The sequence below is a fragment of the Dasypus novemcinctus genome, chromosome 9 (assembly GCF_030445035.2).
Source record: "Dasypus novemcinctus isolate mDasNov1 chromosome 9, mDasNov1.1.hap2, whole genome shotgun sequence".
In the NCBI taxonomy this organism is placed as follows: domain Eukaryota; kingdom Metazoa; phylum Chordata; class Mammalia; order Cingulata; family Dasypodidae; genus Dasypus; species Dasypus novemcinctus.
This window is the reverse complement of record NC_080681.1, coordinates 9,380,174-10,491,347: the sequence shown is the minus strand read 5'-3', so window position 1 is coordinate 10,491,347 and position 1,111,174 is coordinate 9,380,174. Positions and strand designations below refer to the sequence as shown.

The 1,111,174-nt window shown below is 41.4% G+C and overlaps 10 protein-coding genes, 1 long non-coding RNA gene, 2 other non-coding genes and 4 pseudogenes across 28 annotated transcripts; 6 read left to right on the top strand and 11 right to left on the bottom strand.

Moving 5' to 3' along the window:
• Positions 1 to 51,254: 51,254 nt before the first annotated feature.
• LOC111760031 (U6 spliceosomal RNA) lies at positions 51,255 to 51,361 on the bottom strand. Its single transcript, XR_002793834.1, has one exon. It is a non-coding gene; the product is annotated as a U6 spliceosomal RNA (small nuclear RNA).
• A 46,850-nt stretch (positions 51,362 to 98,211) lies between these two features.
• LRIG2 (leucine rich repeats and immunoglobulin like domains 2) lies at positions 98,212 to 149,478 on the top strand. Of its 5 annotated transcripts, none has more exons than XM_071217193.1 (19): positions 98,241 to 98,696; positions 99,737 to 99,815; positions 120,685 to 120,750; positions 122,609 to 122,683; positions 122,847 to 122,981; positions 124,056 to 124,199; positions 124,324 to 124,467; positions 125,403 to 125,546; positions 125,752 to 125,895; positions 128,592 to 128,672; positions 129,392 to 129,463; positions 129,595 to 129,663; positions 134,334 to 134,497; positions 136,119 to 136,439; positions 140,828 to 141,109; positions 142,082 to 142,531; positions 143,134 to 143,283; positions 146,141 to 146,431; positions 147,866 to 149,478. In XM_071217193.1, the coding sequence occupies exons 4-19, from the start codon at positions 122,613 to 122,615 to the stop codon at positions 148,087 to 148,089; spliced, it is 2,886 nt and encodes a 961-aa protein (XP_071073294.1). In that variant the 5' UTR covers positions 98,241 to 98,696; positions 99,737 to 99,815; positions 120,685 to 120,750; positions 122,609 to 122,612; the 3' UTR covers positions 148,090 to 149,478. The 5 variants fall into 5 exon arrangements, with proteins under 5 accessions (XP_058159001.1, XP_058159002.1, XP_071073294.1 ...); XM_071217194.1 differs by lacking the exon at positions 98,241 to 98,696 and adding an exon at positions 99,336 to 99,520; XM_058303018.2 differs by lacking the exon at positions 99,737 to 99,815 and having other exon boundaries at positions 98,212 to 98,696.
• Positions 149,479 to 252,086: 102,608 nt separating this feature from the next.
• LOC131279896 (uncharacterized) lies at positions 252,087 to 262,197 on the bottom strand. The gene is made up of 2 exons (XR_009187393.1): positions 262,032 to 262,197; positions 252,087 to 253,718 (listed from the first exon to the last, which is right to left on the bottom strand). It is a non-coding gene; the product is annotated as an uncharacterized lncRNA (long non-coding RNA).
• A 146,227-nt stretch (positions 262,198 to 408,424) lies between these two features.
• Positions 408,425 to 714,654, top strand: MAGI3 (membrane associated guanylate kinase, WW and PDZ domain containing 3). Of its 3 annotated transcripts, XM_071217190.1 has the most exons (22): positions 408,425 to 408,794; positions 601,269 to 601,385; positions 624,420 to 624,539; positions 630,207 to 630,416; positions 648,259 to 648,433; positions 651,771 to 651,850; positions 670,303 to 670,360; positions 676,602 to 676,696; positions 678,426 to 678,614; positions 680,858 to 681,466; positions 682,687 to 682,718; positions 684,619 to 684,775; positions 686,721 to 686,812; positions 688,510 to 688,702; positions 691,319 to 691,507; positions 697,101 to 697,286; positions 703,181 to 703,283; positions 704,019 to 704,145; positions 704,682 to 704,825; positions 710,182 to 710,320; positions 711,165 to 711,255; positions 711,680 to 714,654. In XM_071217190.1, the coding sequence occupies exons 1-21, from the start codon at positions 408,479 to 408,481 to the stop codon at positions 711,212 to 711,214; spliced, it is 3,381 nt and encodes a 1,126-aa protein (XP_071073291.1). In that variant the 5' UTR covers positions 408,425 to 408,478; the 3' UTR covers positions 711,215 to 711,255; positions 711,680 to 714,654. The 3 variants fall into 3 exon arrangements, with proteins under 3 accessions (XP_071073291.1, XP_058158997.1, XP_058158998.1); XM_058303014.2 differs by lacking the exon at positions 711,165 to 711,255 and having other exon boundaries at positions 408,430 to 408,794; XM_058303015.2 differs by lacking the exons at positions 697,101 to 697,286; positions 711,165 to 711,255 and having other exon boundaries at positions 408,430 to 408,794.
• LOC101431101 (pyruvate dehydrogenase E1 component subunit beta, mitochondrial-like) lies at positions 456,267 to 457,932 on the bottom strand (annotated as a pseudogene).
• On the bottom strand, positions 558,009 to 559,323 carry LOC139439540 (coiled-coil domain-containing protein 71-like; annotated as a pseudogene).
• LOC139439539 (CYFIP-related Rac1 interactor B pseudogene) lies at positions 657,674 to 658,678 on the top strand (annotated as a pseudogene).
• Positions 714,655 to 722,019: 7,365 nt separating the features above from the next.
• Positions 722,020 to 818,687, bottom strand: PHTF1 (putative homeodomain transcription factor 1). Of its 5 annotated transcripts, XM_071217191.1 has the most exons (20): positions 818,154 to 818,680; positions 817,782 to 817,857; positions 817,249 to 817,293; positions 816,951 to 817,007; positions 766,908 to 766,977; positions 766,298 to 766,456; positions 759,106 to 759,262; positions 757,410 to 757,547; positions 754,725 to 754,884; positions 753,539 to 753,709; positions 753,338 to 753,427; positions 752,107 to 752,328; positions 743,755 to 743,883; positions 743,094 to 743,366; positions 741,508 to 741,639; positions 740,912 to 740,998; positions 724,594 to 724,749; positions 723,422 to 723,517; positions 722,940 to 723,065; positions 722,020 to 722,450 (listed from the first exon to the last, which is right to left on the bottom strand). In XM_071217191.1, exons 5-20 carry the CDS (start codon positions 766,951 to 766,953, stop codon positions 722,430 to 722,432), a joined length of 2,163 nt encoding a protein of 720 aa, XP_071073292.1. In that variant the 5' UTR covers positions 766,954 to 766,977; positions 816,951 to 817,007; positions 817,249 to 817,293; positions 817,782 to 817,857; positions 818,154 to 818,680; the 3' UTR covers positions 722,020 to 722,429. The 5 variants fall into 5 exon arrangements, with proteins under 5 accessions (XP_071073292.1, XP_004463040.1, XP_071073293.1 ...); XM_004462983.5 differs by lacking the exon at positions 817,249 to 817,293 and having other exon boundaries at positions 818,154 to 818,687; XM_071217192.1 differs by lacking the exon at positions 753,338 to 753,427 and having other exon boundaries at positions 818,154 to 818,668.
• Positions 767,485 to 767,626, bottom strand: LOC111765266 (small nucleolar RNA SNORA8). Its single transcript, XR_002797658.1, has one exon. It is a non-coding gene; the product is annotated as a small nucleolar RNA SNORA8 (small nucleolar RNA).
• Positions 773,094 to 778,251, bottom strand: LOC139439538 (CYFIP-related Rac1 interactor B pseudogene; annotated as a pseudogene).
• Positions 818,688 to 821,075: 2,388 nt separating the features above from the next.
• RSBN1 (round spermatid basic protein 1) lies at positions 821,076 to 856,822 on the bottom strand. Its single transcript, XM_004462980.4, has 7 exons — positions 856,117 to 856,822; positions 845,729 to 846,402; positions 835,551 to 835,688; positions 835,079 to 835,221; positions 827,003 to 827,170; positions 826,276 to 826,384; positions 821,076 to 825,666 (listed from the first exon to the last, which is right to left on the bottom strand). Exons 1-7 carry the CDS (start codon positions 856,820 to 856,822, stop codon positions 825,193 to 825,195), a joined length of 2,412 nt encoding a protein of 803 aa, XP_004463037.1. The 3' UTR covers positions 821,076 to 825,192.
• Positions 856,823 to 858,487: 1,665 nt separating this feature from the next.
• Positions 858,488 to 917,206, bottom strand: PTPN22 (protein tyrosine phosphatase non-receptor type 22). The gene is made up of 21 exons (XM_004462975.4): positions 917,028 to 917,206; positions 904,556 to 904,664; positions 904,212 to 904,288; positions 903,990 to 904,085; positions 903,514 to 903,552; positions 901,876 to 901,947; positions 901,716 to 901,775; positions 901,025 to 901,167; positions 900,473 to 900,539; positions 899,516 to 899,593; positions 896,458 to 896,544; positions 879,510 to 879,586; positions 878,535 to 879,361; positions 875,993 to 876,076; positions 875,714 to 875,844; positions 874,666 to 874,693; positions 871,177 to 871,260; positions 870,807 to 870,922; positions 866,809 to 866,839; positions 860,541 to 860,618; positions 858,488 to 858,941 (listed from the first exon to the last, which is right to left on the bottom strand). Exons 1-21 carry the CDS (start codon positions 917,112 to 917,114, stop codon positions 858,877 to 858,879), a joined length of 2,436 nt encoding a protein of 811 aa, XP_004463032.1. The 5' UTR covers positions 917,115 to 917,206; the 3' UTR covers positions 858,488 to 858,876.
• Positions 917,207 to 922,660: 5,454 nt separating this feature from the next.
• BCL2L15 (BCL2 like 15) lies at positions 922,661 to 932,421 on the bottom strand. The gene is made up of 4 exons (XM_004462974.3): positions 931,344 to 932,421; positions 930,910 to 931,031; positions 927,096 to 927,320; positions 922,661 to 926,423 (listed from the first exon to the last, which is right to left on the bottom strand). The coding sequence occupies exons 1-4, from the start codon at positions 931,471 to 931,473 to the stop codon at positions 926,406 to 926,408; spliced, it is 495 nt and encodes a 164-aa protein (XP_004463031.1). The 5' UTR covers positions 931,474 to 932,421; the 3' UTR covers positions 922,661 to 926,405.
• A 110-nt stretch (positions 932,422 to 932,531) lies between these two features.
• Positions 932,532 to 943,751, bottom strand: AP4B1 (adaptor related protein complex 4 subunit beta 1). Of its 3 annotated transcripts, XM_023590100.2 has the most exons (11): positions 943,565 to 943,677; positions 941,920 to 942,144; positions 941,353 to 941,483; positions 940,830 to 940,977; positions 940,315 to 940,445; positions 939,949 to 940,092; positions 938,076 to 938,159; positions 936,913 to 937,016; positions 935,879 to 936,086; positions 935,384 to 935,665; positions 932,532 to 935,120 (listed from the first exon to the last, which is right to left on the bottom strand). In XM_023590100.2, the coding sequence occupies exons 1-11, from the start codon at positions 943,675 to 943,677 to the stop codon at positions 934,654 to 934,656; spliced, it is 2,037 nt and encodes a 678-aa protein (XP_023445868.1). In that variant the 3' UTR covers positions 932,532 to 934,653. The 3 variants fall into 3 exon arrangements, with proteins under 3 accessions (XP_023445868.1, XP_012382409.1, XP_004463027.1); XM_012526955.3 differs by having other exon boundaries at positions 939,949 to 940,445; positions 943,565 to 943,751; XM_004462970.5 differs by lacking the exon at positions 943,565 to 943,677 and adding an exon at positions 942,694 to 942,773 and having other exon boundaries at positions 939,949 to 940,445.
• A 410-nt stretch (positions 943,752 to 944,161) lies between these two features.
• Positions 944,162 to 951,904, top strand: DCLRE1B (DNA cross-link repair 1B). The gene is made up of 4 exons (XM_004462965.4): positions 944,162 to 944,707; positions 945,351 to 945,516; positions 945,867 to 946,049; positions 948,712 to 951,904. Exons 1-4 carry the CDS (start codon positions 944,519 to 944,521, stop codon positions 949,815 to 949,817), a joined length of 1,644 nt encoding a protein of 547 aa, XP_004463022.1. The 5' UTR covers positions 944,162 to 944,518; the 3' UTR covers positions 949,818 to 951,904.
• Positions 951,905 to 994,952: 43,048 nt separating this feature from the next.
• On the top strand, positions 994,953 to 1,051,084 carry HIPK1 (homeodomain interacting protein kinase 1). Of its 4 annotated transcripts, XM_004462963.4 has the most exons (17): positions 1,000,676 to 1,000,707; positions 1,000,929 to 1,000,963; positions 1,015,061 to 1,016,138; positions 1,023,482 to 1,023,605; positions 1,028,012 to 1,028,131; positions 1,028,936 to 1,029,022; positions 1,029,649 to 1,029,833; positions 1,030,187 to 1,030,349; positions 1,031,543 to 1,031,768; positions 1,035,884 to 1,036,005; positions 1,036,921 to 1,037,055; positions 1,039,745 to 1,039,887; positions 1,040,293 to 1,040,475; positions 1,040,969 to 1,041,175; positions 1,042,645 to 1,042,886; positions 1,044,720 to 1,044,850; positions 1,046,342 to 1,051,084. In XM_004462963.4, the coding sequence occupies exons 3-17, from the start codon at positions 1,015,063 to 1,015,065 to the stop codon at positions 1,046,828 to 1,046,830; spliced, it is 3,633 nt and encodes a 1,210-aa protein (XP_004463020.1). In that variant the 5' UTR covers positions 1,000,676 to 1,000,707; positions 1,000,929 to 1,000,963; positions 1,015,061 to 1,015,062; the 3' UTR covers positions 1,046,831 to 1,051,084. The 4 variants fall into 4 exon arrangements, with proteins under 4 accessions (XP_004463018.1, XP_058158995.1, XP_004463020.1 ...); XM_004462961.4 differs by lacking the exons at positions 1,000,676 to 1,000,707; positions 1,000,929 to 1,000,963 and adding an exon at positions 994,953 to 1,000,556; XM_058303012.2 differs by lacking the exons at positions 1,000,676 to 1,000,707; positions 1,000,929 to 1,000,963; positions 1,046,342 to 1,051,084 and adding exons at positions 994,953 to 1,000,556; positions 1,045,554 to 1,045,811.
• Positions 1,051,085 to 1,052,506: 1,422 nt separating this feature from the next.
• OLFML3 (olfactomedin like 3) lies at positions 1,052,507 to 1,055,500 on the top strand. The gene is made up of 3 exons (XM_004462960.5): positions 1,052,507 to 1,052,945; positions 1,053,626 to 1,053,911; positions 1,054,205 to 1,055,500. The coding sequence occupies exons 1-3, from the start codon at positions 1,052,832 to 1,052,834 to the stop codon at positions 1,055,023 to 1,055,025; spliced, it is 1,221 nt and encodes a 406-aa protein (XP_004463017.1). The 5' UTR covers positions 1,052,507 to 1,052,831; the 3' UTR covers positions 1,055,026 to 1,055,500.
• The last annotated feature ends 55,674 nt before the right edge of the window (positions 1,055,501 to 1,111,174 follow it).

Sequence of the window (1,111,174 nt, the reverse complement as noted above, 5' to 3'; positions counted from 1 at the left end):
GGCGCGCTCGGGGGCCCTGACTCCGAGTGGTGGGGGGCGATGTTGAGCGGAGTCGCCGGGAAAGAGCCCAGAAGAGGAAGGAGTTGGCTTGGGCTCGGATGCCGCTCGGACCCGGGGCAAGGCGGAGGGGCCTGCGGTTAAGAGCGAGGGTGGTGGACTCGGAAGTGTGAGACTGCCCGTCCCGACCTTGCCATCTCATTTTAGTGACCTCGGGGAAGTTGCTCAAACCCTTCAGGCTGTTTCCTCATCTCTGAAATGGCAACAGGAATGGAAGCGACCTCCTAGGTAGTTTTTGATGAGTTTCAGGAACTAACTTACCACAGAGCCTGGGATGCATTACTGAGTCAGAAGGCGGGAAAGAGGAACAGGTAAGAGCGGGGTGAGACTGGCTCGATGGCGTCGAGCGTGTCTGTGGGAAACGAAGAAATAAGAATGCAGAAAGGCCAAACGTTTATAGACGTTGAATGTTTGGCCCAAGATATATTTGTAACTAACAGTTTGGGGATTGACTATATGGTAAACATTTCACCAGAATAAAGTTTCTATAACCCTCACAACCCTATGGAGTAGGAAGTAATAACATTTTACAAATAAGGAACCTGAGGCTCAGAGAGGTTGAGTAACTTTGCTGACGCCCCATTGGCCAGCATTTGAAATCAGTCTCCAGAGCCTGGGTATGTCGTAAAAGCCAGGCTTTCACTTATCTCACCCGCCTGTCCTACCTCCTCGTCCCTACAGTTTGACATCCTAATCAGTTGATTCTCTGGCTGTCTGTTGGCAGGAGATGATTTGGTAAAAAACGGGTAGAAGACAAATTGGTGGCAAAAAATATTTGCTCACCATGACAAGTAGGTAAAAAATTAGCTTTTCCAACTGCTGTTTTTTCTGTGTATTTGGTAATTTTGGTGACCGAGGATTTGCCTTACTTCTTTAGGTCTGTGGAAAACTTTTTGTGCACGTATGTATAAATACATGTTTTTCAAGGAATTACACCATACTGTAAACGTACTGTTTACTACATATTTTTTATATTTGCAATAGCTTGATAGTATGGCTCTACAGTAATTCATTAAACAAGCTCCCTAGTGTGGGACATTTACATTATTTCTTGATAATTGTCTGAAAATTGATTTAAAAAGCACAACAGGAAAAAATTTTTTAAATTTGGTAAACTGACAGTAATGCTTAAAAAATTGAACGGTGGCAAAAAAAAAATCCATATGGAATACATGTGGTAGCTGGAAATATCCTTTTTTGACTTATTTATTCTCTAATTTGATTTGTTTTCAACCAGATCACCTGAGGCGGTCTTTATCTGTGGCAGTTCATTTCCCACACCCTAACTCTGTCCAGTGGTCTGATATAACCTGTCTCTTGTTCCGTGGCTCTGCAAGGACCATTTTTGGCCTGTGCTCTTTTTAACCTATATCACTGTTTAGAATCTTCCCTAGCAAGCATTCCTTCCAGACTTGGTCCACCATATTTACCAGACTTCTCTTTCTTCTTGGCACGTTCATTCATTTTTATCTTTAATAGGAGTGCTCCAGGCAGTCGGAGGGACCGGGATCAGTAATAACAGTAATAATGGCAACTTGATGATACTAAGATTTACCGAGTGTTTATATGCCGTGCATTGTTTTAAGCACTTATGGTAACTCATTTTTCAATCCTTACAAAAATGCTGATCTAAGTACTATGATTATTCCCATTTTACAGGTGGGATACCTGAGATAGAAATTAAGGAACTTGCTCAAGGTCACATAGTCAGAGTTGTCTAGGGTCACCAAGAAGTAGTCGTCATTTAGTTCTCAACAGAAATACATGAGTAGAAATTGTCATTCGTAACTATTAATACCATAGGAAACTAAGCCATAGGGTTTGGAGGCCGTTTTCATTTAGGAAGATCCTGTACTATGCCTTCTTCCCTTGACAGAGCTAAACAACCGTGGAAGCTGTTGGCCATGGAATCAGAATCTGCCTTTGAAACCAAAAGCTGCATGCACTACTCCCCAACCCCCTCTACTCCTCTTGCTTCTCTGGATTTTGGGTAGCTTTGAGTCTCTAGGAAGCTTAATCAGGTGGAGATGCACAAGGAGTCGGCCTTGTTTTTTCAGCTGCTTGATTTTTTTTTTAACACTAATTTTTATCAGAGCAGTTATAGGTTTACAGAAAAATCATGCAGTAATTACAGAGTTCCCATATACCACTCCCCACACACAGTTTTCCCTATTACTGTTTTGTATTAGTTGCATGAGTGTGGTGCCTTTGTTATAATTGATGAAACAATATTACTATAATTATGTTATTCACTGAAGTCCATAGTTTATATTAGGTTTCACTGTTGTACACTTCTATAGACTTAAAAAATTTTTATTCTAAACGTATATGCGTATAAACGTATAAACGTAAATGCATCATTTGACCACTTTCACATGTACCATTCAGTGAGGTTTTTTTTAATGTATTTTTTATTTTTAAAACATACTTAGATTACACAAAAATGTCACACACAAAAAAATTCAGTGGTGTTAAATACATTTGTAATGTGCTATGGTCACTACCATCCATTACCAAAATCTCCATCACTCCAAAAGAAACTTTGTACCAATCAAGCATTAACTCCCTGTTCCCCCTCCCACTCCTACCTGGGCAACCTGTATTCTAATTTCTGACAGTGATTTGTATATTCTAGTTATTTCATGTAAGTAACATCATGTGATATTTGTCCCTTTGTGTCTGACCCATTTCATGCAACATGTTGTCCTCATGGTTCATCCACGTAGTTGCATATATCAGAACTTCATTCTTTTTATGAGTAATGGTCCATTGCATGTATATGCCAGATTTTGTATATCCATTCAGCTCAACAGCTTGATACTAAGATCATATATATTCCAGTAAGTTCTGGGTGTCCTGGCACTTATATTCCTGAACTTTCAGTATGAGAACTTGGACCTTATGGCCCTCACTCAAATGCAGCAGCTAACAGTCAGAGCTCTTGAAGACTGCGTGGCCGGCCTGGTGTGAGTTGGGGGAGGGCTGCATGCATAAAGGAGGCTTCTTAAGAGCATCATGACTTGCTTTCTGTGTCCTCCTCCCTGGGGAGCCAGGCTTGGCTCTTCTACCTGGACCTTGATACTGCGGCACCGGTGAACAAGAACCCAATCTGAGGTGACTCTTGAGAGAGCCTTGGATCTGACTCTGCCAAGATGCCCCACCCACATGGCACCATACCTGCAAAATCTGTTCCCACATGAGGTAAGAGGTTTCTGAATCCACTTCTGAGCTACAAATAGATTGAGGCCTTCTCCCTTACCTTTTATACAAATCACAAGTTCAGATGCTATGCCTATTGTAGTATACTCTGCTACGGTTGTCTTTTTTTTTTTTTAAGATTTTTATTTATTTCTTACGCCCCTCCTTGCTTGCGCTTGCTGTCTGCTTTCTGTGTCCATTTGTTGTGTGCTCTCTGCGTCTGTTCATCTTCTCTTTAGGAGACACCAGGAACTGAACCCATATGGGAGAGAAGCGCTCAATCATTTGAGCCACCTCTGCTCCCTGCCGTGTTTCATTGTGTTTCCTTTTTGTGACTCCCCATTGCGTCATCTTGTTGTGTCATCTTGTTGAGCCATGTTGTCGGTCTTCTCTAGAAGAAACCAGGAAATGAACCCAGGGCCTCCTGTGTGGTAGGCAGGCGCCAAATGCTTGAGCCACATCTCCTTCCCATGGTTGTATTTTTGAGGTCATAGATTGAGGCCAAACCCCTCTGTGTAGGGTGTAAAGGCTTCCCTAAAGAAGGTGGCTATTCTCACTGTAGTTATTCAAAGAAGAGAATCTTTACCAGGAAAACTTGGAACATGGAACAGGTGGACGGTGGTGCCCTCTCTGTTAACCCTTTTAGGATCTGGACTTAGAGAGAAGTTAAGAACTGTCGAGGGCTTCCCTTATGATACAGGGAAAATGGCTTGTGCCATGGTGCTGCCTGTTAGGAGCCAGGCACAGAGTCTTTCCTAGAGACCCAAAAATGAAAGTAATTCTTCATGTCTTCTGAGGCAATCTCTGGATCACTCTGTTTCATTTTCTCTACTTATCCCTGAGCTCCAGTTTAATCTAAACCAAGGCTTCAGACTTAAATGCTTTCAAGGACTAGAAAAAGTAATTCGGCTTAGAATAAGTTAATGAGGAGAGGGGAGCAGATGTGACTCACGTGGTTAAGAGTGCTGCTTTCCACATGCGAGGTCCTAGGTTCAGTCCCCTTTCCTCCTTAAAACAACCAAAAAAAACAAGCAAACAAATGAAAAAGCAAACTTAGTGGTTGAGCGCCAGCTTCCCACATAATGAGGTTCAGGGTTCGATCCCTGGCCCCAGTACCTAAAAAAAAATGAGTGGAGGGCACTGCAGTGAAGCAGAGTCCAAATTCAAATATAAAAGTACTGCATGAAGCACATCCTCATATAGCACTAACTACAGTACACATTTGTTTGCCTTTCTAAATAATACATTACTCAATAATTCGAAGGAAAATAGTATTCTTAAAACTTGCAGCATTTTTTTTTTCAACACAAAGGGAACGACAACAATGACAGAAATTTGTGGGGTGGGGTGCTCAGAAAATGAGGAATGGGTGGGCATATAGGGTTAGCTGGACTAACAAAACATTACAGCAGGCTGGTCTGTTCCAGCCTGGTCTCTGCTGCCCTATTTAATCAGTAAGCAGAAAGCGAGGTCCTTCCCCCTTGAGTCCTAGTGGAAATGTGAAAGATCCTCAAGGAAAAGCTTCATCTCAGAACAGGGAATAAGATCAAAATTTGGCAGCCCCCTTCCCTCTTCAGAGATTCGCTTTCTGTTGTCACTTTTGGCAGATCAGGATTCAAATTTTAGAGACCCAGTGGATTTCCCTATAACTTCTTCACAATTTTTTCCCGTTCCAGAGCCGTGGTTCCATTTTGGTCACCATGGCCACAGTGACTGAAATGGCCTACTCATCCTCTCCACGGTACAGCCCTCAGCCCCAGACGCCACAGCCAATTGCTTGTGGACAGTTCTTTTGTCTTCAAATTTCATCATCTCAGACTCAGAGTTTTAATTTTAGGCTGTTCTGGGAAAGCCCTTTTAAAGAGGTTTTAAGTGTACATATACCTCTCACTGTCCACCACCTCTAATCTAGTAGCGGGAGAAACTAGAAAATCCTGTAGCAGAGAAACACCCTTTGTTCCATTCCATCTACCACCAGAACAACTGGTCTCTTAGTGTCCTAAAGCCAAAAGAAAAGTAATACTCAGAATATGCAGTTCTACTGTAGACATTGTTTTCACCAACCCTCATTTCCCCCATGCATACCCACTTTGTTACTTTGTCTCCTGTACACCTGCCATAACCACATCAGCAGGAACCAGAATCTAGAGAAGCTACATACCACACAAGAGGGCAGTGAGAGGCACAAAACCTTAGTTGAAAACAGGCAGCACACATAAGGGTGGCCATCCAAGTAGAGAACTAGGCCTAGCCTTCATCTCATGCTCCATTAGGCCCAGACCCGCGAGGATAACATGCTGCTGTAACCAGTGATCAGATTAGTCAGTCTGGGAGCGTTCTCCTTCCATCATGTGCATCCCCTTGTTTCACTAGTCACTCTTCTGACCAGCCCAGGTGAGACCACATCACACATGCAACAGCCCAGATCTGCCTCAGCCATAACTAAAACTACCCTGGCCACCAAGACCTCTTACAGATCCAGTGGTATCAGAGAAATACAGACTCTTACTGGGGAACTCCCAGTGCCTGCAGCCATGCTCTTAAACAAAGGCCTTCCATCACGAACCAAGTGAAATCTCATTCCAAGCCCCCACACTTACAAGCCCATCACTAACTTATGCTTAGTCATAAATTGGGCTCTTTTTAGCTTATAAGTATTGCAAAGCCGAGATTTAAATGTAGATCTGCTAAACTCATGCTGTGCTCCTAAATGCTAGGCTATTTTCATTATTTCCTTCAAAGTCCTGATGTCATAGGGAAGGCTGGGGGTGAGGAAGATGACAAGAAGCAGGAAAATGCAGAGCTGTTTCATCCTGAGCCTTTAGCCTCTGTACCGTACCCGTTTCTTCTTCATTAAAAGCATGTCTCCCTTCTGCCTGGTGAGCTGTGAACAGAATAATGTGGGGCTGGAAGAGACAGGCAGGTAGGCTAACAAGGGAGCAGTTTTAAGTAATCCTATTACATTATTCAAACCTCGTCATAATTCAGTTTGGCTTTCCTGCTAATTAATGTGAATTAGGTTTCATATTTACCAATCAGATCCTTTCCACGTAATTATTTATTTACCCTCTAGATAAATTGCTTATCTGACGGCCACCTCCAAATCGAAATTATATGTAATATGTTTCATTTCCTCCTCTTCCTGGGGTGGGTGATTATTTTGGGGAAAAAAAAACATTGGCTTGAAAATTAAATTGCATATCTTGCCCTATGTCCTTTGGAAGATCCAGATCTCTTTTTTTCTTCACATTACATATTCATAAACCCTGCCAATCCATAGGAAAGACTTCTCTAGGCCATTAGTGGGTCTGCTGAGGTATTAAAGACTTCAAGTAAAAATAAATGCTGTCTTCGTACTTTAAAATTCAGGCATTCCAAACTCCTAATGTGTTATCTGCTATTAAGAATGCAAAAGAATTCAGAAGTTGTCTTTAAAATATTGGATAGTCATGTAAATATTTTATGATCTAATTTGTGCATTCCCCACATAGAAAACTTTTCCTCAGGGTTAGCAAAGCAAATTAAATTTCTTCTCTCTCCTCATGAGGAGAGAAAGCTAGGGAGAGGGAGGGAAACAGTATATTTTCTGGTCGAGAATAAAAACCAAATGCCCCAAGGATAGACTTTCTATCTTCATGTTAGAGCTAAGTCTAAATTATGTGTTAGTGTTTGTTACGAAACTCCCTGCCTACCTGGAAGGTTGTTCTTTCTAGGGCAATCTCTACTAGAAATTGGGGCTTGCTTTTCAGAAGTTTTTCTTTTGTCTTTTCAAAGAGGTTGAGAAACTATTTAAACTCACTGAAAGGGGTGGGTGTGGATGTAGTTCATTGGTTGAGCGCCTACTTCCCATATCCGAGGTCCCAGGTTCAATCTCCCGTACCTCCTTAAAGAAATCAAACACATACAAAGAAACTCACTGAAGGACATTCCACTTCTTGATTATCCAGTACAACTGTAAGTACAGTTTCCTTTCAACCCTCTACCCTTTGTTTTTGCAGACTGGAAGGTGTCTTCAAATGGAGGCACTCACAGATGAAGGCTGAGGACATTGCCATGAAGTCAGGTCTTTTGGTTATTCAGTCTTCATCCTGGCCTCTCTTTCTTGGCATTCATTCCTCAACAGGAAAAAATTAAAAAGAGGTTACTTTGTAGGCCTCCCCCACTCAGTTCCTGACTTCCCTAATGAATTTGATTCTTAAACTGTATGTGACGTTTGGTTCAGTTAAAATTTTATGACACCAGAATTATCAAAAGGAAACTATTTATTATTGTGTAATGTTTTTCTGTTTTTTATCTTAAATATTAGTGATCTCCGTTTTCAGACTCAAGTTTGGAAAAAAAATAGGCTATGAACTTTTCTCAGCCTTTGATTCAGTTACAGCTGAATTAGCAAAGGACATTCCCTCAAAGAAACTAAATATTTTTTCCTTTCACAATTTATCTTTTCCTCTTCAAAATGTATCAGTAAATTCCTGTAAACAGGGACTATTCTCTTGGTATCATGTAGCAGATTTCTTGTATAGACACACATATATGCTTAATATACATTTGTTGATTATTTCAGGGTGTTAGGTGTCAGTATGAAAATGATGACAAAAGCAGCTCACACTTATATATCATGTTCTCTGTGCCAGGCACTGTCTTAAGTATTTTACATAGAATTGCTCAATGTAAAACCACTTTTATCTGATTATCTTTACTTTTCTGGTAATATCTTAAGAATTTGAGCTGCAAGAAATTCCACAACTCAACCTTTACCTCCCCAGCAAGAATAACTAGAATTCCAATGTTTTCTCTTTACTGTTTTGTCTCCAGGAAGCTGTCACTTTTTAGATACATGCTTGGCCCCACAGCTCGACCTTAATACTCAACAGGTAGCTACTTTGCTTATCTTAGGACATAAAGCAGCAAATAAAGCCTAAGGCACCTTTAAGGTTACTTTGCATTTAGTGTAAATCCTTGATTTTAGCCTCACTGAAGTAAGAGATGCAATTGAAATGTTGCTTTGAAGTCTGCTCTACCTTTTGCCATGGTTCAGAAAAATATTCGTCAGGGCCAGCTTCTTCAGCATATATCTGTATATATATGTGTGTGTGTGTGTGTGTGTGTGTGTGTTTCCTTATCCCCTTTTAATGTTATAAGGAGTAATGGATTGGCTCAATTTGAAAACCAAGATACATCAGATTCTTCCCCCTACTTCAGACTATTTCTGTCCTTAAAAAGGCTTTTAGTCTTAGGCAGTTATGAAATTTCACTATTTAGCAGTGAAAGGAAAGTTGATAAAACCTGCTATTAGACTTCTTAATAATAAATAGAATTGGTATATTTCCTTTTGGACCACAAGAGATGTTTTTGCCAATGAGTAGCAATTCTCCCACAGACTTAGGGGATGGAAGATGATCTGGCTTTGTTTTCTTAGGAATTTTTAAAGCATTAGCAGAGACCAAAGCTGTTTGCTTCGTTTTACCACACTTTGGCTGTTTCTGAAGACATTTACAGATATTCACCATTTACAGCCTTTGAGTTTGCTTCAGTTTTGGCATATCCATTTTAACAACACCACTGCTATATATTATGGAACCTACAAGGCTTTAACGATCGAAGCGTAAATTTAAGATGTTTATTCACTCGCTTCTTTTCACTCATTCATTCATTTCATGATTCCATGTTTATTGAATACCTACAATGTGCAGTGCAGATACACCAACCTTATCCAGAATTGGCTACTAGTGAGTAAGATTTTTACAGTAGAATTCTGTTTTTAATTGTTAATTCCTATACATGGAACAAAATTCAAAAGATATCAAGGAATGTACATTGAAAAGGAAGTCTTGCACTCCAGTTCCCAACCATTCACCTCCCTTCTCTAAAGTCAGTGATAGTATATACATGTATTCTTTGTTGTATATAAATAGTGGCATGCTGTATATATGCACTTCTTTCATCACTTAACAGTATCTAAGAGTAAAGATTTGCTATTTTAGTACTTTAGGTTACTTTCAATATTATAACCACATATTTCAGTATTAAAATCCTGAAGTGATTTCCCAAAAGTTTATAAGGAATGTTTGTTATAGAATCAAAAAATTATCACGAATTTTTACCTTTTCTCAAAACAGAAGTCTAAAAAGTTATACGCATAAAACAAACATTTTATATATATACACATACGTGCACACACACAATTAAAAGAAAGCTATAATAGATTCAGGCTAGAAGAATAATAGATATAGGCTCAGAAAAAGGTGAAGGAGCAATAGTATGAAGTGTGCATATACTTTATAATTCCATATATGGCCAGCATATTACAAGCTGTGCTTTTGAATGATCAATTAATAATAACCTGCTCAGCCAATAAGTCTGCCTTGTAGAACCTTTTATGAGCACTATATTTGTCAGGGCCATTGATTTTTGTTTTGTTTTTTAAAAATATCTAAAAGGCAGCCTTTTGCAAGATGTTTACTTTTTCTTTACCTAACTCGTCTACCCACAATCTGATGAGTCAAATTTTAGGAGCACATCACTGAATATAAATCTTTTGCCACCATAATTTTGACCTATATATTCTAATAGATTTTACATTTAAAGATTGAATACCTGCAATGTGTTAATGTTTTTCCAATTTATCCAATATTGTCCTACTAATGTTTAAGATTTATTGATGTTTCAATACGTAAAATTAGCAAGTTTTAATATTTTATTAAATATTTCACTATTAAAATATTGATTGAATAGATGCTTGAGAATAGAACTCTGAAATAATTCACTGGTAGGTTTTGGCTTTAAAAAACAAAACAAAATCATAAAATGATTTGTGGATAGTCCAGGAGAAAACTGTAGAAGAAAGGGCATTAATTGAAATTTTGATCTGGGACCATAATTGTGGTGATTTTGATCTTCAAAAACAACTTTGAATCTCCCTAAATTGACAGGGCATTTTGTAAATTGCACTGCATCAAAAAATAATGCCACATTTAAGGTGTCTCAAAAAGTGGTGAACAAATGGAAAAACAGGTAAAGAAAAGGAATAGATATTTAATGAGAGAGAAGAAATGCAAAAAAAAATTTTTTTAAGAAAAATGTCCAATAATAAACATGTATATTTGTAAAGATTTCTCTAAATTATAAAACCCAGTCCCCTAAGGATTTTTCACATGGAATGTTGGCAAAGATTTCTTTAAATTATAAAGCCCAGTGCCTCAAGGGTGTCTGGAAATGCACTTTCCTGCATTCCTAATAGGAGTAATTCTTGTTCTGGGAATTCATCCTTAGGAAATAATCCAATATCCTTGTACAAGGTTGCTCACTGCAGTGTTTTTAAATAATAACATACAACTATAAATAACCTAGATAGCTAACAAGAGTGTATGGGTTAAATTGTAGTACATTGGTGTTTCCAAATGATGAATTAGAAATGCTGCGATGAAAAAAAAAATCATACTTTAAAAGAATAGAGGGAAATGTTCATGATATATTGTTATGTGAAGAATGCAGGTTTCAAAATGCTAAGTATAGAGTAATCACAATTTCCCTTCAAATGTGCATAAAAATGTAATATTTATAATATTAAGAGTATACCTCAAAATATTAAAATGTTTATTGCTGAGTGGTGAGATTACAGAGTGATATTTTATTTATTTTTATCTTTATTTGGATATTTTAAAATAATTTTTAAGTGGTGCCCCAACTACCTGGGGGAAAAAGGCAGACATTCTATATAGACAGAACTGTTTTATTGTAAGCATTTTGGTAAGTAATTTTTTTAAACTGGAGAAGATTTGGGCGTTCCGCACATGACAAGGATGACAAAGGGGAGAGTTTGCTTGTCATATGAAATCATAGAATGTTCATCCTGAATGATGGGTTAAAGATAATTGAATCTAGCCCCCTTTATTTTACAGATGAAAAAATAAAGTCCAAACTTGCAAGGCCACAGTGTTAAGAACGCAAAAAAATGGATTTTCTAATTCCTAGGATCTTTTATCTCATAATCTTTCCTTTGTACCTATGTATAATTCAGTATTAGTAACTAACAACTATGTTATTTTGACTGAAAAAAAACTTAGTGTTGAAAAAAGTTTTACAATAAAGAGAAAAGCTATATCTTAAGTAACATGGGGGAGACGGATTTGGCCCAACGGATAGGGCGTCCAGTTACCACGTGGGAGGTCCAAGGTTCAAACCCCGGGCCTCCTAACCCGTGTGATGAGCTGGCCCATGCGCAGTGCTGATGCGCGCAAGGAATGCCGTGCCACGCAGGGGTGTCTCCCGCGTAGGGGAACCCCATGAGCAAGGAGAGTGCCCCATAAGGAGAGCCGCCCAGTGCGAAAGAAGTGCAGCCTGCCCAGGAATGTTGCCGCACACAGAACTGACGCAGCTAGATGATACAACAAAAAAGAGACAGATTCCTGGTGCAGCTGACAAGAATAGAAGCAGACACAGAAGAACACACAGTGAATGGACACAGAGCAGACAACTGGGTGGGGGGGGAGCGGGGAAGGGGAGAGAAATTAAGTAAGTGAGTAACATGGTAACATGGCTTTTCTTCCTATTTTTGAATTGGGATTTGCCAAAAAGAAAAATTGCAGGTAGCAAATGTGCTCAAGCAGTTGAGTGCCTGCTTCACACTTGGGAGGTCCTGGGTTTGGTCCCCAGTGCCTACTAAAAACAAAAATAAACAAGCAAACAAACGAAACAACCACTGCAGGGGAGCCAATGTGGCTCAGTGGTTAAGTACCTGCTTCCCACTTACGAGGTCCTAGGTTCAATCTCCCTGGCCCCAGTACCTTAAAAAAAAAAAATCACACTTCATTCTAAGTTATCCTTAGAACAGTCCATCTGAAATAAAGACTACATACAATTTCATGGTGCCAATTTGACTCTCTCTTACAACCTCCTTCCCCGCCCCTCCCCCTCCCCACAGCCATCCGGTGTTACTAGCTTCCTGCAAGGCAGCAGATTGATTGCAAAAAGTAAAAATTAAAGTTAACTCTCGCAGTGGACCCTGCTAGAGTATGAATTACTGATGGCTGATGTTAGAATTGTTAGATGTAATTTTGACTGACAAAACGTGATTGTCAAAAGAGTGTGAAAAGAGCAAATACTGTATGATTGCGTTACTATGAACGAAATATATTGCAAAACATAGTGTATGATTCCAAAAAAATTTATGTATCCAGTACATTTAATTGAGAAGTGTATGTTTTTATTTTTATTTTCTTTTTACTTTTAAATTATTTATATTTTCAATTATTAAATGTACAAAATAAAGCTTAAAAAGTGTGATACACATTTATTTTAGAAAGGTAACACCATTTACATGCTTTTTCATACATAGGTATTCAACATTGAGCTTCTACCATGAGACAGACTGTGCTATTCCTGGCTATAAAGTGGCAGTTGAAACAAACCCAAACTCTGACCTTGGAGCTCACAGTCTAGTGTATATTAATCTCTGCTAAATTACATATTATAAAACAGGAATTATGTCTTATTCATTGATGCAATGACTATAGTAGGGTTTTTGGATATTTGTAGATGAATATATTCTCAGAGTTTGGTTAGTTATCATTCTCAGACGGACTCTTTAGAGCCCAGTTAATGAGCAGGCACCATGCCACTGGAAGAGATACGTGAGCTTGGATCTTGAAGCTGAAATCATAAACCAGAACATCTGATGTGTGTCTCGTACACAATGAGAGAGGGAGGGCTGCTGACGGAAATGTCACACGCAGCTGCTTTTAGCGCTTGGCTCTCGCCGAAGCTTCCCCTTCTGCCACTACACCCCACCCTCTTCCTGCTTGAAAGCCATTTAAGGCTCTAGTTCTCATCCTGCACACTGTGAAACAGGCTGTAAACTGGTATCTGCTACATCAGCCTAGTTCCACGTCTGGTTGATGTACCTGATGGGTTATCAGTGTGGCTGGCTCGGCCTCTCTTTTGATCCGGAAACAGTCTACCTTAAGAAGAGAATTGTGTGGCCTGCCCTGAAAGGCCAGGCATCTGGCCTGTGGTTCTCATTAAACTTGAACTAGTCATTTAGTTCTTCTACAACTTCTGACTTCACAGTGGGGTTGTGAAAACAGGTTATTCTGTCCATCTGGAATTCTCTTCCCCTCACTTTTCCATGGCCAAATCCTCTTTATCCTTTGGATTTAAGTTAAAAACATCACAATCTTGAGATCTTCCCTAATCTGCCCTTCCTACTGCTCAAAACCAGTAGTCTCCCAGCCCGTCATTCCTAGCACTTGGCACTTTGCTTTTAGTAGTCTACATCACCCTTATTATAATAATTGTTCAATGCCTCTCTTCCATTTTAGACTAAGTTCCACTAGCATAGGAATAATACCTATCTTTCACACTCCAAGTCTCCCGCACCAAGCATTGTGCTTGGCACATATTTGATGCTTGATAAACATTTAATGAATGATGAATTACTTCTTAAAACCACTTAGAGATTCCTTTGTGGAAAACCCAATACTGAACTCTCTTGCCTGCCTAATCATGGAGGTTATATTAAGAATAGGTGTTACGCACAAGGAGTGCGCCCCGTAAAGAGAGCCGCCCAGGGTGAAAGAAAGTGCAGCCTGCCCAGGAATGGGGCCGCACACACGGAGAGCTGACACAGCAAGATGACGCAACAAAAAGAAACACAGATACCCGTGCCGCTGACAACAGAAGCGGACAAAGAACACGCAGCAAATAGACACAGAGAACAGACAACTGGGGGAGGGCGGAGGGGAGAGAAATAAATAAATCTTAAAAAAAAAAAAAGAAAGAATAGGTGTTGAGTTAGAGCCAAAAGGACTGCAACTTTCTGAATAGTTCCCTGTGTCTCACTACTGCTTGCCTTTTCATGTCACCATAATCTAAATTCTTTCCACCATTTCTAGGAAGCCTGCAGTTTGTACTCATTTTTAAATGGAACCAAGAATCCAGGCTGGCTTTTAGAGTTGGATTTCCTCATAATTTAACCAACTTTAAAAATCATTAAAAGCCCTCCATAGGAAAAAAACTCATGTATTATGTAACTACATTTGAAAATGAGTTTACCAACTACAAATAAATTCTTACCAAAATACCTTCTTCTTGCTAACTCTAGCTGTTTCTGGAATATTAACCTCAACTTGAGTATCTAATTCTGTCTAGAAACTTCTCCGTGGATTCTGAATTGAAATGAGGAAAATCCGCTTCAGATGCCAGTTATTGATCCATTGATTCAACAATTAATGAACACCATATGCCAGGCACTTTTCTTGATGCCTGGCACTGGAATAAATAAAACAGACCCTTGAACTCAAGGAAGTAACTGTAAGACTACTGCGGCATTGACAGTGCGTGCCAGATATTCTTTTGCTCCCCTGCTCTTACCATCCTTTGCAGTTTGTTTAGGGTCATGTAGTAACTGCTGGCTAATGGCCTGTGAGGAAAGTGACGTGGATCCTTTTCGAGGTGAGGAAGTTAGAAGCTGTTGTACTTCCCCAAACCCTTTCTTCTGTCCCAGCATCCTCAGAGATCACGTGTTCCACATGGCACAGCTACAAGATAGTGGAGCCTGAGTCATCTTGGTTGCTGTGTGAAGGTGTGGATGAGAGTAACACTCAACCCTCATCTTCTGCCAACCTTTGCTAGATACATGACGAGTGAAATTTTTATTTTTGTTGGTTAAGCTACTGAGAATTCAGGGTTTGCCTACTGTGACAGCCAGCATTATTTACCTTAAGTAATAAAGCTCCTGTTATTTACTGAATCCCTTTTACATGCCAGGCATAGTACTAGACTGTAACGGTGATTTATTGTTGCTAAAGCCTTGAAAATTCACTTCCTTTGCCGTAAGGGGGGGAGGGCATGTTCAATATTCCTCCTGAACTGCTCTATTCAGTGTCACCAGATCTGATCCCCCCCCTTTTTTTTTTAAACAGCTCTCAGATTAATACAAATCTTCAAGTCCAAGATGAATCTAAGATTCAGGCTATTGATCTAAATAGGTATTAGATAATCTACACAGATTCAGGTGTGCAGAAAGTTGGCATCCAAAACACGTGGCCATGGAACCAGAGGCCAAAGTGAGAAGGAGACAGTTTCAGGGGCTATGACACTATCAATCAGAGAAGTTACCAGGAGGAAATCTAGTACGAGGAACAGAAGTGGAAGGCAGGCATTCTCTCCCAAAGCCTGATTGACCCTTGAGACGGACTCTTGGAACCTGGTTTCCTTATGTCCTTCTAGCCAGAATAGGGCTGGTCCTAAATGGGGGTGAAGCTTAATCTGTAGAGTTAGATCCATATTCACAGCCTGGAGGGATATGAGGTTCAGAGCTAAGCAGGTTACTACACCAGGCATATGAAATGCTATCCTGAAATCCGTGTGAGGCTAGGGGGGAGTGGAGGGATGGATTTAAAACCGCTTTAAGTTTCAAGTGTCCATAGGATAGAGGATTTTATGAAACTCCAGTGGAGCAAAGACCCATAAAAATTTGAAGACCCCCAAGACCCATCTCCAGGCCTCTTTCTTTCTGACGTCTTCTCCAACAGTAAAATGTTTACTTTGTAACTCAATGAACGCTCACGTCATTCTCTTATTAGTTTATGTACACACACATTGATGTGCCGATAAGATGTTGTTTGATGAAGGAATGGCATCTTTTTTAATAGCCTGCATGTACAGGACCTAGCATATTGCTATGTAGTGCTCAGAAAATGTATTAATGTCACTTCTTCCTATTTCAATCTGAGTACACTGGCAGAGCTTGCAACTTGTAAAATCTCTACAAAGTTGAGAACCCAGATTACTGATTGTCATTCAGCACATGTTTTTCCAAGAACCCAGCCACTCCACTATCTTATTTGCAGAACTGTTGCAAAATCTGATGCTCCTTTCACTTCACTGGAATGCCCTTGTAATTGCCAAATATTGCTTGGCCTCGTGAGAATTCTTGGCCAGACCTATGGATCTCCAGCCCTTGCAGCTGTTGGCCTTTGAAGTCCAGTTCTCCCACAACATCAAATCAAGAGGCATTTTTTCGTGATCTCATAAGAGCAGGAACTGAGATAGTTGCATCGAGGTATGAAGACATGATTGCTGCCCTCAAGGAATTCGTAGGTTATATAAAAAAAAACATAAAAATGTAGGTAGCAGTTATGTATAGTATAAGATCACAAAGGCAATGACAAAGAAAAAAAAACGAGTTCTTTGGAGGAATACACCACTTCTACCCCTTCTGTCTACAGAACCACGAGCCCATTGGAGGAGCTCCCCAGTCCTGTTTTCCTTCTTGCCACCTTTCGAAGTGCAGTTATGGAAAAGATAGGGGTATGAAGTCCCTGTCCGTCCAAATTTTGCATGTACCTAGGTTTTACGTCTCGCACCTCTTGACCTGAGGTCATTCAATGGCACCCATTGAGTTCCTGCCTTGGGAAAGGTCTACCTCATCTCTTTACTGCTAATTCTGTATGTATGTTTGAGCCTATATCCTTGTTGATTTTTTTTTTTTAATTAACTTTTCTAGATCCACGAACCATGCACGTAGCAGGCTAAAAGGATACTATTCATGTTGTCACAGAGTTCTTGGGTTTTGGCCAGGATATGCATGATTTCTCCTCATCCTCATCTTTATGCCTGGAATATGAACTTCCTGGAACAGCCCTTTCTTCTGGATGAAGAGTCCTTGTCAAAACCAGTGCAATAGCTGCTGCCTCGGGAAACGGACTTTGGCCCAGTGGTTAGGGCGTCCGTCTACCATATGGGAGGTCCGCAGTTCAAACCCCGGGCCTCCTTGACCCGTGTGGAACTGGCCATGCGCAGTGCTGATGCGCGCAAGGAGTGCCTTGCCACGCAAGGGTGTCCCCCGCGCCCCACGCGCAAGGAGTGCGCCCGTGAGGAAAGCCGCCCAGCGTGTAAAGAAAGTGCAGCCTGCCCAGGAATGGCGCCGCCCACACTTCCTGTACCGCTGACGACAACAGAAGCGGACAAAGAAACAAGACACAGTAAATAGACACCAAGAACAGACAACCAGGGGAGGGGGGGGAATTAAATAAATAAATAAATCTTTTTTTTAAAAAAATAGCTGCTGCCTCCTGTTCCTCCCCTCATCTTCCCTCTTCTCTCCCTACCCTATCTCCCTTGGTGACTTCATCTGTTTCCCTCTGAGAATGAAAGTCATCCCATTCCAAGTCTTCAATCAATGTGTTCTAAAAGGAGAGAAAGCCTAAGAGCATGAGTCAACTTTATTCCTGGTACTGAACCCTGTTTGCTCATTTGTTAGTTGCCCTGAGGAACAGGGAAGGGAAGGGCAGAGCAACTCCTGTTTCTCTTGCTATGAAAGAGAGGCGATGGCTGTCAACCCAGTTCCTTCATTTTAAAGATCCATAAAAAAAAATTTTTTTTTAAAGCTCTTGTTATATATGCACAGGGTATATGTGGCTTTGTAATTACTTTGTTGGTACTTAGAGGATTACCATTTCCTTTATTCTCCTTGGTATTGGCTTCTTATATGAAAACTTAATCCTACCCCAGATGCCTGGTGGTCTATTAGGAGAAAATGCTCTTCCTCAAATTTCCAAGTATGGAGAGAGTGTAAGAGTGACCTGCCTGCCTCTGTCCCCACCTTGTATTACTGTGACTTACCTGTGCACCCTATTTCTCCCTTAGCTTACTTTAGGGGAAGACCTGGTCTTTATTCATCGTTTTTCCCCAACACATCATCGAGTGGTATTTTACACATGTCAATGTTCAACTAATATCTTTGAACCAACCAACCAGTCAGGCCTTGCTAAAGTGGTGACCCATTTTTGTAGTTGCCTGGCTCTGTGGAAGTCTTTCAATTCTGGGTCCCAGCTCATGAAGTCTTAAAAATAACAACAACAACAACGATAATAGTGGTTCCATGTGACAACCAGGAAAGGCTCTCCTGAGCGCTCACGACAGCAAGAGAAAGGGTAAGGAGCCTTGTTGCGCTGCTAGTGGTCCAGATCCCTGCTCAGGCAGATCCAGGGGAGGTCTCAGGAACGACATCCAGGACAGACCTCTGGAGGACACACAGTCAGCGGCAGCGTCTGGCTCTCTGCCCTCAGCGGACAGCCTCCGAGAGACCTTGGTCCGTGTCTCGCCCTGTCCTCGTGCAGTCAGTGAGGAAGGGGAGACTCTGGCCCCAGCCTCTAACCCTGAGAGGTTCTGTGACACGAGGACTGCTGAGAGACTGAACAGATGCAAAAGGAATGCCTGTGCTCGGCCCTGACTGCCTATTTTGGCCATCTCCCTGCTTCAGCAGTAGCGGGATCAGAAGCTTCAGCCAAACCAAAGATACAGGAGAAAGCTCTGGAGTCTGCCTCCAAGGGTATGGCCAATTAAGACAAGAGGGGAGTGCACGGAAGGGAATGTTCGGAAAACAATCCTCTTGCAAGAATCTGGATCATAAAGCAAAGGGGCCAAGCCTTCCTGCTCAGTTCACCCCTGAACACTGGCGAGAGCTGCTGTAATGTGGGAGTGTTGTGGGGGAAGTGGGGTATGGTAAGAAACCATGAGCTCGTGAAAGAGTGGCCTTGACAGTCTAGGTCCCTCTTGGCCTTCTGTGAAGAGAACCAATAGCTGTGGCTTCACTTCCACCATCAGCCCCGCTCCTCTCTCCAGCGTTATCCAGGTTTCTCCAGGGAGAGTCTGTGAGTATAATGGGGTCTACCCAGTCCTCTGTGTCCACATGCTGGGAGCTTTGTCACTCCCTAAGGTTCTTTCCAGCCACAGAAAGGAGTTGGGAAGAACAGGCCTGGAAGAGCAGGACTGCAGTTCTCATTGTGCCTTCCCAAAATGGTAGCCCCAAAATGCTAGAAAATTCTGCACCCCAGGACTCCCCTCTTCCCTGTACCTTGAAGATGGTACACCTTCACCTGCAGAGGGAGAGACGTTTGTCCACACTAATCTTGCCCTGCGATCTCCTGTGCATGCATATTATGTAGCACACATGGACATTTAAGCTCTGCAATTACCTTAGCCCTAAAGCTTCTGGGGCCAACTGTCCTCCTTTAAGTTTTGGCTGCTCTATCTGGTAGGACTTCCGAAGCTCTGTTTCCCTAGTTCCAAGCATTCCATGCTATCGGTAGGAAAAGCCTAGGCTCTGCTTGGGAGTAGGAGCTGCTGTTGCTGTATCTGCCTGGATTGACAGCACAGGGCCAGGAAAAATTGCTTTACCCCATATACACTGACTCTCTCAGAGCTGACATAGCCAGGGTGTCTGCAGAGCCACATAAATCTTCCTTCAAGCAGTCTGTCTCCGGTAACTACTGAAACCGTGTTTATCATCTTCTGGTTTTCAACAGATGGGTGGACGTCTGATGGCCACCGTCTCTGGAGCTGGAGAGCCACCAGCCACAGCCTGAGGAAGGAGAAGGCAGTTTCCATCAAAGGGGTCCTGCCTCCCGCTGCTCTCAGTCCTTTGGAGCCTCAGTGAGAGGACCCCCACCAAGAACTGGGAACTGAGGCTGCCCTTGCAGATTTCAAACTGAAGACCAGTGCGTAACAGATCAGAGTATAGCTCTTCAGAGTTACTGCACAGAGGAAAAATAGCTCTCTGGCCAGCAAGGTTATGCTGTACTGCAAAAAAATTAACCTAAAGAAAGAACATATGCATCACAAGAAGCAGGACTGGTCAGCCTTGAAAGCATAGGAAGAAGGAGGGTCTCAGAGGCAAATGCTGGTGTTTATCCAAATGTTTCTAGGTCAGGTACGTTGCTGCTTTGGTGTTGGGTGTGTTGGATTCTATCCTGGCCTATAATCATTCATAACGTAAAACAGTCCCTCGTTTCTGACTCCACTCTTTGCAGGCAACCTTCTCTAACCACCTGACTCTGCAAGTGCCGGTCACAGGACATGAAATGAATAATTTGGCCCTTGGCCAGTATAGTTACTTCTATTTCTATTCATAATTCTCATCAGGAATAAACAGTTATTCGGTTTTTGAATACCAGCCTCTGGGAGCTTGAGGCTGCCCTGGGAGGTAGAGCCATCTTCCAAGTCTGTAGGACTGAGGACAGAACGTAACCCTACTGAACCTCCGAGGTAAGACCAGGCCGTGGGGGCCTCTGGGGCCCCTGGAAAGTCCCTGATGTAGCTGGTGGTCTGCATCCTTCCTACTCGGTAAAGCTATCAGGCCTAGCAAGTGTCCAGTCTGCATCTGTGGACTGGCAGGATTTTAGAGCCTGGTGTGGAGTCAGACAGACTTAGTGTTTATCCTTTCTTTCATTTTTTCCTGGAGAAAATTGCCTAATCTTTATGTGCCTGGGCTTACTCATCTGTAAATTGGGGATAACAAAAGTACTTACACCATAAAATTGTTAGGGGAAAAAAAAGAAAACAAAGCATGTTAAGCGCTTCATGTAGTGTTTAACATGAACAGGTGCTCAATAAATGTTACTAGTCTTTTTAGAGCTATCACTAGATGCCAGGCAAGTGCAGATACTTGCCCAGAGTCAAACAGCTGGCAAGTGATGGAACCTGGAATTGAACCAGGTTTCCAGCCAAAGCTGACGTGTTTGACTACATTGTCTTTGATGGTTTAACAAACACAGCAAAACTTGCACCTCCAAAGAAGTGTTGTCCTCTTTAAAGAAATATGTTTGGAAGATCATGTACCTAGTCCTAAGCTTACTTAAAACTCCTCTTTTGGACTTATCTGGGAAATCTGCAGTATATTTTTGAACATCTTAACAAGGAGGTAAATCTTTTTTCTTTGAGAAGATTTGCTTTTCCTTAATAGCTAAAACTCACTCGGAGTCAAGCCCCGTAGTAAGGTAGAGAGTCACAATGGGCAACACCATCTTTGGTTAGAAAATATGTGGCCCAGAAAGTAATTCCATTGTTTTACTAAATTAGCAAATCCTTCATCATCACAAGGCAATTTCTATTGTTGCTGAATTTACTTTCCTATCATGGTAGCCTTATATTGGATGAAGTAAATAAATATGGATAGTTAAAAGTAAATTATGGGGGGCAGACTTGGCCCAGTGGTTAGGGCGTCTGTCTACCACATGGGAGGTCCGCGGTTCAAACCCCGGGCCTCCTTGACCCGTGTGCAGCTGGCTCATGTACAGTGCTGATGTGTGCAAGGAGTGCCGTGCCACGCAGGGGTGTCCCCGCGTAGGGGAGCCCCACGTGCAAGGAGTGCGCCCCATAAGGAGAGCCGCCCAGCGCGAAAGAAAGTGCAGCCTGCCCAGGAATGGTGCCACCCACACGGAGAGCTGACACAACAAGATGATACAACAAAAAGAAACACAGATTCCCGTGCCGCTGACAACAACAGAAGTGGACAAAGAAGACACAGCAAATAGACACAGAGAACAGACAACCGGGGGGAGAGAAATAAATCTTGTTTTTTTTAAAGTAAATTATGTTGTTAACTAGAAACTGGTTAAGTTATTGTAACTAAAGACTAATTAGTAGATTAATGTAAACATAAAAAAAGATTACCAATGAAGGCCTTGTCCTTTTAACCATTCTATCATTGACCAAAATGAAGACCTACAAAGTATGCTCATCAAACCTGTGAATCAATGTTGGGATTTTTTAAAAATTATTTTTTATTTATTTTTATTTAGGAGGTATCTAGGATTGAACCCAGGACCTTGTACATGGGAAGCAGGCACTCAACCAATGAGCTACATCTACTCCCTAATGAGAATTGGTTTTTTCATTTGTTTGTTTTTAGGAGATACCAGGGATTGAACCTGGGACCTCAGACATGGGAAACAGGCACTCAACCACTTGAGCTACATCTACTCCCCAGTATTGGGATTTAAAAAAAAAGAATTGAAAACTAAGTTTAGCAGAGGCAAATGTAAGGTTTCCAGGAACTTTGAGCTAGAAAAATAACTGCGCAAGTACAGTCTAGCAGAAGAATCACGTAAGAAAAATACTTGGAAGTTTTCATTGTTAGGAACTTAATCTAAGTCAATGGTGGCCATGAAGATTTCTAATACATTAGGCTGAATTAAAGTAAGCGTAGATTCCTGACCAAGGTAGTGATACACCCACTCCACTTAGGGCTACCTAGATTTCTAGGAGCTACAGTTTAAGAGGGATAGGGTCAAACTGAAAAGTATTCAGAAGAGAGTAATCATGATAGTGAAGGAAGAAGAGAAAGGTTGAGTAGTTAGGAGATGTGTTGTTTGAAGATGAAAATATTGGGAGGAACATGATATCTGTAAATATTCATATTGCATAGGGAAAAGATTCAGTTCATTCCATATGGTATGGTAGCAAGGGATAGAAAAGATAAGAAAAGCAAGTGCATGCTTCATTGAGATAGATTTTAGTTCAGAATACAAAAGAACTGTGTACTGGTGCCAGAAAACTAAAAATGAAATGCATTTTCAGGAAAAAGAGTTTCCCCATCACTTGAGGTGCTCCAGCAGAAACAGAAACGGAGCAACTTCTGTCTTCCACTCCAAGAGCAGATTCAAGCATATCACCTCCTCTTTATGTAATTTATAATCATCACCATCATCCAAAAACACTTGTATGTTCTGTGAAACTAGGGTGACCAATCATCCAGATTTGCCCAGGAATGAGGGGTTTCCTGGGATATGGGAATTCTAGTGCTGAACGGGGAATGTCAAAACAAACTGGGGTAAATTAATCACCTTGTAAAACTGGGGAGTTTTAAATAAAATGGACCCTTTGAAGCATAACTGGGACAAACATAAAAGATATGCCGGCAATCATCCCCTTCCTTGACCCAACACATGAAAAAACGAAGGTGCTGTCTTTTCACTTCCATATAAAGGGAATTTCTACATATTTGAAGCTTACTCTTTAATACTAATAAATTTATACATATTAGATTTAAAGTATCCTAAAACATATTACATAGTTACCTATTTTCTTTATCAGACAACATGGAATATAGGTTTATCTTTTCTGATAGTATATCAGGAAACAGTTAAAATTGGACTATGGGACAATAAAGCAAAATAGTTAAGGCAGGTGTTTTGAAGTCTGACGGAGGTGGGTTTAACTCAGGTTCTCCAAATTACTGCATGTGTGACCTTTGGCAAGTTACTTGATCTTTCTGTGCCTCCATTTTCTCAACTGTAAATTGGGGTTAATGTTTGTACCTACTATACAGCATAGCACCCAGTAGATCAAAGTGAGCCTTCAGGAAATGGTAGTATTTTATCGTTGTTGCTAATAACCTCCAGAGTTACTGTCTAGGCTAAACGGCTCCAGCGTGTTGCACTGTCTTCTAGATCATCTGAACAGACTACTGTCACGATCGTTTCTGTGCTACCAGCATGTCGGGTCTCTATACCTGATCCCTTGAATTACACACAGTTGTCTAAATGGCTGTGTGAGGGCTCGTAAGGAGCAAAGTGCACGTGCTTTATGAGAGCTATTTACTCATTTATACCCAGATCCTGGACTGTGTTCCAAATACCTGGGATTTCTGGAAACATTATCTGCATCTAAGTGAGTCATTACAAAAATCAATTCAATTTTACCATCACTTTGAAGCTAAACTTGTCATTTTCAAATGTAATTTTAAAAGACTCTTCTTTTTGTCCTACCATCCATTTCATCCAAATTTTTTTATTCTTTGCTTATAGTCCCCAAATACTGAAGGACTATTTGGGCAAAATATAGTTTTATTTGTTTTCCCAGGGAAGCCCAGGAGAGGAGCATTCCTAAAGCACAAGAATGAGACTTTTAAATCGTAATTGTTTTTTCTTTAATGTCCTTTCCCTAGAGCCGATGCTGAAAAGGCAGCAGATAAACACGCATGTGAGATCACAGAAGAGGGTTCCATGTGGATAAAGGGACACGCGAGCATGTTTACAGCGCTGTGCCCATGTCACCCTCTCTCTCCTCCTCCGACCTGCACACCTGACCACGCCAGCCCAGCTCTGTCTCTCACCATCCAGGCAACAACTTTCCTCCCTCCAGTGCTGGCCCAAGACTTCCTCTTCCAGTCGTTCTAATCCCATAGTATTGTCCCGAGATGATCCCTGGGAGAGAGGAAAGACTTCCAGAGAGCAGATAAAGTCAAGCATGCAGGCTCCACTCCCATGTCCACTTGAAAGTTGTGTTTTTCTAAAAATCTCTTCAGTCCAAAGTTAACCTTTATTGAATCTGACCACTGAGAGTTGGCCTCCTGTCTAAAGGTAAGTAAACAATCTGAAAAAAAATAAAAGACCTTGTTTTTGATCAGACTGTTCAAAAGAAGGTGTTTTGTGGGTAAAAGTTCACTATGCTAAACAATAGAAACATTCAAGAGTGTAATATGGGCTCCCCTCTTAAAGAGAAGGTCCTCATTCACTTTTGCTAGCCTCCTTCAGGTGAGGGAACACGGATGCAACTTGGTTTACTACTCAGAATATTGTACATATTGATATTTGATAGCAGGAAAGTCAATTAGAAGCTAATATGCTCGGCAATTGGGTATTTATCTAGGTCTCAGAAAAGTTGGGAACAAATTTCAGGAGGGTTGCTCTTCAGTTGGCAAATAACCTCCTGAATCATCTTTAATGATTAAAAAGAAAAAGAGTGGCAGGAACTTTTCCCACCCCAGCGGCTTTGTATTATTAGTCAGGGTTCTCTAGGGCAAAGGAACAGACAGGAGATACATGTAAATAGTATGAGATTTTAAAAAATTATTTCATATGACTGTGGAGACACACAAGTCCACATTCCGTAGGGCAGGGTGCAAACCAGGGTCTCCAATGAAGGCCCTTGAATGAGTTTCCAGGAGATGCTGGCTGTCTGAGGTAGAGATGGGAATTCTCTCTCTGAAGGCTGAAGTCACTTCTCCCTTTAAGGCCTTCAGCTGATTGGATGGGACCTCACTCGTTGCTGACGGCAATCTCCTCAGTTGATTGTAGACGTAACCCGCCATCTATGCAGTAAACTCACCGATGATTAAAGTCCATGGAATGCCCTTGTGTTACAGTTAGCCCAGTGCTTCCTTGGCCAGGTAGCTGGGAACCATTACCTGGCCGAGTTGACACATGAGCCTAACCATCACACCATCCTCCTATCGATTACTATAAAAACCACCCAGGGGCTGCTTGAGCACCTGCTCCCCACATGGGAAGGTCCTAGGTATTCAGTCAAAAAGAAACAAACAATAAAACACAAAAACCTCACACCACTCCCACAGACCGGCCATGGTGGCCTTTGGTGCTCCAGCCCCACGGTATGGTCCAGGTGCCCTCCACGTGCCATCCTGGTTAGGTCTCCTTGCCCCTGTGAGTCGCAAGGATACCTCTTCATTCTTTTTTTTTTAATTTTTAAAATGTATTTCTCTCCCCTCCCCCCCTCCCCAGCTGTCTGCTCTCTGTGTCCATTCACTGTGTGTTCTTCTGTGACCGGTTCTATCCTTATCAGCGGCACCGGGAATCTGTGTTTCTCTTTGTTGCGTCATCTTGCTCTGTCAGCTCTCCGTGTGTGCAGTGCCATTCCTGGGCAGGCTGCACTTTCTTTCACGCTGGGTGGCTCTCCTTATGGGGCGCACTCCTTGTGCATGGGGCTCCCCTACGCGGGGACACCCCTGCGTGGCACGTCACTCCTTGCACGCATCAGCACTGCGCATGGGCCAGCTCCACACGGAACAAGGAGGCCCTGGGTTTGAATCGCGGACCTCCCATGTGGTAGACGGACGCCCTATCCACTGGGCCAAGTCCACTTCCCACCTCTTCATTCTTAAAATTATTCCACCAATAACCGTTGAACACACTGACACAGATGCACACACACATAGATGCCTTTCAAGGGCAAACATCAATTCATAGAAACGATACAAAATCTAAATTCGGGGTTCTCAGACTGGCTGCCTATGAAGTGACTTCAGCTCACAGACATGCTTGTTTGACCAGCATGGTGTTTTCTTGTAGCTGTTTTTAATGTGCTTGAACATCTTTTGTACTTTATTTTATTTATTTCCCCCCTTCCCCTCTTCCCACCCTGCTGTTTTTGCTGTCTGTGTTGTCTTCTCTTCTCATTTTCTCTCCTCAAAGATTCACCGGGATTGATCCTGGGGACCTCTGATGGGGAGAGAGGTTCCCTGTCACTTGCACCACCTCAGTTCCTGGTCTCTGCTGTGCTTCACTTTAACTCTCCCCTTGCCTCTCTTTTGATGCGTCATCATCTTGCTGCGTGACTCACTTGTGTGGGGCACTGGCTCACCACGTGGGCACTCACCCAGGCACTGGCTTACCATGCAGGCACTTGCTTGCCATGTGGGCACGCTTTCTCTTCTTTTTCACCAGGAGGCCCCAGGGTTCGAACCCGCGTCCTCCCACATGGTAGGTGGAAGCTCTATCACTTGAGCCACATCTGCTTCCCTGCTTGAACATCTTTAGAAAGGTCTCCATTCTCCCTATTGTTACATCCAGCTTCTTCACCCATGTATAGTACTGGCCTGCTCACTAAAAGCATTTGAGTCTGAGATTTCTGAACCTGAGCCCATAAGGAGGAAATAAACATTTTCCTAATTTTCCTATAATATGTGAACATGTTTCCTTTTTTCCCTTCAGCTTTTAAATTGTGCCCCTTAAGTATTCAAGTTATAGGCAGTGGACTTGGCCCAGTGGTTAGGGCATCCGTCTACCACATGGGAGGTCCGCGGTTCAAACCTCGGGCCTCCTTGACCCGTGTGGAGCTGGCCCACGTGCAGTGCTGATGCGCGCAAGGAGTGCCCTGCCACACAGGGGTGTCCCCATGTAGGGGAGCCCCATACGCAAGGAGTGCGCCCTGTAAGGAGAGCCGCCCAGCGCGAAAGAAAGTGCAGCCTGCCCAGGAATGGTGCCGCACACACGGGGATCTGACGCAACAAGATGACGCAACAAAAAGAAACACAGATTCCCATGCCGCTGACAACAACAGAAGCGGACAAAGAAGATGCAGCAAAATGGACACAGAGAACAGACAACCAGGGTGGGAGGGGGAGGAGAGAGAAATAAATAAATAACTGTTTTAAAAAAAAAAGTATTCAAGTTACATTAAATAGGCTACTCCCTTAGCTACACCCAAACTACATGGAGCTTTAAAATGTACATTTAAGGATCTAGGTAAATTCTCAGCAAGACTTATCCTTTTCCTTGGCTTTTGAACTACTGGAGACAGGTGGGGTGGTATGATTCTTTGGACCACGTTTTAGTCGTGATCAATTCCAAGTTCTTCCTAAGTGGTCTCACTCCCCAATACTGTTTAGAATATTGTTTGCAAGGCAATAATTCCTTCAGGCTCTGATTCAGTGATTTTAATTTCTTCCTATATGTCACAAAACATTTTAATTTATTTACCAAATAGTTAGTGAGCATCTACTCTGTGTCAGGCATATGTTCTATATACTGAGAATAGAAAAAGAACAAAACAAAGCCCCTTAACCTTATGAAGCACACACTCTAGTAAAGGAAAGAATTTCAGTACCCACAGTAGAGAACCTGTTATTAATGCTTATAATGCTGAATATTCAATGTACTCTGGCTTTAATTCAGAATAATCTGATATCTTGATATTTATCATGTAATTACATATTACTAAATATGCATTTAGTAATAAACTGTTCAAATGTAACTAGTCTGGGACTAGTTAGCTCTAAGGTATATGGAAGGGTGTTAATGACATCAAGATCATTAACTCAGGCTTATTCCATGTAAAAGTTAGTTAGTACCCTTCAGTCGCGTAGCCACAGACTACTTTGTCAGCTCTGGCCAGTCCTCCTTCAGATGCATGCAGTTGGAAACAAGAGAAGGCATCTATTAGCACTATTGAAAAAAACAACTTGAAATCCACATCCTGCTGATGGTGTTTAAGAGGCATCCCAAAGAATAGTGGCATTGTGGTCAGATGTGGTTCAGGGCACTCTTTAAACTGAAAGCTTTCCAGGCCCCCTTCTGTCACCACCAGCCGGGAGGATCAGAAGGGAGTTCTTTTCCTTGGAACAGGTCCTTTGGATAGGATTGCAGTTGTTATTTCTGTGCTTCTTCAGTGTAGAATCCTCTGTTTTCAGTTTCTGATTTAAATTATTAATATTGATAATTTAAGAGAATAATAAGTGTGATAGGAGTGTTTTGAGAATTCAAGCTGAAACACCCTGGAACCCTGACTTATCTGGAGGAACTGCCTGCCAAGTTTCCATGTATAAGACGAGTTAAGACAGAATTCAGCCTAAGGGAAGAGACAACCCTGAGTCAGCCTTAGAAGAGAGGAATGCTTCTAGGCATAGGCCAGATTTATGCCTGAATCCTAAAGAAAGGGAGCTAAAATAAAGAGAAGGTAAAAACTAAAAGAATAGTTTTCCGAACATCTCTATGAGACATCAAGATCTTAAAACAGCCCTTCCACATTGCCTATATCACTGCATGGAGCAATGTTAGTGAGAAAGGACGCTTTTGCCAGCTGGAATTTCAACTGAAGGCCTAACAAGCTGAAACAGCCAACATCAGGGCCCCAAAGGAAGCAGGGCAGCACCACACCTCAGTGAGTATTGGTGATATAGCACAGACATTAGTGGCCTCGGGGGATTTTGGCCCTGGCATCAATGTGTGTATAAAGGTTAACTGCAAGGTGACAGGAGACTGAGCAAAGTGAATCAGACAGGGTAGAAGGTGTATGTAGATGTGGTTACATGTAGTAGCTAAGAGTATGGTTCCATAGATTTCTCACTGTTAGAAAAGGGAGCTACAAATATGGAAAGGGGGAGGCTGCAATGATTTCTGCAGTGCTGGATTGGAATTGGAAATATCAATATTAGCTCCTGGTTTTATAAGAGAGAGAATGTGTGTGTGTGTATCATATTGATACATAGCCTATCCTCTGAGAAGGCCTATAAGCTTGGCATATCAGCACAAATTAGCATACCTAGAACCTAGATCTTGGTTTCTAAATCCCATTCTTCACTAAAGGAACCAGAGCTTCTTAAAGAAATTACTGATTCCAGGATTTTTGCCAGGAAAATACAAGATAAGCCTGGGTTTTCTTATTGTGCCATAAAGTTAGGAAGTCCACAGAATTTGAGAGGAAGACGTGTCAAAAGGACAATTTGCAATGGCTCCTATTATTCAAATCATGGACAACTTGAGGTATCATAATCAATAATGGCAATAACAGATTATGACCCATTAAATAAAACAGGAATCTATAAATCCATACTGATATAAATAAGTAGTCAAACAAATCTGGGAGAAGAGAAAGTTTTTCCTTATAGAAGAATGCCAACTAAAAATTGTAAAAGGAAAGATGGAATTATAAATTCACCATTTGGCAGCCATCATAGTAATAATTGGCTCAGGTAAGAATCTTTAATGGATACTAAAACTTGTGGGTAAAGGTTTGATGGGGAGAAGAATATTTACGTAGTTTCAAAGTATCTCCCCACAAGATACTCCAACTATAAAGGGGGAAATAGTAGCTTTAAAGACACTATTTTTAAGGCAGACACCTCCTTAATCGAGTGATCAAAGTTAACATCAATAATAAAGGAAAAAATGGATGTCATTTGCCTCCTGGTGATATACTGAGATCACAACTTCAGTTCTGTGATTTCCTGCTAAGAAAACATATTCTGGGTCTAATCATGAAGAAACAGACCACCCAAATTGAGGATCACCTACAAAAGAACTGGCCTGGAATAGAGAGGGAAGATGGAGGATTAAAGAGACAGATGGCTCACTTTTCTTCCAGAAAAATAGCTAGAAGACAGGTAGAAACTGTCTAGAAAACTCTTCTAGGGCTTATGACACCAGGGGAAGGCCAGTGACCACCCAGAAGAGAGAGGGACAAAGGAAAGGGTCTCAGATGGCTGGAAAAATCCCATGAGTAGAGCTATAGCAAAAGTTGCCCACCCCCCTCCACCTTTGAAGCAAACAGCACTGGGTCCTCTGGTTCCTGGCAGGTGGCTATAGACAGAGGGTTTTGCAGGGATCCTCTTTCCCAAGAAAGGGAAGAGGGAGGGACTCAGCCTTTGGAAAATTCATATTTTGGCCAGTAAACTTGGTCTGCTGCATTGGAGGGGTCTCACATTTCCAGGTTGGGTGGGGCTGTGACATTTTTTTGCCCTTAGTGCCAGCAAGGAACTAAAAATAATTTGCCTTCTCAAATACCCTCCCTACTTCTCTGGGCTGGTTGCTGAGGAGGCAGAGGGAGGGAGGCTGGGCCTGGCCAAGGGAGGAGAGCAGCTTCTGAGAAAGTCTGTTTGTGAGGCTGGGCCAGCCACCAGGACAATGCTCCTGCACCACCCACTGCAAAATTACAGGAATGCATTCCCCCCAGCACCTGGGGTCTGAGCTGAGAGGTCTGCCAAAGTGCTCCATCTGCTGGCAGACCAGAAAAGTGCATGAAAATGGAAAAATAAAAATAAATAAATAAGGGGGACACAGATGTGGCTCAAGTATTTGGACTCCCAACTACCACATGGGAGGTCCAGGGTTCAGTTCCTGGGACCTCATGATGAAGGCAAGCTGGAGGAGAATAGGCCCATATGGAGTGCTGGCCTGTGTGATGAGCTGGCCTGAGAAGATCGCGGGCCCACGTAGGAGTGCTGGCCTGTGCAGCAAGCTGGCCTGAGAAGAGAGCTGGTGCACAGCAAGATGGCACAACAAAAATAGACACAGCAGACCAGGGAGCTGAGGTGGAGCAAGAGAATGAGCACCTCTCTCCTACTCTGGAAGGTCCCAGGATTGGTTCCTGGTGCCATCTAAAGAGAAGACTAGCAGAAGCAGACACAGAATAATGCACAGTGAATGGACACAGAAAGCAGACAATGGGGGGGGGAGGGGTGTAGAGACATAAATAAATAAATAAAAAGGCAATCAGTTGCCTTTACTGCCCTGCTCTCCAAGCTCATAGAAACTGGCCTGCACTACATTACTGGGCCCTTTCCCCTGGTTTGAGCAGTTAAACAGCGGAAATCCTAAATATCTAGAACAAATTGAACCAAGGGTCAAAAAATAGTAGAAGCACACAGCTACTTAACAGTAAATCCCTAGGCAAGAGAAAAAAACTCATCAGAATAAATTCAGCATCATAGTCAGATACCTAGATATCCGCAAAAAAATTACAAGTCATACTAAGTAAAAGGAAAATATGACTCAGGCAAAAGACAAAGCTCCAGATGAGACAGAGGACTTCAAATAACTAATCAATGATATTCATACAAATGTCCTAAATCAAATCATAGAATTGAAGGATAACATGGCTAAAGAAATTAAAGACATTGGGAAGACACTGGGAGAGCACAAAGAAAAATTTCAAATCATGAATAGAAAAATAACAGAGCTTACAGAAATGAAAGACACAGTAAGTGAGATTTAAAATATGATAGAGATATACAACAGAAGATTTGAAATCATGGAAGAAAGAATCAGTGACATAGAGGACAGAATATCTGAAACTGGAAAGAGAGAGGAAAGAATGGAAAAAATTGAGCAGGGGCTTAGGGAGTTATATGACAGCATGAAGCACAATGACATACATGGTACCAGAGTTTAAGAAGGAGTAGACACTGGAAAGGGGGCAGAAAGATACTTGAGAAAATAATGGCTGAAAGTTTTTCACCTCTCATGCAAGGCATGAATATACATGTTCAACAAACACAGTGTACTCCAATTAGAATTAATTCAAACAGACCTACCCCAAGACACATAATATTCAGAATGCCATACGCCAAAGATAAAGAGAAAATTTTGAAGGCAGCAAGGGAGAAGTGAAACATTACATACAGGGATGTCCAGTAACACAGTGCAGACTTCTCTTCAGAAACTGTACAGGTGAGAAGGCAGTGGTCTGATATAATTAAGGTACTGAAAGAGAAAAATTGTCAGCCAAGAATTTTTATCTGGCAAAACTGTCTTTCAAATATTATGGTGAATTTAAAATATTCTATTATAAGCAGAAACTAAGAGAGCTCATAAACAAGAATCCAGCTCTGCAAGAAACACTGAAGGGAGTTCTGCAGCCAGAAAAAGAAAAGAGAGAGAAAGGCTTGGAGGGGAGTGTGGAAGGGAAGAGTACTGGAAAGGATAACCAAAAGGGTTAAAAGTCAGACAAAATTAAGATATGATGTATGAAAGTCAAAGGATGAAATAGTTGAAGTAACTAATAACTTTATAGTGATATCATTGAAAGTTAATGGATTAAACTCCCCAACTGAAACACATAGGGTGACAGAATGGATAAGAAAACATGAGCCATCCATATGCTGTCTGCAGGAGTCATCTTAGATCCAAGGATGCAAATAGATTGAAAGTGAAAAGTTGGGAAAAGATATTTCATGCAAACAGTAACCAAAATAGAACAGGGATAGCTATACTGGTGTCAGACAAAATAGACAGTAAATGCAAAAAAGTGATAAGAGATGCAGAAGGCCATTACATATTAATAAAAGGGACAATCCACCAGGAAGGAGTAACAGTCATAAATATCTATATGCCTAAGCAGGGTGCCCCAAAATACATGAGGCAAACTGACAAAACTAAAAGGGGAAATACATGTCTCTACAATAGCAGTTGGAGACTTCAACATGCCACTCACATCAATAGATAGAAAAACTAGACAGCAGAGCAACAAGGAAACAGAGAACTTGACCAATATGATAAATGAACTGGACCTGACAAACATATACAGAACACTGCAACTCAAGTCAGTAGGTTATGTGTTCTTCTCAAGTGCTGATGGATCTTCCTTCAAGATGGACCACATGATGGACCACAAAACAGCTTTCAATAAATTTAAGACAACTGAAATTACACAGTGCACCTTCTATGATCATAATGGAATGAAGCTGGAAATCAATAATAGGTGGGAGGGAAGCAGACATGGCTCAACTGATAGCACATTCACCTACCATATGGAGGATCTAGGGTTCTATACCCAGGGCCTCCTGACCCATGTGGTGACCTGGCCCATGCACAGTGCTATCACGTGCAGGAGTGCTGTGCCACGCAGGGGTGCCCCCGTGTAGGGGAGCCCCATGCGCAAGGAGAGCACCCCACAAGGAGAGCTGCCCCAGGTGAAAAAAGCACAGCCCACCCAGGAGTGGCGCCGTACACAAGGAGAGCTGATGCAGCAAGATGATGCAACAAAAAGATGCAGTTTCCCAGTGCCGCCTGATAATATAAGAGGTCACAGAAGAACACAAAGCAAATGGATGCAGAGAGCAGACAATGAGGGGGAAGAGAAGAGAAATAAATAAAGATAAATCTTTAAAAAATAATAATAATAGGTGGGAAAGAGAAAAATTCACAAATATGTGGAGGCTAAACAACATACTCCTAAACAATCAGTGGGTCAAAAAGGAAATTGCAAGTAAAATTAGTAAATATCTCAAAATGAATGAAAGCAGGAACACAACTTATAAAAATTTATAGGACACAGAAAAGGCAGTGTTGAGAGGGAAATTGATAGCCCTAAATGTATGTATTAAAAAAGAAGAAAGAGCTAAAATCAAAGATCTAAATGAACACCTGGGGAAACTAGAAATAGAACAGCCAACCATTCCTGAAAAAAGAAGGAAAGAAATAACAAAGATTAGAACATAAATAAATGAAATTGAGAACAAAAAAAGCAGTAGAGAAAATCAACAAAACCAAAACCTGGTTCTTTGAGAAGATGAAAGAAATTGATAACCCCCTAGCTACACTAACAAAGAAAAAAAAGATAGAAGATGCAAATATATGAAATCATAAATGAAAGGAGGGACATTATGACTGACCCCACAGAAATAAAAAGGATTATAAGAGGATATTATGAGAGGGAAATGTATGTGGCTCAACCAATTGGGCTCCCATCTACCATATCCTAGGCCCAGGGTTTAATGCCCAGGGCCTCCTGGGGAGGGCAAGCTGGCCCACACAGCGAGTGCCCACCCACACGGGAATGCGGCGCCAAGAGTGCCGCTCTGTGTGGGAATGCCGCCCAGCGTGGGAAAGCTGCCCCTCGCAGAAGTGCTGGCCGACAGGAAGAGCTGGCGCAGCAAGATGATGCAACAAGAGACACAGTGGAGGGAAAATAAGAAGACGTAGCAGAACAGGGAGTTGAGGTGGCATGAGAGTAATTGCCTCTCTCCCACGCCACAAGGTCCCAGGATCATTTCTCATTGCCACCTAATGAAAATACAAGCAGACACAGAAGAACACACAGCAAATGGACACAGCAGACAACGGGGCACACGGGGTGGGGAGTGGGGGATAAATTTTTAAAAAATAAATCTTTAAAAAAAAGGATTATGAGAAACCATATGCCAACAAATTAAACAACCTAGATGGAATGGTCAAATTCCTAGAAATGCATAAACAACCTACATTAACTCTACAAGAAACACAAGAACTCAAAAAACCAATCACAAGTGAAGAGATTAATCAGTCATCAAAAAATCTTCCAACAAAGAAAAGCCAAGGACCAGATGGCTTCACTGGTGAATTATACCAAACATTTCAAGAAGAGTTAATACCAATCCTGTTTAAACTCAAAAAATTGAAGAGGAAGGAAAATTACACAACACATTTTGTTAAACCAACATCACCCTAATACCAAGTCAGATAAAGATACTGTAAGAAAATTACAGACCAATCTCTCCAATGAACATAGATGAAAAAAGTTCTCAACAAAATACTTGCAAATCTAATCCAACAGCATTTTAAAAGAATTATACACTGCGATCAAGTGGATTTTATTCCTGATATGCAAGGATGGTTCAACATAAGAAAATCAATTAACATAACACTACATTACCAAAGCGAAGGAAAAGAACACACAATCATCTCAATTGATGCAGAAAAGGCATTTGAAAAACTCCAGCGTATTTTCTTGATAAAAATACTTCATAAGATAGGTATAGAAGGAAAGTTCTGAACATAATAAAGGGCAATGAAAATCCCATAGCCAATACTGTATTCAATGGGGAGACACTGAAAGCTTTCCTTATAAGATCAGGAACAAAACAAGGATGCCCACTGTCACCACTGTTATTCAACATTGTGCTAGAAGTTTTAGCTAGAGCAATTAGACACACAAAAAAAGTCATTCAAATTGGAAAAGAGGAAGTAAAACCCTCACTATTTTCAGATGACATGATCCTATATTTAGAGAATTCCAAAATATCTACAATAAAGTGATTAGAGCTAATAAATTAGTTCGGCAAAGTGCAGGGTACAAAATCAACTCGCAAAAAAAAAAAAACCCAGTAGTGTTCTATATGCTTGTAATGAGCAAGCGGAGGAGGAAATCAGGGGAAAAAATTCCATTTACAATAGCAACAAAAAGACTCAAATATCTAGGAATTATTAACCAGGAACGTGAAGGATCTGTTTTCAGAAAACTACAAACCACTGCGAAAAGGAATCTTTGAACATCTCAGCAGATGGAAGGACATTCTGTGTTCATGGACTGGAAGACTAAACATGGTGAGATGTCAGTTCTACCCAAACTGATTTATAAATTCAATGCAGTCCCAACCAAATTCCAACAGCCTACTTTACAGAAAAAGAAAAGTCAATTACCAAATTTATTTGGAAGGGAAAGGGATCCCAAAGAGTCAAAAACATCCTAAAAAAAGAAAAGGAATATTGGAGGACTCACACTTCCTGACCTGGAAGTGTATTATAATGCTACAGTGGCCAAACAGCATGGTATTAGCATAAGGATAGATACATTGATCAATGGAATTTATTTTTTAAAGATTTATTTATTTATTTCTCTTCACTCCCCCCCCACCCCGGTTTCTGTTCTCTGTGTCTATTTGCTGCGTGTACTTCTTTGTCCGCTTCTATTGTTGTCAGCAGCACAGGATCTGTGTCTCTTTTTGTTGTGTCATCTTGCTGTGTCAGCTCTCCGTGCGTGTGGTGCCATTCTTGGGCAGGCTGCACTTTCTTTTGCACTGGGTGGCTCTCCTTACAGGGGGCACTCCTTGTGTGTGGGGCTCCCCTATGCGGGGGACACCCCTGTGTGGCACGGCACTCCTTGCGCGCATCAGCACTGCGCATGGGCCAGCTGCACACGGGTCAAGGAGGCCCAGGGTTTGAACCCTGGACCTCCCATGTGATAGGCGGACGCCCTAACCACTGGGCCAAGTCCACTTCCCTGATCAATGGAATTTAATTGAGAGTTCTGAAATAGTCCTTTACCTCTATGGTCAATTGAATTTTAATAAGCCTACCAGTCCACTTTGGTGGGACAGACAATCTTTTCAACAAATGGTGGTGGGATAACTGGATATCCATAACCAAAAGAATGAAGGAGGACCCCTATCTCATTCTCTGTGCAAGAATCAACTCAAAGTGGATCAAACCCTTAACATAAAATCCTCGACCATAAAACTCCTAGAAGTTAATGTAGGGAAACATCTACAAACCTGGTAGTAGGTGGGGACTTTTAAACCTTATACCCAAAACATGAGCAATGAAAGAAAAAATAGATAAACAGGACCTCCTCAAAATTAAACTCTTCTGCACCTTGAAAGGTCTTTGTGAAGAGAATAAAAAGGCAGCCTACTTAATGGGAGAAAATATTTGGAAACCACACATCCAAGAAGGGTCTAATATCTATGATATATAAAGAGATCCTGCAAATCAACAAGACAAATGATCTGATTTTTAAAATGGGCAGAAGACTTGGACAGATGTTTTCCTAAAGTAAAAATACCAATGGCGAAAGCACACACAAAAAAATGTTCAATATCACTAGCTATTATGGAAATGCAAATCAACACTTCAATGAAATATCATTTCACACCTACTAGAATGGCCACTATTAAAAAGAAGGAAAACTACAAGTGTTGGTGAGGATGTGGACAGAGAGAAATGCTTATTCACTGTTGGTGGGAGTGTAGAATGTTATAGCCACTGTGGAAGTCTGTTTGGCTGTTCCTTTGGAAGTTGGACATAGATCTGCCATATGACCCAGCAATACCCCTACCAGGCATATACCCAGTTCTTCTGAGAGCAGGTACACGAACAGACATATGCACACTGAAGTCATAGAAATATTGTTCACAGTTGCCAAAAATGGAAACAACCCAAGTGTCCATCAACTGATGAATGGATGAACAAACTGTGGTATATACACATGATGGAATGTTATTCAGCTATAAGAAGAAATGAAGTCGAGAAGTATATGACAACATGGATGAACCTGGAGGACATTATGTTGAGCGAAGCAATACAGGTACAAAAAGACAAATATTTTATGATTTCGCTAATATGAACTAAATATAATGGGCAAACTCTTGGAGTTAGTAGCTAGAATACGTCACCAGGGAATGGAATGTGGTTAGAAAATGGAAAGCTGAGGTTTAATCTGTGCAGAATTGGTTTTTTTAAAAAAGGTGTTTGTAAATGTTAGAAATGGATAGAAGTGAAAGCACATCATAGGATTTGTAATTAGTAGCAGTAACTTATGGGTTTGATGGTTTATTTTGCGTTTTTTGGTGTAATGAAAATGCTCTAAAATTGATTGAAGTAATGAATGCACAACTCTGTGATTATACCAAATGCCATTGATTGTACACTTTAGATAAATTGTTTGGTTTATGAACAAAAAATTAAAGGATTGTTGAGGGAAAAATACACCAAATGTATGATATGGACTTTAGTTAATAGTAATACTTTGACGTCGCTCTTTCACAATTTGTAACAAATGTTTCACAACAATGCAAGGAATTGGTGGTGGGGAAATATATGGAAGCCCTGTATGATGTTATACGTGTTTGTTTTGTAAGTTCACAACTTTTACTATACACTTATTGTTTATGTATATATGAATGATACACTTTAATATAATTTTTTAAATGAAAAAAAATTGGCCTGTAACTCTTCAAATATGTCAAGATCATGAAAGACAAAATGTGAGGAACTATTCCAAATTAATGGAGACTAAACTACTTGACAACGAATACAATGCATTATCTGGAAATTTTCTTTTACCAATAAGGACATTATTGAGACAATTGAGCAAAATTTGAGTAGGATCTATAGATTAGATAATATTATTGAATCAATATTGAGTTCTTAATTTTGATCATTGTACTATGGTTATGAAAGAAGATATCTTTGTTTTTAGGAAATACACACTAAAAGTATTACGAGAAATGGGCATCATATCTACAACTTACTCTCAAACCAAAAAAAAAAAAGTGTGAGAAAAAATTGTAACTAAAGATACACTCATATACCAGTGAATTATGTCATATGGCTGAGATACGTACAGCACACTTCTCTAACCCAAAGTCAACTCAACTTATCTTAACTTCCATTCCAGGAAATCTTCTACCAAAAGTTATTTGATTTTTAAACTTTTATCTTCTCATTGTAGTTACAAATTGCACAACTCTACTGCTTGAACAGTAGCATAATCCATTTCCCGATGAACAGATTTCATCCAACTCAATTTCAAATACTTATCTAATATAGGGATAAAACACTTTGGACTCCAAATGCAAGCTGATTAAGATTCAGCCATGGGCCACAGACTGAACCACCACCAACCTCTCTTAGCTCTATTATTTATTTGCTCTCCCTGCTCTGTTATTCGTATATGACTTGCAGGATGTAGCCATACTGAAATACAAATTTTACTTTTTTCTTTTTTAAAAAGAAAACAAATAGATGGTTTAGTCTAAGAATGTACGGGAATTTATATTCTAAAATCCATAAATACGTATTCCAGGGGCTCTTATCACCTCCCAACCCTAGTACAGCTTCTCTTTAATCTTTTTAAACATCCTGTTACCTAAATTACAGCCGCATCTATAGCAGGAAGAAAAATAAGATAATTAGTCAAACTTCAAAAGCACTTGAAGACCTTTACTCCTCTCTCCCACAGACACCATATTCTTAGATTTTTTTCCCCCAGCCACATTAATGTATTTTCTGTTTGTTTGTTTTTTCTTTTTCCTTTCCCCTGAGTAATTACTCTGAATTTTTGCCAGGTCAGGAATTTTTCCCAGGAAGAGACCTCATGTAATAAAAAACCAGACAAACAGTACCTGAGGCTAAGATGTAAACTGTCTCCAGGACTGCCCCTTCCTTTGATTGCTTTTTCCATATTAACTGGGAACACTTGGTGAAACTGCACGTCTCTGTTCTGTGTGAGGGAAAGTTCCCCTACCTGACAAATGCTGGGAATTTCCTACAAACCTTCAGAGGATGAATCTGGAACCATTCTCACCACCTCGTATTTACTAAGAACCTGCAAGCTGTCTTACATGAGCCATGAATCTCATATACGTATACACCCAGCAAGGAGCTCTTGATCATAGAATTTTAGAATAAGGGGAGTTTTAGAGGTTATTCAGCTTGACCTTTCTTCTACTGCAAGAGTTTCTTCCATGAATCTTCTGACAAATGGTTGCCAGCCAAACCCAGTGACTTGCTTTGAGGAGGAGACCCCCACGGTGTTGGGCAGCTCACCCTGCTGTTCTTGGGATCCCCCGAGTGTCCTTTCCCCCTTCGCATAGCAACTCTTCACACATTTGGGGGCTGCTAACTGGCCCAGCTAAGCTCTTGCCAGGTCTCACCATGATCTTTCAGATCACATTAAGTAAAGGCAGAAATACTCAAAAGTTAGCAGTTAATGCTGGATGGTGGGGTTATGATTATGTGTTAATTTTCTTGCTTATATGTCAGTTCTAACTTTCACAATAAATATTTGTTTGTTTGTTTATTTACTCTCTGAAATACCAGGGCCGGGGAGTAAACCCTGGGACCTTGTAGGTGGGAAGCCAGGGCTTCCCCAAGTTGATTTTTTCATTTGTTTTGCTTGTTGTTCGTTTTTGTTTTTTCAGGAGGCACAGGGAACCGAACCCCAGACCTCCCCCGTGGGAGGCAGGAGCTCAACCACTTGAGCTACATTCACTCCCTAAATGTACGTTTTAATAACCATGACAACAATTATTATTTCAATTGAACTTCCTCTTGATGTCAGCTCCAAGCACTTCTACCTAATTTATCCTACAATAACCTGAAGACTAGGAACTATAATTATCCCCATTATACCGATGAAGAAACCAATGCATAGAAGAGTAAGTAAATTGCCCAAGGTCATACAGCTAAGTCAGTGGGTGAGAAGAAATTGGAATCCCGGTTTGCCATTCCTCTTATAATAAGAAAGTCCTTTTTTTTCCTTTGGGGAGGAGCATTTTTTCTGTTTTGTTTTTAGTGTGATGTCCAGAAATTGACACTATATTCCGGATTCAATCTGAATAGCATAAAGTATACTGGAATTATTACCTCCTTTGATTTGGAAACAGTACAATCTATTTATGCCCTTAAAACTGTATTTGCTTTTTTTTACCTGCCATGATATTATTGACTAACATAGAGCTTTAAAAAAATCCTTTGGGTCTTATTTAATTTTTCTTTCATCCCTTGACTTCACCCTCCCTTCCTCCTCCTCTGTCACTCCATCAGCTCTCTTCCCTAGTAACCACTTTAACAACCGAGCTGTTAACATTTTTTCATATTCATATAATCACATGTAGTCAATCATAAAAGCACACATATTCAGATTTTTTTGTCTTTTAAAAAAGGGCTAATTTTCTACCCTTCAGTAGAAACAACTTCTCATGGAAAAATCCCTCTAAGTCAACTCGTAAAATGCAAATTCTTTTCCTTCAATGGGTATTCCAAAATGTGACTGTACCATGATTTTTGAACCCATTTCCCTATTGATGGGTATGCACAGTATTTACAATTTGTGGATGTGTTGCCACTTAAAACATTGTTGCAATAATATACTTGTATATATATCCTATGGTGTTTTTACTTCAATAATTGTATTGAAACTAGTGGTTTTATTTCAATAGGATAGATCCCCACACAGAGATTACTGGGTCAAGGAGTGTATGCATTTTTAAAATAATAGTTATTACCAGATTGCTTTCCAAAATAACTAACTCTTTATAGTTCAAGAGCAACACAAGAAAACACCCTTTACCTCATATGCCTGCAGCCTATTCAGTAGCAATGCCTAATAAAGATTCTGTGAAACAAGAATCACAGGTAACTCCCTGTATGTAGGGAGAACAGGAAGCACAGAGGCTCTGAGGAGGAGATGAGCTTCAAGGAATATGAAGGCTGAGAGCCGATGTGGCTCAAGCAGTCGAGCACCTGCTTCCCACACAAGAGGTCCCGGGTTCGGTTCCCAGTGCATCCTAAAAGCGAACAAATGAGAAGAGCCATCTCAGGAGAGCCGATGTGGCTCAGTGGTTGAGCACCGGCTTCCCACTTATGAGGTCCTGGGTTCAATCTCTGCCCCCAGTGCCCCCTCCCCCAAAAGGCTAATGTACCTAGAGCAAAATGCGGGGGCAAATGGAAGCAAAGGCAGGCAGCAGCCAGCTCATTTCGGGTCTTGAAGCGATTTTATTGTAAAGGAAAGGAAATGCACCACCAAGGTCCCTCTTGAAGGAGGTACCTGCTGCCCCAGCCTGAGGAGGAACGGCATCTTTCAGAGGTCTCACCTGCAAACCCTCCCCGTGCGCCTGAAAGCACGCCCTTCCTGGGGCACACTGCATCTGCTGACTGAGGGGACAACCACTTTCATCTGACTGGTTCCGTTGTGAGGGATGAAACTCCTTTCAGAGCTTCCCGACGGGTGGGGCCGAGGTTTGGCAGGACTGGCCAGGCTGTGGAGCTGCCCCAGCTGCTGCAGCCTGCTTCCTCCGTCTTCCTTTCCGGGTAGAGCTCTAAGGAACACCTTGCCTCCCAATCTCAATCCTGAGACTAATGGGAAGCCGTGAAGGATTCTAAACAAATAATTCAAACCGACTTTGGGTTTGACTTTAGACGAGCACTCTAGCTGCTTATAGAGAAGAGATGGTGGGCAGTACAAGACCAGTCACGGTGGCCATGGGGAGAAATGGTGGCGGCTTGATCTCGGGGGGCCGAGGAGCTCAAGAGAAGTGGGGGTACTTAGGGCAGGACTGGGTAGTAGAAATCCCCCTGATGAACTGCGCAGTCTATCCCAAGCGTCTTGGTCAACTGTCCTCTGAAAACAAATTTCGTCCATCTGTTGTATTATTTTTAATCTACCAGTCTAGTAATCATTGAGGAAAAAGGAAAAAAGAAGACAGACAGCATTTGTAGTCCTCTATCTCCTGGGCACATCCCTGCGCTTTCCCTCCTGTTTACTAGCTCACCTGCCTCAGCGTTTTCTCGGCTGCTCTTGCCTGTCAAGCTTTTTCACCTGCGTCTTTATTTTTATTTTTAAAGAAGCTTTAGATTACACAGATGTTACATGGAAAATATAGGGGATTCCCATATACCCTACTCCCCTCCACACACACACACACACTTTTCCCCATTAACAACTCCTTTCATTGGCATGATGTATTTTGTTACAATTGATGAACACATATTGAAGCATTGCTACTGACCATGGTCTATAGTCTACACTTTGCATTGCACATTTTTATAGGCTTTGACGAAATGTATAATGGCCTGTATCTGCCATGGCAATGTCATGTAGAACAATTCCAATGTCCCCAAAATGCCCCGTGTTACGCCTTTTCTTCCCTCTCCCTCCCTCAGAACCGCTGGTAGCCACTGCCTTTATAGCAGTGATCCAAGTTATTCTATTACTGGAATAATCATAAGTCTACTTTAGTCCCTAGTTGCTTTCCCCTCTTAGGTTGGTTCATTCCTCAGTCTTGAGGATTTGGGGATTCACCTGGGGTTTTCAGATTCCTCGCGCTAGCACTCCCTACACTTGGCTTACCTAAATCCTAGTCATCCTTCAGGGCTCAGCTTAAACAGAGCTTCGGAACAAAGGTTTCCTCTAACTGCCTCCTCTCCCAGCCGGGCTAGTTCCTCCGGTTATGTGCTCACGTAGAGTCCTGTGTTTTCTTTCATGACACTTATCACAAACTGTAATTATGCTGTAATTTTAAAAATTTGCCCTCCTCACTAGTTTCACGAGGGGCAGGAACATGCCTGTTCCCTCTTTTATTTTCTGCTTCATTCCTGATGCCTTGCACAACAACTAGAGCCCGATAAATACTTGTTGAATGAATAAACTTGTCCTTAGTGGACTCATGCTATTTCCTAGGGGCAATTCTTCTCTTTCCAAGGGCTTATTACCATCTTTTAATAGTCCATGACAAAATAGTCCAGGGATCATTGAAGATTTTTCAGAGTACAGTTTTTAGGATCTCATTTTTTCCACATGAAAATATTTTTTTTTGCAAAAGTGTAATAACTGTACTATATGGGTGTAATTTTAAAGTAATACCAAATAGTTAAAATGAAAAATAAATAACCCTGCTCTACTCTCCAGTCTTGGTTCCTAGATAGACAACTACTTCAAATAGATTTGGCCAATTCTCTCTCTCTTAACAAGCAAGACATTTCACCTGTGACCTTTTCCCCATTGTCCGTAATCTTTATAATATTTTCATTTCTGGTTTGCAATCACATTGACAATTTCTTTCATTATCTTTCAGTATTCGAGACTAGAAATTTTAGTCTGCTAAAAGCAGCAGAATTTCCCTTAATGGTGTCTCAAATTTCCTGTTTGCTCTTCCTCTTCTAATATGAAAATATTTTCCCTGAGACATAATTCACATACCCTAAAAGTCACCCTTTAAAAATTTAACTTCTTTTGTGTGATCTCTTTATCTTTTTTTAGAAAAGACAATTTAAAAATTTGCTAAAAAAAAAAATTGTCTTCCTTGTGAAAAAGACGGAGAGAAAAATGGGCCCTCCATGGCTTCCCCGCAGACATGGTCCTGCTTTCTAGAAGCAGCAGTCTCCCGCCCTTCTTGAAGGAGGGCTTCAGTTCCAGAGCCAAGGTAAGGAGGGAGAGCAATACTGAGAGAAGAGTCAGAGGCGGGAAAATGCAAGGGGTAGAGTGCGTTTAATCAGAAAGTTGTGAATTCCTTTGAACAATTTCTTCTCATGACTAGTTTATTATTATTTGTCCACATCATATGGATTTTATCAAGTATCACAGTCAGAATTAGATGCAATTTTACTTTTTATGTAGTCTGGAGTTTGTGCTACACAGGTCCACAGAAGAGCCTCTTGTGCGCAAGGCACTTGCAAACCCTTGGGAAATCCTTTGTAATATCATGTGCACATATTAAAATATAACCAGATCTGAAATCAAATACCCATTTTTGCTGTAAAATTTTGACAGAATTTGGTATGATTTTTCTTTTGAAAATTATTATTTGAACTATGCGTAAGTAATGTCTGATTTATTTCTCAAAAATTATCATACCATCTTGAGAATTTGTGTTGAGAAACAAAATCCAGCCTTCAAATACTTTTAAAACATAATACAGGGAGCTGATGTGGCTCAGTGGTTGAGCATCAGCTTCCCATATATGAGGTCCAGCGTTCAATCCTGGGCCCAGTACCTCAAAAAAATCAAAATTAAAATTTGAAAAATGTAACACAGGTAAATTTCTTTAGAATATTAGTTTCATGACTAATAAGCTTCAGATACTACACATGCAGTCATTTAAGTTTTATTTGTTTAAAAAAAGCAATTGTGGGGAACTGAACTTGGCCCAGTGGTTAGGGCGTCCATCTACCACATAGGAGGTGCGCAGTTCAAACCTCGGTCCTCCTTGACCCGTGTGGAGCTAGCCCATGCGCAGTGCTGATACGCGCAAGGAGTGCCGTGCCATGCAGTGGTGTCCGCCACGTAGGGGAGCCCCACGTGCAAGGAGTGCGCCCCATAAGGAGAGCCACCCAGCGTGAAAGAGTTCAGCCTGCCTAAGAATGGTGCTGCCCATATGGAGAGCTAACACAACAAGATGACAGAACAAAAAGAAACACAGATTCCCATGCCACTGACAACAACAGAAGCGGACAAAGAAGACACAGCAAACAGACAAAGAGAACAGACAACTGGGGTGGGGGGAAGGGGAGAGAAATAAATAAATAAAATAAACCTTAAAACAAAAAACAAAACAAAAAAAATGGTGTCTTGTGTATCCTTCCAGAAAATTTGCATACATATATCCCAGCATGATATATATCTATAAAAGTACACAAATGGTATTGCTTTATGTATCTTGCTACTTTTACTTTCTACTTTATCATGGGAAATTTTACTCATACCTATAGATTCATCTTATTGTTTTCAAGTGTTGTATAACATTCCACTGGATGAGCTGCAATGTGTTTAACTAGTGCCCTTTAAAAATAACATTTTAAAAATGTTTAGTAGTAGATGTAGCTCATGTGGTTGAGCGCCTGCTTCCCATGCATGAGGTCTTAGATTCAATTCCTGGTACCTCCTAAAAAGTAGTTTATCTTTTTTGAGGATAGTAGCACTGTGGGTAAACTTTTTAAAGAGAGATATTAATGTTGCTGTTCTGTTCATGTTATTAATGTATTTTTTAATAATAATTTTTAAAAGAATACTCCCCCCCTCCCCCCCAGAGTGATTTACAGCAACAAATTTAATAAGGAAGTCTGGGAGTCAAAAGTCTGAGAAGGGATATTTGAATCTGGCCATTCAGGAATGGATAATGGCCCCTAATCACATTTCCAATAAAGACCAAAACCAAATTATTGGAAGTTAAGAGATGAAAATAACTGTGAGTGCAGAAAATTTGTTAGAGACTTTTGCCAAAGAGGAGGTAGAAATAGAGCAGGGTCTTTAGAAAGCAGCAAAAGTGGGCATGAGGTTTGTTCAGGGTATGAAATACCCAGACAAAACAGGTATTAAGTTCTATCTCCTTGACTAGTTCCATTGTAAACCTAAGGAAGACCTAACAGTGGAGAGCTGGTAGCATCCTAAGACAGCCTGGGTGGAAGGGGAGGGTACGGGTCCCCAGAAAAATACTACTGAGGGGTCAGCGACTGGACATTGGGAAGGAGAGGAAGCCACTTGATTATAAGGCCTTCCACGGGCCACCCTTAAGCAATACCAGTTTGTCTCATGCTGGCTCTTCTGGAAACTGTGGCGCTTATGACAAAAATACTTCAGATCAGTCTTAATGAGGGTCCCTTTGGAACTTCCCAGGTGGATGGATGTTTTAGGAAAGAGAGAGGAGAGAATAAAAATGACCAGAGAAAATAATCATCAGGTTGATGAACTGAAATACTATTAGGTAAAATTACTGAGTTTGATGATTATGCTTTTTCTGAGTATATATGGAAGTAATGTCCCCATCATTATTTAGCCTTAAGAATTACCCTTCACTGGGGGAATTTCCTGCTAGGAAGAAGGAAAGGGTGGTCCCGGGCCAGTGGAGATATATTTTGGACAAAGCATTGGGTCTTTCCACATTTCTCAAATCATACCATGTAAAAAGCTGCCTCTTCTCATCCCTAGAACCTTCTCTGTTAAGCTGAATCAAAATACCTGGAAGTACTCTACAGTGCTCAAGGTGGCAAGGGGTCAGAGAAGATGGAGAGAGAAACTTTTCCTGGTATATCTTTCACACCTTTTGGGATTTTTGTATTATGAACATGTATCATCTAGTACAAAAAATAAGTAGTTTTAATGTAATATTTTTACAAAATCAATTAAAAAAAAAAAAAGTAGTTTTAAAGACTGAATTAAAGCCAAGAGTAGAAATTTAAGATTTTTAGTTCCCTGGTCAAAATGACCTTGGAGCAGTTTGATGTTATTTATGAATTTCAAAAAGAAATATAGATTATGTCCATAAACTGGTCTGTTCCTCTGGTGTGAGAACCCTTTGATTGTATTAGATTCAGTCTGGTTAAATTATGTTAAGATTAGGGCTCTGATCCAACCACTTCATTAGAGCGGGACTCAGCGTTGAGTCCCAGCACGCTTGGGGGTAAAACGGACTCTAACAGGGAAGTAAACACATGGAGAAGGAGAGCACAGACGCAGAGAAGCAGGGAGAGAGAGTGCTCCATAGACACAGCTCCAGGGAGAGAGACGAGCCAGATCCTGGACAGCTGACCTTGTGAAGGGAACTGAGCAGCAGAGCCAGGAAAGAAACGAGCCCTGGGGAGAGAGACGAGCTCTGTACCAGCCAACGGCTGAGATGGAAGAAGCTGGGTCCATGGAGACCAAAGAGGGAGAAGGAAGGCTGAAGCCTGGGTCAGCCGCCATCTTGCTCCAGACTTTGATGAGGGAAGTAACTTACACTTTGTGGACTGGCAATTGTAAGCTTCTACCCTAAATACTAGATTTCTGGCATTTTGCATCAGCACTCCTTTGGCTGATGAATGCAGACCTCCTGGATTTTTTCATACCCAACTTTGCGATTTCATGCTGAGAAGTTTTAGTTTAAGGACCTCTCCCCGCAAATTGCTCCCCCCCCCAATACAAGTTATCTAACCCAGTCTAAACAGGTGAGTTTATGTGAGGCATCTCATTTTATTCCATTCCACTTTTTGCTTCCCACCAACAAACAAAACATCTTGTTAAACAGAGACTATCCACCTGAAGCTTCAGATCAGAATACAGTCTTGTTATTTTCTGGACACATGACCCTCTGTGGGGCATGTAAACACTTTGGGATTTAGTTTCCTAGTTGAGATTGTGAAAGGTGTATACACTCATGAGAACAGGGGTCAAAGCATGGGTGTTGAACTTTGAGCTCTCCCACTTTGTTGCTGGATGATCTTGGACATACTGCTTAGCTGATGAGCTTCGGTTTCTATAAAACGGGAATAATACTTCCAGGGAGGTTGTGAAAGGGAGATAAGAGAAGTAGAAAGTCTAATATTTAGGACATGTAGGTGCCCAAGCTACATTAATGTCCTGACCTTCCTCTTCACCTTCTTTCCATTTTTCACCTTGGGAAATGGCAACAGAGAACTTCACAAAACCTGCCTGTTACTGGGATCCCATCCCTTTCACGGTGCTTTATAAAAGGTAAAGTAGAACGCGAAATGTACAGTTGTTTTGGCACCAGGCGGACACAAGGCCCCAAGCGATGAATTTCTGTGGCCTCTTTAAATTGTGCTTGCATTCCAGGAGAGGGCTCTGTTTTTCTAGGTGGGACCTCAACGAGCTTTTCCTGAAGCTTGGCCCAGGCAGCAGGCTGGGGGGAGAGGAGGAGTTTCCTTCTGAAAGACCTTCTCCTTCCTGGCTTCAGTTACACCAGAGGGGCTCGACATCGACATCGCCGGGCCATCCAGGGACCAAGCCTGCATCTGGCTTTTCAGAGCCCCCTGGATGCTGGCTGACGCCCTCGGGCCAGAGCAGCTGCTCGGGTCTTCTAAACACCTTGAAAACCCACTCGCTTACGCGGAAGCCAAGCCCGAGGAGGCGATGCTGACGACCACAGCAATAAACCACACCTGCCACCACGACTGCGCTCCGGGAAGGGTCACGTGCTTCAGCCAGGCACTTGCTTAATTCTGAAAGCTTTTATTGCCTTTCTGTCTCCTCTGAAGTTTTGCTGTGCATATCTTGGTGTAAAGGGATAGTTCTTAACTAGCCACAGTAAGAGAAGGGAAGAGAGGAGACACCAACCTGAAAATCAGTAAACTTTGTCATTGTGATTACTTTAGAAAGGAACCAGAGGTCCACGTGGACGTGCAGAAGAGTTCATCAGGCCACTCAACTCCGCCACTTAGGGGATTTGTGAACCTTAGGGGACAAATACCCTCCCTGGGCCTCAGTTTCCCTGTCTTAAGATGAAACTTGGTGAGATAATACCTAACATACTTTCTAGTTCTAACCTGTCTGGACCAGATGCTGGCTAATTGAAATTCCACTGTGTCACCCTATTCCCTCTCTTGGCAAGGGGGAGGAGGGAAAAGGTCCTAATTTTTATAAAGCGACTAGCTTGTATCAGGCGTGTGCAAGAAACTTATATACGTTAATGTGTACATTAAGTCCTAGCAGAGCATTACTCTGCTCATTTGACTAGCAATTGTCAAAGGGGAGAGGGGTGTACATATACCCCAGGGGTACCATCACAAGGTTCTCTTATTTCTATTTTATCAAGAAAATAAGAAGTAATTGATAGAAATAGAAGAATATATGGTATAATTATATTGTAATTAGATTTCTAAGTGTTTATACACATATCAGTCACATATTTATGCATGATGCACAATTTTGAAGATATATATGGGGTGGATAATTTAAAAAAAAAAGAGTTGAAGCGGTTTACCTACCAAACTCTTAGAGGGTGCCATGGCAGGGCTCGTCATTGACCAAACGGAAGGAGAAAAAATGGACAAAGGCCAAGTGAAGCTCCAGTGATGGGAATGAGCAAAAAGAACCAAGAGGAGACGTGGTGTGGCACGGACAGGTGACCCTAACCCAGGTGGCAAACGGGAAAGGATCCTGAAGGAAGCATCCAAACCCAAGAGAGTGGAGGCTTTAGCAGACACCTAGATACGCTACCGAGCATAGGACGTTGGAAGTCAGCTGGACACAGCAGCCGCCCAGCCCTGGGTGTGAAGCAGCGTCAAGGAGGAGCAGAGGACAAAGATGGGGTTAAGTTCCATCCCTGCGGCACCGTTCAGAAACATTCTTTTATACACACCCTCTCCCATTTTCTGCTGAGACAGTGCTTTTCAAAGCCGTACATCCTCATTCCAGAACCTAATAAAAGGAAGACTGTCCTTTCACTCCGTTTTGGTTTCTCAGTAGCACAGAGAAGATACAACTTTGTAGTTTTTACTGGAAACTTTTGAAAGTTTATCCAGAGGTTAAGGTTATTTCTGTGTAAGTACCATTTAAAACTCCCCCCTTCTTGATGCCCCCTTTTTCTCCCTCAATTTGCATTAACCCTCTGAGGACAGCTGGCCAGCTCATTTGGCCTGGATAAAACTGATTCCAGAGGATAAGGAGCTAATAACTGCGTGACTTGCATGCAACGTGCAGACCCCTGCAGCTCCCTCGTGAACTGGGACCCTTGAAGGTCCCTTCAGCGTGGGGCTTACGCCGTTCTAGGGGTCTAGGGAAGCCGCTCCGAGCTCCGTGGCCTGCAGACCTCCGCAGCCATCTTGCCAGCGAGACAGCAGCAGCCTGGGAAGCAGAGAACCCAAGGTCAGGGTGGGACGTAGGGTCCTGCCCCTCTCTGAGTCTGTGGCTGGCAGGCAGCCCCTCCTCCAGCCAGATGCTGCTAATGGGTGTTATAGCACCCGTGACAGTCATTGCTAATCAATCTTGGAGCTCTTTGCCACGGAACCCAGGCTCGGCCTGACGCACGATCCTCAGCCCAGGGCTCCCAACAGCCCTTGGTGTTTGTTCAGACCTGGCACGTGGCGTGGAGCCTGGCCGGCATTCCTGGCCCGAGGACACCTCCTTCGGGTGACGGGACTGGGCAGATCCCCAGCACAGGCAGACTCGGGCAGAGTCAGAGGGGAGGACCCAGGGCCAGGTGCTGGGGCGCCCGAGGGCCTCTGTTTACTGGATGAGGATTAAACTGTGTACACTGCTGGGGAGAAGAGGCGCCGTTGACATCGATACTGAAGAGTAACAAAGTGAGAGGAGAAGAGCCAAGGGTCGGGCTCGGGGCTGACTGCAGAATAAAGCAAAAACCAATAATTTCTTTTAAAAAGGAGGGTCGTTGAGACACTGTACTAGATTGCGGAAATGAGCTAATCCCATTAGTCTTCCAAACAGATATTTTACTCGGGGGTAATTGAGGGTATAAAACATGTTTAAATCCAGTTTTATGTATAAATCATGGGTCAACTGTTTCTCAGTTTGTTATGTTTTCCCGCATTCCTTCCTTCCATCATTCCTTCTTTCCCTACTTAAAAAAAAAATTACAGATGTAATTCTTAAATTGTTTTCAATGTGAAAATGTCAAACAATGCAGAGCAAAATCTCCTTCAGTCATTCTTCACTCTGCCCTCTTCCTAGTTGCCCCCACATCTTGCTCAGGTCCCTCACCGGAGCTAACCGTAATTTGTGTGTGTGTGTGACTGTGAATGAAATCTTCTCCCAAGTCATAAAAATATGGAACGCTTCACAAATTTTTTTAAAAAGATTTATTTATTTATTTCTCTCCCCTTCCCCCCCGCCCCGGTTGTTTGTTCTCTGTGTCTATTTGCTGCGTCTTCTTTGTCCGCTTCTGCTGTCAGCGGCACAGGAATCTGTGTTTCTTTTTGTTGCGTCATCTTGTTGTGTCAGCTCGCTTCACAAATTTGCATGTCATCCTTGGGCAGGGGCCATGCTAATCGTCTCTGTATAGTTCCAATTCTAGTATATGTGTTGTCAGAGCAAGTACCTACACTTATTCCAGGCTATTTTCAAATTAAAGTTTCATCATTGCTATCCTTAAGTTGTTGCCTTAAGAGTAAAGTTTCATCCTTGCTATCCTTAAGTTATTGCCTTAAGGAAAGAATGGCTCTTGGCAAGATTTAGGGGAAAGCGAGATTGAGGAACCTACAAAACATTTTAAAGCCAGGGCACTTGTCACAGTACAGCGGGCAGCCCTGAACATTCCCAGCGCGGGGCCTCTGGTCACCTCCACCACAGTAAATGTTGTTGATTGACGGGCTCTGGCCCTGCTCTGCCAGAAACAGCCAAGCATGGGAAACCTGCTGAATTACTAGCATCCTTCGCGTCTCCGTTTTTATTCTTGAGAATCTTCAGTAACCCTGTGCCCTGAGCCTGGCAAGGCATAGGTGTTTCTCTTATATGCAGTCACAGGGACCCACCTTCTCTCCTTGTCTTTCCTTTTTAAAGTATAATATCAAGGACATGGCCAGGCCAGGTCAGAGAATGTTGCATCAGAGATACTGCTGCTATATTTACCAGCCACTTGCCTTTCAAGAGGAGCAATTTATAAGACGAAAAGCAGCCGAGACAAACTGTCCTCGGTCTCATCCGCGAAGAAAAGCTGTGCATTTAAAAATTGTACACGATTTTACCTTGCAGGAAGTTTCTCCGGGGGGCAAGATTTCTGGTTTGTCTTTCTTTTCCATTTTTTAAAATTCTCTCTGGGGGGACAGTGAAGAGACCTGTGGGGGCCATTCAGGGTGATCTGTTCCGGGCTGTCACCGTCGTCTTCCAGAGGGCAGAAATGAAACAGACGCAGGCATGACGAGCAGAGTATCTATCGCTCTGGTGTGGAGCAGTCTGTGGCCAGGAAAGCTTCCACACCGCCTCCTTCTGACTCTCCAGACCTCGGTTTCCTGCCCAATAAACCAGGAAGAATCAATTCTATTTCGCCTGGAGGGATATTGTTAGGAAAACAATGAGATAAATGTTGAATCAGGACTTTGGGGGGGAAAAACTTTATTCAGCTCCGATTCAATGCAGTCACCAGCAAGCACGCCTTGGGGACATTTTAAATGCGGGCAGAGGGTGTCATCCAGAGGGATAGCTTGTCCCTGAACTTGAGGTAAAAGACAAATTCGAGCCAAGAACAAGTTGTCACCCCAGGCAACAAATGTCAAGAAGCTGGAGAGTCAGAGGAGGGAGCACTGAGGAATTAGGGGAGATAGAGATTCCTTCAAAGGAAGGGGTGGCATTTGAGATGGAAGAGGGCGGGAGGGCATTCCAGGCCAGGAGAATAAAGAAAGGCCTGGAGGAGCAAAAGCTCAGGGTGTGTTTAGGGGGCAATTGAGTACAGCAACCTGACAAATGGCACGGAGCAATGGGAGGTAAATTGGGTTTACATCGGGGAGACTGAAAAATCTGAGCTTGGCAGCGGACTTGGCCCCGTGGTTAGGGCGTCCGCCTATCACATGGGAGGTCCACGGTTCAAACCCTGGGCCTCCTTGACCCGTGTGGAGCTGGCCCATGCGCAGTGCTGATGCACGCAAGGAGTGCTGTGCCACGCAGGGGTGTCCCCGCGTAGGGGAGCCCCACGTGCAAGGAGTGCGCCCCGTAAGGAGAGCCGCCCAGCGCGAAAGAAAGTGCAGCCTGCCCAGGAATGGCGCTGCACACATGGAGAGCTGACACAGCAAGATGACGCAACAAAAAGAAACACAGATTCCCATGCCACTGACAACAACAGAAGCAGACAAAGAAGATGACGCAGCAAATAGACACAGAGAACAGACAACCGGGGTGGGGGGGGGGAGGGGAGAGAAATTTAAAAAAAAATTTTTTTTAAATCTGAGCTTACCCACAGGCAATGGAGTGTCATGGATGTTTTAGTGGAGAAGTGACATGATCAGACTTAGTATGTGTGTGCTTCAAGGTGACGGCAGAGCATCACAGAGTCTTCTTCAGCCAGTTTCACCCACAAGAAACCTCTGTATCAAAGGTAGAACTTCCCTCCTTAGCACTTACATAGTCAAGATTTTTACTTACCCAAATACGTTTTGGGTTGCTCTCTGTTCTTTTCCAAGCATTACTCCTGGCGGGCTCCTTATTAGAGGGCAAGCTTCCTGAGAACAGGGACTTTATTTGTTCTCCTCCTCTTCCTTGAACCCTCTGTGCCAGCTGCCCTAATGCCCCACACCGTGCCCAGCTGGCAGGGGCTCTCAGGGTGGACACATTGGCACATACCATGTGTTGAGTACTTGGACGCAGTCTGCATTTTCCCTCTAAAGATCATCTAAAGCATGCAATTAATTTACAGGGTGAAAAAAGCAATTAGGCAGGTAGGGGAGGAGGAGATGTGCCTGTCGATAGTGAAAGACAAATTTCCATTATGGACCTATTTTTAAAAAGCTTTTGTGAAGCAGTTACTATATGCCACGCACCTTGCCCTTGAAATGCATTATCATGCTGCATCCAGTTGGCAATCTCAGGAGATAGTAACTATGAAACTGAGACGCGGAGAAGTTCAGTAATTTGCTCAGGAGCCATAACAAGTGACAGAGGCAGGATGTGAGCTGTGTCTCTCTACTGTCAGAGTCTATTATCTTAACTGCATTCTACTAATTCTGCATTAGAGGCCAAGGGTCAGGTATCTCCAACCCTTTGATCATGCCCTACACCTGCAGCACAGTGAACTCTGTTGCCTGCACGTTTGCCGAAGAGGTTTCTGTCTTTCATTTAAGACTTTGTTCCCAGAAAGAAAAATGCAAATCCCTAAACTTTTCACTACTAAGAAGTTCTCAGGGGCCTATGTCAATATTTCAAATGATTTTAGCCTGCCAGACAAATATCCTTTGTTAATTAACAGTTCATTTACCCATAAGACAATCAGTACTGCCACACTGAAGTCATGGGACTCCACCCAAAAGCAAAGAAATCTGACATCACAATTCGTTTGGGCAGGTAGCCTAAAAGTAACTGACCATTTCCATTAGGCTCTTTTGCTCTCTGACTTTCATTTGCACCCCCATGGGGCCTCCAGGGCAGTGGGGCGGAGGGTAGGGATGGCCCAGGACTCCCACTGGAAATCCCTGCTTTAACATTTTATGATTTTTTATTAGAAGGCTCCAGTGTCTATGTGAACCAGAGTCCTCTAGGTTCTTGGCTATGTTACATGAAAGAATTTAAGAACATGCCGGTTTAGTTAGGCCAGTAGTTTATTTAGAAAAATAGGAGAAGGGAACAGAAAGGGGAGAAAATAACAGACTACACATCCCCAGGCGTAGGTGCCGGCTGCTCCAGTCAGAGAGAGATTTGGCTTGCGTGGTTACCTTTTAAGATAGTAATTATTCCGCCCCTTGCTAATGTTGGGGAGGGGCCCCAGCTGTTCGGGTGCTGATTGATTACCTCACCCGTCAGTTCCCCAGGGGGCCCAATGATGGGGCCCCGTGAGGATACCCAGGGCTTTTCCTTGACCCCCATGAGCTCTCATTCCCAACGGGGCTCTAGCAGGGTCCTTCCGTGGCCCTCTTTCCCTCAGGGGTCTCGGGGCGGGGGTCCAGGGCGTTCCTGCCAGGTCCTAGACTCCGGGTCCCTGAGCTAGCCTGCCTCACGTGGGGGTCTCGAGAGCTGGATTTGATGGGAAGGAAGCGAGAAAGGAAAGGAGCAGGACACCAAGAGAGGACAGGCAGGCAGAGAGAAGGAAGCAGAGAGGGTGGGGAGAGCCTCGCTGGGCTTCTCTGCCCTCATCTGGATCAGGTTTAGACTGGGAAGCAACTGGCTTCAACGTGAAGATCACCAGGGATGCCCGCAGTGGCACCAGTCCAAGCTGGACGTCATCTGTGTTAGTTTCTCTCTTAGGAACCCTCATTCCAACAGCTGCTGAGCTGAGTGCCTTCCATTTCAGGGGTCCGGCTTTTCCCATCCATGCTCACACCTGACTTCCTTATTTTGTTTCATATTCTTGCTTGAGGCCATATTCTGAACCCCAGCACCGGCGTCCCTATCTCCCTAGGGATATGGGGGATGCGGGGGTGATCAGGAAGAAAATGGACTGTCATTGCTTTAAGTGCCTGGGGTGCTCGTTTTGTTTCCCGCCAAGCACTCGACAGCACTTGCATGTTCTGTGGGTATTCTTGCTGGTGCCTGAGTTCCTGAGGTCCTTAATTTCAAAGAGTGGAAAAAAATAGAGGGAGCCCATGTGGCTCAAGCCGTTGAGTGCCTGCCTCCCACACACGAGGTCCTGGGTTCTGGTTCCCGTGCCTCCTAAAAACAAACAAATGAGAAAAATCAACTCAGGGACGCTGATGTGGCTCAGTGGTTGAGCACCAGCTTCCCATCTACGAGGTCCTGGGTCCAATTCCCGGCCCTGGTAACTCAAAACATTTTTGAAAAATGAAAATAAAAATAAACAAACAGAGGGACTGTCGAGAATTGAAGAGAGAGAGAAATTAGAATAGCACGAGACAGGAAGAGGACTGCAAACCCGGAAGAACTGTGAGAGCGGCTTCCAGAGGGTGGGAAATAGAAATGGCTTGTTTGGCCCAGCCCTACCTTCCTGGCCTTAAATCGCTGACCTGTCCTTCGCCTTATTTCTCTCTTAGTTGCTAAGAACATTTGCCTGTTTCTGGAGCTGCTCCCTTTAGCTCCCCCCCCCCCCCCTTCTACTCGTCAGGCTATGTCTAGTCTTTGGGCTCTTCCCTTCCCTTTGCAACTCCTCTCAGTCCACCAGCACCCACGCATGCCTGCGGGCACTGCACCCTTGGGTGTCTGGCCTCTGTCTCTTTCTGGGTAATCTTTGGTGGCCTGGATTACCCAGACTCTTGCCAAGAACTGTGTCCAGAGTGTGGGGTCTCTAGGCAGTGGGACGGCGGGGGGAAAGCAGACTGCAGACGTCTGGCTTGACCGCTCTGTTTCTCATCTTGCTTTTTCTTGTTACCTGGATATTCAGGAGCACAGTCATGGCTTCCCCTGCCAGGCACGTCTTAAGGCCATTTAGAGCAATTGAAAAGCAGTAGGCTCTCTCTGCCTGGAGGAGCCTGCACCAAATCTCGGTGTGTATTTCCATCTTTTCTTCCATCTCTCAGCGAGTTCTGTTCCTTCCCGCCATTTCCCAATTTTTTTTTTAAGATTTATTTTTTATTTATTTCTCTCCCCTTCCCCCCCTCCCCCGTTGTCTGTTCTCTGTGTCCATTTGCTGTGTGTTCTTCTGTGTCCGCTTGTATTCTTGTCAGTGGCACGGGAATCTGTGTTTCTTTTTGTTGTGTCATCTTGTTGTGTCAGCTCTCCGTGTGTTCGGCGCCATTCCTGGGCAGGCTGCACTTTCTTTCGCGCTGGGTGGCTCTCCTTACAGGGCACACTCTTTGCGCGTGGGGCTCCCCTACGCGGGGGACACCCCTGCGTGGCACGGCACTCCTTGCACGCGTCAGCGCTGCGCATGGGCCAGCTCCACACGTGTCAAGGAGGCCCGGGGTTTGAACCATGGACCTCCCTTGTGGTAGGTGGATGCTCTATCCATTGAGCCAAATCTGCTTCCCCCAGTAAATTCTTTTGACTGGCTTACCTAAAAAAATTTTTAAAAAGGAGTAGAGAAAAGAAAGTAGTAGATTTTATTACCATTTTATAAGTTAGAAAACCGAGGCACGGACAAGTTAAGTGCCTTGTCCCCAGGTGCCCAGGTGTCTGTACGTGTCTGAGTCAGACGCTCACCTTAAGCTGTGTACGTGAGTAAGCTGTGCGGGTGGGGGCGAGCAGGGTGCAAAGTGGCTGGAGAGAAAGCCCGAGGCGGGCCTGGTCCTGCCCTGGGAGAGCTGTGGCATGATGTTGAGAGGGAAAGGCACGTCTTTGCCCTTTTTTTGGGTCCTGGTTTCCACCTCAGGGAATGCGGGTGTTGACCTACAGCCACAGTCTTCAAATGTTTTTCGCTCCAGTATCTTCTAAAAGGGTTTTAAAAAACCGTGTACCTCCTTGCACATTTTAAAGTTGGCCTCTAACGTTTTTCATTATAAGATTAAAGCACTGTAAAATATAAATATCGGCCTCTTGTAGATATGAATATATTAAAATTATTTAATCACCCTTTTAAATGAATCCAATGGGATAGAATACCACAGTAATTTGATATCGCCACCGTCCATTTAGAAAATCCACGACCAACCTCTTTAAGCTGAAAGTTTTCCATTGCTCCTTTTCCCCTTGGAAATCATATTTCCATGTAATTTTGTCTTAACATAATTTTTGTGTGGAAGTATTTTATTGCTCACCCTGTTACGTATACAAACTTCTCTGTAACAAAACATAAACTGAAATTCATTATCTAAAAATTTCCCATGACCCTAAGGCTGTAAGGGTTTAAAACACATTGCTTTTAGTAGTAGTTATTGAAAGAACAGACGTCACACATTTTTATAACTAGTAAATATTAAGAAGTGAAATTTTACTGGAAATTTGTTTCTTAACGTGATGGAAGAGGGAGGTAGTGTGCAGGGCTCCCTGATTAAAAGAATTGTCCCTGTGTGGTGCCCCAGAGGTTTTCCCTCCAGGACAATGGGGAAGGGCGAAAGGCAACGTTTTTTTATGTAAAGTGGGAAGAGGGAAACTGTGAAGATGAGGTGGGAAAGAAGAAAAGGGTACCAGACACCTTCTGAGGCACATCTTTAGGGAAGAACACATACGGAAATTGAGCCTCTGGAAATTGGCTTTTTCAAAACTATCCATGGCCCTCTACCCCTGAGAAGTTCTGGGTCCTTCCAGGGGGCGGCCCTGGAATCTCCAGGGGCCATGCAGCCCTGACCGCCCCACGCTGCCTGCTTCCGCGGCCTACCAGCCCAGGGGGAGAAACGGGGTCATGGCAACAGTAACCCCGCAGTGTGCTTTGTTCCTCACCCCACGGTGTTTGCACAACCTCCAGCCCCTTCTCGGAGTCACTCCAGAGACCCTGGGGGCAGTGTTCTCCTGCTCACAAACCGCGCTCTTCGGCTAGGTTTCTTTGGTAGCAAATAGTGCCCAGAGCCAAGTAGTCCATTTCAATTGAGGAAACTCAGCGTCAGACCCTCGGGGGCCTTCTGGCTCAAAAAGTAACCCTCCAGGAGGAAAACGCCCCTCATCCCAGGCTATTGTTTCTGGGGATAAGGATTTAGCAGGGGAAGCACCCCCTGCTGGCACTTCTTACAGGGGTTTGTGAAACAAATCTTGCCACTTGGTCTCCCTTTTCTTTAAATGGCGAGAAAATGCTGAAGTGGGCTTAAGTACCAAGTATTGGAAAGGAGCCCCTAATCCCAGGCTGCATTTTCTCGTCCAGCCTTACCCCAGTGTCCTCTACCCCGGGGGTTCTTAGCCTTTTTTGTTCCATGAGCCCCTGTGCCAGTCAGGTGCAAACCACGACCCCTTCTCAAAGCGTAGCAGCAGATAGTTTTAAGACACTCAATGTGGGCATGTCTTTAAATTAAAATTTAGGATTACTCAGAATTGTATTTGACAAGTTTCCCATAATTTCAATACCCGATAACCTAACACAGTTCAACATCTGTTCAAACAGTCATTTTCGGCAAACATTTAAAAATTCGAGTTTTCCCACGGCGTCCTAAAACCATCTCTGCCATCCTTACCAACATTTCTGCAGGCAGTTATCCACTGCTCTCAGCACGCTACATCAAAATAAAAATCATACAAAGTCCACACTCCACTGTGTGTTAGTTAATAAATGCATCACACCTGCACCAGCACTTCCCCCCAAGAATAATGTTTTTTAAATTTTTCAATTGAAGCTCGTGACCCCCTGAAATCCTGGGGGGGTCTGTGGACCCTGGGTGAGAACCTCTGCTTTCCACCAGCACGAGACTCAAAGGACTCTCTCTTTCGGGCTTGCCCTTTTAGCTCCTTGGTAAAGGCACATTTCACCAGGTAAATCTCTGTTCAATCCCTTCCAGGGTGCCTTCCCAGCTCCCTAAGGACCACAGCCGTTTCTGCTTTCCTTGCTCGGACTATATTTTGGAATTTCTTTATTGGTTTTTCTCTCCGATTAGACTAGGGGCTCCTTGAGGGGTAGGACTCATCACAGACTATACACCCCCGGTGCCCGCACAGAGCAGGTGCTCGAATGCTGTGGGTTGAATTGAATGTCACGCTGATGGCAGAGGCAGAGCCAAATGACAATACAATTGTCCCGCTGATTCTGGTTTAGGTCAGCAGAGGGCTGAAGGGAGGATCAAAAGGGTCCATTGACACCCTTCCCTGTCACGTTATCATTTGGCACAGAAGCAGAAGAAAGTGGCTCTTCTCTCATGCAGACAAGCAGCTCGTTCTGTCCTCCGGCGTCTGCGACTCTGGAGTTCTGGGATCTGGGGTGATGGGCAGGGACAGAGGCCTCTGGGCACAGCCTGCTGAACCCAGCTGGGGTCAGGAAGAACATTTTGTTTTTGCATAGGTGGCGTCTTCGCTCCTGTCCAGAGAGGGAGGAGGGGTCTACTGTGCTTCTGCGGCCAGTGGCAGGAAAGAAGCAGTCAAGGGAGAACCAGCCCATTATCTGAGCTGGGCCTCCCAGAGACAACGCTCTGGTTGATACATTCTCTGCTCCCTTTCCAAGGGGAGGCAACGGCCCGGCAGCAGGCGGATCTAAGAAGCCCGTCTTCAGGCCGGGAACTGGAGAGGTCTGGACTGCCTGCCCTGGGGAAGGCCACCTCGGCAGGATTCTATCCAAGCAAGCCCGGGACCCAGAACTATCCAAGGCAGCTGCTCAAAACGTCACCTGGGGGCTGGAAGCTTTAGTCACTTGGGAGTGTTGGAAATGCAAATTCCCGGCCCCCACCTCAGACCTATTAAATCAGAATTCCTGGGCGAGGCTAAGGAAGCTGTGTTTTAACTAGCTCCCCAGGTGTTTTATTGTTTGTTTTTCTCTTTTAGGAGTTAGTGGAGATCAAACCCAGGCTCTCCAGCGTGGGAAGCAGGCACCCAACCCCTTGAGCTCCATCTGCTACCCCTCAGTGGTTTTAATGCATGCTAAAGTTTGAAAAGCACTGCTATATAGGATACACAATCAAATTCATCCTCTCAATCTCTCTCTCTCTCCCCAACCCCCCCCCCCCCCCACACACACACACCCGGTTGCCTCCAACTCCTGCAGCTGCTAATGCCACCGGCCGTTTCCCTGTGGTTTCCCGCAGCAGGGCGCTGGGATTTGTTTTCCTCCACCGTGGACCTTGCTCATTTCCTGCTGCTTCGAAGAGGTTGGGAGAGGAAAGAGAGCAGGAACAGAGGCAGGAGGGAGGGGGAAGGGGTTAGCTAAGGCAGGGCAGCTTTCAAGGATGAAAAGCAAAGTGCTTAGTGACAATGTTCCTTTGTGAGGAGTTCAGCTTTCTGTGGATGGGGCCGCAAGTCCTTGGCAAGCCCGGCTCACGGCGGGAGTTGACCGGGTCGTTTGTCAGGGTCAGATCGCCCTCTGCTGCTGACTGATAAATAACACATTAGACCCTGGAACTGCCCAGGAAAAGAGAGGAAGAGTCTCTGGGGTCGGGGTGGGAGAGAGGACACGACTTAAGGCCAAGAGGTCACCAAGTCACCACTTCATGGCCGTGGAAGAAATTAAGATCTTGTTTTCAGGGAAGGAAGAAGCAGCCAATTCAGTGGGTGTTTCCAGGACTCATACAACAAACAGTGGGGTCCTGCCAAGACCGCCACGGGCTCCCATGATTCCAAGCTTCCAGCTGGATTTGGCTCTGCGGCCACTCTCTTCCCCACCCCCCTTTCTGTTCTTCCTGATCCCACCTTGTAAAAAAGGAAAAGAGATTTTTTTTTTTGAAAAAATGATGGAAATTTTGGTGTGGTGGTGTTTAGGGGCAATTAGTCAAGGCTCAGATTTTTTTAAAAAAAAATCTCTTTTCCTGAAGAGTCTCTTTGTGCCTTTTGTCTCCATGAGAGCACTCTGTCTGGCTTTCTTCTCCTGCCAGGAGACTCTTACCCCATAGCTGTGGAGTCAGCCTTCTGTTCCAACTTTATTGCCCCACTTTATAGCAGTTGGGAATGACAGTTCACGTGGGTCACTGGTGGAGAGAGCAAAGATTTGTTCCCAGAATAAAAGCTCACGCACAGCAATTGCTCCTGCCAACCACAGGCAGTGGCCCATTTCCTCCCATTTCCCACCTTTGCCCCTTCCCTGCTCTGATTCGAGCTGGCCCAGGACCCCTCCACCCCTCAGCTTTTGGATTTATGCGGAGTGCAAGCCTCTTGCTGGGGAGATACCTTTGGGGTCAGCTCTGGAAAACTCCTTGAACCGTCATAAAGGGACTGGGGCGGATGGGGGATATGTGGGTGCACGTGAGGAAAAGATGTCAGCAGCAGCCAAAGGCTTTAAAATGGAGCACCCTGCTCTCGTTCCCCCAAATCCTCACGCAAAGGTGCATAGAGCAACGTGAAGCCAAGCCCCTTGACCAAAACAGACATCTTTAGATAAAAATTTGTTTGCTTGGTTTCTTGTTTTACATGTGATAAAATATCTAGATCTCTAGGCAATCACAACTGGATAATTTTGACTATATGCTGGTCGTCTATTTGTATTAAAATCAGAGCATATGATGCAGTGCCTTCTGGTTTGGATACTTGAAGGACAATTTCATCTCTCATAAGTTACTTCCTGGGTTGTCTTCGTGGTGAGCCTGGTTGCATTTCTGGGACAATTTTGTGCCTGGAGTTGAACCAAAACGCCAAGTAGAGGGCCATGGTTCAGTGGGCACTTCGGTTGGCAAGAAGCGGACTGTTCTCTGCAAACAAAAGCGGGTATACGTGGCTAAAGAGAAGAATGTTTGGTAGAGGGCATGAACGGAAACATAACTGGTGGGGTCCAGTGCAAACACAAAAATATGGAGCCCTCTTGTTCAAAAGGCAAGGATCTCAAGAAGGTGACGGCAGACGTTTAGGTAAGCACAGGGCCCTTCTAAGTGTGGGGAGCTGTGCACAGTCGCAGGCCATGGTGCCCCTGGGTAGAAGGTCCCCTCGGGAGGGGCTGGGGCAGGCCAGTGGCCTTAGGAAGCAGTGACTCCTCCCCTCCAGTTTGTCACTCCCTTTGGCCATCCTCACGGCTTTGGCCCGGCTCTTTTGGACACCCACTTGCTGGGGTTAGCTGATCTTTGGGGAGCCGGTGCCCAGGCTGGGGTGACACCCCTGGGGGAGAGCGGCAGCAGGCTCAGGGAGGAGCCAGGACCCAATGGCATCAGGGGTCGGAAGAGCGGGGCGCAGCAGCAAGCGTGGCAGATGGACTTCGGGAGGAAACCTGTGTTTGCTTTCTTCCAGGATTCCCACTATAACCAAAAAACAAGCAAACAAGAAAGAATGCTTCTCATACTCCAAAAGTAGAGGTCTTAGAGTCACTGAAATGTGTGTATGAAAGAAAAGCTGACCTGATTGGGTAATCTTGGGCAAATCAAGTCTTGGGACACTTTTCGTTACATAATCAGGTATAACTGGTAGGAAATGCTTCATAGCTTGGGTTATAAATAGAGTTTCATTTCTTATTTTTCTATTAATCACTGGAGCCCCTAATGCCCTTAGTGGCAGGAAGTCCAATACCTCCCTGGACACCTTCCCACCGCCCCCACCCAACAGGGGACATCTGTGTGTCTGGCCGGGTCACTGGGAGGATAAGCAGCAGCAAGGGTGGCTAGAGAGTGGAGTAGATTTCCTAGTATGAATTGAGGTGAAAAAGCAGCACCACTTAAGTTCTATTTTACTTCCTTCCCTTTCAAGGTTGAATCAGTGCCATATTTATAGGTGAATGAGCCAACTACATCCTTTCCAACTTCTTTCTCAGAATTAGGAAACCCTGATTTGTATTCACAACCTCACTTTTCAGAGGCATCCATCATTAAAATATCAAAACCTACGCTACACACTGTTGGGTAAAATAAAACGGCTGCCTGCATTGGGCGTTGCCGTGGCCGGGAGAGACACCCTTTCTGAGAAAGGATTTTCCAGAAGACAAAAAATGACCTGCAGGGACTTTCAAAGAAAATGGAACAGTGGAAGGTAACCTACAGAACTGCAGAGAAGCAGCACATGAGGATAAACCTACTGCAGCCCAGGAGAGCCAGCTGATTAGCATGGACAAGCCTGCCGCACTAATCACTGACATCTGCGCCCCACTTTGTAAGACCCTCCTCTGGAAACTGGGAACTTAACATCAGCCAATCCAAACATTTCCTGGCTTGCTTCCACTTTTGCCCTGAATAAGCTTTCCCTTTTCACCCCCTCCACTCTCAGAGCTCCTTTTCCCATGCAGTTTGGAGGCTGCCAGATTCATGAATTGTAAACTGCTCAAGTAAGGCCCCATAAATAATATCTTGTCTAATATTTTTAATAACACTGATGAAATATTAAGGAAGATAAGAAACTACATTTAAGTATGTTTAAAATATATTTTAACATGTTTATTTATGTCACAATAATTAGAATTGCCTTTTTTTTTTTTTGAGGTCCCGGGGCTGGGGATTGAATCCGGCATCTCGTATGTGAGAAGCCAGTGCTCAACCACTGAGCCACGTTGGCTTCCCTGAGTTGTTGTTTTCATTAGTTTGCTTGTCTGTTTTTGTTTGTTTGTTTGTTTTTAGGAGGCACCGGGAACCGAACCTGAAACCTCCCATGTGGGAAGCAGGCGCTCAACCACTGAAGCCACATCCTCTCCTCCGAATTGTCATTTAAGACAAGAATTGGTTGTCACTGCTCTTCCTTCTAAGGGAGGTAGGAAAATATTCCTTTTGGTGGGGACATAAGACTTTGCCTTGGTCTTTCTCCTCCTATACGTGAGCCGGGGAGGGGAAAGTAAAAGACGGATTTCACAGTCTCCTTCCTGAGAGGCTGAACCTGGGGAAAGGGCTGAGGTTAGCAGAGCACACACACAAGTTGTCTTCAGCCTTACAAGGAAGCTCTGGGGCTGTGTGCGGGGTGGAGCGATCCGTTGTTTGGCTTAGGCAAAACAGAAGGAGAGGGATCGAGCTTCTGGGGGCCCAGAGAAGAGGGTCTGGAAATTGGATAAGCAAGGAGGCTTTGAGGAGAGAGTATGACAGTCAAGTAACAAGTAAAATGGCTATAAGTTTTCTTTTTTAAAAAAAATTTTTTAGGAGGTACCAGGGATCGACCCAGGACCTCGTATGTGGGAAGCAGGCGCTCAACCACTTGAGCTACATCTGCTTCCCCGCTGTAAGTTTTTCTAAAGGACATAGATGTCTAAAATACCCTTTCCCCAAATCTTTATTAAATTCTGTTGCACACAAAAATGTTTGGACCAATAATTAATAAAGCAAACACTTATACAGTAATTGCTGTGCGTCACCCACTCTTCTAAGTACTTTACATACATGAATTTATCTAATCCTCATAATAATCAAAAAGGGTTGAATCTATTATTCTGTTTCTAGGGATGAAGAAACAGAGGCACAGAGAGGCTATGCCACTTGCCTAAGGTCACATATGGTTAATATATTTTTTGAAAGCTCACTAGCTATTAGGATGCTATTATTTATTTAAATGCCAATATTCCAGTAGGTTTTAAAATTTGTACATCAAATACCCAACACACGAATTTTAAATAATTAAAGTTAGAGTTAATGGAGAGCAATAGCAAGGAGGAATGTGGACCAGGACGGCTTTTTTTTTTAAGATTTATTTTATTTATTTCTGCCCACCCCTCGTTGTCTGCACTTGCTGTGTCTGTTCATTTTCCTTGGCACTGGGAACTGAACCCAGGACCTCTGATATGGGAGGGAGACACCTAATTGCTTGAGCCACCTCTGTTCCCTTCTTTTGTTGTGGCTTTCATTGTGTTTTTTCCTTCTTTTTTTGAAAAAAAAATATTTATTTATTTCCCCCACTTCCCCTCCTCCCGCCCTGCTGGGTTTTTTTTGTTTTTGTTTTTGTTTTTGCCACCAGTGTTGTCTTCTCCTCTCATTTTCTCTCCTCTAGGATTCACCAGGATTTGATCCTGGAGACCCCTGATGTGGAGAGAGGTTCCCTGTCACTTGTGCCACCTCAGTTCCTGGTTTCTGCTGTACTTCACCTTGACTCTCCCCTTGTCTCTCTTTTGATCGTCTTGCTGCATGACTCACTTGTGCAGGCACTGGCTCACCACACGGGCACTCACGCAAGCACTGGCTCACTACATAAGCATTTGCGCTCACCACGTGGACACTCACTTACCACATGGGCACTTGCACAGGCAACTGGCTCGCCACGTGGACCTGCTTTCTCTTCTTCTTTTTCACCAGGAGGCCCCAGGGATTGAACCTGTATCCTCCCATATGGTAGGTGGAAGCTCCATCACTTGAACCACATCTGCTTCCCTGGTTTTTCTTCTTGCGTTTTTTATTGCATCATCTTATTGTGTCAGCTTGCAGCACTTGCCTATCACATCAGCTTGTTATCTTGCTCATCCTCTTTTAGGAGGCACTGGGAACCTCTGCTCCCTGCTTTGTTGTGTCTCTCATTATATTTTTTCTTCTTGTGTCTCTTTTTGCATCAGCTTGCTGTGCCTACCTGTCATGCCAGCTCACTCTCTTCTTTAGGAGGCACCAAACCAGGGACCTCCCATGTGGTAAGCAGGTGCTCAATCATTTGAGCCACATCCACTTCCCCCAAGATGACTTTTTGTTTATTTGTTTTTGGTCCACCACCTCCCTCACCCCACAAACTAATGGAGCACTGAGGTCCAAACTCTTGACACTGCAGACACTGCCAGGTAGAAAGTGACCAGCAGGCAGAGGGCAGAACAAGTGTGAAGACACAAAAAGCAATGCTGAGAAGAAACTGAAGTCTGATAGTAAGGAGAAGGTAAATGAACTGGTTTTTTTTAAGACTTATTTATTCCACACACACACCCCCATGCTGCTTGCACTCACTGTCTGCTCTTTGTGTCCATTTGCTGTGTTCTTCCGTGTCTGCTTGTCTCCCTTTGTTGCATCATCTTGCTGTGCCAGCTCTTCGTGGCACAGACCGTCAGTCCTCTGCAGCGCGGGCCAGCTTTCTTTCACAGGAGGCCCCAGGAATCGAACCCTGTACTTCCCATATGGTAGTGGTTTGAGCCACATCCGCTTCCCAGTAAATCAGCATTTAAAAAGTTCTTGGGGAAGTGGATGTGGCTGAGGCAGTTGCGTGCCCACCTCCCACACGGGAGGTCCCAATTCGGTTCCTTGCGCCTCCTAAAGAAGACAAACAAACAAGCAGACAATGAGCAAAAACAACAAGCAGAAAATGAGCAAACGCAATGAGCAAACAGATGAGGGAGTCATCTCAGGAGGGAAAAAAAGTTCTCATTGAAATCTCTGGGTGCAGAGAGTTATATTCCACAGTAGTGAAATAATTTGTAGATGGGCTCATGGAATTATCAGCCATTATCTTGGAGCACAAAAGTATACATTATCTTAACTGAAAAAGTCCTTGAGAAATTGTGGGGAAAGGGAAGGGTGCAAGAAGACTGGAGACACGAAAATGTTAGAAATATCGTAAATGAGAAAAGGGTGGATTCCAGAATCTCACCTAATGATGAGACTCTGACAACTAACGAACGGTAAGAATGCCTGGCAGTAGGGTGCTGATCTCAGGAAAATCCCAGAACAGTGTACGGAATAGCAGTTTTGTGAGCACTTTACAAAGAAAGTTTCTGACGATGACTATGAGTTTTCCAGGAAGGTTTCATGTTAAAGTAACTAACTATATTTTATTTCATAATGAAGTTACTAGATGTGTAAATTAGGACAGTGAAATAGTTATGCTGTATCTTGATTTTAGTAAGACATTAACAAACTCTTGATATCTACGGAAATGATTTTTAAAAGGTAGCAGGATTCTAATATGGTTAGCTGTGTTGTTTGTGTTAAAGGATTTGTCACTGTGATCTGATTCAGGGCGCGCTCTTTGATCCTATCCTGCTCGGTGCTTTTTATCAGGGACTGTAGAAAGCATTTTTATTCATTTGTAGATGACAAAGTTGGGAGCAGTACTTAATGAAATAGATAAAAATCAAAATTCCAAAGCATCTTGTTGTTTCAGAATAATTACCACAAATCATTAAGAATATTGTCCTAATACAGTGTATTGCAATTATTAAGTGTAGAAACCGATGGCCCAAGCCTGTGGAGGAGCAGTTCAACAGAAATCCTTATGAATTTCTGAGGGAGGAGGGTATTCTTAGTTGTTTTTCATAAAATTGCTCAAAGCAAACAAGCAATGAAAAAATAAAAAGCAAGAAATCTTCCCTGGGTGAGCCACATCAGGAGGGTTTGCTGTGTCCTACTTTAGAATGAACCTTAAAAAACCAGAGGCTATTTCAATGATAACACCATACAAGGGGCTTTAGATACATTTTCTTATTTAATTCTTAAAACATTCTTGTTTCTTTTTTCTTTTTTTTTTTTTGTCCATTCCTTTTTCTTCTTTTTTTAAAACATTCTTGCACAGTGGCTATTACTATCCTAATTTCACAAAGGAAGAATCTGGGGCATAACAAGATTAAATATTTGCTCCAAATCATATAGCTATGGTCAGGGTTTGAACCCAGACGTGGCAGACTTTCCTACCAAAATGCTCAGTCGCTCCATGCACATCTTTCAGAAGAAAGAAGACCAGGCCACCAAGCGCCCTAAGTTAAACTGGGCTTTTACGCCTGCCCGGGAATGGTGCCGCCACATGGAGAGCTGGCACAAGAAGATGACGCAACGAAAAGAGACACAGATTCCCGTGCCATGACAACAACAGAAGCGGACAAAGAAGACGCAGCAAATAGACAGAGGACAGACAACGGGGGAGGGGGGGAGGGGAGAGAAAGAAACAAATAAATCCTTAAAAATAAATAAATAAATAAACTGGGCTTTAAGACAAATGTTGAAGAGCCTAGTCTGTTCAATTCAGAGACACAAAAGAGTTGCAACTATTTTCAAATAGTTTAAAAGTTTCATGTGACAAATGTGGCTCGAGAGGGCATAATTGGGACAAAAAGGTGAATCAATATCTGCTCAATATAAGAAAGACTTTATAGCCCTTAGAACTATCCAAAAATGGGACGAGCTGCTTAGAAAAAAATATTTTGGTCTTTGGGCATACCACCAATCCAGGCGCATAGCTGCTGGGATACCACAGCAAGCAAAGTTCCTACCCTCAGAAAGCTTTTTTTTTAAAGATTTTTAAAAATTTTCTTTCTCTCTCCTTCCCCGCTGTTCTCTGCTCTTTGTGTCTATTCGCTGTGTGTTCTTCTGTGTCCCGCTTGCATTCTTGACTTGCGGCACTGGAAACTGTGTCGCTTTTTTGTTGTGTTATCTCGCTGCGTCAACTTTCCATGTGTGTGGCACCACTTCTGGGCAGGCTGCGGTTTTCTTCGCATGGGGTGACTCTCCTTGTGGGGTGCACTCCTTGCGCATGGGGCTCCCCTACACGGGGGACACCCCTGCGTGGCATGGCACTCCTTATGCGAGGCAGCACTGCACATGGGCCAGCTCACCACACGCGTCAGGAGGCCTAGGTTTGAACCCTGGACCCTCCATATAGTAGGCAGATGCTCTATCAATTGATCCACAGCCGCTTCCCCTCAGGAAGCTTTTTGTCAGTGTTTCCAAGGTGTCCAAGGAAAAGATGGCCGGTGACCTTCTGTGCATTCCTCCATAGAAGGTTCCTCCCTTCTGTGGAAACTTCAAGTTGGGCCTCTACTAGGGGGGAGCTTGAACTAGGGATATCTACGCTTGTAATTAATGCAATGATTCCTGTTTGTAAGTATCTGGATAATTAGATGTTTAAGATTTTATACACGTTAGTTACACATACACTGAAAAAGAAACAGCCACATGCCGCCACCGTTACTCGACCCACATCCCCTTCTCATTCACTCACAGCTGCTGCTCTTGTTTTGCCAGTTATTCAGTGTGGGCTGCTTGGACCCCAACAGCATGATATATGCACCGACATGGATGAATCTCAAAATAATTATGTTGAGTGGAAGAAGCCAGACCGAAAAAGAAAGGTACATACTGTGTTACTTCGTTTGTCTAACATTCTGGACTATGTAAACTGTAGTGATAGAAAGCAGATCAGTGGTTGCCAGCAGACAGGACGGGGGTGGGTGACGGTGGGATGGATTATAAAGGAGCATGAGGGGCTTGTGGGGTGACAGTTCATTATTTTGATTGTGGTTATGGTTTCACAGGTGTGTACATTTACCCAAATTCACCAAATTGTACACTTTAAATATAGGCAGTTTAATGTACAGCGATTCAATCTCAATAGAGCTGAAATTTTACAGAAAGAAAATGCGTGAAAGAAATATAGGAAAATGTAAGCAGTAATTACTTCAAATGATTTAATTTTCCCTTTTTGTGTTTGAAGTTTTACCAAAAAAAATTATAATAAGGAAGTAAAAAGAAACATTTAAAAAATAAAACTGTTTACACAGGGGGAAAATATCAGGCTGCTCTGAGCCTGGAAAGGAATGGAGTTGGGAAACTTTTTCAAAATGGTTGTATGGACAACAAAAAAGGCTGTCCTAGGGAGGAATGTTCAGAGGCGGCCTAATTACCGAGAACTGCAGAGGCTGAGCTGTAAGCTCTCTCAGAGGTCTCCTCTCGTTCCCCTTTCCTTGGGGTCAAAGTCTTTTGGACTCAGCAGTAATCAGAGAATAGCAATCGGCCTCTCTGGGATCAAAATAGAGGTTCTTAGAACTCTTGCTGACGTAAAGGCCGTGGGCACCAGAGGTTCTGAGAGATGGGAGAGGGAAGAATAGGTGTAACATGGGGACATTTTCAGGACATTGGAGTTGTCCTGCATGACACTGCAGTGACAGATACAGGCCATTGTATATTTTGTTTTAACTTACAAAATTGTGGGAGACAGAGTGTAAACTGTAATGTGAAATGTAAACTGCAGTCCATGGTTAGTAGCAATGCTTCAATATGGGTTCATCAATTGTAACCAATGTACACACTATTGAAGTTTGTTCTTAATGTGGGAAAGTGTGGCAAGGGGAGGGAGTGGGGCATAGAGGAATCCCTTATATTTTTTATGTAGTATTTATGTAATCTACAGCTTTTTTAAAGATAAAAATAAAATTAGTTAAAAAAATAGTGGTCCTTAGGTTAAGAGATCTGGTCACAAATTTCTGTAATGGATGTAGTGATGATAGTACAACATTGTGAATTTAATTAAGAACATTGAATTGTATATATTTGAAAGTGGTTAAAATGGGAAACTTGACGTTGTATATTTGCTACTACACATACATACAAACAAACAAAAACCTCCATAGAACTATACAAAACAAAGAGAGAAACCTAAAAGAAACTATGGGTGAAATAATAGTGAAAACTCTGTGTGTGGTGGGGGGAGGGTTATATGAGAACTCTGTGCTTTATGCATATTTTTTCTGCAAAGCTGCAAATGCTCTAAAAATTTTTAAAAAAATAAAAAAAAATAGCCGTTCACTGTTCATTGTTACTTGAAGTGTACTTACAAATTAGAACATGCAGGAAGCAGACTTGGCCCAACGGATAGGGCATCCGCCTACCGTGTGGAGCTGGCCCATGCGCAGTGCTGATGCGCGCAGAGTGCTGTGCCATGCAGGGGTGTCCCCTGCGTAGGGGAGCCCCACGCTCAAAGAGTGCGCCATGTAAGGAGAGCCACCCAGTGCAAAAGAAAGAGCAGCCTTCCCAGGAATGGCGCCACACACACGAAGAGCTGACACAAGATGACGCAACAAAAAGAAACACAGATTCCCGTGCCACTGATAAGGATAGAAGCAGTCACAGAAGAACACACAGCGAATGGACACAGAGAGCAGCAGACAACTGGGGGGTGGGGCGGGAAATAAATTTTCAAAAAATCTTTAAAAAAAAAGAAAAAAATTAGAACATGCAAGATGGTAGGATGAGCACTAATGATCCTCATTTTCATCATCATTGTCATTGACAATGTCATTGTCATCAATGTTGATGTCATCATCACCATCCTCATAGCTGCTTTGGGCAGAGCACTGGGCTAGAGAACTAGGATGCATTATTTTATTTAATCCCAACAGTGATCTATGATATAGGTATTTTAAAAACACGATTAGGATTTTATTTTACAAAAACTTTTTTTTTTCCAGAATACAGCAGAAACTAATTGGCCTAACTCTCCAACGTCAGATGGAAAACAGCAGATGGGTCTCAGTTACAAATAAAGATACCATGGATGGTAAAGCTTGAGAAGCTTTTGGGGTCAGATCTCTGGAACAACATGTGGCAAACCTGACATTTTTAGAAAGCAAATTCTTTATATTTTCAGAAATCCAATAATTTTATATAGAAAACAATACTGAAATCTTGCTTTATTTTCTGATCATGAAACTGATTGTGAAGCTTCTTGACACTAATAAGTACCACAATAGGTAAGAGAATTTCAGTTGCAGTGTGATTTTAAGAAGGAACAATGCCATTGATAAGGACTATAAAAGTCAAACCAAATATCCTGTCTCAATGACAGTTTAATCTAAGGAAGCTTTTTTGACTATGTGCTCGCCTTTGGCCTACTTGATCTTAGTGTTTTCTATCTTTATTTAAGCTTATCATCTAGAAGGCTAATTTTCAGCAAGAGATATGCGGTAGTCTGGGGGAATGCTGAATTTTCCTTAAACCTGCAGTCTCTTCCTCAATTTTCTGTTAGCCAAGTGTGATGTGGGCTCCTCTGCTGTCCCTTGTCACAGATCACACATGGCAGTGGTCACCTTGTGCTCTAGCAAGTGTTTTACATGTTACAGGTTATGTTTTGTGCTGCTTGTGTCCTTCCCCCATTCCCAAAAGCTGGGTGAAGGAGCTCACTCCACGGAAGCCTGCAAGAACTCGTTAGCAGTTGGCTTTTAGATCTAGGTCTAGCATGGCTGGCCTGAATGTTAGCTGGAATCTGAGACTTATCTTACTAGTGTAAGAAATATTTTGAGCTTCCCCTCAGTGGTGACTGATAGAATCAAAGATCTAAAAGACTGAGAACCATGGAACCAAGTAGCTGTTTAGAATAAACTCTGAATAATCACACATTTTATATGTTGCTTTGCCTTGTTCGTTATAAAACAAACATCTTTTTTTTTTTTTTTTTTTTTTTTAAAGATTTATTTATTTATTTATTCCCCCCCCCCCCCTCCCCTGGTTGTCTGTTCTTGGTGTCTATTTGCTGCGTCTTGTTTCTTTGTCCGCTTCTGTTGTCGTCAGCGGCTCAGCGGCACGGGAAGTGTGGGCGGCGCCATTCCTGGGCAGGCTGCTCTTTCTTTTCACGCTGGGCGGCTCTCCTTACGGGGCGCACTCCTTGCGCGTGGGGCTCCCTTACGCGGGGGACACCCTTGCGTGGCACGGCACTCCTTGCGCGCATCAGCGCTGCACATGGCCAGCTCCACACGGGTCAAGGAGGCCCGGGGTTTGAACCGCGGACCTCCCATATGGTAGACGGACGCCCTAACCACTGGGCCAAAGTCCGTTTCCCTAAAACAAACATCTTTATCTCTAGTCCTTATAATTTAAGGGTTTACTGTTTTTCTTGTTATGGTGGGGTGGAGTTTTGATGATAGATGATATAGTAGGGTTAACTGTTTTGGACTCCAGTTTCATCGAACTTATATCCCAGTGCTCTGAAATTCTTTTTGAAATCTAATGGGACACATCAGTTGCCAAATGGTAGTAGTTATGAAACTCGTCTAATGATCTGTATCTGGGTCAGCCATCACAATCCGTACAAAAGATCCTCAAGAACCACAGTTCTGCCAACTAGCCAGCCAATATTTATCGAAGAAAACTTGAAGTGAAAATTACACTTTTATTAGATTTCTTTTCAGTTTGAACCCGTGAAAAAGTGCCTCCAGCTGGTTCTTCTAGCTAGTGAACACACCCGAACGGCTAGGAAGTCCTGCTTAACCCCTAATTCCCTGGGCTCAGTGACATGATTACCTCTGCAAATGCAAATCTTGAAACTGATAGGCAGTTAACTTACTGCAGGCCTCCAGGAGAAAATGGGAGGCACCCAGTTTGGTTAATGACCTTCAGACTATATTTCTTTAAACAGTCAAAATCATCAAGCATGAGTTTTATTTCCTGAAACCAAAATATTCTTTTAAAATATAATAGAAACAATGGAGGAGTCATATGAGGTAATGTTATATGTAAAATGAAATATATATTAATAATTCTTTTAGCATCTTTGGTACCTTTGTTTTATGAATGATCTTCAAGAAACATTTGTGCTACTTGCAGTGAGGAACTGCTGGTCTGTGCTTACATTTTCAGTCTAGGATGCCATCTTTGGAGGGATTTTTAATGACTGCCTGTATCCTGTCTGATAACACTCAAGTTCCCAGAAGTTTTTCTTGTGGATCACAGTTTTTGGTTTTATTCACAAAATATTTTTCCTCCTATCTGAAAAGTGAATATTCTCTTACCTAAAATGTAAGTGGGGGGTGAGGGAGAGAGAATTTAAAAAGAAGAATTTGCACGTCAAGTGATTTCTTCTCTATGAAAGAATTGCGTTTTATTTAAAAAGAGATATTTAAATGTATGCATGTGTTGCAGCCCTTAAGGAAAAATGGCTTTTCAAGTCCTTTTTTCTTTGAAATTCAACACAAATAAGTATCTGAGCTTGAACCGTTAAATGTGTATATTTTAAAGTTGAAATGACGTGAAAGCCTTTGCTCAGTTGAGCGCGATCTGTGCTTTTGACTTATATGTTCTCCAATAACTTCTTTGCTGTTTACCCAGTCACTAGAGCGTGAGCCGGAACGCGTGCCCATGACCAGAGCCAGCTTACCACTGCGTTATAATGCTTCTTGACGTTGGAAAGGTCCCTGGGACTTGGCAAAGCCTTTTTATGTGTCCCTCGTTTAAGGCGTCACAGCATTACAGGGCTTTGTTTCAGCAAGGAAGGGAGCACCAGCGGCGCGGGGGCGACCTCTGCTCCCGGCCTCTTCTGCAGTCAGAAGGGAGAGGAGCTGAGTGGGCGGAAGGCACAGTCCTTGGTGGGTGGAACCGCAAGTTGTGGTAGTGCGACACTGAAGAAGGCTGGGGATGGAAGGAAGAACGCCCAGTAGTTTTTATTTTGTTTTTATCTTCAAACTGATGGAAAAAAAGTGATGCAAAAACAATAACCATGCCATCACGGTCAAACAGAAATATGTCAAGATATGTCTTGACTTCTGGGATACAGCATGATGGGTAAATCATTTTTATTTTACCACTTAAAACTTTTCAGTGTTTTCCAATTTTTCCTCAAAGTACTTTTTTAAAAAGTCAGAAAAACATCCCTTGCCTGTCAGAAGCAAGAGAGGAACGGAGTATATGGGCAGGGCAGATCTGGGAGGGAGAAGGCCAGAGGGGACCCAGGCTTGTTACACAAGACACAAAGTGGGGCAGGCGCGGGCTCGGGCCTCCCTGCGGATGCCCGTGTGACGCATGCGCGACATCAACGGCTCTTCCCTCGTGCAGACTGTCGAGGCCAGGTACGGAGAAGATCCCGCGTGGCGCTTTCCGCTCCAGCTCCGTCCTCACAGCTGTTGTGTCACTGATGCGTTTCACCACGACTTCTTCATATCGCTTTTGTTTCAATGACCCTTCTCTTAGGCTGTTACTTTCTTCAAATTTGGGTAGCCCAACAGCAACGTGGCCTTCCCTGGGTGGCTTCTCTTGAAGAACAGCTAGCTTAGGGAGACTTCCATCACTTCCATCAACCGTCCTCTAACACAGCGAGACGCCGCGCACTCTCCTCCATCCGAGCACTGAACCTGACACAGAGGAGCAAGTTCCGCGAGACACCTTGCCCCGAGGTGGTACTGATCTGACAGGAAGTGCTCTGAATTGCTTTTGCACTCTGAAGAACTGGATGAGATCCTGCCAGTGTGATGGCGCTCGTCCCGTAGGTCAGAACACAAGGCTCCTCACAGGGTTTTCCTTTGTCATCTGCCTTGAACCCGCGAATAAAATAACGATCCGCGAGCTGCCGCCCTGCAGTCGCCGTAGCCCGGGCGACCCTTAGCGGGAGGGGGGCCTACCCGGGTCCCCGGAACCCAAAAGCTTCGTTCCTGCGGTTCCCGGCGGGGTGAGGTGCCTTCCAGCATACGCATGCGCACTGCCTAGGTTGTGGTTTTTTTTTTTTGATCCCCACTTTAGAGATGGGGAAATTGATGCAAAGGTGTATGTTATCCAAAGTTACGGAACTAGTAAGTGGTGGAGCTGGGATTTTCAACTGGGCAACCTTCCTCCAGAACCAGTTTGCTTAACCACTTTACTACCCCTCAAGGGATAGTAATATTTTTTAAAAAGATACTAGGGAATGTGTAACATAGTGATTTCCGTGGTGGATGAAGATTGTGGTTGGTAGTATAAATGTAAGAATGCTCTTTTACAAAGTGCCAAGTGACGGGACTAGGCCCCATCCCTAGCCCCCCTAACAGCCACAACCTGCAGAAGCCTCAAGTTTGTTATTAAACTTACCCCACTGTGAAAGGGCGACCAGCCACTACTCAGAAGAAGCTGCATCTCGTGACATAGAACAGCCCCCATCCTGGGCCGACATGTCCAGGTACAGTTCATTTCCTCACAAGAACAGAGGAAGAAGCCGCACCACACCACCAAGCCCTCCCGGCACCCCTAGAATTCACTGGCCCTAGCCCACCGCCCCCTAGCCATCCCTGTAGGCCCTCGGGTCTTACCCAAGCCCCGACCCACTCCCACTACCTAGGCATGTTCCCACTTGTAGTTGTACTGTATACATTCATGACTGCTGCTGCCAGGAGTGGCTGGAGTTTCTCTTCAGACGCCTGCCTTGCTGGTGGGGGAGGCTGAAGTTTATTCTTCAGACCCCCTCTGTTGGGAGAGCTTCCCCATAAATCCTTGCCTGTGATCGCTGGTCTCCATGTCCCAATGGTCTCACCCCGACGTCTAGCACTAAGAATATGATGATACACAGGAAAATTACAACTAACATAATTTATGGGCAATAACTAACCATCATATTGCAATATTTTGAAGCAATGGCAAGAAGATATTATTTCGGTACTAAAGGACAACAATAGGAGGATATAAGGGGTATGGGATTTTTCCTTTTGGAGTAATGAAAGCATTCTAAAATTGACCGAGGTCAGGACAGCAAAACTCTGTGATGAAGAAATGAGAGTCTGTGAGTGTACATTTTGCATGGATAGTACAAGGCATGGGACTGTAACACACAGAGAATCCAGGGATGGACGATGGGCTGTGATTAACAAGACAAATGTGAGAATGTTCTCTCTTGAACTATAATATATATTTAATACTAACACATGGTATTAATAATTGGGTGAGTTGGGGGGAAGACGCCAAGTATAAGATATGGGCTGTAGTTGAAGATGCTCTTTCATCGTTTGTAACAAATGTTTCACAACAATGCAAGGTGTTGTTGGTGGGGAGATGTATGGGAGTCTTCTCTGATGATGTGCATGTTTGTTTTGTAAATTCACAGATTTTAATATACATGTATTGTTTATATATGTTCATGTATGAATGATATTCTTCAATAAAATTTTTTCTAAAAAAGATAGAGGACCTGCCCTTGAGATGCTCAGGGTCTAATGGGAGAGACAGGCACATAAACACATTGACAGTAACGTGATAAGCACTAAAGTGAAAATATGTACAAAGTGCCATGGAAGACCAAGGAAGGTCCCCAGCCCTGCCTGGGGAAAATGGGGAAAGTGGTATTTGAGTTGGACCTTGAAGGAGAGGTGGAATTTGCCAAATAGAGAAGGGGGAAGGGTATTCCCGGTAAAGGGGGCTGCATGTGCAGAAGGCACTGAAGAATGAAACATGAGGGTATGTGCGGTTTGGGAAAGAACAAATATTTGAAGAGAAAATGGAGTGGTGCAGTGAGAGATGAGACGAGCTGAATTGTGAGAGGCTCTGATAGGTGTGGGGGAGCCATAGAAGGTTTGTGAGCAGAGGAGGGACAGGGTCAGAGCTGCAGAGGTGATCCCGGAGTGACTGCACTGCAACAGCTTAGCAAGGTGAACCTAAAGTTTTGTTTGTTTGCTTGCTTTTTAAAAACAAATTACCTGTAGGGTTTTATTTTAGTATCTTGTGAGAACCTAAGACATTTGCCATAAGTTTGTAGAGACCTTTAGTCAAATTGATTATGATTTTGAAAGAGGAGGACTGCTTTAGGTTTATGGTTGTAATATTTTGTTTGTTTATTTGTTTTTGTTTAGGGAAGTCCACTGTGGGCTTTTGGTTCTAGAAGGGGAAGGAAAAGTTTCTAGCAAAATATTGAGTATTCTCTAGCAAAATAGAAATAAACACCAGGCATGATTTGCTGTCCATTGTTCTTGCTATCTACATAGGAGATGTTATTCTGTTGAGATGCTTTCAGTTACAAAATAGGCTCAAATAAGGAATTCATTAGCTCCTGATGCTGGAGAGTCCAGAGGCAGCTAGCTTTAGATAATGCTTGACCCAGTAGGCTTTCTTCATACTAAAGCTAACTCCCCTTGGGTTTACAAGATGGCTAAAAATAGTTCCCAGGGTGACCTGGTTTCTCATGCAAGCTCGGCTGGAAAGACAGCACTTTGTGCTAGTAACCCCCACCCTGATTGCAACAGCTTTAGGACTCTAAATCAATCATAGCGAGAGGGGATAAAATGTAATGTTTACCAAGCCTTCAGGTGTCTCCTCTTTGACTTTCCCAGGACGACTTGCATCTCTAAATGTAAAACAGGACTATTCTAAAAGTGAAAGGGAGTCAACCAACAACCATCTTCCAGGGGCATATATCAGAGATTCAGAGAATTTGTTCAACTGAAGTCTTGATTTTCACATAACTTCCTTCTTTGATCCTTAGCAGCTCTCAAAACTTCGCGTTAATGGTAACCTTTCTTTAACCCAGTGATTCTCAACACCTCCAGAGATTCTGATTTCATCAGCCCAGACATCAGTAGTTTTCTTTTTGTTTTTTATTTTATTCCCCACTCCCCCCTTACTGCCTGCGCTCGCTGTCTGCTCTCTGTGTCCATTCGTGAACATTCTTCTGTGTCTGCTTGTCTTCTCATCTCTTTAGGAGGCACTGGGATCCCATCCTGGGACGTCCAACGTGGGAGGGAGGCACTCAGTCGCTTGAGCCACCTCAGTTCTCTGGTTTGTTGTGTCTCTCATTGTCTTTCCTCTGTGTCTCTTTTTTGTTGCATCATCTTGTTGCGTCAGCTTGTGACACAGACCGGCTCTCCGCAGTGTGGGCCAGCTTGCCTTCACCAGGAAGCTGGGATTCCCCATATGGTAGATGGGAGCCCAATCACCTGAGCCACATCTGCTTCCCAGTATTTTGTTTTCATCTCATCAGCTGATTCTAATGGGTAGTCTGTGTTGAGAACCACTGCTTTACTCCTTCAGGCGCATGCTTAGTATTATGTACAGGTAAACTATGTTGAATCTAAATTAATAAGGATATAATGTAATACTATAAAAACTATAATTAACACTTATTGAGACTTACTTTGTTCCAGGCATATCGCAGGGTGTTTCATATGCATTATCTCATTTCATCAACTTGACGTCTTATAAGATGGAGTGTATTATTATCTCTGTTTTACAGATGAGATGACCAAGGCACAGAGAACTCAGCTTGATTGTCCAAGGTCTAGTGTAAGAATCTAGTACATTGCTGAGACAGGATTTGGACCCAGGTGTATTTGAGTCCAAAGCTCCATGCTCTTAACCTCTATAACATATTGTCCCACAACCATAAGTTATATAATTCAACATATAATGTAATTCAATGTTAAGTTAAATGTCATTCAGCATTTCCTAATCCTTTTCAGTCCTTGACACACCTGTGCATTTGTTAGGAACTTCTAGGTCACAATCAGGTGAGGTTTGGTTTTATAAACCACTTTAGTCCCTCCTGCACAATCTACTGCAATTTATTTGTGTTTTGGATTACACCTATAGAGGTTACACCTATTTGATAGCTGTATGCACAAAATGGGTGTGTCATAAATATGTGTTTGTAAATTACACATCGTATACCTAGAGACTGTATATATGTATCCACACCTTTATTTTACACACTTATAAAAGCTGTAGGTGTGATGTGGGGGAGGAAATGCTGACTTAGCCTTTTTTCTTTTAAGAATAAAACTTTTTAAAAATTTTTACATTTTTCAATCTATGATATTCTTCCTGGCCAATCATAATGATTTCTCAGGTCTTTCCTATTTAATATCTTCCTCTTTCACTGGTCCCCTGTTTTTCAAGCAGGCTCCTTTTGTGTTTTTTTAAATTTGTTTGTTTACCATGGTAAAAAATATATATAACATAAAATTTGCCATTTTAATTGTTTTTAAGTGTACATTTCAGTAGCATTAATTATGTTGACAAAGTTGCGCTACTTTCATCACCAGATACTACCAAAACTTTTTCATCATCCAAGACAGAAACTCTGTACCCATTAAATAATAATGCCCCATTCCTCCTCTCCCCAACCCCTGAGAACCTCTCACCTACTTTCTGACTCTGAATTTGCTTATTTTAGATATTTCATATAAGTGGAGTTATACAACATTTGCCTTTTTGTATCTGGCTTATTTCACTTAGCATAACGTCATCAAGTTTCATCCATGTTGTAGCATAAATCAGAGCATCGTTGTAATCTTAGGCAAATCATTGAAATTTGCTGAATCTCCATTTTATCATACACAAAATGGGAGACAATGCTTGCTTTTTTCTAACTGCACTGTATTGTCTGAGGATCAAATGAGAGCCCATACCTAACAAGAGATGTTGCCCACTGTTGGAGAAAAAGTGGCGCTCACTGGGACACGGAGACTGATGATTGCAGGCAGAAACTCTCCCAACAGAGGGGGTCTGAAGGTTAGACTTCGGCCTGCCCCTGGAAGGGGGAATATGAATTTATACAGTACCTTCCTAGGCAGGGAATGATAGCAGAGGAGGTCAAGGATCTGAGTGAGGTGCAGGGGCCAATAGGAAGCCCTAGAGGCAAACATGTTCTCTTGTATGGCGAGAGCGTAGTGGGTTAGGGAGTTAGGTTTTCTTGGAATGCTGGAGGAGGAGGTGGTGCTTTGATCTGGAGGGGGTGAAAGTCTCTATCTCAGTTTACTCCCGTTTCCACGTGGTTTCTTTGTTCAACCTTTAGGGGAAGCGGTCTGCTTCCAGACACACAGGCAATGGTTGGGGGGACTTGTCTTTCCTCAATGCATGTCAGGGGAACTGAGTCACAGTTTGTTAATGATGGCAAACTAGTGAGGGGGGGGGACCTCTAACACCCACACATTTTTTTTTTTTACTGGCCAGCAAGTGGTACAGATTAACTCTAGTAAACATATATCATATACTGGCCTCATCTTTTACCGAGTCATGTTGTATCTCTGTTGATGAGCCATAAACTTCTCCTACCCTGTTTTTCTTCTTGTTATCCACTGACCACCTTCTGGAATTCTGGGTAATGTGCATGAGTCAGAGGTTACAAACTTAATGGAAAGCAGGGGAAAGGGCAGATAGAAAGGGAAAGAATGGGAGAGGCATTTTATCATGTACATGCTAGAATAGTTTTACTATAAAACAATTCTCTGTTGGCTAAGGTGAGAGGAAATGGACACTTCCATATATTGGTGGGAGTGTAAGTTGGTACAGAATCTTGGAAAGCCACTTATCAAGTTATCAACATATCCCATTTTGTATTAGAGAATAAAATCTAAAAAAAAATTTTACCACCATTTACACAGAAAAAGATATGAAAAGATAGATAATAAACAGTTAATAGTAATTATCCCAGGGGAATGAGAGCACCTGGGAGGGGGATTTCACTTTTTACTTTCTATTCTTCTTGTATGGCCTGAATTTGCCTATACTCATCCATTATTATTATTTTTGTTACAAAAACGAAATACCCCCAGGGCAAAGGATACTAGATATGCACACATCAGCTCACTCCCGAGTCCGTGATGTGCAGCTCCTCTCCGCAAGACTGGCCTCGACTCCCAACTCGGAGGCCGCTGACCCTGCCTGCCGGCTGTCCTCGGGCTGTTTTGGAGCCCATTACCAGCTGCTTAAGCAGCAGGTTCCCAGTGGCTGCTCAGCTGGAACCGCCTCAGGAGGACAAACAGGAAAGACACAGCTGCCCGCACAGATGAGCCCAGTAGCCTCATTAAGAGGAAAAAGTCCTCGAACCTTAAAATAGTGAGGAGAACGCCATGCTAATAGGAATGCCCTCATGCCTCGGTTTCTGGAGATCCCTAAAGGGGTGGTTCAGTTCCCGTGTTTTACGCCTCCAGCCCCTCGTCTGGTGCCTCCCCCCCCCCCCCCCGCCCCCTTGCCACTCCCCCACTGCCCCCCCACTTGGTTAGGGCCACAATTCCACAGGCTAAACCATGGCGATTCTTACCCCCTACTGTCAAATTTGAGCTCCCTCCACTGAAAAGTAAAATGTCCCCTGCAGCTAGCCTTCTCTAAAGCAAGACCTTTCTAGGACTCAGAACAAAGAGATCCCTGATAAGAGGAGAAATGAACGAGGGTAGGAAGAACCTCGGAGTCAGGTAGATTTTTATCAGATCCCAACTCTGACACTTCCTAGTGTGGCCTTAGCCAAATTATCTCACCTCTGTGAGCCTCAGTTTCCTTTTCCGGAAAATGGGCAAATAAACATTCCAGCCTTATAGTGGGGTTAAATGTACCGCTATCTTTAAGTAAAGAGACTTCTGCCCGATAAAGCGGTTAATAAATGCTACATTTATCCTTTGAGCCACATTTCCTATTCCCCTCAAAGGCTAAGAGTTTGGCGTTGGGAGTCAAATGGTCTCAGATACCGGCTCTGTTATTTATTACCCGTGTTATTTATTACTTCTTTGGGCCTCGGTTTTCTCATCAGCAAAACGAATGTAAGGAAAGTTCAACGTAGAATTACCACATGACTCAGCAATCCCACTTCTTGTTACATACCCAAAAGAATTGAAAGCAGGGACTCCAAAAGATATTTGTACACCAATGTTCATAGTCAAAAGATAGAAACAATCCAAGTGCCCATCAACAGATGAATGGATAAACAAAGTGTTGTATAGGAACACAATGGAATGTTGTTCAGCCATAAAAAGGAATGACGTTCTGACACCTGCTAGGACAGGCATGAACCTTGAAGATACCATGTTCAGTGAAATAAGCAAGGCACAAAAAGACAAATATTGTACGATCTCATTTCTACTAGAATAAGCAAATTCGTAGAGACAGAACGCTTACAGGATTCAAGGTGTGGGGCTGGGAATAGAGAATGGGGAATTAAAACTTAACGGGTACACAGAGTTTCTGTTTGGGGTGATGGGAAAATTTGGGTACTGGATGGTGGTGATGGTAGCACAACATTGCGAATGTAATTAATGTCAATGAACTGTATACTTGAAAGTGGTTAAAATGGGAAATTCTGAGATTTAATAAAAAGTTTTATAATGGATATGGGGGGAGTAGATGTAGCTCAAGTGGTTGAATACCTGCTTCCCATGTACGAGGTCCTGAGTTCAGTCCCCAGTACCTCCTATAAAAATAAAAAAGAATAAAGGGATTCCCATATCATATGGATGTTGTGAAGATTAACAGAGATAATGTACATAAAACAATAAAAGTGCCCTGAACACAGGCATTCAAGAAATGGGGCCGTTATAATTTGCTGATGAAAGATTTAGCCTCTTTCCTCGGCAGAAGAGAAGCTTTGTAACACCATCTCCCAGGCACCTCGCCGCTGGCTCCCCAGATGCTGAAGAAGTGAACCACTGGTTCCAATCTGAAATCCAGTGCTGCGTTCCTGTGCTGTAGGACGTTCCTGCCTTCGCCCCTTTCCTTCTCATCCTTCCAACTTCTCTTTCTCTCCCTGCCTAGGCCTCTCATTAGTCCAATTAATAAACTGCTGCGGTCGTTGCAGTTCAGTTCCAGAAGCAGGGTCCCTTGGGGATAGAAGTCGTGCTGGGGAAGGGAGGGTGGTGAGGGAGCTCCGGGGTCCTGCTCATTTCCCAGGGAAATGAGCATGGAAACGGGGCTGGCAGCAGACGGAGCTGCCGGGCCCTGTCTCCAGGGCGCATTGTCAGGAGAATCAGTGAGACCCTCATTATGCAGGGGAAGAGTCTGGTTCTTTGGCAGAGCACCAAGGACCCATTCAGGCACAGAGAGGTTCTGGCTGGGAGATAATGGCCAACCTGCAGCCTGTGGCCCTCTCCCGCCCACTGCCTTTCTGCCCGCCCCTGGGCAGGCGCGCACGTGCAGGCACGCACGCAAGCTCTCAGGGCTTGCCCTCAGCTGCAGGGTGTGCGGGTACATTCCTGGCCTTGAGGGCTGGCGAACAGGGAGAGGCCAGAGTGCCCAGAAATGTACGACCTCACTGCCCAGTCGCTGAGAATAACAAGTGCCCGAGGTTCCCAAGAGCCTGTTTAACAATCACAGGTTCTTCATCCAGAAGCAGCAGGCCTGGGAGGGGGGACTCCTAGCCGGCTGCAAACAAGAAAAGGGAACAATTCTAGCAGCTCAGAAGCTCAAGTAGCTGAGGGGTACAGGATGGAGGCCAGCATTTGCAACTCCCTCCTCCCCACAGCATCAAAGGGTGAAAGTGGGGGGGGGGGGGAAGGAGGGGAAGGGAGGTGGGGGCTGGGTTTGGTAGAGAGTAAGCCTGTTATTTCCTCCACCAGTTCCACTGCCCAGATCTTTTTGGGCATATGTTCAGAGGAAAGGGGGCCCATACCACCCTAGTTCCGCTGCCCCTGGCTCTTCCCTGCTGCACTGTCTGCATTCTTACTCCCCATCTGGAATAATGAGCTGCCAGGCTGGTGGCCGCTGCCCCTGGAGAATACCCGCACGTTATCTTTCTTTTTTTTTTAAAGGTTTATTATTTATTTATTTCTCTCCCCTTTTCTCCCCCCGCCTGTTATCTGCTCTCTGTGTCCATTCACTGTGTGTTCTTCTGTGTCCGCTTGTGTCAGTGGCACTGGGAATCTGTGTCTCTTTTCGCTGAGTCATCTTGCTGTGTCAGCTCTCTGTGTGTGCGGTGCCACTCCTGGGTGGGCTGCGGTTTCTTCACACAGGGTGGCTCCCCTTACGGGGTGCACTCCTTGCGCGTGGGGCTCCCCTACGCGGGGGACACCCCTGCGTGGCGCGGCACTCCTTGCCCGCATCAGCACTGCACGTGGGCCAGCTCCACACGGGTCAGGAGGCCCTGGGTTTGAACCTTGGACCTCCCATGTGGTAGGCGGACGCTCTATCTGTTGAGCCACATCAGCTTCCCTGCATATTTTCTTTCACTCCTCGGTCCCTCAATTTCCCCCTTAACTACAGAAATACATAGGTTTTGTATATAATAGGCTTTGTTGTAGGTCTCAAAGTGTGGTTTTCAAAGCATGACCCATGGATCTGCTGGTGATGCTGCATTAGCATTACCTGGGAACTTGTTAGAAATGCAAATTCTCAAGTCCTACCCCAGACTTGCTGAATCAGAAGCTCTGGACACCAGCCCAACAGTGTATATTAACAAAGTCTCTCAGAGATGCTGATACTTGCTCAAGTTTAAGGACTGCTTGTATGTGTGTGTGTAGTATCGTTACTATTAGATAATCTGTGTGTTTGCAGAACAATCACGCATAAAATACACAATTCCCATATACCACCCTATTATTAACATCTTGCATTGGTGTGACGTTACAGTTGATAAATGCACATTTTTATAATTGTACTATTAACTATAGTCCTTGGTTTAATTTAGGGCTTACTCTGTGGTATGCAGTTCCATGGATTTTTTAAAAAAATGTTTATTCCCGTACTATATTTACAACATAACATTTTCCTTTTTAACTACATTCAAATATATAATTCAGTGTTTTTTTTAAAAGATTTATTCATTTATTTATTTCTCTCCCCTTCCCCGCCCCCGTCACCCCGGTTGTCTGTTCTCTGTTCTCTGTGTCTATTTGCTGTATCTTCTCTGTCCGCTTCTGTTGTTGTCAGCGGCATGGGAATCTGTGTCTCTTTTTGTTGTGTCAGCTCTCCGTGTGTGCGGCGCCATTCCTGGGCAGGCTGCTCTTTCTTTCGCGCTGGGTGGCTCTCCTTACGGGGTACACTCCTTGCGCGTGGGGCTCCCCTACGCGGGGACACCCCTCATGGCACGGCACTCCTTGCGCGCATCAGCGCTGCGCGTGGCCAGCTCCACTCAGTGTTGTTAATCATATTCACAATGTCGTGCTACCATCCCCACCATCTATTACCAAAACTGTTCCATCGTCTCAGATAGATACTGTACGTTTTAAGCCTTAACTCCCTACTCCCTAGCCCACCCTGTCCTGGTAACCCATATTCTAGTTTCTAATTCTCCTTATAGACTTAAAGAAAATGCCACCAGTAGAGGTTGATTTATTCCCTTGCCAAGACAACCCAAAACATGCACACATTTATGAGCCCATTCCTTCCCTTCTCCCCACAGAGATCAACACATTCTTAAATTTGTTGTTTATCATGCCAATGCACATTTTAATGATTTTTGTAATCAGAGCAGTTGTAGGTTTACAGAAAAATCATGCAGAAGCTTCAGAATTCCCACATACCCACCCCACACACAATTTTCTATTAGTGTAGTGCAATTGTTACAACTGATGAAACAATTTTAGCATAATTAGATTATTAACTATAGTCAACACATTAGTTTACATTAGGGTTCATTCTTTCTGTTGAACAGTTCTATTCTGGTAACATATCTACAACCTAAAATTAATCATCTTGGCCACTTTCAGGAATATGATTTAGTGGTGTTAAATACATTCACCAAGTTGTGCTGCCCTCACCATCACCCTTACCAGACCTTCCCATCACACCAGACTAATTCCCAATGTCCCACCCTGCCCCTGGCCCTGGCCACCTGTGTTTTAATTTCTGATTTTCAATAATTAACTTGCACACTCTATTTCTTATAAGCAAGATCGTACAGTATTTGTCGTTTCGTGTCTGACTGAGTTCATCAACATGAGGTTTTCAAGGTTCATCCATGTTGTAACATGTATCAGAATTTCATTTCCTTTCGTGGTTAAATAGCCTTCCATTGTATGTACATACCACATCTTTATCCACTCATCTGTTGATGGACACTTGGGTTGTTTCTACCTTTTGGCTACTGTAAGTAATGCTGCTACGAACAATGGTGTGTGAATATTAGTTCAAGTCCCTGCTTTCAATTCTTTCGGGTATCTTCATAGAAGTGGGATTGCAGGGTCATCTCATGATTCTATATTCAACTTTCTGAGAAACTGTCAAACTGTTTTCGATAGTGGCTGTACCATTTTACATTCTCACCAACAATGTATGAGGGTTTGCACTTCTCCACAGTCTTGTCAGCCATTCTAGGGGGTGTGAAATGGTGTCTCATTGTGAGGTTTTTTTGTTGTTGTTGTTGTTTTTTGAGGTACCAAGTAGGGGATTGAACCCCGGACCTTGTATGTAGGAAGCTGGTTCTCAACCACTGAGCCACACAGGCTTCCCTGAGTTGGTTTTCTCATTTATTTGCCTGTTTGTTTTGTTTTTGTTTTTAGGAGGTACCAGAGTTTGAAGCCAGGACCTTGTTTGTGGGAAGCAGATGCTCAACCACTTGAGCTACATCTGCTTCCCTCGTTATGGTTTGGATTTGACTTTCCCTAATGGTTAATGATGTTGAGCATCATCTTTTCATGTGCTTATTGGCCATTTGTATATCTTCTTTGGAGAAATGTCTATTTAAGTCCTTTGCCTATGTTTTAGTTGGATGATTTGTCTTTTTGGGAGTTCTTTATATATTCTTGATATTAAGTCCTTATCAGATATACAATTTCCAAATATTTTCTCCCATTGCGAAGATTGTCTTTTTACTTTCTTAACAATGTCCTTTGATACACAAACATTTTTAATTTTGATGAAATCCCATTTATCTATTTTTTTCATTGGTGTTCCCCCCATACATATTTTTGGGTTGTTGGTTTTTTGTTTTTTTCTTCAAACCTCCGACTTTCATTCTTGATTAAGGAAAATGTTCTTGGCAAATGTTTTCGTTCTGGTCTGTCTTGCGCAGGTCCAAGAATTTCACCTCTAGCGGCGCAACACGAATGCCCCCCGCTGTCCCTCTTAATCATGGCCTCAGTTCTGAAAATCAACAAAATAGAACCGCGCTCCTGTTCCATGATTCTGAGCTGCGGTAGCCAGGCGACTCGCGCCTGCTTTGAACACTCTAATTTTTTCAAAGTAAACGCTTCGGGCCCCGCAGGACCCTCAGCTAAAAGAATCGAGGGGGCGCCGAGAGGCTAGGGGCGGGGATGGGCGGTGACTCGCCTGGCATTGCCCGCTCCCAAGATCCAACCACGAATTTTTTAACCGCAGCAACTTTAATATACGCTATTGGAGCTGGAATTACCCCAGCTGCTGGCACCAGACTTGCCGTCCAATGGATCCTTGTTAAAGGATTTAAAGTGGACTCATTCCAGTTACAGGGCTTCGAGAGAGTCCTGTGTTGTTATTTTTCGTCACTCCCTCCCCGGGTCTAGGGTGGGTACATGGTGCACCTGCTGCCTTCCTGGGATGTGGTAGCTGTTTCTCAGTCTCCCTCTCCGGCCATTTACAGTGTGACCTTGGGAAAGTTACTTAACCTTTCTCAGTCTCAGAATCCTTGCCTGCAAAGTCAGGATACTACTAGTCCTCTTGAAAGGTTGTTTTAAGAATAAGAAATAATGGGAAGCGGACTTGGCCCAGTGGTTAGAGCGTCCGCCTACCACATGGGAGGTCTGGTTTCAAACCCTGGGCCTCCTTGACCCGTGTGGAGCTGGCCCACGCTCAGTGCTGATGCGCGCAAGGAGTGCCCTGCCATGCAGGGGTGTCCCCTGCGTAGGGGAGCCCCATGCACAAGGAGTGTGCCCCATAGGGAGAGCTGCACAATGCAAAAGAAAGTGCAGCCTGCCCAGGAATGGCACTGCACACATAGACAGCTGACACAGCAAGATGATGTAACAAGAAGAAACAGATTCCCGGTGCCTCTTCAGGATAGAAGTGGTCACAGAGGAACATAACAGCGAATGGACACAGAGAGCAGACAACTGGGTGGGGGGAGGGAGAGAAATAAAAAACAAATCTTTAAAAAAAAATTTTGTCTTATTATATTTACTGATTTCACTTGCAATTTCTTATTTGACCCACTGATTATTTAGGAGTGTGTTATTTTAGCCTCCACACATTTGCAAATTTACCTCTTTCCTGTCTATTATTGTATTCCAGTTTCCTTCCATTATGATCATAGAAAGTGCTTTGTATAATTTCAATAATTTTATATTTATTAAGAGCTGCATTGTGCCCTACCATGTTAGGTACATGTTAGAGAAAGATCCACGGGCACTTGAAAAGAATGTATAACCCACTGATTTTGGATGCAACGTTGTGTATATGTCTATTAGGTTTAACTTGTTTAATTTATTGTTCAAGTTCCTGTTCCTTTGTTGATCTTTCTGGTTGTGCTATCTAATGATGTGAGTGGTGTGTTAAATTCTCCAATGGTTATTGTAGAGATGTCTATTTCTCCCTTAAGTTTTGCCAGAGTTTGCCTCATATATTTTGGGGCACCCTGGTTAGGTACATAAATATTTATGACTGTTATTTCTTCCTGGTGAATTGTCCCTTTTATTAATATGTAATGGCATTCTGTATCTCTTATGATTTTTTTTGCATTTAAAGTCTGTTTCATCCCATATTAGTATAGTTACCCCTGCTCTTTTTTGGTTACTATTTGCGTGGAGTATCTTTTTCCAAACTTTCACTTTCAGCTGGTTTGTATCCCTGGATCTAAAGTGAATCTCTTGTAAGCAGAATATGGATGACTCATGTTGTTTTGTTTTCTTAATATATTTTTAATTTATTTTTAAAAGATACTTAGATTACATAAAATATTATATAAAGTAATATAAGGAATTCCCATATGCCCCACTCCCCACACCTCTCACCTTCCCCACTTCAACAACTTCTTTCATTAGTGTGGTACATTCACTACAATTGATGAACACATTTTGGAACATTGCCACCAATCATGGATTATAGTTTATGTTGCAGTTTACACTCTCTCCCACTCAATTCTGTAGGTTATGGCTGTATATATAAAGACCTGTATCTGTCATTGCAATGTCACTCAGGACAATTCTGAGTCCTGAACTTGCCCCCGTATTATACCTCTTTGTCCCTCTCCCTGACTTCAGCACCTTCAGTGGCCACTGTCTCCACATCAATGATACAATTTCCTCCATTGCTAGAATCATAATAAGTCTCCAGTAGAATACCAGTAAGTCCATTCTAGTCCATATTTTATTCCCCAGTCCTGAGGATTCTGGAATGTTGATGTACACTTCATCTCCAATTGAGGGGAGAATTCAGTCCCATATGGCTGATGGATGGGAGTCTCCTGCTTGCAGTTGTAGACTCTCGGTTCTTGGTGTGGTGGTTGTCCAGCCTCACCTCCTTGTTAGTTGTTCTGGGTGAGTCCAGTGAACTGGAGAGTAGGTGTTGCAACTCTGCTGTGGCTCAGGGTCCCACTGGCACTTGGACTACCCAGATATTCATGTTTTTTTATCCATTCTGTCAGCCTTTGTCTTTTTTTTTTTCTATCTGGTTGCATCATTGCCTTTTTGGTGCATCGCTTTGTAGTGCAGGAGCTTGTGCTTCCTACACAGGTCTGGGATGTATTTTTTCTTTTTTTTTTACCAGGATGTCCCAGGGATTACCATATGGGTCCTCCATATGGTAAATGGGAGCTCAATTGCTTGAGCCACAGTTGCTTCCCAAGCCAATATCTTCTAATTGGTCAGTCTAATCCATTCACAATCAATAATATTGTTGTAAATGTATTATTTACTTCCACCATTTTGTTCTTCAGTTTTCATTTGTCCTATCATATTTTCGTCTGTCTTTTTACTCTTTTGGTTATCCTTTCTGCTATTCTTTCTTCTATACTCTCCTTCAAGCTTCTCTCTCCTGTCTTTTTCATTCAGGCTCTAAGGCTTCCTTTAATATTTCCTGCAACAGTGGATTCTTTTATATGTACTCTTAGTTTCTGTTTGTTTGTGACTATTTCATACTCACCTTCATATTTGAAGGACAGTTTTGATGGATAAAGAATTCTCACTGGCAGTTTTTCTGTCAGTATCCTAATTGTACCATACCATTGTCTTCTCACCTCCATGGTTTCTGATGCGAAATCCATGCCAAGTCTTACTGAGCATCCCTTTTTTGTGAAAGCTTCTCCTTTCCTTCTCTGAGAATTTTCTCTTTATTTTTGACATTAGACATTCTGAGTAGAATGTGTCTTGGAGTAGGTCTATTTGTATTTATTCTGATTGGGGTATGGCATGTTTCTTGGACATATAACTTCATTTCTTTCATGTGAGTTGGGAAATTTTCAGCTATTATTTCTTCAAATACTCTTTCTGCCCCGTTCCCTTCTCTTCTCTTTCTGGAACTCCGTGACACTTATGTTGCTGCGTTTCATGTTGTCATTTAACTCCTTGAGCCCCTACTCAATTTTTTCCATTCTTTTCTTTCTCTCTTCAGTTTCAGCTGTTCTGTCATTGATTGGTATCACTTATTCTTTCTTCTATCATTTTGAGTCTGCTGTTGCGTGCCTCTAATTTTTTTTAAAATTTTAAACACTTTTTTAAGGGTTTATTTTATTTATTTCTCTCCCCTTCCCTCCCATTGTCTGCTCTCTGTGTCCATTTGCTCTGTGTTCTTCTGTGTTCACTTGCATTCTCGTCATGCAGCACCAGGAAACTGTGTCGCTTTTTTTGTTGCGTCATCTTGCTGCATCAGCTCTCCACGTGTGCAGCACCACTTGTGGGTGGGGCTGCACTTTTTTCACGTGTGGCAGCTCTTCTTGCAGTGTGCACACCTTGTGCATGGGGCACCCCTATGCAGGGGACACCCTTGCATGGCACGGCACTCCTTGTGTGTGGCAAACATGGGTTAGAAGGTCCTGGGTATCAAACCCTGGACCCTCCATATGGTAGGCAGATGCTCTATCAGTTGAACCACAACCGCTTGCCTTCTCTAATGTGTTTTTGATCTCACCTATTGTGTCTTTCATTCCCATGAGCTCTGTTACTTTTCTATTCAGGATTTCAAATTCTTCTTTGTGCTTGCCCACTATCTTCTTTTTCTTTTTTTAATAAATGCATTTTTAAAAATGTTTTTCTTCCCCTCCTCCTCCCCCACTCTGCTCTTTTTGCTGTCTGTATCCATTTGCTGTGCAATCTTCTGTATCTATTTCTCTTTTTTGTCTTCCCTTCTCATCTTTCCTTTCTAAGATTCACCAGAATTTGATACTGAGGACCTCTGATGTGGAGAGAGGTTCCCTGTCAGTTGCACTACCTCAGTTCCTGGTCTCTGCTGTGCTTCACCTTGACTCTCCCCTTTGTCTCTCTTTTTGTTGAGTCATCATCTTGCTGCGAGACTCACTTGTGCAGGCACTGGCTCACCATGTGGGCACTTGCTTGCTGCGCAGCCACTCAGCTCGCCATGCGGGCACTGGCTCACCACACGGGCATGGGCTCACCACACAGGCACTCAGCTTGCCATGCGGGCACTGGCTCACCACACGGGCATGGGCTCACCATGCAGGCACTCAGCTTGCCATGCGGGCACTGGCTCACCACACGGGCATGGGCTCACCACACAGGCACTCAGCTCGCCATGCGGGCACTGGCTCACCACACGGGCATGGGCTCACCACACAGGCACTCAGCTTGCCATGTGGGTACTGGCTCCCCACACGGGCATGGGCTCACCATGCAGGCACTCAGCTTGCCATGTGGGTACTGGCTCACCACACGGGCATGGGCTCACCATGCAGGCACTCACACAGGCACTTGGCTTGCCTCATGGGCACTTGGCTCACCATGCACATACTCAGCTCACTGCGCGGGCACTCGACTTGCCACACAGGCACTGGCTCGCCACACAGGCATGCTTTCTCTTCTTCTTTTTCACCAGGAGGGCTCAGGGATCAAGCCCAGTTCCCCCCCTATGGTAGGTGGAGGTCTCATCATTTTAGCCACATCTGCTTCCCTCACTATTTTCATGATGCCTTGTATCTCTTTAGACATATTGTCTTTCAACTCATTAATTTGATTTTGAAAATTTGCATGCATGTTGATAATTAGTTCTCTCAATCCTGCATCTTTTCTGGGCTTTGATATATTCCTTTTCTTGGACCATATATGCCATATTCTTAGTATGGCTTGTAACTTTTTGCTGATGTCTTGGCAGCTGATTAGGATGGTTCTTTACTCAAATGCTCAATTTCTTTTGTATGGATTTAGCAGCAGGAGGCTGTATGTTACTGCTGCTCTTTGATTCTTGTTTTGACCTGGATTGTTAGGAGTGCCCCTGTTAGTTGCTGAAAACTGGGTTCTGAACCCAGTAATGGGTTGCAGACCTGTTTCCTAGGGCCTTGGGAAGGGAGGCTGTAAAGGCCAGAAAAAGCTTCTTACTTAGTTTGAATTTTCTCACATGCACTTCCTTGGTCTGCCAGCAGATGGTGCTCTTTGGCAGCCCTCTCAGTTCAATGTCTAGTCAGAGTGTGTTTGCAGCAACACAGACTGGATCATTGTGATTGAGGGTCTTGCCTGTTGCCTGGAAGCTAAGAGCCTTGTAATTCAAACTTTCTCAGAGACAGTTCTCCAGCATTCTTTCACAGCCCACTCCCTCTTCCCAGGTAGTAAATAGTTCTATTCCTCCCTTCATCCTCAACAATCAGTCCTGGTTAATAAAGGAGGAGATTGGGAGGGTCAGATCTCTTTAGTCTGGGATCTCTTTTTTTTTTTTTTTTTTTTTTAAAGATTTATTTATTTATTTAATTTCCCCCCCTCCCCTGGTTGTCTGTTCTTGGTGTCTATTTGCTGCGTCTTGTTTCTTTGTCCGCTTCTGTTGTCGTCAGCGGCACGGGAAGTGTGGGCGGCGCCATTCCTGGGCAGGCTGCTCTTTCTTTTCACGCTGGGCGGCTCTCCTTAGGGGGCGCACTCCTTGCGCGTGGGGCTCCCCCACGCGGGGGACACCCTTGCGTGGCAGGGCACTCCTTGCGCGCATCAGCACTGCGCATGGCCAGCTCCACACGGGTCAAGGAGGCCCGGGGTTTGAACCGCGGACCTCCCATATGGTAGACGGACGCCCTAACCACTGGGCCTAAGTCCGTTTTCCTAGTCTGGGATCTCTTTAGTCCCTTGCTGGCTCCCAAGGCAGACAAGGGCGCAATCCCACCCTTCCTGGGAGGGCTCATGGGACACTGCAGGCCAGATTTGTGGGCCAAAAGCTGAGTCAGCCTTAGGCTATTTCCCCATTCTGGGATGGTAGATCCCTGGAGCTCCCTTTGTCTGTAGCAGCTCAGAGGCCTGAGAATTCTCCTGTCTTTAGTGTGGGGAGGGTGCTGGCAGGAACTGCCGCTGGTTTCAATTCATAGTTTTGCCAGTGGATTCCCCTCCTTTCTTTCTCTCTCTTCTGTGCGGTGCCCAGCCTTCGCCTGGTGTCCTAAACCCCAGAAGATCTTTTTCCAGGTAGTTTCAGCCTGTCCCCTAGCTATTTTTATGGAGAGAAGAGAGTCCCATGTCCTTCTGGTCTGCCATCTTCCTGGGCTTTGTCATTAGGTTTTTGAGATTTGTCTTTGCTGCTACTACATCTATTTTCTTGTGATAGAAATTTGGGTTGATTCCAATTTTCAGCTATTATAAGTAATGCTACAATTAACACTCTTGTATATGCCCCTTTGCCCCAACAAATGTGAATTTCTCTAGGATATACACCTAGGAATGGAATTGCTGGGTCTTAGGTAATGTGCCTCTTCAACTTCACTGGACATTACCAAATTATTCTTCATAGTGGTTGTTTTGATTTAAACCCCACAAAAACAGGTACACGAGTTCTCATTGTTCATTGCCAACATTTGGTAGTGTTAGACTTTCTTTTTTTTTTTTTAGATTTATTTGATTTATTTCTGTCCCTCCTCCTTGTTTTGAGCTCACTTTCTGCTCATCTTTTTTTAGGAGGCACCAGGAACCAAACCCAGGGCTTCCAATGTGGGAGAGAGGCACCTAATCACTTGAGCCACCTCCGCACCCTGCTTGTTGTGTCTCTCATTGTGTTTCCTGGCTGTGTCTCTTGGTTGTGTCATCTTGCTGCATCATCTTGTTGCATCATCTCATTGAGCCAGCCCGTTGCGTCAGCTCGCTGTCTTCTTTTTTTTTTTTTTAAAGATTTATTTATTTATTTAATTCCCCCCCCCTCCCCTGGTTGTCTGTTTTCTGTGTCTTTTTGCTGCGTCTTGTTTCTTTGTCCGCTTCTGTTGTTGTCAGCAGCACGGGAAGTGTGGGCGGCGCCATTCCTGGGCAGGCTGCACTTTCTTTCGCGCTGGGCGGCTCTCCTCACGGGCGCACTCCTTGTGCGTGGGGCTCCCCCATGCGGGGGACACCCTTGCGTGGCAGGGCACTCCTTGCGCGCATCAGCACTGCGCATGGGCCAGCTCCACACGGGTCAAGGAGCCCCAGGGTTTGAACCGCGGACCTCCCATATGGTAGACGGATGCCCTAACCACTGGGCCAAAGTCCGTTTCCTGCTGTCTTCTTTATGAGGCACTGGGAGCTGAAGCTGGGAACTCCCGTGTGGTAGGTGGGCACTCAACTGTTTGAGCTACATCCACTTCCCATGTTAGATTTTAACATTTTGTTAATTTTTCCAGTTTTTGGATGTGAATGGCATTTTACTGGGGTTTTAATTTGCATTTCTCAGATTACTAAATTTGAACATTTTTCAAATGTTTATTTGCCATTCTGGTTTCTTTTTCTGTTGTTTCTATTTATTTCTTTTGCCTATTTTTCTATTGGGTTGCTTATCCTTTTCCATTGATTTGAGGATATATATATGCATATATATATATATACACACACTCTGGATGTGCATTTTAAATATCTTTCAGTCTGTGGCTTGCATTTTCACATTATTTATGGTACAAATATTTTTCATTTTAATATAGTCAAACTTTTCAACGTTTTCCTCTGGAGTTTTTGCTCTTCGAAACATGGTTACAAAATATTTTTGTGTTAGTGAAGACTGAGGTGATATAACAGAGAGACTCTCAAAACATAGTGATTTAAAGAACAGAAGACATTTATCTCTCACAATAATTCTGAAATAAGGAGTCTAGGTTCCTAAGGTGGCTTTGCTCTATATCGATAGTCAGAGACCCAGGTTCATCCCATCTTTTGGTTCTGCCATCCTCTTGGGCATACCTTCATGCACATTCAAAGTTGGGTCACTGCTATATTCAGATTCCAACCAGCAGGAAAGGGAAAGAAGATGGAGAAGGCACATTTAATGTCTTAAGTCCCAGAGCTGGAAATGACACACATCGATTCTGCTCACATCCCATTGAGAACTTAATTACATTGCCACACCCATCTGCCACAGAGGCTGAGAAATATGATCATTCTGCCGTAATAAAGATTATTATGGCAGAATGGGGGAATGAATTTGGTGGACAAAAAATAATCTCTGTCACACCTTCCCTATCCTGAGGGCTTAACAAAATTTTCTATATTTTTCATTTTTTAGAAGAACTTTTGGAAAAACTTTTAGTTTTGTTCTTCACATTTAGGTCTTTAATCTATCAGAGTTTTATTTTTATTATCGTGTGAGGTTGGGGTTTAATTTTATTTTTTTTCTTACGAATAACCAGTTGTTTCAGCATATTTGCTGATTAAGCCAGCCTTTTCTTATTGCTCCATAATGCTATCTTTGTCTTTTAGAGTCTCCTTGTGTTTCTGGACTGTCCTTTTCTGTTTGACTATTTTTCGAGTCCTATGTCTTTTTCCCACTTTCTTAATTACTAGAGCTTTATTATAAGTCCTATTATCTGGAAGCATTAAGTCCCTTGACTTAGTTCTTTTTTTTTTTTTAATTTAATAGTCTTGGCTCTTCTTGGCCAGGGATTGGAGCCTAAACATGTCTTTTGTGGGGACACAAAAGGTCTTGAACAAGGGATTCAAAGTGAGGTGTTTCTTTAGGAGTCTGGACCTGGGATATTCTCTGCCTATGGGTTACACTAAACTCTGAAAACTCTCCGCAGATTCTCTGGTACCCAGAGACTTACCAATTTCATTACAATGAATATTAAAAGTCTTTATTCCATTGTTAATGAGAAATGAATCACTAAAGTCTTTTAAAATTATGTATTTCCAATTGAATTAGGTGTCTTGAAGGCTTATATCATTCTCTTTACTGCTTAGTAGAAAATTTTCATAATAAAAAGGTTTAAAGAGGAAAATATTTAGGTAATTTTATTAATTAGGGAGTAAGAGAATCTCATTACTTATTCATCAAACATTTATTGAGTGCGTTATGTGCCAGGTATTGTGCTAGCCAATATGGGGAATAAAAGGTACATTAGATGCATATGAGTGCTACCAGAGTGGTAGAAATAATGAACAGAAGGAATTAAGAGTTGAGAGAGACTGAGGTGATCAGCATTCCTCATTGGAGAAGGACAAGAGGTCCCATATAGCATAGTTTGATTGGGAGCTCTGAAATTGTAATGCAGAGAGGTACTAAGATGCCTGTTTTGTGGGGTTCCTGCCAATGTTTGGTTTCTTACTAGAGACGATTACACGTGCTATCTTGACTTTAAAAGTTTGGTTTGGTTTGGAGCATTGGATATGGCCTTGATTCCAAGTATTATTTCAATATTAAAAAACGGAAAAATGTGTTTAAAAGCACAATCGTGACTCCAAATCTTCCATGGGAAAGACTGATTTCAGTAGGACAACTCTGTGACCTAGGCAATAGCCTTTTTAAAACCTACACAGGGTTTTATTCTTGGAAGAGTCAGAAAACCCGAGTACCAATGCCAGGCCTGCCTCTGCCCCCCGGGGTAGCTTGGTTTAACCTCTCTGGGTCAGTTTTCTCATCAGCAATAAATGTCTTGCCAATCTTGCAGTCATTAAGGGACTAAACAAGGTAACAATCGCAAACACTCTTTGAAAAGCTTAAAAGCGCCACCTATGGAGAAACATCACTATTACTCTCAAAGCCTTATTCAGAATCTGAAATATACATAACTGAGTGAGTGTAAGGTGGCTGAACATCACTGTTTCCAGGAAGTTTTCTGAAGCCTCTGCTTCAGGATAAATACGTTTCCTCACATCAGGCCTTCACGTTGTTGACTGTTCACACGCTCTTTATCTACGTGCCCCACTTGCTTTTCCAAGAATATGCATGTAGGGCAGTGTCCTCCAAAGCCGAGTAAGTAAGGAAGCGTGTTTTCCTGAGAGACATGCCTGCAATTTCGGTCCCATCACCTGAACTCCAAGGTAAACTGAGGCTGGAGTTGCACCGAATAAACAGGGCCCCGGCCTTCAGGACCCCACAGGCTCATCAGCGGCTGAAGGGAGTTGTGGCAGCAGAGCGCGAGTGGCCGCCCACTTGCAGAACCGCACCACCAGCGGCAGGGGGCACAGGCGGCCGGCCAGCCAGGGCCAGGACGGACGCTCCCGCTCCCCATTCGCGTCTGAGGCTTGCCATTCTCCGTTCCTGGAGCCCAGAGAAGACAAAAAGCTCCTTTCCTGCTACTATAGGAGATACATAAACCCGCCGTCCCGACCTCGGGCTCACAGCGCTGGGCCCCCTGCTCTCTCTCAGAGCCACTGCGCCCTCCAGCGGACACACGGCCTAGAGGCCCCAAAGCAGAAAGCTCACGACACCTTACGGTCTGCCTCTTTAAGGAGCTCGGCAGTCCTCCGGCCCCGCCCCCTCACGGAACCCCGCCCCCAACGCAATTTCGTTCTGCGGCACGGATTGGCTGGCTCCTGTGCGTGAGGACGTTGCGTCGCGGGGCGGGTCTTGCCCGGTGTCCGTAGGGCTTCTGAGCCCTGTGTCCCTGGCCGCCGCCCGCGACGCCTCTCGGCAAACCCCGGCCCCTACCTTTAGCGGGTGCGGGCGACAGCCGGGGCTTTGGGTGGCCGCGCAGCCGCCAAACGTCCCCGACGAGCCGCCTCGAGTAGCTGGTGGCTGTTCTCGACAGGGTCCAGGTCGGGGGCGGAAAATGGCGCCTGCGCCCCAAGGCGTCCGGGAGGACCCGCTGCGGGGATCTGGGTCCTGTCTAGTTCCCCGGCTCCTCTTCCTCGCCCAGGCTGTCCTGCTGCTGTTGCCGGTCTCCCGCGCAGGCCCCTGCCCCGTGCCCTGCTCCTGCGACCCCCCTCTGCTGGACTGCAGCCGCAGGAAGCTGCCCGCGCGCAGCTGGAAGGTGTTGTCGGGCCCGCTGCCCCCCGACACCCACAGCCTGTGAGTAGAGGGGCGGGGCGGGGCAGCCAAAGCACAGGGGAGCTGCCCCTCCGAAGGGGACAGGAGGGAGGCAGGCCCTGGTCGGAGGGGCGGTGGAGCCCAGCCTCTGAAGGAAACTGCCATTACGATGTTGTGAACTTTGTTTTGGGTGGTGGGAACTTGAAAAGGCCGATGTCAAGGTTTCCGAGACTTGCGTGAAGAACTGGGTTAGGTTTATTGGGGTCAAGAGTCTTTGATCTCAGGCCTGGGGAGGGACTGGGGCGGGGATATTGCTAAGGGTTCGCAGGTCCTGGGCACCGGGATTGACTGAGGTTGCTTGTGGGTCAGGGCGAACGTGGGGCGGAGCTCCTCCCCAACTCTGGGCTGCCTCTTTTGCTGTGTACTTCAGTTTGAGTGGTCCCCAGGCACGCGATTTTATAACCACAGTCGCCAAAGACAAAACTGTGTTTTGTCTCTAGTTCACATGATGTGCTGCAGTTTTGATACTTACCAGCGCTGAAAACACCATGTGTCAGAAGGCCCAGTACTACTCAAAACCAATATTTTTATAAGTAGCATTCTTGATCTAATTTACGATTCTCTGTAAAGGAGGGAGGGAGTATTCTCTCCAAAACCATGTGAGGCTTTAATTGTTTTCAGTGCGTCTTCTGGTAGCAAAGAACCTAGATATCGGACCTCTTTGTTTATGCATGAGAAGCAAGCACAAGAGTTGGATGAATTCTTCTGGAGTCTCTGCTGCTGAATGCTCATCGTGATAGGACTGTCTTAGATGGTGGCACCTCAAGAGATTATTAGCCTGAGTCAACTTAGTGGCATTAGGAACAGTAGGTATTAAATGCTGAAATTATGGGCTCCTTAACTCAACCACTAACATACAGTTATTTCTCTGCCACTAACTGAGCAATATGTTTATTAATTGACAGACTTCTAATAGAGTTGTCTTACACCAAAAGAAGAGCCTGAGGTGCAATTAAAATATGAGGGGCTGCTGGATTTTGATTAGAAATAAATTACTTCTAAAAGGCTTTTCTGTGTTTCAGAGGTTAAGAAGTGTTTATACATCCATAACAAGGTTATTGGGAAAGAAAGCTACCTTATGTATTGATTGAGGAAATTAAGGTAATTTATATAACCAAATGTTGCATAAGTAAACATAGAACTAATAAGATGTTTTCTGTTGTTTTATGATAGTAACACTTGTAGGTAATTCTGGTTCTGTTGAGTCAAATTAAATTGAAAAATTCATATCACTGTGCACATAGTCTGAATTACACCTAGTGCAACATCTTTGTTATGCAGTGTCTTTTTCTAAGAAATTATTGGAGCAGCTGCCTGATGATGGCAGATGATATCTAGCAAAAGTTTAGAAAAACCATGACCTCATTTAGCTGTAATTGAAATAAAGATGACCTATTTTAAAGACCCTCCATTGGTATGTATACAGTAATTAGAAATAGTTTTTATAGACTGTGTCAGGAAAGTAAAAAGGCAGCCTACTCATTGGGAGAAAATCTTTGGAAACCACATATCCGATTGGGTTTTGATATCCATGTTATATAAAGAGATCGTGCAACTCAACAATAAGAAGATAAACAACCCAATTTTAAAAATGGGCAAAAAGACTTGAATAGACCATTCTACAAAGAGGAACTATAGATGACCAAAAAGCACATGAAAAAATGCTGAACATCACTAGCTATTAGGGAAATGCTGATCAAAACTAAATGAGAGGGAAGCAGACTTGGCCCAGTGGATAGGGTATCTGCCTACCACATGGGAGGTCTGCGGTTCAAACCCCGGGCCTCCTTGACCCGTGTGGAGCTGGCTCATGAGCAGTGCTGATGCGGGCAAGGAGTGCCCTGCCACGCAGGGGTGCCCGCGTAGGGGAGTCCCACGTGCAAGGAGTGCACCCCGTAGGGAGAGCCGCCCAGCCCAGAAGAAAGTGCAGCCTGCCCAAGAATGGCTCCACATACACGGAGAGCTGACACAAGATGACGCAACAAAAAGAAACACAGATTCCCGGTGCCGCTGATAAGGACAGAAGCAGTTACAGAGGAACACACAGCGAATGGAGACAGAAAGCAGACAACTAGGGGGTAGGGGTGGGGGGGAAGGGGAGAGAAATAAAAAATAAATCTTTAAAAAAAAAACTAGATGAGAGGGAGTGGATGTGGCTCAAGCAGTTGAATGCCTCCCTCCCTAATGGGAGGTTCTGGGTCTAGTTCCTGGTGCCTCCTGAAAAAAACAAACAAAATAACAAGCAAAAGAAACGAAGAAACCAACTCAGGGGAGCCAGTGTGGTTCGGTGGTTGAGTGCTGGCTTCTCACATATGAAGTCCCAGGTTCAATCCCTGGCCCCTGGTACTTCAAAACAACAACAACAACAACAAAAAAAAAAACTTCAATGAGATATCATTTCACACCTTAATAATGGCTATTATTTGAAACAGGAAAAAAAACTACAAGTGCTGGAAAGGATGTGGAGAAACAGGAACACTCTTTCACTGTTGCTGGGAGTATAGAATGGTGCCGCCTTTATGGAAAACAGTATGGCAATACCTCAGGAATATAGAACTGCTGTATGATCCATGAATCCTGTTACTAGTAATATATTCAGAAGAACTGAAAGCAAGGACGTGAACTGACATTACACCAATGTAAATAGCATTATTCACAATTGCTAAAATACGGGACCAGCCCAAGTGTCCATCAACTGATGAATGGATAAACAAAATATGGTATATACATATAATGGAATACTATTCAACTGTAAACAGAAATGAAATTGGGATGCATATGGCAATGCCAGTGATCCTAGAGGATTTATGTTGAGTGAAATAAGCCAGACACAGAAGGACAAATATTGTATGGTCTCACTAATACGAACTAAATACGATGAGTAAACTCACTGAGGTAAACTCTAGACCAGGGGTTCTTAACCTTTTTTGTTCCACGGACCCCTTTGCCAGTCAGGTGAAAACCACAGATCCTTTAAGTCCACAATATACTGTATATTTAGTAAATATGTCACACCCACACCAATACGTCCCCACAAGAATAATGTTTTTTTTTTTTTTTTAATTTCAATTCAATTCAATCTCATGGGCCACTGGTTAAGAACCCCTGCTTTAGAGTATAGATTACTAGGAAATTAGAATGTGGGTTGAGAATGGGAGCTAATGCTTAATCTATACAGCATTATTAGTAAGGTTTATTGTAAAAGTGGAAATGAATAGAGTTGTTAGTAACGCCTTATAGTGAGTTTAACTAACACTGATAATTTATAAATGTGATTGTGACTGAAAGGAGTAGTCTGGAAGTAAATGTTAATTGAAAGGAAACTAGAGAATAAGCTAGGGAATGTATAGTGATTTTGGTGGTGCATGAAGATTGTGGTTAATAGGGAAACGGACTTTGGCCCAGTGGTTGGGGCGTCCGTCTACCATATGGGAGGTCCGCGGTTCAAACCCCGGGCCTCCTCGACCCGTGTGGAGCTGGCCATGCGCAGCGCTGATGCGCGCAAGGAGAGCCCTGCCACGCAAGGGTGTCCCCCGCGTGGGGGAGCCCCACGCGCAAGGAGTGCGCCCGTGAGGAAAGCCGCCCAGCGTGAAAAGAAAGAGCAGCCTGCCCAGGAATGGTGCTGCCCACACTTCCCGTGCCGCTGATGACAACAGAAGCGGACAAAGAAACAAGACGCAGCAAATGGACACCAAGAACAGACAACCAGGGGAGGGGGGGGAATTAAATAAATAAATAAATCTTAAAAAAAAAAAAAAGATTGTGGTTAATAGTATAAATTTAAGAATGTTCTTTTACAAAGTGCTAAAAATGTGATGATACATGGGAAATTTGCAACTAATGTAACTTATAGACAATAGTTAGCTGTATTATAATATTTTTCAGCAGTGGCAAGATGTTATTTCACTTCTAAGGGACAATAATAGAGGGCTATAAGGAGGAATGGGTCTTTTCCTTTTGGAGTAATGAAAATGTTCTCAAGTTGACTAAGTTGATGACAACACAACTCTGATGAAAATGAGAGCAACTGAGTGTACACTTTGAATGTATTGTGCAAAGCATGAGACTGTCCATCACAGGGAATCCAGTTGGTGGAAGATGGACTGTGGTAAACAGGACAAATGTGAGAACGTTCTCTCATGAATGATAACAGATATATTGTGGTAGTTTGATACTATTGATGAATTCCAAAAAGAAATATTGGATTATGTTTGTAAACTGGTCTTTTCCTCTGGGCATATTAGATTATATTGGATTCATAGGTTTACTTGACGAGGTAATTATGTAAACCTCTTGTGCCAGTAGGGTGTTGAGTCCCTACCCTTTGGTGGGTGGGGACTCACAGATAAAAGGCACGGCAAGGGACAGAGTTAGGGGTTTTTGATGTTGGAGTTTGATGCTGAAGCCTAGCCCCAGGAAGAGAAGAACCCTGAACCCAGAGAGAAGGAAGACCCTGGAAGGGAGGAACCCATGAAGCCTGAGTTCCAACACGTGAAAATAGACTTCGGTGAGGGAAATAACTTAGGCTTTATAGCCCAGTATCTGTAAGCTCTTACCCCAAATAAATACCCTTTATAAAAGCCAACCAATTTCTGGTATTTTGTATCAGCACCCCTTTGGCTGACTAATAAATATATAATACTAATACAGGATGTTAATAATCTGGTGGGTTGGTGGAAAATATATCAAATGTAAGATATGGGCTATAGTTAGTAATGTTTTGAAGATGCTCTTTCATAGTTTGTAACAAATGCTTCACAACAGTGCAAGGTGTTAGTCGTGGTATATGAGAACCTTTGATGATATGCATATTTGTTTTGTAATTTCACAACTTTTACTATACACTTAAAGTTTATGTTCATGTATGAATGATAGACTTCAGTCAAATTTTATTTAAAATAGTTTTTTATGTAAGATTTATTTTGTGTCTATGTTTGATTTTTGTTTAATCAAGACAAATTGCCTAAGCCAAATAATTACATTCCCAATTTAAAATATCCTGTAGTGAAACTGACATTTTCAATTTCACCCACAGAATTTCAGGGCCAGGTATTTTAGTCAACTTGTTTTGCCAAGTATAAGGGCATTAGAACCCTTCTCTCCTGATCATTTATCATGATATTTCATAACAGCACCAACAAATTAAGGGATACATAATTTTAGAATTAAAGACTAGCTTTATGAAAAAGTAGTAACCTTGTTCTTAACTATTTTTACTTCATCATGGATCAGTATTTGAGACTACCACTGCTGTGCTAGATTAATTTTATTGAATTACACATGTATTAAGTTATCTATAGTACTTAGTCCCTTCTGTTCTCATTAGATAGAATAACTTTAAGGGAAGTGGATGTGGTTCAAGTGATAGGGATTCTGCCTACCATATGGGAAGATCTGGGTTCGATCCCTGGGGCCTCCTGGTGAAAAGGAAGAGAAAGCGTGCCTGTGCGGTGAGTCAGCGTCTGGGCAAGTGAGTCACGCAGTAAGACAATGACGCAACAAAAGAGAGACGAGGGGGAGAGTCATGGTGAAGTGCAGTAGATACAAGGACTGAGGTGGTGCGGCTGACAGGGAACCTCTCTCCATGTCAGAGGTCCCCAGGACCAAATCCAGGTGAATCCTAGAGGAAAAAGTGAAAAAGAGAAGACAAAAAGAAATAGGTAGAGAAGATCACACAGTGAATGGACACAGCAAAAACAGCAGGGAAGGGGAGAGAGGAAATAAATCTATTTAAAAAAAGAATAACTTTAGTATTTGTTTACATTTATTCCTTTAGAATAGTTGTGAACAAGTCAGTTCTTTGATATACAAAAAGGACATAAGCTTATGTTGAGTAAATCTAGGGAAGTCTTTCTAGATTTATAATCACTGGTAACTTGAGCTTCAACCTCTAGCTGTTGCTCTGTGTAAGTGACGTTGGTGAAGTGTTTCCACTGTTAGCAGATGTAGGCAAATCTTCAAAGGTCCTGATCCTTAATATCAGTGAGTTGTGTGATAATCAAGCAAAAACTGTGTAACTTTTTATCTGTATTTTACATTTCCTTCTTAAAGAGGCAGATAATTTGTAGTATCCTTCCCTCTGTATTTGTAAGTTTACTGTGAGGATTGAGATACTCTTTGGGAAACATTCTTAGGTTTTAGAAGGGTGATATGGCTCGAGAGTTGATTTGAGGACTGTGTGTGTGTGTGTGTGTAGGTACCACCAGGGATTGAACCTGGGACCTATTAAATGCAAAGCAGGCGTTCAACCACTGAGCTACACCCACTCCCCTGAGGACCTTTTAAATTCATTCAGTTCTTTTTCTTCCTGAAAATGAACTCTTTCTATTGCATATAGAGGCTAAAGATTGTGAGAACTCTGAGGAGAAACATTTTTGAAATAACAATACTTTGCAGTCAGATAATCCAACTGGAATATGAAACGGAGAATTCACTTGAAAATGAGTCTTTTTTATATAAAGAAAAAAAAAAAGATAACCGATTAGGTTTCCCTTCTACTAAGTTTCCTCATTGACCTAATCTTTTCTACCTTTCTTTTCCACTTCCTCCTACCATTTTGTACCTTTGATATTTTCATATGCTTCTCACAGAGAGGTGAGATTGACTATAGAGGTGAGCATGTGGTAGGTTTAGAAAACTGGTTTACTCTTTGTGATCAAGTCAAGGTAGGATATCCCCTTTCCTGAGCTCTAGACCTTTATAGGCCAGAATCAAGAAGAAACTTCTTGCTCTGGATATCTCACCCCTTTCCAGGCTCACACTCCCAAGTAGAGAAGAGCTGTTCTTGTTCCTGGAAAGATTGACCACTCTTTCCTTCCCCTAAATGCTCACAACCTCACCACCAATGAATACATGCCTTGAAATCATCAGGACCAATCTTATTATGCCCTTTATTTATTATTTTTAAAACAATTTATTGAAATATTCATATATGAACATACATAAAAACACAGTAGGTGTATAGTGTAAGTTGTGAACTTACAAAACAAACATGCATAACATCATACAGGGCCCCCATACATCACCCTACCACAAATACCTTTGCTGTTATGAGACATTTGTAACAAATTATGAAAGAGCATTGTCAAAGTATTATTACTAACTATAGCTCCTGTCTTACATTTGGTGTATTTTCCACCCAACCCACGCTATTATTTTTCTTTGTACACCATATGATTTATGTAAAGTGTACAATCATTGGCATTTGGTATTGTCACAGATATGGGCATTCATCACTTCAGTCAATTTTAGAGCATTCTCATTACTCCAAAAAAAACCCCACAAAATGAACCACTCTCATACCCATATGCTAGTGCTACTAATATAAATCCTATGAAGTGTTTTTATCATTTTTATTTATTTACAAACATGTACAAGCAACTTTTTACCAGTTCTGCACAGATTAAACCTCAGCTTTCCATTCTCAAACAACCTTTACTCTGGTGATTTATATTCTAGCTATTAACTTCACGAGTTTGCTCATTATATTTAGTTCATAAGAGCAGTATTATTTAATGTTTGTCCTTTTGTGCCTGGTTTGCTTCACTCAACATGTCCTCCTGGTTCATCATCATTGTCTGTCATATGCTTCATGACTTTGTTTCTTCTTATAGTCTATTTGACAATTGATGGACATCTGGGTTTCCATTTCTTTTACAATTGTGAATAATGCCACTATGATCATTGGTGTGCAGAAGTCTGTTCGTGTCACTGCTCTAAATTCTTCTGGATATATATCCAGTAGTGGTGTTGCTGGGTCACATGGTAGATCTATATATAACTTCCTTAGAAACCACCAAACAGACTTCCACAATGACTGTACCATTCTGCCTTCCCACCAACAGTGAATAAGTGTTCCAATCTCTCCACATCCTTCCTAACACTTGTAGTTTTCTGTTTTTTAAAAAATAGTAACTGTTTTAGTAGGTGTGAAATTATATCATTGTAGTTTTGACTTACATTTCCCTAATAGCCAGTGATGTTGAACGTTTTTCCACGTGTTTTTTCACCATTTATTTCTTCTTTAGAAAAATGGCCTCAGATCTTTTGCCTGTTTTTATAATGTCATTTATCTTTTTATTGTTGAGTTTAGGATCTTTTTATATATCATGGATTTATTTATTTATTTTTTAATTATTTATTTATTTTTTTAATTACATTATGAAAAATATGAGGTCCCATTCAACCCCACCGCCCCCGCCCCCCACTCCCCCCACAGCAACACTCTCTCCCATCATCATGACACATCCATTGCACCTGGTAAGTTCATCTCTGAGCATCACTGCACCCCATAGTCAATGGTCCACATCATAGCCCAGACTCTCTCACATTCCATCCAGTGGGCCCTGGGGGGATCTATAATGTCCCATAATTGTCCGTGAAGCACTATCCAGGACAACTCCACGTCCCGAAAACGCCTCCACATCTCATCTCTTCCTCCCGTTCCCCACACCCAGCAGCCACCATGGCTACCGTTCCCATACCCATTCCACATTTTCTCTGTGGACATTGGATTGGTTGTGTCCATTGCACATCTATGTCAAGTGAGGGCTTAGATTCCATATGGGTACTGGATGCACTCCTCCCACTTCCAGTTGTAGACACTCTAGGCTCCATGTTGTGGTGGTTGACCTTCTTCAACTCCATGTTAGCTGAGTGGAGTAAGTCCAATAAATCAAAGTGTAGGAGCTGAAGTCTGTTGAGGCTCTGGGCCTGGGTGTCATATTATCAGTCCAGAGATTCAAATCCCCTACATATATCTTAAACCCAGCACCGACTACAATTCCAATAAAGTAGCATGCAAGTCTTGTGAAAAGAGATCCCCTCTGAGTCCAATTCCATCACGCAGAAACACCAGGTCCAAAGAAGGGCTATCTGTCATGGCAGTGAACCCCTTCTGCCATGACCATAGAACCCGTGGGTCTCTTTATCCCTCAAAAGAACCAATACCTGGGGTTGTATCTACCTTACCTGTCTCTTAGACTCTGTTCAGTTGTACATAGGGGTATTCCTTCTGACAACCTCCAGACTCTTTTTTAGAGACTCACAGCCTTATAATCTCATTTCTCCTTTCCATTTCCCCCTTACATTAGGTCAAACAGCTTCCCGAAGTCATGTTATTATATGTAGACAGGTATATTCTGCTGTTCCGCATTGAATCTTTAATTCAAGGTCATTTTCTAGTTGCTTCTTCAGCTGGTATGTGGTAGTGATCCCTCGGTGCCAGGGAGGCTCATCCCCGGGTGTCAATATATCATGGATTTAGACCCTTGCTGGACATGTCATTTCCAAGTATTTTCTCCCTTACAGTAGCCTGCCTTTTTACCCTCTTCACAAAGTTCTTTGAGGTGCAGAAGTATTTAATTTTCAGGAGGTCCCATTTATCTGTTTTTTCTTTTGTTGCTCATGTTTTAAGTTTAAGGGACCCCATCTACTACAAGGTCGTATAGATGTTTCCCTATATAATCTTCTAGGACTTTTTATGGCCCTGGCTTTTATATTTAGGTCTTTGATCCATTTTAGTTGATTCTTTTTTTTTTTTTTAAAGATTTATTTATTTATTTAACTTCCCCCCCTCCCCTGGTTGTCTGTTCTTGGTGTCTATTTGCTGCGTCTTGTTTCTTTGTCCGCTTCTGTTGTCGTCAGCGGCACAGGAAGTGTGGGTGGCGCCATTCCTGGGCAGGCTGCTCTTTCTTTTCACGCTGGGTGGCTTTCCTCACAGGCGCACTCCTTGAGCGTGGGGCTCCCCCATGCGGGGGACACCCTTGCGTGGCATGGCACTCCTTGCGCGCATCAGCGCTGCACATGGCCGGCTCCACACGGGTCAAGGAGGCCCGGGGTTTGAACCGTGGACCTCCCATATGGTAGACGGACGCCCTAACCACTGGGCCAAAGTCCGTTTCCCTGTTTTAGTTGATTCTTGTATATCAAGTAAGATAGGAGTCCTCTTTCATTCTTTCGGTTATGAATATCCAGTTATCCCAGCACCATTTGTTGAAGAGACTGTTATGTCCCAGAATGGTGGACATGGTAGGCATGTCAAAAATCAGTTGAGGGAGTGGATGTGGCTCAAGCGGTTGAGCACCTGCTTCCCATATGGGAGGTCCCGGGTTCAGTTCCTGGTGCCTCCTAAAAAGGAAAAAACAAACAACAAGCAAACAAATGCAAAAAACCAACTCAGGGGAGCCAATGGGGCACAGCAATTGAATGCCAGGTTTCCACATATGAGGTCCTGGGTTCAATCCCCAGTCCCAGTCCCTCAAAAAAAGTTACCATAGAGGTGAGAGTCTATTTCTGCACTCTCAGTTTGATTCCATTGATTACTGTGTCTTTCCTTATGCCAGCACCATGCTATTTTGACCTCTGTAGCTGTATAATACACTTCCAGGTTAGGAAGTATGAGTCTTCTGAGTTCCCCCTTCTTTCTTAAGATAAAGTTTTTGGCTCTTTGGGACCCCTTTTCCTTCCAAATAAATGTGGTAATTGACTTTTCTATTCAGTAAGCTCTTGGAATTTTGATTGGGATTACATTGAATCTAAAAATCAGTTTGGTTAGAACTGACATCTTTATGTCTTCCAATCCATAAACAGAATGTCCTTCCATTTGTTTGGGTCTTCTTTGATTTCTTTTAGTAGTGCTTTGTAATTTTCTGAATACAGATCCTGTACATTCCTGGTTAAATTAATTCCTAGATATAAGAGTCTTTTTGTTGCTATTGTACATGAATTTTTTCCCCTTGATTTCCTCCTCAGCTTGCTCATACTAGTATATAGACACCATACTGGTTTTTGGGTGTCAACTCATTTTATTAGCTCTAATAGCTTTTTTGTAGATATTTCAGAAGTTTCTAAATATAGGATCATGTTATCTACAAATAGTGAGAGTTTTTCTTCCTCTTTTCCAATTTGAATTCTTTTATTTCTTTTTCTTGTTTAATTGTTCTAGATAGAACTTCTAGCACAGTGTTGAATAACAGTGGTGACAGTGGACATCCTTGTTTTATTCTTTATCTTAGAGGGAAAGCTTTCAACCTTTCCCCATTGAGTATAACATTGGCTGTGGGATTTTCATATATGCCCTTTATTATGTTGAGGAAATTTCCTTCTATACCTATCTTTGAAGTGTTTTTATCAAGAAACAGTGCTGGATTTTGTCAAATTCCTTTTCTGCATTAATCAAGATGATCATTTGTTTATTTTTTTATGTTGAATCACCCTTGCATACCAGGAATAAAACCCACTTAATTTTGGTGTATAATTCTTTTAATATGCTGTTGCATTTTATTTGTAAGTATTTTGTTGGGAATTTTTTCATCTATGTTCATTAGAGAGACTGGTCTGTAATTTTCTTAGAGCATTTTAGTATCTTTATTCTTTTTTTTTTTTTTTAATTGTTACTGGGTTTTGAGCCCAGGACCTCAAACATGGGAAGCAGACACTCAACCACTGAGCTTCTTCTGCTCCCCAGTGAGAGTTGTTTTTTGTTTGTTTGTTTGTTTTTAGGAGGTAATGGAGATGGAACCTGGGATCTCATACATGGAAAGCAGGTGCTCAACAACTTGAGCTACCCTCTTGTATCTTTATCTGGCTTTGGTATTAGGGAGATACTGGCTTCACAAAATGTTGGGTAATTTTCCCTCCTTTTCAGTTTTTTGGAAGAGTTTTACAAGATTGATATTAATTCTTCTTAAACACTTGATAGAATTCACCTGTGAGGCCACCTGGTCCTGGACTTTTCTTTGTTGGGAGATTTTTGATGATTGATTCAGTCTTTTTACTTGTGATTGATTTGTTGAGTTCCTGTATTTCTTGTAGAGTCAATGTAGGTTGTTTGTGCATTTCTAGGAATTTGTTCATTTCATCTAAGTTGTGTAATTTGCTGGCATACAGTTTCTCATAATATTCTATTATGATCTTTTTTATTTCTGTGGGGTCACTTGTAAGCCCCCCCCTTCATTCCTGGTTTTATTTGCATCTTTTCTCTTTTTTTTTTTCTTTGTTAGTCTTGCTATGGGTTTGTTGATTTTATTGGTTTTCTGAAAGAACCACTTTTGGGGTTCTTGATTTTTTCCCCCTCAATTTCATTTATTTCTGCTCTAATCTTTCTTTCTGCTTGCTTTGAGATTGGTTTGCTGTTCTTTTTCTAGTTTCTCCAGTTGTTCAATTAAGTCTTGATTTTAGCTCTTTTTTTTTAATGTAGGCATTTAGGGCTTTCATTTTCCCTCTCACATTGCCTTCTGGGTATAAATAAGTTTTGTTAAGTTGTGTTCTCATTTTCATTTATCTTGAGCTATCTATTAATTTCTCTTGCAGTTTCTTCTTTTACCCGTTGATTGTTTAGGATTGTTTTGTTTAGCCTCACATTTGCACATTTTACCCTTTCCCACCTATTGGTAATTTCCAACTTCATTTTATTATAATCAGAGAGGGTGCTTTGTTTAATTTTAGTCTTCTTAAATTTGAGGGCTGTGGCCCAATATGTGGTCTATCCTAGAGAATGATCCTTGAGCACTTGAGAAGAATGTTTAACCTGATGATTTGCAGTATAATGTTTTGTATACGTCTGTCAGGTGCAGGTCATTTATCATATTGTTCAAGTCTCTCTTTCCTTGTTGATCTTCTTTCTAGTTTTATCTATTGACGTGAGTGGTGTGTTGAAGTCTCTATTATTGTAAAGATGTCTACTTCTTTCAGTTTTGCTAGAATTTGCCGCATATTTTGGGATACCCTGGTTGATTATATATTTATAACTGTCACTCCTTCCTGGTGAGTGTCCCTTTTTTTATTACGTAGTGGCCGTGTGCATCTCTTATCCCTTTTTTGTATTTAAGTCTGTTTTGTCTAACACCATTATAGTTTCCCTGTTCTCTTATGGTTACTATTTGCATGAAATATCTTTTTCTACCCTTTCACTGTCAGCCTATTTGCTTCCTTGGATCTAAGGTGAGTCTCCTGCAGGTAGCACATGGATGGCTCTTGTTTTCTTATCCATTCTGTCAGCCTATGTCTTTTGATTGGGGAGTTTAATCCTTTAACATTCACCGTTATTACTGTAAAGGCATTACTTCAGCTGTTTTATCCTTTGGCTTTCATAGGTTATATCTCAGTTTTGTCCATCTTTTTATCCTTTTGGTTACCCTTTCTAGTAGTCTTCAATTCTATACTCTTTTCCAACCCTCTCTCTCTTCTCTTTCCTGGCTTCAGAATTTCCTTTGTTGTTTCCTGCAGAGCATGATTCTTGTTTATGAACTGTCTTGGTTTCTGTTTTTCTGTATTTTCAACTCACCATCGTATTTGATGGACAGTTTTGCTGAATAAAGAATTCTTGACTGGCAGTTTTTCTCTTTCAGTACCTTAATTATATCATACCACTGCCTTCTTCCCTCCATGATTTCTGAAGAGAAAATCTCATTAAATCTTATTGGGCATCCTTTGTATGTGACATTTCACATTTCCCTTGTTGCTTTCAGAATTTTCTCTTTATTGTGTTAGCATTTGGAAATCTGGATATTATGTGTCTTGAGGTAGGTCTATTTGGATTTATTCTAATTGGAATGAATATGCTGTACTTCTCGGACATGTATATTCATCTCTTTAGTGAGACTGGGAAATTTTGGGCCATTTTTTCCTCAGTCTTTCTGCCCCCTTTCCCTTTTCTTCTCCTTTTGTAACTCCCATAACACACATGTTGGTGCATTTCGTGCTGTCAGTCAGCTCCCTGAGCCCCTGCTCAGTTTATTTTTCATTTTTTTCTCTATTCTCTTTTCATTTTCAGCTCTTCTGACTTATACATGGCTGATTATTTCTTCCATGAAGTCCACCTCTATTGTATTTTTAATCTTATTATTTCATTCCCATAAGCTCTGTTATTTTCTATGTAAGATTTCAAATTTTAATTTGTGCTCACCTAGTGTCTTCTTAATGTATTTTCTTTTTTTAGGTACCAAGAGCCCAAGATTGAAGCTGGGAGCTTGTACGTGGGAATTGGCATTTGATCACTGAGCCACATTGACTTCCCTGAGTTGATTTTTTTTTTTTGTTTGCTTTGCTTGTTGTTCATTTTTGTTTCTTTCAGGAGGCACTGGAAATGGAACCCAGGACCTCCCCTGTGGGAGGCAGGAGCTCAACTGCTTGAGCCACATCCACTCCTGTCTTTTATTTATTTAGCCATGTTGCCCTTCAACTCCATGATTTGATTTAGGGCATTTTTTTGAACCTCATTAATTAGTTATTTAAAGTCCTGTGTCTCGTCTGGAACTTTGATTTCTTCCTTTGCCTGAGTCATATCTTCCTTTTTTTTATTACTGCTTGTAATTTTTACTGATGTCTAGGCATCTATTTTAATGCTGAGTTTACTCTGATGGTCAGTATCTCTTGCCTAGGGATTTACTGTTAAGTAGCTGTGTGCTACCACAGCGGGCCTGGAAGTGTGGGACCCCTCCAGTGCAGCAGACCAAGTTTACTGGCTGAACTCTGAATTTGCTATAGGCCCTTTCCCTTCCTCTACCCTTTCTTGGGGAAGAGGACCCTTGCCACTCCTTCAGTCCGCAGCCCCTGCAGTCCTTAGACTGCTGTTTGTTCCAAGGGTGGGGAGATGGGTACCAGCTGAGCTGCTGTAGCTTTACTCATGGGATTTTTCCAGCCACCTGAGACTCCTTTCCTTCACCCTTGGGGTTGTATCTCACCCATCCCCTGGTGTCCTGAGCCTCTGAGCAGCCCTCTAGACAGTCTCCTCCTGTCCTCTAGCTATTATTCCTGGGGAAAAAGTGATCCCTCTGCCTCTCCCATCCTCTCTTTTCCTGGAACTTTCTGCCTTTTATTCTTGCTTACATCAGTCTCCACAAGAGGCACCAGAATTTGAGCTGATCTCTCCTTCCCCAGAGGCAAACCTCCCCTCCACCCAGCATGCACCCCCCTTCTTGGCTTTATTTTTGTCTGTAGCAGGTATCATCATCTGACATGCTCCATATTTTATTTTGTCTTCCTTATAATGCCATGAGGGCAGGGATTTTTGACTATTTTGTCCACTGTTGTAGATGAACAGTTGACCAGCAGTATGTATTAAAAATATTTATTGAATGAATACAGTGAATAATTGAATTAAAGAAAGTTAACTATTGGTTATGCTTTTTGAGGGAGATCATTAGAAACTCTCAAAGGAATTAAGGTAGTCCTTTTTCATTTGTTTTTCTAGAGCAGAGGTTCTTAACCTTTTTTGTTGCATGGACCCCTTTGCCAATCAGATGAAAACCACGGACCCCTTACTAAGTCCACACTATACTGTGTATTATTTAATAAATATATCATATTTGTACCAACGTGTCCCACAAGAATAAGGTTTTTTTTGAATTTCAATTCAAGCTCACAGATTCCTTATAAAGAACTCCTGTTCTAGTGTCTTAAATATCTTACTAGTTTCTTTTCAAGGTACCTCATTCTCCATAATAAACATTGTGACTGAATCAGGGGCTTATTTTAGCTAATTGTATTTCAAGGTCATCTTTTAAAAAAAAGACAAATTTGAAATAGAGACACATTTAGTTGTAACTAACTCTAGCTTCCCATCTCTTTCAGTGTCTGGGATGTTTTGTCTCATTGCACCAAAATTGAGAAACACTTTCCTATGCCCAAATAATCTTTTGTTTATTCTGATCATCTTTGTTTTTATAGGGCTTACAGCATCTATTAGGTATTTACTAAGTAATCAGTTGCAGGCAAAGTGTCATTAGGGCTTTCAGCTATAGTTTAAAGAGTTCTTAATAGTATGCATTTCCCTTATTCTAACCTGTACATCTCTAAGGTTGAGTTTTTCAAGGGCTTTGTGGATTTCTTTCACATAGCCATCTTTTTCAGCACTAGCACGAGTACCAGTTTGTTCTCTAAAAGAAAACAGACCTACTGGTAAATCCCTGTATCATATTTTGGAGGAGGTAGGGTGGGCTATAAACGGCTGTAGTGTTCCCAGTATCCAGTATAGATTGTCATTGGCTTGCACAGTGTTCGAATGAACTGTTCACTGTCAGTCATCATTTAAAAGCATATATAGGAAAGGGAATGTAGCTCAAGTGACAGGGCTTCTGCTTACCATATGGGAGGACCTGGGTTCAATCCCTGGGCCTCCTGGTGAAAAAGAAGAGAAAGTGTGCCTGTGCGGCGAGCTGAGTGCTCGTGGGCAAGCCAGTACCTGCACAAGTGAATCACACAGCAAGATGATGATGCAACAGAAGAGGGACAAAGGGGAGAGTCAAGGTGGAGCACAGGAGAAACCAGGAACTGAAGTGGCGCAGCTGACAGGGATCCTCTCCCCACTTCAGAGGTTCTGGATCAAATCCTGATGGAATCCTAGAAAAGAAAAAGTGAAAAAGGGAAGAAAAAAGAAATAGATATAGGAGATCACACAGCCAGTGAACACAGATAGCAAAAAGAGCAGGGTGGGGGGTGAGGGTGCGGAAGGGGAAAAATAAATAATTTTTTTTTTTTAAAGATTTATTTACTTATTTCTCTCCCCTCCCCCCCCACCCCGGTTGTCTGTTCTCTGTGTCTATTTGCTGCGTGTTCTTCTTTGTCCACTTCCGTTGTTGTCAGCAGCACGGGAATCTATGTTTCTTTTTGTCGTGTCATCTTGTTGTGTCAGCTCTCCGTGTGGGCGGCACCATTCCTGGGCAGGCTGAACTTTCTTTCATCCTGGGCGGCTCTCCTTACGGGATGCACTCCCTGCGCGTGGGGCTCCCCTACGTGGGGGACACCCCTGCGTGGCACGGCACTCCTTGCGCGCATCAGCACTGCGCATGGGCCAGCTCCACACGGGTCAAGGAGGCCCGGGGTTTGAACCGTGGACCTCCCATGTGGTAGACGGACGCCCTAACCACTGGGCCAAGTCCGCAGCCAATAATTTTTTTAAAAACATATAAAGTATGCTTTCTTCCACTGTATTAAAATTTTTAACATTTTATTTATCATAGTCTGTCTGGGGAAGTGGCAAGCAGAAGCTGCGAGCCAATGAAACCTCTTACCATCTTCAAGGCATTTTTATTCTGAATATTCTTGAACTAAAAAACCTCCAATGAGAGCTTCAGATTTGATAAAGATCTGATATACATCACTTAGGGTTGGTTGTTATTCAAATTCACCTTGTATTACCTTCATATTGTAGATCAAGCCCTGTATGATACACCAATTGAAATTCCTGTCAGAAGTGTGAGAGTGTCATTTTATCACACTTTCCCTAATACTGAGTATCATTACGTCTTAAAATTTTTTCTTAATTTGGTAGGGAAAAAAGTCTATCATTGTCATAAATGCTTTTCTTTCTACAGACCATCTATTTGATTATCTTAAGATTGCCACTGCTTCCCTAGCCCTAAATGGCACCTAACTTCAGGTGTCAGAACTACCTTGGACATTTTTTAAAAGTCATTACTTATTACAATAAAATTGGTTTAATGTAAAGATATGAAACAAGTTGATACCCAGAAAATACTAATAATGATGGAACGAGGAAGAAAAAAGAAAAAGAAAAAATAGAAAATGCCTTAGCTTTCTGTATATTTTCTTGTACAATCAGCAGTCTTTGTTTCATTATTGCTGAACTATTACTTTAGTCTTAAGTGGGAAAAAAAGATGGATATTAAATACATGGGAGTAATATTCCATGGGTTTTGTACTACTTGATAAGAATTCAACTCTTTTAAATGGCTTGAATTTTAACAACCAGATACTGAGTTCTAAAATGGAATTTACTATTTTATAAATCAGCCTAAAAATGAAGTGTGTTTTATAGATTTAGTATGTTTGGATGTTTCATTGTCTTTCTGTGGTATATTGCATGTTAGGAAAATAAGAGGACTTCTAGTTATTAGCTTTTTCTTTTTCCTTTTCCAGTGTTATAATTAATCTGGTTTGCTTTTTTAGGTCAGTTTATGGATTTATTCTGAAAATATTCCATAAGAAGAATTTTAATCCCTTTGAAAAGTAACAGCATTAAAATCTTCTTTCCTAGTCACATTTTGAGTTAAAGATAGTTGTTTTTATGTGAGTATGTTTTTATTTTAAATAGATTAGTACTTCACCATAGTAAACTATTAAACAGTACAGAAGACTATAGAAGTGGAAAAGTAACAATAACAAGTTCCTTTGTTCCATTTAAGGATTTCTTGGGTAGGTTCTAGAAGTTTTACACCCATCTTTGTTTTTCATTTTCTTTAAAACACACACACATATACACACACCAGAGAAGGAAAAAAAATAAAATGTAAAAAAAAAACCCAAAAAAACAGTGAAGTGTCATGTATACTGAGTGTAAATATTTGTTTCATTTACAGGCTGCAGAGAATTCCATTGTATGGAAGTATCAAGTTTTTTAACTGATCCCATTTTGATAGGAAACTTAGTTTTCTTTTTTTCTTCTGTGATTTTACTATTAAAGTAACTTCCTGGTAGATATCTTTCCATAATTATGGGAGTATATATGCAGAGTAGATTCTTACAGTGGTATTACTTGGTTATTCTAAAATATCAAATCTTCTGCTAAGGTTTATGTACCCCAGTAATTTGACCAGATCTTTGGTGGCTATCTTGTTATCAGCATTTTTTTTCATGAAATTGGAATTCAGATTACTACTTTAATAAGTTAATGTAAGGGAGTAGTTACAATTAATTAAAGTTTTACTCTGGAAAGTAAATTATACCTGCATGTCCAATAGATAAAATACAAAGAAAAGAAGATGGTGCTGAACCATTATCCTATTTTAAATCTAGTTTATATAACCTACTATTTACACACTGACATGTCTGCTAAGCATTTTATTTTTATTCTTTTAATTGTCCCAACGTTCAGTCAGGTTGATACTAGTGTTAGAGAAAAGGTGCTCACTGGGACACAGAGACTTATGATTGTAGGCAGAAAGTTTATTGGGAAGCTCTCCCAGTGGAGGGGGTCTGAAGAATAGACTTCAGCCTGCCCCTGAAAGGGGGAATTTGAATTTATACAGTACCTTCCTAGGCAGGTTGGTGGGTGGGGGTCGAGGGTCCAAATGAGGTACGGGGCCAATAGGAAGCCCTAGATGCAAAAATTTTCCCTTGTATGGCTAGAGGGTAATGGGTTAGGGAGTTATGTTTTCTTGAAATGCTGGAGGAGCAGGTAGTGGTTTGATCAGAGTGGGTAAAGGTCTCTATCTCACTTTACTCCCATCTCCACATGGTTTCTTTGTTCAGCCTTTAAGGGAAGTGCCCTGGTTTTAGGCATGTAGGCCTATTGGGGGGGGGAGGGGTGTCTTTCGTCAATGCATGTCAGGAGGAACTGAATCACAGCTTGTTAATTATTGCAAACCTACTGAGAGGGAGCCTCTAACAACTGCTATTCTCATTTTACCTTGGAGGAGACCAGGGTTTAGAGAGATTAAATAAATTGCCCAAGGTCCCAAAACTGGGCATACAAAGACTATATTGTTAAATGTATCTGTACAATTCATATTTCCTGGTTTGTTTTATTCCCCAGTGAAACACTATTTTCAATCAAGAACCCAGGGGAAGATAATGGAAGAAAATAAAACAAGTCTGTATTCTTGGAATGAATTTTCCCATCTTCCTCCCACTTCCAACTTTTTGGGTTCATATAAAAAGTGTTGTAGAAATCAATAGTTCAAATGCAGATGCAGAAGGATAGAAAGTTTAATTTGGAATAAATAGCATCCTCATGCTATAATAAACCTTCTTTATCCTAAAGATGCTTACCAGTATCACCCCTCCTCCCATCCCCAGTTCAACCAAAAAGCAAAAATGCTTCCAGTCATAGAGGTGCCTCTTAAGACTCTCACTCAGATCTTATTTAATCTTATTTCAGACAGGTCTAACAGGCATTGGGGTTTCCTAGCCTGTGACAGTGTGTTGGAAGCAACCAATTAGAAAAATGTAAGTAGCAGTGTTATGGAAAGCTGACAGTTCTAAGAAGTGACAGCTTTTAGTGTAAAACTTTTAGTGGTTAAAGGAAAAGCAAATCTATAAAAGCAGACAGAATACTAAGAGTTGTCTTGGAATTCTTGTGTTTAATTCATTAATACCTCAGGAATAGTAAAGATCATCAGCATGTGAAATTGTAGGCACTGTGCCTGATCATAATGGTAACCTTAAGTACTACATTTTAAAGTAGATTCTTTTAGATACACTGTAATTGACAAGACAGGGATTTCTGTTACAAAAGAAATGGCAAAATATGCTGGATAAGTGAATCATTGTCCTATTATATCCAAAATACTGGACATCATGCTCTTACCCTTTAACTTTTGCAAGGGGCCCCTTTATTATAGGTTGCTGAAGTTCACAGTTTGGTCTGTTAATGCTGCAGAATACTCAGAAACAGAAAAGGTTGACTGTGACTCAGAAGTGTACATATTTGACTGTGCAGGAGAAAATCCCTGCATCTCTACTGCTGCATGACTTTTTTGCAGTTAGCTTTGAGAACTTGATTCTCCTCCTCAAACTGTTGTGATTGTTCGGTACACTCTATAAATTATTTACACCCTGATGGTACTAACTGACTACATTAATGGCACCTCTGGCTCCACATGATATCAAGAATTTTAATAATTCATCATTTATTACAGCTACATCCCTGTAGATTAGCATGAGTGGAAGCTAAGTTTACAACACTGCGATAAGGCCCTTCTGAGACTTTACTCTTGTCACCATATCCATAAATCTTCCAAAATCAGGGATGTTAGAAGATAAAGGAGAGATTATTGACTATTGCAAAACTAGACTCTAGGTTATGTTTTATTAAGTGTTAGACTAATTCAAGTTCTTCAGTACATTTTAGGGATATTTCAAGGAGAAAAACGGAAAGTTCTCTGTTTCAGGGTTCTTGCTTTTAAAAAAAATTTTTTTTAAGTGCGTAGAAGAGCTCCTGGTACCTTAATGTTATCCACTACCACTGTCATCATTAAACATAACTTAGGGGTGACTTGAATTTCCCTCTCCTTGAAGGTAGATTGCACTTCTTAGGAAGGCCATGACCCTGTCAAGGATGTGGTCAGCCCCAACTCTAATAAAGAAGCTCACTGTCTTCACTTGTAAAATCTATCTTTAGATTTATCTACAGCTAAACTATAATATAGTATTAGTCACTAAAGGGGACAAAGAAACTATGTACACTGCTATGCAAAATCATAAAAGATGTATTGTGAAAAAAGCAAGGGGCAAAACTGTATAAATTCTGTGTACAAAAGGTTGTTGGTATATGCATAAAATACATTTTCATTTTCTTTTAAAGATTTATTTTTTCTCCCCCCGCCCCCAGTTGTCTGCTCACTGTGCCCATTCGCTGTATGTTCTTCCGTGACTGCTTTTATCCTTATCAGCGGCACCGGGAATCTGTGTTTCTTTTTGTTGCGGCATCTTGTGTCAGCTCTCCATGTGGGTGGCGCCATTCCTGGGCAGGCTGCACTTTCTTTCACGCTGGGCGGCTCTCCTTACGGGGCACACTCCTTGCGCGTGGGGCTCCCCTACGCGGTGACACCCCTGCGTGGCCGGGCACTCCTTGCGCGCATCAGCACTGTGCATGGGCCAGCTCCACACGGGTCAAGGAGGCGCAGGACTTGAACCACGGACCTCCCATGGGGTAGACGGACGCCCTAACCACTGGGCCAAGTCCACTTCCCTTCATTTGTGCTATTGAGGAGGAAAATTAGGCGACCAGAGAATTGGTTGGGAGACTTTTTCCTGTATTCCTTTTTAAGTATTTTTTGATGTATGAATCATGCAAATGTATTCCCTATTTAATTTAAAAAAAAAAAGCAAACAACTAAAATAACTATTTTGAAATCTAGAGAAGTTTTTATTCCTTTCCAAGTATTTCTTCTTTTTGTCTATATACTCAAATGCACATTGACTGGACTTTCAGTATTTGTATTTCAGTTTATTTTTTCTTTAAGTCTATTTTCTAACACCAAACTAAGAATGGTATTTTGTCTTTCAGGGATTTGAGTCATAATCGGTTGTCCAACTGGAACATCAGCTTGCAGTGGCAAACATTACAGGAAGTGTAAGTTATTTTTATTGTATTTAAAGTTATGTTAAAGTTCTTGAGGTGATTTAATGACTTGTAAATTTGGGGCTATTCATTCCAGAAATGATGTAAAAAATATTGAAGGAAAAAATTGTTTAAAAACCTAAACAGTTGTCTTTGGCTTTGCCTTTTTCACAGACACTCTTGGGCACTGTACCATCAGGTTGGTGATTGAATTTGCAAGCTGTGTAGGAATATTACTGTACTTCCTTGGCCCAAAGTGGGCTTTTCCCCCTCTTCAGGTTAAATATATTTTGGTTGTTTGCTAAGGTTTCAGCCAGTGAAATGCTCTCTGTTGTGTGTACTTTTTTTGTGTTGTGACATGTCTAAGATGGAAGCATCACGTCTAAAGCAGGTTATATGAAATCCAGTATTTTTATCATCATTTGGCAGTGTGGTAGCTGATAGCTGTAATTTCATTTTCCAATTAATTGAAGTTTATCCTTTGATACTGAGATGTATTATGTATATTTGGAGGGAATTTTCTAAACAGATGTTATTTGTTATTGCATTGTGATACTCCCAGGGACACAACTATTGAAGTATACAGGATTGACTGCCTGTGTGCGAAACACCCATAGAACCCCTAGATTTATTTTTCTTTTTATTCCTTGCTGAGAGGATCCAAGAACTTTGTACTCACATGGTCCCTGCATTCTCTCCTCCTATGACAAACTTAATGCTTCTAATCTGCTTTGGACTGAATACACAATTGGCAAGTTTATTAGCTTAAAGAATAGGCACTGAGAAAGGGTGTGAAAATGCTTCAGTGGGAAGTGCATAAGCTTTATTGCATGGACTTTGTAACTTCCGGTTGGTTTCTAGGAGACCTTTCACTTGGGAAGGTTCTTTATTGTATTGTAGATCCTAGAGGTTGTTCAGTGACCAGGTTAGAGAGATGTGATAGTATTACATTTGCTGCTAAAACATTTGAGATAATCTTTTCAGGATCAGATGGTAACCTGTCATGTTACTTGTAAAATTTGCCATTGGTTACCTCTGGGTGGTCAAATTAATTTCATCTGTGGCTCAAGTCACACTCACTAACTTTGAATAGTTATATATATTAGACAATATAGATAGGTTATTTATTCCATTTTTGTTTAAGAAGGACCTATATTAGCTATCATAAATGTAACTATTCAAAGAACTTTGCTGGGATTAAATATTTAACATGCAAAATATTTCCTAGTTGATATATAGATGGATAGATAGAAGATATAGCAAATATGGTAAAATGTTAAAATTGGTGCATCCTGGGGAATTGGGGTGTGTTGGGGTTTTCTGTATGGGGTTTATATTCTTTTTGCAACTGTCCTGTAAGTGTGAAATCTTATCAAAATAAAAAAGTTAAAAAAAACAAAAAACTTTCCCTATCCTAAGTTTGATATCAACCGCAGATCTACAGCATGAAAAAATATTTATTAAAATCTCATTTCCTGTATATTTTAATCTTAGTCTAATCATTCTTTTTTTAAAAATTTAGTATAAAAGTATATTTTATTTAAGCCAGTATATCCAAGATATTATCATATTAACCTGTGATTCTTTTTTCATAGCAACTTATTGAGATATATACCAAACAATCCACCCAAAGTATACATTCAGTCGGTTTTGTTGTAATCAGTTATGCCTTCATCACCACAATCAGTGGAGTAATTTTCATTATTACTCCAAAAAGAAAAATCCCCACCTCTTAGCAGTTCAGCTTAGTTATAAGCTTTTTAAAATTTGGCACCCATCCTAAAAAAATACATATTAGCCAGAAATCAGAACTCAAGAGGTAAACATTTCTTTCACTAAACCTTAAAATCTGTTTTTTCCCTGTGCCTAGGAAAATGAATTACAATGAGCTAACAGAAATCCCATATTTTGGAGATACAGCCTCTAATATTACTCTACTCTCATTGTAAGTAAATAAGATTTCAGATCTTTTATTTAAATTATGAATAGTATACAATTAAAAAAATTTTTTTTTCAAGTACCCATGCTCTTGACCCTAATTATTTAATATCCTTAACTCCTGGGGTGAATCACTGACAATAAGTGTCAATATAATCTTTATTTTGTAGAGTACATAATATAATTCCAGAAATAAGTGCAGAGGTGCTTCAGTTTTACCCTGCTCTTGAGAGTTTAGATCTCAGCTCAAATGTAATATCAGAAATCAAGACCTCATCATTCCCTCGAATGCAGCTTAAATACCTGTAAGTAAAGTAGAATTTAAACTAGATTTACTTTAAAGTGCATGCCTATTACTCATTGAGATCTATCTTTCAGAAATTTTTGTAATTTATTGTGGCTTTGAAATGCATATATCAGTAAAGCCCAGGGTCATTTTTCTTTCGGGGGGAACGGGAAGGGGGCTTTGCTTTATTTTTCTTTCGGGGGGGAACGGGAAGGGGGCTTTGCTTTATTTTTCTTTTGGGGGGAACGGGAAGGGGGCTTTGCTTTATTTTTCTTTCGGGGGGAACGGGAAGGGGGCTTTGCTTTATTTTTCTTTTGGGGGGAACGGGAAGGGGGCTTTGCTTTATTTTTCTTTCGGGGGGAACGGGAAGGGGGCTTTGCTTTATTTTTCTTTTGGGGGGAACGGGAAGGGGGCTTTGCTTTATTTTTCTTTCGGGGGGAACGGGAAGGGGGCTTTGCTTTATTTTTCTTTCGGGGGGAACGGGAAGGGGGCTTTGCTTTATTTTTCTTTTGGGGGGAACGGGAAGGGGGCTTTGCTTTATTTTTCTTTCGGGGGGAATGGGAAGGGGGCTTTGCTTTATTTTTCTTTTGGGGGGAACGGGAAGGGGGCTTTGCTTTATTTTTCTTTTGGGGGGAACGGGAAGGGGGCTTTGCTTTATTTTTCTTTCGGGGGGAACGGGAAGGGGGCTTTGCTTTATTTTGCTTTCCACTCAAATAAAGAAGGCACTATTGAAAGAAAGTATTGGCAGGGATCCAGGGTAATTTTTGGGATTTAATTCTGGATTGTTTTTACTAACAGTTTTGTAAAAGGCAAATAGGAGTGGCTTACCTTATATAATGGTGATAATTAGTCCCTGTGCCAGTGTTTTAGATTTTACAAAGCATATTCTTACATACTGTTTCATAACAGCCTAAATGAAGTTGACATCCTTACTTTGTAGATGAAAATACAAAGTGATTAAATGATTTATAATGTTGTTTATAGTTGGTAAGTGTGAGAGCTGGAGCTCAGTCCTAGACTTTGGGCAGCTTTTCAGTGGTAGAATTTTAAATTTTACTAAGTATTTTTTGTTGTTGTTTCTTACTTATTTTAGGAATTTGAGTAATAATAGGATAACTACCTTGGAAGCTGGCTGCTTTGAAAATTTATCAAGTTCCTTATTAGTGGTAAAGTTAAACCGTAATAGAATTAGCATGATTCCACCCAAGATCTTCAAGCTCCCTCACCTCCAGTTCTTGTGAGTAATTAAATAGAAGGATTATACGAAGATAGTTTCTTCTTATAGTGCCATATTCTTTTTAATTATTGTTAAAGCAAATCAGGAAACCATTTTTCTGACTGTGCAACTATTTTTGTTAAAGGGAACTTAAAAGAAATAGGATTAAAACTGTGGAAGGTCTAACATTCCAAGGACTTGACTCCTTGAGATCTTTGAAAATGCAGCGGAATGGAATTAGCAAACTTAAGGATGGAGCATTTTTTGGCTTGGATAACATGGAAGAACTGTAAGTACCAGGATCTAGAGTAGAGGATTATTAGGGAAGGAGTTTGACTTGGACTTTTCAGTGCCAAACAACAGGGTACTTGTTAGTTGTACAAAGGAACATTAGTTTATTCTCCATTCTTTGATGTGAATTAAGTGTACAAAACCTTTTATATTATGTTAAGTGGTATTTTGTCATCATTCTTACAAATATCTCATCTGAAAAATCTCCATTCCCTCAGTGTTTTGGCAGATAAAAATGATCAGAATGCCAGAACCAGGTACACTATACCTCCTGGAATGTTTTATTTTGTAGCTCTGATATTTTAGACAGTCTTAACTACTTTATAGCACTTAATCTGAGTAAGGTATAAGTACTTATTGGATGGAATTTGTCAGCTCATTTGGGTTGAATGAAGCTATATACCTTTCTGAGCAAGATTTAATGAAGACCTAAGACTGTGCATCTAGGGAAGCGGACTTGGCCCACTGGATAGGGTGTCTCCCTACCACATGGGAGGTCGGCGGTTCAATCCCCGGGCCTCCTTGACCCATGTGGAGCTGGCCCATGCGCAGTGCTGATGCGCACAAGGAGTGCCCTGCCATGCAGGGGTGTCCCCTGCGTAGGGGAGCCCCACATGCAAGAAGTGCTCCCCGTAAGGAGAGCCACCCAGCGCGAAGGAAAGTGCAGCCTGCCCAAGAATGGAGCTGCACATATGGAGAGCTGACACAGCAAGATGATGCAACAAAAAGAAAAACAGATTCCCAGTGCTGCTGCTAAGGATAGAAGTGGTCACAGAAGAACACACAGCGAGTGGACACAGAGAGCAGATAACTGGGGGTGGGGAGTGTGGGGGGAGAGAAATAAATAAAAAAATAAATCTTTAAAAAAGAAAAGACTGTGCGTCTCATTGAAATGCCTTTGAAACATATTTTCTCCTTACTGTAATTCTGCAGAGAACTGGAGCACAATAACCTTACAGAAGTGAACAAGGGGTGGTTGTATGGCTTGCGAATGTTACAACAACTCTATGTGAGCCAGAATGCTATTGAAAGAATCAGCCCTGATGCATGGGAATTCTGCCAAAGACTGTCCGAACTGTAAGTCTTGGGTGGCATATCATGGAGCCTGTGAGACTAGAGTGGGATGGAATAAATCCTTCTCATGGCCAGGAGTGACCTCTTAATATCCCTGTTTACCAGAAGTTTGTTGAAAGCTCTAAATTTAGCATGTAAATAGAATAAGAATTTGGATGCTGAACCAAAATATAATGAATTCCTTACCTTCCATGTTTCCTATTTTCAGTGATTTGTCCTATAACCAGTTGACCCGCCTGGATGAATCTGCCTTTGTGGGCCTCAGTTTACTGGAGAGATTGAATTTAGGGGACAACAGAGTCACTCATATTGCTGATGGAGTATTCAGGTTTCTTTCCAATCTTCAGACACTGTAAGTACATCCCTCATTTATTTGTTCCCCCTGCTAATTTTCTTTTTTTTTTTAAGTAGTAAAGCAATCAGGTTAACCAGCTAATCAATCTGCAAGTTTATGTATACTAAGTATTTTGTGATTCTTTTGTGCTGAGCCTTGGGTTAAGACAATCTTACTTGTTTCTATCTCTATAAATAAATTATATTTATCTCTAGTCCATTGTGTAGGCAGTTCAGTTTTTACTTCAATTCAGAGTTAAGCAGCTAAACAACAAAGCATTTTTTATTGTGCTGGAGCTGTAGAGCAGTCATTTTCTTGTTTGTCTGACTTTGACAGTGTACCAGAACTACTAATTCTCATTCCAAAGGACCCAGGATGTGAAATAGGAGCAGCACTGGTAGCAGATGGTCTCACTTGTTACTGGTTTGCTGGACTTTGGGCAGAAGAAGAAACTAACATTGATTAGTTATCTGATATGTGCCACGTGCTTTCAGATATTTTAATGTTAGGATTTTATCACTCTTTTCCATATTAGGAGGCTGAGTTCAGAGAATTAAAATGATTTGGTCAAGTTCACGTAGTTTATAAATGGTTGTTGGGATTAGAACCCAGATTTGTTTGATACAAAAGCTCATGTCCTTTTTACTAAACTACCAGATGAACAAAACTGCTTAATTTTTCTTGGGCATCATTTTCTTTGCCTCTGTCAAGTGAAGGAAGAACATAGGATTAGATATTTGCAAAAGGCTATCCAAATCTAGTATTTTGTGGTTCTGTAGGTTGAATGTTTTACGTTGACCATGGGATACATTTTATTGAGTGTTAAGGTATTTTAATGAAATATAGTAATCCCAAACATAGAGCAGAATAAGAGAGAAAAAAGAGTAATTAGTAAAACTTGTAGATTCTTAAGAGTCCCGCATAGGGGACTCTGTGGTCTCAGGTTCAGAGTTGATAAATGCTCTCAGAAAAGAGGCAGATTCTCAACTTTGAGACTTTTCCATCAACAGAAAAGAAAGCGTGATAATATTGTGAAGGTGTATGCATACATGCACAAGTGTGTGTTTGATTTTCTTTTTTTCACTTAACAAGGTAGTCCTTCAGGATTGGGCTTTGTCTTTGTTTCCCAGCTTCTATGACAAATACCACACAGTAGATTGGCTTAACAACAGGAATTTACTGTCTCATGGTTTCAGAGGCTGGAAGGCTTGCTCCCTCCTGGGGTGTTGGCATTCTAGCAGGTTGGCAGTCTTTGGGGTTTCTTGGCTTTCCCATTAGATTGTAATGTCCTCCTCTTTCCCTTCTGGATCCCCTTGTCTTCCAGCGTCTCTTCCTTGTGGCTCTCTTCATAAAGCCGCCTGCAGTAGGATTAAAGCCCACCTTCATTCATTTGGGCCACACCTTAACAAAAATTAACATTCTCAAAATGTCCTCTTAACACCCATTCACACCCATAGGAATGGCTTAAAACTAAGAACATGGGGCACATAATCAACCTACCACAGCCTTGAAAAATTAAAAGTGATTTTTCTGTCTTTTTTACATTATCAGAGGTAAAACTAGATCAGTGCAAAATCAGGAATTTGTATCAGATGCAGCTGCAGCCTTTTGACAATTCAAGGAATGGCAAACAGGGGACACTAGGTATTAATAAAGTTAACCAGGTTCTTTTCAGTATATCATTGATTACCATCTTTAGTATTAAAATTTAGGAAAATAATTACAGAAGCAAATAATTGTCTAATGCTGCAGAGATAGCTAAGGCAGAATTAGATCACATCTTGGAAATTCTGGCTTTAGTTCTTGCCAGATTTATCTCTTACTTGGTTTGTTGAATACTATTTATGCTGTATTTGGTAGAGGGGGAGAAGTCCTGAAGAGTTGTTTCAATGTTCATTTCTTAGTAAAATAAAATTAGCTTAGTTAGCTTTTCACTTCAGATAAAGGTAGCTTAAGTGAGAAGAATAATGTCCTTTATTCTTATTGTTAATCACATAACTGTACATATACCTTATAAAACAAGGAGCTTTGTGCTTTAGTATCACAAGGTTTAAGGAGGCAGAATGGCTTATGCCATTTCTTCCATAAGCACATGGTGTGGTACAACTGCATTTCTTCTGAGAATGAAACAGTGGATTTTAAAAGAAATCTATACTTTTCCTTTTAAAGAAAACATAGCAGTCACTCTAACGCAAGCATGTATCATTCTTGCTTCCCAGGGGTCGTGTTTAATTGCTCTGGAGCTATGAAGCTCTGTATTGATATTACTCTTTGTCAGCCATTTTAAGTTTAAGGGCCCAGGGGAAGGCTTGGGTCACCCAGAACTCCATTAGTCTGAAATCAGATTTGTAAGCCATAACCCTTGCATCTTGAAATCCTCCTGCTTTTGCAGGACGCTGTCTGTAATCTGTTAATATACTGAGACAGTTAGGGGCTGTGAGCTAGGAGATTAATATTCTTAGCCGATTGCTTAATTTATTTATCAAGGCAAGCTTAATCCTGGACTCTTTTAGCTTATGTGAATCAGTTCTTACATGTTTATCTTTTATGTGGTCACAGATATTCCTTAAAAAGAAGAATTTATGATACATAAATAACTGTTAAAGATAAAAATTAGCATGTGCTTCTTAACATGGCTCTGCCAGGATGCTGTCTGTTGGTGTGATGGCCAGGTCGACTAACATGACCTTGTTTTTTCCCTGACATTCTTGCAGAGACTTAAGAAACAATGAAATTTCATGGGCCATTGAAGATGCTAGTGAAGCCTTTGCTGGACTCAGGAGTCTCACTAAATTGTATGTATTTGTAGTATTTATGTGAGTCTGCAAAGGTGTATTTCAAGAACCAATTATAAATGGGATTGGTTTATATCTATTTGATATGGCCAGAAAGTCTGAGCCTTATGTCTTGTCCACTAAAGGAAGAAACTTTGTTGTTTATCAAGTTGGGTTTTTGGGGGGTGGCGTGGGGGTTGGGGGAGAGGCTTTCTCTTGAAAAAGCATTCCTATGGACACATAGAGAAATTATTTATGGAACTAGAACTTCTACTCAAGTAAAAGAAGTGTACTGAGAAACCAAAGTTGAACTGGTAATTTGCTTAATCATATGCAATTGATTGGTAATTCATCTAGCAGAAGGAAAGGATTCTCTCAAAGATGACTTTAGATCATCTCCCATGAAAGAGTGTCTCCAAGGGTCCACACTTGGCTTGAATTTCTTTGACCAGATGATCTTTTGCTAAGAAGGGAGAAACTGGGAATATAAACCAGTTTAGCATATGAAAATTACCAGTGTATCAGTGGTCAGGTTGGTTGTTCAGAGCTAACTCATTTAGCCCCAGTGTCTTAATAGAAGCCTTCATTCTGTGCTTTGCATGTATTAATAATAATGGTTTAATGCTTTCTTAAAAATGCATATTAAGCTTATTTTTACCTTTTATAGGTAAATGTCTAGAGTAATTGATTTAATTTTGTTTAATGGATAGCTTTATTAGAAAGGTTTGTTTCTATTTCAGAATATTGCAAGGAAACCAGATTAAGTCAATTACAAAGAAAGCATTCATTGGTCTTGAATCCCTTGAGCATCTGTAAGTATTTTGCATACATTTTCTTCACTATATAAATAATCTGCACTATTAGCAGAGGTTTTCATGACCATTTAAAGTGTTCATATAACTTAACTGTGGAAATGGTAATGTTTCATTTCTCTTCATTTCAGAGATTTGAACAACAATGCTATCATGTCTATACAAGAAAATGCTTTTTCTCAGACTCGCTTGAAAGAACTGTAAGTAACAAGTCTTTTTTGTTAACAGTTAGCTCACACATGTTTTGTTGTGCTCAAAGTGTGATGAGTATGACCCAAATGTTTTCAGAAGCACACAATTCAGGCAGGAAAAAAAGAAAATATTAGTATTTTAATGACTGGATATAACTTAAAAACAGCTCAACACTGAAAAGCCCAGAGTATGTAGCCTTAGGACCTTCTGTTTTGCCTGTGCAGCTGATCCTTATATTTAGGAGACCGTAGCATGGCTCCTTGTACTTTGTATATACCTTGCTGTTTCTTTTTTTTTCCCTCTCCCCTTTTTGGACTTCTAATTCTTATCCTTAAAATTAAGATACATGATTTTATTCCTCAGTTTCTGAAATAATCTAGCACTTTCAGTTTAATGATCAGAGAGGATATCTAATTTGTAGTTCAAACTAAAATGTTTAAAAACTGTTAAATAGTTGCAAGAGAAGGATATAAGAGGCAGATGTGGCTTAGGGCCTGGGCTCCCATCTACCACATAGGGGGCCCTGGGTTTGATTCCTGGGGCATCCTGTTGAAGTCAAGCTGGCCTGCGCCACCACAGAGAGCTGACAGCCTGTGCCGCCATGGAGAGCTGATGGCAGACAGCGAGCACAAACAAGGGGGCAGGGGAGAATAAATATGTGAAATAAAATAAATAAGTCTTTTTTAAAAAAAAAAAAGGAAAGAAAGAAGTATATCATTTTATACCCTTTATCCATTCATGAGTTTTTAAAATTACGCTTATTGGCTTAGAGATTTCTCTGGAGGAATAGAGGTTAGTTGGGCATTGATAGTTTTCTTTAAACTCTGGTGAGTCTCGTAAACAGCCAGGGTAAGTACCACTGGACCTTAACAGTTTATCGTACCTTGCCTGGAAGCTACTCAAGGGATGGTCTGGACCATAATGAGATAAGGAGGGATATTGAGAGTAAGCATTTAGAAACTTTTAGAACAATTTGACATTACTGTGACACTTTTATGGTAGTTTATAAAAGCATTGGTCTTCCATACATTGGAAATTATATTACTGGTTCTTTACCACAAATAATTTCCATAGAAGCACTTGGGAGAGTGTGATTCAAACTGCCTGGGTTCAAATCCTTGCTCCATTCCTTAAAAATATATAATATCGGACAGATTGTTTAACCTCATTATCAATTTCCCTTCTCAAAATGGGGGTAAAACTCCAGCACCACCTACCTCAGGGTTATGTGAGGATAAAACAATTCATTTACTTTGCAAATATTTATTGACCATCTGTTGTCTAAAGGTACTACTATTCTAGATGCTGGAAACACAACAGTGAAAAAGACAAAGTCCCCATCCTCATAGACTGTTACAATAAATTTTAGTATAGAAGATAAATAATAAGTAGATGTATAATATCTCCTCATGTAATAAATGCTCTGAAGAAAAATAAAGCTGGGTTAAAGGTACAGAGAGTGATGGGGGTTGCCATTTTAGATATGGTAGTCAAGAGAGATTTTTCTGAAGATACAGCCTTTGAACCAGGACTTTAAAGAAATGAGAGTGCAAACCATGGGAATATTGAGTGAGGGGCACTGCACACAGCGAGAAGAGCAAATGAGAAGGCCCTGAGGCAGGAGCTGGCCTGTAGGAGCTTGCCTCTTGTGCTTGAGAAGGAGAGCAGAGATACTGGTGGGAGCCAGGGAAAGAGTGGCAGGAGGTAAGGCCAAAGGAGCAAGAGCCAGGTCACGTAGGGCCTACTAGGCCATGAGGAGTTAGAATTTTTTTCCCCCTAAATGCACTAGGAAACCTTGGAGGATTTTGAGAAGTGCTCAGCACAGAACCTGGCATGTAGTAAAAGTGGATTTATTTTCTGCCATATTTTTTAAGTGGCTTCTTTTTTTTCTTTTGGTCTGTTGAGATATTTCTCCTAGGCTTAGTTAACTTGTAAAAGCACAGTTTACTGCAAATCAGTATTACTTTTGTGTGTGTATGTGTGTGTGTCACTTGATAATCTGAGGGCCAGCAAGAAGATATTTTAACCTTTGTAATGAGAATCCAATTTAAACTATTCTTTAAAAGTAAGTGAAAGCAGGTAATTAGATTCATTCTTCAGAGAGTTAGTAATTTTGTAGTTCATTTGAACAAACTGAATGCAGGAACACGAACACAACTTTTTTACTGAAAAATTTTTATATACTTTAATCTGTCATATTTACAAACCTTTTTACACCAACGTTTGTTAAAATCTCCCTTATACTTTTTGGTGTCCCGCATAGTGCTTTGCATAAATTTTGGCAGTAAGTGTGGGTGAGTTGCTTAAAATTTTAAAAATATTTTACATTGAGAATTACACATCATGGTAGAAAAAAACAAGGGCAGGGGTAGGAAGACTCCAAATCCTCACTACTCAGTGACAGCCACTGTTAATATTTTGGTTTAAATCTCTTCTCACACTTGTTGAAAGAATGCAGTGTAATTTGTTAGGCACTTGTGAGTGGGGATGATTAGTGTGTGAAGGATACAAAGGAAATTGAAGTGAAGGTAACTAATATGAAATAAGTGATGTCTACGACCAGGCACTGTGCTAAATGCTTTATTTAAGATTTTTTTTGAGGTAGGCATTCTCAATCCCATTTTCCAGCAGTGGAAACTGAGATTTTTGGAGACATTCATTATCTAGAGTAAGGTAAGTTATGGAGTTAGGATATGAATCCAGGTCTCTTCCCTTAAGGAGACTGTTAGACTAAGAAAATATAAATAAGATTGTGTCACTTCTCTCTTCTTAACCTTCCAATGGCTTCTCATTACATTTAGGAAATAAAAAGAAAAAACAACCCAAGTCCTTTGCTTTTAATTTTTTTTTTTAAACTGTCTTATTATTTTTTTAGATTTTTAAAATTTTTAATTCCCCCCTCTGCCGCAGCTTGCTTGCTGTCTGCTTTCTGTATCCATTCACTGCACATTCTTCTGTGTCTGCTTGTCTCCCTTTGCTGTGTCATCTTGCTGCACCAGCCCTCCGCGGGTATGGGCCATCAGCTCTCCGTGGGTGTGGGCCAACCTGCCTTCACAAGGAGGCCGTGGGATAGGAACCCAGGACCGCCCGTATGGTAGACGGGAGCCCAGTCAGTTGAGCCATAGCTGCTTCCCTCCTTCGCTTAGTTTTAAGGCACTGCTTGGTCCTCCCTGCCCAGCTCCCTGACTTCATTCCTGTCACTGTCCCCTCTCTCACTGTGCTCTAGCCCCACTGGTGTCCTTGTTTGTCCTCTAGCACACTCAGCCTGTCTGTCTCAAGGCGTTTTATACTGCAGTTTCCTCTGCCTGGGGCACTCTTATCTCAGGTCTTCATATGATTTGCTGTTATTCTTTCAGGACTCTTCAAAGAGGAGACCTTCCCTTACCACCTTTTCTAAACCAGCAGCTGCTATCTCTCTCCACGTCTTTGCCAAGTTTTATTCTCTTCAAAGCACTTAACCACTTTCTGACATTATATTTTGTATTTATTTGTGTGCTTGGTTCTAAATATTTAAGTTCCATGAGTGCTATAGCCCCACAGCATAAAACAGTGTCTAACATACAGTAGGCTCTCAAATATTTCTTTATAAATGAATGAAAATAACATAAGAATTCTCAAATGCAAATGGTAACTTTTGGCTTGCTTAATAACTAAGATTAAACTTGATAAAATATGACTTTTGAGAAACCTCATTAAGACTGACACTGTCTTTATACTAAACTTTAAATCTTGAGGATTTTGATCATGTGCACAAAACAAACTATAGGGTTCTCAAAATCAAGTGAATGGGACAGTTAAGGAGTTATTAAGAGAAAATACAGATTTCTTTTCAGATATATTTCACAGGCCTATTACAGACCACACATATTTTTTCAATGTCTCCTAGTTTAAGCTGCAGTCCATATTTCCACAGGGCTGAAGAGTTTCAGTCTTGGTAAAATATTTTGAAAATAGTTATATACCCTTTCTTTAACAGAAGTCTTAGTGTGCCAGTCTAGATAGTAAGCTTTTCCACAAACTTTCTGGGAAAATTGTTAAACTTGAAAAGAAGGTTCAGAGAACACCCATATACTCTCTACCTGTATTCACCAATTTTTAACATTTTGCCAAATGTATGTTTCTCTCCCTCCCTCTCCATGTATCCATATCCATATGTGTGTGTATATATGTATATATGCCTACTGTTTGTTGCTGAGCTATTGGAAAGCAGGTTGTAGACATCATGACACTTCACCTGTAAATATCAGCATGTATTTACTTAGAACAACATTTTCCTATATAACCATGGCACCATTGTCCCACTCAAGGAATTAAGATTGATAAAATATTATCTGATATGCAGTCTGTACTCAAATTCCCCCACTGTCAAAAAATGTCCTCCATGGCTGTTGTTCCCCACACTCCCCCCACCCCCCATCTGGCATCCAGGCAGGGATCACGCATTGCATTTGGTTTAGTCTAATTTAATCTAAAACAGGTTCCTTACCCTTGCCCTTAAAAAAAAAATCTTTTATAGCATTGACATATTTGTAAAAATTGAGCCTGACAGTCTTAACTTGTTTTGCCAAGATTAGATTCATTTTAAACATTGTTGGCAAGAACATAGTAAGCTTTTAATGTTGAAGAAATATACATTTAAAAGTAAAATAGGCACTTCTTTTTCTCTTCATTTCTACAGGATTCTGAACACGAGCAGTTTGCTCTGTGACTGCCATTTGAAGTGGTTACTGCAGTCGCTGGTTGATAATAACTTTCAACATTCTGTGAATGTAATCTGCGCACACCCTGAATGGCTAGCAGGGCAAAGCATTCTGAATGTGGATCTGAAAGACTTTGTCTGTGGTTTGTATTTTTGTTTGTTTTAAAATTGTGTATATTACACACTTTTAACAACAGAATTTAAAAAATTAAGCCAAAATGCTTTCCTGTGGAATATCTGTTTCCTTTTTTCTGTGTTCTCCAGTCCATGATTTATTGCATTATCATTTTCCTATAGTTGTAATCATAGTTTTAATTCTATATTCTGCTCTTTGACTTTAAACCTTCTTTTTCTCTGTGTTCTTAAATTATCATTTTTAATGGCAGTATAATAGCATTTTTATAAATGCAGGACTTTCTCTTTTATTGAGATTGTTAGCCTTAGAATAAATAGGCAGTAGTGAGATTGACTTTCAGAAAATGCAGATGAACTTTTTTTTTTTACATAACGTTTTTAGACCTTGAAAGTGCTTCCATGTATTTTCCGAAAAAGATAGCACCAGTTTGTGTTGTCACCATGTACTGATGTCATGTGACTTGCATTTTTGATGCAGTTTTTTAAGGCTAAAGTGACAGTTTTGGTTTTTTGGAGGGGAGGAAGATATCACACAAGTTTGTCTTGATTCCAGAGCTTACTTACTGATTTAAGTATACATTCAAGTATACGTTCTTTCTCAACATGGAAAAGTTTCCTGTACACTTAATTTCTTTTAAAGGAATAACTTAGCTATATTTAGTTTTACTGCATATCACTAGTATCTCTCTGATCACTTGGGTACCATCTAGTGCCAGATCTGTTTCCCCAGTCTACTTAAAGATGCTAGGGACACTTGAAAGTTCACGCTCACAAAATACTTGTTATGTTGTCTTTACAAATTTTAAAGAAGAAAGCCAAGAATCTAATAAAAGATTAAATTTTGTTTACATTGCCACAAGTACCCTTCTGACTAATTAGTTAAAAAAGTAAACATGCTACATATTTTTCCCTCTTTTTTCACTTACCACTTTTATGGTACAGCGAAATATCCAGTGAAGATATGGGTAAGGTAAGAATTCATATACCTGTTTCTTTGAATCAGTCCAATAACAATTTATCATTACTCATGAATCTATAGTTTATTAGCCAGTCATAAAAAAATCTTCATTTGGACATATGACATGTTTGGAATTTTTCACTATTTTAGGTGAAAGTTATGTACATACAAGGTACTTCAAATCATTTATTTTATTAATAGGTATTTCCTATGAAAATATAGCAAGACCATAATCCTCATTTTCTATATTGGCACAAAAAGCATAGTAGTTATCATATACATGTTTATATATGTATTGTATTTGTACATAGAAGGTGTAATTGGATTAGAATTTATTGGCTTTTTCCTCAGTAACTGGTGATGGTTAAGAAGTATACTCTAAGCACTCAAATGACAGTAAGGAGTAGTGGAAAGAATGCTGGCCTCTGAAGCCAGAAACCTGGGTTCCAGTCCAGGCTCTGCCACTGACTTGTATGTCTTTGAGCAAAATGCCTGGACCTCATTTCCTCATCTTTATACAAGGAAACTGGACTCTAGCTCTGTAGTTTCTTTTGGTCTCATTATACCACTTTGTAAACAGAATACACAGATTTATATTTTTAAAAATCGAATCTACAGAAGCAGAAAATAAATAACTGACTTGGTTATTGTTGCATTTTTTTCCCCCTTAGATGATTTTCTTAAGCCGCAGATAAGGATACATCCTGAAACCACAGTTGCTTTAAGAGGCATGAATGTGACTCTGACATGCACTGCAGTGAGCAGCAGTGATTCACCCATGTCTACTCTGTGGCGCAAAGACAGTGAAATCCTGTATGATGTGGATATTGAGAATTTTGTTCGTTATCAGCAGCAAGCTGGTGAAGCTCTGGAATATATTAGTGTCTTACATCTTTTCAATGTGAATTTTACAGATGAAGGGAAATATCAGTGTATTGCTACTAATCACTTCGGTTCCAATTATTCTCATAAAGCCAAATTGACTGTAAACGGTAAGGAATTATGTTCCCCATACTTTTGTATTTAGAACGATTTTTCATGTTCAATTCTTGACCAAGAAAGTTAGGCTAAACCTGACATTTTTAGGAGGGACCTTACTGTTTATGTCTTTAGGCTTGTTCAGTAAAATAAAATGGCTGCCTGTGTTGGCCTTTCCGAATATGGCAAGGACTTTCCACTGATTAAAAATTGACTACAAGGATGGGACTTACTGAGAAAGCAGAACATTCCAAATAAAGTTGGAATTTGAACAACATTTAGTGTTAAGCAAGTCTTGGTCCAATAGGGGTAGCCTTTTAGAAATGGATAAGTAGACCATGTTAACCAGTTTTTATCTGCTCCCTGCTTTGTAAGATCTTCTTACATAAGGAAGAACTTAACTGTTAACCAGTCATTATAACTTCCCACTTGGAAGTCCCCTAAATGCCCTTATAAACCCTGTGACCAGGTGGCTATTGAGACTTTCACTCAGCTTTTGATTTGATATCTCTCTGCTCACGAACAGTAACTCTCTCTCAATAAACCCCATTAATTTGTACTGTACATTGTTTTTTTCCTTTAACAGTTTTTGGTGTCAGAAGTGGGATCCGGGGAAGATCCCCCCACCCCTCCAACCCCCCACCCGTTCCCGCGGCTGGTGAGCGATCAGGTGCTGATACCCACAGGACCCATTGTGTCCAGTGCTCTCTCATTGTGTCCACTGCTCTCTCGCCGCCCGCGGAGCACTGGGGGTAAGTTTCCCCGGATCTGAGCTCCGCTCTCTTTGCGTTTGAGCTCTTTGGGTTTATTGTTAGTTTAAAACTTTCCCTCGGACAATTCTAGTTCCCATCTTGGTGAATACGATTCTTGCCTATCTGAGGGAGATACATTAATTCTTGTACCCAAAGGCATCTGATTTTTGGGACCTCTGATAGTTAATTGCATCACTGTAATCTTCTAAGTGAGCATGGACTCCTCTCAATCTCAGTCTCTCTCTCTCTCCTGCCAAATCTCTGTTGCTTGTTCTCACTACAGGCCCAGTTCATGCCTGTTTTTGAACCCATAGGTAAATCTTAACAAAAATGATTTTTTGAGTCTGCAGTGGCCACTTTGGGGAACATTTGATTTAGATAAAATCATACATCTGAGATGTGCCTTAGTAAAGAAAGGATCCAAAACCTCACCAAAACAATGGAACACATTCTTTGTTATTCAGAAGCTTCTAAAAGATAAAATGATTCTAAAATGCCTCTTTAAAGGATTCTTTGAAGCATGCTGAGGAAAAAAAAGTGAAAGTCCTTTTATCAGTTCTTCTGCTCCTCTACATACCCACGCTATACCTTGTTACCTCAAACCTAAATCTGGTAGGCCTTCTGATCCTTTTTATCCTCTCCTATTATTTTCCTGATTCATCACCACTTGTGATCAATTGTCTTTAAAAATAAGACCATCCATTAAACCTAAAACTCCAGTAACAGCCAAATTTAAACCCTGGACTAACCCTGCCATCACGGTGAAGAAAATCTTCAAGATATCCTACAAATTTGGTAGGGCAGCTTTTGCTCCCCATATTAAGCAAGTAACCTCCTCAACTCGTCTCATCTGCCAGGAATACAAACAGCCCTGATTTTAAAAAAAGAAAGAAAACAGGGCCAAGACAAAAGCCAGCTCTTTTATATAAACTAGTGTGTCTCTTGTGTCTATGATGTGTATATGTTATTTATGTCATTTTCTGACCATTAGATGGTATTGCCAAATTGACTTCTGAAATCCCTTGCAGGAACTCTGTTCTTATTTGCTTAAAAATAAACTCATATTAGTTAAATACTCCCCAAATCCCACTGTTAAAAAAAAAGTATTTATAAAAACCCCCAAATATTTTAAAAATTCAGTTTCACATAATTTAGGTAAATCTTTGGCAAGTGAAACTATATTGTCCATTTAATAAAAGCACCGATGTCTTCTGAGTACTCAGTATTAGGTACACTACAAGCACACCTTTTTATTCTACTTGGGTGTTTTCTTCCTAAACTTATGGGCTTACTCATCATATAAGCTAGTATTATATCTACTAGCTGCATAGGATAATAACAAATATAAATTCATATTAACCAAATTGAGTCATTATTCTGACAAAGTTCATTTTAACAGTGATTGTGTTTTGTAGGATGTCAGTTTGAGGGTAGATTGCAAGATCTTTTGATAGCTTAAAGCTTTTGGTTTATCCTAAGTCATCTATGTAAGGTGTACAGGATGTATTTTTGTTAAGAAAAAAGATAGTAGTATTGTCTGAAAGTAAAATGAAAAGTTGTTGCAGAATAAAAGGGAAATACAGGACAAAACCTGAATGGATATAGAAAATTGTAGAAGGCTTGTGGAAAAAGAAATTTTATTTCTCATGGTCTAAACTGGATAAGATTTGCTAGGTTTTTCTAGAAAGATTTTTAAGAGTTTAGTACCAAATAGTATATTGATGCAAAACTAAAATTTTGTTTTCTCTCTGTTATAATGATGCAGTTTTCTTGGGTTATTGACCTACTCTTAGAAAGAAGTTGTATTGTTTTTTGTTTTTTTGTGTGTTTTTTAACCTTCAAATGATTGATGTAAAAGGTATTTTTCAGAATAATTTCCTATACTTTATGTTTACTTTATTATGTCCTTGATTGTTTAAGGGAATCAAGTCTTCTCACTTTTAAAAGAACTAAGGTTTTTTTTTAACAATCAAGTTACCTCCTATAATTACTTTTAAAATCTTTTATTGTCATTTCGGTTAGAGATCCAACTATTATTTCGCAAAGACTTCTGATACTATTTAACCAGTGTTCTAACTGTGACAATTTTTAATATTATTGCCTTCTCAAAATCAAACCTTGAATGATATTTTTAAAATTTCAAACTGTATTTGGGATTTTCCAGAGGGCCTTTGGAAAGTCACAAAAGATTTGTTCTTTCACCTTGTAAAAGAGAGATGCTAGAAATAATTAGGTTTATTTGATATGAGTTATATGAAAAATATTGTCAAATTGAAAGAGATGCCTAACTTGCCCTAGGAAAAATTTAAGTGGATAAAATGTAACTAATACAAATATTTCAGAAATTGTATAAAGTTCCTAGTTACGTGTCAGTGTCCTCGCTGTTCATGATATGTCCTAATACTGCTTTCCTAGATATCAGACAACAATAATATATTGGTTTTGGTTATAATTTCAGTTATTCTTAAAAATATTACATGCCACAAAAACAACCATATTTTCTTGTTGGTTACCCTGATTTACTCTGATGCTTCCCTGAGAGTACTTGTTATCAGTTATAGGTCAGGGCTTTGTCTTCAGCAAAAAAGGGACTTTGAATGAGAAGGAAAGCAAATTCATAGATGATGTTCCACCTGCCAATTACTAACTCTGATAAAACTTTAAAGGTGGGACAGGATCAAATAACTCAACTGACAGGGCCCCTTAAACATCTCCAACTAGACTTTATACCTCTACCCCTTCCTGTGGGATAAGAATGTGTCCTTGTTGTTATGTTTCTAGAGGCTTTTCCTTTCCACAGGTCTACTGCCCTCTGTAGTTAAAAAAAAAAACAATTAAACTTTGTTTTCCCCACCCGAGGAGTTTCTGCTAATCCTCTCAAGTGACAGAGGCACCCATTTTACTAGCTTATGATAATGTATAGAGTGAGTTGTTTGGATTAGTCTGCCCACTTTCTATCCCTATTTGCTCTTTGGCTGAGGGATAAAGGGGATTTCCATGGCCCTGGAGATGGGCTACTTTTATTGCTCTTTCTACTTTGGAAAAAAAAATCTTTTGAAAGTCTCCATTTTCTTTTCAAAATCATAAATCTGTTTTGAAAACTATGAAATTCATTCCCAGCCCTGTTTACAGGGCCTTCCAGTAATGGATTTTTCAGGACAATTCTCGGATAAGTGATGATTATTTTCTAACTATAGTCTTTAGAATCACTTTTGGAAGTAATGTTCTTCACTGCGGCTGAAAAAAAGACTTCTTCAAAACAGCTCATCTCCAAATTTTCTACCCAATAAGTAAAGCTTTGTGCAGCCAAGAGATATACTTGTATTAGTATGGAAAGCATGTTTGGCCTCTTAAGTGAAGGAGTTGTAGTAAATACAGGGCTCTGAAATAGTTCAGTAAGATTTCTGGCCTTCTTTTTTCCCCACTCCCATCAGGGAAATCTGGTAAATCAAGCATTCTAGAAGATGCTGTTGTCACTGTGTTCCAAATACGCTGAGGTTCTGGGAGAAAAGATGGCCAGGAAAGCTGTATTCACTAAAAATCCAGAAAGTGTGTTTTCACAAGAAAATGGAGCATTAGGACTGTTGATATTTTGCTTGCTAAAATATATATAGGTTTTTCCCCCTTTTTCTTGTGCTCTTTCTGTACAGAGATGCCATCTTTTCTGAAAACCCCAATGGATCTAACTATTCGCACTGGTGCCATGGCCAGATTAGAATGTGCTGCAGAAGGACACCCCGTACCACAGATTTCCTGGCAGAAAGATGGTGGTACTGACTTTCCTGCCGCTCGGGAAAGACGCATGCATGTCATGCCTGAGGACGACGTCTTCTTCATTGCAAATGTGAAAATAGAAGACATGGGAATCTACAGCTGCATGGCACAGAATATAGCAGGAGGCCTTTCAGCAAATGCCTCACTGACAGTGCTAGGTAAGTTTACTGCTTCGTGGGGCCCTATTGGTTTTGGGAGCCTTTTTATTTGGAATCCTCTTGGGTTTCTACTTCTTATAAATGCTCTGTCTGCTATTCAGTGAGTTTGCACTAAAAGTTCCACTATTTTTCTTCCAAGTATCTAAGCATTTTGATACTATTTCACAGAGAACCATAGATATTATAACTGTTACCCCCTTTTACCTAGTTTCATTTTTTTAAAAATTTAATTTAAAAAATGACTTGTCTTCCTGGTTTTATTTCCTATTTTCTCTCCAGTGTGATTCTCTTAATCCTATGCCCTAGTACAGTGTCTTTTCCCAAAAAAATTTTCCCTGATAACACTCTTTTTGCTTAGGGGAAACTTTTCCTCATGGACCTCGAAGTCAAGGCCAAATGTACTTTCTATTTTCCTGTTCTCCTCGGTGAGGGGTTTGTTTTTTTGTGTTTTTTTTAATAATCAAAGAAAAAATGAGGTTATTGTTTTAAAGACTTAAGCTTTTGAGAAATTTAGAAAAATAGGGAAAGTCATTCAAACACCGTTTAAGACTTTGGCATATTTTAGGCTTTTTCTTTACTCATTTTTATGTAGATTATGTATATCTACTCTTTTCCACTTAATATTGCATCACAAGGGTTACTCTGGCATTAGAAAGTCTTCACAAAACCTGTGGCTATTCTATACATAATCATTTTTCCTGTTAGGTTTTTATATTTTAAAATTAGAACTAATTTTTTAATAAACATTTTTGTGTATAAATATTTGAATTCTTTGTTTATAAAAGATTGCCCAAGGCAGAATTTATATTGAGACAAGATTTAGGATTTTTTAGACTTTTTGTTTTTGAAACATCCTTCAATGCCCCCCTTAGAATATGAAAACGTTCATTTCATCATATCCTCGTTAGCTTAATTCTGTAGGTTTTAGGAAGTAAAATTGCCTGACTTGATTTTTTTTGACATCCTATTTAGAGACGCCCTCATTTATTAGACCCCTGGAGGACAAGACAGTAACCCGCGGTGAAACTGCGGTATTACAGTGCATAGCAGGAGGGAGTCCTGCCCCTCGCCTCAACTGGACCAAAGATGATGGACCCTTGCTGGTGACAGAACGGCACTTCTTTGCTGCAGCCAATCAGCTTCTCATCATTGTGGATGCTGGGCTAGAAGATGCTGGGAAATACACTTGTATTATGTCTAACACGCTTGGGACGGAACGTGGTCACATTTACCTAAATGTCATTTCATCCCCCAATTGTGATTCTTCCCAAAGTAGCTTTGGGCATGAAGATGATGGCTGGACCACAGTTGGCATCGTCATCATTGTTGTAGTCTGCTGTGTTGTGGGTACCTCTTTGATTTGGGTCATTGTTATTTACCACATGCGAAGGAAAAATGAAGACTATAGTATCACAAACACAGGTAAGTGGTACCCACATGACACCTCTGCATTGTAGTTCAGTCAGGAATGCAGTATAGAATTTATCGTAAAATTTTAAAAATCTAAAGAGCTTTGATACTTTACCTGATCTGTGGTGGACTGAAGAGTTTTTCTGATATCTCAGAATCTCTCTGATGAGTAATTTTAAGAATTTGTAAACACTCCCCCCAAATTTTGCTCTTGCAGCCATATTACAGGTATACCTACTTTTTTAATACCTAAGTCATCTCCATGATAAATTTCCCTGCAGGCAAAAGTGGAGCCATCATGACGCTGATCAGTCTTGTACCTCCCACCCTGAAATCCTGGGAGAAAAGAGTTGACCAGAGAGATTGTGAAATTGTGGCTTTGCATAAGATTTCAGCCTTTTGGCTTTTTTCTTTTGGTAATATTTTTTAAATGAAGCTTTGAGAAGAATTCTAGTGAGAAGTAATTTTAAGAGACATACTAAGATCTGCCTCGGTCCTCGGTAGATACCATTTTTTCTGGCCTATTGTATGAAAGTTTAATTACCTATTTGCAGAAAGTAGAGTTTTATACACTGCCTAACTTTATGTGAGAGTTACAGATCTCTCTTTTACAGAGGAGCTTAACCTGCCTGCAGACATTCCCAGCTACTTGTCTTCCCAAGGAACACTGTCTGAGCCTCAGGAAGGCTACAGCAACTCGGAGGCAGGCAGTCACCAGCAGCTTATGCCGCCTGCCAATGGGTACATCCACAAAGGCGTAGATGGTAATGACTGTTCATGGTTATAATTTCACCCTGTACTGTTGAGTTTTATTTCTCAGTATATTGTTTTCCCTAGTAACATAAAGCAGTAGTTTAAAGTAGGTACTCAAGAAAAACATTTGGCCCATTCAAAATAGGATGAAAAATTGGCTGAAGTCTTAACAGAGAAGAAAATCATCTGATAGAAAGGAACATCCTTTAATCAAGGAACTGGAGTCACAGCAGAGGCTCCCAGATATTATTATTATTATTATTATATTATTATAGTAGGAGATGCTTTTTTCAGGTGACTCTAATTCTTTTTGGGCATCCTTCATACTTTATGCAAGGGAAGTTTGTTTCTCCTGCTGACAGGATAGTTACTGACAAAAATTTGAGGGACAATAATGATTCTAAGCATATACTGGAGAACATCAGAGACGTCCCTTCCCATCTGTCATAGTGACATATATAGGGAGTGGAATTAAGAGATTGGGTTTGATTCCTAGTTCTTCCTCTTTCCATCTCTGTAACAATGAACAAGTAACTCAAGATCTGAGCCTTAGTTTCCTCATTTTTAAATTAAGAAACAATACTTCATAAAGCAATTTCACCAAGATTCTTGGAGATCCTACCAACAAATTTGTGTGACTGTCAAGTACCATACAAATGAAAGGTTTATTTCATTTCTTCAGAGATTTTTAGATTATCACCAAAACTTCTCTGATAAATTGGCTTTTATTTGGCTCTTCACGGCAAAGGGCATATTTCTAATTTAAATTTTTAAATTTTTAAATATTTATTTTTATTTTTTTATTTTTTTAAAGATTTATTTATTTATTTAATTCCCCCCCTCCCCTGGTTGTCTGTTCTTGGTGTCTATTTGCTGCGTCTTGTTTCTTTGTCCACTTCTGTTGTCGTCAGCAGCACGGGAAGTGTGGGCGACGCCATTCCTGGGCAGGCTGCTCTTTTCTTTTCACGCTGGGCGGCTTTCCTCACGGGCGCACTCCTTGCGCGTGGGGCTCTCACGCGGGGGACACCCTTGCGTGGCACGGCACTCCTTGCGCGAATCAGCACTGCGCATGGCCAGCTCCACATGGGTCAAGGAGGCCCAGGGTTTGAACCGCGGACCTCCCATATGGTAGACGGACGCCCTAACCACTGGGCCAAAGTCCGTTTCCCTAATTTTTATTTTTTAAAAAGATTTATTTTTACTTATTTCTCTCCCCTTCCCCCCCTCTCCCATTGGCTCCTCTCTCTGTCAACTCACTGTGTGTTCTTCTGTGCCTGCTTGCACCCTCGGTCGTACTGGGAAACTGCATCTCTTTTTTGTTGTGTCATCTTGCTGTGTCAGCTCTCCATGTATGCAGCGCCACTCCTCGGTGGGCTGCGCTTTTTTCACGCAAGGTGGCTCTCCTGGGGTGCACTCCTTGCGCGTTGGACACCCCCACGTGGGGGCGCCCCTGCATGGCAGGGCACTCCTTGTGCACAGCAGCACTGCACGTGGGCCAGCTTACCGCACAGGTCAGGAGGCCCTGGGGATTGAGCCCTGGACCCTCCATGTGGTAGGCAGATGCTCTATCAGCTGAGCCATGTCCGCTTCCCATATTTCTAACTTTTAAAAGAATAATTATATGCTTCTACATGCTGAAATTTGTGACTAGTAATAATGCTTTCTGGATTTAACTGAATTACTTCTAACATTTTCTTGCCTAATCATAAATAGGTAATATGTTCTCTATTTCTTACTCTTTTCCCTTTCCTTCATCATTCAGTTTCAAAGCACCTAATAGTCCAGGGAGCTCATTATTAAATCTTTACTTCTGACAAACACACATTTTGTCAGACAGGAGTTGACTGTCGGAGGTTTTTTCCTAGGAGTACTTTTTTTTTCTTTTTTAAAAAATTAATATTTTCATAGAATTTTTATTTTCAAAGATTCCTATTCTATTCTATTCTATTCTATTCTATTCTATTCTATTCTATTCTATTCTATTCTATTCTATTCTATTCTATTCATTTTTCTCTTCCCTTCCCTGCCCTCCCCCCAGTTGTCTGCTCTCTGTGTCCATTTGCTGTGTCTTTCTGTATCCACTTGTATTCTTGTCAGTGGTACCAGGAATCTGTGTTTCTTCTTGTTGCGTCATCTTGCCACGTCAGCTTTCTTTGTGTGTGGCCCCACTCCTGGGCAGGCTGTATTTTTTTCGCTCTGGGTGGCTCTCCTAACGGGGCGCACTCCTTGCGCATGGGGCTCCCCTGCATGGGGGACACCCCTGCGTGGCACGTCACTCCTTGCGCACATCAGCACTGCGTGTGGGCCAGCTTACACACGGGTCAGGGGGCCCTGGGTTTGAACCCTGGACCTCCCATGTGGTAGGTGGATGCTCTATCCATTGAGCGAAATCTGCTTTTGACCCATGTAAGTAAATTAAGTCATCATAACTACTTGTTCTCTGCTTTAGTTTGCATAAACCAAATATGTACCTTGTAATGTGCCTGCCTGATGTGGCTCCCTTGATTTGGGCATGACCTTATGCAGGCAGGACAGAGATAGTAGAAAGAACAGAGGCTCTGGAGCTGGAGGGCCTAGGTTCAAATTTTAGCTTCCCACTCTTGCAGTGTGACTTCTGGCAAGTTACTTAACTTCTCTGTGTTATTACCCTATCTATAAAATGGGGATAATAACAGTACCTACCTATTAGGGATATTGTGAGGATGAGATGCGTTAATTTACAGAAAAACCTTGAAACTTTACCTGGTTTTTAAGTAGATGTTCAGTAAATGCTACTTAGGATGATGACAACTGTTGAAGAAAACTGATGATGGCAAAGCTAATTCCTTAACTGAAGGGTATTTGGGTTCTTCCCATTGCTGTCATTAGGTGGCACTGGTACCCGGGTGATCTGCTCGGATTGTTATGACAATGCCAACATCTACTCCAGGACCCGAGAGTACTGTCCATACGCCTATATCACTGAGGAGGATGTTCTGGATCAGACACTGTCCAGTCTCATAGTCCAGATGCCAAAAGAGACCTATTTGGCACATCGTCCCCAAGATGCTGTTGCTGTGGAGAGCCTGATATCATCAGCAGACAGAGAAATGTCTGCCTTTCCCACCAACCATGAAAGGATAAATGAGAAGAAAGTTTCTTCTTCGCAAATGAGCAGTGGTAAGGGGTGTAATGTTTTTTGTTTGTTTTGTTATTACTTTCACTTAATTCGTTCTTTCCCTCTGTCGTAAAGATAGCACTCTCATTTGGCAGGAAGCAATACAAGTTGATCTAATGGAGAAATTGGCCAGTTTTAACTTGTGAAAACTAGAGCCAGAGATTTTTAGATATTAGAGTTGCAAAGAAGTCTGCATTTGTAGAATGAAAATAGTTTTTGTGGGAGTAACAGGATCACACTACTGAAAATTCAGAGGTCATACAGAAAAAGCTTTCTAAAAGTTTCACATAGGTATTAATAATTTTTCTCCTATCTTTGATTAAATAATAGAGATTTGAAATGCTAAGCATATAATGTGTACATAATTTGGTGAAGTACTGTCCTGAAGAGATTTTTTAAATGTTTGGCTTGGTTGCAGTTCTAGTAAATATTGAATGGTCAGTATCACTTGGCAGGTGTTTGCTTTTTCCTGTGAGGAGAAATGAGGGTCATCAGTGGAAAAACAATATTGGGATAGTATCTCTGTCCCACATGGCTCAGGAAAAGAAATACACAGATTAGACATTTGATAGCAACTGGATCAGCAAAACAAAACAAAACTCTTTCCAGGCCTCGAAGCCACCACTGAGCGTGTCTTCCCATCCCTCTGGGCTTTCCATCACTGTCACCCTCCTGTCAGCCTGAAACGAAGAGCCCTGGAAGGGGGGGGCGGTAGAACTACAGTTTTATAGAAGCAGGCAAAGGGAAAAGTGGTGCTTCCAGGGATGGTTTTGACAGGAGTAAATGATCTAACATGGGACTTAATGTATATTCTGCTGCTCTTAATTTAAGAGTCTAACTCTAAAGATTTCCTACGTGAATACAGGTCAGAAAAGTACCATTGTTGAAGTTAGTCTCTTGTCTTTACATTCAGTGTCTGTGAAAGAAGTACCCCAACACTTAATCCATTTTCCCATATCCTAGAATAGTTAGACAAATAAAAAGCCTTAAGTGGAATAAAAAATGTATTGCCTCTTTTTCGCATCTCGGGGATGTCTTACTTTTTAATCCGGTCTGTAGGTAAAGAAACCACAAGTGTGAGTTCTTTGGCACAATGCTCATCCCTCAACCTAAGGTTTTATTTTAAAAATTCTGCATCACAGAGCCACTAAAATAATAAGCGAAAGTACATGGCATATAGCATGATGTCAGTAAATAATTGGGTGTTTGTTGAATAGAACAATTTGAAAGGCCATGGTTCCAAATTTATCTTGTTTTTTTGTTTTGTTTTAATTGTGGGTAAGAAGAAGGGAAGTATACAGTTGACACCAATGTCCTTATTCAGGAAAGTAGAAGGAACATCTATTGCTTAGAAGATTTGGTTTAAAAAATTTAAGTCATAGAAAGTTAATTTTGAACTTTCTGTGCCACTGATAATTCTTGTCTTTCTTTCTCAGAAACATTGCGGCAGCCTCTGTGGAACATAAATAAAGAATTAGGCCTCCCTCATCCTCCCTTTTCCCAGCAGCCAGTCCATGAGTCACCCCAAATCCAAAATGAGGACCTGGCAGAGAGTGATCCAGACTGTTCCTCTTCCCCCATGCCCTGTCACAGGCTACACGGCCACACTTTTGATTTTAGGAGGACTCGGAACATTCAAGAGGATAGTGAGGGCACATGAAACTCACTCCAGGATGAAATCTGGGCAGAGACTCAAACCAGTTAATTTTGTATTCACTACCTCAGAGTTCAGAAGAAACCCCAAAGTTAGCATTTGCGTTACTTTTTGTTTACAATTACATCTGACCACACCACGGTGGCCAGGCATTTGTTTGGGTTTGTATCTCACGAAGAAAGGATAACAGCTGATAGAAATGGGTATATCTAACTGAAAACGTGTGGCACTACAGAGGAAGATACTGGCAGACACGCCTCCTGATGGCTCCACAGGGATGTATCCAGGTATGCATTGCCCATCAGGAAGAACCTTAATCATGGCTGCTTAACATGCTGGATTGTCTCAGTTCTCGAAATGATGCCAAGAGAACATCACTGTTCTACTTTGCCTTCCAAATAATAAACATAACTGGAGCCCTCTGGGAAGTTACCTGGGATTCTTTAGTGGTTTTAAGCGTGTATTTGAGACTGGGGCTTTGATATTCAAGGTCTTTGGCAAGAATCCCAGGCTTGACCAACTGGTACCAGGTCAAGGGGTTTTGTATTCTTGTGATTCCTTTTTTTTCCCCCTATTGCCCAGGGATCTCATTGTAAATATAATTGTGTTTATAAATAATTTTTGTATTCATTAACTTATGTGTTGGCTGCAATGTAAATGTTTTTTTGATATGCCAAAATTAAATATAATATATCCAGTTATAACATTTGACAGCAGCTTCTCAGATCACAGACAGATTTTGTACGACTTGGTTTAGTGAGATCTGAAGACTTTCATTAAAAAGTACATGTGTAGAGGCAGGGTACCTGATCATTGCAGACACACAAACACATTCTTGGTGTAATTAACAACTTCCTTCATTCTTAAGGGTTCAGATACCAATCCTTTGCCATCTGCTTAAAAGTGCCAGCCGATCCAACTTTTCCATGTAAAAAAGGCTGGCTCTTTTAAAAAGACTGGCAGTCCTGTCAACCGCCATAGGCACACAGGTATGGGAAAAATTCTTTTGGGAAAATCTTCTTTCAACCAAGTACTTAGTTGACAAGGAAATCAAAGATGGCTTCTTTTTTGTGTTTTATTTTTAATGTCTCTTTTATGAGTGCACAGTTCATCTTAAGAAGGGAGGTACAGAAATCCTATATTACAAAGTTTTGCAGGTGGTTCTTGTTTTGTACAAGTGATTATGTAAACCAAAAAAGTTTTCTTGGATTTCTGGTTGCAAAAGTTTTTACGTAAGCAAAGGACTGAACACTCTAGGGAAATGCAATGGACTAACGTTCTTTCTTTGTGCTTTCAGATTCCCCTACACAGGCTGTCAGATTCAGTCCTGTAAATCTCATAAGTTATTAAATAACTCGAATCACTGAAATAAAAATTTATATTTGAGTCACTGCACTTTGTGTTGTAAACACGTAATTTCTTAGCTTTCTGCCAGATTGTTTAACTAAATTTCATACTAATTTTCAACCTAAATTTCTCTAGTAGGCAGCAGCATTTTTTTTAGCTATTTACTACCGCCGTACCTTTTTCTTCTTTCTTTTTAAACTGCCAGCCCGTTAATTTGCACTTTGAATTTCTTGACTATCACGTCCAGTGTCTCTTTTCCTCTCCCTTCAAACTGTGGTCCCTCTTCTTACTTACTGGTTAATAATATAATCTGTACTGGATTTGCTTGGAATCAGGAGACATGGTTAAGTTTCTGACTTTGCTACATCCTCGTTTTGTAGTGAAGGGCAAATCCCTGTCCTCTAGGCCTCAGTTTTATTCTTTATGAAAGAGGGCATTTTACTGTATGCTCTAAAGCCCTGTCCAGCTGTCATGGTCTCTGAATCTGTGATAACATCCAGGAACCAAGGAGATTTGCGCCCACTGTAATAATAGCTGCCTTCATGAAGTCTTAGAGTAGGACAAGAGTGATGCTGCTGGCTCTGACCAGAGTCACGTTTCTTTCCTTTACAGTGGGAGTAATGGTGCAGGAGGAGAGAAAAATATTCTGCTTCTAAACAACATCAGGAAGCATAAAAAATCTTGACTCAGTGGAAAGCTCCCCATTGCTCTCCAGAATAGCAAATCTGAATGCCAACTTTGCTTGACCGTTGTGACTCATACACCTTTCTCTAATGTATTTAAGATTATCTCTGTGATTACAGTACTCTTATTCAAATTCTGATAGACTTTCTTGAGCGAAAGAGGTGGAGCTAGGGCTAGGCTGCCAAAAATTTTGTAAGTGATCATCAGCTGTCACTGTGTGAGAAGGCAGAAAGACTATGAGCAGTGCTCTAGAAAATTTATATAATAGACAAGTGTTGCCTCTGCTTTAGCGTAATCCTTCTGCTAGAGAGAGCCTGGTCTTTTGAAGGACCAGCTGTTTCCATCCTGTCAATTCAAATGGTTGACACATCTTCCCAGATAGTCCTCATCAGTTACTTGTTTAAATTTTTCACCTTAAAAAAAAAAAAAAAATTTAATTGTAAACCCAGAAGAAATTCCCGAAACTTTTCCTTGTTGCATATGTTTTTGACCAAGCAGTGATTTAACCCTCTAATAAAAACAGGATTAGTATTTTTTCCTAGCAGTGTAATGTCTTTTTAATGTCAGTTTAAGTCAGGGATTGTTGCAAAGCAAGGTAAATTGAAGTGCTGAGAGAAATAAATGCTGAGAGAAATACCTCCTGCCCCTTACCCAATTACTACTTCATTTAAGTAGGGATACATAAATTCTCTTAATTTGTTTGTACCTCTCTTAGACTGATCCTCCAAGTCTACCTGAAAGAAGAAATAGCATTTCCTTTGAACTCCAAATAAGACTTACTGACACAGGGTCTATACCCATTCCTTTGACTTTCTGTCACTCAGCATTTCCTAAGTGCTTTCCCTAGTATGCAAGCTACTCTCTAGTGTGAGACATAACAGAAACCCAGCCCAATATGCAGTTGTCCCTAGAGTGCCACCTCAGAATGCTTTAAATGTGTATTTTTCTGTAAGATGACGTTCATGCTTAAAAGTAGTTGGCTTCACATTGCCCATTGGCAGGTTGTAAAAGGACCATTAAGACGTCAAGTATTTTAGACTCCATTATCTGTTTGCCTAAGAAAAGGAAGATGATAAAAGTTTTTCCTTAAAAGGTTGGGCTATGAAATAAGGATTAGATAGACTTTTTTTTTTCCAGAGGACAGGGCTCAAATCGGTGAGGTAAAAGCTTCAGGGACGCACAGTATACCCTTTCTAATAATTTTCAATAGAAGTTAACTCTACCAGATTTGTCTGACAGTTGAAAATAATGTGCCTTAAAAAGGAATGAGCTCCCTATCACAGGAAAAGGTACATGTAGAAGCAAGTAACCATCTGTTAACAGCACTGAAGAAATTTCTGCATTGAGACAATATGGGCAAAATGACTTTTAAGATCTCTTTCCGTTTTTCCATTGGATATCTGCAGAAACAATCTGATAGTCTTAAGACTTTGTCAATCCAAATCCTTTTATTCAGTTTAGAGCATTTAAAAAAAAAAAGATTCACAAAAGGAGCCTGATCTCCTGTGTTAACTGCTGGAACGTGAAACTCTGGGCATAATCCTTCTGGAGAAATTTATAACTAGCTACTAATACAAATGGCATTATTGTTAAGTATTTTTTAAAGTCTCTCATGTATTATAACACTCTTCTTTTACTCTTTGATTAGTTTTTATTACTATTTTTACTAGCAGGACCCCAATTGGAGAGAGGTGGGAATTGTGGTATTCAGTTTTATACCTAGATTTTTCCACAAGTGTTGTGGCTTTTCCTAATTTATTTAATATCCACAGAAATGCTAAAGGGCAATGGAGCAACAGAGGTAGATTTGCTGTCATTTTATGCTACATCCCCCATTTCTTATTTTGCTTCTTGATGCAACGTATAGAGGTTAATTATGAAGCAGTTGGACCTTAGAAGGTTGGGCTAAGATTTTTTGGCAACTTGCAAATAATGTTTCTGTTAACATGGTCTCTTTCGTAGTTCAGTTTGGCAGATGTTCCCCACACACACACACACACACACACACTTTTTCTACCTTTTTGGATAGCTGCCTGGTTTGCTGACAAAAATAAGTTCTGAGTTAAGATACAAGCTGCTCTTATCAAACCATCTGAAAACACATGAAGTCTCTGAAGGCTTTGTGGGTAGTAAAGTGTGTGTGTGTGTTTGTGTGTGTGTGTGCACGTGTTAAGAGGAAGATTTGGACCTGCTTCCTCAAGGTTGTGTGTTGAGTATTTCTTAGCAGTCCTAATAATCCCCACCAAGGGATGGCAGTCAACAAACAGCCTGACTTGTGCCCGTTTTCAGATGGCAAGAGTGAAGTAACCTTTTACCAACTTTAACTGTCTTGAAAGAGATTTGTCATCAGGTGGTGAAATGCTCTTGGATTATCTCTTGGCTATGTAATGTGGCCTCTTGATCCATAAGGAGACTTATTTCTTCTACCTTCTATTTCTCTCCTGTTTTCCTTTTTTCCCCAAAGGATGTCAGTCTGAGCAACCTTGGTGCTAGCTGCACCTGAAGAGAGGTATAAGCCAAGTGGTTGGTCCGTGTGTTCAGATACTCTCCTAGTATCTTACTTATATTTTCTCACAGATAAGAATGTATATTTTATAGGCATGTGTTTGTCTACTTGATTGTCTATTGTGATATGTTGTCAATAAAGCTAAAATCCATTATGATTTTCTGGTTTTCTCTTGCCTAATGTACAAGATTGAAATAGTACATTTTAAAGTTTCTGGTCCTGACAAGGTAGTCTCCAAAAAGCTGGACAGGGTGAAACGGGGAAGAATTGCTCTTCATGTCTTGTTTGAGTCAATACACCTTAAGCCTGCCGCAGGGTCGACCCTGCAACTGTGAACTTACCAAGGCAGAGAGGTCTGCTCCCTGCTTCCTCCCTTGCCGTGTCCTGCACGTGTGGCTGCAGAAGGCCAGCACACTTAATGGTTCATTAGAAAGTGAGTGTGCACTCGCACAGGGAAGCTTTTGAAGAGAATATTTTCTGATTTGGTAAATCTTCAATTAATAGACTATTTGAAGACTATTTAGTAGTTTAGTCACTACCATCTTAGGGACCATTTCCTTTGAGACTGTCAACTCCTTGAAGGCTGGGCTCATAATACTAGTCCTGTTGCACACTTAAGCTGCTCTTTATTCTTCATGGGGCACTTGACACATCTCTTATTTGAATCTCACAACACAGGTAATTTTATTATCTTTTTTGTGTGTGTGTTAAGGAAACTGGCTGGGTGAGACCGGTGCCAAAAAGCTTTTTTGAATTTGAATCCAGATTTTCCTACTCGAGATTTGGAGATTTTTCTGTCCTCTTCCTAAACATTTGAGTAAAGCTCTCTGGGCACTAATCCCTGTCGAATGTGGTGAAAGTTTGGACTGACATGTTCCATGGAAGCAGATTTTTATTAAATTTTGGATAGGAAAACTTTTTTTTTCATAAGGTGGGATGCAGAAAAATGCTACATTTTATTCTGATTGGTTGGTGATTTACTGTATTTTTGTTTGTTTTGGAGTGGGACTTGGTAGGGCCTACGTAGCAGCATTCTGCTGAGTTGTGAGAGACACTTGTTCACACTCAGGATTAAGTTTATAACCCAGTGCTTCAGTTCTCTGTGTTGCAGCTTAGTTGCCACAGACAATACTGCTATAAAATACAATAATGAATTTCTAAAAAAATGAGAAATAGACAACATACAAGTGCACAATTTTCATAGATTGAACAGACATAAAATTATTCTATCAAACTGCTACTAAATTTCTAAATTCTCTCAATTTCTGTACTTACTTGGCATCAACCAATAGCAAATGGTTTGTGGCCTGGCACAGGTCTGTAGCACACTTGGAGTCGTGCTGCTGTTATGTCATGACAGACTGAGGTTTTACTCATTTCTGGGAGTTCCTTTTAATCTTCCTGGTAAGGAATAAATAGCTCAAATTTAGGACCAGGGTTCTGTCCAGAGGCTTCCCTGACTGAAGCAACAATCGACACACCTTTTAGCTTGCCACCTCCCCTGCCCTGCAGCGCCTCACTGCCAGGTAGAGTCCTTTGTAGCCTGCCTTTGTTTTCCAGGCCTGCTGTCTTCTGGGATGGGCTGCCTGGGGTTTTTGTTAAAAGAGAACTACTATGGGGAGATTTCATGGCTGAGGGAAGAGGGAGCCCTGCCTTGTCATGCTGGGAGGGAAATGGTCTGCTGCCGGGTCTGATGTAGATGTGTGGGTAATTGCTATAGCTGGGCATCTTTGAGCTGGTTCAACTGCTACCCCTGCTGCTGCCTGTTCAGCCCATCGAGAGCTGTTTCACAGGGAGCCGGTGTAGCTCAGTGGTTGAACGCCTGCTTCCCAAGGCAAGGTCCTGGGTTTGATCCCTGGTACCTCCTAAAAACAAAACATGAAGAACCCAACTCTCACTGGGGTGTGAATACAGCTCTGGTTGAACACCTGCTTCCCATGCAGGAGGCCCTGGGTTCAATCCTTGACCTTGAGCCAGGTTAGTATAGAGAAAGAGAGAACTGGTTGGGACCCAGCAGAGACCATGGCTCTGAGACCCCACCTGGAAACCCCCTGTGACCAAAAAAGTCGGAAAGACCTCACCTAGACCTGAGCACGTGGTCCCATTTGGAGCTCTTTCTGGAGTCCGGGGGAAACCCTGGGTACCTCCAAACAAAAGGCCTCATCATTGGTTCCCTAAGAGCCAGCAGTGGGACAACCAGTCATACCAGCAAACAGTTGGGGCCCCTCCCCGATATTAAGAGGGGAAGATCTTAAAAGGCCTAACCCGGGGCCCCACCTGTGCTTCCCACCCTGTAGTATGGTCTGCAACCCATGTCTTGGATTGTGTACTTCTTTTCTTGTTTCTTAGTAAACTCTTTCCTCACTTGCCTACCCTATGGCGTGTCCTTAAATTCCTTTCTGTGATATAAGCCTAGAACCTAGAAGCCCAGAACCCAGAGTGCTGTGCGATCAGTATCTCCTAAAAAAAAAAAAAAAAAAAAAAAAGTTTCTTGAAATCTCTAGGCTACAGTCACTTTGTTCATTTAGTTTCCAGGCCGTCTCTAGTTGCCAAAGCACTTGGACAAAAATAAAAAGGTAAAGAGAAAGTATTAATCAAAATTATCCTGGGAAGAAATATTGCAGTAATAGGAAATCTATATTGCCTGTCCCCTTCCAGATACTGTTAAGCTCTTCACATACCTAGCATTTTATCCTCATGAGGGAGATAGTCTTATCTCCATTTTATAGATGATGAAACAGGTCAAGTAATTTGCCCAAATTCACATATTTGGCAAGCAATTGAACCCGGAATTGAATTATGCCTTGATAGTTTCAGAGCACAAGTTCTTTCTCTATGCCACAGAAAGGAAAAATTTGAACTTTCATCAAGCCTCTCATTTGTCGTTTGTTCTTCCAACCACCCAGCCAGGTGGGTAGAATTTTCTTCTAACTTTGCAAATAAGGAAATGGACTCGGGTTATGTGACTTGCCTGAAGTCTCAGGCTCCTAAGCCCTTGCCCTTTCTACTGAACCGTACTGTTCTCTGGCCCCACTTGGTTCTTTATTTGCTGAAAAGCACTGTGGAGACATGCTTTTCTTTTACACACCCTGAAGAGCAATTGGGAATGGAACTGACGACCACACTGGCTGGCATGGTTGCATTTCGGACACACGCGCACCCCCAGCCGCACAGACGCTCCAAGCGAAGGCATCCGCAGCCCTGAAAGATGCTTGCCGGAAAGCAAGAAACTGACGTGTCTTTACGACATAAGTGATCGTAAAGTGAGTGTGCCTGGGGACCGGGAAGCAAGTTATCTGGAATATTCTGCAGAAGCGCTTTGAAGTTCTTATTTTATTCTTCCCTCCCAAGGAGAAGCCAGATATTTAAATCAACATGTAGAATCCCGTATGTGGAATGACTGGCTGCTCTTGAGTTATATGCAAGATCAAGTGGTTTAATTTTGTCTCCTTTTTATATGCTCCATCAAAGCCAATGTAAATTTCTCTGGCTGGAAAACAATAGGTATGTAGTCAAGGTCAGCAGTGAGAGAAGCTAGCTTGAATTATTTATAGTTCGGGGCAAGCTCCAGAGACAAGTGCTGATACATGTTCCATGCCAGAAACAGCTTGCACAAAGAATATAATTGTCGTCAAACAGTGAATTACTGCTGTATCCAGGGTCTTGTTCTTTAGATATGTAACCCAGAGGTGGCTCAGGGAATATACAGATAAGCTCTCACTAAAAAAAGAATTTAAGGTTAGGATTTCAATGTGTGATGCTGAGAACTTTTGACTTTCAGAGAAACACAAAATTATAATAAATTGCACATTTGGGGAAAAAGCAATACATCATGTTGACAGGAAGTCTGCCTCCTGGCCCTGCTCCACCACAAGTACCAGCTCTCACACACACTTTCAGCCCTAGGTCACTTGTCTTGCATCATTTCCCGAAGTTACCTTGAATGCAAAAGACTGTTAATACCCAGGGAGGTAAGAAGTTTAAAAACTACCTCCATGATATCCTCTGTTGAAAGTCCCAATATGCTTACCTTTGGGCAGCCTTAGTTTAGAAAGGCCCTATAGTAGCTGGCTCTGCCCATCACTCTTTCTTGGAATCCAGGCACGGGGTTTTGTAAGGAGAAAACCCAATTTACAGAGGTAACGGATTCATTTACCCTGGAAATCCTTACTTGGGTTTAATTTAACTTCTATCTGATGCACAGCTTGTTAGTGAAATGGTTACCAAGGGTGTAACCAGATTTTGTCCAAGTTCTTGAGTAAGCTACAAGAAATGAATTTCAAGAACAAGCCACACTGATTAAGCCAGTAATTTACTAAGGAAGGGAGGGTAAGAGAAATGGGGAAAAAAATAACAGAGCATGGGTCCCAGACAGAGGAAGAGGCTGCAGAGTGATAAAGTGGGCTGATTTACGGATTTCAGTTCCCCATTATAGGTGATAAAGTCTCAGGTTTTACTTGCATGGCCATCATGGCAGGGGAAAAACAGCGAGAGCAGGGTGCAGAGGGCAGGAACGGGCACAGGGACAGGCACCAGGACAGGGGGAAGGCAAGAGAGAGCAAAAGGTCTTTGCACTTACTTTTTAAGCCTATTAATTATTCCGCCCCTGTGCTAATGGCGGGGGAAGAGTTCCAGGTGTTTGCTGTTCTGATTGATTACCCCACTGCTCGGTCCCCCGGGAGGGCCCAATAATAAGGCCCCTGGAGAACAGCCGGGGCTTCTCCTGGCTTCTGGAGGAAATCCAGTTCTGAACGAGATGGGGAGGGTCTTCCAGCAACCATCTCGGGGGTTCTGAGGAACATGTGTTTAATGGCATCGGTTTTTCTACCAGGTTCCAGATCCGTCTGTTGATTCCCTATCGAGCCTGCTTCAAGGGTGGTGGAAGAGTTTAAGAACAGCAAAGAATTTCTTCAGTGCTGTTGAAGGCAGTTTGGCTTTTAGAATACCTTTGGTTAAGAAAACAAACCTCTGTTCTTTTGTCTCTGCACTGAGCCTCCATTCCTGCATGCTTCCTTTCTCATTCTTACAATAAGAGAGTTTGGGCAGAAGAAGCAAGAGGGAAGCAGATGTGGCTCCAGCAGTTGGGCTCCAGGGTTTGATTCCTGGGGCCTCCTGGTAAAGGCGAGCTGGCCCATGTGGAGTGCTGGCCCCACGTGGTGAGCTGGTCCAGGCAGAAAGCTGGCACAGCAAGATGACACAACAAAAAGCTACACAGAGGAGAGACAGTAAGAGACCAGGAGCTGAGGTGGCGCAAGAGATGAGGGCCTCTCTCCTTCGCCGGAAGTCCCAGGATCGGTTCTCAGAGTCCCCTAAAGAGAAGACAAGCAGACACAGAAGAACACATGAGAATGGACACAGAGAGCAGACAATGGAGGGGGAAGGGGGAATAAATAAATCTTAAAAAAAAAAAAAAAGAAAAAAGCAAGAAACTAAGCTCCCAAGTTTCTAATTTGCCATCCACGATGGGCCTCCCCCTTCTGGCTAGGCAGGGGCTGCTGTTTCCTGCAGGGACCCCTGACTGGGTATGTGAGGCTTCCCCATGGCCACTGTCAGATTGGGTTTGCCTGAACCCTGCCTTTACCACATGGTTTTAAAAAGTCAAGCGGCTCAGAGCACAGCCATTGTCCTCCCTGCACCTCTTACCAGTTGTGGGATCGTAAGCAAGTTCCTTAGGTGCTCTGTGTCTCATTTTCCTTACCAGTGAAATGGAAATCATCGTGCTCCTGGATACGAGTCTTGAGAGAATTAGATGAGCCAGTGCATGTAAAGTACTAAGCACAGTACTCAGCCCGGCGCTCCCTAAATATTGACGGTCTTTGGCTACTGTTACGTGCACTCCGAAAGGAGCTCTCCCTTTTCCTCCCCTATCCCAAACAGCACATGGTGGGAAACCGGGAATGTCAGAGCTTCCCACGAGTCGTTTCAGGGGCGCCCTGGAGATTTGGCTTCCTAACTGGATTTTTTTTTTTTTTTTAAGATTTCGTTTTTATTTATGTTTCTCCCCTTCTTCCCGCCCAGTTGTCTGCTCTCTGTGTCCATTCACTGTGTGTTCTGTGTCCGCTTTCATTCTTGTCATGTGGCATCAGAAACACACAGCAAATGGACATAGAGACAACGGGGATGGGGCAGGGGGGCGGGGGGGAAGGGAAGAGAAATAAATAAAACATCTTAAAAAAAAAAGTGCATTCATTCTATTGGACTGAGATTTCCACCAGCTCTGCCACTCACTGACTTGTGATCTTGGGGATCACTTGACTGCTGGGGCTGGGTGTGGTGAAATTGGAATGATAAATGATTTTACTAGCCATCGGTTTGCTTGAGCCTCCATTTTATCCAGGGAAATGGAAAGAAGAAACAAAGGCTAACTGGAGCAGGCTGACATACCAATAATCCTTTGCGGTGCTGATGAAACCCCTTACCCCAGCCTGGGAGGAAGAACTGTAACAAAGAGTTCAAGCCGACACCAGCAAGGTCTGCTGATCGTCACCCGATGGCCACAATCTTACATCAACATCCTGCTTGCTAACTAACAGCCTGTGCCTCAAGGGCTCCTGCCCAACAGCCCCTGTAGCCCCTGTAGTAAACGTTAACCGTGTCCCCTCTAGCCCTCCCGCCCCCCCTTCCCTTTGATCCAAGCAGCCGTATAAACTCACCCCTTTGAGCAGAAACCTCCTTGGGTGCAGCTCCTGCATTACTGTAACTTTAGCTCAATAAACTTGCGGTGCACTCCCTTTTATAAAAAGTATTTTATTTTCAGCACAACAGTGTCATCTGCTGAGGGAGTATTTGGACCATCATCAGATGCTCCTGGAGACCCTTTTCAGCTCTGAAATACTGTGCTTCTTCGCGGCACAGTGGGCCGTCTCGCCTCTCGGATCCACTGTGTCTTTTTTTTCTGGTCCATTTGTTTTAAAGTGGTTCTTCTCAGCTCTCCCAGGAGGGGACTCTGTCAGGGGACCAGTGATTACAAACACTTGTAAGGGATTTTATAGGGGACAAAGAGCCCGTCTGGTTTTACTGAAAGGAGTGAAGAAAATTAGTAGAAACGCTTTTTATTTAGTTAAGAAACGTTGGGCTTCCCGGAAAGCATATTGAGTGAACTGACCTCCAAAGAGCCTTATTCTCGAACGAGAGTCCTCCGTGGCCCACAGATTCCACCTTAGAGTGGAGTCTCAGTGATTGTGTAAGAATCCAGGCAACAATCTCTGGCAGACGGAACTGTTTCTCTGAATATTCCCTTCCGTACTTAACCTTTTGGCTTCATGCTAAGAGGAACTGTGGCCCTGGGGAAACTAAGGACTCTGGAGCCAGAACACTTAAGTTCAAACCTTGGCTGTGCCACTTACTTCATTACTTTTAGCCTCTGTTTCCACTGATGAAAACACTCATCTCACCCAGTCGGATCATTTTTTGTATGAACACTTCATGCAAACCGATTTTCGGGGTGGGTACAAGGAATGACAGCCTTGCTTGGCCTGGGCCCTTTGGCCAGCCGGTGAACCACACTTGACCCCCAGCGGACAGCTCTGGCTTTTGCCGAAATTGTTTTTTTAATAGATTCAGACATCACTCTAGTTTTCCCACGTCTCCTAAGGGTTGGTTCTAAAGAGAGTCCCTTACTTGAATTGTTGGTCCTTAGAGGGACAAGTGGCTGCTCTCCAGCAGAGAGGTCTTTTGCCCTCGGTGGGCATTCCCTGGACAGGGCGGTGCACACAGCTGCTGCCCCAAGGTCTGTGAACGGATGGGATGCTTGGACCGTCAGTGAGAGTGTGAATATTTTATTTTCCAGTTTAAGTAAAAATTCAGTACTGCCGACAGTAGGAAGCTAAATTGCTGGCCTGGCAGGAAATAAACAGAGAAATCTAAAGAAAAGAGGAATAAATGTTTGGTGGTTGTTGATACTCTGCTACCCCCTGGCTTGGATTTTCTGCAGGCTAAAGTAAGTTAAGGCCGATTTCCAACTACTGGCTCGTCTGTGATGCCTTTGTAGACTCACGCAGCTACTTCTGAGTCCATGAGCCAGGATGAATGTGTGTTCATGCCCAGGCTAGGGCGGCTGATCCAGGAATGTAAGCAGACCCAGCGAGCTCCCAAGGAGGCGGAACCACTGCGCAAACCCTTTCCCGAGCTGGAGAAGGTCCGATATCTGGGGGAGGAGAGAAGCAGCAGAGGGTGGCAGTGCGAGTTGCAGGACAAACTGGAGGGTCGCCTTGGCAGGTTTGCTCTTTGAAGGGAGAATTCAGAATGCATAAGAAACAGGGACATTCTCACAGTGGCCTCAAGCCATGGAGAAAACCGGTCCCAGGGACAATAAGAAGCATCGACCTGGAGAGGCTGCGACCTTTCCGCCTTGGAAAATCTCATCAGCAAACCACAGAGGGATGGGGAAGGGACCCGTGGTGTCCTCTTAGGGGTCTTTTGTTATTTTCTTGCCTTTATGTCCTTTGAGCATCTCTTTTCCTTTTGTTTCCCTGTTCCACGACACATTTTAAAACTCTCTTTAAAAAAAATCTTTCTCCTTAATCTAAGTATCTTTAAAAAAAAAAATTTTTTTTAAAGTATATTAAAAAAAAAAGCTCGCGCTAGAGCTGGCCTCTAGGTGGTGCCCCAGCACGGAGAACGGCCGCTGCCGCGCCACTCGGGCCCTGTCTCGGGGACACCTTTCTCTACGGCGAGTCAGGAGAGAGCGGGGCGCTCGGCTGCCCGGCAATGGAGAGGAGGACTCGGTCTGTCCCAGCTGGTCCTCAGGAGGTCCGGGGCAGGGCGCGGGCCCGAAACCGCCACGTTCCCAGCAGCGGGATGCGCCGCGGGCAGCCCCGCGCGGCTCCGCCGAGGCCGCACGACCCGCGCTGGGCCCGCGGGCAGAGGGCAGGACCGCGGCCGTGCGCCCCGGCTCCAGGCCCCGGCTCGCGCTGCACCCGCGGCCCAGCCCTGCCCGCGCTGCCAAGGTCCCCGGGCGGCGCCCCCTCCCCTTCCCCCCACCCCCTCCTCGCGCGGCTAGTGACAAAGCGGGGTCCCTGCGATCCCACAGCCCCCAGGGAGGAGGGGCGGGGGGGGGCCTGAGCCCCCCCCCCGGGGAGGAGGGACGGGGTGGGGCCTGAGCCGCCCCCCGGGGAGGAGGGACAGGGGTGGGTCTGAGCCCCCCCCCCCGGGAGGAGGGACGGGGTGGGGCCTGAGCCGCCCCCCGGGGAGGAGGGACGGGGTGGGGCCTGAGCCCCCCCCCCGGGGAGGAGGGGCGGGGTGGGGCCTGAGCCCCCCCCCCGGGGAGGAGGGACGGGGGTGGGGCCTGAGCCCCCCCCCGGGGAGGAGGGACGGGGTGGGGCCTGAGCCGCCCCCCGGGGAGGAGGGACGGGGTGGGGCCTGAGCCGCCCCCCGGGGAGGAGGGACGGGGTGGGGTCTGAGCCGCCCCCGGGGAGGAGGGACGGGGGTGGGGCCTGAGCCCCCCCCCGGGGAGGAGGGGCGGGGTGGGGCCTGAGCCCCCCCCCCGGCGAGGAGGGACGGGGTGGGGCCTGAGCCGCCCCCGGGGAGGAGGGACGGGGTGGGGCCTGAGCCCCCCCCCAGGGAGGAGGGACGGGGGTGGGTCTGAGCCCCCCCCGGGGAGGAGGGACGGGGGTGGGGCCTGAGCCGCCCCCCAGGGAGGAGGGACGGGGTGGGGTCTGAGCCGCCCCCCCGGGGAGGAGGGACGGGGTGGGGCCTGAGCCGCCCCCCAGGGAGGAGGGACGGGGTGGGGTCTGAGCCGCCCCCCAGGAGGGACGGGGTGGGGCCTGAGCCGCCCCCCGGGGAGGAGGGACGGGGTGGGGTCTGAGCCGCCCCCCGGGGAGGAGGGACGGGGTGGGGCCTGAGCCGCCCCCCAGGGAGGAGGGACGGGGGTGGGTCTGAGCCCCCCCCCGGGAGGAGGGACGGGGTGGGGCCTGAGGCCCCCCCCAGAGGAGGGACGGGGTGGGGTCTGAGCCGCCCCCCGGGGAGGAGGGACGGGGTGGGGTCTGAGCCGCCCCCCGGGGAGGAGGGACGGGGTGGGCCTGGGCCCCCCCCCCAGGGGACACCGAGCTCCCCCGCGGCACAACGACCCCTGCAGGGTCTGTCTCTACTGCCAGTGGGTTCCTTGGGGGCGAGGGTGTGGTATTCAGTTTGGTGACTTGGGCGCTGGGCACTGAGGAGCTCCTCAAAATTCCATCCTTGAAAAGCTGTTTACGGATGGAAAAGAAACGGAGTCGAAGGTCAGGAGGAGGTGGAGGTCCTCTAGAATGGCGGCCTCGGGCCTGCGCGGGGCCTCCCTGGGAGGTGCTGATGACGCCGTGGATTCCAGGCCCGAGTGCCGCCTGCGCCCTGAGGGGCCCCGCCGAGGCCTCCACTTCCCGCGGGAAGCTGCGCAGCGGGTGGCGCAGGGGGCCACCAGCGCGGCGTCCCGGGGGGCCCTAGGCAGTGAGGGCGGCCTGGAGGAGTGACCGGCCTGACGCTGCCAGCCTTTAAAGAGGGAGGGGGCAGCGCATGTAGCCGAGCGGTTGAGCACCTGCGTCCCACACAGGAGGTCCCGGGTTCAATCCCCGGCCCCGGAATCTAAAAAAGAAAAAAAAAAAAAAGCGTGAGGGGTGGGGGTCCTAGACCCTCGGAGCTTGTCATCTCTCAAAACCCTTCTATGGGTAACTCTTGGGGTAACAACCTCCAGGCAGTTACCCACGCCCCCTCACTCCCATTCCGGAATCAGCACTATCTTTGTGGTGGCGGTGGCGGTTGGTTTGTTTACATGTACGCCTTTCAGGCAGTTCAGGACTCTGGAAGAAACCACACGGGTTCGAATCCCACCATCACCAATCCTTAGCATTTGCATCCTTGGGCAGATGATTAACCTCTTTGCACCTCTGTGTCTCAGCTTCTAAAGGAGGTTGCTGAGAGTGTTTTGGTGATGATGTCGAGAGTATTTCACTCATAGAATTGTTGTGGGATTTAGTGAGTTAACATATGTAAAACAGGTCAATGGCTGGCGCCAGGAAAGGCTAGCTAAAGGCTGCCTCCTCTCTGTGGAGTAAGTATCCCGGATCGGGAAACTGGTCTGTGGTCACTGTCCCGGGTCCTTCATGATTTTGTAGACCTCGTTGTAAACTTCTCTGGAATTCTCTCGCTTGAGCTGCCAGGCTCTTGACTTTCTCCCACTTAGTTGCAAGCTCCCTTCAGCTCCAAAGACGAGAGGAAGCAGCGTGCAATGCATTTTTCTGCTAATGGGGGTGGTGGCATTATCTTTGTTTCATATACAGGCCTCCTGGTGCTCAGACAGAGTTCAAGGGCCTTTTCTCTACAATAGTGCTTACCACACAGTACACAGTAGGTGTTTAATAAATCCTCATGCAGGAAAGGGGAAGGAAGATACTGTGCAGAGGATAAGATTAGTATGGAGTAGTTTGTCTGGACACGGTCCCTCTGGAACACACACTTGTCCCCTAAGATCTCCTTACTAAGCATGAAAATCAAGGAAATGTGATCAGCCTGGAGGAGGAGGAGGGGGAGGAGGAGAGAGAAGAAACTGGAAAGGCCTGTTATCTGACCAGAGATAGTCTTCCCATTGCACATGGTTCCATCAGCTCAGGCCAAGTCTAAAATCTTGCCACTGCTTGGGGACATCTACCGCATCTCTAGTTGCCGTTTGCCCCAGAGATTCGCCCTGCTAGGGATAGTTTGTCGTTTGTTTTGAAGCCTCTCAATTGCTCTCCTGTTATCACCAGAGACCAGCCAGCTCCCTCCCCAGACACATCTGCGGGTTTTGGCAAGAGAAAGAGATGCTGCAGGACAGTTCTTAAGAGGAGCTTTTCTGACTTTGGCAGTCTTCTTCCAATTCTCATGCCAAATTAGATTTCTAATAGGTCCTCACCCATAACCCAGATCCTTTTAGCTGGAAGGCTTGGAGTAGGCCGCATGTAACGAGAGACTTCTGTAGTTTCAGTTTCCATAGGCGGTTGAAACTGAACCCACAGAGCTTTTCTGGTAAACACATTAGTTATTTAATCAGGTGGGTCATGGATGGTAAACAGGACTGTCTCAACTGACATGCCAACCCTGATTGATTGATAATACCTGCCCAGGAAATTGTGCTGAGAAGGATTCTGAGTCTGTATTGTCACATCTGGGGCTTAGCAGGTAGCGCTGTGATAGTCAACAATGTCTGTCCCAGGCCTAGGAATGGGGGGTGTCCCCACGAGAGGTAGCTACTTGCCTGCTTGAGTTGCCAAGGAGAAGAGCAGTTTGTTTATTCGATGGTTGTGAGAACAAAGATGGCTGAGTGGGTAACTGTGCTCGTTGTGTTAAAGCAGTATGGGCCTGGAGCAATTCAACTCTCACGAAAAACGTGGTTCCAGCTCAGGAAGGAAGGCAAAGGAAGGTAAAAGGGTGGGGACAGAAGAGTGTTCTGGTTCCATTTCTCTGTTGATCTTTGTCAGTATTTAAGAACAGTTAGACTGAGGTACAGCAGATGGTTGTTCTGAGTCGGAGTTCAATACTGGGCAGATCCTAGGACGTAGTCAAGCCATGGAACTAGATAAAAGAAGACAGAGCGTAATGCAAGCGTGAGGCCCGTGAATTACTAGTATCCATGAAATGCTACAGGCGTTTTTCCCATGAAAAAGAGGTAGTGAGGTAGGAAGAGGTGTTCTTCAATCATTCAAGTTTGGGGAATCTTCAGTTAAAATAAATATTCAACAAAGTTAACTGTAGCCCAAGGTGGCTACTTGGCCAGAGGGAGTCGGGGAAGAGAAACGTAGTAGGCTACAAAACAAAAATGTAGGTTGGATCAGGCTCCAAAAGGTCTTGAAAGACAGGCTGGGGAGTTGGGATTTGATTGAGGCTTCAAGAATTTGTGGGAGGGGAAGCCTTTTGGGAGATCACAGCTAGGGTTAGGGAAATAACTGCTGATGCCATGAAGAAAAGATTGAAGAGCGACCTGAGGTCAGCAGGTGAGTTAAGGAAGATGTGACCCGAAAGGAGCCATTACCAGCCTAAACGAGGGCAGTTGCCATGGGACTGGGAAGAAAGGGCCAAAGTCGAGCGACAGCTCACAGGGACACACTGAGGACACACTCGAGGACACGAGGGGTTGGGCTGAGGAGGTGCCAACCAGCCCTTCTCCACGACGCTGCGAATAAAGGCAGCAGAATGGGAGCCCATTTCAGAGGTGGAGCTCGTGATGAGGTAGGAAGTGCGACTTCCCAACTCTAGCGAGAGCTAAACGCTGGAAGAGATACCCAGGCCGCTGGCACTGCGCCTGCCACGGAGTCCTCCCCCAGACGACCGACCATCTGCCCTGGTCCGCTAAGGTCCAGGGCTCTCAAGGCCCCTTGCTGCAATGGGTGGGTGATTAAGTTTATCCTGGAACTGGAATATTGGAGAGGGCCTTAGAGATCATCTAGTAAGTGGTTTTCAAACCAGGTGGAACCAGCTCCTCTGAGGAGCTCATTAGAATGCACATTCTCGGGTCCCATTTCTAGAAACTTGGAGTCAATTGGCAGAGCCTGGGAACCTGCAATTTATAACGTCCTCAAGGGATTCTGATGTGTGGTCCAGCTTAGGAATCATTTACTGCCATCACTTCATCTTATAGGTAAGTAAACTGAGGCCCAGAGAGGAGCAGGAACTTGCCCAAGGTCCCGGTGACAAGGGCAGTTTGTGTCAGCGCTGAGACTAGGGCCCCGTGCTTAGGACTCCTTCAGTATACCTGGAAGCAATGCTTGACTCCTCTCGTCTCTAGGCTGTGGCTTTCTTAGGGATTAAAATGCTCAGAAGACCTTTTCCCTTCACCCCTGCACTGTGAGCTCCTCAAGGCGATGTATTATTTGAGTATAGAATATTCACAGAAGGGAAGCGGATGTGGCTCAAGCGATTGAGCTCCCACCTCCACACAGGAGGTCTCGGGTTCGGTTCCTGTTGCTTCCTGGAGAAGACGAGCAAGACAGCTGGTGTGACGGGCTGGCGCAGTAAGCTGATGCAACAAGATGATGCAACCAGGAGACACAAAGAGGAAGCACAATGAGAGACACAACAAAGCAGGGAGCAGAGGTGGCTCAAGCGATTAAGCGCCTCTCTCCCACACGGGAGGTCCTGGGTTCGGTTCCCAGTGCCTCCTAAAGAGAGCGAGCACAGTGAATGGACACAGAGAGCAGACAGCAAGCACAAACAATGGGAGAGGGGGGAATAAATAAATAAAATAAGTGTTAAAAATAAAAGAATATGCACAGAAGAGTGCTGAGGGCGAAAGTAAAAATAACAGCTAATATTTCCTGTGCCCTGGGCATGCTCTAAGCACGTTACAGGTATAATCTCTTTTAATCCTCACAAGAGCCCCATGTTACAGAAGAGGAAGCCGAGGCACAGTGAGGTTAAAAGGGAAAGCAGCTGCTGCTTTTTCCATGGGTCGTGTTGTGGTAGCTGCTTTTCTTTGCCTCAGGTGCTCTCCGATAGCTCCATCCATCTGCCCCATGGGACCTCAGTTAGAAACGAGTGGGCATCACCGTCCCAAAATCTTCAAGACTGGGGAATGAACTGTGGGCTAAAGTAGACTTGTTATTTTTCTATTATAGACATTATTATCCTAGCAGTGGAAGAACTTTTATCACTGACATAAAGGCCGTGGCTGCCAGAGGTTCTGAGGGGAGGGAGAGGGGAGAAGAGGAGCACCATGGGGCATTTCTGAGTCTCTGTTCTCTAACCACTTGCAAGAGCTGGGACCCCTTCTCTCTTCCTCTAACCCATGCCCTGAGAGCGGGCCCCCTGCCCTCTCTCTTTCCCTGCAGAGCAGAGCTGAGGGGGAGGGTGGCTCCGGAGTCTCCCCAGTGCCAAGCCCCTTGGGGGTCTTCCTTTAACCAGCCAGAGAGGGCAGCCATCAGGACAAGGTGGCCAGATGGCAGCATGTGCTGGTGACCCGCTCTGCCCAGTAAGCTGGAGCGGGGCCTGCAGGCCAGGAGGGACAGCGGGCGGGGGGCTGCTGCTCCTGCCAGCCCCATCCTGCTGCCGGCAGGGCAGGCCTGTTCAGGGATTTCATACTTCAGTAACAGTGAGGCCGCCCCTTCAAGGCTCGTTCTTGGCCAGAGCAGAGGTGCTTTAAATCAGCTTTTACTGCAGGCGGATGTAGGTTAGAGCCATGCTACAGCATCTCCAGAACCACGGGGGAAACATTGTCCATTCTGTTCCTCGGGGCTCTTATATTAGGACTCACTTGAAAATTCCTCTTGGATTCAGTGTCAGGGAAAATAGTTGCCCTCTCTTGGCAGTTTTGGTGGTGCGTTCTCTTGGCTGTGTTTTTATTTTTGCAGTGGCTCCTAGGAAGCTCAGGGCTCTATTTGGTGCTTAAGTGAATATGTCACCCTATTTGGAGTTCTTCATAAAATTAACTACCTCTCTCCATTTTTTCCCCCTAAATGGCTATTCATCTGAATCAATTTAAAATTGTCCGATGTTATGTATGCTTTCATTTTAAGTTACCTCAAAGAAGCAGAGCAGAAAACAAATTAATTAAATTTCCTCGTTTTTTTTTTAGTACTACAATAAGTATTTATGGATTAGTCTTTTTTATTTTTAAAGATCTATTTCTTTCTCCCCACCCCCTCACTGTTTGCATTTGCTGTGTCTGTTTGTTATGTGCTGGTCTTCTTTTTAGGAGGCACTGGGAACCAAATCTGGGGTCTCCGATATGGGAGGGAGGCACCTAATCGGTTGCCACCTCCACTCCCTGCTTTGTTGTGTCTCTCACTATGTTTTCCTCGTGTCTCTTGTTGCGTCAGCTCTCTGCACCATCCTACTGCATCAGCTTACAAGACTGTCTTGCTCGTCTTCTTCAGGAGGCACCAGGAGCCGGCCCGAGACCTCCCATGTGGTAGGCGGGAGTCAATCACCTGAGCCGTATCCGCTTCCCTGGAGCAGTCTTTCTGATCATCTGCTCCTTCTGCATTTGATTTCCTTCCCAGCACCCCAGGCTGTCCCCCTCCGGTGAGCTCGCTGCACTAGGAGGCATGTTGACAAAAGCGAGTTGATTTTTTGATAGCAGCTTTCTTGAGATATAATTCATGTCTTAAAATCCACCCTTTTAAACTGTACAGTTCAGTGGGCTTTTAGTGTATTCACAGGGTTGTACAGTCATAATTACAGCCAATCTGTATCATCCCCAGAGAAACCCCATACCCATTAGCAGTCGTCCCCCACCCCTTGCCAACCCCTGGCAGCAGCTCACCTCCTTTCGGCCTCTATAGACTATTCTGGACATTTCACATAAATGGAATCATACGCTATGTGGTCTTTAGCGACTGACCTCCTTCATTTACCATAATGTTTCTAAGGCTCATCCATGTGGCAGCATGTAGCAGTACCCCAGGCCTTTTATGGCTGAACTCTAGCCCACTGTGTGCAAACACCACGTATTATTTATCCACTTACCAGTTGATGGACATTGGGTTGTTTCTACCTTTTGGCCCAAAGGGCAATTTCCCACCAAGGCACTAAAGGAAGTTGGAGTTGGAAGAAAAGCTGGACACCCGAAAAAGGGACAGATCTGCTACAGCAGGGTGCAGGCCTGGTGGAGCAGCAGAACCGAGCAAAGCTGGGCAGGACGGGCAGACTGAATGAGGTGCGGGGGTGGGAGGCGGTAGGGAGAGCAGACGGGAGCGGCTCAGCTGAGGACAGCGATCGGTTGGGTCCCCGCCTTGTTTGGAAGGAAGGCAAGGGTGTCCGGCCTCTCCGCCTCTCCCCGTCTCTACCTTTCTTTCCATTTTCCTTCTGCTGCGCCTTGGTTTGGACAGCTTTAAAATGCGGTGTGGGGGCGATTCACCTCTCAGGGCCTTTGCAAGACGCAGCGCCTCTCAAAGCCCTTGCAGCCTTGCCCTTGGCCAAGAGAGTGAGATTTTGAGCAAAACTTTTCAGCAAAAATTATCCATCACAACACACAACTCAAATTCTTAGCCTAATATGAAAGCAAGGAAATTAAAATGAGTGTGTAGAAGAGTTACCATAGGTTTTTTTTTGCTTAGAACGAAAGGATGCATCATAGTAGCAAAGAGTTTAGGCTTTGGAGTTCCATAGACTTGGGTTGGAATGGCAGCGTATTGATTCTGTTGTCTTGTTACTGAAGTGTCTGAGTCTCTTTCACGTCCGTGCAATGGGGATAACACGCCCTTGTGGTGTGTGAGGGTGAAAGGAAGCCAAGCACGGGAAGGGCTGAGCCGCGGAGCCTCTCACCCAGCAGGGCTTGGCAGACACTGCCGCTGCCTGAGGCACCCGTGCTCCCTCTCTCCTGGGATGCCAGCCTTTATGCAGGCTTCCCACATGCCCCCGAATGGTTTCTGGGAAGCTGACCCCACCCTGAACTTCAGAGACGGCCTGTCTTGGTTTGCGGGTGAGCCTACCTTTCTCACCGCCCTCACTGGCCCGGAGCTCAGATCCCCACGGGTCAGCAGAAGGCGTGCCGCGCCGCAGCGGGGCCGAGCGGAGGAGTGAACCATCAGGGCTCTAACTGCAATGACAGCCGCTGAGGCTGCGTGACTCAGCGCTTCAGAAGTTTATGAAGAGGACAGTGAGCGGCTCCCAAGATCACTGGGAGGACTGGAGAGCCAGGCTCCAGGCCAGGCCGGCCCAGCCCTGCCCTGCCACGCCTCATGAGAAAGCCCTGGCCGCTGCTGGGCCCTGGCCGCAGGTGCCCTGGATGTTGCTGAACCAGGAGCTTGGCTTCGCTGCAATCACTTGCGCCTCCACCGTGGGGCACAAATACATACCTTCACGCATCTATGTATATGCCCGCACATATGCTACATACATCTATGCCTACACGTATAGACACGTATGCCTGTATGTGTAGATACAGAGAGAAAGGGAGAGGGAGAGAGGGAGCAAGGAGGAGAAGAAGGAAGGGAGAGAGAGCATGAGGAGGAGGAGAAACCAGAGCAACATGCTCGGAGGTTTTCTTCTTGCATTCCCAACTCTTTTTTTTTCTAAGGTTTATTTTATGTATTCCTGCCCCGTGTCCCCCATTGTCTGCTCTCTGTGTCCATTCACTGTGTGTTCTTCTGTGTCTGCTTGGTTCTCATTAGGCGGCTCTGGGAACTGATCCTGGGACCTTCTGGAGTGGGAGAGAGGCAGTTACTGTCTTGTGCCACCTCAGCTCCCGGTTCTGCTACGTCTTTGTATTTTCTCTCCTCTGTGTCTCTTGTTGCATCATCTTGCTGCCCCAGCCCTCCACGTTGGCCAGCACCCCTGTGCGGGGCAGCTTTCCCGTGCTGGGGAGCATTCCCATGCAGGGCGGCTCTCCTGCACGGGGCCACATTGCTGCATGGGCGGCCACTCTGCCTTGGCTGGCACTCCACATGGGCCGGCTTGCCCTGACCAGGAGGCCCTGAGCATCGAACCCTGGACCTCCTACATGGTAGCCGGTAGCCCAGTTGGGTGAGCCACATCTGTTTCCCTTGCATCTCCAACTCTCGAGCACAAATCCATGTCCATGTTTTGGCTGCAAGGGAAGCTGGGAATGAAATGACATCTACCTTGGGGAGGTAAGACTTGTCCCAACAAAGGAAGAATGTCCACATGAGCCAGGGTGGCCACGAGCCTGACAGCTATCTACCGCAAGACTGATTCCAGTTTGAGAAAATGAGGCATGTGGGGGGGGATTTGCCGGGACTTTTTATAAAGAATCTTCCTTATTCATGAGAGAGTCACAGGACGTAGTGTGTGTCGAGGTGGCACTTAGAAGTGCTCTAAATCATTTTGCTGGCATGAAGGAAGCCAGCCTGAGAATGAGGCCAATGCACACAGGAGGGAAAAAGCACAGGAGAAGCAGGGAAAGAAAGCAGGGCCTCTGCCTTGAGCCAGCTGGGGAGCTGCCCCACCACTGGGTTTCCTGTCGAAGGAACCAGTGTGACTTGGATTTTCTGTTGCTTGCAGCCACAACATCCCAACTGATGCAATAGCAATTACACATAAAACCCAGCTAGAGGAAGCGGACTTGGCCCAGTGGCTAGGGCGTCCGTCTACCACATGGGAGGTCCACGGTTCAAACCCCGGGCCTCCTTGACCTGTGTGGAGCTGGCCCATGCACAGTGCTGACGCGCACAAGGAGTGCCCTGCCACGCAGGGGTGTCCCCGCCTAGGGGATCCCCACGCGCAAGGAGTGCGCCCCGGAAGGAGAGCCGCCCAGCGTGAAAGAAAGTGCAGCCTGCCCAGGAATGGCGCTGCCCACACGGAGAGCTGACACAGCAAGATGATGCAACAAAAAGAAACACAGATTCCCGTGCCGCTGACAACAACAGAAGTGGACAAAAAGAAGAACATGCAGCAAATGGACACAGAGAACAGACAACTGGGGGAAGGGGAGAGGGGAAAAGAACAACCCAGCTAGAGACAGTGAACAGTCGGAAAACAAGTAAAAGACCTGGATTCTAATTCCATTTCTTCACGTGGCCCCCCATCAGTGCATTTAATCTCTGCACCACCATTTTCTTTCTTTTCGCAGAGTTGTGGAATGAAATGAAGGATGTGAGAGCCCTGAGCCTAAAATGGAAAAGATTATTGTTCTTCCCCACAGACTCTTGTAATCGAATGAGACAGTAGCAAAAACTGAGTAATAAAGGAACCAACAGCTGTTTTCTCCAAGGCTCCAGCCTTCCAGGCCTCATTCGGCAGTGTTTTCGTGTATTCTATATACCTGGCAGCTGGGTGGGAGAGAGCGGGAAGGAGGAAGAGAAGCAATGCTTTCAGGTAGAATTAGGTCAAAGCTGGTCATTAAACAGCATATAGGGGCATTATTTGGGGAGCTGCTGCTCCTTCTCTCTGCATTCCTAGAGAAGCACTGGGGAAACTGTGGCCTCTTAGTCGGGAGGTGAAAGACAGAGGTGAGGCTGGAGGCTTTTCCTTCATTCTCTTGCTTTATCCTTGCAACAACCCTTGGAGGCAGGGAAGCTTGACTCCATTTTTTCTGATGAGGAAACAGTTCAGACAGGTAAAGTCACCTGCTTCATTTGAACACCTGCCTGTCAGATTCCAGGCTCTTTTGAGGACACCTTACCAGTTCTCAGGAAAAGGTTAAAATACATTCCAGGGAGCAAATGTGGCTCAAGCAGTGGAGTGCCTGCTTCCCACATGGGAGGTCCCAGGTTCCGTCCCCAGTACCTTCTAAGAACAAAACAAGCAAACAAATGAAAAAACCAGCTTAGGCGAGCCGATGTGGCTCAGTGGTTGAGCGCCAGCTTCCCACACACGAGGTCCAGGGTTCAATTCTGGGCCCTCATATCTCAAGCAAAACAAAACTAAACAACTGAGCTAAACTAAACTAAACTAAAACAGAAAACAAAACCCATATTCCACTTGGTCTTTGAGCTCCAAAGGTTTAAACTGAGCTTAGAGAACGGTGAGGGGAGCTATGGTTCACCTGGGGTGAACCTCGTCCTTTTCCCCGAGGGAGGCCACTGTGGCATAGCCTAGAGGACGTGGCTGTGTTTATAAATACCAAGAATGTTTTTGAAGGACACTCAAGAAACCTGTCATCGTGGGTGACTTAAGAGTGGCTTGAGGGTGGCTGGGACAGGAACTGGGTCATTTGGGGACAGGGAAGAAAGCAAAACTTCCTTTTCACTGCTGGCCTTTTCCTGTTTAAATGCTGTGCTAGGTGCATTTTGAATTATATATTCAAAAAATTAAAAACTAAATGGTTTTTTAAAAAGACTTATTTTATTTATTGATTTCTCCCCATCCCCTCATTGCTTGCACTTGCTGTGTCGGTTCATCTTCCTTGTTTCTTTAGGATGTACCGGAAACTGAATCTGGGACCTCCTATGTGGGAAGGAGGTTCCTAGTCACTTGAGCCACTTTCCTGCTTTGTTGTGTCTCTCCTTATGTTTTTCCTTTTTGTGTCTCTTGTTGTGTCATCTTGTTATGTCTGCCTGCCCATTGCATCAGCTTGCCATCCTGCTTGTCCTCTTTAGTAGGCACCAGGAACCTCTGCTCCCTGCTTTGTTGTGTCTCTCATTATGTTTTTCTTCTTTGTTTCATTGCATTATCTTGCCATGCCTGCTTGTCATGCCAGCTCTCTTTCTGTTTTGGGAGACACCGGAACTGAACCACTGATCTCCATGTGATAGGCAGGAGCTCAATCACTTGAGGCACAACTGCTTCCCCTAAATGTTTTTTTAAATTAAAAATTTATTGAAATAGGGCGGCAGGCTTGGCCCAGTGGTTAGGGCGTCCATCTACCACATGGGAGGCCTGCGGTTCAAACCCTGGGCCTCCTTGACCCATGTGGAGCTGGTCCATGCGCAGTGCTGATGCGTGCAAGGAGTGCGGTGCCACGCAGGGGTGTCCCTGCGTAGGGGAGCCCCGCGTGCAAGGAGTGCGCCCCGTAAGGAGAGCCGCCCAGCGCGAAAGAAAGTGCAGCCTGCCCAGGAATGGCACCGCACACAAGGAGAGCTGACACAACAAGATGACGCAACAAAAAGAAACACAGATTCCTGTGCCACTGACAACAACAGAAGAGGACAAAGAAGACACAGCAAAATAGACACAGAGAACAGACAACTGGGTGGGGGGGGAAGGGGAGAGAAATAAATAAATAAATCTTAAAAAAAAATTTATTGAAATATATCACCCACACACAAACATACACAAACAATAAATATATAGTAATAGTTGTGAACTTAGAGAACAAACATATATAACATCATACAGGACTCTCATAACTCACCCTACCACCAACACCTTACATTGTTGATAAACCTTTTAAACTAATGATTAAAGAGCATTGTCAAAATATTACTGCCAACCAAAGTATTTTCCCCTAATCCTCCCTATTATTATCTTTATATCATTTATATATGAACATACATAAACAATTAAGTGTATAGTAAAAGTTGTAAACTTACAAAGAAAACATGCGTAACATCATACAGGGCTCTCCCATACATCAACTCTCCAGCAACACCTTGCATTGCCATGAGACGTTTGTTACAAATTATGAAAGAATATTGTCAAAATCTTACTACTAAATATAGTCCATATATTTGGTGTGTTTTTCCCCCAACCCACCCTATTACTATTTTTTAAACGTATTTTTTATGACAGAAGTTGTAAAGTTATAAAACAATCATGCACATGTACAGAATTCCCAGACAACACCTCTCTATCAACACATCACACTGTGGTGGAATATTTGTTACAGACAAGATAATATCATCTGATTGTTATCACACCCATAGTATACATTTGGCTCACGTTTTCCATACTGTCCCATTATCAGCACAGTACATCTTTCACATAGATGCAAGAATATTATATTATTACTGTTAACTACAGTCCAAAGGCCATTCAAGTTGTATTTTCCCATGTATTCCCAACACCCTGCAGTAGTGATATACATTTGCTCTAGCTCACAAAGGACACTCTTGCATCTGTACCATCAACCATAGTTCTCGTCTACCTCTGGGTTTACTGTGCTATTCAGTTCCTAGATTATTCTCTAGTATTCTGTCAATTGGCATTTACTTACCTAGACTAGCATTTTCAGCCACATCCCCATTTATAAACTACCCATTACTATTCGTTACAATCCATTCTATACATTTCCACACTTTTGCAGTAAAGCTAATTAAGACTTCTACATGGGAAGCGGACTTGGCCCAGTGGATAGAGCTTCCGCCTACCACACGGGAGGTCCGTGATTCAAACCCCAGGCCTCCTTGACCCGTGTGGAGCTGACCCATGCGCAGTGCTGATGTGCGCAAGGAGTGCCCTGCCACGCAGGGGTGTCCCCTGCGTAGGGGAGCCCCACGCACAAGGAGTGCGCCCTATAAGGAGAGCCACCCAGCGTGAAAGAAAGTGCAGCCTGCCCGGGAATGGTGCCACGCACACAGAGAGATGACGCAGCAAGATGATGCAACAAAAAGAAACACAGATTCCTGTGCCGCTGACGACAACAGAAACAGACAAAGAAGAACACGCAGCAAATAGACACAGAGAACAGACAACTGGGGGGGGGAGGGCAGAGAAAGAAATAAAATAAATCTTAAAAAAAAAAAAGACTTCTACATACTTTAGACATCAGTAGTCCATCTCAGTCCTCCTCGTATCTCCTTTAAGAATCCACCACCTACCACCAGGTCTTGAAGATATTTTCCTAAAATTTCTTCTAGAAGCTTTATGGTTCTTGCCTTTATTTTTAGGTTTTTTATCCAATTTGAGTTAATTTTTGGATAAGGTGTGAGATAGGGGTCCTCTTTCCTTCTTTCAGCTATGGATATCCAGTTCTTTCAGCACCATTTTGCTGAATGGACTGTTCTGCCTGAGCTGTGTGGGTTTGACAGGCTAGTCATGTGAGGATCTGTTTCTGAACCATCAGTTTGGTTCCATAGGTCTATGAGTCTGTCTTTATGCCAGTACCATGCTGTTTTTACCACTGTAGCTAGGAAATATGATTTAAAGTCCGGAGATGAGGGTTCACTTTTCCTTTTTATGATATTTCTGGCTATTCAGGACCCCTTACCCTTCCAAATAAATTTGACGATTATGTTTTCAAAAATTTTTTTAAATGCTGGTGGAATTTTTATCAGGGTTACATTCAATCTGTATATCAAATTGAGTAGAATTGACATCTTAATGATATTTAGTCTTCCAATCCATGAGCATGGAATGTTCTTCCAGTTATTTAGGCCTTTTAAAATTTCTTTTAACATTGGGTTACAGTTTTCTGACTATAAGTGCTTTACATTGTTGGTTAAGTTTATTCCTGTCTATTTGAATTTTATCTGTCATATTTTATTTTCACCACTCTTTTGACAATTTTAGTTACTTTTATTGATATAATCTTCATTTCTAGACTCTCTTCCAGGCCCCTCTCTCCTGTGTTTCCTTTTCAGGCTCTAGCACACCCTTTAGTATTTTCTGAAAATATGGTCTATTGCTTAGAAATTCTCTCAGTTTCTGTTTATCTGTGAATATTCTAATCTCACCCTCATTTTTGAAAGAGAGTCTTGCTGGATATAAAATTCTTGGTTGGAGGTTTTTGTCTTGTAGTATCTTAAATATATCAGACCACTGCCTTCTTGCCTCCATGGTTTCTGGCAAGAAATCAGCACTTAATCTTATTGGGTATCCCTTATATGTTATGCATTGCTTTTCTCTTGCTGTTCTCAGAATTCTCAGAGAATTCTGAGAATTCATCTTTGGCATTTGACACTCTTTTTTTTTTTTTTAAAGATTTATTTTATTTATTATTTCACTCCCCCCACCCCTTGCCCCAGGTGTCTGTTCTCTGTGTCCATTTGCTGCATGTTCTTCTTTGTCCACTGCTGTTGTTGTCAGCAGCCCGGGAATCTGTGTTTCTTTTTGTTGCGTCATCTTGTGTCAGCTCTCCGTGTGGGCAGCGCCACTCCTGGACAGGCTGCACTTTCTTTCGCGCTGGGCGGCTCTCCTTACGGGGCGCACTCCTTGCGCGTGGGGCTCCCCTACGCGGGGGATACCTCCGCGTGGCATGGCACTCCTTGTGCGCATCAGCGCTGCACGTGGGCCAGCTCCACACGGGTCAAGGAGGCCCGGGGTTTGAACCGCGGACCTCCCATGTGGTAGGCGGACGCCCTAACCACTGGGCCAAGTCTGCTTCCCTGACATTCTGATTAGTGTGTGTCTCAGAGTTCATCTATTCAAATTTTTTCTGGGAGTACACTGTGCTTCTTGGACATGGATATCTATATTGTTCAATAGGGTTGGGGCATTTTCTACCATTATTTCTTCAAATATTCCTTCTGACTCTTTCCCTTCTCCTTCTGGGACACCCATGACATGCATGTTTGCATGTCTTTTGCTGTCATTTATTTCCCTGAGACTATGTTCAATTTTTTTCCAATCTTTTCTTCATCTGTTCTTTTGTATGTTCACTGTCAGAGGCCATTTCTTCAAGCTCACCAGTCCTTTCTTCTGCTTCCTCAAATCTGCTATTACACGATTCCAATGTTTTTTAAATTTTATTTATTGTACCTTTCAATTCCATAAGATCTGCTATTTTTCTGTGTATGCTTTCAGATTCTTCTTTGCGCTCATCTAATGTCTTCTTAATATCCTTAATCTCTTTAGCCATCTCACTGAATTTATTAAGGAGATTTGTTTGAACATCTATGATTAGTTGTGCTAACTGCTTTATGTCATCTGGAGGTTTATCTTATTCCTTTAACTGGGTCATAGCTTCCTGTTTCTAGATTGTAATTTTTTTGTTGGTGTCTTGGCATCTGGCTTACTAGAGTATTTATTCTGGGTGCAGTTTTTCTCTTCAGTTTGGGGCTTCCTGCCCTTTCTCCCTTGCTGGTTGTGCAGTAGGAGCCAAGGTTGTAATTGGTGCTCCAAGCTGTGGAGGATCAAGCTGCCCTCATTATCCCAGGGACTGATGAAGCTTCTCCCAACTTTCTCCTTTGCCAGAGTTAGGGACAGAGTCACAGCTGTGTGGAATAATCCAAGTCGTGCAGGTCTAGACTGCCATTGCCCAGAGAGACTGATGAAGCTTCACACCCCTTTCTCCCCTGCCTGGGGCAGGGATGGAGCTGCAGGTGTGGGCAGCAATCTACGCAGTGTGGGTCCACGATGACCACAGTTGCCCCAGTAGGCTTCTGATTATTCAGTCTGTGCCAGCCAAAGGTACCTGCAGTTACTGGATAGGCTGGTGCAGGGCCCGCCCGCCTCCTCCCTGCCATAGGCAGAGCTGAAGCCTACGCTAGGGCTGCAGGCTGATCTGGGTGAAGGAAACCGCTTCCTACCGTCACTGTGATTTTCGGTTCTGGCTTCCCCTCAGGCTGGGGACGGAGTCAAAATGGTGGCCACTGGCCTCTTTCTGACTTGGACATGTTCACACCCCAGCTGTTCCTAGGATTATTCCTTAGCCATCTAGTCTACCAACCAGTAACTGAAATCAGCAGCCAACTGCCTCCTCCTCCCCTGTTTCTGGGAAATGGAGCTTCCAATTCCAGCCACAGCATAGCTCCTGGGGCGGCTCATGCCGCCAGAATAGGACAATCACCAGCCTCCATGGCTTGGCCAGTAATTTCCTATAAAGGCTGGTGCAGGTCCCCATAGCTTCCTCCCTGCTGGAGGTGGCACTGGGGGCTAGGCTAGAGCTGCAATCTGACCTGGATGGGAAGAAGCCGGTCCCCACCAGCACTGGGATTTTCAGTCCACCCCACTTCTGCTCGTGCCAGGCGTGGCATTAAGATGGAGGCTCCCAGCCTCTTTCTGAGTTTGACAGGCTCAAACTTTAGCTGTTCTCAGCATTATACTTTAGCCCGCTGAATTCATTCATCAGTAGCTGAAGGTGGTGCCCAACCATCTCCTCCTCCCCCATTTTGGAAGTGGAGCTTCCAATTCCAGCCACAGAACAGCTCCCGAGGTGACTTGTGCCTCCAGTGGAGGATGGACACTGGCCTCAGGGGCGTGGAGCGCTGTACTTAAAAATCTTCTCTGCAGACGGGCAGGCTCCTCCTTCCATTCCCTCAAGGATGTTGCAGGATGCTCTTCTGGTCTTCTGGAGCCCCCAGACAGGAGCTTCAGCTAGCTCAGATAGCCTGGGTGTTTACTAACTGCCCTGTAGCAGGAGTGACTCTAGGAGTGCCTTACTCCACCATCATCTTGCTGGTTCTCCCTAAATGCTTTTTGATGTTAACTGTTTCCTCATCAGTAAAATGGGGATGGCAATGCCTACCTCTAAGGCCTGCTGTGTAGATTAAATCACATAATACACATGAAAGAGATTGATACTTAGCTCAAGAAATAAAGCTCTTTCTCCAAACTGCAGAGTGCTGGCCATATGAAAACTACAATTAACAAGCCATTATAGCCAGTCCCCTGGGAATTTATACAAATCATTCTAGAATGCTTTAATTTTCAACCTGTGCTACTTCCTGGATCTGTAATTAAGTTTGGTAGGTACACCATGAGAATAAGCCATGTGTTAGAGGAAAGAACATAGGTGGGAAGTTGGATCTGACCTCAAATGCTAAGGTAACGCAACCCTGAGCTTCAAGCATTCTTTTCCCTGAGGATCCCCAAGGGCAGTCTCTGTTCCTCACAGATGCCCACATCCCAAATGGATCCAAGTCCATAACATATTAACTAGAAAGACTTCTTTCGGGGGAGAAAAGGAAGATACACATCATACACCACACAGTAGAAACTAAATCAAACTGGCCATCAGCACTTCTCTACCTCTTCCCCAAAATCCTTCCTTGCCAACCATCTCTTCTCTCCCCATCTTCTCTCCTCTACAACTTCTTAAAACTCCCTCTCTTGTCCAGAGTAGATCATCTCCACGTTCAGTAACAGACCAAGCAGAAACCGCCTTCCTGGCTCCTTGAGTGTGTCTCCTTGGAAGGGCACAGAGGGTGGCCCCGGTCCATCTTGCCTCATAAACTGGGGATAATAATTCTTCCCTTGCAAGGCTGGAATTCAGGTCCAGGTTTTCTGACCTCAAGTTCAACGTCCCTTCCAATATCAATATACTACAGCTACCTCAGGATGGCAAATTATTATAGAATCTTGATTACTAGGACCTCACCTAGCTTGAATCCTCAGTTGAGCTGTACTTTTTGTTACACTCAACTTTCAGAAGAAAGAGACAAAGGATTAGTCAGAACTGTGGCCAAAAAAATTTCAATTTCCGGGGTTTGCACTGGGGTCAGTACAAAATCATCCCAACATCTTTTTCTATGTCTTTGATGCCAGCCAACCAGACCTGAATTTAGAGTGATGACCCCTGAGGCAGAGCAACATTCTCCAGCATCAAACAGGGATCTTATTATGTTCTCTGACCCATGCTTAGGCAAGAATGGGGAATGAGATGTTCCAGAAAATCATCTGAAAGACTTGAGATGTGCTGAGGTCTTCCTTTTAGGCTGACTTCCCACTTGCTAAGCCTTCTAGCGAGTGGGCGTGGCAAGTTTGATGTTATCTATGAATTATTGATTATGTTTGTAAACTGGTCTGTTCCTCTGGGCATGATAACCCTTTGATTGTATTAGATTCAGCTGGGACATCTGATTAAATTATGTTAAGATTAGGGCTTTGATTCAAGCATGTCATTAGGGAACCCCTTGGGGGCTGATAAAACAGACTCTCACATGGAAGTCGATACACAGAGAAGAAGAACACAGAGGAAGAGAGAGAGCCCATTGAACATGGCAGAGGCCTTGGGAAGAGCGATGGGCCTGATAGTTTACAGCTGACCTTGTGAAGAGACCAGAGCAGCTGAGCCTGGAAAGCAATGAGCCCTCCAGCCTACAGCGGAGATTGGAAGAGGCTGGGCCCACGGAGCCTTACGAGGAAGAAGGCTGAACCCTCGCCGACGTCGCCCGCCATCTTGCTTCAACGTGTGGCAACAGAATTTGGTGAGGAAGTAACCTTGAGTTGGACTCCTTAGGGCCTTGTAACTGTGAGCTTTGACCCCAAATAAAAACCCTTTATAAAAGCCAAAAGATCCCTGGTACTTGGCATCAGCAGCGCTTCGGCTGACTAAGACATTGGGATTTCACCGTAAATGATTTGCTGGGATGGGAAGGGAGTCAGGATGACTGAGCGACCGACCACCAGGGCTGGCGAGGCGGCGAGCTGGGGAGACGGTGGGCAGCAGGGCCGGGATTAGCGTGCCCTTCCTGCCTCCAAGCTTGTCAGTAGAAGGCAGCCATTGAAACGATTCGACAGCTCAGACGCGGCTGACTGACTGAAGGGAAGAGGGTGGGCAGGCGAACTTGTGGGTAGCAGCTCCCAAATTTTGAAAATGCCAACCCCATCCTTAAACTACCCCCTGCCCCTCGTCCCTGCACAGGCAGATTTTCAAAACTATCGGAAGTGCAAGATAATTCACTGGTTTTAACCTAACCCATAACTTAGAAATTACTGCTGGCCAATGGGCCCCATGCGTTGTTTATCAGGTGCAGTTTCACACCATGGCTAACGTCCCCTTCCAAGATAGCTGTGTGTGTAAAACATCCCTGTATTTAAGAGAGAGCTCAGAATTGTCAAACAAGGGCAGCAAACGTTGCATCGGATGCTGATTCAGGCTTGGCAGGAGGACTTGCCACAGGCCCTGAGCTCTGGCATCGACCTGTGACTTAGCAGCGTGAGACCCTCAGGGCTGGAATCCCACGAGCTTGATTGCCCTCTTAGATTAATATTTCATAGGATGACCACTTCCACCCAGCCTTCCAGCCCGGATCAGTGCCACAAGCCAAGGCTCGGCCTTGCTGTGCTCAGGGGCTGCAAGGAAGACTTGGCAAAATTTTAATTAACTGAAGACAAACATGCATGGGGAGCGTGAGTCCATTAGCTGGCACCACCACCCGGAGAGAAAAGGCCTTGCTAATCACACGCCACAGCAGGTGAAATGACCTGCAGACCGGCAGTGTCCATTTGCCTTCAAATTAGAAAACATATTTTCAAAATAAATATGTGTGGAGTCCCCGTTTGTCACGTTGTTTCCCTTGGAGAGCAGGAAAGCCAGGATGTTAATGAGCAACTGTTTTCAATATTTCAGCTCAGGAAAACACAAGTGCAGCAAAACAAGGCTGAGGAAATTCTTTAGGAGGCCAAGCAAAGGCAATCGGAAATCAAGGGCCTGTCCCCGAGGAGGGATACAGGGATGCAACCGGGCTGGAGCAGCTCAGCCTAGAAGGAGGTGTGAAGTCAGGTGTGCAGAGGAGTGATGTTTGCTCCAGTCGAGGAGTCAGCAAGGTTAGATCTTAGACTAGGTCTGCAAGCCAGCCCACGGCATTTGGTTGCAAGACAGCCATGGGCTACAAGCCGGGACTCGATCAACAAAATCCTGGAAGGGAAACTTTATGCTGTTTTGGAACCTGGTCAGAAAGCAGGTACTTAGTTCACTCATTAAAATATATTTTCGGCACTTAAAAGTCTCTGTTCTCCTGAAATTTGCTTTCTAGCCAGGGGAGATGGACAAGAAACAGGCAAGAAAATAGCAGGTGGTGATTTTTAAGTGCAGAGACCTGAATGATGAGAAAGAGCTGGCGCGCAAAGATCCGGGGAGAGCTTTCCAAGCAGAGCGAGTGGCACGTGCTAAGGCCCTGAGGGAGGCAAGCAGTTGGCCTGTTGGAGGAATGGAGAAAAGACCAGTGTGGTTGGTGCTCAGTGAGAAAGGAGATGAGTAATAGGAGAAGAAAATCGGCAGGGGCAAGGTTAAGAAGTGCAGTTATGTGTAGTTATGTACACGAAATCTGTCTTTCCCATTAGATTCTGAGCTTCAAAGGTCTTGCTCACTCCAGGTCTAGTTTGCATTCCAAGGCCACGTCCTGGCTGTCTTTTCTTTATTATTAGTTATTATTAGTAGTAGTATTTATCATCCTCTTAGTATTATGGATACTAAGTTTTCTCCTCAACTACGTGGTAAAGGACTTGGTGGCTCAAGCCTGGTCCTCTTCTGAATCTTCTAGAGCATGAGGGGCCAGCCTCCAGCATGACCTCCAGTGAGCCTTGCCTCCTTGTGTTGCTTTCTTTTACACAGAACCTGGGCTGACCCTATGTGACCAGTAGGATGAGGTTGGAGTGGCAGTGTGTGACCTTCGCCCAGGTCTTAAGGCCACTGCAGTATCCAGCTTGGGCTCTTAGGTCTCCTACTCTGGGGAAGCCAGCTGCTGTGCCGTGAGGACGCTCAGCAGCAGGGAGAGGACCACGTGGGAAGGAACGGAGGCCCAGCCAACTCCAGCAACCAACCTGCTGGTCCTGTGACTGCTACCTCCGTGGGTGAGACGCCTGCCCCAGTCGAGCCTTCAGACGACTGTAGCTGCGTCCCCGTGAGGGATCCTGGGCTGGAACTGCATAGCCAAGCCCTTCTCAAATTCTTGACCAACAGAAAGTTTGAGAAGTAGTAAACGATTGCTGTTTTAAGCCGTTAAGTTTTGGGTGACTTGTTCTGCAGCATTGACTAGCCAGAACCCATAAGATAAGGCCATGAACACAGTAGTCGAGTGAATACGTAGCCACAAGGAAGGCCCCAAAGGGGCTCTTTTCAAGTGGGACAGTGGGTCAAGGGGGCTCTGTGGTTGTGCCTTGAGGGCATGCGAAGTAAGGTCCCAAAGAAGAGAGCCCGGCGGAGGCTCACCTTTAAGGGAACACGTGTGGAATGCAGAATGGCACAGCCCCCGTGGAGGACGTGTGGCCGTTCCTAGGAAGCTGAATATAGACTTGCCAGGTGACCCAGCAATACCGCTGCTGGGAATATACCCAGCAGAATGAGAGCAGGGACACGAGCAGACATCTGCACCGATGTTCATAGTGGCGTTATTCATGATTGCCACAAGTTGGAAACAACCCTGATGTCCATCAGTCGATGAATGGATAAACAAACTCTGGTGTATTCACCTGGTGGAATGTTATGCAGCTGTAAGAAGAAATGAAATCGTGAAGCATGTGACAACACGATGAACCTGGAGGACATTGTGTTGAGTGGAGCAAAAGGACAAAAACTGTACGACTGCGTTACTGTGAACCAAATATATTGTGTAACCTATTGTACGATTCCATTAATATAAAATGTAAACCTAGATCAATTTATAAAGATGAAAAAAAAGAATAAATGTGGGAGAGCGGGTGTAGCTCCGTGGTTGAGCGCCTGCTTCCCATGCATGAGATCCTGGGTTCAATCCCTGGTACCTCCTTCAAAAAAAGAAACTGTGGAGGGCAGAACTTCCTTCAATAGCCAGGAGATTCCACCAAAATACGTTTGCAGGACTCTGGGACCTGGGGAACGTTCCCAAGTTTGTTGTTTGTATCACCTCCGTGTAGCTCTCCAGAGTGAAAAGTGCTTGGATGTTTGTTCGGGGCGACAAGGGGAGACAGGGACGGGGGAAGGAAGCTACTTGGGGGTTTTCAGACTCCAGGAGGTAGTGACGGGGGGGGGGGGGGGGCGGGAGAGGGGTTGGAAAGACGCTGAGGCCCTGGGACCTGCTGAAGGACCCGAGGGGAGGACAGGGCTGGGCTGGACGCAGTGACCGTCCCCAACGTGCCTTGACCAAAGTGAGAACACATGGGTCATGTTTCCCGTTTCCCGGGGCAGACGCACAGCTGCCTGCGAATCGCAGCCTGCGTGAGGCTCTTCCCGGCCCGTCTGAGCCGGGGCCTCGAGGCTGGAAACGCCGAGTCGTTTCCATTCACTGTGTGAGAAGGAGGCCCGGGGAACTCCCCATCCTCAAACAGCCCCCGCCTGGCCCATTCGTCTGGCTCCTTCTACCTGTAATTAACTGATATTGTGCAACTGAGGCCTGTTGAGCTCTGGTTTCAAAACAATTTTCGATCTGGCATTCCCATATATTAAACCACTAAAAGCAGGGCCGTCCAGTGCAGGTGGACCTGGGGGAGGGACACTGAGTCCAGCTCCCTTCGGCGTCCCCTTCCGCCCCACGTCCCTGGGGCTGGGAGAAAAACGAGTCGCCGATTTATGGTATTCCGGCGTCTGATACATAGTTTTATAATAGTCTGCCATTTGTGCCGCTATCTTCCTCCACGACGGCAAATAAATGGGTGGGCCTCGCTCAGAATTGGCTCTTCTCTGCTGAACCTCCGATGGGGCCCTGCTGCCCAGGAGGGAGAGCCAGAGCTGCTTCTCTCGGCCTTGTCTCTGCTCTCCAGCCACTAGGCGCCCTCTCCCCTCACTGGCCCCGGCCGGGACCCCCTCCAGGCCCTGCACCTGCGTCTCCTGCACGTGGAGTAGATTTCCCCCTCCGTCCTCTGGACCCCCAAATGTTCTCCAGGGAGCTGCCTGGACCCCACTCCCCGGGAGGGGACTTTGCCCGCAGCCGCGGGGACGTCTCCTCACAGCCCCGTTGCCGTTCACTCTCTGCACCAGGCAGTGGACCCTTGAAATTACCAGGGACCAAGAGCCACGGAAACGGGAGGGCAGGAGAGGGAGGGGTGGTGTAGCTCAAGCCCCGGTTTCACAGACGAGGAGACCGAAGCCTGAGAAGACTTGCTCAAGGCCACACAGCTCATGAGCGCTCAAGTCAAGATTAGAGCCCAGTTCTCCAGGCTGAGCTGGCTACTCTGTGAGCTTCTTGTTTTCTTAAAAATATGAGCATATTTTTTTTATCCCCTCCCACCCCGTGCCCCCCACTGTCAGCTCTCTGTGGCCATTCGCTGTGTGTTCTTTTGTGTCTGCTTGTGTTCCCATTAGGGGGCTCCGGGAACCGAACCTGGGACCTTCCAGAGTGGAAAGTGATTACTTTTAAAAGAGAGGTGATTACTCTCTTGTGCCACATCAACTCCCTGTTCTGCTACTTCTTCTTATTTCCTCTCCTCTGTGTCTCCTGTTGCATCATTTTGCTGCACCAGCTCTCCGCGCCGGCCCGCACTCCTGCGCAGGGCAGCTTTCCCGGGCTGCGTGGTAATTCCCACACAGGGCGGCACTCCTGGGCAGGGCAGCATTCCCACGTGGGCCGGCACTCTGCGTGGGCCAGCTCGCCCTCACCAGGAGGCCCTGGGCATCGAACCCTGGACCTTCTAGATGGTAGACGGGAGCCCATTTGGTTGAGCCACATCCATTTCCCAACTCTGTGAGCTTCTTGGAAGCAGAGACTTGGTTTCTACATTTCCTTGAATTCTCTGCACATACAAGGTGTACAGTTAATATCTGCTGAGCTGATGACTGGGTGGCTGAGAACCAGCCATACATTCCCCTTCACTTTTTTTTTTTTTAACAAATCCATTTTATTGATACTATTAATAAGCATAAATCCATCCAAAGTGTACAATCAATGGTATTTGGTATAATTACATAGTTGTGCATTCATCACTTCAATCATTTTTAAGCATTTTCATATTCCAGTAATAATAATAATACTAAAACCAAAAACAAACCAAACAAACAAAACTCATCACCTCTCAGTCTCTCTATGCTTCCCCTGCTGTCCATAGCTGCTATTCTGTTTCCTTCTCTCTAGTGTATTTGTATTTACATTTTGTAAAAACAGTCTTATATATGCAATATCACTCACATTTGTATTTTACATGAGGTTTCACTGTTATACAACACCATGTTACATTTTTTAGCTTTCCTTCTAGTAATAGAAATGTCCTTAGGCTTTCCCATTTATCCCCTTCACTTTTTTTTTTTTTTTTTAAGGCAGCCCTGGGAACTGAACTTGGGACCTCCCATGTGAGAGGGAGGCACCAAAGTTTGAGCCACCTCAGCTCCCTGCTTTTTGTGTCTCTTATTGTGTTTCCTCGTTGTGTCTCCTCATTGGGTCAATCTCCTTGGATCATCTTGTTGCGTCAGCTCGCCACTCCAGCCCATTGCATCAGCTTGCTGTCTTGCTCATCTTCTTTAGGAGGCACTGGGAACCGAACCTGGGACCTCCCATGTGGTAGGCGCGTGCCCAACTGCTTGGGTCACATCAGGTCCCCGCCCTTTACTTTTTAAAAAAATTTTTTAAATTAATAGATCGCAAGGATTGTTACATTAAAAACCATAAAAAACAAAAAACGTAAGAGGTTACCATATAACCCACTCCCCACTTCCCACCACATCATTTTTGTAAATTGTATTTTTTTGAAGATATATTGCCCTTCACTTTTGAGGCTGATCAAAAGCCAGTACTGAGAATGAAGGCTGAGAGGCAGACATCGTGGAGGAAAGTGCTTGTCCCCAAATTACAAGTACCAGTATCAGTGCCAGAGCCTGCCTCTGCAGGGCGCGCAAAAAAGGAGGACCAAGAAGCGTCCTCAAGGTGTGTTTCTGAGAGCCAGTATGTAAAAGAGTCTTTTACTTTTTTTGGTAAAAGAGTCTTTGGAATCAGGCAGGTCTAGCTTTGGGGTTTACAGCTGTGTAACCCTGAGTAAGTCACTTAGCCTCTCTGAATGTTAAAAATTATGATCTGTAAAATCAGAAAAATATGAGGATTGGGCAAGTGTTTGTTAAGCACCTGGTACATTCTAGACACCCAATAAATGATGGCTATTTTTAAAAAATCACATCATTTTATCTTATTTTTTCCATTTTATCATGACAAATTTTAAACACACAACAAAATAGAAAGAAATTTTACAGGGAACAGCTGTATACTAATCATCTGGATTCTACCATTAACGTTTTAGGAAAGCTGCTTTTTCACACCTCTATCCATCTCATCTCTTTGTCTTTCTACCCATGAATCTCTCTTACTCTAGTGATGCAAAATTACTTTAGGGAAGTAAATTTCAGACTTGAGTATATTTTCCCCTAAATGCTTCAGCCTATTGTCAACTAGGGTTCAGTATTTGTTTACAATTTTTTTCATTTGATATAAAATGTAGATGTAATGAAATGCACAAATGTTAAGTGTATATTTGCTGAGTTTTGACAAATGCGAACACCTGTGTAATCCAAATCTGCATCGAGATATATAGGGTGAGTAGGTGTAGCTCCGTGGTTTGAGCACCTTTGATCCCCAGTACCTCCAAAAAAGGAAAAGAAAAGGAAAAGAAAAGATATATAGAACATTCCATCACAGCAGAAAGTTCCCTCCTGCCCTTTCCCAGTCCCTCCCTGCCTCCAGCCCAGACAGCAAACACCGTTGGGATTTTTTCCCCCACTGTAGAGCACCTATTACAGCACGCTTCATAGATGGAATCCTCCACTATGTACTCTTTTATATAAGGCTCCCTTCGTTCCGCATTGTGCTTTTGAAACTCCTCCATGCTGCTGCATGATCAGAGGTCCATTCTTTTTATTGCTGAGTAGTAGTCCATTATATATTTATTGACTATATTTAAATAATACATTTACTTAGAAAAATAGATATATGGGTTGACTACACATTTATTTATGTAAATATATATTTATTCCATTATATGAATATATAACTGTTTGCTATCCTGCTATTAATTTTCTTTTTAGGAGGTACTGGAGACTGAACCCAGGACCTCATACATGGGAAGCAGGTGCTCAGTCACTGAGCTACATCCACACCTCAATGAGTGTTGGTTTTTTCATTTGTTTGTTTGTTTTTTAGGAGATATCAGGGATTGAACCCAGGACCCTGTACACGGGAAGCAGGCACTCAACCGCTGAGCTACATCTACCCCATCACTGTTAATTTTTTTAAAAGATTTTTATTTATTTATTTATCTCTCCCCCCCCCTCCACCCCATTGTCTGCTCTCTGCGTTCATTCGCTGTGTGTTCTTCTGTGTCCGCTCGCATTCTTGTCCGCTGCACCAGGAATCTCTGTCTTTTTGTTGTGTCCTCTTCCTGTATCAGCTCTCCGTGTGTGTGGCACCACTCCTGGGCAGGCTGCACTTTTTTTGCATGGGGCGGCTCTCCTTACGGGGAGCACTCCTTGCACGTGGGGCTCCCCTATGCGGGTGACACCCCCGCATCGCATGGCACTCCTTGCGCGCATCAGCACTGTGTGTGGGCCAGCTCCACACGGGTCAGGAGGCCCTGGGTTTGAACCCTGGACCTCCCATATGGTAGGCAGATGCTCTATCAGTTGAGTCAAATACACTTCCCGCTATTAATTTTTTTTAACAAGTCAATATTATTGATACATATAATAAAGCATACAGTTCATCTAAAGTGTACAATCAGTGGTATTTGGTATAATCACATAGTCATGCCTTCATCAATTTTTAAAGTTTTTTATTTTATTATTTTTTATATTTTTAATTGAAGTATATCATTCATACATGAACTTACATAAATAATAAGTGTATAGTAAAAGTTGTGAACTTAGAAAATAAACATGCATAATATCTGTAGCAGTTTGGCATTGTTTATGAATTCCAAAATGGATATTGAATTATGTTTGTAAAACTGGTCTGTTCCTCTGAGTGTGATCAAATTATGATTAGGGCTTTGATTGGACCACGTCAGAAGTAGAAAAGGACAGGGCAGAGCAGAAAGCTGGGATGTTTTGATATGGGAGCCCCCGGCGAGTATACACACAGAGAAGCAGATGCATGAGAAAGGAGAGAGGCCCTGGAAAGAGAGACGAGCCATTGAATTGAAAGTCTATAGCTGGCTCTGTGGAGCGAGCAGAGCAGCTGAGCCTGGAGAGAAACCAGCCCTGGGAGAGAGATGAGACTTGTCCCAGCCTACACTGACACTGGAGGAAGCTGGGACCACGGAGCCTTGAGGAGAAGCCTGTTCCCTGGCAGCCGTCCTGCTCCAACACATGGCAACAGACTTTGGTGAGGGAAGAAACTTATGCTTTATGCCCTGGTAAGTGTAAGCCTCTACCCCAGAGAAACACCTTTTATAAAAGCCAACAGATTTCTGGTATTTTGCACCAGCACCCCTTTGGCTGATCAATACAACATCATACCAGGCTCTTCCCGTACTTCACCCCTCCACCAGCATCTTGCATTGTTGTGAGACATCGTTACAAACTATGCAAGAGTGTCGTCAAAATATTACTGCTAACTATAGTCCATATCTTACATTTGATGTATTTTCCCCCAACCCACCCTTTTTTTTAAACAAATCAATTTTACTGATACATATTCATAAAGCATACAATGTATCCAAAGTGTGCCATCGATGGTATTCGGTATAATCACGTAGTTGTACATTCGTCATTTCAATTATTATTAAAGCTTTTTCATTATTTCAATAATAATAAAAAACAGACAATGAAATTCCTCCCCTCTCAATCTCTCTGTTCCTCTGCTGTTTAAATAATAATTTTTAATAATATATTTTCGTTCCCTCCCTCCTTTCCTGATGGTGGATTATCATCAATAACATCAAACCCAGCTAGAAGGGACTGGAATCTCTGAGATGGAAAAAGCCCTGGGCTAGCGGAGAGGGTGCTCCTCGCAGCGGGTCTTGAGCAGTCCCGCGGGGCACAGCTGGCCTCGCAGCCACTCCTTTCCTGGCTTACGTCAGTGCGTGGAGGTAGCATCGTTTTGATAGAAGATTAGATTTTAATTTCCTCCGGGGAGATCCTTCACCCGCTCTTATTCTTATTCAGTGCACTTTCCTCAGCTCCCTTCACCATGAAATGACTTGCAGCCAATTACGAGCCTTCTGCTTCCTCATCAGCAATATTTATGACTATGGAAATATTTATGAGGCATGGAGAAGCTGGGGTCGGGGAGGAGACCGAGCTTTCACTGTCCTTGTCAACGGGGTTTGTCTCCTGCTCGTTTTTGCCAGGGTCATAAAAAGCAAGCGTGCACACCTGTGGTTTAGGGTGGCTTTTTCCCCCTCTTTGTCTAACCCTTGCATCCAAGCTGTGGATTAATGGTGATAGGTGGTTTTTTACTGTCGACGTCTGGGCTGGGAGTGAAGGGGGCATTTGGGTTTTCTGGACCCTTCTGTAGCGTCGCCTCCCTCCTCTGAGCCTGGCTTCCAATGACCCGTCCAGGCTAGCGCCGTCACGAGCCGGGGGATGGCATTTTTAATCTAATGACAAGAAATTTCTGCATTCTGTAAGAGGCTCAAGAGCTGCTGGCATCCACCGACGTGTCTCTGCATAAATAAGGAAGCATCAGAGTCATTTAATATCTTTGGTAAAATTGCCCTGGGAAGTAATCCTTTTGCCTCAAAAGACCTGTTTTTCTTTACCCTGCCCTCGGCCCTCGTGCCTCCATTCCCATCTCTGAGGAATGGCCTTCTTCCTTAACAAGTCTACCGCTTCACCTGGACTTTTTTTTTTAATACCATATAAAATACAAAAAAAATTTTTAATTAAAAATTTAAAAAAATTAAATTAAAAACTTTTTACGATAATATGTCTTTCATTGCTGTAACATCAGTTGACTTGTATGTACAATGAGATTTTCTTCCATCTCTTCCCCCAATGTCTTTTTTTTCCCCCATCTTATTATCTTCAGAGAAGCTTTAGGTTTCAGAAAAGTCATGGAGATAATAGAGGGGATTCCCATACACCCAACGCCTGCTCCCGTCCCTGCCTGCCCAGCCCTGGCTCGGTCTCCACCTTCAAATGCTCTATTGCCAGTGCTTCTCCCCCTCTGCCCACAAGCAATGCTTAGATTCCTCTTATAATTGTCAATCATATAATGTACCTACATAAACACTTGTTTTATCCATATGTAACTATTTATTAAACATATTAAATGATGTATATACATCAAATATATTTTAAAAATATATTGACATAAGTAAATGTATTTATTGAGTATATTTAAATAATACATTTATTTGTAAAAATAGATATATGGGTTGACCTCATATGGAAATGGATATATTTATGGGATGCCCCTGTGAGCCAAGCTGCTTTTTTCCTTTGACTGCCCCCTCTTTTGTTCAATTTTTAAAAAAATAATTTTATATAGTTCCCAAACCTTATCGTTTACACATTTTAAGTGTACAATTCAATGTTTTCTAGTATTTTTTTGCTTGTTGTCGGTCTGTTGTTGTTTGACTCATTGTTGGTTTGCTTTTTTCTTTAGGAGACACCGGAAACGGAACTGGGGACCTCCCGTGTGGGAGGCAGGCGCTCAACCGCTCGAGCCACATTCCCTCCCTGCCTTCACTTTTGAGGTTCTTTTTTTTTTTTTTAAAGATTTATTTATTTAATTTCCCCCCCTCCCCTGGTTGTCTGTTCTTGGTGTCTATTTGCTGCGTCTTGTTTCTTGGTCCGCTTCTGTTGTCGTCAGCGGCAGGGAAGTGTGGGCGGCGCCATTCCTGGGCAGGCTGCTCTTTCTTTTCGCGCTGGGCGGCTTTCCTCACGGGCGCACTCCTTGCGCGTGGGGCTCCCCCACGCGGGGGACAGCCTTGCGTGGCACGGCACTCCTTGCGCGCATCAGCGCTGCGCATGGCCAGCTCCACACGGGTCAAGGAGGCCCTGGGTTTGAACCGCGGACCTCCCATATGGTAGACGGACGCCCTAACCACTGGGCCAAAGTCCGTTTCCCGACTTTTGAGGTTCTTAAACACTTCACTCCCTGCCTTTGTTTCCTCGCAGCAGCGTGGCCCACCCGTACCACTGTACTGTGAGGGTCCTGACGCCCCGCCTCCTCCTGCCCTTCCAGGAAGTGCCCACCACCAGCCCCTCCCTGTCGACATCTGTGACTCAGTGGTGTTCCCAGCGCCTCCCATCACCCTAGCATTCTGCTTTTTCCTTGGCCGGATCCACCTTCTCCTCTCACATCCTCAAAGCCGGGCGCTTGGGCCAGCGGCACCCCTTCCTCTCCAGTTTCCGCCACCCGTGCGGGCACCTGCCTGCCGGGGCTTGCGTCTGGCCCTGATCCTCAGACCCGCCCTTCGGGGGCTTCCCTGGGCCCCTCCTGGGTGACGGGCAGGCATCGCAAGCTCACAGCGACCACCAGCCATGCCTCTCCCCAGGCACCGAGGCGCCAAACCTGGCTTTCTACCCTCCAGGAGCTTTTAACTGGGTCAGAAACACACGCCGATTTTGAGATGTTAGAGAACCAATCTGAGTGTTGGCATTGAAGATGATATAATGACAGTCATGCCACTTGGCAAAATGTCACACAAGTGATACCGTGGCTTGCTCAGAGGGAGGAGAAGCTGTGGGCTCTAGTGACCAGAGACGCCCTTGGGGAACCCAGGGAGGAAGTTGGGGCGGGGGCATGATGGAGAGTGGCGTCTAGTCCGGATGCCCGGAATGGGGTAGATCAGACCATTGGAGGAACCTCCTTTCCCCACACAGGCTGTGACCCTTCTTAGCCTGAGGTAGTGCTGCTTCCCTGGGGAGATTTTGGGAGTATTTATTTCCGGTTGTCACAATGACTGCCCTGGAGCGTTGTTAGTTAGCATTTAGCACCTGGAAATTAGAGAGGATAAATGTCTTGCAGCGAGTGGGATAGTCCATACAAAGAACTGTCCTGCCAGTAGCACCCAGGTTGAAAAACACGCAGAGGCAGTAGGACACTGGCTCCTTCTTGCCAGATCCAATTCCCCCCAAGAGCTTGAAAAAAAAATTATCCTCAAGCCCTCCCAAGTCTTGTCAAGTCAGACCTTATACCCACACGAAATGAATGGAATGACCCTTGTGTCAAGGTAACTAGTGCCCAGCAGGCAGGGCAAGCCCTAGCTCGGGGCACCGGCAAATAGGGGCCCAGGCACACGTGCCAACCGGGAGACGGAAAGGACGGGTTCAGCCGCGGTGAGCTTAGTCACCATTTTGCAGATGGAAAGTCTAGAAAGTTGCTTTTTAAAATCTCCGCGTAAATTTCAACTTACTGTGAGATCAAAACATAAATTTTTATTTTTAACTTCGTGCGTAGTGTGCATAAAGCCATCGCGTGCTTAGGGCCAGTCACGCCTCGAGTGAGGGAGCAGGTGTGGCTCAGTGACTTGAGCACCTGCTTCCCATGGACGAGCTCCGGGGTTCCATCTCCTGTACCTCCTTAAAAAAGACATTGGTAGGATCCTGGGTGTATCCCAAACGATTCCTGCACACGTGGAACTGAAGAGTGGCTGGAAACAGTCCTGACGCCAAGAGCCTGGTCTCCGGGAAGAGGGTGGTAATGAGATCGGAGCTCTCATCAGGGCTGCCACATCTTGTCTGAAGCAGGCGGTGGGAGTCTGTTGGTCAACAAATACTCACCAGCAAGCACTGGTCCGGGGCGCTGCGCTGGGCCTGGGATACGGCCATGGACAAGGCCACGTGGCTGGCCCTGCAGTGTTTGCGTTTGGGGGAGGCTGGGGAAACCGACAAAAGGCAGTAACTGGCACAAAGCACAGAGCCACCTGATGACCTCAGACCTGAAGAGGCAATCACGGGGGGGGGGGGGGGGGGGGGCAGGGATGAGTCCGGGGACAGCGGCCTGGCAGGGTCATCCCTCTCCGCCAAGCGAGGCCCGATGACTGGTCCCCGCGCCTCCCGGGGAGGTGCAAAGCCGCTCGCGCCCTGCACCTGCCCGGGCCTGCCCGGCCTCAGCCGAGGCGCCGGGGCCTGCGCGGGATCCGGGGTCAGCTCCGGGGAGTCGAGCAACTGCAAGTTCCAGCGAGACAGGAACAGCCCTTGAACGGGGAGAGGGGGCGCCGGGAGGGCCGGGCTGCCCCCGGGAACAGGGCTTCGGGGCGGGGGCCTGGTTTACGGGCTCCGGGTCAGAGCGATTCGTTTTTCCAGTAGTAACTGGGCCTGGTGTCCGAAGAGGGCGTGTATCGGTCAGGGTCGCGACAGGAAACAGGAGACACGCTCAAGAACATCACCGGAGGGGGAGCGCGTGCAGCTGGAGGGGTTGAGCGCCTGCTTCCCACCAACGAGGTCCGGGGTTCAATCCCCGCCCCCGGTACCTAAGAAAAAATTTAAAAAATCACTGGAGGAAGAACTTACGGGTGTGTGGGTGCGGTGGGGGGAACCCTAAGGGATGGGGGCGGTGATTCTGCGCCTGGGCAGGAGTCCCTGTGGGGTGGGGGGAGGCGGGGGCTACAGGGCCAGGAAGGAGAAAAGTCCGGGAGAGAAGAGGGTCAGGGTCTCCAGGGAGGCTGAGGGGCGCGGCCGGCCTGAGGAAGGGGGAAGCAATGCGACTTTGACGCCCTGTCCTCGGGCGAGGCCGCTTTGGCCAAACGCGGTGAGAAGGCGCAGGACGGGCGCGGGTGGAGACCAGCCCTGGAGGGGTGAAGGCGCACCGGCGTGGCCGGTGGCGCAGGGCGCAGCGACCCTGTCCCCGGAGGGGGCCTCCCCCGTGGTGAGCCGGGACCCCGGTGTCGCTGGAGCCGAGGGCCGAGGGGCAGCGCCCCCCGCGTGCCCGCCCCAGCGCAGCAGGGACCCAGCCCGCGCCGCCCGGCCCCCGCGGTCCCCGGCCACTGCCAGCGCCCCTCCTGCTGCGTTTCCTTACAGCTCCGGGCTGGTGTCCCCGCCTGGCCTCCCGGCCCGGCCTCTCTTGACCCTGGACAGGCTTTTCCAGGGTGTGTTCAACGCGCAGTTGGAATATCTTAGCACAGCTCGGGATGCGCTCCCCAGGGGCCCCCCGTTTCCATTCCCAGACTCAGCTCCTGCCGGGTGCGCCCGACACTCGCTCCCTGCGCGCCTCGGCCTCCCCTCTGGCTGCCTTGGGAGGGGTGGGTGCGGCTCCCAGAGGCTCCAGAGCTCCCGGTTCCTGCCCAAACCATTCTACTTACGTTTCATTCACTCATCAGCAGGCACTGAGTGCCGTCAGGCACCAGCCCTTGCCCCTCCAGCCCTTCCACTGCTGTCCCCTCTGGAAGGTTCTCCCGCACTCTTCATCTGGCTAACTCTCACCTACCTTCAGCTCTCAGCCGAAACAGTGCTCCTTTGACGTTTCCTGCCTTTTCCTCTCCCACAGCGTCCTGTAAATCTACAAGCATGGTTTGGTTTGTTGGGTGTCTTCCTTCCATTCAGGCGGGAAGCCGCCGGGTCTGTTTCACTCACCGCCGTATGCAGTGGGCACTTCACACACCAGCGGAGAGGGGAGGGAGGACGTGGTCAGAGCAGGACAAGGCGCAGAGGACCGTCTGTTCGGGGGTGAAACCAGGCTTTGTGGGGCCAGACGCGTAGATGGTTTGCAGGGCGCTCTTGAAGAAAAATACAAAGTTACAGAAATGAAATTAGGTCTGAAAAGGAACGTTTGTTTAGATTCAGAAAAGAAATGATGACAAATTATAAAACCTTTAAAGTAGAAAATTCCACAAATATTGTAAAATACAGAAAAATAACAATGTTTGTATTAATTTACACGGCCATCGTACTTCTCTTCGCTACGTTTTTTGGGGGCTGCATGCTCTTTTATTGTCTCTTCATGTGACAAAAAGGATGTAATATTTTCTATACAGAGAAAGGGAAGTCTTCCCTCTGGCCTGATACAGATTATGTTTATTATTGATAGCTGGGATTCATGAAACATGTGACTTCTCAACAGACATAGTTGCTATTTGTAGAACTGCCACAGGTTTGTACCCTACAAACACAGGGCTTCTGATAAATCCTATTTAACGTAATGCCCACCAAAAGAAAAAAGAAAAAAAGTAGTATAATACAATGTTGTATTGCTGCATAAATGAATATATTCCTGGTAGACATTGGTAAGAATAGAATCCTGTGCTTACAGCTTTTCGCACCTGCTGATTGGAAGACTTGTCCACAGACTAGTTTTTTTTTTTTAATCCTCCCCGTCCCCAGATGGCTCCCTTGTCTGTTTGCTCGTTGTTTTTGCCCATTGTCTGCTCGTTGTCTGTTTTTTTTTTTTTTTTCTTTAGGAGGCACTGGGAACCAAACCCGGGACCTCCCATGTGGGAGGCGGGCGCCCAACAGCTTGAGCCACACCTGCTCCCCACAGACTATTTTTTTAACTCTATATAATTCAGATCTTGTTTCTCCTCCACACCTACATGTTTCCAGCGTGGGGTTGCCCAGGACACTCTCAAATCTGATATGAGCTTTGCCCCTGGACCTTGGTGCCACAATGCCAGGTGAGGTGGCACCAGGGGTAGTACAAGCATTCTTGGGAGCCCTTTCTGCACTGAGGTAGCTAGCAAAAACCTTAACTCTACACAAAAGTGACTGCAAACCGCGTAAATACATCCTAAAACATCCAAACCTAAATATGTTTCCAACTGAACTTCCTCTTAGCCAGATTCCCAAAATGCCTGTGACCACTTCACTGCCACTCAACATGGGGGAAAGTATGCCAGAGGGAAAGTCTGAGCGGAAAGAGAGAACAGTCTCAACCGAGCATGGCTGAAATATCTTCCTTTTGCAAAATTTCCCAAAACATGTGACCACATGAATATATTGTCAGGGCCCCTCTCAGAACTTGTGCTAACAAGAGGCCCTAAAGCTTAAGCTTCCTTAGCTGCGTGGCAAACTTGCCCCCTGCCTGTATCTTATTCATTAGTATGTGATGCCTCTGGCACATAGTAGGTGCTTAATAAAGATATACGGATGAGGGAAAGTGTTGCTTAGCCTCATTACCCGGGAGATACTCTTTCCCGTGCGGATCTCATTGCTGTGAGTGAGAGCAGGTGCTCACAGAATAGTGAGCAGAGCGGTTTGGGGCCACGGGAGGGGGAAGGAGGACTGCCGGCTGGGCAGGCTCTCCCAGCCCCTCGTCGCTGGGCAAATGTACTGGCGCCGACCCGCCAGCTGCCCTCATTAGCCCCAGAGCTGTCCTGGCCTCCCTCTCCGGGTAATTTTAATTGGCTGCAATCAGGGAGCGCCATGTCTGGGCTTTATTAACAGTGACAGCAGCTCCGCTGTTAGAAGAACAGGTAGCAAGGTCACGTCGGAAGCACCCTTTCCAAGCACAGAATAATTACAGACAGAACTCGCTCTGCCTGCTCGGCCGGCTGAGGGGGCCGTATTGATCCAGCCAGGCCTGTTGCCGGCGGCCTTGCGGTTTCCCGCAGCCGTTCTCTTCCTGCTGGGAGGGCCGGTGGCCCTGCGGATGGTGGGAGGGGGCCACACACACTTTTCGTCATTGCCTGGGGCCCAGCAGGCAGAAAACGCCTGGATTCCTGCGGGGCTATAGGCACCTCCAGTGCTGAGAGGAGCTGGCTGCATTTTAGACAAGGAGGGGTCATTGGAGGCCAGTGGTTCACACGTACTGGGGAGTGAGAACCAAGGACACTTCAGATTTTCTTACAACCACTTAGCATGTCCAGCGCAGCGGTGCGCTCTCGGGGAACCCTTCCCTGACCCTCCGGCGGTGAGTCACTCCTCTCTTTGGGAGCCGCAGCTTTTGGCTGGTGTCTATGACAGGCCTATTGCACTGTATTTTATTTATTTGCTTAGCCATCTGCCTTCCAAGAGGCACTGTCATCTCCTCGAGGGCATTGGCCAAGTCTTATTCATATTTATAGTCTTGGTTTACTTCCTTGCACAGAACCTGGCGCTTAATAGATATTTATTGACTGACTTTCCAGATGAAGGGGGTGGGAGATATTGGTAATAAGATGAACCAACGGGGGCATTGAGTTTTACAGGAGAAACAGCATGCCAAGGGGTTAAGGCTGGCCTCCGAAATCAAACTGGTTCAAATTCCAGCTCCACCACTGTGTTAATTAAGATTAGGTTTGGCTGTAAATGATAGAAAATCCAAAGCAATACTGGTTTAAACAAGTTAGCTGTTTATTTTTCTTTCACATAAAAATCTAAAGGTAGGGGAGCAGATGTGGCTCCAGCTGTTGGGAGCCTACCTCCCACATGGGAGGTCCTGGGTTCGTTCCTGGGGCCTCCTAAAGAAGACAAGCAGACAATGAGCAGACGCAATGAGCAGACGCAATGAGCAGACATATGAGGGAGCCATTTTGGGGAGTGGGGGGAATTGAAAGGTAGTCACCCCAGAACTGTTGTGTTGGCTCCGCTCCACGGGGTCCCTGGGGACCCAGGCTCCTTGCACCTGATGGCTCTGTTATTTGCCCTCAAAATAGCACCCCTGCAGCTAGTATATCCACATTCCGTCAGCAGGAAGGAGGAAAGGAGACAAGGCCAGTTTTTGCTTACATCCTATCCCCCACAATTTCGTCACACCTAGCTTCAACAAAAGCTAAAGGAGCAGGGCTGGCGCAGTAACCGGGTGGCAATAAATTAACTTGGCCTACGTTGGTACCCTTGCATTTTGATTCCTTCACAAATGCAGCTGCCCCTAAGTGCCACGGGAACACCGGCTGCCTTCCCGCTTGTTTTCCTTTCCCGCAGCTGTCAGCAGTTTTCATCCACAGGGTGCTTTTCCCAAAGGAGCCCGGCAAGAGGCTGCAGGACAAGGAGTCCCAAGAGCCAGAAGAAATCCCCGGCCCCGCCAGGAGCTGGGGGTGCTGTGCCCAGGCTGGGACTGCCTGTCCCTTCGGGCAGCCAGACTGCGGCAGGATGGAACGAGCCAGACGCGCCAGTTCTCCTCTGCTTGGGGCCCCAGGGGTTGGCGGTGCGGGCCCCAGAGCAGAACATCCCGGAATTTATTCTCAGGAGTCGGGGGCTCTTGTCGCCGCTTTGCTTTTTGTAGGAGCCCAATTGGGTCCCCCTGCCGCTGGCCCTCGGGGGGTCACTGGCCGCGTCCCCTTTCCGCAGGAGCCGAGCAGCTGCCCGGGGCCCCTGAGAGGCCGAAAGCCCGGGTGGAAACGCATGGGGACCCCCTGGACTGAGGCCCCTCCCAGGCGTAGCTCGTCCCAGGGGGCCACCCCCGTCCATCCCGCCGCGCTGACTCCTCCGTCGTTACCAGCCTGCGGGGTGAGTCCCGCACCCCACTGTATACGGAGCCGCTGTCTGGTACCAGAAAACTCCCAGCGAAATCAAGAATCTGCTGCTTTTCAGCATCTGCAAGAATGTATCACCTGGAGTGAAAAATTGGAGACCACCTACATGACCAAGGAAAGAGGCACGGGCGTTGCCGCTGCGTGAAGGGATCTTCTGCAGCCCGTTAAAAATGAGAGCCGAGAAGGTTATGTGGCGCCCTGGAAAAAATGCTTATTCTCTGATGTTAAGTGAAAATAGAAGATCTCGCCTTCGCCACAAGTATGACAGTAAAAATTATATGTGAATCTGGCAGGAAAGGAACGCCCAAAAATAGGGTGGTACGATTGTGGATACAAATTGCCCCTTCTTTGATTTATTCTGATACCTCTCCCTGCCATTGTGGACTAAGTAAGAGAAACCTTTTAAAATCCTGTTCACTACCCTGCCATCCACCCCCAAAAGGGAAGAGCCCACACGGCTGGGATGCAATAGGCAGGTTTCTTTGTTTATTTTGATATCAACATTTCAATCGCTGTTCTCAGGAAAGACCAGACCATTTTAAGTTGAAAGCAAACCCCAGATGAACTCGGTGGCCTGGCCAATTCTCCTCCCAGTAGGTGGTGACTGATGCAAGCAGTTCCTTAAGGGCCAAAGCAATCCCGCTCCCACAACACAGGACTGTAAACAACACCGAACCCTCCAGGTGCTCAGGTCTTGGTTCTGGGAACGCCTACAGCAGGCTCACCTGAGGCAGGCTCACCTGAGGCAGTAGGCGGAGGGCCAAGTCCCCACCCGAACCCGGAACAAAGCACCTGAGAGCTCTGGCCTCTGGGTTTGGCTGAGTGAATGGGAGAAATTAGAAAATCGTCACTTAACGGTGACCCAGAATTTCAGGGGCCATTTGAATACCATTCCTGCCACCAACTCATCGTGTCAGCCAGAGCGCATCACTCAGCCGCTCTTCAGAGTAAGGCACCTGCCTCTAAACGCCTGCTGGGCGTGAAAAACGTGGGAACAGGAGAGCTGAGCCCTTTGCAACTAGGAAGCAGGGTCTAGTGGAAGGAGCCTGAGATCTGGAACCAGAGAGTCTGGATTCAAGACTTTAAGGCCAATAGCTTTTTTTTTTCTTTTTCTTTTGCAGTACCGGGGCTAGGGATTGAAACTGGGACCTTGGATGTGGGAAGCCGGCATTCAACCACTGAGCCACATGGGCTCCCTTGAGTTGGTGTTTTTCTTTTGTTTGCTTTTTTGTTTTTAAGTGGCACTCGGAACCGATCACGGGACCTCCGATGTGGGAAGCAGGTGCTCAACTGCTTGAGCCACATCTGCTCCCTAAGCCAATAGCTTCTTAGTCTCGGTTTTCTTTATTGAAATCAGAACTAGACTACCTGTCAGCTGGATTTTTGTGTGAGTTAAATGAGCTCAGATAGGGGAACAAACTTTGTAAACTGTAAGGCATGAGATAAATATTTTTCTGGACTTGTCCAGGACTGCCTGTGATGGGCATTTAGAATCTGGCAGGAAGCAGCCGGGCTTCTTCCATCACCACCGTGGCAGGAGATACCTGCCAACACGCCGAGCTTAGGCCCTGCTGCTGCAGGGCAGGGATCTGCTGAGGCTGTGCTTCCATTTGCCGTGGCTCCAGTGCTGGCTCAGCAAATGATCCAACTGTTTCCCTCTGATTTCGGAATGATTTCGGGGGGTGTGTCTCTGTGTGTCTCTGGTCACAGGTGGGAATGCCTTCTCGAACGCCTCCTCCAGGTCCTATGGAGAGCTCTCACCAGCTGTAGGGCGAAGCTCCCAAAGAGGCCAGTTCATTTTCCTCCAAGCTCTTCCCAAAGCATTCACTTTCACCTGCTTGGGAAAGGATGGCCACAAACCTTCATCAAGGACCTCCCCGGATGCCTGGAGTGGTGCCAAGACCTGGGAGGAATGTAGCTTGTCACCGGTCCTGTTTAGTAAACACAGGCACTGCCTGATAAACGAGGAAAAGAAAAGCCTACGGTGTCTCAGGACCTGGGAATGCCCGTGGGTGGATTCTGCAGGCGGAGGAGAGGGATGCACACCTGCCGGGTCAGCCTGCCTGGCGTGCTCTTTGTAAGGGAAGAAACATGCGTCACCTGGGTGACGCAGAAGTCCATCCCATCAACACTGCAGTACCTGGGCGCCTACGTGGTGGGGATGGTGAGGTCTCAGAAGTCTCCAAGGAAACCTGGGTTACTATTTGAGGCCAAAAGTTTGCCCTCTTTCCGAATACCCAGAATTCACAATGGATTTGGCTGTATCCATTTGCCCTCCTCCAAACAGAAGAGCTCCCGTTGGCCAGTTTACCTCCCTGCTTCTCCTGGAATGAAAACCCCACTTTACGGGGCTCGGAGGGGCTGCCTTCACTTTCCCCAGCACGGGTGGGCACTGTCCTTAGGCTGACCAACGAGAGAGCCCTGTAGGCGTTGGTAAAATGATGGAACACAGTTGGGCAGATGACTCGAGCACAGCCATTCAGAGTCTGCTTCAGGCATGGACAGGGAAGCCAGAGGAGAGGAGCTCTGCCTTCGTCTGGGACAGTGAGCTTTAAGGGTGATTTTGGCACAGTTGCGGCCATCTTCCTCGGTGCTGCAGAGGCAGGAAAGAGCCACGTCATCTCGCAGAAATGAAGCCAATGTGCAAAGAGAAGCAGAGCTGGGAGATGGACAGCTGATAGGAGCCTTAACGTTAGAGCCCTGCATCCGTCTCTTCGGGGGAGCCAAGATGTTCCTCTGTGCTCAAGTTCCTTTGAGCTGGGTTTCTGTCACTTGCAGCACGAAGGATCTTTGTTTCTGCAGGGCTTGCACCAAGAGAGCGTTAGCCTTCCTTAGCCCACCGTGTTTACCCTCGGCTGGAGCCGTGATTCCTGGAAAACTAATTCCGGGCAGAGTCCGGGGACTAAATCCCCTCGGGGATCAGAGCACAAGGCCTTGCAGCTTCGTGGAGAAATTCATGCTCAGAACCACTTCCCTTGGAGTAAACTCTAGACATGAGGGTCACTGAGCTCTCGAACGCTCCCCTCTACACCTTTAAACTCTGATTTCTCTTCCTTGCTTTCTAAGTATGTATTTTCAAATCACCCCTTGGAGCCTGAAGAGGCTTCTGGGCGCCGTCCCAAAGGCGGGGAGCCAATTTTGGCTCAAAGCCGTCTGCCGTGCCTCCTAGGGCTCCCATGATTCTTTGAGCTGCAGAGAAGTACTGCACTGCTCTCCTGGCGGCGGCTGTGAGGGGAGGTGGAGCGGGGGTCTCTGGCTGCAGGGCAGCATCACCTGTCTCCATCACTGGCAATCTGGGTTCCCCTCCTCGACTTACTGTCCGCCTGGCCCCATCCCTCCTAGGTACACCGTGGTCTGCTGGCCGTGTCACACGCATGCCATTCCAGCCTCCGAAACACAAAAGCTCCCTTTCTCTACTGTCTCCATGCTGCATGGATCTAAATCCCGGGGAGCCTATTGGGTTATCTTGCCAGTGACAATGACATTTGTCATTTGGGTTTGGTTGGGGACTCAAGATCCGCAGAGGAGAATGACTTCTCCTCCAATTTTCACTTGTGTTTAGGCTTGCAAACTGGGAGCTGGTTCTGACTCCAAGGCTGTAATGAAGCTTTTCTAACTCAATTTTCAGAGGTAATGACAAAGTCGCCCCCCCCGAACGTTCGAGCTGCAGGATCCTCGATTTCCTTCCACACGAGGCGGTGCCGTTGTTTCACCTCCGCTCCGGCCGCCCGCCGGCTCCGGCTGCCCTCCCTGCTCTGTGACACAGCACGAGCGGTTTGGACAGGTGCCGATTCTGCTTTCCTTAATGTTTTTGTTTGCGTTGCTGTCAAATCGCATCTTCTCACAGGCTGCTTTCTGTCCTTTCTTAGGGGCAGGTTTAAAAACAAAAACGGTTGTCCACGATCGTTGCCCTGTCTGTAGAAAACGCTTTTTATTATTGATGAGGATATACTATTCCAGGACGCTCCCCTGCTTATCCAGGTCAAGAGCTGGGAACCTTTCTCCAGACTGTGCTCAGCCTCGAGCCGCACCGTGACGTGAATACAAAGTAGCCCTCATGGCAGGTGCAAGCACACAGGCCAGGACCCCAGCTGGCGGGTGGCATTTAGCGGGAGCCCCCCTGCCTGCCTGCTGGGCCTCTGGCTAACTCGGGAGGGAGAGGCCCTCGACTAGGAACCCCTGTATTATGCCCTTTTGTTTTTCCTAAGATTAATAACGATTGTAATTTATCGAGGGTTTATTAATGTAAGTGCTTGACTACGTTATCTAAACCTCAGTAGAATCTTCCAGAATAGGGAGTAGTTCCATTTTACAAACGAATCAGCTCAGGGCTGTTGAGAGAATGCCTGAGGGACGGGCTCAAGGTGACACCTGGCTCTTGAGAACTGGCAGGTGGCTGGTGCAGAGGTGGGAGCTTCTGGGTGGCACACAGACCCCCAAACAGAGCTCCTCCGGGTTCCAGAAAGGCGGCCCGTGGGGACCCAGCCCTCCAGAGGGGCAGCTCACCCCCAAAACCAGGCACATGCCCGGTGGCGGGAGCTAAGGGTGTATCGATTTCCTCAAACAGCTGCGGAATCAACGCTAGACCGTGTCATTTTCGTTTATTACGTCTGGTGATATAATTTTATGCCCACGGTATTTAGGAGATGCGGGTCTGAGGTAAAACTAGCAATCGGTTCCTTGTAATAGTTATTCCCCCGCATTACACCTACTAAACAAAGCAAAATATTTATGAAGTTCTTTCTCTGAGCCCTTTGGGCCAGTAAACAGCGATTCCAATCCTTCCTCAGCCCGGTGGGTGAGGTAAATCCTTGAGTCACTCTGAGTTATCAACATATCAATAAAATGTCAGTCGGTGGGGGCTGAGGGGCGCTGCAGTGTTGACTCTCAGCGCCTAAGGCGAAAGCCCTTTTTAATTGTTTTAGCGAGTACAGAGCAGCCGGGAAGCAGGGCCGGGGTGGGAGGGCTGGGGCCCCAGTCTGCTCTTTATTTTTCAGCTTTGAGAGTCTGGTGGCATTACAGAATCCAATTCCCATTCTCTCCACCCACCTTGCTACAGAATCCACGGCAGAGTCAGAAGCAGGAACGTGCAAAGGGAAAAATCCAAGAACGCACAGTCGTTCCAGGGCTCACCTGGGAGGCTCGCTGGGAGCTGGCGCCGGTGCCCAGGCCTGAGCACTGCCAGTGTAAACGCACTTGAGCGACCCAGCGATGGCGTTTACAGACGGGAGGAGGCCTTGGCTTTACCCGGTGAGACCTCACAGGTGCAGCGTGGCCCCAGGCCAGGGGCAGGCAGAGAGCAGAAGAGTCATCTGTTCACCCCGTGTGGCGTATGCTCTCGAAAATGCTTCTTGTCTCTCCCCGTGGAGCAGCAATGCTTCCAGCCAACAGGCGTGTTTTAGACAGACAAGCTCTTTTTTCCTGGGGTACACACTAGGGCGAGGATTTGAATATGAGTCTGGGGGCTTTTACATCCTAATGATGTTACTGTCCCTTGTCCTCGGCCTTGTTTCTCTCTTTAGTCTTTCATGATACTTTTTTTTTTTTGGAACTGGGGCCAGGAATTGAACCCTGGACCTTGTATGTGGGAAGCGGCCATTCAGCCTCTGAGTCATATCAGCTTCCTTGAGTTGTTTTTTGTTTCCGTTTGTTTGCTTGTTGTTGTTTTTTTTTGGGTTTTTTTTTAGGAGGCACTGGGCGCTGAACCCGGGACCTTCCGTGTGGGAAGCAGGTGCTCAACAGCTCGAGCCACATCCACTCCCTTTCATTATGTTTTAATTCTCACCCTGGGCTGTTGTTGGTCCAAACTGGAAAAATGAAAGCCCCTTTGGACAGGTGTAGCCTGGGCCGGGTTCCATGGCTTGGTGAGCGGATCTTGGCGCATCTTTGCCCTGAGCGTGGTGGCCCTGCCAATCCTTGCTGTTTTCTTCCACGGTACGCGCCTTTGGAAGCTGCAGAAACCCCTTCTGGAGCAAGGTGTGGTGTAAAGGTAATGAATGGCTGTGGCCTCGTCTTCCAGCTCCCCGTGCTGAGTGGAAAGGAATGTGTGGTCCTGGTAGGAGACTGTGCCCTCCATGTGGGGGCGAGGGGTGGGCAAACCTGGCGGGGGCTGCTCTCGAAGCGCACGTCCGCTGAGCAGGGGTAGGCTGAACTGCGGGCCAGGCCCCCTGGAGGGGGACAGGCCCCGGGCAGGAATTGAGCACGGATTCTGAGAGGCCTGGGAGGCGACGGTTTTGGAGGAGGCACAGGGATGTGACTTGATGCTGCCAAAGGGCAGCTGAAATAGACAGCAAAGGCTGTGCTTAGGAAGGGCAGGGGAGAGGTGAGGAGAGGAGAAGAGGAGAGGAGGAGAGCTGGAGGAAGGTAAGGAGAGGAGAGGAAGAAGGAGAGGAGGGGGAAAAGAAGGATAAAAAAGAAGAGAAGAGGGAAGTGGACTTGGCCCAGTGGTTAGGGCGTCCGTCTACCACATGGGAGGTCCGTGGTTCAAACCCCGGGCCTCCTTGACCCGTGTGGAGCTGGCCCATGCGCAGTGCTGATGCGTGCAAGGAGTGCCCTGCCACGCAGGGGTGTCCCGGCATAGGGGAGCCCCACGCGCAAGGAGTGCACCCCGTAAGGAGAGCCGCCCAGTGCGAAAGAAAGTGCAGCCTGCCTAGGAACGGTGCTGCACGCATGGAGAGCTGACACAACAAGATGATGCAACGAAGAGAAACACAGATTCCCGTGCCGCTGACAACAACAGAAGCGGACAAAGAAGAAGATGCAGCAAATAGACACAGAGAACAGACAACCGGGGTGGGGGGGGAAGGGGAGTGAAATAAATAAATCTTAAAAAAAAAAAAGAGAGAAGAGGAGGAGGGGGAAGGAGAGAGAGAAGGATGGCTTCCCAAGGGCTGAGGGCTTCAGTTTCATCCTGGCTCACTGTATTCCTGTTGTCTCCTCCTTCATTCAGTAAACATGGATTGGGCGTCTTCCCCGTGCCCTGTGCTCAGGCACGGAGGTAAGCACCCTGGCTGGGGGACCACAGACACTCAAAGGAACGACGACCGCGTTCAGTCCAACAGGGGCTTGGGCAGCACAGCCTGCCTCTGGCGAGAGCAGCGGGGAAAGGTGAGGGCTGGCATCGTGTTTCTGTTTAAAGCTAGTGCACGGATAAGAGTGTTTCGTGGCTAAGACATGGAACACCAGTGCCACACACTGAGGTAAGGAAGAGACCAGAAGCGAGTCCCGCCAATGTGAGAACAGGAGTTCAGCATTCAATGCATCACCTTGGAGGTGGGACACCAAGTGCCTGGCAGCAGGTGCCTCTAGAAGGCGAGTTTCAGGAGGACAGAGGTTTCCGTCTGCTTTGCCCACTCTGCACCCCCAGAACGTCCAAGAGCACCTGGCACATACGAAGCCCTCGGCGAGCATTTGTGGAACGGGTGTGCCACTCAGAGGTGGGGTGCCCCATGGGACACTTTGGCCATTGCCACACATCCGCCGTGACACTCTACTTAGTACCATCCTGGACCTCCCAGAAGTAGAGCCTTTTCCATAGCAAGTGCTCCATCAATATTAATGATAAACATATCTTTTGCCAGGGATCTCAAGGGGAGTCAGGAAATAATAAAGCCTTTGCCCACCCAATAGCAGAAACCTAAATAAATATTGCTTCCCTCCTGCCGGCCACTTCGTCTCTCCTCTTTCTCTTTTCCCACCTGACCTCTAAACTCTCCCCGTTAACAGAGCTGCTCGTCTTTGGCTCTCAGCCTGCGTAACCCACCGAGCAGGACCAAAGCCTGGGAGTTGGCCCAGCAGTGGCGCTCTTTTAACTGGTCGTCGAGCCTTCTCTTCTTCTGAGGGGCTCAGTTCATCCTGCCATAAATGGCTCTGAAACTCAGGCAGGATCTGGGCAAGACACATAGATTTGGGAGGATGGGAGCACATGAGGAGGTACAGAGAGGAAGAGGCTGAGGGGGAGACCCTGGGAAAGGCTGAGGAGGATGGAGAAGAGAAGGAGGACTCGCTGAAGAGGACAGAGAGCTGCTGGCTCAGCTTATGCTGGCTCGCCTTTCCTGCCGCGCGGGCTGTGGGAGTCTGCTCGCACATCTATTCAAGAACTACTTTTTGAACACTACTCTCACCAAAATGGACCCTTGGCTCTAGTAATTCCAAAATAATTTCAGTTCCCGGAACATGCCATGCACTTCTTTATTTTCATCCGCCGTCCTCCCTCCCATTGATTCACTCAACAATATACAGTAAGCAGCGTTTCTACTCCAAGTCCTGGCCAAGGTCTCTGGGACGACGTAACAGAGAACAAAAACAGAGCGTTCCTGCCCTCGTGGGGCGTATGGACTCGTGGGGGAAGTCCTGGCAAATGCTTCTCAGCCTCTCAGCCTCGGCTCTTTTTGCCTTGAATGTCCTTTCCTTCCGTGGCCTCTGGGTGACTGACTATTCATCTGTCAAGAGTAGCTCAGCTGGTGCATCTTTCTGAAAGCTTTCCCAGCCCCTCAGAGCTGAACCAAGCGCTGCTTTCTCAGTGCTCCCATAGCCCCTCATTCATTCTCCACGAAACCACCTATCGCACTGTGGCAATCACTTGTTTGCATAGCTATAGTGTGCCTTGTATCAGTCAGTCAGTTATTGCTGTGTTACAAAATACCCCAAAACTTATCCACTTAAAAGGGCAAGCATTTGCAACATCATTATCCACTAAAAGAATGCGAATCAAAACCACAACGAGATACCATTTCACACTCAATAGAATGGCTACTATTAAATTAAAAAAACAAAACAAACAGAAAATAAGTGTTGGAGAGGATGTGGGGATATAGGAACACTCCTTTATTGTTGGTAGGAAAGTAAAATAGTACAGCTACTGTGGAAATCAGTTTTCCTCAGAAAGTTAAGTGAGGAGCTACCATATTATCCGGCAACCCCACTTCTAGGTATATACCCAAAAGAATGAAAAGCAGGGACTCCAACAGATATTTTCTCACTAATGTTCATAGAGGCATTATCACAATTGCCCAAAGATGGAAGCAACCCAAGTTTCCATCAACTGATAAGAAACAAAATGTGGTATATACAGACAATGGAATATTATTCAGTCATAAAAAGGAATGAAGTCCTGATACATGTAACAACATGGATGAACCTTAAAGACATCGTATTGAGTGAAATAAGCCAGACTCAAAAGGACAGATACTATATGATCGCACTGATATGAAATAATTGGAATAAGCAAATTCATAGAGTCAGAAACTAAAATACAGGTTACCAGGGGCCACGGTGGGGGTTGAAAATGAGGAGCTAATGCTTAATTGGTATGGATTTTCTGTTTGAGGTGGTGAAAAAGTTTTGTTAATGGATGGCAGTGATGGTCGCACAATATTGTGAATGAAATTAACATCACTGATTTATATATGTAAATGTGGTTAAAAGGAGAAATTTTAGATTGTATGTTACTAGAATAAAAATTTAAAACAACAACAACAACATAGGACTTCACAATATAAACAGTGAACCCTAATGTAAAGCATGGACTATAGTTAATAGTGTAATTATGATAACATTCTTTCATTAACTGTAACAAAAGTACCATACTAATGCAAAGTGTTAGTAATAGGGATAACTCCCTGTGTGCTGGGGGGGTAATATGGGAACTTTTTTTTCGCCTGATTTTTCTGTAAACGTACAACTTCTCGAATTAATAAAAATTTTAAAAGAGCAAGCATTTATTATCTCTCATTTTCTGACGGTCAGGAATCTCATGAGAGTTCAATCAAGATACCCCCTGGCCTGCAGACAGCTGAAGGCTTGGCTGGGGCTGCAGGATCCAGGCTGAAGGTGGCCTCGTCTACATGGCTGAGGTCTGGAGGCTCAGTTCCTTGCTCCTGTCAGCAGGAGGGCCCGGTTCCTCGCTCTGTGGCCTTCTCCTAGGGCTCCCTGCGGAGCCTCACAGCATGGCAGCTCTCTTCACCCAGAACTAGTGATGATTCAAGAGAGAGAAAGAGGACGCCGCATGCCTTTTATGAACTCGTCTTGGGAGTCACGCTCCATTACTTCTGTCATATTGTACTCAATAGAAGCAAGCCACTAAGTCCTGCTGACACTCAAGGGGAGAGGAATTAAGCTCCATCTCTTGGAGGGAGGAGTACCAAAGAATTTGTGGACACCTTTTAAAAACCACCATAGTCTGCCCTCTGGCCACAAATTGTTGACATTCTTCTCACATGTAAAATGCAGGCATGCCCTCTCAAGGATCCCTCCCCCAGCACCAATCTCGTTCCTTTACAGCATCTGGCGCAGGGGGGGCTCCTAGGGGGTAGTTCCTTCAGTACAGCTCCTTGAGTTCACTTCCTCTCAATCTGAAGAGCTGTAAACTAAAGAGACAAGTTATAGTTCCCCAAGCCCAACATACTGCTATAGACAATCCTGTTCAAAAAAGAGGGAAATGGGGGTCCGTGGTCCCGAGCAGCTCTGAAATCCAGCTGGGTAAATGTGGAAGTTCCTTGATTGGTCTCAGTCTTGCCACATGCCAAGGAGCCATTCTCTGCAGCTTTTCACTCTGCCCTGTGGGTCTTGGTCCCTCCCTGTGAGTTGTCCTCCTCTTCACAAAAGGTAGTCTATGTTCGCAGCCGTCTAGGTTTTCAGCCGGCTTCCTGCCAGTAGAATTGTGCGAGTCTGAGGTGCTCTTTTCATTCTGTATGGTCTCTGTTTCATTCAGTTTGCAGCTGGCCGTGTTTCTGCCAATGTAATTCTTTTAAAACCTTGTGGGTTTCCTGTGAATCTGATGGGGGATACATGCCATAGATAAACGCCACATCCACAATATCTTTAAGATAAGCCCTTCCTGCTATCTCCCTCAAACTTTTTTTTTTTTTTAAGATTTATTTATTTATTTCTCTCCCTCCCCCCGCCCCAGTTGTCTGTTCTGTGTGTCTATTTGCTGCGTCTTCTTTGTTGTCAGCGGCACGGGAATCTCTGTTTCTTTTTGTTGCGTCATCTTGCTGTGTCAGCTCTCCGTGTGTGCGGCACCACTCCTGGGCAGGCTGCGCTTTCTTTCGCACTGGGCGGCCCTCCTTACGGGGTGCACTCCTTGCGCGTGGGGCTCCCCCATGCGGGGGACACCCCTACGTGGGGGACACCCCTGCGTGGCAGGGCACTCCTCGCGTGCATCAGCACTGCGCATGGGCCAGCTCCACACGGGTCAAGGAGGCCCGGGGTTTGAACCTTGGACCTCCCATGTGGTAGACGGACGCCCTAACCACTCGGCCAAGTCCGCCGCCTCCCTCAAACGTCTTAATAGCTCTATTGTTTCACTGAACAGTTCTCTGAAGTATTGCCTTGGCTCTAAATTCCTAATAAAGGGTTTTAGTGACACATCTTCAGCTTCATCTTTTTTTTTCCTCTTAGTTAGTGGGGCTGGGGATTGAACCAGGGACCTCCCATGTTGGAAGCAGGCGCTCAACTGCTTGAGCCACATCTGCTCCCCAGCTTCATCTTTATATCATGCTTTCCTGAGAGTGCCCTGCATGTGATCTGTGCCCAGAAACCATTTCTTAAGTTTGGCATCATTTTCCATCTTAAAGGTCTACAAATTCTCAAAAACAGTAAGTCCTGGCTCCTTTTTAAGCAACCCTTCCTTTAGCTAATCTCTCTCGTCTTGCTGTTTTATATAAGCAGCTAGGAGAAACCATGTAGCACTTCAACACTCTGCCTGAATTCTCCTTAGCTCATTAGGTACATTTTATATTTCCTTCTTTACTGTAGGTGATACTGTTGCTAAATTTTCTGCCACTGCATAGCAAGAATCGCCTGTCCTTTAGTTTCCAATAAGATTTTCCTCACTTTCCTGTAAGCTCTCATACGCAGCCTCCTCAAAGGCCATCTTGCTTCTAAAAAAAGCTTCTTCAGGCTCTTCATACTTTGACTAACACACTCTGTCCTTGAAGTCCTCCTCTGAAAATAGCCCACTCTCCAGTTGCCATGCCACTCCCACATTTTAGGTTTTTCTTATGGCAGCACCCCACTCCCAGGAACCAAAATTAAGAGGCCACATTTTAAAGTCGACACACAGCCCCTACCAGACTCTAAGCTCCTTGAGAACAGGGACTGAGTTTTATTCACTTTTGTAGCCTTCATGCCCGTCAATGCACTTGGCATTTACAGACACTAGTAAATGTGTGTTGAATGAATGCGTGAAAGAAAGGGATGCACGAATGGGCCAGAAAAGCCCGGGTGGCTAAAGGGCGAGACCCTACCCCTCCCTTCTTCCAGACAGTCATCCCAGGAAGTAGGCTCCGGGAAACACTGTTGCTTCTATTTATCCCTAGTCCCTAAAATGTTGTCGTGGCGGTCCCGGGCCACCATCTTAGCAGGCATTTGTAAAAACCACCACCACCACCAAAAACTAAGCTTTGAAGACAGAGGCATGATGGAGAACACAATGCACGGCACGAGCTTTTGTGTGAGGCTGAGCTTGGATCCCTGGCCAGACAGGAAAACCATAGCGGTGGCACCAGGGCACATGAGATAGACTCCCCTTCTCTGCCAAAGAGAGACAGAACACAGAATCAAATGCTCACCGTTTATTGCTTCCCCCTCCCTCAGCTCTCGTCGACATTCCTGGAGCAGCACTGAAGGAAGAGCACCGTGCTCCAACTCCCTCCACTGTGCCACGCTCCTCCTTGTCGCTTGAAGGTGGCTGAAAGGATCACGCGGCCCAAGTGGCTTCCTGAGCTCAGCCCTGGCAGAGACCGTGCTTTCCAAAAATGGCATCAGGAGTGTCTCCCACCTCATGTTTCTCTTACAATGGGACGTGACACCCAACCAAGAGGTGGGACCTATCTGCTCGCCTTGAAATTGGACAGGCTTTTGTGACTCTTTCCACTACGAGGGTATACGGAAGACGTGATTTTAGTTTTTGATTTCCAAGGCTAGCTTCTGAAAGGTGATGAAGTTTCGGCTTTGTTTCCTGGAATACTCACTCTTGGAGTCGTCGGCTGCCCTGAGGCCACAAGGCTGTGAGGCAGCACAGAGAAGCCACGGGGAGTGACCGCAGTGGAGTGACCCGGGGACAAGGTGACCAGCTGAAGGCAACCCCATGGGGGACCTGAGCCACAGTGATCCAGCAGAGCCCACCCCGATTCTCGATGCACAGAAACAGCGAGAAATAATAGAATGTTTTATTATCTATCTATCTATCCATCCATCCATCCATCCATCCATCCATCCATTTTTGAGGTACCAGGACCAGGAATTGAACCCAGGACCTTATGTGTGGGAAGCCGGCTCTCAACCACGAAGCCATATCGGCTCCCCTGTATTGTTTTTTTTTTCTCCCCCCTCATCTGTTTGCTTGTTGTTTGCTTTTAGGAGGCACCAGGGAGCAAACTTGTGGCCTCCCATATGGGAAGCAGGCTCTCAACCACTTAAGCCACATCCACTCCCATAGTATATATATATATATTTATAATTATATTCCTTTTTTAAAAATTAATTCCACCCCCCCAGTTGTCTGCTCTCTGTGTCCATTCACTGTGTATTCTTCTATGACTGCCTCTATCCTTATCAGTGGCACCAGGAATCTGTGTTTCTTTTCGTTGCGTCCTCTTGTGTCAGCTCTCCATGTGGGCAGCGCCATTCCCAGGCAGGCTGTACTTTCTTTCATGCTGGGTGGCTCTCCTTACGGGGCGCACTCCTTGCGCGTGGGGCTCCCCTACGTGGGGGACACCCCTGCATGGCAGGGCACTCCTTGCACACATCAGCACTGCGCATGGGCCAGCTCCACATGGGTCGAGGAGGCCCGGGGTTTGAACTGCGGACCTTCCATGTGGTAGGCGGCGCCCTAACCACTGGGCCAAGTCCGCTTCCCCTGTAGTATATTTTTAAAAACTAAGTTTTGGGATGATTTGTTATACAGCAATAGATAATTGGAACAGATATTGGAAACATTCCCTAGACCTGTAGAACCGCAGCCTTCTCAGATGCACCTGGCCATGCAGTCCTGTGTATTTATTTTCTACTCTCTTAGTTTCCCAGCTGCTAAAACAAATACCATGCAATGGGCCGACTTAAACAATGGGAATTTATTGGCTCGCTGTTTTGAGGCTAAAAGAAGTCCAAAAGCAAGGTGTCGGCGAGGAGATGCTTCTCCCCAGGGCCTGCGGCGTTCCGAGGCTGGCTGCGGGCCACCTCTGGTCTTTGGCTTTTCCGTCACACGCCAGTACCCGGGCAAGGTCTTCTCCTCTCGCATCCGGGACTCTGCTGGCTTCCAGGTTCCGGCTGCCCACGGCTTCTTCTCCACTGTCCGCTTTCCTCTGCGTGTACGGACTTCAGCCGTTTCGGATTAATGTTGGTGAGCACTGTGAGTGAGAACATCTTCAAAGGTCCCATTTACAAAAGGGCTCAGACCCACAGGACCAGGGGTTGGGACTGAACATGCCTTTTGCCAGGGACATGATTCAGTCCCCAGCACTCGGTTGCTGGGAGCAGGTGTAGCTCAAGTGGTTGAGCGCCTGCTTCCCAAGTACGAGGTCCCAGGTCCGATCCCCGGTACCTCCTAAAAACAAACAAATGAAAAGACCAAGTCTCATCAAGGAGCAGGTGTGGCTCCGTGGTTGAGCGCCTGCTTCCCATGTATGAGGTCCTGGGTTCAATCCCTGGTACCTCCTAGAAAAATAAAAAAAAATGATTTAAATATTACTCAGTTGCTGTTTCCGGCCTCCCTGTTTCCCTCACTTGATTTTCAGCCTTGGTTCTGAGCCGTGGGGCCTGACCACTACCCAGTTCTTGCCAGCCGCCTTCCTCGGGGGCCAGTCCCTGACACCCATATGCCCAGGGTGCTCCCTGACCCAGGAGAAGTCTCCCGCCCTGCCCCCCGTTGTGGCAAACAGATGGGCTATGTCCACAGCCAGGAGAGTCCAAGGACTGTGTCCTACCCGCCAGACCAGGTGGCTGTGGTGAAGCCACCGTCCACCCCCTCCCACGCCGACCCTGGGGACGTCAGTGGCCCAGCCTAGGGGGCCGGTGTCCCTGGTCCTGCCCCCCCGCCCCCTTGGCCTGAAGGTCCCAGCTTGTAACTACAGCGGATCCTTCCTGGGACGCCACCTTTACAGGCCCGGGGCGGCTCATCGGGGGCCCCCTTTTTCCTGGTCTCGTGATACGTCTGTGGACAATTTAACGGCCAAGTCAGCTGCTAGAGAAGAGCCACCCCTGAATAGGAGGTGAGGATCAGAAACAAAGAGGAAACAATGGCTTCACACAAACCCTGCAGGGAACTGAGAAGGACTCAGGGAAGAGCTCCAGGGAGGACAGAACTGAGGCCCAGGGTCCCCATCTGCACACAGCCTCTTTGCAGGGCTCATTTCACTGTTGGCAACTGTCCACCAAAATGTAGTTTTAGGGGCTTCCACATTCCCCTACTTCCACACCTTCCCTCATATTACCTAGCCCATGCCCTCCAAAGGAGTTCCACAATTAGAAATGCATCCCTTATGGGAAGTGGATTTGGCTCAACTGATAGAGCATCTGCCTACCATATGGGAGGGTCCAGGATTCAAACCCAGGGCCTCCTGACCCGTGCGGTGAGCTGACCCACGTGCAGTGCTGATGCACGCAAGGAGTGCCGTGCCACGCAGGGGTGGCCCCTGTACAAGGAGTGCGCCCCGTAAGGAGAGCCACCCTTGCAAAGAAAGCGCAGCCTGCCCAGGAATGGTGCCGCACACACGGAGAGCTGACACAACAAGACGACACAACAAAAAGAGACAGAAGTTGCTGGTGCCGCTGACAAGAATCCAAGCAGATACAGAAGAACACACAGCAAATGGACACAGAGAGCAGACAACTGGGGGGGGGGGGTGAGGGGAAGGGGAGAGAAATAAATAAAAATAAATCTTAAAAAAAAAAAAGAAATTCATTCCTTAGGCTTAAAACTTGTTTGGCTTCATGAAAAATAAGTATCTCCAGGAGGGGTACACTCTAAGTCTTAACAGAATCAAGAAGAAATTAGTCTATGAAGTTTACTGCTAGGGGTAGGTTGACATTAGGGGGTTTAATAAAAGGAGGAGGTCCAGAGGGGAAGGTAGAAAAGAAGGTGCTAGAAGAGAACAGCCCCAAGGAGCAGACCTCCTGGAATCTGGGGGTTTCAGAGCAGCAGATGTCCTGTCCTTCAGATTCTGTGGGGTGCTAGCTGAGCGCTGCCACCTGCCCGGGAGCCTCCTGACACTTACTTTGCCTCTTGATGGGTTTGCTGTCAGCGAAGCAGTGGGGTCTTTCACCCACTCCTCAAATCAAGGCTAGGTAGTGCCCAAGGGCACACAGACACAGATGAAAGCCAACGCTTGTCACTGCAGACCCAGGTCAACTTTGAAGTTGCCCTCCTGACAGCTGGGAAAGTGCACAGACTTTAGAGTGGGACAAAGCTGAGTTCAAACCTGGCCTTGGTTCTCCCTAGCTGTGTGACCTTGGGCAAGTTTATTGCCCTCTCTGAATCATAGCATCCCCATTTGCAAAGGGAGGCTCCTCATACTTAATCCAGAGGGTGGTTAGGAGAATAGATGAGAGCAGGGTGGCAGGGCTGGGCGGCTGGGCTCCTCTCCCTGCCATCGCAGTCAGATCCCTGTGGTTTCCCTAGAACAACCCTGCCAGCCAGTCATTCATGACCGAAAACCCTTAAGGAGGGGTGAAAATGTGTATAATGAGGAATTTCTAAGGCCATAAAAGTCTTACCGTTTTTGTATGCTCATGTGTGACAATCAATCAGGTTTAGTGAAAAGCCGGCTTTCTTCTGCTTCTCCAGACTGAATTTATTTTATTAAAAGCAGAACAGGGAGCCTAATTTTCCTCCATGGATAGGAAAGGAGACAAATTAGCCAAAAGGAAATTCCGCTGAAACTGTATTTAGCTGAAACTGTATTTAGTAACAGAGCTCGCGGGCCCTAAGAGGGAGCTCCCGGGCGACCTTGAGGAGCTGCGCGGTGACCTTGAGGAGCTCCCGGGTGACCTTGAGGAGCTGCGCGGCGACCTTGAGGAGCTCCCGGGTGACCTTGAGGAGCTGCGCGGTGACCTTGAGGAGCTGCGCGGTGACCTTGAGGAGCTCCCGGGTGACCTTGAGGAGTTGCGCGGTGACCTTGAGGAGCTGCGCGGTGACCTTGAGGAGCTCCCGGGTGACCTTGAGGAGCTGCGCGGCGACCTTGAGGAGCTCCCGGGTGACCTTGAGGAGCTGCGCGGCGACCTTGAGGAGCTCCCGGGTGACCTTGAGGAGCTGCGCGGCGACCTTGAGGAGCTCCCGGGTGACCTTGAGGAGCTGCGCGGTGACCTTGAGGAGCTGCGCGGTGACCTTGAGGAGCTCCCGGGTGACCTTGAGGAGCTGCACGGCGACCTTGAGGAGCTGCGCGGTGACCTTGAGGAGCTGCGCGGTGACCTTGAGGAGCTCCCGGGTGACCTTGAGGAGCTGCGCGGCGACCTTGAGGAGCTCCCGGGTGACCTTGAGGAGCTGCGCGGCGACCTTGAGGAGCGGTGCACGCGCTGGCAGGGGGGTCGCAGCCCGACGTGATGGCGGCGGCGCGGGCAGCCCAGGAGCCCAAGGCCGGCCCGGGGCTGGTCGCCAGGGCAGCAGGGCAGCACGTGTGAAATGAGAGCGACCCTGGGCCAGGACCCTGGCCCGCTCCTCGCTGAGCAGTCCGGCGCCGCCGCGGGCCACGCTGCCACGACGGTCGTGAGGGCTGTGACGCCCAGGGGCAGACGCTGAGCGCTGCCGTCGTGGGGGGCAGCGAGCGCGTGGGGACGGCGGGCTCCACCCTCCAGGAGCGCGGGCCTCAGCCGGGCAGGGGTTCAGAACCTCGCTGGTGCCTTCAGAAATCGGGGGCAGGGGGGGGCCTCTTCTCAGAATAAGGTTTTCCAAGCTGTGCCGGCCGGGCCCTGAGCCTCAGCGGAGTTGCAGCTCCTGCTCTCCAGATGGTTGGAATTACCAGGTCAGCTAGCAGGGAGGTGAGGATGGGCAACCACTAACCACACCAGGGAACGAGAGCGTCTATAACTCCAAGCAGGAGAATCGCATCCATCAGCCCTGTGGGACCTAAGCCCCCTCTCGATATAGAGGGGGAGTGGACATCACCAGCCCAGGGCCCACAGGCTGGAGGAATAGAGTGTGGATTAGAGTGGACTTACTGGTGTTCTACTACAAAACTATTGTGCTTAGTAATGGAAGAAATTGTGTCATTGATGTGGAGAAAGTGGCCACGGGAGTTGCTGAAGGCAGGGAGAGGGAAGAAGAGGTGTGATATGGGGGCATTTTTGGGACTTGGAGTTGTCCTGAATGATATTGCAGGGACAGATGCTGGACATTATATACCCTGCCATAACCCACTGGGTGGACTGGGGGAGAGTGTAAACTACAATGTAAACCATTATCCATGTGGTGCCGCAGTGCTCCAAAATGTATTCACCAAATGCAATGAATGTGCCACAATGATGAAAGAGGTGGCTGATGTGGGAGGAGTGGGGTGGGGTGGAGTGTGGGGTGTAAGGGGAACATCTTATATATATTTTAAATAATTAATTTATTTTTTATTCATTTTTAAAAAAATATTACATTAAAAAAATACGAAGTCCCATTCAACCCCACCGCCCCCACCCCCCACTTCTTATATTTTTTAATGTAACACTTCTTGTATCTTTTTTTAAAAAGACAAATAAAAATTTTAAAACTTTTAAAAAAAGCTGTACAATGAAATAAGATCATGGAAACCAATTAGACCAGGGTTCTGAGCCTTTTCTGTTCCACGGACCCCTCTGCCAGTCAGGTGGAAGCCACAGACTCCTTACTACGCCCACACTGTACTGTGCATTATTCAATAAATATGTCACACCCGCACCAACGCAGCCCCACGAGAGGAGGGTTTTTTTGACTTGCAATTCAGGCTCAGGGACCCCTGGTTGAGAACTCCCGGATTAGACTGAACTCCACGGGGTCTCACGCACATACGGGGTAAGGTACTGCTGCAAGAGAGGTACATGGACGTCCGGGATGGCGGTGGGAAGCTGGGTAGGGACGTCCAGGCAGCGATGGGGGCCCGGCACCAGCGAAGGCCTGGAAGCAAGGGGTGCAGGCGTGCTCCAGACACGGGGTCATCACTTGGCCTGGGTCCTCTCTCCGTCCCCTGAGCTCGCCGTGGAGGACGTGGGCTGAGTTTCCAGGGCCTGGCACCTCGCCGTCTCACCGAGGCCACCGGCAGTGGGAGAGTGAGCCCTGCTGCCTGAGCAGCCCCCGCTAAGGAAGTTCAGAAAGGCAGACGGCGGGGGGCCGGCCAGGAGACCCCTGGGAGGAGGGTGCCTCCGGCTGCCCATGTCCCCCAGGACGGCCGTGCCGCCCGGCACGTGGCCCCCACCAGCCAGCCGCTCTACTGCTCCGTGGGCACACGTTTCGGGCAGGACTGGCTTGGAGGGGAGAGTGTACCTCCACACGGATTCCATGCACGCCAGCCCTGGGCGATCGTGGGCTCTCGGGAGACACAGCCCACCACCGCACGAGGCTCGTGCCTCAGTCGGGGTGACCCTAGAATCGGGGCGCGTCTGGGAGGACTTCCGGGCTGCGGGGAGGGCGGGCAAGGCTGATGGAGCTGCCCGTGGGAAAACACACCCCAAGGCAGAGGAGTCCGGCCCTCGAGTTCCGCTGAGACACGCGGCCTCACCAGCGGGAGGGTGGGCTGTGAGGTCTGCCACGCGTGGGCCTCTCAGGCCAGGCCGAGGGGCTGCGTAAGAGGCGTGGGTGGCAGCTCACATTTACGAAACACTTACCGAGCCCCACGCACTGGGCTAAGCCCTTGTCGCGCATGCTCTCCCTGAATTCATGACACTGTCAGGTATGCGCTATTAATACCCCCCCTCCCTTTTTTTAGCACATCAATCTTATTGATACATGTTAATAAAGCATAAATACACCCAAAGTGAACAATCAATGGTTCTTGGTGTAATCACATATTTGTGCATTCATCACTTCAATCATTCTTAGAGCACTTCCATTATTCCAATAATAATAATACTAAACAAAACACAAACAAAACTCATCCCCTCTCAGTTTCTCTGTGCCTCACCTGGCATACATAGCGGCTGTTCTGTTTCCTTCTCTCTAGTATATTGGTATTTACATGTCGTAGAAACAGCCATACATGCAATATCACCCATATTCGTGCTCCACGTGTTACCATGTTACCGTTTTCAGCTTTCCTTCTAGCGATATACATGCCCTTAGACGTTCCCTTTCAACCCGTCATGCCCATACAATAGCTCTGCTAGTCACAAACACCAGGATGTGCTTTCACCATTTCTCTTCATTTCCAACGATACACAAACAACCTTTTTACCAATTCTGCACCGATTAACCCTTAGCTTTCCATTCTCCACCCTCCTATTTTCTGGTAACTCCCTTTTTTAGATGAGGAAACAGGCTGAGTTGGAAGCCGGCTTAAGTGGCGTGTGCAAGAGCCCACAGCTAGAAACCCGCAAGCCAGACCAGCGCTTGGGCCCCACGCCAGAGGCCTCCTCCGGGCATTAGACACAAGGACTGGAAAACCCCACGTGAAGAACCAAAATACAAAACACGAGTGCCACTGAAGCCAGCGGGGGCTGCCAGGGCTCCAGGGGCCTTGACCAAGGCAGAAGGCCACTCTGGACACAGCATCAGCGGCTGTGACCCGAGACCTCCCCATAGTGGGCCTGAGCTCAGGACGGGACGGCCGTGGCTGGGAGGAAGTGTCTGCAATCAGGGGACCCCCTTGAGACAACCAAAGGATTCCCAGGGCTGGGTAGGGAGCTTACGCTCTAGAAAGATGATCATCTTTCCTCTCTCTCTCTTATATAATAGAAGATATCTATCTATCTATCTATCTATCTATCTATCTATCTATCTATCTATCTATCTATCTATCTATCTATCTGTTGGAGAAAGATTGTGGATGTAGCAGAAAGGTCCTGAATGGGAGCCTGAACCAGCACATCATTTGATCTCTGAGCCTGTTCTCCTCTAAAATGAGGATAATGCTGACCTCACCTGTTGGTTATGAGGATTAAACGAGATGCCATAAATAAAACAGCCCAATACAGTGCTTGGCCAGCATAGGCATTCCATAAATATACATTTTTTTTTCTCCCTTCTTCTCCTTCAGAAGTTTTCAGAGGCTGCGTAGATTTTCGGAAGCTTTATGTAAATTTATGTGAGGTGACATTCAATGAAATCACTCATCTGTATGATTCCTTTAATTCTACCTGCAGCTTCAGTAAAATTGAAATTTAAATCATACATTTTATTTAATGGTACAACTTAGATGTCAGGGAAAAAAAGGAGAGAGGAAAAAAAAGCCTGTATTAGAAAGAAAAGATCTTGACACTAAAAATAACTATTTGAGGGGTAAGAGCTTTGGTTAAATGGACTCTTATCCTTTTAAAAAGGCCAAATTATAATCCAAAGCTTTAACTTCAGATCAGGTTTTGAAGGAACAAATGACCTCAATATGGGTTCTGCCATTCCATAGGAAAATTCTTTCTGCCTTAGGATCTTTTCCCACTATTTCTCGTGCATTTTATTTTTCTTTTCAGTTGGTCTTTTGCTTCCTATAAGAAAGCACTGCACAATGATAAATATTATAAAGCAGAACCATTGGACAATCCTGGAAAAATTCATTTGGGCTTTAGATCTAAGTACTAAAAGAAAAAGACAGCCATCTACATTTTTTTTAAAAAAAGGTTTATCAATTGTTTTTCAAACAATGGATTTGATATATTAAAAATATTTTCTGTAAAAAAATAAAAAATTCAGAAAGCTATAAGAGGAAAGTAAAAATTACCCCACATCTCACACCCCAATGATTAACCAAGTTTCATTGCTTTTTAAAAGTTTCCTGTGTATGAATGACAGTAACCTTGGGAAGCAGATGTGGCTAAGGCAACTAAGCTCTGCCACGGCAGGTCCAAGGTTTGGTTCTTGGTGCCTCCTAAAAAAGACAGTCAGCTGGAGAGACAGGCAGACATGGCAAGCTGACTCAACAGATGATGGAACAAGTGACACAAAAAAGAAAACATAATGAGAGACACAACTAACCAGGGAGCAGAGGTTCCTGGTGCCTCCTGAAGAAAATAAGCAAGACAGCAAGCTGAGGCAACAAGATGACAGATACACAAGAAGAAAAAACATAATGAGAGATGTAATTAAGCAGGGGACGGAGGTGGCTCAAGTGATTAGGCACCTCCCTCTGACATCAACAACACAGCAAGTGCAAACAGTGGGGGGGGGGGCGAGGAGAAATAAATAAATAAAACAAATCTTAAAATAAAAGATATTAACATTATGCAGGTCACATGTTTTCACAATTTAACCTTTAAAGGGGAAGGTTTCTTTTTAGTGAGAAGCTTTTAATTTTTATATTGCCAAATTGACCAATACTCTCCATCCTGAAATTTTCAATGTTATACTTAATTGGGTCTCTCCATCCCCAAATCATGAAAAATTTCACCTATATTTTCTATATGTGTGGTCTCATTTTTATATTAACTTTTTATTATATTTCTGGATTTTATTTTGATATACAAAATGAGGTTTGATTCAGGCTTATTTTTTTCCAAATAGCTAGCCGGTGTTTTTCACCACCATTTATTGAATAATCCATCTTTTCTCTATTGATTTGAAATGCTACTTTAATAACGTCCTCAATTCCCATATGTATTGGAACTATATATTGGTTTTATAGTCTTTTCCATGATCTATCTGTCTAATCTCATTGTTTCAATGACTAGAATTTTTTAAGACACTTTAGTATCTCAAAGTCAGCTTTGCATACTACTTTTAAAAAACACATAGAATCAGTGTCTTCTATGTACAAACCACTTTACAAAATAATATTTCAAAAATGCTATATATAAGGAAGAAAATAAGGAAGAAGGAAGAGGATGAAGAGAGGAATGAGGGAAGAGAGAAGAAAAAGAGTAGGAAAAGGGAAAATTTTTTATATTCAAAGCAATTTGGGTTGAAAGGGCTGCCTTTAGCTATTCTATATTAGAATTACCAATTGAAACGGCTTGAAGCAAAAGCAAAACAGAAATAAAGACAAACGTTCTTTAAGTTAAACATACGACGTTGAGGAATTGGCACAAGTCCGCTGAAAACGAAGGATCTAAGTTCCGTGTACGAGTGGGGGGAAAAAATAAAACCAAACAAAGAAAAACCCACACAAAATTTCGCCCCGAAAGAGGGCCTCCCCGCGCCCGCGCGGTGGGGCCGAGCCCGGGGGCGCCCCCGGCTGCGGGCAGGGCCCCGGGCCGCAGGTTGGAGCTCTCTCCAGGGCAGCCTCGCAAGTCACGCCCTGAACACCGCTGCGTCTGCGGACAGAACGAAAGACCGTCTTTTCTCTCTACCTCATTTAACTCAAAAATGTCACATGTCGAACTCCGCATTTTCTGCCCTCAGCGGGAAGCGGCAGCGCTTCCCGGGGGAGGTTCGCGCCGGGGAAGCCCTGGGTGGGGACACGGCCGCGAACCCCTGGCGCTCGGGCTTGGCTCCCGGGGCCTGGACTTGGGACGCAGCTCGCGGGCTCACGGCCGTGACCATGGACTAGTCACGTGCGGGTTCCCAGCGGTCTCCTCGTCGCGCACGCGCCGTAGACCCCTTCTGCCTGCTTCACGAGGTCGGGCTGAGAATCATTCATTCAGCAGTTTTTTCAGTGCCCACTGTGTGCCAGGGCAGGACTGAGGGGTAGAGTTAGGAAGGACAGGTCCAGGGCCTCATGGAGCTTACACTCCGGCAGGGCAGACAAACGTATGATCAGTAACTAGGGCTAAATGGAAAAGTACTATGGAAGCAGAGCATGCTGCAAGGCTCACCGATTTACAGAAATCGAAAGTGTGCACATAGTAAAACATTCTAGAAGAATATAAATCCAACTGTTAACAATGACCTTCGGGTGAGATAACAAAAGACTTTAACTTTGTAAGTTATATATTTGTGTAATATTTGAATGTTTTACAAACTAGCTATTTTACTCTCCTACTTACAGAACAATAAACACTTTAAAATCAAACTGGTAAAAGAGAAAAGTACTTAAAATGTTCTCAAGGTGGTGAAAGTATTTGCTTTTGGATCTGGGCTTTTACGACATAATTTATTTTTTCTGTGGTATTTTGGGGAAGATAAGAGTGAAGCATGCCAGCACATACCGGCAAAGGGCAGCTCTTGGCTTACCGTCTGCTGGTCTACACCAGCAAACCTGAGCGGTCCCGGGGTAACCCTGTGGATTGAGCTGCTCTCTGGAAACCTCAGGCCACCTTTCCACGACAGTCCTGAACCAAGCCAGGTGGGGTCTAACACAACAGAAAGAACAATCTGGTAAATGGAACTGGTAAGGGGGTGGCCATGAGGAGGCTGGTGGCAGACCACAGATCAAGTGGGCATTTTCCATGGAGCTGCCATGGACACAGAGGGGCTAGCCTGGAACCTTCTCCCCTGTTCTTTAAGCTTCTTTCCTTCATTGCGGAGAAGCCTGCAAGGTCACCTTGCCGCTCCTCAGGCCCCGTGCTCCCGGTCAGCGCTGGCTGGCTCTTGTGGTCTGCCTCTGTCACAGGCGTGGTTAGCAAGCCACAGCTCTTTGTTTTAAAATGACTAAGCCAGGGTTTTCCCCCTCCCTCGTTGTCTTTTTCTGGCTCTGAATAGGTCTGTGCATACGCAGCAGATGGCTTTCTGACGAGGCCCAAATTCACCCAGTCTTTAGGGAAAAAAACTACAGCAAGAAGGACTGTTATTCCGATCTGATAAGACTTTCTATTTTCAGCTAGAAAAATGAGTGTCTGTAAGTAGAAAAGGGGGGGAAAAACCGTAATAGGAAAGTGAAAGGGCTGAAAGTAGTCAATACTTCACCAGGGAGATGGATCTGGGGCGTTTTCATTTTTCTGTAGCTGGTCTCCGCCTCCAGGCACGGTGCTCGCCCCTGGCTGAGCGCAAGTAACAACTTCAGGGCGCGTTACTGCTGAGGACGGTGGGAAGGGAACAGAACCGGGAAGGACTAAAAAGAGGGCTTCAACTGTTTCTGCAACTAAATTTTTCCTTTAAACAGATTTTTTTTTTTCTTGAAAAAAAATGAGTGTGGGTAGTGGATACTTAGGTGTTGCTACATTTTGAATAGCTGTTAAGAACTAGGACTGCAAGAACCAGAAGGCTGGGGTTCGGAGCCCAGCTCCGCTGCTTGCAAGCTGTGTGGCCCTAACGTGTTCCCAGCTGCTCTGCACCTCAGTTTCATCGTTAAAAGAGCAACAATAATCTTGGGTCTCTTACAGCGTTGTGGTAAAGATTAAACGAGTTTGTTTATTTAACAAATATATTTTGAGGGCCTCCTGTGTGCCAGGTGCTGGTCTAGGTGCTGGCGATAAAGCATTGATCAAAGCACGCACAAATCTGTGGCTATGGGAGCCGGTGTAGCTCAGTGGTTGAGCACCGGCTTCCCACACGCAAGGTCCAAGGTTCAATCCCTGGCCCTGGTACCTCAAAAAAAAAAAAGTAGTGAGATAAATAATGAAAGATGTAGTATGTTAGATTGGGATACGCACTAAGGAGAAAATGAAGCAAAAGAAGAAGGAAGGGGTCAAGGGGTTGGCATTTTAGATAGAGAAGCCAGGGAAGGCCTCAGCAAGAAAGGGCACTGGAGTGAGGCTCAGAGGATGTGATTATCTGTGAAATTCTTGGACGAGTGCCTGGTTCTCCAAAAGTGTTAGCTATTTTTTTTTAATTATCTATATTTAAAATATATCTTGTTTTTTATGCTAATAAACATTTTTAAATGACGGGGGAAGATGGGTATATGAATGTATCGAAATGACTGAAATAAAGAGCAGAATCGCTGTAGCATTTGGAAACTTTAGCCAAGGAATGCTCAGTTAGATCAAGAAACCTTGGAAACGGACTTTGCGGACTTTGGCCCAGTGGTTAGGGGCGTCCGTCTACCATATGGGAGGTCTGCGGTTCAAACCCCGGGCCTCCTTGACCCGTGTGGAGCTGGCCATGCGCAGTGCTGATGCGCGCAAGGAGTGCCGTGCCACGCAAGGGTGTCCCCCCGCGTGGGGGAGCCCCACGCGCAAGGAGTGTGCCCGTGAGGAAAGCCACCCAGCGTGAAAAGAAAGAGCAGCCTGCCCAGGAATGGCGCCACCCCACACTTCCCGTGCCGCTGACGACAACAGAAGCGGACAAAGAAACAAGACGCAGCAAATAGACACCAAGAAAAGACAACCAGGGGAGGGGGGGAAATTAAATAAATAAAATAAATCTTTAAAAAAAAAAAAGAAACCTTGCCACTAGGAATACTGATCTGCAGGAGGAAAAAATTTACCGAGACAAATAATTCAAAAGTAATTTATGTTTTAAAGAGAAAGACAGATAAAAAGACTTCACTCCATCTTCCTTTAAAACTAGGAACAGAAACCTATTCAATGCACAGAAACTGGAGTGTACAACTATCCAATATACAGAGCAGAAAAGTAAATCACAGAAGAATTCTATAATGTAGCCTGTTTAAAAAAAAAAAGAGGGAAATAAGGGCAAAATGAGAGAGAAACGAAATAGATATGCAGAGTGAACAATAGAAATAGACAAGCTGACACATCCCAAAATAGGTAGACAAAGAAAATATGGAAAGACAGAAACACAAAAAGACACAGCAAGAAAAAGGCAGAGGGAGAATTTCATGGAGTCTAATCCCCATCTTTTGGCTTTTTTTTAATGTTATCATTAAAAACTGAAAAACGGGGCTGTGTTTTTGTGACTTCAGGCCTCAGCGGGTGCAGTCTAGTGGTGCTTTCTTTATTGGAAGAATCAATGGAGGGAAAGGCCAAAGGGCCCCTGGCCCTGTGGGGAAACTCTTGTGCCCTTATTTGGGGTCATGAGTGGATTAGAAATGCCCTCAGGGATTCTCATGGTTTCTGGAACCAGGAAGGGGCAAGCCTCACCTGGCCTGGGAATGCCCGGGGACCTCTTCCCCAGCCCCCCAAACACACGCGAGCCAATGCACTGAGACAGTGAAAAACTTGAGAATTTTACCCTGCAAATTTCTAGTGAGAAAGAATACATCTATAAACAGAATTTGTCTAGTTTCTAAGCAAGTTCCCTCTTGCCTGAGAATAGATCAACAAAATAAAAAACAGATTTAGTCCGTAATTGCCTAAGACAAAGGTCCTTAGCCTTTTTTGTTCCACGGACCCCTTTGCCAGTCAGGTGAAAACCACGGACCCCTTTCGAAGTCCACACTGTACTGTGTATTGGTTAATAAATATGTCATACCTGTACCAACACGTCCCCACAAGAATAATGTGTTTCGTTTTGTTTTTTAATTTCAGTGCAAGCTCAAAGACCCCTGGTTAAGAACGCCTGGCCTAAGAGATTCTGAGATGCAAACCAGTGGGACTAAGGCAGGAAGATTCATTCCAAACAGATGAACAGAGAAAACACCACAGCGTAAGCTGCAGAGCTAACACGGCTGAAATGCAAAATCCCGATGAAGCATCCTATACAGAGGAGCCAAAATGGAAATTCAGCCCAAACGCAGTGCAAAATGCAAAACGCCGTTGGAAGGGAGCCCTGAAGAGCTTTTCCGGAGTACGTTCTGCTCCTGGTTAGGTGAGCTCAGAACAAGAAGCCGTTTCCCCGAGGGCCTGGCGAGCCGTGTTGGGAACAGCAGTCAAGCAGAGGTGAAATCAAACAGAACTGAGGACCACTCTCCAAGGCGAGAGGATCTAAGAGAGCGTGGAGCGGCAGGGAGGCGGCCGGCTGGCGCTGGAATATAAAACAGATGACCTTTCAGAGTGTGCAAGTACCTGAAGGATCTTTAAATTGGTCATATTCTTAGGTCCAGCAAGTCCACATTTAGCATTTTTACCTTAAGGAAAGAAAAGAGCATAGGCAAAAAGCTACCGTCAAGGTTAAATAAACGATGACACATCTATATGCTAAAGTTATTATGCAGGCATTAAAATATGTTAAATATTTAAAGCAGTATGTGGGCACTTCTAGTTAAAGATGGCAAGTCCAATGCCTATGTTCATCTCTACTCCCGTGGAAAAAACCTATAAAATGACATTCCAAAGCTCAAAAAGGCAAACTCAATACAGTGTAGGAGAGGGGAGAACAGCAGATTTGGTATGTCAATAAACCTTAGAAACTTGAAAGCAAACACATAAGCATTAAGTGACTTGACAAACCAAAGAAGATGACTAAGTGTCGGGGTAGGGGGCTGGGGGGAAACTAAGAAGCAAGCCAGTTTGCTCCTCAGAACCCCAGAAAATCTCCAGAAGGTTGGGGCAGGTGCGGGTGAGGCTGGAAATCAGTGGATTGGGTAGGAAGTTATAAACCTGGTCTAGAACCCAAGATACCGTTCCCCAGCCAGGATCCATTCCTCCCCCTCACTGGAGGGGCTGCGTGGAACCTACAAAGTTGACAGCGGCTCACCAGGCACAGCAAAGGACAGGAATAACTGTTGAGTTTTCCCTTTCTGTTTTTCTCTATTTGACATATTATCTACAATAAACACACACAGTTTGTAATCTGAGAAAACATTTTTTTTTCCAATTATAAAAGCAACATATGCTTATGTTGAAACAAAATTTTAGCAGAACTGAAGGGAGCACATTTTGGGGAGTGGATGCAGCTCAGTGGTTGAGCACCTGCTTCCCATATATGAAGTCATGGGTTCAATCCCTGGTACCTCCTAAAAAAAAGAACAGTAAAACAAACAAAAAACTGTACTATGAAGGGAGCAAATTTTAAAAGTCCCCCTCTTGCCTCCCCCAACTTCCACATTCCAGAGAGGACCACTGCATGATCACTATATGAATTCCTACAGGAAAAAATCTACTTTGAGTAAATAAGACGAAAGCAAACCGGAAAAAGAAGGGTGACCAGAAGATATCAGTTTTAGTACAACTCAGAAAAAGGAGTGGAGATTAACCCTTTCCTGGAGAGTCCAAGAAGGTTCCTGAGCATGTAGGAAGAGCAGGAAGGGAAGGAGAAAGGAAGTGAAGTCTGCCTTAAAGATGTTGGTTAAGGTTAGGAGGTCTAATGTCTCTTGAACTAGCAACATTGTCCCTTCATTAAAGCGACAACCTCTGACCACAAAAAATAAAATTAAAGAAATAACCAAGAGCTCATCTCTTCCCTGTGATTCATACGTTGCCCCCTTTATAAGGCTCTGATTTCTGGGATTTTAAATAAAAAACTCTGAATGTTTCTGCAGAATCATTTTTTTCTCATTAACAATTTTTCTATGCAAGCAGCTAAATGCCACAGCAAAAAGAAAAGGAGAGAGAGAGAGAAATCCTAGTACACAGACCCTTTACAAATTTTTAACTTATGATGAAAAGATTTGCTCTGTCTCTACCTCTAATAATTCGATGTTGGATTTGTACCCAGACCTTGTTCAGCCTCCACCGTAAAATCACAGCTCTTCTTGCCTTTTGCAGATATATAGATTTGCTTTCAACTGTCACTGCTGGATATCTTGCGAAGGTGAATAATTATGATTAAATGAAGAATTTCCAAGGTCATTTATGCAATTAAGAAAATGTACCAGATACAGAGAGGAGGGCTGATATGTCTTCTACATTGGCTACAAAGTCTATTTCTTAAATCAAATTAGCAAATTCAAAATATTTCAATGTGCCACGGGATTCCCAGGTATTTCCATACTCTGAATCATGACATTTTATTAAGAGAAATTATGGGATGTGCATAGGGAAAAAATCCTATGATACAGTAAGCTGTACTTTAGAAGATGATTTTTCTTGTAATGTTCCTGGGAAGTCTTTTCATGTACTCAAATACCTTGAGAGATTCTAGAAGATAGAGAATGTCAGACTTACCTAAAATATTGTTAATGACTTTGTTCTCGAATGTAAAACAAAGCCAGCCGAGGGAGTTGGGGGCCCGTTAAACAGGTTTTTCTTTTATCAGAAGGTGGCAGGCAGATCGACTCGCAGAAAATCTGCAATGGAAAACCACTGGGATTGCTCTGTGATTTCTTTGGTGGGGTTTGCCTCAGAGTTTCTGAGCCTTCAAGGCTTATTACCCCCTAGCATGCTGAATTTCAAAGCTCTTTTCTGTAGGATTTGTTGCACATCCACATTGCTTCTTAGATTCCACACACACCTACATGGCTTTAAGGAGCGAGCAAGCAACCTCAAGGTGAAACTGGGCATCAGTGGAGGCAGCTCTTCACCAGCTCCCCTGGGCCCCAAAGGGGGCGCTCTGCAGAGTCGTGGTTTAGTCTGAGCCTGGGGAGCTCTGCAGAGCCCACCCCTGTTGCATATGCGAGAGGCTCTTGCCTCCTCCCATCCCCCTAAATGTCTTTTTCACTCCCCTTGACCCACCGAGTGAAGGGCTGAAGTTCCTCTCCCCTTTTCATAAAATAATCCAAGTCTGGGAAGGAGATAAGAGGTGAGAAAATCAGAATGAAGCTAAATTTAGCAATGAGGACAGTCTTCTGGTCTTTTAGATACTTCATTCTGAGACGGAATCTCTACCAGGGCCTCTCCCTGCCCTCTTCCAGCTTTGGGATCTGAGGCACCATTGCATCCCTCTCCCCATAGAGCTGCAGGATTAAAACTTGCTGAAGATGACAAATAACCTGTGCGGAAGCCTGGACACAAGAAGAGGCAGCGCTTCCAGAGAGGGCGGGCGAGGGTGACAAAGGGTTAAGCACGCCCGAGGAGCTTGGCGAGGGCAGTGAGAGAGGGAGGGGCCAGGAGGACTTTGGCAGGAGGTGGGGTGGTCTCCGTGAATGAAAGGGCCCTGTACGCTGCCTGCCAAGAGGTTGGGATTAGGGACCTGCTCTCCAACACAAGACCAGGGTTGAAATGAAGATAAACAAGCCACTCTCCCACCCTCCTTACTGTCCTGAAAATACTGTCTGCTGGAGAGGAGTACAATCCTGATTCTATATTCCCCGGGATACCACAAGTGTACTCAAGCATTTAAAAGTAGGACCTTTTTCCTTTCTTTTTTTTTTTCCTGGACAGTAGCATCCACCCACCCTGCCTTTTTCCACAAAGGATATAATGATGGGATAGCACAAGTAATACAAGTTACAGCTGCCAGTTTTCTAGCATCGAAACTAGAAAACACAGATAAAAAGAAAAAAATAAGCAGTATTTCTGAAATCAAATCGCCTTATAAAAACCACCATTGAAGACATTGGTATGTAGACTATCATATTTTCCTATGTAAATGGATACAGAATCCACCCAGAGAGCAGCAAGTCCAGATTGGAGCTGCAGGGCAGAGTATTCCAGGAGGGATGTCATCAAGAGAAAGTAGAACTAATAGGTTTCTTAATGTTTTTGACCATACTGAGGGGGCTTTTATAGTACTGATAGAGTTTGGGGTGAAATTAGTACTATGTGAATAACAAAGTCTAGTAAATGAAATAGTCAATTTTCAAATGTAGGGGGAAATTTTCACAAAGGAAGGGAAGGAAAGTATAGTACACTACATGGCCCAGTTATGAACTACGTTTAGGACTTTATAATGTAAACACTATTTTTTAAAAAATGGTTTTATTTTCCAATAACTATAGATTCATAAAAAGTTATAATACAGAGAGGGCCTGTGTACCATTACCCGTTCCCCACCAATGGTTATATCATAGAAAAATACAGTACAATATCCACCAGGGAACTGACCTTGGTACAACGTGTGTGTATAGTTCTACGCCTGTGTACCATACACAGAGATACAGAACTATTCTGTCGCCACAGAGCTGGATCCTGTACCACCCCTTCATAGCCATGTCCATCCCTCCCACCACACCTAACCCCTGGCAACCACTAATTCATTCTCCATCTCTGTAATTTTGCCACTTAGAAAATGTTATATAAATGGTGTCATAGAGTATGTGGTCTAAGATTGGCTTTTTTTCACACAGCATAATGCCCTTGAGGTCCATGCAAGAGTTGGTACCTTTTTATTGCTAAGTAATACTATTCCAACTAAATATCGTTTTAATTAAGAACTGTGATGTGGTATGGGTCTGACTCAAGCCAAGTGAGCACCCGCCTCCCACACGGGAGGTCCCAGGTTCAGTTCCCAGTGCTTCCTAAAGAAAAAACAAAACAGACAAGGAGCAGATAGCCAGCAAAAACAACCCGCAAACAGACAAGGGAGCCATTGGTCGAGAGAGGGACAAAAAAAAAAACAGCTGTGACGTACCACCTCGCCAGAAGGACCAGCATCTGGTAGTAACACTAGTAATGATAATAGCTAACAGTTTTTGAGTCCTTAAATTTTGCCAGGCCCTGTGCTCAGTGCTTTACCTGCATGACCTCATTGCATTTAGCAGAAAAGGAACAGGCGACTCAGAGAGGGAAAGTAGCTTTCTGAGAGTTAAGTCAGGTACTTGTCAGTGTCTAGTCTGACCCAGAGTCCCAGCTTTTAACATGGGCATCTACTAAGGAAGCTGCAGCGTTTTGTTCCTAGACCTCCAAGGGAGAAAAGCCACAGGCTATGCCCCTTGGGAATGCTGTCTCTCTAGAGTTCACACTGACTTCCCCAGTCCTTTCCTGAAAAAAGGCTGCAGAGCACAGACTCTTTCTAAAAACTCAGAAACCCGACTGAAAGATGTACCTTACAACAGAAATAGATTAACTTACCAACAGCTTCTTATTTTTATAACTTCTACCAAAGCCTCCAGGATCCTCAGCCAAGTGGAGACCCTTAAAAGGATGCAAATGGCAATATAAATATTTAATATTCATGGAAATAATGGAAATCAAACTCAGAGCCAATTTTGAGGCAAATGCCTTTGGGCCTTAAATATGCCTGAGCTGTTTTTCACCAAACCTTGTAAAATTCTTATCATTGCAAATGAGCCATCGGCTGTTCTGATCGTAGGGTTAAGTTAATTTATTGACTTGCCAAAACCAGAGGAAGAGTAAATCTATTTCTAATAGGAGTCTCCAAAGAAAGGGCATTTGGGACTAGAGAGATTGCTTTTCCATTTCATCCCTTCTGCCTCCTAGAGCTCTTCCTGGGAGACACAGGGCTGCCCAGGCCCCTGCCCTTGCTCTGAGTCCCATCCCTGAGGCCATGGGTCTCCCGAGGGCTGTGGCAGACTGAATTACGGGCCCCCGCACAGACGTCTTCTCTGCATTCCTGTGGTGTGGACCTACTGTAAATAAGACCTTGTGAAGAAGCTACTTTTCATGAAGGTATGGCCTAACTGAGTAACTGTGGATCTTAATCTGATTAGTGGAGACTTTATCAAGAGAACCTGGAAGTCACAGAAGCCAAAGATGAGGCCATCACCACATGACGGTGAAGCCAAGGAGCCCAAGAACTGCCAGCAGCCAGCACCGGAACACTACGTCTTTGGGGAGAAAGCAAGCTTAGCCGAGATCTTGATCTGGATCTCCTCTTAGCCTCAAAACCTGGAGCCAGGGAAGCGGACTTGGCCCAGTGGTTAGGGCGTCCGTCTACCACATGGGAGGTCCACGGTTCAAACCCCGGGCCTCCTTGACCCGTGTGGAGCTGGCCCATGTGCAGTGCTGATGCGCACAAGGAGTGCCGTGCCACGCAGGGGTGTCCCCCGCATAGGGGACCCCCACGCGCAAGGAGTGCACCCCGTAAGGAGAGCCACCCTGTGCAAAGAAAGTGCAGCCTGCCCAGGTGTGGCGCCGCACGCATGGAGAGCTGACACAGCAAGATGACGCAACAAAAAGAGACACAGGTTCCTGGTGCCACTGACAAGAATCCAAGTGGACACAGAATACACAGCGAATGGACACAGAGAGCAGACAACGGGGTGAGGGGAGAGAAATAAATTTTTAAAAAAATCTTTAAAACAGACAAACAAAAAACCTTGAGCCAATAAATTCCTGTTGTGAAGCCAGCCCACTGTGTGGTATTTGTCACAGCAGCCTGGCAAACTAAGACAGGGGCCTCTTGGCACAGCAGACTGTCGATTGCTGTGATAAGCATCAGAAAGATCACTATGCAGTGGGCTGGCTCTTCTCTCTGGGAACACCTCTCTACTGATGGCTGTGATAAGTCTGTAGTAATGACAAGTGATAAACAGCCAAACCCCATTCAGAACCCTTGTGATGTGATTTCTTGTATTGGTTACAATAACTGTCTAACAAAAAATAAGGATAGTAGTTTGCATATATAAAATGCTACCAGTCAGGAATTTTACATGTATAATTTCCTTCAATCTTTACAACTATTCTGTGAGTGAGGTATCTTTGCATTCCCATTTTGTAGATGGGATAACAAGTTTAGAAAGATTCAATGACTTGCCCATGGTTGTGCTTTGGTAGGGTGAATCAGGCAGGCTGACTTTCTTATGTGAACTGTACCAGAGAGCTGATGAAAGAAGTTTCCCCTTGTGAAAGTGTTACAACTAGTAAATGAAAGAGGAATGGTAGAATTAGAATATCACTGTTTGTCTCTCTCTACTGATCTAACAGAATTAATCATTGGGCAATGATCATCAATGGTTATGAAAAGACTCAACCACACATTACGTACTTCCAACACCACCTAAAAAGTCTGGCCAAAAAGTGGAACCTTTGATCTGATCAAGCATCTGATCAAGCATCCAGATCAAATGACCAATTTACAGCAAAGACAAGGGACAGAGTAACATGCTAAAGAAATATAGGATTTAATTAACAAAACCCAGACTGTGGGAAATTCTATAGAATACACTTTCTGGTTTCTCCAACAGAAAGATTGCAAGAAAAAGAAAAAAGACTTGGAGGGAGGATCTATAAAGACATATTAGGCAACAGCAATATAAGAACCTTGTTTAAATCCAAGTCAAACAAACCATTAAAGAAGAATATTGACAATTGGGGAAATGTGAACAGTGACTAGGTTTTTGGTGCTATTAAGGTGTTGTTGTTTGATGCTACTAAGGAGTTATTTTTTTAAAGAGAGTGATGGATGGAATTGGGGTGATTATTTTTTTAAAAAAACATCAGAGATGCGCATTGAAATATAGTGCTTATCAAGTGACTGGGATTGACTTCAAAATACTCTTGTGGGGAGCAGGTAAGTGGTGAGGGGCCAGGGCAAACAAGACAGACCACACATTGGTCACTGTTGAAGCGTGATGACAGGCTCATCTGAAGCAGCCTCTCCACTTTTACACATGTTTGAAATATTTCATTGAAAAGAAAAAAAGAGAAGACTCTCAGAAAGAGCAGCCAGGGGTAAAGGAAGAGGGTCAGAGTTCCGGCTCCAGAACACGAGATGCTTCAAGGAGGGAGCAGATCAGATGCTGCTGAGTCAGGTAGCCGAGGACTGAGGCTCGTGCTACTGCCCTTGGAAAGGAGCCCACACCCCTCTGTCCCCTCCCACTTTGGGGTGCTTTCCCTGTCACCCAGGACAGTGTCCGAGGGGCAGGGGTTTCCTTATTCCAGACCTCGTCCTGCTTTACCCGGAGCACTTAGCAGAGCGCCTGCAGCCTCCGAGTCCCCGAGGCAGGTATGTCGGTTCCACTGCCTCCCTGTCCAGTCTGGCCAGGCCAAGGGTTTAGTTTTTAAATATCTGTTGGTACAGGGTTCAGTGGGGAATGAGTGACGCCACCATGAGCCATGCAAATTTACTTCCCAGAATCTAGGCCAAGGGTTGCTGACTTGTGAATTCTGATCTTATGAACCCCTTATTTGTTTCATGAGGATTGCCTCGCTCGTTTTCTAGATTTTGGTAGTGATGTTTTTTTTTTCTGGTACCGGGGGCTGGATTGAACCCAGGACCTCATACATGGGAAGCTGGCGCTCAACCACTGAGCCATGTTGGCTTCCCCGAGTCGGCTTCTTCTTTTGTTTTGCTTGTTGTTTTCTTTTCTCAGGAGGCACCAAGAACCAAACCCAGGACCTCCCATGTGGGAGGTGGGCACTCAACTGCTTCAGCCACATCTGCTTCGTGATTTTGTTTTGTTACTAGAAACAATTTAGTCAGCCAAAAGGGGTGTTGAAGCAAAGTACGAGAATCTAGTGGCTTTTATAAAGGGTATTTATTTGGGGTAGAAGCTTACAGTTGCAAGGCCCTAAAGAGTCCAACTCAAGGTCACTTAAGAGGTACTTTCTCACCCAAAGTCATTTTCCACATGTTGACACAAGATGGCGGGTAATGTCTGGGAGGACTCAGCCTTCCTCTTTCCTCTTAAGGCTCCGTGGTCCCAGCTTCTTCTGATCTCAGCTGTAGGCTAGCAGAAGTCTTCTCTCTTTCCAGCGTGCATTTCTCTCCAGGTCCAGCTGCTCTGTTCTCTTCCCAAGGCCAGTTATAAACTGCCAGGCAAACGGCTCAGCTCTCTTCCCGGGGCTCCAGTGTCCAAAACTAAACCCTCTGTGTTCTCTTTGAGTATTTACTTCCCTGTCTTTAATTTAGCTTCTGTTTATACAGCCCACAAATGGGGGGATGGGGGGGGGGGGTGGGCAGAGTCTCAGACTGAGTGGCCCTAATGATGTGGAGAAATAAAAGCCCTAATCTTGATTTTTTTTAAAGACTTATTTTTTATTTATTTCTCTCCCCTCCCCCACCCCCACCATTGTCTGCCCTGTGTCCATTCGCTGTGTGTTCTTCTGTGTCTGCTTGTATTCTTGTCACTGGCACCAGGAATCTGTGTTTCTTTTTGTTGCATCATCTTGCTGTGTCTGCTCTCCTTGTGTGCAGCGCCACCCCTGGGCAGGCTGTGCTTTTTTCACACAGGGTGACTCTCCTTGCAGGGCACACTCCTTGCCCATGGGGCTCCCCTGTGCAGGGGACACCCCTGCGTGGCAGGGCACTCCTTGCGTGCATCAGCGCTGCACATGGGCCAGCTCCACACAGGTCAGTAGGCCCAGGGTTTGAACCCTGGACCTCCCATGTGGTAGGTGGACACTGTATCAGTTGAGCCAAATCTGCTTCCCCCTAATCTTGATTTAATCAAGTAAAGAGGTTTCACCTCTGAATCTAATACAGTCTGCTATGCCCAGAGCAACAGACCAGTTTACAAACACAATCCAATATCTATTTTTGGAATTCATAAACAATACCAAACTGCCACAGAAGGGAATTTTCTAGGAAGATATTTCCTGCTTGGGCCACATTGTGCCAACTCTGATTGCACTTTCTTACATGGTCCCTCTTTCCCTTTCTCTCCCTGCCTCTCCCCATCTTTGTTTCCCCCTCCCCTTCTCTTTTTCCTTTGCCTTTTTTCTCTCTCCCCTAAAAACCCACTGAAGGCAGACCCTGGTGTCTGGAAGGTGCTGGTTTTCAGCCCGTCCCCACGCCCGCTCCCTCGGGTGAGCAAAGGAAGCAGCCTCCCTGCATCGCCTCTCTGTTTTTCAGGTACGGACCGAATAATTCTGCCCTGGATACCTGGCCCTTTAGCGTCTGGTTCTCACCTCTCCTAGCCTTCGGTCTTGCTCTCCATTTTCGCTCATCATCTTCCCCAGCTCTTCTGATCTGATCCGTTCTCTTTGGTGACCGTGGCTTCCCGGCAGCCTGGCCTCTGCTTCCACGTTCTAGTAATACATCCAGGGTCACTGGCCGTCACCTGGGTGGATGGACAGCAGCCCCACTGGCCTCTCCCAGCGTGTGCTTGAGGCCAGGATGATTGCTGAGAACTCCTAGAGGGCAGGGATCACGAGTGATGCACGATGCACAGGGAAGATGTGTGACTACCTTTTCTGACCGTAGGTCGACTCCCTAATGGGCTAAGAACAGGGTTCACAGCACCTCCAGTGGGCCGTGTAACTAAGCATCAGATGTGCCGCCTTCTCCAAGAACGGGTGAGGGGGGTCTCGGCCTCTTGTTTGGCTCATTTCTGTGGCTTTCTGCTTCCAGTCTGCTTTCTCCTGGGGGGGGCTTCCATGGGAGCAACTGCCTGACTATGCCCCTTTACACAGTCTTTTGTCAGACCTGCTGGGAGTAGTTACATCGCTCTCCTACTCCAGCATGATGCTCCCCTTACACACACACACCGACACACCCACACTCGCATACGCAAGTAACCAGTGGTTGTGTGCAGGTTGTAATTGCTTAATTACAAAAGTACTGCAGCATGACTCAAGGGCTTCCCTCTAAATTTTTTTCACATTTTCATTGTGTAGATTCTTTTTTTTTAAAAGATTTATTTCTCTCCTTCCCCACCCCAGTTGTCTGTTCTCTGTGTCTATTTGCTGCATCTTCTTTGTCCGCTTCTGTTGTTGTCAGCGGCATGGGAATCTGTGTTTCTTTTTGTTGCATCATCTTGTTGTGTCAGTTCTCCTTGTGTGTGCGGCACCATTCCTGGGCAGGTTGCACTTTCTTTGATGCTGGGCGGCTCTCCTTATGGGGCGCACTCCTTGAGTGTGGGGCTCCCCCACACAGGGAACACCCCTGCGTGGCAGGGCACTCCTTGCGCGCATCAGCACTGCGCATGGGCCAGCTCCACACGGGTCAAGGAGGCCCGGGGTTTGAACCGTGGACCTCCCATGTGGCAGACGGACGCCCTAACCACTGGGCCAAGTCCGCCGCCTCATTGCGTAGATTCTTAATCTTTGTTTCATGTTGATGGATTGATTTGTCAAGATGTAAGAGGACGCTGGTTCTATGTTTTGGCATAACTGTTAGCCATTGTCTTTTTCTTCATACACACTTTTTTGTGTTAATTCTGACTTTGTCTCCATTTCAAAATCTGTTATTTCTCTCATATAGTCAAGTTACATCTGGTTTTTTATGTTTGCACAGGGTCCAGAAAAATAGAAGTTACTCAAACAACTCAGCTCTTGAGAAATTCATTTTTTAAAAGATTTATTTATTTATTTATCCATTCCCCCCCCCCATTGTCTGTTCTCTATTTGCTGCGTCTTCTTTGTCCACTTCTGTTGTTGTCCGCAGCATGGGAATCTGTGTTTCTTTTTGTTGCGTTATCTTGTGTCAGCTCTCCGTGTGTGCGGCGCCATTCCTGGGCAGGCTGCAGTTTCTTTCACACTGGGTGGCTCTCCTTATGGGGCGCACTCCTTGTGCGTGGGGCTCCCCTACATGGGGGGCACCCCTGTGTGGCAGGGCACTCCTTGCGTGCATCAGCACTGTGCATGGGCCAGCTCCACACGGGTCAAGGAGGCCCGGGGTTTGAACTGTGGACCTCCCATGTGGTAGATGGATGCCCTAATCACTGGGCCAAGTCTGCTTCCCAAGAAATTCATTTTTATAGCTGGCTTCTTTTGGGTGGGAGGCACAGAGACCCACTCAAGCTGCCTCAGGAAAGTTGGTGTTTGGACTAAAGATACAATTGGATAGAATCTCGCCTTTCCCTTGCTCCCAGCCTGCAGAGCGTCTCTGCCCCTCTCTATGCATTGGTTTCCTTCTTGTCTTTCTTCCAATGGACTTTCTTCGTGATTCTGCTACTTCATCACTTAAGATGGGCCATGATACGTGGTGGCTTCGTGGGCTATGATTCTACCCCGTGAGCTTTCCCTTTCAAATCTTACCTCTAACCAACTTGCCTCAATGTGTTTTTCCCAATTTACATTCCCCAGAGTTAGAGCAGGCTAAGCTCAGTTTACCCTTTTTTCGGAGGGGCAGGGGGATTGAACCCAAGACCTCATGCACATGGGGCAGGCACTCAACCACTGAGCTACACCCACTCCTCCGTTTATCGTTTTATCCCGGTCACTGGTCAGTCTGTGGTTTGTTACCCTGGGGTCAGATACTCCACTTATCCAACCCCCTGTAGTGTGTGTGATGTGGGGGATCGTGATCAAACAGGGCAAAATGTGGCTCCTAAAAAGCAGGGCTGAGGGTGGGGGGGACAGTTTCCCTTCAAGGGGGATGTGGGCAGGTAGGTACCAGTAGATGTTGCTAGTGCATTGGCTAACTATTGACCCAGAAAATCAGGAAATGGAAGTAGATGGTGTAAATCCATTCAGTAAAATTCATGGTCCCTGCTGACAAGAAAGCCCCTCAGCCATTCAAAGAGCATTTACTGTTGTTTCAGGCAAAATGTGCCCACATATCTGTATTTCATACGCACCACAGGTTAGAGCAGCCAACTAAGAGGATGAAGAACTAATAGAGATGATTCTAATAGCATTGAAAGTCAGTAACCAAGAGCCTGGCAGTACGGCATAAAATCTATGAAAAGCAGACGTAGGAACTCGAGTAGCACAGTAGTCTGGGGCTGCTTAAATGTAGGTTAAAAACAGCCCAGTGTACTTCAACAGTCCCTGAGGGCACTGCTGTTTCACAGCCTAGTTAACTGTGGCCAATGTTCACGCTGGTGAACCTTGAGCACGTAAGGAAAGGCTAAAGGCTAAAATATGTTTAGAAAATCCAGCTTGAGGAGGCAAGAAGTCACATTATACACTTAAAAATTCCCATGCACACTTAAAAATGGATGTTTCAACAATGAACCGTGCCGCTATCTAAAGCAAGTCATTTACTAAGGGTGCCAGAAAAGCCAGAGTCATGAACATGCGCCGTTTCTATTGTTGGATGCCAGAAACAGAATGGTAAGATGCCTGTGTTTGTCAGCCAAAGGGGTGCTGATGCAAAATACCAGAAATGGGTTGGTTTCTATAAAGGGTATTTATTTGGGGTAGGAGCTTACAGATACCAGGTCATAAAGCGTAAGTTACTTCCCTCACCAAAGTCTGTTTGGAGCAAGACGGCTGATGACATCTGTGAGGGTTCAGGCTTCCTGGGTTCCTATGTTCCTGGGCTTGCTTTTCTCTGGCTTCAAGGTTCCTCCCTTCCTGGGGCTGGTTTCTCTTTCCTCTGTGAGCTTACGTCTCGGGGCTCCTGCTTAAGGCTTCAGCATGAAACTCCAACAGCAAAACTCCAACATCAAAACCCTTCAACTCTGTCCTTTGCCACGCCTTTTATCTGAGAAGCCCCACCCACCAAGGGGCGGGGACTCAATGCCCTACTGACACAAGACGTTTCCTTGATTAAGGAATCAAGTAAACCTCTGAATCCAATACAATCTCATATGCCCGGAGGAAAAGATCAGTTTACAAACATAATCCAATATTTCTTTTCTGGACTTCATCAATGATATCAAACTGCTACAACGCCCTTGTTCCTTCAAGCCGCCCAGCAAACGTCGTCCTATTTAGTCCCCTAAAGCCCAGGCACACAACAGGAGGCCGTGAGGCATGGCGGGTGAGAGCGAGCACTTTGCAGTCAAGTCGGTCTGGGTTTGAAACCTGGGACCTTGAGCAGTATCGTGACATTTCTAAGCCTCTGTTTCCACATGAGGAAAATGAACACAATTGCTTCAATCTTACGGGGTTCTGGTGGGAATTTAGTGTCTACAGACACTTTGTTTTTAACCTTGTTTGGAATTAGAGATTTTTTTACATAGTCTTCTAAATAAATACAACAACGAAATCTGTTTGCTTTTCATTTATATAGTTCTCATATATGTTTCTTCCATGCAGTGATGGCTCTTAATAGGAAAACGCTACAATGACTCTTCAGACTGTGGCCATTGATAGATTAGCCAAGGAGTCATAGTCTCTCAGAAGTGGGAAGCCTTAAAATGGACTTGGGAGGAAAGGATGTCTCCAGGACCCAAGTGCAAGCATGAAGACCCAGCGTTTTTTGTTTATTTGTTAGTTTTTCTTGGTGGTGGTCCTTTTTTCTGATGGGGAAACAGGTAGTGGGACAGTGAAGACTGTCTGAGAGAGAGAAGGTGATGGGAGGGCAGACAAGAGAGGTGCAGAGGACAGTTTTTTTTAGCTCAAAAAATTCCTAGGGCTATTGCCTTAGCTAAATTGTGATATTTCAAATGTCCTCAGAAGAACAATTAGAGTTTTTCTTACCCCCCAACCCCTTCTACAGGTGGCTTTTGAGTCAAAATTCAAAAGCCACCATGAAAGATAACAGTGGTGTCTCCAGCATCCTTGAAATCTTGGCTTAAAAAGCACCTCAGGTTGTTGATGAGGGGGGGGTGGGGTGGATGGGGTAGGGGGTATTTGGGGACCTCCTACTTTTTAATGTAACATTTAAAAGAAAACAAAGAATTAAAAAGAAGCCATTAAGAAAAAAAGAAAGTACCTCAGTCACTTGGTCTGCCCTCCTGCCCAAGAATTCAATCGCCTCTGTCATTTTCTCCAAATAACCATGATTACATTCCTTAAAATAAAGTAAACAACTTCAGGCTTCTCAGAATCCCTGATAGATGAGAGAGAGAAATTTAGCTGTCAGCCATAAGGTGAAGACATCAAACTCGGAAGCAGAAAATTGAAAGAGATAGGGCATATTCACCTCATGCTTTTCCCTGTTATAATAATGTGCATTGAACAAACATCAAAATAATATAGGTACCAAGGGTTCTCTTCACCAAATGCTTGCCTCCTCAAACAAAAATCAAAGATCCCCCTCTGAACTATCCCACAAAGCTGGCCATCTCCCATCACTGACTAGACTTGCGGGGCCATCGCATGATATTAGTCTTTTTTCATTTTGAGGGGAATTCTTTCACTGATGGCTTTTTTTCCCTAAGGGGTTAAACATTTTTCTGAGGTACCAGGTATTTGGGTTTGTTTGCTTTTAATAAATGTGGCTTTCGACATTAATAGATCGTCATTGTTGTTTTACGGCCAAATTCTCAACACTCATAATAAAAAAGGATGCCTGCCATTTTTATCAGCTAAGCCAATATAGCAGGTATTTTGCAAGCAGACACTGAAAAGTCACACATCCTTTTGTGTTCACCTGACTAAACACTAGTTAAGTCCTTCTGCCTCAGGATAAACTAGCAGAAAGCCTGAACGCTTAAGGAGAAACTGGGGGTAGCAAAGAGCCTTCCAATTATGTGCTGGCTCAGATCCAGTTGTTGATACGCTTTGTTAAGAAGGATTTTAAGGCTGGATTCCTGCGCATTACAAGAGTTCTGCTCGTAACATTGATCTACAGATAGTAGTTGCCAGGGGTTTCAAAGAGAGGGGGCGGGCTGAACAGGTGGAATGCAGGGCATAATTAGGGCAGTGGAATTGTTCTGCATGAGACTGCAGTGATGAACACACGACCTTATACTCTTGTCAAACCCTATCAAACTGTACAGCACAAAGTGTAAGTCATAGTGTAAATTCTACCCTTTGATTAGTCACAATGCTTCAATATTGCCTCATCAATTGTAACATACGTACCACACTAGTGTAAGATGGTAATAATAGGGGAAACTGTGTGTGGGCATGTGTGTGTGTGTGGTGGTGGGGGGGGAGTGTTACATGAGAATTTCCTGTACTTTAGGTGTAATTTTTCTATAATTCTAAAATTTCTCTAAAAATAAAGTTTATTATTAAAAAAAGAGTAACCTACCATTTTACTCTTTCATTATAAATATATTTCTGACCACTTCATGTTTCTTATTTTTATTTTTTTAGGAGGTTACCAGGGATTGAACCCAGGACCTCATACATGGGAAGCAGGCGCTCAGCCACTGAGCTACATCCACTCCCCCTTATTGTTTTATAAATGAATCTTTTCTTGTACTATTTCTTCTAAATGACTGTTTCTCCTAAATGTGCTATTTATCTCAGCATATGATTATCTAGTCACGACCATAGTAAATTTTCTCACTATTTTGAATAATATTTCAGGCGATTCAGTAGATTTCCAGGTAGATAATCGTAGTTTCTGAACTATTTGTGCTTCTGATATAATAAAAGGGAAGTTTTCAACCTACTCTCTGTAGTACTCTATTACTCTTCATTCTATTCTGTATCTTAGAAAAGTTCTGTCCATTTTTGTTTGTTTCGGAATATCTTTATTTTGACTTCTTTTTACAGAATATTTTTTGCCACATAGAATTTTAATTTAACAAGTTTTGCTTTTCTTAATCCCTTCTAACATTTTGGATATATCTTGTCATAGTCTTGATATTATGGCTTTTCTTCTGGATTCTTTTAAGATTAAAAAATAATTATCCTTAGTTTTTCTTCAGTTTATTCTAATACTCTGAGTTATAATTAAAAAAAAAAATTATTTCAGCAAAATGTGGGATAAACGCAATGGAGGCAGTTTTTTTTACCTGAAAATGTACAATAAAGAACATAACACACACACACAAAAGAGTTCTTTTTTTTTTTTAATTAATTAATTATTTATTTTTAAATTTACATTAAAAAAAATATGAGGTCCCATTCAACCCCACGCCCCCGCCCCCCACAAAAGAGTTCTGATTAATTAGTGATGTCTGTCTTGGCACAGGATAGGAGAATAATAGTATGTTTGCAAATTATTTGCCATTTTGTCAGGTCTTTACATTTGAAATTTTAGGATTTGTGATTTTGACTGCTTATCAGCTTTCCCAACAGTGCATGATGTATAACAGTTTGTATGGATCATATATATATTTGAGGGAGAGTCACTGTTCCACCTATATCTTACTGCGTAATAAATTACTACAACAATTTTATTACGCTTATGAATTCTGTGCATCAGGATATCAAAAAGTGCACAATGGAGACAGCTTGTCACTGTTCCACAAATTCTAAGCTTTAGCTGGGAAGACTCAAATACTGAGAGCGGCTCAGTGGCTGAAGGCAGAATGCATCTAAAGGCGTTCTCCACGCCTGCTGATTCCCGCTAGCGGTCGGCTGGGACTGTTAGCCAGAACACCCCAGAGCCTCTCAGGTGGCTCTTGTGCTTCCTCACAGCGTGGCGGCCGGGTTCCCAGAGAACCAAGAGGGAACGCAATTGCCTGGTAGGACCAAGCCCCAGAAGTTACAGTGTCATCAGCCTTCCCAGATTCAGCAAGAGGGAACATAGGCCCCACCTTTCAATGGGAGAAGTGCCAAAGCCACGCTGTAAGAAGAGCACGTGGGATGGGAGATACCGTGGCAAGCACTTTGGAAAAATACAATCTGCCATAGTCATCTCGGCGAATGAACAAGCCACCTCATCTCCATACGTTTTGGAGTTCTTGTCCCACAATAATTGCTTGATTACAAATAATTACGTGATAATAAATCGCCTGCTTTGTTTGTGATAAATGGTCAACAGTGATAGATGAAACTTTAGGTAAAAAAAAAATTCTTAAGGGAAGCATATTTGGCTCAACTGACAGAGTGTCCACTTACCACATGGGAGGTCCAGGATTCTAACCCAGGGCCTCCTGACCCATGTGGAGCTGACCCACACACAGTGCTGATGCGCGCAAGGAGTGCCCTGCCACGTAGGGGTGTCCCCGCATAGGGAAGCCCCACACGCAAGAAGTGCACCCTGCAAGGAGAGTTGCCCCGCGCAAAAAAAGTGCAGCCTACCCAGGAGTGGCACTGCCCACATGGAGAGTTGAACGCAGCAAGATGATGCGACAAAAAGAGACACAGATTCCCGGTGCTGCTGACAAGAATGCAAGCAGACACAGAAGAACACACAGCAAATGGACACAGAGAGCAGACAATGGGGGGAGGAGGGGAGAGAAATAAATAAAAAAAATAAAATAAATCTAAAAAAAGTTCTTGAATCTTCATATGAAAACTTATCCAGTAAATCGGTGATTGGGTAAGGAAATAAAACTCAGAAGAAAGTCAGTTGCCCTTGTATACATTTTAGTCTTTGCAAATAGGAGGTTTTCTAATGGGCCCGGATGTTTCCCTAGAGAACGTCAAGGGTCAACTCCATACTCATGACGGTGACAGGTCACATATATCCATCTACCTGGGGCTTCCTCAGCCTCCACACTATCGACATTTGGGCCAGATAATTCTTTGCTGTGAGGGTATGTGCAGGCGGGAGGGACTGCCCTGTGCGCAGCAGGCTGCTTAGTGCCATTTCTGTCCTTTACCCATGAGAGACCAGGGAAGCCACCTCCCCAGTCATGACAGTAAGTGTCTCCAAACATTGCCACATTTCCCCTGAGGATGCAAAATCTTCCCTGGCTGAGCTCTAACTCTAATAAACACGGCTGCAAAAGATTCTCCAAAGATCCTTTTCTCAGTCAACTCTTAAAAGGTTTGCATAACCCGGTGCTGTAGGAACCGCCACAGCTGGCACATTCAGTTCATTCAAAATATTAAGTCTCTGGGCGGATGTGGCTCAAGCAGTTGCGCACCCCCCTCCCACATGGAAGGTCCTGGGTTCAGTTCCCAGCGTCTCCTACAGGAAAAGAACAACAACAACGCACAGACAATGAGCAAAAAACAATGAGCAGACAACAAGCACAGAGAGGAGGGAGCCATGGGGGGGAGGGGCAGGGCTATTTAGTCTCAGTCAACTGAGTCTTTTCCCTGTAAACATTTACTCCGAAGGGCTGAAACCTGGCATCTACCACTAAAAGCAGGGGGTTAACTCAGGTGGAGTGATTCCAGGGAAAGGAAGAGGCTCTGAATGTGTCGACTCACCTGACTTGAGAATGAATGGGTGCGGGGCAGGGTGCTCTGCGCACAGCTGCTCACTCGTGCCCGTCCCACTCTTTACCACCTCCCCCTCCTACTTTCCAGGAGAGGGTGTGAGTGGAAAAGGAGTCTCTCCCAAGAAGTGTGTGGTGATTATGCTTGCATCCACAATTTACTGGGAGCTAAGAGCGTTCTTTGAGAAGGTGTGACAACGGAACGGTTTCTGCCCCTAAGGTGTTACGGCACCTGAGCTGCAAGGCGCAGGATCGAGCACAGAAGCACCGCGTGGACCCTGGGTGACGGGAGATGCTGGAAAAGGTGGAACCTGAGCCCTTTCCCATTTCCTCGGCAGGGTGGGGGCACATTTGAATTGAGATGGGCGGCAGTGGGGGTCTCGACCATGGCACAGGCATTTCTCGATTTACAAATAAGTTCATTCAGAAGTGGAGGATTTGAAGTGGAGGAATCCCGTAGGAAAATCCTGTTATACATGCTGGGTAAATGAGCCCCCCATCAGTTGACAAAAACCTGCTGAACCCCTTCGGTGCTGTACTAAAGAGGGCAATCACCATGCTTAAGGTGCTGTGAGGGGAAAGCTGTGCTCCCAAATCCAGCGCAGGGCAGGCCGGCAGCCTGCTCTCCCCGCTCCCCTTCCCAGCTTTCCCTGGTTACCCACTATTTCCGGGCAGCATGCAGGTGCCGGGGTTCAAAGATAAAGGGGTCCCTGCTTTTAAAGAGCTTACCTCCCGGTCTGCACATTTCCAACCTAGGGTACCCACCCTGTGCACGCCTGGAAAGCAAAGACACCGTTCCCACCTGCAGGAGATCTCCACCGTGGCCTCCCGTGGGGGCTCCGGTAGGAGGAATGGGGGACGGCTCTGGGGACTTGTGCTTGTCATTTCTGTCGCCCTCAGAGCCAACTACTGCAGAACAGGAGATGGTTTCAGTTTCTCCCCAGGCCTCTAGTCTCTGAAAAACACCGTCAAATATTTATGGGAAGGGGAGCTGATGTGGCTCAAGCGGTTGGGTGCCTGCTTCCCACACAGGAGGTCCTGAGTTCAGTCCCCCGTGCCTCCTAAACACAAAAACAAACAACAAGTAAACCAATGGAAAAAGCAGCTCAGATGCGGCTCAGTGGCTGAGCACCAGCTTCCACGGATGTGATTCCGGGTTCGATCTCCAGCCCCAGTACCTCAAAAACAATTGAATGGAAAGCTGCTTTAAGTAAAAGAGAGCAAGCTGTCAACCTAGTGAGGAGGTAAAGGGGCCGTGTCCCCCGTTGCCTCCATTCCCATTCCCGCTGCCTGCAGAGAAGAGCAGTGCGATGTGGCCTAAGTCACAGAAGAGCGTCCTGGCAACCCTGCGGCTAGGTTTTTGGGCACTGTGATGTAGGTGCAATGGTGCCCTCCACGTTCATGGCCAGGTAAGCTATCTTAGTCACAGAAAGGGAGGCTCACAGACCAGATGAAGATGCTCCAGCAACACACTTTATTAAATCCATTTAAAACATACAGAGAGGGAAGCGGACTTGGCCCAGTGGTTAGGGCATCCGTCTACCACATGGGAGGTCCGCGGTTCAAACCCCAGGCCTCCTTGACCCGTGTGGAGCTGGCCCACGCACAGTGCTGATGTGCGCAAGGAGTGCCCTGCCACGCAGGGTATCCCTGCATAGGGGAGCCCCATGTGCAAGAAGTGTGCCCCGTAAGGAGAGCCGCCCAGGGCGAAAGAAAGTGCAGCCTGCCCAGGAATGGCGTCGCCCACACGGAGAGCTGACACAGCAAGATGACGCAACAAAAAGAAACACAGATTCCCGGTGCTGATGATAAAGATAGAAGTGGACAAAGAAGAATATGCAGCAAATAGACACAAAGAACAGACAACTGCAGGCAGGAAGGAGAGAGAAATAAATAAATCTTAAAAAAAACCCACAAAAACGTACAGCGAGAAGCAAGGGGAAAGAAACGAGGTAGGGTAGCACACAGGCTGGGGTGCAAGGAGGCTGAAGGACCATGCTAGTCTTCTCTTGAATTGTACAAAGCTCCTCTGTTTCGTCTCATTCTCTGCTGCATCGGGCCTGCCTGCTGCTGAGGAGGCTGTGAGAACCCGAGAGGAGGCTGACATGGGGGTGCGGCAGATGGAGGTGTCTGGGGACAACAGCAGACGCAGGGCAAGGACACTGCCCAACAGCTGAGGCTCGCCCATTAGCCTGCTGTATGGCTGTGGGTTTTCTCTGCGTTTCTAGGGCCGAGCACACATGAGGCCCAAGTGGGACCAACCCAGCGTCTTCAAACTGGCTGATGTGGGGGTGATGGAGCTGTGAGCCTGGAGGTGGCAGGATTCGTCCCTCCTGCCCCGTCCTTCCATTCCCTTCTTCCCTCGTTCCGGGTCTAACAGGTTGCTAACCTGTCTGCTCTGAGCACATCTGATGAGCTTTGCTCATAACGCGCAGGCTATTTGCTTCCTAGCTCTACTTAAGACTTCTTGTGAAATTCATCCATCCCACTTGTTTTTCTTATCTTCTATAGCAGATTTAAATATTATCACACCATCCCGCAGGGTGTATTTTGTCTCCTGTAGGCTCAGAGGCGCAGAGAAGCCAGGCTGGGGGGTGAGGGCAGCACGTGGGATGGACGCTGCTCCGCGGAGAACTGCTGCGTCCACTGGGGGCAGGGTCTGGGCGGATTGTGCTGCGTTTAGAGCAATGATTGCCCCTTTGATATGGATCTGAGCCATTTCTGAAAAATACATCAGACTTAAGGGGAAGTATGGCAAGGCACTACAGTGTCCATCTGGGGAGCGGAGGAGGTAAATCCAACCCTGTAGGTAGGGACAGGGGCTCCCCAAAGGGGGAAGGCTGCAGATTTTGCTAACAGGACAAGGGAGAAACCGAGGAGAGCAAGAGAAGAAAGTCATGAGCCCCCGTGGGGCTTCCCTAGGCAGGGACAAACTTCTTGGATGATGTGGCAGTTTGACATTGTTTATGAATTCCAAAAACAGACATTGGATTGTGTTTGCAAATTGCTCTGTTCCTCTGGGCGTACTAGATCGTATTAGATTCAGAGGCTTCACTTTTACTTCATTAGATCATCATTAGGGCGACTACGATTTGAGTCTCCGCCCCTTGTGGGCTCTAGAAACGGATGCTCAAAGGCAGGGAAGGAAATACCTGGAGAAGGAGAACACAGAGAGGTGAGTTTTGGTGCTGGAGCCCCGGGGAGAGAGAACCGAGCCCTGTGGAGCGAGCAGAGCAGCCGAGCCCAGAAAGACACAAGCCCCAGCAGAAGAGAGGAGCCTTATGCCAGGCCCCAGCTGAGAACGGAAGGCGCTGGGACCCCGGGGCCCTAAGAAGAAGAGGAAGGCGAACCCTCGCTGGGACCCGCAGCCCGCTGGCTCCGGCATGTGGCAACAGACTTTGGTGAGGGAAGTAACTTCCGCTTTAGGGCCTGGTGACTCTAAGCTTCTACCTCAAATAAATAGCCTGCATAAAGGCCAACAGAGTTCTGGTTCTTTGCATTAGCAGCCCTTGGGCTGACTACTACAGGTGGCTTGGATCAGAAGGGGACGCGTCTGCAACAGTCGGTTCAAATTTGTTCTCTCTGAGGTTGCAGTCCCTGCTGCCTCCCTGCCTCCCAGGTACGTCTGACAGGTGGAGGGCAGGTGGTACGGTCATGGTCACAGCCACGGGTGGGGTGTGAAGGCCCCGGGCAGCGCAGGGCAGGCACCTGCCTCGTGGCCCCGCCTACGCTGTCCTCGGGGCATCCTACCAAAGGGGCCTCTTGCCTGGGAGATCCAGAAACAGGTGCCGGCATCTGCCAGGAGGACGGTGGGGGCGAAGGGGGGCACAGGTCTTCATTTTCAAACACAGGGTAAGTTCATCACACTAGCAATGCTTCTCAGTTTCTCCTCAGGCCAGTTCCTTTTTCCCTCTGCAGTGGTTTGGAGCTGTAGGTTTCCTCCCCAGAAAAACAGGTTCTTACACGTAATCCATTCCCGTGGGTGTGAACCCATGGTAAGTTGGACTTTCTGATGAGGGTATTTCAGCTAAGGTGTAGCTCACCTCAATCAGGATGAGTCTTTTCTATTTTTTTTAAAGATTTATTTATTTATTTCTCCCTCCCCCCTCCTCGTTGTCTGCTCTCTGTGGCCCTTCACTGTGTGATCTTCTGTGTCTGCTTGTGTTCTCATAAGGCGGCACCAGGAACCCATCCTGGGACCTTCCGGAGTGGGAGAGAGGCGCTCAGTCTCTTGCGCCACCTCAGCCCCCTGGCCTGCTGCATCTCACTGTCTCTCCTCTGTGTCTCTTTTTCGTTGTGTCACCTGACTGCTCCAGCTCTCTGCGTGGGTCAGCACTCCTGCGCACGCCAGCACACCAGCACGCCGCACAGGCCAGCACCCTGCTCGGGCCAGCTCACCTTTGCCAGGAGGCCCCGGAATCGAACCCTGGACCTCCCAAATGGTAGGCGGGAGCCCAGCCACTTGAGCCACGTGCGCTTCCCCAGGATGTATCTTCCTCCTGCCACTGGAGTCCTTTATAAGAGAAGGAAATTCAGCCAGAGAGAGAGCCACAGAGGGAGCAGCCAGAAGCTGAACATCAGAATCCAGGCGAGAAGGGAGCGGCCCGGAGACGCTGCCACGGGACAAGGCAAGGACGCAGGGCCACCGGCAGCCAGCGGGACACACCAGTCTTCAGGAAGAAAGCACCGCCTTGGTGACGCCTTGGCGTGGACGTAGCCTCAAAGCCGTGACAAGTAAACTCCCATTGTTTAAGCCACCCCTTGGCAGGGTATGTGCTGGAGCAGCTCGGGACACGAAGGCACCCTCCGCCCCTAGGACTCCGAGCACGCCCCAGAGCCAACAGCGGTTGACGTTAGACGGCAGCGAGGCCAAGGGAGGCTCACCCACGTGGCGAGAGGTCAGGCTCGGGAGCTGCCGCCCCCGGGCCCCACCTCGGAGGCCCTTTCCCCCGCCCCGCTGTCCTCACCCCACGCAGTCCCCTCGTCGCCCGCTGCAACTGCAGGTCTCCGTCTGGCTCCCCCACCTTGTTCCTGAGGTCCACGAGCAGCACCTGACCCCTAGCACGGCAGCCGGCCCTCAGAAAACAGGTATCGAGCTAAGGAATAAACGGGTCTGCCCTGGAACGAGGGGAGGAGCAGGGCTCGGCCTGGGAGCCCCAGGCAGGCAGGATCCGCTGTGGGCCAGGGAGCAAAGGGCGGCAGGGCCCCGGCGGGGGAGGCTGAGACCCCGCCCTGAGCCTCGGGAACAGAACGGCATACAGATGGAGTAGGAGGCGACCTCTATTAGAAAATATAAATTCCCAACTCGTGTGCAGAGGCTGGCAATCTTATTCCACAGCCCAATGTCAGATCTTCGATATTTATGCTTTACCTCGCCCTGGAACATGTTTTTCCAGTAGGAAAACCGGTGAAACTCCATTCTGCCCTGCACACTGTGGCCATTCCTGAAACCTGCCCGAGAGCCTCTGACATAGTATCTGTTTACTCTTTTGTGGTCACATTTTTGAGACACTCATGAAAGCAGGGATTGTCCCAGAAAAACACACCAAAATTGGCATACAATCATTGAGGGATGACGGTTGCAGCCCAGCCCCCTTTAAAAAATTTTTTTAAGGGTGGCAGACTTGGCCCAGTGGTTAGGGCGTCCGTCTACCATATGGGAGGTCCGCGGTTCAAACCCCGGGCCTCCTTGACCCGTGTGGAGCTGGCCCATGTGCAGCGCTGATGCGCGCAAGGAGTGCCCTGCCACGCAGGGTGTCCCCCGCGTAGGGGAGCCCCACGTGCAAGGAGTGCACCCTGTAAGGAGAGCCGCGCAGCGTGAAAGGAAGTGCGGCCTGCCCAGGAATGGCGCCGCCCACATGGAAGGCTGACACAGCAAGATGACGCAACAAAAAGAAACACAGATTCCCGTGCCGCAGACGACAACAACAGTGGACAAAGAAGACACAGCAAATAGACACAGAGAACAGACAACCGGGGTGAGAGGGGGAAGGGGAGAGAAATAAATGAATAAATAAATCTTTAAAAAAGATTTTTTTAATAATTTAATTTTTTTCATTTTGTAACACATCAATTTTATTGATACCTATTAATAAAGCATACAATTCATCCAAAGTGTATAATCAATGGTATTTGGTACAGTCACATAGTTGCACATTTATCACCTCGATTATCATTACAGCATTCCCATTATTTCAATAATAATAATAATAAACAAACTAACAAGAAAATTCTTCACCCCTCAGTCTCTCTTTACTTCCCCTGCTGTACATAGCTGCTATTTCTGGCTATTCGTGCACAATTACTTTTTTTATTGATTAAGCAGCTTTGTGGAGATATATTCATATACCACACAAGTACAATCGCAATGTTGTGCGTTCATCACACACAAAAATTTTAGAACAATCTCATTACTCCCCCAAAAGACGGCCCCCCTTGGTGGTCTCCCACTGTGTTGATAAAATCCACCCGAGCTGGGCTCCCACCCCCTGCCCCTCTGCCCCTCGCGCGCCTTCACTTCCTCTCCAGCGCAGCTCAGCTCCAGTCGCCCTGCCCTCTCTCCCACGCCCCAGGCACACCGTGTACTTTCTCCCCTTTGAACCTGGAGTCCGAGGTCCTGACGTTCCTTGAAGGTGCCTGGGGACCCCCACGGCCACGCACTGCCCCGCGCGCAGGCCGGCCCACGTGGGCGCGCTGCCTCCCGCTGCTGGGCTCGGCTGACTCAGCTCTGTCCCTGGACCCGCCTGTCCTGCTGCTCCGACCCCCGTGGCTCTGACTCTGCGAGAGGGCTCCTCTTTTTCCCCCTACTTATTCATTTCATTTGAAAGTAATGATCCGGGGATCCGCTGAGGCCCCCGCGGGTTAAGCTCCACCTTCCCACGTGGAAATCCCGGGTTGAGTTCTGGTGCCTCCTAAAAACAGACCAACAAACAACAGACAACAAGCAAACAAACGATGAAACCAACCCAGGGAGCCGATGTGGCCCGGTGGCCGAGCGCCCGCTTCCCACACACGGGGCCCCAGCTTCCATCCCAGCCCCGGCAACGCTCCTCTGGCACCAGGCGCTTTGTGCCTGTGTGCTAGACCCAGTTCCGGCTTCCGGGGGCGCAGTCTTAGGGGGTGCCAGGCAACTGCCCGTGGAAATGCCTCTGCTTGGGAAATCAAGGGCGCGCTTGGAGCCACTGAGCAAGAGCCAGCCCGGCGGCGGCGGAGGAGCTGACCCCGAGGCTGACACCTGGAGGACGAGGCGCGGCAGGTGCGCTAAGGGGAGAAGCATCTGCGCAACACAGCCTCGGCCAGGAGCGAGAGAGGACAGGGTGAGGGCCGATGGCCAGGGAAGGGCGGGTGGCGCAGGAGGCCTGGACCCTGGACTCCGCAGGGCGTGGCAGGAAACGAGGCTGCAGAGATAAGGGGGTCAGGGCCGGGCAGGGGCGCAGCCAGTCGGGCTCCAGCCCAGGGCGGGGAGGCGCCCCCCAAGGCCGGAGCAGGGCGGGATGAAATGCGCCCCGCCCGCGCCCAGGCGCCCGCAGCTCGCCTTTCCCTCGCGCAGTTGTCCTTGTCCTGTTCCAGGCCGCCACCTCCCATTTCTCCTGTGGGCTTCTGGCTCCGTGGCACCGACAGGATCAGACAGTCCTCCCACCTCCTTGCTGCTCCTGAAGACAAACACGCAAGCTTTTAGGGTTTAAAGGGTTGGTGTTTATTTTGTTTTAACTGCTATCCCCTAAAAGGGGTTAGAAGAAGGTTAATAAAATAACCTGAGGTATGGGTGGAGTTACAAAGTTTCCTGCACCTTCCACACACAGTCCCTGCTCTTATTCTTTTGTTTCTCTTAAACCTTTATTTTGAAATAAATTTCAAACTTACAGGATAGTTACAAAAATAATACAAAACCCATACGGTGAACTCCAGCATACCTGTCACCGCCCCCCAAAACCAGATCCACCAGTTTAAACATTTTGCCACATTTGTCCTTCCTTCCTTCCTTCCTTCCTTCCTTCCTTCCTTCCTTCCTTCCTTCCTTCCTTCCTTCCTTCCTTCCTTCCTTCCTTCCTTCCTTCCTTCCTTCCTTCCTTCCTTCCTTCCTTCCTTCCTTCCTTCCTTCCTTCCTTCCTTCCTTCCTTCCTTCCTTCCTTCCTTCCTTCCTTCCTTCCTTCCCTTTCTCCTCTTTATATCTATTTCACCTGTCTATATCTATTTTCTAAATATTTGAGAGTAGGTTGTATACATCATACTCCTTGAACACTTAATATTGCCATGCACATTTCCTAAGAATAAGAGTATTCACTTATACAACCACCTTAAATGCAGTTATCAAGTTCAAGAAATTTAACATTGGCGTAAAGTTTACAGTTGCTATTCCAATTTTTTCATATATCCTAATAATATCCTTTTTAGCCTTTTCTCCTCACTTTTTAGATCTTGTCTGAGATCACTGCATTCCCCTCCCCCCGCCCTGAGATGACTCCCTCATCTGTCTGCTCATTGTCTCTGCTTGTTGTGTCTGCTTGTTCATCACCTGGTTGTGTCAGCTCTTTGCATCTGCCTATCTTCTTTAGGAGGTACTGGAAACCAAATCCAGGACCTCCCATGTGGGAGGCAGGCACCCAACTGCTTGAGCAACATCTGCTCCCACATACTGCATTTAATTGTCTTTTTAAAAATTTTTTGAAAGATATTTAGATTAATAAATGTTACATTAAAAATATAGGGGATTCTCATATGCCCTGCTCACCACACTGCCCACATTTACCCACATTAACAACATCCTTCTTTAGTGAGGTACATTCATTGCAATTGATGAACACATTTTGGAGCATTGCCAGTAGCATGGATTATAGTTTACATTGTAGTTTACACTCTCTCCCACACAATTCTGTAGGTTATGGCAAGATATATAATGGCCTGTATCTATCACCAGGCCATTATATATCTTGCCATTCAGGGCAATTCCAAAGTCCCAAAAATGCTCCTATATTACAACTGTTTTTCCTCTCCCTGACCTCAGAACCTCCAGTGGCCACTGCCTCCACATCAATGATGTAATTTCCTCCATTGCTATAATCACAGTAAGTCTATAGTAGAATACCAGTAAGTCCACTCTAGTCCATAGTTCATTCCCCAATCCTGAGGATTCTGGGATGGCAATGCCCACTCTGCCTCTAATTGAGAGGGGGCTTCAGTCCCATACAGCTGATGGATGATACTCTCTTGTTTGTAGTGGTAGACTCTCTCAGTTCCTTGGTATGGTGGTAGTCCATCATCACCTCTTTATTAGTTGTCCTGGGTGAGTCCAATGAACTGGAGAAAAGGTGTTGCAACTCCACTGAGGCTCAGGGCCCAGCTGGCACATGGACAGCCCAAAGATTCAAGTCTCTTGGATGTACACTTACCAACTCCAGCACCAACTATAGGTTCAACCTGAAGGGACAGAAGAACCATGTAGGGAAAACACAACTGAGCCCAATTCTGTCACACAGGGGAGCATAAACCCCAAAGTAGGGCCCACTGGTAAAGCACCAAACTCATGAGCTATCTACTCTGACCATAGTGCCTGAATGTCTCCAGAGCCCTCAGGAGCCACACTGTTTGGGGGTAGTGTCTAATTTGGCAGTCAGTGAGAGCCTGGACTTGCATAAGCATAACCTCTAGAATGACCTCCTGACTCACTTTGAAGTCTTAGCTATATAAATTCATTTGTCTTTACCTTTTCCACCTTTTGGTCGAGGTCTTTTTCCAGTTGCATTGCTAGTTGGTGCTTGGTAGTAATCCCTTGGTGCCAGGGAGGCTCATCCCTGGGAGTTATATCCCACACTGGGGGGACGTTATTGCATTTCTATGCTGAGATTGGCTTAGAGAGAAGTCACATTTGAGCAACAAGGAGGTTCTCGGGAGGTAATGCTTAGGAACCCTATAATACTAGCCTAAGTTTCAATTTCAAGAGTAAAGGTTCATAAGTACAGTCATCAATATTAAGGGCCCAACAAACAACTATCCTTTTTCACTAGCTATTGCCTCTGTACTTGGGGGATTCTTGTTGTTCCATTAGAGAATGTAGCAGAGCTCCCCAAGATTCTTTCAGCTATTGTGTGAATCTCTACTTACCGTGACAATATGCCCCATGAACATTTGAACACATTTATATGCCTTATATGCATGCCCAGGTGAACCTCCTCCCATATATACCCCATCCTGACAGCCCACACTAATGATCCTCCCCTGCCCCAGTTGTAACCCTCCTGTGATCCAAAAGTTCTTTGAAAATGAAGCCAATAAAATAGTCAAATACAATTAATAAGAAAATGAAATAATAATGACAGTTTTAAAAATAATAAATGAAATACAAAAAATTTAAGAATTAAAAAAATTTAAATTTGGGATAATAAAAAATAATGAAAAAAATTATTTTTTACATTTTGCCTTTCATCACTGTAAGATCTTTTGTCCTGTATGTACAGTGACATTTTCTTCCACTTATTTCCTCAATGTCTTACTTTTTTCATTTTGTCTTCAAAGAAGTTTTAAGTCACTGCAAAGTCACGTACAGAATACATGGGACTCCCATATAACCAACATTCTCCACCTTTTCCCCCTTTTCCTATTAATAACACTTTATTTGTCTATAGTATATTTGTTACAACTGGTGTACAAATATTGAACCATAGCTACCATCCCTTGTCAATGGTTTACATTATGGTTTACATTTTGGTCCATACACTTTTATAAATTTTGATGAAACTTAACATGGCCTGTATCCATCTTTGCAGGACCATAAGAACGCTTCCATTGCCCTTAAAATGCTGCCTGTTTCATCTATTCTATTCCTCTCTAGAACCACTAGACTTCACCTTTTGCAGGACCAGATTCATAGTTATTTGCAACAACACTGAGGGCTTGACACACTGGTCTGTCCTCCCCTATTGGGCACTGCCCATGCTCTCGAGAGACCCTCACCCCTCTATTTGAGAACATAGCAGGTCTCCCCAGGATGGGATTCCAACACCTTCCTGTTCATTATGTAGGTTTCCACCCACTGATATAACACACTATGTCAAGATGAACACTCACACACTCCCTAGAAGCCTGCCCCAGGTACACCCTGTGCTGAATGCCCCTTACATCCAACCAATGCCCTAAACCAGTAACCCTATCTTGCCCTGTTGCCTAAAGAGCATTCCCAACGTGGTAGCTTCAACCACATACCCACCAGTCCCCAGTGATCACCTGCTCCCTCCCCCAACCCTCTCCCCAATTCCATGGACAGTCCAGCTCCCCACACACACATGCTCCTTCCTGACATACCTGCACTGCCTAACCCAATAGTATCATTGTATCACTGTCATGCCCCTCCACTGCACAACTGCACAATTCCACCTTATCATAGATTTTGCCCGTATGGGCATTGGCTCACAATCTTGTTCTCCCTTTCTATTTCCTGTAAACCTATCTTCCAGACTCTAGCTCTGTGAGTCTGCTCAATTTGCTTAATTTATATCAGGGAGGTCATGTAATATTTGTCCTTCAGTGCCTGGCTTGCTTCACTCAATATAAAGTCCTTAAGGTTCATCCATGTTATCCCGTGTATTAGTACTGTATTCCTTCTTACAGATGAATAATATTCTATTGTATGTATATACCCCAATTTGTTTATCCATTCTTCTGTTGAAGGGGATTTGAGTTGATTCCAACTTTGGCAATAATGAATAATGCCACTATGAACATTGGTGTGCATATATCATAATTGGTGTACACCAATTCTTCTGGGTATATACCCAGCTGGATCATATGGCATTTCTATAGTTAGCTTTCTGAGAATCTCCACAATGGCTGCACCATTCTACATTCCCACCAGCAGGGCATGAGGGTTCCCATTCCTCCACATCTTCTCCAACACTTGTAGTTCTCTGTTTTTTTAATAGCCACCAGTCTAATGGGTGTAAGGTGATATCTCACTACAGTTTTGATGTGTATTCCCTAATAGCTAGCGATGTTGAGCATCTTTTCATGTGTTTTTTAGCCATTTTTATTTTTCCTTTGGAGAAGTGTCTATTCAAATCACTTGCCCATTATATAAGTGGGTTGTTTGTCTTTTTATTTTCAAGGTGTGTAAGATTTCTTAATATGTGCCGGCTATTAGGTCCTTATCAGATATATGGTTACCAAATATTGCATTTAATTGTCATTGTCTCTTTAGTTGCTCTTTTTAAAAAAATTATGGAAGCACATACACAAAATAAACTCTCCCATCTCAGTCATTCCCAAGCATACAATTCCACGGGACTAATCACATTCACAATGTTGTACTACCCTCACCACCATCCATTCCCGGAATTTCCCCATCATCCCTGACAGAAACCCTCCACCCATTGTGCATTGACTCCCCATTCCCCTTCTCCCCACCTCTGGTTACCTGTGCTCCACTCTCCGTCTCTATGTGTTTGCATGTCCTAGCTATTTCATCTCAATGGAATCTTACAAATCTACTTCTTTGTGTCTGGCTTATTTCACTCAACATGATGTCTTCAAGGTTCATCCATGTTGTCACATGTACCAGGACTTTATTTCTTTTGAAGGCTAACTTTCTGTTGTGTGTATTGACCACATTTTCTTTATCCATTCATCTGCTCATGGACAATGGGTTGCTCCCACCTGCTGGCTTTTGTAAATAATGCTGCTGTGAACGTTGTTGTCTGTCTGTGTGTGTCTCTGCTTTCAGTTCTTTTAGGTGTATGTCTAGAAGTGGTATGGCTGGATCATGAGGTAGTTGTATGTTTTTCTTTCTGAGGAACTGCCGCGTCATTCTCCACAGCAGCTGCATCATTTTACTTTCCCACCAACCCTATACTGATTACTGACTCCCTTGGTCGAGAAGCTCTCCCTTCTCTTTGGTTCGTTGGGGAAGGCTTAATGAACGCTCTTACTCCCCAGCTTCATTCTCCACACACTTAAAGCTCGTGGCTCACACACTTTCTTGACCACTCACCATAGAATGAAACACGTTTTAGAGCATGACCAAGTAGACACACCACACACACACATGCACACAAGCAAAACATTTCCCAAAACAGTGCTACTACCCTTTCTACCCTGATATTTTCTATTCTAGTCCAGTCGATAGGTCTTTTTTTGTGCTAACCAGAAGCCATTTAATTGATTTCAATATCCACTCCTTGGTTGCAATCTGCGGTTTGAAAAGCATTGCTTAGTGGAATAACTTGCTGAGGTCTTCTCTAAGAGTATTTCTTACTTACTAAGGCGATCCCCACAGAGCCAGAAGTACCCCCTGGCTTAAAGGATTATTTTGAGTTTTGAAGACCCCAGATCTGAGCTTCTTGGGCCTCAGCCAGCTTAAAAATGCTCCCCCTTGGTCATTGCCTCAAATAAAATGGGATCCTAGAAAGACGTTGGGTCTGATGTCATTCCACCCACACTCTGCTGGTGAGTGAGAATGGCACAGGAAAAAGGAGCAGGTGGTATCATTTATGCATAATACAAGCATAATAATGCCAACGTCTACTGAGGTTGACCAGACACTCCCCTTGCTGGGATTTAAGTACTTTGTCTCACTCAGTCCTCACCACAACCTGTGAGTTCGACATTATCCCCATTGTACAGAGAGTAAAAGGGAGGCACAGAGGACCTGTTGAGAAGACAGTGCTGGTAAGTGGCCAAGCCTGGATTAGCCCATGCCTGGGTCCTGACAAACTTGAGTGTTCTGGTTAGGCCCACTCATTTAAAGGGGCTGAGGAGACCGATTGCCTCCAATTGCATGTAGCAGGTGGTATATTCCATGTTGCCATGTCCCCGGGATTGGGGTCCGTGTTTGGTTCTTGGAGTTCACGAGGTCTTGAACTGGTGGACCTGAACTTCAAATGTGTGCTTTTCCTGCTAACTTCTCAAAGGTGCCCTTGGCCCACTGGCACATCTGGCTGAGCTAAAGGATCTGAATGTAAATGTATTTACTTGGCCACAATCAATTCAAATGTGTGTTTAGAGCAATAAGAGAGATTGTTTGTAGATCCCTGCACGACAGGAAGTTCACGTGAGAAGAAAACACAGGCAACTAAAGTGAGTGGGAGATGGGCAAGAGCCTGCTCTGAGAAGGGGGCAGTGGGTGGGTAGAACAGCTTCTGGGTGTTTCAGTGAGGGATTCTTCTAGATCTGGATGCCACCGAGCCCTGCAGAGTTCTGCTCTTCTCTCACCCTGTCTTTTGTTATTTTAAGATTTATCCCACCCCACCCCCACCCCACCAGCCGTTGTCTGCTCTCTGTGTGCATTTGCTGTGTGTTCTTCTGTGTCTCCTTGTCTTCTCATTAGGTGGCTCTGGGAGCAGATCCTGGGACCTTCCAGAGTAGGAGAGAGATGCTTAAACTCTTGCACCACCTCAGGTCCCTGGTCTGCTGCGTCCCTTCTTATCTCTCCTCTGTGTCTCTTTTTGTTGCATCATCTTGCTGCACCAACTCTCCGCGTGGGCCAGCCCTCCTGCGCAGGTTAGCACTTTGTGTGGGCCAGCACTCTGCATGGGCCACCTCTCCGCGTGGGCCAGCTCACCACCCTGGCCAGCTTGCCTTCCCCAGGAGGCGCCGGGTACTGAACCCAGGAGCTCCTTTATGGAGCCTGACTGCTTGAGCCACATACACTTCCCCCACCCTTACATCTATTCCCTCCTTTTGTTTGGGAAGAGGGGAGGACACCAGACAAATTCCAATTGAGGGTCATATCTGACTGTACTGCTAAAAACTGTTGAGAAACAAGGGAAATCTTAAAAACTGTCACAGTCTAGAGGAGCCTAAGTAGACATGATGACCAGATGTAATGTGGTGTCCTGGTGGGATCCTGGGACAGAAAAAGGACAGTAGGTAAAAATGATGGAAATGTGAATGAAGTAATGACTTTGGTAATAATATATCGATATAGGTCCATTCATTGTGACAAACGTACCTCACTGATATAAGATGCTAATAATAGGGAAACTGGGCATGGGGTCTTTGGAAACTCTGTATTCTCTTTCTCACTTTTATGTAAATCGATCCTAAAATTAGAAGTTTATTCTAAAGAGGGAGGAGGGATATTGCTGAGGAGTTGATCTCTAAGAGCCTTCCCAGCTCTATTATTTCTTGAGCAGTTTGTGAAACCGGCCTGGGCTGGGCGCCCCGGGGGAGGCGGGGATCTCCAGAGGTTCTGAGCAGGGAATCCAGGAGTGGGAGCAGCACCTGAGCACCAAGGAGCTGCAGTGGGATATGATTTCAACTTGAACTTGGGGGCCCGCCGTTGGTGTCTAACCAGAAAGGAGGGTACTCTCAGTAGCAGAGGCTGGGCATTAAGGAATCCTAGATGTCATACGCACGGACTTAGCTTCCCAGTCACTCTGACAATACCGCACAGTCGGTGGACTTGACAACAGGAATCGATTGGCTCACAGTCTGGGAGAACAGAAGTGCAAAATCAAGGCATCGTTCCGGCCATGCTTTCTCCCCGAAGTCGGTGGCATCGTGGCACTGACTTGCCACCATCCTCAGGGGTCCTTGGTTGCCTATCTGCTTCCCATCACATCCTTCACTGGTGTCAGCTCTTGCAGTTTCCTCTGATTTCCAGCCTCTGCCTGTGGCCTGCTCTGGCTTCCTGTGTCCATTTTTTCCCTGTTTATAAAGGACTCCAGGAAGACAAATTATGGCTCACCGCGTTCACCTGGGCCACACCTAAGTAGGATCATAGAAGATCCTCTTCACAAAGGAACCCACACCTTAACTGATACCACATCTTCCAACCCTACTACTCACAATGGGTTCACGCCCACAGGAATGTGTGTTAAGTGCATACCTTTGGTTGTTAAGTGCCAAATTCAATCTATCACACACTTCCCACTCTTTCCTTTCTCTTGCCACTGAACATCAGCAGCACCTCAAAAAACAACTTGTCCAAAACAGGGCTCAGGTGTCTCCCCCACTTCCCTCCCCGCCCCACCTACCTGCCACTCTCTCCGTGTCCTCATAATGGCACTGCCCTTCTCCAGTACCTGTGTGGTGACCAGGAAATGACCCTGGACGCCTTCCTCTTCCTCACCGCCCACATCTCATCAGTGGTTACAGCCCCTGATGCCCCCTGCCCCCAGCATCTCTGGAATCCTCTTGCCCGCTCTGTCCTCACTGCTACTGTCTTAGCTCAGTCCCTCCCCCCTGGGCTGTTGCAATAATTCCCAGTCAGTCAATAATTCCCTTCTAATCCACTCTTTGAAAAACAAAATTATGATGAAATAGTCCAGGCAAACAAAAAGAAGAGCCATTCAGGCAACAAACCCACCACGAATCTCAGAAACAAAACCCTGCCGATAGAAGTAGAGCCTCTGTGCACCTCTGCTAGCTCATGCCCTACCTCCAACCTCTTCTTTCCTCTTCTCAAACTTCGTGTCCTTTTTTCTTTTCACAGGGCCTATTCTTTTTTATTTATTTATTTTATTTTATTATTTATTTATTTCTCTCCCCTTCCCCCCAGTAGTCTGTTCTCTGTGTCTATTTGCTGCGTCTTCTTTGTTCACTTCTGTTGTTGTCAGCAGCACGGGAATCTGTGTTTCTTTTTGTTGTGTCATCTTGCTGTGTCAGCTCTCCGTGCGTGCAGCGCCATTCCTGGGCAGGCTGCACTTTCTTTCGTGCTGGGTGGCTCTCCTTACGGGGCGCACTCCTTGCACGTGGGGCTCCCCAACGCGGGGGACACCCCTGCATGGCAGGGCAGTCCTTGCGCGCATCAGCACTGCGCACGGGCCAGCTGCACACGGGTCAAGGAGGCCCGAGGTTTGAACCGTGGACCTCCCATGTGGTAGGCGGACAGCCTAACCACTGGGGCAAGTCTGCTTCCCACGGAGGCCTATTCTGACAACCCAATACAGCACCGCCACCTACTACCCCTCCCCTGCAGTATTCCTGATCTCTTTTACTTCTGCTCTCTTTTTTTTCCACAATGCTTTATAGCTTTTTAAACATACTAAGCAATTCATTCATTCATTCACTTGTTCATTCATTCTATCTTTTTCTCTTCTGCCTTTCTCCCCTAGAGTGTATGCCCAATGTTGCTTTTGTCTGTTTTGTTCACTGACAAATATCAAAAGCCTGGCACCTACTAGGTACTCAAGATACATTTTTTGAATTGCATTTTTGCATTGGCCAGGACCTCCAAGGCAATGCTTACTGGAAGTTATCTCTGACTTCAGTGGAAATGGTTTTAAAGTTTCACCATGAAGTATCATGTTTGCTTTAGTATTTCAAAAGACATGTCTTTTATCAGGTTAAAGAAGTTCTCTCCTCTTAGTCTGCCAAGAGTTTTGTTGTGGAAAAAAAATGAATTTTATTGAATGTTTTCTCTGCATCAACTGAGATGATCAAGTAGTTTTCTTCCCGTAATCCGTTTTACAGAACTAGATATCCTTGCATTCCTGGGATAACATTGCAGGGTTTTAATCAGGCGATTAACATGATCTACTTTACATTTCGAAAAGTGCACTCTGGCTGTCGTGTTTTCCTTGCAAAAAGCAGAGAGACCAGCCAGGAGGTTATTACAGTAATCTGGATGAGAGATGATAGTAAAAATGGAAATGGAGGTAAGTGGGAGGGCAATGCATACAGTTTGCAGATAGACCCGAGAGAACTCACTGCTAGATTGGCTGTAGGGAGGAGGGGAAGGCGAGAATCAAGAACGACCGTGAGGTTTTCGGCTTGCACAACTAGGGGGTCCCATTTTACTTAATGGAGAACATGGGGAGAATCAAATCAGGGAGGGCGGGAATCAAGAGTTCTGCTTTAAATATGTTAGGATTTGGACGCCTGTTAGATTCCCAAGTGGAGAAACCAAGGAGGAATTGGATATTTGAATGTGGAGTGCAGAGGTGAGCCCGAGCTGAAGACATCATTAGGACATTATCAGCATCCAGGTGGGACGTAAAGCCCTGGCCAAGGAAGATGTCGCCAAGGGGAAGAGAGTGATGGAGAAGAGGAGGGCCGCGGGCCACGCGGGGGGCATGTCAGCGTTGTTGGCTGTGCAAAGAGGAGGGCTGGGAGGCGGGAGGAGCCCCAAGACAGAGGAGTTGAGCGGAAATGACCAGGTGTGCAGATGCTGCTGAGAGAGGTAGAGTAAGATGAGGGCAGGTGAGGTCCAGTGGCAACCAACAGGCCTAATTAAATAAACACATTTGCAAATGTTATTTTGTGCACAAAGTTAAATGAGGGAAGCACCATCCCGAGTTGACCTCTATATGACTTTCTGGGGTTGGGAAGATGATTTTTTTCACCCCCCTAAATATCTCCTCCTCAAAGGAAGGTCTTCTGGGTTGGTCTCTAGGTCAGTGGTTTACTACGCTTTATAGCTGTGACCCTTCACGTTGAGGCTGATTTTGCTGTCGCCTGGGCTTGACTCACCGAGCTATAAATACAGCAGTTTCCACACACACTGAACTCATCCTACGTGGAAAGCTCGGTGAAGGGCTGTGGTTCACAGAGAGGAGCAGTACCCAACCCCTGCTCTGAAGGTTCATTTAGAAAATTACACTGAATTTAAATTCCCTTCCCTCGGGCAGTTTCCTGACACCCGCTCTGAGATAACATTTACAAATAGCGTTGGGAATCCTTGCTGAGTCAAAACACTGGCTGGCAGGGGTTCAAGGCCGGCAGGCAGGCCCCCAGCGTTGGACAGCCAGCCTTGCCTGGGGCTGGGTGGCGCTCAACCTTCACGTTTCTGCCCTTGGGGTTTATGTTTGGCGGAGAAGGAAGTAAGGGCCCCCTCTCAGCCATGTTCAGTTAGTGTTCCCATTTCAACAAGCCCTCCCGTTCTTAAACAACCAAGATGATTTTCAACAAAGGTAATTTTCTGCTTCTCTGGTTCAATTCAATTCATCTTTTTAAGAGCAATTAGTATCCCTTTAGAGTTCTTTTATGCCCGACTAATTGTACCTTGGTTCAGGAGTTAAAGCTTCCCTCTATCCATTTAGGCAACTACAGTAATATCTAATTAAAGTCCAGGCCAGACAAAAATAAGGCCTTTGGCTAACATAGTCCCTGTAGCTGCCTAAGTATTTACATTTTCGCCAGGGAAAGAGAGGGGGAGAATCCACTTTTATTTTAAAGCATTACAGAGAGGGGTGCATTTCCCACTTAACTGAGCATCAGAAGAATATTGGAAGCTAGCAAAGCTAGAAGACTCCCTTGAAACTAGTTGGCCAGGACATAAGTATCAGAAACACCGTGGAGTTTCTATTTTTCCTTTGTAAACCAACCCTACTTGTTTATTTACTTTTTTTTTTTTTTTTTTTTTTACATGGTTGAGGGCTTTAGGTATTAGGGAAAAACAGCTGGCCCTGGCGTGCTCTTTGTTTCCAGGAGGACGACCAGTTGAGAGAACCATAGAGTTTTAGAGCTCAGGTCATCTTAGAACAGAGTCACCATGAGCTACAAACCAACAAACCCATTCATTGCAAAGATAGGATTTGAAAAGTCAGTAATTTCATTGCCAGCCCATAGGTCCTTCCACAGCACAGTGGTTTGTGGCTTTGGGGCACATTGGCATGACCTGGGAAGTTAAAAACAAAACAAAATAACTCCCTCAGGGATACAAATTTTCAAACCATTCCTCTTTCCCTCTCCTGGTGGTGGAGGGAGGGAAAAGCAACTCAGTTGCCAGGCACATACTACTTATTTTCACGGTATTTACTTTAATCCATTTGACCTCACCTATCCCTGGGATGAATTTCTAACTTAAAAGGGACTCTTGTTGCAACTCTACTCCCAGACTTCCTCCTTGATGTACAACATATAGCATTTCTTTTCTTCCTTCTGTCGAGAGGACCAGGAACAGATTTCTCCTTGGCTCCTGGACTGGTGTATTCATTTGGTAAACAGAGAAGGGCCTTGCAGAAATGGCCATGTTGTGGCAGCCAAAGAATAAGCTCATCTCCTCGGAAACAATTGGACCCCGGAACGGCAAAACTCCCGTTAAAACAAGTTACGCAGCCCTCCGAAGAGGCACACTGGACTTCTCAGAGTTAGCCGGAACTTTCCACCGGAGAGGTAAGGGAGGTGGGCTCTGGGCCTTTTGGTAGGAAGTTGGGCAGCAGTTAGAAGCTGAGCAATGCAGAGAACAGCTGGGGTGACCACCAGAACCCAACAGCATGATGCGACCTGCTGCAGGCCGACACAAACACAGGCACGATGATGTCTTGCTTTTGGCCATGGTTCCCCATTGCTTTTTATGACAGAAGCAAGCCAAGTTGAAAAACAATTGGTGGCCTAGTTCTAAAGCTGAACTGAAAGCTGGTGGCACCAGCCAGCCTCTTGCTCAATCCTGTCCCTTTGCTTCTGTCTGGGGTGGGGGGAGTGGGGGGTGGATCTAGCTCCTAGGCAAATGATGGCAGAACCAGAAAAACTAAGCCCTGGCTTCCTAACTTTTTTCAACATTTCCAAGTAAACCCTTTGCCTCATGAAGTTGAGAGTTTCCTCTGTTCAACAGAGTGGTGAGAAATAAAAAGAAACTCCCTCAACCCGCCCAACTGGTTCTAAGACTTGAATCTTGTCCAGCACCTTTATATAATATATAACCTGGGACGCGAGTCCCAGCCCCACTTGGCTCTTTGTTCACAGCAACACCCCAAACCTCACAAAACACATCATCTCCCTGGGTAGACTCGCCTCTCTTAATCAAATCCTAAAGATTTTTAGTGTAGCACATTTGCCTTCAGGAACCGTCAGGAAGCAAATATTTTTAAGAGAAGCATTTTGTAGTAGCAAAGAATAGGAAAGAGCGCCTAAGTGAATGGCAATCATAGCAACAGACAATTAACTGGTAAATCCCTGTTGTCTGCAAACTGCACCAGCAAAGAGGAAGGGAGGAGGGGAAGCAGCTGCAGCCCAATTAAACTCAGTCGCGCCGGTGCCCCAGGAGGATTCTCACTTCTGGTTTACCTAAACAGAAATGTTTTCTTGGAGATATTGGGGGACTTCTGTACAGAAGCAGGGACTCTGAAGATTTCCTGCTTTATTACAGTTGGCAGCTGAGCTAAAATATGCATAGATGCAAACTGAGAGGTTGCAGGGGCCACAAGGGCTTTTCTTGGCATCTGGTAAGAAGAGAGGAGACCGCCTGACCCTGCAACAAATCAGACTAAAGAAACTACGCACATGCAGAGGCTGGCAGCTGGAAGAAAGAGAATTACAGCCTGGCACCCACTTAGGAAGGCTTTGAGAACCCAAAGGATCCTTCGATTAATGAGTTCAGAGAATCCAGAAGACCTGCTAAGAAGGGAGCTCTGACAGAAATGATAATATGCAACCCCAGGAGCTGGGCGTTCTGGTCAGACCCGTAAAATATGTCTTTGTCTGTTCTGACCATACTTGATCTTTCCCATATTTTTTCCATGTGGAAAGAATTTGCCAACTTCAATTCCTGATTGAAATATAGTCTGTTTTAAGTCAGTAAATACCTAGTAAGGGCCTGCTTTCTACCTAGAAAGCAGATGGACTATCTGAGTCAGAATCACCAGGGCTGCTTATTTAAAAGGCTCTTTCACCCTCATCCCCAATCTAAAACCCAAATCCCCCTGGTGCCCAGAAAGCTTTTTTTTTTTCCTTCTATTTACATGAACATATATAAACATACATAACACTAGTGAGACTATTGTAATACATCTCCATGTACCTATCATTCAGCCTCAGTAACTATCAAAATGTTTCCCTTGTTTCAATTCTCCCCTTCTATTACCTACCCCTATCTATCTATTTTGTTGTTGGCTAGAATATTTGATAAGTGAATCCCAGACATCTTATCCTTTCACTTATCAATTCCTCAGTATGTTTCTCTAACATATAAGGATTGTAAACATAACCATAATGCCATCATCACATTCAACAACCTTAACAATAGTTTCTTAATACTATCGACTTTCCAGTCCACATTCAGCTTTTCATGGTAGTGTCACTTTGCATTTGGTTTGTTCCAATCAGGATCCAAAAAGATTCTCACATTGTTCTTAGTTGGTATATCTCTTTTAATTTATAACTGTCTCCCTCTAATATTTTAATGCCACTTTTGTTTGAGGAAACTGTTTCATTAGTCTTACAGAAATTCCCATTTTCTGGATTTGATGATTGTATTCTCATGGTGCTATTTAATGGTTTTGGTAGCCAATCGTGGTCATTGTCCAGGATCTATTCTTTCATTAGGGGTTACAGAATGGCAATTTTCAAGTTCTATCTTTCTTCCTATATTTAATGGCTGTGATTCTTCTGTATGGAAGAAATTTTCTTCATAACTAGACGTTTACCAAGAAGTATGGTCTGAATAGGAAAGGAAAGATAAAGTCTATTCTTTACCTGTATTTTATCATTTTTTAAATTTACCAGAATGACCGATACCTTAATATCCCCTAAAGGTGACCAAAGAAGATTTCTTTTATGGGGGTGAAAGAGAAATTATGGGTTCATGGATTTCTATATATCTGCAGTATTTTAATCCATTGCAGTTGTCACTTTTTCACACTAAAATGGTCCTCTCTTTGCCAATGGATCTCCTTCAAGGTGGCTCCTGTGTCCTTTAGACATGACCTCAGTAGTCTCAATATCATTTCCATGGTTTCAGTTATGACAAGATGGTCCAAGCTCATTTACCCCAAACCTGTAATTAGACATTTCTCCAAGGAGCCTTGGTTCCTTTTATAGGAAATGGTAATTAGAGATTAAAATCTGGACTCTAGAGGTGCTCATTACTACCAGGTATCATCAGTCCTGAATATTTTCAGTGGCCAGAACTAAGAAATATGTGCTTTTCAGAAAGAGAAAGGGTGAATTATGAGTTTATACTGATATTTCAATTCAAATGGAAGATTACAGGTTTTAACTTAATCTCTTTGATTTTATATTTGTATCTCTTTCATGCTGAAAAGCTTGATTCCTGATAACATTAACATAATCAGGTATTTATTCTTTCCCTCTTAATAAATAAATAAACAAACATATATATATACACACACACACACAACACCAAATTATAGCTAGCAATAATACCATTGACAACAATTTAAGATTTCTTTGTACACGTATGGTTGTCCTCAGGAAATGTGTTTTAAAGTCACTTGAAATAATTCCTCTTTATATGTTTATAGAATAAACTTGATGTGCAGTTTTTGGTTGGTATGTTTTAGCATTTTAAAAATAAACTTTCAATTTTAGAATAGTGTTAGTGTGGCAGTTTGATAATGTTTATGAATTTAAAAAATAGATATTGGATTACATTTGTAAACTTTCCTCTGGGCATATTACTGGATTTAGAGGTTTCATTCTTACTTGATTAAATTATGATTAAGGCTTTGATTGGGCCACAAGGGGTTAGGACTCACAGAGAAAATGGTAAGGCAGAGAGGTTAGTGGGAGTTTTAATGCTGGAGCCTCAGGAAGTAAATACATGGAGAAGCAGACAGGTGAGGAAAGAGAGAAGGCTCCATTAGACACAGCAGAGGCCCCGGGAAGAGAGACGAGCCATTCACCTGATAGTTTACAGGTGGACTTGTGGAGAGAGCAGAGCAGTTCAGCCTAGAGAGAAACGAGCCTTGGGAGAGAGACAAGCCTTGTGCTAACCTACAGCTGATATTTGAAGAAGCTGGGACCATGGCGCCTTAAGAGGAAGAGGAAGGCAGGACCCTTGCAGACATCAGCAGTCATCTTGCTCTAATGCATGGCAACAGACTTTAGTGAGGAAAGTAAGCCACACTTTATGACCTGGTAACTGTAAGCTTTTACCCCAAATAAATACCCTTTCTAAAGCCAACAGATTTCTGGTTTTTTGCATCAGCACCCCTTTGGCTGACTAATAGTGTTAGATTTATAGAAAACATGTAAAGATAGTACAAAGAATTCCCATAGACTCTGTGCCCAGTATCCCCTATTATTAACAACTTACATTAGCATGATACATTTGTTACAATTAATGAACCCATATTGTTATATTATTATGAACTAAAGCCCAACTAAAGCTTTATTCATATTTCCTTAGTTCTTGCTTACCGTCCATTTTCTGTTCCAGGATCCCATTCAGGATACTACATTTCATTGAGATATCATGTCTCCCTAGACTCCTCTTGGCTGTGACAGTTTCTCAGACCTCCCTAGTTTTTTATGGCCTTAATTTTGAGAAGGACTGGTAGATATTTTGTAGAATGTCCATCAATTGGGATTTGTCTGATGTTTTTCCTTTTCTCATGATTAGACCAGGGTTATGTTTTTGGGGATGAAAACCACAGAGATAAAATGCCATTTTCATCACATATCAAGGATAATACTATCAACATGACTCATCATTGTGGATCACTTGATTACTTGACTGAGGTCATGTTTGTCAGGTTTCTCTACTGTAATGCTATTCTTTTTTTCTCCCTTCCTATGTTGTACTTCTTGGAAAGAAGTCACTGTGTGCAGCCCATAATTAAAGAGTAGGAAATTATGCTCCTTCTCCTTGAGAGTGAAGAAGCCATATAAATTATCTGGAATTATGTTGCAGGGGAGATCTGTCTGTCCTCCCCATTTATTATTTAATAATTTATTTATTTATTACCAGTATGGATTGATGGAAGTTTATTTTATACTTTGGTTTATAATCCAATTCTATTTATTTTATTGCTCAAATTGTTCTAGCTTTGGCCATTGGGAAGTCTTCAGTTGGTTCCTTGTCCCTTTGATATCCATCCCCTCTTTTGGGAGCACTTTCTAACTTTCTGAGCTCCAGATTTATCTTGTATATTTCTTGCCCCAGTCCCACAATCAGACATTTCTCCAAGGACCTCTGGTTCTTTTGGTTGGAGAATGGTATTAGACGCCAATTTCTGTGTGCTAGGTGTTCCCATTGCTATGGGAGTCTCATTGCTTCTAGGCCCTCTCAGCTGACAGAGCAAGAAAATATATATGTATACATTAAACCATACGCGTACACATATCTATAAATATTTCTATGTGTAACCATCTGCATCCATATTAAGCTAAACATGACTTTATACTGATGGCTACAACTTTAATCAATTACTATGTGACTCATTCCAGCCTCCTCCCCTTGTTTATTTGTAACCTCCCTCTCCAACAGTGAAAAACCTTTTGTTTTTTGAGTTTTTTGTTTGTTTTTACATTTTTTAAATTAGAGAAACTATTGGTTTATATAAAAGCCATGCAGAAAATACAGAGTGAGAGATATTTTAGTTGTTCAGTTCCAATACACATGTATAACTGTTTTAGTTTGCTTTTTTTTAATATAAACTTTATTTTTAGAGAAGTTTTAGATTGCAGAAAAGTTCCATCAAAACGTTATAGGAGATTCCCACATAAACTCTCCCTCCCTCCCATATTTCCCCTCTATTACATTACATTACATTCCCTCCTCTTACATTAGTGTGGCCCATTTGTTACAATTGATGAGCCAATATTGAAGCATTGCTACTAGCCAGGGTCTATATCATGGTTTAAACTTTGCACTGTACAGTTTTATAAATTTTGACAAAACGTATAATGGCCTGTATCCATCACTGCAATATCATGCAGAAAAAATTCTAATGCCCTAAAAATGCTCTGTGTTCCACTTGTTCATCCCTCCCTCTCCATTCTGAACGTCTGATAACCACTATCTTTATATCAATGTTACAAGGTCTTCTGTTACTAGAACAGAAATAAGCCTACTTTGGCCCATGGTTGCATTCCGCCTTATGTTTATTCATTCCTCAGTTTTGAGGCTTTTGGAATGATGTTGCCTGCTCTGCTTCAGACTGGAAGGGGGCTTAGATCTTACGCAGAAGATGAAAGGAACTGTTTTGCCTGCAGTTGTAGATACTCTTTGTTTTTGGGGGAGGATGGGAGTTAGCCATCATCATCATTTTGTTAGTTGTCCTGGGCAAGTCCAATGTACTGGAGAGTAGGAATTGACTCCAAGTCTGCTGAGATTTAGGGTTCAACCAGCATTTGAGCAGACTGAAGATTTAAGTCTCTGGGACATATATTTAACAGGTATAGTGCTAATTATAAATTCAAACAAAAGGGCTAGAAGGATCGTGAGTTGGGGAGTTATAAATGAGTCTAATTGTTATATTACAGAGACAGATTATTGTATATTCCAAGATAAGTCCCACAGATGGGGTGCTGATTTCATGAGGCTGTGTGCCTTGCCTGTTGTGTCTGGGCATTTCTAGAGCCCTCAGGAGCATCTGCATTTGAGACTTTATTTACTGTGGTAGTAAGTTCTGCCTGAGACATGCATAAGCGTAACCTCTGGAATGACTTCCTGACTCACTTTGAAATCTCTTAGCCATAAAAACCCTTTTGTATTTAATATTTCCCCTTTTTTGGTCAAGGTCCTTTTCCAAATGCGTTTTTGGTTAGCACTTGGTAGTAATCACACAGTGCCAGGGAGGCTAATCCCTGGGAGTCATGTCCTATACCTGGGGGAAGGTAGTGAGTTTATTTGCTGAGTTTGGCTTAGAGAAAAGCTACATATGAGTCACAAGGAGGTTTTCATGAGGTAACTCTTAGGTATTAGTTGTTATTAGGCTAAGTTTCATTTTTACAAGAAGAATAAGTTCTTAAGCATAAACATTAATATCAAAGGATTAGTGTACTGGTCTGTTTTCTTTTATTAGGCACAGCCTATATACTCCAGAGATTTTTGCCTTTCTATTTGAGAAAGTAGCATGATTCACCAGGATTAGTTTGCTTTTAATGTTTTCTTTTTGTTTAATTTTGTTTTGAATTGTATATAATACATGGTTCCAAAGTTAAAACTATAAAGCAAAACATTCAGGGAGGTCTATTTTTATCTCAGTTTCCTCCCCATTGTTTTTCCCCTTCCCTTATAGATAATGATTTTTATTAATTTATTCTTCCATTGTTTTCTTTTGAAAACCTAAACAAATATGTATAAATAGTTATTATTCCACTCCCCTTTCTTGCGTAAATGGTAGCATCCCATGAACATTCTTCTGCACCTTGCTTTGTCCATTTAGTAATAGATCCTGGAGATCATCCAAAGAAGTCTGTAGTGATCTTTCCTCATTCCTGCACAGTACTCTTTTATATGGATATTCTGTAATTATTCAACGAGACCTCTATTGATTGATATTGGGTTTTCCCCCTAATCTTTTGCTTTTACAGATAGTGCTACAAAGAATAGCTTTGAACAATAAGCATTTTGGATTTTTGCCAGTGTATCTTTGGGATAGATTCCTAGAAGTGGGATTACTAGGTCAAAAGGAATGTACATGCAATGTTCCTAGACACTGCCAAATTCCCTTCTCTAAGGGGTTGTATCATTTTGCGTTCCCAGCAGCAAAGACTGAGAGGTCTCTTTCCCCACAGACTTATCATCAGAATGTTGTCAAACTTTTGAATTTTTTCCTATCTGACAGGTGATGTAATTTTACTTCATATTTCTTTTCTTGGAGTGAGGCCCAACATTTTTTTTATATGTTTAAATATCATTTACATTTCTTATTCTGTGAACTTTTTTTTTTTTAATCGTTTACTGCTAATGTTTGAGAGCCACTGCCCTGGAGAAAACAAGAAGAGCATGGAACACAGGCCCTTGTCCACGAAGGAGCTTGGGAGTCCTTACCCAAATGGCATGCCCAAAATGATAGGAGAGAAACAAACAGTGTGAGTTTAAGTTTTAAAATTCTTGACATGGATGAAATGCTTTGGGAGTTCAAAGAACAGAGATACTGCAAAGTAATTAAGGAAAGCTTCACAGAGCAGGGGGAGCTTGAGTGGGATTTGAGGGATTTCTGGAATGACATAAACAGATGAGAGGAGGACAGGGGATATGCCGAAAGTAGGCGAATGCAAAGAAGATGTAGTATAGTGGGGGAGGACACTTAGATACTAGGATTGTGGGCCCTGGAGTCAGGCTGTCTGACAGTCACAGTGTCACCATTTATTACCTGGTTTCAGATTCCTCTTCTGTAAAACAGGAGTAATAATAATACCTAACTCAAAAGGTTATTGTGAGGATTGATATAATTGCCTGTAGCAGTTTGATATTATCAATGAATTCCAAAAAGAAATATCGGATTATGTTTGTGAACTGGTCTTTTCCTCTGGGCATCTGAGATTGTATTGGATTCAGAGGTTTACTCGATTAAGTAATCAGTAGGACACTGAGTCCCCGCCCCTTGGTGGGTGGGGACTCACAGATAAAAGGCATGGCAAAGGACAGAGTTGAGGGTTTTTGGTGTTGGAGTTTTGATATTGGAGTCTGATGCTGAAGCCTTAAGCTGGAGCCCCAGGAAGTAAACACACAGAGGAAAGAGAAGCAAGCCCCAAGAAGGGAGGAACCCAGGAAGTCTGAACCCTTGCAGACATTGGCAGCCATCTTGCTCCAACACGTGAAAATAGACTTTGGTGAGGGAAGTAACTTATGCTTTATGGCCTAGTGTCTGTAAGCTCCTACCCCAAATAAACACCCTTTATAAAACCAACCAGTTTTTGGTATTTTGCATCAGCACCCCTTTGGCTGACTAATACAATGCCCAATAAATATTAGCCACTATTATAAAGCACAGAGGACCACCTGACAAGTCAAATGATCTATTTGGAATTGTGGGAGGTCCTGTTTAAAAATATAGAAAGACCAAGAAGAGAAGATATCCAAGCATGAACTCAGGAGTTTGGGTCAAATCTAACAGGCAAGAGAGAGGCATTGAAAGGAGCTCTTTAAAAAAAAAAAAAAAAAGATTTATTTTTATTTATTTCTTTCCCTTTCCGCCTGTTGTCTGCTCTCTGTGTCCATTTGCTGTGTTCTTCTGTGTCCACTTGCATTCTTGTCATGCGGTACCAGGAAACTGTGTTGCTTTTTTGTTGTTGTTGCAATGTCTTGCTGCGTCAGCTCTCCATGTGTGTGGTGCCACTCCTGGGCAGGCTGCACTTTTTTTGCACGGGGTGGCTCTTCTTGCGGGGTGCACTCCTTGCACATGGGGCATCCCTACACAGGGGACACCCCTTACATGGCACGGCACTCCTTGCATGCAGCAGCACTGCATGTGGGCCAGCTCACCACACGGGTCAGGAGGCACTGGGTATCGAACCCTGGACCTCCATATGGTAGGCGGACATTCTATCAGTTGAGCCACAACCGCTCCCCTGAAAGGAGCTCTCCAAGCAAGAACATGACAAAGTGAACATTTCTTTCATCTGCGTACAACCAGAATGTTGAACAAACAGGACTCATGGGATGTAATCAGAGAGGGACTTTATTTTGGTCTTCTACATTTTTAGTTTCCTAGCTGCTAAAACAAATACCATGCAGTGGGTTGGCTTAAACAGTGGGAATTTATTGGTCATGGTTCTGAGCTGAAAAAAGCCTAAAACTGAGCATCAGCACAGTCTTTCTCCCTGAAGCCTGGCGTTCTGAGGCTGGCTGCTGTCGACCCGGGTTCTTGGCTTTTCCGTCACATGGCAATACCCACGGCAAGGTCTTCTCCTTTCTCTCCCAGGTTCCATTGACTTCCAGGTTCTGGCTCCCCATGGCTTCTTCTCCTGTGTCCAATTTCCTCCGTGTTGAATTAAGGTCCACCCTCATTCATTCTGCATACACCTAACTAAAACATCTTCAAAGTCTCATTTACAAATGGGTTCTCACCCACAGGACCAGGGGTTGGGACCTGACCATGCCTTTGTTGGGGGGCATGATTTAATCCCCAGTATCCACTATCCCTTTAAAGGGGGGCAAGTTCTTCTCCTGCTCATTCCTAGTATTCCTTTCTTCTTATAACTTTTTTAAAAATTTATTTTATTTTTATTTATCCCCCCCACCACCACCACCGCTTGCCACCTGTGCTTGCTGTCTGCTCTCTGTGTCCATCTGCTATGCATTCTTCTCTGTCTCCTTGTCTTCTCTTCTTGTCTTCTCTTTAGGAGGCACCAGGAACTGATCCTGGGATCTCTAACATGGGAGAGGCACCCAATCTCTTAAGTCACTTCAGCTCCCTGTCTGCTGCATCTCTCACTGTCTCTCCCCTGTGTCTCCCTTTGTTACATCTCTTGCTGCATCAGCTCTCTGTGGCACAGACCCCATATTCTTTGCTCCCACAAACTCTGTGTGCCCGAAGCAGCCACTGCTCCCTCACTCTGTCCATCAGAACAACTGGCTAGTCCATCTATTATTTTTTTTTAGATTTTCTCCTATTGACCAAGTCAAAATCTTGGAATCATCCTTGAAACCGTCTTTTCCTTTATCCCCATATCCAATCCATCAACAAATCCTATCGTTTCTACCTCCAAAACGGCTTTGAACGTATGCCTGTCCATTCGTCACCTTCCATACAGCCCTCGCCCCGCCCAGGCCACCATCATCTCTCAGGTAGAGGACCGTAGCACCTCCTAATTGCTCTCCCTGCACCTACTCTTGCACCTCTCCATCTATTCTCCATATACTAGCCAGGGATCTTATAAAAATGCAAAACAAGTCACATCACTTCCCTGAAGGGGTTTCCTGCCTGAAAAATCAAGGAGTTTATTCTCCTTGACCTTCTAATAAAGTTCAAACTCTTCCTCTAGCCTAAAAAGCCCCATATGATCTGGCCACGACTGTTTCTCCAAACTCATTTTTTTGTGGTTCTCCTCAGGTCGCTGTACTCCAGCCACACCAGCGTTTTTTGTTTCACAAGCCAGCCAGGTTCATTGCCGTGTAAGGGTCTTTGCACCAGCTGTCCCCTTTCTGGATTGTCCCTGAGATTAGCGTGGCTCCCCGTCTTCAAGTTTGACTGGAAATGTCCCGTTCTCTGAAAGCTGTTCTCTAACCACTCAGTTTAAAGAACTCCATCCTACCCCCACGCCATCACTTTCTACTATACTATTGTGTTTTGTTTTCTTCCTACCACCACCTGAAATAATTTCCTCATGTATTATCTACCCGGCTAGACTAGGCACTTTGTGAGAGCGGGGACTTTGCCTTCCTTGTCCAGCATGATATTCCCAGTATACGTAACAGGTGCTGAGTAAGTGTTTGTTGAATTAATGAATGATTGAATGATTCAGTCTCAGGTGGAAGATGAGGTTAGACCTCCGAGATCACTTCAAAGTCTGAGACTTGGGTGGATGAGTCAATAGGAATAAAGAAGGCATCTTAGACATGCTTAGGGCAAAATTAATGAGACACATAGTATGTGGAGGATGAGGGCAGCGGACAGTGAAAACCAGCTCCGCAGCTGGGAGCCTGATGACCTCAAGGACGGCAGTTAAGGCGACCCTGCAATACCACTACTGAGTATACCCAGAAGAACCGAGAGCAGGGACACGAGCAGACATCTGCACACCGGTGTTCATAGCAGTGCTATCCACTATTGCAAAAGGGTGGAAACAGCCCACATGCTCATCAACTGAAGAGAGGGTAAACAAATTGTGGTTTACTCACACGATGGAGTATTACGCAGCTGAAGAAGAAATGAAGTAGTGAAGCATCTGACAACATGGATGAACCTGGAGGACATTATGCTGAGTGAAGCAAGCCAGTCACAAAAGGACAAGTACTGTGTGATTGCATTACTATGAACCAAATATATATATATTTTTTAAAGATTTATTTATTTATTTCTCTCCCCTCCCCCCCCCCCCGGTTGTCTGTTCTCTGTGTCTTCTTTGTCCGCTTCTGTTGTTGTCAGAAGCACGGGAATCTGTGTTTCTTTTGGTTGCGTCATCTTGTTCTGTCAGCTCTGTGTGTGTGCGGTGCCATTTTTAGGCAGGCTGCACTTTCTTTTGTGCTGGGCGGCTCTCCTTACAGGGCGCACTCCTTGTGCGTGGGGCTCCCCTATGCGGGGGACACCCCTGCATGGCAGGGCACTCCTTGTGCGCATCAGCACTGCGCATGGGCCAGCTCCACACGGGTCAAGGAGGCCTGGGGTTTGAACCGCGGACCTCCCATGTGGTAGACAGACGCCCTAACCACTGGGCCAAGTCCGCTTCCCTGAACCAAATATACTGTGTAACATATTGTATGATTCCATTTATATAAAATGTAAATATAAATAAATTTATAAAGGTGAAAATTGCTTTGTGGTTATGTAGGGCTTAGGGAAGACATGCTAATGGGGTGTGGAGTTTTCCTTTTTGGAGTAAAGAAACAATTTTTAAAAATTTTGTGATGATGAATGCACAACATTGTGATTATACTGTCAAATAAAAGCCATTGATTATATACCTTAGATCGTAAGGTATGTGAATATATCTCAATAAAGCTGCCTAATAAATAAATAATTGTGCAAGAATGGCCAGAAATAGCAGCTATGTACAGCAGGGGAAACAGAGAGAGACTGAGAGGTGAGGACTTTTCTTATTTATCTGTTTTTTGTTTATTATAATTATTGAAATCATAAAAATGGTCTAATAATAATGAAGTGATGAATACACAAGTATGTGATTATACCAAATACCGTTGATTGTATACTTTGGATGAATTGTGTGCTTTATTCATAGGTATCAATAAAATAGATTTGTTAGGGGGAAAAAAGAATGGCAATTACTGTTAGAAGTTGGGGAGTTGAAAAGGGATTTTTGCAGGAAAATCTTTGAGCTTATTTCTGAGCATGTTGATTTTAGGTTGGAAACACCGCGAGACTCTGGGAGAGAGGTTTGGGCTGCATGTGTGATGTGTGACTCCTCAACAGAGAGTTGGTTATTAGGCTGGAGACCACAGTAATTTGTGGCAGGAAAGTAGAGAAGCTCCCAGAAAGTGACTATTGAACCTGTCAGCACCCACGACGGGGAACCAGGGGAAGTAGAAAGAGCTGCAGACGAAGACAACGATTACAGTGACCAGCGAGGGAGGAAGAGAATCACGGGCAAATTAAGAACAAGAGTTTCAGATACGAGGTGGAGGCAAAATAAGAAAGAGGCGTTTACGGGCTAGGCACACACCCTCCCAAGCTGAAACAACAAGCACGGGGCAGGAATCACGGGTGACCCTGAAGGGAAACTTCAGTCACACGGTGGAATGAAACCGTATGGCGAGCAAGTCAGGAGGGAAGGCATGGTGGGAATTGGGAGCCGCTAAGGAAGGCAGGTGCACGCATTTACATATCGAGAAGGGACCTGGGGCGACCGGCGGGTGGCTGCCTCCCGGGCGGTTTGGGCGGTGTGTGCCTTAAGAATCCCTGATCTATGCATTTTTAAGGCGAGCAGGCAGGAGAGGGGGTCTTGGCGAGGGAGATCCTCCAGGCAGTGGCAGAGGATGAGGTCCAGGACTTAGGTGAGGCCGGTGCTTTCAGAAAGGGGGAGCAGGGCTGCCCCCCAGAACCCAGCCGTCCAGCCTGCAAATCCCTTCCCTGTTCTTGTCCCAAAGCAGCCGTGGTCCCTGCTCCCCCGAAAGGGGCTCCAGCCCGGCCCTCTCCTCAGATACCCTTCCCCGGCCACCTCTCACAGGTGGCAGGCGGCTTGGCGTCTTTGTCCCCTATGTCCCAGAGGGCAGCAGGGGCCCTGGGCCTTGACCCCCCGGGTCGCCCCCCCCCCCCGGGTCGCCCCTCCCACCCTCAGCTCCCAGCTCTCCCGCCTCCCCCCTTTCTCGGTACCCGGTGTCCACGCCTCTGTCGCTGCCTTCCTGCGGGGCCACCTAGCCTTTGGCAACAAGATGGACTAGGAATGCGTGAGTGCATTAATAAAATAGAAATAAGATAGATCTCACCACCTCCAAAAAAAAAAAAAAGAAAAGCCTTAAAAGTAGAAATCCGCTCCGTCCCGCCGCATCCGTCGAGGCTGGGAGCTGGCCTCCTCCTCACGCCCCGGGAAGCCTGCTGGAGCGGGGCCCCGGCTCGGGGTGCAGCCTCGCCCCCCACCTGCTCCGGCCCCACCTGCTCCGGCCCCAGCAGCCGTCCTGCTGTCCCTCCAACACGTCCAGCTCGTTGCAGCCCGGGGGCCTGGGCGCTTAGAGTGTCCTCTGCTCCGCGCGCACCCCACCTTCCCTCTAACCGGGGCTCTGCGCCAACGCCCCCTCCCCCGAGGGGCAGGGCCCGCAGGACGCATAGGGCACAGTGCAAAATGAAGACGGCAGGGCCTCTCACTGTTCTTAAAAAGGGCGTTTTCCTTTCTTCCGTGGTCCCTCTCGGCCTGGCACGCAGCTTTTGTGTGTCGTTTAATGGACACTCTTGGGGCGAGGGCAGATCACCGTGGGGCCCCCCTCTCCGTGCTCCCGCTCAGGCCCCGCAGGGACGGGGGTGGGGGGCAGCAGTGGTGGAGCGGGGCGGGGGGGGGGGGCGCTGGGCGGACAGCCAAGACCCCATCCAGGGAGGCGACGGGAGTCGGGACCACACAGGCGCTCAGGGGCCAAGCCCCAGGCCTGTGCTCAGGTGTCCCCGGGAACGTCACAAAACGCACATTCAAAGGTGACGTTAAACATTTAAGGGTGACCGCGGCCCTCGTCCCTGCCCTGGTAGAGCGCCCGGGAAGCCTGCCCGCCAGCGGGGCTCTCTCGACCGCTGTCACCAAACAGCCTCTCTAGACGCTCAGGCCTGTCTCTCTCCAGGGCTTACTCGTCCTTATTATAACAATGATGACTCCCTGCACTTGTGAGTTTATTATCTCTCTCTTCCGCGAAAAGGCAAGCTGCGTGAGGACAAGGACCTTGTCTGCTCTCAGCCCGACATGTAGGAGATGCTCAGTAAATATTTGCAGACCAGAGATGTACTCACCAAATGCAATGGATGTGTCATGCTGATGGGAGAGAGTGTTGCTGTGGGGGGAGTAGGGGGTGGGGGCGGTGGGGGTGAATGGGACTTCATATTTTTTGAATATAATATTAAAAAAAAGAATAAATAAATAAATAAATAAATATTTGCAGAATGCCTGAATGAAGAGTTCGCAGACCCGATCTGCGCATTTGACCTGCTTTCAGTCACACGTCATGTCACCTCTTAAAAGCAGCGTGCGTTTTTCCTGACATTCTCCATGCCGTATTTTGCCGCACTGGAGCTAAAGGAGGAGCATATTTAAACTTCCAGATCTAAAAATTGCGTCTTTGCCAAGTCCTCGTTTTCATCTTTCAAAAGACAGATGAAAACTGAAAATACCTGTGAGGAAAGAATAGCGAGGGCCTGCATGTTATTTCATGTGTGCCTCGGCAGGCCTTCAACAGACAAGCCAAGGAGAACAATTCTCCTGCTTGTTCTTGTCCCACGGTGTCACTTTGCAGTTTTGCTCGTTCCCACACTGTGCCCCAGAGTTCAGGGTCAGCTCGGGAAGGCTCGTGTGCTGGAGGCCCCCGTAACCCCAGAGCCCACTGGTCCTCCGCCGTGGCTCTTACCAGCCTATTTGGGCTCAGGGCTCCTTGTTCATGTTTCTGGTTCCCAGATCGTAGCAGTTTGATATTACTTAGGAATTCCACACACCCCCCAAAAAGAGAAAGATTATGTTTGTAAACTGGTTTGTTCCTCTGGGTATGACACCCTTTGATTGATTTAAATTCAAAGGTTTAAAGCTTACTTAAGGAAATCAATTTAGGCCTTGTGATTCAACTATGTCAGGAGGGCATGACTCTGGTTGAGTCCCTGCCCACTTGGAGGGCCTAAATAAACCGACACTTGCTCAAGAAGACACACGGGAAGAGAGCGAGCTCTACAGATGCCGGAGGAGAGAAGGTTCAAATGGCTAAAGCCAGCGGGGGGGGGGGGGAGCTGAACCATTTGGCTGATAGTTTGCAGCTGAGCATCTGAGAAAGCCTGGCAAGAAAAGAGCCCTACGCCAGACTGATACAAGCCCTAGGCCAGCCTACAGCTGAGATTGGAAGAAGTTGGGCCCACGGACCCTTACGAGGCAGGAGGAAGGAGTGGCCAGGCAGGGATCGCCTGCCATCTTGCTTCAGCACATGGCAGCTGACCTTGGTGAGAACGCAAACTGGAGTTGGACTCTTTAGGGCTTTGGGACTATAAGTTTCTACCCCAAATCTATACCCTTTATAAAAGCCAACAGATTTCTGGTACTTGGATCAGCACTCCTTTGGCTGACGGATGCACAGGTCTATTGTGAACTTCTGGAGAGAGAAGCATCACCACCTCCCACCCCCAGCCCCCGCCCCCCACCACTCCCCCACTTAGCTAATGACTATTTATCCTTTGGTTTGGGGCTTCGCCATCACTTCCTTGGGGAAGCCTTTCCCAAGTGTCCGGACCAGACCCCTCTCATACGTTCTCACAGCACCTGTACGTCTCCACCATTGCCACAATTTCAACGAATTACTTAATTGTGGGATAATTTGCTTAATGCAAATGATAATTTGCTAGATCTCCCCCACTGGACTGTGAGCACTATGAGGGGGAGAGTTTGGCGCTTGCTGTATCCCCAGCACCTAGCCCACTCCTGACAAAGAGCGAGTGCTCATAAATACTTGATGAATGGACACGTATCCCCCAGGGCCTAGTGGGGGTGTTCGTCAGATTATTCCACCAATTACATGTTGGTTTTCCTTGTTATAAAAATGAAAGACAGCTTTGGATAATTGAGCCACTTCCCCCAAAGACTGGTCTTTCCCAACTGGAAGGCCAGGCTGCTAAACCATCTGGAGGTAATAAGCGAGCAACTCCTTGGAAACACAGAAACCCCAAGGGCTGGCTAGTGAGGACATTTCGCCTTCTCTTACTAGTCCCGCCGCAGGCCCTGTTTTCTCTGTTTCCTGGCACAGCTAATTGTGTACTGTATTCAAACCTATTATCTAAGGCCAAGATTTGAATCCCATAAGATCACTCTGTACTGTCTGTAGGAGCCATTTGATACTCAAAGTAATTCTAGGTAGACTTCCAAGACAAAACTCTCATTCCTTTATGGCTTCTCCTATCAGAATAAAGACCCCAGACGTGAGGATTCAAATGACACTTGCAGATTGGCTTGGGAGGGAGGATAAATCATTCTTTGTCACAGTAGAGCCTTTCCTCTTTCCCAGGCAAAAATCAATCGTGACACACGGCGAGGCAGGAAACAAACGCTTTGCTCCAGTGGCCAGGCGTTGCGGTTAAGTTCTAGTGGAAGATTTACCTTGATTTGGTGATTGTTATTTCTGCAGGGTCTTCTAGGTGTTAATCAATTGACTTGCCACTTAGCAATAATGCAACTGGCACTGATAAATAATGCATATCAGCAGCCCCATCGACGATGCAGGGTAACGCTCTCCTGCGGGAGCAGGTGGTTTTACAAAATCAGCTACGCAGGTGTCGTCCACCAGTCGTGAAGTCTGGGGGTCCTGGCTACGCAGGCAAGGACTGCGAGAGCCGCCACCCCCTGCCCTGTATGCCACACCCCTCCCTTCTTTGTCTTTACCTCCACTGCGCCTTCCCTGATGTGACATTAATCACTGCACGCCTGGCCACGTGGCTTTGTGGAGAAACCTCACGCTGAAATGTAATGCACAGCCTTAATACTGTCCGCGATGTGGCAACCTCGTGATTGACGAGGTGGCCGTCATAATGCAATTAAATATATATATATATATTTAAGCCTAAGACAGCTTATTCTCATTTGACTTCCCGTTTTATGGAGGTAAAATGAATCCCCACCCTCATCAAACGCAATCATGCCCTAGGTCTTTCTTCTAAAAGGTCGATTGAAGGGTTTTCCTCTGACTCAGGATCTGGAGAATGGAGCCGAGGCAGAAGGGTTCAAGGAGCTTGGAGGGGTGGTTGGCAGGAGATCGTCCTGGAGCCGGGATCGTCCTGTTAGGAGAAGGACCAGGCTTCGGTAAGCGTCGCTCGCGGGGTTTCGGCTGCTCCCTGCAGAGTGGGTTGATGGGTTGACCATGAGAATGGGCGCCAGCTGGGGCTGGACCGGGATCCTCAGTGGAGAGCACCGGTGTTGAGCGCCGCGCGGCCGGGTCCCTGCAGGAATCCCGCTCGGGGGTGAGGCACCCTCCTCCCCGCTGCACCAGGCGCGCTGCAGCGCGTCCCTGGAGACCCGGCCCAGCCCCCGTTTCAGGGGGCTTCTAGTGTTTACAGCCTTTATTAGCACTTACTGCCCAGCGCTGCACGGACTTGCTTTTACAGTCTCTGCTCCCAACAGGCTGGGAGCTCTGGGAAGACAGCCTCTGCGTGGCCGGGTCCTGAAGTGCTAACAAAGCACCCAGGCACACACGGCACACGTCGGGGACCAGCTGATGGGGACCCCGGAAAGGCGTCCTTGGAGACGGCGCCCCTTCCATTTTATTTTGTCCTCCTTCTTAAAAAACGCCTTACGGAGAATTTTGAAAACACACAAAAAGAGAATATTATAATGAACATCAATTTACATCTCTACCCATGGCAACGCCTGACCAGCCCATCCCTCACTCCTTCCTCTATTGTTTTGAAAGAATACAAATTCCCTGTGACTTCGACTTTAAGTATTTGCTTTGAGTCTTTAAAAAGATAAGGACCCATTTTTAAAAATAGAACCACAATAACTATTAAGATATCTTAAAAAAAATAATTCCTTGGTCCAGTGTTCATATACCTAATATCTTACAAATGTCACTTTTTAAAATAGGTTGAATTATGATCCAAATAAGAGGAACATGTTCGTGATTAGTGGATGAGTCTTCAGTCTCCTTTAATCTACAGGTTCCTGTGGATTTCTTTCTCTTAATTTTGAATTTTTTATTTTGAAATAATTGTAGGTTCACATGCAGTTGTAAAAAAAATAATGCCCTTTCCTCAGTTTTTCCCAATGGTAACATTTTCCCAATAGTAACAACTATAGTACAATGTCACAACCAGATAACTGACACTGATACAATCCACCAACTTCATTCACTTGTCACCAGTTGTACATGCACTCGTGTGTGTGTTTGTGTGTTAATTTAGTTCTATGGATTTCTTTCACATGTATAGATTCATGTGATCATAATAACAGTCAAAATACAGAAAAGATTCATCACAAAGCTTCCTGGTGACTCTTTTACAGACAGCCACCTCCCTCTCTCCTCCCTTCCCTAACCTGTGGCAACCACTAATCTCTTCTCCATAGCTGTAATTTTGTCATTTAAAGAATGTTACATAAATGGAATCATAAAGTATGTGACCTTTTGAAATTGGCTTTTCTTTTCTTTTTCTTTTTTTAATTGATTTTGTAAAAATATTACATTAAAAAAATATATATGAGTACCCTTCAACCCCACCACCCCCACCCCACCACTCCCCCCCCCCCCCCAGCAATACCCACTCCCATCATCATGACACATCCATTGCTTTTGGTAAGTACGTCTCTGGGCACCTCTGTACCTCATGGTCAATGGTCCACATCATGGCCCATACTCTCCCCCATTCCATCCAGTGGGCCCTGTGAGGATTTACAATGTCCGGTGATTGCCCCTGAAGCACCATCCAGGGCAGCTCCAAGTCCCTAAGACGCCTCCACATCTCGTCTCTTCCTGCCATTCCCCATACCCATTAGCCACCTGTCCACTTTTCCCACTCCAATGCCACCTTTTCTCTGTGGACATTGGATTGGTTGTGCCCATTGCACCTCTATGTCAAGAGGAGGCTTGGATTCCACATGGATACTGGATGCAGTCCTCCCGCTTTCAGTTGTAGGCACTCTAGGCTCCATGGTGTGGCGGTTGTCCTTCTTCAACTCCATCTTAGCTGAGTGTGGTAAGTCCAATAAATCAGATTGTAGGTGCTGGAGTCTGTTGAGGCTCAGGGCCTGGCTATCACATTGTCAGTCCAGAGATTCAGATACGCTAAATATATCTTAAACCCCAACACCAACTACAACTCCAGCACAGTAGCATGAAAGTCTTATGAAGAGAGATCCCATCTGAGTCCAGATTCATCACGCATAAACACCAGCTCCAAAGAAGGGTCATCTGCCCTGGTAGTTAACCCCATCTGCCATGACCATAGCACCCATCGGCCTCTTTAGCCCTCAAAGGAACCAATACCTGGGGGTTGTATCTACTTTATCTGTCTCTTAGACTCTGCTCAGGTGTGCATAAGGGCAATCCTTCTGACAAACTCCAGACTCTTTTTTAGAGACTCGTAGCCATATAAACTCATTTCTCCTTTCCATTTCCCCCTTACATTAGGTCACACAGCATTTTAAAGTCATGTTATTTTATGTAGACAGGGATATTCTGGTGATCCGCATTGAACCTCTTTTCTTTTTTTTAAAGATTTATTTTTTATTTATTTCTCTCCCCTTCCCCTTCCCACTGTTGTCTGCTCTCTCTGTTCATTCACTGTGTGTTCTTCTGTGTCCACTTGTATTCTTGTCAGTGGCACCAGGAATCTGTGTCTCTTTTTGTTGCATCATCTTGCTGCGTCAGCTCTGCGTGTGTGCGGCACCATTCCTGGGCAGGCTGTACTTTTTTTCATGTGGGGCGGCTCTCCCTGTGGGGCACACTCCTTGCGAGTGGGGCTCCCCTACGCGGGGGACACCCCTGCGTGGCACTGCACTCCTTGCGTGCATCAGCACTGCGCCTGGGCCAGCTCACCACATGGGTCAGGAGGCCCTAGGTTTGAACCCTGGACCTCCCATGTGGTAGGCGGACACCCTATCAGTTGAGCCAAACCCACTTCCCTGGCTTTTCTTGCTTAACAAAATTCCCTTGAAATCAGTCCAAGTTGTTGCATACATCAATAGTTTGTTCCTTTTTATTGCTAAATAGTATGCCAGGAAATGTATCACAGTTTATTTTACCATTCATCTACTGAAAGACATCTGGGTTGTTTCCAGTTTGAGGCTATTATGAATAAAACTGACGTGGTCATTGGTGCACAGGTCTTTGCTTAAATGTAAGTATCATTTCTTCGTGGAGTAAATGCCCAGGAGTACACTAGCCGGGTCATATGATAAATACGTGTTTTGTAAGAAACTGCCACGCTCTTTTCAGAATGGTTGTACCATTTTACATTCCCACAAGGAGTATATGAGCGATCTAGTTCTCTGCATCCTTGCCATAATTTGATACTCTCACTTAAAAAAAAAAAGTTTTTTACCTATTTTGTTAGGCTTGTAGTGATATAGTTTTTAAAAAAGTTTTCATGTTAGTTGGAAGACAGCTGGAGGATACTATTGGGAATGTGTAACAATGATTTTGGAAGTGGATGAGGATTGTGGTTAATAATGTAAATACAGGAATGTTCTTCTACCACAGGGTGTTAAGAATGTGGTAATAAATGGGGGAAATGTAACTAACGTAATTTATGGACTACAGTTAACAACAACATTGTAATGTTTTTGTAGCAAAGTTGGTACCATATTAACTCTGGACTGACAATATGATAGCCAGGCCCTGAGCCTCAACAGACTTCAGCTCCTACACTCTGGTTTATTGGACTTACCCCACTCAGCTAACATGGAGTTGAAGAATGTCTACCACCACACCATGGAGCCTAGAGTGCCTACAACTGAAAGCAGGAGGATTGCATCCAGTATCCATGTGGAATCTAAGCCCCCTCTTGACATAGATGTGGAATGGACACAACCAAGCCAAGGTCCACAGGAAGGAGGAATACAGTAAGGATTAGAGTGGACTTAATGATATTCTATTCATGAGCTATTGTGGTTAATAATCGAGAAAATGTGGCATTGGTGTGGAAAAAGTGGCCATGGTGGCTGCTGGGTGTGGGGAATGGGAGGAAGAGATGAGATTTGGGGGCGTTTTCAGGACTTGGAGTTGTCCTAAGTGGTGCTGCAGGGACAATTGCTGGACATTGTATGTCCTCCCATGGCCCACTGGATGGAATGTGGGAGAGTGTGGGCTATGGTGTGGACAACAGGCCATGGGGTGCAGCGATGCCCAGAGATGTACTCACCAGGTGCAATGGAGGTGTCATGATGATGGAGGAGAGTGTTACTGTGGGGGGAGTGGTGGGGTGGGGGCAGTGGAGGTGAATGGGGACCTCATATTTTTTGAATGTAATATTTTTAAAAAAATGAATAAATAAAAAAAGTTAAAAAAGAGAGGTTTGGTTTTGTGAGATGTGAATATGATTAAGCATTTTTTCTCTTCACTTTTTAATTAATAAGGAGAACTTGGCTATGTCATTTAACTAATCTGTGTTCATCTGTGTATCTTTCTGAACACGAGAGGAACAACCTGGTTAGCAGTTAGACTTAGAGGAGTTAAAGGAATTTTTAGGAGTAAGATTTCCATAATTTGTTGAGCCAACTTTTTTTTTTCTTTTTTTCTTTTTGTGAATTTGAAATAAGTTTCTTTTTTTAAAAAAGTTTTAATCCTAATATAAAAACTCAGTTTTTGTCTTAGTATAGAAAACCATGGAAAACATAGACAATTATAAAACTATAAAAAGGAAAAGAAAAATCACCCATAATCTCTCCACTCAGATATAACCACCATTATCATGTTGGTATATCTCCTTCCAGTCTTTTATCATCATACATATCTGTCTATATACCTATATTTTATGAAATTGGAAATATATATATATATATGACTGATACAATTTGGCATTCTACTCTTTTCTTCTAAAACTATATTAGAAATATTTTTCTATGTATTATGAAATAGTCTTTGAAAACATGTTAATAATGGCGATATGATATTCCATTATTGGGCACTAATTTTTTACTCTTATTTTTGGACACATGCTATTTTCAAATTTTTTTTTTTATTAGAAACACTTGGATGTCAACCTTACACATAGATTTTTATAACAGACTCCTAGAACCTGGATTACTAGGGCAAGGCATATAAAGACTTCTGGTACTTACATACATGTATCCAAAGTGATTATATTCTTATACTCACCAGAGTGCCTATTTCACCAGACCCTCAACAAGACTGTACATTATGTTTTATCTTTGCCAAAATGACAGAGAAAACGTTATCTCATTGTTTTAATCTGCAACCCTTCAGTAATAAGTCAGGTTGAAATATGTTCTCAAGTTTTATTAGCTATTTGTATTCTTCTTTAATTAATTGTCAATGTTTGTCCTTCGTTTGCCCTCCTATTGGCATATCATGTTTTTTTATTAATTTGAAAATATCTTGATATATTATGGAGAGTAATCATTTCTTATATTTGCTGAAAATATTTTTTTCTCAATTTCTTGGTTCCTTTTTAATTTTGGCTATGGAATTTTTCATTCATTTCTTCATTCTGTAAACATGGGATATATTTTGTAATCTAGAGAGTGTGCCAGTAGTGGAAAGGTTTTTTAAAAACTGAATATCAAAGTCCATGTCCTCAGGGAATTCAGACTTTAGGGAGAAATGCACACACGTAAACATTTGTACTCTGCCAGTATGATAAGGATATAGTAAAGGTGTGTGTACTAGACTCCATAAGACACAAAAAGGAAATATTAACTGAGAAGGCTTGAGAGGAGGTGATATTTGACTTGGAGCAGAAAAGGATGAGTAGGAGCTGGCAAGGTGCAGAGGTGGGGAGGGGATCTCAGGCAGGGCGTGCATATACATAAAGGCACAGAATCTTGCAGGTGCATTGTGTTTGCAGCATGGCATGGTGGGACAATGTCATTGGAGCACAAATGGGAAGTGACATGATGAAAAACTCACCTCGTTTCTGAAAATACAGAAGCTAAAGAAACTGAGGCAACACAGTAAGTAATTCCAAATCAAGATATAGTTGGGGGGAGTGGATGTAGCTCAGTGGTTGAGCACCTGCTCCCATGTACGAGGTCCTGGAGTCAACTCCCAATACCTCCTAAAAAACAAAAACAAAAGATAGGGTCTGTGTTTTTCATCTGCGGTGTAACAAGTCCAAGGGAGACATCATGTGAGAATAAAACTCCTGCCCTTACCCCTTCACTTCACCATGGCCAAGGAGGATTGCAAGCTGACAGGTCCCAGGAGAGCATGCTGAAATCACAGCACCAGTCTCTGCTGCATAGCTTTTGGCTTCTCTTACATGGTTGAGGGATTTGGGGCCGACTGGAAGATGAATAACTGGAAGGTAAAATGGAATCTGGCTATTCTCTGATGCCCCCCCCCCTTTTTTTATAACATCCTTCATTAGTGTGGTACATTTGTTACAATTGATGACCACATATTGAAGCACTGCTACTAATCGTGGTCTAGAGTGTACATTATGGTTTACACTTAGTACAATACAATTTTATAGGTTTTGACAAAATGTGTAATGACCTGTATCTGTCATTGCAATGTCACGCAGAGCAATTCCAATGCCCTATGTTCACCTATTCTTCCCTCTCCCCCCTCAGAACTTCTGGTGGCCACTGCCTTTATATCAGTGGTACAAGTTCTTCCATTAAGAGAATAAGAAGATGTCTACATTGGTCTATGGTTGCATCCCCCTCTTAGTTTGTTCATTCCTCAATCTTGAGGATTTGGGGATGGTGATGCCCACTCTGCTTCTGATTGAGAGGGGCTTAGGTCCCATGGGGCAGAAGGACAGAATTGTCTTGCTTGCAATAGAGAAAAAACAAAACAGAGAGCTGTTTTTTGGGATGGGCGTTGTCCACCATATTCATTTTATTAGGTGTCCTGGGTGCTTCTGATGAACTGGAAAGTAGGTGTTGGCTGCAGCTCTACTGAGAATCAGGGCTCAACCAGCATGTGAACAGCCAGAAGATTTAAGTCTCTGGGACACATATTTAACAGGTATAGTGCTAACAGGTATTGTGCTAACAGGTATAGTGCTACTTATAGACGCAAATAAAAGAGGCAGAAAACCCATGGGTAGGGAAAGTGTAAATGAGTCTAATTCTGTTGCACTGGGGGACAGGTTACCATATATGCCGAGGGAAGGCCCACCGACGGGGTGCCGACTTGCCGGGGTCGTCGGCCCTGCCTGTGGTGCCCAGATGTCTCTAGAGCCTTTGGGAGCAGCCCCTGCTTAGGCTGATGCCCCTCCTCTTGGCCACCCACCTGCATTTAAGTCAGGCTGAAGAACCCAAGCGGCTACTGATCTTCGCAGACGCAATGACTGGCAGGCATCCGCTTGCCCTGGGGTCAGGGAGCAGGTGACAAGGAGCTGAGCTGTCTCGATCCTCTTCCACGGAGAAGCCTTCTGGAGAAGGGAAGGGCATCTGAAGTGGTGGCTTTGTAGCACCTCCCCGGCTTGCTTGTCTCTCTCCTGCTGGAGCCCTGTAGCTCACATAGGTGGCCTGGTATTAAGGATAACGGCTTTCCCTCTGCCCTCTAAAATCAATTTCTTTACAAGTCACAGTGTAGCAGATTCACAATGGTTTTGTTGTTGTTTTTTTAAAGTCCTCGACTTTGTTATTCTTTATGACAAACACTCAGGGTATGTTTAAAGTATAAAATGTGTATAGCATTTGTCTCCTCATCTCATATCTTTGTGCTCTGTACTCAAAGATGCCATTGCTGATGGCATGAGCCCTGATACAGATTAAGAGAGCCGGGACGGGGAGGGGAGCCCAGCAGCTCCACACCGAGCCCTCGGGAGCGAGTCTCAGCACGCAGGTCCCGCAGCTACGATCCTTCCCTGGCATACCTTCTTCCCGCCCGTCCTTCTAAAACCTCCAGGATTCACCCAAGTCAGTCTCCCCAGTTTGAAGTTTACCTTTGGAAGTTATTCCTCGTGTGGCTTTGTATACACCCTGGTGGATGTAACTGCAGATCCTGAGGGTGTTTTCCTACAGCTGTGGCTGCTCAGGAGTGGGTGGAGAGGAGAGCACTGCGGACCTGCCCGGTGGGTGATGCTGGCGTTTTGTACATAGATCTCCTGGGAGCCTGACACTCAGAGCCCCCCCCCCCCCCCCGTGAAGTGGGGGCTGCGGGCGGAGGAGAACCGCTTCACCACTTCTAGGCCCCCCACCCCATCCCAGCTCTCATCATCCTAGGAATCAGTGACTCTCAGTGACAGCCCCCTGCCCCCACCCCGGGGATGCCTATTGGGGGTCTTTCCTTCAATGGGGCAGAGAACGACGCCGTCATTTTGATAATGGACACATATAAAAGCTCACTCCTGGCAGTCCCAGGATTTCTTCCTTGGCAGCGGGTTATGTTTTCAGAGAGCTTTCGTTCTCAGGAATTTAATATCAGAATATCAGTCGCAAGACAGTGGAATAGGAAGGCAGCTGCTTTCAAATCTGGGATTTGAAAAAGAATCTGCGGTCTTTATGTTTGTGACGCGCGTTTTCCCCTGAAGCAACCTAGGCTGAAAACAGGGCCTTCTCCCTTGGAAAGCCATATGGTTTCCCAGTGAAAATGGGGGAAATAGATGGGACAACTCCAGCAGCTCTGTACTGAAAATGAGAATCCATTGCGTTGGTATTTCAGAAGCTTCTGAGAAAGAAAATCTGGGCTGGAAGAAGAAGAAAAAGGGAATGGAAATACTTATAAAAAGGGAGGAGTCTAAATGTCAGGCACTTCACGGCCATTTTTTCAGTTTCTCATGGCAAGCCAGGAGACGGGGATTATCCCCATTTCACAGAGGAAGAAACCGAGGTTCCAGGAGGTTAAAAAAAAGCTTGTCAGCGGCACACAGCTGGAAAGTGTTGAGGTAAGATTGGAACTGGGTCAGACTACCACCAGAGCCTCCTTCCGTTGCTCTCCACAATCTGCTTAACTCCACCACGCACAAAACTGATTAGCAAAGGTGGGGGTACACATGGCTGGAAAGGGCCGGCTCCCCTCTCTAGCCTCACTTTGATTTCGTAGCCAAATTGTCCCGCAGGGTGTGTGGGCAGGGGAAGGGTGTTTCTGTGAATACTTGAATCTGTGTTTATTATTCTTTAGATTTCCTGATTTTCTTATCCCAGTGGAGACACAGTATTTCCTCTCTGTTCCTTGCAACAATATCCCTAAAAAGCTCAAGAAGAGGGCCCCATCACTCTTCCCCCAGCTGCAACATTTGAGTCATGTGAGGTAAAGTTATCTGTCAAAGGGAAGCCACCTTCATTTGTCCCAAGGGATTTTGGGAACAATGTGATTTGTTAAGTCTTTTTTTTAAGGATTTATTTTATTTATTTCTCACCACACGCCCCGCCCCCCCTTGTTGTTTGTGCTCACTGTCTTTGTCTTCTTTTTAGGAGGCTCCAGGAACCAAACCTGGCAACTCCCATGTAGGAGGGAGGTGCCCAATCACTTGAGCCACCTCCACTCCCTGCTTGTTGTGTCACTCATTGTGGTTCCTTGTTGCATCATCTCTTTTGCGTCAGCTCACTGCACAAGCCCATCACGTCAGCTCGCTATCTTGTTAGTCTTCTTTAGGAGGCACTGGGAACCAAACCGGGACCTCCCATGTGGTAGGCGAATGCTCAACTACTTGAGCCATATCCACTTCCTTGTTAAATCTTAAACCCGTATTTCTTGCAAAAGGACTTAACTACATATACCTAAAATCTTCTTTTCCTCTTCAAAGCACTTTGCAGTATTAACTAATTAAACTCCAGCAACACCTTGATTAACTCCCTTTGTTAGATGTGGGAAAAGAGGCGTGGAAATAATTTTTTAAAAATTCCCTAGGCCATGATGGAATCAGCATTCCAAGGTAGGATTCGAATTCAAAATTTCCTGTCTCTACCTTTTATTATAAAACCAACAGACCCATCTCCTACCTTGAGGTCTTGGAGGAGGGTATGATCTGTGCATCTCATTTCTTACCTTCTTTCAATAGTAGAGCTTTCTCATCAGTGCCTACAATCTCTCCCGTGCTCTTTAGTATTCCTTCTGCATGACATTGCCATAAATTTATTCTGTTCTTAAATCAAAGGAGTTATCGGAAAAAGTGAACAAAACGTTCAGTTCTCATGGTTGCCCTCACTCTCTTGTATCTCCCCTTAGAATCTATTCTTAGACATACCATGCGTTCAGGAATCCAAGGTAAGCCAGCTTTATCTGGCATCGTCCCCAAAGAGTCTCCTTTCCATCTGTCCAGACAGAAATCTAAGCAGTAATTCAGAGACAGAAAGGGGTCAGCAATAACCATTTCCACAGCTGCCAGGCAGAAACTCATTGTCAATTTCATCCTCAATACAATTTTCCCATCTTTTTAATGTTGGAGGAATCACTTGAAATGGGAGATTTATGGGCAGCTGTTGCAGCCGGGTGAGAGTCTTGCTGACAGGTACCAGACCGTTCTTAGCATCTGGTATTCTAAATTGAAGAAGACCTGTCTCTGAACGTGGACCTGGCCTCGGGAGGCTGGCGACGCTGGGGGGTGGGCTGGAGGGAGAGGTGTACGTTGGAGGGCTCAGGCTGAACTGACACTTGGCAGAGGCTTGATAACCTTTAAGGACCCCCTTCTCTAAGAGTTCATAGTTCTTTGGGGACTTGACAGCGTTGGGATATTTCAAGTAGGAGTTGGTGGTGCTCCGAGATTGTATTTCTGACCCCCTGCCTGTACCTGCAATCGAATCCTCTGCCTCCAACCATCTTCTGAACCCAGAGTCAGCAGTTTGGTAGAATAGCAGAGGACTTGGCGTAGAAAATATGGATTTGAGTCGGGGCTCTGTTACCCAGTGGTCATGTGATCAATTAACATTGCTGAGAGTGTGGTTCGAAAACGGGATGATAATCATTATACTTGCTTTTCATAATTATTGGGAGGATAAAATGAAAATATTTTCTGCCCTCTGAAGAGCCACACCAATTTTAGTTGTCGAGCCCTTACTATTGCTAAATGCTATAAATGTGTTCATGCAAAGGGCTTGCTTTGATGTATTCTCACTAACCTCCCAACAGCCCTATGGGGTAAGCATCCCTCCTAGAGATAAGGAAACTGAGGCCTAAAGTCATTCAGCAGTAACTGGTGCAACCGGGATCCAAGCCCGCTGGCCTTGACCAACCCGCGCCATATTGTCTTTAATCTCCAATTGCCCACCGGACATCTCCTTTCAGATACCCTGCAACATCTCAAAAGCAAAATTCATGACCTCCCCTCAGATTACAGTCTTTCCATTAATTTTCCTAGTTTTCCTCCCTGGCTTGGAATCTCTGGATCACCTACAACTTTTCCTTTCCGGCTGAGGAGTCACCCTGGCCTTTCAGTGCTGTCCTCGAGAGAGCTCTGCACCCTTTCCCTCCAAGCCTTTGTCACCACCGTGGACAAAGGCCGCCTCCCCTCAAACCTGGATGACGCAGGAGCTTCCTAACTGGGTTTTCTAACTTCAGTCCATCCTTCATACCCCCTCCTGGTTAATCCTGAACTAAACCTTTCAGCGGTCTTCACTGCCGATGGGCCAAGGTCCAAGCTCTGGTGCCTGGATTCTCAGCGGTCCTCAGTCTGGCCTGCTCCTCTCCAGCCTTCTCTCTTTCCTAGCCCTGAACCTGTGCCTTCTCACCTTTGCACTTTAGCTCGAGGTGTTTCTCTTTCCCTTTCCGTCCTTCCTCCTTCCCCTTATCTCGCCCTATCTACTGAACTATAACTCTCCAAGACTTGAATCAAATCCTTCCTTGACTTCTCCAGCCCCAAACCATATTTTCCTTCCCTCAAGTCAGTAAGACTAAACTCAGTGGCCTCTGTTTACTACCACACACTGCTCATTTCTTTTCACAAATAACATGCGTATCTTTTTTTTTTTTTTATAGATGACGTCTTTTTTATTTTTTCAGCTCATATAATTTCAAAATTTGTATCATGAGCATGTATTTTATTGTTTTTTTTAATTTTTTAATTTTTTATTTTTTTTTATTGACTTTGTAGTAATATTACATTAAAAATATATATGTGAGGTCCCATTCAACCCCACCCCCCCACCCCCCCTCTCCCCCCCCCCAACAACACTCGTTCCCATCATCATGACACATCCATTGGATTTGGTAAGTACATCTTTGGGCACCTCTGCACCTCATAGACAATGGTTCACATCATGGCCTATACTCTCCTCCATTCCATCCAGTGGGCCCTGTGAGGATTTACAATGTCCGGTGATTACCTCTGAAGCACCATCCAGGGCAGCTCCATGTCCCAAAGACGCCTCCACCTCTCATCTCTTCCTGCCTTTCCCCATACCCATCGTCCACCATAACATGCGTATCTTATCTCACCTTTTTGACCAGAGATGGGGGGCAGGCTGGGTAGGTGAAGACATTTGCCTCTCTCACTACACCCCCATACCTCCAGTAAGCCCTGCCCCGTGTGGCACACTGGGAATACTGAGACGAGCAGGATAGTTAGAGAGCTCATGGAGGGGAGCTGATGTGGCTCAAGCGGATGAGCGCCTGCTTCCCACTCGCGAGGTCCTGGGTTCAGTCCCTAGTGCCTTCTAAAAACAAAAACAAACACAGGGAAGCGGACTTGGCCCAGTGGCTAGGGCGTCCGTCTACCACATGGGAGGTCCAAGGTTCAAACCCCGGGCCTCCTTGACCCATGTGGAGCTGGCCCATGCGCAGTGCTGATGCGCGCAAGGAGTGCCGTGCCACGCAGGGGTGTCCCCCGCGTAGGGGAGCCCCATGCGTAAGGATTGCACCCATAAGGAGAGCCGCCCAGCTCGAAAGAAAGTGCAGCCTGCCCAGGAATGGTGCTGCACACACGGAGAGCTGACACAGCACGATGACGCAACAAAATGAGACACAGATTCCCGTGCCGCTGATAAGGATAGAAGCGGTCACAGAAGAACACTCAGCAAATGGACACAGAGAGCAGACAACTGGGGGGGAGGTGGGGGGAAGGGGAGAGAAATTTTTAAAAAACCACACAAACAACAAGCAAACAAAGCGAACAAACCAACACAGGGTAGCCAATGTGGCTCAGTGGTTGAGTACCAGCTTCCCACATCTGAGGTCTGGGGATCAAACCCTGGCTCCAATACCTTAAAAAAAAGAAAAAAAGAAAAGAAAAAAAAGCGCCCATGGCTAGTGGTGGAGATCAACCTGTAAGCAAATCATCACAGTCTGGTATGAAGAGAGCTGGTGTCAGCTATGCCCCAAGGATTCTGGGAGTCCTGGGAAGAAGACTAATAAGTACCTGGAGAAATCAGGGAAGGCCTTATCAAGGAAGCACCTGTGAGTAGCCTCTTGAAGGATGAAATAGAAACTCTCCAAGGTAGAGAACGGAGAGAAGGGCCTTTGAGGAACAGAGAAAAACATGTTCAAAGGCCTAGAGGCGCACACGCTATGTGTGAGGCAGGGTGAGATAAGAGCACAAAATAGGTGTGGGAACAAACACCAGGCGAGGAGGCTGGAGAAGCAGGCAGTGTTCAGGTTAGAAGGTCACGCGAAGAGGAGTTAATCTAGAAGGTAGTGGGGGTCCGTGGAGGTTTGTAAGGGTAGGCGGGGACCCAGGGACGTTTGCAAGTGGGGAAGCGACATGGTCAGATTTGTATTTTAGAAAATTAACTGTCACAGTGGCATGTGAATAAATGGTAGCCACTGTCTCTCTCCCTCCAATGGAGACGCTGGAGGGAGAGACACCAAGAGATTTGTAAGGGAGCTGAGGCGGCTCAAGTGACTGAGTGCCTCTCTCCCACGTGGGAGGTCCCGGGTTTGATTCCTACTTCCTCCCAAAGAGAAGACGAGCAGACACAGAGAGCACACAGCAAATGGACACAGAGAGCAAGACAACAAGTGCAAACAATGGGCGGCAGGGGGATAAATAAATAAAATAAAAACCTTTAAAAAAGAGATTCTGAGGGCCTGAACGAAGGCTAGGATAAAGGGCAGGGGGCAGAGGGAACGAGGCCTGTTAATTGAGGTATGTTGAGGAGGAAAATAAATAGCCCTTGGTAGACCACCGGCCGCGGTGAGTGAGGGAGAAGCGTGAGGGGCTGAGGGTGACTGCGGGGCTTGCCTCGAGGGAGAAGAGTGACGGGGCCCCATTTACCACGGCAGAGAACACAGGGGAAAAGGAAGTTGTTTTGGGCACCGCTGCTGCTGTCTGGATGGGGCAGGTGGTGCCTGGCAGCAGACGTGTTAAGGTAAATGTGCCCGGGGGCCACCGCTGGGAGCTTGTGTAGCAGGTCGGTATTTCCAGCACTTACCCCAGTGCCCGGCACAGGGTGGGTACTTCACAAATGTCTGTGGAGAACTAAAACAAGCACCACAAAGAGTGGGCACGGGTTAAATCCCTTGTCCTTATTTCCACCAACGAGGAAGCCAACGTGTGCTGTTGCTTCTAGCGGTGTGTCATAGCCAAAAAGACACGCGGTGGAGCGCGGTGCCCGGCTGGAGCCGACACCCCTCCTCTGACGGGCATCACCTTGGTGCAGCACGAACGGGGGTTCCAGAGCAGTTCCCCCATATGACCCTGAGGTACAACCCGCACAGACATTGCGCGTGGTTTGCGCAGTTACCCCCAAAGCCACTGAACACCGGGATGTCAAGGCCCGTAACTGTTGACTTCACGTGACTATTTTAAATGACACAGATAGTTCATTTGGTTCTTTCACCTAGAAATATGACATACATCATGACAAGTCATCAGCTGTTGCATATGTATAACCTTTTTCTGATCTCCTATATTAACCTTCTCAATTAATCCCAGGAAGCTGGGGGGGAGGGTAGGGGGAAGGAATGGGGGGGGGGGGAGAAAAGTGAAAGAGAGAGAGAAAACCCCAACAGAGAGAGACTTGAGACCTGGCCTGATCCACCCACCAGCTCAAGGCCTTTCCGCTGGCGTCAGCAGGTAGGAGTGACGCTCTGGGACGGGGAATTTTAAATATTGGAGGACACATTTCAGTGGCACAGAGCAAAGCCATTAATTTCTTGGCATTTTCCGCACTTCATTGCTGCTAAGCATTCCCAGTATGTTCAAGTTAGTAGAAAATTTGCAAGCCAAGGATATTTTCTGCCTGCATAACCCTAGTTAAAAACACAATATGAGGCAATGTTTATAAAGAGTCTAGACTGTTCACACAGGTACCACAGGCCATTTAAAAGACTTTTCTCGCTTTGATTGGTGTTTTTTTCCTCCTACTGGATTCTAATCACTGTAGCAATATCATGTTCAAGGGCACTTTTCTATCCCTGGTATAAATGGCATTCAAAGTGATTATAGACATTTTCCTTCCATGGTGACACAGAAAGGAAGAAATAACCCGTGCTTAAAGCACTGTGGGCACTCAGCACACCTTGTTCAAGTGATTATAAGCCTGGAAGGCCGTTTATCTGGAAATACCTGCTTTGCTACAGAATATCACGAGGCTCCTCCTCCCCTAGTCTTCTTTTAGAGTCAGAATTACAGAGGGCAGATAGATGTTACTTCTCTACCAGCAGAACTCCCTCATTGTATCCGTGAGGTATCCGATTAGGGATACAGAGTCAGTACTGTCTCGGTAGCAAGTGACAGAAAACCCAACACAAATCAGCTTAACTAAAAATGGATTGTATTGGATGTATGGGCCGATGTAGCTGAGACGTCCAGGGGGGACACGGCTGGATTAAGAGCTCCATAATGTTTCACCATGACTTCCTGCCTCTCTCCCTCCTTCCCTCTCCTTGTTTTTCTGTGTAGTTCCCTTCCATTCCCCTTTGTTACCTTCAGCATACACTCAAATCCCCACAGCCTCTTCTCCTTCAGACCAAAGCATTTAGCAGGTCTTTCTTTCGGGTTCCTGAGGATGTTCAATGGAATCTCCGCTGCCCCAACCATTTTAATTTACATCTCCACTCGCCCACCCCTAGTCCTCACATGTTCGTGTCCCTTCAATCGCAGGAACACAAACCTCTTTCTGTGCTGGCATTTTTGGTGTGTGTGTGGTGGAGGGGTAGCTTGGGGTGTGGGAGGCGGCTCTGAAAGTATTGACGGTTGTTTATTTTTTGACCTGTAAGTTGGGCCAGAACAAGATGGAAGTCAGATGCTTTAGCACGGTCTCTCGGCTCCGAGCACACTCACTGCTTTTGTTTCTCCTCATTATTTTGAGTGCTCCAGACTCTTTCAGAGGAATTCCCCATTCACCTCGTCATAAATATAGATTAGGCAGCCATACTCTTCAACTGTGTCCCCCAGATTTTACTTGACCACTTGGCTGCCTCCACTTGCCAGATGAAGATCTATGCTCTTCAAAATCTGCTGAAAGTGCCTGTGTAGTCGTGCATGCTAACTGTCCAGAGGAAGAAATGTGCTGCAACACAGTGTGATGTCAGGGACTCATTCCCAGGAGTCCACTATGTCCTTGCTGCCAGCAAATCTTGACTGCCATTCATAAAGTCTCAGCATGTGACGGTGAAGGTTCTAGTTGCCACACTTTCTGAAAAACACGCAGACCCCACTTCTATCTGTAATCATCTGAAGTAACTAATATGAATACATGGACCTTCTGGATTTGCCACAAATGATCCACTCTCTCTTTTCATGCAGTAAAATGCATTATTTTTTCTTGGCCCTGCTAGGAACCCAGAGAAGAGGGCAAAAATATCTGCCACTCTACCTGTACATTTTAATTATCAGTTACCTATTGCAGTCACAAACCACCTGCGCACGTAGTGGTTTAAAACAACCACCGTTTTATTTGTCCATTATTCATGGGTCGGCAGTTAGGGATGAGCTCAGCTGGTCTCTGTTGGGTTTGCTCCTGGGACTGGTTTCACTTGGGGCCACTCATGTGACTGAAATCATCTGGCAACTCAGGTGGGGTCAGATGGCCTCATTTACCTGTAGGGGAGGGTGCTGGCTCTTGGCTAGTCCACTGCTTACAGCAGGCTGGCTAGAGCTTCTTCCTATAAAGGCAAAGTGTTCCAGCAGAAAAGCGCTCAGGCCCCACTGTGCAATCATGCCTCAAGCCTCCCCTCATGCCAAATTTACTGAGGTCCCTTTGGCCAAAGAAAGTCACTTGGTGAGGGTCAATGTGGGAGGGCACCCATAAAGCAGGGGGTGCAGGCAGGTGGGATACATAGAGCCAATACTGTAAAGGGCTAGCGCATAAGTTAAACGTCTACAACCTTTTCTTTTTCTTTCCGTCTTTCTTTATCTCTCTTTTTTACTTTTTTTTAAACTTTATTTTCAAAGCAGTTTTAGACTATGGAAAAGTTACACTGAAATATATCATTTCTTTACCTGGAAAATGGCATTTACCTGGGAAAGTGTCAGGGCAAACCCATTACCAGGAAGAATGTCTATCAGAGATTTATAGATTCAGAGCAGAGATATAAACCATTTGTAGATCTTTTTGGTGCCAAAGGAGCACAAAGGTCTAGGCATTGAGGCGTTATCTCAAATATAAAACCAAACCCACTTCAAAAATGGGAGTCTAGATCCTGTACATGGACCCTGCCTAGATATTCAATATTAACTGCTTTTAAGGCCCTTTCAAAGGGGCTCAAGCATTGGGGGAGAGGAGGCATTTATTGGGTTAGATAAAAAAAAAACTGGCCATCTCAGCCCTGGTAAGTAGAGAAGAAGACAGATCTGGGAGTTAACAGTAACTGGCATTTCTTGAGCACTTATTCTTGGGTACTGTGCATGGTTTATTTTCTTTCAGCCGTGCACAGATCCATGAGGTGGGTAGTAATCTGAGCTCCATTTTACAAATGAGGTTTTTGAAAGGTTACCTTACCCAAACTCATGCCTCCAACACAGAGGAGCTGGGACTGGGAGGCTGCCTGCCCCTCCAGCCTCTGTGCATACCCACTAAGTCGCACTATGGAGTGGGTCACGTGGGACAAATGGGTGGACAGTGGTTTCTCCCAGGCGCAACAGGCCAAAGGTGCAGGCCTGTGGCATGCCGTTCCTGCGGGGAGGATCCCGACTTCAAAGCCATCGGCAGGGGTTTGGGGAGGGCCCGGGGAAGGGAGATGCCTTCCATAGTTGGTACAGCATGAGAATTGCCGTGATGGGCTTGATTCCTTCCTAACTGAGCTCTGGGATCCTTTCCCTGTTAAATTACTCCTGCAGGGCACGTGCGGATTGCTGCAACTGTTGTGTGAGAGAAGCCAACCCTTTTTCTCTCTATCCAGCTCTAAGGCAAGTCTCTCTCTTTTCTCGGCAAGGTAGCTGCCGAGCCCAGCATACGTGGGCTTAAGGGTATAAATAATCCTCTGTTTATGCCAGCACCTTTCCGTCAGGCAGGGTAATTGAAGCTCAGGGATTTAGAATGACTTCCTTCGACTGCATCTTAATAATCGAGTTATTCCAATCAAACCAGTAGGTGCAGAGGATGATGAGAATGACAGGAGAAGTGAGCAATGCTGTTCGGGAATTAAATCAATTTCTTCCATAAACATTAATGTTTTTTTTAAAAAGTCAGAGCAATATAAATAAATCTAGTCCCTGTACGTCTGTGTTTTATTCCCAGGCCCCCTGCCTCCAGAAAACTTGGGCTCTGTTCTTTGTTTTCTTCCACATGCCTTGATGTTGATTAGGTTTTTATGAAATGAGACCTCAAAGATTTTTTGCATTGTCCAATCATACACTTATTTTTTTCCCCAAAGAGTTACTAATAAGCAGGAACACATGTCAGACAACTGTTCTTATCTCTACCTTTGTAGGAGAATTGATTTAGCAGAAAAGAAGGCAATGGTCAGCTGATTCTGAAGAAAAATAAACGAATTAGATCGGACCCAGTGGAACATGAGTTGTATAGCATGTAAACTATATAGAACTGAAATGCAGAAAACTCAGAGCTTTCCAGTGATGAATGGGTCAGATTTATAGCTATTGCTAGGGAATAAAACATTCTGAAACAATAGCTGGAAGGTTTACCGTTCATCTGATAATTAGTAGAAAGCACAAAAGAGGGTCTTTTTATTAAAAAAAAAAAAAAAGTAATCCTCTTGACTAATAAACTGTGACTTAAAACATATAATGCATTATTTTCCCCCTAAATTCTGCACCAAAGATGTACACATATCCTCTGCCTCAATTTCTGAGTTCATATTTATGTATTTATAAACTTTGCTGTTCTCCAATGTGGAAGTCATCCTAGAAAAATTAATTATTAAATGAGTTTCAATATTCAGATTTGTGGTTGTTCACTTAGAAACAGGATATAAATTTGGAGGCACGTTTATAATTTAACCATAAGCTTGATGCAAACTAATGTTCACATGGGCAGTAGGCAGTCAGATTTTTTTTTAAAAGGATGAAAGCAATGTCTGAAAAGAAGACAAGACAGAAGATCGTTTCATCATGAAGCTCGTTGTTTTGAATCGTGACATAATGAAGGTACACAGCAGGAAGATGGCCTAGATTTTAACCCCAAATCCAGTCTTTGAAGTGCTCCTCCAAAGAAGAAGTGGGGAAGAGGGTGTCAGGAATTCCATTCAACTAGAATTTGCAGGGCATCAACCATGTACAAGACACTCAGAATATGTAGAGTGTATGTTTTGGTTATTTGTTAGAAAAGTTGTGAGCTTACAAAATAATCACAAATAGCGAGCATAATTCCCGTACATCACCCCTCTGCCAACCCTTACCTTACACTGTTGTGGAACATTCGTTACAGATTATAAAAGAACATGATCAGACTATTACCAACTATGGTCCACAGTGTACACTTGGTATATTTTTTCCATACATGCCCTATTATTAACGCCATGTATTAGTATTGTATCTTTGTTAGAGTGCACGAGAGAACACTCATATTTGTACCGTTAACCCCAGTCCATCTTCCGCCACATGGTTCTCTGTGTTATACAGTCCTGTGCCTAGTAGATTCTAGAGCGTATGTTTTGTTGCAAGAGCAAAGTTGGTACTATATTAATGCTAAATGTCAAAAACAAAACAAAAAGAATATGCGATTTGATAAGATTTGAATATGATTAAGCGTTTTTCCCTGGCCTGGGAAACTGATCTATGTGGATTCCTTGCCCTCTGGTTTCCAGTTGGGTTTGACTAAGGGAAGTGCCAGCAGTGGATGGAAGGGCAGAAAGAGAGGGAGGTAAGATTATTTATCTCCTGGGCTCCCTTCCTGCCAGGTGACCACAGTTCATCTGTGTTCTTCTTCCAAATGGCCATAGCTTCTGCCAGGTAGCCCTCTCCAATGCAGCGCTTCTCTCTGGGTTCTGGAACGTTCTCCCTCACCTTGTACTTCATGCCCCGTTACAGTCCCCAGTGTCACCACTTCTGAGGTACTATACTATCTCTTGTTGTTTCCCAGTCCCTGTCCACACTCTTGCAAATAATCCCATGTTTACGTTTTCCTTAGTGATACAGTTTGAATATGTCATTTGCAGAAGCCCTGACTGACGTCAGGAGGAATTCCTTTCTCCTGTGTTCACCTTTTCCTGTGGAAGGGGCAGACAAACTATGACCTGCAGACAAAATCCAGCCCACAACTTGTTTTTGAACAGCAGAGGAGCTAAGAATAATTTTAACGTTTTTTTAAATAGCTGAAAGTAAATCAAAAAAAGACTTTATGATGCATGAAAATTCAAATTTCAGGGTCCATAAATAAAGTTTTATGTATTGCCAGCGACTGCTCTTAAACTACAAGAGCAGAACATAGCAGCTGCAACAGAGACCGAATGGCCCACAAAGTCTAAACTAATCGCCCACAAAGTCTAAACTATTTGCTCTCTGGCCCATTACAGAAAGAGTTTGTGACCCCTGCAGTAGAGAACATTCCTGGCATTCCTGTCCACCCTTCACTCTCTCCTGGTGATAGGTGAATTTCCTGACCCGTACATCTTGACTGGATGGAGCCAAACTATTGAAGACTGTAAGCACTGGTTTTCATCCCCTTCCCTTCCTTCTCTGTCCTACAGCAGTGATCCTGGGTGACCATATCTACTCTGCAGACCCCAGCTTGCCCTCAAAGGGGTTGTCCCAAGGTTTAGACTGGGGAAGGGGGAGGAGAAGGGTACAGAGAGTTTGAGAAAGTTCATCTAAAAGCAGATTTAAAGCCACACTACATGATTAGCTCTCACTGTTTAATCCATGTGTCCATCCCGCAGCTGGTTCTGAACGGAGGCGAGAAGAGGATATGATCTGTGGACTCCCTTGAATTCCAGCAATCCCTCCCTCCCCAATCTGAGTCCCTTCAAGTGAGCCCTGATCACCTCTCGGTGGGATCACTAGCCACCCCTCCCTGACCACCCTGCTCCAGCGTCACCTCCCTCCAATCCAGAGTGGCCTTGTTTCTTCTCTACAGTGCAGACTGATTGCATTCATGGCCCAGGCTTTTTATACAGCTCTGTACCCACATCCCTGATTAGTGACTTCTCATACTGACTCTGGGCTTGGGTCTGTGCCTTGCTTTTGGCCAATGTGATAATCGCAAACTTGACACAGGCAGAGACCTGAAAAAGCACTTGCATGCTTCCTCCTCTCTTGGACCCCCTGCTCGCACCATGAGAACATGCCCAGGCTGGCCTGCGGGAGGGTCACGAGGGACGTGTGGGAAATAGCCATGCTGTCGCAGTCAAGGCCATCCTGGATGAGCAAACCCAGCCAACCCACCAGCTGCCTACAAATGAATGAGCTCAGCCAGATCAGCCTAGCCAACCAACGGACTTGTGAGAAATAATAAAGGGTTGTGGTTTTTTTGTTTTGTATTTTTAAGATTTTATTTATTTATCCATGCCTCCCCCCGCCATTGTTGTTTTAAGTCACTAAGATTTGGTGCTTTTTTGTTAAGCAGCAATAGCTAACTGATATGCCCCCTTAAAACTCTTGGCTCCCAGTTGCCTCTGCAACAAAACTCAAACCCCTGAACTTAATAAAAGATAAGGTCCTTCACTGTTTTTCTGTTTCTGGGCTCTGTAACTTTAGTCTTCTCAGGTCACGCTCTTGCAATGTGCAGCTATGAATAAAACAGGTTTCCCAAACCCTGACCTTTTCACCAACTATATGCTGAACTTTGTGCCTTGCTCTCTTTTCTCTGATCAGTTCCTGATTTCCTTTCCTCTTCATTATGGTCTTTCAAACTGAGTTGACCCTAGCTTCCCTCTTTGGTTATAATTTAGGTTCACCTTTTAAATCAGTACCTTCTAAACCTATGACTCCTTGATCAGGAAATAAGTTTACATAGTCATGACTAGCATTTTTAATGAAATAGAAAAAAAATAGAACAGAATAAAAGAGAAACTATCAGGGCGAATTGTGTGTAGTAGAGTAAGTTTTCAATTGTGTGTGTACCAGTTTGCTATGTAAAATATATATATTTTTTGTCCTGTGAGACATCAAAAAATGGTTGAAGGGGAGTAGATGTGGCTCAAGCAGTTGAGCACCTGCTTCCCACATGGGAGGTCCCAGGTTCAGTTCCCAGTGCCTCCTAAAAACAAAAAAACAAACGACAAGCAAAACGAACTGAAAAACCAACTCTGGGAGCTGATGTGGCTCAGTGGTTGAGCACCAGCTTCTCACATACAAGGTCCTGGGTTCAATCTCTGGGTCCTGGTACCTGAAAAAAAAAAGGTTGAAAACACATTGCTTTTCAGCACATATCTTCTCTGACTGATCTAATACTGTACCAAATTCACCTGGTCCTCACACCGTACCCCAGAAAGGGTCCTCAGAGGCAGCTTTTCCCCAGAATTTACCCCATTCTCTGCCTGACCTTACCCACCCACATTGCTCTCCACTCCCAACATGTCTGTCACCCTGAAGTCCCAGCCTCACTGAATAGTAAGTGCTCTTTCAGGCCTCCATTCTTTGCAATTTGGCTTTTCCTCCGTCTCTGCCTCCCTCATTTGTCCAGAAAATTCCTATTTCTTAGGGGTGCTGTAAGTGCATCCATTCTTCAATCTTCAAGACTTAGCTCAAGCAGCACATTCTCTGGAAATCCTCCCCTCCTCCTCCTTGCCCCAAAGTCCATCTCCACTTACATAGTTTACGATACGTCAAGGCTTAAGAGCATTCCTTTTAAAACTTAATTTCTATTTCCCATGCTTTCACTAGAGAATCATCTACATTTCTACCCGTTCCTATACTGCATGTGCATGTACTGTCATAACCCTTAGCAAGTCCTGAAGGGTAATTAGTTGGATTTGTGTGCCTATTTTCCAGGCCAGGCTGGGAGCTCCTGGAGGGTAATGACTAGGTCCTGTTTATCTTTGTATCACCAGCACCTAGATCAGTACATGCGTTTCACATTGAGGGGAAGCTGTCACCTTCTATCTTTTGGAAAGCACAGATGACCTACAGAGATAGGTACAGGGCCACTTGGCCTCAGTGGAAGACAATTGCCCGAGGAGGACAGATTGAAGGGGGCAAGCTCCAGCGCAGGGCCTCCTTCAGCAGAGAAAGACGAGATGGCGGCAGAGGTCCAGGGCGCCTCCTCAGTCATTCAACCAGGCCTGTTCCTGAGCACTTGAAAAACAGAGGGAAGCGAAAAAGCCCAGACCCACACAATGTAAAGAAGCAGGCAAACACTACACAGCCTCTTTTAGAGGGCTTTTGTGCTGCGACACAGCAGATGAATAAAGGAGCTCACGTGGTAACCAGAAAGGCACACAACCAGAAGGCTGGCGACCACTGACGGACCGTGAAGAGGGAGAGAGAAGGGAAGAGCGGAAGCTGGACTGACATGAAGGCCCGTGGAAGGAGGCCTGACAAATCAGAACAAAAACACTTCTCACGGATTATATAAAGGAACCAGAAGTGAACAGGGAAATAAAGAGAGCTCCGGAGAGGCCAGCGGGAATAATTTAGTTACACAAAAAAGTACACTCTGTGGAAAACTCAAATGAATTCTCTCCACGCTGCTCTCACACAGCTACTGTTGTGAGAGTTTTCCATGCACCGCTTGTCCCAGATACCAGGTTTCCAATAAAGGGCTCTGCTGTGGCCATCATTAATTAATTACAGGTACAATTAATTAATGGTTGCTGAGTAAAAGCTTGAGAAAGTTAGTTCAGGAGGCTTTAAAGGTTTCGCCCTATGTTATTCAAGTCATAAAAGGGGACTTAATTTACCCTTGGCGTTTCTGAACAATCCTGGTACCTTAGCACAGTGCCTGGTCCTCGTAAGACACAACAGCCGAAGAGGAGCCCGGGAATCATTTCCTAGTTCTGTTACCCTGGCTAAGTCACCAAACCAGTTTGCTTTGAAAGAAGAGTCATTCCTAAAAGCACCAGAATGTCTTTAGAAGGCTCTACTTAAATCCGATAATAAGGAGCAGAAGGTGGAGAATGGGGAGGGAGAGGAAGGGAGAGAAGCAGCAAAATGTCGTCTCTCTTTCAGGCCTTACTGGCCAAGTTCAAGGAGAAAGTTTCCCAAATGAAGGTATAATACAACCAGCTCACTTGCTCAGAGTGCAAGGAAAAGAAAGGAGGCAGGTGAAACCCACAGCCAGGAAGAGAGGAAGGGATTTGAGACTTAAGTCTAAAAGAACGTGAAATCACTGTCAGTTTCTTGTAGCAGAGTCAAATTCCTGCTATTGTTCTTTTTTAATGTGTTGTACCATCAACTTGGGAAATGCAAGGATTTGAACCAGATGATGAATCCATTCCCTCGATAGGATAAGATGCCTTAAGGCCACCAATGCAGGGACAATCAAAAAGATGCTCTCAGGTATCTTCCACAAAGTAGGTGGGGCAAACCCCATACACTGTTCTTCAAAACAGGGTCCAGAGCAACTATTTCTGCCCCCCAGAGCAGTCTGCCCAGCAGGTCGCAATGCAGGTCATAGGGCAGATGCCCCGCTGCCCTCAGGAGTAAACGAAGCAGCTAAAAATAAGAGATAGTGGGAAGAAAAGTAAAAGGGAAGGGAGTCACTTGCGTAAGCAGGGATTAGACAAAGCAACCTAGGACTTAAAAGGAGGAAGGAACGGAACTACTAAGAAGACATTTGAGTGTAGAGAATAGAGGCTTTCTTCTAGATGGAGAGCTGAGGAAAAAAAATCTTCATCTTATGTGAGTCATTGGTTGACTGTTGTCTTCAAAAGTGGTGCATAGTTTCTCCAGTCAGCCCCTAGAAATAAAAGTCTCAAGTGAATCACCCTTCTGGAATAAAAAGCACAAATACTGTAGGACAACAATAAGAAAGCACCAACACGGAGAGATCTTTAGATTCTGATTCAGAATATTTGTACCTTTAACACATCTTGATGTATAAAAATAACTTACTAAAAGTATATAAATATATAAATATATATATATACACACACACACGGATTCATTACTTACTATATCTATATCTATATCTATATCTATATCTATATCTATATCTATATCTATATTCCATGTGGTATATACAAGGCACTCTGCAGGCCCTGTCCTGGATCCTAACTGCTGCCCAGATCTACCCAGAAAGAGCTAGACCATTTAGATCCCTAACTACAAGTAAGCACTCACTCTCATTGCTATGACCAGTCCTGACCTCAGACACGAAGGATTTTAGGAGCCACAACCCAGCCTTCTGGAGCTAATCACCAGGTCACCCAACAATAAGTCCAGCCCAGGCCTCATGCCTCCCCTCGATAACTAGTTTTTTATATCATTTACTACAGTCTGTCTTCTCCTTGTTCCCCAGGATGGCTGATAGTTTTCTACCCCAGGGACCCTCTACCTGAGAGCTGGTTTGGATAACCTACCAACTACTCCAACTTTTCTAGGACTTAGACCTAACAAGCTCCATTCACCCCATTTTATCCAAACTCCAAACAGGCATGGAGAGCAGCACATCATGGTCCTCTGCAACAAGAACAGAACCAATAGGAAGGAAGGGCCAAGAAACAACTGCCAGGCGCTCCCTTCCCACAGTGAGCAGGGGCTGGGTGAGGAAACTGGGGTAAGTCTGTGGAGGGAATCAGAGTATATCAGGCCCCATTCCAGAAGTCACAGGGGAAAGTAAAAAGACAACTTTAAACCACATCAGATAAGGCCTTAATAACCAGAAGTGGCCACAGTAGTTGCTGAGGGCAGGGAGACGGAAGAAGCAATATGATGTGGGGGCATTTTTAGAACTTGGAGTTGTCCTAAATGATATTGCAGGGAGATGCTGGACATTATATATCCTGCCGTAATCCACTGAATGGACTGAGGGAGAGTGTAAACTACAATGTAGACTACAATTCATGCAGTGCAGTAGTGCTCCAAAATGTATCCATCAAATGCAATGAATGTGCCACACTGATGAAAGAGGTTGCTGATGTGGGAGGAGTGGGGTGAGGCAGTAGGGGGTATATGGGAACCTCTTATATTTTTTGAATATAACATTTTTGTGATCTATGTATCCTCAAAAAAATACAATAAAAAAAATAAAACCTATTTAAAGGAAAAAATTAATGAATCTATTTAATGGAATAAAGACAATAAAAAATTTTTAAAAAGCTTTACAATGCAACAACAACAACAGAAAGACCAAAAAAAAGGACTTCAATGGACATTTCTCCAAAGATATAAAAATGACCAATACCCATGAAAAGATGTTCAACATTATTAGCCACTAGGGAAATACAAATCAAATCCACAATGAGATACTACTTCATACTCCCAAGGACGGCTATTATTTAAAAGATAAAAACATCAAATTTTGGAGAGGATGCACAGAAAATGAAACTCTAATGCATTGTTAGTGGGAATGTAAAATGGCATAAGTGTGTAGAAAGCAATATGGTAATTCCTCAAAAAGTTAAATACATAATTACACAACAACTGAGGGAATGCTGAGTTCCTAGTTGGGAGAGCTCAGTCACATTCCCCAGTGGAACAGCAACAATTCCCCAAGTGCAAGGGCAAAGACCAGTGAAGAAGGATGGTCCAATGATAGGCCCTTGATACTGATGGCTATGAAGCCTGTGAGCTTGAAATTTCAACTAGGCGTAGAGCTGCAGGGTGCCTAAGAGTTACCTCCTGAGAGCCTCCATGGTGCTCAAATGTGTCCACTCTCTAAGCCAAACTCAGCATGTAAATGCATTTCCTTCCCCCCAGCGTGGGATGACTCCTGGAGATGAGCCTCTGTGGTGCCGAGGGATTACTACCAATAACCAGCTGGTGATGAGAGGAGAAAAAGACCTTGAATAAAAGGGGGAAATGGAAAAGACAAATGAGTCTATATGGCTAAGAGACTTCAAAATGAGTCGGGAGGTCATCAGAGGGGTTGTGCTTATGCACATCTCAGCAGGATCCCAGAGACAGCCAAAGTAGATACGACCCCAGGTACTGGTGCTCCTGAGGGCTATGGAGGCACACAGGTTCTACGGTCATGACAGATGGCTCTGGAGCTCAGTGCCTCGCCAGTGGGCCCTACTTGGGAATTTGTGCTCCTGAGTGTGATGGAGTTGGACTCAGATGTGATCTTTCTACACATGCCTCTTCTGTCACTTTTCTTTCTTTTTTTTTTTTTTAAGATTTATTTATTTATTTTTCTCCCCTCCTCCCCACACCCTGGTTGTCCGTTCTCTGTGTCTATTTGCTGCGTCTTCTTTGTCCGCTTCTGTTGTCATCAGCAGCACGGGAATCTGTGTTTCTTTTCGTTGCGTCATCTTGCTGTGTCAGTTCTCTGTGTGTGCGGCACCATTCCTGGGCAGGCTGCACTTTCTTTCGCGCTGGGCGGCTCTCCTTACAGGGCACACTCCTTGCGCGTGGCGCTCCCCTAAGCGGGGGAAACCCCTCGTGGCACGGCACTCCTTGCATGCAGCAGCACTGCGCATGGGCCAGCTCCACACAGGTCAAGGAGGCCTGGGGTTTGAACCTCGGACCTCCCATGTGGTAGACGGATGCCCTAACCACTGGGCCAAGTCCGCCACCTTCTGTCACTTTTCTGAACCTGTGGTTGGTGCTGGAGTTGGTGTGTACTCAGAAGACTTGAATCTCTGGACTGTCCATGTGCCAGCTGGGCCCTGAGCCTCAGCAGAGTCACAATACTTACTCTCCAGTTCGTTGGACTTACCCAGGTCAGCTAAAAGGGAGGTAAAGATGGTCAACCACCACACCAGGGAACTGAGAGTGTCTACAACTGCAAGCAGGAGAATCACATCCATCAGCCACATGGGATCTAAACTCCCTCTCGATTTAGAGGTGGAGTGGACATCACCATCCCAGGGACCACAGGATGGAGGAATAAAATATGGATTACAGTGGACTTGCTGGTATTCTACTATAGAACTATTGTGACTCTAGCAGTGGAAGAAATTGTATCATTGAGGTGGAGACAGTAGCCATAGGAGTTGCTGAGGGCAGGGAGAGGGAAGAAGAGATGTAATGAGGGGGCATTGTTGGGACTTGGAGTTGTCCTAAATAATATTGCAGGGAAGCGGACTTGGCCCAGTGGTTAGGGCGTCTGTCTACCACATTGGAGGTCCGTGGTTCAAACCCTGGGCCTCCTTGACCCGTGTGCAGCTGGCCCATGCGCAGTGCTGATGCGCGCAAGGAGTGCCCTGCCATGCAGGGGTGTCCCCCACATAGGGGAGCCCCACGCGCAAGGAGTGCACCCCGTAAGGAGAGCCGCCCAGCACGAAAGAAAGTGCAGCCTGCCTAAGAAAGGCGCCGCCCACGCAGCAAGATGACGCAACAAAAAGAAACACAGATTCCTGTGCCGCTGACAACAACAGAAGTAGACAAAGAAGACAACGCAGCAAATGGACACAGAGAACAGAAGACCGGGGCGGCAGGTTGGGGGAGAAGGGGAGAGAAATAAATAAATAAATCTTTTAAAAAAATGATATTGCAGGGTCAGATGCTGGACATCATATATCCTGCCATAACCCACTGAATGTACTGGGGGAGAGTGTAAACTACAGGGTAAACTATTATCCACGTGGTGCAGCAGTGCTCCAAAATGTGTTTGCCAAGTACAATGAGTGTGCCACAATGATGGGGGAGGTTGTTGGTGTGGGAGAAGTGGGGGGGAAGGGTATAAGGGAACCTCTTATATTTTTTAATGTAACATTTTTTGTGATCTATGTATCATTTTTAAAAAAGACAATTAAATAAAAATTTTTAAAGAATGGTATTCAGTCACTCACCTAGAATTCAGCATAGAATGATAAACAGATTGAAACTATAAAATGTCAGTTAGGAGCCAGGGAAAATAGATCAAATAGAAATTCCTGAAAAAGAGAAGAGAGAATGGCAGATAAAACATATTTGTAGAGATGATGGCTGAGAATTTCCTGGACTTAAAGTCAGATAAAAGTGAATAATGAGTGCTGAAGAGGATAAAATTTTTTAAGTTCTACATGTCTTGTCTCCTTACTACTTCCCTAAATTCATCTCTTATTGATTTCTTACGCATTCATTTAGCTTAATTTTTGCTAATACTTGAAGAAAATAAGCCCACTCCTACCTCAGGGCCTGTGTACTTGCTCTTCCTCTGTTTAAAATGATTGTCCCCAAGATAATTTGTTTGACTCCCTATCACACTCTTTAGATTTCTCCTCAAATACTCCCTTATCAGTGAAACTCTCCCTGGCCGCCCATTGTAGTAAGAAACAGTAGGCGCCCAGCACTCCCTAAGAGAGAGACTACTAACTGGCCCCCAGCATTCATTTCCCCTTCTTTCTTTCATACTCTGTTCCACTCCACCCTCAAAATCTAGTTGAGCATGCTACCCAGTTACATTTTCCAGCCTGCCCTGAAGATAAGTATAGTCATGTGACTAAGTTAGGGATGTGAGCGGAAGCATCCTGTGTGTGCAACATGTCCTTAGAGATATCTATCCTGCATTCTCTTTATCCTGCTTCTCTCTGGCTGGTAAATGACAAAAACTTCAGCAGTCACCTTGGTGTCGGAGATAAATGCCTTACATTGAAGTATGCAGAAGCAACCCATCAGCCTAAGGCCCTGGATGACTTTGTGGAGCAGAGTTGTCTGCCCATCTAGACTGCATGTCTGCCTTGGACTATTATGTTGCTAGAGAAGCTTCCTTAAGCCCTAATATACTCTCTACCTCCCCTTCCTGCTACGTTTATATTTATACATTTTACTAGTTTGTTTATTGTAAGCTCTCTATGAGTCAGAGTTTTGTCTGTTCTGCTGCTGCTATATCCTCAACACCTAAATCAGTGCCTGATACATTGTAGGCTAAAAAATATTTGTTGAATGAATGAATAATGAATACACATCTAGACACATTGTAGTGAAATTGTAGACTAGCAGGGATAAAGAAATCACTTTTAAAAGTCAGGTATTGTAATTATAATTGTACTGAGCAAACTTAGATGATAAAATACTATTTAAAAGTGTGGAGGAAAAAGCAACTGTCAATTTAGTATTCTATATTTAGTTAAATCTATTCAAGTTTGAGGGTGAAATAAAGATATTTTATGACAAAGAGTAATAGAATTTACTACTCATAGACTCTTTTTGAAAGAACAATTACACTAAAGGATGAATTTGGCAAGAAGAAAAGCAGGGAAGTGGCTGTGGCTCAATTAGATGAGCTCCCATCTACCACATGGGAGGTTTGTACCCGGGCCTCCTTGTGAAGGCGGGCTCGCCTGCAAGCACTGCGGAGCGCCGCCTGGCCCGTAGATGCCATGAGAGCTGACTCAGCAAAAGGCGACGCAACAAAAGAAAGGGAGACAAGCAAGAATACAGAAGAGCCGACAGCGAATGAACACAGAGAGCAGACAGCAAGCAAGCCTCAAGGGGGGAGTAGAAAATAAATACAGGTGCAGAAGAGCATACAGTGAAAGGGGCACAGAAAAAGTCACAAGGGGGGGAGGTATTAAAAAAATAATAAAAATAAAAAAGAAGAAGAAAAATAAACCCAGAGGGAAGAAGTAGGATATAAGGAACAACAGTAAGTATAGACACTTTTAAAAATACGTTAGTAAAGTGATAAACTATTGAATGTGAAAAAAAAACTAATTTTATGTTAAAAAGGAGAACTAAATTTCTACCCCAAATAATAACAAAAGTCAGTTGGTTTTTCAATGAGTAATTAAAGCATACTAAGTTTATTGTCTTGTTCAAGAAAAAGATAAATATATTGAAAATGTTTATACTATGTTAATTTTATAATTTAGTGTATATATTGTTCAGGATAGTGACTGAAAGAATAAAAATTAAATTTCTAATTTTCAAATGAACAGAAAATTAAAAAGGAAATAATGAAAATTCAAAAGACGTAGAAAGGGAAGCAACCGTGGCTCAAGTGATAGGGCTTCTGCCTACCATAAGCGAGGACACAGGTTCGATCCCTGGGGCCTCCTGGTGAAAAAGATGAGAAAGCGTGCCTGTGCGGTGAGTCAGTGCCTGCATGGAGAGGCAAATGCCTGTGCAGCAAGCTGAGTGCCTGTGTGGCAAGCCAAGTGCCTGCGCGAGTGCCTGTGTGGTGAGCCAGTGCCTGCGCAGCAAAGCTGAGTACCCACATGGTGAGCCAGTGCCTGCGCAAGTGAGTCATGCAGTAAGATGATGATGCAAAAAAAGAGAGACGAAGGGGAGAGTCAAGGTGAAGCATGGCAGAGACCAGGAACTGAGGTGGTGCAATTAATGGGGAACATCTCTCCACATCAGAGATCTCCAGGATCCAATCCCAGTGAATCCTAGAGGAGAAAGACAAGAAGAGAAGACAAAAGAGAAATAGATACAGAAGATCACAGAACAACTGGACACAAACAGCAAAAACAGCAGGGAGGAGGGAGAAAAAAAAGACATAGGAGAAAAAACCAAATGAAAAATAAATAGAAAATGCAAAATATGGTCAAAGTAAGTCCAAATATGTCATTAAAAACAAATACAAAATAATTAAATTTGTTCATTAAAAAGTAGAGAATATCAGTTCTTAGGTATATATAAGTACATATATACACACACACATTCAGGCAGAAAAGCTGCTTATAAGAGACATACCTAAGACAAAATGAAATACCACTAAATTTAAAAATTAAAGGGATGGGGAAGCAGATATGGCTCAACCAACTGGGCTTCCATCTACCATATAGGAGGTCCAGGGTTTGATGCCCAGGGCCTCCTGGTGAGGGCAAGCTGGCCCACGCAGAGTGCCAGCCCACGCGGAAATGCCGCCCGACTGCAGGAGTACCAGTCAACACTGAGAGCTGGTGCAGCAAGATGATGCAACAAGAGACACAGAGGAGAGAAAATAAGAAGATGTAGCCGAACAGGGAGATGAGGTGGCACAAGAGAGTAATTGCCTCTCTCCCACTCCGAAAGTTCCCAGGATCAGTTCCCGGAGCTGCCTAATGAGAATAGAAACAGACACAGAAGAACATACAGTGAATGGACCCAGAGAGCAGACAACAGGGGCCATGGGGAGGGGGCGCAATAAATGAAAAAATAAATTTAAAAAAAATTAAAGGGAAGAAGAGAAAAAAGAAAACCAAGCAAATAACCAAGCAAAAGAAAGTTAATGTAGTTGTATTTGAAGCAAAGAAAATAGAATATAATTTAAAAGTTTTGGGGATAAAGAAGATAGTTTGTAATGATAAATGCAACAACTGGCCAAGAAGATATAACATATGACCTCAACCAATATGCTTAACAAAACTGGCAGACTTACAAAGGAGACATGAACAAATATGTAAGTGGAAATGTGAAAGTCTTTCCATTAGAAACTAATAGATTAGGGGAAAAAGAAATAGACTGATCAAACAAAATTCAGTCAGAATAAAGATTTGAACAGCACTAATCAATAAGTTTGATCTAATGGATATAAATCAAATTCTTAACCTCACAAATAGAGAATATAATTCTTTTCAAGCACACACACATAAATGTAAAAATTGACCCTAGATCACCAAGAAGTCTCAAAAATTGCAACCTGCCCCCCCAAAAATCTTAAATCATAGACCTTGTTCTAGACCACAAAATGGTCAAATTAAAAATCGACAACAGGAAGTAGACTTGGCCCAGTGGTTAGGGCATCTGTCTACCACATGGGAGGTCCATGGTTCAAACCCCAGGCCTCCTTGACCCATGGAGTTGGCCCACGCGCAGTGCTGATGTGCGCAAGGAGTGCCCTGCCACGCAGGGGTGTCCCCCGCATAGGGGAGCCCCACGCGCAAGAAGTGCGTCCCGTGAGGAGAGTCACCCAGCGCAAAAGAAAGTGCAGCCTGCCCAGAAATGGCACCGCATACGTGCAGAACTGACGCAGCAAGATGACGCAACAACAACAAAAAAGAAATGCAGATTCTCGGTGCCACTGACAACAACAGAAGCGGACATAAAGAAGAACATGCAGCAAACGGACACAGAGGACAGACAACTGGAGCAGGCAGGAGAGAGAAGGGGAAAGAAAGAAAAAAAAATAAATCTAAAAAGTAAAAAATAAAAATTATTAAAAAAAAAATCGACAACAAAAAATGATAGCCAATTTCCCCCACCAAATATTCTTTAATAATTCCAACTACCAGGATCTTTTCCCTATTGGTCTATCTACACTACACACTGTATGCCTGTAAAGGTACTTTATTTAAATTGATTTAGCACTCTACCATTTGCTCCATTAGTTGTTTTATTATTTGTTACCGATGTGAACAAGCATCACCTCCCAAATGTGAATGCCTTGAGGGTGCTTCCAAGTACCTTTTACCATAAGACTCCTAATATTGCACTGTAATTGGTCTAATCATCTGTTTGTCCCACTAGAATAGCAGTAACTAACAACTGTTTCACACCTTTATGCTCCCAACATTGTTCAAAGCATGTATGGAGGAGTCACTGAGAAGTTGTCACTTACCCAAGGTCACACAGCTAGTAAGTGGGAACGCTGGGTCCACACCCAAGTAGTCTGGATTCAGAGCCTGTGCTCTGAAGCACCACACTTCCTTTCGTGGGGATCAGGTGAGGTGTCTCTGCGAAATGAAACTCCATACATGTTGGCTTAGGAAATGAATGCCTGAATGGGTGGCTGACTCACCACCTTTCCCATCTGAATATACAGGGTACCTAAAATAGTATTGGGCACGTGGATAAATGTCCAATTGAGTTAGATAATTTCCACAAAAAACCCTGTGTAGGCTAAAAGCTACCAACATTATGTGTGCATTCGAATTAATATTTGTTGGCAGAAGTGTTCAATCTATTTTCCCTAAAAGTTTATTACTCTTTATAATAGAATAATTAAATCATGAATTGTAAAGTTAAAAAGGGCCTTAGAGCTCATTTGATTCAACGCCCACATTTTTTTGAAATGCAAATCTTTTTATTAATAGTTGCTATGATTTCACAGTTTGCTCAATATATATATTTTTTAAATTAAGCAATATTTTAATTTTGAAAGAATTATAGATTTGCCTGCAGTGGTAAGAAATAACATTAGAGAGATCCTATGCACCCTTTGCCCATTTTCTCTGAATGGTAACATCTTGTAAAACTATAATGCAAAGATAAATACATAAAAATTTTAAAGACACGAAACTATAATGCAATATCACATCCAGATTATTGATATTCATATGGTCAGATACAGAATGTCCCCAATCCCACCAGAATCCCTCCTGTTGTTCTTTTATATCCACTCCAGCTCCCTCAGCAGACACCCTCCCCAACCTGCTTAGCTTCAGGCAATCACCGATTTGTCCTCCAGTTTCCACTGTTTCATCATTTCCCGAAGGTTCTATAAGTGGAATACTACAGTATTGGGATTGGCTTTTTATACTCAGTATAATTCCCTGGAGATTCATCAATGTATTTGTGTCTACCAACAGTGTGTTCCTCTTTATTGCTGAATAGTTCTCCTTGGATGTACCACAGTCCATCCAACCAGTCCATGCCCTGAAAGACATATGGTCAACCCCCACATTTTACATGTGAAAAAGCTGAAGCTGAGAGAGGTAGACACACAGCCAGGGAGTTTAGCAGATCCAGAACTAGAAATCCGTGTCTCGACTCTGAGTACAGTGTTCTCTTTACCATACTACCTGTCTTCTTTATCCTATCTGAGCTCAGAGGGAAATTAGATCATAAATAATTCTCTTCCCCCAGTGACTATCTTCTTAACCTCTGTATACACATGTGTTGTTTCTGGGTAACAATAGATCACCCCTACTTGCTTTGTAGAAATTGAGGCTTCCAGGTGCCACTTCATTAAAAATGGAATTTTAACGTGTTTTTATTTCTACAGCTTCTTGTCATTAAGAGCCTATAATTAAAATAATTAGGAGAAGAGTCTTGCCTGTTAATCAGTCTACATTTCAATACAACATTTTAAAATTCACAGTCCAAAGCTGTTACCTTATTATTTAAGCATGAGTTCTATTATATAAATTGTCACCACAGTACTGCCAACCGTTATTTATAGAAAAAAATCTGTTAGCTTTTCCTTGGTAAACCAATGCCACTCAGGCTGAAGTTATTGAAGAAATTACAGGGAGAAGAAAGATGGGTGGGTTTACATCCACCTAATGTAACTGGACTCTGGAAGGCTGCCAAAGACTCTTTTGGATGCAGTGTACGTCAAGAAGCTTGAGAAGGAACACAAGTTGGCAGCAGCAGTGAGAATTCATGGTGCTAAATTTTGGGTGTCATACATACATATATATATATATATACACACACAGGCATATGTATGTGGTAATAGTGTTGAAAAGATTTTTTAAGCTGCTATAATTCAGGCAGGCTACATTCCAATGATACAATGGGGTTTGAGACACTAAAAAGCAAGGAAAATTGTAACCTCTGTAACCAATTATTCACTGTAAGTAGGCTTCTCTTCTGCTATAAGCCTATACCTTCAGTCCACCAAAAAAAATCCTTGTACCAGAGTATCTCTGTAGGACTTCCTGGTTTGCATTTCTCACAGAGGTAACCTCTGAGTGATCCAGAGCCTCTGGGCTGGAAGCCTGCTAGAGCTCATTCACAGGGTTATAACAATGCTATATATTTATTCACGATCTTGCTAACCCCTCTAAATGCACACTTCCCTTGGGTGCTATAAGCAGCGAGCTTATTTCCAGAGACAAGGTGATGATACAACTAACAAGCTCAACTCTTAAGAAACAAGAAATTATAATATATATTTTTAAAAACTAGTATGAGATGACCATCCCAGTTGGGATTTAAAACAACAACAATCACAAAATTAGAAGCCTTTCTCTAGTCTTGGAAAATGAACTTTATGACAAATTTATGAAGTTGGTAGAAATCTAAAAGAAAAAATGGACCATATGGCATAATTTCTTGTGAGAAACAGATTCTAAGACGGTCCCCCAATTATCACACCTCTGATTACCACATCCTCGTGACCTATGACTTGCTTCTAAAGGATAGTTTACATCAAAGGTGATGGAATGTCACTATCGTGATGACGCTAAATAAGATTGTAGCCTTTGTCGTACTAGCAGACTCTCTGCGGAGCCTGTCTCTTGCTGGCTTTGATGAAGTAAGCCGCCATATGGAGAGGCCCACATAGCAAGGAACTGAGGGAGGCTTCCGGTTGACAGTCAGCAGGGAGCTGAGGTTCTCAGTCCAACAACCCACAAGGAATGGAACACTGCCAACCACCATGTGAACTTGGAAGTGGATTCCTCCTCAGTCGAGCCTCAGATGAGACACAGCAGCGGCTGACACCTTGACGGCAACCCCGTGAGAGATCCTGAAGCATCCCAGGCAGCTAAGGAGTGCCGGGATTCTTGACCCACAGAAACATGGGGTAATAAACATGTGTTGTTCTAAACTGCTAAGTTCCTGGTAACTTGTTGTGTAGCCACAGACAGCTAATAGACGCCTCAATGATAAAAGTGGAGCCATGTTCCAAACAAAGAAGGAGAGGCTGTAGAAAATTGAAAAGAGGATGGGCTTAGAGAACAGAGTGCCTCACTGTACCATGCAGTGTCAGTGTGACTTGGGGCTGGGTCTGTATCCTCTTCAAACCTGTTTCCTTATATCTCATATGAAGATCATATTTTCTACCCTATGGTGCTGTTTGGAAGAATAAGTGAGATGCAGTGTTTAGCTGTGTGTGTGGCAGATAGGAAGCATCTAATAAATGGTACTCATTGTTATTATATTGTGTAGGCTTCACCTGCTGGAGCAACTCTAACTCTCTGGCTCAGGGGCGCTATAGCATGATACAGCTAGCCAGGCTGAATTCACCAGCTTTTTTATTTCCTCCAGTCAGGGTGTTATGTTTCAGGGAGACAGACTGACCTTCCATTCAGTCCTGAAAGGTTTTACTCTCATGGGTATTATAAATGTTCTTTCCCTGGTGTGTGACAAGATTATCTATCTCTTTTTGTTAGAAGCAAAACTGGGGAAATACGGGAGTGATGACACTAAAACTTCCTTTTCCAATAAGGAAACAGATGCAATTCCCTCAGTGACATGAATCTATGGCCTCAGCCTTGGTACCAGAGATGGCCCTGCATGCAGGAGACCTCATGCTCTGGCTGAGGAGAACCCAGAGCTGTCAGTCACAAATTTCTAAAAAAGAGAGTCTTTTGCTTTCTTCGTTAGAAATTGTGAGATTTTTATCCTCCACTCAGATGGTATGAGTAAAGGCAATAGTAGAACACTTCAGTCAGTAAGGCAAAGGTGTCTTAGACTACAGTCAGGCCACACCTATCGTTGTTGCTGTTTTTTTTTTAATCTATAATTTTGTTTTTATTCAAAAGCAGGAGGAGCATTATATTTAAAAGCAGTCAAGGGAGTGGATGTAGCTTAGTGGTTGAGAGCTTGCTTCCCATGGATAAGGTCCCAGGTTCAAGCTCCAGTACCTCCTAAAAATACAAACAAACTCTCATTGGGGAGCAGATGTAACTCAGTGGCTAAGCACCAGCTTCCCATATAAGAGGTCCTGGATTCAATCCCTGGGATCTCCTTAAGAAAAAAAAAAGTAGTCAACCTTGAGAACGCAGGGAAATGGGTATCTGTTTTGCAGTTGTGTGATGGCTATCTGGATGATAGGTGGGCTAGGTTGACCCTTTCTCAAAGGAGAACCCAGCCTTTCCTTCATCAAGAATTATAGGAAGGCATTCTTCTCCATTTCTTCTCTCCTCTCCCCCAAACTCACCTTTCCATTTCTTACAAAAACAAAGTCATAATCCTGCCATAACTTTGGTGGCCGAAAGACCTGGGTTCAATTTTGGCTCTGCCGCTTAGTGCTCTTTGGCAAATCATTTCTCCTCTCGAGGTCTGTTTCCTCATCTCAGATGATGAGAATGATAACAGCCTCAAAGGGTGGACATTGAGATGCAATTAGATATGAGAACAGACCCAACTCAATAATCTTTTCCCCACACATATATTAGGGTACAGAACAAATTTCAGGAGAAAAGAAGTTTAATCCTTCTGTTTTTCTATATATGCTAAAATTTCTCATGTCTGAGCAATAAACTAACTACTCCCCTTTTCAGAGATGTCTATTCTATCTTAAAGTATGTTTTGAATCAAACGATTTGCTCGTGGTTCTTCTCAATGGAGAAATCTATCATTTTTTTCAGCACTTACGTATTCATTCAATCCTCACAGTAACCCCGTGCATACACTGAGGCATACAGAGGTTCATTAGTTTGCGAAGGGCTATGCAGCTTGATGGAGTTGGGAATCGAACCCAGTTCTTTGAACTTACAGCCCGTACCACAGCTGCCCTTGCAACATCACCGTGCCCCTTCTGCAAGTGTTCCTCTCTTGGGCACTAAACCTTTAAACCAGCGGAACCAAGGAAACAGGAAGCAAAAATTTTGTAAGTGGGTCATTAGACATAACTGCAGACGGTGCTGCCAACACTTCCAGAGACAAGTATGTGACTTTGGGAGACAGAGCCCTGTGCAAGGTCCCTGGTAGACACACAGCCAAATGGCACTTGCAGTAAACATAATGCTGAGCTCTTTGATTTTGCAGACTAACTGAAACCTTCGAAGATGAGTGGGTTGTTAGTAGAAAGTGATAACTTCAACTCCTGCTTATTATAAATATATTCTTATAAGAAATGTAATTACTGGTTATCAAAGAAACTGTTTAAATGGCATTGCCACTGAATAGTTTTACCTCCACCAGCTACTGACAAATTATGTAACCCATTTGAGCGGCATTATAAATAAGCAGCTTTATATAGTTTTATTTTCTTATTTTTCCTTTAGGATCGCTGTGATCCATGAGCCTTCCAAAGCCTAGCCTATCCAAAGCATTGGTAATAAATCATAAATATTTATAGCATTTAATCATGAGGCAGCCAAAGAACTAAAGAAGTGTTATATTATTCAGCAACTCATTAAGCACACAGCATGTTTATAATCCAAGGGTGAGGCCCGTGAATGGTGTTTCCTGTCACGAGTTGTCTTCCCCTTAGTCTATAGGGAAAAAGAACGCGTTGATGTTCGCATATGCTTATGCTGTAGCAGGTGTGGACCAAAATCAATTAGACAACACCATCCCTGAAGTCCTAGAAATGCATAATTTAATAGAGCAACAAAATGTATCCTCCTTTGCCATCCCATTAGAGAGGAAAGAAGGATGGAGGTGGTGGGGGCATAGAGGAGACAATTACTGAGCCCCCTTCTCAGCCAAGCAATAAGAGCTGGGACGTCCCGTTTGCATGATTAATGGCTGTATTTCATTTCCATTCCAGGATTCCCTTTGTCTTATTATTTCTGAAAGGAAAATATCAGGCCTGTTACTTAGTATGAGGAAGACTGACAGTAAGAACCCCCCAAACATGGAATGGGGGTCCCCTTAAGAGGTAAGGGTCTTATCACTGGCAGTGCCCAAGCAGAGGTGAGAAGCCCCTCTTTACAATCACCAATTGGAAAAGAAAGCCAGGACCACTTTAGCAAAGACACAAACCTCCTCATCCTTCTCTAATTAGAGGTGTAAAGGCGGGGTACCCATCTTCCCAGAGGCAGTTGCAGGAAGGCATTGTCGGGTGACCTAGTTCTGGCCAATGAGATTTTTTTTTTAAAAGATTTATTTTATTTATTTCTCTCCCTTTCCCTCCCCCCCCCCCCCACCCCAGTTGTCTGCTGTCTGTGTCCATTCACTGTGTGTTCTTCTGTGTCCACTTGCATTCTTGTCAGGCGGCACCGGGAATCTGTGTCTCTGTGTCTCTTTTTTGTTGCCTCATCTTGCTGCGTCAGCTCTCCGCGTGTGTGGCGCCACTCCTGGGTGGGCTGCACTTTCTTCATGCGAGGTGGCTCTCCTTGTGGGGCACGCTCCTTGCGTGTGGGGCTCCCCGACGCGGGGGACACCCCTGCAAGGCACAGCACTCCTTGCGCACAGCAGCACTGCACGTGGGCCAGCTCCACACGGGTCAGGAGGCCCTGGTTATCGAACCCTGGACCCTCTATATGGTAGGCAGACACTCTATCAGTTGAGCCACATCCAATTAGCAGAAGGCTGGGGAGGTACTATTTTAAAAGAAACAGATTCGTTGGCCCCTCATGTACTGCTGGTGGGAACGTGAAATGGTGCAGAGCTTTGGAAACAGTTTGGCAGTTCTTCATAAAGTTAAAAATTAGAGCTCCCATATGGCCCAGCAATTCCACCCTAGGTATATGCTGAACTGAAAGCTCGTCCATGAGTGTCCAGAGCAGCACTGTTCATAATGACCCCGAAGGGGAAACATCCCGAAAGTCCTTCACTGATGAGGAGCTGAAAAAATATGGTATGTCCATACAATTGAATATCACTCAGCCACAAAAAGAAGCAAAGTCCTGGTAAGGCCACAACATGGAGGGCCCTGGACAACAGTGTGCTAACTGAAAGAAGCCAGATCAAAAGGCCACATCTTGTGTGATTCTGTTTCTATGAAATGTTCAGAACAGGCAAATCCATAGTTTTATAAAGTGATTTGGGGGTTGCTAGGGACTGGAGCAGGGAGAATGAGGAGTGACAGCTGTTGGGCACATGTTTTCATATAGGGGTGATGAAAATATACTGGAATTAGATAGCAGTGATGGTTGCCCCACTCTGAATATGCTAAAATCCACTGAATAGTATGCCTTATATACCTTTATATATAAGTGTATATATATATATGTAAAGTATATATATATAGTATACCTTTAAAGGGTAGATTTTATGAGCTGTGAATTACATGTCATTTAAACAAACAAACAAAAAGACAGACTCAGCTGGCCTGCCATTAAGGTTTCTTGCCCCTCACCCTTTGCCTCTTTCTTCTCTGGCTTCCTTCCATGCAGATGGGACATCTGAAACGCAGCAGTTATGTTGTGGTCATGAAGACAAAGATCATTTGCTAAGGAGGAAGAACAGAAATCACTAGGGCTTGATAAGCCTCTCAGCTTGTTGAAGGGGCTGCTTGTCAAGTTTCTGCAGCTCACAGATGGATGCAATCCTGACAAACATACCTCCCTACTTTCAGATTTTAGGAAAAGCCAGTTACTGTTGAAATGGAAAAGAATGAGTTATGAAATGTGATACCCACAAAAGTGTAGGAAAATAGTTCTTCAAAAAGCACAATTTAAAGAGGATTTCTCATTTTATAGAGATATTTAGTAGTTGTGCTGTAAAAAGAAGTGATTGGATGTTTAAGTTTATGATGCATTGTGCTGCATTATGACACAGAGTAATGAAATGGGAAATAGGTATTTTAAGGCATCTTTAAGGAAAATACAATAAATATGAATAATTACCATTGTAACAATTCCATCAAGACATGGAATTTCTACATGCTATGCAGTAAAAAAGGAAGTCTATTTCAGATTGTCTCCAAAATGCCTGAAAGGAAACCTGGTAATGGTAGCTCCTCATAACATTGCTAAATAAGAGCTGAAGGTATTCAAAAAACTACAATTGGTTAAGTAATAACTAGCCGTAATTTGAATATAAAGGGAGCCATTGTAAGTGAAGACAGTATGAAATACACTGACATTTATAGTCTTCTCTGAGATATTCACGTTTCAGTGTCATTTTTATCCAAACTTTCTGAAATCTATATTCATAAATTCTCCATCTAGTTTCACATGTTTGCATTTAAAGGGCAGATATTTTAACATCCTCTCATTACTAATTTTCTGCCTATGACAATGTTACAAAATTCTCAGATTTTGAATTTTAAAATTGTTGGCCAAATGAATGTATGGTAGTTAGTTACTTAAGTTGGCTCTAGCAAGTCAAAATTTGATTCTTATGCATCATTCTCAGAAATAATTCATGTGAAAGGAAGGGTGTTCCCAATATCTTTCACTCATCAGACATATTAAACTATCAAAGCTTTTGTTCAAAGACTGAAAAATCAAATTAACCACATATTTGTCTGAGCAGATGTGAATAAATGATTATTATATGATGAATTCAAAGAACACAGATGAATTCAAAACATAAATTCAAATAACACAGACCAAGACATCCTTTTTTTTTCCTTAAAAGTTTTATCAAGAGACAGAATTTGATAATCTGGTTAATTTTCCCCAAATCTCTTCATTTATCTTCAGAAGACCTGACTTTATTGTCTTTACAGTAGTGTAGGAGTCTAACAATTTGTAGAGCTGGATTGTCCTCCACAGGTTCTCATGCTCTCCAACTATGCTCATTTTTTTTGTTTGTTCGTTTTTTAAAGATTTTATTTATTTCTCCCCACCCCCTCATTATTTGCACTTGCTGTTATCTGCTTGTCTTTCTAGTTTCTTTAGGAGGCACTCAAAACTGAACCCAGGACTTCCAATATGGGAGGTGCCTAATCGCTTAAGCCACCTCTGTTCCCTGCTTTATTGTATCTCATTAAGTTTTTCTTCTTGTGTTTCTTGTTGCGTCATCTTATTGCATCAGCTTGCTGTGCCTGTCCATGTCAGCTCACTGTCTTGCTCATCTTCTTTAGGAGGCACTGGGAATCTCTTCTACCTGCTTTGTTATTCTCTCATTTTTTTTCTTCTCCTGTCTCTTGTTGTGTCAGCCAGCTATCTTCTTTAGGAGGCACCAGGAACTGAACCAGGGACCTCCCATGTGGTAGGCAGGGACTCAGTCACTTGAGTCACATCCACTTCCCTGTCCAATTGGTTTTGAATTCAATTGGTGTATACCCATATCTCCACAAGAAGCCAACAAGAATGTGTGTGTGTGAAAGCCCTTTGAAAAGCATTGGGATTATAGGAATTTAAGGTGTTATTATTATTATTATTGTTATAATTGCTATTTTATATCTAATTATTCTGTTAATCTTTCATTCTTCCTCCATGGTGGTTGTGTGAGTGCCAACAATCACTCCCTTCTGCAACTTCCTTTGGACAAATGCTTAGTAAATGGCCACATTTGATATAAAACCATGAAACTATAGACATTAATTTTTTTTTTTTTTTTTTTTTTTTTTAGGTACGGGGTCCAGGACCTCATATATGAGAAGCTGGCACTCAACCACTAAGCTACATTGGCTCCCTGAGTTGGTTTTTCCATCTGTTTTTGTCTGTTGTTTGTTTTTTTCAGGAGGCCTTGGGAACCAAACCTGGGACCTCCCATGTGGGAGGTGGGTGCTCAACTGCTTAAGCCACATCACTTCCCAACTTAAATTTTTCAGGAGCTAAAGACGTATATGTATTTTTTAAACCTGAAATTTCTACACTCACCACTTCCTCCTATTGAAACGATGCATCAGCTCATTACATTAAATTCGTGCTTATTGGCCACAGGCTGTTATGCTGTCCAATGACTTGGAGGGCGGGTGAGGATATTGTCAATTCAGGTGCCGACCGTTTTCCTTAAGCTCCAGCTGGCTTTCTAGGGCAGATAGGGAGAAGAAAGGTAGTTCACTACTTGTGGAAACGTATGAGTGCACGTTTCCTAAGTGTAGGAATTACTGCAAGGCCTGAAATACTTTCCAGGGAGGAAAAGAGAAAATAAACATGTTTAGCTCCAAAGGAGCCTCTGCTGATGAAAATAATCACAATAATTAGTCATTGCATAAAAAAATGTATTGTTGAGAGTTGCTCAGCTGAAACAATTACTATTCTCCACCCCACTGACCTTTTAAGAAACTGCCATCTTGTAGCTAAATTCCACGTGCATCCCCCACGCCGTACCCTCAGCTACTTTCAAGGGATCCGCGGTGACGCCTGTTTCTAGGCTGAGAGAAGTTTATAAATACACAGAGGTGGTAACAGGGAAGTCATTAGGTTCGCACCCACAGGCTGCAGTTGCCTTAAAATAGCAGCGCCCTTCGATCGCCTCCTCATGGATGAGCGTGACGTGTTTTTATTGATTTGTGTGTCTTTGGGGCACGGTTTGGTCTTCGCTTTTCTAAGGAGCCCTGACGTCATGGAGAACGCTGCTGCAGGCACGCAGGGCCGCGTCAGCGTCAGGAACGCCAGGAACGCCCAGGCCGCAGCAGGAGCCCGGATGTGGTGCCCGGATGAGACCGCGGACCACGGTGGGACCTTCTTGTCCTCAGGCCTCACACGACCACCTCCCCGCGTCAACCTGCATGATCCCCAAAAGGAAGTAAACCCCGAATTGCTCCTCCTGAGGATTTCATGTTCTTCGGTCCAAAAGGTCGCTAAAGTAATATCAAGAAAATCAAAGATGGCGATGGCTGCTTTAATGACGAGTGGAATTTTAATATTTTGAAGAACTTGCCCTAATATTAAGATGATTACGTTGTAGCCGCACCTTCCGGGTACAGAGCTGTTAGGAACTTCTGAAGGGACCTGAATCTTTAGAAGAAAAGAGCACCTTTGGAAAATGCCACATAACTTCCCGGTTCTTTTTCCATTGCTTTTGGGATATTATTATTCATGAAAAAAAATATATATATATATATTTTCCTCCTCCTTGTTAAATGCTAAAGAATAGCTCTTCCACCCTCACAGAGCTGTTAGGAAACTTCTAAAGCCTACAGTGGTGTGACTGGGAAAGTGATTTTCTAATAGTCTTACTTCAAAGGAACTTTGAAATCTCAGATCCAGCCCAGTGTTAATCCAGCAAAGCTCTACTTAGTGGCCTGCCTGGTTTTGTTTTGATGGGCCGTTAATAAGCAGTTAGGCTGTGCTATCCCTCTCATCGTCCTCCCTGTAAAGTCGTCATGTTTTATAGCACCAGCAGCCCACTGAGCCTACTGTTTTCATCCAGACCCGCCAGCATGTTTTCGTTCACTTTTCTGCTACCTGAAGATCACCGCACGGTGGTGACGAGCTTTCCTGCAGGCCAAGAAGTACTTGCGCCACAAGGCAGGCTGGGACGATGTGAGCACCTTTCCCCCCTACCTTTTAAAATTCTTCCTGTCTCCTGATGGAGGAAAGATGGAAAGACAGGCAGAAAAATGAAAGAGCAGCTGCAACTCCCGCTTTTCAACATGGAGGCTGCTGGGCCCGGAAGAACGGTGGTGCCAGCTTCCATGGGAGCTCCCCTCTTCTCACTCCAGAGCCGCAGTAATGACGCCTTGTGGTTTCCCCTCCGGCCATGCCTGGGGGGGCACGGACCCTTAGGAGGGGTGTGTGCCTGGATGAGTACAAGGATACCTGCTTGAGTGTGTCCATGAGAGAGAACAAGATTCTCTTTCCAGTTCTGCCTGGAAGGGCCTTTCTCTACTAGCTCAGCTCTCATACAGAGGTGAAATGTCCTAACTGGAAAATATCATCCGTTAGATGGCTCAAGGAAGGTCCTTTATACAAAGACTTCTGTGACAAATTATATTTAGATCTCAGCGTCAGGAAAGGTTTATCTCTCCTGAATAATTGTCCTGCTTACTTCTATTGGAAAAAAATATTGACGTACTTCATCATATTTTCATTTTTGCCTTGGTTACTAGGAAGCTAGACTTGCATGCAAAAACTGTAACTTTCTTCCTCCAGGTTTAGCTAAAATATAATTTTCACCTCTCTGCTAGCCTCTTTTACTAAATCTAATATACCTAGATATTATACAAAACCAAAATTTACAAAGTTTAAGACAAATCTACTAAGAATAACATTAACCATTCACATGGCATGTTGTGTAACATTTAATCTGTAATGGTTTGCAGTAGAAACTTCCTCATAATTCCTGCACTATCCTCTTCCCACCTCCCACTCAGCCCTCTTTTTTAAACTACAACCACTCAGTGGGGAAGCAATGTCTTCACCGGATCACGGGATTCAGAAGTGTTACCTGGGAGGAAATTCTGAAAGACCCACTTGATGATAAAGTTGTGTTTGTTTTTCTCCCCCTTCTTCTCATTTTAACTTACTAGATAGCGTGTACATTTGCCTCATTAAAATTTGTATTTTCTCACTAATAACCAAGTTGCAGATCTTTTTTCTATGTTTGAAGTTGGAATCTACTTCTTCAAACCAGGCATTTGTGGCCCATCATAAGTATTGTGTCCATAAATCCTTGATTCTCTTGGACTTTATAAATTGCAAATATTCTGATTCTTACCCATGGACAAAATGTGGCAGAAATTCTGTTAAGTGGGTGCATGCAATACATCTCACAAACCCGCTCTTACACTCGGTCACAGGACAAAACCCCCAAGTCAAATTGTATGTCCTGGTTTGGGGTTTAGAAAATGTGGCCACCAGAACCTCAACCCTGCTGCAGGGTCTTCTATATTAGTAATAGAATCTTGGTATTCGTAATTATTCCCAATATTTTCTTACCAAGATCATTACTGAGTAATAGCACATTTTGCCCTAGACATAGAATTGTTCTAAAGAAATTTGCGACCCAATATAAGGTAAGGTATTCTATAAGGACAGTAATCCTCTTTGTCCTTTCCATTCATAATCAATCAATTCGCAATCAAGATCTCAAAAGAACTTGGCCTAGTAGCCATCACACACATGCACAGACACACACCAGCTTCAGAGGGAGTACATCTTTAATCATGATGTTGAAGGGCCATGAATAATGATGGCATTATGGTAGAATTGCTTTGGAAAATGGACTATGTCCATCTTGTAGATGGAGTAATGGAAGCTGAGACATGTCCAGGGCCCTGACCCAGATCCTGTGGTGAAGTTCTACCACTCGTTTCGCCGGCACTCTGCCTCTCACTTACTGTGCAGCCTGTGAAGGTTAGATGGATTAATCTGCTTTAAGTGATTCAGAAGCACTGAGTAAACACGGGTGTGTATACATAAATGAATAGTCACATACCAAAGAGCTATTAGCCTAGAGATGTTTGAAGAAGGGTACTCTTGGAAGAATTTTAAAAGCTAGGTTCCAGAAGTCAAGGTTTTTATGTTACAACTGTGCTAATATTCTACCAAACTATTGAAAATTGATTAGGGCCCTGTAACATATCTCTGAAAATACAGAGGAATTCTGTAGTGGATTATTACTGCCCTACTGCTAAACAGGGAACTCTGTTTTAGAATTTCCTTGTATTCACTAATACATCTACACAAAGAACAGAAAATATAGAGGAAATAAAGTCTTCAGCAGATATGAGCTGTATTGATGATTAGGGGAAATAAAGACCTTCATAAATCACAAGTTTGGGGACTTTTTCTTATTTGAATTGTCTGAAGAATTGTCTCTGAGTTACTTTAGTGTATGTCTACAAGATAGACAGAAAGTTGAAAAAATGATTTAGAGAATTTGAATTTCTTAAAAGATCCATTCCTCATAATTGGTCCTAATAATAGCATTTTTCAAAATAGAAGTCCATCTGATGTTTTTGTTAGTAGAGGCAAAGGAGAGGGAAAAATGCACTTTCTGGTAAGCCGGCAACGTTGGCATGAGCTCCCCATAAATATCAGTGACATGTACGTGCCCACTCCTAGCCCCTATTCCTCTGCTCTCTCTCACCATTTTCAGGATCTTGAGCCTATTTTAAGTACCCCCTCCACACCCCCCATTTTGGTTTCCTAGCTACCAAAACTATCTGCCATGCAGTGGGTTGGCCTCGACAATGGGAACGGATTGGCTCACGGTTTTGAGGCTAGAAGTCCCAGTCAAGGCACCGTCAAGGTGACGCTTTCTCCCGGAAGACTGTGGCGTGCTGGAGCTGCTGCCAGTAGTCCTTGGTCCTTGCTTTTCTGTCCCATGGCCATGCACATGGCGGCCTTTCCTGGCCCCTTCTCTTCTCGTTCCACTGACTTTCAGCTTCCCGCTGCTCCCTCTGGCTACTTTTTCTCTCTCTCCGTCTGACTTTCACTCTGCTTTAAAGGACTCCAGTAATCTGGGTTAGAGCCCAGCCCGATTCACTTGGGCCGCACCTTAACAGAAGTAACATCTTGAGGAGATGTGATTTACAGTGGGGCATACCCACGGGAGTGAAGGAAAGTGTAAGAACGTGTTTTTCTCGGGATCAGAGCTCCAAGCCATCACACCCCTGTTTTAGTTTCCTAGGCTGCTCCAGCAAGTACCATGCGATGGGCGGGCTTAAACAACGGGAATTCAACGGCTTCTGGTTTCGAGGTTAGGAAAAAGTTCAGATCCAGGCATTATCAAGGCAATGTGCTCTTCCTGAAGGCTGCGGCATTCTGGACTGGCTGCTGGCGATCCCTGGTCCCCAGATTGTCCCGTGGCAGCATCTCCTGGCCTCTCCCTTGTCTTGCAGGTTCTGATGATATTCAGCTTCTGGCTGCTCCCTCGGTGGCTTATCTCACTCTATCAAAATTTCCTTCTGCTTGTAACGGACTCCAGTAATAGGATTAAGGGCCATCCTGATTGGGCTGGGCCACCCCTTACCTGAAGTACCTCATCCAAAGCTCCTCTTTACCATGGGTTCACACCCATAGGAATGGGTTAGCTTTAAGGACATGTTTTTCTGGGGTGCAGAGCTCCAAGCCACTCGCACCCCCTTTCTTGGGGTTCCTGTGAAGAATGTCTGTTTTTGCTCAGCCCCTTTTGTTCTTCTGATGTATTATTCCTCATGTGAGAAAATAAGGATTGTTTGTATTTTAGAGATGAAGCTCTGGCTGCCTTTTTCTGGATAAGTAATGTTGTCTTCGATCTTGTACAAACATTCTTCTTTTTCATTACAAGAAATGTAATTGGCTGTTTAGGCAGAGAATTTCTTCAGCTCTTAAATGTATGACCTGTTTGCATCTCTGGAAGATGCCAGAGAGCTGGAGCCACCTCTTAGCTGATGGTTGCTGGCTTCCACTGCCCTTGGCCTAGGTATATTGTCAGTACCAAGCTCTTCATCTTTAGACGTCAAGCATTTGAACCTTAATCCTACTTCTAAAAATTATCAAAACACCTTTAGTAAGCAACTACTGAGCTATTGTCAATGGCATAGACTTTATCAAGAGGAAAGGGTTAATAGACTTGGGTCTTAGAACAACTCTTTTTTTAATTTTTTTTAATTTTTTTAATTCATTTTTTAAAAATATTACATTCAAAAAATATGAGGTCCCATTCAACCCCACTGCCCCCACCCTCCACTCCCCCCACAGCAACACTCTCTCCCATCATCATAACACATCCATTGCATTTTGTAAGTATATCTCTGGGCATCGCTGCACCTCATGGTCAATGGTCCACATCATAGCCCACACTCTCCCACGTTCCGTCCAGTGGGCCCTGGGAGGATCTACAATGTCCGGTAATTGTCCCTGAAGCACCACCCAGGACAACTCCAAGTCCCGAAAACGCCTCCGCATCTCATCTCTTCCTCCCATTCCCCACACCCAGCAGCCACCATGGCCACTTTTCCCACACCAATGCCACATTTTCTCTGTGGATCTTGGATTGGTTGTGTCCATTGCACATCTATATCAAGAGGAGGCTTGGATTCCACATTGATACTGGATGCAATCCTCCTGCTTTCAGTTGTAGGCACTCTAGGCTCCATGGTGTGGTGGTTGACATTCTTCACCTCCATGTTAGTTGAGTGGGGTAAGTCCAATAAATCAGAGTGTAGGAGTTGAAGTCTGTTGAGGCTCAGGGCCTGGCTATCATATTGTCAGTCCAGAGATTCAAATCCCCTAGATATATCTTAAACCCCAGCCCCAACTACAATTCCAGTAAAGTAGCATGAAAGGCTTGTGAAAAGAGATCCCATCTGTGTCCAGCTTCATCACACAGAAACACCAGCTCCAAAGAAGGGCCAACTGACATGGCAGTGAACCCCATCTGCCATGACCATAGAGCCTGTGGGTCTCTTTAGCCCTCAAAAGAACCATTACCTGGGGTTGTATCTACTTTATCTGTCTCTGAGACTCTGTTCAGGTGTGCATAAGGGCAATCCTTCTGACAACCTCCAGACTCTTTTTTAGAGACTCATAGCCATATAAACTCATTTCTCCTTTCCATTTCCCCCTTACATTAGGTCAAACAGCATTTTAAACTCCTGTTATTATATGTAGACAGGGATATTCTGCTGATCCACGTTGAACCTTTAATTCAAGGTCATTTTCTAGTTGCATCATCAGCTGGTACTTGGTAGTGGTCCCTCGGTGCCAGGGAGGCTCATCCCCGGATGTCATGTCCCATGCTGGGGGGAATGCATTGCATTTACATGCTGAGTTTGGCTTCGAGACTGGTCACATTTGAGTAACATGAAGGCTGTCAGGAGGAAACTCCTAGGCACAGTGCTGCTCTAGGCCTTGTTCTTATTTCAGGCGTATAGGCTCACAAGCATAGTCATTAGTATCAGGAGCTTACTGTTGGACCCTCATTCCTTCCTGGTCCTTACCGTTGCACCTGGGGGACTGCCGCTGCTCCCCTAGGGACCACGACAGAGCACCCCCGGCCAGGAAGAACAACTCTTTTTGTATTCACCAAGTGAGAATGGCCTCTATATACTTGACCTCCCAAAGAAGAGCATGTTTTAAGGAAACTGCCGAGTATTTATAATCAGGCACCAGGAAAAGATATTTGAGAGGAAGAAGACAAGTTTCACACCCATAAGGAATTTATTAACTGGAAGAGACAAACACAACATCAAAATGTCAAATGAACAATTTCAAAGAGACACATGGAATCATAGAAACTGTAAGGTAGGAAGGAACTGAGGAGTCCTTTAGACCAGGGCTCGGCAAACTTTTTTTGTTAAAGGTCAACAATAAATATTTTAGGCTTTGCAAGTCATATGTTCTTTGTTGCAACTACTCAACTCTGGCTTTGGAGAATGAGAGCAGTCACAGACAAATCGTAAACAAATGAGCATGACTGTGTTCCAATAAAACTTTATTTATAAAAGGAGGCAAAGAGTCAGATTTGGCCTGTGGGCCATAGTTTCCAGACCCTGCTCTAAACCAAACTCCCTCCTAATGCTTCTTTGCAGGCTTCTGAGCCTTTTGTCACTCTAGCCTAGCACCAATACCAGAGCATGGAGGATGGGAAAGCTTTCCTGAAGCACTCTGACCATTCCATGTGTGCACACCTACAATGCCTGGGGACTTTCTTTATAAGAAGTCATGCTCTCTCTCTGAAACTCCTGCACCTGCTGCTACCACCGTCTCCAACCTGGACCATCCTAAACAGACTCTGTGGCTCTATCCTTGCCCTCCCTACCATCTATTTTCCACACAGCTGCCAGTTGAATAATTCTTATAAGATGTAAAACCAGTCACTTCACTCTCCAGCTCAAGGCTCTCTGATAATTTCCAATAACATTTAGAACAAATCAAAATGCTTTACCATGACTTACAAAGGCCCTGATGATCTAATTCATGACTGCATCTCCAGCCTCACTCCCTGCTGCTCACTGATGACTACAGTGGCATCTCGGTATTCTCGGAATATATTGCCTGCACTCCCATCTCAAGGCCTATATACTTGCTTTCACTTCTGCCTGGAATTTCTTCTCCCAGCTTTCTGCAGGGCTCATGTCCCCTCTTCACTCAGGTCTTTGCTCAAACATCACCATCTCAGACAGGTCTTCTCTGCACCTAAACACTAGCTAACATTACCTTACAAACACGTGTTTGTAATTGTTTTTATCATTCATCTCCCCCACCACAGGTACCACGTTCATAGGAATTTGCGTGCCTTGTTCACTGTTGTATTTCCAGTGTATAGCACGATGACTAGTACATATCAGATACTCAATGAATATTTGTTGAATGAAGGAGGAATGATCCTACTTTTGCCCTCTGCAGCTTCCAACAAAACATATGCTCACTCTTCTATATGGCAGCCCTTCTATAGGAGAAGGCAAGCTCCACGTTCCTCCCAGATCCTCCTAAATCTCCTGGTGTCCAAGGATACATAGTTTCCACACCCTTGACATTTTGCTTTATTCCCTTAGACCCAATGACCACTCTTGCTCCCTGTGATTTTACCATGGCTCCCCCACCACTAGCCCATCAAATGGCATTGACCCCTGGCCACTCTAGATGCCCGCTTGCCCGAGTCCAGGCTGGCTTCAGGGCCTTTATTTCCTCAAGTTGCCTGGGCACTTGGGAGAGGGAGTCAAACACACAGTATGTGGCCATTTTTCATTCCTTTGGTTGCTCAGCATCTGAACCCCCTTCTTGTGCTTAAGGAATCCCTCATCTCCTGAGCACAGCCCGCCATTCATCACAGATTTCATAGTCATCCTGACAAAAAGAATGCAGTCACATGATCTGGGCTCCACCAAGCAGGTGCTCTGGTCCCAAACTTTGTACCAGAAATCTGTGAGGTTAAGAAACAGCAACTCTCCCCATCCATTCAGTGGGTTATGGCAGAATGTGTAATGTCCTGCATCTGTTCCTGCAATATCACTGAGGACCGAATGGACTGGGAGAGAGTGTGAACTACAACATAAACTATAATCCATGCGGTGCAGCAGTGCTCCAAGATGTACTCATTAAATGCAATGAATGTGCCACAATGATGAAAGAGGTTGTTGATGTGGGAGGATTAAGGGGTGTGGGGAGTGGGGCATATGGGGACCCCTTATATTTTTTATGTAATCTTTTGTGTGATCTATGTATCTTTAAAAAAAAAAAAAAAGATAAAATTAAAGAAAGAAAAAAAAGAAACAACAACTGCCCAAAATCCATTCTGGTGACACTTGTGAAAAGGGCAGCGGTGGCATCTAGGTTTAGAGGCAGCAGAGGCAAAGGTTCTAATGTACCCCTGTACTAACCTTCTTCAGACTTAGAAGGTGATGTAGTATATTTATTATTTATTGTGCTAGAATATTGGCTCCACAAGGACAGGGGTCTTTGTTTTGTTCATTTGTGTGCCCCAAGCATCTAGACCAGGGCCTGGCACACAATAGGAATTTAATAAACACTTATGAATGAATGTTTATTTAATGCCATTTTAAAACATCTATCAGACTGACCAAAAGTAAGAAATCTGGTAAATTCAACATTGATGAAGGTGTGGGGAAATAAGCATTTATATGTTGTTGATGAGATTGTAAATTGCCATGGATAGTTTTATATCCAAAATTTAATATAATCCCACAGGTAGGGATTATATTTTTAAAAGTACACCAAAATATTAACAGAATATTTCGATAGCAAAATATTGAAAAGAACTCTAATGTCAATCAATGGGGAACTGGTTTAATGCATAATGATCTATTCATGGAGTAGAGCTAAATGCATTGACATGGAAAAGATTGCAAAACCCAGGATAGTCTGATATAAATAGTACCTAGTGCTGGTTTGCAAAGACTTTACTAAAAATAAATTCAGGAGGGTATACATGAGAAAAATTTTACAAAGGTTGCTGTGGGGAATGAGAGCTTTTGGGTTTGGTAGAAGGAGGGAGACTTTTACATTTTTATTTTATGTTTTTCTATACTGCTTGACTTTTTCCCATATGCAAGTATCATTAATATTTTTAAAATAAAAAATTAAATGAGATGACATTTTCACCAATCAAGTTAGCAAAGAAGTGGTTTTGTTTTGCTTGTTTTTAATGACATTTTATGCAGAAAAGGATGTTCAGTAAAGGATACCCCTTCATTCCCAGTGGCACTGTCAATTGTTACCATCTTTTTGGAAAATAACTTGATAATTTGTAACAAGATTCTTAAAGTATTTATATCTTTTGACACTGTGACAAGTTAGTCAGTCTTCTGTCTTCAGGGAATCTGGCCCATACATGGAAAATTCTTTATATATGAATGCTGTAAAAAAATTATTTAAAATTTCCCAAAATTGAAAGTAACTTTAATATCCAACAATATAATCATTAAAGCACATCAGCAGAAAGGTACTATTATCTAACTATTTAAAGTGGTATTTACAAATATTTTGTTATAAAACAAATATGTTTAGGATATAATGTTAAAAGAAAAAAATAGCATATACAACTAGACATAGTAGATAAAATGATCACAACCATGTTAAAAGATATTTCTAGAAAGAGTACTGACAATAAAATGTCATTAACAGGATAAAACGGAAAATCACCAGCAACAAAAAGGAATGTACTACTGATACATAACACACAGATGAATCTCAAAAACATTTCTCTGAAAGAAGCCAGAAACAAGAATACTGATGACATCCTATTGCATAATTCTGTTTTTAATGAAATTCTAAGAAAGACAAATCAAATTTACGGTGGTAGAAAGCAGATCAGAATCAAGATGGAGGACAGAGATGTTCCCAGTCTCTCTCTACAGACTCTTTAAACAGCTAGCAAAAACTGGGAGAAACATCTTTCTCAAAGCTCCAAAAATCAGTTAAAGAATGTCAGTAACAGGGTGACTCATGAATCAAGAAAAACTCATCTTAAAAGCAGCAGGAGCTCATGGTGCCCCAACCGACCCATTCTCTATCCCTCACCAGCTCTCCATGGAGACAACTCAAGCTCCCAGTGCAGATCTTTGGTCCTAGTTCTGGAGGGGACAGAGTAACCCTCATGTACATACTGGAAGCATGTGTATCTGGTCCATTCTGGTGGTGGCCTGAGGCATTTGCCATACCGGAACTCACCTGTGTGTAGAATGCAGCTCAGAGACCTCTCCCAAGAATGCTGAGAGAGCAATCAAGTCAAGTCATGCTGTCTGCAACAAGAGGTGGTTGGATGTAGGATATACAGTGCAGGGCCTGGGACCATGGAGACTCTGTTTTCTGGGGAAGAAGTGGCATCCATATCTGTGTAAATAGCAGAATTCCTAGGACCAAATACACATGCCCACGACAAGACACAGGTGCAGAAAGGACCAGGGAGGCCCCTATACTCTAACCTAGAGCTATTTATTGTATGAATAAGCCCTGAGGGAGAGCACTTACACAGGTAAATCTACAGAGACTGGGAAAAGAATTTTCTTTCTTTCCTTCTTTATTTATTTTTATGTTAGTTCCTGGCATTCAAGGAAAACACTGTCATAACATTAGCTGGATGCAAACTTAAGGAACAGATGCCTCAGAGTCTAAATTTCAATGATAACCCATTAAAATATCAAAATGTCTGGGTTTTAACAAAAGGTTACAAAACATACAAAGAAACATGAAGTGATGAAGCAGGCAAAGGAGAAGGTTAAAGCATTAGAAGCCATCAGTGAGGACCAGACCTGGGATACACCAGGGAAAGACTTAAAAAAAAAAAAAAGGTCCTGAACATGCTCAAATAGTTAAAGGAAAGCACAGATAAAGAATGAAAGGAAGTCAGGAAAATAATAGATGAACACAAACAGAATAGCAATAAAAAGATGGAAATTATGAGAAGGAGCCAAACAGAGCAGAAGACCACAGCAATAGAAATTCAAAGTGTTCAGCAGATTGGAGCTGGCAGAAGAACCAGAGAACTTGAAGATAAGACCATTGAAATCATCCAGTCTGAGGAGTCATAAGGAGAAAGAATGAAGAAAAGTGAAAAGAGCCTGAGGAACCTGTTGGACAACATCAAATGTACCAATATATGCATTGTGAGAGTCCCAGAAGATGAGGAAAGAGAGAAAGGGGCAGAGAGACCATTCAAAGAAATAATGGCTTAAAATTTCCCAAATTTAATGAAAGACATGAATTTCATTATATATCCAAGATGCTCAATGAACAACAAACAGGATAAACACAAATAGAGCCACACTACAGAATACTATAATCAAACCGTCAAATGCCAAAGGTAGAGAATTCTGAAAGTTGCAAGAGAGAAGCAGCATGTCATGTACAAGGGATGCTTAATAAGATTAAGTGCTGAGTTCTCATCAGAGAGCATGGAGGCAAGAAGCAGGGGGGAACAAATTGAAAGTATTGAAAGCAAAGAAATTGCCACCCAAGAATTCTGTATCTGGCAAAACTGTTTTTCAAAAATAAGTAAAACACTCCCAAATAAACTAAAGCTGAACAAGCTCATCACCACTAGACCAGGCCTATAAGACCTGCTAAAGAAAGTTCTGCAGGCTGAAAGGAAAGGACAACAGACAATAGATTGAAGCTGCATGAAGAAATGAAGATTTTCAGAGAGAGTGATGACGTGAGTAAATATAATTGCCAGTACTATTGCATTTTTAGTTCACAACTCTACTTTTTACTTCCTACAGGACTAAAGGAAAATGCTTTTATAAAATGTAATGATAAATCAGTGGTTTTGAACTTATATGTACAAATACGTAATTTGTGACAAGAACTACATAAAGGTGGGGAATATAGTTTTATATATAAAATAGGTTTATATATAAAATAGTGTATACTATTTTTTTTAACATATGGTCAAAAAACTTATATTTAGAATTAGCCAGCTGGATTCAGTTTTGGGGATCCCAATTTTGTTGGCAATATCCAAAGCATCCTAGCCAGGTGCCAGTTGAACATATGCCTTCTTCTCTCCATCAGGTCTGATCAAGATGTTGACCTTGGCCACGTCAATGTCATAGATCTTCTTCACAGCCTGACTGATCTGTGCTTGTTGACCTTGACAGCCAGTCTTCAGTCTTCTTCATGGCTGACTTGGGAGAACATGATGATGGCATAGTGGTCAGGCTTGTTTCTCCTGGGGGTGCTTTCCCAAGGATATTTGGGCTGTCTCCTAAGACACAGCATCTCAGGCCACTGGAAGGGGGTGATGTACGGATCTTCTTTTTCATGTGTGGCTTTGGATGCCTTTTAGTACTTGCTTTCTTGGCTTTCAAAGCCTTTACTTTAGCTTTGGTTTTGGGAGAGGATGGGGCTTCCTTCTTCGCTTTCAGTGCCATCTTCATGAAAAGGTGTGTATACTATTGAAGTTAAGTTGAAATAAAAACAAATGTGATTGCTACAGATTTTGGATTTTAAATGTAAGCCCCATGGTAACTACAAAGAAAATATCAGAGAATATGCAAGCTCATAGAAGCAGAAATCAGAGTTCAGATTGCCAGGAGTTTGGGGCAGCAGAAATGTGGAGTTAATGCATAGTGGGTGTAGGGTTTTGGTTTGGGGAAGCAGAAAGTTTTAGTAATAGGAGGTAGTGAGAGTAGCACAATATTGTGAATGTGATTCATCCCATTCATCCCATCCAAGTGTTATGCTTGCAAATTGTTGAAATGGGAAAATTTATGTTGTATATATAGTCCCACAGTTTAAAAGAGAGAGAGAGAGAACTAAAGAGACAGTGATAATAAAATAAAATACATGATCCTGGATGGAATCTAGCAAGGGAGAAGAAAAGATTCAAAGGGACATTATCAGGACATATGAAAAACTTGGAATACAGACTGTAAGTTTTATATCAATGTCAAATTGCTTGAACTTGACAGCTGTGCTTAAGGTGATCATGTAAGTGAATATGTGTGTTCTAAGGAAATGTATATGGTGGTATTAAGTGTTTAAGGGGCATGATGTATACAACGAATACTTGATTGTTCAGAAAGTGGATTGATAGATAAGCAGATAGACAGATAGATAGATGGACAGAAGGATAGAAAGAATGATATGGCATAAGTGGGAAAAAGTTAAAATTGGTGGATCCGGGTATCTGTTGGGGTAGGAGTATGTTGGAGTTCTCTGTATGGGGCTTGTACTATTTTTGTAACTGTCCTGTAAGTTTGAACATATTTCAAGAGGAAAAGTTAGGTAAAAAAAGAAAACAATCGTAAAAATTTCTTAGCAGATAGCAGAACTTCTTCCTACTCTACCTTTCTATATTTTCCAAATTTTTGATAACATGCAATTGTCATTTAATAGTGGAAATAACTATTCTGTAAAGAAGGGAATGAGGCACATGGCTTGTTCACAGTCAACCTATTCCCACTCTGAATTAATCTGCCACTTCAGTGTCTAATGCTCACTTACCATTACAGATAATTGGCTACAGCATTTTGCCAAGGATCAATCATCAAATTTGTCAGCTCTCTTTATCAAATGACACTGATTACTGTCATTACCAAGTGCCTCCAGTTTTGCCTTCTAAATATTTATTGACACCACCCCCTCCTTTCTGCCCTCAGTACTGACCCTGATAAAGGCCGTCGTCTTGCGCACACTCTCAGCTTCCATTCTTGTTTCCCTCCATTTCATCTTTTTGCACTGATGTACCACATTGCTCGTTTATGTATGCCTAACAGGCCCTCATGAGCTGACCCCTGTCTGCATCTCCAGCTGGGTCTCACCCCATCTCACTTTCAGCTTTAGAACACAGAAGGGCTCCTAGTTCTCTGAGCTTACCCTACTGTTTCTCACCTCCTTGACTTGGCTCACACATTCCTTCAGCCAGGAACCTTCTTTATCTGCTCACTCTGCTTCCTCAAGCAGTAGCTCTGGAGTCAGCTCCTCTCACGAGACTTCTCTGACTCACCAGTTGGGGCGGGCTCCTCCGGATACAAACACTTCACTAGACAGTTTCAAATTGCTTCCCCCAAAGCAAACAAATCAGTGCTACTTGTCACATTTTCAAAGTGCGTTCACATAAAATAGCACATCTGCCCCTGTGAATAATCCTGTAAATCAATGAGAAAGACCTACTTCCCACTGTGTGGACAAAGGATGCATGGTTACAGCTCACAGTCCATCCTAGTAGAGGAGGTGCTGGCCCCCAGTTGTTCTGATCACAAGGAAATGCTGTTTCCTCTTCCATACTTGCTTCCTGAGAGCTGAAACTGGAAAAGCTGGTGATCTGGCAGGTAGAAAGGGAGTCTAGCTGATGGGGAATCTTGAGAACTAGTCTACGGAGGTGTTTTGGCCACTTAAGCACCAATTATTGCGTTCCCACTATATTCCAGTTTGGTGCTAGACACTTGACACCAATTGCCTTGCCAGACTCTAACGCCAGATGCCTGCTTTGAAGCCCAGCTCTGCTATTCAATGCGTGCCTTCTGGCAACCCCTCCGTGCTACAGTTTCTCGTCTATAAAATGGGGCTAGGATGGCACCTCCCTCATAAGGTTCTGGTTAATACTCACACAGCCCAGAATAGTGTCTGGCATCTGGCACAAGTTCAGTCCATGTTAGTTATTTTTATTATTCTTACACCACTTAAGCCTCACAACTTTCACGTTTTACCTGTGAAAAAAAACTGAGGTCCATAGAGATTAAGTTTGCCCAAGTCCACGTTAACTAGTAAGTGAAAGAGTTGAAGGCTGAGCCCGCCTGAGGCTGGAGCCTTTCCAGATTCAGCTCTCAGGAAGCAAGTGTGGAAGAGGAAACAGCATTGCCTTCTGGTCAGCACACCTGGGTACCAGAGTAAGGCTTTCTACTCTGCAAAAGAGCCTCATGGCACAAGGGGAGGTGGGGCTCTGGCAACACAAAGTCATTGCTCAACACTTTGGTGGTGAGATCTTGAGCAAGTGGCTTCACCTTCTCAGTCATGGTTTCTGCATTCAAAATGGTAGAACCAACCACCTCTTACCGCTGTTGCGCAGGTAAAGAGGCACTATACCCGACACATCGCAAGTGACCACACATGGTGATTACTTTTACTAGGTCACTGACTTGCTGAGACTTTGAAGGATGTAAGGAAAAGGACGTGTGTGGAAGCTTTTCTTGGCAGTTGTGTAGAAGGTGGCTTGGGGGGGGAGGCAGGGAAGAGGCCGTTACAGTGTGCAAATATTGCAAATCCCACATAGAGAACTTCAACATACCCCTACTTCCCCTGCCCCCACCCCCTCCATATCTGGCCTGGGATGCTGGCTACAGCAGGAGTGCAGGGAGAGAAAGGAAACAGCGAATTTACAGGAGTTCAAGTAGAAATGATGGATGTGGCTATTAGAAGCTTCAGAGTTATATATAACACATGCTGTATATTATACAGTATAATATGTTCTATCAATTATATGTCTTTAGAGTTATATATGTATTTCATCAAACATTTTAACATTGCATTTTAAAAATGTAATTCTATAAGTGTCAATAATGACAACAATCTTTACTCACTTTGTTTCATGTTCCAGGCCTTTAACTTTTAATGCACATTACTACTGAAATCAATGAGTGATGGATACTGCCTAGCTTGATTGGAGAAGACTTTCAAACTCATCAGATACCATTATAAAAGCCATCAAAAATCCATGTTGTGTCAAGTGGAATGATGGCACAACCAGAACTCTGTTGGGTGTAACAGTCTTTGTCTAAAAAGACCCAAGCATGGGAAAAATGATACCCAGTTATTTGTTAAGAATTGATGGCTAAAAGCATTGTATCCCAAACATCCCATGGTCTCTACCATCTTTCCTCCTTGAAAGTCAGGGATCATTTCATGGAAGTTTAGATGCTAGTGCAGCTTAGCTATTTGAAGAAAAAAGAAGGGTACATATTGTTTTCACTGAAGGAGAACAAAAGAACTGTTAAAGGCTTGGCTTAAATCAAGTTGTTTTCTTCTCCTGACATGCAGACTCTCAAAATGAATGGGCTAATAATAAAAGGGCTCTTCGGTAAGACTACGTAAGCTGAACATTTTATCTCATACGTTTCGTATGAAAATTGATGTCTATTTAGATTGGGAGGGAAGACAACATGTTGTGTAGGGATTATTCGAAATAGGGAATTTACTGTAATCAAATAAACAAAGTCCTGTTATTTCGGATATCTTGAGAACGTGAAATATTGACAAGTAGTACCAACATAAAACCCTCTCCTTTTACTATCCGGCACAACTGTGGATTACATAAACAAAGCTACAGTCTTGTGTCCAAGTGACTATTCTCAGAGAGCCCAGCAGGTACAGGGAGGGTGTAAGCAAGGAATGTAGAATTTGGATAAAAGTAGCCATGTGGAAAGAGGTATCAAATATATGATTCCTCTTTTTCCCTTGAGACCAAGGCACATATGCATTATTTGTCATGAAAAGGGACATTAAGGTTGAAATGTTTCCCATAACTCACCCTTCCTCCGCCTCTTCTGGTTCCTGGTATTGCGTTTTTTTCCTTAGCCAGCTTGGTACAAGCCTTTTGCTTAGGGCAAAGCAAGCATGTTTTTCTTCATAATCTTCACTAGGCAGTGGGGTTGGCTGCATAAGTGGTGGGGACCAGTGCAAATGAAAATGCAGAGTCTTTTGTTGTAATAAAAAAAGTATGGAGACTTTGTAGACAATGACAACAAAGCATTGCACACACCGTGGCGCCTCCTGAGCCCCAGGTGCTGGGTGACCAACAGGTTCATATCCCTGAAACCAGTGTGCTGGATCAAAGGACAAATGCACTGCAGGAGACAGCTGTCCACTTTCTCCTTTTTCTTTGGACTTTGCTAAGGAAAGGGTCTCCCCCCCGCAAATGTCTTCTTTTCCATAAAAATAAAATAAGAGAGAAGTGGAATTTTTTCTGGAACTTTCTTCCCCAGGTAAGCCCATGTTTGTGTTTGGGGGGGAGGAAAGACTCTGCCTCTCCACCCTCTCTGGTCTCACCAATGCTCTTGACCAACTGACCATACCTGGCCATACCTGGATGCTAACACTAAGCACCTGGGGCCCTCAAATGGGCTTTCCCAGGAAGCTAGAAGTCTACTTCGAAACAAGGCTAATGTGTTTTTGGAAAGAACAGAAATCTGTCAGTGATAGATGAAAATTAAATACTAGAAGTTTTGTAAACTGGGTTAAACGAATCATTAGATAGTCTGTTATTTGCTAAAAATAATAACAACACACACTGAATACCAAGTGTCCATGAATATTTAACTGCCACAGATTCCTTTATATATACAATATATTGCAACTGTTATAATGTACAACAAAGAAGGAACAGTGGGAAAGCAATGCAGGCGAAAAGGGATTCTTTTTCTCTTCTTATTGTAAAAAGTCAGCTATTTTTAAAATTAGAATAAATGACCCTATGTTGTCCCATGGCTTCAAAATACCAACCCTCAGCAAGATAATATCTGCAAACATTAAGAGACCCAAAAAACCCATTATTCATTCTCTTTTGGAAAGTTGTTGGCATAAAAATTTAGGGTGGATAATATAGAAGACGTCAAATGTTTTTAGAACAGGGAAGCGGACTTGACCTGGTGGTTAGGGCATCCGTCTATCACATGGGAGGTCCTCGGTTCAAACCCCGGGCCTCCTTGACCCGTGTGGAGCTGGCCCATGCGCAGTGCTGATGCGCGCGAGGAGTGCCGTGCCACGCAGGGGTGTCCCCCGCGTAGGGGAGCCCCACGTGCAAGGAGTGCACCCCGTCAGGAGAGCCGCCCAGCGCGAAAGAAAGTGCAGCCTGCCCAGGAATGGTGCCGCCCACACGGAGAGCTGACACAGCAAGATGACGCAAGAAAAAGAAACCAACAACAGAAGTGGACAAAGAAGTTGATGCAGCAGCAAATAGACACAGAGAACAGACAACTGGGGCAGGGGGGATGGGGCGAGAAAGAAAGAAATAAATCCTTTAAAAAAATGTTTTTAGGACAGGATTTATACGTAGGACTATATTCCATAATACTAAAATGAAAATTATATAACATAAAACCTGGGCATCCTTGAACTCCAACGTGACTTTTTTAGCATCACAGACCTTGGGATTCATGAGCCTTGTGAACTTCTAAAGAAGTTAGAACATTTTAGTACTTATTTTATCTTTGTTTTGGATCTCAGACACCTAGAGGCTGACACACCAAGACCCAGTCACCAGGTCTGGCTGTGTCTTCCTCAGTCACATGCACAGCTGTTGCCCTGGTGGCCAGCTGCTGGGACCATTCAACCCAGTGTGCCTGCCACTCATCACCTAGTTCCTTTTATCTCTCTCTCTCTCTCTCTCTCTCTCTCTATCTATCTATTTATTTAAAAATTTTTAAGAGGTATAAGGAGTTGAAACCAGGACCTCGTACATGGGAAGCAGGCACGCAACCACTTAGCTACATCTGCTCCCCAATGAGAGTTGGTTTTTACATTTGCTTGTTTGTTTTTAGGAGGTACTGGGGATCAAACCGAGGACCTTGTATACAGGAAGCAGGTGCTCAACCACTGAGCTACATCCACTCCCCCAATTCCTTTTTTTTTTTTTTAAAGATTTATTTATTTAATTCCCCACCCCCCTCAGTTGTCTGTTCTCTGTGTCTACTTGCTGCATCTTGTTTCTTTGTCCGCTTCTGTTGTCGTCAGCGGCACGGGAAGTGTGGGCGGTGCCATTCCTGGGCAGGCTGCACTTTCTTTCACGCTGGGCGGCTCTCCTGACGGGGTGCACTCCTTGCACGTGGGGCTCCCCTACGCGGGGGACACCCCTGCGTGGCACGGCACTCCTCGCGCGCATCAGCACTGTGCATGGGCCAGCTCCACACGGGTCAAGGAGGCCCGGGGTTTGAACCGCGGACCTCCCATGTGGTAAACGGACGCCCTAACCACCGGGCCAAGTCCGTTTCCCCCTAATTCCTTTTAATTTCCTTCCCCTTTCGCTCAACCCTCATGCCTTAGATATATTTATTACCAAAACCCATTCACTGAATAGGTTCTTAAAATGGGCAACTGTGTTACTTCCATCAGACTTTATGAATTCCTTAAAATAATCATAGATTTTCTTCATAATGATGATAATGTTATGATTTATGGGCCAGGCACTGTTTTTTTCTTTCTTTCTCCCCCTTCCCTCCATTGTCTGCTCTCTGGTGTCCATTTGTTGTGTGGTCTTCTGTGTCTGCTTGTTTTCTCATTAGGTGGCTCTGGGAACTGATCCCTGGACCTCCCGGAGCGGGAGAGGGGCAACTATTCTCTCCCTGGTCTGTTGTGTCTCTTATTGTCTCTGCATCTCTTTTTGTTGCCTCATCTTGCTGCACCAATTCTCCGCATGGGCCAGCACTCCTGCGTGGGGCAGCACTCCTTGTGTGGGGCAGCACTCCGTGTATGCCAACTCAACACATGCGCCAGCTTGCCTTCACCAAGAGGCTCTGGGTATCGAACCTCAGACCTGCTATATAGTAAACAGGAGCCCAATTGCTTGCGCCACATCCCTTTCCCCAGGCACTATTTTAATTATATTGTATCTATCACCTTTTCTTAGACCTCATAACAGTCTGTGAACCCCATGTTTGTAGATGAGGAAGCTGTGCCTTAGAGGGGCTGAGTCACCTGCTCAAAGTCACACAGCTCTGACCCCATCTGATCATGCCTAAGCTAGCTGGCACCAAGCCAGGAGTAGAACACCATCTGGATCCTGGTACTGTGATGTTTCCAGTCCAAATATTTGTCAAGTATAACTACATGCAAGGTGTTGTGCTGGATTCCAAGGGGAACACAAAGCGCTATAAAGGCCTTCCTTAAAACGATTTCCAAAACGATCTTCGCTCATCCTTCTAATCCATCCTGCAAACTGACACACCATGAAAATAATCTTCTTAAAGTATTTTTGGCTTAAAGTATTTTCAGTTGTTCTTCGTTTTGTACAGAACCAAGTTCAAGTGCTTCTACAAAGCATTTAATGGAGTGTGGTCTAGTGGAAACAGCCAGAATGTACAGACAGATTGGCCCCGTCACCAACTAGCCTTATGATCTTGGACAAATTCCGTAACTTCTCCGAGCCTTAGTTTCTCATCTGTAAAGCTGGGAAGCTATAGGGTTGTTGTAAAGATTCGATAGGATAAATAAAGGACCTGGCAGTCAGTGCATGCCAAGAAACGTCAGCTGCCTTCAGCGTCCCTTCCCACCCCCAAATCTAGTTCCAACCTAATTTTTCATGACATAGACCCTCTCCTTCTGCCAGGTGGTCTACTTACCTACCATCTCCTGAACACTGGTTTTGCAATCCTGCCTTTTCTTAAATGTGCTCCTCAGTCTACAGTGCCCTTCCTGTCCCTCTGCATCTGACTAATTCCTGCTCTTCCTTGAGGACCCAACTCAAACCTTCACTGCGTCTACACAGCCCTCCCAAGACCCCTTGCCTTCCAGAGGCACTGCTGGGGTCTCACGGCTTTGGTACTCCACACTCTTATTAAACTTTTCATGCTTGTCTTAACTCCCCAAAGGTGCTGGAAGCTGCTCGGGGGCACAGATGGGAACTTCCTTTCCTTCATATTTTCCAGAGATGATCCCAGTATGACACTCACAAAAAGTGCTTAAAAATCACATGCCGAATGAATGAAAGAGGGCTGCATCGTGTTGCATTTTGTTAAAATATACATGTTGACTGGGGGCTCAAATGTGAGAAGATGACACTGCTATTTCTCCTCCCTCTGATGCAGATTGCTTTTAAAATATTATCTGTCCTAACTTTTTTTTTTGCACATGTTATTTCTTCTCCAATATTTCAGCGCACCATTTACAATCTGACCTGATAAGAAAGCCAAAGAATGTGTTTCAAATGGAGAAAAAGAAAAAAAAAAGCTCGCTATGAATAACGTCTTCAATTTACAGTATATCCAATTTGGAGAAGAACATGCTTTTTCATAAGGTTGTGTAACTGCTAACAAAAACATTTTCTGCCACAGGATCTGTTTCGGAGGTATTAGCCCTTCATTAGACTAGGAAAAATGTAAAATGAAAGGCACAGATTTCCTTGATATACATCTTACCCAACACAGAGAATGCACTCAAATATTTATTAACTTGGATGTTCTCTCCTCATAGAAAGTATGATGGTGAGCAGAAAGCAGATTGGTATATTTGCAATAAAAATGGTTCATTCTGATTCTAGATGCTGTGTCTTTGTGGCACTATGTAGGTATTGCCAACTATTGGGTATCAGCATCAACAGTGATTAAAGGGAATTCGTGAGAGATGACGTGTATTTCTACATTTACCTGTTCTGGATTAAGTAATCAGAGAGGACTATATATTACCCGTTTCCTGACACTTGTTACAATGCTTCAGAGATGGAATAATGGTGAATAAAATCTTCCAAACAAACCATGAATACTGTCATTCCAGTTAACTTCTTTTGACCGCAGGCTGGCCAGGAGGGAAGTCTCCAAACTGAACAACAGGTTACACTGAGGAATATGGGGAGTCCACTCTGTCTTTTCTATTTCCCAGTATGAGAGAGTAAATCCGGACCAGAGCCAAGATGCTGTATGAGTCTGACTCAGCCGTGAACTGTCTTGGAGAAATCGCTGATTCTAGGACTGGAGCATAAAATACAAAAGATGGGCCTGGAGCATCGTAGCGTGACATAAACTAAGGAAGTGCCAAAAAAACCAAAAATCTGAAAAGCTACGCAAAAATGGGAATATGTCAAAGGGATACACAGGGGCCGCCTGAAATTGCTCCCAATGGTCAAAGCTGCAACAATTTGACCAATGAATAAATAATGGAGTATTGGATTATAACCCAAAATATATAATAAATATCCATGAGCCCCTACTATTATAAATAAATGACAGAATACCTAAATAAATGGGGAAAGGGAAAAATCTCCTGTGCAGATGAATTCCAAATAATTTATGTAGGTATCTCAAGTAGTGGGCGTGTAACCCCCTCCTTCTTAAGTATTAGCTGCACAGTTACAGTCTTTCAACAAAAAAATATGAACTGAGCATAATCTCTTTAAAATATACAAAAAGTCAAGAACTATAAACTATCACTAGTCCAAAAGAAACAATTATTTTAGCTGTTCAACAATTCAAATTTTTAAGTGTGAGAAAAAATTTAAAAGCAACGTCTGACTCTATTGTTTCTGTCAAGATAAAAGAAGAGATTTTAGATTATAAATGCATATTTTGTTCCTTAATTTGAGGATTTGTTTTGCAGCTGAAGTAGAAGATGTGTGGATTAAGTTCTATATAACAGAGTTTTGAATCAATCCTCAGAAGCAAAAAAATTGTTTTCAAAGACATAAATGAATTCTGACATTTTAAATACAAGCTCAGTGGAAAGTCTGATAGTAGAATGTGAGCTCTGAAAATTATTATTATATTGATTATGAATAAATTACTAAAAAGAAATCGGTTTTGAGTGGTAACGGTAAATTACAAAGAAAAACTTACAGAACTACTATTTCCTGATATATCAATAGTATTCATCATAATTTATTTGATTAAAGAATTTCAAATAATGGAGAAAGACACATGGAATTTGTAATGGTATTATATAAATATAAGCCCGTTTTTCCTTAGCAGTTCAGAAGGTGTTCATCATAACACCATTTGCAAGGTCAAAAACTAGACGCAGCTTAAATACTCAACAGTATGTGAATGAACCAGTAAATTATAGTACTTTCAATTGGTGGATTACACAATTACTAAAAATTATAAAGAATCATAAATATAAAAATTATATCATAAATTGAAAAATGTAAATGAAGTAAAGTTTTAAATTTTACATATGCAAACATTGTGTATGCTATAGCAACAACCATATAAACATATGCGAAGAGAAAATAATGGAACAGAATGTACAAAAATGATTATAGAATTTATATTTGTGTGGTAGGAGTATGATTTTTTTCCAAAGCTCATGTAATGTTTTAAATTCTATCTATGATTTTAAAAAATTAATGCCTATTTTTAAAGACCTATCATTTTCTGGGATATATTCATTAGTTTCAACCATATGAAATTGTCAATTTTCAATTCTTTCTTTCTTTCTTTCTTTCTTTATTTAAATTTCTCTCCCCTTCCCCACCCCCCCATGATCTGCTCTGTGTCCATTCACTGTGTGTTCTTCTGTGTCCACTTGGATTTTTCTTAGCGGCACTGGGAATCTGTGTCTCTTTTTGTTGTGTCACCTTGCTGCATCAGCTCTCTGTGTGTGTGTGGCTCCACTCCTGGGCAGGCTGCATTTTTTCACGTGGGGTGGCTCTCCTTGTGGGGTGCACTCCTTGAGCATGGGACTCCCCTAGTACAGCACTCCTTGCGCACATCAGCACTGCACATGCGCCAGCTTACCACATGGGTCTAGAGACCCTGGGTTTGAACCCTGGATCTCCCATGTGGTAGGCAGACGCTCTATTAGTTGAGCCAAATCCACTTCCCAATTTTCAATTATTTTTGACCTACAAAAATTGCTGTATGATTCAACCTAATACTCTATTGTAATTGTCCACATAACCAAATGAATCCATTTTCTGGAATAAAAACAGTGAACTCCTATTCTAAAATGTTCCTTAAGCTTAAAAATAGAGTTTAACGTTTTAAAAATTATTAGTGAAATAACTTACTTGAAAATCATATTTGAAAACTGTGACTTGAAATAATTAAGACCCAATAGTGGCTTTTGATTTTTGAGAAAATGAATTTAGTTTAGACTATTACTGAGTTGATGCAGAGCTACGGACAGTCCGTCTTTATTTTTCATTTTTGAAATTATCATGTTCATTTCAATTATTAATAACCAGTATAAAGTACAACATTTATAATTTAATGAGTAAATTTGCTTCTAACCTGTGCTATGGATGACATTTGAATTGCATTTTACTCTGTGATTACTCAGGGATAATTAGTCCTCTAAATATTGCTGTAATGAAAACCATGAGTTTAATGAATCACACAAAGGCAAACCAAGCAAAGTCTTTACTGGATATTTAAGTTCAGCACAAAAATTGTTTAACAGTTGGTTAGAACTTGAAAAAAAATTGTATAGGACAAGTCAGGCCATAAAACTATGAAATGAAATGAAATTTATTCATAGGAATTTTGTAATAGCAGGCCTAAAGAAAAGAAGCTGATCAGACCAGGTTTGAAGCCAAAATAGACTTCACCTTTGCTATATACAATTGCTCTTGTAATTGTCTGACATTAAAGAAAAGTGTTTCTGGATTTCAGTGGAGACTTTTAAAGTTTTTTCTGATATATTTGTTTAATAAAAAAATACAGACTTCTTAAAGAAATGGTAGGGTGGTGTGTATGTGTGTGTGTGTGTGTGCATGCTCATCTGTGTATCACCACACCAAGCACCAAGCACAGGGTCTGACACATAGTAGATATCCAATAAAGACAAATGAGTTTATACGGCTAAGAGACTTCAAAATGAGTCAGGAGGTCATCCCAGAGGTAACGTTTATGCACGTCTCAGCTGGATCTCATAGACGGCCAAAATGGACACTACCCTCCTGAGGGCTCTGGAGACACCCAGGTCCTACAGTCATGGCAGATAGCTCTGGAGTTTGGTGCCTCGCCTGTGGGCCCTACTTTGGAGTTTGTGCTCCTGAGAGCAACAGAGTTGGACTCTGTTATGGCTTCCCTACACATGCCTCACCTGTCCCTTCTATTTAAACCTATACTTGGTGCTGGAGTTTGTGGGTACATGTCTAGGAGACTGGAATCTTTGGTCTGTCCATGTGCCAGCTGGGCCCTGAGCCTCAGTGGAGGTGCAACACCTACTCTCCAGTTCATTGGACTCACCCAGGACACCTAACAAGGAGGTAAGAATGGATGACCACCACACCAAGGAAATGAGAGAACTACAACTGCAAGCAAGAGCTTCCCATCCATTGACTGCATGGTATCAAAGCCCCCTCTCAATTAGAGGTGGAGAGGACATTACCATCCCAGAATCCTCAGGATTGGGGAATGAACTGTGGACTGAAGTGGACTTACAGGTGTTCTTCTATAGACTTATTGGGATTCTTTCGAAGGAAGAAATTACAACATTGATGTGGAGGCAGGGGCCACTGGAGGTTCTGGGGGCAGGGAGAGGGAAAAGCAGGTGTAAAAACAAAGCAGGTGTAAGTCTTTCAGGACTTGGGAATCATCCTGAATGACATTGCAACAACAGATATAGGCCATTTTATACCTTCCTATAACATGCAGGATTGTGTGGGAGAGAGTGTAAACTACAATGTGAACTACGGTCCATGCTCAGCGGCAATGCCCCAGGATGTGTTCATCAATTGCAATGAATGTGCCACACTAACGAAGGATGTTGTTTATGTGGGAGGGTGTGGGAGGTGTGGGGAGTGGGGCATATGGGAATCCCTATATTTTCTGTGTAACTTTTATGTAGCTGTATTAGTCAGGGTTCTCTAGGGAAACAGTCAACAAGGGATATCTGTCAATAGTATGCAATTATGTAAGAGTCTCTCATGCAGCCGTGGGGATGCACAAGTCCATGTTCCGCAGGTAGGCAATGAAAGTCCAATGAAGGTTCTTGATGAGTTCTGGGAGATGTTGGCTGTCCAAAGATGAGCTGGGAAATTGTCTCTCAACACTGGAATCACTTCCCCTTTCAAGGGATTCAATTGATTGGGTTAAGCCTTATGCTGATGGCAATCTCCCTGATTGATGTAATTGTAATCAGCTATCTATGATTTACCACTGCAGTAAAGTCAATGGTGATGAAGTCCATAAATGCCCTTGGATTACAGTTAGCCCAGTGCTTGCTTGACCAAACAACTGGGCACAATTACCTGGCCAAGTTGACACAAGAGCCCAACCATCACAGCCCACGCCTTGTCAACTCGGTAACCATACACACATTACCTTAAACCATACTTAGTCTCTAAGTAAAAACAATAACAGACATATATATATATATATTTTTCCACCATATATATATATTTCCACAGACATATATATATATATATATATATTTCCGCCTAACAATGTTCAACTCTCCTGTGTACAACTGGAAATGCATTAATTCCATACAGGATAGTGTACAAGTTCTTGAGTAATATTCACTCTCATACTTGACATCCTCAAATATTATGACATGAAATGGATACAACTTGTTATATGATAAGGGGAAAGTTTGGGGAAGAAGACAAAGAAATCCGTTTTGTGTACAATCATCATCATAATGACATAAGGAAGAAAGATTCATGACCATTATAGTCCTCGTTTCTGTAACCGGTCAGGTCATGTGGTCAAAGTTCATCTTTATCACTACCTTCTTCCACTACCCATTCCATGTTTCCATCACCTTCAGCAAGCACCTCAGCTGGCCATGGTTCTTTGCCTGGTGGGGTGACCCAAATTTTCATTCCTGAAGATTCAGGGCCATTGTAAGCTAAGTATCATTTAAAAAATAAAAAACATATATATATATATTTTAATTTAATGAAAAAATACTGGGTTGGTTGATAATGGATTAAAAAGAAAAGGACTGATAAAGGACTTGAAAAGCAGTCATTGTAGACTTCCACCATGGCTGAGTCTTGTTTCCAGTGATTGGATAGAGATATACAAGACATAGTTAACTGATGTTTCAAGTAACACAAAGTTTGATGGGACTAGTCAATGACATTAAGATACTAAATCATCTTAAACTTGAAATGAGTTGAACCCTGTATGATGAAATTTTACAGCAATAAACACAAAGTCCTTCATGTAAGTTTGTTTAAAAAATCAGTTCCACTGGTACAAGATGGCAGAGACTGGAGTTGGTTGTAATGTGTCCTAAAGAAGAAAATAATACAGTGGCTTATTGGGTTTTTAAAAAAAGATTTATTTATTTATTTATTTCTCTCCCCTTCCCCCCCAGTTGTCTGCTCTCTATGTCCATTTGCTGTGTGTTCTGTGTCTGCTTGTACTATTGTCAGTGGCACTGGGAATCTGCGTCTCTTTTTTGTTGCATCATCTTACTGCGTCAGCCCTCCATGTGTGTGACACCATTCCTGGGCAGGCTGCACTTTTTCCGTGCTGGGTGGCTCTCCTTACGGGGCACACTCCTTGCGCATGGGGCTCCCCTATGCAGGGGACACCCCTGCGTGGCACGGCACTCCTTGCACACATCAGCACTGCGCATGGGCCAGCTCCACAGGGTCAGGAGGCCTGGAGTTTGAACCCTGGACCTTCCATGTGGTAGGTGAATGCTCTATCAGTTGAACCAAATCCACATCCCATAACTGCTTGCTTATTTACCAAATCAGACAGTATTTAAGATTTTAGAGAAAATCCAAAATGAGAAATGCCACTTCTTTTTCCTCTGGGGCCTTTTTAAACAGTAAACCAAAACTCTAAGTGATGTTTTTCTGTATGTAATTATCTGGAGAACAAACCAGAGCAGCAGCAGCTGGTATTTTATCAAACTTCTTAACGCTGTGGGAAATCTAACTTGATCGTGTCCTATTAGGAATTGGGAAGCTTGAATGGTAGCTCAAAGTCGGAGTTGTTTTTATCCACCCCCATGTACCCTGCTTTGCACCAACTGTTAATGGCAAGTGATTTTCCGGGGGTTATGCTCAACAACATATGCTGAAGGATCCTCTATGGTGACTTCTCTAGCTGAATGGAAATCCTTCTATAAAAGTTGGAGGTTCTATGCACCTAAAGAGAAGACAATGGTCTCTCTAAATGCCTCTAAGTTTCTGCTTGAATTTCAAGTTCCTACTGGGGAGAGGAAAGAGCATTGAAATAACTCAAAGGTTTCTTTCAATGGCAACTTAAAAGGTAAAGTATTTTATTTTAAAACTTCCAAAATTTTAAAACAAGATGTCCTAGGTTAAATAATATAGTTTTCCAAAGCTAAATGTGCTTATTCGGAGCTCAGGTTTTCTGCTTAAAATAGAAATACAACTTCCTAAATCTCCTAGGTAGGAACGCTACTGTTTTGATAACCTGTGCATAGATTTACTGATCAATCTCAGTCATTAGCATCCCTTCCCCCTTGGTAAAGGTTTTAAAAATTAAGAATAGGTGCATTTTGCTAGCCTTACACTGACTATTTCATTTCAAATGTCTCTTGAGAGGCATAAACTAAATACAGGAATCCATTTTCATACTTCTTAGTTTTGTAATCTTCAGAAAATGATTTGGAAACATTCACCATTATGTCTTGATTCACCAATAAGAAGAAGCCTTGATTAGCATTCAGCTGTGCCTTCTAATTATTTTTAATATATTTTTATTGAAGTATATCATTCATACGTGAACATACATAAACAATAAGTGTATAGTAAAGGTTGTGAACTTACAAAACAAATACGCAGAACATCATACAGGGGTCCCATACATCATCCCTCCACCAACACCTTGCATTGTTGTGATGCATTTGTCACAAACCATGCAAGAGCATCGTCAAAATATTATTACTAACTATAGACCATATCTGACATTTGGTGTATTTTCCCCCCAACCCACCCTATTTTTTTAAAAAATATTTTTATTACAGAGTGAACTTACAAAATAATCATGCACATGTGCAGAATTCCCATACAACATTTGGAATATGGTGGAATATTTGTTTCAGATTATGAAATAATATCATTAGACTATTACCACAAACCATGGTCCATAGTGTACATTTGGCACACTTTTTCCATACCTCCCCCCCAATATCAACACAATGCATCTGTGTTGTGGTGGAATATTTGTTACAGATTATGAAATAATATCATTAAACCATTACCACCAACCATGGTCCATAGTGTACATTTGGCACACTTTTTCCATACCCCGCCCCCAATATCAACACAGCACATCTTTGGCACTAATGTAAGAATATTATAGTATTGTTAACCACAGTCCATAGGTCACTTCAGTTGCAGTTTTCCAATGCTTCTCCACATTTCCACCACACTGCAATAGTCACATACATCCACTTTAGTTCACAGAAGGACACTCTTGCATCTGTACCATCAACCACAATTCTCATCCACCTCTGGGTTCACTGTGTTATTCAGTCTCTAGATTTTTCTGTAGCTTTCTTTCAATTGACATTTACTTCCCCAGACTACCCTTTATAGCCACAATCTCATATGTAAACCAGCTATTATTCACTATAATGTGTTACCATCAACTCATCCACTTCCACCCATTTATAGTCAAGTTAATTAAAACTTCTACATACATTAAGCATCAGTAGTTCTTCTCAACCCTCATCTTATTTCCTAATAACCTATACTCTAGGTTTTAACTCCATGCATTTATTCTTCGTATTTAGTTCATATTAATGAGACCATGCAATATTTGTCCTTTGTGTCTGCTTACTTCATTTAGCATAATGTCTTCAAGATTCATCCATATTATCATATGTGTCCTAATTTCATTTCTTCTTACTGCAGTATAGTATTCCACCATATGTATATACCACATTTTGTTTATCCATTCATTGGTTGATGGACACTTGGGTTGTTTAAATCTTTTGGCAATTGTGAACAATGCTGCTATGAACATTGGTGTGCAGATATCTGTTTCTGTCATAGTTTTTAGTTCTTCTGGATATATTCCTAGTAGAGGAATAGCTGCATCTAATGGCAGTTCTATATTTAACTTTCTGAGGAACCACCAAACTGTCTTCCAGAGGTTGCACCATTTTACAATCCCACCAACAGTGAAGGAGTGGTCCTATTTCTCCACATCCATTCCAGTACTTAACTGTTTTCCCTTTTTTTAATAATGGCCATTCTATGCAGTGTTAAATGATTTTCTCATTGTCATTTTGATTTGCATTTCCCTAATAGCTAGTGATATGGAACATTTTTTTCATGTACTTTTTGGCCATTTGTATTTCCTCTTTGGAGACATTTCTATTTAAATCTCTTGCCCATTTTTAAATTGGATTGCTTGCTCTTTTAGTGTTGAGTTGTATGATCTCTTTATATAGAATGGAAACCAAACCCTTATTGGATATGTGGTTTCCAAATATTTTCTCTCATTGGGTGGGCTGCCTTTTCACCTTCTTGATGAAATCCTTTGAGTCACAGAAATGTTTAAGTTTGAGGAGGTCCCATTTATCCATGTTTTCTTTCATTGCTTTTCTAATTATTTTGATTAGTTCTCTTAGGTGGACATGATCAGGTACAAGGAATTTGGGTTTATCCAGTACATGAAGTGGCTTCTGACCCTTGTATCTGTCTATTATCACTGGGATTTTGGTAGGGTGCTGCTCTCAGATGAGTTGGACATCTTCTACTTTTTGTTTGATGCTGTGGTACTTATTGAAGTTCTTCTCCAATGGCGTGGCAAGGCAAGGGGCAGCCAGGGAGGGGAGGCTGAGGGGTATGGCTCTTCAGACAGTTGCTGCAAAAGCTCTGACTGGTGACAGTGACTTCCCTGCCTCCTCATCCCCGAAGCTGGGTCAGGTGACTGGTGCATGTCCCAGAGCGATGGGGCTAATGGCCAACCAAAAATACTGCCATGGTGGCTGTGATTAACTGCCATGGTGGCTGGGGCCAAACTTCTGTTGGAATTTTGATTGGGATTAGCATCGAAACTGTAAATTGTTTGGGGTAGTACTGACATCTTAACAATTTTAAGTCTTCCCATCCATGAACATAGGATAACTTTTCATTTATTCGTTATTAGTTTATTTCAGCAATGAAGTGTAGTTTTCCATGTACAAGTCCTTTACATCCTTGGCTAAATTTAGTCTTAGATTTTTGATTCTTTTAGTTGCTATTGTAAACAGAATTGCTTTCTTGAGTTCCTTTTTGAATTGTTCATTGTGGGTGTTTAGAAACACCAGTGGTTTATGTGTGCTGATATTGTACTCTGCCAGTTTGCTGAATTCATTTATTAGTTCTAGTAGCTTTCTTATAAATTCTTTAAGATTTTCTAATAAATAGGATCATTCATCTGCACAGAGATAGTTTTACTTCTTTCTTTCTAATTTGGATGCTTTTTTTCTTGCCTAATTGCTCTGGCCAGAACTTCCAGTATAATGTTGAATAGCAGTAGGGAAAGCAGGCATCCTTACCTTGTGCATGTTCTTAGGGGGAATGCTTTCAGTCTTTCACCATTAAGTCTGATATTAGCTGTTGTTTCTTTTTAACGCCCTTTACCATATTGAACAAGTTCCCTTCTATTCCTAGTTTTCTTAGTTTTTTTAATCAAGAAAGGGTGATGGATTTTATCAAATGCCTTTTTGGCATTTGATAAATGGTTGATCATGTGCGGGTTTTTTTCCCTTCATTCTATTAATGCAGCATATTACATTGATTGATTTCCTTATGCTGAACCACCCTTGCATTCTTAGGATGAATTCTACTTAGTAATGTTGTATAATCCTTTTAATGTGTTGTTGGTTTCAGTTTGCTAATATACTGTTGAGGATTTTTTAATGTATATTTGTAATAGATACTGGTCTGTAATTTTTTTTCTTGTGATATCTTTATCTGGCTGTGGTTTTCCAGTGATCTGTTCCCATAGAATGAGTTAGAAAGTGTTTTGTAGAAGAATTTGAGAATGATTGGTGCTAATTCCCCTTTAAATATTTGATAAAATTCACCATTTAAGTCATCAGGTTCTGGATTTTTCATTTTGGGGAGGTGATTGTTATTGATTGAAAGTCTGTCTTTGTTATTGGTCTGTTCAGAGCTTCTATTTCTTCTTGAGTCAGTTTAGGTTATGTGTTTCTAGGAATTTGACCATTTCCTCTAGATTATCTAATTTGTTGGCATGCAATTGCTCATAGTACCATCCTTTGGATTTCTATAAGGTCAGTAGTAATGTTCCCCATTTCATTTCAATTTTTATGATTGTCATTCTCTTTCTTTTTTTCTTTTGTTGGTCTAGCTAAAGGTTTATCAATTTTACTGATCTTTTCAAAGAAGCAACTTTTGTTTTGTTGTTATTCTTGTTGTTTTCATATTCTCTATTTCTTTTATCTTCACTCCAATATTTCCTTTCTTCTGCTCACTTTGGGTTTAGTTTGGTCTTTATTTTCTAGTTTCTTCAGGTCTGAAGTTAGATTTTTTAATGTAAAAATTCAGTTACAAATTTCCCTATGAGCACTACCTTTGCTGCATCCCAAAATTTTTGGTATTTTGTGTTTTAATTTTCATTTGTTTCAAGATATTTCCTAATTTCCCTTGTGATTTCTTCTTTGACATATTGGTTATTTGAGTGTATTGCTTAATTTTTACATATTTGTAAATTTTCCACTTCTCTATTATTGATTTCTAACTTCATTCCCTTGTGGTCAAAGAAGATACTTTGCAAGGTCCAATCTTTTAAAATTTATTGAGACTTGTTTTTTGATATTTAGAATATGGTCTATCCTAAAGAATTATCCATGTGCACTTGAGATGAATGTGTATTCTGCTGTTGTTGGATGAAGTGTCCTGTATATGTCTATTAGACCTACTTGGTTTATAGTATTGTTCAAGTCCTCTATTTTCTTATTGATCTTCTGCCTAGATGTCACCCAAAGCCTTTCATGCAAATCCCAAAGGCAGCATTATTGACAATAGTAAAAAAAATAGAAATACTATGTCCATCAACTGGTGAATGGATTTTTAAAAATGTGATATATCCATACAATGGAATACTTTTTGCCAACAAAAAGAAACAAAGTAGTGATATGTGCTCCAATGTGGATGAAACTTACAACATGAATAAATCTCAAAGGCATCATGTTCAATGAAAGAAATCAGACATAAATGAACATACATCGTAGGATTCCATTTATATGACATAGTCCAGTAAAGAAAATCTATAGAAACAGAAAGTAGGTTAGTGGGTGCCTCGGGCTGGGGGTGTGAATGGGAAGTGACTGAAAATGGGTAGGAGATTTCTTTTTGGGGTGATGGACATGTTCTAAAATTAGGCTATGTGATGGTTGTACAACTTTGAACACTGACTAAAAGTCATTTAATTGTAAATTTAAAATGGGTGAATTTTATGGTACATAAATTATACCTCAATAAATCTGTTAATAAGAATAATAATTTTAAAAAGCTGGTTGGAAATGGAAAGGACCTACAGAACACCTACTCTAACACCCTCATTTTATAATGAAGTAAATGAGGTGAAAATAGGTTCAGTGCTGCACCTACAGTCATAAGTCAGCTCTTGGCCTAGCAGGATCTAGAACGCAGGCCTTTGGGCATTAGCACAGTCAACAATTCTCTTTCTTGGGTATGTACTTCTCAACCACTCGAACCTAGCAAGGTCTCCTTTTAAGATGTTCTCAAAGCACTGGATACATTTCCTCTGGGGCCCTTAATATAGATTCTCATTGTCCTTTGTCTCTGACTAGACAGCTGACTCTAAGAGAGGGGACTCCTTGTCTGGTTTTGCTCACCAGTGTATCCCTAGTATCTGGTTCACAGTGCAGGAGCAACGTGGGCTGTCAACATTTGATGGATGAATAAATGAGTGTACAGATGGACCGAAGACCCAGTGTTCCCAAGAGTCATTGTTCTGGGGTTTGTTTTTTTTTTTTTAGATTTTTATTTTTACTTATTGCTCTCCTCTTCCCCCCCCTACCCCCGGCCCCCGTTGTCTGCTACTGTGTCCATTAGCTGTGTGTTCTTCTGCATCTGCTTGCATTATCAGGCGGCACTGGGAAACCGTGTCTCTTTTTTGTTGTGTCATCTTGCTGTGTCAGCTCTCCGTGTGTGCGGCGCCACTCCTGGGTGGGCTGTGCTTTTTTTTCACACGGGGCGGCTCTCCTCACAGGGTGCACTCCTTGTGCAGCGTGCCCCTGCATGGCACAGCACTCCTTGCATGTGTCAGCACTGCACGTGGGCCAGCTCACCACCTGGGCCAGGAGGCCCTGCGTTTGAACCCTGGACCTCCATATGGTAGGCGGACTCTGTATCAGTTGAGCCACGTCTCCTTCCCAAGAGTTGCTGTTAAGAAATGTCCGAAGTGGAATCTTCCCCTGACTAAGACTGGGTGGAAGCGTTTGTGGCAAGGCAAGCTGAGTACTTCATTGGATTCATAAGAAGGAACAGCATCTTTAGACTGGAAAGAAGCCTTATCACAGAGGAAAAGGCCCACTTGCCTTTGGCCAACTCTAGGGAAAGAAGAAGAGAATTTCTAGTGAGGCTATCCCCTAAGGAAAAGAAAGTCCGTCAAAAGCTACAGAGCAGGGGCAGCTACCTTAGGGGCTTCACAGGCCTTGCAAACACCCAGAGTTGGCTACTCTTGTTACCTTCTGAACGTGGGCGTGGTGGGGAACGTGAGAGCACGGAGGAGGGCTGAGGATGCAGGGCTGGGGTTGGGCAGTTTCCCAAGAGTCAAGCACTTTTAAATGGTTTTTTAATTGCCCCAACAATTTTAAGTAGCGTGCAGATAACCTAAAAAATGCCTGAACATGGAACTTCCTATTACAAGTATAAGATCATGACTGATTTCTGTTCCTGACAAAATACCTTGTTGGTCACTGCGTTGGCAACGTGATGCTGGAGTGGCACCACACCTGTTCCCAGGAGCATATCGGAGGAAGGACAAGTGAACTGTCGATTACTGTGCAGAGTGACTAGTGCCGAATCCGGGTGCAACAGCAGATGCTCATCTGCTGTCTCAGGCCAAAAAAAAAAAGTGGAAGGCTACGAGGCTGCTCCAAAAACCAGAGGAAAAGATGAAGAACCAGGCCCGCAAAAACACAGGAACTTGAGTAGCTCCGAGGATTTAGAGAACAGAAAGCCATAAAGGCCTTTTCGAGGATCCACAGTTGGACTAGATCAGTTCCATCATTTCTCAGCATTGTGTTACTCACTCTCACGCAATTCAAATTCCCAGGAGACTCTGCCTGGCCAAGGTGGGTCACATGCCCACCCCTTGGCCAAGTAGTGCAAGAATGCTTCACTGATGGTGGGAGCACGTAGTGAGAGGGGACCATTCCCCAGGGAAAAAGTCAATTGCTATTGTCAGAATAAGGGCAGGCAAAGGCTATAGGCAACCCCACAAGACTATCACCTAGAGACTCAGGCCTGCTCTGAACAAGTGGTAGAGAATTTAAGTTTCTAGAACAGGGAAGCGAATGTGGCTCCAGCAGTTGGGTGCCCACCTACCATATGGGAGTACCTGGGTTCAGTTCCCAGTGCCTCCTAAAGAAAATGAGCAATACAGAGAACTGACCTAACTGGCTGGCATGGCAAGATGACGCAACGAGGAGACACAACGAGGAGATGCAATGAGAGATACAACACCGCAGGGAGCAGAGGTGGCTGCAGGGGGTGGAGGTGGCTCAAGCAGTTGAGAGCCTCCCTCCCACATTGGAGGTCCCAGGTTCGGTTCCTGGTGCCTCCTAAATAAAAAAGAAGAGGAGCAGACACAGAGAGCACATAGAGAGCAGAAAGCGAGTGCAAACAACAAGGGACAGGGGAGAAATAAATAAATAAAATAAATCTTTTTTAAAAAAGTTTCCAGAGCAAACCACATTTAAATGGAGTCATTCTGGGAGAGATTTCTGCAAAATCCTTCCTATCTCCTCTAGAGACAAAAATAATTAGATCTATCAACTTCTGAAAGTTCAACTTTTGTTCTCTTAAATAAATTCTAAATCTTGGAGTGGTCAGGAGAGGCAACAGTTGTTAAATAAATTGGCACTTGATAATAATAACAATAACCAGCCACATTTTATTATGTGCTCATTTTGTACCAGACACCCGTGCTTACAGTATTTCGTTTAAACCTGACAGGAATGGTGAGATCACACTAGGGACCTATCACGGAGAAGCTCCAGTTTCTTTCTTACAAATGAGAAAGTACAGGCTTGGAGTGGTCAGGAAACTTGCTAAAATGCCCAATGTAAGTGATGAAGTCAGGATTCAGTTCAGGCCTGTCTTAATCCAAAGGCCATATTTGTAATAAATATGCACTAAAACCTCAATATCTTTGCACTAAAACCTCAACATCTCTGCGCTAAAACGTCAATGACATGTTCTTTTGTTAGCTTGATTGGTGGTGGTCTAAAGTTCAAATTAGTTTAAGTTGGCTTATTTCTATTTGAATGGTAATATTGTAAAGGCAATGAAAAGATCAAGTAAAAAATTTCTAGACTTAAAAATTAATCTTGGTGGAGTGGAGGTAGCTCAGCGGTTGAGCACCTGCTTCTCACATACAAGGTCTGGGGTTCAATCCCCAGTACCTCCTAAAAAGAAAAATTAATCAGACCATTTTATTTTCCAAGAAGCACACATCTTCAAATGTTAATTATCAAAGAAGCCAAAGCATCATTACAGATTACTCCCTTGGCATTGTCTCAAGGTGAAATGAGTAACAGAAATAAAAGTCATATGATGTGTGAAACTTAAAGCTTTGGGAGACTCATATACCAGGCTGAAAAAGACCTTATGAAAAACTGTTATGCATAGTCAGAAGCATATTAGTGAAGAGAAAAAACCAGAATGGTCAAAATATAACTTTATCAAAATGTATCTAAATACACATAGCAATTTTCTTTCCTTTTTAAGTACAGGTAGAACTTTAAAAGGTCAAATAATCAGTCTCTTTAGTCTCAATTGAAAGTTCAGAGATTTTTTTTTCTCTCTGCATTCTTAAAGAATACCATTTTAGATATTAGGGTGATCTTATTTTTAAGAAGTTTAGAACCTCACATAGTTTGAAAGAACTTCTTCAATATTTGGTAACTTCAGCTCAGCATTTGAATCATTTGCAGCTTTCTTTACCTCCTCACTTTAATTGCGAACACCTTCAACAGTGATAGCAAACTAATTAGCAATTCCTTTTCCTTAAAAAATACTCCTAATCAAGGAAGATAATAATTTTTGATTAAACAACAACCAGAGTTATCAAATGTAAATTTGCAATTGATTACAGAAAAAATATAGTGTGTGCTTTCCTTCTTAATAACAGTAGGCATATTTATTTCCTACTCAGTTATATTTAGTTTCTTAGCTTCATTTAAGCTGATCCATCTTTTTGATGATGTATTCACTAGGAATGCCTATATTATCTCTCAGAATAATCTTTGTGCAAATGAAATATCAAGATGCAAAGTATGCATATGATAAACAAATTCTGGCAGTTGCCCAAATGTTTTCATAATTTGGGTACTTTTAAACTACTGTAATTCAGTCTTTCTAATCCTTCAAGGAATAACAAAGTCATGGGAAATAATATTTAGACCTAAAATACATAAAGCTGACTGTCTAGAAAGAGCGTCTCATCTTAGAAAAGAGTTCATTTTTTTCATCCATTTATTCATTCAGCTAGTAAAAATGTAATAAGCATTTACTGTGTTCCAAATACCATCCAAGTTCATGGGAATCCAACAAAGGACAAGACACAGTCCACGTCCTGCCCACAGGGAGTTTACAGGCTGACTGGGAAGACAGGTAAGTTAACAAGCAATTGAAATCAGTAAGAGGTGTGCTACCAATAGTAAATATGCAGCACAGACATAAAAGGGGCTCCTGACATTGTCTAGGGGAGCTGGCAAGCCAAGAAGGAGGTGCCAACTGAGCGTAGTCCTGAAGGACCGGTAGGGGTGAGGGAGGTAAAGGAAACAAGGATCAGCAGGTACACAGTTTCCACGTGGAGAAAGAGATGTCTTTGGGAAAAATCCTAAGAAGTTCAGTACGTCTGGATTAGAAATAAGATGGAGAAATAATGAGAAAAGAGGCTGGAGTGGTAAAGAAGGGCCATTTTATGAAGAACCCATATGTACCATCTAAAGAGATTTGAATGCTCTTTTGAAAACAGTGGAAAGCTACTGAGAGGTCTTTTCTAGTAGATTTCTTATCAGACATACAGATTAAGTTTGTCCTTTCCTTCTTATATTCTCTGGATTGAATTGCAAAGCAGATCCATCTCCACGCCAGAGCAAGGAGGGGACATTCAGTTAAATATTGTTCTTCATCCTCTAAGTTACATTTAACTTCACTTTTATGAATAGGAGATACAAGAGTGATGTCATCAAGGTAATCCCCAAACTAGAAGTTGCTTTCTCGAAGATGTAATAGAAAAAGCTGACAAAAAAGATCTGCTGTTTGTCTTAACCTTTAACAGGAATAGAACCTAACACAGTTAAAGGAAATTCCCCTTTGACAAATGATAGGACATCTCCTATATGTAAAAAACTAAACAAGAAAAAGAACAAAGAGCCTCCATCTTAAAATACCACTGGGGAACTAAGTTGTTTTGGGAAAACACAAATTCTAGTTTCAGTGGACAGAGCTTACTTATTGTTTTAGTTGAACAAAAATTTCGTTTGTACAGAGCATGCACTTTTCAACATCATTGGCCATTAAGGAAATGCAAATCAAAACCAAAATGAGATATGATGTCATACCCACTAGAATAGCTACTACTCAAAAAACTGGAAGATAACAAGCGTTGGAAAGGATGTGGAGAATAGGAAGCTTGCATATTGATGGTGAGGTGATGGTGCAAAATGGTGCAGCTGCCGTGGAAACTGTTTGGTGGTCGCTCATAAAGTATAGAATTACCATATGACCTAGTAATCCCACTTCTAGGCATATACCCAGGAGAACGGAAAGCTGAGACTCAAACAAATATTTGCACATCAGTGTTTATTGTGGTCTTCTTCACAATTGCCAAAAGGTGGAAGCAACCCAGTTCTTAATGGATGAATGAATAAACAAAATGTGGTATATGCACACAATACCTTCTTAGTCTTAGAAAGGAATGAAATCCTGATACATGCCACTGCTTAGATGAACCTTGAAGACATCGTGTTGAGTGGCATAAGTCAGACACAAAGGGACAGATATTGCATGATTCCACTTAAATGAAATAGTTAGAATTACAAATGCATAGACGCAGAAAGTAGAATACAGGTTACTAGGTGGAGGGTGAATGGTGAGTTAATCATAATGACTGTAGGGATTCCATTTGGACAATGGGAAAGGGCTGGTAATGGATGGTGATGAGCATAACACAACATCCTGAATGTGATTAATCCCACTGAACAGCACATTTGAGAGTTGTTGAGATGGGAAAGTTTATGTTGTATATATGTTTACACTATTTAAAAAAAGAAGAGCAACTAAAGAGAATGACAAAGACCATGCATGATCCTGGACTGGCTCTAATAATGGAGGAGAAAAGACTCAAAAGTACATTATCGAGACATATGAAAAAACTGGAAAAGAGGCTAAGCTTTACATCAATGTTAGAGTTATTGAACTTGATGACTGTACTTTAGGTGGTTACGTAAGTGAATACCCTTGTCCTTAGGAAATGTACATGGGAGCATTATGCGTTTGAGGAGTATGATGTATACAACGTACACCCAAAATGCTTAGAAAATGGATAGATTAATAGAGAATAGATGGGTGGATAGATAGAACGACACAGCAAATGTGGCCAAATGTTAAAATTCATGGATCTGAGTATGGGAGGGTATTTTAAAGATCATGGCATGAGTTTATATTCAAGGTGGAAATTATTTCAAAATAAAAGTTTTCAGGAAAAAAAAAAAACATTCTTGGGCGAAACAAAACAAAACAAAACCAGAATGCCATTGTGGCTACAGTATTCTGAGAAAGATGGGACTGGCAGATTCCTTCACAAAAATAGCCAGTGTATAGATGGACGATAGATAGGTAAGGCAGGTAATAGGCAGGCACTGAGTCTGTGCAATAATCATGTAATAAATGGCTACTGTGTTCAAAAGGCATGTAAATGGCAACAAGTAACAAATGGTATGTAATTGAGGACTATAGCCTGTCCTCAATTGCCATTTGAAAAGGCAAAGTATCTACAGGGCTTCAGGATAAGGTAGAAAATTTTGTAGCACAAGAGAGGTTCAATCCAGGTCCTTTGAGGGGTGATCACATTTAGTCAGAAGGAGGAAAATGGTTTCAGGAAGGATGGTGCATTTGAAATGGTTCATGGAGGATGCCGAGGGTTTTGATCGATCAAGAGTAGTACATTTAAAAAGAAAGAAGTAGCAATTGATCTTACCTGAAATCATGCAGTATGGAGTGATAAGCCATCTTGAAATCTATTCCTGTACCAGGATCTTATCAATATATAAGAAATCTTGAGAGATTAGGTGCTAAAATACCCAGCACAATGCTTGTATATTTTTAGTATTGTACAGAACTTAAAATCCCAGGAACTAGGAACATTCTAGCCCTTATATGGTTTACTCCTGCAGTCATTTCAAACATTGGAAGTAAGGCCTATGGGGTTATTTGTTCATTTTATGTTTACATCTCCCACATTCATACCAGTATACATTAGGTTTGCGCAGCCACTCAATTTTATTAGAATTTTTACTGTGTTTTACGGTGATTATTTGATGTCTACAAAATCTCATTTCGTGGCTTTGGAGAAAACCTCCAATTTGAAAATCTGCATTATACAGAAGCACACACGTCTTTGATGTCTCCAGACAAAAAAAAAAAAAAAGCCTTACAGTTAATTTAATATTTGCTCTTTGGGGTACAATTTACACGGGGGCCTGACAAATGAATGGGAGGGGCCATTAAATATTTTTAGTAAAATGTTGCTTTTGTCTTGTGTAGAACGTGTAGAATATGCTCTTTAGTAAAAAAATTTTTTTAAGGTAGAGATGCTTTGTTAAGGTAGCTACAATAATTTCTAATCATTAAATTTTGTAAATTCTTAGAATTTTTTCCATATCTATTGAAAGTTGTTTACCAGCTATTTTGTTTGAAGTGTGATTTTTTCCCCCTTCTCTTCCCAACCTCTTGCAAAAAAAAGAAGTGGGTTTCTGCTAATGAATTCAGAAGATGTCTAATATTTTATTTGCCTTTTGAGCTGTGGAACTTAATATTTGGATACTTGATAATTTCTTTCATTATGTAATTGATAAAATGGCGATGTATATTACTGTTAGTTCAACCGTATATTTATACTGTCTGGGAATGTGTGGTTATAGTTCTGCGGGAGAAATAATTTGTCAGTGCTCACCAGCTTGTAAAAATCTAGTTAGTGAGAGAGCTTAAACATCCAAATAAATAATGAAATAAAAAAAAAGAAAAAGGAAAGAGCACAGGCTTTGGAGAGGCAGACCTAGGTTCAACTCTGGGGCTGCCGCTCTCTTAGCTATGTGATCTTGGGAAATCCCTACAAAATTTTTCATCTGTTGAAGTGGGAGAATAGTTCCTACATTGCAGTATTGTTGAGTGATTCAAAGTAAAGTGCTTAATGCAGTGCCTGGGACAAAGTGCTCAATAAAATGCAACTATTACCCTCATTACTGAAAGAAGAAAAGCCCACAGGGCAAGCGGAGTACGTAGTCTGGGCTGGTTGGAGGGGAGGACACTGAACGATATGGCTGGGAGTGAAAGGCTGAGGACCACATTATGAGGAACCTGAGGGCCTTTCTGAGGGGTTTGGGTTGAATTTAATAAGCAAAGGCATCTTTGAAGATTTATGTTTGCTAGACCAGTATTTTTAAGTAGGCAGCATGCAGGGTGGACAACAGGTTCAAGATAGGGGAAGGAGAGACAGGCCTCAGGCCGACTGGTTGGAAAGCCATACAAAGAGTTTGGAGGAAGGGAGAGGGTTTTTGAGTGTTTGTGGCGGCAGTGGGAAGGGACTAAGAAGGTAGATATGAGATTTAGATGGATAATCCGTAGCCTGATGTAGACTAGGAGTTGTTTGCAAACCCTTGAAATACTGAGCATCGTATTGGAGGCACAAGTTGGAGAAGGAATGGTCTAGAAAAGGACGTGGAGAGTAGAGGACACTGATGCTCTCTTAGCCCAGTGAGTCAACCGGAGTTGGAAAAGGAGGGAATCCACCAAAGAGAATTTGCGGGAGAGGCACTGTAATATCAAACCAAGTCGATTTTTCCACAAAATAATGTGGGTCATAAATAAAACATAAAGCAGTGAAAAGCGATGGGGTGGGAGTGGGTGGAGGGGTGAGGGGTCCTGAGGAAGGACAGGGCTGAACTGGAACTGGATGATGGGAGGGAGGTAACAGTGGGGAGGGGTATTCTCCAAAAGCATAAACAGCAACGTTGAAGAGATGTGTTAGAAACGGGGCAAGGACACAGGCAACACAGAGGAATTTGGTTATTAGAGACATTTGTGACTGACCAGTCTTAAGTTCCAAGGTTTTATCTACAAAGTTCCTTCCTCTGGAGATGGGTGGTAGACACGACCTAATGGTTGGTACACGATTTAGGCTAGTTGGAGTCCTACCTTTGCTGAATTGCTCTGCTAGTCTCTACCGGCCTCTTTCTTTTGGCTCTCTAAACCCTGCTATAGGTTTTCTAAGTTGTTCTGCTTCTGTAAAGGAGGTCAGAAATAGAAGCAACTAAACACCTCAACAACATGAGAAGTTAGAAAAGAAGTAGCTCCCAGAAAAATGGGTCAGTGGATAACAGACACCGAGAAGTAATAGATATTTGCTGTAGAATCAGGTCATTTGCGAGAACCCATGTCAAGTCAACAGAAAAGAAACTCAGTAAGTTTCCTCACAGAACCCCAGAAACGTACTAATAATGCAATACCACTGGCACCCCAGAGTTGTCCAAAATGTGAACCCTGCATTTCAGGGCATAATGTAGTGAAACACATCAGTAAAAAGAAAAGGATAAGAAAGTCATTTTCTGTATTTCTGTACAGTTTAACAGGGAATGAAACCAGGATTTTATATGCCAAGCCCTGTGCTAGCCTCCGGAGATACAAATACTAGTAAGTAGACATTGTCCCCATTCTTAGTACCTCCCATTCTGGTGGGCTTTCTTGGCAAATGCTTATTCAGGGCAGAAAAGAGCAGCAAAATCAAGCATATGCAGAGTTACCTATAAAAGCCTCAGATAGAAGATTACTGAAAGATACTGAACCCTTAAACACCCAGGCCTTGCATCAAGTACAGATCAAGCAATACTCAGTTCAGAGTGAAGCAAAGCTGCCTTCTTAGAGGCAGATAGGTTTTTAATATAAGGAAAATTATCCATATGGAAAGCTGCTTTTTAAGTGACACAAGGATCTTTAAACGTAAGGAAAATCAGCACATTTTGTTGGAGCCAGCAGCTATTTGGCATTTCAAAAACGGAACATTAGGGAAACGGACTTTGGCCCAGTGGTTAGGGCGTCCGTCTACCACATGGGAGGTCCGCGGTTCAAACCCTGGGCCTCTTTGACCCGTGTGGAGCTGGCCCATGCGCAGTGCTGATGCGCGCAAGGAGTGCCGCCCCACGCAGGCGTGTCCCCACGTAGGGGAGCCCCATGTGCAAGGAGTGCACCCCGTAAGGAGAGCCGCCCAGCGCGAAGGGGGGAGCAGCCTGCCCAGGATCAGGAATGGCGCCGCCCACACTTCCCGTGCCGCTGACGACAACAGAGGCGGACAAAAGAAAACAAGACGCAGCAAAAAGACACAGAAAACAGACAACCAGGGGAGGGGAGGGGAATTTAATAAATAAATAAAAATAAATCTTTTAAAAAAAATAAAAATTAAAAAAAAAGGAACATTAGAACATATGAAGGTATTTCCTTGTACACTGTAACAATGCAAATATTGCAGTTCCCTGTGTTAAACACAGCAGGTGTTCTCGAACCAGTCCCAAGGAGCAAGCAGAAGGAGCACATTTCTTAGAGGGTAACCTTCTGAAGCAGGCTTGGCGTTTTGTCCAGGTGACAGGTACAGGAGAGAGGAAAGAGAAGGACGAGCCACAGTTCCCTCGACCTGTTCTTCAGAAACGGTCCCTTCCTCCCGCCGAGGTCTCATTTCGCTTGTGGGCCCAGGAGGCTGTCTGGCAGAAAGCCCGGAGAAGGCAAACCCAGCCCGTCTCCCGTACCATCCCCTCACCGAGGTTCAGGCCCCGTCAGAGCCTGGCTTCGTGACGTTCTGTGCTCCCTTCTCATTATTGCTGATGAGCCAAGGACTGATTTCGCTGCTTCGTTCTGGCTCAGCATTTAATCATGGAGCATTTGCTCCAGGAACCCACAGGAAAATAAGGTTTGAGAGGCAACATTTTACCTACTGGCAAACGCTGCTACGACACAGTGTTCAAATGACACAGCGATGAGGGAATCTTTCAAAAACAGATTTGATACAAGGAAATTCATCCATAGGCACCTGCAGAAAACGGAGCAGTTGTTGAGATGTTTCCTTTGGAAGGAAAGTCTCAGTTAACGATTGATGGTGGTGTTTGCCCTCTATGACAAGAATTAAAATATATTAAAGGTTGTGGTCAAAAGGAAGCTGCTGATAATGAGCAAAAACTGCTCATAGAATTCAGCATAATCAAGAAGAAATTTTACAGGGAATATGAGCTAGCCTTCCAAAGACAGGAATAAAACCGTATTATTGTAAATATTCAAGAGTTGCTGGGCATGGTCATGGAGAATATTCAGCAGGGGCAATCTGCTACTGAGGAGACTGCTGTGACCTGTTCCCTTATCTTCAGTTTTAGGTTCATATTAATTTTTTAAAATGGCATCTCCCTTTGTTCATATTTAAAAGGAGTCAAAAGCCAAATTCTCCTTTTTCAAAAAAAAAAGGACTTGGAATGCTCAGATATTCTCACAGAGGGTGTACAGAGACCGCAACCTCATTACACACAATCCAACAAAACATAGCTCTCCCCAGAGGGGAAGAGGCGCTGAGAACTCTACGCTGGGATAACAGGACAGCATCTTTCCTGAGAAAAGCGTGAAAATAAAGTTACTTGCATTTGAGTGGAATCAACATGCACTGGAAGTGATTTTCTATTTCCTTGGTTCTTTTATGGCTGTCTATAAAAAGTGAGATACATTCTGAGAAAAAATTATATGACACTCTGTCTTCAAAGCTTTTGATTTTCTTTAAGCTTTCCCATGTTGTCTCTTTAAACTGCTTTCTCCTTTACATGTTCTGGCCCATTCCACCAAACACCATTGTAACCAAGCGCCCATGGAATGGCAAAATAGCTTCAGATGGCAATGGCATACAGTGTGTATGTCAGAGGCAGAAAAATGAATGTCTTTCCCTTTTTTTTTAGGAGATACCAGGGATTGAACCCAGGACCTCATACGTGGGAAGCAGGCGCTCCACCACTTGAGTTACAACCACTCCCCAAGGTATTTCCTTCTTAAATAAAGTTTCATTTTGGAATGATTTTAGATTTACAGAAACGTTGCAAAGATACTACAGAGAGTTCCCATATCTCTCATCCGCTTTCTCTTATTGTGAATATCTCACATTACTTTGCTACATTTGTTCAAACTGAGAACCCAACCTGGGCACATGGCTATTAACCCAACTCCAGACTGCATCTGGATTTCACCAATTTTTCCAAAAATGTCCTCTTTCTGACTCAGGATCCCATCCAGGACGCTCCACTGCCTTGAGTTATCAGGTCGCCTTTGTCTCTTCTGTTTGGGGACAGTTTCTCAGACTTTACTTGTTCTTCATAACCTTGACAGTTTCGAGGAGTACTGGTCAGATATTTTGTAGAATGCCCCTCCAGTCTGGGTTTGTCAGAATTTTTTCTCACGATCGAACTGGGTTTTTGGAAAGAGCGCCGCAGAGGTGAAGTGCCCCTCTCAGCACATCCTATCGGGATGCTCCCGGCAGCCCCACGACATCACAGGCAGTGCTGATCGTCATCACTTGGTTGGCATGGTGACCGCCAGGTTTCTCCACAGTCCAGGTGCTATTTTTCCCATTCCATACTCTATTCTTTGGAAGTGAGTCACTGAGTCTAGTGTTCATTGAAAGGGAGGAGGAGCGTGGTTTGGCTTTAAAATACTTTCTATAGGAAAAAACGGAGTGTACTGGATAATAAAAAGCTCCTATTTTTTAATTCAAACTCAATTCAATAAACTTTTAGGATACCGTGAAGAGAAATATTGTGGAGATTTATCCAGCAACAGCTGTAATCCCTAGAAGTAGCGATGGGTATTACCATTGTATGGAAAAACACAAACCTTAATCCTTGTAATGATTATAGGAAGTAAGAGATGGTTATCTTTACTTTACCTGGGTTGTTACTAAAACGGTTGCTTATTTTCCTAAACTCTTTTTAAAGTCTGATGAAATCCCTGGATGATTTTCTCCTGAGTCTCCATGTGCTACAATGCAAATTGCACAGGAGCTAAAAATTCATCTTCATGTAGTTGTACTCCAGGGTCACACAACATTTAAGTGCACATTGCCAAGAATGCTGTTTGTCTGCAGAACCATAAATGAACGAATGAATTACTCTTTCAATGGTCACATAATTATAAATTTTTTCAAGGCCATCCAACTTACTAAATAACTTGATTTGTTACATTTAAGGACATTCCAGTCTGTCATATTCATTAGAATCTCTAGTGTCATGGTATCTCTTAATGTTTTTATTTTCAATTACTGTGGGGTTTTTTTCCTTCTCATTCTATAGGCTTTGTGATTTTATTTATTTATTTCTCTAACCCCGCCGCCCCGTTGTTTGTGCTTGCTGTGTCTATTCATAGCGTGCTTGTCTTCTTTTTGGAGGTACCAGAACCAAACCCGGGACCTCCCATGTGGGAGGGAGGCGCCTAATCGCTTGAGCCACCTCTGCTCCCTGCTTTGTTGTGTCTCTCATTGTGTTTTCCTCCTTGTATCTCTTTGTTGCATCATCTTGTTTGCATCAGCCCGTCACACCACCTCTCTGTCTTGCTCATTTTCTGTAGGAGGCACTGGGAACTGAATCCAGGACCTGCCATGTAGTAGGCAGGAGCTCAATTGCTTGAGCTACATCTGCTTCTCTCTACTGGCTTTCCTTAACTTTTTAGTGATTCTTTAGTTGGCACAACTTACATAGCAGTAGGCAAATGAAAATGTGTTCTTGTCAATTTAAAGAAATTATGTGACTATCTTAGAAATCTATAATTAAGTTCTTGAATAAGTTACATTTGCCTAATTTGGTGATTTTTATCTCTCTGTCATGATCAAATCGTGTCATCATAAAAATAGAAATACTTAGAAATTCATATCAACAAGGACAGTGTTTTCTTCTAAGGTTTCTGATGTGTTATGCGTTATCTGTTCACATAGTTATTTAATTTCAACATGTATTGATGCCTTAAGACAATGTGCTGGATGATGTTGGAGAAAAAGTGCAAGTAGCTTACTTTCTAGTAGAGAAGCTCGAACATATACAAAATATGTACTACAAAGTTCAAATTTTTACAAAATTCATCGTACTAATATAGCAAACATTAAATGACATAAGAGATAAAAATGAAATTTACAACATGTCTGGAGGTGTACTTTAGAGAGCTTTATTCAGTAGCACTGTAGTGGATAAATTACGGTAGTAGAAAAGAAAGGAAAGAGGACGGAGAAGGGAGAGACTAGGGGATGGAAAGGAATAGGAAACTATTAATATCAAAGAGTTCACCTAGTGCAAGCCAGGGTGTTGTCTGCAGAATAGTAAAAGATTTGGATTCAAGATATACTGCCCAGGTGAAACTGGTGGGTCATGGCTACAACTGAACATGTGGAATGAGGGACCAAATAAAACCTTGATTTTTCAAGAAAGGAATATAATAAAAATAAAATGTGGGAGGATTGCATTTAATTTTTGTTTATTTCTATTTCCTGGCAACATTTTTTTACAATGTATTCTGTTTGCACTGAAAGGTAGCCCACCACATTACATTTCCTTATGTTTCTGTTATGATTCACTCATTGTGGCATCGACTATTCCTTTCTTGAATAAGTTTCAGTATAAATAAATAAATATGCATTCATTAGGCTTGATTATATAATTGTACTTTCATCCGAGCAAATGTCTCAAGATAGTGATGTATTGGCTTCTGTTCATAACTAAAATTCTAGGGACTTTTTTTAAAGGGATATTTTTTAGTTATATTGTGTGTTTATATGTTTTATAACATTTGCAATATTTGCTAAAAATATGAAAAGCTTCTATAGAAAGGAGCTTTCTCATTTCAATTTTTGGGAAGGTAAATTAATAACTCTTCCAGTTTCCCTCAAGGCATCAATGACATTTTCAGCAACCGAATTGTTAATACCTTTCTCTTTAGATTCAAATTGCTTCCTGTTTCTGTGTAAACATTATAAGAACTTTTCAATAATAACTATAATAACAAAACAACCACAACTAAAACTTATTGAGCCTTTATTGTGTTCAAAGCATGGAACCAAGTACTCTAGTGTTGGGGATTGAATTTTGTCCCCCATAAAAGACATATTCAAGTCCCAACCCCTGTTCTTCTGGTGTGAACCTATTGAAAATAAGATCTCTTCAAGATGTTACTGCAGTTAAGGTGTGGTGCAACTAAATCAAGTTGGGCTTTGGTCTGGATTATCAGAGTTCTTTTATTTTTTAAAGATTTATTTATTTATTACACACACACACAAACACACACCTGTCGTCTGCTCTGTGTCCATTTGCTGTGTGATCTTCTGTGTCTGCTTGTCTTCTCTTTAGGTGGCACCAGGAACCGATCCTGGGACCTTCTGGTGTAGGAGAGAGGTGCTCAATCTCCTGCGCCACCTGAGATCCCTGGTTTGCTGCGTCTCTTATCGTCTCTCCTCTGTGTCTCTTTTTGTTGTGTCATCTTGCTCTGCCAGCTCTCTGTGTGGGCCAGCGCTCCACACGGGCCAGCACGCCATGCAGGCCAGCTTTCCACGTGGTCCAGCTCGCTGCGCAGGCCAGTTTGCCTTCACCAGGAGGCTCCAGGAATCAAACCCTGGACCTCCTATATGGTAGACAGGAGCCTAATCGCTTGAGCCACATCCGCTTCCCTGGAATTCTTTATAAGCAGAGTGAAAGTCAGCCAGAGAGAGAAGCCATGGGGAGCAGCCAGGAGCTAGAAGTGAAGGGAACTTGGAAGAGAAAGGAGAAGACATTACCATGTGTAGAAAAGGCAAGGAACTCTTGAGATTGCCAGCCAGCCAGAAGATACAGATCCTGGGAAAGCAAGCCTCCTGAAAGAACGAGCCAATGAATTCCTGTTGTTAAGCCAACCTGATGTATGATATTCATTTCAACAGCTAGGAAACTAAAACACCTACATATAATCCTCAGAATAACCCTTTGAAGTAGGTATTTTTCAAATCCCATTTTACAAATGAGACACAGAAAGGTTAATTAATTTGCAGAAGGTCCCATAGCTAGTAACTGCAGGAACTGGCTTTGAACCCAGTAGACTGTTCCCAGAACCCTTGTACTTGACAGCTGTGCCCTCAACCACTTCCTCCATGGTGTAAAGTAGTCAAATTAGTCTAGTCTTAAACTTAGTATGGTACATCTTTCTATCACATACTGTATCTTTAAATTTTCCTGAGGTTGGGTCTATTTTAATAGAGAAGAGAAAAAAAAAAAAACCCTGCAATGCCCATTTTCATTCTCAGAAGATTTAATCATACAGAGTCTGCAAAAACATGATTCTTTACACATCAAGGCATTTGATTTGGTAATTTAAAAATACTCATTTCCCATGGATAACTGTAGGAAAGAAGGGTTCTTTATTTGTTTTTAAACTGAAAGTATTTAAGAGAGAGGGAAAATAAATGAAGTTGAGTTGATTTTCAGTCAATAAAGCATGTTCAAGAATTAGAAAGGCAAAGCATAGTCTGAGTTCGACTACAACAGTGAAGTGGAATTCAGGAATGATAGGAGGGCATCTCTTGGAATGAGGAACTAGAGGGCTAAAAAAGAGACTTTGTGGATGACTCTGATCCTTGTTTTTCAAGATGAAATGTTGACAGCGCTCCTCATGGACTCCTATAAGGAACATAAATCCTTATGTTAATTCAAAAATATGAAAGGGCAGAATTATTTCAGAAGATACTGGTCTGGAAGTACATTTTGTCAGGAACTCATTCACCAAATGCCTTTATGGAAATTATCTTCAAAGATCATATATGCAGAAAAGATTTCCAAACGTATCTCAAAAATTCATCAAGTGAATGGGCATTCAAATAATGCTATTGGTGGCGGACTTGGCCCAGTGGTTAGGGCGTCCGCCTACCACATGGGAGGTCCACAGTTCAAACCCCGGGCCTCCTTGACCCATGTGGAGCTGGCCCATGCGCAGTGCTGATGTGCGCAAGGAGTGCCCTGCCACGCAGGGGTGTCCCCACATAGGGGAGCCCCACGCACAAGGAGTGCGCCCCATAAGGAGAGCAGCCCAGTGCAAAAGAAAGTGCAGCCTGCCTAAGAATGGCGCCACCCACACGGAGAGCTGACACAACAAGATGATGCAACAAAAAGAGACACAGATTCCTGTGCTGCTGACAACAACAAAAGCAGACAAAGAAGACACAGCAAATAGACACAGAGAACAGACAACTGGGGTGGGGGGGAGGGGAGAGAAATAAATAAATAAATAAATCTAAAAAGATAATGCTATTGCTTACTTTGTGAGTTTTACTGAGTTTGGACAGTGAAATCAAGCAAGCTCAACATGTGTGCACGTGCATGTACACAGACACAAATACATGCACATTGCTGAGTTCATCTTTTTGTATCTTGGGCAGTCTTAGGGAACCTAAACACTAGATGATTTTTCCAAAGGAACAGTATCAGATTAAGAATTTTTAATCCCATTTTAAATTTCAATTTAACCTATCCCTCCAAAAATAAATGGGATATATCTGATACTTTGTCCTCCAAGCTTCCCCAAATTGAAAGCACAATGGCTAACATATTAAACAACTTTACTGAAATTATATTTAATTGGATACATTCATATATAACATATATATATATACCTTGTTGAATAAAAATGAATTGCCCAGAGGAAGCAGCTGTGGCTCAATTGACTGGGCTCCCGTCTACCATATGGGAGGCCCTGAGTCGCGTTCCAGGGCCTCTTTGTGAAAGCAAGCTGTCCCGCACCTGTGGAAAGCTGATGGCCTGTGCCAGGGAGAGCTGGCACAGCAAGATGATGCAACAAAGGGAAACACACAGACACAGAAGAATGCTCAGCAAATGGACACAGAGAGCAGACAGCAAGCAAGCTGCGGGGAGCGGGGGGGTGGATTAAAAAAAATGAATTGCCCACAACATTTCACAAATGTTGTCACAATTTATTTTGGGAGGAATTAAGTGCATCCAGCATGACTCCACTGGGAGAGGAAATTTGGAAACGTGTACCTGGTTTCCCCAGATTTTGCCCACTGTATCTTTTCCCTTTGCTGACTACTTTGTATCCTTTCACTGTAATAATCATAGCCATGAGTATAACTATTTTAAAAAAAAAGAACTGACCCACTGTTTAAATCTTAAAACAAGACAGGCAAAAAATTGGAAACATTGCTTTTGCTGTATCTCATGTACGATCATTACTATTTGAATACTTCTAATATTTTGGAGTTTCATGCAAAAATTGCATTATGCTGAAAGTAAGAGATCCTCCAACTAAAGCTGCTGAAGTCATGGAAGGATTTTACCTCAAGATGAATTTTCTCTAGGACCCCGAATCTGCTATTTTCAGCAACTCCCAAAGAGTTTTAGGCATATGACAGAGTGGAGGCATGTATATTTGGGAAATTGCTTCAAAAGTGGTGGAATCAAGGAGAATTAAGTTAAATAACCAGCCAAGTCTTTCAGAGTCTTGTCCTAAGACAATCAGTGTGTTGCAAAAGCTGATTCCTGCGCCACCAGGGAACTTGTTAGAAATGAAAATTCTCAGGCCTCAGCCCAGACCTGGGGTGGAGCTCAACAGTTTGTAGCTTATCAAATGCTCTGTGTGATTCTGATGCATGCTTAAGGTTTAGAACTACTGGACTAGAATCCCCCATACTAGAATCACTGGGGGTGCTTGTTAAAATATTCAGATAAATGGGACCTATCCCACACCAAAATCTCTAAGGTGAGACCCAGAAATCTACTATTTCAATAGGGTAAGCAGGTGAGTCCTTTCTGGGTTTTTTTGTTTTTTGTTTTTTTAAGCAGTTTTATTGAGATATATTCATACATGTACAATCTATCCAAAGTGACTAATCAATGGCTTTTAGTATAATCACAGTGTTGTATATTCATCACCACAAAAAATTTTAGAACAATTTCATTATTCCAAAAAGAAAAACTCCACACCCCTTAGCAGTCACCTCTCAGTCCCTCTATCCTTCCCCAGCCCTACATGACCACTACTCTAATTCCGTCTTCATAAATTGATTTATATTTACATTTTATATAAATGGCATGATATCATATGTAGTGCTTTGGGTCTAGTTTCTTTCAATTAACATAATGTATTTTTTTTTACCTGAGAGTAACATCTTGTAACATTAACATACATTTGTTCAGCTTCAAAGAAAGAATCTTACATATGCAATCTTACCCATATTCATATTTCACATGAGTTTTGCTATATTATACATTTCCATGTGAAATTTTTTAGCTTTCCTTCTAGTAATAGACATGTTATTAGACTATCCCTTTCAACCACTGTCATACCCATAAAATAACTATGCTAGTTACAGACACCAGGTTGTGCTTTCACCTTTTCTATTCATTTCCAAGATTAACACACAGATCCTTTTTTTTTTTTTAACCAATTTTGCACAGGTTAACCCTCAGCTTTCCATTCTCTAACTTCTTTCTATTTTCTGGTGACCCATACTCTTGTTATTAACTCCATGATTTTACATAATATATTTATTTCCTAACAGCACGATCATACAGTATTTGTCCTTTTGTGTCTGGCTTCCTTCACTCAACGTAATGCCCTCCACGTTCACCCATTTTGTCACATACTTCACGACTTCATTTCTTCTTCTTACAGGTGCATAATATTCCATCATATGAATACACCACAGTTTGTTTATGCATTCAGCATTTGATGGACACCTGGGTTGTTTCCAGCTTTTGGCAACTGTGAATAATGCCGCTATGAACATTGGTGTGCAGGTGTCTGTTAGTGTCACTGCTCTCAGTTCTTCTGGATATATTGTAGGGTCATTGTAGGCAAGTCTATATTCCACTTCTTTAGAAACTGCCAAACAGTCCTCCAGAGTAGCTCAACCATTCTGCAATCCCACCAACCCTTGTAGTTTCTGACTTTTTAAAAATGGCCATTCTAATAGGTGTGAAATGATATCTCACTGTAGCTTTGATTTGCATTTCCCTAATCACTAGTGAGTGATGTTGAATATTTTTTCATGTGTTTTTTGCCATTTGTATTTCTTCTTTGGACAAGAGTGTATTTAAGTCTTTGGCCCATTTTTTAATCAGGTAGTTTGTCTTTTTATTGTTGAGTTGTAGCATCTCTTTGTATATTATGGACATTAAACCCTTATCGGATATGTCATTTCCAAATATTTTCTCCCATTGAGTTGGTTGCCTTTTCACCCTTTGACAAAGTCCTTTGAGGTGCCAAAGTGTTTAATTTTGAGGTGGTCCCACTTATCTATTTCTTTCTTTTGTTGCTCATGCTTTGAGTATAAGATCCAAGAAACTACCACCGACTGCAAGGTCTTGAAGATGGTTCCCTACTTTTTCTGCTGGTGGTTTTATGGTCCTGGATTTTATATTTAGGTCTTTGACCCATTTTGAGTTGATTCTTGTATGGGAAGTGAGATAGGGGTCCTCTTCCATTCTTTTGGTTATGGATATCCAGTTCTCCCAGCACAGTTTGTTGAAGAAACTGTTTTGTCCTGGTAATACAGTCTTGGTAGCTTTGTAAACAAAAACCAGTTGGTCAAAAACCCTCAGCAGCACCAGGAAACTGCATCTCTTTTTCGTTGCTTCATCTTGCTGTGTCAGCTCTCCGTCTGTGCGAGGTCACTCCTGGGCAGGCTGCGCTTTTTTTCGCGCTGGGCAGCTCTCCTCACAGGGTACATTCCTTGTGTATGGGGTACCCTCGCATGGCGGTGTCCCTGCGTGGCACAGCAGTCCTTTTGTGTGGCAGCTCTGCGCCTGGGCCAGCTCACCACATGGGTCAGAAGGACCTGGGTCTTGAACCCTGGGCCTTCCATATGGTAGGCAGATGCTCTATCAGTTTAGCCACATCCACTTCCCAGTCTTCCAATTCTTGAACATGGAATGTCTTTCCATTTGTTTAAGTGTTCTTTTAGCATTGTTTTGTAGTTTTCTACATATTGGTCCTGTACTTTCTTGGTTAAATTGATTTCTACATATTTGAGTCTTTTTGTTGCTATTGTAAATGGAATTTTTCCTGATTTCCTCTGCAGATGGTTCAGTACTAATGTGCAGGAACATTACTAATTTTTGCCTGTTGGTCTTCTAGCCTGTCACTTTGCAGAATTCATTTATCAGCGCAGTAGCTTTGTCATAGACATTGGGAATTTTCTAAATATAGGATCATGTCATCTGAGAATAGTAAGAGTTTTATACTACTACTTCTTTTCCTATTTAGAGGCCTTTTCTTTTTATTTTTTCTTGTATAAATGCTCTAGCTAGAATTTCTAGCACAATATTGAATAACAGTAGTGACAGTGGGCATTCTTGTCTTGTTCCCAATCTTAGAGGGAAAGCTTTTAACCTTTTCCCACTAAGTAAGATGTTGCCTGGGATTTTTCATATATGCCCCTTATCATATTGAGGAATTTTTCTCCTATTTCTATTTTTTGAAGCGTTTTCATCAAGGAAGGATGCTGGATTTGTCTAATGTCTTTTCTAATTGACCAAAATGATCACATTCCCCCCCCCCCCCTTCAATTTGTTAATGTGGTGTTTTATGTTAATTGATTTTCTTATGTTGACCTCCCTTGCATACCAGGAATAAATCCCACTTGATCATAGTGTATGTCTTTGGATATGCTGTTGGATTCTATTTGCAAGTATTTTGCTGAGAATTTTTGCATCTATGTTAATCAGAGAGATTGGTCTGTAATTTTCTTTTCTTGTGTCTTTATCTGCCATTGGTATTAAAGTGATGAGGGCTTTATAAAAGGGTTGGGTAATTTTCCCTCCTTTCCAGTTTTTTCAAAGAGTTTAAACAGGATTGATGTTAATTCTTCTCAAAGTGCTTGGTAGAATTCACCTATGAAGCCATCTGGTCCTGAACGTTTCTTTGTTGGGAGATTTTTCAGTGACGGATTCAATCACTTTAAATGTGATTTGTTTGTTATGTTCTTGTATGTTCTTGAAGCATCAGTGTAGGTTGTTTGTGTGCTTCTAGGAATTTGTCCACTTCATCTAGGTTGTCTAGTTTGTTGGCATACAGTTTCTCATAATATGCTGTTATTATCCATTTCATTTCTGTGGGGTCAGTCATAATTTCCCCTCTTTATTTTATTTATTTGCATCTTCTCTCTTTTTTTCTTTGTTAGTCTAGCTAAGGGTTTGTCAATTTTATTGATCTTCTCAAAGAACCAGCTTTTGGTTTTGTTGATTTTCCTCTCTCTTTTTTTTTTTTTTTTTGTTCTCAATTTCATTTATTTCTGCTCTAATCTTTACTATTTCTTTCCTTCGGCTTGCTTTGGAATTGGTTTGCTATTCTTTTTCTAGTTCCTCCAGTTGTTCAGTTCAAGCTTTGATTTTAGCTCTTTGGCATTTAGGGCTACAAATCTCAGTACTACCTTCACTGTATCCCATTAGTTTTGATAATTTGTGTTCTCATTTTCATTTGTCTCAATATATTACTAATTTTACTTACAATTTCTTCTTTGACCCACTGATGGTTTAGGATTATGTTGTTTAGTCTCCACACATTTGTGAATTTCTCCCTTTCTCATCAATTATTGATTTCCACTTTCATTCCATTATGATCTGAGAAGGGGCTTTGCATAAGTTTAATCTTTTTATATTTATTGAAAACTGCCTTATGACCTAACATGTTATATCCTGGAGAAAGATCAGGAGCACTTGAGAAGAATCTATAGACAGCTGATTTGGGATGCAAAGTTCTGTATATGTCTCTTAGGTCTAGCTTGTTTATAACATTGTTCAATTTCTCTCTTGTTGATCTTCTGTCTAGTTGTTCTACCTAATGATGCGATTAGTGTGTTGAAGTTTCCAACCATTACTGTAGAGATGTCTATTTCTCCTTTCAGTTTTGTCAGAGTTGCCTCATATATTTTTGGGCACCCTGGTTCAGTGCTTAGATATTTATGACCATTATTTCTTCCTGGTGGATTATCCCTTTTATTCATGTATAATGGCCTTCTGTATCTCTTATAACTTTTTTGCATTTAAAGTCTGTTTTGTCTGATATTAGTATAGCTATTCATGCTCTTTTTTGGTTACTATTTACATGGAGTATCTTTTTCCAACCTTCCACTTTCAGCTGGTTTGCATCCCTGAGTCTAAAGTGAGTCTCTTGTAGGCAGCATATGGATGGCTCTTTTTTTTAAATCCATTCTTTCAGCCTATCTCTTTATTTGGGGAGGGGTTCCCAAGTTTTATTCAATAACTCATACAAAATATTCCAGGATAAGTGACTTTTAATCCTCCTCTTCCTCTTCTTCTCATCCTGCTTAATCCGGAAGTAATGTAGTTTTCTTTGCTGTTAGCAATTATGTGCAACAATCATGTAGATTATTATTCTTCAAATATTTTTTGGTGAGGTGTTTCAAATACCTTTTGGAAAAGAGCACCTCTGAGGTTATAGTAATCCTGCTCTTGCTCCTTTCAACGGTTACGACACTTCCACTGAGATTACCAGCTTTTCCATTAACTTTGATTCTTTCTTGTAGAAACTGCTCCAAATTGGCGGCACCCATGATTCTATCTTCTACAGGGTGGGTGCAGTCAAGAGTAAACTTCAGCACCTGCTTCTTTTTTTTTGGCCCCCTTCACCACAAACTTTTTCATGTGTACCATGGCAGCAGCAAAGGAGAAAAAGCCAGCCTGTCTCTTTGATTGGGGAGTTTAATCCACTCATATTCAATGATATTACTGTAAATGCATTATTTATTTCCAGCATTTGTTCTTTGGTTTTCATGTATCATATCTTATTTTTGTCTGTCTTTTTACTCTTTTGGTTATCCTTTCTCCTATTCTTGCCTTCAATATTCTCCTCCAAGCCTTCCTCTCCTGTCTTTTTCTTTTGGACTGTAAGGCTTCTTTAAATACTTCCTGCAAAGGTGGATTCTTTTTAATGAACTTTCTTAGTTTCTGTTGTTTGTGAATATTTTAAACTTACCTTTGCATTTGAAGGACAATTTTACCAGATAAAGAATTCTCAGGGAAGTGGACTTGGCCCAATGGATGGGGCATCCACCTACCACATAGAAGGTCTGCAGTTCAAATCCCGGGCCTCCTTGACCCGTGTGGAGCTGGCCCATGCACAGTGTTGATGCGCGCAAGGAGTGCCGTCCCACGCAGGAGTGTCCCCTGTGTAGGGGAGCCCCACGTGCAAGGAGTGCACCCCGTAAGGAGAGCTGCCCAGCATGAAAGAAAGTGCAGCCTGCCCAGGAATGGTGCCACCCACACGGAGAGCTGACACAGCAAGATGACGCAACAAAAAGAAACACAGATTCCCGGTGCCGCTGATAAGGATAGAAGCAGTCACAGAAGAATACCCAGCGAATGGACACAGAGAGCAGACAACTGGGGGCGGGGGCGGGGGGCGGGGGGGAGGAAGGGGAGGGAGAGAAATTTTTAAAAATCTTAAAAAAAAAAAGAATTCTCAGTTGGTAATTTTTCTTTTTCAGTACCCTAATTATATGATACTACTGTCTTCTTGCTTCCATGGTTTCTGAAGAGAAATCTGTGCTAAGTCTTACTGGGCATCCCTCTTAGTGATGGTTTGTTTCTCCCTTGCTGCGCTCAGAATTTTCTCTTTATCTTTGGTGTTTGACATTCTGAGTAGTATGTGTCTTGGAACAGGTCTATTAAGATTTATTCTGATTGGGGAACACTGTGATTCTTGGACATGTTAATTCATTTCTTTCAAGAGAGTTGGGAAATTTTCAGCCATTAATTCCTCAAATACTCTTTTTGCCCCTTTTCCCTTCTCTTCTCCTTCTGGAACTCCCATGACATGTATGTTGTTGCATTTTGTGTTGTCATTCAACTTCTTGAGCCCCTGCTCAATTTTTTCCATTCTTTCTTTTCTCTCTTTAATTTCAGCTGTTCTGTCTTCTGTATCACTTATTCCTTCTTCCATTATTTCAAATCTCCTGTTGTATGACTCTAATGTGTTTTTTTGGTCTCACCCATTGTGTCTTTCATTCCCATGAGCTCTGTTACTTTTCTATTTAGGATTTCAAATTCTTCTTTGTGCTTGCCCAGTGTCTTCATGATGTCCTTTTTCTCTTTAGCCATATTGTCTTTCAACTCATTGATTTGATTTTTGAAATTTGTATGAAATCCTGTGTCTCAAATCCTGTGTCTCATCTGGGGCTTTGATATATTCCTTTGCTTGGGTCATCTCTTCCATTTTCTTGGTATGGCTTGTAAATTTTTCTGATGTGCAGGGATCTGATTAAGATGGCGTGTTTACTCTGCTGCTCAATTTCTCTCTCTTGCATAGGGATTTAGTGGCAGGAGGCTGTGTTACCACCTTTCTTTGATGCTTGGTTCAACCCTTTCTAGGTCTTTAGGATTGTTCCAGTCAGTTGCTCAAACCTGGGCCCTGGACCCAATAATGGGTTGTAGACCCACTTCCAAGGACCTCTGGAGAGAAGCTGGAAAGGCTGGAAAAATCCAATCTCGCTTATTTACTTTTTAAAAATAGATATATTTTTATTATAGTAGTTGTGAACCTACAAAACAATCATGCACATGTGTAGAATTCCCATACAACAATCCCTCACCAACACACCACACCGTTGTGGAACATTTGTTACAGATTATGAGATAATATCATCAAGCTAGTACCACTAACTATGGTCCATAGCTTATTTGCTTTTAATTTCCTCACATGCTCTTCCTTTGCCTACCAGCAGATGACACTTTTTGGCTGTCCTCTCAGTTCAAAGTCTGGTCGGAGTGTGTTCCCTGCAACACTGACCACAACAATGTGACAGAGGATCCTGACTGGAGTTTATTCAGAGCCTCTCAATTCAAACTTTCTCAGAGGCAGTTCTCCAACCTTTGCTGGCAGCCCCCTGCCTTTTGATTGGAAATAATTCTACCTGGGAATAGTTTCAGTAGGTGCAGATGAAGGTGGGCTTTTATAGTTGATAACAGGAAGTTGAGGCAGCTCCATTCTGAAGCCTCACTTTTCTCTACGAAGAGGAAGACAAGAACCTTCTCTGAAAGGAAGTACATGGTAATGTGGCACTGGATGTTTGTGGAGAGTGAGGAAAGTCTGAGAACTTTAGACACCTGTGGTTGGTAGGCAGCACTCATCAAAGCTCCTCTATGGTCTGGTTAAATAAACAATGGTACCTCCCCTCCATGGACTTCTACGCAGTTAGTTTAAAACATGAGGAGGGAAGCAGATTTGGCCCAATGGATAGGGCATCCGCCTACCACATGGGAGGTCCACGGTTCAAACCCAGGACTCCTGACCCATGTGATGAGCTGGCCCACATGCAGTGTTGATGCGTGTAAGGAGTGCCGTGCCATGCAGGGGTGTCCCCGCGTAGGGGAGCCTCACACACAAGGAGTGCACCCCATAAGGAGAGCCGCCCAGTGCGAAAAAAGTGCAGCCTGCCCAGGAATGGCGCCACACACACGGAGAGCTGACACAACAAGATGACGTAACTAAAAGAGACACAGATTCCAGGTGCCACTGACAAGAATACAAGTGGACACAGAAGAACACACAGCGAATGGACACAGAGAACAGACAACTGGGGGGGGGGGGTGGGGGGGGAGGGGAGAGGAAAAAAATCTTTAAAAAAAATGAGGAAACACTTTGGATAAGATGATGGCATAATCTCTAGGGTATACTGTCAAGTGAAAAGAAAACAACAAGGTACAGTATATCTAGTATAATACTTTTTGTGCAGAAAAGGGTTAACACAGAAGGTCTGGGTTGCTCAAACCTTGCATATTCCCAAGAGAGGTCTGTCTTCATAACTGGTCCTTGGCTGACCCCTGGGTGAGGAGCTCTCAGCCCATGAAATATTCTGACTGATTAGATTATTTTTGTATTACCGAAGCTTAGACCACAAGATACCAGTTTGATCAGACAGTTCCTACTAATGAGGTGATTTATGGTGAATGCCTGGTTTTTCCCCACTGTAGGCTTTAGAATGAGTAACTAAGATCAGTCATGTGATTGCTTCATGCCATCTTGACTGACCCCCAGTAGAAACCCTGGACCCCAAGGCTCAGGTGAAATCTCTGATTAAACACATTTGCATGTATTGTTACACATTATTGCTGCAAGAATTTATGTCTGTGCAACTCCACTGGGAGAGGACATTTGGAAGCTTGTACCTGTTTTCTCCTGGATGTCACCCCATGAGCCGTTTCCCTTTGCTAATTTTAGTTTGCATCCTTTTGCTGTAATAAACCTCAGCATAAGTATAAGAGCTTCTTTAAGGTCTGAGTCCTTCCTGTGATTTATTGAGCCTGGATGTGGTCTTGGGGACCCAGACACATCTTTTGTGTAATAATGAGGGAAAATAAAATATATAGTCATATTAATTTCTATTTGCATAAAGAAACAAGGTTAAGTATATATAGGCAACTAATAAAAGTGATATTGTAGAAAGCAGGCACAGGTACAAGGTGAGTGGAGAGAGAGGTGGGAGAGAGACTTTCAATGTATACCTTTCAAATATTTTAAAAATTTTAAGCCATTTGAATGTATTCCCTATTTAAAAATAAAATTATAAAATTTGAAAGGAAAAGCTATTATGCCAACAGGTATGCACTGTGAGCTCAGAATCCTTTTCTAAGCCAAGTCCAAGGTGTCAGGCACCTTGATGATGGCTTAAAATTACTCCCTCGTGAGTAGGATTGTTACATTTCCACATCTTACTGGAAGGATGTTGCTTAAAAAGCATCAGAGTCACAAGAAAAGAGAGACCCTGCAATTATTGTTACTTTCACTCTCCAAGTGGTGTTATCCTTCTCTCACTGCCGGCGGTACACTGAAGTCCCTGGCCCTGATGCTCTTTCTTCACCTACATTCTCTCTGTCAACAATCCGACAAAGTGGCATCGGTAATCTATCATCTACAAGGCCAACTCTAATCTCTCTTCCAGGTTCTAGACCAGAAATGCCAAGGGATAGACCAACATGGTGTATCCCTCGGGATCTCAAGAGGAGACTGGCAGCACATTTAAATTAGGGCAATTCCAGGAGGGTCTGTTTAAAAAGAGACCACTTACAAAGGTTTGGGTGTAGGGGAACCAGTACCCGGGGTTAGTGGGAGGTGGGCTCTTCCTGCCCCTAAACCCAAAGGGATGAGGGGAGCGGGAGGTTACCTGAAGCGAGGAGAGTTGCGGGGCGCAGGCTCCTCGAGCGAGCCCTGGTCCTCCCCGAAGGAACGGCCAGCCTGGGAGGAAGCCAAGGACATAGACACCCAGGCCCTCCCCTCTGCCCTCCTTCCTGTCCACTGCTGGGATCCCCAAGGACCAAACCCGAACGGAAGCAGAGGACACAGGAGTTTGTGGGTGTGGTCGCTCTGCTCAGTGACCCCGGAGCAGGGCAGAGAGGAGAGGAGGAACAGCAGATCTGGAGGGGCAAGCTGAAGACACGTGGCGAGAAGGACCCCTGGATGGCCCGCGGGCACCCCACCATTTCTCAAGCCAGCCACGTCATCTTTCCTTCGTCCACACCCTGGGTTCCCCGGTGCCCTGGCTAATGGCGCCAGCGTCCTGCAGGTGTCCTCCAGGTCTACCTCCCCTGACCTGCTTGTGAACGTGGGGATGAGTTCCTTCTCTTCCCCTGGATTGTGAGCTCCTGGAGCTAGTTTGTTTGTGGGCTTACTGTAGAGAAGACAATGACCAGATCAGAGAATAAATATTCAGAACCAGTGGGCCAAGAGGGAGGAGGACGGGAGGGAGGGGACCTAGGTTTTGGAAAGCCTTGACATTGACGGAGCGATTGTGCCTTCCCATAGAAGAAGGTGAAAGTGGTGTTCTGGGGAGATTAATTTACCTCTTACAAAATATGTAGGATGGATGGAGAGCAGAGGATCGTGTGCTGCAAGAGGCACCAGCTGGAAAGCTGTTTTGATCAATGAATCAGGAAAGGCAGAACTAGAGGGAGGTCACGAAAATAAGGAATTCACACTGGTACAAGAAATATTTCAAAGAAAAAAAAAGTCCACAGCACTCAGGGACTGATTTCTATGGTTATGAAGGAGGCTTGGGCTCCAGTTTTCAGCCTTGCCAGTGATCTTGTCATTGACCGGGAATCTGGAATTACACAGGAGAGAAAAGAGAAGATGAGGTCAATTTCAGACCTACTGAGTTTGATATGAGAGCCAATTAACCTGTTAGTCACTCCCAATTTTGCCCATGTAGGAATCTAGTCTTACTATACGAAAACAGGCAAGAGGTGCGGGTCACATATTAACCTTTTATTCTGGTTGTTATCGTTTTCCAGATTTCTATTTGATAAGGACTTTTTTCCTTAGCTTTCTGCCTTTTCCATTTTTCTCTCTATTAATTTTCAGTACCCATCCAGCCTCCATCCCCATCCAGCCCTGCTGTGGTGTGTGTGCCGGGGCGGGGAGCGCGGTAGAGTTTTGGGTATCATAACACACCAGGGTACTGAAGCCCTGTGATTCAGCACCAACATACTGCGGCTCTAATTGATAATATTTTCTGCTTCACAGTGGCTGAGCTGAATTGCACAGACTTGGAGGAGTAAATGAAACAAGTGTTTTATGGAACAACAGGCAAACCATTTAAATCTATAACTACTATGCTCATGTTTCCTGCTTCCTTGTCTACAATGGAATATAAGTGGAGTCTGTGAGCCACACACAGTCAATTCCTTTTACGTTTGCAAATAACACTGCAAATGACATTCTATCCTTGATCGAGCTCATAGGGAACTTAAGAGGCCGAGTTGGCAAAACAGAAAAGCTAAATCATTTATGAGGATGTAAACAACCAGATTTTTACCACCACCACTCTCCCCCCACCCCACCCCACCCCCACCACCCCTAATGCTAAAATATGAAAGGAGTTCATAGAAATAATAAATGCCGATTTTCTGGTCACAGAGACAAAGACTGAAAGATTAAACGGCTTTTTAAAAAAATTTACTAGAAAAACGACCGACATTTCTGAATTGCCTACAAGGTTTTACCACCCCTAAAATAAATAGATTATCCCAAAGTTTGAGAAAACCTTAAAAACTGGAACTATGTATGAAAATGCCCCTGGAGTTTTACTATGAAAAGAACACATGTTGTTATTATGAAATATAAGATGTATTGCATAGTATTTCTAATCTTTAAAAAACTTCCAACTGAGAAAAAAGTCTAAATGTTTAGGCAGATATCTGCAGACATTTACATTGTTCAGAATAGAACAACAGCAGCATAAATAAGGGCCTTCAAAGATGGTAGGAAACGTTTCACTAATGGGTCATAAAAATAGGTAAAGAGGCAGTTGCTGCAGGTCTGACAAATTTATATGTATGAAATAACATTTATTCCCCTTAAAATCCAGTACAGTAACACCTTCATAAATTACCTTGCCTTGGGACTCAGTTGTTTTTGGTTAGTTGAGATTTAGGCCACAAAACTACTTAAACAAAAAGTTTGTTGTTTTGGAGTAGTTAGTAATTTCACTTTAAAAAATGTCCTAATTTGGACAAAATATGGTCACTTGTACATAGGTGTCATGTCATGGTGCAATATGCTTTTCTTTTTTTTAACCTAGAGCTCTTTTTCAACTTTAATTCATTCCAAAATTACTCATTTTATATAATATCTACCCCCTATGTGCCAGGAATGGATTGAGATACAAAGATGAAGATACTGTTCCTGCCCATAGGATGGTTACACAAGGCAATGTGGTAAGTGCTCCATAATGATGGGAAAGAGGCAATAAAGACAGTAAAAAAATTTCTTTTCACAAGTAATAACTATCCAGTTGTCATCTGAACAGTTATTCTTGGGTTAGCCAGAACAATAAAATGGTCATAGTGGGCACCTTGTTTTCTTGCTTTTTTAAAAGGAAGGACTCTGTTATTTCACTATTAAACAGAGTCATTTCTCCCCAGCTGTGGTTTTGAGACTTGGGGGTGTATTAGTCAGCCAAAGGGGTGCTGATGCAAAATACCAGAAATCTGTTGGCTTTTATAAAGGGTATTTATTGGGGGTTGAAGCTTACAGTTACCAGCCACAAAGGGTAAATTACTTCCCTTACCAAAGTCTGTTGCCATGTGTTGGAGCAAGATGCCTGCCAACATCTGCCAGGGTTCAGGCTTCCTTTTCCTCTTAAGGCTCCGTGGTCCCAGCTTCTTGCAATATCAGCTGTAGGCTGGGGTAAGTTTCGTCTCTCTCCCAGGGCTTGTTTCTCTCCGGGCTCGGCTGCTCAGTTCTCTCCACAAGGCCAGCTATAGACTATAGGCTAACGGCTCATCTCTCTTCCCAGGGCCTCCGCCGTGTTTACTGGAGCCTTCTCTCTTTCCTCACAGATCTACTTCTCTCTGTTTACTTCCCAGGGCTCCAACATTAAAACTGCAGCATCAAGACTCCAGCCAACCCCTCTGTGCTCTTCTCCTGTGTGTCTTCTCTGTGAATCCCCATCCACCAAGGGGGCGGGGGCTCAGTGTCCCACAGATGTCCCAATCAAAGCCTTAATCATTATTTTAATCAAGTAAAAGTGGAACCTCTTAAGTTAATACAATCTAATATGCCCAGAGGAACAGACCAGTTTATGAACATAATCGGTATCTATTTTTGGAATTCATAAAACCATACCAAACTGCTACAGGGGGGTTTCTGTTTTTTTTAGGGGTACTGGGTGTGGGTGGAACCCTGAGTGGGTCTGTTGCCAGATTGCCTGGATTCAAACTCTGGTTCCATCACAGCACAGCTGCATGGTTTGGGGCGTGTCTTCCCCTGTATTCCTTGGTTTCTTTATCCGTAAAAATGAAGGTAATCAGTGTCTATTTCATAGGGCTGTTGGCAGGGTTAAGAGAGTTAGTGCCTGCAAAGAATTGAAAATTGTGCCTGTCACATAGGAAACGTTCCTCAGCTATTGCTATTTAAATTCATACATTTTAACCTGTGATTAGTTCAGGTCACTTAAACTGCTGTTTCTTAACTGAGAGAACTGGCTATACCCTGTCTTCCCCTCCCACCAGTGTGAGACTGTGGGACGGACTTTTCAAGCTGTGGACACCTCCTACCTCGTTTGGATTGCTTCCCAAATGGGCGTGTACCAGTCCTGCCCTCCCCGCCCTGACAATCCCCTCGCTGAAAATCCCTGTACCTGTTAGGCTTCTATACTCCTCACTTGTGGTGGGGAGAAAAAAGCTATCAACTGCCTTAAAGATTTAAAGAAACATTGCTTCCTAGGTGGTGCTGGAGCAAGGGGGTGCTATCTGCTTAGGCTACAAAAGAGGATCAAAACTGCGTTATGGCAGTTAAGGCAGTACTTAGCATTTTGCTAAGATTCAGGAAAATGAAAAGAGGACGCTAATATAAAAGATGCTAAATTCTATCCAGTTAAGAGTTGGCTTGAAAACTTTATTTAAGAGATCACAAAGACCCTGGGATGGGGATGTCCACTCCAAGTCTAAATCAACAGGGGGCTTAGATCCCACATGGCTGATGGATGGGATTCTCCTGCTTGCAGGTGTAGACTCTCTCTGTTCTCTGGTGTGGTGGTTATCCATCCTTACTTCCCTTTTAGCTGACCTGGGTAAGTCCAACGTGTCTTCAGGATGGAGGAATAAAATATGGATTAGGGTGGACTTACTGGTATTCTACTACAGAAATGTTTGACTCTAGCAATGTAAGAAATTATATCATTGATGTGGAGACAGTGGCCATGGGAGTTGCTGAGGGCAGGGAGAGGGAAAAAGATGTGATATGGGGGCATTTTTGGGACTTGGAGTTGTCCTCAATGATATTGCAGGGCACTATATATCCTGCCATAACCCAATGAGTGGACTGGGAGAGAGTGTAAACCACAACATAAACTATAATCCATGCTGTGTAGCAGTGCTCCAAAATGTATTCATCAAATGAAATGAATGTACCGCAGTAATGAAAGAAGTTGTTGATCTGGGAGGAGTGAGGGGTGTGAGGAGTGGGATATATGGGAACCTCTTATATATTTTAATATAACATTTTGTGTGATCCATGTATCTTTTTTAAAAAGATAATAAAAAATGAGGAAAAAAGATCACAAAGAAATGGAATAGTTCTTTAAGTGAAGAAGGCAACTCAGGAGAAGGGTAACCTACTGGAACTAATTTTTAATATTGACATATCTGTTTTGTTTTGAAAGCAGATTCATTTTATAACATTTACTTGTTCATCTAATGCTATTTTTCTTATTTTTCTTATTTTTTCCATAACTCTCATCTGGCTGGTAATACCCACAGTTGTCCAGGGATCACTATGTCTAAAACTGGCTATTAGTTTATGACTTTGTTTCATGAAACAATTTTTAGCCCATTAAAAGGAAACAGAGCACCTTGAAAGAATGGCTGATAGCAGGCCTGGGTAGGAAATTAAGAGGAGTCTGGGACATCTTGCTGTGCTGGGCAGCAAGGACGCTGTTAAGAAATTATCAAGGTCATGTCAGAAGGACACAGGAGCCAACACGAAGGGCAAGGAATTGGTAAAAGAATGAAAAGAAAGGGAGAATAAAAGAAGAAATGGAGAAAATATGGCAAAATCTTGAGAACTGCTTAATCTGGGTGATGGATATAGGGAGATTCATTTCACTCTTCTCTCTACTTTCGTATTTGCTTGCCTTTTTCATTACAAAATAAATATCGGCATAATTTAGGTGTTCTTATTGCAAAGCAACACGTATGCCTTCTCAATAAAATGAGACAACGGAGATGAGTAAAATAAAAAGCACTGATAATCCTACCACTCAGGTAATTACGGAACTACTTTTAACTCGTACTGCTTTCCTGGCATTCTTCACTGTACACGCAAAGTTTTAAAAATGAACTTTTTCAATTTCTCACATCTTCCATGGCCTAAAAGCACACTTTTAATAATGTTATTACCCAGTTTTAAGGTCCACCAGGGCTCACCATATACACTCTGGGCTCGCTGACCTTTGAGGTCGTCTACCATTCTTTCCAGAAGGTTCTCCATTGCCTTCTGTTCTCTATCTTCCAGTTCCCTATCTTCTGTTCCCTATCTTCCAGTCACACCGGATATGCTATGATTCAATCCAGATGGGTTTCTGTATATATGTCAATTTACAACCTGAATGAACATTTAAGACCTTTAAAATTATACGTTGGAGGGAAGCGGATGTGGCTCAACTGATAGAGCGTCTGTCTACCTAGAGGGTCCAGGGTCCATCCCCAGGGCCTCCTGGCCTGTGTGGTGAGCTGGCCCACACGCAAGGAGTGCTGTGCCACGCAGGGCCGCCCCTGCGTAGAGCTGCCCCACGCGCAAGGGGTGTGCCCCGTGTGAAAAAAGTGCAGCCTGCCCAGGAGTGGTGCCACACACACGGAGAGCTGATGCAGCAAGATGATGCAACAAAAAGAGACACAGTTTCCCAGTGCCGCCGGATAATGCAAGCAGACGCAGAAGAACACACTGTAAATGGACACAGAGAGCAGACAATGGGAGGAAGGGAGAGAAATAAATAAAATAAATATTTAAAAAAAAAAATAAATAAAAAAAGTTGTATGTTTGAGGATTTCAGAGTTTAGGGTTCTTAATAGCACTAACAACTCATCCCAGCACAGAGCCCAACTTCTATGAAAAGATGATGCTGTGACGTAAGCATTTTGCTGCCATCCGTGGAACGAAGTCAAGAGAATGTATTTTGGCCTGTAAGGGACAGCTTGAAAACCAGAAACCACATGTCACGTTGCTGCTGCAATATTGTTTCTGCTGTCGTAAAGGAGGCAGCACTATCATGCTTCTCGTTTTGCTGAGTTCAGGGAACGCAAGGTTCCCCAAAGTTTCTAGGCATCACATCCTTCCAGGATTGGGAAGAGCAGTTCATCTTCCGGCCCCTTGAATACGTTTGTCCCTTGTTCAACTATGATGGATTCATGGCATTCTATTTCTGCAACTATGAAAGATTATAATTTTGGTTATAAAACATGTATTTCCATTGTTTTGAAACTTCAGCAACTTTATATGTCAATCATTTTGATAATGAGATAGCAAAAAAGGAATCTTATTCATCATAGATGAGTTTTGTTTTGATTTTCACCAAATCTCTAAAATTTGCCCATTTGACACTAATACATTTAGAACTGAATTTGTGAGAATTTACCAAGTTTTACTGCCTATTTCCTTTGACTCTTGCTTTATTAATAGTCGGTAAAACTTCGTTTAAATTGATTTTTTAAAAAATATTTTGTATTTTTTTTAAAAAGATACTTAGATTAGGGAAGCAGCTGTGGCTCAATCCATTGAGCTCCCATCTACCATATAGGAGGCCCTGGGTTCACATCCCAGGGCCTCCTTGTGGAGGCAAGCTGGCTGGAGCCTGCAGAGAGCTGACAGCCTGCACCCACAGAGAGCTGACGCAGCAAGATGACGCAACAAAGGGAGACAAGCAGACACAGAAGAATGCGCAGTGAATGGACACAGAGAGCAGACAGCAAGGGGGGGAAATAAATAATAAATCTTGAAAAAAAAGATTCTTAGATTACACAAAATGTTACACACAAAAATATAAGGGATTCCCATATGCCCCACTCCCCACACCTCCCACCCTTTCCTCTTGCACAAGATGCAGGGGCTGGTAGAGTAGATTTGGGAGTTTTATGCTGAATATTATCTGTAAGATCCTGGGCTAGGCAATGTGGGGCTTGCAGAAGTACAGGTCATAATTATTTTTCTTTCTCCTTCTTGAACATAGTGTTGTTGCTTTTTTAAGATTTATTTTACTTAGTTATTCTGCCCCCTTTGTTGTTGGTGCTTACTGTCTGCTCTCTGTGTCCATTTACCATGTGCTTGTCTTCTCTTTAGGAGGCATCGGCAACCAAACCTGGGACTTCCCACGTGGGAGGGAGGTGCCGAATTGCTTGAGCCACTTCTGTTCCCTGCTTTGTTGTGTCTCTGTCTTTCCTCTTTGTGTCTCCTTGTTGCATCAGCTCGCCATGCTTGCCTATAGCACCAGCTCGCTTTCTTATTGGTCTTCTCCAGGAGGCACCAGGAACCAAACCTGTGACTCCCCATGTGGTTGGCGGGAGCTTAATCGCTTGAGCCACATCCACTTTCCCTGAACACAGTGTTTTAATTTTTATCTGTATTTTAAATTAATTAATGTACTTGGTAAAAAATAATTCACAATGCAAAAGGGTTATGTAGTGAAGAACATTTCTCTCTTCAAGTCTCCCAGTCACATTGCCCAGAGACAACCACAACCGTCTGTTTCTAGTATATCTTTCTAGAGGTATACAAGCATGTCCGTATGCATATATCCATCATCCCCGCTTTTTAAAATCCAAATAGGAGCAAGCAGTTCTGTACTTTTCAAAATTTATCTTAGGGATCTCTCTACTTCATTTTGTATGGTATTCTATTGAATGTATATATCATAATTCATCCAACTAGTCTCTATTCTAGACATTTTCCATTACATGCGATGCTGCAATGTACTTGCTAGTACATAAGTCTTTGCAGTGGAACTGCATTAAAAAATTTAAAAGTGTGATACTGGCATATTGCCTGCCAAAGAAGTATACCAATTTATAGTCCCACAAAAGTATATCAATTTATACTGCAACCTCATCAACACAAGATATTGTCAAATTCTTTTATCCTTGCAATCTGTTAGGTGAAAAATGAAATTTTATTGTTGGAAAATGTTCTTACTATGAGTGAAATTGACATCTCTTCGTACGTCTAAAATATCTTTTACCGTCTTTTCTTCTAGTATTCTATGGGTTATAATAAATCATCTGAAATTTCTTTTCATGTAAGGAATGTGGTTGGGACAAAAATTTTTTTTTTTTGATAAAAATTTATTTACTTTTTAGACGGGCAGTCAGTCGCTCTGCAACCATCATTTTCTCATTGATAAAAAATAAAATTTTATTTATTATATAACATATACAGTAACATGCATTAATCTTAATTGTAGAGCTAGATTACTTTTTTACATAAGCCAGCATCCCAAAGGCTGCTGAGTCCCCTTCACTGAATACCCTCTCGACGGAAATCATTATTCTGAGCATATCACCATATATTAGTTTTGTCTGTTCTTGAAATTCTTATTGATGGATTTATATAGTATGTACTTGTTTGTCTGGCTTCTTTTGTTTAATATTATGGCTATGAGATTCATCTATTTTGTGTGTGCAGGTTAGCTTATTTCCGTTTTTCATTGCTATGAGGTATTCTATTTTAAGAATATACCAAGATGTATTTTACCTTTCTTAACTTAATGGGCTTTGGGTTGTTTTCACTTTTTGGCTATTCTGAATAATTATTGCATAGATCTTTTGGAGGACATTAGCACCCATTTGTGTTGTGTGTAAACCCAGAAGTAGAATTGATGGCTCTTAGGGTACATGTTACCTTTAATAGACACTGCCAACAGTTTACCAAAGTGGTTGAACCAAATTACATTCCTATTAGCAGTGCATGAGAGTTCCCGTATTCCATATTTTTAAAATAACACTTAATAGGGTCAGTTCTAATTTTAACCATTCTGATGTGTTGTCTTGGAGACTATTTTGTAATCCGAGTATTTTAACATTTTCTTCCATTGTAAATACGTCTTCAGATGACCATTACGGCATAGCAAAGGAGGCTAGACTTGCAATAAAAAGATCCGAGTTCAAGTTTAACCCACGCGTAAGGTCGAGCAGCCTATGGGTGACTGTTATAACCTTTCTAACTCACTTAACAAGAAGGAATAATGATGACAGCTACCTCAAAGGATTTTTAGAAAGATTAAATTAATTTTAAACTATTATGAAGATTAAATTACCTAATAGAGTTAATGTGTTTAGAAGAACTTTGAAGGGAAGGCAGTTGGACAAACAAGTTGAGAGCCTACTACGAGCTGGGCACTGTTCTAGGTACCTGGGATAAATCAGTGAACAAACACAATTCCTGCCCTCCTGGGACTTACAAATGAAAAGTAATAGACATAGTAAGTAAGTAAATTGTATAGTGTGTTAGAGAGTGATAAATGCTGTGGAGAAACAAAAGAAAAGGCAGAGCAGGGTAAGGGGGGGTAGCAGTTGTGGGGGCATGACACGTTTTTAAATAGGATGGTCAGAGAAGTGACATTTGAGCAAACACAGTGATCGAGGGAATGAGCCGTGCAGATCTCTGGGGAAAAGCACTCCAGGGAGAAGGGAGGGCTTAGGCAGGCACTGGCCTGGAGTGTTGAAAGAATTGCAAAGAGGCTAATATCGCTGGCGTGGAGTGTAGTGGGTGGGAGAGACAAATGACGTCAGGGGTGAGCGCTGGCGGGCGGAGGTGAGAACCGTCCATGTCACATGGGGCTGCTGGCCATGATAGGACAAGGGCTATCCCTCTGAGTGAAAGAGGGAGACAAGGAAGGGCGCTGAGCAAAGCATGCTCTCGCTGATTTTTTAAAAGGATCGCTCTGTTTGCAACTGGAAATGCTCAGTCTCCTGAACAGCCTCAAACGCATACCAAGGCTGACAAGATAAACCTGAAAATGTGAAACCTGAACAGGCATGGTTTGCATGCATGATGCTGAAGGCTTGCTGTTGATATCATCAGTTGCTCTCTTTGTCCTTTGTGCCTATCAAGCTGTGTTATTATATATTTAAATGTGCCAAGATTAATTTAAGTTTCTCAGGACAGAAGTACCTCATCAGAACCCAGATTACATAGAAGGCTGTCCTGCCTCTGGGTTGAATTCAGCTCCTTCCCTCCCTCGCTCCCCATCCAAAAAGATCAATATCTATATGGGAAGGAACGTAAATAGAGACTTTGCTTTGATAACTTTGAAGGCATAAAAAGGGCCATCATACCCATTTTTGAATGGGGTGCTCATTTAGTTAAACGCATGTGCTGTGTTTCCCATCTTTTTTTATTTATTTATCTATTTATCTATCTATTTATTTATTTATTTAATTCCCCTCCCCTCCCCCAGTTGTCTGTTTTCTGTGTCTTTTTGCTGCGTCTTGTTTCTTTGTCCGCTTCTGTGGTCGTCAGCGGCAAGGGAAGTGTGGGCGGCGCCATTCCTCGGCAGGCTGCTCCCTCCTTCGCGCTGGGCGGCTCTCCTTATGGGTGCACTCCTTGCTCGTGGGGCTCCCCTACGCGGGGGACACCCCTGTGTGGCACGGCACTCCTTGCGCGCATCAGCACTGCGCATGGCCAGCTCCACACGGGTCAAGGAGGCCCGGGGCTTGAACCGCCGGCCTCCCATGTGGTAGACGGACGCCCTAACCACTGGGCCAAAGTCCGTTTCCCTCCCATCTTTTTGACTGTGAAATTTGGGAGGATGTGTTTGGAAACACTTGACCTAACCTCACCCAGGTAAATAAGAATTTTCCTCCTGTTGAAGAAAGAGAGTTTCATATTGTGTTTTACATTGGAATCCCTGCTAAAGGCACTGCTTACTTCCAATCTGCAGCGAGAAAACAAGACTCAAGGGTCTGGCTACCTAGCCTAAAAGGTTTTATACAGTGGTAGAGCTATTTTAAAAGAAGGCTTGTGAGTTTCTTTATAATTTAAGAAACAAATCCCACTTCTTAAAACAACACATTCTGTAGATTAAAAGAATAGAGGGAAATGGATGCAGCTCAATCAACTGGGCTCCCGTCTACCATCTAGGAGGTCCAGGGTTCCATGCTCTGGGCCTCCTGGTGAGGGCAAGCTGGCCCACGTGGAGTGCTGGCCCATGCAGTGAATGTCGCCTTGTGCAGGAGTGCGGGCTGACGCAGAGAGCTGGTGCAGCAAGAAGACGCAATCAAGAGACACAGAGGAGAGAAAATAAGAAGACACAGCAGAGCAGGGAGCAGAGGTGGTGCAAGAGAGTAATCATCTCCCTCCCACTCCAGAAGGTCCCAGGATGGGTTCCTGGAGCAGCCTAATGAGAAGACAAGCAGACACAGAAGATCATACAGCAAATGGACACAGAGAGCAGACAATGGGGTAAGGGTGGGGGGAAATAAATAAAAAATAAATCTTTAAAAAACAACAATATATGTTGTCTCACAAGCTTTAAGTTCTCTATATGCTTTGATAGTGGATGTTATTTTCCTGAGATTACACAAAAACCTTGAAATTAACATTACATATCTTTGGAAGCTCCTTTCTCAAAAAACATAATAAAAGAAGGAAGCTGTTTAAATTGAAACTTAATTAAGAACTTTCCCCAGCTTTTTGTTTTCTAACTTCCCCTTCCTTATCTTACTGTGAAGGGACATTTCAACAAAGCAATTGCATTCCACAAAGTTTCTTATTAAATACAGTTGTAATTTATATTTCTATAAAGATGATCAGTCCAGGAAATTAAAGCTATAATTTCTGATTTCCACACTGCATTCGACAAATTTTCATCCCCATTGTTTCTCCTGTGGTCCATGCCCCTGTTATCTCCCTGGATTCCTCCACTAGGTTTTTATCTGGCTTCCCTGCTCCTTTCCACTGTGGTCTACTCTGCTCAACGGGGCAATCAGAAAGGGCAGTCTACAATGGATTCAGAGTACGCCTCCCTGCCGGGTAAAGCTCTCACTGCGCTCTGAATTTTTCCAGATCCTCTACTGCGGTCTCAGAGGCCCTGGTGATCTGGGTTCCTGCCCAGCTCTGACTTGCTTCCCAGCACCTTCTCCTCCCTAGCCACGCTCCAGCCCCCTCAGCAGTCCCTTCCGTTCCTGGGATTCTCAGCGACACCCGCCTGCCTGAGACCCCCGCGCCGCCCGGACTGGCCTTGGGTCCTCACGTCGCTGCTCGTCCTTGTCGGTCAGGTCTCAGCTCCCACGTCACCTTCTCCACGAGGCCTTCCCCACGCCTTGAGCTCACGGAGCCCGTTTCCTGCTGGCCACCCCCTCACTTCCTTCGGTCTCACCTGGTACTTTATTTTAGCCCTTATTACTATGGAAACTATCCTGACCATTTACTTGTTTCTGGTTCACTGTCTTCTACGAAAGGCGGCGTTGGGGCTGTTGATGGCTGTAAAGCCTCTTCGGAACAGGTACTCTCTCTCGGTCTGGTGACTGGAATGAAGGAATGAATGACTGCTTAACCGTACCGAAGATGCAGGGCCCAGCCCTGCGGTGATACACAGACGAATCAGAAACGAGATCCTGCCCTCAGCCAGGACGAGGTCTACTGGAAGAGATAAAACACACGGAGACAACCTGCCCTTGATGTTCAGAAGGAAGAGACGGCATCCAGCTGTAGGAAATCAAGGCTGGCCCTGAGGAGGACTTTGCAATTAAGCTGAAAGCTGAAAGATGGGGCTTTTGGTGTTTTCTGTTTCCTTCAATGTTTTCTTTGTCCTGCTTTGTTAGATAAACTTGACATCTGACTGCTTGACTAACCCCCCCTTTTCAAAGAATGTAGGCACTGTAGTTGGTTTTGAATGTTCCTATTATTCTGTGAATTTCAGTTGGATTCATTTGGTCATTTGCAGGTTAAGTCCACGTATGGGTAAAAAATGTACGTTTAGGCATGAAACATAGCGATAAAGATTTTGGACAAAAAATCAGTTTGTTTGACTGAAATAAAATTTTCCATGTTACTGCTTTTGTAATTGAGCATATTTTAGCATTAGCATACAAATTAGCCCACAGGCCTAGACAAATAAAAATGCTAATAAAATGTAAAGTTACAATAAAACATTAATATTGTTTCTGTGAATCAGATTTTAAAAATTCAAGACAATTTTATAATAATCTGTGAAAATAAAAATAAAAAGGGGATAGGGAAGTGGACTTGGCCCAGTGGATAGGGCATCCGTCTACCACATGGGAGGTCCGCGGTTCAAACCCCGGGCCTCCTTGACCCGTGTGGAGCTGGCCCATGCGCAGTGCTGATGCGCGCAAGGAGTGCCGTGCCACGCAGGGGTGTCCCCCGCGTAGGGGAGCCTCACGCACAAGAAGTGCGCCCCATAAGGAGAGCCGCCCAGCGCAAAAGAAAGTGCAGCTTGCCCAGGAATGGTGCCACACACACGGAGAGCTGACACAAGATGATGCAACAAAAAGAAACACAGATTCCCGTGCCACCGATAAGGATAGAAACGGTCACAGAAGAACACACAGCAAATGGACACAGAGCAGACAACTGGGGATTGGGGGAGGAGAGAAATAAATAAAAAATAAATCTTTAACAAAAAATAAAAAAAATGAAAAGGGGAAAAAATTTCTTGTACTCTATGTAGTATTCAAATATTTGTCCTACCCAGCCCCCTCCAACTAATGCTTGAGAATGACTTCCTCTAGTAAGGACGGTCTGGTTTACTGTTACTAGAGATTCAGGTTTCCATGAAAAAAACCAGTGAGAATATAAAAATCGGTGAAATCGAGCAGCCCTCCTCCCCCACCGCCAGGTTTTGGCACAGAGCTACCTTTTACCCCACATGCAGGTTGTACACTGCCCAGCTCCACAGCACCACTCACGGAGTCCAATGTGCGCGATGCCCTCAGAGTTGCGCAGTGCACAAACTGCACTACCACACAGGGCACCCCTGATTGTACAAGGTACAAGGAGTGGCAGCATGGGATACCTCAGAAAAATTGGAAATTTATACTTTCCATTCTTTAGTTTCTACTTAGAGGGGTGGGTTTACTTACCTCTCGTTAGGAACACTTCGCAAAATATTGTAAAAATAAAACAAATTCCCACCTTGCGCCCCCCCCAATAGAAGCAAATCAATACAGTGTATTTGTGGCAGACACTGTTGTTTTGCCAAAAGCCAACCTGTCTTCTTCTCATTTACTAAGCTATCCCCAGTTTTGCTCAGCTACTGAGTCCTTGAAGTGAATCAGAATTAGCAGTTGTGGTACTTAATTATCCGTAGCAAAGACTGGTTTAAGAAAGAGCATTTGGACAATGATGGCCAATGAGTTGGAGGGGCAGTTTTACTGGGAGCCCATGGGGAAAGATTTCCTAGATCTACAAGAAAAGGAGGAAAGGAGACATTTTCTTCTCTCTCCTCAGTCTATTGACATATTTGTGTGAGGATGTGATACTTGGAGCCACAGAAGCCATCTTGGGACCTAACTTATGTGATAATCATATTGGAACATTTCTATCTCCATCGCCATAGATTAAGCTCGACTGTCTCATTTACTTTTTTTTTTAAAAGACTGATTTATTTCTCTCCCCTCCCCCCCCCAGTTGTCTGGTCTCTGTGTCCATTTGCTGTGTGCTCTTCTTGGTCTGCTTCTGTTGTCAGCGTCACCAGGAATCTGTGTCTCTTTTGTTGCGTCACCTTGCTGTGTCAGCTCTCCGTGTGTGTGTGGCACCATTCGTAGGCAGGCTGCACTTTCTTTCGCGCTGGGAGACTCTCCTTACGGGGCGCACTCCTTGTGCGTGGGGCTCCCCTACGCGGGGGACACCCCTGCGTGGCAGGGCACTCCCTGCGCGCAACAGCGCTGCACATTGGCCAGCTCCACACGGGTCAAGGAGGCCCGGGATTTGAACCGCAGACCTCCCATGTGGTAGGCGGATGCGCTAACCACTGGGCCAAATCTGCGTCCCTCATTTACTTTTGTTAAACCAGGTTCTATGGTGTTGGATTTATTAATAATCCCCAATGGACACCAAACCTATTTAGTCAATTATTGGGTTTGGAAAGCAGTGATAAACATGGATACAATTTGATTATTTGATTAGGTACCATTTTAGAGACAGAAGCTTATAATGTTCCCCTTCTAACCAAGCAGCAATTTCCTGAATAGTATCCTCCCAGAACCAGCCCACTAGGGTGAGCAGCTTGCTTCCAAAATACATATTTTTTAACTGAACGTAAGCTCACTAAGTTTGGTAAATTTAGTTTACATAGAATTGTAAAGGTAATTGGCAGTGCCTTTAGCCTTGTCACAAATATGACTATTTCATTAGCACAAAGTAATTAAAATAATAATTTACCAAGTGTTTGTTGTGTGCCAGACCCTATGCTAAGTGCTTGATTCAAAACCACTCCAGCCATTTCTCACAGCCCGGTTAGGAAAGCACTGTGATCAGGGCTACCATTTTGTGGATGAGGAAACCGAGGTTAGGTGAGGTTCAATAGCTTGCCCAAAGTCACAGAGCTAATAAGTAGAATAGCTGGGATTTGGTGTCTAACTCCAGAGCTCAAGCTCTTAATCACTATCATTTTCTGCCCAAGAGTCAAGCTAACTTATAATTCTTGGTGGAAGCATGGGGAAGTTGGAAGTCTACTCAACAACTTCTTCCTTTCAAACAGAACCTCAATTTTGGTTGGGAGTGGTTCATGTTCTATATAATAATTGGAGGCAATCCCATTTCCTTTTGCCAGTGACTGGTCTTTGATGAGCACGTGAACATTTTCAGGCCAATAAGAAAGATTCTACTGGGGGGGGGAGGGCACAGTTATGCGAAAGATTCTTCTTTATAAAATGGGAGCAGCAACACTTTTCTTCCTTTCCTTCCTCTGTTGGACCATGACCTCTGAGGATGTGATGTCTGGTGCTGGGGCAGTGACATTGCAGCCAAGAGGTGAAAAACCTGGAGACAAAAGCCAATGTGCAGGTGATAGCAGAGAGAAAACACAAAAAGAGCTGGGGTCCTTCATGTCATGATTGTGCTGCTGAACTAACCCTGGGACTACCTATATCTGAACTTCATGTTAAAGATGTAATCAGTGCTCTAAGCTACTGTTCGAATATTCTATTCCTTGTCGCCAAGGGCATTTTAATGGTACACTCTAGGCAGGGAAAGACGTTTTCCCAGAGTTGCAGCAAAAACAGACTATGTACAGGTTATGGAGATTTCATCCAGGAATCTGCGTCTGTAGATAGTAGTTTAGAAAAAAAAATACTCCAACTCTGTCTCAGATCTGGGTAGCTCTGGACAATCCACATGATGTCTGTGCTGGGTATTTCCCCCTTTTCTCCAGATGCACTGTCTTTTCATCTCCATGAGACTGACTGATAAGGTCTACATCAAAGGGCTCTCTGGCTTTTGCTTGGACTTGGTCATTAAAAGACATTGAAGAAGGGAGGTGAGTAAACTTTAAATCCCCCAGATTCCCCTTGGATGGTTATTGAGGCTGATTGCATCTCCTGCCTGAAGGTCACAGGCTTGGGTCAGGCAGTCCTCCCTGAATTTTGGTGACTGTTCCTTCCCCTTACCTCTACAGGTCCAGGACCTTATAGCCCCAAGGTTCCACATTTCCCTTGTGGTTTCCCACATCCGCCCACATCTCTGTAAAGTGCCTTTTGCTTCCTGCTATTACCCTGACTGATAACAATGTTGTGAACGAAATCACTGCAGCTGCTCAAGTGTGGTCCAGCCTGAGATACCGTGAAGTTCTGTGACGTTATTCATTGTTTAATATACGCTTTTCCCTACTATTAAAAGGAGTCAGGAAACTACATAAATAAGAGGCATGCTGCAACGTGAAACAAAGTATTATAGCTCAGAGAAAACACTTTCCACTTGAGGACCAAAACTCAGAGGCTTTGGTATTTGAGCTGAGGATGGATAGGATTTTTAGAAGTGGTGGTGAATTGTATGCTTTATTAGTATGTATCAATAGAATTGATTTGTTAAAAAAAAAAGAGGTTTATGTGTGTGTGTGTATGTGCATTATTCTAGAACCAAGGAAACGTTTGAATCAAGTCGAGAGGAAAGTTCAAGTGGAGTTTCTGAAAAATTAATGCTGGAAGGGGCGTTCTTTATTTTTTATTCAACGTTAGTCTACCCTGACTCCACCTCAGGCGGTCTGCTTGTCTGTGTCTTCCTCTAGATTGCAACCTCCCTTGAGAAAAGGGCCACTGGTTTGCTCATCCTCGTACCCCAGGACCTAGCACAATTTCTGATACAAAGTCATCGTCATCATACTTTAGCTACCAAATATAAGAAGCATCCACCTTCCGCCAGGCACTCTGCAGATTTTTTTTTTTTTTTTACATGTGTCTCATGTAATCTTCACAACAACTTGGAGGAGAAAGTATCATCATCTCCACTTTTCGGCCGACGAGGCTTCGGCTCAGAGAAGTTGCCTAACTTGCCCGGGATCACAAAGCAGTCAAGTGCAGGACTGTACTTTACCTTCCATTGACCAGACTCCGAGTCCACGCCTCCACGGGCGCACAATAACACTTGCCGAACGAATGTACAAACGGGAAACGTCGACTCGGGGTGAGCGATCGGCCGCGCCAGGCCGGCCCGGAGGCCTCGCCCCCTCTCCCGGCTCCGCACGTCCGCTGCCCACCGCAAGCCCTCGAGGCGCCCTGGCGCCCGAGGCAGGCTCCGAGGCTCCGCCCCAGCCTCGTCGGGCTCCGGCCACGCCTCCACCTCGGGGAGCTCGGTCGCCGTCGGAACCGACTTCTCCCTCGGCCGCAGCCCGCGCGCGCAGGCCCTCTCCCGGCCCGGCGACCTGGAGCCGGCCCCACTGCCCTCGCCCCTCCCCCGCGCCCTCCCTCACTCCCCAAACTTCTTTTTTTCCGCCCCCCCTCTCTAAACTTCAGTCATTCTAGTGCCCGCCCCCTCCACTCCCCCCGACCAATCGGCGGCCCTCGCTTTCACTGGGGGCCCGCCCCCTGCCCCCCGGGGGCCAATCCCCGGCGCGAAAGTCGAGAGCCGGGGCCTGCCCCCCAGCGCCGGCCGGTGACGGCAGCGCGCCGGGCGCCGCGCGGCGGGAGGGGGCGGGGCCGCGGCGGAGGGCCGGGCGAGGGCGGGGGAGGGGACGGGGGGAGGGGGCTGCGGCGGGCTGGAAAGCGGCAGTTTCCTGGCAGCGCGGGCAGGCGCTGGGCTCCGCGCTCCGGCTCCGCGGCCGCCGCCACCGACCGGGCGGCGGGCGTCGGCGCGCTCCTGCGCGCCCCCGACGGATCGCTCTCGTTCCGGCTCTTCCCCTCTCGCCTCCCCGCCCCCCCCCCCTCCGCCTCAGCCTTTCCCGCCGCTCGGGCGCCGAGCCCGGGGGCCAGCCGTCGGCAGTGACCCCGCCCGAAACCCCTTCTGGAGCCGCGCGGGGACACTTCCCGGCTCCTTTCTTCAGCCTCGTCCCGGGCGGCCCTCGCCGAGCCCGGCGGGCCCAGGGGAGCGCCGCCGGGAGGGGCGTCCGAGGGGCGTCTCGGGGCTGAGCGGCCCGGCCCCCGGCGGGCTGCGGCCGGGGGTGGCCGGCGCGGCGAGGCCCCCCTCGCGGGGCCGCGCGGGCCGCCGGGGCCGCGGGCTGAGAGGGGGCCGGCGCGGCGCCCCCGCCGCCCGCGCGGGGTCTCCCTCATGGTGCAGCGGGGTCCGCGATGTCGAAGACGCTGAAGAAGAAGAAGCACTGGCTCAGCAAGGTGCAGGAGTGCGCCGTGTCCTGGGCCGGGCCCCCGGGCGACTCGGGCGCCGAGATCCGGGGCGGCGCGGAGCGCGGCGAGTTCCCCTACCTGGGGCGGCTCCGCGACGAGCCCGGCGGGGGCACCTGCTGCGTGGTCTCGGGCAAGGCGCCCGGCCCGGGGGACGTGCTGCTGGAGGTGAACGGGACGCCGGTCAGCGGGCTCACCCACCGGGACACCCTGGCTGTCATCCGCCACTTCCGCGAGCCGGTGCGCCTCAAGACGGTGAAGCCAGGTACGCCCGCCGCGCCCTGCCGCCGCGGGGAGGGGCGCGGCCCGGGGCGGGGGGGGGGGGAGCGGCCGGGCCAGGGGAGGGCGCCACCCGCGACCCCGCGGCGGTGCCCGCGTCCCTGCGAGGGCCGGGGGCGGCGCCCTGGGCCCATTCTGCCGGCGGAAAGAGCGAGCCCGGGCTCGCCGGGGCTGCCCTCGAGCGGCCCCAGAATTGCGCCCCGGAGCCGGGGTTCCCGAGTTGGCGGCGCCCGGCTCCCACCTCAGAGTTTGTGACCGGAGAAAGCCAGCCCTTTCCTGCTCTCCTTTGTGGACAGGGTCCTCCTGGTCGGAGCGTTTTCTTCGGACCAGTCTTAAGCATCTCCTAACAGGGAGCGGGGTGGGGGGCTTGCTCTTGAGGCTCTGGGGGCCCAGGGGACCACCTCGAGGACCTGGGCAGGCTCAGTGCCGGGTGGTGGCCGCGCACCGGCGGCCCCGCGGAGCCCACCCAGCCCGGGTGGTTCAGGTGCCGAGGTCCCGATGGGCCGTGCGCCTACAGGCAGCTCTCGAGAGTCTGGGTTCTGAAGGAAGACCTAGATGCCTCGCTGGGCGGAAGCTGTTGAGCTCACAGAATTTTGCTGAAAGGGTGGGTCAGAAAGCGCCCCTGATGCCCCGCTGTCTTCTGTGCTCGTAAAATCTGCTGCAAAGCACGTTGCGTTGCTGGCATCCTGGCCAGTTCCCGAGCATTGATCCCACTGCGTCCCGCGGTGCCTGGTCGCTCTGGAGTAGGGCTCTGCGTTCTGTTGTCCACCACACTGTGGGTCGTTTCGGCCTTCAGCACTCGTGGGTTGTAATTCTGTTTTGAGATGTTTGTAGGAGAGAGAAGAGTGATTACAACGTGATTACGAATCGAAGTCTTTTGCTGAATGTGCTCTGCTGAGTATGCTGTGCATCCAAACCTAAGGGGCTGCTTAACGGTGACGTGCTGGTCAACCCATCCCTTGACCCCCAAATGCCAGAACAATTTAGTATCTCCGTCCTTCCCCCCCCCTCGTTCTCAGCAGCTCACTGTGGAAGTGCTTCTTCAGTAGTCCTTAGGCTTAATTGGAACTGATCGTTTGTGGTGCAATAATACATGTGTGTGTGCATTGTGGGTATATATCTACACACACTCACAGAGCCCTACAACCTCAAGTTAAGGCTTTCCTAATACAGTCTATTCCACCATCTTCATTTTAAGTTTATAGTAGGTTTATGTGAGATTTTTAAAAATTGTTTTAATTTTTAAAACTTTGGCGGACTTGAGCATCCTTTTCTGTATAGTTTTGTGAATTCCAAAATTCTTTCTTAACTCAGACTTGCAGAGCTTTTGTGAAGGATAGAGGAAAGGCTTTAGGCGCTATAATTTAACCAGTCAGGCACTGTCTGTAAAATGCAAAATATAGATCTCTTACAATCTAGGTGCCATGTAATTCAAATCCCATGAGTAAGGAAATGATGAGAGTATTTGCATCACTGCTTTGTGTTTTGTTGTGATTAATTGGGGGCATTGATTAGGGTATAATTAATTTAAAAAATAGTCTTAAAGTTGATACATTGATGAGGTACCTGATGTATTCTCATACTATTGTGATTCCTTTAGAAGCCTGGGAGATGCATCTTTAACATTAGTCTGGTCTGCATGTTAAACATTTTTCCAACCTTTATATCAAATTTAAGAAAGTAATTCAGGGTTTAGAGTGTGCTGAGTAATTTCAATTAACTGTGTTGAATAAACATCTGGTGCCCTAGAATATAATAGATATTTTTATAGTAATGCAGTTTTGCTCTCTTGATAACCACAGACACTATTTTAAATGTTTCACCGAAATAAAGGAGTAGTTTATATTAATCGGTAATCATTAATAATAAAAGTTCTGAATACTGCACTTATTTTTTAAAGATGCATTCTGCTTCAGTAATTTCAAAAGGATTCCACTATGTCTGTGTTGTCTGAGATTAATACTCTTATTTCTAGGCAAGTTGTAATTTAAAGATTTTATCTCTTTTTTAAAAAGTCTTCTTAGTTTTTTAATAGCTTCATGTTAGTCATTACTTTAAATGGCTTGCTTAATGGCTTTGCTTAGAAGCAACATTTATTATAGAATAGGAAAGTTTTTGCATATTAAGCATGAGACTTTGTAGAACTTTGGGAGTGATTGAAAGCAGCATAAATATTATCTCTACGGGAGACAAAGATTCCATACTGTTATGATTAATTTTGAAAAGAATGAGAAGACAGAGTAAGGAATTTAAAAGGGAACTTGCCCTGCACCGTGTTGTTTTCTTTTTGTCTATAATTTGTGAGATAAATGGATTTTTTTCAATTTAATGAAGTATCGTGAAGTGTATTAAGCACTGTTTGAGTAGTAACTCTATTAAACTATATTTACAACATATAATTTAAAGACTAGCACAGTGCAAGAGTAAAATTTAACCATTTCTGTAAGACGTTAATGCTGGCGGGATAGGATCTCGTATTGTTTTCTGACAAGTCCATGGTGGGAGGATGAGCTGGACTGTAGGATGTGGCTGCTGCGGCACCGATTCCTCCCAGGTTTGTCCTTTTCAACCAGTGGATGCTAAGAGGAGCCCTGCCAAAGCCACCAGCACCGTCGGCTAGATGACCTGATCAATGTTCTTTCTGATGCTGTCTGTCTTTAGCTTAATTGAAGCTAATTCCTTAAAGTTTCTGATCCTGGGCTTTTCCTGAAAGAGTTAAGGACTATCTTATTGCTTTCATTATTAAGGTAACACTTAGCAGTCTGTACTTTTCCTACTTCTGGGAGAATCTTAGGTTCTACCTATTACTTGGCCCAGCTAGCCAGCTGCTTCTTAATTACCACCCTGTCATTTCTTTTTTTTTTTTTTTTTTTTTGCGCAGAGAAGAATCGTCCTTGAATTTGAACTTTGTATTTTCCCAGGAATAAAGGAAGTTGAATTTCAGACCTCTGGTGGAATTGTTTCATGATATAGTCCTCTGACCAGGATTAGTTTCTTTGATTTTACTTCAAAGTATAATCTTAAAAAATTTCTGTTCTGATTAATGATACAAGTAGTTAATTTTGTTCTAAATTCTCCAAACTATGAATGTGTAGAGTTTTATGGGGTATATAAATATTTGCTTCTTCATATACCTTTAAACACATGTTTCAGTGGTGGTCAATCATGTGGATTTTATTTCAGAGATTGTTAAATACTGAAAAAGTATATGTGAAACCATTGTCTACTGCATTATTACACACACATTGCATTTAACTTCCCTAGGTCTAGGGATTAAAATAACAAGGAAAACAGTGTCACAGTTTGCGTAAACAAAAAATAACTTGAAATAGATTTCGTGTAATTAATTAAATGTAGGAAAACGTCTTCATCACTGACTCCTTGGGACATCAGTTCGTGGGGGAATTTTATTAAAATGAGCACATTCCTAGAAATACATTCCATGTTGGTAATGAAATGTTGCTGGATGCTTTTAAGTAAGGAGTAAGGAGTGTTTGTTATGCAAGTAACAAATAACTGCACCTTTTCTTAACTCTTAGATTTTTTTTGTTATTTCTTTTGGTTTAGTGGGTAATTTGGAACTTTTCAGTAAGTTCGTTTAGGTGGTTGTAATATTTGAAGAAGGGAAAGATGAGGGAAGTTATAATTAATTGCTAGCCTCCTAGGTTTATAAGGCCATAAATACCTCTTTATCTTTTTTTAAATAGTAGAAACTAGGGTTTTGGTGAGGAAGCCCTCTTGTTAAGGATAGTGGCATCAAATTTCGATAAACCTTAAATTGGAAACTTTTCTGCTCTTTCAAATTTTGGTAGCTTTTTCTGTTTGTTGTTTATAAAGTTGGTCTTAATTCACTTCCTGCTCTCTACTCATTAACACCTTCATCTCATAGGAGTAATGAACTTATACCTCTAATTTGCTTAGATTTGATGACTCTTACTATGTCATTAACATCATTGTGGGTTTTTAAAAAAAATTTCCATCCATCATTTTACAGAAGTAATGTATCCAAACAACTCAGATAATATATTTAATTTTATTCATTTTTCTAGTATACTGGTTGCTTTCTTGATCCTGCCCTTATCCCCCAGACTTCTTAGAATGTATAATTCTGTAAAATTTTATTTCCTAGGTTTAGGTTTTTTGTTTTCTCTATTCTTTAATTGCTTGTTATCTTAGTGGTTAAAACAAACACAACATTTTAACCTTAACATTTGCTCCTTTCAATTTTCAGATTATCTTTCATTTTATTCATTTTATTGCCAGAGCTGATTTTCATGGAACGTACGCTATGTTTCTGAGCAATATAAATTGTTTTTCCTCTGGGATCTTGGGGTGGGATGTGCTTTATAAAACCTCTTATGAGAGTCAAATTACAGGGTGGCTGTTTTTTTTTTTTTTTTGTCTCTAATTTATCTAACTTGATGGTTAAAAAAAAAAAACTCCTAAATTTGTTCACGTATCTGATTAATCAAATCAGAGCATACTCTTTTCAGGTGATTTGTTTTGTATAGCTTCTTTGCTATGTAACTGCTAAGGACTTTGTACGTTTTGTGGACACATAGTGTTTGGGAGTGTATGGTAGGAGAATTAACATCTTCATGAACCACTTCAATCTTATGTACCAATTTCATACTCCACCAGTTTTAGGTTAATTTTTTTTAAGATATATTTTTATCGCCCCCATTGTTTTGCACTTGCTGTCTGCTCGTCTTCTTTTTTTAAAAAAAAGATTTTTTATGTATTTTTCCTTGCACCCTCTCACCCTCTTGTTGTTTTACCCTTGCTTTCTGCTCTCTCGCTCTCTGTTTGTTGCGTCCTGGTCTTCTTTTTAGGAGACACCAGGATCCAAACCCGAGACCTCCCGTGTGGGAGGGAGACCCCCAATGGCTTGAGCTACCTCCGCTCCCTTGTCTTCTTTTTAGGAGGCAGTGGAACCAAACCTGGGACCTCCTATGTGGGAAAGAGGTGCTCATTCACTTGAGCCACCTCCGCTTCCTGTTTGTTGCTCTCTCATTGTGTTTCCTCATTGTGTCTCCTAGTTGGGCCATCATCTTGTTGGTTTGTCACTTATTGCGTCTTCATCTCATTGTGTCAGCTTGTCTTGCTAGTCTTCTTTAGGAGGCACTGGGAATGAACCTGGGGCCTCCCATGTGGTAGGCGGGTGCTGAACTGCTTGAGCCACATCCACTTTGCTTAAGTCAAGTTTTGGTTGCGATTTGACAAAGATCAAGCGTTTCGTTGTGGAGGATAAACTGTGTCATTTTAATTAATTAATTATTTTTGTTTCTTTCTTTGAAATTTTGAGAAATAAATTGATTGAAATACCACATTTTGGTAGAGGGAATGAATGCCCTTAAAATTAACTTTTGCTAAAGGTGAGGGTAAGATTTTCAGTACCTTGGAGGTTGGTGTTATGAGAGACTTATTTGTGGGTAAAGAGAAAAATTGGTTGCTCTTTTTTTTGGAGAGCAAACATTTTTGAGAATGTTTTCCAAGGAAAAGTACTTATTTTACTGTATAAAGAGAAACTAGAAAGTTCCGTTACTTATGCACAGTTATTGCCTCAACCAATATTTAGGGTTGCACCCGCCTTTGCCAGCCATGAGCTAGCACTGGGAATGCAAAAATGAGTCAGAAATGGTCTTTGCCTTCAAGGAGTTCCCAGTTTAGTGGGAACTTAGTGATTCCTTGGTAAGGAATACCTGGAATAAGGGTTTACAATTTTCACTTTTCTCCATGTATCTAAAACTGTTTGGTAAGTTGGAGTATGGATTTTGTTGAAAACGAATTGACTGCATAAAAAGTGGTTGTGGAGTTGCATCTTAGGAAGGATTTAGGCTCTCAGGTCATTACAAAAAGGGGAAAATCAAATATAAACAAAACTGTATTTTAAAAGCCCTTAAATTGTCCATAAAATACACTATTGTACCATTTTTAAGATGAGTCCTATATGCCACTTTTTCATCCTGTTTGGAAATTGCTGTTCATTTGGTTGAACCTCAGATGAAGTAGTTTGCTTGCTTTAAAAGAGTATATTTTCCAAAAAAAGACATATCTTTTAACTCTAAGAAATAATCTTCATTTGGGTGTGCATATTGAATTGGCGTAAGTTGAATGTGTGCAGTGTAAGAAAAGTTTTCGTTCTTTTTTTGTCTTAGTAGGTCTCTTGCCATTTCCCCTTATTTTCAGATGTGGTTAATTGGGGAGGGAAATGTGAAGAATTTTGAATTTTAGCCTGGCTTTGAAAGATGGACAGGTTTTGGTTGACTGGAATTAGGATCATTTCAGTAGTAGGCAAGAAACAGAAGAGGAGAAAAACAAAGGACAAGAATGTTCAATACAGAAAGGTCTTAGGGTATAGTTCAGCTTGATGTTTTTTGTTTGTAAAAATAGTTTATTTTGTATAAAAGCAAGAAATCCACAGTACTATGAATAATTGGAAAAGAGAGGGAAAGTCATAGTAATTGTTTAAATGTTTGGGTAGTTCCATTATAAATTGTTTCCTTTTTTTTTTCCAGTTGGAGCTGTTAAGGTGGCTTAGATGCTATTTCTGCCTTCAGCTTTATTAAATAAAGCTCATAATTTAATACCATGAGTATTTTTATTAAATCATAATGTAGCTAAAATATTATCATTAATACTATGCTTTATAGGCTTTCTTTAGTTACTTGGAAGCCCACCCAATTTTATGGGAAAATGCAATTTGCTAGCTTAGTAAAAAGGTAACTGAAAATGTATTTTCATCTCAACTCTGATTCTTTTGGTATAGTCACAGCTGATTGGCTTCCAGTGAAAAGGGATGGGATGACACCATTTTATCTCCATTTTTCCTGTAACCCCAGCACTTTCGTCTTGATGCATCACGGTGGTTCTGAGGAACAGTTGCACCCCTCTGTTTCAGTTATCTCAACATGACTGGGGCTCATGGGCTTTGAAGATCATAATTTGATCCGTGACACATCTAAATGTTTTCTAAGAGAGCACAAACTGTGCTTATAGATTCTTGGGTACTTTCATTAACACTTAAACTGGAGATATTGTATTAGAGACTTAATAGATGTCAAGGGATATAAACTTTCAGCCATAATTTATTTGAGTTTAGTTTTTTTATATTATGGGTGAGAATTGGAAAGAAATTTTGCTTCAAATTTATTAAAAAATACGATCTTTTCTATTTAGAGATGTCCCTTATCATCTTGGATATGCGATATGCACAGTAAATGACTACTTATTTAATGCTCTTTGACATCTTAGCCTCTCTTCTATTTCTTGCAGAGAATTTTAAACATCTATAACTATTTTATTTGAGGCTACCTTATATCTCACTGTTGTTCTGGTTGGGAATTACACATGACTGTGAAAACAGGATTTTTCTATGTTTGATGACATTGAACTGAAGCAGTTTTCTAAAATGAAAATACCGAAAAGGCAAAAAACAATCAAATAGAATTAAACTAAATTGGCTTCTTCCCCCTTCCCCAAATACCTTAAAAAACCCACTCTAGTGAAATAGTGCTGGAGAAATATTACGCCTCGAATATAGTTACCCAGTTTGCAACAGGTAACTTAGATCTCAGCAGGAAAAAAATATTCTAATTCACATGTCAGTTGCTTCATTTATAAGGATACTTTCTGTAGCAAGTGACCGATACTCTACTGAGGTTGATTTTGGCTAAGAAGAAATTCATTGGTTTTTTATAAGCATGAAAATCCAGGCATGGATCAGCTAATTCACTTTCTTAAGTGATGGTCATCTTGCCCTGGGTTGGCTTCCTTCTCAGCTCGGCTCGCTCAGTGTAGCAGGAAAGGTGGCCCCAGAGTCCTCCTCACCCCGCCCCCGGTCATAGAGTCCTTAAGGCTTCTCATCTATTTCCTAGAGTCCAGTAACAAATTCCATGCCAGGACTTTGGCCCTCTGCCCATCTCTTGGACCAATGACTGTAGGGAGAAGGCAGTGGGGGTACCAGGATGGGCCAGGCCTGGATGAAATGTCAACTGGTGTGATTAATAACTGTGCCCAAAGTGTGAGAGCCCAGGAGGCAAGGGGGGGATAGCTCCGCAGAGGAGAGCATGCTGGGCCAGCAGCACGCAGGGAATGGTCTCTTCTGAAACATTTACTCTCTTCCACTTTGAAGTCCAAAGCAATACACCGTTGTCATAAAACTGTCTCTTTTTTTTTTAACTAGAATTTTTTTTAACTGTAGACCAAAACTGAGTAAATTTTCTCCAATTTTATTTAAAATGTTTATATCAAATATAATGATTTGAATCAATGCTGCTTGTTCTCAGGTAGATGGAATGCTTTGTAGGATCATTTAATTATCTTTGTCATTGAGAAAATGATTATTACCCTAGTTAAACAATGCACTTTTTAAAGCTTCATATTACTCTACCATTCTGAAAATGAAATTCTAGGCTACTTGTTTTCCAAGGTCTGTTTTTAAATCATTGGTCCTTAAACATAAATTGAGTTGGTGTTGTTATTGTATTATTTCTAAGGACTCTCTAATAATACCTTTTAACCAATGGTCTCTTAGAATTTATGCATAAAGGATTTATTTAACCGACTCTTAACTTTGAAACACTACTTGAATGTGTAATGAGGTATCCTTTTAATCACCAAAACAGTTATTTGGCAGACAGTGTAGAATAAAATTTGACCACCTTTGTTGGGTTTTTCCTGCGCCTAGTGGGAGAACAGAGAGGTGCTTACAGTGGAGGTGGGCAGGTGAAAGAGAGGGCCGTGCTTTGAACATCATTTCACACTAGTTTTATGTTCTTGTCATTGTATTGATGTCTTAACTTTGTTGCCATAAAAATAATTTTAATATCAAACTTCAGTTTATGTATGATATGCACAGTAGGAGTTTCACAGTTTTGTCAAATGTGGTCTGGTAGTTGGACCTTTAGTGAATATTAAATGTTGGTAGGCTGTTGGTAAATGTACTTACTGCACATAAAGATGAACATCCATGAAATTGGGTGTGATCTGCCAATAAGAATCATACCAAGGACTTTATATTTTTTGGATTGGTTTATGTCCCCTTGGGAGATCTTTAGACTGTATTTGGAAATTCGCTGCTTCTAGAAGCCTGGAATTCTCCAATATTAATTCCATATATTGAATAACTAAGTCATTAACTATTAAAAATAATATAGTCATCCTTACCTCTGCTCACAAACCTATATCTTAACCAATGTAGGTAGCTTTTGGCAGAAGAACACTTTGTCAAAATATTATTGATTTTAGCTAAGGATTCTATTCACTAATTTCAGTGTTTAAGTTGGAATGCACATGCTAATGAAAAATTTTAATTTCCTTTAAATAGTATTAGATTTGCTAGCTAGAGCTCTGTCACAATGAAACATCAATGTGAAATGATGTGAAACTTCAGCCACCCTTTGGTGGCAATCCTAAATTCAGACAGCCTTGCTCTAAGTCTAATGGGAATATTTCTGGTTTGGGGACTTGTCATGATAACACTAGCTGGCATTTACTGAATAACAGCCATGTGCCATGGCATTGTATACCTGTCTCATTTTGGTTTATAAGGACGTGTGCCTCTAGGTTGGCATAAATATCTTCCTATAAAAAAGTTTACATATTGTTACTCTCCTTTATTCAGATATTATCTTTCTTTTACACATGAGAAAACTAGGTCCAGGGAGAATAACATGCTGAAGGTCATACAGACTCACAGGACTAAGCACTGAACCGACTTTTCATCCTTCTTCACTGTCTAGATAGAACATTATTTCATTACAGCTAAAATTTATCAGTCTTAATTCTCTATTGAAGGGAAAAACCTCACAATTTTGAATTGTGTGAGTGGGTGTTAAATGCAATGAAACATTGGGCAAATACTTAAAATAAAAGCTTCATTGCTTGCTTCTGTTTCTAAACAAAGATTGTGACGGTACAGTTAAGAATTACTAATCAAATGGAAAGTTAGCTTTAATTCCTGTATCATTTGTAAGGTAATATTTTCAGCAGTTAAATGTAAGAACCTAGGTACTTTTAGGATAAATATACTTGTGAAAACTGTATGCTTGATACTAGAAATACCTTGTTCTCATGTATTCTAGAAATATCTTGTTCTTACTCTACAATTTACTCACCAAGAAGGTGTTTGTAATCTTTATTAGCATAATTATCTTAAGGTAGGTAACTGAGAAAATTTTCTGTTGAAAACAGTAGTGGATAGATTTTGGAATTAAGGGTCTTTTTGTAAGTATGCGGAATTTTTTCAAAATATACTTCGTTTGAATAAAATGTAACCAGGCTACAGAGAAGAAAACACTGGTTGTCTTTAAGTAGGCCTCTTTTCTCCAGGCCCTTTGCAGAGGCAGTTAAAGCAAGTTGTAGAATATTGGTGCCACTTATTTATCCTTTCAGTGGTTTTGCTGTTGTGTTTTCTGTTTGGGCTTAGAGTCAGTTACTTAACTGATTGGGACTATAGCAGTCCAACCACTCTCTTAGTCTACAGATCAGTTGAGGCTTTGCAAGAGCAGGTGATTATGCTCAGGAGTCATAACATGAACGTGGCAAGCTGGGACTGCAACCTAGTCATCTAGTTCCTTTCACTGTTTTGATTTCTGACATGAAAATTTATGTAGAAAAGTAGTGAAAAAAAGAACCTGTTAAATGTATTCTGTCTCTTTATGAAATATGCTTTCTTTTAGAATTAAGGATAATATGCTAGATTCAGTTTGTTAAGCCGTCAGTTAGAGGTAGACTAGTAATCCAGAAGTTGGAGTGCAAGAATGTTGATTTATATTATATGCCACAGATTTTCAGGACACTTTTAGCCTTACCAAATGGTGGAGCCTATGGTTAGGATTTAAATAGTCATAAAAGCACTAGCTGGTTTAACATTCGGATATTTAAATATCTGTTCTTACTAGTTGTTTGGCCTTGAAAAATTCTTTTTCTTATTAAAAAAGATTCTTTTCGATTTTTCCCCTGGTAAAATGCTTCTGAAGAGTTGCTGCTGTGTGGTAGACTGCTATTGCTGTTCTTTATCCCTCTCTGTGGGTGATGCTACAGGGCCGAATTAGAGCCAGCTATGCTTTTATTATTTTTTCCCCCCTCACTGACTAGGGGATGCAATGCGGCAAGATGATATTTAGGACTAGGGAGGCTCAGAGGTGCGGTAGATGAACTGTCAAGGGCACTTTTGGTTTGGGGTCTCTGAGCTTGTCTGGTTGAAATGAGGATCAATAAAACTGACATACTGAAAGGAGGGGCTGTGCTCTTGCCATGTGCAGTTCAGGTAGGTGTCTCCGGCAGAGGCTGCGGAGAGCTGGCTACAACAGAGAAGGAGCTCCCTGCATGAGGCAAGACTGAAGAAAGGGGCTGGAGGGGCGTTTCCAGGGGAGGTGGTAATTTGTCAGGTAAGACTAAAGGTATGGTGGGCGCCTTGCTTGGGTTCTTTTTAAGTCTCTGAGAGAAAGGCATGACGGTAGACCTGAGAAATCTTTCTATGATCCATCTACCTTGTACTCCTTTGCTGTATCAGCCAGGGTTCAGTGCAAGAAACAGGACAGGGACTAACTCAGGAATTCGTTGCTTAGGGAATCTTTGACAGGGCTGGAGGATAGGCTTTTGGTTGGGTTCTAGACTGAGCCTCTGAGAATGACTTCCAGAATACCTTGGAACAACCTGCCACCTCGACCAGGCAGAAAGTGGTAATCAGAAGGTTGCCACTGAAACCATGGAGTTCAAGTTCAAGATAGTTGTGACCACGGGCATCGAGGGGATCCCAACAGCCGCTGCTGTTGCTGCTGTAACTGCTTGCAATCTCGGATGCAGCATCCAGCCACTACTGGGACAGCTTCCCTTAATGCTAGTGACTAGCTGATGGCATGCTGAATCTGGCCACTGCTGCTTCTGCCGCTGTGTCTCAACACCCTCAGAGCTGGAGACTGGACACTGACACATCCATGACCTTGTTTGCTAGCTGAACACAGATAAAAGCTGTAGGCCGACAGGACTCTGCTTTACTTTTGCATTCCAGATTTTGTGCCCTTTGTCTCAACAGTGGAATCAAAGTTGAATCTAAAATACTAGCTGTAAGGGACTCTTGAAAGTAAAGTTGTGTTTTTTTTCCCCCTAATTTCTGCATTTCAGGAAGGCATACTACAAGGAGGTAGAAGCTGACCCTTTCTACATACACATCTTCTTGAACATAGTATTCTAAATACAGTTTAGCCCATTCTTTAGCTGTCATTAGGGTGAGCATCTCTTTTTGAAAAGGCCTGTAGTTGGAATAATCATAGGGCTGATCAGTTTTTAACATCTGCAGTGACTTTTTGTAGTAGGTTAGCTTGGGTCCCTCCTGACTACCGCTTCTGCTGCTTTTTATCACTTGATGTCCCCCGCCCCGTCGCCCACAAGCCACAGGCATCCAGGGCAGGGAGCGCACCTCAACCAAAGGAACCCCTTCACAGGCTCGCCAGCAACCTGGGATTTCTGTGGCTTAAAAAGATGAGTGGGGCCAAAAGAATCTTTACTGGGGATTTGAATTAAGAAAAAAGGAAAGAATCTCCATTAGGGGTGAAAGCTTCAGCTGAGAGGATTTGCAGTGATGCACTATAGATGTACTTATTTGCAAGACAGACTGTTAAATTTTCAGGATTTTTGCAAACCAGTGGTTAAATGCAGCCGTTATTAAAAACTAAGTTGTGCAGAGCAGGTATAGCTTGGCGTGTATGAGGTCCAGGTTCAGTCCCCGGTACCTCCTAAAAAATAAAACAAAGCAAAACAAACCACTAAGTTGTATACAATTACGATTAAGTTATATTAAAAGCAAAAGATAGTCAAAATTAATCATTTCTTAATTCATTTTCTACATTTTATTACTGTCTGTGCTCCTGAGTTTCTTTATGTTTAGTCTTTATGTATGGTGTAAAAACCGTATAATGGTGTGTTGCTGTACATCTCTTCCCAGGATATCAGTGTTAGCAGGGTCAGCTCTGGTGGGAGTTGTTAGCATTTACCAAATACACCACTGGCTGTGGGGGTGGGGAGGGAGGTCAAGGTAGAAGCCATTGTAAACCATGTGCAAACTAAAATTACAGGAGAGGAGACTATGAGTAAGTAGGAAAAACTTAACACACGATGTCGGCTGAGTGGTGTAAGTAGAGCACTAGAAGGAAGGTCACAAACTCTTCTTCCGAGATCCAGGAGAATGCTCTTGAATCATCCTGTAATCATTCTACGGTTCTAGTCTCCAAGAGGTTCAGTGCTATTTTATTCCCTATTTTTGGAATTATGTGAAATTGTGAGGGTCTGTGTGTTATCAGCCTTAATACAGCACTCTGACATTTCCTCCCTCCCTCCCTTCCTCCCTCCCATCCACCCTTCTTCCCTCCTTCCACGTCCTTCCTTCTGATGAAGAGAAGGTAGTATGTTCACATGTTCAGGGGGTGAACATTTGGGTTCAAATTCTGTGGGATAGAGATGGCATTCCCCATGGGATAGAGAAGGCAAAGAAGGGAGGGAAGAGTGTGATATTTGAAAATTTCTGTAGGAGGGGTTTGCAGTTTGTATTTTATAGTCCACATTCCCTTTCTCCAATACACTTTACACTAGAACATGATTCAAATCTCTGTTGAAGGATGCCTCTTATAAATATTGTAAAAATTCTGTGGTATTCTTCATGTATGAACATTGCATAAACCATTATAGTTGATTGTACGTAAGGTACGTACGGTAGCTTGCTACTGTACAAATGCCCTAAGCCTTAAGGGCTTGAATACTGGTAGCTCAGAGCCTCAGCCTCTTCTGCTGCCTTTGAGCAGATGCTCTCTCTCTGCTCATCTCTCCAGTTTTGTTTTCTCTTTATTCTGATTGCTTCTCCCACGCTTCTCTGCTTTCCAAAGAAAAAATCCGACCTTGAATAGATCCTGCCGGCCAATTGCAGTGCTCCTCGATATCTCCATTGTGGATTGTTCAATCTCTGGGGTTCTGGCATAATCTTAGGGCTATATTATTCTCTTTTCATTTATGTTTGTCCTTGCATAGATACTCAGATCCTGTCTGTTACCCCCCAGAACATGTGTGTATATGTTTTTTCTACTTTTTGTATTTGGAAATATTCCAGAACCCTGGTCTCAAGATATATAATGTTTTACTGTTTATTAGATAACTTTGTTTTAGAGGGTCAAACTGGATTGCTTTTATTTAACCAAACCCCATCTTTTAAAAAGTCATATTAAAAATAAATCATGATTGGAAATGGATCAACAGATAATCTCTTAGGATAATTTCTAACTAAAGGAAAGAATTAAAATTTTTTCATATATATGTGCATTTATGGCATATTAATCCACTGTAAAAAGTGTTAAAATTTCATCAGCACTTTTAATGTATTAAGTAACTCCTTATTTTAAGTAAGCAAAATAGAAATATTTTATCATTATAAAAAACGCTAAATGGGAATGGGTATAATTTGTCTTATTATCTCCAATTTGCAAACTTTTCACCTTCTAAGATACTGTTTTTCACTATTACTAGCAGTGGTGGTGATTAAAGAAGGCTCTATGCAAACTATATTAAGAGCTCACAGTTTTCTGTGGTCATTTTCCAACTCTAGGGACCTGACTAGGTGAAGGGAAATAATCTGAATTTCTTTGTGTTTGTGTGGAGTAGTTTCTCTTTAAGGATTGGTACAATCTCACTGAGCTATTTGTAAGTTTAACTGCTGAAACTATAATTCCTGAAAAGGCCATTTGTACTAGAGTACTATAGTGTTCACATACTGCTTGGCCAAGTCCTTTGTTGCCCAGAATCTTTGCACTGGGGAGGAGGAAGGAGAGGTAGGGCACCTGTTATTATTTTTGTTTTTATTTAAATAATGTAACTTGATAGTAACACAGGATTTTATACATGTTATTTTACCTTATATATCATATTTTAGGACTAATTCTCTTTATGTTAGTAGAATTGAAATGATCACTGCCAACCCACTTTTTTTTTTAACCTTTATCTTTAAAGAAGTTTTAGATTATAGGAAAGTTACATAAAAAATATAGGGGATTCCCATAAACCCCATCTCCTCCCCTCCAACACATCTTTGGCCACAGAAAAGTAGGTTTTGTTTGGTAAAGTTTAGTGGAATTTTACCTAAAGATGACATAGCTATATGACTTAAAATGTGGGCTTTGGAATCAGACCAATTTGTGGTGTAATCTCACTTCTGCCACTTATTGGCCATATGACCTTGGACAAATTGCTTAATCTTGCTAAACCTCATATTCTGCATCTATGGAGTAAGTATAATATTGCATATTTCATAGGGCTGCTAAAATAAATTTTGTCAGATGTAGTTAGGTGGAGTGTTTTCCCCCACTGCTTTAAAATGTGTCTAAGAAATCATCATTATTTATTGCGTGAAATTTGTTTATAACAGGTTTAGAATATTTACTATTTTAGATGACTGAACTGATTGTTTTCATAATTAAAATCTGTTAATTCACCCATAGAGATTACCACAGTCCTAGAGAACTGAGACTCAAAATGAACAAAACCTCCTTATTAAGTATCACTTTAGAAGAGTATCTTAAAGATAAAAAGAATTTTGAGGGGTTGAAAAGTTTATATAACTTCAGGTAATAATGCAGTGTATACCTAGGTTATATATTTTACAATAATAAGTATGTACTTGTAGTTTACTTATTTAAGAAACACCTCAGAACATTTAAAATTATCACTTTATAAAATATTAAACTGTGGATTAATATTCTACAGATAATTACATTTTTTTATTCTTTTAACAGTTAATATGATAGATGACAAAAGCATATTACTGAATAAGTTAATTTTTTTTATTCTTTCAAAAGTTAATATGATAGATGACAAAAGCATATTATTATATAAATTCTCCAAGCCTTAAGGGACAGTGTTCATAGAGTTCCCTTCCCCCACCCCATAATTCTAATTTAACTTGTAACTTTAGGTGAAGGGTATTGTGTGATTTGTCATTCCCTAGACCAGCCCTCTTAAATAATTTCTTCTAATTCTCACTAAGTAGTCTAGGAAAGATATGTGATGTATACATGATACTTTTAGTAGGAAATTTGTCAGAGCTAAACCCATTTATTAATGCTTTAACTAAGGTAGAAAAGGAACAGAGATAGATTTATTTTGTTTTGGACCCTACTTTATTATTATCTTTTAAAATCATTTTCAGTTATTTTTTCAAATGAGGAAGGATTTTTAAAAATTGTGAATTTAGAAAATAATATAACCTTAAGATGTATTTATATTGATTCCATGCTTTATTTCTTCTAAATAATTTTTGATGCTTAAGAAAGAAGACTACATTGTAAGTCAATCTACTGAGGACAAAAGGAATAGTACCAGGGAGCGGATGTGACTCAATCAGTTGGGTACCTGCCTCCCACATGTGAGGTCCTGGGTTCAGTTCCTGGTGCCTCCTAAAGAAGACAAGCAAGACAGTGAGCTGATGGGACTGGCTGGTATGGCAAAGTGATGCAACGAGGGGACACAATGAGAGACACACCCAAGCAGGGAGCTGATGTGGCTCAAGTGATTGGGCACTTCCCTCCCACATGGGAGGTCCCAGGTTCGATTCACAGTGCCTCCTAAAAGAATAGTAGCAGACACAGAGTGCACAGAAGGAATAGACACAGAGAACAGACAATGAGGGGAGGGGAAGAAATAGACAAATCTTGAAAAAATAAAAAAGAAAGCAAAACTATTAAAAAAAAGGGTAGTGCCACAATCAAATGCAAGAACATAATTTTCTCATTCATCATATATTTATAGATCATCTACTAAGTGCCTGACATTATTCTAGACATTGTAGATATAGCAATAAACAAGGCAGACAAGATCTCTGCTTTAATGGAATTAACCTTCTAGTTGGGAAAACGGGTAATAAACAAAATATCAGCTGCCATAATAATAATAGCAAAGACTTAAATAGTCCTTATTATGTGCCAGACATTGCTCCTAAGTGCTTTACTTCCTATTAGCTTAATTCAGTCTCACAACAACTCTGTGAAGTAGACACTGATATTGTTTCCATTTTACATGTGAGAGAACCTAGGCACAGAGAGACTAAGTAACTTTCCCAAAGTTACACAGTAGCAGAGAGCAGGCCCCTGAATCCATGGGCAGGGTGGCTTCAGAGTCTGTACTCATACCACTACTATGGTGCTCTGAAAACGTAGACCAAAGGGATGTAACAGGAGAGTGTTGGTGGGGCTTGTCTAGGTTGCGTGGTCAGGAGTGCCTTCCTGAGGAGGAGGTATGTTGAATGACTAGAAGGAAGGAGCCTGCCATGTGGAAATTTGGGGAAAAACATTCTAGTCAGAGGAAATTGTAAAATACAAGGTCCTTAAAGCAAGAATCTGGTATGTCGTAGGAAAAGAACGGCCAGTGTCGCTGGTGCATAGCCAGTGAGGGGGACGAACTGATAAGGATGAGATGGAAGAAGTAGACAGGGGCCAGGGGGCTCTGTAAGCCGTGGTGAGGGGTTGGGGTTCTCTTTATTCCAAGTGCCACTACAGAGTGTAAAGTTGGGGAATGATTGTCTGATACACATTTCAAAAAGTCATTGTGGTTTGGGAGGGGGACAGGAGTGGAAGAAGGGAGACCCTTTAGTCCACGTGAAAGTTAATGATGGCTTGGGTTAGTATAGGAGTAGTGGTGCTGAAATGAAGTGGACACATTTAATGTATGTTTTGAAAGAAGTACTAATAGGACTTGCTGATTGATTGTGGGTGAACAACACAGAGGAATCCAGGAAAACTTCTGGGGTGGGGTGCTATAATAATTAGGTTCTCCAGAGAAACAGAACCAACAGGATATAAAAGTATATGTAAATATCAAGAGATTTATTATAGGAATTGGCTCATGTGACCGTAGGGATTGGCAAGGTAGAATTCTGTAGGGCAGGCTGCAGGTTGAGAACTCAGACGAAGGTTTCGGTGAATTCCCCAGGAGAAGCTGAGTAACTGAAGTAGAGATGGAAGTTCTTTCTGACTGCTGAAGCCATCAGTGCTCCCTTTAAGGCCTTGTACTGACTGGGTGAGAGTGCTGTCATTGCTGAAGGCAGTCTCCTTTGTTGATTGTGGATGGATTCAGCCATAGATGCAATCAACTGACTAATGATTTAAATCCACTAAATACCTTCACAGTAACAATCAGGACAGTGCTTGCTTGATCAGGCAGCTGGACACTATGCTTGCTAAGTTGACACATAAACTGAATCATCATGGTCCATTCTCTGTCATGTGGCACCCATACGCATCTCCTTAAACCATACTCAATCTCTAAATAAAAAGAATAACAGACATACTTTATGTAGACTAACATAATTCCACTGTCCTAAGGACAACTGCAAACACACTAACCCTTTTTCTGGAAGAAGATGCAAATCCTTGGGTAATATATATATATATATTTATTTTTTTGTCTTTATTTTTGTAATGTTACATTAAAAAAATATGAGGTCCCCATATACCTCCCACCCTCCTCCCCCCACTCCTCCCATAACAACAACCTCCTCCATCATCATGGAACGGTCATTGCACTTGGTGAATACATCTCTGAGCACCGCTGCACCTCGTGGTCAGTGGTCCACACCATAGCCCACACTCTCCCCCAGTCCACCCAGTGGGCCATGGGAGGACATACAATGTTCGGTAACTGTCCCTGCAGCGCCACCCAGGACAACTTCATGTCCTGAAAATGCCCCCACATCACATCTCTTCTTCCCACTCCTTACCCTCAGCAGCTACCATGGCCATTTTCTTCACATCAATGCTACGTTTCTTTGATTACTAATCACAATAGTTTATGAATAGAATGTTGTAAGTCTACTCTAATTCATACTCTATTCCTCCATCCTGTGGACCCTGGAATGGTTGCATCCACTCCACATCTATATCAAGAGGGGGCTTAGATTCCACATGGATGCTGGATGCAATTCTCCTGCTTTCAGTTTTAGGCACTCTTGGCTCCCTGGTGTGGTGGTTGACCTTCTTCACCTCCATGTTAGCTGAGTGGAGTAAGTCCAATAAACCAGAGTGTAGGAGTTGCAAGTCTGTTGAGGCTCAGGGACTGGCTGTCACATGGACAGTCCAGAGATTCAGGTCCCCTGGGTATACACTAAACCCCAGTACCAACCGCAGGTCCGGTAAAAGTAACAGGAGAGGCTTGTGAACAAAGATCACATCTAAATCCAACTCCATCACACTCAGGAACACAAAACTCCAAAGTAGGGCCAACTGACATGGCACTGAACTCCATCTGCATGACCATAGAACCTGTGGGTCTCTGTAGCTCTCAGGAGAACCAATACCTGGGGTTGTATCTACTTTACCTGTCTCTGGAACTCTGCTGAGGTGTGCGTAAGGGCGACCCCTCTGATGACCTCCCAGCTCTTTTTGGAGACTCATAGCCATATAAACTCATTTGTCCTTTCCATTTCCCCCTTTTATTCAAATCATTGGGTAATATTCACCCTTAAATTTGATATCCTATAACTTAAATACTATGACATGAAGTTAATACAACTTATGTATTGATCAGGGGATAAGAGAGGGAAGAAAACAAAGATATTTGGTTTACGTATATATACAAACATCATAGCAAAACAAAATATTCATAACCTTGTTTCTGTAACTAGCCATGTGTTCGTAACTCATATTTAAATCACCCTTTTCCACTACTCATTCCATAGTCCATTTACCCTCAGTAAGTACCTCAGCCGGTCATACTTCTTTACTTGGTGGGGTGACCCAAACCTTCATTACTGAAGGTTCTGGGTCATTAGTCACCGTTTCCCCTGGATAATCAGAATCAATCACCTTAGCTAATGTAACTTCCTCCTTTGCCTGTTGATTCAGAGGCACGAGGAGCCCAGCGTGGCTGAGAGGCAGCCTTAACTTCCGGTTCAGTGGGATCATTGCTGTGTTCCATGGTGGAAGCACTCCTCCTTTTGGAACTAAGACCTGTAGACCAGCAGAGCTTATGTTTGCAGGACCGGAAGCAAAAATCTTTGTACTGAATCACTAGGGGTAATAGTGGTGCCACTCCAGTTTCACCCCTTGATTCCTGGACCCATGAATCCTGGCTGTAGGAGGAATGACACTATACAGTGGACGCTGATTTACAGCATATAAAGCCTCCTGGAGATCACTGCCCCTGCCCAGCAAGGTATCGCTACGCAGTTGATGCTGTGATTATCTTCCAAAGGCCGTTCCCCTGTCAGTCCAGCTGTTTCAGAATGGTGGGGAACACGGTAAGACCAGTGAAATCCACGTGCCCATTCCCACCCTTCACTTGCTTTGAAGTGGGTTCCTTTATCAGACGGCAGTGCTGTATGCAGTACCGTGATGGTGGATAAGGCATTCTGTAAGCCAGGGACTGTAGTTTTGGAAGAAGCATGGCGTACAGAGAAGGCAAATCTGTAACTGGAGTATGTGTATAATCGAGTAAGTATAAAATGCTGCCCCTTTCATGATGAAAGTAGCCCAGTGTAATCAACCTGTCACCAAGTAGCAGGCTGATCATCTTGGAGAGTGGTGCCATATCAGAGACTGGTGTTAGTTTCTGCTGCTTGTAGAGTGGGCCCTCAGTGGTGCTGTAGCCCGGTCAGCCCTGATGAGGGGAAGTCCATGTTGCTGTTTCCATGCATAACCTCTATCCCTAACACCACGGCCACTTTGTTCGTGAGCGCATTGACAGTGACAGGAGTGCCTGGGGAAAGAGGCTGACTAGTATCTATAGAACAGGCTATCCTATTCACTTGATTATTAATCTTCCTCTGCTAAAGTCCCTCTCTGATGAGCATTCACATGGGACACATAGTTTCATGTTTTTTGCCCATTTTGAAAGGTCTGTCCACATACTGTCCTACCTCCTTGTCACAGTTTTCCAGTCATGTTCCTTCCAAGTCCCTGACCCTCCAGCCAAATCATTGGCCACAGCCCATGAGTCAGTAGACAGACATGCCTCTGGCCATTTCTGTTTCCAAGCAAAATGAACAACTAGCTCAAGCTGCACTGCTCAGAGGTCTGCCCACTAGGAGGATTTCCTTTTCCCCTGTCCTTTAGGGACATCCCAGAAAGAGGCTGTAGTGCTGTACCTGTCTACTTTTGGGTGATAACCTATATATCATGCAGAACTGTTTGTGAACCAGGCCTGAACTTTCTCTTCTTCAGTCAGTCGATCATAAGAAACTTCACGAGAGGCCATAGTTGTGGGCTGGGAAAGAGAAAGAAACGTGGCAGAGTGGGGACCACGGGCATTTGGGCCACTTTCACGTGTAACTTATTTGAGCCCTCAGGACCTGCTTAGGCCTTATCCTGTATATACCACCTCCATTTGATGATGGAGTGCTGCCGTGCATGCCCAACTGTATGGCTTGGTAGGTCAGACAACACCCAGTTCACGATGGGCAACTCTGGCCAGGAGCAGCACGTGGTTGTTGTTTTTTTTTAAGATTTATTTATTTATTTATTTCTCTCCCCTTCCTGCCCTCCCCCCCCCCGCCCCAGTTCTCTGTTCTCTGTGTCCATTTGCTGCGTGTTCTTTGTCCACTTCTGTTGTTGTCAGCGGCACGAAAATCTGTGTTTCTTTTTGTTGTGTCATCTTGTGTCAGCTCTCTGTGTGTGCGGCGCCATTCCTGGGCAGGCTGCACTTTCTTTCGCGCTGAGAGGCTCTCCTAACTGGGCGCACTCCTTGCGTGTGGGGCTCCCCTATGCTGGGGACACCCCTGTGTGGCACGGCACTCCTTGAGCGTGGAGCTCCCCTGCGTGGGGACACCCCTGCGTGGCATGGCAGTCCCTGGGCACATCAGCACTGTGCATAGGCCAGCTCCACACGGGCAAGGAGGCCCAGACCGCGGACCTCCTATGTGGTAGACAGACGCCCTAACCACTGGACCAAGTACGCTTCCCCAGCATGTGTGTTATAGTTAGTCTGGGTCTTGAATTTGAATATATTTTAATTTATGAGAATAAAAGTGAATTTTGGAAACTGTATATGTTTTGCTAGTAACTGGTTCATGTGCTAAAATTTGGACCCAGATTTCAAAGACAAAAATGCAAAGGATGTAGTACCACTGTTGGATTTGATTAGATTGCAGAGTCCACATGGTGCGTGGGATTTGTTATTGCAGAGTACAATATCATGTTGTAGAATTGAGAACATTTTCAGGTGTTTGATCTAGGAATGTAGCTTGGTATTCTTCTAAGTATTAATCTCTTTAATTTGTTGGCGAGTCCTTTGATTTGATCAGCCAGTGTTCCTTGTATGGCTACTATGCACTAAGCCTCATCGTGGCCCAGAGATACAAAGGGGAATGTTCATATTCCATGTGTTCAAGGAGTTCAGCCTTTGACTTGTTTCAATTTTTAAAAATTTCTTCATCTTTAGCTGTATGTTTAAGAATAAAATAAACCTGAAGTTCAAAAATATAGAAAAGCTTATTCAAACTAGGCAAAACTTCAGCCTCTGTAGCAAAATTGATCATATAGATAAAACGTGAGTAGGCATAAACATAGAGAGAACATAAATATGGTTTTAGAAAAGGTGAAGTAAGATTTAAAAAATTGAATTAGTTATCTTTACAAATATTTTTTGAAGATAGTAATAATGAAGCAAGCATTTGAAGTAACAATTTAATCAAGATGAATTAGATGAAATTTTATGTGGTAAATTTGAGAGAGTAGGAAGAACTATACGATGACTCTTAAAGCTTCTGTTCTATTGAGCCATTGGCAGCTTTACTCACTTTTCACTGAATAAAGCAAGCCACATGGCCATGAATTCCATATTGAGCAAATGGTAGTGATAAAGTATATGTCTTCTATATGGAGGTATTGTAGCTCACTTGAAAACGGGAATGGATGCCTTTATAGACAATTTAAGGCCATTGTACGGTCACTCAGAGCTGCAGAATTAAATTGATCTCTACCACCAGCATAAAGAGAAAATCGATTTCACATTTGCTTGGGGTGAATATTTTCTAAGGAGTGAAAATAATGCCATTTTGGTTTCTCTCTGTTGGAATTAACTAGCTAGGTTGTAGGTTAAGTCAGGATCAAACCTGGACATTAATGATGATTTAGATTGGTATAGAAATATTCTTTAAAAGTCAATCTAGGAGTGTATGTGGCTCAAGCAGTTGAGTGCCTGCTTCTCACATGGAAGGTCCCAGGTTCAGTTCCTGGTACCTCCTAAAAAAACAAAAACGAATAATAAGCAAATCAAATTAAAAAAACAGTTCAGGGGAGCCAATGTGGCTTAGTGATTGAGTGCCGTCTTCCCACATACAAGGTCCAGGGTTCAATCCCTGGCCTCTGGTGCCTCAAAAAAAAAAAAAAAAAGTCAATCTAGTTGTTTTATATTAATGTTATTTTTGTATTTTCTTATAAAATAGAAGTTTTCACTATTGACTTCTGATAATTTGGACTTAAAGACACTCTATACTTTTGACTGAAGAAGAGCCTCATCTTGGTGGAATATTCAAGAGGAAGATGTGTGGATGAAAAAAAGGGCTCAGCTTCTTTTTTTTTTTTTCCAGTTCTCTCTCCCTCATTTAATGAGGAAAAAGAAATTAGTGGAATTTAGTTCCTTGTGAGTAAGAATTGAAAAAGTCTGGAGAGAGATGAGGCTAAAATGATATATATATTTTAACTAGGAATTGATTATTTTGAAACTATTTTATTAGAGAAATTGTAGGTTTACAGAAAAGTCATGCAAAAAATACGTTAAGAGTTCCCATATACCGTCCTATATTAATACTGCATTATTGTGATATATTTGTTACAGTTCATGAAAGAACATTTTTATAATTGTACTGTTAACTATAGTCCATCATTTACAAGAGGGTTCATTGTTTGTATTGTACAGTCCTATTTTTAAAAATTTTTTATTCTAGTAACATATGTATATCCTAAAATTTCCCAATTTAATCACATTCACATATATAATTCAGTACTGTTAATTACATTCACATTGTTGTACTACCATCCCTCCCCTCTATTACCAAACTTTTTCATCAACTGCAATAGAAATCTATACAACTTAAGCATTAACTCCTCATTCTCTATACCCAACCTGGCCCCTGGTAACCTGTACTCCAGATTCTGACTCTATTGGTTTGTTTATTCTAATTATTTTTTATCCTTGAAATCATACAATATTTGTCCTTTTGTGTCTGGCTTATTTCACTAAATATGATATCTTCAAGGTTCATCCATGTTGTTGTGTGTATCAGAACTTTATTCCTTTTTACGTCTGAATGATATTCCATTGTGTATAAATACTACTTTCTGTGTATCTATTCATCAGTTGATGGATACTTGGGTTGCTTCCATCTTTAGGCAATTGTTAATAAATGCCACTGTGAACACTGGTGTGCAAATATCTGTTTGAGTCCCTCCTTTCACTTCTTTTGGTGTATCTCTAAAAGAGGGATTGCTGGGTCGTATGGTGTTCTAGTGTAACTTTCTGAGGAACTGCTTGACTGTCTTCTACAGTGCTGCACCATTTTATATTCCCACCAGCAGTGAATGAATGTTTCTCCTTCTATTTCTCCAAATCCTTTCCAACATTTGTAATTTTTTGTTATTTATTTATTTATATTATTGTTTTTTTAAAGATTTATTTTATTTCTCTCCCCTTGTCCCCCCATCCCGTTGTCTGCTATCTGTGTCCATTCTCAATGTGTTCTTCTACTTCTGCTAGCATTATCTGGAGGCACTGGGAAACTGCGTCTCTTTTTTGTTCTGTCATCTTGCTGTACCAGCTTCCATGTGTGTAGTGCCACTCCTGGGCAGGCTGTGCTTTTTTCACATGGGGCGGCTCTTCTTGTGGGCACACTCCTTGTGCATGGGGCTCCCCTATGTGGGGCACCGCTGCATGGCACGGCACTCCTTGTGCGCGGCAGCACTGTGCGTGGGCCAGCTCACCACACAGGTCAGGAGGCCCTGGGATCCAAACCCTGGACCCTCCATATGGTAGGTGAACACTCATCTTTTGAGCCACATCCACTTCCTATTATTTTTTAATAGTAACCATCCTAGTGGGTGTGAAATGGTATCCCATTGTGGTTATGATTTGCATTTTCTCTATTAGCTCAATGATGATGAGCATCTTTTCATGTGCTTTTTGGCTATTCGTATATCCTCTTTGGAGAAATGTCCATTCAAGCCTTTTGCCCATTTTTTAATTGGCAAAATACATATTTCTTTAGCTATCTGGGTATTAAGCCCTGATTGGATAGGTGGTTTTCCAAATATTTTCTCCATTGAGTAGGTTGTCATTAGTTTCAAGAAAAATTCCTTTTATGTGGAAAAATTTTTAATTTCGATGAGGTCCCATTTATTTATGTTTTCTTTTTTCTTTTGTTGCTTGTACTTTGGGTGTAAAGTCTAAGAAATGATTGCATAACATATCATCCTGAAGATGCTTCCATATGCTTTCTTCTAGTTTTCAGTCCAAATTCTTAAATTTCTGCCATTGAACCTTTTTGAGTTAATTTTTGTATATGGTATGAGGTAGGAGCTCCTCTTTACTCTCTTGCATATGGATATCTAGTCCTCCCAGCACCATTTGTTGAAGAGACTATTTGTTTCCAATTGAGTAGACTTGTCAGCCCTGTCAAAAATCAGTTGGAGTGGGAAGCGGGTGTGGCTCAAGTGATTGGGCTTTTGTCTACCATATGGGAGGACCTGGGTTCGATCCCTGGGGCCTCCTGGCAAAGGTGAGCCAGTGTGTTGAGCCAGGCCCGCACAGCCAGCCAGTGCCCAAGCCAGTGCTGTGCAGCATGCAGCAAGATGATGATGCAACAAAAAGAGAGGTGAAGGGGAGCGTCAAGGCGAGATGCGACAGAAACCAGGAACTGAAGGTGGTGCAAGTGACAGGGAACCTCTGTCCACATTGGAGGCCCCCAGGACCAAATCCCAGTGAATCCTAGAGGAGAAAATGAGAAGAGAAGACAAAAAAAAAAAAAAAAAAAAATCAGTTGGAGGGAGTGGACATAGCTCAAGTGGTTGAGTGCCTGTGTGGCAGTTTGTTATTGTTTATGACTTCTAAAAATCGATACAGGATTGTATTTGTAAACTGGTCTGTTCCTCTGGGCATATTAAATTGTATTAGATTTGGAGGTTTTACTTTTATTTTATTAAATCAAGATTAGGGCTTTTATTTGGCCACATCATTAAGGTGACTCGGTTTGAATCCCTGCCTCCCTGCCACCCCCTTTGTGGGCTATATAAACAGATGCTCAGTCAAAGACAGGGAAGTAAATACACAGAGAAGGAGAACACAGAGAGTTTAGCTTTGGATGCTGGAGCACTGAGGAGAGAGCTGAGCCATTCACTTGGTAGTTTGCAGCTGAAGAGACCAAAGCCCTGTACAGCTGTGAAAGCCCATAAAGAAACGAGCCCTGGGGGGAGAAATGAGCCTGTGCCAGCCTACAGCTGAGATTGGAAGAAGCTGGGACCACAGAACCTTAGGAGGAAGAGGAAGGCTGAACCCTAGCAGAGACCTGCAGCCATCTTGCTCCAACACATGGCAACAGACTTTGGTGAGGGAAGTAACTTACTCTTTTTGCCTTGTGACTGTAAACTTCTACCTCAAATAAATACTTCTTATGAAAGCCAACAGAGTTCTGGTATTTTGCATCATACCCCTTTGGCTGACTAATATAGGCTGCTTCCCATCTATGAGGTCCTGGGTTCAATACCTGGTACCTCCTAAGAAAAAAATCAGTTGGGGACTTCTAGGAAGATGGAGGATTAGAGAGGCAGAGGGCTCACTTCTCTCCTAGAAAAATAGCTAGAAGACAGGTAGAAACTGTCTGGAAAACTGTTAAAGAGCTTGGGACACCAGAGGAAACCTAAATACCCAGAAGAGAGGTGAAGGAAAGGAGACTGAACTGGATGGAAAGATCCTGTGAGTAAAGCTGCAGCAGCAGCTGTTGGTGCCCATCCCTCCACGCGTGGAGCATAGAGCAGTGGGTCCTCTGGGCCGTGGCTGGTGGCCATGGACTGGGGGTATCTCAGGGATCCCCGCAGGAAAGGGGAGAGGGAGGGAAGTACCCTATGGTAAATTTAGATGTTGGCCAGCAGAGTTGGTCCGCTGTGTCCCAGGGGGTCATACTCTTCATGGCGGGGTGGGGTCCTGACATTGTTTGCCCCAAGAGCCAGCAGGGAGCTCAAGATAACCTGCTTCTCAAACACCTTCCTACTGACCTGGACTGATTGCTGAGGGCCCAGAGGGAGGGTGGGTGTGGCCAGCCAAGGGAGGAGAGCAGCTTCTGAGAAAGTTTGATTTGGGAAGCTTGGCTCTGAATAACCTACCTGAGGGACATTGCTTCTGCATCACCCATCTGGTGGGGTTACAGTGAATGCATTCTCCCCTAGCCTCTGGAGTCTGGGTGGAGAAGTCTGCCAAGAAAGCCATCTGCTGACAGAACAGGAAAGTGCACACATAGAAGGGAGGATAATAAATAAAAGAGGCAGTCTGGCCCCTTTACTGTCCACCTCTCTAAGGCCCTTGGAAACTGGTCTGCATTCCATTACTGGGTCCATAGCACTGGTTTGAGCAGTTAAACAGGGGCAGTCTTAAATACCTAGAATAAGTTGACCAAGAACCAAAGAACGATGGTAGCACGCAGCTACTTAACAGTAAATCCCTAGGCAAGAGAGAGAAACTGACCATCAGAATAAACTCATCATCAGATGTCTAGACATTAGCAAGATGTCTTTTATAGGCCATACAAGAAAAAAGAAGATATGGCTCAGGCAAAGGAACAAATTAAAGCTCCAGATGAGACACAGGACTTGAAACAACTAATCAGTAATGATCAAACAAAATAAAAAATCCTAAATAAATCCTAAAAAAATCCTAAATAAATCATGTAGTTGAAGGATAACATGGCTAAAGAAATAAAAGACATTATAACACTGGGTGAATACAAAGAATTTGAAAACTTGAATAGAAAAATAACAGCTTATGGGAATGAAAGACACATTAGGTGAGATAAAAAATACAGTAGAGGCATAGAACGGCAGATTTGAAATCATGGAAGAATCAGTGACGTAGAGGACAGATTGCTGTAATGGTGTTTTAACCATTGTAGCTTGTGATAAATTTTAAAGTCATAAAGTGTGAGTCCTCTGACTTGTTTCTCTTTTTCAAGATACTTTTGGCTATTTGGAACCCCTTACCCTTCCAAATAAATTTGATGATAGGTTTTTCCATTTCTGCAAAGAAGGCTAATCAAATTTTGATTGGGATTGCATTGAATCTATGAATCATTTTGGGTAGAAATGACATCTTAACAATATTTAGTTTTTCTAATCTATAAGCATGGAATGTTCTTCCATTTATGATCTTCTTTGATTTCTTTTAGGAAAGTAAAAACCTTATCTTTTTAAAAAACATAACACAAACATAAAATGACTTTACTTAGTTAAAATAAGTAAAGTTATTTGTACTTTTTAAAACTTTTTTGAAACAAAGTTCAGGAAGGGAGAGAAAAGTGACATTGTTATCTATACAGTTCCCCATATGCTGACAGTTATGTAGTTTTCTTTTTTTTTTTTTTAATATTTATTTATTATTATTATTTTAAATTACATTAAAAAAAATATATGAGGTCCCATTCAACCCCACCGCCCCCGCCCCCCACTCCCCCCACAGCAACACTCTCTCCCATCATCGTGATACATCCATTGCACCTGGTAAGTTCATCTCTGAGCATCACTGCACCCCATAGTCAATGGTCCACATCATAGCCCAGACTCTCTCACGTTCCATCCAGTGGGCCCTGGGGGGATCTACAGTGTCCCGTAATTGTCCGTGAAGCACTATCCAGGACAACTCCACGTCCCGAAAACGCCTCCACATCTCATCTCTTCCTCCCGTTCCCCACACCCAGCAGCCCCCATGGCTACCGTTCCCACACCCATTCCACATTTTCTCTGTGGACATTGGATTGGTTGTGTCCATTGCACACCTATGTCAAGTGAGGGCTTAGATTGCACATGGGTACTGGATGCACTCTTCCCGCTTCTAGTTGTAGACACTCTAGGCTCCATGTTGTGGTGGTTGACCTTCTTCAACTCCATGTTAGCTGAGTGGAGTAAGTCCAATAAGTCAAAGTGTAGGAGCTGAAGTCTGTTGAGGCTCTGGGCCTGGGTGTCATATTATCAGTCCAGAGATTCAAATCCCCTACATATATCTTAAACCCAGCACCAACTACAATTCCAATAAAGTAGCATGCAAGTCTTGTGAAAAGAGATCCCCTCTGAGTCCATTTCCATCACGCAGAAACACCAGCTCCAAAGAAGGGCCATCTGTCATGGCAGTGAACCCCTTCTGCCATGACCATAGAACCCGTGGGTCTCTTTATCCCTCAAAAGAACCAATACCTGGGGTTGTATCTACCTTATCTGTCTCTTAGACTCTGTTCAGTTGTACATAGGGGTATTCCTTCTGACAACCTCCAGACTCTTTTTTAGAGACTCACAGCCTTATAATCTCATTTCTCCTTTCCATTTCCCCCTTACATTAGGTCAAACCGCTTCCTGAAGTCATGTTATTATATGTAGACAGGTATATTCTGCTGTTCCGCATTGAATCTTTAATTCAAGGTCATTTTCTAGTTGCTTCTTCAGCTGGTATGTGGTAGTGATCCCTCGGTGCCAGGGAGGCTCATCCCCGGGTGTCGTGTCCCACGCTGGGGGGAATGCATCACATCTACACGCTGAGTTTGGCTGTGAGAGTGGCCACATTTGAGTAACATGAAGGCTGTCAGGAGGAAACCCCCAGGCACAATGCTACTCTAGGCCTTGTTCTTATTGCAGGTGCATAGGCTCAAAAGTGTAGCCATTAGTATCAAGAGCCCACTGTTGGGCCCTCCTTCCCTCCTGGTTCTTGCCATTGCACCTGGAGGATTGCCGCTGCTCTCCCAGGGCCCACAACAGTGACCCCCCAGCCAGGAGCCCAGTACCCCCCCAGCTGTTGTTTTTAATTGTTTCCACTATGAGTATATATAGACATTACCATATACCCTGGGCATATGCCCTGTATAACTCCCTGTCAACCATATATATCCTGTCAATAACATCCCATATCAGTATTCCTCCGCTGCCATTGTTGAACCACTCTGTGATCCAAAACTTCCCGTAAAGTGAATCCCAACATAATGTCAGCTTCAGAAGAGTCTTAGATCACCAAAATTCATATATACAATATACAGTATTTCCCCAGATCCACCATAAAACCTTTTCCCTTCCACAGCAATAATCTTTTAACTTATTCATATCATATTTCCTGAAACTGATGTACAGATTCCGAAACTATAGTTTTCAAACAAGGTAACATTTGTGCTTACTATGTGGTCCATACTTTAGGTTGTACAGTTTTCTAAATTTTTTAGTTATCCTATGTTTTGTCTTATGGTTTTCATTATTAGTCTGTCGTCCCCTATATGTTTTTGGTGTAATATTAGCTGTTTTATATTCATCCTCGTGTACTCTCACATAACTCCTCTTTTGCCCCCTTATTTACCTTTGTTCCATCCATCGCACGTCCATTTTCCCCTCCCCTTAGGGCCCACAACGCCTGCCAATCTAATGCCCTGGGAGCCGTCCTTTCTCACGAGAGATACAGTTCTCTCTATTCGACGGCATTAGTCTTCCCCAGGATATGGGTCCACCCCACCCAATGGTAGAACCCACCTTGGCAAAATGAGCCTTCAGCTATTCCCTCCGGAGTCCATCCCGCATCAGACCATACCCCCTGAGCGTCCTAACCAGGTAACCCTCCTACTTATACTTTGATACGTTTTACTCAACATTTAGTTCTCAATGAACTTCTGGCACTCTCCCATGTTTGTATGTTACCCCTCCCTCCCACCTATTTCTTGGACCATATTACCCCTCTTCCCATCCCCGGCCCCCCTCAAACCCAGAAAACCCCACCCGAAGGTAACCCCTTGCCCCCATTTTGTCCCTTCTTTGTGCTCATACTTACCCCCAGCTCATCACAGATTCCACCCCTACAGACATTAACTCACAGCCTTCCTCCACCCCCCGATTTCCAGTAGGCCACTTTTCCAGACTCTAGCTCTCTGAGGCAGTTAACTTATTTCATATCATTGAGGTCATATAGTATTTGTCCTTCAATGCCTGGGTTGCTTCACTCAACATAAGATTCTCAAGGTTCATCCATGTTATCATGTGCGATTGTAGTGTATTCGTTCTTACAGCTGAGTAGTATTCCATTGTGTGTATATACCACATTTTATTGATCCACTCATCTGTTGATGGACTTTTGGATTGATTCCAACTTTTGGCGATGGTGAACAATGCTGCTATGAACATTGGTGTACATATATCGGTTTGTGTCCTTGTTTTCAGATCTGATGGGTATATACCCAGCAGTGGTATTGCTGGGTCATATGGCAAATCTATGGATAATTTTTTGAGAAACTGCCAAACTGTCCTCCAGAATGGTTGGATCCTTCTGCATTCCCACCAGCAATGGATGAGTGTTCGCCTTTCTTCACATCCTCTCCAGCATTTGTATTCTACTGTTTTTTTCATGGCTGCCAATCTTATGGGAGTAAGATGGTATCTCATTGTAGTTTTGATTTGCATTTCCCTGATAGCTAGGGATTTGGAGCATTTTTTCATGTGCTTTTTAGCCATTTGTATTTCTTCTTTGGAGAAGTGTCTGTTTAAATCTTTTTCCCATTTTTTAAATGGGTTGTTTATCTTTTTGTTTTCGAGATCTATGAGTTCTTTATATATGCAAGTTATAAGTCTCTTATCAGATATATGGTTGCCAAATATTTTCTCCCATTGTGTGGGTTCCCTTTTTACTTTCTTGACAAACTCCTTTGAGGTGCAGAAGGCTTTAATTTTGAGGTAGTCCCATTTATCTATTTGTTCTTTTGCTGCTCGTGCTTTTGGTGTGATATTCATGAAGCCATTTCCTATTACAAGGTCCTGTAGATGTTTCCCTACACTGCTTTCTAAGGTCTTTATGGTCTTGGCTCTTATATTTAGGTCTTTGATCCATCTTGAGTTGATCTTTGTATAAGGTGTGAGATGGTAATCCTCTTTCATTCTTCTACATATAGCTATCCAGTTCTCCAGGCACCATTTGTTGAATAGGCCATTCTCTCCCAGTTGTGAGGGTTTGGTGGCTTTATCGAATATTATATGGCTATATACATGAGGTTCTATATCTGAACTTTCAATTCGATTCCATTGGTCTGTGTGTCTCTCCTTATGCCAGTACCATGCTGTTTTCACTACTGTAGCTTTGTAGTATGTTTTGAAGTCAGGAAGTGTGATTCCTCCTATTTCGTTTTTCTTTTTCAATATGTCTTTGGCTATTCGGGGCCTCTTTTTATTCCAAATAAATTTCATAGTTAGTTTTTCTAGCTCCTTAAAGAAGGCTGTGTTGATTTTTATTGGAATTGCATTGAATGTGTAGATCAGTTTTGGTAGGATAGACATCTTAATAATATTCAGTCTTCCTATCCATGAACAGGGAATATTCTTCCATTTATTTAGGTCTTCTTTGATTTCCTTGAACAATCTTGTATAGTTCTCGATGTATAAGTTTTTTACCTCTTTAGTTAAATTTATTCCTAAGTATTTGATTTTTTTATTTACTATTGTGAATGGTATTTGTTTCTTGATTTCCTCCTGATCTTGCTCATTATTGGTGTATAGAAATGCTACTGATTTTTGCGCATTGATCTCATAACCTGCGACTTTGCTAAACTCATTTATGAGTTCTAGGAGCTTTGTTGTAGATCTCTCAGGGTTTTCTATATATAGGATCATGTCATCTGCAAATAATGAAATTTTGACTTCTTCCCTTCCAATTTGAATGCCTTTTATATCTGGTTCTTGTCTCAGTGCTCGAGCCAGTACTTCCAAGACAATGTTAAATAGGAGCGGAGACAATGGGCATCCTTGTCTTGTTCCTGATTTTAGAGGGAAGGATTTCAGGATTTCGCCATTGTAAACAATGTTGGCTTTAGGTTTTTCATATATACTCTTTATCATGTTCAAAAAGTTTCCTTGTATTCCGATCTTTTGGAGTGTTTTTATCAGGAAGGGGTGCTGTATTTTGTCAAATGCCTTTTCTGCATCTATAGATATAATCATGTGGTTTTTTTCTGTCAATCTGTTTATATGGTGTATTACATTGATTGATTTTCTTATGTTGAACCATCCTTGCATACCTGGAATAAATCCCACTTGGTCATGGTGTATAATTCGTTTAATGTGTTGTTGAATACGATTAGCAAGTATTTTGTTAAGTATTTTTGCGTCTAGGTTCATTAGAGAAATTGGTCTGTAATTTTCCTTTCTTGTGGTGTCTTTGTTTGGCTTTGGTACTAGGGTAATGTTGGCATCATAGAAGGAATTAGGCAGTGTTCCTTCTGTTTCGATTTTTTGGAATAGTTTCAACAGGATTGGTGTTAGTTCTTTCCGGAATGTTTTGTAGAATTCACCTGTGAAGCCGTCTGGCCCTGGGCTCTTCTTAGTTGGGAGATTTTTAATGACTGATTCTATCTCTTTGCTTGTGATTGGTTTGTTAAGATCATCAATTTCTTCTTTCGTCAGTATGGGCTGCTTATGTATTTCTAGGAATTTGTCCATTTCCTCTAAATTGTCATTTTTGTTGGAATATAGTTTTTCAAAGTATCCTCTTATGATAGTCTTTATTTCTGTGGGGTCAGTGGTGATATCACCTTTCTCATTTCTTATTTTGTGTATTTGCATCTTTTCTCTTTTTTTCTTTGTTAGTCTCGCTAAAGGTTTGTCAATTTTGTTGATCTTCTCAAAAAACCAGCTCTTGGTCTTGTTTATTTTTTCAAGTGCTTTCTTATTTTCTATTTCATTTAGTTCTGCTCTTATCTTTGTTATTTCCTTCCTTCTTCTTCCTGTTGGGTTACTTTGTTGTTGTTTTTCTAATTCCTTCAAATGTGCAGTTAATTCTTCAATTTCTGCTCTTTCTTCTTTTTTGATATATGAATTTATGGCTATAAATTTCCCTCTCAGTACCGCTTTTGCTGCATCCCATAAATTTTGGTATGTTGTGTTATCATTATCATTTGTTTCAAGGTAGTCATTGATTTCTTTTGAGATTTCCTCTTTGACCCACTGTTTTTCTAAGAGTGTGCTGTTTAATTTCCAAATTGTCGTGTGAAGTCTGGGTCTCTGTCCCTTGCAAATTTTCAGCTTGACTCCACTGTGGTCAGAGATATTGTTTTGTATGATTTCGATCTTTCTGAATTCATTAAGCCTTTCTTTGTGGCCTAGCATATGGTCAATCTTGGAGAATGTTCCATGTGCGCTTGAGAAAAATGTATATCCTGCTGTGTTTGGGTGTAATGATCTATATATGTCTATTAGATCCAGCTCTTCTAATATACTGTTCAAATGTTTTGTTTCTTTAGTGATTCTCTTTTGAGATGTTCTGTCCAGAGTTGATAGTGGTGTATTAAAATCACCCACTATAATTGTAGATGCATCTATTCTTTCACTTAGTTTTTCCAGCGTTTGCCTCACATATTTAGAGGCGCCCTTGTTAGGAGCATAAATATTTATGATTGTTCGATCTTCTTGACAAATTGTCCCTTTCACTAAAATATAGTATCCTTCTTTGTCTCTCACAATGGTTTCGCATTTAAAGTCTATTTTGTCTGATATTAATATAGCTACTCCTGCCTTTTTTTGGTTGTTGTTTGCTTGTATGATTGTTTTCCAGCCATTCACTTTCAACCTCCATGAGTCTCTGGGTCTAAGATGTGTCTCTTGTAGGCAGCATATAGATGGGTCGTATTTCCTTATCCAGTGTCCCAGTCTGAATCTTTTGATAGGTGAGTTTAATCCATTGACATTCAGTGTTATTACGTTTAGAGAGTTATTTATGGTAGCCATATTTTGGTTGGATTTGTGTTTGTTATATTTTGTTTGTATTATTTTATTTTCCCCTTCTATTTTTGTCTTTCTTGTTGCTTTTACACTCTCCTCCATCTCTGACTGTCCTGTTTTTTCCTTTCTTCCTGCAGAATTCCCTTAAGAATTTCTTGAAGGGGAGGTTTCTTGTTGATATACTCTTTCAGTTTCTGTTTATCTGTGAATATTTTGAACTCTCCATCATTTTTGAATGCTAGTTTAGCTGGATAGAGTATTCTTGGTTGGAAATTTTTTCCCTTTAGTACCTTGACTATATCATACCACTGCCTTCTTGCCTCCATCGTTTCAGATGAGAAATCAGCACTTAATCTTATGGAGTTTCCCTTGTATGTGATGGTTTTCTTTTTTCTTGCTGCTTTTAGAATTTTTTCTTTGTCTTGAGCATTGGATAATTTGACAAGTATATGTCTTGGGGTGGGCCTGTTGGGGTTTATGACCAGTGGAGTGCGCTGTGCTTCTTGGATATGTACATCTGTCTCTTTCAGTAGATTTGGGAAGTTTTCATTCATTATTTCCTGCAACACTCCTTCTGACCCCTTTCCCTTCTCTTCTCCTTCTGGAATGCCTATAATACGTATGTTTGAGTGTTTTGCGTTATCATTCAGGTCCCTAAGTCCTATCTGGATTTTTTCTACCTTTTTATTGACCACTTCTACTATCTGTTTGATTTCCAATGCACTGTCTTCCACATCACTAATTCTCTGCTCTGCCTCTTCTAGTCTGCTGATATTTGCTGCAAGTGTATTTTTGATTTCTTGAATTGTGGTGTTCATTTCCATCATATCTGTTATTTTTTTGCGCATGTCTGCAATTTCCCCTCCAAGTGTTGTCTTCACGCTGTTAACCTCTTTCATTACTTCATCAAATTTGTCGGTGATAAATGTTCTGAGATCTTTCATTGCTTGTGCGAAGTCCTGCCCCCTTCCTGATTTTCAGTTTGTTGATTGGATTCAGCCATGTTTTCCTGATTACTGGTTTGGTTTGTAGATTTTTGTTGCTGTCTTGTCAACATTTTTTCTTGACGGGTTTAATCAGTTCCTTAGCTTCTTTGTCTAGTCTTGGAGATTAATTAGCTGTTGTTTTTGCGTGTTATATCTTCTCTTTGTCACTTTGTTCTTCTTATTCCAATTTCTTATTGCTAGTTAAGCTCACTTTAAAGGAAAGTATTAGTGCTGGGGAAAGTCAATTGTGTAAGGAAGGAAAAAGTGTGAAGTAGTATTGGTGATATATGTTTACAAAGCAACAATATGAGTTCTGGGAGGATGGAGGTTAGATCATGTAAATTGTGTAGAGTTATAGTAGTAGGAAAGTACCTATAATGAGGTAGACGACTGAATATGGGAGGAATGTGGTACGTACTAAGAGGCTATTGTTTTCGTGAGAGAGGGAAAGAGAAAAGAAAGGTAATAGTTTCAGGGACGAATACCAGATGGAAAACTAAACAAAGGTATTAGAAATTAAGAGTTAGACATTTTGTGGATCAAAGAAAGGGAGATGGAATATAGGAGAGATAGCAGATGGTGGAGGATATCAAGTTGTAGGGGGAAGGGGATAGTGTAGATAGGCTAAATCTATTCACAGAGAAATGAGGCAGTGGAGGGTGAGGAAACCCAGCAAATGTGAGGTATTTCCTGTAGGACCTATTGTATTGTTAAGGTAAAATAGTATAAGAAGAATATTGGGGACAAGAAAGAGAGGATTGAAAAAAAAAAAAAAAGAACAACAAGAACAACAACAACAAAAATTAAAAAAAAAAAAAAAAAACCCAAAGAACAGAAACCCCGCCGCCAGGCTCGGCTGGGCTCAGCTGGGCTCCGGTCCCCTGCCCGCCGCCCGCCGCGGCTCGGCTGGGCTCGGCTGGGCTCGGCTGGGCTTGGCTTTCCCGCCCGCCGCCCGGCGCGGCGCCGCGCGGCTCGGCTCTCCCGCTCGCCGCCCGGCGCGGCGCGGCCGGGCTCGGCCGAGTTCAGCCGGGCTCGGCCGGACTCGGCTACCCTGGCCGCCGCCCGCCGGGGCTCCGCGGTGCTAGCTGCCTCGGCTCCACCTACCCAAGGAGGGAATCCTCCACACGTAGCTGGGATCTCCGTATATATTTCACCTATGTAGTTTTCTAGAGCATAAAATCATCATACATGAGTTTTTCTTTGACATTCCCAACATCTGTGTGAATAGCCCTGAAATTTTTACACTTAACCCAGAGAGGCTGGCTTGTTTGGTCAGAATCAGTACCATTTTGGTTGGTATCAAGTTGGATGTCTGGGATAAGACTTAGATGAAAGCATCATTGATATTGGAAAGGGTTAGGGGTTAGGGCTTAGGCATAGGTGCAGTTGTAAAATGCAATTAGTATTTGATACCTCTCTGCTTTCTTTTCTCCTATCCCGTCCTTGTTTTGACTTCTTGGTGTTATTTTCCAGTGTCTCAACACTGTCCCCTGTCTAGTCCCAGTACTCTCACCCTCATTAACACTCCCCAGCACTTGGTGTTTCCCATTATATGATAGGGGGCTGTTGGGAAAGGGATCTGATGATCCTATTCTGTACCAAGGGTATAATAATAAGCTGATGTGAAAAATACACCGCTAATAAGTCTACTTGGGATATTTTCCTCTTGACCTCCTATATGACTCAAAGTGACAGAATTTTAAGCAATGCTTTAAGAACTTTTCCTCAAATAACACTATTAAATTTATTCTGCCTATTATACATAACAAACTGGAAGGTGTAAGAACGGTATATTTGTTTCCGAGTCCCTCTTTTATCATTGCTTTTCATCAGGCAGTTCTACTTCTTTTGCTTGAGGGTTACCTTTCTCTGTCTGTCTTCCTAGTGGATTCCTTTCTTTAACAGTATTTTGTTGTTCAGAATTAATTGAGGGAGGGTCTTGTATTTTGAGATTTTTTGTAAGGACTGAAATATAAGTCATTGTTATCTTTCTTGAGTAATAATTTTTTGGGGTGGGGTGGGGTGAATCCTATTCTTGTAAGGAGGTCTAGTGCCTGGATTTTTGTTACTCATCTTGAATCTGAATCCTGGCCCTGCCACAATTCTTCATTCATTCATTCATTTGGTTTTTTTTTTTTTTACACTTTTTAAAATTAAAATTAATAGATCACAAAGAATGTTACATTAAAAAACATGAAAAAAAACATAAAAAACATGAGGTTCCCATATACCCTGCTCCCTCCCACCACATCATTTTTGTAAATTGTATTTTTTTGAAGATATATATATATCACACACAAAAATGTTACATTAAAAATATAAGAGGTTCCCATATACCCCCCACCTCCCCACCCCACTCCTCCCACACCAACAACCTCCCCCATCATTGTAGCACACTCATTGCACTCATTGAACAGATCCTGGAGCACTGCTGCACCACATAGATAAGAGTTTACCCTGTAGTTCACACTCTCCCCCAGTACATTCAGTAGGTTAAGGTAGGATATATAAAGTCCATAATCTGACCCTGCAATATCATTTAGGACAACTCGAAGTCCCCAAAATGCCCTCACATCACATCTTTTCTTCCCTTTCCCTGCCCTCAGGAACTACTGTGGTCACTTTCTCTTCCTCAGTGCTACAGTTTCTCCTACTACTAGTCATAATAGTTTTATAGTAGAATATCAGTAAGTCCACTCTAATCCATATTTTATTCCTCCATTCTGTGGACTCTGGCATGGTGATGTCCACTTCATCTCTAGATCAAGAGGGGGCTTAGATTACACATGGATGATGGATGCAATTCATCGGCTTGCAGTTGTTGGCACTCTTGATTCCCTGGTGTGGTGGTTGACCATCTTCACCTCCCTGTTAGCTGACCTGGGTAAGTCCAATGAACCAGAGAGTAGGAGTCGCAACTCTGCTGAGGCTCAGGGCCTAGCCGACACATGGGCAGTCCAGAGATTCAAGTCCCCTGAGTATGCACCATCCCTAGCACCAACCACAGGTTCAGTAAAAGTGACAAGAGGCATGTGTGGGAAGGTCACATCTGAGTCCAGCTCCAACACACTCAGGAGTACAATTCCAAAGTAGGGCCCTCTAACATGGCACAGAACTCCAAATCCATCTGCCGTGACCAGATACCCTGTGGATCTCCATAGCCTTCAGGAGAACCAGCACCTAGGGTTGTATCTACTTTGTTTCTCTCTGGGGTCCTGCTGAGGTGTGCGTAAGCATGACCCCTCTGATGACCTCCCAACTCCTTTTGGAAGACTCTTAGCCATATAAACTCATTTGTCTTTGCCATTTACCCCTTAATATTCAAGATCAAGAAGCAGTTTTTAACACTTGATCCAACATGTAGGTTGAGATATTCTTCTGGTCTGAGTTGAGCCTTTTATTCAAGGTCTCTTTCTAGTTGCATCACCAGTTAGTGATTGGTAGTAATCCCTCAGCGCTAGGAAGGCTCATCCCCAGGAGTCATGCCCCATGCTGGGAGGAAGGTAATTCATTTACATGCTGAGTTTAGCTTAGAGAATGGCCACATTGGAGCAACATGGAGCCCCTCAGAAGGTAACTCTTAGGCACCCTGCAGCTCTATGCCTAGTTCACATTTCAGGCACACAGGCTCATAAGCATAGTCATGAGTATCAAGGGCTCATTATTGGACCTTCCTTCCCTGTTGGTCTTTGCCATTGCGCTTGGGGGATTATTGTTGTTCTGTTGGGAAACGTGACAGAACTCCCCTGGGTAGGAACTCAGCACTCCCTCAGTTGACGTTTGTAACTGTAACTACTGTAAAAATACCCGACATATATCAGAACATTTTTTGTTCCCTATATACATGCCTTGGAGAACTTCCCCCCACTCATGTACCCCCATCAATAACACCCCACACCAGTGTTCCTCCCCTGCCATAGTTGAACCTCTCTGTGGTCCAAAACTTCTTCATCAGTGAAGCCTAATATATTGCCATATTCAATTAATAAGAAATTGAAATATAGTGATGGATTTAAAGTTTAGAGATAGAATACATAATAATTTAGAAATACTAAAATAAAGTAAAATTAATTGGTGTAGTAATAAAATGAAAAATATTATAAAGCTTTGTTTCAAACATTTGCCTTTCATCACTGTAATAGGTGTTGCTCTGTATGTACAGTGGCAAGTCACTTTCTTTCATTTCTTCCTCAGTGTCTACATCGTTTTTTTTTTTTTTTTAATTTTTAATTTTGTCTTCAAAAATTTTTAGATCACAGTAATTCATACACAGTATAGGGGACTTTCATATCTACAACAACAAATCCTTTTCCCCTTTCCCCAGCAATGATCTTTTTACATGTTCATGTTACATTTGCTGCAGCTGATGTACAGATTTTGAAACATAGCTATCAAACATGGTTCCATTTTGGTTTACATTATGGTTTATGTTTTAGACTGTACAAATTTCTAAATTTTTAGCTTCCTTATGTTTTACATTATGGTTTACATTTTAGCTTATAGACTTCTATGCACTTTTGGTGTAAGGTAACATGTCCTATATCCATCATTGCACGATCTTGTGGAGCACTTCCGTTGCCCCCCAGTTGCCCTGCTTCCATCTATTCTATACCTCTCTCCCCCTCCCCTCAGGGCCCACAGTGACAATCAATCTTCACTACCTGAGGGCCCAGATTTACAGATATTGCAACAATGCTGAGGACTTGACTTACTAGACTGCCCTAACTAATTGGAAGCCACCGATGTTCTCGAGAGACACAATTCCCTCTATTTGGGAACATCAGGTCACCCCAGGACATTGGTACACCTTCACACTGATTTTATGGGTCTTCACCCAATGATATAACACACTATGACAAAATGAACATTCACACACTCTCTGGAAGCTCACCTCTGAACTAGATGCCCCGTCCCCCTTAAGCACCTTAAACATGTAATCCTTCCTTATTATATTTTCTAAAGAGTTTTCTCAACATAATACCTTCAAGCATATACTTGACATTTTCTCATATTCATAACTCTTTCTCCCAGCCCTTCCCCCAATTCCTTAGGCCATCTGACCCATCCTTCCAGCCCTAGCCCCTGTCAAGTCCACAAAGCCCTATCCAAAGGTATTCCTATGCCCCCATCTTACCCTCTCTGTTTACAAATACTTACGTCCAGCTTATCATAGACTTCACCCATGTAGGCATCAGCTTGTAACATTCCTCTATCCCCCAAATTCCTTTAAACCTATCTTCCAGTCTCTGGCTCTCTGAGACAGCTCGGTTTGCTTGTTTCGTATCAGAAAGGTCATGTAGTATTTGTCCTTCAATATGACACTGGCTTACTTCACTTAACATAAGGTCCTTAAGATTCATCCATGTTGGGGAAACGGACTTGGCCCAGTGGTTAGGGTGTCTGTCTACCACATGGGAGGTCCGCGGTTCAAACCCCGGGCCTCCTTGACCCGTGTGGAGCTGGCCCATGTGCAGTGCTGATGCGCGCAAGGAGTGCCCTGCCACGCAGGGGTGTCCCCCGCGTAGGGGAGCCCCACGCGCAAGAAGTGCACCCCATAAGGAGAGTTGCCCAGCGCGAAAGAAAGTGCAGCCTGCCCAGGAATGGCGCCGCCCACACTTCCCGTGCCGCTGACGACAACAGAAGCGGACAAAGAAACAAGACGCAGCAAATAGACACAGAGAACCGACAACCAGGGGAGGGGGGTAATTAAATAAGTAAAAATAAATAAATCTTTTTAAAAAAAAAAGATTCATCCATGTTATCACATGTGCTTGTACTATATTCCTTCTTATAGCTGAGTAGTATTCCATTGTATGTATATTCCACATTTTATTTATCCATTCATCCGTTGATGGGCATTTGGGTTGATTACAACTTTTGGCAATAGTAAATAATGCTGCTATGAACATTGGTGTGTATATATCAGTTTGTGTCCTTATCTTCAGTTTTTCTGGGTATATACCCAGCAGTGGAATTGCTAGGTCATATGGCAAATCTATAGCTAACTCTTTGAGAAACCGCCAAACTGTCCTCCAGAATGGCAGGATCCTTCTGCATTCCCACCAGCAGTGGATGAGTGTTCCCATTCCTCCACATCCTCTCCAGCACTTGTAGTCTTCTGTATTTTTTATACCTGCCAGTCTTATGGGAGTAAGATGGTATCTCATTGTAGTTTTGATTTGCATTTCTCTAATAGCTAGTGATTTTGAGCATTTTTTCATGTGCCTTTCAGCCATTTGTATTTCTTCTTTGGAGATGTGTCTGTTCACATCTTTTTCCCATTTTTTAAATGAGTTGTTTGTCTTTTTATTTTTGAGATATAGGAGTTCTTTATATATGCAGGATATAAGTCTCCTATCAGATATATGATTACCAAATATTTTCTTCCATTGTGTAGGCTCTCTTTTCACTTTCTTGACAAACTCCTTTGAGGTGCAAAAGGCTTTAATTTTGAGGAAGTCCCATTTATCTATTTGTTCTTTTGCTTCTCTTACTTTGGGTGTGAAGTTCATGAAGCCATTTTCTATTACAAGGTCCTGTAGATGCTTCCCTACATTGTTTTCCAAGGTCCTTATGGTCTGGCTCTTACATTTAGGTCTTTGATCCATCTTGAGTTGATTTTTGTATAAGGTGTGAGATGGTAATCCTCTTTCCTTCTTTTGAATATGGATATCCAGTTCTCTAGGCACCGTTTGTTGAAGAGGCCATTTTCTCCCAGGTGAGTGGGCTTGATGGCCTTATCGAAAATCAGATGACTGTATATATGAGGATCTATATCTGGACTCTCAGTTCGGTTCCATTGGCCAGTGTGTTTATTCTTGTGCCAGTACCATGCCATTTTCACAACTGTAGCTTTGTAGTATGTTTTGAAGTTTGGTAGTGTGATTCTTCCAGTTTCATCTTTCTTTTCACTATGTCTTTGGCTATTCGGGGTCTCTTTCCTTTCCAAATAAATTTCATAGTTAGAGTTTCTAGTTCATTAAAAAATACTGTGTTGATTTTTATTGGAATTGCATTGAGTCTGTAGATCAGTTTTGGTAGGATAGACATCTTAATAATATTTAGTCTTCCTGCCCATGAACAGGGAATATTCTTGCATTTATTTAGGTCTTCTTTGATTTCCTTGAACAGTGTTGTGTAGTTTTCTTTGTATAAGTCTTTTACATCTTTAGTTAAATATATTCCTAGGTATTTGATTTTTCTATTTACTATTGTAAATGGTATTTTTTTCTTGATTTCCTCCTCAGATTGCTCATCATTGGTATCCAGAAATGCTAGTGATTTTGTGCATTTATCTTATAGCCTGCGACTTTACCGAACTCATTTTTTAAGTTCTAGAAGCTTTGTTGTAGACTTCTCAGGGCTTTCTATGTATAGGATCATGTCATCTGCAAATAGTGAAATTTTGACTTCTTACTTTCCTATTTGGGTCCGTTTTATATCTGTTTCTTGCCTCAGTGCCCGAGCAAGTACTTCTAACACAATGTTAAATAGAAGGGGTGATAGTGGGCATCCTGTCTTGTTCCTGATCTTAGAGGGAAAGATTTTAGGATTTCATTATTATAAATGATGTCAGCTGTGGGTTTTTCATACATACCCTTTATCATGTTCAGAGAGTTTCCTTCTGTTCCTGTCTTTTGCAGTGTTTTTATCAAGAAAGGGTGCTATATTTTGTCAAATGCTTTTGTCTGCTTCTATAGATATGATCATGTGGTTTTTTCCCTTCAATCTGTTTATGTGGTGTATTACATTAATTAATTTTCTTATGTTGAACCATCCTTGCATACGAGGAATGAAACCCTCTTGGTTGTGGTGCATAATTCGTTGAATGTGTTGTTGAATATGATTAGGAAGTATTTTGTTGAGGATTTCGCGTCTAGATTCATTAGAGAGATTGGTCTGTAATTTTCCTTTCTTGTGGTGTCTTTGTTTAGCTTTGGTCTTAGGGTAATGTTGGCATCATAAAATGAGTTAGGCAATGTTCCTTCTATTTTGATTTTTGGAAGAGTTTAAGCAAGATTGATGTTAGTTCTTTCTGGAATGTTTGGTAGAATTCACCTGTGAAACCATCTGGCCCAGGGCTTTTCTTAGTTGGGAGGTTTTAATGACTGATTCTGTCTCTTTACTTGTGATGGGTTTGTTGAGGTCATCAGTTTCTTCTTTCGTCAATGTAGGCTGCTTATGTGTTTCTAGGAATTTGTCCATTTCCTCTAAATTTTTGTTATTGTTGGAATATAGTTTTTCTAAGTAGCCTCTTATGATAGTCTTTATTTCAGAGGGGTCAGTGGGTGATATCCCCTTTCTCATTTCTTATTTTGTGTAGTTGCATCTTCTCTCTTTTTTTCTCTGTTAGTCTAGCTAAGGGTTTGTCAATTTTATTATCTTCTCAAAGAACAAGCTCTTTGTTTTTATTTTTTCTAGTGCTTTCTTATTTTCTATTACATTTAGTTCTACTCTGATCTTTGTTATTTCTTTCTTCTTTCTTTGGGGTTAGTTTGTTGTGTTTTTTTTTTTTTACTAATTCCTCCAATTGTGCAGTTAGTTCTTCAATTTTAACTCTTTCTGCTTTTTTGATGAATGAATTTATGGCTATGAATTTCTCTCTCAGTATAGCCTTTGCTGTATCCTGTAAGTGTTACCATTTTCATTAGTTTCAAGGTAGTTATTGATTTCTGTTGAGATTTCCTCCTTGACCCACTGTTTTTCTAAGATTGTGTTGTTTAACTTCCTTATCTTGGTGCCAAATCTGGGTCTCTGGCCCTTGCAGATTTCCAGCTTTATTCTACTGAGGTCAGAGAAGTTATTTTGTATGAATTCAATCTTTCTGAATTCATTGAGACTTTCTTTGTGGCCTAGCATGTGGTCTGTCTTGGAGAGTGATCCATGTGCACTTGAGAAGAATGTATATCCTGCTGTATTCGGGTGTAATGTTCTGTATGTGTCTATTAGGTTCACACCCTCTAATATATTGTTCAAAGTCTTTGTTTCTTTTATTGATTCTTTTTTGAGATGTTTGGTCCAATGCTGTTAACGGTGTGTTAAAGTCTCCCACTGTAATTGTGGAGGCATCTGTTCCTTCTCTTAGTTTCTCCAGTGTTTGCCTCATGTATTTGGAGGCACCTTTATTAGGGGCATAAATGTTTATGATAGTTCTTTCTTCTTGAAAGATTATCCCTTTCACTAATATGTAGTGCCCATCCTTGTCTCTCGCAATAGTTTCGCATTTAAAGTCTATTTTGTCTGATATTAATATAGCTCCACCTGCTCTTTTTTGTTATTGTTTGCCTGTAAGATTGTTTTCCAACCATTCCCTTTCAATCTCCTTGAATCCCTGGGTCTAAGATGTGTTTCTTGTAGACAGCATTTAGATGGGTCATATTTCCTTATCCAATCTTCCTATCCGTGTCTCTTAACAGGTGAGTTTAATCCATTGACATTCAGTGTTACTACTGTCAAGGAATTACTTATATTAGCCATATTTTCTTTGGATTTGTGTTTGTCATATGTTGTTTGTTTGTTTGTTTTTTTTCCTGTTGTTTTAGTTGCTTTTATACTCTCCTCCAATTATGTCTCTCCTGTTTTTTTCTTTCCTCCTGCAGAACCCCCTTTAGTAGTTCCTGAAGGGCAGGTTTCTTGTTGGCATACCCTCTTAGTTTCTGTTTATCTGTGAATATTTTGAACTCTCCATCATTTTTGAAGACTAGCTTTGCTGGATAGAGTATTCTTGGTTAGAAATTCTTTTCTTTTAGTACATTGACTATGTCATACCACTGCCTTCTTGCCTCCAGGGTTTCAGATGAGAAATCAGCACTTAATCCTATGGAGCCTCCCTTGTATGTGATGGTTCTCTTTTCTCTTGCTGCTTTTAGTATTTTCCCTTTGTCCTGAGCATTGGATAATTTTTGATAAGTATATGTTTTGAGGTAGGCCTGTTGGGATTTATGCTGTTTGGAGTGCGTTGTGCTTCCTGGACATGTACATCCATCTCCCTCAGTAGGTTTGGGAAATTTTCAGCCATTATTTCCTCCAACACCCCTTCTGTACCCTTTCCCTTCTCTTCTCCTTCTGGTATGCCTAGAATGCATATGTTTGTGCGTTTTGTATTGTTATTCAGGTCTTTAAGTCCCTGCTGGATTTTTTCTATCTTTTTATCAATTAATTGTACTACCAATTTGATTTCAGATGTACTGTCTTCCACATCACCAATTCTTTCCTCTGCCTCTTCAAATCTGCTGTTATTTGCTGAGAGTATATTTTTGGTTTCTTGGATTGTGCTGTTGATCCCCATCATATCCATTATCTTTTTGTGCATGATTACGATTTCTTCTATATGCTCTCCCTGTGTTTTCTTAATATGCTTAATCTCTTCCTTCACTTCATTGAATTGGTCCATGGTACATGTTTTGAGAGCTTTAATTATTTGTTTGGTGTTCCACTTCTCTTCCTGGTTTTTAGTTTGTTCATTGGATTGGGCCATGTTTCCTGATTATTGGTATGGTCTGTAGTTTTTTGTTGCTGTCTGGTCATTTATTTTGTTGGGTTTATTCAGTTGATTAGCTTCTTTGTGTCAGGGTATAATTAGTTGTTGTTTTTGTGTGCATGTTAAGTCTTCTCTTTGTCACTTTGTTCTTATTCTATTTCTTGTTGTTGACTGAGTTCCCTTCTCACGGCTTCCGAGTTCAGTGTTAGACACCCGCCATTCTACCTTGAGCAAGCACTAATTCTGCTGCAGTCTCTCCAGATCAATGTCCAGATACCTCCTGCCCTGTCGGTTCCTGAAACAGCCCGCTCCGGCAGAATTCCATCACCACACAGCTGGTCCTTTACGGGAGAGATGATGACGGTGTACTTACTCGGACACTATCTTGTCCCGCCTCCCTCATTTGTGTTTTAATTGTCAGAATACATGCCTTGAAGTTTCACAGAGTATAAAGAATCAGGACCAAAAAATTACTACTCGTCATTTATCACCCAGTAGCAATCATGACATTACCTTTTTTCTTTTAATTTAAAAAATTATTTTGACTTTGATATTCCTGGACATGGGATGACTCTGCCTCTGTTTTCTGCTTTGCCCCTCCAGCTCCAGAATAATTCTTTTTGTGCACCACTTTTTCTTTAGTCAGGAATTCATTTCTTCCTTATGAGAACAATTTAACAGCAATTGTAGAATATGCACATTTTATACATATGTTATCTTTTTAGGATATATTTTTCATCAGAACTCTGACATTCATACCTGGTCGTTCTAGTGAGAAAGAGTAAACATTTATGTTGTCCTTATTCAAAGAACATGGCAACTGTAACAGGTGAAAAAAAAAAAGGCGTTGCATCTAGGACAGGAGAGTAGTTTCCATGTACAAGCACATTTAAACTTCTTTCTGTTACAAAAACATTCTGCACTGTTGCCTCAGAGACTAATTTATGACAAATAAGGTCTTTTATTACAAATAGGTGAAGAGCCAGCAAGTATTCTAAATAAGAAATTACAATGACTTGAAATTCAAGGCCAAATTAGATATTTAATGTTTTTTTTATGGCAACTATGATGTCTTTGACCTGAGGTACAGAGATGTCTTCTAAAATCTTTGCATAAGGCACAGGGATGTCAGCGCTGGTGACACAAACTACAGCATCATCCCGGAAGTTGAATGTGGAGCTTTCAACTGGATCCTGGCACAAATCTCAAATCCTACTCCAAACTGTGGCCAGCCTCCTTCCACAGTTTTTATGAGATGATTTGCCTTCATGGCGCTGTCTTCTGTGGCTTCATTGTCTATTGGTCTGATGGTACGCAGGTTTATCACCTCAGAGTCATCTCCCTCTTTAGATAGTACCCTTGTAGCTTCTAAGCAGGGACACCAGGCCTTGAATGGGAAACCCTTGCCTTTCTATTTTGGCTTTTCCAGTGGGAACCTGAAAATCTTTTGACTGAACGTCATCAGGAAATTCAAAAGGAACTGCACACATCAATTCATTCTCTAGCACCACCACTGAATTGTCGTCCCGAAGGGTTGATTTAATAAGTCCTTTTGTATGCTCTGACTTCCCGGGCCTGACCTCCTTTAAGCCTGGGCAGTGCCCATCCAGGCAGCGAAGCACTGTGAGTGCTGGGCGGCCACACCTGCCGAGGAACCATGGGGCCCCGTGAAGATTGTGGGCACGCTCTGAAGTGCCCCTGACGTGTCTTGGCAGCCGAATTTAACTGGTCATTGGTTGCATGGAGAAATTGAAGGTCATAAATTCACAAATGGGCCACAACCCACCCATAGCTGCACCTACAGCAATTCCAGTAATGCCACCTCTGATGTGGGAGTGTGGCAGTTTGATAATATTTATGAACCCCCCCCCCTTCCCAGAAAAAGAGAAAGATTATGTTTGGAAACTGGTCTGTTTCTCTGGGTGTGATACCCTTTGATTGTATTAAATTAAAAAGTTTTTAAGTTTACTTGATAAATCAGTCAGGGCTTATTGATTCAGCAGCTTCAGTAAGGCATGGCTCAGGTTGTGTCTCTGCCCCTTGGTGGGCTGGTATAAATGGACACTCGCTCAAGAAGACACATGGAAGAGGAGAGAACTTGGTCATTTCAGTCCTGCCACGTGGCAGAAAGGAGAAGTCTCAAACAGCTAAAGCCCTGGGGGAGAGACGAGCCATTCACCTGGTAATTTACAACTGAAGAGAACAGAGCAGCTGAGCAGCTGAGCAGCTGAGAAGGCCCAGAAAGAAGGGAGCCCTATGCCAGAGACTGATAGAGGAAGCCCTGAGAGACCAGGCAGAGACCACCTGCCATCGTGCTTCAACATGTGGCAACTGACTTTGATGAGAAAGCAACCTTGAGCTGGAGTCTTTGGAGCCTTGTAACTGTAAGCTTTTACCTCAAATAAGTACCCTTTATAAAAGTCAACAGATTTCTGGTACTCTGCATCAGCATCCCTTTGGCTAATACAGGCAGTGTCTAGGATCCTTTGGTCTCCATGTTTCTTCCATGGCCTCAACTAACCTTGTACGCCCCATCATACTGGGCAGCTTCCTCCCCAAGCAGAAATACCTTCTCTTCTCTTTCCAGTTCCTCATCCATTGCTTGATTCATAGCATCACGAACTGTCAGGGGAAGCACCTCTGCAGTAGCCTGGACACCTGCTGAAGGGGCCTCTGCACCTGCCCAGATACCGCTGCCATCTTGCCCGTGTCCTCTGACCCTTGTGAATCATTTTTGTTGTATCTCTCTTACGTTAAAAAAATCCTTGATGTTAAAATGTTCCTGGGAAACGGACTTTGGCCCAGTGGTTAGGGCGTCCGTCTACCATATGGGAGGTCCGCGGTTCAAACCCCGGACCTTCTTGACCCATGTGGAGCTGGCCATGCGCAGTGCTGATGCACGCAAGGAGTGCCGTGCCACGCAAGGGTGTCCCCCGTGTGGGGGAGCCCCACGTGCAAGGAGTGCACCCGTGAGGAAAGCCGCCCAGCGTGAAAAGAAAGAGCAGCCTGCCCAGGAATGACACCGCCCACACTTCCCGTGCCGCTGACGACAACAGAAGTGGACAAAGAAACAAAACGCAGCAAATAGACACCAAGAACAGACAACCGGGGGCGGGGGGGAATTAAATAAATAAATAAATCTTAAAAAAAAAAATGTTCCTAAAATCCTCAGCATGTAAATTTTCTAAGTGTGGACCCAGCCTACTTCCCAACCTCACCTCTTATTATTCCCTCCTGTGCCAGTGAAATTGGTCTATTCCTTATTTTAGAATATGCCTTGTACTTTTAAAAAACTTTTAGTATATTATCTCCTTACCTCCTTTGCCTATGTCTTCCCCTTCTATCATTTTTTCTTAACATCTTGAAGAGGTTTTATTTAAAATAGGTTTCACTCACCAGATTGTAAACCATGACCAAAGGTATCTCCAAAGTGGAGTACATCATTCAATTCACAATACAGTAAAAGGAAAGATTTGCTTTTGATTTTCCCAATTTCCACTCGCATGATGCTTCTCCTTGAGGAAACAGAAAGACTACTACAGTTTGTCATTACCTAGTTAGATGTCCAATTGAGGAATTTTGCTCCATATTTTTTATTGCTATGTTATTCACAGAACTTATCAAAACATACCCATTATACTATATCTATTATTCTTTTTTAAACTTTTTAAAACTGGAGTTTATCATTCATGCATGAACATACATAAACAATAAGTGTATAGTAAAAATTGTGAACTCATAAAACAAGTGTTCACACCATCCTACAGGGCTCCCATACATCACCCCACCACCTACACCTTGCCTTGCTGTACCCCTTTATTTTCAAATCACTTAGTTTTATTTGTCTAAAATTGTGTATGTAGGATTAGGTCAGGTTATGGAGGATTGGAATGCTAGCCAGAAGTCTACACTTTATCCTAAGGCCAATAAGAATAGCTAAAAGAAAATTTTAAAAATACGGAAAAAAAAGAAAAAGAAAATAAGAATAGCTAAATGTTTTTGAGGAGGGGTGTATGTGATTAATAGGAGAATAAATGATTTATCTGGCTCTGGTGTGTAGGACAGATTAGAGGGGACAGAGGTTAACATGGAAACTTTTAAAGGAAGAGATTTCCCAGGTTAGGTAGACTTGATATGAAGGGTGAGGAAGAGATACAGAGGATGAAAGATGATTATGCAGAAGAGCTGGTTTAAAGAGGAATATGATTAAGGTTTTAAATAGACTGAGTTAAGATGATGATGGGATATGAATTGGGACTTCACTTCAGACCCTGACTAAGCATTATGACTTGTTTCTTGAATTCAGGATAAAATGCTTAAAGTTTATTTGAATAAAAATTTTAAAGTTACATATGTATTAAAGTATATGTTACTGTGTGTGTGGTTATAAATGGGTGTTTTAAATAAATATTAAAGGTGATACTGGCATATCCTTTGTTTCTGATATAACATTAACTGTTAACTCACCTTTGGATAATTTTTGAGGTTAGCAATTATAAGTCATTGGTCATCTTTTTTTTAATGTCAGATTTTTAAAATTTAATTGAATTTAATTTTTAAGAGGTACTGGAGATTGAACCTGGGACCTTGTACATGGGAAGCAGGTACTCAACCACTGAGCTATACCTTTTCCACAATTGGTGATCTTTGAGATTACAGTTTGACCTTGTGATATAGTTCATCAAAACAAAAGTTTTAGGTTTCAACCAATTATATTATTATAGAACTGAGTTTTTAAAGCACACCTGGGTCTTAAAATTGGAGATCAGATTTTTTATAGCTTACTTTGAATCCCTTATATTTAACTAATATAAGAAAGGACCTCTGTGTATAATTTCAGTTTCTGCTTCCTGTTCCCTCTTCCCCATTCAATTTCTTTCCTAAAATCAATTTTCTCTTGTAATCTCAATTTTGGGCTACTCTTGCTATATGCCTTACTTTTTATCACTGTTAAAATTGGTAGTTGCTTGTCCGTGTTCTGTTAGTCTAAAAGCCTCACTGAGGGAGTTTGTTGTCTTGGCCATTATCTTACCCCACCACCTAGCTCAGTGACTGGCATAGTAGATACTCAGATATTTTCTGAATGAGATTCCCTGTTCACCCAGACTTTAGAATAATTTTAGACTCTTTAAACCTCTCTCTTGTAAAAAAGAAAAACCAATTACCATGTTTTGTCAGTTATTTTTTGGTAATACATTTTATCTTCATCCATTCATTTTCATATACCCACCTCCTAGTTTGGGCTCATACCTCAAACCTGGAGTTCTTCACTTTCAGTCCTTTGTTTTTCGACTGCCAGTTCCATTTTGCCTAAGTCATTCTCTTATTATGGAAACCTCAGTGGTTCCATATTGTTTGTCTGAGGGAGAATAAACTTATTTGTCTAGCATTCAAGGCCTTTATTTACAATTTATTTAAAAAGTTTGTCTGATACACATAAGACATTGGTGGGTGATTTGTTAGGCTCTGTAATTTGTTCTTATCCACTTTTTACTGAAATCTTTTTCTACTTCCCTATATAAAATTCTCCACAATGTCTAATTTTGTTGCTTTCTGTTCTCTGAACATGCTTTTTGTTTTCCTGCTTTATTTGTGCTGTTTTTATAGGCTGATATGTCCTACTCTTCTGTTTCTTTCTGAGTCCTACCCTGGTCAAGTCCTACCTTCAGCTTCTTTGACCATCTTATTTCAAAGAACTCTCCCTCTTTTGGACTCTTATAGCTCTTGCCTATGCTACTCATTTGTTATATGTCTTGTATCCCTCCTCATAAATATGTCATCTCCCTCAAAGTTGAAAGCAAGATGAGGTTGGGGTCCATATATTATACATGTTTGAATTTCCCTCTGACTTCAGTGTAGGTGTAATGCTTAGTGGTCCTCAGTTAATATATATTTGATTAGAATAAGTAGAGGCCTGCTTGCCCTAGTGCACTGAAGCTCAACGAGAGAGTATTACAGTGAATCATTTTATAGCTCAAAATATTATGAAAAATTTTGATCAGTGCACTAATCAGAAGTGTGTATAAAAACCTTTAAGATTTTAAAATGAATCGTACTATAGGTTCATTGTATATTACTGTTGTATATATTATTTATAATGTATATGGTAATTGTACTAATTGTTATATCCAGTGCCTTTGTTAACACAATTTGTTAAACACTATATATTTGTTAACACTTTGTTAAGCACTATACTTTTTAAAATTCACTTTTTTATGTGAATAAATAAGTATTGGCAGCTAAAATTATTATATCACCATTTAAAAATGTTTTGTAAAAATCTTTGGTTTAATTAATGCTGTACTTTGTTAAAATGACTTTTCTAACAAATTCTACAATTTGCGTGATAATGAAAAATAAATGTAGAATATAGAGAGCCCAGTATTAAGAAACATAAGTCATATAAATAACATAGGGAACTTTTACTTTTATCTTCAGTTTCCACAGTGGCTTTATTGATCAAGGAGTTATATGACTGAAAGTGTTGAGGAGTCATCTATCTAATCTTCATTCTAGACTCTTAAATCCTTATAGATGGGGTGAAACTTGAGGACCCTAAAGGCTAAATTATATTATTACTATTCAGTTTGGGAGGAGAGAAAATCACAGCTGTTCTGAATTTGGAATACTTGTTTCATTTCAACTTAATATTTATTTATTGAGTTGTTACTACTCTGAGAACGTGCTTGGTAAAGGCAAGTGGATCAAGATTTAGATATCATTGCTGAAGAGAACATCGAAAAATCTATTTTGAGGGCTAGGAAGAAGGAAGAATCTGGAATTTAGAAGATTGAGAATATCCCAGAGGTGAGCCTTGAATCTCTGTGTGCTGGCTATCAAAAGCCTCTATCAGTTCAGCTGCACAGCTTCTGACAGTATCAGAAACTTCAATCAGCAACTGCAAATAGCCGTGGAGTCTCTCCATTCAATTCAGTTCTGACTAACTACCCAGGGTCCACAGGCTAAAGGCAGTTCTCTACAAGATTGTTCTCCAGGCCCAGTTGCAATGATGGGGGCCTAGGCCATCCATACTTCCTACCAAATGACAACAAATTTGGGGATTCCCACCATTCTATTGGGTTCGATAATTCGATGGAATGACTCACAGTACTCACTGAAGGAGCTATACTTACAATTATAGTTTTATTATAATTATAGGCTACAATGAAGAGGCAGCCAGGGAAGTGGATGTGGCTCACGTGATTGGGCTTCCATCTACCATATAGGCTGTTCAGGGTTCAGTTGCTGGGGCCTCCTGGTGAAGGCAAGCTGGCCTGAGTGGAGAGCTAGCCCGTGTGGAGTGCTGACCTGCATGGCTTGCTGGCCCGCACAGGAGTGCTGGCCTGCATGGAGAGCTGGTGCAGCAAGATGATGCAACAAAAAGAGACACAGAGGAGAGACAATGAGAGATGCAGCAGACCAGGGAGCTGAGGTGGCGCAAGATAAATTGAGCACCTCTCTCCCACTCCTGAAGATCCCAGGATTGGTTCCTGGTGCCACCTAAAGAGAAGACAAACAGACGGAAGAACACACAGCAAATGGACACAGCAGACAGCGAGTGCAAAACAAGGTGGGGGAGAAATAAATAAATAAACCTTTAAAAATAAAAAAGAGGAAGACAAAAGAAGAGACACATCAGGTGAGGTCTGGTAGGGCCTCAAACTTAAGCTTCAGTGTTGTCTCCACGTGGAGTCAGACCATGTCACCCTCCTGGAATAGCAGCGATGTATTTTCTGTTATGGAAGCTCATAGAGCTTCAAGTATCCTGAGTTTACCTAGTTCTCTTAGGGCAGGCATGATGTTAGAATTGATGCCCATGTAGTTGAGCTCAATCTGTAACTTTCCTCTCCTTGCAGAGATGGGTGAAGTGGGGCTGATATGACAAGGCTTAAAGCTTCAACCCCCTAATCATATGGTTGATCTCTCTGGTGGGACCAGCCACCATCCTAAGACTGCAGGTATGATTGTTCCCTCCTTGTCATCTCATTAGCAAACGAGCTATCAAGTATGGTCCTGGGCCCACCATGAAATTCTGGAGATGCAGAGCTTGCTTCCCCAGGAACTGAGAACAACCATCAGTCAAGTTTTTCATTGAACTAATGTGTCATTTAAAGAATGGTTGAAGAAATCTTTCAGTTTGGAAAGAGAGCACTTGTATTAGTTTCTTACTGATAAACCTATTCCTAATTCTAAGCTTAGTGGGTTAAAACAACACAGATTTATTCTTACAGTTCTGGAGATCAGAAGTTGAAATGGCTCTGCAGGGCTGTGTCCCTCCTGGAGGTTCTAAGGAAGAGTTTGTTTCCTTGCCCTTTTTAGCTTCTGGAGGCAGTCTGCATTCCTTGACTCACAGCCCCTTTCTCATCTTCAAAGTGCATCACTCCCACCATTGCTTACAATATCTTCTCCAACATTGACCCTGCTACCTCCCTCTTGTAAGGGCCCTTGTGATTTCATTGGGCTCATCAGGATAATCCAGGCTGATCTCATCACATCAAGATCCTTCATTTAATCACATTTTGCAGAGCCTCTTCTGCCACATAAGGTAACACGTTCACAGGTCCCTGGGATTGGGAGGTGGGCATCTTTGTGGGGAGGGGGAGCTTCATTCAGCCTACCACAAGGCTCGTGGAAGACTTGATTGCTGCCTTCAACTATGTGGAAGGCAGAACTTTTTCTGTGTGGTCCCCAGGGATAGAATTAGAATCCTTGAGTGGAAATTACAGGGACAGATTTGTCCTCACTGTGGAGGAGAACTTGCTAACAGCCTGGCTGCCTGAGGATGGAGTGGGCAGTCCCGGCAGCAGCAGCACGTCCTAGACCCTGGCTGTGCTGAACAGAGGATGAAAGATCTCTTCCTGCAGTTACTGTCGAGGGAATCTAAATACTGCGCAGGTCTAGATGAGCCTCAGAGTGCCGATCCTGAGATTGGACAGATCAGTGCTGAGTGTGGGGAGGGAACCATGGCCTTTTCTGAAGGAATTCAGCTCTGACGCCATGAGTTGCTCTACTGCATTAGTGTTCCCTCCTCAATGCTGCAGCGAACATAAGGCTAAAATAGAGATTGGAAACAAGGGTTGTAGATTTAGGAGCTCACTGAGAAGACAGTGAGCCAGCGCTGCTTGGTATAGTTCTTGAGGGGTGAATATGTTTTCACTTATTGATTTTTTTCCACTCAGCAAAATATGATTTTGTTTAATCATGTAATTACACTTTTTTTAAAATTAGAGAGGCGGCGGACTTGGCCCAGTCGTTAGGGCGGTCGTCTACCACATGGGAGGTCCGCGGTTCAAACCCCGGGCCTCCTTGACCCGTGTGGAGCTGGCCCATGCACAGTGCTGATGCGTGCAAGGAGTGCCCTGCCACGCAGGGGTGTCCCCTGCGTAGGGGAGCCCCACGCGCAAGGAGTGCACCCCATAAGGAGAGCCGCCCAGCGCGAAAGAAAGTGCAGCCTGCCCAGGAATGGCGCCGCACACATGGAGAGCTGACACAACCAGATGATGCAACCAAAAGAAACACAGATTCCTGTTCCGCGGATTTCAACAGACGCGGACAAAGAACATGCAGCAAATAGACACAGAGAACAGACAACCGGTGTGTGTGGGGAGAGGGGAGAGAAAAAAAAAAAAATTAGAGCTAAGTTGTAGATTTACGGAAAAATCATGTAAAATATATAGTACTCCTATATTCCCCCTGTTGTTAACACTTTACGTTAGTTTGGTACCTTTGTTACAATTGATGACACCTTGCATTAGCATGGTATATTTGTTGTAATTCACGAAAGAACATTTTTATAATTGTACTAGTTTGTCACTTACACTAGGGTTCACTGTGCTGCACAGTCCTGTGCTTTATTCTTTATTTTTTGATTTATTTGTAGCAAGTCAGTTTTATTGATATATATTAATAAAGCATACAATTCATCCAAAGTGTATGATCTGTGGTATTTGGTATGATTACATAGTTGCCCATTCATCAATTCAACCATTATTAGAGCATTTTCATTATTTCAATAAGAATAATAAAAAAAGGACAAGAAAATTCTTCACCTCACAATCTGTTTCCCCTGCTGTATATAGTTGCTATTTCTGGCTATTCTTGCACATTTATTTATTTATCAAGCAGTTTTATTGAGATATATTCACATACCATACAATCTATGCGAAGCATATAATCAGTGGCTTTTAATATAAGCACAATGTTGTGTATTTATCACCACAAAAAAATTTTAGAACCATTTCATTACTCCAAAAAGAAAAACTCCACACACTTTAGCATTCCTTCCCCAACCCTACATAACCATCATCTAATTTCATTTTTATAGATTGATTTATATTTATATTTTTTACAAATAGAATCATACGATATGTAGTATTTTGTATCTGGTTTCTTTCACTTACCATAATGTTTTGGGTTTTTTGGTGTGATATTAACATTTTGTAGTATTAACATACATTTGTTCATCTTCAAGGAAAAACAATCTTATATATGCAGTTTTACCCATTTCATATTTCACATGCTGTTACATTTCTTTAGCTTTCCTTTTCGTAATATATATGACCTTAGACTTTCCCTTTAAACTACTTTCATACTCACATGATAGTAATGCTAGTTACAAACATTATGTTGGATTTTTACCTTTTCTGTTCATTTCCAAAGATTAACACACATCCTTTTTACCAGTTTTGCACAAGTTAACCCTTAGCTTTCCATTCTCTAAACTCATTCTATTTTCTGGTGGTCCAGCTCCTGAAGGGGATAAGTTGGTAAGGCTGTGAGACCGAAGAACATACCTGGCATTTAGTGAGGCATAAGCTTTATTGGGACTTACGGAAGGAGAGAACCTCTGAAGGCAGCAGTCAGAGAATGAAGATAGTGCTCCGCAAAGAGACAGGAAAAATGAGGGTGATATAAGGGGTCAGAGAACAAGGACATTCCATCGGGGTGACAACAAGGACTCTCCATAGGGTATGAGAACAGAGTTCCTGCTAGGGTCCTGTGAGGCATACATATGGGGCGTGATGATGTTTTAGTTAGGAAGGACATTTACTGCTTTGGGAAGTTCACAGTTTATGATAACATCTGTGCATTCTCTTCCCTCTAGGGAGGGTTGTTAACCTTTAACTTGGGCCTAGGTCACGCAGACACGTGCTGAGGAATTAGTGGGGGCCTGGACACTGGACCCTCATCCCATATTCGAGTTAGTAACTATGATTTTACACAATCTAGTTCATAGTAGTGTAATCATGCAGAATTTGTCCTTTTGTGTCTGGCTTGCTTCACTCAACATAATGTCCTCCAGGTTCATCCATGTTGTCATATGCTTTATGACTTTATTTCTTCTTACAGCTGCATAATATTCCATTGTGTGAATACACCAGAGTTTGTTTATGCATTCATCAGTTGATGGACACGTGAGTTGTTTCTGTCTTTTGGCAATTGTGGATAATGCTGCTATGGACATCGGTGAGCAGATGTCTGCTTGTGTCACTGCTCTCAGGTCTGCCTAGTCGTAGTATTGCCGGGTCATGTGGCAAATCTATATTCAACTTCTTTAGGAACTGCCAATCAGTCCTCCGCAGTGGCTGTGCCATTCTGTATTCCCATCAACTGTGAACAAGTTTTCCTATATCTCCACATCATCTCCAACACTTGTAGTTCTCTGTCTTTTTAATAGTCACAGTTCTGATAAGTGTGAAATGGTATCTCATTGTAGTTTTGATGTGCGTGTCCCTAATTGCTAGTGCTAGTGAACATTTTTTTCATGTTTTCTTTTCCATTTGTATTTCTTCTTTGTACCAATGTCTATTCAAGTCTTTTGCCCACTTTAAAAAAAAAAGATTTATTTATTTAATTTATTTACTGCTCCCCCCTTCCCCCCCTGGCGCGGCTTGCTTGCTGTCTACTCTCTGTGTCCATTTGCTTCATGCTCTTCTCTGTCTGCTTGTCTCCCTTTTTTGTGTCATCTTGCTGTGCCAGCTCTCTGCAGGCGCAGGCTATCAGTGGTCTGCGGACACAGACAGCTTGCCTTCACCAGGAGGCCCTGGAAAGGGAACCTAGGGCCTCCCATATGGTAGATGGAAACCCAATTGGATGAGCCACAGCCGCTTCCCTCATTTGCTCTTAATTTTCTCCCTTGCACTTCCTTGATCTGCCAGCAGATGGCACTCTCTGACAGCCCTCTCAGTTCAGTGCCTGGTGGGAGTGTGTTTGCTGCAATTTGGACTGGATCAAAGTGACAGAGATTCCTGCCTGGAGGCTAAAAGTCTCCTATTTCAAATTTTCTCAGAGGCAGTTCTCCAACCTTTGTAGGAAGTCCCCTCCCTTTTCCCTGGTAGGAAATAATTCTGCTCTCCTCTTGAGTCCTCAACAGCCAGTCCCTGTCATGGAGAGGGAGACTGAGAGGGCCGGATCTCCAGCCCTGATACGGCTCCCACCGCAAAGGATGGCGCAGCCCAGCCGGCTGGTAGGTGCTCCTGGGACACAGCAGACCAAACCTGGGAGTCGAAAGCGAGTCGGCCGTCTCCCTTTTCCTGGGGAAGTTGATCCCTTGGGCCCCTTCATAGCCACCAGCCTTGGGGTCTGAGAATTCAGAGTGTCTTTAGTGCTGGGGAGACTGCTGGCATTTGCAGCTGCGGCTTTAACGCACAGTTTTGCCATCGCGATTCTTTTCCTTTGCCGCTCTCTCTGGACGGTGTCCAGCCGTCCCGTTGTCCTAAATCCTAGAAGATTTTTTTCCAGGCAATTTCTACCTGTCCTCTAGTTATTTTTTCTGGGAGAGAAAAGAGTCCCTTGTCTTTCTAGTCTACCATCTTCCCAGAAGTCCCACTAATTTTTATTTCAGTAGCTTATATATATGTCCTAAAACGTTCCCTTTTAACCACATTCACATATGTAATTCATTGCTGTTAATTACGCACAATATTGTGCCACCACCACCACCATCTGTTTTAAAAACTCTGTAATCAGCCTAAGTAGAAATTCTATACGAATTAATCATTAACTGCCTAATTACCTACCCTCATCCCAGCCCCTACCCTCATCCCAGCCCCTGGTAACCTTTATTCTAGATTCTAACTATGAGTTTGCTTATTCTAATTATTTCATATCAGTGAGCTTATACAATATTTGTCCTTTTGTGTCTGGCTTATTTCACTCAGCATCATGTCTTTAAGGTTTATCCATGTTGATGTGGACATATCAGGACTTAATTCCTTTTTATAGTAGAGTAATATTCCGTTGTGTGTGTATACCACATATTGTGTATCCATTTATCGGTTGATGGACACAGCTGTTAAATAACATCACATGCAACAGAGAAATCAATGCGCAAACTTCATTGTTGCCTTATTTTAAGAAATTACCACAACCACGCTAATCTTCAACAACAGTACTCTGATCACTTAGCAGCCATCAACATTAAGGCTCAGATGATGGTTAGCATTTTTTAGCAGTAAAGCATTTTTTAGTTAAGGTGTGCACATTGTATATTTTTAGACATAAAAATAAAGTGCACACTTAATGACTACAGTATAGTATAAACGTAACCTCTATATGCAGTGGGAAACCAAAAGATTTGCCCAGCTTACCTTATTGCAATGGTCACTTTATTGCAGTAGTCTGGAACCAAACCTGCAATATTTCTGAGGTAGGCCTATATATTGAATATTTTATGGTTTCAATTGTAACAGCTGGTTCCTACTAATATTTCACTTTCAGGCATGCCCTAAGAGTTATCCTGCTCTCAGAAAATCCAAGTTAAGGTTCTTTATGCTGGGGATTGGCATTTGTAGTCAATGAAGATTGCATTGGGAGACCTGAACCAGAGCTAAATTGACCATACATTTTAACTAGTCTGGTATAGAGCAACATCATGGTTTACCTTTTTTTTTTCCCCCAGAGGCAGTATTTTATACTTAATGATCTTATAGCTTTACCAATGATACACAAAAAATTTTCTTGGGTCCCTGGCTTTCTCCTGATATTTCAGACCTGTGCCTGGTGGTAGATATCTTGTTAAAAAAGACAATTTTCAGTTAAAAATTTTGCCGTTAAATTTGACAGTGATAGAGATAGGTAGTTCCATCAGAGGGTTTGACCAGTATGTAAATTATTAAATAATAGCATTTGTAAGGGCATTGAGAAATTTTCTTATCTACTCCTCTGCTTTAAAGAGGTAAATAATTTGCTAGGTCCCTCAAGATGGAGAGTCTAAATGAAAGTTTCTTAAAATCTGAGTTTTGGAGACTATAAGAATCCTCTGAAACTACATGCAAATTTTCTGTGAATGTGTCTTTTTATGGGATGACAGTCATTGACTTATTAATTCACCCATGAATTATTCCCTCCCTCTCTTCTATCCTTTATAAATATTTATTATGTGTCAAGCTTGTACCACACACTTGGGCCTTACTCTCATAATTTTTAACAAACTTGATTTTTTGTTTATCTGCAGCCTATAAAAAGTAACCAATCTTAAAACAAGAAAATGTATTACTGTATTATAATAATGGGTGGCACTAATTGTAGTTCTGTAGCTCTTAGAGCAATCTGTTAATTTTAGGATGAATCTCAGAGGTGGACTGTGTCTGAATGTCATAAACCAGCTATATGGGGGTATGGCTCTGTAATTACTTCTGTATTTGCTTTGAGGTGTATTTCTGGTCTATTTCTGTCTTATTCTCTTATTGTACATGATTGTCTGTAAACACCATTGCTATATTTATTTACTTCTGATATAAATGTGTTTAATTTGGTTTTGCTTACCGATTGTCTGATACAGGGTTTGGTGATCTGGATTCTGAACTGTATGCTTCTTTTGATTTCATGTTTTTTGGAATTTTCCCTTTTATCATTAGTGTATGTGACTTTACAGCTGTAGTAAAAAAGTGCTCTCTTTACCAAGTCTTTCTCTTCACTCTTTTTCTGATGAATTTAGATAGCAGTTGAGTTTCTTTTTAATAAAAATTTTCATTGTTGTAACTGTGGATTCACATGTAATTGTAGGAAATAATACAAAGAAATCCATTGACCTTTCACCAGATTCCCCCAATGGTAAAACTTATATAACCTCTAGTACAGTACAGTGCAATATCACAGCCAGGATAGTGACATTGATACAATTTACCAGTCTTATCAGATGTTCTTAGTTTTACTTGTACTTATTTGTGCATATGAATATATAGTCCTGTTCAGTTTTATCATGCACATATGTCTGTGTATCCACAACAACAGACAAGATACAGAAAGTTCCATCACCGAAAGTTTCAGCTGTTTTATAACTGCACCCATCTCCTTCTTGCCCCTTCCTCTTCCTACCCCTGGCAACTATTAATCTGTTCTCTATTTCTAAAATTTTGTCATTTCAAAAATGACACTACAGGAAAGTGGATTTGACTCAATTGATAGAGCAGCCACCTACCACATGGGAGGTCCAGCACTCAAACCCTGGGCCTCCTTGACTCGTGTGGTGCTGGCCCATGCGCAGTGCTGATGCACGCAAGGAGTGCTGTGCCACGCAGGGGTGTCCCCCGCGTAGGGGAGCCCCACACGCAAGGAGTGCGCCCTGTAAGGAGAGCCACCCTGCACGAAAAAAAAGCACAGCCTGCCCAGGAGTCGCGCCACACACACGGAGAGCTGATGCAGCAAGATGACACAACAAAAAAAGACACAGATTCCCAGTGCTGCTGACAAGAATGCAAGCAGACACAGAAGAACACACAGCCAATAGACACAGAGAGCAGACAATGGGGGGTGAGGGGAGAAAGGGAGAGAAATTTGAAAAAATAACTCTTAAAAAAAAAAAATTAACACTACACCAGCACTGTTAGATAGAAATGTAATGCAGGTCACAAATATGAGCCGTATGTATAACTGTAAATCTTCTAATAGCCACATTTAAAAAGTAAAAATGAAACATGGAATCGTTCTTTAAAATTAATTTATTGAAGTATATCACTCATATGTAAAAATATATAAATAATAAGTATATAATAATAGTTGTGAACTTACAAAACAAATATATAACATCATACAGGACTCTCATGATCACCCTTCCACCAATAACTTGTATTGTTGTTAAACCTTTTAACTATAGATTAAAGAGCATTGTCAAAATATTACTACTGATCAAAATATTTTTCACCCAACCCACCCTATTATTATCTTTATATCATTTATATATGAACATAAACAATTAACTGTATAGTAAAAGTTGTGAACATACAAAGCAAACATGCATAACATCATACAGGGGTCCCATACATCAACCCTCCAGCAACACCTTGCATTGTCGTGAGATGTTTGTTACAAATTATGAAAGAATATTGTCAAAATCTTACTATTAATCATAGTCCTTATCTTACATTTGGTGTGTTTTTCACCCAACCCACCCTATTATTATTTTTAAATATATTTTTTTTGTGACAGAAGTTGTGTCACATGTGCAGAATTCTGAAACAGCACCCTTCCATCAACACACCACACTGTGGTGGAACATGTGTTACAGAAAAGATGATATCATCTGATTGCTACCATGTCCATAATGTACATTTGGCTCACATTTTCCGTACCTCATTATTAACACAGTACATCATTCGCATAGATGCAAGAATAGTATATTATTACTGCTAACTATGGTCCATAGGTCACTCCAGTTGTATTTTTTCCCATGCTTCTCTACATTCCCACCACCCTGCAGTAGTGATGTGCATTTGCTGTAGTTCACAAAGGACACTCTTACATCTGTACCATCAACCACAATTCTCATCCACCTCTGGGTTTACTGTGCTATTCAGTTCCTAGATTATTCTCTAGCATTCTGTCAATTGGCATTTACATACCTAGACTACCATTTTCAGCCACATCCCCACTTATAAACTAGCTGTTACTCACTGTGTGGTACCATCCACTCTATACATTTCCACATGTTACAGTAAAGCTAATTAAAACTTCTACATGCATTAAACATCAGTAGGCCATCTCAGCCTTCTCTTAACTCCTTTAAGAATCCACCACCTACCATCAGGTCTTGAAGATATTTTCCTACAATTTCTTCTAGAATTTTTATGGTTCTTGCTTTTATTTTTAGGTTTTTGATCCATTTTGAGTTACTTTTTGGATAAGGAGTGAGATAGGGGTCCTCTTTCCTTCTTTCAGCTATGGATATCCAATTCTTTCAGCACCATTTGTTGAATGGACTGTTCTGCTTGAGTGATGTGAGTTTGACAGGCTAGTCAAAAATCACTTGACCATACATGTGAAGGTCTGTTTCTGAACCATCAATTTGGTCCCATTGGTCTATGTGTCTGTCTTTATGCCAGTACCGTGCTGTTTTTACCACTGTAGCTAGTTAACATGATTTAAAGCCTGCAGATGAGGGTTTGCTTTTCCTTTTTATGATGTTCCTGGCTATTGGGATCCTTTACCCTTCCAAATAAATTTGATGATTGTGTTTTCATTTTTTTTTAATGCTGGTGGAATTTTTATCAGGATTGCATTGAGTCTGCATATCAATTTGAGTAGAGTTGACATCTTAATGATATTTAATCTTCCAGTCTGTGGGCATGGAATTGCCGTCACCCCTCGGGCTAAAGTGTGGTTTGCTGGCCTGGCGGGGGAGCAGCCGCGGCAGGCCAAGCCGCTGCCCCCATAATAGGGTGGCTGGTCGGACTCACCGCCACCCCTGAAGGAAGCTCGGCATGGGCGCAGAGTGCCCTCGGGTCTCCCCTTCTCGGCAGCCATGCTTCCGCGGCTGCCCCTCCTCCTGGATGGCGCCACACGATACCTTGTGGGGTGGCACCCTTCTTCTTCCTTCTCCCTGCGCAGGCGCAGGGCGGAGAAATCCAGTCTGCCCTTTTCCCCTCCCCCGACAGCAGCAACAGCCAGGTGTGGGTGGAAAAATCCAGTCTGCCCTTTTCCCTCCCCCCAGCAGCAGCAACAACCAGGCGTGGGCGGGAAACTCAAGTCTGCCCTCCACCCCAGTAACAGCAGCCACCAATCCCTAAACCCTGCCACTTCCCCCAGCAACAGCGACAGCCAATCCCTAACCATCACCCCTCCCCCGTCCAGTACCACCCACTGACCTTTCGCCGGCAACCAATCAGAACAGGGCGTGGCTTCGACCAATCAGCCTTCCCCAGCCCCTATAAAACTGTTGCCTCTCCCTCAATAAAGTGGACTTGCGTGTTTACCTCGTCTCCGCGGTAGTTCTTCTGCCGTGCGCCCTCCAGTCCTGAGAGCCCCCGACAAGGGCCTGGCCTCCCTTGTCCCCAGTTCGTCGCCTGCTTCTCCGGGCGACCCCCTTGTCGCCGGCTTCGCCGGGCGACCCCGTCAGCCGAACCGTGCAACCCTTGTGAGACCGATCCCTCGTCTGCTGCTGGACCGACCCCTCGTCCCAAGTGGGACCGACCCCTTGTCCAGAGCTGGACCGACCCCTCGTCCGCAGCCAGACCCCACCTCTACCGACCGAGCAAGCCGCCGCATGGAATATTTTTCCAGTTATTTAGCCCTTTAAAAATTTCTTTTAACATTGAATTGCAGTTTTCTAAATACAAGTGCTTTACATTGTTGGTTCAGTTTATTATTATTTGAGTTTGTCATATTTTATTTTTACCACACTTTTGACACTTGTAGCTACTTTTATCGATATAATCTTCATTTCTAGACTCTTCCAGTTCTCTCTCTGTCTTTTATTTTCAGGCTGTAGCACACCTTTTAGTATTTCCTGAAAATCTGGTCTTTTCCTTAGAAATTCTCTCAGTTTCTGTTTATCTGTGAATATTCTAATCTTGCCCTCATTTTTGAAAATAGTCTTGCTGTATATAAGATTCTTGACTGGAAGTTTTTCTCTTGTAGTATCTTAAATATATCAGACCACTGTCTTGCCTCCATGGTTTCTGGTGAAAAATCAACAGTTAATTTTATTGGGTATCCGTTATATGTTATGCATAGCTTTTCTCTTGCTGTCCTCAGAATTCTCTCTTTGTCTTTGGCATTTGACATTCTGATAAGTGTGTGTTTCAGAGTTGGTCTATTTGGATTTTTTTTGGAAGGAAGTACTCTGTGTTTCTTGGCCATGGGTATCTGTCCTTCAATAGTGGTGGGAAATTTTCTACCATTATTTCTCCAAATATTCCTTCTGCCCCTTTTTCCTTTTCTTCTCCTTCTGGGAAACCCATGACACATATGTTTGCACACCTTTTTTGTCATTTAGTTCCCTGAGACCTTGCTCAATTTTTCTGTCCTTTCCTTTATCTATTCTTCTGTATGTTCACTTTCAGAGGCCATTTCTTCAAGCTCACCAATCCTTTCTTTTGCCTCCTCAAACCTGCTATTTATGTTTCCAATGTTTTTTAAAATTTCATTGATTGCACCTTTCATTCCCATAAGATCTGCTATTTTTCTATGTATGCTTTTGAATTCTTCTTTGTGCTCATCCAGTGTCTTCTTAATATCTTTAATCTCTTTAGCCATCTCATTGAATTTCTTAAGGAGATTTATTTGAACATCTATGATTAGTTGTCTCAACTCCTTTATGTCATCTGGAAGCTTATCTTGTTCCTTTAACTAGGCCATAACTTCCTGTTTCTTGGTGTGAATTGTAATTTTTTGTTGATGTCTTTGCATCTGGCTTACTGGAGTATTTATTCTGGGTGCAGTTTTTCTCTTTAATTTAGGGCTTCCTGCCCTTTCTCCTTGCTGTTTGTGCAGTAGGAGCCAAGGTGTAGTTGGTGCTATAAGCTGTGGAGGCTCAAGCTGCCCTCATTGCGCCAGGGACCAATGAAGCTTCTCCCAACTTTCCCCTCTGCCAGGAATAGGGACAAAGTCACAGCTGTGTGGAATAATCCAAGTCATGCAGCCCTAGACGTAGTTGCCCAGAGAGACTGATGAAGCTTCATGCCCCTTTCTCCCCTGCCTTGGGCAGGGATAGAGCTGCAGGTGTGGGCAGCAGTCTATGCAGTGTGGGTCCACGATGACTGCAGTTGCCCTGGTAGATTTCAAATTTTCAATCTGTGCCAGCCAAAGGTGCCTGCAATTACCTGGATAGGCTGGTACAGAGCCCACCAGCCTCCTCCTTCCTGCCAGAGGCAGGCTGAAGCCTAGGCTAGGGCTATAGGCCTATCTGGGTAAAAGAAACTGGTTCCTACCGTCACTGTGATTTTTCGTTCTGGCTTCCCATCAGGCTGGGGGTGGAGTCAAAACTATGGCCACCGACCTCTTTCTGACTTGGGCAGATTCACACCCCAGCTGTTCCCAAGGTTATATCTTAGCCATTCAAGTCTACCAGTCAGTAGCCAAAAATCGGCAGTCAGCTGTCTCCTCCTCCCCTGTTTTTGGGAAATGGAGCTTTCAATTCCAGCCACAGCATAGCTCCTGGGGCAGCTCATGCCATGAGAGTAGGACAATCACCAGTCTCTGTGGCTTGGCCAGTAATTTCCCATAGAGGCTGGTGCAGGTACCCGCAGCTTCCTCCTTGCTGGAGGTGGCACTGGGGCCTAGGCTAGAGCTGCAATCTGATCTTGATGGAAAGAAGCCGGTCCCCACCAGCACTGGGATTCTCAGTCCGCCCTGCTTCCCCTCGTGCCAGGCACAGAGTTAAGATGGCAGCTCCCAGCCTCTTTCTGACTTGGACAGACTCAAACTTTAGCTGTTCTCAGGATTATACTTTAGCTCGCTGAATTTACTCATCAGTAGCTGAAGTTGGTGCCCAACCGTCTCTTCCTCCCCCAATTTTGGAAAGTGAAGCCTTCACTTCCGGCTGCGGAACAGCTCCCGAGGCGGCTTGTGCCTCCAGTGGAGGATGGGCACCGGTCTCTAGGGCATCGAGCCTCTACTTACAAGTCTTCTCTGCAGACGGGCAGGCTCCTCCTTCCTTTCCTTCAAGGATGTGGTAGAATGCTCCTCTGGTCTCCTGGAGCCCCCAAACAGGTGCTTCAGCAGCTCCAGTAACTCTGGGTGTTTGCTAACTGCCCTGTAGCAGTTGCTGACTCCAGGTGCTCCTTACTCCACCACCATCTTTTTGGTTCTCTGAAATCTTTGTTTACCCTCATTACTATAACATAACAATATAACATTACTATAACATTACTATAACATTGTTTAGCCTCATTACTATAACAAGCACTATTGAGTACTTTTTTTATTCAAACTTTATTTCAAATTCAAAAAGTAAAATAACAGGCAAAAGGCATCTTAACAAGTTATGGAAGTGTTACTCTAAAATAGCTCTGTCCAGGCACTTTCATCTCTTTTAATTCTAAAAACAAACTCAGTGTTCCTCCAGAGTTCAGAGAGATACACTGATGAGCACAGACTGGTTAAATGACACGACCAAGGTCTCCTTGTTAATGAAGAAAATGAAGAAGAGAAAAATGCTTAATCATAGTCTTATCTCATAACCCTAAGCCCCATATTAACTTTTTTTGGTCTTTAGCATTTTTAATAATACTTTCTGTGCTTTTGCTACAAAAATAGTACAAAATTATTGATAATTATAGTCTATAAGTTATGTTAGTTATATTTTCCCCATGTATCCATATAGTTTATAGGTTTATATTTTCCCATGTATTACCATATTCTTATAGTAGAACATTCCTGTATTTATATTATTTATAACAATCCTTATCTACCACCAAAATCATTGTTATACAATCCCTTTATTATCCTCTAACTGTCCTCTAACTAACATACCTGTTCCAGCCTCATCACATCCATGAATCAGTAGTGTTTGTTACACTCATTTTAATATTACCATCAACTCTATCCATTAGCACGTATTTACAGTTGACCTTATTAAACATTTTACATACATCTAGGATGAGCTCCTCCTTTCAAACCACATTCCATCTCCCACCAACCTGTACTCCAAAGTCCATCTCCATAAGTCTACTCATTCTTTTTAGTTCATATCAGTGAGACCATACAATATTTGTCCTTTTGTGCCTGCTTATCTCACACAACATAATGTCCTCAGTGCTCCTGCATGTTGTCATGTGCTTCCCCAATTAATTTCTTCTTACAGTTGAATAGTATTCCATCATGTGTATACACTACATTTTATTTATCGGTTCATCAATTGATGGACACTTAGGTTGTTTCCATATTTTAGCAGTTGTGAATAATGCTGCTCTGAACATCAGTGTGTAAATATCTGTTTACATCCTTGCTTTCAGTTCTTCTGCATATATTCCTAGTAGTGGGATTTCCAGATCATATAGCAGTTCTATATTTAGCTTTCTGAGGAACTGCCAGACTGTCTTCCACAGAGTCTGCACCATTTTGCTATCCAACCAACAGTGCAGGAGTGTTCCTGTTTCTCCACATCCTCTCCAACACTGTAGTTTTCTGTTTTGTTTTGTTTTGTTTTAGTTAAAAAAATATGGCTATTATTTAATAGCCATTCTTTTTGGTGTGTAATTACATCTCATTGTAGTTTTGATCTGCATTTCCCTGGTAGCTAGTGATATTGAGCGTCTTTTCATGTGCCTTTTGGCCATTTGTACTTCCTCTTTGGAAAAATATCTATTCAAATCTTTTGACCATTTTTAAATTGGGTTGTTTGTCATTTTATTATTATGTTGTGTGATCTCCTTATGTAACATGGAAATCAAACCCTTGTCGTATATGTGGTTTCCGAAGATTTTTTTTCCCATTGAGTTGATTGCCTTTTCACCTTCTTAACAAAATCATTTGAAACACAAAAGTGTCTAATTTTGAGGAAGTCTCATTTATCTATTTTTTTTCTTTCATTGCTTGTGCTTTGAGTGTAAAGTACAAGAAACCCACCACCTACTGCAAGATCTTGAAGATGTTTCCCTACATTTTCTTCTAGGAGTTTTATGATTCTAATTTTTATATTTAGGTCCTTGATCCTTTTGATTTGAATAGGTCCTTTTTCTTTCTTGTAGATATGGATATCCAGTTTTCCCAGCACCATTTGTTAAACTGGCTGTTCTGACCCAGCGAGTAGGTTTGACAATCTTGTCAAAAATCACTTGCCCATAGATGTGAGCATCTATTTCCAAGCTTTTGATTCAGTTCTGTTGGTCAGTCTGTCTGTCTTTATGCCAGTACCATGCTATTTTTACCACTGTTGCTAGAAAATGTGCTTTAAAGTTGGCAAGCAAGAGTTCTCCAACTTCATTTTTCTTTTTAAAAATATTTTTTGGCTGCTTGAGAGTGCTTTCCCTTCCAGTTAAGTTTGGTAATTGGCTCTTCCAGTTCTACAAAGAAGGCCAGTGGAGTTTTTATCAGGATTGCATTAAATCTGTAGATCAGTTTGTGTAGAATTGACACCTTAATGATATTTTGTCTTCCAAACCATGAACAGGAAATCTCCTTCCGTTATTTAGGTTATCTTTGGTTTCTTTTAGCACTTTATGATAACTTCATATTTGGTAGCATAAGTTCTCAAGCTTTCTTCTAGGCAATGTTCGCTCTCTTATATTTCCAAATAAAATTAGAATCGCCTAAGAACCTTCCACTGTCATTTTTTTCCTCATAGTTTACTTGTTCACCATGTTAGCTACACACATGACAAGAAGAAAAACAGACATATATAGGTGTGGAGGTTGGCTGGTTATTTGTCTTTGTTCTTGTAGCTGAGTAACTGGTTCTGAAACACCAATTTCATGTTCCTACTATTCATTATTTACACATCTGCAAAATTATAATATCATTTTAGTTTGCTAGGCTGCCGGAATGTAGTATACCAGAAATGGGAATTTATTACCTTGTCAGCTTACAGTTCTGAGGCCATGGAAGTATCCAGATCAAGGCATCGGCAGGTGCTGCTCTGGCCTTGAGGACCCCGCTCTGAAGAACGGGGCAGCAGCGCTCTTCCAGGTTTTGTTGCTTTCAGCTCCTGGCTTCTAGGACTTTCTCTGTCAGCTTCTGTGGGTTCCTCTCTTCTTCTGTGGCTTTTCTTCCCCTGCTGTCTCCCCTTATTGATCCCATTTAACTCCAGCAAGAGGATTAAGATCCACCCTGGATCATCCCCTACTGAAGTCATCTAACCAAAAGGTCCCACCTACAATAGGTTCACACCCACGAGAAGGGATTAGGTCTTTTTTTTTTTTTTTTAATTTTTAAAATTTATTTCTCTCCCCTTCCCCCCCTCCAGTTGTCTGTTCTCTGTGTTCATTTTGCTGCATGTTCTTCTTTGTCCACTTCTGTTGTTGTCAGCGGCACGGGAATCTGTGTCTCTTTTTGTTGCGTCATCTTGCTGCATCAGGTCTTGGATTAGCTCTTAGGACATGGTTTTTCTGGGGTCCGTAAAAGACTCAGGTATGCATTACCACAAATACACATGGTAGTGTTGACTTTTCTGAGTCACTTTGATTATCAGTTATTCAAGGCACAAATGCAGACAATAGAACAGACAGGGTTTGAAAAATATAGTAGTAAGAAAAAAGTGAATAAATGTATGTTCTAATTCCTTTTTTTGAGAATCAGAATGCTGAGACTAGAAAGTTGTTATGGTCAGAGGAGAGGCTGTAGTACAACTTCTCTGTGCTACTTCTAATAGTTAGCAGTGAACTTGGCACATAGTAGATACCAAATATTTGAATACATAAATATTTAACAGAGTTCGTTGAACAGATGTGGAGCCTTTATACTTGTTGTTTATGAGCTAGGCCCTCTAGTCTTGTAAATGGCTAAAATGACTAAGAAATATGTGAAGAAATACATGGCATGGGAAGTGGATTTGGCTCAACTGGTAGAGCATCCACCTACCATATGTGGGGTCCAGGATTCAAACCCCAGGCCTCCTGACCCACGTGGTGAGCTGGCCCTGGCCCACGTGCAGTGCTGATGCGCACAAGGAGTGCCATGCCACGCAGGGGTGTCCCCCATGTAGAGGAGCCCCACGCGCAGGGACTGCACCCTGCAAGGAGAGCTGCCCCGCGTGATAAAAGCGCAGCCTGCCCAGGAGCGGCGCTGCACACACGGAGAGCTGATGCAGCAAGATGATGCAACAAAGAGAGACACAGAATCCTGCTGCTGCTGACAAGAATGCAAGTGGACACAAAAGAACACACAGTGAATGGACACAGAGAGCAGACAACTGAGGGGAAGGGGAGGGGAGAAAAATAAATAAAAATAAATCTTTTTTTTAAAAAAGTACATGGCATTTTGATTTTGTAACATTTCTTTAAAATATGAAAAGAGGTGTTTGGGGCCATAATTAAAACAATTACTGTGTAATCATAATGTATGATACATGACTTGAAAATGAATTGCCTGATTTTACCAGAATACTATTATAGTGTATCATCTCATGGTTTGTAAATAGTCCCCACGTAGTATTCACAGTAGAGTAGAGCTGGTTAATAGTTCTAATGTAAGCATTTCTAGATTTAAATATCTTTTATTTCATCACACAAGTGAACTTATTAAATTCTTACTCTGACGTAATTTTCCTATTAGAATAGACTTTACTAAAGTAACTTCTGCATAGTTCTTCTAACCTAGAAGACATTTTAAAATTGCTGTAGTTTATGGCATTGGGTTGAGCAGTCAAAAAAACATTCATTGAATTTCTTTTTGACAATATGGCTTACTAAAAATTTCAGTTCTAAAACATTTAAAACATGCTTGATTAAAAACAACAAAGAAAGCATAACAACAAAAAATCATTTCAAATGAATGCACGAGTCTGCAAAAAGGAACAAGCAGGATACCAGGGAAGTCAGAGCACTTTGAAGCCACTAGACATCCTGGGACATACAAAGGAGTGCCTGGTACTTTTGAACATAGTAGGGCTGGGCGCTAAGACATGGACTTCCACAGGTTGGGGAACCAGAATGGAGACTACTTTAGGGAAAGTGTGAAGGGGAAGAAAACAAAATACCCTATAGAAGCAGGCAAAGAAAATTTTCTCTAGCCTTACCACTGGGTAGACTTTAAAATGGGAAAAAAAATTCTCCACTGAGAATTTGTGGCCACTCATTCACCTTCACATCATTGGGGATTTAAATTAATACTGTTTGAATGGTCTGAAAAGGCTTAAGCCAAAAATTATAATTTAACATGGACTTGGATCTTTAGTCTCCTGGTGCCCAGCAGAACCAAATTCAGATTCTACCTGGAGGAAAACGTCTTCAACCAGACTGTGAAGAATTGCCACAGAGTTACACTAAATAAGAGTACACACCCCAAAACTGCAAAACTGTTAAGAAGTCATCATGAGTGAGAGCCATTAGGAACAGCATACTAAAGAACCAAACCCAAAAGACTTCAGGTATTGTAATGTAGATGCAGATTATGAATTGAATATGTTTAATGTGGTTAAAGGAATAGAAGAAGAAATTGAAAACATGGAAGGAACAAGTGGCTATGAAATTGACTAGGAAGTTTTGAAAATGAACTAAGTAGAAATTATAGAAATGCAAAATAAAAACAAATGAAAAAATTTAATGGAAAGGTTAAACAGCACTTTAGACACAGCAGAAGAGAAAAACGATAGATCTGAAAGATAATACACAGAAGGCAGCACAGAGGCGAAGGGATAGAAATTATGATAAAAAGGATAAGAGACGTAGAGAATACATTTCAGAAGATGATAAAGGGAGAATGGGGAGGAGACAATATTTGAAGTGATAGTGGTTGAAATTTTCTAGAAGAAAGATGAGAATTTTTGGAAGCCCTTATAAATTAAGAAGAAATCCACATCTGGACATATGAACAGCAAAGACAGAGACAGAGATCTTAACACAGAAACTTGAAGACAGCGGAATAATCAGAGTGCCAAAAGAAATTACTAGAATTGTACTCCCAATGACAAGTTTTTCAAATAGAAAGGTAAAATAAAGATATTTTCAGATAAGAGATACAGGTAGTTTACCAGTGTAAGATCTTCCTTCCTCAAAAAACTTTAAGATTTACTTCCATTCTTAGAAGGAAGGTTTCGATGTAAGAAGGAGCATAACTAAAGAAAACGGTAAATATGGGGGAAAATCTAATCACACAGTGATCATGTAAACCAAAAACAATTCCAAATTTGTGGAGTTAAAAAACAAACTTAGTTTCATTAGGGTAGTGCTAAAATACTGTACTCCAATTTGATGTAAGTGGGATGGGGATAATTAGATTTAAAGCCTTTTAAGGCCCTTATATTATTTGGGAAGAAGCAAAAAAACTGGATTTTAGTAAATATAAATGTTAAACAATTAATGGTTAACACGAAAAGGAGTCCAGATTAGAAGAAGGATTAAAGTTAAATGAGAGGGAGAAGATGTCGCTAAAGTGGTTGAGTGTCTGCTTTCCATGTAAGAGGTCCTGGGTTCAATCCCTGGTACTTCATTAAAAACAAAAACATGAAAAAACTTTGATCAATTTAACAAAAGGCAGGAAAGGAAAGAAAAAAACAGAAAATGCAGGAAAATTAGAAAGCATAAAATGGTAGAAATAAATCCAGTTGCATCTGTAATCATATTAAGTATTAATGGGCTCTAGTCTCAAGTTAAAAGACACAGGTTAGACTGAAAAGGAAAACAAAATCTAGCTAAATACTGTTTATATGAGAATACCTAAAGGATAAGGACAGAATTCGAAAAATAAATGTTGAACAGAAAAAGGTTGAGAGTAAAACAGTCGTCACTTATGTGACCACCTTGAGTGCAGATATCAATTTCAAGCAATTTAACATTGATATAAAAGCTTATCATCTATATGCCAGTTTCCCCCCATATATTCCTGTAATATCCTTTTGAGCCTTTTCTCCTTCCTTGCTTGATCCTGTGCAGGATCATGCATTGTATTTTATCGTAGTTGTCTCTTTAGTTCCTCTTTCTCTTTCTCTTTTTTAATTTTTTAAAAAATTGTGGGAACATATATATAACATAAACTTTCCCTTCTCAATAACTTCCAAGCATTCCGTTCAATGGGATTAATCACATTCACAGTATTGTGGTACCCTCACCATCTTTCATTAATAAAACCTTCCTGTCTTTCCAAACAGAAACCCTATACTCATTATATTTTGACTCCCCATTCTCCCTGCTCCCTGCTCCCTGCCCCTGGAAACTTGTACTCTAATTTATTTTTCTGTGAGCTTGCAGATTCTCACAATGTTTTCTTCGTTCTTAGAATGGGGCTTAACTTTAACATCCTAAATCTGTAAAAATCTCGTTTGCTTTAATACCAGCTTAACTTGAATAGTGTTTTAGTTTACTAAAGGCTGCCAGGGCAATATATCAGAAATGGGTTGGCTTTTACAATGGAAATTTATTATTTTATAAGCTTACAGTTCTGAGGCTGTGAAAATATCCAAATCAAGGCTTCATCAGGCAGTGCTTTTCTCCCTGAAGACTGGCTGCTGGTGATCCGGGATTCCTGTCACATGGCAGGTCACTGTGGCAGCATCTACCTTCTTTTCTGGCATTGCTTTCAGCTTCATGGTTTCTGTGGCTTCCTCTCTCAGCTTCTGTGGGTTCCTCTCTAAGCTCCTGTCTTTTTTCTCTGTGTCTATATATTCATCCCATCTATAAAGGACTCCAGTAAGATGATTAAGACCCACTCTGGGTCATGCCCACTGAAGTAATCTAATCAAAAGGATGGTTCCTATCCACAATAAGTTTATTTACACTCACAAGAATGGATTAGTTTTAAAGACACGATCTATTCTGGGGTCCATAAATGCTTCAGCCTACCACAAATAGTATACATAAACTATGTTCCTATTCCCCTCAGTTCCCTCACCTTTATGTAGTTCTTGTAACAAATCACATATCTCTATATTATTTGATTTAGCTACTGATAAACCACTGATTTAATATTCCATTTCTCCAAAACCCCTAACATGGCTCTGTCATTCTGTTTGGTTGTTGTTGTTTTTTTCCCTTATTTTTTGCTCTTTGTTTGTGCCTGTCTGCTTGTTGTTTTTGCTCATTGTCTGCTCATTGTTTTTCTTATTGTCTGCTTGTGGTCTCATTTTTTTTCATCTTCATTTTTGCTACTTGTCTGCTGGTTGTTTTTGCCTGAAGTCTGCTCATTGTTTGTTTGTCTTCTTTAGGAGGCACTGGGAACCGATGTGGGAGGTGGGCACTCAACTGCTTGAGCCACATCTGCTCCCCTATCATTACGTTTTATGCATCTGCCTCCTGGATCCTGTAGGAAGTAAAAATTGGAGTTACAAACTAAAGATACAATAGTACTGGCATTTATATTCACCTATTCTTTTTTTTTTAAAGATTTCTTCCTTTCTTTCTTCCTACCCCCTTGTTATTTGCATTTGCTGTGTCTGTTCGTTGTGTGCTGGTTTTCTTCTGAGGTGGCACTAGGAACCAAACCCAGGACCTCCAATGTGGGAGGAAAGTGCCTTATCGCTTGAGCCATCTCCGCTCCCTGCTTTGTTGCATTTCTCATTATGTTTTCCTCGTGTCTCTTGTTGCATCATCTTTTTGTGTCATCTAGTTGTGTCAGCTCACTGTGCCTGCCCATTGCATCAGCTCACTGCCTTTCTTGTCTTCTTTAGTAGGCACTGGGAACTGAACCTGGGACTTCCCATGTGGAAGGTGGGAACTCCATTGCTTGAGTCACATCCACGTCCCATTTTTTACCTTCAGTGGAGATCTTTATTTCTTCATGTGGCTGTGACTGTTGTCTATTGTTCTTTCCTTCCAATCTGCAGAACTCTTTAGCATCTCTTATAGGGCCATTCTGGTGGTGACAGGCTCTTCATTTTTTTTTTTTTTTAAGATTTATTTTTATTTATTTTTCTCCCCTTCTCTCCCCACCCTTCCCCCAGTTGTCTGCTCTCTGTATCCATTTGCTGTTTGTTCTTCTGTGACCACTTTCTATCCTTATCAGCGGCACTGGGAATCTGTGTTTCTTTTTGTTGCATCATCTTGTTATGTCAGCTCTCTGTGTGTGCAGCGCCATTCTTGAGGATGGCTGCACTTTCTTTCACACTGGGCGGCTCTCATTACGGGGCGCACTCCTTGCGCGTGGGGCTCCCCTATGCGGGGGACAGCCCTGTGTGGCAGGGCACTCCTTGCGCGCATCAGCACTGTGCGTGGGCCAGCTCCACACGGGTCAAGGAGGCCCGGGGTTTGAACCTTGGACCTCCTATGTGGTAGGTGGACGCCCTATCCACTGGGCCAAGTCCACTTCTGGCTCCTCATTTTTAAGAGACAGTTTTGCTGGATATAGAACTCTTGACCAGCAACTTTTTCTTTCAGCACTTTAACTATGTCATGATTGTGCCTTCTTGCCTCCATGGTTTCAAGTAAGAAATCATCACTTAATCTTATTGGGGTTCACTTGCACGTGGCACACTACTTCTCTCATTCAGCTTTCAGAGTTCTCTCTTTATCTTTGGTATTTGACAGTTTGATTATAGCATGATATGGCATAAGTCTATTTGTGTTTATCCTTTTTGGAGTTCATTGAGCATCTTAGATGTGTATATTCATGTCTTTTATTAGATTTGGTAGGTTTTCAGCCATTTATTTTCTTTCTCTCTTCGCCTTCTGGGACTCCTACAATGTTTGATTGTATGCCACAGTTTCTTCAGGCTCTGCTCAATTTTTGTCATTCCTATTTTTACTCTTCAGATGGAATGATTTCAATTGTCTTATTTTCACATTTACCGATTCTTTCTCCAGCCAGCTCCAGTCTGCTATTGAACACCCTCTAGGGAATTTTAAATTTCTGATACTGTGGCTTTCAGCTCTGTTTGGTTTCTTCTTATAATTTCCATCTCTCTGTTGATACTTTCTTTGTGTTCATCTGTTGTTTTCATGATTTCCTTTAGTTCTTTGTGTACATTTTCCTTTAACTCTGAGTATATTTAGGACCATTTTCAAAAAGTCTTTGATGTGTCCCAGGTTTGGTCCTCCTCACTGATGATTTTTTAAAAAAATTTCTCTCCCCTCCCCCCGTTTTCTGCTCTCTGTATCCATTCGCTGTGTGTTCTTCTTTGTCTGCTTGCATCCTTGTCAGCAGCACCAGGAATCTGTGTCTCTTTTTGTTGTGTCATCTTGCTGTGTCAGCTCTCCATGTGTGCACCACCACTCCTGGGCAGGCTGTGCTTTTTTTCACGTGGGGCGGCTCTCCTTGAGGCGTGCATTCCTCGCACGTGGGGCTCCCCTACACGGGGGACACCCCTGTGTGGCATGGCCCTCCTTGTGCACATCAGCACTGCGCATGGGCCAGCTCACCACATGGGCCAGGAGACCCTGGATCTCCTATTTCACTGATGATTTTTAATGCTTTAAACTTCTCTTTTGCCCGGACCCTCCCTTCCCATTTCTTTGTATGTTTTGTTATCTTTTTTGGAACTCTGGGCATTTTTGTATTTTAAAGTGTTATTGCTGGGATTTAGACTCTGCAACATCATTTCTTAAGCTAGTACCCATCTGTTGTTATGACTCTCCTTCATGACTTATCCGTACAGTGAGTTTAGAGAATAGCTTCAGGCCAAAGTATGGGGACCCTCACTGATCCTTTTTGCACAGGTATCTTATCCTGGGCATGCAGGTGTGGCCCTAGGAATTCCCATTCTTACACAGATAGGAATGTCCTCTCTTCCCTAGGAAACAGTTTCCTCATGGTCCCAGTCACTGCATCGTCTGACGTATAGCCAGCAATTCCTTTGCTCTAGGCAGGATGACTTGACAGGTCTCTGACCGCATTCTGTAGGAGAGTTCTATGACCAGCCTCTCCACACAGGATAAGTTCTAAGATGGTGAGCTTGTACACAAGGGCTCCTCTGCTCTCTCCAGCCCTGGGACCAGGGTTCTGCCCTGGCAGCGAGGTCTGGCTCTGTGCTGAACTGGTGAGAGGTGGTGGTAGGATCAGCCAGTATGCCACAAGAACCTACAGCTGTTAAGTAGTCTTTTTCTTGATTTGGTGCTTGTCCTGTTTCTGCAATCCTTTAATATTCTCTGGGTCTTTAAGAAAGATATTTTAGCTAGTCCTTGCTGGTTGTTCAAAGCTTCTGTGGGAGGATGAAGCCTTGAAGTGTCTCTCTCTGCCATCTTGACTGGGGAGGGTGACTGCTTCTATTTCTGTTGGAAATTATGTTACTTATAAATTATAAATATATAATTAGTGATAAATGATAAATTATTGAAAACATATTTTCAACTGGAAATTCTAGCCAGCTGAATGAGGCAAACAAAGTATTGAAAGGAACTGGGAACAGGAAGCGGACTTGGCCCAGTGGTTAGGGTGTCCGTCTACCACATGGGAGGTCTGCAGTTCAAACCCCGGGCCTCCTTGACCCGTGTGGAGCTGGCCCATGCGCAGTGCTGATGTGCGCAAGGAGTGCCGTGCCACGCAGGGGTGTCCCCCGCGCAGGGGAGCCCCACGTGCAAGGAGTGCGCCCGTAAGGAGAGCCGCCCAGCGCGAAAGAAAGTGCAGCCTGCCCAGGAATGGCGCCACACACACACACACAGTATGTACAGTAGCAAGGCAGTCTCTTCCATTTCTTAGTGTCTACATCCTTTTTTTTTTTGATATACCTTCAGAAAAGTTTCAGGTCACAGTAAGGCCACATATAGAATATAGGGGACTCCCATATACCCAACATCAAACCCTTTTCCCCCCTCTGCAGCAATGATCTTTTTACACGTGGATGTTACATTTGCTACAGCTGATGTACAGATATTGAAACATAGCTACTAACCATGGTTCCATTATGGTTTCCATTATGGTATATATTTTAGACTGTGTACACTTAGTTAAGTTTTTGGTTACATTATGCTTTACATTATGGTTTACATTTTAGACTATACATTTTTATACATAATGTTTGAGCAGATTAACATTTGGTGTATTTTTTCTAAATCCCCAGCCTTTAGGAAATTACCTAAAACTTTAGGATTTACTTTGCTGAAGTGATTTCCTTCTAATGTATGTTCTTTCAGAGAAACTCAGAATCTTGTTTTAGGAGGTATGTAAGCTTTAATATCATGGATTGATCTTAGTGACCAGCTATACTTAAAAACAGTTTAAGATTTCCCTAATATGAAAAGTAATACTATGTTAGGAAATTTGGAAATTATAAACATGTAGATAATAATAAGCTAAGCTACCTGTCATGCTACCACCAACCACCTTATTTTATTATTATTATTTTTTAGGCAAGGGAATAAAGAATTTATTAAAAAACAAGAAAACGAGAAAAGTACACGATCCAAGACTTGGACCGCGGACCTACTGCAGGACGAGTTGCAACTGTAGTCTTATTTTTTAACCCCTGCGTACATGGTTGAGAATATCAATCCTACTTTAAAAAGAAGAGCTTTAACTCTTATTATGCCAAAAAAAAAAAAATAATCATAATTACTTAGAAATTTAATCCCATAGGAAGGAAGAGTCAACATTCGTGATACAAATTTAGTAACTATGTATCTTCCTATTCTATCTATGGTTTTCCTGGGCCTCTTTTTTTTTTTTAAAGTTCTGGCTACTTTCATTGCTCTGCTTTGTAATACTGGATCTGTACCTTGTAAACATTTCTCCTCTGCCAGCTGGCATGATGTTAAGCTTTATAAGTAAAGGGTGCTGGAGGGACACGGCAGGAGGAAGGGGCTTCCCTTCTTGGTCTGGCATACTTCCCTCTATCTTGGCCTGCATGCGTGACCCCCTTGTGAGTTTCAGCAGCATGGGACAAGCAGCTTTGCAGGGAGTTTCTCTGCCATTCTCAAGGTCAGCGACATAGTTTTATTGGTATACCAGTAGGTGATTTCTGGCTTGCCAGTCTAAACCTGTAGCATTTCTACCATTCATAGGGTTAAAGTTACACTTTCTTCAAAGAGGTTTGATTTTCTGCCTTATGAATGGAGGACTGTCCTGTGCTTTGTAAGATGTTTAGCATGATCCCTGGCCTCTATCCATAAGATAGAGTAGTACTCTCTTCCCAGGCATGACGATCAAATATGTTCCAGGATTGCCAAATGTCTCCAGGTGGTTGGGGATGTGGTTGACAGAGTTGTGACATAATTGCCCCACTGATATAATGGAACACTCTTTCCTCCTTGATGTTTTCTTTTTTGGTTTCAGGGTCATTGCTCTCTTGGTTTTCTTTCTTTGTACTTTTGCAACTTCTCATTCTGCTGTGCTGGTTTTTTTCTCCCTGGTTTCTTAATGTCCTCACCTCTCTCCGGAACTCTAGACTCATCTATGCAAATGAATACTTGACATCTTCACCCAGATCTCAAGTAACATCTAAACTTAATATACCTAGAAATGAACTGCTCTCTGCTGTCCCTTCGTTCTACCTTCTTAATTTTAGCCATCTGTATTACATCTGATGGTTAATTATTGTAGTCTAAAAACTTTAGTTTCAAGTCTCATTTACTTGCTTCTCTCAAACCTTGCATACTTCCTTGCATCAGGAAGTCTTGTTGGCTCTACCTTACAATTTATTCAGAGTCTGACCTTTTCTCACAACTTCCACTGCTGTCATCATCATCTCTTGCCCAGTTTACTGCAAGGAACCTCTTAACTGGTCTGTCCATTAATACCCTGTTCCTTCAGTCTTCTTTTTTATCACAATGGCCTGAATGATATTTTTTGTTTTAAAATTAGATCATGTTGTTATTCCCTTCAGAGCCCTGCAATGGCTCCTGCATTTCTTCAGGGTTCATCCACATTGTTGCAATGCATCAGAACTTCATTCCTTTTTACAAGTGAATAATATTCCATTGTATGTTTATACCACGTTTTGTTTATCCATTTTTTTATTGATGGACACTAGGGTTGCTTCCACTTTTTGGCACTTGTGAATAATGCTACTGTAAACATTGGTGTTCACATATCTGTTTGTTTGCCTGCTTTCAGTTCTAGAAGTGGTATTGCTGGGTCATATGATAATTCTATGCTTAACTTTCTAAGGAACTGCCAAACTGTTTTCCACAGATGCTGCATCATTGTGCATTCCCACCAACAAAGCACAGGTGATCCTATTTTTCTTCATCGTCTCCAATGCTTGCTATTTTCCATTTTTTAAAATAGTAGCCATTTTAGTGTGTGTAATGGTATCTCATTGTGGTTTTCATTTGTTTTCTGGCCATTTGTATCTCTTCTTTTTAGAAATTTCTGTTCATTTCTGAAAATTGTCTTTGGCCTATTTTTTAAATGGGATTGTTTGTCTTGTTGTTGTGTTATACGAGTTGTTTATATGAATATTAAACCCTTGTAGGATGCATGTTTTCCATCTATTATTTCCCATTCTTTAGGTTTTTTCACTTTCTTGATAGTGTCCTTTGATGGACAAATATTTTTATTTTGATGAGATCCCATTTATCTACTTTTTCTTCTGTTGCTTGTGCTTTTGGAGTAAGAAATCCATTGCCTAACATACGGTCCTGAAGATGTTCCCTTATGCTTTCTTCTAGAAGTTTTACAGTTTTCTTTCTTATAATTAGGTCTTCGATCCATTTGAGTTAATTTTTGTTTGTAGTGTGAGATAGTGGTCCACTTCCATTCTTTTGCATTCGGATATGTAGTTTTCTCAGTACCATTTGTTGAAGAAACTATTCCTTCCCCATTGAGTGTACTTGGCACCCTGGTCAAAAATCAGTTGGCCAGGTAAGTGAGGGATTTATGCCTGAACTCTCAATTAAATTCCATTGCGCTATATGTCCATCCTTGTGCCAGTACCAAGCTCTTTTGATTACTGTAGAATTTTTTTATTAATATTTTTTACATTTAAAGGAGCTTTAGATTACATAAAAAATGTAAGGGATTCCCATATGCTCCACTCCCTCCCCCTCCCGCACTTTTCCACATCAACAACATCCTTCATTAGTGTGATATATTTGTTACAATTGATGAACACATTGAAGCACTGCTGCTTACCATGGATTACAGTTTATATTATAGGTTACACTCTGCCCCACTCAACTTTGTAGGTTATGACAAAATATATAATGACAAAATATATAATGACCTGTATTTGTCACCGCAGTGTCATGCAGGACAACTCTAATGTTCCTAAATACCCTTATATTACACCTATTCTTCCCTCTCCCATCCTTCAGAACCTCTGGTGGCTGCTGCCTTTGTATCAATGATAAGAGTTCTTCCATTGCTAGAATAATAATGTCTGTAGTAGAATAATAATAAATCTACTTTATTCCCCAAGTAAAGTAGATTGATTCCCCAATCTTGAGGATTTGGGGATGGCGATGCCTACTCTGCTTCTAAGTGAGAAGGGGCTTAGATCCCATGGGACAAATGGATGGAACTATCTTGCTTGCAGTTGCAGAGTCTCTCTGTTCCTTGAGATGATCATTGTCCATCATCATCCCCTTCTTAGTTGTCCTGGGTGAGTCCAATGAACTGAAGAGTAGGTGTTGCAACTCTGATGAAATTCAGGGCTCAATTGGCACATGGATGGACCAAAGATTTAAGTCTCTTGCACATTTATTTGGCAAGTATAGTGCTAATTTTAGGTTAAAATAAAAGGCACAAGAGCCATGTGCAGAGAACCTATAAATGAGTCTAACTCTGTTACACTGGGTAGCATAAATTCCAAAGTAAGACCTGCTGATAGGGTGCTGAATTCCTGAACCCTCTGCTCTGCTTATAGTTTCTGGATATCTTTAGAGCCACCAGGAGCCCCACTATTTGAGGCACTGTTTACTGTGGTTGTCAATTAGTTCCTGCTGACACTTGCATAAGTGTAACCTCTGGCTTGAACTCCTGATTCACTTTGAAATCTCTTAGCCATAAAGCTCATTTGTATTTACCATTTCCTCTTTTGGTCAAGGTTTTTTTCCAGGTGCATTGCTGGTTGGTGCTTGGTAATAATCCCTTGGTTCCAAGGAGGCTCATTCCTGGGAGTCATGTCCCATGCCAGTGGGGAAGATAGTGTGTTAATATGCTGAGTTTGGCTTAGAGAGAAGCCACATTTGTACAACAAGTTGGTTTTCAGGAGGTAACTCTTAGGCAGTATATACTACTAGGTTAGTGTAGCCTTTTTAATTTTTTTTTTTTTAAGATTTATTTATTTGTTACCCCCCTTCCCCTTCTCCCTCCTGCCCTCCTGTTTTTTTGCTGTCTGTGTGTCATCTTCTCTTCTCATTTTCTCTCCTCTAGGATTTACCAGGATTTGATCCTGGAGACCCCTGATGTGGAGAGAGGTTCCCTGTCAATTGTGCCACCTCAGTTCCTGGTTTCTGCTGCACTTCACCTTTGACTTTCCCCTTGCCTCTCTTTTGATGCGTTGTCATCTTGTTAGGTGATTCAGTTGCATGGGCACTGGCTCACCATGTAGGTGCTTGTGTGGGCACTGGCTTACCATGCAGGCACTCACATAGTCACTGGCTTGCTGCGCAGGCACACTTTCTCTTCTTTTTACCAGGAAGCCCCAGGGATTGAACCTGGGTCCTCCCATATGATAGGTGGAAGCTCTGTCACTCGAGCCACATCCACTTCCCTAGTATAGCTTTATTATTTTGAAATTGGAAAGTGGGAGTCCTCTGACTTTATTCTTTTTTAAAGATGATTTTGGCTATTTGGGGCCCTTTATTCCTTCCCTGTGATTTTTTTTTCTTTATCAGGGAAGTTGTGGGTTTATGGAAAAATCTTGCAGAAAAGACAGGATATCCATATACCAATCTATTATTAACACCTTCAATTGGTGTGGAACATTTTTACAACTGATGATAAAACATTTTTATAATTGTGCCATTAATTATAGTCCCTGGTTTAACTTGGGGTTCACTGTTTGCCTAGAGTACTTCCATGGATTTTTGTGTTTTTTTAAAGATTTATTTTTTTTATCCCCCCTGCCCCCGGCCCCTTGTCTGCTCTCTGTGTCCATTTGCTGTGTGTTCTTCTGTGTCTGCTTGCATTCTCGGTGGTACTGGGAATCTGTGCCTCTTTTTGTTGTGTCATCTTGCTGCATCAGCTCTCCCTGTGTACAGTGCCACTCCTGGGTGGGCTGTGCTTTTCTCACGTGGGGCGTCTCTCCTAGCCTTCCACAGTCTCACCTCCCCCCAGTACCTAGAGACCTGTAATTCTACTTTCTCTCTCTTAAGATTTGCCTGTTCTCCCTTTACACTTTCTTCTTAGTGTCTTTTAAGTACAAATGTTTTAAATTTTGCTCAAGTCCAACTTATAATTTTTTTCTTTTATTGCTTTTGAGTTGGGGAAGATGGTTACCTAACTCAAGATCACAGAGATTTAACTCCTCTATTTTTTCTAGTATTATAGTTTCATAGTTTTACTTCTTACATTTTACTTTTATAATTTTGCTCTTATAAGTCTATGGTCTGTTTTGAGTCAATTTTTATGTATGGTGTGAGATAAGGATCCAAAGCCATCTATTTCCATGTGAATATCCAATTGTTACAGCACCATTTATTGTAAAGAATCTTTGTTTGAATCTAGACTGTGTCACTTATAGACAGCAGATGGTTGAATCTTGGACTTTTATCCAGTTTGACAATCTCTGCATAAATCTTGCTGATTCTATCTCAGATACCTTTGACTTTGTTCCATGTTTTCTGTTTGTGATTCCACTGCCTTTGTCCTTACCTGGATAGTCAGTGACCTTTTATGTATTTTCATGGTCTACTGGTGTAGATTCCCTTCTATAGTTTCCAAACTTGTTCTCTAATGCATTCCACTTAGTTAAATCATTTGCCTGGCCCTGTATTCCTTAGAGTTTGCAAACTCTCACATGAAATGCCATTTTCTGTCTCCTATGATTCTTCCTATTCAATAAGTACTTAGTGAGTACATTATAAGTGCCAGTCACTGGTCTAGGCATTGGAGATCGTGTATCAGTAAGTTTTTTTTTTTTAAAGGCGGTATCAGGTTTTGAACCTGGGACCTCATATATGTGAAACAGTTGATCAACCATGAGCTACACCTGCTCCCCATGTATCAGGGAGGTGTGATGATTAACTCACCCCCCTAAAATGTAGTGCCTAAAAACATCAACCTTTTATTTAGCTTATGATTCTGCAGGTTGACATTTTGGATTGGGTTTAATGAGCAGTTCTGGTCTTTGGGGGGCTCATTTATGCATTTGCAGCCAACTGCCTGCCAGCTAGGTAGTTCTACTTTGGGGGTGTTAGTGGCTGTTGTCTAAGGCAGGGGTTGGCAAACTATGGTCTCTGCTTTTTGTACAGCCCCCAAGTTAAAAATGCTGTTCATATTTTTAAAACATTACAAAAAAAGAATAATATATGATGATGATCACATGCTATCAAAGCCTAAAAATTTACTATCTGGCCCCTTAAAACAAAAGTTTTCTAATTCTTGGTCTAGGACAGTGGGAGTTGACTGGACTGCATATCTTTGATCATCTGATAGGCTAGAATGGGTTTGCTCACATGACAGAAGCAGGGTTTCCAAGAGAGGATTAAAGCATGCAGGAACTCTGAGGCTTAGATTTGGAGCTGGGCATATGTTGCTTCTGTTGGCAAAGCAAGCCTCAAGGCCAGCCGAAATTAAGACTCCGTTTCTTAATAGGAGAAGCTATAAAATCACATTTCAGGACACGTGGGTATGAAAAAGGGACAAACTGTGGCCATTTTTGCAGTCTGACACAAGTAGTGGAAAAGCAGACAAATGTATTTCTGCTATTGGTGTTTACGTTCTAGCATAAATCCTCATGTTTCATTACCCCAAAATATGCCCTTTAATTCAGCCACACTGCCCCGTTGCATTTCCCTCAATAGTGCTCTGATTTCTCATTTCCTTGTACTTTTAGTCATGCTTTATAAATTCTTATAAATTTATAAAAATTATCAAGGCATTTTCAAGGCATTGCTTTCTTCCTGAAGACTGGTTGCCAGCACTCCTTGTTCCTCTGTCATATGGCAAGGCACATGGCAGCATCTGCTGGTCTCTTCTCTTTCATTAGTTTCACCTTCTGGCTTCTGTGACTTTCTCTCTCTCTGTCTCAATTTCATTCTCTTATAAAGGACTTCAGTAATCATATTAAGGCCCATCCTGAATGACATAGGTCACACCTTAACTGAAGTAGACTCATCAAAAAGTCCTACTTACAATGGTTTTACATCTATAGGAATGGTTTAGATTTAAGAACATGTTTTTCTTGAGTACATACAGCATTAAACCACCATAGGGGGTTTACAGCTTTTTTTTTTTTTTTAAGGAAGTACCATGGCTCAAGCCTGGGACCTCGTACATGAAGCAGGCGCTCAACCACTTGAGCTACATCTGTTCCACTATGTTTCTTTCTTTCTTTTTTTATTTATCCCCCTCCCCCCCTCCCCAGTGTGTCCATTTGCTCTGTGTTCTTCTGTGACTGCTTCTATCCTTATCAGCCACACCGGGAATCTGTGTTTCTTTTTGTTGCGTCATCTTGTTGTGTCAGTTCTCCGTGTGTGTGGCACCATTCCTGGGCAGGCTGCACTTTCTTTCGCGCTGGGTGGCTCTCCTTACGGGGCGCACTCCTTGCGCGTGGGTCTCTCCTACACGGGGGACACTCCTGCGTGGCAGGGCACTCCTTGTGCACATCAGCATTGCACATGGGCCAGCCCCACACGGGTCAAAGAGGCCTGGAGTTTGAACCTCAGACCTCCCATGTGGTAGATGGATGCTCCATCCATTGGGCCAAGTCCGCTTCCCTATGCTTCTTTTTAAAAATCAGTGCCCTGGACTCATATTTTGAGCTAACTGTTGGGTATCTGTAACTGGATGTTTTATGTGCTACTGTATATCTAATATTAAGTGAACAACTTTCCTTGTAAAACTTGATTTTTCACCTTTATTTCCTGTCTTAGTGAATTCTGTGTTCATTCTGTGGCTTTAGCAGAAATTTGGGGAGTTACCCTAAACTCCTCCTTTTGTCACATCATCCATATTCTATGAATCTCTAAATCCTATCCATTCTACCCTTTAAATACCTCTTGAGTTTTTCTCTCCTTACCTTATTCCTACCCCTAAGTTTAGATTGGAACACTGTAATAGCTTAACCATTCTCCCTCCCGCAGTCCTGCCGTTATCCAAGCTTTCCTTCTCTGAACTGTCCTGAGTGACTTTCTTTTAAATAGAAAAACATGATGTCCTGTTACTGTTTGCTTACAGTCCTTTTCCACCTTACCCCCTCTCCCCTGACTGGCAATCAATTATTTTATGTAAGGATTTTTATGATCTATTCTTTGTCTTAACTCTTCAACCCCTTTTCTTTCCATTCCCCACTATTAGCTCCAACTGTACTGAATGACTTGTGGTTCCTGGAATATGTCTTGTTTTCTGTTCTCTCTGTGCTTTAGTACATCCTCAACTTGGAATATTCTTGTATCATTGCCTCCTCCTGCCCTTTTTCATCACCTGGCTCCTTTAAGGCTTATTTCCAGGAGTCAGCTCATGACACCTCCTCCTCGTCTGTGCTTTCATAGCATCCCATGCAAGCCTCTAAGGTATTATGTTTGTCACCTCATTTGACTCTGAGCTCTGTGAGAACACTAATGGAATCTTTCATCTCTCTATCTTTGTGGTTTGCACAGAACATTAAAGTGTTAGAATGGGAAGAGGAAAGGAAACTAAAGTTTGAATATCTCCTATGTGCCATAAAATATGCTTAGTTATCTTAGACACAATTGAATGAATTCAATTCTACAGTAGTTTTTACAAGAACATAACTCTTACCTTCATTTTATAGTTCAGAAAACTGAAGTTAAATAATTTTCCCAATGATACAGTTATTAGGTGGAGAAGCCAGGACTTGAACCCAGATCTGGTTTGACTGCAGAGTCTTTATTTCATTTTACCATGATGCTTCCCCAACTATACGTTTGTACTGATTGATAATGGGACATAGTATAATACAGTGTAGAGAACATGAACTTGGGCAGATCTGGACTTGAATTTTTATTTACCATTTAACTGATTCTTGGCAAATTTCTTAACCTCTATCAATCTCTGCTTTCACATTTAAAAAATGCAGTTAATAGCATTATCTACTTCAAAGAATTCCTGTAGAATTAAATGAAATAATATACGTAGAGGGTTTGGGGCAGTGTGGAGCACATGCTACATGCTTTGTAGATCTAGTTGTATTAGGTAAGAATACATATAGCTACAGGTAATGGAAAAACTAACAGGCCTTAAGCAAAAAGAGATTTTAAATGACGCCACATAATAAAAAGTCTGGAGATAGTCTAAAGTGACTCAGATTTCTTCTCTTTATTGTTCTCTTTCTCATGGTTGCAGGATATCTGCTGAAGTTACAGGAGTCATGTCTAAAGCTGGAAGAAGTAAGAAGGAAGAGATTGTGTCAGCCATGTCTTTATCTTTTGTTATAAAAGAAAAATCTTTTCCATCTGCTGGCTGGAACTGGTTACATGGACTATTGGAAGAGCTTAACTGCCCTCATAAGATCTTGCTTTGAGAGAGACTGGGATTGTCATGAGTAGACCAATAATCATTCTTCACCTAGGGATGAGCACATTGTTGTCTGATTTTAAATTAGGGAAGAAGTGTCTTCCGCAGTGGTGGTGGTAGTGGTGGTGATGATGATGATGGTGTGTGATGCACTAGCACACAGTATTTTCACAAGGCATGCTTGTGAAGCAGTTAACAAGTTAATTCCTATCAAAAAGAGGGTAAGACTGTATCAGCTATGTTCTTATATGATAGTTTAGGTGATAATATTTTACAAAGTTGGTGTTTCAGGCATTTCTCCATAGCATTGACTTGAGAATGCTAAAAAATAAAATTGCTGCTTTTGCTTCTGACTTCTCTCTCTCCACATTAAACAACCATCACCAGAAAGACAACAGCTACCACACAGACAACAACAAAACCTCAAAACACCACTAGCGTTCCTCTGATAGTTTGTTAGCTGCTGGGTCTCTTGTTTTGTTTTGTTTTGTTTTGTTTTTGAGAGCTACAGCTTCTGCTACCCAGATAATGATCTTCTTAAAGACACTAATTCTCTCCTAATATCTCTTCTCTTGCCAGAATCATCAGGCTTGATGAAAACAGTTTTGTGGGACCATGCATAGTTCTGCCTCCTACCACACAGCTTTCAGTTGTGGAATCCTCCACAATTATTAGAGCTCCTTCCATCACTTCATTCTGTTGATTTTTGGCTGATTAACAGGGAAACGGGAACAACTGTGGAGATCTTGCTTCTTTGCCTGTAATTGGGATAGTGTTACTGAAATGCTCGTTTGGATCCTGGAATGAACTTTGCTTTATACAATGGTATATAAAGGATGTTGGGGTTGTGTACTATGGTTAGTTCTCTGTTTTGACTATCAAGGATTGGCTTGAGATCTTACTACCTTTACACATTATGCCTATAGGGTAATACTTGATGACTTGTAGCCAGCCAATTTGAAAACAAACATTTGTTTGTTTAGAGCATTAGTTGAATGCCCTATGTTGGGTTACACTTTCTGTACCTTGGTAGCATGCTGGACTAACACACTTATCTAAAGTTAAAAATAGAAGAAATTAGATAATTAGTCCCTATGTAATAAACCATTAAGTACACAGAAAATCCGAATCTTGGCTTAGTACCTATGGGTACTTTTTACTTTTTTTTCCTTTTTAATATTCACATTTTGAAGCTTTAGTTTTTTTCATTAGGTCTTCACTCAGAGAGGTTAGAATATCTATATAAAGAATAACATTTGAATATTCGTGACTTTTACTGAGTTTCATCCTTTGACTCAATTGTTTGTTTTACAAATTGATGTTAATGCCAGGTTTTCTAGAGCCTTAGATTTACTGGATAGTTTCTAGTCATTCAGAAGCCACTGATAATTTAGTACTGTAATAGTAAACACAACAATCATTTTCAAGTTCAGCTTCCAAATAATGAGAGGGAACATAGTATATATGCTTTACTGAGACAATTTTTAGAAACAGTTTTGAGATAGATGAAATAAAGGCAGAAGATATGTTGAGAAGCAGATGTTGTATGACTAAAGTACCCAGCTGTGCACTAACAAAATGAATCTCATACCGATTAGTTAACAATTCTTTGGCAGTCAGAGACATATGTAAAGCAGTAAACACAGCATGGGGAGATAAAAAAAATTAAAAGCATTTTCCAAGCTTAAAGCATTGGCAGCGTCTAGTCTACCATCTGTGTTACTGAAAAGTTGATTTTGTTGTGGAGAAGTCATACCAAGGACACCTCCCCAAAAAATTGGTTAACCCATTAGAGTCTTCATTCTCAAATATTAACACCACACGTATTCCTGGTACCCTGATTTACTGCAAATTATTATTTCAGTAAAAAAAATTCCACTTAATATAAATCTAAATATTTTTATATTAGCACTTCTAAACAAAAGTGGGATAGGAATTTTTTTGTTCATTTATTTTGTTTTATTCAAGCTTTCCTTGAGAAGTCTTTCAGGTCACATCTACCAGTTATACTTAAAATTTCTATTGAAATCATACTTTGTCAGATTCAGATGTATATGGCCATTTAACTACGAAGTGTAAAACTATTGACCTTTATTGTCTTGGCATCTTCTGTCAGGAGGGGCAGGGCTTCTCCATCCTAAAAGTTTCCTTCTTTAATTTGAATAGATGGTAACGCCTTTATAGATGCCCTACATAGGCTAAAAGCTCACTCTGAAGTCCTTAAATTAATCTTTCGTCTCACCTTCCCTTATAGAACGAAAATTGAAAAATTTATATCAACAGATTAGTTTGTGTGTATTACATCAGCCTTTTGCAGTTAGTTTCTTATGGTTAGGCAGTTTTTTTACTCAGTATTTGGGGATATTGCAAACTACTGCTTGAAATTTTTTAGAGATATAATGAAATACCTCAAAACTTTATAGAAATCAAGACTAATATAATTTGTCTGAAAATGGAAAGTAAAAGGGGATAGTTAAGCATTTATTAAATGCTTAATAATAAATGTGGGAGTGATTAATTTGGATGGCATAAAAACTGATAAGCTTTAGAATTTATTACTTCTATAATAATCTACACTAAGTTGAAAACATACTTTTACTTTGATTCAATCACTAAATAAAGATAGAAGTTCTTACAGTACAATGGATCAGGAAAGAGATTGTTTCATTAGCGTATTCGGGTATCTTAATACGTAACATATATTTTAACTAAAATTTAGGATGCTGTGGGCCTTGGTATCCCACCTAGTTTATATTATTGTTTTGGTTATGATGTCTATAAAATTTTTGGTTCATTGCCTGCCCTTGTTTTTGCCCAAACTGCTTTCCTTCTGATTAGAGTTTAAAATAGTTGATGCACAAATTATAATTGTGCCTGCTTTATTGAGGACTGAGAGAGAAGCTTTGTTTTGGTTAAGCATCAGTCTGGTGACACCTTGTGAAACTTAGATAAGAAGTGGACCGAAAGAGCTGTATGCAGTGAAACAAATGAATTAGAAAAAGAAAAAAGAAAAAGTGAGAGGAAAAGTTGTCATTTAGAGACTTACTATAGGACCTTCTAGATACTCCATTAATTCACCAAGTATTTTTGTGAACTAGGGTCTTACAGAGGGGGTTATAGAGGAAACTTCAAATAATTTTATTGTCCCTTTAATTATATTCATTTCCCAAATTAGGAGAAAACAAATATAAATTTAATTTCTGTAACAAAATATTTCAGGAAATGAATTTACTTGATTAAAAAACAAAACTTAAAAATCATTGTTAAAGACAGTTTTTCATATTTAAAATTTATCATATCAGTAAAAAAGGAAGCTCTAGCATATCGAAGGCAGTTGAGTTTTCATAAATTCTATAGTTTATGTTTTAAAGTTTGAATCATATTTATTGAAAATCTGTATTCCTACCTTCACTACTAGATTATATTAATTCCTCATAATTTTTATCCCAGTAATTTTAAATTTGGCATTATATAAGAATGGAAGTAAAAAGAAGTTGATTTAGAGGCTTGTCAAGCAAATGAAGAGTAGGAATAATATTTAACTTATTTATGAGCTCATACTGTACATAATCATGTGTGATGTGACTTTTGAGATATTTCTTCATTCTGGTGATTCTCAGTTTCTTAACCTAGAAACCATAGGGCATGATATAATAGATGGGCTCTAAACTTGTTTTTTTCGAGGGCACTAGATTTATAATTTTGTCCAAACCCTATAGCATGATATTCAAGGTCTTTCACAGCCAGAAATCATTAAAATTATTTCCTATGTAATTTCATGTATTCTGTTGTAATCTTCATCATTCTCTATATTTACACATTCTTTCTATAGACTTAAAATGAGGTAGGTAGCTGAACTCATAACCCTACCTACAGTTCCTCCTGTATTTCCTAACATGGCCAGTGGCATCCTTGTCATTTTACCAAAAAAAAAAAAAGGGGGGGGGGAGGGGATTATCCTAGATTTTTTTCATGCTCTTCAGCCTTCACACATACAGTACTAATATTGAAAATGAAAATGAAAGTAATTGTAGCCACCATTTATTGAGTGTTTCCTATCAGGTACAATGCTAAGTCCTTCGCATGCATTCTCTTCTAATTCAGACCTCAGGACAGCGATATGAAATGTTGGCACTAGTATTACCCCCATTGTACAGAGTAAATGGAAACCTAGAGAGATGAAATCATTGCCTAAGGTACACAACTGGCATGAGTCCCAGCCAAATCTCTGACTCAGGAATGTTTGCTTTCAAAGCCCATGCAAGCTTTCACCATTAGGTAATATTGCTTCCTCTATATGCAGTTACCAAGTCCTGTTGATTCTCTGCTAGGTCTTAAAAGTCTCGCCTGTGGAGCCTGTGGAGCTCAGTGGTTGAGCATGTGCTCCGTATGTTTGGGGTCCTGGGTTTAATCCCTGCTACTTACTTAAAAAAAGGTGTTTCCGCACCTAACCTTCTCCTGTTATTACCTTAGTATGGATTCTTCATCATCCCGTCTATAGACTGTTATGTTAGTTTCCCACTGGTCTCCCTGGGTTCAATTTTGTCTGACACAATAGATGGTTAATTTAAAATCTTTTAATGGCTCCCTCATTGCCTATGTGTTTAAATATAACACCCTTAACATTTATACTCTGTCCTTAAGTCTATATTAGCTGTTCACTTCCATAGTGTATTATGTTGTAAATTCCTTGATTATAGAGACCATATCTTTGTATTCCTCACAGTGTTGTGGATATAGTATCTATGCAGCAAATACTTTTTGACTTAATAAAGTAGGTTCTTGGCTTGCCAATTCAGTATAATTTACTAGAGTTAAAATGAATTACTTGTTGTAACAGGAATAATAAATTTATTCTAATGTATTAATACTTGGCACATTATTATTTTAACATAGTAGTAATTCATAGAGTCTTCTATTTCTGTTAATTTGAATTAAGATTTTATGTTAATATATGTAATTGCTCTGAGTTCTGGGGGAATTGCTTTCTTTCCAGAAAGGAATTAATAGGATTGAGACATAGCAAGAGCACAAAAGCTAGGCTTTGGACATTTATTGTGGCGAAGAGTAAAAATTAGTAGTTGCTGATTCTTTTTTTTAAACAGGTGTATTTATTTTTAATTTTTTTATCCCCACATTGCTGCTTTTTTTTGCATGCTGTCTGCTCTCTCTGTCCATTTGCTGTGTGTTCTTCTGTGTCTATATTTATTTTTTATTTATATCCCTCCCCCCTTGTGGCTTTGCTTGCTGTCTGCTCTGTGTCTGTTCGCTGCACAGTCTTCTATGTTTTTGCTTATCTCCCTTTCTGTTGCATCACCTTGCTGAGTCGGCTTTCCGTGGCACTTGTGGGCTGGGTGGCACTCTGTGGCGCCTGGGTTAGTGACTCTCTGCAGTGTGTGGGCAAGCCTGACTTCACAAGGAGGCCCCTGGATGTGAACCCAGGGCTCCCCTATGGTAGACAGGAACCCAACTGATTGAGCCACAGCCACTTCCCCGCTGATTCTTGTTAGCAGTTAGACTCCTTGTCAAAAGTTTATAATGTTTATCTTGTATGAATAAGTCTATAATCCGGATCATCTTGGATGCTTAGAATGTACCAGTGATTCATGACCCACTCTGAGAGAATAGTGTGAATAACCGGTATAATCCCATACTTTGGTTTGTTTTAATTTGAGACTTTTTTAAAAAAACTCTTTTTGTATGTATGTGAGTGATTATTTCACATAATTATGCATTCCATTCTCAGTGAGACTCTAAAGTTCTCAAGGAACACAATTTTGAGATTACCCTGCCCAGTAATTGCTTAAGGTAGGCATTTATGAGTGGCACTTATGAATGAAGGGGCCCTGCTTTACATTAAACCATGATTATCTGAGATGCTGAATATAATTGTGTTGCCTTGGTACATGAAAGTAACCCTTATTTCCTAAATTGCCATTTATTGATACTGTATCTGTTACTTACTTTCAGATTTTCTTTTTCATCATTTGTGGCTATTTGGGGGAAAAAAACACCTTTTATCTGCTGTTCTCTCATTTAGTCAAAGATATTGACATATATTTTATTAGAGAAGTTTTAGGTTTACAGAAAAATCATGCATAAAATACAGAATTCCAATATACTACCCTACATTAGCTTGCTACATTTGTTAAAATTCATGAAGGAATTTCAGATTGTTCATTACCCATGTATAAAAACAATTCAGATTTTTGCGTTTTGATCTTGTACCCCACTGCTTTCCTTAATTCACTTATTAGTTCCAGTAGCTTTGCTGTGGAATTTAAGAATTTTCTGTATATAGGATCATGTCATCTGCAAATAGGGAAAGTTTTATGTTTTCCATTCCTATTTGGATGCCTTTTATTTCTTTCTGTATCCTAATCGCTCTGGCCAGAACTTCCAGTACAGTGTTGAATAACTGGTGACATTGGACATCCTTGTCTTGTTCTTGAATTTAGAGGAAAAGTTTTTGGACTTTCACTATTAGTATGATATTTGCTGTGAGTTTTTCATGGTGTTTTATCAAGATGGGGGTGCTAGGTTTTGTCAGGTATTTTTTGCATCATTTGATTTTTTTTCTTCGTTCTCTTAATGTATATTACATTTATTGATTTTCTTATGTTGAACCACCCTTGCCATTTGATTATGTTTATAATTCTTTAAATGAGCTGTTGGCTTCAGGTTGCTAGTGTTTTGTTGATGATTTTTACATCTATTTCCATAAGGGGTATTTTGAATCCCTTCTCTTTTCTTTCTGAATATGTTTTTCATGAATTTTCTTTATGGTGACTATGGGGTTAAAATTTAACATACTAAATATATAGCAATCATATTTGATTTGAGCCAACTTACTTTCTTTTTTAAAATATATTTTTAATTTATTTTTCTAGATTATATAAAATGTTACACAAAAAAATATAAGGGACTCCCACATGCCCCACTCCCCACACCTTCCACCCCTCCCCACATTAATAACTTCTTTCGTTAGTGCGGTAAATTGATTGCAATTGATAAACATGTTTGGAGCACTGCTACACAGCATGGATTATCATTTACATTGTGGTTTACACTCTCTTCCACGCAGTTCTGTAGGTTATGGCAGGATATCTAATGGCCTGTATCTGTCCTTGCAGTGTCATTCAGAACAATTCCAAGTCCCAAAAATGCCCCCATATTACATCTGTTCTTCACTCTCCCTGCCCTCAGAACCTCCAGTGGCCACTGTCTCCACATTAATGATATAATTTCTTCCATTGCTAGAATCACAATAAGTCTATAGTAGAATACTAGTAAGTTCACTCTAGTCCATATTCCACGCCCCAAACCTGAGGATTCTGGGATGGTGATACACATTCCTCCTCTGATTGAGAGGGCGATTTAGCCCCATATGGCTGATGGATGGGACTCTCTTGCTCACAGCTGTAGACTCTTCTGCATTCCTTGGTGTGGTGATTGTCCATCCTCACCTCCTTGTTAGTTGTCCTGGATGAGTCCAATGAACTGGAGAATAGGTGTTGAAACTCTGCTGAGGCTCAGGGCCTAGCTGGCACATGGACAGCCTAGAGATTCAGGTCTCTTGGATGTATACCTACCAACTCCAGCACCAACTATAGGTTCAAATAAAGGAAACAATAGAGGCATGTGTAGAAAAGTCATATCTGAGTCCAACTCTGTCACACTAGGGAGCACAAACTCCAAAGTAGGGCCCACTGGTGAGGTACCAACCACTGGAGCTGTGTGCCATGACTATAGAATCTGTGTGTCTCCAGAGCCCCCAGGAGCCCCACTTCATGGGGTAATATCTACTTTGGCTGTCTATGAGATCTTGCTGAGACATATATAAGTGTTACCTCTAGGAAAACCTCCTGACTCATTTTGAAGTCTCTTAGCCATATTAACTCATTTGTCTTTACCTCTCCCCTCCCCCCTTTTTTCAAGGTCTTTTTACAGTTACATAGCTCATTGGTGTTTGGTAGTAATTCCTTGATGCCAGGGAAGCTCATCCCTGGAAGTCATGTCACACTAGGGGAAAGGCAATCAATGCATTCACATGCTGAGTTTGGCTCAGAGAGAGCAACAGGGAGGCTCTCAGGTGGTAAATCTTAGGCACCTTACAACACTAGGCTGTGTTGCAACTTCAAGAACAAAGGCCTATAAGGATAGTCATAAATACCAAGGGCCCATCAATGGACACTAGTCTTTACCCCTGTACTTGGGTGATTGTTGCTGTTCCATTAGAGAATGTGGCAGAGCTCCCCAGGATGGGAATTCAATATTCTTTCAGTTGTGTGAATCTCTACCCACTGTGGCAATGCCCCATGAACACTTAAACACATTTATATGTATCCCTCCATCATTGATAGCCAATACCCATGATCCTCCTCTGCCATAGTTGTAACCCTTCTGTGATCCAAAACTTCTTCAAAAAATGAAGCCCAGAATATCACCAAATACAGTCATTAGGAAAATGAAATAATAATGATAGTTTTAAACATAAGAAATAAAATACATAATAATTAGAAAAAATGAAACTAAAATAAAGTAGAAAAATATTGGAATAATAAAAAAATAATGAAAAATGTTAAAAAAAGGTTTTTTTGATGTTTTGCCTTTTATCACGGCAACATCTGTTGTCCTGTAAGTACAGTGGAATTTTCTTCCATTTCTTCCCCAGTGTCTTTTTTTTTTTCATTTTGTCTTTAAAGAAGTTTTATGTCACAGTAAAGTCACATACAGAATATAGCAGGCTCCCATACACCCAACATCCTCTCCCCTTTCTCCCCTCTTGGATCAATAACCTTTTTTACATAATGGTACATTTGCCACAACTGGTGTACAAATATAGGTACATAGCTGCCAACCAAGGTCAATGGTTAACATTATGGGTTACACTTTAGACCATACACTTTTATAAAATTTTTGAATGAAATTTAACATGTCCTTTATCCATCATTTCAAGATCATACAGAACACTTTCATTGCCCTCTAAATACCCCCTCTTCCGTCTATTCTGTTCCTCTCTCTCCCCTCAGGGCCCACGGTGACCACCAGGCTTTACTCCTTGAAGGACAAGATTCATAGATACTTGCAACAACCCTGAGGACTTGACACGCTAACCTGTCCTCTCCTGTTAGGAACCATCCAAGCTCTCAAGAGACACCCTCCCCTCTGTTTGAGGACGTATCTGGCCTCCCCAGAATGGGAGTCCAACTTCTTTCTGCTTATTATGTGGATCTCCACCCACTGATACAATGCATTATGACAAAGTAATCACTTATACTTTGTCTAGAAGACTGCCTCAGGAGTGCTCTTTCCCATATACCCCCCATCCAACATCCTAAGCCAGTAACCCGTCGTTGTCATATTGCCAAGAGAGCTTTCTCAGCGTTGTAATTTTGACCATGTACCCACCAATCCCCAGTGTTCACCTGCTCACTCCCCCAGCCCTCCCCCCAGTTCCATGGGCTGTCCAACCCATCTTCCCCACCCCACCCTGCTGTCAAGCTTGCACCACCCAACCCAATACTACCCCTACACCCCTATCATATCCCTTCAGTGCACAACTACTCATTTCCACCTTATAGATTTTGCCTGTATGGGCGTTGGCTTACAACCTTCTTTTCCCTTTCTATTTCCTATAAATCTGTCTTCCAGACTCTACCTCTCTGAATTGGCTCAATTTGCTTAAGTCATTTCAAAGAGATCATTTAATCTTCATTCTTCAATGCCGGCTTGCTTCGCTCAACATAAGGTCCTCAAGATTCATCCATATTATCCCATGTGTTAGTATTGTATTCCTTCTTACAGCTGAGTAATATTCCATTGTATGTATATACCACATTTGTTTACCCATTCATCAGTTGATGGGCATTTGGGTTGATTCCAACTTTTGGCAACAGTGAATATTAGCACTATGAACATTGGTGTACACATATCCATTCATGTCTTTGCTTTCACTTCTGGGTATATACCCAGCAGTGGAATTGCGGGTTATATGGCAGATCTATAGTTAGTTTTTTGAGGAACTGCCACACTGTCCTGCACAGTGGCTTTTATCTTCTCAACAGCATGGATGAGTGTTCCTGTTCCTCCACATCCTCTCCAACACTTGTAGTCCTCTGTTTTTTTCATGGCTGCCAGTCTGATGGGTGTAAGATGGTATCTCATTGTAATTTTGATTTGCATTTCCCTAATAGCTAGTGATGTCGAGTATCTTTTCATGTGCTTTTTAGCCATTTGTATTTCTTCTTTGGAGAAGTGTCTGTTCAGATCACTTGCCCAGTTTTTAAAAGGGTTGTTTGTCCTTTTATTTTCAAGATTTAGGATTTCTTTATATATGCTGGATATTAGTCTCCTATCAGACATATGGTTACCAAATATTTTCTCCCACTGGGTAGGCTGACTTTTCACTTTTTTGACAAACTCCTTTGAGGTGCAAAAGGTTTTAATTTTGAAGAGGTCCTATTTATCTATTTTTTCTTTTGCTTCTTGTGCTTTGGTTGTGAAGTTCATGAACCCATTTCCTATTACAAGGTCCTGTAGTTGCTTCCCTACATTATCTCCCCAGGTCTTTATGGTCTTGGCTCTTCTATTTAGATCTACGATCTATCTTGAGTTGATTTTTGTGTAAGGTGTGAAATGCTGTTCCTCTCTCATTCTTTTTGATGTGGATATCCAGTTCTCCAAGCACCGTTTGTTGAAGAGGTCATTCTCTCCCAGGTGAGTGGGCTTGGTGGCCTTGTCAAATATCAGATGGACTGTATGGTGAGGATCTATATCAGAACTCTCAATTCGGTTCCGTTGGTCACTATGTCTATCCTTGTGCCAATACTTTGCAGTTTTGACCATTGTAGCTTTGTATTTTATATTTTTTTAAAGATTTATTTATTTCTCTCCCCCTCCCCCCCCACCTCAGTTGTCTGTTCTCTGTGTCTTTTAGCTGTGTCGTCTTTGTCCACTTCTGTTGTCAGCGGCACGGGAATCTGTGTTTCTTTTTGTTGCGTCATCTTGTTGTGTCAGCTCTCCATGTGTGCGGCACCATTCCTGGGCAGGCTGAACTTTCTTTCGTGCTGGGCGGCTCTCCTTACGGGGTGCACTCCTTACGTGTGGGGTTCCTCTACAGGGGACACTCCTGCGTGGCAGGGCACTCCTTGTGCGCATCAGCACTGTGCATGGGCCAGCTCCACATGGGTCAAGGAGACCCGGGCTTTGAACCTCGGACCTCCCATGTGGTAGATGGGATGCCCTAACCACTGGGCCAAGTCCACCGCCCCTGTAGTATATTTTAAAGTCAGGTAGTGTGATTCTTCTGATTTCATTTTTCTTTTTCACTATGTCTTTGGCTATTCAGGGCCTCTTACCAAATATATTTCATAGTTTTTCCAATTCAGTAAAAACCGTTTTGTTGATTTTTTTGGGGATTGCATTAAATTTGTAGATTAGTTTGGGTTGGATAGACATCTTAATGATATTTAGTCTTCCTATCCATGAACAGGGAATATTCTTCCATTTATTTAGGTCTTTGATTTCATTTAAGAGTGTTATGTAGTTTTCTGTATATAACTCATTTGTATCTTTAGTTAGATTTATTCCTAGGTATTTGGTTTTCTTTAGTTACAATTGTAAATGGTATTTTTTTTTCTTCATTTCCTCCTCAGATTGCTCATATTGGTGTATAAAAATGCTATTGATTTTTGCACATTGATATTATAACCTGCGACTTTACTGAACTCATAAGTTCTAGAAGCTTTGTTGTAGCTTTCTCGGGCTTTCTGTGTATAGGATCATGTCATCTGCAAATAGTGAAATTTTGACTTCTTCCTTTCCAATTTGGATGCCTTTTATATCTGTTTCTTGCCTCAGTGCTCAAGCAAGTACTTTTTTTTTTTTAGTTTTTTAAAATTTATTTCTCTCCCTTTTCCCCTCCAACACCCCCCCCACCCCGCCATTGTCTGCTCTCTGTGTCCATTCGCTGTGTGCCCTCTTTGTCCGTTTTTGTTGTTGTCAGCAGCATGGGAATCTGTGTTTTCTCCTGTCAGGTCATCTTGTGCGTCAGCTCTCCGCATGTGCGGCACCACCCCTGGGCAGGCTGAACTCTCCCTTGCGCTGGGCGACTATCCCTACGGGGCGCACTGCTCACTCGGGCCCCCCCACATGGGGACACCCCGGTAAGGCACGGCACTCCCTGTGCACATCAGCACCGCGCGTGGGCCGGCTCCACACTGGTCAAGGAGGCCTGAGGTGTGAACCATGGACCTCCCATGTGATAGACGGACGCCCTATCCGCTTGGCCAAGTCTGCTTCCCATCAAGCAAGTACCTCTAATACAATGTTAAATAATAGGGGTGATAGCGGGCATCCTTGTTTTGTTCCTGATCTAGAGGGAAAGATTTTAGGATTTCACCATTGTAAGTGATGTTAGTTGTGGGTTTTTCATATATACCCTTTATCATGTTCAGAAGGTTTCCTTCTATTCCTCTCTTTTCCAGTGTTTTTATCAGGAAAGGGTGCTGTATTTTGTCAAATGTTTTTTCTGAGTCTATAGATAAGATCATGTGATTGTTTTCTTTCGATCTATTTATATGGTGCATTACATTGATTGATTTTCTTATGTTGAATTATTCTTGCATACCAGGGATGAAACCCACTTGGTCGTGATGTAATTCATTTGATGTGTGATGTGAATATGATTAACAAGTATTTTTTTGAGATTTTAGCATCTAGGTTCATCAGAGAGATTGGTCTGTAATTTTCCTTTTTTGGGATGTCTTTGTTTGGCTTTGGTATTAGGATATGCTGGTATAATGAGTTAGGCAGTATTCCTTCTATTTCGATTTTTTGGAAGGGTTTCAGCAGGATTGGTGTTAGTTCCCTCTGGAATGTTTGGTAGAATTCACCTGTGAAGCCATCTGGCCTTGGGCTCTTCTTAGTTGGGAGGTTTTTGACGACTGATTGTATCTCTTTACTTGTGATTGGTCTGTTGATGTTCATCAATTTCTTCTTTCATCAGTGTAGGTTGCTTGTGTGTTTCTAGGAATTTGTCCATTTCCTCTAAATTGTCCTTCCTGTTGGCATATAAATTTTCAAAGTATCCTCTTATGATACTCTTTTATTTTTGTGGAGTCAGTGGTGATATCCCTTTCCTCATTTCTTATTTTATGTATTTGCATCGTCTCTCTTTTTTCTTTTTTAGTCTGGCAAAGGGTTTGTCAATTTTATCAATCTTCTCAAAGAACCAGCTTTTGGTTTTGTTTATTTTTTCTAGTGCTTTCTTATTTTCCATTTCATTTAGTTCTGCTCTAATCTTTGTTATTTCCTTCTTTCTACTTCCTTTGGGGTTAGTTTGTTGTTCTTTTTCTAATTCCTCCAAGTGTGCACTTAGGTTTTAGATTTTAGCTCTTCTTTTTTTATGGCTATAAATTTCCCTCTCAGTACAGCTTTTGCTGCATCCCATAGGTTTTGATATATTGTGTTGTCATTTTTTTTGCTTCAGGGTAGTTACTGATTTCTTTTGAAATTTCCTCTTTGACCCACTGTTTGTCTAAGAGTGTGTTGTTAATTTCCATATCTTTGTGCCTAATCTGGTTCTTTGGCCCTTACTGATTTCCAGCTCCCTTCCATTGTGGTCAGAGAAATTACTTTGTATAGTTTCAATCTTTCTGAGTTCATTGAGAATGTTTCTGTGCCCTAGCATGTGGTCTATCTTGGAGAATGATCCATGTATAATCGAGAAGAATGTATATCCCACTGTATTTGCATGTAATGTTCTGTATATGTCTATTAGGTCCAGATTGCCTAATGTATTATTCAAAGTCTGTTTCTTTATTGATTCTCTGTCAAGATTTTCTGTTTAATGGTGATAATGGTGTATAAAGTTCCCCACTATAATTGTTGAGGCATCTATTTCTCCACTTAGTTTTTCCGGTGTTTGCCTTATATATTTTGAAGCTCCCTGGTTAGGTGCATAAATGTTTGTGATTGTTCTTTCTTCTTGAAAGATTACCCATTTTACTAATATATAGTGTCCATTTTTTGTCTCTTACAATAGTTTTGCATTTAAAGTCTGTTTTGTCCAATATTACTATAGCTACTCCTGCCCTTCTTTGGTTATTTTTTCCTTGTAAGATTGTTTTCCAGCCATTCACTTTTAGCCTCCTTGAATCCCTGGTCTAAGGTAGGTTACTTGTAGACAGCATGTAGATGGGTCATGTTTCCTTATCCATTCTTCCAGTCTGTGTCTCTTGACTGGTGAGTTTAATCCATTAACATTCAGTGTTATTACTCTCAAGGAATTACATTAGCCCTATTTTCTTTGAGTTTATATATGTCATATGTTGTTTTTATTTCTCTTTTTGTCTTTTTGTTTTTAATTGTTCTTATACTCTCTTCCAGCTCTCTCTCTCTCCTGTTTTTTCCTTTCAACCTGCAGAATTCCCTTTAATATTTCTTGAAGGGCAGGTTTCTTATTGGTATACTCTCTTAATTTCTGCTTATCTGTGAATATTTTGAACTCTCTATCATTTTTGAATGCCAGCTTTGCTGGACAGAGAATTCTTGGCTGGAAGTTTTTTTTCTTTTAGTACCTTAATTATGTCATACCACTGCCTTCTTGCCTCCATGGTTTCAGATGAGAAATCAGTACTTAATCTTATTGAACTTCACTTGTATGTGATGTTTCTCTTTTCTTTTGCTGCCCTCAATATTATCTCTTTTTCTTTGTATTAACTGTCTTTGGACAGTTTGACAAGTGTATGTCTTGGAGTAGGCCCGTTAGGATTTATACTGTTTGGGGTGCATTGTACTTCCTGGACATGTACATCCATCTCTCTCTATAGATTTGGGAAGTTTTCAGCCATTATTTCTTACAACCACTCCTCTGTCTCCTTTCCTTTCTCTTCTCCCTCTGGGATGTCTCTAATACATATGTTTGTGTGTTTCGTTTTGTTGTTCAAATTCCTAAGTCCCTGCTGGATTTTTTCTATCTTTTTATCTATCTGTTCTATTATCTGTCTGATTTCAGATGTACTGTTTTCCACATCACTAATTCTTTCCTTTGCCTGTTCAAATCTGCTGTTATATGCTTCCAGTGCTTTCTTGACTTCTTGGATTGTGCCTTTCATCACCATTATATCTGTTATCTTTTTATATATGTTTACCATTTCTTCGGTATGTTCTCCCAGTGACTTCTTATCCTTAATTTCTTCCTTCACTTCATTAAATTGGTCCATAATATTTGTTTGGATAGTTTTGATTAGTTGTTCATTGGTCTGCATCTTTTCCTCGTCTTTAGTTTGTTCATTTGACTGGGCCGTGTCTTCCTGTTTCTTGGTATGATTTGTAATTTTTTGTTGCTGTCTGGTGATCTTTTTATCTTGATGGGTTCATTCCGTTGATTAGCTTCTCTCTCTACTCTAGGGTTTTATTTAGCTGCTGTTGGTGTGTGTGTGTTAAGTTTTCTCTTTAACACTTTGTTGTTCTTGTTCTATTTCCTTACTGATTTCTATGTTCTCTTGATGGAAAAAGATTAGAGCCAGAGGAGGCAAAAGAGGTAAGAAAAGAAAAAGGATAGTAGTAATAATAATAGTAAAGTTAGAGGAGGAACTGTATAAGACCTAGGAAAATGAATATTTAACTCATGTAAGCAATGTAGAATAATAGGAATAATAATGTGGAGTACCTACGATGAAATGGGCATCCAAATAGAGAAAAATATGCAAAGTGAATTAAAAGACCAGACTGATGGGGAGAGAGGGAAAGAGAAAAGAAAGGACAAAAGAAAAAAAAAGTTAATAAAAGAAAGAAAACAGAATAGATGAGTTAGAAATATAAACCAGAAAAACTGAGGACTAAACAGAGAGGTAGGATGTAAGATTAACAACTGAAAGTAGAAGATAGGAAGATGAAGGAGGGAAAAGAGATAGCATTGAGCAATTTATCTCTTTGTCCAGCTCTTTGCAGATCGATACTCTGAAACATCCTTTTTCTGTGGGTTCCCAAAACAGCTCAGTAGGGCAGGATCTTGCCCCCAAGCAGCCGTTTTTTACGACTGAGGTGATGAGTGCACATTTAAATTGATGCCATCTTGCCCCAAATTGTTTTCAGTAGCATATGCACACACTGTTCCATACCACTCCTTTGACTTCCCAGTTTTTTTGGTACATGTTACACATTATATCTTTGTAATGTGTTAAGTATCTATCTGTATATGTTCAAAACTGTTGATTTATCCTTACTTTTTATGCATTTAAGAATTAAGTAGAATTAATAAAAATACATTACAATAGTATCAATATTTATAATTAATGTAAATTCTTTTATGCCACTTTAATCCACTGCTAAGTGTACTTTCCTTTCAATCTGAAGAATTCCCTTTAGAGCTCTCTTAGGTTTTGTTCATCTGTAAATGTCTTAGTCTTGCCCTTATTTTTGAAAGAAAGCCTTACTGGATATAAAATTCTTGGGTAGCAATTGTTTTCTTTCAGCACATTAAATATTTTTTACCACTGTCTTGTTTGGAGCTGAAGCTGCAAAGCCTTCTTATTTTCCTGGGCTGCTTGTTAGATGCCTTAGGAATTCCCTGTTTACAGTTTATATGAATTCTAAATGGGGACTGTCCCCTCTACTCTTTGACATAGACAGCCTCCTTGTCCTGGGTGACTTAATGCAGGTAGTTCTTTGCCCTAGGATACTTCAGCTTAATTGCTTCTCCTACTGTCCCAGCTGCCTTCAAGGTGCTTCTCTGCCCTCAGGATGAACTCAGGGGCTGCAAGCCCAAGACTGGTTCCCTGGCTTAGTCTCTTAGATTGCCATCCCCTAGATTGGCACTGACATGCATGTACCCCAGTAAGCTCTCAGGGGCCACTCTGTTCCCTGTGGAACATGGCCTGGGACCCACAATGGGAGTGCAAGCTGGCTCCATCCTGAATTGTGGAGATGGGGGGAGGGCAGCAAGGGTGCCAGGAGCTGCTTCTCTAGCTTTTGAAGCTCCGTTTTCTTCATTCAGCACTTGCCCAGCTAATGCAGCCCTTTAACTGTTTTGAGGAAGTTTCCTTTAAGAGTCCTCTGCCACTTTTACCCGAGGGGGATTGGCACAGTGGCTGCCCTCAGAGCCGGCCCCCAGTGGTCTGAAGTAACTGATCAAAAGCAGTGGTTAGGGATCAGATCACACACACCCAGAGTTTTGGAGGACTAGGTCTTTAGGGTCCTCCCTGGTACCAGCCAGACGTGCCAGAAGTCTGAGTTCCAGCCTCGACTGCTGCCTGTCCTGAGGCTGGGTAGAGGGGCTTAGTAGCCACTGCAAGGAGGGCGAAACTCACGGGTATTTATCACAGTTTACCAGCCTCTCCCTTCTGCTTCTCCTTGGATGCTGCACAGTGTTCCATCCACTAGAGCTGGAGTTTCAGAGTAGTTGATTCTGATAGTACCTGCAGTTCAGTAGTTGTTTTGGTAGAGGGACTTGAGTCCTGGAGCATCCTATGTGCCATCTTTCCCCAATCCTCTAAACTCCTTTTTAAACTAAGCTTTTAATGGGCACACTGAAAGTTGGTAAAAGTTATTAGTTACCAATTGTGATATTTTTAGTAAAAATGCTTATATCATAAAAACAAGTTTCTTAAAAGGTATCTAGATGGATAAGGTTTCATGATAAATGAAATACTAAAATATTTAATGTCTGAGTGAGTTTTTACTAACTGCATATTTGTGTGTTCATCCATTCACTTTTTCAGATTGAGATATAACTTATGTTAAAATTTACCCTTTTTAGGAGTGGATATGGCGCAAGCATTTGAGTGCCTCCTTTCCCATAAGGGAGGTCCCAGGTTTGGTTCTCAGTGCCTCTTACAGAACAAACAACAAGCAAACAAATGAAAGAACCAACTTGGGGGAGCTGATATGGCTCAGTAGTTGAGCCTTGGCTTCCCACATATGAGGTTCCAGGTTCAATCACCAGCCCCAGTACCTGAAAAAAAAAAGTACCCTTTTTAAAGTGTACAATTCAGTGGCTCTGAGTATATTAACAAAGTTTGTGCAAGCAATACCACTGTTTAATTCCAGAACATTTTTATTACCCCCTCCAAAAACAAAACAAAACCCATGACTGTTAGCATTCACATCCCTTTCTCCCTCTTTCCCCAATCCCTGGCAACCACTAATCTGCTTTCTGTCTCTTTGGACAAATCATACAAGAGGAAGCATACAGTATGTGGCCTTTTGTGTCTGGCTGCTTCATCTTACCATAATGTTTTCAAGGTTTATCCATGTTGTAGCATGAATCAATACTTTATTCAATTCTTTAGACGAAGAATTTTCCATTGTATGGATATATCCGATGTGTTCATCCACTTGTAAGTTGATAAGTTGTTTTTACTTTTTTTGGCTTTTGTGAATAATGCTACTGTAAACATTTCTCCTCCCTTTTCCCACCCCTGTCCCTTCCCTCTCTCCTCCCGCTGTCCCCCTCCCCTCTCCTTCTGACACGGGATTCTGCTTTTAACTATTGCCCTGGAATTTACCATGCTGGCCACTGTTGCTGCTGCTAGAGAACATCCTTTGTGTCACTGGCTCCCGATTAAAAATCCCAGTTAAAAATTAAAAATTCTGGTTGTGCTATGGACATTTGTAAACAAGTTTCTCTGTGAATATATGTTTTCAGTTCATTTGGGTATATACTGAGGAATGGAATTGCTAAGTAATATGATAACTCAGTGTTTAACCATTTGAGCAATTGCCATCTGTTTTCAGAAGTGGCTGCACCATTTTACGTTTCTGCCAACAGTGTATGAGGGTTCCAGTTTATCCACATCCTCACCAACATTTGTTATTGTCTGTTTTGTTTTGTTTCTTCTAATTTTTATTTTAGCCAGTTTCTTTGTTATATAGTATTCATTTAGATTAAGGTAGTAGTATTTTCCAGTTGGCAGAAAAGTAAAAACTTAAAAATCGTTCTTCTATAACAATTATTAAATAATTGAAACTACTATTGATGACTTACAGTAGATCCAGCTACATAAAACTATATATTTAGCTCTTTAAATTACACATATAAATATTTCATAAATTTTCCTGGTGCTCTCTCATCTAAATAAATTTGAGAACTGCTATTTTTATATATTTAAGGCATAATGAGTACTTGTACTCATAGAACATTGCTTTTTATTTTACTATCCATGTTAATTATGACAGAATAATTCTTTAGTCAGTATATTCACATTGATTCTAATGAGAACTGAAATTTAAAGTTTTTTAAATCTTCTGTTTTAGAAATGTACAAATATTGAATGTTAATAGGATCACATAAATAGTGGACGTTTGAGTGACCAAAATTGAAAACTGAAACTATAATAGAAATATGTCTTTTTCTAATTTGGCACTATTCACTGTAAGTAGACAGATACTTGTAGAGAATGAGCAAATAATGGGTTTAATAATTTTCTTCAGTTGGGTTAAGTGAGTGCCAAAAAATTACTTTCAAGGCAGTAGTGCATAGAGAAGGCTATTAGAGTTTTTTCTTTGACTCTAGGATGAAAGTCCTACATGGTTTTTTTGTTGTTGTTGTTGATTTTCTGTGAGCAAATATGGTTAATTTGACTAATTTTCTCAAATATTTCTTGAGAGTGTATATTAGAATAGGGATTAAGTTTTAATATTAGAATAGACCTGCCCTTGTGAGCAGGATAACAGGATTATTCTAGTAAAGATCCTTTCTTTACTCAACTTATAGCTTGGGAGTTAAAATAACTCAGGGATTTCAGTCTGCTCTTCTTTAACATTAGCAGTGTTTATGAGGCTGTATGAGCAGAATTATTAGATATTCTGGGTAGATAAGCTGTTTTGACTGAAAAATAATTCAGCCATAGCCATGCATCTATATTTTTTTCTTGTCTGTTAGTAGGGGTGATGTCTTGTGAACTAATTAATATCATATCTCTTTGTTGACATTCCTGCTCAGAATAGTAGTTGTGTTTCTTCATATAGGTATCCCTGATTTTTTTTTTAAATAATGATTTGTGGTATTATGATTTCACATTTTTAAATGTCATATTATTTGCTTAAAAGAAAAACGTTTTGCAACAGTGATGTGATATACTGGATAGTAAAGGACCAGTGATGATATAGATACCCAGTCATATTAGTTAGCCAAAGGGGTGCTGAAGCAAAGTACCAGAAGTCTGTTGGCTTTTGTAAAGGGTATTTATTTGGGATAGAAGCTTACAGTCACAAGGCCATAAAGTGTTAAGTTGCTGCCAACATCTGCAAAAGTCCAGCCTTTCTCTTCCTCTAAGGGTCTGTGGCCCCAGCTTCTTCCAATATCAGCTGTAGGCTGGGATAAGTCTTATCTCTCTCCTTGGGTTTGTTTCTCTCCAGACTCAGCTGCTCTGCTCTCTCCACAAGGTCAGCTGTAAACTATCGGGTGAATGGCTGGTCTCTCTTCCAGGGCCTCTGCCGTGTCTAATGGAACCTTCTCTTTCCTCATGTATCTGCTTCTCTGTGTATTTACTTCCTGGGGTTCCAGCATTAAAACTCTAACTAACTCCTCTGTTGGTGGTGTTTTCTCTGTGAGTCCCCACCTGCCTAGGGGACGGGGATGCAATGTCCTATTGACATGCACAATCAAAGCCTTAATCATTATTTAAGCAAGTAAAAGTAAAACCTCTGAAGTTAATATAATCTAATATGCCCAGAGGACAGACCAGTTTATAAACATAATCCAACATCTATTTTAGGAATTCATAAACAATATTAAGCTGTTACACCAGTTAGAACAAAGTGGCTAGGAAGAGACTGATCATAACTGAGGATGTGCGTGACATTACAGGGCATGGCAGGTAATACATGAGTCAAGAGTTTCCGCATTCAGTCTTATTTGGGCGCAGGAAATAAATCCTTAGTGTTGTTTTATATTTGTGCGGTGTGTATTTGTGTGTTGTTTTAGGTTCCAATCCTTAAGTCATATAATATTAAGGAAAAAAAAAAATTCACCTGGAAGATTTGGGCATTTTATTTTTTGCCCCATCATAACATTTTATACTTTGAAGACAATTGGAAATAACATCTATCCAAATCCTGGCAATTCTGTATGAATTATCTGCAATGTTATTACTTTTGACAGATTAATTTCAATATCAACATTCAATCTGCTGACTTTTTAAAAGAAAATTTGAAATGCATTTGCATACATGATTTTGGTCTTGGATTTACGTGAGGGGAGGCTATCCTTATTCAATTCATCAGGATTTTGTTAGTCTTATAGAATGAACTGATAAACTTTCCTAAGGATTATATGTTATTTTAGACTTTAACCTCTAAAATGATCTTTTTCTAAGTGGCAGTGAAGGTATATGGATGATTGACTAGTTTTCAAACTTCTGGTTTTGAGTCTTTTCAGATATTCTTTGTCTTCATGGGTTATTTTTGGTAATTAATATTTTTAAAATATTTGAAATAAAATTGTATATAGTGTTAAATATTTTAAAAATCTTCTACATGTACATACTTGTATCAGCCTTCTCATTTTTGATACTCCAGAAGGCTCACTTTTTGATACCAGTCATTTCTGTAAATGTCATAATGAAGGAAATCATTGCAGAAGCCCATGTTATAATTGAGAATTTGCTTTCTCAGAGAGAAAAAGACAACAATTAAAGAAGATTTTTTTGGAGATGGAGGTGAGGAATATGGTCAGGCAGATATATTCCCCTGGGGAATATGGCATGGTCAGTAGAAAACAATCCCAAATATTAATTACAGTTCCCTCTGTATGGTGAGGTTGCAAGTGGCTTTTAATTCTCTAGCATTTTCTTCTCTCTTTTTGCATGTTTTCTGTACAAATAAACACATTGTAGAAATAAACCTGATCTTAATTGTGGGGGTAGTTGTGTCTGTACACATGAGTTTTTTTCTCTTTGCCCATCCACCTCCCATTGCCATTCCCCCAACTGAGAAAGCATTAGTATAAACTCCTAATTACTCTTCATTTTCTTGCAAAGTGGGCACCTTTATTTCTTCTAACTTCTTTCAGGAAAGGAAGAAATGAGAAATACAGAAGGTGAATATAGTTAACACTAAAGGCATTATTTCCTTCCTGGAAATATAGTTTTTAGGAAGTTGCGTAGCCGTAGGATTTCTATTTGGGAATTAAGGTACAGTAAAGTCATTCAGCATTAATTCATTTTTGGAGCTTTGAGACTATAGTAGTTTGATATAATTGATGAATTCCAAAAAGAAATATTGGATTATGCTTGTACTCTGATCTGTACCTGGCTGGGCATCATTGAGTTATGATTAGGGCATTGCATCCCCACCCCTTGGTGGGTGGGGACTCACAGATGAAAGGCATGGCAAAGAACAGAGTTGGGGCTTTTAATGTTGAAGTTTTGATGTTGGAGTTTGATGCTGAAGTCTTAAACTGGAGCCCTGGGAAATCAGCACGCAGAGGAAAGAGAAGCCAGCCCCAGGAAGAAAAGAACCTTGAAGCCAGAGCAAAGCAAGCCCCCGGGACACAGGAACCCAGGAAGCCTGAACCCTCCCAGACGTGGGCAGCCATCTTGCTCCAAATAGACAGTGAGGGAAATAACTTATGCTTTATGGCCTGGTATCTGTAGGCTCCTACCCTAAATAAATACTCTTTATAAAAACCAACCAATTTCTGGTATTTTGCACCAGCACCGCTTTGGCTGATTAATACAGAGACTGACTGCTTCATTATGAAATTTTAATCTGAAATCTGTTCTGTAGATATGCAAAGTTCAATGAAAAAATTTTCCTGGAGGAAATGAAGAGATTTTATTCCTCCTTCTCCCCCTCCCCTCCAGCCAAAGGGCAGAAACTCTTACTTTGATTTGATTACTATCAAGCAAGTAAAAGTGAAATTAATAAATAGTTGATAAATTGATACATTTTACTTTGAGTGCAAAGGTCAGGGCCTTATCAGTAGGCAGTTGTATGCTACACATTGTAAGTATATAAGTATATAAAATTGTAAGTTCCCAATGGGGAGGCAGCCCAGCCCAGCCTAGCCAGTGCTTTTCTATATGTAAAGGATATGAGTAGAGCTGTCAGTTGGTTGATTTATTTAAAATGGTAGTTAAGATGCAGAAGTTCAAAAGTTACTATGTGCTTTCTATAAACATTTCATTTTAATTTAAAGTATATATTGTACATTCATTAGAAAACTTTTGATATAGAGGCCAGTTCTTGAGTATGGTTCCATTGACTGGACTGCTATCATCTTTCTTGCATAAAAGACCTGTATTCATATCTGCTATTTCCAATCTCAGCATCTCTAAGGAGAAAAAGAACTTAGACATTTCATTTGCAAAGCAAAATGAGTATGGAATCCTACTCAATTTTTTCATATTTTAGCAATTTCTCATATCTAATTTTTAAAAAAAATTTTATTTCTCTCCTCTTACCACCCTCCCCCCCGCCCCAGTTGTCTGCTCTCTGTGTCGGTTCGCTGTATGTTCTTCTGTGTCTGCTTGTATTCTTGTCAATGACACCAGGAATCTCTTTTTTTATTGTTGTTGCTTCATCTTGCTGCATCAGCTCTCGTGTGTGCGGCACCACTCCTGAGCAGGCTGCACTTTTTTCATGCAGGGCAGTTCTCCTTACGGGGCACACTCCTTGCGCGTGGGACTCCCCTACATGGGGGCCACCTGGCGTGGCACAGCACTCCTTGCGCACATCAGCACTGCGCATGGGCCAGCTCACCATATGGATCAGGGGGCTCGGGGTTTAAACCCTGGACCTCCCATGTGGTAGGTGGACGCTTTATCACTTGAGCCAAATCAGCTTCCCTCATATCTAATTTTTAAAGACATTTACCTTTCCATAACTTTCAATGTTTTCCTAAAACATTTATCTTAGTTCTCATAGAAACACCTGTTTTTTACTCACACTTCTGATATTTAATTAAATATTAAATTATGTAATCACCAACTGACATAAAAGGGATGAAGTGAATGTAAGCATATATTTTAACCTGGGAAAACAGAATGTGAAGACATTGCTAATAGAGTAATCTATTTGATTCAAACATTTAGTGTGTTGTGGGGCATCTCTTTGTTTAAGGAGGACTGTGTGTTTAAGAGCTGGCCCATCATGACAGTGGAGACACCCCAGTTGGGAGTTTAGCTTATTTAATTTAGCCAATTGCCTGTATTCTTCTTTAGAGATGATTAACTATGATAGGTCCTTATGACTTAGATCTTTCACAGTCATCTTTGATGAGGCGAGTCATAGGAGCTAAATATACACGTTAGTATGAGAAGAGAGTAGTAAGCAATACTGATTTCAGACTAATTAAATTAATTAAAAAAACAAACAGTGACTACACCTTCTTTTTAAATATTCTTAGAAGAATTGCCAAAACTGATATTCTTGTAGGACAGCAGTATGTCAATAAATTAGAACAGAAAAAACAATTAGAACAGAAATTATGTAAATAACATAGAGACAAAAATCCAAATAGAAGTAGAAATTAATTAAAAAAAAAAAACAGAAATGCCACTTGGTTGCTGATTGTTATTTGGGAGGAATATTTTGCTTTTTAAAAAATTATGCATCAGAGTCTTCTTCCTTAAGGGGGCAGATCAGTACCTCAAGAGAAGGAGGGCCTGCCTTTTACCCAGAGCTAGTATAGCTTAGGCTCTGAAGATAGACTAACAAGTCCAGCCTGCACATTTGTATTTTACTTAGTAATTGAGTAACCTCAGGCAAGTTACCTAACTTCTGCTGTCTCAATTACCTATTTACAAAATAAGAATCATAATAGTATCTATGTCAGAATTTCTATGAGGATTAAATAAGTTAATTCCTGTTAAATCTTAGCACTTTACCTGGTATATAGTAATTACTCAGTAAATGTTAGCCGTCATCATCCTTATCAGTTTTCAAAAAAGAGGAATAGTGAGATTGTTGTTGAAAATGTATCCAGAGATATGAACCTGAGGTATGCCGTATTGGAGTTTAGGTACAGAAATAAACAAGGAGTAGGAGAAACAGGGAAAGGATAAGAATTAAGGTATAATCTAGAATAATCATGATTAAAAGATAAATACAGGGTCAAGGTGGAAAAAAAATAAGCTGAAGAAAGGAAATAAAAACAAAACAGAAACTGATAAATTAGAGAATAGAAATACAATAGGATATGATAATGAACTTCTTGAAAAGTCCCAGTAAATTAGAGGAACCTGTACTAAATCTAATCAAGAAGAGAAAGGAGCAAAATGAGTTTAAAAAGCAAACAAGAGTACTACAGATTGAGAAGATATCTTAAAAATTATTATGAAGACTGCTATGTAGGGTTTTGTGGTAATGTTTTTGGAAGACTTGATGAAATATAAAATTTTCTAGCAAATACAAATTTTAAAAGTTGACGAGAAAAGTAGAAGAATCTGATTATGTCACTCCTCTGTTTGAAATACCCTTAAATAACTTCCCATTGTTCTTAGGATAAAGATAAAAACTTTATCCTGACACTACCTGTCTCTCCAACTTTGTACCCTTTTCCCTTTGGTTCCTGCATTCCAGCCATATGATCTTCTTTCTAATAATCACTGTTCTCTTTTACAATCCCACCTTTGCACATCCTGTTTGTTTTGCCAGGAAGGCTGTATCTTCCTTTGAATAGCTAATTTCTGTTTATCCTTTGATTTCAACTCAAAATTCATATCCATGGGGAAACTGTCCCTTAAAGTTTCACAGATTCAGTGAATAATCTGTGCCATATGTTCTCTCTATACCTTTCTTCTTACTTAACACATTAACAATTATTTCTGATTATTTATCTTTCTCCCTCCAACTAGACTATAGTCTTTTTGAGTGTAGTGTTAGTGGCTAAATGAATAAATATCTCCATAGTCAAATAACTTTTTCTGTTTCTCCTTTAATTCTGGCATTTATAAACCCATTCTCTTTCTCTCTCCCCCCACTCCAAAAAAGACCTAAATAGTTTTATGGATACATTCTTTCAAACTTTTTAGCTATAGTTTTTTATATTAAACTGTTTTATAGCAAACTTATATACATATAGATAGCCATTCAGTTCATTTTGTCTTAATCAAATTTGACAAAGCACCAAAAAGTAGTATTATAGACCTAAGTCAGTCATGAATATGGATGAGAAAAGCTAATATGAAATCCTAGCAAATCAGATTCAACAGGATATTAAAAGAACAGTATGTCTTAAACGGATAGAATTTATCCACTGAATTAAAAAATATGTGGGTATTAGGTCAAATATGAAAAAGCACATGATTATTTCAACTGATGGTAGAAAAAAAAGTTTGGTAAAATTCATTACTCATTCTTTATTAGGTCTTTACTAGTTAGGATGAAGACTACTTTCTTGAAAAAAGAAAGAAAAATAATTTCTATCTAAACCAATAGCCAATATTATACTATTGATGAAATTCTAGAGCTTCTCTTGAAAATAAAATAAAACAAAAGGCTCGTTAATACCACCATTAATTCTGCATAATGCAGTAAACAAGAAAATGAAAAACAGGACTTTGGGGAAGAAAGAGACACCATTCTCATTATTTGAAGGCAGAATGCCTAGAAACCTAAGAGAATGCCTAGAAACCTAAGAGAAAATGAAAAACTATTAGAATTAATAAGAATAAATATGAATTACGAGGTAGAATAAAAGAAAGTTATAGACTTTTTTGTTATACAATAAATTAGAAAGTATGGCAGGAAAATGTACTATTTTACTATATTATTTGCTCTATTATTTTACAATATACCACCAAGGAACATCTTAGTGAAAAAGAAAATGATGGCAACTAAATGAAGAAAATTATAAAATTCTACTGAAACATATAAAAGAAAATTTAAATGAAAAGTCATATCATGTTCCTGGATGGGATGTCTGAATAAGGATATGAGTTCTTCCAATAGATTCACTGTCCCAAAGTCCCAAAAGATTTCTTTTGAAATTTGACCAGAAAATTTCTTTATTTGGAAGAATAAATGAATGACAAAAACTAAGACAAACTTTTCAGTGAAAGGTAATTAGGAGGAAAAGCATTACAAAATACCATGATTTGTAAAACAACAATTTAGACAGGATGACACTTGTTATAGAATGGAGAAACAGCAGAATAAACCCATGTAATAAGAAATTAAGACATTCTAAAAAGAAACTTAAGTAGACAGCTGCACAGAACAAAATAGGTATGAAAGGCCAGTAAGCACATGAAAAGATGTTCAGTGTCATCAGTCATCACGGAAATGCAAATTAAAATGACCTTGAGCTACTACTTTTGTATACCCATTAGGAAGGCTAACGTTAAAAAGCCTCACTATACCAAGGGTTTGCAAGGATCTAGAACCCTCTTATGTGCTGGTGGAAATGTAACATGTTACAAACACTTTGGAAAACTGTTTGGCAATTTCTTTTAAAAAGTTAAACCTGCCATTCAATCTAGCCATTCCATTCCAAGATATTTACCCAAGAGAAACACTGAAAGTCTTGTCCAAAAATGTTCTTAACAGCTTTGTTCACAATAGTAGCACTAAACTGGTAACAACCCAAATATCCTTCAGGTGAATGGATAAAAACGTGGTGTATCTGTAGAAGGAAATCCTGTTTAGCAATAAAAGGGAATGATCTACTTACTGATACATGCAGCAATATGGATGAATCTGCAAATCATTATAATGAATGAAAGATGGCAGACACAAAAGTCTTTTTACTATACTATATGATTCCATTTATATTAAATTCTAGAAACTGCAAAGTAATCTATAGTGAGAGAGAGCAGTAGATCAGTACTTTGCCAGGAGCCTGAAAAAAGGAGTATGAGAAATCTTTTGGGATGGGGCTGTTGTGAAGAATCTCTTCTGTCTCGGTTGTGGCAGTGGCTCTCTACCTCATGTGTCCACTGCTTTACCTTCCTTGCCTTCTTGAATGTGTGAGGCAGGCCCCTACTTCAAGGCCTTTGGCTTTACTCTTGCCTTTCTCTGTAATATTTTCCCCTGCTGACATCTACATGGCTTGTTCCCTTATATCCTCCACAGCTTTACTTATCTGCTACCTTTCAGAGGGGCCTTCCTGAACTACTGTATTGCAAATTGCTACCCAGCTCCCCCCTTCCTTGGCTTATTTTTCACCAAAGCACTTTACACCAGCTAACATACTATGTTTTATTTACTTCCTTATTTCGCTCAATAAGGGCAAGGAATTTTGTACCTCCTCCCTATCTCCAGCTGATTTCATAGTTCCTGGCACATAATTGATGCTCAACCTATGTTTGTGGAATGAATGAAATGCTTTGACTTGTACTGTATATAAATCAAACTCACTCAATATATGAAGACTGTAATATGTTTCTGAAAACAGGTCATTCTGTTCTTTGCATTGTTGAATGAGTACTCTTCTAAAATATGGAATTTTAAGGAATTGATAAGTTAAGGAATTAATTTGATATGCAGTATTTTCTCTTTCCTGGTGTGTAAAATGAAGTAGGTAAACAGAATGATCCCTGAAGTTTCTTTCGGTTCTCGAAGTTTTTAACCCCTTTGAGCCTGACCTCTTGTTCTTTTGGGATGCTGAGTAACTCTCCTTTATTTCCCCTTGTAAATAGAGCTGTTGGTACCTTTATATCTTTTGGTCCTCATTCCTTTTTTAAAAATCCCTCTTACTCTGGAACCCAGAGATTGGCAAAAAAGAGATCAATATTAGGAAAAAGAGTGTCAGAATTAATCACAAGGGAAAACAGTTTCATGTGACTAAGAATGGCCAGGATGTAACCCGAGTATAGAATTCTGGATGCACTTTTCTTTTGTCCACTAATGGAGGAATTAATGGAGGTTATGCCCCAGAAATTGGTTTCAAACTGTGAATGTTTATCAGGAGAGAAAGTAGAATTTGTATACTGCGTTTTGTAGATAGCAATAACTTTGTTTTGTATGTTGATTGATTTGTAAAAATTTTAATGAGATTCAAAAACGAAAGATGCTGATAATGCCGCTCTTGCACCTTTGGGTCCCATCTTATAAAAAGTCTGCTTCTACTGAAAAGTGAGGAGAAAAGAGTAAATTGTTTTCATCATTATCTGAAATGCTCTTGTTGTTATCGTTTTGAATTTCAAAGTATATTAATAGTTGGATTAGAGATGTTATGTTTCACCTACTCTGACTTTTAAGGGTATATCTTGTTTTTTATGCTTGCACTTAAATTAGTTCTTATTTTACTAATTTTGGAACATGTAAAATGCTAGTGTCATTGATAGCTTTTTGTTAACTATCACTTTTTGAAAAAAGATTTATTTATTTGTTTCTCCTCTCTGCTTCGTTATTTGTGCTTGCTGTCTGCTGTCTGTTTGCTGCATGCTCATCTTCTTTTTAGGCAGTACTGGAACGGAAACCCAGGACCTCCCATATGGGAGGGAGGTGCCCAATGGCTTGGGCCACCTCCACTCCCTGCTTGTTATGCCTCTCATTATGTTTCCTCATTGTGTCTCTTCTTTGCATCATCTCGTTGCATTAGCTTGCCACACCAGCCCATTACATCAGCTCGCTATCTTGCTTGTCTTCTTTAGGAGGCATTGGGAACCCAAACTGGGACCTCCCCTATGGTAGGTAGGCACCCAACTGCTCAAGCCATCTGCTTCCCATCTATCACTTTTCTGGCAGTGCTTCATAGGATTATTGTTTTGCATTGCTTTTCCATCAAGGATTAAAAAGAAGAAATGTCTTTAATATTTTCAGTATATTGATATATTTTGTTAAAGTACCATTGGGGCCAAGAGCTTGTTTGCAGTGGGCTAAGTGAGAAAGTAGAGAAAACCAATAGAGGCAATTTTTAAAGGGGATTTTGCTATGAAGAGAAATGGTAGTTTGTGGTGATTTCTTTCATAATAGTTCACTTTAGGGAGTTGAAAAGAATTGGTAGAGTACCTGGAATTGGGGTACTGACTCCCTCCCTCTTTCCCTTCCTTCCTTCCTGGGCTCAGTTTCCAGTCTCAGTTCTGGTGACTCCTGAAAAAGCAAACAAACAAACAAGAGCAACACAAACAAATAAACCAACTCAGAGAAGCCAGTGTGGCTCAGTGCTTGAGCACTGACTTCCCATGCACCAGGTTCCGGGTTCAATATCTGGCTCTGGTACCTAAAAAAAAAAAAATTAGCATGTTTCACTTGCCTGAGACATGAAACACTGAATACTGGACTGCATATCTGATTTTATGATGAAAATCAGTGGGGAAAAATTGAAATTTTTGTTCAGGAAATCCAGATTTTCTGGGGTACATTTAATACTTTGGACTATACCTGCATTGTATAAACTGTAATAATTGCTGTCTAAATGATAAGATGAATTGAAATAACTTTTAATTTTAAAAAGTATATATTTTTACTTTAGCGTATTTTCTTATGTGAATGTTACTTAGGATTTTCAAGAACAAAAGCTCTGAAGGATATATTATATATGTTGAGTTGCACATAATTAAAATGGAGGAACAATTTTAAAAACCTTTACTGTAGAAATTAATTTTAAAAATATCAAATCAGTATGCCACTTTCAAGCTGTCAGAATTTACTTGTACAAAAATACTATATTGGATACTATTGTTTCCTTAAAAAAGAACCTGTGCCTCTAACGAGTGCAAGGGTTAGTTCCAGTGAGGTTAACTCTGATCAGTCACTTCTAAAGGTTTTCCTACTTATGTGCTTTAGGTTTAGAATATTGTTTTTAAAATAATATTTAGTTGTTTGGGATAGGTAGTTGTGCCATTCTTCATTATTTTATGATTTAGGGAAACCAAAATATTTTCTTTAGAACTTTTTGCCTCTTTTATTTTACTTATTTCGTGTTAAAATCTTAATCCTTCTGTCTTATATGTGATAGCTCAATATAGTTACATGGCTTAGACAATAAAACATTCTGGAACAATTCTAAGTTATGTTCTGAGAACTCAATGGCAGTGAGACAATACAGATGCCTTTTGACTGTGACATTTTCATGGTTGGTTTCCACTAAATGAGATTGTTGCATGCAGAAATTATTTAGCATCATTGTCCAAAAGTCTCTCCAGACTAATATCCGAACCAAGTTTCTAAAACTCCCCCAAGAAACAGGATCTTAAAGTTTCTTCATGTTGACTGCTAAAAATAAAAGTTCTTTGTTGATGAAATTGGTAAACAGCCAGTTATACTTATTTGAGATTAAGTTTTCCAGACTATTATTTTACATATTTGTGCTCATAAATTTTGTAATTTAAATTTTATTTAGCCTCTTGGCTTGAAGATATAGCTTCTTTGATTCTCCTCACTAACCTCTATTTCAACATTGACTTCTTTCTCCCTTGGTTTTGCCATAAGTATAGGGAGAATAAAATTCTTCAATAGATTTCTAGTATCTTGCAGTGTTACATCATGAACTATAAAACTTTTTAGGATATTATCCCTGCCCAGGACCTGACCAGCTTCATGACTCTAGTAATCCTGGGTTATTTATAGCTTTCCTAATAGCCCCTCTGAAACTTCTGAGGCTTTTCTCATAGTTTGTTCCTTTTACCTTTTGCACTGTCTCCCAATAGGCAAATTCCTTTATTTAAATTTCTGCTGAAAGATCATTTCCTCTGCAATGTGTTTCCCTTGGGTAGACTTTGGTGCTGCTTCTCTCTTGCTCATGCTATACTTTGCAGATATTTCCATTATAGAAATTATGTAAATGTAGTTGTCGCTCATTTGTCTTTTAGACCTGCACTGTCCAATATATTGGTAGCTGCTAATCACAAATGGCTATTGAGCACTTAAAGTGTGGCTAGTGTGACTGAGGAACTGAATTTTAAATTTCATTTACTATAAATTAATATAAATATAAACCACATATGGCTGATGCTACCATATTAGACAGTGTAGCACTCAGCTTTTATAGTGTGCCAGTAGGTGAAGAGGGAAGGAAATGGGTAAAGATCAGTATATCTGATGAAAATTTAGCATCTGAATTGAGATGTGCTTTTTGTGTAAAATACATACTGAATTTTGATGACTCAGTACAGAAAAAGGTAAACTTGTTAACATTTTTTTTTAGGAGGTACCAGGGATTAAACCGGTGCCCTTGTGCATGTGAAGCAGGTGCTCAACCGCTGAGATACACCTGCTCCGCAACATTTTTTTAATATTGATAACCCATTGAAATAATAATAATGTGGACATATCTGGCTAAATAAAAAATATTATTATAAATAATTTCACCTGTTTCTTTTTACTTTTTAAAAAAATGTAGCTACTAGAAAATTTAAAGTTCTGCAGATGGCTCCCATTTGAGGCCCACATTCTATTTCTTTAGACAACGAGCTCCTTGTGAACAAAGACTCTTTTCATTTTTATATTTCAGCTATTACTGTGCCTTCCTCATAGTAGGTATTCAATAATCAGTTGTTGAATGAGTGAAATAAGTAGTCTTTAGAAATTGTAACCACAAGCCATTTGAATAATTGAAGTTTTAAATGAAAGCAAGTGATTTTGCAGAACTTTAGACATATGCCTTTATTTCATATTGTATTCTGATATATGATTGATACATAAATAAATATACGTACCTACATATGGAGGAAAAACCAAAGAGATCTAGGAAGACAACAATAACAGCACCTATTTAGAGTACATATAATTGAATCATTAAGTCCTCATAAGTGTTTTTAAGTTTGGTTCTATTAATAACCTCTATTTTATGATGAAGAAACTGAGATAGAGGAATAAAATAACTTCCCTTAAGACACAGAAATAATATGAGGTGCAGAGGTGCCCAAAGATGTACTTACCAAATCCAATGGATGTGTCATGATGATGGGAACGAGTGTTGTTGGGGGGGGGGGAGAGGGGGGGTGGGGGGGTGGGGTTGAATGGGACCTCACATATATATTTTTAATGTAATATTATTACTAAGTCAATAAAAAATTAAAAAATTAAAAAAAAAAAAAAAAGACACAGAAATATTAAGTGGTGGACCAATGGTTTGAATTCAGGCAATCTGACTTTATGGTTCATACTTTTAATCACTATGCTAAGGAGATGTAAAGCAATATAATTTTGCATATCCATAATTATTTAATTACCCAGAAGGTATGAAAGAATTTGTATGAATGAATCCTGCACAACATTGGACTTAGAGGACTTTATGGTGTTTAGCCTCCTTTTTTTTCCTGTGATGAAGAAAGTTTTCTTAGGACTCATGTAGTATAATGAAAATCTAGATTGCTCTTTGTCTGCAGTTCCTAGGGAAGCAAATTCTGAATCTTTGGTATTTCTTATGATACGAGTATCTTTTGTTCTTCGTGGTGGGCCCAGAATCACACCTGATATTTACAGGGGTAGGGCCATTCATACCTTCAGCCTTAGGGTGGGAACTGTCCACATCAGAAAGACCAACCATGTGATGAGAGGGTTGGAACTAGAGCCACAATGTGTCAGCCCACACCCCTGACCTCTGGGGTAGGGGAATGGGGGGTTGCAGGTTGATTTCAACCACATGGGCATTGATTCCTTCAATCTTGCCTATGTAGTGAGGACACCCCATAAATGGAGAACACTAGAAGCCTCCTAGGAGTAGCTTCCAGGATTGATAAGATCCATCTCTATGTGGAGGGTGACATATTCTGACTCCACGGGGAGAGGACACAGAGGCTTGATTTTGAGACTCTCCCAGATTTCGCCTGTGCATCTCTTCTTTTGATATCTTATTTGTATAATAAAGCAATAAGCATAAATACAGCTCATTCTATGAGTTGTTCTAGTGAACCATTGATCTGAAGGGGTGGTAGGAACCTCTGAATTTTTAGTCATTCGGTCAGATGTGTAGGTGGCCTGGGCCTAAAGGGCAGTCTTGTAGAGAATTGCCTTTAACCTGTGGAGTCTGACCTAACTCTGGGTAGGTAGAGTCGCAAATGAATTGTATTAAATGACTGCAGTATTTGCTGTTGGTGTCAGAAACTGTTGTGGAAGTTGTAGAAACTTTTGTTAACCTGAACAATCTGCAGTCTGCTTTTAATTGCTTTCAGATTTATTAAAGTTCAGCAACCAAAGTTGTGGTAGATTGAATGATGTACCCTAGTTTAGACATGCTCTTAGTCTTTTTTTTTTTTTTCAATTAAAATGAATATTTATTAAATGAGTAAATACATAAAAATTAAAATTACATTTTAGGATCCACCACCAAATTAAATGTTAATTCAAAATAAAAATAATATGTGATTCTGAAAAAGTTTTCAATTTCAAAGAACTTCAAGATTACAGAAATATTAAATCTCTGAAATACCTTTGATTAAAACTGTGTAATACAAGATTGGGATATAGAATTATCTTATAATAGTACTTGAAATATCTTATAATAGTACTTGAAATATTTGCACAGTAAATAATAGACATATGTTTTTCTTCTAGCCCAAAAATAAAATAGCAAATTACACACCATCCAATATCTGTTGAAATACGTTTGTTTTGCTGCCCTGACAGCAATATGAGAAAAATATTCGAAAGGGAAACATCAGACCTTAGTGTCTTATATTTCTGCTCTTTCGAAGAGCTGTAACTCTAACAATGAAAGATTTGTTTGTTTTCTTTATTTTTCCCTAACTACTATCCTGAAGATATTGGCTAAGTATTCATTAACAAGGAAAAAGATAAAGTGCTCTCTATGGAATCATCAAACTCACTGAATTCTGAAGTTTTTTTCCATTTATTTTATTTAGTATGTGTTGACATAACATAAAACTACTAAAATATTTATGTACTTTTTTTTGTCTTTATTTTTTAATGTTACATTAAAAAAATAAGAGGTCCCCATATACCCCCCACTCCCCCTCACCCCACCCCTCCCACAACAACAACCTCCTCCAATGTCATGGGACACTCACTGTACTCGGTGAACACATCTCTGAGCGCTGCTGCACCACATGGTCAATGGTCCACATTTAAATTTACACTCTCCCCCAGTCCATCCAGTGGGCCATGGGAGGACACACAATATCCAGTAACAGTCCCCATAGTACCACCCAGGACAACTCCAAGTCCTGAAAATGCCCCCACATCACATCTCTTCTTCCCACTCCTCAACCCCAGCAGCCCTCATGGCCACTTTCTCTACCTCAATGCCACATTTACTTCCATCATTAATCACAACAATTCCAGAATAGAGTATCAGCAAGTCCACTCCAATCCATACTCCACTCCTCCATTCTGTGGACCCTGGGATGGCTATGTCCACTCCACCTCTGTATCAAGAGGGTGCTTAGATTCCACTTGGATGATGGATGCAGTTCTCCTGTTTGCAGTTGCAGACACTCTTGGCTCCCTGGTGTGGTCGTTGACCTTCTTCACCTCCCTGTTAGCTGGCTGGGGTAAGTCCAGTAAACCAGAGGATAGGAGTTACAAGTCTTTTGAGGCTCAGGCCTGGCTATCACATGGACAGTCCAAAATTCAGGTCCTCTGAGTATACACTAAGCCCCAGTGCCAACCACAGGTCTGGTAAAAGTGACAGGAGAGGCTTGTGAACAAAGGTCACATGTGAGTCCAACTCCATCACACTCAGGAATACAAACTCCAAAGTAGGGCCAACTGACATGGCACTGAACTCCATCTGCCATGACCATGGAACCTGTGGGTCTCTGAAGCCCTCAGAAGAACCAATACCTGGGGTTGTATCTCCTTTACCTTTCTCTGGGACTCTGTTGAGGTGTGCATAAGGACGATCCCTCTAATGACCTTCTGGCTCTTTTTTGGAGACTCATAGCCATATAAACTCATTTGTCCTTCCCATTTCCCCCTTTTACTCAAGGTCAAAAGCATTTTTAACTCCTGATATTACATGTAGGCTGAGATATTCTGCTGGTCTGAGTTGACCCTTTTATTCAAGGTCGTTCTCCAGCCACATCATCACCTGGTACTTGGTAGTAATCCCTCAGTGCCAGGGAGGATCATCCCCAGGAGTCATGTCCCATGCATGTCCCAGTGCATTTGCATGCTGAGTTTGGCTTTGAGACTGGCCACGTTTGAGCAACATGGAGGCTCCCAGGAGGTAACTCTTAAGCACCCTGCAGCTCTAGGCCTACTTCTAATTTCAGGCACACAGGCTCACAAGCATAGTCATTAGCATCAAGGGCTCATTGTTGGAACGTCCTTCCTTATTGGTCTTAGCCATTGCACTTGGGGGATTGTTGCTGTTCCATTAGGGAATGCGACAGAGCTCCCCCATCCAGGATAGACATGCTCTTAGTCTTAATCTATACACACACTGCTGAGTGTGAACTCATTATAAAAAGGGCCTTTTGAAGATGTTATTTTTAGTTAAGGTGTGTTGAGTTGGACAAGGGTGGGCCTTAATCCCAATTGCTTTGTGAAAGAATCAGGAAGTCACAGAAGCTGGGAAGGAGAGGGCCTTGCTGTGTGACAGGAGGCAGAATTACAAGCCAGAGAACCCCGACAATTGTTGGTAGCCAGCACCAACCACTACAGATTTGGGGGAGAAAGCAAGCCTTGTTGATATATTGAGTTTGGACTATGTCTAGCTTCACAACAGTGAGCTAATAAATTTCTCATTTAAGCCAACCTATTGTCATAGCAGCCTGGCAGACTAAGACAAAAGTTTTCATTTTTGTCCATTCAGTGTATAAGTTTTTATATTATTAGTAATTTTTTTTTCAGCTCACAAGAATAAAGAGAGTGTTTCACTGGTAGGGTACGAGTGAACATTATCAGTTTGTTTCTGGGAAAACAGGAAAACTAATTGGTTGTTTATACACTGGTCCCAGGAATCAACTTCCTTTTGGGCTAATAGGGGAGATTTCTGCTTAGTGACAGATATCTAAAACTACTTTTGGTGAGGAAGCAAAAGGGAAGCATACAAGTATTTTTTTTCCTGCTAAGCCTCTCTATTAATTTTTCCCACTGAAAGTTGTATTTCATATTTAATTGAAAATCCAGTATGCTTTTACTTTGAATAAATCTTATCAAACGAATGGTCATGAAGCAGCAGGGTAGCGTTCAATGGAAGAGATGTGTTCTTTTTTTTCATTTTTAACATGCTGCCACAAATTCCCATATATGGCACAGTTTACTTTTTTTTCGGTTTATATGATTCTTTTTAGTAGTGATGTTCCTTTTGAGAATTTATACATTATAAAGGTATTCTGGAAAACTAGCTTGAAAAATATGTCTTGAAAGGATACAGGTGGATTATCGGTAGTGAAATGAATTTACCTGTGGGCATCATTTTGCATGCAGAAAATAGTTTTATTTCCCTTACTTGCAAAAGTCTGAGCAGGCAGACAGTTCTGAGAGTTGGACAGCTCTTTTCCATACTACCATCCGGGGATCAGACTCCTTCTGTCTTCTTGTTCCACCATGCCCTAAGATGTTGCTCTTGTCTGCAAAGATGAATCTGAATCATCTCCACTACATTCACATACTTGTCTGTGGTAAGAAGGAAAAAAAAAAAAAAGAAGTAGAAGGCAAGAATAAAAGTATGTGATTAGGGGAAGCAGACTTGACTCAATGGATAAGGTGTCCGCCTACCACATGGGAGGTTCGTGGTTCAAACCGCGGTTCAAACTGTGTGGAGCTGGCCCACGTGCAGTGCTGATGCGTGCAAGGAGTGCCGTGCCACGCAGTGGTGTCCCCCGCATAGGGGAGCCCCGCGTGCAAGGAGTGCACCCCGTAAGGACTGCCGCCCAGCATGAAAGAAAGTGCAGCCTGCCCAGGACTGCCGCCGCACACACGGAGAGCTGATGCAGCAAGATGGCGCAACAAAAAGAAAAAGATTCCCGGTGCCGCTGATAAGGATATAAGTGGTCACAGAAGAACACACAGTGAATGGACACAGAGCGCAGACAGCTGGGGGTGGGGAGGAGGGAAGGGGAGAGAAATAAATAAATAAATAAATAAATAAATCTTAAAAATAAAAAAGTATGTGATCAGGATGTTGCGTATATCACTTAATGCTCACAACCCATTGGCCAGAACTTAGTCACAAGGCCACATCTATCTACAAGCAAGGCTGAGAAATGTGGGTGTTATATTTTTAAAAGAAAGGAGAGAAGAGTGGGTATTGGATGTTTATCAGTCTCTGCCAAGTAAATAATTCCCATTTATTCAGCACCTGCTGTATGTTAGACATTGTTCTAGATGCTTTACTTTTGTTATCTCATTCAGTCCTCATTACTGAGATGCAGAAAGCTTCAGTGTTTCAGGCTAGGTCATCTGGAAGGTAAATGACAGAGCTGGGATTTGAACTCAAAATCTGTCTTAACTCTCAAAGATCATGTTGTTTCTACCACACATGCCTGGGAGATTAATTAGGAGAACACTATAATTATGCAGTTGAGAAATGGTGAAGACCTACCTGAACAAAGGCAATAGCCTTGGAGGGGGAAGAGAGGATAGTATCTAGAGAGAAATTTAAATTTGGGAACAGCACTTTAAATTTCTATGTAATTCCAAAAATATGGCCAATCCGTAAGCACTTGAAATTCAACATGTAGGGAACCAAATTTACTATTAATATCTACCTTTTGCCTCTTTTTTTTTTACCAACAATCTGCTTCTCCTCCTTTATTTCCATTCTTGAAATGATACTTAAAACCCAGTCAGTTTTTATACAACTCTGAGTGTTATTCTTGATACCCTTCTTGACACACATATCTTTTTTGATCCCTCCACCCAAAATGCTATTCCTGTTCCTTTTTCTACTTAGCAAACTCCTACTCATTCTTCAAAATCCAGCTCAAATATCACCACCATTATGAAGCCTCTTTAGATTGCCCTAGACAAAGTTAATCACTTCCTTCTGTATGATTCCTTGGTATTTTATAAATGCCTCTCCTAGAGAATCCATTGCCTTAATTTATAGTTTTTTTTCCCATCTAATTTCTCCTCTGGACTGTGTATGCCTCTCTAGTACAGTGACTGGCTTGCATTCTCAGAAGTGTTACTGAGGGAAGTGGCTTTGGCTCAACAGGTAGTGTCTGCTTACTACACAGGAGGTCCGGGGTTCAAACCTAGGGCCTCCTGACCCATGTGGTGAGCTGGCCCACGCGCAGTGCTGATGTGCGCAAGGAGTGCCATGCCACACAAGGGTGTCCCCCGTGTAGGGGAGCCCCACGCACAAGGAATGCGCCCCGTGAGGAGAGCTCCCAGCACAAAAAAGCGCAGCCTGCCCAGGAATGGCGCCGCACACACGGAGAGCTGACACAACAAGATGATGCAACAAAGAGAGACACAGATTGCCAGTGCCACTGACAAGAATACAAGTGGACACAGAAGAACACACAGCGAATGGACACAGAGAGCAGACAGCGGGGCGGGGAGAGGGAAGGGGAGGAAGAAATAAAAAATCTTTAAAAAAAAAAAAAGAAATTTTACTGGTAAGAACAATGTCTGAAATAAAGTATGTACATAGTAAATGTTGTATGAATGAATAAAGTTACAAACAGACTGTACTCTTAGAAAGCACGTGGTTCCTCATTGTATGAATGACTAAGGCTAGGTCAGTGCTCTTTGCTTGGGAACTTTGACTATTCAAAGCATAACCAGGCACCATCTCCTTTGTGAGGCCTTATTTAACAACCTTAGAATTAGTTCCTTTATCCTTTGTGCTCTCATAATACTTACCTCAAAACTCTGTTAGAATACCTAATACTGTTATATTGTAATTTACCTACTAATATATCTTATCTCTGTCACTAAACAGGATTATGTCTTATTTGTGTATTCTAGTACCAATCTTGATCTCTTATGAGAGTTTAGTAATATTAGTTGACTGGAATAATTAATTACTAAATAGAGAAGTGAAGTCTGAAGAAGTATATATAGGGAGAAGGAAACGACTATTTCAGTACTTATCATACGCTACTTCCTTTTCTCCCAAATCCTGTGAAATAGGTATCATTTCCCCTCTTTGTTTTTACAGATTAGGAAACTAGCTCAGATAAATTAAACAGCCTGCCGAAGGCTGGTAACTAGTAGAGCTGGCATACTGCCTTGGTCCCAGAGCCAGTTCTCTTCCAGCATAGTGCCTCTTAGATGGTGGCGTGCCTTGCCCAGTGTCACTCATTTAGGAGCGGAGCCCAAAATATAGCCGGAGTCTTCTGATCCCCACTCTCCACTCCTGCCACCCTGCACCCCACCACTTGACTTTCAACAAATACTTGCTGAATATCCATAAGATGCCATAAATTTGTGTTAAATACAGGAAACATAGATGCCCTCCAGGAGTTCACACTGAGTAAGAGAGTCTCTAGTCTAGCGTGATGTTCCACAGTCTATTGAAATTTCAGAATAATTGTTTAACTATGGTCTGGAGAGAATTCAGTATTTTCTGTTCCTAGGAAAAAAACTTAAATAAAATTAGGTTTAGTCTCACTATCAAACTTGGTTGCAGCTTGATTATAGTGAGGGTCCCCAGTCACTCTTGCCCACTAAGTGATGTTAATACACTACTCATCACAACTTCTACGCTGGCCATTAACAGTGAGCCAAATAGTTCATCTAATGGCTGTTTGGAGTGATAAATACAGAGGTCAGTCATGTTCTTTATATATAGCATTTTTTTTTAAAGATTTATTTTTTATTTATTTCTCTCTCCTTCCCCCCGCCGCCCCCCGCCAGTTGTCTGCTCTCTCTGTCCATTCGCTGTGTGTTCTGTGACCGCTTCTATCCTTATCAGCGGCACCAGGAATCTGTGTTTCTTTTTGTTGCGTCATCTTGCTGTGTCAGCTCTCCGTGTGTGAAGCACCATTCCTGGGCAGGATGCACTTTCTTTCGCGCTGGGCGGCTCTCCTTACGGGGCGCACTCCTTGTGCGTGGGGCACATCACATCACGGCACATCAGCACTGCGCGTGGGCCAGCTGCACAGGGGTCAAGGAGGCTCGGGGCTTGAACTGCGGACCTCCCATGTGGTAGACGGACGCCCTAACCACTGGGCCAAGTCCACTTCCCTATATATTTATTCATTAAATATGCATTCACACACGTCTTTTTCAATGCATTACCCACTCAGTTTCCTAGTTTTTATATTGTATTAATACTTAGTATTTTTGAAGTGACTTTTATCACTTCTCTGAGTGTGTGTGTTTGTGAGAACTTATTAATCTTCCACTCAGATGGAAGCTGCAAAATTTTGAAGTAATTTTTCACAGATATAACATAAAAAATTTTAAGGAGTTGCTTGCTATAAATAATATATTTTTAAAAATCAATTTTAATAAACTAAAAATAAAGAGCATATTAATGAATTATGTGAAATGTGAAAAGTTTCCAAGGCATTACTTTTCAAATGTCTGTGTTAAAGTGGCTTTTCTAACTAGCCACGAAGCCAAAATCTCAGTCATTTTTATTTTTTTCTTCCTTATCATTTATTTGCTTTGATTCTACTGCCTAAATACTTTTCCATCAAAAAATGCCCTCCACCAAAAAAAAAACCACTTTTCTTTTACATGTTCAAGAGCTGTAAATTCTTATATTAGTCCAGTTATGGGCTTAAATAAAGTATAGGCCAGGCTTTTTCTTGACACTTTGCTATTTTGACTAGGATTTCCCCTGAGCGTTATTTTAAGAATGTATCTGAGTCCAAAATGGAAAAGGATGTCTTTAATGGAACTCATAAGAATACCTTTGATCTGGGATTTCAGGCTACTCTACATTATAAAAGTCTCTCCCCCTTTCTCCCTCCCTACTTTCTTCTGCCCTTCCCTCCTTTCTTCAGCCCCTCCCTCTGTCTCTCCTTCCTAATCATTTAATAAATGAATATTCCAGATAGAGGGAGCAGATGCGAAGGTCCTGAAGCAGGGCATCAGAGAGACAGTATTGCTGGTATAGAGTGATTGAGGAGGAAAATAATAAAAGGCATTTGAGAGAGATTTGTGGGTAGGCATAGTGTTGCTACAAATTATAAAGCTCCTTGTAAGCCATCGTCAAAAGCTTGGTTGTACTTCTTTGTGAGAAAGAAGGTCTTTGGAAGGATTGTAGCAGAGAAATGACATGACCTGACTTTGTTTTTTGTCTGCTACATTATTAAAGATGAACAGGGGCTGGAAGAAGATGGTGGCTTGAATTGGAGTGATAGATAGAAGGTGGTGAAAAGTGGTCTGATTCTGGATATATTTTGAAGGTTTAGAACCCATAGAATTTGCTGGTGGATTGAATAATGAGATGTGAGAGGAAGAAAGAAAGGGACCTGAGCATCTTTAAAGATGGTGCTATCATTAACAGAGACTGGTGAATGATTTTGAGTGGGCTGATGAGGAATTCACCTTAGTATGTTAAGTTTAAGACATCTGTTTACATTCAAGTAGAGATGTGGAGTAGGCAGTTGTAGGAATATGCTTCAAATTCAGGGTAAGTGATTAGGCTGAAAACATTTATTTGGGAGTCACCAGTCTATACATGGTATTTCAAACAATGAATTGAATAATATAATTAAGGGAGTAAGAGTAGAGGAAGGGAAGAATTTCAGAGACTATGCCCAGGAGCATTCCAGCCTTAAAAGATCTGGAAAATAAGAGAACCAGATTGCTTTGATAAGAGAAAAGTTTGCTTTCATAGACCCTCATCAGCATGAGAACCTCATCAACAAATGTGTCTTTGTCCCTTGCACACACAAGCCAAATTTCCCACTCTATTGCCTAGTACAACTTTGAAATCTACTAGTAGCAAACATTTTGTCATCCTAAGAATCATCTTATTTAAAGTTGGAAGGAAGAGTTTCATTTAGCCCAAGGTAGTAGCTGGTGCAAGAAAGCCAGGCAGAAGGGACTAGATTCTTAATATGCTACTATTTAATAAAATCCAAATCTGAAAGAGAGCTCTTAACCTACTGATTCCTGGTTGGTATTATCACTAACCCCTGTATTACTTAATACTTACCTCTTCTTTCCTTTTCTTGCAATGTTCCTTCTAATTGCTTGCATTTAAAAATATATTTTCCTGCAAGATTTTTCTATTTAGTAGTCCATTTTGCTTGCTTTTCAGGAGTTTGCACCTAAAACAATGATATACAAGAACTCAAAGCTACTTTCTAGCAGGATCTCAACTTACTTTATCCCCAAAGCTTATAAAACTAGATAGTTCACTGTCTAACTCTATTTCCATATACCTTTATTGTACAGATAGTGGTGCTATTGTAAAATAATTAATAGTACACATTGAAAGATACAAATGAATGTGTTTTACAGGTTATTTAATTCAATTATTTTAGCAGTTATATTCACTTTATAAGACTTGTACTTTGAACTAATGAGGACCATATTTTATAGCATACGTTTTTCAAAAAGAGAAGCAAGCTTCTATCTTTAATTACTTAAATTAGTGCAGTTGAAGCTGGTGTCATGCATTTTGTTGTTGTTTGTTTTTATTTCCTAGTTGCCAAGTTAAATACCATTCAGTGGGTTGGCTTAAACAATGGAATGTATTGGTTCATGGTTTTGAGGCTAGGAGTAGTTTAAAATCAAGGTGTCGCCAAGGCGATGCTTCTCCCAGAAGACTGTGTCACATGGCAGTGCACATGGTGGCTTTGGCTTCTCTTCTGGGTTCCCTCTGGCTTTTCTCTCTCTGGGGCCTTCCCTGTAAGGCCTTCAGTAATAGGATTAAGATCTGTCTGTCCTGAGTCAGTTGGGCCACACCCTAACCAAGTAACCTCATCAAAAGTTCCTCCTGTTTACAACACACACGGGGATGGATTAGGTTTAAGAACATGCCTTTCTGGGGTACATAGCTCCAAGGCACCACGTGGTTGTTACTGGCAAATTCCTTAATCTTATGCTATAACCCAAATCTCTCATGCCTTTTTTTTTCCCTGACTGAATCCCGTGTTTACCATAGAATCCTATCAGTGACCTGTAAAATAAACTTAATTCTATATTTGTATTAGTTTTCAATCACTGCTGTAACAAATTACCAAAAATTTAACAGCATAAACAACACAAATAGATCATCTCACAGTTCTGCAGGCCAGAAGTCTGACAAGGATCTCATGGACTCAAATTAAGGTGTCAGCAGAGCTGTATTACTTTTGGAAGCCCCAGGAGGGAATGTGTTTCTTTGCTCATTTGAGTTGTTGGCAAAATTCAGTTCCTTGAGGTTGTGGACTGAACTGCTTCTTGCTGGATGTCAGCTGCGTGCTGTTCCTAGCTTCTAGAGGCCATCCACGTTCCTTGGCTTATGGCCTTCAGCAGGTCATGTCCCTCTCACACCCTGAATTTTTCCATCTTCTTCAGTCTTTTCTCTCTCTGACCCAGCCAGGAAAAGTTCTCTGTGTTTATGGGCTCACGCTGTAATCCAGAGTAATCTCACCATCTCAAGGTTCATACCTTTAATCAGATCTGCAAAATTCCATTTGTTGTGTAAAGTAACATACTCACAGGTTTTAATTTAATTTAATCTGTCATAATATTCTACTTCTGTATTTCTTTAATTGTGATACTCTTAAGACAGTAGAGAAAGGCTTTATTAATGGTCACTAGCTCTGTCATCTTTAATTTTCGAGAGTCTCAGGTTTTCTCCCATACACATGAAAGCTCTCTTTTAGTCTTTTGAAAACTATCTTAATTATTAAATTGTTTGAGAGTTTCATGTTTTGCTCATCCCATATTTTTAACCACAACTAAAGATCTATTTATTGACTGAATCTTACATGGGAAAGAAAATGCATTTGTGGATTGACTAGGATGGTGTGGTGGATTGAATTAGACATGTTCTTGTTCTGCCTTTTAGTTGTTGTGGACCCATTGTAAATAAGATCTCTTCGAGATGTTACTTGGCTAACGTGTGAATCAGGTGGGGCTTTAATCTGATTACTAGAATCCTTTATAAGGTAGATTTAGAGAGAAACCAGAGGGAGAAGCCAGAAACCAGAAGTCAGTGGAACCCAGAGGAGAAAGGAAAAGACACTGCCATGTACGTTGCCAAGTGAGGGAAAAGCCAAGGAACCCCAAAGATTGCCAGCCAGAGGAGACTGACTCCAGGAGAAAGCAAGCCATCTAGCCTCTGAAACTGTGAGCCAGTGAATTTCTGTTAAGGCAACTCGTATGGTATTATTTATTTTAGCAGCTAGGACACTAAAACACATGGTTATAAATTTGAAACCTCTTCTGGATTGTTTTGTCAGTATCAGAAACAAGGCTATCAGTCTTGTTCTTCTTATACTTTCTTTATCTTTAAAATGATATTTGGAAAATTAAAATGTGCCCCATATTGCCATGGCAATATGAAGTAAGCTGGCACTAAAATTTACGTATGTGCTCTAAGCCTAATAACTGACTTCTGATGTTATTTCTTCTTAAGGATGTTTAGGTAAATTCTATAATGCCACTAAGTAAAAGTACCTCAAACTCTTCTATTTGAAGGATATCTAAAGGCATGAAATGAATATTGTTAGGGAGGGAAGAGGAGATTGAATTTATTTATTTATTTCCCTCCAACTTTCTATTTTGAAATCTTTCAAGCCTTCAGAATAATTGCAAGAATAGTACGGTAAACACCCATGTACCCTTCACCTGGCTTGACTGATGGTTAATAGTTTGCTACATTTGCATTTTCTCTCTCTCTAATGCATGAAAATGTTTGTATATGTGTATATATATAAATTTTTTTCTAATCCATTTGAGATCTTCTTGCAGACATTTTACCCCAAAATATTTCAGCATGCATCTCACTCAGGAAATTTAACAGCGATACAATACTACTATTTATTATATGGTCCATATTCAAATTTCCTCAGTTGTTTGAATATTGTCCTTTATGTATGTATTTTTTCTAATCTAAGATCCAATCAGAAATCACACTTTGCATTTAAATGTCAGTGTTTTAGTCTCTTTTAGTCTTTTTAGTTTCCTTTTATCTAGTCAGTTGCCTTGCCTTTTTTTTTTTTGTCTTTCATGAGATTATAATTTCGAAGGGTCAGACCCATTGTTTCACAGAATATCCTTTAAGCTTTGCATTTGTTTACTTGTTTCCTCATTAAATTCAGATTGAACATTTTTGCCAAGACTGTTACATAAATGATGTTACCTTCTCAGTGAATCATAACAGTAGGCACACAATAATCAATTTGTCCTATTATTGGAGATTTTAAATTTGATAATTTGGCTAATGATGTTCACCAGATTTCTCCGTTGAAATTAATAAGTGGTCTGTGGAGTGATACTTTGAGACTGGGTTAATACTATGCTACCAATTATCTTTCATCAGGGTTTGAGTAGGAAACAATAATATTTGAAAAATTTTTCTCCCTCTTTGGTGGTTAAAGAACATTTATATTTAATTATTTTTATTATATATTTTTCTAAGTAGACCATATTATGATTTGTTATGTTTCAGAATATTGAGGAAATTATTAATAATAGTTCTATATTGTTATATTAATGGATTTAGTTTTCAGATTCTGAAATAAAGAATTTTAATAGGCCATATATTACTTTGAATATTTGAAAATTTTTGAAAGTTTGAAAATTGCTTTGAAAAAGCTAGGATTTTAAAGAAGATTTATCATATTGGAAACAATGACACTTCTAAATGAATGCCCTAAAGTACAGTTCTAAGCTGGAGAGAGTTCAAGCTGTGAGTTTTCAATATAATTTGGGCATCAAAACTATCAATAAATGGTATGAAATCCTAAACTCTTTGTACTGTTGGTGTTTTCTTATCATTTGCATGCTTTCTCATGAAGGTAAAAACAGGGGGCCTCAAAAATCTTGAGATAGGAGTAAGGGGAAGAGTTCTTTCAAGTTTTCTCTCTCTCTCCACTCTCTCTCTTTAAACTTTTTATTCTGAAATAATTTCAATCTTATAATACAGTTACAAAAATAATATAAACCCCAGACAGAGAACTTCAACATATCCCCCCCCCAGATTCCTAGATCCTCCAACTTTTTATGTTCTGCTACATTTGCCATATAATTCTATCTATCCATGTATCGCTCTATTATTTTCTAAACATTTGAGAATAAATCTTACACACCATGCTCCTTGAACACTTACTTCCATGTACATTTCCAAATAACAAAGATATTTACTTAGGCAACCACCTTAAGTACAGTTCAAGAAATTTAATGTTGATACAAAATTTACAGGCTATACTCCAAAGTTTTCATGTGATCCAATAATGTCTGCCAAAGCGGTGCTGATGCAAAATATCAGAAGTCTGTTGGCTTTTATAAAGGGTACTTATTTGGGGTAGGAGCTTACAGTTACCAGGCCATAAAGCATACGTTACTTCCCTCATCCAAGTCTGTTGCCATATGTTGGGGTACAATGGCTATTGACTTCTACAAGGGTTCAGACTTCTTGGGTTCCTCTTTTCCTGGGGCTCGGTTTCTCTCCAGGCTCAGCTGTTGTGCTCTCTCCACAAGGCCAACTGTAGACTACCAGGCAAAGAGCTCTGTCTCTCTCCCTGGGGCTTCTGCCGTTTCTAAGGAGCCGGCTGTATTCCCCTGTATTCTTCTCCTGTGTGTTCAATTCCTGCACTTGTACTCAAAACTCCAATCTCCCTTCTCTGCGGTGTGGTTTCCCTTCGTGGGCAGGGATGCGGCGTCCTACTAAAGTGGCCTTAATCATTATGTAATCAAGTAAAAGTAAAACCTCTGAATCCAGTACACTCTCATACGCCCAGAGGAAAAGACCAGTTTACAAGCATAATCCAATATTTCTTTTTGGAACTCATCAATAATATCAAACTGCTATAGTGTCCCTTTGGGTATTTTCTCCTCCACTGTTTGATCTAGTCTGGGATCTTGTCTCTTTGATCTTTCTCTCTCTTTTTTATTTTATTTTTTTGTTTTTAGTAGGTACCTAGGATTGAACCCAGGACCTCGTACATGGGAAGCAGGCGCTCAACCACTGAGCTATATCTGTTCCTCTCTCTCTCTCTCTTTTAATTGTGGCAACATATAGACAACATTATCAGGTTCTCTTTTACTCTTAAATTCCATGGTTCTCCATACTTTAGCAGATATCTATTAAATATAGCGTGCTGGGTGTTTTCGGAAATGTGAAGATAATCCTTGATATCTAAGAATTCTAGTAAGAAGGTATACACAAATAAATTAGTGGAAGTATACTGTATATGAAGAACTGTAAGATACAAATTAAAGTGAAAATTGAAAGAGAAGAAACGAGGCTGCATGGTAATAGAGGAACAGATAGGCTTCATTGTGTTGTAAATATTTAGTAATAGAAATCCAAGGTCTCTATTATAATTTTCCTGTTTATATAGGAATTTTAAGTGGGATTAACTGTACATAATCACAAGACATACATAACTCAATTAGATTAACTGACTAAAATTAGGAAAAAACATATATATAAGTAATATATTGCAAGCAAAAATAACCATTACAGTTTTTAACAAATCAGTTTTATTGATTCATATTAATAAAGCATGAATCCAAACACAATGTACAGTCATTGGTATTCAGTATAATCACATAGTTCGGCATTCATTATGTCAGTCATTTTTAGAGCATTTTCATTATTCCAGTAATAATAATAAACAAAAACCAACTAACCAAACAAACTTAATCACCTCTCAATCTCTCTATGCTTCTCCTACTATGTATAGCTACTATTCTATTTCCTTCTCTCTAGCTTATTTGTATTTGTTTTGTAAAAAATCTTATATATGCAGTATCACTTATATTCGTATTTTACATGAGGTTTCACTATGTTGTACAGTTGCTTATTACATTTTTAAACCTTCCTTCTTGTAATATAAATGTCCTTAGACTTACCCTTTCAAACACTGTCATACCCCTATAATTGCTCTTCTAGTCACAGACAACAGGATGTGCTCTCACTATTTCCATTCATTTCCAAAGATTTAAAAACAACCTTTTAACCAATTCTGCACAAACCATCAGCTTTTCATTCACTACCCTTGTTCTATTTTTGGGTGGCCTGTAATCGAAGTATTAATTCCATGAATTTACATAATATGTTTAGTTAATAATAACACAGTCATACATTATTTGCCCTTTTCTGTCTGTCTTTACCATAATGTCCTCCAGGTTATTCTATGTCATACGCTTCACAAATTCATTTCTTCTTACAGCTGCATAATATCCCATCATGTATATACACCACAGTTTATCCATTCATCATTTGATGGACACCTGGGTTGTTTCCAATTTTTGGCTATTGTGAATAACACTGCTATGAATATCAGCGTGTGGATGTCTATTTGTGTCACTGCTCTCAGTTCTCCTGGGTGTATACCTAGCAATGGTATTGCCTGGTCTATACTCCACTTCCTTAGGAACTGCCAAACATTCCTCCACAGTTGCTGTACCATTCTACTTTCCCACCAACAGTGAATAAGTGTTCCTCTCTCTCCACATCCTCTCCAAAATTTACAGTTTTCTGACTTTTTAATAGTGGCCAGTTTAATAGGTGTGAAATGATATCTTATTGTAGTTTTGATTTGCATTTCCCTAATTGCTAGTGATGTTGAGCATTTTTTCATGTGTTTCTTTGCTATTTGTATTTCTTTTTTGGACAATTGTCTATTCAAATCCTTTGCCCATTTTTTATCTGGGTGGTTTGTCTTATTATTGTTGTGTTGTATGATCTCTTTATATATCATGAATATTAAACTCTTATTGGAGGAAGCAGACTTGGCCCAATGGATGGGGCGTCCGCCTACCACATGGGGGGTCTGCGGTTCAAACCCCAGGCCTCCTTGACCTGTGTGGAGCTGGCCTGTGCACAGTGCTGATGTGCACAGGGAGTGCTGTGCCACGCAGGGGTGTCCCCCACGTAGGGAAACCACACGTGCAATGAGTACACCCCATAAGGAGGGCCACCCAGCGTGAAAAAAATGCACCCTGCCCAGGAATGGTGCTGCACACACAGAGAGCTGACACAGTAGGATAACGCAACAAAAAGAAAAAACACAGATTCCCAGTGCCACTGATAGGGATGGAAGTGGTCACAGAAGAACACACAGCGAATGGACACAGAGAGCAGACAACTGGGGGTGAGGGGGAGGGAACGGAGAGAAAAAAATAAAAAATAAATCTTAAAAAAAAATAAAATAAATTCTTATTGGATATGTAATTTCCAAGTATTTTTTTTGCATTGAGTAGGCTGCCCTTTCACTCTTTTAACAAAGTTCTTTGAGGTGTATAAGTGTTGAATTTTGAGGCAGTCCCATTTATCTATTTTTTTCTTTTGTTTCTCATGTTTTGGACATAAGATTTAAGAAACGACCGCTTACTACAAGATCTTGAAGATGTTTTCTTACGTTTTCTTCTATGAGTTTTATGCTTGTTGTTTTTATATTTAGGTCCTTGATCCATTTTGAGTTAATTTTGAGTGGGCCCTCTTTTTCTCTTTTGGATATGACTAACCAGTTCTCCCAGCACCATTTGTTGAATAGCCTTGTTCTAGCCCAGCTGGGTGTGCTTCACAGCCTTGTCAGAAATCACTTGAGGGGTAGCTGATGTGGCTCAATGATTGAGCGCCAGCCTCCCACGTATCAGGTTCTGGGTTCAATCCTGGCCCTGGTATGTTAAAAAACAAAGCAAAAAAACCCCACAAAACCCCAGTTACAGAGCAGATGTGGCTCAAACAGGCGAGTGCCTGCTCCCCACATGGGAGGACCCGGGTTTAGTTCCTGGTGCCTCCTAAAAAAAAACAACAAAAAACCCAACAATAAACAAACAGATAAAAAGACCAGTTCAGGGGAACTGGTGTGACTTGGTGGTTGAGCGTTGGCTTCCCACATAGGAGGTCCTGGGTTCAATCCCTGGCCCTGGTACCTCAAAAAAAAAAAATCACTTGACTATTTTTTTTTTTTGGTAAATTAAAAAAATTTTTTGAGGGTACTTTAGTTTACATAAATAGTGCATAAAAATTATAAGGGATTCCCATATGCCCACTCCCTCCCTTCCCACACTTTCCTGCATTGACAACATCTTCATTAGTGTGATGCATTTGTTACAATTGATGAACCCGTATTGAAGCATTGCTGCTAGTCATGGACTGCAGTTTACATTATAGTTTACACTCTTTGCCACACAACTTTGTATGTTATGACCAAATGTACAATGGCCTGTATCTGTCACTGCAGTGTCATGCAGGACAAATCCAATGTCCTGAAAATGCCCCCCTGTTACACCTGTTCTTCCCTCTCCCATCCCTCAATACCTCTGGTGGCCACTGCCTTTATGTCAGTGATAATAGTTCTTCCATTGCTGGAATAATAAGTCTGTAGTAGAATAATAAGTCTACTTTAGTCCATTGCTCATTTCCCCATCTTGAGGATTTGGAGATGGTGATACCCAGTCTGCTTCTAATTGACAGGTAGCTTAGATCCCAGGGGGCAGGTGGATGGAACTGTCTTGCTTGCTGTTGCAGACCCTCTCTGTTCCTTGGGATGAGCATTGTCCATCATCATCTCATTAGTTGTCCTGAATGAATCCAGTGAACTGGAGAGTAGGTATTGCTGAAATTCAGTGCTCAACTGGCACACAGACAGATCAAAGATTTAAACCTCTGGGACATGTATTTATCAAGTATAGTGCTAATTATGGGTTCAAATAAAAGAGACAGAAGAGCCATGTGTAGAGAACCTATAAATGAGTCTAACTCTGTTACACTGGGGAGCATAAATTCCAAAGTAAGGCCCACTGAGGGTGTTAAAATTCCTGAGCTGTCTGTCCTGCTTATAGTTTCTGGATGTCTCTAGAGCCATCAGGAGCCCCACTATTTGAGGCACTATTTACTGTGACAGTTAAAATCCTCCAGTGTAACCTCTGGCATGACCTCCTGATTCAATTTGAAATCTCTTAGCCACAAAAACTCATTGTTTTTTATCATTTCTCTCTTTTGGTCAAGGTCTTTTCCCAGATGTATTGCTAATTGGTGCTTGGTAATAACCGGGGTGCGGGGGAATGGGCTGGGCGTGGAGGATGGGTTGGGGGAGAAGGTAGTGTGTTTATATGCTGAGTTTGCCTTAGGGAGAGTCCACACTTGAGCAACAAGAAGACTTTCAGGAGGTAACTCTTAGGCAGTATGTAATATTAGGCTAAGTTTCAATTTCATAAGAAAAGGTCCTTAAATACAATCATCACTGCCAAGGGCCTGGCATAATGGTCAGTCTTCCTTCACTAGACATTGCCCTTGTAATTGGGGGATTCTTGCTGTCCTATTAGAGAATGTAGGAGAGCTCCCCAGCATGGAAATTCAGTATTCTTTTGGTTATTGTGTGGATCTCTACCCACTGAAACAATGTCCCATGAACACCTGAACATATTCACGTCTTAGAGGCATGCCTCTTCCCATGCATCCCCACATCACTGACACCCCGCACTAGTGATATTCCCCCGCCACTGCCATGACTCTTCTGTGATACAAAACCTCTCTAAAAATGAAGCCAACAAAAAACTGCATAAAATTAATAAGAAAATGAAATAGTAATTTAATGTGAGGGTCTATTTCTACATCTTGATTTAGTTTCATTGGTCAATCTCTCTGTCTTTCTGCCAGTATCATGCTGTTTTTACCACAGTAGCTAAGTAATAAGCTTTAAAGTCTGGAAGTGGGAGTCCTCCAACTTTGTTCTTTTTTAAGAAATTTTTGGCTATTTGAGGCCCCTTACCCTTCCAAATAAATTTGATAATTGGCTTTTCCATTTCTGCAAAAAAGGCTGTTGGGATTTTTATTGGGATTGCATTGAATCATAAATCAATTTGGGTAGAATTGACATCTTAACAATATGTAGTCTTCCAATCCATGAACATGGAATGTCCTTCCATTTATTTAAGTTCTTTGGTTTCTTTTAGCAATGTTTTTTAGTTTACTGAATATAAGTCCTTTATGTCCTTGGTTAAGTTTATTCTTAAATATTTGATATTTTTAGTTGCTGGTATAAATGATTTTTTATTCTGATTTCCTCCTCAGATTATATATCAGTAGTGTATCAAAACACTTGGTTTTTGCATATTAATCTTGTATCCCACCACTTTGCTGAGCTCATTCATTACTTCTAATAACTTTGTTGTAGCTTTTTCAGGATTTTCTAGATATAGTATCATATCATTAGTGAATAATTCAAGTTTTACTTCTTCTTTTCCTATGCAGGTGCCTTTTATTTCTTTCCTAGCCTAGTTGCTGTTGCTAGAACTCCTAACAGAATACTGAATAATAATGATGAGAGTGGGCTCCCTAGTCTTGTTCCTTACTTCAGAGGGAAAGCTTTCAGTCTTTCACTGTTGTACACAGTGCTAGCTGTAGGTTTTTCTTTTTCTTTTTTTTTTTTAATCATCATGACACATCCATTGCACCTGGTAAGTACATCTCTGAGCGTCACTGCACCCCATAGTCAATGGTCCACATCATAGCCCACACTCTCCCACGTTCCATCCAGTGGGCCCTGGGGGAATCTACAATGTCCCAATGTCCTGTAGTTGTCCGTGAAGCACCACCCAGGACAACTCCACGTCCCGAAAATGCCCCCCCATCTCATCTCTTCCTCCCATTCCCCGCACCCAGCAGCCACCATGGCCACCCTTCCCACACCAATGCCACATTTTCTCTGTGGACATTGGATTGGTTGTATCCATTGCACATCTATGTCAAGTGGGGGCTTAGATTCCACATGGATACTGGATGCACTCCTCCTGCTTTCAGTTGTAGACACTCTAGGCTCCATGGTGTGGTGGTTGACCTTCTTCAACTCCATGTTAGCTGAGTGGGGTAAGTCCAATAAATCAGAGTGTAGGAGCTGAAGTCTGTTGAGGCTCTGGGCCTGGGTATCATATTGTCAGTCCAGAGATTCAAATCCCCTAAATATATCTTAAAACCCAACACCAACTACAATTCCAGTAAAGTAGCATGATAGTCTTGTGAAAAGAGATCCCCTCTGAGTCCAGTTCCATCACGCAGAGACACCAGCTCCAAAGAAGGGTCATCTGACATGGCAGTGAACCCCATCTGCCATGACCATGGAACCCGTGGGTCTCTTTATCCCTCAAAAGAACCAATACCTGGGGTTGTATCTACTTTATCTGTCTCTTAGACTCTGCTCAGTTGTGCATAAGGGCATTCCTTCTGACAACCTCCAGACTCTCTTTTAGAGACTCGTAGCCATATAAACTCATTTCTCCTTTCCATTTCCCCCTCACATTAGGTCAAACAGCATTTTGAAGTCATGTTATTATATGTAGACAGGGATATTCTGCTGGTCCGCATTGAACCTTTAATTCAAGGTCATTTTCTAGTTGCATCTTCAGCTGGTATGTGGTAGTGATCCCTCGGTGCCAGGGAGGCTCATCCCCGGGTGTCATGTCCCACGCTGGGGGGAATGTGCTGCTTCTACATGCTGAGTTTGGCTTCGAGAGTGGCCACATTTGAGTAACATGAAGGCTGTCAGGAGGAAACTCCCAGGCACAATGCTACTCTAGGCCTTGTTCTTATTGCAGGTGTATAGGCTCACAAGCATAGCCATTAGTATCAGGAGCCCACTGTTGGGCCCTCATTTCTTCCTGGTTCTTACTGTTGCACCTGGGGGACTGCCGCTGCTCCCTTAGGGACCACGACAGAGCCCCCCCGGCCAGGAACCCAGTACCCCCCCAGCTGTTGTTTTTAATTGTTTCCACTATGAGTATATCTAAACATTACCATGTACCCTGGACTTATGCCCTGTATAATTATGCCCTGTCAGCCATATATAGCCTGCCAATAACATCCCATATCAGTATTCCTCCGCTGCCATTGTTGAACCACTCTGTGATCCAAAACTTCTTGTAAAGTGAATCCCAACATAATGTCAGTTTCCCTTACTAGTAAAATGGAATATAGTGATGAGTTTAAAGGTTAGATCTAGTGTAGGTTTTTCATGTATGTACTTTACCATATTAAAAAAAAAGCTTCCTTCTATTCCTGTCTTTTGGAGTGTTTTTATCAAGAAAGGGTGCTGTATTTTGTCAAGTGCCTTTTCTGCATCAATCAAGAGGATCATGTGATTTTTCTTCTTCCGTTTATTGATGTGGTTTATTACACTTCATTCAGTATCAACTCAACTGTCATCTCTACACATCTTACTTAACCACCTTATTTTACCCCGCTTCCTCCCATCATACTTATCCCTTTATCTTGCTCTATTTTAATTCATAGCACGTATTCCCTGACATCATGTTTTATATTAATTTGTTTTTCCATCTGTTCTCTTAGTAGACTTTGTGTTCAGTGCCTGAAGCAATGCCTGGCATGTGAAAAGCAATATGGTAGGGTAGGGCAGGGCAGGGCAGGGTAGGGTAAGGTCATATCCAATTGAGATAAGAATAGATTCTGATGGCAGATTGCTTGGCTTCAAATCCTGGTTCCATCACTGTGATCTTGAGCATGTTGCTTAACTTTTGTGTGCCTCAGTTTTCTCATCTGTGAAATGATGATAATAATAATGGTGTCTGCCTCATGGGGTTATAGATTAAATGAATTAATCCAAGTAAGATGATAGCTCCTCCACATGTTAAATATATTAGTTATCTATTGGTACATGACATATTACCCCAAAACAGAGTGACTTAAAAACAACAAACATTTTTATCTCACACTTTTTCAATAGGTCAAGGATTTGGGCGTAGCTTAGCTGGGTAGTTCTGACTTGGGGTCTCTCATGAAATTTCAGTCAAGATGTTGACCAGTGCTCTAGTCATCTAAAGGTTTGAAAGGGGTAAAGGGACATGCATCCAAGATGGCTCGTTCCCATTGCTGGCAAGTTGCTCATGCTGTTGGTAGGAGGCCTTAGTTCTTCATCACCATAGGGCTGCTTAAGTATCCAGCTGGCTTCCTCCAGAACAAGTGTTGCAAGAGAGAGCAAGGAGGAGGCCATAATGTCTGTTATGATCTAGCTTTAGAAATCATACTCTACCATTTTCACAATATTCTAATAGTCACATGGATTAGCCCTATCTAATGTAGGATTGGGAGATAATATACAAGGTGAATACCAGAATGCAAGAATCAATGGGGGCCATCTTGGGGTCTGGCCATATAAATAAGTGAAATATAAGTTTTGCTATTATTATAGTAGCTGCTCAGAAAATATTTGAATGAATGCACAGAGACATAAAAATCCATTCTTTTCCTCCTTCCCTCCCTCCCTCCCTCTTTGCCTTCCTTCCTTCCTTTCATTAATATTTGCAGGGTACATCTTTTGTCCTTTAATTTTTGGCTTCTTTGTATCCTTATATTTAAGATAGTGGCTTGTTTTGGTTTTAGTCCAGTAAGATAATCTTTATTTATTTATTTTTTAAGATTATTTATTTCTCTCCCCTTACCCCCCCATCCCGGTTGTCTGCTCTCTGTGTCTATTTGCTGCTTCTTCCCCATCCGCCTCTGCTGTTGTCAGCAGCACGGGAATCTGTGTCTCTTTTTGTTGTGTCACCTTTTGTCAGCTCTCCGTGTGTGCGGCACCATTCCTGGGCAGGCTGCACTTCCTTTCGCGCTGGGTGGCTCTCCTTACAGGGCGCACTCCTTGCGCGTGGGGCTCCCCTACGTGGGGGACACCCCTGCGTGGCAGGGCACTCCTTGCACGCATCAGCACTGCGCATGGCCAGCTCCACATGGGTCAAGGAGGCCTGGGATTTGAACCGCGGACCTCCCATGTGGTAGAGATGGAAGCCCCAACCACTGGGCCAAGTCCATCGCCCAGTCTTTATCTTTTAATTGAGTATTTTTCTGCTATTAAGGCCTCCAGTAATATGGATTAGGGTCCATCCTGGTTCTGTTGGGTCACACCTTAACTAAAAATAAGATCTTCAGAAGGTCCTATTTGTAAACGGTTCACACCCATAGGAATGCAGATTAAGGTTAAGAACTTATCTTTCGGGGAGTGAGTGTAGCTCAGCACTTGAGTACCTGCTTCACATATATGAAGTCCTGGGTTCAATCCCTGGTACTTCCTTTAAAAAAAAGAAAAAGAAGCTATCATTTGAGGGGGTGCATAATTTAGTTTACCACCTTGTCATTTCAGTTCTAAAATTTTTATTATTGGCCCCCAAGTTTTTATTGTGAAAACTTTCAAATTTCCAATTTTATAGAAGAGAACAATGAATGCTAATAAACCTAAATTTACCAGTTGAATACATTTTGCCACGTTCTTTATCTCTCTGTGTATAAATTCTTTTTTTCCTGATCATGTGAGAATAAATTACTCCATTTATTCTTTCCTAAATACTCCATGACTCTTCTTCCCTAAATATTTTAGTATGTATGTCCAAGATCAAGGACTTCTACTTTATAAACAGAATTGTCACACTCAAGAATTTAATATTATTTATTTTATTTTTTTATTAGAGAAGTAAGCTTACAGAAAAATCATGCAGGAAATACAGTTTCCTTACCACCCCCATTATTAACTTCTTGCATTAGTGTGGTATATTTGTTATAATTTATTTGTAATTTATAATTTATTACTTGTATTAACTATAATTTTTAAAAATTATTTTAACTAGTTTAAATTTAAATAGCCATATGTAATTAATAGCGTGGCTACTGTATTTTACATTGTAGTTTTGGAATATACTAAGAACTAAATGCTGATGTAGTAAAAATGAGTATATCAGAATCAGGAACCAGTATACAGGAACAGGCAAAGATTTTTTTCCTTTAATACTCTTCAGTAGTTTTCAATTTTTAAAATCATTTGCATGTATTTTTTGTTGTAATAGTATTTTACAAAGCAGGCATACATTTTTAAAGCATCTCCCAGGCTAGGCACTTTTTACATTTTATCTCCTTGATAATGAAAGTGATGTACACTTATTTCTATCATTACTCTCATTTAATGTAGAAGTGAATCCCAGAGTGCTTGATAATTTCAGTCTTAGGAAGGCTGTAACTAGAGCAGATAATAATGCTATCTAGTAAAATATCTGGCATATGGGAATTATTCTGAAAATGAACATGTGACTGATTGAATGAATGATGTGTAGATATAAAGAAGTTTGCATTTTGATGTAAAATTATGTACATTTGAATTATAGTGTATAAATATACCTTCAACTCCTTTTGAATATTTATAACATGCTTTCCTTCTATAGGAAAAAAATCAGCTACCTGACATTAGGGCAAGATGATTAGCCCCTCTTACACACATTCTCCTTGATTGTAAAATGGGTATGGAATTGTAGAAATTGGAAATTTGAGGTGAGAGGGGACATGAATTTAAAGAGTCTCAAATAATGCCGAAGACACAGAGGTAGAACATTAAATTGCAATTGCTGACATTATTATTAGTTTTCCTTCCATATTTCAGGATTTGGAATACAATAGCATGGTTGTTTGGAACATGGACATTCCTGGTTAGGTGTATTTGCATCAGGGAGGGAAAGGAATTTAGTTTAGATATAATACTTTATCTAATATAAAGTCCTTACTCATATTTTCCCATATGTCCCAATAGAATCTTTCCTGGATCAAGGGTCACACATTGCATTTACTTGTCATGTCTCTTTGGTCTCCTTTCAACCAGAATAGTTTCCCAGCCTTTTGGAGGGAAGAGGAGGGTGAATTTTCCTTGGCATTGAGATTTTTAGATTCTAGCCCATTTGTTTTGCAGAATGTTCCTCAGTTTGTAAAGAATACATCAAGAAGCCACGTAGGGGAGTGGGTGTAGCTCAGTGGTAAGCACCTGCTTTCCACATATGAGGCCTTGGGTTCAATCCCTGGTACCTCAGGAAAAAAAAAAAAGGAGCCATGTGGTCAGTTTATCTCATTATTGATGATATTAAGTTTGGTGATTTGATTATGGTGAAAATGGCTATAAATATTGCAATGTCTAAATTAGTTCATATGCCTTAAGTGATGTGTCATTGTATCTCTTTCTTTAAAATATAAAACTCCGGGGAGCAGATGTGGCTGAAATGATTGAGCACCTGCTTCCCACTTGGGAGGTCCCAGTTTCGGTTCCTGGTGCCTCCTAAAAACAAAACAAAACAAAAACAAAGAACAAGCAAAGAAACGAGAAAACCTACTCAGGGAAGCTGATGTGGTTCAATGATTGAGTGCCAGCTTCCCACATATAAGGTTCTGGGTTCAATCCCCAGTATCTACAAAGCATAAAAAATAAAACTTGGCAGAAACTCAGATCATTTTCTAGTACTAGAGTGTTTCAAAGGGAAGGATTCGTAAGTACAGTTCACATTTTATCCATGGGCCACTGACAACTCAACATGTCCTCATACAACTCTATTTTATTTAGAGGACTCTCCTTTTGAATTTTGATTGCTCAGGGAGAGTTTTTAATGAACAAACTTATTCCAGATCTGCTATGTTAGATTAACTATATCTTAAAAAACAACAGACATTTATATTGAAAAGAATCATCACAGTTTTCTAGGTTTTCATAGGAATTAGTTCTTTCAGAGTACCTCTTAGACTACATTATCTGGATGTAGATGTTCCATTTACTTTAAGAGATGCAAAACAGTTGTACCCAGTATAACTACTAAGAGATTAGAAAAATACAAAATACATGGACTAAAACCATGGAGATGGAAATTTTCTTAAGTCCTATTGGTCAGGCCCTAATAAAAATTGAACAATAGAGCAAGCCCCATAAGCTTTTTTAGAAATTCAAGATGTTTTAGCTTATAGACTCTAAAGAATGTGTTGCTTTTGTTTTTGTTTATAATATACTATACTTTTCTTTAATGCCAGTTTATAATGCATATTTGAAGTCCATAAGTCTGTGAAGGTAAGATATGCATAGTTGGAGCTAAATCTGATTATGATCATCTGTTTATCCAACACTAATTTAACAATTAATTTAAAGTTTGTGTTCATTATTAGGGATGTAAAGTATGTTTTCTCCTGGAGCTTACAGACTAATAGAAGAGACAGAGATGTAAACAAATATTCATAGTGAACTCTGTAATTAAACTAAACATAGAAAATAGTACAAAAGCACAATGGAGAGCTCTACTAATTCTGCAGTATTAATATGGAACTATATTATGATTGCATAAATCAAGACAACTGACATCATTATACCTCCTGTGATTCATAGAGGTTTTTGTCTTTGGCAAAAAATTGTGCTATAAGACATATCTAGGTTTCCTTAAATATGATAGATAAATCTGCCTAATGGTTTCGAAGCTTTTAGTGGTTAAAATCTTTTTGAACTTTCCATTTGTGTACCTTTTAGAATTTCACAGAATGGGCACACTTCTGCCTTGAGTGAATATGCGTTTTGTCTTTATTTTGTTTTTGTGGAAAGGTGTAAAACATGTTTGATGCAACAGTGGCCATTCCACTGGAAGAGTAACAAGTCACAGTGCATTGCACCCTGAGGACACCCCACCAGCCCTCCCAGCCCATCCCCTCCAGTCTTTGAAAGGAGGCTGGTAGCCGCCAGGGTCCTGGAGAGGCATGCGGAGTCTTTTGGATTGTGGGGTCCACGGGCATTGCACACCAGCAGCTGGGAGCTGTCTCTCAGTCCTTGCTGTGTGAGGAGTCAGGGTATGGAGTATGGCAGCAGCGGCTGGAGCCGGATCACGGGGGACAGGTTCACACGGAGGATCCGTTGAGCCTGCTGCCGTACCTCATCATCTGAAGACTTCCTGTCCGCCTGGATGGCCCGAAACTTCAGCAGCTTTGCTGTGGCAGGCCTTAGCTGCATGTCTTAGGCCAGGACGCGTTCTTTTCCCAGGAGGAAGCTCCTTTGCCTCCTCGAACCTTTCCCGCTTGTCTCCCACATCTCAGGGTGGCTCTTCTGGCCAGTCCTCGCAGTCCTGGCCTGAAGATACCCCTTGGACCTACCTCAATCCCTGGGCAGGGCTGAGGCACCTTGGCCCTAGTCCATGCTACTTGGTCTTGGCCTTAATCTCCACCACTTGGCTTTGGCCTGGGCCTGGGCAGCCTTGGCCTGAGTCTGAGCCATTGTGACTGACGCAGTCTTGGCCAGTGTTCGAACACCTTTACCTGGGTAGGAGCAGCTTTGGGCAGTGTTCGAATTGTCTTGGTACCCAGGGCAGAGCTTCCTTTTACTTGTGAGCCGCTGAGTGACCCATTGACTTTGTAGGTCTTGCTCTGGGGCACAAAACCTTGTCAGGGTCCAGCCCTGCGGACTTTGTGACTCAGATATTTGGGGCCCTTGTTTGTGGTTTTTCTGGGAACCCTGGGCCCAGGATTCCCTGAACCTTTTTTACAGGTTCAGGGGAGAGTCCTCAAGGGAAAGCTGCAGTGACTGTGCCTTTGGCTTGGCCTGCAAGCAGGGCATGGGGATCTTCAGAATGATGGAATGCCGCATGGCAGGGTAGACACCTGGTAGCGGTGGGTGGGAAAGCCCACTGCTGCACCCCAGGCCTGGCTAGAACTTGACTGCTTCAGGGAACTCAGCAGCAGGTTGGTGGTAGCATGCTTGGTAACGGTTGGTGTGGACGTGTTGGCCAGCCTGCCAGAAAGTGGCATGACGAGAAGTGTAACCCGACCTGCAGGCAGGTTCATGCAGTTCCAGGAGCATTAGCAGGTCTGGCAGGAGGTGATGTGGCACCTGGGGTAGGGACGCGAGCTTGCAGCTTCATCTGCTTGGAGGACTGGCTGTGCACGAACTGGAGCTACACACATCACAGCTGTGCAAGACAGTGGGTTGGAAGCCATCATCCTGCAGGCCCTGCAGGAAGGCCATAGCTGGGCCACTGTGGCCTGAGATCTTGACTCATAGGAGTGAAGACAAGTAGTGCCTCCTACGGGGCTTTCTTCCCTGCGGTGGAGATACGTGACCAGGAGTGCACAGCTTTCCTCTCCATATGATGCACCATCAGGCTCATGGCATCAGACACTGCCTATCTGCCATATTTGTGTCCACAAATCAGCATTAGCAGCAGTGCTGCAGAGACCCACTGCGCCAACCTGGCCGCCTGGTGTGTTCGGGAAATATGCAGTTCTTTTTTTTTTTTATGATTTATTTTATTTATTTCTCTCCTTGCCCCGTTCCCTCCATTGTCTGCTTTCTGTGTCCATTCGCTGTGTGTTCTTCTGTGTCTGCTTGTATTCTCATTAGGCAGCTCCTGGAACCCATCCTGGGACTTTCCAGAGTGGGAGAGAGGTGATTATTCTCTTACTCCATTTCAACTCCCTGTTCTGCTACATCCTCTTATTTTCTCTCCTCTGTGTCTCCTGTTGCAAAATCTTGCTGTGCCAGCTCTCTGCATCAGTCGGCACTCCTGTGCGGGGGTGGCTTTACACTGGGTGGCGTTCCCGCATGGGCCGGCATTCGTGTGGGCCAGCGTACCATATGGGCCAGCTTGTCCTCACCAGGAGGCCCTGGGCATCAAACCCTGGACCTCCTGTATGGTAGACAGGAGCCCAATTGGTTGAGCCACATCCATTTCCCTGCATTTCTGATACATCAAAATTTTACAGTTTTTCCTCAGCATTTTGTTTATATTTATTGATCTGTTGATTTATCAGTATAATCATGATTGCTTGTTATTAGGGATTCTTTCACCTATATTTTTTATCACATTGAACCAATTTTCAGTTGTTTATATTTTCAAGATGCTTAAAATTTTGTGTTTATCGTTTTCCAAATTTTTGCTCAACCTTGGCATAGTACTGATTACTGGAGAACGTTGGGCCTTAATAAGCAAATACATTTACAGGCTGGATTTTAATTTTTTTTAAATTAATTTTTATCTAGGTTGGATTACCCTTCAAGATACGTGATATATTGTCTGAAGTTTCTTAGGTCTCTTATAATATATGCATTGTGTTGCCTGAAGTGAATATTGTATTACCTAGGTAAATCAATAGTATTAGAGCTTGATTGAACCAGATTCAGAAAACAGTGCTAAATCTTCATTTTCCCAATACTGTAAATGTCCGTTTCAGTCCTCAACTTGGTTAACTTCTTTAATTTGCAGTTACCCTAATTAATACCTAATATATTCACTTAAAATAGGTTTTGAGTAGCATTTTCACTATATAGTAATTTTGTCTCTGTAGATATCTATATATTCATGTATATGTATATGCATTTATATACACATTACTTTTCTGTGGCTTTTAAGTCTGAAGTTATGTTTTCCTTATTTTTTAAAGTTTCTAATACTTAATATAAAGGTGATATTTATTGGAAGGAAGGGAGAAAGAAAATGTATAATCTTCAAGTACTAGAAATGTCACAGTTAAATTATTAAGTCTAATTTCCACTCTCTTATAGTTGCTCAGTTCCATTATTTCAACAGGAATATATAAGATATATGTGACTCAGAATGAAATGAATAGAAATTTCTTGAAAATGGAATGGTTATGGTCTCAAGGCTAGTAAGCATCTCATTACTGGAAATGAGCAAGCAAGGATTAGATGGTTCTTTCATAGTGATGTTGAAGAAGAGAGGCCCTATAATGGACAGACGTTCAAGGAGACACCTCGTATCATTTGTCTTCAAATCTCTGTGAAAAGTCTGTTTAATAGTAAGAATGTCAAGATTTTACAGTGTAGTAACTACCACATATTTAAAAAAAGGGAGTTAATACCGGAAGTTTAAAGAGGAGTTCTCATATTCTATGAGGAAGGAAGGAAGAAACTTTAATATTCAAGTGTATATCACCCTCTAAAACAGGAAATCTAGAAGCTGGACAAGAAAAATTAATTTTGCTTAATGGCAAAAGAGAGCATAAGCAAAGTTAATAGCCCATGGCAAATTTGAAAATCAAATATTTGCTACAGAGATATCAGATAAAGGGACTGAATCTATAATATACAAAGAGCTCTTACAATTTGATAAGAGAACAAACAACCCAACAGAAAATGGATAAATGATATGAATAGGCAATTTCAGAAGAACAAATTCAGATGATCAATAATATTTCAAAAGAATTTCAGACTTATTAGTAGCCAAGAAGCTCAAATTAAAATAAGACCACAACCATCACTTTGCATCTTTCAGATGGGCAAACACTGAAATGATCAAAAATACCTGTTAATTGGGGGTGGGATATATAGAAAAGGTATTTGGATACATTGCTGATGGAAATGTGAGTTGTTAGTACTTTTTTGGAAGGCAATGTGGCAACATCTATTGAAATTGAAAATACTTATACTCCATGCCCCAGTAATTCCATTTCAGGAAATCTTTCCCTGAGAAATAAAAGTACCGATTGCACAAGGATGTTTATTTCAGCACTTTTTTAAGATCTCAAAAATTACAAACTGAATAATGCCTATTAATAGTGGAATGGAAAAATACATTATAGTCTATCATAACAAGATATTATTGTGACTTATATAGAGAGATGGGATTTTGTTGTTTGTGATGGAAGCCTTTGGAGGGTTATGAGCAGGACTGTGCTATTATAATCTGGTTTTAAGGAAGATCATCCTGGCTGCTGTGTGGAAAATTGTCTCTAAGGAAGAGGAGAAGCAGGAAAGGACATTACAATCTAGTGTGGGTTCAATATGATAGCGGCTTGATTAGCATGATAGTAATGGAAGTAGAGAGAAAGGGATCAGATTTCAGATACATTTTGAACGTTGAAGGAATGGAGCTTGAAGAACATGAAAGAAGGGGCTGATATATTTCAATTGGGTTTACTTTGAAACCACACAAAGTAAATATTTTAAAATTTGAAATACTTTGGTGCTCTCTTCCTTAATTATAAATACAGAACCCTTTATTTTAGGATATTAAAAAGTAGAGCAGATAAATTAAAAGGGCTGTAGTGATTAAAATTTATTTTTCCTGTATATTTCAAAGCAATCACAAGACCCCTCCAGACTTTATAATTTATTTTTGATAATGGTTATAGATCAGTGTTTTGCCTTTCATATTCTCTTATGACTTGGTTTAGCCCACAGTCTTGTATTGCTGTAAAGGAGGTTAATTGGTTGAGGTTACAGAAACCGTTCATTGTTTACCATTTGCAAATTATTGGTTTAAGTGTTTTTGTATTTTAGATCCTTTCATCCTGAACAACTTTATGAAGTAGCTACTATTATTATTCCTGTTTTACATATGAGGAAGCTGCTAGCATGTGGGTTGTTTCAGTGGTATCAGATAAATTCAGCACCTAAGCCTTCTCAGCATGGCTCATAATAGTTTATGATAGATCCTCTCCCCTGTTTGTGAGGGGATATCATTTATATTTTATTTCATTAATCTTTCTTATTCTTAGATTTTGCATGATGTTGAAAAATTGAATAGAAGATTTTAAGGTCTGTGATGCCTTATAATTATGGCACCTGTAAATTTTGCCTTTTTAACATTATTCTTTCAACTTTGGATATTGTGGATTTTTTTTTTTACATACCATTCAAATGTCTTAAAAATTAGCATGTTTTAAAATCTAAACTGTGTCTTGTAGATGACATCTCACATTTAGAAGCTATACAAAATTTTTCCCATAGATAATATCTTGATTTTGATGCACAAAATACAGTCACGATACTCATTTGTCTTTTTATCCCCATTGCCCAGCACAACGCTTTGCACTCAGCAGATGTTTAGTAAATGTTTGCTGAATGACTGAGTGGAAAGAAAAGGTTCTCTTTGTAACACAGTCTCGTTTCCATGTACTAAAGATGGGTTTGCCCCATGAGACAGGGAAAAAGGGCTGTTGACTGCCCCAGTTTAGCCACTCCAGTAGAAAGAAAGCTTCTGTCTCCCATTTTCACACTGCAACCTTAGAGAAGAACTCTGGTCCTTTTAGGGTCATATGCCTACCAATTGGACCAATCAGTACTGCAGAGGGTATTATGTCTGGCCATGCTTCTTCCTTCTAAAGACCAAGGAGGCAGATTCCATTTTAAGGAAATGTTTGGTGACCTTGAGCAAACCAAAATGGCAGCTACAATTGCCCAGCACATATTATTAACTAGAATATAAATTTCAAATATAAGTTTCCTCTCTTTTAACTCCTGCTAGTTTATGAAAAAGTACAAGTTGAAAAGAAAAGAAATATGGTTTGTAGACACAGGAAATATATAACATTTTTGTTAACGGGAAAGAGAGACTCTCTGAAGCGACTGAAAGATGGAATTCTTAGGGATAAGCACCTATCTTTTCAAGTTTCCAATGGGGATATTAATCTCTATGGCCAAAGGACTAGAATCTAGATTGTTTTTGCAGGCCTTGCTCTTTTTTCCACTGTTTTCCTCACAGGTTTGAAAATCCATTTAAGGGGTATGTAAATGCTCTTTTAAGCTACCACAACTTCCTTTGTTTAGCTGAAATTGCTTAAAGGCCATTATCAGACTTTTCTGTCAGCCAGGCTTGTTCCAGATAACTATGGATGTGTGTGTGTGTGTGTGTGTGTGTATGTGTGTGTGAAAGACAGAAAGGAATTTGGTAGAGAACCATTTGGGAAATTGGAAAGGTGTGAGTGCTGATATGCTCTCCTCTCCCTTCATCACTGATAAGCATTCTTTGTTCCTTTAAATGTATCTATATCACATTATGGTGTATGCAAAAAGTATTCCCTAATGGAAGAATGGAGTCAAAGCAAAATGAAACATTTAAGCTTTATTGATCTGTGCTTATCCTACATTACCCCTCCCTGCTGTGAACATGACTGATGTTTTAAATAACCTTCAGGAGCCTTTGTTGGATGTTTTGATTGCTTTTTCAAAATAGGAAAACAATTATGCATAAATTGTATGAGGAAAATATTTTTCTTGATTTTTTTTCCTTCTAAAACTGAGTGGGAGGAAATGATACAAAGTGATAAATTATGGTATTATTTAGAAACAATTCATTTTAGTTTAGGCAACCCTAGGATTAAGCAAGAGGGTCTCTGTAAGGAATTTGCTGTTATGTTTGCTTACTCACTAAAACGTCTCGATATAAGGTTTTTTTTGTTCATAAATCATCATTTTGAGCTCTAAACATTTTTTCCAAGAAAAACAACAAAACCATAGACTTTAAAAAAACAAACAAACACTGATATTTAAAGGAAAATACTGTTTCTCAACTCTGAAGTGATGATTCTGTAGTTATTTTTGCCTTATTATTATGAATTTCTTCAGCCAAAACTACAGTAGTTTCAACTTGAGCCATCACTAGTGAATGCTACTCAATTATCTTTTCATATGAGTTTGTCGTTGCACATATGCAGTTTCTGTGGTATGAGCATGAATGTGGCATTATAAAAGTAATTCTTTAAGGTTGTTTATGAATAATATGTTCTGTAGCAGAATTACGGTCCCTGTTTATTTTCTCAATATAAAAAAATGCAATTACTCAGTTTTTTTTTTAACTAAACATCTGTAAATCATAATCTACTGCAAATTGTTTGTATTGTGTCTGCTATTTTAGTAAAGATACTTAATAAACATTTGATAAGCTGCTTCTACACATCACCCATAAGAACAATAAGCTTTTAGGAACAGAGATGTAAAATAAATTGAATCCTTGCCCTTGACTAAATTGTTTTCTTTTACATTTAGGATAATGTTATCTATTCCCATGAAATCTCAAGTGGACTTGTGTAAAGATGTACATGATTCAGATCACCAAATTTCTATTTGACCTTTTCAGTATTTCTTGAATCCATCTTTCTTTCACACTGTTATAATTTACCTGATTAAAAAAATGTTTAAAACTGAGTTCAGTAAATATTCCTGAAAAGAGTGGTCATATGCTAACACAAGTTGGGAAAGAATGAAAGGATAGTAATTTTTAACTGGTTTTAACTTATAACTGAATCTGTGTTTGTCCAAGTTATTTATCTGTTTTGTTTTTGCTTAGATATAAAATACTTGTCAATTCAGAGTACTGAGTGGATTACTCAGTGGTTTGTCAGTCAAAGCAGCTAGATTGAATGTGTCCAATCTTAGGGGGGAAAATAAATTTTTACACTGATTTGTTTGTTTTCCCTCTTTCAGCTAGTAAAAAACTGTACACATCAGTTGCACATTTAACCATAACTGTGACTGAACTTCAGTATTTGCTATGCAAATATATGGGTATATGCTTTTCATTTTTATGCTTCTAGGTGATTAGTTTAGAAGATTTTGATTCATGAAATAACAGGTGCTTCTCAGCCTCCACAAGGTAATTACAGGTTGATTACAATTTTTATGTTCTACTAGCCACATAAAAATAGTCTGGTCTCCATAAATTGTGGCATACTACATTGAATAAGTGTATTCATTCATGGGACATATACTTCTCCTAACCACCTGCCTCCCCACAAAAAAAAAGCCAAAACCTCTTTGCACACATATAGTGAAGTTAAATTAAATGTCATGAACGTCTTGAGGGGGGAAAAGAAAAAGAAGCCACCACAGCATCCAGCCTGAAGGGTGTATGTTAAAGAGCTGGGAGAAATTGCTCTTCCCTTTCCCAAGGCAGTGGAGCTAGTTGTCTCTGGCACCCATCATAGGACCTGGCACAGACTAGGTACTCAATATGTGTTTAAATAAATGTATGGGTGAGAGCTTAGATTACTTAAGTAACAGCAAAGGTGCTACCATTCCCACTTACCATCTGCCTAGTTTTTGCTAAACTATAGGGATATTCTCTTATCTCTTCCATCCTTTACTTGCACAAAGAGAATGAGGTTGCCTAGAAAGTTAATATATTGTTTTCTTATAAAATTATTTTCACTTCATTTCCTTTCACTACCTAATACAATGATAAATTCTCATGCTGAATTTTAAAGCCTAATCCGAAAAAAAGAAAAGCATTCAGAGCAAAAAACAAAACAAAACTACCCTGACTTGATCTTAGGATAAGACTAAATATGTGAAAATTATTCATATATATTTGTGGGTCTAAGGGAGTCATCATAAAAATAGTTTCCTATATGTCAAGTACTAGATTTTTAAATCAAAGTCCTATTTTGTAGATGTTTAAGCATGTTAATCTTCTGTTTGGAAAAGTAACTAAAGGCTTAAAAATGAAATAAGATCTCTTTTTCTTTAGTTGGCTTTAATTGTAAATTGCAGGCCTTGAAGAGAGCATAATTAACTATTACTGCAGTAAATACTTAAAGATCTAAATATTTTCTAGTGCTCTATTTGAAAATTAAGGAGAGAACTACTCTGTGAAGCCATCCACAGCTTTCTGTGTTCTCTTTTTTATTTTGTCTTCTAAAAATTATGTTTGTTACATTTGTAAAGAAGAGAAATGAAAATGTGCTTTTTGGGGTATAATTTTTAAGATTTTTAAAGCCCGTCCTTTTTATTCTGTCCTCTTCAGAGTTGACTGCTTAATGGTGATGCAAAACACATACAAACCTACTCTTGTAGTTTTCTTAAACCACACATTCAAACTCCAAACATAGAACATGCCTCCAGGGCAAAAAGGATGGTAAAGAATAGTACTAAAATATAAATTTTGGAGACCTAGAATGTATTAGAAAAGAATTTTCGTACTTTAATAAATTCTGAAATTTAATAGTGTTCTGGGTCAGTGCTTTAATTCCAACCTTTGCTTGATATTTAAAACATATACTGTGCATCTTTATAAGTATATATGATATGGATACAAGATAGCTTTTCAGATAGATGTTGATTTTACTCTTTAAATAAAAATTTGTCTTCTATAGAACTTCACGATGACAAAATTAAGGTATAGGAAAGAGAAAATCATTACTTGAATAAAAATAGCAAAAATTGTGGTCTTAATGCAAAAAAAAAAAAAACCTCTTAAAGGCCATTGATTTTGTTACGATAATTGATAGAAAGGTAATGTTTAGGAATATTTTGTTTTTGTTTGATAGGGCCACATTTATTGTAATGGAATCTGACCTGTAAAGTAGTGAGGCATGCGTTGATGTAGAGCTTTGAGAAGAGAAATGAAGACCAGGAAATGAGTTTTCACTATCTCTCCTCAAATTTATTTTTCTAAAAGTAGTAAAAAAAACTGTGTAATGTTAAAAACAATCAAATTTAGCAAATGATCAAGTTGTTAATAATCTCCAAAATTGGTCTGGCATTTTTTGAATACTTACTCTGTGCCAAATCACTGTGCCAACCTTTTACATGATCATTACTATGTCATTTAAATCCTTAAAAACCCTATGGAATAGATCGTATATTCATTAAGAGAAGGAGAGTTGGGTGCAAAGAGTTGAGTAAATTGCTCAAGACCACTTACCTAGGTAGTAAATAAGCTACAGAGGCAGAATTCAAAATCAGGTTTTGTCAGATTCCAATGCCCAAGCTCTTAACCGCTACCACAAAAACAAACTATTAGTTTTCAAGGGAGGGAATTTCCTCTTCAAGTTCAAGTCATCAAATTTTTAGCTAAAAAGACAGTATAACAATAATATTAAAGAAGAAAATTTAAATCATTCAATACATTAAATAGTAGTAACCATATATTTTTTATGTATATAAGCAGTGGGTTTCCATTGAACATTATAATTGGCCTCATACTTAATTTTAGTTTAGTAGCAGGGAAAAGCATAGTTGTTAAAAATCATATCTCAAAAAAGTTTTTTATGATTCCATTATATTTCTGAATATAGTATAATACAAGCATAATTATTTGTATCCTAAAACTTGTTTAATTGTATATTAAAGGGTTTCAACCATAATTAGAATAGTAAAATTCCTATCCCCATACTCATTCCCATTTATTAGTTGCCTACATTCATACTGTGACTTAAAAGTTTTGCAATGCACTGAATCTTTCTTTAGTTAATAGAATTGTTCCAAAGTAAAATTGCTATGAAGCTTGTTAGGTTTGATACATTTTCCAGTGATGGATAAAAATGTGTACTGTGTGTTGTCTCTAAAGAGATCTTAAATCTAACCAGCTCAATAAAAAGTAATTGTATTTATTTAGAATATTTATTTAATATTTTGTATAAAGTATGCTTATTCTAAGAGAATGTCAAGGAGGTTTTTTTCAGGCTTATTTATAAATAGAAATATGTAATGCAGGAAGCACCTGAGCAACTTTTGGACATACACTGTCTCCAAGTTTTATTTCTTTGGAGGAATGAGTAAGTTTGTTTCCTCCATTACCATCAGGTACACATCATTTTAGGAATAAAAAATGGGCATTGATGCTTTCTGATATCAGCCTAATCTTGTCTATGTAGACAGAAATAAAAGCCTCAGGAATTTTGGCTTTTAAAATGTATGTAATCTTGACGCTTTAAAAACCTCTTCTAGAGGTGTGTCTGCTGGGGTTTATATGAACTCTTCAGGAGGGGAGGAAATGAAAGTCCTTAAGAAAAACCCTATTGCTTTGGAGGCTGAGAGCTGGTTCCCAGCTTAAAAAGTGTGATTGGATTTCTCATCATTATCTTTTTGCTTCCTTGTCCCACAAGGGAAGGCTGGGTAGAAATAATAATTATTGTAAAATACAGTCCAAAATCTTAATAGATCCTATTAAATTTCTTTTTGATATGACTCTTTGTGGAAATGTGTTATATGTTTGGTAATTTTCATTATACTGAGATAATGGGACTATTACCTGATAAAGCACATTGTTTTGGCAACCTCCAAACCACGCCCATGTCTGATCATTTGCTATTAGGACTCCCAGGACTTGTTTGAACTCATGACTATGATTTATTACAATAACTACAGTGATACAAAGTAAAGTCAGTAAGGGAAAGGGTGCATGGGGCAAACCAGACCCTATCTCCAAATAGAGTCCACAGGATACCCCTAGCTCTCTAGCGATGAGACCCTGTGAATATGTTGTCTACCATGGAAGCTCATTAGACTCAGTGCCGGGTTTCTATGGAAGTGGTTACATGGGCACTCTTTGCCGACCTTGAACCAAGCCCCAAGGAAAAGCAGGTGTTTAGCATAAACCAAATGGTTTGTACAGTTTAGGCGCAGTGAGCCCTTCTTACATGGAAATGGTGGGAATCCTTCTGAAACCCAAGTTTCCAGCCCCTGGCCAAGGGTCAGCCTTGCAAGCAGGCCTTTCTAAGGATTGCACCCTCAGTTCTGCTCTTAACTCTTTTCTGCATCCTTGCAATATTACTTGAATGATTATGGATAAAATTTGTCTATTATAATTACCATCCTTTTGGAAGATGGTAATAATTTCATGCTAATTTTATGATGGCTAATATCTATGAATTGAAATAAATATAAACATGGTCAATTAGACTTTATTACTTTAAAAATGTAAACTTTTGGAACTGAAGCTATATTTATAGAAATTTAAAAATCACAAATTACGAAATGATTTCAGTATGAATTAAGATATTGAGACTTTATTTTCTTAGGTTCTTTACATGTAAATTAAATAAAGATTCTAAGTTCAGCAAACATATGCAGGTATGTTATACCTGTCTCTGTATTAGATACTAAGGATATAGAAATTAGCCAGATGTGGTTCCTGCCCTGATGAAGCCCATACTTTAGCAAAAGTGATAAAAATATAAACAAATAAATGTTGGTAAATTAACAAAGGAAACATTCTGTTTATTAAATTGCATTTTAATGGGGGTTGTAAAATACATTTCTTTGTGCTACTGTTTATGTGTTTGTGTATATTCTATGGACAGTATTCTGTAATCTTAAGGCTTTTGCGTCTTTGACTTTTTTAGCATCATGTTTTCTTCAGAGTTCAGGATTTTTGTGCTTTCTCAGAGAAGGAGGAATATGTTCAGTTATAGCTTAGCTGCGATAAACCATGTGCTGGAACCTAGTCATCCTTTAGCCTGCTTATTCTTACTTATTACACAAACACTCTAGCAATTGGCTTCAAGGAAATGTTTGCATTTAGTGCTAATCTTAATGTCCCAATACTAGTGGTATGATATTTTGAATTTTATTCAAAATTTTATATGAAAAGAAATCAGCTATCATTGTTTCCTATTTCAGCTATGTAAGCTGCCCTTTTATTCCCATTTCTGCTCTTGAAATTACTAAATCATTAATCAATTTTGCTTCCTTTCATGTCTTCCACTTCCTTTTTGATATGTCAGCCTTACTGTAGTAGACTTGGGATTTGTCTTCTAGACTTCATTCCTCCAAAATGGTTCTTCATTTATTGTATATTTCTTTGTAGTTACTTGTGTGCTTATCTTCACTATCATTCCTCTTGGATAAAGACTGTGCTTTTTGGTTTGGTGGTTTTTACCCAATTATACAACTATCTGTATGACTCTGAATGCATTATCACCTGTCAATGCCTCTGGCTACTCATCTATGAAATGGGAATAATAATAGTTTTTACTTCACAGGGTGCTTATGGGGAGTAACACATATAACTAGAATAGTGTCTGGCCCATAATAATCAATCACTCAATAAATGTTAGCTATTTTCTCCCAATCTTTTGTTGAAAAGTTCAAATCTAAGCAAACGGTAAGTCAATGAATATCCACATACCCTTCACTTAGATTCACTAATTTTTAACCTAGTCCAGATTTTCTTTCTCTCTCTTTCATGTATGTGTACGTATAATTTTTTTTAGCTAAACTTCTTAAAAATGAATTGCATATATAATGATACTTTGGCATGTATCTGCCAAGAACAAGTACATTCTCTATGTAATCACAATACCATTTTTACACCCAAGAAATGTAAGAATGAGATAATAAAATTATCTAATATACAGACTATGTTCAGATATCCCCAGTTGTTAAAAAAAAAAAAAGTCCTATTTAGCTTCTCTCTTTTTTTCCTTTTTCCTCTCTTTCTCTTTTTTTAAAAAATTTAGGACCTAAACAAGAATTTCATATGCTTAGTACTCTTGACTCTTCATTCTTTTTTTTTTTATTTAGACCAGTTTTCCTGGCTCTTTTTTCTTTTTTATGACATGGATTTTTTTTTTATGGAGGTTCCTGGGGCTCGGGATTGAACCCAGGAATCTTGGATGTGGGAAGCTGACGCTCATCCACTGAGCCACATGGGCTCGTTTTGTTTGTTGTTTTTGTTTTTTCAGGAGGTGCACAGAACAGAACCTGGGATCTCCCATTTAGAAAGCAGGCACTCAGCTTTCTTGAGCCACATTGGCTCTGTGATATTTTTTTGAGTCTAAGGCAGTGTTCTTTTAAAAACTGCGTGTACAAATTAAAAAAATAGCAGACTTTTATTTCCTCTCTATAGTATTCACTTAGCTATTAAAATTCAAAGTTTAAGAAGATAAAGGAATAATAGAGATATTTTGGGTAATATGGAAGATCATTAAAAACAAAATAAATCTTTGAGTAGAACATTCTAGAAGCTAAGATTTATTGGGGTTATAAAGAATATATGCGTGTGTGTATGTGTTAACACGCATGTGTGTGCTTAGACCAAGAAGGTTCTTTAATTTGACCAAGGCGCTAAGTTTTTCTGCTATATTTTGTTAGTTCTTCAGTATTTATTGAGCTTTTGCTAAATTGTCCCTGTTCAGGGTGATAAGGCAGGTGGGTGGGTGTGATAAGGGAATTACAGGATGCTTGAGAGGGGAAAATAAGAGCAGCTAACTTAAAATTGGGAGATCAGGGAAGTTTCTTCAAAGAAACAGAACTGAAGGATGTATATGATATAGCTGCACTAGGGGAGGGGGAAGAGTGTTGCAGAGGAAGCAGCATCGGTTTCAAAGCCCTGGGAACAAGAGAGAACCTAATGCTTGAGGAGTACAGGTATGGAGTATGGAAAGGGAACTCAGAAGTGACAGAGATGAGGCTGAAGGAGAAAGCTGGAAGCCTTTTAAATCATATTAAAAGGTTTGACAGCTATTCTGAGTTCAATAGGAAGCCATTAGAAGGTTATATCCAAAAGCAGAGGTACAATGTGATCAGATTTGTTTAGGAAAACCAACCTGGCTAGATTAGAGAACTAGGCTGGTAGAAGGGAGTCCAGATAGGAAGTTGTTAGCTTAATCAGATAAAAAGTGATGGTAACCTGGATTAGGATAGTGGCAGTTGAAATGGAGAGAAATAAATGAGTTTGAGAAATATTTAGAATATAAAAACCAACAGTTCTTGGTGATTGAGGAGCAGAAATAATATATTAGTGAAAGAAATAGACACAGCCAAAACACCTAGATTCAAATCCTAAAGTTGACCTTGTAAACTCTGGCAAAATACTAAACCTCTCTTTTGCCTTGTTTTCCTTACCTGTAAAATGAAGAGAAAACAATACTTATCTCATAGGATTGTTGTGAGGATTAAATGATTAATGATTACATATTAATATATTTATAGAGCTTAGGACAGTGCCAAGTATATAGTACTCACCACATGTGTTAACTATGATAATCATTATTGCAATTTATTTGTATTATTATTGACTTGATAAGTAAATGATGGTGAAAAAAAGCCAAGATTGATACCTAGGTTTCTGATTTGGGCACCTGAGGCGAACAATGGTGTAGTTCACTGAGAGATGGAACAATGATAGAAGAAAAACAGACTTTTTTTGTGGGAAGGTGATGAATTCAAATTTGGACTTGTTGAGTTTGGTGGAAACACTCAGTAGGCAGAAGAGTTTGGAAGTAGGAAGAATGATACACATTAAGGGTAACATTTTGGAAATTAAGTAGAAGATAAGTAATAATTACAGAAGCTGTGAGAATAGATACCGCCCAAATGATGAGCATGTAAAATATGGTGAAAGAATCTAAATCACAGAGACCATTCCCCATTCCATATTCTTTCTCTATCATACAACTGATCACATTTATTATAATTACTTATTTACTATTTGTCTTTTTGCTAGACTGTAAACTTTTTAAATGCACAGGCCGTATCTGCTTTGTTTATCATTCTTAAGCACTTGAATAGTCCATAGTACATAATGGGGACTAATAATATTTGATGGATGCACGAATGAATGAGTGGATGAACAAGTGAACTAATGAATGAATTAATGAAATAGATAAAGGAAAAAGATACTAATGAGAAAAAGGGTTAATCACTCAGGTTAGTGATTGAAATTGAATGGTTTGTTGATACTGTATATGCTAGTAAATAAAAAGGTCATTTATTAGTCTGTAGATAACTGGGAATATATTGATGACTCTCTTATCATGGGTAAACTTAAAAACAATAGATGATATAGCCTGGCCAAATATTATATTTATGGAGAAGTTGTGTTGATTTTGTATTAAAGTCTGTTACTATTTTTAAAATTTTTAGTAGTATATATACAACTCAATTTGTATATCTTTTATGCAAACCACTTTCAAGTATACCAGTATACAAGTATTTCAAGTATACAATTCTGTGGCATTGATTACATTCACAATATTGTTCTTCCATCATCAACATCCATTACCCTAAGTTTTCATCACCTCAGACACCTGCATCCACTAAACAATAACCCCAACTCCCCCACTCCTAGTAATAGTAATCTATTATCTGATTTTATAGTAAGAAATTTGGTATTCTAGATTTTTCATATAAGCAAGGTTATACAATATTTGTCTTTTGGTATCTGGTTTATTTCACTCAACATGATGTCTTCAGGGTTCATCTATGTTGTAGCACATATCAAAACTTTATCCCTTTTTTGTTGAATAATATTTCATTTTATGTATATGTCACATTTTATTTAATCATTCATCTGTTGATGGACACTTGGGTGTTTTTACCAGTTGGCTGCTGTGACTAATGCTACTACAAACAGTGGTGCATAAATCTCTCTTCAAACCTCTGCTTTTAATTCTTTTGAGTATATACCAAAAAATGGTCTTGCCAAGTTATGTGGTAATTCTATGCTCAACTTTTTGAGAAACTGAAAGGCAGTTATTTTTTGTTTGTTTTAAAATGTTGTTAAATAGGGAAGGAGGGGTGGTAAAAGCTGTGTTGCCTTTAAGAATGTAATGTTCAGGTCAAAAGACAAGGTATAAAACTTGGTGCTAATAGGTTTAGAAGACTTTCAGCATTCTATACATCTTATTTCACACTACCCTTTATGATTTTGAGTTTAGGTAAAGTAGGCCATGGGGAGGAATATTCTTCCTTTCATTGGGAAAGTTAGAAATGCTGAGAAGTCACCTTGCTACCATAGAGAAGATGTTGCTAACTACTGTCCCTGTTTTGATTCTGACCACAGGAAATAAAAATTATAGCATTAATTCCTAACTGGCAGAATGGGAGAGACTATAGCATGAATTCTCAAGTCTTTTGGTGAATTATGTGTCCTATCACCATCTGGATTTCGTATTTACATGTGAGTGAGCGAGCGTATGTGTGTGTGTGTGAGAGAGAGAAATGCCAAACCGTTTCAGAGTAAATTGCAAACTGCATGAGACTTCTTTCCTAAGAACTTTAGCATGTATTTCCTATTATACCTTATAATAAATTATCACACCTAAGAAATTTAACAGTAATATCTTAATATCATCTACGATCCAGTCCACACTCAAATTTCCTCAATTTTCACAAAAATGTGTTTTATAGATTTTTTTTTTCTTCCTAAACAGGATCTAACCAAGGTTCAAATGTTACCTTTGGGTATACTTCTTTAGTCTTTTTTATTCCAGAACATCTTTACACAACTTGGTGAGTGGGATTGGCGTTGACTTTTTAAGAGATGAGAATGTTCTAAATTTGATTGTTTCTTCATGGTATCACTTATCTTGTTCCTCCATTCCTTATAGTTCCAGTAAGTTAGAATTTAAGTCTAAAGGCTTGATTCTATTCTAATTAACCATTTTGGACAAGACTACTTCATAGGTGATATTATATACTTCATATTATATCACATCAGGAGGCTCTCTGCTTGTCCTACTATTAGCAGTAATGCATTTTGTTCTTTTCTGTGCAATAATATACTTTTCCCCTTTGAAATTAGCAAGTAATCTGTGAAGTTTCCTATCCAATTTTCACCAAATTGATTAGCATCTATTAATGATTCGTGCCTGAATTGATTATTTCATTGGGGTGCTAATTCTATCATTCCTTCCACATTTGTTAGCTGGCATTCTTAGGTAAAGAACTTTTCCTCTTCAGCTGGAGATGAATAACTGTTCTGTACCAAAAGACAGGGTAAATGCTTAATTCTTTTCTTTTAATTAGAAATTTTGAGAACAGGGACTTTGGTGTTACAGTCACCTCCTTTAGTTACAGATGAGCTCCTTTCCTCCCCACCCTCTCTTTTTAAAGTATCATTATAGACTCATGGATTTTTATTTATTCAATTTGTTAAAATCAATTATAGTCATTATTCTTTTTCAATGCTCAAAGTCTCCCAAATGACTAGTGAGAGACCCCCAAACTTTGCTCCAGTGTCTGATAGACTCCCTTAGTCATTATTTCCTTACTTTCTAGAAAAACATCATGAACTAAGTTCACCTTAACACTTTCCCTGCCCCAAACCTGGAATTATTAATTTCTCCAAAGAACCCCCTGGTTCCTTTTAGTGGAAAAGGATATTTAGAAAGCAAGACCTGGGCACCTTAAGTCATAAATTCTTATTAAACCTATGCAAATTGAACAAAGATTTTCTTAACCTTTTTTGATTTTGTTTTGTATCTTTTATTTTCCTTCTATTGAATATCTTGGTTCCTAATAATATTCACATAATGGAAAGTAGACTTGGCCCAATGGATAGGGCGTCCATCTACCACATGGAAGGTCCGCAGTTCAAACCCCGGGCCTCCCTGACCCATGTTTAGCTGGCCCATGCACAGTGCTGATGCACGCAAGGAATGCTGTGCCACTCAGGGGTGTCCCCCGCGTAGGGGAGCCCCATGAACAAGGAGTGCACCCTGTAAGGAGAGCCTCCCAGTGTGAAAGAAAGTGCAGCCTGCCCAGGACTGGCACTGCACACACAAAGAGCTGACACAGAAAGATGACACAACAAAAAGAAACACAGATTCCCAGTGCCGCTGATAAGGATAGCAGTGGTCACAGAAGAACACACAGCGAATGGACACAGAGCAGACAAGGGGTGTGTGGGGGGGAGATAAATAAAAAATAAATCTTCACATAATTTCTTATTTGATTTATCCTACAATATACATACAATAGGTTCAAAATTCAAAAACCAATATTGATAACACAGCTATTATGTGAAATTTGATAAGTCTTTGTAGTTTTTGTTGTCTTTAGAGTATGTCTCAATAATACTATTAGAGTACTATGTTCAAAAGTCACTTGAAATATTTTTTTGTCTTTGTATGATTATATTCCCAACTTGATATGCAATTAACTCATTCATTTCTGTTTGTTTTCAGTGTTAAGGCTTGCTTATTTAGAGTTTTAATTAATTTTATTCACTTGAATATATAAACCATTTATCTGGTTCAAAAGTCAAACTGTATAAAAAAAGTATACTTAGAAAAGTTTTGTTTCTATTTGATATCTCTACCACCCTATCTCTTTCCTTTGCTACCACTATCACTCCCACACACCTGTCTGCCATAAGTAACTATTTTTATTACTTTCTGATTTATCCTTCCAGTATTTTTATGTAAGTATAATTCAAACTGTTCTTATTTTTCTTCAACACTGGTTGTATCATTTTGTACTTCTGGTGGCATACCTAGTGAATTTGATGCCTGGAACAGATAATTTTGTAATACATCCCTCTTCTATTTATTTTCGATAGTAATCATGAAATAAGAAATTAATAATGGGTAGAAACTAAACATAAACATTAAATGTTTTCTTTTTTTGGATTTTGAATCATTCCAGTGAAAATAAATTAAAAACTTAAATATTACATTACATAAAGCAAAAAAAATGGATTAATACTTTTAAATTTTAAAATATTTCTGAAAAAAAGAAAATTATACCTATATATTAGTTACAGTTATTATTAATAATAATATAGTATCTTTTTGAGCTTTAACTTTTATAAATTTGTCAGTGATTTCATCAGAATCTCCTTGCAAGATTGTTCAGTAGACTGTATAACCAGAGTTTTCATTCCATCATCCCTTGTAGTTGATCAAAGGATATAATTATTAATTTAATTTCAAAAACTTATTTTCACATGGCACAACAGATATACAAATAGAAATTAGAATAAGGCTTAAATATGGATAAGTCTGGCAGAGATCATAAAAATCCAAATTTGTAATAAATTCCAGAAATTGCAATGTTGTCCATGTCTTTCTTTCCTAGGGATCCATTTCTATAGAGGCTTTCAAATGTATCAGCAGTCAGAAAATATCTTCACTGGAAAAATTGGTCTTAAACTTCTATTATATTTGGTTTTTAAAAATTCTGATGTTTTTCTTCATCTCCAAAATCCAGAGAAAATCACTGAATAATAGTGAATATTACTTTTCCACTAGTTTATAACTAGGCTTTTAAGTAAACATTGCCCTTTTGGTTTCTTCTCACAATGTAAGAACATCATCTTTTGTTGTCTCTCCTGACATTCTTCAAAAGTTGATTCTTTTTTCTATGAAAATGCCCATTTACTTGTGTTTTTTTTTTGTTGTTTAGTTAATGACCTTAACCATAGCTTCCATGCATGGTTCTTTAACATTTTCAAGTTTTGTGTTTTACTGTTCATTGTTCAAGGCTGATTCTGGCTGTCTGCAAATATTTTTGGGTCTGATTAACTTATCTAAAAAAGAAAAGAATGTAGAAATGTCATATAGCTGTCATTTTAAATATTGAGCCTATTGTTTAAATGCAGGAATGTGTAGTACCACAGGGATGAGAAACACAAACTGTACACTCAAAGGGAGCTTGAATATTTTAAAAAATTGCAAACTTAACTTCTGAAATAAATGTATGTGGCTGAGTCCATGTGTATCAGTGGCCAAACTGAGACTTCTCCAAATTAACATTCATGTAGAATTCAGTGTTTATTAAGAAATAAGTAATAAAAATGTGCTCATTTGAAGCTTATTATATATATATTATTAAAACTTAAAAGTAAAGCCCAGGGAATGGATGTGACTCAGTGGTTAAGCACCAATATCTTACATACAAGGTCCGAAGTTCAGTCCCAGCGCCAGTACCTCCAAGTAAAAAAAAAAAGTAAACCGTGCCAATTGTTCAGAATTTGGACAAAAGTTCATTTTTGGGGAGATTTTATCACTGACTTTGTTTAGAATTGCTGGCACATGATGATAAAAAGCAGATCAACTTTTAGTTTTATTATCGTTCCTAAAGTCTCTGTGGGCAATGTACCTCATTCCATGTAGGGACCTGAGGTACCCTGTGTCACTGAACCCATCAGCAGTGTCTAAGTGTCTGTTTCTCATAACCTCACCAACAGAGTGTGTCTGGTGTTTGGATTTTTGTCATTCTGATTGATGAAAAATGGTATCTCAGTTTTCCTTTAATTAGCATTTGTCTATGAGTAAGCTAAACTATCTTAAGTTTAAAGGTCATTGCTTTTCTCTTTCTGTGAACGGAACTGTCTACTCATTTCTTTTGCCATTTTTTCTAGTAGCTTCTTCACTTTTCAGTTTATAAAAGAAGAGTTCTATATTTAAAAATAAGTACTATTTGAAAGAAATTTGACTCAATTCATCATGCCTGTGGGAAGCCTTAACACACATTATGATATTTACAGAAATCATTCTTTTCCCATTTAAAGTGACTAATGCACGTTGTAGTCATACTGAAAAAATAACCTCATGTGTATTAGACTGATAAACCCATGTCTGATGAAGCAGTGCTTTTCAAATTGAAATCCGTTTTATCTAATACATTGGAATTCCTCATAAAATTTCTTTGAATATATACTTAGATTCTTAAATAATTTTTTAAACTGCTTCTACAAAGTGAGAGAAAACTGGTTATTTTAAATTTTTATAATATACTATAGTACAATAACAGATATGTAAGTATGACTGAACCAATTAGAAATCATTAATGTAAACAATCAAATCAGTTAAATTGTTTTCTTCACAGAATTGACTATGTAAATTAATTAAAATAAATATCACATAAATAGCCTTAATGCTTAAAGATAATTCATACTTAGATAAGAAAAAAGGCATAATATTTTTGTATCCTTGGTGTGATAGTTAGGCTATTGTGTCAACTTGGCCAGGTAATTGTGCCCAGTTGTTTGGTCTAGCAAGCACTGGGCTAACTGTAATACAAGGGCATTTATGGACTTTAGTCACCATTCACTTTACTGTGGTAAATCATAGAAAGCTGGTTATAATTACATCAGTCAGGGAGATTGCCATCAGCGATGAGTGATGCTTAACCCAATCAGTTGAATGCCTTGAGAGGGAAAGTGATTCCAGCATTGAGAGAGAATTTCCCAGCTTGCCTTTGGACAGCCAGCATCTCCGAGAACTCACCAAGAACCTTCATTGGACTTTCATTGCAGCCCCTGGTTGCAGACTGCCTGCGGAACCTGGACTTGTGCATCCCCACGGCTGTGCGAGAGACTCTTATAGAATTGCATACTATTGACAGATAACCTCTTGTTGATTCTGTTTTCCTAGAGAACCCTGACTAATACACTTGGTTTTCATTAAATTTTTATATTACAAATGTAAGCAGCTTCCCAGAAACAGAACTGAACATTAAACTTTTATTTCCACCTGCTAATTCTCTTTCAGTCACTTTAATGTATATATCTTTATCTTTAGAGTCAGTAATAAATAAAGCATACCTATATGCTTGTGTTTGGGCTTTATCCAGTTTTTTTAATTGCAAAAATAGTAGCAGTATTAAAGACAAAAATTTAAAGGCAAGGCACAGTCACCCATAATCTTACTACTAGCAACTATTTAATTTTTTTTGCCAATTTGTCTTTTTCAGGTCTTTTCTAAAATTGTCACATCTGACTATTTAAAAATTCTTGATAACAAGAATAATTTTATCTCCAGTGGTGATTTTTGTCTCTTAGCCTCTCTTTTAAATATAATATTCTTCAAAAGCAACAAATGTATACTTGGTTTTAATTTTGGATTTAAAATTAAAGTATTTCATGTTTGCTGAGGTTTAGGCACAAATGAATAATACTATTTCTTGGGGAATTTAGAAACATTATTTCCAACACTGGATTGTAAAATTGTCTCACAATGTCAGTAAAATGTTTTTGAGGAGCTACAAAGAGTTGATGGTCTTAGAGTCGTTGAACTTGCTAAAGACTTTTCCCAACCTAATTGGTCAATTTATATCTCACTGTAAAGCAGTAACTTTTACTTCCTACCATGTAAACTAAGGTGGTTTGTGGATTCTGCCTTCTCCTTTTATCTGCTGATCTTGTTGCCTTGCTTCTGGCTCTTGGTTTTATTTTTTTTTTGTTTTTTTTTTTCATGTGTCACCTGTGTTCCTCACAATAGCAGTATAACATAGTATTTGCATACAGCAGCTTGAAATTATATGTTTTTCCTTTTAGTCGTAGAGTTTTGGATTACTCCCTTCATTGCTCTGTGAAGAGGTAATTAGATGAACATGGATTGTCCTTCTATTTATTATGTCTTCTTTGATTTCTTTAAGCAATGTTCTGTAGTTTTTTGAGTACATGCCCTTCACATCCTTGGTTAAATTTATTGCTGGATATTTTATTTTTTTAGTTGCTATTTTAAGTGGAATATTTTCTTGACTTACTCCTCAGATTGTTAATTACTAGTTGTAGAACAGTGCTGATTTTTGCATGTTGATCTTGTATCCTTCCATTTTACTGAGCTTGTTTATTACCTCTATTTTTTGGATTTTCAAAATAATAGGATCATGTTACCTATGAAAGTGAAAGTTTTATTTCTTCCTTTCTGATTTGGATGTCTTTTATTTCTTTTTCTTGCCTAATTGCTCTAGCTAGAACTTCTAGCACAATATTGAATAACAGTGGTGACAGTGAGCATCCTTGTCTCCTTCCTAATCTTAGAGGGAAAGCTTTCAATCTTTTCCCATTGAGTATGATGTTGCCTGTCAGTTTTTAATATATGCCCTGTATCATGTGGAGGATGTTTCCTTATGTTCCTATCTTTGGAAGTGCTTATATAAAGAAAGGATGCTGAATTTTGTCAAATGCCTTTTCTGTGTCAATTGAGATGATCATGAAGTATATTACATTAATTGATTTTCTTGTGTTGAACCATTATTGCATACCTGGGATAAAACACACTTGTTCCTGCTGTAAAGTTTTTTTAATGTGCTTTTGGATTCAATTTGAAAGTATTTTAGTGAGGATTTTTGAATTTATATTCATAAGAGAGATTGGTCTGTAATTTTTTTTAATTTTTCAGTATATTTATCTGGCTTTGTTATTAAGATGATGTTGGCATCATAGAATGAGTTGGATATTGTTCCCTACTCTTCAAATTATGGAAGAGTTTGAGCAGGATTGGAATTAATTCTTCTTGAAGTGATTGGTAGAATTAAACTGTGAGGGCATCTGGTCCTGGGCTTTTGTTTGCTGGGAGAGTTTTGATGACTGTTTCAATCTCTACTTGTGATTGGTTTGTTGAGGTCTTGTGTATTTTTTGCAGAGTCAGAATAGGCTGTTCATTTGTTTGTAGGCATTTGTCCATTTCATCTTGGTTGTCTATTTGTTGTCATATAGTTGTTCGTAGTATCCTGTTTTGATCCTTTTTATTTCTGTGGGGTCAGTAGTAATGCCTCCCATCTTATTTCTGATTTTGTTTGTATCATCTCTCTTTTTTTTCTCTGTCAGTGTTAAGCTAAGGATTTGCCAATTTTATTAACCCCAAAGAACCAGTGTTGGGTTTTGTTAATTCTCTCTATGGTTTTGTAATTCTCTAGCTCATTTAAGTCTGCTGTAATCTTTGTTATTTCTTTCCTTCTGCTTGTTTCAGGATTAGCGTGCTGCTCTTTTTCTAATTCTTCCAGGTGTACATTAAGGTCTTTGATTTTAGCTCTTCCTTTTAAATGTGTTTAGAGCTATAAATTTCCTTCTCAGCACTGCCCATAGTGTTTTTGTTGTTGTTGTTGTTGTTTTTTAAAGATTTATTTTTTATTTATTTCTCCACCCCCCCCCCATTGTCTGCTCTCTGTGTCCATTTGCTGTGTGTTCTTCTGGGTCCACTTATATTCTTGTCCACGGCACTGGGAATCTGTGTCTCTTTTTGTTGCATCATCTTGCTGTGTCAGCTCTCTGTGTGTGTGGCCCCACTCCTGGGCAGGCTGCACTTTTTTCATGTGGGGCGGCTCTCCTTATGGGATGCATTCCTTGTGTGTGGGGTTCCCCTATGCAGGGGACACCCCTGTATGGCACGGCACTCCTTGCGTGCATCAGCACTGCTCGTGGGCCAGCTTCACCACATGGGCAGGAGGCCCTGGGTTTGAACCTTGGATCTCCCATGTGGTAGGCGGATGCTCTATCCATTGAGCCAAATCCGCTTCCCCCCATAGGTTTTGATATGTTGTGTTCTCATTTTCATTTATCTGAAGATATTTATTGATTCTCTTGCAATTTCTTCTTTCATCCACTGATGGTTTACGAGTGTATTGTTTAATTTCCATATATTTGTGACTTTTCCAGTTCTCCACCTGTTATTGATTTCCAACTTCATTCCATTGTGGTCAGAGAAAGTGCTTCGTATAATTTCAGTCTTTTAAAATTTATTAAGACTTGTTTTGTGACCCAACATGTGGTCTATCCTGGAGAATGATCCATGTGCACTTGAGAAAAATGTATATCCTGCTGTTTGGAGGTGCAGTGTTCTGGCTTTGTCTCTTAGGGCTAGTTCATTTATCATATTATTCAAGTTCTCTGTTTCCTTATTGATCTTCAGACTAGATATTCTATCTATTGATAAAAGTAGTGTATTGAAGTCTCCAATTCTTATTGAAGATGCATCTATTTCTCCCATCAGTTTTGTAATTTTATCCAAATTGATTTAGAGATTCAACACAATCCCAATCAAAATTCCAACAGCCTAATTTGTGAGGGAAAAAAGTCAATTATCAAGTTTATTTGGGAGGGAAGGAGGCCCCAAGAAACCAAAAACATCTTAAAAAGTAACGAAGTTGAAGAACTCACACTTCCTGACTTTACAGCATATTACAGAGAGACAGTGGTCAAAACAGGATAAAGATAGACATGTTGATACAATGGAATCAGACTGAGAGTTCAGAAATAGACCCTAATCTCTATGGTCAAGTGATTTTTGACAAGGCTACCAAGTCATTCAGCTGGGACAGAACAGTCTCTTCAACAAATGTGCTGGTAGAACTGGATATCCATATTCAAAAGAATGAAAGAGGACGACCCCTGTCTCGCATCTTACACAAATATTAACTTGAAGTGGACCAAAGACCTAAATATGAAAGCCAGGACCATAAAATTCCTAGGAGAAAATGTGAAAAAAGCGTCTTCAAGATCTTGTGGTAGGAGGTAGTTTCTTAGACCTTACACCCAAAGCATGAGCAATGAAAGAAAAAAAATCGATAAATGGGGCCTCCTCAAAATTAAACACTTTTGTGCTTCTAGGACTTTGTCAAGATAGTGAAAAGGCAGCCTACTCAATGGGAGAAAATACTTGGAAGCCATATATCTGATAAGGATTTAATATCCATGATATATAAAGAGATCCTGTAACTCATTCTAATTTGCTAGTTTTTCAGTGTCTGTTTTAAAGATAGTTATCAGATTTCTGACTAACTAGGATGAAAGGGTCCTTTCCTTAACTTTTTAAAACTTTACTTCAAAATTATTTCAAGCTTAGAAACAATTTATTGACTGCTGGTGGAATGTAAAACTGCAGAAGACAGTTGGCAGTTCCTTAGGACAGGCACAACAGGACAAATAATTTTATGATTTCATTAATATGAACTAAATAAAATGAGCCAACTCTTGGAGTTAGTAGTTAGAATATAGGTCAGCAGAAGATAGAATGCTGGTAGAGAATGGTGAGCTGAGACTTAATTTATGAAGAATTAGTGATAAGGTTGATTGTAAATGTTTGGAACTAGATAGAGGTGATGATAGCACGTGATAGTGAATGTAATTAACAGTGCTAATATGTGGGTATGATTGTGGTTGAAACAAAGTTTAGGGTCATGCATGCAACTAGGAGAACAGCTAGAGGATGAAACATGGGATTGTATAGCATAATGAATCCTGTTGCAGATGATAAATGTGGTTAGTAGTCCAAACAGAATGCTAAGTGAACAAAACCAAATACAAAGTACTATATAGTGTTTGATTTCATTTATATAAAATGTAAATAAATTTATAGAGATGGAATTAGATTAGCAGTTATATATGGCTGGGGAAGGATGAGGTGACTGCTAAGAAATAGGGGATTTTTCTTTTTGGAGTAATGAAAATGTTGTAAAATTGATTGTGGTAATGAAAGCACAATTCTATAATTTTACAAAAAGCTGCTCAATGTACACTTTAGATGGATTGTATAGTATTTGAATATAGCTCACTAACATTGCTTTAAATATATATATATCAATTTTATTCAAAAATGGAGACAATGACCATTCTCAGCAGAAGTTCTGAAACAATGCCAACAGACTTTGAAAAGTTTGTATTCTTATGGTTGTTCATATTGGTGTGAAACATGAAAGACTTTTTTGGCCAAGTACTTGGTAGACAGTCAATAACTATTGATTAAGGAAAAGCTATTAATGAAAAATAGGTAGTTAGGTGAAAAAAAAGTTCGTGTTTGAAAAACCACCATTACAGCTACGACTCTGCAACATTTTTTGTTGCCAAGCAAATGTAATATAGATAATATATCTTTTCTTTTGCCATGGACTTGTTTTAATTTTTCCTGATTTTGACACTTTAAATAACATCTCTTCTTTTCGGGGGGGCGGGGACGGATCTTACAGATTCCCCACCACTGCCCTCCAAAAAAGCTAAAGAATTTAAATTTGAGTATGATGTACTTGTTATTTTCCCTTTACCTAGGACACAGTGAGCCTTTCAATTTCCAGGTTCATTCTTTTAAAATTTTCAAGGTTTTCTTCAACTGCATTCCTTGATTATTAATTGTTTAGTTCTCTTTTCTTCTTCAGGGTCTCCTATAATTTGGAGTTTGAATCATAATATTTCCTCTACAAATCTGTTAGCACTCACTTCATGTCTAGGTTAATTTCTTTTGTTCAGTGTATGCTTCTTGATTCTGCCTCCTATTTCACCGATCCAATTTTCTGCTGCATTGATTCTTCTAATACTGCTTCTACTGCCAGTTTTAATTGGTTTTTAGCTTAATTTATCTTGTTCTGGTCTTAGTGCCCTCCAACTGTTCTTATCTCCATTGTCCACATTGTTGCCAGAATGATCCATCTAAAACACAAGTCTGGTTATGTCATTCCCCTGATAAAAATCTCCAGTGGAAAGTGGATTTGGCTCAACTGATAGAGCGTCTGCTTACCACATGGGCGGTCCAGGGTTCAAACCCAGGGCCTCCTGACCCGTGAGGTGAGCTGGCCCACGCGCAGTGCTGATGTGCGCAAAGAGTGCCATGCCATGCAGGGGTGTCCCATGCATAGGGGAGCCCCATGCGCAAGGAGTGCATTCTGTAAGGAGAGCTGCCCCTCACGAATAAAGCGCAGCCTGCCCAGGAGTGGGGCCGTATACACAGAGAGCTGACACAGTACTGCCTGATGAGAATACAAGCAGACACAGAAGATCACAGCAAAATGGACATAGCGAGCAGACTTTTGGGGTGGAGGAAGAGGAGAGAAATTAAAAAAAAAATCTTCAGTGACTTCTTTATTATAGAGTGATGTTCTAACCCTATAGTATCATGCACAAAACCTTCTGTGATCTGAGTTTTCGGCTTATTACACTAATCTTATAACTCTTTGCCACTTTGCTTCTTATCCTCATACTTTTGGACATACTTACCCCTTCCTAGAATGCCCACTGTACTTCTTCCTCTCCCTTTCCATCTATACTCCCCCTAGATTAACTGACTTTCCCCACGAGACACATTTATTCTCTCTTGGGTACATACTCTTATGCATCTTGTACTTGCTTCTTACTGGGTTTTGTAGTTATTTGTTTATACTCATCTATGGCATCATAAGCTTCCTAATTTCAGGTACTACTTTATGATTTTTATATCTCCAGCACCTAGCACAGGTTTGATATTTTGTTTTATTAACTTTTTTGTCTTTTTATTTTGGCCTTATTTACTGTAAGGGAAAAGTTGACCTCTATCATATGGTCTTTTTTTTTCCTTCCATTTTTATGGGAAATATTTTTTATTGGAGTCAGGTTATTTAATTGTTTTTCTCCTTTGTTTTCTTATTCAGAAGAATAATACCTGGATTTACAATAAGTTGTCATAAATCATAATATAGTACTTGTTTTAGTTTCCTGACTTCTAAAACAAAAACCATACAAGGTTGCCTTAAAAACAGGGATTTAATAGCTCATAGTTTCCGAGTCTAGAAGGCGTGTTTCCTCTTGGGGTTAGTACCTTGTGGCTGTCAGGCAGTCTCTGGGGTTCGTTGGCTTCTCCATCACATGTTAGTGGACATGACGGCATCTTCTCTTTTCTCTTCTGGTTTCCCTTGACTTCCAGCTTCTCCTGTGGCTTCTCTCTCTGTAAGGCCTCCAGTAAGACCCATCCTGCCTGAGCTGAGCCACACCTTAACTGAAGTATTCCTCATCAAAAGAGTCTAGTTACAATGGTTTCACACCCCCACAGGAATAGATTAAAATTAAGAACATGTTTTTCTGAGGTGCATAAGTCCATGCCACCACCACTCAATCCCTGGGTCTTAGGGTTCAGGAGCCAGTTTGCTGGTGACTTAGTAAAGTCCCTGTTCAAATTTTTTTTTTTTTTTTAAAGATTTATTTATTTCACTCCCCTTCTTCCCCATTGTCTGCTCCCTCTGTCCATTCGCTGTGTGTTCTTCTGTGACCGCTTCTATCCTTATCAGCAGCACAGGAATCTGTGTCTCTTTTCGTTGTGTCATCTTGCTGTGTCAGCTCTCCATGTGAGGGGTGCCATTCTTGGGCAGGCTGCATTTTCTTTCGTGCTGGGCGGCTCTCCTTACAGGGCGCACTCCTTGCGCGTGGGGCTCCCCTACATGGGGGACACCCCTGCGTGGCAGGGCATTCCTTGCGCGCATCAGCACTGCGCGTGGGCCAGCTCCACACGGGTCAAGGAGGCCCAGGGTTTGAACTGTGGACCTCCTAAGTGGTAAGCGGACGCCCTAACCACTGGGCCAAGTCCGCTTCCCTTGTTCATTTTATTAATCAAGTTCCATGCTTAGGTCAACCAGTGCTGACTTCTCTAACCTAATTGTTCGGTCTCATGCTTGGAGTGTTGCTCAGCTTCGATAATGTGCTCCCAGTTATACAGCTCTGAAATTTGAAAGCCAGCTTTATCATCCAGGGTGGTCTTCTTTTCCTCTTTGTATTGTTTACCTCTAGATTACATTATGCTCTAATTCTTAAACTCTCAAGAAAAAGGAAAAATAAAGCTTTATGTATTTCTTTAAAAATATGTTTTTGTTTTTTTATTATAAAAACTGCTACAATACAGAAAACTGCAAAGATGAAAGTCACCTTGCTGCTCAGAGTTATAACAATATAGAATATATTTTTGTATATTTACACATAAGAAGCATGTGTACCTGTTTCATAAATGACATATTGCACTAAATGCTGTACTGCAGCTCATTCTTTTTTCACTTAACAATATGTTTTAGATGCCATCAAGCATCAATAATTGAAGATGTTTTATCATTTTAATGCCTGCATTTCATTATATCTACTTTCAGTATACTTACAGTTCTCTGTTGGTTGGACATTGAAATTCCTTACAAATAATGCCGTAATGAGCATTCATCTGTTACTTTTTTTTTACACTTGCGTGTGACTATTACCTTAGTAGAGTTTTTCCATCATAAGATGTGATGCTTGTTGCTCAACAGTGCCACGATGCCTTTCAGAAAGGTTTGTTCTATTTTACAGCCACTTCAACAGTACATGGACACCTCTACCAAGGCTGGATTTTTGTCAGTTATTCCCTATGAGTTAAAGAGTCTTGACTTTCAATTCTAAATTCAGATCTTTTTTTCTGAATTCCAGATTATTTGTATCCAACCACCTACTTAATATTTTCATATGGTATCTGTTTCACTGGCATCTCAAACAACATGCCCCAAATTTTAACATGATTTGTTGCCTCAATTCCCAAACTTGTTTCTTCCCCTTTCTATTTCTTTTCTTTAGGTGGAACTTACATTCACCTTCCTTCCCTGTATATTCTCCATACATAGTTACCTTTTTAATAGACCAGTTTAATCTTTGTGTAAGATCCATCAGTGCATGTTCTGGTCAATCTAGATGGTGGGTCATGAGAAACCCCAGGTTGCCATGTCCCCACAAAAACTGGCAGAGCCATCTTCCTCAAAATTCTGGAAAGCAGTTAAAAGGTTGCAGTAACTTGGCTAGTGCTGAACCAAGAAAAACATAGATTTAATTGTAGGTGAAGTGGGCATGGTAGCGCAGTGGTTGATCATCTGCTTCCTATTCCAGGTTCAAGCCCTGGGACCTCCTAAAAAATAGTAGGAGAAAGTTGTGGTGCTCCTGCTGGCCCCTCCCTCAGCCCGTCCACAGTGGGGTGTGGAGCCAGCCTGAACTCCATGTGCACACCTGGCCCTGCTCCAGACGGAGCAGGATAACCCCTGCGTGCCTGCTGGGGGGCCTGTACGTCTGCATTGGTCTATCTTGGGGGTTGGGGTGGAGCACAGTGTGGAAAACGAGGAACTTTTTTTCTGGCTTGCCCTCCTAGGACTTACCTTGCAGTAGAAGCAACTTGCAGACAGCTAAAGCACTGTAAGAAACAAGTCAGAGCAGCCTGGGACAAAGGATTGCCTTCTTTAAGTCATACAATAGAACACTGGGGAGGGAAGAAAGTCTGTTTCATAGGGAGTAGAGGGGCATTTGAATTCCTGTGAGTGGGGAAATTCCTAAGTGACTATGGCCAGGAATGAACAAGCTGGAATGACTATGCCCAGGGAAAGAAGCAAGCTCAGGAGAGTTGGAGAGGACTCTGCACTTTACTCTCATCTCAGGCTGATCTTCACAGGAGTGCTAAACTGCAGAGGTAGTTTGCAAAGATGGCGCAAGGTGTTTTCTGCTGTGGTTTGTTTGTTTTGTTAGCTCTTGGCACTCAAGTAAATCTCTGTTTTATCACTAACTGGATACAAACTTAAGGAACTCTGTCTAAATCCTAGCGTTAACACCTAAGATACTTAAATGTACAATGTACAACAAAAGATTTTAAGACAAACATACAAATAGGAAATATTGGCCCATCACAGGAACAAGGTAAAAATCCAGAAGCCATCAATACAGAAGACCAAACTTTGGCATACTGGAAAAGACTTTTTAAAAATGTTCCTCAGTATGCTCAAAGAGATCAAAGAAAGCAAAGAGATCAAAGAAAGCTATCAAGAAAATGAAGAATGAATAATACGAGAATCCTAGTGAAAGACAGAAATTTTAAAAAAGAACCTAAAGGATATTCCCTAGAGGGTTTCAGTAGCACATTGGAACTGGCAGAAGAAAGAACCAGTGAACTCAAAGACAAGACTGTTGAAATGGTTCAGGCTGAGACGCAGGAAAGTTAAAAAAAGAATTAAAAGGTGAACAGAGTCTAAGAGACCTGTAGAACACCATCAGGGGTACCAATGTATACCTCATGGGAGTCCCAGAAAGAGAAAAAGGAGGAAAATGGCCAGAAGTAATATTCAAAGAAATAATGGCAGAAAATCTCCCCAATTTAAGGTAAGACATGAGTATACACGTTCAAGCAGCCCAGTGAACCCCAAACAACCTAAAAGACTTTAAAAATACTGTTTCTTTTTATTTATTAAATATACATAATCCCATTACATAAAAGCTTTAAAAAGCAAAGAATCCACTTTTGTTGTTGTCTTGTTAATTTCTTTACTAGAGAAGTTGCGAGCATACAAAACAATTCTGCATAACATGCAGAATTCTCATACATCTCAGTACACCTTGCATTGTTGTAGAACATTTGTTAAAGATTATGAAAGAACATCATCAAACTATTACTGCTATTTATGATCCATAGCTTACATTTGGTTTATTTTTTCCATAACACCCTCTATTATTAAAACCATATATTAGTATTGTGCGTTTGTTACAGCTAATGAGAGAATGCTCTCATATTTGTACTCTTAACCACAGTCCATCATCTACCACATGGTCACTAGTATACATTCCAATGCCTTGTACACGTCATCCAGAGTGTACACTCAGTGGCTCTCAGTTTCTCACAGAGTTGTGCTGTCACCGCCTCAGTCAATTTTAGAAAATTTTCCTTACACAATAGAAAAAAATCCCATACCCTCCTATTACTGACTTTTAGCATTAATATAGTGCCTTCATTGACAGTGATGCAAGATTGTTACAATCTTGCTGTTAACTGTGGTCCATAAGTTATATTAATTGTATTTTTCTTGTGTATCACCATGTTCTTACCACCTTGTAATAATGATGTACAGTTGTTCTAGTTCATAGAACATTTTTGTGTTTGTACTGTTAACCACAGTCCTTATCTGCCACCGAAGTCTCTGTTACATGGTCCCTAGATTATTCTCTAGCTTTCTTTCAATTGACATTTACGTCCCTGGACTACCCCTTTCAGCCACAGTCACACTTATAAATCAGCAGTGTTAGTTATACTCACTATAATGTATTGCCATCAACTGTATCCATTTCCACACTTTTACAATCAAGCTAATTGAAAATTCCTCAGTGTCTGCCCTTGCAGCATACCCTCAAACGATGTCTCAGCTGTGTACTGTTTGTCTTTTCTGGTTTCTTAGCAAACTTTTTACACCCTTGCCTACCCTATGGAGTGTCCTTCAATTCTTTTATGTGACAGAAGCCAAGAACCTGGACGCCCAGAGTGTTCTGCTAACACTTTGCTTAGTTAAGCGCACTGGACCTCCATTTTCTCCCCTGGAACTTGGGCGTCAATAAAAGCATTCAATGAAATAAAGCAGATAAAATTTTAGCACCCTGGGGCCTAGACGCTTGAAAGAGCTGGATAGCCACAAAGGAGGACAGACTGGTAGAAAACTTACAAAGCAGACATGAGAAAGTTACGTGGTTTCCAGTATTTTTCTAGGCTCTGTGCTCGGTGATTGCATTCTGAGATTCATGCCTAAACTCCTTAGTTTTAAGTTTTAGCTCTTATTAATCAGAAATAGAGTCTAATATGAGTTTAGTCTCCACACCATACCACCACACCCCATTTAGGCCCCTCCGCAGTCAGATAATGTAATTCCTGCAGAATATTTGACCATCCCTGGTCTCCCTTAAGGAACTGCTGTCAAAGGCTGAGGCTCCTTCTGAGCCCAAACATGATCTGAGCACTGCTTCCAACAAACTCATGAAACTTTCCTCTTAACAAATGCTTGCCGGGTGCCAGGCACTGTGCTAAGGCTATTTTTTTTTTTTTTTAGGAGGTACATGGGGATTGAACCCAGGACCTCATATATGGTAAGCAGGTGTTCAAACTACTGAACTACACGTGCTCTTCTATGTACGAAGACTTGTAAAGTCATTTTGCCTGTTAAACTATTCATCATTTCATTTAAAACTCCCATTCTCTCCCACTTCCACCCCTAGTAATCCCCTGTAATTTCTTTACAGTCTTTATAAATTGGCATTTTCTAGTTTATAAGTAAGATTGTACTATATTTGCCCTTATTTCACTCAACCTAATGTCCTCTAGCTTCATCCATGTTGTAGCATGTATCAGAACTTCATTCCTTCTTATGGCTGAATAATATTCCATTGTTTATCGATCTACTTCATCTGTAGATGGACGCTTGGTTTGCTTCCACCTTTGACTATTGTGAACAATGCTGTTAGGAACATTGGTGTACAAATATCTGTTCCAGTCCCTGCTTTCAATTCTTTTGGGTTTATACCCAGAAGTGCTAGGTCATATGGTAGTTCTATGTGTAACTTTTGGGTGACTCACCAAACTTTTCCATGGTGGGTACACCATTTTACATTCTCACTAAAGTATAAGGGTTTCTGGTTCTCCACATCCTTCCCAATACTTGCTATTTTCCATTACTTAATCATAGCCCTTCTAGTGGTTGTGAAGTAGTATCTCATTGTGTGTGTGTATGTATTGTTTTTTGTTTTTTTTAGGACATACCAGGGATTGAACCTGGAGCTCATACATGAGAAGCAGATGCTCAACCACCAAGCTACACCCACTCCCCTCATTGTGGTTTCGATGTGTATTTTCCTAATGGCTGATAATTTGAGTATCTTTCCATCTGTTCATTTTCCAAGCCTCAGTTTTCTCATCTTTAAATGGGGATAACAATGTTGCTCATAATATAGGTATTTTGGGAGTTTTTGCTTAATTGATAGAGAGTTTTTGTTTGGGATGATGGAAAAATGTTGGTAATTGATAGTGGTAATGGTAGTACAACAATGTGAATATAATTAATACCACTTGAATTGTATATTTGGAAATATGGGAAATTTTATGTTATGTATGTTACATTTTTTTAAACAATAAAAGTTAAAAACCAAAAATACCAAAACAACAAACAAAAAAATTTATGTTAAGCATCAGTACCCCTTCTCAGATCTATCCTATCTCCAGTAACCTATACTCTAGATTTTAACTCTATGTGTTTATTCTTCATATTTAGTTCATATTAGTGAGACCATACAATATTTGCCCATTTGTGTCTAGCTTATTTCACACAGCATAATGTCCTTAAGATTCATTCATGTTGTCATATTTGTCCCAATTTCATTTCTTCTTACAGGTGCATGATATCCCATCATATGTATATATCACAGTTTGTTTATCCACTCATCAGTTGATGGACACTTGAGCTGTTTCCATCCTTGAACAACTGTGAATAATGTCACTATGAACATCAGTGTGCAAATATCTGTTTGCTTTACTTGCTTCAGTTCTTTCGGATATATTCCTAGTGGAGGAATTGCTGGATCATATGGCAGTTCTATGTTTAGCTTCCTGAGAAACTGCCAAACTGCCCTCCATAGTTGCTGCACCACTCTACATTCCCATCAGCAGTGAAGAAGTGTACCTGTTCTCTACACCCACTCTAGCATTTGTAGTTTTCTGTATTTTTTATTTAATAACAGCCATTTTGTGAAGTGTGAGATGATATCTCATTGTGGTTTTGATTCGCATTTTCCTAATAGTTGGTGATATTGAATATTTTATCGTGTACTTTTTCACTATTTGTATTTTCTCCTTGTAAAAAATGTCTATTTAAGTCTTTTGCCCATTTTTAATTGTATTGCTTGCTCTTTTACTGTTGAATTGTATGTCTCTTTAGATAGCCTAGAAGTCAAATCCTTATTGGGATGTGGTTTCCAAATATTTTCTCCTATTGAGTAGTTTGCCTTTTTGCCTTCTTGACAAAGTCCTTTGAAACACAGACGTGTTTAAGTTTAAGAAAGTTCTATTTTTCCATTTTTTTCTTCCCTTGCTCCTGCTTTCAGTGTAAATTTTAAGAAACCATCACCTACCACCAGGTTTTGAAGATATCTTCCTACATTTTCTTCTAGGAGTTTTATAGTTCTAGCTTTTATATTTAGGTCTTGGATCTATTTTGAGTTAATTTTTGTATAAGGTGTGAGCTAGGGGTCCTCTTTCTTTTGGATGTGGCTATCCAGTTCTCCTAGCATTATTTATTGAATAGACTGCTCTGACCTAGCTGGCGTGTTGCCACTTGGTGAAGCAAGATGGCTGCCGATCTCTGCCTAGGTCTCTCCTTTACCTCTCAGCTCACCATCTCCTCTTGAACTGTGTCATGGGCGCAGCCTCTTGGGGGCTTCGTGCCTAAGCAGTCCTCTCTCTCACATTGCAGAATCATGTATGCTGGCTCCCTTTTTCCTCTGTCTGTATGAATGAGTCTCTCTCTGTGTTTCCATTTATATCAGACCCAGCAAGGGGTAGAGACTCAACTTGAGTCATACCTCACTATGTAGTCTAATCACAAGATCAAGCAATCTAATCCAAGACCCCTCAACTGAATTTAATACACTCAAAGGGTATCACACCCAGAGGAATAAATTAGTTTAGAAACATAATATTTCGTTTTTGAGATTCATAAAATAATTTCAAACTGCCACAGGAGCATCCTTGTCTTGTTCCTGATCTCAACTGGAAAGCTTTCAGTCTTTCACCATTGAGTACAATGTTAGCTTTGGGTTTTTCATATATGTCCTTCATCATGTATTGAGAAATTTCCTTCAATTCGTGTCTTTCGCAGTGTTTTTATTTTAAAAATGATGCTGTATTTTGTCAAATACCTTTTCTGCATCAGTTGAGATGATCTTGTGATTTTTCTTCTTCAATTTTCTATCATTATTCCCTCAAATATTCCTTTTGCTCCTTTTCCCTTCTTCTGGGACACCTGTGGCACATATATTTGCATGTCTCTTGCTGTTGTTTAGTTTCCTGAGACCTTGTGCAATTTTTCCCATTCTTTATTTGTTCTTTTGTTTATTTGTTTTCAGAGGCCCTGTCTTTATGTTTACTAATTCTTTCTCCAGCCCAGGCTAGATTACAGATTCCCACAGTGCTCTGTACTTCTATTTTATAATGCTTCCACATTTGAACTTTCTTCTTCATTGTCTTCTCTGTGAGACTTTAAGTTACATTTGGGCACACTTTCATCCACTTTACCTCCAAGTGCCTACTATTCAGGACTCAGTAAATATTTTTTTATGCAATATATGTGACTGTTGTATGAAATGGATAGTCTCTTGGGAAAAAGTGATCTTGTACCCTTATAGACTTATGCAAAGGAAGGGAAAAAAGAGAACTATATGTTTTAGAGAGAGGAAATGGGGGAGGGAGAAAGCAGTCTAGCACAGTACTTGCAAGTTCGTGTCCTGGAGCCACATTGACTGGATTCCGATCCTAGGTCTGCCACTTATTAACCTTGTCACTTATTAGCTTGGTCAAATTACTTAAGGTCTCTATATCCCAGCTTCTTATCTGTAAAATGGGGGTAATAATAGCTCTAACCTCAAGGGTCATCATGAGGATTAAGTGAGTTAAAACATAAAATTCTTAGAGTGTAACTAAAAGAGTGAGCTCTGAATAAATATTAGCTACAATAATAATAAATCCTAAAATAAGACTCATAGATGTCAGGTTTCCCTATTTCAGTTCTCCATTCGCATATCCCCTTTACCCCCTGAAAGAGGAGAAGGTTGGTTTTTTTTTTTTTCCTGCTCTAGATTTGTTACCCCAGGGGAGCTAGAAGACAATATATCTGAGTGGTTAATTTAGCCTTATTTTGTATTTCAGAGTAGCCAGATACCATTTTGTAAATATGTTTCAAAATGTTAAATAAAGAACGGAACTTGAGGTATTAGCATATTAAAGACCTACTTTTGAGGAGGAGGTGTAGCTCAATGGTTTGAGCACTTGCTTCCCATGTATGGGGTCCCAAGTTCAATCCCCAGTACTGCCTAAAACAAACAACAAAACCAAAACCCTACTTTTAAAGACTTGTAGAACTTCCTGCTTTAATAAAGAATTCATTTTAGCATTTTGAGAGAGTAAAATCAATTTCATTATTTAACAAACACTTTAAAATAAAGTTGAGAGCTTGGTGAAGTGAGTATTGTCTTCAGAAATTTCATGTATTCTAGGATGAAGTAGGTCAAAAGAACAATTAAAAGATATATTAAGGCAACTGGCTGATTCATTCTGTGTGCTAGGTATTAGGACTAAATCTTTAAAAACAAGCTCTGAGCTTTGCCCTCAGATAGCTTATAAACTTATATGTTTAACAACTCTACACAAAATTTTTGAATAACTTGTGCCATAGAATAGTTTTTTATGAAATGTGTAGATACTGGTTATTTAGAAAAACCTGTTCAGTTTTCCTTCTGTTATTGATTTCTAGCTTAATTCCTTTGTGATGAGAGAAGTTACTTTGTATGATTTCAGTCTTTTAAAATGAATTGAGACTTGACTTGCGTCTAACATGGCTTATCCTGGAAAATAATCCATGTACACCTAAAAAGAATATGTATTCTGCTGTTGTTGGGTGAAATGTTCTATTTTTGTCTATTAGATCTAGTTGCTTTATAGTCTTATTCAACTCCTCTATTTCCTTATTGATTTTCTGTCTAGATGTTCTACCGATGTTCACTTCACCAAAGTGAAAATAAAAGTGGTGCTTTGAACTTTCCCGCTATTACTGTAGAATTCTACTTCTCCATTTAGTTCTGTCAGTGTTTGCTTCATATCTTTTGGTGGTTCTGTTTATAATTATGTCTTCTTGTTGAATTGACTCTTTAATAAATGTTTTATAAATGTTCTTCTCTGTCTCCTGTAATAGTTTTTTCCTTAAAGTTTATTTTGTCTGATATTAATATATATAGCCACCCAGCTCTTTTTTGTTTGCTATTTTCATAGTTTTTTTTTCTATCCTTTCACTTTCAATCTACTTGTACCTTTGTTTTACAGCCTATAGTTGGATCACCCTTCCTTATCTATTCTGTCAGTCTTTCCCTTTTGATTAGAGAGTTTAATCCATTTACATTTAAGGTAATTACTGATAAGTCAAGACTTATGCCATTTTGCTCATTGTTTATTGTATGTCTTAATACTTTTTTTGAACCTCCTTTCCTCTATTACTGCATTCCTTTTCGCTTATCAACTGTTATAATCTGTTTTGTGTGTCCCTTCTCATTTCCTTTTGTTTATATTTTTTAGATTGTATTTTTCATTTTAGTTGTATTTTTCAACTCCAGGATTTCTGTATGGTTCCTCTTTATAGTTTCTATGTCATCATTGAAAATTTTGTTCTGTATTGCTGATTCCCTAATTTTCTTTCGTTCTTTGTCCATGTTTTTCTTTGCTTCATTGGTCCTATTTAAGAGAGTTGACCTAAGATATTTGATCAGTAATTCCAGCAATTGGGCTTCCTCTGGGATAGTTCCTCTTGAATCCTTTTTTCCCTATGACTGGGTCATACTTTCCTGTCTCCTTGTATGTTGAAATTTTTTGTTGAGAATTGGACAGTCTATGTATTATGTTGTAGTCACTCTGGAAATTTATTTTTCCCAGTCCTCAGTCCATCTGACCAAAGGATTGGGGTGGAAAAAGACAGGAAAAGAAAAAAAATCTAACACACAATCCCCCTTCCTCCCAAAATAAAGGTGCACTGTCTCTCCATGTCTCTTGGTAGATGCCAGTGGGAAGCTGGCAGCTGCTCTTAGCAAGGACAGCATTGGCTTTCACGTCTTAGTATCTGTCAGATCAGGAAACACACAAAGAAAAGAAAAACGAAAATAAAGAAAACTAACCCAAAGGTCTTGGTCGATGCTAGTGGCAGGCTGGAACCCTTCCTTACTGCTGAGAGGGCTGAAATGGAGGCTAGCATCTGCACTGGTCCCTCAGGGAACACCAGACAGAAAAAACATGAGAAAGAAAGAAAATCAAAGGGGGAAAAATGCACTGACCCATTGTGTCCCAGTAGATGTGTGAGGCCAGAAACAGCTGCTTCCTAGAGGGCTGAAACTGAGGCTGGAATCCTCCTTGTACCCTCAGGGATCCACTAAACCTAGAAAACACCATATACAAAATAAAGAAATCCAACACTGAAAAAGTTGCACTCTCTATACATCCTGGTGCATGCTGGTGGGATGTTGGAAGCTGCTGCTGTGCAGACGGCAGAAACTATGGCAGGAAGCCAGGATGCCCGTTCTCCCCCCACCCCCCCACCCCCATATGCACTGGCTTGACCTCCAAACCCAACATTTGGGGCCTGAGGTTTCCTCTGCCTTGACCTAGCTCCAGCTGACCACCCCTGGAACCCGGGCCCTCTTTATGCAGCTGCTGCTATTTCCACAGCCAGGGCTTCAGGCTGAAGAATGGGGCCTGAGCGCTCGTTAGCACTCACTTTCACTTAGGAAAGCGGAAGTCTCAGCAGCCTCTCTTCATCTGGCTCTTCTGTGGTGGTTCTACATGTCCAGTCTGATTCCAGGGTTACCACCTAGTTCATTCCAATCTCTTTTGCCAGCTCACTCATTTTCTGGTGGAGGGAGCAATCTGTAAAACTTAATTCTGCCATTTTGCATCTGACACTCCCTGCAGAGTCTCTTCTGGTTAATGTTTTTGTTGGCCTAATCTCACAAATACCTATTTAAGATATTTATACTTAAAAAAAAAACAAACAAATTCCCTAGAATTTTATCACATAATATTATATTTCTTTAAGAAAGTTCTTTTGGTTTTTTGAATCAAGGAAGTACACCATGACTGCTATACCTGTTATATTTTCTTATTGTTTATCTTGAAGAATGCCGACACTTATAGCTAATTTGTTAAACTTTCATATAGTTAATATATTACATTTATATTTCATTGATCCTTTTTTTTAAATATTTATTTTTTAATTTTTTTATTTCTCTCCCCTTCCCCAACCCCCCCAGTTGTCTGTTCTCTGTGTCCATTTTGCTGCGTGTTCTTTTTTATCCGCTTCTGTTGTCAGCAGCACATGAATCTGTGTTTCTTTTAGTTGCGTCATCTTGTCATGTCAGCTCTCTGTGTGTGCGGCACAATTCCTGGGCAGACTGCACTTTCTTTCATGCTGGGTGGCTCTCCTTATGGGGCACACTCTTTGCGCGTGGGGGTCCCCTACGCGGGGGACACCCCTGGTGGCATGGCATTCCTTGGGCGCATCAGCACTGCGCATGGGCCAGCTGCACATGGGTCAAGGAGGCTCGGGGTTTGAACCTTGGACCTCCCATGTTGTAGACGGACGCCCTAACCACTGGGCCAAGTCTGCTTCCCTCATTGATTCTTGTAGTATTTTGTCTCCAACCTCAGAAAAGTATGATAACTTTTTAAATAGTTTCACATTTTAAATATATTTTTGAAATGGTCCCTCACTCTTCCCTTTGCAACTGTTTACCTCAGTATTCCATCCAGAATCTCAGTAGAAGCTGAGACTGAAAATGGAGTGCAATTCCTGTCCTAATAATTGTTGATATTATTCTTTAAATCTAGCTCTTTCTGCTTTAACTGTCCTCTCAGTCATAAAATCTCCTGGACCTTAAAATAGGAATTGAGTTGTTTAACTCCATTTCCCCTTAAGAGACATCTCACGATATAATTTGTGATCTATGATTTTATTTAGCTTTGTCCTTTAGTTACATCCAATTTAATGGTTTTGTTACTTTCATAGATTAAAGTCAATCTGGGTTTTTAGCATACTCTAGTTATCTCTAAGTTCTACCATATCTTATAGTAATTTTTCAAATTGAAAAAAAAGGGAAGTATTGAGTTTTAAAGAGTGTTGTAATTCCAGTGGTCCTCTTCAGCTGTAAAGGTTTTATTCCTTATCTAAATTAAATCTATTCCTGAAAACTTCTTAAATAACAGATTTTTAGATATTGGAGCACATGTTACATTATTTTAAATGGGAAAAAGCAGTGTTGAATTCCCACTCAAAATCCTAACCAAATTTCTCCAAATATCGCTAAAACACATTTCAGCACCTGTATAACAATCCACTATGGTTTTTGTATAATAATTATTAAAAGGCATTTGAAACACCTATTAACTAATTTTTTAAATACGCTTTTTGCTTTCTTTAATCACAAAGGCTGCCTCCTTCATCTGTTTTCAGGAAAGCAAAACAGGAACTTTTTGGATTTTGTTTATTGGTTTGGGATCTGAATGTTATCTCTGAGCTTTAGAAACATCCTGAATTTCCTGCTTATATAACACCCTTTCATATAGGCTATGTTTATTTGTACATGTAAGAAAAGACCAAAAGAGGGAGTTACTAATGTATTATTATGGAGTAATAGTTAAAAGAATGAATTGATCCATATTCACTTAATGATTTATCTAACCTTATTGTCGTAACTATGCTATTTATTCTAAATAAAACTGAGTATAATTTAAGCAACCAGCCATTTCTTATTCAATAAGATAGTCTATTTTGTCTTAGTGATCTTTTCTAATTATCTGAAGTCTGGTCTAATCAACAATGTTCGAACTGCTTTAATTTTCATTTTAAGTTCAACCCTTATTATAGATCGTCTATCAGATTTCTGCAATCCCCTACCTTAATATTCTGCAATCCCCTACCTACTTAGTATTTCTTTGAGACCTTTATTATTCCTCAGTTTATCTCTCGTTTTCCCCACAAATAGGAGAAAAATTTTCACTCTCATTTATTCACATCGTACCTAGGAGTCAGGCAGATGGACAGAAAATGCCTATTCAAGGTAGTAATAGGCAGAAGGCCCTGGGGTAGGGCCCAGTTTCACTTTTCCACAGTTGGCGGGAAAGGTGACCAGTGTGGACGAGAGGGGAAAAGTGGGGTGGGAGAGCAAGAATAGATGCAGGAAAGACAGTTAGAAGGCGACTGCAGAATTCCTGATGAGACAATGGTGGCTTAGATTAGGGTTGTGGTGAAAGAAATGGAGAGATGTGGACAGTGTGGGATATGTTCTTGAGGTGAGTTGACAGGTATTGCTAATGAGTTGAATCTGAGAGAGAGAATTTAAAAGGATAAATCAGAGATGACTCCTCAGGTTTGTGATTGTTCTACTGGAGAGATGGTGCTGTTATTTCCTAAGGTGGGGGAAATGGTGGGAGAGGAAAACATTGGAGAGTGTGGAATTAGGATTTGTTTGAGTACTTCAAGTTTGAGATGCTTATTTGACATCTAAATACATATTGAGTTTATATAAATGAATCTGATGAATTTGAGAGAGGTGAGGCCTGGAGATATGATATGAATTTGGAAATTATTAGTATATAGATGGTATTTAAAACCATGGGACTGAACAAAATGACCTCCATTTGTCATATTCTCTGTCCTATCCCTTCTTTCCTTTCCATGTAAAATTATGTACTCATTATATTTCAGGTACATATTTTAATTATGTACCTATAATAATTTAGCATTAATTACCTTTTTTTTCTACTAAATATTCTAATTTCTTTTTTTTTGTAGGCAAAGTTATTAATAAAGATTTGCGACACTACCTGAGTCTTCAGTTCCAGAAAGGATCAGTTGACCACAAATTGCAACAAGTGATCAGAGATAATCTCTACTTGAGAACAATTCCATGTAAGTATGTGATGGAATAAAAGAAATGGAGCAGAAATAGCTTTGCTTAATTAATCTAACCTCTAGAAATAATTCAGTAGAGTGTGTGTCTCATGAAATTTTAAAGACTAATTTGGAGCAAAATATTGAACAGAATTTGGATAAGGAGAGAAATTTTCAGATAACTTTTTTTTTTTTACAAATAGAAAAACTAGAAGATTTTATATTGTGACTTTTAAAAAGTGATGACTGGAATTGAAGAATATGTATTTACATGTTGCTAACTAACTTTTATTCCTGTAAATCAATTTCTAAAAACTATGCAGTAAGAAGACTTTTTTGCTTCCAGTACCTTTTATACTAGGAAAAAATATTTCTGAATGAATTATTAGGATATTACTAGTCTTAAAATCCGCTGCCTCCCCAAAGAATAAAAGGAAGGAGCATGTAGTGCCTTCCTTTTTGGTAATCCATTTAAGAATTTTTATCTATATTGATGGTTCTATTCCAGTCTATGACCTGGTTATTGTTATAATCGTGGTTTTTATTTTTTGTTTTTGTTTTAAACGCAACAAAAAGTCACATATGCCTAAGTTTTGGTTTTTGTTAGCAGAAGTCTAGGGAAAAATAGAAAAGCAATAATCAATAATATAAAATAAAAAGCAATAATAAGTATATTTGTAACTCCTTGGGGATATTAGCTTTTATAATGATTGCAGGTTTCTTGATTCCCTTTCATTGTTGTTTAATCTTATATAATTTTCAGTCTACCACTAAGCCTTCCTAATTTTGCTTCTTGCATATCTATCCTTTTGCCACTGCCTTAGACCCTTACCCTTTCTTGCTTGGACTTCTTTTATTTATTTTATTTTTAACAACAAACATCATTATGTACAACGAGCTGGTTAAAACTGAGTTTAAAATCCTGATGCTAGCATGTTACCAACTGCTTTACTTGGACATGTTACTTAATCTACCTGAGCTTCAGACTCCCCATATAATGAGAATAATAAGACACACCTCATAAAGTTATCAGAATTAAAATGAGAAATTGTTTGTAAACCGCTTAGCATATAGTAGGCACTCAACCCATGTTTTTCTCCTCCCCCATTTTAACTGGATCCCTTGCCTCCAAAGTCACCTAAATCCAGTCCATCTTTAAAGTGCACATCTGATTCTTGTCCATCTATAGTTTAGCCTTCAAAGGCTCCCATCGACTACAAGGTAAAGTCCAAGCATTGTATGTAATAGTTTTTTGTTTTTAAATCTTACTTCTGATCTATGGTTTCCTCTCATGAATCTACAGCTTTCTGAATTTCAGAAATTTACCTTCTGCCTTCTTTTTATGTAAATTTACCTGGTTTATCTTTGTCCATGTTTTTATTCATAAAGTTTCTGAATCTCTTTATTTTATAGTGTTGGACTTTGTTACTCTGTGACCAATCTGAAACTTTCTTTATATTTACTGACATGATCAATATCTTTAGCCTCAGTTCTGTCTTGCTTTTCTATTTTACCCGTATTTATATAAAACGCCTTTCTCTATGTAGTCTATTTTTATTTGAACTCTCTCCTTTGAAGGATTGTATTTTAATTCTAATGATTATCATTACATGTTTATATAGTACTCTTTGTCACCACTCCTCTATTTTGTTGTTCCTACTATAAGCAGTATTAAAATTTCCTGGTCACTTCTTCTTTCCTCTTCCTTTCTTCTCTCCCAGCATCTTACTTGAGGAATATCCTTTTACTCCCCCAAAATATAAGGTAATTAGCAAGCTTATTCTATTTTGCATATGCTTTCCTCATTCTCTACCTATTTTCGATAGTCGAATTGTATCTATATTGGCAAAGCAAACATCCATTACATATTGTATTCTCTCTTATTTATATATAAATTCTTAAGTTCTTTCTCCCCCCTTCCCCCCCCCCAATAATTGTGGTTATCTAAAGCTTTTTCTCTACTAGAATTCTGAGGAAGGACTCACAGGGTCACTTTAACAGTTTGTCTATAGCATCAGTATTTTAAAATTTGTTTGGATGGATATAATATATTGGGCTCATATTTTCTTTTCTTGATTATTTTAAATATATTATTCAGTTATTTCCTTGCATAAAGCACTGGCTCTTAAAAAGTTTGATAACAATCTAATTTTCATTCTCTTATAAGTAACTTGATGTTTTGCCTGCATCGGGATTCTCAGGATAGCATTTTTACTTTCATGGCTCTAGAGCCCCCTCTTCCTTTGTGTAAATAAAGTATTAAAAATACATACCTGTACTTTCTAAGATCAGCTTCCATTGCTGCCCTTTGCCACATCACTTGGGTCTTCTTTTTCATCTACTTCTACTGACCCAGATCAGCAGTTTCCTCCTCAGTGTGGGGCTTTGTCCTAGAAAGGAGATGCATTAGTTTAGTTTCAGTTTATTAGGTCCAAATAACTGAAGCCCTTTGAGATCTTAATAGGACTCCTTAACTCATTCACAATTTGAAAAGTGCAGGAACCTGGAAATAGTGACATGCCAGTAGCAGTTAGCCCACCTAGTGGGCATAGCTGGTCTCCAAATATCATTCTTCACTAAAAGACACCACCAGGCAGGCCTCCTTGGAAAAAGTTCTGATTCCAGATCTGAAGCAGGGAAAGTACAAGATGAACCTGCAACAGCTAATGGCACCAGAAAGTATATAAATGTCTTAAAAATTGAAAGAATATATCAAAAAGATCCAGGAGCCCACTGACAAAATATGAGACAATTTGAGAAACGAAACTAAATAAAAAAAGAGAAACAACTTCTTCTGCAATGAAGAACTAGCTGGTACTAGATACTATCATAAACAACTAGAATTTGGGCAAAATATATGAAACAACTGTTTCGAGACAATGGACAGGCAGAACAGAATGGAGATCACTGAGAGAGGAAAAAAAGAAACTACAAATAAAGGAATTCTATGATTTCCTCAACTTTGTGCCCAGAGGCACTTTCTGGACCACAGCACAGGAAAGAAGAGCCAGGCAGAGTACAATGGTCTCTTCTGAGTTCCACAAGATAGAATCAGAGTTCAAGAAGTCTGAGGTTTCTGGAATTTGCAAGACAGGTTATTGGAAAAGAGAGGGAGCAATAAAGAAAAGGAGTTTAAATAATCTATATGGGGGAAGGAACTCCTTGAGTTTATTGCTAAATACTAAGGTGAGAATGTATAGGATAAAACTCCCACGAAACCAGTCAAAGAACTGTAAGATAGCAGTTCACAGAGCTTACACAGGGCTGGGAGATATTTGAATTCTGACCAAACTGAGAGCAAGCCCAAAAGGATCAAGCTGATAAACTTGTAACTTAACTGCAAGTGACAACAATAAAAATCAGTATTCTTTAAGGGAAGACCACAAAATGCAGGTACTGAAAAGCACAATATTCACAACATCCGGCATCTAATGAAAAACTACTAGACCTGCAAAAAAGCAGTAAACTGTAACCATAACCAGTAGAAAAGTCAGCTTTTGGGGGCAGGAGGGAGGAATGGCAGAAATGATGATGTTACCACACCAAGAATTTAATTTATTTATAATATTCTTGAGGATTTAAATGACAATATAAACATAATGAAAAGAAAATTGAATATATAAAAATGGATCTTCAACTATTTATTGGATGATCATAACAGCAGATTAGAAACTGAAGAAGAAAAGATCAGTAAACTTTAAGACAGCAATATAAATGAAGCAAACTGAAGCTCTGGGAAGAAAAGACTGAAAAAAAAATTTTTTTTTTTTAGTAATAGTAGACAACAAAGAGACGTCTACTTCTGCCATGGAAGAACTAATTGGTAATGGATTTTCCCAGCTATTCTAGACAGAAGTTGGATAATATATATGAAAAAACTGTTTTCAGATATAGGACTATAGGCAGAATAGGACTATGTGTTTATATTGACCTATAGGACATTATCAAGTTAAAGTGGGAGAAACAGAAAAATTGTGAGGAAGTATTGGCTGATATTTTTACAAATTTAATAAAAAGTATAAACTAACAGATATAAGATGCCCAATTATCCCAAAGCAGAAGAAACATAAACCCACACCAAAGCACATCATAATCTAATTGCTGGAAACCCGTGATAGGAAAAAAAATAAGAAAGACAGCTGAAGGAAAAAAAATACATACAAGGGAGCAAAGCATAATTGCAGATTTATAAACAGAAATAGTATAAACCAGAAAACAATCAAATAACATCTTAAAAAATTGTATTTTATTTTATTTTTTAAGGAGGTGCTGGGTATTGAACCCAGGACCTCATACATGGGAAGCAGGTACTCAACCACTGAACTACATCTGCTCCCCAAATCTTTAACATGCTGAAAGAGAAAAGAAATGCCCACCTAAATTTCTATATATAGTAAAAATGAAGGAGAAATAAAGAATTTTTCAGGTGAAGAAGATATGAGAATTTTTCATGGCAGACCCTCACTATGAGTAAAATTGAAGGAAATTACTCAAGTGGAAAGGAAATGATACCAGATAAAAATTTGGAACTACACAAATAAAAAGAGTGCCAGATATGGTAAATATATGAGAAAATATAAAAGGTTTTTTTTTTCACTCTTAAAAAAAACTTTTCTTTTTAAAAATTGTTTAAAAGATAGAAATGTATTTGTGGGAGGATCCAAGATCATACAGTAGGGCATGGAAGACTTCACTCTTCCACCAGAAGTGACAGGAAGACAGGCAGGCTTCCTGGGCATAGAGAAGCCTCGGGGTGATCGGACTGGGCTGCTGGCGAGGAGGGGCCCATCTGAGCACCAGGAGAGTGATGGGCAATGGGCCGATTGGTACAGGTGGCTAGTGATGGGGGCCAGCAGGGCTGAAGGAAGTACTACTTTTACGGTAATAACAGTGAATGTTAATGGATTAAACTTCCCAATTAAGAGAATCAGATTGGCAAACAGATTTTTAAAAGTATGACTCATGTATATGCAGTCTATAAGAGACTCATCTTAGACTCAAGGACACAGATAGGTTGCACATGAAAGGTGGGAAAACTATTTTCCATGCATACAGTAACCAAAAAAGGGTGGAGTAGCTATACTAATATCAGACAAAGTAGATTTAAATGTAAAACTGTTGTAAGAGACAAATAAGGACACTGTATATTAATAAAAGGGACAGATTATTATACCAAAACGAAAGAACAATCATAAATATTTATGTACCTAACCAGGTTGCCCCAATATGCATGAGGCAAACACTGGCAAAATTAAGGGAAGAAATAGTTGCCACTAAAATCAAAGTAGAGCACTTCAATACACTACTCTAAGCAATAGACAGAACATTTCAACAGAGGTTCAGTAAAGAAACAGAGATCTTGAATAATTGAATAATATGTTAGAGGTACTAGACCTAATGGACATATATAGAACATTGCACCCCAAAGCAGCAGGATATACATTTTTCTCAAGTGCTCATGAATCATTCTCCAGGATAGCCACATGTTAGGTCCTAGAACAAATCGCAGTGAATTTAAAAGATTGAAATTATACAAAGCACTATGTCTAACCATAGCATAATGAAGCTGGAAATCTTCATAAATGGAAAACTGGAAAATTTGCAAATATATGGACGTTAAACCACATACTCTTTTTTTTGTCTTTATTTTTTTAATATTACATTCAAAAATTATGACGTCCCCATATACCCCCCATCCCCCTCACCCCACTTCTCCTCCCATAACAACAATCTCCTCAATCATCATGAGACATTCATTGCATTTGGTGAATACATCTCTGAGCACCGCTGCACCTTATGGTCAGTGGTCCACATCATAGCCCATACTCTCCCACATTCCACCTAGTGGGCCATGGGAAGACATACAGTGTCCGGTAACTGTCCCTGCAGCACCACCCAGGACAACTCCAAGTCCCGAAAACGCCCCCACATCTCATCTCTTCCTCCCTTTCCCTACCCCCAGCAGCTACCATGGCTACTTTCTCCACACCAATGCAACATTTTCTTCGATTACTAATCACAATAGTTCATGAATAGAATATCAATAAGTCCACTCTAATCCACACTCTATTCCTCCATTCTGTGGACCTTGGAATGGTTGTGTCCAAACCACATACTCTTAAATAATCAGTGGGTCAAGGAGGAAATTGCAAGAGAAATAAGTAAATATCTCAAAGCAAATGAAAATGAAAACACAACATAGCAAAACTTATGGGATGCATCCAAGGCAGTGCTAAGAGGGAAATTTGTAGCCCTCAATGCCTACATTAGAAAAGAAGAGCAAAATCAAGACTTAATTGCACATCTGGAGGTATTAGAAAAATAACAACAAACTAAACCCAAAGCAAACAGAAGGAAAGAAATAAAAAGGTTAGAGCAGAATTAAATGAAATGAAGAATAAAAAACAATAGTATTAACAAAACTAAAATCAGCTTTTTTTTTTGAGAAGATTAGTAAAATTGGAAAACCTTTAACTAGACTAACAAAAACAGAGATGCAAAAGATAAAATCAGAAACAAGAGAGGAGACATCACCAGGGACTCTATAGACAAAAAAAAATCATAAGATAATATGAAAAATTGTATGCTAATAAGTTGGATATCTTAGATGAAATGGACAAGTTTCTAGAAACACACAAGCAACCTATACTAATGAAAGAAGAAATAGGTGATCTCAACAAACCAATCACAAGTAATGAGACTAAATCAGTCATCAGAAACCTTCCAACAAAGAAAAGCCCAGACCAACTCAATTCACAGGTGAATTATTCTAATCATTCCACAAAGAACTAATACTAATCGTATTCAGACTCTTCCAGAAAATTGAAGAGAAGGGAACATTACCTAACTCATTCTATGAAGCCAACATTTCCCCTAATACTAAAGCCACATAAAGATGCTACAAGAAAAGAAATTTATAGACCAATCCAAACTGCAACAAACCTTACTAGAGCTAATAAATGAGTTCAACAAAGTAGCAGAATGTAAGATCAACACTCAAAAATCAGTGGTGGGGGAAGCGGATTTGACTCAACTGATAGAGCATCCACCTACCACATGGGAGGTCCAGGGTTCAAACCCAGGGGCTCCTGACCTGTGTGGTTAGCTGGCCCACATGCAGTGCTGATGTGCGTAAGGAGTGCCGTGCCACACAGAGGTATCCCCCCGCATAGGGGATCCCACGCATAAGGAGTGTGTCCCGTAAGGAGAGCTACCCTGTGCAAAAAAAGTGCAGCCTGTCCAGGAGTGGAACTGCACACACGGAGAGCTGATGCAGCAAGATGACGTAACAAAAAGAGACACAGGTTCCTGGTGCCACTGATAACAATGCAAGCAGACACAGAAGAACACACAGCAAATGGACACAGCAAGCAGAAAACGGAGTGGGGGAGGGGAAGGGGAGAGGAAAAAAAATCATTGGTGGGAAGCAGATGTGGCTCAAGAGATTGAGCTCCCACCTACCATATGGGTGGTCCTGGGTTTCGTCCCAGTGCCTCCTGGAGAAGATGAGCAAGACAGTGAGCTGGCATGACAGGCGTGGCAAGCTGACACAACAAGATGATGCAGCAAAGAGACAAAAAGAAGAAAGACAATGAGAGACACAACAAACCAGGGAGCTGAGGTGGCTCAAGTGATTGAGCACCTGTCTCCCACATGGGAGGTCCCAGGTTTGGTTCCTGGTGCCTTCTAAAGAGAAGATGAGCAGACAGATTACACAACAAATGGACACAGAGAGCAACAGCGAGTGTAGGACAGGGTGAGTGGGGGGAGGGGGATAAATAAAACAAATCTTAAAAAAAAATCAGTGATGTTTCTATACAGTAGTAATGAATCTGAAAAAAGCAAGAATATTACATTTAAAATAGCAACTAAGGGGAGTAGATATAGCTCAGTGGTTGAGTGTCTGCTTCCTGCATTCAAGGTCCTAAGTTCAATCCCTGGTACTTCTTAAAAAATTTTTAAAAAAAAGAACTTACAATAAAATAGCAACTAAAGAATCAAATATCTAGGAATAAATTATAAATATATTTTTTATTAGAGAAGTGAATTCAAAAAACAATCCTGCAAAATGTGTAGATTTCCATACAACACCCCTCCAACAACACCTTACATTGTTATGGAACATTTGATTGTGAGAGAACATAATCAGACTTTTACCACTAAGTGTGGTCTATAGCATACATTTGGTATATTTTTCCTGTAACCCCCTATTATTAATATAGTACTTTCTTTGACATTGATACAAGAATATTACAATATTCCTGTTAACTGTAGTCCATAAGTTGCATTAATTGTGTTTTTCCATGCATCTCCATATTCTTACCACCTTGTAATAGTGATGTACATTTGTTCTAGTTCATAGAAGAACATTCTTGTATTTGTACTATTAACCACATTCCTTAGCCACTTGTGGGTTCACTGTGTTATTCACTCTCTAGATTATTCCCTCGCTTTCTTTCAATTAACATTTAAATCCCTAGATGACCCTTTTCAGCCACAATCCCATTTATAAACCAGATGTGTTAGTTATACTTACTATAATGTGTTACCATCAGCTCTATTTCCATACTTTTACAGTCAAGCTAATTAAAAATTCTACATACATTAAGCATCAGTACCCTTCTCAGCCCTCATTCTATCTCCTAGTAACCATATTCTAGGTTTTAACTCCTGTTTTTTTCTATTTGAGACCATGTAGTATTTGTCCTTTCGTGCCTGGCTTATTTCACTTAGCATAATGTCTTCAAGGTTCATCCGAGTTATCATATGTGTCCCAATTTCATTTCTTCTTTCAGCAGCATAGTATTCCATCCTAGGTATATACCTCTTTTGGTTGATGGGTACTTGGGTTGTTTCCATCTTTTGGACATTTTGAATAATGCTGCTATGAATGTTGATGTGCAAATGTGTGTTGCGTCACTGTTTTCAGTTCTTCTGGATATATTCCTAGTAAAGGGATTGCCAGATCATATGCAGTTCTGTATTTAACTTCCTATATTTAGTCAAACTGTCTTTCACAGAGGCTGCACCATTTTACATTCAAATATCTAGGAATAAATTTAATCAAGGATGGAAAGGCTTGTCCATGGAAATTTACAAAACACTGCTGATAGAAATTAAAGGGTACATAAATAAATGGAAGGACGTTCTGTATTCATCGATCACCAGACTAAATTATAGTTTAGATGTCAGTTCCTCCCCAAGTGATTTATAAATTCAATACAGTCCCTAACAAAAATCCAACATGCTTCTTTGCAGAAATGGAAAAGCCTATCACCAAATTTAGTAGAAGCATAAGGGACCTCAGAAAGCCAAAACTACCTTGAAAAAGAGGAAACAAAATTGGAGAACTCACACTTAACCAATTTTAAAACTTATTACAAAGTTACATTAATCAAGGACAAGCATATAGAACAAAGGAATCAAAGTGAGAGTTCAAAAATTAACCTTCATGTCTATGATCAGTTGATTTTTTTCACAAGGATGCAAGTCCACTCAATGGGGGGAAAACAGTCTCCTCAACAAATGGTGCTGGGAAAACTGGATGCCCACAATTAAAAGACTGAAAGTGAATCTCTATCTCATACCACATCCAAAAATTAACTCAAAGTGAATCAAAGGCCTAAATACAAGAAATAAATCCATAAATCTCCTAGAAAACTGTATGGGATAACATCTTCAGAACTTTGCATTAGGCAATGAATTCTTAGATTTTACACCAAAAGCATGAATAAGAAAAGAAAAAATTAGATAATTCGAACTTCATCAAAACAGAAAACTTTTGTGCATCAAAGGACATTATCAAGAAAGTGAAAAGACAACATACTCAATGGGAGAAAATATTTGGAAATCAAATATCTGATAAGGTTTTAATTTCCAGAATACATAAATCTACAACTCAACAACAAAAAGACAAATGACCCATTTAAAATATGGGCCAAGAACATGAGTAGGCATTTCTTGGCAAAGAAGATAGCAAATGACCAATAAGCACATGAAAAGATGGTTAACATCATTAGCCCATTGGGAAATGGAAAATCAAAAAAGCATTTATGAGAAGCGGACTTGGCTCAACGAATAGAGCTTCTGCCTACCACATGGGAGGTCCACGGTTCAAACCCAGGGCCTCCTTGACCCTTGTGGAGCTGGCCCATGCACAGTGCTGATGCGCACAAGGAGTGCAATGCATGCAGAGGTGTCCCTCGCAAAGGGGAGCCCCATGCACAAAGAGTGTTCCCCATAAGGAGAGCCGCCCAGCGCGAAAGTGGCATGGTACATGCAGAGAACTGACACAGCAAGATGATGCAACAAAAAGAGACACAGATTCCCATTGCCACTGACAAGAATAGAAGCGGACACAGAAGAACACACAGTGAATGGACACAGAGGGCAGACAACTGGGGGGGTGGGGGGAGAGAAATAAATAAAAATAAATCTTTAAAAAAAAAACATATCAACTAGAATGGTTATATTTTAAAAAACAAAGTAATATGTTGGAGAGGATGTGGAGAAATGTCTACGTTTTTGGTGGGATTGTAAAATGGTACAGCAGCCGTAGAAAACTATTTGGTGTTTCCTCAGAAAGCAAAATATAGAATTACCATATTTTCTAGCAATCTCACTTGTAGGTAGATATCCAAGAGAATTGAAAGCAGAGACTCAAACAGATATTTGCATACTGATGTTCATAGCATTATTATTCACAGTTGCCAAAAGGTGGAAACAACCCAAGTAACCATCAACACCTGAAAGTATGATTAAAATGTGTATGTTTTTAATACAATAGAGTATTTTTCAGTTATAAAGTGGAATCAAGTTCTGACACATGCCACAATATGGATGAACCTTGAAGACATTCTGTTGAGTGAAACAAGCCAGACACAAAAGGACAAACGTCGTATGATTGCACTTATATTAATTAGAATTTGCAGACTTACTGAAACAGAAATTAGAATACAGGTTACAAGGGTTGGGGTTTGTTTTAGGTGATGAAAATTGCTTGGTAATGTATAGTGGTGATGGTAGTACAACATTGTGAATATAATTAATACCACTGAATTGTATACTTAAAAGTGGTAAAATGGGAAATGTTAGTTTGTATATATATGTTACCAGAACCAAAATTAAAAAGGAAAACATCACCAACAACCAGTGAACCCTGAACTATGGACTTTAGTTAATAATATAATTATAAAAATATTGATTCATCTTTTGTAACAAAGGCATCATACTGATGCAAAATGTTAGTTTCAGGGAAAACTGTGTGTGGGGTGGGAGGGTCGATAACATGGGAATTCTGGGCTTTCTACATGATTTTTCTGTAAACCTGCAGCTGCTCTAATTAGAACAAAAAAAAAAAAAAACAACCAAAAATAAAATTAGACCTAACTCTTTCCTGAACCTATATAGTAAAAAATGCTGAACAATATTTTAGCAAATCAATATATGATCATACAATCAAGTGAGTTTGTTCCAGAATGCAACGTTGGTATAACAATGAAAAATTAATATAGTAGCACACTAGAAAAGAAAAAACATGTGACCTTCTTGATAGATACAGAAAAGACAGAATTCAGCTCCCGTTTTTGATAGACTCTCTCTCACCTTCAGATCTATTCTTTATATACTGGAACATTTCTCTCTTGCCTGACTGGCACAATGTTAAGCCTTGTCTGTAGAGGGCACAGGAAGGACGCTAGAGAGGGAAGAAACGTCTTTACATGGTTCCTGTGCACCTTTTTTTTTGTCTCCTACCATGCAAAAAACACCCAGTGAGTTTCAGCAGTACCCTAGCAGTCAGCTTCCCAGCGGCAGGTTTAGCTGTACCCTCACAGTGACTTCCCTAGTCCTACCAGTATACTTGCTAGCTTCCCAGCAGGGAGGTCAGTGGAAAGCCCTGTGCTGCTTCCACACAAGTTCCTCCCATGCCCCAGCTGACTGCCTGTCAGTTTCTGTTGAGTTTTATAGGCATCTCAGCCAACTCCCCAGGTTTCAGCCAACATCCTCTGCAAGCTGTTTGTACATGGAGGCATTCTGCTGATTTTCTAGTAAATTCAAAATACCCCCTCACCCCAACCACGGGCGCATTTCATAGGCACCCCAGCTGACTATTCCTTGTCTGCCAGTCTTAACCCCAAGGTTGTAAACTCCTCTGTTGCCAGGCAACTAGCAAATTTCACCATCCAGTGGACTCCTCCCACATGCTCCGCAGTGAGGTCTGAATGCTAGACTTTTGGGAGAGTCCCACCCTTCCAAGTTTGTTCCTTACTTGGGTATTCTTCCTCAGTATTAGGGTGGTATTCTTTGGAATTCTCTTTTATCCTTTCAGTTAGCTCCATGTAAATAGTTAATAATTCTTCTATTAAACTTTCCCTGTTCAAATTACCAAAGAATTGGTCTGGGAGTGGTCCCAGGAGACAGACCTTGAAAGAAAGGATTTGGGGGTTAGTTTTGGTTGTGTTCTTGGGTTGGAATGTAGTGCTGAGTTCTGCTAATGGGAAATAGGTTGCTGGTAAATCACGACAAGCAGTGGCATCACAATTCAATCACAGTCTTACCTGCGGTTGATTGTGATGAGGTGCCACCTGAAGAAGTAGCTTGGGCTCCCAAGTGACTGCTGCCTTGATTGTTATGGCATTAATGATGGTGACAAGCACTGGGTGTGAAGTGGATTTTCCTGAGTACACAGAGTGCTTCTAGAGAAAATGACTGTGTATAATTAAATGGTTTATTATTATTATTATGAACCAGTATATCGAAACAATATTTAAATGAACTCTACATAATGCATATATATATTTGATAATAGAGAACATCAAAAGAAAGGGATTTAATGCAAAATAAATACCAGATAAAAATCATTTAAACTTGAAAAATTGTACCACACATATTTAATATTTGAGGTTTTTTTTCTGAAAAGGAAATTTTAAAGCACTCAAAGCATCAATTGCATAGTCTTGATCTTTGATGACAGTTATTTCAGACATTGAAAATACTCTTTCAGTTTGCATTGACATTCTTCAAATTGTTAAGAGTATATCCAAGCATATTCAAGTTGGGTATTAGGATGTATGTTCCTTCATATAATTTTGCTTTCTTTTTTAATGGTGAAAATGTTTTGCTGGCTTGCCCTGGTTTTGGTTTTGCCATTGAAATTTATATTGCTTTTGCTTCATATTTTAGATCAGTTTCTAATTTCATGTTGGAGTGTTCCACAACACCATTCATTTCTTTTCTTTGTATTTCTCCTGTTTAAGTATTTACAAAGCAAAGCTTGTAGCAAATATTCAAACAGTGGAAATGCAACAAATATTATTGGATATTATCCAAATACCGTAACATCCATATCTTCTAGCAAATTTAACAGCATTATACAAACTCATGTGTCAAAGTTGCCAATTTAAGGATTTATTTAGCTTCCAAAACTTGTTATTTCTTGGAATACCACTCATAGGATTTATATAAAGTATAATATGCATAGAGTATCACTAATATTTTATTTGCAAGGAAGACTCACTGTTGGCAGTAGACAAGCCCATGAACACACCCTTACGGGAACAGCTACAAGCAAGACTGCCTGATTAGATTGTGGCTGCTGCCCTCCCACATGCTTCTATCCTGATTTCTGGAAATGTCAACTTTAACATTTCCTTTCAACCTGCAGAACTCCCTTTAATATTTCTTTTCTTTTCTTTTTTTTTTTTTTAAGGTGCTGGGGCAGGGGATTGAACCCAGGACCTCATATCTGGGAAGCCAGTGCTCAATCACTGGCCACATCGGCTCCCCTGAGTTGGTTCTTTCATTTATTTTTGTTTTTAGGAGGCACTGGGAACCAAACCCAGGACCTCCCTGTGGGAAGCAGGTGCTCAACCGCTCTACATCCGCTCCCCAATCTTTAGTATTTCTTGAAGGGCTGGACTCTGTTGACAAATTCCCTCAATTTCTGTTTATTTCTTAGTATTTTAATCTTTACTTCATTTTTGAAGGACAGTGTTGCTGGATGCAAAATACCTGGCTGGCAGCTTTTCTCTTTCAGCACCTTAACTATGTTATATCACTGTCTTCTTGGCTCCATGGTTTCAGATGAGAAATCAGCGTCAACTTTAACATTTAACTCTACTTTTCATTGTCTCCTGCACTTGATTTCAGTGATGTCAGTCAATTCCTTGGAACCTCCCTCCCCACATCAGAGGCCCTGGGTTCAACTCCCGGTGCCTCCTAAAGAAACAAGGAAGATGAACAGACACAGCAATTGAAAAACAACGAGGAGCTGGGGTGGGGAGAAATAGATAAAACATACACTTACCTCATGGCCCAGCAATTCTGTTTCTAGGTATAAACCCAACAGAAATTTAAGTGTAGTCTATGCAAAGACTTTATACGTTCATAGCAACTTCATTAATAATAAGCCAAAATCTGGAAACAAGTGTCCATCTATTGTGAATGATAATCAAATTTTGGTATATCCATACAGTGGAATACCACTCAGCAAGAGAAGGGACTTCAACGGCAATATGGATGAATCTCAGAGGTGTTGTGATAAGTGAAAGAAGCCAGACACAGTCCCCTACTGGAACCCTGGGTGGGAGACACAAGGGACACAAGGGAACTCTTGGGGTGATGGTTGCCATGACTCAGAATTAGTGGTATATCACACCCCAATAAAGTGACAAAAAAAAAACAGACCCCAAAACCCAGTTGTATTATTTCACAAAAAGAAATAAAAGCCTACAAGAAGATAATAATAATAGTATTAAAAAATAAGATACCTAGAAATTAATCTTAAAGAAAGTACAAGGCCTTTATAGGGTAAAATTAAGGGACACTAAAGAAGATCTAAATATATTGAAAGGAAGTTTGTGGTCCTGAGTGTGATGGAGTTGGACTCTGGTGTGATCTTTATTCACAAGCCTCTCCTGTCACTTTTACCGGACCTGTGGTTGGCACTGGGGTTTAGTGTATACTCAGGGGACCTGAATCTCTGGACTTTCCATGTGATAGCCAGGCTCTGAGCCTCAACAGACTTGCAACTCCTACCCACTGGTTTATTGGACTTACCCGAGCCAGCTAACAGGGAGGTGAAGATCAACCACCACAGCAGAGAGCCAAGAGTGCCTACAACTGCAAACAAGAGAATTGCATCCATCATCCAAGTGGAATCTAAGCACCCTCTCGATACAGAGGTAGAGTGGACATAGCCATCCCAGGGTCCACAGAATGGAGGAATAGAGTATAGATTAGAGTGGACTTACTGATACTCTATTCTGGAACTAATGTGATTAGTAATGGAAGTAAATGTAGCATTGAGATGGAGAAAGTGGCCTCGGTAGCTGCTGAGTGTGGGAATGGGAAGAAGAGATGTGATGTGAGGGCATTTTCAGGATTTGGTGGTGTCCTGGGTGGTACTGCAGGGACAGTTACTGGACATTGCATGTCCTCCCATGGCCCACTGGGTGGCTGGGGGAGAGTGTAAATTGTAATGTGGACCATTGACCATGTGGTGCAGCAGTGCTCAGAGATGTATTCACCAAGTGCAGTGAATGTCCCATGATGATGGAGGAGGTTGTGGTTATGGGGGGAGTGGGGTGAGGGGGGTGGGGAGTATATGGAGACCTCATATTTTCTTAATGTAACATTAAAAATAATTAATAAAAATAAATATATTGAAAGGTTTTCTTTTTCATGGATTAAAGACTCAATCTTGTGAAAATATCAGTTTTCAAATTGACTAGAAGATTCAATCTAATCTCATAAAAAGTCCAGCATTTTTAGCCTGTTAATCTGGCTTCAGAATTTATCTGTAAAGACTAAGAATAAAGACTCTCTTGAAGAACAAGATAGGTAGGCTTGCTCTATAGGTATCAAGATTATTATGAAAATAAAATAATTACAACTCTGTGATAATGTTCAGAATGGGCAGTAGAAAAATGGAACATGACAAAAAGGACAGAAACAGACACCCAGACTTACATAGATGTTTCTATGACATAAATGCCATTGATGGCTCTGAGGGAAAAATAATCAAGTCTTCAGTAAACTGTGTTGAATAGCCATGTGGAAAAGGAAGGAAGAAAATTGAACTCCTACTTCCTATTGGTTCCCCTCACCCCCTCATACACACCCCCCCCCCCCAGAAAAAATCTTTGTACCAGTGCATAAAAGTCCTCGGTGTGAAAGGCAAAGCTGTCATGCTTTTTAAAAAAGAGCTCAGAATATCTCCATGGCCTTGGGAAGGATTTCTTCAAGAAACAAAAACAAAAGCAGCATCTAGGAAGAGGGTGTAGCTCAGTGGTTGAGCGCCTGCTTCCCATGTACAAGGTCCCGGATTCAATCCCTGGTACCTCCTTTAAAAAATAGAATTAGCTATAAAGGAAAGAATTGATAAATTTGATTACATTTTTGAAAAGCTGTCATCAAAAGATCATTTACCAAAAAAAAAGTTAAAAGAGAATCACAGACTTACTTTGCCTGGAGGGGCTTGCACCAAATCTTGGTGTGTATTTCTGTCTTTCTCTCCCATTTCTCAGCAAACTGTGTTCTTTCCCCCATTGCCCAAATAAATTCTTTTTACTGGCCTAACTAAAATAATAATAATAATAAAAAGAGAATCACAAATGTGTGTTAGTCTTTGGAAGTGAATAGAAAAGGTGAAAGCACAATGTTTGTAGCTAGTAGTACTACTATATGGGTATGACAGTTTAAAGGGAATGTCTAAGGTCATGCATATTACTAAAAGGAAAGCTAAAGATTAATGTAACATGGGGCTCTATAGCATAGTAAAACTGCATGTCATATATGAATGTGGGTAAAATTACAAATATAAGGCCATTTTTCTTTGAAACTGAACTAATGTATGTTAATACAATATGTTAATATCAGTCTGAAAAACATGCTAATTGAAAGAAACCAGACACAAAGTATTATATATTGCATGATTCCATTTATGTAAAATGTAAATATAAATCAATTTATAAAATTGAAATTAGATTAGTGATTATGTACAGCTAAGGGTGTGGAGTTTTTCCTTTTGGAGTAATGAAATTGTTCTGAAATTTTTTGTGGTGGTGAATGCGCACAACGTTGTGATTATACTGAAAGTCATTGATTATACACTTTGAATAGATCATATGGTATGTGAATATATCTCAATAAAACTGCTTAAAAATAATAAATATGCAAGAATAACCAGAAATAGCATCTATGTATGGCAGGGGAAGCATAGAGAGATTGAGAGGTGAAGAATTTCCCTGTTCGTTTGTCTGTTTTTGTTTATTATCATTATTGAAATAATGAAAATGCTCTAATAATGATTGAAGTGATGAATGCACAACTATGTGATTATACCATATATCTTGATTGTACACTTTGGATGAATTGTATGCTTTATTAATATGTATCAATAAAATTGATTTGCTTTAAAAAAGAAGAGAATCATAGAGTGAGAAGGTACTACCTGCTCTGCTCCTTTTGTTTCCTGTGATGTAAAAGAGTTCATATGTGCTTGGTAAATAGTAGGAGAATGATGTCAGTTTAACACTGAAGTTGTGTTGGTTCTTATGCCATTTTTCCAGCAGGGCTAATATTTTGTTGTAAAGTAGCACCAAGTAAATGCAAAATATACCATCACAGCTAAATGTTCAGCTAAGGAAGAATATAGCAATACACATGATGCTGATTTACCTCAGTCTGTCCTCTTTTCTCAGTTTGACCGTGGGCTCTGTCTTAATTTTTTTTCACGTTCTGTGCTATCTCCATTATTCAGTAGCCTCAGTGCTTCCTTATCCCCCTTTCTGTTTAAGCTATCTTTTTATTTTATTTATTTATTTTAAGACAAAGTCCTTTATTCTAGTATTTTCTATTAGGAGTTTAACATGCCTTTTAAATTGTTATAATATTTTAAATTAGGATTGTTAATAAATTTGTTAGTGCTCTGGTTACAAAGTTGTTATAGGCTTTGAGAGGTCAAACCCAACCTTGTTTTCTCTATAATCTCTACTATTTTCAGTCCATGATTTTGCAGAAAGCACAGTTTTTCAAGAAAGCGTATTTCACATAGTAGCAGAAACACCCTATTTGCAACTATATTCCGTGTTTTCATCAATACTAAGACACAGTTATTTCACATTTTAACATCTCTACTGTTGGGATGTATCTTAAAATACATGGTCTCTTTCAATTATAATTGTCAGGTTTTTTCCCTTTTTTAGGAAGACAATGGTACATTTTAGAAGCAATTGGTTACTTAGATTTGATGAAGTACTGTGGTATCCAGAATTATAAATCATTTTTAAACAGGCCATTAGAGAAATGGCAGAAGACGTAAATCACAACAGAGGAAGTATATATGGCCAGTAAATATATGGAAAAAATGTTTAATCTCATTAATAATAAGGTAGTTATACATTAAATATACAGTGACATGCCTTTTTACATTCAGCATATTGGCAAATGTTTTAAACCCTGGTACAAGTATTGGTGTGGACACAGAAGTATGGATATGATTCCATTCATTTGAGTTATAAAATGGGCAAAACTAAGCTAGCTGCTTAGGAATGCATACTTAGGTGGTAAAACCATAAAGGAAAGAAAGGAAATAATCACCACATGTCAAGAAGTAGATTACCTGTAGGGGTGGAGAGAAGGAGAGGTTTATGATCAGAGGTGCGTAGGAAAGTTTGGGGATCCTGGTAATGTTCTGTTTCTTGACCTAGGTGGATTTGTTTTATTATTATTTGTTAAACTTTATGTATGTTTTTTATGCACTTTTCTGTATGTATAATTCAGAATAAAACAAAAGGGGGAAATGGCCAGTTACGATAAATGCTGTTGATAGGTCAGGTAATATGATGACTGAGACTTGACCACTGGTTAAGTAGAGTGGAGACTATTGATCAGTATAACCAAATGTCACAGTGGAGTAGGTGAGGCAACCATCTGGTTGGGATAGGTTCAAGAAAGAATGGGAGGAGAGGAACTGGAGACAGTGAGTACACAGAACTCTGAAGGAATTGAATTTTTTTGTAAAAAGGAGAAATGGGTAGAAACTAGAGAAAGCTTTACAAGAAATATATAAAATTTCAGGAGAATATAAAGATATTTTCTGGAATGCTAAATGCAATAGGTTAGTAGAAGGGAGAGAACTTTATGTGTGTGGCAGTGTGAATTGTTGGAAAGGAAGTGAAAAATCATAATACATTTGTAAAAAATTAAAATTAAAGCTACTTGGTAAATCTTAGAAATATATATGTTAGAATCACATGTGATATTTCATATCTGTTGATGGAGGGAATCATGAACACCATCTTGTCCAACACCACTTCACAGAGAGAATGAACCCCGGAGAAGTTAAGTGCTTACTCAAAATTGTACCATTAAAAATAATCCAAGACTAAAACATAGAGGCTCTTCTGCCTCTTGGATTAGTGTTCTTTTCATAGTACTATCTACAGTATGACTTGCTCTTAAATTGGGTTTTATATATTCTTCATATTTTGTAGTAGAATTTATTTGGATAATATTTCAGTTAGCCTTTGCTGTGTGAAAAACCACTGAAAACTTAGTGGCTTAAAACACCATTATGTATTATTTCTCATGATTCCATGAGTTGCCTGGTGCTCAGCAGGGGCCACTCAAGCGGCTGCAGTTAGTGGTATTCCCTGGGGCTCGCGGGTCTCCGGTAGCTTCATCGTGTCTGGGGTTTGGGGCGTTGGTGCTGTTTGTTGGCAGGAGCTCTCTATTGATGGCGGTCACTCGTTACTCAGTAGACTAGAATGGGCTTCCTTCCGTGATGATAGGGGCATCCCAGAGGGTGAAGGTAGAAGTCCAGGCTCCTAAGCTTGGCCAGCATCACTTCCTCCACATTCAGGTGATCACAGCAAGTCCTAAGGCCAGTTCATATTCAGGAGGGGGGCAATAGGCTCCGCCTCTTGATGAAAGGAGGTGCGAAATATTGTGGCCATGTTTTCCACGGGTAATTATTTCAAATTTAATCACTGAATTTATGTTCTAATGTCACTTTTTAACTAATATGGTTCTAAAAGCTGTTAATTTGGGGAATCTAGCAATATAGTTTTTGTCAGTATATAAGAAGCCTATAAAAATTTGACAATAAAAAATGTATCATCTTAAGAAAAAAAAGAATTATATTTTCCATATTTTGTATTTTTTCCAAACAGAAAAAAATACTTATTTTTAGAAAAGTGGGTTAAAAATGAGGGGCAAAACTCAATGAATACAAACTTTGCTACTTAGAATGTTGGCTTAATCATTATTTGCTGAGATCATTACCATTGATGTTTTACCAGCATCATTCTGGAATATTTTTTCACATGATGCAGAATATAATAAAATACAATACAACTAAAAAGTAGGAGCAGATAAAAGTTGCCCATGAATTAACTTGTGATAATAATAATAGTCTATTGTCAGGCACTGTTGATCACGCTTGCATATAATTTCGTTTAATTAATTTATTGGACAACTATCAGTTTTGAGTATCTTGTGTGATCTTTGCCCTGTGCCAAAACTTGGGGATATTATTTGAACCAGGTACACATAGTCCCTGTGTGGTGCCTTATGAACGGCAGGAATCAGGAAAGAATCTCTAAAGAAACTTTGTAAGCCAGGGCCTGAAGGGTGAATAGAAGTTAGCTGAGGGAAGAGTGGGAAAGTGAGTAGGAAGTCTTCCATGGAAAAGAAGTGGCTTCTTGGTCCAAGACCTTGTAAGGGGTGCAGGGAACATTCAAACATTCAAAGAACTGAAAAGAAGCTCTTATGGCTGAGGCCTAGAGTGTGTAAAGAGTAAGGCAGGAAAGAAGCTAGAGAGGTAGCTGAAGGGCCTTGTGAACAGTGTGGTTGTAGGGTCTTGAGTGAAGTCATCTGTGTGTTGAGAGGTTTTTGATTTGGTTTGGGATTTTTTTTTTTTTGAGCAATTTTATTGTGGCATATTCAGTTACCATACAATCCATCTAAAGTGTGCATTCACTGGCCTTTGGCATAATCACAAGGTTATACATTCATTGCCGCAATCAATAGTAGAGCATTTCATTACTCCAAAAAGAAAAAAATCCTACCACTATGTTTACAATTTATATAAAGGGAGTCAAACAGAATGCAGTACCTTGTGTCTGGTTTCTTACAATTAATATTTAAAATATTAATATATTACTATTCACTACAGTCTATAGTGTGCTTTAAGTATGTGTTTGCCCATATACACCCTATTATTAACATCTTGTAATATTAACCTACATTTGTTCTGATACATAGAAGAACACTTTTATATTTGTACTATTAACCACACTCATCATCCACAGCAGGATTCACTATGCTATACAATTCCATGTATCATCCTCTAGCTTTCCTTCCAGCCACATGCAGGATCCTAAATGCTGCCCTTCAACCACAGTCATAGCCCCCTAATGGCACCGCTAATTGCATTCACTCTAACGTATGCACTCTAATCCTCACCTCTATCCAATTCCAAACAATTGCAATCAGCCTTACTACAAATTCTGTGCAAATTAATCCTAAGTCCCTGTTCTCTATCCTAATTCTATCTTTTGGGGACCAATCTTCTGGGTATTAACTGCATGAATTTGCGCATTATATGTAGTTAATTCTTTTAGAAAAGTCACTAACTGCAGTTTGGTTGAGGGTGGAGCAGGGCAGAGATAAGGATCAACCCAGGAGACCAACACTACAGGCGGTAGATATGCTCTGAATTAGAGTGCGGAATGTAGAGAAGTATGTACTCTTTAAGTATCCAGGAAGTGGAATCCACTAGATTGGGTGACTTGGTGCAGAGTCGAGGAAGGAGCTCAAGAAGATTGACTCTCAGATTTCTGGCTTGGAGTGCCATTACAAAATAGGGACCATAAGTGGAGGAACAGATTTGGGAGGGCCTGTGCACAGAACTTGCTACCTTATTTTTTGTAGGGTTATGCGCCTCTGATTCCCAGATTCCATTCCCAGACCAAACACCTGGATCTTTTTTGTGTTCTGCAATTTGTAAAATAACGCTTCTAATATCAGTTTCTAAAAGTGATTGGTTCCTGTTCAGTAAATTCAAAGGAAATAGTGCTGCTGTGACCTGAATTTATAACTCACATCTCAAAGATTATACTTTGCTGGATGTTGTGTGTCCTGCCGTGGCCCACTGGGTGGCCTGGGGGAGAGTGTGGACCACTGTCCATGTGGCACAGCAGTGCTCCAGAATGTGTTCACCAGGAGCAGTGGATGGGCCGTGATGATGGAAGAGGTTGTTGATGGGGGAGGAGATGGGTAAGGGTTGGGGGGTATATGGGGACCTCATATTTTTTGAATGTAACATTTAAAAAAAAATAAAGAAGAAAAAAAAAGATTATACTTTATCATGAATTTCTTAATATAGAGAAATTTAGTGATCTATTACTGTGGTTGATTTTATTAAACAGTCTACTTACTGCTTAACTTTTTGAAATTACCTGGATAATGGCTAAGAGGCAATATGTGAATACTTGTCTTAAATGTTTTATTCATTAGTCTAAAAATAATTTCATAATATTTGATCAAGTTTTTAAAAATAAAGTTCACTAAAAGAACTTTTTTGTGTGTGCAAAATAAGTATAATGAACAATGAAAAGAGGCCACAAAATAAAGATAGTAGGTACAGAAGGGAGAGAAGAATACATAGGAGAGCTACATAAAAATGAAATCTGTCATTGGTGGATTTATCTCTTCTTCCTGCTATTAAGTAATAATAATAAGAGAAGTATTAACTGTTGGCTCTTAAGAAGTTAAACCTCTTTGGCACTAAAATTCTTTCAGAGACCTTGTAGTTTTGAATTTCATAAACTCATGAATATCAGTAGATTTTGTTGAAGTATATTTACTTATCGTATATTATTTATTTTCATGTTCACCTAGTATTGTTTACTAGCAAGTATAGTATATTCAATAGTCTTTTTCTCCCATGTGATCTCTGTAGACTGAATTTTCTATTATTCTGAATATTTGTGAGTTTAAAAGTACTTTGCAACCTATTTTTTTCCTTTCTTTTTTTTTTTCCCTTAGGCACTACAAGGGCTCCCAGGGATGGGGAAGTACCAGGGGTGGACTATAATTTCATTTCTGTTGAACAATTCAAAGCACTGGAAGAGAGTGGAGCATTATTAGAAAGTGGAACATATGATGGTATGTCCCCAAATATTAACAACAACAGCAAAAGAAAAAAAAACAGAAAACTATCTGAATTATTTCAGAGAGGATTTGATCAGTATTTTACTGTGTTTTTTAGTTTTTTTTGATGTTTTTTTTTTCTGTCAACCTTTGGGGAAATTTTCCTCTGATTAGGAGATTTATCATCTTCTAATGTAAAATGGCTTTAGACAGTAAGCAAAGCATTCCATTATATAATAAAGTTAAAAATGAACAATCTACTTAAAAATCAAACTTACATTTTGCATATTTCATAGTAATACACAGTTATCATATGAAATCAACAAATATTTGTCGATTGCTATTTGCCCAGCAGTATGATGGGCCCTCATAAAATAAATCAACAGTTTACTTCTCTTACCAGTAAAATATCATTTTTTAAAATGTGTTTGTGTTTTTAAAGTGAAATAGGAAGGATGTGTATTTTCTATTGGCAATGGTTTGTTATAGTTATACTTCACTCGTCAATCTCAATCTCAGTTTGGTCATAAATGTGAGACTACTAAAAGAGATTAGGAATATTATTTTTAAAAAAATAACAACAATAAAATCTAAATTTTCTGGAATTGCCAGTTACTGCTGCATTCTAAAGATTATGGTTATTTTGAAATGTAGGTGTGATTGCTCTGTAGATTGGGAAATAATGAAGAAATTTTAATGCAGCTGGGAATCCAAAATTTGTACACTTGAAAAAAAAATCTATGTGTACCTTGACTGTTTTGATGAAAAGATGGGGGGGGGGGCGGGAGATGCAGGAAGGAGAAACATCAAAATCAAAACAGGATAATTGGTTTTCTTTTTATGTATCTGGTTCATCTACCTAATTGATTACAGGAAATAAAGATTTGGAATCAATTTTTAAATGATTCTATATTAGTCTTTTATTTCTTTTACCTAGTACACTTCACTGGCAAGCTTATCCACTCCCATAGCATCCCATACTTCTTCATCACTGCCTTATCATGGCATTATAATTACCTGTTTATAAGCTCCCTGAAGGTAGAGGTCATGCTTTTTTATTTGATATTATCCTCAATACCTGGTATTTGAAAAATATTTAGCCTTGAATTCAACATATCAAAATATGTATTTGTGTTCTATCCAAAAGAGTAATTCTTTATCATTTCTTTCCTTAGTGGCACCATGAGCTCAAAACAGTAGTGTCATTTACTTCCACTTTTTTTCTCACAGTCCCATCCAATCACTTACTTCATCTGTTCATTTCTTCCTTTGCAGCAACTCTCAAAATGCCTTTCTCTTCCATTTCGCAACCTCATTACACAAACTCTTACAGTTAATCTTATTTGTTTCAATTTCTTCCTTCCATCCAGTCCACACTGTTCGTTGCTACCATGTTAGTGCTCTTCAAGTACACTCTGATCATGCCCCTTTCCTATTCAGAATCTTTTGTGATTTCCTTTTTCCTACAGAGTTTGACCCCACTACGCTTTCTGGGCTTAACTACCACTAATCATTCATTCATTCATCAATTTATTTGATCCTTCTTTATTCATTCAACAACCATTTATTAAATGCCTTCTGTATTCCAAGCAGTATAAGAGAAAGTAAGAGTACTGTGATAAGCAAGACTGATATGATCTTGCGTTCATAAATCCTACATTTTAATGGGGGAGATAGCCAAACCAAACAAACAAAATATCAGTTAAGGTAAATGTTACAAAGGAAACGAGAAACAAAGGATTTAAAGAAAATAATAGGAAGATCTTCTTTAGATAAGGTAGCCAGTGAGAACTTCTCAGAGGACAATTGAGAAGAAATGACAGCTACTTATATTTGTTTTTATTTTTATTTTTTGCAAAAACCTGCTCTCCTACATCTCCCTTGTTTAGGCCACCATTCTGATGAGTTCAATATGTATGTTTTTATTTGCCTGTGTTCTTGTAGAATGTGTGTTGTGTCTTGCGGTGCCTATACTTACTATTTGCATTTGTACCATGTTTTATATCTCATCAGTTTTTTACTATTTTCATTTATTCCTGTGTTTTTGAAATTCATCCATGTTGCTATATTGTATATACATGTGTTATGTTTAACTGCTGCCTAGAACTTGATGTGAATCTACATTTTGCTTATCCATTTTTCTAGTGATGGGCAACTAGACTTTCTCCAGTGCCCCACCACCACAGATAAAGCCAAAACAAATATTCTTGTACATGTTGTCTTACAGACCTGTATGAGAATTTCTATGGGAAGTACACCCAAAGCAGAACTGGGGGTCATAGGGTATACATATACTTAATCTTGTCAAGTAGTGTTGGCTAGCTCTCCAGTCTGCATTCCCATGAGCAGTGCCTGGGGGTTCCTATAGCTGTAGCATGGCTCCATATCCTCATCGACACTTGGCATTATCCAGCACTATAATTTTGCCAATATAATGGTTGTATACATGTTCTCATTTTAATTTTAGTTTCTCTTATTGCCAGAGAATTTGAGCATCTTTTCCTATGCTTATTAGTCTTTCGAACTTAAGCAAATTCTCTGTCCATTTGCTTTGCCTTTTTTAAAGTGAGATTTCCGTCCATTCTGGTGTGCAACCATTTCATAGATTCTTAGATATTTATCAGGATATTAATCCCTTATAAGGTTTAAACATTTCAGATATGTTCTCCCATTCTGCCACCTAATAACTTTGTCCTGTGTGCCTTCATTGAACAGAAATCCTTAATTTTTAATATATTGAATTTGTCACTATTTTCCTTGTAATTTTTGCTTTTAAAGTTTTGTTTAAAAAGGCCTTCTCTCCCGTTAGATAACAAAGATATTCTCCTAATAGGTATAAGAACTTGATATGTGGCAAAATGTCATATTATGTATTATTACTATGTGTTAAACTTCAGTGATTATCAGGGAAATATAAATTAAAACAACCATCAGACACCATTTCACATCCATCAGATTGGCAAGAATTTAAGTCTCATAATTGTGTGAAATGGAAACTCCCATGTATTGCTGGTGAGGCTGTAAAATGGTACAACCCTTTTGTTGGAGAGCATTTTTGCATCAGCTAGCAATTTTGAAGGTGCACATCAGTCTCTGACCCAGAAGAGTTCCCTCTCTAGTTGTCTACTATAGTGAAATGCTTGCCCATGTGCCTATGTGGACAAGTACCAGAATATTCATTATAGTACTGTTCAAAACAGTGAGAAAATGGAAGCAACTCTCCTTTAGTGGAGGAATGGATAAAATACATTCTGATTTGTTCATAAAAATGGACTATTATACAGCAGTTGAATGAACTAGGTCTACATGTATCAACATGAATAAGTCTTAGAACTATAATTAAGTAAATTGCAAGTTACAGAAGGATATGTATAGCATGATTCTATTTATAAAAATACTGAGATGTTAGGAAAACACTTTATGAAGTTTTTAGGAAAACAGTGGTATGTATTTGATTATACATGTGTATATATGTCTTGGACATTGACATTTTAAAGGGAGATGACACATACCAACTTCAGGATAGTGGTTACTTCAGGGAGGGGAGTTAGAGCTTTAATTTTATATGTGACCATATATGTATATCCTTTAAAAAGTAACAGATCTGAAAGAAATCTGGCAAAAGTTAATATCTGGAGGATGTGTATATAATTCAATATTTCTAATATTATTGCCTATGAATTTATATATGTTTAAAATATTTAATAATTCTATTGTGAAAATAAAAAGCCTTCAGAAAAGAAAAAAGCTCCAAAATAGGCTCCCAAAAGATGAAAAATGTTTTTGGTTTTATTTTGATAGTAACTATAGTCAATGTTCACAAACCTTGGAATATCTTGTTGTACCTGAAAGCTTGACATTTATCAACAACTCAAGAAAAGTAGATCTAAGCACTCAACACTGAGCTATACCCACTCTGCAATCTTATAGGTTTTCAAATCATCGTAGTTAAAATCTAAAAAAGTTTATGTAATCTTTTGGGATCATAAAATGATTGAAGATTTAAAAAAAAAAAAGAAAAGAAAAGTAGATCTAAGTTATTTATAGATAAGGCTCTTTTTCTTTCTTAATCTAAGCCCAATAATTTTTTTCTTAAAATTTAGGAAATTTTGCCAGAATTTAGTATGAAGTCCTCAAATCTTGTCAATGGTTATGAATAATTAAGAATTCACATAAATTATGTTTCTGTGTTTCTAGTAACACTATTACCCTCCTTTAAAAAGTGGACCTTTAATTTTTACTGTGGTATAAAGTGTGGTTATTGGTCATACTGCAGCAAACCTTGAGATCCTAGAACACCCTGTCCTCCAGCAAACCTCTCTTCAGAGGACTTTTGTGCCCTCTGCCTTAGAGAAGTGTTAACTGACTTTTTCATTGGTTCCTTGCTTTTCTGTTTTCCAGAATGTTTGCAGAGATTCTCTTAGTCTGTTTTAATAAGAATCTTTGCATCCACTTGAAAGGAATAACTCCATTTCATACGTCTTTGGAAGCAAGGGAACAGATGAGTAGGGAGACGCAGAATGTAATTACCAAGTTTTTTAGATTTATTTCATTGTTTTGTCTTAATATTTCAATGACAGTTACTGCTGAAAGTAAAATTTCTAAATAATGGTTTCCCCCTCAAAGTGTGCATTTGCCTAAGTATTATGGTGAACAACCTGTACTTTTATCCTCCAGGAAAAAGAATAGATCATTAACCTCAATAATTTACCTTATGTGAATGAGCATCAAAATTATTTCTTTAGAAATGAAATGATTTGAAGATGTAATTTAAAATATATATATATCATGAGTATTTTACTCCCTAACCATATTTATCTTTCTATAATATTAGAGAAATGATTGATAATAAGATCAAAACTAGTAGGAGCCACCAATGGTTAATGTAACCTGTTGAGTATTTTTCTATTGTATTTGACTGCCTAATGGAAATATATGACAAATTAAGATATTCATTTGCTTTCATTCTATTCTGAAACATTTATTTTTACTACTGATTTACTATTTTTACTACTGATTTAATATATTAAAGTTAAAGTACTTCTTGCTTACCTGAGAGTAAGCCAGTATTGAATTGCACTAATAATGTCTCTGTTCAATAAATTGCCAGATAAAATAATTGGAATGCTTAGAAAAAAATTTTTTTAATTACCTTTACATAAACAGCTTGTATTTCTGCACAAACTGGTTCTTAGCTTTATCCTACCTGCATGTTTCCTCATTTTATCAAAATAATTCATTATGTTTACACATTAGAGCAAAATTATAGTTTTCTCTTTCACTCCCACCTTTTCTACCAGTTAGTCTTACCTGAGAGCACTGATACATTTAAATTCCCAGAAGGGAAACAAATCATTGGCTATGATTCAGAACCCACGTAAAGTACACCATGTAGGAATAAATATCTACATACATAAAGTCAACTTGCTGGCTTTAGTACCAATAGCATTAAGATATTAGATAATATTAAATAAAGTGTGGGGAAGGGCACGTGAGTAATTAGTTCTTCCCTCTTTTTCGGCCTCCCACCCCACCCTCCTTTAAGAAGGTGTCTCCTTTTGATGGTTGATGTTCAAAAACCCCAGTGTACCAGGACAGGCGGAGGAGATGTGCCTTAAGTCATGTTGTTCTGACCCAGCTCAGCATTAGTACTTGCAGCTGCTGCTCTTTTGTCCACTTCAGGAAACTTCTATGGAACTCCCAAGCCTCCTGCAGAACCCAGCCCTTTCCAGCCAGATCCGGTTGATCAAGTCCTCTTCGATAATGAGTTTGACACGGAATCCCAAAGAAAACGAACTACATCTGTCAGCAAGATGGAAAGAATGGACAGTTCTCTTCCTGAAGAGGAAGAGGAGGAGGACCGGGATGCTGTCAATGGCAGTGGAAATCCAGGTTTGTAAATAAATGAACTTCTCACTGATATTTGTCTAGGTTGACTTTACCATTACATTGAATTAGAAGTAGTAAATTTATTCACAAACCAAGTAGAGAGCAAGTGACAGAATTCTAATTTTGTGAAAAAGCTATATGTAAAGCAGAGACCATCCTGGAAGCTAAAGTGACTTGCCCAAATAGGCAATTTTGATAAATAAGTAATAAGCTACCATTAGTAATAATATGCTGTTACTCTCCTGCCTAAAAGATATTTGAGATTATTTTCCGATCGATCCTGAGATAATGGAAATCTTGTTAGCCCAACTCCTACCTTATAGGATATGAGGACAATTTTAGATGGTTTAGAGTTTAAACTTGAACCAAAACAGAGCATAGAGGGTTTGGAAATATGCCAGTAAAAATTATCTGAGAGCTTTGTTAAAAATATTTTGAATTTAAATTCTGAGTCCACTCAAAGAAAATTTCCAAATTTGACACCCATATTTTTTACTAACTGTAAAACCAACAAAATTTTGGTGGTGGAGAATCTTCTGCTTTTGAATTCCCCTAAATAATATGGTAACTGCTTAGGAGATTCTTACATTTGTAAGTAATTGAAACTATAAGAACAAAGAGAAAAATGAAAAAAAAAAAGTATAAGAAACCTTAGAATCACAGCTGAACTAATTTCAGTGCCATTTATTGTAACAATTCCATTCAAAACACGAGAGTGTAAACTTCTTCAGGGCTGAAACTTCTGCTAGTTTTGTTCATTGCTGTATTCCTAGCACCAGCAACAGTGCCTGGCACATGGTAAGAACTGAAAAATTATTTTGTTGGTGTCCAATAAATGAATTCAATCATATCACCAAATTTGCAGAACCTATTATCCTGTAATTTTCCAAGCACTCTGTTCTTTTCCTTCATCAGTTATTAAAATTTGTTACGTATGTTGTATTTGTTGACTTAATACATTCACTGTTTGTGACCCCTCTCCAGACTGTGAGTTCTGTTCTATAGTCCTAACACTTCACATAGTCATGCCACATAGTATATTTAATAATAAATTACCCCAATATGTTTGAGCATAAAGAGAAATTGTATCATTGATGGAGAGAAAGTGGCCACAGTAGTTGCTGAGGGCAGGGAGTGGGAAGAAGACATGTGATGAGGGGGCATTTTTGGGACTTTGGAGTTGTCCTGAATGATATTGCAGGGTCGGATGCTGGATTTTATATATCCTGCCATAACCCACTGAATGTACCGGGGGAGAGTGTGAACTACAGAGTACACTATTATCCATGTGGTGCAGCAGTGCTCCAAAATGTGTTCACGGAGGGACAATGATGGGGGAGGTTGTTGGTGTGGGAGGAGTGGGGTGGCGGGATGGAGGGTATATGGGAACCTCTTATGTTTTTTATAATGTAACCTTTTTTGTGATGTATGTATCTTCAAAAAAATGTAATTTACTAAAATGATGGGGGTGAGGCAGTGGGGTGTGGGTTATATGGGAACCTCATGTTTTTTTAATGTAACGTTCTATGTCATCTATTAATTAATTTTAAAACTTTTATTTAAAAAAAAGGGAAGGTGAATTCACGTGTAGGTCATGAAGGATTATTAAGGAAATCCTATCATGGAGGTTTGCTCTCTCACAAAAATAAGTCTGTTAATATTTTAAAGTGCTAAACACTGGAATTAGAGACATGAATCTGCCCCAATATGGGCATTTATATGTTTTTAATTTGAAGGAAAAGGAACTGTTCTTTTTAAATTTCCTAGTGCAGAGGTTCAGTGGTCAATGCAGTTCCCTTAGAAATAAGCCTGCCTGTAATCCTCATAGTTTGTGTCATGTAAGCTAGTTGCTCAAGAAAATATTACATACTCTTTGAAGTTAGTATTTAAAGGAGGTATATCCAAGAGTGAGGAGGAAATACTACTCACTATATATAATATATATTTCTTTGTAAAAGAAAATACTCAGAATATTTAAATGCAAAAATGGTGAAATTTACTAATCTACTTAAATCCTTTATTTTTTCTGAGTACGCATTAACTGTAGTCATTAACTTATCATTCAGAGCTAGGGAGATATACTTTGTCTACTGCTCTTGGGGACTAGAATCCCTGCCTTGAAAAACCATAGAATTGTTGTGGAGTGGGAAGAGGTTAGGGAGAGGTTTATTTGTATATACCAATATATATATTATTTGATATCTTGCTGAAGAATTAACCTAAAATAATGCTAATGTGCTCACAAAGGATGATTTGTTATACAATAATGCTAAATTTTTTTCCAAGAGGAGATGTTACATAAACAACATATTCCCAATGGCTCCTTTACTTAGCCACTTGGAACAATATTAAGAAAAGTGTTATAGATCATATAATTGCTTTTGCTTTTCTCCTACAAAACTTATTTCCCAAGAAGGTAACTCCCATCTAGATTGACTTATACTTGTGTGCCTTTTAATTTCTATCACTTTTTCTGTATAAACATATACTTTAATTATTGGTTGAGTTTCGTTTAATTATACTTACTCTTTAACTTGAGAAACAGTTATTTCTCTACGTTTATTTCAGACTGACAATTAAGAGGTGAAAGATGTTGTGTTTTTCTTCATCTTTATCCAAAGAAATATGAAAGGCTCCCTTTTCCCCATACCTTCTCTACTTTACACATTTTCTCCTGAGTTTCGCAGTAATCTTTTATAAGACAGTTTGGCACTGATACTACTACATCTATCAGTGGAACACAAAATAGTGCTATAGGAAAGGAACCATCTCTCTGGAAGGTATTACAAAAGAACCAAGTCTCTATTCACCTCCTACCAAAGCAGGTATGCAGAAAGTTATTCTGCCATCTTTATGTCGCAGGTTCATATGCATTACTCTTTTCCTCAAATTTAGTCTATCCTATCATATCTTATACATTGCTTACCTGTGATATATATATTTAATTCCTTTAAACTTTTCATCCCTCAACATAAAACCAACACACATTAAATGCACGAAACCTGAAAACTCAGAAAAGAAGGAAAAAAAAAAGACATCACCTTATCGCTCAGAGATAATTACTTCTCTGTCTTGTCTTGTTTTTAAAGTAATATGTGGTCTAATCTTTTTCTTTGATTATGAAAATAATACATATCCAGTGTAAACGATATAGGAAAGTCAGGAAGGCGCCCAGCGCCCCCAGCTAGTCAAGCCCTTGGTACAGGGTGTGTGTGTGTGTGTGTGTGTGTGTGTGTGTGTTAAATATGTGTATTGATAGACAGATACATACATACATATGTTACATAAATTACATCAAATATCATTTGAAACCTATTTTTCTTCACCATTGCCCATTATCAAATGATATTATATGTTATTTCTAATGATTACATGGTATTCTCCACTATCGCTTTGACAAGATTTATTTAACCATTCCTTTTCCTTGATCATTGACTATTTAGAATACTGCCTTTTTTAAACTATCATAAGCAACTCTCCAATATCCTTGTAAATAAATTGATCTGTATGTCTTGGGAAATTATAAATTCATTGGAAATTCCTAAAAGTAGAATGACTGGTTAAAGGTATTTATATTTTAGGGTTTTCGATAAGCATAGCCAAATTGTTCTACAAAAAGGTTATAAAAATGATGGTTCTATTTATAATCATCTGAAGGATTATGAATATATCTGAGCTAAATATTTCTCCTACATTTCTATTCAAGTTGTCCTCACCCCCCAAAGATCGGGACTTTTCCAGCAGACCTAATTTTTTTGTGCATGTATTTATTTATTTTCTTTTTATTACGGGAAATTTCAGGCACATACTTAAGGAAAGAAAATAGTAGAATGAACCTTCATGGACCATCATATAGATTTAATAACCATTGATTTTCTACCAGTCTTGTTTATTCTCCTGTCCTACAAACAACACTTTTTAGAAAAAAAAAATTAGAGAATTCATGGGTTTACAGAACCATCATGCATAAAATACAGGATTCTCATATACTACCCTGTTCTTGACACCTTGCATTGGTGTGGTACATTTGTTACAACTAATGAAAGCACATTTTTATAATTGTACTATTAACTATAGTCCATGTTTTAACTTAGGGTTCATTGTAGAGTGCAGTTCCATGATTTTTTTCTTTGTAATTTTTATTCTGTTACCATATATATAACTTAGCATTTCTGCTTTTAGCCCCAGTTAGTTATGTATTTCAATGCTGTTAATTATACTCAATGTTATGCCAACAACCCTTCTTTTTCTTGTGGAGTTTTAAAAAACAAATTCCAGATATCAACCTACCATTTACATACATCTTTAAAATTTTTAGAGTCTTCATTATTTACTTATGGCCCAACAGAACGAAGACAATTTAAAGTTATTTATTTATTTAATTACTTTTCTGCTTAGAGAAAGGTGTAAGTTAGTATTTACAAAGTCCATACCAAAAGAGTCTGAGAGACAGTGTGGTAAAGAACTGAAAACACTAAGCGGGTAGATTCATAGGAAGACATATACATTTCTAGATATTTCTCTCACAGTAATAGTTTGAATATTTGTTGAATAAATGAATGCATTTGGAGTACTATTTGTGAAGCACTAAAGCATTAAATATGACTGTAGGGAAGTGGATTTGGCTCAACTTATAGAGCATCCATCTACCACATGGGAGGTCCAGGGTTCAAACCCAGGGCCTCCTTGACCCGTGTGGAGTTGGCCTATGTGCGGTGCTGATGCGCACAAGGAGTGCCGTGCCATGCTGGGGTATCCCCCACATAGGGGAGCCCCACGCACAAGGAGTGCGCCCCATAAGGAGAGCCACCCCATGCAAAAAAAGCGCAGCCCACCCGGGAGTGGTGCCACACACACTGAGAGGTGACACAGCAAGATGACACAAAAAAGAGACACAGATTCCCAGTGCCGCTGACAAGAATACAGGCGGACACAGAAGAACACACAATGAATGGACACAGAGAGCAGACAACGGGGGTGGGGTTGGGGTGGGGGGAGTGTGGAGAAAAAAAAATATGTACATAAATGTAACTACAAAAACATTCCAAATAAAAATGCCAGTTGAAGGATTATTTAGACCTTTGCCTTCCATTAATAAAGATAACCTAGTATTGATTTTATTTGAAATTATTTTAAAATTTGAGTGTTTCATTTATTTTCAACAAATATTTATTCAGCACTTGCTAAACATCTTGACACTAGGAATTGTTTCTGGTGCTGGGAATACAGCAGTGAATAAAACAGACAAAAACCCCTGTCCTATTGGAGCTTACCTCATGGTGGGAGAAATAGAAACTATCCAGTATAAATAAATAATATATATGTTTAGTTGTGTGTTAGATGATGCAAAAGAGAAAAAGAGAGCAGAGGAAGAGAATAAGAAGGGATGGTGGCCAAGGCTGTTGAGTGGTTTGCAATTTTAGATAGAGTGGCAGAGAAGTTGTGATGGTTAGGCTAATGTGTACGATTTAAGGTAATGTATATGGTTGCTGAGTTGACAAGGGGTAGACTGAGGGTTAGGCTAATATGTCCACTTGGACAGCTAATTGCCCAGTTATTTGGTCAAGCAAGCACTGAGCTAATTGTAATACAAGGACATTTATGGACTTCAGTTATCAGTGAGTTTACTGCATAGATGGCTGGTTACATCTACAATCAACTGAGGAGATTGCCGTCAGCAACGAGTGATACTTTATCCAGTCAGCTGAATGCCTTAAAAGTGAAACTGATTTCAGCATTCAGAGAGAATTTCCCAGCTCATCTGAACAGCAATGTCTCCCGGAAACTCATCAAGGACTTTCATTGGACTTTCATCGGAGCTCCTGGTTGCAGCCTCCTGCGGAACCTGGACTTGTGCATCCCCACGGTTACTTGAGAGACTCTTACAGAATCTTATACTATTTACAGATCTCTCCTGTTGATTCTGTTTCCCTAGAGAACCCTGACTAATTCAGAAGTCCTCACTGAGAAGGAGTCTCTGAAAGAAGTGAGGAAGTAAGTCCAGAATATCTGGGGGAAGACATTCCAACCAGTGGGAACTATAAGAAAAAAGGTCCTGAGGTGGGAGCAAGCCTGGAATATTAAAGGAAACCAGTATGGTTGGAGCAGAATGATGGAGCAGTCAGATGGTGAAGGGTGTGTGTGCATTATGTAGGATCTTAAAGGTTATTGAAGAATTTTGGTTTTTATTCTAAGATGAGAAGACATTATAAGGTTATTAGGAGCTCAGCTTGGGACATGTAAGTTTGAGATGCCTGTTAGCCATCCACATGAAACCATCATGTTTTAAGTTAGCTTTAAAAGTCAAAGTTCTGGACACCATCAGCCTGTAGCTTGTATAACAGTGAGACTGGACAAGATCACCAAGAGACTGAGCATAGAAAGAGAAGAGAAAAAGTCCAAAGACTGAGCCCTGAGACGGCACTCTACTATGGGAGTCGGCAGGGTGAAAAGCCACTGAGATAGGAGGAGCACTAACAGAGGGTAGTGCCCTGGAAGCCAGGGGAAGCAGGTATTTCAAGGAAGAGATGGTTAACTACGTCAGATGCTGCTGACGGCTCAACTCGGGTGAGTCTGAGAGTGGATGAGTGGATTTAGCAATGTGGAAGTCCTTGGTGACCTTGATAGGGAATGTTATATTAATAGGAAGTCAAAAGCCTTATTGGAATAGAGACTGAAAGAGTGGAAGGTAGAAGTGGAGGTAGCAAGAATAAAACTCTTTCAAGGAGATTTTCATGTTAAGGATTTCTTGGATGCTAGAGGGAAAAGAAATTGTTTTACTTTTTAAAGAACAGAGAAACAACATGTTTGTATGTGAAAATGTATGAAAATGATCCACTAGATAGGGAGGAAGATGATATAGGAGAGGGAGTGAGAGAACTGCTGTAGGCAAGAGGGAATGAGAAATAATTTGTAATTGTGGGGTTGGCTTTAGCTAGGAGCACAGTTCTTCAGAGTAACAGAAGGTGGAGTAAGTGGGCATAGTTGCTGTGTAGATGCAGTAGTGGGTGCTTGTGAAAATTTTCTTCTGCTTGCTTCAGTTTTCTCATTGAAATGGGAAACCAGGTCATCAAATAAGAAGAGAGGTAGAAGGAAATAGTAGAACTTGACTTGACTTCTGAAAAGGTGGCAGACTAGAAAGACATGGGACTCTTTCCTGTCCTAGAAAAATAGCTAGAGGACAGGCAGAAACGGCCTGGAAAAATAGGTTTTAGGGTTTAGGACACGAGGGGAAGGCTGGACATCACTCAGAAGAGAGAAGGGCAAAGGAAAGACTCTCGATGGCAAAACTGTGAGTTAACCTGCCGCTGCAGCTGTTATTGCCCTCCCCCACCCTATAGACAATGTCACATTCTCAGGCCTCCGAGCTGGCAGCTATAGACAAAGGGGGCCGCAGAGATCCACCTCCCCAGGAAACTAGAGGGACTCAGTCTAAGGGTAACTCAGCTTTTGACCCACGGATTTGGTCTGCTGTGTCTCAGGAACCCTTCCAGGAATGGTGGGGCTGTGCCAGGAATGGTGTGTTTGTCTTGGGAGCCAGCATGGAACTAAAGAGAGCCGACCCTCTCAGTCACTCTCCCTACTCACTGGGACTGGTCGTTGAGAACACAGAGGGGAGTGGAATTATTTCCTACCTGTGAAAAGAGAAGGGGCTACCAGCAAAGGTTGGAGAACAACCTCTGAGAAAGTTTGAATTATGAGGCTCTGAGCCATCAGGCAGGATCATCTATCACATTGATCTGGTCCATTTTGCAGAACACATTCCCATCAGGCTTTGAACTTAGAGGGCTTCTGAGGAGTGCCATCTGCCAGCTGACCAAGGAAGTGCATGTGAGGAAATTAAAATTAAATAAGTGGAAGCAGATGTGACTCAAGCATTTGAGCTCCTGACTCCCACATGTGAGGTCCCGGGTTTGGTTCCCAGTACCTCCTGAAAAAACAAACAAAACAAAAAAAAAACCCAACTTAGGGAAGCTGATACAGCTCAGTGGCTGAGCACTGTCTTCCACATATGAGGTCCTGGGTTCATTCCCTGGGCCCTGGTACCTCAAAAAACAAAATCCAACAACAATTTTTAAAAAGTAAACATGTAAGAGAGGCTTTTTGGGCCTTACAGCCTCTTTCCCCAAGGCCCTTGGAAGGAGGTCGGCAACCCATTATGGGTCCAGGGACCAGATGTGAGCAACTAACAGGAGTAATCCTAAAGACCCAGAACAGGGTGAACCAAGAATCCAAGAACAGCAGTTAACACAGCCTCCTGCCATTACATCCCGATGTGAGAGAAACTGCATCTGAGTAAACTCATAATCAGATGTCTAGACAGCGGCAAAAAATTACAAACCATACTAAGAAAATGGAAGAAATGGCTCAAGCAAAGGAATATGTCAAAGCCCCAGATGAGATGCAGAATTTGAGACAACTAATCAACAAGAGTCATATAGATTTTGAGAAATTAATGAGTTAAAAAGGTAATATGGCTTAAGAGATAAAGGACATAAAGAAGACACTAGGCAAACAAAAAGAATTTGAAAAGAATAGAAAAATAACAGCTTATAGGAATAAAAGATAAAATATATGAGATTAAAATCATGTTAGAGACATACAACAGAAGTCTCAAAATGATAGAAAAAATAGTAAATGACTCAGATGATTAGAATAGCTGAAATTGAAGAGAGAGAAAAACAAAGGTGGAAAAGAATGGAAAAAATTGGACAGGGCTTAGGGAGTTGAATGATAACACAAAATGCAACAACGTAAGTTTCAAAGGAGTTCCAGAAGGAGAAGAGAAGGGGAAAGGGCAGAAAGAGTATTAAAGGAAATAATGACTGAAAATTTCCCAACTCTCACCCAAGAAATAACGTTACCTGTCCCAGAAGCATAACATACCCCAATCAGAATAAATCCTAATAGACCTACTCCAAGACAACTCAGAATGTCAGATGTCAACAATAAAAAGAAAATTTTGAGAGCAGCAAGGGAAAAGCAAACCATCACATACAAGGGACACCCAGAAAGACTTAGTGTGGATTTTTTATCAGAAACCATGGAGGTGAGAAGTCAGTGATAAGATACAATTAGGATACTGAAAGAGAAAAACTACCAGCCAAGAATTCTTTATCCATCAAAATTGTCCTTCACAGGGAAGCAGACTTGGCCCAGTGGATAGGGCGTCTGCCTACCACATGTGAGGTCCGCAGTTCAAACCCTGGGCCTCCTTGACCTGTGTGGAGCTGACCCACGCACAGTGCTGATGTGTGCAAGGAGTGCCCTGCCACACAGGGGTGCCCCCCCGCGTAGGGGAGCCCCCCGCGCAAGGAGTGCACCCCGAAAGGAGAGCTGCCCAGTGCAAAAGAAAGTGCAGCCTGCCCAGGTATGGCACCGCACACACTGAGAACTGACAAAGCAAGGTAACGCAACAAAAAGAGACACAGATTTCCAGTGCTATCTGACAAGAATGCAAGCAAACACAGAACACACAGCGAATGGACACAGAGAGCAGGCAATGGGGGGAGGGAGAAATAAAACATTATGAATTTTTAAAAAAACCTCAGACCCTCATATCTACAATCAAGTGATTTTTGACAATGCTGTGAAGCCCTCACAGCTGAGCCAGAACAGTCTACTAAATGGTGCTAGAACAGGATATCCATATCCAAAAGAAAGAAACAGGACCCCTGTCTCCCACCTTATACAAAAATTAACTCAAAGTGGATCAAGGACCTAAATATAAAATTAACCTTAAAACTCCTAGAAGAAAATGTAGGAAAACATCTTCAAGATCTTGTGGTAGGCGCTCATTTCTTAAACCTTACACCCAAAGCATGAGGAACAAAAGAAAAAGTACATAAATGGGACTTCCTCAAAATTAAACACTTTTGCACCACAAAGGACCTTATCAAAAGGGTGAAAAGGCAGCCAACACAATGGGAGAAAGTATTTGGAAATCATGTATCTAGTAAGGGTTTAATATCCATGATATAAAGAGATTCTGCAACAATAAAAAGACAACCCGATTTAAAAATGAACAAAAGACTTGAAAAGACAATTGTCTGAAGAAGAAATACAAATGGCAAAAAAAACCCAAACACATAAAAAATGTTCAATATCACTAGCGATTAGGGAAATGCAAATCAATTCTAAAATGAGATATCATTTCAGTATTTAAAAACTTGGAACTGTAAATGTTAGAGAGGATGTGGAGAGATAGGAACACTTATTTACTGTTGGCAAGAATATAGAATGGTACAGCCATAGTGGAGGACCATTTGGCTGTTCCTAAGGAAGTTGAATATAGACTTGCCATGGGACCTGACAATACCATTACTAGGTATATACCCAGAACTGAGAGCAGTGACACGAATAGACATCTGTACATCAATGTTTCAGCAGCGCTAATTCACCATTGCCAAAAGTTGGAAACAGCCCAGGAGTCCATCAAATGAGGAATGGACAAACAAATTGTGGTATATACATAAAATGGAATATTATGCAGCTGTAGGAAGAAATGAAGTCGTTGAAGCATATAACAACATGGATGAACCTGGAGGACTTTATGTTGAGTGAAGCAAACCAGACACAAAAGAACAAATAACTGAATGATTGCGCTATTATGAATGACATATATTATGTAAACTCATGGAATTAACAATTAGAATATAAGTCACCAGAAAATAGAATGAGGATAGAAAATGGAAAGCTGAGGGTTAATCTGTGCAGAATTGGTTAAAAAAAAAAAGTTATAAATCTTTGGAAATGAATAGAAATGTTGAAAGCACATGATGTGCTTATAACTAGCAGAGCTATTATATGGGTATGACAGTGGTTGAAAGGGAAAGTCTAAAGTCATGTATATAACTAGAAGGAATGGAGCCAAGAGTGCCTGCAACTGAAAGCAGGAGGATTGCATCCAGCATCCATGTGGAATCTAAGCCCCCTCTTGTTACAGATGTGAAATGGACACAACCATTCCAAGGTCCATAGGATGGAGGAATAGAGTACGGATTAGAGTGACTTATAATCTATTCATGAACTATTGTGATTAGTAATCGAAGAAAATGTGGCATTGGTGTGGAGAAAGTGGCCATGGTGGCTGCTGGGGGTAGGGAATGGGAGGAAGAGATGAGATGTGGAGGCATTTTTGGGACTTGGAGTTGTCCTGGGTGATGCTGTAGGGACAGTTACCAAACATTGTATGTCCTCCCATGGCCCACTGGGTGGAATGTGGGAGAGTGTGGACTATGATGTGGACCACTGACCATGAGGTGCAGTGGTGCTCAGAGGTGTATTCACCAAATGCAATGAATGTCTCATGATGATGGAGGAGATTGTTGTTATGGGGGGAGGAGTGGGGTGAGGCGGGTGGGGGGTATATGGGTACCTCGTATTTTTTAAATGTAATATTAAAAAAATAAAGACAAAAAAAATGTAACATGGAGGGAAGCAGATTTGGCTCAGTGGATAGAGTGTCCACCTACCACATGGGAGGTCCAGGGTTCAAACCCAGGGCCTCCTAACCCATGTGATGAGCTGGCCCACGCACAGTGCTGATGCATGCAAGCAATGCCATGCCACGCAGGGGTGTCCCCCACATAGAGGAGCCCCACGTGCAGGGAGTGTGCCCTGTAAGGAGAGTCGCCCAGTGCGAAAAAAAGTCCGGCCTGCCCAGGAGTGGGGCTGCACATGCGGAGAGTTGACACAGCAAGATGATGCAACAAAAAGAAACACAGATTCCCGTGCCACTGACAAGAATATAAGCAGACAAAGAAGGACACATAGCGAATGGACACAGAGAGCAGACAACGGGGTGGGGGGGAAGGGGAGAGGAAAAAAACCCACCAGCAATGGTTCTGAAAACCATTAAAAAAAAGTAACATGGAACTGTATAACATAATGAAGTGAAAACTCATGTAAATTACAAGTATGGGTGATATTGCATAATAAGACTGTTTTTACAAAACCTACATACAAATACACTAGAGAGAAGGAAACAGAATAGCAGCTATGGATGGCCGGGGAAGCATAGACTGAGAGGTGGTGAATTTTTGTTTTTATTATTATTATCATTGGAATAATGAAATGCTCTAAAAATGATTAAAGTGATAAGTACACAACTATGTGTTTATACCGAATACCATTGATTGTACACTTTGTTTTTGTTTGTTTTTTTAAAGATTTTAATTTAATTTAATTTAATTTTTTTTTTAAAGATTTATTTTTATTTATTTAATTCCCCCCCATCCCCCGGTTGTCTGTTCTCTGTGTCTATTTGCTGCGTCTTGTTTCTTTGTCCGCTTCTGTTGTCGTTCAGCGGCATGGGAAGTGTGGGCGGCGCCATTCCTGGGCAGGCTGCACTTTCTTTCGCGCTGGGCAGCTCTCCTTACGGGGTGCACTCCTTGCGCGCATCAGCACTGCGCATGGGCCAGCTCCACACAGGTTAAGGAGGCCCGGGGTTTGAACCACGGACCTCCCATGTGGTAGACGGACGCCCTAACCACTGGGCCAAGTCCGTTTCCCTGATTGTACACTTTGGATGGATTTATGCTTTATTAATATATGTATCAATAAAATTTGTTTAAAAAAAATTCTCCCAACATAGAAAATTCCAGGACCAGATGGCCTCAGAGGTGAATTCTACCAAGCATTTTGAAAAAGATTAGCACCAATCCTGTTTATTCTTCCAAAAAAAGGAAGAGGAGGGAAAATTACCCAACACATTTTATATAGCCAACATCATCACCCTAATACCAAAGCCAGGTAAAGATATTACATGAATGAAAATTACACCTATCTCTCTAATGAACAAAGGTGAAAAAATTCTTTAAAAAATACTTGCAAAAAGAACCCAGCAGCATTTAAAAGAATTATACACCATGGCCAAGTGGGATTTATTCCTGTTATGCAAGGGTGGTTCAACATAAGAAAATCAATTAACGTAATACACCACATTAACAAATTGAAGTAAAAAACTCACAATGTTCAACTTGATTGATGCAGAAAAGGCATTTGACAAAATCTAATACTCTTCCTTGATAAAAAACACTTTATAAGGTAGGAATATAAGGAAAATTCCTCAATATGATAAAGGGCATATATGAAAAACCCACAGCCTACATTGTACTCAATGGGGAAAGGTTGAAAGCTTTCCCTCTGAAATTGGGAACAAGAAAAGAATGCCCACTGTCACTGTTGTTATTCAACATTGTACTAGAAATTCTAGCTAGAACAATTAGACAAGAAAAAAAAAAATTAAAGGCATCCAAATAGGATAAGAGGAAGTAAAACTCTCACTATTTGCAGATTACCTGATCCTATATTTAGAAAATTCTGAAATGTCTCTGACAAAGCTACGTGAGCTAATAAACAAGTTCAGCAAAGTGGCAGGATACAAAATAAACATACAAAAATCAGTGATGTTTCTGTATGCTAGTATTGACCAATCTGGGAAGGAAATGATGGAAAAAAGTCCATTTACAATAGCAACAAAAAAACCTCAAATACCTTGGAATCAATTTAACCAAAGAAGTGTAGGACCTGTATTCAGAAAACTACAAAACAATCAAACTAAAAGAAATCAAAGAAGACCTAAACAAATGGAAAGATATTCTGTGTTCATGGATTGAAAGACTAAATATCGTGAAGATGTCAGTCCTACCCAAACTAACTTACAGATTCAGTGCAATACCAATCAAAATTCCAACTGCCTACTTTACAGAAATAGAAAAGGCAATTACCAAATTTATTTTGAAGGGAAAGTGCACCTGAATAGCCAAAAGCATTCTAAAAAAGAAGAGCTATGTGGGAGGAAATTAACTGCCTGATCTTGAAACCTATTACAAAGTTACAGTAGTCAAAATGGCATGGTATTGTCATAAAGATAGACACAGCAATCAGTGAAATAGAATTAGGAGTCCAGAAATAAACTCTCACTTCTATGGCTAACTGGTTTTTGACAACCCTACCAAGTCCCTGTTATCAGGACAAAACAGCCTCTTCAGCAAATAGTACTAGGAGAACTGGATATCCATAACCAAAAGAATGGAAGAGGACTCCTGTCTCACTCCCTATACAAGAATCAACTCAAAATCGATCTAGGACCTAAATATAAAAGCGATAATCATAAAACTCCTGGGAGAAAATGTAGAGAATGTCTTAAAGATCTTGTGGTAGGTGTTGGTTTCTTGGACCTTACACCCCAAGTATAAGCAAAAGAAAAAATAGATAAATGAGATGTCCTCAAAATTAAACACTTTTGCATCTCAAAGGACTTTGTCAAAAGGTGAAAAGTTTCCGACTCAATGGGAGAAAATATTTGGAAATCACATATCTGATAAGGGTTTAATATCTGTGATATTTAAAGAGATGCTGCAACACAGCAATAAACAAATGACCCAATTAAAAAATGGGCAAAAGTCTTGAATAGACATGTATCCAAAGAAGAAATACAAATGGCAAAAAAAAAAAAAAACACATGAAAAAATGTTCAACATCACCATCGATTTAGGGAAATACACTTCAAAGCGACAATGAGATGTCATTTCACACCTATTAGAATGGCCACTATTAAAAGTTTGGAAACCTACAAGTTTGGAGAGAATGTGGAGAGATAGGAACACATATACACTGTCAGTGGGAATGTAGAATGCCATTCTGCAAATGGTGGAGGACTGTTGTGTAGTTCCTAAAGAAGTTGGATATAGATTTGCCCTGTGACCCAGCAACACCACTCCAGGGAGTATACCCAGAAGAATTATAGAGCAGTAACACATACAGATGCCTGCACACCAATGTTCATAGCAGCCTTATTCACGATTGCCAAAAGATGGAAACAATCCAGTTGTCTCTATCAACCAATGAATGGATAAATACACTGTAGTGTTTACACACAATGGAATATTATGCAGCTATAAGAAGAAATGAAGTCATGAAACATATGATTACGTGGATGAACCTGGAAGATATTATGTTGAGTGAAGCAATGCGAGACACAAAAGGACAAATGGTATTATTGTGCTGTTATGAACTAATTATATTGTATAATCTATGGAGTTAATAACTTGAATATGGATCACCAGAAAATAGAATAAGGTTCAAGAGTGGAAAGCTGGGAAGTGGACTTGGCCCAGTGGTTAGGGCATCCGTCTACCACATGGGAGGCCCATGGTTCAAACCCCTGGCCTCCTTGACCCGTGTGCAGCTGGCCCACGCACAGTGCTGATGCACGCAAGGAGTGCCCTCCCACTCAAGGGTGTCCCTGCATAGGGGAGCCCCACGCGCAAGAAGTGTGCCCCGTAAGAAGAGCTGACCAGCGTGAAAGAAAGTTCAGCCTCCCCAGGAATGGTGCCACACACACGGAGAGCTGACACAACAAGATGACACAACAACAACAAAAAGAAACAGATTGCTGTGCCGTTGACAAAAACAGAAGCAGACAAAGAACATGCAGCAGATAGACACAGAGAACAGACAACTGGGGCGGGGGGGGGGGGGAAGGGGAGAGAAATGAAAAAAAAAAGAGTGGAAAAAACTAAGTTAACTTGTGCAGAGTTGGTAAAAAGGTGTGTTAATCTTTGGAAATGAATAGAAAAGGTGAAAGCACAACATGTTTGTTACTAGTACTGCCGTTATATGGGCATGACAGTGTGACTGGTTTAAAGGGAAAGTTTAAGGTCATGTGTATTACTAGCGGGAAAGCCGAAAAATGTGACATGGAATTGTATAGCAGAGTAAAACCTCACGTGAATTATGAATGTGGGTTATATTGTATATGTAAGCCTGTTTTTCTTTGAAGCTGAACAAATGTATTTTAATGTTACAAGATGCTAATATCAGACCAAAAAAACCCACATTATGCTAAGTGAAAGAAACCAGAAACAAAGTACTGTATATTATTTGATTCCATTTGTAAACTGTAAATATGAATCAATTTATATAAAGATGAAATTAGTTTAGTGGTTATGTAGGGCTGTGGAAGGATTGAGAGATTGGGAGGTGACTGCTAAGGGGTGTGGAGTTTTTATATTTGGAGTAATGAAATTCTTCTAAGATTTTTTGTGGTTATGATTGTACAACAATGTGATTATACTAAAAGCTATTGATTATACACTTTGGATAGACCATATGGTATGTGAATATATCTCAATAAAACTGCTTAAAAAAAAAGTATGTAGTAAAAAAGGAAGTAGTAGTTGTAGATTTGAAAAGGAAGGTATGAAATAGTTTATCCAGAAGAGTGTGAGAATGAACTAAAGAAATGTATTACTATTGCCAGAAATCATTAAATGTCCACCTGAGATTATTGATCATGAATTTAAAGTGAGACCAGTTAGTATTGTTGATGTGTAGCTGCATGGGTTCTGGTAGGGAACAGGTGAAGGACAGGATCTAAGCAGACAAGTGTGATGAAGGAGATTGGAGCTAGGGAATCAAGGGTTCTTGCAAGGGAGTGATTAAAATGGTTGATCATGGAATTTCAGTTGGGTAAGCAAAGTAATGACATGGCTAGGAGATGAGGGAGGGTAACAGGGAAGGTAAGTAGCAGTATTAATGGATTTTAAGTCTTGGTTGTGTAGACAGTGGTTGGAGTTGAAGTACTACAGAGAATGAAAGCTAATGATATCAGTCACCTCTTCTAAGATTCTGTGATTACAAGGCATTACTTGTAGTTTGGAGTTGTTATAATGATATAATGTAGCATCGATTAGATTCTAGAAACAAGTTTTAAGTGCCCAGATTGTGAATTCATATACAGTAACTGTATTTTACTCTTCTTTCCTACATTATGGGCTTTGGGACTCTGAAAGGACTTTAACACCATCAAACAGAGTTATATTTAACAACAGGAAGTTTATTGAATGTATTTTTTTAAAACAAATCAATCTTATTGATACATATTAATAAAACATACAATTCATCCAAAGTGTACAATCAGTGGTATTTAGTATAATCACATAGCTGTGCATTCATCATGTCAATCATCAGAGCGTTTTCATTATTTCAATAATAGTAATAAACAAAAAACAGACAAAGAAAATTCGTCACTTCTCAGTGCCTCTGTATTTCCCCTGTGGTACATAGCTGCTATTTCTGGCTATTCTTGCACAATTATGTATTTGTTTATTAAGCAGTTTTATTGAGATATATTCACATACCGTTATGATCTATCCAAAGTATATAATCAATGGCTTTTAGTATAATCACAATGTTGTAAATTCATCATCTCAAAAATTTTAGAACAATTTCATTACTCTAAAAAGAAAGAACCCATGCCCCTTAGCATTCCTTTCTGAGTATATAAATTTTTTATTAGTATTCTTTAAAAGCCTGTATATATGTTCAAGTCTAGTATACCAGACCACTTAGATTAGAATTCTGGCTTTGTGTTTACTAGCTGTGTAACCTTGGATAAGTTAACTTAACCCTTCTGTTCCTTTTTTCCTCATCCATGAAATGGGGATAATGATAATTTATACTCATGGAATATTGGTGAGGATGAGGTAATATATGTAAAATGCTTAAAATAGAGCCTGGCACATAAAAAGGACTGCATAAGTGCTGCTATAGCTGATTTTGTTAGATTTGTATAGTGAATTGATTCTAGAGCCTTTTTTTCCTTCTTTCCCAGGCTTCCATCAGAGGTGTTATCCATGGATAATGCATTGTAACAAATAAAGAAAATTCATTGTGTTTATACTGTATTTCAAAAATTATAGCAGAATATGGACATAATAGACAAGCAAATTTGCAATAACTATTCAGTCACTTTGCTTGAAAGAAAGGCAAGAGGGCTGTTTGGAGAAGAGAGTAACTTTATCTGCTTTTCATGCTGTTCTGTTTTAAATAATAACAGAAAACAGAGAGAGGCATTCTGAATCATCTGACTGGATGAAGACTGTCCCGAGTTACAGCCAAACCAATAGCTCCATGGACTTCAGAAATTACATGATGAGAGATGAGAATCTGGAACCACTGCCCCCAAACTGGGAGATGGCCTACACCGACACGGGGATGATCTACTTCATCGAGTAAGCACATGCCTGTATCTCTTCTAATGTTCCCTGACACCAGGAGGTTTGTCTGTGTTGTTGTTGTTGCTGTTCATTTCATTTTGGAAATATGCCTGTTTTACATGGCTTCCATTTCTTTTACTTTTTAAAAATTATTTTTTTCATACAAATTACAGTTGATTATTAATCTATTTCCTTGCATGACATGTCATTATTATTTGACTCGGATGAAGGAATAGTGTATTTGACCTCTGATTTTAGAAAAGCAGAAAGATTAAAAATAGGTTTGTGACTTTAATGAAAAATGTAAGGAATAAAGGGTGTTCTGCTTTGCCTTTTTTTTTTTTTCTTTCACTTTTTGTAGATTGTCCAGTTTAATGAACATGTTCAAGATTACCATTGTTTGGGAGAGGCCTCTTTATTATCTGAACAAAGTATTTTCAGTCCTAAAATTTTTGTTTGATATATTCAGTCAATAGAGTTAAGTAATACAGGAGGAATAGTATTGATCCTTAGAGTAATTAGTACAATATATGTTTTCTCACACAAAATTATTTTTATGGAAAAGCATATTTAATATAGTATTTATAAAGATGTTGAATACCACATGTATTAGATCAACCTAAATTTGTAAGTTGTTTGCCCCAGAGAATAACAGTATATAAATAATTTATTGGAAGTTTCATTAAGAAGAATTTGTATATTCTTCTGCAGCTGTTATTGTCATCTTAGAAGCATTTTCTCAGAGGTAGACTATTAATATAATAACTTTACAGAATATAACAATTAAATAACTATGAAAATAGGATTGGGCACTATATTCAAAGAACATGGACTCAGAAATGAGTTAGGAATGAAGTACTTGAATCTGTCCCCTCAGTTGGTCCTAATTCCACAAGTTTCTCAGAGTGAGCATCTTGCTGCTCCAAGTGGGATTCTAGTGTTTAAAAGACATAGATTTTTCAGGTTTGAAATTCTTTTTACCACATATGGTAGGTACATTATTGAGGACAATATAAATGTCCAGACCATACAAAATAATGCCCAGACCATACAAAACAAACAAAACCAGGTATATTCTTCTCTGTGCACAATTGGAGGAGTTTTTCAAGGGTGATTTTGATAGACTTTTGACTTTCATGCAGATTTTAGAACTGATCCCCCAAGTAAGATGTAGAGTCACTAGTAGTGACTAGAATACCTTTAGAAAGAATACTTCAGAATTGTCACTGAATTTGACAACAGTTTACCCTGCATAAAGGAAAAGTTAGTCAATTATACAGCAAAAAAGGATTTATAAAAGAGCTGTCCTTAGAGTTGAATATTAATTGCTTTGCTAGATAAAGCTTTTGTCTTTGCTGTAGCTGACATGTTTGATCTTGTTTCTGTGGCTCTTAAAACATGCGATTTTGGGAAGCAGATTTGGCTCAACGGATAGAGCATCCACTTACCACAAGGGAGGTCCAGGGTTCAAACTCAGGGCCTCCTGACCTGCGTGGTGAGCTGGCCCCCGCGCAGTGCTGACACACACAAGGAGTGCCCTGCCACACAGGGGTGTCCCCTGCATAGGGAAGCCCCATGTGCAAGGAATGTGCCCCATAAAAGGAGAGCTTCCCCGTGCGAAAAAAGTGCAGCCTGCCCAGGAGTGGTGCCACATACACGGAGGGCTGATGCAGTAAGATGATGCAACAAAAAATAGCCACAGTTTCCCAGTGCCACTGTTAAGAATACAAACAGACACAGAGAGCAGACAACTGGGTGGGTGGGGGGGAGAGAAATAGATAAGTCTTTAAAAAAAAATGTGATTTTAAGAATAGAATATTAATATTAAGAATAGAATAATAGAATATTAATAGAATATTAATAGTAATCTTTAGCTATCATGTTTTGGGTATAGCCCCTACAAATTTCTTTACCTAGGGAAATGTTGAATAAAACTTAGGGTATTGCCCACATCTTGTGAGATTCAGGAATAAAATTTTGGGTCATTAAATTAATTTTTTTTCACATAGGAATTTTGAGTTTGGTTCGGCAAGATACTTCCATGATTTTTTTTTCCCCTAACAATCTGCCTGCTCCTGGGCATCTTTGGAGTTCTTATCCTTTTCATTTTGCTAAAATTGATATAATGGAGAGAACGTATTTCTTAACAGTATGGGTAATGCAGACTTTCTGGAAACAATCCCAAATTCTCCTACAATGATTAACCACTAGTCAGCATACAAAAATGTATTTAAACCATAGTCTATCAACTAGTATCATACCTGACAGTGTGTAAGAAGTGACTGCAAAGCTCTATAAGTAACTCAGGGGCTAAAAAAAGAAAGAAGATATGTTTAGTTCTCTGAAGCCATTAGCTTCGTTACCTAGAGCAGTCAAGGTAGAGATTAGTGAGTTCTTCTCCTTTGAAAGCAACAAGGAAATTTAATTTGTTCACATTGTTAGTCTTACAGTATTTTGATAATAACTATATATTTTTGCCTTCCTATGTATTTTTTTCCATGTTGTTTTCTTTAATAGGCTTATATTTTAACCTAACACTGTCTAGTCAATGATGTGACAGTTTTGTTTTAAAATTAGTATCTTTTGCATGATAACCCGGTTTGAGGTTAGTTGACTTTGACTATGACCTATAGTTAATTAAACAGACATTGCTCTCTGAAAGCATCTTTGGCTTACTTCATTTAAAAAGGGGTAGAGGATATCTAATTCTCTTTGTTCTACTTTTTTTTTTTCTGGTAAGTATATGATGCATGCTGATGAAACCTTAGTTTTGTAGTTACTCTTAATTATACCCATCCTTTTTACTTGCATGTGGCATAAACAGCTACTTTTAAAACTTTTGTTTTATTCTATTTTGAAGAGATTTCTTCAAAATAGTGTTCGGTGAGAACAGGGCTCTAATTTTTCGTCTCTCTATCCCCAGCCTTCAGCACAGTGCCCACACATCATAAGTATAGTATTTTTTGAAAGGAGAGAGGAAGGAATCCAGCAAGCAAACAAAGAAGATTTTTAGTGCAGCTTTCACAGCTAGATAGTGCACAGTGTGAGGTTGTGTGCCTACCCTTTGAAACGTTTTGACTGCCTAAATAAGTGTATTCTGTACTTGGCATTTTATCCCTTCTTTAGAGCCTTCATTCTCAAATTAGTGCTCTAGTTTTACCTTGCCTTTATAACAGTTTTGAAGTAACAGAACTGAGAACAATAGGATTATTGAATCTGAGGAATACAAATTGAGCCTGTAGAAGATAACTATTCAAACATGTATACCTTCTAGTCATTTTTAATCTTTGCTTTTGAAATACTTTTCTCCCTCTTTATTTTACTGTTTCTAATTGAGATCTTTATTCTACAGCCATAATACCAAGACAACCACCTGGTTGGATCCTCGTCTTTGTAAGAAAGCCAAAGCCCCCGAAGACTGTGAAGATGGAGGTAGAGATTCAGGGCCCTTTTATACCTTCCTTATAGCCCAAGGGGTGGGGACGCAACCCTAAGCCACGTCCTACCGACATATAGTCAATCAACAGCCCTGAATTGATTGAGTAAACTTAAAACCTTTGAACTTAAACCGATCAAATGGTATCATACCCGGAGGAACGGACCAGTTTACAAGCATAATCTATACCTCCTTCTGGAATTGATAAATAATACAAACTGCCAGAGGGATTATACAATTAAATTTGATTTTTTTAAAAAGTCGTCCTATATAAAATAAATATGCCCATTCTTTGACATATGTTCTAAAGACAAACTTTTAAAATTCTAAATAAATATTTTAATAAATTAGGCACATTCTCAATCACAGCATAGCTCATTAGGCCTTTTGAACCTTCAAAAAGATATTTAATTTGGTATACATTAGGATAGATATGCTACTATCTATAATCAATCCTTTAACAATTTAGAGCCATAGCTGAAATCAAATAAAAGTCTCTACTATACGTGACATGCAAAGTTTTTACTTAGTGGAAAAATTCTTTCTTTAAGGATCATCAGTTAATAAGCTTGTCTGTCTTATAGAAGTTCTATCTTATATTATAGTCTGGCAAATAAGTATAGAATTTATCCCAACCCAAACTGTTATGCCTTCTTGAACCTGAGATATAGGTGAATAAAATCTGCATGTGTTTTTTATCACCAGTCAAAAACTATTTACTTTGGTTAAAAAAAAAAAAGAGTTGTTTAGAATGGATGAGGTTCAATGTGCTCCTTCTTGTAATAAATTCCAATCTATTAATAAAAGTTAAGCAGGATTAAGACAGCCCAATTAAAAAATAGGCATAAGATTTGAATGGGTATTTTCCCAAAGATATGCAAATGGCCTATAAGCACATGAAAAGATGGGCAACATCCTTAGCCACTAGGGAAATGCAAATGAAAACCACAATGAGATACTATGTCATACTCACTAGAATGATTACTATTTTTAAAAAATGGAAAATAAGTGTTGGCAAGGATGTGAAGAAATAGAACACTCATTCATTGTTGGTGGGAATGTAAAGTGGGGCAGCTCTGCTGTGGAAATGGTTTGGCAGGTCCTCAGAAAGTTACATATGGAATTACCATATGACCCAGCAATCCCACGTCTAGGTGTGTGTGTGTGTATATATGTATATATATACCCAAAAGAACTGAAAGAGACTTGAACAGATATGTGTACACCAGTGTTCATTGTGGCATTATTCACCATTGCCAAAAAGTGAAAGCAACCCAAGTGTCCATCAACAGATAAAAGCAAAATGTGTTATATATACATGCAGTGAAATATTATTCAGCTGTAAAAAGTAATGAAGTTACGATACCTGCAACAACATGATGAACCTTGAAGATATCTTGTTGAGTACAATAAGCAAATCACAAAAGCATAAGTCTTGTATGAACTCACCGATATAAAATAATTAAAATATGCAAATTCATAGTCAGAAACTAGAATACAGGTTACCAGGAGCTGGGGTGAGAGTATGGAATAGGGCACTAACACTTAATTGGTACACATTTTCTGGGGTGATGGAAAAGTTTTAGTAATAGAGGCTGGTGATGGTAGCACAACACTGTGAATGTAATTAACAACACTGAATTATATATGTGAATGTGGTTAAAAAGGGAAATTTTAGGTTGAGTATATGTTGCTAGAATAAAAATTGTAAAATAATGGGAATATACAACACAAACAGTGAACCCTGATGTAAACAATGGACTATTGTTAATGGCATAGTTATGTTAATATCATTTCATCCTTTGTAACAAAGGTAACACTAATGCAAACTTATTAATAGGGAACACTGCATGTAAGATGAGGTGTATGGGAACTCAGTGTTTTCTGCATGACTTTTCTGTAAACCTACAACTTCTTTAAAAAAAATAAGCAGAATTTCTGTGTGTGTGTATGTGTGTATAACCAGCATGATTATAATATTAAGAATTTTTCTAACAAGCAATAGGAAAATGGAATTTTTAAAAGTTTAATAATGTCTTTTTTAGAGCAATATTAACTTTGAAGAAACTTGAGCAGATACTACAGAGAGTTCCTATATAGCGCTTCTTCCTCCTTCACAGTTTCTCCTATTATTAACATCTTGGAATCATGTGGTATATTTGTTGTAATTGATGAACCAATGTTGCTACATTATTACTAACTAAACTCCATAGTTTGCATTAGAGCTTATTCTGTGTCCTATAGTTCTCTGGGTTTTGATAATTGCATCATGTAATGTATCACCAGCAAAGTATCATAAAGAATAGTTTGGCTGCCCTGAAAGTTCCCCGTGTCGCCTATTCATCCCTTCCTCTCTCCTCCAAGCCCCTGGCAACCACTGATCTTTTTACTCTCTCTCTAGTTTTGCCTTTTCCAGAATGTCATATCGTTGGAATCATATAGTATGTAACTTTTATAGACTGGCTTCTTTCACTAACTAATATGCATTTATGGTTTCTCTATGTCTTTTCATGGTTTAATAGCTCATTTTTAAAATCACTGAATAATCCACTGTATGGATGTACCACAAGTTCGTTTATCTGTACTTATTGTAGTTCATCTTGATTGATTCCAATTTTGGGCAATTACAAATAAAGCTGCTATTAACATTCATGTGTAGGTTTTTGTGTGGACATAGTTTTCAGCTCATTTGGGTAAATACCTAGGAGCAGATTGCTGGTTCATATGGTAAGACTATGTTTAGCTTTGCAAGGAAATGTCAAAGTGGCTATACCATTTTGCAATCCCACCAATAGTGAATGAGAGTTTCTTTTTCACATCTTTGCCAACATTTGGTTTTGGTTTTTAAATTTCAGCCATTCTAATAGTTATGTAGTGGTATGCCATTGTTGTTTAAATTTGCAATTCCCTAGTGGCATATGATGTCATATGAAAGCTAATTTTCATAAATGTTTATTTGCCATCTGTATATCTTGTGTGAGGTATCTGTTTAGGTATTTTACCCATTTTTAATTGTGTTGTTTGTTTTCTTATTGTTGAATTTTAAGAGTTATTTTATATTTTGGACACAAGTCCTTTATGCTCCTTCCAGTCTGTAGCTGGTCTTTGCATTCTCTTGAAAGTATCTCTTATTGGGCAGAAGTTTTACATTTTAATCAAGTTAAAGTTTTATAGTTTTGCATTTTATCTTTGATCCATTTTGAATTAATTTTTGTGGAAGGTATAAGATTTATTTTTTTGCATGTGGTTGTCTATTTGTTTTCTATTTGTTCTGAATTTTTTCTCTTCATTTTCCAATTCATTTTGTGAAGGTAGTATTACCCTGACACCAAAATCAGACAAAGACAGAACAAAAAAGAAAACTACAGACCAATATTCTTCATGAATACAGATGCAAAAATCCTTAACAAAATATTAGCAAGTGCAACTCAACAATATATGAAAACCATTATACAACATGACTGTTCTAGTTTCCAGGCTGCCAAAACAATACCATAAAATGAGTTGGCTTAAGCAATGGTAATTATTGGCTCTGGTTTTGAGGCTGTAAGTCCAAAATCAAGGCATCAGTAAGGCAGTGCTTTCTCCCCAAAGACTGGAATTCTGGTGCTGGCTGCTGGCAATCCTTGGTCTGTGGCTTTTCCATCACATGGCAGTGCACATGGTGGCATCTTCTCTCTCTCACGTGTTCTGTTGACTTCAGCTTCTGGCTATTCCCCATGGCTTCTTTGTGTGTTCAGTTTCCTTTGCTTCTAAGAACTTAAGTCATATGGGTTAAGGCCTGCCTTCATTCAGTTTGAGCAGCTTAACTAATAACATATTCGACGGTCCAACTTACAAATGGGTTCACAGCCACATGACCAGGGTTTAAGACCTGAACATGCCTTTTGGGGGACCTGATTCAGTCCCCAGGAGTCTGCCCTCTAGATCCCCAATGGACATGTTCTTCCCACATGCTAAATACATGAATTCCATCATAGCATCCCCAAACCCTTAAATCATTTCAGTACAATGCTAAGAACAAAGTCTCCTCAAAATCAATTATGGGTGTGGCCTGTCCTATAACAAAATTCCGATGGACCTGTGAAAACTAGCAAATAAGTTATCTGCTTCCAGTATACAAAGGAGGGACAGGCATAGGATAAACATTCCATTCCAGAAAGGAGAGACTGGAGAGAAAATAGGGAGCACGAGTCCCAACAAGTCTAAACCTGGCAAGGCGGACTCCATTAGATCTCAAGGTCAGAGTCCGCTGTGGTTTGATTCTTTGTCCTCCAGACCTGCTTGAGTGGCAGCCTTACCCCTTCCAAGCATTTGTGCAGTATCCATGCTCTCCCCAAACACTGGGGTATAGACCCCACCACCTCCAAGCTTTGGGGTAGCAATACTTTTCCTTAACAAAGGGGTGCAAAGCCTGCCCCCTCCATGTGCTGAGGCAGGTGGCCAGCTCCCTCTTGGCTCAAGGGGCAGATCTGCCTTTTTGGCCTGAGGTTTTTTCCAGACTAGATCTTTGTTTCCATGGTTCTGCCATTGAAGTCATTTCTTCCCTTCTCTGACCCTTTCAATCCAGGCTGGCAGTGGTTCTGCTCATAGAAGTTTTTCAAAAACCCTGCTGGCTTTGCATGCAGTGCAGGGTCCAAACCAGCAGACAAAAGAGCTTTCCACAGATCCTTCCTGGATAACTGCATTTCCAGTCCTGACTTCCACTGAGATGGCTGAATGGATCCATGTCCCACCACACCCTCTTGAGCTGTTCAGTTAAATCCTCACAGGGAGCCCTCTCTTTTGGGGACTCACTGCCTAGACGCTCAGAGAGGTCCCTAAAGAGCTGCTTCTGGCCCTGGTCTCGAAGCTAAACAGTGAGCATTGACTTAAATCTCACATCTCATATAAAAATGGACTCAAAATGGATCATGGATCTAAAAATAAAATGTAAGGAAATGGACTTTGGCCCAGTGGTTAGGGCGTCCGTCTACCACATGGGAGGTCCGCGGTTCAAGCCCCGGGCCTCCTTGACCCGTGTGGAGCTGACCCATGCGCAGTGCTGATGCGCACAAGGAGTGCCCTGCCACGCAGGGGTGTCCCCCGTGTAGGGGAGCCCCACGTGCAAGGAGTGCACCCGTAAGGAGAGCCGCCCAGCGCGAAGGAGGGAGCAGCTTGCCGAGGAATGGCGCCGCCCACACTTCCCATGCCGCTGACGACAGCAAAAGCGGACAAAGAAACAAGACGCAGCAAAAAGACACAGAAAACAAACAACCGGGGGAGGGGAGGGGAATTAAATAAATAAATAAATAAATCTTTTAAAAAAATAAAAAATAAATGAAAATGTAAAAATAAGACTTTTAGTAAAAAACATAGGATAAAATCTTCAGGATTTAGAGCTAGGCAAAGAGTTTTTAGACTTGACACCAAAAGCACAGACCAGTGAAGGGAAAAATTGATAAATTGGACTTCATCAAAATTAAAAGCATTTGCTCTGCAAAAGACCCTGTTAAGAGAAATGAAAAGACAAACTACAGAGTAACAGAAAATATTTGCAAACCACATATCTGACAAAGGACTAGTACCTCAAATATATAAAGAACTCTCCAAACTCAACAGTCAAAAATCCCAAAATTGCGCAAATGACCAGAAGAAATATTTCACTGAGGAGAATAAACAGATTGCGGATAAGCACATGAAAGCTTGTTGACTAATATGGTTAGCCATTAGAGAAATGCAAATTACATCACACACCTATCAGAATGGCTACACATCACCAAAAGCTGGTAAGGATGTGGAGAAATTGGATCACTGATGCCTTGCTGGTAGGAATGTGAAAAGGGTACAGCCCTCTCTTCTCACTGTGTGTGCTTCAGCAGGCTTTACTGGCTTTATTGGCCGAGGATGCCCAGCCTATAGACTCTGAGAAGGAAATTTATAATCAGGTGAATGTAGTATTAAAAGACCAGAAGGCATCTTGGAGGACTTGCTCTCATGTAGAGGAGCTGCATGAAATATCAGAAGCAATTCAGCATCCTGCAGATGAGAAGTTGCAAGAGGAGGCACAGGTGCGGCTGTTCCACTAGTAAGCAAATTAAAGGACTTTTATGAATTTTCTCAGAGGTTAGAAGCAGCGTTGAGAGGTCTTCTGGGAGACGTGACACCTACTCCATATTCTACCCTCAGCACCTAGAGCGAGAGCAGGCTCTTGCTAAACAATTTGCAGAAATTCTTCACTTCACACTCCAGTTTGATGAACTCAAGATGACAAACCCTGCCAGACAGAATGATTCCAGCTACTATAGAAGAGCATGGAGTCGTATGAGGACTAATAATGTTCCAGCAGAAGGAGAAGATGAAGTAAATAATGAACTGGCAAAGCAAATATCTTTGTTTTATACAAGGCAACCACAATACTGAAAACCTTAAGTGATGCCACAACAACATTTATGTCAAAGAATAAAAATTTACCAGTGGAAAGTACCACAGATTTTTGAGCCCCTGGCTAGTGTGTGCAGAGTCGTGCTCGAGATGCCACAACACAGAAGCAGATTTACAAGTGAGGAGACGGTGTCCCGCCTTCGGGTCACAATGGTGTCATCAGCCTCTATGACCACGACTATCCAGGGGGAGCATTTGCTAAAACTTCAAAAATTGACCTGAAAGGTTGTATCAGAGTTCTTCAGGACCAGCCTCCTGAGGTCTTCTGAATGCTCTCAGGCACACACACAACATGTGAATGATGAGACTCCCTCCAAGCAAATTAAACACGTGCTGCAGTAAGAGTTCTGGAATAAGAACCTGCTGTAGAAAGAAGATAGTATTCTGCAATGACTGAGAATGCACAGTTTGTAGTGATTGCAATTATGATCTCTTTTATTCTTGCTTTTTATTTCTTTCCTTTCTTCCACCTCTTTTTTAATTATGTTCTTTTTGTTCTTAAGACTTCTTTTCTGTGCCAAATCATATAGTTATACTCTGAAGGGATATTGTCCTTTCAACGAGGCCATCTAAAGCAGCTAATTATGTATTGCATTGGAGTCTCTACTGAAAAAAATTCTGTGACTTGAACTATATATTTTTAAATGTGGATTTTCTTTTGAAAACTGATATTTAATATTGCTTCTCCTGCATGGCAAAACTGCCTGTTCTGCTATTTTAAAACCCTCACTATTTTCTACTGCCGCTTTTTTCATGTGCAGCCAAAATGAAAATGTTTAGCTGTGTTGTACCAAATGGTACCCAACACAAATTTTTTTTTAATTAGTAAGACTTCTGTTTAAAGCTCTAAGTTTGTATTTCGACTTATTTTGTAAGGATGTGTGTTGTGTGTTTGACCATAATTAACTAACGTTAAAAACTTACATGTGCATAAAATATTACATATGCATGTTCATATTTAAAGAATGGCTGTTGATAATTGAAAATCAGCTTTTATTTTTCTAAAAAAGATGAATAAAGATCAGTTGGCTGTATTTGTTTGGGTCTATTTTTTGGCTCTCCAGTCTGTTCCACTGATCTATTTGTGTGTTCTTTCACAATACTACACTGTCTTGATTCTTTTGGCTTTATAGTATCTTGAAGTTGAACAGTATCAGTCCTCTGATTTTGCTCTTCTTCAGTATTATGTTGGCTATTCTGGAGTTTTTTGCCTTTCTGTATGAAATTTAGAATCATTTTTCAGTATCTACAGTTTGGCAGATTCTTAAAAAATTAAATGTACATTTACCATATGACATAGCAATTCCACTCCTAGGTATCTTCCCAAGAACATAGGTTCACACAAAGACTTGCACACAAGTATTCATAGCAGCGCTGTTCAGAATAGCCCAAAGGAGAAACAACCCAAATGTGCATCAACCAATGAATGAATAATTAAAATGTGGTATAACCATACAATGGAATATTATTCAGGAATTAAAAGAAATGAAATGTTCATACATACAATAATACGGTTGAACCTCAGAAACATTTTGGTAAATGAAAGAAGCCACACTCAAAAGACTAGATGTCATTTGAACCCATTTAAATGAAATGTCCAAAATCAGCAAATCTGTCAAGACAGAAAATAAATTAGTGTAGAAACAGAGATTGTCAACAGCACTGGGGGTCTTATTTGGATAATAGAAATGTTCTAAAACTTTATTACAGTGATGGTTGCACAACTCAGTAAATTACTAAAAATCATTAAATCATACACTTGAAAGAGTTGAATTTTATGGTATATAATTTATAGCTCAATAAAGTTGTTTTGCAAAAATGGTCAAAGGACTTGAACAGAGGGAAGTGGATTTGGCTCGACTGATAGAGCGTCTACCTACCACATGGGAGGTCCAGGGTTCAAACCCAAGGCCTCCTGACCCGTGCGGTGAGCACTTGCAGTGCAGATGCATGCAAGGAGTGCTGTGCCATGCAGGGGTGTCTCCTGCTTAGGGGAGCCCCATGCACAAGGATTGTGCCCCATAAGGAGAGCCGCCCCACGCAAAAAAAGTGCAGCCTGCCCAGGAGTGGCGCGCACACATGGAGAGCTGATGCAGCAAGATAATGCAACAAAAAGAGACACAGATTCCCCATGCCGCTGACAAGAATGCAAGTGAACAAAGAAGGACACATAGCAAATGACCACAGAGAGCAGGCAACGGGGGGTGGGGGAAGGGGAGAGAAATTTTTTTTTTTAAATCCTAAAGAAAAAAAAAAAGGACTTGAAAAGATACTCTACAAAAACAGATAAAAGAATAGCCAATAAAAGCATGAAAAGGTGCTTCTCATCATTTGTGGTCAGAGAGATGACTCACTACAGTGACATACCATTCACACCCACAGAGGGGCTAAAATCAAATACACTGTCAACACCAAAGTCTGATGAAATTGTAGTGCAACTGGAACTTTTATTTATTGTTAATGGGATGTAAAATTATATTAATATTTTGGAAAATTTTCTAAGTCTCCTTTGAGGTATTGTCTCAAGAGAAATGAAAACAGTGTCTCCCAAAAGATTGTACAAGGAAAACCTAATTCATAAAGCTCAAACCTGAAAACAGCCCAAATATCCATCAACAAGAGAATGGATAAACATAGTCTTGCAATGACTGTCTGCTCAGAATACAAAGGAAAAAACTGCTGATAACACACAACATGGATGGATGTCAGAAAACGGCCGAGTAAAAGAAGCGAGACGTTAAAGAATATGTACTTTATTTTTCCACTAGTTAAAGCCTGACAACAGGCAGAATTCATCTGTGGTGACAGAAACTCAGAAAATGAGTTGGGGATGGGAGGGTGTATGAGAAGGCACGGGAGCTAATGGAAAAGGATCACAGGATAATTCTCTGTATGGATGGATATATTCTTCATTTTGTCTGTGGTGGAGCTCATGGAGGTATATCCAATTACCAAAACTCATTGAAATGAGCACTTAAGTTCTGTGCATTTTATTGTATGTACCTCAAGAAATGATTTTTAAAATATTTTTAATACTATACCTCCCTTGTCGATAGGGGTTTCAACCCCAAGTTCCTTCTTACGGTGAAATCAGCCACGGTGAAGGCAAACCAGAATATATAATTCTACAGAATCTGACTTTCTTAAAGATTGTGAATATGTTATTAGTTTTCTCAAGCATGTCTCTTACTAGTCTCTTTCTTTTCCTGCCCTCTTATTGTTTGGATTAGGTTCTCTGCCTCTTCCTGTTTTCCCTTGTACATGTATGTTTTTTCCATAGCTTTAGCTATCATTTTACTGCATCTGGCCCCCATATCTAAATCTCCAGTATTGTCCTCTGTTCTGGATTCTATTTCTGTGTTTCCTACTGCATTTGGGCGTTTCCTCCTAGCACTTAAAATAAACATTTAAAACTAAATTTCACATTTATCTCTTAAAGCCACCCCTTTTCTTCTTTCTGTTTTAGTACCATCCTCCTAATCATTTGGGCCAAAATCCTTAGAATCATGTTTGCCCGTTCCTCTCTTCTTACTCTATTCCTTCTCTCGTTTCTAAGCTCTGTTGCTTTTTTCTTTTTTCTCATTTTGCCACTATCTTCTTATGAGAATTTTCAAACATTTAGAAAAATGGAAAAAATTTTACAGTGAACATCCATATGCCCACCACCAAGTTACTACATTAAATGTGATTAGCTCTATTTGCTTTTTCACACAGCTGTCTTTCCCTCTGTTCTCTCTCTATCCATGCTTTTTCTTTTATTTTGTATCTTTTCTCCATATGCCTGAATTCTTGGTCTTTTCTTCTTACAGTTACTCACCTCCTTCTAATATATCCTTTATGACAATAGTCTCCAAAAGGGTGGTTCTGAAACTATATCTTGCCATACAGGGAGAAAAATATCAGAACTTATTTTTCATAATTTGAAAAAATAAGAAATTAAGCTTCACAACTCTTTTATATTCAGACTGACAGTGGCATTCTAATTACTCATTCCCCAGGTCAGATTATCATGGAAACTACCCAGAAGGGTAAGGAAAGAATGAGCATGACACCATTCCTCTTTTGTCAAAATACTGTGAAATTTATAGTTTACTTATGTCCACTTAAGTGGATTTATAGAGCATTTTATGTAGTTTCTAAACCAACTCACGTAAAAAGGAAATGTGTCTTAAAAAGATTTCTGCAGATACTGACAACTGAAAAACACAAATGTACGCACAAGCTAACAGTAAGAAAATGGCAGAGTTTGACACTTTTCATATAACTCATGAACTTTTTTCAACCACATGGTGGTAAAATAGTGATATTTATTTTGTCTTCGTCATCTTTTCGGATTTCTATTTTCGTGTATGCTCTATTTCATACATATTAGTAGAATAGTACGTACATATTTACAAATAAATATCTATCTTGCAGGTACATGTTCAAAGTTTTTACTAATAAAGCCACATGATCAAAAAAATTGGAGACGTTGCCAGATACCCCTAAATTAATCTTTAGGGTATTGAAGATTAATAACAGACTCCTTGGTGAAGTATTGAAGATTTGTTTTAATTACATCATACTCTGTATTTCTTTTTCAAAGTATTTTCATTTCTCTAAATATAACTTATTTTCTCATGCTTTTGCCTTGTGCTCATTTCTTCTACCAGGAACCAGCCTTGTTGCCCATGACGAAATGGCTCATGCCTACTTATCCTTTTAAGCTCAGGTCTAAAGTATGATTCCTTATAGACTCCTCTTTCATTCTCTTCCAGGTCAGAATTAGGTATTCTCTCCTCTGTACTCTAGTGCCACAGCACATCTCTACTGTAACACTTATTATGTTGCATTGTGACTAGTTTTCCTTACTCCTTAAGAGCAGTGATTTTGGCTTATTCATCTGTATAGGCCTTCAGTGAAGACCTAAATGTTTTAAAGATGATTGAATCACTGATTGGAAGCTACTCCATTCTCCAGATTATTTGGTCACCTTTATTGGATATATTTTTTTATCTATATAAGGTTTGGCAAGGGGCAATAAGACAGTCTTCGTTCACTAGTTTGAGGCCAACGAGAAATACATCACAGGAAACAGACAGATGAGGTCAGAATCCCAGCTGATAAGGGAACCTGGCTTGAGCTCTGCATCTGTGTGGGCCTGCTAATATTTTCCCCAAAGTGAATAGATTTAAGCATTCATTCTCTAGCCTAGCTCTTCAACTGCAGGCCTCTTCCCTCCCACAAGGCAAGCATGATGGAGAACAGACCAGAAGCACACCCTCTCTGCAGGCAGGCTGGCAGGTTCAAAACAGAGAGGAGCCAAGAGTCCCTGAGCCAAGCATATGGAGTTCATTCTCCTAAACTCCCTAGTCAGAGAAGACAGTCTTCTTTCAGGAAGGAAGGAAGGGGACTCAGGGACTGGCAATGTCTCTCCCATTCTTTCTCCTTCATGGAAACTTGAGAAATTGGAAATGACTGTCTCCCCTTATGTTCTTCACGTTAAGGGTGGCAATATGTCTTGGTTTGCCTGGTATTCCTGTTGTCCCAGCATAATTATTAATAGTGTCCTTTTTTTCACTCTCAAAAGTGGACATAGGTTATATAATCATCTTAAATATATCTTTCTTAAAATAGAACAAGCAAAATTACATTCATTGTTCTAAGAATGCTCATAATTTTTAATATAAAAGCTACTCTCCTGTCCCCACAGCTAGGTTGGTCTAACATTATCTGTACTTATGTGGTGGGGAGACCCCAATTTAGAACCCTAGCCTGTTTGTTACATGCTCAGCTGACTTTTACCACGTTCACTGTGCACTCTGTCTCCTCCTCCTTATGACCCCTCCAACCAGGGTATTTCCAAGATAGTTATGTCTAACACATACTGGTATTCTCCACAGTGTTTTGCACTGAGTGATGCTCAAAAGGAGCTAACAATAATATATATATATATGTATGTATGTATGTATATATATTAATTTAGCATAGTTGTAGGTTTACAAAAGAATGATGCAGAAAATACAGAATTCCCACCCACCCCCACATATACACACAACATATAGTTTTCCCTATTAGTAACATTTTGCATTAGACTGGTACCTTTTTGATGAAATAATGTTATTATAATTATATTTTTAACTATAGTATACAGTTTACTTTAGGGTTTACTGTGTTGTATAGTTCTATGATTTTTTAAAAAATTTTTATTCTGGCAGCATAAATGCAACCTAAAATTCATCCTTTTAGCCACTTTCAAGTATATACTTCAGTAGTGTTAGATACGTTCACAAAATTGTGCTACTGTCACTACTGTCCATTACCAAAACATTTCCATCACCCCAAACCGAAAACTCGGTACTAATAATGCATGAACTCCCCATTTCCCACCCATACCCTGGCCCCTGGTAACCCGTATTCTATTTCTAGCTATATGAATTTATATTTTCTAATTATTTCATATCAGTGAGATCATATGATATTTATGCTTTCGTGTCTGGCTTATTGCATTCCACAGGATGTCTTCAAGGTTCATCCATGTTACAGCATGTATCAAAACTTGATTCCTTTTTATAACTGAATAATATTTCATTGTGTGTGTGTATATATAATCACATTTTGTTTATCTGTTCATCAGTTGATGGATACCTGGGTTGCTTTAACCTTTTGACAATTGTGAATAATCCCTCAGTTAACATTGGTGTGCAAATATCTGTTCAAGTTCCTGCTTTCAGATCTTTTGGCTATATACTTAGAAGTAGGATTGCTGGGCCATATGGTAATTTTATACTTAATTTTCTGAGGAGCTGCCAAACTGTTTTCCACAATGGCTGCACCGTTTTACATCCCTACCAACAATATGTGAATGTTCCTGTTTCTCCTCTTCTTTGCCAATACTTGAAATTTTCCTTTTTTTTCTGATAGCATTCATTCTAGTGGGTGTGAAATAGTATCTCCTTATGGTTTTGATTTGCATTCCCCTAATGGCTAATGATGTTACACATCTTTTCATGTACTTATTGGTCATTTGTATATCTTTGGAGAAATGTCTGCTCAGTCCCTTGCCTGGTTTTTTTTTCTCTCCCCTCCCCCTGCCTCCCCATTGTCTGCTCTCTGTGTCCATTTGCTGTGTGTTCCTCTGTGTCTGCTTGCATTCATGTCAGCGGCACCAGGAATCTGTGTCTCTTTTTGTTGTGTCATCTTGCTGCAACAGCTCTCCATGTGTGTGGCGCCACTCCTGGGAAGGCTGTGTTTTTTTTGGTCAGGGTGGCACTCCTTGCGTGCATCAGCACTGCGCCTGGGCCAGCTCACCACATGGGTGAGGAGGCCCTGGGTTTGAACCCTGGACCTCCTCTATGGTAGATAGACACTCTATTAGTTGAGCCACACCCGCTTCACTGCCTAGTTTTAATTGGATTATTTGTCTTTTTGTTGATGCTTTGTAGATTTCTTTATGTATTCTGGATATTAAACCCTTATCAGGTATCTGGTTTCCAAATATGTTCTCCCATTCTAAAACTTCCCTTTTCCTCCCCAGTCTTATGATAATCAGAATTCAGCATTGATGTGGGCTTAGATCAGAACTCAGCTGTGTCTCTACACTATATCTGATGGCTAAATTGATGTACATATTTATCTTCCATTCAAATAAAATAATTAGTGTTTCAGTTAAATAGTTACCTTAAAGTACAGCATCAGAAATTCATTTTATTGAAAGAAAGATTAAATTTTTACTAAAAGCAGCTGAAAATGTATTGAGTGTTGATGTCATTTGACAGTTAGAGAATGATAAAAGAAAATTATCAACTGAATAGAGCTCCACACTAAGAAAGCAATTGTAATTCATACATTTAAATAAGAAAAATCCCATTCTGGGGAGAAGAAAGAAAGAAAGATAAATTCAGGAGTACTTAAGAAGGAATGACTTTTTTTTTAAACATGGTTGTGAAATGCAGGGTCAAAGGATATTTATTTACTTTTGAGAAAGAAAAGACTTAATCATCTTTTTTTTTGTTAGAAGTCAAAGCATCTCTCCAAAAAGTTGATTCAAAGACAAAACTGTTTCTGGCATATCAAGCAGCTAGTTGGTTCTAAAACTCCTGAATTTATCCTTCTTTCTTTCCTCTCCCCAAAATGTTAGTGCTCCTAGGATTCTGCTCTCCAGCTCCTTCTGCTCACAGTTTATCTTGGTGATCTTGTCCACTGTCATGGCTTTAACTACAACTACGTTAATGTTTCCCAAATCTTTATCATCTTCACACATTTCTCTAAGTACCAGGTTGCTCCACAAGCCCCTCAAAGGCAACACTTCCAAACTGTGCTAAATCTTCTGTTTACTTGCCCTTCCTGCCCTCAACAAATGGCATCATATCCTTCCATTTGCTTGAGCTGAAAGCTGGTTTTTATCCTCAGCTTTTTCCTCACCCTTAGCTCTTCATTGCAGTTAACTACCAAGCTCTACCAATTACCAATTTTTAAAAACCTAGTGTAGTGATAGGCACTGTACTAGGTACTCTGCACATAATATCTGGCTCTTACATTCCTCTAAAGCCAAATCCTCCTTTCTAGTTCCACTACAAATTTTGTATTGTGTTCAATAAATATTTGATAACATGTCCTTTGCAGCCAGACAAGCCAGAAACCTGGGGATTGTCTTGACCTTCTTCTTCTCTTTTCCTCCTTCAACCTCATGTTAGTCACTGAGTTTTACTACTTTTATTTCCTTGTGTCTGTTAGCCACCTTTTCTCTCCACTTCTACTACCACTTCCTTGTTTCTGGTCTTCGTAATTTCTTACCTAGGCTATTCAAATGTCTTTTCTTATTTCTGTGCCCTTACTCTCATTCCACTCCCCCTATTTCATCCTCCTACTGCTCCCTGTAATCTTCCTCAAATATAAATTTAATCATGTCACAGCCTCACTTAATTAGTTCTGTCATCATCAAAATAAAGGTCAAACTCCTTAACATTTACTGAAAATTCCAGGCCTTCCTAACACCTCAGTGCCTTTGCACATACCCCTTGAGCTGTCTGGGATAGCCTCCCTCTCCTCAGTCCCAAATCATCCTTTCAGACTTCCTCTCAAACTGTGGGCTCAAAGGTCAGCTTCTTTTAGAAGGCCTTCCTGCTCGCTGCTCTTACCAGCGGTGTTGTCCCTCCACATGCCCAAAACGGCTCATGTTTATCCTCATTATATTGTTTTTAGTTGCTGTTTTCCTACCAATTTTTTTTTTTAGGAGGCACTGAAGATTGAACCTAGTACCTCGTACATGGAAAGCAGACGCTCAACCACTGAGCTACATCTGCTCCCCAGTGAGAGCTGGTTTTTTCGTTTGGTTGCTTGTTTTTAGGAGTTTACCGGGGATTGCACGTGGGACGTTGTACATGGGAAGCAGGAGCTCAACCACTTGAGCTATATCTGCTTCCCCTGATGAACTTCTTTTTTTTTTTTTTTTAACGATTTATTTAGTTATTTAATTCCCCCCCTCCCCCGGTTGTCTGTTCTCTGTGTCTATTTGCTGCGTCTTGTTTCTTTGTCCGCTTCTGTTGTCGTCAGCGGCGCGGGAAGTGTGTGTGGTGCCATTCCTGGGCAGGCTGCACTTTCTTTCGTGCTGGGCGGCTCTCCTTACGGGGCGCACTCCTTGCGCGTGGGGCTCCTCTACACGGGGGACACCGCTGCGTGGCAGGGCACTCCTTGCACGCATCAGCACTGCGCATGGGCCAGCTCCACATGGGTCAGGGAGGCCCGGGGTTTGAACCGTGGACTTCTCATGTTGTAGACGGACGCCCTAACCACTGGGCCAAGTCCGTTTCCCCTGATGAACTTCTTGAAGTCAATAACTTTTGTGTTTTTGAATTTTTATTTCTACATTCAGAGAGAGGGAAGAAGGGAGAGAAGGAAGGAAAAAATGAAGGAAGAAAGGAAGGAAATCAGTAAATGAATCAATCACCTAGAGAATATATACAATTGCTGGGTGTTTTAGTCTTGCTTTTTATCGTCATTTTAAATAGGCAAATAAAAACCATCCTCTTTCTGCATTAATCTGCCCTACAAAAAATTGGCTAATAATATCAGTGGTAAGGGTTTTAAATTATTATTAAAAGTAACCGAGAAAATAAATTACCACATTTGTTTGCCTCCTAAAGAAATAGGTATATCTTATCTGTTAGTTGCTAATTGCTTTAAATGCTAAGTAAAATGCAGAATCAAATTCCAGATTAACGCTGAAATGTATTTGCATTGATATTTTATCCTTATTAGATATCATGACATCTTTGTGATTTTTTTAGATATCAAGTAGAAATTTGTTCATGTATTGCTATAGTTTCTTCAGTTCTCCAAACTTATCTAAAGATAAATCACAAATCCCTCTTGTGTAGTTGTAAAATTCATCCTTACTCAGCGTCATTCAGTTCCCATGGTATTTCAAGAAAATTTCTATTAAAGAAAAAAATATCCTTTGTGGAAGATCCATAATGATAATGCTTCAATAATATCATTATAGCACATTTTTTATAGATATAATCCAGCACATACTCTTATCCATGTAACAGTTGCTTGGCCGTAAAATATTGTACCTCTTTTCTTGCCAATTGTTCACGGCATAGGTGTAGAAGAGCAAAGTGAACTGAAGTGTGTCTCAGCTCTTCTTGTTGTTTTGTTCTCTTTTCACATAGTAGCTACTTTTCAGCTGTTGTCACCTCTTCCACCTCAGACATTCTAACCAGGTCCTTTAAAGGAAAACCACAGCAATTCACCAAACTTTGAAACCACCAATCAACATAAACAGGCAGAAAATTATGCTAGAGAAAAGAGGTGGAGATTATTCAGAGCTTTTTATCAGGAGACTACTTATCTAATCTCTTTTTATTCTGAATGTAGAAAAGCAATTTTTAATAGAACAAAACAGTTTCTATAGCATGTTAAGTTCATTATCATGGAATTTTTATTTATAGAGTTGATAAATCATAACCAAAACTAAATTAAATTGTGTCTTTGCATATTTTCTAAGCCTGTTTGCTGTGCATACTTCATTTGTGTGTATATATGTTTGTGTATTTCCGCACAGCAGAAAAACACTAAAAGAAATTGAAAATGAAAGTGTGGGACATCATAGAATATACAACTGTGGGTCTTTAAAAAATTCTTTCTTGCTGGGCTCATAGGAATAACTAGTAGCATGATAATGCTAGAAACATGCCTGCCAACTTAATTCATGTTTCACTAATAAGATGGTTCTTCAGGAACCTTCATTTCACAAGGAAAGCAGACAAAAGGGGAAGGAAAGAGGATTCGTTCTTGGCAGCATCAGCTTCTGTTGGAAAGATGAGCAATTTTTTTTTAACCATCAGAAATTCAACTACCTTCAGTTTTTCTGGCTATATTTTATTAGTCAGTTACTTGGAATAAACAAGATTTTAAAATATTATGTAAGACTTGTTATCATCCACAAATGCAGGTTATTATACAAGGCATTGTGGTAGTTGAACAAGTTTTCCTCCAGATACTCAGATTAAGTTAATGCAAGGAGCAGCAGGTAGTTTCTTAGGTTTTAAGGAAATCTAGATTGCCCACTCGAAATGGAGAAAATCTGAGGCTGGACTTTCCTTTGGAAAGAAGTGGTTCAGAGTGTAAAAACAAATAATTGACAAGTCTTGCATATAATAGTGAAAAAATTAACAAGCAGTTTCTCCTGGTATTTGACTACCAGGATAAGTGTGCCTCATTTCAGCTTTAAAGGCTTTTTAAATGAAAGAAATGCACCAGGTGGTTGTTTAAATATTAGCATTTTCATGACTTGTGATTCCGATAAAAACTTTTGAATTTAATGTCATTTTTTGTTCTCATTACTTGCTTTGACACTTACTGGCTATTGAAAAAGCCATTCAGACTTAAACTGTCTTTTTTCTTTGAAAGTGAGCTCTTATCTGTCTACCTCCCAAGTATTAGTATAATGAAATAAAAAACACTTCAAGTTACCTGATGATGAATTCTTTTCTGTCTCCTTCAGATCTGGCGTTTCATTGAACCCTTTTTTTATTTACAGAACTTCCTTATGGCTGGGAGAGAATAGAGGACCCTCAGTATGGGACATACTATGTTGAGTGAGTTTGTTACTTAAGTTAATTTTCTCTCAAACATTTTCCTTTCAGCGAACAGTTTTAGGGAGTATTGGATAGAGGATATGATGCTTCTGCAAGCTGGCTTCCAAGTTTTTCAACTAGGGGAATGAGAAGGTCTGCAGTGATCCTTTACTTCACTGACCCTGGTTTCCCAGAAGTTGCCTTTGAAGTAAATTTAGAGGGAAGTTGCCCAGAGGAGAGTAGTAGATGGAAACTGTCATGAGGGCACTGGACTAGATGACCTATTAAGGTCACTTCCAACACTACAACTCTATGGCTTGGAAAGCAATAATAGGACTTTAAGGGTACTGTACCATAATGGATCCAAAATTTTCAAGTGTATGATTAACTGTGTTTTCAGGCAGTTAATCAGGGAAAATTGGGGGGGATGAAAGTTGTTTTTTATGCAGCTGTTATGGTTAAATTTAAACACAAATATTTGTCAGAGTAGAGCACCAAACTTGAGAAATATAGCTTCATTCCAAACAGTTTTCACACTGAGAAATTAGGCTAATATCAACATTGAATTTTTCTTTCCCTTTTCTTCATTTATCTAATTGCTGTATTGTTATGGCTATTGGAATTGCTTTCTTTCCAGATGCGACAGATAGAATTTTGACCTCAGGTTGTGGGTCTCAGGTACCTGCTACCAGACAGGTAACTGCATCAGAAACATTACCATTTACCTGATTAAACTAGGAGTCTGAACCTACTTCTAGTTAGTGAAGGCAAAATTATCAGGAAAAATAGCAAGTACAAATATCTTGTAGTTTCATGACTTTATTAATTTTTTTTAGTTTTATTTATAAAACTTTTAAAATTAAAGTTAATAGATTACATAGAAAGTTACATTAAAAAAACATGAGGTTCCCATATAACCCACACCCCACTCCCCCACCCCCATCATTTCTATAAATTATATTTTTTTGAAGATACATACATCACAAAAAAGGTTACATTATAAAAAACATAAGAGGTTCCCGTATACCCCCCATGCTCCCACCCCACTCCTCCCACACCAACAACCTCCCCCATCACTGTGGCACTCATCACACTTGGCGAACACATTTTGGAGCACTGCTGCACCACATGGATAATAGTGTACTCTGTAGTTCACACTCTCCCCCGGTACATTCAGTGGGTTATGGCAGGATATATAAAATCCAGCATCTGACCCTGCAATATCATTCAGGACAACTCCAGAGTCCCAAAAATGCCCCCTCATCACATCTCTTCTTCCCACTCCCTGCCCTCAGCAACTACTGTGGCCACTTTCTCCCCGTCAGTGATACAACTTCTTCTATTAGTTAGTAGTCACAAAGCTTTATAGTAGAATATCAGTAAGCCCACTCTAATCCATGTTTTATTCCTCCATTCTGTGGGCTCTGGGATGGTGATGTCCACTCCACCTCTATATCGAGAGGGGGCTTAGATTCCATATGGATGATGGATGCAATTCTCCTGTTGCAGTTGTAGGCACTCTCGGTTCCCTGAAGTGGTGATTGACCATTTTCACCTCCCTGTTAGCTGACCTGCAAAAGTCCAACAAACCAGAGAGTAGGAGTTGCAACTCTGCTGAGGCTCAGGACCCAGCTAGCACATGGACAGTCCAGAGATTCAAGTCTCCTGAGTATACACCAACCCCAGCACCAGCCAAAGGTTCATTAAAAGTGACAGAAGAGACGTGTAGAAAGGTCACATCTAAGTCCAACTCCATCACACTCAGGGACACAAATTCCAAAGTAGGGCCCACTGACATGGTACTGAGCTCCAGAGCTATTTGCCATGGCCATATCCCTGTTGGTCTCCATAGCCCTCAGGAGAACCAGTACCTGGGGTTGATTCCACTTTGGCTGTTTCTGGGGTGCTCCTGAGGAGTGCATAAGCGTGACCCCTCTGATGACCCCTGACTCTTTTTTGAAGACTCTCAGCCATATAAACTCATCTGACTTTGCCATTTTCCCCTTTTATTCAAGGTCAGAAAGCAGTTTTTAACACATGATCCTACATGTGGGCTGAGATATTCTGCTGGTCTGAGTTGACCCTTTTATTGAAAGTCTTTTTCTGTTTACATCACCAGCTGATGCTTGATAAAAATCCCTCAGTTCTAGGGAGGCTCATCCCTGGGAGTCATGTCCCATGCTGGGGGAATGTAATGCGTTTACATGCTGAGTTTGGCTTAGAGAGTGGCCACATTTGAGCAACATGGAGGTTCTCAGGAGGTAACCCTTAGGTACCCTGCAGCTCTAGGCCTAGTTCATATTTCAGGAATACAGACTCATAAACATAGTCATCAGTATCAAGGGCTCATTGTTAGAAAATCCTTCTTTGTTGGTCTTTGCCATTGCACTTGGGGGATGGTTGCTGTTCCATTGGGGAATGTAATAGAGTTCCCCTGGCTAGGAACTCAGCACTACCCCAGTTGTGTTTATTAATTTTTGATCACTTATTGGCATAAATCAATGTCATTTCCTGATAATTATCACTAAATTGGCTCCTTTGTAATTCTAATCTTTATTCTAATGTGTAGGTTGTTACTTGGGTCACTGTGGGTAAAGAGATTTTTAGAATGACTTCTGAAATTCTAACTTGTACTTTAAGAAAACAATTCAATTAGTTCGATCGTTAAGTATATAACTTCAGTTTCAATATTTTGAGTCATTTGAAGAGCTACGTTTATTTCCATTGTGTTATTTAATATGTGAAAGTGTTATTTTGTTTTCCCAAAACAAAGTTTAGTGAAAATAAAGGGAAAAAGCAGCCATTTTCAAGTCAAAGGTATATTTGAAGTCCAACAGAAAAGGTTTTGTGGGTTGTAGAATTCTTTCCTTAATTAGCTTAGTCTATTTAAATTGGGCTTCAATTAACTATTTTTTACCATCAACCCTTCTAAACATTTCTGAGATAATGATTCTCATTCTTTTATTATCCATTCCAAGAGAATTTGAATACACTTTCAAGAGGTGAATGTCTTTTGCCTGTTATAAAACCTTGGGCTGAATGATCTAATTTCCATTAAGTAAGATATAATATTGAAGCAAGTTTAGGGCAAATCCTGAAATGACCGGCTCCCAGTTGTCATGAAAGTTCATGAAGTAGCCTGAATGAGAAGCAACAATTGTAGCAGTGACATGGTTTTGTATGATTCCCAGAATGAGCTCATTTTACAGAAGTGTAATTTACTAGATTAAGGAAGAGCAGACTGGACTCAAGGTGCATGTTAATATGAAGTCAGCTGAGCTATGGAATGTGGCTTGATTCCCAGATTATTAGGTTTTGAGTCTCAACCACAGTAATCTGCAGTGAGTTTACTGATGGAGATAAACAGCTGTTACTTGAATGGCTACTCGTTGCCGCTCTTAGTTTGTCAAACCAGATGGCACAATGATTGCTCTTGGCAGGAGCCTTGTAGTAGTAACACCAACTGCAATGGCAGTTTTTCTTTGTGAATATTTATTTCAGAGGATGAGATTCTGAAACAGATAAATTTATTTTTGAAAATAAAATCGTTCCAAAAAATGTAATGATAGACCTTTCGTAAGAACACCTACATGTTTAGAAATGTTTTCTTGATTGTATTGCATTAACTGCCTTGATGCACTTAGGTGAAGAAGTCAAATTATGTATTTGCTTTAACATCTCAAAGTCTTCATGAAAGAATAATTATATTATTTGTTTAGGTGAATTTTAAAAATGTAGCCATTATACACAAAATTTTAATACAGGTGGTATTCTACATTGTATATTATATATTGAGTTCCTAAAATTCGTGCTTATATGCTAATCTTGTTTAAATTTTCTGATAAATAATTCGTAGTAGTCTCCTCTCCTACTAGCTATGTTCCTGTAGCTAGTTATATGTAAGACAAAATCCGGTACACCTTTAATAACATAATAGATATAGTAACTAAAGGAAAAGGAGAGTGTCTTTATTTCTTTGGGGTATTTTGGAGTGGTAGGGGTAAACTTTTAATCTAGGTGCTGTCAGGTAACAGATTCAATTACTCTCTTCACTAAAAACTTATATTCTTTCACCAAAGAATTTTCAGGAAAAAGCTTATTCATCTTCATATTTCTATTCTCTTCTCCCACACATTACAAAGCAGATAAAAACACATTATTACTTTTTGTGTTCTAATGCCTGGGTGGCAAAGAGAATCATTCTAGATGATGACATTAAAGTGAGCCAAAGTTCTTCCTAAAGAGGCTTATTTTCTGAGTCTCAACTTTCTAGTTCGTTTTTTTCCCTAAGAATACTTAAAATGTGAGTACCTAATAAAATGTTTAAAGTGGTACCTAATTTAGCACTGAAGATTTTAATTTCACAGAGGGTTGTATAATTAACTCAGTGGATAAGGTACCCCCTTGTAGAAGCAGAAGCATATTTGAGTTTTAATGAAATCAGAACCCAAAGAATGTCAAGTAGCCCTTTCCATATTTAGAGCTCTGAAACCAAATAACCACATCTGTTGTAGTGTTAATATGCACTAGAAGCATAAACAATAGAAAAAACTAATGTTCCTTCTTGTGTGGGTTCTGTGTTTTGTTTTTTGGTTGTTTTTTTTTTAGTCCCTGCTGCCCCTCCTCCATCACCACCGTTCATGTTCACAAACTAAAGTTAATAACCAATTTGCATGACTATTTTGTGTAGATTTTGGTAATTTCAGTCCAAGAAAATACATTCATCTTCTGAAATTCTCATGATTTGATGTTTAATTGTTGGTATTCTTTTATATCTCTTTATGTTAAAATGGGTTTTACTGGAAGTCAAATCTCACTGGGCTGAAATAATTTGTGTCATGGAAGTGCTAGAATAAGATTCCTATTGCTTTTGCTATAGGTCTTTCGTGGTCTTAAACATCGTTTGTCTAACAGTTTATTCTTGACGATCGTCCACTTAACTGACATGCGGGAATAACCAATACTCGCCTTCCTCTGTAAAACATACGCTTGCCCCTGACATGCGGAATGTCACTGGCTAGTCAGCTACCCCCAGGTTTCCCCGTGTGTTTCTGCCTTCCCCCACAGAGTTGTGTTTTCCAGTAGTCAGTTGATTGTTCCCAGATCGAAAATGCCAGTTGAGCTTATGTTATAATTATATAATTCATTTGCTATTATATAATTATGAAGAAATTTGAGTGTAAAGAGTTGTTTTATGATACAATTTAATAAAAACCAGTCACTAAAAATGTTGCTGAATTGATGTATAAGTTGGAAAAGGTAAAATTACAAAAGGTGCTGTACTTAGATTGTTTCAAAAGTATTTTTACAGTCTTGCTTCATTTTGGAGAAATTCAAATGAAAAATGTACCACCTTTTCTTTTTCAGAATAGGCAAGGGAGTAAAGAGTTTATTAAGAAACAAGAAACCTGGACATGATTAAGTATACAGCCTGAGACATGGTAGATTGCCGGCATGCTACAGAACTCCCTACTTTTAACTGACTTTTAAAAAAATTAGCTGACCAATTATCAGCAGTTTTGATTGCATCATATAAAAGGGCTTCTACTATAGTTTTGAAAAGTGTTATTATCTCTAATGAATATGTTTACAATGAAGCTATAATAAATGTAATACCATGAAAGTAATACCACAAGCTTCAGCAGCTTTTCCTTTTAGGCATCCTATGTGGGTACTTCTTGTAGTTTCTGTAGTAGTCAGGGCTCGCTAGCAAAACAGAACTGACAAGAGATATCTGTAAATATTATGAGATTTTATAGAATTGTCTCATGACCATAGGGATGGATACCCAAATCTAAATTCTGTAGGGCAGGCTGTAAGCGAGGAACTCTGAGGCTGTCTTTAGTGCGTTCCCCAGGAGAGGCTGTATGACTGAAGTGGAGATGGGAAAGCTCTCCCTGACTGCTGAAATCACTTCTCCTTTTAAGGCCTTCGGCTGATTAGATGAGACTTCTCTCATTGCCGATGGCAACCAACTCACTGATGATTTAAGTCCACAAAATTTGTCACAATAGCAATCAGGCCAGAGTTTGCTTGACTAAACGACTGGGCACCATTACCTAGCCAAGTTGACACATGAGCCTAACCATCACAGTGCCAAAGAGCCCTTCCAGTACGACCTGTCAGGTTTTCTGTGTTCTATAGCCTAAGGATGTGTATTTGTTCTTTAATCTGTGGTGATGGAATGGGTGTGAATAAACATTTTTTCAAAATGTAATTCTTTCATCTTCAATTGAAATACGTATTTTTCTACATTTTGTAGTCACCTTAATCAGAAAACGCAGTTTGAAAATCCAGTGGAGGAAGCCAAAAGGAAAAAACAGTTAGGACAGGCTGATATTATGTCTTCAAAACCAGGTAGAACTTTTTCTCTGTCTTTCTTCAAAGAATAACTTGTGAAATTTATATGCTGAAATCATAAAGGGAGCTTGATTGGGTTTGGTTATTGTTGGTGTTTTGAAAGTCAACAAAAAATGTCCAATTTTTTTTGTCACTGTCAAGATATAAATAATCCTAATAAAACCTCTCAACATTTTGAGTATACTGAGATTTTTCTCATGCCATTTATATAGAAAATATGAAATTGTTGAGAGTAGGGGTTGGGTGGCTTTTTTATGGGTATGAAGAATCATTTTGGTTGTGAAGATTGGATTGTTTCCTTATATTTAAGGTCAGGCCAATATTAGATCTCTAATTCATCATGAGCTTCTCCCAAGTTAATGGCTTAGACCTAATGTCAATATACGAGGGATTCTTTTTTGGGGGAAGAAAATGATATAATATTATGTAGGGCAGGGGGTTTTACTACTCTGTGAGTATATAAGAAGCTTATAACTGTATACTTAAAATGGTACATAAATTAAAAGTCAATAAAATTGGTAAAAATAGATTTGGTAGAAAATTTTAAACCATCTAAAAACATTGTTACACAGTTTTGTAAATTTTGACTCAGTGAAATATCATCTTCCCATAGAGGTTTTCATAACTGCCCTAGTGGCAGCCATGGTGAGAGAGAGGAGGGGAAATGCTCTGTAGGGAAGGGAATTGTTATTTGCACATATGGATCACTTTCAGTTCTAGCATCGGTTCCTGATGCCTCCTGAAAAGGTGAGAGCAGAGAGCAGGCAGATGAGGGGGCCGAGCCGCGAGGGGGGGGGGAAGAAACAAAGAATCTTGAAACCATGTAGCTAGTGCAGGGTCTCACTCTTTCCATCAGATGTCAGTTAAAAGTTGCAGACAGCTGGAGTGTGAATTATAGAAAGTTCTCAATATATTCTTTTTCATAAGTTTGTGACAGTTGCCTTCATCTTCCTACTAGGGTGTGTTCCACATAGAAATGCTTATTCCAATGAAATCTATGGCTGAATTAGTGTCTAAGACTTTAAGGAATTTAGTGTTAAGATTTAGCCTCAGGTACCTTATTTGAACACTTTTTTCCTTAGTAGAGCAGTTATAGGTTTCCAGAAATATCGTGCAGAAAATACAGAGTTCCCATATCACCCACCCCCCCATATACACGCAGAGTTTTCCCTATTAACCTTTTGCGTTAGTGTGGTACCTTTGTTAAAATCGAAACAATATTATTATAATGTTAAATATAGTCCATAGTTTATAGTAGGGTTCACTCTGTGTTTATAGTTCTATGGTTTTTATTTTTATTTTTATTCTGGTAACATCTATACAACCTAGAATTTCCCATTTTAACCCCTTTCAAGTATACAATTCATTGGTCTTAAATACATTTACAATGTTGTGCTACCATCATTTTTCACTTCATAAAATAGAAGCTTCGTAGGGTGAGAAAGAGAAAGTATAAACAAAGCAATGAGAAAGAGAAGAAGTGTAGTGCTTTTATCTTTCAGGTAACACAGAAGAGTCCTATATCAGAGAAATAATTCATTAGCTAAGATGTTTTTTCAATGATTTTGTTGATGAGTTTAAATTCTAATTGTTCTAAATCTTAGATTCTAATTTTCTTTTCTTTATGGTTTATTTAAGTTATGTAGACTGTCTTGATGGCTGCCTTTGAGGGCTGTATTCATTTTAATAATTCTTGCTCTCAAACCCCCTTTTCATTTTGGCATAGATGTGGAAAAATCACACTTTACTCGAGATCCATCCCAGCTGAAAGGTGTTCTTGTTAGAGCAGCACTGAAAAAAAGCACCATGGGATTTGGCTTTACCATTATTGGTGGAGATAGGCCTGATGAGTTCCTACAAGTGAAAAATGTGCTGAAAGATGGTCCTGCAGCTCAGGATGGGAAGATTGCACCAGGTAACAAGTTTTTCAGAATTACCTATAGTGAATGATACTATAATAAAAATTGTAGTGAGCCAGTGTATGTATACTTACAAACACACACAGAATTATATGACTGGAGAAGGAGATTCCTACATTAAAATAGTTTACTGTCTAAATTAAGTGCAGACTACTATTGAGGGAGGGCCATTTTACAAATAAGTGGAAACTATTGGTGGAAATATTAAAAATGTTAATTTTTTAATAGTGGCATATTTTTAGCCACTCCTTTGGCTGTACTAAGCCAGTGATTTCTTAACGATCCCACAATACTATTTGTTTGCTTTTCTTCCATTTTCTAGGGTACTTTTGGAGCTATCTAACATGATCTGTTGTGATGTTCATAGTGATATCAAACAAATTGCTATATCCAGCAGTTTTTCCCCAAGAATTTTTGCTTCCTTAGTCTCACTGGTTATAAGTAAATGGAACTTCTATGTTAAGAATTACACGTATAAGTATTCCCATTTTTACAGAGCTGTGTAAACTTATCTTTTATATGGTTTTCTCAGAGTCTTTACTTGGTAATAGTTAGATATTTTAATATGGTTGACAGTGCTTGTGGCTGAGGAAGTGTTGGAGGACGTTCAAGACTAGTTACTAATTATGGGGGAGGTCTAAGCACTTTTTGCCCAGGAGATTTTTAGTATTACACTGAGGTTGCTTCTTGTAGTATTTGCCAGACTTCTAATCCTCTATTATTATACATACTATGTAAATATGGCCCCATATTTGCATGATTCAGGTGTCATATTACCTTTTTTATGATAGATATCAAGTTATTTTCAATTAGGATATTGGAATCTATCATGTTAAACCTTTCCATTGAGATGATAGAAACTTAAAACCAGAAAATTGTAAATAATTGAGTTACATTTATGAACAAAATTATTTCTGGCTCTTTATTGCTTCATAAAGTTCACAAACTCTGGGTATTAAAATTAATAGTAAGGTTTTTTTTTTAAGTTCTCCATTTTGTCTTTTTCAACATTTTGTCTGTGAAACACATCTCTTTGGTTTTCTATCTCCTTTCAGAATTTCACAACACTAATTCAGATTTGTCTAAAATTGTTATAATCTAATTTGCATAGCAATATAATACTTCCGTGAAATTTCTGGGAGCTTTTGCCAGAGGAAAAAAAGTCAAAATTTGTTTCGAATTAGTTTAATTTCTATATATTCCAAGATCATGAAACAGATTTCCACAGACTAACATTTGTTTTTAGCACTGTTGATTTTTCAAAGCCTACATGTAATCAGAACAAATTAAAGCATCTTTATTTGGAAATAACCTTTTAAATAATTATATTCAAATAAAAGCAGCAAATGGATGAGACAACAGAGGACAAATTTTAAAAGTCAAGGCTACGTTTAAAAAATACCCAACTGATGAATGTCAAGTGGTAATGATTCTGTAGCCAAGGTCTTAATAACATAAAATCAAGAAAGTAAAACCTTTTTATAAGGATTAATTTAGCTGACTTTTCAATGTATTAAATATATGCCAACCCTTTGCTTCTGTTGAATTTCTTTTGGTTGTTTCTCCTTTTAGAGTCTGATTTACAGTAAATTTGAAATCTCTACAAAAGGAAGGATGCTAAAATATATTCATAAGCTAATATTATTCAAATCTTCAGCTCTTCAGTTTTCAAACAAGAATTTTTTGAAACAAGAATTTTTAAATACATTTTAATCTGTGGCTTTTTAAAATCAAGAAATCAGGTGGTATTTAGGGAGCAGATGTGGCTCAAGCAGTTGAGTGCCCCTCCTCCCACAACAAGCAAAACAAATGGAAAAAAAAAAAACAAAACCAACTCAGAGAAGCAGATGTGGCTCAGTGCTGGCTTCCCACATGCAAGGCCCCGGGTCCAGCCCCCGGTACCTCCAGAAAAGAAAAGGAAGAAAGAAGGTGGTATTTATAGATGGACTGTACAAGTAGCCAGTGGAATGATTTGCTCTTCTTCTACATACTAGATAACTACTACAGTGTACATAACTTTGTATGTCCATTTAGGCTTGGCTCACAGAAGGACATTCTAACAATGGCAATATGAATTTAAAGATACTTTTTTAAAGGTTCACTTGAGCTTAAGGTCATAACTCTTTCCTAAGATAACGTAGATTTTAGACATTCGTATAAGCCTTTTGAAAAGGAGCCATAGGAGGGAGCATGGCATGTCTTGTTGGAAATCTGTTTTTTAACGAGCTTGTTTTACCAGGTGATGTTATCGTGGACATCAACGGCAGCTGCGTCCTCGGCCACACCCACGCCGACGTTGTTCAGATGTTCCAGCTGGTACCTGTCAGTCAGTATGTGAACCTCACACTGTGTCGTGGTTACCCCCTTCCTGATGACAATGAAGACCCTGTTGTGGACATTGTTGCTGCTACCCCTGTCATCAATGGACAGTCGTTAACCAAGGGAGAGACTTACATGAATACTCAGGATTTTAAGCCAGGAGCAAAAGTGGTTCTGGACCAGAATGGAAAATCTGGACATTCCTTGACCAGCGATCGGCTCAACGGACTGTCAGACCCGAGCGAGCAGAGAGCGTCCATGGCGTCGTCAGGCAGCTCCCAGCCGGAACTAGTGACCGTCCCTCTGATTAAGGGCCCCAAAGGCTTTGGGTTTGCAATTGCTGACAGCCCAACTGGACAGAAGGTGAAAATGATATTGGATAGCCAGTGGTGTCAAGGCCTTCAGAAAGGAGATATAATTAAGGAGATTTACCATCAGAATGTGCAAAATTTAACACATCTCCAAGTGGTAGAGGTGCTAAAGCAATTCCCAGTAGGTGCAGATGTACCACTGCTTATCTTAAGAGGAGGTGAGTGAAAACACAACAAGGAGAAAAGCCTTCCGTGTTCATATATTTAATTGTCCTTCCGTCAAGGTCAGAATATCTCCTCTTCCCAAAGGACTTGACTGATAATTAGTGTGCATTTTCCTTAAGGTTCTGTCTGATTGCTTCCAGAAGCAGGACCTTTTTCAGCAGTTTTTGGGTTTTGTTGTTGTTATTAGGGATTGCATTTGTGGCCGTTATGCATTTATTTCCCTCTATATTCTTTTTAAAATCTGATTTATGGCTTTAATGATTAGAGAGAGTAACAGCGTTTCACTACTTGAAATGAAATATGTCCTCTAATTTCATTTTCTCTATTGATGCAATAGTAGAAATTGACTCTTTCAACCAGTAGTACTTCATCTGGGCCTCTGTAATGGACCAAAAGTGTTCTTAAAGAGCAAGCATCTCTGTAGATAAATAAAATGTTGGATGGGATGTTAATCTGTTCTGCAGGAGCATCACGATAGCTTTTGCTTATAAGGCTTTTATCTTAAGCCCTAGTATCTGACTGTAAATGTTAATTAAACCCCATAGCGCACATGTGAGAGAAATATGATTCTTCTTCTCCAAGGTCATCTGCCAACATGAACTATTCCCAAACATTATAAATACAGTTCCAAGGACTAATCACAAAGGTGCATTTTAATAGACTTTCTTAACTCTTCACCTGTGGATGAATAATAATTTAAAGAATAAAATTTAGCCCTTCACTCTTTTATCTCACTGTCTTTTATTTTTTATGATTGAGGCAAATGAGCACTTAACTTAATTGGGGTGTTTTCATGTAGTCTCATTTCTTTGAACCATTTTGGCTTCTTTGGTTGATGTGGCAAAATGTGTCAGAATAAAGTGAAAATCTCTTTGTGAATGCTGTAAAGTTATCCAGGGCTCCCACAAATATAGCAAAGAGGCTGTGGTTTGCTGTCACACAGGTTTATTGTCAATTTCCTGCCTTGCCACTTTTTCTATCATGTAGGCAAGCATGTTAATCTATTTGCACCTTAATTTTACCTTATCTATAAAATAGTGATAACATTTATGCCTTGGGATTGTCATAAGAATTAAAGGAGATAGTAACTGTATAATGTCTAACCTGTAGGAGGTCTTAGACATAGAATTTACTAGTCTACTGAAAATTAACAGTATTTGTGACCTAGAAGTGCTTTCTTTTTAAAGTTTGACTCCTTTTTTTCTTTTTTAAGGTCCTTCTTCACCAACAAAAACTGCCAAAATGGTGAGTATGCAGTGGTCCCCAAATGCTTCTTCCTAGCACACCAAGACATGCCCCGTTCCACTCTAGGAGCAACTCACTGTGGTAGTGATTATTGAGTAGGAGAAATCGGGAGTCATGCTGCCCTGGGCTTGTATCAGAAACTTTAGGGGTATGAGTTAGAAAAAGGAAAGGGGGAGTGCTCTCCTGGCTAAGTATTTCTACTGGAGAAGTACTAGCAGCCCATACTAGCAAAAATTCTGTCCTCTAAGTGTAAAACATGGACATGTTGGAGTCTACTTAGGGGCCCTTTTACTTTCTTTGTGTTTCAGAGGTGCAAGAGTAAGAAGTAGCTAAAGGAACGCCCCTCCCAGAAATCCCTTCAAATATTAGTGTACGTGATAAACTACTACCTCTTCTATTTGATACCAAGACAGAAAATGTGATCATTTTATGTAATTTCATGGAAACTACAAGTATCTACATTTAGATAACCATCTTACATTTAGGACTAAAGAAGACTTCTAGAGTAATTGGAGCCTTCTGTACTCAATTGGCCTGTTATCAAAGTGGTGGTAGGTTGTCAGACCTGAGACACTATCTTTGGAATTTTTCTGATTGAAGGACATATATAGAGAATAAAGAACTGAAAAAGGGCACAAAATAGTACTAAGGTGAAATAAACTGCTCTTGGAGCACATGTGTTACTACTTAAATTTCACAATTACATAGACTGTTAAAGGAAAAGACCATCAGGTATTAAATGAATTAATTTTAGCCCACCGAGTAGGATTCTTCTACAAATTTGCTGTTTTATGGATCAAAGGGAAAGAACTAGACCCTTGGCTTCTGCCCTTTTATACAACTGTTTGTACCACTTAAGTCCAGCGTGAACAGAAATTTGTCTTCCCCGTTCAGTTACAATTGCATTATAGTTTTCTACATTTCTTTCTTCCTCTAGTAATGACTTTCTAATTCTCGTGTCATCATATCTCTTTCCTTATGAGTGCTAGTGTTGCCATGTTGACCCTAATGCTTTATAACTAATGATTGGCTTCGGTGACCTCTAACTGCTTCTGCCGAATCCTAGGGACAAGAAAAGGAGGCTGCTCTTCCTTTCCCTGCCATCTGGCTGGGTTTGGGACAGTGAAGGGCCCCTCTGGCCAGTGCTTTATAATAACTGACTCCTCACAACTCCCTGACAGGCTGCTGCTTCTGCATTCTAGTCCGTGTTAATTCTTTTATCATAAACGTCTATAATTTCCCTCTCCGAACAGCTATTGAGGTTGGCATGCTGGTCTAAAATAAAACACTTTGAGAGGGGAAAAGGAGAGACCAAGTTACCATCTTTTATTTTCTTGGGGATAATTAATGGGTTTATTTTTAAAATTTTATTAAAGGATCATTTTTTTCAGCTATTATTTTGGGAAATTTCTAGCTGAATAGGAAATTTAGCAAAATATACTATGCTGCTTTCCCTTATCTGATTGTCTAGCATGGTACTTTTTTCCTTAAAATATTTGAATTGGCCAAGCAGGGTTTTTACATTGTTATCTTTGTAAACTAAATGAGTCAACACTTTATATTCCATTTTCTTAGAAAGAATATTATTCTAAACATCTTCACTACAAATTAAATCCAGTGTGCAGAGAGGTGGGGCTTACACACAAGACTAATTAATGCCCCTTCAGTTGGCATCATTATAAACTATTTTTCTAATTAAAGTTAAATATGTATTAACCAAATGCACATAGCTGGGAAAATGAATTCCTGTAAGATTCTAAAACTGCTGTGGCTTTGACCTGCTGCCTGTACAACTATGAGGAGTTGGCAAACCAGTTTCAGACAACAATATTATGGACTAATCAACCATCTGATTTTTTTTTTTTTTCAAATTACTAAGTAAGACCCTTTTCCATTTCAGAAAACAGATAAAAAGGAAAATTCAGGAAGTTTGGAGACCATAAATGATCCCATTCCTCAGCCTATGCCTTTTCCACCCAGCATTATCAGGTCAGGATCCCCAAAATTGGATCCTTCTGAGGTCTACCTGAAATCTAAGACTTTATATGAAGACAAACGTAAGTAGTTGTGGGCTATTTCAGGAGAGCACATTAAAAGATAAATTTGGGTTTTTTTAAAAACTGGGACCTTCCCACTTTTCAAAACAGAAGGAATAGCATTTGCACCTCGGCCCTGCCTGGCCTGGGTTCTGCAGGTACTTCAGTTTGGCTGGGTGTGACTGGCAGGGAGGGCCAGAGAGGGAGCCGGAGCAGGTCACAATCTGTGGAGGGCTGACCATGCCGGTCTAAGGAAGCTGGAGTTGGTCATACAAAGGAGCGAGAGACACTGATTGTTTTGGGGTGTTTTTTTAGGTCTCACGGGTTGGGGATTGAACTCGGGACCTTGTATTGGGAAGCCGTTGCTCAACCACCGCACCACATCTGCTTCCCTGAGTTGCTTTTTGTTTTTCATTTATTTTGCTTGTTGTTTGTTTCTTGTTTTTTTCAGGAGGCACCGGGAACCAAACCCGGGACCTTCTGTTTGGGAGGCAGGCACTCAACCACTTGAGCCATATCCATTCCTGAATGGTTTTAACCATAGGGAAAACATTACTGGACTTGTGTTTCAGAAAGATTTTCCTGACAGGAGTATGGAGGATAAATCAGAGCAGTATGCAGTTTGATGCAAGGAGATCAAAGAGTAGTTCTCTAGAGGAATCTGGCTAGGAGATGATGAGAAGAGAGATTGCATAAGGCAAAAATTCATTTTCTTACTAATTCACTTATTAATGATACATTTTTTCCAAAATAAAATTGCAGGCTTAAGTAGGTTTAATGTTTTTTAAAAATAAAATTGTGTTAAGGAAATAGATATAGCTCTACCTTGGAATAGATGTATACAGGTAGAAATATTATACATAATCAACTTCATGCTTATTTAATCAGTCTTTATCTTGGTGTTCCCAGACCATATTTAGAAAGAGGAAAACCAGGTGTAAGCATAGCAAAGCAGTAATTTAAGTTAGTATATCCATGGAAAGTCGCTCTTCAAACTTCCCTTTCCTAGCCTGATACATTCTTAGTGTTTGTATAAACGATCAAATCCCTTTGAGTTCCTTCATCGCTAGAATTCTGTGGTTCTAATTGGAAGCATATACCAAAAGAGATTCCTTTTAAAGGAATTATCAGGAATTTACCCCATATATAAATTTTTTATTTATTCCCTTAGCTTTTATATAGTTCCCTGATATTTCTCCCTTTTCTCTTTCTAGTTAAATACTCCTTACTTGTAATTAAAATTAATGTTACTCAGAGAACAAATTTTTGTCTTGAGGTAATTTTCTGACTTGGTATGCTGATGACTGCCCTTTGGGGCAGGATAGAGTGGTTAGGAGCCTGGCCCTGGAAGGCAAGCTGGCCTTCCGGCTCAGCTTCTCCACTAAATTCCTGTGAGGAACCTACGCAAGTTACTTATGCCCTCAGTTTTCTCAGCTGGCAAATGGGGCTAATAATAGGCATTAGCTATTATTTGTTTTCCCTTAAAATAATATAATCTTGCAAAATTAGTCAAGGTAGCCAGTTTAGAGGGAATGCTTTTTTGAGGCAAAGATATTAGTGTAAGAATAGAAATAAGGATTTAAAGTACCTTGCCCAATTGCTAACTTAGATAATTGTGCCTTCAAATATAAAATTTAAATTGGATAATTCTGAAGTTATTAATATTGTAATATTGATTTGAAAGCATTTGAAGACAATGGCAGAGTAATACTGAATACATGGAAGTGTGGGGATAAATATTCCTAAGCAATCTTGGTAGAAAGTTTTGCTTAGAGCTCTGAACAAATATTGATGTGTTTGTTTTTTGTAATGTTATGCTTTACTGTAAACTTAGACTTATCAACGAAGTTTTGATGTTATTAAATTACTCTATAATATTATCCAAATAAATATTGAACTTCATTTTGTTTTAATCTTCTTAAAAATAAATCTAAGTATTTATTTTATATTTTCTGGTTTTCCTTAGCACCAAACACCAAAGATTTGGATGTTTTTCTTCGGAAACAGGAATCAGGGTTTGGCTTCAGGGTACTAGGAGGAGATGGACCTGATCAATCTGTAAGTTTATATACTTTGGAATTGGACTATTCCTGTTAATACTTTTGAGTGGTGATTTGATGGGATATGGTGAGATTTTTGCTTTTTTTTTTTTTTTTCCTTTTGAGATTATTTCTAAAAGCCTTATCAATATGAGGAAGAACTATATTTCTGTTGCATAGTCCTTCAGTTAACTTGGTATAGCTAAAGCTAAAAACTGTAGGTTAAAGCTGAATATTTCAGCTGTATGTTAGACAGTAATTTCTTTTTCTTCTCTTTGTTCCAGATGCTTATTTTAAGTTATTTCCTTTTGATTTCATTGAATAGGTTCTAACACATTTCCTTCTCTAAGAAACCTATAATCCAAAGTACTGTTTACCACAATTACTCTCTCTTCTCAATGCTCCATAAACATTTGGCATGAGCCTGCGCATATTACGTCACCTAATCTCATTTATGGGTTGACATTTTCATGTGCCATACTTTGCATGTCACTTATCTGTTACCCATGAAACTAGAGGAATATAAATAATCATTTATGTCCAAAGAATAAGGTTATATTTGCAAAGCATTTAAAATCTAGAATTTTGTTTATGCATGACTCTCACATATAGTTAGATTAGAGAACAAATGCAGTAGGTTTTGTTTTTAAAACTGTGCCCTTGGTTTGAAGGACAAAGAAAGTGCTTTCTAAAATTTCAGAATGTATTTACATTTTATTTTGTATATTATCAAAACGACTACTTTATTTTCATGCTTGGAAATTCAGATGAATAACAATATTTAAAAAGCGACAAGGTTTTTATTTTTAAATAGAACATTTGATTTGTATAATATAGATGTGGTTTAATTAGTCATATTGGTTATAATTACAACTATCATCTGAGAAAAATAAAGCTTAAGGCAGGTTGCCTCTGTGTTGGGCAGTTGTAAGATACCTTGATTGTTCTTGGTGATGTATCTGTTTTTATTTTATTAACCCCTATTAAGTTGGTATTCACAATGTTCACGTAGACATTTTAAGAATTTTTTTCAAACAACTTTGGGAGAAACTTTTCTCCTCTCTTAAATGTCAGGCTTTAGCAGCTCTGAAACCAGCCCAAATATTCAGGATTGCTTGATTATAGCATTCTAATTGCTGGTGCGTAGAATGTTCTAGACCTGTTCACCTAGATGCAATAGACCCTAGGCCACTCTGTTTCCTTAAAATATTTACTGCTTTGAGATTTAGGAACAAGAACTGTTTCCCTGTTGTATATACTGAACTTGTACTGATGGCCATGTATGATGGGAGTATCATAAGACATATCCCAGTTGCTGTGAACAGTGTGTAGAATATTTTTCCCAATGGCATTGACCAGACTTTCCTCACTTTTAGTAGCTACTCCACAGAATTGCATTTTCTGAGTGTAATATTGTTGTTCTGTTGTCCTCGAGTATGTGATGGTGGTGCTTTTTGCATTATTGAACAACTCTGTGCTTTCTGTCTTCTTGCTGCTCAACCTTGAGGGTCCAGAAGGGATGTCATAGAATAGTGTCATTATTTGAAATGCCATTTTGAAGAATGGTCACTTTCTAAAAGATCATTTTCTAAAATACATCTTTTCATAGTTGAACTGCAAAAATCTGCTGATATGCACAGTGCTCAGTCAGGAGGTCCTTACCGCTCAGCTGATCTCAGTAGACTGCAGATCAATCCACATTTTGTTTCTTATCAGATCTATATTGGCGCTATCATTCCTCTGGGGGCAGCTGAGAAAGATGGCCGGCTCCGGGCTGCCGATGAGCTGATGTGCATCGATGGGATTCCTGTTAAAGGGAAGTCACACAAACAAGTCTTGGACCTAATGACAACTGCTGCTCGAAATGGCCACGTGTTATTAACCGTCAGAAGAAAGATTTTCTGTGGTGGTATGTGAAACCTGTTACTGCTCTGATAAATTATAAAAGCAGCAAAGAGTCTTACTCCACTTTCTTTGTGGTTTTATAGGTTATTTTAGTTTGACTGCTAGTGTATAAGAGAACCCATTTGGTGTGATCTAGTCCTCCTTGTGGAAGACCATGTAAGGTCAAAAGTATCCAAAAATAAAACTACATCTATCAAGAAGGAGTCATAAGGGAAGCGGACTTGGCCCAGTGGTTAGGGTATCCGTCTACCACATGGGAGGTCCACGGTTCAAACCCCGGGCCTCCTTGACCCATGTGGAGCTGGCCCCTCTGCAGTGCTGATGCGCACAAGGAGTGCCCTGCCACGCAGGGGTGTCCCCCGCGTAGGGGAGCCCCACGTGCAAGGAGTGCGCCCTGTAAGGAGAGCTGCCCAGCGCGAAAGAAAGTGCAGCCTGCCCAGGAATGGCACCACACCATGGAGAGCTGACACAACAAGATGATACAACAAAAAGAAACACAAATTCCTGGTGCTGCTGATAGGGATAGAAGCAGTCACAGAAGAACACACAGCGAATGAACACAGAGAGCAGACAACTGGGGGGAGGAGGGGAAAGAAAGAAATAAAAAATAAATCTTTAAAAAAAAAAAGGTAATAAATGTTGGGCCTCCATACTAAGATTATATTAATGTATTTATAAATTTACCATTGTGATGCAGATGAGAGTATCAGATTAAATCTCCTTTTTAAAATAAGAAATAAAGTTATTCAGTCATATCAACATATACCTAAAATAGTTTGGATCCTAATGAAATCCCAAATCTTCAAAGAAAATGAAATGTTTCCAATGAGAAATCTTGGTATAATGTAACATTTTATTAAGTATTCATTATGTTCCAAACACATGGATTATTTTATTCAATCACAATACTATGATGTAAATACTTTCATTATCTAGTTTTACAATTGCTTATAGAAAAGTTGAGGGACACATACCTATTAGGAAAAAGGGCCAGGATTAAAACTGAGGCAGTTTAATTACCGAGCCCGTGCTCTAACAATTACACTGTGATATGAATAACTTATAGTTTTCTCTTCAATAACATTGTGAAGATTAAATAGTAATTTTTCACTTAAAAATTTTTTAGGCGGTACCAGGGTTTGAACCCAGGACCTTACACATGGGAAGTAGGCACTCACCCACTGAGCTACATCCACTCCCCGGTGAGACTTTGGGGATTTTTCCTTTGTTTTGTACATCCCCAAGAGGTACTGGGGATGAACCTAAATAGTAATTTTTATAGGTAAATTCTTGCCACTTTAAAATTGAAAAAAGACAACCTTATAGTACCAGAATGTAAGCGTCATGAAGGCAGGGATTTTTATCGTTTAGGTCTCTGGCACAGAGTGGGCATCAATAAATATTTCCATCACTCTTATAAGCGAGGCACTGTGTTTTTTATTGCAACATCCAAAGTAAAGACATGCCTCTTTTTGTAAACACCAGGCACTTAAAGACACATACAGATTCTAATGCAGTATTGCCTCAGATTTTTTGTGCTGGCAGTAGAACATGACTACATACCATAAATATGTGATATTGTACAACCTACATGTTGGCTATCCCCTGGATAGCCATCATGAAATATAACAGTAGTTTCATAATACTGGAGGCATTCTAGCCAATTCATTCTAGCAGTAGGTTACATGAGAAATCCTTCATTTTTACGTAATGATTGGATGTTGGTGGCATTTAGTTTAGATTCTACAACATATTCTTAGAATCATGTAAATTTTTGAACCAAAAGAGACCTTATAAATACATATTCTTCAACTGCAGTGTGTTGTAGTTGTTGTTAATGATGGGCTATACCAAATTATACCACAAAATATGCCTCTTGTTTTTAGCAACTAGACCTGGCTTGTGTCGTTCGTTCTTATATTCTGATATCATTCTTGAAGAGGAGAAAACGTGGGTTAACGACATACTTGCTTGGATTCTGTATGACCCTAGAGAGTTTGCTGCTCATGTCGACAGCTATGTGCTCCAGCAGGGGGGAACGAAAGGCTGAGAACTGCTAATGATCAGCTCATCTGATATCATCAACCGGGGAACTGCAATAGTAAAACACAGTACATAAGACAAAGCCTGTGCAGGTGCACACTGTTCCCAGCCCGTGACAGCCACAGCGCTGCCCTGATACAGTGGCTTCTCAGATATCAGTGAATGTCAGGCGCTGCACTAAGTTACATTCAAAGCTGAAGTTAAGAGGAGGTTCACTGCGTCATTTCCCGTTATCTGCTTTTGTAAAAATTACTGGTCAAGGTTAAAAACCTTAATGGAACTAAACAATTTCCAGGAGAATTTTTTGCTCTCAAATCTCGGGGAAGCTTTGAAAAACTTCTTTTAAAGTGGACTAGCATTCGATTATATGTATTATTCCCGTGATAGACTTCCAGAGCTTTGAGGAAGCCAGAGGGACCGCAGTCCCCTGCATCTGGCCTCAGGTGGTATCCAGGCGTCAGAAGGAAGGGACTGCTTTTCTAGGCTTTATGTTATTAGAAACTAAAGTTTCTTGTGGCAGGCTCAGCACAAAAATGTTGATGTTCTAGAAATAGCAAACTAATCATGTTTATTACAGAGAAACTGCCCGAGGACGACAGCTCTCAAGCCTTCCTTTCAGCGCAGAATGGATCTCCCCGCCTGAGCCGCGCGGAGGTGCCTGTCAGGCCAGCTGCCCAGGACCCCTATGACGTTGTCTTGCATCGAAAAGAAAACGAAGGATTTGGGTTTGTCATACTTACGTCTAAAAGTAAACCACCTCCAGGAGGTAAGGGCTCCCGGAGCCTGTTCTCCCTCCCTGTAATTCCAGTTTTCTGAGCCCACCACTAGGGCTTATGAAACTAATTAGGAATTATGTGTAAATTGCCTTAGAGACTTACCTTTTCAAGAACAGTATTTTCCTTATTTTTGAAATTAATCTCAACCAAACCTTTCAGGGTACAGGTTCATCTATCATCTCAAATTTCATAAAAATAAGTCTCAGTAGCTGAGTTTGTGTCAAGATTGTACAAGGAGATTCAGTAGAAGGTACAATGCTTCTTTTAAAGATGGGGATATAGTTTTTTTTAATTAGAAGATTGTTATGCAGAAATAAATTAGCAATTGAGAGATTAACAGAAAAATCATGACACAAATGTCTTAAATAGTTCTTTCATGTTATTTAATAATAATTGCCATATTGCAGCTATAAAGTACCCTTATTGACTAAGAGACATTCCTACCTTTCATTTATGCTTCATTCAAAGGTAAATTTTTTTCAAAACCTTTGAAAATTAATCTAAATATCCTGAACTGAGTTTAACAAAATGTCCTTGTCTGGGAAGGATGACTGTATCTATTAACTCCCTCAATAATGGAGGAATTACCTCTAGTATGTTCAGGGCAGATTCAACAAATTAAATATTGTGTTTTGTCTTGATTTTTCTAAGAAATAATCTTTAAATATACCTGTAAAATCTAAATGAGTATATAATGAAGAACCAGCAAACTGATATTTATGTATTAAGCTTATATGGTAACTCCCTCCCCCCCCAGGTGAAAACATCTTTGACAACATGAAAATGTCCTGTTGCCTTTGCCAGTGAATCTGATTGTCTCTTCGGTAGCGAGATCCTTTTAGACTGGATGGTCACTAAAACCACAGTAAAAAAAAGAAAACACTTTCAGGAAAGTGTTGTGAGCCAAAACATTTTGCAAAAATCTTGCTAAAATTAATGCAAGTGTGTAAAGGAAGAAGATTCTATGACATGGTTGAATTATTACTGTAGTATCAGGTCATTGCTCACTGATACTAGTTTCCAGTTTCCAAAAGCAGTTGCTATGGTAACACTTGGAACTGGAACTGTCACTGATGCTGTGAAGATGATTATGTGGCCTGTGTCAGAAAAACGAAGGAAAAAAAAGCAGCTTTTGGATGGATTTCATGTTGTATCATTGGAAATCAGTATTTCCAAAAACAAATAACCATTTTGGATAATCATATTGCCATTCTTACATTATACGATAATTCCAGGCATTTATGTTATCGAAAAATGAAAAGTTCTTAGTGTAAAAGATGCTGTTTTTTTATATTAAAGATATATCTTTGCTACCATATAAAAATTAGGGGAGGGGAGCAGATATAGCTCAAGTGGTTGAGTGCCTGCTTCCCATGTACCAGGTCCCAGGTTCAATCCCCAGCCTTAAAAAAAAAAAAAATTAGGAGAAAGTCTGGTGTTCACCATAAAACTAAGCAATATAGAGGAATTCAGTAAAACACATTACATTACTTAAATATGTTTAAATGGTTTTGAAATTTATGTTTTAAAATAGTTTCTATTTGATGATTTTACCTACCATCAAATAGTACTATTATAATAGTAAAAATACTATTAGATCTCTGCATAAGATAGTGTCACTGAGGGTTGGGCTTTGTAATCAGACAAACTTTGATTCAAGCCCCACCCTTGTCTTTTAATATCGTTCTGATCTCGAGCACATCATCCTCCAAGAGCTCAGTTTCCCCTGTGAATGGAGGTGATGAGAGCAATCCCTGTCCCATGTGAGGATTAAGGGAGACAGTGGACTTGAAGTCCCTAGCCTGGGTTTTCAGTGTTTGCTGCGTTGCTTGTCGTAGCTGCTGCTGCCATTGTTACCATCATTATTTAGAACACTGCTTGCCACTGTCTTTTTGTTGTTGTTTTGTTGTCGTTGTTTTGTTTTTGCCACTGTCTTTTCACTATTTTTTTTTCCTTAAGAAACTTTTAAAACTTTATCAATACTTGAGAAATGAGATGGGAAAAAAGCCCATTCAGAATGCAAGATTGAGGCAGCAGCTAATGTTTGGCAGGAAATCACTGTTTGCAGCTCATTAATTGTCAGCCTAAATGGTAAATTAGAAGAATTTTATATAAAGTACTTGAGATTTTCAGTCATGGCGTAAAACCAGAATTAATAATTTCACTAAAGTGCTATTAATAGTCTCACTAAATGCTGAGCCCTGCAAACATTCTTCTTGGAACTCCATCCATCTCTTATAGTTAGAAGAATCCTGGGGTGAGCTTAGAGGAGCAGCTTCTACTCACAGAGACTAAGCAATATGCTGCCAACTGCATAAAAAAGGCTTGGTTTAGTAAAAATTCAGCACAAGCAAAAGAGGCAGGAAACTTGTCAGTTGGAAAAGATCATTCTTTATGAACCTTGTCTCTGAACTCTGTTCAGTATAGGTTTGGGTTTTGGGTTTTGGCTTTTTGTTTGTTTTTCAGATTAAGTGGGGTTTTCTGGTAATATTCATCACAAAGAGAGTTCCCAGTAGCATCTGATACTGGTAATAAAATTCTGAGATTGTCTACGGCTTTTTTTTTTTTTTTTAAGGTACCAGGGGTTGACCCTGGGATCTCACGCATGGGAAGCAGGCGCTCAGCCCCTGAGCTGCACCTGCTCTCTCCACTGGTGACTCTTGCAAGGATCAGGGACCCAGGTTCAGCGTCCTAACTACCCTGGACCCCATCTGCACGCGCGCTGAATGAATAGAATTCTTTAAGATGAAAAGGACTTGACTAGTTTACTTTGCCAGTACGTCAGAGCTATTAGTTTTACTCTCTTATCATAGGTTTCTCAGTTCTGGTTGAAAAGGACTTATTTGAAAAGAGGACATTTCTGTTTTTTGTTGTTTTTTTTTTTCTTAAGCAACTTAAGACATTTTTTTTTCCCCTAAGAAGAAATATTCTAAGAACACTAAAGTGATTCCAGCAGCTGGACAAGCCAGGTTTTGAAGCAGGTCTAGGCCAAAGGTGAATGAAGATGAATAATTTGTCTTTATGGCAAATGCCTGTTGATTTTGTACCAACAAAACTCGGCTGTTTTGGAGGTACTCCTATGAAACCAAGAAAGGCGCAATCCGACTGCTTTTACCTCCCCTTGCCCAACTTCACAAAGTTTTGTACCAAGATGTGCTAATCCTCATTACCACATGCCCAAAAATGATGAGAGAAAGGGGACCACTAAAACTTCAGGGATTAATTCTGTTCGATGCGTTCCCAAGTCTGAATAAGCCCCTTTGAGTATGCCGAGGAACTGAAAAATTTCCTTCTCAGGGGATCTAGAATGAACATTACATAAGAGTAAATCTTAGAAGGAGAACAACAAAGATGGTGCTTGACAAGGTCACCAGAGGGCTGCCATATGACTACCATGTGCCACCCCGTGTTGGGCAATGCATATACTCCTACAGCCTGGCAGGGAGTACAGCACATACTGCATGGCATTTTTCTAATTACTTTGTTTGTTAGGAAAATGGTATAGTAAGTGCTTGCTGTAATTCAGAGTTTAATGGCACTCGCTTCCAACGCTGGCTTCCTGTAATTTAAGATACAGTCTCAGGAAGCAGATGTGGCCCAAGGGATAAGGCCTCTGCTTACCATATGGGAGGACCCAGGTTCAATCCCTGGGGCCTCCTGGTGATAAAGAAGAGAAACTGTGCTTGCGCAGTGAGCCAGTGCCTGCATGGCAAGCTGAGAGCCCGCGTGGCGAGCCAGGTGCCCAAGTGGTGAGCCTAGTGCCCATGTGGGTGCCTGCATGGCGAGCCGAGTGCCCACACGAGTGGTTGTGAGCTGAGTGCCTGTGCAGTGAGCCAGTTCCCTTGCGGTAAGCCAAGTGACCACGCAAGTGCCCGCGTGGCGAGTCAGTGCCCATGTGGTGAGCCCACGTGGTGAGCCAAGTGTCTGCCTGAGTGCCCATGCAAGCCAAGTGCCCACATGGTGAACCAAGTGCCCGCATGAGTGCCCATATGGTGAGCCAGTGCACATGTGGCAAGCCACGTGCCCCTGCAGCAAGCCAAATGCCCACATGGTTGGTTAGTGCATGCACAAGTGAGTCACACAGCAAGATGATGACATGACAAAAAAGAGAGACAAAGGGGAGAGGCAAGGTAAAGCGTAGCAGAGACCAGGAACTGAAGTGGCAAAATAGACAGGGAACCCCTCTCCACTTCAGAGGTCCCCAGGATCGAATCCCAGTGAATCCTAGACGAGAAAGATGAGAAGACAAAAAGAGAAATAGATACAGCAGATCATACAGCAAATGGACACAAGAAAGCAAAAACAGCAGGGCAGGGGAGGGGGGTGGAGGAGGAAAAAGATACAGTCTCCTACTACATAATTCTAGAAGAACCAAGGAATGACACTGTGTAAGAACATAAATCATGACCAAGAGTAACTTTGCCAGTCCAGATGAAGGCTTATTAAAATGTTATAACATACATACACCTACATATGACTCAGAACTTCTGATAAGGAGCCCATCTTACTGTGGAAATTAAGCATGGTTCACAGTGCCATTTAAAAATATGGATTACCCCTTATTCAGAGCAGTCACTAGTCAGCTGGAGCCACATGCTGGATCTACACTGGAAAATTCTCAGAGGAGATGGAAGGAACATTAGTTTTTTTAACACAGATGCCCCTTAAGTGGAAGTGGTGGAAGATGTTTGACAAGATATCCTAAATGTCCGAGAAGTCATTTTTAAACTGTAATAAAAACAAAGTGTCTTAATCATTTGCCTAGGGAAGCCTTTAGCGTTATGAGCTAGAGATAGAGTAGTCCTGCACCCAGGTGTCTGCTCAAATGTGTTAGCCTCAGCTGTGTGCATTCACAGTAGGAATTTATCCATGAACCAGAATTTAATGTTAAACATTCATTCCAGTTCAACCTGGCTTTTCTAATTTTAAAAGATCAAAGGGCTTAAATAAAAGGAATTAATTTTCAAGTAGTACTAAGTATGATTCCTTTTAATGGACAGTCATTTCACTGTTGGACTTCTGACCAGTAACTGCTAGTCCTAAACTTAAATTTGAACTGTTTTTATTTATAAGGTTCCTTATGGGTGTAAGTGCCCCTTCAGAAGTCAAGCAGACATTTATACTGAGGAAATAATTTAATAGAACCGAAGATGTACAAAGACTCATTGTAGCAGTTTCTAAATTAGAGAAACACTTAATGCAATCTGAATGACCAAAACAATAAATGAAGATCCTTTAGAAGGGTGAGATATTATCAGTAGTAATGAGATCAATAGCCCTTAAAAGGATAATTAAGATGACAGTATAAAAGTTGGAAAAGGATTTAGGGTAAGTGAAAAACAGCAAAGAGGTATATATGCTATGGTAGTAGCCTTGTAAAGAATATGTATGCAAGTAGACCAAAAGCGTAAGGTAATATGAAAATAGTTGCATTCTGATAGGATGGCCACACATGGAGCTCTTTTGGTGTATTTTTTTAAAGAATTTTCCTTGATGTTATTCTGTTGAATTTTTAAATGATGATGATAAATCCAACACTAGCAGATGTCATAAATAATTGGAAAACCTGGGTTTTTCCCATAGTTATTCCTCATAAAATTGGCCGAGTCATAGAAGGAAGCCCAGCTGATCGCTGTGGGAAATTGAAAGTTGGAGATCATATCTCAGCAGTGAATGGGCAGTCCATAATTGAACTGTCCCATGATAACATTGTTCAGCTGATTAAAGATGCTGGCGTCACCGTCACACTGACAGTCATTGCTGATGAAGGTAAGCAACTGGTAGGCCTGCCTTCCCCAAGTTGATTCAAGAGGCACAGAGTCTGCAGAAGGCAGTGGCTCCCTTCAAGAATCCCTGCAGCGACTGAACCATTTATAAATCCCAGAGTCTCATTCTTTGCCTTCTCCATTTAATGAACTTAGAAGATGGTTTATTATAAAGTTGTCAGCCGCTCAAGAAAAATAATCTAACTGGTGAGCGGTGGCCATTTATTTATGTGCTGGGGTTTAGAAGCAAGCATCCAGAAGTGAAAGAGATTGGCCATACATTTCAGATCTTATTTTCCTAAAATAATGTCTTAAGTCTCTGCTTGAGTGAGAGAAAAAATCCCTAAACAGTTCAAGGAAGTCACTTGTTATCAACCCTTTTGTGTCAGGCTCATGCCGTAGTGTGCCTTTCCTTGGGGGCAGGGCTTTGTTCTGGGCAGCTGCTTTATAAACAGGGAAAACGGAGCGTGCAGAAATGACCAGTAAACAGGGCGCCAGGCACATACTGGCAGCCCTGGAGTTGTACAAGCAAGTTCAGTGTCCTGCCTTTCTTTCAGGCTGCCTTTTCAAATTAAGTGTTTCTAATTAGGAACCATTTTGAATAGCATTAGCCCATGGTCTTTGTTTATGAATTACAAGGCAATGGTTACATAATGCTCATCTTATTTGTCTTTATTTTCCAAAACTTAACGAGGAGAAGCAAAAAACAGCAGAATGATGAAGGGTCCATCTTTTGTATTATAATTCCTGGTATATAATGTATATTCCTGTCTCATCTTCCCCCATGACCCTCTAATCTAGTCAAGTCTCTACATCTTTTACACTTCCTCTTGATTCTTCCTTTCTTTTCTGTTCCTACTGCTCTGTGCTCATAAGTTTATATCTAAGAATTTGCAAAACTTATAAAAATCGACTTTTCTGTCTAGTAGTGTGTATTTCTCCATGACCAGGGGTTTACCTTTCTCCAGGGCCACTTCCAGTTCTGCCTGTGATCTGGTGGTGATGATCTCTGCTTTCCCTTCTCCAGCCTGTTCTAGACCCTGTCCCAGACTCTGCTGATTCTTCTTTCTGAAATCCTCTGATGTAATTTCTCTGTATACGCCTCCATTGCTTTCCTGTTCTCTGTAGGAAGTGTTTTGTGATTTTGCACTCAGCCCACATTTTAAATTTACCTCCCTATGTTCTCTGTAGACACTCTGCTTGAGCTGAATTTGTTTCCTCATTGGTCTCTGAGCACACAGGCCTCCTCTCTTAACTTCGATAGCTTGTCCTGTCTCTGCAGTTCACTTTGCATTATTCTTATATAGTTAGCTTCCTTTCTAAATGGTCAACTCTTTGAAGACAAAGAGTGCCCTTCTATCCTCATGTGCCTTATACATTAGTAAAGACTTAAAAAATACTCATTGCCAGCATATGAAGATACTTAGCAGGTGCTCAGGTAATTTTTTTTTTAATAAGGAAATGAGTAAACGAATGAATGAACAAACAAATGAAGTGCAAGTTGGGAGATTTCAGTTCTGAGACCTTCTGTGCCATTATCTACCAGAGGCAATATAAGCCCAAAAGAGGAAGTAAGGCTCCTGACAGACAGGCATGAGTTCAAATCCTAACACCAACACCTGTTAGTTCACTATGTGACCTTAAGTTACATAACCTTTCCAAGCCTCAGTTTTCATCTGTAGAATGGAAATAATAATACCTATTTCAGGATCATTGTGAAGATTAAGGTGAAAATGTACATAATCTGCATTACTAGCCTAAGGTGCTCATCTCATGATAGCCATCATTATTTTCCCACATCTTTGCTTGGTGGGCTCTCTCATTCAGGTCTATGCTTAAAGCTTACCTCCTAAGGAAATAATAATACTTAGTAAGCACTTAATAATTGGCAGGCACTGTTTAAATACTTCACATATATTAACTCACTTAATGCTATACACTATAATTTGCCCATTCTGTATAATTTACCCATGGTCCTAAAGCTAGTAAGTGGCAAAACCAGGATTTAAAGAAGCCGATCTGGGAAACGGACTTTGGCCCAGTGGTTAGGGCGTCCGTCTACCACATGGGAGGTCCGCGGTTCAAACCCCGGGCCTCCTTGACCCGTGTGGAGCTGGCCGTGCGCAGTGCTGATGCGCGCAAGGAGTGCCCTGCCACGCAAGGGTGTCCCCCTCGTGGGGGAGCCCCACGCGCAAGGAGTGCACCCCGTGAGGAGAGCCGCCCAGCGTGAAAAGAAATAGCAGCCTGCCCAGGAATGGCGCCGCCCACACTTCCCGTGCCGCTGACGACAACAGAAGCGGACAAAGAAACAAGACGCAGCAAATAGACACCAAGAACAGACAACCAGGGGAGGGGGGGAATTAAATAAATAAATAAATCTTTAAAAAATAAATAAATAAATAAAGAAGCCGATCTGTCCCTGACCTGTGCTCTTAACTGCTATGCCTTCCCTCACCCACAGTATCTAAAATAAACTTCCCCCTGCCTGCAGCACTCCTCCTTTAAATCCCTTACCCTGCCTTACTTTTCTTCATCGCACTTATCTGTAGCTGAAATTATTTAATTATTTGTTTGCTTGTTTATTTTCCATCTTCCCACTAGACTAGGAAAGAAATCATAAGATTGATGAAGTTAGCGATTTTGTCATGTTCAGTGCTTAATCCCGAGTGCCCATTTACTTGAACTGATGTCACATCTATGTAGATTTATACCTGTAACTTGGTGCTATGTCCTAATACGTGTTAGGGCAAGTCTCTTTCTTTCTCTGACTTCCTTTTCAAACCTACTAAATATTCATGGAACTCTTCCATATAAAATTTTAGAGCAGATTATTCAACTTCTCAAAAAATCCAACTGGAATTATAAAAATTGGAATACATTGTGTTTATTAATGTTGGGAGAATTTGTATCTTTAAATATTAAGTCTTCCCACTTAAGAGCGTGGAGTTTCTCCAACTATTCAGATCATCTTTTATATTCTTTAGTAGTTTTAGAAAGTATTCTCATAGGGTTTTTATTTATTCTTGGTAAAGATGATTCCCAGTACATTATAATGTTTGCTACTATAGTTTAACTGTGCAATTTTATGTTTGTCCTCTAATATGCTTTTTAATAATACATAACACACAGAAACTCCAGCAAAAATTTTAATTCTTATTGAGGGAGTGATATACTTAATTCCTTACTTCACTATTTGAAGAATTCTCAGATAAAATTCAGAGAGGGCCTAGGTTATTTAACTTTGAGAAACTGAGCAGCTTATAACACAAGAATAAATTAGAGACGCCATGAAGCATGGGGTGGAGAGCTAAATGCGTGTATTTAAAAAGTAGCACCAGTTTATGTTGCTTAGCAGTGACATCGCTCATTGTAAGTGTTATTTTACTTTTCTTTCTTTTTTTTAAGAGGAACTGGGGATGGAACCCAGGACCTCATATATGTGAAGCAGGTGCTCAAACACTGAGCTACACCTGCTCGCCTCTCATCATAAGAAGTAGAGGAGAACTTGAAATTGATTCAGTTATTTACACTGGCCTGTTCTCATGTTATACACCCATATAGCCAAGCTAGTAAAGCCAAAAAAATTATCTAAATTGGACACCTAAAAGGTTCACATGTCTCCCAGTTATCCTGTTGATTGATGCCATTTCTTCCCATCAATGTCAGTCCCTTGATAGTAGCCATGAGTTTACAATGATAGAAGAGAATTCAGCTCTATAATGGATGCTCAAATTTGGAAACAGGTAACTTGAAATTTGACATACCCAGAAAGCAAAGGTGGAAGGACCTGTGGGAATTCCCATTGCATATGGGAATATAAAGATAAGTGAGGTGTGATTTCTGCAACCAAGGATTGTACAGCCTAGCAGGAGGATAGGCATTCAGCTAACACAGAGTGATACGTGTCCTGAAACGTTGTGGTCATAGTGTACCTAAAGAGCCAGGTAAGGTTTCACCGAGGAGACATTTTGAACAGGGGGTGAAGTGAGGGCAGGTGTGCCCAGCTGAGAAGTTTGGGTAGTATCTTGTGAGCAATACTTACCATAGATTTTTAATCTAGGCAGTGCAGTGTTTTGGTCTCCACACTGGAACCAGAATCCTGGAAGCAAAATGAAGGACCAGTTAGGAGGCCAACATAAGTAATTTGTTAAACTAATTAGGAAAATAAAATTCATGATAGCAACGTAAAAGAGCGACACATTTCTAGATCGCAAAAAAAAAAAAAAAATTCATACCCCACTCCAGCCCCCAACCTCCCTTCTAAAACCCTTTATTTTAAAGAGGAAATGCAACCCTCTGGATAAGTCCTAAAAAAGTTGGGCCTGCATATCCAGTGCACACAAGCCTAGCAACCCGAATCAGAGATTGGAGATGCCCTCGGAGCACCACCGCTTGCCTGTGTACCATCACTCTCTCCTCCTGCCACTTTTCACCCACTCTTGCTTGTGTTTCCAGAACATTCTCCAGCTTCCACTTGTGAGAAATTCTTAAATAAAAATAAGTTATTGATCTATGTTTTTAATTCCAAAGAACTTTTAAGAGGAGCAACTTAATCTAAGCCATAGAATAATAATGCGTAGCATATAGCCTGCTCAATAGAAATTGCTTCTTAAACTTGCATGTCTCTTGTTTTTTACATCAGTCTTTCTCCATCTCCATTATATTATTCAAAGATTCATTTTATAGCAATTAGTTTCCACATGTTGTCCTAATCTAAAAATGATTTCTATTGAATATTTTTGCTAAATAAGGTAACTATTTTAGATTACAGACATTAAGAAAAATGCAGCCACTAATAAGAGATACCACAATGATGATGATCATTACAATAGCAAGAATTTATGTAGTACATTTTATGAGCCCAAAAAAAGCACTGTTCTGAGCACAGACATTTATAAACTCATTTAATGCAGTAAACCTCATGAGGTAGTTACAATCCCTATTTTAAAGATGAGAAGGTTAAACACAGAGTATTTAAGTAAGTTGCTCAAGGAGCCCCAGCTAATGATGGAGGTAGTCTTTAAACCCCATCAGGCTTGTTCCAGAGGTCATGCTGTTAATCACTAAGCTTGCTCCCTCTCTGTGATATTGTAAATATCCTATGCTTTGATTTTTGGACAGATTAAAATACTCAAAGGTTTCTGCTTTTAAAATATGAATTCTGAAACACTTAAGTATCTCTTTTAACTGTATCTCCCTTAAGTTGCCATCTAGTTCTAGATGCAGGCAGTTACTATCCTTAGCTGTGACATCTGCCTTCAAAGAAGAGCAGGAGATCCAGCGCTGCTGGGAACGATACAGGAAAAAACATTACTTTTTCACCTATACTTATGTCCTCCGGATATAGGAGCAATAAAATCTTCATAAACATTTGTCAACACTCAGGATGATTTTGTGATTGTCTGTTGTACTCAGTGTCAAGCAAAATAACTACTCCAATACTAAAGATGCGGGTTCAAAGATAGTATGTGATTTGCATTCCAGCCTCTGTATTCCAGCATTTCTAGGCACGTCTTTGTTGCCTGGAATGGTTTACCAGCCAAGGGGAATGTGTTCTGGAAGCCCCTAGAAACAGGCTACAAGATAGTTCCTGGAGCCCTGTCTTGTAGGTAAACATTGTGTATGTTCGTTCTGATTTTCATGTTGTATACTGGGCAGAAACAAAGGTAAAGAGGAAAATGTGTGCAGTAGGAATCTGACTCCTCTTGAAACAAAAACATTAAAAGCCAAAAGATGTTACTATTTCAGTCCCCGGGAGCTGACAACAATGCTGCTTGAGCGCAAGTCGCTCAGTTGGAAAAACAGTGACCGTTTGCTATTGTCTCGCTTTCATAGACCCACTTGGCCGTCACATTTTTATGTACAATTCTTACTTGTGTTGTTTTCTCGTTTAAACAGAGCATCATGGTCCACCGTCAGGAACAAACTCAGCCAGGCAGAGCCCAGCCCTGCCGCACAGGCCCATGGGGCAGTCCCAGGCCAGCCACATACCTGGGGACAGGTGGGGCTGTTCGTCTCTGGTTTTGTTTGTCAAATCTCATCTCCCCTTCCTCTTTCCCCCCACCCCCAGCCCTCCACAGTCAAGCAGAAGCCAGCCGGTGAGGTCAAAATGAGAACTCTTGCATAGCCCACCCTCAGATCCCTTCCCTATTCCCCCAGTCCCTTCATTCCTCCTCCCAGCCCCTGCCCTCAGGCACGACGTAGCTGTCCAGTCATGCCTGACAAGTGGGGAGTAGAGAGAAGGGACAGCAGCACCTGCTCGGCCACTCTGTCCTCATGGCTTTGGTAGGGCAGTCTCAAGCCCACAGGGACGCTGTCTTCTCAGGCTGAACCTGAGAAGGGCAGAGCAGTCCTCTTCTGTTAAAAATATTAGCCATGAAACATCACATAAATTTACAGATTTTCAGCATCTTCCTGGGCATTGGTGTTGCAGGAAAGCCATTTTTTCGCTGTGACAGTGTCAACCTATCTGTCCTGATTCAGTCCAGTGCGGTTTTCCTCCAGGTAAACTGGAGTGCCCTTACGAAAAGCATGGGGATGTTGGCAGACTTTAGGCTATGCTGGAGTTAAATGTTTGCCTGGCATCTCTCTGGTTCGAGATACGTGTCTTCGTAGCACTCCATCAGATGGAAATGGTGAGGTTCAGCGTTTAGGATAAAACAGAGATTAATCTGGCTTTACTTTTAGACTTTTTTATTTTCTCAGTGCAGAAAGTAACTTGATTTTTCTCTTCTAGAATTGTCCTAGAGGGAGAGATTGGGAAAGATGTCTCTACGTCTTACAGACATTCGTGGTCTGACCACAAGCACCTGGCACAGCCCGACACTGCCGTGATTTCAGTCGTAGGCAGTCGGCACAACCAGGTAAGCAAACCACCGCCGTCACTCCTAGATGTGATTTTTGGAGTTCCTGAGCCACTGACACTGGTAACTCTTGCTAATATAGTTCAGATAAATATACTTGGTAATTGTGCTCAGCGTTCTGTTCATTTCCATGAAGAAATGTAAGCACTAAAAGAAAAGCTTACCCTGCAGTTGGAGCAGTGTGAGCCCTTGATTAATAGCAGTGTTTTAGCTAATCAAGGTAGAGTTCTTATTCTTTTTCCCCAGAGAAAGGAGTAACAATCTGTTTAAAGAAAGCACTTTTTCCAAAATCTGTTCTGATTGTTCCATTATATATTGACCAAGTAGTAGAGAAGACACGTACCCTTTAGACTTAGGCTGCATCTTTAAAAATTGAGTAGCCCTTCAACAAAAACTTATATTCCTTTTATGATATAGACCTGCCTAAAACCCATATGGAGAGTGTAAATAATTTCTCCTGGGCATAAAAGCAGTCTTTCTTCAAAACGTGAATAAAGCAGCCCGCGGAGCCTTGCTGTCCTCGCCTCTCTCTGCAGAGCCTCGGCTGTTACCCGGTGGAGCTGGAGAGGGGCCCCCGGGGCTTCGGGTTCAGCCTGCGAGGTGGGAAGGAGTACAACATGGGGCTGTTCATCCTGCGCCTCGCTGAGGACGGCCCTGCCGGGAAGGACGGCCGCGTGCACGTGAGTCGACTTCTGTCTGCAGCCTTTGGTTCTGGCTCCAGAACGGGCCTTCTGAAAGCAGCAGGTTCGAGGGAACGCACCAGCTCCCTGGATCTAGGAAGCCCCGTTTCCCAGGCAGATGCTGCTCATTTTACTTTTCCTAGTCCTCTGATGATTTAATTTTCTTCTCAGTAGTGTGTTATACTCTGTTGGCAGTTGAGGTGCTTTTACCTTCTTGTCTTTGGTGATAAAGAAATACCATTTTTTACTTACATGGTCAACATGTGAGGGCAAATAAATAAGTAAATCAAATGTACTTTAATCATACAAAAATTCTTGGAAAAGCCAAGATAAAACAGAATTTTCTGGCTGCTAAATTACCAAAACTTTTGGCTTGGCAAGGATTGTGGGAGCTTTTACATACAAGTGGTGCTTAATAAAAATGTTGTCAATAACAATTTACTCTGGTGTCTTCTGCCCAAATGATAAACGTAGTTTATCTCCAACTATCACTTGTACCATTGGAGCCCTAGGGGCCCTGTCTGCCTCCCGCTGTGGCCTATTTCTTCTCTCATCTCCTGCTTTTCCTACTGTACAGCAACTGAATTCTGTGTCCTGTTATTCCAATATCATCAGCACCTGAGATAGTGCCATGAACTTTTGTAATAGGTGTTCCGTAGATATTTGTCAAAAGAGTAGAATTGGTGGATGACACTGCGAGATATTGAGAGAATTTTTAAAAAAATATTTAGCATTAGCTCCTACACTTAATATTGGGGAGACAGGACTTGGGACACATGAAATCCTTAGGAAGCAATACAATAATAATGTAATTCAGTAAAACAAGAAAGTGTTAACCTGGAATATAAATGGAAAGGCGTGCCATTGAGGATCTGTAAATTTAGTGAGTCTTAAACTGGTCCTTAAATCTGGTTAAGGTGAAGAGAGACAGAGAGGAGGAAGAACAGGTATTCTAGGCAGGGGAGTGACGAAGCAGCTGGATGCAAAGCGCATTAGGGAATAGTGTCAGATTGAGAAAATATGAGGAACCTGCTGCCTGCCATGTGCTGTCACGCGTATTATTTTTATTGTCTCAGAAACCCTGTGAGATAGTAGCAGTGTTCCCACTTACAGGGACAAAACCGAGCCTCAGGGAAGCAGAGGAGCCTGTCGGGTGGCCCAGCCTGCGGTGACCCCGCCGGCCCCACGGGGCAGCCCAGTGCCGGCTCTTGCTTCTGCCCCGGCCGTGGCTTGTGCCGGTCTGCATTTGATTCTATTGGGAGGCAAATAGATTCTGAAAAGGCTGTGAGATAATGGATGCAGTGTGCTAGAAATATTCATTTATAATCGTCATATATTTTTAGTGGGTGTTGTTTTTAAAAATAGAAGGCTACTTAAAAACAATACTGGCTTTTTTTTAAAGAACAATTTTTCTCTTTCCCTTCTTCCTACTTCTTTTGGTTCACTTCTCATTTTTTTCTCCCTTTGATTTTCCCTTCTTTTCTCTCTCCTCTCCTTTCCCCCATAATTTTTTTTTCTATAATATAAAACTGAACTTCAGTCATATTTGTTATATTTATCACAAGATGTATTCCCCTTTATTTCTTAATCACATTTTTTAAAATATATTTTTTATTTTTTGAAAGATACTTAGATTACACAAAATGTTACACAAAGAAATATAAGGAATTCCCATATGCCCCACTCCCCACACCTCCCACCCTTCCCCACATTAACAACTTCTTTCATTAGTGTGGTACATTCGTCGCAATTGATGAACACATTTGAAGCATTGCCACTAAGCATGGGATTCATCACATTTGTAATTTTTAAAGTAACTTAAAATTTTAAAAGACTGTTTACATTTCCCTTAAGTTGCCACTTTAAAAAATCTTTTGTATAGTCCAGTATAGAATGCTTTTCTCCTTCTGAGGGTCTGTCTACCAAAAATCTAAAAGCTGCTGTCCCCTTCTCCCCAATTTAAAGTAAAACCAAACTGACACCTTGTGGCAAATCTGTTCAATTACAAGTGTTATTGCAGGTTTATTTGTAATAAGAGAAATTAAAATGTGCAGTTTTGGACAGTGAAATTAGACTAAAAAATGTGTTTGAAATTATCTATAACTTTTATAATAAGTTTTACAAGATATACCCAAAGCATGTTCTAAATACTAATTTTCATTTCTCTAATTATCAGCAGGATTGTTTATCTGTGCTAATTTAGCCTCTGTATTTCCTCATAAAAATTATTCTTTTTCAATCAAGGGAAATCTGGGTACTGGCTTTTGTTTCACCTATATATTCTGGATAGTAAGGGTTTTGGGTTTTTTTAATTAATTATGTTTATTACTTTTTCCCTTTGCCTACTTTGGTTGTTTTTTTTTAAAAGGGTATTTTATTTCATTTTTTATATTAAATCCACCTATCTTGTTTCTGGTATCTTCCATTTCTTCAAAAGCAAGACTCATCTTTTTTCTTTTATAAATCTGCAACAAAACAATATATTTTCTATTTCACAGATAAACTTGGATTTTCTTTGCATTGTATAAAATGCAAACGTCGTAACAACTTTGGAATTGGGTACAGTAGAGGCTGGAAGAATTGTCAAGAGCTTGATAGAAAAAGCCTAGATTACTCTGAAGAAACTTGGTAGAAATACAGAGGCTAAAGGCCTTAGAAGGAAATGATGAATGTGTTACTGGGAACTAAAGGAAAGGCCATCCTTGTTTTAAAGTGGCAGAAAACTTGGCAAAAATTAGGTTCTGATGTTGAATGGAGGGCGGAAATTGAAAGTGATGAACTTGAGTATTTTGCTGAGGAGATTTTAAAGCTACATGGTGCAGCCTGATTTCTCCTTGCAGCTTATAGTGAAATGAAAAAGGAAAAAGGGCTAAGCTGAGAACTGACCTCCTACACACAAAGAAACCAGAAATTAATGGTTTCGAAAATTCTGAGCTTCCAGAAAGTGAGTCCCAGAGAATAGTGTTCCGGGTGAGGTTTCATCTGAACATGGAACCAGCCAGCCATCTCAGTGGAAGTCAGGATTGGAAACGCAGTTATGCAAGAAGGATCTGTGGAAGCTTTGGACCCCTGTGAACTACATGCAAAATAACTGTTTTGTGTGTGTGAGACTCGAATAAGCAGAACCACTGCCAGCCTGGACTCAGAGACAGAGAAGGGACAGATGGAATGACCTCAGGGTCAGAACCGTGGAGGCTGAGGTCTGGGTGCGTGTGTGGGGCGGGCGGCCCTTCCGCCCTGTCCTCCCTGGTGTTGGGAGAAGGTGGGGCCTGTGCCCGGCTTTCGTGGAGAGTGACCACTGTCGCCATGCTCGGAGAGGGTGGCGCCTTCACCCCGGCTTTCGGGGCGCGCACGGCTTCTCCACAAGCCCTTGAAGGGAATGGGCTGCGGCCCCGTCAGGACCAGAGCACAGGACAGCCATGCAGAGTGCCCCTCAGGCCTGGAGGTCCGTGGAGGCTTCCCTGCCGGGTGTCAGGGCTGTTTGGGACCTGCGACCCCCGTTTCCCTTCCAGTTTCTCCCTTCTAGAATGGAAATATCCATCCTATGCCTGTCCTTGCATTGTTCTCTAGATTTCACAGGTCCACAGACAGAGGGGAACTGTGCCCCGGGACAGGCCTCACCCACAACCTAGTTTGACAAGACTGTGTATTAAACATTGTAACTGAAAAGATTTGGTTTTTGGTATATCATGATGGAATGAATGTATTTCACATGTGGAAAGAATAGGTCCTTTGTGGGGTCTAGAAGGTGGATTGTAGTGGTTGGAGGCTTGTATGTACCCCAGAAAAACACGTTCTCAAATGGAATCCATTCCTGGGGGTGTACGATTAGGGAGGACCTTTTGATGAGGCACTTCAGCCCTGTCAGGATAGACCTTAATCCTGTTACTGGAGTCCTTTATAAGCAGAATGAACCTCAGACAAAGCTAAGGGGAGCAGCCGGAAGCTGAACATCAACAGAGCCAGAGGAGGAGGGAGAGGCCAGGAGACGTGCCATTCGCCTCGCCACGTGCGGAGCCGAGGGCCGGGATCACCAGTGGCCAGTCCCAGATGCCACCTTGGAAGGAACCATCACCTTGATTTGGACTTTTCCACAGCCTCGAACCATGAGCGAATACATTCCCATGGTTTAAGCCAAACCATTCTTGACATTTACTTGAGCAACCAAGGAAACTAAAACAATCATCTATTAGTAAACTATTTTTTGTTTGTTTTTACTAAGAGTATCTTCAGCATCCCCTATTCTGTAGTTTAACCAGTTTTGCATTTTCTACCACTATATGTATTTCTAGTTCCTCTCAATTTATTTTTCATATTAGCCCACTTAGTCCTTTAGAATTCTTCAGTTCATGTTACTTCTTTTGCTTACAGACACCTTTTCCACATTCCTAAAGTGATCTAAAGACTTACTCTCCTTGTTATTTTGAATAAAAGCTAACTTGTTAAAGATTGTTAGATCTGCCCATGGAATTTTTTTTTAAGGGGGTACTAGGGATTAAACCCAGAACCTCATAAATGGAAAGCAGGAACTCAGCCCCTGAGCTGTGTCCAGTCCCCAATGACAGTTGGTTTTTTTGTTTGTTTTTTAGGAGGAACTGGGAATTGAACCCAGGCCCTCGTACATGGGAAGCAGGTGCTCAACCATGTAAGCTACATCCTCTCCCCTGCCCATGATATATTGTTTTTATTTTTAATAGTTAAATTTTTTAAATGAGTTTAACATAGAGGAGGTGCCTTGCATTGATATTTCATTTTCCTGTAACTCCCCTTATGATAAAAATTAATGTGTATAAATATATTCATTTCATTCATCGTAATTGGCTCAAAGTCTTGTTTTCCTGTTTCAAAAGTGATTAAGAGGCAGGATTGTAGTGTTTGTAGATTTCAGTCGTGTGGCAGCACAAAGGACGGAACGGGCAGTTCTCCTTGGGAGAGGCAGGGAAGGCTCCAAAGCGGAGAAGCCCCCGCCCACGTTTCACACGTTCAAGAGTCAGCTCAAATCCAAAAGCACCCTTTGTTCAGGTATTGCCCTGTGGTACCACTTAGATTGTTGCAGGGACTTCACCTCTTCCACTGCTTAATCTTCAGTGAAAAACTTAGAATTTGATTCTGTTGCACATTGCCCAGATCCTGTTGGACTGACTAGTCAGGTAAAACCTTCCTGTTTAGGATTTGAAGAGTATCTCTTCCTCTTGCTGTCATCTGTCCCGTCCTCACCAAGTCTAGCCTGACAGGACCACATCCCAGTTAAGTATGTTACAAACGAGAGTCCTTTCGCTCACTGACTGCAGCTGACAGCAGCAGGACTGAAGGAGGTACAGAGTTTCATGCTGTCTGGTGGCTCTTCCCTGTCTAGGTTGGTGACCAGATTGTGGAAATCAACGGGGAGCCTACGCAAGGCATCACACATACGCGCGCCATCGAGCTCATTCAGGCTGGCGGGAATAAAGTTCTTCTTCTCTTGAGGCCAGGAACTGGCTTGATACCTGATCACGGTAAGTAAAGTAGCCAGCTGGTGGCTGGAAAGTGGTAAGAGGCAGGGTGTGCTAGACAGGGGAGGAGCAGATGGAGAAGGAGGGTCAGTTTAGAGGAGATATGTTATTCAGAGGTGAACACTGACCACCTAAGGCTTATTATTATCAACAGTGTTAGGAAACAAGGAACCTCAGCTTTCGTTGAACCTTTAAGTGGAATATATTTCAAGGTTATTTCAACAGAAAACATATAATTGCTTTAGAAATGTACCTGAACAAAACAAGGACATTAGAGGCAAATGATCTATATATCATGGAACACATTTTAAATCTCAAAAGAACATCCCTGCTTTAGCTCCTTCTTGGCTAATTACATTTTACCAACAAATGTTTAAGTAAGTAAGATAACTAAGATAAACTTATCTTTTAAAGAGTAGCATAAGAACTTTAGGTATTTCTGGTAATTAAAAAAAAAAAAAAAAACAGGTCACTTTAGCCCTGCTTGGAGAAAAGGAATTGGACCAGGGACCATGTGTCTACTCCTGTACTGATTTTATACTTCCTTGTTTTCATTTTTTAAATGTAACTGTACTTGAAAATCACTAATTTTTTAACTGTGTGCAGTGTTCTAGAAATAAAGGCAGTACGGCACTCACGTAGTACTTTGCCCCCTCTAATTCCCTCCCTCGCGTGGAGCATTGGAGGGCTAAGTGCAGACATCCCCTTCCAGCCTGTGATTCTGACTGTATTACCTTCTACCATCTGCTCGTAAATCATATGTTCTTGGTGACACCTTTGCTAACTTCACTGTGATTTAAAAAAAATTTTTTTACATAGTTCTAGGCTTTTTCTCTTCCTTCTTCAGGTTTGGCTCCTTCCGGTCTGTGCTCCTACGTGAAACCTGAGCAGCACTAAGGCTTTCAGGGCTTTTCTTGGTCTTTCCTTAAAAAGACTTGGTAAATTTGCATGTCTTATAAATCACTTCCTTTTTTTTTTTCCCCATTTAAAAATGATGCTATTAAATACATCTACTCCCATTATTCTTCTGCCCTTTTCAGTTTCCTTTTGACATTAAATTTGACAGCTTTAATGCAAGAAATTTATTTTCAAATGCCCATGAACCTCATTCTGGTTACCACAGTTTGGTCTTCTTTATTAGTGGTTTTGGCATATCCCTAAGCTTGTATATCCATTGATAAGAGCTTAATTAGCAAGCTTCTTGGACCAGGTAATTTGGTCCAATTTTATTATTTCTTCTAAGTTTTATACTGGATTTTACTACTTGTAAGGAATAGACACATTATATAGAAGCTCAGAACTTACTGTTCCTATTTATAATTCTGAAATTTAATAATGTTCCACTCGAATCACTTTTTTTAGGTGATTGGGATATTAGTAATCCTTCATCTTCGAATGTGATATACGATGAGCAGTCACCACCATCTCCCCCATACGCACATTCTGCTTCCATATTTGAAATGTCTCATGTACCAGTAACTGAAGAACCTTTAATGAGCGTTCAGATATGTGAGAAAGAAGAATTAAAGGTCATTGTGCCTGAAAAGAAAAGCACTTTAAATGAGTATCAATCTCTTCTTGCCCAGAAAAATGTGAATAAGAGGGATCCTCCCACCAGTCATGGGCACAGTGAGAAGAAAAACCTATTAAAAGTAGAGACTGGTGTTAAACAAAGCGGTACCTCTGCCAGCCCCCAAAAGCCAGCCAGCCAGCGCTCAGAGGAACACCAGGAAGAGATTCCCAGTCTTCTCAAAAAGGACCCCAAAAGAAGACCCAGAGAGCGATCGCCCAGCCCCAGGAAGGGGGAGAATGAAAGCTGTCAGGTCAGCACCAGGGAAGGTTCTGGCCAAGATCATTGCAGAAAAAGCAGAGGACGATCTTCTAGCCCAAAGAAGCTGCAAAAAATTGAAGGATGCAAAGACCAACCGAATGCCAAAGCCAAATTATTAGAGAGTGAGAGCCGAAGAGCAGGGCGCCGTCCTGGTGACAGTGGTGAGCAGACCCTGGGTGGGAAAGAAAAGCCCCGTGCCATCGGGAAAGACAGAAAGCAGAGTCAGCCTGGGAAAAACAGAACCACATCTCCAGAGGAAAAAACCAAGGGAATGGATGAAAAGTCTCTTCTATCCAAAAAGGCTAATAACACTACGAATAGAGCAGTTTCTGAAAATGAAAAAGGAAAGAAAGCAACCATAGGAGAAATAAGTTCTACTAAAGATAAAACAGGAGAAAATGTGAAAATATCAGAAAAGAAGCTGATGCAAGAACCTGAGGAGAGAACGATTTCAAGCAAAACAGACGATCACAGGGAGAAAGAACTAGAGACAGCTGACAAACGCCAAGAGAGTGGAGGGGTCAGACCTGCAGGGAGTTCTCCAGTTAAAAAGACACCAATAACGCCAGGGCCGTGGAAGGTGCCCCGTGCAAATAAAGCCACGGGTACCTCCGGCATGGCCCAGAAATGGCAGTGACCGCCAGTAAAAAATGAAGAAACACAAATTGTAATCTTTACTAAAAAGCAGCATCTTTTTTTAAAGTCATTTTTCCCCCCAGAAATTTTGAAACACACATTTTTAAAGTGAGCGTCAAGTTTCCTAGGCTGCGCGAAGGGCATTTAGGATTGCTAAGAACCAACTGGACCCCTGGCTGGCTCCCGACGCGCCCTGCTCGGCCGCCCGGCCTGTCCTCAGAAGCGTCTGATCCAGTGACAGGCGTTGACAGTGACAGTGTGGTCACCACTCACTTGTATTTGTGCCAATTATCTACTGTATTATGTCTACTTTATCCTTCTCACTCAGAAGTTTTCCACAGAACAGGCTAGATTTGACTTGGAAGTTGATGTTCTCCATAGCATGTTGCATGTTTACAGAGAGAAATTAAATCCTTACAGAAGAGGAGATGGTTAACTCAGCATTTAAAGATAGCAGGTGCCTCTTCTAACAGCGACTGATGATGTCCTAGTTTGAAAATAAAACCCCCAAACATCAGTACTTTAAAGAAAAATGTAGTCAAGCGTTGGCACTTTCTTTTGGCTTTTTTATTTTAATTCGGCTGGATAAAGTGTTTCAAGTAACTGATATTACTTACAAATGAATGTTCAAAATGAGGAAGTCCTTGAGCAGTAGAGCTCACCTCCTGTTGTGTTATCCAAGCTGATGTAGTTACAGCATCCAGGTCACCCCACTTCAGTTTTCATGATGAAACCACACAGAAGCACGTGGAAATACTGCATATTCCTCTTAGAAAAAAGCCACCAAATCTCTCTTTCTGGATATTTGGGTTGTACCCACTACTAAAGTCATTAGTCTTGGCATATGATACAGATTTGAAGAGTCAAAATACTGTGTCGATTGTGAGGGACTTAACCATGAAATGGTTTAGAGCCCATTGCCAGATCAAGTACCCCCTCGTATGGTAGCAGCTGTACAAAGTTCAGGTGTTCAGAAGCAAGAACCTTTGTACAGCCTGCCCAGCAAGGACAAAAATGCTGATGGGCAGTACTTGCTGGCTCTTGCTTTTAATTTCCAGCTAGCTACCATAACTTTGTTTAAAAACAAGAAGGGGAAGCTAAACACCTGCTTAGCTTGTATACATTTTCACAGTTCTTTTTTCAAGTCTAGTTAAAGATGACTGTTGGAAGTTGGAGGCAGTCTCTAACTCCATAAAACAGATCATAGTTTTTCAATCCCCTACAGTAGCATTCAGTGGCGCCTATAAATAAAGGAACATTCTCTGAATAAACGCATTTTATGGAGTATTTGAACATACTTGTTCTGTCACCCAGGGTTCATCCTCTCGGTGTGAAGCACATCATGTCCAGGTCCTTCCCTCGCCAAGAGTCTGATGTGAACTCTTTAATACTATAACAACTGAATCAGCCCCTATAGGTATGACATCCTTCCCACAGCGAGCTTTTGGAAATCCCTTTTTCTTCCAGAACTGTATTCACCCATCTATTGTAACTACTTGAATAGAGCAAAGTTAGGAGGCTTGATAAAAATTCTAAGAATTTAGAACCACAGAAATGATTTATTTTCCCTGCAATCCAAAATTAGTGATACAAATCCTATTTTTATTGTTAACTGTGACATAACTTGGATGTCATATGTTGTCAGTCTGACGTGGCTCTTCCTCTCAAATAACCTGTCGCTGTACTGATTAGATACTGACTTAGCCTTGTGGCCTTGGAATGCTAAGCAAAACATGGATGTACTGGTTGTAAATGTTTATATATTGTACAGTACCTTTATAAATATACACTTGAGGTTCTGTTTAGAGAAAGAGATCTGTAAATTGCTCGTTATTTTTTATATAGATATTAAAAAAAAAACAAATAAGAATTCTTTGCATTCAGTTCTTTTACCATCAGAATCTTTAGGGTTGCTTTCTATTTGTGGAGCTATTTCTCACCACCGTCTGAGGCCTCACATTTTTTTCCTTCCAAGTAACAAACATCGAAAGTCCTCCAAATAAGGAAGACTCTAGTGCAAATGACTTTATTTGTAAGGCTATATATTTTTATCTGTAAAGCTCAAAATTGGTTTGAGTTATACCTATTTTACATATTTATAAAATATAAAAGAGCTTTGCATTTATACTCTGCTATTTTACATATTTACCTATATCATTATACCTATTTTACATTTATAAAATATAAAAGAACTTTGCATTTATAAATAATCTGCTACCCAAAACCTGTTCTTACATCATTGTCAGGGAGAGAAGAGAGCTTGTTTTATTGGAAATTCAGTTACTGGACAATTATAATGGATACCTAGTGACTACAAGGTCACAGAATTCTATTTCATTCAGACTATGGCAATTCACATTATTTTTGAAGGTCATATTATTTACTGTTTCTTTTAGAACGAAGCGTTTTTTACTTAATTTAATACTTGGTATGAATAATACCTAAAACCTATTTTAAGGTCATAGTTAATACTTTTGAGGGGGAAAAAAATTCCCACCTACTATTGCATGAACTCAGACTAAAAATAAAAGCAAAATCCTTCATTCCAAGGCCCCATAGTGGGGACGTGTTTCATAGCAAAGGCTGCAGAGAGTGGCAGCAAGTTTCCTTGTTGTAGTGAGCATATTTTCTTACTGGTCACAACAGGCAGGAAAAGTTCTGTATTGTTATTAACATTGTTTCACTAGAGAAATTTGAAGGCTAAGATCCCATCTTTACTGTCGTCTTCTAACCCAGTTACAGCAAACTTTATGGCCCAAGTAGCTTTTGAACATGGTCAACTCCTATTTCATTAAGTCCTGTACATAGAAAAGCATTTGACTTTTTGTTTCTACATAAGCATATTTCCCCCTTTTTATAGAAAAATTTTACACCTTGATACCTAGCTTACTAAAACCTGTGGCCAAATAAAAAACTTTCTTTAGTATGTCCAATATTCAAGGAGAGTTGGACTTTAAGACAGCAAGGAGTACTCAAATTAAACTTCATGACAGTCCAATGACTTCCGCAAAGCTCTGTTTGGCCAGAGTTGAAGCCTGGTCCACAGTATAGTCCTGGAACTAAGGAGCACTGGTGTCAAGGACGTTAGTCACACAGCAGGACACTTCAGTCTGCTATGAAGAATACATTGGGAGCACCTGTTCACATTATCATGGCGTGCTCCAATGCCTAAAAACTATCTCTGCTTTTTAAGCAATAATGGGTTTATTTATTGAGGCAGCTCTTTTCTGGTTATGTTAGTAAGGTTTATCAGCAATATAATGACTTGTTTAAAGCACACCATAATTCTTACATGAAATCTGTACTCTTTGCTTTGACTAGCTGAATTAGTTTAATATATCCACTAACTTGGACCTGCCTTCACTGTTCCTACACAAGTAGAGCATATTTTTATATAAGAAATATAAAAAGGAAGTGGTAAGGTTTATAAAGAGTTGGAATTCTATCTAATAGAGAACTCCTGAATCTTTCTCACATATATATTAGAACAAAACATAGCTAAGAGATTCATTTAGACTAAACCAAATATTTTGACAAAGAATTCTGTGGATATGTGTCTATTTTACAATGTTTGTATTAAAGTTAACCATAACTAGTAGCAAATTCACAAATCAAGAGACTTATTTTGTCTTTAGTAAAGGACAATCATTTGTTAACTTGGGTAATATTTATAGGCTCAAGACATGCTGCAGGAAAGGTACAGAATTACTGCACAAATGTGAAATCCAAACCCCATTATTCAAGATAGACATCAATAACTGCAGGCAGCAAGGAATACTCAAAAAGGGAGTAAGCTAGTAAATACATGTATAGATTAAAGTAAATTTAACGAATTCTTGATATTTCCAAATCACACAATACATTTGGGAGTAGGACTCATCTGGCCCATTAAGAGTGTGCCAATTTTTAAAATTTCAAAAAAGAATTTACTTTGAAAGAGGGCTATTTTTATAGTGCAAATGTCCAGCTAACTCCAAATACAGTAAACCAAAAATGAAAAAACAAACCCATAAACTTATACTTTGCGAGACATCCTGTTATTTAGAATTTTTTTCCTACATGTCTCTGAAAGTAAAATATTTGGTTATTCAACTTTTCAAAGTGCTTAGTTATTATTCTACATGGGCTATTATCTACATATTTAGGATGTTTAGAGATTATCCTCCGTACAATTTTAGGAGGGGTATTTCCAGTACAACAACAACAGGGATTTTTCTTACCCTTCTTGTGAGTATTACTATCATAATTAAATATATAAATGGCCTAAGCTGGTTCTCTTTTTATACCCTGGTTTTTACATCTTAACAGTAACAGTAAAAGTTACCAAAGCACACTATACCTCAGTCCTTTTGTGCAATCCAAAAAGCTCAAGTTCCTAGAAATTATTATTCATTGATTAAATGAAACCTGGGGGGACAGGGGTCAAGATGAAATTACAACTCTTCCGTCCTAACAGGAAAATTGTGTGCGAACGGTAAATTACTTGAGGTCTGTTCTTGTATCCAGCACATTTTACTTTGTGTCTTTTATGGTCAGGCACTGTTCTGCATTCTGGGGATCTAGGAGTGAACCAGAAAAGTCCCTGCCTTCACGGGGCTAACATTCTAGTGGGAAAGAAAACAAGTAGACAAAAAAGAAACAACACTGTTTGTACTGATTCTACATCAGACCGTGGTAGGTGTCGTGAAGGATATTAACAGGGAGATATGACTACAGATCAAAAGGGGAGCTACTTCAACTGGAGTCACTAAAGAAGGCCCCTCTGAGGAACTGGCATCTCACTGGAAAGCTAGCTGACAGATAAGAAGCAGCCATGGAAGAACCCAAGAAAAAGTTCTCCAGGCAAGGAAAACAAGTTTTGACAAAGGCCAATAGAAAAAAGAACTTGGTGTGCTGAAAGAACAAAGAGGAAGGCCAGTATGGTTGGAAGGGACTGAGGAGGTGAGGCTGGGCATGGAGGCAGGCTCACAGCGACGGGCCTCGGAGACCACTGGGCGGAAGGCCGGCAGGGTTAAGCAGGGGAGGAACGACGTAAGTCTAGATTCGTATTTCTAAGCTCATTCAAGTGGCTGTGGAAGCAGACCAGGGGGTCGGCAGAGTAGGCCAAACAAAAGTGAAGGAGGCTTAACTAGAGTGGTAGCAGTGCAAATGTAGAACTGATGCAACTTGGTGTTAGATTACATATGGAAAGGAAAGAGAAGAACCAAGGACAAACTCGACAACTGAGCAGTTGAGACAAAAATATATGGGCTTTTAGACACTGGACAATAGGCAGCACTGGATAGTGGAAATAACATAAACCGTATGCTTGCCCCAGCTTACTGCCTGGAGGAAATTTCCAAGCTGCAGTACAGGCTCAGAGACTTGCTGAGTTAAGGAAACAGCTGAGAATTTGGGGAGGCCAAGGTATCTAGAATTAGCAGCAGAATGCCAGAGAGAAGCAGCTGTATAGAGAGGAGAGAGCTCCCAAGATGTGCAGAGGGTTCCACTTGAATCTTCAGCCCAGTCTGACGAGCACAAGCTGATCAGAAACAAAAAGCAAGGAGAAAAATGTCTAACACAAGGGACTAAGAAGTTCATGTTTCCACGGCCGAAGTGGAAAAACCTTCTAATCGGGTAGCATATTGCTTCAGGAGTAGAGAAATTAGTCCTAGGTAAGACTGTTCTGGCCCACCTAACAGAGTTTAAAATCAAAACCTGAAATGATGAAACTGTTTCCAAGTAACCTAAGTGTATTCTGAACCAAAGCTCAAATTTTAAAGGAATACAAAATAATACACAAGCATACACAAAAATCCAGCACCCAGCCATGTAAAATTCACATCCAATAAATTACCAGGCACGCAAAGAAGGGAAAAAAAGACCCATAATAAGGAGAAAACTCAACAGAAACAAACTGAGAAATGACAGATAGCTGTTTTAATGTCCTCATTTACTAATTCTATTATGCATATATTCATTATGTTAAAAAAGAATAAACATTAAAGAGACATGGAAGATACTTAAAAAGATCAAAATCAAACTTCTAGTGTTGAAAATCATTTGGATGGGATTAACAGATAGTGCAGAATAGGTTAGTGAACTTAAAGACACAGCAGTGGAAACTATCAGTATCAAACAGAAAACAGAAAAAACGTATAAAGCATCAGTGAGCTGTGAGATAAGTTCGAGTATCCTAAGCTTCATGTAAATGGGAGTCCCAAGAGGAAGTAGATGAAAATGCAATACAAAATAAGTATTTTAAGAAATAATGGCTATGGGAAACGGACTTGGCCCAGTGGTTAGGGCATCTGCCTACCACATGGGAGGCCCGCGGTTCAAGCCCCGGGCCTCCTTGACCCGTGTGGAGCTGGCCCATGCGCAGTGCTGATGCGCGCAAGGAGTGCCCTGCCATGCAGGGGTGTCCCCCGCGTAGGGGAGCCCCACGCACAAGGAGTATGCCCCATAAGGAGAGCCACCAAGCGCGAAAAAGCCTGCCCAGGAATGGCGCCGCCCACACTTCCTGTGCCGCTGACGACAACAGAAGCGGACAAAGAAACAAGACAACAAGACGCAGCAAAGAGACACAGAGAACAGACAACTAGGGGAGGGGGGAATTAAATAAATAAATAAATCTTAAAAAAGAATAGGAATTTGTAGTATTTAAAAAAAAAAAAAAAATAATGGCTATGTTTCCAAATTTGACAAAAACTATAAACGTACAGATCCAAGAATTTCACCCAAACCCAAGCACAAAAAACATGAAAACTACACCAAGTTACATCATACAGTCAAATTGTTTGACTCAAATGAGAAGGATAAAAGCTTAAAAGCAACCAGAGGGGGCAAGGATGTAGCTCAAGTGGCTCAGCACCTGCTTCCCATATATGGGGTCCTAGGTTTGATTCCCAGTTCTACCTACCAAATAACCAACTGTCATGGGGAGCAGATGTAGCTCCGTGGTTGAGCGCCTGCTTCCCATATATGAGGTCCTGGGTTCAATCCCGGGTACCTCCTAAAAAAGGAAAAAAAGAAAAAAATGCAACCAAAGGGGAAAAAAAACACATTTCATACAGAGGAACAAAGACAGGAATGACAGACGACTTTTTGTCAGAAACAATGCAATCCAGGAGGCAGTGAAGAAACATTTTTAAACCTGGAATTTTATACCCAGCAAAAATATCTTTCAAACGTGGAGGCAAAATAAGACCTTTTCAATAAGTTGGTCAAATATGCCTTGCTAAAAACCTTCAAAGTGATTGTAAACAATTAATCGATTCTAAATGATGAGACCTACATTTCAGAAAGGACACATTACTTTTTAAGAATGGATTGGGCTTAGAGGAGCAAAATACTATGTGTATGTAAGATCAGAAGCAGCAAAAACTTGTTCAAAAACAAAGGATATTGACCTCGACTAAGGTAATGATAGTGGGGATGCAGACAACTGGACTGATTAGACAGATATGTAAAAGATAATTATTAAAAAGACTTGTGGGAAGTGGATGTGGTACAAGTGCTTGAGCTCCCTCTACTACATGGGAAGTCCCGGGTTCAGTTCCCGGTGCCTCCTAGAGAAGGTAAGACAATGAGCTGGCGCAATGGGCAGGTGTGGTGAGCTGACACAACAAGATGATGCAACAAGGAGACACAAAGAGGAAAGACAATGAGACACAACAAAGCAGGGAGCTGAGGTGGCTCAAGTGATTGAGCGCCTCTCTCCCACATGGGATGTCCCAGGTTCGGTTCCTGGTGCCTCCTAAAGAGAAGACGAGCAGACACAGAGAGCACAAAGCAAACAGACACAGAGCAGACAGCAAGTGTGAAATAATGAGGTGGGATAAATAAAAAAATAAATCTTAAAAAAAAAAGACTTGCTGATTGATTGGATTGAGGTCTGAGGAAGGAGTCAGAAATGATTCTCAAATTTCTGTCATATGCAGCTATACTTGCATATAATCGCCCACCTGAAAAAGAATTTAAACCAATTATGCACCTTTAAAACCAACTGAAGTAACTCAACAAGAGTAAACCAATATAATGTGAATACTAAATTTAAACAAGAGAATTTACTGTGCAAAAATTGCAAATAAAAATAGAACAGTGTTTTTACAGGGAGACAATTTTTTTTTAAACCGTCAGCTTTCTTCATCTAAAATCTGCACAGAGCTCAGTCTTGTGCTACAGGATTTGAGACAGTCGCTGTTGTGCCCTAGGGAAAGTAGAAAATGACAAGAGCGTGATTTTCACAAGCCATTTCTTGAGACACTGAAGTGTCTTTATGGAACAGTTCCTTGAAAGGGTAAATCCCTGCAATGGTATTTCACCTTAAGAAACTTATAATTCTCATATAACAGTTAGAATGGCTGCATATTTTTGGTACTGCACTTCTAGTTCAGCAGTCTTGCTTCATATTTTTAGTATGTCCACAGTTAGGAATTTATCAGTGAGAGATTTTTAAAGGGGCATTAAGTAGTAACAAGTGTGTGTTTTAGATTTACTAAGTGCCTGGCACTGTGCTAAAATACTTTACATGATAATCTCATTTAACTTCAGCAACTCTCTGAAGTAATTATCCCCAATTATTAAGTGAGGAAATTGAGATTCAAAGAAGTTTAAGTCACTTGCCCCAGATTATAAACTTGACAAGGACCAAGGACCCCTGAACTCTTGAGAAATTTATCTTGAAACCTCACACATATAGTTCTGCTTTACATATAATCACTAAATTTCTAAACTATTTTCCAATTTAAAATTCACAAACACTTAATCATTAAGTTTCAGCCTTTCAATTTGCCTCAGCCTGATTCTTCAAAGCAGGTAACTTAATGAGCCGGAGTTATAAGTGGGCCTCTAGAGTTTTCATTAACACACATATATGCACTTACGTGGACTAGGGGTGTAGAAGAGGACCTAAACCATCCAAGGCAGAGCGCAGCTGGTTAGACGCTGAGCGTGGAGGGCGGGCGCTCACGGCGGCACGGCCAGCAGCCTGCGCGGCACTAGCTAGCCAGCCGCTCTGGTGGCCTGCGTGTGAGCCACGCTGCATGCTCAACACGGATCAGTGCTCATAGACTTAAAATTTCAATGAATTACATGGCACATTGTATGCATGACTCGTGCACCGAAAACCTTTCAGTTATTAGGATTAAGTTCAAAATTATAAACTTAAATTTTTCTCCACAGTTAAGAGAAATACGCAGTCTAAAAGATTACTTTTTCCTTTAACAAAAACAAAAAACCTAGAAACTGAAAATACCCAGCAAAGTTCTTTTATTTAGATTCAACTTCAGAGTTTATATTTGATCTCTCAGAAAAATGAAATCTCCAATTCCACAGACTTTAATAGAAAAGTACTGAACTTGCAGATTTCCAGTGAAGGACATTTGCTTCATGCTTGGGCATCTACCACTGTTACCCGAAAGAATAATTCCACGTAAGCATATCGTCGGCGCACTGACAGGCCCGGAACGAACTTCCTGGCTTAGAAAGCTTTCCTTGGGTGGATTCCACAACACGCTGAGAGCCTTGAGTCTCCTGAGTGTTCATTTTGTTTCAAAGCCGTGAAACACGGGTGCCGCGCCGCCCGTGCGCAGGGGGCGCGCTCCTCGGGAAGGGCTGGGCCGGCGCCGCGCTCCCCGGGAAGGGCCAGGCACAGGCCTCGGCTCACGACTTGATTTTCCACAGCTGAGGAGAGAAACATGGCCAGCGTTAGTTCCCGGACAAGCAGGCGAGGGCTGAGGCCCACTCGCAGGACTAGGAACCAGGAACCCTTTGCAAGAGGAAGAAGCATCGGCTGCGTGGCAGGAGCGGCCTTGCAGCGCCACAGACCAACGCTGCCGGCTCCCCGGACGGAGCGTCACTGCCCAGGACTGGTCGCTGGGGTTCTCAGCTTCACGCGGCCCTGCCCTGCCCACTGCCCCCGGGCAGAGGAGACCGGCCAGCCCGCGCTGTAAGATGGGCGAGGTTTAAGCCTGGGGTCTGTGTCCTGGAGGAGCACAGTCTACACCACCCCGTACAAAACAGAACGCCTCAGCTGGCAGGCCTGTGGGCCACAGTCAAAACCCACTGCTTTACCGCAGGAGTCTCCCAAGCCAGGCACAGAAAGAGCGTGAAGAGTGAAATCGTGTCTGGGGCTTTCTAACGACAGGTGCTCCAGAGGGCAGTGCTACTTACTCTTATGTTAAACCCCAGGAGGTCACTGACCACCCCCGAGACGGCAGAGAGGATGACCACTCGGGTGATGTTGTAGATCAGGGGGTTCATTGTCAGGCCGTAGAGTCTAAAAGGAGTGTCCAGCTCCTAGAAACACCAGAGAGCGGAAATGAGCACAGGGTCCCCAGCCAGCGGGACGGCCATCGAAGGGGCGCGCATACTACTCCCTTAGAGTTCAAGGGCCGCCGGCTTTTCCAGAGCCTTCCAAGGTGCAGCCTGGCAACATCTCAACTGGGGGAAAGGTCATTTTAAAAGGCTAACAGGCAGCAGTGATCATCAGAACTTGGGCAACAAGGTGGAAAATGTTTTTCCCACACAGTCATTAACGCAAAACTATCAGCTTTAGAATGTACACAGCCTAGCAACCTGTTAGGGTCTTTTCCAAGAAGTGAGGCCCTGATGTAATTTAAATGGTAGTAAATGTGTCATGGGGTATTACTTACTTTCAACAACTTGGTGGACAGCTTTAACACATTGTTTACTAGAGTGAGCTGTTCTTTCTTATTTGGTTTTTTTTCCATTTTAAGATATAAGTTAATCTAAAGGAAGGAACAGGGATTAAAGTAAATTTCATAGAAAAAAAGGATATATGCATAAAATCTGGCATATTTGGAGGGTCATCTTTCCAAATAAAATAAGTTTCTGGATCCCGTTTCTACAGAGCACATATACCATGTACCCTAGCTCCCATCCCCAATCAGATTCATCTTTAACAAAGAAAAACTACTCAATGAAGAAAAAAGAATAAATGACGGTGGAGCAGGTATAGCTCAGTGGTTGAGCACCTGCTTCACATGTGCAAGGTCCCAGGTTCAATCCCCAGTACCTCCTCACACAAAAAAGAATACATGATAAGGCAATTTAAATATCAAAACAATGACCAATTCTAATATTAATTATAACCAATAACAATTAGCATATAAACTTGAGTTCAAAGCTATCTTCATCTCAGTTTCTCCCAAAAAAATGTAACTTCTTCATTGATCATTTATGCAATGGAAGAAGATAAGCTGCCTTTTAGCTTACTAACACCTTATTTTTTTTCCCTTACAGGAATCAGTCTCGACTAAAACATAAGGCAAAAAAGAACAACCAAAAACAACCTAATGATATTGTTTTTATGTAAAGTTTATAACCAAATTTGAATTTACAAATTTATTTTATACTACTTTCCATTTACAAAAAACATTTCTCAATCTTATTATCTATTAACATACTAAATAGTAAGTATTTCCAAATGCTAAGAAATGTATTCTATATCTGATACAAAAGAAATTCAAGAAGCTTATTCAACATATTTAAATTATAACTAAAGATCTAAACTTGATACAGAATATGAGGTTGAAAGCATGCTGCATTACCATCACTAAAAATACCTTTACTGTATAGAAAGTATTCCCAATCCATTAGACCATAATACTCAACCCTGGGAGCAAGTGAGGAATATAATCCATTTTATAAAGAGAGAACAATGACAGAGCAGCAAAGGGCCTCGTGGAGCCAGAGAGCTGAAGAGGGGTAGGATCTAGACTCAACACTGAGTCGCTGCATAAATCTGACAGCATATTACGTCTCCTCTAACTGCTGCGCAAACTGGCTAGGGCCCGTCCAGTACCTGTTCAGTAAGCAGTATGGAGACGTTGCTGTACTTCTTATTGGTTTCAGACCCCAGTGAGGCCAGGCGCAGTAAGAAAAGCAGCAGAGCTGTTTCCCAGATCAAAAACTCCCAGTTATACGCATCGTTAAGGAAAGTTTTATGTCCTTGGAGAACCTACAGAAAGGACCAAAATAAAATTTTTCTTTGTCTTTAAATCACTTATTCTTTTACTCTAATGATTAAAAAATTTTGCAAGAAACCAAATATTTTAAAACTCAAAGCAGAAGAGCCTTAATACTCATAAAGCTTTGTTTAAATGAATCGTTATGTATTTCGCCAAGTACCCTCGATTTTCTCATTTTCACGAAAGACAACAAGGGTCTGAGGTAACAAAGGAGGAAAACATAATACAGTAAGTAAAATATTACACACCCAGCTACTTCAACCACCATTGTGTTTGTCTAAAGATATACGTCATGACTAGAAAATCCTAAGGATCCCAAGGATTTTAGAATCCAAATAACAGTAGCAGGTAAACAGTAGCAGCTACTATTTATTGAGTATTAATATATGTTAAGTTTTCTAGTAAAAGTTGTTTGGTTTTCTTTTCTTTCTTTCTTTCCTTTCCTTTTCTTCCGTTCTTTGGGTTGATTAAAAGATAAAAGAAATTCACTCAAGTCTAAGGTAAAATAGAATTTATGGGGGGAAAAATATATAGAACTCCCACAAAAACTAAATGCAGGCCTTTTGAAAAACGTAAGTCACCAAGCACCTGTCCTCTCCATCTCTCTGCCCCTAGGGCCATTTGGACTCACATATCCACTGCTCGTAGCAAATTCCATTGCTTTCTGCTCCCTCCTCACTTTGCCTTGTACCGGAGCTGTGGTCTGCCACGGCAAACAAGTGACCTCATTGACCCCTGCTGATCTATCTTCCAAAACCCAACACTTACATCTCTAGTTCTTAGTTATAACTGAAAAGGGAAAATGTTTTCCTTACTTTGGTTCACTGTTCACTCCTATCCAATGAGTCATGCTAGGGGAAGAACAGCAAGTCCTAGTAACAACCTACGCCTACCTCTTCCGCAAGAGCAATACAATTTATTGGGCAGCAACAGATAACATGCACAAATCACAGTCAAACTGCAAAAAAAAAAAAACCTAAAGAAAGGAAAAAACCTTAAAAGAAACCAGAGAAAAGGGACATTACTTTTAAAGAAGCGGCAATAAGACCAACGTTCATTTTTGAAAAGAAAAGATGGAAATCAGAAGATAACAGAATGACAGCCTAAAAATGCTGAAAATAACTGGCAACCTAGGATTCCACACAGTGAAAATATCCTTCAAAAATGAAAATGATAGGTTCTTAAAAAAAATTTAAACATACAAATTACTGTAGGGAAGTGGATTTGGCTCAACTGATAGAGCATCCACCTACCACATGGGAAGCCCAGGGTTCAAACCCAGGGCCTCCTGACCCGTGTGGAGCTGGCCCACGTGCAGTGCTGATGCACACAAGGAGTGCCCTGCCATGCAGGGGTGTCCCCCATGTAGGGGAGCTCCATGCTCAAGGAGTGTGCCCCATAAGGAGAACCGCCCCATGCAAAAAGTGCAGCCAGCCCAGGAATGGCACCACAGACACGGAGAACTGATGCAACAAAAAGAGACACAGATTCCTGGTGCTGCTGACAAGAATGCAAGCAGTCACAGAAGAACATACAGGGAAACGGACTTGGCCCAGTGGTTAGGGCATCCGCCTACCACATGGGAGGGCCAGGGTTCAAACCCCAGGCCTCCTTGACCTGTGTGGAGCTGGCCCATGCGCAGTGCTGATGTGCGCAAGGAGTGCCGTGCCACACAGGGGTGTCCCCTGCGTAGGGGAGCCCCACGCGCAAGGAGTGCACCCATAAGGAGAGCCGCCCAGCGCAAAAGAAAGTGCAGCCTGCCCAGGAATGGCGCCGCCCACACTTCCCGGCCGCTGATAACAACAGACGCGGACAAAGAAACAAGATGCAGCAAACAGACACCGAGTACAGACAACCGGGGGAGGGGGGGGAATTAAATAAATAAATAAATCTTTAAAAAAAAAAAAAGAACATACAGCAAACAGACACAGAGCAGACAACGGGGCAAGGAGGGGAGAAAAATAAAATTAAAAAAAAAAAAAAGAAATTACTGTATGGCCCTGCAATTTCACTCCTAGGTATGTATACAAAATAATTTAAAACAGAGATTCAAACAGACACTTATACACCAATGATCACAGTAGCATTGTTTGCAATAACCGAAAGGTAGACACAATCTAAGTGTTTATCAGCAAGTGAACAGATAAACAAAATACGCTATATACATCAAAGGAGTATTATTCAGCCATAAAAAGGGATGAAGTGGAGGTGATATCAGTAAGATTCCAGAGCAAGATAGTCCAGGGTGCCATCTCCCCACAGAATTTCCGAATTACAGGTAAAAATGGACAAAACCATCTATTGCAGTTTGAGATTATTTTATGACTCCCAAAAAGCGAAAGATTATGTTTGAAAACTAATCTATTCCTCTGGGTGTGATACCCTTAGATTGTATTAAATTCAGATGAGATGGCTTTGATTAGACTACCTGCTTTTAGGGCTTTCTGTCAACTATGTCAGTAAGGCATGACTCAGGTTGAGTCCCTGCCCCCTTGTTGAGTCTGATACAAACGGACACTCACCAGGAGAAAGAGGAAGCCCTCAGTACAAGCCCTCTGCCAGCCTGTAGCTGAAATTGGGAAGAAAGCAGAGCAGCTGAGCCTGAGAGAGGACGCCCAGCGCAGAAAGCTGAAACCTCACCGAGATCGGCAGCGAGATCGGAGGCCATCTTGCTTCACCACATGGCAACACACCAGGATCAACGGTAGCTGACTTTGATGAGAAAGCATCTCTGCTGATGCCTTGATTTGGCCTTGGAACTGTAAGCTTTTACTCCCAAATAAAACCAAAAAGTGTTCTGGTACTTTACATAGGCACCCCTCTGGCGGACTAATATACCATCTTTCCTAGAGCTCTGGGAAACAGTTAAAGGGTTGCATTAACTGAGCAAGCACCATATCAAGTAAAGGGAAACATAAAAGTGGTAGGAAAACCTCATGGTGCCTTTGCATGCCCTTCCCTCACTCTTTTCCTGGCTCAGTATGGAGCTGGCCCGTGTTTCCAGTGCAGGACCCTAGAGCTGGCTGCAGAGGGAGCAGAATAATCCTTACGCACATACAGGGGTGCATACATGGCTGCACAACCCACGGGCAGCCTGAAGAACCGAGCCAGGACCCTGTCTCTCTCTTCCAGTCCCAGAACTTCCTATGGACAAAGAAGAGGCTCACAGGACAGCAAAACGCTGTTAAAAGAAAAAAAAGTCAAACTGCAGCTGCGTGGGGCAAATGATTACTGGCTTTAATACATACAATAAGAGCACCGGGGACTGGGAGGAAGGACTACAAATTTCCAGGGGAAGCTGGAGCATGTGGGAGATTCGTGTAATGGGGGAACTCCTACAGTTATACACACATGCCCAAGACAAGACACAGGCCCCGCAAGACCAGAGAGGACCCGGTGCTTTCAACTTGGGTAGTTCTTTTGGCTCCCTGTAGAGCTGGCGAAGCCCTAAAGAAGAGCACCTACAAAGAGCCACTCTGCAAAGACTGGGAACGGTGTTTTTCTTCCACTTTGTTTTGGTTAACCCTTGGCATTAAAGGAAATCGCTGTCATCACTAGCTGGACATACAGTGTAAAGACCACATCTCAGTGACTAAATTCCAGATTTAACAGATTAAAATACTCACATTTTTCCAATTTGCAGAAAACATAAGACTTACAAAGAAACAGGAAACAGTGGCCCATTCAGAGGAACAAAATAAAGCCACAGAAACCATCAATGAGGACACCCAGATTTTTGACATATCAAAGACTTAAAAAACACTCTTAAATATGCTCCAAGAGCTAAAAGGAAATGCAAACAAGGAGCTAAAGGAAATGAGGAAAATGATATATGAACAAAATGAGAATTTCAATAAAGACAGAAATTTGGGAACAAAAATACTGGAGCTGAAGATCATAATAACTGAAATTTTAAAATTTCCTAGGTAAGTTCAACATCAAACTGAAACTGGCAGAAGAGACAATCAGCACTCCTGAAGATAGTACATTGAAGTTATCTAGTCTGAGAAGCAGAAAGAAAAAAAAAATGAAGAAAAGTGAAGAGAGAGCCTGAGAACACTGGGACACCATCAAGAATAACAATGTATGTAATATGGAAGTCCCAGGAGAGGAGAGAGAGGGGCAGAAAGCATACTTTAAGAAACAAGGACTAAAAACTTACGAAGTTTAAAAAAAGATGTGAATATTCACATCAAGAAGTGCAACAAACTCCAAATAGGATAAATTCAAAGAGACACAACCCAAGACACATTATAATTAAGGGCTGAATGCCACAGACAAATAGAGAATCCTTAAAGCAGTAAGAGAGAACTCATCATCTACAAGGGAGCCTCGATAAGATTAAGTGCCAGTTTCTCAAGAGACCATGGAGGCAGGAAGGCTGTGGTAAAGTGCCGAAAGAAAAAAACTGCCAGCCAAGAAATCTATATGCAGCAAAACGATGCTCCAAAAATGCAGAGGAGATTAAAACATTCTCAGATAAACAAAAGCTGAGGGAGTTCATCAACACTAGATTGGCCCTAAAGAAAATGCAAAAGGAGTTCTACAGATTAAAAGGAAAGGACCCTAAACCATTGCTTGATGCCATATGAAAAAATCATGATCGTTGGTAGAGTTAACTATCTGTGTAAATATAAATGCCAGTACTAGGGGCAGGTGTGGCTCAGGAGCTGGGCGCCAGCTTCCCACATACAAGGAGGTCCAGGTTCAACGCTGGGCCCAGTACCGCCAAAGAAAAAAATAAAAGCCAGTTCTTTTACATTTTTGATTTCTAATTCCACTTTTTACTTCCTGCATTATCTAAAATGCAGTTGCATTTTAAAAATGATAAGTCTATGGTTTTTAACACACAATGCTAAAGATGCAATCTGTGACAGAAACAGCACAGAGGAGGCTGGAGGGGTACAGGAGCACAGTTTGTGTATGCGACTGAAGTTAAGCTGGCAGCAAATCAAACAAGACTGTTAGAGATTTGAGTGTTAAAGTAAAGGCCCATGGTGACCACAAAGAAAACACCTGAAAAATATGCACAGAAGGAAATGGAAGGATTCTAAATGGTCACCACAAAAGATCAACTGAGTACAAAACCAGGCAATAAAGGAACAAATAAGGGTCAAAAAAGGTAAAAATACTTACAGGACAAAATAGCAAAATGGCAGAAGAAAAGCCTGCATTACCAACTTTAAGTGAATTAATCTCTCTAGTCAAAAGGCAGAGACTGACAATGAATTTTAAAAATGATCTAATTATATGTTGTTTATAAGAAACTTACCTTATACACAAAGACACAAATAGGTTGAAAGTGAGAGGACAGAAAAAACTATTCCATGCAAACAATAACTAAAAGAAAGCTGGAGTAACTATTCTGAGACAAAATGGACTTTAGGTAAAAAACTATTAAAAGGGGCAAAGAAGGGCAATACGTACTGATAAAGGGTCAATTCAACAGAAAGATATAACAATTATAAACATACGTACACCTAATTCCAGAGCCCCAAAATATATGAAGATTTGAAGGGAAAAATAGACAGTTTTACAATAGTAGGAAAATTCAATACACCATTTTTAAAATAAGGAATAGAACATCTAGACAAAAGATCAACTAGGAAATAGAGAAATTAAATAATACTATAAATCAACTAGACATAACATACATATACAGAACACTTGACCCAACAACAGAATACACATTCTTCTCTAGTGCACATGAATCGTGAATCATTCCCCAAAGAAGACCCATAATTAGGCCACAAAACAAGTTGCAGTACATTTTAAAAGACTGAAATCACACAAAATATTTTCTGTGACCACAAGAGAATGAAGCTAGAAATCAATAACATAAGGAGAACTGGATATTTTACAAAAATGTGGAAATTAACCAAAATATTCTTAAATAAACAATGGGTGAAAGGAAAAAAATCATTACAAGGGAAATTAGGAAATACCTTGAGGAAGAGGAAATTGATAATACAGCATATCAAAACTTATGATATGCAGCAAAGGTAGTGCTCAGAGGGAAATTTATAGCTATAAATGTTTACATTTAAAAAGAAGAAAGGCCTCAAATCAGTAACCTAACCTGATACTGGAAAAAGTAGAAAAAGAGGAGTAAATTAAACACAAAGTGAACAAAAAGAAGGAAATAATGAAGATTAGAGTGGATATAAATGAAATTTAAAAACAGAAAAATAAAGAATAAAAAATATGGGGAATCAAATCAAAAGTTGGTTCTTTGAGAAGTTGAATAAAATTAACAAACCTTTAACCAGACTGAAAAGCAAAAAAAAGGAAAGGACATAATAACTAAAATCAGAAATGAAATGGGGGGCATTGCTGTTAACCTCACAGAAACAGAAAGGATATTAAGAGAATATTATGAACAATTGTACACCAACAAATTAGATAATCTAGATTTATGGACAAATTTGAACAAATATTGGGAAAAAATGGCCAAATTCCTAAAACAAAACACACACAAATTACCAAAACTGACTCAAGAAGAAATAGAAGATCTCAAGGGACCAATAACAAGAGACTGAATCAGTAATCAAAAATCTCCCAGAAGTGAAATGTCCAGGTCCAAATGGCTATACTAATGAATTGTACCAGACATTCAAAGAAGAATTTACTCCAAACTTTCTCAAACTCTTCCAAAAAATATTGAAGAGTAGAAAATACTACCTAACTCATTCTATGAAGCCAACATCACCCTAACACCAAAGCAAGAAAAAGATATCATATAAGAGAAAATTACAAATATCCCTTATGAATTATGATGTAAAATATCCTCAAGAAAATCATAGCAAACTGAAGCCAATGACACATTAGAAGGATTATGTACCATGACCAAGTGAGATTTATCCCAGGAATGGAAGCATGGTTCAACATAAGAAAATCAATTAATGTAATTTACCACATTAATATAATGAAGTAAAAATAGCACATGACCTCAATTGACACAAAAAGGCATTTGACAAAATCCAGCACCCTTTCTTATTTTATTGAAAAAAAAAAAGTACTCAGAAAACTAAGACTAGAAGGAAACGTCCTCAACATGATATAGGGCATTTATAAAAAACCCATATCCAACATCAGACTCAATGGTGAAAGACTGAAAACATTCTCCCTAAGATCAAGCATAAGACAAGGGTGCCTGCTTTCACCACTGCTATTCAACACTTTACTGGCCAGAGCAATTAGGCAAGAAAAATACATAAAAGGAATCTAAATTGGAAAGGAGGAAGAAGTAAAACTATCTCTATTTGCAGATGACATGATCCTATATACAGAAAATCCCAAAAACTTCCACAAGAAAGCTGTTAGACCTAATAAATAAATTCAGCAAAATGTTGGGTATAATATATCACACACAAATACCAGTTGTGTTTCTATATACCAGCAATGAGCATTCCAATAAAAGACATCAAGACAACAATCCCATTCACAATAGCAACTATAAGAAAAAATACATATTTGGAATAAATTTAATCAAGGATCTAAAAGATTTGTACATGGGAGACTGCAAATTGTTGCTGAAAGAAATTCTAAAAGATCTAAGTAAATATACAGACATCCTGTGATCATAGATTGGAAGACTTACTAGTGTTAAGATATTAGTACTACCCAAAGTGAATTACAGATTCAATGTAGAATTCCAACAGCCTTCTTTGAAGAAATTAAAAAGGCTATTAAATTCATATGGAATTGCCAGGGGCCCCAAATAGTCAAATCTATCTTGCAAAAGAAGAACAAAGTTGGAGGACTCTGGCAGTTTAATATTATTTATGAATTCCAAAAAGAGATATAGGTTATGTTGTAAACTCGTCTGTTATTGACGTGATAACCCTTTGCTTGTATGAGATTCAGCTGAGACGTCTGATTAAGTTATGTTAAGATTAGGGCTTTCATTCAACCAAGTCATTAGAGTGCAATTCAACATTGAGTCTCTGCCCTCTTGCTGGGCTGATAAAATAGATTCTCACATGGAAGTAGATACACAGAAAAGAAGAACACAGAGGAAGAGAGAGAGCTCATTACACATGGCAGAGGCCCTGGGAAGAGCCGAGCCTGATGGTCTACATCCAACCTTGTGAAGAGAACAGAGCAGCTGAGTCTAGAAAGAAATGAGTCCTGGGGAGAGAGACAAGCTTTAGGCCACCCTACACCTGAGACTGGAAGCAGCTGGGACCACGGATCCTTAAGAAGACGAAGGAGGGCGGAGAACCCTTGAAGACACCGCCCACCATCTTGCTTCAAAACGTGGCCAATGACTTTGGGTGAGAAAGTACCTCTTATGGTACCTTGAGTTGAACTCTTTAGGGCCTTGTGACTATAAGCTTTTACCCCAAATAAATACCCTTTATAAAAGCCAACAGAGTTCTGTTACTTGGCATCAGCACCCCTTTGGCTGACTAATACAAGGACTCACAATTCCTGATTCCAAAACTTATGAAAAAGCTACAGTAATCAAAACAGTGTGGGACTTGTGCAAGAACAGACATATAGATCCAACAGAATAGAACTGGAAGTTTAGAAATAGCTCACAAATCTATGGCCAACTGATTGTGACAAGGGTGGCAAATCAACTCAGTGGGGAAAGAATAGTCTCTTTTAACAAATGATGCTGGGAAAACTGGATATCCATATGTTAAAGAATGAAAGTGGAGCCCTATATCCCACTGTTTGCAAAAAGTTAACTTGAAATGGATCAATGACCTCAATATATGGACAGAAACTATAAAAGCCTTAGAAGAAAATATAGGAGAATTATATTTAGGACTTTGTACTAGGCAGTCAATTCTACTTTCACCAAAAACAAACTACAAGAGAAAACATAGATAAATTGGACTTCATCAAAATAAAAAATTTTTGCATATCAAAGGATATTATCAAGAAAGTGAAAAGGCAACCTGCAGAATGGGAGGAAGTATTTGGAAATCATATATCTAATAAGGGTTTAATATCCAGAATATATAATGAACTCCTATAATTCAACAACAAAAAGACAAACAACCCAAATGAAAACTGGGCAAAGGACTTGAACAGACATTTCTCAAAGAATATATACAAATGGCCAAAAAACCATGGAAAGATGCTTAACATCATTAGCCATTAGGAAAATGCAAATCAAAACCACAATGAGGGAGCAGATGTGGCTCAGTGGTTGAGCGCCTGCTTCCTATGTATGAGGTCCCAGGTTCAATCCCCAAAGCCTCCTTTAAAAAAAAAAACAAACAAACATGAGCTATCACTTCACACCTCAAGAGTGGCTATTCTTTTTTAAAAAGGAATGGGAATAAGTTACGATAAGGATGTGGAGAAACAGGAACCTCTGCACGCTGTTGGTAGAAATGTAAAATGGTACGGCCACTGTGGAAGACAGTTTGGACAGTTTGGTGGTTCCTCAGAAAGTTAAACATAGGATTACCTTCTGGGCCTGCAATTACATTTCTAGGTACATACTCAAAAGAACTGAAAACACAACAGATGATAAACAAAATGTGGTATATACATACAATGGAATATTACGTGGCCACAAAAAGGAACAAGTTCTGATACATGTGACATGAAGACATCATGTTGAGTGAAATAAGTCAGACACAAAAGGACAAATATTGTATAATCTCACTGATATGAAATAACTGGTATGAGCAAATTCATAGAAACAGAAGAATATAGTCTGCCAGGGGCTGGGGAAGGGGTAGAGAATGGGGAATTAAAGCTTAATTGGTACAGAATTTCTGTTGCTTGTGATGGAAAAGTTGTGATAATGGAGAATGGTGATGGTAGCACAATACTGTGAATGTAATTAACAGCATTGAAGTATACATTTGTGGTTATATATGTTACTAGAATAAAATTTATCTAAAAAAACCCATAGGACTGTACAACACAGTGAGCTCTAATGTAAACCATGGACTACAGTTAATAGCACAATTATAAAATACTCTTTCATCAATTGTAACAAATGTACCACACTAAAGCATGGTGTTAATAGGGTGGTAATGGGAACTCGGTATTTCCAGCATGATTTTCTGTAAACTTACAACTTCTCTAGTAATTAAAAAAAAATTTTTTTAAGAATTGAAAAATAGGGATTGTAACAAATATCTGTACACTAATGTTTATGTCAGCATCATTCAGAAAAACTAAAACTAAAAGGTAGGAGCAATCCAAGAATCCATCAACAGGTGAATGTATAAAAATGTGGTAAATATACACACAACATAATAGCAGTCAGCCATAAAAAGGAATGAGGTCAGATACATGCTACTCCGTGGATTAACCTTGGAGACATCGTGTTGAATGAAATAAGCCAGACACAAAAGGACCAATACTGTATGATTCCACTGATACGCAATGCCCAGAATACGAAAACTCACAGGGATGGGAAGTCGATGAGAGGGCACTGGGGGCTGGGGCCCCTTATTGCTTAATGGGTGCAGAGTTTCTGTTCTGAGTGTTGAAAATTTGATAATGGGTGGTGGGGATGGTAGGAGAACATTGTGAATGTGATTAATACCAGTGAATTGTGTACTTGAAAGTGTTGAAATGGGAAATTTTGCGTTGTATATATGTCAAAATAAGAATTTTAAAAAGAACGATATTCTGATACCTGCTACAACATGGATGAATCTTGAAAACATTATGCTAGATGAAAGAAAGCCAGACACAAAGGACAAATATCGTGTGATTTCACTTTATAAAATACCCATAATAAGCAATTCATAGAGACAAAAAGTAAATTCGAGCCTGCCAGGGGCTGTGGGGAGGAGGGAGCAGGGAGTTAGTACCTAAGGGGTACCGAGTTTCTGTTTGGGGTGATGAAAAAGTTTTAGAACTATCCAGTGGTGATGGCTGCACCACATTTCAAATGCAATTAGTGACAGTGGATTGTACAATTAACATATGGTTAAAATGTCTAACTTTATAGTATATATATTTAACACAATAAAATGTTTTAAAAATGAAAGTGATAGACAGTTACAGACAAATGAAAACTAAATACTATTGGAAGTCTTCAAGTAGAAGGAAACACAGAAATGCAGGAAATAATGAAGAGCAATGGAAAGAGGTAATATGTGGGTAAATATAAATGAATAATTGACAATGCAAAAGAAAAATAATTGCATCTTGTGCGTTTAAAATAGATGTAAAATTAAAATGTAGGATAATAACAGCATGGAAGGGAAAGTGATAAATGAGAAAAAGTGTTCTAATGCCCTAGCAGTATCTAGAAGTGGTAAAAGTGATCATTTTATTTGATCATAATAACCTAATGATGTTGTCATTTCTAGGATTACTGCTAAGTAGAAGAATGTAAAACAAGTTAAAAGACAGGATTAAATGGAATAAGGAATATTAATAAAATATGACAAGAAAGGAGGAAAATTAACAAATAGGCCAAATAAAAACCAAATCGTATTTGTAGTTACAGTAATTGCATTAAGTTTAAATGGGCCAGATACTGTAAAAACACAAAGACTGTGAGACTGGATTAAAAAACAAACTGTATTTTAAAAAGATATGCTGATTAAAAGAGATGCATCTAAATATGAGGACAAAAAAAATGAAAGAGAATGGAAAACATATAACTTGCAAAAAGTAATCAAAAGACAGCTAGTGTAGCTAAGCTAATATCAAATAGAGAAGCTGCTAAGGTAAGAAACATTATTAGAAACAGGGAGACATAAGACTACCAGAGGTCAATTCACTAAAAAGGTAAACAATCCTGTCTGTGTGCATACAGGTACATGCTTTAAAATAAATAAAGTATCAAAACAAATAACGACAGTAAGAGATTATAACCCATTTAATAAGAATATGTAAGTCCATAATGGAATGAATGAATAAAGGGAAATGTCTTCCTTAGAGTGACAACCAGTAAAAGGAGAAAGAAGGCTAGAGTTAGAAAAATCGCTAATTGCAACCATCATGGTGGTAACCGATTCAGGTAAGAATTATGAATGCATGCTAAAATTAACAAGTGACGGTTCACATGATCTCAAAGTAGCTCCACACAAATCAGTTATTATTTCTAAAGGAAAAGGCAGTAAGTTTACAGTACTAGAATATAGTGGATATCAACTTAAGAAAGAGTAAGGGGGGAAATGGAAAGGAGAAAAGAGTTTATATGGCTATGAGTCTCTAAAAAAGAGTCTGGAAGATGTCAGAAGGATTGCCCTTATGCACACCAGAGCAGAGTCTCAGAGACAGATAAAGTAGATACAGCCCCAGGTAATGGTTCTTTTGAGGGCTAAAGAGGCCCACAGGTTCTATGTCATGGCAGATGGGGTTCACTGCCATGTCAGTTGGCCCTTCTTTGGAGCTGGTTTCTGAGTGATGGAGCTGGACACAGATGGGATCTTTTTTTTTTTTTTTTAAAGATTTTATTTATTTATTTAATTCCCCTCCCCTCCCCTGGTTGTCTGTTCTTGGTGTCTATTTGCTGCGTCTTGTTTCTTTTGTCCGCTTCTGTTGTCGTCAGCGGCACGGGAAGTGTGGGCGGCGCCATTCCTGGGCAGGCTGCTCTTTCTTTTCACGCGGGGCGGCTTTCCTCACGGGCGCACTCCTTGCGCGTGGGGCTCCCCCACGCGGGGGACACCCTTGCGTGGCAGGGCACTCCTTGCGCGCATCAGCACTGCGCATGGCCAGCTCCACACGGGTCAAGGAGGTCCAGGGTTTGAACCGCGGACCTCCCATATGGTAGACGGACGCCCTAACCACTGGGCCAAAGTCCATTTCCCTTCACAAGCCTTTCATGCTACTTTACTGGAATTGTAGTTGGGGCTGGGGTTTAAGATATATCTAGGGGATTTGAATCTCTGGACTGACAATATGATAGCCAGGCCCTGAGCCTCAACAGACTTCAGCTCCTACACTCTAATTTATTGGACTTACCCCACTCAGCTAACATGGAGGTGAAGAATGTCAACCACCACACCATGGAGCCTAGAGTGCCTACAACTGAAAGCAGGAGGATTGCATCCAGTATCCATGTGGAATCCAAGCCTCCTCTTGACATAGAAGTGCAGTGGACACAACCAATCCAAGGTCCACAGAGAAAATGTGGCATTGGTGTGGGAAAAGTGGCCATGGTGGCTGCTGGGTGTGGGGAATGGGAGGAAGAGATGAGATGTGGAGGCGTTTTCGGGACTTGGAGTTGTCCTGGGTGGTGCTTCAGGGACAATTACCAGACATTGTAGATCCTCCCAGGGCCCACTGGATGGAACATGGGAGAGTATGGGCTATGATGTGGACCATTGACCATGGAGGTGCAGCGATGCCCAGAGATATACTTACCAAATGCAATGGATATGTCATGATGAAGGGAGAGTGTTGCTGTGGGGGGAGTGGTGGGGTGGGGGCAGTGGGGTAGAATGAGACCTCATATTTTTTTAATGTAATATTTTTAAAAAATGAATTAAAAAAATTAAAAAAAAACAACAACAACTTAAGAAAGAGATCAGGGGAGCAGATATGGCTCAAGCAATTGGGTGCCCGCCTCCCATATGGGTAGGCCTGGGTTCGGTTCCTGGTGCCTCTTAGAGAAGATGAGCAGATGTTGCAACCAGCAGATGCCTCAACCAGCAGACACCACAACGAGCAGACGACACAACCAACAGGAGGAGGATGTGGCTCAAGCTGTTGGGTGCCTGCCTCCCACATGGGAGGTCCCAGTTTCAGTTCCTGGTGCCTCCTAAGGAAGGCAAGCAAGTCAGACAAAGGAGCATCGGGGGGAGGGGAGGGAGCAGTGGGGATGACAAGGGAAATAAAAATTTTAAAAATTGTAAAAAAAGAAAGATCAAAGCTAACATCACCAATAAAAGAATAAAATGGTATCATGTGCCTCCTGATATGATGCACTTAGAAGGACACATGATCACATCTGTGGTATTCCTGCCAAAAAGGTAAAAACTGATTCTAATTACAAGGAAACATCAGATAATGACAAACTGAGGGAGATTCTATAAAATAATTGTCCTATACTCTTCAAAACTGTCAAAAGTTGTAAAAGGCATAGGCAGGCTGAGAAAACAGTTCTGGATTAATAGACACTAAAGAGACATGACAACTAAACACAATATGTGATTCCAAATTGGATTCTAGACAGAAAAAAAAATTATATAGGACATAACTGGATAAAGGACAAAACTTAAAATGGAACCAGATTATATGATGTTAAATTTCCTGATTTTGATCACTGCACTGTAATTATGTAAAAAAGCATATCTTAATAAAACACATGAGGGAAGCAGACGTGGCTCAACTGATAGTGTTCACCTACCATATATATAGTAGGTCCAGGGTTCGATACTCAGTGCCTCCTGGCCCGTGTGCTGAGCTGGCCCATGCTCAGTGCTGCTGCATGCAAGGGGTGCCTTGCCCCACGCGCAAGGAGCCCCATAAGGAGAGCTACCCCACACGTAAACAGTGCAGCCCACCCAGGAGTGGCACTGCACACATAGATGACACAGCAAGATGATGCAACAAAAAGAGACACGGATGCCTGGTGCTGCCTGACAAGAATGCAAGCGGACACAGAAGAACACACAGCGAATGGACACAGAGAGCAGACAATGGGGGATGGGGGGAGAAATAAATAAAAATAAATCTTTGAAACAAATTTTTTAAAAAATAAATAAAACACGAAATCATTTAGGTATAAAGGTGCATGGTGTCTACAATGGTTCAGAAAAAAATAAATGCATAGAAACAAAGGCAAAGAGACAAAGAGACAGCACACGTGCACAAGTGTGCACAAGAGCTTACAAGAGCTCAAATGACACAGCAAAGGGGGGAAAGTTGAAGCAATTGGTAAAGCTGGGTAACAGATATGCAGGAATTCTTTCTCCTATTCTTGCAACTTTTCTGTAAGCTTGATATGCTATCAAAATTAAAAGTTACCCAAAAAACTTTATCAAAATTAAAAACCTTTGTTCTTCAAAAGACACCATGAAGAAAGTGAACTCAAACCATAGCCTGGGAAAAATAATTTGCAATACATATACATGTATCCAGTAAGGAGAGCAAATGATCTAAAAATATTTCATACACACGAAATATGCAAATGGCTTAAAAACACATGAAAAGATACTCAACATTATTAGTCATCAGGGAAATGCAAATTAAAACCACCATTAGATACCACCACCGACACATCAGAGTGGGAGGGGGGAGGGAGGGAGAATTTGAGACTCAAAATAATCATGGCAGTCAGTCCCCTGGTACAATAGCGGCAGGTCTTCCTCCACACGTTATTGGCAGTTCTCAGTCCAAGAAAGATCAAAAGGAAAGTCTGGGACTTTCTAGTGGATAAGGAAACTGCAGAACTGGTCCAGAGTTACCTAGTGCTTGAGGGAGAGGAAACCTGTGCCTCTGTAACTGCTGTCCGGAAGCAATAGTGAGCCACAAATGTCATTTTAAATTTTCTAGTAATCACATTAAAAAGTGAAAAGAAACAAGTTATTTTAACTAATACATTTTACTTAACCTAATATATCCAAAATATTACCATTCAACATGTAATCAACATAAAAACTAATCATTGAGGTCTTTTACATTGTTTTGTACTAATTATGAAATTCAGTGTTCTGCACTTAAAACCTCTCACTTGTGTCTAGCACTATTTCAAGTGTGCCTCTATACTATTGTTAACTACTCTCAAAAGCATTTCTGGAAAATAAAACAATACAAATAACAATCAAATCCATTTTCAGAGAAAGATATAGCACAACAGATAAAAATATCAATAGCAAAACTAAACCCCTGTAACATAAACAGTTACAATTCTAACTAAATAACCCCAGGTTTATTTTAGCTTCTCTCTCGCAACTGATTAAAAAAAAGGGGGGGGGGGCGCTCATGACAAATCTTCCACTCAAATAATAATGTACAATAATTTTATTATCAAATATTATCATCTAAAATTAGAATGACAGAGTCTTACTTCAAAATCACCTTACTCCCATTTCAAAAAGAAGAATTAATAATGACAAGAACGCAAAACAGCAAAGGAAACGTGGACACAATAAAGACAAACACACGTACGCACACGCGCACACTTAAGAAACATGGGACCTGGTCTACAACAGGAAGTGACCCCGACCAGGGAATTCCCATTTTTTATTAAAGCAGATCTGAAACATTTACCTGGGCACAACAAATGAAAGCAATCGAAAGTGTCAGCAAGAAGACCGAAGACACGACCACGTCCACTGACCGCTGTGGACCCCTTCTCTGTAGAGTGAGACGCAAATGTTCATGTCACAAGGGATTACCAGGCAGTGGCGGCAGTGACGCTGCCATCATCAACACTCTGAATATTACCGAATTAACAAGAAAACAAAAGTTTATAGATATGAGAAGTTTCAGACAATAGGATTTTTAAATATTCTGGACATCTTTAACTTTAAGCATTGAAATCCATGCCTTCCCAAATTAAGAGGATGGCTGATTCAATAACATTTTCAGCTGGAATCTTTACTAAAAAGTCAGAAAAAGATGCGATATTGATCATTCTGCCCTAGGAAATTTAAATTTTCTTTGCCCTTAATTAGCTCTTATTTACTTACCCATATCAGCTTTACAGAGACATCAGTTCCAACGGGATGCCCAACAAGACGGCTGGCCACTGATAGACCATATCCAGAACTATACTGCCTACTGAGAAATGCTGCCAGAAACTTCAGTAAGTAGTTCTCTGTATATTCTTGCATATATTCCACTGTTAATCAAATAAAACTCACCTTTAGATAGGAACGCAGGGACAACCATATCTTAATGTTCTCCACCTTTTTAAGTCTGAAATGAGGTATTTCATATTTCCTAGCTTTCCTGGCAGAAGTAATGTGGCTGAAAAGTTTTGCAAATAAAAATCTCTAGAAAAGGTTAAAAAAAAATCACAAAGTAAAATATATGTTATGTACCTCTGTGTGTGGATTTATATAATAGAAAACAATATTACCAGCACATAGTAATATAAAAAAAGATGACATTCTAATCACGGATCACTTAGCTGGGTGGGAATAAACCACTTGGACAGCCCATCACGCTGTGGCTCCTAAGGCCCGTTACATAGTACAACACGGTGCACTCCTAACACCTGCAGGGGACATTCATCAGAGCCCTTCATGAAACGCGCACTTCACAAACTCAAATATTTATAGGGGCTTCTGGATTATTCCCAAATTACATTTCTATTCAAAACCACATTTCTTGTGCCCATCTTCAATACGTAAGTCCTCAATCCCGAACGCTCGTAAATGTCAATGAATCGCTTTCTCACTTGGCCTTTATCCTTTTGAGAATTCCAACATGAGCTGTGGATCAAGAACAGCGAAAGCACAAGAAAGGCGGGTTCGAGGCAGTCTGCTCGGGGCCGCTCACCAGCTAAGCCACTTACTCCTACACTCGGGCTCAGCTAGATTTCAGATTACAGCACGTCACAAATGTAAACTCCACCAATACCAAAAGGCCACAGCAGATGTGGCTCAAGTGATAAGGCCTCTGCCTACCATATGGGAGGATCTGGGTCGATCCCTGGGGCCTCCTGGTGAAAAAGAAGAGAAAGCGTGCCCACGCGGCAAGCCACTGCCTGCGTGGTGAGCCGAGTGCCTGCACGGTGAGCCGAGTGCCCTAGCAGCGAGAGGAGTGCCCATGTGGTGAGCTGAGTGCCCATACGAGTGCCTGCACGGTGAGCCATGTGCCCACGTGGCGAGCCCAGTGCCCGCAAAGAGAGCTGAGTGCCCACGGAGAGCCGAGTGCCCACGTGAGTGCCCCGTGGTGAGCCGAGTGCCCATGCGAGTGCCCATGTGCTGAGCCAGTGCCCGCATGGCAAGCCAGTGCCATGTGGTGAGCTGAGTGCCCATGTAAGTGCCTGCATGGTGAGCCAAGTACCCATGTGGTGAGGCAGTACCCGCGCAAGTGAGTCCCGCAGCAAGATGATGACGCAACAGAAGAGAGACAAAGGGGAGAGTCAAGGTGAAGTGCAGCAGAGACCAGGAACTCAGGTGGCACAATTGACAGGGAACCTCTCTCCACACCATAGGCCCCCGGGATCGAATCCCAGTGAATCCTATAGGAGAGAGACGAGAAGAGAAGACAAAAAGAGGAAAAGCTACTGAAGATCACACAGCAAATGGACACAGACAGCAAAAACAAAAAACAAAAAACAGCAGAGTGGGGTAGGGGGAGGGGAAAGAAAATAAATAAAGGCCACTTCCCTGTCCTTCATTGCCCACATTAGCTTTTGGAGCAAGAACAGAAACAGAGCAATGGATTATCATATACAAAAAAATAAGAGTTATGGAATTTTACTTATTTTTCCACCTACCTGTTTATATGTTCTCTCTGCCACACACATCATAAAAAAAAACATCCAAGTAAGACACAATCGTTCAAAAAAATTAATTATAGACAAAATAATAACAGGAGTAACAGGAGGTGCCCCACAAAAGAGAGTCAGTATCTCCTCCGCTGAGATGGACTTTAGTTGATCAAGGTTCTTCTCACGGAAAAGTCGATGCAAAAAAGGAAAAAATGCTAATCCAACAGTGACAACATTTCCCAGCATCTGATAACCTACTCCTTGCTGATATGCGTTAACCTGGGAATTAATTTAAAATTTCCAGCATTATTGAACAGATATGTGGAGTTATGAAGAAGTTTTTATCAAATACTGTTCGGATCAAAAAAAAAGACAAACAGAAGTAAAATTTTAAATGGTATACAGATTTATGGCTTCTAGATCTTATTAAAAATTAAGCTTAAATGAGATAAGAAATATCTGTAGAGTAGAACAGAACAACTGATGGTGCTACTAGAAATAATGTGTAACAAATAAAAAGGTAAAGATCGACTACAAAATTTTTAAAATATCTATTTGTGTTTCAAAAGCAGAGTCATATCCATTTGATCACTAAGCAGACTCAATGGAACAGCTGCTGATCACTACATAGATTTATCTGAAAACCTGAAAACGTATGAAATCTTACCCTGCTCATGATGATGCCACTTATTTCCAATACAGACATATCCATTTTCTTGCATTCATTCCCCTCCCAGATTATTGCACTAACTCGATCAGAAGCAGGACTCGAGTTCTGAAGCCAGAATAAGTGGTTCTGGAGAAAATTATAAAGATGAAGCATATTTTAATATATACTCTCTCTATATATATATATATATCATTTTTTTTAAAGGAGAAGAAAATATAAAGTTGTTTCATTCACTCCTTTCTTTCCTCCATTAGTTTGGTTTTTTTCCCCTTCTCCAGCTCCCAGGCTACATTTGCCAAGGTTCATTCTCATCATTCTACTCTTTCCCTCAGAGTTCATCACTCCATGATGCTGATTTCCTGTCCTTTTTAAAGTTAAACCTTTTATTCCCTGGATTTAGCCTTCACAGAGGCTAAATGTCTTCTCTGATGAGGGGAGGTAGGATTCCGTGATCTTCAGGATCCCCTCTCTAAAGGTACAGAAGTGAGGATAAGTTTGGGAGAGGGGCTCTTGACCTTTTTTGTTCCACGGATCCCTTTGCCAGTCAGGTGAAAACCATGGACCCTCCTCAGAAAGGAGCAGCAGATAGTTCTATGACACTCAACTAGCATCGGGTCTAACAACTACTGTAATTTCAAAGTATGGATGAGCGTAAGGGATTTTTCAAAATATGCAACAACTATAATGTGATATGAAATGAATACTATGGTAATTTATCACATACTTTCGTAAGTGAAGGAAATGCTAGATTTCAGTTAGAGGTCAGAGAAAACAAAGATAATAAGTTGACTTCTTTTCAATTCAAGCTCACAGATCCCCTGAAGTCTTTCTACAGGGGTCCATGGACCCCTAATAAGAACCCCTGGTTTGGAACATTAAAGAAGAAAGTATTTCTTGAGCAATAAGACTACAATGGAAGCTGTAAGAAGTTAGATGGAAGAGGTACTCAGAGGACTCAGGTATCATGTCATGATGGCCTGCACCAAGCAGGGTGAAAACAAGCGGCAAGATCCAGCTATTTAGACGGCAGGCTCAAGAGGGAGTGATGACTGATCAGAAATGTGGTGGAGAGGGTGGAGTCCAGAATGGCTCCACGGTTTCTGCCTTGGGTGATTGGTGGCATTCAGAAATATGGGGAATAAAAGAAAAGAACAGGTTGGCATGGGAAGAAGACTGGGGAATGATGACATGATGAATTTATCTTACCAAATTATTCTTAGATGTGCTTTAAAATCATACTGTAAATCTCCAAAATGTTAAAAGGTCAAGATCGTCATGATGCTATGTGTAACTTCTGAGGACTAATGTAATTGAGATGAGCCTTCAGGCTGAATGTAAAGAATATTTAGCTTCAAACTTTGCAGAATTGGTGAAAATAGCACAAACCTTAAATGAGAAAATGATTGTTGTTTCTAGTTAGCTTTTAAAATTATGCATGCTGAGGACAACCAGCAAGATGGTGGTAGAGTAAGGAGCTAGAATCAGCTCCTGCCACAGGACAGTTAGTGAACATCCAGAACTATCTGAAGCACCTGTTTGGGGGCTCCAGGAGACCAGAAGAGCATCCTGCAACATCACTGAAGGAATTAAAGGAGGAGCCTGCCCGTCTGCAGAGAAGACTCATAGGCAGAACGCTCCACGCCCCAGAGGCCGGTGCCCATCCTCCACTGGAAGAACAAGCTGCCTCAGGAGCTGTTCTGTGGCTGGAATTGGAAGCTCCACTTCCCAAAAACCAGGGAGGAAGAGACAATTGGGCACCAACTTCAGCTACTGATGAGTAAATTTGGCGGGCTAAAGTATAATCCTAAGAACAGCTAAAGTTTGAACCTGTCCAAGTTGGAAAGAGGCTGGTAGCCACCATCTTAGCTCTACGCCTGAACGAGGGGAAGCGGGGCGGACTGAAAATCCCAGGACTGGTGGGGACCGGCTTCTTTCCATCCAGAGCAGATTGCGGCTCTAGCCTAGGCCCAGCCCCACCTCCAGCAGGGAGGAAGCTAAGGGGACCTACGTCAGCCTCTCCAGGAAATTACAGGCCATGCTGTGGAGGCCAGTGATTATCCTACTTTGGCAGCACAAGCCACCCCAGGAGCTATTCTGTGGCTGGAATTGGAAGCTTCATTTCCCAAAAACAGGGGAGGAGGAGAAGGTTGGCCACTTATTTCAGCTACTGATTAGTAAATTTGGGTGGCTAAAGTATAACCCTAAGAACAGCTGAAGTTTGAACTTGTCTAAGTCAGAAAGAGGCCAGTAGCCACCATTTTGACTCTGCCCCCAGCATGAGGGGAAGCTGGGCTGACCAAAAATTGCAGTGACAGTAGGAACAGGGTTCCTTCACCCAGATCGGCCTGCAGCCCTAGGCTACACTTCAGCCCCACCTCTGGCAGGGAGGAGGCAGGAGGGCCCTGCACCGGCCTATCCAGGTAACTGCAGGTACCTTTGGCTGGCACAGACTGAAAAACGGGAAGTCTACAAGGGCAACTGCAGTCATCTTAGACCCGCACTACACAGACTGCTGCCCACACCTGCAGCTCCATCCCTGCCCTAGGCAGGGGAGAAAAGGGTGTGAAGCTTCATCAGTCTCTCTGGGCAATTACAGTCTAGGCCTGCACAACTTGGATTATTCCACACAGCTGTGGCTCTGTCTGTACCCCTGGTAAAAGAGAAAGTTGGGAGAAACGTCATTAGTCCCTGGGGCAATGAGGGCAGCTTGAGCCTCCACAGCTTATAGCACCAACTACATCCTTGGCTCCTACTGCACAACCAGCAAGGGAGAAAGGGCAGGAAGCCCTCAACTAAAGAGAAAAGCTGCACCCAGAATAAATACTCTAGTAAGCCAGATGCCAAGACACCAACAAAAAAATTATAATCCACACCAAGACACAGGAAGTTATGGCCCAGTTAAAGGAACAAGATAAGCCTCCACATGACATAAAGGAGTTGAGGCAACTAATCATAGCTATTCAAACAAATCTCCTTAATAAATTAAATGAGATGGCTAAAGAGATTAAGGATATTACGAAGACACTGGATGAGCACAAAGAAGAATTCAAAAGCATACATAGAAAAACAGCAGATTTTATGGGAATAAAAGGCCTAATAAATGAAATTTAAAAAAACACTGGAATCATATAATAGCAGATTTGAGAAGACAAAAGGAAGGATTGGTGAGCTTGAAGAAATGGCCTCTGAAAGTGAACATACAAAAGAATAGATGAGGAAAATAATGGAAAAAAAAATAGAACAAGGTCTCAGAGAACTAAATGACAGCAAAAGACATACAAACATACGTGTCATGGGTGTCCCAGAAGGAAAAGAGAAGGGAAAAGGGACAGAAGGAATATTTGAAGAAATAATGGTAGAAAATTTCCAAATCTTATTGAGGGACCATAGATATCCATGTCCAAGAAGCACAATGTACTCCCATCTGAAAAAATCCAAAGAGAACAACTCCAAGACACATACTAATCAGAAAGTAAGATACTACAAGAGAAAAACTTCTAGCCAAGAATTTTATATCCAGCAAGACTGTCTTTCAAAACTGAGGGTGAATTTAGAACGTTCACAGATAAACAAATTGAGAAAATTTCTAACCAAGAGACCAAATTCTCAGAAAATACTAAAAGGTGAGCTACAGCCTGAAAAGACAGGAGAGAGAGGTCTGGAAGAAAGTCTAGAAATGAAGATTATATCAATAAAAGTAACAAAGTATCAAAAGAGTGGTGAAATAAAATGACAGATAAAACCCAAATAGTCAGGAATAAACTTAACCAATGATATAAAGCACCTGTATTCAGAAAACTGCAACTCAATGTTAAAATAAATTTTAAAAAGGCCTAAATAACTGGAAGAACATTCCATGCTCATGCACTGGAAGGCTAGATACCATTAAGATGTCAATTCTACTCAAATTGATACACAGATTCAATGCAATCCTGATAAAAATTCCATTGGTATTTTTGTTTTTTAAATTGAAAACACAGTTGTCAAATTTATTTGGAAGTATAAGGGGTCCTGAATAGCCAGAAACATCTTAAAAAGGAAAAGCAAATTCTCATCTCCAGACTTTAAATCATATTTCCTAGCTACAGTGGTAAAAACAGCATGGTACTGGCAGAAAGGCAGACACACAGACCAATAGAACCAAACTGATGGTTCAGAAACAGACCCTCACATGTATGGTCAAATGATTTCTGACTAGCCTGTCAAAACCATACAGCCTGGGAAGAACAGTCATTCAACAAACGGTGCTGGGACGCAGACTTGGCCCAATGGATAGGGCGTCTGCCTACCACATGGGAGGACCAAGGTTCAAACCCTGGGTCTCCTTGACCCGTGTGGAGCTGGACCATGTGCGGTGCTGATGCACCCAAGGAGTGCTGTGCCATGCAGGGGTGTCCCCCATGTAGGGGAGTCCCATGTGCAAGGAATGCACCCCATAAGGAGAGCAGCCCAGTGCAAAAGAAAGTACAGCCTGCCCAGGAATGGTGCCGCACACACGGAGAGCTGACACAGCAAGATGACGCAACAAAAAGAAATACAGATTCCCGGTGCCGCTGATAAGGATAGAAACTGTCACAGAAGAACATGCAGGGAATGGACACAAGAGAGCAGACAACTGGGGGGTGGGGGGGGGAGAAATAAATAAAAAATCTTTTAAAAAAAAACATGGTGCTGAAAGAACTGGATATCCATAGCCGAAAGAAGACCCCTATCTCACACCTTATCCAAAAAGTAACTCAAAATGGATCAAAGGGAAACGGACTTTGGCCCAGTGGTTAGGGCGTCCATCTACCACATGGGAGGTCCGCGGTTCAAGCCCCGGGCCTCCCTGACCTGTGTGGAGCTGGCCCATGCGCAGTGCTGATGCGCGCAGGGAGTGCCCTGCTACCCAGGGGTGTCCCCCGTGTGGGGGAGCCCCCGCGCAAGGAGTGCACCCATAAGGAGAGCCGCCCAGGGCGAAGGGGGGAGCAGCCTGCCGAGGAATGGCGCCGCCCACACTTCCCGTGCCGCTGACGACAACAGAAGCGGACAAAGAAACAAGACGCAGCGGAGAGACACGGAGGACGGACAACCGGGGGAGGGGAGGGGAATTAAATAAATAAAAATAAATCTTTAAAAAAAAAAAAAATGGATCAAAAATCTAAAAATAAAAGCAAGAACCATAAAGCTTCTAGAAGAAATTGAAGGAAAATATCTTAAGACCTGGTAGTAGGTGGTGGATTCTTAAAGGAGATAAGAAGAGGACTGAGATGGACTACTGATGTTTAATGCATGTAAAAGTTTTAATTAGCTTTACTGTAAAAGTGTGGAAATGTATATAGAGTGGATGGTACCACACAGTGAGTAATAGCTAGTTTATGAATGGGGATATGGCTGAAAATGGTAGTCTAGGGATGTAAATGCCAATTGACAGAATGCTAGAGAATAATCTAGGAACTGCATAGCACAGTAAACCCAGAGGTGGATGAGAACTGTGGTTGATGGTACAGATGCAAGTGTGTTCTTTGTGAACTAGAACAAATGTACATCACTACAGCAGCGCGGTGGGAATGTGGAGAAGCATGAGAAAAATACAGCTGGAGTGACCTATGGACTGTGGTTAGCAGTAGTAATATGCTTGCATCTATGACAAAGATGTACTGTGTCAATAATGGGGCAGTATGGAAAATGTGAGCCAAATGTACACTATGGACATGGTAACAATCAGATGATATTATCTTATAATCTGTAACAAATGTTCAACCACAGTGTGGTGTGTTGATAGAGGAATGTTTGGGAAGTCTGCACATGTGCAAGATTGTTTTATAAGTTTACAACTTCTGTCATAAAAATATATTTAAAAAATAATAATAGGGTAGGTTGAGGAAAAATACACAAAATGTTAAGGACTATAATAAGTAGTAAGATTTTGACAATATTCTGTCATAATTTGTAGCAAACATCTCACGACAATGCAAGGTGTTGGTCGAAGGTTGATATATGGGACCCCTGTATGATGTTATGCACGTTTGCTTTGTAAGTTCACAACTTTTACTATACACTTATTGTTTATGTATGTTCATATATAAATGATATAAAGATAATAATAGGGAAGTGGATGTGGCTCAGTGGATAGAACTTCCATCTACCATATAGGAGGTCCAGGCTCCTGGCCCAGGGTCTCCTGGTCCATGTGGCGAGCTGGCCCACACAGAGTACTGCCATGCACAAGGAGTGCCACCCCACCCAGGGGTACCCCCGAGCAAGGAATGTCCCCCATGCAAGGAGTGCCACCCCACACAGGAGCGCAGCCCACCCAGGAGTGGTACCACCCACATGGAGGACTATGCAGCAAGATGACACAAAAAAAGAGACACAGAGGAGAGATCATAAGAGACGCAACAGACTAGGGAGCTGAGGTTGCGCAAGAGAACGATCGCCTCTCTCCCACTCCAGAAGGTCCCAGGCTGGGTTCCCCGAGCCACTGAATGAGAATACAACAGACACAGAAGACCGCACAGCAAATGGACACAGAGAGCAGACATTGAGGGGGGGTTGGAGGGGGAGAAATTTTTTAAAAAAGATAAAGATAATAGTAATAATAGCATTGGTTGGGGGAAGAATACTTTGGTTAGTAGTAATATTTTGACAATGCTCTTTAATCATTAGTTAAAAATGTTTAACAATAATGCAAGGTATTGGTGGTAGGGTGAGATATAAGGGTCCTATTATGATGTTACGTATGTTTGTTTTCTAAGTTCACAACTATTATTATATATTTATTGTTTATGTATGGGTGATATAATTCAATCAATTTTTTAAAAATGGAAAAAATGAATAGAACATCTAAACAGAAGGTCAATAAGGAAATAAAAGACATGAACAATACTCTAAACCAACTAGACGTAACAGATAGATCTAGACTATTTCACCCAACAACAACAGAATTCACATTCTTCTCAAGTGCACATGAATCATTCCCCAGGATAGACCATTATCTTAGGTAGCACAAGTCTCAATTAATTGAAAAATATTGAAATTATACAATGTAACTTCTCTAAGCACAATGGAATCAAACTAGAAATCAATTACTGAGGAAGAAAATGAAAATTCACAAATATGTGGGGATTAAACAGTGTACTGTTAAACAACCAGTGGTTTAAAGAAGAAATCACAAGGCAAATTGGGAAATATCTAGATGTGAACAAAATGAATACACTAAAACATAAGGGAAGCAGCAAAGGCAGTGCTGATTGGGAAAATGATAGCTCTAAAAAAGAAGTTGTCAATTAGAGACAGTCTAACCACAAAACTTAAAAAAAAAAAATAATACATTTTATGAAGTGGGATTTTTTTTTTCATGACAATGTGTAACCTAAATCAACGGTGTCTTAGAATCAAGTCAATAATCAAATAAATGTATACCCACCATTCACTATTTGTAAGGCACTGTAGAAATATTTAGCTGAAAAAAGCAAAAATCTAAGGAGACTCATGCTCACTGTCATTAAATACCTGAAAGGCTGATATGTGGAAGAACAGGCAGACTTATTCTTTGGTGCCCTAGGGACACAAATAGAATTAACAGGTAGAAATAACAGACAGATTCCAGCTAAATAATGAGAACCATTTCTTACTCATTCAATCTATCCAGTAGTGGAACAAGCTGTCTCATGAAATAACAGAGGTATTTAAGTAGATGCCAACTGATCATCTGATGGGGATATTAATAATGCTGACATTTATAGAGTGCTTACTCTTGCCAGGCACTGTGCTCAACACTTTCTATTATCTCATTTGCTATTTCACAACATTCCTTAGAAGTAGGAACTACTATGATCACATACAGATGGGGAAGGAATTTCTATCCATGCAGAAAGAATTCCTACATTGGTTGGAAGGCTAAAATACCTTCTAAGGCATCCCCAATTCTAGGTTATCTGATTTAATGATAATAATATAAGCCCTGAAATTAAAAGCATCACTGCCTTTATACACTATTAGAGAAGCAATGTCATTTCTAGTAATGCATATGCAATACTGTGATGTTTATCAAAATACAGTATGAGGCTGACCTACCATTCAACAACTCTGTTCATGCAAAATGAACATCAAGGATCATTCTAAGGAGAATAATGAGAAAACTTATTGAGAAAATTGGGGTTAGGGCAACTCTAGAGTCAGTCCTTCCCCTGAGTTCTAGTCCCAGCATCTATACCAACACATTGTAATCAATCTCCTCATCTCTGAAGAGAGGATAATAATAGGATTGTTCTGGGATTACTGTGACATTAGGTGAGAGAACACAGTACCTGGCACACGGTAAGGACACAATAAATCATAGCTACTATGACTACCGCTGCCACGGACCTGCTGAAACACATCCTCTTTGGGGTCGCGCTTGGCTCCTGCGTGAAGGGAGGTCACGCGGGCCCCCTCGCTGTCACTGGTGACCGAGGACCGGCACTCTGGGCCGTGCAGCAGGTCATCCCACAACATATCCTCCGTCTCCGAGTCGTGGCGGGTGCTTTCTGAGTCCCTTCTTGCCATGTTGAGGTTTCGACAGTCACCACTCATGCCTGACCTAGAGCCCTTTAAGGGAAAAACAACAACAACAAAATTCTAGTTTTTCATTCATTTTTTTAAAACAAGTATGTATCTGAAAGAAAATTAAAATGAGTTATCTACGGCTATGGCCGGCAAGTGTTCATATGTCAACCACCATGTGTTCATTTGTTCACAAACTACCAAAGGTACCTTTTAAAATGTAGCCGGTAAACCCTGATGACGCTCTCAGTGAGCGGGGCTTTAGAAGAACACCCTCTAAGAAGCTACTGCCAAAACGTGGGATGTTCAGCTAAGCTGGCCTGGGCGGGGAGGTGGCTCCTGCAAGCACCCCCGGGGGACCTACCTGAATGGCTTGGCCGAGCCTGCTGACTTACCCAAAGCGTCTGCTACTCTAAATGCTACAAGCTTGACTGGAGACCTGGTCATGCTCAGGGATCCAGCCCAGCAGGGAAAAGGATACGCAGGCAGAGGAAGGGGAGACGAAACAACACAGCTCTTCTGCAGTGCAAGTGTAAATATGAAAGCTCTTCCACCACTCCAGCTGCCTTATCCATCAAAACCAAACCAAAACCACGCCACCACCATCTACTCTGCTCACTGGTGGGAGGCAGTCTGCCAGTAGTTACAATACGGTCACTCGTTTCCACGAGGACGTTTACCGCTCCAGTCTTTCTGAGGTCATCTCCCAAAGTCCTCATCAGTGTCCATCTCACTTATTTAGAAATTATGCTTACAAATAAACTCCATATTCCAAGTGAATATTAGGTAACCTTCTCATCATTTAGGGACTGGATAATCTCTTCCTGAACATCTGTGATACTTTTAGGATTAGCGTAATCTTAAAGGATTCATTCTCTTTCTGAGGATGAGCAGAGATTGAAAAGCTGCTACGGCAGACAGACAGCTGGAAACAAGGATGGGAGACAGGCAGATATAACCACTGCTTTAGGGCAACGGATTAAAAAAAGGAAAGAATGACGTTATGACACTCGAGAATGCTCCTGAACGCTGAGCTCTCCAGAGGATACTTTACCTGGCTGAAGGCTGCTGATTCAAATTCTGACTCAGCCAGACTATCTGAATCCCGCACAACATGACACCACTTTGCAGTGCTTTTCTTTACCTGCCAAAAATTAAGCCAACAAACCACAGGAAAGCATATTAAATCCCTTGCTACGTATTCGATGAGTTAGGAATTAACTCCTATGCTTTTACAAACCAAAATAAAAATTACCTGGGAGTTTAGGTGCCTTGAAAGTGCTGATTTTCTGTTCTTAACTTCACAACCATTGTCGCTTGAGGCCCCTTCCACGCTCCTGCGCAATAAAATCACCTGCGTCCGCGCTTCGCCGTCCTCCTCGCTTGACAGGTCATCGGAAACGCCACTGCCACGCCTGAAAGCCTCCTGCAGAGACAACAGCACAGGGGACAGTACAGAAGACTCGAGTGAGCTGCACATGTCAAACCGAAAAGCAGTAAAGATACACTTAACCCAAACCAAACCCACACATTACTGGATCTGAACAAGGAAAATGCTGAACTTAAACACAGGCTCAGCAGAGACCTGCCATGACCAACGGCGAGCCCTACTGTAAACTACGGACTGGAGGGAAGAGCTCACCGAGAATAATCATCTTCTATCAGCGGTAACAAAGGTGCCGAGCTAGTGCAAAGTGTTCATCACACAGGGCGGTATATGGAACTCTAAGTTTTCAGCATATTTCTGTAATCGTACTTCTCAAATTCTAAAAAAAATGTGCTTAAAAAAAGTCTCAAGTCAAGCTCAAATCACAGCTCTTCGACCTACAAGCTAGGTTAACTTACTAGCTACTTAAGTGCTCTGGGGCTCAGATTGTAATATTATTAACAAAAGCACTTATCCCACATCGTTGTTGAAAAAAATTAAAGGGATTCATGTGGACAAAGCACTTAGTAACAGTGCCTGGTTGTAGTCATGGCTCAATATTAGCTCTTTTTATAATTACAAATATATGACAGTTTAACCACTGGGAAAATATTTAGAGACTATAAAGTAAAAGTATGGTAAGTTTTAGACACAGAGCGGATGGAAAATACCTAGAAAACAGTTTCCCAAACCCTCACTCTATCATCACTGCCTCTCTGGAATGTGACCCAGCAGACTCGACACAGATCTGTTTACTGAACAATCAACCTACTGCTAAGAGCAGTAGCAGCCCTAACAGTAAGCGCTAGCTCTAGAAGTTACAGAACAGGCTTCAGTCTTCGTGTGATATCCTCCTTTTCATGTCTTGAGGCCTTCAGTTCCATTTACTTGTTAAGACAAATTATACAGACCTATTAGGATTTGTTTTATACATCTACCAGAGTCTAAGAATAGGGAGATTTTACACAGGAAAGACAAGATTTTAACATTATATTTATACCCATCTAAATCTTACCCTACGGCACTTTTCTCCATCCGAAAATTTTGCTTTCTCTCTTGTTTGCCACATTTTGATCTCTGGTCGACACTGCCTCTTCTTAATGATAGGATGCAAACAACTTGAATCATTTTCAATTTCAGTCCCTTTGTTAGATATTAGTTTTACTCTTTTAGTCCTATTTTTAAAAGGAAAAAGATCACTAACTAGTTTTCTAAAAGTAACAGCTTTCAAAAGTGTGGAAATGGATAGTCGATGGCAACACAGTATAGTGAGCGTAACGAACATGGCTGGTTTATAAATGGGATTGTGCCTGAAAGGGGTAGTTTAGGAACGTAAATGTCAACTGAAAGAAAGCTAGAGAATAATCTAGGGACTGAATAGCATAGTGAACCTGGAGATGGATGAGGATTGTGGTTAATAAATACAAGAATGTACTTCTATGAGCCAGAACAAATGGACGTCACTGTTACAAGGTGGTAAGAATATGGTGATGCGTGGAAAGCACAATTAATGTCATTTATGGACTACAGCTAACAACAATATTGTAATATTCTTGCATCAATGTCAAAGAAGGTGCTATTCAATGCTAAGGGTCAATAATTGGGTGGTATGGGATTTTTTTCTTTCGGATGAAGGAAAATATTCAAAAATTTCCTTCTGCGATCACTGCACCACTCTGATGAAACGGAAAGCCACGGAGTGTCCACGTTGGATGGGTGGCACAAGGCATGGGACTGCTTAACCCAGGGAACCACGTGGTGGAAGATGAACTGTGGGGAACAGCACCAAGATGAGAGTTCTCTCAGAAACTGTAACGAATGTACAATGCTAATACATGGTGTTAATACTAGGGGGTTTATGGGAAAAAATACACCAAATGTAAGTCATGGGCCACAGTCAGTAGTAACAGCCTGATGATGTTCTTTCATAACCTTTAAAAGATGAACCACGACAACGCCAGGTGTTGGTAGAGGGGTGATGGATGGGAATTTTGCATGGTTTGCATGATCACCTTATAAGTTCACAGTTTAATAAAAACCCATATAGTAAATGTAACCGCTTTCCTTTTTCTTCTGAGTACAACATAGGACTCTGACATCAGGAGGATTTAGAAATTTTCCAGGCGGCAAGCTTGCTGATGGCGTGGAGAGACGGAATACCGCGCGAGCTCTGTTCTCCAGGGACGCCTGTTCCTCGAGAGGAAGCCCACACTTTTCGGTATCGCGAGGAAGCAGGTTCACAGTCTTCTCTTCCTTCGCTCTCAGACACCCTGCCAAGGCCCACCTCCCCCTGGCTAAGGTCTCCCTCTCTCCTTTCCATCCTTGTAAATGCTGCCCATCCTCCAAGGCCCAGCAACTCTCAACGCCTCCGCGACTCCTCCCGAATGCTTCAACGCAGGACACGCAGCCCATCGCTGAACTAGCCCCTGTAACACACATACTCGTACAGGAATGAGCGGGTTGCTCCTTTTACCCAACAAGGCCTGTAGTCAGCACGCAATCAGTCACAACAGTTTTATATTGCTGGGTGACTGCATCGTACCTGCTACTCTCACCTTCCCAACTAGACAGTAAAATCATCCCAAACAGGGAAACACAGTACCCCGCACAGTGCTGCACGTGAAAAACACACACGCGCTTCAACTCAAGTGCAAACGTATCTTTAGAAAGGGATGTGAATATATTTCATCTTCAAAAAGGTAAATGCACAAGGACATCATGTCAAGTGAAATAAGCCAGACGCAAAAGGAGAAATGCTTTATGAGCCACTGATAAGGAATACTTAGACAATGCCAGTTCGTAAAGTCAGAAACTAGAAATAGGTCACCAGGGCCGACCGTGCAGGGAGGGAATGGGGAGCTAATGCTAAATTGTGGTGATGGTAGGACAACATTGTTAGCGTAATTAACACCACGGAATTGGAGATGTGTATACGTGTTACCATAATAAAAAAACAACACAAAGAGTGAACCCTAGCATAAACTATGATCTATAGTTAACAGCCTGTTATAACAATATTGCTTCGTCAGTTGTAACAAAGGCAACACACTAATGCAGGCCGTTAAAAATAAGGAGCACTGTGTGTGAGGGGGTGGTATAGGGGAAAGCTGTACTTTTGGAACAATTTTTCTATAAACCTCCAACTTCTCTAATAAATAAAGTAACCGCAAAATAATTTTATTTTTAAGTCATAATAATGAATAAATGACAAAATAAGCAATTCTTCAAGTCATACTAGTGCTGCCACAACTGGCAAAGTCATGAGCTAGGTAAAATTTGTCTTTGATCCATTTCTCTTTCTGTCCTATAGCCCATCCACGCTAGACCCCTGCCCTGCATGCATTTCTAAAAAGGCATCAGCTCTCACACTGGAAAATACTCAATCTTTCCAAATCCTTCTTTCAGGATGTTGGCTTATATGGCTTAAAATATTTACCCTTTCAGGGAATTTACACTTTTGTCATCTTGAAGTCTAAAAAAGTCACTGATAATCCAACAGAATCAATCTTTCAGAGTAAAAGAGTGGAATTGCAGGAAACATGGCAGACAGTGGAGATGACATTTTGAGTAAATAAATGATAACAATAACACCATACTGATAATATGCCCACATTGCTTACTCATCAGGCCTGATCAAACTGTATATAAACACTAACATGAATTCAAAATTATATAAAAATGCCAATTCAAGACTTCCCACCTGTTGCCAAAGAGAGTCCCCCAAAAACCACCAACAAAGGGTGCAGATTCCAAAGTTTCTACTCCTCTGAATTTATTACAGGAGTTATTATTTCCATTTTCTCGGGTCCCTTCACCATTTACAGTTTTTCGTAATTTTCTACAAAAAAAAAAAATATTTCAACAGTTCAGATTCTTCAAGACCTTTTCTCTATTTCTGCCCCAAACATCCCTACGAAACATTATTATCAACAGATTGGGGCCTAAAATCTAGTATAGTGAACTTCATACAATGAGGATAAATTATGCAAGAACATTTCTGATTTAAAGGAAAAACAGGTTCTGTGGCCCAGAAAACAACTAGCTATGTGTAAAATTAGTAAGGATTAACAAAGATGATAAATTCCAAACCAAAGTCCTATGCTATCATTTGGTTCAATAGTTAAAGAAGTAGAAATGCCCCTGGGGAACATTACCAGAAAGAAACTTTTTCCTTGGGTAAACATGAGTCTTTTTAGGCACAATGACCAACACTAGCAGAAGGAGAAATTTCTTTAAATATGGACATAAGAAATCAACCTCTTCGGCACATTTAATCAGAGGAAAACAAAGTAATAACAACAGATGACTTTTTACTGATATGCTATCTATCTAAAAGACATATCCTATAAACATCAATGAGACCCAGCACAGCACTTGACGTCCTTAGAAAATAGTAAATCAATTTAAATGAATTCACAAAGGAATTTTCTTTTGGGGGAAAATTAAAAAAAAAAAAAAACAAACATCCAAAAGTAAGGATAAATATGTTGAAGTTTCTAACACCAAATGGAAAAAAAATCATTCTTAATAACTGCTTAAATGAGCAAAAATCTACAGGCAGTCTGATGAAAGATAATATAGCTTATGGAAGATAACAACATACATCCCTAAGAAACTTTTCAGCAGCTCCAAAACCCAGATATATCATATAACCAATAAAATCATGACAAAAATTCAATGTGTAAAAATAGTCAAATCAATCATTATTAAAAGTTTAGACCACTTTAAAAATCAGTTCTTGGGGAATGGATGTGGCTCAAGCGGTTGAGCACCCATCTCCCAGATGGGAGGGCCCAGGTTCAGTTCCCAGTGCTTCCTGACAAAAACAAAAACGAACAACAAGCAAAACAAATGAAAAAACCAACGCAGGGGAGCTGACGTGGCTCAGTGGTTGAGCACTGACTTCCCACATACGAGGTCCCAGGTTCAATCCCCAGCTCCTGGTACCTCAAAAGGAAAAAAAAAATTAATAATTATTATGTACTTTTGAAAAAAAGGTAAAATTTTGGTAACTGTAACCAAATGTACTAAGATCCTTGTTTACAGTAAGTTCTCTTCAGTTTTGAATGACAGACTTTCCAAGAAGAATGCTTTCTCAGAACCATTATATAAAATAATTTTTAATAAAGAAGAATATAGTATAGGAATCTTCCTTTTAAACAATTACACAGAATGACAAAATCCCACCAAGAAATGTGGTAAAAATTCATAACAAGGCTTCTTAACATTAGGAGAGAAAAGCAAAAAGTAAAGCATTTATTTTATTTAAGCCAAAAACTAATTTAAAATATACACAAAAGAGGAAGATTCTTAAGCAATTTCATCATAGATTTTGAAAATCTTTACAATACCTCTCGCAGAAAACAGACAGCCACAAGTGTAATTTTCTCTCTCACCTTCTTCTCCGATTGCCATTGTTTGCTGATGGTTTTGTTATCTGAGTGGACACAATCTGACAGTGGACGGTTCCCATAAGTAGCATAAGGCACAAGGGTCCCAGCACTTCACTTATGTTCACAATAGGCATCATGAAATATAACACGATTGCTATAACTGAAATGGAGAGATTCTAAAATGTAAAACTCTAGAGCTCATCTTCAAAACAGATTTTAGTAATTACACAAATGACTTCTACAAAAATCTTTCATTTTTAAAGTACATATTAGTAAATTACATTCATTTTTCTTTTTTTGGAGGTACTGGGGATCGAACCCAGGACTTTGTACATGCAAAGCAGGCACTCAGCCACTGAGCTACACCTGCTCCCCTCATTTTCTACAATACCGTCCACTTACAAATCAGCAGAGTGAAAACTTGAAGCCCTAGATCCGAGAGCAAGTGATGATTCGTTAAAAGGCTTTGGTTTTCTGGCAGTATGATAACTGAGATATTTCAAAAAGGTCTTCCACTACAAAACAACTAGATGCTACATAAAACATATACTTGGAAATGTTGTTCTGCTCAGAGGGAGCCTATTTTCCAAGGCCCAAAGCTACAGAGGTGGCAAGTGGCAAGGCTGGGATTTGACCCCAGGCAGTCAGGGTACAGAGTCCTCACTCTTAAATACTGGGCTGATCACCTCTTTGTATATCTTAGCAAATGTTTAAAGAAATAAATGCATTAAAGAAATAAGGAAAACATCAAAAATTATCTCCAAAAATATCTAGAAACTATTTTATTGATAATTTATTTCAGACTTTATCATAAAATCTTGTGCCACATAAACTATCCCGTATCAAGAAAAAGATAGGAAGCTATCAAATTCATTCTATGCAATATAACTATAATATCCAAACATAATGATGACAGCACCAAAAAACAATAAACTACAGAACTTGCCAGCTTATGAATATGAATAAAAATTTATCACGAATAAGTAAATGCCATGAAGATGGGGAGATTTTTGTTTTGTTCACTGTTATACTTAGATCAGTATCTGGTATACAGTAGGTACTCAATATCAATTGAATGAATGATGAAGTACTATCAAATTGAATGTCACAATATAGCAAATAATAATTAACCACGATGATGTAAGATTTATGCTAGAAATGCAAGGACAATATTCCTAAACACTAGGAATACTACGTTTCCTAATAGTAGGAAATCTATCTCAGAACCAAGAAAGGTACTTGGCATAGTCTAATCAAAAGGGAGTAGGGGGAAGCGGACTTGGCCCAGTGGTTAAGGCGTCCATCTATCACATGGGAGGTCCCCGGCCTCCTTGACCCGTGTGGAGCTGGCCCATGCGCAGTGCTGATGCACCCAAGGAGTGCCCTGTCACGCAGGGGTGTCCCCGCGTAGGGGAGCCCCACGCGCAAGGAGCGCACCCCATAAGGAGAGCCGCCCAGCGCGAAAGAAAGTGCAGCCTGCCCAGGAATGGCGCCGCACATACGGAGAGCTGACGCAGCAAGATGATGCAATGAAAAGAAACACAGATTCCCCTGCCGCGACAACAACAGAAGCGGACAAAGGAGAACTCACAGCAAATGGACACAGAGAACAGACAACTGGGGCGGGGGGCGGGGGGTGGGGGAAGGGGAGAGAAATAAATAAAAAATAAATCTTAAAAAAAAAAAGAAATATACTTATTTAAAAAAAGGGAGTAGGAAAACGGACTTTGGCCCAGTGGTTAGGGCGTCCGTCTACCACATGGGAGGTCCACGGTTCAAGCCCTGGGCCTCCTTGACCCGTGTGGAGCTGGCCCGTGCTCAGTGCTGATGCGCGCAAGGAGTGCCGTGCCACGCAGGGGTGTCCCCCGCGTAGGGGAGCCCCATGCGCAAGGAGTGCACCTCTAAAGGAGAGCTGCCCAGCGTGAGAGAAAGTGCAGCCTGCCCAGGAATGGTGCCACCCACACTTCCAGTGCCGCTGATGACAACAGAAGCGGACAAAGAAACAAGACGCAGCAAAAAGACACAGAAAACAGACAACCGGGGGAGGGGAGGGGAATTAAATAAATAAAAATAAATCTTTAAAAAATAAAAAAATAAAAAAATAAAGTCTTAAAAAAAAAAAAAGGGGAGTAGGTGTCACTATTCTACTACCATACAAAATGGACTTAAGTCAACACCTATTAAAAGAGACAAAGAAGGACATTATATAATGATGAAAGGGTCAACTCCTTAAGATAAAATGATTATAAGCATAAATGTACCTAACAACAGAGCCCCAAAAGATATGAACCAAATATTGGCAGATGTGAAGGGAAAAAAAGACAATTCTATATTAATAGTAGGATACTTCAATATATGACTTTCAATAATGGAATAAAATCTAGACATGAAGATCAATATGGAAATAAGAGGACTTGAGCAATACCATAAATCAACTAGACCTAAGAGACATATATAGACTGCTTCATCCAACCACAGCAGAGGACACATTCTTCTCAAGTGGACATGGATCATTGTCTAGAATGGACAATATATTAGGTCACAAAACAAGTCTAAATACATTTTAAAAGACTGAAATCATACAATGTATCTTCTCCAACTACAATGCAATGAAGCTAGAAATCAGTGCCAGAGGTAAAACTGGAAAATTCATAAAAATGTGGTAATTAAACAATAAACTCATAGTAAGCCAAAGAAGAAATCATGTGGGAAATTAGAAAATATCCTGAGACAAATGACAATAAAAACACAGCATACCAAAATTTATGAGATCCAGCAAAGAAAGTGCTCAGAGGGAAAATTACAATTATAAATGCTAATATTAAAAAAGAAAGATCTCAAGTCACTGACCTATGCTCAGATCTGATGGAACTAGAAAAGAAAGGAAGCTAAACACAAAGTAAGCAGAAGGAAGGGAATAATAAAGATTAGAGCAGAGAAAAATGAAATTGAGAAAATCAATGAAACCGAAATATGGTTCTTTGAACAGATCAAACTGACAAACCTTTAGCTAGACCAACAAAAAATCAGAAATGGAAGGAGTGACATTACTGTCAACCTTACAGAAATAAAAAAGGATTATAAGACGATATTATCAACAACTGTACTCCAACAAATAAGATAGCATAGATGAAAAGGACAAATTCCCAGAAATATGCAAACCACCTATCAATGACTCAAGAAGAAACAGATCTCAACAGACCAATAACTAGTAAATAGCCTGAATCAGTAATCAAAAACCTCCTAAAAAACAAAAGCCCAAGGTCGTGGATGTAGCTCAGTGGTTCGAGCGCTTGCTTCCTATGTCTGAGATCCCAGGTTCAAGCCCTGGTACCCCCTTGAAGAAAAGAAGAAGAAGAAGAAGAAGGAAGAAAGCCCAGGCCCAGATGGCTTCACATTCAAACATTCAAAGAAGAATTAATGCCAATTCTTCTTAAACTCTTCCAAAAAAAATAAAGAGGGAAGGCTTCCTAATTCAATGAGGCCAGCATCACCTTAGTAGTAAAGCCAGATCACAAGAAAAGAAAATTACTGACCATTATCCCTTAGGAATATAGAGGCAGAAGTCCTCAACAAAATACCAACAAACTGAATCCAGTGGCACTTCAAAAGGATTATACACAATGATCAAGTGGAATTCATGCCAAGTATACAAGGGTGGTTCAAAATAACTCTGCTGTCCCAGGATCTACCCAAAATAGCTAGACCCCTAACTACAAGTCAGCCCTCACTCTCATTCCTATGCTCTGTCCTGACCTCAGACTGGAGCTAACCATCAGGTCACCCAACTAGAAGTCCAGCTCTGGCCTTACACCCCCACTTGATGGCTTTCCCTATCATTTACAACACTCTGTCATCCCCTTTGCCCCCAGCATTGCTAATAGGTTTCTACCTCTCAGGACTCTGCCCGAGAGCTTGTTTGGATAACCCAACTTTTCTAGGACTTGAGTCTAACCAGCCCCACTTAGCCCATTCTATCCCAACCACAAACAGGTAAGGAGAGCAATGCACTGTGGTCCTCAGTTATGAGGGACAGAACCAATAGGGAAGAAGGACCGAGACACAGCCAGCAGGCACTCCTTTCCCAGGGCGAGAAGGGGCTAGGAGAGGAGGCATGGGATGAGTCTGTAGAGGGAGCAGGGTGGCCAGTCAGTGTCTCAAGCCCTGTTCCAGAAGTCATAGGGAAAACCATGGACCAGATAAGGGTTTAATATCCAAAATATATAAAGAACCTTTATACTACAACAACAAAAGACAATAATAATAATAATAATTTTAAATGGGCAAAGGACTTGAATAGGTATTTCTCCAAAGAAGATAAACAAATGGCCAAAAAGCACATGAAAAGAGACTCAACATGATTAGCCACTAAGGAAATGCAAATCAAAACCATAGTGAGATACCTTTTCACACCCACTAGAATGGCTACTATTACAAAGCCAGAAATTTACAGGTGTTGGAGGAGATGTGCAGAAACAGGAACACTTGATCACTGCTGGTGAGAATGTAAAACGGTATAGCTGCTGTGGACGGCAGTTTGGCAGTTCCTCAAAAAGTTAAGTATAGAATTAACAAGTGAACTAACAATCCCACTTCTAGGTCTTTACCCAAAAGAACTGAAAGCAGGGACTCAGATATTTGCACATTAATGCTCACAGGTGTTATTCACAATTGCCAAATTATGGAAGCAACCCAAGTGTCCATCAACTGATAAACGGAAAAACAAAATGCGTTATATACATATAATGGAATACTATGCAGCTGTAAAAAATGAATGAAGTTCTGATAACTATGACAACATGGATGAATCTTGAGGATATCATATTGAGTGAAGTAAGCCAGACACAAAAGGAATATTGTATGATCTCACTGAAATGAAATCATTAGAATAAGCAAACTCAAGTCAGAATCTAGAATATAAGTTACCAGGGTAGAGGGAGTTAAGGCTTAAAATGTACAGTCTTTGAGATAATGGAAAAGTTTTGGTAATGGATTATAGCAAAACAGTGTGAGCATAATTAACAGCAATGAATTATATATTTGAAAGTAATTAAAAGGGGAAATTTTAGATTGTATATATGTTACCAAAATAAAAATATTTTTAAAAATCCACAGGGAGTGGAGGTGGCTTAAGTAGCTGAGTACCTACCTCCCACATGGGAGGTCCTGGAATCTCCTGAAAAATAAACAACAAACCACAAGCAAAACAAACCAACCAACCAACTCAGGGAAGCTCAGTGGTTGAACACTGGCTTCCCACATACAAGGTCCCAGGTTCAAAGCCTGGCCCCCAGGACCTCAAAAAAAAAAAAAAAAGAAAAGAAAAATCCATGGAACTGCACAATATACACAGTGAACTGTCAATTAAACCAACACTACAGTTAATTGTACAATTATAAAAATGTGCTTTTATCAACTGCAACAAATGTATTCCACCAATGTAAGTGTTAATAATATGGGGATACTCTTTTTTATGTTTGATTTTTCTGTGAGCCCACAACTTCTCTAATTAAAATTTTTTTAAAAACTATGAAAATTGTCTTTAAAAAAGGATGGCTATGAAGACATTTAATAAAATGGAAAAAAGCTCATTATTATGAAAAGTTCCAGGCAAGATAATGGTATACCTGTCCTGTTATACGGTAGCCACTATTTATATGTGGTTTTAAATTTAAATTTAAGTAAAATTTAACTCATTTCATTTTTCACACTAACCATGTTATGAGTCATCAACAGCCACATGTGGCTAGGAGAAACAGTATCGGGCAGCCCAGACATAGGCCATTTCCATCGTCACAGAAATCCTACTGGAAAGCACTGTCACACTCTTATAAATCTGTAAACTCATAGATATATTTTTCACTCTGAAATTTTAAAAATTCTGACAAAGATAAAGGAAAACAAAATCACTCATAATCCTTTCACCCTGCACATCGTGCAGTGTCTATCCCTGCACATAGTGGGGGCAGAAAAAAACAATACCTGGTTGTGATGTGTAGTAGAGAAGTTAAAATATAACCATGGGATATTGACTAGGGGTGGTAGGACTATTGGGAAAGTATAGCTAGGGGGAGTTACCTTTCTCTGAAAGTTACATCTGTCCTGGGATCTTAAAGATGACAAAAAAGCTAGCCATGTGAAAAGTCTTAACAACGTAGCCAGCAGAAAGAAAAGCGCTGTGTAAAGAACAGAAAAAAAGGCCATTATACCTACAGAGAGCAAAGAGATGAAGTCTGAGAGGTGAGTGGGGAGGAGCTCACGTAGGGCAGTGCAGGCCAGGGAAAGGAGTGTGGTATTTTATTCCAAGGTTCAGCGGGAGGTCATGAAAGGGTTTTAAGCAGGAGAATGACATGACCGAGTTTCCATTTTTAAAAGACTTCTGTAATTGCTGAAAAACCATGGTTAGTAAGAAGAAGGTTCAGAGTAGAGATTATTCCAGTGGTCTGGCCAAAAGGATGCTGGTGGTTTGGATTGTGGTGGTGGCAGAAGAAACTGAGATAAAGAGTGTGAAGACATATTTTGGCGGTAGAACTGGCAGACTTGATGACAGACTGGATGTGAAAGCTGATGGTGGGACAGAATGGGTTGGCTTAACGTTTCTCTTGAAAACTGGGTGGTTGTTGGAGTCATTTAATGAAACAGAAAAGACCCAAAGAGAAACAAGTGCATCTAAGAAAAAAAAACAAGAATTCCATTTGACATGATTTACATACAAGATACCTATTAAATCCCCATACAGAAATGTCAAACAGGCAGTTTTATTTAAAGCCTGAAGTTCGGAAGAGAGATCTGGGCCTGAAGATACAAATTTGGGAATCACCAGTTTATCAACAATATTTAGCACAATATGGTTTGATGAGATTACCTAGGGGAGAGAAGAGAGTGCAGGAATGAACCTTGAAGTAATCTAATATTTAAAGATTAGACAGAAGAAAAGACTGAGAAGTCTTAGCCAGTGAGACAGGTGGAAAGAAGTTCAAGAACGGAGGAGAAGTAGACAATCATGTTGAACAACGCTTAGCTCTCTGAGCAAATAATTTAAGATGAACTCCCAGTGATGCACACCACTTTATTTCTTTGTTCTGTTAACCATCAAATGAAAGGGTAAATGTAAGAATAGTAAGGTCTTCATGATCTAGCAGCAAAAGGAGGAAAAGGAAACACTGTCATAGATTATTTCAACCCTTCCACTCACCTTGCATGAGGTAAAGCAGTAGAAGCCAAACGAAGATTCTTTGAGAGGTAACCTGAATCCACCATTTGCTGAACAAGGGAAAAAATACAACTCGAACAAGCCCCTTCCGAGTCAGAGATGTCCATGGAATTTCAGGTTTGGCTTTGGCAAATGTTGAGCCTTTAAACCAGACAATAAAGCAAAAACCAAACATTTATGTACACTATACTGATGCCCATTTGTAGCACTATATTCAAAACAGGAGAGAAAAAATCAGCATGCAACCTGTTCAGTTAAAAGAAATCCTCTCAAACATTCATTAAGTATAATAATGTCATGCCTTAATCACTAAGACAGGCTCAACTGACTGTTATACCACATATTTTTATTAATACCAAGTTCATCCCTCTTTCAACCTTATAAAAACCATGTAACTCATACAGCCACACATTACTGCTCAGGCAAGGGGAAAGAATGCTAAAGGCTGTGAAATGACTGTCAGAAAGAAAAGGGAAGAGATTACTTTTAGAAATAAAGTACACCATCACAGAAGGAATAGATTTTAAAATAATCTTTGGTAGCAATATGAAATAATGTAGTCATATACATAAAAACAAATTTTAGAACTCACCTCTGATTAAGTCAACATCAATCAAGTCTGGCTTTATGTGACCCATCTTTTTCGGTTTGTTTTTGAAGCCCTAAGTTAAAGCAAAACAAAAACAAATAAACCAAGGAAAAAGCCCTTTTAAATAGAAAGATAAACTTGTGGTGTTTTTTGCCTTTTACTGGAGATACTATAATCCCAGTGCTCCTAAAAGGAACTTGTCATTAATATTTATGTTGTTTTAATTTTTAGGGTTTTTTTTACAGTATAAGGAATATTTTTATTATGTGTAGCATAAGTTAATACATTTTTAATTTACAGAATACAACAAGTGATCATTACACTGCTTAATTATCCAAGTCAATTTATTTTCTCTGAAGCTTGAAAAAAGACATCTTCAAGACAGCCCTTTTAAAAAGAATCCACAACTGTGTCCAGTCAGCTCTAGAGTTCTTAGATCTAGTTTCTTCAAATTATTCAATTTAGGTTCTTTAGAATCAGAATTGGCGGATCTAGGTTCTTGGACAACCTAGAAAAACCAAAGAATTCGCTCTTATTGATGATTAAATCAATCTGGACAGTATTGGAAAAACTATGGAACTATTGTATTGGCAGAAATACCAGGTTTAATATGCACAAAGCCAAGAAAACCAATGATGCCAGATACTGAATTTCTATAGCACTGTCATTTGAACACCCCAGCAGGGAAAAAAAAATGTGGAATGCAGATACCACACAGTGCAACTTTGAGTTTTATCAAGTAATGTGTGTGTTCACTTTTTAAAATAATCTACAGTGCAAAAAGATCAATAAGTGAAAAACAGTAGTCCCCTGTCCCAACCCCTTATTTCCTCCCAGATTCATTCCTCTAAAACAAATCATTTTCATCTTTTTCAGCCATTTCTCTTGGTATTTACTCCCATACTTTTAAATAACATGCTTATACTGTTATTTCTTAATTTATTGAGTTTAGAAATCACCTACCGGAGAAGCGGACTTGACCCAGTGGAAAGGGCGTCCGCCTACCACATGGGAGGTCCGCGGTTCAAACCCCAGGACTCCTTGACCCGTGTGGAGCTGGCCCACGCGCAGTGCTGATGCGCGCAAGGAGTGCCCTGCCACGCAGGGGTGTCCCCCGCGTAGGGGAGCCCCATGCGCAAGGAGTGCACCCATAAGGAGAGCCGCCCAGCGCGAAAGAAAGTGTGGCCTGCCCAGGAACGGCACTGCACACACGGAGAGCTGACACAGCAAGATGACGTAACAAAAAGAAACACAGATTCCCGGTGCTGCTGATAAGGATAGAAGCAGTCACAGAAGAACACACAGCGAATGGACACAGAGAGCAGACAACTGGGGGCAGGGGGAGGGAAAATAAATAAATAATAAATCTTTTTAAAAAAAGGAATCATCTACCAAATCTTTACATAGTATCGGAGAATATTACTCTCTTGCATCACTAATTCACCACATCCTAACTTCCATCCCCAAATCATATATCCTTACAGCACAATTCTATTAAAGTTTTTATAAATAGGTCATCAGGATTTGCAGCATGATTGCTATGAAATATTGTACCCTGCATTCTTCCATTTACTCCATGAGGTCAGTCAAATATTTATCACTTTCCAAATACTCAAATGTCAAAAAAGTGATCACGGTTCTTTTCGTCCTGGAAATGCCCTTTCCCAAACCTTCTGTCTTTCTGCTCTAAATGAGCTAGTTGCTCTGGGCCTGCGGCACAGCTGAAATGTGAGGACTTCTCTTTACTGTCATCTTGTGAATTCCCATCAACTCTCTCTATGGGTGAGTCCCTATATCCTTTATCCCATGTCTTCTTAGACCATATACTTTAGTCGCTTCCTGAGAAATGGGTCAAGGAAGATATTTTCAATCCTTGCACATCTGAAAATGTTTTCATTCTACCTCATAGCTGATTGAAAGTTACACCACGAGATACAGAATTCTAAGTTGTAAATCATTTTCCCTAAGGAATACAGGCACTGTTGCATTGTTTTCTAGCTTCCAATGTCACTGCTGTGAAGGCCAATACATTCTAAGTCCTGATCCTTGTATGTGAACTGATTCCTTCCTCTGAATCCTCTCTTGACCATGGTGTTCAGAAATTTCATAATAACGTACCAGATATGTCTTTTATCTCTATTGTGCTGGGCCCTCAATGAATCCCTTCTATATGGAAATTTGTGACTTAGAGTTTATGGAATTTTTTTTACAATTTATTTTTTATACATATATACTTTATTTTTTTAAAAAAGATACTTAGATTACATAAATGTTACCAAAAAAATATAGGGGGCAAGTGGATTTGGCCCAACAGATAGAGCATCCACCTACCACATGGGAGGTCCAAGGTTCAAACCCGGGGCCTCCCGACACATGTGATGAGCTGGCCCATGTACAGTGCTGATGCCTGCAAGGAGTGCCATGCCACACAGGGGTGTCCCCCGTGTAGGGGAGCCCCACGCACAAGGAGTGCGCCCATAAGGAGAGCTGCCCTGCGCGAAAGAAAGTGCAGCCTGCCCAGGAGTGGGGCCGCACACACAGAGAGCTGATGCAGCAAGACGACGCACCAAAAAGAGACACAGATTCCTGGTGCCGCTGAAAAGAATACAAGCAGACCCAGAAGAACACACAGAGAATGGACACAGTGAGCAGACAACTGGGGGAGGGGGGGGAAGGGAAGAGAAATAAATTTTAAAAAATAAATTAAAAAAATATATATATACATATACATATAGGGGATATATATATAGGGATTAGTGTAGTACATTTGTTACAATTGATGAACACATTTTAGAGCACTGCCATTAAGCGGATATTGTAATTTACACTGTGTCCTGCACATTTTTTTAAGTTATGACAAGATATATTATGGCCTTTATCTGTCATTACCATGTCATTCAGGACAATTCCCAAGTCCCCAAAATGCCCCCATATTACACCTATTTTTCCTTCTCCCTCCCCTCAGAGCCTCCAATAGGCACTGCCTCCACACCAGTGATAAAAGTTCTTCCATTGCTAGAATCACAATAAGTCTATAGTAGAATAACAGTAAGTCTCCTTTAGTCCATTGTTCATTCCCCAATGCTGAGGATTCTGGGATGGTGATGCCCACTCCACCTCTCATTGAGAGGGGTCTTAGATCCCATGGGGCAGATGGATAAGACTATCTTGCTTGCAGTTGCAGACACTCTCTGTTCTTGGGATGATCATTGTCCATCATCATCTCCTCGGTAATTGTCCTGGGTGAGTCCAAAGAACTGGAGAACAGGTGTTGCAACTCTGTTGAGATTCGGGGCCCAATTGGTACATGGACAGCCCAAAGATTTAAGTCTCTTGGACATACACCTATCAACTCTAGAGGGACGGCAGTCTCTCGAGAGGATAGGCAGTGCCTAATGGGAAGGACAGGCCAGTATGTCAACCCTCAATGTTGTTACAAGTAACTATGTTCTTATCCTCCAATGAGTTCATCTTGGTGGTTCCCGTGGGCCCCGGTGGGGAGGAGGAGGGAAAAATAGATGGAACATGGGACATTTTAGGGGTGATAGAATTGTTCTACGTGTTACTGCAGTGATAGATACAGACCATGTTAAATTTCATCAAAGTTCATAAAAGTGTATGGTCCAAAATGTAAACCGTAATGTAAATCACTGACCTTGGTTAGTAACAGTGTTTCAATATTTGTACATCAATTGTGAAAAATGTACCATCCACATGTAAAATGTTATTAATAGGGGAAAGGAGAAAAGGGGGAGGATATTGGGTATATGGGAATCACCTATATTCTGTATGTGACTTTTCTGTAACCTAAAACTTCTTTGAAGAGAAAATGAAAAAAAAAAATAAGACACTGGGTGAATAAATGAAAGAAAATGTCACCGTTCATATAAAAAAAAAACAGTGATGAAAGATGTAATGTCAAAAAATTTTTTTAATTTTTTAAAATTTTACTTTTTATTATTTAAAAAAAATTTTTTTAAACTTTTTGTATATTACTCATTATTTTTAGAACTATCATTATTACTTCATTTTCTTATTAATTGTAGTTGGTTGTATTGTTGGCTTCATTTTTTAAGAAGTTTTGGATCACAGAAAGGTTACAACTGCAGCAGGGAAGGATCACTGGTGCCGCATGTCAGAGATGGAGGATGCATGGAAAGAGATTTACCTGGGGCATACCTTTAAGTATATGAACGTGTTCAAGTATTCATGGGGCATTGTCACAGTGGGTAGAGATTCACACAATAACCCTAGGAATACGGAATTTCTATCCTGGTGAGATCTGCCACTTTCACTAACGGGACATCAAGAAGCCCCCGAGTACAGGGGCAGTGACTAGCAAAGGAGGAGGACGGACCATTAACGGGCCTTTGATAATGATGACTGTACTTATGAACCTTTAATTTTGAAATTGAAATGTAGCCTAGTATTATAGGATGCCTAAGAGTTACCTCCTGAGAGCCTCCTTGTTGCTGTAATGTGGCCTCTCTCTAAGCCAAACTCAGCATATAAATGTATTACCTTCTCCCCAGCGTGGGACATGACTCCTAGAGAGGAGCCTCCCTGGCACTGAGGGATTATTACCAAGCACCAACTAGCAATGCAACTGGAAAAAGACCTCGACCAAAAGGGGGAAAGGGTAAAGACAAATGAGTTTATATGGCTAAGAGACTTCAGTGAGTCATGAGGTCATTTCAGGGGTTACACTTATGCACATTTCAGCAGGATCTCATTGACTGCCACAGTAAATATTGCCTCAAATAGCAGGGCTCTTGAGGGCTCTGGAGACATCCAGACACTATAGGCAGGGCAGACATTTCAGGAGTCTGGCGCCCAGCCAGTGGGCTTTATTTTGAAATTTATGCTCCCTGGTGTAACAATTTATTTTTATATTTCTTCCCTTCCAAGACTCAAAACTTTTCTCTCCTATTTTTTATCTTTTTATATATATTTTTTAAAGATTTATTTATTTTCCCCCTTTCCCTTCCTCCCACCCTGCTGTTTTTGCTGTCTGTGTTGTCTTCTCTTCTTGTTTTCTTTCCTCTAGGATCACCGGGATTCGATCCTGGAGACCTCTGATGGGGAGAGAGGTTCCCTGTCAATTGCGCCACCTCAGTTCCTGCTGTACTTCACCTTGACTCTCCCCTTGTCTCTCTTTTGATGCGTCATCATCTTGCTGCATGACTTGCTTACACAGGGCATTGGCTCACTGCACAGGCATGCTTTCTCTTACCTTTTTCACCAGGAGGCCCCAGGGATTGAACCCAGGTCCTCCCATATGGTAGGTGGAAGCTCTATCACTTGAGCCACATCCACTTCCCTCTCTTTGTATTTTTGTTCTGCTTTCTGTAAATTTCCTCAAATCTGTCTTTCAAATTTTTATTTTGATTCCTCATGTTCATTTCTTCCTAAACTCTCAAATATCTAGTAGTCACTGGCCATCCATTTATATGCTAGAATCTGACAGACTTAGCATTCTACTCCTAGGTATACATACTAGAGAAATGCAAACATATTTCACAAATAATGTGAACAAAACGTCCCTAGAAGCATTATTTATAAGAGCCCAAAAGTGGAAACTACCTACCAACAACAACTGGAAATTGCCAATTGTCATGGTTGGCCAGGACTGTAACAAAGTACCACTGGCTGGTTGGCTTAAACAACGGGAATTTACCATCTTATTTACTGAATATATTTTGTACCAAAACAAAAAATCAAAAAACTTATTGGAAGTTCTACATGGCCGGGAAACCCCACCGGGAAACCCCGAGGGGAAGGCTGCTACTAAAAACAATGCTGGAAAGACCCCACCTAGACCCTGGCCGTGAGGTCCCATTTGGAGCTCTTTCTGGGATCAAGGGGAAGCCCCGGATACCTCCAAACAGCAGGCCTCATATTGGTTCCGAGATGGGGCGACCAATCAGATCATCAAATAGCTGGAACCCCTCCCCAGTATTAGGAAAGGAGAGGAGGGAAGGTTTCAAAAACGCCTAACCTGGGGCCCCATGTGCACATCTCCCCTTGTAGTACGGCCCACAATCTATGTCTCAGATTTTGTACGTATTATTTTCTCACCTAACAAATTCTTTACTCTTATTAAAAATAAAAAAAATAAACCAACCCTTATTGGAAGTCCTGCATATGTAAAGGTAGCTTATACACCTGTGGCTTCACTGTAGGGTAATCAGGAACAAGCCGGCCATTTCATTGATGGAGTCATCAAATGTCAATATATGGAGACGTTTTTTCCAGGGGTCATTCACTCTCCTCAAATCCAGTCTTTTAGTCAGCCAAAGGGGTGCTGATGCAAAGTACCGGAAATGTGTTGGCTTTTTTAAAGGTTATTTATTTGGGGTAAAAGGTCATAATTACAAGGCCCTAAAAACTCCAATTTAAGGTACCATGAGGTATTTTCTCACCCAAAGTCTGTTGCCTCATGCTAAAGCAAGATGGCAGGGTTCAGCCTTCCCCTTTCCTCTTCAGGCTCCGTGGGCCCAGCTTCTTCGGATCTCAGCTGTAGGCTGGCGTAAGGCTCAGCTGCTCTGTTCTCTTCAGCTGCAAACTCTCAGGCGAATGGCTCATCTATCTTCCTGGGGCTGTAGGATCCTCTTCCATGTCTGCGGAGCTCCCTTCCTCTTTTCTCGCATATCTCTTTTCCTGTCTTCTTGATTGAGAATCTGTGCATATAGCCCACAAGGGAAGTGGGGACTCAGACTGAGTCACCCTAATGATATGGTCGAGTCAAAGCCCTAATTTGATGTAATCAAGTAAAGACTTTGAATTTAAATCAAGCAAAGGGTATCATGCCCAGAGGTTTACAAACATAATCACCATCTATTTTTGGAATTCATAAATAATATCAAACTGCCACGCCCAGTATTCTCGTTGGTAGGGGTTGGGGATGGAGGTTTCTGGAGTCTGGAGAGTAGAACAAGGGGCTCCCCATTTTGCTTCAGCATCCTGACTCCTGCCTGCCCTTCACTGTCCCCAGAGCCTCTCCAATTCAGGCTCTCCAAATAAACATGACCAGTCTCCTGCCTAAGGGCACTGTTGCCTGCCTTGAAGTGGTTGAAGAGAAGATCACGAAGTCAAACTTCTCTGTATACAAATTTCATCCAAACCCCCCTACTTTTAGCCCCATAAATAATGTTTGCCTCGCAGGGTACCTGATGCCTTCAAGTCCTAAGCCTCTGTGGGGAGCACTGGTGGGCAAACTGACTTATTACTTAACAGCATTCTCCTCTGCAGTCCATTATAACTTGGCCCACTCCTAACACTCCTCCATTCACTTTTCATCTTCCAAAAATGTGTTGATATCTGCTCAAGTCTTCTTCTTCTTTTTCATTTCTTGGCTTTGTGGATGTATCCATTTTATAAACCTCTTTTATGTAATTTTAGTGATTTTAGACTCAGAAGAGATTATAAATGTATAAATATGTGAGGCCAATCTACCACGTTTAACCAGAAATCTAATCATGCACTTTTGTTTTCAGTGGAGGAAGACAGGATTCCTTCAAAGGCCAAAGTCTTCTACTATTTCGAATTAAAGAAGTTTAATCTGTGATGCTATTAGACCCTATGCATTTCTCTTAAAAGATACAAACATGGACTACTACAGGATGATTGATACATTCCCCAAGTTTCTAATAGTTTTTAATTAATCATGATTTTTCCCAAAGGGATGGCATTTAGTCAATTTTATTAACATTGAGACAATGGTTTTTAAAGGAAAACTCAAGATTTGAAAGTCCTAATGACTTGGCTGCCTAATACAAATCAAAAGTAAACATGTGAATTATCTTCTGTTGATGTTTCAAACTGGGGGCTTGCCTAACAGTTTTTATTTCATAACTATTAATAAATAAAACTAATAAAGGATGAATTTTAACTTCATGGTCAATCAACACATTTACATGCTAATTCCTGATCAAGTTCAAATACAAATATTTAACCATTAAATTTAACATAAAAGGCTATAGTAATTTGCTGTTCCCTATTCTAGACATTGAGCCAGTATTCATCTTTTTTTTTTTTTATTGCATCACCTCTCTGTGTGTGCAGCACCATTCCTGGGCAGGCTTCGCTTTTTTTTTCATGTGGGGTGGCTCTCCATGCGGGGTACACTCCTTGCACGTGGGGCTCCCCTACGCGGGGGACACCCTGCGTGGCACAGCACTTGTTGCGTGCATCAGCACTGCATATGGGCCAGCTCCACACAGGACCTCCCATGTGGTAGGAGACGCTCTATCCGTTGGGCCAAATCTGCTTCCCCAGTATTCATCTTTAGCTCTACTAAACTCAATAGATGCAGTTAAACAATTTTTCTTAAGTAAATTATATATTTCTACTCAACTACAAACTGTAGATATATTTTATAGGAAAATGTTTTAAAACCCTAAAGTGTAATAACAGTAAATTTAAGAAGGAATCAAATTTTTCAAATCAGGCATCTGTACGTGGATATACATTATAAAAGACCTCTCTCATTTTGTGGTAAGCGTGGATGCTCAAACTCAGAAAATGCTGCATCTCCTCCTGCCACCAAGGATAAGGACACCATGTAAACCCCCTAAATAAATGCTCATTACTCGCCCAAAATAAACAAATAAATAACACTAAGTTCAAGTCACAGAATTTTTCTCAGTAGAGACCCCAATGCTGTGAATAATTAGCTGCCTTAGATGGCTGGGTTGAAAGGTCAATATCCCCTCAGAGTATAACTTTATGGTTTGGCATAAAAATGGAGTCTTTTTTTTTTTTTTAAAGATTTATTTATTTATTTTCCTCCCTTCCTCTCCCCCCACCCTGCTGCCTTTGCTATCTGTATGCATTCGCTGTGTGATTTTCCGTGTCCATTTCTCTTTTAGTCTTCAAATTTTTTCTCCTCTAGGATTCACTGGGATTCGACCCTGGGGAACTCTGATGTGGAGGGAGTTTCCCTGTTAGCTGCGCCACTTCAGTTCCTGGTTTCTGCTGCACTTCACCTTGACTCTCAGCTTCGTCTCTCTTTTGTTGTGTCCTCATCTTGCTGTGTGACTTGTTTGCGCAGGCACTCAGCTTGTTGCATGGGCACCGGCTCACCACACGGGCACCTGGCTTGTCACGCGGGCACTGGCTCACCACACGGGCACTGGCTCACCATGCAGGCACGATTTCTCTTCTTCTTTTTCACAAGGAGGCCCCAGGGATCGAACCCAGGTCCTCCCATATGGTAGGCGGAAGCCCTATTATTTGAGCCACATCTACTTCCCCAAAAATGGAGTCTTAAGAACAAGAAGACCATGATTTTAAAAGAGGGGAGAGGAAGAAAGTAAAGAAATAAAAACCAAGAGTAAATGAGACAGTAATTGCAATCACTACAAACTGCATTCTCAGTCATTGCAGAATACTGTCTTCTTTCTACAGCAGGTTCTTATTCCAGAACTCTTACTGCAGCACGTGTTTAATTTGCTTGGAGGGAGTCTCATCATTCACATGTTGTGTGTGTGCCTGAGAGCATTCAGAAGACCTCAGGAGGCTGGTCCTGAAGAACTCTGATACAACCTTTCACCTCAATTTTTGAAGTTGTAGCAAATGCTCCCCCTGGATAGTCGTGGTCATAGAGGCTGATGACACCATTGTGACCCGAAGGCGGGACACCGTCTCCTCACTTGTAAATCTGCTTCTGTGTTGTGGCATCTCGAGCATGACTCTGCACACACTAGCCAGGGGCTCAAGAATCTGTGGTACTTTCCACTGGTAAATTTTTATTCTTTGACATAAATGTTGTTGTGGCATCACTTAAGGTTTTCAGTATTGTGGTTGCCTTGTATAAAACAAAGATATTTGCTTTGCCAGTTCATTATTTACTTCATCTTCTCCTTCTGCTGGAACATTATTAGTCCTCATACGACTCCATGCTCTTCTATAGTAGCTGGAATCATTCTGTCTGGCAGGGTTTGTCATCTTGAGTTCATCAAACCGGAGTCTGAAGTGAAGAATTTCTGCAAATTGTTTAGCAAGAGCCTGCTCTAGCTCTAGGTGCTGGGGGTAGAATATGGAGTAGGTGTCACGTCTCCCAGAAGACCTCTCAACGCTGCTTCTAACCTCTGAGAAAATTCATAAAAGTCCTTTAATTTGCTTACTAGAGGAACAGCCGCACCTGTGCCTCCTCTTGCAATGTCTCCCGGCTGGATGTTGGATGGCCTCTCCTATTTCATGCAGCTCCTCTGCCTGAGTGCAGGTCCTCCAAGATGCCTTCTGGTCTTCTAATACTCCATTCGCCTGATTATAAGTTTCCTTCTCAGAGTCTGTAGGCTGGGCATCTTCAGCCAGTACTAGTGACTCTGTCTTGTCCCTCTATCCTTTGCTCGAGCCTGTGGGCTCTCAGCGTGCTCCCTTGCCCTCCTCAGGCCACAGCGGCAGCTCCTCAGAGGCCCTAAGAGGGGCAGCGGTGGTGGCCCACCAGGAGCGCCTCCACACCCGCCCCTGTGGCGGAGCCATCCCACTATATACTTCTACAAATGTTTGTACAAAGGGAGGATAAAAAAGAAAACAAAACACAAGCAAGGCTTTTGTTTTTGAATCCTTCCATTTTACCTTACACATTCCATAGTATATATACTAAGAGCAAATATGTGCCAGGCACTAGTCTAGAAAACACTTACATAAATTTGCTGAATGCATTTAGTCCTCACCACTGTTCTATGAGGGTGGTATCACTATAACTCACTTTACAGAAGAGGAAATCAAGGCACAGAGATCCTAACCCAGCTATTCCCACTCCAAAGTGCATGCCCTTCAACTTTATACTATCCTACATCCCACTAAATGGTGCAAAGCATTCCTAACCAAGTTGGTCCCTTTGTTTCAGATCAAACAAGACTGCTTGACTTTGAAAGGTTCCGTGGGATTAGACCCTGGGGAGCTGTGCGTGGATTTCACCGTCAGCCCCAACCTCTACCCTTGCAGCCAAGGACGTCTACAGGAGAGGATCAGGAAGCCCCTGCACGAACCGCCACAGCGGTGGTCTGGAAGTTCTCCACTGAGGCCTGGCAGGCTATATTCAATCCTCTCTGCTGTCTGCCCCCAGCTTAACTGCACAAACCGTACGTGCTCAGAACCACTTGAAGACAATGAAACTCCCACTGCTAGGGAGAAAGAAAAGCTCTGGAGGTTGCAAGATCACCGGACTCCGTATGTAACAGGGAATAATAAGGCAGACTAAACCCATAACACAGCTCTATCCCTTAGTGGGTGGAAAGTACCATTTTATTGCCATAAAAAGACTCAGTCTGATGCTGCCGAGAAAGTCTGGCACACTGGGGAAGTCGCCCTGATGTAGGGCAGATGAAGCAGCGGTCATTACGAGGCGAGTAAACGACAGGGCCACGTGTGCGCGGCCACCTCAGGGGTGAGCAGTCAAGGAGTTCCAGGGGAAAATTTTATCTAAACAAGACCTGGAGGATACGTAAGAATCTGCGAAGTTGGGCATGGGGTGTGGCAACAGAGGGAATCAAGAAAAGCATATGAGAAGACCCAAAATAAGAACTAGCAGGACAAAAACTACAGAAATTTCAAGAAGGCCTAAAGCATAGAGCTTCAGAAGTAAAAGGGGCCGAGGTTATGAGGGAGAGGGGTAAACTGGAGAGGGAATCAGAAGCCAGGGTGTTCAGATTACAATCGTGCTAGGAGTGGAAATTTATTGTAAGGACATTAGGAGGTCCGTGAACAGTTTTAAACAAAAGAAACACAATCAGATTTGTGTTTTAAAAAAAAAAAAAGGAAACGGACTTTGGCCCAGTGGTTAGGGCGTCCGTCTACCACATGGGAGGTCCCCGGTTCAAACCTCGGGCCTCCTTGACCCGTGTGGAGCTGGCCCATGTGCAGTGCTGATGCGCGCAAGGAGTGCCCTGCCACACAGGGGTGTCCCCCGCATAGGGGAGCCCCACGCGCAAGGAGTGCACCCATAAGGAGAGCCGCCCAGTGCAAAGGAGGGAGCAGCCTGCCGAGGAATGGCGCCGCCCACACTTCCCGTGCGGCTGACGACAACAGAAGCGGACAAAGAAACAAGACGCAGCAAAAAGACACAGAAAACAGACAACCGGGGAAGGGGAGGGGAATTAAATAAATAAAAATAAATAAATCTTTAAAAAAAAAAAAAAAAGACGACTTCTCGTTCGCCAAATGGTGTCATAGATGCTCTAAGGTTCCAATCCCCCCCAGAAACTCTGAAAAACTAACAAAAACTAGCAGAAATATCTTCCTCAAGAAAGGGCAGCAAGCCCTATTTTCATAAATACACTGGGACCAGGGGAGATAAGGGGACATAGACAAGTTACTTAGGCTTGCTTATGTTTTAACTTGTTGTTCCCAACCAAAACAAATCTATGAATGTTAAATAGGGTGAGAAAATGATTTCTTATAACTTTAAAATGTATGAAAATAAAGTGGAAAGTTTTCAGACAATGCTTAAAAAAAAAAAAAAAAAAAACTTCCTCAAAACTCCAGAAAACAGTTAAAGTGTTGCAGTAACTGAGCAAGCACTGAATCAAGAAAACGCAGCTTTAAAAATGATAAAAGAGGGGAACAGGTGTAGCTCAGTGGTTGAGTGCCTGCTTCCCATGTACAAGGTCCCAGGTTCAATCTCCCATACCTCCTAAAAAATAAAAAGATAGAGAAGCTTATGGTACCCTCACAGGCCCCATCCCCACCCCCTGGCCTGCGCACCCATTGCAGGACCCTGGCCCTGTTAGAGAGGGAGCAGAGTAACTCCTGTAGGCATACTGGGTGCCTGGACGTCAGTGCCAATGCACTGGGTGGCAGGATGAAAGAATGAACCAGGAAGCTCCACTCTGGCTGGCCCTCAAACTGCCCTGCAGGACAAGCAGCTGCAGACCCCTACAGCAGTGTAAGAAACCTCTAAGTGAAAATGCCCTGGTAGCACTACCCCTTTAAGACATACAAGCGAGCACCCAAGAGGGGAAGGATGTCTATTCATAGCGAGTAGAGGCGACACTCTGATTCCTAAGGATACCAGAAAGCACACAAGCCCAGGACAAAACTCAGGCTAAGAAAAACCAGAGACTGCCCTTCACTTTGCCCTCGGGCTGAACTTCTCCATAGCAGGGCTAAACTCTGGAGGAGAACACCAGCCAAAGCAGTACCAACTTGCAAAGATGGGTAAAGTTATTTTTTTATATTGGTTTGTTGGTATATTAGTCAGCCAAAGGGGTGCTGCTGCAAAATACCAGAAATGGGTTGGTTTTCATGAAGGGTACTTATTTGGGGTAGGAGCTTACAGACACCAGGCCATAAAGCGTAAGTTACTTCCCTCCCAAAGTCTATCTGGAGCAAGATGGCTGCCCACCTCTGCAAGGGTTCAGGCTTGCTGGGTTCCTACGTTCCTGGGGCTTGCTTTACTCTGGCTTCAAGGTTCCTTTCTTCCTGAGGCTGGCTTCTCTTTCCTCTGTGTGCTGACTTCCCAGGGCTCCAGCTTAAGTCTTCAGCATCAAACTCCAATATCAAAACTCCAACATCAGAAACCCCCAACTCTGTCCTTTGCAATGCCTTTTATCTGTGAGTCCCCACCCTCCAAGGAGTGGGGACTGGAGGCCCTAATCATAACTCAATCATGCCCAAGTACAGATCAGATTACAAGAATAATCCAATATCTATTTTTGGAATTCATACCCATACCAAACTGCTACAGTTGGTTTTTATTAGCTCCTTCCTGGCATTCAAAGATCTCTCTCTCATATCATTAGCTGGATAAAAAAAAATAAGTAGCAGCTCGGGAACTAAATCCCAGAATAAACACTTTAAATATTAAAATACATACAGTATACAATAAAACCTTATGAGGGAAATGGATGTGGCCCAACCAACTGGGCTCCCATCTACCATATAGGAGGTCCAAGGTTTGATGTCCAGGGTCTCCTGGTGAGGGCAAAATGGTCCACGTGGAGTGCCAGCCCACACGGAGTGCAAGCCCATGTGGGAATGCGGCCCTGCCCAGGAGAGACGCCCCAAGTGGGAATGCCGCCTCACACAGGAAAGCAGCCCCACATAGGAGTGCCGGCCAACGCAGAGAGCTGGCACAGCAAGATGACGCAACAGGAGACACAGAGGAGAGACAACAAGAAGCAGCAGCAGAACAGGGGAGCTGAGGTGGTGCAAGAGAGTAATCGTCGCTCCCACTCTGGTTCCCAGAGCTGCCTAATGAGTATACAAGCAGACACAGAAAAAAACACAGCAAATAGACACAGAGAGCAGACAACAGGGGGAATGTGGGGGGGGAAATAAATAAAATATACCTTTAAAAAAAAACCTTATGAGACAAACAAAGAAGGAGGAAACAGTGGTCCATCTAAAGGAAAAAGAACTCAGAAACCAAAAAAGAAGACAGGACTTTGGGCACACAGAACAAAGGCTTTTAAAAAATGATTCTCAGTATGCTCAAGGAGATAAAGGAAAACACAGAGAAAGAACTAAAGAATATCAGGAAGGGAAGCAGATATGGCTCAACTGATAGAGCATCTGCCTACCATATGGAAGGTCCAGGGTTCGATACTCAGGGCCTCCTGACCTGTGTGGTGAGCTGGCCCACGTGCAGTGCTGCTGCATGCAAGGAGTGCTGGGCCACGCAGGGGCACCCCCATGTAGGGGTGTCCCACGCACAACGAGTGCGACCGGCAAGGAGAGCCGCCCTGCGTGAAAAAAGTGCAGCCCACCCAGGAGTGGCGCCACACACATGGAGAGTTGACACAGCAAGATGACACAACAAAAAAGAGATGCAGTTTCCTGGTTCCACCTGACAATACAAGTAGAAACAGACAAACACAAAGCAAATGGACAGAGAGAGCAGACAACAGGGGGGAAAACAAAACAAGAATATCAGGAAAATGACAAATGAACAATATGAGGATCTCAATAAAGCAACAGAAATTTTTAAAAAGAACCAAAATCATGGAGTTGAAGACAATCATTGAAGTGAAAAAATAGCCAGATAGTTTCAACAGCACATTGGAGAAGATAGAATAAAGAATCAATGAATCCAAAGATAACAGAATTGATTTGAGTCAGGCTGAAGAGCAGAAAGAAAAAAGAATTTTATAAAATAAACAGAGCCACTGTATGATCCAGCAATGCTGTTACTTGAAATGTATTTCAGAAGAACTAAAAGCAAGGATGGAAACTGACATTTGCACATAGATGTTCATAGCAGCATTTATTCACAAGTCCCCAAAGATGGAAGCAGCCCAAATGTCCATCAACTGAGGAATGGCTAAACAAAATATGGTACATACACACAATGGAGTACTATTAAATTATAAGAAAAAATGAAATCGGGATGCATATGACAACATGGGTGTACTTTGAGGGCATTATGTTGAGTGAAACAAACTAGACACAAAGAGACAAATATGGTCTCACTAATATGAACTAAATACAATGGGTAAACTCACTGAAGTAAACCAGAGTACAGATACACTAGGAGATAGAAGTAGGTCAATGCTTAATGTATGTAGAAACTTTAATAAGGTTTATTGCGAAAGTGTGAAAATGAATGGCGTTGATGGTAACAAATTATACTGAGTATAACACTACTGATTTACAAATGTGATCGTGGCTGAAATCAGTAGTCTGTGAACAAAAAATTCAGTTGAAATGAAGCTAGAGAATAATCTAGGGACTGTATAACATAGTGATTCTGGTGATTGATGAAGACTGTAGCTAATAGTATAAATATAAGAATGTTCTTCTTTTACAAAGTGTTATAAATATGGTGATACATGGGAAAATTACAACTAAGGTAACTTATGGATGACAATTAATGGTAATACTGTAATATTTTTGCTGTAATGGCAGAGAATATACATCAATTCTAAGGGACAACAATGGGAGGATATAAGGGGACTTGGGATTTTTCCTTTTGGAATAGGGAAAACATTCTAAAATTGACTGAGCTGATGAAAATGAAAGCCACCGAGAGTACCCTTTGAATGGACTGTACTAAGCATGGGACTATACAACATAGGGAACCCTGTGGTGAAAGATGGACTATGGTCAACAGGACACATATAAGAACTATAACAAACATATAATACTAACAAAGGGTGTTAATAATTGGGTGAAAAACTACACTAAATGTAAGATACTGACTACAGTTAGTAGTGATATTTTTAAGATGCTTTTTCATAGTTTGTGACAAATGTTTTACAACAGGTATTGGTGGTAGGGTGATATATGGGAACCCTGTATGATGATATTTGTGTTTGTTCTGTAAGTTTACAATTTTTACTATACACTTATTGTTTGTGGATGCTCACGTATGAAGGATATATTTCAATATTTTTTAATTAAAAAAAAATTTTTTTAAGTAAACAGAGCCCAAGACACCTGTGAGACACCATCAAGCATACCAATATATGCATCATGGGAGTCCCAGAAAGAAAAGGAAGAGATAAAGAGGCAGAAGGAATATTCAAAAAAATAATGGCAGAAAATCCTCGAATTTAATGACAGATGTGAATATACACACATTCAAGAAGCCTAACAAAACCCAAATAAAATAAACTTGGTAAGAACAACACCAAGACACATGGTAGTCAAATATCAAGGAAAGGAAAGAATTCTGAAAGCTGCAAAAGAAAAGCAATCTTTTAAGTACAAAGGAGCCTCAATAAAGTTGAGTGGTGAGTTCTCATCAGAAACCAGTAGGCAAGAAGGCAGGGAGATGAAATATTTAAAGTGCTGAAGGAAAACAATTGCCAATAAAGAATTTTATATGCAGCAAGACTACCTTTCAAAAATGCAGGAGAGATTAAATGACATTCCCAGAAAAACAAAAGCTGAGAGGGTTCGTCACCATAAGACCTGCCCTATAAGCAATAGTTCTTCAGTCGGAAAGGAAAGGACAGCATACAGTGGATCAAAGTGGCATAAAGAAATAAAGATCTCTCCAATAAAGGTATCTCTTAGCGTAGGTATAAATGCCAGTATGATTGTATTATTTGGTATGTAACTACACTTTTACTTCTTACGAGCTGTAAAATATAAACACATAAAATGTAATAATAAATGTATGGTTTTAGACTCACAATGTATAAAGATATAATTTGTAACAGTGCAACAAAAAATGGGGGAAATGTGGGGCATAGGAATAGTGTTTCTGTATGCTGTTGAATTTAAGTTGGTATCAAATCAAATGTGACAGATATTGATTTAGAATGTTCCTAATGGCAGAGTCCCAAAATACATGATATAAAATTGGGAGATCAGAAAGGAAAAATAAAGAATTTTACCTTAATAGTAAGAGACTTCAAAACACCACTTATAAGAATGAATAGAGGGAAGCGGATTTGGTCCAATGGATAGGGCGTCCGCCTACCACATGGGAGGTCCAAGGTTCAAACCTAGGGCCTCCTGACCTGTGTGATGAGCTGGCCCAAGATCAGTGCTGATGCGCGCAAGGAGTGCCATGCCCCCCACGTACGGGAGCCCCACGCACAAGGAGTATGCCCCATAAGGAGAGACACCCAGTGCGAGAAAAGTGCAGCCTGCCCAGGAATGGCACTGCACACACAGAGAGCTGACACAGCAAGATGACGCAACAAAAAGAAACACAGATGCCAGGTGCCACTGACAAGAATGCAAGCAGACACAGAAGAACACACAGCGAATGGACACAGGGAGCAGACAAGGGGGGGCGGGGAAGGGTAGAGAAATAAATAAAAAACAAATCTTTAAAAAAAAAAAAAGAATGAATAGAATATCCATACAGAAGATCAATAAGGAAATAGAAGACTTGAACAATACTCTAAACAAACTAGACCTAACAGACATTTACAAAACACTTCATCCAACAGCAGCAGAGTACATATTATTCTTTAGTGCACTTTGGGCTCATTCTTAAGGATAGACCATCGTTTGTAATTTTTTTAAGAAGTACTGGGAATTGAACTCAGGACCTCATACATGTGAAGCAGGTGCTCAAACACTGAGCAACACCTGCTCCCTTAGACCATATCTTAGTTCACAAAACAAGTTTCAATAAATTTTTAAATATTGAAATCATACAATGAATCTTCTCCAATCACAAGGGAAAAAAGACAAAAATTAACAAAAGGGAAAACTGCAAAGTTTACAAATAAGTGGAAACTAAACAACACATTATTTAAAGAACAAAGGGTAAAAAAAGAAATCACAGGGAGAGCAGGAAATACCTTGAGGTGAACAAAAATGAAAAGACAACATAACAAGACTTATGGGATGGAGCAAAGGCAGTGCTAAGAGGGAAATTAATAGCTTTAAATGTTTTCATGTAAAAAGAAGAACGTCTTCAAATCACAGACCTAACCTCAAAACTGGAAAACTAGAGAAGGAAGAGCAAACTAAACCCAAAGAGAGTAGAAAGAAGGAAATAACAAAGATTATTATAAAACAACAAAGATTATTATAAAAACAAAAAAGCTAAAGAGAAAATCAATAAAACCAAAAGTTGATTCTATTAAAAGATCAATAACACTGACAAACTTTTAGCTACACTGGCAAAAAAAAAGGAGAGACAACAAAATAAAACTCAGAAATGTTAAGGACATTACCACTGACCCCACCATGAAAAACTACATGCCAATAAACTAGATAACCAAGATGAAAGGCACAAATTCTTAGAAGCAAACTACCTACATTGAGTCAAGAAGAAATAGAAATCTTAACAAACCAGTTACTAGTAAAGAGACTGAATCAGTCATCAAAAACCTCCCAACAGGAAGTTCATCTGGAGCATACCTATAAGGCATATGAATGTGTTCAAGTGTTCATGGAGCATTGTCATGGTGGGTGGAGATTCACACGAAAACCCTAAGAATATCAAATTCTCATCCTGGGGAGCTCTGCCACATTCTCTAGTGGGACATCAAGAATCCCCCAAGTACAGGGGCAGTGACTAGTGAAGGAAGGTAGACGATTGATGGGCCCTTGATATTGTTGACTGTATTTATGAACCTTTACTTTTGAAATTGAAACTTAGCCTAGTATTATAGGGTGCCTAAGAGTTACCTCCTGGGAACCTCCTTGTTGCTCAAATGTGGCTTCTCTCTAAGCCAAACTCAGCATATAAATGCATTACCTTTCCCCCAGCATGGGACATGACTCCCAGGTATTAGCCTCCCTGGCACCAAGGGATTACTACCAAGAAACAACTAGCAATGCAACTGGAAAAAGACTTTGACCAAAAGGGGGAAAGGGTAAAGACAAATGAGTTAACGGCTAAGAGACTTCAGAGTGAGTTGGGTTGTCATTCCAGAGATTACACTTATGCACATTTCAGCAGGAGCTCACTGACTGCCAAAATAAATACTGCCTCAAATAGCAGGGCTCCTGAGGGCTCTGGAGACATCCAGACACATAGGCAGAGCCAACAGCTCAGGAATTTGATGCCCTACCAGAGGGCACTACTTTGGAATTTATGCTCCCCAGTGTGACAGAGTTGGACTCAATTGTGGTTTCCCTACACGTGGCTCTTCTGACCCTTCTATTTCAACCTATAGTTAGTACTAGGGTTGACAGGTGTATGTCCAAGAGACCTAAATCTTTGGGCTGTTCGTGTACTAGCTGGGCCCTGAATCTCAACAGAGTTGCAACACCTGTTCTCCAGTTCATTAGACTCATCCAGGCAACTAACAAAGAGATGATGATAGACAACGACCATCTCAAAGAACAGAGAGAGTCTGCAATTGCAAGCAAGATAGTCCCATCCATCTGCCCCATGGGCTCTAAGCCCCCTCTCAATGAGAGGCGGAATGGGCATCACCATCCCCGAATTCTCAGGATTGGAGAATGAATAATGGACTAGAGTAAACTTACTGTTATTCTGCTATAGACTTATTGTGATTCGAGCAATGGAAGAACTTTTATCATTGATATGAAGGCTGTGACCACTGGAGGTTCTGAGGGGAGGGAGAGGGAAAAACAGGTATAATTTGAGGGCATTTTGGGGACTTGGGAATTGTCCTAAATTGTCAACATTGCAATGACAAATACAGGCCATTATATATCTTGTCATAACTTACAAAAACGTGAGTAAGAGAGTGTAAACTACAATGTAAACTATAATTCACACTTAGTGGCAAAGCTCCAAAATGTGTTCAATTGTAACAAATGTACCACACTAATGAAGGATATTGAAAACATGGGAAAATTTGGGAGGGGTAGGGAGCGGAGCATATGGGAATCCCCTATATTTTTTATGTAACATTATGTAATTTAAGTATCTATAAAAATAAAAAATTTAAAAGTACATATTAAAAAAAAAAAACAACACAAAACCTTCCAACAAAGAAAAGCCCAGGACCAGATGGCTTCACAGGGAATTATACCAAACATTCCAAGAAGACTTAAGTACAATTCTGCTCAAATTCTTCCAAAAAATTGAAGAAGAACACTACCTAACTCATTACCAAAGACAAAGATACAGCAAGTAAAGAAAATCACAGAGCAATATTTCTTATTAATATAGGTGCCAAAATCCTCAAGAAAATACTAGCAAACTAAATGCAACAGCACATAAGAGAACTATACACCATGATCAAGTCAGATCTATCCCAGGTATGCAAGAATGGTTTATGATAAGAAAATCCAATTAATGTAATTTATCCCATCAAGAGAACAAAGGGAAAAAAAACATGATCATCTCAATTGATGCAGGAAAGGCATTTGACAATATCCAGCACTTCTTCATTAAAAAAAAAAAAAAAAAAAAGAACTAGAAATAGGAGACTTCCTCAACATGAAGAAGGACATATAAGGATGCCCACTATCACCACTATCATTTGGAAATATTGGCCAGAGAATCTAGGCACTAAAAAAAGAAAAGGCATCCAAATTGGAAAGGAAGAAGTAAAACTTTACCTATTTGCAGATGGCATGATCCTATATTGTTACAATACTAAAAACTTCATAATAAAGCTACAAGAGCTAAAAAAAAAATGAATTCAGCAAAGTGGCAGGGTACAAGAACAACATGCAAAAATCAGTAGTGTTTCTATATTTTAATGCCAGTAGTGAACAATCTGAGAATGAAATTAAGACAAAAAATCCTCTACTACAGGAAATAAAAGAATCAAATATCTAGGAATAAATCTAACAAAGGATGTAAAGGACTTGCATAAAGAAAACTATAAAATATTGAGAAAAGAAATCAAAGAACACTTAAATAAATGGAAGGACATCTGGTGTTCATGGATTGGAAGACTATATAATGTTAAGATGTCACTTCTACCCAAAGTGATTTACGTATTCAATGCAATCCCAATCAAATTTCAAACAGCCTTCTCTGCAGAAATAAAAAAGCCATTCATGAAATTTACATGGGTGGGTAAGAGGCCTTGAATAGTCATAAGTACCTGAAAAAGAAGAATGGAGTTAGAGCACTCACACTTCCCAATTTTAAAACTTATTACAAAGGTATAATAGTAACAGCATGGTACTGGCACAAGGACAGACATATAGGTCAATGTAATTGTACTGAGAGTTCAGAAATAAACCCTCACATCTATAGGGATTTGATTTTTGAAAAGGGTGCCAACTTGACTCAATGGGAAGAATAGGTTCTTCAACAAATGATTCTAGGAAAACTGGATATGCATATGCAAACAACTCAAGTCAGATCCAACCTAACATCATACACAAAAGTTAATTCAGTGACTCAAGTTTAAGAACCAAAACTAGAAAAGCCCTAGAAGAAAATACAGAGAAGCATCTTCAAGAATTTGTGTTAGGCAATGACCTTCCAACATTAACCAAAAACATGAGCAATAAAAGAAAAAATAGATAAATGAGATTTCACTGAAATTTAAAACTTCTGTGCATCAAAGGATTCTATCATGGGAGTAAAAAGTCAATTTAAAGAATGAGAGAAAATACTTGGAAACCACATATCCAATAATGGTTTAAAATCCAGAATATATAAAGAAACCCTACCATTCAACAATAAAACAAAACAACCCAATGGAAAAATAGGCAAAAGAAGTGAGAAATTTCTCCAAAGAAGACATACAAATCACCCATAGATACACGAAAAGATGCTCAACATCATTAGCCATTAGGGAAATGCAAATCAAAACAAGAATGAAATACCATTTCACATACAGTAGAACAATAACAAGTATTGGGGAGGATGTGGAGGAAAAGGACACTCATTCATTGGTGGGAATTAAAATGGAGCATGCACTATTGGAAAAGTTTGGCAGTACCTCACAAAGTTTAGTACAGAATTACCATATGACCTGGCAATCCCAATTCCAGGTATATACCCCAAAGAATTTAAAGCAGGGACTTGAACAGATACTGTACTTCATGTTTATAGCAGAATTATTAACAATGACAAAAGACTAAAGTGCCCCTCAACAGATAAATGGATAAACAAAGTGCAGCATACACATACAATGAAATATTATTCAGCCAAAAAAAAAAAAAATCAAGTTATGATTTGTATTACAACATGAATAAATCTTGAAGACATCATGTTGTGAAATAAGCCAGACACAAAAAGACAAATGTTATATGAACTCACTGATAAGAAAGACTTAAAATATGCAAATTCATAGAGTCAGAAACTAGAAGACAGGTTTCCAAGGGCTATGGTGGGGTAGGTAATGGTGAGTTAATGCCTAATTGGTACAGAATTTCTATTGTGGGGATGGAAAAGTTTTGGAAATGGACAGTGGTGATGGTAGCACAACACTGTGAAAGTAATTAACACCACTGAATTTTGGGTTTCAAAGTGGCTAAAAATGGGAAATTTTATATTGCATATAAGTTACTAGAATATAAAATTTTTTAAACCATAAAACTGTACAATACAAAGAGTGAACCCTGGCATAAACTATGGACTATAGTTAATACTATAATATAGTAACATTGTTTCGTTAATTGAAACAAATGTAAAACACTAATGCAAACTGCTAAAAATGGGGAAAATTGTGAGGGGGTGTTTTTTCTGCATGATTTTCCTGTAAACCTACAAATTCTCAAATAATGGAATAAACAAAAAGCAAAAAACAAACCAAAAAGTAAAAACAGCATCAATGTGGAGAACAGATTGATAAATGGCTAAAGAGACAATACAGGAGGCAGAGAGAGAACTATTAAAAAGTTAAATAGCTGCTCCAGTAAATCCAGATCAGGAGTAGACAACTTCTTCTGTGAAGGGCCAGGCAGAATTTTAGGCATCGTGGGCTACATCGTCTTTGTTACAACTACTCAACTCTACTACGACAGCACTAAAGCAATGACAGATATTGACAATACATTATGTAAACCAATGAGCCTAACCATGTTCTAACAGGATCTGGCCTGCAGGCATTATTTTGTGAACAAGATGAGTGAGGACAATAGATGAGAAAAGGTAATTAGAAGTATGAATTGGGAAAAGTGTTCACATTCAAATGATATTTAGAAAATAGAATCCAGTAATTGAATAAAATGCAGAATCAACGTGAAGGAGAAACCAGAGAAAAATTCTATTATCTGTTCACTGTATAGGAAAAGGAAGAGAAGGGACTGGACTGGGCAGTGGAAAAGGAAGTCATGTTCTGCCCACATTCTACTGGCCAGCTAATCAGATGGCCAAGGCAGAAGTCTAAGGGCCAGGGAAGGATTCTCCCCACTAGAAGGCACAGCATGAGGCAGGTTAGTATAGAGAAAAGGGAAGACAAGGCACAGCTGGGGCCCAGAAGAGAACATGGCCTTGAGACCCTATCCAGAAACCCCCTGCTACCAAGAACAAAGACCCTGGCCAAAGGGTCCCATTCGGACCTCTTTCCAGGGTCAATGGGAAACCGTGGGTACCTCCAAACAATAGACGTTCCCATCGGCCACCTGAGAGCTAACAGGTGGAGCAGCTCCTCAGGAGCAAACAGCTGGGGTCCTTCCCCAACATTGGGAAAGAGGAGGAGGAAAGGTCTTAAAAGGACCTAACCTGGGGCCCCATGTGCACATCTTACCCTGTAACATGCCGACCATCCATGTCTCAGGTCGCGTACTTATCTCATTTCTAAGTTTTCTTGTTTCTTAATAAACACTTTATTATCTTGCCCACCCTATGGCGTGTCCTTTAATTCTTTTTCTTTTTTTTTTTTTTTTGATTTTTTAAAATTTATTTCTCTCCCCTTCCCCCGCCCCCCGGTTGTCTGCTGTGTCGATTCACTGTTTCTTCTATGACCGCTTCTATCCTTACCAGCAGCACCAGGAATCTGGTTTCTTTTTCTTGCTGTCACCTTGCTGTGTCAGCTCTCTCTGTGTGCAGCACCATTCCTGGGCAGGCTGCACTTTCTTTCGCGCTGGGTGGCTCTCCTTATGGGTGCACTCCTTGCGCGTGGGGCTCCCCTACGTGGGGGACACCCCTGTGTGGCAGGGCACTCCTTGCGCGCATCAGCACTGCGCATGGGCCAGCTCCACAAGGGTCAAGGAGGCCCCGGGTTTGAACTGCAGACCTCCCACATGGTAGACGGACGCCCTAACCACTGGGCCAAGTTCACTTCCCTCCTTTAATTCTTTTATGTGACATAAGCCAAGAACCTAGAAGCCCAGACCCCAGAGCATTCTGCTAACAGCAAGTCATGTGAAAACAGGCAGGACAATATTTAACAGGGAATAAAAGAAGGAAACCCCAGAACTCATCTTTTAGTATGCTAAAATGTCCCCTTTAAAGTAGGGCAGTGAGTAATTAGGAAAATTAATATAATATATAGAGAGATATATCTGACTCCAAAACTCATACATTAATGTTGAAGAGATTTGTTATTTTTGACACTGATATAAACAAAGAATATCTGTACACCCTCCACCTAAATACTGATGTATCAAAGATCCAGATAAGATACAGGACATCAAGAAGACACTGAGGCACCTCCAGGAAGATGGTGAACTAGAAAGACACAAGATTCTCTTCTCCTCCAGAAAAATAGCCAGAGGACAGGTGAAACAGCCTGGAAAAAGATGTTCTAGGGTTTAGGACACAAAGGCAAAGGCTGGACACCATCCAGAGGAGAGAGGGACAAAGGAGGGGAATCACTGCCACAGAACTTTAAGTTGAAACCAGCTGCAATTGCTGCCGGCACCCTCCCCCACACTAAAAACACGTCAGAATTCCCAGGTTTCTGGGCCTGTGGCGACAGACCAAGGGGTGGTCCAGGGATCCACCACCCCAGGAAAGAGGAGAGAGAGCATCAGAGCCTAAGGCTGACTCATCTTTTGACCCACAGGTTTGTTCAGCTGTGTCCCAGGAGCCCTTCCAGGTCAGGTGGGACCACGCTGTGGTTTTCCCGGGGAGCCAACACAGGACTGGAGAAATCAGACCCTCACAATCTCCCTCTCTTCTAGCCAGGGCTGACTGTTGAGGAGGCACCCCCCCAGGAAAGGGGAGAGAGAGGGACTCAGCCTAAGGCTGACTCAGCTTCTGGCTCACAGATTTGGTCGCCAGGTCCCAGGAGCCCTTCCCGGCTGGGTGTGGCCACACCATTGCTTGCCTTGGGAGCCAGCAAAGGGCTCAAGATCTACGACCTTCCCAATCTCCTCTGCTAATGGGGACTGATTGTTCAGACCAGAGCAGAAATATTTTCTGTCCCAGAAAAGGGAGGGGGCTGCCAGAGGACAGAGAATTATCTCTGAGAAAGTTTGATTTACAAGGCTCTTAGCCACCAGGCAGGAAGCTCCATCGCCTGGATCCTATCTGTGTAGCAACAAGTACACTCCCACCAGGCATTGAACTGAGAGCTGCCAAAGGGCGCCATCTGCTGGCAGACTAAGGACGTGCATGTGAGAAAATTAAAAATAATTGAGGGAAGCGGACTTGGCCCAGTGGTTAGGGCGTCCGCCTACCACATGGGAGGTCCATGGTTCAAACCCCGGGCTTCCTTGACCCATGTGGAGCTGGCCCATGCGCAGTGCTGATGTGCACAAGGAGTGCCGCACCACGCAGAGGTGTCCCCCACGTAGGGGAGCCCCATGCACAAGGAGCGCGCCCCATAAGGAAAGCCGCCCAGCACGAAAAAAAGTGCAGCCTGCCTAAGAATGGTGCCGCACACATGGAGAGCTGACACAACAAGATGACGCACATGGAGAGCTGACACAACAAGATGACGCAACAAAAAGAAACACAGATTCCCGTGCCGCTGACAACAACAGAAGTGGACAAAGAAGATGCAGCAAATAGACACAGAGAACAGACAACAGGGGTGGAGGGGGGAGGGGAAAGAAATAGACAAATAAATAAATAAATAAATAAATAAATCTTTTTAAAAAATAAAATAAATAATTGAGAGGCTTTTTCCAGTCTTTATAGCTTCCTTCTCCAGGGCCCAAGGAAGTGGGTCTGTAGCCAATTACTGGGTCCAGAACCCTATTTTGAGCAACTAACAGGGACACTCCTAACAATTCAGGTTGAGCCAAGAATCAAAGAGCAGTGGTAACACACAGCCTCCCATCACTAAATCCCTACAAAAGAGAAAGAAATTGAGCATCAGAGTAAACTACATCTTAACCAGATATGTAGACATCAGCAAAAAATTTCAAGCCATACTAAGCAAATGGAAGACATGGCCCAATAAAAGGAATATATCAAAGCCCCAGAAGAAACGCAGGATTTGAGAGAACTGATTAGCAAGATGGGCACAAATTTCCACAATCAAATTCATGAGTTGAAAGACAATATGGCTAAAGAGATAAATGACATCAAAAAGACATTGATTCCCTACACATAGTTCTTCTGTCCTTCTACTTGAACTTATAATTAGTACTAAAGTTGGTAGGTGTATGTCCAAGAGACTTAAATCTTTGCACTGTCCATGTGCCAAGTGGGCCCTGAATCTCAATGGAGTTGTAACACCTACTCTCCAGTTCCTTGGACTCACCCAGGACAACTAACAAGAAAGAGATGATGGATAACCAGTATACCAAAGAACCAAGAGTGTCTATAACTGCAAGCAAGAGAGTCCATTCCATCGGCCATATGGGATTGAAGCCCCTGCCCCCTCAATTAAAGGTGGAGTGGGCATCACCATCCCAGAATCCCCAGGTTTGGGGAATGAACTATGGACTGAAGTAGACTTACTAGTATTCTACTATAGACTTATTGTGATTCTAGCAATGCAAAAAATATCACTGATGTGGAGGTAGGTGGCCACTGGAGGTTCTGAGGGTAGGGAGAGGGAAAAACAGTGGGCATATTTGGGACTTGGGAATCGTGCTGAATGATATTACAACAACAGATACAGGCCATTATATATCTTGCAATAACATATAGAATTGAGTGGGAGAGAGTATAAGCTACAATGCAAACTGTAATCCATGCTTAGTGGCAATACTCCAAAATGTGTTTATCAATTGAAATGCATGTACCACACTCATGAACAATGTTGCTAATGTGGGAAAATGTGGGAGGTGTGGGGAGTGGGGCAAATGGGAATCCCCTATATATTCTCTGTAATGTTTATGTAATCTAAGTATCTTTTTAAAAATTAAAAAAAAGACAAAATTTTAAAAACTATATTGAATGAGCGCAAAGAAGACTTTGAAATCCTGAACAAAAAAGGAACAGAGTTCATAGGAATGAAAGACACAATAGGTGAGATAAAAAAACACATTAGAGGCATATAACAGCACATTCAAAATAATAGAAGAAAAATGAGTGATATAGAAGACAGGAGAGCTGAAGAAGAAGAGAGGGAGAAAAAATGGAAAAAATTGAGCTGGGGCTCTGAGTTGAATGACAACACGAAATGCAAGAGCATGCATGTCATGGGAGTTCCAGATGGAGAAGAGAAGGGAAAGGGGGCAGAAAGAGTATTAGAGGAAATATTAGCTGAAAATTTCCCAACTCTCATGAAAGAAAGACACTAACATGTCCAATCAGAATAAATCCAAAAAGACCTACTCCAAGACACATACTACTCAGAATATCAAATGTCAAAGGTATTCTCAGAGCAGCAAGGGAGAAGCAAACCATCATGTACAAGGGATGCCCAGTAAGACTTAGCATGGATTTCTCTTCAGAAACCATGGAGGCAAGAAGACAGTGGTATGATAATATTAGGATAGTGAAACCATGGAAGCAAGAAGACAGTGGTATGATACAATTAGGATACTGAAAGAGAAAAACTGCCAGCTGAGAATTCTTTATCTAGCAAAATTGTCCTTCAAATATGACAGTGAGTATAAAATATTCACAAACAGAAACTAAGAGAGTTTGCAAAAAAGAATCCACCGTTGCAGGAAATAGTAAAGGAACCTTCGGAACCTGAAATAAAAAGACAGGAGAGAGGGGCCTGGAAGAGCGTATAGAAGAAAGAATAGAGAAAGGATAACCAAAAGAGTAAAAAAACAGACAAAAATATTATATGACATATGAAAGCCAAAGAATAAAATGGTGGGAGAAAATAATGCATTTACAGTAATATCATTGAATGTGAATGGATTAAGCTCCCCAATCAAAAGACAGAATGGATTAAAAAACATGAGCCATCCATATGCTGCTTATAAGAAACTCACCTTAGACCCAGGGATACAAACCAGCTGAAAATGAAAAGTTGGAAAAAGATACTCCACATGAATAGTAACCAGAAAAGAGCAGAGATAGCTATACTAATATCAGACAAAACAGACTTTAGATGCAAAACAAGTTATGAGATACAGAAGGCCATTGTCTATTAATAAAAGGGACAATCCACCAGGAAGATATAACAGTCATGAATATCTATACACCTAACCAGGGTGGCCCAAAATTCATGAGACAAACTCTGGCAAAACTGAAGGGAGAAATAGACATCTCTACAATATTTTTTTAAGACTTCAACACCACACTCACATCATTAAATAAAACAACTAGACAGAAGATCAACAAGGAAACATAGAATGTGAACAATATGATAAATGAGTTAGACCTAACAGACATATACAGAATGCTGTATCCAAATTCAGCAGGTTATACATTCTTCTCAAGAGCCCATGGATCTTTCTCCAGGATAGACCACATGTTAGGGCATAATGCAGCTTTCAATAAATATAAAAAGACTGAAATTATACAAAGCACCTTCTCAGATCATAATGGAATGAAACTGGAAATCCATAATAGATGGGAAAAAAGTAAACTCACAACTGTGTGGAGGCTGAACCACACACTCCTAAATAATCAATGGGTGAAAGAAGAAACTGCAAATGAAATCAGTAAATATATTGAGACATACGAAAATGCAAACACAACTTATCAATACTTAGGGGATACAGTGAAGTCAGTCTTGAGAGGGAAATTTATAACCCTAAACACCTATAATTTAAAAAGAAGAAAGAGCTAAAATCAAAGATCTAACTGAACAACTGGAGAAACTAGGAAAAAGAATAGCAAACCATTCCCAAAGCCAGCAGAGAGAAAGAAAGAATAAAGTTAGAGCAGAAATAAAAAACCAGTTCTTTGAGAAGATCAATAAAATTGACAAACCTTTAGCTAGATAGAGAAGATACAAATAAATAAAATCAGAAATGAAAGGGGGGGAAGTTATGACTGACCCCACAGAAATAAGAAAGATCATTAAGAGGCTATTATGAGAAACTGTATGCTAGCAAACTATACAATCTAGATGAAATCGACAAATTCCTAGAAACACAAAAAATCTACAATGTCTATACAAGAAATACAAGAATTTAACTAACGAATCACATTTAAAGAGAATTGACTTGGTCATCATAAATCTCCCGACAAAGAAAAGCCCAGGACCAAATTACTTCACAGGTGAATCCTACCAAGCATTCTGGGAAGAATTAACACAATCCTGTTTAAACTCTTGCAAAAAAATTGAAAAGGAGGGAAAATTACCCAACACATTCTATGAAGCCAACATCACCCTAATATCAAAGCCAGATAAAGATATGATAAGAAAGGAAAATTAAAGACCAATCTCTCTAGTGAACATAGATGCAAAAATTCTCAACAAAATACTTGTAAATCAAATCCAATAGCGTATCAAAAGACTTATACACCATGACCAAGTGGGATTCATTCCTGATATGCAAGGCTGGTTCGACACAAGAAAATCAACTAATATAATACACCACATTACCAAACTGAAAGGAAAAAAACCACATGATCATTTCAATTGATGCAGAAAAGGCATTCAACAAAATCCAGCATCCCTTCTTGATAAAACACTTAGAAAGAGAGGAATAGAAGTAAAATTCTTTAATATGATAAAGGGCATATATGAAAAACCCACAGCCAACATCATCTTTAATGGAAAAAAGTTGAAAGCTTTCCCTCTAAGATCAGGAACAGGACAAGGACGCCCACTGTCACCACTATTATTCAACATTGTGCTCGGAGTTCTATCGAGAGCAATTAGACAAAGAAAAAATAAAACACAAGCCATCCAAATACAAAAAGCGAAAGTAAAACTCTCACTATTCACAGTTGACGTCATCTTATATTTAGAAAATTATGAAATGTCTATGACAAAGCTACTTCAACTAATAAACAAAGTTCAGCAAAGTGGCAGGATATAAGATCAACACGCAAAAATCAATAATGTTTATGTACTCTAGCACTGAACAATCTGAGGAGTAAATCTGGGGAAAAAATACATTTACAATAGCAACAAAAAGACTCAAATACCTAGGAATCAATTAAACCAAGGAAGTACAGGACCTATATTCAAAAAACTACAAAACAATGCTTAAAGAAATCAATGAAGACCTAATCCTAGTCAAAATGATTTATAGATTTAATGCAATACTAATCAAAATTTCAACAGCCTACTTCACAGAAATAGAAAAGGCAAGTACCAAATTCATTTAGACCCAAACAGCCAAAGGCATTCTAAAAATCAAGAGTGATGTGGGAGGAAACTCATTGTCTGACCTTGAAACATATTATAAAGGTACAGTGGTCAAAACAGCATGGTACTGATATAAAGACAGACACATTGGTCAGTGGAATAGAATTGAGAGCCTAGAAATAAACCGTCACTTCTATGGCCAAGTGGTCTTTTACAAACCTACCAAGTCCATGTTAACAGGACAAAACAGTCTCTTCAACAAGTGGTGCTGGGAAGAGACAATATTCATAACCAAAAGAATGAAAGAGCACCCGTATCTCACTCCCCTATACAAGAATCAACTCAAAATGGATCAAAGACCCAAATAGAAAGTCAGGGCCATAAAATTATTATAGGAAAATAAAGGGAAGCATCTTAAAGATCTTAACATAAGTGGTGGTTTCTTGGCCCTTATACCCAAAGCATAAGCAACAAAAGAAAAAATAGTTAAATGAGACCTCCTCAAAATTAAACACTTCTGCACCTCACAGGACTTTGTCAAAAGGGTGAAAGGAAGCCAATTCGATGGGAGAAAATATTTGGAAATTATATATCTGATAAGGGCCTAATATCCACAGTATACAGAGATATTACTATTTAACAATAAAAATACAAACTACCTGACTGAAAAATGGGCAAAAGACTTGAACAGATATATGTCCACAGAAGAAATACACATGGCAAAAAAAAAAAAAAAGCATGAAAAAAATGTTCAACATTATTAACAATTAGGGAAATGCAAATCAAACTACAATGAGATATCATTTCACGCCTATTAGAATGGCCACTATTAAAAAGTGGGACAACTACAAGTGTTAGACAGACTGTGGAGACAGAAACACTTATTCCCTGTTGGTGGGAATATAGAATGGTACAACCACTATGGAGGACTGCCTGGCATTTCCTAAAGAAAGTGAACATACATCTGCCACATGACCTGGCAAAACCACTGTTGGGTATATTATCCAGAAGAAATGAGAGCAATGACACAAACAGACATCTGCACACCAACGTGCACTGTGGTGTTATTCACAATTGCCGAAAGATGGAAACAACCCAGGTGTCCATTAACCAATGAATGTATAAACAAACTATGGTATACACACACAATGGAATATTATGCAGCTATTAAGAAGGAATGAAATTATAAAACATGACAACATGGACGAACCTTGAGGACATTATGTTGAGGGAAGGAAGCCAAACACAAAAGGCAAAGTAGGTATGATTGGCTATTATGAACTAAATATATTGTGTAATCTCATGGTGTTAATAACTTGACTATGGGGCACCAGAAAATAGAATGAAGTTAGAGTATGGAAAGCTGAAGGTTAACTAGTGCAGAACTGGTAAAAAGGATGTATGTTAATCTTTGGAAATTAATAGAAAAGGTGAAAACACAACATAACGTTTGTAACTAGCATTGCTATTATATGGGTATGACAGTGTTGAAAGGAAAAGTCTAAGGTCATGTAAATTATTAAAAAGAAAACTTAAAAAATGTAACATGGGACTGTATAACACAGTAAAACCTCACGTGAAATATGAAATGGGTAATACTGCATATATAAGACTTTTTATTTGAAACTGAACTAATATATGTTAATGTTACAAGATGTTACCAAAAAAACCACATTATGCTAAGTGAAACCAGACACAAAGTATTACATACTATATAATTCCATTTATACAACACATAAATATTAATCAATTTATAAAGTTCAAATTAGATTAGGGATTGTATAGCTAAAGGATAGAGGGACTGAGAGATGACTGCTAAAGGATGCGGAGTTTTTCTTTTTGGAGTAATGAAATGGTTCTAAAATTCTTTGTGGTGATGAATGCACACGCAACATTGTGACTATCCTAAAAGTCATTAATTATACACTTTGAATAGATTGATATGTGAATATATCTCAATAAAACTGTTTTTAAATAAATAAATAAATAAAAATAGCCAGAAATAGCCATGATGTACAGCAGGGGAAGCACAGAGAAACTGAGGTGAAGAATTTTTTTGCCAGTGCATAACTGTGATTATTCCAAATACTATTGATTGTACAGTTTGGACGGATTTATGCTCTATTAATATGTATCAATAAAATATATTTTTTAATATTCACACTGTGATCCAACCTCACCCTTCTTTCACCTCCTTGGTTAAACCTATTTCTAGGTATTTTAATTTTTTAGATGACAATTTAAAAGGAATTTTTACAATTTCCTTTTCAGACTCTTCACTGCTTGTGTATAGAAGCACAACTGCTTTTTGCATATGACCTTGTACCCTACAACTTCGCTGAATTTGTTTATCAGCTCTAGTAGCTTTCCTGTGGATTCTTTGAGATTTTCTTTATATAGGATCATGTCATCTGCAAATAGGGAAAGTTCTCCTTTTTCCTTTCCAGTTCAGATGCCCTTTATTTCTTGTTCTTGCCTAACTGCTCTGGCTAGAACTTCTGGTACAATATTGAATAGCAGTGGTGAGAGCAAGGAATCCTCGTCTTGTTCCTGTTCTTAGGAAAAGCTTTCAGTCTTTCACAATAAAGATGACAGCGTGGGTTTTTCATAAATGCCCTTTACCATGTAAGGAATTTTCCTTTTACTCCTTTTTAGTCCTACTTTTCTGAGTGTTTTTTATCAGAAAGAGTGCTAGATTTTGTCAAATGCCTTCTCTGCATCTCTTTAGATGATCGTGTGGTTTTGTTCCTTCATTCTATTAATGTGGTGTGTTACATAGACTGATATTCTTATGTTGAACTACCCTTGCATTTTTGGGATAAATCCTATTTGGTCAAGGTGTATAAACCTTTTAATATGTTGTTGGATTCTGTATGCTAGTATTTTGTTGAAGATTTTGGCATCATAGAGGATATTGATTAGTAATTTTCTTTTTTGTGATGTCTTTATTTTTGGCCTTGGTATCAGGCTAAGGCTGGCATTATAGAATGAGTTAAGTGTTGCCTCCTCTTCTATTTCTTTGGAGGAGTTTTAGGATTTGGTGCTAACTATTCTTTAAATGTCTGATAGAATTTACCAGTGAAGTAATCTGGTCCTCAGGTTTTCTTTGTTGGGAAGTTTTTGATTACTGATTCAATCTCTTTTCTTGTTATTGGTCTGATGTAATTTTCTATTTCTTCTTGAACCAGTTAAGATAATTCGTGTGTTTCAAGGAACTTGTGCATTTCACCTAGTTTATACAATCTGTCGATGTACAGTTGTTCATAGTATTGTCTTACAATCATTTTCATTTCTGTACTATTGATAGTAATGTCCCCCTTTCATTTCTGACTTCAATTATTTGCAACTTCTCTCTTTTTAACATTGTCAGCCCAGCTAAAGGCTTGTACATTTTGCTGCTCTTTTCAAAGAATTAATTTTTGGTTTCATTTATTTTCTTTATTGTTTTTCTTTCTCAATTTTATTTTTCTATGGTCTAATCTTTTTTTATTCCCTTCTTTCTTCTAGCTTTGGGTTTAATTTCCTTTTTTGTCCTACTTCCTCAAGATGGTGAAGCTAGATTACTGATTTGAGATCGTTATTGTTTTAATTTAGGTATTTTCAACTGTCAATTTCCCTCTCAGCACTGCCTTCTCTTCATCCTATGCATTTCAGTAGTAATGTTTTTGTTTCCATTTGTCTCTAAGGATTTTCTAATTTCTCTTGTGATTTATTCTTTGACCTTGATTTATTCTTTGGTTAAGAGAGTGTTAATTTCCACCTGTATTTGAATTTTCCAGTTCTCCTTTTGTTATTGATTTCTAGCTTTAATTCTTGTGTTTGCAAGAGATACTTTGTATGATTTCAATCTTTTTAATTTACTGGGTTTTGTTTTATGCCTAAAATAAAGTCTATCATGTACAATGTTCCATGTCACTTGAAAAGAATGTGTATTCTTAGGTGGAATGTTCTATATATGTCTGTTAGATCTAGTTGGTTTATATGCTGTTTAAGGCCTGTATTTCCTTGTTGATCTTATGATTAGGTGTTCGACCCATTACTAAAAATGGACTATAGAAGTCTCCAAATATTATTGTAGAAATGTCTATTTCTCCCTTCAGTTCTGTTCATGCTTGCTTCATATTTTGGGGGGCTCTGTTGTTAGGTAAAATATGTTTATAATTGCTATATCTTCCTAATGTATTTACCCATTTATCAATATGTAATGTCCTCTGTCTCTAGTATCAGTTTTTTACTTCAAATATATTTTGTCTGACTTTACTACAGCCATCTAAGCTGTGTTTTGGTTGCTATTTGCATAAAAAAAAATTTTCTATCCTTCACTTTCAATTATTTGTGTCTTTGGATCCAAAGTGAGTCGCTTGTAGAAAGCACAAAATCAGGTGGCGGACTTGGCCCAGTGGTTAGGGCATCCGTCTACCACCTGGGAGGTCCGTGGTTCAAACCCCAGGCCTCCTGGACCCATGTGGAGCTGGCCAATGCACAGTGCTGATGCATGCAAGGGGTGCCCTGCCACACAGGGGTGTCCCCCGCGTAGGGGAGCCCCACACGCAAGGAGTGCGCCCCATAAGGAAAGCCGCCCAGCGCAAAAGAAAGTGTAGCCTGCGCAGGAATGGTGCCGTACACACGGAGAACTGACACAACAAGATGATGCAACAAAAAGAAACACAGATTCCCGTGCCGCTGACAACAACAGAAGCAGACAAAGAAGATGTAGCAAATAGACAACCGGAGTGGGGTTGGTGGGGGGAGAAATAAATAAAGCTTTAAAAAAAAAGAAAGCACAAAATTGCATCTTTTATTATATACTTTCTGCCAATCTCTGCCTTTTTTTTTTTTTTTTTTGAAGAGTTTAATCCATTTACCTTTAGTTTTTGATAAGGACTGACTTCTGCCATTTTGTCATTTGTTTTCTGTATATCATAACTTTTTGACCCTTGTTTCCTTCATTACTGCCTTCACTGAGTTTAGCTGATATTTTGTAGTGAACCATTTAGAATCCCTTTATTATTTTCTCCCATGTATATTTCAGATATTTTCTTTGTGGTTACCACAGGACTTAAATTTAATTTCCAAAACGTTTTACTATCTAAGTTGAATTAATACTTAACTTCAATAGCAACAAAAGTTCTGTTCCTATACAACTCTGTCCCCCACCTTTATGTTGTTGTCAAAAATTGTATCTTTATATATTATGTATACCAACAACATAGATGTATAATACTTTTATTCGTTTGTCTTTAAAACTATGTAGTAAACAAAAAGTAGATTTACAAACCAAAAATACAATAGTATTGGTTGGCTTCTACTTTCCCTATGTAGTCACCTTTACTGGAGTTCTATATTTCTTCACAAGGCTTCAAGTAACTGTCTAGTGGGCCTTTCATTTTTACCTGAATGGCTCCCTTTAGCATTTACTGTAAGGTTTAAAGTAATGAACTCCCTCAGTTTTTTAGAATCTGGGGATATCTTAATTACTCTCTCATTTTTGAAGGCAGTTTTGACAGATACAGATTAGCTGCTTGAGAGTTTCTTTCTTTCAGCATTTTAAATGCCCATCCCACTGCCTTCTGGCCTCCATGGTTTCTGCTGAAAATCTGGCTGCTAATTTTATTAAGGGTTCTTTGTTTATGATGAGTTGCTTCTCTCACTGCTTTCAAGATTTCCTCTTTCGATAGTTTGCTTATAGTGTGTCTTGGCAGGGATCTCTCTGAGTTTATCCTACTTAGAATTTGTTCAACTTTTTGGATATTTGGTTCATGTCTTTCATCAAATCTGGGAAGTTTCCAGTGACTGGGTTGTTTTTTGTTTTGTTGTTTTTTTTCCCCAATATTCTTTCTTCCCCTTTCTTTCTCCTTTTGGGACTCCCATAATGCATATATTGTGATCCACTTGATTTGTGTCCCAAAGGCCCCTTAAGCTGTTCACTTTTCTTCACTCTTTTTTCTTTCTGTTCCTTCTTCAGGCTAGATACTTTTAATTTTCCTCTCTTCAAGTTTTCAGATTTTTCTTCCACCTGCTCAAATCATCTGTTGAACCCCTCTAATAAGTCTTTCATTTCAGTTATTCTATTTCTCACCTCCAGAATTCCTGCTTGTTTTCTTTTTATAATCTCTCTATTGATATTCTGTTTGATTTGTACATTGTTTCCTGATTTCCTTTCATTCTTTGCCATGCTTTCCTTTAACTCTTTAAGCATACTTAACACAGTTGTTTGAAAGTCTTTGTCAAGCACATGTAATGACTGAGTATCCTCAGGGACAATTTATGTTCATTTATTTTCTTCCTTTGAATGGGCCATCTTTTACTGTTTCTTTGTATAGCTTATGTTTTTTTGTTATTGAAAAGTGGACATGTTAATATTAAAATGTGGTTACTCTGGATTCTCCCCTTTTCCCTGAGCTTGCTGGAGTTTGTTGTTGTTTTGTTTTGTTTATTGTCAAGGGCCATATTAGTCCATTTGTTTATTCACTTTTCCACAGTTTTCAAATATTGTATTCCTTGTCATGTTTGGTCAATTAAATCTCTGTTCCTTTAGCTTGTGCTCAGCTAGTGTAATTATAGAGATTTCTCTGAATGGCAGGAGTTCAAGTTAAAAGTAAAAACAGGGAAACGGACTTGGCCCAGTGGTTAGGGCGTCATCTACCACATGCGAGGTCCATGATTCAAACCCTGGGCCTCCTTAACCCATGTGCAGCTGACCCATGCGCAGTGCTGATGCGCACAAGGAGTGCTGTGCCACGCAGGGGTGTCCCCCGCGTAGGAGAGCCCCACACGCAAGGAGTGTGCCCCATAAGGAGAGCTGCCCAGCACAAAAGAAAGTGCAGCCTGCCCAGGAATGGCGCCACACACACGGAGAGCTGACACAGCAGGATGACACAACAAAAAGAAACACAGATTCCCATGCCGCTGACAACAGAAGCGGACAAAGAAGAAGACACAGCAAATAGACACAGAGAACAGAGAAGCGGGGCGGGTGGGGGAGCAGAAATAAATAAATAAATAAATAATTTTTTTTTAAATAGTAAAAACACCTCTCTGTCTTTGCAGACTGGGTCTATGCTGGGGCAGTCCTTCAGCACCTAGCCAGCCTTGCGCTGAGTCTGAGAGCAGCCTGAGATGAAAGCGTAATTCTTTCCTAAGTGTACTTCTTGCCATGGGTAGGAACGTAGTTTTCTAAATTCTCCACTATACATGGGTGCTTTTGAATTTCCTTATTTTCCAAAGAAAACCTCTCCAGCTTTTCCTCATGGGCTTCAGCTGATGTACTTATGTCTCAACCATACCTTTTGCCCCAGGTAACTATGTGCCGTTTGTTTACCTTATGTTGTTTTTGAACAATGCCTGCCACTTTTCCACCCCAAAGGAGCTTTGAGACAGAAGAGATGGAGACAAGGGACTGGAGAAAAGTCTTTCTGGTAGCCACCAGAGAGGTTAGAACAGATACATACAATAATGCCTGCTCTTCTTCCTTCAGAAAAAAAGACTAAGGTGAATGTGACCTGCCATCTTAAAGACTGCTGCTGTGCTGCAGACGGGGTGGGACAAGGGCAAGGAAAAATGCCACAAAGCATGCTTACCATCTTTATCCTGCTTTTTTCTTGATTCAGAGTCCACCTGGTTGGTATAAATCTTTTGACTGTTCTCCAGAGCTCTGAAAAGTTGCTTTTGACAGCTTCTCCTTGTATTTTGATGTTTTTATGGGATACAGGAGCTTGGAGCTCCCTAAACTGACATCTTGCTTACGTCATTCAAAAAATTTTGAAGGACAATTTAAATTGAGAATATGTATATTTTTTGTACTATAATTTTTCCTATTTTTTTCTATTGATGTGAATTTTTTAAAGAAAAACGGTATAATTTACATTCTCTAAAACGTATCTATTTTATGTATACAATTCAATGATGAGGATATTTACAGACTTGTGCAACCATCATCCCAACATTTCCATCACCCCAAGAATTACTTTGTGCCTGTTTGCAGTAAATCCCTGTTTCTAGCCTCAGTCACAACCACTGATTAGCTTCCTATCACTAGAGATTTTCCTTTTCTAGAAATTTCACACAAACAGAATCATATAATATATAGCCTTTTATGACTTCTTTCACTTAGCATAACATTTTTGAGGTTTGTGTTAGTTTTCCAAAAGGGTACCAATGCAAAATACCAGAGATGTGTTGGTTTTTATATAGGGGGTTAACTTGGGGTAAAAGCTTACAGTTCCAAGGTCTTGGAAAGTTCAACTCAAGGCATCATAAGAGGTGCTTTCTCACGAAAGTCAGCTGCCAAAGCAAGACGGCCATACCAATCTGCCCAGGTTTCATCCTTACCCTCCAGGCCCACCCTTTCCTCTTGAGCTCTGTGGCCTCTTAAGGCTTCATGCTTAAATGATCCTGTAGTCCTCTCTCTCCTGGCATAGGGCTTGTCTCTTTCTGGGCCTTCTGTATCAGTCTTGGCCCTTCTGCTCTCTTCCTAATTTCAGCTGTAAGTTATCAGGCTCATCTCTCCCAGGGGCCTCAGCTGTTTGAGCCTTCTCCTTTTTGTCACATGGCAGGATCAAACTTGACAGAGCTCTCTCTTACTGTGTCTGTCTGTTCATGTGAGTCCACCTATATCAGACCCTGCAAGGGGGCAAGGACTCAACCTGAGTCACACCTTACCGACACAGTCAAATCAAAAAGCCCTAAAATCCACTTTGACAGGTAATCTAATCAAACATCCCTCAATTGAATTTAATGCAGCCAAAAGTATCACACCCAGAAGAATAGATTAGTTTACAAACAGAAGCTCTCTTTTCGGGATTCATAAAATATAATTTCAAACTGCCACAAGGTTCATCCATATGTGTCAATAGTTTTTACCGATTCTATAGAAAAAACACATTTTGTTACCTTTACTAGTCGATAAATATCTGGATTTTGTTCCATTTTTGTCTATTATGAATAGTGCTGCTATGAGCACTTATATATGTTCATGTTTTTATTTCTCTTGGGTAGATAACTAGGAGTAGAAATGCTGGGTCAAATGGGAAGTATATAATTAACCCTTTAAGAAGCCACCATAGGGGAGAGTGGAAAAGGAAGAGAGCATTGGGTATATAGGAATTCCCTATATTCTCTATGTGACATCTCTGTAGCCTAAAGCTTCTTTGAAGATAAAATGAAAAAATAAAACACTGGGGGAATATACATAAGAAAATGTCACAGTACATACAAGACAACAGATCTTACAGTGATAAAGACACAATGTCTAAAAAATTTATATCGAATTTTTTAATTTTTTAATTTTATTACTTATAAAATTATTTCTTTACTTATTAATTTTATTTGGCTATTTTGTTGGCTTTGTTTTTGGAGAGGTTTTGGATCACAGAGGAGGGTCACAACTGTGGCAGGGAAGGATCACTGGTATAGAGTACTGGTGATGGGGGATGTATAGACAGGGGTGCACCTAGAGCATGCCTTTAAGGCATATGAATATGTTCAAGTGTCCCATGGGGCACTGTCTTGGTGGGTCGAGACCCACACAATAACCGAAAGAATACTGAATTCCCATCCTGGGGAATACTGCTGCATTTTCTAGTAGGATGGCAAGAGTTCCCTCAGTACAAGGGCACTGCCTACTGAAGGGAGACAGACCACTACGCCAGGCCCATGATATTGACGATTGTACTTAATGAACCTTCTCTTATGAAATTGAAACTTACCCTAGTATTATACATTGCCTAAGAGTTACCTCCTGAAAGCCTCCTTGTTGAGCAAATGCAGCTTCTCTCTAACCCAAACTCAGCATATAAATGTACTACCTTCCCCCCAGTATGGGACGTGACTCCAGTGGATGACCCTTCCTGGCACTGAGGGATTACACCAGCTAGCAATGCATCTGGAAAAAGATCTTGAGCAAAAGGGAGAAATGCTAAATACAAATGAGTTTTTTGGTTTTTTGTTGTTTTTTTCATACTTTTCTATATTATTCAATACAACTCTTCCTTTTTCACATGCAATTCAACATAAATTCTATTACACAGCAATATTTTGAGTTTTTATGGCTAAGAGATTTCAGAGTGAGTCAGAAGGTCTTTCTAGAGGTTATACTTATTTATGTCTCATCAGGATCTCAATGACTCCCACAGTAAACAGTTTCTCAACTAGCAGGGCTTTTGAGGGTTCTAGAGACATCCAGACACTAAAAGCAGGGCAGACAAGCTCTGGAATTGCTGCACCCTAACAGTGGGTCTTACTTTGGAATTTATGCTCCCCAGTGTAACAGAGTTAGATTCATTTTTAGTTTCCCTACACATGGCTCTCCTGCCCATTTTATCTGAGCCTATAATTAGCACTATACTTGTTAAACATATGTGCCAGAGACTTAAATCTTTGGTCCATCTATGTGCTGGTTCAGCCCTGAATCACAGCAGAGTTGGAACACCTACTCTCCAGTTCATTGGACTCATCCAGGACAAATAACCAGGAGATGATGTTGGGCAACACCCCTCCCGAGGAAGAGAGAGTGCCTGCAACTGCAAGCAAGATAGTTCCATCCATCTGCCCCATGGGATCTAAGCCCCCACCCAACTGGGAACAGAGTGGGCATCACCATCTCAACATCCTCCACAGTTGGTGGCAATGCTTCAATAGGTGTTCATCGATTGTAACAAATGTACCACACTAATGAAGGATGTTGTTAATGTGGGAAGGGGGGGTGCATATGGAAATCTCCTATATTTGTTATGTAACATTTATGTAATCTAAATCTTTTTTAAAAAATTACTAAAAAAAAATTTTAACAAAGAAACCACCAAACTATTTTCCAAAGGGGTTATATTATTTTACACTCACAGTTCTTATGTTCTTTTTAGCCATTCATTTACCTTCTTTGGTAAAAGGTCTATTCAAATCTTTTGCCCATTTTTGAACTGTGTAATTGAGTTGAGCAAGTTTATTTATATATTCTGGATTAAAAAAAAATTCCATTCGATATATGATTTGAAAATATTTCCTCCCAGACTGTAACTTGTCTTTTCAATTTTTAATGGAATAATTTGAAGACAAAACATTTTAAATTTTGATGAAGTCCAATTTATCAATTTTTCTTCTATATCTATGTCTTTAAGAAATCTTTACCTATCCCAAGGTTGCAAAGATTTTCTGTTTTCTTCTAGAGAATGGACAGTTTTTGTTCTTACATTTAAGTCTATGATCCATTTTAAGTGATTTGAGTGGTCTGTAGGATCGAGATTCATTTTTATACATATGGATATCCAATTGTCCTGGCACCTTATGTTTAAAAGACTATCATTTTTTCATTGATTTGTTTCGGCACCTGCCAGGAATTGAATCACATTCCCCATAAAGACATATTCAAGTCCTAATGCCCAGTCCTATGGCATTACAAATGCCCATTTGTAAATAGTATGTTTGAATATGTCAAGGTGAGTCTGAGCATGGATGTGCATCCATTGGGTATCTTCAAAGACCCACTTTAAATGAGGCCAAATTAAATTAGGGTGGACCTTCAGTCACATGACTAGGGTACTTAGGAGAGGAAATCTGGACAGTGATACAAATGATTGCACAGAAGTAGAAGCCATAAGAGTCATAAGAAAACAAGAATGAGGGAGATTGCCATGTGACAGAGATAGAGATGGGAGTTTGTACCAAAACGCTACAGATGCAGAGAGAAAGCAAGGACTATTAAGACCTCAATTTTGGACCATGAAACAATAAATTCTTGTTGGTGAAGCCAAGCAGTTTGTAGCAGTCGTCATAGAAGCCCTGGCAAACTAAAACAGTACCTTTGTCAAAAACCAAAAATTTAAGGATTTCTAGACTTCCTATTCTGTTCCATTAATCTATATTAATTGTGTTTATATTAATCATATAAACACAATACTATCTTGATTACTGTAGCTATATTTTATACTAAGATTGAAATCTGGTAACATAAGTCTTCTAGCTCTGTTCTTTTTGTTTTGGGTATTCTAGGTTCTTTGCAATTCCATATAAATGTTAGGATCAGCTTATCAATTAGCTTATCAATTTCTTAAAAAAAAAAAAAACTGCTGCAATTTGAAGGGAATATGTTGAGTCTATAAAATACATTTGGAGAGAATGTCATTTTAACATTGTTCCAAATCTTCCAAATCATGAACATGGAATATCCTCCATTCATTTAGATTTTTTCTAAATATCTATCTATCTATCTATTCATTCATTCATTCATCTCCCTGTCACCCCTCCCCCCAGTGATTTGCTCTGTGTCCATTTGCTTTGTGTTCTCATGTGACTGCTTCTATCCTTATCAGCAGCACCAGAAATCTGTTTCTTTTTGTTGCGTCATCTTGTTGTGTCAGCTCTCTGTGTGTGCGGCACCATTCTTGGGCAAGCTGCACTTTCTTTCGCACTGGGCGGCTCTCCTTTCAGGGCACACTCCTTGTGCGTGGGGCTCCCCTACATGGGGGACACCCCTGCGTGGCACAGCACTCCTTGCGCACATCAGCACTGCGCATGGGCCAGCTCCACATGGGTCAAGAGGCCTGGGGTTTGAACTGCGGATCTCCCATGTGGTAGGCGGATGCCTTATCCATTGGGCCAAGTCCGCTTCCCCATTTAGATCTTAATTTCTCTCAGCCACATTTAGTAGTTTTGGGTGAACGTTGCATTTTTTGTTAATCATATTTCAACATACTTTATTCTTTTGGAGACTATTGTGAATGGAATTGTTTCCTTTATTTCATTTTTGGGTTGCTCATTGCTGGTATATAAAAATATAACTTACTTCTGAATATTGATTCTGTATCCAGAAATCTTGCTAAATTCATTTAATGGTGTTGGTAGGTGTTGTTTTTTTCTGTAGAATCTTAAGATTTTCTAAGTACGGGGTCATGGCATAATGAATAAAACCAGTTTTCATTTTCCTTTCTCTTTCAATGATGTGGCAGTTTGTTATTGCTTATGAATTCCAAAAATAGATATTGGATTGTGTTTGTAAACTGGTCTGTTCCCCTGGTTATATCAGATTGTATTAGACTCACTTTTACTTTATTAAATCAAGATTAGGGCTTTTATTTGACCATGTCATTAGGACGACTCAGTTTGAGTCCCCACCTACAGCTGTGGGCTACCTAAACGGATGCTCAAAGACAAGGAAGAAAATACACAGAGAAGGAGAACACAGAAGCAGATACACAGGAAGAGAGAATGCTTCACAGACAGCGTCCCAGGAAGAAAGATAAGCCTGATAGTCTAGAGCTGAACTTGGGGAGAGAATAGAACAGCTGAGCCCAGAAAGAAACAAGCCCTGGGAAAGTGATGAGCCTTATGCCAGCCCTACAGCTGAGATCAGAAGAAGCTGCGACCATGGAGCCTTAAGAGGAAAGAGGAAGGCTGAACCCTCACATCAACCCCACCATCTTGCATCAACATGTGGCAACATAGGTGAGAAAATACCTCTTATGGTACCTTGAGTTAGACTCTTTAGGACCTGGTAACTGTAAGCTTCTACCCCAAATAAATACCCTTTATAAAAGCCAACAAAGTTCTGGTACTTAACATCAGCACCCTTTTGGCTGACTAATACAAATGCCTTTTCTTTTTCTTGACTTATTGCACTGGTTAGATCTCCAAGACAATGTTAAATAAAGTGGTAAGAGCAGACATCCTTGCCTTATTCCCAATCCTAGGGGATTCCCAATCTAAAGTATGATGTTAAATGTAAGTATTTTGTAGATAGCCTTTATCAGGCTATCTAAATTTTTTATCATTAATGGGTATTGAATTATGCTTTTTCTGTGACTATTGAGATCATATGGTTTTTGTCCTTTATCCTATTAACATTGGGAATGTCATATTAATTTATTTTCAAATTTTAAACCAATGCTACATTCTTGGGATAAATCCCACTTGGTCACAGTATATAAGCCATTGTATATGTTGTTAGATTTGATTTGTTAATATTTTTATAAGAATGCCTACATTCATGAGGAATTTTATTTTCTTTTTTTTTTTTATTTTTTTTATTTTTATTTTTTTTAAATATTTATTTATTATTATTATTTTTTAATTACATTAAAAAATATATATGAGGTCCCATTCAACCCCACCGCCCCCGCCCCCCACTCCCCCCACAGCAACACTCTCTCCCATCATCGTGATACATCCATTGCACCTGGTAAGTTCATCTCTGAGCATCACTGCACCCCATAGTCAATGGTCCACATCATAGCCCAGACTTTCTCACGTTCCATCCAGTGGGCCCTGGGGGGATCTACAGTGTCCCGTAATTGTCCGTGAAGCACTATCCAGGACAACTCCACGTCCCGAAAACGCCTCCACATCTCATCTCTTCCTCCCGTTCCCCACACCCAGCAGCCCCCATGGCTACCGTTCCCACACCCATTTCACATTTCCTCTGTGGACATTGGATTGGTTGTGTCCATTGCACACCTATGTCAAGTGAGGGCTTAGATTCCACATGGGTACTGGATGCACTCTTCCCACTTCTAGTTGTAGACACTCTAGGCTCCATGCTGTGGTGGTTGACCTTCTTCAACTCCATGTTAGCTGAGTGGAGTAAGTCCAATAAGTCAAAGTGTAGGATTTTATTTTCTTAAGACATTTGTTTGCCTTTGGTATCTGGGTAATATTGATCTTAAAGAATGAGTTGGGAAGGATAACTGCTACTTATCCTTTAGATATCATTTTAAACATCAATTCCATAGAAAAGGCTTCTCTGACCTACTAGGTCCATTTGTCTTATAAGTGCAATAGCTTATAAATAATAACTGCTCTTCTTAGCATTTATCATAAAGTAACTTTTATTCATTAGAATTATTTTTATTTTTTTCTCTCCTACTTTAATGTAAGCTCCATGTCTTAGTTTGCCACAAGGCTGCTGATGCAAAGTACCAGAAATGTTTTAGCTTTTACAAAGGGGATTTATTTGGGGTAAAAGCTTATAGTTCCAAGACCATGAAATGTCCAAATCAAGGCATCATCAGAGATGCTTTCTCACTAAAGTCAGCTACTGTTGGTCCTGGAGTCCTGACATGTAGCTATCAGGCATGTGGGAGGGCTTGCTCCTCAGCCTTGAGCTGCTCTGTGGGCCCAGCCTGTAGGGGGTTCTTTCCATGCTTCTGTCTGTGCTGGTTCCAGACTCCAGAACCTCTCTCAGCCTGGAGGGGTTTCTCTGTTTTCTGGCAGTACTCTCTCTCTCACATGGCAGGATCAATATGGTAGCTTCCTTTCTCTCTGTCTCCATTTATATCTGACCTAGCAAAAGGGTAGAGACTCAACCTGAATGAGGCCTCCCTGATGTAGTACAATCAAAAGCAATCTAATCAAATGATCTAGAGTGAATCTAATGCAATCAAAGGGTACCACACCCACAGAAATAGACTAGTTTAAGAACATAATCTTTTGCAGTTCAAAAAAGAACTTCAAACTGCCAGACTCCATGAGGAGAAAAATGTCAAGGGTAGAGACAGGGCCTAGCCTACTGCCTAACACACGATAGTTAGGGGCTTGACAAGTATTTGTTAAGTGAAGAACGCATAATGGCTGTTCTAGGGTTTTTTTTCTTTTGTTATTTCTTTCCCTGCTGTTTTAGTTTGCCAAACGGCTGCCAATGCAAACCCCCAGAAATGGGTTGGCTTTTATAAAGGGTATTTATCTGGGGTAAAAACTCACAGTTCCAAGGCTGTGAGAAGTACAACTCAAGGACCAAAAGAGGTGCTTTCTCACCAAAGACAGTTACTGTTGATTCTGGCACTGTTCCCGCATGGTGAAGCAAGATGGCTGACCACCTCTGAGAGGTCTCTGCCTTCCCTCCAGAATCTACCATCTCTGGGAGTTCAGCTTTGAGCAAATAAGCATAGGGATTATCTCTTTCTGGTTCTCCTGTATCAGTCTCAGCAATGCTGCTCTCTTTCCAAGTTCAGCTGTACGCTACCAGGCACATAGCCGGGCTGGTCTCCTCTTGAGCTGCTCTGGGAGAGCAGCCTCTGAGGGCTTTGTGTTTAAGCAGTCCTCTCACACTGTGGAATCAAATATGCTTGCTCCCTTTTTCCTTCTGTTCCTATGAATTTGTTTCTATCAGACCCAGGAAGTGGGTGGGGACTCAATCTGAGTCACACCTAACTGACATAGTACCATCAAAGGCCCAAAGGTAGGGATTCTTAACCAAGGGTCCATGGAAAGATGGGGTCCATGAGCTTGAACTGGGAAAAAAACAACTTATTATCTTTACTTTCTCTGACCTTAGTTTACAAACATAATCTTTCTATTTTGGGGAATCATAAAATAATCTCAAACTGCCACACCTGCTTTACTGTTTTGTTTTCTCTAAAGTATTCATATACTAATTTGATTCACTGTTACTCTTCCTTCCTAGCTAATCTAAACAAAAATTTTTCTTTAAACACAGGCATTTTAAAGTGATATAATTTCACCAAGTATTGTTTTGGAAACCTATTTTAGTTTTCCTGTTTGCTCAAGCAAATATTATGCAATGGGTCGACTTAAATGGGACTTTATTAGCTCAGTTGTAAAGCTAAAAGAAAAGTCCAAAACAAGGCATCATAGAGCTGATGCTTTCTTCCCAAAGACTGGCCTTGTGGGTCTGGCTGCTGGAGATCCTTAGTCCTGGGCTCCTCTGTCACAGCAATGCACACAGATGGCCATTCCTGGCCTCTCTCTTCTCTTCCAGGTCCCACTGACCTTCAGCTTCTTGCTTCTCATGGCTTTCTCTAAGTTTCATTCTACTTACACAGGATTCCAGTTATAGGATTAAGACCCAACCTGGGTCACACCGTAACTGAAATAAACTCATCAAAAGGTCCTACTTACAATGGGTTCACATCCACAGAAACAGATCAAGTTTAAGAACATGTTTTTCTGGGGTACATACAGCTCCAAACCACCACACATGCCATAGATTTTGTTATAATGTCTATTATTTTTATTTCTATCCTGAAAAAACACAGATATGATATAGTCTCTCTATGCAAAAACCATCAAAAGCTTGTCATTTTCTTTTAAACACAGAGCAGTGTCTAAAGTGCTTAGCAAGTGATTTATGACCTTCTACCCCATCCACATATATTATAATCTAATCATATTGGGCAACTTTTCTCTTATTTTTTTGCTTTCTCTTTTTTCTTATTTTTTATTTGTGTTCAAAAGTTTTGTATCTGTGTTCATATATTTTTAAATTGCATTAAATACTTCTTTGTAACTAATATTTCAGTCAGTTTTTATCTAAGACATAAACATATTTGAATAGATATTATATGTCTTGGCTTTTCTCTATTATTAGACTTTGAAAGCCATGAAGGCAAGAACCATGCTCGTTCCTCACTCTTATTCACTTACACCGCACCTAGTACATGTATAGCACATTATAGATGCTCAGTAAGTTTTCATAATTGTCTTCAGTTTTAATTCTCCCCACTACTGCTAAACTAAAAAGCATATTTTAAGTTATTAGGTAAATTGTCATATGAGAGAAAATGAATAAAACTACATATAATGGACTGGGGCTCAATTAAATGTAGCAACAGACATTGAGCTAGCATGAATAAATACTCTAAGAGTATGACACAAACATAATTCCTGCCCTTGAGTCCTATGAAGCCACATAAATTAACAAGTAACTGATATGGTGTATTAAAAGGAAGGTACATATAAAATGGCATGGAAAGAAGAGTTGAGAAAATATTTAAATTGACTATGGGAAGGAAGTAAGAAAGGAAATTCGATAGCAAGAGTAAAATCCTTTTAAAGATAAGGAAACCAAAACTCAAACTACAGTAAGGTGGCTAGCAATGGAACCATGACTAGCTCTAACTCCCAGTCCTCTTTCCATTATACCGTACCCAAAACCAATACATTTTGAAGCGCACAAGAGAATAAAAGGACCAGATTTAGAGTGCTTCGAAATAAAACTGGGGGATTTAGTCACCCTAACATCATCTCCGTTAACAGAAATAATGAAGGTCTGTTCAAAATTTGTGAAAAGGTTAGCCAGGTACCCTGTAGTTCAAATACCATTCCAGTTGATTGGCTGCAAGGAATGCACCATATGAATGGTGGTCATTTGCATTTCTCCAAAGAGATTTAAATGTCCAAGTTCAAAGTGACTTAGAAATCAGGAAAATGAATAAAACAAACTATTAAATTATACTGCCACCATCTTAAAGAAAAAAAAAAAAGTTAACAGAAGGTCTGCAGCAAATCTTAAAAAAAAAAGGTCCAAAGAGCAAGAATTTGCCAGCATTTATTCAGAACTTTTCAAAAAAGTGAGAAACTGCTTTGGCAGATCTAAGTATCAAAGTCTGTAGAGATACATTCTTTTAAGGAACAGAGATGGTTCTTTAGTCTTTTCTACATCTTTCGAGACTATCCACTTACATCTGGTTACCAAGTAACCTTTCCATGACTAATTTGTTCCCCTATACATCTTGACCCCACAACCCTGACCTACGAATACACAAGTTTATTTAACCCTTTCTCTCTCCTATTATAAAGTTATAATACATTGGCATTCTGAATTATACATCAGTTTTTGGTTGCTTAGTTAGCATGAAAAATTCCCAAAGAATCTACTCAGTTATATGAATAGTGTAAAAACAACTTTAGGAACCTAAAAAAAAACAAAACAACTTAAGACCATATGCTAAACCAGTGACTTAAAAAGTAGGAGCCCAGAGACAGGATTCAGGTCACGAATGGATTTCATTTGGCTTGCACAGTTAAAAAAAAAAAAAAAAAAAAAAAACCCTTCTAAATTTTTCAAAATTTTACATAAAAAGCATATTTTAGCTTCTCTTGAAAAAATCTGAAACTCTGGCAATTATTGGGTCTGCATTATCACATGGCAAAAATGGGCCAGTGTTAAGTAACCAGAGCCCAAGCTGTATGGGACATTTACTCTCCAATTCCTTATAGCCCCAACCATTCCTTTGTTTCCTTGATACTAAGGCCAAAGGTCAGTTTATCATTATGCTTATATTTTGTTTTCTTATACTTTTCAAAGAATAAAGAATGCCATTCTTGCTGGATACGAATTCAGATAAAAAGTAAGTACATTGAGAGAGTTATGTAGTCCAAGTGGTTGAGTGCCTGCTTTCCATATACCAAGTCCCAGGTTTGATCCCCAGTACCTCATAAAAAATAACAAGAAGTACAATCCACTCTTCAAATTAATGAAATAAAGCTAGGATAAATGATATCAATTTACCTTAATCTGCGTCTGTTCGATTGACTTTTCCCATATCTGCTGATCATATGCTCCAATCTGAAACAGGGAGCAGCAATTTAAAAATGCAAAAGAAATCCTTACATTTACCCTTATATTTCAGTCAATCTTCACAAAAGTAATAAAATTAGTAAGTATCAGTATGATATCTGGAAAATGAATGTGCTTCTCAAAGTTAGAATAAATTAGTATTTCTAAGGACTGTTTCCTTAAAAACTCTAAAATAGCTGGATATAAAAGTTAAAACGCAAAGCTCAAAGTACTTCAAATTAAATATTACCTTAAAAGATATTTCCACTTCTTAAGGAAAACAGCAAAAGGAAAACTAGAGAGGAATAAAAGGCAACAACACAAACTCACAGAGTCAGAATCTAGAATATAGGGTACCAGGGATGGGATGGGGGTAGGGAATAGGGAGTTAGGGCTCAAAATGTACAGTTTCTACTTGGGACCATGGAGAAGTTAATAAAAAAAATTTTTTTAAGGCAACCACAGCTCAATAAGATTATTGACAATACCAATCTGCGCTGTACAAATAACGGCTTCATGACCTTTAAAAAACAGAGGTTTGAACAGGAGCAAACTTTCAATGCATTTGCCCTGGCGTTGTGTATGCAAGCCCTAAAAGAGAGGTGACGTGAAAATCGTAACCCGGGACCTGGAACTAGGTTTAAAAGATATAATGACCTAGCCATCGTTTTTGGGTTTTTTTCCCCATCTATATTGAGAGAGATATAATAACACCTGACACTATCAAACTCAGAGAAAATTTTGCAGAACTATGCTTTACAAATAGAAAAATACTGGCATTACCTTCTTTTGGTACCAGGATATAGCATCTCTCTCATTTGAGGCCATCTGTGTCTCCAGCCAGGGAAATGGGATTTCACTGAAAATGAAGGAAAACCATTCCGTGAGTCCGGCTGCAGAGGGGCACCCTCCCCGTTTGGGTAGGTCGAAAACCGCTTCTCCCAGCCTCTCCATGAGCAGCAGCTGACTGTCTCTGTCTCCGGCTGTTTGCCAGAAAGAAAGAAATAACAACAACAACAAAATCTGGCGCAGAGGCGACTGGGGCAATCTCTGGTATTTTGCATGTGTTGATGGCTGCAGGGAAGGGGGAGGAGAGGAGCGGTGGCTGGAGCTGACGCGCGCCCTCCCTCTCGGCCCCCAGCGCCCCGCTCTCACCTGCTGTCCGTCGTCCCTAAATCCGCCAGCCGGGACCTCCTTCCTCAGTGGCCCCGGCCTGGCCGCGGGGTCGGGGCGAAGCCGCGGGCCGCGCAACCCGCATCCTCCCGGGGAGGCCGAGACGCCGGCGGGGCCGTTACCATGGAGACCGCGGAGGGCGCCGGGCGTCGGAGGGAGCGGGCCGCGCAGCTCCCAGGCGGCAGTCAGTTGCCACAGGAACCGCGCCCGCCGAGGCTGACCTGCGGGGTCCCCGGACCGACAAAGAGGCAAAAAAATGAAGCGGGGGAAGAGGGCCAAAAAGTGAAAAGGCTGTTAGCTCTCGGCTAGGCCGCCAGTCCTTACGGCGACAGCAGGACTCTGGGCCCAGCCGGGAGGGGCCAGTGCGGCCCCTGGCCCGGAGGCAGGGCTGCGGCGGGGGGCGCACGCTCGCTCGCGGGTGACTCAGCTGGCCCGGGCCGCCGAGCAGCGCCGCACGCCGTCGCGGGCCGCCGCGGCTTCCGCCTTCCGGGTTTGCCGGCGAGGGTGGCTCCGCCCCTGGCCTCGGCCTTCCAGCCGCGCCGCGGTGCAGGCCCGGGGTGGGGCGGCGGTGCAGGCCCGGGGTGGGGCGGCGGGGCTCGCCCTTCAGGTCCCAGCTTCAGGGTCACTTCCTCAGAACGGACATTGCCATCCATCGGTCTAACGGAGGTCCGTCCTACCATTCTAATACTTCCTATTCGCTTCTTTGTAGCACTTATTGCAGTTTACAAGTTTGTGTCCCATTATTTAAGGTCGGCCTTCCCCAGGGGTCTGTGGCCTCCATGAGGTCAGAGGCCGGGGCCTAGCACAGATTTAGCACATCGGTTCTCAGTATTGGTTGAATGAACGAATGTTGGCATGAATTTACGCTGTCCTGGGACGAAGGGCCTGACGGTCTGCAGGTTAGACTCCCTCCCTCTCAACAGCTCTGGGATTTCAACCTTCAGGGTAAAGGGGGAGGAAGGATAAGGCCTGGGATAATCCCAGGGGTCTTTACCCAATTGAGAATAGGGGAAGGTGGTGGCAGTTAAGCCTTAGGTTAATCCTAGAATAGATTAAGTCTTCAAGCAAACTGAAAGAGGCCAGGGGAAAGGAATGGTTGCACCCTAAACTGAATACTTAATACGTTAATAGAGCTTTGAAGCCACTTTCTTCCTCCCCTCAACACTTCTGGCCATTAATGGAGCCCTGGCCCCTAATGGTCATTTTCCTTACCTCACTTAAGGCAGTGTGCCTGCTTGCCTAGGGTCTAATGTAGCCTCGGGTCTAATAATCATTGATGCTGATTAGAATAGCTACTACTTGAGAAGCCTAAGAGGCAAGATGCTAAATGTTTACAGACATAAAATCAGCGTTAACTTGCAAGTTATCCACATAACTGAACAAGATAAAGTAACCCAAAGAGGACTAATTTGTAATATCATTATTCTACCCAGACTGGATTTCTTACCTTGCACGTTGGCAGTAGTTTCTTTTCTGCTTTTGCTTCTTGACAACTCTTCCCTTCCTTAAGAACTAAACATTACAATTCTGATGGGTTTAAAGAAAAAATGTCTAACTTTAAAAAAAAACAAAACCCTGGATGAAATAAAAAAGTCATGTTTTGTAAATCTACATATTTGCTTTAAGACCCATTTTAATAACAAATCATTATATTTCATTGTTTGGTGCACAAAAGGCTTTTTGGCCAGTGTATAAAGGAAATAAATCAGTTAAGGCATAATAGGAAATAGTAGTAAGCGGTAAACCATTTTTCAGGGGCCCTGTTACAAATTTCAGGGCATTCCGAAGTTGCCACTGAACCAAAGCCGGATCTCTGAACCCAGAACTGCATTCAAGTCCCTGCTCCCACTAAAGAGCTATGTGATTTTAGGCAAGTTACTCAACCTACCAAGCTTGTTTTCTCACCTGTATTATGGAAACAATTGCCTTCTTACTAAAGGCTGCAAGGATTAAATGAGATACCATCATATAAATTAGCCTGGCTCACAGCAGTTACTAATTAGAACCAAGTACTATCAGTGCCTAGAACAGGTACCTCAATTTAAAAAGGTTCAAATGAAAACCTGTTGATTAAAAGAAATCCATTATGTTGTGTCACTTAATACATCAATGATATCTGAAAAGTCTATACACCACCTTCATTAACTAATACTGCATGTACTTTAAGAAATACCTGTATCATCAGAAAGAAAATTTAAGACTGACCTTTCACAAGTAAATATAAACCAACTTAATAGCAGGCATAACTCCACAAATGCCAATGTAATTTTCCTTCTTCCCAAACACTTGTTGAACCTAATATGGATAGAATTTTCCCCAGACATCTACAACCTTTCTCTTAGTTAAGAAAAGTCACAAGATTTTCTAAAATATTAGAAAATATTGGAGACCTAAAAGAACTGGAAATTCATACCCTAAAATCAGGTTCCAAGGAAGCAGATTTGGCCCAACGGGATGGGGCGTCCGCCTACCACATGGGAGGTCCAAGGTTCAAACCCAGGGCCTCCTCACCCATGTGATGAGCTGGCCCACACGCAGCGCTGATGCACCCAAGGAGTGCGGTGCCACGCAAGGGTGTCCCCTGTGTAGGGGAGCCCCACGTGCAAGGAGTGCACCCCATAAAGAGAGCGCCCAGCACAAAAAAGTGCAGCCTGCCCAGGATTGGCGCCACACACTGAGTACTGACACAGCAAGATGATGCAATGAAAAGAGACAGAGATTGGGTGCCGCTGACAAGAATACAAGCGGATTCAGAAGAACACACAGCAAATGAACACAGAGAGCAGACAACTGGTTGGGGGCGGGGGGAGAGGGGAGAAAAATAAAAATAATAATAAAAAATCAGGTTCCAGGTATCTAGAATTCACTTATATGTGTGCTATTCATTTTGTGATGAAACATCAGTAAAGGACAAATCAGACTTTGTTTATTAAAAAAATACTTTACAGGGAAAAAAAAACCTCTATGCATTCCATTGTCCTATTTTACAAAGAAATAGCTTAACAATATAACACACTTAGACAGCTACAAAAAAAGCACTGTGTTAAAAGGGTTATTATTCACACAAATTTAGATTTAAGACTATTCATTAAAAACCTTTTTTAAAACACTTGTTAATGTCAATAAACTAAGGCCACACAACGCAAAAATAGTCCGCCAGGCAAATTATACATTTCATCTATATGCAAAGACCTCTTAGATAAATTAAAGCCACAGGAAAAAAAGTCTTAGCTGCCAGTCAAAATGGAGTTTAGTCACAGAAAACACTATTACATGAAAATTTACAACATGTGATAGAAGTAGTACATAAGTATTTCTTTAGAATTGAAAAGTGCTATATTAAGAGACAGTGGTCTCCTCAACTACATGCACAAGTGGATCCTAAAAAATGTATGAAGTAAATGGAAGGTCATCATATTTATGGAGAGATACTTGCTTTTAAAGTAACAGGCTTTCAGAATGAGGATAGGTCCCTTAGGTACTAAAGAAAAACATTTGTCTTGTGCATTTTCTCTACCTACCTTCATGACCAATAAATTCAGCTACCTGTTTAAAAAAATAATTCTAGCACAGATGTGAACTTCTGACATGTGCTAGTGAAAGGATCTTTTTCTAACCTGTAGCATTTGACAAAATAGATTAGAGAGACACAGACTCAATTATCCTAAAGGTATAAATGCAAATAAATTTTAATGGAAAATAGAGATCAAATATAATGGGCTAACGTTAATGATCAACAATATATTCACTAAAAGTTTACTTGGATTTTAGAATCATGTTCCTATATTATCTTGCATTCTAGACAGTTTATATAGGGAAAAGCAATAAGCAAAAGTTTCCCCAGTCATTGTTAAGTGTGAACTTTCTGCCTATTAAGACTGATGCAAGACATTTTTCCTAAGGTGTAAAGAATTTTATCTAATAAGCTCCTTTTTCCCCTTACAAGACCTTGTACTATTAGTCAACTGATGTTTCAAACATCTCTTAGAGGAAAGAGAACTTTTCAAATGTCTTTAATTAAAAATTATAAAGTACCAACTAAATAAATTCTAAGTTCTGAATAAGCAAATTAAAGGTACAGTCAAGCCTAGGAGTTCATTTTTAAAAACGTAAAACTGTGGCAGAGAACTAATAATGTAGGTTTTTATTATTATTGCTTTATGAATTTGCGATTCCTTTTTGAATCATAATCCTACTCCTAGCATTTCTTGGTAATTGGAGAATGACTTCTGGGGCAGGGGGAAGGCATTTGGCATTTTTAATGGATATCATAAAATCATTCTAGTCACTAAGTTAGGAATATTCATTTATTGTATCCTATCCATAAGCATATTTTTAAAATACCCCTCTGCTCCACAAAATACTAAAACTCGTAGCCACATTTTGCAAGTAATCTCAAAGAGTTGGCACAATAGATGATATACCAGAAATGAAGATCAGCTTAAATTTGTTACAACTTCACTGCCATCACTACTTTACAAATCAGAAGATGCCAGATTGCTCCATGCCTCACTCTACCAGACCAAATAATTTAATGATTTAGAAAAGTTGCAATCATTTGTATCACTAAACTAGGATACAGCTTTGAAAGCAGTAAGAAACTCAAAACTGCCACTTTTATAGTCATCAGTCTTTAAAGCATGCTATTAAAATCTAATACTCACAAAGGACATTCAGAATGTCTGGATATATATTACTAGCTAAATGTTTCTCTCTCCATTCTATTGCAATTCTAACATACAATGAATTTATTAGTACATGATTTAAAACATTTTATACTCCTTTAATGTGTTTATATTGGAGGTGAGGGTAAAATGTTTTATAAAAGGAAAATGGGCATTTGCTTTTGATTATAAGGTCTTTGCAGATCCGCTGGTTCCTGAGTGATTAATACACAGTGCTGGCTGTCAGGAGACAGTCTTGTTTATTAGCAGTGACCAGCTTAGATGACAGATGGCATCTGCTGGATGGCAAGTGGGAGATGGGGGAATCGGATCTTGGAAGACAAGAAAAATCAAAATAAAGAACTTTTTGCTTTAACAACCTTGCTCTTCATGATTACTTTAAAAAGCAAATGTTGCCTGAGAAGAATTTTACTTTGCACAGCCTGGTAACGCTCTATGAAATTCTTCTGGACAGAAAAACAAAAACAAGAAATAACCCAAACCTATATACTTTGTAATTAAACCTTCCCCCCTTCCCACCCAGAAATAACAAAACAAAAAACACCCTCAAAGGCAGGTCCCTTAAATGCTAGTCTTGATAAACTAGAATTTACACCCAAGATTTAAAAACACCCCTGCAATAATCACATTACCTTTCATACCATTCTAATTACCTTATTTACAAGGATAACTAAAACCAACATCACTTCCAATTCATAAATGGTTTACATTGAAATGTTTCTCTATTTGTCTTCATCCTTTTAACAAAGAATACATACATATACATATATATAAGGAATAATACAGATTCTAACTAATCACTGCAGTATTTGCTGATGGTTACTTTTCTATCGGTTTACACAGTGACCTCTATACTTTGCTAATATGCATTTAACTACACAACAATATTGCACAAAGTAATATTTATATAAGATTTAACCTATTTCAGAATCTTTTAGAGAAAATTCATATTTGATATTTCAAAAGATGCAGCTAAGTTTTTATGGTGACAGACATAATAAAGCAGCATCTTTTTTGCCTATGTTAATTTAAATGCTCCAAAAATCTCACCCTTCAGGAAAAAAAATCTCCAAATTGCACTATAACCAGGTAGATAACAAGAATCTGGTCTTAGGTGTGGGGAATACTCTTCCTTTATTAAACAAAAGACCTACTGTATTATTAGCTAAGAGAAAGTAAAATGTGTATCACATTAACATTCTAAAATAACAGAAAGACCACACCAGCTACATAAACAGTGCCTGTTTAAAAGTTTTAAAAAGTATTCAGGCATTAATAAGCATTAGGCTACCTAAAACTCTGGGATGAAGGCTAGCGCCATATTCCTTATCAGAAAGTAGCAACACAGTGATAGTGAATAAACCCAGGTATTCACCAGTTAAAACTGTGAATTAGATAGATCATGAAGAGGATGATGCCAGGTAACAAGAATAGTTTGTCTTAAGTTTATGCCCAGAACATGGTAGCCTCATCAGAAAGATTGATATTATTATTTAAGTTTGATACTCGTGATCAGTTTAGGAAGCAAAGGTGTCTACATGAAATGTGAGGATGCTAGGAAGCAGAGCAACAGACTATCATGTCAACATTATCTTTTACCCAAAATATCTTCTATAGTTACCATGTATTCTAGAAGGGATTAATGAACCATGGATAATGAATGACCAAGGACTATTCATCTTTAGATTTTTTTTTTAATTGAAATATCCACTGGGCTTTAAATAACATACAAAAAAGACAGTTTGGATCAAAAGTGCTATGCTTTCTCTTGTGTTAAGAAACCAGAGAATCACTGAATTTTCCTTAGAAACTATTTGTTCTTTATGGTTGGAACTAGATAACTTACTTGCCCACGTACAAGATGCAGGAACTCTTCCCTGCAACCTATGCCATTTTTACTGTAGAAATTGAACCTGTGCCATAAAGACACAAGTACAAAGTCATAAATCTGATATTCTATTATAAAAGCAGCAAATATGGCAAGAACCAAGGCAAGATAAAATTATGGGAAGTGGACAATTTACCAAATAAGAATCTGTTATTCCAGAAAATTCTCATTTTGATTTAAAGAAGAGATTGAATTGTTACCTCACACCTTAAAACAGAAAGTAGCAGCAGACCCACTATTACATACTGTACTAACGGGATAAGATACAACTCTTAACTTTTGCATAATCTGTGTAAAAAAGATATGCTTGACATTTGTGGAATGTCATTTCTCTTTATAGAATTATAGGCAAGATTTCTCCAATAAAACTTAACTTAAGCCAGTTATAAAACTATAACTTCACATCAAAATTTTAAAAAGTTAAAAAATGTGTTTGAATATGTACATATTACACAGGAGTGCTTGAATGTTCCTGCAGATTATGTTGCTGGTCAGATTCCAGTCTACTTTCCACCTTTAAAGCTGGAAGAGGCTGAGTCATCTGATCTTGCTGAAGGTTAAGTTCTGATGAAGGTGAGAAGGACGATGAAGCAGTTGTTGAAAGCTGCATCTCTGTGCATGTTTCTTCAGATTCAGTTTTTATTCTCACACACTGGGAGTCAACTTCTAATTCTCGCTTTCCAGGTAAACCACAGTCCACGTTAGAATTGCTTTCTGTGTTTTGAGTGGCTTCCACAATAGGGTGGTACTGTTTAAGCCTTATATGCCAGGCTAAGCTGCACACTGCAGACACTGTTTTGAACTGATGAATGACATTTCTAGGGATGAAGTAGATATCATTGTCGCATAGCTGAATTCTAGCATAACGAATACCTTCCCGCCTCATTTGGTTTAGTTTAGCTTCATCCACCCACTGTACACACTGGAGAGAGGAAAAAAGGTGTATGGGACTTAAAAAATGTAATAATTTAGGCAAATGAAATATTATAATTAGCACAGAAAACAGTAGGTTATAATAATCAAAGTAATACTAAATGTAATAGAACTTCCTAAAATTTCCAGTAATACTTGGAAAACATTTTTCCTCATATTTTACTACTTCTCCAGTAACAAAGTACAAGTTAAAAGCCAGGATAATCCAGGGAAACATTTAAATAAGTATTTCAAGTACAGCTAAATATCAATATTCACTGCCACACCTAAGAGCAACATTTTATCTTCTCCCTCAAGGCCCTTCAACCTCTGCAGGTGAGGGCACATGATACAGTGGGATTAACAGCTAAAACTGCTCCAGGCCAGGACTGACCATCCCAGTTACCCTGGGCCTGTGACCATCCCAGGCCCACCTATTATCACACAGATTGAAGCAATCTCAAGCATTCTGCTTGGGAAGCTCTGCTTTAAACAGTTTTTGTCACCCCACAAACACAGCCTTTATTTGTAATAAAATTAAATTATCCCATATATTCTACTTCAAAAGAATGCAAAATAAATGGGTAAAGATAAATGATAAAAAAGTAGTTGTTGTTACCTGGGAAACTGGAGGTTCATGAAGGTCTAACTGAAGTCTCTGTACAACATCAGTAAAATCCTCAGCATGAAAACAAATCACGTCTTTGGTTATGCGAGGTTGGTCACTCCTAAGATTAACAAAATTTAAGTTTTAGGAACAAGCATCTCACAATGGAAAATGATGGCAAATTTTAATTTTCCTCTTCCTGGAAATGTTACTACTAGCAGAGGAATAGATGCATAGCTACAAAAAACTAAGTATACATTTGCTTTTTTAGCCAAACTTAAAACATTTAACACAAGTAAAGCTTTTAGAAGGAAAAACAAAAAAAAACAAAACCCACCACGAAAATCAGATTAGTTGTAGCAAAATTAAAACAACAGCGTAAAAACAAATAGTTTTAATTCAAAACTAGTTTGCATTTGCAGTCCTTCTACCCCTTTGCCCCGCCATTTCCACACCACCCTATAATGTTATCATCAGAATAGACTGCAGTGTAGTAGCATGTCTCAGCCACATAAATATCATACCATCCAGTTTTCAAAGTAGAGGGGGAAAAAAGGTCAGATAAAAGTCTACTGTAATATAGAAGTCATAAATATGAAAACCAATGCAAAAATGGAGTCTTTAAAAGTAAGTTAACCTCTTATACCAAGCTTAAAATAAGGACCCAATTTTTTTTAATAGAGTCCACATTTTCTGAGACAATGTTAACTAACCTTGCAAATCAGTTCCATTAACTTACCATTCGCCAAACTGTACAGCTTTCAAAACCCCAACAGCAGCCGTACTCTGCCAGTCAAACCCCTGACCAACATGATCAGCATGAGCTCTTGTCCTATCTTCAAAGAGGACTTCACGGGGTTCACTGGTCCGAGGTAGGTACTGGAGATTTTTTATTTCATTCATTGATCTAGAGATGATTTGATTGTGAAATGAAAGAAGAGAAAAATAATATATTGTTATATATAATAAGTATATTTGTAAGAATAGCAGTAAGATGAACAATTATGCTGAAGTATCACATTTGAATAAGTTCTAAAATGGGTTCATTGATTTTGAGCATTAGTATTTAACACACTACACTGGAGGGGTTCTTAACCAGGGGTCCATAGACCCCTTGATTTCAGGAGGTCCATGGGTTTGAATTGAAAAAAAATCAACTTACTTTTTTTTCTCTGACCTCTCACTGAACTCTAGCATTTCCTTCACTTATGAATGTATGCAATAAATTACAATAGTATTCATTTCATATCACATTACAGTTTTCGCATATCTCAAAAAATCTCTTACACTCATCCCTACTTAGAAATTACAGTAATTGTTAGATCCAACGCTAACTGAGTCTTATAAAACTATCTGCTGCTACATTCTGAGAAGGGGGTCTGTGGAACAAAAAAGATTAAGAACCCCTGCTCTATTGTAACTCTTAACGTGGTTACCCTCTTCTTCCTGTAGACCATGATAAAGTAGAAGCTGTATCTTTGATAAGACTCAAACACAGTATTTGAATATATGAAATGTCATTGTCTAACAACAGGAAATACAATTCAAAGTGTAAGGCTATATGTTTCTTTACCCTCAGTCATCCTCATTTCTAACTCTCAAAACATCCTACTAGATTTTGTTCAAAATGGCAAACTGGGCATCCATATGCTCTCCCTTCCACATTTAAATGAAAGTGAAGTAAAGGCTTCAAACTAAAATGCCAGGGGGAGGGGGAATGGATGGGGATGTAGATGAAATAATTGGCCTGAGTTGATAATTGTTGATATTGGATAAGTACATGGGGCTTTATTATATTATTCTGTTGTCTTTTTTATGGACTCAAATAATTTCTAATAAAACAATTATAATGTGATAGTAAAGGAATGACTAAGAAGCAACAAAGCAATGAAAGGAAATGAATTAGTGAATGAGCATTATCAACATATTTCTAGAAGATGGAAAATGATTACAAGTATCTTGGATTTTTTAAAAATTGAGCCTAAAAAGCCACAAGTCTAAAGAACACAAGAAGGAAACTACAGCCAAAAAGGCATCAGGTCTGCCCAATAGACCTTGGAGAAGCCTAAGACTCAAAAGACCCAGGCATAATGAAGATAATGGACAGAAATGAAGTAAGGCTGAGAAAAAAGGAACTAAAGTGAAATTGTGCAAATGAACCAGTGACCCTTTAGTAGACTGCAAGTAGAAAAGTGGACAGTCAGGTATTCACCTCCATGGAGTAGACTATGGTGCCCACCCAGCATCCACCCCTCCTCTTTATCTCCTGACAGAACCCTGATTTTGATGAGGTATCTGCTCCTACCCCATTTGTGACCTCATTTGAAAGCTCCAGGAGAAGATCCTAATAGAATCCAGGCAAATTGTGGTGAGCAAATTCCTCTTGCCAGCCAGTGACTGATTTAGGAATGGGCATGACCTAATTCTGGCTAATAACATGAGAGGAAATCTGCTGAGGAGACTTTTGGAACGTTTCCTAGCTTTTAAGAAATAAGTCCAAGAAAAAATAGTCTCTTGTACTAGATATAACCAGATCCAGATGTGATGCCTTGAACTACTTTAGGCACCCAGCAACGATAAAGGCAGGCAGTGTGAGGGAAAAGCTGAGGCAAAGAAAATGACAGGGAATAGAGAAGGAAAGGTCCTAATTCTTTGACATCATTGAGCCACTGACTTGTATAATACCTGGAGCCAATCTCTGGATTACATGACATACAGAATAATAAATATTCTATTGTATGAACCAATTTGAGTCAAGATTTTGTTGCTTATAGCCAAAAGCATCCTAACTGGTAAGCTTCAGCCAAAAAAACTGCAAGTTCTTCTCTAAACAAATTGAACTTGCCATTTGAACAGAACTAACATAATCCTCTGGCATTTTCCCATGTTTCTTAAGGTCTGTGTCTATGCTTATTCACTTTGAAATGAAACCTGCTTTTTGATAAGCCATACCCACATAAAAGCAGAACTCCCAGTAAGCCCAATGCTTTATTCCTATATATGAACGGGATACCCAAGAATTACCATATATTTAAAGAAACTACTGAGAAAGAACAAAATAAATATTGCTGAAATATACAATTTCAAAAGAAAGACTAGAGGCTAAAAGTCAAATAAGCATCCCAGAATCAATAGCAAAGAAGTAAGTAACAGGAACTATGAGGATAATCAAACTAGGAGATCCGTCTAATCAATAGTACTTTCTGAGAGAAGTAACAGAAAATGGAGAAGAAATTATCAAAGCAATTAAGATTCCCATAAATGAAAGGAAACATGAATCTTTAAGGGGCTAACAAATATCAAACCGGATGATTTAAAAAATAAGAATGAAAAGACCCAAACTTAAACATATTATTGTGAAATTTCAGAATACTGATGATAAATAGAAGATGTTATAAGCTTTTGAAGAAGAAAAAAAATAGATTACCTACAAAGGACAAAAATTACACTGGCATTAATATTTCTAATAAACAATATTAGACATCAGAAGACAATAAGCAATTCCAAAAATTCTGAGGGATAATTCAACCTCTGGACTCCAACTAAACTATCATGTTTAATGACAGAAAAAAAAATTCAGATATATGACTCAGATTACTTGAGTATGTGCTTAAGCAAAAGATGGAAATAAACCTAGAAAGACAAAAACTGCAGGGTAATGCAGAAAAACATTAAATCAAAGTCATGGATTGATAACTGAGAAAAACGCCACCCAGATTAAAGCAGGAGAACACAAAGCTCCAAAAGATCTCCAGATAAAGAAGTGATCTGATAGAGCAGATAGTTTGAATGAAACTGGAAACATCTGAGAATACGATAAAAGCACAGAATGAAAGGGAGAAAGGGCAACTACCAACAACCTCAGAACAAAAAGAGGCCCTATTAAGAAAGCCTTAGTCAAATAGATGATAAAGTCAAAAGAAAGGAATATATCTTATGAGTGAGTGAGAAGATGGAAGATATTAGGGAATATGGTAAAAAAAAAAAAAAAGTGTTTCAGAAACTGTGGGAAAAACAATAACTTTTTTTAAAAGTATGCCCCAAATATGAAACAAAATAAAATGTGGCATGATTCTGGTGAAATGTAAGAAAGAATCTTTTGCATATTCTTCCTTTTCTGTGGTAACCTAACATTGAAATGTTATAGTACTTTTAGCTTACTAGTTGGGTCTGCAGTAAACTTACCTAGCCATAATATTATAAATGCCATTTTATGGGCTTTTCAAATTTTAGAATGCACCTATTACAAAGATGTAAGATCTAATTACAATTTTAAAGCAGAATATGAATTTTAAGATTTTTTTAAAAATTTCTCTCCCCTTCACTACCACCCACCCCACCCCCGTTGTCTGCTCTCTGTGTCCTTTTGCTGTGTATTCTTCTGTGTCTTCTTGTCAGCGGCAGTGGCACCCAGAATCTGTGTCTCTTTTTGTTACGTCATCTTGTTGTGTCAGCTCTCCGTGTGTGGGGCGCCATTCCTAGGCAGGCTGCACTTTTTTCACTCTGGGCGGCTCTCCTTACGGGACACACTCCTTGCGCATAGGGCTCCCCTATGCGGATGATACCCCTGCATGGCACAGCACTCCTTATGCGCATCAGCGCTGCATGTGGGCCAGCTCATCACATGGGTCAGGAGGCCCTGGGTTTGAACCCTGGACCTCCCATGTGGTAGGCGGACACTCTAGCGGTTGAGCCAAATCCGCTTCCCCAGAATATGAATTAACCTCAACATTGTAAAAGAACATCTGACAAAAGGTAGAAGGGAGTAGAGAGAAAGCAAAGTAGGAGTGCCACTTCTTTATCTTACAAACTAGAGAATCATATAGTACTTTCTATAGTTAAAAAAAACAAGAAAGATTTAAGTTATATTACCTAATGTTACTAAGGTAACAAAAAAAATTAAAAGTGATTATTTTGGGACTATACCAGGAAGTCAAAACCCTTTCAGAGCTGTTTTTTTTAAAGGGCATTAAAATCAGAAATGGGCAGGATTTCTCATTATAAGCCCTACCATACTATTTGATTTTAAAAAAAGAAAAAGAAAAACCTCTGTGCATGTATTACTTGAATTTAAAACTTGAGTGGGTACATAAATCCAAAGATCATCTTTATTAGCAGCATCCTTGATAAATGCACAGCTTCTCACATACTATTTTCAACAAAAAGCACTCACACAAAAAGATGAGATTACTGTTTAAGTTCTGATTCATTCATCAAAACCCTAATTCAAAGTGCTTTTGAATAAGAATATTTTTACCAAGAGAAATAAAACTGGATGGTACTTGATATAAGTAGAGAAATGAGAGATTATTAAATAAATGGTGGTATAGTGGACTAACTACTTTGGAAAACATTAAATCTCTCCCTCTATACTGGAAACCAATTCCAGGTAGATTAAATATGTACATGCAGAAATCACAGAAGTACTAGGAGAAAATGTAGGTAAATATTTTATAATTCTGACAGAGGGAAGACCTTTCCAAGCCACCTACTAAAGGAGAAACTGCAGAGAAACTGATTACATATAAATAAAAACTTTTTGAGTAAAGGAAAAAAACTTACTAAAGCTAAAAGAAAAAAATTTAAAAACTTGCAATATAAAAAAAAAGTTAATACTCATAATATATAGGGAATTCTTAAAAATGAAAAACATCCTAATAGAAATAAAAGAAATTAAAAGGGAATAACAAAAAATACAAAGCCCTCAAGAGCAAATTAAAACGAGACAAAATTTTTGTCCAATCAGGTCAATAAACATTACAAAAAAAGTTAGTGCTAGGTATAGGGAAAAGGGCATTGTTTTAATACGTGGATGGGAGTATAAATATGTAAATTTCTAGAGGTCAATTTAGAAATGTATATATCTAGAGCCAGCAATTCTACTTTAAGGAGTCTACTAAGAAAAACATGCATTTGCACAAAAGTATATTATCTACCCAACAAACCAACCAACCATTCATCCATCCAATTATCTATCCACTTACAATCAGTGGTATGCTGATACACGTTTTAATGACTGGCTTTAAACCAGTGGTGGTGGCTGGTTTGTAGCTGATTTGTGGGCTGATTTCCTTGTATAAATACTCTTAAGATGACCAAAGTGGGAAGCGGACTTGGCCCAGTGGATGGAGCATCCGTCTACCACATGGGAGGTCCGCGGTTCAAACCCCAGGCCTCCTTAACCCGTGTGGAGCTGGCCCACGCGCAGTGCTGACGCGCGCAGGGAATGCCACGCCATGCAGGGGTGTCCCCGCGTAGGGTAGCCCCACGCGCAAGGAGTGCACCCCATGGTGAGAGCCGCCCATCGCAAAAGAAATTTCAGCCTGCCCAGGAATGGCACCCCACACATGGAGAGCTGACACAGCAAGATGACACAACAAAAAGAAACACAGATTCCCATGCAGCTGACAACTGCAGAAGAGGACAAAAGAACACACACCAAAATGGATGCAGAACACAGACAACAGCAGGGGTGAAGGGAAAGAAATAAATCTTATTAAAAAAAAAAAAGATGACCAACTTGAAACTACCAATGTGACATCACTCAATGCATAGTTGACAAATGATGCAAAAAATGGCTCTTGTGAGCCAGTACAAGTGGCTCCAGCATATCATGAGTACTGTTACGTTCATCAAATTATTGCTTATATTGAAAAATTGTGAACAGTTTGCATTAATAAAGAATTGGTTAAATGTATCCTGATAAACCACAAAGTGAAAACTATATAGTTATTTAGAAATAATATGGCTGTGTCTTGATATAACACAAACCCAAGGGAGAAAAAAACCCAAGCTCTAAAATAAAGATCCTGGGAAGCAGATTTGGTTCAACTGATAAAGCGACTGCCTACACATGGAAGGTCCAGGGTTTAAACCCAGGACCTCCTGACCCGTGTGGTGAGCTGGCCCACATGCAGTGCTGATGCATGCAAGGAGTGCTGTGCCACGCAGGGATGTTCCCCACGTAGGGGAGCCCCACATGCAAGGAGTGCGCCCCATAAGGAAAGCCACCCTGCGTGAAAAAAGTGCAGCCTGCCCAGAAGTGGTGCCACACGGAGAGCTAACACAGCAAGATGATGCAACAACAACAAAAAAAATGCAGTTTCCCGGTGCCACTGACAAGAATACAAGCGGACACAGAAGAACAGTGAATGGACACAGAACAGACAACAGAGTAGGGGAAGGAGAGAAATAAATTTTTAAAATATAAAAAATAAATAAAGATCCTGTAAAGAGTTCCTTTTTATACAGAGAAAATTTATGAGAAACTTTATTATAAAATTCAGATTTTATAAACTAAAATCAGAAAGGTTAACATGCCTAAATGGGTGGAATTATGGCAGGGGGGAGGGTGTCTTCATTTTAGTCTTTTATATTATCTGAATTTTTAAGTTTACAATAATCAGGAAACAAACAATGGTCATTACTTTTATGAAAGATTATATAATAAAAAATGCATACAGCAGTACTTAAGAATTAAGTAAAATTTCAAGATTCATTATCATGTACAAAACTGTAGTTCGAAAATTTCTGATTAACTGCCACATCTTAACATGCCACCACCTTGCATTCATATAGAGGTTTTACAAAGGATTTTCTATTTGCTTTAAGATAAGGTCTAGACTAGTCCATTAAAACTATTTTGAGTTGCTATTTCTACAGTCTTAAGAAAATATAATTTTCAGGGAAGCGGACGTGGCTCAACTGATAAGAGTATTCACCTACCATATAGGAGGTCCAGGGTTCGGTACCCAGGACCTCCTGGCGCATGTGGTAAGCTGGCCTGGGTGCAGTGCTGACTGATGTGCACAAGGAGTGCCATGCCATGCAGGGATGCCCCCGTGTAGGGGTCCCCCCCGCAAGGAGTGTGCCCCACAAGGAGAGCCACCATACAGGAAAAACAACCCGCCCAGGAGTGGTGCCACGCACACGGAGAGCTGACGCAGCAAGATGACACAACAAAAAGAGACCGATTCCCGGTGCCACCTGACAAGAATGCAAGTGGATACAGAAGAACACATAGCGAATGGATACAGAGAGCAGACAACGGCGGGGGAGGCAGGGGGAGACCTACGTTTGTTTTAAAGTATATGAAATGCAAAGTATGTTAGCACGATATGAATTAGTAAAGCTTTGCACTATAAGAAAATACATTACTGGTTTCATTCTGCAAACACTGGTCACCTACTATGTGTCATAAGGAGAGAAATGAATAAAACACAGTCCCTGTCCTCAAGGAGCGCAAAATCTAGTAGAAAATAAAAACATGTAAACAGATCATGAATGAACAGAATGTTGTGGGAGAGCAGAGAAGGGAACAATTAATTGTCTACAGGAACAAAGAAAGGCTTCACAAAAGGGGTGACATCCAAGTCAAGTTTTGAAAATTTACTGAGTTTGCCAGGTAGAGAGGAAGGTGGGGAATGGGATATTGTTCCAAGTGAAAAGTCAGTACTACAGAGTTGGCTAAGACCATGGTTTGGAAATTGATTCGTACATGGTTGGAATGGACTAGCAGCCGACACATCTAGAAAAAGTAGTGCTGATCTCAGATTATGAAAGATCCTTATAAATACCACACTAAGGAGTTTGGTCTTTTCTTGCGGCAGCTAAGACCCAGGTTTTAAGAAAAGATGTAAAACCTTAAATGTTTTTTAGGAGGATGATGTCTGTAATAAATGGACTTGATTAAGGTATTAGAAGCTCTTCAAATAATCTAGAGATATGATTTTCAAACTGTGCTCCTGTCTCAACAGTTTTTATAAGCAACTAATAAAAAAGTGCTTTTGCTTATTTGAAAAGAATAAATGTTTACCGTCGTCTTTTGAAGGGTGACTTTGGCATATCTGCTGTAGGGATCATCTGTTCTCCTGGCCTTACCCACATTATAGGCCCATCATCACTCTGGGACCTACACTGGAGTCGAAGGCTGGAAAGTGTACCCCAGGGCAAAGTCATCTAGAAATTAGATCAATGAGTCACATTTTTAAAAAAATTTTTAACTGTTTACAAAGTACCCTGCCCTACATCCCACCCCTGGCAAAAAAAGAAAAAAATCCTAGGAAGCTTTGTGTCTATGTGTGTAAAGAAATACATACTGTATTACAGTGATTTACATAAAAACAAATAATTGAGGTTAAGTGCCTCACACCAATAATTTTCTACACATTTTTATTCATTGTACCAGATAAAATTTTAATAGGCAAGGTTAATTTTAACACTCTTTAATGGAAACATGTCCTCTTTAAGTAATGATCAGAACTTTAATAACCTGAATTAACACTTACTTTCAGAAATGGTGATTCTTCTAACATGTCAAGGAACTCTGGGAAATAATCACCAACTTCTTCATCTACTGCTCCAACAAGACTTATCTGCCGCATAGGACCTGCTCGGTAGGTGCCACAACAGTATGTCCTGTTGACCTAGGATAAAACGAAAGAGGAGAAAAGGACTGAAGTGCAATATAATGTAATTAGAGTCAAAATAACTGTTGTTTCCAATGTTGATATGTCTTCTACATACTAAGAACTCAACAGTGAGCACCCTGGATAAAGTCAGTAGTAACAGAAAGGCACCCAAGTACACTGACAAACACACTGATACCATGAGTCACGAAAGGAATTTCAATGAGTAACTTAGCCTATAGTTCCACCACCTCAAATAAATACTGAAGACATTAAGATATACTTAAATTTCTGGTGAGTTTTGAACTTTGTAAACACATTAATGTCATCTTTATTTAGGAAGAAAAAATCTTAGCAAACAGTGAAATTGGCAGGGCAGGGGAGGAAAAAAGGCCATGACCAGATAAATCTTCCATATTCATTTTGTCACTCTTTAGCTTGAAAGTCTTCATATCAAGCTAGATTCAAGGTTGATATATTTAAAGGCCATCAATCAACTGGCCCCACAATGAAACCCAATTTCCCATTAGTTCCATGTAAGATCTTTCACCCTAGACAGGCTGATCTTTTCTCTACCAAACCTATTTCTACCTCCAATGATTTTCCTCTTGAAGTTACCCTACTTGTCCCCTTTTCTGATGCTCCAAATCTTATCCATCTTTCAAAGGTCAGTTCAAGACTTCTTTTATTCCAGAAGCACTCCATGATCTTTCCCTTTTCTGAAGTCTAATGTTACCTGCCAGCACACATACATCTAGTGAATTTCGGATATATCCTATACGAATTTGCAGCCCATCTTATCTAGCATTCAAATGGAATCTACCAATTGATTCCATACAATCTGATATTATTCCTCTAGTCATCTCATGTGTGTTCTTATTTTATACTCCTACTTCCAACTTAGAATGAATGTTTCTCGTGGGTAGAATTAACAATTTACTACTCCTGCTAGTTTTGAAATTATTCAACTCTTAATTCATCGTTAATCTAAAGTAATTCACATTGCTTTAAATTTTGTACACAAAGTGAAACTAAATTAATATTTTTAGAGTACATTACCCCAAGTTTACCTAATTCAAATACATCAGCACTGAACTTAAAGACAACTTAAAATGCAAATACCAGAAGCTGGGATAATGTATGTTGGTGATAATAGCACAATATTGTAAATGTAATGATACTACTGAACTGTATACTTCAAAGTGGTTATAATAGGAACTTTTGAGTTACATATATATTACTATAATAAAAAAAATGCAATTATCTAGTATAATATGTGACATGAATAAGTATAATGCATCCTTGACTATTTAGAAAGAGAAAGAAAAGGTAGAAGGAGAGAACAAAAGCAGAAAGGAGGTGAGCTATGACCATGAAAGACAAACTTTGGGGATCTCACATTTTAGTTTCCTAACTGCTAAAAGAAATACCATACAATGGGTAGTTTAAACAGTGGGAATTTATTAGGTCACGTTTCAGAAGCGAGAAGGTTTGCTTCCTCCTGGGAAAGGTATCTTCTGGCTGCTGGCATTCTTTGGGGTTCCCTGGCTTTTCTGTCACATGCAGTATCTTCTTTCTCTTCCAGATTCCACTGAGTTTCTTGCTCTTTCTGTGGCTTCTGTCTCTTCATCTGACTCTCACTCTGCTTATAAAGGACCCAGTAATCCAGAATAAAGCCTCACCTCATTCAGATGGGCCACACTTTAACTGAAGTAACATCCTGAAGAGACCTTATTTACCTGGGTCCACACCCACCAGAATGCAGACCAAGCCATGTACAAACCAGGGTACACAATTCAATCCACCACAATCTGCCCTCTGGATCTCAAAAAGGCATCTTCTTCCCACATGGAAAAAAACATTGATTCCATCACAACATCCCTAAAGGCTTAAGCCATTTTAGATCAGAGTTTCACCAAAATCAGTTATAGGTGTGGTCCGTTCTAGGGCAAAATTTCTCTGCCCAATAAACTGATGAAATCTAGAAAACGAGTTACCTGCTAACAATACACCATGAAGGGACAGGCATAGAATAAACATTCCCATTCCAGAAAGGAAAAATTGGAAGGAAAACAGGGATCAGGTGTCCCAAATAAGCCCAAAGTACAGCAGGGCAAACTCCATTAGATTTTAAGGTCTGAGAGTCCTCTGTGGATCAAAATTTTGTCCTCTAGGCCAGATAGGACGGCAGCACCATCCCTTCCAAGTGCTGGTGGCACAGCAGCCATGCTCTCCCCAAACAGTGGGGTGTGCCCACTCTAAGCACAGGCACAGGGGCAGACCTGTCCTTTCCACACAGATGGGTGGGCCCACTCTCTTGGCCCAAGGGGATCTTTCCTGTCCAGACCTTTGTTTCCATGGTTCTGCCCTTGAAGTCATTCTTCCTTCAATTTGTCCCTTCTTTGTCCCTTTCTATCCAGGCTGGTAATGAATGGTTTTACTCAAACTGTGCAAAAATCTTGTCAGCTTTGCATGCAGTTCAAGCAGGTGCAAACCATCAGACAACAACTTTCCACAGATCCTTCCTGGATAACTGCATTTCCAATCCTGACTTCCACTAAAATGGCTGACTAGATCCATGTCCAGCCACACCCTTTTAGCAAAAGGTCATTCATGGAGCTCTGTTCTCTGGGGGACTCACTTCCCTAAAGCTCAGGGAGGTCCTGATAGAGTTGCTCCTGGCCTTAGTCTCAGAATATACTACACCTGGAGAGGCAGAGAATTTTCCAAACTATTAATCTGGTTTCTTTGTGCTTAAGAATTAGTTCTCTGCTTACCTCTTTCCTCTTGCATTTTACTACAAGCTGCGAGGAGAAGCCAGGCTGCACCTTTCACACCTAGCTTGGACATCTCCTCTGCTAAATATCCAAGTTAATCACTTTCAAGTTCTGCCTTCCAGCCGACATCAGTAATCAATTTCTGCCAAGTCCTCTGCAACCTTATTACAAGGATCACCTTTCTTCCAATTTGTAATGACACTCTCATCATTTCCATTTCCTTTAAAGGACGCATTGGAAATACCTTTAGCATCCATATTTCTCTTCAAAGCAATCTACGCTTTTTCTGTCAAGCACCTTATAGTTCTTCCAGTCTCTACCCATTACCCAATTCCAAAGCCATTTCCACATTTTTTAGATATTTGTAATAGCAGCACCCTACTTTCCAGTACCAAAAACTGTTTTAGTTTCCATACAATGTATGGTTACAATGAGTTAGCTTAACAACAGGAATATACTGGCTCAGTTTCAGAGGCTAGAAGACTTGCTTCCTCTTGGGATTGGTATCTTATGGCTAGCTGGTAATCTCTGGGCTTCCCTGGCTTTTTTGTCATATGGCAATGCACACAGCAGCATCTTCACCTTTCTCTTCCAGGTTCTACTGACTTCTGGTTCCGTGCTTTTCCCGTTGCTTCTCTCTCCATCTGACTTTCATTCTGCTTATAAAAAAACTCCAGTAATATGGGTTAAAGCCCTGGGTGGCACAGCAGCCATGCTCTGTTGAAGAAATCTTATTTACAATGGGTCCCCTCCTACTGGAATGCAGACCAAGACCAAAAACATGTACAAACTGGGGTACACAATTCAATCCACCACAGCTCATAATTTTCTTAAGGTCAATATAATTATTTTCATCCATACACAAAGAAAAGTCATGTCCAAAAAGAGCTTCTCATCCTTTGAAGCTCTTAAGGTTCACACATTCATGAGAATTATGATTAAGCATCACTATTGTATCCATACAAGCACTCAAGAATTAACAACATTCATTTATGGTTAGTAACAAAAAAGCCATGAAGTAAATAAATATACTGTAGTATATTTATATACTATAAAGTATCAGGACTGGATTTTGAAAGTTACATCATACAATGCCTATATGGAAAAATGTAGTCAAATTAGCCTAGCTGGAGGGAGGCCTAATTAGAAAACCACAACCTTCCTGTTTTCATTCCTATACTTAAACTAAACAGACCTCTGGCTTTCCTTTACCTCTGTTTTTCTTTTAATAACAGCCCTCTCCTGCTTTCACTTCCTTTCATATCCAGCCTAAACCTCATGATTTATTCCACTCTTATAAACGCATTCTCACCCTCCAATCTAATCCTTCCACCAGCCCTGCTTGCAAACCCCAAGCCTGAAATACTCTATCAGTTATTCATCTTCCTATATCTAGACTACTACACACTGCTGAGGAGGGGTGAGGAGAAAGAAATAAAAACCTACATTGTTTACTAGTACCACTAGGAATTTATTATTTCCAACCTCTATTGTTTTCTCATGCCTCTTGGCAATCTCCTGCATATGTCCACTCAGTTTGCTTTCCAAAAACCCAAAACCACTCTCTTCATATTTACTACTCTACCTCCTTTACATTTACCATATACCTTCTATTTTCCCTTAAAAAAAAAAATGAAGTTAATCAAGTCAGAGTTCCCTCAGTATTCTACCTGCCTCTCAGCCCCTGTCAACATCTATCTACATCTTTTCTTCTCATTTCAGAGAAAGTAGTAATTTTCTCTAGTCCAAGGTTAATTCTACCTGGGCTTTAGTCGTCATGCCCTTCTATCTCAGATCTTGCTACATCAATTACCAAATCCCCATGACTTTCTAATTCTTCCTATTTTCCCTTCAGCACATTAACATTTGCTGTGCCCTAATCTATAGGATTTAATACCATTCAGAGACAAAAGAAAAAGCAATTCCTTTTTGGAAATCCACAACTATTTAACCTTGGTTAAATAGTTTTAAAGGTGACCTTTCTCATTTATAAAACAAGGGCTTGGAAATGGCCCCACCTGCTCTAAAATTCTGTTAGTACATAAGTTTCATAGAAGAATCAGTTTATCTGCTGCCACAGGACTTTTATAAAGTAGGAGAGCCAAGGATGGCATATTTATTGCAGAGCTTTAAAACAATTTAAAGTTTTAAGAACACAAAGCGAATGGACACAGAGAGCAGACAATTGGGGGGAGGGGAGAAAAATAAATAAAAAAGTAAATCTTTAAAAAAAAAGTTTAAAACCATTCAAAAGTTTTCAAATAGCCAATAATGACAAGATATAACAACTAAACAAAAAATTGTGAGTTATAGTTACTCCTAAAGTGCATGTGTGTTTGTATGTAATTAAGAGAAATACATTTCTAAGTGAGCATGGTAATTTTTCTCCATTAACTGGCCTAAGGATTCCATAAAACCACAAACTTTGGTCAAAACTGTTATTTAGCCAATGACTAAAATGGCACCAGACCTATGTAATCCTATCAAATTATAAAGATACTTTGCAGCATACTACAGAATTCAAATATTCTAACACCAAATGAGGTAAATTCATAGTAATATCAAATGAAGCACCAAGTTGATCCTCAAGTTTGACTGTTTTCCTACTTAAAATAGAGGCAGGAAGCAATATTCATTCACAAGACACCTTTTCTAAACTGACAGAAAAACTGGAAACTGTTCATTGTCCCTTAAGCAACATTATGATAAACACAGTATTTTAGAAGTTCCATAAACAAGACAACATGGTTTTTCGAGCTAAATGTAGGAACTTTCTCCTTTGAGATATAAAAATATTACTCTCCTGTAGGAAGTGACATTCTTGAATTGAAAGAGTTATGTTTCAAAGATAAGGGGGGGGAGGAAGGGAGGGAAGCCTTTATGTAGATGCTAGCTTTAATACTACAATAAAGATTTAAAAACAATAGAAGCTATCGTTTTTCTAGCATGATGAAAAAACTACATTTTATTCCCTCCTGCTAGAGAAGATGCTGTTCTACAGCTTCTCAAACCTTAATGTGCATATGAATCATCTGAGGATCTTGTTAAAATGCAGATACTGATTAAAGAGGCCTGGATGGGGCCTGAGAGTCTGCAATGTTAGCAAATTCTCTAGTGATGCCAAATTCATCCATAGAGCACTTTAAGACAGCAAAGTTCTAAAGAAAAAGTATAATTTACAATGTTTAGATGTCAGTGGTTTGCAAAGCACTGGTCTTGATTAATTTTCGAATTAAATTCCTAATTGATCTCCATCTAACATCTTTCCTTCCTTACCTTACTTGATCCTTATATATAGCTATGAGACTTAATCACTTTATCCTTCTGAAAACCTAGAAAACTTGACTCCTGTTCCTCCTGCTATGTCTTTCTTCTCGATCTCTTCCCATGTTTCTCATACTTACATGCAAGTGCATCACAGGATTCCATCATTAGCGTTATCTCTCTTCTGTTCTATATGCTGCTCGTGGATCATCTATATGCTAATGACCCAACTTCTGCATCTCCAGCCTACATATCTCCAGATCTTAGATCCATATATTCAACTACCTAATAGACATTTCTAACCGTATTCACAAGTACTTCCAACTCAAATATCTCAAACTGAACTTATCAACACCTGTCAGCTTTTTCAACCCTGTACTGACTTTGTGACGAGCACTATCATCCATCCATTTGTCTAATTATTCTCATCTTCCAATTATTTCTCAAATCCTATGCCCTCCTTTCTAGTGTCAATACCATAGTTGGTACTTGGATCATTTCTGACGTGTTTATTAACATAACCAGTCTTCTTGCTTCCAATTTCACATTCCCCTCAATCCTATTAATGGGACTGAATTATGTGTCCCACAAAAGACATGTTCCAGTCCTAACCCCAGGTCCTATGTGAACCTATATGTAAATAGGACATTTTGAAGATACTATTTTTAGTTAACAGTGGCCAAACTGAATGAGAGTGGGCCTTAATCTAATATGGCTGAAGTCCTTGTAAGGAAATGATATTGGATATGAAAGTAGACGCCAAAAGGAGAAGCCAGAGAGATACTGTCATGTAACAAAGGATTGTCATCACCAAACGGCTAGACTTCAGAGAAAGTCTGGCCTTGCTGACACCTTGATTTTGGACTTCAAGCATCCAATCCTGAGAGCCAATACTTTCCTCTTACTTAAACCAACCAATCTCTGGTACCTATCATAGCAGCCCTGGCAAATTAAGATATCAAACCTCCACACTGCTGTATAATCTTTCCAAAACAAAAATGTGATGTCATCCCCCTCATTAAAATTTACCAACAATTCCCACGACCTTTAGGAAAAAGTCCTAACTCTTTTATCACATCATATAAAGCTCTTCACAATCTTGCTTTTGTCTCTTTCTGGTCTCAATTCTTACCACCTCTTATTTGCAGGTCCCTGAGAGTACCACATTTTCTAAAGCCTCTGTGTCTTTGCAAAAGCTATTACTCCCTTTGCTAAGCATGTCCTTTCACTGCCTCCTTACTAAGTACTAACCTTCTTTCAAGACTCTACTCAAGCATCACATCCTTTAACACACCTTTTCTAATCGCCTCAAGTCTGAGTTAGGTACCCCTACAAACTTTGCTGGATTATAGGGTCCTCCCCATGCTCACTTCTATACTAGTACTTATCAACCTGCATTATAATTGCGGTTTACTTATGTCCTCCACTAGACTATGAGCTACCTGACCGTATAAATCAGTCCTTTTATGAATAGTGTCCAGTACATAGTAGGTTCTCAATAAATGTTTGCTGAGTGAATTATTTTGAAATATGGCCATGAATAATTACTATTACATATTTAAACTATAACTTTCAATAACTACATTTCTAAGGTAATTAAAATTTTATCTCACTTTATTTACAGGTTTAATAGAAATTCCTAAGAGTTGACAACACAGAAGTCTAAGATATCCTAGGTATCTTTATATTCCCAGCAATATAAAGATATGTTTAAAATATTAGAAACAAAACCTTTTAAATACTGTTTTAAACAGGTGTTTTAATTTCACTGACTGCAGTGACAGACAAAAGTACCAGTCTCTTCTTCTACGGCTGAAATAAGGAGGGAGTAGGGTAGAATGGCTAGTACATTTTTCAGGTTGCCTTGATTTGCATTTGGCTCTTCTACTTACTGCTATGAGCCTTTGGATAAAAATGAACGTCTCCAAGCCTCAGATTCTTCATTGGAAAACAAAGATAAAATTGTTTACCTAACTTTCAAATATCAAATAGCAGTATGAACACATTTCCATAAACCATGAAAATGTAAATAATCTGAACTACTGTGTTCATTTCCACATCAACATCTGCCAAGGATTTTACAGTTGCATATTTAAAGTTTTGTGAGCTAATCTGACCTCCCATATCCACTCTACACTTCTCTCCAATGTCTGAAAACTCATAAACAAAATTAAACTCAGGACCACCAGAGCACGAAATTCATCTGATAAGTCCTCAACATTCTTATATGTGATTAAAGTATTTAATGAGAAATATATCTAATTTAATAATAATCTGATATGTTCTTAAAAAGAAATTATTTTATAAATCTCAAAGTAAATCTCAAGGTAAGTTGTTGGTACAGTCATTTAAATTTCAGCTCCATTTAAAAAAATATATTGGAGGACAAAAATCAGCAGGGAATATTTAGAGATATCTTCTTATATTAACCATTTAGACTAGGCATTGTTCGTTGACATATAAACTTGATCCACTATAGACTAACTAACATGAAAGTTAAAAAGTCACCCTTACAAAACCATAACTGTTTCCCCCCAGATTTTTGGCCTATTTCTCAGATATGCTTGCTGGTCTATCAATGAGAAGAGAAAATTTGCTGCATTTTTCTAAACTAGAAAAAGTGACAGAACATGTTAACTGTGCTCTCAGCAATAACCTTTCCTTGTTAAATAGGAATGTATGGGGACTATGGACTACATTATGAGAACTGCTTTCAGTCTCTTCTGCAATATTTATAAAAATAGGATTCCTTAATTTTAAAAGGGCAAAACTCCTTTAAAAAAAAAAAGAAAAAGAAAAAGAAAAAACAAAATCTACTACAAAAGTCAGCACTTCGGTACCTGATTGTGGTAACAAGGCCAAAATCCAAGACGAAGCCCTTTATTGCACATCGTGTTCCAACGTCTTGGGCAGCCCCATCTTGCGACCTCTCCAGATTGGTTGTTCCTGCTCTCTCTACTGCAGAGAGAACTTCAATTAGAGAAATTCTGAAGCTCATAAATCTAAACTGGATACTCCCTCACTGGAGGCAAGGATGGTAAGAATCACTAAAAAGATTCACATTAAAGGAGGTTTTAACTAAATTTAAGTGGCTTAAAACCACTGTAATGCAGGCAGCTGAGAGTCTTATTATACAAGTCTACTTTACCTACAAAAAATCTTGAGGGAAAAGAATGGCAGCAAATTATTGGATAATCTGAAAAAAAAAAACAGGCCATATAACCATAAATCTCTAATAAGTCATATACTCTCCACTAAACCTGTACAGAATTTACAATATTATAGTATAAACTCTTATAGCTGACCATTCATAATTCTTGAGAAAAGCAAGCAAGAAAAATTTAAGAGACATTATTAATTTCTTTTTATGCCCTAAAATAAGCACTTCATTGAAAAAAAAAAAAAACAACCAGTGGTTAAGAAGGAGGTTTCCCTGCTGACTTAAGCCTAGCTGCCCAAGCAAGGCTTCAAAAAGTGTCTTCACCTACAACAGTATGTAGGCAGAAGGAGCAGAGGCTATGGCGGTCTTCCTAGTGATACTTCCAAGTCACATAAAAGAGGTATGTTTCTGGGGTAGACTGCCAACAAGTTACTGAAAGAGAAACAAAAACAGCAAAAACCTGGCAGATAAACAGGCCAATGCCCTCATGTGTTTTCTTATTACATTTAAGGTTACATTATCTTGAGGCTACCTAATCTAAACCACATTCTCCACACTAACTTTACATAGCTTGTGAAAGACCAGATTAGTTTTCTTCAAGCTGGTTTTCCAAAAAAGACTTATAATAACGTATAACGTGTAAAAAGCATTTCTTAGACCAGACAAGTAACAAGTCCCAAAGAACTTCAACAATTGAGATTTTTCAATTACAAGAATAAACGAACAACTGGAACCACCTTTCCCACCATGAATTTTTATCATAAGTGTGCTATGTATGTGCAATCAGCAGAATAAGATTAACACTTGATGTAACATAACTGTATTTACTAAATAATTTAACAATGCTTTTACCTTACCTGAGTATGAAAATTTGAAATGGTTGTTGTTTCGATATCTTTCTTGCCCAGAATTTCCATTTTCACTGGAGTGTTGGGGAAATTAAAAGCAAAGTAGTCCAAGAAGTCTGGGAGATAAGCAGCCGCTCCATGCACTATTGCTAAAGCATAGTAAGCAGCATTTTTCTCATTTTCACTGAATGTCAAAGTAAGAAACTCCTCAGAAAATCTCTCCATCTCCATTGGAGACAAAAATGAGAGTTCATCCATGTAAGCATGAAGGACAAGAGCACCACCATTGGACTGGTGTTCTTCATGAATAAAGTTGCTAAATTTCGTACCTGTTTTTAAGAAATTTCTACGAATAGAATGCTCTTGGTGAGTCATAAAAGGTGTTTGTACTCCCTGGGGTACCCGATATTCTTGCATGCCCAAATTTAATCGGCACAGCTGCTCATCTTTCAGATACCTGAAGGACTCCTTATTAACTCCTGAAGTAATATTTATTTGTCCTTGGGTGAGGATTTCCTTACTGATGCGGGTCAGGCCAGCACAGATGGTTTGTACTTCCTTATTGTACATTTTAAGGCGTCTTCCTCGCATATCTTCTCGGTGTTTCTTTTTCTTTTTCTTCTTTATTTTCTTCAAGACAAAATCATCAGCTCTCTGGGTTTTACCATTTTCATCTGGTGTTTCTGGCCACAATAATTAAAAAGAAGTTAGTTGCTAGGCCTTGTGTCAACATACAAGCTTCCTAAGGTACTTGATCTCATATTAGTCTATTATCAAATTTTCTACATCTGCCATAACAAATCATATGTTTAGAAAATGAACAGGACAAAAATCTTAAAATACAATAATATCTTGTGTTGAAGATTATGCTAAAAAGTAGATAATTCAAGGGTAAGCATATAATTCATGTGACCTGCAATAAAAACTAAAGGAAACATCCAAGTAATTCCACGTGTGCCATACTATATGAACAAATATGGAATATTTGTTCGGTATTCATTATAAAATATAAATTGAAGCTCATCATATTTTGCTGTCTACAAATTATTATGGGAGAGTTGATTCAAAGACAAATTAAGCCATAAGACATGATTTTTGTCTATCAAATTGGTGTTATTATCAAAAGCCTTGAAAATATTTATAATCCTCTGACCCAGAAATTCTACTTCCAAATAAAAATTACCCTAAGAAAATAATTAAAGCAATATAAAGATGTCCATGACAGTGTTCTTTAAAACAACAGAATTTCTTAATAGGGAATTGATTAAACTCTGATATTTACATCCTATAAAACACTACCTAGTCATTATAAATTACATTGCAGATGAAAAGATTTGACAGACAAATTACAAAGTGTTACATCACGCTTCCAGAAACAAGTGTTTCCCACTTCCCAAACAAGTGTTTCCCACCCAAAATTTGAATAGCTGCTCCTGCTAAGTGCTTACTCCCTTAGCACTGTACATCCCTGTCATAAGACTTATTCACATTTTATTACATAATTTTACATCTCTTCTTTAGACTGTAGGGCATCTAAGGTCAGGAACTGTTTATTTTACTTACCTTTCTTTCCAGGAAGGGAAGAAATATCCCATTTTTATAATGTTAAACATTCATTCAAACACTTTTCGAGCATCTACTATGTACCGTGTAAACTCTTCTTAAGACAGACAAGATCCCTACTCTCTTGAAGCTTACAATCTAATTGGACAGGGAAAATAAAGTATCAGATAGTGCTAAGTGAGGAGTAAGCTACTTTAGCTGCTGGGGAAGTTCCCTTTGGGGGGGTGACATTTAGGCTGAGTCCTAAATAATAAGCCAAGCCAGGCATGGGAAGAACTAGGTGGCAAAATTCTAGGAAAAAGAATAGCTAACAAAGGAGCTACAGAAAGGAAAAACTCTGGCTCATCTATTTGTTTTTTATGTATACAATACAGGCAAAGATCTAGAGAAATATACACCAAAGTGTTAATGACAGTTATCTAGGAGTAGCAGAATTATAAATACTTAGCTTTCTTCATTTTACTTATCTGTATTTTCCCCAATAAACAGGTATTATTTTAATAATTTAAAATTTTATTTTTAAAGGACTATCATGGATTGACAAACCCAAGATACAATGGCATCTTTTATTTACTAGTTGGAATACATACTAGCAAGAAATCTCTATGCGAGAGGTTCTTAATAAGGGGTCCATGAACTTGAATTGAAATTCAAAAATCATCATTCTTGTGGGGGCATCTTGGTGCAGGTGTGATATACTTATTTAATAATACACAGTATAGGGTGGACTTAGTAAAGGGTTGATTGGCAAAGGCGTCCATGGAACAAAAAAGGTTAAGGACCCCTGCTTTAGGCTTTAAACATCATATATAGTCCTGACCAATCTTCAAGCCTAAACCATATTCTGAGACTTATACCAACAAATACATGTAATGAAACAGCTTAAATTGGCAAGAAAAAAAGCAGTCAATCCTGTATTCTATATACAACTAAATCTTTGAGAATTAGTGAAAACACTTAATAATAATCATTTATATCTCTCACCAAATAAATTAATCTAAATACACTCTCCCATATATAAAATCAGTAATCTAGGCAATTCTCTCAGGCAGCTAAATGTTAATACCATTAAATATAAAGGTTAGATCAATTTAAAATTAGTCATCTAATTACCCTCTGCTAAATGCTTTAGCAATTTCACAAGAAGAAAAGAAAAGAAAATCTCTCTGAAGAGATACAGTTATTTTAAGTTTTCAGAAGAGGTATTTGGTATGCAGAAGAATTGTGACCTAGATCTGCCACTGAAATTAACACCAAAAAGGAGCTGCCTTAATTGTAACACATTTTCTATATTACTATCAGCTTACCACTGGTATTTCTAACATGGCCAAGTCTCTGTGGGTTTTATTACAAAATTCATTTATGAGAAACATTCAATTAGTCCAACATGCCCCATCTCAAAAATTACCACTGTACAGGGAAATGAAAAGGACCTTAAATTGACTGTAATCTCATACATCAACATGATAAGTTTAAAATATGATATAACTTCAGTCCATCTCCTCACTAATTCTAGTTTTAAAATTTTGACTCTAAAGCTGAGATTTAGAAAACTCACTATATTTTTTATAAAGAAATTTGAGACTACCTGTGTCATACCAGCTAATGTATTTCTATGAAGAAACTAAATTTATTCTTAAATTATGTGGCAGCAAATAACTGAGAATGGCATAGATAAATATAATAACTTTTTAAAGGTTATTAGAGTAAGTCAATCATCACTGCTTTATGAGAAAGATCCCAACATTGCCCTGCCCTACACTAAAACGTTATTTAAAAGTCAATGTCTAAAGTCTGCAATCTTTATATTTCTGGTTGGGTGTTTTTAGCTTTCCAACAGAAAATGTATTCAGGAAATCACATTTGGAGTATTTTCCCATAGTGCATAAGCTAAAATTTATTGACATTAATTCTTTACAGGCAAAGAGTCAGCTATACTATACCTGTAATTAAGGACCACATCTAGAAAGCTTCCACATATCAAACTGTGAGGTAAATATAAAGAGAAGCAGTATGTAATTGTGCTGAGGAACACACATTCATCTGAGAAACAAACTGCTGGCTGTCTAAATACATGAAATTATCAATAAAATCTTCATATGTGCTAATATTCTCAATTATCAAATAGCATCATCTATTTAATATCACACTATTGAAAGTTTTCATTAAATCAAAAAATTAAATTATGAAACTTAAATTTATAAAACCATTCTTACACTTGAACTATAGCTTAGAACTGAAAAAAATGTAATTAGCCTCAATTTCTAAAACTCAAGGTGAATAAAAGCCAAAGCAAAATAATTATAACTTTTTACATTTTATTCATCATACTGCAGAAAAGGGCTAAATTTATTTTCTGAAACTAAATTCCTTTTGGTCTGTTGTTCCCATTCTACAAAAAACAAAACAAAATAAACAAAAAGAAAACATGACTAAAAAGGAAGAATAAAAAACTGCTCTTTTTGAAGACTAATTTTAATGAATCATTGTATGTTCATAACACTGCCTTTACTTATCCCCCACACCTCTATACTGTGGTATTTAAGAGTAGCTCACATATGTTTACATATGAACTTCAATTTTTAAAGTTTAAGAAAAAAGAGTGGCTTGCTGAACTTGTCTCCCTGTTCAACCACCTCCTAGCAGTATAACCTTGAATAAATTTCCATTAATAAAATGGGGGGAAAGTAACCATACCTGCTCATAAAATCAGTATGCAGATTAAATGAAATAACGTATGTAAAGTACTTAGAATAGTCCTACAACATAGCAAATAACTACACTCATTACTAAAATTAGTTGAATTCTAGAGGTAGTATAGTGTGCTATTTAGGAGCATGTGCTTTACAGTTAAACCTAGGTTAATGTCCTGGTTCCACTGCTTACTAGGTCTCTGGGCAAACTCTAAAATCTCTTTAATCCTCAATTTTCACATCTTAAAATGTTATTAATACTAGTATCTACTTCACAGGGTTATTTTAGGAATTAAATGAGACTATCAATATAAGGCACTCATCACAGTATTTGACATACCTTGATGATCATAAACACAGTAAAAGTATCTGATAATTAATATTCCTTGAAATAACTGAATACAACTCTGGGATATCAAAACTATAGCTGGTTTTATGTTTTATGTTACAATTTTTTAAAATTTAAAAAAACCACAGAGCTGGAAATTATCAACCTAGAGTACAATGTAGTATAACAAGAGAGCCATATAAAAGGGAAGAAAAACAAAACTTAGAAAGAGGGAAGAAAACTATTATTCACTGAGCATTTGCAGGAACACTCATAAGTGATTTCATTTTAATCCTTAAACCAGTGAAATAGATGCATAAATCCTTTTTACAGAGAAGGAAACAAGAGCCTGAAACAAAATGTGTAATTTAACATCACAAAGCTATCAGGTGACAGCCAATATTCAAACTCTCACTTGTCTGACTCTAAAACCTACCAGTCTTCCACTACTAATGTACTGCTCTACATTCTTCCTTTCTGCCTCTACCTCAAATCCTCCAGGAAACTCCCCTTAGATGATTAATATTATCTAGTTACAGTTAATGGACATGAGGTGGCTTACAAGAAACTCCAAGGAAGCATTACTTGATTCAACAAATATTTAACTGAGTGCCTATTACTTTATTATTATTCCCCATGACCACAAAGATTGAACTCACAAGAGAACAGATAGTATTATTTGTTATACAAAATACAAAACTTTTTTTATACAAGAGCATACAATAAGAGCAGTCCTGTCATTTAAAATATTGGGAAAGAGAGCTACTGGGATGACACCTCCCCCCCTTCATTTAAAAAATTAAAATAGTAAATCTACTAACCACCAAGAATAATGAAAATGAAGCATTACTCCTTTTGCTAGGTTTTTCAAGGAGGTATGCTTGTTCTATGTTTTTATGAGCCATAAGAAGCAGAGAAAAAAAGATTTCAAAAGACACCAGTAACTGTCGTACTGGTTAAAATTCAAGTCTGTTGCTTACAAGAAAATAAAGGAAAACAAAAACATTTTAATATCTCCTTATTAATTTATCAATCAAAATGTGCTCAGTGGAAAATGGAAAGACAAGTGGACCTTGAGTCAAAAGAAATGGGTTCTACATTCAATTCTATCACTTACTAACTAGAAAATATTAGCATGTCATTTAACCTCTTTGAAAATCATATTATTTTCTGTTTTACAGATGAAGCAAGTTGACCTTGGCATTAACACATTAAAAATTTTTTTCAGCTATTCATAAGCAACTCCAAATGTCTGGGATCCATAGTAATTTGTGGTTAGTCTATGCATGAATTAGGAAAGAACAGTTTGGCTAGTGTGCAGGAATATGTCTCCTGACTGAATGTCATATCTCAAGGATGGTCTATGAAAAGCCAGACAATAGGCTTTGCAAGCCAGATGGGATGGTCTACCATCTCCACTACTCTACTCTGCCCTTGTAGTGCAAAACTGCCACAAACAATACATTTTACTATTTTATGACAATAAAACTTTATTTCTGGTCACTGATATTTGAATTTAATATAATTTTCACATGTCATGATTTTCCCTTCTCCCATTTAAAATGTAAAAACCATTCTTAGCTCACGGGTGGTATAAAAACAGACAGAATTGATTTTTAACAAAGATACAAAAGCAACTCAATGGAGGAAGAAGCCTTTTCAACAAATGGTGCTGGAGCAATTGGAGATTTAAAAAAAAGAGAGAGAGAACCATGACCTAAACCTCATACCTTATACAAAATTAACTCAAAATGGAATATAGATTTAAACATGAAAGGTAAAACTTTTAGGAAAAAAAGGAGAAAATCACTGGACCTAGGACCTGGACCCTGGGCACCAAAAGCATAATCTATTTTTTAAAATCAATAATTGGAGTTCATCAATATTTAATGGTTTTGCAGTGTAAAAGACCCTGGTAAAAGGATAGAAATACAAGCTACAGACCAGGAGAAAATATTTGTAAACTTCATATCTTACAGAGGACTCATATGTAGAACATATAAAGAACTCTGAAAACTCAACAGTTTAAAAAAACCTCAATCCAAAAACAATTCATTAGAAAATGGGGAAAAGACCAAATCTTACTGAGGAAGATATATGGATGGCAAAAATCACATGAAAAAATGTTGAATATCACTAGCTATTAGGAAAATGCAAATTAAGACCATGATGAGATATAAATTCACACCTATTACAACAGTAAAATAAAAATGACAATACCAAATAGCCACAAGGATGCAGAGAAACTGGATCTCAGACGATTCCAGTGGGAATGTAAAATGATATATTCACCCTGGATAACTGGCAATTTCTTAAAAAAAAAACAACTAAATATACACTTAACCATATGGACTCAGCAATTATATTCCCAGAGAAGTGAAAATTTACATCCACACAAAAACCTGAACATGAACGTTCATGGTGGCTTATATGTTGTCAAAAACTGGAAACAATCAAAATGTCCTTCAAATGAATGTTTTAAACTATAGTTCATCAATACCATGGAATACTACTCAGTAAATAAAAAGGAAGTACTGATACAACAGTTTGAAGAGCTCTTGAAGGCATTATGCTGAGTGAAAAAAAAGCCAATCTCAAAAGATCACACATTATATAACATTTGGAAATGACGAAATTATAGAGATGGAGAACACATTTGTGGTTCCCAATGGTTTATGGACTGGGACAGGGAGAGAGCGGGTGCCCATGATTATAAAGGGATAGCACAAGGAAGATCCTTTTAGTGATAGAACAGTTCTGTATCTTGATTACACCGATGGTTACACTAATGTACATATGATAAAATGGATAGAACTGTACATACATTGTATCTATGGTAAATTTCCTAGTGTTGAAATCATACAATAGTTATATAGGATATAATCATTGGATGAAACAGGTGAAGAATATGGACCTCTGCACTACCTGTGAATCTGTAATTATCTCAAAATAAAAGGTGAAAAACAAAACCAGGCAGCAAGTTTTGCCGACTCTTTACCTATTTGATTGCCCAACATCGACAATTCACAGAACTAAATGGGATCACTTAAAATTTTCAATTTTAGCTGACTGTATTTCATGAAGGAAATTGTAACCATTTCTGAAAAATCTATGGATAAGTAAAGCTAAGAAAGCTCTAGAAATAACAAGGATCTACTCTCTTTATTAATCTTCAAGTTTGTGTCCAGGACCAAGCATAATAAAATAGTAAAAGTCAGTATTAATTAAGGGCTTACTATGAACCCAGCACTTAAAGCACTGTTTTAAGTGTTTTCTACACCAAGACCCCATTTTAGGGACAGGAAAACTGAGGGAAAGAAAAGTTAATTTGCTCATGGTTAATCAATACACAGAACCAAGATTTAAACTCTGAAGGACTCAAGTTTGCCCCCTACAAACTACTGTAACAAGTACAAAGATGTTCAAAGAAGAAGAAAAAAAGCTATCTGGCCAAACTGTGGAAAAGCCTGAATTTAACAAGGTTAAACCAGTTTATTTTCCGTAGGGTTCTAATAACTTTTTAAATGCTAGTGTACAACATTGTGATTATACTAAAAGCCACTGTTTATACACTTTAGATAGGTTGTATGGTATGTGAATATATCTCAATAAAAGTACTTAATAAAAAATTTTTAAATGCTAGTGTTTCATCTATCTAGAAGGCTACAGTATACAGTCTTTTCCGGATTTATTTGACCAGGGAACCCTTTTCCCCTAGAATATAGTTTGGGTACATAAACTAACAGACTGACAGTCAAAATTAAAATATTCATATGGCCTGATCTTAACCCACTTCTTTTCATCACATATTAGGAAACTATAGCTGGTTAGAGCTACATTGTCCAGTGTGGTAGCCACTAGCCATATGTGATTACTGAATTTGTAAACTAAAATTAAATTTAAAAATCAGTTTCTCAGTCACACTAACATTTCAAATGTTTCAGACTTGAAGAGGCACATATGGCAAGTGGCTACCAGAGTAGGTAGCAAAGATACAGACCAATTCCCTCATCAGAGAAAGCTGAACAGCCCTAAGATAGATGTTTGTTTTTTTAAAGAGCATGAGACCTACACAATCTTCAGAGAAACACATTGTGAGTGATTATATATGTCATTGCCACTATTGTCCCCATAAAAGAGGGTCTAAGTCAGAGCTCCCTGATGACCTAAAGTTTCCTGCTGCCACTAAGATATCAAGGCACAGAGTAAAAGATCAGAAAAAATGAATAGCAAAAAGAAAAGGCAACATCATATAGCTGGGGGATGAATCTTAAACTGGGATTAAGGAGATCTGGATTCTACTCCTTATTTTGCAAATGATTCACTGAATAAAAGAAAACTTTTTAAAATTTTTGTGCTTGGTACTAATTAACTGTGACTTGATTAGGCTTCAGTTTCCTCTTCTACAATACGAATTTAAAGTGGATGATCTCTAAGATTTCCTTTAGCTCTTCTCATATACACACAAACACACACAGAGAGAAAAGAAATGAGGAAGTGAGAAGAAGGTAGAGAATAAAGGTAAAACTCTTTAAAGCAAGATCGTTGCGTACTGGTGGTAGAAACTAGCATTCCTGTCAGGTTCTATTCATGAAGATGGGATTTAGATACCACCAAAGAAGAGATAATTTAATTCAATAAATACTTGTTAAGCAATTATTTGCAACAAACTGCAATATTTGGAAGAAGGACAATTAAAAATAATAATAAATTAGCCCTAAAATGAAAGATGTGTAAAGACTTCAAGACTCACAAAACATTAGACTGAAAGACTGGTTCATTATCATGTAATAAACTAACCAGCCCCCGTACTAAAAAAGAAACAGAAGTATCTTAAAACCTTCTTGAAGAGATACAATTAACAAATTATATAAAATCATATACAAAGTACAAACACATGGCATAGTCAAAATTCATACCACATTTCTTCCACAAAGAATATAAATAAATGCTACAGGTATTTGGGGATGAAAAGACACCAATTTTAACCAATCTAATTTCTCTCGAATCCATTCTTAATTAGTCCAATATTCTGGGTTAAATACTGACTTTCGAGTGTTATTAAAATTAAATATATCTTCAAATAGTAAAGCTAGAAGGAATAAAATGCACCTGAAATTCTTTCGTCTACTGTGACACACTTCTCACTATTAAGAGGTATTGTTGGTCCTACTTCCTAGGATCAAAAAGGAGAGAAAACCTTCCCGATCCCTATTCTAAGAATTAAGATAGCCAATATAAAAAACTGACTTTTGTTTCAAGATAAAAACAACAACAACAAAAAAAAAAAACACAAAAAACCCTGCGTTTGAGATGTTACCTTTCAGAAACCAAGGCAACCTCCGTAAGAATTCAAACTCATTTTAAAGGCCCGAACCATACCTTTAAATATTTGGGGACGGGGGCTGGGGGGGGGGGGGGGGGTGGATGAATATTAAAGCTTTCCAGCAAAGAAAAACAAGGAAGAAGGATCTGAGCGACAAGTCTTTACTACAGAAAGTCAGTTTTAATACGCCACCTACTAATCCGATGCCAAGGACCGCGCGGCGCGGAAACCCTGCGGAATTTGAAAACGCTGGTGGACGCTCGGGTGGACTGGGAAGGGGGTTTGTAACTGACAGCTCGGCCTCGGAGCGAGAAGCCTCAAGTAGGTCAGAACGTGTCAACGGTCTGCAGAGAGTCCACCCCTGGGGGCTTAGGGGAGCAGAGCAGCACAAGGTGAGCTCGGCTCGGGCGTCCTTGCGTGCTAAGGGAGAGGAACATCGCGACGGAGAGACCCAGGCCCCACACCGGGGCGGCTCGCCCGCTCTCACCTCTCTTGGGGGCCTTCATCAGAGGCACCCCCCCAGTCCTCTCGCCGTTTTCCTGCTTGTCCTTGTGCGTGAGATCACCCGGGACGCAGGCGCTGGGGTCGCCGTCAGAGCCGCGGTGGTGATGGTGCTTGTGCCGTTCCTTGTGGCCCTTATGCTTGGGCCCGGCCGCGCTCACCGTCAGCGGAGAGAAGGTGAAGAGGGCCGAGGTGCCCGGGGCCGGGAGCGGGGCGGCGACAGCGGGCCCCGCGGGCGCCAGCGAAGGTGGCGGCGGAGGCGGCAGGAGCAGAGGCTCAACAGGGCCTTGGACGGTTGGGGCTGCATTCGTCGGCTGCAGCGGCCCGGGATGTTGGCGGCTGCGACGCCGCCGGTGAGGGGGAGCGAGAGGGGGGTCCTGGCTCGGCCGCCCCCGCTTCTCCTGAGACCCCCCGCTGCTCGCCCGGCGCTGCCGCTTCACGCCCCGCGGCAAGGCCCCAGTCTGGGGTTTCTCCTTTCCCTCTTTGTCCGGCTCCTCCGGCGCCGCCACCGCCCGTACTACGCGCACCGCTCCGACCTGCGCAGCCATTTCACCCACAAACACACATTTAAATGGCCCGACCGCCCCCCCGTCCGCGCACCGCGCAAGCGCCGCCCGCGCAAGGCCCGCTGGGCATTGGAGTCTCTCTCCCGCCCTCCACCCCTCGGCCGTTCTCGGTCTGGTGCGGAACATGCCGGAAGCGGCTGTTGCCGGCGCTTCTCCGCAGGCCTCGCCCCCCGAGCTTCTATTGTAAAGCACCGGCGGCCGCGCGCAGCCTTGTGGGTGCGGTAGTTCCGCCGCGGCTCTGGCTCGGCGAGTGGAGGATCGCAAGGGGAGCGTGCGCCCAGTCACGCTTCGGGCTGCGACACAACCGCCGCTGGGCGGCGAGTTGCCGCCAACCGCTTTAACGGCCGGAACAATGTTCATGGCTTTCAGAGTCTGTAGGCGCGCTCTCATTATCTTCTTCCTGTGCCCCTTCGTCATTTTACACGGAGTAGGTAGTCTCCATAGTTACTTTTAAATTTCATGTTCCTCTCGTAACCTTTGTGAGGTAAAAGAATCTCCACCCTTTCCCCTTGACTAGCGATGGCATGACGTGGAACGGGGAATTAAGAAATATTCAAAATGCGGGCGATTTTGCTTTAAAATGTAATAGGGTCATAATTCAATTTTCTGACGCATCTACATGGCCATCACTATGGTTACTACTACAGGCGTAATACGGCAGGTGCAGGAAGTCCCTGGGAGCCTGCCGAGCGCGGTCCCACCTCGCCACCGAGTCACGGTTCTCTAATGCCTGGGAAGGTAGAGTCCATCATTTATTTTGAATACATTCCCACAGTTACGAAAAATTGCAGTTGGAAAGGCATGTTTTTAAAAGATTTAATAAGATTTTTTCAAATCTTGAGGATAAGGTTGCATTAAAAAAAAAATTTTTTTTTTAACGCATCCACTAGAGAACACTCTAGAAATCACCAAGGGATTGTTATATTCAGAAACTCAATTGTAATTTGACTGTCAATTCAAATTTTCCTTAATATTCTTTTAATACTTAGTCCTTGATAAACGTCTTTGGAAATATTTGATCTATGATAAAGTACCCAGCCGATAAAATTACTGTGGTTTGATGCTACCAGTGCCTGGAGAAGTACTACTTCAGCTAAGTGATCTCGATTCCGGTGAGGTTAGTTTTAAAACGAAGTTTTTTGTGCACCTATTGTGTACTTCGATAGATAGGTGCAAGTATTTCATTCAATTTGCCCCATCAATTAGGTTTCCTAATGAAAAATAGTATAGAGCAAATGATGTTTAAGTAATACATGTTTCTAAAAGCTACAAATGAACTTTTTTTTTAAAGAAAAAAAAACATATCATTAGGGGAAGCCAAGAGACTCCTTTGTAGCAATAATTACTAATTTATGTGTTTTGTAAAATTAGATTTGAAGTATCAGATTTTCTTAAGACAAGGCAGATCCATCATATAGAAATATTTTTTAAACTAGTAATTCCTCTGGTTGGTTAGATATAAATTGCATATGTTTATAGAGGGCTTTTCAGATGAAGAAATACTACCCAAAAATAGCTACTTCATTGGTTACCCTTCTGGAATTGGTAATAGATAATTTTAATTAAACATTATCAAGAACGTGGCATAAGAACCTTTTCCTAATTACTGGTATATCCAAATTTTCAAAAATGATTACTGTCATAGTTGCATATTTTATTCTCTTAAATATAACCTCTTTTCTTTCTTCCTGTTTCCCACAACATTTGAAAAAACTTCACAGGGTATATTCTCTCCATTCAGGCAAAAAATAACTCCAAGGAAATAGTCATGTCACAAGAAACAACATTAGATTTTTTAAAATATGTTTTTATAGTAAATTCTGGCAATACAGAAATTTAATATTTCAGATCCAATTCTTACAAAACTTTAAAATTTATACTTTTGTAGAAAAGTAAAACAGAATAAATTTTTTTTCAAAAAATGAAAAATCCATTCTAAAAGAGCAGTCTGTTTCTCATAAAGCATAAGCACAAATGACAAATTTTCATTTGCTGTATCCAACCCAGTGTAAATGAGATGAAAACGCAAAACTTATGGCATTTATTTGCATATTGGTTTTCTTTTAAAAATCTTTTCAAGTTTATCTTCATTGCTGATATTATAGAGTATACTCTTATTTTATAGCAGTGTTCTGGTAGTTTTATTTGGACATAACTTGCAAATATTATCCAAAACTGTATTAAATATTCCAATTTGATGGTGGGTTCCTTGGTCCTTTGGGTTTTGAAAACCGATTTGCAAAACCTGGAAATGAAAAGGAAATTAAATGAAAAAAGAAAGACAATATTAGAGTGTATAATAATATATATAAATACATGGAGTTTTCAAAAGATCAGGAAGCATCAGTGATAAGTATAATAGATTTATACTAATATAGTTTCAATGATAGAGTACTAAAAACATTTAAATTTGTAGAACACTTAACAAATTTAATAGTAATTGGATGAAGAACCCTACTTATAATAGCCTTTGATAATTCAGTCCTTTATGTCTTTTCACACATAAACCCCACCCCACCCCCCATCAAATAACAAAACCTGGAAATTTCAATTTCAGGAAAATAAGCATTATTTCACAAAATTATCATATTAAATAAACCCAGCTATCCCTCCACGTTGGCCCAGAAACCTCTTAATTTACTAAGAGATTATGTTTGAAAAATATAGAAAAAGTAATAAAAAATACTGAAAAACTAAACAGTTAATCATTTTTATATATCCCAATTTTTTATCTTCCTCTCTTCTGCCCCCAAACAAGGATGAGGAAATTTTTTACAACTATGAAGGCTATTTTTAGATTGATAATAATGGTTCTTTCTATGACTTTTTATTTGATGGAGGTATATTTTCAAGGTACTCTTAAACTTAGCAACTCTAGGGGCTCAAATTTAGCAAAAAAAAGTTATGAAATTCAAAGGGAGAAGAGAATGAAAAACAAATATATAAGGTTTTAATTTCATCATTTTAAAAAATGTGGATATTATCTACCTTACAGAACTGATACAAGGATCAAATGAGCATCCAACACAATACCTGGCATATAGTTACTACTCAATTGTTGCTTAAATCTGAACCTACAAAAAACTATACCAGAACTGAAAGAGAAGGAAAGTAGGGAAGAGAAAAAGAAGATGAAAGAAACCCAATAAATTAAAGTTATTAATGATGGTAGTAAACTATTTAGGGTGGGAGGCACAGCCTGGGCCCATGAACATTTTACTCCCTTGAGTGGTAAGAAAGAAGAGAGAAGGAAAACAATAAAGGTTAAATAGTTTTACACAATAGTCACATAATCATCCCATCTGTCCTGATGGTGTGAGTATAACCAAAGTGATTTAGAGATAGGAATAAGGACATAGGCAGGTACTGAGTATGTGAGATTTGAGGAATGCTTACATCCAGACTCTCACTGGTCAATTCTCAATAATTTAGACTAATAGGAAACTACTTTTTAATTTTTTTGCATGTGTGCTAATTAGAAATTAAAATGTTCATTAGCCAGTTTTGTTTTTTTAATTAAAATATCTTTTTGAGTAGCAAAACCTTAACATTTATATTGCTTACTTTATAAAAGGGAGCCAATGAAAAAAAAATTGTGCTGCTCTTTAAGTAGGTGAAATGTTCAAATCTAGGGATATCTGAGAAGAAGAAACATGGAAGCAGCTCAAGTGATTGAGCACCTGCTTCCCACATTTGGGTCCTGGGTTTGATCCCCGGTACCTCATAAAAACAAACAAAAAACCAGCTCTCATTGAGAAGCGGATGTATCTCATACTATAAATATTTTAAGAAAATATTAGAAATGGTAAAATTTTTTAACTGTGCTGGAAAATTACACACATACCAAAATTCAGAAAGGAGCTGCAGTTATTTGGCTGAATGGATTCTGCTGGTTTGCTTGATGGGGAAGAATTACAGATACCTAGAATCAAAAGAAATGGAAAGAATGAAGACAGATTCAGATTGCTAATTATCAGATCACATAATTATTGAGATAAAAAATTTCCTCCAGAGTAATTAATACTCCCAAATTTAATTTCATTATCAAATTTAACAAAATATAGAGGTGCTTACAAATGGATTGAAACGTTCTAATCTTCTCATTTGTGTGTGTATGTATATTAATGGTTTCTTTTCTTTGCAAACAGTGTATAGTAAAGTCCAACACTAAAGAGAATTGCCAAAGGAATAATGAATAAGATCCATTATATCATGAATCAACTTATTTTTGGATTCACATTTTCACTTTGGACTTATTTTTCACTCTGACTACTCTTAATACTCTTTTTTTTTTTTTTTTTTTTTTAGGTACCTGGGGCAGGGATTGAGCCTGAGACCTTGTATGTGAGAAGCCAGCACTCAACCACTGAGCCACATTGGCTCCCCTGAGTTGGTTTTTTAATTTATTTGTTTGTTTGTTGTTCTTTTGTTTTGTTTTTTAAGAGGCATCGGAACCGAGACCTCCCATGTGGGAAGCAGATGCTCAACTGCTTGAGCCACATTCACTCCTTTAATACTCTTTTAAACCATTTTTTTCTCCACTTTAATTCACCCATGGGCAGCTGAGGATTTTTCTTACACTGTCCTCCACTCCTGGAATATCTTCCTTCATGCCACTTTCCAGCCCACACTTTTCCCATTATAGAAGGTTCTGATCTCCCAAAAGCATTGTTTTCTTGCTTTGTTTTGCTATTTTAGCCACAAATAGGTAAGTTTAAAAATATATTTCTCTTGCCAACACCTTAATGTACTCATGTATTAATTTCTGCCCCATTTTGAAAACAAGCCTGTAAAAAGTCTACATTTTGTACCTGCACTATCTAGCAATGAAGAAAGATAATTTCAGGTTTACGTAAACTTTCTAAGAAACAGCATATAAATAGGAAGAAATTATTATTACTAGGTTGTCAGTGTTTTCAGAATGAAGTATGAGGGCCACATATATGTGTTTGTGTGTGATGCATGTGTGTGTGTGTTATATATATAGTAACCACACACCCATAATGGTAGAATAAATCACTAAAGAACATAGTGAATCTCAATCAGATTGAATTAAAAATAATAGTATTGAATACTTTGTGCCAAGCATTGGGTTAGGCACTGAGGAGAGAGAGGCATAAGAAGTGGGTAAAAATTTGTGCTCCTGAGTGTGATGGAGTTGGACTCAGATGTGACCTTCCTACACATGCCTCTTCTGTCACTTTTACTGAACCTGTGGTTGGTGCTGGGGTTGGTGTATACATGGGGGACTTGAATCTCTAGACTGGCCTTGTGTCAGCTGGGCCCTGAGCCTCAGCAGAATTGCAACTCCTACTCTCCGGTTTATTGGACTTACCAAGTCAGCTAATAGGGAGGTGAAGATGGTCAACCACCACACCAGGGAACTGAGAGTGCCTACAACTGCAAGCAGGGGATCACATCCATCAACCATGTGGGATCTAAGCCTCCTCTCGATTTAGAGGAAGAGTGGATATCACCATCCCAGGGTCCACAAGATGGAGGAATAAAATATGGATTAGAGCAGACTTACTGGTATTCTACTATAGAAGTATTGTGACTCTAGCAATGGAAGAAATTGTATAATTTATGTGGAGACAGTGGCCAAGGTAGTTGCTCAGGGCAGGGAGAGGAAAGAAGAGGTGTGATGTGGGGGCATTTTTGGGACTTGGAGTTGTCCTGATTGGTATTGCAGGGACAGATGCTGGACATTATCCTGCCATAACCCACTGAGTGTACTGGGGGAGAGTGTAAACTATAATCCATGTGGTACAGCAGTGCTCCAAAATGTATTTACCAAATGCAATGAATGTGCCACAATGATGAAAGAGGTTATTGATGTGGGAGGAGTGTGGTAGGGTGGGGTGGGGTGTGGGATATATGGGAACCTCTTGTATATATTTTTTTTCTCTCCCTTCCCCCCTACCCCCAGTTGTCTGGACTCTGTGTCCGTTCTCTGTGTGTTCTTCTGTGACCACTTCTATCCTTATCAGTGGCACTAGGAATCTGTTTCTTTTTTTCTTAAGATTTATTTATTTATTTATTTCTCTCCCCTTCCCCCCCTATACCGGTTGTCTGTTCTCTGTGTCTATTTGCTGTGTTGTCTTCTTTGTCTGCTTCTGTTGTTGTCAGCCGCATGGGAATCTGTGTTTCTTTTTTGTTGTGTCATCTTGTTGTGTCAGCTCTCCGTGTGTGCGGCACCATTCCTGGGCAGGCTGCACTTTGTTTCGCGCTGGGCGGCTCTCCTTATGGGGCACACTCCTTGCGTGTGGGGCTCCCCTACACGGGGTACACCCCTGCGTGGCATGGCACTCCTTGCACATATCAGTACTGCGCACGGGCCAGCTCCACACGGGTCAGGGAGGCCTGGGGTTTGAACCACGGACCTCCTATGTGGTAGACGGATGCCTTAACCACTGGGCCAAGTCCACCGCCCCCTGTGTTTCTTTTTTGTTGTTGTGTCATCTTGTTGCGTCAGCTCTCCAGCACCATTCGTGGGCAGGCTGCACTTTCTTTCGCGCTGGGCGGCTCTCCTTATGGGGCGCACTCCTTGCATGTGGGGCTCCCCTATGTGGGGGACACCCTTGTGTGGCACGACACTCCTTGTGTGCATCAGCGCTCCACATGGGCCAGCTCCACATGGGTCAGGGAGGCCCAGGGTTTGAACCGCAGACCTCCCATGTGGTAGGCAGACGCCCTATCTATTGGGCCAAGTCCGCTTCCCTTATATTTTTTAATGTAACAATTTTTGTGATCTATGTATCTTTAAAAAAAATGGAATTAAATTTTAAAAATAAAAAAACAACAAAGTAAATAAGAATGAACATATATAAAAAAAAAAAAAGTAGGTAAAGGAGAGAAAATTCAGAATATAGCAATCATCTTTATACTGCTGAGAGTTGTCCCAAATAGAATATTGGTGTTTGTACAAAAGGATGCAAAGAGTTTATGTGTCAGAGGGAACTACTATTTTGCATATTGGTTTGTTATATTTTTATGCTGCTTGCCCAGCATCCATTCCCCCTTCTTTTGATAACAGAACTTAAATTTTCCTCTAGGAAACCACCCCTGTCCAATTCTCAGTTTGTATGCTTCCAATAGAGGTGATTTTACCCTAAGATCAAAGAACTGATTATAACTGGGCTGATTTTCAGTTGGTACCTGGTCATATCACTTGTTTAGGGTTGACCTAATTCCTGATTGGTCAATGTACTCATGTAATAATTGTAAAATATTAGATATGACACTGTCCTGCCTTAATCAGAGCATTGAATACACTAGCAATAATTGGTTCAGGGATGAGCAAATGAACAAATTTAAGATAGTCAGACCAATAAATGCTAATCATGGGACTTTTGATTGAGGAACCAGGAAAGAGCTATTTTTTTCCCATTATAAGCCTGAAACAACTTGATAGAACCCTGCTTATGAATAAGCCAACACAGAGTGAACAAAGCCAAGAGATATGGAATGGTAGATTAGATCCTGATTACTTCATTTGAACCCTTGGTTATAAGGCAATAAATCCCCTTTTCTACTTAAACCAACTTAAGGTGAGGTTTTTGTCACTTGCCACTGAAGGAGTTCTGAGCAATTGGAAGTTCTTCCAAATGTTGGTGTCAGGCATCATGTCTGACAGCTTCTACTCTTATTACTCTATAATTCATTCTTTATTCAGCCAGAATGATCTTTTAAAAAAAAAACAAAAAAAAACACCAGATCATGTAACTTCTCTGCTTAAAACCCTTCTGTAGCTTCCTATTGCAATTAAAATAAACTCTAAACTACTTAATGTGACCCGTAAGTATCTAACTCTTCTCTCCTTGCTATCTTTCCAGCCTCACCCTATTTTTTTTTTTTAAAAGGGTTTATTAACACTACCATCCCCCATTGTTTTGCACTTGCTGTCTGCTTTCTGGGTCCATTCCCTGTGTGTTCTTCTGTGTCTGCTTGTCTTCTCTTTAGGCAACACCGGGAAACAACCCTGGGACCTTCTGGAGTGGGAGAGAGGTTCTCAGTCTCTTGTGCCACCTCAGCTCCCTCGTCTGATGCATCTCTTATTGTCTCTCCTCTGTCTCTTTTTGTTGCGTCATCTTGTTGCACTAGCTTTCCATGTGGGCCAGCACTCCACGTGGGCCATCTCGCATTCACCAGGAGGCCTCAGGAATTAAACCCTGAACCTCCTGTATGGTAGATGAGAGCCCAATTGCTTGAGCCCCATCTGCTTCCCTCTTCTCTCTCTTTATTACCCTACAGATGTGCTGGCTTCCTCTGTGTTCCTACAACAAACCAAAGTCTTTCACCCCTCAGAGCTTTTGTATATGTTGTTCCCTCTATCTGGAGTGCTCTTCTCCCCCCTTATGTCTCAGGTTTAATTGTCACTTCCTTGGAGAAGGCTTCCCGATCCACTTGTTTTGAAATTGGCCCTCTTTGTTATTTTCTCTCATAATTACCCGCTTGGTTTCCTTCATAGCATTTATCATATTGTATTATTTTGTATGTATTTGTGAATTTACTTGTTTAATGTCTAAATTCCCCCCTAGACTTAGGCTCCACAGTGGCAGGATCCATATCTGTTTTGTTCACCATCATATACCCAGTGACTTGCAGAATGCCTGACCCTCGGAAGGCAATCAACGAATAATGAATGAATGAATGAATGAATGACACTAAACCTATATGCTAGCTTAAAACAAACAGATGAAATACCCTAATTCCATTAAAAGTAGGACAATCTTAAGCACAGACGCGGCTAAGGGGATCCAGGCTAAAGGCAGAATATATGGAATTATAGAGTCATGAACCATCTAGAAGGGGCATATACAAGAACAGGCAGATAAGTTTAAAGCCTCAAGATAAATTTTGGGGGCCAGATACTGTTCTTCATGTAAGAACGAAAGATGAGCTGAGAAATAGAGAGCAAGCACAACTTAGATCCATAGAATAATCACCTGGGCTCTTACCTTGAGATAAGACTGGGAATATCGGAAAGTCCCACCATATCTCAAAGCTATGACAACCCAAATCAACCTAGATTTTCTGTTTTTGCTGCATATCCCCAAGACAGGGTTGGAGCTACAAAAAGAAAGCTGGGTGTTACCTAAGCTAAACTGGTCAAACAAATATTTGGCTGGCTATTCAAGTCACTTATTTCTTTGCCTTTGGCTATTTTATTTACCTAGCTTCCTACTCTAATTTCCTTTTGAATTTTTAAAATTCTCTTTGGACTGACCTTATCTCTTTTGACTATACCCTTAGGGGAAAGGGTATATTTTCCAACCATACTTTAGCCATTGTAATGAGGAATGATTTCATTTTAGAGACCTGGTGTGATAGCAATGATAGTAGAGTAGCTCAAGAATCTGAAGTTTAGGGATAGGGAGATAGAGTGAAAACCCAGAAGAAAAAAGTAAGATTCAGCTATAAATCTTCTTACATAGATTACACCATAAATCTAGTTTTTTCAGTGCTCTTTGCCCCTCCCTTTCAACACCAATATAATACCAAATACCTCATGGGTCCTTCGTGGTTAACCAAATGAATCAAATTTGTGAAAAGTTTATCTCCATGTTTTAAATACTTTGTAGTTGTTAAATAAGGATTTCTAAGGTAATTGGCTTCCCACAGTTCGAGAGTCTGTGTTTTATTTTCATTACAATATAGCAAAAATAGTAAGCAACAGATTTTTATTGCTAATACTACTTAGTAAAAATTGAAACATGTCAATGCTTTGCTTATTTTAAAAAAAAACATTTGTTTCACAATATACTTTGCTGTGTATTTTCAAAGAAAATACATTAGACTGCTGGGAATTGTAAATACCACACTTGTACAACAATATCTTAGGATGGTAGAAAGTGCTACGTATTGTACTAATTATTATTCCTGTGTACTAAACATGAAACTTCCCCCTTACTTCCTACCCAATATTAGCATCATAGAGCCCAGCAAAGTGCAAGACTTGGGGTATGATTGTTCTGATTCATATCACCCTAGGGAGGCTCTGTTTAGGACTAACACTGTTGATTTTTTTCCGCAGGGTGATTATATAAGAAGAAATTATATTATCGTGAAAGCAGTATATATATTCTAAAAATATGTGTAAAGAAACTTACTCTTTTTCATATTTCGCAAAATTTTCAAACTCTACAAAAAGAAAGAAAAGGAAAATGTTAACTTTTTTTTGTGAAATCCAAAATAACTTAATCAAGTAAGAATACAGACTTCAGACAAAGGATTACCTTCCTAAAAAGTAGCCATAAAAATGAACAAGTCACACAAATAGATGCTCAACATCATTAGGCAAAAGGAAAATGCATATCAAAAACCACAGTGAGATACCATTTCACACCCACTAGAGTGACTTTTTTTTTTTTTTAGTGGAAAATAAGTGTTGGAGAGGATATGGAAAAATAGGAACACTTGTTCATTGGTGGGAATGTAAATTGGTGCAGTTGCTGTAGAAAACTGTTTAGCAGTTTCTCAGAAACTAAATTATAGAATAACATATGACCTGGCAATCCTACTTCTAGGTACATATCCAAAAGAATTGAAAGCAAACATTCAAACAGATACTTGCAAACCAATGTTCATAGCAACATTACTCACAGTTCCCAAAAGATGGAAGCATCCCAAGTGTTCATCAACTGATGAATAGGTAAACAAAATGTGGTATATACATATAATGGAATATTGTTCAGCTATAAAAAAGGAATATAGTTCTTATACATGTGACAACATGGATGAACCTTGAGGACATCATGTTGAGTGAAATAAACCAGATACAAAAGGGCAAATATATGATCTCACTGTATGAACTGATTAGACTAAACAAATTCATAGTGTCAGGAACCAGAATACAGGTTACCAAGGGCCAGCATGGGGATGGGGAATGGGAAGTTCATGCTTAATTGGTGTGGAGTTTCTTTTTGTGATGACAGAATTTGGTAAAAGACGGTGGTGATGGTAGTATAATATTGTGAATGTAATTAACACCACTGAAGTTGCATGTTTGAATGTGGTTAAACTAGGTTGTATATATATTACTAGAATAAAAATTTTTTAAAGCAACAAAGGACTGTACAACACAGTGAACCCTAAAGAAAACTATGGAGTATAGTTACTAGTACAATTATAATAATATTCTTTCATCAATTGTAACAAAGTTACCTCACTAATGCAGTGTTAATACTAGAGAAAAGTGAGGTGGGAAGGGTAATATGGGAACTCTGTTTTCTGCATGATTTTTCTGTAAACCTAAAACTTTCCTTATTAAAGAGAAAAAAGAGGATACACAAAAGTTATTTTTCCATCTTGCCATTTTTATTTCAGTGAAAAGTCTCCCCTTGATTTTATCTTGCTATTTTTCCCCACCCATATAAGAATTATACCACATATTTAAAAATAGTGCTATCAGAATATTAAGAGTGGGAATGAAGTTTCTACTTTTCTTCTTCATCAGAACCACTCCAGAACTAATAATGGCTTCTGGAGATAGCTGTGATGCATATCCATTCCCGTTCTAGCAAGGAATTTTTGTCAGTCATCCTCTGTGTTATGACCCAATTCCATACTTTTAGCTATACTACTTCCTTCTCTCTCATTTCATCAAACCCATGTCCTCTGCCTCCTTTATGGGAGAGTCTCAAACTTATCTCTTCCAGGAACCTACATAAATTTCTACTTTACTCCACATTTCCTCAATATGTTGTTTTTAATCTGTGCCATGGTATTTTTTGTTTTTTTGTTTTTTATGGTGTTTCATTATTCTTGATAATTCTTATGTTTCTCATACAAGTGGGTGGTCTCTTCTACCAGATTAGCAATAGTCTTTTTAAGAACAGGTACACTTCCTTTCTGACGTTGCTATTTTCCTAACACCTAACAATATATTTTCTTCTATATAGTACATATTTAATAAATTTTCTTTTTAAAATTTTATTTAAATTTTTAAAGAATAGATAATTTATTTATAAAACTCAGAAAGGCTAAAAGAGAATATAGTAAAAACTCTCTCTATTTGTATTACCTATCTAACCCAGTTTCTAACCTTCCCACGTAGAAAACCACTGTGATTAGTTTCTTATGTATCCTTCCAGAGTTACTTATGAATATATAATATATCATATTTTCACCTTTAAAAATGAGAGCTAAATGGTATATAAATACATCAAGAGTTCTCATTATTTTTTCAATTGCAGTGTTCCATTGTATAGATGTGCCATTGTGTATAATTTATATGTTTCCCTAATGATTTATTTAATCAGTTCCCCTAATGATGAACATTTGTTTTGCTTTCAATCCTCTGCTCTTGTAAATAATGCTGCAATAAATAACCAGGTATACATGTCATTTCATGTATGTGCAAGTATATAGGTAGGATAAATTCCTAGAAGTGGAGTTGTTAGGTCAAAGGATATACGTAGTTGTCATTTTAATGCATACTGCTAAATTGCCCTCCATAGAAGTTGTACCCCTTGACATTCCCAACAATGGAGGATTATGCTTGTTGTCCCATAGTCTCCCTAACAAAGTGTATAATCAAACTCTTGGAATTTGCCAATCTGATAGATGAAAAATATGTGGTTTTAATTGCATTTCTCCTATTAAGAATGAGGCCGAATATTTCAAGCGCTTAAAAACCAAACCGTGTGCATTTATTTTTTCTTCAAACTATTTAATTGTGCATTTTGCCCATTTTTCTTTTAGGGTTATTATTTTCTATTAATTTCTGAGAGCTCTTTATGTATTAGAAAATAACACCTTTGGCTGTGATGCTGATTATAAATATTTTTCTCTATTCTTTGTCTTTTTTCTTTTTCTCCAATATGTTCTTTTTTTTTTAAAGATGTATTTTATTTATTTCTCCCCCCCCCATTATCTGCTCTTTTATGTCCATTCACTGTGTGTTCTTCTGTGTCCACTAGCATTTTTCAGCAGCACCAGCAATCTGTGTCTCTTTTTGTTGCGTCACCTTGCTGCATCAGCTCTCCGTGTGTGTGGCACCACTCCTGGGCAGGCTGTGCTTTCTTTGCACAAAGCAGCTCTCCCTGCAGGGCACAGCTCTCCTTGCAGGGTGCACTCCTTGCACATGGGGCTCCCCTATACGGGGGATATCCTTGTGCGCAGAAGAACTGTGCATGGGCCAGCTTACCACATGGGCCAGGAGGCCCTGGGTTTGAACCCTGAACCTCCTATATGGTAGGCGGATGCTCTGTCAGTTGAGCCTCATCTGCTTCCCATCTCCAATATGTTCTTGGTCTTTTGATTTTTAAGGTTATTCTTTACCATATAGAAAATTTCTATTTTATTTAGTAATTCAAATAAATTAATATAATTTTTTCATATGACTTCTGGACTTGTGACTCATAGTTATTTAGGTCATACCTATTCCCAGGTTATAGAAGATTTTTTCCAGGTTTTTCTTTGCACTTCTATGGTTGTGTATGTGTGTTTTAACATTTAACTCTTTTGTCCATCTAGAATTTATCCTTGTGTAGGTGTAAGGTATGGCTCCCATGTTGCTTTTTTTCCCCTAGGTGTATCCAGTTGATCCAGCACAAATTATTAAAATGCCCTTCTTTGTGCCACTGATTTGAGATGGCACCTTCAAAATATACTAAATTTTAATATTTATTTAGATGTTTCTAGACTTTCTGTTCTGTTGGTGTTTCTTTTCATGCACCAGTATCATAACATACCATTTTAATTATTGAGGGTTTATAATGTTTTAATGCCTGGTAAGACTACCTCCCTTCTTTCCATTGCTCCTTTTTTTCTTCTTTTTTTCCCCAGTCTTTTGGCTATTCTTGCTCTTTTTTCCCCCTATGGAACTTTGGAATCAGTTTTTCTAGTCCCAGGGGAAAATAAACTTAGCATTTTCTTTTTCTTTATTGGGCATGTTTTAAATTTATGAGTTAACTTTAGGGAGAACTAAATCCTTAACTATGTTGTTTTTTTTCTTCTTTTTGGTTTCCTTCTATTAATTTTTATTATCATGAGATCATCAATTTTAGTGAACGTATTTAACCTAATTTTCTATCATAATGATAGAAGAAAACTTGTAGTAATGGAAAGCCTCTGACATGTTTCCTAAAACTCCTATCTTCTTTACCTTACTCCTTGTGAAACATTTTCCAGGAGTCTTCAATGTCTGTTGTGAAGACGTTAAATTTTTCATGGTGTTAGGACAACTATTAGAATAAGTTTCTACAGAATGGGCCTGCATACCTGAAGAAAAAAAAAAAAAGAGGGGTAAAAAAAATTTTTTGTTGTATACCTTCTTAAGTTTTCAGGTTATGTATAGATATATATTCAGTAATTTTTAGCCTTTTTAGATATTCTTTTTACTCTATATTATGTTTTTTGTTATATCTTATTTAGTCATTCTTTATAACATTTCCATTTAAGTCCTACTGTATTATTAAAGTATAACATTCTAATTTTTTTAACTTTTATTTTTGAGAGAAAGTACTGCTACTTACAATCTTCATCAGCAAGAAAGAAGGACTCTAGGGTTCTTTCTGGGAGTGGAGGTGGTGGGGATGAAGAACGATCATGATGTGGATCTGTGATAAGAAGAGTATACATGAAAGCAAAGAAATCCATCAGTTAAAAGTCGTAAGTTAAGACCCCTTTACCACAAAATAAAAAATTAACAATAACTGAAGCTTCAAAAGATTTGTTCTTCTATCTCTTCAGACAATAAACCTTTAAAAACTTGTAGCTCACTTACAAAAGATTATTCCAAAGAAATTGAACCTGAATTTAATCACACTTCTAGATCTAACTACCATTTTACAAGAAATTTTGAGAATAGAGGAACATGTTAAACAAAACCATGAGGATACTATTAGCCAAATCCAGAATGTTAGTCTTTAGGTCAAATGACCCACATTCTTCAACAAGTGAGTGTCAGGAGAAAATATAAAAGGGAAGGAGAACACGGGAAGCGGCTGTGGCTCCATCAGTTGGCCTCCCGTCTACCGTATGGGAGGCCCTGAGTTCGCATCCCGGGGCCTTGAGGCAGGCTTGCCCGCACGCCGCCCGCCTGCAAGCACAGCAGAATGCCGCCCCGCCTGCAAGCACCACAGAAAGCCGACTCAGCAAGGTGACACAGCAAAAAGGGAGACAAGCAAAAACGCAGAAGTACGTGCAGCAAATGGACACAGAGCAGACAGCAAGCAAGCTGCAAGGTGGGGTGGGGGGGCAGAGTAAATAAAACTACACAGAAGAACGCACAGCAAATAGACAGAAAAAAGCAGACAGCAAGCAAAAAGCCGCAAAGAGGGGGGAGGGATAAAAAAGAAAAACAACTACAGATTAAAAGATTGAAGAAGCATGTAAACCAAATGCAATGTGTAGGCTGCAAATTCAGATTTTTAAAAAGCACTGAAAGACATTTTTTAAATAATTGGGGAAATTGAACACAGTTTAGATATTCGATAATATTAAGGAATTATTTTTAATTTTGTTGCTGTGGTAATGCTATTATGGTAGATTTTAAATGTGTGCTTGAAATTTTACATAATAAAGAATTTTAAATAATGGAGCTATTTATTTACCCACATTGTAAGTTCTCAGAGATGCAGATGTTCTATTAGGTGTTCTATTGACAAAGGCTTCTCAGTACACAGTGCTGAGTAAAATTATATAACTTTTTAACTCCTTTTGAAAATGAAAATACAGGGAAGCAGATTTGGCTCAACTGATAGAGCAGCCACCTATCACATGGGAGGTCCAGGGTTCAAACCCAGGGGCTCCTGACCTGTGTGGTGAGCTGGCCCACGCACAGTGCTGATGCGCGCAAGGAGCTGATACAGGCAAGGAATGCCACACAGGGGTGTCCCCTGCACTGGGGAGCCCCATGTGCAAGGAGAGATCCCCATAAGGAGAGCCGCCCCATGTGAAAAAGTGCAGCGTGCCCAGGAGTGTCGCCACACACATGCAGAGCTGACACAACAAAAAGAGACACAGATTCCCAGTGCTGCTGACAAGAATACAGGCGGACACAGAAGAACACATAGCAAGTGGACACAGAAAACAGACAACTGGGGGGGGGGAAGATTTAAAAAGTAATTTTTTTTAAAAAGGGCAAATTATTTTTAAAAAAATGAAAATGAAAATGCAGTAAGTGCCAGAGTTTCACCTGTCATTGGCCATTGGGTTTTGTGGCCATAGGATTTGTCTGTAAAGCAAATTTTCTTGTTTATTATGTGTTAAGTAATAGGCAAAAAGAAAGTACAACATTTATATATTAGTTTCCCAGGTACTAAAACAAATACGATACAATGGGTTAGTGTAAACAATGGGAATTTTTTCACTTATGGTATTGCAGCTAGGAGACTAGGAGAAGTCTAAAATCGAGGAATCATCAAGCAATGCATTCTCCCTGAAGACAGTAGGATTCTGGGGCAGGCTGCTGCCAATCCTTGGTCCTTGGCTTTTCTGTCACATGGCAATGCACATAGCAATGTCTTCTCCTTTCTCCTCTGGGTTCCACTGACTTCTGGCTTCTTCTGGGGATTCCTCTCTGTGGCTTTTTTTATAAAGCCTCAGTAATAGGTTCAAGGCCCATCCTGATTCAGGAAGTTGTTAACTAAAAATAACCTCATCAAATGACTCTATTTACAATGGGTTCATACCCACAGAAGTGGACTAAGAACATGTATTTCTGAGTACATTATACAATCTGCCACAATATATTTCTAGCACCTAAGAAAATACATAAAAATTTACATCCACAATGTTAGGCAACCACTATCTAGTTCCAAAACATTTTCATTACACCAAAAGGTAACCCCATACCCAGGTACTCTTCACATTCCCTTTCCCCAGCCCCTGGGAACCTCTAATCAACTTTCTACCTATTCTGGACATGTCATCTGTCTTGCTTTTAAGTCCTTCAGAATCTTGCCACATCTATCTAAATTCCCCCTCTTTCCCAAATAGAATCTCTGTTCTAATCAAATTAATCTACTCAGCATTTCTCTGTACACAGCATACTCAATTCTACCTTTAAGCCATTATTAGGCTGCTCTTCGAATTCCTTCTGTTTTGTTTTGATCTATCCAAATTCTTTAAGTACAAGTTCAAGTCCTTTTTTCACTCAATGAAGCCTTTATTAACCCTTTCAGTGATAATATCCCTTTTTTCCAGACTACTACTGATTACAGTCTGTGTCACACAGATGATCACTAAATGTTTTCATGTGGATATTTTATCTACCCAACTTAAATATAAGCATTAAGTAGTACCCTTTCTTATATTTTCTGCCTATTCTAATACTGTGTAATGCACACTACTTGCTGAGTAAATGCTTAATGATTAGCTAATAAAAATGTAATTTTTATTATAAGTATAATATATATATATAATATATATAATTTAACCAAGGTATACATTTTAACAATAATCGATAGGCTAGGGCTTGAATTCAGGACTTTCTGACTCCAAAACCCATGCTTTTTAACCTCTATGTTAATAGTTTATGTTTGAGTAATATGCCTACATATGCTAAGAGTATATAACCACCTGTTTGAATACATGTAAGGTACCTATAAGGGCCCAATGTTCGCTGTTGTTGTTATTCAATATAAAAACTAGCACAGCTCAGGAAAGTACTGAAGAAGCAACAGCAAGTTAAAGATCTAAGTGGTCAGAAATAATTTTTTAGAATCACATTGTTAGCAATGATAAAAACCTATATAATGGAAATGCTGTAAAATTTTAAAAGAGATTCTATTTGGAATGTTTTTAAAGGACAGTATGTCAAGGAGCAGAATTCTAAAGTCCTGTTTTTACCTTGCCCTTGACAAAATAAAACTCCTAGACTTGGATAACCAGAAATAAAGTAAAAAATTGTGGGAACAATGCAGTCTCTTGAGGTGAATTACTCTCAACTTAATGAGCTATTTTTACAGTAAAAATCCTTAGAGTTAAGTGTCATCTACAATCAAAGGAATTTTTTTTACCTGATTTTGGACTCCGGAGCTTTACACTCTAAAACAAAGAAAGAAAAAGTGAAAAAAGAATAGGTATAAAAATCTGTACAGATTCAAAACAATAAATGGCACATTTGAAAATGTATTTCATAGAGATTCATGAAAAATAGACCCTATTTTTCCTAATTCATAAGTGTTTTGAGTTATGTAAAGGCATCTTTAACTCTTACAATGATTTTTATATCTCATGATAATTAGGTATAAACTGATCCCTTATGAGTAATTTCCTTCCTAGTTAGAAAATCTCCCTGAAAATTTAATTGGAGGTAACTTATTGAAATTGAATAGTTACTTCTTGACTTTGAAAAGGGCATCATTGCCTTTGCTCTGAGAGTTGTTAAGATAAAGGCCACTACATGTGCATATATCACTAACAATAAGATTAACAATTACTAGTACATTAAAACTGTAGTTTAAAAAGTAGAGAATATTTGCCTACTATGCACTTCAGTTGTAAATACTTTAAAATATTTGCTTAAAATAATTGCTCTGACATTTTAAGATGGTTTGTTCATAGTATAGAAATGCATATAGATTTTTGTTCCAGAATATTATTCCAAACGGTTGATCTTAAATAACATGCACATCTGTCATTCAAAATATTACTCTCTGCAATGCATTATCCAAGCTAACATGACATAGCCTATCAAATGACTGATGTAAACAAGCGAACTATTTATGTAGCACTTATTTTTGCCTTAACCATTCTTCTAAACTCAGCTCAAATGCTTTCTCTTTCACAGTCTTCTTGATCACTTCCAACCTCTCTTTTAACCTTTCATGTGACAAAGATATTTGCCTTGTTATTATATAGACAAAATTTAAAGACTTGTATCTGTATTACTATACTACACGTTCCTCAAGGACAAGAATTGTGTCTTATATGTTTTATCTCCCATAACCTCTAGCACATTTTCTTATAAATAGTATCTGCTTAATATTTATTGAATGAGAGATGTTAAAATTGCAAGGAGTAGGACTATAGTCTCTTAAATCCAAATGAGTAGAGGTTATTGACCTTGCTTGGTCTAAGTCTCAAAGAGTCATCAAATATCTTTGATTCAGATGCTCCACTCCATTCCAGTGATGTTCCGATTTTTACCTTTCCAGCTGAAGGTAAGGGTGTAGGTGTGCTCAGTGGAAATTCTCCTGGAAGAAAGTAAATATGGTTCAAGTCCTAGGATTACTGTTACTCTTTTAGAAAGCAAATGTAACTCAGCAATAGCACAGAGAACGTTGAAAGGACTTAAGAGGTAATCTAGTTAATCCATACTTTAACTTACTAAACTGCACTCACCGACTTCCTCTACCACAATAAAAGATTCAGGGGTCCGTTCAGGCAATGGTGGGGGGATTTCATCATCTATCCTTGGAGAAGTTGCTATCCAAAATATTAGAGATATAATCACAATTTTTCATTAGAACAATCCAAAGAAAATTCTTATATTCTAATCTTGATATAAATTCCTAAAAGCACCACTAGCAATATTTAAACTGGTACCTGTTTGCCCAAAGAAAAAGCAAACCAAATTCTCTCATCTTAAGTTGCAAACTCAGGAAGTTTTTGCCTAGTCTTCAAAATTTATTATTTCTTTTAACAGCCCAAACTTATTTTGATTAATTGATTACCAGTTAATTTAATATAAAACATTACACAATAAAATATTACAAAGTGGGGAGTGGATGTAGCTCAGTGGTTGAGCACCTGCTTCCCATGTACAAGTTCCTGGGTTCAATCCCCGGTACCTCCTAAAAAAAAAAAAATTACAATGTGCCTTGACTTGTCAAAGATTAAGTTACACAATAGGTAAAATCATAGAGATTTTAGTATCTCTCCTTCGTTCTACACAAAAGCCAAGAATATACATGTTTTCCTCTTCACATAACAATAGTATAACAAAGTTTTCTATATTTCTGTAGAAATATTCATTTTTACAGAAAATATTTTACCAAAAAACCTTTTTTACATGCTATTGTAAGAAGGAAGCAGACGTGGCTCAACTGATAGAGCATCTGCCTACCATATGGAGGGTCCAGGGTTCAAAACCCAGGGCCTCCTTGACCTATGTGGTAAGCTGGCCCACGTGCAGTGCTGCCATGTTCAAGGAGTGTCATGCCACACAGGGGCACCTCCGCATAGGGGTACCCCATGCACAAGGAGTGCACCCGACAAGGATTGTCGCCCCACATGAAAAAAGCACAGCCCGCCCAGAAATGGTGCCACACACACGGAGAGCTAGCACAGCAAAATGATGCAACAACAAAACAAAGAGGCGCGGTTTCTTGGTGCTGCCTGACAATACAAGCAGAAGCAGAAGAACACAGCAAATGGACATAGCAGACAACGGGGGAAGGGGAGAGAAATAAATTAATTTTTTTTTAAAAATAAAATGCTATTGTAAGAAATTGCCACCAGATGGCACACATGTCAATATTGCTACAATCGCTAAAGACAAGGATTTGTTTTTTAATGATTTTTTTTTTTAGATTTATTTATTTAATCCCTCCCCCCTCCGTCCCCCGCCCCCCCCCGGTTGTCTGTTCTCCGTGTCCATTTGCTGCGTCTTGTTTCTTTGTCCGCTCCTGTTGTCGTCAGCGACACGGGAAGTGTGGGCGGCGCCATTCCTGGGCAGGCTGCACTTTCTTTCGCGCTGGGCGGCTCTCCTTACGGGGTGCACTCCTTGCGCGTGGGGCTCCCCTATGCGGGGACACCCCTGCGTGGCAGGGCACTCCTTGCGCGCATCAGCACTGCGCATGGGCCAGCTCCACACGGGTCAAGGAGGCCCGGGGTTTGAACCGCGGACCTCCCATGTGGTAGACGGACGCCCTAACCACTGGGCCAGGTCCATTTCCCTTGTTTTTTAATGATGTTGATGCTCAGAGAAGTCTAAGATACTATGGGTATCTAGCAAGAGAGTATCTTTAAATTCTAAAGTAAGAACAAAATATATAAAATCATCTAATCAAAGAATGAACTTCCTAGATCCAGATAAAATAGTTTTGCAATAAAGCCACGAGTGATCTGTGCATCTATCTATTAAGAAACTCTGTACAATAAATGATGTTATAAAACAAGCTTTCTCTACTTCCTACCAAGGTAGAATGTTCTTTATAAATTATCTGATGATATGCCTAAGAAGTTAAACTTGCTCTTTGCATTCCCTCACCTTTTCCATGTCAACCTATTATGATCTTTAATAAGAAAATCACTTCTACTTTCAAACCACCCTGTAAAACAAAACAATATGCAAAAATCCAGAAATATAAAAGAGATAACATAGAAAGTGAAGGTGAATATAAGATAAAAATTCCACATATATTCTCATTGACTAATTACTACAAAAGGGCAGGGAATCAGATCTTCTTCTTCCACTTCCTGCAGGAATTTCCTTTCCCAACTTAGCAATATGCTCAACTCATTATAGACACATGATTGCACAGCAAAAACTCTGGGTGACCCACATGGTTCTGTTGATGAAAACTTTTCTGTTCTTTTGGAAGCTGCTACTAAATGTTAAGGGTAAATATTGGGCCTTTGAGATACATTTCTAGGAATGAGGATTGCCTTCTCTAGAAGCACTTCTGCTGATGTAGATCCTATACCAAATATGACTGTCCATAGCTGCCTGTTTTGTGGAATATTACATTTTTTATATTGCTATGCTGAATATATTTCATCATTACATTTCATCCATCACTCCTGGAATTTATTTCTTGGAGGAGGCAGATAAAAAATAAGGAGGGAGAGGAAGAGAAGGGAGAAAAGGAGGAGAAACCAAATCTTCTCTAGAAACAACATGAAATCTAAAACGGCCTACAAACTTTTAAAAATAACTTACCCACTTCTACTGTCTCTCGGTTCAGTGGGAGTTGGAAATTGGTTGAAGGAATCAGTGTTAAAGAATCATGTGAATTGTAATCAGAGAATAGGGTTCTAGAGGATGTTGGCAACAAAGAACAAAGAAAAACAGATCCATCCTCCTTCTCAGGTAAATCAAGAGACATCTTAGAACCAGCATTATTTGGAGGCAATGGTGAAAAATAAGGATCTTCTACTAAAGACATGTAAGAATCTACACTAAAAGCACTGGAGTCATGCTGCTTTGTGCTGGAGGCATTACACACTTGGTGTTTAGAGTCCCATGGCAATGAATAATTCAGTTCTGCTGAAGGAACTTGTGTCACTCTTTGAGCCTGCAACTCCGCAAAACAAGAATTGTGCAGTTGGGGTTCCAAATAAGAAAAATTTTCTTTGCTATCCAACTCCTTGGTTTCTCTCTTCTGTATCAATTCAAAGGGGGTTGATTTTGTTCGTATTAATGGTTCCTTTGGATTAAAATATCTTCCTGCTGCATTTACCGATTTTGCATTAGGACATGCCTCAAACAAAATGGAGCTCAAGTCCAAACTTTGATGCTTCTGAAGAGGCTCTCTAGCCATTGAAAATTCCTTTGTCTCCCAATTCATGGTTCTGTTGGTATTTTTGTTAAAACCACAGTTTAGCTCCAAAAAGTCAAAAGAAGTGCTCTGTTTAGCAGGATGCAATACAAATCCTTCCCTTTCACTTATTTCAGAAGTCTTGAAGTCAGAGGAAGAACCCTCTGCTCTTTCTACCTTTGTACTTTGTTTGCTCTGATTCATCATCATCTTTGTTTCTTTTATGGCACTGAAACAAAAAGAAAGATTAATGATATCATACCCTCAAAGAGGACTCTGCGTATCCTATTTTCAGTGTCACAATAAGTTATAAGCATAAGATTCAACTCCTAGACACAATTAGACAATATTTAGATAATGTGTAAAATTGTACTCACCTTTTTGGTAAACTAAGAGAACAAAAGTCTGCTCCTACAGTGAGATTTTGCTCAGGAACTGAATACTTTGCTTGAGTCTTCAAGAGAAATAAATTAGAGATTTTTTTTTTAGTGAAGCAATGTCAAGGAGATGTTTGGGAACACAAGGAAAAATTTAACAGTAAAATTTCTCTGATACATGTTCTCATTTACCTGGTCTCATTACTGCTATTTAGAAGTCTGAGAAATAACTATCAGAAAATATAAAGATTTTAAATAATTCTTGCAAGAGTTAGATGAGCTTCCAAAATACTGAACCAGGCTATACTTATTCACATACTGAGACCAAAAGGATCAGAATGAAGGAGTAATATTATAGAAACAAGAAAGGATTTGCTAAGAGGGAGTTTTAATATGTTCTGGGGATACCTTTATTCTCAAGAACATTCAACTTCCAGATATTTCATCATCTCCATCCTTCAAGTTAATAAGTGCCTATTACATCTTCTACCTGTCTTGTTCCACTCTTTTCTTCCTCACCATTCTTTAGTTACATACTGGTTTTCTTTAGTTACATACTGGTTTTCAAATGTACCAAACTTGTTTCCAGTTCAAGACTTTTATACTTACTGTTCCCTCTGATTGAAATACTCTTGCTCCAGATTTTGCAGGGCTAGCTCCCTCTAACTAATCAGTTCTCCACTTAAATGTTACCTGCATAAGGGATCCTTCCTGACTTCCCAATCTAAAATCATACTCCCACATACCTGCCCTGCCACTCTCAATCACATACACTGCTTTATTTTCTTCATAGCAATTATCATTTTACGAAATATGTTACTGTGGTTCATAGAATCTAAAATACAATCATTTGGAAAATATATTCTGATTTCAGAGACATGAAAACATTAAAAAAAAAAAGTCATTGGCAACTGTAAGATGCCACCAATTAAAAGATGCACCTGATTTTAAAGGTGCTAAAGGTGGGAGAATGTGTCTTAACAATGATAAAAGTATTTGTTACTCTATCTTCCTCTTCAAAAATATAAGCTCTGTGAAGGAAGGATCTTGTCTTCTTTTTCCACTATATTTTTAGAACATAAAACAATGACTGGCATATAAATATGAACCTAATATTGTTGAATAATTAATGGTTGAAACAATCGATCAAGATCTAATTTTATTATGTGACTTTTACATATCTCCATGCTCTAACCTTTATTTTTCTAACTTACTCTTTATTTTCCTATCTAAACTTTGTTTTCCACCATTCTTCCTGATATATTGTAGATACTTCATAATAAATTTATTATTAAATTTGATGAATTTATAAATTTAGTGCCTAATATTCTTGACTAATGAGATAGGTTAGTGTTAGAAGAATTGACTTTATAATCAGACCTGGATTCAAAGTTCTAGCTTTTCATCTTACTAGTTCTGAGACTGAAAGCAAACCATTTAAACACTTTGTCTGTTTACACCTACAAAATGGGGATAATAGTAATGCATACTTTAATATCTTTATTGAGATATAATTCACATAACATACAATTTTCCCATTTTAAGTGTAAAATCAATGGTTTTTAGTATTTCACAGAGTTAACCATCACTACAATAATTTCTAGAACATTTTTATCACCCCCAAAAAGAAACCCTGTACCCATTAGCAGTCATTCCCCATTTCCCCCAAATTCTCATGCAGCCCTAGTGCAGGTGACCATGAATCTACATTCTCTTTCTATGATTTTGCCTATTCTGGACATTTAAATATATAGTCTTTTTGCCTTCTTTCACTTAGCAAAACACTTTTTCAAGTTGATTCATCCATACATGTAGCATGTAATAACACTTCTTTACTTTTTATAGCCAAATAGTATTCCATTGTATAAAAATACCGTCTTCTATTTATCTATTTATCAGTTGATGGATATTTAGGTAATAGTATATATTTGACAGAGTTTTGGGTGGGTCAGATGAGACTGCTTAGCACAGTGCTTAGAATATGGTAATCGCTCAGTAAATATAAAACTTCATTTTGTATGATATTTATAGCTACCATTTTACAGGGTTTGGAGGACTTAACCAAATGAAGTTTCTTAAAAAATATTTAAACCATATTAAGAGTTTAGACATCAGGTATCTTTCTCTAATCTCATATGAAGGGAAATTAATATATAGTAATATATGAAAATGATTGTGCCTGTGATTACATGTCTGAGCATCTGCTACTTAAAAGTTCTCTCAAATACATTGTTTTTAACCTGAAAAATCTTAATTTTTATTGTGCTTTGCACAATATGAAGGAAAAGATTTTTTGGAAGGACACTTGTTACCTCTAGGAGTAGGACTTCAATGAAGATGGGAAGAGACAGATTATGTGACCTGTGTTTTCTGTTGTAGAGTTTTAATGCCATGTGGGTGACACAGTTGAATAAAATATTAGAACTGATCTAAAATATAAATCTATCTTATAGTTAAGAACTTAAACATTTTAATATCCAAATAAATTTAAAGAAACATATTCGCAGTGTCCTGAGTCATAAACATGGAGTTTGTTGTATGGCCTCTGATAACTCCCGACATAATATTAAGAAAAAGCAAAAGATATTCTTAAAATGTCTTTTGGTTTTCAGCATAAGACATAACATACTCAACTGATACTGTATAATTTACATTAGTCTGAATTACTGATAATGTAGAAAATATAATTTACTATATTATCACGCCCTATCATTTATTTTCTAAAAAGGATTTTTCATGGCAAAATCTCTAAAACATTTAATATTTACCTAGTTTTATAGATGAGGAAAAAGAGGCAAAGAGGTGTAAAGGGATTTAAAAAAAGCCACAGAAATATTATATGACACATCAGACCAGTACACAATCTTGATGTAGCATTTTTAAAAATTCAACTTTTTTTTTTAATGATTGTTTTGAGGATTTTTTTTTCTCTCCCCTTCCCCGCCCACCCCAGTTGTCTGTTCTCTGCATTTATTTGCTCCGTGTTCTTCCCTGTCCGCTTCCACCATTGTCAGTGGCACGGGAATCCGTGTTTCTTTTTGTTGCGTTATCTTGTTGTGTCAGCTCTCCGTGTGTGCGGTGCCATTCCTGGGCAGGCTGCACTTTCTTTCGCGCTGGGCGGCTCTCCTAACAGGGCGCACTCCTTGTGTGTGGGGCTCCCCTACGCGGGGGACACCCCTGTGTGGCAGGGCACTCCTTGCGCGCATCAGCACTGCGCATGGGCCAGCTCCACACGGGTCAAGGAGGCCCGGGGTTTGAACCGCGGACCTCCCATGTGGTAGACGGATGCCCTAACCACTGGACCAAGTCCACTTCCCTCAACTTTTTATTTTGAGTAAATTGTAGATTCTCATGCAGTCATAAAAAATAATATAGAGAGATCCCATGTACTCTTTACACAGTTTCCCCCAATATAACATTTTGCAAAATATAGTACCATATCACAACCAGGTATTTACATAGATACAATAAATACAGAACATTTCCATCACCATAAGGATTCCTCACTTGGCCCTTTTCCCTCCCATCCCTCTCCCTTCCTTAATCCAGGCAACTGCTAAATCTGTTCTCCATTTATATAATTTTGTCATTTTAGGAATGTTATATTACAAGAAAGTGCCTTTTTTTTCCACTCAGCATAATTCCTAGAGATTCATCTAGGTTGCTATTTGTATCAGTACTTTGTTCCTTGTTGCTGAATAGTAATCCATGGTATGAATACATCACAGTTTGTCTGACCATTTTTTGAAGGACATCTGGGTTGTGTCCAGTTTTGGGCTATTACAAATAGAGTAGAGATGCTATAAACATTTGTGTATAGGTTTTCATGTGACCATAAGATTTCATTTCTCTGAACAACTGCTCAGGAAAAACTGAACAGGAAAGAATGTTACCAAACTCATTCAAGAAGCCAACATCACCATAATACCTAAACTAGATAAAGATACTACGAAAAAAGAAAATCACAGACCAATATCTCTAATGAATATATATGCAAATATTCTCAACAAAATACTTGCAAACTAAATCCAAAAGCACACTCAAAGAATTATACAGCACGATCAAGTGGGTTTTATCCCAGGTGTCCAAATGTGGTTCAACACAAGAAAATCAATTAGGGTAATGAACCACATTAATAATTGGAGAAGAAAAATTTTAAAAACAAAAAGAGGGGGGGAAGTAAACAAAAAAAAGAAAGAAAGAAAGCAAACAAGAAAAATCACATGATCCTCTTGATTGATGCAGAAAAGGTGTTTGACCAAATACAGCATCCTTTCTTGATATAAGGAACTTATCTCAATATGGTAAAGCATATATATGAAAAACCTACAGATAGCATTGTACTCAATGGAGAAAGACTGAAATTTTTCCAGCTGAGATCAGGAACAAGACAAAGATGCCCACTGTCACAACTGTTATTCAATATTGTGCTAGATGTTTTAGAACAATTAGGCTAGATAAGTAAAAGGCATCCAAACAGGAAAGGCAAAGTAAAACTTTCACAATTCACTGATAATACGACCCTATATCTAGAAAATCCTGAAAAACCCACAAGAAAGCTACTAGAATAGATGAGTTCACAGCGGCAGTATACAAGATCAATATGCAAAAATCAAGTGTTTCTATACATTACTGATGAAGAATCAGAGGAGGAAACCAGAAAAAAATTCCATTTATAATAGCAACTAAAAGAATCAAACATTGGTTAAACAAACTTGGTTAAGTTTAAGAATAAACATAACCAAGGACATAAAAGACTTATATTTAGAAATCTAGAAAACATTGCTTAAAAGAAACCAATGGGGGAAGTGGACTTGGCCCAGTGGTTAGGGTGTCCGTCTATCACATGGGAGGTCTGCAGTTCAAACCCTGGGCCTCCTTGACCCGTGTGGAGCTGGTCCATGCGCAGTGCTGATGCGCGCAAGGAGTGCCCTGCCACGCAGGGGTGTCCCCCGCGTAGAGGAGCCCCACGCACAAGGAGTGCACCCCATAAGGAGAGCCACCCAGTGCGAAAGAAAGTGCAGCCTGCCCAGGAATGGCACCGCACACATGGAGAGCTGACACAACAAGATGACCCAACAAAAAGAAACACAGATTCCCATGCCGCTGACAACAGAAGCGGACAAAGAAGAACACACAGCAAATGGACACAGAGAACAGACAACTAGGGTGGGGGCGGGGGAAAGGGAGAGAAATAAATAAATAAATCTTAAAAAAAACAAAAAACAATGGAAGGGACTTCTGTATTCATGGACTAGGAAGACTAAATATCATTAAGAAGTCAATTCTACCCAAACTGATTTACAGATTCAACACAATCCAAATAAAAATCCCAACAGCCTTTTTTTAAAAAAGATTTATTTCCCCCTTTCCCTCCCCCTCCCCCTGCCCTGCTGTTTTTGCTATCTGTGTCTATTCGCTGTGTGGTCTTCTGTATTTATTTCTCTTTTTGTCTTCTCTTCTCATTTTTTCTCCTCTAGGATTCACCAGGATTTGATCCTGAGGACCTCTGATGTGGAGAGAGGATCCCTGTGAGCTGCTCCACCTCAGTTCCTGTTTTCTGCTGTGCTTCACCTTGACTTTCTCCCCTTCTTCTTTCTTGTATTGCATCATCATCTTCCTGCGTGACTCTCTTGCGTGGGCACTGGCTCACCACGCAGGCACTGGCTCCCAGGCGGGTCCTCGGCTCGCCACACAGGCACTGGCTCACCACATGGGCACTCACATGGGCACTGGCTCACCACGTGGGCATTCACGCAGGCACTCGGCTTGCTGCACGGGCTCTCAGCTCATCACATGGGTACTCAGCTCAGTGTGCAGGCACTTGGCTCACCACACGGGCAATGGCTCACCACGCAGGCACCCTTTCTCTTCTTTTTTTACCAGGAGGACCCAGGGATCGAACCCAGGTCCCCCCACTTGAACCCAGGCCCTGTCACTTGAGCCACATCCGCTTCCCCCAACAGCATTTTTTGGAGAAATGGAAAAGTCAATTTTCAAATTTATTTGGAAGGGTAAGGGGCCCCGAATAGCCAAAAATGTATTTAAAAAGAAGAAGTTGGAAGAATCTCACTTCCTGACTTTAACACATATTACTACAGTGGTAAAAACAGCATGCTACTGACATAAAGACCAACAGATTGACCAATGGAACTGAATTGAGAACTCAGAAACAGACCTTCAGATTTACAGTCAAGTGATTTTTGATAAAACTGTCAAGCCCTCCCAGCTGGGCCAGAACAGTCTATTCAACAAATGGTGCTGGGAGAACTGGATAGCCATATCCAAATGAAAAAAAGAGGACCCCCATCTCACACCTTATAAAAAAATTAATTCAATATGGATCAAGGACCTAAATATAAAAGCAATACCTTAAAACTCCAAGAAGCAAATGTAGGAAAACATCCTCAAGATCTAGTGTTAGGCAGTAGTTTTTTAAACTTTACACCTATAGCACAAACAAAAGGAAAAATAGATAAATGTGACCTCCTGAAAATTAAATACTTCTATACCTCAAAGGACTTTGTCAACAGGGTGAAAATGTAGCTGACCCAATGAGAGACAATATTTGGCAATCACTCATCCAAAAAGGGTTTAATATCCATGATATATAAAGAGATACTACAACTCGATGATAAAAAGAGAAATGACCTGATTAAAACATGGGCAAAAACCTCAAAAGACTTTGTTAAGAGTGAAAAGCAGCCAGTTCAATGAGAAAATATTTGACAATTGCATATCTGATAAGGGTTTAATATCCATGATATATAAAGAGATTCTACACCTCAACAAAAAGACAAAATCTGATTTTAACATGGGCAAAAGAAAAGACAACTGTCCAAAGAAGAAATACAAATGTTGAAGAAACACATGAAAAAATGTTCAACATCACTAGCGATTAGGGAAATGCAAATCAAAACTACAATGAGATATCATTTCACACCTATTAGATCGGCCACTATTAAAAAGTGGGAAAACTGGAGAGGATACGGAGAAATAGGAATGCTTATTCACTGTGGGTGGGAATGTAGAATGGTACAGCCACTGTGGAGGACTGTTTGGCAGTTCTAGGGAAGTTGAATATAGACTTGCCATGGGACCCAGGAATACCATTGCTAGGTATATACCCGGAAGAACTGAGAACACAGACATGAATGGACATCTGCACACGATGTTCACAGCAGCGTTATTCATGATAGCCAAAAGTTGGAAACAACCCAGGTGTCCATCAACTGATGAATGGATAAACCAAGTGTGGAGTATACACATTATGAAATAATATGTAGCTGTAAGAAGAAATGAAGTTGTAAAGCATATGACAAGATGGATAAAACTGGAGGAAATATAAATATATTATATGAAATATGAATATGGCTGGAATTGCATATATGAGACTGTTTTTCCTTGAAGCTGAACAAATATAAGTTAATACTACAAAATGTTTACATCAGACAAAAAAAAAAATTGTACTAAGTGAAGGAGACCAGACACAGAATACTACATATTGTATGATTCCATTTATATAAAATGTAAATATAAATCAATTTATAAAGATGAAATGAGATAGTGGTTATGTAGGTCTGAGGAAAGAATGCTAAGGGGTGTGCTGTCTTTCTTTTTGGAATAATGAAATTGTTCTAAAATTTTTGCAATGATGAACGTACAACATCGTGATGATACTAAAAGCCCTTAATTATACACTTTGGATAGAATAGCCAGAAACAGCAGCTATGTCCAGTGGGGGAAGCATAGAGAGACTGAGAGGTGAGGAATTTTCTTGTCTGTTTTTTGTTTGTTGTTATTATTATTGAAATTATGAAAATGCTTTAATAATGATTGAAGTGATAAATACACAACTATGTGATTATACCAAATAACACTGATTGTACACTTTGGATATTTTGTATGCTTTTATTAATATGTATAAATAAAATTGATTTGTTTAAAAAAATGGGCTAAAGACATGAATAAACATTTGTCTAACAAAGAAATACAAATGGCGAAAAAACACATGAAAAAATGTTCATTATCACTAATGATTAGGGAAATGCAAATCAAAACTACAATAAGGTATTATCCATACCTATTAGAATGGCCACTATTAAAAAGTGGGAAAAGTACAAGTGTTGGAGAGAATGTGGAGAGATAGGAATGCTTATTAGCTATTCATGGGAATGTGGAACGGTACAGCCACTGTGGAAGACTGTTTAGCAGTTCCTAAGGAAGCTGAATGTAGATTGCCATGTGTCCCAGCAATGCCGCTACTAAGTATATACCCAGAAGAATTCCCTTGCCTCTCAAGCAAATACCCTCCATATATTTATGGTTTCTATTCATGCAACTTGCAGTATCAAAACCACTTCCTAGAATTGTAAAAGTGCTGCCAGAATAAATGTTTTTCCCTCCTCTAAGAAAAAAAAAAAAACAGTGCTCACATTTGACACTTGTGCAGTGGACTCTCTTTTGAATGAATAAAAAGAAAAGGGTTTGGTGTCATTCCTAATGGGATATGTGTTACTTTTCATGCCACAGTTTGTGAACTATAATTGTGGTTTTCCATTTAGTTGTTGTACCTGAGCAGAAATTTAAGAAAAAAAATATTGAAAATGTTCAATAAAAATACAAAGAAATGGTGAAAAAAAATAAAGTGCAGTGACATGAACAGACATCTGCACAATGATGTTCACAGCAGCGTTATTTACAATAGTTAAAAGATGGAACAACCCAGGTGTCCATCAACCAATGAATGGATAAACAAATTGTGGTGTATAAACATGACGGAATATTATACACCTGCAGTAATAAATGAAGTCATAAATTATATGACAAGATGAATAAAACTGGAGGACATTATATTGAATGAAGCAAGCTAAACACAAAAGGACAAATACTATGTATGATTGTGCTACTGTGAAAACAATATATTGTATAAACTCAGGGAATTAATAGAATATAGGTCACCAGAAAATAGAGTCAGGGTTTCTGGTATCTGGCATAATCACAGAGTTGTGCATTCATCACTTCAATCATTATTAAGAGTATTTTCATTATCCCAATAACAATAACAATAATAATAATAGACAAAAAACAAACAAAAACCCTGGATTTATTTTGCTGTTCTTTTTCTAGGTTCTTAGGATTGAAGCTTTGATTATTGATCTGAGACTCTTCCTCTTTTGTAAGGCACACATTTAGTGCGATAAATTTCCCTCTCTACTGCTGTAGCTTTTCTCACAAATTTTAGTATGTTGCATTTTCATTTTCATTCAGTTCAATGAGTTGGATTTTTTTTCCCTTTGAGAGTTCCTCTTTGACCCATAGATATTTTAGACTAGTCTTGTTCAGTTTCCAGGTATTTGGATATTTTCTGTTCTCTTTCTGTTATTGATTTCTAGTTTCATTCATTGTGGTCAAAGAACATACTCTATAATTTCAATTCTTTAAATTTGTTAAGATTTGAGGATACTTTCTACCTTAGTATATGTTCTTTGTGCACTTAAAATTAAAAATAATAGGCATTTTGTTATTGGGTGGAGTATTTGAAAGATGTTGATTTGATCCTGTTGTTGATGGTGTTATTGAGTTTTTCTATATTTTTGCTGATTTTCTGTCTAGTTTTTCTATCCATTGTTGAGAGAGTTGAAGTTTCTAACTATAACTGTGGATTTGTCTATTTCTCTTTTCAGTTCTGTCAGTTTTTACTTGATATATTTTATAGCTCTGTTGTTTGGTGCATACACTTTTATCTCTTCTTGGTAGATTGGCCCTTTTATCATTACATATTATCCCTCTTTGACTTTAATTTTATTTTCTCTGAAGTTTACCTTATCTGATAGTAATATAACTACCTGTGCTTTCCTTTGACTCATGTTTGCATGATATACCTTTTTTCCAACCATTTACTTTCAATATACCTTTATCATTATATTTGGTGTGAATTTTTTAGATAGCATATATTTTGGATCATGTTTTTTAACTCATTATGTTAATCTGTCTTTTTTTTTTAAGGGTTCAGTTTTCAATGAAGAGTGAGAAAAGAGTGAGAACAGGGAAGCTTACAGCAACTTGAAGATGACATCATCCTGAGATGTTGAATATTTACATTTTTGCCAAACTTTCTCTTGTGCTTTTATTTTGTTGTTTTCTCAGGCCCTGTTTTCATGCTGTTGAAAGAAAATTTCAAAAATAAAAGCACTTCAACTTATATCTCAGTGACTAGCTTCATTTATGGGGAAGAGATGAATTTTCCAAGGTGCTAAGTGTTATACTGAAACAGCCCATAGGAGAGCAAGATGGCTTATGCCCCATGTGAGCCAAAGAGAATGTTCATCCCAGTCCAACACAGGTTGCAACTTATTCCAGAAGTGCTCAAATTCCCAGTACCTGAAGATAACAGAATCATAGAATTTTACTGGGAGGACCTTAGTGTCATCAGGTCCAGCATTCGTCTGATTGATGAAATCTCAGTCCAGTCTGTAATAGAACATATCCTGTGACAGGAACTTCTGAGAGGGCTCATTAATTAGTAGAAGCCCTCCCTCATACTGAACAGGACTGTCTCCCTACTACAAGACTGCTTTCCTGTCCCAGCGTGCCCTTGGGAGAGCTAAGACAGAAATCAGGCCCCTCTCTGTCCTCTAGGCTTCTTCGGGGTAAACCTCCTCAGACCCCTCAGCTGTTTCTCAAGACCATTTTCATTTAATGTAATTATTGATATGTTAGGGTTTCAGCCTGCCATTTTATTTTTTGTTTCTCTATTCACTCTGTTTCTCATTGCTGTTTTATTAATCTGCCTTTTTCTCTTTCCTGCATTCTTTAGAATTTCCTTTTGATTTGCCTACAGTGTGTTTTAGTGTGTCTCTTTGTATAGCTTTTTATTTATTTATTTCTCTCCCCTTCCCCGCCCTCCCCACCCCAGTTGTCTGCTCTCTGTGTCCATTCGCTATGTGTTCTTCTGTGTTCGCTTGTATTCTTGTCAGCGGCACCCAGAATCTGTGTCGCGTTTTGTTGCGTCATCTTGATGCATCAGCTCTCCGTGTGTGCGGCGCCATTCCTGGGCAGGCTGCACTTTTTTTGCACTGGGCATCTATCCTTCCGGGGTGCACTCCTTGCGCGTGGGGCTCCCCTATGCGGGGGACACCCCTGCGTGGCACGGCACTCCTTGCATGCCACAGCACTGCGCGTGGGCCAGCTCCACACGGGTCAGGAGGCCCTGGGTTTGAAACTTGGACCTCCCATGTGGTAGGTGCACACCCTATCCATTGGACCAACTCCGCTTCCCTGTATAGTTTTTTAAATGATGTTTCTAAATATTATATTTTATATACATAACTCAGAGTTTACTGGTGCCATCACTTTACCAGCTTGAGTGAAGTATAGAAGCCATACCTCCCTTTATGTCCCTTACTCTCCCCTTTTTATACTATTTCCTCTACACACATTCAGAACCATATCAGTGTTATAATTTTTGCTTCAATTGTCAAACATAATTTAGAAAACTCAACGGAAGAAGAAATCCATTGTATTTACCCATGTTTTTGATATGTTCATTCTTCCTTCCTGTTGCTCCAAGGTTCTTTTCATAATTTTCTTTCTGTTTAGAAAATGTCCTTTGCTATTCCTTTAGGGTAGGTCTGCTGGTGACAAATTCTTTTAGTTTCTTTCATCAAAAATGTCTAGACTGCTCCTTTATTCCTAAAGGATATTGCCACTGAGTATAGGATTCTGAGTTGATAGTTCTTTAATCACTTAAAAAATGTTGTGCCATTTCCTTCTGGCCTCCATGGTTTTTTATGAGAAATCCATGGTGATTCTAATGATTTATTCCCTATAGTTATGTGTCATTTTTCTCTGGCTGTTTTCCATAATTTTTCTTTATCTTTAGTTTTCAGAAGTCTAATTATGATGCATTTTTCAATACTTTTCCAGGTCCAGCCTCTTTCTCCTGTCCTTCTGGTACCCTGGTGATATGAATGTTAGATTTTTTGGTTATAGTCCAATAGCTCCTTCAGCCTCTGTTTTATTTTTTCCAGTCTATATTTTCTCTGTTGTTCATATTGGGTAATTTCTATTACTCTACCTTCCAGTTCACTGATTCTTTTCTCTTTACTCTATTTTGCTGTTGAGTCAATCCACTGAGTCAGTAATTGTATTTTTCCATTTTAACATTTCTATTTGGCTCTTCATATCTTCTGTTTATTTGCTGAGACTTTATATTTCTTTGCTTATGCTTTCTGTTTTCTCATTTGTTTTAAGCATGTTTGTAATTGTCCACTAAAGCATTTTTAAAATCATTGTTTCTTTAAAATCTTTGTGAGATAATTCTCACATCTGTTAGAATTTTTTTTTTAATTTTTATTATATTTTTTGAAGATACATAGATCATAAAAAATGTTAAATTAAAAAATATAAGAGGGAAACGGACTTTGGCCCAGTGGTTAGGGCGTCCGTCTACCATATGGGAGGTCCGCGGTTCAAACCCTGGGCCTCCTTGACCCGTGTGGAGCTGGCCCATGCGCAGTGCTGATGCGCGCAAGGAGTGCCGTGCCACGCAAGGGTGTCCCCCGCGTGGGGGAGCCCCACGCGCAAGGAGTGCGCCCGTGAGGAAAGCCGCCCAGCGAGAAAAGAAAGTGCAGCCTGCCCAGGAATGGTGCCGCCCACACTTCCCGTGCCGCTGACCACAACAGAAGCGGACAAAGAAACAAGACGCAGCAAATAGACACCAAGAACAGACAACCAGGGGAGGGGGGGAAATTAAATAAATAAATAAATCTTTAAAAAAAAATATATATATATATATAAAAGAGGTTCCCGTATACCCCACATCCCACACACCCCGTTACAATTTTTAATTACCTGTTGATTGACTTTTTTCATTCGGTTTGAGATCTTCCTGTTTTCAAAGAGCTATTTTCAATTGAAACCTGGGTATTTTCATATAATGTTGTAAGATCTGGATACTTCTGTTTTAGCCACCTTTTTTCCCCCAACATCATTCTGACAGAGGAAGGGAAGGAGGGCACTGCTTCATTACTGTCAGCTAGGTTCCATCTGCAACATATTCCTCATTTAGCCTCTGTTGACACAGGAGGGAAAGGCTCCCCCCATGATCCCCACTGACATAGTTGTAGGGTGGTCTGATTAGCACTGCAGGATGGTTAATGTCCTGACTTTCACTAGGCTTCCTCTGATACCTCTCCAACAAAGAGGTATTGGGACACCAAGTTACTGCCTGGCCGAAGTCCAAATTCCGCATTTGGTCTCTACTGATATTCCAATGGGGGGGGGGGGGGAGGTTACATGGCAGTGGGAATGAAAATCCCAGCTCTCTATTTGGCCTTTTCTGACACTACTTCGGTAGGGGTACAGGTCATCTTACGAAGTCTAGGCTCCCCATTTGCTGGAATGGATGGGGTTGGAGCCAGTTTTTCTTTGGTGTTTGGAATAAGGGCAGTTATTGTCTAAATTTTACCTTGCTAGGCTGCCCCTTTCCTGGTCTGTAGATAGAGAGAGCAGGCTTTTGTTGGAGCTTTATTTGTCTGTGTCATTGTTATTTCCAGGCTGTTGGATTATTCAGCTCCAAACTTGGGAAATATGAGACAAAAAAAGAAATCCAGGGAACTCACCACCATTATATTCCTCAGGTCCCAGGGTCCCTAGAGCCTGTCTCTCTCCATCTTTCAGAATCTTCCTATATTTGTTTTATATATAATGTCTCGGGTTTTGGGTTGCACTTAATAGGAGGATGCTTTAATTTTCTAGGCTGCTCAAGCAAATACCATGAAATGGGTCAGGTTAAACAATGGGAACTTATTCACTCATGGTTTGAGGCTAGGAAAAAAGTCCAAATCAAGGCATCATCAAGGTGATGCTTTCTTCCTGAAGACTGTGTTGTTCCAGGACTGGTTACTGGTAATCCTTGGTTAGTTTATCACATGGCAAGGCACATGGTGGCTCTTCTGGCCTCTCCCTTTTCCATTTCCATTGATTTCAGCTTCTAGCTGCTCCCTCTGTGGCTTTCTCTTACTCTGAATTTCATTCCCCTTAAAAAAAGACTCCAGTAATAGGATTAAGATCCATTCTGGGCCACACCTTAAGTGAAGTAACCAAATCAAAAAGTCCTACTTACAATGGGTTCGCACCCACAGGACTGGATTAAATTTAAGAACATGTTTTTCAGGGGTACATACAGCTTTCAACCACCACAGAGGAGCAGGGAAAAGTAAGCTACTTTATCTTCCCAGAAGCAGAAGGTCTCCCTGGCTTTAACCAGCGCCTCCAAGTCATGTTCCTGTTTACTGGCTAAGGGCCCACTCCAAAGAGCCCAATCATTTGGAGCCATGACACTGCTACTGGGCTAAACTTGAGTACTGAAACTTCCTGGGGCCTAATTACATATTATCCCTATACTCCAGAAATGCATTAAAATAATAATACTCCTTATTCAAGTAGGGTTTATTCTAAGAGTACAGTGATGGGTTGATATTAACTGTATTAATAAGTCAAAGAAGAAAACCCATGTATCACCTAGATGCAAAAATACGCGATTGATAAAATTCAAAATTCTTTCTGAAAAAATTTCTTAATAAAACATTAATCAATGAATACTTTCTTTAAAAATTAAAAAAAAATCTCTAATCAAAAAGTCACTAGTGAAACACTAGAATCATTCCCATTAAAGTCAGGATGTCCATATTACCTCTGTTACTTAACATAATTCTGGGAATACTAGCTAATGAAATAGGCATGAATAGGAAATAAGTAACAGTTCTGGCAACGATCCTCTTATTTCCATGTCCCCGTACTGGATTATTCCTCCTTAGAGCTGACCAGACATTAACTACAGATTGCTTAGGTCCCTAGCCCAAGCACATATTTTTTCTGGCTTTTCCCCATTCTCTACCCTCCCACTTCACTGAGTCTCAGGACACTTCATGATTCAACTGGTGGGAATTACGACCAGGACCTGTCTTACATACTTTATATTCCTGATGCTGGGAAAAGGGTAGGTCCTCAGGGAATATTTTAGGATTAATAATTTAACAAGTGATATTAAAAAGTAAAATGTGTATGTTACATTTTAAATATAGTTTTACCTCCTTAAGGTCTGTTTAGAACCTAACGCTTTGTAATACTGTGTAATTTGATCTATCAATTTTTGTGATGAGATAAAAATAGCATATCTAGAATTCTCAACACTTTTTAAATTGGTATTGGCCAAATCATAATCATTTTTATATATAAGAACTTCAACTAAAAATCCATTGATATTTCAAAATGAGATATTTTCAATCAAAATGAAGCTAAAGTTCAGAAATAAACCCACACATCTACGGCCAATTAATTTTTGACAAGATATCAAAGAACACTCTCTTCAACCAATGATGCTGGTAAAACTGGATATACACATACAAAAGAATGAAATTAGATCCTTATCTCACACCATATAAAAACTAACTCAAAATGGATTAACAACATAAATATTGGAGCTAAAACTATAAAACTCTTAGAAGAAAACATAAGAGAAAATCTTTAGGACCTTGTGTTAGGTAATGGATTCCTAGATATGACACTAAAAGCACCAACAACAAAAGGAAAGAAGATAAATCTTGAACTTCATCAATATTAAAAAAACGTTTGTGCCTCAAAGGACATTATTAAGAAAGTGAAAAGACAACCCACAGAACGCAAGAAAATATTTGGAAAGCTGATAAGGGTTCAATGTCCAGAATATATTTTTTAAAACTCCCATAACGCAACAAGAAAAAGTCAAACAAAGGAGAAAATGGGCAAAAGCCTTGAATATTTCCCCACAGAAGATACACAAATGGTCAATAAGTACATGAAAAGATGTTCAACATCCTTAGCCATCAGAGAAATTCAAATAAAAACTCCATGAGATACCACTTTATACACACTAGATTGGCTATTACTTAAAAACAGAAAATAACATGCTTTGGTGAGGATGCAGAGAAATAGGAACCCTGGTATATTGCAAAATTATGCAGCTGCTATGGAAACAGTTTGGTAGTCCCTTAGAAAGTTAACATGGAATTACCATATGACCCAGCAATTCTATATACACTCCCAAAGAATTGAAACAGACAAATATTTGCACACCAGTGTTCATAGTAGCACTATTCACAGTAGCCGAAAGGTGGAAGCTATCCACATTTCCATCAACAGATGAATGGATAAACAAAATGTAGTATATACATACAATGGAATATTATTCAGCTGCAAAAAAATAATGAAGTTCTGATACATGCTACAACATGCACAAACCCTGAAGACACGTTGAGTGAAATAAGCCAGGCACAAAAGGACAAAGATTATATGATTTCTATATGAAATACCTAGAATAAGCAAAAATATAGAGACAGTTGATTAGAAGTTACCAGGAGCTGGGGATAGGGATAAGAACGAGGAGTTACTGCTTGATGGGTATATAGTTTCTGTTTGGGGTGATGGAAAAGTTTTGATAAGGGTGATGGTATTGGCACAATACTGGGAATATAATGTGACTGAATTGTACACATAAAAATGAAAAATAATAATTATTACAAAAAATAAGGCTAGAGAAACCTTATTTTCTGGGGCTCAGCTATAACTTCACTTTATAACTGTCACTCTCACTTCAAATTCACCCACAACTGTCAAAAATATGGGAACAGAATTTACACTTGCCCTTTTAGTCACTCCTATTGTTCCGACATTTAGCTGAACATTCTGTGTACTAGGTTAACCAAGAGATGAATTTTCTAAGCTAAAATTGCTTTACTTAATTTGTTCTTCTCCACAAGTTTGCAGGGCAGCCCCATGCACATCTAACACACCCAGTTCACCTTAACAGCAGATAATAAGTTAAGTCTTACAACTAATCTGAGATCCCTTGACTAAAAATAAATATGAAAAAAAAAATTGGCAAAATATCAAGTTTAAGATTTACCTCTACTTCAGAGCGTTTATCCTTGAAAATATCCATCTGCCTCTTAAATAGTTCTAATACAGCATTGTAGACCAGCTCATACTGTTCCTGTAGAGCATCACGAACAAGAACAAATGAAAACAAGCAAAAAACAGATTTCAGGACTATGAACACCATTCAAATCTTAGTACAGCAGAACTGAAAGGGCCATCAATATTACTTTAATAACAGTACCTTATGTTTGGGTACCCCACTTCAGATTTCAAGATGCTTTTGGAAAAGAGTCAAAATTTAATCTACCTCTACATAATGAACAAGACGACCTTTATGTCATGCTTTTTATATTCCAGCCTCATTTTCTGACTTATCCTTCCCTCCACTATAATTCGTCTAATCTGTTTTTGTTGCTTACATTTAACTTTTATTTCATCTTGTAAGTATTTTTTGTAAGCTACCGTCATCTTTTCTGGATGTTGGTAGGTAGCTCAGAGATAGCCTCCATATCTCTTGTTCAGCTTGGCTCTCACCATTGCTCTGTGAAGGAGCTGGGCTAGTATCCCTATTTATAGTCATTTTTTCCAAGGTTATTCAGAAGTAATTTCCCACACCTGGGTTAGAGCCTGAATCTCATCATTCTTAATTTACTGCACTTAAATCAAGCTGCTGAAATTTTGTTCCAGCAAAGATACCAAAGAAAAAGTAGATCGCTGTCAACGTTGGGGAAATTTGTGGCTATGAAAGAAATTCCTCCACAGAGAAATTGAGACTTTATTATTATAAGGTGTATGGGCTTTTTACTGCTCTGCTTTTGCCTCTGTACCTGCTCAGGTACTTGATTTTGGGCCAACTTTTCATCGGAATGGGCCTATTCAAGGTTTTCCCCTGACACACTATACAATCTTATACAAATAAAATGCGATTTATTCCAAAGACAATTGAAGCAAGAGAACAATACAAAGCCTGTATCACCGAACACAGTCATGGGTACACTCTGTAATTTTTCTAAGAAGAAAGAAAAACCAAGCAAGCCAGGCACTGAAGGACAAATATTACATGACCTCGCTTATATAAATTAAGCAAATTGAGCAGACTCACAGAGCTAGTCTGGAAGATAGGTTTACAGGAACTGGAAAGAGAGAAGGTGGTTGTGAGTCAATGCCTACATGGGCGAAATCTATAAAGTGGAACTGTGAGGTTGTGCAGTGGTGCAGTGATACTGTTGGGTTCGGCGGTGCAGATATGTAAGGGGGTAGGGTTTGGAAGGTGGGTTGGACTGTCCATGGCGTTGGGGGGAGGGTTGGGGGAGGGAGCAGGTCAACACTGGGGATTGGTGGGTGAGTGGTTGAAACTGCCATGTTGGGCATGCTTTTTTGGCAATAGCGCAAGGTAGGGTTACTGGTGTAGGGCGTTGGCTGTGGGGGGCACTTGGGACAGGAAGCACCTGGGGCAGGCTTCTAGGGAGTGTGTGAGTGCTCATCTTGACATAGTGTGTTGTGTCAGTGGGTGGAAACCCACATAATGAGACAGGAAGCACTCATCTCTTTACAGTGACCTTTCCTGGCTAGAGTAGTGTCAGTAAAAGCAGCTACGATTGTGAAGATATTTGTTCAGCTAATCTTTGATAATGCCAAAATGTGAAGGGAAATTTCAAACTTTTCCAAATGTCTTCCAGTTCTTAAAAAGTAGACTTGAAATGGAATTTTTCTAAAATGGAAAATGATCTTATTTATTAATTTAGTATTACATTTTAATACTATACAACTGCTTTGCGTACTTCCTGGTATCTTTATCATTTACATGGGTCAGCCTTCTTTCCAGTCTGACAGCTCTAAACCAGCCAGTGTGTTCATTTCACATACTTTCCTCCTCACAGGTTGAATATAGAAAACACCTACAGTCAACACATGAAAAAAACTTTTTCCACTAGCCATTACTGGAAAACTTGTGTGGGCTAAACAGATGGGTTTATATTACAATAGCTCTTCATTTTTCCCCCTCAATTCACAAATTTTGGATTAAAATACCTAAACTGCCATTGTCAATTGTTTTACTTCTAAACCTAGGTGCAAGTTCATTTGTAAGTGCTTTAAACACTTTAGGCCTGGCTATTTAAGCATAAAAAGTAGTTCTAACATTACCCAAAAGTGCCTGTTATATAATAAACATCAGTACATGTTTGATGAATGAGTGCTAAATTCTATCTTAAAAATGGAGACCACTTAGAAATGTGGGTAAAATCAGTGGGGTAGAAATATGGGTGAAATTAATAGTGTAAAGAATGAGGGATTTGGACTGGGAATGTTTCACCTAGGAGGTATACTTGAGCTTCAGTTCATGTAGAGAAGGGTAGAGAAGCCCTAATGGAGTGAACACATGTGGGCAATCTGGAGTGGATGAAAACATTGTGAGGGGAGCGGATGTAGCTCAGCAGTTGAGCACCTGCTTCTCATGTTCAAGGTCATGGGCTCAATCCCCGGTACCTCCTTAAAAAAAAATATTTTGAACTGGACATACATATAAATATATATATTTGGTGTGTGTGTCTTTATGATTTAAGTGTTTTTAAGCATGTATACAATAGGACCAGGAAAAACTATAGAAAACTACAAAAATTTAGTAACAGTGACTAGTATTAGGTGATAGGATTATGGTTGATTTTATTTTTGTCAGTATTTCCTAAAATGAGAATATAGACTGCATTCTCCAGATTTTGTTACCACCTCCTGAAGTAGAAATCACAAATCTGATTTTTTCTATGGTTTCAAAGATGGCTTTACGACTACAAAATTTCAGGTTAACCTGACTGAGCTGTTAATTTCTAAGTCAAACAGCTTATTGGATTTTTTTCAACATCCTTTGTAAGAAATATTATATTGATTTCATAATATTTTCTAAACAGATGTAAAATATAAGGAATGAAAGAAATTTGACCCAAGGCAGGGGGTACAGGGAAAATACTGGGGTACTCAAAGGAAAGAGGAATGAACTAAAGTACTTAACAGTGAATGGACGTCAGGGCTGGGGAGTCAGCTGGTTTTGGATTCTTACCAACACGTGATCCCTTCACCACTGTCCATACCTGAGTTTGAACTAATGAAGGCCTCTGTGTTCGCATTTCCTGGATCAAACTAAAGATACTGAAGTTCTCAGGAATTATCTACCAAATAAAATGAAAAAAAAATCTCATTCCTTTTCATCCCATCAATAAATTATTGCCACCTTCATATAGTCTTTGTACTTCCCTGACATCTCTTCTCACATGGGATAATATCAGAAAAAGAATGCATTTTTAAAACTGAGGTTCTCATCACTTTTATCATGATTCAGACCCTGGTGATTTCACTAGAAAAGACTAGAGAAATTCTTTTGAATGGTTTCACATGGATTTTAATTGCCATGAAGTGAAATGTCTGAAACTTAAAGATATAATGAGGGGAGCAGATGTAGCTCAAGTGGTTGAGCTCCTGCTTCCCATGTACGAGGTCCTGGGTTCAATCCCTCGCCCTAGTACCTCAAAATATATGTATATAATGAGGGAGAAGGTTCAATAGTTTTATGAAATAAAAGAAGCTGGTAAATAGGTCTGCAGCCCATATGATAATCTTCCGATTTCCTATCAAACTTTAAAACATGATTTACATATGAGAATACAAAGTTTGAATGCAGTAAAATTGAGTTCACCTACTAAAGCAGTTTGGATTAAGGAAGAATAACAATATAACTTAGAGCAGTTGTTCTCAAACTTTAACATGCAATAAAATCACCTATAGGCCTTGCTAGGCCCCACTTCCAGAGTGTCTGATTTACTTGGTATAGGGTGGAGCCCAAGACTGTGCATTTCTAACAAGTTTCCAGGTGATGCTGAGGATCAAGGTCTGGGAAGTACTCTCAGAGCATGGCAGACTTTGTTAAAGGCAAAAAATAAAGTAAAAAAGATGAAATCATGGAGGTAAATGTTTTGAAGAACCGAACAATTCCTAGAAGTGTGAAAGCAGCAGTGTAAGCAAATGGGAATTGCCTGCTTAGAGAAACTTACCCCATCTTTCAGCAACATCCATGTATAATCAATAGCACAAATAACACCAGTCCTTCCACAGCCAGCACTGAAACGAAAGATTACAGTAGCATGTGTAGTTGCAGAGAGAGATCATTGACAACATCGGGAAAATTTCATCAGTAGATTAGAAGAGCAAAAAAATCCTGGCAGCAATGAAATTTCCCAAACCCGACCATTTCCCTGAGACCATGTGTTAAAGGGAACCTCAGGACAGATTCCAGGCAATTTCTCACAGGAAGTCTCTAGAGCTGTCCTGTTCACAAGTCACATCGGAAAAAAGTAAATACAATGCTCTGGTTGAACTTAATATTTCTGCGATTGACCTTTTCCTTCTGATCACTCTCATGTCTAAACTTCATTCCTTTCTGATCAACTGAAGTAAGTGAGGGCAGGGCCAGGAGCCTGCATCCTATGTGCTCATACCACCTTCAATTCCAACCAAGTGGGTCTTCTTTCAGCTACAGAAAAATTCCTGGCCAGACTCTGACATCTCCTGTGTTATGCATAAAAGGGCTGTACACGGCACCGTACCTGCAGTGAATGCACAGGGGAACTCGGTCGTCCTCTTGGTAGCAACGCACATCCCAGATGAGCTCAAGAATAGGGTCTGTAGATGAAGGCACGTCATGATCTGGCCAGTTCTTGTAATGAAACTGGTAGATAGTTCGAGTTTCCTTAAAAGATAGCCGGAACAGAAGGAAAGTTCAAGGGTAGGACTTCACCTCATTTTGCCACAGGATGACTCTGACTTACTATGTAGCATTATATCCTTTTTGCAGTTTATGCTACTTTCTTTCCTACAGACCTCAGGAGACCAGGTGCACTCATAGAACAACTGAAAACGATTCCAGGTCACGTCGTATTGACACTGTTCCACCTGCCACACTCACAAGACAGTCCAAACCAGAACTCCCCATCTGGCAACCCCTTGGTCTCAGAGAGGACGGGCAGGGCCGAAGGCAGCCTGAGTTTGCAACTTGGTCCCCAGTCTCTAGTCACTGTACAACTTCTATTCACACTACAAATTTTTTCATCTTCTATGTGTGCCACGGTGTGAAAAAGGCTTGGGCGCAAGGTCTCTTTTGAATATAAAGACTCATCCAGGCCATCAAAGGTCCCACAACTGCCCACTGCCTTATGCCCAGCCTGAGTCACACACACATATATTTACTGGCCTGATGCCTGTAGGCATTTGAATTTACCACTCCTGTTCTATACTTACACTGTTGAACTTGGCTTTTAGAGTCCTGATTGTGTAATCAGATTTCCTTTTTTCTTCTTCCTAAGAAATGGAAGAGGAAAATACTGATTTAAGGCAGGCTCTCCATAATGTAGATCCTGGACCCTTGTCTCCGCCCTGGTAGGACAGGCACCATACTTACACAAGTTATGGAGAAAGGGCCAAACTGCAGCTGCGTCTCTCCTGGCTCAGCCCAGTAGCGCTCACATTTTTTCTGTTGCACAAAGCAGAACTCAGTGATTTCCCTCCACATATTCTAATCTCTTCTGGGTAACAAAACCCACTCCCTCCTTCAGAAGCAAACCCAGCTCTGTACCCTTGACCTTGGGTGACTTCTAACCCCTTGGGCTTCAACCCCAGCATCGCAGTCTGCAATCTCCCCAAGGATGGGAAAACAAACATTCAAGAAGAATACATACATGACAGACTTCCTAGAACTCTAAAAAGGTAGAAATAAGAAGCTTTGATCTAGTTTCAGTATTTCAACAGGACTAACAGAAACCATATGTCCACTAAAAGAAAGCTGCCAAGTTTCCTTGGTTTTAATTGTATCAACTCAGAACGGCAACAGTATTATCCATGCAGGGCAGCACAGCATTGTCCAATAGAAATGTAATGAGATACACATGTAATTTTAAATTTTCTAATAGCCACTTTCAAAAATGAAAACAGGTGAAATTTTAATTATGGGAAGCGGACATGGCTCGACTGATAGAGTGTCCATCTACCATACGGAGGGTCCAGGGTTCAATCCTCAGGGCCTCCTGACCTGTGTGGTAAGCTGGCCCACGTGCAGTGCTGCCACGCTCAAGGAGGGCCATGCCATGCAGGGGCGCCCCCATGTAGGGGTGCCCCATGTGCAAGGAGTGCACCCTGCAAGGAGTGCCGCCCTGCATGAGAAAAGCACAGCCCACCCAGGAGTGGCATCACACACACAGAGAGCTGACACAGCAAGATGACGCAACAACAACAAAAAAAGAGACGCAGCTTCCCAGTGCCGCCGGATAATGCAAGCGATGCAGAAGAACACACAGCGAATGGACAGAGAGAGCAGACAACAGGGGCGGAGGGGGAGAAATAAATAAAATAAATCTTAAAAAAAAATTTTTTTAAATTACATACTACGTTAGTATGCCTAAAACTTTCTCAACATGCTGTCAATATAAAAGTTATTACATATTTTACATCCTTTTCTTGTAATAAGTCTTCAAAATCCAGCATATAATATTTTAAGCATATCTCAATTAGGATGCTAATTTTGATCAGAAATATTTATTTAGATTTCATAAAATTTACAGTTGAAAAATAGATTCACACCTATGTTGTTCCAAACATATTTAAAAGTTTTCCAATAATGGAGCTGAGTATCAGTTTTTTAATTTAAATTAACATTAAATAAAAATTTAAAATTAAGTTTCCCAGTCACATAAACCATATTTCAAGTGCTCAACAGCCACTTGAGGCTAGTGGGAATGCTATATGGGACAGCACAGAAGGTTAGAAGCTCTGGCTGACAGTTAAAGACATCTGATTAATAAAAGTGGGAAAATGAATTGATACTTTAAAATCATACCGTGCTTTTACATTAAACATGGTACCTACTGGGAGATTTATATGGCACCCCGAAACTGTAAACGAGGAAGATGAACATAATTTTTACCTACATTTGATTGTACATCAAGCATACTTAGCATGCTTAAAGAATGTTCTGTTGCCAGTTTTCCCTCCTTTTTCCTCTTTCCCTTACCTTTAGGTAAGCAGATACTAAAAAGCAACTCACCTTTCCCATTTCAAACTCCATGCACGCCATAACGATGATCTGATTGGGAGGATGGAGATAGAAAGAAATTTAAATGTCTATATAGTCAGGAAGCACAGTTAACCCATGCATCCCATGGCCAGAAAGTTTTTATTCTTTTTATGTTTTGTTTTGCTTATTTTTTAAACAAAAAAAAGAAATCCTGATAAATTATAAAATGTTGCTCCTACCCTTCCTTCTTTCTGTCCCCACTTCCCTCTTCTCTATTCAAATCAATGAATTAACTTCTTGTTACCAAATATGCCTGCCAAGGTGCGAACTTTCATTTCCTTGAACAGAAGTGACATTGGGATTTTGCCTAAAAGATGCCTGAACATTCTACTGACCAAGCAGAAAAGACACTGACTTTAACAAGAAACCTCAATCGCATACCCTGACAGCTTACACCCTCCATTTCTGAAAACTAGAGAATAAAGTAGAAGCAGCACTGCACTTACCAGGACGCTGTATTCCCAAATCATCCTCCAAAAGTCCAGGAGAGTTGTAGACAAAGGGCCCTGAGTGGCAATATAAGCCTTAGGCTCATAAACCCCCTAGAGGGGAAGAGAAATCACACAGGGTGACTAGAAACAGTCGCTTCTTTGTCTCAGCTAATGCTTTCCCCCTATTTTTCAGGTACCTTGAGAAATAGGAATCGCTTTAATTTCCTTTCAGTATACCTTAATGAAGTTAGCATTGATGTAGCTGGAATCCTCATCCGAGATCATCAGCGACAGCTCTACCCGGCTATGATCATCTATCACACGAAGGAAAGATAGAGTGTAACTAAGAGGTGTTGGAGGGTTCCTGCACATCGGGCCTGACCGTGTGAGCGGTGGTTGCTAGTAAGTGTTTGACGAGTGAGTGCGTGAGCGAATAATGAAAACTCTCTTGCAGTCAGAAACAGTACAAATTAATAAGTCAAAGCTATGTTCCAGGATTAGGAACAGCAATGGGTAAAAAGAGGACAGGAATGAATGAATCTGGGAAAGGGTACGCGTTTATAGGGAGAAATAGAACTTACAGGGCAAGATATCCTTGTATCTGTTTTTCTTGATATTCTTGGGCCTCTCGGCCACGGTTGTGGGATAGGTTTTGTCTACCTTGTACATAGCAGATTGCCTTTTCAGCTTCTGTAATAAAATCCCAGGAATAATTAAATCATCCTCGAGAAAGTAGGTAAGAAACTACCTCAGGAGAGCTTTCCTTCTCCAGGGCCCCAGCATTCCACTTGAGCCCTTTCAGTGTTCTCTGGGCTAACCCCATTTAGGACAGAGAACCCCAGCACATCAAACTTCAGTGACATTTGAAGAAGTGAAAAGACCACACTTGCTGCAGCTGAGCCACAAATAGCTAAAGTTTAGAGGTGAAACTGGTGAATATTTTAAAAACCAAATATATTCAGAAAACAAGTCCTGTGTTCCACCCAAAGGGTCAGATAATAAAAGTTTAATATAATTTCTTTACAGCTGCTATTTAGTTCAGGTGTCAATAGGACGGTTAAGTTCCATTAATCTTTTCACTACAGATCACATTTTTTAGTAAAAATGGGGCTTTAGTTGAATAAAATATCTAATATTCAGCAAAATTTCAAGGATTTCAGTCCCCAAAGCAGTTACTATTTTTTTATGTGACCCAAACTTCAAATCCATCCCTTAAACAATACTCTTTAAATACCATCATATTCTGTTGGTAGAATATGATCTGGACCAAGCAGAGACTAGTTAATGTGGTTGAACAAGATTCCTCAAAACAGTGAAGCAACTCCTTGAAATTTTCCCATTTGCCAATATTATGCTATAGGCCAAAGCTTCAGGTCAGAAGAAAATGATAGTTTCTCTTTGGATCCTTCTTAGGAATCACTGTTGCCCCAAATTCTGTTTATCTCCCTTATCATTCAAAGAACCTGCTTCTAACAGAAAGGACTTTGATGAACCCCAACTCAGTCTGAGAAAAAAGGCAGAGGGGACCTCTAAATAGCCGAGGAATATTTGTGGCTTGAACTAAAGAAAATAATTTTTATTATTTGGCCACTTTCAGTGATGAGTTGGTCACTTGTGAGCTAGATCCCTCAGCTTCTACTCAGTCTTCCTCCTCTTTCATTTCCTTCTTCTTTGTCCCTTAGTAGTCTTTTCTCTTTGACTCCTCCTTCTCATTCTTTCTTACAGGCTCTCTGTCCTTTTCTCTCTTCTAATTGAGAATTACCTAAAATTCCAAACTTAAGTCCCCAATCCTCGGCTCTTCTCTCATACATATTTGCTCAGAGATATCATACACTCTTGTAGAAAGCAAACAACAACAGTTTGCTGACTTATTTAACTCACTCAAATTGAATGACAATTCCAATCCCTACTGGGTTACTCTTAAATTCCTATATTGAGCTTTGATTTTTAGGTTCAGTCCTGAATTCTCAACTGTGTCCTAGACATTTTCACTTGTGTATCTTACCACAGCCTCAAACTGAGCACATTTAAAACTAAAATCATCACTACCCCACTATTAATGCCAATGGCACTAGATTCTCCCAGACAGCCGTATTTTAGAAACTGAGAGTTACTTTTGGTTTCCCTCTTCCCACAATTCCCAGCCGTAATTCAGTTGACAAGTCCTACCGATTCCTCCCATATAATATTTTGCATCAACCCTCCTTCCCATGCCCACTACAGATACCTTAGTTCAGGCCCTTTCCCTTAAAGCTTGAATTATCACGATTGTTTCTTAACATCTTCACACTTCTCTGTCTTTCCCCATTCAAATCCACTGGGCATAATTATGCCAAATTAATTTTCCAAAATTACTGCTTTAATTATTTCTCCCCTGCTCAAAACAATTTTGACAAATACCCTTTGCTACTAGGAAAAAGTCCAAATTCCTTAGCCAGATCCTTAAGAGTCTCCTTAGTTGGACCCCAAGCTAACTTTCCCACATTTCCCTCTGTCCTGCAATTAAAAGGCTTCTAAAGATGACTTCTAGGATTTTTTCAAAATTTTACAAATTGATGCACTCACACTTATGTGTAATATCACTTCTTTAAAACTATGGCTTTCCTTTCCTTTTTCATAAATGTATCCCTCCCTGGTACTGCTTTTGCATTTGGAGCCATGACTCTCATCTATTTTGTTCCACAGCGTGAACTGATAAAGACAAATAAGGACATAGAGAAAGAACTTTTCTCAAGTTTCTAGCAACAAGACAAAATTTTTTAAAAAGAAGGCGATTATTATTACTATTACGTAGTTGCTTATATTTCATGTAGAGATTCCACATAATTAAAGAGGATGAATGGATATCATCCACCATCCCAGGGCCCACAGGATGGAGGAATAGAGTGTGGATTAGAGTGGACTTACTGATATTTTACTGTGGAACTATTGTGAGTAGTAATGGAAGGAATTGCAGCATTGATGTGGAAAAAGTGGGCACGGTAGTTGCTGAGGGCAGAGAGAGGGAAGAGGAGATGTGATGTGAGGGCATTATCGGGACTTGGAGTTGTCCTAAGTGATATTGCAGGGACAGATGCTGGACGTTATATATCCTACCATAACCCACTGAATGGACTGGGGGAGAGTGTAAACTAAAATGTGAACTATAATCCATTTGGAGCAGCAGTACTCCAAAATGTATTCACCAAATGCAATGAGTGTGCCACAGTGATGAAAGAGAATGTTGATATGGGAGGAGTGGGGGGTGGGGGGTGGGGGGTATTTGGGAACCTCTTGAATTTTTTTAATATAACATTTTTTGTGATCTATGTATCTTCAAAAAAATACAATTAAAAAAAATGGGGGTGGGGGGAGTGGGGTATATGGGAACCTCTCGTGTTTTTTAATGTAATGTTTTGTGTGATCTATTAACTTTTAAAAAAGATAATTCAAAAATAAAATTAAAAAAAGAAAAAAACATAAAAATAAGTACATAAATGAAGAAGATGAATGGCTATCTTAAAGAGAACTAAGTGGTGGGGAGAAAACAAGGATGAGGAAAGGGGAGTCTAAAAGATAGGTGTGATGACCTTTCTTAACAGAGAGAGAAGAGGTAGTAAAGAACAGAAATTCGACCTAACAAATCAGCAAAATTCATCATTAAGTTTCAAAACTGGTTTAAGATAACTTGATAACTACCTAAGTGAGTCAGCAAGAAGAGGGGGAAAAAAGTTGGGGCCACAATATTGTGTTAGCTGGGAGTTCATTAACAGGGAATTACCAAATATCTAGGATCTAATTAAATGAATATTCTCCAAATAATAATGAGATGTTTCAATTCTTCCCAACTCCAATGCTTAAAGGGGGTGCGGCCTGTGCCCTGGGGTTCACAGAGAGCCTGGCCACCATCCTGATGCTTGGAGAAGGTGGGGCGTGTTTGGGGAGAGCAAGGTCAAAGTGCAAGCACTTGGAAGGGTGGGGCCGCTGCTTCCCCGAGGCCCAGAGGACGAAATGGCAGTCACAGATGACTCGAGACCGTGAAATCTAATGGAGTTTGCCCTGCTGGGTGTCAGAATTGTTTTGGGAACCATGGACCCCTGTTTTCCTTCTGATTTCTGCCTTTTGGAATGGAAACGTGTATCCTAGGTCCATCCCTCCATTGTAAATGAGAAGCAGACAACTTTTTCTCTAGGTTTCTCGGGTCCACAGAAAGAGGCGACTTGTCCTCAGAACAGACCATACCCACAAATGACTTGGATGAGACCTTGTACTAAGCACTGTTTCTGTAAGAACTTCAGGCTTTGGGGATATGGTGATGGAATGAATGGATTCTGCATGCAGAAAGAACTTGTCTTTTGGGGGTCCAAAGGGTGGAGTGTGTAGTTTGGAACTGTATATACCCAGGATAAACATGTTCTTAAATCTAATCCATTCCTTGAGTGTGAACCCATTGTAAATAGGACATTTTGAAGAGGTTACTTCATTTCAGGTGTGGCCCAGCCGAAACAGGGTGGGTCTTAATCCTATTACTGGAGCCCTTCCCAAGCAGAAGGAAATTCGGACCGAGAGAGTAAGCTACAGGGAGGAGCAGAATGGAACCTGGAAGAGAATGGAGAGGTCAGGAGAAGCGGCCATGTGACAGAGGAACTAACATCAAGGATTGCCAGCAGCCAGCCAGCCCCAGACCACACTGTTTGGGAAGAAGGCATGGCTTTGATGACTCCTTGGCATGTCCTTTTCTCAGCCTCACACTGTGAGTGAATAAATTCCATTGTTTAACCCAACCCATTTCATGGTATTTGCTTGAGCAGCCAAGGAAACTATAACCATATAATAATGTAAGCTTTTTCCATCTAAAGATGACAAATGGAACAGTCAGCCACTTCTTGCTTGTTTGCTGTACTACAAATGCCAGCTTGTATTGTTCTAATGACCTTTTTTCTTCTGTTTTAGACCAAACACAGGCCACCCATTGAAAACTAGTTATACAGTTAATTCTTGAGTCCTAGTTTCTTACCGTGGTTTGAATTCTCAGAATTCAGAATTCTCAGAATTCTCAGATTTTCAGAATTGGATTTGGGAGGAAAGATGATGAATCAATGTGTATACAGCATAATTTTACACCAAAATAGATACAAGTAGACTAGTATAAGAATGTAACTAAGGACATGGCACAGACACAAGAGAGACTATAAAAGATTGCTACTGAAGTTATATTAATTCTTCAGTTCTCTGCTCTTCTGTACCCTAGAAAGATAATTTTCAGGTTGCCATTGATACCAGGGCTGCTGAAAAGATCTTGGGTCCCAGAACATTTCCTTCTAGAAATCTTCAGAACTGAGCCCAATTCATACTCCTTGTTCTACTGTTTTTGTTTACTTAGTTATTTATTCTCCCTCCTCTCCCCTTGTGGCTTATTCCTTTCTTTGCTATCTCTTTTCTGCGTCCATTTGCTGCCCATTTTTTCTGTATCTGCTTGTCTCCCTTTTGTTGCATCATCTTGCTGCACCAGCTCTCTGCAGCGCGCCGGCCAGCTTGCCTTCACAAGGAGACCCCTGGGACATGAACCTCCCATATCGTAGATGGTAACCCAATTGATTGAGCCACGGCCACTTCCCACAAAGCCCTTTCTGTAAAATACTCCTCAACTTAGTAAACTGTCACAGATAAAGTACGTGTGTGTGTGTGTAACCTATTCTTGTTTAATCACTTTCACTGTCACCTTTAACAAAGGAGCAGGATGACTTTTTCTTACTCCCTTCTGCTGGAATCAGACATCTGGAAATGCCTGTGGAATTGTTATTTTGGAAAGTATGAAAAATTTGATTATTTGAAATTTTTACTGTTGTTGCAGACATCATGCCAAGAGGTCAGTCCACTGTGAAGGCCTTTTTTTATTACCCTTGTCTCTCTCCAGATCTTCAGGCTCCCACACCCCAACAGAGGACAAAAGAGAGAAGAAGAACTGACAAATCACATCATAAGAGGAGAAACTCAGAGTAGAAAGCAAAATAAGATTAAAGAAAAGAAAGCTGGACAGTGAGTGTGGATTGGGATGGCAGAAGAAAAACTAGGAGCTCAAAGGGGAAGGAGCTTCTCTGACAACCACAAGGTTAGGAAATTGGGTGCCAAGAGGTGGCACCAGGGAAAGAAATCAGGGAAGACTTGTTGAGAAAATAAAGACCATCTCCCATCATGGGTCCTGAAATGTGTTGGAATGTATGTCAAACCAGATTCTGTGTATGCTTGATAAGCTAATAGAAAAACCATCTGGTCTACGGACTGTACTATCTATTTCTTTTCAAGTAGGACAGCGGAACTGGATCTGGCCATCACTCTAGAAATCAGGACTGAGTCTTTCATGTGTCCTTCTCACTGACGAGTAGATGAATTCATAGTGAATGAACTAAGGTAACTCCCAAAAGAAAGCAGAAAGAAAACACAAATCCATAGTATCACTGCCTTATAGAACCACATCACTGTATAGAAGATACAACAAGTTAAATTTTGGAGACAGAAAATCAAACTGGCCTTCCGGTGCTAGGTGGAAACGAGGAGACAGAATTGGGCTATCTGCATTGCTTCTCAGGGTAGTTCCTCAGAGTCTTAAAACTGCTAGTTGTCCATTCCAAGCCTCCAACAAGACAGAAAGCATGAGAGCTAAGGAATGAAATTAGGAACTCAGGCCTCTAAATCCAGAAAACAAAAGCACTACCGTAGGAATGGAGGATGAGCCTGAACTGGTCCTGAGTGTGCCATCTACACAGCCATCTGCAGCTGAATCAGGCAACCTCACGGGGGGTGGCTGCCAGTCCAAGAGTGAGGCAGCGGGGAGGCACTCGCTAAACCGGGGTGAATCAACCAAGAGGTTCAACTTGAGATATATAAAATATGAGGCTGCAGCAAGATATATGTTCAAATGTCCTGTGAGCAACTGAAAATTTGGGACTAGATAGTCCCTAGTGAGATACTAGAAATGGGTTTGGGAAAAATCAGCTTTAGAGGTGATCTGCAATGTTTATTCTGGTGGAAGCAGCAAAATGAAGACAATAAAAATCACCTGTGTTTACCTTTCTTAATATTTTGTAATATTATCTTCCAATCATATTTATATAAATATGTATAAATAAAACACTGTACAGGCTCTTTTATAACTTGCTCTTTTCACTAATCTATTCGAGTTCTTTTACGTTATTTTTAATCGTGGCAGACTATCCCACTGTATGGGGTATAGCATAAGACACTTAACCTGTTCCTTTGTATCATGGGGCTTTTAAGTTGCTTCTAACCTTTTATTATTCTAAACAATTTGCATTGTGTAGCCAAAATCTATATAAATAGCTTTCATTATTTCCTTCAGATAAATTCTTAAGAATGGTCAAAGACTTTGTCCATTTTAAAGACTTTTGGTATATATTACCAAGTATACATCAGAGTATATAAATTTTGCCTTCAGAAAGGTTATACATGAGACTGCATATTTTTGAACTCTGACCAATATTAGCATTTTAATGTTTTAAAGACAGGTCCACTTAATACGTAAAGTGATCATGGTATTTTTGTTACGTGTATTTCTGTTATTGTACTTTTTAAAATAATTTTTCCATTCCAAGATACTTTTTAAAAGGAAGAAGATAAACCATAATCAAACCTTATCTATGTGAAACTGTGTTCATGTTTTCCTTTCCAGTCTTTACAAATACATAGATACCCAACGAGCTCATATATACATATTGTGTAGCACAGTACTTGCCATTTGCAACGCACTCACTTTTCGTATACAATTCATACTTTTATGCATCCTTTCTAATAAAGATGCTTCAACTGCTTTCAATATAGAAAATATCTAAGTAGCTTTAAGCATAAACATATATGTAGCAAATTGACCACAATAAAATATGCAGCCAAACCCTAACCTAAATATAATAAAAGGACTGAAAAGAGTATGTCAAAAAAAACACACAAAATACTACAATGTAATCTAAGTATATTTTTAAAAATAAAAAAATGAAAAGACAAAAACAAAAATGAAAATACGACCACCTGCAGTAACTGGCTAAGGCCGTACCTACTCCTCTGTAAATTGCAATCTGCCTGATAGAGCACGTGAGGAATGGGCAGGGCCACGTGGCAGAGGAAGCAGGGCAGGGACGAGGACAAGGATCGGAGCATTCTGTAGGAAGCTGGGGAGACACGAGGGCTGGGCTATGCTGGACTTTATTAGCCATGTTAAGGGTTCTTCAGGAAGTAAATGAGGTTCTGTTTGTGGAGCACTTTAGCATAAAGCCTAGAACACAGTTGCAGGGCTTAGGGAGCTATCGTGGCTGTGGAAAGCAAATGATAAGGAAATTTACATAAGAAGAAATGCAGATTGAAAATAATCACGGAAAATTTTCAGTTTTTTTTAAACCAAAGAAATCCCAAAGTACTATTTTATACCAATTAAATTATAACAAAACAAACCGTATTATGGTTTTACCTGATAAAGTAAAAGTATAGAAGTTCAGAGACTTTGGAATCAAACAGACCAGAATTTCAAATCCTGGCTTTGGAATTTTGCAGCTAAAATGAAGATAATACTTTTCTTCTTGGGGTTGTAGTGATTAACTAAGACCATATATGTAAGGCACTTAGCAGTCAATTAATTTTATCTTTTATAGTTACTAAATTAAGACTAGCAAAGTGGTAGAGAATAAATTCAGATATTGCAAATTAGAAAAACTCCTTGGAAATAAATTTGGCAATACTTGGCAGCGGACTTGGCCCAGTGGTTAGGGCGTCTGTCTACCATAGGGGAGTCCAAGGTTCAAACCCCGGGCCTCCTTGACCCGTGTGGAGCTGGCCCACGCGCAGTGCTAATGTGCGCAAGGAGTGCCGTGCCAAGCAGGGTTGTCCCCCGTGTAGGGGAGCCCCACATGCAAGGAGTGTGCCCCATGAGGAGAGCTGCCCAGTGCGAAAGTACAGCCTGCCCAGGAATGGTGCCGCACACACAGAGAGCTGACGCAATGAAAAGAAACACAGATCCCCGTGCCGCTGACAACAACAGAAGCGGACAAAGAAGACGCAGCAAATAGACACAGAGAACAAACAACCGGGATAGGCGGGGGGAAGGGGAGAGAAATAAATAAATAAATCTTTAAAAAAAAAATTGGCAATACTTAACAATTTAGAGGCTAATCCAATTTGACTCAGTAAAGAAACTTTTGGGGACTGAGTCTCAGGATATAATAAAAAAAGAAGGGAAAAACCACATGGTCAACATATTCATTGCAGTGTTATTAATAATCATGAAAAATTAGAAAAAGCTTAAATGTCCAAAAATAGAGAAATAATTAAATTATTTGAGTGTCTACTATGTTAGGCATTTTATATACTTATTCCATTATCTTCACAGCAGATCTGCAAAGTAAATGTTATTTGTTCCCCCTTTGTAATGCCTTTGTTCAAGCTCACACAGCTAATACTAGGCAGAACCTAACTGCAAACCCAGATTTGTGACTCGAAAGCTGTAATCCATAAAGATGGTAAAGCAAGACTACCTGAATTCAAAACTCAGTTCCACCACTTGCTAGCTAGCTGTGTAACCCTGAGCAGGTCAATTAGCCTCTCTATATCTCATTTCCTTATCTCTAATCCTCAATGGATTAAGGAAGTTGAGATATAAAAGTACATAGAACAATGTTCGGCACACAGTAAAACCTATACAGGGAAGTGGATGTGGCTCAAGTCATTGGGCTCAGGCCTAACACATGGAGGTCCCTGATTTGGTACCTGGTGCCTCCTAAAGAAGACAGCGAGTTGATGCAACAAGATGACACAGCAAGAGACACGAGAAAAACATAATGAGAGACACAGCAAAGCAGGGAGCAGAGGTAGCTCAAGCGATTAAGCACGGTCCCAGGTTTGGTTTCCAGTTCCTCCTAAGAAAACAAGGAAGACGAATAGACACAGCAAGTGCAAACAAAGAGTGTGTGGGGAGAAATAAATAAATCTTTAAAAAAAAAAACCAAACCTATACAAGTGTTACCCATTACGATGATTATTCTTCCATTTTACTATGTGGCCTTGACAGCCATTAAAAATTTTAAAGATTTTTAATCAATATGATAAATAATTTGGTATAATCAAGTGAAAATAAGAATACAAAATTGTATCTATCCTATATTACAATAATATAAAAAGCATTAAGTAAATGGGCAAGAAGATTCACAAAAAATGGTTTGTTGGAATGTTGGCACTATGGTGAGGTTTTTTTCCTTTTAATTTGCAATATTTTTTTAATAAGCGTTAACAGCAATAAGTACTTTTTAAAAATACCTTTAAGAAATTTTCAAGGGAGCTGAGGTGGCTCAAGCGATTGAGCGCCTCTCTCCCACATGGGAGTCCCGGGTTCCGTTTCCGGTGCCTCCTAAAGAGAAGATGAGCAGACACAGAGAGCACACAGCAAAAGGACACGGAGCAGACAGGGGGCGCAAAACAACAAGGGGCGGGGGTAATAAATAAATAAAATAAATCTTAAAATTTTTTTTCCAATAGTGTGGTTGATGCGGCTGTTTCTACTGTACAGAAATTATAGTAACTGGGCACTTACTCTCAAGCTGCACCCTTTGAGGGACTCTGCCACTGGCTGAGGCAAGGCTCTGTTGCATAGGGATTATTTTCACAGGCTCTGGTATAAGACAGATGAGGCTTAAAGCTCCATGTCTACAGCTCAATAGCCACATGGGCTTGGCTGGGAGACAGAGAGCACCCAGGTGAAAGTACAGGCGCCTTTTGGTAATTTGCATAAAGTCACCGCCTGTAGCTGAGGCCTGGGCCACAGAAGCAGTTCTCAAACCCGGAAACATTACACCCTGGGAGAATACACTAAGGGGTTAAGCAGGTTGGATCTGGGCTACCACCAGGTGGAAAGCCCTCCAGTTTAATGGCGGTGTTCATCTTACCTAAGCAGGCTGCACCCTCTGGCACCTCAGCTGAACTTTCAGGTGGAGCTGAGCGCAGGCTGTGTTTTTCCATTGGAGGACATGAGTCAGTGAACAGCGAGGTTCCACTTAATCACCACCCAAAAACAAGGTCTTAAAATTAGCAGCTTTGGGAGTGGTTGTAGCTCGGTGGTTGAGCGCCTGCTTCCCATGGACAAGGTCCTGAGTTCAATCCCCAGTACCTCCTAACAAAATTATGAGTAAAATAAAATAATAAAATAAAATAAGTAGCTAAAAAAAGCAAGCGCGTGACTGATACAAAAATCAAGACCGTGATTACACCTTGGGCAGGGCAGGTGAGGGTGGGGGGCCTGATGAGGAAGGGATATGGAAGTGTCTTCTGCAGTCTGGCAGTGTTCTATTTGTTAGACCTGGGTGGTGGTTGTGCTGGGGTTTGCTGTATAATTAGTCAACATACTTTACATGTTTTACGTATTTTTATAAATGTGTATTATATTTCATAATTTCACGTGGGAGTTGAACAGAAAATAGACTGTAGGTGGGGCACGGCAGAGAAACCAATAAGGAGGTAACTGCAATAATTTCGGTAAGAGAGTATAATGACTTGATCTAAGAAAAAATATTAGGGATAGAGTCTACATTATAGAGAAAAAAAAACAGCCAAAATGAAACAGAGGCTGCTACCATGTAAGCTACCTTTTTCCTCGACGCCTAGGGTGAATGTGGCTCAGAGAGGGGCAGACACATGTCTAAAGACATAGATGGGCCAGCACTTCCCCTGTACCTCCCTCCTTGCTAACTCGACCCAAGGGGCTCAAACTGCCTGGCTGGTGGCAATGAGAGTATTTTTCATGATGTCTCAATATTATCCGAGTTGAGCTGATATAGGGGCCTCTATCAGAATTATCTAATCACCCAAAATTGTACAGAGTGATTTCACATCTACTATTCTATATCAGAATGTCAGCTCCATAAGGTAAAGATTTTTGTTCATTTTGTTGACTGCTTTATCCTCAGTGCCTAGAAACTGTACTTGATACCCAGTAGGTGCTCAATAAATATTACTGAATGAATGACCACATTTAATTATTATTATTGATATTTATTCACAGCAATACTGTGAGGATAGGTATTGTCCCCATTTTATAAGTTAGAAAACAGAGATTTGGGGAGATTAAGGAACTTGCCAAATAATTGAGAATTTAGTTTGACAACAGAATCGTTATTTAAATTCCCGGTTGTATTTGTACTTCAGTTCCCACTTCTCCACAGCTGAAGAGCTAAGGTTTGAAGTTTTTACGGCTCTGAAACACCAGCTGGAAGTACTCCAAAATGTATAAGACCTCTCAGACAGCCTGTGTCATCTGATATGCTAGGTTATAGAGTGAATAAGGCTTACCCAGCTGGTCACTGCCTCAGTAATCACAGTTCCTTCAGAGAAGACGCAGTGGTTCTCTGGCTCATCAAATCCAGTTAATCTTAGGCTGCCTCATATTCATATTTCTCTCCATGTCCCTTGCTTTTCCCTATTCTCCATCCTAGCCATTCCACCTCTCCTATCAAAAGGTTAAGGAAAGCCTGCTATTGCAGAAATATGTTCTCTTTTTTTCTACACACATACACAAAGCACACACACACAAAGAAAGAATGAAAGGAAAAGAAAAAAAAAGAAAAAGAAATAAGGTAGAAGGTAATTTTAGCGCTCTTCAAGAACCTTTGTCATCCAAAAGAAATCCCAAGTGGAGACCAAAAAGTAACGTTCATTGAGCCATGACAAGTTGGTTTTGATTTCTTTCCTCTTAATATCAATTACTAATTTGAAGCATAAACTACAACTCAAATACCTGGGAACTCTGGATGTTTAATTACTATTAGTATTTAAAGTATTTTAAGTATTCTGTAGGATTCCTAGTAAAATTCCAAGAAACAACAAACATAACATCAAAATCAATATTTTGGAGAAAATACCAAAATACAAACCGCTCAGGAATGTCATACGTTAAGGTTGCCTTCCTCCCTTCCCCCGCCTCTCCAAAGTCTGATGTCACTTTATTCCAAGAACAATTTGGTTTAGGCGATTTGGACCATCAGAGTCTATTGCTACCCTGAGAGTGTCGCACACAGGACTCACCAGAAATTCATTGGCCAACTCCTCTTTGTTAATTTTCTTGTTTTGGGCCTCATCCAGGAACTTCTGCAGAGTTGCTCTTTGGTCCATGCTGCAGAGCAAGAGAGACGATCTACGAGCAGGTTGAGGGAGCGCATGTCAATTGTGTGTCATGGCCGAGACACCACCGAGAAGCCACTGCCGCAGCCGGAGCAGAACGCGCCGCCGAGGGCTGTGGTTTACTGACTTCATCACAAGCCGGAGAGGAAATTAGTGCGTAACCAGCCTCTGTGGTCACACAACAAAGTCATCTCACTCCTGGGCCCTAGTGCCTTCCTTCTCAACAAAGGAACCTGGTTACAGTTCACGTTTGTAGAAGACGTGAGGCTAACTGGAGCATAACGTGTGGTCTGCTTCGCTCTGAGCAGGTGCCGCTCTCCCCTGATGCGAAATTCACCCCTCTCCTTGCTTCCCAGAGAGAAGGCAGAAGCACAGGTCTGGTGGACGGGTTCGGTCTTTCCCCGTTTCCCCAGTGAGCGAAAGATCCTGTTGACACTGTCTACTTCCTCGGTGTCCCAGGTGAGCTCTGCACAGTTCCGTTAGGCCCAGAAAGGAAGACAAACACCGTTTGGGGTTAGGTCCTGAGAGGAACACAGACACTGGGGTTCTACATCTTCTGCAAGGACGATTCTTCCAGAGGTTTCCTGCCAGTGTGAACAGCAGCACACTTCTGTTCATCAGAGATAGCATTTTTCATCTGAGCTTTTACTCTTAAGTCACCAGATAGAATCCAAACTCTCTTTGGGATAAAGCAGAGTCAGCTGTTTCCGACAGCCTACGTCTCTCCCAGGTCTGGGAACATGCTGTCCTCAAGGGAAGTTTGGTTGATTCCAGAACCTCCCCCGCCCCCAGCAGCTTTCTGGTCCTCACTGGAGTCCTGGGCAGCAAGGGTCTACAGATGGGATGGGGCGCGCTGGCCCTCAGCAGGAGCAGCCAGCCCGGCAAGTGGCATGCTAGCCCCAATTTGTAAGGCTGGCAGAACGTGAGGGACCACAAAGAAAGTAAACCACCCCCTTGCTGGCAGCAGAGTTGCTTTCAGGGTAGAAAACCTAACGCACTGTTTCTGCAGAAGACATTTCTATTCTGTCCAAGGTCTTGGAACAGGCCCTTGTCTCAGACAGCCGTACTGCACCTGTGGCATTTGGGACCTGTTTGACAGGCAGGCTGTTCCAGGAAAGTTCTCTCAGTGCGTACAAATCTTCCCAAGTGTCTAATTCAGTGTGAGAACGCCCAGAAACCAGCATTCCTCTCTACATGAGGGCAGAAATGCAGTAAAGTGTGAGCAAAATTAGTCTGAAATAATTCTGAAGAAAACTGGGAAACGTATTGTTAGAACTTCCTCTATTTAAGGTATTAGCAATCCTTTCTGTTTTGCAACATTATTCAGACTCCCTTTAGGAAATCATGAATCTGGACACAAATAGGCTGCTTCCACTTTATTGAGCCCTACAACAGGAAAAAGAAAGGTCACTGAATCATCTTAAGTATAAGCAACTTGAAGTCAATTTTCCAAATAAAGAATTTCAATCTCGACCAGTGAAAATTAAAATGACCCGTAGTTCTTTAGCAATATTTTTTTTGAATAGAATAGCAGTTCTCAAATTAACCCCATGTAGCATAAAAAGAAACTTTCTCACTGCTATAGGCAATGCAATGTTTGACTATTCTAAAACATAAAATAGGGGAAAGGTTTACATTTTTTTAAATTTCAAGTTCATAATAACTATAACCATTTAAAGGTGTATATTTAGTTCAAACCTAGAAGATGCAAAAAAAATGTGTAAGTATGCTGGGATTAAGGATGATTTTAATTTTTTTCTTTTAATATTATACTACTTTTTAAAAAAACAACAAACCACACATGCAAAAATCCATTCATCTTTTCAGCAAATTTATTGAGTGCCCACTAAATGCTAAGCACTACACTAGAGGCTAGGTATACAATGATGAACAAGCCAGTATGTGGTGAACAAACACCTTAAACCAGTTAATAAATCATCTCAGAACCAAAGCAACAGACTTAACTACTGATAAAAATAAAACAATCCAAACTGACTTTATTTGCAGTTATGCAAAGCATAACACTAAAAGGAAAATGATTCTCTGTATGTGAACAAATAAGTTTTTATAATCTTTGTGTCCCCTTAAAATGTCCTCATGTCCATCAAAACCAGAACTTAATCAATTAATGGAAGACCCCTATTAAAATGAAATTTAAATCTATTTTCCTCAAGCCCATACTTCAGAACAATCTCTCACTAACTTTATTGTCTTCTCTTAGGAAAGGAAGAGGTAGAGGTAATTGCAAGAAAGAAGAAAATTGCTTAGATAACCTCCATGGTCCTTTTACCCAAAATCTGAGGATCTGAAAATAGTTTTTTTTTTTCAACCAAAAGGTACAGAAACCTTGTGAAATAGCCCAACCTCAAAAACCCACTTAGCAAAAGGCCATTTCCTAAGCAGACCACTCAAGTGAGCAAAAAACAAACTGAAGGAGAAAATAAAAGCTTCAGTTTTATTTTTACAAATCTAAGCTCCTTCTTAATCTTTCACACTTTCTTACATACTGGAGGGTAAGAGGAACATATATTTTTGGTGAAGATTGTCTGGACTCATTTGTATATGGTAGGAGGATCAAAAGCTGGGGGACAAGTCACGCCATAAAAGCTGGCAAATACCTAAAAGAATCTAAGAATTTACAATGAAACATTTAAACCAGTGTGGCACAAACCCGAGGTGAACAACAATTCCCCGTAATAAAAGACTCAAATGCTTCACCAGATGAGCTCTCGTAGAAAATAAAATTTTGAATGAGCACCCGAAGAGGAGTGAATAAAGAAGGAGCCACCTCTCGCCACTGCCTCATATGGCTCTGGTGTTTGGTCAGAAGGAAGATGAAGAGAGAAAAGGACACTGGTCAGACGGTCGCCTGCCTCAACCAGAGGGGAGTGTGCCAGTTTAACGGCAAACATCAGGCAGAGCAGGTGTAGCCTCGTGCCTGAGTGCCTGCTTTGCACATAGGAGGCCCCAAGGTCAATCTCTGGTAACTGAAAAAAAGTAAAATAAAAAGGCAAGCATCAGTTCAAGGAGATCCGGGCTTAGATGACAAAAGAAAGCTTAGCAGAGAGACTACTGGGGGGTGGGGATTATTAGGACAAGATAAACTGGTCAATTGGAAACACTCAGGTTTTAGAACGTCCTTCTCTCTGTGGGTAGGTGTATGTAACTCCTGGGGAAGCCACTTAACCTTTTGTTTCAGCACACTTGCCTTTCCTACACCTCAAGATCATTCACTTGATATGGTCTAGGCGTGCTGTTTCTGAAACATTCAGTCCCTTTTAAGAATATTCTTGGTCACCAAGCCTACTGGTCCTTCCTCCTCACTTTCTTGGAGGTTCAACCTGTCTTCCATGTTAACCACCATCTGCATTTTCATATCTGGATTCCTGCAGCAATAAATTCTTAGTTGATCTCCCTATCTATATCTCTGCCATTCTAACATTTCCTAGTAACCAAGGCTGGATGAAAGGACTTCAAACTCCACTTTGATGCTAAAGAACCAAAGTACCTATTTGTCTATGAGAACAAGTCTAGATTCCTCAGCTTGTCACTAGCCCCCCCCAATGTCCCCACCCAATCTTTCCAACCACATCATCACCCACAGACCTTCTTCCTTCTGCCACTTACCTGCTACTTCTCACCTAAAAATAACCTTCCATAAAGTTAATATTTTCTTCAAAAATCCTACCCCTCACGCCATCTCGTTATGACTCTTTCTTAGTCTGAATCCCTTCAACATAAAGCCACACTCAACTATGGAAGTTTTCATTTTTCCAACCTGTTCCTGTGTCCCCTGAGTTTATTTACTATAAGACACATGGTACGCTCACCCAGAGGACACAACCTGCTCCCTGCAGATTTAAGCGTATCAAGGGCAAGGACGGTGTCTCCCATGCGTTTGCATAACCCACGGTGCTTAACACGGCCCCAGCACACCTAAAACACTTAGAACGAGTCTACTGTGAGAAAACACGCGGTGAACGTGGTCAGGCTTTTGTGAGCAATCCACTGGCTTGTTTACTCACGTCAGTTACCGCAGGCCTCCTGCGGGGCACAGTCTGTGCTCCTAGTCTCTGGCCAGGCACATCCACTATGCCAGGAGCAGATGGGCGCTCCCTGCAGAGGAACCTGGCCAGGAGCACTCCCCTGAATGCTTCTGCCCCAGCAGCAGAGCTACTGGCATGAAAGGACGACGCCAGGGTGTGGCATGCCTGCGGGTACAGAGCCCAACCCTGCCCGGCTGCAGTGGCTACAGGGGAACCACCTTCATTCCCAGAACAGCCTTGTTTCTCCTTGAAGAAACTTGACACAGAAAGGGTTTACAGAATACCTCTAAGGAAGCGTGTTGGATTTGCTCACGTTTTCACAACACTGTCCACGGCAGGTTAAGTCTCCTACCCATCTTCCGATCTGCTTGTCACTACAGCGTTCTGAGGCCTTAGCAGGCTCAATTCCCCTGCTGCAGCCTACCTGACTGCTTCCCACAGACCACACAGGGAATCATATTCTACCTTTGGTTTCAGAAACATAATCCTCAAGAGACAAAGGTCATATGACAAATTGCAACTGAAGCAATTTTTTTTTTTTTAAATAAGGAGGTGAGGCGTGGCATCTGTATTAGTTTCCAGGAAGCCTAAAGTCCAAAACCAAGATGACAACAGGCTGGGTTTCTCCTGGAAGCTCTGAGGGAGAATCTGCTCTGTGCCTCTCTCCTACCTTGCATTTGCTGGCTTGTGGACTCATCGTTCTGATCTCTGCCTCCATTATCACATATCACATGGTGTTCTGTACATCTGTCTGTGTCCTTGCCTCTTCTTAGAAGGGCTCCCATCATTGGATTTAGGGCCCAATCTAAATTCAGGATGATTTCATCCAAGATCCTTAACTAAGTACATCTGCAAAGATCTTGTTTCCAAATGAAGTCACAGTTTGAGGTTCTAGTTGGACAAGAACCTGGGGGAAACACTTGTCAACCCACTACAGCCTACTGTTAAAAATAACAAACCTGAAGCCTCATTTTTCATTTCATTGTTCATTCAATGTTGTCATTAATTTATCCATTCATTAATTAATATTTGAGTACAAGATAATAGGGGGTGCTACAGAAATGTACAACCAATTGTCTTCCTTCAAGGATACTTTTTTTCTGGTAGGAAAGATAAGTACAGAGATAACTACAGGTTTTATGATAACCATAAAAATGATACACTACAGGTTTTATGATAACCATAAAAATGATACAAACAAAATTTTGCAGGGGCAAAGATCAATTCTGGTTAGGATTATCTGGATGGCCTTCATGGAGGAAATGACATTTGGTTTGGGTCGTGAGAATGTCTACATGTAGAGCCTCTGAGAAAATACTATAAAGCATAAAGAGCAGGAGGAGAAGCGTGGCTCAGAGAGTGGCTCAGTTTGACTACAGCATTGAGTAGGTAGCAGAGAGTCAAGACTGGTAAGACTAGAAAGGGGGCTGGGGCCAGACCTGGGTGGCACTTAATGACAGGCAGGATGGGCAATGGAGGACCACCAAAGGGTTTTTCTCTTTAACAACTTTATTGAGGTAGTATTGGCATACAATAAACTATGCATTTCAAAGTGTACAATTTGATAAGTTTTGGCATGTGTATACACTCACAAATCATCACCATAATCAAGATAATGAACATATCCAATCACCCTCAAAAGTTTCACTTTTAAAAACTGAAGCGTTTTGAAAGAATGACCAAGCAATGCTTTAGAAAAGTATTTTTTTTTTAAATTGCCTCCTTCTGATAAATTGTTTTAAAGTCTCATGTTTTCCTTCATGGTATATAAAATGTCAAAATGAATTATACCATTTCTAAAAATAAGTCAAAGCAATGGACAAAGACACCACAGCTTTGGTCTTAAACCAGGAAGACCAGTCTGGTGGCAGGACACGGGACAGGCTGGGATGGGGTAAGCCTAGAGGAGGACAGCCAAACTGAAAACCTAATTGGAATGCTTTAGCAATAGCCTGGGTAGTAGTATAAATACTATAGGCAGGTAATGATAAACTCCGGGAGAGAATCAGGACAAAAAGGAAGGAGTAAATGAGAAAGACTAATTGGGTGTAGAAGACTGGAGAGAACGGGAAGGTAAAAATTATAGGTTTTGAACTAGTTGGATGGCAATCTGGGTGAGTATGAGGATGAGAAAGGCGTTCAGAAATAAGGAATTGGAGTTTGGGGATAAGGATTTGGGAAGAAGCCAATAAATGAGATTTAGGAAACACCCTGTAAATGACTTCCAAAACCAACCTGAATATAATTCTGACACTTAGGTACCCAGGTAGCTAGGCCAGACTCCACAATCCATCAAGGCAGCCCTTCAGATGCCAGCTACAAATTCAGGGGTCCAGGCCATCTGAACTTCTAACCAACTGGCTACAAATCTGGGGGTCCCCATGACCCCCTCAGGTTCAAAAATTCACTAGAATGACTCACAGAACTAAGGAAAGCACTGTACTTAAGATTACAGTTTTACTCTAGCTAAATGGACACAAATGAGAAGTGCAAGCAAGCGTCCATGTCCTCCCCACATGGAGTCAGAATGTGGTCATGTCACCTCCCAGCACAGACTGTCAATCATGGAAGCCAGTCATGGAAGCTTGCAGGGCCTCGGTGTCCAGGGCTTGTACTACAGCTTCTTCACACAGGCATGGTTGATTGAATCAACGCACATATGGCTGAACTTGATCTCCAGCTCCCCTTCCCTCCCCAGAGGTGGGAAGTTTGAGCTGGTATGTCCTGGTTCAAAGCCCCAATCCCCTAACTTGTGGTTGGTTTTTCTAGCATGGCCAGCTCCACCTCAGATGACCCCAAATCATCTCACTAGCATAAACCACCAGGTGTGGTTTAGGGCCAACCATAAATTTAAAAAGGCACACTGGAAATTCCAAGGATGTACAGCTTACTTCCTGGGAACCAAAGTAATATCCCAGCCAAGTTCTTCATTATACTGTATACCTAAAGCTATGAGTTGCTTACAGCTGTGAGGGACAGAGTAAGTGGAGAGAAAAATGTCAAGTTACAACCTTGTGAACTCCAAATCACAGGGGCCCCAAATTGCTAGTTACACAGTGCTTTAAATGTGCCAGGCACTGGGCTAAGCCTTTTACAAAATGCACTCTTTCCTTTATTTCTCATAAAACCCCTATTAAATATTAATAGTTGCCAAATCATCTCTATTTTACAGATGAGGAAAGTAAGGCACAAAGGAATTATATCACTTTCCTAATATCACATGATTAGCCTAGGGTGGAACTGAGTTGTAAAATCAGGCGACTTGAATTTTGGGCTACAATGTCTTCTTCCTGCAGCCCTGTCACTTCAGTTATAGTAGGCTAGGGTAGCCTCACAACAAACATAACACCCAGGCCAGATGTGTGCTACCCATTTGCCTGGTATAATCCCAAGGGCCCCATATCCTCAATCTCAAGATACTGCACTGTACAATGAGCTAGATTCATGGTCTGATGTTCTGTGGGGAATAGGATAAAACATGGAGATGGTAGGAGGGGCAAGAAAAGAGAAAGAGGAGGCTGCTGGCCTCTGACATTTATCATTCAATTTAGATTACAGTGGCTGAGACTTAGTTCAAATGGGTAGAGAAGAATTTTATTTCATAAACAGAATAGCACTAGTCAAACTGAAAATAGTGATTTGACCTAAGAGGTCAAATATAAAACTCACCAGGTTGAATTTACAGTAAAATCAAGGATAAAAGGATGCATCCAGTGTCTTAATCGGTAGGAACAAAGCTACTTTCTACTAAAGAGAAACCTGAAATCTCATTTCTGGTTTACTAATCTATTTTGATTTATCCAGGAATAGAAGAAATAATTATAATTAGAAAAAGTAACACTACATTACCAGTACTACAACTTTACTCCTCTGCATTTAGGGGAGCCAGATGGCTGCTGGCTAGAGGGAGAGGAAGTGGTTAGCTTTGTTAAACTTCAGCCAAAGTCATTAAAACCTCTTTTCAAAACTAGATATAGCAGTGGTTTTCTTCCTGGCATTCAGGTAAACAGCCTGCTTTTTGGACTTATCAGTGATGCAGTCTCTCCCTGATGGATGCCTACTAATCTATTAGATTATTAAAGACTATTTTGAGACATACAAATCATAGAAGTCATATGCTTTGCTTCTAATCACTCTCAGTTGTGGTAGGGGCAGGGAAATCTATACCCTCTATTGACTACCTAGGAACAAAGAACTCTCTGATTTGTCAAAGGCCCTGGAGAAAGTGTTGACTATGCAAGAACTAACACTTTCAGACTGGGTTCTGGAAAAAAAAAAAAAAAGAGTTAAGAATGAGTTTAAATATTATCTACAACTGTGTTAGGCAAGAATTATCAGGACTGTAGTAGAGTTTAAGCTACCGAAGGAAAAATTTTTATTTAGCTTTAGAGCAGACATGGGCAAACTTTTTCTGTAAAGGGCCAGAGAGTAATAATTTTAGGCTTTACGCTGTAACTACTCAGCTCTGCCAGTGAAGTGCAAAAGCAGCGCAGACTCTGTAAATGAGCGAGTGTGGCTTTTTTCCAATGAAACTTTATTGACAAAAACAGGCAGCAGGCCAGACTTGGCCTGTGGGTCATTGCTTGCCAGCTTGCCAACCCCTGCTCTTGAATGATGATTCTTAAACTCTAATGTGCATCAGAATCACCTGGGGAATCGGTTATAAAGAGAAAATGAGAGAGAATAAGAATCTCTGGGGATGGGGGCTGGGAACCAGCAATTTAACCAGGTCCACAAGTTGTCTGTGACTCACACTCTGAGAAACACTGTGGTATGCAGTGAGCTTCATCAAAGCAGGGTGGCCTTACTGTCCTGAATGTGGGCTGGCACTTCCTACATCCTGTGGTGGCAAAAATGCAGTAACTGTTTTATCTTTCTTTGACCTTTCTTGTAGAAAGACAGATGAATGAACTGCTATTTTTGACTTCTAGCCTCTAAAATGCATGAAACAATTATGCTCAGGTGAAATTAACATGAAATTCAGATATGAATTTGAATTCCACGGCCTTTGGTTCCACCGGATCTCATTAAAACTCATATAAAAACAAAGTGTAAAGTCTCTGTAGACTTGTAAGAATGCTTCCAGCTGTAACCATCAGTAGAAAAGAAATAATTTTGTTAAATTCAGTTCTCTCCAAATGAAGTGGTTTTGATTTGTTTTAATTGCCAGAAATCAATCACTCGATCAGTCAAAGAGGGAGTGATGTTCAGCCTGAGGAACAGTTCCACCTCTTCTTCAGCTCTCCAGATTTTCCTAGAAAGGATAGTAAAAATCCTATAGTCAAAGGGATGGTCATCATGAACTTCCTAAAGGAATCAGGGAATGATCTGCAGATAACTCCAAGGAAATGCAGCTCCTACTAAGGCTTCAGCTGCTGCTGGAAATGGATGGGCGTACTCCTGCCAGGGGTCCACCGCAGAGGATGTGCTGATGAGTAATAAGACACGGGCGCAGAGTACATAAGGCCTCACAGTTATCGCCACAGCACATGAGACCAATTGTTTATTGTTAGATGAAATTAGGATGATTCTGAACTTCCTCTGCACATACACCCAAAGGTGTTAGCAAAAGCAGACCCAGAAATTTACCTGAGAGCCGAGGGAAGCCAGCCTAAGATTAGAACTCGATCACTGATATGCTTTAGAGATTATTATGTGTAGAAAATGGAGAATAGCTTTACAAAGTCAGCAGTCAACATTTTAAGCAAAATGACTCTGAAGTCCAACCCCTACAGGCTGAGCTTCTGACTGCTCCCATTTTCTATGGCAAGAAAATCACAGCACTTTCAGCAAAGTAAGGAGGCCGGTTTCCCTGCTTAGTTTCCAACTTACAAAAAGGGTCACGAATTGGAGTCCCAGGTATTAGTACAAAAACAATTTAAACTGTCTAGCATAGTCAATTTAAAAGTTTAGCCAACTTACTTACCCAGCCACCCTGGCTCTCGATGAACTCCCGGATGGCTCTGTTCCCATTGATCATATCTACCACAGGGATCGCCACCTGTCTTACTATTTCAGGAGCCATGTCAGCCACACGCTCCAGAAGTTTCACAGACACTGCCAGAAATGCTCTCTCATAAGCTAAGCTGGAGTCCTGAGCACACCAGGTCTTGCTAAGAGAGCTCACTGTATCCTGGAGGATAGCTCCTGCCTGGGGAGAGACACAGCATAGATCAGTGGAGTAGCACAAGAAGTGCAGGATGCTGCAGGTGCAGGAAACCAATAAAACAAGTGTTACCCAAAGAGTGACAAATGTGTCACTGGTGGTATCTGAGGCAATCTTAGAGAGTAGGTGGATGAACCTTTCTCATTTTAATATTTTGTTACTTATTTTAATTGGTATTAGAAAAATATGGGAAGCAGACTTGGCCTAGTGGTTAGGGCGTCCGCCTACCACATGGGAGGTCCGCGGTTCAAACCCCAGGCCTCCTTGACCTGTGTGCAGCTGGCCCATGTGCAGTGCTGATGCACGCAAGGAGTGCCGCGCCACACGGGGGTGTCCCCCCCGTAGGGGAGATCGACGTGCAAGGAGTGCACCCCATAAGGAGAGCGCCCAGCATGAAACAAAGTGCAGCCTGCCCAGGAATGGCGCCGCACACACGGACAGCTGATGCAGCAAGATGACACGACAAAAAGAAACATAGATTCCCATGCCACTGACAACAACAGAAGCAGACAAAGAAGACACAGCAATAAATAAATAAATCTTTCTTAAAAAAAAAGAAAAAAATATAAGTAGTTCATAATTTCAGATATCATTGTTTAAGATGAACAATATGACTGAAAGAAAACTAGAAAGAAAAATATTAAGTACATGATAGTATAGTTAGTCAAACTGTGATGGTATTGCTGAAATAACAGAAGTCTAGGGAACACTACAGTAAAAAATCAATTAGCCTCCCTTCCCAAACAATTCGGTCCAAAACCCATGAGGAAGGGCCACGCATGGTCTAAAAGGGGGCCAGTGGTTGTTAGAGTAGGGTGTTGGTACCCAAACAAGCTGAGAAGGGCTTCCTTGTAGTAGAGCACCTAGGTCTTGGTTTTCAAATGCCATTCTTCATTAAAAGAAACCATAGTTTCCTGAAGAAATGGCTCACTCTCGGGCTGGGGTACAGCAAGTACAAGTCTACTGTCAGAAAGTAAGGACATACTCAGAGAATGATAATGACATGTCAAAAAGACAGAGTCCAGTCTGAAGGAACTCCCACTGGCCAAATCTGGGAGAATTTAAGCATCTAAATCAGGGGTTCTTAATCAGGGGTCCACAGAGCTGAAGATTTCAGGGGTCTGTGAGATTGAATTGAAAATTTAAAAAAACATTATTCTTACGGGGATGTGTTGGTGAGGTTGTAATCTTTATTAAGTAATAAAGAGTATAATGTGGACTTAGTAAGGGGTCAATGGCTTACACATAACTGGCAAAGGGATCCGTGGAACAAAAAAGGTTAAGATTCTAAATAAATAAAGCAAAGTTATTCTATAACTCATAGAATAAAGAATTCCTGAGTCAAAATTGATATTGAAATTTTGATGAGCCAGCTCTCACTTTTTCCCTGTTCTTGCTTTCTACTCCCAGTTCTTGCCTTCTTCACCCCTGCCTGGAACCACATCCAAGTAAAACCTGGGCATTTCTAATCTATAACGGGGAACTGAGTCTGTAAATCGGCCCTCTTTATCACTCTTCAGCCCCTTCCTCTCCACCTGGGACCCATGATCTGTAATTTTCTCCCATTTCTCTTCTCACCATTCCTTAATAAATTACTGGCCTAACAAAAAGAGAAGAAAAGAAAAAAGAAACTTTGATGAGATGTGGGATATTTACAGAGTTTCAAAGTACATCCCTACAAAGGAGAAAACATAACTTGACAGTGGAGAAGCCTGGCAGACAGTATGTCACTTGTTATGGGGATGCAATGAGAACACAGCCATGCTTCTGTGCTTTTCCTACCAAAATGCATACTCAAAACCTTTTCGGGGAAGCGGCTATGGCTCAATCAGTTTGGCTCCCGTCTGCCACATGGGAGGCCCTGGGTTTGTGTCCCAGGGCCTCCTTGTGAAGGCAGGCTCGCCCGCACACTGTGGAGAGCTGCCAGCCCTGGTGCTGTAGGGTGCCGCCCTGCCCAAAGGTGACCTGGAGAGCTGACTCAGCAGGGTGGCACAGCAAAAAGGGAGACAAGTAAGAAAGCAGAGGAGTGCACAGCGAACGGACCTGGAGAACAGGCAGTGGGCAAGCCACAAGGGGGGGAAGGGAAATAAAAAATAAGTAAATAAATAAAAACCCAGTCACAGTTTAAAAAAAAAACAACAAAAACCTTTCATGAGGAAACATCAGGCAAACCAAGTTAAAGAATGTCCTACAAAATAACTAGCCCCTAACAAGTGTCCAGGTCATGAAAATCAGGAAAGACTGAGGAACTATTCCAGATTGGAGGAGACTAAAGAGACTTGACAATTAAATGTACTGAGTAATTCTGGCCTGGATCTTTTGATTATAAATGTCATTATTAGGACAACTGGTAAAACTTGAATGGGATCTGAGAATTAGATGATAGTAACGTATCAATGTCAGCTTCTTGGTTTTAATGGTTAGATTGTGATTAAGAGCATGTACTTGTTTGATAGAAATATTAAATATTAGGAGATAACGGAACATTGTAAACTACTTATGGAAGGAAAAGTCTTTGTATTATACTTGCACTTTTTCTATGAATTTGACATTGTTTTCAAATTTAAAAAATGAGAAAAAATGTGGAGTCAGCTAGACTGCCTAGGACAGCTTAGGGACAAGGCACTCGGAGCAACAAGTCCAGTTGTTCCCAGAATTTCGAGAAGGCATACCACCCAAGCTGTATTTAGGAGTAATAAAGTATAATAGTTAAGAGTGTGGTTCTGGAATCAGTCTGGGTTCAAATGCTTGCTTCAACACTTCCTGTGTGACCATAATTACTTGCTTGCCTATATCCCCACTTCCGTATCTTCTTAAATGGTTACCAAGTCAGGAAATACTTGAGGGCCTATTGTGTGCCAGTCACTGTTCGAGCAGTGAACAAACAGGTTAGATGTTTGCTGTCATGGTGTTATATGCAGATGGAGAGAGGATTCTCTAGCAGTAATAGTTTCTATACCTCATTAAAGGAGATTAAAAAATGTAAAGCACTTAGAATAGTGCCTGGCACATTGCAAATAATGAGTTAATACAAGCTATCATTACAGATATTAACCAGAACATGTCCTAGAACAGTGTCTTATGGTCTTTACTGCCAATAGAGAATCCAAGTTTTACAACCACTAATGAGCATTCTGATGGACTCACCCCTCATTTCATCAGACTTGTCAACTGTCCATCCTTCCTGTATATGGTTTCACTGCTGGGGGGGAAATAATATGCCCACTCCCAGCAAACAGGGCTCCTGTGCAGAATAAGTACTAAACAGATGCATAAAAGATACCTGTCAGAAATAAAATGCTATAGATTTCCTCTGTGCTACTAAGCACAGCTCTGATGAAAACCGAGTGGAGATAACTACCTGAGATAGAAGAGTTTTCTACCTCGATCCCACTTACGTTTTCATTAACTCCTGAAGACTTGGCAATATGTGAATTCCAGCTCTACCTCCTTAGAGGAATATAAGCCCCCAAGTCTTTCACCGAACATTTCTAGTCACAGTAGAAAAGGAGTGGTAGGAAAAGGAAGCCTGAAATAGAAAAAAGCAGTAAAAAGGAAGAAATAGAAACTTCACCTGTCCCCGAGTGGTTTCTGCAATGACGCTTTTGACAGACGCCTCTATTTCTCCATTGAACTGGTCGCCCAACATCCGAAGGCGACCGGCAATGATGGCCACGTCAAAAGAGCAGGGATCGCCTAGGACAGAGGGAACACAGCACACTTGTCACAACGCTTGAAGGGATGGCTAGGGCCAGCAACCTGGGCTCCAGGGGATGTTCTTTAAACTTTTAAGCAATCGGGGCATCGTTCTCGCCTAAGAACAACTCAAATATTCTGTTGACACCAAGTCAGGAAATCTCCCTCCACTGAAAATCTCTCTCCCTTCCATGAGGAATTCAGGTGTTGCTGAAAGTTTACTCTGCCTTTTGAAACTTAAGAGGAAATAAAGAAAACAGACTCAGATTCTCTTATTGACCTACGATCACCACCTCAGGCCAAGCGCCTTACCTGATGAATCTGTTTCAGCCACACAATCTAGTTCCCGGTCAGCAACCTGCAATGTTGTTCCCAAGAAGTCTGCGAGCAGAGTGTCCACAATGCATTCGGTTTGTCCCTCAAAAGTTTGGAGGCTCTTCATTGTAGATGTTTGCTACCAAGTGTTGCTTTTCCAGAAAACAAGCAGTTTTCAGCTCAGCAGAAAGTCAGAAACACTAGTAAGCCAGCAGATGTGTCTTCCTCTTATAGTTTTCTAAGGGGACATACAGTTCTGGATCCTTTCCCATCAGCTTTCTTCAAAAATACTGCTTAGAGAGACTTCTATGGAGGGCTAGCTGGAGAAGACTTTCTGAGTCAGGACCACACCCTAGCCAGTATCTAGATTAATAAATAACTTTTATAGGAAGATAACAAATCTAGAGCTGAACCAGAGTTGAGGAAGAGCCTCTTGGCTAGTTTCATTAAGAAATACTTCCTGTTAGGTTCTGAGAATAGTATAATCTAAAGAAGGAAGGTTTTGAAGTTTTAAAAGTGGTCCATATACTTAAATCTGGATAACAGCATCTTTTTGCCATGATCATACATGATCACACACAATATTAATGAGCCCCTGTACAAGGCACTATACTAGGCACTAAAAATAACACAGAAAGTTTCTGTCCTCATGGTGCTTAATTTCAGCAGGAAGTACATATTAAATGACTAATCATATCATTTCTTGTGCTGCTGAAATACAGAGTGCTAAAGAATGTGAAGACGGATTCTCTGAAGTAGTTTGATCCCCAGTACCTCTTAAAAACAAACAAAAAAAGAAATGAACAAGCAAATAAATGAAAAAACCAACTCTCATTGGGGAGCAGATGTAGCTCAGTGCTTGAGCGCCTGCTTCCCATGTACAAGGTGCTGGGTTCAATCTCTGGTACCTCCTGAAGAAAAAAAGATAAACATCCACTTGTATAATCAAATCACGTACCTGTAGAGAGGCCCCTAGAGAGGGAGGAATATTAAAGCGTTAACTTCAGGATACACTTAAGCTTTGGTGACTTTGCTTATAAATTAGTGAAACCAGGCTAGAGTTAATTAGGATCATTTTAAATTACACTCTCCAAAAGCAACAATTTCATTTTCTGCCGTGCTCTTACATTATAGAACAGCAACCAAGTAGAACTTAATCTTCTAAAAAGGAGTCAAGAGTTGGGATCACTTTTAGTAACACTATTTAATCAATTGCTGAGCCATACCTAATTTTCTTTAGGTTCACATTTCAGTTATAGTCTATAATGGCGAAGAATCACTTCACTCGATTTTCACAGCCTGCATCCAGTCCCTTTGTAATAATTTAAATTGGCAGCACTTCACACTTCAATTTTATTTCTCATAGTACCTAACTAAACATTCATAGTTTAACTGAACAAGTCAAAACATGGGAGAAGCAACTTTGACACTGTTGTGGTCTTTCCCCCTCATCCCTTGAGATCCATGGTCTAAGATCAGTGGGGGTAATTTTGTCCCCCTGGGAACCCTTGGCAATGTCTGGAGACATCTTTTTTTGGGGAGACATTTTTAACTGTCACAACTGGAGCTTCCACTGGTATGTAGTGGGTAGAGGCCAGAGATGCTTCTAATAATCAGCCTACAAAGAAAAAAAAAGCCCTACCCCTCCTCCCCCCAAATGTCTGGCTCCAAATGTCAAAATACTCTGGTCTAGATGAAATTTCATTATTTTCTGTATAATTGATACAATATAACAAAACATACTTCAAACACCAACTGCAAAATCGTGTCAAAATCTAATTATTTATGGCCATTCATTCAATATTTATTGAGTTATTACTATGGGTCAGGCACTGTGGCGACAGAAGGAAAGACAATTACTCTCCTTAGAAATTGTCTAGTGGGGAAAACCCTTCAACAAACAACATACAAAACCCAGGTTCTTACCAGAAAATTCAATACTGTGTTATCTACTCCTGTTAAGAACCTAGTTGAGAGAAGTGCTGGGTGAAAAATTATCTGAAGGATATGCAGTCCATCTAGGTAGCTAGGTAGCCATGGGGCTTGAAGTAAGCTGCATGATGAAGGTTATACACTTGGATCATGTTATTTTAAGTCGCTGAAGAAATGCCTTTACTGAGCTTCACACTACAACTATGTGCTCTGCTTTCACTGAAGAATACTGTAGGAAATTCATGTGAAGTCCTTTACAAACTTCCTACAGGAATTGTACAACCTCTGTGAAAACTACATGGACATTTATTTTGGAAATTAGAATTGGAATGCTTCCTCCTCTCTGATGATAATTGTATAACTGTTTCCTTTCACTCCAACTGCCACATCGCTTACAGAGCCAAGTGTGAGGCTCAATTATACCAAACTGTGTAGGCCCTCACAGCCCGAACGTCTGTGTACTCCCTGTCTCCGCCCTGGAGATAGTCTTAACTGGTGCTCTCGTTTTCCCTGTTCCAGATTCTCTGGTCTTATTTATATTTTACCATCATTCTATTACATCTGTTCTTGCCATAAGTTGTCTCAATTAATGTGTAAAATATGGTTAAGTATAAATAAAATTAAAAGTGAGGAAAAGCAACAAGAAAATAAACAATGATGAGTAGGGCTGGAGGTATGCACTGGCTGCTTTGGCAGCTTGAAGGAGACCCCTAATGAAGGCCGTTAGGGTCGCAGAAAACTTCTTGAAGGAGTTCATAACTGAGCTGACCACTGAAGGACAGACTAGGATTTACTTAAAGAAGTTATAGGGGTGAGGAAATGGTCAGGCAAGAAATAAAAGCAGGTGCAAGGTGAGAGCCTGATGCATTCAGGGAACTGCAAGCTGTAAGCTTTTGTCAGAAAAGAGGGTGTTTTGGGGGAGTGATGAGACATGACACAGAGAAGTAAACAGAATACAGATCATAAAGGACTTCAGATGCCATAGTAAAGGCTTTGGACTCCGGCCTCAAAAACATGATAAAAAATATGAGAACAGCCAGGGGTTTACCAACATAATCCAGGGAAGGAAAGATGACCCCCATATATGGAAATCAGTTTCCACAGATATCAGACACCTTTGATTAGTAAAACAATCCCCCATATTGATCAGAAAATAATCCAACCCCATCCCCAAACCACAGGATCCCTTCACTAACATTAACCTTTATAATACCGCCATGGAAAAGTCAATGGTCTTTGGAAAAAACATAAGAAACCCTGATTCCTAGATTTCCCCTTCTCCTTTGCATCTGCTATTATCCAGCAGTGCTAGTAAGGAAAACCGAGGAACTCCTATAGCTCTTCACCTCCACTCAGGATAAGCAGCCAGGTGCTGTTATGATTTTATGTCTCCAATTGTTCCAATCACAGTTTCTAATATAGAAATAAAACTGTTCAGTGTCTCAGGCTGTGCCTCACTTTGTTTCACAGAGATCTGCATTTCTGAATTCCTGGGCTCCAACAGCAGTTCCGTTAAAAACAGGCAGCCGGTATCGTCCTGGGCACTGAGGTAGGCTTTCCACGGCTGGGCCCCGGTCCTGCTCGTGGCGATGGTCTGGATGTTCACTACCTGCAGGGCCATCTGGAGGGTGTCAGGATGGACTGCTCCCTGCCAAGGCAACACTTGCCGACGAGCAACTTTGAGGCTAAGCCAAGTTTTCTCAAAATACTCGGCAGTAAGCTGGCGATTAGGGACTAGTGAGAGGGCTTCAGAATCAGAGAGTTCTTGTACCTTCTCCTTGTTCCCTTCAGGAATCAAGGGTCCTGATTCCTTCTCCTTGTTCCCTTCAGGAATCAGGGGTCCTAAAAGAGTCAGAAAGTTTGAGTAAGAGATGCTCTTGATCCACAGGAGCTACAGTTTTTACCTAAATCCTCAAAAGTACACAAGGTAATTTTTATCCTTGGATACACGGCTTAAGTAACCAATGAGGAACTGCTTTCTTGCTCACAAAGGCTTCGAACTCAGGCCAGTGGTCTGAGATTCGGCCAAGGCACTGGACCTTTACCAGTCACTGTAGAAGGTAAAAATTCCTCATGACAAGATGGACGGTAAGGGCTACTTTTACCTGACGTGGTAAAGGATGCAGTGCTGGGAATCGCTGGGCCACGGCATTCTGCGCCCTGTAACTTAGAGATGGTTGCCCAGCGGGCTTTGCCATACACTGGTTGAAGCGTGTTGAAGTCTAAGGCCCAGTTATTCACAGGTCTTTCTGCCTGATCCTCCAAAAGGCCAAGGGAAGGGTCAGACTTAGGGCTACACAGGATCCGCTTAACTTCATCGATGCCCGCTAAGAGGAGGCGATAATAGAAGAGTCCTCGGTCCCGTACCGCCATATCCTTTTCTTCCTCTAAGATAAGGTAACAGAACTGATTAAATACAAAAGTACTCTCCTACTAGCCCCCTGTGCCAACCACAATAGGAGAAAAAAAAAAAAGACAGAAAACCCTAGAAAACATTAACATTTCTCCTAAGGGTCTAGACACGACTCACCAAACAATAAAAGCTGCCAGAATTTCCACTACGAGTCAGGGCAAGTACTATTACCTTCTGAAGAACCTACCTATGCAGTAATATAACAAACGGCCCAGCATATCTTGGCACTCAGCAGGGCGTAAGAGGAAAAGGCGCAGCAGTGCAGTGAGTAGCTCCATCTTAACAGCTGGAAATGACTCAGACTTCACGTTCTCTACAAAGTCCTCCAGCACGTAAGGAGCATTGGGAATCCTTTCCCCATGGACCCCAAGTAGCCAAATAAGTGCCTGCTTCCCCTAAAGAATGACAGGATAAGAATAGGTGCTCAATACTTGGCTGTCCAGAACACAGGAGGTAGCAGGCAATTGCTACTTTTGCTTTTTCCCTACTGCCAGCAGCAAAGGTTTATTCTTTTATTTACTTAAAACTGCACTGTATTGATTCCCCCTTTTATGTCCTCTACAACAATGAGGAATGAAATTCCAACACACAGAAGGGGAATGAAACCAGAGAGTCTCAAGACGCTTACAACGTACATTAAACAATAAGGCTTCCTAACCTTGGGTCCTCTGTCCCAATACAGGGATTCAAGTTTCAGTAGAAAATCCTGAAAGAATTTCTCTAAATTACTTCATAAAAGTGGTTATTAACCTAAAGTACACATCAGAGTCATCTGTAATGCTTCTTAAGAACATATGTCACACACATGTTGGGTGAACTGTATGCTTTAAAATATGTGTCAATAAAATTGATTTCTTTGAAAAAAATGTGTTCCCCATCCTTGAAGATTTAAGTTAGTAGAACTGGAGTGAAGCCCAAAGCTTTGTGAAAATTCCACAGACGATTCTGATTCTCATTCCAGCTGAAAACACCATGGTCTAAATCTGACACAAAATTGTTCAAGAGAACAATGGTATCAAAGTATTTATAATAATGAAGACCATAAACAAATCCTAATGTCTTTATAAGTTATGCCCCATCTATAGCCAAAAGAGCATCTGAAATGGCAGTCAATTCTAAATTTCCACTTCAGACACTGGGTAGAAAGAATAAGGAGATGCTGCTTCAGAGGGCAGGGTCCCAAGCATTCCTCCTCGGCCTAGAAGAAAAGGATGAGTCTACCTCACTGTCCTGAATATTCTCCTCGGAGCCGGGCAGCGCCTGACACACAGCTTCGGTACACTGAGGACACAACCAAACCAGGTCACGGAAAGTCTGCACCACCACTACAACACAGACCAGGACACGGGGCACGAGGTTAGCACCTCCACGGCTGTTCTTAAGAACTAATACTAGATTTGTGGGTGCATTTCTGTAAAACAGGCGTTAGAAGAGCAGTCAATGATTATCTGGGAAATACCCAACATGGGCAATAATTCCCTGAATGAATGTTGCTCTTAACGAATATACGAGCTAATGTATGGGAAAGTCCTTTTATTTTTTTTAAAGATTTATTTATTTATTTCTCTCCACTCCCTCAGTGTTTGCACTTGCTGTGTCTGTTCATCTTCCTTTTTTTTTGGAGGCACCAGGCACTGAATCCAGAACCTAATCACTTGAGCCATCTCTGTTCCCTGCTTTGTTGGGTCTCTCATTATATTTTTTCTTCTTGTGTCTCTTGTTGTGTCATCTTGTTGCATCAGCTTGTTGCGTCAGCTTGCTATGCCTGCCCGTTGCACCAGCTCCTTGTCTTCTTTAGGAAGCACCAGGAACCGAATCAGAGAACTCCCACATGGTAGGCAGAAGCTCAATCGTTTGAACCACATCTGCTTCCCAGAAAGTACTTTAGAAAATATAAAGCTGTGCCCAAATGTGGGACAGTGCTGCTGCTGTTGAATAATACTTTGAAGACAGCATAAATGGAGCCACTAGAGTCAGGATCTAAGGCAAGGCAAGTGAGGTGCTTAGGGTGCAAACTTAAAGAGACACTCGAGGTTGGCACCTTGCTTGCCACACCCTCGCCCCAGCCCTGGAAGACACTGCCTGTGTGGACTGTCATAAAGCAAAAAGGGGTAAACTGATTTTGTTAAAAAATAAAAAAAGAGGGGGTAAACATGGGGAAATAACAAGCAAGGTCATCCCAGGACCAGATTATCTACAGTATAGCTCCTGTAGACCATGGGAGCCTGGAGACTTTTTAAGCTAGCAGATCTTTCTCTGACAGGAACAGATGATGAAACAAGGAAGTTGTTAAAATCTGTATTATTTATTCAACAATAGATATTTTTTGAGCAACAGCTATAGGTCAGGAACTTGAAGAAAAATCCTAGAAAGGCAGCCATTACCTGTGGTGATATGCTCTTGTCGAAGCCCCAGCAACTCTGTTAGAATCTGCACACACTGGTCTGTGTAGGTCCTGGCAATGCCACCTACAGAGGAAGGGAAAACAGAGAAAGGTGTCAAGTTACAAAAGCACCCCTTATGTGATGAAATAAGAAGAGTTTGCTGTGCAGAGAATTTGGTGAAAATGAATCCATTTTTTTTTTTTAATTAGCCACTAGAAAACTGGAGGTTCATGGAAAAAGAATTTCCCAATTGAAGAGGGTTGAAAACTCTCAATAACAAAGGTTATCTGCAAGCAGCCAGCTAGGAGCTTGTGTTTGTTGCAGCACGCCTACACAGGAATATTCCTGCTGCAACACCTGACAGTAGTCTCCTGACCACAGCATTATCACTCTCTTTCTTGCGCCCTCTTCTCTGCCCCTACAAATAACCATAACTTTATTCTAAATATGATGGTTTCTCCCCTGCACCACATCATTTGAAGCCCTTCAACAAAACTTAGTTCCCCAGCTGCTTTCATTTTATGAGTCACTCTTGTCTTAAATGAGAGTATTAGATTTAGGATCTATTCTCTGTTAGTCTGTATTCAACACAAGACATAGGCTGTTGTATAAGCTCAATATAAGAAAAGTAAACTGACAAAAGACTGAGTTAGGAGAGCTGGGTTCCAATTGCAGTTCAGGAAGTAAATGACTTTTTGGCAAGTTAAGGAACCCTTTTGTGCCTAGGTTTCTTCATCTTTAAAATGAAGTTAGGGAAGTGGATTTGGCTCAATGGATACAGCATCCATCTACCACATGGGAGGTCCAAGGTTCAAACCCAGGGCCTCCTGACCTGTGTGGAGAAGCTGGCCCATGCACAATGCTGATGTGTGCAAGGAGTGCCGTGCCATACAGGTGTGTCCTCCGTGTAGGGGAGCCCCCCATGCAAGGAGTGGGCCCCATAAGGAGAGCCACCCCGCGTGAAAAGTGCAGCCTGCCCAGGAGTGGGGCTGCACACACGGAGAGCTGACAAAGCAAGATAACACAACAAAAAGAGACACAGATTCCTGGTACTGCTAACAAGAATACAAGTGGACACAGAAGAACATACAGTGAATGGACACAGAGAGCAGACAACTGGGGGGAGGGGGAAGGGGAGAGAAATAAATAAATTTTTAAAATGAAGTTAATAGACAATGGATGTGGTTCAACCACTTAGAAGCTGCCTCCCAAATGTGAGGTCCTGGGTTCAGTTCCCGGTGTCTCCCAAAGAAGATAAGCTGATGCAATGGGCTGGTGCAGTAAGCCGATGCAACAAGATGATGCTATGAGGAAAGACAATGACGAGATACGAGAGATACAACAAGCAGGGAGCAGATGTGGCTCAAGCAATTGGGCACCCCCATCCCACATGGGTGGTCCCGGGTTTGGTTCCTAGTAACTCCTAAAAGAAGACAAGGAGACACAGAGAGCACACAATAAACAGACACAGAGAGCAGGCAGCGAGTGCAATGAGTGGGAGAGAAATAAATAAATCTTTAAAAAAAATTGAAGTTAATAACACATGTCCACTTGCCGTGAATGCCTCACAAGACTGTGGCAAGATAATGTGCAGAAAGCATTTTGGATAGTAGACAACAAAAGGCAATATAAATTCTAAGTGTTATTACTTGGGATAATTTAAAATGAAGGCACCTTGTTCTCTATCCTGGGAACTATGACAAGTCTTGAAAAAAGAACACACACCTCCCTCTCTCCTTGTTTGTAGTCACTGACCCAATTCTTTGGTGCAGGGCTGAAGAAAGATGCATTCCCTTTTGCTCTCTAGAATTTTTCTGACTGACCACAGTTCTCCAGCTGGCTGGGCTAGGCTCTCAAGAAGGAAGACACCCACCTATGGCAAAGATAGCAGCCTGTGCAAAGTCAGCAGACACGTCAGTGCAGTATCCTCGAAGCTCCTCTAGCACCTGTTGCACGTTCTCATCATTCACCAGCTCACACAGCACCTCCACCTTTTGCAGCTTGATGTAGTGGGGCTCTGAGTAGGAGCAAAAGAACTTCTTGTAGTGGCTGCTGAAGTGACCTGGCAGGCTGCGTAAGATCTGGCGCACATGGCAGAGGGCAGCAAAACAGAGCTCGCGGCTCTCTGAAGAACAGGCAGCCAGCAGAGGCCCCTTGACTCGCACAAGCACGTCCGTTTGTACATGGGGGAAGTTTTTTGCCAAGATCAGAAAGAGTTTGGTGGCCCCCATCACCACACCTGGGCTACTGCTCTTGAGAAAGCTATCCAACAGATTGAGAATGTCAAACAGCTCCTCATCACTGCAGGGCTGGTAGCGTAGCAGAAAGTTCAATACTTCAGTCTGGCCCCACTGGTCCAGTTTTGACATTCTATCCAAAAAAGAAAACAGAAGAGGATTCTTCAAGCTAATGCTACTCATGAGCTGAATGTTCAACACAACAAAGGGAGAACTCTTAAAAACAGACTCTGCCGTAAATGAATCATTCCTCTTCAGTACAATTTAATGTTTACACAAAATAGGCTTTAAATTCCAAGGTGAGCTGACAGTACAAATGCATGCTCATCTAAGGCCAAAGACATACTCGGAATACCCTGGATCCAGATTCTTTACATTTTTAGACAGCATAAATGGCTTAGTTTGGAGGATATAATGGCTGTAAAGGAAGTTACACCCTATGACCATCTCCCTACATAGACAATCAGGATGGGGAATCCCATAATAAAAAGGGTAATAAATAATAAGAAATCCAAACCGATTTAAGAGGTGGTGTGCAATGGGTTTATTGATGACAACGCCTCCTTCCTGCCTCAGAATTTCTTCTAGGGACCTCAAGCAGTTCACAACCACGATTGGATCCTGGTCACGCAGCAAACTGTATAACTCATTTACCAAGGCACCGTCTACAAAAGAGAACAAGGATCTCAAGGAAAGAAGAAACGTTTCAGAGTCACAGGGACAGCCAGAGTACTAGCTCCAGGTTGACAAGGCTGAGCTGCTGTGCTACAAAAATGACAGAGGCAGTAACAAAGCACAAGGCAACAAATCCTCATCTCCAGCCTGGCTGAAGTCACCAGTGTAAAGGATCTCCCTTGGACCAGAAGAAAAGACTTCTCTAGTATCAGAAAATAGTAAGCCCTGCATCCTACTTAAAAAGACATGTACAGAAGTGGGACCACATTATTTTCTACCAAGCCCATACTCTTTCTGCAAAGTCATACACACAGTAGGAGCTCAATCAATAAATATTGGTCATGATAGGTAATGCTCAAACTTACCCACTTCAGAGTCTCCATGAAGATTATGCATCTTGGCACAGCCAAGGACCGCCACCCTTCTGACATATGAAGCCTTATCCCGTAAACCGTTGAGAATAGGCTGTTGGATATATTCCTGCACACCAGGCATCCTAGGCAGCACATTCCAGAGTCAGTCAGCTCCTAAAATACTAGTTTTAACTTAATTCAGCACCTGTTCCACGTAACAAAGGATTTAGTACCTGTGTGAATGCACATCTATCAGACCATGAAGAATAAGAGAAAGCCCCTCCCAAACTTAACAAGCCATAATTTGTTTTTTCATTTGGAATAATGTAGGAGAGGTAGCAAAAAAAAAAAAAATACGTACATAACTGCATTTAGAAATTTATAGCCCAAACTGAGGACTAGTTCACTGAGATTGAGAATAAAAAACTGCCTTTAATGAAACCCTATAATTTATAAAGCCAAAGCTACTGCTAAAAAGCTGAGTCAGGGTACAACAGTGTTTCTCCCTCATAAGAAGCTCAAGTAAACTGGCTTCATTAAAAATCAGTCACTGAGGAACTGGCAGAAGAGAGGGCTCACCTGAGGCTGCACATGCTCCGTAGGGCCAGCCCCCTCACCATTGGGTTGGGGTCTGAGCAGTCTTTGCACAGAGTATTGATGGCAAGGAGAGCCAGATCTGGTTTCAGGGGAGCATATGTGCACATGTACAGATAAACCAGCTTCTTCTGAACAATATCTACAGTGGCACTGGCCTTCACCATCTCCATGAAAACACCAGACATGTCCAAGCCCTGAGTCATGTGCCTGAAATACAGGGAAATAAGTAAATTTTTAGAAAATCCCTGACCTACAACAGAGGGAGTTTTCCTTATGCGTGTCTTGGTAATTCAACTAGATTGTAATCTCTAAGAGAAGCAATCAGGTTTACCTATGACATCACACAATACTTCACACCTTGGGACTGGACTAAACATTATTATTCAACAAACGCTTGTCGAACCCTTCATATATTCCAGTGAAATTCGGCGTTTACATTCCAGGTTTATGCGCAAGGCACATAACCTTGAAGACATGGTCTCAGACCTCTATGATTCAAATTTAGTAAGGAGGCAGATAAGAAAATCACTACAGTAAAATGGGGTATTATAACAGAAATAATGTAAAGGTGAAGTGGGAATTCAGAGGTCTGATACTGCCAGCAAGTCAGAACAGGCTGTCCTCAGAAGAAGTCATACTTAAACTGAATGAGCTGGAACTCACGAGGGAGATGTGGTCGAGAGGTAATGAGACTTATTATGGGGCAGGAATGATACATTCTTTTGAGAGTCTGCAGGTAGATGAAGTAATACTCACGGAAGGGTAGGTTTGGACTTTGTTCTGCGGTTTGCCACTTCTCAAACTATGGTCTCCTATCGTAATCAGCTGGGCTATTTCTAAAAAATGCAGATTCCTGGGTTCCACACCACCCTACCAAGATCAGAATCTCTCAAGATATGGAGTGGATGAAAAATTTACATTTTTAAAAAGCACTCCAAAAGACTTTCATCCACACTAAAGTTTAAGAACCACAGCTGTAAGCAATGGGGTTAATGCATTCAGATGTGCATACTGGAGAAAATAATTCACTGAAACAGGAAGGCACAGTGACCTACCAGTAAGCTACTGTAATTGCCTTGGTAATGAAGGCCTGAGTGCCAGTATAAAAGCCAGAACAGATATTTACAACTATGAATCCCTACCATCTGATAGGAGACAGCAAGAACCAGTGTCATCAAGGTTGACTCCCATGTTTCTTTATGGTTTGGTTGACTGGGTGGTGACATTCAGCAACACAAATGTAAGTGGAAGAGCAGGTTGAGGGAGGGGAGAAGGATGTGTTATCTGGGGCATGTGTCTAATCTCCAGTGGCGATATCAAGCAGGCAGTAGGAGATGTGGGGCTGAAGCTAGGTACATTAGGTCGGGACTAGATATATTATAGATCCAGGAATCACCAGCCTAAGTGTGATTGTTCAAACCTGTGATGGGGATGCGACCACCCAGCTGAGTAAAGGAAATCTCGTAAGGGAGAGTGAGATGGCACTCCAGAGAAGCAGAATTTAGACCCAATCTTTTAACTGCCATGTAGGAAAAGTTCGTTTACTCTTTCTGAGCGGCCGGGGGTTAGAGAAGCCCTGATGGAGACTGCAGTGGGGTGGTCACGACTCTTTAGAGCTGGCGGATACCTAATGACTCGTTGGATGACATTCCGGTAGCGCAGCCTATCGGCCTGAATGTGAGGGTTACACAGAGCCTTCTTCAGCTCCTTCACCACGTCCTCGGAGCCAAGGTACGGCATCGTCTCGCCGTCACGGGGCGGCGCCCACAGAGCCCACCTAAGCGATTCGTGCCTCTAGCTCCGGACGCGGGAACCTGCGTAAAGGAAATGCGAGTAGGCCAAGGGGCCCAAGGCGTGACCCCGCCCCGGCCTGGGCTCGCCAGGGCCTGCGGACACTCCAGCTTCGGTCCGCTCCGCTCCCCGACGGAGCCCCGCGTCGGGCCCTGCCCCCGCCCCCCGGGCTAGTCCGCCCCGCCACGAGGCCCTCCAGCTTCCCAGGGCCTCTAGGCCCCCCGCCCGAAGGCCAACCCGGGGCCCGCGCAGGCCTTCCTCGCGCCTCAGCTGGGCCGCCGTCCCGGAGAGGCCCGACCGCGTTTTCCCCGGAAGTCCCGCCCCCTCGCCGAGCGCTCCCGCACAGCAGCTGCCACTCACCGTCTCCCGGCGAGCGCCGAGCCGAGCCCCGACCCCGACCCGAGGGCGCCCTTCCCCCCGCCTCGCCCCGGCCGGCGCCGGCGCGCGCCGCGCTCTGCAGGAAGCGCGCCGGGCGATCGGCGATCGGCTGCTCCGGCCTGTCCCCGCCCCGCCGCGCGCGCTTTGAGTGCGGCGGCTTCGCCCCGCTCCCGCGCGCGGGTGGGAGTGCCGCTGGCCCGAGCGTCTTCCGCGACTTGGGATCCCACCGACAGCTCACGGCCCTCTTTGTGCCCACCCGATCGTTTAGCCTTCTTCTGGGCTGGATTTCCCGTAGGATTCCTGGCCCTGTTCTTACCCCCAGCATGACTCTCTGCGGGGCGCCCTTGTGAAGCCTCGCTCAGAAGCCCCGTCCCCATGAAGAGCCCACTGGTGACTCTCCAACCCCGCGACCATGAACGGGGTCTTGATCCCCCACACGCCCATTGCTGTGGACTTTTGGAGCCTGCGTCGGGCTGGCTCGGCGCGGCTCTTCTTCTTGTCCCACATGCACTCGGACCACACCGTGGGCCTGTCCAGCACCTGGGCCCGGCCCCTCTACTGCTCCCCAATCTCTGCCTACCTCTTGCATCGTCACCTACAGGTATGGGGTGGGGGCTGGAGTCGGCTTCCGGAGAGCTGAGCCGGGCATCCGAGTGGGGGCTCCAAGCTCAAGGGCAGAGACTGGGGGGGAGAGGATCTGTCATAACTTGTCTAAGAGAGCAGGGGCCTGGAGGGCTGATTTCCCAAATTTGGGAATTGTTTGATCCCAGGGATGCATCTTTAGCCCAGGGTAGGTGTGTGGCTTCCCACTGGCCAATTTGGGATGTTTCAACTATAAGTTGGGGAGATCTTTGAGTCCAGCCCAGAAAATAAGGTACACTATATCTTATCTTTTCACATAAGCTAGGCTGTTTTTGCCTCATTTAGAGGAAGCCATCTATTGTGCTGGTTAAATATACAAATTCTGCCCCTTCACCCACTTGAATCAGCAGATATGGCTGATGGAAATTCGGCTGGAACTTTTTTTTAACAAGTTCCCCAAGGGATTATCATGCTTAGGAAAGTTTGAGAATCACTAGACTGTTTTCTGAACAGTGGGAAGAGTGAGGGGGAAGAGTAGATCGTTCGGGAATCCCCATTATAGCTTCTGCTACAAGGTGACTCAGGATTTGGTCAGCTTTCTGATTTGGGAGGTGTAAGGGAGGGAAATCTGGAGTCACTGGGATGACCAACTGTTTCCTCAGGTAGCTAAGCTGTGGATCCGAGCCCTGGAGGTTGGTGAGAGCCACGTACTGCCTCTAGATGATTTTGGGAGGGAGACCATGACCGTCACACTCATCGATGCCAATCATTGCCCTGGCTCTGTCATGTTTCTCTTTGAAGGATACTTCGGAACCATCCTCTACACAGGTAGACCTCCTGAGGGGTCCCTCCCACCTTCCCAGACTAGACACTACTCCTTTGTAGCAACCTTAACTCCTAACAGAAGTCTAGAGGCCTTCTAGCTTCATTCTGTTTGAGCACAATAACCCTTTCAACCAATTTCCCACTCTGTAAGCGTCCCAGCCTTGTGTGGAATAACTGAAAAAATAGGAGCAAGTTGGGGACATTTCCACAAAGAAGCTATGCTACATTAGTTTGATGCCAGATTATATGATAGTTTTTCCAGGGCCAGTAAGCAAATACCCATCTGTTGTTGGGGACTGCAAAGGCGTCTTTTCTTTTGTCTCTGATACCCTGCCCTTCTCATATTCTTCCAGGTGATTTTCGATACACACCATCCATGCTGCAGGCACCAGCTCTGCAATTGGGGAAGCAGATCCATACCTTATATTTAGACAACACCAATTGCAACCCAGCCCTGGTTCTTCCTACCCAACAAGAAGCTGCCCGCCAGATTGTCGATCTCATTCGAAAGCACCCACAGCATAATATAAAGATTGGTGTGTGGTTTCCTTTCCTTTTTCTCACCTATAGCTAGTGAATGTGGGTTCTTTGAGAGTTCTCACATCTTTCAAGTCCTTGTGCACCTCTCACTTCTCCATGAAGTCTACCCTGACCACCTTATTTAAAATTGCAACCTGCCCACCACCACCTCCTCCACACTCCCAACTCCTGATCTCCTGTACCAATTCTACTTTCTCTTTTTTCCAGAGCATTCCTCACCTTCCAATGTACTCTATATGTTGTTTGTTTGTTTGTTGTTGTTGTTTTGTTTTTTTTCAGGAGGTGCTGGGGATTGAACCAGGACCTCAAATGTGGGAAGCAGGCATTCAATTGCTGAGCTACATCCTCTCCCCATCTATACATTTTTAATAGGCTATTATTTATTTATTGTCACCTGCCATACATACGCGCAAATGTAAACTCCTTGAGAGCACTGATGAAAAATGAAGTAGGAAGGAGCTTTGCGTATTTGTGGAACAGAGAAGCAGCAGCCACTGTGACAGGGGCACAGTGGGTGATGGAGAGTGATGGGAGAGGAGGCTGGAGATGCAGTGAGGCTGAACCAAAGAGTGCTTGGAAGCCATTGTGAACTTGATCCTGAATGCAACCAAGGGTTTTAAGTAGGAGAGGACTTATCATCTTAAAATGCATAACATAATTTACTTACTCGTTGTGCTAGAACAAAAGCTCTACAGTAGCAGGGCTCTTTGTTTTACTTCTAGACAGAGGCATTCAGTAAATATTTATCATATGAATGAATGAAATGTGCCAGAACATAAATTTCAAATGAATGTTGTAGTAGTGATTCCACAATGGTACAAAACATTTTTGGAACTCTTCTTTTGGAATTGTCTTTTGAGATAGTTTAGGAAAACATATATATATATGTATGTATGTATGTATTTTATTTTTATTTTTTTAATGTAATATATGCCAAGTATTCTGATAGGCACTGGGAAGAGAAACAGTCTAGTAGGGGAAGGACCTAGAGAGGAATAAAAAGGTGAGGATAGAGAGAGAAAGAAGAAAATCAGCTTATATCCATGATTAAGAATACAGTGACTATAAGAGAAGTATAAATTCTTCTAAATTTATAATCTGGTTGTGGATTTGAAAAGACTTTTAGAAAAGGTCTGAGAATAGCTATTAAGCAGTATCTCCCATACCTGTTCTTTTCCCTTCTACTACCATAACCATTACCCAAATTCAGGCCTTCATTTCTCTTGATGTAAGTACTGGTTTGGCCCTCCAATTAGAGCTTCTGCTTTCAGCTTCTTCTCATCCAGGCCATTGAATAACACTACTGCTACATTATTTTTTTCCCCCTAAAAACCTGCTCTGATCATATTATTTCTATGGTTAGAAGTCTTCCAGTTTCTCTCATAGTTTACAGACTTTTTATTCTGATATCCAGTAGCCTCCCTTATCTGTCCCAAGTCACAGTTTTTGGCCAATTATTTCATCTCTCTTTGTATCCTTTCATATACTCCATGGTACAGCCCAAATGGAATGATCACCATTTCACAGACATACCAGGATCTTCTCTGCCTCCATCATTTTGTTCAGATTGGGCCTCTCTGCCACATTTGACAAATGTTTATCCCCTGAACTTCAAACAGGTTTGTCTAGCTGCCCACTTGATATGCCACAAACACCTCAAACATGACACATCCAAAAGTGAACTCATCATCCTATCCTTCATCCTAATTTTTGTCCTGAATTCTGAGTCTATCAATGACACTCTCCGCCCTTATCAATTCAATCTTCCCAGCTAGAAATCTGGGAGTCCTCCTGAAGTTGTCCCTCTCCCTCTTCTCTGCTTAATCACTCTTTCCTGCCTCTTTTGCCTACTTAGTTCTTGAATCCATTACCTTCTTTCTATCCCTGTTACCACCTCCTTAATTCAGCCATTATCCTCTTGCTATGACACCCTTTGCATTGGTCTTTCTCCCTCTAGCTGTTTTCTCTTTATCTCAGTCTTCCCCAGCGTCATTGAATGATTAAGCCAAAAGGCAGATCTGATCAGGCCGTTTCCTGCTTCAGACCATTCAGTGACTCCCCTTCATTTATGGAATTAAGCCCAAGTACCTTAGCAGGGTATACAAGACCCTCTTATATGATCCTTGCTTACCTCTCTAGTGCCATTTCTTACAATTCCTTTTAGGAATACCAAACTCACCCCTTTTGAACTTCTTTCCACCATCCACTTCTCTTACCAAGTAAACTCTGATCTATCCTTTACGATTTTTCTCAACTGTCATTTTTAGGAAATTTTCCCTAACCCCACCAATTGGTAGACACTCTTCTCTGCCCTCATCATACTGTGTGCATATCTCTAATATTGCCCTTAACCACATGGTTTCTGAGTCCCTGTAGATTACACTTCTTGAGGACTGAGAGTCCTTTTTCTTGTTTTCAAAGAAACACTTGGTAGATGCTTTCCTTTGCTGGATGGACTGAATGAGTGGATTCTGCCTGTCCTCCTCCCCACCCTTCTCCAAATTCTCAACTCAAATGCCACCTCCTCCCTGATAAGCTCCCTGCTTGCCCCATGAGTTGTGTGCATTTTTGTTAATCATTTGGTTGAATCATTAGGATTCCCCAATAGTTCATTCTCTTCCTCCTTTTACTTCCCTGTATCTCTTTAACATAACTCAGGACTTTACAAGCTGGGAAAGGAGTCACTGCTGGAGCAGCTGGCCCTGGAGTTTCGGACCTGGGTGGTATTGAGTCCTCGGCGCTTGGAGCTGGTGCAGCTGCTGGGTCTGGCAGACGTCTTCACAGTGGAGGAGAAGGCTGGCCGCATCCATGCTGTGGACCGTACGGAGATCTGCCATTCCACCATGCTGCACTGGAACCAGACCCACCCTACCATTGCTATCCTTCCCACAAGCCGGGAAATCCGCAGATCCCACCCTGACATCCACATCATCCCTTACTCTGACCATTCCTCCTACTCGGAACTTCGTGCCTTTGTGGCAGCGCTGAAGCCTTGCCAGGTGATGCCCATTGTCAGTGGACAGCCTTGGAGGGACTATTTTCAGGACCTCCTGAGCCCTGGTTTCTCTATACCCCTGATTCCAAATTCTGTGCAGCAATGCATGAGTTCCTCTTCTAGAAAACAGAGCTTTCTCTGGCTGCTAGAAAGGAAGCTAAAGAGGCCAAGAACCAAGGGTGTTGTGTTTGAATCCCTTGAGGAAAATACTTATCAGTTTCTAGCTGACAGAGACTCAAAGAAGGCCAAGAAAGAGAACCTTTCTCCCTGGCCCCGGGGCCTTGAGAAGCAGCCTTCCATCCATGTGTTGCAGACCAAGAAGCAGTCGTTTCCAGACCTCGGCAGCAAAGAAGGGGATGGGCTTCCTTTCTGTGAATCCCAGGAGGTGGTAAAGGCCCCCTCAGGGATTTCAGTGCACTTAAGGTCTACAGATGAGGGCTTTATCTCCCTAGAAACTGGGAAGGAAATTGGTTTAGGATCCCACTTGATACCTAGTGGCAGTAATAATGGCCCAGGAACTACAGGGAACCAAAGTGCCTGGGTGGACCAGGAGTCCCCCCTGTGTCACAGCTGCAAGGTTATACCTCTTCCAACGACTGAGTTCAGGGGCCTGGCACTAAAATACCTCCTGACTCCCGTGAACTTTTTCCAGGCGGAGTTCTCTTCCGAGAGCTTTGACCAGCAAGTGGAAAAATACCATAGAACCCTTGCTGAAGTTAGAGGAGAGTACAGAATGAAAACCTTGTTTGAACCAGCGCTGCAGTTTTGAAGATCATGGGTGATGGCAGGTGAGGAGAGTTTGTCTTGGACTCACTTTCCTATCTTAGATCCCTGTGCACTCACCCTGGAGTAGTACTTTCCAAAGTACGTTCAGTGGGTTCCTTAGTTTTACAGTTGAATAGGTTGGAGAAACACTTTTCGTTATAACTCCTTCATAGTATACATGAGCACATTAAAGCTTCTGTGAAGTCCTGCAGTAACTTAATGTGTTTAACTTTGTTTAATCCATTATTTCTCAAACTTTTTTGAAAATGCAACCCTCTTGTGTAGGTACGGAACAGAGAATCTCAATCAAAAAGGATCAGATTTATGTACCATGTCCCATTCCCCGAATCCCCTTTTCCCTCTCCGCAGATAAAAGTCCCAGGTAGTTCTCCTTTTAACTTATGAACTGTGGTGCTGGGGGATCAGTATGATTTGATAAGGCGCTGGCCCAGGCAGCATGTTCCAATCCTGAATGTCACTGACTTGCTGTGACCCCGTCCAAGTGACTTCCTGTCCCTGCCTCTAGAAGGGAACAGGAAGCAATGAAGAGGCCTTAGATCAGTGGTGAAAAATTCCACCTCTGCCTCCTGCGTGGGGGATTGCAGTTAGTGCCCCTGGGGATTCACCTGGACTGGAGCCAGCTCAGAGTTCGGCATCCTCGCTGAAGTATTGTCGGAAACCCAGCTGAACATTAAGACTTAGGGTACGGTAGGACTTCTAACCGCCTGGAGGCCCTGACTATTTGGCTGAAAGAGAGTAACAAAAGACCAAATGTGCTGCCAGATATTCCTCTGATTGTTCACATAACTGGGATGTTTGCTGCTCCCCCCTCTCTTGGGTTGAGGAGGGAGCCAGAGCACACAGCCTGTTTGTTTTAGTATCCAGGGAAGAGATTAAGGAGCCAGCTGGCTGGAAGGGGTGGGGGTGTGCTGTTCTGCCCTGTCCTTCTGCTCGCAACCTGACAAAATGCCAAACCAATAAGCAGGACAGCAGATAAGCACACCGTGAGGGAACAGGCTCTGCGCGAGGGCACACGCCTGCAGAGCTGGGCACATGGATGAAAACTGCTGCCGAATGGAGCCTCGAATCTCAGGAACCAAGAGGCTCTGCTTCTTGTCCAGGAAAAACAACAAAGTTTCCTACGTTTGGAAGGAGATGTGAAGTGCATAGAGAGCAAAATAAGGTCTTGCTCTTGGACAAGTTGTGCACAGCTCTGTTCTGTTCGTGATCACCGAGGCCTCCTGTGGGCCTACTGGAGACGCAGCAGGCGCGGCTTGCAGTGCAGCAGGAAGACAGGGCCGTGGCCCTGGCCTTGAATTCAGGGCACCCTGGGCAAGTGGCTTAAACAGTGGAACCTCAGTTCCTCATCTGTGGGGGACTAGGCACCGACCTCTCACGGTTGCTCTGGAGATTATATAATCAGTAAAAATTCCTAGCTCAGTGCCTAGCACATGATAAGTATTTCAAATGGTTCTTTTCAGAAAAAAAATTACTCTATATAAAATAAGAAATTTTGGAAATAATATAAAAATATAAGGAAGAAAGAAATCCTGTGCATGTCAACTGATTTTTTTCTGTGCATGGAAATGTGTTAAATATATACATTTTTTTTCAATTGGAATAATAACGAATGTAGTTTTTATCCTGCTTATTACTTCCTTGATATCTTAAGCATTTCCCTGTGTCATTAAATATTTTTCCAAAATGTCATTTTTAATATTTGTATAATATCCTGTGATGTGGGTAAAATGTAATTAAGCCATTCCCATATTGTTCAACATTTTGCATGCTATTTTATTTTCACAATTATATATTCTACAACGAAACATCCTTGTGCATGTATCTTGGCACTTTTGTTTACTTCCTTAGAGTAAATTATTGAAAGTGGGATTACATTTGTAAGCTCTTGATGCAAATTGTGCCAAACTTCCCATTCTGAAAGTTTTCCTTACCATCCTTTCTGCAGGCAGAAAACTAAGGCAGTAAAACACTTTGAAGAGCCAATAAATTCAAATGATATCATTAGAATGTTTTATGTTGACACATGGAAAATCACCTTGTGGGTCCTCAATAAATATTTACTAAACTGTGTGGCCAAGTCTTAGCCTGACTTCCTCTAGGAGCCTCTAGCTGCTTCGCTCCTGGGTGACCAAGGTGGCTGGGAGAGATAAGGTGGTGCTCAGAACAGGGACCCATGCTGGCATTATCTCCCAGCAGCAAGGAGAGCCTGTCTTCTCTTGGCACCTGCTGTGTCATGCATTTCTCTTGAAGTAGGATTTATATGAATTTGGGTGGGGAAAGTAGAAGCAAAGGGCTCAAGAATTTAGTTGTTGGTATGTTTGTTTTAATAATGGGAAAACTCCATAGTATTCTGAAATAACTTTGTCTGGCTTATAATAGAGATTGGCAATTGCCTTATTTGTTTGCTTTTCTAATGCTATCATATCAAAATCCTGCATCACATATATTTTTAAATAGCCATCAAATTAATTTTATCTCTAGAATCTAAGAGTGACCCTGTAGATGTATCTTGAAGATCTTGCAAATTAGGCTTGAAAGTACTGGGGAAAAGAGATCAACTTGTTTTTGTTTCATAATTTGTAGGAAAACTTGTACTTTTCCACAAGCAGACTGACAATGGCTTAAGTCCTTTTAAAGAAAAAAATACCTACCTGTCTGGCTTTGGGGGAACATCTCTCACTCCTGACCCAGATTTCTGGAGCGAGAACAATGTGTGAGAAGGCTCTACAGAGAGAATTTTGGTGCAATTGAGGAGTCTCATAATGTTCACATGGCTATAACTTAGAGTGCTGATAAAAGTGGAGAGGATGATGAAGAGGGCCTGAGGGTCAGATCTTGCAAGGCCTTAAAAGCCATATTAAGGAGTTCAATCTTATAGGAAATGGAAAGGCATTGAAGTAATTTAATAAAGAACAAGACATGAGCAAATCTAGATTTTTTGAATCTCTCTGATTGCAGAGGGGAACTTGAGCTGGAGAAATTCAAGGAATTTGAATAATGGGAAATTCCCAGGAAATAGATGAATGAGTTTGCTGTTCTTTTCTCAAGAAAAGGGTGTTGGATCTGGGTTCTCTATCTCATGACCACTTCCAAGGAGACAGTTCTCTCTGCATTCTTATATTTCTTAAGCAGGAAAAATTCCTGTTTGAGGGGTCCATATGTACATATTTTTTTATGCTACTACTAGTGAGTAGCTGTCAGTCTGTTCAAAGTCCCCACCCTCCCTAGTCACTACTGCAACAAGTTTGTTTTCTTGAGTGGATGATGATTTCCCCATTCTTTTCTTCAGAACATCCCACCTACACCAGTATAGAAAGATTCTGAATCTACAACTAACTGTGGGGATTCTCAGAGTAGTTAAACTTGTCTTTATTTGGTCCACAATGCTTTTATTCAGCTATATCCTTCCACCTTGACTATCTGTCTAATACCTGGGTAATTTTCTCTTCTTTGAACACATCCTTGACCCACCAGATCACAGAAAGCTTCTAGAACCTTGGGCCTGATTCTTCTGGACAGAAAGCTTAGTGAATCATCTTTCAATTACACAAAATGTCTAGGCTAGCCTTCGGTTAATCTTTCCTTTACAATATTTACACATTTAAAACACTGTTTTATCAGAGTATTTCATCATAGCTATCTTCTCAGCCTGGGCTCCTCCTATCTATTTACAACAGGCTTGGTGAGAGGAGGATGAAGAGTTGGTGCTGCCCTCGGTGCTTCAATCCCATCCTCTATGTGTTGGTTTTTTTTTTTTTAATTTTTTTTAAAGTTAGATTACATAAGTGTTACATAAAAAAATATAGGGGATTCCCATATGACCCGCTCCCCACACCTCCCACATTTTCCCACACGAACAACATCCGTCATTAGTGTGGTATGTTCACCGCAATTGATGAACACATTTTGGAGCACTGCCATTAAGAATGGATTTTAGTTTACAGTGTAGTTTGCACTCTCTCCCACACAGTGCTGTAGGTTATGGCAAGATATATAATGGCCTGTATCTGTCATTGCAATGTCATTCAGGACAATTCCCAAGTCCAGGACAATTCCCAAGTCCTGAAAATGCTCCCGTATTATATACCCGTGTTCCCTCTCCCTGCCCTTAGAACTTCTAGTGGCCATTGTCTCCACATCAATGATATAAGTTCTTCCATTGCTAGAATCATGATAAATCTATAATAGAATACCAATAAGTCCACTTTAGTCCATAGTTCATTCCCCAATCCTGAGGATTCTGGGATGATGGTGCGTTACTCCACCTCTAATTAAGAGGGAACTTCAGTCCCATTTGGCTGATAGATGGGACTCTTGCTTGCAGCTGTAGACTTTCAGTTACTTGGCGTGGTGGTTGTCCAGACTCACCTTGTTCTTAGTTGTCCTGGGTGAGTCCAGTGAACTGGAGAGGTGTTGCAACTCTGTTGAGGCTCAGCCAGCTGGCACAAGGACAGCCCAAAAATTCAAAGTCTCTTGGACATACATGAAAGGTGTGCTTTGAAGAGACAAGAAATTTTGTTCAACCTCAATCACCCTAATATTCAGGCTCTGTTGAGACAAAGTATCAGGTGGGCTTAGACTCCTGGTGCTTATGAACTAGGGATGTGAAGTTTGGGGAAAACGTCCTTTCAGGAGGGAAAAAAACTTAGATCAGTTCAATTTCTTCAAATTCTCACTTAGCTTCTAGGCTTATACAATCTTCGTCTAACTTCCCTCTCAATGGTGGGTTAAAAATCCTCTTTAATTAGCTCTTAACTAAAAAGACATTTCCTCTACCCATAAACCTTTGAGAACCCAAACTATTCAGTGTGACATTGTAGGTCCACATGATGGAAGGTCCAATCTGTCCTTCTAGCCTTATGTCCCTGAATTCTTCTATTGGCAAGACATTGTGTTGTCGAGGGAAAGGCATGTGTATTGGAGTTAGATGAGTTAGGTTGGGAATAAGCTGTATCTATAATCTTGAGCAAGTTAACTTAGTTTTTTGTGTTTTTTTTTTGGCACTTCAGTATTCTCATCCATAGAGTGAGAGTAATATTGCCAATCTCAGGGTCTGGAGAATTTCACGAGATAAAGTTTGGAAAGAACTTTGCAAACACATCCTATACATTTGAAAAAATGTTTTTACCTTACCCTGCCTGTCATACCTTAAATTCTTGTTACAGTGAACTGGTTGATATTCCCAGTGCATGCCTTGGTGCCCCTTGCTAATCCTATTTCCCAGGCCCAGAAAAGTTTACTAAACACTCTGCTGATAAAGGTATTTCCAGGGAGGAACGTCCCTGGAGTCAGGTCTATCCACAGTGACCCTTACCTGAAGCATCCAAGGATTCATTTGTCCAGATGGAAAAAATTAATTAGGGTGAAATCATGGTAAGTTTCTAATGCTATGCCAAGCACATTTAACTATAAACCCCTATGACCAAGGCTAAAGCACAACAGAACAAGTGCTAGATCAAGGTCTAGAGAGTTTGAAGAGGTGTGCAGAGCAGAGCAGGCAGTGATGAGCATTTCAGAACATTGCGGATAAACAAACAGCCAAACCCTGTGCTAGATCTGGTTTTAGGTTCTTCTGCCACACCAGCCCTATAAACCATTAGCCTTGGATCAGTTCTGGAATTCTCCTACACAAGCAAGGTGGAACCACTAGAGGAAAGCATGACATAACTGGTATCACTACAAATTTCAGCCTCTGATATCTTTGAAGCTGCTTCTCATTTATTTTACTTAGTCTGCTTCCTCTCTCTTGCACCTCAGGGATTCTACCCAACTTTTATAACTCTCAACTTCTTTTGACTCATAAAGCTTTAGGAAGACACCTTTGAGCACCAAAGGTACAATCTGAGTTTTCTAGGGCTGCCATAACAAATTACTGCAAACTGGATGGCTTAAAACAACAAATTTATTCTTTCACAGTTCTAGAGGCCTAAGTCAAAGTGTTGGCAAGGCCATGTTTTCTCTGAAGACTGTAGGAAGAATTCTTTCTTGCCTCTTCTTAGCTTCTGGTGTATGCCACTGGCAGTCCCTGGAATTCCATGGCTTGTAGATGCCTCACTCCAACCTCTGCCTCCATCATCACATGACATTCTCCCTGTGCTTCTACGTCTGTCTCCAAATTTCCCTTTTCTTATAAGGACATCAGTTATAGTGGATTTAAGGCCCTCCCCGCCCCCAAGCTAGTCAACTAATTACTTCTGCAAAGATCCTATTTCCAAACAAGGTCACAGTCACAGGTTCTGGATGGACATGAATTTTAGGGGGATACGACGGAACCCAGTATAACTTAAATAGCTACACCCTGAGGCAAGTGCCCTGGACCTCAGAACCAGGCCCACCCTCATCCCAGAGATAGCAGAACTAATCCTTTCATACCTCAAAGCCCTGCTGAAACCTCATCACTGCCAGGAGTCCAAATCTTTGAACTCTAATCCCTCATTCCGCCCTAGCCCTACCCTCCCACATCCTTTCACTAGGCTCTCGGGCCTTCTGCTCTGTGATCAACAAATTCCCCTTCATTCTTGGCATCCTTTCTGAAAGTCTCCTTCACCTCCTGACCGAAATTGAAGCCTGGCTCTCCTCGGAGCACACGGTTTTCTAGCCAGCCCTCTCAAGTACAGGCCATTTTGCTCCCCACCTCAGAGTAAGGAGGTGGAGTTGACGTCCTTGCTCTCCTGGCTGCCTCCTGGCCATGACACTCATTCCTCCCTGTGAGAATCTCTCCTCCCTTGAAGCGCCTGCCATCTGGCTCCACCATCCTTTCCCCGTCTTCGCTCATCAACATTTGAGTTACTGGCTCACCACCTTCTTGACAACTCTGTCCAGAATTCTGAATGACTTCCACCCTCTAGCCTCTCAGTTTCTGTGACCTCCTCATCTCCAAAGACCTTATTCTTCTATCTCACCACCCTGTCACAACCAGGAAGTGCACTATATCCGAAATTTCTATTTTAAGCCCTTTCCTCAAGTACTTCCATTGCCAATGTTTTACTATTCATAAGCCCTCTCCTATTCCACTTTCCATCTTGACCTGACTGTACCCCATGATCCATCAATATAATATCACTCCCTTTCACTCAGATATACTTACCTTGAAAAACTCTAATTCTGGAAATGCCGTACTATCTATCTACACTGCCCGCACTGGAACAGCTCGATGCTGCTGGAGAAACCAACTGGGCTGTCCAGTTTCCTTTTAAATTCATGATCTCATACATAAAAACAGCCTTCCAGACTGCAGAGCAATTCTATTATATTCCTCTAGTAAGTACAATCTCCTTCTCTCCCTTTCTCTTTTCTTTCCTCTCCCACCCATACTGTCAGCAAATCCTGTTGACTCTACCTTGACGCATACCCCAGATCTTATTTCGAGTCATCATCTTCACTTCTACTACCCTTGTGCAAGCAACTTTTGTCTCTCATCTGAGTTACTGAAATAGCAACTTAAATGTTCTGCTTCCAACCTTGTCCCCCTCACCCCCAATACACAGTCCAGTCCCCACAGCAGGCAGAGAACTGCTTCTGCTTGTATGAATTGTATCACGTTACTCCTCTTCAAAGGGCTTTCCAGCTCCCTCAGAGTGAAAACCAAAGGTCTCACAATGGTCTGTCTGGCCCCCATGCTCTCCCACCCCATCTTCTGTTACTCGCCACCCTCTGTTCCCTCTACCTCAGCCGCACAGACCTCCTTGCAATTCCGCCAGCCTGCCGGGTACGTGTCCATCTCACTTGTTTCATAAAAGTTCCCATCCAGACAGCCACAGGGCTCTTCCCCTCTTTCAGGTTTTTACTCAGAGAGGCTTTTCTTGGTCACTTTATTTAAAATTGGAACTACCCTGCCTGCCACTCCTTATCCCCTTTCCCTGCTTTTCCTTCAAGAGCATTTACCACTTTCTTACACACTATATTGTGTCTCACACTATAGAATGTAGTCTCCAGGAGTTTTTTTGTTTTTTGACTATTCTGTTCAGTAATGCATCCCTAGTGTCTAGAACATATGACAGGTTCTTAATAATAAACATTTGTTGAATTAATAAATGAATTAATCTAGAGGAAGAGGTGATTGCACATCCTTTAGGCAATCATCCCTGAATAAATATTATTCCTCTCAAATGGAATATAGCAGAGTTCTTAGTCCTCAAGGAGTGAACAACTACTGAATGCTTAGTTTGCTAGGCACTCTATAAATATTATCTCTGTATCTTTTTATTTTATTTATATTTATTTTATTTTATTTTATTTTGAGGTACTGGGGACTGAGGATTTAATCCAGGACCTCGTATGTGGGAAGCCAGTGTTCAACCACTGAGCCACACGGGCTCCCCTGAGTTGGTTTCTTTGTTTATTTTGCTTGTGGTTTTTGTTTTGTTTTTTAGGAGGTACTGGGAACTGAACCCAGGCCTAGGATCTGCCATGTAGGAAGCAAGCGCTCGACCACTTGAACCATATCTGCTCCCCATCCCTGTATCTTGCAACTATAATGTGAGAAAACTAGTGTCGTTAAGTTCATTGAACAAATATTCATTGAACACCTACTATGTGCCAGGCACTGTTCTAGATGTTGAAGATATAAAGAGGTAAACAAAAAAGAAAATGTCCTGCCAACAGGACGTTTCTAGGAACTTACAGTCTAGAGGAGAGAGAGAGTATGCATAAATAAATATCAGATAATGTTAAGTGCTAAGAAAAGAAAAAACTGGTTAATGGGGGTGGGGAGGAGTTTAGACGTGGTCAGGGAAGGTGTCTCCTTGGTTTTGACATTAAGGTGAGACCTGAATGATGAAAAGGAACCAGCCATGGTAGTATCGAAGCAAAAGACTGAGGGGCAGGAATGAGCTTTGTGTGCAGGGAACATCAAGAACATCGAGAAGAGTGTAGGGAGAAGCAGATGTGGCTCAAGCAACTGAGCTCCTGCCTACCACATAGGAGGTCCCAGTGCCTCCTAAAGAAGACAAGCAAGACAGCGAGCTGACCCAACAGGCTGGCGTGGTGAGCTGATGCAGCAAAATGACGCAACAGAGAGACACAAGGAGGAAAACATGGGAGATAAAGCAGGGAGTGGAGGTAGCAATTAGGCACCATTCTCCCACATGAGAGGTCCCGTGTTCAGTTCCAATACCACAAAGAAAAGATGAGCACACAATGAATAGACACAGCAAGTGCAAAACAATGGGGTGGGGTGAGAAATTGTTTAAAATATTAAAAAAAAAAAAAAAAAAGAGCATAGGTCAGAGGAAATGACCTCAGAGAGGTAGGCAGAAGTTGGATCAGATAGGGAAGCAGACTTGACCCAATGGATAGGGCATCCGCCTACCACATGGGAGGTCCGCAGTTCAAACCCTGGGCCTCCTTGACTCATGTGGAGCTGGCCCATGCACAGTGCTGATGCACACAAGGAGTGCCCTGCCATGCAGGGGTGTCCCCCGCATAGGGGTGCCCCACAATGCAAGGAGTGCACCCCGTATGGCACCGCACACATGGAGAGCTGACACAACAAGATGACGCAACAAAAAGAAACAGATTCCTGGTACCACTGATAAGGATAGAAGTGGTCACAGAAGAATGCACAGCGAATGGACACAGGGAGCAGACAACTGGGGGGGGGGAGAAATAAATAAAAAATAAATCTTTAAAAATAAATAAATAAATAAAATTAAATTAAATGCAGGGAAAAAAAAGAAGTGACTTATAGGGGAGCAGGTGTAGTTCAGAGGTACACCTGCTTCCCATGTACTAGGTCCCAGGTTCAATCCCCGGTACCTCCTAAAAAAAGGAGTGAGTTATAGGTTAAAGTAAGAATTTTGGGTTATATTATAGGTATAAGGGAGTATTCTAAGGTAGGAAAGTGATGTGATTTGCTAGATGTATACCAAGTGTCCAGGAGAGAAGGAGGCAAGAACGAAAGCAGTAATACCAGCTAAGAAGCTCTTGCAGCAGTGAGAGACACTGGACTGAACTAGAGTTTTTGAAAGGAAAGGGATTTGCACTGTTTGGATATGAATCTATTACAGTCACGTCTTTAGTATAAGCAGCTACAAGGAGAAAGACATAACTTTTCTACCACCAAATCTTTCTCAAAGGAAAAAATATGTATATATATATAATCATATATTAACCCACAAATCGTATATTATATGCACAAATAAATAAATATACATGTTTTGAAGGAATAAACAAAGAAAGAGGAAAATGAGTGTTAATTACAATGTAAGTAAATAACAAATATTTTATCAATTAACACTATTTCCTACAATAGACATATTTTATAACTATGTACTTTAAAAAATGTTTTATGAGCTTTGGAAATAACACAAGCCTTGGGGTTAGATCTTACATTTCCTGAGAGACTAGGACAGACTTCAGTAAAAAATTACATTTATCAGAGAGTACTTATTTTTTATTTTTAAATTATTATGAAATTTTAACCAAAAAGTTGATCATGAATAATATCTTAATCTTTGAATATCTACATCTTTATGCAGAGATCTATCAGATAGAAGGAACAGAGTATAGTCAACTTCAACTTGAATTAGACCTTTTGGTTTAATTCACCAAAAACACCTAAATGAACAAGATATTTTTAGGTTCATAAGAGTGCATTCAGGGGAAGCGGATGTGCCTCAACAGATAGAGCATCTGCCTACCATATAGGAGGTCCAAGGATTCGATAGGGGCCTCCTGGCTCATGTGGTGAGCTGGCCCACGCTCAGTGCTGCTGCGTACAAAGAGTGCCAGCCCACGCAAGGATGCCCCTGTGTAAGGAGATCCGCCCCGCACGAAACCACAGCCCACCCAGGAGCGGTGACACACACATGGAGAGCTGATGCAACAAGAAGATGCAACAAAAAGAGACACATCCCCAGTGCTGCCTGATGAGAATACAAGTGGGCACCGAAGAACACACAGCAAATGGACACAGAGAACTGACAACGGGGGGTGAAGGGGGAAGATAAATAAATCTTAAAAAAAAAAAAAAATAAGAGTGCATTCTTTCTTTGCAATGTTCCAATTATACACACTTGACATCTGCACTACCTTTTTTTTTCAATGTTTTTTTAAAATTTAATTATATTTTTTAATAATCTTTTTTTTTAAAGTTAATAGATAACACAAAATGTTGCATTAAAAAACATAAAGGGAAGCAGCTGTGGCTCAATCAGATGAGCTCCCATCTACCATATGGGAAGCTCTTGGTTCACGTCCTGGGGCCTCCTTTTGAAGGCAGGCTTGCCTGCACGCTGCGGAGCACCGCTTGACCCACAGATGCCACAGAGCACTGCTCAGTCCACAGATGCTGCTTGGCCCACAGACACTGCGGAGAGCTGACTCAGCAAAGATGATGCAACAAAAAGAAGGGAGACAAGCAAGAACACAGAAGAGCTGGCAGTGAATGAACACAGAGCAGACAGCAAGCAAGCCACAAGCGGGGAGGGGAAAATAAATAAATACAGACACAGAAGAACATAGAGCAAAATGGACACAGAGCAGACAGCACATGAAAAGTCGCAAGGGGGGATAAAAAAAAACAAAAAAAAAACAACATAAGAGGTTCCCATATACCTCACTCCCACCCCACCTTCATCATTTTTCAATTGTATTTTTTTAAAGATACATAGATCACAAAAAAATGTTACATTAAAAAATATAAGAGGTTTCCAAATACCCCACACACACCCCGCCCCACTCCTCCCACATCAACATTCTCTTTCATCATTGTGGCACATTCGTTGCATTTGGTGAATACATTTTGGAGCATTGCTGCACCACATGGATAATAGTTCACATTGTAGTTTACACTCTCCCCCAGTACATTCAGTGGGTTATGGCAGGATATATAATGTCCAGTATCTGTTCCTGCAATATCATTTAGGATAACTCCAAGTCCCAAAATTACCCCCACATCACATCTCTTCTTCCCTCTCCCTGCCCTCAGCAACTACTGGGGCCACTGTCTCCATGTCAATGCTACAATTTCTTCCATTACTAGTCACACTCATTCTATAGTAGAATATCAGTAAGTCTGCTCTAATCCATATTTTATTCCTCCATCCTGTGGACTCTGGGATGATGATGTCTACTCCACCTCTATATTGAAAGGGGGCTTAGATCCCACATGGCTGATGGATGTGATTCTGCTGCTTGCAGTTGTAGGCACTCTCAGTTCCCTGCTGTGGTGGTTGACCATCTTCACCTCCCTGTAAGTTCAATGAACAAGAGAGTAGGAGTTGCAACTCTGCAGAGGCTCAGGGCCCAGCTGGTACATTGACAGTCCAGAGATTCAATACTCTTGAGTATACACCAACTCTAGCACCAACCACAGGTTCAGTAAAAGTGACAGAAGAGGCAGGTGTAGAAAGGTCACATCTGAGTCCAACTCCATCACATTCAGGAATACAAATTCCAAAGTAGGGCCCACTGACATGACACTGAACTCCAGAGCCATCTGCCATGACCATAAAACCTGTGTGTTTCCATAGCCCTCAGGAACACCAGTACCTGGGGTTGTATCTACTTTGGCTGTCTCTGGGATCCTGCTGAGGTGTGCATAAGCGTGACCCCTCTAATGACCTTCCAACTTTTTCTGAAGATTCTTAGCCATATAAATTCATTTGTCTTTGCCATTTCCCTTTTATTCAAGGTCAAAAAGCAGTTTTTGACACAAAATCCTACATGTAGGCTGAGATATTCTGCTGATCTGAGTTTACCCTTTTATTCAAGGTCTCTTTCTAGTTGTGTTACCAGTTAGTGATTGGTAGTAATCCCTTGGTGCCAGGGAGGCTCATCCTTGGGAGTCATTTCCCACTCTGGGGGGAAGGTAATGCATTTACATGCTGAGTTTGGCTTAGAGAGTGGCCACATTTGAGCAACATGGAGACTCTCAGGAGGTAACTCTTAGGCACCCTGTGGCTTGAGACCTAGTTCATATTTCAGGCACACAGGCTCATAAGCATAGTCATCAGTATCAAGGGCCCATCATTGGACCATTCGTCTTCATTGGTCTTTGCCGTTGCATTTGGGGGATTGTTGCTGTTCCACTGGGGAATGTGATAGAGCTCCCCTGGGTAGGAACTCAGCACTCCCTCAGTTGTCATTTGTAACTGTAACTACTATGAAAATACCCCACATATATCCAAACATTTTTATGTACCCTATATACATGCCCTGGAGAACTCACCCCCAACCATGTGCCCCCATCAATAATGCCCCACACCAGCATTCCTCCCCTGCCATAGCTGAACCTCTCTGTGGTCCAAAACTTCTTCAAAACTGAAGCCTAATATAATGCCAAATTCAATTAATAGGAAAATGAAATGTTAATTGATAGGTTTAAAGATTAGAAATAGAATACATACTAATTTAGAAAAACTAAAATAAAGTATGCACTACCTTTTAATAAATATAGGACTGAAAAAATCCTTATTATTATTATTCCATATTTCACTTGTCACAGACTTTCTGACTCAACAGATGGTATCAGTGGAGATGAATAATAGTGGATTCAGGGATTCTTGTTGTTGTTTTTTTAATCTGAAGAAAAGCTGAAGAAATTTGCTGATGAATTGAATGAGAAAGGTAAGGAAAAAAATATGATCTCCATTTTAAGGAAGAGGAAAGGGGGGTTCGTTAACATGCCCATTGTCCCACCCTAATTACTAGAAGACTCAGAATTCCTCCTGACATCAGGCTCCAAAGCCCATGTTTTCCTTCTACACTAGACATCCCTGGAGCAGTGTAGGTAGAAGCCTATTTCATATCAGAAAATCTACCTTCCAGGGTTTTGATAGAGCACCTTGCCACCAACCCTCCCTGAGTGGAGAGAACCCCTTGTTGTTTGCGTATAGATTTTATAAAGGTGAATTTCCAAAAGTAATAATAAAAGATTAAGCTAAATACACAACCAGGACAAAGACTATTATTTTGGGGTTTCTGAGACTTTATTCTATAGTTAAGTGAATTCTGATGCTCTGAGCATTGTAAAAAGGTATTTAGTAACTTACTCAGAAAAACATAAGTACCAATGAAATGTCAGGAATTGTGTAAAACAAGGAATACTTTACTAAGGGCTTAATATTTTTATTTAAAAATTTTACTGAAATATATCATTCATACATGAACATAAATAAACAATAAGTGTAGGTAGGTATTCTGGGAAGATGGTGTAGACAGGCAGGGCTAAACTCTATTACAATGGAGAAAGGGCCAAAAACTGTCTGAGGGACCTGCTTTGAGTCAGCAGACCAGGATAGTGCTGTGCAACTTCCAGGAGGGTGAGGGACAGAGAGATGAAGAACCTAAAACAACAAATCTTAGTTACTAAACCCCCATGGTGGCCGGGAAGGGACCCATCCCCCACTCTTAAGACATTAAGACTGGATAAAACCCCAGGCTCACTGCAGCTGACTGAGAAAGGAACAGATTTCTTCCTCCTGTCAGCTGTTATAAGAGGGAGGGCAGGTGCATCAAAGGGCGGAGAGTGGTTTCTCATCAGTTAAAATGGACAACAAAGCCCACTTTGAATTTTGGCTCTGGCCAGACCAGAAACACAGGAAAGTCAAGGTTGAAAGAAACACCTCCCTGGAAAGGTTCACCAGTGAGCACCATCTGCTGGCCAGCAAGGAAATTGCAAGGAGAAAAACTGCTTTTAGGTTTCTTTTAAACCCCAACTGCTGGGAGAAAATCTGTGCCCCATTAGTGAGTCCCTGGCCTGATTTTTTTCCCTCTGAGATGGCTCCCTTGTCTGTTTGCTCACTGTTTTTGCTTGTTGTTTTTTGCTCATTGTTTGTGCTCATTGTCTGCTCATTGTCTGTTTTTTTCTTTAGGACATACTGGGAACATGGGACCTCCCATGTGGGAGGTGGGCACTCAACTGCTTGAGTCATATCTGTTTCCTGCTCATTTTGTTTTGCTCCTTGTTGTCTGTTCATTGTTTTTGCTTAATGTCTGTTCATTGTTTGTTTGTCTTCTTTAGGAGGCACCAGGAACCAAACCTGGGACCTCCCATGTGGGAGGCAGCCCCCAACTACTTGAGCCACATCCACTTCCCCAGCATGATTTTGATAACTTAAGCTAGGCAATTTTAAAGACGCAGAATAAGTTGAACCAAAAAAAATCAAAGAAGAGCTGTGATAAAAACAAACAAAACAAAACAAAACAAAAAACACACCTAGGATGGAGAGAAATTGACCATCAGAGTAAATTCACCTCCATATCCAGATGCCTAGATATCAGCAAAAAATCACAAGCCATACTAGAAAATAGGAATTAATGGCCCAACAAAAAGAACAAACCAAATATCCTGATGAGATACAAGCTAGAAGACAAAGAATCAGTGATAATCACACAACTCTTCTAAATCAATTCAAAGAAATGAAGGAAAATAAGATTGAAGAGATAAAGGACATTAACAGGACACTGGGGAAGTGGATGCAACTCGAGCAATTGGGCTCCCACCTACCACATGGGAGGTCCCAGGTTCGGTTCCCAGTGCCTCCTGGAGAAGGCAAGCAGGTGTGATAGGTAGGTATGGTGCAACAAGATGACACAAAAAGAAACACATAGGAAAGGCAATCAGAGACACAACAAACCAGGGAGATGAGGTGGCTCAAGTGAGAGAGCACCTCCCTCTCACAGGAGGTCCAAGTTTGGTTCCTGGTGCCTCCTAAAGAGAAGATGAACAGACACAGAAAGCACACAGCAAAATGGACGTAGAGCCAACAGCGAGGTGGGCGGATAAATAAATAAAATAAATGTTAAAAAAAAAAAGAGAGGACACTGGGAGAGCATAAAGAACAATTTGAAAGCCTGCAATGAAAAGTAACAGTGCTTATGGGAGTGAAAGACAGGATGGATAAGATTAAAAATAAATTAAAGGGAAGCAGATGTGTTTCAACCAACCAAGCTCCCACCTACCCACATGGAGGTCCCTGGTTCAGTTCCCAGTCCCTCTTAAAGAAGACAAAAGCTGGCACGAAGGGCAGGCATGGCAAGCTGGCACAACAAGAGACACAAGAAGAAAGACATAATGAGAGACAAAATAAAACAGGGAGTGGAGGTTCCCAGTGCCTCCTAAAGAGGACAAGCAAGAAAGCAAGCTGACATGATGGATAGCATGGGAAGCTGATACAAAAAGATGATGCAACAAGAAACACAAAAAGAGAAACACAATGAGAGGCACAACAAAGCAGGGAATAGAGGTGGTTCAAGTGATTAGGTGCTTCCCTCCCATATTGGAGGTCCTGATGCCTCCTAAAGAAACAAGGAAGATGAACAGACACAGCAAATGCAAGCAATGAGGGGGTGGGGAAAAATAAATAAATCTTTTAAAAAATATATTAGAGGAGAGGAATGGGTATAGCTCAGTGGTTGAATGCCTGCTTCCCACATACAAGGCCCTGGGTTCAATCTCCAGTACCTTCTCCGCAAAAGAAAAAAAAATATTAGAAAAAAAATAACAAACCAGAAAAAGAAAAAAATTTTTTTAAAGAAATAAAAAGAAAATACATTAGAGGAGAGCCATAGGAAGCAAAAAGCTGAATATCAATGGAACCCTGAAGAGAAGAGAAAAACCAGGAGATGCCACCATGTGTCTTGCATGTGACAAACTAAGGACCAAAGTTTGTCAACAGCCAGCCCCAGAAAGCACTGACTTGACGAAGCCTTGATTTGGACTTATTCCCAGCCTCAAACTGCTTACCACCAGAGGAAGGGATTGTTGTCAAGAAGAACATTTCATGGAAAACAGAGAAAGCTATACATAGTAACTGTAATGAAGTTAAATGTGCATTGTTCCAAGTACTTTACACAGGATAACTCATGTAATGTTCATGGGGCTCTCTGAGGAAGTTGCCACCATTAATGAACTTTCTGGATAAGCAAAACCAAAGCTTAAAGTGGATAAATGATTTGTTTAAAGATATTCAGTAGGGAGCAGAGGTGGCTCAAGTGATTAGGTGCCTCCCTCCTACATGGGAGTTCCTGGGCATGGTTCTCAGTGCCTCCTAAAAATAAGACCAGTGAACAATTAAGGGGTGGGGAGAAATAAATAAAATAAATATTTCTTTAAAAAAGTTATTCAATAAATAAAGAATACTCAAAAGAAAAAAGAAAAAAAATACATTAGAGGCACATAACAACAGATTTGAATTGCGCAGACAGAAATTGTGATTTTGAGGACAAAATATCTGAACTGGAAAAGACAAGAGAGCAGAAAGAGAAAAGAATAGAAAAACTGGAATAGTATCTCAGGGAATTAAATGACAATGTGAAACGCACAAAGGTGCATTTATTGGTGTCCCTACAGGAGAAAAGAATGGAAAAGGGGCAGTAAGAATATCTGAGATCCCAACACTTACAAAAGACATAAATATCATTATCCAAGAAAGACAACACACTCTCAAACAGACTAAATCTGAATAGACATACTATGAGACAACTACTATTCAGAATGACAATTATAAGAGATAAAAAGAGGATTCTGAAAGCAGCAAGAGAAAAACAAGGCATTGCATACACGGGAACCTCAATAAGATGAAATGATGACCTCACATCAGACTAAAAGAGTTTTTGCCAGCCAAGAATTCTGTATCTGGTAAAACTGGCTTTCATAAATGAGGATGAGTTTAAAATCTTCACAGACAAACAAAAACTATGAGAGTAGGTTACCAAAAGACCAGGTTTACAAGAGATACTAAAGGGAGTGCCACAACATGAAAGGAAAAAACAAGAGTGAGAAACTTGGAGAAGTGTAGAAATGAAGATTATTAGGAAGGATAAATTAAAGAATAAGAAGACAGATGATACTAAGATATGATAATGGAATGGTAAAGGATAAAATGAATGAGTAAGTAAAGTCTTTACAGTAATAGCATTGAATGTTAATGGCTTGAACTTTCCATTCAAAAGACATTACAGATTGAATGGATTAAAAAATATGAGCCATCTATAGGCTGTCTACAAGAGACTCACCTCAGACCCAAGAACACAATCAGATTAAAAGTGAAAGGCTGGGAAAAAAAATATTCCATGCAAATAGTAACCAAAAAAGAGCTGGAGTAACAATACTAATAGCAGACAAAATAGATTTCAAATGCAAAACTGCTATAAGGGATGAAAACTTTAATTATATATCAATTATATTATATAATTATAGAATATATATTATATATTAATAAAAGAGGCAATTCATCAAGAATAAATAACTTTATGCATTAATATTATATTTAATAATATTTATGCACCTAACCTGGGTTCCCCAAGATGCATGAGACACACACTGGCAAAAGTGAAGAGAAATAGATGTCTCTACAATAATAGTTGGAAATCAATACACCACTTTCAGCATTGGATAGAACCTCAGGACAGAGAATAAATAAACAGAGAACATGAATAATACAATAAATGAACTGGACCTAAAAGACATTTGTAGAACATTACACCCAAAACAGCAGGATATACATTCTTTACAAGCACTCATGGATCCTTCTCCAGGATAGATTATATGTTGGATCACAAACATCTCAATAAATTTTAAAAGATTGAAATCATACAAAACACTTTCTCTGATCATAATGGAATGGAGCCAGAAATCAATAATGGACAGGAAAAGGGAAATTCATAAATATATGGAGATTAAACAACTCACTCTTAAATCATGTGTGGGTCAAAGAAGAAACTGCAAAAGAATTCAGTAAATATTCAAGACAAATGAATATATAAAAACCTATGAGATACTGCAAAGACAGTGCTGAGAGGGAATTTTATAGCCCTCAATATTTACATTAAAAAAGAAGAAAGAGGGAAGCAGACTTGGCCCAATGGATCGGGTGTCTGCCTACCAACTGGGAGGTCCACGGTTCAAACCTCAGGCATCCTTGACCCATGTGGAGCTGGCCCATGCACAATGCTGATGCACACCAGAAGTGCCCTGCCACACAGGGGTGTCCCCCGTGTAGGGTAGCCCCACGTGCAAGGAGTGCGCCCCGTAGGGAGAGCCGCCCACCGTGAAAGAAATTGCAGCCTGCCCAAGAATGGTGCCGCACATACGGAGAGCTGACACAACAAGATGATGCAACAAAAAGAAACACAGATTCCTGGTGCCACTGATAAGGATAGAAGCGGTCATAGAAGAACACACAGTGAATGGACACAGAGAGCAGACAACTGGGGGGGAGGGATAAAAATAAATAAAAAATAAATCTTAAAAAAAAAAAGAGGAAAGAGCTAAAATTGAAGATCTAACTGCATACCTGCAGGAACTAGAAAAAGAGCAGCAAACTAATCCTAAACCAAGTGAAAGGAAAGATATAGTAAAGATCAGAAAAGAAATAAATGAAATGAAGAACAAAAAGACAATAGAGAGAATCAACAAAACCAAAAGTTGTTTCTTTGAAAAGACCAACAAAACTGACAAACACTTAGCTAGACTATCAAAGGAAAAAGGAAAGAAGTTGAAAATAATTAAAATCAGAACTGAGAGGGGGGGACATTACCACTGACCCCACAGAAAAATGAGAGATCATAAGAGAATGCCATGAACAATTTTACACCAAAAAACTAGACAATGTAGATGAGATGGATAAATTCCTAGAAACACAAGAACAACCTACACTGACCCTAGAGGAAATAGAAGACCTCAACAAACCAATCAAGTAAAGAGATTGAAGCAGTCATCAAATATCTCCCCAAGATAAAAAGCCCAGGGGCAGATGGCTTCACAGGTGAACTCTACCAATCATTCAAAAACGATCTAATCTTGCTTAAGTTGTTCGAAAAATTGAATGGGAAAGAAAGCTACCAAACTCATTCTATGAAGCCAACATCACCATAATACCAAAACCGGATAAAGATACTGCAAAAAAAGAAAATTGCCAACCAATATTTGAATATAGATGCAAATTTCCTCATCAAATACTTGCAAACTGAATCCAAAAGCACCTTAAAGGAATTATACAATGCAATCAAGTGGGTTTTATCCTAGGTAACCAAGGGTGTTTCAACACAAGAAAATCAATTCGTGTAATAAAAAAATAATACATTGAAGAAGAAAAATCACTTGATCCTCTCAACTGATGCAGAAAAGGCATTTGAAAAACTATAGCATCCCTTCTTGATAAAACACTCCAAAAGATAGGAACAGAAGGAAGCTTTCTCGATATGGTAAAGTGAGTTTATGAAAAACCTACAACCAGCATTGGACTAAACAGTGAAAGACTGAAAGCTTTCCTGCTGAGGTCAGGAACAAGACAAGGATGCCCACTGTCACCACTGTTATTCAATACTGTGCTAGAAGTTCTAGCTGGAGCAATTAGGCAAGAAAGAAAAATAACAGGCATCCAAATAGGAAAGGAAGATGTAAAACTTTCACTATTTGCTGATGATATAATTGTACATTTAGGAAATCCTGAAAAATCCACAACAAAGCTACTAGAACAGATGAGTTTGGTAAAGTGGCAGGATATAAGACTAATATGCAAAAAACACTAGGAAATAGTGTTTCTATAAACTACTCATGAGCAATCTGAGGGGGAAATCATAAAAATTTCCATTTATAATAGAGACTAAAGGAATCATATGTATAGGAATAAACTTAACCATAAAGAACCTGTATTCAGAAAACTAGAAACATTGCTAAAAGAAACCAAAGAAAACTTTAAAAAATGTTAATGGGCTGGAAGACTAAATATCATTAAGATGTCAATTCTACCCAAACTGATTTACAGATTCAACATAATCTCCCCCCAAAACCCCAACAGTCTTTTTTGCAGAAATGGAAAAGCCAATTATCAAATTTATTTGTAAGTTACAAATAATTTATTTGATTTGGTAATTTCCAAATCTACTTGGAAGGGCCCTGAATAGCCAAAAATGCCTTTAAAAAGAACATAGTTAGAGGAGGGCTTTTACTTTCTGACTTTAAAGCATGTTTCTTTGCTATAGTGGTAAAAACAGCATGGCACTGGCATAAAGACAGCAGATTGTCTAATGGAATTACATCAAGGTCTCAGAAATAGACCTTCACATCTAAAGTCAAATGATTTTTTAAAAAGATTTATTTTTTATTTACTTCTCTCTCCTTCCACCCCATTGTCTGCTCTCTGTGTCCATTCACTGTGTTCTTCTGTGTCCGCTTGCATTATCCGGTGGCACTGGGAAACTGCATCTCTTTTTTGTTGTGTCATCTTGGTGCATCAGCTCTCCATGTGTGTGGCGCTACTCCTGGACAGGCTGCACTTTGCGGCTCTCCCTGTGGGGCGCACTCCTTGCACGTGGGGCACCCCTATGCAGGGACGTCCCTGTGTGGCACAGCACTTCTTGTGCACGGCAGCACTGTGCATGGGCCAGCTCATCACACAGGCCAGGAGGCCCTGGGTTTGAACCCTGGACCCTCCATATGGTAGACGGATGCTCTATCAATTGAGCCATGTCCGCTTCCCTCAAATTATTTTTGACAAGGCTGTGAAGCCCTTCCAGCTGGGCCAGAACAGCCTGTTAAACAAATGGTGCTGGGAGACAGGATATCCATTTCCAAAAGAAAGAAAGAGGACTCCTATGTTACTCCTTATGCAAAAATAAACTCAAAATGGATCAAGGACCTTAATATAAAAGCAAAAATTATAACATTCCTAGAAGAAAATGCAGGAAAACATCAAGATAAGCAGTAGTTTCTTAAACCTTATACTAAGAGCACAATCAAGAAAAGATAAAAATAGAGAAATGGGACCTCCTCAAAATTAAACACTTTTGCACCTCAAAGGACTTTGTCAAAAGGGTGAAAAGGCAGTTGACTCAATGAGAGAAAATATTTGGAAATCACATATCCTATAAGGGTTTAATGTCCATGATATATAAAGAGATGCTATGACTCAACAATAAAAAGACAAAGTACCTAACTAAAAAATGGGCAAAAGACTTGAATAGACAATTGTCCAAAGAAGAAATACAAATGGCAAAAAAAAACACATGAAAAAATGTTCAACATCCCTAGTGATTAGAAAAATGCAAATCAAAACTACAATGAAATATCTTTTCATACCTATTAGACTGGCCACTATTAAAAAGTTGGAAAACTGTAAATATTGGAGAGGATGTGGAGAGATAGAAATGCTTATTCACTGTTGGTGGGAAGGTAGAATGGTACAGCCTCTGTGGAGGGCTCTTTGGCAGTTGCTAAGAAAATTGAATATAGTCTTGGACATGTGACCTGGCAATACCATTGCTAGGTATATACCCAGAAGAACTGAGAGCAGTGACACAAACAGACATCTGCACACCAATGTTCATTTCAGCAATATCACAAATGCCAAAAGATGGAAACAACCCAGATGCCCATCACCTGATGAATGGATAAATAAATTGTGGTGTATACATTAGATGGAATATTATGCAGGTGTAAGAAGAAATGAAGTATATGACAACATGGATGAACCAGAGGACATTTTGTTGAGTGAAGCAAGCCAGACACAAAAGATCAAATAATATATGACTGTGCTAACATGAACTAAATATATTGTGTAAATTCATGGAGTTAATAATTAGAATATAGGTCACCAGGAAATAGAATGAGTGTAGAGAACAGAAAAGCTGAGGGTTAATCTGTGCAGAACTGATAAAAAGTTGGTTGTTTGTAAATCTTTGGAAATGACTAGAAATGATGAAAGCACATCATAATATTTGTAACTATCAGGGCTATAATGTGGGTATGATTGTGGTTGACAGGGAATGTATTAAGGACATGTATATTACTAGAAGAAAGCAAAATTTAACATGGGACTGTATGACATAGTGAAACCTCATGTAAAATATGAATATGGGTAATATTGTATCTATGACTGTTTTTACAAAATATAAATACAAACAAGAGAGATGGAAACAGAATAGCAGCTATTATGGCAGGAGAAGCATAGAGAGATTGAAAGGTGATGAGTATTTTTTGTTGTTTGCTCTTTTTTCCCCTTTATTTTTATTGCTATTGAAATAATGAAAATGCTCTAATAATGATTGAAGTGATAATGCACAACTATGTAATTATGCTGAATACCTTTGATTGATCACTTTGGATGGATTTATGCTTCATCTGTCTATATATATCTTCTTTAAGATTTATTTTTTATTTATTTCTCTCCCCTTTTCCCTACCCCCCATTGTCTGCTCTCTGTGTCCATTCTCTGTGTTCTGTGTCTGCTTGCATTCTTGTCAGTGGCACCGGGAATTTGTGTCTCTTTTTGTTGTGTCATCTTGCTGCATCAGCTCTCTGTTTGTGCGGCGCCACTCCTTTTTTTTTTCTTTGCGCAGGGTGGCTCTCCTTACAGGGCGCGTTCCTGGTGCATGGGCTCCACTACACAGGGGACACCCCTGCGTGGCACGGCACTCCTTGCGTGCATCAGCACTGCGCGTGGGCCAGCTCACCACATGGGTCAGGAGGCCCTGGATTTGAACCTTGGATCTCCCATCTGGTAGGTGGACACTCTTATCAGTTGAGCCAAATCTGCTTCCCATTAATATATATTAATAAAATTGATTTGTTAAAAAAAATTACGAGTCTATGATAAAAGTTGTGAAGTTACCAAAAAACAAAAAGCATATTATCATTTAGGGCTCCCATATGTCACCACCCCACCACCTTGCATTGTTGTGAAACATTTGTTACAAACTATGAAAAGGCATTATCATGGGAAGCGGACTTGGCCCAGTGGTTAGGGTGTCCGCCTACCACATGGGAGGTCCGCGGTTCAAACCCCGGGCCTCCTTGACCCGTGCGCAGCTGGCCCACGTGCAGTGCTGATGCACGCAAGGAGTGCCCTGCCACGCAGGGGTGTCCCCCGCATAGGGGAGCCCCACGTGCAAGAAGTGCGCCCATAAGGAGAGTCTCCCAGCACGAAAGAAAGTTCAGCCTGCCCAGGAATGGCACCGCACACACGGAGAGCTGACACAACAAGATGCAGAAACAGATTCTCATGCCGCTGACAACAACAGAAGTGGACAAAGAAGAACATGCAGGAAATACACATAGAGAACAGACAAGTGGGGCGGGAGGGAAGGGGAGAGAAATAAATAAATAAATCTTTTTTAAAAATTTAAAAAGAGAAAAAAAAAGAAAAGGCATTGTCAAAATATTACTACTAATAGTGGATGTGGCTCAAAGGATTGAATGCCCGCCTCCCATGTGGAAGGGCCCAGGATCAGTTCCCAGTGCCTCCTGAAAAAACAAAAACAAACAACAAGCAAAACAAATGTAAAAAACCAACTCAGGAAAGCCAATGTGCCTCAACAAGCTCAAGCTGGTTGAGCACCAGCTTCCCACATATGAGGTCCCAGGTTAAATCCCCAGCCCCTGGTACTAAAAACACACACACACACACACACACACACACACACATATATAACTACTAACTATTACCACTAACTACAGCCAATATCTTACATTTGGTGTATTTTTCTCCCAACCCACCTGTAGCAGTTTGATAATATTTATGAATTTCAAAAAAAATAATGATTATGTTTGAAACTGGTCTGTTCCTCTGGGCATGATACCCTTTAACTGATATAATTCAAAGCCTTTACACTTACTTTGTTAAAGATTAGGACTTTGAAATGGCCACATTGTTAGGGCGTGCAGGGTTGAGTCCCTGCCGCCTTGGTGGGCTATGTAAACGGATGCTCAATGAGGAACTCAGAGGCGGATATGTGAAAAAAATAGAAAGCTCCATAGACGTGGAAGAGGATCCTGGGGCCCCAGGAAGACAATTGAGTCATCTACCTGATAGATTACAGCTGACCCGTGACAAGACCAGCACGGCTGAGCCCAGAAAGAAACGAGCCCCGGGAAGAGAGATGAGCCCTACGCCGGTCCTTGGCTGAGATTGGAAGAGGCTGGACCCACGGAGCCTGAAGAGGGAAGAGGAAGGCTGAACCCTCGCAGACGTCACCCACCATCTTGCCTCAACACGTGGCAACAGACTTTGGGTAGGAAAGTACCTCTTATGATACCTTGCGTTGGATTCTTTAGGGCCTTACAACTGTAAGCTTCTACCTGAAATAAATACCCTTTATAAAAGCCAACGGATTTCTGGTACTTTGCATCAGTACTCCTTTGGCTGACTAATTTACCACCCATTTATTAACACCTTGAATTAGTCCTATATTTGTCATAAGCCATGAGAGGGTGTTTTTATATTTGTCCTGTTAACCCCACTCCATCTTCCACCACAGGAATCACTGTGTTACACAGTCCCATGCTTTATACGATCCATTCAAAGTGTACACTCAGTGGCTCTCATTTTCATCAGAGTTGCACTGTCATCACCTTAGTCAATTTTCAGATGTTTTTCATTACTCCAAAAGGAAAAAATCCTTATTTATTTATTTATTTTTAATAGTAAAATATATATAACGTAAAATGATTTAAACCATTTTCAATGGACAATTCTTTCACATTAAATACATTGACAATACTGTGTAAATTATATCGCTATCAATTTCTGGATTCTTTTCATCATCACAAACCAAAACTCATACTCATTTTGTAGTAACTCCCTACTCTTCCCTTCCCTTATACCTGGTACCTGCTATTCTGCTTTCTGTATCTATGAATTTGCTTATTCTAAATATTTTATACAAAAGAAATCATACAATCTTTGTCCTTTTGTGTCTGGCTTATTTCACTCAACATGTCTTCAAGATTCTCACATCTTGTCCCATGTATCAGAACTTCATTCCTTTATACGGCTGAATAATATTCCATTGTATGGATACACCACATTTGAATATCCATTCATCTGTTGATGGAGACTTGGTTTGCTTTCACCTTTTGGCAATGGTGAATAATGCCATAATGAGTATCAGTGTACACATACCTGTTCAAATCCCTGCTTTCAATTCTCTGGGAGTATATCCCTAGGCATGGAATTGCCAATTGCCAGGTCCTATCATAATTCTGTGTTTCACTTTCTGAGGAACTGCCAAACTGTTTTCCACAGAGGCAGCACCATTTAACATTCCCACCGACAATATACAATGGTTCTTATTTGTCTGCATCCTTGCCAATATTTATTATTTTCCTTTTTATTTTTTTAATAAGAGCCATTCTAGTGGGTGTGAGTGGTATCATATTGAATTTAATTTGCATTTCTCTAATGATAATGATATTGAGCATCTTTTCGCACATTTATTGACCATTTAAATATCTTCTTTGGAAAAATGTCTACTCAAATCCATGGTCCATTTTTCACTTGGGTCATCTTTTTGTTGTTGAGTTGTTGGTCCTTCCTTCCTTCCTCCCTCCCTCCCCTCCCCCTTTCCATCATTTTTACTGATACATATTAATAAAGCATACAATTCATCCAAAGTGATATAATCAATGGTATTTGTTATAATCACATAGTTGTGCATTCATCACTTCAATCATTATTAGAGCATTTTCATTATTTCAATAATAATAATAAACAAAAAACAAACAAGAAAATTCTTCACCTCTCAATCTATGTTTCCCCTGCTATACACAGCTCCTATTTCTGGCTACTCCTGCACAATTATTTATCTATTAAGCAATTTTATTGAGATACATTCACATACCATACACTCTACCCAAAGTATACAATCAATGGCTTTTAGTATAATCACAATGTTGTACATTCATCATCACAAAACATTTTAGTATGATTACTCCAAAAAGAAAAAATCCACACCCCTTAACATACCTTCCTTAGCTCCATGTAACCACTTATCAAATTTTATCTTTATAATCATTTTGTATTTACATTTTATTAAATGGAATTATACAATATGTTACACAATATATTTAGTTCATAGAACCACAATCATATACTATTTGTCCTTTTGTGTCTGGTTTGCTTTACTCAACATAATGTCCTCCAGGTCTATCCATGTTGTCCTATGCTTTATGACTTCATTTCTTCTTACAACTGCATAATATTCCATTGTGTGAATACACCACAGTTTGTTTATCCATTCATTGGTTGACAGACACCTGGGATGTTTCCAACTTTTGGCAATTGTGAATAATGTCACTATGAACATTGGTGTACAGATGTCTGTTCTTGTCACTGCTCTCAGTTCTTCTGGGTATATACCCAATAGTGGTATTGTATGGCACGTGGAATATCTATATTCAACTTTTTTAGGAACTGCCAAACATTCCTTCACAGTGGCCTTACCATTCTACATTCCCACAACAGTGAATAAGTATTCCTATCTCTCCATATCCTCTCCAACACTAGCAGTTCTGTCTTTTTAACAGTGGCCATTCTGATAGGTATGAAATGATATCTCATTGTAGTTTTACTTTTTTTAAAAAAAAGATTTATTTATTTATTTCTCTCCCCTTCCCCACCGCCCCAGTTTTCTGTTCTCTGTGTCTATTTGCTGCATGTTCTTTGTCCGCTTCTGTTGTTGTCAGCGGCACGGGAATCTGTGTTTCTTTTTGTTGCGTCATCTTGTTGTGTCAGCTCTCCGTGTGAGCGGCACCATTCCTGGGCAGGCTGCACATTCTTTCATGCTGGGCGGCTCTCCTTACGGGGCGCACTCCTTGCGCGTGGGGCTCCCCTATATGGGGACACCCCTGCATGGCACGGCACTCTTTGTGCGCATCAGCACTGCATGTGGGCCAACTCCACATGGGTCAAGGAGGCCTGGGGTTTGAACCGCGGACCTCCCATGTGGTAGACGGATGCCCTAACCACTGAGCCAAGTCCGCTTCCCTTGTAGTTTTGATTTGCATTTTCCTAATCATTATTTTTGTAAGATTTAGTTTATTTGTTTCTCCCCACCCCCTTGTTGTTTTTCACTTACTGAGTCTGTTCCTCTTCCTTGTTTCTTTAGGAGGCACTAGGAGCCAAACCTGGGACCTCTGATATGGGTGGGAGGTACCTAATCACTTGAGCCTTCTCCACTCCCTGCTTTGTTGTTTCTCTCATTGTTTTTACTCTTCGTGTCTCTTGTTGCATCATCCTGTTGCATCAGTTTGCTGTCTTCTTTAGGAGGCACTGGGAAACTCTGCTCCCCACTTTGTTGTGTCTCTCATGTTCCCTCTTTTTGTGTCTCTTGTTTTGTCAGCCTCCTGTACCTTCCCATCATACCAACCCACTGTCTTCTTTAGGAGGCACTGGGACTGAACCACCAGTTGCCTGAGTCACATCCACATGAATTTGAGGATCAGCTTTTCCATTTCTGACTGCTAGAATATTGATAGGAATTGCATTGAATTTGTAGGTCATTTTAGGTAGAATTGGCATCTTAACAATATTAAGTCTTCCAACTCATGAACACAAAATGTTTTTCCATTTATTTAGGTTGTCTTTAATTTCTTTCAGCAATGATTTGTAGTTTTCAGTGTACAAGTCTTTCAACTCCTTGGTTAAATTTTTATTTAAATAAAAAATGTTTTAGGTTTATTTTATTTTAAAAATAAATCAACTTTATTGATATATATTAATAAAGCATACAATTCATCCAAAGTGTTCAATTTATTCCTAGGTATTTTATTCATTTGAATGCTATTGTAAATGGAATTGTTTTCTTAATTTCCTTTTCAAATTGTTCATTACCAGTGTATAGAAAACCAACTGACATCTGCATGTTTAGCTACCATTGCTGAATTCATTTATTAATTCTAGTATTTTCTGCTTGTGGATTCTTTGGGACTTTCTATATATGGTATACGTCATTTTTGAAAACAGATAATTTAACTTCTTCCTTTCCAGTCTGGATGTCTATTATTTCTTTCTCTTGTCCAGCTGCTCTGGCAAGAACTTCCATTACAATGTTGAGTAACAGTGGTGACAGTGGGCGTCCTTGGCTTTTCCCTGATCTTTGGGAAAAACTTTCAGTCTTCCACCACTGAACGTGCTATTTGCTGTGGGTTTTTCATAAATGGCCTCTATCAGGTTTAAAAGGAAAACAGTTCCCTTCTATTCCTGCTTTTTCGAGTGTTTTCATCATGAAAGGATTTTGTATTTTGTCAAATGCCTTTTCAGTACCAACTGAGATGATCTTTTTATTTTCCACTGAGATGATCTTTTTATTTTCCACTTCATTCTATTAATGTGGTGTATTATATCAAATTATTTTCTTACATTGAACCATCCTTACTTTCCTGGAATAAACTGAACTTGGTTATGATATATACCCCCTTTTAAATTTTATCTATCTATTTATTTATTTATTTATTGAGGTACCAGGTCCGGGGTTTGAACTCGGGACTTTATATGTGGGAAGCTGGCACTCAACCACTGAGCTATATTGGCTCCCCTGAGTTGATTTTTAGTTGTTTGTTTTTAAGAGGTACTGGGGATCATACCTGGGATCTCATATGTAGGAAACAGGTGCTCAACTACTTGAACTACATCTGCTCCCTGTATATAATCCTTTTAATATACTATTAGGTTTGATTTTCCAGTATTTTGTTGGGGATTTTTGCATCTATATTCATATGGGATATTGGTCTAAAATTTTCTTTTCTTTTAAAGTCATTTTCTGGCTTTGGTATCTGGGTAATCTGGCCTCATTGAATGAGTTATGAAATAATCCCTCCTCTTCTTTTTTTTAATTTTGGAAGAGTTCAAGAAAGATTGGTGTTATATCTTCTTTAAATGTTTTGTAGAGGGAAACGGACTTTGGCCCAGTGGTTAGGGCGTCCGTCTACCATATGGGAGGTCCGCGGTTCAAACCCCGGGCCTCCTCGACCGGTGTGGAGCAGGCCATGCGCAGTGCTGATGCGCGCAAGGAGTGCCGTGCCATGCAAGGGTGTCCCCCGCGTAGGGGAGCCCCACGCGCAAGGAGTGCGCCCGTGAGGAGAGCCGCCCAGCGAGAAAAGAGAGAGCAGCCTGCCCAGGAATGGCGCCGCCCACACTTCCCGTGCCGCTGATGACAACAGAAGCGGACAAAGAAACAAAAGCAGACAAAGAAACAAGACGCAACAAATAGACACCAAGAACAGACAACCAGGGGAGGGGAGGAAATTAAATAAATAAAAAAAAAAAAAATTTAAATGTTTTGTAGAATTCAGCAGTGAAACCACCTGGTCCTGTACTTTTCTTTTTTGATAATATTTTGATTACAGATTAAATCTTAACTTGTTAGAGATCTATTGAGATCTTACATCAGATTAGGTAGTTTGTATGTTTCTGGGAATTTGTCCTTTTCATCTAGGTTTTCTAATTTATCACATATAAGTATTCATAGTACCCTCTTATAATCCTTTTTATTTCTGTAAGGTCGGTAGTAATGTCCCCACTTTCATTCTAATTTTAGTTATTTTTTTCCTGTCTTTTTATTTGTCACTCTGGCTAAAGGTTTGTCAATTTTGTTGATCTTTTCAAAAAACCAACTTTTGGTTTTGTTTATTCTCTCTATTGTTATCTATTCTCTATTTAATTTATGTCTGCTCTAATCTTTAATATTTCCTTCCTTCTACTAATATTGGGTTTAATTTGCTTTTATTTTTCTAGTTTCTTTGGGTGTGAAGTTAGGTTATTGATTTGTGGTTTCTTCTTTTCTAATATAGGCATTTAAAGCTATAAATTTTCCTCTGAGCACAGACTTTACTGCATCCCATAAATTTTGGTATGTTGCATTTTTCTTTTCATTTGTCTCAAGATATTTCCTAATTTCCCATGTAATTTCTTCTTTGACCCATTGACTGTTTAATTTCTAATATTTGTAAATTTTCCAGTTTTCCTTCTGAAATTGATTTCTAGCTTTATTCCATATTGTGATCTGAGAAGATACTTTGTATGATTTCACTTAAGATTTCTTAAGATTTGATTAGTGGCCTAACATGTGGTCTATTTGGGAAAATGTTCCATGTGCACTTGAGAAGAATATGTATTCTGCTATTATTGGGTGGAATGTTCTATATATGTTGATTAGGGCTTTTCTCCTTAGATGTTCTATCCATTATTGAAAATGGTGTATTGAAATCTCCAGTATTATTGTAGAATTATTTATTTCTCCCTTCAATTCTGTCTATTTTTAATTCATGTATTTTGGGACTCTGTTGTAAGGTACATGTCTATAATTGCTTTCTTATTTCTGTAATGGACCTTTTTTTTTTTTTAAGTTAAAAAAAAATTTATCCCTGCTCTGCTGTGTCTCTCTTTCAAAAAGATTTATTTCACTTATTTATTTCTCCCTCCCCCCCTCGTTGTCTGCTCTCTGTGTCCATTTACTGTATGTTCTTCTGTGTCTGCTAGTCTACTCTTTAGGCAGCACTGGGAACTGACCCTGGGACCTTCTGGAGTGGGAGAGAGGCGCTCAATCTCTTGTGCCACCTCAGCTCCCTGGTCTGCTGCGTCTCTTGTTGTCTCTTCATTGTGTCTCTTTTTGTTGTGTCATCTTGCTGTGCCCGCTCTCTGCACAGGCCAGCATTCCATGCAGGCCAGCACTCCTGTGTGGGCCAGCACTCCTGCATGGGCCAGCACTCATGTAAGCCTGCACTCCACACAGGCCAGTTATCCACTTGGGCTAGCTTGTCACATGGGCCAGCTTGCCTTCACCAGGAGGCCCCAGAAATCGAACCCTGGACCTCCTATATGGTAGATGGGAGCCCAGTCTCTTAAGCCACATCTGCTCCCCTGGGTTGGACATTTTATCAATATATAATATCCTTCTTTGTCTCTTGTAATCATTTTAGACTTAAAAATATTTTGTCTGACAATATAATATAGGGAAGCAGATGTGGCTTCCCAAGTGACTGAGCTCCTGCCTATCATATGAGAGGTCCATGGTTCATTTCCCAGTGCCTCCTAAAGAATACAAGGAGCTGGCATGATAGGCAGGTGCAGCAAGCTGACACAACAAGATGATGCAACAAGAGGCACAAGAAGGAAAATATAATGAGAGACACAAGAAAGCAGGGAATGGAGGTGGCTCAAGTAATTAGTCCCTTCCTCCCACATCAGAGGTCCTGGGTTCAGTTCCTGGTGCCTCCTAAAGAATCAAGGAAGAAAATAGACACAGCAAGTGCAAACAATGAAGGATTCAGGATAAACAAATAAATAAAGTCACTCTATATGTTGATTTCCTCATTCTTTCTTTTTCTCTATATGTTTTAGTGAATTTCTCAGTGGTTTCCTTTGTAATTACTATTAATATTTTAAACTTATAACAATCTAATTCAATCAGTACCAACCTAATTTCAGTAGTATATAAGCTCTTTAATTCTATATAAATCCATCCCTCCCCATCTAAATTGATATTGTCTTAGATTATACCCTGTATACTCATTAGCACAGATTTTAAATATTTTCTTTACACATTTGCCTATTAAGTCATATGGGGGAGGGGGGATCAGTTACAAACCAAAAGTACAATACTACAGGGTTTTACATTTAACTATGTAGTTACCTTTAACAGTGTTCTTTAATTCTTGTTATGGTTTCAGGCTACTGTATTGTATCCTTTTATTTCAGCCTGACAATCACCCTTTAGTATTTCTTGTAGGATAGTTCTTTTAGTAATGAACTTGTTTTAGTTTACTAAAGTTGCTGAGAGTGAAATATAAAAAATGGGTTAGCTTTTATAAAGGGAATTTATTAGGGTAAAAGCTTACAGTTCTGAAGCTGTGAAAATGTGAAAATCAAGGCACAATCAGAGATGCTTTCTCCTCAAAGGTTAGCTGCTGGCAGATCCTGGACTCCTGCCATGTGGCAAGACAAAATGGTGACTTTCTGCCTTGGTCTCTGCCTTCTCCTCCAGACTGCTTTCTCCTCAAGCTCAGCTGTGGGTGGTCAAAAATATGGCAGGGCTTGTATCTTCAGCTTTGAGCTCCTCTGTGGGCCTAGCTTCTCAGGGGCCTCTTTCTGTGCTTGTGTGCTGTATTGACTCCATCTTCTGGCCTCTCAGCTTCTTGAGATTTCTTTAGTCCACTCACACAGGGCAGGGTAAAATGGCAGCACTCTTTCTCTATGTGTTTCTGCTTTCAGTAGTTAGTTTATAAAATACTTCAGCAAGAGTGTGGAGACCCAACCTGAGTAATGCCTCACTGATGTAGTTCAATCAAAGGCCCTAGAGTGATCTTATCAAAAGTGATCTAATCAAAGGGTACCTTAATTAGGGATTAATCTACTCAAAGGGTCTCTTCAAAATGTCACAATGCTTTCAGTTTTGTTGTTGTTGTTGTTTATAAAGGCCTACATTTTCCCTTCATTTTGAAGGAAATTTTTATAAGATATAGAATTCTTGGTAGATAGGGTTTTCTTCAGACTTTAAATATTTCATCCCATTGTTTTCTGGCCTCCATGGTTTCTGATAAGAAATATGCTCTTAATCTTGAGGAGCCCTGGTATGTGGCAAGTTGCTTCTCTTTCTGCCTTCAAAATTCTGTCTTTGGATTTTGTCAATTTCACTATAATATGTTTTGGTGTAGCACTGCAACTATCCAACTTGGAATTTGTTGAGCTTCCTAGATGTTTATATTCATGTCTTTAATCAGATTTAGGAAGTTTACAGCTTTATTTCTTCAAATGTTTTTCCTGCCCCTTTCTCTCTCATCCTTCTAGAATTCCAATGATGAGTAGATTGGTATGCTTGATAGTGTCCCACAGGTCCATCTTCATTTTTCTTCACACTTTATTTCTTCTCCTCACACCTAATAATTGCAATTGCCTTGTCTTCAAGTTCACTGATTTTTTTTTCTGCCTGTTCACATCAGCTCTTTAATCTGCTTAGTGAATTTTTCATTTCAATTACTTTACTTTGTAGCTCTAAAACTTGTTTGTTTCTTTTTCACAGTTTCTATAACTTCATTTTGTTCATACAATGTTTTACTAATTTCCTTTTTTTCTTTTTTTTTGTACATGGATTCCTTTAGCTCATTGAACGTATTTAGGACAGTTCATTTTTAAAGTCTTTGACTAATAGTTCCAATATTTGAGCTTCCTCAGGAATGGTTTCTGGAATTCATTTTTCCCATGACTAGGTCATACATTCCCACTTATTGGTGTGTTTTTGCAGTTTTTTTTGTTGTTGAGAACTGGAAATTCTGAGTATTACCTTGTTATTATTCTGGAAATCTTGTTCTCCCAATCCTCTTTGACTGCTAGATTTTTTTTGTTGTTGTTGTTATTAGGGCTGGAGCCATCAATTTGTGATTTTTCCAAACAATTTTTGCCCCCAATTGAAGAATGTACAGGGAAAGAGAAGTAAAAACACTGGTACATGGGAAGCAGTTGTGGATCAACAGATAGAGCATCTGCCTACCATATGGAGGGTCCAGGGTTCAATACCCAGGTCCTCCTGACCCATGTGGTGAGCTGGCCCATGTGTAGTGCTGCTGTGCACAAGGAATGCCGTGCCATGCAGGGGTGTCTCCCGCATAAGGGAGCCCCATGTGCAAGGAATGCACCCTGTGAGGAGAGCTGCCCTGTGCGAAAAAAGCTCAGCCTGTCCAGGAGTGGCACCACACACATGGAGAGCTGATGCGGCAAGATGTGCAACAACAATAAAAAATCAACAGTTTCCCAGTCCTGCCTGACAAGAATACAAGCAGACACAGATAAGCACACAGCAAATGGACACAAAGAGCAGACAACAAGGGGGAAGGGGAGAGAAATACATAAAATAAATCTTTAAAAAATAAAACAAAACTGTTACTGCCTCTTTAATATACTCTGTCATTTTGGCTGAGGGTGATTGGACCAATGGCTACCCTCAAAGCCAGTCCCCAGTGATATGAAGTAACTGATCAAAAGCTGGATCAGCAATCCAACCACACACCCCTGGATTTCAGAGGACTTGATCCTTATAGCCAATCCTGGCACCAACAAACTGCACCAGGAGCCCAGGCTGAAGTCACCACTGTTGCCTGCCACCTGACTGGGGGATGAGAGATGATAGCTACTGCAACAAAGGTGAAACTCATATTTACCATAATTTACAGCCTGTGTCCAGCTCTTCCCTGGGTGCTGTAGTGTTCCCTTAGACTCCAGAGTTCCAAAATAATTGATTCAGACAGTTCCTGGCAGTTCAGTAACGTTTTTAGTTTGTTTGTTTTTGGTGGTGGAACTGATTCCTAGAGCTTCCTTCTCTGCCATCTTTCTACCATTCTCTCCCAACCCACCCTATTATTTTTTTAAAAAATATTTTTATTACAGAGGTTGTGAACTTACAAAACAATCATGCACCTGTGTAAAATTCCCATATAACACTCCTTCACCAACACACCACACAGTGGTGGAAAATTTTTTACAGTTTATGAGATAATATCATCAGACTATTACGACCAACCATGGTCCATAGCGTACATTTGGCACACTTTTTCCATATCCCCTGCATATTATCAACACAGTACATCTTTGGCATTGATGCAAGAATATTTTACAGTATTGCTGTTAGCCACAGCCCATAGGTCACACAATTGTATTTTCCCCATGCTTCTCCACATTCTCACTACACGGCAATGTGACGTATATCTGCTATAGCTCACAGAAGGACACTTTTTTTTTTCAAACAAATCAATTTTATTGATACATATTAATAAAGCATTCAATTAATTTGAAGTGTACATTCAATGTATTTGGTATAATCACTTAGTTGTGCATTTATCACTTCAATCATTATTAGGCCATTTTCATTATTTCAGTAAAAATAATAATAACAAAAAACAAGAAAATTCTTCACCGCTCAATCTCTCAGGACACTCTTTTTTCACTTTTTTTTATTTTTTAAAAGATTCTTCAATTACATAAATGTCACAGAGAAGATACAGAGGATTCCCACATGCTCCGCTCCCTACACCCCTCACATCCTCCCACATCAGCAACATCCCCCATCAGTGTGGCACATCCATTGCACTTGATAAACACGCCCTGGAGCACTGCCACTAAGCACGGACCACAGTCCACACTGCAGCCCACAGTCTCTCCCATTCGACTCTGTAGGCTGTGGCTGGATATATAATGGCCTGTACCTGCAGTTGCAATGTTGCAATGTTACTCCCAAGTCCCAACAATGCCTCGCCCATCACACCTGTTCTTCTTTCTCCCCAACCCCAGAACATCCATGAGTCACTGTCTCCACAATGGTATTTCTTCCACTGCTAGAAACACAAGTCCACAGCAGAACACCAGTAAGTTTATCTTCGTTCTCAGGACACTCTTTCATCTGTACCATCAACCACAATTCTCATCCATCTCTGGTTCACTGTGTTATTCAGTCCCAAGATTATTTTCTAGCTTTCTTTCAGTTGACATTTACATCCCTAGCCTACCCTTCTCAGCTATAATCCCATTTATAAACCAGTTGCTACTTACTATATAATGTTACCATCAACTCTATCAATTTCCACACTTCTACAGTCAAATTAATGAAAACGTGTGTATGTGTTAAGCATCAGAAATTCTTCTCATCCCTCCTCTTATCTCCTAATAACCTATACTCTAGGTTTTAACTCCATAAATGTATTTAGCTCATATTAATGAGACCATGAAATATTTGTCCTTTCGTGCCTGGCTTACTTCACTTAACATAAGGTCTTCAAGATTCATCCACATTATCATATGTGTCCCAATTCATTTCTTCTTACCATCAACATAGTATTACATCACATGTATATAACACATATTGTTTATCCATTCATTGGTTGACACTTGGATTGTTTCCATCTTCTGGCAATTGTGTATAATGCCACTATGAAAATCAGTGTGCAGAATGTCTTTTTGTGTCACAGTTTTTAGTTCTGGATATATTCCTAGTAGAGGAATTGCTGGATCATATGGCAGTTCTATATTTAGCTTCCTGAGGAACCGCCAAACTGTCTTCCACAGAGGCTGCACCGTTTTACAATCCCACTAACAGTAAAGGAGTGTTCCTATTTCTCCACATCCTCTCTAGCACTTACTGTTTTCTGCTTTTTAAAAAAAGATTTGTTATATTTATTTCTCTTCCCCCCTCCCCGCATTCCCCCTGTTGTCTGCTCTCTGTGTCCATTAGTTGTGTGTCCTTCTGTGTCTGTTTGTATTCTCATTAGGCAGTTCTGGGAACCAATCCTGGGACCTTCCAGAGTGGGAGAGAGGCAATTACTCTCTTGCACCACCTCAGCTCCCTGTTCTGCTGTGTCTTATTTTCTCTCCTCTGTGTCTCTTGTTGCGTCATCTTGCTTCACCAGTTCTTCATGTCAGCTGGCACTCCTGCACGGGGTGGCACTCCTGTGTGGGCCAGCATTCCACGTGGGCCCTCTCGCCTCGTGGGCCAGCTTGCCCTCACCAGGAGGCCCTGGTCATCGAACCCTGGACCTCCTATATGGTAGATGGGAGCCCAATTGGTTGAGCCACATCTGTTTCCCATGTTTTCTGCTTTTTAATAATGGCCAGTCTATGTGGTGTGAGAGGATATTTCATTATCGTTTTGATTTGCATTTCCCTAATAGCTAGTGATATGGAACATTTTTTCATGTGCTTTTTGGTCATGTGTATTTTCTTTTTGGAGGAATGTCTATTTAAATCTTTTGCCCATTTTTAAATTGGATTGCTCACTCTTTTATTGTTGAGTTGTATGACCTTTTATATAGAATGAAAATCAAACCCTTATCAGATATGTGGTTTCCAAATATTTTATCCCTTTGAGTGGGCTGCTTTTTCACCCTCTTGGCAAAGTCCTTTGAATCACAAAAGTGTTTAAATTTGAAGAGATCACATTTATCCATGTTTTCTTTCATTGCTCATGCTTTTGGTGTAAGGTTTAAGGTTTGGTATAAGGTTTACACCAGGTCTTGAAGATGTTTTCCTACATTTTCGTCTAGGGGCTTTATGGTTCTTATATTTATGTCTTTGAATCATTTTGAGCTAATTTTTTTATAAGGTGTGAGATAGGGGTACTCTTTCCTTTTTTTGACTATGGATATCCAGTTCTTCCAGCACCATATGTTGAATAGACTGTTCTGCCCCAGTTGGGTGGGTTTGATAGGGACAAAAATCATTTGACCATAGATATGAGGATCCATTTCTGAACCATCAATTTGGTTCTATTGGTCTATGTGTCTATATTTATGCCAATACCACACTGCTTTTTACCACTGTAGCTAGGGAGCATGATTTAAAGTCCAGAAGTGAGAGTCCTTCAACTTTGCTTTTTCTTTTTAAGATGTTTCTGGCTATTTGAAGTCCCTTACCTTTCCAAATAAATTTGATAATTGTGTCTTTCATTTGTTTAAAAAATACTAGTGGAATTTTTTTGTTATTTTGTTTGTCCTGTGATGGGGGGCAGGGGAAGGTAGTGCATTTATATGCTGAGTGTGGCTTAGAGAGAGGCACATTTGAGCAACAGGGAGGCTTTCAGGAGGTAACTCGTAGGTACTATGTAATACTAGGTTAAGTCTCAATTTCACAAGAAAAGGTTCATAAGTACAATCATCAATATCAAGGGCCTGGTGTAATGGTCTGATTTCCTTCACTAGGCACTGCCCTTGCACTTGGGGGATTCTTGCTGACCTGTTAGACAATGTAGCACCCCATCATGGGAATTCAATATTCTTTTGGTTGTTGTGTGGATCTCCACCCATTGAAGCAATGCCCCATGAACCCTTGAACATATTCATATGCCTTAGAGGCATGCTCCTGGTGAACCTCTTCCCATGCATCCCCACATCACTGACACCCTGCACCAGTGATCCTCCCCTGCCACTGTTGTGACCCTTCTGTGATCCAAAACCTCTCTAAAAATTAAGCCAACAAAATAACCATCTAAAATTAATAAGAAAATGAAATAATTTTAAAAATAACCAATAAAATATTTTAAAATTTTAAAAATTGAAATTTTTTTAGACATTGTGTCTTTCATCACTGTAAGATCTGTTGTCTTGTATGTACAGTGATATTTTCTTCCATATATTCCCCTAGTGTCTATTTTTTTTTTTTTTATCTTCAAAGAAGCTTTAGGATATAGAAAAGTCACATAGAGAATATAGAGGATTCCTGTATACCCAATGCCCTTTGCTCTTTCCCCATCTTTCTTCTTTTTTAGAGGAATTCTGGTAAGAGACAAGTCCTATGCCAGGTTTGCCTACAGCTGGAGAAAGGCGACCTCAGACGAGATGGGTGATCATCTTGCTTTGCCATGTGGCAATGACCCTGGGCTTACAGGGAAGGCCACAGAGAGGAGTGAAGTGACAGGGAGCAGCCAGAAGCTGAACGCCAACAGAGTCTGGATGAGAATGGAGAAGCCAGGTAAGTCCACCACGTGCAAAGGACTAAGGATTGCTGGCAGCCAGTCCCAGTATGTTGCAGTCTTCTGGGAGATAACACCTTGATATAGGACTTCTCCTAGCCTCAAAAGAGTGAGCCAAAAATTTCCCATTGTTTAAGTCAATAAAATAAAATAAAAATAAAATAAAAAATAAAAAGAATGTATATCCTGCTGTTTTGGGGTACAATGCTCTGTATATGCCTATTAGGTTTAGCCCATTTATGATATTATTCAAGTTTTCTATTTCTTTATGATTCTCTGCCCAGATGTTCTATCCAATGCTGAGAGTGGTGTGCTGAAGTCTCCAACTATTATTGTAGAGATATCTATTTCTCCCTTCAGTTTTGCTAGTGTTTGCCTCATGTATCTTGGGGCATCCTGGCTAATTTCATATATAATACATTTATGATTGTTATTTCTTCCTGGTGAATTGCCCTTTTTATTAATATATAATGTTCTTCCTTGTCTCTAATAACAGTTTTGCTTTTACAGTCTATTTTATCTGATATAACTACTCCAGATTTTTTTTGGTTACTGCATGTGTAGAATATCTTTTTCCAACCTTTCACTTTCAATCTATTGGTATCATTGGGTCTAAGCTGAGTTTCTTTCAGACAGCATATAGATGACTCATATTTTCCTATCCATTCTGCTGATCTGTGTCTTTTGATTGGGTTAATTCATTAACATTCAATGTTATTACTATAAAGGCAGTTCTTATTTCACCCATTTTGACCTTTGGGTTTTACCTGTCATAGTTTATTTTCACCACTCTTTTGACACTTTTAGTTACTGCTACTGATACACTCTTCATTTCTAGATTCTCTTCCAAGCCTCTCTCTCCTGTCTTTTCTTTTCAGCTGTAACACTCCCTTTAGCATTTCCTGCAAAGCCAGTCTCTTTGTTATAAACTCTTCAGTTTCTGTTTATCTGTTAATATTCTAAACTCACCCTCATTTTTGAAAGACAATCTTGCTGGATATAAGATACTTGGTTGGTAGTTTTCCTCTTCAGTATCTTAAATATATCATACTACTGCCTTATTATCTTCATGGTTTCTGATGAGAAATTGGCTCTTAATCTTATTGGGTATCCTTTATATGTTATGCATCACTTTTCTCTTGCTGCTCTTAGAATTCTTTGTCCTTGGCATTTCACATTCTGATTAGTGTGTGTCTTGGAGTTGGTCTATTCAGATTTATTTGGATGGAAGTATGTTGTGCTGCATTACTTTTTTTTTTTTTTTTTAATATTTATTTATTTATCATCCCCATCCCCCTCATTGTCTGCTTTCTGTGTCCATTGGCTGTGTGTTCTTCTGTGTCTACTTGTCTTCTCTTTAGATGGCACCAGGAACCAATCCTGGGACCTTCCAGAGTGGGAGAGAGGTGCCTAGTCTCTTGAGCCATGTCAGCTCCCTGGTCTGCTGCATCTCTCATTGTCTCTCCTCTGTTTCTCTCTCTTTCTTTTTTTTAAGATTTATTTCTCTCCCTATTCCCCCCATTGTTTGCTCTCTGTGTCCATTCACTGTGTATTCTTCTGTGTCTGCTTGTATTCTCATTAGGCAGCTCCAAGAACTGATTCTGGGACTTTCTGGAGTGGAAGAGAGGCAATTACTCTCTTGTGCCACCTCACCTCCCTGTTCTGCTATGTCTTCTTATTTTCTCTCTTCTGTGTCTCTTGTTGCATCATCTTGCTGTGCCAGCTCTTAGTGTTGGCAGGCACTCCTGTGAGGAGTGGTTTTCCCGCACTGGGTAGCATTCCCATGCAGGGGGACACTCCTGCACAGGGCAGCATTCAAGCATGGGCCAGCACTCCACGTGGGCCAACTTGCTGTGTGGGCCAGCTTGCCCCCACCAGGAGGCCCTGGGCATTGAACCCTGGATGGGAGCCCAATTGGACGAGCCACATCCATTTCTCTCTGTGACTCTGTGTCATCTTGTTGCATCAGCGCTATGCATGGGCCAGCACTCTGTGTGGGCCAGCACTCCTGTGCAGGCCAGCAGTCTGTGTGGGCCAGCTGGCATAGCTTGCCTTCACCAGCAGGCCCTGGATTCAAACCCTGGACCTCCTATATGGTAGATGGGAGCCCAATCACTTGAGCCACATCCATTTCCCTTGCATTACTTTTTATGCATTTGCATTTTATTAGCAAATGGAGTTACATACCAAAAAATACAATAGTACTGGCATTTATAATTACCAAAATTGTTACCTTTACCAGAGGTCTTTATTTGTTTATGCCACTTTGAACCACTCTCTAGCGTCCTTCCCTTTCAGTCTGAAGAACACTTTTTAGCATTGTTCGTAGGGCAGTTCTATTAGTGATGAGCTCCCTCAATTCTACTTATCTGAAAGAAAGTATCACCAGATATAAAATTTTTGGTAAGTAGTTGTCTTCTTAAAGCTTTTTAAGTATTCCCACCAACTACCTTTGCCTCCATAATTTCTAATGAGAAATCAGCTCTCAATCTAATTTGGACTCCCTTGTATGTAATGTTGTTTTGCAGCATTCAGAACTCTCTCCTTGTCCACTGAATTCACCATTTTGATCAATATATGGCTGGGTATGTTTTTCTTCATGTTTATCCTGTTTCATGTTGTTTGGGCTTCTTGGATATGCATAATCATGCCGTTAGCTAAGTTTAGGAAGTTTTATGTCATTATTTCTTCGAAAATTCCCTCTCCTTTCTTTCTTCTCCTTCTGGGACTCCCATAATGAATATATTGATATATGCTTGGTGGTGTCCCAGAGGTCTCTTAGTCTATTTTTGATTTTTGTAATTCTTTTTTCTTTCTTCTCCTCAGCCTTATTTCAATTGTCTTTTCTTCAGCTAGATGCTTCTTTCTTCTGCCAGCTCCAATCTGCTATTGAAACCTTCCTGGGAATTGTTCATTTCAGTTATTGAGGTCTTCAACTTCAGTAATTCTGTTTGGTTTGTTTTTAAACTTTCTATCTCTTTAACAAGATTCTCACATTTCTCATTCATTGTTTTCCTAATATCCTTTAGTTCTTTTTCTGTTCTTCATATCCTTGAATATTTACAAGATCATTTTTTTTTAAGTCTTTGATATGACAACATTCTGGTCTTCATTGGTGTTTTCTGTATTTTTATCCTCTTCCTTTGGATGGGCAATCATTTCCTGTTTCTTGTACTCTCTTTTTGCACACTGTGCATTTTAATATTTTAAAATATTAACTCAGCAATTTATCCCCGAAACTTGGTTTCTTGATTTTGTAAACATCTTTTTCTTTTTTTAAAAAAATTTTTTTATTTAATTAACTTATTTTTTGTTTATTGCTCTCCCCTTACCCCCCAACCCCAGTTGTCTGTTCTCTGTGTCCATTTGCTGCATCTTCTTTGTCTGCTGCTGTTGTTGTCAGCGGCATGGGAATCTGTGTTTCTTTTTGTTGCATCATCTTGCTGCATCAGCTCTCCGGGTGTGCGGCACCATTCCTGGACAGGCTGCACTTCCTTTCGCGCTGAGTGGCTCTCCTTACGGGGCGCACTCCTTGCGCGTGGGGCTCCCCTACGCGGGGGACACCCCTACGTGGCAGGGCCTCCTTGCGTGCATCAGCACTGCGCATAGGCCAGCTGCACACGGGTCAAGGAGGCCCGGGGTTTGAACCGCGGACCTCCCATGTGGTCGATGGATGCCCTAACCACTGGGCCAAGGGTGCCGCCTCTTTTTCTCGATATTACAGATTTTTCTTGAATGTCAGCCATCCTATCAGGAAAGTTGACTCAAGGTGAATGCAAAGTGCAGGTTCCTCCCTGACTTTTTTGGGCCTGTGACTTTTCCTGGGGTTTTTCCTTGTTACTTGCTTTGGAGTTCCCCTGTTTAGAGGAGCTTGAGCATCCTGTTTCCCAGGAGATAGCCTTCTCCCTCTTCCTTTGCCTCAGGCTATTTGCCTCAACAGTTTCTTACACTGCTTCTGGTGTCAACTCAAGCTGCTTTTGCCTGGAGGGCAAATTCTGGGAGATGGCGTGCAGCCTGAAAGAAGCCAACTAGTCAGAAGGGGCTCAAACTGACTCTAAACTGTCCTGGGGATGGGGGTGGGGTGGGGTGGGAATCAGGAAAGGTGACAGGAACTTCTTCCGCAGCTCCCCAAAGCTGAGCTTTCTTGACCTGCCCAGCAAATGCAGCTTTTCAACTAACTGCTCCTACAGCTCTGAGAAAGTTGAGAGGCTTTGTCTCCTCAGTCACCTTGGTCTGGGGCAGGTTGGAACTCCGACCCAGCTATCAGAAGTCACTAATCAAAAGCTGTGACCAGTGATAAGCCCTGCCTACTCCTTGTCTTGGGTGAGTGGATTTTGTGTCCTTTCTTGTCACAAGTGAGCTAGCCAGAGACTGGAGCCCACAGCTGCCTGCCTCGAACACTGGGGGTAGGCACTGGTAATTACCCAAGATAGTCAGTTACTGGTCATTACTGTACTTCCTCCAGCTTTTCCCTGGTTATTGTACAGTGTTCTACTGCATTCTCGAGTTTCAAAATAGTTGTTTCAGACAGTTCCTGCCTGTTTAATAGTTGCTATGGTGGAGAGACTTAATCCTGGAACTTCATGTGTTGCCATCTTCCCACAATCCTTTCTGCCCTCCCCTTTCTTTTGTTTATATTTGACGTTTTTTTCTTGAGTCCCATAGGCGTATCCTTAATCCAGTTATAATCCATCATGTCATCATTTCCACTGGATCCAGTCCCCAAACTTTCCTGTTCTAGCTTTACTAATAAATCCAGTAAAAGGTCCTGTCTTAGTCCTAAGAGAGGAGAACTGATGGAGAAAGCACTCAGAATGATTTGGTTTATGATTTCCCGGGTGTAGCTGAAGTGGACAACACAGAGCTGTGTAGCTTCTTTGGATATTGAGAGCTGAATATGGGTATTGACCAGAATAGATTCTGTCACCTAATTGGTCCAAAGCATCTTTCTCAATTTATTTTTCAGATACCACTTACACTATGAATAACCCTATGCAGGAACCACATTACTTCTGCCCCCACTATGCCATTAAAATTACTGTTACTAACATCAACAGTGATCTTCTAATTGCCAAATCCACTATACACTCTTCAGTCTTCATCTTCCTTTATCTCTTAGAACCTCTGGACATCACAAATTAGCTCCTTTTTCTTAAAAATCTCTCCTAGTTCTCTCTTGTATAAGTTAAGAAAAGTTTTGGTTACAAGTAATAGAAAACTTGTCTGACAGTGGCTTAAAAATAAGGACATTTATTTAATTAAAAAGAAGTCCAGGGAAGTGGACTTGGCCCAGTGGTTAGGGCGTCCGTCTACCACATGGGAGGATCGCGGTTCAAACCCTGGGCCTCCTTGACCTGCGTGGAGCTGGCCCATGCGCAGTGCTGATGCGCGCAAGGAGTGCCCTGCCATGCAGGGGTGTCCCCCACGTAGGGGAGCCCCACGCGCAAGGAGTGCGCCCCGTAAGGAGAGCCGCCCGGCACGAAAGAAAGTGCAGCCTGCCCAGGAGTGGTGCCGCACACACGGAAAGCTGACACAGCAAGATGACGCAACAAAAAAAGAAACACAGATTCCCCTGCCGCTGACAACAGAAGTGGACAAAGAAGACGCAGCAAATAGACACAGAGAACAGATAACCAGGGCGGGGGGTGGGGATGGGGAGAGAAATAAATAAAAATAAATAAATCTTTAAAAAAAAAGAAGTCCAGAAGTGGGCAGTTCCAGATTAATTCAGAAGCTCCAGCATGTCATCAAGGACCCCCTCTTTCCATATTTCTCCTCTGTTTTCCTCAGCATGTTGACGTTTTGTCTTCATGGGTTTTTTTCCCCTTTATTTAGGAGGTACTGGGGAAGCACATGGGAAACAGGTGCTCAACCACTGAACTACACCTGTTCCTCTTCATTGCTTTTTTTTTTTCAAACTATATGTTTCCATTTATATAACTTTTTTTTTTTAAGTGACAAAATTAGAGAAATGTGGAAAAGATTAATGATTGCTAGGGATTAAGGAGAGAATGAGGTGGAGGGAAGTAGTGTGGCTATAAATGTATAATATGAGGGATTCTTGTAATGGAACTGTTCTTTATCATGACTGTATCAATGTCAATATCCTGATTGTGACTTTTTTTTAAAGATTTACTTATTTCTCTCCCCTTCCTCCTATCCCCCCAGTTGTCTGCCTTCTGTGTCCATTTGCTGTGTGTTCTTCTGTGTCTGCTTCTATTCTTGTCAGTGGTCCAGGAATCTGTGTCTCTTTTTGTTGTGTCATCTTGCTGCATCAGCTGTGTGTGTGGCGCCACTCCTGGGTAGGCTGGACTTTCTTTCGTGCTGGGTGGCTCTCTTTATGGGGTGCACTCCTTGCGTGTGGGGCTCCCCTACAAGGGTGATGCCCCTGCATGGCACGGCAGTCCTTGCATGCATCAGTGCTGCGTGTGGGCCAGCTCCATATGGGTCAAGGAGGCCCTGGGTTTGAACCTTGGACCTCCCATGTCGTAGGTGGATGCTCTATCCATTGAGCCAATTCCGCTTCCCTGATTGTGACATTGTACTATAGTTTTGCAGTGTTTCCATTGTGGGAAACTGGCTAAAGACTACATGGGAAAACTTGTACTATTTCTTAAAGCCACATATAAACTAATAATTATGTCAAAATAAAATTTTTTTTAAAATTAAAAGAATTTTCCTAACTCACTTATTAATGTAATTCTTCATTGCTTATTGTTGTCACATTGTGGTCACTAGATGGCTGTCCAGGACTCAGGTCTTCATGGCTTTATCCCAGCAAGAAGACAGAGGCAGGAGCAAAAGACTTTTTTCTCTCAAGCTGCTCTTTCTTAATCCAAAAAGAAAAAATACCCTATGAGAATCCCAGTAGACTTTCTTTCATTTTTTATTGGCCAGAACTGAGTCCTATGCCACCCCTAGAACAATCACTGGCAACGAGAAATGGAATGACCAGGATTGGTTTAGATCAATTGTGATTGCTCTCTTATTTTGGAGAAAGAACTTACCTTCCTTGAAACCAAGGCATCTTTCTTCTATCTGAACAAAACTGGGTAGAAGCCATGTCAGGAATAGCTTTTGGATAGGTGTAGCAGAGAGTGGCTTATTGTTACTTTTTGCTAAATTTTGGTTTTTTTTCCTTCTGAACACACAGCTAGATTATATTTCCTAGCATCTCTTTGCAGTTAGGAGCATCCATGTTTCTGAGTTCCTACAGTATAATGTGTGCAGAAGAGATGTCTGTGTTTGCTGCCTCTAGGACTGTCATATAAAAACATCCCACACAATCCTTCATGTTTTTTCTCTTTTTGATAGCCAGATGAAAAGGACCCAGTGGAAAAATCCAAGGCTCCAGGGAATGATAAAGCCACAAGACTCTAGATGGAAGGTCCCTGGATCCCTGAATGACTTCATGGAGCACAGCGACACCCTTACCCCTGGCACTTTGTCCTAGACACTGATAATAGACTGATGATATGCGCAAGTAATAAAACTTAATTGTATTAAGCCATTGAGTTATGGATTGTTTTTTCTTTTTACTGTAGAAGTTAGCTAATCCTAATTAATCATTAAGTAGTCAATGAACAATGTTTGCCACATTTTCCTACCAAAACTGTCTTCGCAGGATACTATAAGGAGTCTTGGAAAGAAAACAAACAAACAAAAAACAACATCTGAGACTACCTCAGTCTTTCAACCATAAGGGAAGTGATGAGGAAATCCCTTTCAGGGTTTGTATTCACACCCAAGGTCACAAGCATCCTATTAAAAAATCACAGGGGAACTAGGGCCTAGATCTTATTTTCTAATATAATTCCCCACTAAAAGGAATGTGAGTTCCTCAGAGAAATGGCTGATTCTGGGGCTGGTGCAGGGAAAATAGAACACAATTCTGAAACATCTACTATAGCAAAAAGTAATTAAGTGCTAAAAAAAATGACGAGGACATGCCAAAAAGACAAAGTAACCAGTTGAAAGGGGGACCTACTGGCAAAATCTGGAGAATTTCAGCACAAAAATAATTAAGGACAGTAATGAATTAAAAACCACCGAAAAACATAGGAATCCATGAATCTATACTACTAATAAATAAAACACAACAAAATAAATGAATAAATAAGGGATAAGGGAGGACTGGTATTGGTAAGAATCATGAATAGAAGTTAAATCTAGGGAAACATGTTTAATAAGGATCAGGATATATTTGCAGGGTCTTAAAGTGTCTCCCCACAGATGGCTTATTAGTTTCAAGGAAAAAAAACCAACAAAACAAATATAATGTGGAGAAATCAGATACCTTGACAAGGTGTTCAAAGTATATCACCATTGAGGGATAGAGAGATATCATGTGCTTCTGGGTGTAATATCCTGAGAAGAACACAGTATCACTTATGTAGTATTCTGACCAGAACTGTATAACCTGAATCTAATCATAAGAAAACATAAACGAGACAAAACATAAACGACAAACCTAAAATGAAAAACATTATATTACCAAAACAAGTAGGGCCTGTATTCTTCAGAAATATCAGTATTCTTCAAAAATAAAAACAAAAGACAAAGAAAGGCCAAGGAATTGTTCCAGATTAAAGGAGACTATAAACATATGACAATTAAATGCAATATTAATCCTAAACTGGATCTTGTATTGAAAAAAACTGCTAAGGGCATTATTGAAAAAACTGACAAAAAGTAGAATATGGCAGGTAGATTAGATAAATGTATTATTACATGAATGTTAAGTTTCCTAGAGTTAATAACTATGTATTATAGTTATATAAGAATGTTAAGGGGATTAAGGGCATGTATGCAATTTCCTTTCAAATAGGGAAAAATATGTATGTGAGTGCGTGAGTGTATATTGTACATGTATAGAGAAACAGAAAGGGAGTGTGCAAATGATATGCAAGAAGGGCAAATGTTAAGTAAATCTGGGTGTTCTTTTAAATTATTTTTGCAATGTTTCTTTATGTTTGAAATTATTTAAGAAAACATTAAAAAAATCACTGCAGCTTTCCTCTTGTTGACTCAAGGGATTTTTCTAGGTTCTGCTTTCTCTCCTTTATTAGACACTCACATTAGGTTTCCCCAGTTTTACATCCCACTGGCTTATACTTAAATTCTCTTTTTCTTCCTAATCCTTTGGATTTACTACTTATTTGGACAAACTGCCTAGCTATTTGATTCAGTTCCTCCCAAGACACAACCTTTCAGCCACCTTCTCCTACTTGGCTTGATTTAAGCACTATAGTTCCTGAGCAAATGACTTCTTGCCTGCAGCACCAAATCTAGGCTCTAGGTCCTAGAGGGAGAGATCCCACCCTGGATGAGACTTCAGTGCTTCCAACTGCCAACAACCTCTTTTCTCTCTCCAGCTATCCTGAAAATTGACCGCCAAATCCTGTAATTCCACCTCCCAAATATTTCACATATCTGCCCCCTTCTCTCCATATTCCCTGCTACTGTCCTGGTCGAGCCCTTACCATAGTTTTCTAACAGGCTCCCTTTCTTAGTCTTTATCCATTAGTCAGCTATCCTTTTCACTGCCACCAGGTTTTTCTTTAAAGCACAGAGATTTCATAATATTATTTGTCTGATTAAACCTCTAAGAGTTCTCCATTGTCTTTCAAAATCTGACTCAACCTACCTTACTAACTACATCCTGCTACTTCTCTGCTGAACTGTAAGCTCCTTCAGGACATGGACCTTGTTTTTTCTTCTTAGTGTCTTTAATGTCTAATATATTGCCTGAATATAGAAGACACTCAAAAAATATTTGTTGCATGGACAGATAACCTCCAGCTATTAAACTTTGAAATTATTTTGACCATACCAGGGTCAAATACCACCTTCTTTGAAAACCTTCCCTGACTCTTTCATTCAAATCTTATTTTCATTACACTTCACTTAAAAATTTTAACTGCATGCTAATTTTTCCTCACTAGTTTATAAGTTCCCTGTATAGTCAGACAGACTGAGAAAATGACCTAGGAACAACGAAAACAGAGATCAAAAGATAATAAATTTATTTTTTAAATAAATAAGGTACAAATAACTACATTTCTAAGTAGTCAGATAATGGTGCAGAACTAAATTGGAATGAAGTGGGGGGTAATCAGGAAAGAGTCACAAGAGGTAAATTTGAGATGTGTTTGAAGAGAGGAAGAGGGAGAGTAGGAGCTTAGGAGTATGCCACAGTCTTGGGTTGAACCAAGGCATGGTATGCAGGTTAGTGTGTATGCAGTGTGCTTTTTGAGCAGGATCTGCTCCACCACAGAACCCAGGTTTCTGCCTTTTCCTGGGTCACTAAGCAGACCCTCTCACTGTCTTGATGTTTCCCAGACCAGCCCAATGTGAAGGGCTTTAGGCCATCTCTTAATTTTTCTCCTCACAATTCCAGGGGTGACCTAGACTGGAGCACTGTGTTTCTTCTGACTTTATGTTCTTTAAACATTAAGAAGGAAGTTTCTGTGAAAATAAGAAAACAAAACTTCCCTTTGGAACTAAACACTTTTGCTAACCCTAGTCCTCTAGGGAAATAAACTTTCCTGTTCCCAATAAAATGGAACAGCTCCCAGTGTTGTTAAGTCAGGGGAGAAACTCAAATGACATTCCTTAAAAGGTTATATAATCACTTTAGTACATCTTCATGAATATTTTGACTTTCTTTTTTGTGAGAAGGGGGATCCAAGAGGTCAAGGATGGGTGATGAATGAGATCTGAGGATTACAGCTTCTTTGCAGAATTTGGTCTCAGCCACATCTGTTCCCCTCCTCAGAGGTTAAGCAAATACCCATGGTGCTGGAAAGTCAGTTTCCATAGCTCAGATCATTGCTACCTCCATCACTTGTGGGAGGGAGAAAACGCACTGATACTACACTCCACCTAAAAATGCCCTCCAGCTTAGGAATAGGAATGAGGACATTTTAAACGGCGGGAGGACTATCTTATGTCCAACAGACTCTTTTGGTATTGGGAGATAGCAATTGCCTCTCTCTTAGTATCTAATTTTCTCAGAATTCTGTGCCCAGCACGCGCGGTTTCCTGAATACCCAGCCTTGCTATCTCCGGGTACAGGCAAGATAATTTTGGTGCATTTCGAACACAGGTTCCCAAGGCGGAATGGGAGAAATCCCCCCCTCACCGCCCCCGACCCCAAGTGTCACGTGGAGGCTTACAGATCCAGCACACGGATGTCACATTGCTGGAACGTCTCTAGGTGGCAACAAAACATTAACGCCTAACTGAGGTAATTTCTCAACAGCAGGGACGCTTCCCGGATAGGCGCTGCCTCCTCGCGCGCTGCCCAGTCCTGGGGGTGTCACACTAGGCAGTGGTGATGTCACACTGGCTGGGATGACATTTTACAGCCGGACCCTCTCCCGCCACCAAGCACCTTTAAGTCATCGCGGAGTCGGCCGTGCGGAGGGGACCGGGAAACCGGCCCCCGCCTTCAATCCACGCTGGCTCCCCACGGAGGCCCCCCGACTCCCACCGCCATCAATACTATGCAGCCGTCCTAGTCGGGCCGCCCTGCGACACTTCCGCCTCAGTAGGTGTCATGGCGCCGCGCGGGTGACTAGTTCCGGCGAGGCGGGGCCGGCCGGATGGGGGCGGGCGCTCGGGGCTCGGCTAATCGCGTCTGGTGACAACGGCGGCTGCGGAGCGAGGGCCCCCGCGGTGGCCCCGGACGGCAGCGGGAGGCCGAGGCGGGAGCGCGCTGGGCTGAGGCGGCGGCGGCGGCGGGAAGGGGCCGGGGCGGTGGAGCGGGCGGAGGGCTGAGGCGGCTCCCAGCGCGGCGCGGGCGCTGGGGCGGCTCGGGGGGCGGGGGCGGGGGCCGGGGCTTGGGCCCGCTGGCGCGGGGGTATGATGACCCGGCGGCGGGGCCCCGGATCTCGTCTCCTCCGCCGCCTCCTCACGGCAGCCCCAGCTCGCGGCTGAGACCCAGACACACCGGCGGTGAGTGCGGGCGGCGGGGGGGGGCCTGGGCCGGGAGCGCCCTCCGCTCCGCTGCCCGCGGCGGGCCGGACCTGCCGCGGGCGCTCGGCCTGCGGGGGGCGCTGCTCTGGGGACCCCGCGCTGCGGCCCCGGCCGCTCTCGGCGGCGGGAGGGCGCGGAGGTCCCGGGAAAGTGGGGAGGCGCCGGGCTTGTTTTCGGGGCACCCCCTCCCGCCGCCTCCCTCCTGGGCGTGTGGCTGGACTCAGGTGACAGGGGGGGGCCGCCTGGCGTCTCCCGCCCGGGCCGGTTCTTCCCTGGCTGGGGTGGCTGGGTGCCAGTGTAGGGCTGGCGCGCGTGTTTCACGGCCCCGCGGATCACCCTGGTTTTGAGTTATTTGTGCTCCTGGGGACCAGGAAGTGGTGTCTGTTTGAAAGGACGGTGGCGGCGCGGTGGGTGTGGGAGCGTTCCTGTCCCCGCCGCCGAGGTTCTGGAATCGTTAGGCTGGTGATTTGAACTGATGCTGGGGACTGCGCTGGACCAGCCCAGCCGGGACGTATCCGTGCGAGGCAGATCCAGAGGTTTGGCGTCGAGGGAAACTTTTGCCTTTTGCGCTTGTTGCCACTTTCAGAGCTTTTTTTTTTTTTTTTTAAGGTGGGGGAGCAACTAAAACTCCTTGGGTAGGCCCTCGCTGTACCCTGGGAGGAGGCCCTTTTTTTTGTGTGCCTAGCAACCGAGATCTAGGGCTCGGTCTCCAGGAGCGCTGGTCTAACCTCCAGTTTGTTGTGGTGACAAACCGTGAGCCCTGGCCTGTGTTTATGCTGGGCGCGTTTTCTTTCCTGTTTAGTTCGGTTGGTGGAGGGCGGGGGAGGTGTTTCGGGAAGGGGGAAGAAAAAATAGCCCCAAGCGCCAGTGTATCTTTCCTGCACTTTAACCATTAAGTTATTGATAGACTCAGCTTGAGGCAACCCTTGATCCTCTTTCTTGACTCTTTGGAAATTCTCAGGAATCACATCAAAATATTCATTTCAACTGTAGACTCTTCTGCCCCGGTCTATCCTTTATCTGTTTCTTACTAACTGCTGAAAACAGCAATGTGGCTTCCTGCTACTCATCGAGTGGGGTTAAACCAAGTGGCTGATGCCTTCAGTAAAACCTACAATTTTGCTCTTGTTTGTAAAGCTATTTTTGATTCCTGGTCTGTAGTTGTACCCCCCCCCCCAAGATTATAGAGAACTCCAGCCATTACCAGCTTTTCTTGCCCCTACATGGAAGCTTGAAGCTTTCTGTAAAAGATTAAAAATCTACTAACAAGTCGTTTTACCTAATAGTTGTTATTCACCTGGTGATTTCGGATCATTATGTGTAATTATCTTAGGATTCTCTGTGTTATAATGCTGGTATGATGGTATGATGGAGGATACCACTGATTAAATTTAAGATATTCTTCCTGGTTTGAAGGACAGTTAAGTACTTGTGGTTGGACCTGGAGGCAGCCAAGCTAGTTAAGCATCTGCATAGTAAAATGGTGAATGAGATCTTGTAAATACACTGGCTCCTGTTGGCAAAGAGAACTTTTCCTGGTGATACATTCATGAATATGTAGTTTATTTTATTTCTGGACACATTGTAGTTTTTTGGATTTTGGGAGCAAGTTGATTGGTAACTTGAGATTTTAAACCAAACCAGAATTCCCTCCTAAAAGAAAAAAAGATACTCTCAAAGTTTGAAGTTCTCTGGAATATAGAATTCTTTCATTCTGTGGTTTTGTTTTGATAAGCACAGCTCAGTCAATGGTGTGTTGGTAGAAATTAGTGAGTCAAACCTGCCTTGTAAACTTATAATTGGAATTTTTGCAACTGTTATACATTGTAACTGGTCTTTAAAATTTGAAATAATTTTGGAATCATGAGCTGCTTGATATGCCCTTTTCATTTTCATGACTGTGCAAAGTAATCTATATTTTTTCATGGTTTTAAAAATTTACTGTTATTAATTCCTCCCCAGTTCATGCTGTTCAAGTACTGCTCCAACAATCACTGATTTGCTTTTGGTTCCTAATCTCCGTTAGTTGTTTTTTTTGTAGCGCATACTTTGGCACTTTTTATTTTACATCCTGTTTTTGTATTTTTCTCTAATTTTTTAATGTTATGTCACTTCAGCAGTGTTCTAAAGTTCTTTGAAGACATGTTTTTTTGGTGTTTATTTTGGATTCTTTAAAGGCACTTTCCCAGAGTACTTAATGAAGAAAAATCAGAAGACCTGAATTCTTTGAAATCATTTTGACTTCTAAGCTCTGTGTAAAACTTGTTTGCGTTTTTGGGTCTCATTTCTCTCATCTTGATATTAGAAGGTTTGTTTTAGCAAGAGTCTTTTAACTACCATGTCTTTTGCTTCCATTAAATGAATCTTAGTTTTAAATTATTTTTCATTTTTCCAAATCCCTTAATATACTTGCGAAAGTCATCTCATACTTCCCAAAGAGTCTCTTCCTTCCTTCTGCCAAGCTGTTGTTACATTACTTAAACCCTATTTTCTGTAGGCCTCTGCTGACTGATCAGGGACCTCTCTTAATACTGTTTATGTTTCATATTAATCTGTTTTTGCTTTGTTAATTTAAATTTTTCTTAGGCTGAAAACTCCTTGAGGCATAATATTCTTTATTCTAATAAATTTCATAGACTCAGTAGACTGTCCGGTACACATACTATAACTAGTACCTTTTTACCAAACACAAAGTACTTACTTTTCTTTTGTTCTGTTGTAATAGAGTCATCATTTCAAATATATTTGAGAGCTATTGAAATTTAGGAAAAAAGTTTTCTGACTAAAAGGAAATACCTCTCAGCCAGTTTACCACATTATTAGGAAATTGTTTTTAAAATGCTGGAAATTACATAGAATTGTGTAGTTACTCCACAGGAGCTAACACCACTATTCCACACTCTATTTTTGCATACCAGTTGGGGAACTGGGGTGTTTCATATGGTTCCATATGAAGGAAGTGCTACAGGAAAGGAGATAGAGAACTTTGATTCAAATGGTGTCCTTAGGGTTTCAAGTTTATTTATTTTTTTGGTATTACTATACTTAGAACACTAATATATATAATCTCTTTGGAGCAAATTGCTAAATGGTGTGTCCTGGAAATACAGGCTCAGGCACAAGAGAAACTTTCAGCAAATGACTGCTTTATTACTTAAACAGCATAAAGAAACCAAAAGATGGGAGAACATCTCATTATGGCTGGTCTCCTGGGGAGGCCAAACTGCTGTGGTCAAGGTTGGTGGATGGCAGCTCTGCATGCCCCACTTGGCATCGGAGGGGAGAGACCCTCTACTGTTTGACTGTGAAGTATTTATTCACTCCAGGGAGAGGGGACCTTGCCACTGAGAATTCCTGCCCTAATAAGCATCCGGGGCTGCTTGTTCCCAGATTCTGGGTTTAAGGTTTGTTCCAGCCTTTTCATTAGATCAAACATCTACCCAGGACTATGGAAAAGAAACAGACTGAAACATCGTCATACAGTCGAAGAGGAGGTAGGGGTAGGCGAGTACTGGGAAATGGCCGCTGCGTGGGTGTCCGTGGCTTCCTCAGCAGTCCACCCCTCTGCTTCTCCACCAGAGCTAGACTACTCCTCCGCACTAGTTTCCACAACATCATCTTGTCTCTTGCTTTGTGCATCAAGGTGGACTTGGGGTTGGACCTGCCAGTCTGTGGCTCTTAACAGTGAAGGTTTGGGAACACCAGTGACTGTGGCACACTAGGAGGCTTCACTTATATGCATTCCAAGTAGAGTGACCAGGCCTGTCTGAAGAAATGGTTGTGTCTATGCCCCTCCACTCCCCAGGAGACAGCTAAAGAGGTCCCAGAGAGAATTTCATTTGTAACTTTGCAACCTATAGGCTTACCATTGGATTTTCATTACCTCTTGTTCAACCTCTCGTGAGGCTTAACCATGTACAGCAGGAGGTATTAGCATAGCACATATGTCTCCTTCTTGGGCTCGGAGGAAGTCTGAGGCAATGTGATCATCAAATACTATGTTGCAGATTGGTTATGAATGTTCAGGAGGATAGTCAAAAAGCCTGAGGGTGCATTGCCCTGTCACTGTCCAATGAAGTAGTTAGAAAACCCTCCAGGGGCACAGCCCACCTCTAGAGCGTCTCTGGTTATCTTGAGGATGCTGGCGGAGATGATTGATCCATTTATCAGGTTCATTAGACTGGGAGTTGGTGAATCCTGACAGGTTGTCCAGGGTGTGGAGAAGAGTGCACAGCCAATGGCTGTGCCATTATCTTTCCCACGGGGCATAAATGAAGGACTTCCTGGTGTTCTAATATGAGTCAAGGAAAATCTCCTCCTTGAGTGTCAATCCAGACCCAGCAAATGGGGGTAGAGAGTGAGAGATCGGGTGGCAGATCCAGCAGTCGGTCAGGTTCCCTGTCACCATGATGGCCTGGGTTGGCTGCATGAAGGTGTTTTCCTTCCAGGTGGCTGCTGGGTCATATCTATAGAAAACGAGAGAGGAGCAGTAATTAGTACTGACAGGGTGATTGTGCAAACCTCTTCCTATGGCAGACACTTTTCTTGGCCTATTTGCAGTAACTTATTTTTTCCCTCTCAGGTCACCCAAGTCTGTTTGTTCCTTGCCTTGAGCTACAACCTTACATCTTTCCCATTGATTGGAATGCCTTACCCATATTTTCTGGTCCACTTTCACCCCTTCCTGATAGAGATAGATGGGAGTTGTCACGACCCCTCAAGATATCCATGACTGTTCCCAAGGGAACTGATGTCCCAACCAGAGGTAGGCTTTGCCTTCTAATTCCAGTAAGCCAGTGTCAGACCCCACAGGTCCCTCCCACTGGATTGTCATCCCATGTGTGTTAAGCACTTCTAGGCCACCCCTCTGCCTGGTGGCCTTAATCTCCCATTGTCCTGGGAATTGTATGCAGGTTGTAATGGGATGATCCCTGACAGTGGCTGAAACAGAGTCCCAAATGGTGTGTTCTAGGCCTCCCTTTTGGGACTAATCCTCATCTTGATGGGTATAAGGGCGGAGGCCCAGCAAAGCCTGGGTTCCTCCCCCTCCCTTCTCCTCTCCCTGTGATAGGAAGCAGGATTAGGCTGTGTTTCCCTTCTAGGGAACTGCTGAGTTCAGCTTCCAGAGGGCCTGAGTAAGGCAGACTGCCCATCCTGTAAGAGAGTTGTCAGGGTATAGACAATGATAACCTGACAGCTGTCTTACAGGGTATAGCTCAAGCTCCTTTTTAAGGTGGCAATTAAAGTTCTCCTGTGGGTGGTAGATGACATGGAAGGTCCATCTACTTCTGTGAGTCTGGGCCTATTATTGAGTGGATTGTGCTGTAAAGTGGGGTCCTTGGTTAGAGGAGATGTCATCTGGGCACCTGAAGGGGTATCAAAGCCTCTTTTCCAAAGTATCCCATGTATCCAGTACATCCCATGTAGGCACTGCATCTGCATGATGAACTGGAAAGGCAAGGCCATAGCCTGAATGAATAGGTGTCTCCTGCAACTGAGGTGTAGGATACACCTTGGGATGGTGGGAGAGAGCGGATATAATCCACTTGCCATGAGTAACCTGGTGTGGCCCCTCTGGGAATAGCTCCTAAATACCCTTTTTGGACTCTGGCTTGTAGTTGACATCTCTCACATTGCTAAATGGCAGATTGGGCTCTTTTTACAAAAAAAGTACTCTGTGTTCCTGGGCCCATAATCTCATGATGCCAGAATTTCCATGTTCAGTGTGGTAGTGAATCCATGGGTAGAAATTCAGTTATTTCATGAATGTCACTGAGGGTAAGTTTATTGTCCTTATCCAGGCAGGGCTCATCCTGTCTTTCTCCCAGGAAGATCTCCAGCCTTGTAAGGTGCAAAAAGCAGCTTGGTGCTTCCTTAATCAGCTAGATCATTCCAGTGATTGTTGTGATATGGGCCTTTTTCATGTACATTAACATGGGTAACATGGACAATGCCTTCCCACACCACCAAGGTCCGTTCCCTACATTGGGGAATCTTTGATTCTCTAGGCACGTTCCTCCCATGAACCTGACCAGGTTGCAAAGCCATAGGTGATGGCCCATGAGTCAGTACATAGGTACACGGGGGTGCTTGGGTCTGAGAGTTCCAGGGCTAAGAGGACCACTTGCATTTCAGCCCATTGGGCACTTGTTTCAGTGCCAGAGTGGCTTGGCTGATACATCAGTGAACCAGCGCTGAGCTGGTGGGCATCCTTGATTCGGGTGGGAAGGGATTTCATCTGGTGTTGCAACAGGATCATTGTTGTAGGAGGCCTCCACCATCTATTCAGGCATGCGTGTCATTCCCTGGTGGCCTGGGATAATATTCTGACTATTCCACTCCCATTTGATGATGCTCTGTTGTTGGGCATTGCCTGGGAGCGTATTTTGCTTACCCAGGATCCGGAACATAATGGGCATTTCTGGCCTCAGGAGGATCCGAGAGCTCTTGGCGATCCTTTGCATTTCTACCAAGGCCCAGTAGCACACCAGAAGTTGCCTTTTGAAGGGAGAGTAGTGCTGGGTTGTGTCTGGGAACCTTTGGTCCCTAAACCCAGGGGTTACTCTCACCTTCTGCCATAGGGAACGGTTGACTTGGGTCCAAGTGGCAGGAACTTGTAGCTCTGATGGACATCCAGACTCCAAAGCTCCCAGAGACAGGGTGGCTAAAACAGCTGCCTTTACCTCCTGCAGGCCTGCTCCTTCTCCATTCCCCAGCAGAAAGCACCTCCCTCTCATGTCATTCAATATAGGGGTGACAGGATATTGAAGTGAGGGCTGTGATGGCACCAGTATGCAAATAACATAATGTGTGGCACTGTGGGCACCAAAGGGGGTACTTCTGCATGCAAGCCCTAATAGTTTGTAGTCAGTCACAGTGGGCTGTTAGAGGCAGAGAGAGTGGAGCAGGGGAAGCCTGCAGATAGAAGGTCCCTTACGAGTTCAGTAATGCCCTTTTCCAATCACGGAGGCAGTACTGCCACTGCTGGACAGGGCAGTGAGGAGATGGGAGCCCTGGGGTGTATGACCTGTCACTTGCCCAACCGTGATGGCAAGAATTTGCCAGATGGGGGAGTGCATCGCTGCATTTGGTGCTGGGAGGTGCAGTGATACAGGGCATCAGCTCCTACAGTGCGTTCCCCAGTGGGGAGCACAGACACAGGAGCAGACAGAAGGCCATGGGGACTGACCCACAGGGGGACAGTAACCTCCCGTCCTCGTTCCTTTGTGCCCACACTATTCCCCGTCTTCTGTAATAATAGCAACCTAAGTGCCTCTATCCAAAATTGCCATAAAGGTCTGTTCACTGCCCCCAAATTGTACATGCACTGAGACATATGGCCCCACTCCTAGGCCATTTGTAATTTAGTCAGGTCTGGGTAGAGAGGTCCCTCTTGGTGCTGGATAACTCAGACAGGCTGCGGGAAGAGGCAGGAGAACCGCGGCATAGTCCTCTTCCACTGCCCCATCCGGGAATTGTGGGGAGGGGGTAGATAGATGCAGACTGTCCCTGCCGAGCCCATGGCCCTTTTCCCACCCTGTATTTCTCCCAAAGTTCCCTATTGGAGACCCTTCCTATGATGTCCTCTGGCAGCCACAGGAACACAGCTTGAGGGGTGTGAGAGGACAGGGTGGCTGCTGGCCCATCCTGCCGGTCCTGGGACCTCCTGGTTCAGAGGTGTGCTTCGGACTGTCCCAACTGCCCTGCCATTCCCTTGGCGTGGGAACACCCACCGCAAGCCGGGAGGGTAGGATAAACCTGCTCAATCTGTTTTTCAGGGGAAGCCGTGGGGTGAGATGCAGAATCAGCTAATCGTCCCACTTAGGTGAGGCCCTTCTGAATAAAATCATCAGTGTTCCACTGCAAGATGGTAATCTGGTGAGGGGCTAAAACCCTCCGGTTGGGTGGACTATCCGATATCCAGTTGCTGGCAGCAGTGTAACTACAACTTGCTCCTCTTACTCCAAGGCTCTGAGTTTTTGGTTTTGGGGGAGGTCACCCAGAATGGGATATGCTCCTCTAATCTCCTGGAGGACCCAGTTAAACAAGGGTTGTGGCTGTGCCACTTACCTGACTGTGGCGTGCCTATGGAGGCCACATAGTCAACCACCACTCCCCCACCCTGCTTCCTCCTCTCAATTCCAATTACTAAGAGTTTGTTGGGGGACGGGATTGGATGTGAGTGACTGAGACTCTTCCACTCAGCCTGCTTGATCAGGGTGGAAGTTGCACCCTTATTGTAAAGTCACAGAGCCATGAGAGAAGATCCTCTCCCGGCTTCTGCCCATATGTAGCTTTCATATCCCATATTTCCTTTTCCATGAAAGCCTGCACGTTTGTTTTCACCTCTGGTTTGTCCTCTTCAGTTCTAATAGTCTCCTGAATAATGACTGGCCTAACTCTAGACTGAGATCGGTCTGGGTGGCTTGAGTGCAGTCATGCCTGGTTCCAGAATGAGAGCAGAGTGAGAAGGCGAGAGAGCCAGGGGAGTGTATGCTGGGCAGTGGAATCTGCAGTCTCACTGATCACAGCCTGGAACCAGCTAACCAACTCCCTGACATTCACAGGCATTTGAGAGTCCCGTGTACCACCGCCCTTGCCCCGGAGGATGGAGACAGCCTGCCTTAGGTTTCCCAGCCGTGGGTTGGTACCTCTGTCGAGGTTGATAGGGTGGGGGCAACCCCTCAGTTTAGCTCACAAAGTCATGAGTCCTACGCTGCCCAGGGCACTCCTGTACAAAAGAAACACAAGAGTGACAAAAAGAACAGCCAAAAAAGCAACCCACTCCATACTTCCCCACACCCCTTACTCCCTGTGCTGACACCTGTGGAGTGATATGCTATACGGTGTGTTGTGGGAACATAGGTGTGGGCATAACAGAGACTTTGAGCAGATGACTGCCTTATTACCAAGGGTCCAAAGGGTCCAAAAGAGCAAAGAAGGAGATGCCATTTGGCAGGTCTCACAGAGGGGCTGTGGTCAAGGCCAGTGGATGGACAGCATGCCCCACTTTGCATTGCAGGTGGGAGACCCTGTGCTGTTTGCGAAGTATTTATTCGATGCTGGGGGTGGGGTGGGACCCTGCCTCTGAAAATTCGTGCCCTAATAAGCATCTGGAGCTGCTGCTTGTTCCTGGTTTGTGGTTCTGAGGTCTGCCCAGGCCTTTTCATGAGCCTTAACATCCTCCCCCTTCCCACCTTGTGTAATGGAAACATATGGGAACATCTTTGCACAATACTAGAGGAGGAGGAGGTGGGAGATAGGATGGGAGATGGCTGCTGAGCGTATGTCCATGACCTCCTCAGCTATCTCTTATGGAAAAGATGATAATTTCTATCTCATCATGTGAATATTGTTCTAATTTAGTCAGAACAATTTCTGAAATCCCCTAATACTTATATATGGAGGTAACATGATCTGTTTATAGTTATTCATTCTAGCAAACATTTGGCATATACTCTGCCAGCATACATGCATACATACATATACACATACACACACACACACAAACAACATACATGGCATACCCACTCTGCTATTGAGGATTGCAAAGGACTCCCCCCTCATGGAATGTGCAGTGAAAGAGACAAGTCAGGTTTTAAATGAGTAATTATAAATAGTCACACAGAATAAAATTCATTGTGGTCTACAAGTCAGTACATGATCTGGCCCCCACCTGCCTTTTGTGACCTACTTTTACAGCATGTGCTAGAGAATATGTACATCTGGGTACAAGTCAACTGAGGCTGTGGACAAGTGCCAGAGGAAGAAATCAATATACAGTACTTATTTTAGGTTATTTAGGCCACCAATTGTTAAATTACATCAAAGAGGCAATGGTGACACTGACCAAAAGCAGCAGAAATTTATTGTTGGTGTGTCTGGGTAGATGAAAGTTACTGAGGACTAAGGGCAAAAAGCTGGGGGAAAAAAAAAAAGGTGCCTTGGTTGTCACACCCAACTATTCAGGAACAACTGTTTTAATCCATTCAGAATATTCGAATTCTTATTTGTAGTAAGATTATCCACCTGTAGTATCCAATAAATGTTAAATAGATGTGACCTTGGCAGGGAATGGAGAAACTGTTAATTGGATTATCTTTGAAAGCTGTGGGTTCTAGTAAGACTCAAATTTTCTTTTCGTAGTTAGTGCAAGTACCTGTAGCCTTTTGCCTATAGCTCTAGTTTGTGATTCACACAGTGGGCAAATTTGTCATTATATTTGGAAAAGTCAGCTTTGAAATGAAAAGACTTCATTCATTGTTGGAGTTGAGGTACAGCATTTCAGAAAATCAGAACTAATTTTAATTTATTGGGAGCTGTTCCCATGTGGATTGAAAATATTTGTAATTTGCTTAACAGAGCCTGATACATAGGAAGTTTTCCACAGATGTTAACTCAGTTCCATATTTTTGTTTGGGAGGTCTCCTTATTTGGTCTGTTAACAGAGTTGCCTCCCCATTTGCAGAGGCCTAGTAATCATTTTTGTGGAACATAGTAGTTCTCCTGTATCTCGAAAGTTGTTTTTAGCCAAATTTCAGAGTGGTATATAAGTAAGAATCTGTTGATTTTTCTAGGCAATTTTGATTTTGTATTTTATTTTCAGGTCAGGATGAATATTAGCCACTTTTTTTTTTTGTTAGAGTCTCCTGGTTGTCTGATATTGACTAAATGCAGCATATTCTTGCTCTGGGGTAGGACAGTGAAATTTTAGGTGGTTCTTTCCCTTTATGTAAACTTCAATTGTGTTACCAATAAGAATTTTACTTACTTATTTATTTATTTTTCAAAGATTTATTGTTATTTATTTCCTCCCGTTCCCCCTGTTGTCTCTCTGTGTCCATTCGCTGTGTGTTCTTCTGTGTCTGCTTGTATTATCATTGGGCGGCTCTAGGAACCGATCCTGGGACCCTCTGGAGTGGAAGAGAGGCAATTACTCTCTTGTGCCTCCTCATTTCCCTGTTCCTCTGGGTCTTATTTTCTCTCCTCTGTGTCTCTTGTTGCATCATCTTGCTGCGCCAGCTCTCCACATCATCCGGCACTTTTGTGCAGGGCAGTTCTCCTGCACGGGGCCGCATTCCCGTTGGGCTGGCGCTCTGCTTGGGCCAGCTTGCTGCATGGGCCAGCTTGCCCTCACCAGGAGGCCCTCGGCATTGAACCCTGGACCTCCTATATGGTAGAAGGGAGCATAGTTGGTTGAGCCACATCTGTTTCCCAAGAATTATATTCATTTATACACTTAAACCTCTGAAAGGTTTCCTTTCAGGAAACTTGTGCTTATTGAAGTGCCCATTGTGAAGATTTGAAACAGTCAGTATCTGTTATTTTGTTTATTGATTGGAAAGTTGTCAATAACATTACTCTATAAATGCAATATTTTTAAAGAGTGTCTAATTATGAACATACTTTTAAAAAGTTGGAAATACATTTCAGTAATTCTATTCAGTACCATTATTTTATGCCCTCATCTTCTTAAATGTAGCTGCAAACTGCAAATTTTGCATTCAAATTATTTTATTAAAAACTTTTAAGTACATAAGGTTTATGTTCATGTTTTCATTTGAAGAATTGTTGAAATTAGTAGCTCAACAGATACTTGAAATTTTGTTACCTTTTGTTCAACAGTTTGGCTCAATTTGTGGTAAGACATACTTTTGCATGTATTTTATAAGAGATAAAGTTTGTAAAGGAACTGCTTGGTTTCATATTTTTCTTTTATTATATTTGTTGCTATGTCATTAAGTAGAACAAGATGATCTGTAAATTAGTAATGGTGTTAAATTGCATTGATTTTAGCTTTCAATTTACAATTTTTTCTCAAGGTTCCCATAAATGACAGGAACTTTTGCTTAAAATAACTCCAAGCTGTTTTAGAAATCTAAAAATCATTTTAGAAATTGAAAGCGGAGGATTTGTTCTTCATTCCACCTGTCTAGTCCAGAGCAGATGGCTTTTAGTTGTGTTCAGACACAAAGAAATGTACACAGTTGGTTTTTATGTTCTGTAACATCCTTTGTCTGACTTCCTTCCTTTCTAGTTGTGTTTATTCTCTTACGACTAGTAAAATCATACTATGTGGATTGGAGTGGAGACTTCCCCATATTTCAAGCACTGCACAGAGAAAAGGGATGGACATGAAAACAAAACAAGAAACAAGCATTCGGAAGTGATGTAGTTTAATATGAGTGTTGCGGAGTTGTAGATCGGCAGGCAGTTGAAAGGTGGAGGTCAAATCATTCGCCTAGCAAATACTGAGCGTCCAAATTCAAAGTCTGTGGCAGGCTTGGGTGATACAAATAAAGAACAAGACAGATATGGTATCTGCCTTTATGGAACTTACGCTGGGACTGTAGCAGTTAATGAATAATGACAAGTTACAAGGGAAGAACAGGGTGTTGTAGGAGTGCACGGAGTGGTGTTGATGATTGTGGTGTGTGTGTTGGAGGGTGGGTGTCAAAACAGTTTTCCTAGCAGAGTCATCAACATATTAGAGGACAGAAGTAAGAGAATTTCCAAGAACTGAAAGGAGTAGCCTTCCAAGATCAGAAAGAAGAGCTGTATAGCTGGAGTAGAGGAATCAGGATGGGGAGATGTAGGCAGGTGATGACCTTTTGGAGACCTTTTAAAGGCAGATTGAGTATTATGGACTTTATCTCCAAAGCATTGGAAACCCTGACGGAAAGGAGAGGGAGGTAGTTAAGAAAGAGAGCCATCATCCAGATTCTGAGTAGATTCAAGGACTTCACTCTGGAGGCTACTGGCAGTTTGAACTAGAATGGTGCCAATATGGATATAGAATAATGGCTAATTTGAAATATACTTAGGAGATGGAATGGAAAAGCTTTGTTTAGATTAGATATGGAGAAATAAGTCAGGATAATAATAAACGTGTGCCAGATACCGAGCGCTTTTACATGTATTTAATCATTTAATGCTCAGAACAATGCCTTGAAGTAGATACTCCTATCACCATTTTATAAATGAGGAAACTGAAGCTCATTGCCTCCTTAATTTTTGGCTGGAGATATTGGGTATTTGGTGGCATATCATAATTGAGATAGAAAGCTGGGAGTGGGGTAGGGTAGAGGATTGTAAGTTTAGATTTGGATATGTTGAATTTGAGGTGTCTTTAAGACATCCAAGAAGCATTGTTGAATAGGCATTTGGATATAAGGGTTTGGAATTCAAGAAAGAGAAGTCTGAGTTAGAGATACAGATTTGAGAATCTGTATCTGATGACTAATCCTTGGGAGTAGTTACTGAAAAGAGAAGTATGGAGCCCAGAGAAGAGGAAATAGGGAAATAGGATAGAGCCCCAAGGCATCTGAGGGTCACATGGTTGAGAAGGGAGAGAGTAAATATGAAGTGGTTTGCAAGCTGTGTCAAATGTTTGGACTTTATTTTGAAAGTAATTATTTTGGGTTTACTGAATTTGAAATGTCTGTGGGACATTCAGGAACAGAAAACTGGGCCGTTCTCACCCCCTTTTCTCATATATTTTTAAGATAACTTCCTGCATTTCCTCAGAAGATACTCTCTATGTTGGATACTATTTCTCAGTGTAGTTTAAGGTTGAATTAACTTTTGAGCGGAGGGGAAATTAACTATATCATGTTTCATTTATCAGCTAAAAGTTTATCAAATATGTTGCTGCTAAGCTTTGCATCTCTTATCCTTGTGCTTTGTTCAATTCATATTTTGAACCTAAGTGTAGGAATTTATATTAGTATTAAAATTCATCTGCTAGATATACCTTGTAGTTTTTTCTTTATCTTTTTGGACCTGTTAGTGGTGTTAAGTATCCTTTGGTTCATCTGTGACTTTTTTAAGCATGCCATCTAAATGTTATTAATATTATTATTGCTATTTTTCAGATCGTCATAGATGTTCATACTCTTTAGCTGTAATGTCTAATTACTGTTGAATCTCAAAGAGTGAATCAGTGTAAGAGTGTAATTAGGTAAGAAGGTTTATCCTTCTGTAGCAGGAAACACATTCTGAAAAAGTTTTCTTATATACTAATTGAGGCTTTGTGTAGAATTGAGATGGTTTAATTCTTCCTTTTTTTCACTGTAGGTATGGCATCACAGCTGCAGGTGTTTTCCCCCCCATCAGTGTCGTCGAGTGCCTTCTGCAGTGCAAAGAAACTGAAAATAGAGCCCTCTAGCTGGGATGTTTCAGGACAGAGCAGCAACGACAAATATTATACCCACAGCAAAACCCTCCCAGCTACACAAGGGCAAGCCAACTCCTCTCACCAGGTAGCAAATTTCAACATCCCTGCCTACGACCAAGGCCTCCTCCTCCCGGCTCCTGCAGTGGAGCATATTGTCGTAACAGCCGCTGATAGCTCGGGCAGTGCTGCTACATCAACCTTCCAAAGCAGCCAGACCCTGACTCACAGAAGCAACGTTTCTTTGCTTGAGCCATATCAAAAATGTGGATTGAAAAGAAAAAGTGAGGAAGTTGACAGCAACGGTAGCGTGCAGATCATAGAAGAACATCCCCCTCTCATGCTGCAAAACAGGACTGTGGTGGGTGCTGCTGCCACAACCACCACTGTGACCACAAAGAGTAGCAGTTCCAGTGGAGAAGGGGATTACCAGCTGGTCCAGCATGAGATCCTTTGTTCTATGACCAACAGCTATGAAGTCTTGGAGTTCCTAGGCCGGGGGACATTTGGACAGGTGGCTAAGTGCTGGAAGCGGAGCACCAAGGAAATTGTGGCTATTAAAATCTTGAAGAACCACCCCTCCTATGCCAGACAAGGACAGATTGAAGTGAGCATCCTTTCCCGCCTAAGCAGTGAAAATGCTGATGAGTATAATTTTGTCCGTTCTTATGAGTGCTTTCAGCATAAAAATCATACCTGCCTTGTGTTTGAGATGCTGGAGCAGAACTTATATGATTTTCTAAAGCAGAACAAGTTTAGCCCACTGCCACTCAAGTACATCAGGCCAATCTTACAGCAGGTGGCCACAGCCCTGATGAAGCTCAAGAGCCTTGGCCTGATTCACGCTGACCTTAAGCCTGAAAACATAATGCTGGTGGATCCGGTGCGCCAACCCTACCGAGTGAAGGTCATTGACTTTGGTTCTGCTAGTCATGTTTCCAAAGCTGTGTGCTCAACCTACTTGCAGTCACGTTATTACAGGCAAGTGACAAATGCTGAAGAGTATGTCTCAGACTAGAGATCTGTCTTTATGTTTAATATATATCACAGAGGGCTACATGTAACAAAGAATTTATATTCAATTCCAAGATGGAAACAAGATAATATGTATATGTAACATTAGTGTAATTCTCAAATTTTACTTAGTAGTAGAAAAATTAACCGGCTGATTCTGAAGGTTGTTGCTCATTGAATTACACTAGCATCTGACTCTTTCTTTAGTACCATTATACCTAGTTTTCTCATTTTCAAGAACCTTTAAATATATATAGCTGTTTATTTGTAATAAATTTGGGCATATGCTGTTATTTTTTCCAAGTTCATATTTTGGCAGATGAAATGCCTTGGGGATAAATTCAATTTTAACTCTAGCTGAATTTTATTCTTTTACTTTTTCTTTCTTGTATAATAGTATGATTTGGACTAGATGATTGCTAAAGTTTTAACATTACCCATAACACTTATTTGGCTATCCTAGAACCGTCTTTACCCAAGTACCTTATGTTGTAGTGATTTATATTTCTGGATTGACACTTTTAATGTGGCTACTTTTCTTATATATAATAGCTATTGGAACAGTATTTAAATGTTTGTATATATAATTTTGAAAGCTTCTTAAGTGAATTTTTATTTCTTAGCACATACCTCATTTATTTTATTATTTTTATTTTTTTAAGGAATTGGGGCCAGGGTTTGAACCTGGGACTTGTATGTGGGAAGCTGGTGCTCAGCCATTCAGCTATACCAGCTTCCCTGAGTTGGTTTTTTCTTTTGTTTGTTTGCTTTGTTTTTTATTTTCAGGAGATACTGGGAATCAAACCCAGGACCTTGTATATGGAAAGCGAGTGCTCAACCACTGAGCCACATTGGCTTTCTTGAGTTGTTTTTTTCCAGGAGGCCCTGGGAACTGAAACTGGGACCTGCCATGTAGGAGGCAGGTGCTCAACCGCTTGAGCCACATCCACTCCCCCTCATTTATTTTTATGTTTTCTTTTTCTGTGTTATTTTTTTTTCACTTGAGTCAAGTGTGGCATAAAGAAACTCTTGGAGTGTTTGGTACATATGTACAAACACATACCAAAGAATTCAGCTTCGTACCCCATTCTGAGCACTGGAGAAATAAGAGGGAAATAGCAACTGAGGAATGAGGGCTTGTTCAGTTCTTCCCTTTCTTTTTCTTTAATTTAACTGTTTGCTCTGTCAAAGAACAAAATGCATTCTCTTGTAACAGAAGCAGTTTTAAAAAGGAACGCAGTAGAAAATAAGTTATTTCATGAAATTGTTTTTGACAGATTTTTCTCTTAAAGGGTAAAGGAGTTTGAGGGCTAACTAGTTTTGGTTGCTTAGCTTTCTTTAATGTGTTATTCATTTGATTTTCAGTGGTAATTCGCTGACCTTTGCACTTTATCCTTTTACTTTAATTTAAGCTGTTGTTCAAGTCATTTTGTTTTGTTTTTATAGGAAATGTTAGGACTTTCAAAATTTTTTTCAGTCATCTAGTACTCTTCAGTAAAGCTTCCTCATAGCCTTTTAGTTGTTAACTATGATTGTAATTTTAAGAGGACCTCACTTTACCCCATAAAAATGTTAGTTCATTCTGTGTATTACTGAGGTTCAGTAGCCAGAACTTGACTACATGTAGGGTCTGCTCTATCACAGAAATACTTCATAATGAGCCTAAGGCAGATGACATAGCCGCTCAGGCACTCCTTCATCATCACTGGTTTATCCTTGCTGATCCTCCTAAGCTTCTTTCTTGTTGCTTTGTTGCCTTATTAGAGGCTGTTAAGACCTCACCTTGTCTTTCAGAAAACCTCTCTGAAATCCTTTTGGCTAGTGAAGCATTTTGACTCTGAAGCTAGCCTTCCTATTATCCTTATTTTTATTTTACATTGCTTCACCTTGCTGATAACATTGCTAAAACATCAGTTGACAAAATTTTTTTCTACCCTCGTGTCTCCGTTGGCCCTTGGCATGGCTAAGTGACTTGGGCAATAGAAATAATATACTGTATTCCCACGCCTACTGTAAATACAGCTGATTCCAGAAAAGTTGCTATCTTTGGGGCTTGAATTTCAGGGACAATGGTTTGCCATGCTTACAAGCGAAGTGTTTTTTCATTCTGAAAAAACTAGCTGGACTTTTGTATGGAAGATGCGGTCTAGAGAAGCAAAATATGTTTTCAGTTTATCTTAGACAAACAACCTAATTTCATCTCACAGTGAAGCTGAAGTTTCACCTAGGTCACAGATGGAGGAAATTAGACTTTATCTCTGATGTGGTAAGTTAAGTTCGATGTCTGAAATGGGAAAGAAGAAACAAGAATATTCCTGAGAATGACCAGAGAATTATTTGTGTAGCTAATTAATCCTAACCTCAGCTTGCTCTGGGCCCCAGTACAATAAAACTTTATGGCCTTGCAGGAATTTTTCAATTTCATGAAGTTTGAAGTTGAGAAATCTAAAGGGAAGGATTGCTGTTTCTAACACCTGGCTACAGTAACTAGAGCCTGTTTAGTTTTGTTCTTTAAGGATAGAATGTATCTTGAAAGAGGAGCTAGCTGCTATGTCCAAAGTACAATGAATGTTATATCTTACTGAAGTGAATACTGCCAGTTTATGTGTTTGTTTTTCTCTTCCTTCTGCTTCAATAGGTAATCTTTTTTTTTTTTTTTAAAGCTTTCTTTATTTTCCCCTCTTCCCCTCCTCCTGCCCTGTTGTTTTTGCTGTCTGTGTTGTTTTTTCTTCTCATTTCCTCCCCTCTAAGATTCACTGGGACTCGATCCTGGAGACTCCCGATGTGGAGAGAGGTTCCCTATCGATTGTCGTACCTCAGTTCTGGTCTCTACTGCCCTTCATCTCGACTCTCCCCTTGTCTCTCCTCCGTTGTGTCATTATCCCGCTGCGTGACTCCCCTGCGTGGGCACTGACTCACCACGCGGGCACTGGCTTGCCATGTGGGCATGCCTTCTTCTTTTCTTTCTCACCAGGAGGCCCCAGGGATTGAACCCAGATCCTCCCATATGGTAGGTGGAAGGCCTATCACCTGAGCCACATCCACTGCCCTAGGTAATCTTTTTTACTGCCTAGTTGTTAAATGTCGGAGTTGAACAGGGACCTAGAGTAATTAACTCAGTTCCCTTATTAGAAAGATGAAGTAGAACCAGAGTTTCAGCATTTTAAATGTTTGAAATTGAGGGATTGAGAAATAATGGGGCCAACAGGAAAGATGCTATGGAATGAAAATATTTCCAAGAATTGCCTGAATTCAGAGTTTAAAACATTCAGTCCATAGACACCAACCTCCTCAAAAGGTATTTTACTGTTCAGTAAAAGAGAAAATGACTTCAGTCTTCTTGCTTCCTAGGGGTTAAGTCTAACATTTCTAGACTTTAATGATAGTGAAAAGCCCTCAGTGGACGGAATATCATTTTTTTAAACTGTATCATTTTTTAAACTGCTTTTTTTTTCTTTGATATCTTGCCTTTTTGTATGGTAGATGTAGAGTTGCTGTTTTGAGTGAACTTTTGTGGGAGGTCCCTAGCTGCTTTTGTTACTTCTGAAGCAGGTTGAGACCAAATGGAAAAAACAGATTTTTCTCCATCTAATCTTCAGTTTATTTTTTAATGGGGCTTGGAGGTTGTAATTAGTGTTTTTCTTAATTTCCCTAAAATGTTAAGCTTTTAGAAGCCTAACAATTATCACATTAATTTTAATGTGCCGAAGCAAGTTATTAGGTCATTCCTTGTGACCTGCCTTTAAAATGTCCCCCTGGTATGGGGGGAGTGGCAGAATCAATCCACTGCTCTTCAGTTGATACTCAGAAGTGTTCTAAGCCCAGTTTTTGTGTTGGCACAAAGCCATTTGCATTCTCCCTGCTGGCTATTTTTGACGCTGTCATGAACTTGGAAATGAATGATTCTGCTCACTGAGAGTAGAAAATTTTGTTCCTTTTCAATTTTAGAAAAGATTTTATGTTGTTTCTGGATACTCTTGCCCTCTAGTTTATTAATGCTCCTACCACACTTGTACTGTTTTAAAAACATACCACGGGGAAGTGGATGTGGCTCAGGTGATAGGGCCTCTGCCTACCGTATGGGAAGACCTGGGTTCAATCCCTGGGGCCTCCTGGTAAAAAAGAAAGAAAAAGAGAAAGCATGCCTGTGCAGCGAGCCAAATGGCTGCTTGAGTTCCCACACTGTGAGCCGAGTGCCTGTGTGGTGAGCCAGTGCCTGTGCAAGTGAGTTGTGCAGCAAGATGATGCTGCAATGAAAGAGAGACAAAGGGGAGAGTCAGGGTAAAGCACAGCAGAAACCAGGAACGGAGGTGGCAGAAGTGACAGGGAATCTCTCTCCACATCAGAGGTCCCCAGGATCAAATCCTGGTGAATCCTAGAGGAGAAAAATGAGAAGAGAAGACAAAAAGAGAAATAAATACAGAAGATCACACAGTGAATGGATATAGACAGCAAAATCAGCAGGGCAGGGGGTGGGGGGAGGAAAAAAACAACCCCACCACTATGGTTGGGATTTAATTGAAATTTCATCATTAGTATGTGGCTTTACCCACCAGCAGGAATCATTTTTGAAGGTTGTTTCTTTGCCTAATAGAACCATAGTTCATGTCAAATGTTACAAAAGCAGGAGATATCATTGGTTCCATAGATGTCAAATACTTTTAAGTCTTAACAGGCCTGAATCTTCTGCTATTCCATATAGGGATCGGGAAAGCTGCTAGACACTGTGGACTCTGAATTTATATCTTTTTTTCCTAAGGACTACTATTCATATTTAATTTTTTGGGAGGGTACAAATGACTTCAATAACTTCTGTTCTTAACTACAGTACCACAGGACTGAACCCTGGACCTCCTCTGTGGGAAGCAGGCACTCAATCTCTTGAGCCACATCCTCTCCCTCCAATTCTGACTTTTAAACAGTTAGGCCAGACCCCACAGATTAAGGGCAATTTGCTACAAGATTGCCCTTTCACCATGGCTTGCAAGTTGAGAGGATTCCCAGGCAACCCTCTCTCCTGATCAACTGGCTACCAATTGTGGAATTTGCTTGAATGACTCACAGAACTCAAGAAAGTGCTATACTTAACAATGCAGTTTTGATATTGCAAGTAGGAAACCCATAGGGCAAGGTCTGGGAGGGTTTCACATGCAAGCTTCCTGTCATCTCTACAGGGAGTTGGCACATACCACCCTCCCGTCCCATAGATATGTGTTATCAATCATGGAAGCTCGCTGGAGCTTCAGCACTCAAGAGTGTTTATTGGAGTTTCATTACTAGGCATCAGTGCCCAGGTGGTTGGATTCCATCTCCAACCTTCCTTAAAGCCCCAACCCTGAGTCATCTGTCAGCCTAAACTATTTGGGTATGCTCTGGGGTCTACCGTGAGTAACAAAAGACACTCCTATCACTGGAAATTCCGAAGATTTAGAGGATAAGTCCCAGGAACTGGAGACGAAGACCAGACAAATTCTTTATTATTCTCAGGTACTCTTATTTAGGACAGTGTCTTTATTTTATACTTTATGCCTCAGTAAGCACATATAATGTGAATGTAAAGTTTGGGAAACGTAGGCACACCTTGAGGAGACACTGCCAGTTAGATGGCTCTTCATGGAGAAATCTGTCTGCTTTTCCGTTTAGTGCCTTTTAAATGAGGGATCTGTGCTAAATGATCCTGGAGTTTCCTTGCAGATCCAAATTCTGTAACTTGTAAGAAAGAAAGGGGATTATTTGGAGAAGATAAAATATACCCAGATCCTAAAGCCAGACTACGTGGGGCTCCATCATTTGATAATTGTGTGACTTTGGGCAACCTCCCCTGCCCAATTTCTTCATCTGTAGAGTGGAATTAATACTTTATTACATAGAATAAAGATGCCATTGATTATAAGGCAACATTATGTGCCACTAAGAAAGTAAAAACACTGCCTTTAAATTAAAATATACCATCATTTTTAAGAATTATCTTGATTCCAGAGATGTTAAAATGAAAAAATACTTATTTTAGAATTGATGACATACAATAATAATAGTTCTTATTTCATAGGATCATTGGAAGGATTAAATGACTTGACATTGATAAAGAACTTAAAACAGTGCATGGCATATAGTAAGCACTATTAGATGCCACCTCTTGCCTATTATTATTTATCACTTAATTTTAGTCACTGTTTGAAAAATGCCCTTGTATACTAACATGCCACATAGATTTATATAGATAGTATGTACTTAGCTTTTACTTATTGAAAAATAGTAAAATATACTCAACTCCAGGGCCAGGCTGAGAGTATTCACATCCTAACTCTGCCACTTATCAGATTTGTGATTTGGGATAGATTACTTGATCTCTCCTTGCCTCAGTTTCTGCCTCTGTAAATGAGGATAATAATTATACTTGGAGTATGTTCATATATAGAGCTCTTAATTTGTAGTATTGTCCTAGTTTTCTCTTTAAGGTATCCTAAATTTTCATTTTTGAAGCATTAATGGAAATGAACGTTTACAAAAGTACACAAAGTTGAAAGTTTCAAAATGATAATAATAGCATTGTTATATCTGACACTAATATAGTACTTACTAAGTGCCAGGCACTGTTCTAAAAGTTTTAATATATTAAACTTCACAACAACCCTATGAGGTAGATTCTGTCATCTTCTTTTTATGGAAGAGGAGCCTGAGGCATAGAGAGATTAAGTAACTTGCTCACAACTATAAGTGATAGAACTGGGATTTGAACCCTGACAGACTGGCTTTTTAGATCCTTGCCATCAACCATCAGGTGTCTTTAGAAAGAAGGGTATTTATTAAACTGGCCATTTAATTTTTTTCCTCATAAAGAGATGCTAAGAATTTTAGCTACAGCCTGTTATTTCGAAGCCCTGATTCCAAAATTCAGAAAGCTTTCAAAACTGAAAGACTATCATAAGTTTGGTATAAAATCATTTATTGACAAGAACTGACCTGGACCAATGTAAGGCTGTTTAAAGTATTTAGCTGACTTAGCGTGACTGTTCATATGTTTTGTTGCAGAACTATTAATGTGTTTCATTACAAGGTGCTGCCCTAAACTCCAGTGGGATTATTATGCAATATGTAGTTCATGCACTGCATTACCTTGTTGAAATTCAAAAAATTTGGAATTTCAGAACTCATCAGGCCTTGAGTTTCAAATGCCAGTTTATATATATCAAATGCTATTTTCATTAAATAAATAATACTTTTAAGTAGTACTAAAACAGGACTTAGTCAACATAATTAATTTCTCAAAATAATGTTTACTTTTTATCTGATGGTTTTTATTTTGCTAGAGCTCCTGAAATTATTCTTGGATTACCATTTTGTGAAGCTATTGATATGTGGTCACTGGGCTGTGTGATAGCTGAGCTGTTCCTGGGATGGCCTCTCTATCCTGGTGCTTCAGAATATGATCAGGTAAGAGTGTTTATTTGGATGGAAATAGTAAGCAAGTAGTAGTGAAATAAATTCTAGAGGAAGAGAAATACTAATGAAGTAGATTTTAGAGATAGAGTGGTCCAATTACAAAGAATTTTTTTTTTAAAGATTTATTTATTTATTTAACCCTCCCCCCCAGTTGTCTGTTCTCTGTGTCTATTTGCTGCGTCTTGTTTCTTTGTCCGCTTCTGTTGTTGTCAGCGGCACGGGAAGTGTGGGCGGCGCCATTCCTGGGCAGGCTGCACTTTCTTTCGCGCTGGGCGGCTCTCCTTAGGGGGCGCACTCCTTGCGTGTGGGGCTCCCCTACGTGGGGGACACCCCTGCGTGGCAGGGCACTCCTTGCGCGCACCAGCACTGCACATGGGCCAGCTCCACACGGGTCAAGGAGGCCCGGGGTTTGAACCGCGGACCTCCCGTGTGGTAGACGGATGCCCTAACCACTGGGCCAAGTCCGTTTCCCTACAAAGAATTTTTAAAACAATAATATAATATTTTCTACCTGCCTTTAGTTTGAAGTTAATTTTGTAATTCTATAGTAAAGAAATGGGATTTTATTTTATATTATTTCAGATTTGTTAGAGACTTCTGTTAACTAATGTGTCTTGTGAGTTAAAAGACGTGAAAGTAAAGTAAGGATGAAAAATTGGAATTTTAAGTGTGAACTTCGGCTCATTCTGAGCTATCATTTTTTCTGTTATACATGATTCCCACTGAAGTACCTTCTTCAAACTGAAACACATTAGTTTAGATGCTGTGATGTATATTAGATCTGTAAAAAACAGGATTTAGAAGAGAAATCATCTGAACTGAAAAGTATTTCCGTAAAGGGTCTCTAAAAAGACAAGTTTTAGGAGAAGATGTGCTACAATTTCCTAAAGAGTTGGTCTATCAAGGAAAAACGTGTTGCCATAGAAATAAATTGTGAATTCTCATATCTTACTCCTTTTAAGAAATAGTTCTCCCCACTAGGCTGTATGCTCCTTGAGGGCAGAGACTTTTCTTCCATCAACATATCTTCAGCTTCTAATACAATGTTTGGTACATAGTAGGTATACGTGTTTGTTTGTTTTTTCTCCTGAGAAATAAATGGTTATTTATCTGTAATGCTTAGAAGGGAAAAAGAGCAAAACAGTGTTTTTCCCCAGTCAGTCTAGATTTTGATTCCTCCATCCATTTTAGAGTAGATGTAGCATTTGTCAGTTTCCAAGAAGTTGACTTTTTGGGCATGAATTTGAGTGAAATATTAAAAAATGAGTTGTCTACATAAGCATTCACATGATGCTTTGTAAGTTTTTAGTCTTTTTTCCCTCTACCTTGTGAGAAACAAGCTAACTTTTATTTTCCCAAAACAAATAAACAAGTGTAAGTGTCATTAAATGATTAAAAACCCACAGTTTTGGTTGAATTGAGCAATTGATTCTTACTCCATTTTGGATTTTAGATCTTTTTGAAAGTGTGATGAGAACTTGATCTTGTCAGAAAAAATGTACACACACAATGTTTTGTGTACAGTTTTAGGGAATTCATGGGCACCTGACTGAGAAACCTGAGCAGTTATAGACTAAGAGAACCATTCCTAGATCGACTGTTTTGTGGCCATCTCTTAACCTTAATAAGAAGGTTGTTATTTTAATTTTTCCTAGGAAGTGGAATCAAATACAATTAGATTTAGAAGCTAAGGTACAACTGGGACTTTCTCTCTAAAGAAATGACCTGATAGTTTAGAGGATTTTTTTGTGTTGTATAGGTGTGAAACTGAGTAGTAAGTGGAAGTAGTTTTTCTTGTGCTAAATTAATAGGATGCTCAGGCACTCGAGGATAGTTTATCTTGGTACACAAAGATTAGTTCAGCAGGATCCTTGTTCTTATAACTGAATTTTTTTCTAAGAAGCTTACTGAGATATAAATCACATACCATACAATTCACTCATTTAAAGTGTATGGTTAAATGATTTTTAGTATATTCACATAGTTGTGCAACCATTACCACAATCAATTTTAGAACATTTTCACCATCCAAAAAAGAAACCCTGTTCCCATTAGATAGATAATCCCATTCCATTCCCTGTCCCCCAACCCTTCCCTGCTTGACAATCCTGGCGACCACTAATTTACTTTTTCTCTATAGATTTGCTTGCTCTAAACATATCACTCATCACATACAATGTGCTGTGGTTTTTTGTGACTTGGCTTCTTATACTTAGCATAGCGTTTGTTGTAGCATGTATCAGAACTTCATTCCTTTTTATTGCCGAGTAATGTTCCATTTTATGGATTTATACATTCATCTGTTGATACATTTGTCTGCTTCCCACATGGGAAGTCCCGGGTTCAGTTCCTGGTGCCTCCTAAAAACAAAAAACAAAAAGCAAACAAAAAACCCACTCATGGTAGCCTATGTAGCTACATTTCCACGTTCAGTCTGGAGCCACAGTACCTCAAAACAAGCAAAAACAAAAACAAAAAAAACCAGAATAGTGGTTATCAGGGATGAAAGATGGGGGATATGGAGAGTTATTACTAAATGAGTATGAGTTTTGGTTTGGGATGATGAAAATAGTCTGGAAATAGCAAGTAGTGGCGAAAGTTACATGGTATTGTCATTGTACTTAATGTCAAAGAATTGTCCACTTAAAATGGATAAAATGATTTTTGTTATGTATATGTATCTTACTACAATTGGAAATTAATATATTTTTTTTTAAAAGGAAAAAATGAAGTGCTGACACATGTTATAACACAGATGTACCTTGGGGACATGTTGAGTGAAATAAACCGGACACAAAAGGACAATATTGTATGATTTCACTTATATGAAATACCTCAAATATGCAAATTTATAGAGACTGTAGAGTATAAGTTAGAGGTAGTGAATGAGGTAGAATGAGGATGAGGAGTTATGCTTAATGGATACAGAGTTTCTCTTTGGGGTGATGGAACAATTGGTAATGGTTGATGGTAATGATAGTACAATATTGTGAAAATAATTATCATCACTAGATTTTACATATGTAAGTGGTTAAAATGGGAAATTTTGTGTTGTTATGTAAGTTACCACATTAAAAGTTTAAGAGTAAATTAACATTAAAAATACTTTTATCCACATTTAATTTTTTTCCCCTATTTTGCTAATATAGTATTTTGGTTTTCAGTTATGTAACTCCCATAGATTTGGAATAATCTGCTCTTATCTAAAATTGTCTTATGGTGGCAGGCCATAGTTTGTTGACTTCTACTTTATAGTGTTAAGTTAAAATTGAGTATCCCAAAGATCTCTGTTTATGTGGTTCATAATTTTCAATATATACTGAATTGAAAATTCAGAATTTTGGGGGAAGGAGATTGAAAGTAAAATTTATTTACTTGCTTATAAGTTTCTTTGTCCTCTCCAATTCCATCTTAATCCATTTATATACAGGGGTGGAATGGTGAAAAATTGCCTCCTCTTTTTCTCTTCTGTGTGGGGAGAATTGCAGAAGCAAAAAGATCCATGAAGAAATTGAGGAATTTTTAAAATGCAAGAACACACAAGCAGAGATTTCCTTAACAATTAGAACAATGACATCATCACACATCATCTCTGGTCTGGAAATCTCTGCTGTACACTCATGAGGAGAGAGCAAAAAAAAGGCAAATGGCATCTTAAAATTATTATGAAAACAGATTTGACTTCTTAGACCTCCTGAAAGAGTCTTGGCCACCTCCAGGGGTCCTCAGACCATACTTTGAGAACTGCCACCCTAATACATACTAGGTGTTCAATAAATGTTGAATGAATGAACACAGTTCATGCCATCTAGTGGTGTTAGTACAGGGAATCTAGACAACATAAATTAAGTGCTAAATTTTATGTTATGTGAGATAAACTCTGTGGCAATTTAGAAAAGGGGTAATTGGCAAGGGCTTGAGTAGCCATGGAAGAAAGAAGCTTGAGAAAGAATTTTTCCCCTAGGCTTTCCACTTTGATATATATTATAAAACAAAACAAACAAACCCCCTTGAAAATCTGTGAAAAAGATTTTGTCCTAGAAATTTCCTTAATTTTATGAATTTTGTACCAAAAGTCTATTTTTAAAAAGTACAAGAGTATACTCATTTTAGCACCTCACTTTTTGCAAGGTGAAAGAACAACAACAAAGATGATGCTCAGAATTTTCAAAACTGGGTTTTCTTGTAAGTAACATACAGTAACAAGGAAGGTACTCAACTAAATATTTGGGAATTCTGTATGAGTTAACATACCTATGTATTTACAAATTTCTGTTGTATTGATGAGTTAATTTCTTTATGATACCATCCTCTTTTGGCTAGAGCTAGTAATGTTTTAATGTAGAAGTCTTTAATGATTTCCCTTTTCACTCCAAATTGATGTTTTGATGTTTCAGATTCGTTATATTTCTCAAACACAAGGCCTGCCAGCTGAATATCTTCTCAGTGCCGGGACAAAAACAACTAGGTTTTTCAACAGAGATCCTAATTTGGGGTACCCACTGTGGAGGCTTAAGGTCTGTCTTTCCCACCATGCTGCCCATTCCTGTACTTTCCCCCACACCTTTGAATTCAGAGTTTGGTTATTAAATTCTTGAGGTGGAGCAGGGCAAAGGAGAAGGCGAAATGTTTTGAGGAGAAAGTACTTTGAAAAGTTATTTCATGTACCCGTTTGGCCTTATCCTTCATTAAAAAAGAAAGCATTACATATCAGTTTAGTTGGCTAAGGTTATTTTGTGTATTTCAAATCAGCAACTGAGAAGAAGGGGTGTGGAGAGTAGTGTCCACCATTAGTGATGTGAAGAATGAGAACTAGAGTAATTTAGTAATGACTTTTTTTAGATAATTGTTGGTAAGCATGATAACATTTTTCTAACTGCCTGCACTTAAGCCTTATATATTCTCAAAATGATTATCTTCTTTTTACACTTGAGCCTGCTCCTTTAACTTGAGAAGTTTCTGAATAATTTGATTTTTCTGTGGCTCTCTGCCTTCTTAACCTATTGAGCAGTTAGCATTTGCAAATTCATTTAAAGGTAGCTTTAAGAGAAAAATGATACTGTCACTTCTTTCCTCTTGACATTCTTCAGGAATTGTGCTTCATCATTGCATTACATGTTTATTTATTTTATCACTTTTGAAAGGGTGGCCATATAGCAAGGTCACATCTTTCCACTGGAGGATTTTACAGTTGGAAATTACTGTCATGTTTGCTATCGTTGGCAAGGCGACGATGTTTGCCTCTTTGTTTTCTAGTTTCAATTTAGAATAAAATGTGAAAGTAACATGAAATATGAATTTTTTAAAATCATATTTTATAGACACCTGAAGAACATGAACTGGAAACTGGAATAAAATCAAAAGAAGCTCGGAAATACATTTTTAACTGTTTAGATGACATGGCTCAAGTAAGTATGGGAACTTGCAGAAATCCACACATTTATGTATCTTTCAGCAGATGTATTCTTTCCTCAGCTATACTAAAGACAATTTTAATGTAATCTTTCTATCATACATTCTGAGTTTTACAAAAAATTGCATTTCTGGCATATATTAAAAGAACTTTAAATCCTAACAAGGTACTTCTGAACTTACATATTTCTCCCTTGCTTTTGTAACTGATTTTGTTGCAAATCAGTATTTTGGAATATTATTTTACACAAGTTTCTTTCTTGTCTCTACTAAATACTTAAATATTTTATGAGCTAGATTTATTGAGTGCTTATCATTATGTTCCAAACTCTGTTAAAATTCTTTGTACATGTCATTTCATCTTTTCAATAATAAAAACTTTTTATGTTTATGTAATAATCACTTTTGCTTAATTTATTTGCTTCCAAATTTTGAATAAAAAGAACTTATTTGGCTTTATTCTAACAAATTTAGGTGAAAATTTTAATTATGCAGTATAAAAAGAGCTTTTTCCTGTGAATATGTTTATATTATAATAAAAAGACTTATAGTACATTAAATGTAGTGTCAGCATTAAAGTTTAAGTGATGAAGTGTAATATTTCTAAATTTTCCTTGGAAAGGTGAATATGTCTACTGACTTAGAGGGAACAGATATGTTGGCAGAGAAGGCAGATCGAAGAGAATACATTGATCTGTTAAAAAAAATGCTTACAATTGATGCAGATAAGAGAATTACTCCTCTGAAAACTCTCAACCATCAGTTTGTGACCATGACTCACCTTCTGGATTTTCCACATAGCAATCAGTGAGTACGGAATTGTTTGGGGCATTTTGTCATGATATGGTCCTCATTTGGGATACTCTGTTTCATTGCCATTATAGTTAAATGGAACTATCAAAGTGAGCAGCAAATTTAGTGCTTGTGTATTTGGCTCACTGGTGCTTTTCCTTCTCATTGAAAATTCTTGAGATTAAAAATTAGATATGCTTGTTCCATTTCTTTTTTTTCTCTTTCCATTTCTATGGTTATATAAAACTCTTGATTCATTTTATCTGAAAGTACTTGGAAAAAAACGTTGATCTGAGTTCATCTTAAGTTATTTGCTGTATGTTTAAACCTCAGCACTCTTGTTTCAGTGACTTTTCAATCTTTTTCAGCGTTAAGTCGTGTTTTCAGAACATGGAGATCTGCAAGCGGAGGGTTCACATGTATGATACAGTGAGTCAGATCAAGAGTCCCTTCACTACGCATGTCGCTCCGAATACAAGCACAAATCTAACCATGAGCTTCAGCAACCAGCTCAATACAGTGCATAATCAGGTATTCAGTAAACGATTTTGGAAATTCGCGCCTAAGTGGGATAGCATGAAGTAGTAAGAGTCTTGGGCAAGTAAAGAAACCAGTTTCTACTTTGATGGTCTTGTTACTTCTTAAGAATTACCTGCTTGACAGAAGTGTTAGAAGACAGGGTAGAGTGATAGATACTATCACAAGATCATTATTAATACTTGCCAGTCATATACTGACTGAAATTAAGTACAGAGGCCAAATCCATGCCCTTATAGACTTAGCACAGTCAAATAAATGGTACCTGACTGCTGTTAGGTATACTGACTTACTCATATGCTCTCATGTGTTGAAGGGTATTCCCAGGAATTAAGAGGTGGTTTTGCATTTGTTTGCTAATCACGGATATTTATATTTGAGTTTGTTTCTGAAAGTGTAAGCTTCCCAGTTTCTTATCTATATCTGCTTCTTAAATGAAGAGCCGTTAAGATTTATGTGAGAATCTCACATCCAGCAACGTTTTGCATCAAAAGAAGAGATTGGGGTTTATATGGTATATGGTACCAGCACTGTACCATATATATATATATATATATATATATTTTTTTTTTTTTTTTAAATTTATGCCATGGGGTCATCAACATTTGTTGAACTCTTTTATTTTTTATTTTATTTTAAATATTTATTTATTTTATTTAATTCCCCCCCTTCCCCCGGTTGTCTGTTCTCTGTGTCTATTTGCTGTGTCTTGTTTCTTTTGTCCGCTTCTGTTGTTGTCAGCAGCACGGGAAGTGTGGGCAGCGCCATTCCTGGGCAGGCTGCACTTTCTTTCACGCTGGGCGGCTCTCCTTACGGGGCGCACTCCTTGCGTGTGGGGCTCCCCTACGTGGGGGACACCCCAGCGTGGCACGGCACTGCTTGCGCGCATCAGCACTGCACATGGGCCAGCTCCACACGGGTCAAGGAGGCCCGGGGTTTGAACCACGGACCTCCCATGTGGTAGACGGACGCCCTAACCACTGGGCCACGTCCGTTTCCCAGACTGTACCATATTTTGTTCTTTGTTTGCTTATTTGGCCTATAATATCCATTAAACTTAGAGATTGGGAAATCTTAACTTCTTAAAAAGTTATTTCAAAGATAGCCAACATTACATTTTTAAACTTTCCCTGTGTATAATTATCTCTTTTTATACCAGTATCTAACTATAATCCTTTTGTTTTTAGGCCAGTGTTCTAGCTTCCAGTTCTACTGCAGCAGCTGCTACTCTTTCTCTGGCTAATTCAGATGTCTCACTGTTAAACTATCAGTCTGCTTTGTACCCATCGTCGGCAGCACCAGTTCCCGGAGTTGCTCAGCAGGGTGTTTCTTTGCAGCCTGGAACCACCCAGATTTGCACTCAGACAGATCCATTCCAACAAACATTTATAGTATGTCCACCTGCTTTTCAAAGTAAGTGGGAAACTGCTGAATTATATGGTATTATATCAGACCTAACTAATTTAGGCAAATTCTTCTTAGGTATCTAGTTGTTTAGTTCTTATATTTGACAAATTTAAACTCTGTTTCTGTTAATGAAGGTAACTGAAATTATGTGATATCACAAAATGGATTTTCCCCTTTTACAATGTTTATTTATCTAATTAAGATACATTCTAGGAGTTCAATTAATGTTTCCTTAATTGAACTTTCTGGTATCAGTTCTTTTGCCCATTGAGGCTTTGTACCAATGCCATATATTTTGTGTATGTATCTCTCAATATGCAGAATATATAATCCTGAAAAAATTGGTTGTGAACAGAATTGCTATATATTGAATGTTATTTCTCATATCATTCGATTATAACATAAAAGTTAATATTCCAAATAAAAGATAATTTTATTCTAAAATATAGAAATTTTATTGTAAAATGTAAAGGTCATTTTTTATTGAACTGAAAAATTTTATAAGCTTGAGGTGTTTGTGTGGGGAAGGCATTAGAAACATCTGCAGTTGTTACTTTTATATATGTATATGTAGGATGTTTTTGAAAAGTTATTATTTTTATTATTAGAGCTTATGAATTACATTGTTCCTGCAAATTCCTAACAACCGAAGAACAAAGTAGCTGAGGGAGGCTCTGTCTCCATGTGTTGCAATACAATTTTAAATTTTATATGCCCATTCCTCCTCATTTTCTCATTGTTTTCCTATAATTCAGTTTGCCCAGTTCCTTTTTTTTCCAGAAATATGGGAAATGTGTGTTTTTTGATCTGGTGAACCATTTAAAAGGTTAAATTATTTTAAGAAAATTTTCTGACTTACACACTTGATTTCCCCAATAAAAAGTCAATGTTAGTACCCTGTTGGAGGGAATTCAGGCTTCTCATAGCACTTTACATAGAAGCAGGTAGGATTTTTATCTTTTTACTTTGATTACTTATTGATTGTGACTTTTTTGTTTGTTTGGTTTCTGACAGAGTCGGAGCAAGCAGAAGGCAAAGAGGGGCTAGGGGAAACTGAGAGATTACCGGGAGGACAGGAGAGCGATAGCCATGTAAACCAGGGAGAGACTACAGGGAGAGCGGAGGAGCAGATTCGAAACCCGTAAATGCAAATTTAGCCTAACTTACCAAATTATTTTCTGCATATGCTTCATAATAGTAAATTCTGTACTTTGGGTTGTCATGTGTTGGATGATTTTCTACTGAATTTAGCATACTAGCTCCCACCTTTGCTAAAATGGGTTTCACTGGGAAATTTTTCAGATGTGGGACTCTGTGAAGTTTTTTCTTCTCAGATGATACTTAAGAGGTAGGGCAGAAGAATTTTTGGGTTCATTCAACAAAGCAAAATATAAACTGAAGAGGTAGAGGGCAACGTAGGATAACCTCTTTTGGTATAATTAGGTAAGTGTGTGCTTTAGAAATTGTTTTCCCAATTTGGAAGTCTAAATAACCTGAGGAGCTAGGTAGAGCAAAACTCAGAATTTCCAAATGAAAGGGAGTTTTGAATTTAAGATGATCATGATGATGATACCCGATATGTTTTACTATATGCCAGATGCTGTTCTAAGTGCTTTTACGTGTATTCATCCTTTCAACAAACCTAGGAGGTACCTAATCTCATTATCCCCATCCAGAGAAAAAATTGAGCATGATTCCGTCAACTGCCCCAAGTCTTGTAACTAGTTTGGTAAAACCACAATTTGAACCCAAACAGTGGGGTTCATAGCTTATACAATTTAAAGTATTATTCTGTTTTGCCTCTCAGTATTTAATATCAAATAACTATAAAGAGTTTTAATTGGTTTGCCAGCCACAGCCATATGTGGTTTCTCCCCAACAGTCCCTTATTCCAGGTTGACTACTTTTCTTTCACTATCTGCTATTTTATAAGAAGCCTATACTTAGAGTAGGATAGTCTATGATCAATTAGGCAGTTTTACTTTTCTTTCCATTACTTCCATGGTTCTTTATTTAATGAACTATATCCATACAAAGCACATATACATACCCCTCTAACTCTTGGTTCAGGGTAGGGGGAGAAGCTTTCAAAAGTGTTAGCTTTTTAAAATTCTTTATTTCCATTTGTGGCTCCCTGAAGGGAGCTAGTTTTAAGCTAGCTTGACTGTTGTAACTTACTTAGCCTAAATTACTATAACAATATGATATTTACTTAGAGTTACATTTGCAGGTCTATACTATAAATACTACTTTCCATACTATTCCAGTTGACCAAAATAGATGTATAATTTGTGCAGTGGTGACTATTTTTCTGTAATTTCATCCCTTTTTTACTTTATCACTGTGGGATCCATACATGGGAACATTATCTTTCGACAGTTTGCCTCTTCAGTTCCTACCAATTTCTAGAAGACTATTACAGTAATATTGTCTCGTAGTTGGCTATGTGTCCTGGGAATATAGATAAGAATTTTGATGTTGCTTAGTTTTCTTGTTACATAGATAAATCTAAGGAACATGGATGGCAATTTTTAAATCTTGATATCTGCATGTATTACATATATATAAATATATACATGTAGGCTCTTTTTGAGGTTACTTTTAGAGTATTTTAATTGAGATTTTAGTATTCCCTCTTATTTTGTACATTTCTGGATTACCTTTATGTCAATCTCTTAGCACAGTACAAGTAGAAATTACTGAAGTAGAAAATTGGAAGATTGAAAATAACAATATTAGGATTTATGGATTATCTTCATCTGATATCTGCATACTAATAGCAAGAGAGATTCAGTGGTGGTAGCTTAGAAAATGTCACCAAAGTAGTCTTTTCTAATTAAAATGGGTGGGAGTGGATGTGGCTCAAGCGGTTGAGTGCCCGCCTCCCACATGGGAGGTCCCGGGTTCAGTTCCGAGTGCCTCCTGAAACAAACAAACAAACAACAAGCAAAACAAACAAAGAAAACCCAGGAAGCCAATGTGGCTCAGTAGTTGAGCTCTGACTTCCCTCATATGAGGTCCCAGCTTCAATCCCCCATCCTCAGTACCTCAAAAAAAAAAAAAAGGTATATTCTTACTTAAAAAAAAAAAAACTGCTGACATTAGTGAATTGAGGGCATCATGCTCACTTCGTTTCTCTACACTGAAAGTTTTGATAGGTAGGTTTAGAAGAAAGCTTTCCATTCTCTTCCTAAATGTGTCAAAAGGGAGAACGTCTTGAGCTCCCTTTTTTCCCCAGGATAAGATATTGTAAGAAACATTTAGCTTTGTGCTTACTGCATAATGAATAAAAAGATGAATGAGACATGGGCACTGTTTTAAAGATAGTCACAGTAGAGTGAAACTGACGCCACAGGGCTTTCCTGAAAACATTTTGTTAAAAAGATTAATAAAATAGCAAAGAGTTCTTGATTTTCCTTGCTGTCCATTAGCTATAAAAGAGCCTGATAAGAAAACTGTCAATGATAAGAGCAGATTCCTAAAATAAGTAGAAGAAAGTGTGTCTGTATACTAAAATGTCTATATTTTAATATTTGTATTCTAAGCCTAATTTCTTCAGTAAATACTGATTTAAGATAAAATACATGACTAAATTTGGAACTGGGTCATATTTTTTGAGGAATGGGAAAAACATCCCCTTGAAACAGTCTAGGCAAAAGGGTAACTTAGATTATAAATTATTGAGCTTTTCATAATTTTCTTATCTAATTAACCAAAAGTTATATTCAAATATTTGCTTTTAATAGATTACAATTTTAAAAACTTGAGTTTTTTCCCCCCTTAGTAGATTAAAAGGCTACTAAGTGGAGGCTTTTTTTCTTGTTTTTTTTTTTGTCTGTACTGTTAATGTAAGGAGTAGTGTGTTTTAAAATTTTGTTGGATAAAGAATTAAAAATTTCCTTAAACCATTCCTCCTTGTATCAAACATCTTCCCATTAATCCAACCTGAAGTGAACCACGTCTCCCTCTTTTTAACTCCCAAGACTGTTATGAAACTCCTTTCTAGGACTAAAATCTGGGTAGTAAATTATTTGAACAGAAACTAAAAACAACAAAAAAACTAAAGAAATAGTATCTACAGATCAAGCAAAGAAGATTCACTGTGATGTTATTTTCAACAGCTGGACTACAAGCAACAACAAAACATTCTGGATTCTCTGTGAGGATGGATAATGCCGTGCCAATTGTACCCCAGGCGCCAGCTGCTCAGCCACTGCAGATTCAATCCGGAGTTCTGACACAGGTAAAAGCCAGTGCTATGTGGATACTTAGTATGGCTGAAGCACTACTGAGAATCAGATATTTTGTCCTAAAAAATGGTATTTGCTATGACTATAAAATCTTTCTTGGTTGTGATTCAGTGGACTTAAAATGAACATCTATATGGAATGATTTACTCATTCCTAACATTATTGCAACTTTGCCAGTGTCTCCTTTAGGCTTGGATGAATATCCAGACATTGAGAAATTGTCTTCTGAGTGAGTTTACTATCATTCTGAGGGATGAAGTTAATTTTTTTATTACCCTGAAGTTCTTGAAGGCATACTACATGTGACATTTTCATTCTAAAATATATGGTTCCTCCTTTGATCCCTTAAAGTCCCTTTTGCTTACTCTTTTCAGAAATCTATCATGGTTCATAGTCTGGATGCCTCTTCAGGTATTCCATTCCTTCATTCCTTGTCTTTAACCAGGCTGTAGAAAGCTTTAAAACTTTATGCTTACTGTGGAACATTCAACTAAGATGATAAGAAACTCATGAAGTATTTATATAAGCAGCAAATACATTTTTAAATTTTATAGGTAAATGTTTGTAGATCATGACACACAGGAATTCTGAAATCCAAAAAGCATGTTTTGTGAGTAGGAGGAATTCTTAATAGATGTCTTTGTTAACTGAATGTTATCGAACCAATCCCCTGAATCCAGTCCAGGAAAGGTTCCTATACTTTTTTTGCTTTAAGCCTTTGACATTTGACCTAGTTTGCGAATGCTGGATAGAGTTCGAAGGGAAGCTTGTATTTGGTGTGTAAATTTAGGTGATATGAAATTACTGTTTATTTTTTGGTAATAACTTGGGGGGGAATGAGAACCCTTCTGAATCCAGAGCACCTGCCTCCATGTTTGTTTCACTTACGTGCCTAATCTACGTTTCAGGGAAGCTGTACACCACTAATGGTAGCAACTCTCCACCCTCAAGTAGCCACCATCACACCGCAGTATGCGGTGCCCTTTACTCTGAGCTGCGCAGCCGGCCGCCCGGCGCTGGTTGAACAGACTGCCGCTGTACTGGTAATTCCCCTCACTTGATTGTGTTACTAACGGAGTTTTTTTGATTTCTTTCTTTTTTTTATTTTTTGTTTTCTCCTGTTTGTTTCTGTTCTGTTTTCTTCTGGTTTTCTCATTTTTTCAAAAAAAATTTTTAACTTAGATTTTGCAGAGGGCATGGAAGCATGTGCCATCTTGTGGCTGTGGTCTTGCTACATCTTTAATGTCTCATTGTTTTCCTTCCCAACATTTGCTGAAGCCCTGTTTGACTCTGATGTTCAGTGTGGCTCTGTAAAGAGCCAGATCTCTTGATTCTTCTTTGCCAGCCTAGTGTGATAAAAAGCTCTTGATGTAGCCTCAGAAGAGCTTCAACACTGTTATTTGTTTTTCTGCCCTGTCTTTTACCCTCTGGTAAAATGAAGGAAATGGCCTTTAGTTTGGCTCTGCTACAGGTACCCTGGATCACCAAAATCTGAACTCCTTGGCAAGTTAGCTTTCTTCTTTATTTTGCTCTTTTAAGCTTCTAAAACTTCTGTGCATGTGGAAATGCTTAAGATGCTCTTAATTTATTGCTTTATCAGTTGATTTTATCCTTCTGTCTGTGAAAACATGAAGGTAGCTCTTTTTGCCACTCATGATCAGTGGCAGCTTATATCATTCATTTAGAGATGATGTTCCCTTTAAAATGCTTTTAGAGGTGAGCTAATTTTTATGAGTTTTATGGAGAAATTAATTATTTTACAAATAGGTCTTTATATTAATACAAAGGTGAAAGTATAGCTGACAGATTTTATGCAAATAGAATATATTTTTATTTAGCCATGGGGAAAAAGTTATTGATTACAGAAGCAAATATAGTAGTATGGGGCTTAAAGATTGGAAAACATAAACAGAGCTTCAGGTACACGTTAGGATTTGTCACTGTAAGTTAATTTTTTAATGTGCTGTGGTGTATTTGGGAGAGTTAGAATTGCTTATTGTGAGAGTTAGAAATACTTATCCAGCATTTCATTATTTAGAAAGTTCAAAATTAGGTAAGCATTGAAAACCAGTTGATACTTTTAATTCTGATATTTGTACAGCTTTCAAAGTAGCTTTAAATTTGTCCTTTGTTTCTCAAGTACTCGTGTGAGTGAATACACTTCCAAACATACTTCAGTGGTTAGAATTTGTTCCATTTTCAGTTCAAAGTCTTTCCTACTTCGAAATTAATTATCTCATAAGCAAAAAAACACGAAGGCAAGGGAGTCAGATACATTTCCCAACTTCATTGATCCAAATCACTGGTTTTAACTTGCTCACCTGTAGTTTTGAGGTTGGGAATGGAGGTTGACACTTCTCTGCTGCTTCTCCTGAGTTTGCACTAGCCATTTGCTATAAGCTTTGCATATTTTTGTCCTTTCTCTGTCAAAACAGTTCGTCGCTTGGAACGCCAGATTTCTGCCTCACATTGGAATGTTATTTCTTGCTCTGTATTAAACTACATGCTTTGTCTTGTGCAGGTGTTGGCTTATGGAAAGACGCATGGTGTGATTTAACATACTTCTCTTATTTTTATTTATTTTTTAAAAATTTCTGCTTATGGTAGCAGATGTGTTTGCAGTTTCTCTGCTTTGAAGGCTTGTTTGGAACCAGTGTTTGTAACAAGTGGGTCTGTTACTTGCAGAAATATTTTTAAAACAGTGTTGTTTTGATGGTCTTGCAGTTTGAAATTCAAGAAACTGAACCATATGTACCCAAGCATTGTAGGTGATTGTACTGCAGAATTCAAGTTTAAAAAGGAAACTTCCAAATCTGTTCCCATTTTTTTCAGAAAATGCCAGAATTTCTGTAAGAGGTACAGAAAACATTTGTTGCTCAGTCTATTGCAAGTGACATGGCTTGTTAAAAGGTCTACCTTTTAACAATGATGTACTTTCTTGTAGCGATTAATTTTTATGTTGAAGTATTTTTCTAGAAATGATACTTAAAAAACAAATGCATTAAAAACAAAATATGATGCTTTTCTGCATCTATTTCTTAAATATTTTACTTATTGCCTTATTTTTCTATCACATGGCTATAAATGAAGTTAGCTTTCTGTTGTTGACATAAGCGTGTTTGTCAAAGAATTTTGACCTTCAATCATCCACATTGGGTTCCATTTTCCAAGTACTACCCTTTTAAAAAAGGGAACAGTGGAGTGGGTATAGTTCAGTGGTTGAGTGCAAGCTTCATATGTACAAGGTCCCAGATTCAATCCCGGGGGGGGGGGGGGTGGATTCTGCCCTTTGTTTTATGGGTTGAGTTGATCTAATATTTGACACTCAAATTTTAAAATTTTTATTTTTAATCTCAAGGGAGTCCTCTTAACTTTCTAGCGTTGTATTTCAGTATCTTTACAAAAATGATACTCCAGCATTTAACCAGAAACTACTTCTGAAATTTCAGACTCCTTTTTTCTACAGTACAATAGACACTCTTGCCACAGGGGATTTTCTTTTCTTTAATCCCCTGGTTGTCAGATTATGGGGGAGGTGGCCAAGAAAAAGCAGTGTGTTCTCTTTCTGTTTTGATAAGCTTTGTAACTTTGAGCCCTTCTGACCTTTCTTTATTAATCTCTGCAAGTTAACAATCTGCGAGCAACTTCTTTTAGATACAAATTTTCTTTCATTTAAAAAAAAAAACCAAAAATGAGTGAAGTCTGGGTCTTGTTGTGTGTGTTTCCTTACAGCAGGCTTGGCCTGGAGGAACCCAGCAAATTCTCCTGCCTTCAACTTGGCAACAGTTGCCTGGGGTAGCTCTACACAACTCTGTCCAGCCCACAGCAGTGATTCCAGAGGCCATGGGGAGTGGCCAGCAGCTAGCAGATTGGAGGCAAGTGCTCTATGTTCCTCCCCTGGGGAATTTGTAAGGGTAAGATCCCTTTGGGTAGGGGTACTTGATGATCTAGAGAGAATGGGAGGAAAATAAAGGAAAAGAGAGACCAATGTCTATTTGAAATCCCTGAAGAAAGTCATCCATGTCAGGCCAGGTGTTATTAAAAAAAATGTTTGAATACAGGAAAAGAGTAGGTTCTATGGTTTGTAATAGTTTATTGCAGATTTAAAGAAAGTCTTAAGCAATTAGGAACAACACCACAGTGAGAACCAAAAGCCTTATAATCCAGTTGCCCAACTTTAAAAAGAAAATGCAGCTTTATTTGGTTGTTTTCATTGCTCTTTGGTTCCATTTTGATCCTGATTGCCAGTGTTTGGTGTTGACTCCTCTCTGTTGACACAGGAATGCCCACTCTCATGGCAGCCAGTACAGCACCATCATGCAGCAGCCGTCCTTGCTGACTAACCATGTGACACTGGCCACTGCTCAGCCCCTGAATGTTGGCGTTGCCCATGTTGTCAGACAGCAACAATCCAGTTCCCTCCCTTCAAAGAAGAATAAGCAGTCTGCTCCAGTCTCTTCCAAGTAAGTCTCGACTAGAGCTGCTAGCTCAAACCATGCCACTTTAGGGGATCAGCGGCCTGGCATTTGGAGTGTTGTGGTGGGCACTTTTGGTATAAAGCAGCAGGAACCTGCCACATTATGAAGGAGGTGACCATTTCATCTGGGCATGCATACCAGCTGTGTCCTGGTTATGATCATCCTTTCTCTCTGTTGCTGTTTTGAATCCAGGACTTCTTTATAATAGTGTTTTCATTTTTCTGCCCACTTTACAGAATAAAATTTAACCCTAGGGTAAAGGGCATATAAAACATAAAATTTCTTTTGTATTTTGTGCTCTTGTGCCCTGAAACTCTGGCTAGAGTGGTTAGCGTATTTTTCATTGCCACTTTAATAGTTAATACACTTAGCTTATTGGTAAGGTAAAAAGGAATCAAAGAGCACATTGGAAAGAGCTCTGAGGAATTAATTTACAATTTGGGGAGCCAAGCACTTTCCTTATGATCATTTCCTCTAGGTCTTCTCTGGATGTTCTGCCTTCCCAAGTCTATTCTGTGGTTGGGAGCAGTCCCCTTCGCACCACGTCATCTTATAACTCCCTAGTCCCCGTCCAGGATCAGCACCAGCCGATCATCATTCCAGACACTCCCAGCCCTCCTGTGAGTGTCATCACTATTCGCAGTGACACCGATGAGGAAGAGGACAACAAATACAAGCCCAGTAGGTAAGACGGGTGAATGGCACCTGGCTCTGTGGCTCCTACACCTGGTCTTAGGCTGTTGGCTTCAGACAAGTGGCCTGGTTCTAGCTATGAAAAAGAGATCTTTTGGAAGTGTGGTCATGGATATAGGTGCCAAAACACTGACATTTCCATAACTGAACATTGTAAAACAGTTTTCTTTGCTCTTATAAATGTTCGTCAGTTACATGGGTCTTGTAGACACATTAGAGACCAGGTTTGTACATTATACTGCAGCAATGATCCCTGCCTTCAGGAAACTTTATATCCTGAAAACAGATACCCCAACAGAAATATAAATAACAGTTCATTGGAATGAAAAAGTAGATTATTTAAAACTGAGTTTCAGAATGCAGTAGTTTAATGTGAAAAGGCCTCTTTGGAAGAGGTCGAACTTCCGTAAGTCTCCCTTCTTTTCCCCCCACTGATACATGGTCTAAAATGCTTAAGGATTAAAATATTAGGTTATTTCCTCTTACCCCAGCCCCTTAGTCCAAGTCTTTGACTGGTAAGTTAAGTAAGAGAGAGTGGTAAGGTTAAGAATTGTCATAGACCACTCCTGTCTTACAGTGTGAGCATAGTCCGTTGTCTTGATTGTTCTGCATTGTATCCTTCCTTGTGCCATTGGTGTGAGGCATACAGAGGAGGGCTTTACCCTACTTTTACCTGAGGAGATAGAATTCATACATGATAGTAACTTAGGGGACTTTACAGGCTCGTCTGCAGATTTCAAGTTTAAATGAACTTGAAAGAGGACATTTAGAATGAAGTGGTCCAGAAGGACTATTTGAAAGACGGTAGGCTTGAAACTAAGTTTTGAAAGTGGCCATTGTACTGATTTTGGAAAGAGAGAAAGAGAAAACCTTTCAGTCAGGAAAAGTGGCCTAGTAATGGCAAAAAGTATGTATGAATATAACCAGCAGAATTGCTTTGACTAGAGTATATGATAAAAGAAGAAAAAAACTAAAGTTAGTAAGGTGAGAATCAGGTAGTGAAAGAACCTTAAAAAATGGTATGGTAAGAAATTTGATATAGCAAGGAACTATTTGTAGTCCAGCAGGGTGAGATTTAAAAAAAAAAAAGTGGTATTTTAAGAATGCTATTGAAATGACTGTGTTTGGGAAGGCTAAGAGGCAGCATGGACTGGTTGTTAGAGGCGTGAACTCGAGTCCTTGGTCTGAAGCCCATCTTCACCACCAGGTTCCTTAGCCTCCCTGGGCCTCAATTTCCTCATCTTCAGAATGGGGATAATAGCACCTACTTCACGGGATTGTTGTGAGGCTTCGGTCAGATATATGCTGAGTACAAGAAAGTGCATCATAAAAGGAAGCATTCAGAAATTTGCTGTTCTTAGAATTACTTCTGTCGTCATCATTGTTATTATGAGTGGACCAGAGTCCATCCAAGAAAGATTACTGAAAGGGCAGTTGAATTTTCATGTGCTTTTTCCTCAGCTCTGGCCTGAAGCCAAGGTCCAATGTCATCAGTTATGTCACTGTCAATGATTCTCCAGACTCTGACTCTTCCTTGAGCAGCCCGTATTCCACTGACACCCTGAACACTCTCCGAGGCAAGAGTGGGACCCTCCTGGAGGGGCCAGGCCGAGCTGTGGCCGATGGCTCTGGGGCCCGCACCATCATTGTGCCTCCACTGAAAACTCAGCTTGGTGACTGCACTGTAGCAACTCAGGCCTCAGGTGAGTGTGTCTTCACAGCTAGAGTTTAATTTTCCTTTGATATATATATGCTTAATATTGTGTTACAATCTCCAGAATACTTAGGCCAGTGGAACAGAACAGAAATCTGTTGTTCTCTGTAATATGAAATTAATTTTTATTATCAGTTTTTTTTCTACTTTTATTTTGTTTGGAGTAATATAAACTTGAGTTTGCAGTCCCAGAAACACATTCACACTTGATGGGAGAGGATAGGCAAGGCATATGTTGTGCGGCAGGGAGAATTAGCAGGCAGTTAGACTGGCTACCGGTGATTAGAATTTGACAGTCCAGAAGTAGGTAGACATTGGGATTATTAGAAATGACTGCAGACATTTTCTGGCAAACAATATGTCTTTGAGATATTTTCTCACCCTATGTGATAGCAGTGATGTTGTTGTTGGTTTTATTATCAACCTAACTACCTCCATTTTGCTCTGTTAGATGCTGGGCTTAGGCTCCCTGAGTTCAGTTATTGGATTAGTCGGGTATGCTGGCTGCAGTAGCAAACCTCAGGCTTCTGTGGCTTAACGTAAGAGAAGTTGACTTCTCACTCACATAACGTCCTAGGAAGTGTTCCTGGTTGGGAGGCCTGCAGCGATAAGGAGCAGAGCCTTGGCATCCTCATATCTAATTGAAAGGAGAAAGAAAGGTTGGAGGCACACACAGTTTTAACCCCTTTAGCTTGGAAATCATGAAAGAGAACAGCATGGCCCCATAGACGCAGGGGGGCCCAGGAAATGTAGTCCTTGTCGAGGCAGTTGCTTCTCACTGCCAACTGTATACCAAGGAAGGAAAATTTGTGGTATGAGCGTAGCCATCTGTGCTGTATTCGCATAATTAGTGTTTTACTATAAATTATGTAACTGTCATAGGGTGTTATGTCAACTCAGTTTGGTTCTTCTCGGAAGCAGACAGCATTGCAGATAAGGCAAAACTTGTGGATCCCAAGCTGCAGCAGAATTATCAGGAGCTCTGTTCATTGTTGGGTCCAGAGAACATAGGCTGCCCAACAGCTCACTGAATAAATGCCCCAGTTGTCCCTGTGGAACACAGAGGGAAGCAGAATTTCAAAAATTTTGTATCAAGCTGCTCTGCAGTTTCTTAGAATTTGGAAGCAGTAAGTGCCCAACAAGATACACTCTTGCTTTCCTTTACATTCTTTTTTTTTTTTTTTTGGTGGTACCAGGGCTGGGGAATGAGCCTGGTGCTTTGTATGTGGGAAGCCAGTGCTCAATCAGTGAGCCACATCAGCTCCCCTGAGTTGGTGTTTTCACTTGTTTTGCTTGTTGTTTGTTTGTTTTATACGAGACATGGGGGCAGAACCCAGGACCTCCTGTGTGGGAAGCAGGTGCTCAGCCGCTTGAGCCACGTCCGCTCCCTAAGCACTTTTGATACTTAAATGTCCTGAGAATTACCAATATCTTACTCAGCTTTCTATTGCCACATTTCTGTGCTTGCTTAATCTCTTCCTATGTAAAACTATAGGCTCCTTGGGGGTAGGAACTGTGTCTGTGCTGTGTTTGCATTTCCGGCAGTGCTTTGAACATAATAGGAGATTAGGTAGTATTTACTGAAGTGAAGCTTTTGAGGGATCCTTTATGGAGCTTTGAGTAACAAGGGAAAGAGGTGGATAATACAGTCTCTGTTATTCCAGTGTAAATGTAATTGAGGAAATAAGATACACATGAGACTTGAATTCTTGCAAAGCACATGCACATGTGGACTAATTAGTATGCTGCCATCTCAGGTTTAGCCCAGCGCTACTGAGTAGCTGTTCACTCCTGACTGACGAAAGCCCTGGCCCTTTTTTAGGTCTCCTGAGCAGCAAGACCAAGCCAGTGGCCTCAGTGAGTGGGCAGTCGGCCGGATGCTGTATCACCCCCACAGGGTATCGAGCACAGCGCGGGGGGACCAGTGCAGCACAGCCACTCAACCTGAGCCAGGTAAGCGCTGGGGGCCGCTGCCTTCTGCTCGGGCCCCCCCCTGTGGTTACTTTCTGGAGAATCCTGGTTCTGGATGGACTGCTAAATAAAGCCAAATGAAGCCCCTCTTTGTGTCAAACTATTTGGTTTTCTGTGACCTGCGTCATACTTGCATCGCTGTATCTCTTTGTTCCCAAGTATGCTTGGGATGTGCACTCCAGGTGTTCTGTCAGATCTCTCTAGTCTATCCTGGAAGGTTAGAGAAATGTCTGGAAGTTAGAAATGGCCCAGGATACTTGCAGTGCCTGGTTTTGCACCACCACATGCTTGCTACACTGAGACCAGATTCTCTTCCCTTTTCTCCTAGGCCATAAATAACGTAAGTCTCACACTGTTACTTTTGAGTCAAGAGACAGTGAACAACTTTCTGGCCACTTAATCAACTGGTCCTAGTACTACCTGTTGCTAGAGGCTGGGATTTGGGGGTTCCCCTCCCATCGAATCTTCTAATGGGGGTGGTAAGGGTCATTTCATTCTATTTGTGTTCACCCTTCCCTCCTCTAAAATTCTGGTGGTATTATGATATCTACCAATAGTAAGAAAGTGTGACTATGAGGATGTAACTGTATGTATGTGTGCCTGTGTGAGGGTGAGAGAGAGAGAGAGAAAGAGAGAATGCACATGCAAGTGCAAACATAAGCTCGAGTTAGTGTATGTGTTTTAGGCTCCACATTTCAAGAGGGATGTGAAGACCTTAGAGGAGAGCAAAAGAAAACAATGGCGGAAACGGACTTTGGCCCAGTGGTTAGGGCGTCCGTCTACCACATGGGAGGTCCGCGGTTCAAGCCCCGGGCCTCCTTGACCCGTGTGGAGCTGGCCCATGCGCAGTGCTGATGCGCGCAAGGAGTGCCCTGCCACGCAGGGGCGTCCCCCGCGTAGGGGAGCCCCACGCGCAAGGAGTGCGCCCCATAAGGAGAGCTGCCCAGCGCGAAGGAGGGAGCAGCCTGCCAAGGAATGGCGCCACCCACACTTCCCGTGCCGCTGACGACAACAGAAGTGGACAAAGAAACAAGACGCAGCAAAAAGACACAGAAAAACAGACAACCGGGGGAGGGGAGGGGAATTAAATAAAAATAAAATCTTTAAAAAAAAAAAAAGAAAAGAAAACAATGGCAAGAAAGAAAGGTTAGGAAAAATTCAAATTCACTGACACCAGAATAGGGTGAGTTGAGTCAACAGTTATTAATCTGCAGGTGTGGGTAACCCTCTGAACCCTGGATTCCCCCTTTTCCTTTGGCATATTTAAGAACAAACCGCTGGTATCTGGGTTGGGTTAGGATATGTTCTGTCAAGAGGCAGAGGGGACAGATGGCTGACTTCTGACGTATGGGAGATTCTGTGGTATAGGAGCACAGAAACACTGCAAGTCAGAAACTCAGCTCTCAGCTCGGCCTTTGGTGCCCTGAACCAAAGTGACCTCAAAATTCCTCACTCCCTTCTTCCTCCTTCCAGAACCAGCAGTCATCATCAGCTCCAACCTCGCAGGAGAGAAGCAACAACCCTGCCCCCCGCAGGCAGCAGGCGTTTGTGGCCCCGCTCTCCCAAGCCCCCTACGCCTTCCAGCACGGCAGCCCACTCCACTCGACGGGGCACCCTCACCTGGCCCCTGCCCCTGCTCACCTGCCGAGCCAGCCTCACCTGTATACGTATGCTGCCCCCACCTCTGCTGCTGCCCTGGGCTCCACCAGTTCCATTGCTCATCTCTTCTCCCCGCAAGGCTCGTCAAGGCATGCTGCGGCCTATACCACCCACCCCAGCACGCTGGTGCACCAGGTCCCTGTCAGCGTCGGGCCCAGCCTCCTCACTTCTGCCAGCGTGGCCCCTGCGCAGTACCAACACCAGTTTGCCACCCAGTCCTATATTGGGTCTTCCCGAGGCTCAGCAATTTACACTGGATACCCGCTGAGTCCTACCAAGATCAGCCAGTATTCCTACTTGTAGTTGGTGAACACGAGGGAGGGCTCGTGGCTGCCTCTTCCCGGCCCAGAGTTCATCATGGGCGACAAGGAGCCCCTCCCTTACCCTCTCTCCAAACTCCTTAGCCAGCAACTTGTTCTGCAGGGGCCCACTGAAGCAGAAGATTTTTCTCGGGGAACCTGTCTCAGTGTTGACTGCATTGTTGTAGTCTCCCAAAGTCTGCCCTATTTTTTAATTCTTTATTTTTTGTGACAGCATTTTTGGTATTTGGAAAAGTTCAAATGCCCATCTTCAAGCAAGAGAGATCATTCTGAGGTTACCCCTTGAAAAATGTTTTCTCTCTCTCACTTTCTATACATGCTTTTAAAAACAAGTGAAGCCCCTTTTATTTACCTTTATTTTATTGTAATTGCTGGTCAGAGGAAAGATGCTGATTGACCAACTTGAAGTCTGGTAACAAGTGAGAAAAGAAAACATTTTTTGTTTGTTTAAAAGCTGAGACTTATTTGCCTATTTTGTTTCAAAAGCAGCTTGCACAAGTATATACTTTACCATCAGGCATTTCTCCTTAAAATTTTATTTTTGTTTATGGAACATTTAAACTTAGAATGTTTTAGTTTTGTTTTTATGTCTCATTATACTTAATGGGCAATTGTTATTTTTGTAAATCTGGTTACATATTACTTTTTGTTACTTTTGGGATTCTGTCAGTGGCTCCTGTGTTTGTTATAAAGCTGTGTTAAAAAGGCAGCTCACCATTTGCTGGCAACTTAGTATGAGAGAGTCCAAACCTACAGTGAAAGCACCATGCATTCTTTTTAAATTATTTTTTCAGAGTCCTTCTATGACTCAGCTTAAATTTTATTATTGGAAAAGCCATTAAATTAAGGTGGTTATTATTGTATGGTTGTTGTCATGGTTTTATTATATGCAAAATCTCATTGTACTGAGATATTGGCATTGATGAGCTTTGCCTAAAGATTAGTATAAATTTTCAATAATACACATCTCTCTCTTTTTGCCTCATCTCTCCCTACTGTTTTATGTGATTTATTTGGGGAGAAAGCTAAAGAATCTGAAACCAGATAAGAACATTGTTGTGTATAGCTTTTATACTTTAAAGTAGCTTCCTTTGTATGCCAGCAGCAAATTGAATGCTCTCTTATTAAGAACTTATACAATAAGTGCATGTAGGAATTGCAAAAAATATTTTAAAAATTTATTACTGAATTTAAAAATATTTTAGAAGTTTTGTAATGGTGGTGTTTTAATATTTTGCATAATTAAATATGTACATATTGATTAGAAAAATATAACAAGCAATTTTTCCTGCTAACCCAAAATGTTATTTGTAATCAAATGTGTAGTGATTACACTTGAATTGTGTATTTAGTGTGTATCTGATCCTCCAGTGTTACCCCGGAGATGGAATTGATGTCTCCATTGTATTTAAACCAAAATGAACTGATACTTGTTGGAATGTATGTGAACTAATTGCAATTATATTAGAGCATATTACTGTAGTGCTGAATGAGCAGGGACATTGCCTGCAAGGAGAGGAGACCCTTGGAATTGTTTTGCACAGGTGTGTCTGGTGAGGAGTTGTTCAGTGTGTGTCTCTTCTTTCCCTTTCTCCCTCCTTCCCTTATTGTAGTGCCTTATATGATAATGTAGTGGTTACTAGAGTTTACAGTGAGCTTGCCTTAGGATGGACCAGCAAGCCCCCGTGGACCCTAAGTTCACTGGGATTTAACAGAACAGGATTAGTAGCTGTGTTGTGTAAATGCGTTGTTCTCAGTTTCCCTGCTGACATTGAAAAATAAAAACAGCAGCTTTCCTCCTTTACTACCACCTCTACCCCTTTCCATTTTGAAATCTCAGCTGAGTTCTCCCAGATGCCCCCATATGACACTCTCACCGTATATTGCTACCTTGCTTCTGTGAGAGTTCAGGAAGCAGGTGAGAGGAGTCAAGCTGATATTAAATACACATTTTTTTTCTTTTTCTTTTTTCTTTTTAGTACGTGCAATCACTTTTAGAATGAGATTCTTTTTCTTTTCCTATGTGACAGTCTTTCCTGCAAATAGTTGACATTCCTAGTAAAATATTTGCTTGTTGAAAAAACATGTAAGTGATGTGTTTATACCAAAGAGCCTGTTGTATTGCTTACCATGTCCCCATGCTATGAGGAGGAGTTTGTGATGCCGCTGGTGACAGGGAACTCACAGATAGGTTACTTAATGGGTGATGACTATTCAGAAGAAACCAAAGCCTGTGGAGTCATTGAGGCTTTTGAAGTTTCTCTTTAACAACTTGTATATTCTTGGGGCCTTTCAAGCTGTGAAGTTGTCCTCGTGTACTCAGTTCCTTCATGGATCTGGGTCAAGTTGAGGGAACTGGGGATGGAAACATTTCCGCCCATAAAGGACTTTGGGAAAGAAGGTTAACCCTAAGGTACAGATGTGTTCCATCTGAATTGAAAATGGTCTATTTGAGGGATAATCTAGGGCTGGTTCTGTGTAGAGATGGTATCAAGGAGGTGCAGGATGGAGACGGGAGATTTCATGGAGCCTGGTCAGCAATCTCTGAACCAGGTCAAACACCGAGGAGCTGTCAAGGTATTTGGTGTTTCTTCATTGTAGGGAGTAAGGGCTTCCAAGATGGGGCAGGTGGTCATCACAGCCTACCCGGAACTGGTTGATGTTGGAGTTTTCTGTATTTTTTAGTCATTATACTGAGTTGTGTTTGCAGCACTATATTGGTCATGGTAGCCAAGCAGTGTGTATAGTTTTTGTCACTAGTGTTATGGTCCATGTGTGTGATCTTTGTGTCTCCTTTTTGCCAAGCACGTTCTGATTTTCTTGTTCAAATGCAGGTCTGGTTTCTAATGGAAACATTTTCGTTCTTTATCTTTCCTCTACAAGGGGCAAGGTGTTTCGTTTTAGTAAGAAGTAAGATGCAGGGGGATAAAAGACCTCCCCCTAGTTGATTAGGTAGATACCATTTAAAGTAGGAGTCTTAATTCCACAGGAAAAGAGCTTATATTGTTATCTTAATCACATTACTAGCAGTGTGTGGCTTTAAGAATTTTAGAGATTTTCAATGTTTGTATGCAAATCGACTTTATATACCAAGGTGAAAATCCACCTGTGTCTGCTGAATGTGTGTGCGCTCGATGTGGCTTTAGGTGCTGTCCCTCGGGCTTGACGTTGCCCGCCACGGCAGGATAGGGGAAGCCAGGTGAGTTAGTGAGCAGCTGGCCGTGGCCACGGTAGCCTGACCTCAACCAGCTGGAGGCTTAAAGCCCTCTCAGAACTTCCATTTCCAGCCTCCCTTCAGAGTGAGAGAGAGGAAGTGGAGAAGGGTTAAAATACAGTCGCTCTTGGCTCATCGGGACATGTCATCACTCAGAGTTTTTCCAGCTCCCAGGAGGCAATACCACTGTCAGTGCTCCCACTGCAAGTCCAACCCCAGGGACAAAAACTCCATTTCCAACAGTTCTGGCCTTTCTGAGCCTGCTTTTGTGATTGATTGCTCACCCATCACCATCCTCTGCTAGAGGGGCTGAGTTTGACTGCCCTTGGCCAGGCAAGCGCTTAAGGTGTGTTTGATGCAGCATTATTATGCAAAAATCCACTGGTTGGGATGGTTTGCTTTAGGATAGGAAAAGAAATTGCCTCTCAGTGACAGGAATGGCCCAAGCCTGCTTCCTATTTTGAATTTTTCTTTTAAACTGATGGGTGGTGCAGCATGTCTACATGTTTGTTGCTAAACTTTATATAATGTGTGGTTTCAATCAGCTTGAAAAATAATCTCACTACATGTAGCAGTACATTATATGTACATTATATGTAATGTTAGTATTTCTGCTTTGAATCCTTGATATTGCAATGGAATTCCTACTTTATTAATGTATTTGATATGCTAGTTATTGTGTGCGATTTAAACTTTTTTTGCTCTCTTTTCTGGTTGTGCGCTTCCTTTTACAACAAGCCTCTAGAAACAGATAGTTTCTGAGAATTACTGAGCTATGTTTGTAATGCAGATGTACTTAGGGAGTATGTAAAATAATCATTTTAACAAAAGAAATAGATATTTAAAATTTAATACTAATTCTATGGGAAAAGGGTCCATTGTGTAAAACATAGTTTATCTTTGGATTCAATGTTTGTCTTTGGTTTTACAAAGTAGCTTGTATTTTCAGTATTTTCTACATAATATGGTAAAATGTAGAGCAATTGTAATGCATCAATAAAATGGGTAAATTTTCTGATTTCACCTGGCTGTTACTGACTTCTGTTACGGGGGGACAAAGGGAATCAACAAGTGGGTATCCCTGGAAGTGGCTAAATGCTTTGCTTCTGAGCATGAATAGCGTATTAGAGGCAAATGTGCTCTCCCTACCGATCTCCACACCACCAGTGACCAGGGTTGGTTGGCGGGAAACTTCCAAGGAGGAAGGCTCCAGGGCCCTCACTTCAGTTCATCTGCATCTGGCCTTGGAAAGAGGCGGAAGACTTCTGACAGAGGCTAATTAAGCTGTATTTCTGGCACCAAACGTCTTAAAGCCAGAGAATGAAAACAAGAATCACCACAGGAAGATATTATTTCCCCCTCATTTCAAACTGTATGGTTAGAGGTGTAGTCCTTTTTAGAGAAGGAGCCGCTCTGATCAGATTTTTCTTGATTCTGTAGTGAATAAAGTTTCTTCTGATGAAGAATGAGAGATTTGTCTAGATTAATCACTGCAGGCCTGAGGAAATGCTATGTTGGCTTGACTTTCTTTTGACATGCATTTCAGGCCAAGTCTGTCTTAAGCAGTGGCCATCAGTTCCGTTGGGATATAGAAATGAGAAACACTTAGAAGCACCCCTTTGGGCCATGTCCAAGAGAAATGATCAATTGTCTGTCTGCTTTCTCTCAATAGTAGAGAAGCTGGAATACATTTGTTTTGATTTAGACTACAACATATATATTTTTCAGATTCTTCTTCCTATATAAATGAATGTAAATTTAGTGTGAACTTGCTGAACACGCACCTGTTTTGGTAACAATATACCTGGAAGCTTGCAGGCAAAGGAGAGCCAATGTAGGACAGCTCTACTGCCAGTCTCACTCCCAGGTAATCAAGAGTTAATTACACTGATTTTTCAGTGACCTGTTTTTTGTTGTTTTTTTTTTTTTCTGTCAGATTCTCTTCCTTGGACTAAATCAGAAAGAGATTGGGCTAGCCTTCTACAGTAATTGGGTAATCTGTGAGGGAAGTCTGCATTTTAGAAGCGGAAACCCCTGTAAATTCATTCTCATGGTCTGGCATGTTGAGAATTTCCTTGGCTTGCTTTGTGGAAAGTTTTCCACCTGGCGTGGAGTCCTAAGCCTTGGTTTCCCTAATTAATCATGAGAGATTAACACCATTTACTTAGCACAAGATGGCGCCAGTGAGCTATGGAGAGGTTAGTTCAAACTTGCTCACTCTGGTCTTTTCCCCCCACTTCCTCCCCTCCAACCTCATCTCCCCTTCTTCCAGCCTCCATTGAACAAGACAGAAAACAATCCATTCTATTGCTGGGAAAGGGAAGGATTAATGAAGGATACCAGTCAAAGTCAGGCCTGAAAGCCCTCGGCTTCTCTACTGAAACAGGAACAGAGTTCGCCCCATCCTCTCTAGGGCTTCTTCGCCTCCCGGCTCCTGCAGCTGGCCCCTTTCCCTGGATGACTGACCCCGAGGCCTCTGCCTGGGGTTTCCCCCGTTCTTCTCCTCTCCTGAGGAGCCTGTGGCTCAGGCGGGAGGTGGCTCCGGCTTCTGGCTGCTCTGCAGTGGGGCCATCTGTGTTTGATCAGTCCCAGCGGAAAGGAGGGGTGGGGGTTGTAGAGACATTGTGAAAACATTCCAGGGTAGTGAGAGAGACCCAGAGATCCAGAAAGAAGTCGCCGCCCCCCACCCCGCCTCCAGCGCTAACCCCGGGCTAGAGCGGAAGAGGCAGGCTGTAGGCTCGATTTCCTCGGGCCCCACTCTCCAACTGCCATGGGGCCCAGCACTCCTCTCCTGGTCTGGCTCCTTTTGTCGTGGTTGGGACGCCTTCAAGGACAGCAGCACCAACTGGTGGAGTACATGGAGCGCCGACTCGCCGCCCTGGAGGTGAGGGGCTCCTTTCTCATCTGGCCCAGCCGGGAGGGATTCCACCGCTTCTGCTGGTTGACTCGGTTTGTCGGGCATCTGGGGGGGACAAGAGAGGACTCTTGAAAAGAGAATTTAATAGGAGGATCCTCCAGCTTGCAAGCCATCCTCTTTCCCCACATAAAGCAATCTCAAAGGAAACCGACTTCATGGTGTATCCCTGGGCTGGCATGGGATAAGGAGACGGAGTGGAAATGAGAGCTAGGATGGTGGGCAAGCATCTGAGTAGCCGCTAAGAGTTCTGTTGAGGTTGGAGGCTCCCAGAGAATCTGCAACTCGCACTGACTTTTTCTGTCTCTAGCATCTTAATCCCTGCCCTCCCAGAGGATTGTGTATTGGAACAGAGACCCCCTTCCCACCCTTGTGTGCTCAGACCTCTCTAGAGGCTCAGAGGATTCTGTGCACTGCTCACCGAGAACACAGGCCACAGAACAGGGGGTGGGCGCCGGGGCCTTGGCGGATCTGAGCTCTTGGCACATTTAGCACCTGGACTTGTGCTTTCTCTTTCTGGGGGGGGTTGCAGGGGCTCCTGAAGCCTGGCTGAGCTTGGGCTCCTTTTCCGTTCCTGGTTCCCTGCCTGGGCCTCTCTTTGCCTGGGCACTGCGGCTCGAGCCCTCCCTCCTATTCCCCCACCCTGGCAGGAACGGCTGGCCCAGTGCCAGGACCAGAGCAGCCGGCACTCGGCGGAGCTGCGGGACTTCAAGAACAAGATGCTGCCCCTGCTGGAGGTGGCGGAGAAGGAGCGGGAGGCCCTCAGGACCGAGGCCGACACCATCTCGGGGCGAGTGGACCGGCTGGAGCGGGAGGTTGACTATCTGGAGACCCAGAACCCGGCTCTGCCCTGCGTCGAGGTGGACGAGAAGGTGCCCGGAAGCCCTGGGACCAAAGGCAAGGGCAGAAGAAACGAGAAGTACGACATGGTGACCGGTGAGTGCCCTGGCGACGGACCCCTTCCCCTCTCAGAGCCTGCGGTCTCCCTCGGCTCTTGCCCTTTCCCTCCTTATCCCAGTTCAATGCTGCTCTCTCCTGGAAACCGTTCTGGGGCCATCTCTGTAATGACTGGCCATTAAGGAGAGTCCCTTTTCCTGGTCCTTCTGAGGAGTGGTGCCGTCCATGGGCAAGTGCCCGCTGGGCTCCAGGCCGCCTGCCCTGGCGGCTCCCACTGCAGGCAGCTAACCCTCGGTCTGTTTTTCCTTTTCCTTCTCTCCCTGCCCACCCAGACTGCGGCTATACCATCTCTCAGGTGAGGTCGATGAAGATCCTGAAGCGCTTCGGTGGCCCAGCCGGCCTGTGGACCAAGGACCCCCTGGGGCCGGCCGAGAGGATCTACGTGTTAGCCGGGACGCAGAACGACACGGCTCTCGTCTTCCCAAAGCTGCGCGACTTCACCCTGGCCACGGCCGCCCGGAAAGCCTCTCGGGTCCGCGTGCCCTTTCCCTGGGTGGGCACCGGGCAGCTGGTATACGGGGGCTTTCTCTATTACGCCCGGCGGCCTCCCGGAGGCCCCGGCGCGGGTCACGGGTCGGAGGACACTCTGCAGCTCATCAAATTCCACTTGGCCAACCGGACGGTGGTGGACAGCTCCGTGTTTCCAGCCGACGGGCTGATCCCGCCCTACGGGCTGACGGACGACACGTACATCGACCTGGCGGCCGACGAGGAGGGGCTCTGGGCCGTCTACGCCACCCGAGAGGACGACCGGCACCTGTGCCTGGCCAAGTTGGACCCCCAGACCCTGGACACGGAGCAGCAGTGGGACACGCCGTGCCCCCGCGAGAACGCCGAGGCCGCCTTCGTCATCTGCGGCACCCTGTACGTCGTCTACAACACCCGCCCCGCCAGCCGGGCCCGCATCCAGTGCTCCTTCGACGCCAGCGGCACCCTGAGCCCCGAGCGGGCGGCGCTCTCCTACTTCCCCCGCCGCTACGGGGCCCACGCCAGCCTGCGCTACAACCCCCGCGAACGGCAGCTCTATGCCTGGGACGACGGCTACCAGATCGTCTACAGGCTGGAGATGCGGAGAAAGGAGGAGGAGGTTTGAGGCCTAGCCTTGTTCCTTGCAATTTCTCTCCCCCTGTTTTCGTGTATAGCCCCTGGTCCTCATTCTCCACGTGTGGCCAAGGTGTGGTTCAAACCCCCTGGTTTTGGCCAATGCACGGCAAGTTCTCGTAGCCCCTGGTTTCACGGGGGATCTCCAGGTCTTGAGTAATACTCTTCAAGCTGAGAGTGCAAATCCTGAATATTGAGTGTTCGCGCCTGCTCTCCTGCCCCACGTCGGTGAGTTTCAGGCCACAGGCTCCCCAGTCCTAGAGAACTCTGACCCCATCTGGGGGCAATTCCCGGGAGGGAGGACTAGAAGACTTTGAACTGCCCCATCCCCGCACCCCTCCCTCCCTCAGCCCTCCCTGCCGGTGTCCCCGTGTCCCGAGAGGAGAGGAACGAGAGGAACAGAGGAACGGGCCTGGGTCCCCTGTCGTTTTGTACTGCAGCATTTTGCATTAAAAGGAAAATCCACAGCTGCTCTCCTGTGTGTGTTTGGAGTAGCCCTCAGATGGAAACTTCCCGCGGACGCCCCCTGCAGTTTCTCCTCCGCCCTCACCCACCCCTTCAGCCGCGCTAGGGGCTTGGCTGACGAGTCTGGTTCACAGATTTCACCGTGGGGCCCCGGCGAGCGGCAGGAGCCCGCCACTTTCGGAGGCCCCCACACCCGCGTCCCCACAGCGGCCGTCCCTCCACCGCCAACGGCTGGGAGAGGCGGGGGGTCCCCGGGCGGAGCCCCCAGTGCCACCTCGCAGAGGGTTTTGAGCCAGAAAATGCGGTTTTGTGGCATCACAGCCTGCTGTGGAAACCAGAGTCCTGAAGGCAGGTATCCTTTCGTAGGAACGTCCAATCTCAGCCCTGAAGTGGCCTCTGCCCCCGACCCCCGTCCCCCACCGCCATCCGGGGCACGGGGCTCTGCTCCGGGGTGGGTAGTGCACAAACCCGTCGGTGGTCTGGTCTGGCTCTGATTTTCCTGCTGCCACAGCGTCTGCGGTTTGGCTGGGAGGAGGGGCACTGGCCGAGCCCCAGGGGCCGGTCTCACCAGTTCCCCAGCACACCCCTGCCTTCCCTGCCTGCACCCTGGTCACCCTGGCTGCAGGCTGACGAGGAGGCCGCACGCTTCACCCTTCCTGGCCTGGCGCCCCGCGCTGGGGCTCTGGGTTGCAGAAGGCGATCGGGCAAGGAGAAAGGAAGGAGGCGGGGGCCCTGGGCTCTGGGACTGCAGTCTCTCTCCAGGCCTGTGCAGCAGCCCCGCTTCCCCGGGGGCAGGAGGGCCAGGCTGGCGCAGGAGGCCCACCGCCTTTGGGGGACGTGGCCCTCAGGCAACCCTGGGCTTGTACTCTAAGGCGGGTGGGGGTGGGGGCCTGGGACACAGTCTTCTCCCCAAAGTACAGTTCTGCCCCCCCAGGACAGGGTGGATCCGTCAGCCTGGGGGCCTCCTTTTGTCTCCCTGAGCCTGACGTAGGGTGGTGAGGACGGGGAGCAGGGAGGCCTCCGTCGGGGCGCTATTGTAGCCAGCCGAGGAGGGTGGGGGCTCTCTCCCATTCAGTTCTCCCCTAATGTGGGGTTGGCAACGGTAATCACTGCCTGTCAGCCCGCAGCGGGGTCTGCCCACGCAACATCTGGCTCCAGCGCGCCGCGCCAGGAGGGGGGCGCGGAGGGAGTGCTGGGGTGAAGGCTGGAGAGGGGTCCGGGCGGGGAGGAGGGCCGCCAGGGTGGTGGGGCGGAAGGGGCTTGTCTCCTCCCCTGGGAACGGGGTGCCCGTGTCTGATCGTGAGCTCCTCGAGGCGGGCCTGAGTCCCTGCGCTCATCTCCATAGAGCACCAAACGCCAGGACTAGCGTTCTTTTCAAGGAGGCACTAGGGGTTGAACCCCGGACCTCGTGTGGGGGAAGCAGGTGCTCAACCGTGGAGGTCCATCCCCTCCCAGGAATAGCTATTTGAGGACCCCGAAGAGAGAATGCTGCTGGGACGGTGTGTGTGAACGACAGCAATGTGGGGGCCAGTCTTCGAGGTAGCTCTTGGAAGCCTTGTCGGGCCCGGGAAAGCTGGGTCCGTCCCCCTCGTACACGTGGGTGCCTTGCTTTGTAGCATCTTTCTTTGCCTGGGCCTTCCTCCCTGAGAAAGGGAGAAGCAGTTTTCGTTTTGTCTTTAAGGCTGAAAATTTCTTTGGAAAAGTTCACTCAGACTTTTCTGAAAGGGCAGAAAATCTCTGGGTCCTTGTCATTTTAGCTGCTTTTTTTTTTTTTTTAACTTGTGTTTCCTGTACAATAACGAGGGCTATTTTGGAAGTGTTTTGGAAGGTGAGTAGAGCTGTGTGGGCAGACCCAGCAAACTGCCCAGATTAATTCAACCGAATTACCTGCTGCTCCAGGAGCCTCGGGAGCTGAATCCTACCATCCCAAACCACCTCACTTCTGGACTCTCCAACCCCTGGTTTGGGTTGAACAAAAGATAGCGCAAGACAAAGGCCTTAATGGAGGTGGGGAGTTAAAAGCTCAAAGAGAAGTTCTGACATTGGCCCCCAGACATCTGGCCTTAGGACAGTCGCCAGCCCGGTGCGGGGGTGTGGGGACAGCCTCAGGAGCCAGGAGGGGCTGCCGCTGTGGACGCAGCTGTCCAGCAGGCCCTCTGGTCAGGTGCTGCTTCTCCATCACGGGGGAGTCGAGAGGGCGCCCCTCGGCCCCACCACCACCCCAGCATTTCCTGCGTCTAAGGCAAGTCTCCTAACTTCGAAGCTCTCCCCTTCTGTTCTCAGTGTCCTCCCCTCCCTGACACTGGTCTTGGCTTCTTTCTGCCAGAGAAACCAAAGGGTCCTTATTCCCATCAGCCCAGGAACCCGGAGTTGTCAGAGACCTGGGCGGTGGGGAAGGGGAGGTGGAGGTGTGAAAAACTGAGTTGTCGGCTCAGCTGTCAGGGCTTCCTCTGGGATGGGACTCGGAGCTAAACTGGAAGCCAAGTCCTTCCCCCCTCCTCTGGCGGTCTCAGAATTCCTAGCTGCCTTCTCCCTTCCACTCCTTATCAGGCGTGACCCTCCCGGGGCAAGTCTCCTTTTGCTGCTCCCCATTTCTCTTCCCAGCTTAGATCTAAAAACACTGTTTATTTGGAGAGCTGCCGAGAACATCCTGGTATTTTTCCCAGCCTTCAGGATAGGTCTCTCGGGCTGCTTTGCAGTGTGGTCTCGGGTACAGGGAGGCTTTTCTAGTCCTTTAGCTGGAGGGCGGGGACAGGCCCAGGGGCCTTGGCCCCCAGGCAGCTGCAGCCTCCGCCAGCTTCTCCACTCCAGCAGCCTGGAAGCTGATTGCCTCCTCTTGGCTACGGCTGGTAAATTCTCCTTTGCCTGCTCTGTAGCTTCTGCTCTCACAATGCAGAGCCTTAAAGAGTAAATCTTTATTTATGGATTGAACAACTCCACAGAAGAATTATAAAGTAATGCCAATCCATTACTTTGAAGGACAGAGTGAAAAAGTGAAGATGAAGAACTCTCAGCACTCTCTCACCGCAACGTGGGTTCTGACAGTACCTGGAGTTGGACATTTGTCCAAAACGTGCTGGCTTGACCAAGGCTCCAGGTCAGCCCAAACTCCACCTTCTCAGAACGGACGCCCTTACTCCCTGGCCATAGCTGTGTGACCCCAGGTAAACAAGTCGCTTTCTCTCCCCAGGGGATTTAGAGTTGCAGGTCAGGGCTGCTAACTCCGAGGAAGTGTGTGGGGCTTGTTCTGCCCTGACACAGAGCAGCGGTGAAAGCCAGACTGCAGGAGGAAGGGGATGAGAAGAGCAGAGGCAGGAGGGAGAGCGCAGCAGGTCTCGGCAGGTGTCGCACGGCCCTTCCAGCTGCCCTCCTGTGGTCACACACACTCTCGGCCCTGGGGTTCTGCCATAGGCCTGAATCCTGAATACCCCATTTCAATTGTGGCTGTTGCTTTGTTAGATTTTTGTTTTCGCTTAAGTTAGTTCGAGTATTTCCTGCTTCTCAAAGAACCTTGAGGAAGATTCCTCATCTGGCCCCCTACCACCCAGCTAAAAAAATCACCCCTTAGCCTGGACTGCTGGGTGACCTTCATTCACCCTTCAGGGCGCTCCTCCCTGCATGGGGCCCAGAACCTGGCTAGGATGATGAAAGAAACTGTGCTCCGTCTGTCTGGAACCATTCTACCAAGGCTCACTCAAACCACATCTTCTTAGGTGGCCTCTTTGCTTGTACTTTCCCACCCTGTAACCCAAGGTGTGGTATTTCTTCCTCCATGGTAGCTTGTTGCACAATTTACTCCGAGGCAACCTTACAGACTAAATGGATACAGGCTTCTGAGTCAGAGCTCCTGGAGCAGAGTCTGACTTGGCCCCCTATCACTGTACCTTGGGCAAGTTACTTAATGCCTTATCCTTAACATAAGATTAATATATACTCAGTAGGATTGTTGCTGAGAGGCCTAAAGACAGTATGCAAAGTTGTCTGTTTTTTTTAAGCAGCGCAGACAATCAGTATGTGGTAGCTCTGAATCCTCCCTTCCCTTGGAAAACTGTCCTGACCATGTTTACTCCCTCTCACACAGGGTCAGGGGCTTTTCCACTGGGTCTCCCACTCATCCCATGTGTGCCCCAGTTGGAGCCTGGCTCACAGTCTATTGTATCTTGCTCATTCTTGTGTCCCCAGCTCCGTCCACAGCACCTGGCTCATGGAAGGGATGCGATGTATGCTTGTCGAGTGAATAAATGCCCTTCTGTACTTGCATTCCCATTAGACTGTGAACCCTTGGAACTCTGGGCACGTTTGTCTTGGTCCCCCATAGACCTAACTCGAGAGTGGCACGTTGCTGGCAGGGAGTGAAGACTCTTGAAAGCATTTTTCTATTCAGCTGAACATAGTCAAGCTCCAGAGAAAAGCTAAAGGAAGTCTCCTTCCAAATGTAGAACGTGCCAGCCCTTCCACAGTGAGATACCTCTAGCCCCAACATCTCAGGAGAAACTCTCTCACTTCTCCAGTACAGCTAAGTCCTGTGGCCACAGGGAAGGAGAGTAATAATCATGAAGTGGTGGGAGCTCCTTTGGTGTTCAGCATCTGGCTCATAGCAGGGTTCTGGAGTAGTTAAACCTGGGTTCCCACCGCAGCCCTGCCACTTGCTGCAGGATGACTTGGAGCAAGTTGCTTCACCTCTGTGAACCTCAGTTTCTTCCTCTTGATAATGTGTGCAACAGCACCAACTTCACAGATTGTTCTGAGGATTCAATGTTTTACTCTCAAGCAGTAAGCCCAGTGCCTGGCACATAGAAAGTGCTCAGTAAATATCATTGTTCTTGTTACTAGCATCAGTGGATGTCTTTTCAGATAGCAAAGTGCTGTCGTGCATTTTATCTCCTTTGATCCTTACTAGAATCCCAGGAGATAAGCAGGTCTCAATGAATCATTGCTATTGTCCAGCTGAGGAACCTGAGGATTATAGAGAGTAAAATGGCTTGTCACATAACTAATAAGGGTTGGTGCCAGGCCTAGAACCGGTGTCTTAGAGGCCACATAGAGGAGTGGAAAGAGCCGAATCTATGAAATCAGACAGTCTGGTTTCAAATCCTGCTTTGCTGAGCAAATTACTTCTTTCCCCTTAGCTTCAGTGACTATTATCTACCCCAGAGACTTGTTGCAATGAATGGATGAGCTAGTGTTTATCAAATATCTAGGAGAACATCAATCAGATACATAATAGGTGCTCAATAAATGGTCATTCCCAAGCCCATGACTCTTGCTTTTTTTTTTTTTTTTTAGGAGTTTCTGGGGATCGAACCCTGGACCTCATATATGGGAAGCAGGGGCTCACCCACTGAGCTACAACCCCTCCCCTCTTGCTGCCTTGATATTTGACAGTATGCCCATCTCTGTGTGGCTTTAGAAACCTCCTGTCTTGAACCACGGGCTCTTCAGCTGCCTCCTGGCTCCCTTTGGGTCCCTCGTTCCCCAGGGAAGCATTGCACATTTCCCCCACAGAGCTCTGCCTCATCAGGAACAGCAGAGTTGCCATGAATCCTACCCCAGCCATCAGGAGGGACGCAGAGTGTGCCGCAGCAGCGCCCCCTTTCTCTGTACCTGGACTCTGCCGGCAATGCTGCTTTTTGGGGGGTCAGTGTGTGTGGGGGGTGTTTTTGCATAGTGCTCCCAACCTGCCTGTGCCCTTCCACCACGTTTTCTCTCAGGTTTTTCAATTGCATGTGCCCCCAGTAGCCGTAGCTATTGGCTTTTTTTTTTTTTTTTTTTTTTTTTACTTTTCTGCTGTTGAATTTGACAGATCCTTCAATGCGATTTTGGCTGCACTTGCTCTTACAGCTTTTTATTCCTGTCCAGTTGCACAGGATTTTTGTTCTGCAGCTGCTGGATTTTGCTGCAGACCCAAAATCATCAGTTGTTCTCCATCTCTCCTGATTGCCCTTTGGGAAGAGAGAAGACGGCGTGGGAAGAGCACAGGGTGGGAATGAGCTTACCTTTATATTTCTGCGGGATTGGTCCATGTCGCAGAGCGTCCAGGCTCTGCTACTCATTAGCTGTGTGGCCTTGAGCAAGATGTAACCTCTCTGAGCCGCGGTTTTCTTATTTGTAAAACAGAACGATATTACCTGGACCACAGGTTCATAGGGTTGTTGAGGCCCAAGCCTACAGGCATAAAACTTTTAGAACTTCCAGGGAGTCATCCAATTGGGCTCTCTCATTTTGCAGTTGAAGAAACGCAAGTCCAGGTTGCTCTCCGAGGGCACAGACCATGCCTTAACCCGTCTTTCTATCCCCAGAATCCAGACAGGCACATACTGGGTGTCTAGTATTTTGTAAGTGAGTTGAGTGGCCAGCTCCCTGAGACATATCCACGCCTTAAGCTCTCTTGATGACTCAGACTTATTATCAACATCAATTACTACACTCTCCAGCTCTGCGGTGAGGCCGTCAGAACCAATTATACGCTTTGTGGAATGTGGCTATTGTCTGTTTCTACTTAGTGTTCCTTTGCTCTCCTCGCTGTCTGTCACCTGTCAGTTCTCCCTGAAGCCACTGGATCCACTTCGAAGAACCACCGTCCCCGCTTTTGGCTGGCTGTCCCGTTAAGTCTGGGACAGGAGTGTAAGGTCACCAGGTGGCTTTACTAGAGTCACAGGGAGTATGGCAGCATATGCCACTGACTCAAAACAGCCTCTTTTCAGCTGAAGAAACCTCGAGTCATGGAAATCTTTTCTAACTCACTTGTACCCCTTCTAGTGCCTTCTGTGCATGGTGTTATCAGTTTGCTCGGTGGCCTGTAAAACAGCTGCGTGTTTTATGCTGTTAACGGCTGAGGAAGCCCTCGTTTCTACCCGCTGGAATCCCCACCCAATGACCTGGATTCTTAAGCATTTCTTTTCCCACCAGCCTGGGGGAGTAAACAAATGAAGACGTGCATTTCCCTCTCTTTCCTGATGGGGACCCAGCACATTCCCTTCTCTTCCCCTCTCTGCAGTCCAGCCTTTCTTAGTCCGGAATGAGGTGAAATATTGTTTACAGTCCTACATTGCTTAGCTATCTAAGGGATGCTTTAAAAATGTAAACTAGAAACACTTAAGGTTCATTAAGGAGGTAAAGGGAGACTTGGGGGAAATGTTAATTGTATCGCTGGATTTTAAATTGAGATAGGAGTAATCTCTTTTAAACCAAATTTCAGTATTCATTTGAAAGCCTATAAATTGCCGACAAATTTTCAGCCATAAATTGTGGTTTACGGTCTGTGAGTTTTTAATGAGGGCAAATGAGGCAGCCTTTTGTGCTCATTGACTCACGGTCTGCAAAGGATCAGGCTGGCTTGGTGCAAGCTGTAGTTTAGATCTTTTCTGCCTGTGTGATCTCAGTTTCCTCACCTGAGGAACAAGATTCCTATCTCCCTCCCCGGGGTGGTGTGATGACCCAACAAGATAACGCCTGTGAAAGTGTTTTGTAAATCATGAAGCTACACAAATACAGTCCATTATCATTACTCACTTAGTACTTGGCCTTGAGCTTCTCCTGTTGGTGCTGGGGTTTGGGCAGCCCAGGAAGAGGACAAACGAAGAGCGTGTCTGGCAAGGAGGGGCAAAAAGGTACTGTACAAATGGCAAGTCCTAATGAGGGCAGTTGATTATCACAAACAAAAACAGCTTATAGATACCCCAGACTTAAAAAGGGGATAGGAAGTCTGTCCTGCCTGAGCCACTTTGTGTGATTGAACTGCTGTGGGGAGTCAGAAACAGGCAGGAAACACAAAGCCATGAATCGGTGGGCGGGTTGCGAAGTCAAAAAGCCATGACAACAGAGAAGAGGAGGGAAGACAAAAAAAGCCGTAAGGGTGGAGGGTAAGACCCAGCCTTTAGTTCACGGGGCTGGAAGAAAGCCAGGGGCAAGACAAAGAGGAAGGCAACTGAGAGGCGTTGCAATCTGAATGCGGAGGCTGAATTTGCCGGAGCATTTCAATGTCAGAGCCAACTGGCACAGACGATTGATTAAAAATTTACTGAATTAAATAATTTACTGAAGTTATTGAATATTGATTATTTCCAGTGTGCTCTGTGCTTGTTCAGAAGAGTGCATAAGACAGCCACCGACTTGTCTTCACGGCTCGCGGACCAGTGGGATCAAGAGTTGAATAAAGGAGCCGATGTGGCTGTAGCGGTTGAGCGCCTGCTTCCCACCGAACCTCAGGGAGCTGAACCCGGAAGTCCTGGATTCAGGTCCCGTGCCTCTTAAAAACAAACAACAAGCAAACAGATGAAAACCCCAACTCAGGGAAGCCGACGTGGCTCCGTGGTTGAGTGCCGACTTCCCATTTACAGGGTCCTGGGTTCAATCTCTGGTGCTGGTACCTCAAAAAAAAAAAAAAGAAGATGCTGATAAATAGGCAGGTACAGTGCAGTGTGATGCAGAGGTGCCATAATTGGGGCCATGAGAGCCCACAGGAGGACTTTCTTCCCCGGCTTTGCCTGGGGTAGGGGGTGGACCCATTTCTGAAAGCTTCTCAGCCAGGAGCAGGAGGGAACACCCAGTGGGCTCCCCTTACACTGCCGCAGCCCTCAAGTGCACCCAAAGGGCTACTGCAGGACGCTCCCAGCAGACCTCCCCGCCGGAGTCTCCCGTGGCTCGAGCGCAGTGTGCTCTTACCTCCCTCTGTCGTTATTTGTCTGTGAGCCCCTCTGCCCAGACTAGGCTGTGAACCAGCCCCTTGAGAGCCAGAACTGTAACTTTCTCTTTGCAGCTCCAGACCTCGGGCTCTGGCTCCATGGATGTTTGAGGATGATAGAGACAGGAAATGGAAGGAAGCCACAAAGGAAGAAAGGAGGGTCCTTGGCTCCCAGGGGCAGCCTCTCCTGAGAATGTTCTCCTGGAGCTTGGGAGGCAAATGCCCCAGGCACCATGTGGTTCACAGGTTTAACCTCTCCTTGAAACTGCTGCTCCTCTCTGGCATCTAGAAATAGGCTTAAGGGACTCGCACCAGGCAGGAGTGCACACAGCTTCTTTGGCAAGTTTGGGAACAGGGACTGGATGCCAATCTACATCCCCTGGAGCGTAGACTCACCAAATTCATCCATGGATGCACCCTTGCTAGAGCTTCTGCAGGGCACTCACCTCTGACCCCTGCAACCCCCAGAAACAAAGAGCAATGCTGTTTTCTGAGCCCTTTGCGCCTGCGGACGTGCAGCGGTCTCAATCGTCCAAACAACTGAGCCCACCAACAGGTATTTAACGACAGCCAGGAATTCTGTGCCTCCAAGGAGCTTACAGCGCAACTGGAGTGGGGAGGTAGGGAGGTGGCTAAGTGTGGGTTGAGAAGACAGGTAAATTTAGCCTACTTACAGAGCCTAAATAAGACCACTGCCTTAAAAGTGCTGGATGAGAATTCCAACGGGGAAGAGGTCGTACTCAGATGAGGCAGATTTGAAGAGGCTCCATAAAGAAAACAGCCTTTGAGGAGGGCCTTTTAGGAAGCACTGGACTGAGAGGGTGTTTCAGAAGGAAGAACTAGTAGACCAAAGTTAGCCACGGGGCAGAGCCAGGAAATGGTCACTAGTCTACTTTTATGAGAATATAAATTTTCTTTAAGGGTATATAGAGAAATAAAAGCCAAAAACAAACAAACAAACAAAAACCCAGCTAAGGGTCATATTGCTAAGGGAACTCATTGGGAGTTGAAGCTGTGTGAATCATCGCTACCATTTATTGAGCTAACACAAAATGCATCGTCTCTCTCTCTCTCTCTCTCTCTCTTTTTGAGGTACTGGGGCCGGGGATTGAACCCGGGACCTTGTATGTGGGAAACTGGTGCTCAACCACTGAGCCACATCAACTCCCCTCAGTTGGGTTTTTCATTTGTTTTGCTTATTGTTTGTTTGTTTTAGGAGCCATGGGGGATGGAGCCCGGGGCCTCCCATGTGGGAGGCGGGAGCTCAACCACTTGAGCCACATCTTCTACCACATTGTCTCTTTTTATCCTTAAAGCAACTCTATGGGGTAGGATTGTTCTTATCTCCCGTTTACAGATTAGAAAACCAAGGTTGAGACACACGATTTACTCAAGACCGCACACCTGGAAAGCGGCAGAGCCAGAAAGTATACCTTGGCCCCTCTGGCTGCAAAGGCCACGTGCTTGGCCCCTTGGCGGCAGGGGCTGCGTGGGAGTGAGGGAGCTTGCTGAGGGGGAAAGTACAGATGGGACAAGGCAGGGAAGGCTCTGGGGGTTCTAGCAACAGTCAGGGAGTGGGACAACGAAGAGGAGAGTCAGCGAAGGGGAGAGACCGAGTAGAATTGGGAAGAGTCCTCGGCGCTGGAGCCGTGAGAAGACAGGTCCAAGGAAGAGGGAGGCAGAAGTTTCCAGCCCCCAGGAAGGCGAGGCAGGAGCAGTTCCAGGGAGACTGGAGGGGATCTGCCGTGACGCACGAAAGTCAGCCTGTAAAGTGGTGAGGGGAGAGGGGGCAGTGAAATCACCAGCCATACGTGGGAGAAACTGGCGCTGGACAGGAGGGCGAGGGGGCAGAGACAAGGCTTCACAGAGCCTGGAGCCAGGGCATGGGCGTTCACGTGGGAAAGACACACAGCCTTGTGAGGAAAACGGCGGAAGGACCTGCCGAGGATGAGGGCACTGGAAGCGGCACGGCTGGGAGGTCGCCAGGGGCCCGTGGGGCCGACGGTGCCCGCAGCCCAGGCTCCTCCTCGCCAGCCCCTCCTCCTCTGGACCGGTGTTTGTCACCTGGTGCCAACCAGCAGCTGCTGACTGGTTTTGAGCCCTTACTGTGTGATAGACGTTTCCCATTTAATCCTCGCGACCACCGATCGTTGCGGTTTGGCTTAAAACAAAAAAGCCTGAAGGTATTTACTGGGGTTGGCACAAGGTTTGTATGCATCAGGCCCCTTGTGCGGTGGCTGCCCGCGAAGGTGAGCCACCTTAGGCTGTCCACTGCGTTGGTGCGAGGGAGAGAAACACCCCCGTGCTGCTCGGCTCCGCTCAGGCTGGAGCAGCAGCGGTTTCTGTCCGGGGTGAAGGTGGTAAGTTGAGCTGCTGCTATTGACTGGGCACCTGTTATGGGCTAGGCTCCCAGTGCCAATCCTAGAGGGTAGATATTATTTCCATTTTACTGATAAAGAACCACAAGCCTCTGAGGGGTGAAGCCACGTGCCCAGCTCGCTGGGAAATGGAGAAGATCTCACTTTGAAGAAGGCCTATAACAATTAAGAGCAACTGTCTTCAACTATCAGAAAGGCCATCATGCAGCAAAGGGGTGATACTTGTTTTACCTGGTCCCAAAGTACAGAACTAGGCTCAGTGGATGCTCGTTTCGTGAAGAGAGAGATTTCCACTTAGCCAAAGGAAGAACTTTTCAACAAGCAGCACTGTGCCAGCCTGTTTTGGGTTTCCTTTACTGGTAGTGAGCTTCCTGTTACCGGAGGTGTTCAAGCGAAGGCTTGATGAACATTGGGTAGGGCTGCATAAAGGATGCAAGCATTAGATGATGGGTAGAACCAAATACATTTCACAATGTTTACCAACATTCAAATTCTCTTCCACTTCTTGGCAAGATAAAAAAATGAGGAAAGATTGTGGTGGGGAGGGGGGTGGTGGGAAGGGAGTGAGAGTTCAAAGGCATTGGTGTTGGTTGGCTGTGGGGCTAATTTCTACAAGTTTCATTTTAGGAAACAAGAGGCTGTCAGGCTGAGAGGTAGAACCGGGGCTCTGCCCTACCTTATCCCAAAGGTAACCGGACCTCAGGTGAATTCTCCTGGGAAAGTTAGAGGAAGAAGTTTGGCATGTGCATTTTTGCCTAAGCAACTCTCTCTTCTTTTTTTTTTAGGAGGTACTGGGGATTGAACCTGGGACCTCATACAGATGTGGGAAGCAGGTGCTCGACCACTGAGCTACACCTGCTCCCCTGCATCTGTTTTTCATCAGCTCTGGCTCACCAGCCACAGGCAGGTGGCTGGCTGTGGTGTGAACCTGATTTGTTTGCATTTCTGCGCAGGCAGCCGCTGTGACTGGCTGCAAAGGGAGCGATTTGCTTTGCACATAATTTAATCCAAGGGTTAGGTAATGAGTTTGCTCCCCTCAGACAACAGGAATCAACACGCTCCCCCCCAGCTCCTCGCCTTCCCCGGGTCATTAGCAAGAACGCGGCTCTGTGGGTCTTATTAGACAGATCCCCATTCATGTGATTACAACTCAGGGGTGATTTACATAACTCCCGTTATTAAAAACCTCGGAGTGAGACGCACGGAATGAATAATGCTCTGTAGTGAATTCGTACATGAATTTCCTCTTTGCTCCCCAAAAGAAGGGGCCGGCAGAACAAGGGTGTGGGGCCAGGGGAAGACTTTGAAACCCTGCAAATCAAGGTTCTTAATGATGCTGGAGAGAAAATAATCAGACACAGCTTTAAAAAAAAAATCCCACGTTCCGTTCGCAGGAGGGACTGTCATTAATTTCAGGGCAGAAGATGGCTTGGCATGTTTCTGGTGTTCTTAAAATAGAATAAATAAGCAGCCACCTTTAAAAAAATCCTGAGGTTTGAGTAATCTTGGCTGTCTTCTGATTTGCATATATATGATAAAGTGTGCCCCTGTTCCAGAGGTTGGTTGCTGGGAAGCTGGACCCGTGAAGAGTGAAAACCTGTTAGGAGGCAGGTGAGGAGGCAGTGAGTCCTGAGGCCCCTGCTGCTGGCGAGCGCATCCACACACCGTCACCTGCCGGGCCAGGGTGGGCTTCCTGGGGGGGGCAGAAGCCCTCCCTCCCCCCGCCTCCCCTCTCCCCACTCGGCTTAGAAGGGCCCCGAGCTTGGTTCAGTGCTCCGCTGCTACTGTCTTGAAATTCTGAAAGTTTGAACAAGGGGCTCTGCATGTTTTTAAGCAAACCAATTTTATTGGTACATATTAATAAAGCATACAATTCACCCAAAGTGTACAGTCGATGGTCTTTCACATAATCACAGAGTTGTGCATTCATCACTTCAATCATTGTTAGGGCATTTCCATTATATCAACAATAATAAAAAAAAGCAGACAAACAAGAAAATGCCTCCCTTCTCAATCTCTGTTTCCCCTGCTGTACATAGCTGCTGTTTCTGATTATTCTTGCACAATTATTTGTTTATTAAGCAGTTTTATTGCGATATATTCACATACCCTGCAATCTACCCAAAGTGTATAATCAATGGCTTTTAGGATAATCACAGTGTTGTGTATTCATCATCACAAAAAATTTAGAACTATTTCATTACTCCTAAAAGAAGAACTCCACACCCCTTAGCAGTCCTTCCCTTCTGCATTTTCATTTTGCACTGGTCCCACAACTTACGTAGCTGTGGCTCTTCCATTGGTGAGTGTCTCTGCCACAGGCTCACCTGCCTGCTCCCAACACTGGGCTTTTCTCAGTGGGTAAAGTGGTAGGACATTTGCTCTGAAAGTATGTGTATCAGGAGTGTCTTTTAGAAAGACATGATTTATTGCTTTTTGTACCGATTATAAAATAAGGGAGCAGATGTGGCTTGAGTGGTTGAGCGACTGCTTCCCACATGGGAGGTCTCGGGTTCCGTCCCCAGTACCTCCTAAAAACAAACAACGAGCAAACAAACGAAAAACCAACTCAGGGGAGCCAATGTGGCTCAGTGGTTGAGCACTGGCTTCCCACACACGAGGTCCCTGTTCAATTCCTGGTCCTCAGTACCTCCAAAAAAAAAAAAGTAATATATGTTCATTGTGGAAAATCTGAAAGTACAAAGAAGAAAAAAATCAGATACCTACCACACAACAATATATCTTTTCAGTCCCTTTTCTATCCATGTTTTTTGTTTTGTTCTGTTTTTATGTTATTGGAACATATGAAAATAACATTTTGGAAAATACTTTTTAAAAATTTCCAATTCCACATTCATTTATTTTTTTCTTCAAAAATTTTTGATGGCTGTCTAGTATGTCACTGTACAAAAACATTTAATCAAGCCATCTTTTACTGTTGGATCATTTAGGTTTGCCAGCAGTAATACCTCAAAGAGTACCCTTTATAGGTTTAAAATAAAGCATTGTGGGAAACGGACTTTGGCCCAGTGGTTAGGGCGTCCGTCTACCATATGGGAGGTCCGCGGTTCAAGCCCCGGGCCTCCTTGACCCGTGTGGAGCTGGCCCATGCGCAGCGCTGATGCGCGCAAGGAGTGCCGTGCCACGCAAGGGTGTCCCCCGGGTGGGGGAGCCCCAAGCGCAAGGAGTGCACCCATAAGGAGAGCCGCCCAGCGCGAAGGAGGGAGCAGCCTGCCAAGGAATGGCGCCGCCCACACTTCCCGTGCCGCTGATGACAACAGAAGCGGACAAAGAAACAAGACACAGCAAAAAGACACAGAAAACAGACAACCGGGGGAGGGGAGGGGAGGGGAGGGGAGGGGAGGGGAGGGGAGGGGAGTTAAATAAATAAAAATAAATCTTTAAAAAAAATTAAAAAAAAATAAAATAAAGCATTGTTTTCACGGGGTAAATTCCTAGTAGTCAGGCTTAGTAAAACCTTTGACACATTATCAGATTGCCCTCTGGAAAACCATTCTGGTTCATGGTGGAAGGAGGAGCAGAAGGAGAGGTAGAGAAAAGAAAATGGAGCTTTGCTTAGTTCTCTGAGCACAATGGGTTAGTAGCTGGGCTTCTCCTTGAGTGTCTATCACGGTACACTGCAGTGATTTCAAACAGTTAGCTTTTCCTCTAATCCAAATGTCTTCGCTGGAGGTAGCTCCTCCCTGGCAGTTTACTGCCTTCACCAGCTCTGTCCCAGGCAGGCAGCGGGCAGTGGAGGCGAGGGGCGCGTTCTTTTTTTTTCAGCTTTATTTTGTACATTTAACGATTGAAAATATAAAGAACTAAAAAATGAAAAGAAAACAGTTGAAAAAAAACATACGTCTCTCAATTAAATGTACTAGATACATATATTTGCTTGAGTCACACAGTATGTTACAGAATATATTTGGTTCATAGTAACGCAACCATACAGTATCTGTCCTTTCTTGTCTGGCTGGCTTTGCTCAGCATAATGTCCTCCAGGTTCATCCATGTTGTCATGTGCTTTAGGACTTCATTTCTTCTTACTGCTGCGTAATATTCCATTTATGAATACACATGCTCGGTTGATGGGCACCTGGGTTGTTGTCATTTTTGGCCATCGTGAATAATGCTGCTATGAGCATCGGGGTGCAGATGCCTGCTTGTGTCACTGCTCTTAGTTCTTCTGGGTACATACCGAGTAGTGGTATTGCCAGGTCACGCGACAAGTCTGTATTCACCTTTGAGGGAACTGCCACACAGCCCCCACAGCGGCTGGGCCATTCTGCATTCACGGGGACGCTCTTTCACGTGCAGTCACTGGGATAATGGTGCTGTACGGCTCTGGAGAGTGGCCTGCAGGGACGTGTTAGGGTGCCAGTCTCGGTTTAACGTCATTTTACTCTCCAAAGTCTCCCGGGGGGGGGGGGGGAGAAACAACCTCCTGAGCTCTGCTAAGGGTCTCCGATGAGAAAAGAGCGCTTCAGAGGAGGCCCTGTGCTGGCAGGCAGCTGCCCCGTTAATGCCACATGTAAACGGCCTCTGCTCGCATTCGCAGGAGCCTGCCGGTTGCTGTCAGGGCCATTTAGACTTTTACGCAGGGTCTGGGGAGGGAGGGCGCTGAGCGGCCGGTCTGTTTCCCAGGGAGGCCTCCCACTGGGCGGGAGCAGCTGCCAGCTGCTTCTGGCGGAGGAGCAGCTCTCGAGAGCCCTTCGAGCTGCAAGCCGGGCCGTCCCGAGCAGTTTCCACTCGCGCTCTGCGGCCAGCGCCGCCCCCAGACGCCGGCTTCCGGGAGAGGAGGGGCGAGGTGCGGGACGAGCCCCGGGCGGCGCGGGGCTGAGCAGCGGCGTTCCCGCGGAGCCGCCGCGCGGGCGCCCCGAGGGCTCCTCAGCCCGCGGCGGGGGCAGCGACGCCCCCCGGCGTTCGGCCGCCCCCGGCTCCGCCCGCTGGCTCCGCAGGACCCTCCGGCTTGCCGTAGCACATTTCTGAGCGCGGTCGTCTTCCCGGTCCTGCTTCCTGCGTCGGCCCCTCGCCTCCCTCTGGGCGTCGCCCGAGTCCAGCGGCCCCGGCTCCCCGGGTTCGGGGCCCGGCGGGAGGTCCCACGCCAGGTTAGGGTGGCCAGGGACGAGCCGCGGGCCCTCAGGCTCCTCCTGGCGAGTCCCACCCCCCTGTGGGAAGAACAAACCCCGGCTCCCTGCGGGCCACCGCCAAGGGCCCGCCAAGAGCGTCCTCTGCACGGGAGCCCCGCGGCCCGGGGGGACACGGCCCGCCTCCCTCCGCCTTCGGGCCTGGGCCAGGGGCACTTAGCACCCAAAGGGTTCTCAGGAACACTTCCCAGGTTCTGCAAGTTCTCCCACAATGGCTTGAACTCCGACCTTCAATTCCGTGACAAGCCTTACAAAAATCTTAATTCTTACCAAACTTATTTTCAACCAGGGTTTCTGCAGATGTGTTCTCGGGGATCCCATGCGATTTTCTTCTCCTTAAAAAGGGACTAAACATGACTCGAGTGAGAATCACTGGGCCGCGCCTGTAGCGAGAGTAACTGCCCGGGCGGAGCTCTTCTTGGAGGGCCAGCCCTGTGTGGCTGCTCGTCTAACTCCTTCAGTACTGCTGCGAGGTGGGCCTCGCCGTCTTCATTTGCCGAAGGGAGAGCAATGCTTGGAGGTCACATGGCTCGCCAAGGTCACACAGGGCAGGAAGCCAAGATTTAAGTGCCCATCTGATTCCAAAGCCCAGACTCTTAATTTTATAAGGCTCTCCTCTGTGGGAAGCTTTTTTCCAGGTGGTGTGGGCATAAGGGTGGAGTGTTGGTTACAAAAATTAATTCCAGTGTTCCTGGTCAGGTTATTTATAACCACGAAGGGATAGAACACATGTATATATATACATAACTGTTTTAGTCACCAAAGGGGTGGCTGATGCAGAGTGCCAGAAATCGGTTGGCTTTTATAAAGGGTATTTATTTGGGGTAGAAGCTTATAGTGAGCAGGCCATAAAGCATAAGTTTCTTCCTTCACCAAAGTCTGTTACCAGGTGTTGCAGTGAGATGGCTGCTGACGTCTGCCAGGGTTCAGGCTTCCTCTTCCTCTTAAGGCTCTGTGGTCCCAGCTGTAGGCTGGCATAAGGCTTGTCTCTTTTTTCCTGGGGCTCATCTCTTTCCAGGCTGAGGATCATGTCTAATGAGCTGTCTCTCTTCTTCTGTGTTCTCCTTCTCTGTATATTTACATCCCAAGCTTCAGCATCAAAACTAGAAAACTCTCTCCTCTGCTATGTTGTTTTCTCAATGAGTCCCTGCCCACTAAGGGGGCGGGGACTCAGTGTCCTAAGACGTGGCCAAATCAAAGCCCTAATCTTAATTTAATCAAGTAAAAGTGAAATCTCTGAATCTAATACAAACTAATATGCCCACAGGAACAGAACAAGTTACAAACATAATCCAATATCTATTTTTGGAACTCATAAATAATATCAAACTGCCACAATAATTAATAAAAGCCAGACTATGATGGTTGCTATCTGTATTTTTCTTTTCTTTTTTTAAAAGGTGGTACTGGGAATTGAAACTGGGACCTCATACATATGAAGCAGGTGCCCAACCACTGAGTTTCACTGAGTGGGTTTTTCTTTTCTTCTTTTTCTTTTTAAGGAGGGACTGGGAATTTGAATCTAGGACCTCATACATACAAGTAGGTGATCAACCACTGAGTACACCTGCTCCCTGATGATTGCTGAAAACTAAATGCAAGGAAGTGTTTAAGAGCAGAGGAAGAGGAAAGAGGGGCCATAGTTTAATGGTTGGGTTTGAAGAGTATAGGTAAAAGATCATTTCACTTTGAAATTAAAATTTAATTGAGTTTCTGCTACATGCAAAGCATTTGCCAAGTACTAGAGATACTGAATGAAAAAAGTCACTGTCCTTCATTCAAAGAACTCTACTAGGGTAGACAGATGAATGAATGGGCAGTTAGAAAACAGCAGAAGTGCCAGTGTGGAGAAATGCACAGGACGGAGAACTCCCCAGGAGCAAGGATGTCCTCCCCACCCTAGCCCACCACTCCAGGGTGATTAGGAAAGGGCTTGAGAAGTCAGAACAGAGGGAAGGGAATGGGGTGACCCTGCCTGCAGAGTGAGCAGTTTGAGCGAAACAGAAAGTGTAGCAGTTTGATATTATTGATGAATGACAAAAAGAAATAGTGATTATGTTTGTAAACTGGTCAGTTCCTCTGGGCTAGTGATACTCTTAGATTATATGGAATTCAGAGGTTTCATTTTTACTTGATTACATTTTACTTTGATTGAACCCTGCCAATAGGCTGTGGCGTCCCCGGCCCCTTGGTGGGTGGGGACTCACAGAGAAAAGGACAGGACAGAGGGGAGAGTTGGAGTTTTGACGCTGGAGCCCCAGGAAGTAAACACACAGGAGAAGAACACAGAGGAATAGAGCTGGCTCCGTTAGACACTGCAGAGGCCCCAGGAAGAGAGATGACCTGTTCCTGATAGTATACAGATGGCCTTGTGCAGCGAGCAGAGTAGCTGAGCCTGGAGAGGAACGAGCCCGGGAGAGGGATAAGACTTATCCCAACATACAGCTGATATTGGAAGATGCTGGGACCATGAAGCCTTAAGAGGAAGAGGGAGCCTGAACCCTGGCAGACGTCGGCAGCCATCTTGCTCCAACACGTGGCAACAGACTTTGGTGAGGGAAGTAACTTATGCTTTATGGCCTGATAACTTTAAGCTTCTACCCAAATAAATACCCTTTATAAAAGCCAACAGAGTTCTGGTGCTTTGCATCAGCATGACTTTGGCTGACTAATACAGAAGGTGTAGAGGGAGCGGCCCACTGGGGAATTAGAATTACTTAGGGCAGGCTTGCAACTTGGGTAGTGGTAGTAAAAGGCGGCAGAAAAGTCGGAGAGGTGGGCCGAAGCCCAAATCACAAAGTTTTAAAGCTTTAACGGGGAAATTCACATTTTCTGGAAACATGGGATCTGTTGAAGGTTAAGCCTGGGCGTGACTTACAGAAAGCTGACTCAGGTGGAGCAGACAGCAGTCAGCGGGGAGCGGAGGTGGCTCAGGCGATGGGGCACCCGCTTAGGTCCCGGGTTCGGTAACCGGTGCCTCCTAAAAACAAACGAACAACAAGCAAACACATGGAAAAACCAACGCAGAGGCTTCCCACATACGAAGTCCTGGGTTCAGTCCCTGACCCTGGTGCCTCGGAAAAAAAAAAAGACTGCAGTCAGGGAGGCCTACATGCAGGTGAAAAATGGGAAGGGCCGGTGGAGCCTTCCATCACTGTCAGAGTGAAGGCCAAAGCCGTTGCAGGGACCCGCCAGGCTTTCCTTGGTCCGCTGTGTTCTTTCCTCAGAGGTGCACAAGGCTCACCCTCTCATTTCCTTCCAGCCTTTGCCCTGGCCCCTGTCCAATGCAGCCGTCCTAGTCGTGGGATTAAAATGAACCCCTACCTCCCGCCCCCTATGCCCTGCTCTGTGTTTTATTTTTCTCCATCCACCACACGATGTCTTTTAATGCTCTGTTTATTTTCTGTCTCCTTCCAGGGGAATGGGAGCCTCTTGAGGGCAGGGACTTGTCTGCTTTGCTCACTGCTAAACCCTGGCGTCTAGAGCTGTGCCTGGCACTGAGTAGGTATCAGTAAGTATCTGCCAAGTGAGTGAAGTGTGGTATTCATAGATGAAAGGAAAAAATCCTGAAGGCAGGGGTAATGGCAGTGGGGTTGAGAAACGGGGAGAGATGTGGAGACAGGGAGGAAAGGAGGTCAGCGAAGCCCTGGGATTGCTGGATGCGGGAGGTGAGGGAGAGAGGGCAGTCGGGCTGCTCGGGGGTGTCCTGCTTGGCCTGCAGGCTGGGGATCCAGGAGTGCGGTTTACACTCTGCCTGGAGGCCCCAGGGGTCCAACCTGAGAAAACCTATTTTGTTTCTGGTTTCCTTGTTTTGGTTGAATTTTTAAGACACTGAGATCAGAAATTTTAATAGACTGGAATTATTGAATTCTTACTGTGTTCTGGATACAGAGACTAAGCATTTAAATTGGATAATCTCGTTTAAATTGGATTATCTTGTTTCTTTTAAAAGATTTATTTTTATTTATTTATTCCCTCCCCACCTCATTGTTTTGCACTCGCTGTCTGCTCTCTATGCCGGCTCGTCTTCTCTTTAGATGCTGCTGGGAACCAAACCTGGGACCTCCCATGTGGGAAAAAGGCTCTTAATTGCTTGTGCCTCCTCAGCTCCTTGCTTTGTTGTGCCTCTCGTTGTCTTTCCCCTTTGTCTCCTTGTTGCATCATCTTGTTGCGTCAGCTCGCTGCACCTGCCTGTTGTGCCAGCTTGCTGTCTTGCTTGTCTTCTCCAGGAGGCACGGGGAACTGAACCTGGGACCTCCCATGTGGTAGGCAGTAGCTCAATCACTTGAGCCCATCCTCATACCCTGGATTATCTCATTTTATCTTCATTCTCTGAGGGTGACACTAGTCTTTTTTTTAATTAAAAAAATTTTTTTTTTTAATTTTTTGAGTTAGCCTTTTTTATTTTTGTTTTTTAAAATTTTTAACTATTTTGTACATTTAGTCATTGGAAATATAAACAATAATTTAAAAAATAAGAAAATAGTTGAATAAAAACATACATCAGGAAATGAGCTGAGACAGGTAAGGGTGTCTGTGCCTCCCCTGGGAGGGAAAAGTCAGCAATGGAAAGCTCAGTCCCCCGTGCACAGGGGGGTGTGAAAACGGGCAGGGAGGGTTACTAGAAATGGTCAGCTGCAGAGCTGGTGGAGCTCAGTGGCTGGGCGCCTGCTTTCCATGTATGAGGTCCCCAGTTCAATCCCGGGTAGCTTCTAAAAGGAAAAGGTGGGGAAGCGGACTTGGCCCAGTGGTTAGGGCGTCTGTCTACCACATGGGAGGTCCATGGTTCAAATCCCAGGCCTCCTTGACCCGTGTGGAGCTGGCCCACGCGCAGTGCTGATGCGCGCAAGGAGTGCCCTGCCACGCACGGGTGTCCCCCGCGTAGGGGAGCCCCACACACAAGGAGTGCGCTCCCGTAAGGAGAGCCGCCCAGCGCGAAAGAAAGTGCAGCCTGCCCAGGAATGGTGCTGCACACACGGAGAGCTGACACAACAAGATGACACAACAAAAAGAAACACAGATTCCCGTGCTGCTGATAAGAATAGAAGCAGGATCTCAGAAGAACACACAGTGCGAATGGACATGGAGAGCAGACAACTGGGGGAGGGGGCGGAGGGAAGGGGAGAGAAATAAATAATAAATCTTTAAAAAAAACGGGGGCGGGGGGAAGGCCAGCAGTAGCAGCCTGAAACTAGTAAAATCCAACTGCTTTGAGAGTAGCCTTCACCAGTGCCTGAAGATCTATAAAAAAGGACCTGAGCAGCCGTCAGCCAGAGCTGTGGAAAAGCAGTTGGTCCAGGGGGTCTGCAGCAGGCCATGCCCATCTGAAGGCAGCTGCTGCCCCGAGCGAGCCCGTGCTTGCCACCAGGGAATGTGGACTCCCGGTTGCCTCCTCGTTGTCCAGTTTTTAAAAGCTGGAAAGCTGAACTTTTGTGTAAAACCCTCCGGCTTTTACATTTTGGCAACTACAGTAATAAAAAAACAAAAACACCTAGTGGGCCGGCCCCATCCACTTGGAGAGCACATCTGGTCTGCGGACCCGGGTCTGTGCTCCCTGATGTGGATTCTTGACCTCTTTGGGTCCTGAGAATCTGATGAAAACCACAGCCTTTTCCTGAAACAAAAACAAGCAAAATGCCTGAATGCATACACACACACAGTCTTGGATAGCCTTTCTGGATGTTTCTGTGCCCCCTGGAATCAACCTTGTCTAAAGGCAAACTAAATGTTTCACAACAGTGGAAGGTGGTGGTGGGGTGAGTTTGAGGTATGAGAGTCCTATATGATGTTACATGTGTTTGTTTTGTAAGTTCGTAACTATTACATTTATTGTCTATGCATGTTTATGTGGGAGTGATCTACTTCCATAAATTAAAAAATAATAATAAAAATAAAAAAAATAAAGGCAAACGTGAGCCGACCTGAGGGCTGGGAAGGTCCGAGCTAACCTCACCTGATGTTGCCTGGATGGGGGTGTTCCACGTTGGAAAGAGCGATGGAATTTGTTGGAGTCAAGGCGCAGATCTGTGGGCCCTACTAACCGCAATTTGTGTCCACCTTTTGTCCTTGGTCTTGGATAATCCCCTTCTGTTTCAGGAAGCCTGGGGCCAAGAGACTGTTCTGGAGGGGAGAGAAGAGCAGCTGCAGAGGGCTGAGGGGGCTCGCTGGAGGGGAGCTTTGGGCTGGACTTGGAAGAGTAGACAGAACTTAAAAGAATGCGTGGATTGTTCTGCTCTTGGGCAAGAGGAAGGGCGTGGGTTTGAAGTAGATTTAAGGTTGAGCTGTCCTGAATGCCGAGGCTGTCTGCATCTAGGACAGCGATCACCTGTGTCCTCACCAGACACTTGAACTTCTCAGGTAGATGGCAGCTCATCTCCAGCACAGCCTGTTAGAGAAGACGGGTCTGTCCTTAACTGGCCACAGGGAGAAGCTGAGCTCCGTGTACTTGTCAGATAGTATAGCTTTGGGCTCCCTGCAGCTTAACACTTACCAAATGCTTGGGTGAAAAAAAAATTGGCTTTAATCAAGGCAAAAGACAGGCAGTCCCACCATTCCTCTAGATTCCATAAATCTTATCCATGGATTAAGTCTGTTCTTGAGAGAGTTGGGTGCTTCCAGTTGGCTTCTGGCTGGCTGGCTTTATTGAATTGGGCCTCTCTGTTATGCCAACAGCCTCTTTTTTTTTTTTTTTTAGGTACCAGGGCTGGGGATTGAACCCGGGGCCTTGTATGTGGGAAGCCGGTGCCCAACCACTGAGCCACATCAGCTCTCCTTAGTTTCCTTAGTTGTTGGTGTTTTTTTTTTGAGGAGGCACTGGGAACCGAACCTGGGTCCTCCCATATGGGAAGCAGATGCTCAACCTCTTGAGCAACACCCACTCCCTCCAGCCCAACTCTTTTTTTTAAGATTTATTTTTTATTTATTTCTCTCCTCTTCCCCCACCCCCCAGTTTTCTGCTCTCTGTGTCCATTCGCTGTGTGTTCTTCTGTGTCCTCTTGTGTTCTTGTCAGCAGCACCAGGGAATCTGTCTCTTTTTGTTGCGTCATCTTGCTGCCATGTGTGTGGCGCCATTCCTGGGCAGGCTGCACTTTTTTCGTGCCAGGCGGCTCTCCTTGAGGGGCGTACTCCTTGCGTGTGGGGCTCCCCAATGCGGGGGACACCCCTGCGTGGCATGGCACTCCTTGCGCACATCAGCACTGCGCATGGGCCAGCTCATCACATGGGTCAGGAGGCCCGGGGTTTGAGCCTTGGGCCTCCCATGTGGTAGGCAGACGCCCTATCCTTTGGGCCAAATCTGCTTCCCCAGCCCAACCCTTGATGCACTTATTTAAAGAAGGTTAAGGATGAGGTTCCCCATATCAAAGAGTGTTCTACTTTTTGAGATATATGTGGCAGCCTCTAAGGTGGCCCCCAATAATTCTTGCCTTCAGTAATTCTGTAATCACCTCCCACATGGAAAAGGCTGCCCTGTGTAGCCCTCTGGATAGAGCAGAAATGACAGAGGGTGGCTTCTGAAGCTAGGTCACCGTGGGGGATGTCAGCGGCCATATTGTGAGGACACTCAAGCAGCCCTGTGGAGAGGCCCATGTGAGAACTGAGGCCTCCCGCCACCAGCCAGCACTGACTTGCCTGCCACGGACTGAGCCACCCTGGAAACCAATACTCCAGGCCCAGGGACTTCAGCCTAGACCCACATCTCGACTCCAAACTCATGAGAAACCCTGAGCCAGAATCACCCAGCTGAGTCACCCCCCTGTCCTGGGCCCTTAAAACTGTGAGAGATAAGAAACGTTTATTGTTATTTGGAAGTTGCTAAATTTGGCAGTAATTCGTTAAACAGTCATACATCATTGGTAGAACTTGCTAGAGTAATTTTTCTCAGGCCATTTCTCCGGGGATTGTTTGTTTTTTATTGGTTTTTCTTTTTTTAAATTAGAGACATGCATGCGCTTGTATAAAGAAGCAAATAGTTCTTCAAGGCCCATTGTGAAAACCGGTAGTCTCTGTTTCCCACTTGCTAGAGGCAATGCTTTCAATTCTTTTACAGCTGTTACTGTGCTACTAACTTCCCTATCTGCAAATAGAAGCTTTTGCTGCTGCTTGTTGAGTTTTCTGTTTTAGTTATTATCTATTGATTTTCCAGTATGAAAGATGAGGATTGGTTCTTTTCCTCTGCCTTCACCCCATTATACAACTACACTTCCTTCTTCTCCTCTCAATATATTATAGCATAAATTTGGTTAGATCAATATTCAGTGATTACATTATTATTACCATATAAATACTATTCATAGTAGAGCTATTAGTTTGCCTTTCTTGCACTATTTTATTTTATTACACTGGGGATAATTATTGTCTTGCTTTCTGTGCTTAATTTCTATGTATTTATCAATAATTTATGCATGAACTTTCCCCCAACTGTCTAAACTCATCTAAACTTTAAAACATATCAGATATCATCAGTTTCTTCTGATGGAATGGAACAGCCATTTGGAGACAGCTCCTGGAACATTCTGGAGCTCTCTAGGACTAACATCTGGCTAACATCCTGGGATTTTCTTTTACTCTCATCCTGGAGATAACTTTTGCCTTTCTCTTATTTTGGACCCCCTGTTTTTTTGTATTTCAATAGATTTATTTATTATTTTAAAGCCCAACAAATGCCACATCTCATCACATTTCTGTCTTTATATTGGCTGCTAGGAAGCTCAGAGCTCTGACCATCTAAGGTAGGGTATACAGAAACATATGGAATGTGTTTTTACCTTACTCTTGGGTGTATCCTATTTCTTCTAATTTTGCTTTTCCTTCTCATTCATGATCTCATTTTTTGCCATCAGTTTTCTCTTCTCTCCTATATCTTTAAGCTCATCCTCTCTCATGAATCCTTTCCTCTCTAGATATTCAAATTGTTCTCATCCTTTATAAAATCCTCCCTTGATTTCCTCTAGTCATATTTCTATCTTCCTCCTTCCCTCCCCTGACAAATTTTTTGAAGTTTTCTGCACCTGCTCCCTCCTCTCTTCTCTTCCTATTTATTTCTCAACACACTGTAGCATGGATCATTCCCTGTTGTAACCAGGGGCCTTTTGTTTGCTTTCCTCATCTCAGTCCTGATCTTATTTGACTTATTTGCATTATCAACTTGGCTCCTTACTTCCCCCTCTTGGGAACTTCTTTCCTGTTTGGTTTGCATGACTCACTTACTCTTTTTTTTTTTTTTAAAGATTTATTTTATTTCTCTCCCTTTCCTACCCCCCTCCCCCGTTGTCTGCTCTCTTGTGTCCATTCTCTGTGTGTTCTTCTGTGTCTGCTTGCATTTTGATGGCACTGGGCATCTGTGTCCCATTTTGTTGCGTCATCTTGCTGCATCAACTCTCCATGTGTGCGGTGCCACTACTGGGCAGATCGTGTTTTTTGTATGGGGCAGCTCTCCTTGCGGGGTGCACTCCTTGTGTGTGTGGATCCCCACACATGCAGGGTGTCCCCTGCATGGCATGGCACTCCTTGCAGGTGGCAGCACTGTGCGTGGGCCAGCTCATCACATGGGCCAGGAGGCCCTGGGTTTGAACCCTAGACCTCCTATTTGGTAGGCAGATGCTCTATCAGTTGAGTCACTTCTTTTTCCCTTGCTTACTCTTAATTTCTTATCCACTGGTCTCTGTTTTCCTTCTTTTTGTAGGTTGCAATTCTCCACCCTTAAGTGGATGGTCTGTTCATGATCCTCTTCTCTTTTTTATCTTGTAGGTTCTCCCTGGCTGTGTCATCTTCTCCTGTGGCTTCCCGTCCCAAATGCCAGTATTTCCTACCTGGATCCCTCTTTAAAGTGGCAGATGTGTGAGTACAACCACCTCCTGCACCCTAAACTCAGCTTCTGCAAAACTGGATTCGTTGTCTGAGCCAACCCTCTTCCTACCTGGATTTGCTCTTCTGGAGAATGGCTGGTCTTCTGCCTTGGCTCCTGAGTCAGAAACCTGCACATCTGACCTTCACTTACCCGTTCTCCACCCTGCATCCAGCCAAACACCAGTAGCATAATCCTTGTTTTTTCCTCTTACTACTTTACAACCTCAGTCTCTTCTCTCTACCACCACAGCCACTGCCTTTGTTCAGGCTCCCAGTGCTCCTCCAACTAATAAATGATCTTCAGACCCTCAAGCTTCTCCCCTCTAGTCCATTCTGCACATTGTGTCCAGGGTGGTTATCATGTCTGGCTGTGACATTCTCTCGTACAAAACAGCACTGGGGGAAGCGGATTGGGCCCAATGGATAGGGCATCCACCTACCACATGGGAGGTCCTGGGTTCAAACCCTGGGCATCCTGACCCATGTGGTGAGCTGACCCATGCGCAGTGCTGATGCGCGCAAGGAGTGCCCTGCCATGCAGGGGTGTCCCCATGTAGGGGAGGCCCATGTGCAAGGAGCACGCTGCTTAAGGAGAGCCGCCCAGCGCGAAAAAAGCACAGCCGCCCAGGAGTGGCGCCGCACACATGGAGAGCTGACACAACAAGATGACGCAACAAAAAAGAGACGCAGTTTCCCAGTGCCGCTGACAAGAATATAAGTGGACACAGAAGAACACACAGCGAATGGACACAGAGAGCAGACAAATGGTGGGGGTCAGGGGAAGGGGAGAGAAATAAATAAATCTTAAAAACAACACCAACAACATTGGGGGCTTGGATGTGGCTCAAGTGGTTGAGCACCTGCGCCCCATATTTAAAGTCCTGGGTTCAATCCCTGATACCTCCTAAAAAATACACACATACACACACACACACACACACACACAGAGGCTCCCCTGCATTTTTTGAAAATCCAAACTCCCCATCTTGGCTTCAAGGGTTCTTCAGAGTTGGTCCTGCTTGAATCTCCACCCTTGGGCTGCTCAGAGTCCTGCCACTGGATAGTCTTTGCTACCCTGTACTGAACTAACATCTTTTAAGGCTTGATGCCACTTAACTTGCTATTTCCTATACCCAAACTCTCCACCTTCTTCATCAGGTTACCCTTGGCTCCTCCTTCCATCACAGCTCGAGCGTCACCTTTTCCAGCCTTTGCTGACCCAGCAGCTTCCTCCTATCTCCCACGCTGGGTGAGTGCCTCTCTTCCAGGTTCCCTTGCCTTTATTTCTTTCAGATGCTATCATGCCATATTGTAATAATTGGATTCCTTGTCTGTAAACAAGAGGCTGTGAAGCCAGGAGCTATTTTTTAAAATTTAAAACTCTGTAATCCTAGTATCTGGCAGTTTGGCCTATTGTAGATATTCAACGAATGTTCACTGAATGAATGCGTGACTTCGTTGCATTTCAAAAATTGTCACCAGTACTCCTCTCTCACTTCACAAGCTGATGCTTAATGAAAACCTTTTCTCCCTGGATCTAAGCAGCAGAGGGTTGGGTTAATCTATTTCTCAGCCCATGTTACATTATCGCTATTGGTCCATGTAAGACCCATAGCTGGACCCATCCCATTCGTTCACTCGTCATTCATTCATTTTATCCCCATTCCCTCTCTATTCAAATGCGCTTAATGTTGAATCTTTGAAAACCACATATGGCTGTTTTGCATGCATGTGTTTTTTTTTTTAGGATGTACCAGGGATTGAACCCAGAACCTCATACATGGGAAGCAGGCACTCAACCACTGAGCTACACTTGCTCCCTGCATGTGTTTTTTTTTTTCTTCCCTTCCCCCTCCTCCCTGCTGTTTTTGCTGTCTGTGTCCATTTTCTGTGTGATCTTCTGTATTCTGTTTTTCCTTTTTGTCTTTTCTTGTCTTTCTTCTCTAGGATTCACTGGGATTCTATCCTGGGGACCTCTGATGTGGAGAGAGGTTCCCTGTCACTTGTGCCATCTCAGTTCGTGGTCTCTGCTGTGCTTCACCTTGACTCTCCCCTTTGTCTGTCTTTTTTTGCATCATCATCTTGCTGCATGACTCACTTGCGTAGGCACTGGCTCGCCACACGGGCACTCGGCTCACCAAACGGGCACTTGGCTCGCCATCCAGGCACGCTTTCTCTTCTTTTTCACCGGGAGGCCCCAGAGATCAAACCCGGATCCTCCCATATGGTAGGTGGAGGCCTTATTGCTTGAGCCACATCTGCTTACCCCTGCATGTATTTTTTTTTTCAAGATTTATTTTATTTCTTTACCCTTCCCCCATTGTCTGCTGTCTGTGTCCATTGACTGTTTATTCGTCTGTGTCTGCTTGGATTATCAGTCGGCACTGGGAATCCGTGTCTTTTCCCATCTTGCTGCATCCACTCTCCATGTGTATGGCACCACTCCTGGGCAGGCAGCACTTTTTTCACATGGGGTACACTCCTTGTGCATAGGGCACCCCCATGCAGGGATGTGTGGCACCGCACTCCTTGCGCGTGGCAGCACTGTGCTTGGGCCAGCTCACCACACGGGTCAGGAGGCCCTGGGTTTGAACCCTGGACCCTCCATATGGTAGGTGGACGCTCTATCAGTTGAGCCACATCTGCTTCCCCCACATGTATTTTTAATTTATGTAAATGGTGTTGTGATATATAGCTCATTTTGTTTCTTACATTTCCCACTCAGGGCCATGTTTTCAAGATCCAACTATGCTGCTCTGTGTGCATCTAGCCTTTTTGCTTTTGTTCTTTTTTGAGGTACCGGGGCCAGGGGTTGAACCTGGGACTTTGTATGTGGGAAGCGGTGCTCAACTCCTGAGCGACACTGGCTCCTCTGAGTTGGTTTCTTCATTTGTCTGCTTGTTTGTGTTGTTAGGAGGTACCAGGGATAGAACCTGGGACCTGTGTATGGGAAGCAGGCACTCAACCACTTGAGCTACATCCACTCCCATAACCTATTTGATTTTTAAAAAAGATTTCTTTATTTATTTACACCCCCCCGCCCCGCCATTGTCTGCTCTCTGTGTCCGCTCACAGTGTGCTCTTCTGTGTCTGCTTGTCTTCTCTTTAGTTGGCTCTGGGAACCGATCATAGGACCTTCTGGAGTGGGAGAGAGGCGCTCAATCTCTTGTGCCACCTCAGCTCCCTGGTCTGCTGTGTCTCTTATTGTCTTTCCTGTGTCTCTTTTTGCTGTGTCATCTTGCTGCACCAGCTCTCCACGTGGGCCAGCATGCTGCGCAGGTCAGCACTCCTGCACAGGCCAGCTCTCCCCGCAGGTCAGCTTGCCTTTACCAGGAGACCCTGGGAATCAAACCCTGGACCTCCCACATGGTAGACGAGAGCCCGATCGCTTGAGCCACCCGATCGCTTGAGCCACTTCTGCTTCCCAGCCTATTTGCTTTTAATGCTTCACTGTTCTCCTAAAAATAAACATTCAAACTGCATTTCTGTTTCCATGTTTCTTGTTTGTTTAGTGTTTGATCCTTACACTAGCATCGTAAGGAAGGGAGGGCAAATATTAGTATCACCATTTGACTGAGAAGGAAGCTAAGGCTCAGAGAGATGGAGCGATCTGCCTCAGTTACACAGCATTTTTGTGGCAGAAGCTGAATGTGGTTCCCAGGCTTCTGATGCCAAGTCCCATGGATGCTCAGTGATCACACGGCCCTCTCGGGATGGGGGTGGCCGGTGCCGTCCTTGAGGGGGTGGGGAGCTGAGCCTGCGCTGTGGGGAGCAGCAGAGACGTCCCTGCAGGGTCCAACCTCATTCGGGGTCTTCCTCCTACCAGCATTCCTATCCCCTCAAAGTCAGGTTGAAGTACGCGTCTAGGACAGCCGGGGCTGGAGGTCTAGTAGAGGACACTGTGCAAAGGCAACGGCTTGGAGGGGGTGGGACTCAAGAGGGCCAGGGTTGTCAGGTGATTACTCACTGTATGTAGGAGACACTTGCCAGTCCCGTTTCCCCTCACTCCCTTACTGGGGCAGGCTAGTTTCGGGAATGGGAAGAGGAATCTAAAACCTGGCTGTAAAACATGGCCGTGAAACACGTGGCCATGGAAGCTGTCGGGAAAGATGCCCAGCAGAAGGCTGCTGGAAGAGCCCCGTGACAATCCACCATTTGGAACAAGATTTCAGGGAAGCGGATGTGGCCCAAGCCATTGGGCTCCCGTCTACCATATGGGAGGTCCAGGGTTCGATGCCCGGGGCTTCTTGGTAAAGATAAGCTGGCCCACGTGAAGAGCTGGCCCACGCGGAGAGCTGGCCTGCATGGAGGGCTGGCCCCTGCAGGGAGCCAGCGGAGCAAGATGACAAAACAAAAAGAGACACAATGGAGAGACAATAAGAGACACAGCAGACCAGGGAGCTGAGGTGGTGCAAGAGAATGATCACCTCTCTCCCACTCCAGAAGGTCTCAGGATCGGTTCCTGGTGCCACTCAAAGAGAAGACAAGCAGCACAGAAGAACACACAGCGAACGGACACAGAGAGCAGACAATGGGGTGGAGAAAGAAAGAAAGAAAGAAAGAAAGAAATCTTAAAAAAAAAAAAACAGGAACAAGATTTCATCGGGGATCAAGGAATAGCCCCGTGTATCCTCAAGGGGCCTAAGCATTGCCCTGTCCTTCAGGGGAATTGACAGGTGGGCTAATCAATCAAAACTGCAAACAGCTGGGACCCTTCCCCCAACATTAGCAAGGGGAGGAATAATTAATGTTTTAAAAAGTAACCACTCTAGCCAAAGCTTTCTCTCTCTGCCTGGACCAGCTGGCAAGTACACGCAAGGTTCTGTAATCCGTTATTTTTCTCCCTGTTCTAGTCTCTTCTCTCATTTCCTTCATAAACTACTGACCTAGCTCAACTGCCATGTTCTTAAATTCTTTTAGGTAACATAGCCAAGACCTAGAGGAAATCCAGTTACGCTTACGGCGTTGTTAAGTCACCGGCTGAGATGACCCCTGTCCCCACGAAGCCAGTGCTGGTCACCTGCCACCATCGCTGCTCCTGGCTCAGCTGCCGGTGTTGGCATTGCTGCTGCTAAGCGACATCTGTGCATATTTTACTAAGTGATGAAGATTCTGAAGGACTAGGTGAATCCTCCAGAACGAAGCCAGGTGAGCCCTCTGTAAATTCTACCCATGAGAGCGAATTTCCAGAGGCTCAGGCTCCTGCCTTTTACCCCCATCCGCGCCCCACTGCTGGAAACATACATACATTATAATCACAGCTAATGTTTGTGTAGTACATTGTTTGCAGAGCACTTTCTGCCTATTACTTCATTTTTTAAAAAAAGATTTTATTTATTTCTCTCCCAACCCCCCCCCCCATTGTCTGCTCTCTGTGTCCATTCGCTGTGTGTTCTTCTGTGACTGCTTCTATCCTTATCAGCGGCATGGAAATCTGTGTTTCTTTTTTGTTGCGTCATCTTGTTGTGTCAGCTCTCTGTGTGTGCGGTGCCATTCCTGGGCAGGCTGCACTTTTTTCGCACTGGGCGGCTCTCCTTAGGGGGTGCACTCCTTGCATGTGGGGCTCCCCTATATGGGGGACACTCCTGAGTGGCAGGGCACTCCTTGCGCGCATTAGCACTGCGCGTGGGCCAGCTCCACACCGGTCAAGGAGGCCCGGGGTTTGAACCGCAGACCTCCCATGTGGTAGGTCGACGCCCTATTCATTGGGCCAAGCCCGCTTTCCTATTACTTCATTTAATACAGCTTTGACACGTGTTTTTACCTCTATACTCTTTTTAGCGATGAAGAAATTGAGGCTTAGAGAGCATAAATAACTTTCTCAAAGTCACACAGCAAGGAGGTGGCATAATTGGGACTCAGGTCTAGATTTTCTGATCACAGAGGCAATGCCTTAGCCATCATGTCCAATCAAGGGCAGACGTCCAGTTTCTCTCTAGGAGAATTTCAAGTTGGTACCTGAGACTCAGCATGAAGATAATCCTATAAAAGGAAATTGCTCCAATCTATCTGTTCTTAACTGGAGCAAGAATCATCATCCATCACTTAGCAGCTCTGCCCCAAGTCCCTGCTGGGTGTGCAGCCAGCTCTGTTAAGTGAGAAACTCCCAGGTCTCCTATTTTTCCCAGTGAAATATCGGTGACTAATTAAAATGCATACACCTGTGTACTCTCTGGTACTTCTTTCCCAAACTAGACTTGGGGGAGGGCAGGCATTGTTGCAAGATGGAAATAAAGCAGTGGGAAGAACAAAAGAGAGGCATTAAGGGAATGAAACCACTGAAGGGGAGAAAAAGGAAAGAAAAAATGAAGGAAGGAAGGAAAGTAGTTTATCTGTTTTCAAGTAAAACAGGTATGCTTTCTAAGTCTCTAACAAATTTACATTTGCAGTGATTGAATCTCTTCAGCCCTTGTGTTTTCAGTAAACCATTATTACCCCACGTTACAAATGTGGAATCTGAAATTCTGAGGCGTTAGGGATTATTTAACTTTAGAGACAACCTCAAAGAACTGGAGAGAATTCAGTTTTGAGGCTCAACAGACCCAGATTCAAGTCCAGACTACCTATAAATCGGCTCAACGTCTGTCATGTCGCTTCACTTCTCTGAACTTTGGTTTCCTCTTTTGTAAAGTGAGGGTGATAGAAGCACCAATCCTTCTGGGTTATTCTGAGAATTAAATATGATTTTGCATGGCACATAGAAAGTGCTCAATAGATGCTAACACTCTTGTTTCTGTATTATTTCTGTCATACTATTGTAACCAAGGGTTAAGAATTAACAAATGATTATGATTTCTGAATCATCATACTGATGCTTTTCCCCCTTACTTTTCCAGCATATTATAGAATAGCCAAAAGTTAATGCTTGAAATGATGGGAAACTGGTTAGACCGGCCTCACCTTTGTATTTGCCTGTTTTTGTGATGGTAACCACTCCACCCTCCCCTGCTGGAATCCACAGATATCCTCAAGTCCTCAAAATTTGGGAGACAGAATTAAGGTGGTTAGGCCATCTGAGCTCCTTGCTCTTTGCTAGCAAAAAACTCTTTCTTTGAAAGAAATCAGACACGAAGTACTGCATATTGTATGATTCCATTTATATAAAAAGTAAATACAAATCCACTTACAAAGATGAAATTAGGTTATAGTGGTTATGTAGGGCTGGGGAAGGATAGAGGGGTTGGGAGGTGACTGCTAAGGGGTGTGGAGTTTTTCTTTCTGGAGTTAATGAAATTGTTCTAAAATCTTTTGTGGTGATGAACGCACAACACTGATTATACTAAAAGCTGTTGATTGTACACTTTGGATAGATTGTAGGCTATGTGAATATATCTCAGTAAAACTGCTTAAATAAATACGTAAGAATAGACAGACACAGCAGCTATGTACGGCAGGGGAGGCATGGAGAGAATGAGGGGTGAAGAATTTTCCTGCTTTTTGTTTGTCCATTTTTTGTTTATTATTATTATTGAAATAATGAAAGTGCTTTAATAATGATTGAAGTGAAGAATGCTTCACCACTATGTGCTTGTACACTTTGGATGAACTGTATGCTTTATTAATATGTATCAATAAAATTGATTTGTTTTTTTAAAAAAAACCAACTCTTTGAAACCGCGATGTCTCAGGAATTGGTCATTAAGGAGCCTTCCATAAGGAGCCTTCCAGGCAAGGCACGCTGCTTTTGCCTGGTGACACCACCACTGCTGCAGTGTCTGGCCCTAGGATTACTTACACCAGCACGCGTTCCCTAGATGCTAGCTTCCTCCTGCAGGGCCCCAGAGCCCCGTTTCCCTCCTATAACATAGTGGGGAAGGGCTGGAGGCAGGCTGGCCCTGGGCCCGTGGCTCAGTGCCAGGACTCCTCCCACAGCTCTCCTTGAGCTCAGTAAAAATGCAGCTAGACCATCTCCTTTACCTTCCCGACTCAAAATTCCTTCCATTTCTGGATTAGTTCTTCAGAATATCCAGTTCTTCTCAGCGGCTTGGGGAATGACCTGTGAGCCATCTGTCTTGTAGCCTCATACCTCAGGGTAGGATGTTTCCTCTAATTATTTTTAAGTCTGAGTAGATGATCGACTCTGTGCAAACTGGGAAGCCTGAACATCACGGGCCAAGTTTAATGGTGAAATTAATCTTAAAGCGAAGTTAATCAACCCATAATCATCTTCGTGCTACATGGTGCTTAGGTGCAAATGAAAGCTATTCATGTAAATGACAATAATCAGTAATATTTTGTGTAATCAAACCAAGCACTTCCAGAGACTTCCAGGGGAGAGCAGTAGTCCTGAATGTGGGTGGATAATTCGATTACGGTACCAGGGTCTCTAAATTGCTTGAGGAAGGCATAGGCCACTGCTGCCTAAGATGCTTATGTAACACATTGCCAGGCAGTTCCAAGGGCTCGCTGAATGCCAGCCCCTACTCTCCCACGTCCGTGTCCTCCTCTCCTTTACCTTCCCTCTTCCAGTTATTATTACTGTTATTCTTATCAGTATCTCTTAGCCATCATGATGTATACTGCGCCTCTTTAAACTAAAGTGCTCCCAGGACCACTCCCTTAGCTTCTGGTGACTGAGAGTAAGTAATTACCAGAAGAGGTTTAGAGACCCCTGTTTAGGCATCCGGAGAGAAGGGAAAAACAGCTCGGAGAAAATGATTTTAGGGCTCATTAGAAAATTCCGATAATAAATGATACCATCTCAGGAAAAGTCACAGGCAGAGAGCCAGTCTGTAGTCGTCTCTTAACATTCCGAGACGGATGGGGTCAGGGGAGCAGTGGGAAGTGAAAGAGCCCGTCCAGGGCCATGGTGTGGCTTGGACATTTTGGGGATTGCTGCCCAGCCCTCAGTAACCCCTTGGTCTGAACATCTCCCCTGCCTCATCCTATCGCTCATTGGGATGGGTTTCTGAAGTGTGGTATTTCGGCTCACTTGGCCAGGGTTGGAGGGGACAGGAGTGGGCTACTGACTCAAGCTGGGTCATCAGAGTCTTCATCCTGGGAACCTGGAGTTGTGATTCAGGGGCAATGAGTAGCTAGACCTGAGAACATACAAGCTTGGCATGTTGAATGGTGGCTGTGTGGTACAGAGAAACAGAAAAGGCCAGTCTTCCGAGAGAGAAGAACGAGCTAGTGTACGGAGAGAAGCAGAGATGAGCGTCTAAGCCGAAAATGGCAGATCTGGTGCCCGTGAGCTTTCCAGCATCTGCTTTAGATCTCTCCTGAGACCCAGCTCCTCTCCCTCATCTTGGGTTCTGTGAGCAACTCTTGAATCCATAGAACACATTTTCCTATTTTGTTTAAGCCAGTTCAAATTGTTTTCTGTTATTTGCAGCCAAAGGTGCCTTCACAAACAATGCTTAACCAGATTGGTGCCCAACATCCTTCACTAAGGGACGAGGGATTTTGTTGGGAGGTAATAGAGCCCAAAGGAGACACTCTACAGCTTCCTTCTTAGAGGCTAATGTGAAGGTTATGTAACCTTCTCTCGCTTTCCTCCTTCCCCTTCCTGGAGGAAGGAGGCCAGAGTGGGAATGGGAGAAAATGGTGAAAGGGGGACAGCGACAGGACACAAGCAGCCGCACTGGAGACTCCATGCCTGTGTGACGTTGTGCTCTCAGAGCAGCAGTGGCTGTGCCCGGGCCCCATCCTCAGGGCCAGGATTTCCCAGGAGCTGAACCCGCTTCTTGCAGACTCCCCAAGGACCTCGAGGAGCCCCCAATGAATTAGGAAGTGAGAACAGATTTTGGAGAGACTTAAAAGTCAATAGGTCAACAACGTATAATAAGGGGAATAGAGAAATCAATTTCCAAGAAATATAAATTCACCTCCCATTATCGCAAATAGATAGATCTGAGAAGAGCACTAAATACAGACTTAATTTTTTTTCCCCCAAGTCCTTAGTTTTTTTCTCTCTCCCCTGTGAAAGAATTTTCCCAAGCAGTTTGAAGTAGTCAGAGAGGCTGAGTGACTAGCAAGGGACTCCAAAGGTGTGCTCTGTGTTGGAAGTGATTAAAAATCCCAAAAGCATTTTTATATGGGAGTTTGGTTAGGAAGCAAGGTCCCAAGTTTGGGGCAGGTCAAGGCTGTGTTTGTAGAAGCCAACTAGAAGAGGAAGCTGTCTCTCTCAGCAGACACTTCCCCTATAGAAAAAAATGAGAACATCCATGTACATGGTATGATGGATCTCTGAAGGTGAAATCCTGTGACATCCCAGAAAATTCTATATTCATAAAGATCAGAAACTCCAGAAGAAAGTTTTCTCTGGTCATGCAACCAACTAGCATTTGGTGAACATCTGCCTGGGCCGTGGCACTGCACTGGGAGCAGCAAAAGACAGGAGAGAGACGCCAAAAACAAGACCCTGCTTTAAGCACTCATGCATTCAGGTGACATTTATGAAGCACCTGTTATTTCCCAGGCACTATTCTAGGTGTTAGAATCAAGAAGACAAGGCTCAGGAGCAGATGTGGCTCAAGCAGTTGAACACCTGCTTCTCATATGGGAGGTCCCAGGTTCGGCCCCAGCTGCCTCCTAAAAATAAACAAACAAACACCAGGCAAAAAAAAATGAAAAGCACAGCTCAGGGGAGCCAATGTGGCTCAGTGGTTGAGCACCAGCTTCTCACACGCTGGGCTCATTCCCCAACCCTGGGAGCTAAAAAAAAAAAAAGATGATGATGATGACAAGGCTCCTGCTCTCATGGAGTTTAAATTCTAATAAGGGAAATGGATTTGGCTCAACTGATAGAGCATCCGCCTACCACATAGGAGGCCCAGGGTTCAAACCCAGGGCCTCCTGACCTGTGTGGTGAGCTGGTCCATGTGCAGTGCTGCCACACGCAAAGAATGCTGTGCCACGCAGAGGTGTCCCCCGCGTAGGGGAGCCCCACACCAAAGGAGTGTGCCCCGTAAGGACAGCTGCCCAGCGCAAAAGAAAGTGCAGCCTGCCCAGGAATGGCGCCCCACACACAGAGAGCTGACACAACAAGATGACGCAACAAAAAGAAACACAGATTCCCGTGCCGCTGACAAAAGTGCAAGCGGAAACATAAGAACACACAGCAAATGGACACAGCACAGACAACCGGGAGGGGGGAGGGAAGAGAAAAAAAATCCTAATAAAAAGAGACAATAAATAAGTAAAAAAGTAAATTAACAAAAGGGAAATATATACGGTGATTTCCAGGGAACGAAGGAAGCAAAGCGGGGCGCTGGGTGGAGTGGGCTGGGAGCAAAGGGCTATTTTAATTATAGTGGTCAGGGAGCCTGAATTAGAAGGCCCTGACCAGGAGAAGCTCCGAGGGCGAAGAAAACAGTAAAGCCCTGAGGAACGCTGGAGAACCCAGAGAGTGAGAGGAGCTGGAGAGTGACCGTTGATGGGCCACGGAGAAGAGCGACGGCCCCATCACGGGAGTCTCAGCCCACGGGAGGAGTTATTTTAAGTGTAAATGAGAAGCGTTTGGAGGGTTTCACACAGGGCAGGAAAACGTTCTCATTTGTTTTAAAATGTAAAAGCCCCCGCTAGCTGAGCTCTGGAGAATGGACTTGAGGAGAGCAGTTGCGGCCGCAGGGAGACTGGTTAGACGGCTGGAGCAGAGTGCAGAGGAGAGCCGGCGGGGCCGGCGGGGGCAGTGGGGGCAGGGAGACACGATGAGGTGCCAGAGGCAGCCTGAGCGCACAGGACGTGGTGGGACCGGTGAGGGAACTGAGGATGACCTCAGGATTTGGGCCTGGACCCACTAAGGTGGGCAGATGGGGGAAAGAGATATTTGAGTGGGAATTTGAAGAACAGAGTTGGCGGGAAAAATGAAGAATATCATTTTGGACATGTTTATTTCGGGATGCCTTATTTTTATGTTTTTCACGATTTATTTTATTTATTTCTCCCCACCTCCTTGTTGTTTGCACTTTCTGTGTCTGCTTGTCTTTCCTTATTTCTTTAGGAGGCACCTGGAACTGAACCCGGGACCTCCCATGTGGGAGGCAGGCACCTAATGTCTTGAGCTACCTCTGTTCCCTGCTTTGTTGTGACTCTCATTATGTTTTTTCTTCTTGTGTCTCTTGTTGCATCATCTTGCTGTGCCTGCCCATTGTGCCAGCTCGTTGTTTTGCTCATCTTCTTTAGGAGGCACTGGGAACCTCTGCCCCCTGCTTTGCTGTGTCTCTCATTATGTTTTTCTTCTTGTGTCTCTTGTTGCGTCATCTTGTTGTATCAGCTTGCTGTGCCTGACTATTCCGCCAGCTCATTGTCCTCTCCAGGGGGTACTGGGAACCAAACCTGGGAACTCCCGTGTGGTAGGTGGGAACTCAATTGCTTGAGCCACATTCACTTCCTGGAGTACTTTATTATATAGGTTGTTGGGTAAACACATTGTAAATAAGCAAAACAAAGTAAGTAATACAGAAAGCATGGTCTCCTTAAGAGGGCTCAAATATTTTAAATCCCCTAAACACTTAAGACCCTTACAACAAAGGATTCTGTACCTCAAAAACTCCAGCTCCACCACCTACCTGGATGATTGTAGGCATATACTTAACTCCCCAAACCTTATATTCCCCACCTGTAAAATGGGATAAAAATGGTATACATTATAAGGTTGTGGTGAAGATTAAAAGATTTCTACACATTGATTACTTAGCACAGCTCCTGGAACATGGTAAGCATTCAATAACTGTTAGCTACCAGTGGTATTAATAATATTGATAAGTTATTTCCATATCTAAGTAGTCTTTGTCTCCAGTGAAGAACTTGACCATATGTGGTTGGCATTTTAGCAGGCAGAGGGTTGAGCTGGTCTCTTTATACTTAGAATCAGGGAATTTTTAGAGTCCAAAGGGACCTGGAATAATTTCGCCCCACTCCCTCATGTTATGATTGAGAAAACTGAAGTTGGAAAATGATATGCTCTGTCAGAAGGCACATATCTGGACGGCAGCCAAGTCGAGTCTAGAAACCTGCTCTTTTCACTGCTAAGATAAGGTTTCCCCATTAGACCTATTTTGGTTCTGCTGTTAAATAACAATTAAATTTAATGACCTTCACCCCATCCTAATCCTGTCTCCTCTTCCAGCCACCTCACCTACTAAAGCCCAAACGTATCTCAAAGAGGAAACACCAGGAGCGGGGAGAGGAAACGGTGAGCATAGGGTACCCCCCTCCTTCTTTAACTGGGTTCAGAACACTTATTTTTCACTTCTATTTGACCCTAGTGAGGACAGGCAGCAACTGAGAGATGCTGAAAAATGTAACGCTCTGAACACATGTGATGGGTTATTATGATTTCATCTGTAGTTCCTGCAACCCAGGAATGATGTTATTTCAAGCAACTTGTTGCTTAAAAAGCATTTCAAAAAAAAAAAAGAAAAGAAAAGAAAAAAACAAAACAAAGAAATTTTTTAAAAAAAGCATTTCTTGTGCAACAACACAAGCTGGAGTTAGGATTTTTACCTTTAGAGTGAACTGAGGGCTTAAATGCCATATCAATTAGGAATGCTGTTAGCTGCAAGTAACAACATAACAGCTGAATGAGAGTGGCTAACGCTGTAAGGGATTTGTTATCTGCCATAACAAGAACACTGGAGTTAGGCAAGCCAGCGTTGCTTAACTCAGTAGCTCAACAAGTTTGTGGAGTGGCTTCTCTGGAATTCTGCTGGTTTTTTCCCTATGGTCACAAGACGGCTGCTGCAGCTCCAAGGATAATATCCTCATACAATGAGTCCAAAGACATGAACGGGCTGAGGAAGCACACTTTCCCTGAGCACAGGGAGGAGGGCGAATCAGAACTAAATATGAGTTTTGACAGCAAAAGAAAGGGGGGACCCTTTGCTGTTGGATGAGCAATCCACATTGTCACAAGCCCTAAGGAAACACAAGTAAGAGAAAAGATCAAAATTGGCTTCATCTAATTAAGGAAGACTTCCTGGAGGTCCCAGTAAGATCTAAACGTCCTCGATGGACTGAATGTGCGGAGGCAAGCAGGCAGAAGAGGCAAAGTGAGAAACAAGCAAATGAGCTGTACGCTGCCCGGGACAGTCGACAGGTGCACGGGACGCGCGCGGAGAGGGACGTTTGTTTGAAGATCCTGGTCCTCCTCCACTTTAAGGCACTTGCCTTTGGAATGGAGGAGAGACAACTCACCCAATGAACCCACCTGGCTGCAAGGAGCAAGTGAACCTCCCCTGGTTCAAACTGCCACGAGACGTCTGTGCCAAGAAGGAACGGGGCCGGGAGGTCTATTTCTGGCTTCTGCCTGTGACTCACTGGATGACTCAAGGTGACTCTCTCCCCATCTCTGAGGCCTGGGGCCCCATGCACGGAGAAGAGAGGGCCACGTGAGGATTCTGCTCTCCCTCCTGGCAAGGTCGGGCCCTCTCTGCAGGGGCCGTGCAAAGACCTGCCCTCTCCACCGGCTGACGCGCTCTCTTAAGCCTTTCTGGCTCTTTCTCGCCCTCCCACTTTCCTGCTTTCTTTTTCTTTTTCTCCTTTTCCAAATAGCGCTGCTCCAAAGCAACCCAGGACGTGCCCTGGGCCGGCTCTGCAGGCTGCTCCCGAGCTGCGAGGAGCAGGCCCGCGATTGCTGCCTCTTAGCAACTCTGTTTGCAGAATAAATACCGGGCCACGGAGCGCTGGGCTCTTGTGGGCTGGGGGCAGATTTCCACTTGGGGGCGGGTTAGCTTCCATTCCACCAGGGAGGCTCTCCCGGTGTCCTTCTCCGTTCTTCACAGCGCACCGGCCCCCTCGCGGGATCTTTCTTGGAAATCCTACAGGGAGGCTATTACTCTTCTCATTGTTTTCCTTACAAATTAGTTTCTGGATTTAATGGCTCTGGTTGCTGAGCAGACTTAGAAAATTGGGGCGGAGGGTGGGGTGGGGTGAGCCGGAGCGCCCATGATGGGTGCCTAGTTATCCGCTGCCTTTGGGAGTGTGGGGCTTGGGATTTAGGTGGGATTAGCTCTCATCAGTTTCCTGGCAACTTGGGGGATGGGGTGAAAGCAAGTCTCCTCTTCCCCTGCAAGGAATCAAGTGTGTTTAAGACAGAGCTTGTAGCACTGGCGTGCAGTAGATGGGAGACAGAGGTTCTCCAGGCAACGTGCGGGAGCCTTGCTCGGTTGTGGGAAAGATTTGGTGCTGTTGTCCGAATGGGACTGAGCATTAGCCAAAGACTGTCTTTCTAATGCCACAGAGCATCCAAGTACGAAATCCAATTGGGCTCCCATCTACCTTTTGGGAGGTCCAGGGTTTGATTCCCGGGGCCTCCTGTTGAAGGCGAGCTGGCCCGTGTGGCGAGCTGGTGCAGCAAGATGACGCAACAAAAAGAGACACAGGAGAGACAATAAGAGCAGCAGTGGACCAGGGAGCTGAGGTGGTGCAAGAGATTGAGCGCCTCTCTCCCACTCTGGAAGGTCGCAGGATCGGTTCCCGGAGTTGCCTAAAGAGAAGACAAGTAGACACAGAAGAACACACAGTGAATGGACACAGAGAGCAGACAATTGGGGGGGGGGGAGGAAGAGGGGGATAAGTAAATAAATAAATCTTAAAAAAAAAACAAACCCAGTAGGGAGTGGATGTAGTTCAGTGGTTAAGCACTTGCTTCTTGTGGGGTTCAATCTCTGGCACCTCCTAAAAAAATAAAAATAATAAACTTTTAAAAAGATCATATACAATATCCCTTAAAAACAAACCAACAAAAAAGCAAAAACCCAGGATGTCTTGGTGGATCAGGGGCAAAGGTGAGACCCACCGTTCCTCAGGTGGGTGGGGTGGGGTAGGGTGGGGAGGGGGCTGGATGCGGGAGGACGTCTCCGAGCCCGGGGCGCTGGTGGGAGCTGGTAACCTGAATGATTCGTCTTCGGGTTTCGGATGTGCGGCTCATCTGCAGTGAGCCGGGACCACGAGGCGCCCCTCAGCCCGGAATCTGTGGCCGCGTCGGAGTTCCTGGAAGCTGTGAAATGGGAGATAGAAGCCGATTGCGGGCCGTGGGACATGCAGAAAGACAAACTATTATTAAAAGAGAAATTTGAGGATTAGAGAAATCATGCCGAGGAGACGGTGGGCTTGGCCTCTCAAGGTTCAGGGGGCAAGGAGATGCTCTGTAATGAAAACCAGGCCAGGAAGTCAGCGAAAGCCCCTTCAGCAGAATAAGGCCAGGGTAATTCCTTCCCGAAGAGCAGGGTCAGCGCCCTGTTCATGGGGAGAATATGCACTCCTGACGTATCCTAGACTGCAGGCTCTGGCAGAAACTTCATTGTTTCTGGGGCGAGGGGTGTTTGCTTTTAGGTGGTCCAGGGAACGGCTGACTGCAGCGCGGGCTTGTGCAGAGAAGCGGCGATGGAGCTGAGCACCCAGCGTCCGCTCCCTGGCCCGCCCCCACCGCACACATTTCCTCAGTGCACCCACTGAGCCCCGGGCGAGCAGCCCCACGACATTCCGCTGAGGGCCCGAGGACACCAGGAGGGCGGGACTGAGTCGTGGGGCAAGGAAGAGGGTCGGGAAGGAAGAACGGGCAGCGAAGGCCTGGCTCGCCTCCCTGCAGATGGCAAGAGCTGTCCTTGACCCAAGGGCGGGCTCTGGTCTAGGGGCCTTTGCACTGAGTGTCTCATTTAACCCTCACAACAACCCTAAGGGAAGGCAGTATTATTATCCGTCTCCATTTTATGGATGAGGAACAAAAGGATTGGAAAAGGTCACAGGACTTGCCCAAGGTCATTCCGCTAGTGAGTGGGGGAACCAGGCTCCATCGCAGGCAGCAGGACTCTAGAATGCCAGCTCTCTAGCCCTACCCTGTCCTGGTACAAGGAAATGGAAGCAAAATGGCCACACACCTCCGAGTTCCAGGTCTTTCCAGCTTTGGAGACCTTTGGAAAAGAACTGCTTCAGCTGAGGAAGTGGATATGGCTCAGGCGATTGGGCTCCTGCCTACCACACGGGAGGTCCCTGGTTCAGATCCTGATGCCTCCTAAAGAAGACAGCGAGCTGGCGCAAGAGGCAGGTGCGGCAAACTGACACAACAAGAGACACAGGAAGAAAAGATACAATGACAGACACAACAAAGCAGGGAGCGGAAGTTCCCGGTGCTTCCTAAAGAAGACAGCAAGCCGGAACAACAGGCAGGCACAGCAAGCTGATGCAACAAGAGACACAAGAAGAAAAACATAATGAGAGACACAACAAAGCAAGGAGCGGAGGTGTCTCAAGCAATTAGGAACCTCCCTCCCACCTCAGAGGTCCCGGGTTCGGCTTCTGACGCCTCCTAAAGAAACAAGGAAGATGAAGAGACATAGCAGGTGAAAAACGACAAGGGGGTGGGGAGAAATAAATAAATAAGATAAATCTTTGAAAAAAACAAAGAGCTTCAATTGCCATCAGGGATGCGATCATTCACGCGGTGAGGCCAGCCACACTCTATCAGGAAAGGGGAGAGCCCACATCCGATGGTCCTCTGACAGACCCCCGCCTGCACCTTCGAGCACCCAGGCAGAGAGGATGACCAAATGGCAGGTAACGTCCCTGCCTTTTAGGGGCCGGGGAAGGAGGGCCGTCACGCAGATTACAGGGTCCCACCCTGCTGGTGGCGGCGGTCCGGCCAGCCAATCACACGGCAACCAATGGTCCCCAACTCCAAGGGTGACCCAGGGCAGCAAGGCTCACCGAGGGTTTGCGAGCTCCTCAGCACCCATCTGTCTATTAGGTCAGGCTCTTCAGGCAACTGCACGTGACAGGAAGAGGCCAGGGCCTTCCAGGGGACAGACCCACGGACACCGCAAAGGGAAGGGTGAAGGAGCTCTCTTCACTTGTCGTTCAATCAGCAAATGCTCGCTGAGCAACTCACTCTGAGCCAGGCGCCGTGCTGGACGCTAAGGACACAGGACCTGGCTTATGCCTTTGAGGCTTTAACAGCATAGATAGAGAAATAAACAAGAAAAGTACATTTCAGTGTGGAAGGTGGGAGTAAGTCCAGTGTGCTAGACTGGGGTGAGGTGAGGTCAGGTGTAAGCTCCTGGGGAGGTGACATCCAAGCTGGCACCCGAAAGTGAATGGGAGCGCGGCAGGTGTGGGGAGAGGGACAGGTGGCAGGGGAGATGAGCTTTCCAGGTGGACCATGTGTAAAGGTCCACAGAGAGAGAACTGGGTAAATCCACTTCTTTCTGGTTGAAAGCTACCGTCAGTGGCGGTGAGCCAGAGCAGTGTCACTCACGGCTTTGGAGGCTGTCAGGAAGTAAAGAGGTATAATGGGGGAGCCACTGAAGAGTCCAGAATGGGAGCAGCTAGAGCAGATGTAAATTTAAGAAGGTCACTCTGGCTAAGGTGTGGAGGGCAGTGTAGAGGCGGACCAGTCAGAGGGCAAACAGAGTTTCCAAGCAAGACATGTGGTGCTGTGAACCTCTTGCTTGTGCAGGGCACCCAAAACCCAGGTGTAAACTGGAGACAGGTCTTCCTTTCTCAATGTCTAGGGATCAGGGAACAATCCAGAAATACCAGCATGGGCAGCTGCAGTGTCTAAAAGCAGAACAGTTTACAGATAGAGGTACCCACTGTGAGTGAGATTTGGAAGAAGGTTCTGGAAGAGACTTGAAATTCCATCACATACAGAAGATGTGTCAAACTAGATCTTGGGGGGAAGCGGACTTGGCGCAGTGGTTAGGGCGTCCGTCTACCACATGGGAGGTCCGCGGTTCAAACCCCGGGCCTCCTGGACCCGTGTGGAGCTGGCCCATGCACAGTGCTGATGCACACAAGGAGTGCCGAGCCACGCAGGGGTGTCCCCCGCGTAGGGGAGCCCCATGCGCAAGGAGTGTGCCCCGTAAGGAGAGCCGCCCAGCGCGAAAGAAAGTGCAGCCTGCCCAGGAATGGCGCCGCACACATGGAGAGCTGACACAGCAAGATGACACAACAAAGAGAAACATAGATTCCCGTGCCGCTGACAACAACAGAAGCGGACAAAGACGACGAAGCAGCAAATAGACACAGAGAACAGACAACTGGGTTGGGGGTGGGGGGGGGAATAAATAAAATATTAAAAAAAAAAAGATCTCGGGTTGAAACCTAAGGAACCTGGTCTGTCATCCAACCAGCTCTCCTCCTGGAGATCCCCCGCCCTTCTTCTCTGTGGGATCATCTGAGGCAGAGTCTAAGAACCACGCGACCGAGGACGCGGGGGTTCCAGGTAATCCCATGGTAAGAACCTCTTCTGGTTCTCTATCAAGTTTCCTGTAACTTTATAATTTCCCTGGATTTGTCATTTTTACTTTCTCTTTGCTTTTCCGTAAGGACTAGCAGTAAAATCCTTAAAACATGAAGGATTTGTTACTTGTTCGGAGACAGCTGGTAGGGGCGAAATTGGGACGTGATTTCCTGTCAGGTGCGAGGGAATTTTGTAGAGGGAGGAGCCTGATAGTAAGTGGTGGCAGCGGGAGAAAGGAAAACAAATCAATCTTTGGGCCCGAGGACGCGGGATCGTGGTTCTTTAAAAATATGTCCACAAATACTTTGACACTACTTTCTTCAACTTGCATCTAATTCCTGTCCCTGGGAGTGTGGACCAGCCTCAGTCATTTGCTCCTAATGACCAGAATGTGGCAAAAGCGGTGGCGTGTGACTTCCAAGGCTGGGGTTGAACGGCAGGGCGGCGGCTGCCTTGCTCTGTTTTGAAGCGTTCACTCTGGAGACGCCAGTGGCTGTGCTGGGTCACTCCAGCAGCCCCGGGGAGGGGTCCGTGTGAACCACTGCTTGCTGCAAACATTTGGCCAACCACGTGAACGAGCCACCATGGAGGCAGATCCTCCAGCCCCTTTCACACCTGCAGATTTCAGGCCCCGGCTTGCGAATCTTGCAGTGGCGTCCCCACGATGATGGAGCAGAGACAAGCCATTCCTCTTGTGCCCTAACCTTAGGTTCTGCTTTTGGGGGAACCCCACTGAGATTTGTTCTGAAGGTAATAGGGCGTCCTTGAAGGACAGTGTTTAGTACTAGTCTTACCCTGCACACTAGGTGCTGTGCTGGGTAGAAAGGGTACAAGGATAGTATGTCACAGCCCCTGCTCCTTAAGGAGCTTTCAACCTTCACTGTAAACTTTTCAAAATGATTTTTTCCCATTATCTCATTTGGTCCTCTCAGCAACCTTTCCAGGCAGATAGTGCAAACATCATTATCCCCACTTTATGGAAAGAGCAAAAGGAGACATAGAAAGGTTAAAGCAGTTTACAAGGTCACACAGCTAGTGAGTGGCCTTTTAAGCAATTATTATCTTTGGTTGGGTATGTAAATTATCTTAGTTATTCTGAGAAAAAGGATGTGGAAAAAGCAACCCATTTGCAATAATTTCATTGTTCGCTTGCCTTCATTATATTTTCTTTGCCTTCTCTGTTTCTCCTTAACTTTCCAAATATTGTACTAGCTTTTAATCAGTGCTATATAATTTCTTCTGTGAAACTAGGTCAGTGTACAATGTGTTAAACACAACTTCCCTTTTCCAGTTTAAACAAAATTTTACTAAAATTAAAAACTTAAAAGGAGGAAAAAAACCACCACTTTTGACTGTCACCGCATAATTTTAGGCAGAACTACATGATCGGATTTGCATTTTAGAAAGACGAGTCTGAGGGCATGTGGAGGAGAGGCTGGAGGGCAAGATTCTACATCCTCTCCCCAGGTGATTCTATCTCTTTCTGTGACTTTAAATAACATCTTTCTGCCGATGACTCACACATTTATATATCCAGTCCCCACTTTCCAGAGCTCCAGATTGGCATATCCAACCCCCTGCCTGACATCTCCACTCAGGTATCTCACAAGCCCTCAAACTGTACGTGTCCAGAATGAAACTCTTGATTTCTACCCTTCCCAAACTGCCACTCTCCCAGTTTCCTGTCTTGGTAAATGGTGCCACCTTAGCCCCAGTGGTGTGTGCCAGAAGACTGGAAGTACATCTCAGTAAATGTGTCTCAGACCCATTTACTTCTCTCCATCCTGGCCACCTTATCGGTCAAGCTGCCATCATCTCTTATCTGGACTTTGGTTGTACCCTCCCAACGGTTTTCTCTTCTCCTCCTGCTTTTCTGTTGAGGACAGAGGGACATTTTTCTTGCTGTTGGCTTCCCGTTTCCGTGTGGAATCATCCCCTTTAGATGAACAGCCTTGGCCTCTCGCAGGGATCTGAGTTGGGAGATGGAAGGAGACTTCATGACTTGGCTCCTTGCTTTATTTCGCGGTGCGATCCGCCTGCCGCAGGGAGGCTGTGTTCCTTTTCTAAGGCCGTGTAACAAACCACCACCAGTTTAGCTGCATAAAACAAAGCATTTATCATCTCACAGTCTCTGTGGTCAGGAGCCCAGGCGTGGCCTGGCCTGGGTCCCGCAGAGCTGCCAACAAGGTGTCAGCCAGGCTGCACTCTCAATGAGAGGCTGAGGAATCGGCTTCCAAGCTCATCCAGGCTGTTGGCGGAATTCATTGACTTGTGGTTGTGTGATTGAGAGCTGCCCCCCCGCCCCCCCAGCCGGCTGCTGCCCTCTGGTCCCAGAGGTTGCCTGCAGTTCCTTGCCGTGTGGACATCCTCAACAACCTCCTTCATCAGGCCAGCAGGGAGAGTATCTTGATCCACCCCAGCAGGGCAGAGCTTTCTAGAAGGTAGCGTGGTCATGGGCATGACACCCCATCTCCTTTGCCGTGTTCTGTCGGTGAAAAGATTCCGTCAAGAGATGCTTGGGAAACGGACTTTGGCCCAGTGGTTAGGGCGTCCGTCTACCACATGGGAGGTCCGCGGTTCAAACCCCGGGCCTCCTTGACCCGTGTGGAGCTGGCCCATGCGCAGTGCTGATGCGCGCAAGGAGTGCCATGCCACGCAGGGGTGTCCCCCGCGTAGGGGAGCCCCACGCGCAAGGAGTGCACCCCGTAAGGAGAGCCGCCCAGCACGAAGGAAGGAGCAGCCTGTCGAGGAATGGCGCCACCCACACTTCCTGTGCCGCTGACGACAACAGAAGCGGACAAAGAAACAAGACGCAGCAAAAAGACACAGAAAACAGACAACCGGGGAAGGGGAGGGGAATTAAATAAATAAAAATAAATCTTTAAAAAAAAAAAAAAAGCGATGCTCCTTGCTGGCTTCTGACTTTACCGTAGGTGGGCTCCGACTCCCCATGCTGCGGACGCTGCAGCCCCCCTCCTCCCCCAGAGCAGAGGTCCAATTGCTGGGCCCAGTCCAATGGTTTTTAGACGGGATTGTTTAGGAAGGAAAGGGAAAAGCGAGAGGAATCCATCGTCAACTTTTGCGCAGCTTTTCTACCTTGGGAGAAGTTCCCCCATTATCTCTCCGGCCTGCCCAGGGCAGAATGGAAATCCAACTCCCTCTTTCAGCTCTCTCGTAGCTCGGGCACAGTCAGGTGACTCTGCCCAGCAGCTGGACCCATGTGAGACTCTGACTCGGAAGTGAGCAACGGGAAAGCAGAGACCTACCTTTCGCTGAGCGTGGTGGTGGAGGCTTACAGCTGTTGGGGGAAAGCTGTGGTGACTTTCTTGCGTCCAGTCCTCGGACTCATCGGTGAGAGCCGCAGCGTGTGTGGCCCGTGGCAGGGACAGTGGCATCTTCACAGGAAGCCTTCCCCACCCCCGCTGAATGGTTTGGGCGTTCCCTAACCATGTGGCCTGTAAGCCTGACTCTCTGGCCCTTCGGGAGGGCCTGTGAATCATCAATATTCTTTTTTTTTTAAAAAGATTTATTTTATTTATTTATTCCTATCCCCCTCCCCCCAACCTTGTTGTTTGCGCTTGCTGTCTGTTCTCTGTGTCTGTTCCTTGTGTGCATGTTTTCTTTTTAGGAGGCCCTGGGAACCAAACCCAGGACCTCCCATGTGGGAGGAAGGTGCCCAATCGCTTGAGCCACCTGCAGTTCCTGCTTTTGTGTCTCTCTTTGTGTTTCCTTATTGGGTCCCTTTGTTGCATCATCTCATTGTGTCATATTGTTGCATCAGCTTGCCGCGCCAGCCTGTTGCATCAGCACGTTGTCTTGCTTGTCTTCTTTAAGAGGCAACAGGAGTTGAACCCGGGAGCTCCCATGTGGTAGGTGGGCACTCAACTGCTTGAGCCACATCTGCTTCCCCCTTAATGTTCTTTAAAAACTTATTTTTTTCTTTAAGCTGGTGAGAGTGGATTCTTTCATCTGCAACTGAAAATATTGCTTTTTGTCTCCTTTATGTCTCTCATGACGCCATTAGAAAGATTTGTTGATATGGTAATTCTCCACACATTTCACTTCACAAGGGCCTCTACTTCTCCAGATAATGTAATAAACCAACATTTACCAAGTCTAAACAATGTTTGTTCACGTACAGGCTGTTTAGTCAAACAAACAAGAATTTACTTAGCTGACACTTTAATGTGCCTAATGTGCCAAGATTTACAAATAAGACATATAACACCATGAACCCGGAAATGTTCTTGAAGAATATATTACAATTCAGCAGAATTTTTAAAAATATATTTTTTATTTTTAAAGGAACTTTAGAATACATAAATGCTACATGGAAAATATAGGGGATTCCCATACACCCCACCCCCCCTCCTCCCCCCCTTTCCCCCATTCACAGCATCTTTCATTAGCGCGATGCATTTGTTACGATTGATGAACACACAGGGAAGCACTGCTGCTAAGCACGGTCTATAGCGTACATTATGTTTTCCACTTTGCACTGCACAGTTTTATAGGTTTTGACAAAATGTATAATGGCTAGTATCCGTCATTGTAGTATCATGCAGAACGATTCCAGTGTCTCGAAAATGCCCCGTTTTACACGTATTCTTCGCCCCCCCTCAGACCTCTGGTGACCACTGTCTTTCTATCAGTGCTACGAGTTCTCCCACCGCTAGAACGGGGCTAAGTCTACTTAGTCCACAGCTGCCTCCCCTCGTGTCTGCTCGTTCCTCTGTCTTGAGGATTTGGGGCGGTGCCCACTCTGCTTCCTGTTGAGGGGCTTAGGTCCCGTGGGGCAGGTGGCGGAGCTGTCTGGCTGGCAGTTGCAGACACGCTCTGTCTCGGGTCGGGCGTTGTCCGCCCTCATCCCTTCCTCAGTTGTCCTGGGCGACTCCGATGACCTGGAGAGGAGGGGCTGGCTGCAGCGCTGCCGAGAGGCAGGGCTCGCCCGGCGTAGGAAGAGCCGGGAGATCTCAGCCTCTGGGACGGATAGTTAACGGGTCTAGAGGGCAGAGTTTTACAATGGGGAGTTCCTATGGGTGTCACTGAGGAGGTTTTTGTTTGTTTGTTTTTAGCGGTTGTTCATTTTGTTTTGTTGTTGTTGCAAATGACTTAGTCTCTCCCAGGGAAATTCATAGTTGGTAGGTTCTTGGCAGGGCTGAAGAATCTTTTTTAAAGTCACCCCCTGCCCTCCCCCACCCCACAATTGATTCTGATTTACCACCCATGAGCAAGAAGAGTTGAACTGATAGATCTTGGTCCATGGTGCTATTTGGCTGCATGGATAAAACAGAAAACAGGTGATCCATAGAAATGTAGGGAGATCCTATGGGTCGTGAAAAGAGCCAGGCTAGGAGTCAGAAAACAAGAGCACAGAACTGTGAATGCGATTAACAGCACAAAATTATATATGTGAATGTGGTTAAAATGGGGAAATTTTAGGTTGAGAATATGTTACTAGAATAAAAGTTAAAAAAATACATAGTACAATATAACACAGTGAACCCATTGTAAATGGTGGACTATAGTTAATAGTACAATCACAAACACATTCTTTCATGATCTGTAACAAATGTACCACAATAATGTAAGGTGTTAATAGGGTAGTATATGGAAACTCTGTATTTTATGCACGATTTTTCTGCAAACTGACAACTTCCCTAATTAAAATAATAGTAATAAAAAAGAAAACAGGGTTGTTCTAGCTTGCTAGGCTGCCGAAAGCAATGTACCAGAAATGGCTTAGCTTTGACAATAGGGATTTATTAACTTACAGGCTTACAGTTCTGAGGCTGTGTGAATGTCCAGATTAAGGCATCATCAAGACGATACCTTCTTCCTGCAGGCTGGTGGCAGGTGGTCCTGGGCTCCTCTGCCACATGACAAGGCACGTGGCGACATCTGCTGCTCTCTCCCTTCTCTTTGTGGCTTCCAGCTCCTTGCTCAGCGGCTTTCTCTTGAGCTGTCTGAATTTCATTCTCTTACGAAGGACTCCAGCAAGAGGATTAGACCCACCCTGAGTGAGATGGGTCACATCTGAAGTTAAGCTCCTCCTCCGCAAAAGATCCTGCTGACAATGGGTCCACAGCCACAGGAATGGATCCCCTTTAAGAACATACTTATCTGGGGTCCATCCAGCTTCAAACCCTTCGCAAGGGTCTCATCTCAGCCTGGAAGGATTGAGCAACTCTAAGAACTTGGAATTAAGGTTGTCCTCAAAAATAAACTAGTAAAAGCAGCTATAGGATGTGATTTATACCTGCGGGAATAAACTAAGAGGTTATCTATAAAGTGGGGTTGAAGAATTTGAGTACACTCAAAACTCCGGGGCAGATGGCCCCCTGACCTTCTGGGGAGGGCAGCAAGGTATGCACCACCCTGTGGCCGATATGACCCCCTGATGAAAATCAGGGACTGGTCCCAGGAAACGTTCATGCGAATCCAGCAATACGGGGTCATAGACCTTCTATCTCATTCTGTGCCGTGGACCCATCCAGGACAGAGAGCGTTTCAATCAGCTGTTGCTGATCCTGGACACATTCAAGTGAACACCAGGGAGCCGGCCTTCCTAGTAGCCCTGGGTCGCCCCAATCTCTGCCAGGAAGACTGAGGGTGCAGGCAAGGCTGAAGAAGGGGACCTGGCAGCTGGGGTCCTTGCCAGGGCCCATGGGAACTTGTCTTTTGAGATGGAGAAATTCACAAAGCAGAAGCTAGTCACCAGGTTTAGAGAAAAGATCCCTAGTGCAGGTTTTTAACTGCAGTTGTGTATGGGGAAAGTCAAGTAATGAGCAATGCATGGAGGAAGCTATGTCAGGTTCATCCACGCAGGACACTGCTGGGAAACAGAGGACAGGCGCATGGCTGGGGAGCACGGGGTATGGAATAAGAAGACGTGGCTTCTGTCAGTTCTCAACAGCCTGTCCAGGGCAGGTGACTGAATCTCTCTGAACTGGGTAAAACGGGAAGTCCTGCCTGTCCTGTGGGACGGGTGTAAGGATAAACAAATATCAGAGTGCTTTGGAAACTCAAAGCCCGGAGCAAAGATTAAGCATTAGGTCAGAGGTCATGGCGAGGTGAAAAGCTCCTAGGCCATCAGTGGGGTTTCCACTCACGTACCCAGCAGCAGAAGGGCTGCTTACAGTGGGTCTTTTCAGGCCCCCAGACTGGAAACTGTACCCCGACTGGACAGGGATGACATCCACATGGGCACAAAGCCCCAGCTGGGACTGTGTTCACCACCCAGACGGCTCTGCAGCACAGTAATGTCAGATGGACCAGACCACTTAAATGGGCCTGCTCCCCTCTTAATTAACATTATATGTTGGGAAGCAGTTGTGGCTCAACTGATAGAGCGTCTGCCTACAATATGGAGGGTCCAAGGTTCAAGCCCAGGGCATCCTGACCTGTGTGGGGAGCTGGCCCACGCGCAGTGCTGCCACGTGCAAGGAGTGCACCCTGCAAGGAGAGCCGCCCCGTGCGAAAAGAGCGCAACCTGCTCAGGAGTGGCGCCGCACACACGGAGAGCTGATGCAGCAGATGACGCAACAAAAATGTGACACGGTTTCCCAGTGCCACGTGACAAAAATGCAAGTGGACACAGAAGAACACACAGCGAATGGACACAGAGAGTGGACAATGGGGGGGATGGGAAGAGAAACAAATAAAATAAATCTTAAAAAAACAAAACAAAACAGTATACATTTACTACAGAAAATGTCCAACAAAGAGGAAGGAAGACAATCTTTACAAAGCTCCACTCCAAATTAATAACTAAATGTTCTGTCGCCTCCAGTCTCCTTTTAAACATGGATGTTATACAGTGTGTGAAACCATTTTTGTTTCATTTTATAAACCCAAGACCATCTTAGTAACAGCATCCATTTAAAAAATTCAGAAATTGGAAAAAAAAAATCCAACTCCAAAAGACAACTTGAAAAGCAATGAAAATATTTCCTGCAGTCTTTAAAAGAGTTAGAAAAAAGGGAACCATTTTGCAAAATATGGAGTAAAACTTCCTAAAAATCCTCTTTGTTTATATATGTCCCCATTTGTTATGACGGCCATGCTTCACAAAGCTCTCCCCACACCTTTTCCTCAATGCTCTGGCCCGCCTGGTTCATTCTCCACTCCTCCTTCACCCCCTTCCCCTCCCCTTGCCTTCAAGGTCTCTTGACCTCTCCCTGGTGCCCTGCTTTTTGTAACATAAATCTGATTAACTTTTTTTTTTTTTTACTTTTTAGAAGGTACCGGGAATTGAACCCAGGACCTCGTACATGGGAATCAGGTGCTTAACCACTGAGCTACGTCCGCTTCCCTATCTGATTAGCTTTTACCTTCTCCATATGCCCATACCCTAATCCAAAACATGAAGAGTAGGGGAATTGAGCAGGAAGTCAGAATTTCCCTTAGAAAGAAGAGGGAGGGGAGAAAGACTCCACTGGATAAAATTGATATTTTTGTCCCTATCTAAAATAGAAAGACTTTGGTACAAGCCACGCAAACCAACCCAGTCTAGTTCAAGTCAAAGCAGAACTTCTGTATATATTCATGGAATCAAAAAAGTTGTGGACTCATGAGCTGTCTGGAAGGGTGGGAATCTGGGCAGCTCAAGGGGCTTCTTTGTGGGTATCGGTGAGTCCTTCCTCTAGAATAAAGCTCACAGATTTTCACTGTGACCCAGTGAGGAGGGCAAGGCGGTGAAACCTTTCAATTATTCCTGATTTCCAGTGAATAAAATAGTATTACATAAACGACCACCGCACTAATAAAACTGCAAAGGACTTGAATGTGTGTGCACATGCGTATATGGAGCACGGATGGTCCTTATTTGAACTACGGTATATGGTTTTTAGGTCTAATTATTGGGAAATTAAAGGCCCAAAAAATCATTACACACAACAACCAGAACACATTGCCCTGATAATTATAAAGCTAAACAATCATGAAGCCAAATTTACAGTAATTTATAATTAATGTAATTTATAATTAATGATCAATGTAATTTAGCCATCAAAGGACACAGTGGATTCAAAGTGACACTGATGAAGTATTGACAGTCCAGGGCCATTGCCCAGATCGCAGGAATCCCGGCTATCTGTGCATGTGCTGAGAGCGTTGCCTTACTGCCAACCCACCGCCTCTTAGCAGAGTTCTTGGGACACTCTTGTAACCATGCTCTTAGTTTGTGAAATCCTACATATTAGTAACCCATAAGGAGCCACTCAGTGGATTAGTAGAAAACAGTTCCTCGCTATATATAAAAACCTGTGGCAGGAAGTGGATTAGGCTCAATGGACAGAGCATCTGCCTACCATGTGGGAGGTCCAGGGTTCAAACCCAGGGCCTCCTGACCCGTGTGCAGCTGGCCCACATGCAGCACTGATGCACACAAGGAGCGCCCTGCCATGCAGGGGTGTCCCCCACGTAGGGGAGCCCCACGCGCAAGGAGTGCACCCCGTAAGGAGAGCCGCAGTGCGAAAGAAAGTGCAGCCTGCACAGGAATGGTGCCGCACACATGGAGAGCTGACACAGCAAGATGACGCAACAAAAAGAGACACAGATTCCCGGTGCCACTGGCAAGAATCCAAGTGAACACAGAACACACAGTGAATGGACACAGAGAGCAGACAATGGGGTGCGGGGAGAGAAAAAAAGTCTTAAAAAAAAAAGAACAACCTATGGCACAGCATATGATTCACAGGTAAGGGTAGAAGCAACAACTTGGATTTGGGGTCAATTTCAGGTTCTCCAGGGAGTTCCCAGGGTACTTTGGAAGTCACTGCTCTGGAAATTGGCCACGAGCTCGTCTTAGCAACTAAGAGCTCCTCATCTTTCTCAGATCAAAGTCTCCAAGTCCTGAGGCTGAGATTCAGATGGACCCAGAGCCAGAAGTTTACCCTGGACCAATAATCCATGCCTGTGGGGAGTGTGTGGGGGTAGGGGGCTCCGAATAGGAAAGATGTTTTATTTGTTGGCGCTGCCCTGTGGGTGGGGAGAGCCATTGCTGGAGAAGAGGGCTTCCACAGATGATAGCATCCACCAAAATAACAATAAGTACTGTATCAGGGTCATGAGATTTATACCACACCTTGGACATGTGGAGGAATTTGGAATCTTTATTTTGTCTCCAGCCTCTGGGCAGCTGGAAAAATTGCGATTCGGTTCAATCTAAGGCAACAGTGTAAACCATACCTTTAGGTGCTATCCAGCCTCTTGGTGTGAAAATGCTCCATCTCCCAGCTTCCTCAGTCTTCTGTCCACTCGCTCCCACCCCTTCTCCCCTTCAGAATCGTGCGGTGATCCTGGGTCCTGAGGGGTCGAGGGCTCTCTCTCTTGCTCTTATCCTGGCCACTGCCCGCCCTGCTGAAGCCGGCAGCCACCCTTTAGAGTCCTTGCCTGGTGGAGAGCCCTCTGCGTTTCCGCCATGTCCTCCACCC

What these genes read in the sequence shown, in the direction of transcription:
- HIPK1 (XM_004462961.4), top strand. Translation starts at nt 1,000,361, where the DNA reads ATGACATTTTACAGCCGGACCCTCTCCCGCCACCAAGCACCTTTAAGT. An exon ending in ATGTCCACCTGCTTTTCAAA is followed by an intron (nt 1,031,769 to 1,035,883) that starts GTAAGTGGGAAA and finishes TATTTTCAACAG; the next exon opens with CTGGACTACAAGCAACAACA. An exon ending in TGTAGCAACTCAGGCCTCAG is followed by an intron (nt 1,042,887 to 1,044,719) that starts GTGAGTGTGTCT and finishes GCCCTTTTTTAG; the next exon opens with GTCTCCTGAGCAGCAAGACC.
- PHTF1 (XM_004462983.5), bottom strand. Translation starts at nt 817,826, where the DNA reads ATGGCCTCAAATGAGAGAGATGCTATATCCTGGTACCAAAAGAAG. An exon ending in TGATGTTGACTTAATCAGAG is followed by an intron (nt 766,457 to 766,907) that starts GTGAGTTCTAAA and finishes TCTGGTTTAAAG; the next exon opens with GCTCAACATTTGCCAAAGCC. An exon ending in CCCTGCGTTCCTATCTAAAG is followed by an intron (nt 740,999 to 741,507) that starts GTGAGTTTTATT and finishes CTCACTCTACAG; the next exon opens with AGAAGGGGTCCACAGCGGTC.
- OLFML3 (XM_004462960.5), top strand. Translation starts at nt 1,052,832, where the DNA reads ATGGGGCCCAGCACTCCTCTCCTGGTCTGGCTCCTTTTGTCGTGGTTG. An exon ending in GCCGACTCGCCGCCCTGGAG is followed by an intron (nt 1,052,946 to 1,053,625) that starts GTGAGGGGCTCC and finishes CCACCCTGGCAG; the next exon opens with GAACGGCTGGCCCAGTGCCA. An exon ending in GAAGTACGACATGGTGACCG is followed by an intron (nt 1,053,912 to 1,054,204) that starts GTGAGTGCCCTG and finishes CTGCCCACCCAG; the next exon opens with ACTGCGGCTATACCATCTCT.
- LRIG2 (XM_058303018.2), top strand. Translation starts at nt 98,458, where the DNA reads ATGGCGCCTGCGCCCCAAGGCGTCCGGGAGGACCCGCTGCGGGGATCT. An exon ending in CTTTCCAATCTTCAGACACT is followed by an intron (nt 125,896 to 128,591) that starts GTAAGTACATCC and finishes ACATTCTTGCAG; the next exon opens with AGACTTAAGAAACAATGAAA. An exon ending in CTTGAATCCCTTGAGCATCT is followed by an intron (nt 129,464 to 129,594) that starts GTAAGTATTTTG and finishes TCTTCATTTCAG; the next exon opens with AGATTTGAACAACAATGCTA.
- DCLRE1B (XM_004462965.4), top strand. Translation starts at nt 944,519, where the DNA reads ATGAACGGGGTCTTGATCCCCCACACGCCCATTGCTGTGGACTTTTGG. An exon ending in TCTTGCATCGTCACCTACAG is followed by an intron (nt 944,708 to 945,350) that starts GTATGGGGTGGG and finishes CTGTTTCCTCAG; the next exon opens with GTAGCTAAGCTGTGGATCCG. An exon ending in CGGAACCATCCTCTACACAG is followed by an intron (nt 945,517 to 945,866) that starts GTAGACCTCCTG and finishes ATATTCTTCCAG; the next exon opens with GTGATTTTCGATACACACCA.
- BCL2L15 (XM_004462974.3), bottom strand. Translation starts at nt 931,473, where the DNA reads ATGAAGAGCCTCCAAACTTTTGAGGGACAAACCGAATGCATTGTGGAC. An exon ending in GGCTGAAACAGATTCATCAG is followed by an intron (nt 931,032 to 931,343) that starts GTAAGGCGCTTG and finishes CCTCTGTCCTAG; the next exon opens with GCGATCCCTGCTCTTTTGAC. An exon ending in CAGAAACCACTCGGGGACAG is followed by an intron (nt 927,321 to 930,909) that starts GTGAAGTTTCTA and finishes GTCTCTCCCCAG; the next exon opens with GCAGGAGCTATCCTCCAGGA.
- AP4B1 (XM_012526955.3), bottom strand. Translation starts at nt 943,677, where the DNA reads ATGCCGTACCTTGGCTCCGAGGACGTGGTGAAGGAGCTGAAGAAGGCT. An exon ending in TCATGGAGACTCTGAAGTGG is followed by an intron (nt 940,978 to 941,352) that starts GTAAGTTTGAGC and finishes TCTCTTTTGTAG; the next exon opens with ACGGTGCCTTGGTAAATGAG. An exon ending in AGAATATTCAGGACAGTGAG is followed by an intron (nt 936,087 to 936,912) that starts GTAGACTCATCC and finishes GTCATTCTTTAG; the next exon opens with GGGAAGCAGGCACTTATTTG.
- PTPN22 (XM_004462975.4), bottom strand. Translation starts at nt 917,114, where the DNA reads ATGGACCAAAGAGCAACTCTGCAGAAGTTCCTGGATGAGGCCCAAAAC. An exon ending in TCAATGCTAACTTCATTAAG is followed by an intron (nt 904,086 to 904,211) that starts GTATACTGAAAG and finishes CTTCCCCTCTAG; the next exon opens with GGGGTTTATGAGCCTAAGGC. An exon ending in TGGAGTTTGAAATGGGAAAG is followed by an intron (nt 901,948 to 903,513) that starts GTGAGTTGCTTT and finishes TTTGTGCAACAG; the next exon opens with AAAAAATGTGAGCGCTACTG.
- RSBN1 (XM_004462980.4), bottom strand. Translation starts at nt 856,822, where the DNA reads ATGTTCCGCACCAGACCGAGAACGGCCGAGGGGTGGAGGGCGGGAGAG. An exon ending in AAGAATCACCATTTCTGAAA is followed by an intron (nt 835,222 to 835,550) that starts GTAAGTGTTAAT and finishes TCTAATTTCTAG; the next exon opens with ATGACTTTGCCCTGGGGTAC. An exon ending in TCACCCTTCAAAAGACGACG is followed by an intron (nt 827,171 to 835,078) that starts GTAAACATTTAT and finishes AATCATCTCTAG; the next exon opens with ATCAATGAATGAAATAAAAA.
- MAGI3 (XM_058303014.2), top strand. Translation starts at nt 408,479, where the DNA reads ATGTCGAAGACGCTGAAGAAGAAGAAGCACTGGCTCAGCAAGGTGCAG. An exon ending in TATGGGACATACTATGTTGA is followed by an intron (nt 670,361 to 676,601) that starts GTGAGTTTGTTA and finishes TACATTTTGTAG; the next exon opens with TCACCTTAATCAGAAAACGC. An exon ending in TAGGCAGTCGGCACAACCAG is followed by an intron (nt 704,146 to 704,681) that starts GTAAGCAAACCA and finishes CTCTCTCTGCAG; the next exon opens with AGCCTCGGCTGTTACCCGGT.